The 1,108,435-nt window shown below is 39.3% G+C and overlaps 6 protein-coding genes, 1 non-coding gene and 3 pseudogenes across 14 annotated transcripts; 6 read left to right on the plus strand and 4 right to left on the minus strand.

Annotated features, from left to right (window-relative positions):
• Positions 1 to 167,791: 167,791 nt before the first annotated feature.
• DMRTA2 (DMRT like family A2) lies at positions 167,792 to 173,918 on the minus strand. Of its 3 annotated transcripts, none has more exons than XM_068537967.1 (3): positions 173,560 to 173,918; positions 171,444 to 172,007; positions 167,792 to 169,915 (listed from the first exon to the last, which is right to left on the minus strand). In XM_068537967.1, exons 2-3 carry the CDS (start codon positions 171,997 to 171,999, stop codon positions 168,864 to 168,866), a joined length of 1,608 nt encoding a protein of 535 aa, XP_068394068.1. In that variant the 5' UTR covers positions 172,000 to 172,007; positions 173,560 to 173,918; the 3' UTR covers positions 167,792 to 168,863. The 3 variants fall into 3 exon arrangements, with proteins under 3 accessions (XP_068394068.1, XP_068394069.1, XP_068394066.1); XM_068537968.1 differs by having other exon boundaries at positions 173,556 to 173,918; XM_068537965.1 differs by lacking the exon at positions 173,560 to 173,918 and having other exon boundaries at positions 171,444 to 172,190.
• Positions 173,919 to 190,981: 17,063 nt separating this feature from the next.
• Positions 190,982 to 669,937, minus strand: FAF1 (Fas associated factor 1). Its single transcript, XM_068539848.1, has 19 exons — positions 669,477 to 669,937; positions 599,480 to 599,548; positions 529,670 to 529,716; positions 517,862 to 518,073; positions 485,800 to 485,891; positions 472,641 to 472,732; positions 448,271 to 448,385; positions 401,545 to 401,631; positions 347,009 to 347,104; positions 336,707 to 336,833; positions 335,687 to 335,750; positions 334,651 to 334,732; positions 320,879 to 321,033; positions 300,655 to 300,791; positions 296,188 to 296,276; positions 247,756 to 247,836; positions 246,617 to 246,694; positions 232,123 to 232,338; positions 190,982 to 191,241 (listed from the first exon to the last, which is right to left on the minus strand). The coding sequence occupies exons 1-19, from the start codon at positions 669,519 to 669,521 to the stop codon at positions 191,158 to 191,160; spliced, it is 1,968 nt and encodes a 655-aa protein (XP_068395949.1). The 5' UTR covers positions 669,522 to 669,937; the 3' UTR covers positions 190,982 to 191,157.
• Positions 541,566 to 541,638, minus strand: TRNAW-CCA (transfer RNA tryptophan (anticodon CCA)). Its single transcript has one exon. It is a non-coding gene; the product is annotated as a tRNA-Trp (tRNA).
• On the plus strand, positions 599,791 to 600,478 carry LOC137761695 (proline-rich protein 3-like; annotated as a pseudogene).
• Positions 669,938 to 676,511: 6,574 nt separating the features above from the next.
• CDKN2C (cyclin dependent kinase inhibitor 2C) lies at positions 676,512 to 682,495 on the plus strand. 2 transcript variants are annotated; one of them, XM_068539849.1, is made up of 3 exons: positions 676,512 to 677,709; positions 678,167 to 678,306; positions 681,743 to 682,495. In XM_068539849.1, exons 2-3 carry the CDS (start codon positions 678,178 to 678,180, stop codon positions 682,118 to 682,120), a joined length of 507 nt encoding a protein of 168 aa, XP_068395950.1. In that variant the 5' UTR covers positions 676,512 to 677,709; positions 678,167 to 678,177; the 3' UTR covers positions 682,121 to 682,495. The 2 variants fall into 2 exon arrangements, with proteins under 2 accessions (XP_068395950.1, XP_068395951.1); XM_068539850.1 differs by lacking the exon at positions 676,512 to 677,709 and having other exon boundaries at positions 678,050 to 678,306.
• Positions 682,496 to 685,589: 3,094 nt separating this feature from the next.
• On the plus strand, positions 685,590 to 926,575 carry C3H1orf185 (chromosome 3 C1orf185 homolog). 4 transcript variants are annotated; one of them, XR_011073391.1, is made up of 5 exons: positions 685,590 to 685,927; positions 819,796 to 819,898; positions 820,609 to 820,658; positions 924,761 to 924,797; positions 926,011 to 926,035. XR_011073391.1 is itself a non-coding variant. In XM_068537969.1 (5 exons), the coding sequence occupies exons 1-5, from the start codon at positions 890,801 to 890,803 to the stop codon at positions 926,403 to 926,405; spliced, it is 690 nt and encodes a 229-aa protein (XP_068394070.1). In that variant the 3' UTR covers positions 926,406 to 926,575. The 4 variants fall into 4 exon arrangements, 1 of the variants encoding a protein (XP_068394070.1); XR_011073390.1 differs by lacking the exons at positions 924,761 to 924,797; positions 926,011 to 926,035 and adding exons at positions 853,796 to 854,044; positions 888,119 to 888,288; XM_068537969.1 differs by lacking the exons at positions 685,590 to 685,927; positions 819,796 to 819,898; positions 820,609 to 820,658 and adding exons at positions 890,801 to 890,816; positions 899,771 to 899,876; positions 910,387 to 910,522 and having other exon boundaries at positions 926,011 to 926,575.
• A 15,958-nt stretch (positions 926,576 to 942,533) lies between these two features.
• LOC137760565 (ras-related protein R-Ras2 pseudogene) lies at positions 942,534 to 943,203 on the plus strand (annotated as a pseudogene).
• A 46,231-nt stretch (positions 943,204 to 989,434) lies between these two features.
• Positions 989,435 to 992,082, plus strand: LOC137760567 (serine/threonine-protein phosphatase 1 regulatory subunit 10 pseudogene; annotated as a pseudogene).
• An 11,797-nt stretch (positions 992,083 to 1,003,879) lies between these two features.
• Positions 1,003,880 to 1,038,459, plus strand: RNF11 (ring finger protein 11). Its single transcript, XM_068539851.1, has 3 exons — positions 1,003,880 to 1,004,349; positions 1,034,985 to 1,035,154; positions 1,036,476 to 1,038,459. Exons 1-3 carry the CDS (start codon positions 1,004,227 to 1,004,229, stop codon positions 1,036,645 to 1,036,647), a joined length of 465 nt encoding a protein of 154 aa, XP_068395952.1. The 5' UTR covers positions 1,003,880 to 1,004,226; the 3' UTR covers positions 1,036,648 to 1,038,459.
• A 7,876-nt stretch (positions 1,038,460 to 1,046,335) lies between these two features.
• TTC39A (tetratricopeptide repeat domain 39A) lies at positions 1,046,336 to 1,086,372 on the minus strand. 2 transcript variants are annotated; one of them, XM_068539852.1, is made up of 18 exons: positions 1,086,242 to 1,086,372; positions 1,079,337 to 1,079,441; positions 1,070,737 to 1,070,868; positions 1,069,765 to 1,069,841; positions 1,068,431 to 1,068,498; positions 1,066,522 to 1,066,586; positions 1,064,373 to 1,064,472; positions 1,062,956 to 1,063,021; positions 1,061,480 to 1,061,588; positions 1,060,969 to 1,061,036; positions 1,060,828 to 1,060,887; positions 1,059,737 to 1,059,898; positions 1,054,557 to 1,054,648; positions 1,052,478 to 1,052,598; positions 1,050,194 to 1,050,305; positions 1,049,659 to 1,049,773; positions 1,048,619 to 1,048,735; positions 1,046,336 to 1,048,086 (listed from the first exon to the last, which is right to left on the minus strand). In XM_068539852.1, the coding sequence occupies exons 1-18, from the start codon at positions 1,086,277 to 1,086,279 to the stop codon at positions 1,047,963 to 1,047,965; spliced, it is 1,731 nt and encodes a 576-aa protein (XP_068395953.1). In that variant the 5' UTR covers positions 1,086,280 to 1,086,372; the 3' UTR covers positions 1,046,336 to 1,047,962. The 2 variants fall into 2 exon arrangements, with proteins under 2 accessions (XP_068395953.1, XP_068395955.1); XM_068539854.1 differs by lacking the exons at positions 1,046,336 to 1,048,086; positions 1,048,619 to 1,048,735; positions 1,049,659 to 1,049,773 and adding exons at positions 1,049,818 to 1,049,910; positions 1,050,016 to 1,050,064.
• Between the last annotated feature and the right edge of the window lie 22,063 nt (positions 1,086,373 to 1,108,435).

Below are 1,108,435 nucleotides of genomic sequence, written 5' to 3' on the forward strand. Positions count from 1 at the left end.
GGCTAGAGCACAGGGAGTGAATTGTAAGATTTTGGACATGAGTTCAAAGAGATAATAGGGGGCTGGAGAGGGGTGTACCATATCCTGAGGGTGTGTGCCATCAATGGCTGGTTTCCTCTCATATTCATCCTTCTCTGTACTTCTCCCTTGCTCTCTGGCTTCTGGCTAGGTTTGGCCAGTGGGAGGCACTGGCAGGAGGTTAGAGAGAGAGGGAAGAAAAGCCAAGTATATCTCCCACTCTTCTCTGTTTCAAGTGGTATATCTAGTAGGGGCCACAGCTTCCCATGGCTCCAGCTCCCACCAGACAGGCCCACCTTGGTTCTGGTTCCAGTGGGGCAGCTCCAGCCCTTGGGCTCCCTTTATTCCCACATCCCTAGGGGAAGTTGCATTCCCCTGCGATTGCAAATCTCTGGGTTGCCTCACCTTCCCTTTGTTGCCCTTTTAGCTCTTCTAATGCCCTTGTAACTAACTCCCTGTATTAAACAATCTCTACTAAATTACCTGGTGTGGGTTGTTTTCCCAGCTGGACCCTGACTGATGTAGGCTCCATAGGCCCCTGTAAGACTTGAGTTTTTACTCTAAGTGAAATGGGCAGCCATTGGAGGGTTCAAGCAGAGGTTCATGAAGGGCCTGCAAAGCCCAGATGAAGCATTTGTGCTTCCATCAGTATTTCTTGAATTGAAGACACCTGCCCAAAGTCACACAAAATTTGTGATTGAACAGACCCCTGGTGCCTGCTTCTCTGCTCTCCACTCAGTGTCCAATAAATGGCGTGGAGGAGCCAGAGATTTCAAAGACAAGGAAACGTATTTGCATATTTTTAAGCAGTTTTGCCCAAGACTCCAAGTCTTTGAAGCCCTTTGGAGGTCAGGAGGGGAGATGACACTGTGCAGAGGAAGCCTTTTCTCTATTTGATTTCCCAGGAATCCCAGGAGAGATGAAGAAAAGCTAACCCTTAGGGAGTCTCTGCAATATCCTAGGCACCCTGCCAGGCAATTTCACATCCAATGGCTCATTTAATCCCACAAGGACACTACTCAGTGGGTGTTATTATCTTTATTTTGCAAACACAGCTTTTGAGTTTCAGAGAGGTTAGGTAACTAGTCTAAGATCACACAGCCTCCTATTCCATTGACAAGTAGATGAAGGATTAATTCAAACCTTCAATGTGGCCATCAGGGCAGTGGAGTAGGGAAGTCTTTAGGGAAAGTCATTGGACAAGAGGCCAGATCTTTGGGCTAAAAGTCATTTTGCCTCCCTGAGTCTCAATTTTCTCATCTATAAAGTAGGAATAATATCAGTGATACCCATTTCAAAGGATAGTTTTGAAGATTAAGATAGGCTACTGCATGATAAAGACTTTGTACATTTTAAAGCTCTATACCAGGGACTTCCCTGGTGGTGCAGTGGTTAAGAATCTGCCTGCCAATGCAGGGGACACACGTTCGATCCCTGGTCTGGGAAGATCCCACATGCCATGGAGCAACAAAGCCCATGGGCCACAACTACTGAGCCTGCGCTCTAGAGCCTGCAAGGCACAACTACTGAGCCCACATGCCACAACTATTGAAGCCCGTGTGCCTAGAGCCTGTGTTCCACAACGATGAGCAGCCCCTGCTCGCTACAGCTACAGAAAGCCCACGCGCAGCAACGAAGACCCAATGCAACCAAAAATTAAAAATAAATTTAAAAAATAAATGAATAAAAAATAAAGCTCTATACCAAAAGCTCTGAACTTGAGGTCCATGCCTAAGCTTTGAAGTCCATGAACCCCTTGAAGTTGATGCCAAAATTTGTAAGTACAGGCAGAGATCTGCTGATCCTGCAAAAAATCTGACTTTCTTCATGCCTCTTCTACAGATAAGCATCTTGGTGTGTGGGTGGTGATTCTATTATTTAAAGAAAGGCTTTGAGCTCCCTTCTGCCTCCCCCAAATGACGATACAAGAAGTTGGAAGTTGAGGATTGGTTCAAGATGGCGGAGTAGAAGGACGTGTGCTCACTCCCTCTTGCGAGAGCACCGGGATCACAGCTAACTGCTGAACAATCATCGACAGGAAGACACTGGAACTCACCAAGAAAGATACCCCACATCCAAAGACAAAGGAGAAGCCACAATGAGACAGTAGGAGGGATGCAATCACAATAAAATCAAATCCCATAACTGCTGGGTGGGTGACTCACAAACTGGAGAACACTTATACACAGAAGTCCACCCACCGGCATGAAGGTTCTGAGCCTCATGTCAGGCTTCCAACCTGAGGGTCCAGCAACGGGAGGAGGAATTCCTAGAGAATCAGACTTTGAAAGCTAAAGGGATTTGATTGCAGGACTTCGACAGGACTGAGGGAAACAGAGACTCCACTCTTAGAGGGCACACACAAAGTAGTATGCACATCAGTACACAGGGGAAGGAGCAGTAACCCCATAGGAGACTGAACCAGACCTACCTGCTAGTGTTGGAGGGTCTCCTGCAGAGGCAGGGGGTGGCTGTGGCTCACCGTGGGGACAAGGACACTGGCAGCAGAAGTTCTGGGAAGTACTCCTTGGTGTGAGCACTCTCAGAGTCTGCCATTAGCCCCACCAAAGAGCCGGGTAGGCTCCAGTGCTGGGTCACCTCAGGCCAAACAACCAACAGGGAGGGAACCCAGCCCCACCCATCAGCAGACAAGTGAATTAAAGTTTTACTGAGCTCTGCCCACCAGAACAACACCCAGCTCTACCCACTACCAGTCCCTCCCATCAGAAAGCTTGCACAAGAGGGAAGACAGCAGAAGCAAGAAGAACTACAATCCTGCAGCCTGTGGAACAAAAACCACAATCACAGAAAGATAGACAAGATGAAAAGGCAGAGGGCTATATACCAGATGAAGGAAAAAGGTAAAACCCCAGAAAAACAACTGCATGAAATGGAGATAGACAAACTTCCAGAAAAAGAGTTCAGAATAACAATAGTGAAGATGATCCAGGACCTCAGAAAAAGAATGGAGGCAAAGATCGAGAAGATGCAAGAAATGTTTAACAAAGATCTAGAAGAATTAAAGAACAAACAAACAGAGATGAACAATACAATAACTGAAATGAAAAATACACTAGAAGGAATCAATAGCAGAATAACGGAGGCAGAAGAACGGATAAGTGACCTGGAAGACAGAATGGTGGAATTCACTGCTGCAGAACAGAATAAAGAAAAAAGAATGAAATGAAGACAGCCTAAGAGACCTCTGGGACAACATTAAATGCAACAACATTCATATTATAGGGGTCCCAGAAGGAGAAGAGAAAGAGAAAGGACCCGAGAAAATATTTGAAGAGATTATAGTCGAAAACTTCCCTAACATGGGAAAGGAAATAGCCATCCAAGCCCAGAAAGAGCAGAGAATCCCATACAGCATAAACCCAATGAGAAACACATTGAGACACATAGTAATCAAACTGGCAAAAATTAAAGACAGAGAAAAATTACTGAAACCAGCAAGGGAAAAACGACAAATAATATACAAGGGAACTCCTATAAGGTTAACAGCTGATTTCTCAGCAGAAACTCTACGAGCCAGAAGGGAGTGGCATGATATACGTAAAGTGATGAAAGGGAAGAACCTACAACCAAGATTACTCTACCCAGCAAGGATCTCATTCAGATTCGATGGAGAAATCAAAAGCTTTACAGGGCGTCCCTGGTGGCACAGTGGTTGAGAATCTGCCCGCTACTGCAGGGGATACAGATTCGAGCCCTGGTCTGGGAAGATCCCACATGCCGCAGAGCAACTAGGCCCGTGAGCCACAACTACTGAGCCTGTGCGTCTGGAGCCTGTGCTCCGCAACAAGAGAGGCCACGATAGTGAGAGGCCCACACACCGCGATGAAGAGTGGCCCCCACTTGCCGCAACTAGAGAAAGCCCTCGCACAGCAACGAAGACCCAACATAGAAATCAATCAATCAATCAATCAATCAATCAATCTTAAAAAAAAAAAAAAAAAGCTTTACAGACAGGCAAAAGCTAAGAGAATACAGCACCACCAAACCAGCTCTACAACAAATGCTAAAGGAACTTCTCTAAGTGGGAAAAACAAGAGAAGAAAAGGACCTACAAAAACAAACCCAAAACAATTAAGAAAATGGTAATAGGAACATACATATCGATAATTACCTTAAACGAGAATGGATTAAATGCTCCAACCAAAAGACACAAGCTTGCTGAATGGATACAAAAACAAGACGCATATATATGCTGTCTACAAGAGACCCACTTCAGACCTAGGGACACATACAGACTGAAAGTGAGGGGATGGAAAAAGATATTCCATGCAAATGGAAATCAAAAGGAAGCTGGAGTAGCAATACTCATATCAGATAAAATAGACTTTAAAATAAAGAATGTTACAAGAGACAAGGAAGGACACTATGTAATGATCAAGTGATCAATCCAAGAAGAAGATATAACAATTATAAATATATATACACCCAACATAGGAGCACCTCAATACATAAGGCAACTGCTAACAGCTATAAAAGAGGAAATCGACAGTAACACAATAATAGTGGGGGACTTTAACACCTCACTTACACCAATGGACAGATCATCCAAACAGAAAATTAATAAAGAAACACAAGCTTTACATGACACAATAGACCAGATAGATTTAATTGATATTTATAGGACATTCCATCCAAAAACAGCAGATTACACTTTCTTCTCAAGTGTGCACGGATCATTCTCCAGCATAGATCACATCTTGGGTCACAAATCAAGCCTCAGTAAATTTAAGAAAATTGAAATCATATCAAGCATCTTTTCTGACCACAATGCTATGAGATTAGAAATCAATTACAGGCAAAAAAACGTAAAAAACACAAACACATGGAGGCTAAACAATACTTTACTAAATAACCAAGAGAGCACTGAAGAAATCAAAGAGGAAATAGAAAAATACCTAGAGACAAATGACAATGAAAACGCGACGATCCAAAGCCTATGGAATGCAACAAAAGCAGTTCTAAGAGGCAAGTTTATAGCTATACAAGCCTACCTCAAGAAACAAGAAAAATCTCAAGTAAACAATCTAACGTTACACCTAAAGGAACTAGAGAAAGAAGAACAAACAAAACCCAGAAATACCAGAAGGAAAGAAATCATCAAGATCAGAGCAGAAATAAATGAAATAGAAACAAAGAAAGCAATAGCAATGATCAATAAAACTAAAAGCTGGTTCTATGAGAAGATAAACAAAATTGATAAACCATTAGCAGACTCATCAAGAAAAAGAGGGAGAGGACTCAAATCAATAAAATCAGAAATGAAAAAGAAGTTACAACACACACTGCAGAAATACAAAGCATCCTAAGAGACTACTACAAGCAACTCTATGCCAATTAAATGGACAACCTGGAAGAAATGGACAAATTCTTAGAAAGGTATAACCTTCCAAGACTGAACCAGGAAGAAATAAGACATATGAACAGACCAATCACAAGTAGTGTAATTGAAACTGTGATTAAAAATCTTCCAACAAACAAAAGTCCAGGACCAGAGGGCTTCACAGGTGAATTCTATCAAACATTTAGAGAAGAGCTAACACCCACCCTTCTCAAACTCTTCCAAAAAATTGCAGAGAAAGGACAACTCCCAAACTCATTCTATGTGGCCACGATCACCCTGATACCAAAACCAGACAAAGATACTACAAAAGAAGAAAATTACAGACCAATATCACTGATGAATATAGATGCAAAAATCCTCAACAAAATACTAGCAAACAGAATCCAACAACACATTAAAAGGATCATACACCATGATCAAGTGGGATTTATCCCAGAGATGCAAGGATTCTTAAATATATGCAAATCAATCAATGTGATACACCATATTAACAAATTGAAGAATAAATACCATATGATCATCTCAATAGATGCAGAAAAAGCTTTTGACAAAACTCAAAACCCATTTATGATAAAAACTCTACAGAAAGTGGACATAGAGGGAACCTACCTCAACATAATAAAGGCCATATACGACAAACCCACAGCAAACATCAGTCTCAATGGTGAAAAACTGAAAGCATTTCCCCTAAGATCAGGAACAAGACAAGGATGTCCACTCTCGCCACTCTTATTCAACATAGTTTTGGAAGTCCTAGCCACGGCAGTTAGAGAAAAAAAAGAAATAAAAGGAATCCAAACTGGAAAAGAAGAAGTAAAACTGTCACTGTTTGCAGATGACATGATACTATACATAGAGAATCCTAAAGATGCCACCAGAAAACTACTAGAGCTAATCAATGAATTTGGTGAAGTTGCAGGATACAAAATTAATGCACAGAAGTCTCTTGCATTCCTATACGCTAATGATGAAAAATCTGAAAGAGAAATTAAGGAAACACTCCCATTTACCACTGCAACAAAAAGAATAAAATACCTAGGAATAAACCTACCGAGGGAGACAAAAGACCTGTATGCAGAAAACTATAAGACACTGATGAAAGAAATTAAAGATGATACCAACAGATGGAGAGATATACCACGTTCTTGAATAGGAAGAATCAACATTGTGAAAATGACTCTACTATCCAAAGCAATCTACAGATTCAATGCAATCCCTAAATTACCAATGGCATTTTTTACAGAACTAGAACAAAAAATCTTAAAATTTGTATGGAGACACAAAAGACCTCCAACTAGCCAAAGCAGTCTTGAGGGAAAAAAACGGAGCTGGAGGAATCAGACTCCTTGACTTCAGACTATACTACAAAGCTACAGTAATCAAGACAATATGGTACTGGCACAAAAACAGAAATATAGATCAATGGAACAGGATAGAAAGACCAGAGATAAACCCACACAACTATGGTCAACTAATCTATGACAAAGGAGGCAAGGATATACAATGGAGAAAAGACAGTCTCTTCAATAAGTGATGCTGGGAAAACTGGACAGCTACATGTAAAAGAATGAAATTAGAACACTCCCTAACACAATACACAAAAATAAACTCAAAATGGATTAGAGATCTACATGTAACACCGGGTACTATAAAACTCTTAGAGGAAAACATAGGAAGAACACTCTTTGACATAAATCACAGCAAGGTATTTTTTGATCCACCTCCTAGAGTAATGGAAATAAAAACAAAAATAAACAAATGGAACCTAATGAAACTTAAAAGCTTTTGTACAGCAAAGGAAACCATAAACAAGACGAAAAGACAACCCTCAGAATGAGAGAAAATATTTGCCAGTGAATCATCAGACAAAGGATTAATCTCCAAAATATATAAACAGCTCATGCAGCTCAATATTAAAAAAACAAACAACCCAATCCAAAAATGGGCAGAAGACCTAAACAGACATTTCTCCAAAGAAGACATACAGATGGCCAAGAAGCACATGAAAAGCTGCTCAACATCACTAATTATTAGAGAAATGCAAATCAAAACTACAATGAGGTATCACCTCACACCAGTTAGAATGGGCATCATCAGAAAATCTAAAAACAGCAAATGCTGGCGAGGGTGTGGAGAAAAGGGAACACTCTTGCACTGTTGGTGGGAATGTAAATTGATACAGCCACTATGGAGAACAGTATGGAGGTTCCTTAAAAAACTAAAAATAGAATTACCATATGACCCAGCAATCCCACTACTGGGCATATACCCAGAGAAAACCATAGTTCAAAAAGACACATGCACCCCAATGTTCATTGCAGCACTATTTACAATAGCCAGGTCATGGAAGCAACCTAAATGCCCATCGACAGATGAATGGATAAAGAAGATGTGGTACATATATACAATGGAATATTACTCAGCCATAAAAAGGAATGAAATTGGGTCATTTGTAGAGACGTGGATGGATCTGGAGACTGTCATACAGAGTGAAGTCAGAAAGAGAAAAACAAATATCGTATATTAACGCATATATGTGGAACCTAGAAAATGGTACAGATGAACCAGTTTGCCGAGCAGAAATTGAGACACAGAAGTAGAGAAAAAATGTATGGACACCAAGGGGGGAAAACGGCGGAGGTGAGGGTGGTGGTGTGATGAATTGGGAGATTAGGATTGACATGTATACACTGATGTGTATAAAATGGATGACTAATGAGAAAAAAAATTAAAAAAAGAAAAAGAAAGGCTTTTTCATGCAACATGGTTCCCAAATGTAAACCGACTATCTGCTGTATAGACTATGTACTCTGGACTTTAGAGGAAATTCAAAGGATTTGCAAGGGTAATTTCGATTACATATGATTTTTGCCTCACAGACTGTCTTTAGAATCCAACTCCTGCATAAGATGTGACTTCTCTGTGTGTTTGTGGCAGGAGGGTCTGTGACTCCCAGTAGCAGATTTTCAAGGGAGAAAGTGACCCAAAGTTGGCTGGGAAGCACCATTCTAGACAAATCTTACAAGTATTACAATGTTAATAATGATGAACATGCTATGGTGATTGTCACTACGTATACGTTTACTGAGCATCTACTATGTATGTGTCAGGTATAATTCAAGAATGAATTAGAGAAATCCATGACCCCACATGGCTCATAGTGCTGTGGGGATAAGGAACCAAGTGTAGCTGGCAGGTTTCTTGGAGGAGGTAGAATATGAGCTGGATCCTAAAGGATGCTAGGGATCTTAACAGGTGAAGATGATAGAAGGGCTTGCCAGGCAGGAGGCAAAGACATAGAGTAAAGAAGGTGGCAGGGGACTTCCCTGGTGGAGTAGTGGTTGAGGTTCTGCCTGCCAATGCAGGGGACACGGGTTCGAGCCCTGGTCTGGGAAGATCCCACATGCCGCGGAGCAACTGGGCCCGTGAGCCACAACTACTGAGCCTGCGCGTCTAGAGCCTGTGCCCCGCAACAAGAGAGGCGGCGATAATGAGCGGCCCGCGCACCGCGATGAAGAGTGGTCCCCACTTGCCACAACTAGAGAAAGCCCTCGCACAGAAACGAAGACCCAACACAGCCATAAATAAATAAATAAAATAAATAAATAAACCCAAAGTTTATAAAAAAAGAATGTGGCAGGGCCTGCTTAGAGAATGCTTAGGTGTGACTGGAGTACAGGCTGAGATGTGGGATGAGCAGAAGTAGAGCCTGGCTATGGATACCTTCCGTGTCAGCCAGGATACAAACTCTCCTCTCTGTCCCTATTTCCCCAACTCATTCAGCCCTTTCTCTCCGCCAGCACCCATTCCAGGGCTGAATGCCTACGGATGCTTGGAAGAGGGAGAACCTTAACCTAGATAAAAGCAAGACAGACTTGGATGCCTGTCCTAGTTCATCTACTATCCGGATATGTGACCTTGGGCAACACCCTTCCTCTCTCTGCACCTCAGTCTCTTCATCTCTAAAATGGGAATAGTCAGACTTCTCCTGCCAATAGTACCCGGTAGGGTGTTTGGCACTTAGTGGGAGCTCATTTCATGTTAGTTGAACTGGGCTTTTGGAGGGCATCAAATGAGGTGGTAGATGGTTGCATGATTAGGAAGAAAGACCAAAGATGGCCTCAAAGCCCTGCGTTATTGCCATGGTCACTGACCTTGAGCTGCTCTCACTCCAACCAGAGGCAGCAAACTCTCAGCCCTCTCTCTTCATGCCAAGCTCCCACTGCTGCAGAGGAGACAGGAGGGAGATGCATCAATTGCCTGGACTGATGCCAGACATTGGAAATCTCCCAGTGCATGCTAATGCCATCGACCTCGCTAGGATGTGCTGGGTTTTCAAACAAGTTTATTTGACTGTGATTCACCTCTGAAGAAAAGAAAGGTTACATTATTGCTATGAAGAAATACCAAGAACAAAGTCATCCAAACAACAACAATTCTCCCCAGGCTTCAACTTTCCCAACTTGTTTAGGTTTAGGTGACATGCCCTTGTTAGAGAGGCCACCATCCACTTATATGATTAACAAATGCTCACTTTGAGCAGACCCTGAGCCAGGCCCTGAGGGCACCAAGAGAACACAGAGCAGACCCTGTGCTAAAGAAGCTCCTGGTCTAGGGGCGAGAAAAGGGCAGAGCTATGGACGCAGACAACTGGGTGTGATGGGTCGTAGGATGGGGTAGCCCAGAGTGCTGTGAGAGCCAGAGAAGGGAACACTCACTAGCCTGAGGTGGGCAAGGCCAAAGAGGTTTTAAAGGTACCAGACCCTCTACAGGCTGGACCCGACTGCGGCCACAGTGCTTCTTTCTCTGCACCTGCCCGCATCCTCTGCATCACCACGCCAATGACCTGCAGCCTTTCATCTGCTCCAGGCCATTTCATGCAATCACACTCATGATAAAGTATGTAAAATGAGGTTTGGGAACTGATGAGTGAAGCCTCTTCCTGAAGAGGATTCAGACAAGGTCTCATAGGGAGCTGCTTGAGTTGGCTCTTGGAATGAGTAGGAGTTCACCCAAGGAGTCGTCCAGGGGTTCCTCGTGGCATGTGGGTAGGAAAGAAAGCATGTACAGGGGATGGTACAGAGTTCATTGTAACTGGAGCATAAGAGGAGCGTGGGGGAATGCGGGAGTTGAGGCTGGGGGCAGGGAAAATGTAGCCGAGGGCCTTGGATGCCAAGCTAAAGAGTTAGGACTTTATCCTGTAGGTGATAGGAGCCCTTTGTGGGTTGTAAGCAGGGTAGTGACTTGATCAACCCTCAAAATGACCCCAGGGTCCTTGAAGTAGGTCCAGAAGAGGCCAGATTTCTACAAACTGAAGGAGAAAATGCTGAAATCAGACTCAAAGACAAGAAAGCGCATTCCAGGCCCCAACAGAGGCTCAGCCAGTGCGTAATCGCTCCTCCTGCTAGCCTGTGGGGGGCCAGGACTTCCCAAGGTCACCTTTCCTGATGGCCTTTGATGTCTCCAGCATTTCTCCCCCACTCTTCTAAACCATCGCCTTTCAGCAGGTTCTCCGCCAAGGACAGATTTGATGGCGAGCAAATGGCCCGCTGGAGAAATAAAATGCTTGTGTTTCTTCAGCACGGAAAGCTGTTGGGGTTTTTTATTATCATTATTATTATTTTTCTCTGAGCCACACAAGTGGCAGAACATAATAATATCATTTATTCTAACTCACTCTTGCAAATCAGAACTTTTTAATATTTTCCTTTCAAATGAAAATGCCATTTATCATTATCAAATGAAGTGCTAATGAAAACAACATGTGTAAGAAACACATTCACACAGCAGAGCGTGATGGAGCACCTTGTCAGCAGTCCATAGTCTCGCCGTTAATTTGATTTCTGCCAAAAATCACTTAAGTGAGACTTGGAGATTTTTTTCTTAATGCTCCAGGCCCTTCTACTGAGGCCTGCTTATTCCCCTCTCCTGAGAAGTCTCTGAAATCCCGAGCCTGTTTTAATCTGACTGTTAATGGAACTCCTATTGATTGCATGAGGGATGTGTACAGGTTGGGGAGATGGGGTTACGCTCGCCTGTCTGTGTGTTATTGCTCATTTATTTCACCCAACACGTATTTGGCTGGTGGACTTTGGGTGAGTCCTTGTTTAGGTACGTGTGTGTTTGTGTACTTCAATCTGGGTGTGCCTCTGTAGGTGAGGCCTACAGAGGTGTGTTTGTGTCCTTAAGCCACGAGGACAGTAATTATGTCTATTCATTCCCCATTCAGGCCCAGCACCCCGCTTATTGCCTGACACATGGTAGGCACTCAATAAATATTTGTTAAATGAACGTTAAGTGAATGTGCCCACATGTCTTCGTGAGGCCTGTGGTTTTGTCTGTATGGGCTCATATCCGTGTGACTTACTTGTGTGGGACCTTCAGGGTAGGAACTATCCCTAATCTATTGTGCTTCATACAGTGCCTGGCACACCGAAGCCACTCGGTAATTATTTGTTGAGTGAATATGTCTGTGGGTTTCCACATATTTTTTTTTTTTAATCAAGGTAAAATTTGCATAATATAAAATTAATCAATTTGAGTGTATAGTTCAGCAGCACTTAGTACACATTCACAATGTTGTACAATCATCGCCTCCATTCTAGTTCCAAAACATTTTCATCATCCCAGAAAGAAACCTTGTACTCATGAAGCAGTCACTCCACGTTCCCCTCCCCCCAGCCCCGGGCAAACACTAATCTGCTTTCTGTCTCTATGGATTTACCTATTCTTGATATTTCATATAAATACAATCATATAACTTTTTGTGTCTGGCTCCTTTCACTTAGCATAATATTTTCGAGGTTGTCCATATATGTTTTTACATCTGTGTGTATTTAAGTCATAGGTGTGTGTTCACGTGTGGGATATTTGGCACCACTGCTGTGTCCCTTGCATAGGGCGTGACAAGGAACAGCTGGGCAATGAGGAAGACTTCGTTTGCCATTCCTCTATCCCCTTTCCTGCCCGGTACCACCAAGCCTTTGCGTAGTCTGTTCCTCAGCCCAGATCGCCTTTCCTCACTCCCACCTCTGCTATTGCCAGGCTACTCTGAATGATTCCTTGGTGATCTGTCCAAGTGTTATGTACTCCAGGCAGACTTTCCTGACCCCAGGCTGGGTTGCAAGGTCTTCCTCTGGTCTCCCACTGCCCCTGTGCTTTCTTTTGTCACTGCCCTGCCCCACTGTGCAGTCACTGTCAGTCTACTTGCCTCTCTCCCTCCACTGGATCACGGCCTCCTAAAGGACGGGGGCTGTATCTTCTTCACCTTGGCAGTCCCAGTGCTTCGCATGTTTAGCTTAGAGTGAGTGGCCCATAAGTGTCAGTTAAAAGAATGAATGGTTTTTTAGTAAAAGACATTCCACGTAGAGAGAACAGCCTGTACGAAAGCCCTGAGGCATGAGAGGATGCGTTCATTTTCAAAAACTGCAGCAGTTTCGTATGACTTGAACCCTGGTGTGTGTGAATGAGGAGGAAAGTGAGAATTTATATAAGAAGCAAGAAGTGGGAATGCATCTATCATGAACCACGCTGAAGACAGTGGGAAGTCCCAGGAAGGTTTAAGCAAGGGCGTGACATGGTCAGATTTAGGCGCTAGAATAATCCATCTAGTTATTAGGGGGAGGATGGCTTGGAGAGGACCAGAATGCATGAGGGCAGACCATTTAGGAGACTGTTGCAGAAATAGGCAAGTAACAATGCTCGCTTAGTCCAGAGTGGTGGTAGTGGAACTGGAAACAGGGACTTGAGCAGTGCTCAGCAAAGTGTGATCTGTGAACTGGGGCTGGTCCGTGAGCTATAACCAGTCCGTAACGTCAGAAGTACAAAAAGGGAAAGGTGAGAGTAGGGACTTAGAAACCTTTATAGCAATCTGATATTGCTGAGACGTTTTTATTATATTTTACAAGAGTGTTGGTCCAAAACATAGCAGAAATGGAAAAATAAAAGGTCCTTCACCACAGATAGTTTAGAGGACATGCTAATGAGTGGGGCATGTTAGGGAGTGGGAGAGAGGAAGCAGGGATGTCCCCTGAAAGACTGTCAATGACACAGGCCATGTCTGAAGCATCTCTGTGTCCTCAGGACCCCTTGGGGGAGGAAAGGAAGTCCCAGGGTTCATCAGGAGTTGATGCTCCTGAACAATGCCAAGGCTCCCACAGAATGCCAGGAAAGGTATCTTAGTCTGTTTGTGCTGCTATAACAAAATACCAGACTGCGCAGCTTAAACAACAACAACAAAAAATTATTTCTCACAGTTCTAGAGGCTGACAAGTCTGAGATCAAGGCATTGGCAGATTTGGTGTCTGGTGAGAGCCTGCTTCCTGGTTCATAGAGAGTCATCTTCTTGCTGTGTCCTCACATGGAGGAAGGGGCAAGGGAGCCCTCTGGGGTCTCTTTTATAAGGTCACTAAGCTCATTCATGAGGGCTCTGCCTCATGATCTAATTACTTCCCAAAGGCCCCACCTCCAAATATCATCACATTGGGGGTTAGTTTTCAAAGTATGAATCTTGGGGTGACACAAATATTCAATCTATATAAAAAGGGAGGACAAAAAGCCGGGCCCAGAAAGAAAATGGGATCTGAGTCTAGGTGGTCAGGAGCCACAGAGGAGTCCAGCCGTGTTTCCTTCTCTATTTTCCCCCAGCTTTGCCCTTGCTCTGCTTAAAGGCACAGGACAGTATGAGCTTCTATAGAAACTGGGAGGCATCATGGACTCTCCCTTGTCCCACACTTAATCAGCCACCAAGCACGGCGACCTCAAGAGGCAGTAGAGTGTGAGGTTGATAGCATGAACTCTGGAGCCAGACTGCCTGACTTTGAATCCTGTCTCCACCACTTACTAGGCATATAACCTGGAATATGACATATACCCCTCTGGGCCTGTTTCTTTGGGTTATTGTGAGAACTAAATGAGTCATATGTCAAGTGCTTAGAGCGGTGCTTGGCATATTGTGAGAGCTCTGTGTGTTTGCTGTTATGGTTAAGGTTATTATATTGGTTGCTTCTACTTCCTCAGTGTCACCCAGGCAAACCTGCCCCTCTTTCCATGCCTTGTTCTACTGCCCCAATCCAGGCCACCACCATTTCTCCCCAGACACGGCAGCGCCCCCCCCTCCGTGGACTCCATGTCTTCCACTGGACAGTCCTTTGCTCCACTCTGGCCCCAAAATGCTATTTCTGAACCACGAATCTGGCCATGTCACTTCCCTGCTTAAAACCCATCAGTGGCGCTCCACTGTCCCCAGGAAGAAGTCTAAGCTTGCAGACAGAACTCACAATGCCCTTCATGAGCCAGCTCTTTCCATCCTCTCACAGCCTCAGCATTTGCCTCAGTTGCCTCTGCCCTCTATGCATCAGCCACCTGAGCACTTCTCAGCTCCCCAAATGGCTTTTGCATATTCTGATCTCTGTGCCTGGACACCATCCCCAACTCCTTTATCAAACCAGATGCTCTGTCTCCTTCAAGCCGCAGCTTCTGAGATGCTGTGCCTGACCCCCCAGGCAGAATTAGGAGCCCATGTTCTGTGTTCCCACAAGCCCTGTGCCTCCTTGACATAGAGCTGACCACACAGTGTCTTCTTCCTGTTTCATATCTGTCTCCCCAGACTTTGAGCTCCTCCAGGGTAGACTCTGGGCCTGACCCATCTGTGCAGATGCTCGACAAACCCACATAAAATGGGATTGAATTGGAACCAGCCAGTATTGCATTTGAAGAGCCAGAAAGCAGAATCAAGTGTCTGGATCCAACTTCTCCAGGAGAGGCTCGTGCGTGGGCAAGGGGAGCATGAGATGTTCTTTTCTCACACCGTCCTCTTCCTGCTGCCAGCCCCCTCCTAGCCGCGTGAGTCTCGTGAGTTGACTCCAGATGGGATGGGCTTGGCAGTGGCTGCCGGGCTGTGTGCCCTCCAGCCGTGGGCGCCCAGGAAACACTTGCTGAAAGGAGCTGAGCGCCACCCAAGCAGTCCAGCCCTCCAACTCCTACCACGGGGCCTCGGAGGCAGGAGTAGGTGGCAAGCAGAAGGTAGGTCACCTGAATCTACAATATCTCTATGAAATGGAGTCAATAATCCCTACCGTAATGGTCGTCAGGGGCAGTCAAGGAGGTCACAGATGTGGGCACATAATGGGCACTTTCTACTCTTGCTAAACCCCTGTTAACTTTCTTGGTATCACAGAGGGAAACTGAGGTGAAGAGAGTGAGGAAAAGCACAACTTTGGGTAGGATCCCACTTGATTGCAGCGTAGATGGGAAGGTTCTCTGCAAATGTACAATATCTTCCAAGGACCTGGCCTGTTTTTAAAAGCCCCCATGGGTGGTAAACTTGGGCACTGATTCGTAATGTTTAGGAAGCAGAGATAAGCAGTTCAGGAGACATAGGGTTGTGTGCATATGGAAGGGAAGTGAACTGAAACACTCTTGCCGACAAGAGCTAACATTTATAGAGAGTACTTACTACGGACAGGGACTGTTAAGTGCTTTATGTGTATAATCTTATTTAAGCCTCACACTAGCCCTAAAAGGACGGTATCATTATTATTATTATTCCCTTTTTACAGATGAGAAAACTAAGTCAGAGGGAGTTAAGTAAGTTGCCCAAGGACCCATTAATGCAGAGCCAGGATTTGAACCCAAATCTATCTGATTCCCAAGCCCTTCCTCTTTCCATCCTGCACTGGATGTTGTCATTGGTCTTCAGCCTTACACCTGCTGTTCTATACTCTTCTGTGCGCCATTAGGGCTGGAAACCTGAGAACTACATGTTTCAAGCCTCCGTGCCAGCTGGGTTCCAGTCTGGTTCTGCAGTTGGAAGGCACACATGAGCCATAAGAAGACAGGAAGAAAACTGAAGCCATTTTCAGCTTCCATCCCTGCGAGAGTATGAACTCTTGGATTCCAGGAGCTGTACTGACATCGGCTCCATGAGTGTCGGCAGGGGTGCAGCCTCCACTCTCCCCCTTTTACTTCTCCAGACTGAGGAGCAGTAATGCCTGCCTTTCAGTAACTGATTTCTGGGGAGCATCCCCTTTAATCCCCTTTTACTCTCCAGCCCGTCCAATAGCTTTGTAACAAAGTCTCTCTGCTTAAAATATCTAGAGGGGTTTGCTTCTCGACTAGACACCTGCTGACACGGTATCGTTCTTAGTACCCCTTTAATCAGAATGAATAACCAGTTATATATAGAATCAAGGTATCAGCCGAGCAGGCTGAAGGCTAAGCTGAGGCCTCTGGCAGACAATGGAGATCCATCGGGGAAACTGAGGCAAGCATCCACTGGGCCAACTCCAAGAAAGGAGGTTGCAGGTCAGAGGGCTCCCAGCAGGTATCCAGCATGCTAGTCTCAGGCTGTGAGCCTAATTCCAGAACCCACCCACTACTGAGGCTGAGCCCCAAAGCATCCCACCAGAATCAGGATGGCTCAGGGCCTGAGTGCCTTGGGGCTGGCAGCTGAGCAGGCTAGGAGATGAAAAGCCAACAGAATATCTTCTCCCAGCCTCCACTACCCCTAGACACTCACATACTCTGGGTTGACTGTTCTCTTCATTTGGGAACTTGACTGAGAACAAGCTTTGGAAATTTTACAAACCTGAGTCCACATTCCTGACCAGCTAGTTCTGTTAATCACTTACTCAGCCCCTACACCACCCTAGCCTCAGACTCCTTGTTTATCAAATGGGGGCTGTCATGCCCACTGCACAAGGGTGAGGATTAAGGGAGATAATGTATGTGAAGTACCTAGCTCAGCTCCTGGCCAGTTGCGGTTGCTAAATAACTGTGCATTCCCACTCCTTCTTACCCTGCCTAATAAGCTCCCTTATTTACTTATTTAACATATCCTGTGTGTGTGTCTCTCAAGCTCCATTATAAGGTCTGAGAAAGTAAAGACCGAGTTGTAGCCTTCCTTGCCTTACGCAGAGCACCTAGTTCATTTTAAAATAATCATATGTCTTTAATAATAAATAAACCTTCACATTCATAAAAAATAAAATGAAGATGGGGAAAGAGGAATGAGGTTCCTCCATTCAGCCTGAATATGGTGCACTGAGAAAGACTGCAACTCTAGAATCTGCTCAATTTATTTTAATATAATTTTGCTCTTCCCCCACCTTTCTCTTTCTTTCCCTCCCTTCCTTTCTCCCACAAATACTTATTTTCCAAGCCTGGAAACACAAAGGTAAATAAGATATAGTCCTTACTCTGAGGAGTCCAGTTTCTAATGGGGGAGACATAGTGTAGACAGATGTCCGCAACACATGGGTACATATATGGTGCATTGAGATACGTGCCCACAGCAGAGACCAGCGCCATGACAGAGGGAAGCACAGTAGTGTGGAGGCCACAGAGGACACCTGAGCAGCCAGAGGAGGTTCTCTGGAAGAACTTACTCATGGGCTGGATCTTAACAGAAAAGTGGAAAAGAGCCACTTGCCAGGGGAGGAGTGACAATATACGGTAAAAGGAGTACAGCCACCAGAGTCAAGCAGACTGCGGTTCAGAGTCTTCTCAGCTGTGTGGCTCAGGGTGACTCATGTACCCTCTATGGAACTCAGTTTCCTCTTCTGTAAAGTGGGGTAATAGTACCTGCAGAAAACTTTATCATGGGTTTAATGGCAATACAGAAAGGACCTGGCATAAAGTAGGTGTCAGTGGATATTAGGTCCGTCCCACCAACCACCACTGGGACAATGGCCTTTCCTAAAAGAGACAGGAGCTCAAAGCTAGAAGTGTGTGCAGCCGAGACACCTCTTGAATAAGCTTTGCTGTAGTTCTACACGTGCAGTACCACTCCACACCTTCCCCAGTGGATCTCCTTCTGAACGGAGCTTATTGCTAATTATAAAACAAAAAACAGTGGATAATGAAGAATACAATCCCTGCCCCCAACTCCAACACACACAGCCCTGAGGTTAGAACCACTCAGAACAGAGTCAGGCCAAGAGACTCCCCAGATGTCGGTGAGCCACTCTCAGCTCACACCTCCTCTGCTTTTTTAGATTTGGGACACACAGCACAAGAAAAAAACATCCCTGACTTTTTTCCTCCCTTTTCAAACTGAACAAGTTCCTGAACTTGTCAAACATAAATGCAAAATTATGAAAAAACAATCATAAGTGAAAACTCCAGTTATTAAAATGTATGGGGACTAATTATTGATCTGATGATATGCTGAATAAAAAGACAGCGACACGCTTGGATAAAGAGAAATCTTTTAAAGTCATAAATATGCATGTGTTTATTTTCCTCATCTACACTGGAAGCTGCGGTAGGGCTGTATTGCCTAACAGATTAGAGGGGGTGACAATGCCATGTTAAGCCCGATGTGTGGTGTCTCTCTGCTCAGACTTATTAATTTCTGCCAAATTAAAACAAGGGCACCCCCCACCACCATGGCATGCAGGAATGTGTAATGCAAATATGGAATGCCATTAGGAAGACTTTGCTGGGCGAGCCTGCACACTGGCCTCAAGTTGTTTCAAAGGAAACTGCTGGCACTCCCCACGGAAGGTGCTGCCAGGAGGGGTAGCACCGTGTTTCTATTCCTGGAAGGGTGGCCCTCCGCACCAGCCCTGGCTTTCCCCCACAGACAGTCCTTGAACCTACCCACCCCCCCACGTCACACCACTGCCCTGCAACTCCCTTCCAAAAGGATTGCCGCCTCTCTGAACCTTGGTTTTCCCATCCGCAAACTGGGTCTTCTGGTACCAGGACACTTAGTATAATGGTGAGGAGCTGAGACTCCATCCAGAGTCAGGAAGACCCCACATTCTAGCTGCGTGATCCTGAGCTGTCTAACCTCTCTGAGCCTCTGTTTCGTCAGTTAAATGGGGAAACGACAGTCATGTTAACCCTATGGGACTGTCTGAGAATCAAAAAATACAATACACGAAAAGCACTTAGTCGGAGCTAGGCTACATAGTAGATCCTCAATAATTTGTCAGCTATTGTTGTTATTATTGCCTTCCTCACAGTTAAATTAAATCATGTAAAATATGTGAAAACAATAAACATGATGTCTCTTCAAAATATTTTCTCAAATTTAAAAGAATGGCTCTACCGTCACTCCCTCAAAAAGACCTCACAGCTCACAGATATATTGGCCAGGCTGGCTGACCTCTGACTGTCAGGTCTGGGCCCCAGGACTTAGCATAAGGCCCAGCCCAGGAAAATGAGCAGAACAGCTAAAATTTACCAGACATTTGCTCTGCGGAAGGCTCTGGGCTAACCAATTCACAAACACAATCTCACTGAATCTAATAGTACTTCGTAAGGTAAGAAGAAGCACCACATAGTTTTATGTAGGCTCAGAGAAGTCAAGTCCCTTACCAGAAGTCACACAGCTACTGAGCAGTGGATCCTGACCAGACTCTGTGTCTTTCTTCCCCAGAGTTTTAATCACTTCAGAGCCTAACCTTAACCACTACTTCTTAGAGGGGAGGGAGGGAGGAAGGAGGAGAAACTGCTTCGCTCGCCCCTCTCAGCTTTGACTAGGGCAGGGACATTTGTTGGGAAGCTGTTTCCAGCGTCCAAATGAAACGTGACCACAGCCTCAGCAGTTGCGGGTGAGGGGAGAGCAGGTGGTGGAACGGAGAGATGTTTCAGAAGGGGCGCCTTCAGGATCTGTTCGCTCGCTAAGTAAGGGAGTGCTGAGGGAGAGGGATGGATGGGTGAGGAGATAGTAGCGCTGCTGTCAGAAACGTGGACCGTGAATCGTCACCTTCGTCACTGCTCATCGTCACTGTCATCATCATCGATGGAGAGAAGTCATTTCAGGCCAGGCACCGTACTAAGGGCTTTACATACATGATCCCATTCAGGCCTCGCAACAAGCAGCTCTGTAAGAAGGTATTACTATCCTCATTTTATAGATGAGAATATGAAGGCTTCCAAGCAATAGCCTATTTGGGACACTTTACATTGAAAATGACTCGAACCTTATAAAATAAATATTTTACCAGCCCCTTTTAACCATGAAATATATTCCCTGGCTACTCAGGCCCTCCCCCTGACATAAAGAGGTTGGGGTGTCCTATGCCCCTACTTTTGCCCCACTGTCACAATCCCAGCATCCTGGGACCTGACTGTCCCTCCTAAAGTGTTCCTCAGGCACCTCTCCCAGCAAGTTTAGCAAGCCCACCTACAAACAGAACTTGAAGGCATCCAGGAGTTCTCAAAGGGGACAGGCAGATCAGCGTCTCCCCACCGATGTACCCAAATTTCTGATGTCCACCCAATGTCTACATTCCACTGTTACTGAATCTCCAAATTTCCCACCCCACTGGATCAAGGACTCACTCTGCAGCCTGGGTGTCAGGCTCACAGCTACTTGGAGCCCTGGTCCCTGGAGAGCTACCACAATTGGGTAAATGCAGCAGTTCTTTTGAAGGAGTAAGTTGAGGGCACTTAGCAAATCAACTTCCTAATGAATCTTTTCAGGTCTGGATGGAAGCTGTTCCGTTACTATGGAACTTGGCTTGATTTGGAAATTAATGTGGTAATTTACAGCCACTCTGCCAGGCAAGAAGATTAAAGGAGAGGGAGAGAGAGAATGAGGGGAGAGAGATGTGCAGTGGCAGAGCTTCAAGAGACACCAGCCTGGGGCATGTCTGGAGAGCTGGGCCACACACACTGGTACACTAGGATGGCTTCTGCCAGGCTGGGCCCACGTGGGTCACAGGCAGAGAAAGACACTCCTCAAAGCATATCCGAAGATTGATGTCCTAACTCCTCTTTAGGGATGTGAGAGAGGGAGAGAAAGAGAGAGAGAGAGAGAGAGAGGAGGGATGGGGGTGGGGGAGGAAGGAAGATAGAGATAGATGATAGATAGATAGATAGACAGATTTTTTTCATTGCTGTGTTTCCCTAACTTCCAGGATTTACTTCCCAGTGTCGTCATTTTTGCCATGTCCATAAGTCACCAATACCATTATTTAATTTATATTTTTCTTTAAATTTATTCCCTTTTTATCTTAAGTAAATTTTATATCACGTCATAAATGGAAAATCAGTATTACATACCAGGAAGAGAAAAGTAAATATAAAATTAATTACATTGAAAACAAAATTATTACATTCTAGACAGGTCCTTGCCTGCTAGAGGTTATGAGTCTGCAGCCTGCCTTCTATTTGGGAAAAAGCAAGTCTTAGAGAGACGCTCAAGACATATTAGTGTGAAACCAAGGTGTATGTACCTCTTGATGTAATCAGACAGATTGGAAGAGGAGTTAAATGGAATCCACTTTCTCAACGTATGAGTTCAGTGCTGTTTAATGCAATGACCTTTGCAGTTTATTTATTTAACAAATAAATAACAAATGTTATTTATAATATATATGTTATAACATATATTTGTTATAACAAATAACAAATTTAACAAATAACAAATGTTTACATAGCACATACTATGTGTCAGAGGCTGTTCTAAAAGCTTTTTTAAAAATTGACTTATTTAATCCATTTAATTCATCTAATAGTCCTATGTGGTTTAGCATTCTTCCCACTTTAGAGAGAAAAAATTGAGGCACACAGAGGTTCAGTAACTTGCAAAAGGTCACCTCAAACCACCTTACATATCACCTAAAATCAAGCATGCTTTGGTGAGTTAGAGTGGCCCAGGCCACTGTCCAGGCCTGAGCTGCAGGCATGTGGCAAGGGATAATGCTCTGACTCAGAGTTCTGAATAGCTGCCGGCTGATTCCTGCAGGCGGCATCTGTGGGCCGCCCCCATCAGGCCGCTCCTCCAGGGCCCTCTGGGGCTCTCGGTCTGACTGTGAGTCTGGGTTCTGTGGCCGGTGGGGGAGAGGAAGTTGGATGCTGATCCAGAGAAGAGTTTCCAGAAGGAGAGAAGGGAGTGGATTTTGGGGTGTTAGGTTTTTTAAAAAATAAAGAAATATAACACAAGCCCAAGAGCCGCTGCTTTTCTCTGTTAACTGTTGAAGGAAGTCTCTGAACAGTGCTCTGAGGACCAGACCAGGGCTGCAGCTGGAGATCAGGTGGCTGGATCTGTGTTCCCTACAGGAGTGGCAGCAGGGGGTGCAGATGGGGCCTGTGGAGAGACGAGGGGCCGTCTGCTGAGGGCTTCTGTGACCAGCTGCCTCTGCAAGTGCAGGCAGGTGCCCTCAAGGGGCCCCACTCCAGCAGTCCCGCCCAGGATAGCCTGTGCCTGGTTCTGGCCTCGAGGTATAAGATGTGCTGCAACCTTAGCCACCGCCTAGAGTGGATGGTGCGAGCCCTGCATCTTTAATACAATAATAAAAGGGTAGCAGAGGCAACATTTTGGAAATTATTAATGCATTATTTTCTTTTGCTTCTCCAAGTACATGAGACTTGCCCAGTCTAATGTAAAGTTGAGAATCTTCCAGAAAGAATTCCAAGAGAAAGATGAAGTAATATGTAGCCTCTGACATTAAAATAATAGCCAGAATTTTATCTTGGCTGGAACTAAAAGCTATATCTTCCCCACAACTAGCAGGGGGAGAGAAGGGGGTCTCAAAAGGAAGGCCAGATCATCAATAGAAAAAATAATGCAATCTTTCTGCAGAGTTGGGCTGGAGTGTGAGTTAAATTTGAAACCTACTGTAATAGTTAACATTGGCTGAGCATTTCCTTTGCGTCAGATCGTTCATTTGCCAAGTGTTTTGCCTACACGGTCTCATTTAATCTTCTGAATAATTCTGAGGCTGGTGCTACTACTATCCTCATTTTATGGCTAAGGAAAGGGAGGAAGGTTAAGTAATTTGGCCAAGGTCAGACATCCAGGAGGAGGTAGAGCAGAGATTTGAACCCTCGGTGCATTTCTCTAGACAGCAATTGTTCCCAAGAAGCTACCACTCCCGTTGGCCACCATGACTCAATTCGCAGGAGCAACCAGAATACATCTTAGGAGAGAGGCTGTCTCCAAGACCAACATTCTTAGGCTCATGTCAGTCAAGGGTTCACGTCGTGTCAGTCTTGGCTCAGGTCAGTCAAGGACTCACCCAGGGAACTTCCAGGTGAGAATCTCCGTCCAGCCCCGCACAGGTGCTAAAGCCCATAGAGGTTATAAAGGCAACTGGAGATGCACAGACCCTGCACAGGGCGATGTGGACTGTGGGGGCATCTGCCTCCTCCGGGCGCCTCCTGGGACCTTAAACAGACCAGCACCTGCTCCCACACTCAGGTTCCAGATCTACAAATAACGCCAGGGCTTGACCCGTTTACTTGGCAGCCCAGTGAGCCCCTCAGCTGCCAGAGGCTCCAAGCATCAGCGCCCCCAGCCCACATGATTTACCACTCCCTTCTTCCCAGGGGGCAGCTCAAAGGTCAAGCAGGACCTGGCTTTCCCTCTGACTCGCTGGACATTGAAGAAGGCCCATCTCGCCTCTCCACCATTCCCCTGCCCCCTGCCCTCCAGACACAGTCCAGCAGAGAGGGCTGAGGCTGGGTTTATGTGCAGGCTCTGCCCCTGGGGTACCCAGAGCTCTTCTCTGCCCTCAGGCCTTGGGCCTGGAGGTCAGCCTGGCTCTGCTACTACCTAGCACATGACCTTCCACAGGGAAGCTACCCTCTCTGCACCTCAGGTCCCCATCCACTAAATAAAAGGTTGGAGGCTCTGACGTTTAGTACCTCCTGTTCCCCCTGTCTGGCAAGTCCTCCCTCCACTTCTCGACTGGCTAACTCCTATATCTTCCTAGACTCAACCCATGTTATTAGATCCCTTCGGAGGTCTTTCCCCAACTTTCATCTTCTAACTCCTATCCCCAGCTGGATTGCATCCCTCCATGATAATAATAATCTTATTAAGCACTTACCACATGCCAGGCACTGCTCTAAACATGCCACATATATTGATCTATTTAGTTCTTGCAACACCACCACAAGGTGGGTACTATTAGTGTCCTTATTTTACAGAGAAGGACACTGAGAAATAGAGGCAAAAAGAATGACTCAAGTTCACTTAGCAAATAAGTGGTAGAGCTGGAATTTGAACTCCCGCATGGTGCCCTTGAGTGATGAAAAACTGTGAGGAGGTACAAAGGAAGCCACCTTGCCTGGTCAGAGTTTCCGTTTTGATATATGAGCCCATACAGGGAGGCCCAAACAAAGTTTTTAGCCAAATTACATCTTTTTTCTGGGCAGTTTTACTCCTCAGAGATAGCCTCAAATCCAACTTTCTGGCCAAACTCCCAACATCATAATTCTATCTGTCACCAGTGTCAAGCTGACCCTCGGTTCACTCAGAACAGAAGTCCTAGGTGTGGAGGCACAAGAGCACGGCAGAGCTGTCAGAAAAATTGGGGTCAGCATCTGACACTGTGTGTGATTTTAGACAAGTCCCTGCTCCTCTCTGAGTTGGTTCCTCATCTGAAGAATGGGCATACAATACCCACCTTAAAGATTGTGAAAGATCAAAAGCTCGTTGAAGCCCTGGGCAAAAGAGAAATGATTCATTCCACGATTACTCAGCCAGCATCTACCTGTGCCTGTTGATGTTAGGACAGACAAAAAATAAAGACCTGCTCTCTCAGAGTTTATATTTGAAGGTGACATTTGCAGTGGAGTTATTTCCCAGACCAGCTCTTCCTGCAGGAGCCGGTCTCTATGAAACCACCACATTCCCTGACACATCAGAACCTCAGGATCCCCACTGACAGGGACCCACCACCCCACTGACTGCTGTCCCCTCTTCTCCCTCCCCTGCCCCCACCAGTTTCAGGAGTGGCCTCTGCCCATCCCTCCCCTACCCTGGGCCTGCTTCCTTCTCTCGAAAATCAGGAGCTGGGGTCAGATGGATTTCCAGGAACTTCTAAGTGGCCGTCAGTGATTGTGTGGTTTGTTACTCTTTCCTAGAGGGGATCTCTCCCTTGCATGATGAGGTGGGAGTGGGCAGGAAGCTGAGCCCACACATCCAGGAGGACCTTTAGAGATGACCAGACATGACCTCATTGACACTGAGGCACTAAGTTTTACTGCCTGGCCACATCAAACATCTTCAAGTTCCCTTCACCTCCTGCTGAGATCACATGCTGCTTCCTTTGCCTAGGAGCTCCCCTCCGGTCCTTGCCTTCCTGGCCAGGCCCTATATTACCTTTAAAACTCAGGGCAGAAATCACCTCCTCCCTAGTCTGTCTATTTTTGCACTCATTGCACTGGAGTATAATTTATTGATTTGAACATCTGTTCTCCCACCGCACTGAGAGCTACTCAGGGGCAGGGACTGTATTTTATAATGTTGTGTCCCCAGGCCCTAGGTCAGCACGCAGCTCATAGCGGGTGCTCAATTGGTATTGAATGGATTAAACTGAACGTAATTTAAAGTCACCTGCTGAAGTTCTTAGTTTCAGGAAAAGGCAAGACTGGGGCTAGAATCCAGACCTGGAGATGCCAAGTCCAGCACACTTCATCTCCCTGCAGCTGTCAGGAGCAGCACAGAGGAGACCCACCCGGAGAGGAGGGGTATCCAGACCAGCCACTCTCACTACTCTTGCACCAGGGCAGGGATGGTCTCCAGGATCCAAGCTGCCAGAGAAGGTCCTCAGGGTGCCCTGAGGCCCTCTGTCCATGCTGGCATTGCCGCCCATCCTGTTTCCTTCCCTGTTCCCCTCTCAGCCCCCACCAACTCAGCCCCTGGCTCTCTGGGGGCTGGAGCCGAACACCACCCTTTCCCCTTTCTGCTCCTTTTCCCCAAACCTCTATAAATATGGTGGGAACCCGGCTTTCTGAATGACGTGGGAGGAGACAAAGAGAGTCCCCCACCCCCATGCCGCATGTGGAGCGCCCAGTTCATATTCCTGCTGCGACTGTATCTAAATTTTCAAATCGTCACCCCATGCCCCACCATCATGTGTCATCTTTTATGCATGGCCACCTCTGCCGTGCTGCTCGGTCAGTTGCTACGCAACCGACGACAGCGCCGCAGGGGCCTGACATTAGTGAAAGCAAATTGACCAGAGGAGACCTCATCCCGCATGCAAAGCAGCCAGGGCCTCCCTGAGCCACCCTTTTTCTCTCCACGGCCAGACCCTTGGACCACAGCCTCCTCAGCCTAAGCTGTGGACCCAGGAAAAACCCCGCACCCCTACTCCTCCAGAAAAAGCTGAAATCGGGCCAGGGACAAGAGCTACCTCCAAAGGGAAAGGTGGAGCCAATGTAGCTTCAGGTTCTGAAATTCTGACCCTCCAGTGGGATGGACATTGGCTCCTGCAAGAAGGGAAAGAGCTACTATTCGCTGAGCGTGTACTATGTGCTAGGCATGGTGAGAACAGTGCAATGCAAAAAGCTCTAACTTCCTGGATTCCAGCCCAGCTCCACCGTTTCTCAGCTGTGTGTTGTGCATGCAAATCATTTATCAGGACTGAGACCCAGCCACGGAAATAGGCTGTCCCCAGACATCTCGGAGTGTGATAAAAGGCTGGTTAACAGGCTGGAGGGGAAGGGAGGCCAGTAGAACAACAGGGGTGAGAAGATGAGAGAGGGGAAGGAGGGGAGAATACTGTCTTGCCCACCTGGTATTGCAGGCCTCTGAGCCTCCTGTTGGGAGGAACAGAGGAAATCAGGAGTTGGCAGTTCTGGTCTCTCCTTTTGCTCAATCCCGCATGGTCCCCACCCGCAGGAACTTGACCTCACCAATTTCCCACTTGAGTATATACCGTTTTGCACTGGGAGGCAGCGAGCTGTGCTAGAAAGAGCAAGGGTTTTGGAAATGATTAGAACTAGCCTCAAATCTTCAAATCCTGACTCTCACCCTTCCAAAGTGTGTGACTGTAGCAAGTTACTTCTGCCTTTTGAATTTCAGTTTCTCAGTCTGTAAAATGGGCATGATGATACCTACCTCACAGGGTTAAATGGCTGACATATGCAAAGTGCCTATTGGGAAATCAGCAAATGCTACTCTTCCCCCCCAAACTTTAATGGCTCCCAATTGTCAGAAGAACAAGTCTAATTCCTTAGCCCCACCCGGCCCCCACCCACTGCCCAGCCTCTCCCTCCCCTGCTCCCTGAACCTCTGCACATTTGCTCAGGCTGCTGCGTCTGCCTGGCAAACCCTTCCTCCAGCTGTTTGCTTTTTGAAATCTGGTCTACCTCTCAGGACCCAGAAAAAATAAAATAAAATTCAGCTCCAACAGGCAAGCCTGCCCCCCAACCCCAAGGCCATACCCGAATCTACTGAAATTTCCCAGCAAAAGAAGGAGCAGGGAACCAAGGAGCAACCTTCCCCTCTTCAGGAGTGAGTTTGAGAAGCTTTCCCAAACTTTATGATGAGATCTCTCAAAGCTCAATCATTTATTGAGGAATGCCATTTCTGTGACTCCTGGAACCGAGGGGCTACATCTCACCTCAAGGACAGGCATGCCCTGAGGATGGGCACAGGGGCAACCCCAGAAGGCATGGCTCACAACTTGCTGGGCACCAAGCATGGCTCTAAGCACTATAGCATCTTGGACTTGACCAGTGTCTAACACTTCACAACCGCCAATTAACTAATTCACAACTATTTGTTAGCATATTCACAATGTCTTTAATTTCCATACAAATCGATGAAGTAGATATTACCCCCATTTGCTGAGGAGGAAACTGAGGCTCAGAGAGGAAAAGTGACATGCACAGGGTCACACAGTGGCTTGATAATGATAAAACTGGGGCAGGAACACAGTTCTATGTTAAAATAGACTCTGAGGTTGTAATGTATGGACTCTGTCTATATCACCATTCACAATTAACACTTCGGATTAATTTACCCATTTTTAAAACCCACAAGTTACCAGGGAAAACCATTTACCTATTTCTTGCCAGGGCAAAGCCTTTACCAAACCCAGAAAGGGACAGCATGGAGGGTGCTGAGAGCACCAGCTCAGCTCTGTGCCCCTGGGCAGATGACCCCATCCTCTCAGTCTGAGTTTCCTGCTCTGAAATGGAAGGTAAGGTGGCCTACCCGCTTCCATGTCTATTCTAAAGGGCAAAAATGATACAGACACCAAAGACTAAACTATGAACCTTGTTAGGTGTTAGTATCCCCTTAGAAGAGGCATCCATCCAAACCAGAAGTGTACCTGTTTCTGACATATGCATTTCTTTAATTATTCAACGTTGTGAACTGTATTGTCCTTGTTGTTTAAAGGAAACATGCCAATTGTATTGCCTTCGTGTTGTATTGAAAAGCATTTCTTCATTATTTGGACTAATTTCCAAACAAATTAAAACTGTTGTAGCAGTCAAGCTCTGACTGCTCCATCTATTAGATTCAGAAGATGGCAAATTCCTTAAACACAGATATAAACAATTCTGGTAACACAATCTGATTTTATAATTAATTTTCTGCCTAGAAGGGCGAAAGTCCTCCTTCCCACTTGCTTTGCCCTCAAGTTACTGACGGTTCTCACACTTCTGGCAGACTTTTGGTTAAGGAAAAGCAGATTCTGTTACATGGGATTCTGTAGCATGTAAAAAGATAAATCTTCTCAAATGTCCTTTGATCACAGAGATGGCCAGGGTAGAGGAAATCAGGAAGTTCCTTTATGATCTGACCTTACTGGTTCCTGTTTCTTGCCCAGTGCAGCCACAGTAAACACACCTTCTCAGCAGCCTGCAGAGGCTCCACCCTGAGCTAGCCTGTGGGGCAGACATGCCCTGGGGGTGCTCAAGGGCTAATAGAGATGTGGGGCTGAAACAGGTGAAATAAGGGGAAAACATATGCAAGGAACAGTTTAAATAGCAAGAGAGTTGGCTGGACTGAGCCCCTTGTGAAATGATGGGCGTATTAGATGGATCCAGGGTCTAGTCTACGACCAAGATCAGGACTCAGTCTGGGGCCAGGTTTATGGCTCAATATGTGGCCAGGATCAGACTCAGGCTGGGACCAAAGTCAGGGCTCCGGTTGTGACCAAGATCAAGACTCAGGCTATGAACAAGATTAGGGCTCAGTCTCTGGCCAAGATTGAGACCTGGGGTCCAGAATCAGTCTCTGGCCAGAGCCAGGTTAAATTGTGATCGGGATCGTGGCTCAATTTGTGACATGACAATAGGATTCATAAACGACTTTTTTTTTTTGGCCACACTACTCAGCAAGTGGGATCTTAGTTCCCCGACCAGGGATCGAACGCTCGCCCTTGGCAGCAAAAGCGCAGAGTCCTAACCACTGGACCACCAGGGAAGTCCCCATAAACGGTTTAGACCTAGTCCCTGCTCAGGGATTTCATAGTCTAGTCAGGGAGACAGTAAACTGAAATTACCAACTATTAAGAGTTGTGAAAGAGGGTAACAGGAAACAATAAGAACACAAGAGAGGGCCAGATTGTCCAGTCTTGGAGGCCAGGGAATACCTTCCCGAGAAGGTTATGCTAGAACTGTGAGTCCATAAGAACCTGAGCAGCTTCATTTCAATGTCCTTTATTATATCATTGTTTTGAGCATGTGGCCTCATTCACGTAGTACGTTCTTCAATTGCCCCCAGTACACTGTGAATGCAGAGTTAGTTTTAAGGGACACTCCTGCTCTTCCTCTAGCCAACAAGGTCCTGAAGAACACATAGTTTTCTTCAACCTCGGTACTTCCCAGTATTTTCTGTCCACCATTCAGGTGCTCTGTTTAACCCTGACACTAACTCCCAGACACCTTTGTGTCTTTGGTTTGGTTGGATGCACTGGATTTCTATGCAGGAATCCATTTACTCCCTTGTGCTACTCATCTTCATCTTGTAGCACAAAGGTATAAACCTTTTCCCTAAGTTTAGATACAGTGTCCCTCAGAGGAACAGAATGGTAAAGAAAATCAGACAGTGAAATCAAGGAAACCAGGTGAGTTCTGTGGCCTCTGGCAAGTCACCCAATCACTCTGAGCTTCAGTTTCCTCACCTGTTAAAAGGAGCTGAAGCAATCCTTGCCCATATTGCAGGACGTTTTGGATGCCCTGTGAAAGAACTGATGTAAGAAGGCAGAAGAAGTTCATTTCAGCTTTATGGGATTGGTCAATTCTCACTGGGGTCCTAGGAGGTAGGATCCATGGTCCCCTGTATCTATTTACAGACCTGGTGTGTGGGGAGTGGGGAGTGTGTGCTTCTGAGCCACTGCTCTGGGGCATGAGCACAGTTTGTATGCCCAATTGCATATCAATGTGTATACCCATGTATGTGTCTTACATTGGCTTCTTCAGAGCAGACTCTGAGATGGGGATTCATGTACAAGTGATTTATTAAGGAAATGCTCCCAGGAGAAACTAGTAAGGAAGTAGGAAAAGCAGGACAGGAAGGGAAAGGAGCCAAACAAAGGTGTGAGCTCAGGTACAAGTCCTACACAGAGTATATTTTAGCCTGATCCTGCAGGAGAACTCCAGAGTGTAAGTTGTCCCAACTCAAGAGTGGAGCTGGGCTTTCACACTCTCCCTTCCAACCACCCAACAATCATCGGTCAACTCCCAGGTACTTTTGGCTGTATGTGATAGTGGGCTAGTGCTAGCATCCAGTAGCCTGAGAGCCGTCCCCTAAAGAAAAGTCACAGGTGCCACTGAAGCACATGAAGTGAGGGGTGGGTATATAAGGAGACCTGTGTAGAGGTTTTCATTTGTGTTGGTTTCCCCCGGCCTGTGTATTGGTTTCCCAGTCTCTCCGGCAACCCTTCTCATTTTCCTATAAGAACTCCACTTTCTCTATCACTTACATGTTGGTATTTCAGCTGCTTAAAACCTTTCCCTGGCTCCTGACTGCCTACAGGATAAAGTCCAAGCCCCTTCACTGGATTAAGAAGCCCCTTCATGATCTGTCCTCTGCTGAACACCCCAAGCCTCATCATTCACGTGGCCCCCTCACTCTAACCCAACAAAGAACTTGCTGGTATGGAGATCATATGGGGTTCTGGGGAGCCCTCACACTCCTCATAGCCCAGTAGGGAAGACAGGGGTATGACAGGAAAATCTAAGAGCTTTGGGAATAGAGATAAGGTACATGACCCAACCTGGGTTCAATGAAGACTTCCCAGGGAGACTAATGTGAAGGATATAGAGGAAATATGGCAGAAAAGAGTTATCTTGGCAGTATTTGCAGCATAGGGGTAAGGCGGGAAGAGGTATAGGAGCAGACCTGGCAGGGAGTGGCCACAAATTAAATATTGGTGGAATAAATAAATGAATGAATGACTATGCATTACACAGCCTGGGCTTTGGAATTCAAAGGCCTTGATTCCCGACTCTTCTGCTTACTCACTGAGAAACCTCCAACAAGTCATTTAATTGCTCTGAGCCTCAGTTTCCTCATTTAGAAAATGGGGTTAATGAGAATATCTGAGACAATGGATAAAAATGCTTTGTATGCTGCAAAACCCTGCTCCAAGGTTAGTTTTAATTTATTCATTCATTCAAAGAATATTTCTGAGTTCCTACACTATGCCAGGCCACATCCTGGAAATCCACCTACAAACAGGAATTAGATGGGGACTCTACTTGTAGAAGGAGAGGAGACAAGTTTAGGAGAGGAGACGAGGAGAGGAGAAAAGTTTAGCTCCTAATGAGACAAGATGCTGTAATCAAGATCTGGGAGCTCAGAGACAGTTTGACTTATGTCACCTAATGAGGAAGTTTCCCAAAGAAGGTAACATTGTATAATTGTGCCCTGAAGGATGAGTGGGGACTTGCCAGATGAAGACTAGGTCTGGGTAGAAGGAACATATATAGAGACACAGAGGCATGAAAAGAGAGGTGTGTTTAGATCATCAAGACTGGTCTGGATGACAATTGTGTATATGGGATGGTGTTGAGACCTGAGAGGGAATGGGTAAGTCTCTTGAGGTCAAATAATATAGAGGAATTGTGAATACTTTTCTACAGGTAATGGGGACCTTCTCTGGCATGAGAGTTGCAGTGGCGTTAGGAATAGGTGGACAAAATCTGTTTGGGGCCGAGGAAGAAGAGTTGTGGCAACTTGTACTTTAAAAACTGGAGAGGGCTTCCCTGGTGGCGCAGTGGTTGAGAATCTGCCTGCCAATGCAGGGGACACGGGTTCAAGCCCTGGTCTGGGAAGATGCCACATGCTGCGGCGCAACTAGGCCCATGAGCCACAACTACTGAGCCTGCGCGACTGGAGCCTGTGCTCTGCAACAAGAGAGGCCGCGATAGTGAGAGGCCCGTGCACCGCGATGAAGAGTGGCCCCCGCTTGCCACAACTAGAGAAAGCCGTCACACAGAAACAAAGACCCAACACAGCCAAAAATAAATAATAAAATAAATAAATAAATAAATAAATTTAAAATAAAAACTGGAGAAACGTCTGGACCTTCATAATCATTACCACCAACATACAACCACAACACCACCACCACCACACTTCAGCGATCTCTCCCTTAGACAGCTATCCATTGTGGAAAAACCTGCTCAAACTGGTTCTTCTTGAAAATTTTGCTCCTACACCAGATAGTCATTACACACTCCCTCCCAATGAACTTTGTTTGTGATTCTACTGGCAGGGTGTAAGATGAAACACTTTCTAATTAGTCCTGAATATCCCCCTGAAGAGGTCTTAACCAGTTATCGATTGCTGTGTAATAAACCATCCTAAACTTAGTGGCTTAGCACAGCCCTGGCTCAGGACTCTGTAGGTTGGCAATTTGGGCTATCCTCAAGTGGGTTCTCCTGCTGGTCTTGGCTGGGCTGATTCATCTGTCAGTGTATAGCTGTGGGTCAGCTAGGAAGCTTTGTTTCTGGGGGGTTCACTGGCTATCAACTGAGGGTAAGGGGGTCAACAGAGCCACATATTTTTCATCAGCTAGCAGGCTAGCCTGGGCTTGGTCACATGGTGGTAGTCTCAGTGTTTCAAGAGAGGAAGCTGTGAGGCCTCTTGAAGCCTAGACTTAAAACTCTCCCAATGCCATTTATTCTATTGGCCAAAGCAAGACAAAACCAGCCTGAAATGCACTACACCTCTTGATGAAAGAATTTTAAAGCATTGTGGCCATTTTTGCAATCCACCCTAAGGTTTATGAACTTTTTTCTATTAATCCTGGTATATGCTAGGAAGAAAGAATGGAGAACATTCCAAAGAAAGTTTTTATTATTTTTGTTAATTGAATTATTCCCTATAACCATAACATATACTAAGAGTGTGGTGAAATCCCTGTGGTTTATTTATTATTATATGTTATTATTATTTACTGAGCACCTCCTATGTGTCAGAGACCAGTCAAATAACAATGGAAAAAGTATACACAATACTTTTTCCCATGGAATTTACAGTGTAATATAGAAAACATCTTAAACAAGTATCTGTAATAATTTGATATGTATTATGTTTTTATGGCTTTACTAATCTTTTCCTTTCTGATTTCTGTCTTTAGAGTCTTGACTTTTAAAGCCTTCCATAACCCCAAGATTAAATAAACATTTACTTGTCCAAATGGGTTTGTGAAAGAAGGAAGGTAGATCCCCGGCTGGAGGCCCTCTTAACTTGGGTCCCCAGTGAACAAACCCAGGCCCAGCCAGAAGGCCAAGACCAAAGGAGGGGAAACCCTAGTTCAACGCCAGACCCAGGTCTTGGCCTCTCCTGAAAAGACTGATGCTGTGTTCCTTTCACATTATGTGGCCTCCCCAGGTGGACACTATTAGAGAGAGGTTAGAGACCCTACTTATATCAGCCCAGACTTGATGTCGACCCAAATCTAGTCTGTTTTCTGTTACCAGATCTCCTGTTGGGCCCTTCTCACAGATGTTTTAATGCACAACCTGATGGATAATTGGACCTCTCAGTAGCATTTGAGTGGATTTCATTCAAATGTATACATTCCTATATACCTACATAGCTGTAGATGATAGATAGGCAGATAGATAGATGATAGATAGATGATAGATAGATGATAGATAGATAGATAGACAATAGATAGATGATAGATAGACATGATAGATAGATAGATATAGATAAACAATAGATAGTTAAATAGATAGTTTTGTATTTTTCTTTTTTCCATTTAACAATGTATTAGGAAAATTGCCACATGCCATTAAATAAATCTACCTTGAAGGATATAGAACAAATAAATGAATATTAAAGAACCATAAAAGAGAAGTTGTTTGGGAACTTCCCTGGCAGTCCAGTGGTTAAGACTTCGCCTTCCAATGCAGGGGGTGCGGGTTGGATCTCTGGTTGGGGAGCTAAGATCCTACATGTCCTGGGGCCAAAAAAGCACAGCCTAAAACAGAAACAATACTGTAACAAATTCAATAAAAAGAATTTTAAAATGGGCCACATTAAAAAAAAGTCTTAAAAAAAAAAGAGAAGTTGTTTACCCAAGCACCTCTCTTTGGAGGGTCTCTCCATCCCCAACCTCCCACTGCAACCAAGCATAGGGACAAGCACCCACCGTCACTCCCTCCCTCCGCTTTTCTGGGCATTGGATTAGTATTTCCTTGAATCATAGTGATAAGATCTGAGAGCTGGATTTTAGCATCAGTGGCCTGCTGCAGTCTGGGGAAACACAGCCCTGATGAGCTTAGGGAAAGAAATTTACCCTGTGGCCCAGCTCAGCTCCCTGGAGCTTGGAGTGAAAACCTTAGTTAACAGTAAAGCATGTCTGGGCCTTCCGGTGCAACCTTGGGGGAGTTCTGAACCCCATTAACAAAATGGAGTTAGGAACAGTACATACTTTGTAGGGTTGTTGTGAGGACTAAGGCAATCAACACAAAGAAAGACTTTAACAGGGCCCGACAGACACTAAGAGCTCACTCACTGTTGACTCTACCCACCACTATTAACATTAATTTGTTTTATTGTTATTACTAAGTGGCCTTGAGTGAGTCACTGAGCCCCTTTGGGCCCGGGTTTCATGTTTCACCCTGACACATGTTTCATGGCTTCATGATGTTTTTGCACAGACTTCTTCCTCTGCTAGAATGCCCTTTGTCTGTGCCTACTGGGCAAACTCCTACTTGTCTCCAAAGTCCCCACTCAGCCATCATGCCCCTGGGAAACCTTCCTTGACCTCCTCAGATAGGCTTAAGTGCTCTCTTCAGGGCTCCTGCATGACGTACCGCCCTCGCCATGGACTGCTTCCTTCCTCATTTCTACTGTTTATTTCTGTGTTGCCCCACACCCTCCCCTCCTTCACTTCCTCCAAGTCTTTGCTCAAACATCACTTTCTTCAGGAGACCATCTTTCACCGCCCCATTGAAAACTACTTCGCACAAGATATTCCTCATACCCTCCTCAGCTTTACTTGTCTTCTTATGCATTTCCTTTATTGTCTACCCCTCACCAGGATGTACATTCCCTGAGGGCATGGATTCAGGTCTGTTTGGGTCACTGCTGCAACCCCAGCATCTAGAAGAGGGCCTGGCACATAGGAGACAATATTTAATGAACAAATAAATGAGTGAAGTGGGCCTCCTTCTTATAGCATTTCATGCTGGGTGTTGGCAATATTGGTGAGACCAGCCCTCTAGTAGACGGTGCTGTGATCAAGGGACTCAGGACCATGCTGAAGTCTCCCTTCCCCCTTCCTCCCTCAGTATTTCCAGGGAAATACTTGCATAGGATGGGGATCAGCAAATCACAGTTTTAAGTGGTAGAGTTGAGCTTTGATGCCAGTGGTCTGGTTCCAGAAGCCACACCCTCTGCCTTTGCAGCCCAGTATGGACTCAGAACTGCATCTTTCTACTTCACCAGCCACTTCCCTGGCATCTAAAGGCCAAAAGTTCATTTGGTCCAGCCCTTTGCCTTTGGACTGGCAAGATATGAATGTCCTCATTTGAAAGACGAGGCCCCTGAGGTCCAGGGGAGATAAGAGCTCAGCCAAATTCACGCAGGTAATAACAGACCATTTCTGTATCCAGGGCATGTGGCCATCAGGCCACCTCACAGTGGGCTTTCTTTTCTTTACAGATGAAGATCCTAGGGTTCATCCAGTCCGCTATTTCTCAATCTTTTTTCCATTGTTTACTACCTAAGAAGTGTTTTTAAACAGTTTTTTCTCTTAATCCCCTCTGCCCCATGAAATTTTAATACTACAGATACACTGTGTATCTGTGTACTCTGTGTATCTGTGTTTTATACATTTTTGAAAGAGTAAGCTTTTTTCAACCCCCAAGAACCACTTTTCACCCTCTTGGGGTGAAATATCGCCACTTTCTTGGGGGCAACATTGCCCCCTTTGAGAATGCAGGATCTAATCTAAACTTCTCATTTTACAGTCGAAGAAACTGATACCACAGAGTGCAAGGCAGTGCCTCAAGGTCACTTAGCTCAGACCTATGGAGTCAAGAGCAGATCCAGGACTCCTGGCTCCTCCACTCCACACTGCCTCAAATATAGCTGTGGAGGCCTTTATACCTCCTGTCTCACTGTCACCCCTGCCTTTCCTTCCCCAGCTTGGGGCTCTATCCGAATTCAGGCCCCCAACTTTCTAACAGCAAGATTATCTGCAACTAAGGATCCAGGTGCCTTCTAGACTCAGTCACGGACCAGTCCATCAGGAGGCCCAAAGGGTCATCTGGGGCTTCCTTCAGAAGGGGCTGGCATGAAGGGACAAGCACTGCTCAAGTCAGGTCGTCACCATGGGGCCGACAGATCAGGTCGCCACCATGGGGCTGACAGATCACATTACCTCTTCCTTGGAGGTTCAGCCCCATCACCTTTTCCAAATGCAAGACAAGCATAAAACTATTGCAGCAATGAAATAAAAAAAAAAAAAACTTGGAAATAATTAAACAGCAAGGCAGTCACCCCTAATGATATTCTGCAGCACACTTTGGGGACAGTTTGCTGCAAAAGCGCCCGAGCACTCCGGTTGTTTAATTAACATTGAAACGGCGGTTCCACAAGAACTAAAAACCCTGTTAATTTATGTGTCTCTTAATGATGCTCATTTAAATACTGTCAACTTTCCATCCGTTTAATATTCATGATTTTGAATCATTAAAACACCCTGATTGGGGGGGTTTGCTGGGGGGGCGGGAGACATGACTTTCTTATACACCCAAAAACACAAACTGTCTGAAGACAACAATTTCTAAATTCCTACCTTTCCATCCCTCCCTCCGAAAGCTTAGCCCCTTAAAGAAACTGTAAAGCAGCTCGGGTAATTTGGGGGCTGCCGACAAGGCAGGGGCTTGAGCACAGTTTTACCATTTACTGCCCACTCCCCTGCAGGACCAAGCCGGCCCACTCTCACTGCCGGCAGTCACAGAGCTGGGGTGCTCAGCCGGCAAACGCAGGCTCTTGATAAAGCACCAAGAGGCCAGACTTCAAACCCCATGGTGTTCAGAACTCTCTCAATCATGGCTAGGAGACAAAAGTTACCTTGAAATGTATTTCTGGAAAAGAGGGACATTTAGGATTGGCCAGGATATGATGCCAGTAAGGTGAAGAGGCATAGGGTTCAGAAGGGGCTCTGGATGCCCTTACAGGAAACGTACAGATGCAAGACCCCACACAGGAGCTACACGCATGCAATGCAAACTACGAATGAGCCCACACAAAAACCACAGACTCAACACACACAAATGCTCACAGAGACACATGCAAACTATGTAAGAGCGTGTGAAAATCAATAAGGAGAATTCAAATCAATCCAGTTCAAGATTACCACATTCTGACAGCAGCCCACACACTATGATGGGCTCTGAAGATTCCAAACTGATCCAGTAAGGAAGACAGACAAATGAATGGGCAAGGACCAAGAGTTGTTCATCATGAGATAAGAAGCAGGGGCGATGAGGGTGGGAGCGTGTTGGAAGCACAGAGGAAGGGGCACACGAGGGGGAAGTGGAACTGGCATCAGAACCCCAGGCTGTCAGTGGGCACTTCCTAAGTGCTAGTTCACATCCCCTCCTCAAGATCTCTCTCTGCAGGAGCATTCTACAACATTGGATCCTGCTTCCAATGAGTTAAAAACCAAGTACAGGGGTAAGTCAAGTCTTTCAGCATCTCTATTTATACATCCTTTCCTCAAGGCAGACAGACCATGATTAAGTGTCTTAGGAGCAGGGAGCAGAGCGCTGGCTTCAACACCACCCAGAGCTGGGTTCCACTTACTGTCCTTATGAGCTTGGGCAAAGTCAGTTAATAAATAAATATGAGTCTGAGCTCCTCATCTGCAAAAAATGAGATAACAGCACCAATATTATTTTTTTATCATTGAGATATTGTTGATGTACAATATCATATAAGTGTCAGGTATACAACACAGTGACTCAATTTTTAAAGGTTATATTCCATTTATAGTTATAAAATATTGCCTATATTCCTTGTGTTGTATAATATATCCTTGTAGCTTATCTATTTTATACATAGTAGTCTGTACCTCTTAATCCCCTACACCTATATTGCCCCTCCCCACTTCCCTCTCCCCACTGGTAACCACTGGTTTGTTCTCCATATCTGTGAGTCTGTTTCCTTCATGTTATATTCACCAGTTTGTTTTATGTTTCAGATTCCACATATAAGTGATATCATACAATATTTGTCTTTCTCTGTCTGACTTATTTCACTTAGTAATACCCTTCAAGTCCATCCACGTTGTTGCAAATGGCAACATTTCGTTCCTTTTTATGGCTGAGTAGTATTCCATTGTGTGTGTGTGTGTGTGTGTGTGTGTGTGTGTGTGTATCGCATCTTCTTTATTCATTCATCTGTTGATGGACACTTTAGTTGTTTCCATATCTTGACAATTGTAAATAATGCTACTATGAACTTTGGATCACCAATATGATTTTTATTGAAAATAATCTGTTGATAGGTGTATCTTTCCATTAGAATGTGAGCTACCTGGGGGCAAAAACAATGTATGATTTATCTCTATGTTTTCAGAGCATGGCACATAGTAGGGACTAGACAGATGTTGAACTGAACTGCCCAGTTCACCTCAGAGGGATGCCATAATGAATAAATGAAATGAAGTATGTAAAGAGCACTTAGTAGGTCCTCAAAATAAATTACTTGGGACCAGGGAAGGGATCAAGGAAGGCTTCAAGAGAGACTTTGAATCTAAAGTGGACCTTGAAGGGTGGTGTGAGGTGGGCCAAAGAGAAAAACATCTTACGTTGAAAGAGCAGAGTGCACAAAGAACCAGGCCAGGAAAGCCCAGCCCCACCTTCCTCCGGCCTGGTTCCCCCCATAGACTCCCTGAACATACCATGTTCTCTCACAACCCCCTTTCTGTCCTCAGGATTGCCTGTTATTCCTCAATCACCCAGTTAACTCCTACCCAGGTTTCAAGAACTGGTTCTGGAGTCACCTCTTCCAGGAAGCCTCTCTTGATTCCCAACCTCCCTCTGGTGCCCTCTCTGGGCTCTGGCAAGTCCTCTGTCCCAGCATTATCACACCATATGGTCATCAATATTTATATGCCTATTTTCTCACTTGGAGGTCAAGGCTCACTTCTGAATCACCACTGCGTGCCCAGTGCCTAGCACAGAGCCTGGCACAGAAAAGTTTTTGCCTAAGAGATGGAAAGCAGTCTGAGTAAGAATGGTGATTAGAGAATGCAGCCCTCAAATCCATTGTACACAGACAAGTGTCAGAAGTGGACACCTGGGCCAAGTCGCCAAGGCCTGAGCCAAACCAGCTTCTTCCTCTCCCTCCCCCACCCACCACCCAATCATACTCTGTGCTGGGAGTATCCTCTTCTCCCAGATAACATCTCTTCACATTTCAATCTCAGCTTCAATGTCACCCCCTCCAGGAAGCCTTCCCTGATGCCCCTCAGGCTGGGCCAGGCCCCCTCCTGTCTTCCCTGGGTCCCTCTCCTTGGACGTTGGGCATTTGTCAGATGAGAAGGAAGGTGCTCAGTTAGTCAGTGGTAACATTATGGGACCGGAGGGAGTCCTCCGTGGGGCCTGTTCTCTCCTGGCTTATTTCACTCTAAAGAGCGGCTCTACATAGACCCCCAAGCACGCCTGTGTGGGCTTTGCCAGGGGAGGGGAGCTGCCAGAGCAACAGCGCCTTCCTCCTGACCTTCTGCCTCTGCACTTTCCCGTGACTCACTGATGGAAAACATCCACCGCTTCTGGGCCTCTTCCTTATTTCATCACTTTAATAAATTAAGAACAGATTGAAAGGCAGGAAACATTGTCTCCTGGGCCCAGCACCCACATTCCAACTCAATTACAGGATTTGTTTTTCGGGTCTGGCCAGAGGCAGCTGGGATGTGGCAGAAAGTGCAAGAGAAAGAGTTTAAACCAAGAGGCCAGAGAAAGCAATTCAGATCTCGGCTCAGTCGCTGACCAGGAGCCTCAGGGAAACTCATTCACCTCTCTGCGACTCCTCATCCGCGCCTAGAGAATGTGTGCTAACAATGACACGCCCTTCATAGGGTGGCGGAAGCACGTCAAATGAGCTACTAGAGAGTGTAAAAATGCTTTGTAAACTGTCGAGTTCTAGGCCACATGACAAATAGCACTGCCAATTCTCTTGATTAAAGTTAACATGGCATCAGGCCCCCTTTCCCTTCTAATAACTTAGCTCTGGGATTTTGAACCAAGACTCCTGAATTCCTTGAGGTAAAGCCTTCTTTCTCCCACTCCTTGCTGCAACTAACAACAGGAAGAGGGACTCTATGAATCTTTAGTCATATATTCAATTGTTGCTCTTGTTGTTTTCAGTTGATAGCCAGAGTGCTGTATTGGAAAAAAAGCTTAGGTCTGGGTGGGAGATGGGAGACAGAGCCTTGTTCCTGACTGTACTACTTGGTTTCTTGCCAATTGTATCACCTCTGTGGCTTGCAGTCTTAGTTTCTCTGTGTATAAAGTGAGGGCAGAGAGGGAATGAGTTAATAATCCTTGTCTTGATAATCTCAGAGGGTGGCGATTAAGATCAAATTAAACCTTTTACAAGCTGTAGAGCTGTATACAAATGTAAACTGCTGTTAAAAGGATATTAATAATTTAATTACTACAATAGCAACTACATAGTGATGAAGAAGAAGAATATTCCAGCGAGAGGATAATGTCTCCTCTTCTTCAGGGAAGAGAAATGCATGGCTTCCTTTAATCACCCCTTCTGAGTTCTTTACAATCTATGATACTGGAAGTTCTACCTTCTCTAACCCAATTATCCCATGCTTTAGGTTAGACCATTCTCATTTTCTGCTCTCACTTGGAAAGGAGAATAAGGTCACCATATCCTCTATGAAATTTTCATCCAATTTATGACCATTCGTAAGACACACTTCTTCCTTCTAACATGCCATCTGAGGAGAGCACATTGGAGGAAAGTGATAAATTGTGTTTTGGAAAGGTAGGTCAGAGGTACACATAGATCTTTCAACTGAGATGCACAATAGGCTAGCTGGAAATAAAGTCTGGAGGTTCAACAGAATGCTCTGTGCTGAAAATAGCGGTTCGGGAGGCCTCAGAATAAAAGTGGTAGCTGAATAGCTTCAATCTTATTAAATGATTCTCCATTTCCTGGCCAAGTCATCCATTCTCATGCCTCCCTGCCTTTGGTCCTGCTGTTTTCTTTGCCTAGAATGTCTTCTCCCTCTTATCCACCCATGAGATCCTATGTATCACCTCCAGAGAGGCCCTAACATTACCAGAGACTTCATTCACCTTTCAACAAAGTATTGCAAGCTAGCTGTACATTCCAGGCACTGCACAAGGTGCTTTGCTAGATCTATCTTACTCAGTCCTTACAACACCATTGTAAACATCATAATCCTCAATTTACAGTTGAGAAACTAACTAACCTGTCCAAAGCCGTGCAGACAGTTTGTGGTAGAACTAGGATTCAAACCTTGGTCTTCAGATGATAATTCCAGAGATTTTATTACTACAAGATTCTGCCAACCACTCCGACAGCAAGAGATGTAAGGCAGAGGTGGACTAGCTTCCAATTCTCAGACTCAGACTCAGAATCTCAGATAGCAGCCCAACCTGAATTTAGAACAGAATTACTCAAGCTTAGGGTTTAGTTGGCCGGGCAAATCAGCTGGTGGGCAACCAGGGCACTGCTTTGCTTCAGGCGCTCTCTTCAGAGGTTGGCCTCCCTTGGAGCTCTCCGTGGTACTGACAATACTTCCATTTGCCAGTCCTAAAAGCCTCACACATTCTCTCCATAGGCATTACGTAGGTTTGTTAGGAATGGCACTTCAGCCAGTTCCCACTTATGATCTCTTCTCCACCACTAGAATATAAGGCACAGAAGGGCAAGGATTACTGTCTATCCACTAATTTATCCCCAGCAACTAGAAAGGTGTCTAGCACATAGTAGTTGGTCAATAAATAATTGTTGAATGATTAAATGAGTTGTCAAGTTATAGACAAACAACATTATAACATAAAGAGAGCATTGTGATTTCATTTTATATATAAGAGCTTGGGCAAAATGACTTCTCACGGGTGTTTCTTGTCCTTTCTAGATCCAAATTCACAGTGGACTCTGAGAGAACTGAAATATCAGAGTCAGCCTGAAGAAAACAAGCAAGGTAGACCCTACAAATGCCCCAACTTACTGCCTTGAGAGAGTTTCTAGGCCTCAGAACAACGAGGGAGTACCCAAGGAGAACCTGGTGGACTCCCTGAGTTAAGAAGTCAGAGCTGACAGTCCAGAGAGAGCAAGGCAATGAGAGTTCACAAGACAGAATACTGGGGAGGGGAAGCACCACATAGAAATCCAGAGATCTATGGAGGTTTCTCCTTGAGAATTGAGTGCATGTGTGTGAGAAAATTACATAAGGCCCAGGAAAGACCCATCAGTGCCCAGCACTCACACAGGGCCAGAAATAGTGTCTGTTTCCACCAGTCAATTTGCAAAAACAACACATAATTCACAGGGCATTGAGTAGAGCATTCAGAAGGGTCTTACCTTAATAATGGGAAATAGTTAGCTCTAGACTAGAAGCTGCTCTGCTCCTGACTTTAAAAAAATCTTAAAATCAAGACCCAAAAGGATCAAACTGTTGCCAAGTAACTTAACCATATTCCAGAACAAATCTCAAGAATATTTAAAGAAAGGCAAAAAATATCCAGCCCCCAACAAGGTAAAATTCACAGTGCCTGGAATCCAAGTAAAGATTACCAGGGATGCAAAGAGGCAGGAAAATATGAGCCATACTGTGGAGAAACATAAATCAGTCAGAACTGACACAGATATTAGAATTAGGAGACAAGGACATTAAATAGGTATTATGATTAAATTTCCTCTGTTCAAAAAGTTAAATAGAGTCATGAAAGACATGAAAAAGAGACCCAAATTAAACTTCTAGAGGTGAAAACTACAGTGTCTAGGATGAAAAATCCACTGGATTGGATTAAAGGCAGACTAGACCTTCCCCCCCACAAAAAAAAAAAAATCAGTGACCTTGAAGAAACAGAAACTATTTAAAAGGAAACACAGACAGAAAAAAAAAAAAAAAAGAACTTTAAAATGAGAAGATCATCAGTGACCTGTGGGACAACTTCAAGCAACCTAATATATGTATAATTAGAGTCTATGAAGGTGGGGGAAGAAAAATTATCTGAAGAAATAATGGCTCAAACATTTTCCAGATTTGATAAAAACTATAAACTCATAGATCTAAGAAACTCAGTGAACCTCAAACACACACCAAAAAATGAAGAAAACTACAAGAAGACACATCATAATCAGATTTCTCAAAACTAGTAATAAAAGAAAATCTTAAAAGCAACCATAGAAAAAAGAAACATTAAGTACAGAGGAAGAAAAATAAGGCGAAAACAGATTTTAAATTAGAAACAATGTAAGACAAAGACAGTGGTGCAGCACCTTTAAAGTATAGAAAGAAAGCTGTCAGCCTAGAATTCTATACCTAGTGAAAATATCTTGCAAAGGGAAAAGCAAAACAAATCTTTTTCAGACATACAAAAGCTGAAATAATTCATCACTAACAGAACAGTACTGTAAGAAATGTTAAAGGAAGTCCTTCAGTCAGAAGAAAAATGAAACCAGATGGAAAAAATGGTTCCTCACATGGAGTGAAAAATACCAGAAATGGCAACTACTTAAATGTATAAGATTTTTAAATTGTGTAAATCTCTTTAAAAGATAATTGACTTTAATAGGTATAGAATTTCAGTTTTGCAAGATGAAAAAGTGCTATGGAGATGGATGGCAGTGATGGTTGCACAGTATTATGAATGTATTTAATAACACTGAATTGTACTCTTAAAAATGGTTAGATAGTTAATTTTATGTGTAATTTACCACAATAAAAAAAATTTAAGATAACTGTTTAAACAAAAATAATAGCAATGTATTGTGGAATTTACAGGCACAATGCATGACAAAGTTAGCATAAATATCAGAGGGGGAGAAATGGAAGTACACTATTGGAAGTGTCTTATACTCTACGTGAAGGGTTCCAGTTACACTGTGACGGTAAAGATGTTTACTATAAACCATAAAGCAACCACTAAAACAGCACAGCAAAGAGTTAATAAGCCAATAAAAGAGATAAAATGGAGTCATTAAAAAATACCGTCCATCCAAAAGATGACAGACATAAATCTCCCGCACTCTACATCAGTAATTACATGAAATATAAATGGCCCCTTTCCTCCCCAGGCATGTTGAAACGACCATGTGATGAACACTCATCTCTCGTATCTGGATTCAATCCTCAAAGCCATTTCTGAGGTAGATAGATCATGGTTATCGTCTCCTACCACAGATTAGGAAACCGAGACCTCCTGTGGGAAGATAACTTGCTCAGATCAACGGCAAGTTAGCAGATGAATCCCTGACCTCCTTCCTCCCAATTTGAAGCTGCTTCGACCAAGCCCAAATCAGACCCCTCCCTTCAAAACCTCATTTATTCCCACCTACCCCCACTCTTCTCTCTCTCTCTCTCAAAAAAAAAAAGAAATACAATTTGCCATGAATTAGTGATGAGCCTGCCTGGCCAATTACCAGGGCTAAGTGCTCTCCCGCTGGGAGCACCCACACAAAGCACTAAACCATGTGGGTCTGGCCAAGGGGGCCCCGCCCAGCCAGGCTAGTGCCCTCCTGGGTCCAAGCTTAGAGGAAGCAGCTTTCCAATTAGCTCTTGCCAGACAGACTGGCTTCTCCGCACAGCAAATTGGGTTACAGAGCTCTCCTCCAGTTGGCCTCTTTGTCTGGTCTACCCACCCCAGCAAAGAGGGAGCTAATCAACTGTGAGGCCAAGCCTGCAGGCTTCAGGCCTCCATGGAGGGAGGTGGCACAGATCTCAGCCCTCTTCCACTAAGGTGGCACTCCAGAAGCTGGGAAATGTGCCCTACACCAGGCAGACAATGGCCTCAGAGCCCTGGGGTCCAGGCTCCTGAGCTAGTCAGAGAAAACAGTGCTCAAAGGAAAGAACCCAAGGTCTTACACTTTCACCCTGCCCATAGCTGCCCCCGTTAATAAAGCAGAGAGTTAGGGCTGCCCCCTGTGCCTTCAGCCTGGGCTTTTCTATTCCTTTCTCTTCCAGCACTTCAGCGATAGCCCAGACATCATCTGAATCTGGAGAGAAAGGCGAGCAGAGGGAGACTGGGACCTCATCGTGATATGTCTTGAACCCTGCATCCCCTCTTTCTGGGCCAGCCCAGGTTCTCAGCGCTGGCACCTCCTGCCCACGGGGTTCTGATGTGGAGGGCCTGGCCTGCTCTGCCACTCCCTCTAGTGGGCACTGCTGCATTCTAGTGCTGAGCTTCCCCTCAAAGAGAGGGAAAGTACGGGCACAGCACTTCACAGTTTACTGTAATTTCAGGGACACTGTTGCACCTGATTCTCACAAGAACTCTGCGAGGTAGGCTGAGCAGGGCTTGTGGTTCCACTTTCAGAGCTCAGGAAACAAGTCTGGACAGGTGAGGAGATTGCTCAGAGCCAGCGTGAAGCAGGGGTGGTACTGAAGCCCAGGTCTCTCTCCAATCTGCAGCTGCGCCTTCTCAGCTCCCCTAATGACAGTGTGTTTGATTTGCCCTGCGAGCCTGAGGGTTGGGTGTATCTTCTTACGTGCTGTAACCCTCGGCCTCGTACCTCATGCACACTAAGGTTTGACTCTGAGCCACAGAGAAGGTCCTAGCACAATCTACGCACACAGCCAGACGACCAGCACAGACCTGAGTACCTGTCATGAGCCAGGAACTCGGACTCCAAAGTGAATTAGACCAAGTCCCTGCCCTCAGGGAGCCCACAGGCTTTTTGAGAAAATAGACAGACAATGACACCTTGTGAACAGCACCATGATGGAGGTGCCACAGTAGTCAGGAGATACAGAGGGCAGGACTCTGGCTCCGAGGAAAGGGGACACCCGAACCAAGCAGAAGAGCCAGTAGGAATTCATTGGGCAAAGATGAGGGGACGGGCAGGTGGAGACAATTCCAGGCAGAAGGAACCATAAAGAAAAGAGAAATCACAAGGTGTCTTCAGGGAACTTTTCAGGCTGGCGGTAGCCTGGAGCATGAGGGTGCAGAGAGGCATGGCATGGGGCTGAGATGTGGCAGGGCCACACCAGGAGACTCCCTGTATCCCCGGCTGTCCAGGTAAGGCTTTCTCAGGGTGAGCTTCCCGTGAGGTAGTGGCTGTAATCCCACAGTAGGTAGGTTTCTGGCCAAATGTCCTTGTACCCATCGGGGAGCTGAGCAGGCCCAGGGCCTCCGGGGAGTGAGCTGGTGACGCTGAAGAGTGTCTGCCAGGAGGATTCAGCTGTGAACATTTCCCATCCCCAAGAGGTCAAGGGGCCCTTTTGTTCCTCCCTGGTGAGGGCCCTGAGATCACCCTGTCATCCATAATTCACTCAACAAACACTCACTGTGCCTCATGCCTGTGCCAAGCTCTGAGCCAAGCTCCAGGGACATTGATATAGAAAGACACGGTCCCTGCTTTTGAGGATGCACTATCCTTGGGGTTGGGGGGAGCCGTAGGGTACAGACTGGGAAATTATTGCAGTGCAACGGGAGGTGGGCACAGAAGGGGAACAGCAAACCTTGTATGGGAGCCAAAGAGGAGAGGGAGGGTGAGCTATGTGCTAGAGGATGGGTAAGAATTTGCCATCTAGGAAGCAGGAAGAGTCTGTAAACCGTAAAGACATAAAGGGGCATGGAGGAGCAGGGAGAAGCAGGAAGCAGCTGTGTGTTGAGGTGCGTGGTGGGGGATCAGGCCACAGGAAACCAGCTGTGCCAGGTTGAAGATCTGGGGTGCTCTCCTCGGTTGGGTTTTGGTTTTTAAAGGTAACTCCAGCAGAGAGAGAGTGGCTGAAGCGGAGGCCTGGAGCAGGAGGCTTAGATCTGAAAGGTACGAAGGAGGCAGAATTGGCAGGGACTGACTGACAAACCATGGGAGGAGACATTCATTTATATCTTGCTTTTTAAAATTGCCAAGCTCTGCTAAGCGAACCTCTTCTGCAAGGCAGATATGAGGATTCAATGAGCTAAGGTAAGTGAAAACTCCTGATACGGACATCCTCACTCCCACGCCCAGTAAACATAAAGTCAACACTCAATCTACCGTAGCTGACTCTGGACATGACTCAGTGAGTGAGTAAATGAGTGAGTAATGAATGAACAAGTGGCTGAGGGAATGGATGACCTGTGGGCCCCTAGCAGGTAGCATCAGAACTACACGAGTCTCTTTGCCCTGCCAGAGTTCTGGAGAGATGTTACCCAGAGGCCTCGCCTAGAGGTTTGTGTTGCTGAGAGGACCTGGGTGAGAGTAAATGTCAGGGGCTGTCCTGGAGCTTGGGGTCCAGCTGACCCTCCTTGGAGTGTCTAGCCTTCATTCTTTTGGCTGGTGTCAGACAATGGAGGTGTGACATGTCTACACCTGACTCTGAGGAGCCCCCTCTCTAGAATTCAGGTTTGGGCCCTGCTGTCCCATCTTCACTGTGCAAACCTCAATAAGTCAGAAGACAACATGTGAGAAATGGAAGAAACCTCAGGGGAGTCACTGACATCACTTAGTCCTACAATGCACAGGCGCTGTGCTAGGTATATTATATATATTATCTCATTAAATACAGCAATCCTGAAAAGAAAGGGATTTTATCCACATTTTATCGATTAGGAAACTGAAGCACAGAAAGATATAACCTTTCCAAGGTCATCCAGTGACATCCTGGACTAAGTCCACCAATTTATCTATACTTAAGCAACTTATATAAAGTTGGAAAAGGAGACGAAAAGGGCTTACAATTTCATCATCCTAACATAGCAGCTATTATTTTGTATAGCTCGTGTATGCTTGGTATATACTTGGGATTTTATTATTCATAAAATTTTATCTTACTTTTTTCTTTTTTTAACATTATATCATAAGCATTTTTCCAGGTAACTGTGTTGCCTTCAAAAACCATTATTTTTCATGGCTGTAGACTGTCAAATCAGGTGTAAATACCAGACTTTACTTAACCATTTCCCATGGTTGGGTACTTAAGTTGCTTCCAATGATTTGATATTATAAATAATCACTCTTCTTTCTTTTATTTAGAATGGTCTTCTTTCAGCAGGATTATTTCCTTATGGCAGACTCCCAGAAACAGAAATAAGAGGTCAGAGGGTATGAATATTTTAAGACTTTTGACACCTGCTGCAAATGCCTTTCTCACGGGGCCTTTCTACTTCGCTCCCCATGTCTGGATGCCTTCTTTACCTCTCCCTCTCTCTCTAGTCCCCTCTGCCCAGGCACAATACTTCCTTGACCCTTGGTCTCCTCATCTGTGAGATGGAACTAATGACCCTCCTCTGCCAACCTCAGGGGCTGGAGATAAAAGTGATTCAGAGACCCTAGTAGGGAATAGAATGCTATACTCTGCCAGATAGTAGCTTTACAGCATGGCCTTTGGCACCAGACTACATAGATTTGAAGCCCAGATCTGTCGCTCAGAAGCTGTGTGACTTTGGGCCAGTTCCTAACCTCTCCATACCTCAGTTTCCTCATCTGCAAAGCAAGAGTGAAGAAAGTAATGGCAACCCCTTAGGGTTGTAGACGAGGCTCTAAGGAGTTACTCTACGCAGAAAGCACACAGCAGGATCTGTGGCTGTTATGAAAGCGATGTCCGATGTGGGAGGCGGCGCTAGCAGAAGGAGCTTCGGCACCCCGCCTGCAGGGGCTGCCCCGACGGGAGGGGACGCCTGCCGCGTGCCCAGCGGACAGGCTCTTTGTGGAAACAGCTGACCTAGCTCTAGCGGCAGTGACCGTTACACCCTCCCCGCTGCCTGCCCAGCACGGGGTCTGCGTCTCTCTGGCCCCCCCTCCACTCTGCCCTCTGGCTGCTGTGGCCTGATCTCAGCCCTCTTTCATCAGGCTACCTAACTGACCAGAAAATGCAAACGCATCCCTAAACGCTTGCAACCTGCACTCCCATCCCCCAGCCCTCTCCCCCCTTCCAGGAAGCCGGGCCCGCAGCGCCAGCCTGACGCGCAGCACTTAATTCTTTATTGAAAACCATTAGCTAGAGTTCAGTTCTCTGAGCCCCAGTTTCAAATTACCCACAGGAAACGCCAGACTGAGAGAGCGGCTTTCAAGGGCAGAGCCATCTCCTCTAAGAGACTGGTTCCGGGACCCGGGCTGTGGGGACTTTTTTATTTTGAGAGACAATAACGACAACAGCAACAGCAGCGGTCATTTCAACTTCTGGATGCCTGAGAGCCGACAGAGCGCTCTGCTCTTCCTGGTCTTCCTCTCTCTCTTTAATAATAACCCAAAGCAGTAGGTCTGGCAGGAAGTATTATCACCCATGACGGATGAGAAACTGACGGCCTTGGGGTCACACAGGCAGGCAGGGGTTGAACTGGGCTCCAGATCTCCCTGCCAGTGAGCCCCATGACCCTCCTGTCAGAGCACTTCATGGACCACCCACAGTGGGGCCTGACCTGTGACAGGCACTGCAAGGGAGACAGGTGAGGGAGATGGGACCCTGGCCCTTGACCAGTGACCAGTACTGATTGGGAGAAGAGACAATGCAAATGACTAGGGCCTAAGAGACTCTGGTTCTATCCTGGGCCTGCCACTAACTTCCTGGCACATTGTGGGGTTAATTATTATTCATGGGACATACAAGGAGAGGTAAGGTGAGGGGAATATGGACAGGATTGAGGGAACTGAAAAAAATGTGTCCTCAGCCCTCTCTATCAAGATTTCTAGTCAAATGGAAAGTAACTTCATTCATTCATTCATTCATTCATTCATTTTGAATTGCTTAAGGCCACCTGTGTTCCAGGCACTGAGCAAAGTACTTTACAAATAGTTCTCACTGACTCCTTCAAACAGCATTTTGAGGTGGTACTATTACTCTCCCCACTGACCAATGAGGAAAGTGAGGCTCAGGGAGTTTTGGTAACTCGCTCATGACTACACATCAGTGGCAGAATTGAACCCAGGTCACCCTGACTTCATGATTCCCATGACTTTTTTGTCACCGTCACAGTTACGATTCTACAAACACCTGCATTGTGACCCAACAAGGGCACAAAGAGAACAAAGTCCTCTGTGGGCCTCCAGGAAGTTTTCCCAGAGTTGAAGGATGGGACAGACTTGGCCAAATGAAAAAGGCAGGGGAGAAAATTCCACGAAGGGGCAATAGCACAGGCCAGGGTTGGGGAGTATCAAAGCATGTGGCATGTTAAGGCAAGTCAGGAATTGCTGAACCGTCTGAATTACGCACAGAGGGTACAGAGGAACCCCGCCCTCTGAGAGTATGCAGCCCAGGAAAGAGACGGAAACATGTCAAATGACAGTATTTGAGGCAAAAACTGAGTAAGAATTTTTATCTAAGAACAAACAGCTTTCTGCTTGTATATCTTGCCTTCTCCTCCAAGGAGCCTGAGAAGCAGCTGAACAAGGAGGCCTCCAGCTGGGGAAGGGAAAGAGTTTTGGCCTCAGAGACCAGGGGCCTGCTTCCAGGAGGTTGTGTGACTTACCGCCTCTCTGAATCTGGATTTCCTCTTCTCTACAAAGGAGCCACTAATGCCCCCTTCCCAACTGCATGTTACTATACCTGACAGTAGTTTGAAAAGAATGAAGAGGTTGGGTTTTATTCTAATTTACTTCGTTATACAAATGTGAATGCTGAGGCTCAGAGACATTAATAACTTGCCTATAGGCATACCCAGAAAAAGCTTGATCTGAAATTTGATCTCAAATGTAATGGATTCCTCTGCCTCTTTGTCACTTCCACCCACAGATCCTAGTTTAGCCCTCTGGAGCCCAATGCAATAAGCCTGCTCCTCTGTCCACAATGCCCCTTTGGGTGGATGAAGACAACAGCTGTGCCCCCAAATGTCCTCTTTCCAGCCAAACACTCCCAGGTTTATCACCCTATATGATTTCCCAATTCTCTACAGGATTTAGCTGCCCTTGAGGAAGAAACAAGAAAGAACAAACAATAGAAGTAGCTCCCTAGTGCCCTGACCAGATGTGAAGCATCCCCGGCCTCAGGACCAGCAGCTAGAACCGCAGCAAAGTTCCTGCAGAAAACAACAGTCGCAGCCTGTTTGCCTTCCCCAGTCCATCAACTGCTACGGCCAAGCTGGACACCAGCTTTGAAACTCAACGGATCTGTCTCCACCTAAACCTTGTCTCTTCCCTACCCCAGATGGCCCTTATTTGAGCTGGATCCATTTTCTTGGCCACATTGCTGAATGCGGTGCACACTCATTCCAGAAAATACCGACCTCTGCTCCAAGCCGCCTTGTCGGCAGTTTCCCAGACATAGCTGGACTGTTTATTTATTTTTGTGTTAGCAAAGAGGAGAAAATCACATCGGCCTAAAATGAATACTAATGAAATGCCTTCGTTAACTTCCTTTGTGATCAGAATGAAAAATCGGATTTCCGCAGAATTGCAAGCCATGTATTTCTTTCCCCCAACGTTTTTTCTTTCTTTTTTTTGCCCTTTCCTCTGATAGGAAGATTAGGGACAACCAAGAAGGAGAGTAAAGTCATTTCATAAATAATATGTGCATTTTTAAGTGTGTCTTTGTTGCAGAGGGATGTGGAGATGCAATTTCTCCAAACCCACTTTTCTCAGCCTGTAAAGCAAATGTACCTATTTGTCCTCTGCTGCAACAATGCCAGCTGCATTCAATCAACTGAGAAGCTGCAAGCCATAAACCTTCTTCCCCAGCTAGGGGGGTGGGGATGGGGGGAGGGAGCAAGCAAGAGAGGAGGCATGCCATAAAAATTCATCAGAATAATGTAGGGATGAGACGTGCTCAGATCGCCAGCAAGCAATCAACCAATCAGTCATCCTGTGGCATTTACAGCACGTCTCATTCCCCTGTTCCTTAAGGACAATTGATTTTTCCTGATTCCATTAGCATAACGGCGTGGAAAATGTCTGCAGTGCAATATTTCTGGAAAGTTCCAACAAGTAGGCTGGGCACTGGAGTGTGACCATCTCCATGAAGCTTCCTCAGGCTCTGCGGCAGACGCCGCCACAGCTGCAGCAAAAGGCCCAGAGAGAATGGCGTAGCCTCTAAAACTTGGGGGCCAAGGGCACCTCAGGGGTGTCAAACCAGGTAATTGGCATCAATATAAAACCCCTCATCTTCTCAACCCTGAACACAGAAGCATCTTTTCCTCCAAAACAGGGTACTATGGAGTGATAAGGAGCATGCAAAACCCACCCAGGCCGGGAAGGACGATGTATGTCTCCCATCCTGGGTCCATTTGTGGCCTTCCGAAGCTCCTGGATTTGGGAGCTGAGAAAAGAATGCTTAATGTGATTGTTCCTTCATGTGTGAACAGGAGGCTGCAGGAGTGGGTGCCCAGGAGTCATTATTCTGCTCCTCTGTCAGCTGGACCTCCACTGTGTTCTCCACTGAAACAGCATACACATGAGGAGGGAATGTTTGGGGCCATGCAGACCTAGGTTCAAATCCTGCTTCTTCTTATTTTGTGTGTGGCCATGGGCTACAGTTAATCTCTCTGATCCTCAGTTTCTCTGTGAAAATTAGGGACCTCATGAATTCACAGGTCATTGGGAGAATTAAACGAGAATGTGAAAAGCACCTAACATGGTGTGGATGCATAGTGACTATTTCAACAGCCAAATTCTTGTCCCTCCCCCTTTCTCCAGACTTCAATTCCCTCCTCTCCATCAGCCACTCAATTCTCTCACTGTGTCAGTTTCAGCTGGTCAAGGTGAATCTTGACAGTGCCAAAAGGAAACATACAGAACCCAGAATGTTTCCATCTACTCTTGCAAGCAAGATGAAAACCTGGTTATGCCTTTTAGAATGTGCTTGAGGAAACTCCGTACTCTTATTCAGTCTCCTGAGTCAGCCCCTCTCTTCTCTCACCCCCTTCTTTATTCTCACATTGCACCAGTGGGAATCTTTCTAAAACACACATATGACCTTGTCATGACCCTGCTTAAAACCCCTCCATGGCTCCTCACTGCCATTTGCTCTCTTCAAGATTCGTCTCAGGCTGGGCCTCCTCCAGGAAGCCTTCTTTAATCCCACGACCTCTGTGTACACCTCACACTTTGTTATGGTTATCTGTGTCTATGTCTTCTCCATCCTAGATGGTGGGCTCTGTCTAGGGCAGTTTTCCATCCGTGTCTCTGGCACCTCTCACAGCACCTGATAATGAGTAGATGTTCACTCCATGTGTGTTGAGAAAGCCAACTTACAAAAGCAGTGCTGATCTCGTTGGCTAAGGCTCTACACTTTGATTTCAGGGTTTGTAGAGGCTGTTTGGGTGCTGGCCATGGTCCTGAATCTTTAAGCTCTGAGGAGAGGAGAAGGAAGTAATAAAGAAACCTTGAGTGTGGTGAAAACAATCCACATTCAGATAACCTCTAACAGGCAGCCTTTGGAGAGCAGAAGGAGGGCAGGGATTCTGGGCACTTCCAGTCCTGGATCTGCTGTGAATACTCTGCTCGAGACACAAAACCTTTCTGGATCTCAATTTTTCTCATCTGTCAAATGGAAACAAAACCTGACCTACCCATATCACAAGATTGTTCTAAGGGTTACAAAGGTGATGTCTGTGGATACCTTAGTAAACTTTTTTGAAATTGCCTGCCAGTCCTCTAAGTCCTCTAAGTTTCCTTCCAGCCCTTTAAGTGCTCACTGATCAAGAATTATCTACAACTGACCACCTCCACTTCCTTACCTCCAACCTGCTCCTCAGCCCACTCCTGTGTGGCTTCTGGACCATCACTCTGACAAAACAGCTCCCAAGAAGGACCTCATGCTGCTAAACGCATTGGCATTTTTCAGTCCTTATTATACTTGCTCTCCTAGGACCATGTTTCTTGCTCTCAAGCACTTACCTCAGGATATAATTATGCATTCATTTGTGTGACTGTTATATTAATAATTGCTCCCCAGCTAGACTGTGAACTCCATGAGGTTAGGAATTACATCTGCTTTTGCTCACCTCTGCACTCCCAGGTCCTGGCACAATGTTCACAGAGATCAGCCTCTGCCATGACTTAGCAGGAAGGTAGGCAATGTGCCCAAAGTAGGCCTGGCCATATCCGGCACTGACTGAGACACCAACAGAAGGCTTGAAACCTCTCTGGCAGTCCCAGAGTCAACTTCCCAATGCCAGCACTTCCACCTAATGGGACTTGGAGCTCGGAGGAGGCCTCCACCCTCTTGAGAAACATGGACGGTATGATGAAGATTGGCATGGTGCCTATCAGCAGGAGCGCAGTAAGTATCAAGAGGTAAGTATTGTGGGATAAGATCTGGGGAAACTACTGAGCCCAGATGCTTTGCTGTGTGAAAAATGAAAACACGGCCAGAGAGTAAATGTGATCTGTCTAAGATCTCATAGCGAGTTAATGTCCTCCATAGTACAGAGAGAGAGAGAGGCAGAAAGTGTGATCTCTCATATCCCTTGGGCTCCCTTCTCTGGGCCACCATGACCTCTGGGCTGCCCTCTTTCATAATGTATGTCTCCTTGGGTGTTCATTTTCTGTTCACATGTCTGCCTCCCCCTGGAGGGCAAAGATAGTATCTGGTTGATAATATTGTATTTCCTGGGCCTAGCTCAATGTGTGATACATAGAAGGGGTCAACCAATGTTTCTTGAATAGACATTGGATGGTGAAGAGGTTGGAGGAGTGGGTGTTGAAGTATAAGAAGGCTGACTGTGAACCAGCTTCAGAGCCCCACCCAGCTCTAGAGCCCAATAGTGAGAGATGGTCAGTCTCAGTCCTGGATACGCCCAAGATCCAGCCTTGGGCTCCAGGGTGAAGCCCCATAGATAAGCTATTGCATTCCTGCTGAATTTTCAGCCTTTTCATCCAAGAAAGCCCTAGCCATTTCATAACCTTCTGAGAATGACAGAACTTCAGAGTTTATGATTCATCTTTACAAGTAACACAAAGCAGAGAATATTATATCTGTCTGCATTTGAAAGCCAGGGAAACAGGTTCTTTCATCCATGCCATGGGGAGGCAGAAGCAGGGATTTTGCAGTCAGAACCCCCAACTGTGAATTCCAGCTTCTTCACTTACAGCTGTACAACCCAAGCCCCCAGTGTGGATTTATGAGGCTATAGAAGATATTAGCTTTGCCTTCAAGGAGCTTGCACTCTATTAATAGGAAAAAAGGCATGTCTACAAGAACTCTATTGCCAGGTAGAATGTGATTAAAAGCCCCCAAACAGGATGGTAGGGGAGGCTCATAGCCAACTGGGAAGAAATCCTTATGGAGAAAACAGCCTCTCATCTGAGTCTTGAAAGATACATGGGATTTTAATGGCATAGAAAGGAAAAGCATCCTGGTGAAGGAGGAAGCAGGAGAGCATGGGGCATGTTCCTGGAATGAGAAGTAAGTTTGTTTGACTGGAGGGCTTAGGGGATACATGGAATATAAGTGGGAGCTGAGGTTATGAAAGTAAGTTGGGCCAAAGTAAAGAGAGACTTGAATGCCATTTAAATACTCAGAGAGGTTAAATAACTTATCCAAGAGCACACAGAGTTAGTGGGGGATCTAGGACTGGACTCCTGAACGCTTCCCCTTTGCCTCTTTTCCCTCATCTTCAATATGGGTAATGGCACAACAACTGGCAGAGTCAGGGGCTGTCCCGTTTATAAAAACACTTGAAAAAGAAATAATCAGAATTAGTGTGGCTGATTGTGGGGGAGATGTTTAGAGACTCTAACAAAGAAAAGTGTGAATTACAGTATGAAAGCAAGGAAATATGTTTTGCCCTGCATTTCTGCAAGTGGCGTATTCTACTGCCCATCAAACTCATGCTTAGAATAACTCACTTCTAAGAATGGATATGAATCTTTGCCATGGGCACATCATGTTAATACATTTAGTATCAATTAAACATCGCCATTGCAATTTTTTCCTCAGAAATATTCACCTTTGCTAAGACTTTTCATGGAAAATGCAAAGGCAAATTTCAGGCCAGCTCACAAATTCTGAATTATCACAAATTGTGAATTTGTTAGTGGAGAGAAGCTGAGATTGGAACCAGGTTGGTTGATTGAAATATTCAGCAGTTTTGGAATGCTCTATCAGAATGTTCTAGCATCCCCCAGGCTCTAACCAACTGACTTAGCAGAGTGGTAGCATGGGCTCAGCCAGAGCCATGTCCAAGGATCCACTCAGACACTGCCTGGGTATGTGATCCGGCACTCCACCTTCACTCCACCCCTCTGGGCCCATCTCATATTGTGAGGACAAAATAAATCAGATAATGGATTTGGAGTCTGTCACCGATCTCACAGTCTGGAGGGGAAAGACAGCAAAGAAACAAAACAGTTGAAATGGGATGCCCCAGCTCTGTAGGAAAGGTTCCAGGCCAGAGCAAGAGAGCTATTTGTGCGTTGACAGCAGGCATGAAGTCACCTTTTCCTCCTGCCTCTCTGAGAGGCACTAAGCTTACCCTTTTATGTAAGTTATTTATTATTGTCGTGAGGTAGGTTATTAAGTCTCCATTTCACACAAGAGGAGACTGAAGCTCAGAGATATTAATACCTTGCTTAAGGTCGTATGGCAAAGAAACGGCAGGCGTAGATTCTAACCAACACCTCTGTAAGGGTAAAGCCTGCATGTGCCATCTCTAAGCTATGCCGCCTTCCACTTGAAGCCGGGTGGGTGTCACCATGGAGACCTACTCTGCATATCCACCTTGGAATCCTGGGGTAGTAGAAATCTTTCTACAGTGGGGCTCCAAGAACCTTGGAAGAAATGGTAAAGGGAACTTTGGAACTGATGCTCATGTAAGAGTTACAAACTAGAAGAGGAAATACAGGCTGTCTAAACTCAGGATGGAGGACTAGGGCGGAGGCTCCTTTTGAAGTAAGAGAGAGTTGAAATATGAGGGTCTCAACGGGGAAACTAAAGGAGCCCCAGGGTTCCCAAGGTTTGGAGGGGAGCTTCCAGCTCAGGAATTCAATAGCAAAGTGGGGGTGGGGAGGAGCAGTACTGGTCCCAGGTCCAGGCTCTCAGCTACTTCCTGCTCCCCACCAGGAAGAAGTAAGACTCCTGGTGTGGCTGAGGATAGAGGTAGAGCCTGAGTGTGTCTTGCTGTGGAGGGGTGTGAGCTAGGGGAAGAAGCTAAAAGTTTGGTAGAGACAGATGCTCATCCTCATAGGAAGGCACACACCTGATCAAGAAAGTGCAGTACCCAACTCTTCAGCATCCTTAAAACCCTGCTGGAACTTCATTGGCTCTGAGATGCTTTCCATGACCTATTCCCTAGATGTGATCAGTCTCTCCCTCTGACTTTCTGTTGTGACATCTTCCTCATCATATGAGCCACTGTCAGTTTACATGTCCATCGCCTTGTCCAAAGTGAGAGATTCCCTGGGGCAAAGACTTACATCTGAGGCATCACTGGGTCCCCAGGGCCTGGCACAGAGTCCTGCTCAAGTGCAAGCTCAGGGACTGTTTGATGAACTGAATAACAAAAAGAGAGCTCGCCCAAAAATAACTGCATAAGCATGAGAAGATCAGTAGTGTGTGTGTGTGTGTGTGTGTGTGTGTGTGTGTGTGTGTGGAAGGAGAGCTTCTTGGAGGAAAGACATGAGGAAATGAAAGCTTTGTTCAGGGAAGGGAAGAGGTTAGACCCTGCGCCTGCCTTTTGAGGGGAGCAGAGGTCATTTCTAGGACTGCAATGACCTTCCTGCCCACACCAGTTCCAGACAACTTTCAGCTGCCTTCTCAGCTTCTAAGTTGAACCTTTTGCAATGGGGTTCATCAGCAATTACTGGTGTTTTCTAATGAACTTCAACTACTTAAAACCAACCTCAAGCTGATGAACACCTTTGGAGACTTCCAGAAGAAATGCAGATAGACACCCCACCCTTTGCAGAGAGGTCCTCAAATACTAAATTGAGACTATTGTCTGGACAGAGTTTTCTGCATGGCCATCTGAGGGATCTTTCCTAAGCCTGTCCCCATCATGGCCAAACTGAAAGTCAAATTGTAAGGTTTGATAAGCCCTCTGCCCCAGCCATACTGCTCTCCTGGCCATTCACCAAGCACAGATTGTTCACATGTCTGTGCCTTTGCAGATACTGTTCCCTCTGTCAGAAATTCACTTCCCATCTCCCAAACCTCACCTCATCTACCCCAATCCCAAGCAAAAAATCTGATACACGTTAGGAACTGTCTTAGTTTGGGTTTCCCCAGAAGCAGATTCTAAAACAAGGATTCAAGTAGAGGTCACGTATTTGGCAATGGGTCCTAGGAAACACGAGAAGGAAACTTGGGAAGTGAGACAGGGAGGGAAAGGCACCAAAAATCGGTGCATGTTTAAGCAAGCCACCCCCATGAGTAAGTAGAACCCAACTGTGGGAGCCAGTGTAGAACTCTTGTCTCAGAGTTCTCCCACCTGGGGGTGAGGGAGCTGGGGTATTTATCCACCACTTCCCATCCTTCATTGGCTGAGAGCTGCTCTGGGGGAGGTGGGATGTTAACACCCCTGGTACTTCTGACCTACCCCTTGTGCTCGGAAACGGTAAATGCTGGGGGCATGTGGGTGGGCACTGACAGCATCTGCTTCAGATACTTAGAAATTTTGCTGAATGAATGGTTGACACACAACCAACTCAATAATGATGATAATGATTACTAACTCAATAATGATGATAATAATTACTATAATAATTAGTAATAGTTTGCTATGTGTCAGGCGCAGTCTAAGTACTTAATACTTTTTTAACCCTCCTAACAACCTTACAAGTTATTACTATGTCTATTTTACAGATAAGAAAACAGAAGCACAAACAGCCAAGTGACTTGCTCAAGGTCATGCAGCTAACAATTGACAGCACCAGGATTGAACCTTGGCAGTCTGGCAGGTAGGCGCCCCACTAACTCCACCTGTACAATCTGGAGTTGCTCCACTTTGGAACCCTGGGGCTGCCATTTCATGGCCATGTAGTCTTGGACAAGTCACCAGTCTTCCAAGCCTTAGTTTCCTGATTTGTAAAATGGAGGGGCCACATCACTTGATTCCTGTACACACAGCAGAAGCTAATGTATTCGAACTGGGCCAGAACTTGGTCTCCATCTGTGCAAGGAACTCTAAAGCCTCTCCCATCTCTGACACTGCAGTCTTATAACTCAGCTTCATCCATCCTCCTGTAACCACCTCACTCAGATGCACAGTCCCTCATGAGCCTCATTTGTCTCTTCCATGAAGGAAAAGTGACCCCAGCATCATCAGGGGAGAGGAGCTTGTCTTCCTGCCACCCACTCCTCCCACCGAGCTAAGAATCCTGACCTACTGGCTACAGGAAACTCCAACCCAAATCCTGGGCCAGGGGTCAGGTTCAAATGCCAACTCAACCACCACCGGCTGTGTGGTCTTCAGCAAGTCATTCATGCAAGTCTCAGTTTCTCCACCTGAAACAGGGAGATCATGGTCCCTACCCCCAAAGGGTTGTGGTGAGCTTGACGGAAGCCCCAGCACATAGTAGGTGCTCACACAGGCAGTTTCACATTCTTTGTTATGAGGAAGTACGCTGATATATTTCCATTAGGGAGAAAAAAATCTTAACGTTCACTTTAATTCTAAGCCCCCGGAGGCCTTTAGCAAGGCCGACAACTTCCTGTGGAGGATGGTAAATATTTGTCTATTTCAGAGGCAGCATTTATCTTCTAAGGCGCTCGTGCCAGTCCCCGTGCTGACAAGCAACTTGTTTATTTAGTGCCCTAATAGCAAATAGATTGTCAGGCCCGGAGGCTCTGCATGCGCCATTGTTGAGTTTGGGCCTGCTTCAAGCCCCAGCCGCCCAGGCTCTGGCCAGCTTTATGGGACCTGGGGATCTGGGGGGTGGCGGCCAGCAGGGACCTAGCTCCCTCCATGTCCTGCCATTTATATTTTTATTTGTTCTATCCAAAAACTCCCCTTATAGAGCCCATGTCATGAGCCTTGCCCTGAGCTGGCTCTGGACCGTGAGGAAGAACCACACACAGCCATTGTCCTTAAAGGGCTTGCAGTCTTGACAGGGGGAGATGGTGAGGATAAAAATAATAATAATGCTACTAATAGAGTAGCAGCAAACACTCACTCTGTGCCGGGTCCCGAGCAAGGTACTTTGTATACACTAACTCATTTGATCCAACCAACAAGTAGATACTATTATTATCCCCGTTTTACTGATGAGGAAACTGAGGCATGGAGAGGTTAAAGGACTCGCCCAAGATCACTTCTATAAAAATCATGGCAATAGAGAGCAGGGGTAGATACTAGAAACTATATAATAATTATATAATAGTAATACTTGTACACTTTTTGGTGACAGTCCTTCTAGCTATCCCTCCCACATGCCAGGCACACTCCTGCCTAAGGGCCTTTGCACTTGCTGTTTCGTCTCCTAAAACGGTCTTCCTCCAGACATCCACCTCACTCGCCTCCTTCAAATATTCATTCAAATGTTTCCTTTTCAGTGAGACCTCCTCAATCTGCAGTTGCAGCCCCACCTGACCCTCCCTAACTCTTTTGCTTAATGAGCCTCCAGAGCACTTACCATCATCCGTCATACTACATATTTTACTTTTGTGAATGTCCACCTCTCCACACTAGAAGGCACCTCCACTGGGCAGGTTTTTTTCCTGTCTTATTTTCTGCTGCATTCACAGCATAAAGGGCAGAGCCTGGCACACAGACAGGGCTCAGTTTGATGAATGAATGAATTACACCTGAAGAGAGCATCTCTGCAGCCCACCCCTGTACTGCTGGTCTCCCTCCAGGTCCAGTCTTTCACCATCCTTCCTGGTGTCACCAACATTCTCCCTGAGGAATTTCACCCCCTCCCATGCCTTCAGGTTCTTTCCTCCTCTGGGGACTCTTGGATCTTTATCTCTAGACCAGAGCCCACTCCTGAGCTCGCCTGTATAGGCAACAACCCAAGGGACATCTTCACCCGGGTCCCACCTGAGTCAGAGACCAAAACAGATCTCACTATCATCCACCCAAATGCACCCCCTCCTCCTGGAAACCCATCCCCCAGTCACCTAAGCCAGGAGGCTGAGAATCAGCCTCAACTCCTCCCCTCCTGCACCCCACAATCAACAGTTCTAAGTCCTCAAAAGCATTTACTGGCTGCCCCCTTCTCGGTCACCATCTTAATTCCGACCATTATTGTAGGCAGACTATGCCTACAGCTTCCCTCCTGGCTGCCCCACCAAAGGTCCCTCCCTCTGACCATGCTCTGTGGTCACTCTAAAACACGAATACGTCATGCAGCTCCACGGCTCCATATTCTTCCATGACTCCCCTCTGCCCACTGACTGAAGGCCAAGGTCATAGCCTCTTACCTTGCCAGCCTTATCACTGACCTTAGCCCTCCCCATTCCCCAGACACATCGTGCTGTTTCACGCGCTCACGCCTGTGCTTAGGCAGCTCCTTCTACCTGAAATGTCTGCGCTCCTCTCCTCTGCATGAAAACTCCTCCTCACCCTTCACGATCCAGCTTAGATGTCACCTCCCCTTTACAGCCTTCTCTGAGAGGAGGAGACATTGCGAGGACATGGGTATGAGAAAGAACGAGGCCAGACTTTTGCAGCTTCAGGGACCCTCTGTCAGGGCTGGGCTCCTGTAGGTCGTGAGCTTACTCCTGTTTGGAGGGGATGGTGTGTGACTGACCACGGCTGGGGCCCTCACAGTGACACATCCCACCCCCTGCAACAGATACACAATGCCCCTGGGCTCTCAGGAGCTTGTGTCAGAAGGTGGCTGATGCCGAGACTGTGGGGCTACTAACCACATGAAACATTCCAGAGGAAGAGCCCTTCCAGACGCTTGAGGCCTCTCCTCCTGCCACTGGTCGCAGAGATGAGGGCCCCAACAGTGAAACTGGAGCTGTGTTGTATGCTGGTTCAGCCCACAGAGACCCTAGAGCTAGGCTGCCTGGCTGCTCTACCACATATTACCTCTGAGACCTCGGACAAGTTTCAAAAATATTCTTTGCCTCAGTTTGCCCATCAATAAAATAGGCAGAGTGATTGCAACTACCTCAGAGGGTCATTGTGAGGATTTAATGGATCATTATACACAAAGCACCTAAAGCATGATAAGCACTATCTAAGTTTTGGCTATTGTTGTTACTATTCACACTGTGGTTTAGCAGAAGACCAGCAACAAGACAGAGCAATGACTGGGCATTGCTCCTCCAGGAGGGTAGTGGCCTGTGGGCGTGACCTTGGGGACAGGGCAGGGCTCCTCTGTGTGGTCCAGGACTCAGCTCCGGCCTACTTTCTCCATTCTCCAAGGAGATCTCCTGACTCTAGGCTTCTGGAAGTCCCACCACAACCCTCACCTCTATTATGACCCTATACTGTTCTTGTCTGTTTGCATGCCTGTCTCCCCATCCAGGCTGTGCACTCTAAATGGCAGGGTCCATCCTGATGCCGCTCTGGAGCCCAGGTGCATCACTTGGTGCCAGGCGTGCAGTATGGCTTCCATAACTGCGTGGAGCCACCAAGGCTGCCCCAACCTAGAGCCTGTGGCCTGAAACCTAAAGCTTTCAGCGCCTGCCTCCAAGCTAGGCCCCCAGAGAAGCACCACACTTTCCTGTGTTCTCAGACCTGGGCATCTTGAAGGGAGGGCTTTTGCTACTTTCCAGAGAGCAGGGCCTGCAAAGCCAGTGAGACTGTTCATGAGTTAGAAGTCAATACCGGGGAAGAATAGAGGTGTTTGTCTGGTAGAGAAGGACAGGACCCATTCCCTGTGAAAGACTGAAATGTCACACCAGCTTGACCAATCAGGAACTCCCTGCCATTCCCAGTATCAACTCTTTACATGCTGGACTGTAGGAAGGCTAAGGGTCCTAGGGAAAGGCCAGGACAGCTGCTGCCAACCGGTGTAAAAATATTTCAACATTTTGGCAGTCAGCAGGGCTCTGTTGGTATAGCGCAGCCATTAGCCCTGGCCACACCAATGAAGGGGACCTAAGGCTTTGTCCTGCAGGCGTTTACTCCCCAGTGGGGAACTAAGGGGCCGAGCAGAGAGGTAAACACCAGTTACCACCCAATGAAACAAGTGCTATAAAAGGACCACATGCAAAGCGTGATGGGAGTCCAGTGAAGGAGAACCTGGGCCATCGTGGTGGAGGGGCGGGGTGGTTGTTTGGTTAGGCTGTGGAGCTTTGGCTGGGTAGATGAGGGGGAAGCAGCACCGCAGGCAGTGTGAACAGCAAGGGCAGAGGCCTGGAACTGGGAATGTACGGGGCATGTGGAGGGAACGGGGCCAGCAGGGAATGTGGGAGATGATACTGGAGGGCAGGCAGGGCTCAGACTGAGAAGGGTGAGACACTGATGCCCAGCCAACAAGTTTGGAGTTTTGTTCGGTTGGCAGAGAAAAACTAAAAGTGTTTTTTAGACAGGTGAGTGATGTGGCAAGAAAACTGATCTGGCTTCAGTGTGGACATTGAGTTGGAGGGGGCCAGATGGGAGGTAGGGAGGCCAAGCCGGGCCCTGGGCAGGGCGGATGAGGATGAGGGCAGGGGGTGACCAGTGAGACAGAGAGAAGGGAAGCTGGGCAGTGTGAGTGGGCAGCACCATCTCAGAAGAACATGAGCCACGTTAGGCCAGACTCGGCCAGCAGGAATTTGTTCAGTTTCTGGACTGAGGGAGCCTAGAAGGCATCTGAGAGCCAAGGGGAACTTGACAGGTGAGGATTTTAATCCTCATGCATTTAGCCAACAAACAGGGGAAGATTATTGGTGGTGCCCACAGTACAGCTCCTAGGCATGGCTATCTATCTGAGCCACTGTTGTAACCTCCAGGCCTTGAAAAGGAAAGGGAGAAGTAGCTCCAACTCATTGCAGAAGATTAATCGCCATTTATCTTTCACTAAGGGACTCTGTGGGTCAGAGCAGTTCTAGAAGGCCCCTGGATTATCATCCAACCCATCAAAGAAATGCTGCAAAGCATGGAATCAAAAGGCTGTTGTTTGAGGCTAAGCCCTGGAAAGATTTCTGGGCCAGGAGTCCTGCTGCTGCCACTAATTGGCTGTACGACCTTGGGAAAATCAGTTCTCTGACCTTTAGCCTCAGTTTCTTCATCTTTAGTGGAGGACCGTTCTGCACCTCACGTGAGGATGGCACTTCTGCTCTTGGCCCATCTCTTGCTCTGTGGTAACAAGCCAGCTACACAACCCCTCAGCTGGCACACAACAAAAGCAACCATTTATTAAGCACCTACTGTGTGCCAGACTGTGTAAAGAATACCACACACACACACCTACAATGCAGACAGACACTATTCTCACCATTTTAGAAATAAGAAAATAAGACTCAGTGAGGTCTTGTTCAAGATCAAGGGCAAATCTGGGATTTAAACATAGTTATGTTGGATGCTAACATGCACAAGTTTTCTGCAAGCAATGCAGGCTCCTGGATACAAGAATGTAAATGGGACTCAGAAGAACTCAAGATTCCTTGTCACAGTCAGCAAACTGGAGGACACTTCCACTCCCTCACTGCTTGCTCCCCTCTCTGAAATATACACACACCACCTGAAATGACACACTTAACCACCCGCCCTCTCATCCTTTAAAATAAGTCCTTCAACCTCCCAGTGGAAAATGAAAATACGAGTATGATCCCCATCTCCTTAGTATTCTTAGAGGCCAGCAGTTAAGAGTTTAGGCTTTGGTCTCATTCAGACCTGTCACTTATTACATGTGTGACCTTGGGCAGGTCAATTAACCCCTAGGAGCCTGGAGCTCCTCATATGTAAGATGACAACCATGACAATTATCTCCTCCTCATAGGCTTGTAGTTAATCCATGTGGAGTATTTAACTTTGAGTCTCACCCACAATAATGCTCAACAATAATACTGTCCACAGCACAGATTCTGCAGCCAGACTGGCTGGATTCCAATTCTGCCTCCACCACTGGGTGACCTCAGACAAGTTATTTAATCTCTCTGAGTTTCAGTTTTCTCATTTATAAGGTGGGATTCTTATAGAACTTACCTTGTAAATGGTTGTGAAGATTAAATGAGTTAATATATGTAAAATGCTTGGAAATTTTCAGGCACATCATCAGCACTCGATAAGTGCTGTCTACTATTACAGAATAACCTTCACCGTCTACTATAAGATATATTACAGAAAACTCTTTACAGACGCAGCGAGTCTTATACAAATATCTGGTACCTTATCAGAAATAATGAGAACAAAGGAACTTAGAAAGGGGGAAGAAGGAAGAAAAGGGGGATCAGTTGAGATCATCAGGGTTAAAGGGACAGGCAGATATTGGAAGGTTGAAAAAGAATTCATAAAAAGATGCTGGCTAGGACAGAAATAGCAGCCTCTCTCTCTCTCTCGATTATTGTAAGAATAAAATAGAATGAGGTGTAATAGAGACTGGCTAGCTCTTTACCAACCCCACATCCTCTTCTTCTGGGCACATGGCTACACCACACTTTCCAGTCTCCTGTCATTGGGAGAAGCCATATGACTCAATCCTGGCCAATGGAATGTGAGCAGAAGTGATGAGTGCCACTTCTTGACCTGGCACACAGAAACCTCCACGCTCTTTCCCCTTCTGCTACTGGGTGTAGACAAGAGAGTGCTTCCACAGCCACATGTTGAACTTGACAGACCCACAGTGTGTAAGGAGCCTTGGTCTTTGACTCACCACTTGGAGGAGAGCCTCCTCTCAATCAGGAACACCCATTCTGTGGGTAAAGACGATATGGTATATATACACAGTGGAATACTACTCAGCCATGAAAAAGGAACAAAATAATGCCATTTGCAGAAACATGGATGGACATACAGATTATCACACCAGGTGAAGTAAGTCAGAAAGAGAAAGACAAATACCATATGACATCACTTATATGTGGAATCTAAAATATGACACAAATCAATGTATTTATCATAAAACAGAAACAGACTCACAGACATAGAAAACAAACTTATGATTACCAAAGGGGAAAGGGGGTGGGGGAGGGATAAATTAGGAGTTTGGGATTAGCAGGAACAAACTACTACGTATAAAGTTGATAAACAACAAGGTCCTACTGTATAGCACAGGGAACTATATTCAGTAACCATAATGGAAAAGAGAAAAAAGGAACACCACTCTGGACTTTACCAGAGGATAAAATAAACTTCTATAACATTTGAACCATTATTCTTTCATGGGTTTGCTTGTTACAGCAGCTATTGCTGGACACTAGCACTAACACTAGCTAAAGCTATTCCATACGCTAACTAAAGCTAATATTTGCAAAGAGTTTAGTGTAGTACCTGGAACATGGTGATCACTCAGTTTATGGTAGCCAAGAATTCAGGAGGCCAGAAAGTCCAACAACATTCACAGGAGACCATAATATATCAAAGCTTACCATGGTTCTAGGAAACAAGACTTTTGTTCTCTGTCTTTTCTAAACCCACAAAAGAACAGAGGGGTACATCTCTGGCTCTCTGTAAAATAGAATAAGTAATCCCCATCTGACAGGGCAGCCCTGAGGAATCAAGGGAATTATTATAATGACTGCCATTTTGTCAAGATACTTATTGTGCATCAGGCATTTAACTAATGGCTTTACCTACATTATCCTATTTCTTTCTCTGAAGTACACTAAGAATCCCCATTTTACAGATGAAGAAACTGAGGCTAGGAGGTTATGTAACTTGCTCAAGTCACACAGATAGTGAGTAGGCAATGAAGCCAGGACTTGAACTCAGGTCTGATTGACTACAGAGCCAGAATCTTTAACCACTGGCCTTCCCTGGGTGCGGGGATGCCCTCCAGGGCCCATCTCAGGCTGATTGGCTCCACAGCAGGACCCTCAGCTAACAAGGAAGGACAGTTAGGTCTGGGGTCACAAGGCCTGATAAGTTGAGTCTCAGTGTAAGATTTGGGAGTCTTACTGGCTCAATCCATCTCTCCAGGCTCAGCCCCATCCATACCTCCTGGGACCTGGCCAGCCACTGCCCAACCAGCATTGGCGAAGCATGTAAAGCACCGAAAAGAAAATGGAGAAAAACAGCTCCACAGTAGGGAGCAGGGAACTCGTCACCCAACTCCCTTCCACCCCATTCCCAGACTCCCAGGAGGCAGCTGGAAGTTGGACCCTGGCTTTCTCCCAAGGTCACCTTCATGACAGTTCCACCAGGGCTCCGGCTGGCAGCACCTGCCAACGCCAGGCCGTGATGGATTACTGCCCCTCTGGCTACTGTTCACTGCACAATCCAATCTAGGAGACACACATATTTCTCAATTCAGGGACTTCTTTTATTTTATGAAAAATCAGCCAGCCGCTCAGGCATGAGCGGTTAGGCTTGGCAAGCGCTTGGATTTTGTGAGCCTCCTCCAGCCTTGTTGCCTTCCCAAATTCCCTTCCCTCTGCCCTAGTCTACCCATTACCCACTCTTGGCCCTGTAGAGTATAGAAGAAAGAGCACAGTTTGGGGAGTCAGATAGCCCTGGGTTTAAGCCCACCAACTTCTGCCACTTATTGTCTGAGAAATTTTGCGTGCGTCTCTTGCCCTTCCTGATCATGATGACATTACCACACTTGAGAGTTTTTACAAGGCGTAAATGAGTTGTGGGTGTGGAGTTCCTGGCACAGTAAATAGCTCACCTGCACCTACTGTGCGCGGGAACTTAGTTTCCTCTTCTCCATCTCTATTCTTAACCACTTGGTCTTCATTCTCTCTGTCCTCTGCTCTCCCTCCTTGTCCCTTCTTCTCTCTTCTCTGCTTCACTGGACTTCATGTCAATCCAGAGGATGTCCCAGACTGCTCTGTTCTAAAAGTCAGACAATTACTACCCCAGGCCTCTCTGAACTAAGTTTGTTCTTTATTTTCTATTTTTATCTGTTTGCGTTGTCATTAGGACATAATCCTTATGACTCAGACAGTAGTGATTCTGAGACTGCGTCACTAACTTCCAAAAAGGCTGATTCCAATGCCCCTGAAGACCTCTTGTCATGATTCTTTCAAATCCTGGTGAATCACTGTTCCCAGATCTTCACCTGCTCTTCATACTTAACACCTCAGATTTGAATGGGATCCCCCACCAGCTCAAAGATGGAGGAAATTATTCTCTTGTGGGAAGTGACCAGGAGATTATCTTCATGGAGGTGGGTAAAAGCAAAATAGCAGCTTGATCTGGACGATGAGCCCAAGTTCTCCCACGCTTCATGGATCATCTGAGTCATCTTAATGACGAGCTTTTAAACAGGCAAAATATCAAAAAGATAGGTTATATACAACATCAAAGCTGAATTCGTGCTATAAGAGAAGATAAAAATTGAGGACAGCCTTATAAGACATCCCTGGGTCTCCTTCTGCTGATGCCAGCTTAAGGGTTAGAGGAGGCTGGTCCTTCAAGCCAAGAGAAACCAGAGGCCCTAAGTCCGGCACAGCCACATCCTGAGCACTGACAACAGCAGTCAGAACAGAGTCAGAGGTGCTGAGTTGCCTGACTCATCTGTCACACGTGTCAACACCAGAACAGAGCATCTCCCCAGACATCCTTGACTTCTCGAGTGGACTTTCCCCACTCAGACACCCAGCCATTCTTCAAGCATCACCAGTTCTACCCTCCTCTCTCCCTTCATAGTGCTTCTGCCCCATTCCAGGCCCCATCGTTTCTCACCTGGGTCACTGCACCAGCCTCCTTCCTGGACTTTCAGCCACCCACACCCCCATCCTCTCTGCACAGCCTCTTTCCAAAATGCAAATCTGATCAAGGCCCTCTACTCTTTGGAACTCTTCAGTGCTTGCCACTACTCTCAGGTTAATCTGACTGGTTAGAACAGCAAACATTCTCTGTAAACGGCCAGGTAGTAAATATTTTAGGCTTTGTGGGCTATATGTACTCGTTGTAACTGCTCAACTGTGACATTGCAGCAAAAGTAGCCATTGACAATAATCGAACAAATGGGTATGGCATGTTTCAATAACATTCTCTGGCAAGGAGCCAGATTTGGCCAGAGACCCATAGTTTTCCAACTGCTGTGATTTAAACCAACCTCCATGCCCTGAGTGACTTGGCCACTGCCTCAGAGAGGTTAGCCTTGTCACTCACTATGCAATGATGTTTTACGGAGCCAGGGAAGGCAGAAGCAGTCAGGGAAGACTTCCTGGTGGAGGTGAGGCCTGGCTAGGTTGGCCATGGAGGTCGGGTACACCTAGGGCAGGCAGAGGCGGTGGAGTAATATTTGTGTCCCTACCCCAGCTCCCAAGGAAGACCTTGATCTGAACCATGGGGAGAAGACCTGAACCATGGAGAGAACACTTGGGAGGCACTAGGCTTGGACCTGGCCAAGATGACTGGAAAAGCTCTCTGCTGTTCTTTTTCCTCTGGTTCTGTCCAGAGGGTCTTTGTGGGAAGGGGAAGCAGCAAGAAGGGCATCAGCTACAGACGGGCGGAAGGGAAGTGGGAAGGTGTCCTCAGGGCCTTTCAAATGGCCTGCCTCTCAGCAACGCCAAGATAGCCAGCAGGTCTCCCCACTCAGTCAGGCTGGGCACCAGATCGTGCTGCCACAGTTACATCAATATGACTCGGTTCCTCCAAACAGGCTCTGTTTTATCAAGTGCCATGCCTCTGCTCATGCTGCCCCTTATGCCCATGACTTTACCTCAGTAGTTCCTACTCATCTTAAAAGACTCAGCTCAGTCTTTGAAGAGAAATTTGGTATCAGCCAAATTTGGTATCATCCAACACACATTTCTCTTTGACTCAACAATTCTACTTCTAGGAACCTGTCCCTCAGACAAGCTCATCTACAATTGTTCAAAGGCATACCTATGAGGATGTCTGTTGCATTATTGTTGCACTATTGTTTAGCGTGTGAAAATATTAAATGTTCATCATTGGAGGTGATTCAATTATGGTATACACATATAATGAATAGTATGCTGGTATTAAAAATACCTGAGCAGATCCAGATGTTCTGATAGGAAATTAATTTCAAGATGTATTAAGAAGGCAAGGTGCAAAACACCATGTATGACATAATCCCATTTGTGTATAAAAGGATACACACACACACACACACGCATGTACACACAAATGTTTGATATGTATAGAGCATCTGAAATGATGCATAAGAAATGTAACAGTGGTTACCTCTGGGGAATGGAACTGCAGTTGAAGGATTGGAGCGGGGCTGTCAGGTATGGTTGTAAAGCCTGTGCACTATGCAAGCCCAGATGGAGCCACACATCTAGACCACAATAGCAATGGTGTCCCCTGGAATTGTGTAATACAGCAGCAGCCCTGATTTTGGAGAAAATAAATCTTTTATTACCTACACTTTTATACCATTTGAATTTTTACAACACCAAATCCTAGACCCAGAGAGTGGGCCCTGGATTTGCACTATAGCTGTTTGCCGGCTTGCCAGGCTGTACGTCCTTTGAGGAGAAAAAGCCTGCCTTATTCACAGCACGGTGTGAATCACACCATCGAAGACGAGTAAAAGATACAGAGACCACAGATTTACCTGACTTGGAGCTGAATCTTGCCAGAGAAAAAGAAGTTGCGTACTCAGTAGGTGTTCAGAGTAATATAGAGAAATAGACTGCATGTGTGCAGATGGGTATTAGACTTAACAAACAGTTCCTCAGATCTACCATGTGCCAGAAAGCATGCTGGCCAAGTCATGGTCTTCTGAACAAGTCACGTACAGTCAAGGCCAGCCATCCAGAGCTGGACACGTGACGGCCTTCTGTGCAGGAAACAAAGACGAGAACAAGCTCAGTCCCCTTAATATAAGGTAAAATGTTGCTGGCATCCCGGAGGTCGGAGGCAAGAGACAACTTCTGATAAGGGCTATCAAAGAAGGTTTCATGAAGAAGCCGGCATAGGTTGTGATGCGTGGAGGATGAGGAGGATTTCACCAGGCAGAGATTGAACAAAGTGGGACAGAAGGGAGTGACATTTTAAGCAAAGGAAGGGAAATAAATAACAGAGCCCAGGACATGTTCAGGTCGCTGGAGCAGAGAGCTGCATGAGAGGAAGGCTGTAGATGAAGCAAGTGAGGTTGGCTGGCTAGATGAGGAGGGCTTTGAACATGAGGCCAAGGATACTGGCCTGTTTCCACACCATTGGTAGAGTCTGGGTTTCCAGCTGACATTCTCGGAAGCCGAGGGTCATTATCCAGGACATTAAGCGGCTAATGGGCCCATCCCAGTGCCCTGTGCAGCCTGGAGCACGAATGTTTTCCAAATGCTGTTTTTATCTCTTGGCAACAGTGAGGCCAAGCCCTCTGAGCTAAAAGTCGTGCACTTGCTGTGGTTCCATCTCCTCTCCACCGCCCAGGGCCGAAAGCCCTGACAACTGTCTCCTCATCATTGCCACCCCACCCCACCCCACCGCAGCCCCAGCCCAGCCTAGCCCTTCCCCGGAAACAAAGCCAAGCCCACACCTGCTCTCTCTGACCTCATTTCTTCCTCACTAATTGATCAGAGCACAATAATAGCAGGCAGCAGGAGAACTAGTCCCTGGTGGATGCAGGGCTCAGGAGAGAACCTCAATTATTAATCCCGCACCAGCTGCTGGAGCCAACAGGCCACCTGGGTGCCCAGAAGAGTGGCCTGGTCCCAGGTGGGTGTGGGATCAGGGTTGGGGGTAGATGAGTAATACCCAGCAGCTCCTAGGCACATCTGGAGTAACTGTGGCAGCACGATCCGGCGACCAGCCTGACTGAGTGGGGAGACCTGCTGGCTATCTTGGCGTTGCTGAGAGGCAGGCCATTTGAAAGGCCCTGAGGACACCTTCCCACTTCCCTTCCGCCCGTCTGTAGCTGATGCCCTTCTTGCTGCTTCCCCTTCCCACAAAGACCCTCTGGACAGAACCAGAGGAAAAAGAACAGCAGAGAGCTTTTCCAGTCATCTTGGCCAGGTCCAAGCCTAGTGCCTCCCAAGTGTTCTCTCCATGGTTCAGGTCTTCTCCCCATGGTTCAGATCAAGGTCTTCCTTGGGAGCTGGGGTAGGGACACAAATATTACTCCACCGCCTCTGCCTGCCCTAGGTGTACCTGACCTCCATGGCCAACCTAGCCAGGCCTCACCTCCACCAGGAAGTCTTCCCTGACTGCTTCTGCCTTCCCTGGCTCCATTCACCTCTGAACTCCTTTTACTCTCTGGCACTCCATGGAGTCCACAGGATTATAGCCTGTTTTTCTTTTATGGCTCTGAGTTAGCCATGGTATCCCTGTAAATTTTCAAGGGCAAAGCTCTGCCTTCTTCTTGCTTGTGGGATAAAGGGAAAGGCATGGAACTGGGAGCCACAAGAACAGAGTTCAAGCCTGGCCTCTGCCACTAATAAGCTGTGTGACCTCAGAGAAGTTGCTCAGCCCCTGTTAGCCTCAGGGTGTCAGTCTGTAAATGAAGAAGACAGTAATCCTAGCCTCCCAGGTAAACTGTGACAGGCCAGTGGGCTGTCCTTTCCATGTATCCTAATCAGAAACTCCACCTACTCCACCTTCCCCCCTGGGCCCACTCCCCCAAATACTGTGTGCTCCCCAAAGAACCTTTTTTCTACTTAAAAATCATATAAAGCAATACATGTATTAATGAGTTACTGCACCCTCCAGGCTGCCGATGTCACTTTAGGGGCATGTTCTAACCAAGGTGGGTTTTGTGCTCAACAAAGGGATGGATAATTATAATACTTCTTAAAATGAAAGTCCCTGGTAGAGAGGTCAGGAACCAGGCATGACCCTGGGATACCTTTTAGAACTCATTAGGCTGCAAGAAAGGACTGAGGGATATGGGACTCAAGACAGCCATCCAGAAGTAGCCCAGGTCCTAGAGTCATCAGACCTGAGTTCAAATCCTACCTCTTCTTTGTCAGTTCCCATCTGATCTTTGGTTTCCTCATCTAGAGGATAATCCCACCTTGAAGTGGTATTAAAAAGAAGGGAAACAAATTCTGTAAAACGCCTGGCACGTAGTGGATACTCAATAAACAGTAGCTAGGGGCGTTTGATTTTGTGAGGGGGAGTCATCAGCTTTCTTGAGGTATACCAACATATATACCATAAAATGCACCAATTTTTAGTGTATAATTCAATGAGTTTGGACAAATGTATCCAGTTATGTAATCACCACCACAGTCATGACATAGAACATTTCCATCACCCCTTCGTCACACTTTGCCCCTGCTCCCTTTCAGTCAATACCCTCCCCCTACTCATGGCCCCTAGAAACCACTGATCTGATGTCTGTCCTTATAGCTTTCCTTTTCTAGAATTTCATATAAATGGAATAACACACTATGCCATCTTTGGTGTCTTCCTTTTTTCATTTAGCATAATACTTTTGAGATTCATCCATGTTGTTGAATGTATCAGTAGTTCATTCTTTTTTATTGATGAGTAGTTTTCCATTGTATGGGTATACCACAATTTGTTTATTCTTTCCCCAGTTTGATGAACATTTGAGTTGTTTCTATATTTTGGCTCTTATGAATAGCTGCTAGAAACATTGTCTACAAAAGCCATGGTTATTATTTATTATGGAATCGCAGAAAATGAGAGCTGGACAGGTCCTCAGAGATCACCAAGTCTAGCGCCTCAAAGATAAAGAAAATGGGGTTCAGAGGGGAAAGCTCATGCTTTAGCTCCTGACTGCTCAAAGTGTGGTCCATGAATCAGCAGCATTAGTGTCACCTTAGAGCTCATTAGAAATGCAGAATCCCAGGCTCCATCCCAGACTTTCTGAATCAGAATCTGGATGTTAACCAGATCTCCAGGTGCCTCCTAGGCACATTCAAGTTTGAGAAGCACAGGTCTAACCGGCAAGCGATCCATACAGGACTAGTACTAAGTCACCTGACCCCCAGGCCAGAGCTGCTTTCCCCAGGTTACAACAATGATTGGCAGTGGAGGTAGTGGGTCATGAGGGTCCAAGGCTTCAGGATCTGGAAACCCCTTTGAATCTGGGTCTGGCTGGTCTAGCTAAGGGCAGAACTGCAGCTGCCTCTGTAGCCTCATGGGGCCACAGGGCCTCTGGGTGTCTGGGTCAGCTTGGCTCCCAGAGGTCCTGGGCTCCTTAATTGAAAATCGTAATTATTTATTTAGGTAACAGTGCTGTTAGCATGTAGAATTAATGACAGCCATGTGGCCTAGGTTGAGGGAGGCAGAAGGCAAGGGCAAAGGAGTCCTGAGTGGGGCTTTCAGAGCCCAGAAGTGCTCAGTAAACTCATCTCCCACAGACACCCCTTAACTGTGTTGTGTCTATTAAACAGATACATGTGAACATAAGCACACTTTCCCCAAACAGCTAAGGAAAATAATAATATTCATTATTATTATTAAATTATATAATAACATTTTATAGTATTTTGAAATAATAACCATGAACTGTTTCCAGTTTTAACAAATTATAACAGCTCATTCTAATTAATGGGTGATAATTTCAGGATGGTCAGTTTAGAAGTGAAAATAATATTGCTAATCATGAAATTTTATTTTATTCTGCGATTGGCTATTAGAGTATGTTTCCCAGCTAAGAAACAAGGAACAATCTGGTTCACCCCAAGATGGACAATCAACTAGTAAACTCAGAGGCTTAGGACCTCTCTAAGAGAGAGGGTACCACTGACCTTCAGACATCTGCTGAATGTCCATGATGTTCTGCTAACTGAAAGCAGTGGGTAGAGAGACATGAAAGAATCCTTGCTCTTCAGGAGCTCACGGTCTAATGGGGGAGAGGAGAGGATAAATCTAAGACACAAATAAATAGCTATACAAGGCATTCTGCCCATGACCAGTGAGTAGTACAAAATGTCAGTGCCTCTGTAGCTCAGAGGAAAACAAAATCTCTGTGGTTGCAGTGGTTATGCAATACTTCCAGGAAGAACTAAGACTGAGCAAGGTCTTAAAAGGAAAAAAAGGAGAGAACGCACCAGAAAGGGAGAACAGCTTGAGCAGAGGGGTGGAGGTGGGAAACACACATGTTGCAGTCTTTGCATGGCTAGCATATGGCGTGGTCGAGGACATGGTGTGAGATAAGTCCAGACACGGAATTGGGGGCCAGCACCCAGCCAGGCTAAGGAAGTAGGTCTTTATCCCCAAAACAATAGGAGTCACTGAAGAGTTTCACACAGGGGCCAAATGGTCAGGTTTGTAACTTAATCTTAAGAAAATTATAGACCCGCAATATATTAAATCTAGGAAGAACCAATTTGTTCACAAGGAGTGTAGTCCATATGTCACAGTGACCTGGTTTCTTATTAGCAGAGTACAGAATCCTGGGCCCCATTTCATGCCCAATAACTAAAGTCTCTGGGGTGAGGCCTGAGAATCTGCTTGAGTTTAAGAATGCTCACTTTGTTTGAGAATATTGATTTTAAGTCCCTCATTTTCCAGAAGAGGAAACTGGGGTGTAAATGGCAGATTAATTTTCTAAAGGTCATACAACCAGTAAGTGGCAGGGGCCAAGACTCCAGACTCCAAAGTCCTGGAATGGTCTGCCTCACCAAATTGACTTAGGTTTTATTTTATTTTGTTTTATTTTATTTTATTCTATTCTATTCTATTCTATTCTATTCTATTCTATTCTATTCTAGTTCAGTTTAATTTAGTTTACTTTAGCTTAGTTTACAAACCCTATACAGTACCAGACACTGTGTTCTGTAGACATATCTGGTAGGACTATCCTATCCATAACCTCCCCGAGAGGAAGCATTCTCGTACTTTCTGCTCACCCTTCTCCACTGGCTGCCCTCCAACCTCTCCTCCCACCCAGGCCACTCAACACAGACCAGCCAAGGCCGGTTTGGATCAGCCTTCAGAAGGCCTTCCTATTGCTGTATAGAACACTAATGCCTCTCAGCATCCTCTGGACGCAGGTGATGGGTGTCACATGAGCAGATTAAGGGTAGAGAAAGGAGTCAATCTAATTGCATTTCATGTCACATAACACAGAGACTTCATTAAGGGTCAAATTTTGCAAAAACCAGTTATAAATTCTCCTGTGCAATCTTCCTTGCCTGCTCTGCCCTCCAGCCCCAGACACTTGGAAGTCATTCTCACAGCTAGACCTGGGGGAAGGGAGAAACAGAATCATAGTTTCTAATGTAGGTAGACATGTTTTACATAATGCAAAGGCCCAAAATACCCCAAATAATAACATCCAACCCTTATATAGCACTTAACTCTGTGCTAGGCATTGTTTGAAATGCTTTACATTTTTAACCCTTGTAACAACTTATGAGATAATTACCATTATTACTCCCACTTTACAGATGAGGAAATGAAGACCCAGAGACATTAAGTGACTGGCCCTGGGTCTTCAGGCTAGTGAGTGGTCAAGCTGGGAATCAAACACCAGGCAGGCTGGCTCCAGAGCCCACACTCCTTATCACAATGCCAAAGCCACCATGTGCCAAGCCCTGTGCTGGGAGATGGATACAAAGATAAACCAGCAACAGCAGCAGAGGAGCTCACAGTCTCGTGGAAGGAGAGAGTCACTAACTGTATAACCACACAGTGTGATAAGGGCTGGGACAGAGAGAAGCGCAGGGATCTGGGAGCCCGGAGAAGAACCGCCCCAATGCAGCCTGGAGATCAGGGATGAATCCTGAAAGAAGGGGTGCCTGGGTTGCCCTTGAAAAATAATCATCTGTCAATAATTGTTCCCCAGGAGGCAGGCATTAGTGTTTCCTGTGCCTGGACCAGCTCTGGTCCTGATAATCCCTTCCCCTCCTAATTGGATCTGTATGCTTCACACCGAGATCCTGCCCTTGACGAGAGAAGACTCAGTAAAACCCTACTTCCTGGATTCTCAATACTCAGGCCTCATAGAAGGCTCCAGCTTAACAGTCTCCCAAAGTTCCATGGCCACAGTGTGAAAGAGATTTTTTGCAGTAAACCTTCTACCAAAACATAATTCAATTATGTCCCCCAAATCCCAAAATAGAATAATTCTCCTCTTCTCCCTTCTTTAGGATCTTTATGGAGAAAGGAACACACATGGGGCCTGGCTTAATCCAGCCACTGGAAGGTTTTCAGCAAAGGAGGAGCATGAACAGAGATGTAGACAATAACCCCTAGGTTCCTGCCTACATAATGGAGAGGACAGTCCTCAACTGAGATCAGGAACAAAGGAGAGCATGTCTTGGCTAAAACAGCCTAAGAAACTGAAAGCATACTAAGGAGTGTGCCAGCTGTGTCATTCTCCCATCTGGAATCCTTTGAACAAAGAAAAAGGTACAGGTGACTTCATTTATTAGTTTGCAAGGGCACCCCATGCAGGTGAGACTTCTAACCAATTTCTGGGAAAGAGATTTTATCAAGCACCCCTAGGGCTAAAAACTGGATGGGGGCAAAGACCAGTATTGCTCCCCAAGGCAAGGGAGAAGTCCAAAAGAACAAGACTTTGGCCTGTCTTCCAAACTGACTTGCATGAAAGCAGAGTTCTGGGCACTAGCAAACTGGGGGGTGGGCTGGAAAGGCAGGAAGGGAGGTGATGCTGAGGCTATATTGAGATTCAGCCTCCGGGCTCATTACTTCTGCTGAGTCTCAGTTTTCTCATCTGTGAGATGAGGCTAATAATCTGTGATAGGCTCATCCCTATAGGCTCGTCTCACAGAGCTGTTAAGGGAATTGGATGGGATGATGTCTGTGAATGCTCTTTGTGAATGGCTTCAAGGTACAAATGTAAGTTTACAGTAGCAATGCCCAGTTTGCTTTCTATTCAATCACTGATCCCCATCCAGGAATATGGTCATACCTTTTGTTTGTTTACACCTATCATTTTATCATGGGTATTTTTCACTTTATACCATTTCTTTAAGGTAGTTGGGACAGGTATCATCTCATTCCATAGACAAGAAAGCAGGAGACCAGAGAGGTGACTCAACTATGAGAATTAGAAGAATTTTTTCTTCTGCATCAAGCTCTATACAGGAGGAATAATAACAATTAACATATATATTACTTTATCATATATCAAATGATATCAAATATTATATATTTATAATTAACTAAGCACTTACACTTAGGTATTTTCTACGATCATCCCACAACCTTGAAAGGCACAAAGTAGTCCCTCCCTCGATTTTATATTGAAACAAATCACGGTTTTAGAAGTGGGAGTAGCAAGTTCAATGCCACACAGCCAGAAAGAAACAGAACCAAAACTGGAACTCAGCCCTTCAGATTCCAGATTCAGTGTCTGCTTCTCTCCACTGTTCCAGCTTAAGCTACTCCTAGGCAGAAATTCCTTCTAGTCAGTGGTTGCAGAAGTTGGGAAGTGGATTTTGGCATTTGCTACCTAACCTTGATTGACCTTGACCAGTTCATGTGAATCCTTTTGACCTTTGAGTGTGCTACTCTGTGAGTGTGCTACTCTGTGTGTACCCCTTCTTTGCAACTGCACAGGCCCCACATAGACTCTATCCTTACCTCTGTGACACCTGAATGTACCTACTTGTTTCCATATCCCTCCTTCTATTAGCCTGGGAACCTTCTGAGAGCATGGACTCTGTCTTACCTTCCCTGTGTCTCCAGTGTCTACACATAAAAAGCCTGCCTTAAATGACTTCATAATACTGAACAACTCCCTCAATTCTCTCGATTTCAGTTTCCCTGTCTATAAATGAGGGAGTAGGAAATGATCACCTCTAAGTTTCTTCCAGCATTAAAATTGTCTGATTTCATGCGAATGATGTTCTCTCTACCTATCACAATCACATTCACCCTCCAGTGCCAGTTTGGCTCCCACCCGCTCTCTGAGGACTTCTCCAATCTCCCACAGGACTTTGGAGACACTTCCTCTCCTGAAATGCTGGAGCAGTCACTCTGTGCTACTCGCCAGCCCTTGGCCATACCGTCTCATCCATTACCTGTTTCCTGAGTACCTGTACCTTGTTTCCACACATCAGATGGTGTAGATTATCTCCACGATTGGATTGTTTAATAGTTTGGGAGGAGCATCCATATACCACCCTTCAGTTTTTGCTCCCTGATGTGCTAAGTGCAGCTCTGGGTTCATGACTAGGAGTCAGGAGAGTTGGATCCAACTCCCAGCTTCCTCACTGACTCTCTGTGTGACCTTGAATAAGCCATTAGACCTATGAGCCTCAGTTTCCTTAGTTATAAAATAGAACTAATATTATTGCCTCCAGAATTATTGTGATAATCAAAGTAGATAACAGATTAAAAAGCACTTTGTTAACCATAATAACCTTACAAATATAAAGAATTATGTTCGTGTAATTGGTATTATGGTATGGTTGCTATTGAATGTATTTGACTAGGGAGGAATAGAAATAACATGCATGTACTCATCTGTTCAAAAAGTTTTCCAGACACTAAGATTGGTGAATAGGACATGGCCCCTGCCCTCAAAGGCCTCTCTGACTACAGGAACATCGTAGTGGAGGAAGCACTGAATTTAGTGTCAGAGACTTGGGCTTGAATCTCAGTTCTGTCACTTAGAAGTTGAGTAACCTTGGGTCAAGTCACTTTAACTCTTTGAAGACCAATTTCCTTTATTTATAATGAGGAATTTGGACCAGTCCATGCCTCCCAGATTTGAGAGTCTAAGATTCCATAAACATAAGAAAATTCACAACATCTTTTCAAACTCTGGAGGACCTGTGGGAGTGGGAAGAACACATGGTTAACTTCTGAGTGGCTGCTGTCGAGCATAAGAATAGGAAAGTGCACCGTGCCTAGAGTGGAAGATGCTGTCCTCAAAAAGCACATCTCCTAAGCACTACTGGGCCCTGGCCTGCCTGTGCTCTTTGAGGCCGTGAGGCAGCGGCTGTTTCAGCACCGTGGATAGCTCCATGGCACTGCCCTCATGGCCTGGAGCCTAAACAGGCCTTTCCACCACCAACCAGATGTTCCTGCTTTCTCAGCCAGCTTAAGGCTAAAACAAACCTTTTCAACCAGGGTTTATCAGAGTTTCTAAATTACATACTGGGAAGAAATTTAATTGCTTTAATTAAGAAAGTTTATTTCATGGTAATTCAGTTTTGTTATGCTGCAAGATTTAATGTGTCCTCTGGTGGGAGAGTCTATTATAAATATTCATTGCCTCACTCAAATACCCTCTCCTGGCCCTAATCGCCCTCCCTTACCCCACAGAGTTTGAAAATGTGTCTGAAGAATATTGAGAAAAGTGAGGCCTTCCTGAGCAAGGACACCAGGCCAGGACAAGGTCAACTGAATTCTGTCAGGAAGGCATAGAAGGTAAGACTTTTATAGTGTGTTACTCCTGCATTTTACATATAGGGAAACTGAGGCCTGGAGGGGGAAGGGCAGGTCATATACTTAGCAAATGGCAGAGCTGAAACTATGGACCAAGTCTCCTGATTTCCAATCCATGGCTCTCATCTCCCAATTTCTAAATTCAGGCTATTTTCAAACTAACTCTAGTGATCGTCTGGTCAACTTTCTTACATATGAAGGGGGAAACCAAGTCCTAGACAGGGCTGACTTGCCCTAAGCCACAAACAGACCCATCTACCTCCCTCCCACTGCAGGATTCCGTAAATCCTGAGAATCAGGCAACTTCTGCTGGACTACCTCCAGTGGAAAGCAGCTCAGTGTTACATTTGCACACCTATGCTATTTGTAGTAAGGAGATAAAATTGAGATTTGACATTGCCTTTCCTTGAAGGAGCTGACAGTCCAGTTGGGCAAAGGAAACAAAATGAAAACAGGAAGCAAAATGGTAATAATGAACACTTGTTATGCATTGCAACACACACGTCACAGTTCCCCTAACGTGCCCCATTACTTCATGCTTTTGTGCCTTTGTCCACAGAGATCCTTCCCCAATGCAGCTGCCTAGTCAACTCCCATACATTCTTCAAGACACCAGAAAATCTCCCCAACCCCTCCCCTCCCCTCTCTCCTCCATGCCCCACTGCACTCTACCATCCTATCTCGTAGCATTTATCACACGGAACGGTTCCTTTCTTACTCGTCTGTCTCCTCACCTTGGAATCACAGTGCCAAGAGCATGTCTGGCAAAGACTAGAAGCTCAGCAAATAGTAGCTAAGTGGATGAGGATGAAACAGATTTACCGCGAAGTTTCAGTTCATTGGGGTATAAACCTGGAATAGTTTTATTTTTTCCTATAACTGCTACCAACTGTGCTTGGATGAACCCTCCTTTTCCCCGCTGGGTAGCAGGCCGCCTTAACAAACTCTCAACCTGAGGCCACAACTTTTCAGGCACTTTCAGTTATGAGGACAGTCTCATCTGGGTTCTTTAGGACTCAACCCTATTTATTTATTTATTTTTATTCTTATGTTGGGTTCAAATCTCTTCCTACCCAGCCCCTGTTGTTCCCTGCCCGCCACCCCTACCATCCCTAACCCAGATCAAGCATCTGACTCTGGGTGGGAGGGGCAGGGCCTGCTCTCACTCACCTCCTCCCCCCTCTTCTACTGCTCTGATATTGGGGTGCAAGGGGGGCAGGAAGAGGTAGTGGACTCCTCGTGTGACAGCTCACAGTGAGGGAGTCCTCTCCTAACTGTGCCTTAGCCACTGACCTGGTATGTTGCCTCTGGGATCCCTGGTGGGCGGTGGGGAGGCTCTCATAAACTCAGCGATGAGGGTCCTCCCCAAGCAGCTCCTATGCACTGGTGATCCCCACTGAGATTCGCCTCATCACAGGTTGACACCCTCACATCCTGTCTCACAACTCAGTCCCCTGATATCCCTCACTGTATCTTAATCTCATCTAGTCTCTGTGGCTCCCAGTCAGAGGCCTGTGAGCATATCTGAGAACTGAATGGGGCAGAGGGGCTGTCCTTGCCCCTTTTGTTAGACCGAACCACCGCCTGTCTCTCCTTTGCTCTTCCACTGCTGTACCAGAGCCAGGCCAGGTAGTTACATGGAGAAGCAAAAAGTCAGTCTACCCTTTCCTTAGGGCCATGTCTCAGGGAGGGAAAATCCTTTGTCTCCTCCAGGGCAACGGGATGGGAAAGTAACAGCTTTACCCCCTCTCAATCCTCCTCTTCTAGAGAGAAGAGGTCAGAGTAGGACTGACTTTCTAAACCAGGAGACTCTCAGCCAGCAGTGGTCATCCTGACTCCTGGTCAGTCTCTTTAAAATGTAGAGACTTGGTGTCTTTTTTCTAAGCTGTAAACTCTAGCTGTCAATTCCTGGGGAAGAAAGGATCCACTTTGCACCTCACTCTCTCCTACACACTATTTCCTGGAATTGAGGCTAGCACAAGAGAGGGTCAGAAAAGAGCGATTCCTGGGGGTAATCTGGGGAAACTTCCTGAAGGGAACAGTCTGAAGCTGAACCTTAAAACCTAGACAGAATTAGAATTTCTGGAGAAATAGTAGTCTAGCCATGTGAAAGAGGAAAAAGAAGGATTATGACATTTTACAGGAGATAGCACAGAGCTCAGCACAGTGTGGGCACTCAATAAATAACACAATTAAATGGATCCACCTGCAGCTGGAAGTTCTCTCTAGAAAAAAAGTAAAATTGCAGGGACTGTGCAGCCAGATAGACTGAATTCAGATACCACCCTCCCATTACTTTGGCATCTTCAATAAGTTATTTGACTTCTCTGAGTCTCTATTTCCTCATCTGGAAAAAAAAAAAAGGATAATAAATCCATTTAGAGGACTGTTATAAGCATTAATAAGATACATGGCACACTGTAGCTAAGAAAATGCCATGTGTCCACCAAATAGGTTTATTTTCTTCCTGGACACACAGCTTCATTTCATTTCCCAGTTCCCACAAGGAACCGTGGGACTGAATTCTGGCCAATGGAATGTGGACAAAAGTGAGGTGTACCACCTCCAGGCTTGGCCCTAAATCCACCATGCACCTTGCATGCTTCTCTCACCCTTGTCAGTGAGACTAAAAGGGAAAGACTCCAGGAAAATAAAGTTAGAAAAGAGCTGCTCCCAAGAGCCATCTGGCCAACCTCTGACTATGAAGGGCAAGAAATAAACCTTTATTGTTTAATCCACTGAGATTTGAAGGTTGTGCGTTCCAGCAGCAGCGTTAATACCTCAACTAACACACACACAGAAAGTGCTTGGTAAATGTTGGCCATTATTATTAATAATATTTGTATATCACTCTTTAGTTTATAAGCAGTTTATAAATAGCTGATCCTCACAGCACCCATGTGAATGGGGTATGGAGAAAGATTACTGCTCAATTTTATAAATGAGGAACCTGAGATCAAAGCGTGCTGGTGAATGGAGGTACCCACTAACCACACACAAGCAAGGAAGACACACAAGCAAGGAAGTCACACAACCAAGACCAGAAGCATCATATGTGACTCAAGCCCCTCTTACCCTGCATGCCCCTGAATGCTTGTTCTGCTAGGCCACATAAAGCACTAGCCCCCCTAGTATCCATCCAGGCCAGGGGGTGATAGTAATCTTTGGGTCAGTGGCAGGACACGAAGAGTTAGTAATTCCTGACAAGCCTTGTACAAGGGCAGGTAGACAGATACTAGAGCCAGGTGAGTTGACATCGTCATTGGTTCAGAAGCCCACATGCCACCACAGAAGGAACAAGGAGATGTGGATTCTAGTTCTGGCTCTGCCACCATCTTTCTGAGTGACTCTAGGCAAGTCACTGTGATCTCAGGACCACAGTTCTGAGTCAAAGTGTATAGGGTAACATCAGGACAGAGGGTGTAGCCTTGCCCCAGAAGTCTGGGATCCCCATGGTTACGGGGTGGGCGGAGAGTTCCCCACCTCCAGGAGACCTTGAGAATCCCCTTAGAGGCCCTCTGAGAGTGGGCCAGCTCCAGCCCCCACCCCTGCCCCACGCAGCTGCTCATGCTCCAAAACCCCAGCCAAAAGGCGTCTGTCACCAAAACAAGTGGCCCACCATTCTAGCAAGCAGCAAGAGCCGGAAACAAACGGTGTTTTGTCTAAATAATTGTTTCTAACAGCAATTCCCTTTCCAGGATGACTTTTATTATTTTTTATTATTATTATTATCGTTATTATTATTATGCTTGTTCACTAATTCGGTTGAGACATAAATATTTCCGATGTACAGATAACAAATGCCTCCATCTGAGGGAATCAGCTGCCCTCAGACTGCCAACACTGGTGAATTACCACCTGCCAGGGGAGGGACCTGAGAACCAGAGACTGCAACGTGAGATCCCAAGAGGGGAGGGCCTTGCAAGAGGTCACACATAGATCAGAGGCAGGGCCAACATGAGAAGGTAGGTTATCTTGACCCTGACAGCAGTGTCTAGCTGGTAACTGTTACTAATATTGATATTATCATATTGCCATTACTGCTGTTATTATTTTAGAACACATAGACCTAGGTTTAAATCCTGACTCTCCACTCACTAGCCACATGCCCCTCTTTAAGTCTTAGTTTTCTCATCTGCAAAATGGGTAAGTAATTTCCATCATCCCAGGAAGATCAAATAAAAAAAACATACTTAAAGTCCCTGGCCTGATCATTCTTAACTAACATTTAAGCGTAAGTGGGAAAGGTCCCAGAAGAAAAAAATAGCATCGTGGTTAAAGAGCACAGATGTAGAGCTGGATTGCCAAGGTTTGAGCCTAGCTCTACTATTTATTAGTGGTGTGCCCTTAGGCAAGCTACTTAACTCCTGGAGCCTTGGTTTTCTTCATCTTCCAAATGCGGATGATGATGGTGGTGGTGGTAGTATATACAGTATAGAGTTACAGCTGCACACAGTAAGTACTATAAAAGTGCTACCAATTGCTAGTTCCAATTTTACCTCACTCCTGCTCAACTTTTAAAGAATTTACACATTAACCTCTCTTTGTGGCCTGGAAGGTGGGAGGGCAAAAATTATTTTACCCATTTCACAGAGGAGACAAGGAAACTCAGAGAAGCCTAGAGACTTGCCCAGGTCACACAGGAGGTGGCAGAGCTAGGACTTGAATTCAGTGCTCCAGCTATGAGTCCTGAGATCATCCTGGCCTCTGACAACAGCTGGCCTAGGCCACAGAGCAGAGCGAGGAGAGAGAGGCTCCTGCCCCTTTCTACCAGCTCCAGCCCAGTTCTGTGCCAGGCACCCAGTGGTTGAAAGTGGACCTAGGGGACACATGAAGTGAGGAGATGAATGAGAACAGATAATGTTGCACGGCTAACTCCTCAAGTGGGCAGGGGGAAGGAGAAGGCAATAATTCTAACTGGATTGATTTCACCTGTAGAGCCATTAACTTAATGCTTCCCACTTGGTTAGAAGCAAAGCCAAGTGCAGCTGCAGGTCCTTGCCGCCTGCTGCCTCTGCCCTGGTTAGATAGAAGAAAGGGGTCGCCACCAAGGAGGAGGCCAGACTGGGCTAGAACAAGGGTGAGACAAGAAAAGAGGCACTCACCCTCAGGAGTTTTCAAGTGCCTCCCTAAATTTTGCACCCTAAGCACCTCACTTGCCTTACCCCACTCCTGACCCTGAGCAGAGAAAAGGCCCCACCCAGACTGGGGATCGGGACCCCTGAGTTCAAGTCCGGACTCTGCTGCTCGCCAGACTATTAACTTAGGCAAATGGTTTTACCACTTCCCAGAAATGGGGGTGTGCATCCCTATAATGAAGGACTGAAGAGTGACATGAAGCCTAGCTGGGAGAGCTCCGTTCTCACAGTGGATTGCAGCCTTTAGATACTACCTGCTCTACAAACAAAGAGACCTGGTCTTTGCTCCCTCCCAAGGTCAAGGCAGGTTGAGGTCACCATCCTCCTCCTTACCCATCCCCCTCCATTGCCCAGCCTGCATATTCACACTTAGTCCAGCCCCCATAACCTTGCCCAGGCTGCTCCCCCTCCTTGCCCTTCACTCTAGGCCATGAAAACCCTACTCTTCTCGTCCCTGACCACCCCAGTCTTCTGTCTCTCCTCTAAACACCCCATCTTGCACCCTTTGGCTCCACAGGACACACAGGAGTGAGCATGCACAGAGAGAAGGCCATGTGAGGGCACAGCAAGAACGTGGCCACCTACAAGCCAGGAAAAGAGGCCTCATCAGAAACCAACCTTGCCAGCACATTGACCTTGGACTTGCAGCCTCCAGAACTGCGTGAAAATAAATATCTGTTGTTTAAGCCACCCAGTCTGTGTGTTCTGTGGCAGCCCTAGCAGACTGATATAGAGGGCCTGTGTCACAGTTCATTTGTGACCTTGGATGATCACTTCCCTTCTCCAATGTTATCTCTACAGCTGATAAGAGGAGAAAGCTCTGCTGAGGGAAACTCAGGAATGTCTTCACAGAGAAGGTGATAGTCAAAATGGGGTATGTACTGGCAGGAAGGGTGAAAGCCAGCAGAGGGTTGGTGCCCAGCCAAGCCGAGGAGTCTTGAAACAGCCCATCCTGAACCACCAGGTGAGGTTTGGTCTGAAAGCCTCATGCACAACAAAGCTGGAGCAGGCAGAGCCAGGTATGGGGAGCCCTGCTGAGCCATACAGAGGGCCATGTTCTTTCTGCTGAGGGCAAAAGAAACCCATTGAATCTTGAGCAGGGCAGTGGTATGGTTTATGTTTTAAAAGGGTCTCTCTGGCTGATATGTGGAACCTGGATTGCACGTGCAGGTAGGAGGCTGATATGGGCTCCCTGACATGGGGTGGTGGTCTCGACTAGTGCAGCAGGAGGGGGAACGGGGTGAATGACAGTCGGACAATGACCGGACCAGGTACGGTGTTCATCTGGATGCAGAGGGAGCAAGAGGGATGCTGTACCCCCTTCTCCACTTGGGGAGCCGCTGCATGGGACCGGCCCAGGGTGGAGGGGGGCCTGTGGATGTGGAGGTGCTTTTACACATTGAGGGCAGGGCTGTTGTCCACCCCAGCACCAGCAAAATGATAGGTACACGACATGTGTTCAATAAATACTGGCTCAATAAATAAATGTGAAGGAACCAAATGGTAAGGTTATCACCTTGGCTACACCCTTGGTCTATAAAGGCAATCTGGCTCCCCACCATGAAACTGGCAATCCCCCTAATTACTTCTTTGACCCTCCCAACCAGCCACAACCAAGTAGGACCAGAACCAGAACTCAGATCCTCCTAGTTAGGGATCGTGTGCTATGGGAGGGATGCTTTCACACTCAATACTTCATTTTATCCCTGCAAGGACCGTCCTAGGTAGAAAGATCAGCCCCATTTTGGAAGTGAGGAAATTGGGGCTCAGAGGGGTTCAGCAACTGGCCTAAGGCCACCTGGGCTCCCTTACTCCATCCCACGGCTTCTGGTCTCCTTGGGGGCTGTGAACCTGTTACCTTTGATAGAGAGCAAGAATAAATTCCTGGAAGTCATCTGCTGCACCATTTGGCTGGAAAATATTTCTTTAAAAAGATATCCTGGGCTTCCCTGGTGGCGCAGTGGTTGAGAATCTGCCTGCCAATGCAGGGGACACGGGTTCGAGCCCCTGTCTGGGAAGATCCCACATGCCACGGAGCAACTGGGCCCGTGAGCCACAACTACTGAGCCAGCACGTCTGGAGCTTGTGCTCCGCAACAAGAGAGGCCGCGACAGCGAGAGGCCCGCGCACCGCGATGAAGAGTGGCCCCCACTTGCCACAACTAGAGAAAGCCCACGCACAGAAACGAAGACCCAACAAAGCCAAAAATAAATAAATAAATAAATAAATAAATAAAATCTTTAAAAAAAAAAAAAAAAAAAAAGATATCCTGTCGTCTTCTCCTTTTTTCTTCATATTTCAGAGTCTTGGGCCACAGCTTTTAACTTAATCTGCTGGAAATATATAGCCTGGCCATGTATCCTGTCACTCTGATCTGAGGCTTGGCTCTCAACCACAAATTATTTGCACTTCTCATTAATAATATTCATTCATCATATCATATCCAGGGTCCACTTATCCTTCCTGAAACATATAATTGGAATAAAATTGGAATTTCAGAGTATCAGAACTTCCTCTGGCCTGCCCCTTATTGTCAGATGGGGAAACTGAGGGGAAGGGACTGGCCCAGAGTCACACAGCCACTCAGAGGCAGAGCTGGGATTTGAACCCCAGTCTTCCGGCTCTGCATTCAGTTTTCTTCCCACAGCCCTTGCATACTCTTAGTGAAGCCAGAAACCAGCAGGTCACTCTCGTGGGTCAGCTCACTGCCTCCTTTGAGACAGATTTTCTGTGGCTTGATTCCTGAGGTCCTGAGCTGCCCACTGAACTCTCCCCTTACTCGCTTCTGATAAAAAGAACTATGCAGCAGAGCCACATGCTGACACCATGGTATGAAGAGCCCAAGGAACAAAAAAAGGTGAGTGGAAAGGGAGTTGGGGCAGCTGGAAAAAAAGGCAGGATCCAAAGATCAAAGAAACAAATGAACCCACATTTTTGAACATCTGCTCTTGCCAGGCACTGTGCTAGACAAGGTGCATTCATTTCCTCATTTAATCCTCATGTCAACCCTATGGGGTGAAGATTCTTAATATCCCCATCTTAAAAATGAGGCACAGAGAGGTTAAAGTAACTTGTCCAAGGTCACTGTGCTGCCAGTGGTGGAAAGGACCCCAACCTGTCTGACCCCAAGCCCAGTGCTCAGTCCACATACCTGGCTCTCCCGCAGGCACAGGGTGAGTGGGTCCTCCCCCTCTGTGGGCCTTGTGGCCCCGTATGAAAATGAGACAGGTGGTAGCGAGAGATCTCAGGGGAATAGAACAACAAGAGGAACAACCGCAAGGAAGCAAGGGAGCGCTGAGCCCCTCTGCCCACTGCTGCCAGCAACAGAAAACTCTGCTACTCAGAGCAGAGCAGGATTTTGCACATGTCCACCTCCACCCCCTCCCCAACCTCCACTTGAACCTGACTGAAGCCCTCCCAGATTGCTCTTTGGCTCTTTGGAATGTGCCTCCACCAGGAATGGGACCTCTGATGGGCTTCCCCTCCCCTGAACTTGGCCCCCAGACTTTTTAGGCCCTTGTTGCCAGGCCAGCAACAGACTCACAGCCTCCCTTCCTGCCAGGGAGGCCAGGAAAGGGAAGGAAAGGGGCTGGGAAGCCTGGGCCTCTCCCACACACCCTGTGAGCGGGGCCAAGTCACCACTATTCCAAGTACTACAATTTCACAGTCATTCACGTGTCTGCCCTGTGTGAGGCCCTGTGTAGGGACAGAAATGCACAAAGCTGCAAACAAAGAAAGTTAATCTAGTTGAGCCTGTTTCCTCAACTGTGTAAAATGGGGACAAACCTCCTCATTTAATCTACACACAACCCTATGAAGTAAATATAACTGTTTACCCCGTGGAAGTTCTGCCCAGCTCATAGGAAATGCTCAGTAGACTAGAACTATTATAGTACACCAAAGCACAGTCCCTGCCCGCAAAGAGTTCCCAGCTTAGTGAGAGAGGCCCATATACCCAAGCAATAATATTTGCTACCATTCACTGAGCAACTTCTCTTTTCCAGGCACTATGTCTACAGTATCTCTAACCTTCACAGAATCCTACACGACAAGCCCTGGCATCCCCCCCATTTGACACCCAAGGAAACTGAGCACCTCCAAAAAGAGAGACAACTTGCTAGGAATTTGACCCCAAGATTCCAAGTGTCTCCTCTCAGCTCACTCTGTTACAAAGCAGGCTTCAAGAAGCTCTGGAGTTGAGATCCAAGCCGGAGGCTGTGTCATCCATCACTAGCCCTTTTGGAGGACTGAGATTAAAGACCAGAAGAATCCACGAGGAAACCCCAACTAGCCCCACTGGGGACCGACCCAGAACTCCTGAGCAATAGAGGCCCAGGTGCAAGTGGTTGGCCCAGACAGCGTGCCTGGGCAATCGCGCGGAGTTTTTTAGAAGGAGCCGTTGGGAAGAACCAGGCTTCCTCCCTGCATGAGCCCTGGGAAGGATGGGCAAGACCCAGAAGGAGGCTGGGCCACAGCCCAGGGGGCAGAGGAGGAGGCCTCACCTGATGGCTGTGGAGATGGAGAGGAGGGGAGGGCCCGTCAGCAAGCATCCACAGGACACCATTTGCATCTTCATCCTTTGGGGGAACAAGGAAAATGTTTGAAGCCCTGCCCTCCTAGAGGCTTCACTCTCCTATGTGGGCAGAGCCCTAACCACTGGAGAAGGGAATAAATTCTTCATATCAACCCTGTAGGCCGAAGTTATCATCAATCCTGATTGACAGATGAGGAAACAAAGCTCAAAGAGAGGAAGCAATTTGCCCCCAAGTCAATTTACCCCCAAGCTGAGCCCTTCTCTTGCCCCTGTGAGTCTTGTGTCTTGGTCCCTCATCCAGTTTCTCTTGTCTTTAGAAGAGGAGAGGAAGGAACCCATGGGTCTCCACCACAGAGGCCTAGGGATTGACTGCATGAGATACACTTCTGAAGTTCTTGAAAATACTGATCCCCAGGTCCTGCCCCTAAAGATTCTGACTTGAATGGTTTGAGCAGGGACCCAGGACTCTATTTTTAAATAAATGCTGAAACTGATTCCAATTTGCAGTGGTGGCTAAAAGCGAAAGGACCCCTTTGAAATATCCATTGACTCCCACCTCCATCCCAAGTCCCAGTAAGGAGTGTGGAAGTCACCACCATGGTATGAGTTGGGAGGGCTTTAGGGAAAACAAGTGTTTTCCCTAAAGTCTGTGAGAATTCAGGTTTAATTATTCTTTAGCTCTGAGAGACTAAGATTCTATGATTCTGTGATTTTGCCCAGAGGTCTGGCTAAGCAGGGGATGGAGATGGACTCTGCAGTTTCCTGCTAAGGAGTAAAGAGAAGGCAGGCAGAACGGGCTTGGGGGTAGTGAAACGGCCTTACCAATCTTTTATACCATTTGACTAGCAACTAGCTCAGTGGCTAACGTAGCATAGGTGTTTAATAAATACTTGTTCAGTGAATAAAATATTTGTCAGGGTTACAAGTGTTGGAAACCCAGTTGAAACTTGCCAAGATAAAAAAGGGAAAGATACAGGGTGCCCCTTATGACTGAGGTGTAGTTGGGCCTCAGGAACCACAGGAGTCAGGGCCTCAAATGCTGCCAGGTCTCTCTGTCACCCATCTTGTCCTCTCTCTGCATATCAGCTTCATTCCATCCAAGAAAGGCATGTTTTCCCCCATCTGGCATGAAATGTGACAACCTACACCTCCCAAGCCTCACATCCAACAACTCCCACTCTTACAAGGGACCTAAGATTTCCTTCCTTTCATTCCAGTTTGAAAAATCCCAGAGAAGCCCTCCAACTGGCCCAGCTGAGTTAGGGATGCACCTCTGACCAGGTGGGTGGGATTACACAGCACAGACACTATTCCTAGAAAAAGGAATTGCTATGAATCAGGCAGTTACTCCTACTGGTGACTATTACCAAAAACAAAAAAATTATATGAGTGCTTTCCATTGTATAGCACAGTATAGTCAATTTTCCATTTTCACGTTATCCTATTTGGTCTTAAAAACAACCATGGGGACTTCCCTGGTGGTGCAGTGGTTACGAATCCGCCTGCCAATGCAGGGGACACAGGTTCACATGCCAAGGAGCAACTAAGCCCATGCGCCACAACTACTAAGCCTGCGCTCTAGAGCCTACGTGCCACAACTACTGAGCCTGCATGCTGCAACTACTGAGCCTACTGAAGCCCGTGCGCCTAGAGCCTGTGCTCTGCAACAAGAGAAGCCACTGCAACGAGAAGCCCGCACACCGCAACGAGGAGTAGCCCCCGCTCACCGCAACTAGAGAAAGCCCGCTCGTGGCAACGAAGACCCAACACAGCCATAAATAAATAAATAAATAAATTTATTAAAAAAAAAAACAACCATGATTGGATGATTGGGGGTGGTAAGAGGAAGCATTCTTTACTGTTTGACAGATAAAAAACCCTGAGACTCAAAGAGGTTAAGTGGGGCCCAAGGTCACACAGCTAGGTTCCAGGGCTGGGACTAGACATCATGTCTTCTGACTCCTAGTCACATATTGGATGAGCAAATGGATAAACAAAAAACAACAGTAATAGCTGCCATGTACCAAGTGCCAGGCCCTTTACATAAATTATTACATTTAACTCCAACTACCCTATAGGTATTATTTTCACTCCCATTTTATAGATGAGAAATTTGAAACTCAGAGTGATTATGTGGCATGCTAAAAATTAGCTCAGAAAGGACAGAGCCAGGATTGGATCCATGATGTCTCCAATGTGAAAACCTGAGCTCTTTCTCCTGCCACATGCTGCTAAAAGGTCATAATATCAGAGCCATGTAATTTTGGAAATGCCAGAAATTTTCTCCTCTCCAAACCCTCTCCCCCATTTGCCAATTACAAATGTTCAGCGTTCCTACTACTGTAGAGCACAGGGAACTATATTCAGTATCCTATGATAAACCATAATGGAAAAGAATATTTTAAATGGAATGTGTAAAAAAATAAATAAATAAAAATAAATTGCCCTATTAAAAAAAGAATATATATACATTTATAACTGAATCACTTTGTTGTACAGCAGAAATTAACACAACATTGTAAATCAACTATACTTCAATAAAATAAAAAAAAAATTCAAATTGAAGGAAAAAAAAAACAAATGTTCGGCATTCCTTCCAATTAATATTATAATTCTTTGAGCCCAAGTCTGCTCCTGTTCAGGTGCATATATACCAGAAAGAGGGGTAACCACTCTAAGCCAGAGGTTCTCCAAGTATGGTCCCCGGGCTGGCATCACCTGGGAACTTGTTAGAAATGCACATTCTAGGGCCTCACCCCAGGCCTACTGTTATGGGCTGAATTGTGTCCCCCTCAAATTCACATGTTGAAGTCCTAACTCTTCAGTATTTAGAATGTGACTATATTTGGAGATAGGTCTTTAAAGAGGTAATTGACGTTAAGTGAAGTCATTAGAGTGGACCCAGATCTGACATGCCTGGTGTCCTTATAAGAAGAGGAAATTAGGACACAGACACACACAGGGGGAGGACCACGTGAGGACACCAGAAGAAGATGGCCATCTATGAACCAAGGAGATAGGCCTACAGAAGAAACCAACCCTGTCAACACCTTGATCTCACACTTCTAGCCTCCAGAAGTGTAAGAAAATAAATTTCTGTTGTTTAAGCTACCCCAGTCTGTGGTACTTTCTTATCGCAGCCCTAGCTAACTAATACACCTACTAAATCAGAAATTCTGGGACCTAGCAGTTTGTATTTTAACAAGCCCTCTAGGTGATTCTGATGCACGGTAAGTGTGAGAACCACTGCTCTAAGCCGTAATCAGACATGTATACCTCATTGTTGCTAGGATGTGAGAATATAAGCCTGGACCTGGCTTCAGCTGTGGTTCTAGCCTGGTGGGAGCAACCTGCTTGAGAGAATGAAGTCAGAAGCAGAGAGAAGCAAAGATGAAAGATGGAAAGGGAGAGAGAGAGAGAGCAACAGTGAGCAGAGAAGGAAGAAGCAGATGACTGTTCAAGTCCAGAGGAGGCCACTCTGGGATAAGCCTGGCCTGCTCACACCAAAGTTTTGACACTTAAAAGACATCTTTGGGGCTTCCCTGGTGGCGCAGTGGTTGAGAATCTGCCTGCCAATGCAGGGGACATGGGTTCGAGCCCTGGTCTGGGAAGATCCCACATGCTGCGGAGCAACTAGGCCCGTGAGCCACAACTACTGAGCCTGCGCGTCTGGAGCCTGTGCTCTGCAACAAGAGAGGCCGCGACAGTGAGAGGCCTGTGCACCGCGATGAAGAGTGGCCCTCACTCGCTGCAACTAGAGAAAGCCCTCACACAGAAACAAAGACCCAACACAGCCAAAAATAAATCAATTAATTAATTTTAAAAATACAACAAATTAAAAAAAAAAAAAAAAAGACATCTTTGTCAGTTTCGTGTCTGTAAATGGAGTATAGGTTCCCAACAGATAAGGCCTGGTTCATTTCCCTTATATTCTCCATAGCTCTGAGCACTAGGATCATAGAATAACAGGTGTCTTCTAAGTAACAATTGCCTGGTGAACTCTTGCAAAGCCACCCCTCTTTCCCATCCCCATGGCCATGGCTGAGTGCTGGCCTCATCGACTCCTGCCTAGATCCCTGCAACAGCCCCTCACTGGTCTTCTACATTGAACCTGTCCTCCTCACCCTCCCACATCCTTCCACGTTGCAGTGGAGTGAGCCAAGTAATCTTCTGGCACCTTCTGACCACATTGCTGCCCTGATGACCTCCCTCCAATGGCTCCCCACTGTCTTCAAATCAAGATCCATCTCATTGGCTCCTCACCTAAGTCCTCACCTGCTCATCTGGGTGGGGTCACCTCTTAACACCCAGAACCTGGGGCAGAGACCAGATAGCTAGCCACCAAATCCATTTTGCCTTCCTTCTGGGAACAGATCTAGACTATATTACCCAAACTCCCTTGCAGCCAGATGTGTCCGGGTGTTAAGTTCTAGCCAATGAAATGTAAGAGGAAGTGATGTGTGCCACTTCCAAGCTTGGCCCATAAAAACTTCCTGCATGATCCTCTACACACTTTTCCCCCATCTGCCAGCTGGAGGTATCTGCCTAGGGTGACCTCGGAAGCCACAAGGAAGATTGTAGAGCCTCAGGGAAGGTTGTTAGCCTGGATTAATAATGGTGAGGCTCAGAGTACCCCTACTCCCCCACTGTCACTGACTGAACTTTATGTGAGAAAGAAACTAATACCTATTATGTTAAGCCATTTACTTTTTTTTTAACATCTTTATTGGAGTATAATTGTTTTACAATGGTGTGTTAGTTTCTGCTGTATAAAAAAGTGAATCAGCTATACATATACATACATCCCCATGTCTCCCCCCTCTTGCCATTGACTTTTTAGAGTTTTGTCTGTTACAGCAGCTGGTGTTAGGCAGAAACCATGGCCTCGATCAGTCCAGACTTGTCTGGGGGCCTCCGAAGAGCCTTGCTGTGTCTTTCTGTCCCCTCTGCCTCATCCTCCTGTCCAATCCCATTCACCCTTCAAGTCTAGCTCCAGTCTCCCCTCCTCCACAGCGACTTCCCTTGCCCCCCATGCCCCACACCCCGGGTTCAATGGATCCCCCCTCTCTCTGCACTATGAACTAGCTAACATTTATTGAGCACTCACTATGTGTCAGGCTCTGTGCTAAGGTTTCACAATCATCATCTCTTTGAATTCTCGTGACCACATGAAGTGGAAGCAACGATTCTCCCCATTTCAGAGATGAAGCACAGAGAACTAAGTGACTTACCCAAGGTCACACAGCTCGTAAGTGACAAAGTTAGGATTTCAACTCACAAAGACTGGCTCCAGAGGCCCTACTCTTAATGATGACATGACGCTGCCTCTACATAGCCCCATCACTATTCTTACACCAGGTAAGAATGTCTCCTATGGTGAGATTTTTAAATGCAAATTAAATATAATGTGATCCTTTAATTAGAGAGCACAATTTACACTGAGCAGATCACGGTTGGTTATAACACAGTGGAGAGGAAGAATCTGCTACAGGGGAACTAGTGGAGGAGGTGGGTGGGGGGATGGCAGTGCCCTGATGTCTCTAGGATGCTTCCTTAGAGGGGCCTGGCCCTTTGTTACTCCAGCAGTGGATGGTCAAGGTAAAGGAAGGAGAGAGAAATATGCCCTAGGACAGTGCTGGGGTGACAGAAAAAGAAAGGCTGTTCCTCTTAAGCAAAAGCATGGGGAATATCTAAGGCTGGATTTGCTTGGTGATGTTCAGGTTTTACAGCCATACACTTATAGCTGTAAAAGCATCTTTATTATTGACATTCCTGAAGGAAAAATAACTTTGTTATGGCAAGTCTGAAACTACCTAGGCCTTAACCTCTTTCTCCCCATTGAAGCAATTGTCTCTATAATTCCATTTTTTATAACACAGGATTTCTTTGGAATGCAACCTCTGCATCCTGATAGAACACAGCACACGACTGGTGTCTGTTGGGATGTATGTTCTCCCAGTTGAGCGCCCTGAGGGTGAGACCAAGTCAGCTCCATTGCTGGGACCTCAAAGGCTGGCCCAGAGCCTGGGATGGAGCAAGTGCCCAATGGCTGTTGGCTGTGCATTGCCTCTGCCACCACCCAACATCCCTCCTGAGAACCCACTCTTCTTTACTCTTCTCTGTCATATCTTTCGGCAAATGAAACATCACCAGCTGGTCTGACCCACCCTGGTCTGTCTCCTGTACACAGCCTGGCTCTTTGCAAACCAGTATGGCCCAGAGCCCATATTCATGTGAAATCACACCCCACGCTATCACACGCTGCACCATTACTATTACAAAACTCACAGCAGCCCAAACAGACCTGGGTTCAAACCCCAGCTCCACTACTTCTTAGATCAAAGATTTGGGGCAAGTCATGCAGCCTGTCTAAGCCTCCGTTTCTTCATCTGTAAAATGGAGATAATAAAATACCTAGTGCTCAGGGTTGCTGTGAAGATTAAATGAGATAATGTATAGAGCCTGGCATAACACTTGACATATAGGCATCAAATGAATTGCTGTTTAGCACTGTTTCTTCCTCACAAAAGTCCTGAGAAAGCAGCAGAGTTGGTCCTGGTATTAGTTTTGGAAGAGGAAACTGAGGCACAGGTGCCTAGGTGCTGAGCCCTGGATCACACAGGTCTTGCAGACTCTACTTCCTCCCTTCCTGCTTCAGTATCCAGTGGGCCCCAGAAGCCCACTCAAGGAAGCAGACAGGGGAGGGTAAGTAGTTTTGTGGTGGCTGAGGGTCTGGATGAGCCAGCTAAATCTATAAACTTTGGCCCTGTGAGCTGGACCTGCCCTTTGCCTCAATATCTCTCAAAAAGCCCAGGACCACATGAGCCGTGGGATAGTGACCCCCTGCTCTGGCCACTAACAGGCCTGCACCAAGAGGAGGGAGCACTAGCTTCTACCTTCTACTCCACAAGGCAGCAGGTATGTGACTTTAGGAAAGTCACTTCCCCACTCTGAGCCTCCATTTCCTGACCTATCTCTCTCCGGGAGTAATAATACCTGCTCTGTAAAATTATACAAAAATCCAGTAAACTATTGCACATAAGGTGCCTAACACAGGACACAAAGCCTGGTCCACACAGGTGTGCTCTGTAAGCAGAAGCTGTTGGACAACGATGATGGTGGTGGTGATGGTGGTGTTGATGATGATGATACAAAATCTCTTCTCAGCAGAGTAGGACCAAGGCCTCAGAGATTTGGGGACCCCTGAATAAGCACCTAACATGTTTATCCTGCTGGGTCAGGGGACACTATTAGAAACCAGGGTGAATCCAAGTGCCACTGGATATTACTGTGCCCAAACCCTGCCCTGCCTCCACCTATCTCCTTCAAGTCCCTGAATGAAGAAAGAACCCAGACAATAACTAGAAAAGGAATGGCTTTGTTACACTGATTTTTAAATGCAGCCCTGGCCCCAAACCCAGTGCTGAGAACTGGGCTGGGCTATGGGAAGTCTCCTTCATGTGAGTGAGCTGGAACAGGACATAGGCAGGCCCCTGACTGGTTATTCCAGCCCATGACCAAACCCAAGTCCCAGCAAACAGCCCCTCTGTACCTGGGTAAACATGGGAGGAGACCAAGGGCAGAGGAGACAGGCTGCCTGATGCCCTGAGTAGTGTGGATACCCTGGGGGAGAAAGCGAGCTGCCAAGGAACCAGGGAGCGAAGGAACTCCAAGACCAAGAGATGGAGGAGGACTGCAGCAGGGAAGAAAGTGCAGCTACACCCATGGGTTGACCTTGATCACCTCTGAAATCTCCAAAACTCCCCAGACCCACAAAGGACCCCGCAGATAGGCTGTCCTCTAAAGGCTAACAGAGTTACCCCCGTACTCCACCAGAGCTTCTGGGGATCCAGTCCTTTGCAGCTGGTGTGAGAGCTGCGACGCACCCCAGATGTTGAGCCCACATTTCATCTCCTGCTGTTCCCAGGTCTCTGCTCCATCCAGGCCATCCCCTTGCCGGACAGACAGCAGTGAGATCTGGTTCCAAGATGCACAGCTTCTGTGCATTGGAATCTGTCCCAAATCCTTTAGCCTTGTGCTTTAGGCCCGCATCTCTCCTCCCCACGGCCCCAGGCCCAGTGTGTCTCCACTTCACTCATCCACAGCCCCATCTCCCCAGGCCCGCTCCAAGTTCTGCTGGCTCCAGGAAGCCCTCCCTGTCCACCCTAGGCCCCTCCCTCTTCTGAGCTCCCACAGCCCTTTCTCTCTGCTTCCTCATTTAATAGATTGGCCGTTAAAAAAAAAAAAAAAAAAAAATCCTTAACAGAAAGCACCTTGTATTGTCAGCAAATAGATTTTTAGCACCTATTTTATGGTAGAGGTGCGGGGAATACAAAGACAAAAGTGCATGGTCTCTGACTTCCAGGAGCCCCTGGATGAGTGTGGGCAGCAAACACATCCACTCCTAACTAGAATCCGTGATGGCATGGTAAAAGGGTAAGAGAGAGACAAGCCTGTGTGGCAGGGGTTCAGAAGAGGGAAGGATGTGGGCAGGCTTCTTGGGAGAAGCAGCATTTCAGCTATGTCATCAGAGATGATTGGATTCCAGCAGGCAGATGGAATAGAGAGAGCATTCGAGGCAGAAGGATATTATGGGCAAAAACTTGGAGGGGGAAATTTCCTATTTGAGAACAGCAAGTATTTCCATTTGCCTGGAATGTATGGTACTAGTAACGATGTAGAAGATTCAGCTGATTGAGTCAGCCTTTGGTGAAAGAGACTTGAATGGAGGAATGATACACTTGTTCCTAGTTCTTTTGAGGAAAAAAACAAGAAAGAGAAGGAAAAGCCTTTGAAACATTTTGAGGAGGAACAAACATAACATGATCAAAATATCATCACAGAAATATTAATCCAGCAGTGTGAGGAGGATGGATTAAAATGAGAAGAAACTGGGCACAGATAAACCACAATGAAATATTCACATTTCACATTTCACATTCATTAGATGGGTAAAAATAGAATGCCTGATAACATCAAGTGTTGGGGAAAATATGAATCTATGCAAATTCTCACATGCTAGTGGTGGAAGTGTTCATGGTCACAACCATTTTGGAAAACAATTTGGCATTAATTTATACAGTTGAACATTTGCATATGTTCACATGTAACCCTATGACTCAGCAATTTCACTCTTAGACCAATATTCCCTAGAGCAGCAATTCTCAAAGTGTAGTCCAGGGACCCTGAGACTTTTTCAGGGGAATCCATGAAGTCAAAACCATTTTCATAATATATTTGAAAGACATTACTTGACTTTTTCTCTATTGTCTCACAAATATACAGAGGAGTTTTTGAGAGGCTGCATGATGTATGATATCACAACAGACTGAACACAGAAGCAGATACGAGAATTCAGCTGTCTTCTATTAAGCCAGACACTAAAGAGATTGGCAAAAATTTAAACAATGCTACTCCTCTTACTTAATTTGTCTTAGAAAATGTAGTGATTTTTCATTTAAAATACAGGATCTATGCTAACATGTAATGAGTTTGTTATTGCCATTTTTAAATGAATTAATAAATAATACAGTTATATTTTTCTGTTTTAATTTCTAATATAGTAAAATCTATAGCTATAACTCACATAAACAAAAGTTCTTTGGGATACTGAAACTAAAATGTTTGATAACCACTGCCTTAGGCAAACTCTTGCCCATGTGTACCAGAGACATGAACAAGAATACCTGTAACAGCATTATCTTCACAAAATATTTGTAGTAGCAAAAACTGGAGACAACTGAAATGTCCACAAACAGGAGAATTGATAAAATTATTATGGTATAGTCACATAGTGGAATATTATACAACAATGAAAATAAATGAACTACAGCTAAAAAACCAACAGGATATTTCTCAGATTTATTTTGATTTACATTGAGTAAAATCAAGGCAGATCACAGAAGAACATACTTTGCAATATCATTCTTATAAAGCTCAAAAAAAACCTATAAAATAAACACGCATATTTAAGGACACATACATATGTGATAAAACTTTTTTTAAGCAAGAGAATGACAAATACACAATCCACCCTCTTAGAGGGAAACTGAAGTCTAAGATAAAGGAGGTGGACCTACACAATGAACTGTTGTTGATAACGTTCCAATTCTTAAAATGGGCAGTAGCTGATGAATAGCCATTTTATTATGATGCTTCATAATTATATATATGGTATATATCCTGTTTGTAGGTATCAAATATAATATTAAAAAATAATGTAACCCCTAGTATCCAGACTCTGGTCTCTAAATACCATTTCCCACTAAAAATAAAGGGAGACAATAGATAAGTAGCATTTTAAACTAGGAGCCTACTGAAGCCCCTTTTCACCCCAAGCCCTTGGAGAAATGGCTGATTGCAGGTGTGAGGCAGGAAATGCACAAAATGGAACATCTTGTCATTCTAGAAAGCAGGGAAGCTAGCAGAGACTACTGAGGTCAAAATCAAAAGGACCTGGGAGCCCAATTGAAGAGGTTCCCATTAACCAGAGATGGGACCATTTGAACATCAATAAAGATAAAAACTGAAATGGATTGAAACACATCACATTTATTTAAATCCATGAGTTCATAATGATACAATATCATCTCATTAGTCACCTTTGGATAATGCTAGGGAACTAACTCATTATTTTTAAAATTGAAAATAAATGGAAAGAACCAAGCACTTATCCTGCCTTTCCTATATGAACTGTACCTCAGGGTATCCAAATAGTTTATGAGAGGATGTTACTCTTTAAACAAGTCCAGCTAAAGAGCAAAGCAAAAAAATGACACTGTGGTGGTTATCATTCCCCTTGAGCCTATGAATACCTAGATGTCTAACATATCACTTGGCAATGCCTCTTAGGTTATCCACCTGTGCCCCCAAACTGCCCATAATCAAACTGAAACACCTCGTTGGTCAACTCCCCTGAATTTATATCATCGAGTTAGAAGGGTCCCAGAAGGCATTCATGATTCAGGATTCGCTTCCTTGGGCAGGTCCCTACTTCCTTGCTCAGGAGAGAGTGGGAATGAGGCTATAATCAGGAAACTCTCCTCAACTCTTGAAGATATTGCAAAATCCACTGCTAAAGCAATAGCTGCCAAACAAAAATCCTAAGCCTCTTTGGCCAGAGTTGTTCTTGATAATAGGATAGTCCTTGATTACCTTTCAGCTGAGCTAGGAGGTATCTACTGTGGCCAATACCACTTGCTACAGCTAGACTAATATTTCTGGGGAAGCTGAAGCCCAGCTACTTAAGATTACTGAACAAGTCACTTGGCTTAAGAAAGTGACTCCTTCAACGGGGTCTTTCTTTGACTTATTTGATGTTGACTGGTTTGGGTCTTGGGGACTCTGAAGTGCACTCCAGATATTAGGAATTTTATGCTGTTTATAACAATCATTACAGTCTCCCTGGAGCACTGTATTCTCTCAAAACCTTTAAACGCATGTTTGCAGCCACTAACCACCAAGCAAATGATTTTCCTAAGACTGGAACATCAGAAAAGGAATGAAGAAAATGACCAAAAATGTGAACTTGAAGTCATGAACTATGAATACCACAGAGATTCTGCAAAAAGACATCATGACCTGTGAACCCCACACAAGATTAGCAAGAACAGCAAGAACTTCAGAGCAGTAGCAGGGAGTGGTGCTAAGGCCCTAAATTTTGATCAGGTCTCTGTTAGGCTCTCTCAATTAAGACAACATCCCAAAATGGAGTCACTTACACTAAGCCCCACGTCACCAAACCAAGACTTAATACTTAACAATTACAGTTTCAGCCTCTCCCAAGAATGGAATCTTCAACCAGTCGGTCAGGAACTACCTGGTCAGAACTAGGGAGGCAATCTGCCTGATAGGCCCCTGCCGTCCCCTAAAGGAAGGTGACCTTGCCAGAGCCAGTTCGCTCCCTTCTGCCTGTAAACGCCTTCTGTTTTGTTCAGCTCCGCAGAGCTCCTTTCTATCTGCTAGATAAGGTCCTGCCCAATTCATGACTTGTTGAATAACGCCAATAAGATCTTCAAAAAACTATTTTATGATAGAATATCATTATTGTGCAAACGCTGACGAAATAATGGATCGATGGCAGCTAATAACAAAAAGAAACACGACAATTAGACAATTCTGTGCCTCGTGATAAAAGTACAGCCCACCTCCTCTGAAGTATTCTTAAAATACTCAAAAATCAAATCTGATGAAGCCTCTAGATTTAACTAATAATATACAGGAAGCACAGGGGACAAATAAACATACCAAATGATACCATGGGATGCAATCAGCAAAGTCCAGATGTGGGAAACAGGATGAACAACCCAGTTTCTTCAACAAATATAGAGCTGGGGAAAAATAAGAGGAGGGGGTAACCTACAGATTAAAAAAGACTTAAAAGACACTATAACCCAATTGTAACATATAGAACTTATTTGGATTCTGAATCAAATAAAATTTAAAAGAAATAAAATTATGAATTAACTCAGGACATTTGAACACTAACTGCATATGTGATGATATTAAGGAATTTTTTATTTTTAGGTATGGTAATGACTTTATAGTTATATATTTTTTCCAATTTTTTATTGGGTAAAATATACAGAATATAAAATTCACCATCTTAACTATTTTTAAAGTTCAGTGGTATTAAATATATTCATAATGTTGTGCTACCATCACCACCATCCATCTCCATAACTCTCTTCATCTTGTAAAACTGAAACTCTGTACCCATTAAACACTAACTCCCCATTCTCCCCTCCTGCCAGCCCCTGGCAACCACCATTCTACTTTCTGTCTCTACGATTTTGAGTATCCTAAGTACCTCCTATAAGTGGAATCATACAGTGTTTGTCTTTTTGTGACTGGCTAATGTCTACAGTTATGTATTTTAATGCATCCTTATATTTATAGGCATGATGATATGTTATCTCGTCTAGGCTTTGCTTTAAAATAATCTGGGCACATGGTAGGGTGGGGAGAGTGGGCAGGAGTAGATGAAACAAGGCAGGCCATGGGTTGATAATTGTGAAGTTGGGTGACAGGTACCCAGGGGTTCATTATTCTCTCTATTTTTGTATGAGTTTGGATTTTCCATTATAAATCTTTTTGTAAAGAGCAAAGGCAAAATAAAGATATTTCCAAGTGACAGCAGCAACAGAAGAAAGAATACGGAAGCAGGAGGGGATTACAATCATGCAGATGTAAGACAGTGATGCCATCGAGAGAGGGAGAGAGGGAGAAAGAGAGAGAGAGAGAGAGAGGAGCAGTTTGGGAGGAGCAGTGACGAGTTGGGTTTTGCACATGTTGACTCTTGCATTTAAGCATCCAAGCAGAAATCAATGCATCTTGGAAAGATCGTTTCCAGGTCATTTAAGGAAAACTTCAAAACCAAACAAGTTCCAACACCACCATGGAAGAAAGCTCTACCCTCTATGCTTCCTATCTGGGAAAGCAGTTGTTTATCTCTGCCCTGTGTTTCCTGTCCGTAAGCCAGTTCCGTATCTGTGACAAACAGCTTCCCCAGTCCCATGGTGACTCAGATGTGATGCAGTAACATTCGGTACCTTGGAAACCACGAAAGAAGGGAGGAAACCTTGACAGGGGTCCAGGAGCGCTTCTCAGAGAAACGACTTCACCTCACCTGACAGGGAAACTGAGGCTCGGAGAGCTGAAGTAGCCCACCAAGCACAGAGCTCATCCCTGGCAGAGGCACCAGCAGAGCTCAGGGCTCAGGGTTCTCAGCTGAGAGAGACTGGGACAAGGAGGCAAAAGAAAAGTGGCATTTTAAACTACAAATGGAGGACCCTTTTCATGCCAAGCCCTCTGGTCACCCTACAGACAACCCATCACTCCTAGCAACACTGAAAAATTCAAGTTTACAGGGACTGAGACCTGCTGGACATCAGCAGGAGGGACTCCCACCACCCCCCATGCCCTGCCCCTCACCTCCTGCAAAATGGAGGCCCTCCTCCCAACCTCGTATCAGGGAGGCCCCACCATCCACCCAGGCACCCAGGCAGAAGCCAAAGGACCAAGCCTCATGTCATGTCCCAGTCCCTCATACCTCGCAAGGATCCATCCATCCATCCTCCATCCATTATTATTCTCTGAGCACCGGCCATGTGCCAGATATTCTTTTATGGTTGACAATGTGTCAGTGAACAAAACAGAGAAAAAATGCCTGCCTCTGTGGAACTTACACTGTAGTGGAGGGGGACAGACAACAACGATATCAAGGAAGTTAATTATGCGGCGCATTTAAAAGTACAGAAAAGGAGCGGGGTAGTAGAGATTGGGGCCCTGCGTAGACAGCGGTCGGTCACTGAGAACCCTCTCTGCACCCTCACTGCCCTGAACCAGGCCTCATCCTCTCTTTCCTGGACCACTGCAGCAGCCCCCTCACTGCCCTCCCTGCCGCGACCTGGCCCCCTCCTATCCATCTTGCAGTCAAGTTCATCTTGCTCAATCTCAGATCGGATCATGTCACTCCTTATCTAAAACCCCCTTATGACTCCCCACTGACTGTACATCCCTCCAGGACCTGGACCCGCGTAGCACCTGCCTGCTCAGCTCATCGCCCACCACACACTCCACACACAGCCCTGCCCTCCAGCCACACCAAGGAATGTGGCATCCCTGCCCCTGCTGCATGGACGTCAGCCCCTGCTGGATCCCGAGTTCTGCAACAACCACCCTCAGCCCAGCTTTCCTCACCCTGCTGATGAATCCTGCCCCAATACAGCCTGGGAACTCAGGGTCTCCACTCCCTGACAAGGCAGCAAAAAATCAAGGACCGTGGCTTCTGCCTTCCCTTGGGCTTCCTAGAAACAGACTCTCAAGTGAGGAGTCGTGTACAGAAAGGAGTCCTCTCTGGAGTCACACCTGTAACTGGGCAGAGGGACAGCTGACCCACAATGAATTGCAACTGATAGCTCAGCAGATCCCACAAAGAGCCCTGGAGCTGCGATGGCCCCTCAGAATTATCCCAAATGAGGGAAGAGGGCTGGGCTCTTATACCCCGACGTGGGCCAGTTCCTGGCCACGGTGATCCCCTGAGGTGAAGCGCATGCAAGGGTGAGGCAGTTCCTACAGCCAAGGGCAGTTTCCAGCAAGCCACCAGCAACCAATATCCCCAGCAGCTGGAGGATGGTGGGCTGACCCTGGAGAGGGGATCTAGCCAAAGCACCACAGTATCCACTACCGCCTCCGACAGATCTGAGTTTGAAACTTGCTTCTGTCACTTACAGCTGTGTGACCTTTGTGGAGGTAATAATAGTCTCTGCCACTAACTGGATGTTGGGAGTCTTAAATAAGAGAGAATTGTCTGGATAAAAATGGCAGCTTGAACTTTAATGCTTATCTTTTCTCCCTCTCTACACCCCCTCCCTTAAAATGACAATAAGGAAAAGAGAAGATATAAACCCAGAGGACAGGAAGAAAAGAAGAGGAGTCGTAATGGATGAGAAAGTTCAACAAATTTCTATAAGATTGAAAGGGGCCGAAGGAGTGAGTGGTACTTATTTTGCAGAGTGATGGAACCTAAGCTCTCACGCTCCACCACCGCCGAATGAGTGCTCTCAGAATAGCCACACTTGCCTTCTCTCTACAAACTCCAGGGGCTGAAAACCCCTGTCTGGTAGGATGTTCCTTAGAACCCCTATATATATATCTCTTCCAGTTAACTCATCTGCTTTCCCAGAAACAATTGCTTATTCCCAAACCTGTTTATGCCAGTTATACTTGCTTTTGTCATTATGTGATTCAATTTAATATTAATAAACCAATAAGATATGATTGTGAAAGGGAGTTGTTTTATGAAACTAAGTTGAATGCCTTGAAAAACTCAGTGAAGACAGATTGCTATTAAAAAAAAATGTTCAGATGAGTTACAGACAAGCCATTGTAACAGATTGGGAGGAAATTATATAAATCTAGAAGGAATCTGCGTTCAGATTGTTCCTTAAGTTCCTTTATGTTTAGCTGTACTATAAAGAAACAGACCAGAATCTGGTAGACAATGCTTTTAGCTCTGGAGTTTGTTCAAGAAAGACCTTACAGAGTTCCTGCGAACAGACCCATACTCAAATAAAAGGGAATAGGCATTTATATGTTTCAGGTTAAAATAAAATGTTTACAATGTGTGTTTCATTTTTTAATGATTTCTTGCTTGGAACAATTTTTTGATGAACTGAACGTGCACTAGTTTCTACTGAGTCAAATAAGACCTGCAGAAGGTATACCACTGAAAAGAAAGCCAACTGCTTTGCTGAGCCGGGAAGGGGGCAGGGAGTAGGAGATAAGATTTTGAGACCAGAAAGGTCAGAAAACAGGAGGATTAACTGAGAATCTGCCCAGGGGAACAGTCAGACCCCACAGCCCTCTCCCCTACTCTGTAGAGAATGAGGCTGAGCGCAGTGACCCCAAGACCCATCGCTATGTACCAGACTAATAGCTTTACAAACCCAACAACCCATGGGGTAATATTCTTATTAGGTCTAATTTACAGATAGGAAATTGAGGCACAGGGAGATTAAGTGACTTGTCCAAAGCCATACAGCTAGTAAGTGGCAGAGCTGGGACTCAAACCCAGGTATTCTGGCTCCAGAATCCATACTTTTAACCACATCCATCCTGCCTTACAGAGCTGTCCCAGAGAAAAGAACTCCCCTCGTTGATATTTCTCTCTCTCCTAACCAAAAGGCCAGGCCCTGCCTCGTCCACCTAAAGGGAAACTGGTACAACTGCCTTCACAGGACATCCAATGCCAGTCAACTTCTTGGACCCTCATCTCAATTGTGTACAGAAACCTAGGACCACTAAACATCTGAGCAACCTCCAACATGAGGAGGGACATGGAGCCAGAGAGAGACCACAATAAACCAAACAAACAAAACAGGTAAACTAGAGGCAGAGAAAAGTCAGAGAATAGGAGGGGGAAATTGCTAAGTAATATCCTCAGAGAGATAAAGAGGTTATATCTATTGTTTTATTTGGGGGGGTCATGGCAGGGGGAGAACAGGGAACAAATAAGAACTCTTGGAAATTAAAACTATAATAGCTGAAATTAAAAATTCAATAGAAGGATTAGGACAAAAATTTAAGTAAATAATCTAGAGAGTAGAACAGAAAGACAAGGACAAGGGAAATAGGAGAAAAAGAGACCTAGAAGATCAGGTCCAGGATCCAGCTCATAGAAGTTCCAGAGAGGAAACAGGGGGAAGAAAATTATTAAAGAAAAAAATGTTTTAATTCCATGGAACTGAAGGACATGGGTCTCTAGATTGAAAAGGGCCACCCAAGGACCAGCACAATGAATGACAAAGTCGCCAACATGTCACATGCATTGTGAAATTCCAGAATTCCAAGGATAAAGAGAAAATCCTGAAAAACGGAAAGGGGGAGGAAGAGAGAAAGAGAAAAGTTACATATAAAAAGGAATCAGAAAGCATGAAGCTTCTGAACAGTAATGCTAGGTACAGAAGACAATGGAGCAGAGTGTGGAAATTCTGAAGAAGAATAATTTCCAACCCAGAGCTCTATGTTTAGCTAAATTATCGATCAAGTACAAGGGTAGAATATAGATTAAGTCCACATACATGAAAATTCCCCACCCTTGCCCAATTTCTTAGGAAGCAAATGGAGTTTCCAAAAGAAGGCAGTAAACCAACACAAACAGAGGACCAAGAAACAGGGACATGGGGAGAAAGCCTTGGGGAAGACAGCCCCTGCAGATGGCTGGACAGTGCAGTCTGGGAGGGAACACCCCTGGGAAAAGGAAGCCCAAGTCCAAATATGGAACGTGACAGAGCTTTTGTGAGGGAAGATATGCGTTGATAGGTGGAAGGAAGTTCTGATAGAGCTTTTGGGGAAATGAAAAGCCACATTTTCTTAACAGGAATGTTGATCACCTAGTTACCTGAAAATAGTGTTCCAGATATACTGGGTAGATAGATGGGGTTGGAACACAGCTAATTCCTTATTTATTCCAACAGGAAGACAACAGATAATGTCTGAAGTTGGTAAACGGAGAAACAGCAGTATAAGCATATTACTTCAAAATATATAGGTAAACATTAGAAAACACAAGTTAAAAGGGCTCAAACAGCTGCTACCCGGGTGTGGAACTGGGTGAGCAGGGTATAGCTATTTTTCAATAAAAGCATCTGACCCGGGCCTCAGATTTCCTAAAGCATTTTCACATGCAATATCTCATAGGCTTCTTAGAAACTCCCTTGCAGAGACAGGAAACCCAGGCTCAGACAGGGGCGGTAACCTCTCAAGGTCAAAGAGCGAGTGAGCCCTAACCTCCCAGAGCTGGTTCCTTGCCCCCTGCCCCCACCCACACACCGAGCTCCAGAAACCGGCGGAGGGCCAGTGGGTGCGCCGGGTGGCTCGCCCCCAATCCCGACGCCCCAGACGGTGTCTCGGAACTACCGCAGCAGCAGTGTGGGCGCGGCAGGATTCAGCCAGCCACTGCCCCTGCGCCGCCCGCCGCGTCCACACCGTCCTTGGGAAGACGCGCGGGGAGCCGTGCACAGTGCGGCAGCGCCCCCTGCCGGACGCCGGGCGCTCCGCTCCCAACCAACCCCGCGCTGTACTCCGGGAAAAGGGATGGGACCCCTACTCGTGTGGCTCTCACGGGTAGGCTCAGATCCCGCCTGGGCCGACTCTGGACCGTCCATGGCCGAGGGATGCGGTATTGACAGAGGGACCCTCGCTAGAATTACAGGACCCCTTCCTTGGACGGACACTGGACTGGAGAGGGTGACGACCTGCCCAAGGTCACACAGCACGTCCGTGGTACAACTGGGACTAGGACCAAGACCTCCTGTGGAACCTTCCAGGGACCCAAACCTCCTGGTTTCTAGAGCCCCCTCGAACTGGCCTCTTAGGCTTTGGGGAAGAGCCAGGGATGAAGGGAGTTGAGGTCCCGCCCTGTTAGCACGGACTCCTGGGTGACCTTGGGCGGACCTTGGGCGGGACTTCCCCCCACCCGGGGGCCCCGGTGAGCCGGGCTGTGTTCCGCGCTTGGCAGCCGCTCACCGCTCACCAGAGACGCCAACAGCGGCCGGGGCTGACCCCTGCTGGCCGAGGGAAGAGTCGCAGCGCCGGGGACTGGCGGCGAGGCGACCCCCCCCACTGATCGCGCCCGCTCAGAGTGGGTGGGACCCCTCCCGCCCACCGTTAGCATCAGCAGGCAGGAGTACATCGGGCTGCGCTCACGACGAGCAAACAGGCTCAGACACGGGCCTGGGCCGGCATAAGACGCCTAAACACCCTTCCCAACTGCAGGTTTTGGATGCGGAGAGACCTCCGCAGTGTTCCCACGAGGGAGCCAGGTCTTCAAATTCGTCTTCAGGAAGAGCAACACAATAAGGTGGTTAAGAGCCTTGACTCTAGAGCCCAGACAACTGGGTCTGAGTCATACCTTTGTCCCTTCTCAGCTGTGTGACCTTGGGCAAGTTACCAAAACTCCGTGTCTCAATTTTTGCCACCACAAAGTGAGGATAATACCTAATATGTAACATTTTGTGTATGTGAACTCATTTAACCACATTGCAACCCTGTTGTGAAGTAGGTACAGTTATTATCCCCATTTAACAGTGAGGCACAGAAAGGTTAAGCAACTTAACTAAGGTCACACAGGAAGTAAGTGGTAGAGCTAGGACAGAAACCCAGGTAATCCAGCTCCAGGATCACTGCTCGTAATCGTCATACTGGGATGATAACAGTACCCACATTATAGGATTGTTGTGAAGATTTTATGAACTGATAATATGTAAAGTGCTCAAAACAGTGTGTGGCAGTAAGCATTGGGTCAGTGTTACTATGATTGTTCACTGAGCACCTACTGTGTGCCAGACACTGTACTAAACACCTCGGAGTCACTGCACTTGTGAAGCTGGCAGCCTAGAGAACAGACATTGAACAGGCCTGAGGAACATACAGGGTGCTCTGAGAGTCCGGATCCCAGACCAGAGGGTGGCCCAGACCCGTACATGGCCAATGATCCAAGGGTGACTGAGAAACGTGTAAAATAGATGCAGGAATCCAGTACAGAGAGGTCCCGGAGTAGGAAACAAATACCTCAAGCTAGGGCTGAGGAAGGCACTCAAACAGCGTAGCTTCTGGGCTGAGCCAGGGGGGTGAGGTATTTGCCAGGCAGAGGTGAGACCAGGTAAGGGACCCCTGTGGCAGCCGTCCTCTCCATCTCCACCTGGAAGTGCTCAAGTCCCCCATCTAAAGCTGGGAATCACCTGCAGGTTGGTTTGGATGCACAAGTTATCTTGGTTTAAAAAACCACCCCCCATAACCCAGAGGAAATAACGGGTTGGCCAAACAGTTCGTTTTGGGTTTTTCCGTAAGCTGTTACAGGAAAATCAAAACGAACTTTTTGGCCAACCCGATATTTGTTGTGTGAGAGCTGGGGGCCCAGCTTGAGGCCTGAGGGAGGGAAACTCTAAACACCTCCCTCTGGAAGCAAACAACTCAACCCCATCAGAGGTGAGCAAGAGGCTGGAAAGCCACCAGCGGGAGCTTGTGTGTGGAGCGGGTGATGGGACAGTCTGACTTTCCTGGTTCCTTCCACTGATAAAAGGATTGCTCTTTTAAAATGTTCTTGTTGATGCTTCCCAAAGGGCTAAAGGGACACCCATCCCTCTCCCCTAGTGCCAACCAGTTTAATCAGATTGCTTTCCTAGTGGCTCCTGATTGCAGCCTGAGCTTGTAGGAGAAGAGGCATGTTAACCAGGTAAGGAGTGGTTTTAGGACTTCAGGGCCCTCTTAGGGAGAACAGACAGGAGAGCTTTCAGAGGGAAGGAAAAGGAGCAAACATTTGTTGAGCCCTCTTTTGTGTCAGGCCCTTAGTAGGTGCTTTACCTCTACAGTTGTCAGGCCCTTAGTAGGTGCTTTACCTCTACCACTAATCCTCATAGCAGTCATATGAGGTAGAGGTAGCATTTGTTATTCCCCATTTTATATGTAGTGGAACCAAGACTCCATTAGTGGCATAACTTTCCCAAGGTCACAGAGCTGGAAAGCTGGAGGGGAAAGATTTGAACCCAAATCCAGGTGACACTGGAATGGGAACCTTTCCCACCACATTCCATTGCTTTCTTAGAGAAGCCCAGGGGCAGGTAGTGACGATGGGGGACAGGAAGGAAGAAAGGATAGAAGAGGCGTTTTTGCCAGGCCAGCAAAGGCAGAGAAAGGCAGGTTAGAAGGAGTCAACATCTTCACCAAGGTCTTCATTTCCTTCCCAGGCCACACAAAATCAGCAAGGCTGGGGCCTCCTGCCTCTGCAGGGTATTTTTTAAACGACCCACCTCTAAAACTCCTCTGTTCCCGTGCTTTGAAGTTCCTCTGAAAAGTTGGAATAAATTTGCCTGTCTTTTCTCCCAAACAAATGCAGAGGAGGAAAACAAAAAGAGCACATATTTTATGAGGGCAAATTTGAGACAGTGACACCTCCAATCATCATTTTACGGCACAATGATATACAGTAATTAGGTGTCAGGAGTAATCTATGGCCACAAGAAGAGAGTCATCTCTGTGAGAAAAAAACTTTTTTTCTTCCCAGAAGGAAATCTGAGCAGCAGGGAGAGGGAGAGGGTGGGAACCACAGCCTGCAGAAGGCAGGGCACAGCTGCCCATGGGGCACAGGGTAACTCGGGTGGCACCCATGAAGGAGAGAGGAGAGGGGTCACAAGGAGGACTGGATTTGAGTCCGGCCTCCTGGCTGTGATCTTTTGCAGCTGGTGATCCTGGGCAAAACTGTTTCCCTCTCTGGAAGGCGTTTCCTGGGTATGCCGGGCCCGGAGTCCTCCTGGAGGGTTTCCTGAGGAGTGGAGCTAGAGATTGGCCCTGAGAGATGGGAGAATATGATGGGCCCAGTGAAGCAGAAAAGACGTTCCAGACCGAGAAGCTGGCCCAGGCAAAGATGTGGAAGGGGGAAATCTGCCTTGAGGACCCTCTTAAGGGGAGAATTGTTTTTAAGGCTGCATCATTCACAAGCATTGCCAGTTTAATCCTTTATGAGATAAAATTCTGGGCTTTTGCTTTTATTTTCTTCACAAAAACACTACCCAAAGGGCATTTTGTCCCTGAAAACTTGGGCTCAATTTGTCTCTACCACTTCCTCAAGTAAGTCGCCACTCAGCCTCAGTTTTCTGATCTATATAACGGGGATATTGAATCTGAGGCTATTGTGAGGATTACATGAGATAATATAAACCCACGCATATAGTCATAATTTTCGAGAAAGGAGCTAAGAATAAACAATGGGCAAAGGACAGTCTCTTTAATGAAGGTGTTGGGAAAACTGGACAGACACATACAAAAGAATGAAACCAGACCACTATCTTATACCATACACAAAATCAACTCAGAATGGATTAAAAACTTGAATGTAAGACCTGAAGCCATAAAACTCCTAGAAGAAAACATAGGGGGAAAGCTCCTTGACATTGGCAATGAGTTTTTGGATTTGACACCAAAAGCAAAGGTAAGAAAAGCAAAAATAAACAAGTGGGACTACATCAAGCTAAAAAGCTTATGCACAGCAAAGGAAATGATCAACAAAATGAAAAGGAAACCTATAGAATAGGAGAAAATTTCTGTAAACCACATATCTGATAAGGGGTTAATATCCAAAATATACAAGGAACTCATACAACTCAGTAGCAAAAAAAAAAAAACCAAAAAAACAAATAACCAATTTTAAAATGGGCAAAGGATCTGAATAGACATTTTTCCAAAGAAGACATACAAATGGCCAACAGGTACATGAAAAAGTGTTCAACATCACCAATCATCAGGGAAATGCAAGTCAAAACCACAATGAGATATCACCTCACAACTATTAGAAAGACTATTATCAAAAGAGACAAGAAATAACAAGTGTTGGCAAGGATGTGGAGAAAAGGAAACCCTTGTGCATTGTTGGTAGGAATGTAAATTGGTACAGCCACTATGGAAAACAACCAAGATTCCTCAAGAAATTAACAGAACTACCATATGATCCAGCAATCCCATTTCTCGGTATCTATCCAAAGGATACAAATCATTATCTCAAAGAGATATCTGCACTCCCATGTTCACTGTAGCTTGGGCTTGTTATATATGACCTTCATTATGTTGAGGCCATTCCATCTATACCTAATTTGCTGATAGTTTTTATGAGATGATCATATGATTTTTGTTAATATGGTATATGACATTTATTGATTTGAGTACGTTGAGCCATCCTTGCATTCCTGAAATAAATCCCATTTGATCGTGGTGTATGATCCTTTTGATGTACTGATGAATTCAATTTGGCAATATTTTGTTGAGGATTTTTGCCTCTATGCTCATTAAGGATATTGGCCTGTAATTGTCTTCTTGTCTGGTTTTGGTATCAGGGTAATGCTGGCCTTGTAAAATGAGTTTGGAAGTGTTCCCTCCTGTTCTATCTTCTGGAAGATTTTGAGAAGAATTGATACTAATTCTTCTTTAAATGTTTAGTAGTGAAGCCATCTAGTCCTGGCCCTTTCTTTGTTGGGAAATATTTGATTATTGATTTAACCTCCTTACTGGTAATCTGTTGAGATTTTCTATTTCTTCATGATTCGGTCATGAGAGGTTGTATGATTCTAGGAATTTATCCATTTCTTCTAGATGATCTAATTTGTTGACATGTAGTTGTTCATAGTAGTTTCTTAAAATCCTTAGTATTTCTGTGTTATCAGTTCTGATGTATCCTATTTCATTTCTGATTTTATTTATTTGACTCTTCTCTCCTTTTTTCTTAGTCTAGCTAAAGGTTTGCCAATTTTGTTTTTCTTTTTAAAAAACCAGTGTTAGTTTCATTGATCTTTTCTGTTATCTTTCTAGTCTCTATTTATTTCAGCTCTAATCTTTGTTATTTCCTTCCTTCTATTAACTCTGGGCTTAATTTGTTCTTTTTCTAGTCCCTTGAGGTGTAAAGTTAAGCTGTTCATTTGAGATTTTCATTTTTTCAATATAGGCATTTGCTGCTATAAACATCACTGTCAAAACTGCCTTTGCTGCGTTCCAAAAGTTTTGGCATGTTGTGTTTCCATTTTCATTTGTCTTAAGATAATTCTTATTTCCCTTTTGATTTCTTCTTTGACTCATTGGTTGTTCAGAAGCATGTTGTTTAATCTACACATATTTGTGAATTCCCCAATTTTTCTCTTGTAATTGATTTTTACTTTTATACTAATATGGTTGGAAAAGACGCTTAATATGATTTCAATCTTTTTAAATTTATTAAGACTCATTTTTGTGGCCTAACATATGATCTGTCTTGGAGAATGTTCCATGTGCACTTGAGAAGAATGTGTATTCTGTTGCTTTTGGATGGAATGTTCTATATATGTTTGTAGGTCCATCTGGTCTAACATGTAGTTTAAATCCAATGTAACCTTATTGATTTTCTGTCTAGATGATCTATCCATTGTTGAAAGTGGGGCATATATGTATTGTTCCTTTTAGTGATCACAACAGTTCGAAGAGGTAGGCATTATCTTCTTTTTTACAGTTGGGGGAAACTGAGGCTACAAGTCAGTAGAAAAGCCTACACACAGAGCCTCCCTTACTATCAGCATCCTGAGCCAGAGTGGTACATTTGTTACAATCAATGAACTTACATTGACACATCATTATCGTTCAAAGTCCATAGTTTACATTAGGGTTCACTCTTGGCATTGTACTTTCTATGGATTTTGACAAATGTACAGTGACATGTATCCACCATTATAGTATCATACAGAATGGTTTCCCTGCCCTAAAAATCCTCTATGTTCCACCTATTCATCCCTCCTTCCCTACTAATCCCTAGCAATCACTGACCCTTTTACTCTCTCTATATTTTTGCCTTTTCCAGAATGTCATATATTGAAATTATGTGATATGTAGCCTTTTCAGATAGGTTTCTTTCACTAGCAATATGCACTTAGGGTTTCTCCATGTCTTTTTATGGCTTGATAGCTCATCTCATTTTCTTTTTAGTACAGAGTAATACTCCATTGTCTGAATGTCCCACAGTTTATTTATCCATTCACCTACTGAAGGATATCTTGGTTGCTTCCAGGTTTTGACAATTGTGAATAAAGCTTCTACAAACATCCATGTACAGGTTGTTGTGTGGACATAACTTTTCAGCTCATTTGGGTAAATAACAAAGAGTGAAATTGCTGGATCATATGGTGAGAGTATGGTTAGTTTATTAAGAAACTGCCAAACTGTCTTCCAAAGTGACTATATCATTTTGCATTCCCACTAGCAATGAATTAGAGTTCCTGTTTATCCAAATCCTCACCAGCATTTGATGTTGTCAGTGTTCTGGACTTAGGTCATTCTAATAGGTGTGCAGTGGTATCTTACTGTTACAATATGATGTTTATTATCTTTGCAAGATATTTGTATATCTTCTTTGATGTGGTGTCTGTTTAGGCCTTCTGCCCCATATTCAATTAGGTTGTTTGTTCATTTTCTTATTTTTGAGTTTAAAGAGTTATTTGTATATTTTGGACAACAGTCCTTTGTCAGATGTGAATTCTGCAAATATTTTCTCCCAGGCTTGTCTTCTCATTCTCTTGACAGCATTTTTCACTGGCAGAAATTTTTAATTTTAATAAAGTCCAGCTTATCAATTATTTCTTTTGTGGATCATGCCTTTGATACTGTATCTAAAAAATCATCACCAAACCCAAGGTCATCTAGATTTTCTCCTTTGTTTCCTTCTAGGAGTTTTATAGTTTTGCACTTTACATTTAGGTGTATTAGCCATTTTGAGTTAATTTTTGTGAGGGGTATAAAGTCTGCATCTAGATTCTTTTTTTTTTTTTTTTTGTATGTGGAAGTTCAGTTGTTCCAGCACCATTTGTTGAAGAGACTATCTTTTCTCCATTGTAATGCCTTGGCTCCTTTGTCAAAGATCAATTGACTATATTTAAGTGAGTCTACTTTTGGACTCTCTATTCTGTTTCATTTATCTATTTGTCTATTCTTTTGCCAATGCCATACTGTTTGGATACTGTAACTTCATAATGTCATGAATTTGGGTAGTGTCAGTCCTCCAACTTTGTTCTTCTCCTTCAATATTTTGTTGGCTATTCGGGTTCTTTTTGCCTTTCCATATAAACTTTAGAATCAGTTTATTGGTATCTATAAAATAACTTGTTGGGATATTCATTAGGATTGCATTGAATCTATAGATCAAGTTAGGAAGAACTGACAATATTGAGTCTTCCTATTCATGAATATGGAATATCTCTCCATTTATTAGGTTCCTCTTTGATTTCTTTTCAGAGGTTTATAGTTTTTCTCATATAGATCTTGTACATATTTTGTTATATTTATATATGAGTATTTCATTTTGGGGGTTGTTAAATGTAAATGATAATGTGTTTTTAATTTCAAATTCCACTTGTTAATTACTGGTATATAGGAAAGTGATTGACTTTCGTATACTAACTTGTATCCTGCAACCTTGCTAAAATTGCTTAGTTCCAAAAGCTTTTTTGTAGATTCTTTCAGATTTTCTACATAGATGATCATGTCATCTGTGAACAAAGACAGTTTTGTGTCCTCCTTTCAAAAATGTGTAACTTTTATTTCCTTTATTGTCTTATTGAATTAGTTAGGACTTCCACTGTGATGTTGAAGAGGAGTGGTGAGAGGGACATCGTTGCCTTGTTTCTGATCTTAGCAAAAAACCTGATAGTTTCTAACCGTTACGTATGTTAGCTGTAGGTTTCTTGTAGATGTTCTTTATTGAGTTGAGGAAGTTTCCCTCTATTCCTCATTTGCTGAGATTTTTTAAAAACTTTTATTGAAGTACAGTTGATTTACAATATATTAGCTTCAGGTGTACAACATAGAAATTCAATATTTTTATAGATTATATGCTTAGAGTTTTTATCATGTATGGGTGTTGGATTTTGTCAAATGCTTTTTTTCTTTCTTTCTTTCTTTCTTTCTTTCTTTCTTTCTTTCTGCTATGCCAGTTATTAGTTGCGGCACCGGGATCTTTGTTGCAGCATGCGTATTCCTTAGTTGCAGCAGACGGACCTCTCAGCCGTGGCATGCGGACTCTTAGCTGCAGCATGCAGACTCCTAGTTTTGGCATGCATGCAGGATCTAGTTCCCCAACCAGGGATGGAACCCGGGCCCCTTGCATTGGGAGCGTGGAGTCCCACCCACTGGACCACCAGGGAAGTCCTTGTCAAATGCTTTTTCTTCATCTGTTGATATGATCATGTGATTTTTCTTCTTTGGTCTGTTGACGTGATGGATTACATTAATTAATTTTCAAGTGTTGAATCAGCCTTGCATACCTGGGACAAATACCACTTGGTCACAGTGTATACAAACTTCTCAATATTATAAAAACACTTTTACTGTGGACATTTTTTTAAATATACAAAAGTAGGGAGTATAGTAAACCTGCATGAACCCATGTCCCAGCTTCATCAGCTGTCAACCCCTGGCCTGTCTTGTTGATTCATCTACATTTCTACCCACTCCCCCTCCCCCCAGCCCCTGGTTGTTGGGGGTTTTTTAAAACTCAAATTCCATTCACTTCATCCCTAAACATTTCAACAGGTACCTAAAAAAATAAGAATTCTTTCTGTTTTAAAAAAATACCCTTAGCCTACCTTAAAATTTTAACAATTATTAGTATCATTAAAAATGCAATCAGCACACACAAATATTTTTAAGTAAACTGTTTTGTTGATGTATAAAGTAGATACAGAAAGTGCACTAATCATAAGTATGCAGCTTGATGAATTTTCACAAAGCCCACTGCCTGTCTAACTAGCTCTCAGATCAAAATACAGAGCATGACAACACCCCAGAAGCCTCCCGTGCCACAGAGTAATTCCACTGTTCTTTAAACCCTAAGGTTTTCAGGGACACAGTCAAGCAAGAGTAGGCCCAGCCCTATGGCTCTACGACCCCAGCACTGAGAACAATGATTTCGGATAGAAGCAACACAACTGATATCTCAATTACTTCTCCTATCAGTCAGCTCTTTGAAGTTTTTAAAGATAGATTTTTAAGTACTCCTTATGTCATTTCATCCTTGCACTGACCTAGTGAGGGAGGCACAAGAGGTTGTCCATTATTTCTCCCATTTTATCAAGAAATTGAGATTTGGAGAAGTGGCATGATATGCCCAGAGTCACACAAGTAGAGAGAAAGGAAGGAACTTGTACGTGCCAGGTTTTTTTGCATAATTTATGTCATGTAAACCTCACAACAGCCCTAAAGGAAGTTGAGGTCCAGAGAGGTTTGGAATCTTGCCCAGGTCACACAGCTGGTAAGTGGTAGAAGCTGGGATTTGAATACAGGTTTACTAGAGTCTAAAACCCAGCACCACCCACCCCACGCCAGGGCCATCCCTCCTCTAGATTCTGAGACTGAGCCTCACCCACAGTTGCTGACCATCACCCCAGCCCCTTCCAGTGAATGTATCCATTCTGTTCACTTCAACACAGTCACTGAGCAGCTACAACTCTGCTCAGACCCACACAAGTTGCCTCCTTGTGTCCAACACCAGGCCTTTCCCGGGGCACTGAGATTCGTGGACGCAAAGGACAATTCCCACCTTCTGAACCCCAGAGGCAGGCAGAAAGTCAGGGAGAAGAGGATCCCCAGAGCACCACCCATCTCACACCCTCCCTCAGCCCTTCCTTCCTCCTCCCCTGCCCCTCCCACCCCTTCCCTCCTCTTTCCCTTCTCCCCCCCCCACCATTCCCCTTCCCCTGCCCCTCCTACCCCTTCCCTCCTCCTTCCCTTCTCCCCCCCTACCATTCCCCCTCCCACCATTCCCCCCTCCCCCGCCCCTCCCACCCCTTCCCTCCTCTTTCCCTTCTCCCTCCCACCATTCCCCCTCCCACCATTCCCCCCTCCCCTGCCCCTCCCGCCCCTTCCCTCCTCCTTCCCTTCTCCCCCCCACCATTCCCCCCTCCCACCATTCCCCCCTCCCCTGCCCCTTCCCTCCTCTTTCCCTTCTCCCCCCCCACCATTCCCTCCTCCCTTCCCCCTCAGTTCCCTCCTCTTCGCCTCCCCCACCTATTTCTTTCCCTTCCATCCCCCTCCATCCCACAACCACCCCTATCCACCACCACCCCTCCTGACAAACTTCCTGACCCCCAGTGCCTTCAACAAGCAAGGGGAAATGTTTTCATTTAGAGCCGAGCCTCAGAAGGGAAAGACCAAGGAGGAAGGGAATTAAAGTGGCTCTGGCACCGGGGTTGGTGCTGCTTCCCGGAGCAGTGCCAGCAGGAGGCCACTCTGGACACTGCAATTCCCTCGGTTTCTCATCACCATCCATCTGTGACCAGCCCTACTCAAAACCCAAGGGGGAAAAAAGGAAGAAAACCAGGTGTGGGAGTAGGTCTGTGGCATGTGAGTAATATCACTTAATTTTAGCCACCTCTAATTTTCCATCTTGTCATCACATGCGATTTCTTCTTCCGTCCCCATTCCTAGCTGAACAATGACTTCCAAATTAGTGGCTCATTCTGGCCTTATCATAGAACAAATCTGTGGGCAGACTCCAAATAAGGCAGTGCACCGAAATGGAGGGTGGGGAGAGAGGGGTGCTTATCACCCGTAGCTACGTGACCTTCAGTAAGTTATTTAGCCCCCGTGGCCATCAATTTCCTCATCTCTAAAGTGGGGATAGATAGAGAGCAGCTACCTCATAAACTTGATGGAGATTAAAGGAGTTAATATGTGTAAAGTACCTCCACTGCCAGGGACATACTAAGTGCTCAATAAACGCTAACAAATATCATGATGAACAGCATCCCCAGCTGCAGCTCCATGGGGGGACTCTGTCCATTGGAAGCACCGGCCGCCCCTGGGGGTTGCAGAGCTGCTATCTCAACACTCCTAGGTTTCACTTAGGTAAGGACTGCAGCTCACCTTTCATGCCTCTGGGTTTTACATGTGCTGTTTGCCTGAGCAATCTTTACCTCTTTCTCTTTTTTACTTTTATTTTTTTACATCTTTATTGGAGTATAATTGCTTTACATTGTTGTGTTAGTTGCTGCTGCATAACAAAGTGAATCAGCTATACGTGTATATATATATATCCCCATATCCCCTCCCTCTTGCGTCTCCCTCCCACCCTCCCTATCCCACCCCTCTAGGTGGTCACAAAGCACCAAGCTGATCTCCCTGTGCTATGCAGCTGCTTCCCACTAGCAATCTATTTGACATTTGGTAGTATATATATGTCAATGCCACTCTCTCACTTCATCTCAGCTTACCCTTCCCCCTCCCTGTGTCCTCAAGTCCATTCTCTACGTCTATGTCTTTATTCCTGTCCTGCCCCTAGGTTCTTCAGAACCTTTTTTATTTTTTTAAGATTCCATATATATGTGTTAGCATACGATATTTGTTTTTCTCTTTCTGACTTACTTCACTCTGTATGACAGACTCTAGGTCCATCCACCTCATTACAAATAACTCAATTTCGTTTCTTTTTATGGCTAATATTCCATTGTATATCTGTGCCACATCTTCTTTGTTCATTCATCTGTCGATGGACACTTAGGTTGCTTCCATGTCCTGGCTATTGTAAATAGTGCTGCAGTGAACATTGTGGTACATGACTCTTTTTGAATTATGGCTTTCTCAGGGTATATGCCCAGTAGTGGGATTGCTGGGTCATATGGTAGTTCTATTTTTAGTTTTTTAAGGAACCTCCATACTGTTCTCCATAGTGGCTGTATCAATTTACATTCCCACCAACAGTACAAGAGGGTTCCCTTTTCTCCACACTCCCTCCAGCATTCACTGCTTGCAGATTTTTTAATGATGGCCATTCTGACTGGTGTGGGGTGATACCTCCTTGCAGTTTTGATTTGCATTTCTCTAACAATTAGTGATGTTGAGCATCCTTTCATGTGTCTGTTGGCAATCTGTACATCCTCTTTGGAGAAATGTCTATTTAGGTCTTCTGCCCATTTTTGGATTGGGTTGTTTGTTTTTTGATATTGAGCTGCATGAGCTGCTTGTAAATTTTGGAGATTAAGCCTTTGTCAGTTGCTTCATTTGCAAATATTTTCTCCCATTCTGAGGGTTGTCTTTTCACCTTGTTTATGGTTTCCTTTGCTGTGCAAAAGCTTTTAAGTTTCATTAGGTCCCGTTTTTGTTTTTATTTCCATTTCTCTAGGAGGTGGGTCAAAAAGGATCTTGCTGTGATTTATGTCATAGAGTGTTCTGCCTATGTTTTCCTCTAAGAGTTTGATAGTGTCTGGCCTTACATTTAGGCCTTTAATCCATTTTGAGTTTATTTTTGTGTATGGTGTTAGGGAGTGCTCTAGTTTCATTTTTTTACATGTAGCTGTCCAGTTTTCCCAGCACCACTTATAGAAGAGGCTGTCTTTTCTCTATTGTATATTCTTGCCTCCTTTATCAAAGATAAGGTGACCATATGTGTGTGGGCTTATCATCTCTGGGCTTTCTATCCTGTTCCATTGATCTATATTTCTGTTTTTGTGCCAGTACCATACTGTCTTGATTACTGTAGCTTTGTAATATAGTCTGAAGTCAGGGAGCCTGATTCCTCCAGCTCCATTTTTCTTTCTCAAGGTTGCTTTGGCTATTCGGGGTCTTTTGTGTTTCCATACAAATTGTGAAAGTTTTTGTTCTAGTTCTGTGAAAAATGCCATTGGTAGTTTGATAGGGATCGCATTGAATCTGTAGATTGCTTTGGGTAGTTTAGTCGTTTTCACAATGTTGATTCTTCCAATCCAAGAACATGGCATACCTCTCCATCTGTTTGTATCCTCTTTAATTTCTTTCATCAGCATCTTATAGTTTTCTGCATACTACCTCTTTCTCTTTTTGGAGAACTCCTGTGCATCTTCAAGATCCAGCTCACATGTCACCTCCTCTATGAAGCCTTCCTGACTCCCCAGACCATTAGTGCCTCTCTGCTCAGTGTATCCCTGACATGCTGTGCAGAACCTCAGTTGAGGAAACTCAAGACCAATCCAAGTCCAAAGTGTTTTATAAGAGTATCTGCTTGGCCACTCCCAGGGCCAGGTGGTCAATACATGTTTCCTGGGTGATATGAAGTCCTGGAGGACGGGGCCTTGATTGTCAACATTCCACCCCAGATAGTTACTGAGGACCCGCTGTGAGCCAAGGACCACGGACTGAGTCTTTTAAGTTTTAATCTACAGCTGAGGAATTACTTATGACAAGAAATAGTCTGTACCACAACATCCCAAACTTCGAAAATGTCAGATGTTTGGTAGAAAACAGGAGTCACAATATCCTCACCCCCAGAGTCTTTGTTCTGCTCAGCTCAGCTTCTATGTCAGTAGCACACAGAGAGAGAAAGAAAATAGAGAAATACAGCAAACCCAAACTAGAGCAAACCCAGCTGTCACCAGAGGGAATGGAAACCAGCACTGTCGCGCATCCATTGGTTACTGCGACTTTACATTCCTTATTTCATGTCATCCCTGTAAGGCAGGAACTATTACCTGCTCCCCGATAAGAAAACTGAAGCTCGGAGGGGTGAAGTGACTTTCCCAGCCTCACAGGCAAAAGTGGCACATCTGAGACCGCAGCCCAGTGTGTCTCAGGGGAAAACATGATTGGGGCCATCCCATAATCTCCCCTCCCTGGGTTGACTTGCCTTCCCCCTGACTTCCTTCCCTGTTCTCAGGACACATCCCTGTTCCGAGGTTATTTATGAGCTCCCCATTAATCAGAGATCGATTTCCACATATTTTTTGACTTGGCAGCAACTACAAGGGAAACAAACAAACAAACCAGGCCTTCCATATACTCAGAGCTCTGTGTCACTTAGGGCACCTCTCACACACAGGTGATCGAGCGAATTGCCAGACATACTAGTCAGGGATTCAGTGAGATTCCAGGGAGGACTCCTGTGAACAAGAGAATTAAGTGTCTGCTGCACTTCACAGCAGCTGCGGCTGGGCGCTGCCATAAGGTTAACAACATCTAATGGAAGATAGATACTACATTTCATCCCTATAAAACTCAGGTTAAAAAGGTGACATAAATAGTTTAGCCTTTTATCTCAGGCTCAGCCATTAGAGAATCACCACCTCTTTCAGCCTCTTTCCATTTTTTGAGATTATATCCAAACTGAAAAACTTCTCTCAAAGCTCTAAGGCCTTCTCCTGTGTTCTAAAAATAACAGCTTGTAAAGTCCACCTCCGCCCAGCTCGCCGTCTCTCCCCTGCCACCCATCTGAAATGCGGAAGCTTTTATGCAGCTGCAAAGATGTTTGCTGTTTAGAAGGCAACTCAAGTAGAATCCATTAGCATCTAAACATCTTTCAGTTGGAAGCCCTCTGCTCCAAGGGACAGCGAAATTGCACAGGGACTGCAGAGTTGCACGGTGACAGAGCCTGCCTTTTTTATTTCATTATTTACACAGGACAAATGCGCAGTGTACATGGCCCTTGCAAACAAGCGCTAATCTGTAGGGAGCAGGCATCACATGTAATGTTGCTGACTTCTCGGCCATGCCAGCTGGAGGGGAAGGCCATCCTGGGGACAGGGAATGATGAGTCCAGGAGGCCCCAGCCTCCTTCTGTTGGTCCCTGGGGAGGCTCATGATTTCTGTTTGGTGGCATCCAGAGCTTTCCAGCTGCCTGTACCAGCACTGCCAGCTGGGAGTTCTCCGCCCTTGCATCTGTTGCCCTCCTCCATGTGGGCCCTGCACCAAACCAAGGGAAAGACCTGGAGACTGCTGTTCCAACCCCAGCTCTGCCAGTTAATGGCTGTGTGACTTTGGGGAGGTAACTTACCCTCTCTGAACTTCAGCTTCTTTAGGTATAAACTGTCTGGGCCCAGTTTATAAAACCAGATTGCCCCAGTTCTCATTTCTGGGTTCCCACTAAGCACCCTTGCCATTCTCTTTAGGAACCCAGGACTAGTGTTTGCTGGACGGCTGGATTGGAAGCCACTTCAGGGTCCCTGCTCAGAAGTGCTTCCCTCCACTGGAGACAGATGACTGACTGAGCCCAGCTGCTGCCTCTCCTGGACACCCTTCCCAGAGTCCCCTTTTCTTTGACTCAAGTCCTTAATATTAGTGTCTGGAAGCTAATGTTTTCATTCTTGGTCTTTTTCCCAGAAAGTTAGTGCATCTCCACAAAGACTGGAATCCTAGTGAGCCACCCTAATACCAACACCAACACCCAACCCAAGAGCCACAGCTGATAGAATGGGATGCTCACTGAGGTCAGGCCCAGGTCTGAGCATATTATGTGTAGCATCTCATTAATCTTTAGTGTGCCCCTTTTACAGATGAGGCAACTGAGGCATAGAGGAAGGAGTGGCTAACTCTGCAGGAATGAAGGAAGGCGTGCTGGAGGAGGTGGCTTGGGAGTTCTAGTTGCCAGATAGAGAAGAAAAGGAGGGTCTTCCATGTAGAAAGGACAGGGTTCCACGTGCCCCTCTCCCCTGACCCTCACTACCTTTGTAGCCTAGTGGTGAAGTTCATACAGTTATTTTTAAAGTTCAGATCCCGGGTGTGAGCCACACCCTGGCAGAAGCAAAGGTTCTTATCCACGTGCCCATTTACTTGTCCAGCTAGCGCAAGCTGAAAACACAATCTCTCCCAGTGCAGTTGAAGCATAAATTACAAAAAGTTTCCTTCCACAAGGAACAGACTGTATTCCTAATTCTGTTGAAGCGATTTCTGCCCTCTCCTGAGGGCGGCCCTGGGTCCTCAGGCCCCAGTTCCAGCTGAGCTGGAGGTGACTTTATCCAAGAGGAAGAAGCAGCCTGTACCGCCTGGCAGGCACACTCAGAGTAGAGGGGGAGGGTCGTGCAGGTGCAGGCAACAGGGGAGATACAGAGGAGCACACAGGCAGGGGCCCCACTCCCCGCCAACACCCCCCCCCATGGGAAAGAGCTGGGCCCAGCTCATTCCAACAGAGAAAGAGAAGCGGGGAGAGGCCTGGGCCCACCCTCAGGCTGGGGTCCTCAGCCCCACAGTCAGAGCAGTGACAACATCAACTCCAGCCAGGGTTTTCCTATTTGTTACAGGGTAAGAAAAGGCGGGGACTCAGCCACAGAGGTGTGACCATAGCAGACAGTCTTAAGCCCTTCCTGCCAAAAGCTGAGTTTGGGGCTCAGGATGGGGAGGGCCTGGACCTGCATGTTGGGGTCATCAAGAGCCAGCTGCAGGGCTGTTGAAGGTGATGAGAGAGAAATGCCGAAGGTGGGAGATCATAGGGAAAGGATGGGAAGGAGGCTCTATCAGGAAAGTTTCCCATCTGCCTTCTCATCTGCCCCAAATTACCAGCTGCCAAATTAGATAAATCCTGAAATATCAGTGGCTTAACACAATAAAAGTTCAGTTCCTGCTCACGTTCCTGGCTGGACAACCTTCCACATACTCATCTAGGGACCCAGGCTCCTTCTATATTGTTGCTCTGCCCACTGATAGGTCCTTGGTATGCTCTCCATTCAGTCAAGAGATGGAAAAAGCAAGGGCATGCAGGAGTCATGGGAGGTTCCTGGGACAGGCCTGGCAGTGGCCACATCACTTCCACACTCCTTCCTTGGCCAGAACTCAGCCCATGGTCACACCAAACTATGAGGGAGGCTGGAGAAACAGTCTGTGTGCTCAGGAGGAGAGGGAAACAGGTTTGGTGAACAATAAGCCAGTGTTTGTCACTTCAGATCACCTCTCAGCACTTTAGAATCACAGAACCTTAGAATCATAGCCCCATAGAATGTTAGGGCCATGAATTTAGAGAATCTTAAAAATATGAATTCCTAGAACTTGCAAGTCCCATTATCAAAGAATTTTGAAATAATAAAATCCTGAACTCTGAAGAGTTGGTTATAGATACATCCACCTCCTCCATCAGATTATAAGTTATGTGAGGGACGGGGTGTATCTCCCACAAGTGCATATCTCCTCAGCACCCACCACACTAATCACGAAATAGGAATGCTCATAGAGGTGGCAGAAAGGGACACAGTGCCTCCTATGTGCCAGGCGCTATTCTAAGCACTTTGAATGTTTAAATTCATTTACTTCTCACAACAACCCTGGGGCGGGGGGTGTTATTATTATCCCAATTAACAGATGAGAAAACTGAGGCAGAGAGGTTAAGGAATTACCCTGGAGTCAGACAGCTAGTAAGCATTCAATAAATATTATTGATGTGTAACTGTTGAACTAATATGAATTGCTATCCGAATGTGGAATGTTTTCCTTTCACTTTATCTCTCTATTGTAAAGGAGAAAGACAGTGACTTGTCAGGGAATAATTGAAATATAAAAGAGGTCCACAGATGGAGAACAACTCATGTCGTTTGCTCCCCAAACTTCTGAAATGAATTCCTCATCACAATGGGAAAATTGGCAGGGCCTCATTAATTTCTGGGAGGGGGTTTGAAGCGGGAGCTATTGAAGGGCTTATCCACCCGCTTACTGAGGCTCCATCTAATTAACAATAAACCAGACGCCAGCACAATCCACTTCTACATCTGTAACACGCTGACAGTCTAAAAATGCCAGCCTCCTCCTTGTGTGTCAGCTAAATGTCACTGGCGACACTTGATGCAATTCAGAGATGAAAGTAAATCCAATATTATCGCTGACTAAATAACCACAGGCCCAACCGGGGCCCCAGGCCCCAGAGCAGGAGGCAGTGCAGCAGGAACGAGGGGGAGATAGCTCCTTCCGAGATGAGCCAGCCCCCAGTTGCCCACCCGCAGGAAACTCCAACTTGCTGGCCCACTCTGCTTAGGAAGATCAGGACTTAAAACGCCCAGAGCCACCTGGTTAGCCACAGGAGGTTGTTTCCCCTCTCCCAGCCTTAGTTTCTTCACCTGTTAAGGGAGCAGAGCAAAACACTGCCTCTAGGGAAGGGTTGATGCAGCTCTGATATTCAGCAATTCGTTCAGTCAACCCCTGCTCACTATGTGACAGGCACTGGTCTAGATGCTGGGGACGCAGCAATCTTTTCATCAATCATCCTCTCTGCTAGACTGTAAGCATCATGAAGGTAAGCACCAGCTCTCTCTTGCTCACCTTTGTAGCCCAGCCCCAGCCCATATAGGTGCTCAGTAAATGTGTGTGGAATGAATGCATGAATAAATGAATGAATGAGTCTACTTGTTTCTCCACCCGCTCGCCTGGGAGCTTCTTGGGAGGCTATGTAGTCCTCAAGGGCAGGCATTAAGTTATCACTTGTCTCCTCATGCCCAGTTCCCAGCAGAGCGATGACCACCTTGATGCAAATTCCCAGTTCCCACCACATGGGCCTCTTCTCGGTGGCATCCAGCATCAAAAGTTAACATCACCAATGATGGACATCGAGTGCCTCCTGATGTTACCCTGAGAAGGACACAACATCCCTTACGCAGTGTTCCAGCCACAGGGGTAGCACCTGAATCTAATCACAAGGAAACATCAGACAAACACAAAAGGAGAAACATTCCATTGAAAAAGGAGCAGGGAGCAGGCAGACTGTATCTTCAAAAATGTCATTGTCATAAAAGACAAAGAAGTGCTGAGGAACTGTTCCAAGTTATAGAAGACTAAAGAGATATGACAACTAAGCACAACGTGTGACCATAGACTACAGGGGGAAAATGCTATAAGGCAGTGGTCCCCAATCTTTTTGGCCCCAGGGACCAATTTCGTGGAAGACAATTTTTCCATGGACCCGGGGGTTGGGGAATGGTTTCGGGATGATTCAAGTGCATTACATTTATTGTGCACTTTATTTCTATTATTATTACATTGTAATATATAATGAAATAATTATACAGCTCACCATAATGCAGACAGGAGGTGGAGTTCAGGTGGTAATACAAGTGATGGGAAGCAGCTGTAAATACAGATGAAGCTTCGCTCGCTTGCCCGCCACTCACTTCCTGTTGTACGGCCCCGTTCCTAACAGGCCACGGACCGGTACTGGTCCGCGGCCCAGGGGTTGGGGACCCCTGCTATCAGGGACATTACAGGGTCAATTGACAAAATTGGAATACAGTCAGAATTGATGAAAGCATTAATATTAGTTTCTTTGCTGCCATAACAAATTATCACAAATTTAGTGGCTTAAAACAACACAGATTTATTTAGGACATGGACATCTTTGGGGGCCATTATTCTGCCAACTCAGTCAATAATTGATAAAAGGATGACATTGATGATAAATTTACTGAAGTTGATAACTGTTTATCAGTTATGTTTATGTAAGAAGATATCCTTCTCCTTCAAAAATATACACTAAAATATTTAGAGGCAAAGGATCACAACGTATGCTACTGTCAAATGGTTCAGGAACAATAAATAACATACAGAGAGAGGGGGGGAAGGGGAAATGATAAAGCAAATGTGACAATTTACAACAGGTGATTCAAGATGAAAAGGATATGGTATTCTTTTGACTATATTGAAACTCTTCTGTAAATTTGAAATAATTTCCAGATTAAGTGTGTGTGTGTGTGTGTGTGTGTGTGTGTGTGTGTGTGTACTGGATTCTCAATGTGAGACTGCCAAAGAGCTGAGATAAGAGGTTGCCTGTGTCTTAGTTCCGTCTCACCAAGTAGATGGAGAGCTCCTCAGGGGCGCCTCATTGTAGAGAGAAGAAAACCCCTGTGTCCTCAACATGACATTCAGACTCGTTCTCTGACAAGCACATCTTCCATCTCCCATCTATTCCTTTATCCACACCCAATTACTCATCATCCCTCAAAACTGCATCATAATAATTTCTCCCTTTATTAAGAAACTAGTATGCACTTCGTCCAACCCCATGTCATTTCATTTAATCCTCAAACAGCCCTCCAAGTTAGGTACCAGTATTTTTCTCTTACAGATGGCAAATCAAAGGCTCAGAGAGCCTAAGTAAGTTGCTTAAGGTCATATAGCTAGAGCTAGAGTTTAAATCATGTCTATCTGATTCTAAAGCCAGGCTCTTTCCCACATACTGCACTGTCCCACCCTTCAAGTACTGATTCAGTAAACATTTCCTAAGCACCCACTCAGTGCTGGGCTCTATGACAGGCACTGGGAGTACAGATGCAATCCACTCCACCCCCAACTTCCAAGAATGCATGATTTAACCAGGCAGACAGGGCCAGGGCTGAGACTGGGGTTAGGTAGGGTCAGGGTCAGTCAGGTTTCCAGAGTTTGGCTCCCTGACCCTAGGAGCAGAGCCTCAGCCAGAAGGCTGTGCCTGGAACCGTGGTAGTCATGCAAGTAGAGGGGGAATCCTTCTGCCCACCCTCAGATCCCATGGTCAAGCCTGGCAGCAGGCTTCAGCCACTGGTCGCTGGGCGAGGGTTTTACTGACATTTTCCTTTTTAGTCAAGTCTCTGCTGCCCTCTAGTGGGAAATGTGGAGATGACAGGAGGAGAGGCTTCACCCAGAAGACAGGGAAAATCCACAGTAACTGAGTCTCTGCTCAGCCTGGGGTCTGCGAGGTGGTTCCCAGGCTTGTAAATGGAGAGGCCTGGGTTTGAGACTCCAGTCATGCAGGGGTCAGTCTGCTTCACCAGGAGAAATGCTCAACTTTTCTCAGGTCATATATCGAGCCCCAAAATTAACCCCAGATGGAGCCCTGCAAAGACTGGGCCACGATGAAGGTCACAGCCTGAGCCTGGCCGTATCCACAGACTGAGTTCTGACCTTAATTAGAGACTACAGCCACCCTCAGAGCCCACCAGACCCTGGCCTCCTCCCCAGTTGTTAAATACAGCCATTATTAAAAACTAAATTCTACATATTTACAATTTAAAAAGCTGTATAGAAAAACAAAGGTGATACATATTCAAAATGTATTACTGTTGAATTATTTTATTATATTTTACTCTTCTCTGTGCTCTTGAGGATATTTAAATCTACTGTATCTGTATGGCCCAAGTACTGCATAACGGTGAGCTGCCGTGCTTCTCTCCCCGTCTCCGTCTCCAGGGATGTCACACTGGTAGCTTGAAATCACCATGATGAGAGTATTTACACCACAGAAATCAGTAAACACTACAAAGTCAGGCTTGAGTTATTGTTTTGTTGATTGTCTAGACCAAACCACAGCCAACATGCTATTTTTGTATGGTGACCTGAGAATGATTTTTACATTTTTAAAAATGCTAAAAAACCATATCAAAAGGAGAATATGCAACAGAGACCATAGGAGGCTCACAAAGCCCTAAAATATTTACTCTCTGGCCCTTTACAGAAAGAATTTGCTGACCTCTAGTCCAGACAAAGAAAGTCATGGAGAAAATGTTAATACTGCAGATTATTAACATGTCGGGTCTATAGCTGTTACATCGTAAATCACACAAAATATTGAAGAAATATTTTTCCAGCATTTGAAAGCTATTATCTAATGCAGAAAAAAAAGGCATTCACATCATTCACAAACAGGTGAAATTCCAAAATGTGTAGTACTGAAGCCAAAAGAGATTTAAATTTAATGACTACAATTTGTATGAGGTTTAGGAAATGATTTCACAGAAGATCATATATCTGATTTAATGACAATAAATTTATATGGAAAAAGAGCAGATTGGAATGCAACTCTCTGTCAAATTATGGTTGAATCACACCCATCAATTAGCTACAGATGTAAGAATTTGGCAAAAATCAGTGAAAGTATTCTGTGAGAATCAATCAGCTAGATAGAATTTACAACAAAGAATATTGTATATTTTATTATTGTAAATTTTGTGTTACTCATATCAGTAAAATTTATAATAAACTTATGGATGCATGCACACATTTTTGGAGAGCTGGTTGTTAAAAAGCTTTTCAGCACAACCCTACCCAACAATTCTCAAATACTGTACCTGAAAACTGCAGCTGTATCCCTTGTTCGGTAAAAGACCAGGTTTGCCCATGTCTACCAACACACCGCCTCTCTTACCATGGACTCAACACCATTTTCTCTCTTCTCTTTTTCTAGAACTCCTACCTTTCAGAATTTGGACCTCTGTTTTATCTTTGCTCATATATTTTCCATCTCTGTCTTTTTGCTTCCATTTTAGGATATCTCCTCATCTTTATCGCATAGCCCCTCAATTGAGGTTTTCATTTATGCTCTCAAATATTTAACATCCAATAGTTGTTTCTCCACTAATCATTCTTTTTATGGCATCCTGTTCTTCTTTACTGGATGCAATGGCTTCTCTTGATTCCTTGAAAATATTCATGATAGTGTGTTGAATATTTTTTAAGTTTTTATCTCCCTACATAACCTCTGTTTCTGCCAAGTAGCTTTTATCTGTTTGTGTTTGATTGATTGATTGACTGATTGATTTTGCCTCGTCTCTATCTTTTCTACTAGACACTTTCCTTGGCTCTCTGGCAATCCTTTGTTGTCTTCATTTGAAACATAACTAAAAGAATGAAGTCTCCTTGAAGAAACGTCTGATTCCTGAACTAAGGGAGAGAAAGTAGTAGATGAGGCCAGAATATTTTTGTGACAGATGTGCTCAAAGAATGACATAATGATGACATAAGAACCAGCTTGAAGGAGCTCTCACAGGATAAATCTGGAATAGAGTAGATATAGATGTAGACTGATAGAAATCTCAATAGTAACAGACTATAACTCATTGATTGAAATGAAATCCATGAGTCCACACTGATATAACTTTATAAATAAATATACAGGAAGAAGAGGAAGCTCTTCCTTATCCTAGAATACCAACTAATAAATGTAAAAGGAATGGTGAAATTAGCAAATTACCACCAGATAACATCATGATAACAAGTGATTCAAACAAGAATCAATGATGCTTAAACTAGTGAGTGATCAATATTTATTGATTATAAAGGGAAAAACAATAACTTAACACTGGAGAAATCTGACATACACCTCCTTAAACAGGTGATGGAAGTTAACATCACTGACAATGGGCTAAAGAGATGCCATGTGCCTCCTGAATGATATAACGAGAACACATTTCCGAGATGTTCATGCCAACAGTGCATAAATCAGGAGGAGACACCAGAGAAATCCAATCTGAGGGACATTCTGATAAATACTTGTCCTGAACTCTTGAAAAAAATGTCAGTGTCATGAAGGCAAAGAAATACTGAGGAACTGCTTCAGATGAAAAGACACTAAAGAGACATGATAACTAAATGCAGCACGCGATCTGGAATTTTCTGCTCTGAAGGATATTATTGGCACACTTGGTGAAATCTGAATAAGGTCTGTAGATAAGATGATAGTCCTGAATCAGTGTTATTACCAATGGTAAAAAGAACAAAAGAACGTCCTTGATTTTGAGAAACACTCACTGAATTATTCAGGGATAAAGGGATGATGTTCAGTAAAAAAATAATAATAATAGTACGTATTAGGGGAATTTGGTGAAGGGTAGACAGGAATTCTTGCGATTTTTCTCTAAGTCTGAAATCAGGCAAAAGAAAAAAAAACAGTTAAAAGAAAAAATTAAAAAGCTGACTGGGAATTGTGTGCACATCGGTGGGGCTTGTTGACAGTGGGCATCCCTGGGGTGGAGGCCGTGTGCCACCCCTCTTCCTGGGATCAGATTCCAATCTCCTGTATCTATCCAGGTGTCTGCCTGGCTGCCAGGTGCCAGGAGCTGAGGCGAGCAGAGAAAGGGGTGTTATCGTGGGGACTCAACATTCAGCATGTAAACATTCACTTAATCTCCTGTTTTCCCACCTTCAAGTCTCCCCTCCCCCCCCCACCCCAGGTCAGAAATCCTCTGTTTTACCTTTTCTAAAGAATAAACCTCTCGTTTTCTGCCCACTTGGGGAGGGGGGGGGGTCATCTGGCCGCGGAGGAATGTATCAGGGGGTCTAACTGCTTTTTGTTTCAGCCCACCTACTTCTAGAAGTGTCTGAGCCTTGGGAGTGTTCCCAGTGTAAATCCAGTTGCTTGTATAGACCCACTGGGGTGTAAGATGCAGCTTTCTGAAGTCTTGGGACTCAAACGTGCTCTCTGCTCCCAGCTTGCAAAATGCTGCTGCTGGCATCCCCTCTCCTGTTCTCTCTGTCCTTGTAGCTTTAAATATATTAATCAAATCTCCTTGCTGTCATTTTAGTGGAGTTTCAGGAAAGAGCGTACGTTTCCAACCTGTCATCTTTAGTTGGCAGCCCTTTGCTGGGTTTTCTAATGTTTCTGCAACGACCACACGTTGCTCGTGCAATTTTAAAATATATTTAAGCACGTGAGTTAAATGTTGTGAAACCATATAAAACAATTTAAGAAGAGGGTGTTCGTCAGGTTTCCGACGGGAGGATACCTCAGCTTTGCGAAGGGTCTGGTTAGTGTAAGAAAAGTATTTATTTCGAGATGCCAGCGCTCTGAGTCCGTGCGCTGTCGCTCATTGGCCCTGTGCCACGGAAGGCGAATAAATTCCTCTGCGTACGCATGGTGACCACTGTGACTTTCAGTTACAACAGCAGCAATTAAAAGCGAGACCAGTGGGTGTGGCGGGGAGAGCGGTCCTTGGGCGGAATGAGGCTAGCGAAAGACCATCATAGTTCCTGAGTTCAAATTTCACCGAATTCTAGAGGCGGCAGCACGCTTGCGCACCCAGGCCAAAGCCTTCCTTCAGGCTGAGGCTCAGCAAGGAGCCGGGCAGCGACCACAGCTGCTCCGGGTGGGGGGAATGGGAGGGACGGGGTTCACACAGAACCGAGGTTAGAGCCCGGCCTCTGGCCCCCGCACCTAGACGAGATCACATAGCTCCGCGGGTGAGCCAAGTCCAAGGCTGGGTGCCAAACCCACACGCTCGTCCGAAGGGGGCAGACGGCGAGCTTCCAGCGCCGTTCCACATCTGGATCCACCAGCGCTCGCCCCCAGCTGCGTCCTCCGGAGCGCAGCGCCCTAGACGGGTGGGGTCCGCGAGGAGCGGCCTTTCCACCTTGGGCCACAAGAGGGCAGCAGAGGACAGGAGGAGAAAACTGAGAGGTTCTTGGGGATGGGGGTGGGAGAGGGTAGGAGACTGAGAAAGAAAAGACCTAGAGAGAACTAGAAAATACACCAAAAAAGAATGAAAGTGAAGGCAGTAAAATGAAGGGAGGGGCGACAGATAGACACTCAGTGAGGGTGAGCCTGGAAGCCCCAGAGGCATAGGGGGACCAAGCACTACTAAACGTAACAGTGACCCCTCAAGGTGCTGTTGGCGCATGTTATCGAGTATTGTGAACCCATTTCATAGACGAAGAAACTGAGGAAGAGAGAGGACGTGGTCAGCTGTAAAGACACGGAATTGGCACTAGATTGTTTCCTGGCTGGGTTATTTAACTTCTCTGCCTCGCTTTCCTTACTACCTCACAGGGTTGTTATGAGGATTAAATGAAATCACATATGTAAAGTGCGAGACTAGCCCTCAGTACATAGTAAGCACTCCATAAACACCAACTATTATTATTATGGTTTTGTACATTGTGCCAACAGGTTAGAACAGTAACTTATCCATTTAAAAACTTAATTATTGGGACTTCCCTGGCGGCGCAGTGGTTAAGAATCCATCTGCCAAGGCAGTGGACATGGGTTCGATCCCTGGTCCAGGAAGATCCCACATGCCGCAGACTAGCTAAGCCTGTGTGCCACAAATACCGAGCCTGCGCTCTAGAGCCCGTGAGCCACAACTACTGAGCCCAAGTGCTGCAACTACTGCAGCCTGCGGGCCTAGAGCCCGTGCTCCGCAACAAGAGGAACCACAACAATAAGAAGCCCACGCACCGCAACGAAGAGTAGCCCCCGCTCACCGCAACTAGAGAAAGCCCACGCACAGCAACGAAGACCCAATGGAGCCAAAAATCAATCAATAAATAAAAATTTTTTTTAAAAAAAGAAAATTTAAAAGAAAACTTAATTATCTCTTTTTTTTTTACTTGAAGTTTTTTCTGTGAAATAATTTATTTACAGACATCTTCCTCTTCCCTTGCCCCTTTTAACCCTTACACATATCACAGAATCAACCAGACTGTTTGCCTACTCTGAAATCTGAATCCTAACTAGTGATAAAAATGTTAACATTGTTGGCACATCACACCTTAAAAGTATTTGTATTATTTTGTAACTTAATTTCTAAATATACCACGTGAATTTATAATTTAATGTCTTAATTGTAATGCTCGAATAAAAAAACTAGGGCACCACTAGGGTGTGGTGAAAAGGGAACCTTCCTACACTGTTGGTGGGAATGTAAATTGATACAACCACTATGGAAAACAGTATGGAGGTTCCTTTAAAAACTAAAAATAGAACTACCATATGACCCAGGAATACCACTATTGGGCATATACCCTGAGAAAACCATAATTCAAAAAGAGTCATGTACCACAATGTTCATTGCAGCTCTATTTACGATAGCCAGGACATGGAAGCAACCTAAGTGTCCATTGACAGATGAATGGATAAAGAAGATGTGGCACATGTATACAATGGAATATTACTCAGCCATAAAAGGAAACGAAATTGAGTTATTTGTAGTGAGGTGGATGGACCTAGAGTCTGTCATACAGAGTGAAGTAAGTCAGAAAGAGAAAAACAAATACCGTATGCTAACACATGTATATGGGATCTAAGGGGAAAAAAAATGGTTCTGAAGAACCTAGGGGCAGGACAGGAATAAAGACGCAGATGTAGAGAATGGACTTGAGGACATGGGGAGGGCGAAGGGTAAGCTGGGACGAAGTGAGAGAGTGGCATGTACATATATACACTCCCAAATGTAAAATAGATAGCTAGTGGGAAGCAGCCGCATAGCACAGGGAGATCAGCTAGGTGCTTTGTGTCCACCTAGAGGGGTGGGATAGGGAGGGTGGGAGGGAGACGCAAGAGGGAGGAGATATGGGGATATATGTATATGTATAGCTGATTCACTTTGTTATAAAGCAGAAACTAACACACCATTGTAAAGCAATTATACTCCAATAAAGGTGTTAAAAAAAAAAAACTAGGGTGAATTATATAACATGAAGGGATTTTCATCTTCGTGTTTTTGCTGTATGAAAGATAATTTTTATATCACATTTTGGGAGTAATAACAGCTTTTTTGCACTATGTAAATGTTAGTGGAGATTCTTCTGTAACTAACAAAATGATTATTGAAAAATAATAATCTCAAAACATGGAGCAGGGGCCTTGGTTTCCAGGTTTGCGCAGTGCTGCTGAAAATATTCCCTCCATTCTATAGATGGGGAAACTGAGGCTCAGAGGGATTCAACGACTTTAGCGCATGGATCCAGAACCAGGGAAGGCCAGAGCCAGGACTTAAAATAAGGTCCTTTAACCTTTTCTTCCACAGCTGGCTGACTCAGCAGGGGACAGAAAGTGCCTGCTCAGCCCAAGTGGCTAAAATTTGGTTCCACTGTCTTGCTGAGCACAGCCTGACGCCAGGCCCTGGCTGGGGCTCCGCGGTGGCCAGCATGGTATTTTGCTCTCAAGAGGCTTGCTGACTGGCTTGAAAGGACAGCGCTGGACAGCGGTGGGAGGTCTTTTGGACGTGCTCGCCGTCCCCGTCAGGGACGAACGTCTGGACAGTGAACACACCGAACAGGTGGCATGGGAGGGGCACATGCTGCAGCAGGAGGAGGGCTGCACCTGGTCTCCAAAAGCTGGGCCCCAGGTGTAGCTGGGCGCCCCTGGCTCAGGTACTTAAGTTCCCTCCCCCGCCCCGCCCTCTTCATCTGCAAGATGGGGATAACGATGATCTTTTCTTCCTCCACAGGGCAGGCAGGAGGGTGGAAGGAGGTGACAAATGCAAAGGGCCAACCTGGTGCACAGGATGCTCCAAGCAAGGATTTCCATTATTATTCCTAAAAGAGGAATAGTAATACCCTCACAGGATTATTTCAAAGAGTAAAACAAATGAAGACGTTCCAGTGCCTCAGACACAGCAGATGCTCAAAGGGGTCTTCAGCTGCATCTGCTGCCATGCCTTGGAGCACTGGAGACCCCCAGGGGGGTGCACGCCTCCACACAAGTCAGTCTTTTCAGCCAACAGCTGTAACTTGTGGACAGAGCCCCTGGCACCCCCCAACCAGGCACTTCCAGAAGAATGTGTGCACCGAACAGTGAGGCCTTTGTAGGAGAGTGAGCTTTGGGGCTCCCTCAAGGAGGCCCTGGTCAGCCCCTGCTGTGCCCACTGGTGGTAAATGGTGCTCTCTCCTTGTGCACCACCACCACCCCCCAGCCCTCACTCTCAGCAGGTGACCCCAGACCCTGCCTCACAGTCAGCTGTGGCCCCAAAACAGAGGACCCCTCCCCAGCTCTCCCCTTCACCGGCTGTCAGCATCCTCTGCCATCCTTGCCCCTGTCCTTCTGTCCCTCTGAAAATCAGGATCCTTCCTCCTGCCCAAAGCCACCCCGCAGCCCATGCAGCTCTTCCATCAGCTCCTCCTTCTCCGGGCACCTCCTCCCCTGCATTTAAACCTGCCCCCCAGCACCAGCAGGTGGCCCTCCCACAGTCGTTGCTTCCTCCGCTGCAGCCCGCATGCGCCTCTTCCCGCTCCCCCAGCTTCCATCCCCAGCCCACTCGACCAGAGTCCTTGACCCCTCCTGTCTCTGACCCTCTCTCAAAAGCTTTGCGAATTTTTCAAACAAGCAAATGAGAGAAAACCTTCTTTCTATTTGCTAAAGCAACCCCTTGGCAGCCTGTGGCAGTGTTGACCTCCCTCCTTCAAGAAGGTCCCATGCCCCCTTGATGTGGTCACTCCAGGTTTCCCTCCTACCTCTCTGGCCACATTCCTTCCCTGCTGACAATTCCCAAAATCTCTGTCTCCAGCCGAGACCTCTCCTAGGCACAGACCCACATGCCCAGATGCCCCTCTGTCTCCACTTGTGTGGCCCACAGAAACCTCCAACTCAAAATGTTAAAACCTGAGCTGACTTCCACTCCAACTGCTCAGCCTCCCCACCTTGGACATGGCCAGCTCCACACCCTCTGTCAACCAAGCCCAAAAGCTCAGCATAACCCAGCACTTCCTGCTCTCACCCGCCCCCAACCCATTCCCCTTTGCCTCCTCAGGTCCACCTTCCCCCAGTCAACCGGGACACTTTCCTCCAACCCCCACCCCCACCCCCAGAAGCCTTCCCTGCTGCCCCAGGCGCCCCTAGCCGCTCCTCCTTAGCTCCCCTGCCCTCTGTCACAGCAGGTCCCAAAGCCAAGCGTGTAAACTGGCAACTCAGGGACCAGCCTCCAGAGGTGTTTTACCCCCCTACCATGGGGGCAGCACAAAGCATTTAAAACTGAGTCACTGCCAACTGTATTAGTGTCCTAGGGCTGCCATAACAGAGTACTGCAGACTGGTTGGCTTAAAACGACAGAAATTTATTCTCTCGCAGTTCTGGAGGCTAAAAGTTCAAAATCAAGGTGTCAGTAGGGCCTTCCCCTCCCCCAACCCCCGCCTAAGTCTCTAGGGAAGAATCCTCGCTTAATTCTTCTAGCTTCTGGTGGATGCTGGCAATCCTTGGCACTCCCTGGCTTGAGGCAGCACAAGTCCAATCTCTGCCTCTGTCTTCACATGGCCATCTTCCCTCTGCATATCTAAGTCCCTGTTTTCTCTTCATATAAGGACACAGTCATTGGATTAGGGTCCACTCTGAACCATAGGACCCCATCTTACACCTGCAAAGACCCTATCTCCAAATAAGATCACGTTGCGAGGTTCCAGATGAACATGAATTTGTGGGAGGGGGGGTGAGGAGGACACTATTCAACCCAGTACATTTAAAATCAGGAGATTATACATAAATCTCTAGATTACCACTTTTCTTTAAAAAAAAAAAAAATCTGACCCCACATCATCTTGCACCCCATACTCCCACGTGGTGACGAGTGGCTGGAGCAGAAAGCCTTCTCATTCGCACTTACACTGGGCACACGCTGTCCACCCACCACAGTCCCTGCCCCAGAGGGGTCTAACAACTCTGACAGCAGCCCAGGATCAAAGAGAGCCTCCACCCACATGCATCCTCCTTAAAACCAGCAGTGACTTTCTGTCAGAGTAAGAGGGGCTGGCAAAGCAGAGGGTAGGCAACTTTTAAGAGGCAACTGCTCTCCACCCAAGCATTTCTCTCTTTCACATCACCTATCTGGTCCTTGGAATTTTCACCTGGAGGCTGGCCGTACAGTGACGACATGTATATGTGACTGTCACTGGCTGCATGTAGCAGTCACTCTCCACTCTCCACCCACAGCCCTTGTCCCTACCACTCCACAGCCAGCATCTGCACTGCTTTCCTAAGGGCCTCCTCTGGCTACCAGAGCCCGTTTTCCCCACCCTCGTGACCGCCCTCAACCGCTGACGGCCAGAGTCCCTGTATAAACAGCGCAGCTCCCTGACCCTCAGCGTGAGAGCTCTAAGGCGTGTGTTCTGCACAGGCGTTCCCAGGGTTTCCCAGCTCACTGTGGGGACATGAGCTTCAGTGACACACCCCCAGGTGGCTCTCTGCCTGCCTGCCTCAGTTCCTCTCTGTCCTGGGAAAGTGCTTTCGGGGATCACCTCTCAGATAACCTATTTGCACAAGAGCCATTATCTCCGGTCAGCTGCTGGAGGAACCCAGATTTGAGGACAGAGACGTGGTCCGTCTGCCTTGTTCATCTCCATAGCACACAGCACGTGAATGGGCACATCATGAAGAACACTTATTAGTCATTCATTTATTCAGCTGTGTGTGTCGAGCTCTGCCATCTCCTCTTGGGCCAGGCCTGGCTTAGGTGCTGGGAGACAGTGATGAGAGAAGTCCACTATGTCTCCTGCCCTCCGGGACCTTCCAATCCAGGGAAGAGAACAGAGATGGCTGCCTCCCTAGAAGCCTACAGCTTGGCCCTGGAAAAACTTAGGAATGTGAAAAAGTGGGGAAACCGCACAAGCTAGCAAAGAGTGAGAACTAAAATAAATGGGCTAATCCTTCATTCACCTGGCAAATATCCACTGAGTGTTCCCTCAGCCTCTCCTGGCAGGGGCACAAACACGTAAACAGGCAAACAGAACACCAAGGGGGCAGTGGTCTGATAGAGAGCCCAGAGACTGTGGCAGCGCCAAGGAGGGGTTAACTCAGCCTGGCAGGGCAGGAGGACTCCCTGGAGGAGGTGTCACCTAAGCTGAGTCTTGAAGGACAGGAAGGCATTTGTAAGATATTGAAAGGAAAAAGCTTTTTAGACAAAGAAATCTGCACAGAGAAAAGTAAGAAGGTATGAAGATGGGTCTGTTTAGAGAACTGCAAGTGGTTTGGTATGGCTGAGACAAAGGAGAGGGCTCAGAGGGAGGAGGAGCAGGCAGGGGCAGCGTTATGAAGGAGTGTCTCTGTGCCAATCAGAGGCATTCAAACCTCTTTGGGACTCAGTTTTCTCCTCAGTGGAATGAACAAGATGAGGCTCTTGTAAAGATAAAACATACTAATGCAAGCGCAGACCTTTATACAGCATCTGGCATTTCACTGGCCCTCAGGGAACTGCAGCTACACCATCCTGAGAACCACAGGAAATCATTGTAGGATTTGAAACAGCACAATGGCATGGTCAGCGTGGAGCCTTCGGACACACCAGGGAGGAGTTTGTGGGATCAGAAAGGAGACGTGGGTTGCCTGGAGCTCTCCCCTACCCTGCATAGTGCCAACAGCTTATGTCTCTGCCTGAGAACTTTCTCTAGTAGTGGAGTCTTCTCAGTCACATGCAGGGCCGGCCAGAAACACTGAGGAGTTAATACCCCAGAAACAACCTAACCCAAGAAGAGCTGGGAGTTTGGTGGGTAAGACCTCCCACCTCCTAGCCCTTCGAGGGTCCCCAGTTGTACTGAGCTCCAGGTGATGCCAGAGGCAACCCACTCATTAGCATAACTTTTATTAGCTTTTCTCCATTTCCTGCCCCATTTTTATACTCCCTCACTGTGCCTCCTAAAATCACCTTCCAAATAAACTACTCACACCCAAATTCTTGTCTCAAGATCTACTTTCCGGGAAACCCAAACTGAGTAGCTGGTAACAGAAATGACCCTAGAAAGCAGATGTTAGGAGGAGATTCCAGAATTATATCACTAACCAGTCAGATGGCAAAAAGAATCCCATTTCTGGTGGGAAGTGGGATGCTTTTGCAGCATTACAATTCATGACTCTCACCTGCGATGGACTGGGCAGATATATAAGTGGAAAGGGAATCAAAAGCTATGTAACATGCCGCGGAGCAACTAAGCCTGTGCGCCACAACTACTGAGCCTGAGCTCTAGAGGCCGTGCTCTGCAACAAGAGAAGCCACCGCAATGAGAAGCCCCCGCTCACCGCAACTAGAGAAAGCCCTTGCGCAGCAACGAAGACCCAACACAGCCAAAAATAAATAAATAAATAAATAAATAATAAAATTTTTTTACAAAGCTATGTAACAGCTCCAGCACTTGACAGGTATGGAGGCAGCGATAACTACAAGGATTGTGGAGCTGGTTAGCTTTCGTTATCTGCCTCAGAAGCCTTGAAGAGAGAGAACCTCACTGGCTCAGTAAAGTCCACCAGCAACTCAGGGCACACTGTGAAAACTAGAAGGTCTCCATGGCACAATTTAAAGAGACATTTATCCCTTGCAGCTGGAGGACAGACTGTGCCAAAAATCAGCCCAAGATTTTATTGTAAGCATGGCCGGGTTACCAAAGAGACTAAATCCACAGCCCCAGGAAGTCCTGGGCTAAAGTTAGGGTCCATGGGGCAGAAGAGACCCTGAGACTTGGGATTCAGTTTAAGATCTTCAGACCTCCACATTCTCCTGAACCCCGTATGTTGGCACAAATGCCTCCCTTCTTCCCCTCACAGAGGAGAGAAGCCTCCCGTTGCCAAGAGGCCACGCAACGTCCTCACCTAAGACAAATGTCTCCCAAGACAATGGTTCTCCTCCCGCCTGCCCCCGCCCCCACCCCCGTCAACGCCACCCCACTGCCCATAACATGTGGACCAAAAACTGTGGTCTGATCTCAGCGTGACTTGATCGAGCAGTACCGGCCTTCATATGGAAGATAACAGATTCTTCACCATCAGAGCTACAGGAACTACCTAATAAATAGTTCCAGGAGGGACTGGAAGATTATACATGAGGGTGTTCGACTGTGGTGGAAGAAAACTCTAAGGGTGGACAGGAGATAGTTTATTCAAGTGGGTGCTCCTGTCACTCAAGACTTCACAACCTGACAAGGAGGTTCAAAGTCAACCTTAACACGTTGCTAGGATGGTTCCTTGAAACTTGGAGATGACGATGGCCTACAGTAAATGAGGTGGAAGTACCATAGCAGCCTCGGCAGAGTATTGTGGAAGAGGTCAGAGGCTCAGGGTAGTGGGCATGCTAGAATGGATTTATGATGTAAGGCCAGACAGCCACCAACTGACTAAGCTCTGTAGGAGGGCTAGAAGACACTCACTTTACTAAGTGGATGTGCGGAATAACAAGGGAGGTTCTAGAAGAAACTCAGTGGTGGCTTCCTCTGGAAGCCAAGTCGATGGTAAAGACACAGCTATGGAACTGGGCTACCTAGTGGCGGTGGGAATATAGAAATTTGAACTCTCAGAGGCCAGGTGGTAGCACTTAAAACATCAGAGGCAAGGTGGGTGTTATGGGCAACAAAACTGGGACGGTAACCAGAGACTCTGACCCATAAGTATGTGTGGTGATGGCTAATAGACCAGTGTTTCCAGAGATGAGATAGATAGGCAGCCTTCTAGAGTGTAGACTTATAAACCAAAAAGTACCAAAGCATGGAAGCAGGAGACTGATAATCAGTTGCCACAGTGGAAAATGACGGTCTCTTGCCCAGTTTCTAGACTTGAGCCAGTTCTCAGATCCAGAGTCCATTAATTGAAGGAGAGGCCCGGTCCCCTTGAGGAAGGAGATGGCAGTGTCATAGCAAATATATATATAATACATATTACCCCCCTTTCCCCCAAAAGCCCTATAACCAGTTATAAGACTAATTACATACTGGAGAAACGGAAACACCCAAGTCCCTTGAGAGCTATTGAATAAAGTGCCTGAACCGGCAGTCTCACCAAGAAACCCAGTATGCCATCGTGGCTCCCTTGCTGGACTGGGATTGTATGTAGGCCAGATGACACAGGGAGTCCTGGTCCAAGTCCGTCTTACAGTAATATCCATCCTGTGAGAAAAGGTCAAGTGAGAGCCCCTGAAACTGTCCCCTGCCCTGGCCAAGAGAAGGAATCAGAAGCAGTGCTACATCGTGGGTAGAACGGCAGGAATTAGTTCTACCCTCAGTGATTTAAAGGTTGCAGGGGTGGTGATTTTTACCATAACCCTCTCTAATTGACCATTATATCCCCTGCAAAAAATAGATCATGGTGGACAATAGTGGACTACCAGAGACTTAACCAACCACAGCCATTGTGCCAGATATGCTATCTCTGCTAGAATCAATCAGCACTTGGTATGGAGCTACTGATTCACAAATGTATTCTTTGTAATCCCCATCAAAAAGGAAGATCAGCAGTTCACAGTTCTCATTTCACATTCACCTAGGATAAGCAGCAGTACACATTGACCTTCTTGCCCCAGGACAATGATAATCCTCCTTTCTGTCTCAGTATAAGTCAAAGGAACATTCATCCTTCTGACATTGCCACAGAATACCATCGTATTGATCCACCAAGCTGATGATATCCTGTTAATCAGATCTCATGAGCAGAAGTACTCTTGGAAAGAAACTTGTGTGCCAGAGAGTAGATTCACCCTGCATAGATTAAGGGGCCTGCCACATTAACAACACTTTAGTAGTCTAATGGCATAGGGCATTGGAGGACATCCCACCACCGCAAAGTAAAGGCTGTTATTGCCCTTTAATCTCCTACAACTAAGAGTCACAGCCCTTAGCAGGCCAGCCTACACTTAGGTATACTGCTCTAATCCATTTTCTGGGTGACTTAAAAGCTTACGTACTTTGAGAGCTCTCTACAGCTGGTTCAGGTTGCTGTAAAAGCTGCCCTGACCCTGGGCTCTATGACCCAGTAGACCCAGTGATGTTAGAGGTGTCCATGGTAGACAAAAAGACCATGCGGAATCTCTGACTAGCCTCAAAATAAGGGTTTCAGTGTAGGCTTCTAGGATTCCAGAAGAATGGTATTCATATTTCTGCAGCAGAGAAGTCTTCACTATTCAAAGACAAGTTCCTGGCATGTTACTGGACCTTAGGATATAAACCAAGCACCTGACCTAGAATATCAGTTGACTATGAAATCAGAGATGCTTATCAAGAGATAGGTATTATCAGATACACCAGCAATTCTATGATATGATTTAAATGGTAAACTTGGTACCAGGCTTAAGAAGGTCCAGAAGGTACAAATAGGACCCAAATTCCATGTCTCCTACCTCTATTGCATTGAGGCCTCTCCATCAGCTTGACCTACGGCTTCAGAGGAGGTTTGCAACAAGCAGCTGATGGGAAGGAGAGAAACCCAGGCCTGGTTCGTGGATGGGTAGACTCAATGTATTTGTGCAAGCTGAAAATGGACTTTGACACCACAGCCCATTCAGGGGTGGCTCCAAGAGAAAGGGGGGAACAGAGTGGAGAAATATGCATATTTTCAAATTGTGAATTTATACTAATATTACTAATTCAAGTTAACATTATAGGAGGTTTACTTAACTCCTTTGACTTCTTAATACTAACTGTATGGATGCATAATTTACATGCAATAAATTTCACTTGTTTTAGGTATACAATTGTGTAACATCCAACACCCTAAAATATTCCCTCGTGCTCCTCTGCAACTGGTCCCACCTCTTGACCCTTAACCTCTGGCAACTACTGATCTGCTTTCTGTCACTTTAGTTTTGCCTTTTGTAGAATTTTATATAAATGGTATATGATATATAGACTTTTTTGTTTGACCTCTTAGCATAATGTTTTTGAGATTCATCCATACTTTTGCATATATTAATATTACATTCATTTTTACTGCTGAATTAGTACGGATATACCACAATTTGTTTATCCACTCACGAGTTGATAGACATTTGGATTGTTTTCAGTTTGGGGCTATTATGAATAAAGTGGCTATAAACATTCCAGTACAAGTCTCGATGCGGACATGTTTTTATTTCTCTTGAATAAATACTTAAGAGTAGGATTTGGGGAAAATATGATAAGTGTGTGTTTATTAAACACTGCCAAACTGTTTTTCAAAGTAGTTCAGCTATTTTGTATTCTCACCAGCAATGTATGAAAGTTTTGATTGTTCCACGAACATGTCAGCACTTGATATTATCACTTTTTCACTTCAGTCATTCTAGTGGTTGGATAGTGGCATCTCATTGTAGTTCTCATTTGCATTTCCCTGGTGATAGTGATATTGAGCATCTTTGCATGTAGAGATTCTCTGATTGTATCATTTTTTTATTGCACTGATAATCTTGGTTGCTAACAACTATTTGTCTGCATTGATGGAATTGTTTCTATCTTTTCCATTGCTCTCAGTGCTGCCTATAAAATACAATAATTCATGGGAAGCAGAAAAGTGGGAAAGTGAGGGTTTTGGAGTCTGGCAGCCAAGTAGACCCTGAACCATCACTTTCAGGCTGAGTGATCTTAGGCAAGTCCATTAAACTCCCTGAGCTTCAGTCTCTTATTTTCAAAATGGGGATTGTCATCATCAACAACCAGTAATTATTATTATTAGCTACCATTTATCAGCGCCTTCTATGTGCCAGAGTATATTATTTACATGCTAAGTAAGTGTGCTTATATTATGTAAAGTGCTTAGAACAGTGCCTAGAACATAGTAAGCTCTACATTAGCATTATATTTTTTTAATTTATTTTTATTGCAGTAAAATATGCATAAATGTTACCATTTTAACTATTCTTTTCTTTTTATAAGTTTATTTATTTATTTATTGGCTGCATTGGGTCTTCATTGTTGCACATGGGCTTTCTCTAGTTGCGGTGAGCAGGGCCTACTCCTCGTGGCGGTTACTCTTCGTGGAGGTGCGCGGGCTTCTCATTGTAGTGGCTTCCCTTGCTGCGGAGCACAGGCTCTAGGCGCGCGGGCTTCAGTAGTTGTGGCTCACAGGCTCTAGAGCGCAGGCTCAGTAGTTGTGGCGCACGGGCTTAGTTGCTCCGTGGCATGTGGGATCCTCCCAGACCAGGGCTCAAACCCGTGTCCCCTGCATTGGCAGGCAGGCTCTTAACCACTGTGCCACCAGGGAAGCCCCATTTTAACTGTTCTTAAGTGTACAACTCACTCAGTGGCATTAATTACATTCGCATTGCAAACATCCCCATCATCCATCTCCAGGACTTTTTCATCATCCCAAACTGAAATTCTGTACCCATTAAACACTAACTCTCCATTCTCTCTTCCCCTCAGCCCCTGGTATCTTTTGGTTGTTGTTGCTGTTATTTATTTATTTATTTATTTGGCTGCGTCAGGTCTTAGTTGCAGCACCCAGGACCTTCGTTGAGGCATGCGGGATCTTTCGTTGCAGCGCGCAGGCTTCTCTCTAGTTGTGGCATGCAGGTTTTCTCTCTCTAGTTGTGGCCCCCGGGCTCCAGGGCGTGTGGGCTCTGTAGTTGTGGCCCTCGGGTTCCAGAGCGCGTGGGCTCTGTAGTTTGCAGCATGCAGGCTCTCTCGTTTAGGCACATGGGCTCGCTAGTTGTGGCCTGCGGGCTTAGTTGCCCCGTGGCATGTGGGATCTTAGTTCCCCAACAGGGATCGAACCCACGTCTCCTGCGTTGGAAGGCAGATTCTTTACCACTGGACCACCAGGGAAGTCCCTGTTCTACTTTCTGTTTCTATAAATTTGGTTATTCTAGGTACTTTACATAAGTGGAATCATACAATATTCGTCCTTTCATGACTGGCTTACTTCACTAAGTACAGTGTCTTCAGGCTTCATCCATGTTGTAGCATGTATCAGAATTTCATTCTTAAGTCTGCTTTCCTTATTTTCTGTCTGGTTTTTCCATCCATTATTGAAAGGGAGATATTGTAGTCTCCAACTATTATTGTAGAACAGTTTCTCCCTTTGATTCTGTCAATTTTTCCTTCAGACATTTTGAGGATCTGTTATTAGGTGCATAAATTTATTATTATTATTATGTCCTCACAGCAAACTCTGAGGTAAGACCATCATCATCCCCATTTTGCAGATGAGGTAAAGAAGGCTTACAGAATTTATCTTGACTGAGGTCAACACATATCATAATGATCCTCTTTAAAAATGCATTTATCACCATTGGAGATAGCTATTATACCCACTCCTCATTCTGAATTTTGGCAATTAATGGGAAAATATAAATCATTTAGCCTGCCTTTTCGACTCAAACTGCCTGTCACATTGCATGTAACCAAATATCTTGGCTGATGAGGAAAGGTATTTCCTTACAAAAGAATTTCAACTAGAAAATGTTGATGGAATGATAGAATTAGAAAAACACTTTTTTGCAAGCCCTCATGGAATAATGTTCTAGCTAATGATGAGCAATGGATGCAAAACACATTCGATCAAAGTTTGGTGGATGTATTCATTTTCTATTGCTACTGTAACTACACACTTGGTGGCTTAAAGCAACATAAATTTATTATTTTACAGTTCTGGAGGTCAGGAGTCTGAAATGAGTCTCAATGGGCTAAAAATCAGGATGTCACGAGGGCTGTGCTCCTATGAGGCCCTAGGGGAGGATCTGATTCCTGGACTATTCTAGGTGCTAGAGGCCGCCTGCATTCCTTGACTAGCTGCCTCTTTCTCCTTCTTCAAAGTCATCAGTGTAGCATCTTCAAATCTCTTTCGGGCTTTGACCCCTCCCCCCATGCCTCCCTCTTTACAGGACCCTTGTGCTTACACTGGGCTCACCTGGATAATCTAAAATAATCTCTTTATCTTAACGTCAGTTGATTATCACTCTTAATTCCATCTGCAATCTTTATTCTCTCTTTCTAGGTAACATAACATATTCACAAATTCTGGAGATTAGGACACGGACTTCTTCGGGGGTGGGGGGGTGGGGGGGGAAAGGTGTTATTTTGCTTACCACAATAACGAACTAGATGATTGCAAGGTATCAGATTATCCATTTACAGCTTACTTAGAGGTTATAAAGGGGGAAAATGCACCTTATCAATCAAGGAGTCAGATTGTCCCCAACTAAACCCATTGATCAATTTTAGCATCACTATTGGTGTGACAACAGATGGACGTGGTATGCATTCTGATGTTGTGTAGTATGAAACAAAAAGCATCACCTATGAAATATTCTTAACAAGGATGTTTTACATGACTTTAAATGACCTTTTATAACTAACTTCCAGTTTACCAGAAATACAGGGGATGAAGAAAAGAATTAAATGACACCATGAAGAAAGAGGAAAATTGCCTCAGTTTCTTTAGTAAATCACTGACATTAAAAAAAAAAAAAAAAGCCCAGTGGCTGTTCTAGATTAAATAGTAATGGTTCCCCCAGAAGAAGACTCTGATATATGGATTTGAGTGTATTTGGGAGGTACTAGAGTGCCAGTAGGGAAGCAAGGAAGAGAGGCAGGGAAGGAAAGGTGCTAATGCAGGGTTTACTGTTAAGCCAGCTACAACAGTGGGCAGCTGGATCTCAATCTCATGAGGAAACTCTTTGAAATGGCACAAAACATAAGACTCAGAATTACCCCCACCCAAAAAGCAAGGGAGCTGGAACAGTTATATACCAACTGGCAAAAGTCATTTGTAGAGGACTGATCCCTGGGAGTGTTAATTCCTTGGCATGTGGCAAGCAGGTAAAGCAATCTTGTACAGTGGTATATATATTTATATATATTTGATACTTGCAATGGATCATGTTTAACCCCTTTCACTATATGAAAAATTATTTTCAATAATTAGTATGAAATAAAATGAAAAATAATCAGATAGAAAAGAAATATAGTGAAAAGTTTCTTTTGTTGAACTTTGTATATATAACCATGCCATTAAAATTTAAAATAATAAAAAATAAAACAAGTATTATAATACCAAAAAGTAAAAAGGAAAGATAAATGCTTTCTAAATACATCAATGTGGTTTTTACAAAAGGGGGGAAACATACCCCCTATTGATCTATTGCAATAATGAATAATAACAATAAAATTTATTTTCAAGCTTTAACTTTTACAAATTTGCGAGTGGCTTCATCAAAATTATATTCTTCACGTATGCATGTTAAATAGACAGTATAAGCTATCAATCTGTCTTTACTCCTTTCTAACAGTTTTAACTTTGAAAAATCTCTTTTACAAGAAGCAACCCATAAATACTTTGATGGAGATTCTTAAAAACCCATTTCACAACAAATTCCAGAAATCATAATGCTGCATATTACTTTGTTTTTGGAGGATGCATGCTAGTGGATTTCAGTTTGTCTCCAGAGTCAAAAATTTCCACTAGAGTATCTTCACCATTCTACTATGCCTGGTAAAAATCTCCATTTTTATTTGGCAAAATAAGATGAAATGGCTGAATGATAGCAGACGTTGACATTATTTGAGTCATTGCTTTAGAATGAGTGTCCAGTTCTTGGTAGAAATGATCAAAGTATTCAAACATTGCCTTTTTACTTCTGGCATCTTTTGTCATTTCTCCTGGAAATCTTCTTCAAAATTTGATTCCTTTTTTCCTTGTAAATGTTCATTCCTTTCATTTTCTGTTATATAGCCAATGACCTTCTCTACAATTTTTATGTGCCAATCTTCAAGCATGAATTTTACTATACATTGTTCAAGGTTGATTCTGGCCCTCTGCAAACATTTGTGTCTTACTAACCTCATTTAAATTTCACACCAAATAATAAAATATAATTCAGAAAACAAATCATGTGGGGCAAAGAACAAATTATGAGTTGATCCTCTTATGTCTATGCTTTCTTTTAGATTGCACAGTATTTCAAAAGCTAACATTAACTTTCAAACTTTGTTCTTATTGTGCACACAGCTTCATTTGCCTGGAATAGTCGTTTCACTAATATACCTACATTCAGCAGCATTTTTAGTAGACAAGGTGATATTGAAAAGAAAGGATAATTTTTTCCCCAAAGTTTAAAAAAAATCACACATTAAAAAGGACTTCCCCGCGCACCACGATGAAGAGTGGCCCCCGCTTGCCGCAACTGGAGAAAGCCCTCGCACAGAAACGAAGACCCAACACAGTCATAAATAAATAAATAAATAAATAAAATTAAAAAAAAAAAAAAAAAGACTTCCAAAAGTGTGAACTCCATAAAAGTTCGGAGAATATTGTAAAAGGCACAAATAAGGATTTGGAATTAATATCTTTGATTTTTACCTGAACTACAGCATGCTTACCAAACCAAAATATTGCACCTCAAATTTCACTTTGTTTTACTGTTTTAAATTTCAAACACAAACAAAAATCTCCAAGAGGTCACATACAGTGACAAAATTAACTCAAGTTCTCATTCTTCATCTTTACACTCACTATGCTATTATCATTTATTTCAAATCTGCTGTTTGAACACAGGAATATGTAGTTCCACAGAGGTTGGAGTAATGGACGGCATCCTAAGCAAGCTCCAATGATTCCAAACCTTTACTAATTTATTTTTGAAACAAATGCAAGTAGCTGAGTCTGCATACATTGGGGGCTGACTGTATACCTTGGATTGTCCTGAATTAACTTCCATGTACTTGTTAACATGTAAGTAATTAAAAGGTGATCATTTGGCTCTGGTTCCAGTTAAGATGGAGTAAGCACATTCCACCCTATCTCTGCCATTGTATGCAACCAAAATATCCCAGAAAGAACACATGGAGCAGTTATCTGAGGACTCCTCTGAGAAGTAAAGAATAGCAGGAGGGTTGAGGAAGGAAACCAGAACTTGAAGAACCACTAATCCAGTGGTGAGTCTTCTTGTTTTACTCCTCTAGTATCTCCCAGCCTGGACTCAAAGCTAGCCTGAAACCCAGAACTAATATCATACTTAAAGGTGAAAGACTAAATCTTTCCCCCCTAAGATTAAGACATGGCAAGGATCTCTACTCTCATAACTCCCAATCAGCATTGTAGTGGAAGTAAAACTATCCCTACTTAAAGATGACATGATTATTTATGTAGAAAATGCCAAGGAATATACAAAAAAAGCTCCTATAACTAGTAAGTGAATTTAGCAAAGTTATAAGATACACTGTCTGCTTATAAATATCAAATGTTATATCTATATAATAGTACTGAACAATTGGAAACCAAAGTTTAAAAGAGCACTTTCAATGGTTCCCACCAAAATGAAATAGTTAGGTATAAATCTAACACAAGAAGTTCAGAATCTGCATGCTGAAAACTATGAAATGCTGATGAAAGAAATGAAAGAAGATCTACATGGAAGGAGAGCCATATCATGTTCATGGGTTGGAATATGCAATAGAGTTAAAATTCAGTTCTTCCTTGAAACTGAAATTGAGCTATAGATTCAACACAGTTCTAATCAAAATGCCAGCAGGATTTTTTGCAGATACAGACAAACATATTTTAAAGTTTATAAGGAGAGCTAAAAGGAACTGGAATAATCAAAGCAATTTTGGAAAAAGAAGAATAAAGTTGGAGGATTTGTGGAACCCAATTTTAATACTTACTATAAAGCTACAGTGATGAAGACAGTGTGGTATTAACAAAGGGATAGATACATAAATCAGTGGAACAAAATAGAATCCAGAAATAAACGGACACAGACATGGCCAATTATTCCTTCAACACAGGTGCAAAGACAATTCGATAGAGAAAGGATAGTCTTTTTAACAAATAATGTTAGAACATTTGGTCATTCTTTTGGTATGCAAAAGAATGAATTTCAACCTAAACTTCATGCCTTATACAAAAATTAACTCAAAATGGATCATAGGTGAAAACGTAAAATGTAAAGCTATTAAAATATTAAAAGAAAAGACAGGAGAAAATCTTTATGACTTTGAGTTAAGCAAACAGTTTGTAGATATGATATTAAAAACATAATTCTTTAAAAATTGATAAATTGAACTTAATGAAAATTTAAAACTTTTGCTCTGTGGAAGGTATTGTTAAGAGAATGAAAAGATAAGCTATAGACTGAAAGAAAATGTTTGCAAATTACATATCCAACAAAGGACTTGTATCCAGAATATATAAAAACAAGTGCTCAATATTCAATAATAAAAAGAATAAACCAAACCCAAGGAAAATAGAGGAAGGAAATAATAAAGACTAGAGTGGAAATTAATGAAATAGAGCATAGAAAAACAATATGCAGAATAAAAAATAAGTTTTTTTTCTTTAAAGATTAACAGAATTGACAAGCCTTTAGCTAGACTGACCAGGAAAAAAGACTAAAGACTGAAGAAAAAAGACTCAAATTACTAAAATCAGAAATGAAAGAGGGGGATATCACTACTGGCCTTACAGAAATTTTTTAAAGGATTATAAGGGAATATTGTAAACAACTATGTACCAACAAATTAGGTAACTTCAATGAAATGGACAAATTCCTAGAATGAGGTAAACTACTGAAATTGACACAAGAAGTATCAGAAAATTTGAACAGATTTCGAATAGATCAATTACAAGTTAAGAGATCAAATTAGTAATCAAAAAACTGCCCACAAAAAAAAATCCAGGCCCGTATTGTTTCACTAGTGAATTCTACCAAACATTTAAGGAAGAATAAATACCAGTTCTTCACAAACTCTTCCCAAAAATAGAAGAGGTGATAATATTTTCCAACTTATTCTATGAAACTGGTATTACCTTGATACCAAAATCAGACAAAGACATCACAAGAAAACTACAGACCAATATTCCTTATGAATATAGATGCAAAATTTCTCAACAAAATGGACTAAATCCATCAACATACAAAAAGGATTATACACCATGACCAAGTGGGATTTACCCCCGGAATATAAGGTTGGTTTAAAATCCAAAAATTGATTAATGTAATACATCATATCACAGAATAAATGATAAAACCATATGATTAACTCGATGCATAAAAAGCATTTGACAAAATTCAACACCCCTTCATGATAAAAACACCCAACAAACTAGGAATAGAAGGGAACTTTCTCAACCTAATTAAGGCATCTACCAAAAATGCACAGCTAACATCATGGTGAAAGACAGAATGATGCCACCCTAAGGTCAGGAACAAAATAAGGATGTCCAGTCTTGTGGCTCTAACCAACATTTTATTGGAGATTCTAACCAGGGAAATTAGGCAACAAAGTGAAATGAAAGGCATCTAGATTAGAAATGAAGAAGTAAAACTAATATCTCTGCTTACAGATGACATAACCTTGTATAGAATACCCTAAGGAACCAACTACAAAAAAAACTATTAGAACTAAAAAATGAGTCAACAAGGGTGCAGGATACAAGATTAGTATACAAAAACCGTATTTCTATACACTTGTAATGAACAATCCAAAAATAAAATTAAGACAGCAATTCCGTTTACAATAACATCAAAAAGAATAAAATACTTAGGAATACATTTAACAAAATAAGTACAAAACTTATTCCTTAGAAACTACAAAACATTGTTGCAAGAAATTTTAAAAGACCCAAATAAACAGGACATCCCATGTTCGTCAATCAGAAGACTTAATATTTTTATGATGAGAATGCTCAAATTAATCTACAGATTCAATACAACCCACATCAATTTTCTGACTTCTTCGTAGAAATTGACAAGTTAATCCTAAAATTTATATGGAAATTCAAGGGACACAAAATAGCCAAAACAATCTAGAAAAAGACAAACAAAACTGAAGGACTCACACTTTGCCATTTCAAAACTTAGTACGAAACCACAGTAATCAAGACAGCGTGGTACTGGCATAAAGATAGACATATATCAACAGAATAGAACTGAGAGTCTAAAGTAAGTCCTCACATTTATGGTTAATTGAGTTTTGACAAGGGTGCCAAGATAATTCAATGCGGGAAAGAACATTCTTTTCAACAAATGGTTCTGGGACAGATAGATATCCACATGCAAAAGAAAGAATTAGGACCATTACCTCACACATAAACAAAAATTAACTCAAAATGGATCAAAGACTCAATTTAAGACTTAAAACTATAAAACTTTATTTTGAAGAAAATGAAGGTGTAAATCTTCGTGATCTTCGTTTAGGCAGTATTTCTTAAATATAAAACCCAAAACACAAACAACAAGGAAAAAAACAGATGAATTGTTCCTTATCAAAATTAAAAACTTGTGCTGCAAAAGACACCACCAAGAGTGGTTAAGAATCCGCTTGCCAATGCAGGGGACACGGGTTCGAGCCCTGGTCCGGGAAGATCCCACATGCCGCGGAGCAACTAAGCCCGTTCGCCACAACTACTGAGCCTGTGCTCTAGAGCCCACGAGCCACAACTACTGAGCCTGCGTGGTGCAACTACTGAAGCCACGAGCCTAGAGTCCATGCTCCACAACAAGAGACGCCACCGCAATGAGAAGCCCGCGCACTGCAATGAAGAGTAGCCCCAGCTCGCCGCAACCAGAGAAAGCCTGCGCACAGCAACGAAGACCAAGTGCAGCCAAAAATAAATTAATTAATTAATTTAAAAATTTTTTTTTAATTTTTAAAAATTAAAAAAAAAAAAGACACCACCAAGAAAGTGCAAAGATAACCCTAGAATGGGAGAAAATACTTGTAAATCATCTAGCTGATAAGGGGCTCTATCTGGGATATATAAAGAATCTTTACAACTCAATAGCAAAAAGACAAATAACCCAATTTTAAAATGGGCAAAGGACTCAGCTTTGATCAGGCTCTGGCCTCTGGGCCCTGCGGAGGGGAAGGGCTGGCCGATACATACCCAGGCGCTGAGGGCCCTGCAGAGCCGGTGCCTAGGCAGGGTGAGCTCTGGAGGAGAAGGCTTCCACAGTCCCCAACGGTCTCCACATGGTGGCCCATCCGGTGCCAAACACCTGCCACCCACAACGAGAAGTCCCAGCCGCGAGAAAGTCCAGAAGGGGTCGGGCTCTGGGGCCCCGCCCTTTGCCCTCGGGCCTGGTTTCCTCATGGCTGGGCTTGCATGCGCCCCCTACCCCACCCTACCCCCCACCCCGCCCGCCCTTTCACAAGCGCCAGCCTGAGCTGTCCAGCGTCCAGTGTGTGCTAGACCTCGAGAGGAGTTAGAAGCTAGGGAGAAGCTCTCCCAGTTTCACACTCTATTCTGGGATCGCTTGACGCCCAACCGGTTCTACACGGGCAATTTACTTTGGAAATTTCGTACCTGGCTCCGCTGCTGCCGGCCCCGCAGTGGGGCCCCGGTGGGCTGTCACCCACTGGTTTTTCCCTCCCGGGAGGCTGCCACATCTGACGGGGACAACCCCGCTGCTCCAGCGCCTGCCTTCTGCCCTGGTCGCAGGCTGTCCCACCGGGTTCGAGTGCCTTTATCGCCTGGCTTTTACATCGCGCCAAAAATGCAGTATCTCATGCAGCAGGCCAGGTACTCCCGGCTGGGGATGCTTCCCTTGGTGAACTGGAGGGACTCGCCAAAGAAGCCTGTGCTTGCTGTCTGCTCGTAATTCCGTGATGTTCGGCCACTCGAGAACCATCAAGAGTCCTCCACCGGGGCGCAAATTTACCCTCCTGCGTTCACCACCTGAGCAGGTAGTCAAGGTTAGGAAGCCGGTACCATCCAGTCACCTCCCACTTCCTTGCCCAAAGGAGAGTGAGGTGAAGGTCCAAGAAGAGCCCCGAAGAGGCATGGCATAGAAGGAAGATCACACAGAGACGGAAGGAGAGGACGATCGGAAGAGGGGCCACCGTAGCAATGGGGATATACCATTGACATCTAGGCCGCAGGAGACCAGTGGAGTCCTCACTTCCCTCAAGTGCAATCCTGAGCCTCTGGACCTCCTTCCCGAGCACCCAGAAGACAACTTGAGTGAGAACGCCCAGAAGTCTCCAATGAGCTCCTCCTCAGAAAGCCATGTCATCCGCTCAGATGGAGATGCTGGAGATGTCCTGCCTCCTTGGAAGCCTGAATCTCATGCCACAGTGTTCTCTGCCCCAACTGCACGCTGCTCCCTGCTGCTGGAGAGGCCAAGTGCTGGGTGAAGACCACCGGCCCAGCTCATCAGGCTCACTGATGTCTGGGAAGGAGCCGCAGCGTGAAAAATGTTCAGACGTCCCATCAGGAAGCCCCCCTTCCCTGGTATCTACCAGCAGTAGGCCCTGCAAGCGGAAGATTCCCCTGCCGCTTTTTCTGCCGCTGCCGGGGCTGAGGTCGCCCCCGCCACTGACATGGGATCGAGGTGAGCTGCCCCCTCCTCCTAAGCTTCCGTGCTTAGCTCTTGCCAAAAACCCAGGCACCTTGGAGAAGAACACTGAGTGTCAGTGGAACAAGATCCTGAATAATATAAGGAAGGTCAAGGAAGACTGCAGTGCCCCTCAGCCTGCCCCTTCTCTCTCCCCACCTGCCTCAGAGGCTGCAGACTCCCTGCCCCCGGCCACTCACCCTTAGGAGGTCCCTGCTATTACCACCGACTTGGCCGACCTATATCCCAGGTCCCCCAACCTGTCTGTCCCTCCACCTTCCCCGACACTTAATATTGATCAAGAAACAAGATACACAGTCCCTGAGTCCCCTCCTCTTGCTGTTCCCGCTGATTCTCTCCCTCCCTCAGCTTCCCATCCCATTTTGGGAATTCCACTTAAGAAGAATGAAGGCCCTTTTCATTCAGTCGTAGCCACAACACCTCTTATTTCTGACCTCCCCACACCTCCTAGCGTCCCAGCTTTCTCCTTCCAGCCACCGTCCCATGGAAAGGAACCCCCAACACCCATCTGTGTAGATTCTACCCCTCCTTTATACTTACCTACCCCTTTTCCAGTCCCTACCATCGATCCCCCTATTTTAACCGGGCAGCCCATGACTTCTATGGCAATCCCTTCCACCAGCGTGGTCATGGTATCTGGAAGTTTGACCTTCCAGCCTACTGTAGATCCTGATGTCACTGACATGGACACTACTGCCCCTTCCCAAGCTGTCATTTTTAGGTCTCCCCCAGGTTTCAGGGTGGAGCAGAGGCACCCTGCAGGGTTACCAGTGTCCATCACCCCACCTGTGCCAATGGTCCCCTGCGCCACCCCAATTTTTAACCATCCCTTTGGCCTCAAAACCAACCCTCAGCCCATATTTGGGACCTCTGATGGGCAGCAGAGAGCCTCTCTCCCTGGTGCCCCTGTTTTCCCCAGCCCCCCATTTATGGCTTCGGCTGTCATCGGTGCTTCAGTAGGCAGCACCTCTGACACCAAAGCTATGGACACCACACCTCCTTCTTAGGCTGTCATTTTCCAGTCTGCCCCTGTCTCCAGGTAGAACCACTACCCATTTCACACGGCTGTTCCTATTTCTGGGAACACACCACCCAGTGGTAGCAATGCCTCAGCCCATACCTCAACTCATTTACCTGCAACGCCGGCCAACAGATAGACCAACACTTCAAGCTTTTCTTGGACCCAGGTCTCCCGTCTCAGGCCACATTTGGGGCTAACAATGGGCAGAGGCCTAACGATTATTTTCTGTTGGGAAACCCGCAGCCTCAGCACAAGATAAAGTCCTAGTGGCTCCTGCAGCCTAGCCACCGCGAGTCAGCGACATGCAGTCAGCTTTGCCAGCTTCCCTATTCGCCACCACCAGCAATGCGCAGCCGGCCTTTGGCGACAACCCAGGCATTCTCCCCAGGGCCGTGTCCATTGCTAATGGCTTTGGAGTTGCCACCAGGATGTCCAGTACTGGGGACAGTAGCTGGCTCTTTGCCGATACCACACCGGGCCCACTGTTCATGGGACCTGCAGCCCCTACGGCCGGTGGGAGCCTTGGAGTCAGTGTGTCAGCCCCAGGCCTCACTCATTCAGAGGCATCCAGACCACTTAACTTCGGGGCAGGACTAAGTGGGGCACCCAGCACCGCTTCTGTTCCTACTTTGGGCCAGACAACCTGTGATCTACCTGACCACGGCAAGGCTGCTGCAGTAGGAGGGGCAGGCACCATCCCAGCATTTGGGAACATACATGATTCCACCTAAATCCAAATGCCTGGGGCCTACCTGGGCTGAATACATGTGGTACGGTGATGGCAGGGGACAACACCATCCCCACGATTGGAGGCCACTTTCCATCACTGCACCCAGGGCCCATCTGTACATAAAAAATCTATGTTTAAAAGTTCCATCACCAAGGAGAAGAAATCTGTGTCAAGGGACATGTCAGTTTCCACCTTCCATCAGAGCACACCACATCTGTTGGAGTTGCAAGTGTGGGTACCACCCGTGGGTTTCAACACACTTCTAGTTCTACCTTATTTCCAAACACAAGGGGCCCACCTGCCCACAATCCAGGTGGTGGTCGTATAGGAGGGAACAACATCATTCCCATGATTGGAGGACCTGGTATTCCCGCTTACAACTGGGACCCACCTGGCCAATACACAGGTGGTGCGGATGGAGGGCACATCATCTCACCGGTGCTGGGAGGCCCTGTGTCAATAACTGCCATCAGACTTGGAACCCATCTGTGCAGAGAACAGGGGGGGCGATGGGGGACAGCACCACACCTGCTGTGACTGGATACACTTCTGGTGCCGCATTCATAGAAAGCACCTGGGGCCCCCCCTGGTCAAAACCCAGGTGGTGCCATGGGGGATAGCAGCATCCATACTTAGAGAGGAACCTCCACTCTCAGTAAGAACACTGGGGTCCCCGAGTCAGGACACCCCTCTGACTTAGACGAGCCAGCATTGTGTTTGGAGGCTCCTGGTCAGGGCAGCTGTGCCTGTGCTCATAGGAGTCTGGCAGCCTCATAACCTGCCCAGGGCTTCATAGGAGCCATCAGCGAATTCCTTTCTTCTATGAAGAAACTCAACAAATGAAGAGCAGATCTTATTCTGCAAACTGTGTGTCACCATGAATGGACTTTGCCTCACTGGAAAGCGGCTCAGCCCCTTTAAGTGAAACTTAACCTCCTCTCTTCCTACAGCAAGCCGGAGGACCACACCTCAGGGGTGTGCAAGAGTGTGTGTGTGTGTGTGTGTGTGTGTGTGTTGGAAGGTGAGGAGCATATGAGCCCAGTTCAGAACTACACCAGACTTGAGAAGTTCCAGTTAGGAGAATGGAAGAGAGCTGCCTGTATCATCCACTGTGCCATCCCCGGCTTCACTGTTAACTTGGCCGACCCAAGCTCCCGGCCAGTTTTCCCTAGACTTGGAACTGGCAGGATGCCCACTGCTGTTTTCAGATGCTTTCTCTCCCCCTATGCATTTGCCTCAATGGGCCCTTCTCTTTCCCAGCTTTATGTACATATATATATATGTGTGTGTGTGTGTGTATATATATATATATATATATATATATATATATATGTCAATAAAACCTTGTTCATATTAAAATAAATTAATTAATTGAAAAAATAATAAAATGGGCAAAGGACTTGAAGAGACATATCTACAAAGGTGATATACAAATGGCCAAAATGCACATGAAAAGATGCTCAGTATCGTTAGTCATCAGTGATATGAAAAACCACAATGACATACCACTTTCACACACACTAGGACGGAATAAAAAAGACAGGTAATAACAAGTATTGTCAAGGATGTGGAGAAACTGGAGCCCTATTGCACTGCTGGTAGGGTTGTAAAATGGTGCAGTTGCTGTGGAAAACATTTTGGCAGCTCCTCAAAAGGTTAAATATAGAGTTATGATCCAGCAATGCCACTCCTAGGTATATAACCAAGAGAAATCAAAATGTATGGTCACAGAAAAACTTGTACACAAATGTTCATAGCAGCATTATTCATAATAGCCACAAACTGGAAGCAACTCAAATGTCCATCAACAGATGAATGGATAAACAAAATGTGGTATATCCATTTTATGGAATATTATTCGGCAATAAAAAGGAATGAAGTACTTATCCATGCTACAATGGATGAACCTCAAAAACATTATGCTAAGTGAAAGAAGCCAGACACAAAAGACTACACGTTTTATGATTCCATTTATGTGAATTTTCCAGAACAGACAAATTTATAGACAGAAAGTAAATTAGTGGCTATGTAGCATTGGAGAGTCTGGGGCAGATGAGTAGTAACTGCTAATGGACACAGAATTTCTTTTGGGGTGATGAAAATATTCTAAAATTGATTATGGTGATGGTTTCACAACTATGGGAATATATTAGAAACCATTGAATTGTACGCTTTAAAAAGTGAATTGTATAGTATATGTATAATTTCTCAAAAAAGCTGTTATTTAAAAATATTCAACTGTAAGAAAACAATTTAACTTTTTAAAAACTGGGCAAAATAGTTGAACAGACAATTCAGCAAAGAAGACATATGATAAAAAATACATGAAAAGGTGCTTAAGGGCACTAGTCATTAAGGAAATGCAAATCAAAACCACAATAAGATACCACTGCACTACTATCAGAATGGCTTCAAAAAAATGAGGCAGACAAACCAAGAGTGATGATGCAGCAACTCTCATATGTTGCTGGTGGGAATGAAAAATGGTAAAACCACTCTGGAAATATAAAGTTAAACATACACTTAACCATATGAATTGGCAATCATACTCCCAAGTATTTACCCTGGAAAAATGAAAACTTGTGATCACACAAAAGCCTGCTCATGGTTTATAGCAGTTTCATTCATCTATTCACAATCGCCCAAAGCGAAAACAATCCAAATGTCTTTCAACAGTGAATGGATTAGCAAACTGTGGTACAGCCATACAATTGAATACTATGCAGCAATAAATAGGAATGAAATATTGGTACATGCAACAACTTGGTTGAACCTTAAAGGCGTTGTTTTGAGTGAAAGAAGCCAATCTCAAGAGGCCACATACTATATGATTCTATCTATATAACATTCTGGAAAAGAAAGAACTGTAAAGACAGAGAACAGATCAGTGGTTGCCAAGGGTTAGAGGTTGGGGAGAAGGTTTGGTTATAAAGGAGCAGCAGGGGGAAGTTTTCTGGGGTGATGGAGTTGTTCTGAATCCTGATTTTGATGGTGGTTACGCACATCTATTTGTGTGTTCCAACATTTAGAAATGTACTACAAAACAAATATTTAAAAAATAAATAAAATTTTAAAAATAATAAATCAAATTTTAAAATATACGAATATATTTTACATATGTGTGTATCTATCTGTATACACACACAATCACTGCAGGGACTGTTTAGAACTTTGACCACCAACCATGTTTTTGAGGTGAGTAATATTTTCTTTCTGAAATTTTTCAGAATTGCTGGGCTATGGTGATAATTTAAAGAGCTGACCAACTTGTAGTCAGTTTTATTATTGTTTTAAATTCTCTACAAGGGACTTCCCTGGTGGCTCAGTGGATAAGACTCTGCACTCCCAATGCAGGGGGCCTGGGTTCGATCCCTGGTCAGGCAACTAGATCCCATATGCATGCCGCAACTAAGAGTTCAGGTGCCACAACTAAGGATCCCATGTGCTGCAACTAAGGAGCCAGCAAGCCGCAATTAAGGAGCCCGTCTGCCGCAATTAAGACCCGGTGGAACCAAATAAACAAATATTTTTTAAAAATTCTCTACGAACAATGCACCCTCTAATTGCCTACTCTGGGGAGATGGCTCCCACTACCCCAACTCTGGTGTGCCACCTGCTTCTGTGGTTCTGAACTAAAAGACCTTAGACATAGAGAAACTGTTTCTGGAAGCTGGAAATCAGTGAACTAAAAGGTCCAAGGGGTATGAGTGTGACTCTGACAGCATCTGCTATAGATGATCAAATCCTGGTTTGAACAATCAATCAATAAGTTATATGTTATATGTATGTATGCATAAACAAACAAACAAATAAGTCCATCCTCAGTGGGGGCAATTGGGTAAATTTTAATATGTATTGAGTATTAGATAATATAAAGGAATTATTTTTCCTATTGATAGTGTATTAACGATACTGTGGTTCTGTAAGAAAATGTCTCATGTTTTAGAAATGCATACTGAAGCATTTCACAGTGGAATTTCATAATGTTGATAATTTATTTTTAAATACTTCAAAGAAAAATTTAGGCCAAACAAATATGGCAAATGTTAATAATTATTAAGGTTATGTGATGAATATGTAAAGGTTTATCATACTCTCCTCTCTACTTTCTTATATGCTTGAAATCGTTCATAATAAAAGGTTTTCAAAATTTTAAAAATGCATTAGAAAATGCCAGAAATTTTGAGTCTCTTAGTACCAGAGCCAATGAACCCTCATTCCAGTAAGACCCCACAGTCCTATCATGATACATCCGAGATGAATTTGAATCAGAGAAAGTTTGGAGTATTTCACCGTCCCTGGAAAAAGAAAATGGAAAAGCGTGTAGCATGTTTTATAAAGCTTCCACCCTAAAATGCTAAAACAAAGCCTAGTAGGGCTAAAATGGGCAAACATTCAGCTGTCCTGAAAGCTTGGTTTTCCAGAGGCTCTATATCCTGCAGAAGCCTTGGTAACTGAGGACTAGCTTCTGGGAGGACGTCAATTACCTCTTTTTAAGTCAGTGTGACTTGGGTGTCAGTCACTTGCAAATAGAAGAGTCTTGTTACATTCCTTGACCTATAAGGCTAGGTCATAAAGGGCCATGTAGCTTTCAGTTTGTTCACTGAATATCTGCTCTTGGAACCCTGACATGTAAGAGGTCAGATACCCCAAGGCTACCACGATGAGGGGCTACATGTAGGTGCTCCAATCAATGGTCCAGCTGAGCCCAGCCTTCCCGCCATCTATGCAAACGCACCAGACGTGACTGAAGCTGTTACCCTCCAGACTAACACATCCACCAGCTGAATACCACCCAGAGGTCTCCATCAACACTATACGGAACAGAAGAATGATCCAGCCACGCCCTGTCTAAATTCCTGACCCATGAAATTATGAGATTAAAAAAATGGTTATTGTGTTAAGTCACTAAATTTGGGGCCATTTGCTATGCAGCAAAAGTTAACAGAAACAGGAAGCCAGAAGGTGCGACCTATGCTGTGTAGTGGCAGATGCAGTTTTTAATGGAGCCTGAAACTTTTAAGAAAAAGAAGCCACTTGACCATGTGCACAAAATGAAAAGAACCTGTACAGGCGAGGAGTCCTGAAGTTTAAGTTTTAAGTTACATTGGTGTCACAATAGATACATGACTGATTGCCCAGGGTCCTGCCCCAGTGCAATGACCTTTAAAGGATGCAAAGTTTTAGGAGAATGATTTTAATAGGCATGAACAAAAATGATGAGAGGCAGAACTACGATGTCTGGGGTCTCAACACCCTTCCCTGGCCCATGGCCTCCACTAAGAGAGTCCTGTGTCCTATGGGGGGGAAGGGATGGTGCTGGCCTGTTTCATCCTCCCAAGGCCCTGCTGCCACCCACATGTTGACTCTTTCTACCATTTGGTGTCCATTCCTAGAGGCCCTATAAGCCCTTCAAAGTCTGTACTTTATTTTATTTTATTTTTTAAAATATTTATTTATTTATTTGCCTGCGCCGGGTCTTAGTTGGGCATGCGGGATCTAGTTCCCAGACCAGGGATCAAATCCAGACCCCCTGCACTGAGAGCGCAGAGTCTTAACCACTGGGCCATGAGGGAAGTCCCCAAAGTCTGTATTCCGAATATTGAAAATTCTTTCCTCACCCTCCAATCTCGCCTCTGTTCCAGGAGCACACAACGTTGAGTGTCACCCTCAATGAGTCACCCAGCCCAGACACCTGCAAATCAGCCATGAGTCCTCCTCCCAGCTTACTCCCCATATTGGATCAACAGTGGAAAGTCTGGGTCCCAGCAGTTCTTGAAGTCAACCTTTTCTCTCCCTGTCCCTGCTCCCACTGGTCACTTTTTGGTGCTGCCATCTCTCACAGCTCCTCCTCGGTGGGGTTCGGCCTTCCTCCTAACAATCTATCCAATCCAAACGCAAATCTCACCAGGCACTGCTATCAATGGCTCCCAGTACCCACACTCTGAAAGCCAGACCCCTTATTCTGGAGTTCAAGGATCTCCATGATCTGACCTCTAACCTCTAACATCACAGCCTGCCCCCACCTCCTCCCTCTCCACCTGCTCCTTTAGAGGGACCCCTCACTCCCTCACCAATTTCTCACCATGAATTGCAACGCTGCCCCTCATCAAGCCCCTCGCAACCCAGCTGCAGCCTCACATCTTCTCAGAAGCATCTCCAGAACCCACACTCTGCAATTTGATGACCTTTCTCTATGGCCCCTTGCTCTGGGCAGGATGCCTCCCACAACTTGTGACACTTTAGAGGATTTATAAGCTGAACTTGCTCCGAGCTGTTCACTCCTCTGTGAAATGGGACAATATCCACACCAAAGAATCTGAGAATTATAATAACGGAAGCCTAGTGAGTAGGCACTGAGCTAAGAGCTCTTTGCACAATACCTCATTTAATCCTCACAACACCCAAAGTGGCATACACTACTATTAGCCCTATTTAACTGAGAAGGAAACTAAGGTGAAGCACCTTGACTAACTTGCCTTTCCCTGGCAGACCTCCCTGACCTCCCTGGCAGACCTCCTTGGCCCTGATCAGTGCATTCTCCTTGCCTGTTTAGTTGTCTCCCCCCCTCAACTCCCAACACATAGTTTTTATTGGGCAGGGATGGCACCTGTCTTGCACTGGGTTTGGCATTCAGTAAGTACTTAGCAAATATTTGCTGACTTAAGTAATCTGTGAATGAATAAACCTAGCCAGCGACAGAGCCTGGATCCCAGCTCTTGGCTCTTTCTCACCCACTGAGCAGGATCCTGTGCAGGGAAGGTGCCTAGTACAGGACCTGGCACACAGTAGGCACACAGTGCTGCTGTTGGAGGAGGAGGAGGAAGAGGAAGAGGAGAAGGGGGGAGAGGGAGGAGGAGGAAAAGGAGAAGAAGATAATTTTAAAAGGACTACTATTTCGGTTGAATGTGTCTCCCCCAAGGCACAGGACTGGGTCGGCTCCGGCAGGCTTAGGGGAGAGTTTGGAAATAAACACAGACAGTAGAGATCAGGAAGGGGACTCCTGTCCCATCTTCCCCTCCCAGGAGAAAAGAGGTGATGCTCCCACCTTTGTCCTCTCCATCAGGGGTGAGAGCAACGCCCCAAGCGAGAACCCCAAGCTCCTCTCCAATACGGTTCCCAGGGAAGCTCAGGCCCCAGCCCCCTCCCGCCCGCTGCGGAAGCTCCCTTAACCAGAGGTGCCTACTCTTCCGCCCCTGCCACTCCCACCGCTGCAACCTAGCAACCCGGCTTGAGCGTCCTGGGCTCTGACTCTCGCTCCTCCGAGCCTGGATGTGCGACCCTGGGCCGGTCACTGTCAGCCTCTGAGCCTTAGTCTTCCTGACTGCTCCGTGGGCAGCGAAGTCCGGGGCCCCGAGGGTGCAGGACTTTGCCAGGCGCCAAGGCTGTGGCTGACCACCCTGGGTTTCTATCGTCGGGCCAGCGGGGGGAGGAACCTTGGAACCCCACTATTCCACCCCCTCTAGCTTCCACCGCTGGAGAACCATTCTGAGTTCTACGGAAGACGACGCTTGAAGCCCAAAGCTGAGGCCGGGGCCTCTCTGGGCGCTAGGAGCAAGCCGCTTCTCCTCTCTGGGCCGCACGTGTACACAGGAGATGGGTTACCGCAGAGCCCCCGCCGTCGGCCAGCCGAGACCGCTTCATGAGAGGAGAGGGAGGAGCGGGCCCAGTGGGAGAATGGAAAGGAAAAGAGGTTCAAGGTCCCCGGATGGTTGGACAAGTCCCTGAGCCACTCTGGACCTCGGTTTCCTCCTCTGTAAAATGGAGACGATAATAAACAACTCACTGGATTTTCCCGGGTTTGCTGTGAGGATAAACTAAAATAATGACCTTGAAAGCTATTAAGCTCCAGGTGTTCTAGAGAGTGGGTAACGCGGGCCCACAGGCCGCCTCTCTCCGTCTGGCTTGCGCACCAGAGGCACCAAGAACTTCAGAGGACCCAGTATAGATCCCTCCTGAAACCAAGAGACCAAGACCGATCTTAAGCTCACCTAGAGTGGGGAAGAGGGCTGATGCCGAGGAGGGGGCAGCTGGAGCGCGCATTGAGAGAGGACGCGAGGCCTCTGAAAACCTGGAGTGGGAGGAGGGAAAACCTGGAGTGGGAGGCTTGAGAGCGCGCAGCCTTGAAGCACAAGAAAGTTCACACTTCTAGAAGCTCCCGCGCACTTGCTTCCGCCTTCCTCTCTACTTCCTAGGTAACTCTTCCCTCTTTTCTTTCTCGTCTCTCTCTTCTTTCCTCCCTATCTTCATTGCCTGTCTCGCCCCATCTCTCTCTTGCCCCATCTCTCTTCTCTCGCCCCTTCTCCCCCCACTTCCAGCTCCTCATCACCCTCGCACTTTATAACCAAACAGCCAAACCCCTTTCCAATTAAAGTGGAATTAGGCAACTCAATCAAATTAGTTCCCTATTAAAGCCCTTCTTTATTAAACCGTTTTCTTGTCCTGCTATTAAGTTTCACCGCCTGGCGGAACTCGAGCCGGCCCCAGAAGTTTACCTTGGGAAGTCTCCGGCCCAGCCTAGGGGAGGGGACACCCTGTTCCTCGGAGAGGGGGAGTCACCCAGCCGGAAGCGGGAGGGACTCGGGAGGCCGGAGGCGGGTGTCGGCCCCGGAGCCGCCAATTTCCTCAGCTCCGCTTAAGGAGGGAAGGTAAAAAAGGGGCGCGGAGTGAGGTCGGGCCGGAAGGCGCGTCCTCACCGCCGCTCTCAGATTACACTGTCTAGGGCGAAGGCAGCGCCCCACCACCCCAAAAATAACTCCCAGGCCGCTGGCCTCTGTGAGAGAGCGGTCTTAGCCTTCCCTCCCCAGCCGCCGTCTCGGCTGCCGTTCATTCCAAACCTGAACAGGGAGGCGCGCGGCGGGCGCCCAAATCTGCGCCCCGGGGAGAACGGGAACCCGGCCGCCGGCCTCGCAGGACTCCGGGGACCGAGAGCACTGGCAAGGTGACCCCGCCGCAACCCGCGCGCCCGAGCGGGGAGTGGGAGGGACACCAGGTCCCACAAGCACGGCGGGCGCCGCCCCTCCCGGAGTGCTGAGCGCGCGCCTCCCCCTGGCGCTGCAGGAAGTTGCCTCGCCCCGCACCCCCGAGGGTCGTAAGCACCCTCCGGACCTCGGTCGAGCTTCTCCCTGATCCCGCGGCTCCGGCGAGGAATTAAGATTATCAACCCGGCCGCCCGAGAAGCGGGACGGGATTCGTTGCTGTTTTCTTAGAAAATAACATTTATTTCTAGCTCATGTCTAGGCAAAGGAAAGCACAAAGTGAGCCATTCTCTGCAGCAGCGTTTCCCGCTGCCGGCCCTTCGGCCGAGGTGTCTGGCGAGTCCCGCGAGGCGGGGATGGGCCCTCCGGCGGGCGGTTCCGGCTCAGTCACGGGTCACTCCGTTCCTGCTTCAGCGCGCACCTAGACCGCTCCTTAGGGAGAGACAGGCCGCAGGCAAGAGGGGCGGGTGGGCAGGATTCATCTCGAGATTACAATATATTTAATCTATAAAACCTGATAAGTACAATGCGCGCATAGTCTAAGTTTTTTCCGTTTTGTCCTTTTTTTTTTTTGCTTGTTTTTGAATATTTTTCACGTTAATACCGAGGTCACCTACAGATTACAATTAATAACTTAGAATTCCATTTTATAACATTATACACTGGCTTGTATATATATGTATAGTTTATATATAGATTTATACATATATAAAAACTCACACTGCACCAAGGAAACCCATGCTTATCGGCATAAGCAACAAAGAGAGCGACAAATACCGCAACGAGGAAAGTGCACCGTAGAACTTGATTCCTTTTTTTTTTTTTTACAATTGATATCGATATATATGTGTGTCCCAAAGACTCGACTCAGTGCCAAGAGATTTATACATCCTAAATTTATATTTGTTAGAGCGAATATTAAAAATTTTTTAGGGGAGGGTGAGACACAGAAGACAGACTCTCGGACTATCCTGCCAACCATTTGGGAGCGCGGGCAGGTGAGACGAGCATAGCGACAGGAGAGGCAGGAGCTTGCGCAGCGGCTGCAGCCTCTGAATTCTCAAGAAGTCCCGGCCTTCTGAAGGGACGGGGAGCCTTGATGGGGTCGCGGGACGAGGATCCGGGTCTCACATCCCCTCCGAGAACGTCTGCACCTGAAGCTGCTCCTCTCTGCTCAGCTCTCCCCACCCACCGTCCAAAACAAAACTGAAGACCACCTTGGAGCGAGAGGATCCCAGCCGGGGCGCAGAGAGCGCGCCAGGCAAGGACGGGCCGGCGGCCCGCGGGGCAAGCCTGGGGTCCCTGTTTGGGTGCCGCCCGACTGCCGGGCCGCTCGCCCCTACTGCTTCTCAGGGGCGCCATTGACCATGGGCCCGTACAGGCCGCCGCCGTAGGTCGGCTCCTTGTGCACAGCAGCGGCGGCGGCCGAGCGGTCGCGCATGAGATCGCTGAAGGCGTAGTCCATGGGCGGGCGGAAGCCGAGTGTGGGCACCAGGCCGGCGGTGGAGTAGGGAGCCATGAAGGCCAGGCCGCGACTGTGCGCCGCCGCCGCCGAGTAGGCCAGGCGCAGGGGGCTGAGGCCGAGCGGCGCGCCCAGCGGGTAGGCGCCCGCGTCGGCGCCGAAGTGACTGGCGTTGGGCTGCAGAGGCGAGAAGGCCGAGCGGCTGCTCAGCGAGCCCAGCGCTCCGGGCGCCATGGCGCCGGCCAGCAAAGGTCTGTGGTGCGGAGGTGCGGCTGGGCCCGCCTGCAGCGGCGCGGGCAGCCCCGGCCCCCCGGCGGCCGCGGCGTCGACGCGGCCAGGCCACGCGTCGTCCGCTGCTGCTACTGCCCCCACCGCGGCCTTATCGGGGGGCACGGCGGGGCCGAGGCCGGCCGCCAGGCCCCCGCGGTGGTGGTTCAGCACCTGCTCGATAGCCTGCACCACGTCGCCGCCGCAGCCCTGCAACACTAGCTCCAGGACACCCCGCCGGTGGCCCGGGAAGACGCGCGTCAAGATGTCTAGCGGCGTCCGCTGCCGTGGACCCGGGCCCCCTCCCAGCCCGGGCGCGGGCGCGGCCTCTGCCTCTTCTTTGTCGGCCTCGGAACCGGATTCTGAACCCAGAGGGCTGGCGGATCCCGGGCTGTCCTCCTCGCCGCCGCCTCCGGGGCCAGCGCTGCCTGGGCAGCTGCCACCTGCCTCCTTGGAGGCCCGGGCCAGGGGCGACCCAGAAAAGGACTCGCCGTCGCCGTTCTCCGAGCCCGAGCCCGCTCGCACCTCTGGGGACGATGTCCCGGGACCAGAGTCCGCGCCGTCGGGTGATAAGGGCTTTCCCGGCGGCGGCTGCGGGCTGCCTGCGCGGCCTGCCTGAAGCAGCGTCTTGGGGAATACGTCAAACTTCTGTAACTTGGCCTCTAGGAGGGGAGAAAGGGGTATGTAAAGGAGCGGTTAGCAGGGAAGTGACCGCACCCCCACAGCACCAGAGCCCTTTGGATTGCAGCTTCCTTTCCCTCTGAGCCTCACAACCCTCATTCACTGGCTCCAAAACCCTTCTTTCTTTTTCTTCCAGCACTCCTTCCCCTCTGAGCCCCTACAGCCCTGGCTCTTTCTCGGCTCACAGAGCGCATTCTCTTTCTGTACCCAGAACCCCAACCACCTGTGCCCTATAAACTCAGTGTCCAGTGACCCTCTTCCTACATCTGTGCCCAATACCTTCACCCTTTCTAGTCTTGGCCTGCTCTGGAGAAGTGGCCTGACCCAGAGGTCAAACAGGAGCCAACACAACTTGCACCTGCACCGCACACTGTATAGAAGACCTCACTCCACCCCTGTGATTCCAAGAGCCAACCCAGCCCTGGGTGCTCTGTGGCCCTGGGCAGCACAGCCTGGAGGGCAATGCACCTTGGGCATTTACAAGATCCCAAGCCTCTCTACAGGCAAAAGTAGAGCCTCTATTTCTAATCCATCCTTTCCAAAATTAAGACCTAAGTGGGACTTCCCTGGCGGTCCAGTGGTTAAGACCTCACCTTCCAACGTAGGGGGTCCGGGTTTGATCCCTGGTTGGGAGCTAAGATCCCAAGTGCCTCCCGCCAAAAAACCAAAACATAAAACAGAAGCAATATTGTAACAAATTCAACAAAAAGACTTTAAAAGTGGTCCACATCAAAAAAAAAATCTTAAAAAACAATTAAGACCTAAGAAGTTCTTCCCTCCCAAGCTGGAAGCTGAGTGAGCCCTGGCCTAATTCCGCACCCCCTCCCCCCAAAGCCTAGGGCGTCTCGAAGAAGAGGGTGCGGCCAGAGCCGGACAGGGAGTGCACTGGGAAGAGGAAAGGGGATTGAGAGAAGGGAGAGAGCGCGTACTCTGAGAAAACGGAGACGGGCGGGGAAGGAAGCTAGAAAGAAGGAGCAGGGCGGCTGACCAAGGAACATTAGGAACAGGAGAAAAGGAATCCTGCGGGGGCGGGGGGGGGGGAGAGTGGGCTTGGGAAGGAATTCGTCGCCCTCAGTACCTAGAGAAAGCGAAGCGGGGCGGGGGAGGGGACTTGGAGAGGGTCGGATTGCTGAAGAGAGTTGGGAAGGAGCGGAGGGATCTGCGGCGTGTGGAGAAGCGCAGAACGAAAGAAAAGATAACACGCGTGGGTTCTCGCGCTGGGGAGAAGACCCAGCGAAGTGAGCAAGAAAGCTGGGACATGGCTGCGTTTGGGTAGAGGCAATAAGATTAAAGCGTTTACATTTGGGCCTGCGGTGAGAGAAAGGAATAAAGTGCAAATGCTTCAGAAAGGGGAGAAAGGAAAGTTTGTGTGTTTATGCCTCAAATCAGGGGCTTGGTGCGCGGCCAACTCCACCAGGTGGGGCGTTTGGAGAACGGGATTCTACTCTTTCAGTACCAAGTCCCTGGAACGCGCGCCCCTGGACCCCGTCCCTGCTCCCCTCTCCTCACCTGAGTTCCCCGCGCCCGCGGCGCCGCCTCCGGTCCCCGCGGGCGCTCCCGCTCCCGGCCCCCCGCCGTCGGCGGCGCACACAGAGCCGAAGACCTCGTAGGCGGGTCGCGGCGGGATGATGCCGTTGGCGGCGGCCAGCGCCAGGCCCTCGGCAGTGCCGTAGAGGAGCTGTAACTCGCGCGCCTCGTTCTCTTCCTGCGCCTGTTGCCTGCGCAGCGCCACCTGCGCCGCCATGACGCGCTGGCGCTCGGCGATGAGCGTGCACTTGGCGCACAGGCAGTCCTTCCAGCGGCAGTAGCGCTTGTGGCCCTTGAGCGCAGACACCACGCCGTGGTTGCGGCAGCGCGCGCACTTGGGGGTCCGCGGGTACTTCTCCGCAGCCCGCAACAACAGCGGCGGTGCTCGTAGCAAGCCGCCCGCCACGCTCACAGGTAGCGAAGCGGCGGCCGCCGCCGCCGCTGCCACCGACGCCACCGAAGCCACGGGCGGCCCCGTCGCTGTCGCAGCCGCCGTCGCCGCGCCGGGTACGCTGGGCAACTCGGAGCGCAGCTCCATGGCAGGACCTGGCGTGGAACACCGTGGGAAGAGGGGAGAAACTTGCGGTGAGGAGCGCATGGTGCGCTAAGCTAAAGCGCACCCTGGAGGAATCCAGGTTTAGAGAGGGGCATTTCGGCAGCGGGAGGTTTGGCTAGCAGTTGCCGAATTGCTGGGAGGAGGTGCCTTTGGAGCTCCCTTGTAAATGCCCAGCTCCCCGACCCCACTCCCACCAGAGTTCTTATAACTGAGTTATGCACTGAGTGTAAGATTTCATCTGAATCAGTGGTTCCACTGGAAAAAATTAAAAGACATATAAAGTTTGAAAGTCATTGGTTCAGATGAATGTAACAAGGGTTTGGGGGGGAAAAAAAAAAGATCCCCCAGAGTTTAGCAGAACTGAGGTTAGACAGGCAGAGAGAAATGTTTGTTTGATGGGACTCGAATTAGAAAATTTTGACCCAACAGTTAGACTGATGCCAAGAGCAAAGCAGGAAAACCCGAGGCGAAACGTTCAGTTTTGTAGAAGGGTGAAGAGGAGGGTAATATCAAGGCATAGAGTTCAGCTGGTTGGGCTTGGAAGATTTTTTTGCTGGTGGGAGCAGAAGAGCTGGAGAGAAAACTCAGGAACGAAAAAAGAAAAAAAAAAAAGCTCTAGGAAGTGGAGTGAAGGCTAGGAAACAACTCAGGGGCAAAGTTAGGCCCAGGGGCCCAGGGACCCGTGGAAATGTGGGGGTCCAAGTTCTAAGGGGCGGGCCTCCAGGGAGGAAGAGAAAATGGTGTGGAGCTGAGTTCAGGAGGCCTGGGGAGGAGGATTACAGAGAAAATGCAGTGGAAGGATCTTTCTTTCGATAGGCAAACCCAGCCCGAGGATTAGCTTGCGGGGCGAGGAAAACAGCGAGAAACAGGTAATATGGGGGTCTGGGACCCAGGGTCCACGCGGGAGAGAGGGGTGTGCGTGAAAAAAAACCCTCAGGCATAGGCTGGGCTTGGAGATGGAGTAAACCTGTGGCACAGTTTTTAGCCTTGTAGTCTGGAGTGGTCGGGTAGGAAAAAGTATCTTGCAAAAGTCAGGCATTGCAGGAGGGAGAGCCTTTTAGCTGACCAACTCACCCGGCCTTCCCCTCCCCTCCCGGTTTAGGGATCCAGTCGTCAGACACGCCCTCTCCATTCTGGGGCACCGCGGGACCCCGCTTGGGAGCAGATTCCCAAGTTCTGGTCTCGGAGTTGGGTTCCTGGGACTTGAATGGCCCAGCAGGCACCACCGAGGCGTGAGAGTCGCCTCTGGAACTGGGTCTGAGAGAACGCAGGGTTCCCCCCTGCGCCGTGGCCTCAGAAGGCCCAAGCGGGCCCAACTCAAAGCTTCCGCCGCGGCCTCCTCTGGGTCCCCAGTTCCCCGCCTGAGCCCGAATCCTGGTGTCTCCGCCCAAGAATTCTGGACCCCGTTCCTTTGCGCGCTGCCTTCTTCCCTCAGGCCCCCCGAGCCGCGCAGTCCCTGAGGCCAGAGTGGCCCGGGCTTCATCAACAGGGCGGAAGGCCGGGCCGCCTCCCCTGCCCTCCCTGCGGCCCTCAACTACCTGCCTTGGGCTCGGGGATCCTCCTCCGCGGGCGCTGCACGCGCCTCCCGGCTCCGCTCGCGACGCTGGCGCTCTCAGCCTCTTCCCCTTGCCCCCGGCCCCTTATCTGACCACGTCACCCTCCTTCAGTCACCATGTCCGAACTTCCGGACCCCCTCAGAACGCTGCGCAGTCCAACCCTTCCGTCGGAAATCGGAGCCGGGGAACAGTTTAGGGATCGACTGGCTGGAACCCGCGACCCGGCCCTTGCCGCGCCGCGTCCCCTCGCGGAGCGCGCCGGACGCTGCACACAACCGGGCCCCAGGTGCTCGGCGCTGCCAGACTCTCAATGAGCAGCTCCCCCGCTCTATTGTTGCTCCTTAGGGCTCCATTAGACAGAATTGGCCAACAATGTGGCGCCTGCCATTGGCCAGGGGAGGCAGACGGCGCTCTGATTGGCCGGGCCCGCGCCCGGGGAGCCCCGCATTCTACAGTGTCCGAAAGATTCGAAACTCCAAAAGCTTCTCTGAGGGCCTCGGGGAGGGGAGGGGGCGCTCCAGGGAAGGAGTGGAAAAAAGTGGGCAAGGAGGAGCGTTGAAAATACCGTGACAAGTAGTTTCCGTGTGCCCGAGAGCGTGTGAATTGCGCCTAATTACCGTGTCCGGTGCGCCTCTACGTAGACGTGTGTAACCCCTCGGTTTCTGGGGCGCGGGCTCCGCTGCGCCGCTCTCACTGGCCGGGGGCGCTTGGCAAGGCCGACCACCCCAAGTAGCCCTGGCGGCCCAGGGCGGGATGGGGGCAGGTGACAATTCAATTACCGCGGTCGGGGTGGGGGTGGAATGGGAGCGCGGGGGTGGAGAAGGGAGGGTGCTCATGGCATAAATGCCAGGAAGATTTTTCCTCCCTCCATCCGGCTCTGTTTCGGCATGCTCCCAAGTCCAACGCGTTTGGGGTAGTGGAGGCTGTTTCCCCCCCACACCCTGCCGCCTTTAAAAGGCAGATCCTTTATTTTAAAAGTCCTGGTACGATAGGCATCACAGAGGGTAAGTGTGGCTTGAGAATTTTCGTTTTTAAGGAGCCGGGAGAGGAGAAATGAGATAGCGCTTCCTGTCGGCGCCCGCCGGGGCAGTGCGCTCTGCGCCTTTCCTTTCCCAGCCCCCCTAACCCCGTCCTTCTGCCCATTTTGCTCTTTCCTTTCCTCACTTCTGCAGCATCTAGATAACTTTTCCGTGGTGGTGGGATTCTTTTCGTCGTTGTTTTAAGTTAACAGTTTGATTTTCTTTTTTAAACGAAAGTAAAAAGTGGCTTCTCTCCGTCTCCCCATATCCTCTTGGACGCAGGACGCACATCAGTCTATCTGTTCTTCCGGTCCAGAGACAAGGTCGCCGCGGGCCCCAATGAGTAGTTTTAACTTTCGCCTTACCCTCCCGTCCTGACGTCACGGCTCTGAGGAACAGCTCGGTGCGCAGAGGAGGTAACAGTTTCGGATTTTGTTTCCCTCTTGAATGGCAACATCTGGAATTAATGCCGCGGTCCTCGGGCGGGATCGCCTCGGGTTTCTCTAGCTGTGATTCTCTTTCCCTTTACTTTCTGTCTTTTCGTCGTTCTAATGTTCTCTCACTCATTTTTCTTTTCTACTTTTCTCTCTCTCCTTCAGAGTAAAGAAAATTCGTTCAGTTCATGCGAAAAAATGAGTTTTCCAGTCGTTCTCCCTCCACTCCCGACCAAGGGTTGCCGCGTTGCCCTTTCGAACTTCCAGGGCCCCCAGGCTCCGGCCCGCGCCAGCCGGGGCTCGGACGCACTGGGCGTGCAGACTCGGCCGGGGGCCTCGGAACGCGGCCCATTCCACTTGGCAGGTCTACTGCTGCCAGCCCGAACGCCTCTGACGCCGGGGTCTGGGGATTGGGGTAGGAAGGCGAGACGAGCGAGGCCCCACCGCACAGCGCGGGACCTCGCGCAGGTTCCTCGGCGAAGCCAAGCCGAGGACCGGGGCGGGGGAGGGGGTGGTGCGCGCAAGAACCAGGCAGATTCGGACAGATTGCTTCCAGAAAGTTGGCCAGGGCCGCGCGCAGCGTGCTCAGACCTTGACAGTCTGCGATAAAGCTAGAAACCCGGCTGTTCGCTCCTAGCAAATTCCACTCGCTGGAGCCTGAGAATGTGTTTGGGAGAGAGAAAGGGGTCAGCTCCCGCTGGGTCTCCCGCATGGACTGAGGGTAAGGGAGTGAGTCTGGGATAAAAATCCTGCAGGAGCGAAGGACCCAGACCCCACCTTCCAACAGCTTGAGGTTATGAGGTCAAGGAAATCTATGCGTTAACTGCACCCTGGCAGGGCGGTGGGTGGAGGAGAGACGACAGAATCCGGCGCCTCCTCCCAGAGCTACCTTGGATAAAGTTTTCGAGACATTATTTTAAACCCCAAACGAAATGAACAATAGAAATCTGCCTAGCTTCCGGGGGGGCGTTGGCCCAAATACCCCTCTTCGCACTTGAGGCCAGGCCACTGTGAGATTCCCCCAGTCCGGTCCCAGTGATCCTGTGGCAGCCAAGGGTCAAGCCACAGGATTTGGGATCCCCGCGTTTTCCCGCTGGCATAGAAGGAATCTCATTTTCTTAAGTTGGAAAGAGGACACATCCTGGAACCCAGCGCAAACAGAGGGAACCTGCCCACCCCTAGAGCAGTCACCTCTCTCCTCGGGTTCACAGCCCAACAGGTCCGGGACCCACAACCTTTCTTTTGATAGCCCCGAGGTTCTGATGTCCCCCCTGCTCATGGGAGTGAATGTGTCATGGAAGGAGTCAGAGTAACCGTCCTTGGTCGAAGTCACTGCACTCACACCTCCATAGGCCACTCTGAGCTAGTCCTGATTTGGCCTGTGCTCTCAGAGGGGAGCAGACCAGAAGGGGGTGGCTGGACAGAGCTGCCAGCGGTGGGGAGAGCATGCCCAGACTGAGGCATTAGGGGCTACGCCCCTGACACACACCAGAGTGTGGCTTCACAGCTGGACACACAGTCTGCACGTGTGACCTCATTCTGCACAAGTCTTGGACACACCTCGTACCTGCACGGAGTGTCCGCCCAGGGGGTGCATGCATCTCTGACGCTGCTCTCCCACCCGAGAGGATCCCTTCGGAAAGTTTGATGGACTTCACAGCGCTCTCATAAGCATGTCCTCATTCTGAGACATTCACTCAGTGTGTGACCTCTCACCCAGGTGTTCACAGATTCCCATCTCAGTGGCTGAACACCAGACCGGAGCATATGCTCGTGCACTTGCGCCATCGCTCGTCCACGGACCTAACCCTACCCGAGGGGCCTTGCGGGCCGCTGGACCCTGAGCAGAGAAAGCCAGACCTACAGGACAAATGAAGTGGCTGAGGGCAGAAAGCCCATCTTCACACAATCACACACATACACACTCACTCATGCACGTCCTCCTGGCTCAAACTCATTTGCTTACGCCTCTGCCGTGCCAGGGTGTGAGGGCGCCGGGGGAGCGCTCTGAGCAACGAAAATCCACCTCCTTCATGTCTGAGACTGGTCCCCAACCCTCGCCCCTGCCCAGGCAGTGGTGGGGTACGAAGGGGTAGCCCTGGTGGAGACCCAGGGTGAGGCCGGGGTTGGGGACTGAGGGTGTGGAGGGGGCTGGAGGCGCGGCGCCGTGGCGCTGAGTAGGAGCAGGGCCGGGGGCGCTGGTGGGGAACCTGGGTGGCATTGACTTTTGCGCTGTTTGCCCGCGGCTTCGGAGCAAGCAGACGCCATCTGTTTGCCGGCTGCGGCGCGTCGCGTTTAATTACCCTCCCGGCAGCCTAATAGAGATGATATTAAACTAAATCTTTCTGACATTAAAAGTAATTATCCTCAAACCAGTGGCTCCGGGACGGAATCGCCCCTCCCGTCCCTACCCCTCCCCTGGCCGCGCCAGATTCCGTTAGTTTGGCTGAAACTCCTTACCCGGAGGGGGGCGTGGAGAAAAGAGGGAAGGTGCCTTTGGGAGAAGGATTCTATGCGGGCCGCCCCAAGCACGCTGTTTCGTGCACAACCACGGACGCTCTTGTACATACGACACGCGCGTGGATACACACACACCTGTACACGCATAGACACACAACGACAACATTTTCCTCCGGATCAACTCTCGAGCCACGTTAAGACTGTCAGCCGCGTGCACCCCCAGATGGACAGGGAGAAGCGCGGCCTGGTTTGCAGGGCAGGTCCCCAGCCCGCTAAAACGGCTTCTGCGTGGTCAAGGCCACAGATCCGGCCTAGGCGAGGACCAAGGACCCAGGTACAACTTTGCAGCCAGAAAGACCCTCTGCCATCGTGGCGCTTGACTTCTCAGACGCTCTTCCTGTGAGGGACCCCGCGCCTCGCCCTTCCTTCACAGTGTCTTAAGTCGCACCACGCTCTGTCTCTGAGAGGCAAGTCCAGTTATATCCCACTTGACAGGCGAGAAAACAGACTCAGAGAAGTGAGGCGACTTGACCCACATCTTACAACTGGTACAGGACAGAGCAGAATTCGAACCCAGGCGTACCAGGGGAGGCCCCTACCCAAGGCCCGAGTTCTGCCGGGGTCTAGGCTCAGGCTCGGGCTGGGTGCGGTGGACGGAGGTCTGGCCTGAGGCCCCTCTCGGAACACTTACCTCGCGCCCGCAGTACCAGCCCCTTCCCCGGCTCTCCACCCCCAGGGAAGGAGTGGGGCCGGGGCCCTAGCTGAGGGCGGGGGAGCCAGGGCATCCACGCGGAGAGCGCGGCCGGAACCCCAGTGCAGAGCCACAGCGGCAGCCCTCCTTTGGATCCAGCCCTGGTGTCTGCAGGTCACGCGCAGGGGAGGCGGCCGCCCAGTGTCGCCAGGCTTCCTGTCTCCACATCCTTCTCGTTGAGCGCATCTGAGCCTGGGGCAAACGCGCAGAGTGGTGTTCATTGCTCAACTACTTGCTTCTAGTTTTGAGCGCCTACTGTGTACCACTACTCTGCTAAACGCTTGGTGTGTGCTGTCTTGCTTGGTAGGCAGTCCCTGGGGGAGGTGTGACTTTCCGCGTTTCAGGGTTGAGTCGGCCGAGGTTCCAAGGTTCAGCGAGGCAACGTTACTTGCCCGGGTTGCAGTGCAGCTGAGCCTAGAGGAAGAGAGGCACCCAGATCCGACTCCCACTCTCAGGCATTTTTCTTCTCACCTTCAGTTCTGGGCGGGTAGGATCAGGCCTGGTGGCTTTCAGCCGATACGATTCCATTCAACTTGCTGATTATTCATGAAAACGTGAATACTGGTCATTCATTCATTCATTTCACAAACATTGAGCACCTAGTATGTGCCTGGCCCTGAGGACTGGAGATAAATCAGTCGTGATGGGCCGCTAAAGAGCTCGTTGGCCAGTTGTGGACACAGTCATCTGTCAATGACCTCACAGTGAGAAAAGGGCTGCGGTGGGAGTGGGCAAAGAAGGGTCAGGGGACGCTTCTGAAGAAAGGGACCCCTGATGCAAGACGTCAGGTTTCCCAAATGGAAACATTATTATTGCCTGTTCTGATAAGTAAAACATTATAAAACATTTTACACATTTCAGCAAAGTATATCTGGAATATATATATTTCTGTGTGCCTACATTTACAAAAATATACTTTTTGTTACTTGCTTTTTAATTTACAAATATAAGCATTTTTTCTTATCAGTCAATATATCTACATAATCTTTTAAAAGCATTGCTATGAACTGTAGGTACATTGTATGAATGTACCCTAATTTATTTAGCCAATTCCCTATTAATAGGTATTTAAGTTTGTTTCCAATATTTGCTGTACTGAAAAAATGCTACAATGAACATCCTTTGTGAACCTGCCTAATTATTTTCTTAGGATAAATTCCTAGAAATAAGATTGATGGTCAGAGGGTCAGAGGCTTTTTTTTTTTTAAGGTTTTGATAGCTACCTGTCAGCCCTCAGGAAAAGTTGTATCAATGAACACACTCAACAGTAGTGCATCTGCTGATCTTTTTAATCTTTGCCAGTTCAAGCAGGAAAAATGTATCTTCTTGTCACTGTAATTTGCATTTCCTTAGTGATTCCTTAGTTTTTCCTATATGTGTTGGTCACTCATGTTTTTAAAAAATCTATGTATATCTTTGCTTATTTTTCTAACGTATAGTTTCTCTTTCTCTTAATTTGTAATAGCTGTTTATATAGTAAAGGCAGCAGTGTCCTCTTATCTGGACACATGCTGCATTTCTCCATTTTTGTTTTTGTTGATCCTGTTTTGTTATCGTTATACCAAAATTAAAATTTTTCATGTAGTCAAATCTGTCATTTTTTCTTTATAGATTCTATTTATAGGTCATACTTAACAAGGGTTTTTCAAATCCAACTTTCTAAAAGCATTCTTATATTTTATATTAGAGCTTTAAAAATTACTTACATTTATATCTTTATTTGAAATTAATTTTGGTGGAAGATGTGAAGTCTGTGATTTAATTCCCCCCGCCCCAATGATTAGCCAGTTATTACAGTACTACTTAATAACCCACTCTGTCCCCACTGACCAGATACTTACACTGTATTCTCAGGTGAAATTAGGTCCTCTCAGTGCTTTCTCATCTAGGGAGCTATTTCCTTTTGCACTAGTATCACTCTTTTAATTATTGTAGTTCTGTAATACTTGGAAAGGCAAGTCACCTTCTGATTCCTGATTCTTTTTTTTTTTTTTTTTTTTTCTCCAAAATTCTCATGGCTGTTTTGGAAAAACAGTCTTCTGAATAAATATTTTAGAATTTTTAAGGCTAGTTCCAAAAAGAAAGTGAAGTTTAAAAAGCCCTTTGGAAAGTTGGTTTAACTGCCTTTAGAAATTAATTTGAGGGAGATTATACATCTTCACAATAAGGTATTTTTCCATCTAGGACCCAGAATGACTTTCACTTATTCACAACTTTTATGTCTCTTTGTAAATTTTGTCGTTTTGTTCCTATAGTTCTGTTCCTTAAGCATTCCTTGGCATTTCATGTGGCTATTGTGAACGGAATCTTTTCACTCATTACAATGTCTAACTGGTTATGACAGGAGCAGAAGAAAGTTATGGATTACAGTAGACTTATCTTGAAACCGGCCTCCTTTCTGACCCCTCCCCCTTTTAAATTAGTTCTCACAGTTTCCTGGAGCTGAGTTTGGAAGGACCTGGAATTGACCAGGCCGAGGAAGGGAGGGAGAGAGGCGCGATTCTGCCCAGACAAAACGGTGCAAAGGCCCAAGTGATTTGCAGGTCCTCCTGGGACTTTGGGGACGGTGTGTACACGCAGGGTGCTCTTCTTTGGACCTTCCTTCTCCTGGCCTCCATCTCCCAAGAAGGCCTTTGGAAACTGCGATTCCGGGAATCAGCCCCGGGGCCGACCCGCCAACCAGACTCCCCGCCATCCAGACTCGAGACTCGGGAGCCACCGCTGCTGTGACCCGCTCTGGGCTTGCCTCCCGGCCACACTGGAATCAGACTGCCTGGAGGATGGCAGTGGCCAGACTACCGCATTTGGGGGGAAGGAAATGCGAAGAGGAAGGGCATTAGGGCTCGGCTCTCGGGCGGAGTCAGCCGGGTTTGAGTCCTGACCCCGCTTCAGAAGTGGAGGGACCATCTGTCAGCAGCCGCATGCTCCCAGCCTGTAATCCCCAGGTCACTGACCAAAATGGAGACATGAGAGAGGGGTGTGGCTTGGAGGGAGAGACCTAATCCATCCTCGCTGGCAGCCCCAGACTCCCCCCGCCCCCCGGGCCTATCTCCCTCAGATAAAAGAGCTCTCCTACTCTGACTTCCACCACCACTGCCCCACCTCCTATTCCCTCCACCCCTTCTTTTGCTCTGGGACCGCCCAGTCTTCTTCCATACTGTGTATGGTGGGTGAGTTCCAAGTTGCATGACTGGCTCAGGACCGGATACTGGTTGGCCTGGAGCCCAACATGTTCACTCTCTTTCCCGGCCAGGGCGGTGGCAGGGTTGGGGTCGGGAAGCTGGCTCACAAGTAGCCCCTTTTGCCCCAGTGGGTGGTTCAGACTCCAGGCTTGGGGTGGAAACGAGGTACAGACGCCATCTCCAGGTTCCCAGGCCCAGGCCAGTCAGTTACCTGGGAAACTTCTACTGGCTCTTTAGCACCCAGCCCCTTGGTTGCGCCCTGTACTTGTCAGAGGCACAGGCTGACCCTGCAAGCTCTCCGAGTGCCTCTGCAGTGCCCCCTCTCCCAAGCCACGCAGCCACCCATCTTCATCTCCAATTCATACCGGAGGAAACTGAGAGAGGAAGTGACTTTCCCAGGGTCACACAGCTGGGGCGGGTGGGGGGGCACGAGAACTGTTCTTTGCATCTACAGAAGAGACTGGTTGGAGACTTGGAGGTGGAGTTGAGGCCACTTCCTTCACCCCCATTTCTCTGAACTGATCCCCTGGGGATGGGTAGAGGAGGGGTGGAGGAAGGTGTTTGGAGCCTCTTTTCTTGGGGGTTTCTTCACTCCCTTCTGTGCACCTAGAACCCCCCTTCGCCCCTCAGGACTGACCACACTGTGCCCTCACTGCGGGGCAAGAGTCTGGCACCACCCTTCATGCATCCCCAGTACCTCTGGTCACAGGGCCTGGCTGAGCAGGGCTGCCAGTGTGGAAACAGACCTGGGCTGGAGTCCTACATTTGTCACGTTTCCTCCTACCTAAGATGGGAGTAAAAACAATGCTTTCATGGGATCATTGTGAGGCTTCAGTAACACAATTGATGTAAAGTCCTCAGTGTCTGACACGTAGCAAACACTCAGGAATATTGGGTATTATTATTTGTTAGCAGTTGTTGTTTGAATGATTTCCTCTTTTTGCCTGCAGAGAGGAAAACCGTTCCTTTCTCGGTACCTTTTTGCCTCCATTAGAAGGAAGACTGGGGAGCTGGGAGCTGGTGACAGGAAATGCCTCTGCACTTGAACCATAATCTGAAAACTCCCTCCAGAATCAGAATTCTGATGGATTTGCATGGCTCAGAGATCTTCTGGCGGGCCCAGGGTATCTCCCTCCCTCCCCACTCCATCCACCACCTTCTCCAGGGGCTCCATTAACCAGAACATGTTTGTCACAAAGCACAAAGCACGAACTGTTACTGTGTCAGTAAGAAAGGAGCAGCCCAGCCCTGGGCCCACCCCCAGCCTCTGGAAGCATCCCCCACCCATCTCTTCTCCTCCACTATTTGGAACACACCCTGGCAACTGCTGGTTCTTAGTGGGGCTCCCCAAAGGCATGGGCTGGGCTCTGTGCCCCCGTGGCGCAGTACCACTTTTATTCCAGAGAACCTGTTCTTCTCTCTGTGTTCACGGCCTCCCATAGCATATAAAAAACTTGTAAAATGCACCCCTTTTTTATATGAAGAAACTGAGGCATGTAGGCAACAGCTGTGCAAGCCAGTTCCCCACTGATGCTTGGTGTAGTTGAAGGCATGCCAGAAGGGAGGCCTTGGCCAAGTCACTTCACTGCTCTGGTCCTCCATTTCTTCATCTGTAGAATGAGAAAAGGTAGACCTGCTGGATTTGGAAATGCTCTGAAATGACAAAAGGACTATGCAGACCCGCTAGGAAGAAGATGATTCCCATGTGGGATGCTCCATCCAGCTGAGGCCTTGGCATCCACCCCTGGAAACAGAGCAAAGTTCCTGGCCTCCACACCTGGCTTCCCTTGCACGTGCTTCCACCCAACTCCCAAAACACAGAAAAATTTCAGTAAGACTCTCTTTGTTGCCAACTCCTCAGGAAAGTCCTATGCAAATGTTACCAGTGTGTGCTCAAGTAAGGCAATAACATTTCCAGGGGCCTGGAGACCCGAGCCCAGAGGGGCAGGCTCCAGTCTGATCTTGTAGGCTGCTTACCTTCTCTAACTCTGGGATCTGACTGTTGGGCTTGGGTGGCCCCATTCATTACAGAGCGGACTCTGGCCAGAGCTCCTAGATGGGCTTCACCCCTCCCCAGAAGCCCTCTGACTGCCCGGACTAGGGGTCTCCTCTGGGTTCCCACAGCTCCTGGAACTCCTCTAGCATTGACCACACTGCCTTGAAGTTGGTGGACCCACCCCAGCCTGGGAGTTCTGGGCCAAGGGTAGAGGCTGAGAATCAATGTTTAACGAAAAGCCTAAATGATGAATGGATGGATGAGTCAAAACTGACCCAATCTCCATACGGAAAAGGGAACTTAAAAGTACTTAAATTAAATGCTGGTCTGATGAAAATGCATGGTGGAAAAAACATTTACCTTGGAGTTAGACAGGGTATGTTATATAGTAGCTATGAGATTTGGGGCAAGTGATTTAACCTCTCTAAGCCTCAGTTTATTAATGTAAGAGACAGGGATCGTATGTTCCACCTCAGAGGGCAGTTCTGTAGTTCACTCATTCGTATAACATTTACTGTCTGTGCCCTGTGTCAGGCCCAGTGGGGACAGACCTGTCATGGTCTGCAGGGGAGACTTCTGTGCATATAATCACAGTAATGTCATAAGTGCTCTACTAGGGGTAAACACGGGGATTAGAAGGGGCCCTAACTTGTCCTGGGGATTCCATGAGGCTTCCTGGAGGAGAAGTAGTGGGGTGGAGTGATAACTCCCTGAATTCTGGAGCCAAACTGCCTGTGTTTGAATCTGCCTTCTTGGTTTACTAGCTGTATGACCTCTCTTGTGCCTCAATTTGCTCACCAATAAAGCAGGGAGAGTAATAGTTCCTACTTCATGGGATTGTTGTGAGGAATAAATGAGTTCAGTAGACATGATATAGATGTTCACGCTCTTACCAACAGCCATTTATCAAGCACCTACACAGTGCCAGGCCCATGCTGAGGGATAAAACAAAAAATCAGGTTGACATGGACTCTACCCTCATGGAGTTTATACTTTAGGTAAAATCTGAATTGAGTATCAAAGTACAAATTGCCTCTTATCTAAGGAAAGTTTGGAAGAGCAGAGAGCAGAGGAAGGAACTCAGGGGCTGCTGACATTTCACAGGCAAGCAGAACAGGAAAACAACAGAGGGGACAGAGGGGGAACTTTCAGAGAGGTGGGAGGAAAACTAGCGAAGTGTGGCATCCTGGAAGGCAGAGGGGAGTGTGTGGGAATGTTTATTATACTCTATCATCTGTGGGCTAGAAGTTACAGCTACTGAAGCAGCTCAGGGAGGGAGCCTCACTGATGAGGGGAGACAGAGCCGGCATGAGGGTTGGGCTCAGATCCAGACTGGAAGGTCAGCTTCTCTCCCTACCACTGCATGTCTCTGGGACAGTGACATAATTTCTCTGAGCCTCCGTTTTGCTAACTGTAAAATGAGGACATTAACAGTAGTGACCTCACAGTGGTTCTGAGGCAGCTGTGGGAGAACAGGGCATAAAGCCCCCAGCACAGTGCAGGGCGTACCTGGGTGCTCAACACCAATTCCCTTACTCTTTGTCTCTCCTCACCAGCTCCAGCTGGTTTTGCTCCAGCTCCAAGTAATTAATTGCTTCAGTAACTACTGGGTGCACGACTGCTACGTGCCAGACCCTGGGCTGGCTAGGGGAATAAACAGATGACTACGACCTGGCTCTGCCCTCACAATGTTCCCAGATAGGCTGGATGTTAGAGATGGAAGTGACCACCTTATTAGTACATGACCATCGTTATTTCTTTGTTTGAATTCAGTTAATAGGCACAAATGTACTCTGTGCTTACTATGTACTAGTCATTTCACTAGGCCTTAAGGATATGAAGTGACTCAGACTCTTTGGGGAGCTCACAGTCTGGGGGTGGGGGAGGGAGGACATGTGAGCTGAGAGTTATAGTTCAGAGCGATCCAGTGCTTCAAGAAAGTCAATAGAGGGCTGAAGACTCACAGCACAGGCACCTAACCTGGAGAGTGTGCAGAGGGTGTGGCAATGGTCGGGGAAGCCATCTTGGAGGAAGTGAAGTCTGAACTGAAAGTGAAGGCTGGATGGATGGTGGTAGGAGTCTAATGGTGATGGAAGAGCACTCAGGGCAGAGGGAATAACGTGCAAGGACAGAGGTGATAGAAAGCTGATGCCTTCAGGAAACTGCAAGGTAGTTCGGTATGTGTGTTGAGGGCATGGCTGGAAATACAGATGGGGAGGGAGGTAGGGAACAGATGACAGGAGTTTTAAATCCAAGCCGAGTTTGGATTTTATTTGGAGGGCAATGGGAAGCCTTTGGGGGGATCGAAGCAGGGGTGTAGCGTGGTGAGGCAGGTGCTTCAGAAAGCTGTTTCTGACAGCTAGGTGGAGACTGGTCTAGAAGACAAGGGACTGGAGAAAGGGAGATCAGTTAGGATGTGGTTTTATAACCCAGGTGAGAAATGATAAAGGTCTGGAGGGAAGAAATGTCAGTGGGACAAAGGGTGAAGGAGTAGGGAGTGGAGTTTGGAGATGTCAGAGGCAGAAGCTATGGGAACCTTCTTAAATCACTGCATGTACTTAAAAATAAAAGGCATTGCTTAAATTCTGGCTCTTGACACACTGGGGAATGAGTCATTTTTGGAAAGCTGAGTTTTTTATAAAACTGACTTTTTATCCCTTTTAGCATCCTCCAACATTTAAAAGATGTTGTTATTGTAATTACTATTTGAAATGCCTTCGTTATGTCATAATTTCCTTGGAGGTAGCACTGCATCGTCATAAACACAGCAGGAGCTTTGGAGTCAAAGGTCTGGGTCCCAGACTCTGCTCTGCTCGTTACTAGCTGTGGAACTTGGGCAAGTCACTTCACCTCTTTGAGCCTGTTGCCTCTTCAAAATGGGGTCAAGATCACCCACCCAGCAGGCTGTTGCGGGGTTACAGGAGGTAACATATGTAATGCTCTGAGCACGGTACAGGGCTTATCCTGAGTGCTCAGCAAGTTAGTCCTCCGCCCCCTTCCTCCTTCCCATGATGCCCCGGGCTGATCCTTACGGACACCAGTAACGCAGTGACCCTTTTGCAGGGCTCTTTGACCTTCCCTGAAGGGCCCTAGAGCAGTGCTCCTGGACTTCTTGTAACCGCTTTTCATGTTTTCTGTGTCCTCCCCCATAAACTTCCACTTCTCACTGCTGCCATCACCCATTCTCTTTTCCTTTTGTAATCCCATGAGTTTGCAGACCAGATAGTAGTTGTTCTAACTGCTTTACATGTTAGCTAACAGTTAAGTGTTAATTCAATGAATCGGCTACAACTTTATCAACCAGGTACTCTTATTATCCATTTTATAGCTAAAAAGTTGAGGCACAGGAAGGTGAGGTGACTTCCCAAGGGCACACTAGTAAGTGGAGGAGTGGCTTGAACCCAGGCAATAAGGCCCCAGAGGCTATTCTCTTAACCACACATTATGTCACCTCTCAAAACCGAGAACCACAACTAATAGTGTGCAAACTAAGAGTTAATGGACTGAAGACTGGAGAGCAAGTCTCTTTTTTGGTGTTTCCTTTCAGAGCACACTTTCAAAATGCAAGAGCTATATGGCCAGTTGGGCTTGTTAAGGGTTATCTTCCAAAGCAGATTATGTGAGACAAGGGAGAAGCACTAAATGTAGAGAGAGGTTCAAGGCAAGAAAGCCTAGTTGTTGCATCTCATCCTCTTTGTGGCTTTTAGACCAAAAAAAATGGCTTGATGAGAAGAAGAATGGACAAATTCAACTTCCCAAATGGTCTGATGTTGTTTGCATAATGTAAGTGGTGGCTATTAAATTTTGGCGGGTCAATTGAACCCACTGAGAGTCTGAGAAATACAGACTCCCCTCCTAGAAAAGTACACATCTAACTTTTTTTTTTTTTTTTTTTTTTTTTTTTTAAAATAAATTTATTTATATTTATTTTTGGCTGTGTTGGGTCTTTGTTTCTGTGCGAGGGCTTTCTCTAGTTGCGGCGAGCGGGGGCCACTCTTCATCGCGGTGCGTGGGCCTCTCACTCTCGCGGCCTCTCCCGTTGCGGAGCACAGGCTCCAGACGCGCAGGCTCAGTAGTTGTGGCTCACGGGCTTAGTCGCTCCGCGGCATGTGGGATCTTCCCAGACCAGGGTTCGAACCCGTGTCCCCTGCATTGGCAAGCAGATTCTTAACCAATGCGCCACCAGGGAAGCCCCACATCTAACTTTTTGTATACAATTGTAGGGGATTCTAAGATCCATTCTTGGACATGAAACTTAGAGGTTCTTTATAGAATAGTTGTGGCCCTGAAAGTCAGAGCCTGGGGCTTGAGTTCTGATTCTTCTACTGACATTGTGTGACTTCAGGCAAGTACCTACCCTCTGAGTCTCATGTGCACATATGGAGTGATCATGCCTGCCCTGCTTCCCTCACTGCAGTGGACTGTGATGATGGGTGTGGAAGGTGTGGTAAACTGCAAGTGCTGTTTGAATGTTATCAGGACACTGAGGTTCAGAGAGGTTACTCACCTTAAGGTCACACAGCTATTAAGTGGCAGAACCAAGTTTCAAACTGAAAGACACTGAGGTCTCTGGAATATGTGTGTGTGTGTGTGTGTGTGTGTGTGTGTGTGTGTAGATCTGCCTCCAAGAATTTAGAAGAGGATCAAATGGGCTAATGCACGTGGAAGGGTTACCTGGACTATAAAGTGCAATGCCCATGTGAGTTACTCCTGGACTGAATTCAGGATTCCATGTTCCATCTGCCTGTGGGGTCCAGGACTGGTTGGATGAAGGGCTGAGAGGGATGGTGGAAGTGTGCCAATCAGAGATGCTTGCTTATGACAATTAAGACCCCTTCTCACATCCAAATTAACAAATTTTATGCTTTTGGGGAAATCTGCCAGAGCTCTGCAACCTCTTTAAAACGCATCTCATTGACCAGCACACTCAACTCAGCATGTCTAGCTTTGGGAGTAGCAATTTTAATGCAACTGCAAACTTATTTTATGTTTTTAATGTCACCAATAAAATCCATAAAAGCCTGATTCCTATTCTCCTACACTGAAAAGGAAAGATTTCATAAAAGAACTCAGACTTCAGGTGCTTGCAATTCAAAGACGAACACCTGTATGTCCCATAAAACTAGTGGCGCCAGAGCATGACAACATAGCAGACCAGAAAGCTCCCCCAAACTGCACCTTCTGAGAGGTACTGGGAAATTGGCAATACTTCCTTAAACCTTCAAACTGATGCTCCAAACATACAAGTGATAATCCAAGAAACACAGAGGAGTGAACTGGAATGGGGCAGGGATGACAGCAGCCCTGGAACTTCATTCCAGACAGCTGGGCATAAGAACACAGAGCACATATTCTGATTGACACATTTCCGTGTCTGGAGGCTGGGATGTAAAGCCCAAGGAAGTGCAAGGGTAGGACGAAGAATTACAAAGGACTTTGCTATTTTTGTGGTGACAGTAAGTCACTTAATGCTTTTCTTGGATCCTAACTTTAGATAAGTCATTTTTATGTTGTATTTGTAAGAGAGGCCATAAAATTGCTCTGGCCTCCTGTTCTGGAGCTCAGTAGAACAGAATGGCATGAGTGAACAGTGATAATTAGCTGAGGCCTTTCCTAGCAAAGGGGCCCATAGGATAGGATTTCATGGGACTGAGCAAGAAGAACCTTCCAAGGCAGGGTTGAAAAAGGCTGTGTAAACTACATACACATTCAAGTAGCATTTAATAACTTTTATGAAATTGGTTTCAGAGTAAAGTCTATATTATTGGAATGCAGAAGTGAAGATGATGGGGGGAACAATATGATGAAGTCAAACCCAAATTAGATGGAACAGGTTAAACATGAAAGTGAATTCAGAGTCACGTCCCTCCAATCCCCACCCACACATTGCTGCTGTTCCTGAGTATGGCCTGAGTTCAGGGTTGTGGCTTCTCCACGGCAGCTACAGAACACGGTCTCCCTGGAAAAAGAAAAGCTGGTGCCCTAGTGCATCGGTAGCATTGGAAATGACTGTCTTGTGGGGCCATGAGTTTAGGAAGGTGGGAGTGGAGCTGGACTGGAAGTGCTCAGGTTGAACCCCCCCCACTTTGGCTCTCTTTTCCTTTCAGCCTCCCTGGAGAGACCCCTGGGGCCAGAGGAGGCCTGCACCCAGGCAGGTGTAGCACTAGTCTGTTAGGAACACATTCTTTGAAGAGAGTGTTCAGGGGAGGTCCCTGGTTGTAGTGTCAGAGAGAAGACACAAGGTGGAATTTTCCTGGCCGATGCCCACTTCTGGGCAGATGGAAAATGACCAGGCATATCTCAGGCTGTGGTTAGAGTCTTCTGAGACGCCTTGGCTTGGGCCAGGGGGAAAAAACCCAGCGCTCAGACTCCTTTGGACCAAGTACAAAATGTCAAATCAGGATCCCAAACCCTAGGATAGAGACCACAGGGGACACAAAAACAGATACGGAGCAACATTTCAAGACTGAAAAGAAGTCATTGGCGGTGAAGGTATAAACAGTGCTTCCACGAACTAAACTCCAAACCCCAAATCCATACATTAACAAGAATCCACATTTACTAAATCACCCCAAATTATTATATGCAAGTTCAGGCAACACGTGTCTTCTGAGCTAAGCCCCTAAGTTTGCTCTCTTAAATATATGAAGTCAGAATTTTCAGCCGTAGAATGAGATCCCTTTCATTTGAGATGGCAGTCTACCATCTAATACTGAAACCTTAAAAGGATGAAATAGTGGAGCCGGTTCCTTATGACAGCTGGGCTCAGAGTCCATGGGGTGGCTGATCAGATTTTGGTGACAGTCCAGGTGCTTAAAGCACCAAGTGACAAGGTCCAAATGCGTGATGGAACAGAGGGAGCAGAGAGCAGGAGAGAGCTGTGTTCGCTGTACAAGGATGGACCAGCAACCTGGAAGCTGGTATCCATGAGGTTCTAACTGCCCAAATGCAAACCTAACCGCAGCTTCCTGCAGCTGGGCCAGATACTGAAGTCCTGGTACTGGTCCTCTTCACACTATCTCAACATTCACATCACAAAGTTTAAACAGTTTCTTACACTGTAATGGAACAGCAAATACCTCCTGGATGGAACCTGGGGACCCAAGGCAGGAGCAGTAAATGAATATCTTGCATATATGTCAAATGCAGTCCTCAAACACAACCTTACGTCTTAGTAAAGAAGTCAGGAAGTACCAACAAAAATGATATGTTTTTTTCCTACAACAATGTTTAATCTCCATGCCAAGAAGTCCCATTTGACTTTTTCCCCCTGCCTCTTAAAATTAGGTGACAAAGTAGAAATTCAGTCATGAGAAGAAAAAGGCAGAGGTGTATGAGCCCTGGCTCAATGAGACACATCAAATACAGAGCAGCTTGGTGTCACAGGTCAGACAGAACTGTCCCAGACACTGTGGGGAAGGTGGGCACTGGAGAGGTAAAAATCCTACTTCATGATCACTCACACTTCAACAGCGCATTAGTCACTGAAAGAGGGCGAGGTGAAGGGGGCAAGAGAGGCAGAGCTATAGTTCTCTACAATGAGGGTTGGGAACATATACTCGTGGATGGGAAATGTTAAGTAGCTATGTTTATTATTACTTTTTTCCAGCAATCTTGCAAGAGGCAGAAGTGTGACACTGAATTGAGTGAGACGAGCGTGTAGGTGGGTTGGCGAGGAGCCCTTCTCTTGATGCAGGCCTCTGGCTTGTCAAGGAACGGCTGGTTCCACTGCTGGGCCATGTTTACTCTTTTGCTTCAAGGAAAAGGGTTTCTTGAGGGAACAACTTTACCTCCAATAATGATTTATTTGGGTCCAGCTGGGTTACCTAAAAAGAAAGAAAACACATACTCAAAAGACTGGAAGAAGCACTATTTTCTCTCATGGCATTCAGATCCTATCCTGCACATTGATTTTGAGCCTACTTTGCACAGGCACGAGCATTTTCACATCTCTTATCTCATTTGATCCTCAAAATAACCTGTGAGGTAGGTGTGTTGTTACTCCCATTTTTTAGAAAAATCTTAATTTATATTTTTTTACTGCTTTTTTTAAATAAGCTTTTAAATTTTTAATTAATTAATTAATTTATTTATGGCTGTGTTGGGTCTTCGTTGCTGCACGCCGGCTTTCTCTAGTTGTGGCGAGCGGGGCTACTCTTTGTTGCAGGGCGCGGGCTTCTCATTGTGGTGGCTTCTCTTGTTGTGGAGCACGGGCTCTAGGTGTGCGGGCTTCAGTAGTTGTGGCATGCGGGCTCAGTAGTTGTGGCTCACGGGCTCTAGAGGACGGGCTCAGTAGTTGTGGCGCACGGGCTTAGTTGCTCCGCGGCATGTGGGGTCTTCTCGGGCCAGGGCTCGAACCCGTGTCCCCTGCGTTGGCAGGCGGATTCTTAACCACTGCGCCACCAGGGAAGTCCTGTTACTCTCATTTTATAACCGAGGAAACCAGTGCTCAGAGAGGTCAAGTCTCATAGTTTAGTGGAAGAACTAGCATTTGACCTCAGGGCAGGTGGAGGCCCACTGCTTCCTGCACAGCTCAGCTTGGCCAGCAGAACAGGAGGGCCTTAGGAAAGGGTACTGGTTACCAAACAACTCACTGGCATTGCTGGGGACCCATGCTTGGTTAACTCCTGACAGCGGAGAGGGCCTTTTCTGCTTGGTGGGAAAGAGCTAAGCTTTGGGGGCTGATCTTCACGCTAAACGTACCTGTAGTAAACTAGAGAGTGCCCATCCCGCCGTGCCCAAAGATGAGTATCTCCCCTGCTGAGGAGAGGCTCCCTAGGGAGGCATATCACAGTCTCCTTGGTGGTGGTGGTGAAGATATTTAGTTCCAAAAAATGAGTCAAGGTCATAATATGACTTTATATTTTAGAAATAAAAAAATGATTATTTTATAATATGAACTATAGAGAATAAAGCTAGACAAAATCTTCTTGGCTCAGCTGGGATATGTTAATCATATAGGAACCCTACATTAGGTTTATGGCCTCCTAGGTCAGGGGCAAGGATGTGATGTGGAGGTTTTCTGAATCCGAGAGTGAGAGAAAAAAACCCAAAAATTTCCTAAAGGGAACATAAATTTTAAAAAGCTGAGAAATACTAGGACAATGGGCTTTGGAACCAGAAAGATTCTGGTTTAAATCACAGCTGTGTTGGCTATTAGCTTTGTGGCTTTGGAGTTGGTATCAACCCTGTAGCACTGATGTGAGGATTAAGTGAGAAAAAATAAATAATTAGCACAGGGTCTGGCACAGAGCAGGTGTTCAATGACGGCTGCCGTGTATGTGAGCAACTGTAAGGATGGACAACAGACACACAGATAAATGGACAGCTCCAAGTGTGCATGATGGGAGGCCGGGCAGTCTGCTCTGTCAGACATGTACAGGAGCTCTGGGCCCCTGGGCAGAGATTATAGCACCTGAGACGGACAATCTTCTCCTCTGCTCAACTCAAGCCACACCTAATGAGATGGCTGCGCTGTCTTCTCCAGGCCGATGGGGAGGGGATGCCCTAGGGGCCTGAGTGTCACAGGCAGGCTGGCCAGCTGAAGGAGGAACACTATCTTTGACTGTATCCAGATGGAAACCTGGTATGCCCAGGAGGGTCATTAAGGAGATACATCTGCCTCCAGAAACCTCTGTGCTTATAAGGAACCCATAGCAAGGCTGCTCCACTGGTATCTCTTGGGCTCTGGGCAAATGGGCAGGCAAGGTGGTGGGGAGGGCCTAGCCTGCTGTCTGTCTTCCAATGCACCCGGGGGCAAGCTGTTGGCAAATGTTTACCCACTTCCCCAATTAACATACAACACTCTGCTGGCTTCTGTCAACAAACAGAGCTACCCTGCCTCTGCTTCTGACTCATTGGCATTTTCTGCCCAGCTGCTTCTGCTATTGTTCTTAATTAACATGCCAGAGCTCTTCCGGCATCTTCTACTTTGTTATTTGTGGTTCGTAAATATGATGTTTGCTGGGAGAAGCCAAAATCATAATACTTCCAGAGCTGTGCATACTGGCAAAAAGATATGCTAGGAAGCAAAAGAGGTTGGGAGGTTGGAGCCTTGGTGCCATGTTGTCAATATGCAAGGTTAGATGTTCAGAAAACACATCCAGTTTTCACTGTGTCTGCGAAAAGTTAAATGATTTTCCCCAGTCACTTTAAGTGGGAGAGTTGGGACTTGAGAAGGAGAAAACTAGAATTTCTTGAACACCTATTACATGCCAGGCACTTTAAATATGTTATTTCATTTAATCCCTAAACAACCATGCAAGGTTGACAAAATTGAGGCTCAGCATGGTTGCCACTTGTTTAAGGTCACATAGTTAGTGAGGGTCTGTCTATACAGTATAATATTGATAGTAAAAAAGAGTGAAGCAACTAAGATTTAAACTCTAGCCCTGTTACTTACTACCTATATGACCTTGACGATGTAATACAACCTGAGAGCCTCAGTTTTCCCACCTGTAAGATGGGAATAATCAGTTTCTCTTTTATAGGTTGTGCTAGTTAAATGGAATGATGTTGATGAAGGCTCTGGTACAGAGACTGAACCAGTAAGTGCTCAGCTGGTAGCAGCCATTACTGGCTGGAGCGTTGCCTTGGGTAGGGCCCTAGTCTGTCTAACTTCAGCTGGAGCTCTTTCCCCAAAGTCTCCAGGAGCCCAGGCCTGCACTAGGCTTTCTCTCTTATTTCCATCTTGCTGCTCAGCAGAAGGGCTCCCTTTTCCCTGATAGGGTAATGTCTCAGTATCTGGAGACCCCTTTCTATAGCTTCAGTGGGGCTGTGCCATCAACGGACTGCTTCACATTAAAGATGGTTTTGTTGGGGCTGCTCCCTCTGGTACCCCATATCACAAGCAATTTTTTTCTTTGAAGGTCATTTCAGACAGAAATTTAAAGTGAACAAGGACAAATCTGTTTCCATTCTCATCTGCCTGGAGTGGACAGAGAGACTGTAGGGAACCTAGGGAGATGCAGGACACTATATTGTGAGTGGCCATATTGTGAAACGATCCTGCAGTGTTCTGGGCCCCATTCAGGAAGGATGGGGGGGTGTGCCAGGAGGGACCTCCTGTTGGAGAGAAGCCTAAAAACCATGTTTTCTAAGACACATCTGAAAAATGGGATATGTCTTCCTGAGAGAGGGCACTGCTGCTATAGGGGCAGGGAGAGGGCTGCGTCAGCCCTCTTTGAATGTCTGCAGGGCTGGCAAGTAGGACAGGTAGACAGAGCAGATGTGTTCTCTGCAGTTCCAGTGGGTAGAGCTGAGACTGGTGAGGTAAAATTGTAGGGGAGCAGAACTCAGCTGGTCAGAAAAAACTTTTTCACAGAGCAGCAGCTGCTGGTGTGGCTACTACTTCTCTTTCTTTTACCTTTCTTCCTTCCCCTCCTGTCTTGTATTTTCTTTTTGTTCTTCATCATCATCATCATGGTAGCAACCATCAATTACAGTTGACCCATGAACAACCTGGGGGTTAGGGGCACCACCCCTCCAAGCAGTTGAAAATCACATATAACTTATAGTCAGCCCTCCATATATGCAGTTCCTCCATATTGGTGGTTCCTCTGTAGGCGGGGCTCCACATCCAAGATTCAACCAACTATGAATGGTGTAGTACTGTAGTATTTACTACTGAAAAAAATCCACATGTAAGCGGAGCTGCATAGTTCAAATCCATGTTGTTCAAGGGCCAGTCGTATTAGTGCCTCCCGTGTAGCTGGAACCATGCTAAGTACTTTATATAAAATACCTTAACTAGTCCTCAAAACAGCCAAACGAAGTATGTATTATTGCCATTTTAAAGTTGAAGATACCATGGGTTATCCTGCTCAAGGTTGCAGATAGAATAAGGTTTAAAACTCAAGTCCATCTGACTCCAAAGCTCATGATAACCAGAATGCTTCTGGCCTACATGTTGACAGGCTACCTTGGGAAAATAAAGGGGTAGGGAGGGGAGAGGTGAGGGCACTCTCTGCTGTCCCTAGAAGCATTCAAATAGGGGCTTATTTGTGGAAGAAGATCATGATGATAAAGCTAACATTTATTGAGCATTTAATTTGTACCAGGCATATTCCAAGCATTTAACATTTATAAAAGAATTTAATTTTCATAATAACCCTCTGACGTAGGTATAATTATTATTCCCATTTTATAGATGAGGAAACTGAGCCATGGAACAAATTAAAAACTTGCTCAAGGTCTCAAAGTTGTTAAGGGCAGAGACAGAATGTGAATCATAGCAATCTAGCTTTGGAATCCATATGTTTAACTACTGGACTATTTTGCCAGAGGTGCTGCTAAGAGTAGAGTCCACACAGAGAAAGAAGTTGGATGAGATGACCCTGAGGTTGTTTTCTAACCCAGCTTCTAGGACATAAGATCTTCACTTTCAGAATGGCAAAAGGTCAAGGGTCAAGGAAAAAATCCTGAAATGTTTATAACATACGAATACAGAAACGCAATCTGAGCTTATGTTCTGCCATTTACTTGGGATTTTACTGAATTATTGACTTTCTAAATCAACAGAGAAACCCACCCTTTGGGACTCCCTGGGGGAGGAGGGGCATTCTCAGATAAGAGGTATGGCCTAACTTTGTCTATGTTAGAAAAGGAAAGTCAACCTTCTTGACATTTTATTCATTATACAATACTTAGGAAACCTAAGTATTTTAGCAAATTGGCTTTGTGAAACTTGTCTATGTTAACAAAAATGGGACATGTTCTTTGCCAAAGAGAGTTATTCTTTTCTAGGTCCCTTTTCTCAGCAGTTTGAACTTTTCATGTACATCGTACTTCTATTATTTCCCTGGGCTTCAGTTTTTTGTCTTTTGTTTTTTTCCCTGAAAAAGTATAACATTGCTGCTGAGAAAAATGTTAATCAATGTGACAGATTCTCATCCTTAGGCCACTCACTCTGAGTGAGTCCCAGAATGTTAGGGTGGGAAAGCTCCCTGAATCCCATATAGTCCAACCCCTTCATTTCACAAGTGGGCAACCTGAGGCTCAGAGAGGTCAAGTGACTTGGCCCTGATCACACAGTTGATAAGTTCAGTATTCTACCCATTTCTGACTTCTGTTTTGGGGTTCTTTCTAGTCACACTATTCTGCTTCTCACTTAAAAAAAAATACCTGAGCATAAATATAACACTACTACTAGGCTGGGAGCTACTTGAGGGCAGGAGCTGAGTAATACTAAAAATAACAGTAGCAGCAATATATGAATAGTACTTTATAGTTTGTAAGATATTTACACAAACATTAAATCACAATCTTGTAGGGTCAGCATTATTATCAATCCTTTTTATTTTATTTAATTTTGCTAAGGTAAGCTTTTATTTTGAAATTGAATAAAGGAAAGTCTAGATCTAATATTTTCACATTTAGAAAAAATGCTAGGTTCAACAACTGATTTTGGAATTGAACATCTGCATGCAAAAAAATGAATCTAGATGTGCAGACCTTACAGCCTTCACAAAAATTAACTCGAAATGGATTGTAGACTTAAATGTAAAACACAAATCTATAAAATTCCTAGAAGATAACATAGGAGAAAATCTAGATGACCTTGGGTAAGGTGTTGGCTTTTTGGATACAACACCAAAGGCACAATTCATGAAAGAAATAATTGATAAGCTAAACTTCATTAAAATTAAAAACTTTGCCAAAGAAACTGTCAGGAGAGTGAGAAGACAAGACACAGAAAATACCTGCAAAAGACACACCTGATAAAGAGCTATTATCCAAAATATACAAAGGGACTTCCCTGGTGGCGCACTGGATAAGAATCCGCCTGCCAACGCAGGGGACACGGGTTTGATCCCTGGTCCGGGAAGATCCCACATGCTGAGGCGCAACTAAGCCCGTGCGCCACCACTACTGAGCCTATGCTCTAGAGCTCGCGTGCCACAACTACTGAAGCCCGCACACCTAGAGCCCGTGCTCCACGACGAGAAGCTACTACAATGAGAAGCCTGCGCACAGCTACGGAGAGTAGCCCCCGCTCGCCACAACTAGAGAAAGCCTGCGCGCAGCAACGAAGACCCAACACAGCCAAAAATAAATAAATAAATAAATTTATTTTTAAAAAAGGGAAAAATATATATACATATACACAAAGAACTCTTAAAACTCAACAATAAGAAAATGAACAACCCAATTAAAAAATGGGCTGAAGACCTTAAAGACACCTCATCAAAGAGGATCTACAGATGGCAAATAAACATATGAAAAGATGCTCCTCCACATCATATGCCTTCAGGGAAATGCAAATTAAAACAACAATGAGATACCACCACACACCTATTGGAATGGCCAAAATCCAGAACACTGACAACACCAAATGCTGACACTCATATATTGCTAGTGGGAATGCAAAATGGCATAGCCACTTTGGAAGACAGTTTGGTGGTTTCTTACCAAATTAACCATATTTTTACTACATAATTCAGTAATCGCACTCCTTGGTATTCACCCAAAGAAGCTGAAAACCTAAGGTCCACAACAAAACCTGCACACAGATGTTTAATAAGCACCTTTATACACAACTGCCAAAACTTGCAAGCAACCAAGATGTCCTGCAGTAGGTGAATGGATAAGTAAACTGGAACATCCAGACAACGAAATATTATTCAGTGCTAACAAGCTTTCAAAGCACTCTCACGTATATTAGTTAGCTAAACCTTAGAGCTATCCTAAGAGATTGGACTAATTTATCCTCATTTCTGCAGATGAGAACACCAAAACTCAAATAGGGACATTACTTACACATGGTCATACAGCTAGAAATTGGTGGAGCTCAGGTCTTCTCACTCAAATCCTGAGCTCCTTCTACTCTATGAGGCAGCACAAAGGCTGCATATGTAAATTCCCATATTATAGTAAAGCTGAATATATCTGCCCTTGGTTTTGTTCAAAATTAGCATTTACTTTAAACTTGGGAGAACAACTAATTTTTTGGTAAGCTATGAGTAACATATTTTGTTAGTTATTTTGTTATAAAACATGCATATTAAATATTACAAGTTTAAAAAATAATTGTTAATGTCATCACTACCAAAAAAGTTACCATTTGTTTGGCATTTTATAAGTGCCAGGAACTATACTAGTTGTTCTATATATTACCTAATTAAATGGTCACAACAATCCTATGAGATAAGTACTCCTATTATTCTCATTTTATAGATGAATTCTCTGAGGTCAAAAATGGTTAAGGGACTTGCCCGAGTAGGTAGGTAGGAAAGATAATGCTGGAATTTGCACCCAGGTTTGTGAGCGTTTAGCCTGTATCTGATGCACTGCCCTTCACTGCCTCTTAACCTCTGATCCTACTTCTAAACAGGGGACAGTTAATGTGACTAAAGGCTTTCCCTTGGCCATAAAGAAAGCAGGCATTCTGCAGCTGTCCTGGCTCATGTCCCTGTTGTGGCACAAGCTTTGCTGTTCCCCACGGGAACATAGGCTATTTTTCGTTACTGTCAACTTGGTTCTAATAGCTAATTGTCCATTTTCTTTAAACACCTTTTGATGAGCTGGGAATCCTTAAAGAGGGCAGTTACACCTACAAAGTATCAGAGGGAGAACTTAAGAGCCAACCTGCTGGTCATGTGCTGATCAGGGTGTGAAAAGGCTTTGGCAACTGTAAAGTCTTTTGCGAACAAAAGGGATTGATCATCATCATTATCCACAACACCAGTTGTAGCTCCTACTAACTTCTCCTCTACATTTGCTGCAGGTGGTAATGCAACCCCAAAAAGAACTTCCAATCTGGAAGGGTCCCATTATGGGACTACACTCTGGCTTATTTACATCCCAGCTTCTGGTGTAGTTTCTGGACCAATCTGCCTCATTGGATCACAGACAAGCAGCGGCACTGGGGTGAGGGTTTCCAGGAAACAGTGTCACATGCTATTCTTTCCATTATTAAAGTGCGGTAGAACAGCTAGGGTGCTAGAAAGTGAGGTTGGGTGGGTCTTCTGTGGCTGCAAAGCACAGGATGCCTCTACGACATTTTCTTTCCGTGACTTTTTAATTTTTTTTAATTTTTAAATTAATTTTATTGATTTTATTAATTAATTAATTAATTTATTGGTTGTGTTTGGTCTTCATTGCTGCACATAGGCTTTCTCTAGTTGTGGCGAGCGGGGGCTACTCTTCTTTGCAGTGCGTGGGGTGTTTCTCAGGGCGGTGGCTTCTTGTTGCGGAGCACAGGCTCTAGGTGCACGGGCTTCAGTAGTTGTGGCTCGCAGGCTCTAGAGCGCAGGCTCAGTAGCTGTGGTGCATGGGCTTAGTTGCTCTGCGGCATGTGGGATCTTCCCGGACCAGGGATCGAACCCGTGTCCCCTGCATTGGCAGGAGGATTCTTAACCACTGCGCCACCAGGAAAATCCCTTTCCTTGACTTTTTTAGTTGGGAAGAAGGGAGAATGAAAGAAAAGTTAAAGGAAGAACAAAGGGAGAGAAAACTAAGGCATAGGCTGCCCTATCTGTTCTTTGTTTTATCATATTATAATAATGATAACAACAGTTAACATTTATTGGGGGGACTTCCCTGGTGGTCCAGTGGTAAAGAATCCGCCTTCCAATGCAGGGGACGTGGGTCTGATCCCTGGTCAGGGAAGTAAGATCCCACACGTCGCGGGGCAACTAAGCCTGTGGGCCACAACTACTGAGCTCACATGCCTCAATGAGAGAGCCTGCGTGCTGCAAACTACAGAGCCCACGCGCCCTGGAGCCCATGAGCCACAACTAGAGAGAAGCCCATGTGCCACAACGAAGAGCCCGCATGCCTCAATGAAGATCCCGCCTGCCGCAACTAAGACCCTACGCAGCCAAAAAATAAAGAAAAAAAAATTGTTACTTAAAAAAAAACAAAACCGGACTTCCCTGGTGGTGCAGTGGTTAAGAATCCGCCTGCCAATGCAGGGGACACGGGTTCAAGCCCTGGTCCGGGAAGATCCCACATGCCACGGAGCAACTAAGCCTGTGTGCCACAACTACTGAGCCTGTGCTCTAGAGCCCGCGAGCCACAACTACTGAGCCCACGTGCCACAACTACTGAAGTGTGCGTACCTAGAGCCTGTGCTCCACAACAAGAGAAGCCACAGCAATGAGAAGCCTGAGCACCACAACGAAGAGTAGCCCCCGCTCCCACAACTAGAGAAAGACCGCGCGCAGCAACAAAGACCCAACTCAGCCAAAAATAAATAAATTAAAAAAAAAACCCAAAACATTTATTAGGAGCTTTCTAGGTGCTAACTGTTTCAAGTATTTTATAAGTACTACACAACCCTATGAGGGAGGTACTATTACCTCCACTTTAAAAATGAGGAATAGAAGCTCAGAGAGATTATATAACCTGCCTAAGATTGCACAGGCAGGAAGTGACAGAGCAAGGATTTAAAACTAGGTCTGGCTCCAAAGTCTGTTTTCTTAACCACCACACTAGATACTTTTAGTACTGTAGTCATACACTAGACTATTTATTCTAAGTCTCTTGCTTGGAAAGACTATCCCTTCATGTAACTGAAGCATATACCTCTCCACAACAAAGTATATTACTACCTCGGGCATTTGGGGAAATTTCACTCATCTAGCTCCTCAGTTATCACAGACCTAGTGATTGTTAGAGCTGGAGGGGTCTTTAGAGGTCATCTCTGTAACAGATGGGGAAAGAAAAGCCCAGTGAGTGGAAAGAACTTACCCAATGTTTCTCAGCACTCATGGCAGATCTGGGACCAAATCTGGAGTCTTCATTCCCAGCCTGTGCCTTTAGATGGGCTGTTAAATGAGGATACCAATTCTAAAGTGTTGCTAATGTCACAATGGCCTCAAACTTGGCACACTGTCAGGGAGATCCTAGGCACCAAACAAAAAATGTGACGCTTTCCTTGCACTGGTATCCCTGATGGTGGTTTTGGTCACTATATGAGTTTTTTTTTAAAGTGAAAGCAGGTTTATTGAGAGAGATACATATTCCAACGGCAGAATGCAGTCCACCTCATAAGGCGAGAGCAGCCTGGTCACTATACTATTAAACAATGTTAGTGGGGGAAGGCCCAGAGGGAACAGAGGGACTTCTATCAAGAAGGGTAGGGTGGGGCGGAAAGCCTCTTTAGAAACACAAGAAGATCGAAGTCCTGTCCCTCTTGGGCTCTGGAAGACACAATTTCAAGTAACTAAGAGGAAGTCCTGCTTTACAGAGTGGTTTGCAAGCTCACTGTTTCTGAAAGCTTAATAAACAGGGTATAGGCAAATCATGAATGAGGATTCTGGAGTGTGGCGACAGAAATCTAGTGCAGATCAGCCCTAGTGGTGTGCCAGTTACACGTGTACCACGATACTGGTCTCATCCCTCAAAGCAGCCAGAATCCTCAGGGCTGAGTTGCCTTTGACCCTGAGCAACGTGGTATGATTACCCCAATGACGCACACAAACATTTTCAGTGTGTGTGATGATCTGACACAGGCTGGGAAGCAATGATCGAGGGGACATGCCTCACTTTCAGAGGCTGGTATCATGGAAGGTAGCCGGGCTCTTGTATAAAAGGCTCCGAGGACGCCTCTGTTAAAAGATTGGTCCACAACACTAACCACTGTGTTTGGAACAGGACACTAAGAGACAAATGAAAGGAGAGAAACCTGTTAACCGGTCAGGTTAGAACTGCTACTTCAGCTTAAAAACCCTCTGAGAAACGCTGATTATTGTTTGCCCCAGATCACCAGTAGACATGGATTAAATGCTAATTAGGGAGGCAGTTAAGAAAAAGTTCTGGTGGATTTTGAATCTTGGCTCTGCAAGAATACTCCTGAGCAAGTGACTTAACCTCCAGAAGACCCAAATTTCTCACCTGTAATGACAACATCATTCAACACCCAATAAGCTCTAATACATCATTTCTCTCTGGGTCTCTCCTGCCACTCGAGAGAGAGTTGAACAAAGTATCTGAGCCTGCCTCTCTCCTACTTAAAACTCTTACATGATTCCTTGCTACAACAGGATAATTCCTTTTTGCTTTGATCTCATTTCCCCCAATTTGTGAATGGGTGGTGTTTCTGGCTAGGCTTATAACACATCTGTAGTGGAAGACATGGCCAGAAAGACAGTTTGGAGATAGATTGTGAAGGGCTAAAATGCCTTATTATGTTTAGTTTAAACTTCTGGAAAAAACCTTTCTCCCTGGCTTCAGAGAGATCGGGAGTGGCATACTAGATGTACTCTTCAGGCAGAGTAGCTGGGGAGAAAGTAAGCATTTTGAATGCATTTTAATACTCAAGCAGGGCCATGCGAGCTGGTGCGTGCGTAACTCTGAACGCAAACACCGCTCAAGAGCTGGAGCTTTGAACAGGAGTTAAAAGAGTTGAGTCCCTAACGACATACAAAAGACTTGCTGGTGTGATTTATTCTGATGTATTTACTTATCCAATTACCAAAACAGCAGGAGATCATTAAATTTTCTAGTTACCAGATGCAGCACGTTCAATATCTTAAATGTTACCAAGGCTCTATCTGAGCTATTTTGATATTACATTTCACCCACCCAAAGCTTATGAAACTGCAAGGCAGGAATCATGAACAGAGCAGGTGTTTTCTTTGAAGGTTGGTCCAGTGGGTGCCTGTACTATGCCAAACTTATACCAGCTCCCAAACTCGTGGATTTAAGGAAAAGTACCGTGATGAGAAACAAAAGGATTTAGGAGAGAAGATGTTAAGAAAGTGGTACTTGAGGGTGGCTGGAGATATGCATTTTACCTGGCCAGAAATTTCTTCATGCTTGTTTCCTATCAGTTCTGTCCTGATGTCCACAGAAGGTCAGGCCTCAGAGTAGAGGAGGAGAGAAGGGAATAAGCACCCTCTGAGTGAACACACACCTGGCTCCTAACCCTAGCATACTATTTCTGACCAACTGTGTGATCATGAAAAAGTCACTTTTCCTCCTCTGAGTTTCCTTGTTTGTTAAACAAGGATGTTGACATCTGATGCACCACCTTATGGGCCTGCAATGAGCATCACCACAGCCTGTCATCATGCAAACATCTCCTGGATAAGACTGAATAGCTTAAAGGCAGGACTGTTTCCTGTATCCCCAACATCCAGCAAAGAATCTGGTGCATTATATGCTCTCATAAGTGCTTGTTGAAAAAATGATCAAACCAGAGAATGTACATCATGGGACATCAAAAAATACAGAGCAAGCCTTTATTAACATTTTAGGAGTAAGTCACAAAATAGACATTTATTCTATTTTCTTTTAAAAAAAAAATCAAATAAGTAAAATCTGGGCCTAAACTTTTTGAAAGGGTGGTGGTGGCTTGGCCCCAACATTCTTTACTATTTTGATCTCTAAATACTATCCCCTCAAAGACCTTATGCTCCAGTTGACCAGAGCAGTTTGCTATTCCCCATTTATGTCTCGTGCTTCTCTTCTCTGAACCTTTGCTTATGTTGTTTCCACCACTGGACTGTCCTTTCCGCCCAGTTCTACCTGTTGAAAACTTGCACATCCTTCAAAGCTCAGCTCAACTGCTACTTCTCCCGTGAAACCAGGCCTAAGTGACAGAGCATCTTCTCCGATTCACTGCGCCATGGCTCCTGTGACAAAGGGGCCGTACATGTTCACTGTGGTCTCTCCATCATATTCCTGTTCCACTGCCCTGCATGCGGCCAATTCACATTTGCTTAACTAATACCTTTGCTTCCCCTTACGCTTCTCAGACAAGGTGGCTTAAAGGTCTGCTGGCAGACTCAAGGTCAGTGTTTAAACTGGAAAACAGGCACAGGCAATGCCAACCTTGTCCTTTGTTAAAATAGTACTCCTATACTTTGACCAGGCAAGGCAACCCATTTCTGGGGACCTACCCCAAAGGATCAGCTACAGTCTCATACTGAGCTATCTGTCTGTTCTGTCTCTCACGTTATTTTGCAATTGTCTATGAGTCTGTCTCTCCAGTTACACTGAATTCCGAGGGCATAAATGAGGTCTTACTGGCTATCTATCCCCAGGGCTTACTATATGCTGGAAACAGTATGAATTCAACAAATGTTTGCTGAAAGACTGACCTACTGAATGACTGAATGGAGGCTCCCCACTCCTCCCTAAAGCCTCCACCGACCCAAAGTCAAAAGAAGCCATAGCCCCAGACCTCTTCCCGTAGCCTCACTCCTATGGCAGGCAGAACCTGCCAGTGATACCATCAACAGGTCACCCAGGCAAGTCCTCTAGCTCTGGACTCTCTCTGGCCCTTACCTCAGTCAGCCCTGCTGCACAGACATAGGGACTGAAAATAAGTTTGCATCAGTTGCCCTTTCAGAAGGGACAGATTTTTCCCTGTCTATTTAAACTGCTGTTGGAATTGGATAATTAGAAGGATTTAAAAAATCTTTAATACTCTAAACAGAGAAAACTGGTTCTGAATTATTAAGCAACATTTTCAATGCATCTGAATAACCTTAAGTGACTTAACTGCCACCTGATCCTAAGCTCTGGCTCAGATAAATAAATGTGAAATACTGTCAAAGCCCCAGCTTATAGGAGCTGCCAGCTACAGTAAATAAAAGCTTAAGTCCCCATAAACTGCCTGGGACAGAGACATTCTCATATAAAAGGAGTGAAAGAAGGTGATCTTAAATAAAGCCAGTAGGACGGGGAAGCCAATGGTTTTGTTTTAGTTTTCAGAAGAGAGTTGTCAATGGAGTAGGTATTATCTATATCCAGGTCATTTAATTATAGAATCACATAGTATCAGAGCTGACAGAAGATTAAGAAAGCACTTATCTTAATCTCTTCATATTTCAGATGAGGAAAACAGGACCCAGAGAAGTATGTACCTTCCTTGAGATCACACAACAAATGGCTGGAAGAGTAAAAATTCTGTCCTAGGTTGCCCGGCTCCCAGCTTAGTCCCCTCTCCACTACATTCTTCTGAGAATGTCCTGCTGGAGATGTCAAAATAAGAGGCTGACAACTGGCTGTTAAGAAACACCTGAAATATCTTTCCCATCCCCTCACTTTCAATCTATGTGCGTCCTTTGCCCTAAAGTGGGTCTCTTGTAGGCAGCATATTGTAGGCTCTTGTTGGATGTTCCTTAAAAAGCTAAAAATAGAGTTACCATATGACCCAGCAATCCCACTCCTGAGCATATATCTGGAAAAGACGAACACTCTAATTTGAAAAGATACATGCACCCTAATGTTCATATAGCAGCACTATTTACAATAGCAAGACATGGAAGCAACCTAAGTGTCCACTGACAGATGAATGGCTAAAGAAGGTGTGGTATACATATACAATGGACTATTACTCAGTCATAAAAAAAGCATGAAATATTGCCATTTGCAGCAACATAGATGGACCTAGAGATTATCACACTAGGTGAAGTAAGATAGAGAGACAGTCATATATCATATGATATCACTTATTTGTGGAATCTAAAAAAATGATAAAAATGAACTTATTTACAAAACAGAAATAGACTCACAGACATAGAAAACAATCTTATTGTTACCAAAGGGGAAAGGGGGGCGGGAAGGATAAATCAGGAGTTTGGGACTAACAGATATATACTACTATATATAAAGTAGATAAGCAAGAAGGACCTACTGTATAGCACAGGGAATTACATTCAATATCTTGTAATAATCTATAGTGGAAAAGAATCTGAAAAAGAATATATATATATATATATATATATATATATATATATATATATATATCTGAAAAAGAATATATATATATATATATATATATATATATAGATAGATAGATAGATATATGGTTGCCATCCTCAACCATCAGGATACCATAAATTATATATGAGTTTCTGCCTGGTGAGATGAGAAATACAAAAACAGTAGATGCATGAATGGGTAGGAATATTTTATTTCTTCTCATTTATTTACTAGACAAATATTTCCTTAGTGTTTACTACAATATCAGAAACTGTGCTGGGTACTGGGATATAATAGTGAACACGGCACTATCTCTGCCCTCAAGGAGTGTAGAGTCTAGAGCAGGACGCGCAAGAAATTGGCCCACAGCAATTCAGAACAGTAAACGGCTACGATATGGAAGAGGGCAGCAGGGGAGCACAAGGAAGGCAAACACCTAACTCGCCCTAGTGTGTCAATCAACTACATATTGCTCTTTCCTCCTTGTCTCATTCTAACATGCACAACTGTTTCCTACAATCTAATTAACCATTTTACTGACATAGTTTCATATACAATAAACCAGTATTAGTCGCTTAGTTATGTGCCAGGCACTGTACTAGGGAACATTCAGATGAATTAGACATAATCCCAATTAACTTCAGACTTCATGTGGACAATTCTTTTTTTTGTTTAAAAAAATGTGTATCTTACCCTCATTTTGTGACTATGTAAACTTGGGTCAACCATTTCTGCTTTTGGTGTCTTCGGTTTTTCTATGCCTTGATCAAGTTACTTTCTTTCCCTGCATCTTGGCTTTCTCATCTATAAAATAAGGGTCTTTTCTAGTTCTCACAGTCTAAAATGCATGCATGGGGAAGGCCTGTTCACACAAGGCTCTTATAACCAGAGGACGGAAAGTGAAATAAATTTGGAAATATCAAAAGAATCTTCAGGTTTGGGATTCAGCCAAAGGCATTAAACCTGAATCCTTGAGGTCCTGGTTCTGGGTGAAGAGCAGGGTGTGGTCTGGGTGAAGTAGGCAGGGGCTGGAGCTGGAGCTGGAACTGGCATTGCAGTGAGGCCCGGGGGATCTGGCATCATGATGCACATGCTACTGCACTGGAACTCCAGCACTGGCTTTGAAAATTACAAGGAGTGTCTAGAAAAGGTTAATCTGTGCATATACACATTTGCAGTTGTTTGTATTTAGAATGGGGTTATTATACAGACTTTAAGTGAGCAACACGTGTCTGCAGAAGCACCTGGAATACTGAGCACAGAACTAATGATTTTTTATTTATGGCCAGATGGAGCCAGATTGGATTGTATGTATACCCTTAAAAAGTTTATTTGATTTCTGATAGAGCAATTTCAAATGATATAGTGCTTTATAAGCACCTTATAAAATTAAGTTCTGGCGTAAAGTAAGTAATTTGGAAGGTTTAAATACATCAACATACCTATACACGATCCTAATAGTCACTCCATTTTATTTTCAGCATGGTGTAGGGAAAGAACCTGGGTTTTAGGAATCAAATACTGGTATTGATATTTATTGTGCAACCTTGAAAATTTAAGCTCTCTAATAAGCTTGTGTGTCCTCATCTGTAAAATGGGGGTGATATGCATCTTTCAGAAAACTAATATACTTGATTGTGCATATAATAGGCATAAAATAAATGACTTTAGTCATTGTTATAACCTCCCACTGTTCCAAGTACTTTGTAAATGAGTTAAAAAGGGGCAAAGGTAGATTTTATTAAGGCTCTGAATTCCACTCGGCTTCCATGAAATGCCTGCAATCACCTCAAACATATTTTAAAAACTCCTTTGTGTATTCCTTTGATCTGGTCAGGGGCATACAATGATGGGTTTTCTTATATAATATCACTGGTTCTCTCAATACCTTTGTGGGTTAGCAAGATCCTTTGCTCTCCTTACCATCAACTTCATCACGACGGCTTAGATATACCGAGCATTTACTGTATACTAGTGCTTTACAAGTATCACTTCGTTTTTACAGCAGCCCTGTGAAGTAGGTACTATCATTATCCTTTTCTTATAGATGAGGAAATTGAGCTTCATAGAGGCTAAGTAATTTGCCCAAGATTAAAGAGCTAGGAAATGCAGAGTTGAGATTCAGCCTGGGACTCCAGAACTCAAGTCTTTTAACTACTGCCCTGTACTGTCTCTCTGTCCCTCATCTCCTTCAAATCTACTCGTTACTGCCAGGGGTCTTTTTTTGGTATAAAACTAGTCTCACAGTTTAAATCTCTTTATCCTCTTTAGAAAGCACCACCTAGACTTTCTCCTGGCACCTCAGACTTAACAAATCCAAAAGTGAACCTGCGTCTTCATCTGTCTTCTTTGATTTCTGCACATGGTAACTAGCATGTTCCTAGTAATTCAGGCTGGGAACCTCTAAGCACCTTTGACAACTCCTTCTTCCTACCCTACCCAGCACCCTGACATAGCTAGACAATCACCAGATCTCACTGATTCTTTCTTCTTCCTGATTCTGTGCCTCCTCTTCATCCTCATTGCTGTCATATCAGTTCTGACTCCCATAAGCCTGTTGTCTTGTCGACTTCAAGTCCTATCTGGTTTCCCTTTCCCAGGCTCTCACTACTCTAATCCTTTCTGATAAAAATAATCAACAGGTTTGAGAAAAAAACAGAAATGTGGCATCAAATGACCTAGCTGGAGCTATTGCTCTGCAACTTATTAGCTACTCAATTTGTTAGACATTTGACAGCTCTAAGTCTAAATTCCTTATCTTTAATACAAGGCTCAACATCTACCTTAACTAGTTCAAATTTCCACTAGAATTGGTTTTGTGAGGGCAAAAACTTTGTTTAGCCTATTCACTACTGTATCCCCAATGTCTTATGCATAAGCGGTACTCAAATATTTGTTGGATTAATGCAAAGAAAACTCTCCAGTATTTTTCATCGCCTATCTCATTTTCCTCCATGCCCAACTTTATATCCTAAATTCAGTCATAGCAAACTGTGTGCAATCCCCAGTCAGTGGCCCCTAAGCATAGTGCTGAAGTGCTACCTAGTGTTCCTCAGTGTAAGAAGGCTGTGATGTGCCTTATGGAGACTGTGTGTTAGATAAGCTTCATTTAGGTATGAGTTGTAGTACTGTTGGCCATGAGTTCAATATTAATTAATCAACATTATATATTAAATAAAGCGTCTTTAAACAGAAACACATATAAAACAAGGTTATGCATTGATTGATGAAAATGGAGGCTCACAGTAATTTAACCCTATATTTCCCCTGAGGCAATGATTATTTACTAATTTAGTGTTTGTGACACTTTATACAACATAACTACTGCAAATCATAAAAACTGACCGTAACACTCAGTTCTAAAACGAATAGCTCCCCACAGCCTTCAGAATAAAATTGTAATTTCTTAGCTTCAGGTACATTGCTCACTAAAATCCGCACCCCTGACACAGACCTTTTTGTTCAGCCAAATCTGTGTATGCTTCATGTTGTGCCTTGTTTGGTGATATGTGCCGCTTGCCTGCTAGGGTGATCTCCTGCCTTATTTCCCCTACCAGACTTGGCCTTGTAGACCAAGGCCATGTTATAATTATCATCACATCCTCCACAGTGTGTGCCATCCACCCATCCTCCATCCACCCACAATTCAGGGAGCCCCTACTCTGTGATAGGCCTGTGTGGTCCCTGTGTCAGGAACAGGGGGTGCAAAGGCAAATAAGACGGTATAGCTACTGCCCTAACTGAGTTTACAAAGAGCAGGTCCTGGAGGACCCTGACATAAATGAAGTGAGTCTCCATGAGGAAATGAGCCTGTCTTTGACCCTAGGAAAAATATCATGAACTAATTCAGGAATGTTTCCAACTATGAAAGAAATCTGCTGTCTTGGTAAAACAGAATGCAGATATTAGACTCTCGATATTTCTACCTGAACACCCCCTCAACCTTTTGTTATTGGGCATGTAAGGTAGACTGATATCCTTCCTGGAAAAGCTGGTAGTTTCCAAACAGTTAACAGTGGATAAAGATTCCTTGTCTTCTTGAAACCAAAACACGAAAGAAAAAATAAGGATAGGAAAGATGGAGTGGGAGTGAAGAGAGAAATAATCACCATTACCATCATACCAATTACCATTATAAGATTCTTACTCTGTGTTAAATGCTATATATATTAAACATTTTACATTTATTCTTTCAGTTAATGCTCACAACAACCCTTTAAAGTAGATACTGTTACTCTCATTTTACCAAGAGATTAAGTAATCCCTCTAAGATCACTCAGTGAAAAGTGGATCTAGAATTCAAGGTCAGGTCCATTTGACTCCAGGCCTCTGTATGCTCTTGTTTCAGGCTACAATGCCTCTGAAATGTGATTGAAAAGAAGAGGTACTGTTAAATAAATCATCCTTACAGTGTTGATTTATATTTGCTTATAGGACAAGCAAGGAAAAATAAATACCAACAACTCCCCCTTTATTTTAAGTAGCCAGTTTGTATAAAGTATTATATCTCTGTGGTGAGGGAAAGTAGCTGCAGCTTCAAGAACAACTGCAGGAGCCCTGAGCAGACCACTACAGATTTTGGGGCAAGTTTACATTGAATATGTTGGCACCCTAGAAAGTAGGAGATGGCCATCTCCAGGGACTGAGTTTCCCTTGGGTTCTCTTGAAAGTCTCCTTTGAAAATACAGGATTAACTGATGCCTGTTAGTATCCTGAAGCTACTTTTACCCTTCACTACAGGACTAAGTTCTGCTACAAGTGAAGATGAGAGGCAAAGTCAAATGCTTAGAAGCTTCCCAGTTTACAGAGTTCCACCTCCATATCCAGTAGTAAACCCCAGAAGTGAATTTGAGATGTGTCTATCATAAAAAATAAAACTATATGTGCACAGAAGAGGCCTGATGACTATTCTTTTGAAAGGCTTGCTTACAAGGCTGGCATCTGGGAACTTGGTTTTCAGGAGGATTTGCACTATTCCCAGAACTGATAATAGTGGTTCACTGTGCCTAAACGGCTTGTGCAAACAACATAGTTTATGCTGAACACCTGCTTTTTTTCTGGGACTCTGAGATTTTGGTACATACCAGGCAGAGGGTACCTACGTGATCAGCCCCCAATGAAACCCCTGGGCACTGAAGTCCCTAATAAGCTTCCTTGCTTGGCAACATTTCACATGTTGTCTCAAATCATTGCTGGGGGAATTAAGTTCATCCTGTGTAATTCCACTGGGAGAGGACCCTTTGAAGCTTTGCCTGGTTTCTCCTAGACAGCCCATGTGCCTTTTCTCTTTGCTGATTTTGCTTTGTATCCTTTTGCTGTAATAAATCACAGCTGTGAGTATGACTACATGCTGAGTTTTGCTATGGAATCATGGAACTCTGGAGTGGTCTTGGGACCTCTGCCCCACAGATGGTGTCAGAAGTGGGATTCAAAAGTCTAACCCGGCTCATCAAAATATGGTGGAAGCACTGTTTTTTGGGGAGAAAAAAGGATGAAGAAGCAGGGAATGATGAACCTTTGGTGCCTGGGTGGATATAGAGTCATTTGTCCATGGTATGAAACAGCAGCTCAGCTGATGGTCTGTTGTAATAAGTAAAATTTACCTCATGGAATTTTAAAATGATAGATCCAATTCCAGGAGAGTTGGTTTATTGGCTCCCCTGACTGCTTTTGGCTGTACTGGCTGACGTGAGGGGAAAAAGGTGCAGCCCTGTAATGCCTTTGGTTTTTTTTCTCTTTTCCAGGTGGCAAGAGATTGGATGGGTCAAAAATGTTAAAAGTTTGTACTGTTCTCTCCTTTAAGTGGGAGGGAAAAAATAGTTAAATCAGTTCCCTGGACTGGAGCACAATTTTAGATAAACCAGCGGGAAAATTAAGGGAGAAAAATACTTCAGCCATTTCTTCAGTTGGCTGTTGTTACCCTTGCTGCAGCAGCCTAGTATGGCTCCCTTCCTGACTTCCCTTGCATTCCAGGAGGGATCTTCCCCCAGCAACTTTAATATCATCCTTGTAAATGCTAAATTTACTGTTGGAAGGTTAAGTAAATTTGCAATGAGGAAAAAAAGCGGGTATTAAAAAAATAATCGTTTTGTGGCTACTACATTTGGGTATACGGTAAAAATTGATATAAAACATTATACAGCACTAATTAATTTCATAAATGCTAAAGGAATCAGCTCAATTAGGGAAAGCCGCAAAGAAAAAGTGTTAGTAGAACACGATTGCCTTGCTTTTTGCTTGCTGGTGAATGGGTTAGAATTTAAACCCTTTGAATAACAGAACAAGTCTCCAGAACTAACGATTTTTGCTTATTGGAGGCTCTGAAAAAAGGGAGACAACACAGACAAGAGAGGCAATCTCCAGATAGAGATACATGTAGGGAGTTTTAAAAAGCAGTTTTTAGTTTGATAATGGTACTTATAAAATCAGATGTCTGATCTTTAGAGGCTAATGATTTTCCAGCATACTGTGCATATTTTTGAGTAGGTAAATTTGGACAAGACCAAAAGGGCTTAGGAAAGCCTGCTTGTCACTTGAACTTGTAACACAGCTGTCTGTCCCTATAGCATCTTGGCTTTGCTGCTGCTGAAGAAAAGATGTTGACTTCTATTGGAATCCTAACTCCACAAATCCTAATTGTCCAGACCTGACTCTAAACTAAAACCTGATATTGCCTGCTGTGAGTGGCTTCAGCATCAGAATGTACTGTGCTGAACTGCAAGCAAGCATAGGCTCAATGAACAGGACTTTGACTCTGGGACCACTGTAGATTTAGGATACCTCTGGGTAGGGCCTGAAATTGTGAAAACATCATGGATGCTGTCTGTATCATCTGGGTCACATACAAATGCCAACAGGAAAGAGCTTGTTTTTTGATGGGACCATCTAAAATCAAGCTGCTGGGCTTCCCTGTTGGCATAGTGGTTAAGAATCTGCCTGCCAATGCACAGGACATGGGTTCGAGCCCTGGTCCGGGAAGATCCCACATGCCGTGGAGCAACAAAGCCCGTGCGCCACAACTACTGAGCCTGAGCTCTAGAGCCCGCAAGCCACAACTACTGAGCCCACGTGCCACAACTACTGAAGCCTGCGTGCCTAGAGCCCGTGCTCCGCAACAAGAGAAGCCACGACAATGAGAAGCCCGCGCACCGCAACGAAGAGTAGCCCCCGCTCGCCGCAACCAGAGAAAGCCCGCACACAGCAACAAAGACCCAACACAGCCAAAAATAAATAAATAAATAAATTTATTTTTAAAAATAAATAAATAAAATCAAGCCGCTGACGGGTTTATATTTGATGCAGAGACTGAATGCATTCCTGCAAGCTGGGGGAGAGCATATCACAAGGAGTGTGACCTCCTTGCCCACTCCTGACAGAATGGACTTTCGACTTCCTTTGGGGGATGTCTCACTGCTGATGACTTGTGTTCAACTTCCCAGAATAGTTGCAGTTTGCAACAGTGGACTAATAAATAGCTTGACTCTACTTCTTTCACCTTTCTCTGGGAGCACACACCTTAGAAAGACAGTCTGATTATTAAATACAACCGTTCTCAAAAAGGGATTGATCTTTTCTAGGCTGCTCACTGGATAAATGAACAGGACAAAAAGGGCGGGAGGTTATATAAAGTTGTTTTGAAAATTCTTCATAATTAAGGATTTTGTACTAACCAATTCCTAAACATGATGTGCCTTTCTGGTTAAGCTGTATAAAAATGATTTTCTATAAAAATCTTTGGCCCTGTTGCATATACAGTCCTTCCTGAGGAAAGGTCTGGATGAAAGTAGGGGATAATTATAAAAAAAAAAAAGTAAAATTATGACTGCTGAGACACAACGATTTTGTAACAAAGAAGAAAAAGCAAAACAAATCAAAACCCTGGCACCTGGTGGGGGAGGGGGGTGCAAGGGAGGAAGAAAGTGTTAAAATCTTTGCTTTTCAAAACTGTTCCTGGAAACGTTCCCCTCTTCCTGAAGGAAAACTCCCCATGCTGCCTTTCCAAGCTGCTTCAAGTGCTTTGAATTCAAACTGACTGCTGAGTCTACAATCACACATGACAGTGGTGACTATGAGACAGCAGGAGGTGGCCTCAGCTCCTTAACTTCCAAGCAGAACGCCTCCAGATGCCGTCTACATTCATGAGGTGAATGAACTGGTGTCACGGATAAGCAAAACTGAGACTGCCTTAGGCAGTCCCTCTGAAACCAAGGGCTGAACTAAATTGCTGACTGAGAACCCAATGGTGGGAGGTATCACAGTGGCCCTGACTAATGTATGTCCTGCTTGGGGTGCTCTAACACTTGTAAACTTTGTTTCCAGGGGTACCACGAATGCCCTCTGTAATTGTACTTCTGGTGTGTACCCTGATATCATGACACTGCCTCAGTATTGGAAGGCAGTCAGGTCAGCTTCACCTTGGCTAGAATTGTGCTGTACCTGAACCGATGCCTTGGGCAAAGTGAGAAAAAGGGTTAATACAGAAACTCAAAGAGGAAGCCATCTGGCTTTCTAAGACAGACTTTAATGGTTAACGGAATTTGTTTTAACTGGCTGAGTCCAGGATCCCTAAAAAGCATAAATAACTGAGATCAATACTACAGGTTTTTCTCACTCTGTGTGTAGCTTCCTACTGATCGTAATTTTTCTGTAAAGATGCCTCGGTCAAGAGCAAAAGGCATGATCTCTGCAGAAAAGAGTTAACATATAGCAGGCCTGACTGCTATTCTTTGAAAGGCTTGCTTACAAGATCAGCCTTTGGTTGGTGTCTGGGAACTTGGCTTTTAGGAGGGTTCCCACTATTCCTAGAACCGATAAGAGTAGCTCACTAACCTTAAATCGTCTGTGCAAACAATATAGTTATGCTGAACACCTGCTTTCCTTCTCGGATTCTAGAATTTGGTATGTACCAGGCAGAGGGTACTTATATAATCAGCCCCCAACTAAGCCCCTGGGCATTAAGTCCCTAAAAAGCTTCCTTGCTTGACAACATTTCACATGTGTTGTCCCAAACCACTGCTGGGGGAATTAAGCTCATCCTGTGTGACTCCACTAGGAGAGGACCCTTGGAAGCTTTGCCTGGTTTTCCCTAGACTTGGCCCTGTGTGCCTTTTCTCTTTGCTGATTTTGCTTTGTATTCTTTTGCTGTAATAAATCACAGCTGTGAATATGACTATGCTCAGTCCTGTGGGTCCTCCTAGAATATCACGGAACCTGGAGGTGGGTCTTGGGGACCCCCCGACACATTATATGAACAAGTTTCCCATTTAGGATAAACAGCATAGGCTCTGGAGGTTTAAATCACAATTACGTCAGTTACTATGTACGTGACCCTGGAAATGGTACTTACTGTCTCTTAGCCTCAGTTATCTTATTTGTAAAATGGGGCTACTATCTATGCTTTAGGGTTTGTATAAAGATTGAGAGAATATTTTCTAAAGTGTCTGGCACAGAGGGGCACGTTAATAATTATTATTATCCTTGTCTCACTGAAAGCTGGAAAAGGCTGTGAGAAGCAAAGAGATCACCAAATCAGGCATAAAAATTTCAAAGAAAACTTGCACATCAGCAATCCACTCACTTTCGGAAGGCTTAGACCCAACTTGTCTTGAAACTAAGCAAAAAATTGTAGCAACACATTTTACTGAAAACCTCTGTGGTGTTTAGTCACATTTCCATCCAATCCCAACTAAGAGGATTCTGCTTTATGGAAACAGTGATGTGGAAGGAGGAGGAGAGAATACACTTCCTCACAGGAAAGTCTGACTGAAAGTGAGATGGTGTGGTTTCACCCTACACACAGTGCCCTGCCCAGGGGCATGAGCATGGTGAGCTGTGTTATTCCTTCCCAGCACAAGGTCTACACGTCTTAAAGCCTCACATATCCTGAGTACCTACTACATGTCATATCCTCGCTCTCAAATCACCTCACTTAATTCTTACAACCACCCCATAGGTGGCTATTATGATCTGCCTTTTTACAGGTGAAGGAACCATTTTATAGAGACTATGTGACGCATCCAAGGTCCACCTGATAACTCGTTCTTTATACTATAGCATCATGCTCTCTCCCCCATCGTGACTGCCAATGCTCAGAACACATTTTTCCTGCACTAAAGGAACTACAATAAATAGTGGACTTTCTTCCAAGGAAGGGTGTTTTATAATCCAAGTGACAAAGTGCAGGTCACCTCACATTAAGAATGAGGAATGTGTCTAAAAACTTATTTTTTAAAGGCAAGAGACAGGTCAAAAGCAGTGACTTCCTGGAGATGGATCAAAGAAACTCAGCATTACCAAATCAAGTGGCATGGCCCTCTGCCATTTACCAAGTGTTTTCATTATCACTTTTGATCTTATCATCATAATATATCTGTGAGGATGCTTGATATTATCCTCACTTGAAAGATGAAGTAATTGTAATATAGAAAATAGAAATCATTTACTCAGTGTAACTCAGAAAACGGATAGAAGTGCCAGCATTAGAATGAAGATTCATCTGACTCCAAGTATAGGGAGGGCAGGAAAAGCTATGGAACCATTTATCACAATACTTAGTCCAGGCGTTAGAGTTTACATACAACCATCTCCCTAATCTTCCCCTGCTTGGCTGCATTTTTATCAGTCTTATTTTAAGTACTGCAACCTCCCCTGACTATTCTGGCTTCAGTCTTTTTACATGTCAATTCATCTTTCCAAACTGCCAGTGAGATAGAACAGAAAAAGAATCAGCACCTTCATATTTAATTTCCAGCTCTGCCACTTCCTGGCTAGGTGACCTTGGTCAAAACACTTAGAGTTTCACTTTCTGTATCTGTAAAATGGAGATAATATTTGCTTGGTATAATAGATTCTTGACCTGGGTTTTAAATCTGGTTTTTTGTGCCTTTAATTTTTTCAATTATGGAGTAAGGATAATACCAATCTCATAGGATTGTTGTAAGGATTCAAGTAAATGATACCTGTCTAGTGCATAGCATAGCTGCCCAACACACAGTGGGAACTCACACAGTGGTAGGCAGCATTATTATTACTTCACAGGTTGTTTGTCTGCTTCATTCATTCATTCAACAGATATTTACTGATCATCGATTAAGTTCCAGGTACAGTTCTAGGTGCCAGCTATATAGCAGTGAATAGGTAAAGTTCCCACCTTCAAAAAGCTTTTATTCTAGTAGGGTGTAGATAATAAACAAGTAAAAATCTATTATTACCTATGTCAGATGGTGATCAGTTCAGTGGAGGAAAATAAAGCAGGGTAAGAGGCATACGGATTGCCAGTCTGGCAGGGTAGGGAAGGTGGCAACAGAGAAGAGGGAAGGAGGACTGTTTTTTATACAGGTTCGTTAGAAAAGGCCTCAGTGGAAAGGCAATATTTGAGCAGAGACCTAAAGGAAGTAATGGCATGAGCAATATGGATATCTAGAGGAAGATAGTACAAGTACAAGGAGCCAAAGTGGGAAAACATTTCATGGTTTTTCATAAACAACAAGGATGCCAGGGTGACTGAAAAAGATTGAGCAGGGTCAGAGAAATGCCAGGGAGTCACATCAGGGAGGGCCTTTCAAAAACTCAGAACTAGGTGGGGAGCCATTACAGGGTTTTGAGAAGAGAAATGACACGATCTGCTTTATATTAAAAAAAACACAAAACTATTGTTTTGTTTTGTTTTTTTAGAAAAAAAGACTGAAAGGGGGAGGGTGTGCAGGTGGAGGGAGGACACCATTACAATAATCTAGACAAGAAACCGTAGTGGCTTGGACTAGGGTTTAGTTGTGCAGGCAGTGAGAAGTAGATTCTGGATATACATTTTGAAGGTAAAACCAACAGAATTTGCTTATGAGCTGGATAGAGAAAGAGAGAAAGAGGAGTCAAGGATAAATCCAAGGTTTCTGGCCTGAACAACAAGAATGAAGCTGTCATTTAACGAGGTGAGGATGACTACGAGAGGAGAAGATTTGGGGGAGGGTAGAAATCAGGAGTTCAGTTTTGACTATGTTTAATTTGAGATGCCAATCAGACATAAAATGGAGATGTTGAGTAGGCAGTTGTATGTATAAATGTCTGGAGTTCAGGAGGAAGCTTGGGCTGGAGATATACACTTCAGAGCTGCAACTGTATATATGGTAATTGAAGCCACAAGATGAATGAGATCCCCTAGATATTGAGGGTAGAAAGAGATCAGAGAATTGACATTTACTGAGCACCTACTATGTGCCAGGCAATGTGAATTTGTACATTATGGAGTAGTGTAGGGCTAACTGTTCTTATGCTGAAGATAACCATGATGACCATGTCATTCCCTTCCTCAACAAACTACATGGAATAAAGCCAAGCTCCCTTTCCTGGTATTCTAGGTTTTATACAATCCCCATTCAGCCTTTTCTCAGAACTTTATGATACAAACTCCATATTTCAATCAATCTGGTCTATGCCCCATTGTCTAGCCATGCCTTGAACTTTCCAACATTAGATTCTTTCTTCAAGCTGGCCCAAGGGCTGGAGAATGTTCTCCCCCATCAGCCCACCAGCAATCCTATCATCTCAAAATTTTGTTCATCTGCTACCTCCTTTACAAAGCTTTTCTTGGTCACCCAGGCCAGCTCTGACTTCTTTTGCCCTTTTGGTCTGACTACTCTTAGGACCCACTGCGTGAACTGCACTATGAGGATTATTTATATGAGAGGCCAGAGTATTCTCAAAGGAAGGACTGTGCCTCATTCCTTAGTACTTAGCACAGTGCCTGGATAAACAGAGTATGAAATACAACCAAGTGTATACTTTACCTACATCTGGCTGTGACTTAGGAATAAAAATTACAAAGACAGTATAAAGAAATCAGAGATAATGCAATCTTTCCAAATGTATAGAACTGAGCTTCATTTACACATTGAAAGTATTTTTCTAGATGATAAACTACCTCACTAATTTATTCTTTACCTGGCTCAGGAGCGTGATGGCATAGGGATTAAGAGCACAGACTCCAGAGTCACACACACACAGGTTTGTATCTGGTTCTGATATATACTAGGACATTGGGCAAGTTTTGTGCCTGAGTTTCCCCCTCTCAGTGCGTACAGTATGAATACTGACCTTTAGAATAGTTTTTAGGATTAAATGAGATAATGCAAACAGGACATAGTAAGCCCTCAATAAATACTATTAAAAATTTTTTTTTATCCTGCACACTTGGCTATTGGAGAATCATCATGATCATCATTACTCTTCATATTTGGCCAGTATCTCAGTTTACAAAGCACTCATAGAAACTGCCTTATTTGAGCCATGCTATGGTCCTGGGAGAAGCAGAATTTATTGCTTCTGTTTTATAGAGAAGAAAACTGGGATACAGAGAGAGGGTGCACCTTGTTGAAGGTTGCACAGCTAATAATCATGTGATTCCCAGTCCAAAGTTCCTTCCTCTATACCATTGTTTTCTCTCTATTCCCCTCTCCTCAATCATTCCAACGATAAAGTAGAGGCCCCAAAAAGCTATGAATTTTCAGATTGATTCTGTATGTAAGGCATTATTAAGGCACAGGATGCTTCTCATTACTTAAAAAAATTGAAACTTACAATTTAGAATATAATAGATTTCTTTAAAAAAATGAATAACCTGAAGAAATATAAACCACCCTTGCTAGAAACAATATTTTTTTCCTTTAATTAGACTGCTGTTACCCCAGATTAGAGTTTCATATATAGACTTACTTAAGAAGCAGCTATATTATTCTTTTAAATCCCTTGCTATTTCATTTCTTTTGTAAATATTATGTAAACAGTTTACCAAATGACTTCAACCTATAAACTCAAGTGTCCTGTGGTCAAAATACTCCAGGACCATTTTTCCTCACAAAGTTACTTTTGGAAATAAAGCAATTGAGAAGCCTGGGCTGCAGTCCTGAGTGGTCATTAACTGAATGTGTGCTCTCAAGCAAGTCATTTCACCTCAGGCCCGCATATCTGTTGAATGGCACGACTACCACCTATCTTGCTACTTCCCAAAGCTGACAAGAAGAGGAGTGCGATAACTGTGAATGTATCTGCATCTTAGTAAGATCTCTTGGTTTCTTTCAGTCAAGAAGTTTATTGTGGCTAAATGGTGGGATGCATGTGGTAGAAAAGTAATGGAGGGAGTGAGAAGAACTGAGGGGTTGGGGATGGGGGAGGAGATGGTATGAGATTATGAAGGCTTTTGTATGCTTTGGTAAGTAGTTTACAGTTTTTTCCTGTAGGGCATTAGAACCACTAGAGGCTTTTAAGCAGGAGAGAGATGAGATATCATCAAACCTATGTTTCAGAAAAATAACTTGAGAGACAGTAGGAAGGACTGACAGGAGGTGGGGTAGGCAAGGTTGGAGTCAGCGAGATGAATTAGGATGCTGTAAATTTTAATCTGGGCCATGAAGACTTGGGCAGTGGTGTGGGGGCAAGGAGAAGAAAAAAACAGATTTGAGAGAAGTTTAGAGTCAGAATTAAAATTGTGACCAACTAGATACTAATTGCATTCCATTCCACAATCATAGTTCTTATTCTCTGAATCTCGATTATTTAGGGATACTGGAAAATCTCAAATAATTAGATATGGTGATATAGAATATCTGTGGGGAATGGAACAAGCTCAGCAGTAGTAACTTTAACATGTATTTCATTGATTACATGCTTCATCTTGCTTTATCTTGAAATCAAAGCTTTTAAGGTATAGGTAGTTCAATGGCATTAAAGTTTTTCCTTCTGGTTCTTCTTTTTTTTTTTTTTAAATCAAACTCAGTCTAACATAAATTGGAAATCAGTTCCACTGCAATATTAGAGACATTAACATATGAAAGTCACTGAAGTACAGAATATTTTAAAATATTGGTGCTTGGAGCTGCAATTTATTGCATTTACTAGGTGGTCTCTAATGTTGATTTTTTAAGTTCTATTGTTCTTTGGCTCTAATTGTAAAGTGGAACTCTATAATCTATTAACAGAGTTTTAAAAGGAGCCAATGATCTTAAACAGTAATGGCCATAAGAAAACTTGGGTTTCAGGGTCAGCTCTGCTATTATAATTGACCATGTGACTTAAGGAAAGTGTATAATTTTACCATGCTTTGATTCTACCATCTGTAAAGTGACAGTTGGCTTTGATATCTCTGAGATTCTTTTCAAATATGAGATATTATGATTCCAAAGATACATTCTTTTGTCTGGTTTAGAGCATTTGGATATTTTAAATGGAAATATCCATCATTGCTCCTGTGGAAGAATTCACCGCTATCATGCTTTCTTTAGCTGTAAGCCTGTCCCACCTCTTCTGCCTCTCTCCACTTAGGACAATTATAGCAGATACTGTTTATTACATGGCAGGGACATAGTAGTTTACATTAACTTATTTAACTTTTATCACAACTCTCTGAGCTAGATATTATTCTCTTTTAAAGGTGAAGAAATAAAAGTTCAGCAGGGCCAAGTAAGTTGCCCAATGTCGTAAAACAAGTATGTGATGAGGTGAGATTCAGATACAGGTCTAAGTACCACTGAAACTTTTACTTTTAACTAAGCTATTCCGTTTCCATTCACCCAACAGCTCTCTGTGAAAGGCTCAGGTCAAATTCATTTCCTTTATAATGTCTTATCACTGCAGGCTGAAATTACCTATCCTTCCAACTGTCGGTATGATCTGTAATGCAATTTGCTTTACATGTGTGTTTTTACTAGAATGTGAGCCCTTCAAAGTCAGTAACAATTCCTTTTATTTCTATATCATCAGTGTCTGGTATGGATGTGGGCCAAGCGGTTGCTCAGCAAATGTTTTACTCTATGAAAGAATGAATACAAGCATGACATGCAGATTAACCTATTTCTATTTTCTTATGGTGGCAAATAGAATATCCTTGTATTACCAATGAAGTCAAATTTTTTCCAGCAGTAGCTTCTGGATACAGACTGTAAGTTCGACAAGGGTAATAACTATGTCATTGTTTTTCAACACTGTGTTCCCAGTGCTGAGCTTAGTGCTTAGCTTGGTGCTTAGTGTAGCAAAGGTGGATGGGTGACTGAGGAAGGAATCTGTGTACCCTAAATTTGTAAGGCTTTCCTCCCAGTTCATTCAAAGAAACCTTTACTGAAGGTGTACTTTGTAAAAAACCCTGCTAGGAGTGTGTTTATACTCACTCTCCTGTTCCTCTTTGTTCTAGAATATAAAATTTCTGATAATGTATTTCTGCATGCATGTTTGTCTGTTTTGGGGGTTCACAGCTATAGATCTGGAGGAAGAGATGTTCTTGGGGCAAGAATGGGGGCTGTGTGATTATGCAAGTGACAAGGAACACAGGCCACCAGTCCTGAAGCTCACTGCCATCACCATCCATGTTTCCCAGTAGGCTTCACTCCTTTGATAAATAGAAAGACCTCACGTTCCAGTTGCAGGTGCAGCTTCTCTGAGTGAGGTGGATATGAGTACGGAAAAGAAGGAAAAGAGAGGAGGCAGGAAGGAGAAGAGTTGTGGGATTAAACAAACAAAGAAAAAAAAGGAGGGAAGAGTGGAAAGAAGGGGGAGAGGGTTAAAAGGGTGAAACAGAATTGGAAAGAAGATGGAGCAGTGGGAAAGAAAGGAGGAAAGAAAAGGGAAGAGGAAGGCTGGGAGATATTGACAACTTCACACTGAGTGGCGCCAGACAGCTGCAGGTCCAGAGGGCAATTTGGGGCTGGAGGGGCCCCTTACTCTGACTCCAAGAAAGGGTGAGTAGTGGGGGGGGGGTCAGCTTTTAGACTCAATTACCTCACTGCCAGGGCAATGCCCAAGTAAGGCAAATGGGCCAATGATGTTCACATGGCTCTAATATACCCACCAGGCAGGGCTTAATGACGGCAGCTCTGAAATGAATACTACTTCCTCTCTTAGTAACTGTTATTAGCAAAATGGAAAACAACATAACAAAACTAACAAATAACACAGTGTTCTCAGTATCTTGACAATCAGCTTCTCCCAGGAAGGCCTGTGTCTGCTGCTATTTTGGTTGTCCCACAGCGCTCAGTTCAGTGGTATACCCAGCAGACATTTAGTAAATAGTTGGACAGTTGGGAAATCTTAACATGAAGTATTGTTTTGATTTGGGGGTGGGGACGCAGAAGAAAGTTTAACAGGTCCTTTGGTGAGAAACTAGTCTCTGCTTTGTGGAAAAAAGGCTAAAGACACGGTAAGACTCCTAGAGTTAAGTCTTATGTTATTTGTTATTAAAAAGGCAAGGTCTTAAGATGTACTTTTTAACAGTCTTTAGTTTGGCTGTAATTTAAGATGACTTTTACAAATTAGATCCCTAATCCTTGCAGACACAGATGGCTGTCACAGAATAGCCTTGCAAAAACACTAGTCATTAGACTTGAAAGAGCATTCAGAGAAGGATGAAGGGCCATTAACTCTCATCCCACCCCTAGGTGTAGGAGGTCTAATGAGTCGTGGGTGGGCTCTCTGGGTTTAGGTCTGGGTCTGGAATCTGGGTGGGCCTATGGCACCGGTTCTCATTTGGAACAGCCTCTCTAGTTCACTCTGGAATCAGGGATTTAGGATCAGACGTGAGGTCTTTAACACTTGACAACAGTAACTTGAATACTTATGTGTGAGGCACCATGCTGGGAACTTCCGGGGAGATAGACATGAACATGATATGGACAGTCTCTGTAAATGATTACAGAACAATTGGACAAGTCCTATGAGAGAGGAATGTATAAACTGCAATGGGTACATAGGTGAGGAGCTTGGGAGATGGGGAGGGCTTCCCAAAGGAGATGACATTTGACTGGGCATTAAAAGACAAGCTCAGGAGATTGGTTCAAGATGGTGGTGTAGAAGGACATGCACTCACTCCTTCTTGCGAGAGCAGTGGAATCACAACTAACTGCTGAACAATCATCAACAGGAAGACACTGGAACTCACCAAAAAAGTTACCCCACATCCAAAGACAAAGGAGAAGCCCCAATGAGATGGTAGGAGGGGTGCAATCACAATAAAATCAAATCACATAACCGCTGTGTGGCTGACTCACAAACTGGAGAACACTTATACCACAGAAGTCCACCCACTGGTGTGAAGGTTCTCAGCCCCACGTCAGGCTTCCCAACCTGGGGGTCTGGCAACGGGAGGAGGAATTCCCAGAGAATCAGACTTTGAAGGCTAGCGGGATTTGATTGCATAACTTCGACAGGACTGGGGGAAACAGAGACTCCACTCTTGGAGGGCACACACAAAGTAGTGTGTGCACCAGGACCCAGAGGAAGGAGTACTGACTCCACAGGAGACTGAACCACACCTACCTGTTAGTGTTGGAGGGTCCCCTGCAGAGGCGGGGGTTGCCTGTGCTTCACTGCAGGGACAAGGACACTGGCAGCAGAAGTTCTGGGAAGTACTCCTTGGCGTGAGCCCTCCTGGAGTCCACCATTAGCCCCACCGAAGAGCTGGTAGGCTCCAGTGCTGGGTCGCCTCAGGCCAAACAATCAACAGGGAGGGAACTCAGCCCCACCCATCAGCAGACAAGCGGATTAAAGTTTTACTGAGCTCTGCCCAACAGAGCAACACCCAGCTCTACCCACCACCAGTCCCTTCCATCAGGAAGCTTGCACAAGCCTCTTAGATAGCCTCATCCACCAGAGGGTAGACAGCAGAAGCAAGAAGAACTACAATCCTCCAGCTTATGGAATGAAAACCAAATTCACAGAAAGATAGACAGCATGAAAAGGCAGAGGACTATGTACCAAATGAAGAAACAATATAAAACCCCAGAAAAGCAACTAAATGAAGTCAAGATAGGCAATCTTCCAGAAAAAGAATTCAGAATAATGATAGTGAGGATGATCCAGAACCTCAGAAAAAGAATGGAGGCAAAGATAGAGAAGATGCAAGAAATGGGTAACAAAGACCTAGAAGAATTAAAGAAAAAACACCTAGAAGAATTAAAGAACAAACAAACAGAGATGAACAACACAATAACTGAAATGAAAAATACACTAGAAGGAATCAATAGTAGAATAACTGAGGCATAAGAACGGATAAGTGACCTGAAGACAGAATGGTGGAATTCACTGCCATGGAACAGAATAAAGAAAAAAGAATGAAAAGAAATGAAGACAGCCTACGAGACTTCTAGGACAACATTAAACGCACCAACATTCGCATCACAGGGGTCCCAGAAGGAGAAGAGAGAGAGAAAGGACCCGAGAAAATATGTGAAGAGATTATAGTCAAAAACTTCCCTAACATGGGAAAGGAAATAGCCACCCAAGACCAGGAAGCACAGAGAATCCCAGGCAGGATAAACCCAAGGAGAAACATGCTGAGACACACAGTAATCAAACTGACAAAAATTAAAGACAGAAAAATCATTAAAAGCAACACGGGAAAAATGACAAATAACATACAAGGGAAATCCCATAAAGTTAACAGCTGACTTCTCAGCAGAAACTCTACAAGCCAGAAGGGAGAGGCATGATATATTTAAAGTGATGAAAGGAAAGAACCTACAACCAAGGTTACTCTACCCAGCAAGGATCTCATTTAGATTCGACGGAGAAATCAAAAACTTTACAGACAAGCAAAAGCTAAGAGAATTCAGCACCACCAAACCAGCTCTACAACAAATGCTAAAGGAACTTCTTTAAGTGGGAAACACAAGAGAAGAAAAGGACCTACAAAAACAAACCCAAAACAATTAAGAAAATGGTAATAGGAACATACATATCTATAATTACCTTAAATGTGAATGGATTAAATGCTCCAACCAAAAGACACAGGCTCGCTGAATGGATACGAAAACAAGACCCATATATATGCTGTCTACAAGAGACCCACTTCAGACCTAAGGGCACATACAGGCTGAAAGCGAGGGGATGGAAAAAGATATTCCATATAAATGGAAATCGAAAGAAAGCTGGAGTAGCAATACTCATATCAGATAAAATAGACTTTAAAATAAAGAATGTTACAAGAGACAAGGAAGGACACTACATAATGATCAAGGGATCAACCCAAGAAGAAGATATAACAATTATAAATATATATGCACCCAACATATAAGCACCTCAATACATAAGGCAAATGTTAACAGCTCTAAAAGAGGAAATTGACAGTAACACAACAATAGTTGGGGACTTAAACACCTCACTTACACCAATGGACAGATCATCCAGACAGAAAATTAACAAGGAAACACAAGCTTTGAATGACACAACAGACCAGATAGATTTAATTGATATTTATAGGACATTCCATCCGAAAACAGATTACACTTTCTTCTCAAGTGCACACAGAACATTCTCCAGGATAGATCACATCTTGGGTCACAAATCAAGCCTTGCTAAATTTAAGAAAATTGAAATCACATCAAGTAGCTTTTTCGACCACAATGCAATGAGATTAGAAATAAATTACAGGGGAAAAAAATGTAAAATACACAAACACATGGAGGCTAAACATAACATTACTAAATAACCAAGAGATTACTGAAGAAATCAAAGAGGAAATCAAAAAATACCTAGAGACAAATGACAATGAAAACACGACGATCCAAAACCTATGGGATGCAGCAAAAGCAGTTCTAAGAGGGAAGTTTATAGAGATACAATCTCTACCTCAAGAAACAAGAAAAACCTCAAATAAACAATTTAACCTTACACCTAAAGGAACTAGAGAAAGAAGAACAAACAAAACCCAAAGTTGGTAGAAGGAAAGAAATCATAAATATCAGAGCAGAAACAAATGAAATAGAAACAAAGAAAACAATACCAAAGATCAATCAAACTAAAAGCTGGTTCCTTGAGAAGACAAACAAAACTGAAAAACCTTTAGCCAGACTCATCAGGAAAAAGAGGGAGAGGACTCAAATCAATAAAATTAGAAATGAAAAAGGAGAAGTTACAACGGACACCACAGAAATACAAAGCATCATAAGAGACTACTACAAGCAACTCTATGCCAATAAAATGGACAACCTGGAAGAAATGGACAAATTCTTAGAGAGGTATATAACCTTCCAAGACTGAACCAGGAAGAAATAGAACATGTAAACTGACCAATCACAAGTAATGAAATTGAAACTGTGATTAAAAATCTTCCCACAAACGAAAGTCCAGGACCAGAGGGCTTCACAGGTGAATTCTACCAAACATTTAGAGAAGAGCTAACACCCATCTTTCTCAAACTCTTCCAAAAAAATTGCAGAGGAAGGAACACTCCCAAACTCATTCTATTAGGCCACTATCACCCTGATACCAAAACCAGACAAAGATACAACAAAAAAAGAAAATTACAGACCAGTATCACTGATGAATATAGATGCAAAAATCCTCAACAAAATACTAGCAAACAGAATCCAACAACACATTAAAAGGATCATACACTATGATCAAGTGGGATTCATCCCAGGGATGCAAGGATTCTTTAATATACGCAAATCAATCAATGTGATACACCATATTAACAAATTGAAGAATAAAAACCATAAGATCATCTGAATAGATGCAGAAAAAGCTTCTGACAAAATTCAACACCATTTATGATAAAAACTCTCCAGAAAGTGGGCACAGAAGGAAACTACCTCAACATAATAAAGGCCTTATACAACAAACCCACAGCAAACATCATTCTCAAGGGTGAAAAACTGGAAGCATTTCCTCGAAGATCAGGAACAAGACCAGGATATCCACTCTTGCCACTATTATTCAACATAGTCTTGGAAGTCCTAGCCACAGCATCAGAAGAAAAAGAAATAAAAGGAATACAAATTGGAAAAGAAGAAGTAAAATTGTTTGCACATGACATGATACTATACATAGATAATCCTAAAGATGCCACCAGAAAACTACTAGAGCTAATCAATAAATTTGGTAAAGTTGCAGGATACAAAATTAATGCACAGAAATCTCTTGCATTCCTATACACTAACAATGAAAAATTAGAAAGAGAAATTAAGGAAACAATCCCATTTACCATTGCAAGAAAAAGAATAAAATACCTAGGAATAAACCTACCTAAGGAGGTAAAATAACTCTACTCAGAAAAGTATAAGACACTGATGAAAGAAATCAAAGATGACACAAACAGATGGAGAGATATACCATGTTCTTGGATTGGAAGTGTCAATACTGTGAAAATGACTATACTACCCAAAGCAATCTACAGATTCAACGCAATCCCTATCAAATTATGAATGGCATTTTTTACAGAAATGATTTTTTATGAACAAAAAAATCTTAAAATTTGTATGGAGACACAAAAGACCCTGAATAGCCAAAGCAAACTTGAGGGAAAACAACGGAGCTGGAGGAATCAGACTCCCTGACTTCAGACTGTATTACAAAGCTACAGTCATCGAGACAATATGGTACTGGCACGAAAACAGAAATATAGATCAATGGAACAGGATAGAAAGCCCAGAGATAAACCCACGCACCTATGGTCAACTAATCTATGACAAAGGAGGCAAGGATATACAATGGAGAAAAGACAGTCTCTTCAATACGTAGTGCTGGGAAAAGTGGACAGCTACATGTAAAGGAATGAAATTAGAACACTCCCTAACACCATACACAAAAATAAACTCAAAATGGATTAAAGACCTAAATGTAAGACTGGACACTATAAAACTCTTAGAGGGGGGTTTCTCTGGTGGTGCAGTGGTTAAGAATCCGCCCGCCAATGCAGGAGACACGGGTTCGAGCCCTGGTACGGGAAGATCCCACATGCCGTGGAGCAACTAAGCCCCTGCGGCACAACTACTGAAGCCCGCGTGCCTAGAGCCAGTGCTCCCAACAAGAGAAGCCACCACAATGAGAAGCCTGCACACCACAACGAAGAGTAGCCCCTGCTCGCCACAACCAGAGAAAAGCCCACGTGCAGCAACAAAGACCCAACGCAGCCAAAAATAAAATAAGAAAAAAAACCAACAACAAAATACTCTTAGAGGAAAACATAGGAAGAACACACTTTGACATAATTCACAGCAAGATATTTTTTGACCCACCTCTTAATGAAAATAAAAACAAAAATAAACAAATGGGACCTAATGAAACTTAAAAGCTTCTGCACAGCAAAGAAAACCATAAACAAGATGAAAAGACAACCCTCAGAATGGGCAAAAATATTTGCAAACGAAGCAACCAACAAGGGATTAATCTCCAAAATATACAAACAGCTCATGAAGCTCAATATCAAAAAAACAAACAGCACAATAAAAAAAATGGGCAGAAGACCTAAACAGACATTTCTCCAAAGAAGACATACAGATGGCCAAGAGGCACATGAAAAGATGCTCAACATCACTAATTATTAGAGAAATGCAGATCAAAACTACAATGAAATATCACCTCACACTGGTCAGAATGGCCATCATCAAAAAATCTACAGACAGGCTTCCCTGGTGGCGCAGTGGTTGAGAATCTGCCTGCTAATGCGGCGGACACGGGTTCGAGCCCCAGGCTGGGAAGATCCCACATGCTGCGGAGCAACTAGGCCCGTGAGCCACAACTACTGAGCCTGCGCGTCTGGAGCCTGTGCTCCGCAACAAGAGAGGCCACGATAGTGAGAGGCCCGTGCACCGCGATGAAGAGTGGCCCCCGCTTGCCACAACTAGAGAAAGCCCTCGCACAGAAACGAAGACCCAACACAGCCAAAAAAAAAAAAAAAAAAAAAAATCTACAGACAATAAATGCTGGAGAGGGTGGGGAGAAAGGGAACCCTCTTGCACTGTTGGTAGGAATGTAAATTGATACAGCCTCTAGGGAGAACAGTATGGAGGGTCCTTAAAAAACTAAAAACAGAAGTACCATATGACCTAGCAATCCCACTACTGGGCATATACCCTGAGAAAACCATAATTCAAAAAGACACATGCACCCCAATGTTCACTGCAGCACTATTTACAAAAGCCAGGACATGGAAGCAACCTAAGTGTCCATTGACAGAGGAATGGATAAAGAAGATGTGGTACATATATACAATGGAATACTACTCAGACATAAAAAGGAACGAAATTGAGTTATTTGTAGTGAGGTGGATGGACCTAGAGTCTGTCATTCAGAGTAAAGTAAGTCAGAAAGAGAAAAACAAGTATCGTATATTAACGCATGCATGTGGAATCTAGAAAAACGGCATCGATGAACCTATTTGCAGGGCAGGAATAAAGACAGATGTAGGGAACGGATGCTGGACACAGGGCGGGCGGGGGGGATGAACTGGGAGATTGGGATTGACATATGTGAACTGCCCTGTGTAAAACAGGTAGCTAGTGGGAACCTGCTATACAGCACAGGGAGCCTGCTCAGTGCTCTGTGGTGACCTAGATGGATGGGGTGGGGATGGGGGTGGGAGGGAGGGAATACGTGTATACATGTAGCCCATTCACTTCATTGTACAACAGAAACTAACACAACATTGTAAAGCAACTATATACCCCAAATAAAAAAAAATAAAATGTATCTTAGAGATAAGCTAGTCTAAGCCCCTTTTCATATAAAGTTCGAACATATAAAGTAGGAACTCCAGGAATGACTCCTTCTCCCTGTTTATCCATTATTATAAAAAAAGTGATAATTCAGTAGTGCTTCGTTATCTCCAAAAATAGAAAAATCACTGTCTCACAACACAAAATATTCTTTTCTTAGAAAGTGGCCTTCTTACATTGGGCCAAATTTGCCTCCCAATAACTTTCAACTTACTGGTCCCACCTTATCATTGAAGCTGCACAAAATCAGATCCCTGTTTTTCACGGCAGGCTTTCAAGTAGCTGAAGACAACATCACATCTCCCATGGCTGTGCCTTCTCTAGAGGAAAATATTTCCCCAAATGATATGATTTCCACTTCCCTTCCCTTCCTACCAGCCCTGTCCTAGATAAGCTCCTGTTGCTTTTTTTTTTGGCCACGCCATGCGGCATGCGGGATCTTAGTTCCCCAGCCAGGGATCGACCCTGTGCACCCTGAATTGGGAGCGTGGAGTCTTAACCACTGGACTGCCAAGGAACTCCCAAGCTCCTGTTTCTTCAGGCGACAGCACAGAGTTTCAGCATGGAGTCTAAGGACTACTCAGGGGTAGTTTACCTTCGTAAACAGTTGACTACGACTTGTTATTCTCGTTAGGATTATACCTCTAAAAATGCAGCTGGCTTTTTGTTGGGAGTCACAACAGATTATTAATGTATATTCAGCTTAATTCAACCACCATAACCTCTACTAAAGCATGATTCTTTCATCCCAAACTTGAGCAATTGGTTTTCTAAGCCTATGCAGGCATCTCTTTCTATGTCTATATATTTCTGTAAAATTTTTCTAGGTTCATTTTTGCCTATTATTTCACTATTTTAAGGCTTTCTTGAATCTTATTTTTCATAATCCATAAACCTGATAACGTCTTCATTTAAGTTGCCAATAAGTGTGATGAGTAATAAAGAATTAAATATAGAGCCTCTTGTTTCCCTCCAGGAAGAGGGCAGTCTCTTAGTCAACAGTTTCTGGACACATCCATTTAATCAGCAATGAATCTACCTGTCGATTTACATCTCTCTATTTTTCCCCAGAATACTATGAGAGACTATCAAAAGCCTTGCTGCAATACAGATACACAGTGAATATAGGTCACCCTCCCTGACTTCCCAGGCTAGTAAGAACTGTCAAATCACAAAATACTCTTGGTTTAGCGTGACTTGTTCACGAACCTATAATCATTGACCCTGATCTGACTGTTAAGCTGTTAAGCACATAATTCTCAGATCTACCCTAAGGTATACAAAGATGAAACCTTGGGAAAAGCCTGTATGAGTGCTGGAATAGGGGAAACAACTAGGAAGCAAAACCTAGTACCTAATTTCTTACCTAGGCTACTACGCACATGTCTGCTGGCCTGGGAAGCCATACCTTCTCCAAAAGCTGAGGAGAGAAAGGTGTGCAGAACAAAGAAGGACTCCTGAGTGTGTGGTCTTGTGGTAAGTTGTGCCATGGCACTTTTCTTGGACTACTTTGTCCAGCCCTAATGATGGGCTATCTCCCATCTGGACACACTTCCTGAGATAGGCATGGGAACTTACATCTCTCCTAGGAAAGGTACTCAGTAACTTGAATTCATCCCATGGAAATCCTTTGGAAGCTACAAAATCAAAGACGATCTGGAGCTTATTGCTGGCCAGGAAACGCCGCTCGAGGAACTCGCCACTGGGTGTCCGGATCCGCAGTTTGCTCACAGGCTCAGCATTTTCTTCCTTTGGCTCTGGAGGCAGGGCCTGCTCTAAGGAGAGTCTGATGGCCTAAAGAGGGCAAAAATCAGGTGTTAAACTGTTGATGGATGGAACTGTGGGGGGGTGGGGGAGGGAGAGACAAGAAAAAACCTGCTGCTTTCTAGAAACTCATCAAAAAGCTATTGCCCATTTATTAACTAAGCCTAATGCTTGGACAACAGAATTATGTGTTTTTCATTTTCTTAATATTAGCCCAATAAGCAATTAATTAAAATAAATCCCACCTTGATGACACATTAAATTGATAGGTAACTACACAGAAAAGAAAGGTAATTTATTTTTTACTGAAGGGCTCAGGTATTTGTGATTCCTTTCTAGGGTATGAATTAAGGCTGTTAGAAGCATTTGCAAAAGACGCGTGTGCACGCGAACACACACACACACAGATAGGGGGTGGAGAGAGAAAGAGAGAGGGAGAGAGAGATGGGGGGTGGGGAAAAGAGAGAGAGGGGGAGAGAGCGCGAGCGCGTGCGCAGAAGAGAGAGAGAACATACATTTCCCAAGTAGAAACGACTGAAGATTTTGTAGAATTCTGGATAATATATTAACAACAAAATGGAGGAAAGACTCTGTTTGGGGTGATGAAAATATTTGAAAATAATGGTCGTAGTTGCAAGACTGTGAATGTAATTCATGCCACTTAACTGTACTTAAGAATGGTTAAAAAGGCAAATTTTTGTTATATATATTTTGCTACAATAAAAAAATGGAATGGAAAGAAATTAAAATATCAGGCTTATTGGGGGCAGGAGACTATGGTCCTAGTTCCAGCTTTGCCACTAAACTGCTGTGAGATTTGGCCAAGTCCACATTTCTGGACCTAGATGTTGCACAGACTCAAACAGGTGGGGTAAACTGTTGGGAGATCTCATGGCTAGAGTTGGGCTCTAGTTCTCAATCTAGTATTACGCTGTTTCACATTCAAGATATTCCAGTGGAAGGAGTTTAAAGATCTCTGATGTCCCTGCCTGTGGCAGAAATTCACTAAAACCTTTTTGTTCCTAGAACTGTGGCAGGTTCCTTAGACAAGTAAGCCTGGTATTAGCATGCTCAGCTTCACAGTTATATTGTGTTCCTGGTTACTTTCACATTTCTATGTTCCCAATTTTCATCAGTAGGAAAAACAAAAATTTCCCCCAATTAACATGAGTGAGAGAAATTGGGATATATGTTCTCTAAAATCTCAACACAATTTTCAAAGTTGGTGTCACTCCCATTGGAGAAAAAACAACAACAACAAAAACCCTATTAAACAGCTCTTAGGTAAAAGGGGAAATATAATGAAAACTACAGAATATCTAGAAAACAATGACTGTTGAAATTTCACATTCATATTGGAATCTCTGGGATTCATTTAAAGCAGTGCTCAGAGGAAATTCATAGCCCTAAAATTCTTATATCATTCAAAACGAAAGAATAAAAATAAGTTAACTGGGTCTTCCCTGGTGGCGCAGTGGTTAAGAATCTGCCTGCCAATGCAGGGGACACGGGTTTGAGCCCTGATCCGGGAAGATCCCACATGCCGTGGAGCAACTAAGCCCCTGCGCCACAACTACTGAGCCTGTGCTCTAAAGCCCAAGCCACAACTACTGAGCCCGTGTGCCATAACTACTGAAGCCCGTGCACCTAGAGCTTGTGCTCCACAACAAGAGAAGCCACAGCAATGAGAAGCCTGCGCACAGCAATGAAGACCCAGCGCAGCCAAAAATAAATAAATAAATAAATAAAAATAAAAGTTAATTAAGAATTAGACTTAAAAAACTAGCAGAACAAAAAATACCAATAAAACAAATGGAAAGCAAGCTGAGAAGAAAATAATAAAACTAAAAGCATAAAGTAATGCATTAGAAAAAAAAAGAAAAACATAACCAGCTAACCAATAAATAGGCTGCTTCTCTGGAGAAAAATCAATAAACTTACAAACAAATAAAAAGAAACACAAAAATGGTAACTTACAGGGGGTGGGGGAAACAGGGTGGAAGAAGTGACAGCGTTTTCTGAATATGCTTTTTTATGTTTTTTACTTCTGATTCATGTAAATGTATTACCTGTTAGGACTTCCCTGGTGGCGCAGTGGTTAAGAATCCGCCTGCCGATGCAGGGGACATGGGTTCGAGCCCTGGTCCAGGAAGATCCCACATGCTGCACAGCAACTAAGCCCGTGCGCCACAACTACTGAGCCTGCGCTCTAGAGCCCACGTGCCACAACTACTGAAGCCTGCATGCCTAGAGACCGTGCTCCGCAACAAGAGAAGCCACCGCAGTGAGAAGCCCACGCACCGCAAGTAGAGAAAGCCCGCGCACAGCAACGAAGACCCAACGCAGCCAAAAATAAATAAATAAAATATATTACCTGTTAAAGTATATTTAAAACAACCAATAGCAGAACAAAGTTTGCTCAGACTCCACTATGTATGAGAAATTACTTTCTGTGTTATTCAGGATAATCTGGTTGGTTCTAGAGTACTGAAGTATTTTCAAAAGAGCATTAAAAATTTCTGCAGTGTACAGAGAAAGCTAGTCTTTTCTATGATACTGAGGTCATTTTCCTTCTGGAGGCACTAGATAATATCACCTACTTCATAGGGGATTATAAACATGGGAATTACATACACAATATATGTAAATTTCCCAGTGTGGTATCTGAGACATAACAGGCTTTGGTTAATGGTTGCTTGGGGTTACACTGGCTAAATAGTCCTACACTCTCATTTTTTATATGGGGAAATTGATACCCAGAAATGGAGACAAAAAGTATAGTTAAAAAATCAGAAGAACAGAAAGTTAAACCAGTTACTTTTATCTTTCTTTTGGATACCATGAGTGGAAGTTTATCTAATATTAGTGTTCTGGGTCAGCAATGAGTTTCAGCTAAATATTTTCAAATATTAAACTATTTTAGTAACACTGTCATACATTAATAACCCAATGAAGAGATGAACCTGTGTGTATCAAAATTAAGTTCCAATTATGTCTATTATAGCGTTCACTATACTGTATTACTTATTTGTTTAATGTCTGGCTTTCCCACTAGCCTGCAAGCTCTGTAAGGATGTGGAAACATGTCTTAGTTTTAATTCCAAGTATAGGGCATAGTACAAAATAGATGCTCAATATATATATTTGATAAGAAGAGGAGTAAACTGACATGTTAACTGAAATACTGCATGTAAAAGTGCTTAGTATGGTGATAAGCACATAGTAGGTGATCAGTAAATGCTAAAAGAATCTGAATATCACGGCTTCTATTTCTAGGAACCAAGAACTGAACATCCTGAGTTTCCTTTCTCTGAGGTTGACTCCCTCCAGCATCAACCATTCAGATTAACTTTCCACATTATGTGTCCTGTAAGGGCTAGCTAACCAAGAATTGTTTGTAGGATAAACTACCTCGATGGATTAGTTACATACATTTTCTAAACTATTAATGGAATCATTTGACTATTTCTCTCTAACACTGGTGGTTCTTTAAAACCGTCTCTCTGAGATTAAATAACATTTTTCCTGATTATAAAAGTAATATATATTTATCGCAAAAACCAGATTAAATAAGAAAACATTACAACTAATTTCTAGATTCACCACCAAGAGATAGCCACTGCCATCATTTGAGTGTTACACTCATTAATTTTTCTAACCATTTTTAAGTGAACAATTCAGTGGGATTAAGTACATTCACAATGTGTGTTACCATCACCACTATCTATTTCTAAAACTCTTCATCACCTCAGACTCTCTCCATTAATTTTCATGCATATTTTCATATAAATATATATTTTAAACTTTAAAAAAATTCTTCTGAATCAGCGATATACACAGCTTCATCTTTTGTCCAAAGTCATGTATTTTGTCGTTTTAAAGTTTTTATTGAAATATCCATGTAAAAGTGCACATCTTAAGTGTACAACTTGATAAATTTTCAGTAAGTGAACATACCTGTATAACTAGCACCCTGATCAAGCCTCTCAGGGCCCTTTTGCCCCCTTCTTGAGAATTACCTTGCTCTTAGTTAATCACTATCCTGATTTCTAACACTGCAGTTTAAAAAACTTAAATCTTTACATTAAATCTAATATATGGTTAGGAAACAGGCTTTGGGTATGACAGCCAGAGGTTCAAATCCTGGCCATTAGGTATATGACAGTCTTTATGAACTTCAGGTTCCTTATTTAACAGGGCCGATAATATCTTCCTTTGTATAAAATGCAGTCATGTATATAAAACACTTAGCAAGTGCTGACACATGGTCAGCACTACAATCAGTGAGAAGTGCCCAGCATTGAACTTCATGCTGTAACACTGTACTCAACAGGTGACAGTCATTGTTGGTGTTGTTATCATTATCATTATTCCCTTTGCACCAACTTTAAATCAGAACTTAAGGTGGTATTTCCTGGTTTCTCCTCCTGTTCTTCCTTTAATCCACCTATCTGCTTGCTTTCTATTTTGACATTTCCCTGCACAGTATAATAACAGATGCTACATTATTGTCTGAAATCAACCAATTGTACTATAGACAAATAAACAACAGTAGCTCATTACCCCATTCATTGTGCAGACAATGTCTGCTGCTCAGTGCACCCAGTCTCCAGGGCTTTTCCCCAGAAGGAAAACAGACCTTAGACATCCCTCACCAATGATACAATGTGGAAAACAATGAAGAGATGTTAGGTAAGTCAGCAACCTTGGGATCTGAATACCCAAGTTTTACTGGTAAAAAAGAACAAAAATACATCAGTAGCTCAGTTTCAACTGGCTATAAAACAAAAGCCTCATGTAAGTAATACTGTGGTAAAACAATGACATAAATAACACCTACTCTTGAATAGCAGTCATAGTAAACACCATTGTTAAACTTCAATTTGGTTAGCTCAACAAATAGTTTTTTATTTGCATTATTTTAGGTTTGTAACAAAACAAGAAAACCTAGTATAAGTTGGAAATATGAACTGATCTTGGGCTTTTTTGTTTCACTAAAGCCAAATGAATAGTCAAGGCATTCACGTCTGAGGGGTGAGAAATAAAGACTTTCGAAGTGAAATTAGGCAGTGAAGATAGATACCCAATTATATTTTTTAAACAGGAAGGATAAGATATACTTACACCAATCTTTTACAGTAAGAATCAAAGACTGGCTTAATTTACACCCACACACGCATACATAAATACATGCACACGCACACTATCTTCTAGGCAGTTATGAGTACCCACCAAATAACAGTTTATAGCTGGCTGAAGCAGAGTGTGAAATAGGCTAAAGCCAACATTCATTAATTCCATGAATTCTTACTGAGCACCTCCTATGTGTCAGGCATTGTTCTAGATAATGGGAAAATAACAGTGAACAAAATAGATAAAATATTCTGCGTACGTGAGGCCTATATTTTAGTAGGGTGGGAGAAAAACGACAAATATACACACAGGAAAACACATAGTTTGTCACATAGTGATGAGCAGTATGGAGAAAAGTGGAGGGAGTATTGGTAGAGGGAGGGAGGGGTACAACTTTAAATACTGTAAACCTCAATACAAATACCGTAGGCCTCAGTGAGTAAGAGGCCTAAAGGAGAGAAGGAGTCACATTTACATCTGAGAGAAGTATTATAGGCAGAAGTCACAGTAAATGCTAAGCCCTGGTGTCTGGCTTGACAGAAGAATAGCAAGGCAGCCAATGTGGCTGGAACAGAATGATCGGGCGAAAGGGGTAGGAGTTGAAGTCAGACAGGAAGCAAAGGAGAGGAGTGATTAGATCATATATGCCTTGAGTAGTCCACTTAATGGTTTTTTTCCCGTTTTAAAATTTAGGCATAATTTATATACAGTAAAACTCATCCTTTTAAATGTATAATTCTGTGATTTTGATAAATGCGTACATTTGTCTAACCATCATCACCAACCAAGACAAAGAACAGTTCTATCACCCACCCCCAAATTCCCCTATCCCCCAGGCAACCTCTGTTTTCTGTCCCTGGTTTTGCCTTTTCCAGAATGTTATATAAATTTAATTATAAATGTCATATAAATGGCTTCCTTCATTTAGTGTAATGCATTTGAGACTCATCCATGTTGTTGAATATATATATATCAGTAGTTCACCCCTATTTATTGCTGATTGTTATTCCATTTTATACATATACTACAGTTTGATTACTCATCCTCCAGTTGAGGGACATTTGAGTTGTTTCCAGTGTGGGGTAACTACAAATAAAGCCACTATGAACATTTGAGTACAGACTTCTGTGTGAAAATACATTTCACTGTTACTTTCATTTCACTTGTATAAGAACCTCGGTAGACTGCTGGGTCATATGGTATGTGTATGTTTAACTTTCTAAGAAAGTTCCAAAGTGAATGTGCTATCATTAATGATTCCCACCATTAATATATGAGAGTTCCAGTTGCTCTTCATCTTGGTCAGTACTTGGTATTGTCCATTTGTCTTTTAAAAAGCTACTCCAATTGGTGTGTATCTATTGTGGTTTTAATTTGCATTTCCCTAATGACTAATAATGTTGAACATCTTTTCATGTGCTTACTTGCCCCTGTGTATATCTTCTTTGGTGAAGTGTCTGTTCAAATATTTCACCCATTTTTAAACTAGGGTTGTTTTTTTATTATAGAGTTTTGAGAGTTCATTATATATTCTGGACATTAGATAGGTGATTTTCTCTCAGTCTGTGGTTTGTCTTTTCAATTTCTTAACAGTGTCTTTTGAACAGTAGAAGTTCTTAATTTTGATGAAGTCTAATTTAGATATTTGTTATTTTATGACTTGTGCTTTCGGTGTCAGAACTAAGAAATCTTTGCTTAACTCAAAACCATGAAGATTTTCTCCTATGTTTTCTTCTAGAACTTTAATAGTTTTAGATTTCACATTTAAGTTTATGACCCATTTTGAGTTAATTTTTGCACGTGATGCAAGATATGGATTGGAAGTGTTTTCACTGTTTTGTTTTCAATTTTGTTTTGCATACGGATATCCATTAGTTTGCAGCATCATTTGTTGAAAAGGCCATCCTTTCTCCATTGAATTGTCTTTGCACTTTTGTCAAAAATCAATTGACCATATATGTGTGGGTCTATTTCTGGACTCTTTGTTATGTTTCATTGATATATAGGACAGTCCTTTTGGCAATTCCCATACTGTCTTGATAATATTGTCTTGAACTCTAGTAGTGTAAATACTCCAACTTTGTTCCTTTTATTTTCAAAATTGTTTTTTGGCTATTCCAGTTCTATGGCCTTTTCACATAAAGTTTAGAATCAGTTTGTCAAGTTCTAAAAAAAAGAAAAAAAAAATCCTGCAAAGATTTTGATTTTCCTGCCAAGGAATCACTGTAAAGATTTTAGCTTTTATTTTATTCTTTTAAAAATATTTATTTATTTATTATTTTTGGCTGCCTTCGGTCTTAGTTGTGGCATGCGAGATCCTTCGTTGCAGTGTGTGGGCTCTTCAAATGTATAGACAGTATTTAAAGTCACGATAATAAATGAGATGATCAAAGGAGTGTAATGGATCTTATGTGGGAACAGTTGGTCTGACCCAATCCTGCAGCCATTCTTTGCTCCTGGCAACCAATCATCCATCTAGAGGGCAAGAATAGCTTACTAAAAATACAGCCTCACTGCTGGATTAAGTAAATCAAGGCAAATTATTATATTTTGTGAACTAAAATTCAGATATATGATTTTTGGGCTGCTTCTGGATATGAAGAACAGGCTGTAGGTAGTGATTTGGGTACTATGAAACTGAAATTTCTAGTCTATTTTAATGGTTCATGAGGCTAGCAGCAGAATACTCCAAGTTGGAACTACCTAAGAAACTGTGGATATATGCTCTCTATAATTATAATAAGGTGTATTTATATATTGGCACCTACCTTATTAAGTTGTTGCAGAGATTCAATAAGATAATGTCTGTAAAGTGCTCAGCACAGAGTTTAGGACCTATTAATTGCTCAATAGATAGTGACATGCTGATAGCAAAGATGATTATCATTATGGCCCAGCGTAGTGGTGTTATCGAGGTGATAAGAAGCAACTTACATAAGATGAAAACACAGATTATAAAAAGCAGTTTTAGTTTAATAACCTATACATGGTACTGCCTTTATTCTTCCTGTGTGGGCTAATAGGTAGAAAGAATACTGGATAGGAGCTCTGGTTCTGCTTTTACCAGACAAATGTTAGGTAAGGATTTAAAAATAGGCTTTTTAATCCTGCTATGATCTTACTTTCTTCATCTGTAAGATGGTAATGATACTATCTCCCTTACCCATTTGTAGTATGGTTATGAAGATTAAATCAGAGACCTGAAGAGAAGTGCCAATGTTTCTAATTCCATGCTCTTCTGTTCTCTCATTTAATGGTCTTTAATATCACTCAGGATTTTCTACTTGAAGAGGCATCAAGATGTGAAAGGAACCAACTCTGGATAGATGGGCAAAAATGTAACTTTTAAGTTTTCTGTTTGAGGAAACCAGCAGCAAAAGGGAATAGCTTTGTGCCCATTCTCTCCTACCCATGATTCTTCAAAGCTTGGCCCTTTAGCCTTAGCTCTAATTATTAAGACTGTGTTCTAAATTTGTCCATTTACTGTTCCGAGGAAGCCCTGTGTCTTTCTCCCTTTGTTCATGATTACCTGGCCCATACCTTTCGCCATCCATCCGGCCACCCATCTATTTATCGATCCATCCAAAATCTCTTCTACTTCATCTTTAACCACCAATGTCTTATCAATCCTCCAAAGCTTCCTCCCTCTGTGAAGCCTTCCTTGTTGCCTTCCTAGTCAGAAGTCATCTTCTTCCTCCAAACCCACTAGTTAATGGTTTTTACAATGTATGGTATCTTTTCCTATAGTTATTTTGTATCATCTACCACGGTGTATTGAACAGTGAGCTCCTTGAGGGCAGAGGCCGTCTCACACTAACTGTATAGTAGCCGCAGGACCCGATTTATTGATGTTTACATAGGAGATTAATAAATATTTGCTGAATATTGACTGATTAAAAGACTTGGGAGTCAAAAATCTTTGCTGAAACCTTCTCTACTTACCCCAAACTCAGTGGCAAAAAACAACATTCAGGAAGGATTTCTTAAAGGAATGTTCATACATTTCTTCAGTTACTATAAAGTCCGTCCTTTAAACTGGACTATCAGAAAAATGTATTGCTTGGGCCTTTGGAGAGATGCTTTCACTAAATTGTGTTCTGGCCTTATGACTTTAAATTACAGAAAGTTGTAAGAAGCTGTTACACATGACTTGCTATTTCTATTACAGCTACTGGATATAGTTGAGGATAGTATTCACCATACTGTGCAGCTTCCTCTTGAAGGGGAACCACAGGAAACATTGCTCTAAGGTCTTTGCGCTTGAAAACTCTGGACACCTTTTGAGAGACTGTAACATCAGCTTTTATCTGATGTTACAGAGTCAAGCTTGTAAACAATCATATTTTCCTTTGTTTTAGCTCAAGAGAGGCATATAACAAATTCTGTGGCAAATGTACAGAACCCAGTCACATGCATTTGGTGCCTGTGCTGGATTTGGTGCCTGTGCTGTCAACATACTAATCTTACCCTTGGCTTTATCTTCCTTTATTTGACCCTGTCCTGATTTCTGTATCTTTTCTTTTGTTTCTTAATCCATTTGAATTGCATGTATTTATGTAAGTTACTTGAAACTCATTTTGGAAAAAATAAGTAGATACATAAATTTGCAAAATAGCAGAAATTTTTGTTGTCATTTCTTTGTTTTTCCTTCAGAATAGTCTTATAGACTTTCACCTTATCATGGCCAAGGACCAGATCAAAACACATTCCCAGATTTTACTGATTTTACTCCAATACTTACCACACAGCAAAAGGAAGGAATTTTCCTATAACCAAGGTGATTTAACTATTCAATATTTCATTTTTCTAAAGGATTTGAAATACTAGAGATAATAAAAATAATAAAACCACTCTTGTTTCTCAATGCAATTACATGGGTTAGGATTTCTGGTTAGAACGGGAGGCGGTGTTACTGTGAAAAGTCAGGTGACCTGGCTTCTAGTCCAGATTATATGTCCAACCAGTTTGGTGACCACAGGCAAACTGTATAATCTCTCTGGGTCTCAGTTTCTTCAGAGGTTGCACAATACCAGCTTTTCCCAAAGAGTCGTTTGTTATACACTAGTGTGCTGAAATATGTTAATTGGCGCTCCATGAAAAAAAAGGACAAAAAAGTCTGGATAGGACTGAATTAAATTAAGATAAACAGAAGATAAATAGTTTCTCAATGGTGGGATTTACAAGAGCATTTAATGTGACTCTCTGGGGGAGAGGACAGAGCACATAGCATGTGTTTCTGGGAGCACATCAATGGACAAATGCAAATAATGACTAGCTGCAAAGTATGACTTGTCCTTTCTCCCCCTGCCTCCCATCCTCGCACATGTTTACAGCTGGAACATACACACTTAGGTATGCTAAAAGATATTTATGGGGTTTTCTATGAGAGGACAAGTTTTATCTACATTTGGAAAGAGGGAAAATTTTAACCCAGGGTAAATAAGGTAAATCATCAGAAGAAAGTACATATGTTACCAAGCTCTAGATCCAGAACATGCAGTTATTTGTATACACTTGACATTTAGCAAGTATATGTTGAAGATATACTATTAAGAGAAAGAGAGAGAACATTTGTGAAATAGAGCATGAGAGAGTGAAAGTCCTAATTTTTAAAACTATATTTCTTGAAACAGCTTAAAAGTATAGTGACAAATCTCCCATCTAAACTTTTGTGAAACTCTGCATACATGATTCCTATAGTCACATACAATGGTATATGGCCTTGTTTGGGGATGGAATAAGCAAAAGAGCATGAGCTTGGTATGTAGGCATAAAGACCTAGGTGAGGATTTCAGCTGTTCCCATTTTTATGTGTGACTTCTCAATGAGCTTCAGTTTTCTCACTTGTAAAGAGAAATCCCTGGACTTCCCTGGTGGCACAATGGTTAAGAATCTGCCTGCCAATGCAGGGGACACAGGTTCGAGCACTGGTCCAGGAAGATCCCACATGCCACGGTGCAACTAAGCCCGTGTGCCACAACTACTGAGCCTGCGCTCTATAGCCCATGAGCCACAACTACTGAGCCTGCACACCTAGAGCCTGTGCTCCACAGCAAGAGAAGCCACTGCAATGAGAAGCCCGCGCACTGCAATGAAGAGTAGCCCCTGCCTGCCGCAACTAAAGAAAGCCCATGCACAGCAACGAAGACCCAACACAGCCAAAAATAAATAAATAAAAATAATTAGGGCTTCCCTGGTGGCGCAGTGGTTGAGAATCTGCCTGCTAATGCAGGGGACACGGGTTCGAGCCCTGGTCTGGGAAGATCCCACATGCCGTGGAGCAACTAGGCCCGTGAGCCACAACTACTGAGCCTGCGCGTCTGGAGCCTGTGCTCCGCAACAAGAGAGGCCCGCGCACCGCGATGAAGAGTGGCCCCCGCTTGCCGCAGCTAGAGAAAGCCCTCGCACAGAAACGAAGACCCAACACAGCCAAATAAATAAATAAATAAATAAATAAATAAATAAATAAATAATAATTAAAAAAAAAAAATTAAAAAAAAAAAAAAAGAGAAATCTCCTCCCTTGTAGCTTGCTTTAATGGCCAATGAGTAAGCATAGCTAAAGCAGGTAGCAGAGTAGTTGATACACAGAAGATGTTCAACAAAATATTTTCTACCTTCCATTACTGAGAGTCCTCAGCATGGACAGATACTAGAGTTTGTCAGGCATAGTATTTCGTACTTGTGTGATAGGCACTTGATAAGTGTTTGAACATGAATAAACTCTGACTTCCAAACAGTGTCTTGCACATCTGTCAAGACATCTCTCAAGACCTGGCTCAAATATCAGTTACTGCTGAGAAGGAAATATGACAGACGTACTTTCTGGAAGAGAGATTTGAGAAGAGAAGGCATATTAAGAGCAGGCAAATGACACTGACAGGTCTTTTCCTGAAATGCTCTTCACCTCCACTGCCTTCAAATCCTGCTAGAAATTCTGGTGATCTGTGATTTGGTCATACTACTTACTAACTGCATTTTTAGAAGTATTAGTCAATTAAAAATTTCACAGGTTTAAGAATTTCATGGTGATGTTACCATATTTATAGAAATGAATGCTCATTGGGAATTCTTATTTTTTAGTGTCAGAATTGATTAGAAAAATGCATTTATTGTATTAATATCACTGATTAAGCTTCAAGTAACTATTATCTTCGATTTCTAGGTAACCCCAAATGTAGTTGGTCATTGAAATGCAAAAAATAGGTATTTAAAACTAGGCAGATAGTAGATTAATACGATGTAAATGACATATATTTAATATAGTTTATAATTTATTTGTATTAAATAATAAATACAAGATGTTATATTAAATGCAGTTTTACACATCTCTCAAGACCTGGCTCAAATATCAGTTCTTCTGTAGTGTTGACTGATTCCAAAAGCTGTGAAAGGTTTTTATTTTGCCCCTGAACTCTAATTATTTTGCTTTTATTTCTCTTATGTTATTTAGCATGTTTTTCCTTGATTTGCTGTTACTTGTAGACATGTTGTATCTTCCCTACAAGATGTAATCTCTCCTTGCAGGCAGAAAATGTCTTACTATCCTTTGTTTCTCTTTCAGTGCCTAGCATAGTTCTTGCTCAAAAATCATTTGCTGATGCTGGAGAGGGTGTAGAGAAAAGGGAACTCTCCTACACTGTTGGTGGGAATGTAAATTGGTGCAGCCATTATGGAGAACAGTATGGAGGTTTCTTAAAAAACTAAAACTAGAACTACCATATGATCCAGCAATCCTACTCCTGGGCATATATCTGGAAAAGACGAAAACTCTAATTTGAAAAGATACATGCACCCCAATGCTCATAGCAGCACTATTTACAACAGCCAAGTCACGGAAGCTACCTAAGTGTCCATCAATAGATGAATGGATAAAAAATATGTGCTATATATATACAATGGAATATTACTCAGCCATAAAAAAGAATGAAATATTGCCATTTGCAGCAACATGGATAGACCTAAAGATGATCATACTAAGTGAAGTAAGTCAGACCAAGAAAGACAAATATTATGGTTACCAAAGGGGGTTAGAGGTGGGGAGGGATAAATTAGGAGTATGGGATTAACAGATATACCCTACTATGTATAAAATAAACAACAAGGATTTACTGTATAGCACAGGGAAGTATATTCGATGCCTTGTGAATACCTATAATGGAATAGAATTTGAAAAAGAATATATATATATCTATATATATCTATATCTATATCTTTATCTATATATATATATATATATATATATATATGAATCACTTTGCTGTACACCTGAAACTAGCACAACATTGTAAACCAACTATACTTTAATTAAAAAAATTTGTTGAATAAGTTACGAGGTGGCATCCTCTGACCAAGAGTGATGACTAATGGAGTTTTCATCAGCCCAAGTTAGGGCCCTCCAGGTCTTTCTATCACTTGTTAGATGGCTTCCTCTTTTTATAAGTGAATCTTGCCATTTATCCCATGTCTAGAAGAAAGTTCTAAAAGCCCTTTTTTGTGAGTCATCCTAGGAAGTCATTTGACACCCCTTCTCTTTTTTCCCACTGCACTTTAGGTAAATCTCTATAATAACTTTTACATATAGTATGTAATTCTGTTTTTACAAGACTATGAACTCCTGGAGTAGAGGACCCACATCTGTATCCCTACTTCCTAACAGATTTTGGGCACACACTAAGTAGTCAAAAAAATATTTGCCAAATGAGTGAATGAAAAAGTTCTCTATATTGTCACAGACATGACATGAACTCAGGGCGGAAAAAAATCAGCCAAGCTAAATGGATTTCTCACATATAGGGGCCCAGTGCAAGATGTTGCAGAAGTAACTCCCAGTATCTTTTGGGTAAAGTAAAGCCTGGGAAAAGGGGAGAAAATACAGTCTTTGTGTTTTTTGGGTGAGACAATATTTAGGAAGGATGGGAGTATTTGTCAGGCAAGGAAGGGGAGAGGAATTGAAAAGAATAGAAAACCATGAATCTAGTACAAGGTCAAATTTTCTAAGAGTTCAACACAACAGATCGGGAATGATTCTTCTAAAGAAAATTAGTCTTCCATACTAAAATGAATCTGGGAAAAGTGGAAAGAAGTAAGTTGTAGGAAATATTAACATCCTTAGAATCAAATGCAATGGAAATAGACCTAGCATTTGAACAACTTTTCTAAAAATTATGCTCTACCTCACGTTCCTCTTCTTGTTCTTTGCGAATCTGTTCCAAACGAAACTGTTCTGCCATCTCTCTCTCATGAGCTTCCCTCTGTTGATAAAAGAGAAAGGAATCCAACACTTAATAAACACTGGCCTACTTTTTTAAAAAAAGAAAAGAAATAAAAAGAGAAAGAAAAAGAAAAGAAGAAAAGTTCATTTTCAGCATGGCCCAGAGGTACACTGTGGTAATGAAAGTGTTTCTCTCTGGAACAAAGATGGAAATAAAAGCAACAACAAAGCATATCTCTACGATCATGGTGGGTTCCTATTCAAACATTTAGGTAGCTCTGGGTAGTGTAGCATTCAAGATCCTTCAGACCTTTCTCTGGTCTTCCTTTCTGGTCTTTTCTGCCACCTCCCCTGTACCCAAATATCAAACTCTATTCACATCAGCCTCTATCTTGAACCCATGCTTTCTGGCCCCTTGCTGCTAGCATACATTATTTCCTCTCCTACCCCCCTTTCTCTATCCAGTTCAAATATACAATCTCTTCTATGAAACCCTCCCTAGTACATTCCCATTTCTTGGCTCTCCAAAAAAGCTGGAAAAAACTTTCCACTGAAAATCCTGTTCATTGAACTCTGACAGAACTCAGTGCTTCCCTTACAACATTTAGGATCCTTGCCTAAGTGCTCCAGCTATCTGTGCTCTTGACTGAATCTACTCTGCAGCACAATGTGAGCCTTCTTTTGAAGGCAGAAAGAGTGGCTTATTCATTTTCCTTTCCTTCAGTGCCCAGTACAGGAGCAGGTGCTCAAGAAACATTAAATAAGTCAGTGGTTCTCAACCCTGACTGCACATTAAAATCACCTGAAGAGCTTTTTAAACATTGCTAGATTTTACCATAGACTGATTAAAAACAAATGAAGTAAACATTAGGCCCATTTTTGCTTTCACTTTTCATGATTCTTAAAAAAATTTATCTTGTCAAAATGAACCATTTAAGAACCAGAGATAGAATTATATTCTTTCTGTTAATTGAAACTAGCTTTCTCCACTGCAAACCCAACTCTCTTAGGTTTCAAAATGATTAAAGGGCTGGCATTTAAATAATGAAAGACTATTTAGGATTGAGTTCTTTATCCCAGAAGTCCCCTGACCAAACCTACCTTTGCTCTGTCAGCCTCAAGTGAAAGGCGATAGGCCTCGTCTTGTTCTCTCTTCACATTTTCTCTGGCTTCTCGTTCATCCTCAAAAGAAAGGAAAATATTCAAATGCATTTTACCACATTACTGTTTTTAAAGAAAAAAAAATAATCCCCTTGTCTTACTCCTGTGTAAATTTATTATAATTAAACAAGGCACTTTTAAAGTGTACAGTGTAAATAAGCTAACAAATAATTGAGTAGCACAGTAGATAGTGAAAATAAGAATGTTTGAAGCCTAGGCTACCACTTACAAATTGTGTGACCTTGGGCAAGTTATTTAATCTCTTTAGGCCTCAGTTTCCTCAACTGTAAAAACGAAATAACATTTGTCTCATAGGGTTGTGAGAATTCAACGCAATGATATATAAACTATCTAGCAAAGTACCTGACATTTAGTTCATTTTCACTGATTAGTTCCCTTCTCCTTTACTCCTGATTTTTCTAAGATAAACTTGGGAGATTATCAGCATTGGGACTAAGGGCTGGGAGAGAGTAAAGGACTAGGAAGTAATCTGGTCAGCACAGAAAGAGGCTGAAAGCAAAATACCCTGCTTAACTTTAGTCCACATCACACCACTAAAGCTTGGTTATCAAATAAGTATTTCCCCACAACATTCACACTCATGAAGTGTGGATAAAGTAAAAGTTATCTAAGTTGAAGATCTTTTAGAATATTTTTAGTGTCTGAAGTGATTATGCCATCTGCCTACATTTAAATTGTGACTTCATATAAAATTAAAAGTTAATTCAATAACCAGAATTTCTTATTTGTTAAATTCTGGAGTATAGCCAATATACATGTCCTTAAATTTAATAAATACCCACACCTGTTGACATTAGAGTATAGGTTCCTTTTCTGGTCATTTTGCACAATAGGCTGAATCATACATAAGTTACCGATATTTGACTGGTTTTGACCTATAAAAATGGAAATTTCATATGGTTTAACTTAATTCTTTCTTTTTGTCTCCTCAGTTCAATATATGCTTGCTCAGGCTGAGTATATGCTCAGCACTGTCTTAGGTACTCCCTCTGATATCTATTCAAGCTGGCCTTCTCCCTGAAGCCTCATACTCCTTTTGGTTTCAATGATTCCATTAAGTCCATAATCTCTGGTATAAATAGTAGCATTTCATTGATTCCTAATCTTTCAAATAAAAAATTAGGAAAAATTACATGTTGCTGGCCTGAAGCTAACTGCTATACCATCTGTGATAAAAGAGTATGCCAGAGAAATTATATGTTGGGACAAAATATCAGGAACAATGTTTAACCTGAGAGACCACTTAGGCTGCAAAGTAGTCAGGACAATTTACGTGTCATGTAATATTACACATGACTAAAAACAGGTTTTAAAAACTCCTACTTGGAGATGTACTTAGCCATTAGTATTTTTATTTTAAAGAAACAGAAGCATATTCCTTTAAAGATATTTTCACTGATTCCAACTGGGTATTTCCTACTTTGGTCTATATACTACAGTTTTACTATAACCAGATACAATCAGCCTAATAGGACATATTCTGTATGTTTTTGTTTATATTTGCATTTGCATTTACTATGTAAACACCTTAGCCCACTCAATATACAAGCTTGTACAGACTGGACACTTGATAGTTCATTTGGCCATGGCTGATCTACAGTTGATGTATAATGTCTTCATTATTTTATGTCACCAAGGAGAGGTAATGAGGAGATTAGAAGACCTGTGTTCAACTCCTAGCCCTGCTAGTAGCAAGCTGTGTGTTCTTGGGTAAACACTGTCTCCCTTTTCAGTCATTTATTAAATTAAAGAATTGAATTTCTAAGGAATCTGTGCCTCTCTGAACAACCCTATCTTTCCAAATTTAGATATTCCTAATATTATCAGCAACCTATGGGAGTAATCTTATCTTTTTACATTTCAAGTAGGGAAATATTTAAGATGTTTAGGATTTTAACTGTAACATACTTTCCTGACTCCACCTTTTCAAATTAGTTTGGATTTCTCTTGTAACATTCTGTCCTTTCCCTTTAAAACATTTATCACAATTGTATCAATTATCATATGATTATTTATTTAATGTGAGAGTCCCCCATGACACTGTAAGCACCATAAAGGCAAGGACCTTGTCTATATTACATACCTCTGTATTCCAAGTGTTTCACACAATGCTTAGCTTTTGGGAGGTATTTACTAAGCATCTGTTGAATAAATGAACCATCTTTCCAGGCATAAAACATTTACTGTCTAGAGTAAAAATTAAGGAGGAAAATGATATAGCTCATTCATAAAGTGGCCCCATCTGAGTCAATGAAATTGACTGGTTAGGCAGAAATGACCCGTTATGACACTATGTACACACACAAAGGGACCTTCTAAAAGCTACCACAGCTGGAAGCCCTCTCTAAGCACAAATACAGTTTGTAATAAAAGCATTCTAAGTAAACAGCTCTGTTTTAAAACAGACTGTTGCAGATACGAAAGGCCATTAAATACAGGGATCCCTGCCACAAAATGTGGCACCTGTTGTGAGACGACTTCTTGAACCAGCTAACTTCCTTCCTTCCCTCCCCACTTCTCTCTCTTTTATTTCTCTTCCCTCCTTTCCTTCTCACAAATATTCATTAAGCACCAATTTTACTTTAGGCATCACACTAGTAGTGGGGTTATAGAGGCAGGGCACAGTTTACTAGAGTAAGACATAGATAATCATGCTTGGACCACCTTCATCATTATTTTATGGAGTCTACTGATTTTATTGTGAAGAGTTCAGTATTCAAGTTTTGCGTTACTTTCCTTTTGTTCCTTAAATAATGTCGCTGTCTCCATCTGGAAAACTTCTTGTTCTAATGGCTCTATCACTCAAAATCCTACCAGCTTTTCATATACTTTTATTTTTTTAAAATTTATTTATTTATTTATTTATTTTTGGCTGTGTTGGGTCTTCGTTTCTGTGCAAGGGCTTTCTCTAGTTGTGGCGAGCGGGGGCCACTCTTCATCGCGGAGCGCGGGCCTCTCACTATCGCGGCCTCTCTTGTTGGGAGCACAGGCTCCAGACGCGCAGGCTCAGTAGTTGTGGGTCATGGGCCTAGTTGCTCCACGGCATGTGGGATCCTCCCAGACCAGGGCTCGAACCCGTGTCCCCTGCATTGGCAGGCAGATTCTCAACCACTGCGCCACCAGGGAAGCCCTTCATATACTTTTAGAAATATAAGAGATCAACATGTCCAACAAAGCCAGTATACAAATGGAGAAACTGAAATCATATGAGGGTAAATAATTTACAAAAGACCATTAAGTCAGTGGCAGAACTGAGATGTGAATCCAGATCTCCGACATTTTCCTCTCCTCTCTCCTGGCAATCTAATTGCTCTTTCCCTTATCCACAGCTCTCCCTGACCGTCACAGACAGAAGTGTGGCTCAGGATGAATTTTCCTAAACTCATCATGGTCATAGCTTCTTGCGTGTTTGGTAGTTGCTTGTGAATGGCTATTATTTCTTCTTTTCTGTCTTGTAGTGTTTATACCTGCCTCTCCAACTGTCCTATTCACAGTCATTTCTAATTTGGGGATTTAGAGAACTTTGCTTAGCCTTTCCCTCATATTATTCTGTATAATTAGACTTTTAAGAAAATTCCAGGTGCTGTGGTTAACAGTGCATGTATAAATTTGTTCTCATAAACTGTAGATGTGCCTCTTGGAACTTCTCCTGTGTCCTACAAATACTGTCCTTGCAGAGGTTCCCCCTGCTGCATCTTAGAGGACACATCAAAGTGATTAGAAATACTTTGTTGATTGTGTGGAGGTAGAACAGCTGGATGATCAGGTTCAGGAATAGTTTTCAGGTGCTGCCTGGGCTATGGCTTGGGCTACTTGGTATGAAAACACTCCTTGTTATAGTACAGTGAGAAGCTGGATTGCTCAGAACGAAGTGATAACCTCCACTGGAGCCTTTCATCTGTAGCATACTTGTTACTGCTCCCATGCTGCTTTATGCTACACTCATCTGTATACTTGCCTCACTACTCCCTACCAGAGCTGTAAGTTCCCAAAGGGAAAGGACTCTATATTTCTTATAGCATCTAGGCCACCATCTTACATATGGTAAGCACTCAATACATATTTGGTAAATGAATGAGTGGAATTATCAGTGCTCAAGGTTTATACCTGAAGTTCTGGAACCCCTAAGTATCCTTCAGACTAATAATTTTTTATTTAAGTGCATTTTTCCTATTCTGAGTAGTATAATGACTTGTTAAGAAGTGCTGGAATTAGTATTCAAACCTAGTCTTTCTCTCCCGAAAGCCTGTGCTTCTTTTCCACTGTGGCACTCTGGGTTGCTCAGTATAGTTTTACATCTCTGAAACAATGGCCATTGAATTAGATTTCTCTACAACCCATTAAAAATAATGTCCATTAAAAATAATGAAAACATCTTATGAGCTATCAAATGGTTCCTAAATGAGGAATTTAACCAGAAATGGGATTTAAGTGTAACTTGTTACTCCTCAGTAGCATTTAAAATTAGTAATCATCAGTTAATTCTCAAAGGGCTAATGCAAAGTTTCACATTATCAAATTGAAGCAAACTATAGTGGTTAGGCTTGTTTCAAATAATAACCAATTGCATACACAAATATACACATACATATATACATATGGTATTCTTTGTTCTTCTGAATGCCTGGGTTAGAATGCACACACTGTTCTTTGCCTTAATAAGCAGGACCTTGAAAACCGGGAAATGGTCCTGGTCTGTCGCTAAGGAGATATGGGCCAAGATAATGTGAAATTCTTTCAATATAAATACTTAGATATCTCTAGATAAAATATAGCAAAAATGTTAAAAAGTATTACTCAGCATGTGAGAAAGAAAGAACAAAGAAAAATTCCTAGGTAACAGAAATAAAGAGGAAATTAAAAATCAGCACTGTAAATGGTGAGGTAATATGGAAACTGACAGGCAGATTATCCATCTTGGTAACCTAGAAGCCCAGTTGGAACCAGAAGATTTCATTTTGGACGCAAGCAAGGTAGGAAGCTGGAAAAGTTATCTGTGGGATAACTTTTGGCAACCTAATGTAAGTATAATTGGAGTCTGGAAATAGAGCGCAGGGAAGAGTGGGAGAAAAATTATTTTAAGAAATAATGGCTGGGGCTTCCCTGGTGGCGCAGTGGTTGAGAATCTGCCTGCCAATGCAGGGGACACGGGTTCAAGCCCTGGTCTGGGAAGATCCCACATGCCGCGGAGCAACTAGGCCCATGAGCCACAACTACTGAGCCTGCGCGTCTGGAGCCTGTGCTCCGCAACAAGAGAGGCCACGACAGTGAGAGGCCCGCGCACCGCGATGAAGAGTGGCCCCCGCTCGCCACAACTAGAGAAAGCCCTCACACAGAAACGAAGACCCAACACAGCCAAAAATAAATAAATAAATAAATTAAAAAAAAAAAAAAAGAAAAGAAAAAATACAGCCATTTGCTTATGACTTAAAAAAAAAAAAAAAAGAAAAGAAATAATGGCCAACAATTTTTTGAATTTGATGAAACCTATAAAGCCACAGACCCAAGAATGTAAATGAACATCAGGCAAAATACACATGAAGAAAGCTACACCAAGGCACATCATAACCAAATTGCATAAAATTAATATTAAAATGAAAAATGTTAAAATCAATCAGACAAAAGAAAAGACATAATAGGTACAGGGAAACAAAATGAGAATGCAATCAGACTTCTCATCCAAAACAGTGCAAATGAGAAAGACAGTGGAGCAACCTCTTTAAAGCACTGAAAGAAAAAGCAAAAACAAAAAATACAAAAAAACTTGTGAACTTAGAATTCTTTCTATACCCAGTAAAAATATCTTCAAAATTGAAGGTGAAATAAAGACTTTTTCAAATATACAAAAGCTGAATTAACTACCAGCATGTGTACTACAGTAAAAGTTAAAGGAAGTCCTTTAAGGAGAAGGAAAATAATACCAGTCAGAAATCTGGATCTACCCAAAGGAATGAGGAGAACTGAAAATGGGAGCTTCGTGGGTAAATTAATAGACATTTTTCCCCTTACTATTTAAATCTCTTTAAGAAACAATTGAGTGTATCTCAATGGCATTTTTTATGGAAATAAAAAATCCATTCTAAATTCATGGAAACTCAGGGACCATAAATAGTAAAAAAAAATCTTGAAAAAGGAGAACAAAGTTGGAGGACTCACATTTTCAAAACTTACTACAAAGTTACAGTAATCAAAACATTGTGGCACTGGCATAAGGATATATACCTAAACCAGTGCAATAGAACAGACAGCCCAGAAATAAACTCTCATATATACAGTAAATTTATTTTCAACAAGGGTGCCAAGACCATTCAGTGGAGAAAGGGGAGTTTTTTCAACAAATGGTGCTGGGAAAGCTGGATATCCAGATGGAAAAGAACGAGGTTGGATCCTCACTTTACACCATATACAAAAACAGCAACTGAAAATGAATAAAAGATCTAAAATTAAAGAGTTAAAACTATAAAACTCTTAGAAGAAAACATAGGTAAAAATCTTCATGACTTTGGATTAGGCAATGATTTCTTGAGTATGATACAAAGCACAGGCATTAAAAAGTAAAAATAGATAAGTTAGGTTTCATCAAAATTAAAAAATTTTGTGTATCAAAGGACATAACCAAGAGAGTGAAAAGACAATCCACGGAATGGAAAATATTTGCAAAATCATATACCTGGTAAGAGTTTAATATCCAGAATTTCTACAACTCAACAACAACATAAAGAAAAAACAATCCAATCCAAAAATGAGAAAAGGCCTTGAATAGATGCTTCTCTAAAGAAGATATATAAATGGTCAATAAATACATGTTCATAGCAGCATCAATCACAATAGCCACAAGGTGGAAACAAGCCAAATACTCATCAATGGACGAACAGATAAACAAAATGTGGTATATACATACAATGGAATCCAGCCATAAGAAGGAACAAAGTTCTGATACATACTATAACACAGGTAAGCCTTAAAAGACATTATGCTAAGTAAAGAAGTCAGACACAAAAAGACAAATATTATATGTTTCCACTTACATGAGGTAGCCAGAATAGGCAGATTCAGAGAGACAGAAGGTACCTTAGAGGGGAGGGGGGAATGGAGACTTATTGCTTATTAGACCGGCTAGAATCTCCAGTCAGGTTCCGTGTTACTTCACCATTTACAGGGCTGATTTTTAAGTTCCTCTTTATTTCTGGTACCTAGGAATTCTTCTTTGTTCTTTCTTTCTCACATGCTGAGTAATACTTTTCACATTTTTGCTATATTTTATCTACTATCTCTAAGTATTTATATTGAAAGAATTTCACATTATCTGGAATAGAAGTGATGTGAACAGGCATCCCTGCCTCTTTCCTGATCTTAGTAGGAAAACATTCAGTCTTTCACCAGTAAGCAAAATATTGGCTTGTAGGTTTTTAAATAGATGCCCTTTATCATGTTGTACTCTATTCCTATTTTACTGAAAGTTTCTATCAGGAATGGATTAACTTTTGTTTAATGATTTTTCTGCATCCATTGAGATGACTGAATGGTGAATCACAATGACTGATTTTCAAATCTAAGGCAAGAAAAAGAAATAAAAGACGTCAAGAATGAAAAGGAAGAAGAAAAACTCTCTTTACTCAGATAAAATGATTAGGGATCTGGAAAATCCTATGGATTCTACCAAAAAACTATTAGAACTAATAGGTGATTTTGGTAAGGTTGCAGGATATAAAATTGATATACAATAAGCAACTGTATTTCTATACACTAACAAATAATCAGAACTTATAATTATTTTAAAATTTATTTATTTATTTATTTAATTTTGGCTGTGTTGGGTCTTCGCTTCTGTGCAAGGGCTTTCTCTAGTTGCGGCAAGCAGGGGCCACCCCTCATCCCGGTGCGCGGGCCTCTCACTATCGCGGCCTCTCTTGCTGCGGAGTGCAGGCTCCAGACGCGCAGGCTCAGTAGTTGTGGCGCACGGGCCCAGCCGCTCCGTGGCATGTGGGATTCTCCCAGACCACGGCTCGAACCCATGTCCCCTGCATTGGCAGGCAGACTCCCAACCACCGCGCCAGCAGGGAAGCCCTATAATTATTTTTAAAAGCTATTATTTACTTATTTGTTTATTTATTTATTGGCTGCGTCTGGTTGCAGCACGCAGGATCTTTGTGGAGGCATGTGGGATCTTTCATTGCAGCGCAGGCTCTCCATTGTGGTGCACGGGCTTCTCTCTAGTTGTGGTGTGTGTTTTCTCTTCTCTAGCTGTGGCACGCAGGCTCCAGGGCATGTGGGCTCTGTAGTTGTGGTGTGTGGGTTCCAGAGTGCGTGGGCTCTGTAGTTTGTGGCACGCAGGCTCTCTAGTTGAGGCGCATGAGCTCTGTAGTTGTGGTGTGTGGGCTTAGTTGCCCTGCAGCATGTGGGATCTTAGGTCCCTGACCAGGGATTGAACCTGCGTCCCCTGCATTGGAAGGCGGATTCTTTACCACTGGACCACCAGGGAAGTCCCAGAACTTATAATTTTTAAGATGCCAGTTATAATATAGCATAAAATATATGAAATACTTGGGAGTAAATTTGAAAAAAGATGTACACTGAAAATTTCTAAAACATTACTGAGAGAAATTAAAGAAGACCTGAGAGAAATTAAAGAAGACCTAAATAAACATGACATATATCCTTTTCATAGATTAAAAGAGTCAATTTTTATATGTCGATTTTCTCTAAATTAGATTCAATGCAATTCTAATAAAAATACCAGCAGTATTATTTTTCTTAGAAATTCACAAACTGATTATAAAATTCACATGGAAATGGACAGGACCTAGAATAGCCAAAACAACTATGAAAAGAAGAACTTCAGAGGACTTACACTACTTGATCTCAAGATTCATTATAAAGCTAAAGTAATTGTATGTGGTATTAGTGTAAGACACAGAAAAGAACAATGGAATAGAATGAAGTCTAGATATATACCTACGCATATACAATCAGCTGATTTTTGACAAAGATGCAAAAGCAATTCAGCAAATAGTGCTGGAACTACTGAATATCCGTTATCTCCCTTTACCTCCCGGAAACAAAACAAAACAAAACAAAACAAAAATACCTTCAATCCTACTTTATACTATACATAAAATTTAACTCAAATGGATCATAGACCTAAGCATAATATCTAAAGGTATAATGCTTTTAGAAGAAACATAGGAGAAAACAGTGACCTTGGGTTAGGTCAATATTTCTTAGATATGACGCAAAAACATAAAAAAGGAAAAAAATCTAACTTGGACTTCATCAAAATTAAAATCTTCTGCACTACTAAAGACAGCTGAAAATGATAATGAAAATTAAGCCATAAACTGGACGAAAAATCTTTGCAAATTACTTATCAAATAAAGGATTTGTATCTAGACCGTATTAAAAAACTCTTAGATATAAAAACAATAGAGAACTCAATTTTAAAAATGGGCAAAAGATTTGAAAACACTTCATCAAAAAAGATATGGTGGGACTTTCCTGGTGGTCCAGTGGGTAAGACTCTGCACTCCCAATACAGGGGGCCTGGGTTTGATCCCTGGTGGGGGAACTAGATCCCACATGCATGCTGCAACTAAGAAGTCCGCAGACCGAACTAAGAAGTCTGCATGCCGCAACTAAGAGTCCGCATGCCGCAACTAGGACCAGGCGCAGCCAAAATAAATGAATAATAAATAAATAAATAAATATTTAAAATAAAAGATATGGATAGTAAGCACATGAAAAGATGCTTTATCTCATTAGTTATTAGGAAAATGCAAACTAAAACCACAATGAGGCACCACTATAAACCTATTAGAATGTCTAAAATTAAAAAAGACTAACCATACCAAGTGTTGACATACAAAGTGGAGCCACTGGCAGTCTTACACACTGCTGGTGGAAAAGTAAAATGGTACAACCACTTTGGAAAACATTTAGGCAGTTTCTTAAAAAATTAAGCATATACCTACCATATGATCCAGTCATTCCAGTCCTAGGTAGTTACCCAAGACACATGAGAGCATATGCCTATATAAAAACTTGTATATGAATGTTCATAGAAGCTTTATTTGTAATAGCCCCAAACTAGGAAATATTCCAATTATGTTCATGAATAAGTGAACAGATTTTTCAAAACGTGAAAAAATACAAACACTATTGAAAGCAGCAGTAGGGGCTTTGTCAAACCATTCCTTGTTCATAGCATAATATAACAATTCCCCTTCATAGGATTTCAGAGAATGAGCGTAGTAAGCCATTTACCAGGGACTTTTATGTAAATTTTAAGGTAATGATTAGTAGGTTTGGAGACCTGAGTTCTCTAATGAAGACCAAATCTCAGAGACTCAAAAGAAGAGGTATGCTCAGAAGTGAGTGATTTAGGTTCAGTTACTGAAGGCAACCAATACAAAGTGGGCTCCTCTCAAGACCCAAGACAGCACTGAAATAAATGCAGGGTTAAATGAGACCACCCAGCTTCACTCTCAAAACAGGGAAGACAGAGGAGATAAAGAGAAGATACAATTTGGTGAGAATTGAAACTACCCATTCTTAGCTTTATCTGCTTCATTTTACTAAATGAAAATGATGATGATGGTGGTGGTCACATACAGGGCTGCATCAAAGTGCAGACTGACAATCTTTCCACTGAGGACTAGGGGGCACATCAGTATTTAGAATGAATCAAGTAAAATTTGCAGTATTCGTTTCAGTGACTGATGAGTACTAAGCTGAGGCAGTTCCCTTGCATGCACAAATTTTATAGTCATCATATTGCACAATGGATTGGAGACTAGACTTGTTCTATATGTTGGCATCCTGTTTTAGGATCCAGGATAGCTAACAATGAATGAAGCATTGGGGTCAGTTGGAATATTGCATTTCAGTATAGTGGAATATTCAAGCATTCTTGTGTGTGTGTGTGTGTATGCATGTGTGTGTGTGTGAGAGAGAGAGAGCGAGAGAGAGATAGAGATGAGCTAATCTGAAAGAACAATATTGAGTAATTTGAGCTATCTGCTGTATTTTCTTTAACTTGCTTTTAAAAAGGCACTTACGCAAAAAATTGTAATGCAAATGTTAAATTATTCTTAAAGGTAGCATTGCTAACATTGCTAGATGCTGGCTGCACAACATTGTGAATACACAGAATGTCACCGAATAATGCACATTGTAATAATTAACTGTATGCTATGTGAATTCTGCTATTAAAAAAATATTACTAGAATCAAAAAAAATTTGTAAAATTGCTGTATGTCCACACAACAGAGTACTACTCAGCAATTAAAAGGAATGAATTATTGATACATGCAACAGCATGGATTAACCTCAAAATAATTATGCTGAGTGAAAGAAGTCAGACTAAAGAGTATATACTGTAGGATTCAATTTTTCATAAAACTTGAGAAAATGCAAATAAATCTGTAGTGACAGAAAGATCAGTGGGTGCATGGGACTTGAATGGTTGGGAGGTAGAGGCAGAAGGAAGGGATTACAAGGTTCATGAGGAAACTTTTGAGAGTGATGGATATGTTCACTATTCTGATTGTGGTAAAGATTTTATTAGTGTATATGTATGTCAAAACTGTTTAAAATTGGACAGTTTATATAGGTACAGTTTATACAATTATACTTCAACATAGCTTTAGAAAATAAGTGATTAATAATACTGAAAAAATTAATGCATGGATTAAACAGCAGCTTGGACACAGGTGAAGAGAGAATTAATAAAGTGGAAGTAATCTGAAGAAATTACCTAAACTGCAACATGGAGAGACACAGAGAAATAAGATATGATAGAGAAGTTAAGAGGACATAGAGGATATAATCAGAGTGCCTAATATGCATCTGCTAGGAACCCTGGAAGGGAATATAAAGAATGGGGCAATACTTAAAGAGATAATGTTTTCAAATTTTCCAGTATGGATGAAAGATAAGAATAAGCAGCCAAGGACCACTTCAAATGGTAACCTCTAGTTCTATAGAAACTACCAAACTGAATAAACAAATAAATTGTCTGAAGTCATCATAGTCAAACACAGCTTTGAATGCCACGTCACCTGAAGAAGACCAGCTCTTGATTCTGTGGATCCAGTGGTAAGACCTTGGATGACTGGGTTGTAATAACAGAAATAGTACTTAGAACCTTGCTAACAAAAGTGTGGTCCAAGAACAAGCAACACTGAAATCAACTGGAAGCTTGTCATACATGTAGAATCTTAGGCTCCACCCGAGACTGACTGAATCAGAGTATGTATTTTAATAAATTCTCCAGGTGATTCCTATGCACATTTAATTTAGAAAAGCACTGCTTAAGAAGCTTTGCTTAGGGCTTCCCTGGTGGCACAGTGGTTGAGAATCTGCCTGCTAATGCAGGAGACACGGGTTTGAGCCCTGGTCTGGGAAGATCCCACACGCCGCCGAGCAGCTAGGCCCGTGAGCCACAATTGCTGAGCCTGTGCGTCTGGAGCTTGTGCTCCACAACAAGAGAGGCCGCGAGAGTGAGAGAGGCCCGCGCACCGCGATGAAGAGTGGCCCCGCTTGCCACAACTAGAGAAAGCCCTCGCACAGAAACAAAGACCCAACACAGCAATAAAAAAAAAAAAAAAAAAAAAAAAGATAGCATCATGTAATGGCAATTCTATAAATCTGGGTTTAAAAAAAAAAAAAAGAAGCTTTGCTTAAAAGTAATGTATATTGCTTAAGTGACAAGTGGTTGGGATGTTATTTTTGCCTGCAGGAAAGCCATAAATGGGGAAAGTTCATCCACTCTGCTGCAGAAAAATAGTTAAATACTAGGACCAGGACCTATCTTTTTACATGGAAAGTCAAGCTAAACGCTCTGGAGATTTTTTTGGTCTGTGTGTGTGTGTACGCATGCAACAGAGATGATGTAATGGTCTTTGATAAAATCTAAATACTACATTCTGTAGCCACTTCTCCAGTCAGGATTCCTTCCTGAAGATAGACAGATAAGACAGGAGGAGGCGGCTTACTTTCAATCACAGGTCAGCAAACTGTGGTCTTTGGGCCAAAGCTGGCCTGTAGCCTATTTTTGTAAATAAAGTTTTACCAGAATATAGCCATGCCTATTTGTTCATGAACTATCTATGGCTACTTCTGTGCTACAATGACATAGTTGAATAGTTGTGACAGAGAGTATATGGCTTCCAAAGTTGAAAATATTTACTATCTGACACTTCACAGAAAATGTCTGCTGACCCTTCAAAATCATTATAAATGTTGGTTTCAGCCTTTTTAATTTTTACCTTTTAGTAAGTAGAGAATAAAACCCCAATGAGATTTTAAAGTTCATAAGTCTAGGGGGAGCTTCAGTAAAAGGTCAGATGGAAAGAGTAACTGATTTGTTTATTACATACAAAAAAATCAGAAGCCATAAACTAGCTCTGACATCAGTATGAAAGGTTTAAAGTCAAAGGTCTCATGGCAGCATATTTCAAATTTTGCATGGGCTAACAATAAGAGGTCTTGAAAGGGAGTTCATATCATAGATAAAAATAATTTGATTAAATGTAAGAATGCAAGAGAATTACATACTTGGACAGGTTTCCAGGTATCTAGGAAATGTGGAGGAATGATTTCTAACTCTAGACACATGTGAACAAATCATCTGTCTTAGAGGCTTAGGTATAGAACTTTTTGTTCTGCACCACTTGGTGCCTTGGCTTAGTTTTAGGCAATGACTCTGTTGAACATCTACTATGAGTAATCACTGGGCCAGGTGTTGTAGGAAAGACATATGTTAAACTAGTCCTACTTTAAAAAGTGTTTTAAATTTCATCTAAAAGAAAGGGACAAATGATTTGGGTGGGGCTATTTTTATGGAGATTTTGTAGTTATATCCTGCTGTTATCAAATTTCTATTGTTAAAAGCATAGTGTCAGACTTATTACCTTTCTAAAGTGAAAATCACATCATAACACTCCTCTTTCCTAACCTTCAATGATTTCCCCACACCTTCAGGATAAAGTCTAAATTTCCTAGCACAGGTGCCCTCAATTACTTTATCACCTTCATTACCCACTTCCCCCTTCCATATACGCTATGCTCGAGCCATACAAGCCCTCTCACAGCTCCCTGAACAGACCAGGCTTTGCATGCTTCTATGCCTTTGCATATCCTTTATCCTTTGCCTGGGAAATTCTTCATCACTCCTCTTTCGGCAAAATCACACTCATCTTTCAGGCTCAACTTAAAGTGTCTAGGCATTCACAGGTACCTCACTCTGGGCTGAAAGGCTTCACTTCTGTGTTCAATTCACACTGTATTATTTAATCATATATTTACATATTTCTCTCTCAGAGTAGACTGAGCACTGAGGGCAGGAATACTGTTCTATTAATTTCTGAATTTCCAGCATAAGTTAACACTACCAAGTTGGCACTTGATAGATAATAATAGCAGTTAACATTCAGTGAATGTTTCCTATATGCCAGGCATTCTTCTAATTACATTATTATCTTATATAATCCTCAGATATATTGAGGGAAGGAGGAAAGAAAAGAGGTGACTATATACATAAAAGAAGAAAGAAAGGGAAAGGGAGCTAAGGTATCTGCTCCAGGAACTGTCATGGACCTCAAAAAAGGCCAAAAGCCTTTGCAAGCTAAATGTTCTTGTTTTACTTCCCTCTTGCTACCATTACCCTAATTTGGGTTCTGAGATTTATAACATAGCTAGAAGCCTTGAAAAAAATAATAATAGGCAGGACGGGAATAAGAAAATAGCTCTATTGAGGAAAATTATCCTCTTGTGTAGGGTGCTAGATTATTCCAGGACTATCTTCTTTCTGTAACATAATCTGCAAGGGTGACAAATTTCTTTTCAGGGGACTCTTCATGTGATGACTGGGCACAGTGCCTGGCACATAGTAGGTATTCTACAAATGTGGACTGAATTGAACTGGAAGGACAATTAACTGACTCTTCCTGAGTCACTAAAACAGATAAACCAATCCCTAGCAATTTTGTAGATTCAGTGATGTCAAAAAGAAAAAAGTAAAATAATTCAATTATTTGATCATTTAAAGCCAAGTTTTCAAAGCCTGCCTCTAAAGCTAAATTGATCATTTTATTTTCTAAGTGAATACCTGGTTGGTGTGAGAACAGAGGAAGCAGAGATTTTAGTTATTACATTATTCTTAAGGGGCTAATTCATTAGGCACCAAAAAGATGTAAGACTGCCTCAATTTCTTCTTTAGTATTTGGGAGGCAAAAAGCATCCCCCCCTCTTTTTTTTTAAACCTCCACCTTATGGTCTAATTGGAACAGAATTGTAGTTCAGATATTTAAGATCTTATATTTGAAAATTCTCAGGCCATAGGATATTCTGATAATCTTGTTTACAAAACATTTAAATAGTATCTCATATTTTAAAGTATCAGAATTAGACATTTCTCCAAAGAAGATACACAAATGGCCAACAAGCACACGAAAAGATGCTCAACAACATTAGTCATTATTAGGGAAATGTAAATCAAAACCACAAGGAAATACCACCTTATCCACTACGATGGCTATAATTTTTAAAAAGAGAGAAAAAAATGAGTGTTGGCAAGGATGTGGAGAATCCTTGTAACCTGCAGGTTGGAATGTAAATGGTACAGACGCTGTGAAAACTGTTCGGTGGTTCCTCAGAAAGTTAAACAGAATTACCACATGACCCAGTGATTCACTTCTAGTTATATACCCAAAAGAACTGAAAACAGGGACTCAAATAGATACCTGTACACAAATGTTCATTCCATCATTATTCACAACAGGCAAAAAGTGGAAACAGTCCAAATGCCCATTAACAGACAAATGGATAAACGAAATGTGATATATCCATACAATGGAATATTACTTAGTCATAAAAAGAATGAAGTAATGATATATGCTACAATGTGGAGGAACCTAAGTGAAAAAACCAGACACAAAAGTCACATATTGTATGATTGCATTTGTATGAAATATTGAGAATAGGCAAATCCACAGAGACAGAAAGCACAGTGGTTGCTAGAGGCTGGTGGGGGGACAGAGGGGGTTGGGGGAGTGACTGCTTAATGGGTTTGGGGGGTGAAAAAAATATTTTGGAACTAGATAGAGGTAGTAGTTGCACAACACTGTGAATGTACAAAACACCACGGAATTGTAAAATGGTTCATTTTATGTTACCTGGATTTCGCCTAAAAATAAACCAAGTATCAAATTACAGAGCCAAGAACTAAATAAAAACAAAGCACTCTACAGTGTACGAAGGGAGAAGAATATTTATACTTGAAGTATAAATGATGAGGGCACTGCTTGAAAAAAAGTGTTAAATTGGCCTTCAAAAGAAGTACTGCCTGGTAGCATTGGCTCCATGGTGTACTGTGGCCAGGACATTCATCTTCCAGCCAAACAGCTTGGATTCTAGTCCTTGTTCCATCCTGATGGCAAACCAGTACAGGGAAAAAGTACAGCTTCAAACACAAACAACTCAACTTGGTCTGAATTCTAGGTCTGCCGCTTAATTTCTGTGCCCTTGGGCAACTTCTTTGAACTCTTTCAACACTGAACAATTCTATCTCCAAAACAGGAAAAATACCTCCTTGTTGGATTACTGGAAGGATGAAACAAAATGATGAATACATATCACCTAGCACAATGGGCATTCGATAAACGTTACCCTAATAATCATCACCATCATCATCATCATCCTAGTAATGTTAATCCTCTTCCTTGTAATAACTAGATGTGTAACCTCAGGTCAAACAGTTTAACTTCTCTGAATTTCTTCCAAGGACTGCCTGGGGAGGGCCTGGGGCAAATCATCCCTCATTAACAGCATCATTTTTTGATAGGTAAATTGGCAGTGGTGGTAGAGGAGGGTAAACAGGGGAAGGTTCACGAATAATTATATGGACACGAGTCTCAGGTCTCTGAAGCATCTTCCCATTGTTCCATAGCTGACTGCTGTACCCTATCAAGTCTATGTACCAGGGTTCTGACAGATGTCCCAGGGCCCAAAAAGAACATTAGAGGTCCTAAGCAGAGATTATGCACCATATGTAATTTAGAAGAAAAGCAATATTAAAGTGTATTCAGAAGTCTGATAAAATTCTAATTTTTCTTAAGACTACTTTGATTTTTCTGAAATATTAAATTTCATAAAGGTATCTCTCTGTCTACATATATTTTTCCTATTTATTTGGTGAACCTACTTTGCTTATTCTATAAATGTTTGGTCTGCCTTTACGTAATCACATTCTAAGTTGCAGAGGAGGGAGGCTTTTTGGTATGAGGGCCCAGGACAAACCCTTAAGTTTGCTCTATTTTCGAGACACCTGGGCTGTGAGAATTAAATAGAACACACGGTGGGATAGTGCTCTGAAATGGACTAAGGTTCCAGACTGAAAGGAATGATCATTTTGTTAATAGAATCAGGAATGACTTAGAAGGCCTCATCTTACTCTGTGGTAAGAATGAATTCCTTGGCCTTAGGCCTAATTTATCACTGTGGTTTCCATGGCGTTAAAAGTTCTCACTTTTTTGTTAATCAAAGCTACCACTGGGCTTCCCTGGTGGCGCAGTGGTTAAGGATCTGCCTGCCAATGCAGGGGACGTGGGTTCGAGCCCTGGTCCCGGAAGATCCCACATGCCGCGGAGCAACTAAGCCTGTGCGCCACAACTACTGAGCCTGCGCTCTAGAGCCCGCGTGCCACAACTACTGAGCCTGCGCTCTAGAGCCCATGAGCCACAACTACTGAGCCTGCACACCTAGAGCCTGTGCTCCACAACAAGAGAAGCCACCGCAATGAGAAGCCTGCGCACCGCAACGAAGAGTAGCCCCCGCTCGCCGCAACTAGAGAAATCTCGTGTTCAGCAACGAAGACCCAACGTAGCCAAAAATAAATAAAGAAAAAATAAAGAAAAGAAAAATAAATTTTTAAAAAAGCTACCATTAACCAAGTATTTGCAAGAAAATGTAGTAAGTATTAATGAATATCCTCCAGCCTATATCTTTATCTAAGACTTTTAATCCTTTAAAGAATTATATTTCCAAGTTTACAAAGCACTTTCACATGTGATACTCACAATAATGAGGTTGGCCAGGAAGAGACTTTGATCCCCATTTAGAGATGAGGAAATTGCGACTGAGAAACTTCAAGTGATTTTTCCAGGGTCACTCAGCTTGTTAAAATGTAGGCCACCTGTTACCTCATTTAGAGCTCTTTCTGCCATTTCACCTTTCTTCAACCTATACACTTATTGTGTTTCTCCCTCTCTAAATTTTCTTCCTTCCAAACACTGCAAATATAGTCCTTAAATCAGTGTAGGGAATAGTTATGGAACGATTTTCTTGGGACTAAACTGTTTTCACCTGCTGAATAAACTGAATAGGAAAAACAGATACAGGTTTAGTTTATTCCATTACCAACGGACTCTCCACCTAGAAGAAGCAAGATGGTATAGAACGGATAGGTACCTCCAGCTTTGTATTATCCTGTAGAGTTGTCATCATCTATTTACATGCCTATTTCTCTCTTCAGACCCTGAGCAAATTGAAGAGACTTTTCCTTGTTTATCTCTGTATCCCTAGTTCCAATCCCAAGCAGTGCCTGGTACTTCCTAGATCCTTAAAAACGGAACAATGAATGAGCATTTTGACTCCACCAGACATCTGCATTATAAGTTTATATTTGTTTAACTGATTTGCCTGTAAAATCATTAATGACCTGCTAGTGTTCAAAAATGGTGAAATAAGGATTATGGCAAACCTGGCACTTGATATTCTTTCAGGTTATATACCTGAAAGAATAGGTTTGATACCTGTTATATCAAGGACAGAGCCTAAATGTTAGACTAACTGGTTATTTTTAAAAATCTAGTTATCAAAAGTTTTAAACAGAGTAATTTCAAGGTATTTGTATCTTGTTATCTATCACAGTCCTACTGCAGGACTATGAAAACAGAGAGATGAATTCACATGTAGCAAGTAACTTCCAAGTCCTAACTAAGACTGTCTTGCTTTGCTAGAATGTAAGTCTCTGGAATTTCCGGTGGAGATGTTTAGAAAAGATTCTTTTTCATCTGGATAGAAGTGGTATGTGGGAGTGAGTTGAAAAGCTGGATTTAAGACTGGTTTGCTAATTTCTTTAGTGGCAGGATTTCAAATGATGAACTGTCGTCTCAGTGTCTGCTTTAGAGGGAGTGGGCCAACTTGTGAGAGAGTTTATGTTAAGCTAAACCTATCCAGAGAGAATCTACCTATCTGCCTGGTAACGTAGGATGAAATCTGAACGTGTTTCAAGCATGATGTCTCAGTTCAGACCCTGGTCATCTCTTGCTTAGACTATGGCATTGGCCTTTTAGTAGGTCTCCTAACTTCCAGTCCCTTCCTATAAAATTCATTCATCCATTCATTCACTTACACATTTATAAAACATTCATGCTCACCTACTATATACGTTAAGCTTTATGTTAGGGAATGGAAACAATGACTAAGAGGTTTTGATGATGGCCATTCTGACTGGTGTGAGGTGACACCTCACTGTGGTTTTGATTTGCATTTCTCTAATGATTAGTGATGTTGAGCATCCTTTCATGTGTTTGTTGGCAATCTGTGTATCTTCTTTGGAGAAATGTCTATTTAGGTCTTCTGCCCATTTTTGGATTGGTTTGTTTGTTTTTTTGATATAGAGCTGCATGAGCTGTTTGTATATTTTGGAGATTAATCCTTTGTCAGTTGCTTCATCTGCAAATATTTTCTCCCATTCTGAGGGTTGTCTTTTTGTCTTGTTTATGGTTTCCTTTGCTGTGCAAAAGCTTTTAAGTTTCATTAGGTCTCATTTGTTTATTTTTGTTTTTATTTCCATTTCTCTAGGAGGTGGGTCAAAAAGGATCTTGCTGTGATTTATGTCATAGAGTATTCTGCCTATGTTTTCCACAACAAATGCTGGAGAGGGTGTGGAGAAAAGGGAACCCTCTTGCACTGTTGGTGGGAATGTAAATTAATATAGCCACTATGGAGAACAGTATGGAGGTTCCTTATAAAACTAAAATTAGAACTACCATATGACCCAGCAATCCCACCACTGGGCATATACCCTGAGAAAACCATAATTCAAAAAGATACATGGACTACAATGTTCACTGCAGCACTATTTACAATAGCCAGGACACGGAAGCAACCTAAGTGTCCGTCAATAGATGAATGGATAAAGAAGATGTGGTACATATATACAATGCATTATTACTCAGCCATAAAAAGAAAAGAAATTGAGTTATTTGTAGTGAGGTGGACGGACCTAGAGTCGGTCATACAGAGTGAAGTAAGTCAGAAAGCGAAAAACAAATACTGTATGCTAACACATATATATAGCATCTAAAAAAAAAAAAAAAGGTTCTGATGAACCTAGGGGCAGAACAGGAATAAAGACACAGACGTAGAGGATGGACTTGAGGACAAGGGGAGGGGGAAGGGTAAGCTGGGATGAAGTGAGAGAGTAGCATTGACATATATACACTACCAAATGTAAAATAGATAGCTAGTGGGAAGCAGCTGCATAGCACAGGGAGATCAGCTCGGTGCTTTGTGACCACCTGGAGCGGGGGTGGATAGGGAGGGTGGGAGGGAGGTGCAAGAGGGAGGGGATATGGGGATATATGTATGTGTATAGCTGATTCACTTTGTTATACAGCAGAAACTAACACAACATTGTAAAGCAATTATACTCCAATAAAGATGTTAAAAAAAAAAGATAAGTAAGATGTGGTTTCCTTCTCTCACTAGTTGTAGGAGATAGATGTATAAAATTGGAAAGGACAGCAATATGTATGAGGGCCTATTATGGGTTAGTTATTTTACAAGATGCTGTTTCTTTTCATCCTCACAAACTGCAATTATTACTTCCACTTCACTACGGGGAAACTGAGACTCGGACTGGCTACATAATTTGTCCATAGTGTGTAGCCTGTATGGGCCTGAATCAGCTTTTATACTTAGGTCTATCTGTTTCTAAAGCTTGTGTTCTTTCCACTAAACCAGTGGTTCTCAGACTTTAAGATACAAAGGAGTCACTTGTTAGATAGGAGACTTGTGAAGACACAGATTCTCTGGCCCAACTGCAGAGATTCTGATTCAGTAGGTCTAGCAATGGAAGCTCAAAAGTCTGTACTTTTAACAAATGTGTGCTCAATGGACCACACTTTGAAAAGCACTGTACCTCAAAAAGAAAAAATAACAGATAATTATAACATCAAAATAAGTACTATCATAAAGATATGAACAAAGTGATGAGCAAATAGCATAACCATCATAATTAGTTTCCTAAATTACAAATCTAATTATGTCAACTTCTTACTTAAAAGATGTGATGAATACTCACTGCCCACAGTCTAAAGTGCAAATTCTATAGCATAGCATAAAAGTACGGTGTGACCCTAATGCACATTTTTAGCCTTTTCTCTCCTCCTTTTCTTCTACCAATACCTCTTTCTTGCCTTGCTGAATTACTTCTCATTTCCCACATGTCCCAAGCCATTTCACATCTCCAAGCTTATCACACTTCCACTTTTTTTCAATGAACTTCTTCCTTAATCCAAATGATTATTTCCTACTCATTCTTCCAAACTCAGTTTATATGTTATTATTATAGAAAATATTTTGAAAGTACTTACTAGATGCCAAGTACCAATCTAAGCACTTTACATGTATCAACTGATTTAATCCTATCTGTAACTACTAATTGAGGAAACTGAGGCACAAAGAGATTAAGAGAGTTTTCTCAAGGTTATAGAGTTGTTAAGTGGCAGAGGTAGGGTTTGAATTCAGGCTATATGGCACCTTGAGCTCTTAACCACTAACTTATAGTTGCCTCTTATGAGACAGTGAGCTATTCTCAAGCAAGGACTCTCTTCCAGATAACCAGGGCCTAACTCAAACCATATTTCTCTTCATGTTCCTCTAGCCCACTCTCAGTTAATCTTCTGAACTAACTTCCTTCCATTCCACTTGTGTGAACTATCTCTCCCTGGTTTGAACCTAATTTTTCTCTAATTGCTTCACGTACTGAGGTTTCATTTTTAGAGATTAAGTGGCAAGCTCTCTGAGGGCAGAAACTGTCACCCAGTGTAGCTTGGCACATGTCAGGCACTGAAAGAATTATTGTTGGACTGAAAAGCAGAGCAAGCATTTTACCAGCTAAACTGTGGTCACTGGTTAAAGAGAAAGCACGTGAATGGGGAATGGGTAATTCCTCCAAAGTGGAATGAGGGAGTGAGTGGGCAGGTATTTCTTAGTTCCTTTCTTGACAGAAGAAAGTATACTTGCTTTGAGAAAGTATACTTGCTTTGAGAAGCAAGTATAAAAGGGCTCTTAAGCATATAAGGGATTGTTATCCATGGCTGGCTGGTCCTGACTTTCAAAGTGAAATTCTGGAGTTCGGACTCCTAGTAAATAGTAGTTAGATAGCTATAGCTATGCATTTAAATTATTATTTGGATTTAAAAGCCTCATAGAAGCTATCACTTCCTTCCCAGATAAGAGATGTTCACAAATACTTTGGGTTGGTTGCAAAGCTGGATCTTTCTACTGCTTTGCATGAATAAACTAGTTCAGGACTATAAAGTGTATGTTCTTTGTCTTAGTCACACCTGCAATATATGCTGTGAATAAATTCCATAGGTTGTATTCTTTCACTATACACACACACACAACAAAATATTATTTAGCCATTAAAAATAAGAAAATCCCATCATTTGCAACAACATGAATGGAACTTGAGGGCATTATGCTAATGAAATAAGTCAGAAAGAGAAAGACAAATACTGTATGATCTCACTTATATACAGACTCTAAAACGACAAACAAACTCCAAGCTCATAGATACAGAGAACAGACTGTTGGTTGCTAGAGGCAGGGGGTGGGGAGTGCACAAACTGAGTGAGTAGAGTCAAAAGACATAAACTTCCAGTTGTAGAATAAATAGGTCATGGAGATACAATGTACAGCATGGCAACTAATAATGTAGTACATATGTGAAACTTGCTAAGAGAGTAAATCTTAAACATTCTCATCAGAAGAAAAAAAATTCTGCAACTATATATAATGATGGACGTTAACCAGACTTACTGTGGGGATCATTTTGTAATATACACAAACACTGAATCATTATATTGTATACCTGAAACTAATATAATGTTGTATGTCAATTACACCTCAATGAAAAAAACAAAAAGGAAAATGTTATTTAAAAACAAAAAGCGAGAATTCACAATCATTTGAAAATACTTCCTCCCAACCCCCCCACACCTACTGGAGGTGCCATTACAAGGGAAATACTTAGTTTCAATTAAGAGAAAATAACAGTAAAAGGAGAAACAACAACAACAAAAGGTCTGACTCAAAAGTAATCTTGGGCAAATAACTTATATAGCTCTCAGTTTCCTCAACTGCAGAATGAAGTTAAGATTAAATATTCTCTAAAATTTCTTTCAGCTCAGCCTAGAGGAAAAGTAACAATAGATGATACTTATCTATATACTGCTTACTGAATACCGGGCACTAGTGCATGCTTTATATGTATTATCTTATTTAACCTTCAAAACATGCATATCAAGGGAATTCCCTGGCGGTCCAGTGGTTAAGACTCCGAGCTTCCACTGTAGGGAACACGGATTTGAACCCTGGTCAGGGAACTAAGATCCTGCAGGCCACGTGGCATGGCCAAAAACAAACAAACAAAACCACCACCAACAAAAACATGCATTTCAAGTAGGTACTATTATTACCCCCATTTTATACAAGAGGAAACTGGAAACTGTCTCAATACATCAGAGGCTCTGGAACATGCATTTTAAACAAGCTACCCAGGTGAACTGTGATGCAAATAGCCACTGCATCACATTTTTGAGTACTGATACTCCAAAGGTTGCATTCCATATTGGTAAAGTTAGTGCAATCCCAACTGCTGTGTATAAAATAAGATTTTTTTTTTCCCCAATTAGTATCTGACTTGGGAAAGTCATTTAATGCTCTGCCTTCGCCCATAAAATGGGTATAATAACACCTGTCTTGAAGAATTTACAGTAGAAATGTAAATGGCCCAGTCCTATGCCAAAGAGTAGGGATTCAATACATGTTAGCTACTATCACAGGCATCCAAAAAAAGTTAATACAACTAAAAGAGCAATAAAATTTCATTAAAGCCCATTTTATTTTTTTAAATTAAAAAAAATTTTTTTAATTGAAAATATAGTTGATTTACAATGTTGTGTTAATAAATCCCATTTTAAAGTCAATTCTACAGACTGTTGATTTTCCTAGCTTTTAATCTTATTTTTTAATGTGAATATAAAGTAAAACGGATTATTTTTGATGTACATTTCTATATCTTTAACACATGTATAGATTCATGTAACCACCACCAAAATAGGATACAGAACAGTTTCATCATCTCTAAAATATCCCTGATGCTATCACTTTGTTGTCATCCTCTCCTGAATCCTAACTCTCAGCAACAACTGATTGTTTCCCTGTCCCTAGTTTTATCTTTGCAAAAATATAAAATGGAACTATATAGTACATAACCTTTAGAAACTGACTTTTTTTTTAAACCAAGCGTAATGCCTTTGTAATTTATCCAAGTTGCTGTACATATCAATAATTTCTTACTTTTTGATTTCTGAGGATGTAACATGTATTTATTATATTTATTTATTTATAAAATAAATATATATTTATTTTATATTTATATATATTTAGTATATTTATTTATTCACTCACTGAAGGTGAAGTGAAGAACAATGAAGGATATTTTTGTTCCAGCTTTGGCAATTATGAATAGAGCTTTTAGGAACGTTCATGTACAGTTTTGGTGTTAACATAAATTTTCATTTTTCTAGATTTAATAAATACCTAGGAAAAAGATTGCTGGGTCATGTGTTAAGTGTATGTTTAACTTCCTGAGGAACTGTCAAAACTATTTTTCTGAATGGCTGAACCATTTTGTATTCCCAGGAGCAATGAATGAGAGTTACAGTTGTTCTTCATCAGACACCTTAGCGTTCTCTCTTCTAACTCATGGGTAATGAGCATCCCTAGTCCAAGTCCCCAAAGCTATGCAAAGCTGTGACGAGTATTTTAGCACACAAGCAGTAAATTGCTTCAATAAAACAATGTGCACAGGTGAGAATTCCAAAAGCAAATCCTCTATTAAAATAGTTTACGCGGGACTTCCTTGGTGGCCCAGTGGGTAAAAATCCACCTGCCAATGCAGGGGACATGCATACGAGCCCTGGTCCAGGAAGATCCCACATGCCGTGGAGCAACTAAGCCTGCGAACCACAACTACTGAGCCAGCGTGCCACAACTACCGAAGCCCCCGTGCCTAGAGCCCGTGCTCCGCAACAGAGAAGCCACTGCAATGAGAAGCCCATGCACCACAACGAAGAGTAGCCCCCGCACAGCAACGAAGACCCAATGCAGCCAAAAATAAATAAATAAATAAATTTATTAAAAGAATAAAAAAATAATAAAAATAGTTTCCGCTAATCTGAAATTTTTTTTAACAGATTTATTCATTTTATTTTATTTATTTTATTTTTGGCTGCGTCGGGTCTTTGTTGCTGCGCGTGGGCTTTTCTCTGGTTGCGGTGAGCGGGGGCTACTCTTCGCTGCAGTGTGTGGGCTCCTCACTGCGGTGGCTTCTCTTGTGAAGCATGGGCTCTAGGCGCGTGGGCTTCAGTAGTTGTGGCTCACAGGCTCTAGAGCGCAGGCTCAGGAGTTGTGGCGCACGGGCTTAACTGTTCCGCGGGATGTGGGATCTTCCTGGACCAGGGCTCGAACCCGTGTCCCCCGCATTGGCAGGCGGATTCTTAACCACTGCGCCACCAGGGAAGCCCTGAAATTTTTTTTTTTAGGATATTTTCCTGTATATGTCCAGACATTAAAACACACACACGGATAGCCTCATCCACCAGAGGGCAGACAGCAAAAGCAAGAAGAACTACAATCCTCCAGCCTGTGGAACAAAAACCACATGCACAGAAAGATAAACAAGAGGAAAAGGCACAGGGCTATGTACCAGATGAAGGAACAAGATAAAACCCCAGAAAAACAACCAAATGAAGTGGAGATAGGCAACCTTCCAGAAAAAGAATTCAGAATAATGATAGTGAACATGATCCAGGATCTTGGAAAAAGAACGGAGGCAAAGATCGAGAAGATGCAAGAAATGTTTAACAAAGACCTAGAAGAATTAAAGAAAAACAGAGATTGAACAATACAATAACTGAAATGAAAACTACACTAGAAGGAATCAATAGCAGAATAACGGAGGCAGAAGAACGGATAAGTGACCTGGAAGACAGAATGATGGAATTCACTGCTGTGCAACAGAATAAAGAAAAAAGAATGAAAAGAAATGAAGACAGCCTAAGAGACCGCTGGGACAACATTAAACGTAACAACATTCGCATTATAGGGGTCCTAGAAGGAGAAGAGAGAGAGAAAGGACCTGAGAAAATATTTGAAGAGATTATAGTCGAAAACTTCCCTAACGTGGGAAAGGAAAGAGCCACCCAACTCGAGGAAGCGCAGAGAGTCCCATACAGGATAAACCCAAGGAAAAACACGCAGAGACACATAGTAATCAAATTGGCAAAAATTAAAGATGAAGAAAAATTACTGAAAGCAGCAAGGGAAAAATGATAAATAACATACAAGGGAACTCCCATAAGGTTAACAGCTGATTTCTCAGCAGAAACTCTACAAGCCAGAAGGGAGTGGCATGACATATTTAAAGTGATGAAAGGGAAGAACCTACAACCAAGATTACTCTACCCAGCAAGGATCTCACTCAGATTCGATGGAGAAATCAAAAGCTTTACAGACAAGCAAAGGCTAAGAGAATTCAGCAACACCAAACCAGCTCTACAACAAATGCTAAAGGAACTTCTCTAAGTGGGAAACACAAGAAAGAAAAGGACCTACAAAACCAAACCCAAAACAATTAAGAAAATGGTCATAGGAACATACATATCGATAATTACCTTAAACGTGAATGGATTAAATGCTCCAACCAAAAGACACAGGCTCGCTGAATGGATACAAAAGCAAGACCCATATATATGCTGTCTACAAGAGACCCACTTCAGAGCTAGGGACACATACAGACTGAAAGTGAGGGGATGGAAAAAGATATTCCATGCAGATGGAAATCAAAAGAAAGCTGGAGTGGCAATACTCATATCAAATAAAATAGACTTTAAAATAAAGAATGTTACAAGAGACAAGGAAGGACACTACATAATGATCAAGGGATCAATTCACGAAGAAGATATAACAATTTTAAATATATATGCTCGCAACATAGGAGCACCTCAATACATAAGGCAACTGCTAACAGCTATAAAAGAGGAAATCAACAGTAACACAATATAGTGGGGGACTTTAACACCTCACTTAGACCAATGGACAGATCATCCAGACAGAAAATTCACAAGGAAACACAAGCTTTAAATGACACAACAGACCAGATAGATTTAATTGATATTTATAGGACATTCCATCCAAAAACAGCAGATTACACTTTCTTCTCAAGTGCGCATGGAACATTCTCCAGGATAGATTGCATCTTGGGTCACAAATCAAGCCTCAGTAAAATTAAGAAAATTGAAAGCATATCAAGCATCTTTTCTGACCACAATGCTATGAAATTAGAAATCAACTACAGGGAAAAATCGTAAAAAAGACAAACACATGGAGGCTAAACAATATGTTACTGAATAACCAAGAGATCACTGAAGATATCAAAGAGGAAATCAAAAAATACCTAGAGACAAATGACAATGAAAACACGATGATCCAAAACCTATGGGATGCAGCAAAGGCAGTTCTAAGAGGGAAGTTTATAGCAATACAAGCCTACCTCAAAAACAAGAAAAATCTCAAATAAACAATCTAACCTTACACCTAAAGGAACTAGAGAAAGAAGAACAAACAAAACCCAAAGTTAGTAGAAGCAAAGAAATCATAAAGATCAGAGCAGATATGAATGAAATAGAAACAAAGAAAACAATAGCAAAGATCAATAAAACCAAAAGCTGGTTCTTTGAGAAGATAAACCATTAGTCAGACTCATCAAGAAAAAGAGGGAGAGGACTCAAATCAATAAAATTAGAAATGAAAAAGGAGAAGTTACAACAGACAGTGCAGAAGTACAAAGCATCCTAAGAGACTACTACAAGCAACTCTATGCCAATTAAATGGACAACCTGGAGGAAATGGACAAATTTTTAGAAAGGTATAACCTTCCAAGACTGAACCAGGAAGAAATAGAAAATATGAACAGACCAATCACAAGTAATGAAATTACTTGAATAATTTGAATAAAAATGAATAAAAATCTTCCAACAAACAAAAGTCCAGGACCAGATGGCTTCACAGGTGAATTCTATCAAACATTTAGAGAAGAGCTAACACCCATCCTTCTCAAACTCTTCCAAAAAAATTGCAGAGGAAGGAACACTCCCAAACCCATTCTATGAGGCCACCATCACCCTGATACCAAAACCAGACAAAGATACTACAAAAAAGGAAAATTACAGACCAATATCACTGATGAATATAGATGCAAGCATCCTCAACAAAATAGTAGCAAACAGAATCCAACAACACATTAAAAGGATCATACACCACGATCAAGTGGGATTTATCCCAGGGATGCAAGGATTCTTCAATATATGCAAGTCAATCAATGTGATACATCATATTAACAAATTGAAGAAGAAAAACCATATGATCATCTCAATAGATGCAGAAAAAGCTTTTGACAAAACTCAACACCTATTTATGATAAAAACTCTCCAGAAAGTGGGCATAGAGGGAACCTACCTCAACATAATAAAGGCCTTATATGACAAACCCACAGTAAACATCATTCTCCATGGTGAAAAACTGAAAGCATTTCCTCTAAGATCAGGAACGAGACAAGGATGTCCACTCTCACCACTATTATTCAACATAGTTTTGGAAGTCCTAGCCATGGCAATCAGAGAAGAAAAAGAAATGACAGGAATACAAATTGGAAAAGAAGAAGTAAAACTGTCACTGCTTGCAGATGACATGATACTATACATAGAGAATCCTAAAACTGCCCCCAGAAGACTACTAGAGCTAATCAATGAATTTGGTAAAGTTGCAGGATACAAAATTAATGCACAGAAATGTCTTACATTCCTATACACTAATGATGAAAAATCTGAAAGAGAAATTAAGGAAACACTCCCATTTTCCACTGCAACAAAAAGAGTAAAATACCTAGGAATAAACCTACCTAGGGAGACAAAAGATCTGTATGCAGAAAACTGTAAGACACTGATGAAATAAATTAAAGATACCACCAGATGGAGAGATATACCATGTTTTTGGATTGGAAGAATCAACATTGTGAAAATGACTCTACTACCCAAAGCAATGTACAGATTCAATGCAATCCCTATGAAATTATCAATGCCATTTTTTACAGAACTAGAACAAAAAATCTTGAAATTTGTATGGAGACACAAAAGACCCCAAGTAGCCAAAACAGTGCAGAGGGAAAAAAATGGAGCTAGAGGAATCAGACACCCTGACTTCAGACTATACTACAAAGCTACAGTAATCAAGACAATATGGTACTGGCACAAAAACAGAGATTTAGATCAATTGAACAGGATAGAAAGCCCAAAGATAAACCCACATACGTATGGTCAACTAATCTATGACAAAGGAGGCAAGGATATACAATGGAGAAAAGACAGTCTCTTCAATAAGTAGTGCTGGGAAAACTGGACAGCTACATGTAAAAGAATGAAATTAGAACACTCCCTAACACCATACACAAAAATAAACTCAAAATGGATTAAAGACCTAAATGTAAGACCGGACACTATAAAACTCTTAGAGGAAAACATAGGAAGAACCCTCTTTGACATAAATCACAGCAAGATCTTTTTTGATCCACCTCCTACAGTAATGGAAATAAAAACAAAAATAAACAAATGGGACCTAATGAAACTTAAAAGCTTCTGCAAAGCAAAGGAAACTACAAACAAGACAAAAAGACAACCCTCAGGATGGGAGAAAATATTTGCAATGAATCAACGGACAAAGGATTAATCTCCAAAATATATAAACAGCTCATGAAGCTCAATATCAAAAAAACAAACAACCCAATCCAAAAATGGGCAGAAGACCTAAATAGACATTTCTCCAAAGAAGACATACAGATGGCCAAGAGGCACATGAGAAGCTGCTCAACATCACTAATTGTTAGAGAAATGCAAATCAAAACTACAATGAGGTATCACCTCACACCGGTTAGAATGGGTATCATCAGAAAATCTACAAACAACAAATGCTGGAGAGGGTGTGGAGAAAAGGGAACCCTCTTGCACTGTTGGTGGGAATGTAAATTGATAACAGCCACTATGGAGAACAGTATGGAGCATCCTTAAAAATCGAAAAATAGAATTACCATATGACCCAACAATCCCACTATTGGGCATATACCCAGAGAAAACCACAATTCAAAAAGACACATGCACCCCAATGTTCACTGCAGCACTATTTACAATAGTCAGGTCATGGAAGCAACCTAAATGCCCATCGACAGATGAATGGATAAAGAAGATGTGGTACGTACATACGATGGAATATCACTCAGCCATAGAAAGGAACGAAATTGGGTCATTTGTAGAGACGTGGATGAATCTAGAGTCTGTCATACAGAGTGAAATAAGTCAGAAAGAGAACAACAAATATCGTATATTAACGCATGTATGTGGAACCTAGAAAAATGGTACAGATGAACCGGTTTGCAGGGCAGAAATTGAGACACAGATGTAGAGAACAAATGTATGGACACCAAGGGGGGAAAGCGGCAGGGGGGTGGTGGTGGTGCTGTGGTGAATTGGGAGATTGGGATTGACATGTATACACTAATATGTGTAAAATGGATTACTAATAGGAACCTGTTGTATAAAAAAATAAAATTCAAAACTCATACACACACACACACACACACATACACAACCTCTAACAACAACAAAAATTTAGAAGTGTGGAGTGTGGAGAATCATTTCTTCTTTGACTTGACTACCTTTAGTGCGCTTTATGGTAAAAATGGTCTGCAAAGAGATAGATGAGTATAATAGGATACGGGAGTTATATATGGCTATCATTGAAGTGAAATATCTAATCTGCAATTAGAATATTTCTGCCCAATTAACCAAGTAGTCCTCATTTAATTATAATGTGTGTCTCTTCTGGCTGATGATGTAGTCTTCCAAACTAGCCATCTATTAGAAAGTACCTTTTTTTCTTCTGGAAGACACTTCCCTACAAGTCTACCTGCTACAATGTTGCTTTTTAGAAAAGTTTCAACTTAAAAGAAATTTCCCTGATAGGCAGATTTAACACCCTACATCTATCTCCATCTTGGAATTATATCATTATACTGAGATCCTTTTGTCTGCATGTCACTGAACATCTAAAGGACTGTGTCATCCTTCTACCTACTAGTGCTTAGCAGAAATGAGGGCATATAGCAGGTCCTTAATAAAAATGTGTTGATTTAGGGGCCAAAGAAATGAATTAATGGTGGTTTACTTGGTGAACATCTACATATCATGTTTTAATATTCAAATGTTTCCACCTCTAAGAATTCTTTGTGTCACCGCTGTACTTTGTACTTACGCCATTGCTGTGTTTTCATATTATATTGCAATTACTGTTTGGTGGCATGATAAGTAACTGAATAGGGTAACTGGAGTTAAGGTAAATTTGTAGCTGTAAGAATGGTGCCAAAGGATTCTCACGATCCCCCATGAGAGGCACAAAAATCAGAGAAAAGTAACTTCGAAAGGCAAAGGTGACTTGTTAAAAATTCTAATGATAGGCAATTTAATTTCGCTTCCTTCTATTCTTTCTATACAAACTCTCTGTTTTATCTAAACTGGACCAACATGACTTCAACTTTTTTACACTATTCCTTTGGTCATACTTTCTCCACACTGTAATGCTCTCTCCTCTTACCTCTGCACATGCAAACTCTTCTGTCCTTTCCAGTACCAGATCCAATCTTACCTCTTCAGAAAAGTCTCTTCTGACTATACAAAATCCACTCCTGAATTCTTCTAGGTCATATAACAAACTTCTATTTTTGTAAGGATGTGCTTTAGCTTTCAAACTATAGATTAAGTTCCTTAAAGAAAAATACTGTCCCTCACACTTTTCTTTTTTTTAAACCTCTCCAAAAACAACCAGAGGTAGGCCCTCAATCTGGTAGCATAAAAGTTCAAGGTAAAGGTAGAATGCACATGTACTTCCAGCTCCCAAATTCCTTCTCACTAACATAGCCATACATTTCTCAGTGGGAAAGAAAAATTCATCAAGGACATGACTGTCTCCAAAGACAGGGATTTAGGTAGCATTTAAGACATGAACAGTTTGTTCTGAATCTTTTGAAAGGATCTGCCTTAACAGAGTTTCAGTTAACATTTTCTTTAGGTGCCTGTCAGGTTTATGACATTGGGAAAGTCTCAATAGCCACTTAAGAAGACTTTAGAAGTAGTAGAAGGCTTTAATTTTTATTTGGAGAACACTAAGATAGCTACTTTTAAAACAATGGTACATAAAAGAAAATACAACTAGATATACTTCCCCCAAAGCTAGCTAAGATTGTATAACTAGAAAAATAAACATACTTTGTTAGACTCTACTGCTACTAAAAACAAAAAGTGGACAGGTTGGGCCAGCTGTTTAAAAATGAGTGCCTTTACAGTAATAAATGTTGACAGCCCAAATAAAAAGAGAATGCATTACTGAGATATCATCAACTGTGGGCTGTCAGTACAAGGCAGCTCCACCCAGTCTAAGCTTGTCAAAAAGTGTTACTGTAATCCATGAAGAAGTCCCCACCTCGGGCAAAGGAAGGAAAAATGTGAAGGGCTGGCTCTGAACAGGTGTGTTGAATTGTAATGCCAATGTTGAGTCATAAATCTCTTTACATTAGCTTCACAAATGACAAATTATTAACTTCTACTCTGAGGTGTCAAGCATGAATGAACAGATCCATCAGCAGGTACTTTAAGAGCAACAAATGTAAATAAACAGGGTGTGGATATAATTTTTTAACAGTGAGCATTATTCCATGCTCAAGAGTAGACAGTTATGACAAACTTTTTTACTCTACTCAAGTGAATATGATATTTGGGAATCTGTGAGTGTCTGACCTACTCTTCAGGTCAGTCCACTGACTCTACCTAATCTTGATAAGAGCACTACTTCAGTTTATCCCATGAATCTTTAATGTAAATGTAACTCAGCTTTACAAGGGATGATGATGTATGAAAAGCACGTAAGTATGTATTCTGGTTTTGACACAGCTGTGTGACTTTGGGCAAATTATTTAACTTCTATAAGCCTCACTTTCCTCAATAAAACGGGGATAGTAAGTATCCCATAAGATTACCATGAAAGCTAAAAGAGAGTATTTAGAGAAAGTAACTAGCATAGCGCTTGGCACTAGCAGACACTCAAACACATGCTTGTTCCGTTCTTTAAGGTACTTCAACTGACATCCTTGCTTTCCTAAGAGGTAGAAGTTTGGAATTTAATACAGAGTGATAAACTGCTCAGGATTAAAGCTCACGAAGGCAGAGCTGGAATCTTTTCCACTCTACGTCAGTCCCCAGTAGTGTCCATCAAGTTCTGAGCTCAAGAATAAACAAGATTGCTGGCCCACAGCAATCTCTCCATTCCCTGCACTCAAAAGTACCAAACATCCATGTGTATTGTGTTGTCCTTTAAAAAAAATTAGGATAGTAAGATATGCGTAGTATACAATTTACTATTTTAACTATACAACTTAGTGGCATTAATTACATTCACAATGTTGTGCAAACCATCCCCACTATCTATTTCCATAACTCTCTCATCACCCTAAACAGAAACTCTATTCCCATTAAGCAATAACTCCCCAACCCACTCCATACCTCCAGTCCCTGGGCTCTAATCTACTTTCTGTTCTTATGAATTTGCCTATTCAAGACATATTAGTGGAATCATACAATTTGGACTTTTGTGTCTGGCAGTTTTCATTTCAAGGTCTACAAGGTTCACCCATGCTGCAGCATATATTAAATCTTTATTATGACTGAATAATAATCCATTGCATGCATATACCACCTTTTGTTTATCCATTCATCTGTTATTAGACATTTGCATTATTTCCACCTTTAGGCTATTGTGAATAATGCTGCAATGAACATTCGTGTACAAGTTCTGAGTCCCTGTTTTTGATTCCTAGAAATGGATTTCTGGGTAATGTGATAATTCTGTTTAACTTTCTGAAGAACTGCCAAACTGTTTCCCATGTACCATTTTACATTCTAACCAGCAATGTACAAGGGTTCTAATTTCTCCACATCCTTGTCAACACATGTTATTTTCCATTCTTTTAGATTACAGCCATCCTAGTGGATGTGAGATGGTATCTTATTGTGGTTTTGATTTGCATTTCTCTAATGATTAATGATGTTGAGCATCTTTTCTTCTGCTTGCTGGCCATTTGTGTATCGTCTTTGGAGAAATGTCTATTCAAGTCCTTTGCCCATTTTGAATTGTGCTGTTTGGCTTTTTGTTGTTGAGTTGTGGGAATTCTTTATATATTCTGGATATTAAACCCTATTATATATGATTTATAAGTATTTTCTTCTATTACATAGGTTGTCTTTTCACTCTCTTGATAGTGTTCTTTGATGCACAAAAGTTTTAAATTTTTATGAACTCCAAACTTACCTATTTTTTCTTTTGTTTTCTGTGCTTTTCATGTCATAGTCAAGAAACCATTACCAAATCCAAAGTCATGGTGATTTCCCTCTATGTTTTATTCTAAGAGTTTTATAGTTTTAGCTCTTAAATTTAGGTCTTTGATCCATTTTGAGCTAATTTTTGTATATGCTGTTAGGTAAGGCTTCAACTTCATTCTTTTGCATTTAGGTATCCAGCTTTCCCAGAACCACTTGTTGAAGAGACTGTTCCTTCCCTATTCAATGGTCTTGGTGCCCTTGGTAAAAAACTTTTGACCATACATATGAGGGAATATTTCTGGGTTCTCTTTTCTATTCTATTGGTCCATATATCTATCCTGATGCTAGTGCCACACTGTTCTGATACTGTAGGTTTGCAGTGAGTTTTGAAATCAAGATTGTTTCAGTGATTTGGGGTTTCCTGAAATTCTGTATGAATTTTAGAATGGGTTTTTCTATTTCTGCAAAAATCACCTTTGGGATTTTGATAAGGATTGCACTGTATCTGTAGATCACTTTGGAAAGTGTTGTTAACTAAACAACATTAAGTCTTCCAATTCCATGATCAGGGGAGGTATTTTCATTTATCTAGGCCTTCTTAATTTCCTCCAGCGATATTTTTAGTTTTCAGAATACAGGGCATGGGCCTCCTTGGTTAAGTTTATTTCTAAGTATTTCATTATTCTTAATGTTATCGTAAATGGAATTCTTTTCTAAATTTCCTTTTCAGATTCTTCATTGTTAGTATAAATACAACTGATTTTTAATTTTATACCCTGCAACTTTGTCAGATTTGTTTATTAGCTCTAACAGGGTGTGTGTGTGTAATCTTTAGGGTTTTCTGCATATAAGATCATGTCATCTGTGAACAGAGATAATATTACTTCTTTCCAATTTGAATGCCTCCTATTTATTTTTCTTGCCTAACTGCTCTATATAGAACTTCCACTACTGAATAGCAGTGGTGAAAGTAAACATAGTTGTTTTGTTCCTGATCTTAGGGGAAAAGCTTTCCAGTGTTTAACAATTGAGTATGACTATCAGCTGTGGTTTCTCAAATATGGCCTTTATTATGTTGAGGAAGTTCCCTTCTGTAACTATTTTTTTGTTTTTATCATGAAATGGTGTTCGATTTTGTCAAATACTTTTTCCTGATCAAATGAGTCTCATTAATACCAGATTTACAGATTATGTTGTATAATAGTATGAACACACAATATTTGTGGGCATATTCCCAGTTCAGTCTTCATGTTAATTTGTATACCTCATAATTCATTGGCAAAGAAACAGACTTTAATTCCTTTAAAATACTGAACTTAATGATACTGGCCCATGTGTAAACCAACAATTTTAGGGAAATTTCTAAGATCATAATTTTTAGATAACAAAAATAAACCATAATATTTAATTAATACTAGTAATAGTTTATTATCAGTTAAAAGGTAATTGATATTGTTTGCAATATTTCACCAAAGTTATTTATATCCAGTTTGATGACTCCTAGTTTCAGCTGTAGGGTAGCTTTCATATCCCATTTCTTTTCTTTATTTCTAATAACTTAGAAGATTCCAATTAGAGATTATTAAGAATATAATCTAATGCTTGTTTGGCTTTTTCAGTTATATCTGAATATTTGGATCAAATAAGGACTCAAATTATAAAGACACTTCTCATACAGGGCTACTTTTTTTTTTTTTTGGCCACACAGAGCGACATGTGGGGTCTTAGTTCCTCAACCAGAGATCGAACCCACGCTCCCCTGCAGTGGAAGTGCGGAGTCTTAACCACTGGACCACCAGGAAAGTCCTCATACAGGGCTACTTTAAGCTATATCAGACTTAAGTCAATGAGTTTATCACACTCAAGAGACAAAGAGTTGACTGTTTAACCTTGGGAGATAGTGGTAAGTAGATTCCTAATTCATTTTTTGGGTGCTCTTGCTCTAATAAGTATTCCTTAAGGGATTGGAAACATCCTCTATTATATATAATCAATTTCTTTTACTGAGGAATGAAGAAGATTATCAAGTTTTTGGAAAGACTCAAACTCTTGATAATTAAAACCATGTGTACCACAGTTCATTTTTTCCTAAGAAATCTTGAAATTTTATTCTCAAAATTAAAAACTATGGTATTTTAGCCCCAAAAAACAGGTTTAGGATGCTCAAGAATATATTACTGAGATATAAAATTTGAACAAGGCCCTTGCATTTTTACCTTTATTATTAGAGTCATAAAAAGTTTTTATCACATGCCTCATTACAAAAACTTATGCTCATACCTTTCCCTTAGGGCAGAGGATTGCAAACTTTATTGTGCAGCAGAATCAACTGGGGGGCTTGTTAAAACAGATTACTGGGTCCCACCCTCATAATTCTGATTCAGCAGGTCTGGGGCTGGGGCCTGAAAAATTGCATTTCTAACAAGTTCCCAGGTGACACTCTGAGATCTGACTTAGATAACCAGTATACTTGTTTGAGAAGGAACGTCTTAGACTCCTTTTGCATTATTTAAATGGTTTACCAGAAGATGTCTACTTGAAGCTGCCTAAGATATTAGCAATTTTCATTATTTTCTTCAATACCATATCAAGTTTGAGGAGAATATTATTAATTACTAGCTATTCATTTCAGTAAAGCAGTGTTTAGATTGACATTCAGGTGCAATCCTTTTCATCTGAATAGTCATAATCTTTCTTGCTGAACTTATAGTTTGTTTTTTTTTTTAAACCAGCTTGATTGAGATATAATTCATTCATATCACACAATTCACACGTTTAAGGTGTACAAGTCAATCAATGGTTTAAAGTGTACATGTCATAGATACATGCAACCATCACCATAGTCAAATTTAGAACATATTCATCACCTCAAAAAGGAACCACATAAACCTTTGGCTATCACCCTCCTATCTTCCAAAACCAGTTACTCCCCACACCCAACTGTAAGCAAGCACAATTCTACTTTCTGTTTCTATAGAGTTTACTATTCTGGACTTATTATATGAGTCCAAAACCATATAATATGTGGTCTTCTGTGATGAGCTCATTCACTTAGCATAATGTTTTCAAAATTTATCTGATATTGTAGCATGTATCAGAATTTCATTCCTTTTTATGGCTGAATAATATTCCATTGTATGTATATACCACATTTTGCTAACTCATTCATCCCTTGGTGAATATTTGGGTTGTTTCTATTTTTTGGCTACAGTAATGCTGTTATAAACATTCATGTACAAATTTTTGTATGGACATATCTTTTCACTCCTCTTAGGTATATAACTAGAAGTGAAACTGCTGGATCATATGGTAACTATGTTTAATCAATTGAGGAAGTGCCAGACTATTTTCCAAAGCAGTTTCACCATCTTATATTCCCACCAGCAGTCTATGAGGGTTCAAATTTCTCCATATCCTCACCAACATTTGTTATCTAACTTTTTGATTCTAGCCACTGTAGTTGGTGTGAAGTGGTATCTCACTGTGGTTTTGATTTGCATTTGCCTGATTACCAATGATATGGAACATCTTTTCATGTGCTTATTGGTCATTTGCTTATTTTCCTTGGAGAAATGTCTATTCAGATCCTTTGCACAATTTTTAATGGGAGTAATTTACCTTTTTATTATTGAGTTGTAAGCGGTCTTTATATATTCTAGATACAAGTCCCAAATATGTGATCTGCAAAGATTTTTCTCCCAATCTGTGGGTTGTTTTTTCACTTTCTGGATGGTGTTCTTTGAAGTAATTTTGTCATCAATACTGATTCTACCTTATCTTTTAAAATCTAACTCAGAACTTGCAAAATAATCATTAAGTTAAAACTTCTCTGGTAATATACATTTCTCATTGATAAACAGAATGAAGAGATGATTCTACCTCATATATATCTATGTATAACAATATGCCAAGAACCGATTCTCACTTTGCACACAGTAGTGGTTTTATCTAACTGAAAAGCAAGATAGTGAGCACAGTGTGGTCACTGCTCTTCCACAGACCATCCTACTGCCATTGCATGCCATCCAACAGTGCCATTTGATGAAGTACTTCCCTAGGAACTTATTCTCCTGTCTTGTTTGAGCTTTTTTTTTTTTATTGTTAACTTTGTAGTAGCTGGATTTACAAGTTTCTTGTCAGGAGTAATATCTGAATCCATTTTTACCTCAAAGAGTCCAATTTGTAAGCAATTTCTCCTGGTTTGGTTACTTCTCTGACTTAAGCAGTAAGATTAAAAAATTTTTTTTAACGGTAAGTATTTTCTCTTGTTCTGAAAAAATCTATTGATTTAACAGAGAGGTAGGTCATTGGGCTTTACTTACAAATGAAACAAAAACTTTGAAGACCTCATGCTTTTATGAAAAACTTTATAACAGAAACAGTGGCACTAAGGGTAAATAGATTGCTTTTACTATATAATCAATTTTCATATATTTAATTCTCAGTCAAAATTTTCTTTTATAGAAGCTAGTGTGACATCATCAAAATCAGAGTCAGCTGCCTTGGCATTTACTATACTAGCACTATAGTTCTCTGAATTATGTTTACACTGATGTTGAAGTAGTTCCAACTATCTGTACTGATTTACAGTATTTATTATAGTATTTTCATTACCATTTTTATGCTTCAATGAACCACAACATGTAAGCCACGATCAATTCTGGCGAACTAAGAATATAATATAACTAATTTAGCAAGGAAAAATGAATGTAAACTTAAGAGTAACACATGAATGACATGAAAGTTCAGAAGCCAAAACCAACTGCCCCAGTTAAATGAGTATTTGTCAAGACTAAACAACCAATTCAATCCTTGTTGTACATGAGGAGTCTAATAAATTGTAAAAGTATGGTGAATGAAATAGGATTTGGAGGGATACCATAATTTATTTTACATTTCAAAATATGAAATAAACGTGAACAAAACTGATTATGTTGCTTGTTCATACTTAACTGCCTGGAATCCTTGATAGACAGCTGAGTACACCAGTAGTCTAGGAAACACACTGAAAAACACTGTCTTAGAGATTAGAACTATACCTGATATGTAGGAGGAACTTGAAGAATGACTACAATTATCTTATTTCTTACCTGTACTACCTGCCTTATAGCTTGCACTGGCAGAATGCAAGAGCCCTTCTGTGTTCCATGTCAAATTGCTTATATCACCCTAGCTGGGTGCTCCTGGGGCTTCATCAACTTGGAACTGCTGGGTTGTAAGCCCAAGGACCCTGTCTGTCTTGCTCACAGCTGTGTTACTGGTGCCCTACATCTGGTGCATAGAAAAAGACCAATAAATATTTATGAAATGAATATATACAAGCAAGATGAGTGAAAACATCATCTTCTGTGATCTGGGCCTAACTATGGAGAAAAATCATTGGATGAAGAACCCTTTTAAAACATTTAGGGACTTCCCTGGTGGTCCAGTGGGTAAGACTCCACGCTCCCAATGCAGGGGGCCCAGGTTCCATCCCTGGTTGGGGAGCTAGATCCCACATGCATGCCGCAACTAAGAGCCCGCATGCCACAACTAAACATGCCACAATGAAGAGCCCACGTGCCGCAAGTAAGACCCAGAGCAGCCAAAATAAATAAACGAACGAATGAATGAATGAATAAATATTTTTTAGAAATTAAAAAAAACAATTTATGCACCCAACATAGGAGCATCTAAATATATAAAATGAATATTAACAGACCTAAAGGAAGAAATAGATAGCAACACAATAATAGTGAGGACTTTAATACACCCCTTTCATAATGGATGGATCATCCGGACAAGAAACCAATAAGGAAACACTGGAGTTAAACAACATGTTAGACAAGATGGAGCTAACAGACATATATAGAACACTCCATCCAAAAGCAACAGAATACACATTCTTCCTAAGTGCACATGAAATGTTCTCCAGGATGGATTATATATTAGGCCACAAAACAAGTCTTAACAAATTTAAGAAGAATTAAATCATTTCAAGCATCTTTTCCAACCAAAGTAATGAAACTAGAAATCAATTACAAGGAGAAAACTGGAAAATTCACAAATATGTGAAGATTAAACAACATGCTAATGAACAACAAATGGGTCAAAGAAGAAATCAAAAGAGGAATCAAAAAAATACCTTGAGATAAATGAAAAGAAATACAACATAACAAAACTTATGGGATGCAGCAAAAGCAGTTCTAAGAGGGAATTTCATAGCGACAAATGCCTACATCAAGAAAAAAGAAAGGTTGTTGGAGAACAACCTAACTATATCTCAGGGAACTAGAAAAAGAAGAACAAACAAGACCTAAAGTTAGTAGAGGGAAGAAAAATAACAAAAATCAGAGTGGAAAGAAATGAAAGAGAATAAAAAGACCACAGAAAAGATCAATGAAATAAGAACTGGTTTTTTGAAAAGATAAACAAAATTGACAAACCTTTAGACAGACTCACCAAGAAAAAAAGAGAGGAGTCAAAATCAGAGAGTATACATTACAACTGATACCACTGAAATACAAAGGATCATAAGAGACTACTATGAACAATTATACACCAACATATTAGATCACCTAGAAGAAATGGATAAATGTATAGACACATACATAATGTATAGACTAAATCATGAAGAAACAGGAAATCTGAACAGATCGATTTAAGGAGATTAAATCAGTAATCAAAAAATCTCTCAACAAACAAAAGTCCAGGACCAGATGGCTTCACAGGTGAGTTCTACCAACATTTAAAGAATTATTATTTCCAATTCTTCTCAAACTCCTCCAAAATATAGAAGAGTAGGAAACACTGCCAAACTCATTTTATAAGGCCAGCATTACTCTGATACCAAAACTGGACAAGGGCACCACAGGAAAGGAAAATTACAGGCCAATATTCCTGATGAACATAGATGCTAAAATCCTCAACAAAATGTTTCCAAACTGAATTCAATGACACATTAAAAGGATATTACATCATGATCAAGTGGGATTTATTCCAGGGATGCAAGAATGGATTAACATACGCAAATAACTCAATGTGATATATACCACATTAACAAAACAAAGGATAAAAAACATATGATCATATCAATAGATGCAGAAAAAGCACTTGACAAAACTCAACATCCATTTGTGATAAAAACTCTCAACAAAGTGGATATTGAGGGAATATACCTCAACAAATTAAAGGCCATTTATGACAAGCCTATAGCTAACATCATACTCAACTGTGAAAAGCTAAAAGCTTTTCCTCTAAGATCAGGGACAAGACAAGGGTGTTCCTTTCTTTTCATTTTTATTCAATGTAGTATCAGAAGTCCTAGCCAGAGCAATCAGGCAAGAAAAAAAAAAAAAATAAAAGCCATCAAAATTAGAAAGGAAGAAGTAAAACTGTCACTATTTGCAGATGTCATATTATATACAGAAAACCCTAAAGGTGCCACCAAAAAACCATTTTAGAACTAATAAATAAATTCAGTTAAGTTGCAGGATACAATATCAACATACAAAAATCTGTTATGTTTCTACATGTTAACAACAAACTATCAGAAAGAGAAATTAAGAAAACAATCCAATGTACGACTGCATCAAAAAGAATAAAATACCTAGGAATAAAAATGTTCGTACTACCCAAAGTAATCTACAGATTCAATGCAATCTCTATCAAAATTCCGAGGACATTTTTCACAAAAATAGAACAAAGAATCCTAAAATTTGTATAAAACCATAAAAGATTCTGAAGAGCCAAGCAATCTTAAGAAGAAGAAAAAAAAAAGCCAACAACAAAGATGGAGACATCAGCATCATGCTTCCTTGATTTCAAACTATATTACAAGGCTATAGTAGTCAAAACAGTATGGTATTGGCATAAAAACAGACACATAGATCAATGGAACAGAATAGAAAGGCCAGAAATAAATCCATGTATATATTGTCAATTATTTTACAACAAAGGAGCCAAGAATATACAAGGGGGAAAGAACAGTCTCTTCCAAAAATGGTGTTGGGAAAACTGTACAGCCACATGCAAAAGAAAGAAACTTGGCCACTATCTTACACCATACACAAAAATTAGCTAAAGTTGGATTCAAGGCTTGAATTAAGATCTGAAAGCATAAAACTCCTAGAAGAAAACATAGGTAGTAAGCTCCTTATCATCAGTCTTGGCAACGATTTTTTGGATCTGACACCAAAAGCAAAGGCAGCAAAAGCAAAAATACATACAGAAGAGTACATCAAGTTAAAAGGCTTTTGCACAGCAAAGGGAACCATCAACAAAATGAAAAGGCAAGCTACCGAATGGGAGAAAATATTTGCAAATCATATATCTGATAAGGGATTAATATTCAATATATAAATAACTCATACAACTCAATAGCAAAAGAAACAATCTGATTAAAAAATGGGCAGGGGTTCTGAACAGACATTTTCCCAAAGAACACATACAGGTGGCCAACAGGTACATGGAAAGGTACTCAACATTATTAATTATCAGGAAAATGCAAATTAAAACCATGAGGTATCACCTGACACCTGTTAGAATGGCTATTATCAAGAAGACAAAAAATAACAAGTGTTGACGAGGATGTGGAGAAAAGGGAACCTTTCTGCACTGTTGGTAGAAATGTAAATTGGTGCAGCCACTATGGAAAACAGTATAGAGCTTCTTCAGAAAAATTAAAAATAGAACTACCATATGATCCAGAAATTCCACTTCTGGGTACTTATCTGAAGGAAACAGAAACACTAACTTGAAAAGATATATGCACCTCCATGTTCACTGCAGTATGACTTATAACATCTCAGACATATAAGCAACCTAAATGTCCATCAATGAATAAACGGATAAAGAAAATGTGGGGTGTGTGTGTGTGTGTGTGTGTGTGTGTGTGTATAATGGAATCTTATTCATTCATAGAAAAGAAGAAAGTCTTGCCATTTCTGACAACATGATGGACCGTTGAGAACATTATGCTAAGTGAACTAGTCAGAGAAAAATACCATATAATCTTACTTATATGTGGAATCTAAAAAAAAAAAAATCAAGCTCATAGATAACAGAGAACAGATTGATGGTTGGCAGAGATCAGAGTGAGGGGGTTGGAGCGGCTGGTTGAGAGGCGGGTAAAATGGATGAAGTTAGTTGAAAGGTACAGACTTCCTGTTATAAAATAATTAAGTCATGGGGGTGTAATGTACAGCATGGTGACTGCAGTTAATAATACTGTTTTGTATATTTGAAAGTTGCTAAGAGTAGATCTTAAAAATTCTCTTCACAAGAAAAAATTATAACTATGTGTGGTGATGGATGTTAACCAGACTTACTGTGGTGATCATTTTGTAATATATACAAATATCAGATCATTAATGTTGTACACCTGGAACTAATACAATGTTATATGTCAATGATATCTCAAAAAAAGCCAGAACAAACAACCACCCTTTTGTGAGCAGAAAGCAACCACCTACAGAAAGCCGTCTATGGTATACTCAGCTATCCATTTAGTGCTCGAATCATTAACAGTTAACTCAATTAGCTCTTCTTCCTTAAAGTTACTTCTGGGTATTAGATCTTCTCTGACTTTTACACTTTCAGTGAAATTCTGATGTTTAAAAATACTGACTTTTGTTTTTGTTTTTAATCTCACATATAGATTTATATATAGCTATATCAGGGAAAACTCTCCTAACAAAACTATTGATACTATTCTTGCTAGCTTCAGGAAGTAGTCCAGATATATTTTTAAAGAAGCCTAATAGTGAAAGGTCCTTTTAAAGGTTGGTCTGTTGTATATGCTTTGCTTTAATTTTTGCACAAAGATACTGTTTTTATTCTCTATCTTGTGATGACTTACTCCTGTTTTAAAGAAAATATCAACAGAAGCCAGAATCTGTATCCTGTTTATCACTGTTAGTTCTGGAAAGAGAATGGGTATGACAATGGTGAGATTTTAAACAGATGAAAGGAAAAGGAGTGCAGTGCTTCAAACAGTAAGATAAAGACAAAACTTAGGACAAAAAAGTTACACATTCCATGGGGCAAACACAAAAAGCCAACAATTTCCTTTGGCAACACAAAAAGCTGCCTTGAGCCAATAGACCTACCTTCCCTGTGCTGTGGCAGTACTGTTTTTAAGTCTCAAATCAGAATCCTTAAAGGGTAAGCCTAAAAAGGCCCCTCTGGCATACGTTGCCCATGTTCCACTAGTATATTCTTAGAATTACCAAAGAAATGAGAATGCTGTTCCTGACCTTGAAATCTGCCCTGACCTCCAACATTTGGGTTTTGATGATTACAGAGATATTGCTTAGACACAAATTATTAATCAGAGTGATTAAGCTGGAAAGGGGTAATTCTTGCACCTGCGATAGAGGATTCTAAGTAAATTAGTGTTGAATGGATGAACGAACAAATGAATGAAACAACAAATAGATCAAGAGCTAAGTATAATAAACTCTTGATAATCAGAGGTTTTGAGATTATTCACGGCTAAAAAAACTAGTGCATGTGAAAAAAACTGACTTCATTTACATGTTAGAAAGCATCTATTGTTTGGAACCAAGCTGTAATCAAAAACAGATGCTAAAATGTGGCCACTGTCATACAGTGATATTTGCTTTTCTCCTCATCCCTTCTTTGCCAATAGCCCCTCACTAGAGCAAAGCACCTCTCTGTCCCCAGGACCTAGCCCAGTGCTATATTCTTCATAGATGCTCAGTAAACACTTACAAAACCAAACTAATACCATTAATAAAAATGTCTATGAATAAATCTATATGGAGATAGTTCTGTCAAAACAGAGGCTCATACATAATTTATACTTCCTGGTTAGAGACAGAACAATTAGCGATATAAAGGTTAGTCCATTCTGAGACATTGAAGAATGACTCAGAGTATGAATATGCTTTGGGCTTGGTTTTATTTAATAAAAGCTTTATGTAATATAGGCATCTCTGGTTGCACTAATACAATGGTATCATTGAAGTGACGGACGTAACTGAACCAAAGATAAGTTTAAATAAATTCAGGCCTAGGAAGCCATCCTTCAAACGTGTTCACAATTTAATTTTAACTGTATGCTTAAGTCTTATTTGAAATTTTTTAAGAAGTAAAGCCAAATTCACAATTACAAGGGACAGTGTTTTCTTATCACTTACTCAGCAGACACCAAATCATGATCTATGCATAGTCTAAAAGAAGTTTTTAAACTTAGAAAAGCTTTCCTTAGGAACTCTACTTATGACCTGAAAGATAATTTTCATAAGACACTCTAAAAACAAAAACAAAGAGAAATCTTTTATCTCTTGCAGTTAAATTTCAATAAAAAATTTCAATTATACGGAGTCTTAGATTTTTCCTGTAACGCTCATATTAAATTTTGTGCTCAGTATTAAACGAATTAAAGTCAATTTCCTTACCAATGAATTATGAGGAACACAAATTAAAATGAAAGAATGAACTGGGAATATGCATGCAAATATTGTGCATTCATATTATTATACAGCATAATCTGTAAATCTAGTACTAATGAGACTCAAGATTTAAATGGCTGAAGAATGTGTTTAGTGAATTATTGTCAATCAACGCCTCTATTCCAGGATAAATGTAATCTTGTATTACAAATTCCTAACTAAGTACAGTACTTAGTTAGTACTTATAAAGTAACAGATAAACATCATTCTACCATATACCCGATTACCTTTCCCTCAGAGTAAATGAAACACTACTAAGAAAAATTACAAACAACATTTTTACAGCAATAAAAGGAACCTACTGAGTATTTAAAACTCTAGGTATAGTGCTCAGAATTTTCATATTTGTTAATGTGGATACATCAGGTTTTATATCATTGTAATCAAGTATTATTTTTTGAAGTCACATTATTTCATGTAAATTCTTTCAAGTATTCATTTATTCAATCACTTAAACATTTTTTGAGTGCCTACGTTGTCCTAGGTACACTGTTAGAAGACAGAGTTACAAACATGAATACGATATAACCCTTGCTCTTAAACTCATAGTCTAGTAGAAGACAGAGACAAGTAAATAAAGTTAAATACAACAGTACAAGGTTAAATGGAAATTGTTTACGTGTTTCCCATTTGTAATAGCTAAACAGTATTGTATTGAAAACACTCATTGTACACGGAAACTTTTCATCATTGCTCAGAAATCAAACTCTCCTTTATTTGTTCTATGTAAATCTTTCTTTAAAAATTAAAAACAAAGAGAAAATTAAAAAGAATAATTTGATGGATATATGAACTTAGCATCTCAAATTAACAAATGATAAGATTTGTTTCATATTTTATCTTGAGACTGTTTTCCAAATCCAGAAATTTCTTCACTGATAAAGCACTAATAATTACTTGAGATTATTATAGATCCTACTAGCTGTGTGAACCTTGGGTATATTAACTTAAACTTTTTGATCCTCAGTTTTCTCATCTGAAAAGTAGAGATGACAATACCAATCTGCGTTGGATTATGTTCCATTTGCCCTCAGTATCCATGCTCTACCTAGTTTTTTGCCCAGGGAGGTTCTCTTGCCTGCCTTTCAGTTTCTAGTTGGGTTAGGTCAATAGGAGGTACTAGCAGGAGATCAGAGTATAAAAGGAAAGGGAAGCTATTCCTTAGTTTCTTCCTTAGCAGGTCACCAAGGGTTGGCTGTATCTCTCTAAAAGAAGCAATCCTCTTCATATATCACCCTCTCCTAGGCCTTTAGGCCTAAGGGTAGTAATGGCTTCCTTTAGCCCTAGAATGTACTATCCATTGCTGACTCCCATAAACTCTGACCATATCTTTATAAATAGTTCCCTTATTAAACTCTTCTCAAATAACCCAGTTTGAAAGTGTCATCTGTTTCCAGCCAGAACTCTGACTCATATGCAACCTCAAGGGATTGTTCTGAGGATCACATGAGATGATAAATGTAAAGTGCTTTGCATAGTGCCTAGTACATTACAGATATTCAGTAAGTGTTGACTACTATTGTCATTATGAATATTGCTGTTATTATTATTCTATTTGAGGTTCCATGCTCATCTCATCTATACCATCTAAATATGTTCGGGAGACTGCTAAATTCAGAATTCTGGTGATCTTTTTACTAATTCTCACAGTGCCTCAAAAATATGTTCAAGTGTAAAATGTGTTTATTGCTAATCAATCTCAATACTTAAAAAGAGTAAGAGGACCTTAAAAGTGAGTGAAAAACCCATATAGTAGATAGGATTTCCTGAACTGTAGTTTCTTCTGTAAACATGCTTCAGAATCTGTTTCCTGTAAATTGACCTCCTGCCATCAAATCTAGCAAAGTATAAATGTCCATAAAGTTAAACAAATTGTTGGGTCTTGGGTCATGAAGAGAATGGACTGAAAGGTAAATTCAGTGGCATAAAAATCCTTTGTTCATGTGGAAGCACATCTTCATCAATGCTTTATTTATCCATCATGACATAGGCAAGCATCACCATTTGACAAATTATCTCATCAAAATCCTATTAAAGGTCTACTTAACCTTTCACCTTACCTCATCCTTTATATCTTCCTGTTGTTGGGCCGTGAAGATCTCCATTGCAGCCATGAGTCTCATCATTAACTCATCCACTGTTGTGTTACCTAGCAACACATGGAGATAGCCAAACTTCACATTAAGATCATTATAAAATGGAAAGTCATTCTAGAATTAATCAGTAAGGAGTAACTACAGTCTAAAAAAATTACAGACTGGCATGCTAATAAAAACTTTCATGTTTTCACTGAAAAGTTTCATATTTTCAGAAAGAGAGCAAAGCAGTATACTGGCAATTGAAATTTCACAATACTTAGATTTGAGGGAACAGTCTCTTACTTAATAAGAAGGACTTTCAGCACTACAAGAAGAATATCCAAGTCATGAGGCTCAAAGTATCTTCCAAGTTAGGAAAACATATCTACTTAATAATGCTAGCAACAACTACCCTTTGTTTATATGCCAAACAAATTACATTAAGTGATTAGGTTTATAGATATAAAATCACATTTAATCTGTACAACAATTCTATGAAGGTGTTATTATGATTTTGATTGTAAAGAGAAGGAAAATGAGGCTTAGAGAGCTCAAGTAACCTGACTAACCAACGTCAAGTTGGTTAAGTTATAGGGCCAGGATTTGAAACCATATGAGTCTGACTCAGAAGCCTCTCTCTGTTGCCACCTTAGCATACTGTTTACTTAGAATTATCTCCTATCACTAAAAATTCTTTGGTGAAACAAGCAGTAATTCGATTTCTGAAAAAAAAAAAAAAAGTTTTTTTTTTTTTTTGCCCAATTGGTATTTTTCCCTTTCAGCTGCTTTCAAATGACTATGCTATAATCTTTATGGAGAAGGTATTGTAATGTTTGATTTTCTTGAATGCCATTTTATTCTCTGTCCAAGTCTGTAACAAACATATAGCACATATATGCCATTTCTTGCATGCATTAAGTTCTGTTATGTACTTTGGATGCATCTACAAGAGAGAAGGAAACTCATGAAGATATATAAAGATATAGCAATTTTTCTCTTCTTTCAAACCTACAGGCAAAAGAGCCTGTCTTCTCCAGGGCCTGAGAAGGTGTCTTCTTGTCCCATTGATGGAATGGCCACCAACGAGACAACAAATAGTAAGCATCCTTGCTTGTACTCTCCCAGAGTAGGGTTTGACTAACATAATCTTTCAATGGTCCTTTCCCAGTTTCCCTTATGACCACTGGCAACATGCGGTTAGGGAGCAGCTGTGGTCCTTAGCCAAAGAAATAACCTAATTTGGTCACATAAGCACTACTCTCTCAATAAATGAGCTAGAGAACAAGTATTATCTTGGTGTGATGTCATGTTACCAAGAAAGCAGAACTGGTTTTGTAGTCAGAGTTCTAACCCTAGTCCTGCTACTTATAACTACATGATCTGGTACCTAGAAATTGCCTAGCACATGACAAGGGCTTAATAAATATTCACTTAGTAAACAAATGAATAAGAGAAGAGGGAGTGACTTTAGCTCTCTAACGATCAATTTCCTTATCTGCAAAATGAAGATAACACTACCTCTGTAGGGTTCTTAGAAGGATCAGAGATAATGTAAAGTGCCTGGTACATAGCACACACACAATCACTGATAGTTATTATTAACAGATATAACAAATGGCAAAAAGTTTAATAAGAGAACCTTTAACGTAGATTTTGTTACCAGGCAAATCTTTGGGTTTCCATTTCTTATTTGTAAACTGTAGTGACTAAGAGAGTATGGGGCATGAATACTTTGTGGAGGGTACTAGAATCATCAATGGGGAAATACTATAATTTTACAGGTGACTACACACTGGTTATTAATTTTCAGGCTTAAAGCCACCGCTTATCAACTATGCTTCAGCCCTAACTATACGGGCTCGTTGCCAAACTGTACTTGAAGGTATTTTATACCTAAGCCCTTAATGATCCAAGATGGAGAAAGGTTCCAGTTAATGCAGTTCAGAGAAAATTTATTTTTTATAGCCTATTGCAACAGAACCTCTTTATACTCTTAAAAACTACTGAGATCCCTGAAGAATTTTTATGTGGGTTATGGTTACCAACATTTACTGTGTTAGAAATTAAAACTGAAATTTCTAAAACATATTTATCAATTCATTTAAAAGTAACAATAATAAACCCATAATTTGTTAATATAAATATCACATTTATGAAAAATGACTACATGTTCCAAAAGAAAAAGTTCAGTGAGAAGAATGTAATTTTTTTAAACATTTTTGCAAATTTCTTTAATGTCTGGTTGAATAGAATGCAACTGGATTCTCATATCTATATCTACATTAAACCAGATATAATGTGTTGTCTTGGTTGAAATTTATGAAGCAATTATGGCCTCATACAGATATATAGTTGGAAAAAGGAGGAGTATTTTAATAGATAATTGTAGATATTTTTCTTTAATACACCCAAACTGACAAGTGGAATTTTTTTCAAGGTTAGGTATGTGAGGAATTTGAAACCGTTATCAATGAACTTATTGTACTTTGTTATATTAAAATCCACTGGTCTATTTTGCCCTTTGAATGGATCTTTCACTCATGCATGAGTTTATAACATTATGCATTGGTCATCTGGAAAATATTGGTTCACGGAGTCATGCATTTCTTCTGAATGTTGACACCCCTAATTTTATGATATCAAAAAAATCACATTTATTATCATCACCATTGACGTCACCAGAAAAGTATTTAAGCTGTCAATCTTAAATGGAGGATATAACTTTTTGCTTAAAAACTCAAATTTTATCATTGGCAACAAATGTTGTCAGTTCTTTTTCTTGAAGTAACAGACTCACTTTGTTCATCCTGGAGAAATGTCCACCCATTGCGTCACACAAACTATAAAAACGGTTAAAAATTAATAAAATAATAATTTAAAAAAATGCACATACATGGAGGTGAAAAATATGACTACCAGTACAGTTGTGTCATGGCCTTGCTTTGTGCTAAGATGCCAGCAATTTTACACAGCACTGATTTTGTGCCACTTAGTACAAATGTCAACACAGTAAAAAAAAAAAAAAGCAAAAAAAGAGTCTATCAAAAATAGACCTCGTATATATACACTACCAAATGTAAAATAGATAGCTAGTGGGAAGCAGCCGCATAGCACAGGGAGATCAGCTCGGTGCTTTGTGACCACCTAGAGAGGTGGGATGGGGAGGGTGGGAGGGAGGGAGATGCAAGAGGGAAGAGATATGGGAACATATTGTATATGTATATCTGATTCACTTTGTTATAAAGCAGAAGCTAACACACCATTGTAAGGCAATTATACTTCAATAAAGATGTTTAAAAAAATAAATAAATAAAATAAAATAAAATAAAATAAAATTCACGAGGTAAAAAAAAAAAAAAAAATAGACCTCGTAGATTCCCTGAAAGGATCTAGGGGACCTCCAGGGTCCATGGACCATGCTTTGAGAACCACTACCGACTGTAATATTGCTGGAAATATCACAGAAAACAGGAATGAAATATTATCTTAATTAATATGAAAACAGGAATGAAATATTATCTTCATTATCTATTTACTCTATGCATTTTGTTCCCGCAGGTCTTCTTTAACATTGTTTGTGAAAGTGAATGCTCTAGCTATAGAGTAAACATAAAATACCAGAGGTTTTGTTTTATTTGAGTTTTAAAGGCACTTGAATTTATACCCCTTCCTCCATTACATTGTCTGCTACAGAACTTGTGACTTAAATAGGGGCAGAAATTAAGTATCTCAGACACAAGCTTTAGCTTGGAGCATTTGAAACATCCTTTTCCCTGTGGCATAGAAAAGGTACTGTTTTCAATTTAAGCTTTGTCATGAATTAAGGAATTTTTTATACTAATCCTTAGGATACATTAGTAACATAAAAAATATCACTCATTTTTTTGGTAAAGAATGTGTGCACTGTGATTAAATTGACAGGCATCCTATAGCTTCACACCTCAGGGTTGCATTCTAGACATGGATTCACACAAATGAGGAGAAACGACTGCCACTGTGAACTATTCAATTCACAATATCCAGTCACTGGTTTTTCCAGATAACTAAAGATAAGGATTTCCTTCAACCAATCAACATTACAGCAAGAAATATATGTGTGTGTGTGTGTGTGTGTGTGTGTGTGTGTGTGAATGAAATATATTTGATGACTGATTATGGCTTAATTTCTAGTTTAGTAAATTTAGTGATTCTGAATATTTAACATGATTATCCTATGTCCCAAAGGCTGTGCAGTTTTATTAAGATGTTTCTGTTGGGTTTTCATGCAGCATATTTCATACTTCATAGCACCTATACTTTTTGAAGATATTCTTCTTCTGGGTGTTCTATATTTTAAAATGCAAAGACATTCACCAATACAGAGAATTACTTTCAGCTTTGATGGTAAATATTATAAGGTTATCACATACATAAGGAGACACTCTACTCCCCTTGTGACATGTACTTTACCTTGTATCACATTTAACACTTCATTAGATGATCGCTTTCCCATAATAATCAGAAAAAGTGGAAACTGATCTGTTTTTTGAGTCCGAATGGTTTGTGCAACAACGCTGCCAAAGTGTCTATTGCACATTGTCAGAAATCTAAAATGAGACAAAATCCAAAGTTAGTTTCATTTCAGAGTTTAATAAATTTACCACTATGCTAAGAAAAAATTTATTAAGTGTTTTATTAGTTATATTAAAATTAGACAGTCTGATATCAATATGTAAAATTTTACTGTATTAAGTTTTCAACTACATCATAAATGGTATAGAAATGATTATCCTATAGAAAAGCAGGCCACACACCCTATATTACCCTAAACTATGAGAAAAACAAACAAAATGAATTTTAAGAGGAAAGAATTTCTTAAAGAGGACAAATACCGGGTGGTAAAAGTTAAATTAACCAGCATCACCCTAGTCTAAACAGGATTTAGCAACATTTTCACAAGTCCTTAGAATCAAGAATTGTACTTTAGAATTGTGTTTTCTCCAGTAGTAGGAGGTCTTCTAGTTTCATACTTGGTATGGGATAAAAATAATAATTCTAAGCTTTTGACCAAAAAAAGCTCAGAGATATTAGCATACTGAAGTCTAGCATTAGTATTCTTAACACGATCTGGAATAAATGAAAAAACTGATAAAGCTTTTCTCTTCTATTAGAGGACTGTTTGAAATTAGCATTTCTTTCAAGAGAAAAGGGTAGCTTATGATATGTTTTCAGATCTGATGGTAAAAAGTAAATGTCATAATAATAATGAATTATGAAAGACCAAATGCAAATATAGAATGCTTTAATAAGATCCAATTTAATAAAGTCTGTAAAAATAATGGACTTTTAATAACACAGGTCACAAAAGGCAAAACAGTGGAAATTCTGGGGACTAGCCACTGGTACTGGCTTATTAATTCTTAATTATGTTCATGAAAGGCAACTTAAATCGTGTGTTTTCTTATGCCTTATGATAATATTTTAGGTAACAACTCCTCTGAAATGTATGTTCTAGCTGATGAGCAAAGTCTTGTCATCACATGCATTAGAAGGTAAATCTATTTGAAAAGACAAATGGCATTAAAATGTCATGTGCTCAGATTCATTTGATATCCATATTCAAAACAGAATCAAACTTCTTAATTTTTAAAGCCAGTATATTTCTTGTCCATAGAGATTCATCCCAGAAGTTTAGGCTGAATCCTCCACAAAACCTGTGCAGTGACTACACACAGGGCCACTAGAACTGTTGGCAAGAGTGTCAAGACAAGTTAGCACCACTGCAATAAGTTCACTGGGAGACAGGATCATATACACATTTAGAGCAGCAATAACCGGACTCCATGGCAATCTGAAATGACAAGGCCTTTAAAAAACCAATTGTTGGCCATGAAATATCAGTGCCCCCATGAAAATTCAGATCTTCACATTCTACAACTATTATGGGATAAAAGGTGCTCAAGCAGCCTAAGTCTCCATACCAAATTTCACACCCATATAGCTTTAATTCATCAATGGAGACGTGTAGATCAGGAGACTAGAAAGTTAGGATCTCATTTTTCTTTCTGCTTCTTACTAAAATATTTGAAGTCAGTCTTGACACTGATCTGATCATTGGCAACCTCTAAAATTAAAGATGTCAAAAAACAGTTGGAATGCCATTTCCTACAAAAGGGAGAAAATAAGTCCTTGTTGCTTTCACATCAATGGATTAAGTGGATATCACATAGTAGATGGCCATCACAGCACTAGCTTCACAAGTGATATTAAATACTAGCTAAACAGGAGACCCCCAAAAAAAGGAAGGAAGGAAAGAAGTCAGGAAGGAAGGAAGAAAAGAAGGGAGGCAAGCAGGCAGGTTGGCTTAGTGGTTTTAAGAATTTAATTTCAAGACAATTTTGTCTGGCAACTGTGTACATCCCAAATCCCCTTTTTGTGAAAACGAGCTAGAAGAGAAAATAATTATGAAAATGTAGGTATCTTATTTGGTTTAAATTAATATAAAACATAAATTTCAAAACTACATGAAACATATTCAAGGGAGGTACAGCTTTCAACATCACATTAACCATTAAGCCATTCAATTACTATAAAAAACACAGTGATCAGTTTTCTATCAGGTATTAGCAAATCATTCTAATATTTTAGAAGCAGTTGAGAAATATAAAGGGATCACACAGCCGGTTGATGTTTTCTAGTGGCCTTAACTAACAATCTGTTCTAATCGAAGAGAGACTTTTTAAAAAGTTTAATTAATCTGATTAATCTCCTATGATCATGTTTACTTTGAGATTTTCAAATTGCAATCATGGAGAGCCTGTAGGGCCAATGGACAGCCCCAAATTTAAAAATTCCTACTTGTCAGTTCCTCCCATTATAATTTACAAGAACTTCACAACACAAATATCAAATCTTTCTCATGGCTGGGAGGTTCTGCTTCTTCCTCTCAAGATCATTCACAACACAAAGTTACCATTCACAGCACACTACCAGCAGCAAAAATCCAGTTCAAAACATTAGAGCAAAATCAAACATGGGAAAAACAAGTTGTTTTAAGAGAACAAATGTGGTTCTCATATTTGTGGTATTTCTTCCTTTTGAAGATATAAAAGTGTGCCAGTGCATCTAGTGGCAGCATCAAACTTGTCAATCTAACTGCATATGGTGTCCATCAGAGTCAGGCGTCATGAAGGGAGAAATGGTTTCCACAGCAATTGCATTCCTGCAACTCAAAACCAAAGAGGGAAGCAATGGCAACCATTCTGTGGCAAGAAGAAATGGCTTTGTTTTTTTTATTATAAAAGATTTTAATAAATCAAACAACCTACTCATCATAGACCTACTTGAGAAGGGGGAATAACAAATTGCAAAATCAACCCCCAAAGCTAAAGGCTAAAGTAACAAATTTGAAAAGACAAAGAACAAATGCTCTCATTAAGGGGGTAAAATGAGGGAGGGAGGGGAAGAAGAAGGAAGGGTTGAGAAAATGAAGTAAAATGGTTAATCACAAGTCAGATATAATAAAGCAACTCACTGGTTCCTGGAGGGGTGGGTGGGTAGGTCGTGGTGGAGGTGGTGGGGATAGGGAACGGGAAGCCTCACACTCTGGCCTTGGTAAAGAAACAAAATATAGGGAATTCCCTGGAGGTACAATGGTTAGGATGCTGTGTTTCCACTGAAGGGGGTGTGGGTTCAATCCCTGGTAGGGGAACTAAGATTCTGCATGCCATGCGGCATGCCCAAAAGAAAAGAAAAGAAAAAACATAATTAGTAGCTTATATTCACCAATTCTTGCTATTAGAAGGCTAAAATTGGAAAGATAAGATAAAGTGGTTTTAATCTAAAGTTTGGGGAGAAAAATAAACAGAACATCTGATGGCTAGCGTATATTAATCATTAGTAAAATTTTCAGTCTCTGAAGCAGAGATCATTTCTATCTTGCTAATGGAAACCAGGATTACTAATAAATCAGATATACGAAAAAGTAATCTCATTTTAATTCAAAACAGGATATAGTTTAGTTCTTTCAATCAAACTCATAGTTACATAAGTCATTGACTTTTACTAAACTGTACTTCAACATAAAATACATACTAAAAGAAACACAGCAATTTAGGGGGAGGGTGATGAAATTCCACAAATACTTACTGCCTACCTACTGTATACGAGGTAATGTAAAGAGGCACGTTTGATAAAAAATGGAGGCTACAAAACTGCTAAGCCTCTGTGTGAGGCTTCCTGATTATGCATTTCAATGTGACTTCCGTAAGTTTAAAGGAGCCTCATATATAAAGTGGAAATAACACATCTTTAAAATACTTATATTCTTGTGAGTTACAAAAGTACTCAGAATTGTGCTTAGACTATGGTAGGCCCTTAAAATTGGTAGCTATTTAATCATTATTAAATGCATAATGATATTTAACATTTTTATCATAATTATTTTCAGGATTAAAATGGTAACTTATACCTATGGGCCAACACTGAAAGATTTTTTTTGCGTAGTAAGACATAGCATGGAAGAATTGTTGACTAGACAAATACAGTCATTGGTTTTATTTTCATTCAGAGAATGAAAGGGCAGGTATTGATATTTGGGAAATAAGTAAGTACAATTATAAATGCTGCAATTTATGTTTAGTAATGTTAACTAATTTAAAACCAAGAATCAGTATCACAATTCCTGGCTGCTTACCCTTGAATCATTAAACACATTAAATCTCTTTCTGATAATGTGTGAACCATTTCTCCAAAACGAAAGGTCATTGAGCAGAAGAAATTCACATTCAGCAGTACTATAGGACTTTTCCAATATGGGTTGCCAAGTGCTTTTTGGTTGTTGTTGTTTGGTTTTTATACTACTTCTTTTGAAGTCACTTTGATTTAAGGAGGCTCTTCTCTTTAAAGAAAACCAAACTTGCAGTTTTTGCTATAGTAGTAAGCCTCATTACTTATACATATTCATTCATGTGTTCAGGGTTTGTTAAAAAACATTTATGTACAACAGTAGAATAACCAGAACACAAAATAGAGAAAGGACCTTAGAGATCATACCTATCTAGCTAACACACAATTCTCCTTTCTTCTTCTCTTCCTTTTAATAGGGAAGTTAAAGCCAAGGTCCTTTAACGTGTGAAGTAAGATTTATCAAGGTGCTAGCATTGTCAAGCATACCAAAACCAGCCAAAGACTTTTGTCTCCTTCCACAACATCATTTCCACAAGTCTGCATGCCTATCCATTGTTCAGCTCATTCCCTGAGACGATCTTCAGCACCACTGGCATATGTGCCTTTGTCCTTTAAGGGTGGCTTTGATTTTCTGAAATAGTCCTAAGTCTTTGGTTCAAAATGAGTTAGGTAAACAAGCTGGAAGACACTGACTATAAAGGCAGTGATTTGCAAGCTTTAATGGCCTAGGAATCACCTATGGAGTTTATTCAAAAGGCAAGTTCCTCAGCCCCATCCCCTAGAGATTTTGATTCAACAGATGTGGGGTAAGGTCCAGGAAACTGCCTTTTTAATAAGCTCCCAACCCCATCCAAGGTGATTCTGATTTAAGTGGTTAATGGAACACACTTTGAGAAATACTGCTTTTAGGATGCAGGAGTGCTTTCCTTGAAAGGCTTTAAGCTCTCTCTGAAGGCAGCTTTTAAAGAAGTTGTCTCCTAAATGTTTTGGGCAATGGCATATTCACTGGACCAAGTGTCTAGTCTCCTGAGGTGATGACCACACTGGATAATTCTCACTTGCTTCATTTGTATAGGTGAGCTGCAATTCGATGTGAGACAAAATTACAGTCTGTGAGCTCCAGGTGATGGAGGAAAAACAAGGCGGGGAGGGGGGGCGGTTTGCAATATTAAATAGAGAAGTCAGGTCTCACTGAGAAGTTGATATTTGATCAAGGATTCAAAAGAGGTGAAGGAGGAAGTGGAACACATATCTCTAGGAAGAGAATTCCAGGCAGAGAGAACAGCAAACACAAAGACCTTAAAGTTGGAGAGTATCTAGCATATTTGAAAGGTGACAAGAAGGTTAGTACAGCTGAAGCAGAGTAAAGCATAAAAGACAAAATTGATAATTTCGACTATTTTCACATGGTAACAAACACCATAACTAGGCCAAAAGATAAATGATGAACAGGGGAAAAAATTCTGAATTTCAAACCACAGAAAAAGAGCTAATTTCCCTAATATATAAAGAACTCTTAACAAACAATTAGGAAAAGATCCACAAATAATATATAAAGACAGCTTCAAGAAATGGAAACAGTAATGGCTCATAAACATGTGAAAAAATACTCAAAATAGCTCATAATGAGTAACTCCTAATTAAAGGTACACTAAGAAACCATTTTTCATCTGTCAGATTAGTAAAGACAAAAAAATTTTGGTAACACCTTGCATTGGCAAGGTTACAGGGAAACAGGCACTACTGTACACTGTTAGTAGGAGTGAAATTGGTACCAACTCCTTTGTGGGCAATTTGCCAGTGTCTATTAAAATTAAATATGCACAAATTCTTAACCTAGCACTCCTACAACTGGGAATTTAGTCTATAGATATATTTTCAGATGGAAACATATGTGCATAGTTATTTACTGTAAGCTTGTAATAGCAGAATATTGGGCATAACCCAAATGTCAACCACTAGGATCTAGTTAAATAAATTATAGTACCTTATAGAATTCAAAGGAATACTATGTAGCCATAAAATAGAAAGGGTTCTTTATGAACTGATATGAACTATCTTTTAAGATATAATATTAGTGGGAAAAGCAGGGTGTTAAATAGTGTTTATCATTTGTGTAAAACTGGGGAAAAATAATTATATATTTGTTTGCTTACATATAAAATAATCTCTGGATGGACAAATAAGAAACTTAAAACATTACTTCTAGAAAAGGTAACTTAGAAACAAGGATAAGTAGGAGACTTTTCATTACATACCTTTCTAGAACTTTTGAGTTTTGATTAAAGTGAATGTATTGCCCAATAAATAAAGAAACAATTCGAAAGTAAGATAGTAACTCTCTTATAAAAATAAAGAAAAATTGCATGCAATCCCAAACTTTTAACACAATGTTAATCACATTTGTCTATTTCTTAACGGTCTTTTGCTCAAATATATCTTTTCCTTTTTGTGGTAATCAGTGTTTAGTTGGATACAGTTTTTTAGCCTTCTATACGATAGTAATGAACCATCATGTTAAATGGTTGAATAATATTCCATTGTGTAGATGTATACGCTGTTATATTCATAGCTATTCACCTACAGCTAGATTTTTCTTTCTAGTTTTTTTTATCATTATAAATAATACTTAGATAAATTCTTAAAGTATTTCCTTAGGGAAAAAAGCCTGTCTGTGAAGTGGAATTATAGGGTAAAAAGGTATAGAATCATTTAATGATTAGTGGTACATATTGCCAAATTGTTTTCTAAAAGGATAGTATAATGCCTCTCCGTGCAAATGCAAACATTGTATGCATGTTAGAGAACACAGCCAAACTAAAGGCAAATTTAAGAAAACACAGGATGAGACTTTGGGAAGATTTAATCTGAAAAGCATCTCTCACCTGTCTGTGGCTTAAGACTACCCAGTAACAGTAAACTGCTAAATTGTCTTAATAGACTAGTAGTCAGAGTTAAAAAAAACCCACAAATATCTGCTTGTTGTCATCTATAAATCACTCAAGTGGAAAGGCTTTAAGGCACTGACAGTTTAATGACAGGGCTGTAACTAATCTATAGGGACTGATTTATACTAATGTTTTTGGAGGGACAATAATCATAAATAAATAGATAATTGGCTGCCTTCTCACCAAGAGTAAGAACATAAACATGTAAGTACCCCATTTTATTTTAAGTTGGGAGAGATAACAGAGAACGTTGAACCCAATGTCTTATCAAATGGCAGAAATTCTTTCTCTAGCAATGTAAAGAGAAGATTCATTTTCCAGGGGCTATACAAGAGAGCAAATTTATGTTAAATGCCAGATAATATTTCTTGTGTTCTGCCTTTTACCAACTGATCAGTATTTATGAGGGCCTATGAAATATACAACAAGGTAAGACATGGTATGTGTCCTTAAGACACTAAGAATATTTAGGGTTATAGCCTCAAACAGGAAACATAATCTGATATATAACTGGGGGCTAGATTTAGTAGTTCAGATTAAGTGCTGGAAAAAATCAGAGAACGGAATGGGAGTTTAGAAATCAGGGAGAACTTTCTGTTCCAAGATAGCGCTCCTGGACTGCTATTAGGAGAATTATCTCTTATTCACCTCTGCATTCCTAGCACCTACTGCCAAACAGCATGTATTTGTTACATGAATGGGCCAGTTCATGCTTTGGTAACCTTTATCTCCACCATGACAATGTTGACCATACAACCTTCCTTTTCCTCTTCCAACTACTTTGCTGAAATCAGTTTAACTGGGACAGTTGGTGTGAATTATCATGGTCTCCCAGGCCTCTTTCACTATGCTTCTACCTTGATAGGTCACTTGGTCCCATTTCAAAATAGCAGGTATTGTCCACAAGTTCATACTCTAAGCTTCCCTCCTGACTTTTTAGCATACTGAAGTTTTTACATAATTTCATCTTGTCACCACTCACTGACTGAAAATGTGACTTAGAAGAGGTGTAAAGTATCCAAATATTAACATATTAGAGAAAGTAGGAATTACTGCAAGCAGCATAATATTGTGGGACGAACAAAGACTTTGGAGTCAAATAAACCTGCTTTTGTCACTTACTAGTTGTTTCTTTGGATAACTTAATCTTTCCGAGCCTTAGTTTTCTCACATATAAAGTGAAGGTAATGATAACTACTTTTGGAATTGGTCTGCGGATTAATCAATACCTCTTCTTCCTTCCTTTTATATGCTTCAGAGTCAAAATTGGCTTTTCCTTTCTCTTCCCTTCCCCCCAAATTATGGGTATGGCAAAATGTTTCCTAAAATAAGTTTTAACAGCAAATCTCAGACTCTTATCACTGAACAAATGTATGATATTGCTGTATAACTTCTACAGAATCATCATAAGATTATTCCCTACTCTAAGGTAGAGATTGAAGATATATACATATATTTTCATGCTATGTTCTCTGATTGTTTTCCTCCTGCAAAATTTGGGGACTTTGTGATTTTATTATTATATAAAAATTGTTCGGCATTATCATACAAAAATTTTTCAGAGTTGGTTGGTTTCTCTTGAAACCCTGACATTTATACACAATTTCCTTATGTATTTGAAAAGAACTATTATTCTAATGGATAAAAGAAATGTGGGAGAGCATTAGTAGAAATCTTATACATAGGAGAAAAGTCTTTAAAAGATAAATGACCAACAGCACAGAGTATTAGCACTTCAGTCCCTCATCAAAGCTTTCAAGCAAGAATCGATTACAACCCAGCTCTTGACAAAGGCTCATTTGAGACAGCTGATGTCTGACAGAAAGAGCTGAATGAACAAGTTTACTATGTAGGCTTTTTCTCTAAGCTCTATACCTGTTACGAGTTAGATCATGAAAAAAAGGAATATCTAAGGGCCACATCACCTAAAGAACTACCTTTACTGAAAAACGATTTAACACGGAGCTCTCTGTTTTTACAGGGGAGTGATATAAGAAACATCTATTTAAAGTAATCTATTTTACGCAAAACAACAGTAGAAAATAACTGTTTATTATATTTCCTAATGATTCTCAAATAAAAAATCATGCAGTTAAATTCTTCCTTGAATTCAGTGCCAGGAAATTTTGAGATGAACTATTAGGCTTCCTTTTATCAGACAATGAGAATTTTAAATGGTAATCTGTAAACTCTAAGGCATAGTACCTGGCGCATAATAGAAACTCAATAAATATACATTGTATGGATAGATGAATGAATGAGGATATGCCTATCACATTTCCTTTTTCTCCTTTAGCTGCCAGAATTACAGAGTTGAATTCAGTGTTTATATACAAAACTTAGCTCGTGTTTATTGTTTTTTTAAATCAGGTGGAGTGATCATCTCCAGCAATGTTCAACTGCAAGGCACAGGCATAAGGAAGGTGAATAGTTGGGTTTAACAAATTGAGTGCAATGGAGGAAGACAGAGATGAGAGAGTTTAAAGTATTACAAGGAAGTGATAATGATGGACCTTGAAATTTAATTAGGACAAGGAAGGAAATGAAGATTGGACACAGGAAAGGGTGGATGGAGTGAAGTGGTAGGGGTCAACAGATTGAAGGGCACGATAAGACAAAAAAAATTTCAGCACTGGTGACACTTGAGCAAGTGAGTGGAAAAGGAAGTGCTGGTCAGAGCCAGATGTTTGAAATCCAAATATATAAGGTGATACAGTTTCTATTTATGACCACATCTAAGTGTGGTGAATAAAGAGAAGAAAAAAGTTTCTCTGGAGTTGGACAAGTCTGGGAACTGAGAGAAGTATCAAGAATGATAACAGGAGTAGAGATGATAAGAAGTTCAGTTATTGTTTATGAGTGATAAAATTTGGGAGAGTTAATAGAGAGAATCCAAACTTCAAAAAATCTTGTCAATCAATTGCATTAGTAGAGAATGGCAGAGATCTGGTTTAATAACAACTCAGACCCAGCCCATTCTGGACCACCCCATACCTGAAATACTGCTAGGGGATTTTAGTTGACTCCTTCAGTTCAATAGGAGCCAATAATAAAATTACAGACTAGAATTGAGCATAGCACCAGACAAATTTCCTCTGAAGCATTATGCTCGATTCTGGGCCCCTTTAGAATGGACTAGGTCTAGACACCCTATCATACGAGGATCAATGGAAGAAATAAATATATCTTGGTTGGAAAGGCAAGAAAATTAAGGTAGACAAGATAGCTGTGGTTAAACTGATAAAGGACTATAATGAAGAAGAGAAGTTAGGCTTATTCCAGGTAATTCCAAGACCAGAACTAGAACAAAAGGGAGAAAGTTGCAGAAACTCTCTATGGGAAGAAGCACTATAGCAAAAACCTTTCCCGGCTTTTAGAGCAGCTCAAAAATACACTATCTTTTGAAGCTTTCATTCCTCTGTCTCTAGCAGTATTCAGGTAGAGACTGTAGTAATATCAGACGTAATACAGGGAAAAATGCCTGCATAGTTGCAAATTGGATGTTAACTAAGAATGCTTCTAACCCACAACTCTAAGATTTGGTGAATTCCATGTTTATTTGTTACCTGAGCAAAAGATCCAAGTCTTATACTTCTCTTATATCTCCCACAGGGCTATTCACAGTTATTTAGTACAACTTTGTTGGTAATAATCCAGCTTGACAAGGTCATGGGACAAGAAGCATTATGTAGCAGAAAAGCACAGGTAGATCTGGGATTTATATCTGGCACAATCATTTGCAGGACCTTGGGTAAGTTACAGAACTTCTCTGAGCCAAAAATAGTTTCCTCACATGTGAAACTGGACTTTGCCATTTACCTTGCAGAACTGTGGTTAAATGGGGTAATGTATGTAGAGTGAGGATTAAATGAGCTCATATATATATATATATATATATATATATATATATATATAGTGTCTGACACATAGCTGGGGCTTAATTAATGATTGCAGTTATGTGTGTGTTTTTTTAAAGCAGTAGTGGTAATCTTGATCTTAGCTATTGACACTCTAGAAGCTCCCATCACAAACAGCAAGAGCTTGAAGGACGGTTCTAAGGGTAAGGAAGATGCCTTTATTGGTGAAAGAGATGGAAAATGACTGTGGCTTCCTTAGCTATAGCCCACTAAGGTCACTCTGACTAGATCACAAGCTGGTAAGGGCAGTATGCTACAATCTACTTACAAACTTTACTAACATTCACTTTTAATCTTGCTTATATTGAAAACTATGTGTTCAAGTCATCAGAAAGTCACAGAATTTTAGAGATAAAAGTTCAAATAGGGTCACCCCTCCCTCATTTTCACAGAAGAAAAAAAAATCTAGATATGTTATACCACTTGCCTAATAACTCTTTGTTCTTCATAATCCCAGACTGACTCTTACCTCTTAACTGCCCTACATTTTATGACTGACATATGACTGTCTGCATATAAACAGTGAAGAAACAGTTGTATTGAAAATCACAATCTTTTAAGAATAGCAACTGACATGTTTAAATGTGAATAGGTATTGCTTTAGGAACTAATAAATAATACTTACATAGCTTTCGTAATGTCCAAATAATAAATTTTTGTTGCTGTGGTTGTTAATTAAGTAACTTATTTGGGAGCAGCTCAGAACCTCCAGTACCTTATTTGAAACTGGGACTGGGAAACATAATTTCTCATATTGAGATATAATAGTCATAGCATCTTTATTGTTCTTATAAACTTGCCTCATCCCTTCCTTAGTTGAGATCTGTAGAGAAGTATGTTAAAGAGGACTTTCCTGGTGCTGATCACATATCGAGGAAAGGAAAGATACACAGAAGGCAACAGTTAAGGAGGATTTAAAAAATTGTTGCTGTGGCTACATACTGAGTCAGCCAACAGCAGATAAATTAACGGATGGATGGCTGTTTAAAAATCCCTATAGTTAACTCTTTATTTGTAAATAATATAAAACTGTCACTTTATTACTAGAATGCAATCAAATACAAAGATACAAACATATGCTGAAGGAAAGGATACAAAACCTATTCCCTAACAAATTACCCAAACATGTAAGAAATAGGATTTCACCTCACTCTCCAATTCCAGACTAACAGTTATTTCCTCTTTCAATTTTTGGTGGTGTATTTGGCAGATTCAATCATTAAGATTATTGGGCACTAAAACCTTTTTGCGCATCTATGTAGACTAACAGGCAAATACTGGAAAAATGTCAGAGGAACCAGTTTCCATAGGTGGTTTTACATGACTGAACTAATATGTTTCTTTTACAGTTTTTCTCAGTATTTATGAAGGAGAGAAATGTGCTACCAATTTAAATGGCATAGGTGACATGATTAGTAAAAATTCTTCAGAAACAACCATGAATATAAAAATTATCAACACTGACAAAGCAATTAAGAAAACAAATAAGTCTCTTTTTAGATCTTATCAATTTCAGATAAGAAGAAAAGCAAAAGACATGATGGGGTATATTACTTTAAAAAATATTTTATTTTGGAAATGTCTTATTTTTAGAATTTGTTTCATTAGATAACTCATGTTTTGTAATCTATATATATAAACTGGATCGAGTACCTCTGGCAGTCATATTCATTTGAATCTGTATACCCTAAAATACGAGAATAACTAGCTACTGGAAGTGAGTATTTGCACATAACTATACATGAGTACACTGCAGGGAGTCACAGAACAGGTAAGGGTTTGGCAACACAGCACAAAGGGGAGAAGTCTTGGTGTGAAGCTCAAACTTTATATATCTTGAAAAGGCAACGATTCTTTTAATTCTATCACTCTCAAAATCAAGATCCCTAGAATACTCAAAGCACAGAGTGTTTAGGAGAAAGACCAAGAAGAACGCCAAGAGAGTAACAAGAAAAGTCTAGTGCATGAGGAAAATCGGATTTGATAAAAATTTAAATGTTCTTTTGGACTATCTTGTCAACAGTATCACCTTGTATTGTTCTTTCCTAACAACAGTTTTCACGTAGACTGTGAAACCAGACAACTGTATCTGAGTTAAATATATATTTCCCGAATAGCATTAATTCGATTAATGTCAAGGAAATAATTTTTTTTTACACAAATACTTGATTCAGATACAATGCATGCACCACCAGGCAGTTATGATTGTAGTATTAGGTAGTAGTGTGGGAAGTATCCAAATCAGAGTTAAAAAAGCTTGTAAACTGGTAATTTAAAGTTATCTCAAAGAACACTTTTAAAAGGATAATTGTCTATTTTAAAAAGAGTAAAGAATGTATTATAAACAGTTTAGCCCATCATCTATATACAGACTGGCTTCTTCTCAATTGTAAGAGGCCATCACCTTTTATCCTTTCCCTCTTTTCCTTCCTTTCAGTACTATTAGGAAACTATTCACAAGTGCACCCTTGGACAATGATGAGCAGTAATTATGACTTGCTGACAAAGAGATATGAACAATTACTAAGCCCATTTTGAAACCCTACACTAATAAAGTCATTAGATGCCGCCCTTGCCATGATCCTTCTAAAAGCTTCTGAAGTTACAAGAACACACGGCATTGTTTGCAGGGACAATTGCTGCTGGCAGAACGCAAACCTTGAGTTAAACCATGCTGCAAATTGATCTTGACATTCTGTTAAGACCGCCACTAAAAATCAAAAGCAGAGGAGAAAAGGAGAAAATGAGTGGGTAGGATGTAATCATGGAACAGGAGGGGTTCCTCCTCACCTTCTCTCCTCCCTCTTCACAAAACAAACCAGGGAGAAAATGACAAACTCTCCTGGTGTTTTAGAACCTTTATTTTAAAGCATTAATTAAGCCTTGACCTGGGATGTTTAGGATGGCAATACATTTCCTTTACAAGTATGGGAAGGAAAACATGTCACAAAGGAAATAAAGAAGTTTGGGGAAAATTATATGGAAATCTGGCATGAAGGCTCTCTGGAAGTCTTAGTACTCTGACCACAACATGTCCATCTGTTTTATCAGCTACTTTTGCAGAATCCATATCTGCTCCTAAGGTAGCAGCTGGATATTAACACTCCTTGTGTCTCCCATGCAGACCCCACACCTGGGCTATATTTGCTGGATCAAATGGAAGTGTAGGGTTAGAGTAACATGGTCAGCTAGCTTCAGCCAGGCATGAACCAGTGAGTAGTTTGGAATTAAGGGTAAGCCACCGTGATGGAAAGTGCAGGCAAAGACAACCTACTGATAATAAGAGATTTAAGCCAATTAACTCTTGCCAAAGATTAAGTAATGTGGAAAACTATCACTTGAATATTAAGGCTAACAAGTGCCTGTCAGCATAGCAGCAGAAGTCTACAGTGACCTGATAGACTGCACCCAAGTGCATTAAATTCAAAAGCTAATATTGATAGGCAATAGAATTCTGTCTGTGAACATTGGTACTAACTGTGTATGCAAAATTTAATACAAAGCTATGTATGTTACATGCAACCTGTGTAACTCAGGCACTGTCAGCAATTCCTAGGGAACACTGCTTAGAAATAGTGTGCAATGCCTGATTTAACACTGTGTAGCATGTACACTGATGTGCCACACACTTTCAACTCAGGAACTTACATATAAGCAACTCATTTTTCAGCGCTCATAGCCGGCTAATTACCCAGTTGGCACTATCCTAGTCAAATTCAATGTTTAAATTTTCTAGAATTAGATAATCTAAAACAATACCTATATTGGATGTACTAAGTAAGACATTTGCCATGTGGGCCTGTTCAGAACAAGTGATACCCATTAACCCACTTATTACTGGTTAATATTGGTGGTTTATTGTGCCACATATGTTATATGGCTTTCCTTCATGAAGCAACTTCAGTCAAGAACCTGCAGTTCAGCACCAAGGGCACTCATGTGCCAATGTTCCCATTACCCAGTCCCAAACAGCTCTAATAGAGGTAAGCAAATCAATACTTATTGTGCTAGTGTTTTATATCGTTCTCTCTCTACTTAATTCTGATGGTGCCCAAATGGACCTTTGCCTACCTTCTTGGCACAGCTCATCATGAAGCCAGTCCAGTATTCCTATATATCCTATGGGCATATTTACTTTAATCAATGTCACCACCAGTGCAGAAGGCTCAGACTACCATCCCAAATGGCCCCATTTGAGAGGCCAATTACTTTAGAGATATCATAGAGACTTGGTGAGTCTGGGGAAGAAACTTTGGAACCAATGGATAAACTCATCTTGGTTGGAATTCAATCCTCTTTCCAGATGGTGGGTGCCTGGGGCACATGAGCATAGGCCACGATAGCCTGGGGTGCTATAGTGCCAGCAGAAGACGAGGTACCCAGTCTGGACATTTTTAGTTCATTCTGCAAGGAGAAGGCTTTTGAAGGCTTTTGCTTTATTATTCCTATTAATGGCTGTGGGGGAAAAATCGCGCAATTAGAGGGATATGGTAGCATTTCCAATGCTCTTTCTACTACCCAAGCTGGTCTCTCTTATCCATTATGTTTCAATAAGCCTATTAGAGATTATTGGTTTATTTATCAATATAACACTTATTTTTTAAAAGGCACTTTAATGCATTGAGATTATAGACATAGCTCCCTTGGGGAGCTGACAACCTAGCAGGGAGATAGACGATAAACATTCAGTATAATGAGTGCCATCAATACAAGTTAGTACAGTGATACTATGGGAGCATATAGAATGTGCATTTTTACCCGGACTGAGGCAAGGGAAGAATGGGAAGATGCAAGGCTTCCTACAAGTGATATGTGTTCTGAATTTTAAGAAATTATTCTTTCATAGACCAAGCATTCATTCACTACATTGTGCTGAAAATATTTTTCTGCTCCACTGTCTGCCTATAAGCATATGCCAGTACCAGGATGAATCATTAACAAAACAACGTCTTGGAATCTGTCCATCCCGGTTGGTTGGCCTTAATCCTCAATTTGGTTCAGACCACACAGGATTACATTTTTTCTCTATTTTTTCTCTCTTCCACAATTCACATAGCTAATTATGAGGTTTAAAATACCAATATCCTTTTATAAGAATAGCAAATACCTGCAACCCAACAAACTAGGAATGCTGCTAATATTAAAAATCTCTGAATAGAAAGAGTGAAATTCTATTATCACCTTCTTGTGTCATCTCTTTCAAGTCCTTCCCTGGCTCACTCAGGTAGAGTGACTCAGTATGAAGTTCATCTATACTCCCAAAGCACCTTGTACATATTTCATGTTACATATTAGCTCTTATGTCTGTCTTGCTTACTAGACCATGAGTGTTTTCAGCATTAGCACTGTGTCTTTTTCAACTTTTCATCCTCAGCGCATAGCACCAATCCTGGTTCATATTAAACATTCAGTAAATGTTTATTCAATGAATAAACATGGAGGAATATATACCTTTCTTAAGATATTTTAGCCACTTCCAGAAGTGATATGCAAGATCTCTTTGTTTACCATTATCTATCTGTTTTTAGCTTTTTCTTTACCGGCATATCCTACTGTTTCTATCAGGATCGTTGTTCAACTGGATATTTGGGAAATTATACCCTCTAGCACCTCTCAAGACTAACAAGGGCTTTCTGCCTACTGCTTTAAGAAAGAATGGCTCTGAAATGCAACTACACATGGCAGCCAGTAAGACTATAGAGAGTTTTCCAAGAAAGAAACCTTATTTAGATACACAATACTGAAATTATAAGCAACATTCTTAAGTGGAATTAGAAGAATACATTCATTTGCCAAATTTTTATTGTTTCTTTCTCCCAGAATTTTGTAAAGTGCCTTGTTTAATGAGACAAATAGAATAAGTCCTTCCAGAAGATCACAATTTAGTGAGGGAGAAAACAGGCAAGTAATCACTACTGCTAAAGTTTGATGTCTCAGTTCACATTTGGAATGTTCCAAGATCAATCTAGAAGTTATTCTAATCCATTATACAGATATAGGTTGGTTAACTTAAGTACTCAACTTAGAAAGTTACTAGAATCATTTTGAAAGTGGGAAATCCAAATCATCAACACCACAGGGGTGTATACCAGTGACATTCTATAGTTCTTTTATATTCTAGTTTGTTAGCGAAATCAGGTATTCTGGTTTGTTAGCAAAATCAGGAAATTTGACTTATAACAGCAATTCACATTCATATTCTAGTAACTTTACCAAAGCATTCACTTAGTTCGATATCCTTCACTTGTCTTCTAGAAACAGGAGAGATTCACAGTAAATTATGGAGGACTAATGTTTCTGGAGGCTTAATCCAAGTATTTCTTAAGCAAAAATAAATTTGCTTGGCAAGTCCCTTCCTGTCTTGGGCATCAATGTCTCCAGCTATCATACCAGAGGATAGTCTCAGAAAACCACTAAGGAAGCATCCAGGCTAAATAGCTTATAGGCTTAGGACTCTTGAAACTTATATGATTAGCCCGAACTAGGATAACTAGATATGGGACCAGACAAGAAATACACCAGGAATTTATTTCTAAACTTTAACATTTGTCATAAAGAAATCACAGTTGAAAGGAAACCCACAGCAACAATCTTATTTGTGATGTCTAGACATCTCTTCTGTATTTCCACATATTAATTTGTCCCATTTAACTACCTGGTAATAGCAAATGATGGCACAAAAACTTTTGTTATATAGACCACTGACCAATAAACATTAGTACAGCAGACTTCTATTGAATTGAGAGGGAAAGTTTTAGGTTTTGTTACTCATTGTTAATCACATCAGATGGATGATGCAATCAATTTTCATGGCAAACACTTTTGAATAAATGTGATAAAGATCCAAGAAACATCACAGAGATGGAAACTCAAATAATTGTATTTAGATTAATCTATGGTAGATGGTAAGAAAATTGTGGCTAAAGCTAAACTCTTTCTGGGGGGCAAGAAATCAGCCTAACTTATAATTTCGTATATCAAAAGGTAATCTACTTTGACTCTCTCTTAGGAATATGCCATTCCAGTGAATTTTCATCTTGTGTTTGTAAAATGTGAATTTTACCATAGGCCTTAACTGTAATAATGAGGAGGTGTACATGAACAGTAGCTACATAATTTTATTTATTACTTTATATAGAGAAATGTAATACCTTAACTTTAAATATCAATAGTTTTTAATTTGTAATATGAATAGAACTTGACTTTGAATAAGGACGTCAAGTATCTTAAATCCCAGAAATTATGTTCTCTTTCTCCCCACTGCCCTGTTTCTTGTTGCTATAAATGTTTATTAAATTCCTAGATGTTTCTATTTTGCTTTTAATATCATTTCTTTTTGTTTTCATAACAGTAACCTAATAATGGGATGCCACATTTTTTAAAATGTAGATTGAAATATCCTATCATACTTCACAGTTGGTCTTGCAATTCACTGGGAAATAGCTCTAAAGCCTTAAACAAGGCCTTTATTTTGTGTTTTAAAAAAGTGTCATAAGGAGTTAATAGGACACAGCTGTACTGGTTCTTTCTAATAAGCAGCTTCTGTCGCTTTGGTCACCACAGGTGCCTCTGTAACCTGCAAACTCTTATTACTAGTGTATCAAAGTTGTGCTACTTAACAGACTTCTTTAGTAAAACATAACAAAGCAATTACATGGCTGTTGATTGCCAGTCATAAAAAAAAAACCCCTCAAACACTACTTTTCAAAAGAAACTACACTGCAATTTTTTGTCATTGTAAAATAAAAGGAACTAAGGAATTAAATGGAGGATAGAACAAAATAACAGCAGGTAGCCCGCTGAACTTAGCCACTACAGATGGTTTAGAAATAGTGTTTCCTTCTCCATCAAGTTGTGGATAAAAGGAAAGGAGGAGATTCCTTACTGCCAGTGAATGGCAAAAGATTTAGCCAAGTCTCCAGTCTATGTATTTTGCCTCATGAAAGCCCTTCGATGCTGCATTTTTATCTGTTTTTGGCACTGCTTTTCATCACCTTTAACTGAGTGTGAATAATAACCTGATTTAATTTAAACAAATACAGGTGCTAAAGGTTCTTTATTTATGTATAACAGGGAACATTTCCAAGGCAGAACGAAGTCATCCTATGAAATTTCCTAACCATTTACTTAAAGAAATGAAGTATTAGATGAAGAAATTGCTTCAACATTCTTTTGCTTCACATTTAAGAGAAGAATCACCTTTCTTTTCAGATTCAGATTACATAAAACAAAGTCTGAATGATGAGCAAAAATTCAGTGAGCCATAAAATAATAAAAAGACAAATCAGATGATTTCTAATTGTTCTACAGTCATTTAAATTAGGTAACTACAATAGGATTGCCTTGAAATGAATGAATTTAATCTCCCTGTTCATAAACCAGCAGTCTGTGATGATGATTGTGTTAACACACCCAAAGTAGCATCACAGGATGTTATGGCCACATGTGTAATTAAACACGATGAAATATATTTCAGATGGCAAACTCAAATAGGCAAAATATGAATAATTATTCATCACTTACAGATATTATGATTAACAAACTAAGTAAATTTATCCTGACAGCTAGGAAAGGGATTTTTTTTTTTTCCCATTGAGAATATGGATGTAATGCTGGCTGTGTGCAAAAGAATGTGTGCAACAAAGCGATTACATCAATTAGCATATGCTAGAGTTAAGCTATTACCAACTCCACTGGACTGGTCCAGAATGTCCTGCCTTCATCACTGGAATTATTAAAAACTAAACTTACTAGTAGGATTATATATTAGATTTTCCTTGTCTTTTCTGAATATTATTAGAAACAGATTTGAATATTCAACAACATTATTAGAACATAAGAACATACAGTACATAGGAAGGTACTATATTATTATTATTGCAAAAAGACAAGAACAATGTATTTTGGTTTTGGTATTCAGGTTATTCTTGAATTTAAGAAATCTTTTATTAGTTAAGGTATTTTTTCACAATTGAAAATAACTGCATGTTAACTGCAACAAATAGCTTTTATCTAATTAAATGTAATAATAGAAAATTTAATGCTGAGGATGAAAATGTTTATGATGATAAGAAACCAAATACAATGATGACTTTTAACAATAAAAAAGCCCACCTTATAACTTGTGAACAACAGTATTACCTTGCTCTGTTGGCATCCTTTGTCAGGTCCCAAGCCCAGGTTATAAAATTTTGACTCAGATAAGAGACGATAGATTCAGCACAAAGCATTTGTGAGCAGAACACGTTGGTTAATACACTTTCATCGTGGTGGAGGTAGACAGCAAGAAGCTTTCTCTGAAAAGGGGAGAAAAGACTGATGAATTAAAATATGCACTAATGCAAGATTTCTTGAATTCTGGAAAGGCACAGTCAGTCAATATAAACAACGATAAAAATTAAATGCTATTCCCTAAAAGAGTACCTGACACCTGGAGCTCCTAAAGCATCTACTAATGTGAATACATTTTGCTTCCTTACACTCTAAAAAGGCTAGGATGATGATATTGTTTTACAGACTGCTGTCGCAGATTCCTGTTAACATGTGCAAGCCTATCTCAAGCACAAATTGCAATAGAATGGCATTTTCTTTAAATAAAATGGAATTACCATTCTTTGTATTTAACACATACTTTATATGTAAAGGGAAAATTAATTTTGAACTATTCAACTATACAGAGAAAAAAATACTGATTAAGATTGGATGCCAAAATCTCTCTTACACATTTTTTTGGTTTTTAATCTGAGCACTAAATAGTCTCTTCTACTTGAAAGAAAAAGGTCTGAAATAAACTTGTTTTAGTTCCACAGGTAATTTCAAAGCCCTTAATGTGTTCCCATGTCAAAGTCCTTACTTAAGAGCATGTGACATCTAATTGCCATTTGAAAGGATGATAGAAAAATGTTCACTTCACATGAATTCTTTCTAGTTTATATTTCAGAAAATGTCCAGTGGAGATTTTCATATGGAAAATTATTCTTTCCCTTTTGCCTGATAAAACTTGCTTTCAAGAAATGACATCTGCTCTCTTGAAAGTATCCTCTGTAATAGTTGGATAATCAATAAAATAACTGAAACTAAAAACTGAAATTGAGCAACATAATTTGCAAATGTCAGCTTTAACCACAACAACGATGATTAAAGAACCTAAATTGTCCTTAACTTTTTGGTGCTACCTTGTAGAAGAGCTGAGTTAAAGAACAGTCAGCTACCAGGACGTGGAAAGATAAAATTGTATGGTAAGGACAATATACACATCTAATCTGTGAAATTCTGGTGAAGGAAAATTTCAAGGAAGCTGTAAGAATGTGATGATGAAGAAATTTGCTGTGTGTAATTCTAAACAAAAGAAGGACATTTACAGAAAAAGGGCTCATGTTGATGAAAGTCTGATGCTTAGAATTATCCTGATAAATAATCCAAATAATAATCTTAATAATCCTAATCTTAATAATAATAATTAAAATATTTTCTTCAAAGAGAAATTTTGTACTAGATGAGGTAGCCACAGGTACTTTAATCCCCAGAATAAACCTGTAAAATACTATTCTTAACTTCATTACCCTATGAGGAAATTGAGCTTTAGAAACCTGACTTATCCTAAATTCTACAACTAGTAAGTAAGTAGTACATCTGGGATTGGAACCCAGATTGACTGACTCCAAGCCTAGTGTTCTTTCTTTGGATACTGTAGCAGGGAACCTAACTGCACTATAGTGAAGACCTGGAGAGCTTGTAGAATATTAAGGCACCAGATGCTCATATATCAGTGCTTCCGGGGGCCTCAGAGACAGCATGTAATGGGAATAAGGACAAAATGCTTCCATGTGTCCATTCATTCATTCATTCATTCAACAAGTATTGGTTAAAATGGTCTTCGTGTCAGGCCCAGCAGGAAGCAGTGGTGATTAAATGCTGAACAAGAAAGATTTAGGGTTTTTTCATCTATGTTGATATATGCAGATACCAGTAGCTGGTATCTAGGAAGTTTGTAATCAGATACATTGTTGGAGAGATACTTATCTAGAAAATTCCTACTCATCCATTAAGGCTCAAAGCAAATGCTTCTGGGAAGCCTGCCCTGATTAAGAGCTTCCTTTTCTGGGCCCCTATCTCTTCTATTTTAGTATTACAATTGTTTACCAGTTTCCCCTCTAGACAAAGTTTCTCAAGGGTGAGGACTGGGTCTCTTTCAGTCTTCTTTGTATCCCTAAGTTAGCACAGGTCTCAGCATGTTTGAGGAAAGAAACATAAATGCTGGTATCAACCACAGCCCTCTGGCAAAAAACACACCAAATGGTAGCAGCAATGCCAAATCACTCTTAGTAAACAAATCTAGAAATCTGCTGCTTTAGGGAAAGGAACATGAACCTGGCAGCACTAACAAATTCAGAGCTCCTCTTCTTAGAAGCTCTCTGGCCCAACAGACAGGGGGATGTCAACCTCTAATTCTGCTTGATCGTATCTCAGCAACTACCTTTAATGAGACACTGGGAACAAGAGAGCTGTCCACTTTTGAATCAGCATATTTCTAACCAAACAATAGCAATGGCTAAATCTTTAAAATGCCTATTTCTCTCAAGAACACTGCAATGGAATATTTAGACTTTGGGAAAGAGATTAGCGATTTACATTGCTATCTCACTGATTTAATTTAAATGCTCTTCCAAACCAAACACACATGTGCTGAAGAGGCTACTAGGAAACCCAACATGGAGAGTTCCCTATACGTGCAGCTGACAGTGTTGACTGAAACTAAACTTGGAAATCCAGGGCACTAATGCACAATATCAAGCAATAAAACAGCATCTCTTTGGCAATATTTAATTTAAAAAAGAAGAAAGAGGCAGGCGAAGATCAGGCACTGTTTTGGAGGATCAACCATTCTGCATTTCAAAGCATTGGTCCCTGCAATATCCAGGTTACTGTGCTAGAATCTCGACTATTATATCGCAGTTGTGAGAGGGAGGGCAAAGATGTGTTTACTCAGTGATTAGGCCCTTAGAATAAGCCTCTAGCTCCTAGAGAGACCGCTCACCACTTATTCATTTGGGCCAATTCACAAAGCCTAGGAAGATTAAACATCCATGCTGAGAAGACAAGCGAATGCAGACGGTGAAAAAGAAATAAAAATTCTTTAAAAACTCTGAGATGACTTCATTATTTTTCCACAAGGAAACTTTAGGAAAGTGTTTAGTTAGAGAAAAACCCACATTGACCTCTCTCTAAACCCTTAATCTTTCCTTTGTGGTGGCATTGCTTTGTGGTAAGCGACTGGCTCGCCTCACCCCTCTTTTCACTAGAAGCTGAGAGAAAAAAGGCTCTGGAGAAACAGTTTTCGTTCTAGGGACACAAACCCCTGACACTGTTAAAACATGAGATGCCAGGAAAACACACTTAAAAAAAAATTCTCACTTTAAGCTCTAAACTGTGAGAAAGGAGATGATACAAAGAGTATCAGAAAAGGATCTTCAGGTTGGGGGTACTCCCAGAGTAGCTTTCAAAAGAGAAACTGAATAATCTTAAAATAATCTTTTCTCTCAAACACAATAAGCTTTCAACAAAAATTTTTCTTCTGCTATTATGACAGTAAAAATAAGCCAAATATAAAGCCTCAATAATATGCAAATGCTACTAAATTTGGGCAACATAAATCTCTGATTAAATTATAGGCACACCTAAATGAACCCCGGACTCAGATTTCTGATTACTTTATTGAGCTCAACTAAACACAGTCCAAAACAGTGAGAACTGGGTTCAGCATATCAGAAAACTGCTTTTGCGAAGAAAGGGCATCTAGTACATAGAAAAAGCATAGGAAAATGTTTTGTTTTCCATTACTATAACCATTTTTCCCTTTGGCCCATGAATAATTTACTTCAATAACATTTACAGAGTGCCTATGTGTTAGGCATTGAGAATACAAAGATGAATAAAACAAAGTTCCCTTGCTTTCTAAGAGTTGGGGGTGCGGAGCGGGTGGCATATGGAGAAAGCAAAGAGTTAATTGCAGTATCATATGAGAAGCAATAAGATTGGGGCATTAAAAAACCCTACATTTTATTTGTCCTTCCTAATTTGGCAGAGAGGTGTAAGTCTGGCTGACGACAAAGACAAGCAGCCCAGCTATACTCTCCTCAGACTCCCTCTTTGTGATCCAGGTTTTGGTTAACAGTTAAAGGAAAGTCTCCAAGCATTAACGTAACAGAAAGCTCTGTGCTAAACCCAGTTTTGCCACTCACCAGCTGTGTGACTGTGGGGGTTAGATGGGTGTTGTAACAATTGTGGATAAAGTAGGTAAAGTGCCTATTTACAATGCCTGGGCCATAGTAGGTGCCAAGTAAAATGCAGCTATTAGGATCAAGATTCTGGAACTATCCATGCAAAATAAAGGATCTGAAAGCCATTTCAAGAGAAATGATAGCCATGAAAACGTATGAAAGATTATACAGCTCCTTCATTTCTCCTACTGGCCATAGTGTTTGGGATGCTTCATTGTGTCTGTGCCTTCAGGGCCTCACTAATCTTCACATTCAAACCCAGGAGCTAAGGTACTAAGTTGATGCTTAGGAAGTGCCAAGCTGACAGCAACCAGTGTGACTTGGCCTTGAGCTACAGTAGCTATTGTATTTAGACACTTAGCATCACAGAACCACAGAACATTAGAGCTGGAAGAAATGAGCTGGCTATGTCTCAAAATAAGCCAGGCACAGAGCAGACACTTAGAAAATATTTGCTGATGGACTGAAAAGGAAGTTGTCTAGTTTCATTTTAAGTACGAGAACATCCATAATCTGTGTGTTCAATGATTTTGAAGTTGATATGACAAACGATTTCTAGAAATGGTATTTCATAGTTTTTTCAGTGTAAGAATTAAAATAAATTAAAAATAATTTCCTTTGTATAAATTGGGAGCTGATTTTATTTCTCCTCTTTCAGTTTCTCTTCTCCTTTTCTATCATCATTATCATCACCATAATAATCAGAATTATCGCTGTTCTTTTCTTTTAAGTTTGGGGGTGGTTTACTGATACAAACAACTGATACACTGATACAACAATAAACACTCTTTTATATTTTACCTAGATTTATCAATTATTAACATTTTGCCATATTTGCTCTATCATTCTTTTTATGCTTCTTTCCCTGAAACATTTAAAGTTGCAGATATCATGACACCTCCACCCTACTTTAGTGTTTGTCTCCTAAGAAATAAGGACATTCCCTTACATAACCATAATTTCTTTAATCACACCTAAGACATTTAATATTGTTTACAATATTTACAATTTAATGTTGCTACAGTCATCTAATACAGAGTCCATATTCAAATTTCCCCAGGACCTCAAAATGTCCTTTGTAGCTGTCTTATTTATTGTTTTAAATCCAGGCTCTAAATAGGATCATCCTAGTACACTGCCCATTTCCACAATCCTGTTCCTGTACATGGATATTCATAGGTCCAGCCCAGCACCCAACCATGACTCAAGATAAGCACACCGTAAGAATACAGGCAGGGCAGCATGAAGCTACATTGTCTGGATTCAAATTCCTGCTTTGCCACCGCCCAGCTGTGCAACCTTGGGAAAGCTACTTCTCTTTTCTGTGCCTTGGGTGACACAGTTCTGGAAGTCCAACACTCTGTCTAGATGGGAGTGATGACATGACTGCTATAATAGAGGTGGTCCTAGGGTCTAGGCATGAACAACAGATTGGCTGCTTCTTTATGAAGGTGATACTTGAGCTGAATCCTAAATTTAGGTGATAGTGAGGAAAAGAAGAGTGAAAAAGAGGAAAAGCAAAGAGAAAAGGTTGGGAAAGGCCCTGTGCTGTCAATGGCCTGATGTGTTCAAAGAACTCTAAGCTAGTAATTTTTGAAGAGTGAAGAACCAGAGTGCAGACGGATTTTGGAAAGAATTGTGACACTTTGCCTTTTTTGTCTCCCAAAGCTGAGTTCAGGGACCAACAGGTAGCAACCAACTAGAGAGGTTCCAAAAGGAAACAGCCAGCTACTGAAGATGAGGAGATGCCAGGATGGTATCTTCTTCCTCTCACTTCCTGAAGCAGATGTTGGAATGGCACTCTTGAGGACACAGATGTACTTGAGTCTCACAAAGGGAGAACTCTCATATGAAAGTCACAGGTTAAACAAGCAAACAAACCGAAAAGCCTAAAGCAAAATCAAACGCTCGTCATAAAATAAGCTGACAAATGTTCATTGGGTACAGAGCTTTATCAGTTTTCATTGTTCAAATGGTAATACTCAGGTTATAAAATACCTTTGAGGAAGATAAACATGTGTCTAAAGTTTCTATGAATAAGGAAATTGGAAGCTCAAGTGATTGGCTGTTATAGCAAACTGTTTTTACTTTCTTTTTCTGTGAAATATTTACTTATATTGCTTGCCCATATTGAGTTGTTGTCTTCTTTTTATTGATTTTTAGAGTTCTTCATAAATGTATATGCTAGAGAAATTAAGTTTCCAATATCTCTAATAAAGATACTAGGCACTACTTAACATCAGAAATACTTCGATTTTCTTAATACAGTTATTTATAAACGATTGTAAATGACAAGGCAAATATAAAACCAACAGATTGTACTGAAATGCTTCACAGAGGAAAGAAAGGTCAGAACACATTACTGTAGGTCTATGACAAAAACAGTATTATTCTCTGTTTTGTTAGGTACTCCAAGAAGGGTGTGGGAGAAGCAGGATACTAGAAGATACACATGTATAAAAAGGTATACAAAAGCTAACAGGCTGTGAAATGTAGGAGCCAAAAAGTCTGTAAACTACACTGTGCTATTATCATACTATGATTTTCTAATCATCGCCTGACACTCCACAATTACATATACAGACGCACACAGTTGCTCAGTCTCTGCCACCAACTTCTCCCCTCCCAACCATCCTACAAACTGCCACCACACTACTTATTCCTCTGACAGTGTCACTCTCTTCTTCAGAACTTTCAAAAGCTAACCACTACCTAACAATAACAAAAGTCTTTAGCTGGTATTCAGGGACTTCCATGATGAAATCCCAATCTATTTCTCTATTTTAGCCCAATTTCCTGCTGCTCCTTTACATGCACCAATTATGCAGGCCCACTCATCTTCTCTAACATGTGCATCTGAATAACTTGGTTACTGTTAAGGTAAGGAGTCATTATTCCAAGGTGGGTTAATTGCCAAGATATTTTAATCTCCATTTCAGAGAAAATAAAAAGGAGGCTTACATAGCTAGTCAGTATCAGGGTCCAGTTTCAAATCCAAATCTGCCTGATTTATTCAATGTCCATCTACTATAAGCAAACAATCTTAAAGAGGTTTCACACACATTTTGAAGACATTTTACTTATATTAATTGTTTGTTAACCCTGTGAGGTAGGTACTACAATACAAATTTTTAAATTGATGCTCAGAGGGATTGAGTAACCTAGTTTTAATAGCACACAGCAAGTAAATGGGGACTCAGAACTGAAATATAAGAATTCCGATTATTTCTCTTTCTACCATACCTTTTATCTTTAAGTGAAAATGTTTAAGATTAGATATGGAACAAACTTCTTGAATTTACAGATGGAATACTTAAGAGATCCAATTTAGCTTTTTATCCTTTAAAAATAGGTAATGTGAATAACAAATACTTTCTAGGGACAGGGAGGGCTCTTTGAGAGAAATGATACAAATATGAATAAAGTCTACTAAAAAAAAATCAGCCTTGCTTTTGATATTTTAATAAATTTTACCTATATTGCTTTTCGAATATGGCTCTATGGTTCTCAAAAAACTGGCGAATAGCAGTAAATTGAGAAGAATGTTTTACACAGCAGCATATCTTAAAACTAACTTAATTATTAACTAATTAAAAAATAATTTTATTATAAACACTAAAGATTTTTACAATTTTAATTAGGTAGATCTGATTACTCAGTTGGAGAATTAGAGGCAAATTCTAAATATGATGCTAACAATATACTGTTTTGTGGAAATATCTAATTACAGAACAGTATATTTGGTACGGTTGCACTTATATAAAACTTAGCAACTTTTTTACTGATATATATGTTTGGAGACTTTTTCAAAAAATCACATTTAAAAGTAAAAACATTTAATAGTGGTTATTTTCAGGTTTGGGATTATGAGGCAACGCATTTTCTACTTTAAATGCATCTGTATTCTTTTCTTTTCAACAAACATTTTATTTGTATAATGAAAACACATTTCAAAACATTATATTAGGGTCATAGTTCTTATCTCACACATGTGCAGGATGCCGTCCTAGCTGTCATAAAAAATTACTCTAAAGACACTGTCTGCCTTTAAGGAATTTAAATTGAAAAGACAACAAAGACAAGATGAACAGACTGGGCATATTTTCCAAAGCACAAATAGGTTTGTTTGCCTGATTTTTCTGGATGATGGAGTGCTAGAAACTCACCAACTGCAGTTGTGGCTTCCGATTTGTATAGAACTTATTATGCCTAACAAATATTGACCAGTGATGGTTATTTAGGTTTCTTTTAACCTGAGGAAGTAGAAATAGCACTACTTTAAAATGGGCTGATTTTTAAAAATGAATGTAATAAAACTTGATAATGAACAAGCACTGTTAAAAGCAAAGCATTCATCTTAGTGCTATAAATGCTCAAATGGGTTCTCAAAATTCCTTTGTGGAACTGTTCTTAGAGCTAGTTCATGAATAATCAGTTTTGTTATTTTATGAACATTTCTCAAATTTGTCCAAAACTGTTTAAGAAGCACCTTAGCCATGATGCTGGGTGCATTTATGAATAGATCTCATTTAATCCTCAAAACAACCACATAAAGTAGATATGTATTATCATCTTTTTTTCCCCTAGATTAGAAACAGGCTCATTACTTGTTTGGGAACAGAGTTACTAAGTGGGAAATCAAGACATGAAGCACTGGTTTCCTTAATTTATGTGTAATATTTGGAAACAGCACTGGGTGTGAAGTGAAGATCTAAGGAGGTGTAACAGGATTACGGATATCAAAGCCCAGTCTTCCAAAGGGCTGCTGGGAAAGGAACAATCCTTGCCATGGCACATAAACCCTGGCACTGGGATTTTTATTGCTGTTGATTTTCAGTTACTACAAATGTCTAATCATTCTCTAGCGTACTTTTTGTTGTGAAGAGAACTCAGGGACAGCAGAACTGAGAGGTGGGGAGGCTCTAAGGAGAAAAAGAAACTTCTTTAAGGAAGTCCCAGGGAATCATGGTGTGGCCAGTGGTAACTCTTCTGCACATAATTAAGGAAGCTAACCACTGGCTCTCACTTATCTAAAGATAAAATATAAGCTTCATTCAACAAATATTTTTAAATGCCAGGTAATGCCAGGGCATCACAGTCCCCTCCATGCTCCTGTTGATGTTCCCAGCCTCATCATACCATGCAATCCAACTCTCTGTCTTGCACTTTTTTGCTCTCTGTCTTAATTTTTTTGGTTTTAATTCCCTCAATTGTAATCTTCTGGACTTTGCTTTTGATCTTCCTTCTGTTTAGAATTCTGTTATTTGCCTAAGTTTCATTTATCTTCTAAGATTCAGGTCAGAGATACCTCCTCAAGAAATCTCCCTGAATTCTAAGGCAGATGAAGAACCTTTCCTCTTTGCTTCTATAGCATGTTACACTATATGGATCTATTTATATTGTCTTATCTTCCCTACTAGACTGTGGACATGTCAAGGGCAGGAAACCTCTACATCCTAGGTCCTTAATAGGCATATGATACATATTCATGGCCTTCAACTCAATGAACATCCCTAATAGTTAAGGGCAAGGGAGAAGATCGTAAAACTGATCAACCCACTGTCAGAAGTCGAAACTATGTCACAATATACTTAAACACAAGAACTTAGAATACCTGTTTCACTGAAGTTGGAGCTCTGCTTTGAACAGTATTGTAAATTCCTCATGAAAAAGGCACAAAAAACTATGAGTACTCTCACCAAGTGCTCTCAAATGAAATCAGTCTGAAGCAGTTTTCATTAAGATGGATTGAATGTGGCATCGTGAGAAACACTTTATCAAATGTAGTGTTTTACTTAGTGATTAACTATATACCAGTTGATGAAGCTCCCCAAATCCTTTGTAATCCCACCACTCCAATAAACATTTAATGAGTATATAAGTTCAAAAAGCCTAGCAGAGGATTTAAACCTTCAATCTTGTTTTTATTTACTCTTGGAACTCAATTTCTCACTTCAAGTGAAGAATGCTGGTGCTCAAGGCTCATCTGTTGCCCTGGTAAAATTAATGTGCCTTCCACAGTTTAAATTAAACATGCAATGTTTAAGACGAAAGAAATTTAGTAACAATGGCAGAGTATCGGTCATTCTTGCCTTAAAATATTTGAACATCAGCAAACTGTTTTCTTCAAAATGATTCATTCAGAAGTTTTAAAAAAAATATTGAAAACGATTTGTTTTCACTCTCAAATGTACAGTCTGAAAAGGAGAGATGAAGTTTGAGGATTGAATCCTGTAGTATAGCAGTTAGCACTGAAAAGCTTCTGGAAGTAAGGTGGTATAGTGTAAAACACACTTACATGTGTTGGAACACCTGCACTCTCATTTGGCCTCCACTACTTACCCTTGATTTGTCTTTGGTTAAGTCATGTAGCTTTTCTGAGCTTCCTCATCTCTACAATGAGAATATTGATATTATATATCCCCATCTCACCGGTTTGTTGTGGGGTTCAAATGAGATATGCATAGGAAGGAGCTTCATAAACCACAGAGCACAATATAAATCTAAAGTAGCAGTGCTATTTCTATACTTTCTATACAATCCTCTCTAATTTTGAAAGGAGATGTATATAATTTGGTTGGTGACTATAATAAATGCCCCTGCTTAGATCTAATTTTGAATAATTTACCCACTCTGTGGATGAATTTTACTTAAGTTTAGGGCAATGTAATAAATGATACATAAACTGTTGTTGATCTTTAACTTGGAAAAGAGAAAAAAGGAAAGAAAAAAGCCCTGGACAAGGGGAAAAAGATAAAGACAGTTTAGGAGTCCAAAGAGGTCAGTGGATTTGGGTATCAATCTAATATGAAACAAAACACATGAGCCAATGATTTCCAGTTGTTAAAATACCAATACACTCATCAAAAGCAAACAATCAATTGTTTCATTAGAAATACCCAGAAGTTAATAAGAAAGAGTTTACGCTCCTCTGGGAATCATCAGTCTGAATAAATCCAAATGCCAATTTACTATACAAAGACACTCAATAAAAAGTTCTTTCGTCTATTATATACTGTATATTTAAATAATGTATCGTCACAAAGTTATAATGTTTATAGTAGCTTTTTAAATGTAATTTAAAAGATGTCTATGCTTATTTGGGAGCTATATTTAGGTTATAAAAGGCCCTCACATTTTCTGGTTACTTCAACTGCTTAGCAATCTTACTGGAAAAACAGAGACAAATTAACCCCAAATACATTCTTATCCAGGAATGAACTGAAAAATAGATTATTTTAAAGCTATAATTACTCTTTCAAACATATTTATGTTCAACAATAAGTGATTGTTTAAATATAATAACATTGCTGTACAATGAGAGACTTAATAACCATTAGAAATCCTGTTATAATAAAGTATTCAGCATTACTTACAAAGCATTCTTGCAACAACAACAACAACAACAACAACAAAAAATTGACCTGAATCTAACAAAGCTTTTAGACTTAATAGCCATTTCTCAGGAAATACAGAGATAGAGGAACAAGTTAAATCATATCACAAGGAAACAATCACACAAATCCAGAATCTGGAACAATCTGTAAGTCATCCAGCATGATTTCTTCACAAAGCAAATGTCATAAAAAGGGGTGGGTGGGGGTAAAAAGCAGGTGTCTGCTTAAAAGGGTTTAAGAAATCTAACAACCAAATGTAATTTGTGATCCTTGAGTGGATCACGATTTCCAAAAAAAGAGTCAACTGGTGAACTTTGAATATGCACTGGATACTAGATGACATTAGGAAATTATTGTTAGTATGTTACATGTGACAGTGGTATTGTGATTCTGTAGGGGAATGTCATTATTTTTGGAAAGTGCATGCAGATGTTTTTAGGGGTAAAATATGATGTCTGTGATTCACTTTGAAATGGCTTAGCAAAAAATAATGAATATATAAGAGTATCCTAAGTGTTTTATGTAGTTTAATAATTTCAAAAGTTTAATTGCTAAAGCCCCATTAAAACTTCGGGATGCCCTGTATATAGAAGAAGCAAATATGGCAAAATTTTAGTAATTGTTAAATCTAGGTATAGGGGATTTAAGTGTTTATTGTACTACTCCTTTACTTTTTCTGTATTAAAAATTGTTTTAATAAAAGTTAAAATATTATAAAATATAATTAAGTAAATGATTATATAATATTAAAAGGTGAAGATAAGCTGTTTTAACAGGATTATAACATGATCAATTTTATATTAAATATGCATGTGTGCTCAATGGAATAAATAATAAATATATGGAAAGAACATATAATCTGTGTTAGAATATATTTTTTTAGCTTTTCAGTATCTTCCATAAACCTGTACTTATGGAAACTATAAACCTGTATTACCATAAATATATATTTCGTCAAAAATAAAATCCATTTAATATAGATTTAATAGTTAAAAAATAGATGTTTAAAATTGCCTTTACAATGGGCTATTCCACTATTCTTAGGGTAGAGAACAGTTTATGTTTCTTAATCTACTTCATTGAACTGTCAGTGATAGATCTAAGCTTGATCGCTAATTATTGTCTTGGAATTAAATTTTTAAAAACTGTTTAAAATGAATTTTTCTTTAGGTCAGAGTTTAACGTAAGTAGAAACTAGAAATTTCAGAGGCATCCTTGCACTCTATTCTCAAAATTCTTTGTCCTCTTTAATTCCAATAGCTTTCCCTCTAACTCCATCTACACCTTATTCCTTCCTTCCTCTCTCTTTCTTCCTTCATTCATTAAACATACAGAGTATTTACTATGTGTAGGGATGTAAGGTACACCGTCACTGCCAAAAAGAAAATCAAATCTCTTGAGAAGACATATATATAAAAGAGAGAGAATGGATAATTAAAAGCAATGTGTTATCATTGCAAAGTACTAAAGGGTGGGTGTGGAAGAGTAGGAGTCAACCAGGTAAAGAGCACGATGAAAGGCATTCCTGACAGTGGGGCAGCATGAAAAAAGAGTAAGATTATGGGGAAGTACAAACGGTACACTACTGCTAGATTTATTAAGTGTAAGGCAGGAAATGGGAAGAGCTGAAGTTGTACAGATAGGCAGGAGCCAGATAACTGGGGTCTCGACTACAGTGTCAACATATAAATAGAGCAACCACACAGAATCTTCGTGCTCAAAATGTTAACTTCTGATTTCTTATTACATACTTGGATCTACTTGATTTCAAGATCACAAGACCCCTTTCTATATTTAAGGAAAAATCTTTTTGTTGTCTAAAATGACCCTTAGGAAAAAATACTACAGTTGTAAGATATATACTATTAGATGGAATAATCATTTGGGGAAAAGACTGAAGGACAAATCATTTAGCAAGAAACTGTCAATCACATAACTGAAAAGAATACGAACACGTAGCCTGGTCCCTTCTAAGCATGTCCACCCCTTTCTCCCCCTAAAAAAAAAAAAACCCGTTTCAGAGCTTGACAAAGACTTCTGCAAAAGCCAGCAGTACCCTATCATACTACTGCCCCTCTGAAATGGGCATCTTGGTGATGATTAGGTTGGTAGATGAACCAGAAACAAAATCAAGTCTTCAATCTGAAAAAAACAGAAAACATCAAGCATTGCCTCAGGCCTGGTGGTAAACCTACGGGATATACTTTTTAATCAGAAAAGGTAAGATTCCACTTACATCTCGGGCTTTCACATAGAAGGCCTCTTGAAAAGCTGCTTCTAATGAGCCAATAAAAAATACAGGATGGCAGTCACCATATCTATAGGAAAAATTGTGTCTATTAATTAAAATACATTTCAAATTTACTTCAAATTTCACAAGTCTAACCAATGAGTTTTAAGTAAATGTTGGGGCTAATGTCTCTTAAGTATAGACAAAACATTAAAACATTTCTTTAAAGGCTTAGGAATGGGCTTCATTACTTTTTTGAACTCTTCTTGGCCTATACCGACATATCAGAAGACTGGAATTTTAAGTACATCTAGCAAATGGACTTAATGAGTGCTATGAAACCATGCCATTTACAAGTAGCAATTCCTGGTTACCCACTTCCCTAAGATTTTCCTAGTTACAATAGCCTTAACTTTCCATTTTAGTTCATTTATTCTGTAACACAGAGGGAAAAAAATGGTTCCTTGCTAAGTTTCCAAATTACATTACATCAGAAAATAGAACTAAAGAGAAATACTGTTTACATGAAAATTTACGTTTAAATATTTAAATCTTTTTAAACACCTCTAGGCGAATCTCAAATGCATAGAAAATTTTATATTACACTATTAAAAGAAGAAATGCTAAATGATTCCAAAACAAAAATTAAAAGAAAAAATTCACTTATATCTAAAATTTTTAAATTATTTTTTTATTCAATATTACTTTTAAAAGATTTTGTTTGTCCTAGGATATACTAAAACTTAGTATCCTATAACCTAGTCCTTTTGGAAATATAGTCAAGATATTAAATTAGTAATCCATTTATTATGCTTCTATAAAGATATAGAGATAAGATAAATACATCTCTGAAGCGGCATAGTTTACTAGTTATCTGATTTGAATATACTGTATTCACTATTAGGACTATATATATTGATAAATGTATCCTTTGAATACTTTAAGGAGAAACTGAAAACAATCTCTGATTAAAGTTGCTTCAGAAAAATCACAGTAGCATTAAAAGAACATCAATTTTATATAGTTAATGTCCTAACCCTACCTTGAAGAAAACTCTGCTGTAAATTGTAATAAGGCATCTCCTTCATTTTCTGCGTTTTCTGGCACTAAAAAACAAACAAAAGAAAAAACAAAAACAAAAAACCAAAACAAATAGACACAAAAAACAAACCACATAACATCTAATCCCACATATAAGAAATATATTTAATCAATAAAGAAGAATTAAATTTTAGTTTCTGTGATACATCTGAGGAGACATTTTAACTCGACATACATTAGAAGATTTCATCAAACCTTAAAAAAGAACCTCAAAAAAATTTCAAGCTCATAAATTTCTGAAAACCAACTGATACAATCCTGCTAGGTGTTGAAAATATGTGCCAGTCATCAATTATGCTTGAAATGACATCTTGTGATTGAATTATATAAAAAGGTTCTCAAATTATTCTAAAGACCTTATTAATCAGGAAAATAGTCATTTTATGTAAATATTGCATCTATTTCTGCCCATGAATGTCCCCTAATTTCACAGAGTAAATGAGCCATTTATGGGCTTATTTTAATAGTCATTTTGTATATAGCACCACTTATGATCCTATACTATGCATCTTGTCAGGTGCAAGTGAGGGAGATGGCACATTTAGTTTACTTCTTTCCTTCCAAAGATGGGTACCAGTGAATGGAAAAGTAATATAACTACTGATAAAACTGATATCTCCAATAAGATGTGTGGTGACAAGTACAGTCACAAAAAGTACAGCTATTTTGTTTATCAATTTCTGGGTTTAAAGTAAAGAGATAAACTCACAACTAATTATACATGTGAAACAAAAGTTACATTCCCTTGAGTTTTTAATGAATTTTACTAAAGTATTGGGAATGGTTGGGCTTAAGATCAAAATTCAAGAGGCTCTAGTTCTTATGAATAATGTCTACCTCTATATTTTCTCTCTCCAAACCTGAAAGTCAGTAAGAGATTTTTAAGTTCATTGTTCCTCATAAGTTTCTGCACTAGGAGGGAGAATTACAATGCTGGACCCAAAGAGCTATTAATACTCACTCATTGGAGATTTTCTCAAGGCAGATGACGCCATGCCGAATACTTCTCCATCATCCACCCCAAATTCGGAAGCATCTTCAAAGTCATCTCCATCACTATCACTAACCATATGAACATCGGTGCTTTGCTATTTAAGGAAAGTCCTATGATTAGTTTCATACTAACTTTAGGAAATCAAATTCCAAAATATAAATTATGTAATTACAATAGGACATTAGCATTATAAAAGTTTTATTAAATAAGAAGTTATTTGCTAGAGTGAAGCTTAATATTTCTCATTTTAATGCTTACATATAATTTCTAATCTTGCTGTGATACCCCTAGACTAAAGGCTGGAGCCTGAGTGAAAAAGAAGAATGCTTACAAACTCAATGAAGACTGGGATTTTTATCTGTTTGACCCCCAGCCTATGGTATACAATTAGGTGCTCAATAAATATTCGTTCAATAAATGAAGAAACGGGTACAATCTAAGAGGTCAGAGATAAATAAGCTATACGAGTCTTTCAAAAAGCTCATGGTAATCTAAACTTTTGGGCAGAAGTAATGGTAGCATTTAAAAATTTGCCTCTTCCCTACTGCAATGGTTCTCAAATTTCTCATTAGTGAAATATGGTACACTATCCCCATGTGTTATTGGAAGATAACATGAAATACACTATATACGAAAGCTCTTTGTAAACTGAAGGCCATTAAATATGAGATGTAATAATGATGCTTCAATTCAATAAACATTTACTGAGAATTTACTACATGCTGGGCACTAATAAATATGCTCCGTTTATTTTGTTTTCAGCAACGTCCGTTGAGATATAAGGTAGTACAATGAAAAACATCAGTTTCAAAATATGAACTTGGCTCCTGATCTCTAAGTTAGAATGGGATTTCAAAAATACTGAGATTTCAAACATTTGAACTGAGTTGTGAATACTGACAAATATTAATGTCTTGGATAAGAAGGGGGTCCCAGCAAGGTATCTGGCTAAGTGCCTATCTGTACCATGTTTAATAAATAAAGTCTACAAAGACCATTTAATAAATGAAATTTCTATCTTTCAAAATATGGTGCTATGTACCCAAATTATGAAAATGCATTAAAAGAAACTCAGAATCAAAGACTCATGAAACTTGGCTAGAGGGGATGTTAGAGTTCAGTCAGTCATAGAATCATAGATTTTAAAGCTGGAAGGGATTTTAAAGATCTCTCACTAACGGTTTTCAAATTTCTTTTCACAGAGTTACCTCCCTCCCCTAGCCCCAGGCAAAATATTATGTAAAATTATAGTGAATACATTAGATAAAAGTAAGGCCACTCTGGCTGATGCAGGGAGAGGAAAACAAAGAGCCTAATGCTCCTGGCCTTAGCCTTTTCTTCTTCACATCCCTTTCATAGCTGGGGTACCTCTGAAGGCTCTCAGGACACTACGGAACATTTTTTTTTTAAATTTTTTATTTATTTATTTATTTTTATTTTATTTATGGCTGTGTTGGGTCTCCGTTTCTGTGCGAGGGCTTTCTCTAGTTGCGGCAAGCGGGGGCCACTCTTCATCGCGGTGCGCGGGCCTCTCACTATCGCGGCCTCTCTTGTTGCGGAGCACAAGCTCCAGACGCGCAGGCTCAGCAACTGTGGTTCACGGGCCTAGTCGCTCTGCGGCATGTGGGATCTTCCCAGACCAGGGCTCGAACCCGTGTCCCCTGCATTGGCAGGCAGATTCTCAACCACTGCGCCACCAGGGAAGCCCCCAGAACAATTTTTAAAACTACTAATCTAGTGAGTCTAACAGCTCCAAATAAGGAAGGCAAGATATTTACTCCATATGACTCAGCAGGCTTAGCATTTCCTCCTTGGGCATAACCAAGCATTAATGCCCATAATTGTTAACATTTTCCCTCTTACCTTAAAGACAGTTTACCCAATGGTTTGAATAGAGAAGGAAATGTACATATACTTACTGGATGAATAAGAATGGTTCTTGCCCTAAGCATCTACCTGCTATTCTGACTATACCACTATTTCTCACAGAAGCCTTGGTTCTACTTGTACTCCTAATGCTACTTTAGTGTTTTGCTTTGTAGAGCCAAGACCGCCTCTTGATTTCAGCAATTTAACAGCATAAAAATTCAAAACCCTTTCTCATTTCAAAACAGTGAAGGAGCTTCCCCTTCAAAATAACACATTTACTAGGACTGTAACTGTACTTGAATTCCATCTGTTTCAGGTAGGCAAATATCTGGAGCATGAACTTCCCTTGAATTCTTAAATGTGTAAAGGCTCAGGATCTAAAAGGCACACTACACATTCCTTTAGGGTACTTAGCCAGGTTTGCAGGCAAGTGGAAAGAAACAAAAGTCCAGTATGACAAACTTTCTCACATCTTCTGTCAGCTAGGCTATCATCTCAGCCTTCACTTCGTCTTGCCTAGTACTCACCCTCCCTTAAAGAGGCGTTAGGTTAAGAAGGAGGTTTGGAGGACACAGGGATGAAAAAGAAAGGAACTGTTCTATATATCATCTTTTTTTTCTTACTGCTTTCACCTTACTCCCCCACATCTATCCTCTTTCTTCTAATCCAGCTTTCAGTCAAATAATAGCCCCTTTCCATAATAAGAGGACTAGGACAGTGATTTTAATTTTGTGCCTATGCAACACATTATTTTGTCTTCACAAAGTACAGAATTCCCAACTCTCTTAAGATCCCAGAAAACAAAATCCTACAACAACAACATCTTCAAAGGGAGGTATCTAAAAAGCCGATTTTGTTGAAAAAAGTATATTTTGAATATGAATTATTGAAGTATCTGCAAGAATGAGCTACTTAATTATGTATAAGGAACTCCCAATCTCTTTCTTATCAGCCATCTAACAGGTTAGGAAAATCTTTTTCTAAAAAATGAGATAAACAATCTTTTTTCATTAATGTTTGCTGATGAGAATAGATAATCTCTTGGTTCAGTCATGGTTGCTCTAAAATTCTTTGAAACCAGAGAAGCTATTTATTCAAAATTTTTTAAAAAGGTAAAAAAAATTAGTGATTCTATTTTGGCTCTTTAATGCATTCATTTATTCCCTTTATCATTTACCATACATTCATAAACCCTACTAAATGCTACATTGCCTGGACTTGAGTGAAAGATATACAGTGTATGTTCTCTCAAGGAATACAATATAATATATATATAGATAATTATAATACCTAACAATAAGTGTTATGATAGGTAAGTTCAGAGGAGAGTACCTAAATTATTGGGAGTGGGAGGAATCAGGGCAAACTTCTTAGAAAAGATGATCACCGAACTGCTTGAGACAAAAATTTAGAACTCATACATGAATAAGACAAGCTTATAATTGAAGCTGATATTTCTTTCACCAACTACTTACTATGTCAAAGAACCAGGTTAAAAGCTTGGGATACAGAGAGAAAACATGGTTCCAAATTTCAAGAAATTCCCATTTTAAAGGAAGCTATATTTAGTTGCAAATATGTCTTTTCCAGTGTGTTAAGAGATACAATAAAAGTATAAGCAAAGTCTATTGGAGAATAAAGGAAAGAGTGATTAGTTACTTTAGAAGACTGTGCAAGGCCTGATGCAAGTGCTAATATTTAACCCATATCTTTAAAAAAGATATCAATGTTGTGGAGTGTATGTAATGGAAGATTGGTGGGGAGGGAGTTGTACTCTAGGCAGAGAAAAAACACAAGCAAGAAACTGGATATTTAAAAAATCAATAAAGAATTCCAAAAAACAAACTGAATCATCAGCTCTATGTATGGAAGAGGAATGTGGACTGGCTATAAGGCCAGAAAGTTTTCATGAAACTAGATTGTAGTAGTCCTTAAATTGGTACACTAAGGTATTTGGACTTTACTCTGATGGCAATAGGGAAATCACTAAAGGTTTTTAGGCGGAGGACTGTTCAAGGGAACAATTGTGATGGGTGTGTGTGTGTGTGTGTGTGTGTATATCTGCGTGTGCACGTGCATGCACGCGCGTGTGTTTGCGGTGGTTTGGCAGCATATGGCAGATTAGACTTGAAGACATGAGAAGGGATACTTATTTCAATGTTCCAAGCGAAAGGATTTGAGAGCCTATACTTTAGTAGTAGTGGGAATTCAATGAAGGGGACAGACTTAAAATATACTTCAGTAGAACTAATAGGAATTGTTGACCAATTAGATTTGAGGATGAAAAAAATGAAAGAGGCATATGAAACAAAAATTTCTAGTTTGGGTGACTGAGTGGTAGGGAAGGTCAGGTTTGGTGAGGAAGAATATTGAGGCCAGTTCTCAGATAGAATACATTTGAGGAAGCTGTAGGGCATCCAGGTAAAAACATCTAGTAGGCAACTGGAAAAAAAAAACTCTTTTTAGGAGCTCAAGGAAGAGATCCAGAAAAGATTTAGATTTTGAAATAATCAGCAGATAAATAATAGTAGAGGCTACAGAAATGAATAAGATCATTCAGTTAAAAAATAAAGGAAGAACAGTGATAAGGATAAAAGTTAACAGAATATATATTTCAACTGGTGAAGAAAAAGAAACAGTAAAAGAGATGGAAAGATAACTGTCAAAGATTAGAAAGGCAATTAAGAGAAAGAATCTGAGAAGTAAGGTGTGAGAAAATCTCAGTGGAGACAAGCAATGTAAACAGATTCAGCAGGATGAGAATTAAGAAAGAGACAGTTATGGCACTGTGACAAAAAAAAACAAACAAACACAACACAACAAAGAAACCTGGATTTATAATCAAAAGACCTAGTGTTGAATACTTTGCCATTTTCTGTATGACTTTGGGCAAGCATCATTGCATCACCACTGTAGAAGGTGACTTATATTGACCCACAGAGTTGGCTGTGAAAGTGAAAAAAGGTGGCATAGCATGGTATTTTATAAAAACTGTTTTTTCCTGTCCCATACTTCTTTTTACTGAAGTATAGCTGATGTACAATATTATATGTTACAGGTGTACAACATAGTGGTTCACAACTTTTAAAGGTTATATTCTATTTATAGTTATTATAAAATATTGCCTATATTCCCTGTGTTGTATAATATATCCTTGTAGCTTATTTTATACATAGCAGTTTGTACCTCTTAATCCCCTACCTCTGTCTTGGCCCTCCCTTCCCCCTCCCCACTGGTAACCCCTAGCTTGTTCTCCATATCTGTGAGTCTGCTTCTTTTTTGCTATATTCACTAGTTTGTTGTATTTTTTAGATTCCACACATAAGTGATATCATATAGTATTTGTCTTTCTCTGTCTTATTCCATTTAGCATAATACCTTCCAAGGCTATCCATGCTACTGCAAATGGTAAAATTTCATTCCTTTTTATGGCTGAGTAGTATTCCATTGTGTGTGTGTGTGTGTGTGTGTGTGTGTGTGTGTGCGAGCGCGCGCGTGTGTGTGTGTATACACATACACACACACACCAGGGCCCCTGGGCTGGAGAGCTCATCGTGGGGCTCAGAACTTACTCCTATGGGAGAACCTCTGCAATGTAATTATTCTCCAGTTTGTGAGTCGCCCACCTGGGACTATGGGACTTGACTATATCATGAGTCTGCCCCTCCTACCCATCTCATTGTAGTTTCTTCTTTATGTCTTTAGTTGGAGGAGATCTTTTCTGGTAGGTTCCAGTCTTCTTCATCGATGGTTATTCTGCAAATAGTTGTGATTCTGTTGTGCTTGTGAGAGGAGGTGAGCTCAGGGTCTTTCTACTCCGCCATCTTAGCCGATCTCCCAAAAACTATTATCTGCCACTAATAGTTAAATTCAATTTTAGTCACTCCGTAGAAAGAAGCCACGTTGTAGTGAGTTAAGTAAATAGACAATGAAGAAATAGAGTCAGCCAGTACAGATTACTCTAAGAAGCTTGGCTGTGAAAAAAAGAACAGATGAGCTAACGCTTGAAGGGGAGCTAAGTTTGAAGGAATATATATATATTTTTAGGATGAGAAGATCTGAACATATTCTTAAGATGAAGAGAAGGAACCAATAGAGAGGGAGAGGATAAAAATGCAAGAGAGAGCCCTTACCCCTCCCATGTTGTGGGAGAGGCTAGTGGGGGTAGGATCAAGATAATGCGCAGAACATAAACTCTAATAGCAAACACCTCAACTAACAAATTAGGGTAAAAAATTTGATGCTGACATAAAAGTATCCTAATTTGAACAGTCAAAAAGGAAAGGATCATAAAAATCTTGATATATCAGATCAGTTGGGACAGTTTCAAAGAATAGCAGGTCCCTCTATGACTGGAATAAACAGTTTTTGTCTTGGGTTGACAATGAGCATTAATAAGGGTGAGGAGATGGGTTTTGGGGGAGACATGGTAAGTTCAGTTTTATACAGAGCGAATTATCCTTATCTCCTCCCTCTTTCTTCTCCCACAGATCCTATCAGTCACCAATCCTACTGATTTTCCCTCCAAAATATATCCTGAATCCATTTCCTTCTCTCTTTTCTTAACTAGTGATGTTCTAGTTGAAGGTCTCATTATCTTCTGCCTGTACTAGCACAATAGATTCATATCTGATTTCTCTGTCTCCAGTCTTGCTTCCTTTACATCTAGCCTCTGCATAGCAAAGTGCTTTTCTCTAAAATGTCCATTATGGAAAATAAAAAAATCATTCCCCACTTAAAAGCCTTCTGTGCCTGCCCAGAGTTCAAGTTCCCAACTTGACATATAAGACCTATTCACCATTGTCTCATCTTTTATCTTTCTTTGTCTCGCACTTTATTTTTTATTTTTTTTTTACAAAGTTCTTTTTTTTTTTTAAAGTTTTTATTGAATTTGTTGCAATATTGCTTCTGTTTTTTTTTTAATGTTTTGGTTTTTTGGCCCAAGGCATGTGGGATCTTAACTCCCTGACCAGGGACTGAACCTGCACCCCCTGCATTGGAAGGCGAAGTCTTAACCACTGGATCGCCAGGGAAGTCCCCTCCCACTTTATTTTGCATGAACAAACTGCACTCATGTCACCCCATATACTACATTATATCATGCTATTTCCTCTGAATGGAATACTATTTCCATGTTTCTTCATTTGTCTGACTGTGACTCATTCTTTTAATTCGATTTGGATGTCAACTGCTGTAGTTCCCTCCTCCCCCAGCTCCTTCTTCTTTTTAAAAAATATTCATTCACAGATATTTATTCTGTGGCTGGTATGTACCAGACACTTTATTTTATTTTGCTTTTTATAAATTTATTTCATTTATTTTATTTTTGGCTACATTGGGTCTTCATTGCTGCATGCGGACTTTCTCTAGTCGTGGCGAGCGGGGGCTACTCTTCGTTGCGGTGCATGGGCTTCTCATTGTGGTGGCTTCTCTTGTTGTAGAGCATGGGCTCTAGGCATGTGGGCTTCAGTAGTTGTGGCTCGCAGGCTCTAGAGCACAGGCTCAGTAGTTGTGGCGCACGGGTTTAGTTGCTCCATGGCATGTGGGATCTTCCCGGGCCAGGGCTTGAACCCGTGTCCCCTGCATTGGCAGGCGGATTCTTAAACACTGCGCCACCAGGGAAGCCCCTCAGGCACTTTACTAGGTGTTAGGGCTACAGAGGTAGATGAGGCAGACAAGCCTTTTGCCTAAAAACATTCTTGAAGGTTATAGCACCCTTCCCCCATACATGTGCTCCCCTAGTATCTTATGCTTATCTCACTTTTCTCATTAGTTATATAATATGAAATTTTCAGTTTATATTCATTTGACTAGCACATAGTTAAGTATTCAACAGACATCTCTGTAACCAAAAATATAAATCAATAGTTTTAACATTAACTATATTTTAAATTTCTTTTTTTGTTATTCTTGGAATACCCCTCCTGCTCCTCCACTATCTACTGAAGATTGGAAAACTCCTAAGGAACCTGGGTCCAGGGGGTCCCTATACTGTCCCACTCAAGCATCCATGATGAGGCGAGATAGGTACCTAGCTAGGTACCCAGAAATATGGGAAGGTCATTGAAAGGGGGCTCAGGAGCAAGGGGAGGATGGGAAGAAAAGAGAAAATATTAAATTATCATAAGGAAAATGTATTTGCAGGGCTAGAAGGAGGATGTAAGAAACAAAATTCCCCCAGTTAAAGAACACATAACTACAATGCATAAAATTCAAAACCTGAATTTAACTGCTGGTCTCAAGTATCTTCTTCCTAACTCAAGGCTGAAGACAGTCAATAGCAAAATGGTAATTATCTTGAAAAACACAAAGTCATATAAGAGGAGGGTTAAAACCAGAAGAAAGAAGCAGAACCACTGGGTGGAAGCTACAAGGTCACAGCTTCCAATTTAATATAAGGTTGATATCAACAGACAGAGATGCTCAACAATGGAACTGGTTGCCTCATGAGGACAGAACCCTGCCACTGGAGATAAAACACAGATACATTTTGAGTGAGCTCCTTTAGCACACAGACTGTGATCCTAATGTTTGGCATGTAGAAGACATTAAAAAAATGTTTAAATGAATGAGGGATGAATGGATGGGAGAGTGTAAATCAAATTAAAAAAATCCCTTCCAGTTTTATAATTCTATGACAACATAAAAACCAAGTCACAGCTTCTTTCCCATTTCTCACCAGTCCTCTGGAGGAAGTGGTATTTACAGTTAGCCAGGGAAGGAAAAATAATGGACTCATCCGAGATAATCAGATTTAAAGATATTCCCAAGGGTGGCTGTTTTAGTTTTGTAAAGCTCCCTAACCTTATTCTACCTTCTTCCATAATTAACCTAAAGTGTATTCCAGCCTGAAAAACGCTAGTCCTCAATATATGGCATTGACTTCTTTCCACTGAAGGGATTGCCCATATAACACATATAATGGTGAGGGTGAAAAAAGGAAATAAAATGAAGTGAAACAGTTAACTGTCATCTCTCAGAGCATAGAATAATTAAGAATTTTGGGTGGAGCTAGTTGGCTCCCTTTTAATGTTAGCAGATTTATCCATTAAATAGTTGACGCATAACGTACTTTAGTCATTAAAAATATACTCAAGCACTAGAAGGAAATATTTCAATAAATTATTTCTGGCAACTTCTGCCAAGCAATGAAACCCTATCATTTTTCCTTTCATGAGGAATTAGTGAGATAAAGTGCTGGAAAAAACGGTGTGGGCTCTTTAAAGGAAGTTAACATTTTTAGAGTCTCAAGGAAACAGTACAGTAGTATTTGTAGTAGGGAGAAAACCTCCCTTCTTTGTGGATTTCCAAAAACCGAGTAGCAAACTATCATTTTCACAGGATGATCATAGACTAGAACTTCACTTATGCAGTCCTTTTTCTCTTTCACATATTTAAGCGATATAAGTACATATTCAGAGGATGGCTGCAGAAGTCCTGTGGCAGCTTCCATAATGAATGTCTAAAATATATAAGTTTAAGTAAATATTTTGCAACCATATTTTGCATAGAATGTTAAGTGGGAAAAAGTTTTACTGGACTAGCTCAAGCTTTTGAATACTTGGATCAGGTACTAGCCTAAAAAACACTGGTATAAATAAAGTTTTTTGTACTATTTATTTATGACCTCTGTTGCATGCACTTTTTAAGTCATGCTGATGATTTTTCCTAGTACAAAATAGCAGCTTAATAAATACTTCTAAAACAGATAAACTGTAATGTCCAGGCTCTCTTTCGCATTCCCTTATAACCAAAGTCATGGTCGGACACAGTGCTATTGTAGCCAAGGAAAAGATACTGTCTTTTAATATAGTTCAGACCCACAAAGACACATGCAGGCATATCACATACACAAACATGTTCAATCTCCTTGCCCCTCTTTGTTTTTACAGCACCCTGTATGCACTGCCATCACTGCATTTATTACATTATGTCATTATTATTGGTTTACTAATCTATCACCTTTGACTGAGCACCTTGGTATAGGTACATTGTTATTCATCTTTGTTACCTAGTATTGAGGACAATGCCTGGCTCATAGAAGGTGCTCCAACTCAATGAGTTAAAGGACCTTCAGGATGAATCCTAATAAATGTACTCAACTATATGGTCAGCAGCAAAGAAAATTCCTTTGTTAACCTGACAGTTCTAAGTAAAAATTATGTCAACCAATCCACCCAAATTCTGTCTGTTTGGAACATGAAACTTACAGAACAAGAAGGAGCACATTAGCAATAATCTTGCATGGAAAGTTTCTGCCTTTAAGAATTTACTGAGACTTTATTCACGCTACATTAACTTTATCTATTCACTGCTGTGGCAGATAAAAAAGAACAGGAAGTGGGCATGTGAGTGGAGGATAGGCCTTCTGTTCAATGAAAAGCAAGCAAACAGGCTTACCTCCTCGGATTGCTCCCGGGTCTGTGCAGGTGAAGATCTTCTTCCCACTGTAAGTCGATGGCACGGATAAGAGAGCCCTGATTCAGCAAGACACATCTGCAAAAAGTAGAATCCATCATTTGTAAACAAAATGAACTCATATTTCACGAAAAATTTTACTTTTCAGGTATTTTCTATTATTTCTGAAGCAAGATTAGAAAGTTCACTCTAGTAGCCTAGGCATTACATTCAAAGGAAGGCTTTGAAAATTTGTCCATATATGGATGTTACAACAGCAAGGCTATTTTTCAGTAGACAATAGACTGGAGCTCCAGGAAACTGTAACAAGCCTAAATAAAGCTAATCATATACACCTCCCCACCCCAGCATGTCTGTTACTTTTCTGATTAGTAGAATAACACCTCCATTTCCCAATTCCCAGGGCAGTACTTTATAAATCTATTTTGAAGGGTACTTGGAAGAGTGTTTGCAGAAGGCATTTAAAAAAAACAACACATTTCTATACATGGTAACAATGTCATTTATGCTCTAATCAATATTAATCCACAATTTCAGATCATTACAGCTGGTGAGTTTATAATATATGTAAAGCACCTAGCACAGTACCTGGCACACAGACATTGTTTTATTACCATTATGATCTAAAACACTAACCAAATTTAGCCAAAACAATGAAAGTAATATATATTTATTTCTACTGAATTTTATTTTGGGTCTGATATTAAATAACTATTTTGAGATTTAAATTAAATTTAGGAAAATATGAATGCATGTCACTTTTGTCTGCATAAAAGAATTAAAGCAATATTAATAGCCAAAAGACGGTATTTTTCTTTGGTGTTAGTAAAATGACACACATTTAATGTAATGATGATATACAGTGAAGTTCCTTTTATTATTATTAGAAATAAAATAGGGTATCCACTAGCACACTGAAAGCATTCATTGTAACTTTGGGGGAGGTGTGAATTAAGTTGATATATGCGGAAACGCAAATATCTGTAAATTCATAGGGACCAGACACAGTAGTGGGTCAGTCCTAACTACAATTCAAACGTGTTATAATTAGGCTAATTATCTGAAGACAAATACTGGAATGGAAAATGCAAATGTCACCTAAATATCCAGGTATTTTCAATCATGTGCGGTGTGTGCTGTCATATAGATTATACAGATAAAAATCATGTGTTTTTTTATTGTTACCTTTCCTTTAGTCTCAGAGGTTTTTGTTTGTTTGCTTTTGCACCTAGATATTTTGGCATTGTACTTTACAAATGCTAGAAGGCCTGATTAATAAAATAAATAAATAAAAGCAAAACTGCAATGACTGTCATTTCTATTCAATCATATCCATCAAAATTATTGTCACAATTAGCTCAATTTATTTCATTTCAGTACAAATAAAAGCAAAGCTAAGCTGGATAAGAAGCATAGGCAAAATTTCAAGACACGCTGCCTTCATTTTTTCATTTGAAAAAAGTTCTCCTCCCTCACTCTGAAATCCTCTGGTAATGAAATAGTAATGATGGTGAATGTCACTGACAATCAGAAGCAGTGTAGTGTAATGGAAAGAGAACTGGAAGAGCCAGAAAAACTCAATTTAAGTACCGCCTAGCTTTCTGATCTTGGAAAAGTCATTTCTCTGTTCTAAGCTAGAGTTCCCTCTTCTATTAATTGAGGTGAGTAATCCCTGCCCTAACTACCTCAATGGACTTTTGAAAGGGTTAAAAAGAATAAGATAAGAAAAGATGGCTTTGAAACTATACTGAAATAGGCAGAAGAGCTGTTACCACTCCAATGGTCATTATTTTTAGGACCTGGCGAAAAGGAATGGTGATTAACTTCCACTGTGACTACCTTTGCATACAGCCCAATCGTAAATTAAAAGAGGACATATTTTAGGAGGAGCTGGAGGAAGGTGCTCACTAAAAGTACATGGTACTACAAATGGGCTGTCTCTTTAATGGGCTTGTCTCCACAGTTATCAATATTAACCTTTCCCATAGCTACTAAAATTCCTGAAGATAAGAGGACAGTGGCCAGCACTTTCTCCTTAGTCTATAGCTGAACAAGTAGGCCTCACTCTACACTGAGGAAATTAAAGGGTCAAGAATTTCTATGTGCCCATCATTGATTAAATATAAGGCATAGTGTCTGTTTTAAGGGAACAGATATACCAGTCGGGGAGACAAGAGATACACATAGGAACAGAGACAGAAAAAGGAATACAAATGAGTCAAGCTGGGATTATATCACAGTCTCAGTAGAGCTGGGGACCCCTTGGAAGGGACAATAGTTACTTAGAGAGTGATTTCAAGAAGTTAGGGCTACAGTAAAGGTTTGCTGGGACTCATGACCAAAGCTGTAACAGATGTGAAGTCAGAAGGCGGATGTTCCAGGCTGGCTAAAGCACTCAACGACAATGGGCAAAATCGCTTAGAATTTCTGTACTTCAGTTTTCTTACTTAGAAAATGGTGTAATACAATTGATCTACTTCTCTCACAGAGTTGGTATGAAGATCCAATAAGATAATGTATGTGAAATCAAATGGTTATGTAACTGTAAATAACCAATATTATTATCATTGTAGTATTTATTTTGCAAGAAATTAGAAAAGAAATTTCTAGGTTTGTTTGACTAGAAATTTGCAGGTTTGTTTGACTTTATAGTTGAAAATTTACATTTAGATGTACATACATGATATTAGTTAATTAACCTCTATATAATGGTAATCTTTCAATCACAAGATTGCTTTAACCTACTTTCTCACCAACCTCTCCCAATCCTTAAGTATCCAGAAGATTATACCCCCAGGTGTGTGGCAAGTATGTAGAATTAAACAGTAAAGTAAAGGAATCTTGACTTTATCCTATATTGAATTTTTGAACCCATTTTGAATCTCTGCATCTGCCATGATGGGAAGTCAAAGAATTAAGTCTAATATAGCCAGAAAAAAACTGAATAAAGAGTTGAAATAGATTTTGAAATGAGTCACAGTCCTTCACTATACTAGGTTCAAGCAGTTTTTCCCTGGAAAGTAACACTGTGAGTTATACTCTTTCATTACCTACTTGAACTTGCATACTTAAACACATTGGTGGGGTGGAAAAATTTGTAAACTGGTAATCTCTAGGAACAGAAATACTCAATAAAGGCTTTCTATATAAAGAAGAATGATCCCCATTTGAGCGAATACCATAAATTTAAGCTTGAAATTATACTGGAAATAAACACAGGTCTTGGCTATGTAATGAATAAGAATACAGATAGTATTTGTAACTGAAAAGTGGAGAGGACAAAAAAAACCCTGTAACTCTAGCGTAACACTGTAGAAGGTTCTATGAGGGCAAGAACGGGGCCTGTCTAGTTCTCTCCTAAGCTTATCATTAAGAAAATTGTTAACAATTCCTACAGTTGAGTGAAAAAAGAAAAATATCTCTGAGATTAAAATAAATGGCTCTAATGCACATGGAAATCAGATATGAGTATTATGAAACCTAAAAAATATAAATTGTAGGAGAGACACAGAATCAAAGAAATTCCATAAGACACTTATATACCTAAAATACCAAAATATAAGATTAGGTCTTATCTAAAATTCTTTCTCCGAAAAGGTTGCCTTATATTTGTGTTTACAAAGGTTCTCATATTACAGAGTGCTCCCTCAAATACTTTAATTTTAACTACAATAGACTGTTTGGGAAAAACAAATTAGCTTGAAATAACCCTTCCCCTCTCCTGTCAATGATGCTTCAGGTGCTTACAGAGCTCATCTGTCAGAATTGGTTAATAAAGGAGACAAGGATATTTAACACCAATTTCACAATTATTCTTAGAGGTATAATCTCACAACTGCAAGTGTTGGAAGTCCTTATAAATAAGCCTTTAAAAGATATTTTGAATAATGTCTTGGGAAGATGATGAATATACACCTATAAGACAGATGAAACTAAACAAATAAAAAACAAAAAAGCCATAGCTGCCCTAATGATACATAATAGAGATAGTATTAGACTAGTACTTTCTCACAGGGTTGGGATAAGCCTGAGCTAGTATGTGTAAAGCATTAAGAACAATGCCTAGCCCACAGTAGATGCTCAACAAACGCTCTTTTTGTTATTCTGTGAATGAGTACTTGTGGCTTGGGATAAAATGACCAGTGAGAACATAACACTGATTCAAAATAATGCTAAATTAATGAATTAATTTGACAAGTATATATTCTACTACATTAACACAAAAAGCTTATATATTTTAAACTGTTCAACAAACTCCTCTTTACAAAAATAAGAGATTTTACGGTATTTACATTTTAAAAATAAGACCACATTTTAAAGCATGATAGCCACAGTAGGCAAGAATTCAAGCTGATTCTTCTTGTCAGCTGATGACTGAAAGTGTAACAGGGAAGAACAAATGTGACTCCATATTGGATCTGTTTCTTTTACTTTAACCTCTGTATTCTAACTGCTTTTTCTACAAGTTAGGAATGTTGCCTATAGCCTGAAAATATACATGATAGCCCATTCTCAAGGCTCTGACCTTCAAAGGTATAAAACTTTTCCATTCATATACAGATAAAAAGCTGCAGAACAGAAAATAACATTTGTCTTGTTGGAGGTTTACAGGAACACTGTGACTGGACCTATCTCTGTGGACAGCTGCAAGAACAAAGGATTCCGGCACTAAGAAGCTTGCAACAATCAACAACACCCCTCCCCTCTTAGTATAAAAGAAGCCTGGATTCTAACTCAGGTGAGATGGTTCTTTGGGACACTAGTACACCATCTTCTCGGTCTGCTGGCTTTCCAAATAAAGTCACTATTCCTTGCCTCAACAACTCGATTTATTGGCCTGTCATGTGGTGAGCAGTATGAGCTTGGACTCAGTACCATAAGGATGTAAAATTTGTTTTTAAATTAGACTTGAAGAGGGCTTCCCTGGTGGTGCAGTGGTTAAGAATCCGCCTGCCAATTCAGGGGACAGGGGTTCGAGCCCTGGCCCGGGAAGATCCCACATGCCGCGGAGCAACTAAGCCCGTGCGCCACCACTACTGAGCCTGAGCTCTAGAGCCCGCAAGCCACAACTACTGAGCCCACATGCCACAACTACTGAAGCCTGCGTGCCTAGAGCCCGTGCTCCACGACAAGAGAAGCCACCACAGTGAGAAGCCTGCGCACTGCAACAAAGAGTAGCCTCCACTCGCCGCAACTAGAGAAAGCCTGCATGCAGCAACGAAGACCCAATGCAACCAAAAATAAATAAATAAATAGATAAATTTATTAAAAAAAAAAATTAAACTTGAAGAAAAATGACCAAAATCAAGTAAATCTGCCGTGTTAATAAATAACCTGAGGAAAATGCAGGCACTTAAAAAATTCTTGTGGATTGTTAAAAGCAACTCTTTCTATTTAATAACAGGAGACAGGTGAATGTAGCATGGACCTTTTGAATTAATAATATGCATTTAAAGTTGATCTATATCTTTCCATGAATTGAGAGCTCATTTCTTTTTAGTGGGGAATAATATCCCATTGTCTGGATGTACCAGTTTATTTCTCCACTCACCTACTGAAGGACATCTAGGTTGCTTTCAGGTTATGGCAATCATGAATAAAGCTTCTATAAACATCTGTGTATAGGTTTTTGTGTGGACATAAGTTTTCGACTCCCTTGGGTAAATACCAAGGAGCACAATTGCTAGATCATATGGTAAGAGTATATTTATTTTTGTAAGAAACTGCCAAACTGTCTTCTAAGTGGCTATACCATTTTGCATTCTCACCAGCAACGAATGAGAATTCCTGTTGCTCTACATCCTCACCAGCATTTGGTGTTGTCAGTGTGCTGGATTTTGGCCATTCTAATAAGTGTGTAGTGGTATCTCATTGTTATTTTAATTTGCATTTCCTGATGACATGTGATGTAGCATCTTTTCCTATGGTTTTTTGTCATTTGTGTATATTCTCTGGTGAGGTGTCTCCTAAGGTCTTTGGCCCATTTTTTTAACTGAGTTGTTTGTTTTCTTGTTGAGTTTTAAGAGTCTTTTGTATATTTTGGATAACAGTCCCTTATCAAATGTATCTTTTGTAGATGTTTTCCCCCAGTTTGTGGCTTGTCTTCTAATTCTCTTGAAAGCAAGGACTTTTAAAGTCAGAGTGTCCTGAGTTCAAATTCACTTCTGCTAGTCACTGTTCTACTATTTACTCCAATCAATACTTTATATCTCAAAGCTCAGTTTCTTCATCTATAAAAATGGATAATATTACCTCTCCTAACAGGCTTTCTGTGAGAATGGCGTAAAGAATACATTTGCCACACAGTAGATATTCCACCAGTTAGTGAATACTCTTTTTTTTTTTTTTTAACTAATTTATTAATTTATTTATTTTTGGCTTAGTTGGGTCCTCATTTCTGAAAGCGAGGGCTTTCTCCAGTTGCGGCGGCCGGGGGCCACTCTTCATCGCGGTGCGTGGGCTTCTCACCGCCGCGGCCTCTCCCGTTGTGGAGCACAGGCTCCAGACACGCAGGCTCAGTAGTTGTGGCTCACGGGCTTAGTTGCTCCGTGGCACGTGGGATCCTCCCAGACCAGGGCTCGAACCTATGTCCCCCGCATTGTCAGGCAGACTCCCAACCACTGCGCCACCAGGGAAGCCCCAGTGAATACTCTTAAAATCTACCTGAAGTTTTTTTCTTTTCTTCTTATAGAAAGTATTTAGTACTTTCTTAGGAAGACGTGAACTATGCCAATGATTCTCAAAGTGTGTTCTATAAACACAAGGTTCTTAAGAACCTTTTAGGGGTTCCACAAAGTCAAAATAATTTTCTAAATAAATACTTATATAGTATTTGACTTTTTCACTATGTTTTTTACACTGATGGTAAAAAAGCAATGGTGGGCAAAACTGCTGGTGCCTTAGCACAAGCCGAAGTAGTGACACTATATTGTGTCAAAGTCTCCAGTGCCATTTACTCACTGTAAAAATGCCAATTTCACTTAAGAATGTCGCTGTTGAATGGGCAAAAATTATTACTTTTAATTAAACTTGACTCTTGAGCACATGCTTTTTAATATTCTATGTGACAGCTGGGAAGTATGCATAAAGCACTCACACTGCACAGCAGAGAATTAAGGTTGTGCTGAGGGAAAAGCACTTGTATAATTGAGTTGTGTTCTGAACCAGCTACTTTTTCCATGGAACACTATTATTACTTAAAGGACTGGCAGATGAACTATGGTTATTCAGATTTAGGTATGTGACAGGATTCTCCTCCAAAATGAATGAAGCAAGCTTGTTATTTCAAGGCACAATTCTGAAAGTATTAATTGCCAATGACAAAATTTGAGTTTTCAAAATTAAAAATTAAAATTTTGGAAAACCATCAGCCACCATGGACTCAATAGCTCCCTAATGCTTAAAGACTTTTCTAATGAGATCAGTGGTGATATTAGCAGAAGTGATTTTTTGATATTATATAATGAAATCTTTCAACATTAGAAAATCTGTATAACTCAGAGGACCAATACTCTCCAAATAACAATGAATGCATGACGTTGTAAAATCAGGCATGGATAAAGGATATACTCAAACTGCAAGACAGACCAAGGGATACTGCTGTAACAAAGTACAAAAAGTACATTGATATGGCTCCAGATTCCACATTGAAACCAGCCTTTAGAAAACTATCACTTGTCAGTTTAGTATCAAAGAAGAATATTCACAATTATCTGAAAAGACTATTAAAATACTCCTCCCTTTTCCAACTACAGATCTGTGTGAGGACAGAGTTTCTTCATATACGTCAACAAAAACAACATATCAGAACAGGCTGAATTCAGAAGATATGAGAATCCAACTGTCTTCAATTAAGCCGGACGTTAAGGAGATATGTAAAAGTGTAAAACATCACTCTACTCACTAATTTTTATTTTTTGGAAAATACAATTACTTTCCATAAAAAAATGCTATTTATCTTAACATATATTCAATTTATTATTGTTATCTTAAACATTTAATTTTTCTCAATATTAATTTTGAATATGACAAATGTCAGTAGATATAATCCACATAAACCAAAGCTCTTTGGCGTCTTGATGACTTTAAGAGTACAAAAGGATCCTGAGACCAAAAAGTTGTGAACTGCTGGAGTATGCAATGTGTACAGATGAAACCAATTTTCATAAATAATAATGGCAATTATTTGAAATAATTGAGAAGCCTCCAAAGCACATTCTTCTATGAAGTTTGAGAATCTTCTCAATGTTTCCTCTTACATAATTTCCTTATAAACAAATTAAAAGGAAATACCAAAACAATGTGCAAAAGGCAACTCCTGTAAACCATCATAATTGATCACTGGCTATCTCTGACAAGTATTATTATTATTTTAGGCTTGGTCCTCAGGGTGTTTATTAGGCCCTTCTCAGTAATGCTTTCTCTAAACATATGGATTACTTCTTAAAAGTATTTTTATTTTGTAGCCAAATTTTAGCCTTTTCCCAAATACACACTTGTAGCCTGTCTTTATTCCTCACTGTTAATGACACATTAAGACATTTAAAAAGTACTGAACAAGAATTTAGGAGACCAGGTATGGGACCTTGAGCCAGTCATCAGGATAATTAACATTGTCTTTTGTAAAATATGGGAGCAACCCACATGAATGACCTCTGAGATTCCTTCCAACTCTAATGGACTGTGATCTTAACAAGTCACTAAGAAAATTCAGTTCAGTCCCCTGCAGGATCCTCACCCTGCATGTGACACACTTAGTAACACAAACTCACAGTTCTGAAAGTGTAGCTTTACTATATGTATCTTTAAAAAATCAGTTTGTAAAATACAATTCCCTTGTGTTTCAAAAAGAACATTAATAAAAGAAAGTTTTTTTACAACCATGTTTTCAAGCTTGTCATCATCCTGACACCAGCATAATTAATTCCATCCAGGTTTGGGAACGCTACTGGGCACCAGCATTGAATACAATCAACACAGTATGAAGAATACAAAGGGGCTTCCCTGGTGGCGCAGTGGTTAAGAATCTGCCTGCCAGTGCAGGGGACACGGGTTCGATCCCTGGTCTGCGAAGATCCCACATGCCGCGGAGCAACTAAGCCTGCGTGCCACAACTACTGAAGCCCGTGCGCTTAGAGCCCCTGCTCCACAACAAGAGAAGACACTGCAATGAAAAGCTCCCGCACTGCAACGAAGAGCAGCCCCCGCTCGCCACAACTAGAGAAAGCCTGCGCACAGCAACAAAGACCCAACGCAGCCAATAAATAAATAAATAAATAAATAGTAAAAAAAGAAATAATGTTTAAAAAAACAGAATATATATATACATACCACATATACACACACACACAATCACTAAGTATTGCTTTATTGAGGTATAACTGATCTACAATAACTAAACATATTTTGAAGAGTATCATTTGATAAGTTTTGAAATACGTATATTTACCGATGAAACCACTCAGTAGTTTTAAAAATATTTTTTAACTAATTGATATTATTGAGAGTTTAATATGTATTGTTATTGTGCAAATTGCTTTATATGCATTACTCCACTTAGTTCTCACAATAACCCTGCCAGATAGGTATTATTATAATCCCCTTTTTAAAGATGAGGATACTAAGCCTTACATAGATTAAGAAGCTTGCCCAAGGTCATACAGGTACTCAGTAGGAAACCAAAATTAAACCTAGGCAGTCTTATCTCAGAGCCATTTAAAAAGAATTCAATCAAACAACTATTAAGGCCCTACTATATGTTGTCTTATGGTCTGATAAACAATAATTAGTTTCTTTGGCTTAATTAAAACAGCTACTCCTAGATACAATCAATTTGCCAGGTACTATATATTAAGTGCTTAACATATGTCTACCCTACATGATGATCCTACAAATTAAAGACAATCATGATTGTATAAATCATAAAACAGCCTTAGAGAGGTAGAATAATTTATGTAAGATCAAACAACCACTAAGTGGCAAAGCAGATTTTACTCCAAAGGCCATGGAGTTTTCAACTACATCATGTTTCTGAGCAACACAAAACCTTTTTACGGAGCCCCGAAGATGACTGCTGGATCACCCCTTTAAAATTTTCAGAAGCTCACTGCTTAGCTAGACAGGTTATTAAGGTAGTTTTAAGCAAAACTGAATCACGAGGCTGAAGTTTCATTTACTGCCAACCAGAGTGCAAATCAAAAAAGCTTATTTATTCACAATCCAAGCTTTTTTTTTTTTTTTTAAATCACTTATGTGCTAGAAAAGTCACAGAGCTTTTAATATGTGGCAGGTTGAAGCAAGCTTATTAAGAATGTTAGTTACCAAGTGCACCTCCACTTGTCTGGACTAGCCCACTGTCACATTCTTGTAGCAGGGTTAAATAGCAGTTTAGTCACCTCATAAGAAAACACACTGTTAAAAAGGAAGTGACTAATAATAATCTGGAACCAATAGAATATCATAAGAGATGTATAAGTCAAGATCAATTATCTACAAAACTCCTGTGTAAATAGCTAAAAAACTGTGTCCTCTGTCTGGCCTTGCTGTGTTATAGTGCCCAATTGATTTGGCAAGTTGGTAAGGTTTAATGAAATAAACCAACAGTAACACATTCTGAGGGTTTTTGGTATGTACATAAACATGAATGTTATCATACAAGAAAGCAGAGTTGGAAGAAACAAGGATGGCTTCCTACAGATGGCTTCATTTTAGACTCGTAAGATACTAGAGTCAGAAGGGTCCTTAGAATTCATCAATTGTTGGCATCCCAGGTAGGAGACCACAGATCTTGAAGCCTTAACTGAGTTAAGCGCTGCTGCCATACCCTCCCTGTAAGCATCCCCAGCTCCATTCCAAGCTAGCATTGAGAATCTCCAGAGGGAAATGTATCAGCAGCCTATTCTTAAAACTTATTCTGTCAGGAGTCCCATCATCCTCAACAGATTCCAAATGAAAGGCAGTTTCTTCTCACAAGATCTAGTCTAATCCTCGCATTTAACAGGGAGAGAAACTGAGATGTAGAGAGGTAAAATTGTTTGCCCCAAGTCACATATCTGCTTAATGATAGCATAAACATATTCTCTTGACTCGTATCCTACAACTTTCTACTAAATAATGTTAACTGTGTTCTTCAGATGTTATAGTTAGTTGTAAAATAATAACTATCTTGATTTAATTACCTCAAATTTCTAAAAAATTTTAGGAAATATATACGAAAATAATCAAAAATGCTTCTGACTTGTTCTTTGTTTCTTTCTTTTAATCTGCTGGGGAGCTTCAGAACAAGGAGAATCACCTGATGCTACTTTTCCACATTATGATTGCCCACCTTCATGCTTCTCTGCACTTGGTCCAACATTACCTTGAGTTCTTTCTACGAAAAAAAAAGGATGCTCAACACAAAAGTTTTTAAAAAAATCTTCTATTGCATCCTAGCCCTTAAAACCAGATTACACCATAGGGAGATAAAAAGTTGCCAGTGCAACAGAATTAGATGTATTTTTATAAACAGATGTATTTTTATAAACTAAATATATAGATAATAACAGCACCCTTGAATCCTACTATTTATTGATTCTAATGAGTACACTTAGAAGAGCATCTGAAATACTTCAGAATACTAGAATACTACTGAAGAGCATTAAATTATGCAAGAAATACTGCCCTATTAGACCAGCCTGATGCTGCCTAGTGGCATAGTCTTTCCCACACCTATTTAGCAAAAATGGTCAGGTTTACTTGCATAAAGATAGTAGCACAGGCAAGCAGACAAGTTGTTATTTGCAAGGCAACTTTAAACTGAAGAAGCTATTTCAACTGAATCAAGAGTTCTGTTTTAAAGTCAACCATTTTGCACAGAGGCCAATTATCCATGTTGCGAATTAAAATGGTACTGGTTTCTCAATTTCTGTCTCTACTGCTTTATGTTATTTAATTGCTTATGAGCACCCTCTGGTGGAGGGCAGAAGAGAGAAAATAAGATATTAAATATATTGCTTCTAACCCACAAGACTGGTGAGGGGGAGAAAGTAATCTGAAACACGTGCAGATTTCTCTTGACTTTGCCCTTCTTCTCTATAATTACTTCATAATTTAAAGCTATTTGCTGAATAAGCTATACTAACCATATCGTTACTCAGAGTCTATAACTTAGTCATTCAATAAACATTTATTAAGTTTCTATTATATGCCAGGTACTTGGATGCAGATAACCTGGCCTAGGATCCTAGTTTTGATATTTAATGTCATTTCCCAGGTAAGTCGCTTGACCTCGTAAGATTTCGTCATATGAGAAATAAGAATAATATCTTGGTTGACAATATTAAAAGATGACAAATAAAAAGGTGCCTAGAATAGTGGACTTAGTTAATTTTGCAATTTGAAACACACACACACACACACAACTTAATATTTGGCTCTTTGACAGAAGGAAGGACTATCATATAGGTGTTTCCAAATGCAATGCACAATTATTTGTCTTTTAAGAAATTTAAGCCTACTCACAGATATAGGGAACAAGCTAGTGGTTACCAATGGGGAGGGGGAGGGGTGATTTAGGGGTGGGGAAGTGAGAGATACAACGTTTTGGGTGTAAGATAGGCTCAAGGATGTACTGTACAATGCATGGAATATAGCCACTATTTTGTTTTGTAATAATTGTGAATGGAAAGTAACCTTTAAAATTGTATAAAAATTAAAAAAAATTTTTTTTAAAGAATTTAAGCCTAGATGCCAATATTGGTATTGGTTAAGTGTTTATTGGTATAAGTTAAGTGTTTTATACCTTATGTTTTATACCTTATTGGTATAAGTTAAGTGTTTTACACCTTATGTCAACTACATTTAACTTAGTTAAATATGTATTCTGAAACATACACAGAGCAACCAAGTACATTACTTAATCTTTTCCACACCAAAGACATCCAGATGTTGACAAATATTTAGTAAAATATTTTTTTCCTAGGTGAACAAAGTTTATTTAGATGTTTCTCATCTCTTCTCAAGAGCTTATATGACATTCTTGTAAGTGTCACCCAGTGGAGAGTATGTTTATTTAGATATATTTTGGCTCTCAGTTTGTCTAAGAGCTCATCTCTGACATTCACTCTCTGCTTACGACTGGGATTTTTAAAAGTATATCTTATAAGTGATGTCCAAAAGTGGAACTTTCTACAAGTTTGCCATTTAACTCCTATGAGGTGAACTTAACCGAGACTGAGAGATAGGAAAACAGATTGTTGGGGGTACAGAAAAGTCACTGCTGCAGTGATTTTAGGAGACTAGTTAAGCCTACTGAGTACTTTCAGCTTAAATACACTTAACGAGCCTATAAGCTACTTCTCTTCTGTCACCACCATTAGAGCAAAGCAAGTATTGTTCTTTTATGTCTTAAGGCTGCATGGTGCCTTTTTATGACTTTCTCCCATCAATGCTGCCTGTGATATGATTCCACGTGTTTAAAAATATTTGTGGCTAATATATGGAAAGAGCACTGTACATAGATAAAAGGACCTGGGTAAAAATCCTAAATCTGCCTCTTACTAAAGTGATTTCTGGACTTCCCTGGTGACACAGTGGTTAAGAATCCGCCTGCCAATGCAGGGCACATGGGTTCGATCCCTGGTCTGGGAAGATCCCACATGCCACGGAGCAACTAAGCCCGTGCACCACAACTACTGAGACTGCACTCTAGAGCCCACAAGCCACAACTACTGAAGCCCGCACGCCTACAGCCTGTGATCCGCGATGAGAGAAGCCACTGCAATGAGAAGCCCGCGCACCACAACGAAAAATAGCCCCTGCTCACCACAACTAGAGAAAACCCGCGCACAGCAACAAAGACCCAACGCAGCCAAAAATAAGTAAATTAAAAAAAATAAAGTGATCTCCAAATTCTTTTCTCTCACTCTGAACCAACTTTTCAAGGCTGTAACATGGCCTACCTTTCCAGCTGTTATCCTTCACTAATTTTTATACTGTATACAGGTTTGTTTGCTCATTGATCCAAAAATATGCCTTGCACTTGTCTACTCCCGGGCTTTTGCTCATGCCACTACTCTCGCCTGGGTTCCTCTCCCCATTCTTCTCCACCTGTCCACTTCATAGGTTTGTTAGGATTATTTGAGAAAAGTAAGTAAAAGCACTTCTTTAAAACTCAGCTCAATCTCCTCATGAAAACGTTCTATAACCTCCCCAACCTCTAAATAGTTTCTGTTCTCTAAAACACCCGGTGTCTTTTGGTAGTCAGTCATACCTAGTGACACTTTGACAAATCTTCCACAAGCAAACATCTTTCAGTCAGCTTGTTACTTGAGGGGTGTACCAGAATCACAGTGGGAGCTGGGTAAAAGGAGACAGTGGAGATTTTAGAGACAGAGGTCTTACACGGGTAGGTCAGGGCCTGGGTTGAAGGCACTGAAGCCTGGTTCAGGAATTGGACTCAACCGAGTGGAAAAGCCAAATATCTAGGTATCAAAACTCTGCCACTCTACATTGGTGGAAGTCTGCCCAGGGCACAGCCCTGTGTGATATTTCTGTCACTGGGGAAGAGGCAGTCCCAAGAAAGGCAGTGACACTGCTTCAGTGGGTATAATAGATCAGGAACCTGCTGTTCTAGAAGGTGAGGGAGTAAGGGAATATCCTACTGAATAAGGAAGGAATCTCATCCCCAAAACGGACCCTATGTCTCCTGAATCATTTGTACAGGTGACAAGGAAATTTCTAGAAAAAAGTGTGTCACCGTAAGGCAAATTCTTTGGTAATCAGGTGTCACTATATTTGCTTGGAGAGGCATATAAGCAGAGTGATTATGAACTTGACTCCAAAGCTACACTGCCAGTGTTTGAAATCCTAGCTCTGTATGACTCTGGATAACTCTCCTATCTTCTCAGTGCCTCAATTCCCTCCTCTGTAAAGTTTCTACGTCAAAATACTGTTGTGAGACAAACTAGTGAATATAACAAAAAAAGTAGACTCACAGATACAGAGAACCAGTGGTCACTCGTTGTGGGGGGCAGGGGGAGGAACAAACTATCAGGTGTAAGATGGGCTCAAGAATGTACTGTACAACATGGGGAATATAACCAATATTTTGTAATAACTGTAAACGGAAAGCAACCATAACAAATTGTATAAAAATTAAAAAATAAAAACATTTTAAAAAGTTGTGAGGATTATCGTTTATATGTATATATTACATATATGTAGATAGATATAGGTAAAGATATATATAGATATTTGGTTGATGGTAAGGATTTTGCTATATAATTCTGAGGAAAAGACAAACAGATGGTACTAAATTTGTTTTAAGTAAAGTGCAAAATATACTATTCATTCACTTAAATAATCGTTTCCGAGCATCTACTATGTGTCAAGAACTCAGCTGAGCGCCAAGGACACTGCCAACAGTGAACAGAGTTTCTACTTTGATGAAGTTAATAGCTTTCTAGGCTACAGGTTTGTGAATGAATTGAAGACCATGTTAGCTCTATTTTATTCTGCTATACCTAATCCTTGTTATCCCCTAAATGAGAACGCACTTGGCCTAGTTTGCTACAGTCCCATTCTACAGAAAAGAAAAATGAAGCTCATATTTTCACACAAGATCTCAGAGCTAATAAACACAGCAGAGTCAGGACTAACATATGTTGACTCCTAGCTTTTTTAAAAAATGACATCACCTCCACTTTAAATGTGAGCCAACCTGGCGATCTTGTTAAGCCTCTGATGCATTGGGTGGAGGATAATGGTAAAGGTGAATTATGAAAAAATTTTAAAAGTCTCTAGATGTCATTAGGTCACCTGAAATCATAACTCTAGAAAGGCAATGAAAGAAAGACAGCAACTTATACTGCAAAATCTCATCTGTTTCTTTGCACAGTTAGCTTCTATAGACTGGAAATTTATAAAGAAAAATCATACTATAACTTTTCTATAGCTTCTATAGACTGGAAATTTATAAAGAAAAATCATACTATAACTTTCCTATACTTTTTTTTTTAAGGACATTGTGATTTATTAGCACACCCATGACGGGGTACAGGAGTGGTAATACATGTGCCACAGATTTACCATCTCTGTTTTCTGGAAGAAGTTCTTTCAAACCAACCTCACAAATTTCAAGAGACACTTCCTTAATAAAACCCTCTGTGCAAAAGTTCTTAGAAACCCATTCTTCTGTCACCGTCAAGTATTACATTATATTTTATATATAGTAACTTTTATACACTTCTCTTTCATTTTTCAGTCCAACAAATTTTAGATGTGAATAAAACCTACAGAGAAAATCATTAATTGAAATCCAAAGAAACATCATTATGGAATATATAAGTTAGAAACAAGAAAGACTAAACAGAACCGGGAATCAAACTGGCAGTAGGAAAGCTTAAAACAATCATGGTTTAAAAAAAGAAGAAAGAAGATATGAAAGCAATCAAATAATAGTTATGACAAAGAAAATTATCCAGCATAATTTTCCAACTTCTGTTGCAAAGTCTCATCTGTTTCTCTGCACAGTTAGCTTCTGTAGACTGGAAATTTATAAAGAAAAATCACACTATAACTTTTCTATACTTCTTAGGTTAGGTAAACACAGTCATTATGTCATTTGAATTATTTTTTAAGTAAACTAAAGTCTACTTTAAAAATACCACTGTCAAAGAAAATGACAATGGATGGTGCTTGAAGAACAGATTGAAAAAGATTTATCAAATCTTCCCTGGGTCCTACTCCACTCAAGAAGTATAGTGCTGATATACCTCTCCAAGTAAGCATATGCAGCAGTGTTGATATGATGACTTGCATTTCATTCAGCTCATTCATATATATTATTCTGTTTTATATGGGCAAGTCCAATATACTGAACACCTCTCAAAGTATATGAAAACCAAACTTTCAAGCTTTTTTTGTGCTAATTGTGAAAGTATCCTTTCCCAGAAGATAATTTTCTATAGACAATTTGAGATTTCACACCATAATGGCTTACCAAAACAGGAAGCATGAAAAAATAAGGTTGTTACCAAAACTACCACTAAAAAAAAAAAACCAAAAAGAAACCACGTGCTAACCTAAAAAACAAATGCATGTCTTCCAGAAATTTATATTTCATGATAATAATTATTGTTATTGTTTAATTAGGCTCCATGAAAATACCTCTTGAAAGGTATTCAGCAGTTTATGTTCAATGGGTGAAAAATCTATCTTGGGTCCAGTGTGTTCAGGTTATAAAAGCACCAGTGCTTATTTTATCTCCCCACAAAGTGTTGCTGAGATAATTACTGCTGACAGCTTTATTCAAGGTTCATTTCACTTTTTGTGCTATTTTTCTCTGGTTAGAAGTTCAACAGAGCCCATGGGAAGCCACACCCCTCACACCTGTTAGGCTTCTTCATGTTACGGAGGGCCAGTATGGACATGTCACTTCAAATTAGCATTGTACCAGGGCGCTAACTGTGACAATTACTTATCACAGGTTTAACTAAAAAAAAAAAAAAAGTTTCTGATTCAACCACAAAAACAGTGTCACAGAATGTAATTTAAACCTGTAAAAGCAGGTTGCATAAAAAACATTCAGAGAGCAGCAGCAAAGGTTCCCAGGGTCGAGCTTTGTGCTATATCTGAATTATGCAGGAATGCTCTGCAACTGAACATTTCCTTTAAAACAAAACCAAACCAAAAAGGTAAACAAGGAAAAGCCAGCAATTATACTTTAACAGCAAGCAATGGTGATGAGTGGGCCTCTCTAAGTTTTCTTCATGTTTCTCTCCCAAGCCTGAATATTTTATTCATTTTGCTAATTCTTTTGTGTCACGTAACTAAATCAATATTGAAATTTCCAGCTAAAGCAAAGCAGCTACTTCTAGATTTACCAAAGGAAAGACAAAGCTCTAGAACTTGGCAGGAAAGAACACTCTCTCCAAATATTTGTTTTTTTTCCACTTGCAAACCAGAAAATTATCATTAGAGAGGGCAGACGTTAACTCAAAAAGAAAAAGGAAAAACCTCACACTTCTTAAATGTGTTTCAAGCTGGTTATTATAAGTCTCTCTGTTTCAAGTGCAAAACAATCTCAGAATTAGGCCACCTCTGAAAGACCTGGGATGGCTGGAGGTGGTTAACACGGACTGCTGTGAGGCTAATTGTGGATCCTGAGTTAATTACTCTCTCCTGACAGGGGATTTTAAAAATAAATAAAATGGTCATTTACTCAGTTTTTACTTCAATTTGGACTTAAGGAAACACCACATGATGATGGCTAAGCTCTGGACACTTCATTATTTTTTGCTGTTATTTAGATGAAGCAAATCTGGGAAATAAGTATGTCCACATCATAATCAATGCTAACGTGTGCTAACAAAACAACAGCGAATGGCTCTGTACTTGCCACAGCGCGTGCACGATTTGATTCACAAATGCCCAGTGTCTGTTACCTGGGCAGAGTTAAAAGGGATTCAGTGTTGCTTCTCACACACATACACGCACCCACACACGCATGCATGCACGCATATAAACATCAACAACCTGGCTGGAGAATGCAAGCCAAAGCTCGTGGAGACTTCTTTGAAAAAGAATCTGGAAGCATTAAACACTCATGAAAAGCAAAGGACAAAATAACGATGCTGAGCAGGAATTCAACAGAAGAAATCAGTTGCTAATTTTTAGGAAATCACATCTATTGGTGAATCCATAGTAATTTTGGTATGGCAACATAATTTCAATATCTTAACAGTTCCAGAAATTTAAAAACCATCATATACATGAATGATGCAGTAGAAGTACAGAATTTTTCTCAATCCGAAATACAGAAGGGGTATCTTATGCAGAAAAAAAAAAAAAAAACAAAAAACTCATATTTTTCTTCATTTTTCTAACATTTGGAAAGTCATTTATTAACAAAAGCATATGAAGTCAATGTAGGAAATATTGATCATAAGAACCCAAGATCTTATAAAAACAAGCCCTTTGCCTTATTCTATAATCACAACATATTCACAGAGAATCAAGACAAAATCTTTGGTTAGAAAGGTGTTTTTTACCTCAAGCTGGGTGCTCATTTTAAGTCTGATGAAAAGGTACTGTTAGTGGAAAAACCTCATTATTTCAGAGAGCTACTGTATTAATCAATGGTGGCTTCAGCTCATCATAATCACAGAACCTTCAAATCTACAAGGATACATCTCAAGCCTGTTTTGTATGTGTAAAGAGTACCAACCAGCCATTTGGCACATATCTAGTCAATAGTGGGATGCCATTTACCCCACAACACTGTGGAACTCTTTGGACAGCAAACATAGGAGCTCTGAATATTTTTCCAGCAGCATCTAATTCCTTGGCAAACTCAGGCAGTTATGCTAACAGCTTTGGTCTCGGCACATGGACATAATGCTGCTGGGCATCTTGGCATGGGTTTTTCCTCCTGGGAAAAATAGAGTCTGAATTAACTACACAAAGTTAGGCACAGCAGCATAAGTGGGTGCTATCTAGAAACTAGAAAGAACTTCACCTTTCTAGTTAATCCATGCCTGGCCCATCCAAGCCACGTGATTTTTCTCCTTCTGTTCAACTCCTATACCCTTATTGTGAACCTCTAGAATTCTTGGTTTGTGGTCCTTTTAACTTTGCTTGTGTCTGTGTTTAGGTCCTAAAGTCCTTCAGGACACAGCTTGGATCTTATATTCTCATTTTTAGCTCCCATAGGGCTTAGTAGGTTGCTTTGATGGGCCAGCCACATAATAAATGTTTACTGCTTTAATTTAAATGGGTACTTTCCTAGACAAAATAAAATACAAAAGATACTTGTAATTTTCTAGAGGAATACATAATCTACCTGGGGAGGGGGTTGTGCCTGGAAATTATTCCAAAGTGAGGTGAGAAATACTAAAAACTATCATCAGAGTACTAATTTATTGACCTCTGGGTTTGAGTGAAAAGTATAAGGCTCAAAAGGATTCTGACATAAGATAGGTTAAATTTAATTCAGTAGTCACTGATGACTTGAAACAACTAGTCAAAATAAGTAAAATACAGACCACTCAAATTCAACATCAATATAATCTGAACTTACATATTTTCATTTTTTGAAAGGCACATTAGTTTCATTTCATATTTAATGTTTCTCTATAATTATCTTTCCATTCTAATATATTTCATCTCTGTGTACTACACAAGAATTAGGGTAATTCAAATGTCATTTAAACTCTACTTTGTAAGACATGATGGCTCTCAAATTTATGAGGATGCATAATATAGCTAATAAAAATGTTTTCAGATTGGTAGAGAAACTATCCAGTAATGTATACTATACATCAAAATACTCTAACACATTTTAAATAATGTCTCATATAAAAATAATAGTATACCAGCATTATTTTACTATTATATTTTTTAGGACTCACACTCAGATAAATACAAGAACCAATAAGTAATCCCTCTATTATACATGTGTATATGTTTACTTACTGGTTCACTGGTTCTTGTACACAAACAAGCTCACACACACACACACACACACACACACACACACACACACACACACACACCAAGAATAATATTTTGTATTAAAAAAAATAGGAAAATCCTCAAATTCAATAATCTTTAAAAAAATATTTGACACATGATAAAATAATGCTCCTTTCCTGAGTCAAGCATGTCTTCTGTGCGCAGATTCATACCTGAAGCACTTATTTATGTCAATGCCAAAAAAATTATTGTAAAATGAAACTGTGCTAAAGTGTTAATTCTCCAAAACAGGCAGTAATCATTTTTGTGTGCTAATTATAAGTCCTAATTTTCAAAAAACTAATCAACATGTAACTTTGAGCTAAATAAATTTACTGAAAAGCACTATAGTTAAAAAAAAAAAAGAACCTTTAATGTGAGTATAACAAAACTAAAAAGTAAACATTTTTCTCCAGAGGCTAGGAATAAATCATTTTATACAAATTATTTTGAGCAACATATAGTAAAAATGTTAGAAATACTCCCTGAAAAACCAAACAAAACAAAATCTCTAGAGATTGCTCAGCAAAATGAAAGCAAGAAATGATCTGAGAATTAAGGAAAGTTTTATTTTTTAAAGAACACTAGTAAGGTTGTCATTCAGGAGTTTTTTATTATTTGAAATTTACCTACTTTTAGTTGATCCATTTCATTTGTTGAAGATTTATGTATTAGAATTGTATACAGTATTGGAAAAGTTTAGAGTTAAGGGAAACCTTGGAGTCGAGGGTAGGGAAGATGATGGAAAGGGAAAGGATTCCAATATTTACTGAGCAACTAGTATGCACTAGACACTTTAAATTCATCTCCCCACTCCCCATTAACATAAGGGCTCTATGAGGTAGGTGTTATTAGCCCCGTCTATGAGGTAGGTATTATTAGCCCCTTCTTAGAAACAGAAGTCCTAAGAGGCTATATGCTCCTGATAGGGTTGAGATTTAATTTTAATTAAAGATGTTCTGATTCTAGAATCTATATCTGTTCACTCATATGAAAGAAACTAACTTTTATTCAGCAAAGCAATCCATATTCATGAACTCATTTAATCCTAAAACTGTTAATATTGCCACATGACAGATGAGGAAAACACAGGCTTAGCAAAATTAGTAAATATGTCTAAAGCTACTTTATGATCTATTATACATGGTCACATGCATATTTTCTAATATAACTCATTTGTCTGCTAAGAAAACCAACATTCAGAGGATTTATATGACTTTTCCAAAGTCAAAAAGGTGGCAAGTTACAGAGGGAAGTCTATGAGGGAGGTCTACCGGTTTCTATACACCACACTTTTTCCATTCTTTGTCATTCAAGATACACATTTCACCAAAACTTAATCCAAGAGCCTCCTAAATGATGTCATATAAACTCTTCTCCAGCAAAAAAGACATTCAAAGCTATGTGACAAGACCAAAATAATGTTACCCAAACTTGACCTTCTCCAATTTCCTAACACTAAAACCTTTACCCAGTTATGGCCTGGGAGAAAATAATACCATGCTGTAGCCAGTCTTCGGTGAAGTCTGCTAGGAAAGAAGGATAATGAAAGTATCTCCTTGCTTTGCTAACTCAGGAGGCATTCACCAAGGTTGGTTTCTTGGATCTTAATAACGAGTAGGCTGCCACTTTGGACACATACAGGAAGCTAAGGAACAAGTGGCAGTGATCAACTCTCTACTAGAGTTGGATATCTTTGGGGATACCATGAGGAGAGGGGAATTTGGCTCCCCTGGGGAGCCTTTGATAGTATCGCTGTGTATGTCTGGGAGCAGCGGTAGTCACAATTGGGCAAAACTGGGAGGTAGCCTAGAGCTTCTTCTACACTCTATCCCTGTTCCCCAAATCCTCTTCTAGGATCTGGTTCTCTCCTTCATCATCCTCGACTTGGTAACTCCATACTGTACCCTAGGCTCCATACCCTAGGCTCATTAATATTATCTTCTCCTATACCATGACCCTGTTGCTCTCACCATCTCCCAACTGTACTGAATCTTGTCTGTGTTGAGTTTCATCTCCTCAGTGCCTCAAGTATCAACTAACTCAATAGAGGCACCAAGCTTGAACCAGCCCATATCAAGTAAAGAGCACTTGAAAACTTGGCTAGATTTATATTCATTCATTTTAACTGTGTCATTTGAGGGACAATGTTCCACTTTGAATGTAATTTGGAAACTTTCAGAATTTTTGGCTCAGGTTAAAAAATTTCTTACAGATCAAAGCACAAATGGCATTGCACTGGTATAGCCAACCAGAAAGGCCAGGTGGCTCCATGGTAGGCATTCTGGTAGACAAGGCAGTCTAGTCCAGACTCCATGACTTTCTAACTTCCTAGTGTTCTTGCCAAAGTCCTTTACCTCTCTGACCCTCAGTTTCTTTACTTGTAAGAGAAAACAATAACCCTCTTCTGCCTGATTAAAAAGATTATGAAAGAACAATGAGTTAGTTCATGTGAAATGACTTTAAAAACTGAAAAACAGATGATTGATTTTATTCCTTCAACATTTGCTAGGCTCATCCTATGTACTATATAACATGAGCATTAGCATATCTTAAACTTTTTGTATGTGTTCACCTTGGTTACCTTATAAGACCTCAAAGTAAAACTCAAATGTCATATAGTAAGCAGATGTGCAATAAAAACATCAAACTGTTAAGTTGATCTTGATGACACAATAAGAACCCTAATGAGCTAAAGTCAAATGCACTGTAACTCCCCCCTCTATATAGCACCAGGATCCTACAGCTGACCTCAGTCTTAATAACAATAATAGACGGAATCCACTATACAACATGAATTTGACCCTACGCATCTTCCCATACTTTAAAATCTGACCATTCCTCATTCCTCTTGGTCACTCTTCTCCTCTAATCACCCTGTCAGTAAATCTCAAGTATCCGCTATATGTCTATGGATAGAGAGATTAAAAAGAATAGTGTCCCTGCCTTTGAAGGGTTCACAATAGGTAGTGAAATGTACTTGCACATAAGAAGTGTAAATAACTAATTTTACCAATGTGGTTAAGTCCCTTAATATGCGCTTTGGGAAGAAATGTCTAACTTTGCCTGAGGACTTCAAGAGAAAATGTCACAAAGGCGTACCAGCTGAATCTTAAAAGGATGATATGATTAAGGAGTAGACCAAGAGGAGTACAAGCACCTTAGAAGAGAAGGAATATGATATCAGCAATGGCAAAATGGCAAGAAAGAAGGTAACACATCTAATAAACAAGTAGTTTAGTGTTGCTGGAGGGCAGGTAAGGTGGAAAAGGGTGAGGGAGACAGGTAGAAGGGAAAGCATAGGTCAGATCATGCAGAGTCATATATGCCCCATTAATGAGCTTAGATATCATCCTGTAAGCAATGGGAAACCATAGAGTGATTTGAACTAAGGGAGTAATATGATGCAAATGCATTTAATAAAGATAACTATACTGAAGAAGGGAGAATGGACTAAGGGAAGCAAGAGAGGAAGGTCTGGAACAGGGAAACCAAGAGAAAACGATGAGAGTCTGAACTATGGCAGGAATGATGGAATGACTGTGGAACCAGATCAACAAACCAAAAGAATGAGAACTGAAGCCACAATAATTTTTGCCATTTGTTTGCATAATCTTAGTACCACAGCAAAATTTAATAATTTTAATCTTCAGTGGCAAGAATCTATCTGCTTGGGTATAGTAATACCAGTTCCTTACATTTCTTTAGTGAGCTGTATTTTTGGGTGTATTTCCACATATATTATCTTATTTGAACCTTACAACAATGTTGAATAGCTGTAAGAATTGGAAACCAACGCTCAGAAAGGTTTATTCATTCAACGAATATTTACTGAGCACCTTCTATCAGAAAGCATTAGTTACGCGAAGGTGAACAAAAATAGACATCTGTCCTTATGGAACTTAAGTTTATGTGGTAAATAATTACTTAAATAAAATATAAAATCACAACTGTGTTAAACACGATGAAAAAACGGCTTCCATGGAGAAGTGACTGAGTTGGAAGAACGAGTAAGAAATATACAGAAGAGACTGGAGGGAAGATGACTGTTCCAGGTAGCGACAACAGCATTTGCAAAGGCCCAATGATGGGAATTAGGAGAACTGACGGAAGACCAGTGTAGCTAAAGAAAAACAAGCAGTGTAATATAAACAAACACTAAAGAAGTAAGCAGGAATCAGACTATACAGTGCCTGGTAGGTTATGTTAAGAATCTTGGTCCTTATTTGGGAAGATTTAAACAGGGACATTACTTGAGTAAATACATATTTTTTAAAAAAAGGATTATCCTGATGTAGTATGAAGAGTGGATTGAAGGGGAGTGAGAGTGGATATGGGAGCCCAGTTTGGAGTCTCTTGCAACAGTCCAGATTCAAAAAGTTGTTAGCTTATATTAGGGTGATGGCAGTGGGGATGGACAGCAGAGAATGAATGAGAGATATATAAGAGCTAATACTGACAGGAATTGATGATTTGGATACAGTCAGCAAGGGAGAGAGAGGTATCAAGAGTAGCTCCTATCTTGGCCTGTGGACTGGATAGGTGATGATGCTACTCATGGAATTAGGGAACTTCGGAAGCAAAGGTATGGCCAGGGAAGAACATGAATTCAACTTTGGATATGTTGAATTTAAGGTCCTTTGGGACCTCTAAGTGGAGAGGATAAGGCTCTTCTGGAGCTGACATGTCACGACTGGGTTAGAAATACAAATCTGTTAGTCACCATCACATGGGTGATAATTTAAACTGCAGGTGTGATGAGAATGCCAAGGAAGAATATACGAAGTAAGACAAAACGAGTAAATGGGGTTGAGCCCTAAGGAACTCCAATATTTAGTGACGGGGTAGAGAAGGATGAGCTTCCAAAGGAGACAGAAAAGGAAGGAGCACCACAAGGGAAGGGGAAAAACCAGGACAGTGTGGTATCCTGGGAGCCAAGGGAAGAGCATTTCAGGGAGGAGTTTTCAACAGGGTCCAATGCTGCTGAAACGTATTTAAAATAGCCCAGCAGTAGAAACTACCCAAAGGCCCCATCAACAGTAGAAGAGATGAATAATGTGGAATGTCCACATAAAGAAATGAGAATGAATGAACTATAACTACATATAAGAATATGGATCAATCACATAAACATAAGGTTGAAAAAAAAGGAAGGAAGGAGGGAAGAAAGGAAATAAGGAAAGAACTAGACAAAGAATATATACTATATGGTTCCATTTATGTTTGGAACACACTATATGTTCCATTTATGGTTCCATATGTTTAAAACAAGGCAAAACTAATCTTTGGTCTTATCTCCTAGATAAAGGGGACATGAGAGTGTTTCTGGATGCTGGAAATGTTCTCCTTCTTAGTCTGGATGCTGGTTACCCTAAGGGTATTTACTTTATGAGAATTCATCAAGTTGTACATTTATGATTTGTACACTTTTATGACTAAATGTATTTCGATAGAAAGGTTTTTTTTTTAATGCTGCTAAGAGGCCAAGTACAATGAGGTTTAGCAGTCATTGGTAACTGAAGAAAAGCTATTCTGGTGGAGAAACGGATTGAAGGCCAGAGTGGTGTGAGCTGAGGAATTAGTGGAAGAGAAAAAATAAAGATAGTAACTATAGATAACTCTTTTTAAATTTTGGCTGCAAAGAGGAAGACAAAGTAGCAGCTAAAGTCAGAGAAGATTTTTTTTTTTTTTATAAATTTATTTATTTATTTAGTTTTGGCTCTGTTGGGTCTTCGTTTCTGTGCGAGGGCTTTCTCTAGTTGTGGCAAGCGGGGGCCACTCTTCATCGCGGTGCACGGGCCTCTCATTATCGCGGCCTCTCTTGTTGCCGAGCACAGGCTCCAGACCGCAGGCTCGGTAGTTGTGGCTCACGGGCCTAGTTGCTCCGCGGCATGTGGGATCCTCCCAGACCAGGGCTCGAACCCGCGTCCGCTGCGTTGGCAGGCAGATTCTCAACCACTGCGCCACCAGGGAAGCCCCAGAGAAGATTTTTGTCTTTTGTTTTTATTGCATGTATGTGTGTGTTTCTTTTAAGGTAAGAGGCTTTTCATGTTTAAATGTGGATAGAATATCTAGTTACTTTGAGATTAGTAAAAATACTAAAGAAGAGATTATTGATGATGATAATTGATTAATTATTAATAGTTCTGAGAATACAGAAGGGGATGGGGTACAGAGCATAGGTAGAGGAATGATCTTACTCAGCTTAGACTAGAAACAAGGTTTTCTGACCCTCAAATCCAGTGCTCTTTTTCTACACACAGTTATCTGATTTGAAAGTGTGGGTTTGGGCTAGTGGCAATATCCTAATGTTCAGTGTAAAGGAGTTTCTAACTTTTAATCCTGTCTCTGTGGCCTTGGACAAGGTTTTAAATAACTAGCCACAGTATTTTCCATGTTTAAAATGAGGATAACATTTAATATCACTTCTGGAGTTTTATGATCAATTAGTAAACTGTCAGCTAATATTGCTTTAGAGATGAAAAAGACTGGAATGATGATACCTTCTTCTTCATGGATGTTAAAAGCTTATGAGTAATTAAACAACTGTCTCCAGACCAATGAAACTAAAAGAAAAATAAAGAGAATTGGCAGGCATGGTGCCTACTGTGGTTATGCTTCACAGTAAATTGTAGAAAGATCCAGTTTCCATTTCATGTTTCATGAAAGTAGAATTATGGCCACAATGAATGTGGCATGTTCATCCTTGAGTTGCTCCACAGTGAACATTACAGCATGGTGAAGAACAAAGATGATGGATAGGCTTTCACAGATGTCCTGTCACTGATCTTCCTCTGCTATTATGAGAGGCATAGGGTAAGGCCATGAACTCTATTCTACTTGGGTTCAAATACCATTGCCACATTATGAGGTCATATAAATATGCCTCAGGTTGCTCATGTGTAAAATGAGCAAACAAAAACCCTTACCTCATGGGGTTGTTAGGCAGATTAAGTAAGTTATACTATCAAACATATATTGCTAAGACTAGTGCCTTGTATATGATAAGTATTTTTTAAGCACTATCTAATTTTATCATTATTTGCAGAGACACAGGTCTAAGATGAGCTTAAGGCAAAGGGACCAATCTTATGGGGATAAGACAGATTAAGGAAAATATCTGAATGTTCATAATAGGTAAAACTGGGGAACTATGCTAGGGAAGAAAAAATAAGAACCTGGAGTTTAAGGTCCATAAGGAAATCCCTATGGTACAGTGCAAAGAGGTGGCCTTTAAAGTAAAACCTGGGTGGGACAGGATCCCCTTCCCACACTTGTTATCTGCGTGTTGTTGGGCAAGTTACTAAACCACCCTAAGCTTGAGTTCCTTCACGTGCAAATATGGGGATAATAACATCTACCTTTCAGGATTGATTAATGGGAAGACTAGAGATAAAACATATCAAGGTCCAACAGAGTGCTTAAAAGAAAGCAGATAAACACATATTATTCCTGTTATTCCTGTTGTTATTAAAACAACCAAAATAATAATTATAGAAGTAAAGAGAAATGGTTAAATTTCATCTAGATTTTTTTTTTAATTCATAGGGTCAAGTCACAGAAGTATTTCATATTGTGATGTCACATTGCAAAAGGCTAATTTTCATTAAATTATTTTGACTTTACAGTTATCTGAAAATAGATATACATCAAAGGCAAAAACTATGATGAAATTTTTGAGTTTCTGAATTCAGAGGATACGTTGTCGTGTTAGTAAAAAGGACCAATCCCCTTAATATAATAACCATTTTATAGCATGGCGTCGCCACAGTTTTTGAGAGACTACATGCCCTTTTCCTCTATCCTATAGGTTTCATTACTTTGGTTTGTTTGCTTGCTTGTTTTGTGTTTTGTTTTAGTAAAATTTATAAACTGATATTTATGAGTTCTAAAATACTGTGGGAATGATATGGTCTTAAAGACCTTCTCAGTGGATGACTAAATTTTGAGAGAGACTCCTAAGTGTATAACCACAGCACAGAAAAGCACACGATATAATAATACAACTCTTACAAATTTGTCCATATCAAAACAAATGACTGATGATTAAGTTAAACCATAAGAAGTAAGGAATGCAATGAACATCACAGGGTAACACAGTGTTAGTAAAGGTCTACTAAATATCATTTGAAAATGTCATATTTGTTTGTCACTAGTCTGAAGGTTTGTCTGACTACAAATATTTGAATTTTATGAGAGTGAGTTTACATCTGCTTGAAATGAGCCCAAAAGGTTAGAAAGTAACAAAAAGTAGATCTCCCGCTTTTCAATTGCACAGCTAATCCAAGATAACCAATTAGATTTTTTAGGCCATATTTCTCTTCTGAGCCCTCATTCATGTGCTATCCATATGCTCGTTCATCTAGCATGGTTCACCAGCAATTCTGAAACAAGGGAACACATCCATTCTTTTTCATCTCTTCAGAATCTCAAGTTCCTTCTCTATTCAGCTAGTTCTACTTGCTTCCTGTTTAACTGCAAATTACATTTAAATTTTAGGGGTAAGATATTTAAGTGCTTCATAACTCCCTTCAGATTTGCATGGTTTAATTTGGGTTAGTGTTCCTCTTCTTCAAGGTGTTCTTTTTTGGCGTCTTTTCAATAATATCAACTACGCAGACAGTGGTTTCTTGCTCTCAAACTTTCCTATAATTACCCATTGTCACTGGAGTTCTCCTTCTTGCAGAATAACGACTATTAACTCTGCTAGCTTTAAGAGTCTATGGGAAAAACATGGCTTCTTAAGACATTTATATTTTTTCCAGGTAAGATTCCATTTTCTCCAGTTGTTTCTTGAAATGTACCCCCCCTCAATCCACCATGCTCCATCATAGTGTTTTCTTCAGAATTTGAGGTACTTTATACAAGCTATTTATAAAATATTCATTTTTAATTATTCCACTGCTGAGAATACTAAAAAGAAATTATAATAACCCTGACTAAGAATGCTTCCTAATAAAGCTACCTGCCTCTAAACAACAAAATGTTAAAGCAATAGTTTCAAATGAGAAAATGATATATAGAAATGAAAGATAACTTCTAAACTTTGAGATGGAACAGCTAGCATGGTTCACCAAGCAATTTAGAAGTCAGGTGCATTTACTTATTGAGCAAGTGACTAACTACATCATCACAATAGCTTAAAATGTCCAAATTAATTTGTTACGTACGGTTATGAAACATGCATTGGCTCTTTAAAGTTTTATTTGTAGTATCAGTCCTGTATTTTCTAACCCGTCATAATTAATTCACTCCCCTTGCACTTTGAAATCTCCACAATAATAAGAACTTTATCAGGCTGGTGTTGGTATGAAGTGGCACAGCAAACCGAAATCCCACCGGGAGCAGTCCACAGACTTCTCTTCTAAGCAGCAAAAAGCTGTTATCATTTTCTGAATTACAGGAACTATAAAAGGACACTCTACTCAAGCTCCTGCTGAATGTCACCTGAAAAGCAATCACAAAAGGGCTCTGTCTTGGCTTATCTCTGAGCTCTGTCACTACGGCAACCAGCAGGGAATAAGTATCTGTGGGTCTATGAATTTCAGAATCCCATAAAAGCCAGGGCTAAAAAGGCATGTGCAGCCTCTCAGAGATTGACTGCATTAATACATTAGCAAATACTGTGAAACACTGGATAAATGTCAGCAATTATGGAAAAAGCATCTAATAACGATATTCGTTGCCTGTCAAACCCCCGTGAGGTTTGATATGTAACTGCCACTCAAAGTTGTCTGTAATTTTATCTCTTTTATACATCTGAATCCACAGCATTCAAATTTGTACTTTGAAAGTAATAAACTGTAAAGCAGTTCATTCCATGTTGATCACAACTGTCAACAAACATACAATGAAAGAACAAAAAAGACTTTCTTTGGCTGTGGGAACAATCAGTACCAACAATCTCTTGTGGATGTTTATCAAAAAAACACCCTTATATATTCTACATGTAGAATATTAAACAAAGTCATGATGTGGGGGCAGCAATTGATTTGACTATTGATTAAGTCACCTGGAGCTCAAAAGGCTACTTATCATGCATACATTTTCATTTTAAGCCTTCTCTTTGGGTTAGAAAATTCGTAAGAATTTAGCCAATTAGACACAGTTGCAAACATCCCTTTTATTTGTACATCAAAAAATGCCATGGAATTTTTGTTAGCCAAAACAGGCTATCATGCTATCTTTACTACCTTTCTCAAATACAGAATTATGGGCAATTGATTATATCAAAACCCAAGGATCTAAAGCACAACTTAACAAGCTGGGAATACTACTCTTCATATTCATATTTCAGTTGCTCAAGAAAATGACTTATTAAGAAATCTTATCACATATGTTACAGCTGTTCAAATGCAATAGACAGCATGTTAACTTGAAAACACAAATGCCAGAGATTAAGCACTGCACATATGTATTATAAACAACCTTCCATTTCTCAGTTATAGAATAGGGTCGGGTACAAGAGTTCCAATAAGACCTTTCTCAGTTAACAGAGGAAAAGAGCTTGGTTTCTTGAAAAAGAGCAGGGGTGTCTCTGAAGAAAGCAATGATAGGTATTGCAATACTAGGCTAGCAGTTATTTATAGCAATTTAGTGCCAATCACTTGACTTTTTAGTGTTAAGTTTAATATAAATGCAAGAAACATATACTGAGTGTTTATTTTGTGCTGGGGCTATGCTAGGCACTTGAGACACAAAAATGAGTAAGACATGCTTACTACCCTCAAGGAGTTCATAGTCTCATAGAGGAAAGTGTATGTAAACAAGTTACCACAAGTACTCTTTCTAAGAGGTAGCTATTAGAAAAATGTGGTTTGAAGAAACTCTGAGGAAAATTTACAATAACAGATAGTAACTGTATTCCACTGTATACTATTTCTATCAAAAATTATTTATTTATAATCTATTACTTGGCTCAAATGAGATCATGTATATGAAATATGCTTTGTAAACTACAAATCACTATATGTCTCTTAATATACTCACCTACCACTATGTTAAGTAACTATGGGTACCAAAATAGAGTATTGCTGCTCATTCCCTGCCACCTTAATAATATGGCTACTATTCAAGAACACACACGCATATAGGCAAAAGTGCTACAGTGAAAATTTTAAATTCATTTATATTCAAAGACTCCTAAGTGCCAACTTAATAAAGGAAAATAAAGGCAACGTTTGTTTCTCTGTTTCTGCCTCTTACTGAACAAGTATAACTTCAAACCAGTATGAGTACCATTCTGGAAAAAATTAGACTGGATATTTTAAAATTGGAACTACTTTAAGCAACATGGAATACATAAGGACTAGCATGGTACAAGAGAAAGACATTGGCATCAGGGAGGGGGGCAGATTGAGAGCTGAATACTCGTTCTGCATTTCACCTTCTCATTTACCAGTTATGGTTTCAGATCAACATATTCATCCTAAACCGCTAGTTAAAATTAATTGAGGTCCAGTTACCTATAATAAAATGCACCCATTTTAAGTGTGCAGTTCAAGGAGTTTTGACATACACACACACACACACACACACACACACACACACACACTCTTTTAACTACCACCACCACAATCAAAATTTCAAAAAGTTCTATCACTCCCCCAAATTCCCTTGTGTTATTATTTATTGTAAGACTTCTTTATATAACCTGGATAGAGGCCCTTTGTCAAATATATGTTTTGCAGATATTTTCTCCTAGTCTATGGCTTGCTCCCTCCCTTTTTTTCTAAATGGAGTCTTCTGAAGAGCAAAAGTTGCAAATTGTGACGAAGTCCGATTTATCAGGTTTTTTTTTTTTCCTTTTATGGCAAGGGCTGTTAGTATCCTCTCTAAGAAATTTTTCATACTCTAAGGTTGTAGAAGATTTTCTCCTGTATTTTCTCCTACCAGTTTTACATCTGTAGCTTTTGCATTTAGGTCTATGATCCATTTTGAGATAATTTTTGTGTGTGGCATAAGGTAAAGGTTGAAGTTGTCCTTATTGATATCCAGTTGATTCATCACCATTTGTTTAAAAAAAAAAGACCATTCTCTCTCTCTGTTGCATTACTTTGGTATCTTGCACAAAATCAATTGACAACATGCATATAAATCTATATTTGAACGCTTTGTTTTATCCATTGATCTATATGTCTATCTTTGCACAAATACCACACTACCACGAATAATGCATTATATTTTGAAATCAGGCAGTGTAAGTCTTCCAACTTTGTTCTTTTTCAACATTGTTCTGGGAATTCTAGGTCCCTTACACTTCCATATAAATTTTAGAATTAACCTGTCAATTTCTACCCCAAAAGGGCTTACTACTTTTTATTGGGATTGCAGTGTGAGAAGAACTACCACCTTAAAAATACTGTGTTCCAATCCATGACCATGATCTATTTCTCCATTTTTAAGGACTTTATTTTTTCATCAATTATTAGTAGTTTTCCAAAATGAAAAAGCCAACCCACAGAATGGGAGAAAATACTTGCAAACGAAGCAACCAACAGATTAATTTCCAAAATATACAAACAGCTCATGCAGCTCAATATCAAAAAAACAAACAACCCAATCAAACAATCCAGTGGGTGGAAGATCTAAATAGACATTTCTCCAAAGAAGACATATGGATGTCCAAAAAGCACATGAAAAGATGTTCAACATCACTAATTATTAGAGAAATGCAAATCAAAACTACAATGAGGTATCACCTCACATTGGTCAGAATGGCCATCATCAAAAAATCTACCACAATAAATGTTGGAGAGGGTATGGAGAAAAGGGAACCCTCCTACACTGTTGGTAGGAATGAAAATCGGTACAGTCACTATGGAGAACTGTACAGAGGATCCTTAAAAGGCTAAAAATAGAGCTCCCATATGATCCTGCAATCCCACTCCTAGGCATATATCCAGAGAAAACCATAATTCAAAATGATACATGTACCCCAATGTTCATTGCAGCACTATTTACAACAGCCAGGATGTGGAAGCAACCTAACTGTCCATCAACAGAGGAATGGATAAAGAAGATGTGGTACATATATACAACTCAGCCATAAAAAAGAACGAAATAATGCCATTTGCAGCAACATGGACGGACCTAGAGACTGTCATATTGAGTGAAGTAAGCCAGACAGAGAAAAACAAATATCATATGCTATCGCTTATATGTGGAATCTAAAAAAAATGATACAAATGAACTTATTTACAGAACAGAAATAGAGTCAGATGTAGAAAACAAACTTACGGTTACCAAGGGGGAAAAGAAAGGAGGAGGGATAAATTGGGAGATGGGGATTGACATATACACACTACTATATATAAAATAAATAACTAATAAGGACCTACTGTATAGCACAGGTAACTCTTCTCAATACTCTGCAATGACCTATATGGGAAAATAATCTAAAAAAGAGTGGATATATGTATATGTATACCTGTTTCACTTTGCTGTACAGCAGAAACTAACACAACATTGTAAATCAACTATATTCCAATAAAAATTTAAAAAATAAAATCACTTTCCGCAAAAAAAAAAAGTAGTTTTCAGTGTACAGATCTTACACATATTTTGTTAGATTTATCCTTAAATATTTCATGTTTTTGGATGGACTCATGAATGGTACAATTTTTAAACATTCCATTTTCAAATGTTCTTTGGTGCTATATAGTAACACCCCCCCCCCTTTTTTTTGTATGGCAATCTTGTAACCTGTGACCTTGGTAACTTCACTTGTCACTTTTAGTAGCTTTTTGTTGATTACATTGGATATACAAAGAAACAAACTACTAAACATTTTTTATAAAAATAAAGGTAACTTATGTAAATTACACAACAAAATTTTAAAATATGTAATTTAATTTTGTTTTGGTCAGAGAGAATACTCTTAATTTCAATCCTCTTAAAATTTACTGAGACTTTATGGTCCAGGCTATGGTCTACCTTGGGGAATGTACCATATGCACTTGAAAAGAATGTGTATTCTGCCATTGTTGAATAAAGTGTCTATAAACTTCAAATAGGTCAAGTTGGTTAAGAGTGTTGCTCAAATCTATATACTTACCTGTCATTTTCCTGTAAATTGCTGAGACAGGAATGTGAAACCTTTATAATTGTGGATTTGTTTATTCTTTTGGTCCTGTCAGGTTTACTTCACATATTTTGAAACTGTTATTGGGTACATACACATTTAAGGTCGTTATGTCTTCTTGAGGAGCTGTCCTAAAATTCTTTTTTTTATAATTTATTTATTTATCTATCTATCTATCTATCTATTTATTTATTTATTATTTTTGGCTGCGTTGGGTCTTCGTTGCTGCGCGCGGGCTTTCTCTAGTTGCAGCGAGTGGGGGCTACTCTTCCTTGCGGTGCATGGGCTTCTCATTGCGGTGCATGGGCTCTAGGCGCGCAGGCTTCAGTAGCCGTGGCATGTGGACTCAGTCGTTGTGGCTTGCGGGCTCTAGAGCACAGGCTCAGTAGTTGTGGCACAAGGGCTTAGTTGTTTCGCGGCATGTGGGATCTTCCTGGACCAGGGCTCAAACCCATGTCCGCTGCATTGGCAGGTGGATTCTTAACCACTGCGCCACCAGGGAAGCTCCTGTCCTAAATTTAATTATTATGAAATGTTTCTTTTTAGTCCTGGTAATATTCCTTGTTCTGTATTTTGTCTGATGTTAATATAGTTGTTACAGCTTCCTTACTTTTAGTGTTTGCCTGGTAAATTTTTCCCACTCATTATGTCTAACTTACCATTGTCATTATATTTAAAGTATATTTCTTATAGGCAGCATATAGTTGAGTCCTGCTGTTTAAAATTCATTTTGACAGTCTCTGCCCTTTCATGTGTAGACCATTTATATTTACTGTAATTATCAAAATGGTTGGATTTAAACCTACCACCTTGCTATTTGCTTTGTACATATTTCACCTTTTCATTGTTCCTTTTTTCATTTTTCCCTGCCTGATTTTTGAATATTTTTTTAGTATTCCATTACATCTCTTTTAATGGCTTATTATCTTTACATTTTTGCGTGTTTTTTTTTTCAGTGGTTTCTCTAAGGTTTACAGTTTGCATTTTTAATATAATAGACTACCTTAAATTAATATGATACCATTTCATGTATAGGGTAAGAACCCTACAACAGTATAATTCCATTCTGTCTTTTGTGCTATTGTCATGTATTTTACTTCTATATATGTTCAAAACTCCAGATTACTTGTTATTTTATCTTTAAACAGCTATCTTGTAAAGAAATTAAAAACATAAGGAAAAATGTCTTTTATATTTAACCACATTTTTACCATAACTAGCACTCTTCATTCTTCTGTATAGAGCCAAGTTTATTCTGATATCATTTTCCCTCTGCCTAAAGAACTTCAATATTTCTTGTAGCGCATATTTGCTGGGCCCAAATTCTCTCAGTTTTTGTTTGTCTGAAAAAGTCTTTATTTTTCCTTCAGTCTTGAAAGATTATTTTCACCTGATATAGAAGTCTAAGTTGTCATTTTCAAAAACCTTTCAGTAGTTTTAAAATGTCATTCTACTGTTTCTTGGCTTGCATTATTTCTGATGAGAAATCTAAAGAGTTTATGTTACTTCCCTTGTGTAATGTATATTTTTTTACTCTCTCTGCTTTGAAATTTTTCTTTTTATCACTTGTTTTCAGCAATTATGATACTCCTTAGTGTGGAATTTTTCTTTGTGCTTCCCCTTCATGGCATTCATTGAGCTTCCTGGATCTATAAGTTTTATAGTTTTCATCACATATGGACAAATTTCAGAAATTATTTTTTCAATTTTTTTGGTCTTTGACCTCCTTCCCCCCATCCTTTCTCTCCTTCTAAGACTCCAATTGCATGTTAGACTGCTTGATTTTGTCCCAGAGGTCACTGATATTTTTTTAATTTGTTCTTTTTTTTTCCTCTGTGCTTCAGTTTTGATAGTTTCTATTGCTATATCTTCAAGCTCACCGTTTTTGTTTTTGTTTTTGCAGTTTCAAATCTGCTGTTAAGTTCATCAGTAAAATTATCATTTCAGATATTATATTGTTTATCTATCTATCTTCTTTTATACATTCCATTCTCTCCTCATTAAGTTCATGTTTTCCTTTAAATTCTTGAGTGTATGCATAACATTTATAATAGCTTTAGTCCTTATCTGTCAATTTCATTATTTATGTAACTTCTATGTCTATTTCTTTTGACTGATTTCTCTCCTGGTTAGGGGTTAGATTTCCCTGCTTGTTTGTATATAAAGTAACTTTTAACTGGATGCTGGACTCTGTTCTTAGAGGCGGTTACCCATTAATCAGCTTATTCCTTTTGAAAGTTGTTTTTAGACTTGTGGAAGGGCAGTCCTAGAGTAGCCTTCACTCTAAGTCTTGTTTATCCACTCCACTAAGGTGTGACTCTCCTGTGGGTATCTCCTGAATGCTCCATGTGTTCACTGAGGTGTCTCTACTATGGCTTGTGAGAACTCAAACTATTCCCAGTTCTGTGTGAGCTCTGAGAATTGTTTGCCTTACAGCTCCCAGTTAATTACTCTTTTTCCTGGCAGTAGTTCTTTGCCCAATATCCTGGAATTTCACTCTATGAATGCACAGATTGGTATTCAGCTAAAGACCAGGAGAACCCAGAAGTAGATTGGTATTCAGCTAAAGACCAGGAGAACCTTATATAGACTTCTGGAGCTTTTTCTCTGCTAGTACTCTGCCTTGCAAAGTCTAGCTGCCTTGACCTCCCTAAACTCTACTCTCTGTCTCTTCAAACACAATAAAATCGCCAGATTCTGTTTTGGTTTCCTCTCCCTGCCCTGGGACCCAGAAACTGCCTCCAGGCAGGGCTCATTTGCTTCCTTCTTCACAGTCCTGAACTACCTGTTGTCTAATATCTGAAAACAGTTGTTTCACATATTTTATCCAGTCTTCTAGTTGTTTCCAGAGGGAAGAAAATTCCCATAGAAGTTACCCCTTCATGGGCAGAAGCAGCAGTCTTCATGTTTTGGATTTTAATAAACTGAAATCAAGATTAACAACATCAGATCTTAATGCTTGCAAATTTTCTGTTGAGGGCTCACTTTCATGTGTTCTCCCTCATATTTACCGAGTAAATATGTCCCTTGACTGCTTCATCCACCCTCTCGAACTTCTCATTCTCACTGTTCAGGGTATAGCCCATTTCACAACTTTCCATTCCTTTTAAACGTAAACTTTCTTCTACTGCATTCAAAGCTGTTCTTTCTGTCTGTTTAGTCTTTGCCTGTGTTATTTGTAAAAGACTCTATATGTTGACAAGGGCAGTGAACCCTCTGAAGCTACTGAGTCTCACCACCATTAGAAGCAACATTATCCATGACCTTGCCAAATAAAGAAAAAGCCAGTGAAAATGTCCAAAGATTGCCTGAATCTGTCTGACCTAGGACAGGCTAAGAAAGTAATTTAAATAGCATAAGATGACCCTGAAGCTACTCAAAGAATGCTTCTGATTCTGCATGCATATGTGATATAAAGAAGGTGCTTACTCAAGGGAAAAGGAGCCAATGTTTGTTGAGTGCCTACTAAATGCCAGATACTACACCAGGGGTTAGCAAACTTTTTCTGTTAAGGGCCAAATAGTAGATATTTTAGGCTTTGTGGGCCATGTGGTTTTGTTGCAACTAAACATCCCTGCCATTATAGTTATAGTGTAAAAGCAGTTGTATATAATACATAAGCAAATGGTGTGACTGTGCTCCAATAAAACATTATTTACAACCGTCTTGGTGCTGAATTTTTGGATCTGACTCTAAAAGCAAAAATAAACATGTGGGACTATATCAAACTAAAAAGCTTCTGCTTAACAAAGGAAACCATCAACAAAATGAAAAGGCAACCTACTGAATGGGAGAAAATATTTGCAAATCATATATCCTATACGGGACTTAACATCAAAAATATAGTAAGAACTCAAACAACTCAATAGCAAAAAAACAATCTGACTAAAAAATGGGCAGAGGGTCCAAATAGACATTTTTCTAAAGAAGACCTACAGATGGCCAACAGGCACATGAAAAGCTGTTCAACATCATTAATCATCAGGGAAATGCAATTTAGAACTACAGTGAGATATCACCTTAGATCCTGTTACAATGGCGATTATCAAAAAGGCAAGGAATAACAAGTGTTGGTAAGGATGTGGAGAAAAGGGAACCCTTGTGCACTGTTGATGGGGATGTATATTGGTACAGCCACTACAGAAAACAGTATGGAGGTTCTGCAAAAAATTAAAAACAGAACTACCATATGATCCAGCTATTCCACTTCTGGGTATTTATCCAAAGAAAACAAAAACACTATTCAAAAAAGACATAAGCACCCCTACATTCACTGCGGCATTATTTACAATAGCCAAAATATGGAAACAACCTAACTGCCCATAGATGGATGACTGGATAAAGAAGATATGTGTGTGTGTGTGTGTGTGTGTGTGTGTGTGTGTGTGTGTCTAATACTACTAAGCCATAAAAAAGAAGGAAATCTTGCCATTTGTGACAATAGGAATGGACCTTAAGGGTATTATGCTAAGTGAAATAAATCAGATAGAGAAAGACAAATACTGTATGATTTCAGTTATATGTGGAATCTAAAAAAACAAGTGAACAAGCAAAACAAAACACATAGTTACAGAGAACAGACTGGTGGTTACCTGAGGGAAAGGAGTTTGGAGGGTGGGTGAAATGGGTGAAGAGGGTCAATTGTATGATAATGGATGGTAACTAGACTTATTGTGGTGATCACTTTGCAGTGTATACAAATATCAAATCATTATGTTGTACATCTGAACTAATATAATGTTATATACCAATGTTACCTCTATTAAAAAAAGTTTTACAGGACTTCCCTGATGGCCAATGGTTAAGAATCTGCCTTCCAACGCAGGGGATGTGAGTTCAAGCTCTGCTCGGGAAACTAAGATCCCACATGCCGTGGGGCAACTAAGCCTGCACACTCTAGAGCCTGCGCACCACAACTGGAGAGCCCGCACGCCACAACTACTGAGCCCGCGCACTCTGGAGTCCAAAACCCACAACTAGAGAGCCTGGGTGCCGCATCTACTGAGGCTGCATGCCACAACTAGAGAGAAGCCCACACACTGCAAAGAAGAGCCAGCATACTGCAACTAAAGACGCGATGTGGCCAAATAAATAAATTAAAAAAAAATTTTTAAAAATATTTACAAAAAGAGAAGATGGCGGAAGAGTAAGACGCGGAGATCACCTTCCTTCCCACAGATACAGTAGAAATACATCTACACGTGGAACTGCTCCTACGGAACACCCACTGAGCGCTGACAGAAAACGTCCGACCTCTAAACAGGCAAGAAACTCCCCCCGTACTTGGGTAGGGCAAAAGAAAAAAGAAATAACAGAGACAAAAGAATAGGGACGGCACCTGCACCAGTGGGAGGGAGCTGTGAAGGAGGAAAGATTTCCACGCACTAGGAAGCCCCTTTGCGGGCAGAGACTGCGGGTGGCAGAGGGGGGGAAGCTTCGGAGCCACGGAAGAGAGCGCAGCCACAGGGGTGCGGAGGGCAAAGCGGAGAGATTCCTGCACAGAGGCTCGGCAATGAGCAGCACTCACCAGCCCGAGAGGCTTGTCTGCTCCCCCGCCAGGGCGGGCGGGGCTGGGAACTGAGGCTTGGGCTTCGGTCGGATCGCAGGGAAAGGACTGGGGTTGTCGGCGTGAACACAGCCTGAAGGGGTTAGTGCACAACAGCTAGCCGGGAGGGAGTCCGGGAAAAAGTCTGCAGCTGCCGAAGAGGCAAGAGACTTTTTCTTCCCTCTTTGTTTCCTGGTGCGTGAGGAGAGGGGATTCAGAGCGCCGCCTAAACGAACTCCAGAGACGGGCGCGAGCCGCGGCTAACAGCGCGGATCCCACAGCAACAGGGGCGCAGAGGGAAAAACGGAGAGACCCCCGCACAGAGGCTCGGCGCTGAGCAGCGCTCACCAGCCCGAGAGGCTTGTCTGCTCACCCAACGGGGCGGGCGGGGCTGGGAGCTGAGGCTCAGCTTCGGTCGGATCGCAGGGAGAGGACAGGGGCTGGCGGCGTGAACACAGCCTGAAGGGGTTAGCGCACCACAGCTGGCTGGGAGGGAGTCCAGGGAAAAAGTCTGCAGCTGCCGAAGAGGCAAGAGACTTTTTCTTGCCTCTTTGTTTCACGGCGCGCAGGGAGAGGGGATTCAGAGCGCCGCCTGAACAAGCTCCACAGACGGGCGCGAGCCGCAGCGATCAGCGCGGGACCCAGACACGGGCGTGAGATGCTGGGGCTGCTGCTGCCGCCTCCAAAAAGCCTGTGTGTGAGCACAGGTCACTCTCCACACCGCCCCTCCCGGGAGCCTGTGCAGCCCGCCACCGCCAGGCTCCCGTGATCCGGGGACAAGTTCCCCGGGAGAACACACGGCGCACCTCAGGCTGCTGCAACGTCACGCCGGCCTCTGCCGCCGCAGGCTCGCCCCGCCTCTTCCGTACCCCTCCCTCCCCGCGGCCTGGGTGAGCCAGAGCCCCCGAAGCAGCTGCTCCTTTAACCCCGTCCTGTCTGGGCGGGGAACAGACGCCCTCAGGTGACCTACACGCAGAGGCGGGTCCAAATCCAAAGCTGATCCCCAGGAGCTGTGCGAACAGAGAAGAGAAGGGGAAATCTCTCCCAGCAGCCTCAGAAGCAGCGGGTTAAAACTCCACAAACAACTTGATGTGCCTGCATCTGTTGAATACCTGAATAGACAACGAATCATCCCAAATTCAGGAGGTGGACTTTCGGAGCAGGATATATTAATTTTTCCCCTTTTCCTTTTTTTTGTGAGTGTATATGTATATGCTTCTGGGTGAGATTTTGTCTGTATAGCCCTGCTTTATAATAGCTTTATTTTACTTCACTATATTGTAGCCTCCTTCTTTCTTTCTTTCTATTTTTTCTCCCTTTTACTCTGAGCCGTGTGGACGAAAGGCTCTTGGTGCTCCAGCCAGGCATCAGGGCCGTGCCTCTGAGGTGGGAGAGCCAACTTCAGGACACTGGTCCACAAGAGACCTCCCAGCTCCACGTAATACCAAACGGCGAAAATCTCTCAGAGATCTCCATCTCAACATCAAGACCCAGCTTCACTCAACGACCAGCAAGCTACAGTGCTGGACACCCTATGCCAAACAACTAGCAAGACAGGAACACAGCCCCATCCATTAGCAGAGAGGCTGCCTAAAATCATAATAAGGCCACAGACACCCCAAAATACACCACCAGACGTGGACGTGCCCACCAGAAAGACGAGATCCAGCCTCATCCACCAGAACTCAGGCACTAGTTCCCTCCACCAGGAAGCCTACACAACCCACTGAACCAACCTTAGCCACTGGGGACAGATACCAAAAACAACGGGAACTACGAACCTGCAGCCTGTGAAAAGGAGACCCCAAACACAGTAAGATAAGCAAAATGAGACGACAGAAAAACACACAGCAGATGAAGGAGCAGGGTCAAAACACTCCAGATTTAACAAATGAAGAGGAAATAGGTAGTCTACCTGAAAAAGAATTCAGAATAAGGATAGTAAGGATGATCCAAAATCTTGGAAATAGAATAGACAAAATGCAAGAAACATTTAACAAGGACGTAGAAGAACTAAAGAGGAACCAAGCAATGATGAAAAACACAATAAATGAAATTAAAAATACTCTAGACAGGATCAATAGCAGAATAACTGAGGCAGAAGAAAGGATAAGTGACCTGGAAGATAAAATGGTGGAAATAACTACCGCAGAGCAGGATAAAGAAAAAAGAATGAAAAGAACTGAGGACAGTCTCAGAGACCTCTGGGACAACATTAAACGCACCAACATTCGAATTATAGGGGTCCCAGAAGAAGAAGAGAAAAAGAAAGGGACTGAGAAAATACTTGAAGAGATTATAGTTGAAAACTTCCCTAATATGGGAAAGGAAATAGTTAATCAAGTCCTGGAAGCACAGAGAGTCCCATACAGGATAAACCCAAGGAGAAACACGCCAAGACACATATTAATCAAACTGTCAAAAATTAAATATAAGGAAAACATATTAAAGGCAGCAAGGGAAAAACAGCAAATAACACACAAGGGAATCCCCATAAGGTTAACATCTGATCTTTCAGCAGAAACTCTGCAAGCCAGAAGGGAGTGGCAGGATATACTTAAAGTCATGAAGGAGAAAAACCTACAACCAAGGTTACTCTACCCAGCAAGGATCTCATTCAGATGTGATGGAGAAATTAAAACCTTTACAGACAAGCAAAAGCTGAGAGAGTTCAGCACCACCAAACCAGCTTTACAACAAATGCTAAGGGAACTTCTCTAGGCAAGAAATACAAGAGAAGGAAAACACCTACAATAACAAACCCAAAACATTTAAGAAAATGGGAATAGGAACATACATATCGATAATTACCTTGAATGTAAATGGATTAAATGCTCCCAACCAAAAGACACAGGCTGGCTGAATGGATACAAAAACAAGACCCATATATATGCTGTCTACAAGAGACCCACTTCAGACCTAGAGACACATATAGACTGAAAGTGAGGGGATGGAAAAAGATATTCCATGCAAATGGAAATCAAAAGAAAGCTGGAGTAGCAATTCTCATATCAGACAAAATAGACTTTAAAATAAAGACTATTACAAGAGACAAAGAAGGACACTATATAATGATCAAGGGATCGATCCAAGAGGAAGGTATAACAATTGTAAATATTTATGCACCCAACATAGGAGCACCTCAATACATAAGGCATATACTAACAGCCATAAAAGGGGAAATCGACAGCAACACAATCATAGTAGGGGACTTTAACACCCCACTTTCACCAATGGACAGATCATCCAAAATGAAAATAAATAAGGAAACACAAGCTTTAAATGATACATTAAACAAGATGGACTTAATTGATATTTATAGGACATTCCACCCAAAAACAACAGAATACACATTTTTCTCAAGTGCTCATGGAACATTCTCCAGGATAGATCATATCTTGGGTCACAAATCAAGCCTTGGTAAATTTAAGAAAATTGAAATTGTATCAAGTATCTTTTCCGACCACAACGCTATGAGACTAGATATCAATTACAGGAAAAGATCTGTAAAAAATACAAACACATGGAGGCTACACAATACACTGCTTAATAACGAAGTGATCACTGAAGAAATCAAAGGGGAAATCAAAAAATACCTAGAAACAAATGACCATGGAGATACGACGACCCAAAACCTATGGGACGCAGCAAAAGCAGTGCTAAGAGGGAAGTTTATAGCAATACAAGCCTACCTCAAGAAACAGGAAACATCTCGAATAAACAACCTAACCTTGCACCTAAAGCAATTAGAGAAAGAAGAACAAAAAAACCCCAAAGCCAGCAGAAGGAAAGAAATTATAAAGATCAGGTCAGAAATAAATGAAAAAGAAATGAAGGAAACAATAGCAAAAATCAATGAAACTAAAAGCTGGTTCTTTGAGAAGATAAACAAAATTGATAAACCATTAGCCAGACTCATCAAGAGAAAAAGGGAGAAGACTCAAATCAATAGAATTAGAAATGAAAAAGGAGAAGTAACCACTGACACTGCAGAAATACAAAAGATCATGAGAGATTACTACAAGCAACTCTATGCCAATAAAATGGACAACCTGGAAGAAATGGACAGATTCTTAGAAATGCACAAACTGCCGAGACTGAACCAGGAAGAAATAGAAAATATGAACAGACCAATCACAAGCACTGAAATTGAAACTGTGATTAAAAACCTTCCAACAAACAAAAGCCCAGGACCAGATGGCTTCACAGGTGAATTCTATCAAACATTTAGAGAAGAGCTAACACCTATCCTTCTCAAACTCTTCCAAAATATTGCAGAGGGAGGAACACTCCCAAACTCATTCTACGAGGCCACCATCACCCTGATACCAAAACCAGACAAAGATGTCACAAAGAAAGAAAACTACAGGCCAATATCACTGATGAACATAGATGCAAAAATCCTCAACAAAATACTAGCAAACAGAATCCAAGAGCACATTAAAAGGATCATACACCATGATCAAGTGGGGTTTATCCCAGGAATGCAAGGATTCTTCAATATACGCAAATCAATCAATGTGATACACCATATCAACAAATTGAAGGAGAAAAACCATATGATCATCTCAATAGATGCAGAGAAAGCTTTCGACAAAATTCAACACCCATTTATGATAAAAGCCCTGCAGAAAGTAGGCATAGAGGGAACTTTCCTCAACATAATAAAGGCCATATATGACAAACCCACAGCCAACATTGTCCTCAATGGTGAAAAACTGAAACCATTTCCACTAAGATCAGGAACAAGACAAGGTTGCCCACTCTCACCACTATTATTCAACATAGTTTTGGAAGTGTTAGCCACAGCAATCAGAGAAGACAAAGAAATAAAAGGAATCCAAACTGGAAAAGAAGAAGTAAAGCTGTCACTATTTGCAGATGACATGATACTATACATAGAGAATCCTACAGATGCTACCAGAAAACTCCTAGAGCTAATCAATGAATTTGGTAAAGTAGCAGGATACAAAATTAATGCACAGAAATCTCTCGCATTTCTATACACTAATGACGAAAAATCTGAAAGTGAAATTAAGAAAACACTCCCGTTTACCATTGCAACAAAAAGAATAAAATATCCAGGAATAAACCTACCTAAGGAGACAAAAGACCTGTATGCAGAAAATTATAAGACACTGATGAAAGAAATTAAAGATGATACAAATAGATGGAGAGATATACCATGTTCCTGGATTGGAAGAATCAACATTGTGAAAATGACTCTACTACCCAAAGCAATCTACAGATTCAATGCAATCCCTATCAAACTACCACTGGCATTTTTCACAGACCTAGAACAAAAAATTTCACAATTTGTATGGAAACACCAAAGACCCCGAATAGCCAAAGCAATCTTGAGAACGAAAAATGGAGCTGGGGGAATCAGGCTCCCTGACTTCAGACTATATTACAAAGCTACAGTAATCAAGACAGTTTGGTACTGGCACAAAAACAGAAATATAGATCAATGGAACAGGATAGAAAGCCCAGAGATAAACCCGCACACATATGGTCACCTTACCTTTGATAAAGGAGGCAAGAATATACAGTGGAGAAAAGACAGCCTCTTCAATAAGTGGTGCTGGGAAAATTGGACAGATACATGTAAAAGTATGAAATTAGAACACTCCCTGACACCATGCACAAAAATAAACTCAAAATGGATTAAAGACCTAAATGTAAGGCCAGACACTATCAAACTCTTAGAGGAAAACATAGGCAGAACACTCTATGACATACATCACAGCAAGATTCTTTTTGACCCAGCTCCCAGAGAAATGGAAATAAGAACACAAATAAACAAATGGGACCTAATGAAACTTAAAAGCTTTTGCACAGCAAAGGAAACCATAAACAAGACCAAAAGACAACCCTCAGAATGGGAGAAAATATTTGCAAATGAAGCAACTGACAAAGGATTAATCTCCAAGATTTACAAGCAGCTCATGCAGCTCAATAACAAAAAAACGAACAACCCAATCCAAAAATGGGCAGAAGACCTAAATAGACATTTCTCCAAAGAAGATATACAGATTGCCAACAGACACATGAAAGAATGCTCAACATCATTAATCATTAGAGAAATGCAAATCAAAACTACAATGAGATATCATCTCACACCGGTCAGAATGGCCATCATCAAAAAATCTAGAAACAATAAATGCTGGAGAGGGTGTGGAGGAAAGGGAACACTCTTGCACTGTTGGTGGGAATGTAAATTGATACAGCCACTATGGAGAACAGTATGGAGGTTCCTTAAAAAACTACAAATAGAACTACCATACGACCCAGCGATCCCACTACTGGGCATATACCCTGAGAAAACCATAGTTCAAAAAGAGTCACGTACCAAAATGTTCATTGCAGCTCTATTTACAATAGCCAGGACATGGAAGCAACCTAAATGTCCATCGACAGATGAATGGATAAAGAAGATGTGGCACATATATACAATGGAATATTACTCAGCCATAAAAAGAAATGAAATGGAGGTATTTGTAATGAGGTGGATGGAGTTAGAGTCTGTCATACAGAGTGAAGTAAGTCAGAAAGAGAAAAACAAATACAGTATGCTAACACATATATACGGAATCTAAGGGGAAAAAAAAAAAAAAAGCCATGAAGAACCTAGTGGCAAGACGGGAATAAAGACACAGACCTACTAGTGAATGGACTTGAGGATATGGGGAGGGGGTGGGGTGAGATGTGACAGGGTAAGAGAGTGTCATGGACATATATACACTACCAAATGTAAAATAGATAGCTAGTGGGAAGCAGCCGCATAGCACAGGGAGATCAGCTCGGTGCTTTGTGACCACCTAGAGGGGTGGGATGGGGAGGGTGGGAGGGAGGGAGATGCAAGAGGGAAGAGATATGGGAACATATTGTATGTGTATAACTGATTCACTTTGTTATAAAGCAGAAGCTAACACACCATTGTAAGGCAATTATACTTCAATAAAGATGTTTAAAAAAAAAAAAATTACAAAAACAGATGGAGAGTAGGGTTTGGGCTGAATTGCCAAACCCTGCATTATGTTATGTGCTTTACAAATTAGGTAAAACCATGTGGAAATGCTAATATTCAACCACTTTATCCTTTAAAAATAGAAATTTCATATGGTTCAAACTATTATGTTAATTCATTTAATCTTCACAATAGACTTTCAAGGGTATTAACATCATCTTCATTTTGCAGATGAGGAAAATGAAATTCATATGATAAGTAACTTATCCAAATGACAGCAATACTGGGATTTGATGAACTTGGATTGTCTGCTTGCTTGTTTCTCTCATACACACACACAATTAAACATATGCTGATACAAATTCGCTCAGTGTAGTGGCTCCCCCACTCCTAAATTTGTTATTCTACTTACCAATAAAGAAATATCGAGTTTTGAAAATTTTTATTAGAAAGAAAATAAACCTGATTCTCAAATGAGTCACTCTCTTCTTTATCAAGTCACTATAATCATACCAATTCATCATTTAGTTGTTTATTGTCATAGATGTCAACTTAATGGAGCTCTGAACAACTCAGATGAGTGAATGTATAAAACACTATGTTTAAAAAAAAAATACTACATTTGATCCTGCAGAGCATACAAAAATGAGGAAGAGACTTCTTACTCCCAATTTTTAGAATTTACAAAATTGAGGAATACAAGTATACAAATTAAAATATAATTAGGTTTGTTTAATTTGTTTAACTTAAGGGACATTTGGTTCCTTTCTCTGGGAAGCCATTTTTTCTCCACCCCGTCTGTTAGAGAAATTGGTTGTTTCCTCTCCTATGATCCCACTGCATTTACATAAACTTCAATTGCCACTGTTTATATATCTGTCTCACACTATACTTTGCAAAAACCCTGAGGAATAGGACCTTATGCTTGCAACTTTAAGGGCCAGTGTGGTTACTGGCCTATAAGAGTTGTTACACAAATGTCAAGTGAATGAATAGACGGATGAAAGAAACAGTAATAGCCAAAGGTCAGCCGTATATTAGACATCATCTAGTACAGACTACTTCAATCTTCAAAATAAATGTAGGAGTAACTATATTTGTAACTACTGACTCTTAGTTTTCACGAAATTCTGGGAGCATTATTTGTGTTTTATGGTTATAGAGACTGAGACCCAAAGGGTTTAATCAAGTTATTTGTGGTTAGTCAGGTAAGTAATGGAGCCAGGTGAGAGGAATAAGGAAGCAAAGAACAAAAATACGGATAAATAAAAATAATTTAAATAGAAAAACAAATAGAAACTAATTTCTAAGATGGTTGAAGAAGGTGTCATGGGAAGAGGGATATAGGCAAAGTTTCTTAAGGAAAGGTCTTGAAGAAAAGAGATAATTGCTATAGGTATTCTAGGTAGAAGGAACAGTATGATTAAATAACAGAGTGGAGCACGAAGTTATGTCTGAAGAACAGCAAAAGGAATATTTAGCTACAGTGGAGATACATGTGGTATCATACTCAATCATTTATTCAAGAAATATTTATTGAGAAATTACTCCGGGCCTGTATGGGAAAATAAACCTAGAGGGGAAGTTTCAGACTCAAGAATGAAGGTTTTAAATGACAGCATAAAAATCTGTACAGACATAACCACATATTGGGTTGCCACTGAAGATAAGGGAGGCTGAATGTGACTTGTTCTGCACTTTAGAAATATTAACCTTGCAGCAATGGATGGAATGACTATAGTGGAGGTTATGAGTTTACTTAGTAGGTAGGTAACTATAGTGTGGTAGGTATGTGGTAACAGGGAGAGTCTGTACTGGGACAGCAGCTCCTATAAAGTGGAGGGTGGGGATCTAGTATCAGGGGAATGTTTATAATTTGACACCTGCCAAACACAAATCGTCAGGGAGAAGTTACAGGAGAAAATGGTCTCCATCAGAAGGATCAAAGTAGATGACATTCCCTCATTCACGAATTCTTTTTAATTAAAAAAAAAAAAGGAATAAGTCATGTGTATGATTTTTTATTTTTATTTCATAGAAAAGCCACTGTATAATGATTCTGTTTATAAATGATCTCATTTTCAATGTGAAAGTATTTAATATTTAGTAAGTAGCTTTCTGACTCCTAACACATGTCTAAAGACCTCTGGTCCTAAAATTCCTAATTTCTCAAATTCTGAATGAACATTCCTTAGCCAATGATGGAACCACAGAAGACCATTAGTAATCTCAAAAGAAAAAAAGGGGGTGGGGCACAACAAAAAAGTATTAAAAACTGAAGGATTTTTCTTCCATTGTATAAGTATTATTAAAACCTGGAGTTTTAAAAACTACATATATTCAAATTGTCTGCATTATAATAAAGTGCCTTGACATAATTCACAGTGTTAAAATTATTTCTACTCTCTGGAAACCAAGAGTGTCCTTGTTAAAGTGTAAAAAGATTTCGTCTACCCGCAACTCCTTGTTCTCACAGCTGAACTGTCACAGCATGAAAACATTCCCCTACTGGTCAAGCTTTAGATACCTATTTCCCTGGTGAAAGAGTGCAAAAGGAACTGAAAGAGTTATTGACAATTCATACAGTATCCCACATCGCATTAGAGTACAACTACAAGCAAAGAAAATATTTTAACTCTGAAGACAGATGGGGCAACAATGTTTTAAATGATTGTTAACTTCACTGAATAGTACTGAAAATGTCAAGATTGTAGTCTATCAGGTCTGAAAGAGACTCAAGATTATACAAGAATCTACTTATAAGAAGTCTATTTCTTTGTCCTGTTTGCTAAGTCAAAGGTTAATGAGAAGTACATTGAAGAAAACACCTCCTGTGTTACTGCAAAGTATTTCTCATGCAACATAAAAACGTAAATGAACAAATATTTTAATCTAGTCCTTCACTAACTTCCTTTAAAATACAGCTTTATTGATGTATAATTTACATGCTATAAAATTTACTCTTTTTTGTGTGTATTCAATGATTTTTAGCAAATTTACAGAGTTGTGCAACCATCACCACAATCTAATTTTAGAACATTTCCACCATCCCAAACTATTAACTTTTTTTTTTTGCTTGCTTGCTCTTTTTATTTTTTAACATCTTTATTGGAATATAATTGCTTTACAATGTGGTGTTAGTTTCTGCTGTATAACAAAGTGAATCAGCTGTATGCATACAGATATCCCCATATCCCCTCCCTCTTGCATCTCCCTCTCGCCCTCCCTATCCCACCCCTCTAGGTGGTCACAAAGCACTGAGCTGATCTCCCTGTGCTACGCGGCTGCTTCCCACTAGCTATCTATTTTACATTTGGTAGTGTATATATGTCAATGCCACTCTCTCACTTCGTCCCAGCTTACCCTTCCCCCCACCCCCGTGTCCTTAAGTCCATTCTCTGCGTCTGCATCTTTATTCCTGTCCTGCCCCTAGGTTCCTCAGAACCTTTTTTTTCAAAAATTAGATTCCATATATATGTGTTAGCATACGGTATTTGTTTTTCTCTTTCTGACTTACTTCACTCTGTATGACAGACTCTAGGTCCATCCACCTCACTACAAATAACTCAATTTTGTTTCTTTTTATGGCTGAGTAATATTCCATTGTACATATGTGCCACACCTTCATCCATTCATCTGTCAATGGACACTTAGGTTGCTTCCATGTCCTGGCTATTGTAAATAGTGCTGCAATGAACATCGTGGTACATGACTCTTTTTGAATTATGGTTTTCTCAGGGTATATGCCCAGTAGTGGGATTGCTGGGTCATACGGTAGTTCTAATTTTAGTTTTTCAAGGAACCTCCATACTGTTCTCCACAGTGGCTGTATCATTTACATTCCCACCAACAGTGCAAGAGGGTTCCCTTTTCTCCACACCCTCTCCAGCATTCACTGCTTGCAGATTTTTTGATGATGGCCATTCTGACCGGTGTGAGGTGATACCTCATTGTAGTTTTGATTTGCATTTCTCTAACGATTAGTGATGTTGAGCATCCTTTCATGTGTCTGTTGGCAATCTGTACATCCTCTTTGGAGAAATGTCTATTTAGGTCTTCTGCCCATTTTTGCATTAGGTTGTTTTTTTGATATTGAGCTGCATGAGCTGCTTGTATATTTTGGAGATTAATCCTTCGTCAGTTGCTTCGTTTGCAAATATTTTCTCCCATTCTGAGGGTTGTCTTTTGGTCTTGTTTATGGTTTCCTTTGCTGTGCAAAAGCTTTTAAGTTTCATTAGGTCCCATTTGTTTATTTTTGTTTTTATTTCCATTTCTCTAGGAAGTGGGTCAAAAAGGATCTTGCTATGATTTATCTCAGTGTTCTGCCTATGTTTTCCTCTAAGAGTTTTATAGTGTCTGGCCTTACATTTAGGTCTTTAATCCAACTTGAGTTTATTTTTGTGTATGGTGTTAGGGAATGTTCTAATTTCATTCTTTTGCATGGAGCTGTCCAGTCTTCCCAGCACCACTTATTGTAACTTCTTGATCTAAGATATTTCTATCAATTTATGGAAGCCACTGGTATCTAAAGCTACTATATGTTCATAGCCACACAAATTTCTGCAACTGAGCAGGAAAAGTACAAACTAACCTCACTTTTAATGACCTTTATAACCAATCCTCTACACTGGCACTGGGAAGAAAATGTTCAGGTGCTTTCTCTGGAAGTTAAACCATCCTAAATATTCAGTTATGGCACACAGTCTTGGAAAGAAATTAATTATATTTTTGTTGGTAACACATTTCAGGCTGTTTACACAGCTGACATTTCTCAGCTGTACCCAATTCATACCCTAAGCTGTGAGGACGATCTTATTTTGTAGCAGATGCCTCCACTTGAGTGATTTAAATAAGTATAAAAACACCATCATTGCCTGCAACAATATAGATTACAAGCACCAGTTTAGTGAGTTGTTATAGTCCTAATGAAAGAAAGGTTTCATGACATTTCTTTGGCTAGAAGCTCCTTAGAAAACTACAGTTATAAGCAATTTTTGCCAAAACTCAAGCACTGGAGTTAGTGGATCTGCTATGGCACCGATTAAAAGCAGCTTGGCCCTAAACATCTTTGTTGTATCAATCATGAAGCTCAAGGCAACATCCTGCCAATATGGCAACATATGCTCTGGGGAGGTATAGGCAGGCATCACTTGGCAGGTTCTGGGACAAGGTGGAAATATGAAAAATGAGGCAGTAAGAATCAAGTTTCTTAATGGAGATTCCCTCTTGTGTCTGCTGTGACTTATAGTACCAGGTAGCATCACAGACTTCCATATGGTAAGTTTTAGATGCTTTCCATATTTTCCCATAGTAATAAAATTGCATAGAACTCTTTGGTAAAAAATTAAATAAAGATCATTAAAATGTGAGATCATTAAAATGTGAGACAGTGCCAACTCAAGTCAATGATTTAACAACTAAAATGTATAAGGTACTATGTTACAGAAGAATTTATTGTATTTCACTGATTTTGCCTATCACTCTTGGAACTTGCTTCTGATAAGCCTATTTCAGCCTGGTTTCTACAGGTGTGGAGCCCAAGAGCAGCTGGCATTTCCAACCCTATTAAGACCCACATCTCTGGACCTTATTACCTTAAACCAGACAATTATTTTTGCTTCAAACTTTTTAACATAGAAATTTTCAAACATACATGAAACTTGAGAGAATAGTATACAAAAATCAAATATACACGTTACCCACCTTCAACAATGATCAATAGACAGCTAATTTGGATTTATCTATATCCCCACTCACTCCCCCAACCCCAGAGGTTATTTTGAAGCAAATCTCAGGTACCGTTTCATTTACGTAAACCAGTCAATTCCTGCCTGTGATCTCTTTCTGAGTTATGTTAATATTAATTATAATACTGACTCTCATTTACTGAGTGTCTACTATGAGGCAAGTACTGTATATATATATTATCGTTAATCCTCATCACAATTCTTCAGATCAGTGAGGTAACTGAAACTCAGAGAATTTAAGTAACATGCTCAATCTTAATTATTTTCTTCTATTAAAGTTATTATTTATTGTAGCAGGTTATTAGACAATGCTAAGAACATTTCTGGTTTCCTCACGTCTTCTCGGGTAAACAGAAAGCTATCATTTATGTATGTTACTCTCTTAATTTTATAAAAATAAATGTATCACATTTTCTATCAGTCTAATGGGGAAAAAACAAACTAAAAACAACAACCACATCCTTACTAACTTAGCCATGGACAACCAACCAATAACTCTAATGATATACTATAATGTCAATATTAAAATCAGTTGTTTATAAATAAATGTAACTGCCTATACACAAATAATTTTTGTCTGAAGTGTTCACTTAAAGAACAAATTTTGCTATCTTCTGATTATTTTTAAAGTTTCATAATCCATAAAACATTTTCCAAAGGCACAGTGTTTAGATTGTGGAATAATTAGACTCAAGTGGCATCTACATAAACAGATTGTTCAAAAATGTTTCTGTCTTCCACAAAGAATTCCTTTAGATTAAAGTATATGATGGTAGTGCTGAGAGAGGAGTAGTAATTATTATCCAGATAGAAATGTAATATTTACTAGAAAATAAGAAATGGTAATTAAACTCTTAGCAATAATCATTATTTGGGTATTTATTGTTAGAAGATGTTTACATCTTTTTAGCCCTATTTACTTTAAAAATAAGACTTACTTCAAAATTCTTGAAACATTCTAATTTTTTACTTTAAAAGAAAAATGGGTATCTGGTTAGAACAACCAAGATTATGATAAAAGTAGCCAAAATGGCCTCCTCAGATGATGAAATTTACTCTCTTGGAAAAGAATAATCACTGGAAACAGGACAGAGATAGGAAACATTTCAAAATTTACAACAGGAAAATTATTATGAGTAGACGTAATAATAGTTAAAAATTACAGACTAGGTCTTTTCTTCGAGTTTTTTATGGTAGTGAAAATTATGAGTGTGTTTAAGAATAAAGTGCTATTAATATTAACTATAAAAAGTAACTTTTTAAGGTACAGGTCTAACTATTGGAGATGCAGTTTTAAAATTAAATAAAATGATTAGATTGATTTTGAAGTATCTGTAATTTAGGGAAAATATTTTTGTGTTTGGGACATTTCATTAGTAATATCTGAATATCTGTATTTTTTTAATCAAGGAAAAATTTAAGTCAAATCAAGCAGCATCAAGTTCCTGATATTGATGTTGTAACATTACCAAGAGAATGCTGATATACTTGGCTTATTGACACCAGTTCTGCAAGTGAACTCAAATTATTACAATTCGTCTTATCCTCAACATTATTTGATTTATAAAATTCTTCCAATGGATTCAGAGCATTTGATTCTGCTTAATATCACTGCCAATTAGACTGAAAGTGGCAAAAGAGAGAGGAGGATATAAAACTGCCAACTCAGCTGTCACTTACGGAGTCATCTGTGGCAGAAGATGGCCAGCCCTCCCATAACTGATGGCGAACAGGGATACTCGTAAGGTCATACACATTTCTCTTTACCTTTAAAAAGAAAGAGAATAATTAAAATAGGGTTTCCACATGACTTATGTTAGTTGCCAGTCAATTTACGTGATACACTGTGTTTCCTCTGTTTTCGAGACTCAAAACAAGAATTTGAAACTAGGAAAACACAAATCATAAAAATTTTATTAAAAAATCTAAACCAATTTTAAACCAAGGTTAGATGAAATAATAGTTCAAGCAACAACCCCCCACCCCACCCCGCTGATTATTTTTATATTCCTGGATGGCTTCAAGTTTCTTTTCAGTCAAGAAACTTCAAGTACACAGTTCACGTAGGACAGACTACACGACCTAATTTATAATTATACATTTTAATAATCTATTTAATTTTAACAATGACTCAAGATATGCAATGGTTCAAATAAAAGATACGTCCCTAGTTTCTAAGTGGGACAGAAAAGGGTGTTAGTTTTTTTTCCAAGGGGGTGGAAGGAAAAACCTGAAGTTTCCTTCATTGTTTTATGTACATTTCAAGGATATAACAACTTATTAATAAAGCAGCACAGGGTTATTTCTTTGAAATCATTCCAAATTAGAAACTATTTCAACAGAATATTTATTAGCTGAGAGCCATCCATTAATATGCTATTTAGGCCCTTCCCCAAAAGAAAATATAGTAATGATAGTTTTTATTTTAAATACTGGTAAAGTTAAAAAACTGTTTCTCTCAAAAGTAACATTATACCTTTTAACTTTATTTGTTTGTTTGTTTGTTTTTGGCCACACCCACGCGGCTGGTGGGATCTTAGTTCCCCAACTAGGGATGGAGCCTGCGCCCACAGCAATGAAAGTGCGGAGTCTTAACCACTGGACTGCCAGGGAATTCCCAATACCTTTTAACTTTAAAAGGAGAAGAGGTAAGTGATTTATCAGAATAAAGTGTTGGAAGGTTAAACTCTTTATCCAGTAATTATCATATCTTTCTTTAGATTTTTTTTCTAAATAGATTACAAAAATTCTCTTTCATTCCATATTTACAAACAAAATAAATTATCAAATCGTAAGAATGAAGAGATCATCCACCTTAGCTAACTCTTCAGGTTAGTTCTGGGGTTACCCTGCTGTAACAATGAAGCTAATTTTGAAATGCTGCACATAATAAGTTCTATAATGACTTCAATGTGGAAAACAAGCAGCATTCATTCATGTTTTTAAAATGCAGAAGCCTGAAGTATCGTGTTGTCCAATTACAGCATTTTGTATCACATTACTGTTTACTATACATAAACACATCTAAGTTACCATTCCAGTGAAAGAGAGAAATATATTCACTGGGGAAAGAAAGAAACAAAACAAAACCCAGAACTTAATCTATTTTTATCTCTAATGTACACCTGTGAAAAAAGACTTAGTAAATGAGAACTGAGGCGCTTGGGGGCATGGTTTGATCCCCACTCAATTCAAACAAACAGCTTTTTTTCACAGATTCTTAGCCATGGCCAGTCTACCATGCAGTATTTTGTTTATGGTCAGTCACATCAAGTCTGGAAATTTTCATTAGTCATTATCAACCCAACAATTTAACCAAATGCAATCTAACCTCTTACCACTTCCACTAGCTAGGACTATTCTGTCACGCTTAAACATTGGTGCTCTTGGGGGAAAGGTGTTCCATAAACACAAAGTATTATTATTATTATTGTTTATTAATAAAAGAAAGTGAGAGGACAAAAGAAGGGAGTATGAGGAAATTTTAGGTCTCAAGGCAAAAAATTCCTTTCTTAAAGTTAGTTTTAATTATGTCGTCTAGATAAGCCAAGGGTCAGCAGCTATTTTGAAGGTGGAGGGGAAGGCAGGACAAATATTTACATCTGTTGGAAAGGTGGCAAGGCTACCCTTGCATTGGAGAATATACACAAATACTATGAGTTGAGTATATAAACAAATAACTCTGGAGTGGGATTCTTTAAATTCCACCTTAATTCCAAAACACAACAACATGGTATTATGAAATAAACAGTATTTTTCTTCTTTCATTAACTCATCTGTAACTGCACTGAATGAATAACATTCCTTTGCTATTCTAAGCCTGAAAAGCATGTTCTGGCTATAGTGTTATGTTGGTATAAAGCACAACGCCAGACTGATGTGCTGAACAAAAGTGATCAAAGTTAGAGTAATGTTAGCCATTGCACAAGTATTTGGCTTCATTGTTCTCCCCAGAATGACATCTGTTAAGCAACTTGTCATAGAATAAACTGGTTAATGCAGAAAGAACTTGGCTGAGAGGGTACAACGTAAACCATATTTGGCTAATGTTTGATTGTTCCAATGGAAAAGCTAAATTCACAGTGTTTCTGAAAGTAAGCCAAAAGAACCTCGTGTTAAACCATAATCACTAAACAACAACATAAGTGAAAACAAATTAGTTTTTCAAAAATAATTCCATGTTTATCAGTGCTGAAGCCATAGGCAGATTTTACCATTATATGGAAGAAAGACAAGTGATAAGACAGCAAAAGTACATAATGAATGATGGTCTTATTAATAGAGATTAAAAAATTCTACTGTCTTTATTGATGATCTTATTTAATTAAAATTTTAAGTGACAATTCTGTAGGGAAGAAAAAAATCAGAAATGTACACAAAGCAAAAGTAAAAATGATTCTTTTAAAAAATTAGTATTCTAGGAAAGCTGAATGACAAAATATAGCTAAGTATAAAATGAAGCAGATGAATTTATGGTCATCATGAATCAAATGAAGGACACAGTTTTCTCAGAGAGAGAAGGATGGAGGAACAGAGGAGGGAGAGAGGAAGGACTAAAGGGAAGGGGAGAAAAGGGGGGCCAGGCGAGGGGGAAGGTTGAGAGACTGACTGATTTGAGAGATTTAAGAGCACTTGAGAGAGGCAGAAAGAACACACATACAGGCTAGGATGCTGTAGCTGGCATGCCCAGCTGCAATTACTGTGCTACTTCTGATGGAGTTTCATCTTTAGAGATTTGTGTTAAATTCCAGTTAAGGACAAGTGGCACTTCACAGGGTAACATTTCCTAAGGGCCTTTTTGTCTTACATACTTTCTTTGATCAGCATTGGCTCAAGATTATGCTGAATCTTCATAATCTTTTCAATTCTTGTTATGCATTAAGCTCTAAATCTATGAGATTTTAGGCTGCTAAACTATGCAAATGTTTCAATTAGTTCTGAAAAAATTTAATAAATGCTTTGATTACCAGCTGAACATTAAAATTATGTTACAAACTATACTGTATATGGATTAAGTGTTCTAGATTGACAATAGATTTTCCAGAGCTTATTTTCCAGATTTTCTAAAAGGACAGTTTCACTTCTCCCCCATTGCTTCATATGAGACAGTTGTTTGTGACTAAGAAAAAAATATTTGAATCAGATTACCTTGAAATAGTACAGAATTAATGCAGTATTGATATATTTCCTTATATTTGTTTTCACTGTTAATAAAACAATGTAAGCAATGATCTCCACTTCAAACTTCATATTTCCTCATTGTGGAAATTTCAATGATAAACACAGCACTGGGAAAAAGATCATTTTTTTATGACCTGCTCAAAATAAAATTATGTAAGACATTCATCTCCCACAAAATTTTGAGTTCCATAAATTTTCAAACAGTTTTATATTTCAGTTAAATTTTATCAGAATTTCTTAGAAAAAAAATTCTTAGGAAGTTACTCTGCTAAAGGCCGAATTTTGAGGCTCAGATTAGCCTTAAATGAGCTGTCTGTAGCTATTCAAACTGAAAAATATAAAACTTGGTAGATAACTTTGTCAGCTGTATTTTATAGCTAAATGTTGTGAGCTAAATGTTGGTCACACTACTGAAAAACATTTTAGGGAATTTTAAATTTCATTCAGGTATTATCCAAGTGAAAGCAGATTCTGCTTATAGAAAAGCCACAAAGTTTGAGGTACTGTGGCATAATGAGAAGCAGAGAACTAGATTTCTAGTCCTAATTCTGCTGTTACTGTGGTGCAAGTTGGTGGAAACTGAGACCTAGTTTATTCAATATTCGAAAAGAATAAAACAAGATCACTACTTATTTTCAAAGCTCTAAAATTCTATGATTTTTTGAAAATATTGGCGTTAATCCCAGATACAGGAAAAGAAGAGCTAAGTATATTTAAGATAAACAAGTAAAGAGGGAAAGTTTAAAACCATTAAGACTAGAAAATGAAAGAAAAATAGTAAAGAGTGATTAATACAAGACATCAAAAAGGAAAATTGCAAATAATTTCGGTTAAGAAATACAGACATTATTACATTTATAAACATTTTAAGTGAATTTTTCTTCTTGGATAAAGAAAAGTCTTAGTTTTTGCTTTTAACTGCACTGAAAAGTCTAGATTTTTTTTTTTTTTTTAAAGAAAAGACTAAATAATACTCTTCTCCCAGGAGATCTCATTTAAAAATAAAACCTGTCATACTGGTTTTCCAAATAACTATTTCATCAACCAAACAGGCTATGGTTTTGCCAGAATACTACAAGCTAAGTGATACAGTTGTAAAGTTCTATTAATTTATTTCAACATCTTTAAAATTTTGAAATCTGGCCTATGACTTTTCACATATCAAATATTTTAATATGGCAAAAAATAGAAACCAAATATTTAATTGCCGTGGGCTTAGAACAGTTATCAATTTGTTAGCACTCTAGTTTCTTGATTTTCTGAATTAAGAATACTATGACAGATTACAACCCTTACAATAAAGCACCCTGAAACTACATATATGTATCTCATTCTCTTATCAGTCTTAGAAGAAAGAGGCCTTTGGTCATATTAGAACCGGAGCTTATCCAAGTTTTAGAGCATCAAAATTTGAACTCCAAGTAATTCACAACATCAAATGATGCTCCAGTTAAGAGTTTGCTAAATAATAACTGCACTGAATAAATAAGTATTTGTGTGTGTGTGCGTTTTAAGTAAGACATACAGACTAGGCTTAGTTCCAGTTTCTTAGCAATCACTGGTGCTCTGAAAGGCTTATAATAGTTAAGAAACCAATCACTTCTGATACAGACTGGGTTTTGAACACATACTTCATATCTAAGGACTTTTCTTTTTCTTCTTTTTTAACATATTGTATACTCGTTGCAATTGCACATGGATTTGTTTTACTATGATGCAAGTTAAAACCCTCCTAAAAATCCTTCTTGAACAAAAACACTTGAAACCGGATGGTGCAAGGGGAATGAGAAGGTGGCATCAGTAATCAAATGTTAATTAGCAAGCTTTTTTTCCCCCCTTCCCTCAGGGCTGGCCTGTGTTGGAGAATTCAAATCAGAAATCAATGCTTCAAGTGTTTAACTATTACTTCTTCTCATTAACCATTTAAGAGACTCAGCAATTCTCTCCTCATAAAAACAGTAACTCGAGACATTTCTTTTTCTCAAATACCATCTTTGCAGAAAACAATGAGGATGTTGTTTGAAGAAAACTGTAAAATTGAAGTTGCTTTCAACCTGGCTTTAGGCTGCGTTCTGTTCTATTAAAACATTTTTTGGCTCTAACTGAATTCTTCATTCCAACAACTGTAACTAAGTTTTACTTTGTACCGTACTTTAAAAACTTATTTCACCTCTTACTTGTCTGCAAAGAAATCTGACAACCGGCATCTTAAGAGATTACCAGCAATGATGACAATAAAGTTAAGCAAATATGGAAAGTAGTTTGAATGCATATAGTTAGAAATGGATTTTAGCCATCCTGAGAAACTATCAAGGATAAGATTTAACACTTTCATTAGAAACATGGTTATATTCAGAATTTCCTATCCTAAAAGTTTGGTGTGGGTGAAAATGATATAAAAATTGCAATGTTAGATCATAAAGTAACTGAACTAATGGCCATAAATTTATTAAAATTAATTCATGTCTTTAGTTAAAGGTTAAGCCTGGATTTTAAAAGAGAACTCTTAAAGAGTGAAGAAAACGTTTATAAATGAGCAAGGCTGAGTATGTTTCACAAATGGGAACGATTATTTTTTCTGCATCTGTGGTTCTCAAAGTGTGGTGCCTGGACAAGCAGTATTAGTATCACCTGGAAACTATTAGAAATGAAAATTCAGGGTACCCGTCCCAGGCCTAGTGCACTGGAAACGCTGGGACCCCACAGTATGTGTTCTAACAAGCTCTCTAGGTAATTCTTACCAAGTCAAAGTTTAAGAAGCATTGTGTGAGTTACAGGCTCTCCCAGATAGCCATGTCTTTCTAATTTACTGATTCAAAAGTTCTTTGAACTCTTGCCTAAGGTAGCTAGTCCTTTTGAGAATGAACATGATTAATTATGATTTGTTAGGGAAATTCTAGAAGTGCTGTAATTTTTTCGATGATAAAGTGATTATTTTTAGTCTAAGAAAGTGATGAAAGATAGCACTACTTCACTACAGATTCCATAGCACTGAAACAATTGATAAATAATAATCTTCATCATTGAAAATCTGTGTTAATCTTCAGTTTTTCTGCCTTAAGTTTAAGTGTGATTGCTTTCTGGCTATAATATATATTTGGTATTGCAGTAAAACTGCAAATCCACAATAAATCATCTATTGTCACACTAAAAAAACTTGGAAGACACCTGTACCTATCAGCTGAATTGAGGAAATGTCCCTAAAGACCAGAGAACTGTTTGAAGCAAAGGAAAGACTAAACAGTTTTTGGTTTGTTTTTTTGGTCTCTCTCATAGGCTAGCTGAAGCAAGACCCAAAGGAAAAACAGTGGGAGGTTAACCTCATATCAATCAGTCAAGACCTTATCCTAGAAGGCAATATTTCCTCTCTATACTTTATGGAAACAGTGTAAGAGCAAAGTTTTTCCAACAATGGCCTAATAAGATACCATAGAAGTGAATGTTTTTTATTGTCCACAATGAATCAAACATCAGTCACTCATTAAATGCTCTTAAAACTTCCCCTTTTAGAATCAGGTAAATTAATTTATAAGTCCTTCCACAAAGGAAAACACTAATTAAGTCAAAAGTCGATCCTAGGGACTTCCCTGGTGGTACAGTGGTTAGGATTCTGTGTTCCCAATGCAGGGGGCCTGGGTTCAATCCCTGGTCAGGGAACCAGATCCTACATGCATGCCACAACTAAGAGTTTGCATGCCACAACTAAGGAGCCCGTGAGCCACAACTAAGAAGCCCACCTGCCGCAACTAAGACCCAGAGCAACCAAATAAATATTTTTTAAAAAAGTAAAAAAAGTAAATCCTAGAAATAACTGGAACAATTATAAGAACATTTTTAAGGAGTTTTACTTTAAACTTAAACCATTTTATAAAGTTCAATTTTATGTACAACTTTAAAGATTGGTCACATAAACCAAGAAATACTTGTATACCAGAAGTACTTTGATTTTTAAGTCTGAATTTTAGTAGACAAACCATTTGTTATAATGTCAGAAGCGATATACAAGTTAATCTTAAGGACATAATCGTACATGTAAGCCAAATATTTAGCTACAAAGATATTCACTGCAGTCTTGTTTATTATCACACTCACACACACACACACACACACACATACAACTGGCACAAATTTAATATCCAGTAATAGGCTAAATCCAGTCTGCTGTCTGTTTCTGTAAATGAAGTTGTATTGGAACACCACTACCTCCATTTGTTTACATACTGTCTGTGGATGCTTTTGTACTACCAAGAGGGCACACTTGAGTAGATGCAACAGAGATCACATGCCCTGCAATACCTAAAATATTTATTATCTAGCCCTTTGCAGAAGAAGTTTGCTGACCCCAATGGAGAAGAATATTTAATAACGTAAAAAGTTGTTAAATATTAAAGAAAAATCAAGTTACAAAATTATGCCCATTTCTGTTTATTAAGTTATACATATACATATATGTATATGTACATATGTATGTACACTATATATATGCACAGAAAAAAAGATATAGAACAAATATTAAAACTTGTTCCCTCTGCATCATGGGATTATGAGTCACTTTTATTTTCTGTGTATCTATCTTTTCTAAGTGTCTATTACTTCTGCAATAAGAAAATTTTTTAAAAAGTTTTGTTTTCATTCAAAGTAAAGACATGTACTTGGAGCCAGAACAACCTGGTGTTCACTTCAGCTGTGCCACTAACTATCTGAGTGACCCTGAGTAAAGGAAAGGGAAAGGAAAGAGAAAGGCAACTGAACATTTATTGAGCATCTTCTACAGACCAGGAACTAGGTTTTATGTTAATATATCCTCACAATAAACTTTTACATGTATTATTATCTTCATTTTACAAATAAGGAAACTGAGGCTCAGAGACAATAAATAATTTGCCTAAGGTTACTCCAGTTAGTAAATGGTGAGATTTGGATTTAATTGAGTTCTACAAGACTCTAAAGTCTAGATTCTTTTATGACTATGACATATCTTCTCCGAGCCTGAATTTCCTCTTCTATAAAATAAAGGGTTATTATCCTTAAAATTTTTTTTCACCTGACACTTTTATAATTGTAATGGGTAAGAATTTTCCATAAGACTCATTATGCTTACTCTGAACGGTGAGCATTAACTGGTAACAAGTAAGAGTACGAGTGACCAACTATGGGTGAACCCTCTGTCAAGAGAGTAACTGAGCCTCTTCATACCTGTTGTGCTGTAACAGGCAATGAAGAGCAGTTACAGGCTGTCAGTTTTGTACTTTAAGTGCTGTAGAGGAAGGACAACTGCAAGAATAAATAGCAACTTGTTATTGTTTCAATGACTGAATGCTGCCTTCACAGTAAGAGGGTTCCTGGTGTCACACACAGCTGGGAAAGAAATAGTAAGATAAAAAATTTTCAAGGAAAATAAATCAAGGTAAAAGGAGAAGAATAGTTAAAACAGTAAATAAACTTTATCGTGTGAGGGTTAGCAAAGGCTCTTCCTTGTATAAACTTTTGCCCAATGCCGTCTGAGTCTCTACACAACACTAATGATAAGAGTTTTGTCTGGAATAAAAATATAGGAAGACATTCACACTATGGGCCTGCTGCTTCTACTTTGCCAATATACAGTAAATCAATTTGCCCCATCTTGTTATTCCAGCTTTCCCTCTCTCAACGGTTGGGCACTGTTGCCAACCCCTCTTCTGTGCTTTTGATTAGAACAAGTGAAACTCTGATCAGATATCTGTCTTATTTGCAACCTCTTTAAGTTCTAAAATAAAATTGCATCTATAAGGAAGACAATGTAGGGCAATGCCATTAATCTACTCTGCTAATTTGTTTTTCACAGAACTGTTATTTTCTTTTAAATTTTACACACACACACACACAGACAAATTAAACTACTTGCCTTGCAAATGTCATTCACTTAGTTAATGCGTAAGTCAGGATAATAATGCAGATTTTAAAAATTCTTAATCCATTTCTTCTTTCCTCTTAAGAATTTTTTTCTTTCCCTTAAAGGACCATTGCTTCTATAGAAACTTCAAAATTTTTCAGATGCTGGCAGTCTTACTGTTTTTGGTGAAGACCCATCTTTATATTTTGATGAAGACTGTGTGTATCCTTCCCCACTCTGGTAGCACCACAATGATGCTCAGACATAATGTTTATGTTTGCTTTGCTGCTGTCTGTTGCCCATCCAGGCTTTTGCCTTTCTCTGAGATGTTGAAAAAAGTGGTGGGAACCATCAGCAATGGAACCTCAGTCTATAATCAGGTCTCTAATAATTTTATCTTTTCTTGTTAACAAAAAAATGCAAAAAACAAAGACAACAAAGGGACTTAGTGTGGGGGTCTGCCATGAATACTGAAGTGCCTGGGGGTGTGGCTCATCAAGTGAAAATAAACCATTCAAGTCACCCACATCAAGGAGAAAGTTTGGGAACAACTAGGCCAGTGTTTGCATTTGGGGCCCTGGAGTCAGGAGAGTTACATTTCCCTTCCCTCTGCTTAACCAAGGCACCAAAGACAATCTACTTAACCTCTCCTTTTGGAAATATTAAGTAGTCTCCAAAGAAGAGCCCTGAGAGATATTTAAAAGTGTGTCTGGTCAGGTTTTCTGCTTTTAACTTGCTACTTTCCAAGATCAGCTTAATTTTAGCATTACTCTGAGATGATAAATGTGGGTAGAAAGGCAGGAAGGATATCTTAAGAAAAGTAGCTGCCTTGGCCAAGAGCAAAGTTGTAATACGAGGATAACCACCAAAATTACATACCTAGTTAATTTTAGGTGAATGAGGTAGAGCTGGAGACTGGTTCCAAATGACAATTTAATTAAACCTTTCAAAGTGAATTGACACCATGAACGAAAGTCTAATACTGTACACTCAACCCTCACTAAGGGCTGATCATGCCAATGCTCAGAAGCTCCACACAACTGGCTTTTAATTGAGGCAGTTAAAATCACACCCCAAAGGTTTCACTATTAGGACTGGCTCTGAAATGAAAATACAGCTGATTTATAAAGAAAATAACAGGAATACCTTAGTATCACCTCTTAATGTATTATTAAGATCAGAAAAAATTTTAATCACATGATTTATCAAATAAGCAGGCATTCTAAATAAACAGCCTGAAGTCTCCTGTTAAAAAAAATTACTCCTATTTATTCATTAACAAAGCTATTCCTTAGCTCATCCCTGCCATAACCTACTCTATTCAAAACCATATGGGAAAGGACATTAAAAAACCGCCACAAACCATGGACTTCTGGTATTAGTGCTACACACTGCATACCCCTATTCATTATTCTACCTCCCTTGTTTAATCTATCATTAAGATTCAGTGACCCTACACTAAATTTAAAGCAGATCCTTCCTTCCTCCCATGCCTAAATTCACATACTTTTCTAGTTGGGGATGCCCTCAAGTATTAACAACTCTACGGGGTTTCTCTAATCTCAGCTCTGAACTATGTCATGCTATAGAACCAAGAAATTGCTGTTTTACATCTCTAACTATGAAGGCTTCCATAAAAAAGGTCCATATAATTTACTTAATAAGATAAAGGGGGGAAAAAATCACCATTTAATAAGTATTTTTTTCATTGTATATGGTAAAAAAGGCACATGGAGACATTATCATATGTTGTGTTGTCTTAAAAGTGAATAATACCTAAAGGCATTACTTCAACTGTATTCATCACAGAATTTAGAGTCTTAAATAATGATGAAAATGGCAGGTGTTGACTATCTTAATACATGGAAAATAGAAACATATTGTTTTAAATATATAGTTGATAAAACAACCATTCTGGGGAAAAGAGATTTCAAGAAGTTAAGCAAGGTAGTATTTCTAAGACATATTAAACTTCATTTTCAAATTACAAACAAAAAAATCTAACGTAAATGTGGCAAAATAAGGGATAAGGAGTTGTGTATATGAGGCCTACCAGCTGCTAAAAGAACTTTCTGTGATGACAGAAATGTTCTATATCTGTGCTGTCCAATAGGGTGGCCACTAGTCCCATGTGGCTACTGAGTAATTAAAACACAGCTAGTGTGACTAAGAAAAATGATTTCAAACTTTATTTCACTTTAATCAATTTAAATTTAAATTGCCACATGTGGCTAGTAACTACCCTACTGGACAGTGGATTAAAATGAAGAAAGTAGAGAATATAGAGCAGCACAAAAATATACCACTGATGTTTACTATACTATATATACATGCTATATATACTATGTATACTATATATACATACTATATACTTAAACATGCTTCAACTCATTCTTATTTCTTTATAGTCCTTGAGACACAAAGAAGAAATATTGTGCTAAATTAATTTTTCATACTTATTCTTTTATTGTTTTTAATAGGAACTATATGCATTAATTCCACATAATTAAAGGAATAATGATAGAATACACGTAATGATACCTTACTTGAAAAAAAAGAAAAAGAGCAATAATGAACTATAATATATTATAATAATTAAATATCCAAGACAGTAGAATATTCTTTAGTTAAAAATGTAAGCTTATAACTTACATAGCTGCCACATTATATGGGTCTAATTATTCATCAATTCATGCATTCATATATAAAATGGTTACCTGGGAATGACTACAATGATTTAGATGTTACTATAATAAATCATGTTTCCTGTACACCTGGCAGTTTTTTTTTTTTTATTTAAGTGAGTGATGATTGAAAATTAATTCCTTCTTTTGGGCCAAGATCCCTAAAACATTCATAGAAGCAGAGCTGGAAAGACAGGTGTAAGGGATGCTACAGCCACTACCAGTCTCATACTCAGTCCCTTATTGATTCAATAAGTTCTTACTGAGCATCTATTACTCAAGTGACTACAATACAGCAAAGAAAGTTGTGAGTAGACAAAATACAGATTTCTACACTCCCTTAAGGAACCAAATCTAGTTGGGAAGAAAATGTGTGAATTGTTATTTACAACACACATACACTTGTTATAGGACTTTTATTTTAAAGGTAATGTAAAATTTTTATTTTAAAGGTAAAATGACTGAATAAATGAATGAAAAAATTACAGATAGGACTGAGTTAAGAATTAAATATAAAACTTTTGCCTCCTTACAAAAGCCATTTCATCTCTTTATTAGTGCTAAAAATTAGGGTGACAGTAAAATATATTTTAAAAGAAATACATAATGTACTGCTAACAAAGTGCTAGGAGAATTTCTCACTGGACTTATCAATATAAGCAGCTAATAAACCTGGTCTAAGTTTAACAAGTACATTCACTGAGTGTTAATAATTCATGAGCATTCATTCAGCTGTCCAGCCAGTCAACAAACATTTACTGAGTGTGTCTACTAGAGGAAGGCACTATTTCTTAGTAGTGACTAAAAAGACAAAGTCTCTGTCTTCATGGAGCTTACGTTCATTCTACATAGTAGGTGTATGGTGGGGGGAGGGGTGCGAAAAGAGACAAAAAAGAAATATGAATATATAAACAAGATAATTCAGAATTAGGTTAAGTTCTACTCCTCCCAGTCATTCTCTACTTTGGATGGGTTGAATCCTGAATGAGAAGGTACAAATCCCAGAAAGTGTGTTCCAGGCAAAGAAAACATGAAATGCAAAGGTTCTGTCAGATGCTTTACATACGTGTATATATTCTTTAATTCTTATTACCAACTTCAATGCAGTTTTTATTCTTTACAGAAAATGCAACTGAGGGTCCAAATTCTCCAAGTATGTAGCAGAAGCAGGATTCAAAAAGAAACCTATGGGACCCTGAGGCACTTTCTCTTTTTTACTGTTTATGATACTTCCCCCCAAAACTGAAACTAGTTTTCCAGTAGACCATTACCCACCCCCAATCCTTACCAAAGAAATGTTACCCATACTTTTCACTTACTTGGCTAACCCCTCCTTCACAGACATGCATCAGTTCAACTAGACTAAATAATCATAAATACCAAATTACTGTCAGGTACAAATTAATAAAGTTTATTATACTAAGAGCTAACTCAAAGGAATATTTCAGAGTTCTGATCAAAGATACCTTGTCTTCAAACACAGTTGGGTGTTGTTTGTATGTTTTGCCTAAGTGAAAAGATATTGTCATGCATTCCAAAATAAATGGCAAGTGCATTTGATCGTATTTTATTTTTTTAAAATAAATTTATTTATCTTTCTATTTTTGGCTGTGTTGGGTCTTCGTTGCTGCGCAGGCTTTCTCTAGTTGTGGTGAGCGGGGGCTGTTCTTTGTTGCGGTGCGCGGGCTTCTCATTGCAGTGGCTTCTCTTGTTGCGGAGCACGGGCTCTAGGCGCCCAGGCTTGTTGCGGAGCACGGGCTCTAGGCTCAGTAGCTGTGGCACGTGGGCTCAGTAGTGTGGCTCACGGGCTCTAGAGCCCAGGCTCAGTAGTTGTGACGCACGGGCTTAGCTGCTCTGCGGCATGTGGGATCTTCCTGGACCTGGGCTCGAACCCGTGTCCCCTGCATTGGCAGGCAGATCGGATTCTTACCCACTGTGACAACAGGGAAGTCCCCATATTTTATTTTTTGTCATGTTTCACTGCATTATACTAGAAGTGAATAAATTTGAGGGTGTCTATTCTTGAAAATGTGGCAGCCTAGTAATCACATCCAATGAAAGCCAGTTATTTCAGAGCACCATTCTCTGACCACCCCCCAGCATAACCATTCCTTCCTCATGCTGTATATTGAAAAAGATGATGGGAATAGCTGTTGCTAAAGTACAGCTAGACCCCTATCACCTTGGACACTTTAAAGTAAATCTGGTAAACCTTCTATACGTGCATGTTTATGGTTCATTCATTCATTCACTCATTCAACAAACATTTGTTGAGCACTTCCTAAGTTCCAAACCCTGTCACTAGAGCAAGCTTTCTCAGATGCAAGTGTCTAGAGCAGCCAGACAGGAAACATAAACGAGTGAAATGTGATGGGCAAACGGCATTCAGCCTTTGTTTTAAGGAGGCAATATTGGGGTGTTGGGGACTATGGCAAACCAGACAGCATGCCTCTCGAAGGAGGCAGCTGCTACTCCAGAACAGCTGATTGCTGCTATGGGGTTCAGTATTGCTAGAATTTTCTGATTCTTTGAGAAAAGCCAGAAGCCAGGAATCCTGCATTGTTTTGTTTTGTCTTGAAATGTGAAGCTTTTAAACATCTAAATGTTGGCAACCAATTCAAATTTAAAACACTCTGGGACAAAAACTCGTAGCCAGACAAAACAGTCTTGTAGTTGTCAGTGTGCAACCTCTGCAGGAGAGATACAAAGATAGATAGAGATAATATTCTTGCCTTCAAGAAAGTCGCAGCCCAGTGAGGGTCACACCCAGAAACAAATATTCGTGGTACAATGTGATAATTATAAGGATAAAGATATCAATAAAGTATTAGGAGGGTAGAGAAGAGACAATTATAACAGCTGCAACTACCATTTATTGAATGCCAGGGCACTGATCTACCCACTTTACATGTGTTACTATATTTCATACTCACATCAACCCTGTGTATACAGAAATGACTTTATTAAAGTGGCAGACCTGGATTTGAACTCTATCCTTTCCAACTTTAACAATCTGTGTTTTTTCTACCGTATCACACCAGTACCCATTGCACTAAACAAAAGTCTTAGTTTCTAAAGATCAACCATACGAACATTTGAAAATGAAACAAACTACTTTTTTACCCATTCCACCTCATTCCAGAAAAAAAGAGAAAAATTTCTTCTTTTCAATTTAATAAGCACACTGGAAGATACTTATAAAACACATATTTAAGATGTGATTTTTAGACACTGACACTTGAGTTGTAATATATCTTTGCATCATGAAGTTTTGTTGAAAATATTGGGATCCTAGTGGTTAAAGAATTATATGTACTCAATGTGCAGTAAAATTTATGAATTTAATTAATTTATTTAGCAGACATTCAAATACACTTACAGGTACTAATCTAAGCACTTTGTAGATATTAACTATTTTCACAATTTTTCTTTTTTTTAAGATTTATTGATTATTTATTTATTTATTTTAGGCTGCATCAGGTCTTAGTTGCAGCATGTGGGATCTTCATTGAGGCATGCGGGATCTTTCGTTGTGGCGCACAGGCTCCTCTCTAGTTGTGGCATGTGGGTTTTCTCTTCTCTAGTTGTGGCACGCAGGCTGGGTGGGTGGGCTCTGTAGTTGTGGTGCGCGGGCCCCAGGGCACATGCGCTCTGTAGTTCGCGGCACGCGGGCTCTCTAGTTGAGGTGCATGGGCTCAGTAGTTGTGGCACGTAGGCTTTTAGTTCCCCCACGGCATGTGGAATCTCAGTTCCCTGACCAGGGATCGAACCCGCGTCCCCTGTATTGCAAGGCGGACTCTTTACCACTGGACCACCAGGGAAGTCCCCACAATTTTTCTTTTTTAAACCACTTTATTGAGGTATGATTAAAATACAAAAAGCTATACATATTTAATGTGTACAATTTGATGAGCTGAACCCATGAAACTATCACTACAATTTATGCCATAAATCCATCCATCACCTCCAAAAGTTTCCTCCTATCCTCTTCATTTATTATCATTACTATTACTTTTATTTTGTGATAAGAACACTTAACATAAGATTCACCCTCTTAGCAAATTTTTAAGTATACAATACAGTACTGTTAACTATAGACACTGTGTTTTACAGTAGATCTCTAGGAATTATTCATCTTGTATAACAAAAACTTTGTGCCCTTTCACTAATACCTTCCCATTTCCTTCTTCCCCCAACATCTGGCAACCACCATCCTACTTTCTGCTTCTATAAATCTGATTATCTTAGATTCCTCATGTAAGCGGTATCTTGGAGTATTGTCCTTCTGTGTCCGTCTATTTCACTTAGCACAATGTCTTCCAGGTTCATCCATGTTGCTGCAAACGGCAGGATTTCCTTCTTTTTTAAGGATGAATAATATTCCATTATATTTATAAATCATATTTTCTTTATCCATTCATCCAGAGAGAAGGCATCTGAGGCACAGAGAGGATATGTAACTTAACCACCATCAAATAACAATAAGTTCTGGAAGTAGTATTCTGATCCAGGCAGTCTGGCTCAGTAGTCCATACTTTTAACCACTATGCTATTCTGCCTCTCTATATTTTATTCCAATTATGATATACTAAAAAGAGCAATAAATTACACACTACAATATACAGTTGGTCTACAGTAAAACTAACAATGTGAATCAAGTGTGTCGGTGTCATTATAATTTAACTGTTACTATATGCATGTTAACTAATCATTTTTTAATTCAATAAATACTAAAATAATCTGGTTTGGAAACTACTATAATATCACTAAGCTAATGATACAGAAAAAATGTTTAATTTCGAGTAATTAAGGAAATGCATATTAAAACAAAATACCATTTATACCTTTCAATTAGGAAACAACTAAAAATATTGACAATCTATTGTTTGGTAAGAATACAATGTAACATGCATGCTTAATACTGCTGGTGGGTGAAGAAGTAGGTAAAAATTTTTGAGGGGGGAATTTGGCAATATCTATCAAAATAAGTGAATGTAACCTTTAACCCAGACATTTCATTTCTAAGTAGCTATCTCAGAGAAATCCACCCAATTCACAAAGTAGGACGGTCATGTTTTATTTTTTAGACTCCTGAGTTCCTGAGTCATTTACCATGAAAGTATTATTCAGGTACGTTTTTGAGTAATTAAAAAAAAAAACTATGATGGAAAAATTGTTGTTATACTTTTCAATGTCAACCTGAGTGTATGGGATACTTTCTTCACTTTATTTTACATTAATAAATTTTAAAAAGTATGAATTGTGAAGCAAATCTAGGCCACATATGTAAACTACAAAAGAAAAATAATTAATTTGTATTTTTTGGATAACTTAAGACTATTTGAGATAGCCACTATCCATTCAAAATTAACACTTGGCATCAGGCCCTTCCCCTGCTATAAGCAGCTTTAACCAACCCGTAACCCCCCACCTCACCCTTTAAGATATCTCAAAATACAGAATCTAAAAACTGCACAAAAATGGAATTTCTCCAATCTCTCATAAATCCAAATAGCATTAGCCTCATAGACAAGTGTATAGGGACTGAGTAACCAGGCAACTGTACACTATTAAAACCGCAATGTCATTTTTATTTAACTCATGGGTCAGGCAATGTCAAGCATATATCTAAGGGCAAGTTCATTAGTGTTTGACCACGGTACTAAAGGGAAACCTTTTTAACTCTAGCCTACACATTTCACAGAACTCACCGATTTTTATGAGTAAAACAGAAGGAAGAGGGCAAGAACTAGACAACCTGATAAAGTAAAATTAGTTGCTCTTCAAAAAACATTTTCCTATGCCAGAATCTTTATCTACCAAATACAATGAATGAACACAGGGTACATTGTTTTGTAGTTGCTAAATGTGGCAACAAAATTACATAGGGAAGCCAGTTCCAATTTTTTAAAAGGTGTAGTTATTAGGTTTTTAAATATCAACTTCATTCATTTATTCCTTTATTCATTCAACTAACTATTAAATGCCACATGCTTTATACATTACCACATCCCTCAGTATCCCTATTAAATATATGGCATTATTTCCACTTTAAAGATGAGAAAAGGACTTGCCCAACTGATACACCTGCTTCTCCACACAGACATTTAATAGACAATGAAAATGTAACAGCCAAAACTAAATTATCATCACATTCAGTCCTCCCTATTTCAATAAATGACACTACCATTCACTCAGTTACTCAAGTCAAGATTTAAGGAATCATCTTTCATTTCCCCCTTAATCTCACCATCCATTCCCTCTTAATCCATAACCAAAACAAGACTATCATAATCTCTCAGCTGGACTATAACGAGAACCACCTCACTAGTCTAGGTGCTTTCACTTTTGCCTTCTGCAATCCACTCTACACACAGAGCAAAAGGAGCATTTTTAAAAAACAAAAACTAGGTCATATAATTTCTCTATTTAAAACCTCTAAAAGCATCCCACTGTTCTTAGAATGATTTGGCCACCACCTACTTCTCTAAATTAATAATTTATTATTATCCTATCACCCACCAAGTTATATGTTTAAAGATGAATATATGACCCAAGCTGAGTCATTTAAATCAGCAGCAAGAATTCTGCTGTAACCATGAGAAAGGCAAATTTCACTTAAGTTACTAAACTGGCAGAATAAACTCAGAGCTTTATGTAGTAGCCACTATATCACTACTTGGGAAGCTACTGACTAAGAATAAAGATACTTCAGAAGAAAGTAGAAGCAAGAGATGGACATAGAGAACAGTTTATGCTGACTTGTAGTAGACTCATATCACTTCGTTTATTATTCAAACATTAACAACTTTCTATATGTCAAGCACTATGCTGGGTAGACCCTGACAGGATCTGAAGATAAAAGAAACCTTTTTTTCTATGTATATCAAAAAAATAACGTTTCCTTAAAACGCGGTTACTTTCATGCCTCCATGCTTTTTCCTCTTGTCCCTTGGAAAATTCTTACTCATTTTTTTTTAACATCTTTATTGCAGTATAATTGCTTTACAATGGTGTGTTAGTTTCTGCTTGATAACAAAGTGAATCAGTTATACATATACATATGTCCCCATATCTCTTCCCTCTTGCATCTCCCTCCCTCCCACCCTCCCTATCCCACCCCTCTTGGTGGTCACAAAGCACCGAGCTGATCTCCCTATGCTATGCGGCTGCTTCCCACTAGCTATCTGTTTTACATTTGGTAGCGTATACGTGTCCATGCCACTCTCTCACTTCGTCCCAGCTTACCCTTCCCCCTCCCCATGTCCTCAGCTCAATTCTCTATGTCTGCATCTTTATTCCTGCCGTGCCCCTAGGTTCATCAGAACCATTTTTTTTTTAGATTCCATATATATGTGTTAGCATACAGTATTTGTTTTTCTCTTTCTGACTTACTTCACTCTGTATGACAGTCTCTAGGTCCATCCACCTCACTACAAATAACTCAATTTCATTTCTTTTTATGGCTGAGTAATATTCCATTGTATATATGTGCCACATCTTCTCTATCCATTCATCTGTCGATGGACACTTAGATTGCTTCCATGTCCTGGCTATTGTAAATAGAGCTGCAATGAACATTGTGGTACATGACTCTTTCTGAATTATGGTTTTCTCAGGGTATATGCCCAGTAGTGGGATCGCCGGGTCGTATGGTAGTTCTATTTTTAGTTTTTTAAGGAACCTCCATACTGTTCTCCATAGTGGCTGTATCAATTTACATTCCCACCAACAGTGCAAATGGGTTTCCTTTTCTCCACACCCTCTCCAGCATTTACTGTTTGTAGATTTTTTGATGATGGTCATTCTGACCAGTGTGAGATGATATCTCATTGTAGTTTTGAGTTGCATTTCTCTAATGATTAGTGATGTTGAACATCCTTTCATGTGTTTGCTGGCAATCTGTATATGTTCTTTGGAGAAATGTCTATTTAGGTCTTCTGCCCATTTTTGGATTGGGTTGTTTGTTTTTTTTGATATTGAGCTACATGAGCTGCCTGTAAATTTTGGAGATTAATCCTGTGTCAGTTGCTTCACTTGCAAATATTTTCTCCCATTCTGAGGGCTGCCTTTTCGTCTTCTTTATGGTTTCCTTTGCTGTGCAAAAGCTTTTAAGTTTGATTAGGTCTCATTTGTTTATTTTTGTTTTTATTTCCATTTCTCTTGGAGGTGGGTAAAAAACGATCTTGCTGTGATTTTTGTCATAGAGTGTTCTGCCTATGTTTTCCTCTAAGAGTTTTATAGTGTCTGGCTTTACATTTAGATCTTTAATCCATCTTGAGTTTTTTTTTGTGTATGGAGTTAGGGAGTGTTTTAATTTCATTCTTTTACATGTGGCTGTCCAGTTTTCCCAGCACCACTTATTGAAGAGGCTGTCTTTTCTCCACTGTATATTCTTGCCTCCTTTATCAAAGATAAGGTGACCATATGTGCGTGCATTTATCTCTAGGCTTTCTATCCTGTTCCACTGATCTACATTTTTGTTTTTGTGCCAGTACCATACTGTCTTCATTACTGTAGCTTTGCAGTATAGTCTGAAGTCAGGGAGCCTGATTCCTCAAGCTCCGTTTTTCTTTCTCAAGATTGCTTTGGGTATTCGGGGTCTTTTGTGTTTCCATACAAATTGTGAAACTTTTTGTTCTAGTTCAGTGCAAAATGCCAGTGGTAGTTTGATAGGGATTGCATTGAATCTGTAGATTGCTTTGGGTAGTAGAGTCATTTTCACAATGTTGATTCTTCCAATCCAAGAACATGGTATATCTCTCCATCTGTTTGTATCATCTTTAATTTCTTTCATTAGTGTCTTATAATTTTCTGCATACAGGTCTTTTGTCTCCTTAGGTAGGTTTATTCCTAGATGTTTTATTCTTTTTGTTGCAATGGTAAATGGGAGTGTTTTCTTAGTTTCACTTTCAGATTTTTCATCATTAGTGTATAGGAATGCAAGAGATTTCTGTGCATTAATTTTGTATCCTGCTACTCTACCAAATTCATTGATTAGCTCTAGTAGTTTTCCGGTAGCATCTTTAGGATTCTCTATGTACAGTATCATGTCATCTGTAAACAGTGACAGCTTTACTTCTTCTTTTCCGATTTGGATTCCTTTTATGTCTTTGTCTTCTCTGAGTGTTGTGGCTAAAACTTCCAAAACTATGTTGAAAAATAGTGGTGAGTGGGCAACCTTGTCTTGTTCCTTATCTTAGTGGAAATGGTTTCAGTTTTTCACCATTGAGGACAATGTTGGCTGTGGGTTTGTCATATATGGTCTTTATTATGCTGAGGTAAGTTCCTTCTATGCCTACTTTCTAGAGGATTTTTATCATAAATGGGTGTTGAATTTTGTTGAAAGCTTTCTCTGCATCTATTGAGATGATCATATGGTTTTTCTCATTCAATTTGTTAATATGGTGTATCACATTGATTGATTTGCCTATATTGAAGAATCCTTGCATTCCTGGAATAAACCCCACTTGATCATGGTGTATGATCCTTTTAATGTGCTGTTGGATTCTGTGTGCTAGTATTTTGTTGAGGATTTTTGCATCTATGTTCATCAGTGATATTGGCCTGTAGTTTTCTTTCTTTGTGACATCTTTGTCTAGTTTTGGTATCAGGGAGATGGTGGCCTCATAGAATGAGTTTGGGAGTGTTTCTCTCTCTGCTATATTTTGGAAGAGTTTGAGAAGGATAGGTGTTAGCTCTTCTCTAAATGTTTGATAGAATTCACCTGTGAAGCCACCTGTTCCTGGGCTTTTCTTTGTTGGAAGATTTTTAATCACAGTTTCAATTTCAGTGCTTGTGATTGGTCTGTTCATATTTTCTATTTCTTTCTGGTTCAGTCTCGGAAGGTTGTGCATTTCTAAGAATTTGTCCATTTCTTCCAGGTTGTCCGTTTTATTGGCATAGAGTTGCTTGTAGTAGTCTCTCATGATCCCTTGTATTTCTGCAGTGTCAGTTGTTACTTCTCCTTTTTCATTTCAAATTCTATTGATTTGAGTCTTCTCCCTTTTTTTCTTGATGAGTCTGCCTAATGGTTTATCAATTTTGTTTATCTTCTCAAAGAACCAGCTTTTAGTTTTATTGATCTTTGCTATCGTTTCCTTCATTTCTTTTTCATTTATTTCCGATCTAATCTTTATGATTTCTTTCCTTCTGCTAACTCTGGGTTTTTTTTCTTCTTCTCTCTCTAATTGCTTTAGGTGTTAACGTTAGGTTGTTTATTTGAGATGTTTCTTGTTTCTTAAGGTAGGATTGTATTGCTATAAACTTCCCTCTTAGAACTGCTTTTGCTGCATCCCATAGGTTTTGGGTTGTTGTGTTTTCATTGTCATTTGTTTCTAGGTATTTTTTGATTTCTTCTGTGATGTCTTTGTTATTAAGTAGTGTATTGTTTAGCCTCCATTTGTTTGTATTTTTTTACAGATTTCTTCCTGTAATTGATATCTAGTCTCATAGCGTTGTGGTCGGAAAAGATACTTGATACGATTTCCATTTTCTTAAATTTCCCAAGGCTTGATTTGTGACCCAAGATATGATCTATCCTGAAGAATGTTCCATGAGCACTTGAGAAGAAAGTGTATTCTGTTGTTTTTGGATGGAATGTTCTACAAATATCAGTTAAGTCCATCTTGTTTAATGTATCATTTAAAGCTTGTGTTTCCTTATTTATTTTCATTTTGGATTATCTGTCCATTGGTGAAAGTGGGGTGTTAAAGTCCCCTACTATGATTGTGTTACTCTCGATTTCCCCTTTTATGGCTGTTAGTATTTGCCTTATGTATTGAGGTGCTCCTATGTTCGGTGCATAAATTTAACAATTGTTATATCTTACTCATTTTTAAAAGTCCACCTCAGATACTGCTTCCTGAGAAGGCTTTCTTCAACCCTGTAGGTAAAGCTAATCCCAGTCTCTACAATCCTTCAACAGACTTCTGTTACAGCACTTATTAAATCATCTTTAATATGTATGGGTTTACCTTAGAAAGTCCACATGGAAATTATCCTTGTGTTATAGGCTGTTAGAATGGTGCTTAGCACGTAGTTGGAGCACCAGGAATATTTGTTGAATATAAGAGTATACATAGGGACTTCCCTGGTGGTCCAGTGGGTAAGACTCCACGCTCTCAATGCAGGGGGCCTGGGTTCGATCCCTGGTCAGGGAACTAGATCCCACATGCATGCCACAACTAAGAATCTGCATGCCGCAAGTAAGAGTCCACATGCCACAACAAAGAAGCTTGCGTGCCGCAAGTAAAAAGATCCTGCGTGCCGCAACTAAGACCTGGCGTAACCTAAATAAATACATTAATTCATTAATTAATTTTTAAAAATGTTTAAAAAATAAAATCAATGGCTATTAAAAAAGAGTACATATATATATACACATACATATGTATATTTGTGTGTGTGTGTGTGTATATATATATATATATATATATATATATACACACACACACACATATTTCTTTTACAAAGGCAGATCTTTATACAAATATCCCAAATTTAAGATACTACATTATTAAGTATCAAAAGAAAGTCATTCTATCCCTATGAAAGATTAGTAAATGTATTACGGAGGTGGCACTTTTGAGCATGGACCTTAAAAACTTTCTAGATATGGACATGGAATGTAAAAGCAGTCAGAGCCGAAATAGTATGAATAAACAAAGGTACAAGAAGTTGCAGGAGTGTGTGTCTAAAGAATGCAGAGCAGCCCTGAGTGGTTAGAGCTTCTGGTGAACAAGGGAGAATAAAGGTGAAATTGTTTTTAGCTCATACGAACACTCAGACATGAAGAGACCAATTATTATTACACTGTAGATATTTAGGGGATAGAATCAAGCATCAAATTGGTGTTGAATTAGACTTCAACTTGCTACAGAACATTGTACTAGATAACAGTAGTATAGACAAATAAGTAAGATACACCCACTATCCTCCTGAAGCTTACAATGAAAAGAGAGTAATGGACACAACAATAAAAGAATTTCACACAATCCAGGCAATAATACACCTTAAAATAATGTAAAAGCATGTACTGAGGCTTATTATGTTTTAGTATTGTTAAGAGATTTAGATACACTAATATCTTTGTAACAAACCCCCGACATATGTCATCATTTCAGAGATGAGGAAACTGAGGCAGGAAGAGGTTAAATAACTCTCAAGGTCAGAGAGTTTGTAAGTGGAGGATCTAGTACAAAGTTCTATATCGGTATAGGAGAGGAAGAGAGTGACTTTGACTGGGAATGTTTCTTAAAGGCAGTAAAATTGTGTTGTAGATATTGAACTAGGTGCTTGGGTTATGCCAGGGAATGGAACGACATGGTTTTACTCCCATGAAGCCTACAGTCTAAGAGAAAAGACACGTAAGCAAATATATAGTTACAACTTATGATCGGTATATGAGAGAAGTAAACTAGGTTTAATAATGGAAACTAACAAAGCAGTGGAGACCTACTTAAATTGGGGGGACGGTGGCAGAGAAGGTCAGACGATATTTAAACCAAGACCTGAAGAATGAAGAGCCAATCATGCAAAGAGACAGAAGGGTAAGAGGCAGGCAAGAGCCTTATGTGTTTAAGTAAAGGAGGCAATGTGATAATTCTCAGTAAATTATATTTTATTTCTATCAGTTGTATTTCAATTTAGTATTGCTGAAAACACATTTTTACTGATTAATAAAATCATAACTCTATGCAATTAAAGTGTAAAGCACAGAGTAGGTAAACAGAAAATAAAAATCTTCCCACATGCATTTGCATGTCACAGATATTCTAAATGCAAACACCAAAAAACAGTTTTTGTCCATGCATTTAAGTAGAGTCTGGACCATACATCTTGGCAGTTAATACATCTAATAACAATATCACACAGACCAACAAATATATTCCATTTCTGATATACGACCTAAACAGGAATAAGTTCTAGAGCCTGGAACTTATACCTTTGCTTCAAAATAAGTAATATTTTGCCTTGAGATAATATCTAGCTAAAAAAAGGAAAATCATTTTCACTGTGATATATCTAGCACACTTAGTAGGTGCTCAAGAAATCAGTTTTGTTTCATACAGAATTAATTATGTTACAGAATTAGGGGGTCTTAAAAGATTAAAATAATGTTTTCCAAGTTGAGGAAATGTTAAGCTCTGATAGTGTATGACAGACTGGTAACAGCAATATCTAATTAATGCTTTGTAGAACTAGTGTTCAAGTGTTACTGACAGTTAGCTTTACCATTTTAATTATAATTTTTTAGTTTGTTCCCTGCTATACATTATTTAGATAAGATGCATTTTATCAAAAGGATACCTTTGAAACAGAAGTTATAATGCTCTATCATATTATTAAGAAAACACTTTGAAAATCCAACACAGAATTCTAAGAACTTTAAAGCTAAAAGTGACCTATGGGATCATCTAGTCAAGACAACTACTCAGTGCAGTGGTCTCCATAACAAAATTCTCTCACAAGTGATCAGAATTTTGAGAGAATTTCTATCCCTCTCCAAGATACTCAGATCAACTTAAAATACTTCTAATTTTCCCTATTTGCAAACGAAGCAACTGACAAAGGATTAATCTCCAAAATATACAGGCAGCTCATGCAGCTCAATATCAAAAAAACAAACAACCCAATCCAAAAATGGGCAGAAGACCTAAATAGACATTTCTCTAAAGAACATATACAGATTGCCAACAAACACATGAAAGGATGCTCAACATCACTAATCATTAGAGAAATGCAAATCAAAACTACAATGAGATATCATCTCACACTGGTCAGAATGGCCATCATCAAAAAATCTACAAACAATAAATGCTGGAGAGAGTGTGGAGAAAAGGAAACCCTTTTGCGCTGTTGGTGGGAATGTAAATTGATACAGCCACTATGGAGAACAGTATGGAGGGTCCTTAAAAAACTAAAAATAGAACTACCATACGACCCGGCGATCCCACTACTGGGCATATACCCTGAGAAAACCATAATTCATAAAGAGTCATGTACCACAATGTTCACTGCAGCACTATTTACAATAGCCAGGATATGGAAGCAATCTAAGTGTCCATCGACAGATGAATAGATAGAGAAGATATGGCACATATATACAATGGAATATTACTCAGCCATAAAAAGAAAAAAGAAATGAAATTGAGTTATTTGTAGTGCAGTGGATGGACCTAGAGACTGTCATACAGAGTGAAGTTAAGTCAGAAAGAGAAAAACAAATACCGTATGCTAACAGATATATATGGAATCTAAAAAAAAAAAAAAATGGTTCTGATGAACCTAGGGGCACGACAGGAATAAAGATGCAGACACAGAGAATGGACCTGAGGACATGGGGAGGGGAAAGGGTAAGCTGGGATGAAGTGAGAGAGTGGCATGGACATATATACACTACCAAATGTAAAACAGATAGCTAGTGGGAAGCAGCCACATAGCACAGGGAGATCAGCTGGGTGCTTTGTGTCCGCCTAGAGAGGTGGGATAGGGAGGGTGGGAGGGAGATGCAAGAGGGAGGAGATATGGGGATATATGTTTATGTATAGCTGATTCACTTTGTTCTGAAGCAGAAACTAACACACCATTGTAAAGCAATTATATCCCAATAAAGATGTTAAAAAAATAAAATACTTCTTATTTTCCCATTCTTATAGTTAGAACACTTAAGCACAGAATTTAAGCAAACTAATTATATGCAGAGTCTACAGAAAGCTATTCTGTAATCTGAACAGTTGCTTCTACAGATATAAATTGACCATATACTACAGATCACAGACACTACATTAAGAATTCTAATTATTTTAACGAAATGCCTTTAAAAAGAAAACTCTTAGTTATATGCTTAATTTGTGGTGACCTTGACTTTGTCAGAAAGAAAGTAGTTAATTTTTTATGTTTTGATTTATTATAAATTTTAAATGTTTATTAGTCTCTGGATGTTTCAATAATATTCTCATATTCTCTCACTTGAAAAGAAATTCTAACACAGTATAAATTTTTAACCCAAACAAGAATCTCCCGTTTTTCTGAATAGCTTCTCTTAACTATTCCATAAAAATAGGTAAGGTTTTATTAAAATGTCATTACTCCATTATTATTATCCTTGAATCAAACATCTTTAGTATCTGTGGTACATTAATTCCATACAGCACAAAATTTCAATGTGCAACTGAGTAGCTGATGCTGAAAGATGTACCTCCAGAGATTGAGTGCACTTGCACCTAATTAGAACTGTTTGAAATTTTTCGCACTTTCAATAAAACCAACAAATATGCATGTTGTCTAATGTCATTTTCTGTCTGTCTCGATTTTAAACAACAAAATATTTAACCTATTGTGTAAAGTGAGAGCAGAACTTGAAAAATAAAAAATTATGTTGGTAAGTGATTAGCCTATTTACCTCCTTGATTACAAGAGTGAATCCGCTACATATTTAATACATACTGCTACCCTCATCAGCCCTTTTAAAAGCAAATTAAAGCACTATAAGTCACATAAAATATGGTGTATAGAACATGAAACTTACTGAGATCTTCAGAGAGTAAGTTGGTATATTTCTATTCTTTTAATAATTAGTGTTGAGATCTGAACATAGTGTTTATTTTCTTCAAATTTTAAAATAAATTAAAAACGGCTTCAAGTTTAGATGGTAATAGATAGCACATGGAATGGTCAGAAAGCTAGCATTATTTTTAAAAAACTTATATGCATCATCATTATGGAGGATGTTTTAGAAAAAATTAAAAAGTCAAATGACTGTTAACATCTTTAAATTTCATTTTATATGTTACGTTGATAAAATCAACAGGAAAATTAATAGAAAGAACAGTACAAGTTGTTTTAATATAGTAATTTTTAAAGTAATATTAAAGTCCTAAGACATTATATTTTCATTTGTTGGTATTTGTAACATCCATGACGAGAGAGAATTAATTGGTTAGTTACCTCTTATAATGTGAAAGAAAATCCTTCAGCTAATTGAGATGGTTCACACTATTGGCTTCCAACTTGGAAATTAAAAGGTAAGTCAGTCAGTTAAGCAATAGATGCCAAAAACTTAGTAGGCAGCAAAGTCATAGCAGGAGTAGCTTAACAAGGTGATAATGGACAGAAATGCCATCCTTACTGTGCTATTGAAACATGTGTGTTTAATAGCCTTATTTTCCAACAGACACTTTTTTTGGTTCAAACTATGAAGCAGAAAGAAAACTGCAGTCCATGACAATGGGTCATTTCAGAACTTGGTCTCAAAAAATACATTAGATTCTAAAATTTATAGTTTCTGGCAGCAGAAGTCAGACAGTAGAGGAATAAGGCAGTTGATATATTCAATCATTTATTTATTCATTAATTCAGCAAAGAGCTTTCCTATCACAGGCCAGGCACTGAGGCAAAAGATGAATCTGAAGAGTTCACCATCTACTGGGGGTAGAGACACACAACCAGTAGTGTGTTAATAAATTGGCTCTCCAAACAAAAAGCTGTGATTTGAAATGTTTGCTGATTTCCATGGTGTAAATACTCTCACTGTGGCTGATTTCAAGCTAGCAACAGTTTATCAGGTTCACAAAATTCCTGAATAACTCAGTTAATTTCAACAAATGCCTTTTCTTCTTCTATTCTGAAATCATTCTGTTCGGTTCTATATAGAGAGAATATAAAGATCAGAAGATGTAGTACAATCCCTCTCTTCTCAAAGAGCATATAGGCTGGACAACGGGCTAAGACAACTACACGTAGAGTGTATGAGGCACATATAACACTTTCTGGCATATGAGGACAAAATCAAGAGATAAGGAGAGGTTACATTTATAATAGGACAGAGGATTTTAGGTTTCCTGGAGGATGTATCAGCTAAGTATGGTCTTCCTGAAACATACAGGGGTCTTTGAACGGCGTGAAGAGCAGGGGTCAAGCAGAAGGAAGAGAGTTAAAGGAACCTTTTTAAAAATGGTGGGGCGTGTTCAGAGACAAATAAGTAATATCATTTAGTAAAATCTAAGGTATGTGGAAAGAAGTGAGAATAACTCCTATAAAAAGTATTTTAGAGCTAATAAAGTTATATTCACCTATTTGTCTCACTTTCATTCTCACAATTAAATACCTGTCAGGCAAGTAATATGACCACTATGCTAACTTTAAAGATGAGGAAAGAGTCTATGTAGAGAGAAAAGGAGGGTGAAGTAGGTTACTCCTCAATATAGACCTCGTTAATGGATTAAAGATTTAGGAAATGGAATCACTGAAGGCACTACAAATCATACAATGGGAAAAAGCAATGATTTTATTGGGGACTCTTGGAGACCACTTACCTACAATCTGCATCAGTACTTCTATTTATATAGCAGGAAGAGTTACCATCAAGTCCCACATTCACATGCTCATCAAGACCACAGCTTTCAGGAGGTGCCATTTTCAACCTGCATAGCCATATGCAGCAGGCCTGACACTAGTACAGCTTATAAGAATCAAATGAACTAAGGCAGGGGGAGGGGAATTGAAAAGTATAAAACACTAACCCAGTGTGAAGCTTCCTCCTCTTTCCCCTCAATGAAGCTATCAACAACTTTAAGGTTAATAGCCAGAATATCACTGACTAGAAAAGTCTCTATAGAAATTCATCCAAGAATTTGAAAAAGAACAGATACATGAATATGTATAACTGAATCACTTTGCTGTACACCTGAAACTAACAGAACATTGTTAATCAACTCTACTAAGAGTTAATCAACTCTCCAATATAAAATAAAAATTAAAACTAATTACACTACTGAAAAAAAGAAAAGAAATAAACACACAAATAAGTCCAAATAAAACTGGGGAAATCTGAATTGGAAAAAAAAAAAAGAAATTCATCCAAATTACTGTGAAATAAAAACCATTCCAGTTTTTAATGAGCCTCTACTAGATTATAGATGATAGATAATAATTTCCCACAGAGACTATGTTTTTTTTTTTGAGAATATGTTTTTTAACAGACTAATAATTAATATCTTTATTCTTCATACAAAGTATTCATTCCATGCTCAAATATGCTTCAACAACAATACTGATGAAGAAGCACTATGCAAAATTAAATCACAGAAACTCGTATGATGATGTCATCAGTACCGTTTAATAGTACCTCTGTTCATGTTACCACCAAAAAAAAAAAAAATGGTATTAATCCACTTGGGATATTATTCTAGTCATGCAATAGACTTGCCATCAAGTAAAAACAAAGTAAGAATCTGTCCCCTTTTAAATATTTAACAGAAATGCTTATGAATTGTGATTCCATAAAACTCTCCAATGCTTAATAATATCAAACTCAAGAAAAATTCTCTCCAACATTACCAAGTCCGTTTTCTCTTGGTTTAACTTCAATAGAAAGGGGGGAAATCTAGTTACTTGTCTCAAAAAGAGTTCTTTAAATTCTTGGCAAACATTGGTAAATTGAAACTTGGTGTTCTTATATACTTTATCCTAGTGGCATCATCCCCAGTTCTTTAGTCTTCCTTTTTGGTACAATTTTTCTATTTGTAGGTATAGCACTCTCATAAGCTCTCAGTTCTCCATATCCATTTTTTTGTTTGTTTGTTTAGCTTACATTTTTACTACTTTTAAGTGTACAATTCAGTGATTTTCAATATGTTCACAAACTTGTACAACCATCATCACTAATGAATTCCAGAATATTTTCATCATTCCAAAGGAAACTCCCCCCAAATGGATAAAGGATTTACATGGATATTTCTCCAAATAAAGATACACAATGGCCGATAAGCACATGAAATGATGCCTGCTCAGTATCACTAGCCATTAGGAAAATGAAAACCAAAACCAAAATAAAATACCATTTCACATTTACTAGGATGTCTATTATTAAAAAGACAGGAAATAACAAGTGTTGGTGAGGATCCTGGAATAACCTTGTACATTGCTGGTAGGGATGTAAAATAGTGCAGCCACTGTGGAAAACAGTATGATAGTTCCTCAAAAGTTTAACACAGAATTACCATATGATCCAAAAATTTCACTTGTGGGTAAATATCCAAGAGAACTGAAAGCCGGGGCTTGAATATTTGTCCACCCATGTTCACAGCAGCATTATTCATTATAGCTAAAAGGTGGAAACAACCCAAATGTCTCATCAGTGGATGAATGGATAAAACAAAATGTGGTACAAAAATATAATGGAATATTTTTCAACCTTAAAAAATTCTGACACATGCTATAACATAAATGAACCTTGAAGACATTATGGCTAAGTGAAATAAGCCAGTCACAAAAGGGCAAAGAGTATATAATTCCATTTATATGAGGTACCTAGAGTAGACAAATTCATAGAAACAGAAAGTAAATGGCGGCCGCCAGGGGCTACAGGGGAGAGAGGTACAGGGAGTCATTTTTAATGGGTATGGGGTTTCAATTTGGGAAGATGAAAAAATTTCTGGAGATGGATAGTGGTGATGGTTGCACAACAATGTGAATGTACTTGATTCCACTGAATTATTTGCTCAAAAATGGTTAAAATGATAAATTTTATGTTTTGTAAATTTTACTAAAACCATGGAAAAATCATATATATGGCAAATTCAGATATTTTTTAGAAAGCCAAAAATATTTTAGAACTTGCTTATTAAGTAGTGAGAGATACGCACACAAAAACAAACGTGTACACAAATAAACATGAAGATTTAAACTGACTTTCCTAATTTATTAAACATTCTATGGGTACCCATATGAAGACCACTGTGCTGCATTTAAATTACATTATATTTCTCATTATGAAAACGGCTGCATGTAAATAAATACACAATTATTTAAATATATCTAGTATTTTTAATGCATTGTGTTGCATACCTAGTGGTTTATTATTAATGAAACGTAAAAAACAAAAACAAACAACAAGACAAAGGAAAACAACAACCAAAAAAACTATACTCATTAGCTGCCATGACCCATTCCCCTTTACTACTCAGCCAGGTGCCCCTGGCAACCATGAATCTACTTAAAAAAATTTTTTTTAATAGGCTTTATTTTTTAGAGAAGCTTTAGGTTCACAACAAAATTGAGCAGAAGGTAGAGAGTTCCCATATACCCCTTGCCTCCACATAGCCTTCCCCATTATCAACATACTCTACCAGAGTAGTATATTTATTACAACTGATGAGCCTACACTGACATGTCATTATCACCCAAAGACCATATTTTACATTAGGGTTCTCTCTTGGTGCTGTACATTCTATGCATTTGGACAAATTTATAATGACATGTATCCACCATTATAGTATTATACAGAGTAGTTTCAGCCCTACTAATCTACTTTTTGCCTCTATACATTTGCCTATTTGGGCATTTCATATAAATGTAATCACACAATACGAGGCCTTCCTTGTGTCTGGCTCTTTCACTTAGCAAAATTTTCTCAAGATTCGTCTATTTTTTAGCATGTGTTGCTACTTCATTCCTTTTTATGACTGAATAATATTCCATTTACAATGTACCATATTTTGTGTATCCATTCAACAGTTGATGGATATTTGGATTGTTACCATGTTTTGACTATTAAGAATAATACTGGTATACACAGGGAGATCAGCTCAGTGCTTCGTGACCACCTAGAGGGGTGGGATAGGGAGGGTGGGAGGGAGACGCAAGAGGGAGGGGATATGGGGATATACGTATACATATAGCTGATTCACTTTGTTATACAGCAGAAACTAACTCAACATTGTAAAGCAATTATACTTCAATAAAGATATTAAAAAAAAGAATAATACTGCTATAAATATTCATGTGTACATTTTTGTGTGGACATATGTTTTCAATTCTCTTGGTGTGTGTGTGTGTATCTATCTATCTATCTATCTATCTATCTATCTATCTATCTATCTAGGAGTGGAATTGCTAGGTCATATAGTATACTCAATGTTTAACTTTTTGAGGAACTGCCAAACTGTTTTCCAAAGCTACTGTATCATTTTACATACCCGCTTGTCTGAGGCTTCCAATTTCTCAACATCCTTGCCAACACTGTTATTGTCATCTTTTTTACTCTAGCCATCCTAGTGGTATGAAGTGGTATCTCATTTTGGTTTGGGTTTACAATTTCCTAATGACTAAAGATGTTGAGCAACTTTTCATGTGTTTAGTGACTGCATATCTTCTCTTGAGACATGTCTATTCAAATCTTTTCCTCATTTTAATATTAGTTTATTTTTCTTTTTGAGTTGTAAGAATTCTTTATATATTCCAAATACAAGTCTCTTACCAATATATGACTTGGAAATATTTTCTTCCATTCTGTGAGTTGTCTTTTCACTTTATTGATGTTGCTCTTTGAGGTACAAAAGTTTTTCATTTTGATGAAGTCCAATTTACCTACTTTTCCTTTTGTTACTTATGTTTTGGTGTCATATCTAAGCAACCACTGCCTAACCCAAGGTCACAAATTTATTCCTATGTTTTCTTCTGAAAGTTTTATAGTTCTAGCTTTTACACTGAGGTCTTTGATCCAATTGAGTTAATTTTTATATATGATGTAAAGGAATAGGCCGATTTCCTTCTTCTGCATGTAGATATCCAGTTGTCCCAGAACCATATTTTTAAAAGACTATTCTCTCCATGTTGAGTTGTCTTGGCAATCCTGCTGAAAGTCAATTGACCTTGAGGGTAAGGAGTTTATTTCTGGACTTCTAATTCTATTCTACTGATCTATATGTCTATCCTTATGGCAGTACCATAGCCTTGATATTCACATAGAATTTTAATTCACTTACCACAAGTGAAGTTGATGACATCAAATTAATAACACTTACTTTTACTGTATCTCAATATTTTAAAACTCTTCTTATATATTAGAAAGACTTGCTATGTTTGCACAATTCAAAGTCTTGTTGCATCATATGTATTTAAAAAGGTAAAAGTCTACTTTAAGATAAAAATAAAACTATTCAGAAAAAAATCTTAATTATAGAAGTGCAAACATCATGGCAACAGAGGCCTCTATTTCAACCTTAAACCTCTTAAGTAACACCTTAATGAATAAAGGGATATTTACATTCCACAGTGACAAATATGCATATTTACATACACAGTTATTGCCTACTGACCAGTTTTCTCCTTTGCTCCCTCCCCCTCCCATACACAAGGTTGACTTGAAGCACATATGAAATTTTTAAATTCACACGTAATCACCAAATTTTAGAACCAGAAAAATTCTTGGAAATCATTTCCTATTTTTCATAGATGACCCAGACCCAGAGTAGTTAAATGAACTGCCCAAACTCATATAGGTAGAGAGCACAATATCAGATAATAGAATCTAGGTTTCCAAACTTCCTTTCAACCACTGGATGCTGACTCATGTAAATATTTGCTCATTCAACAATCATTTAAAAGGTGCTAGCCACTAGGCTTAGTGCTGTAAATATGAAGATTAAATGACTGAGATCCTGCCCTCAAGGAGCCTACCATGATAAGGAAAACAAACACAAAGCAAATAAAAGGACAGAAGTGCTGCAACAGAGGAGCCTAATAGGTTCAATGGGACACAGGGACTTTATGCATATTTTAAGCTTCTAAGACACTTTATATTTTCACTAGCAAAAACTGAGCTTCTGCAGTTCTACACCTTGAAAAAGCCAAACAAATGAAAAAGAAATATCAGGCCACTCAAGGCTAGACAATCATATAGCTTGTTAGTGGCAGGGGGTTAGAACTCAGATTCCCTATACCATAGTGCAATAATCTTTCCACTACCACAAGCTAACTAATTGCCAATTGAGAAGTACTGTTAGTTTGATTAAAATCTGTAGCACTGCATCCCTAGATTCAGAAAACATTTTTTAAAAATCAGTTTTTACTGATTTAAAAAAAAAATTTTAAATCAATTTTTACAATCTCATTTAGAAGGGAAACTACAAAGAAGTTACCTGGCAGACACTACAAATTAAGGATAACATAAATCTACCTTAAAGTAGGAGTTTTATGTTTTACTGTTGTGCAAACTACCTATTCTCAGCCTCATTTTTAACAAATGAGAATTTATGAAGCCAAATCAGAGAGATCCTCTCATAATAATCCCCTTGAGAAAGTACATATTCATGTCAACATTAATACTTGAAATGCTTGAAATATTCAGACATACTTGGATAACTTCACTTTTACAAATGTCTCTAAATTACAAATAATCTCACTGATTTATAGATCCTTCTTTTTTAGTTCAGTCATTCATTAAGCACACCTACTCTGTGACAAATTCAATGAAAGGCCTAGAAACAAAGAGATAAATTCAATACTTCTCCTATTCTTAAGGTGCTCTTAGTCTAACAGGAGAAATAAATCAGTAAACAGATAATTGCAAATGAGTGTGGTAAATGCTTTGACAGATACATGTTCACAGGGAGAGGAGGAGCTCAGCAAAGAGACACCTAACCTGAATAACCACAAATTTGACCACTCAGATTAAATAACCACCTGGCTCACAACTTTTGGCTTCAGATTACTTATGGCAGTTTCAACAAATCAGTTTCCCCTCTTCACAGGACAAAGACAGGCCATAAGTGAGGTTATTCCACAAAACAAAACAGAACAAAAAAACCCCACATCATAGTCTCTAGAGCCAGTTCCTGGAAATTCAGAGTAACTGTTGAGCAACAGAGGGTATGTATATCAACAACAGAAATGACTGATTTGAAGGAGCAACATTCATTTAAATTTATGACATGTATTCATGTCAATATATCAATCACATTTACTTTAGAGTGATACTTCATACATTGCTCCATTCATTACATACAAAAATGGGTTACAATATTTGAAATTACAATTACCCGTAGAAACTAGGACTCCTAAGACATTTTACTGTATTTCTGAAATTTCTAATTCCAAGCAAAGTGATCCATGTGTATACCTGTTATCATCACAAAAATTTTTACCTGTAAGAAAACAGCAGCCTTTAAAAAACACCTTAAAGATTCTCTTGTTTACAATGTGAAGTATAAGGGAAACATCTCCTAATTCAACAGAAATGAACTGATATTTCACTGATATTCTATTATTATTAGATATTACAAGTATACCTCTTAGGTGAAAATATTTCACATTTTCAGCAGGCAAAGGCAGGGGTGTAAATGTAAAGTGCTTTTGATAACAGAACACCAAAAGGACTAGAAACAAATGGCAACCCGCATAATTTGAATTTTACATACATAATCTATAACTCTAATATTTGCTTTTGAAATGGAATTTTTATAAAATTATTAACAAGAGAATCAGAAATCTTACTAATTATCTCACAATTTATTTAAATATAATGTTGATGAATTTTTTTCCCTTCATAATGATTATTGAATCTCTTCTATATTTATTTCAGTAACTATCATAATGTGATAACAATACAACCTACAAAAAAATTATGACAAGTATTAAATAAAATAGAAAAAAAAAGTCAGCAAGACAGAGGGAAAGAGGCTAAGAAAGTCAGTGTGTAAAACAAGATTTCAACTCATCTGAAATAAACTTGACATACAGAACTTTAACTTTCCTAAATACTGTAAGAGTTCCCATCACTGTACTAACACTGAGAACAGGCTTATCTCTATCAGAGAACAAAAAGAGTTTTACATAAATGGATACAGACTGGAAATGTGACATATTCAGGAGGTACAGCAGGTATGTAAAAATTCAAGAGCTGCTTATCTTTAAAATCTACAAAATGGAAGGTTCAGTCCCTTCTATAATACGGTTTCTCTCTCTATTAGCTACCTGCTTTTCTTTTTTTTTTAAAAAAAATCCCTGCTCACAAAGCAAGGAAAATTTTATCAGTATCATTAAATATTCTCCTCATAGACAACTTGAAAGCAATTCAGATTATTTCAGTCAAATAGGAAGTCATGGTTCCTTGATCTCTAACAATGAAAGAGAAATTACACGTACAAGAGTCTTATTTAGAACATTTTCTTGTCCTCTCACTCCATAGTTTAATCTTGGACTTCATGTGGAGTATAACTTATGCTGCCCTCCCAAGATACATAAATAAAGTTTGTACTTTCTCAAATAGAGGTTATTTAATCCTAAATATCCCCTCACAAATATAAGTAAGCTTCATCTCCCTTTGTATGGTCCTTGTCTTGGAGAGAGAGAGAAAATACTCTCTTGGATGCCTACAGTCATTTCTATTCATTCCTAGGAGTTAACTAGGAGGTTCCTCTCTCACCTTCTTCTGAAATTGTTCCAATCACATTTATTTCTTCACTGTTTTTTTTTCCCCCAAAGTCTCTAAATCAACCCCAACCAACATCTGGCTTTTATTCTTATGCCTTCAATTACTTCGAATTTGTGGGCATCTGACTTTTCTAGCATAAATTTCTAGCAAATTACTCCATAATCAATGTGTGTAATAGCTGTAGCTAAAAAGGAAAAGATTTCTTCCTTGTATTCATCCTCATGGATACCATACCTCTAGACACTGAAGACTACAACTCTGCTGGCACTTAAAAATTCTATTTTGCACTCTATGTGCAAATCTAATTTGTTTTCCACTGTCACTCATAGGACTTTCCCGGCATTATTCTTTTCCAAAGTACCTTCTTCCCTCTTGTTTCCTTCATCCTTTTCCATCTAGTGTCCATGTTCAGTATTATTTCTCCCCCTGCTCTCCCTCCACCCCCATGCATTAGCTGTAAAATAGATGTAAAGCTTGGTGTAAGTCCAAAAATTTTATGATCAAAATACATACTTAGCAAATTGTTTGGCTAAATCTTTCATGTATGATGAAAGATTATTACCACAATTCATTAGCAAATTATAGACTTTGAAATGCAGGCAGACAAATATTTGGCCCTGTATCAATCAATTTGGACCAGCTGGGTAGAAATTCACACAATCCTAGGAAACCCAGAAAGTGAGGTGCTCTTTCATTCACTTGAAACATTAAAGAAAAATTACCATTCTACAAAAATGTCCACTTTTCGAGATTTTAGCAGCGGCATTTTAGGTTGAGTTTTATTTTCAGTCAATTACTACTTTAGTGACCAATAAACTGATCATTTTTCTTGCAACTGACTGCAGAAGAATAGCGCCTAATGCACACACAGGAACCTTGCTATCTGACCATTATACTCCAGTTTAAAAGCTAAATATTTAATAATGGTTCTATTGCCCTAAAAAGCAGGCAGGGGGCTACTTCTACATACACTAAATCAGCCTGGAAACTAATTTTGCAGTTATTCATGATAAATAATATCATTAACATTCTTCCTCTGAGCCTCTCTTGCCTAGTGAGGTGACCCTGTACAAAGATTCTGATTGATCCTATGTCTGTCTGTTTTGGTTAAGCTATCAGGCTGTATATGGGAACAGCTGCACTTTGGGAGCAACTTAAAACAAATTTCATCTTAGTGGCATCTAATCCAGTCCTTGGTACAAGACACATGGAAAAGTCAGTGTCAAAATTAAACAATGCCGGCTTTGCAATGAGCAGATGCTTTTGCCTTGCAGCTGTAAAAACCTTAAAACAATCCAGTACTCTACTGTCTGGTCACGCAATGACCACAAAGCAAGGAATACATTTTGTCATTTAGAGAAAATGTTTACTATAAGCTTTTAGTCTTTTTTCTTTAAAAAAAAAATGTTTAAGAAAATAAGAAGAAGAACACATTGAGGGTAATAATAAGGTAATACAGCCCTAAATTGAGCAACAAAAAAATTTTAAGCATATTTGCCAAAATAAATATGTTTGAAAAAGAATAACTACTTGACTAAATAGTATTAGGCCATACACAAAACACATTAGACAAAAGAAAAATTACCATACACATGTTTTAAGAGGTTATAGACAAATAATCTTTGGTATATAAGGATAAACATGTAAATATTTTCTATATGCAGGCCTTATCTTAATATACCTAGTCTTAGTCTAGCTTATGTTTATGAGCATTTTATATTCATTTACCTACCCATCCTTTGATTTACCTCCTTCTTTGTTTTTGCTTATGTTTTTGCTGGGGGAGGGTGGGGTGGGGAGAAAAATGGGGAGGTTATATAATTCTTATTTTATGGCTAGAGGATAGTTAAATGCTAAAACATTTCTCAGCTTAAGTAATGTGGTACTTATCAAGGTCTATAAAGAAACGGCAGCCTTTTCCAATCTTTACCCTATAGAAGAGAACCTTGTCTCTGACATTCAGGAATCTAGGGGTTAATATTTTAATACTGAAATAAACTCTTCTTCATGAGGAGAAACACCCCAACTACGGTGTGTGGGAAACCAAAGAACTAGCCCCACCTAAATAAATGACTGCATGGTCATGATCAATCCACTTCTGCTAATTGAGGTTCTGGCTTTAAAGATAGTTTTTTACGGTACCTACAAGAAAGAGAATCTAGTAGTCTTACCTTTATTTTAAATAGTCTACTGCAAAAAAATTTTTTCAGTAAGTTTTTCCTAATCAGATTTTTTTCTTGAAATCCCTTTTTCCCAGAGGATATCAATTCATTAACACCTCATTGCTTATAAATTTCATTGGATATTTTGTTAGTTGAAGGTCTGGGGATTCCCCTTATGTTCCGCGCCCCCCCCCCCCACCCCACAATGAATATTTCAAGGAACAAGTCCCAAAGTAATGACCACATTAATAGGAAGTTAATTAAATTTAATTTAAATATCAAAGAAGGCATGTTATCCTATCCTCTTCATTAAAAGTCTTTGAGAAGTAAAACTTTAAATATTTTTGTGGTTGTCTTTGTATTTCTATATTTTATTTTCTAAAAATGTAATTAAAACATGTTGACATATAAAGCATATTGATGCATTATGCCAAAAATACAAATCTAGACATTCATTTTTTGTAAACTGTTTACAATTATCCTTAAGTCATATAATACTATTGGTATGATTTTGTTGTATTCTTTGTTAATGGTTATAATTGAAATAAAGTTGAATTACAGTGTCAATAATACGTGTCATCAAACAAAAGTAAACCATGGAACAAAAATATATCACAAGAGAATTATACTTGAAAGTATAAAAACATACAAAATAACTGACATGTACTCCTAGATATGATCCCTTGTATTTTAACCCACATAAGCTTAGAATAAGAATTAATCATTTTACAGTGTCAGTGTTCCAAATTATATACAAACGGCTTTAAGGATAAGAAATAATTATAAATTTACACAAACTGGATTTGCTTATACTTTCTTGTTATTTTTATAATAACGTTGGTTAATAATCAGAATTATGCTAACAAGAACTGTGCAAAAACATTTTGTTTGGAAGTGCATTTGAACTTGTTATTAATTACGCAATTCCAATTTACATTTAATGGGCTTTAATACATTACATATTTTTATGGGAACATGTGGAGATCTGGAAAAATGGTTGGCTCGAATAAGTGGTTCTCTTTTAAGTTCATTTTATCCCTTTGGGTTCACTCAATAACAGCAATATATTTTTAAAGTATATATTTTACTGAAAAAATACATAAGTAAGTCACAAACCAAAAGCTAACAGATGTGTGACTTCTAATTAGTTATAATAATCTCTGCTTCGATGCCATTAGAATGAGCCTTTCTTTTCTTTTGAAAACTAAAAAAGCTTTCCTTTGAATTTTAAACTGTCAGGGTGCTTCAAAGTCAGTGTACAAAATCTGCTTTGATTAAAATTTTAGACATCTACAGTGATAACTTTATGAAAGGAAAATATTAAATTATAATTATCCTAAACAGACACAGTCTTGTGAAACTAACCCTACATTCATGTTAAAACACAAAGAGTTGAATATAATGAATTTGATTCATCCTCGAACACAAAGCTTCACCACAGTAAACTCAGTCAACTGTTGCTCTTGCGCCTATATTCATGGTGCTTAAATAGCGCACTTTAAAACAAAAAAAACTCCAATTGGCTTTTCATATATCCACCCTCCCCAAAAATAACGCACTTGAAAAACTCAAATGATATGAAAGGCTTCAAGGCCTCTTTTCTCCCTTTCATACCCCTTTTTTTTATTTCTGTTTGCAGTAATCTGCCTTTCTCTTTCTCTTTCTCATTGCTACAGAGCAAGCGAGGAGGCTCAGAGCTTTGAAAAGGGGGCTCAATGTGTAATGGGTCCACTAGAATTAATTTACTTGCACCAAATCCATTGAGCACAGAGGGTTTTTTTTCCCCCCTCTCTCTCTCTCCCTCTCACTCCTCAAATCATTTGGAGTCGAACGCAGCCCCCAGCCTTTGTAATTCTAGTAAAGCACTTAAAGTGCACAGTAGGTGTTCATGAGGACCATCTGGTCAAAAGCAAAACAAGCTGCTGATTTTGCCTTTGAATAGAATGAAGCAAGTGTGAATTAGTCTCTTCAATTAGCACTATTACAACCTGTCAAGTGCATATTGTAAAACAGGATTATTACAGTATTGGTCACCAGTGCAATTATTTACTCTCTGCCTTTTCTTGCATATAAAAATGTCTTATGTTTATTAGTTTCTGATAACTGAACATAATATCTCTTAACCCAGGCATTTTAAAACTACCAACACACAAAGCACAGATTATGAAATACAGTCCGCCAAGAAGCTGTTAGGATACACATATCTTAAGTAACAAAGGTCTAAAGCACCGTCGACTCTTAACAAAATTTCATTGTTTCTACCTTCTTGAAATGTAGGTGAAGAAATACTTACATGGCTAAAAAAAAAGTGTCCAATAGAGATTATTCTAAAATACTTTCAGAGGGAAAGAAAGACTTGTCAGTTCCAAATAGCTGCATTGTAAATATCACTTAAATTTATTTCCTAAGGGGATAATTTATTAAGCATCACAGAAAACCCTAAAGTATATAAAATGATCATTACTGATTTATTCATTTGAAGTGGTATAACTTCAACAGATCTCAGTAACAAAGTGCAACTTGAAACTTATCATATACATGCAAAAGAAACTCATAGTCTCCTTTTCTGAAAGCTGAAAAAAGGCTCAAATTCATTGCCCAGTTGCTTAAGAAATTATCTCTCTTTCATTCTTCCTAAGATGTCATATGTGATTTCAAATTTTTAAAAATCAAACTATGATACACGCTAATTAAAATGGGTTCATTCTAATTGAGCTTATATATGCCATTCATCTTACAGTAAAAATAAACCACATAAACTTTTAATTAAATAAGCACACAATTTAATTTACCCCATTGCATATGCACATTCTTATCTCTCTACTCTTCAGGTTCTGTGCCAGCAGCCCCCACCCTCTCCATACTGGAAAACAAACAAACCAAAAAATAAACAAACAAACTATACGTAAAACATATACAGAAAGGGCATGTTAGTTAAGAAGTTTTAGTCAACTCACTACTAGAAAATTGCTCTTTAGTATAATCTGTAAAAGACTACAAATGTACTGTTAACAACGTCCAGCATTAAAGGAGAAGAGTTTGAAATATGTATTAGTCAAGCAAGTTGAGAAAGTAGCAAGAGAAAAATAGACACAAAAAACCCAACAGGAGTTTCAAATTTGCAGAATCAGAATTAGTCTCATGATTTCACAATTATTTAGCCAACATTATTTTTAAGGACCGGTATGATTTATTTAGTTCACTTCTTGTTGCTAATTCAAAACTAGTGCCTTCCCACTTAACAAATGCTAGTATTAGTAGTGAAATGTTTTACTATTCCATGCAAGATATATCTTTATAGGTTGTCGATTTTTCCCTTTAATTCCCATTGAGAACTAAATAAACATTAATAAGAACAGTGAGAATTCTAGGGTAAAGTGAAACTCAGAAAAGGATTTAAATAATTCCAATAGTGTTTCTTCATAGTGTTTCTCACTGTAAGAGATAAGGAATACTCCATGATTCCGTACCAAAAATACTTTGTTTTTTTATCAGTGTTATTCTGGGTCGTGTGTGTATTCCTTAAGTTTGTATGACATCTATAAAGAAAAGTGGACATTTTGTCTAATAGGAGCTTTTCCAATAGTAAGATGGACAACAAAGAATTAGTTTCCAAGAAAAGTTGGCTTGATTTCAGGGACTTTATTTCCTTTTCCACACCTGGGTTTAGGATCTGAAGTAGGCAAATCAATCTTTTTTCCCCCTAATTTAACCAATCCCAAGTGCATTTGTAGCCACAGATCTTTAAAAATCAGAATTACTGAAATCTGTACAATTAACTGTTCAAAAATCTAAATTCTCAGTGTAGAAAATTCATTAAAATAAGGTAAGCTTGTTTAAATTTTCAGGGAAATTCACTAATTTAAAGTGTGTCAACTAGCTAATTAAGGATCCAAAAAGGTAGAAAGACAGATGTCACAAAGTTATTGTTACATTATTTGATAACTTTTATAAACTATTTTGTCATAATGGATAAAGGGAAAGGATTTTTATTCTTATGACTACTTGCAACCCTCCATTCTGACCTTTTTATACTATCATTGCCTTTTCCTCAAGTAGGAGGATAATGTAAGTGGAAGGATTTGTAAAGAGCTTAAAAAAAAATAACCTCAATATCTAACTAGCTTAAATTAAAGTCTAGAGCACCCAAAGGATATAAGTCATGCATTGTGAGGCAAGAGACCACAGAGACAGAATGAACAAACACTTGTACAACTATCGGTTTATCACCACTAACTTGCATGAACATATGGTCACTGAAGAGTTATTTAAAATTCAAACTGCAGCTAAGTTCTATTTTCTAAGTCAGTATTTTTAAAAATGTATTTTGTTAATTAAAAGTTGAAATTATAGTGCCTTTGTCAATCCTATTTCATTTAATAGAACTTTCCCTCTGGGGGAAAATATTACAAGAGCTTTCCTTTAAAAATGCAAGGCTTTCAAAAATTAAAAATACCAGAAAATGGTATTTTTTTTCCCACCTACAACAAAAATAATATACAACTACACTGGAAAATAAAATCAGTTGTTTTTTTTTTTAATTTCTTCCTTTTCTCTTATATGTTGGTCGGAATTCATTCTTGAACCTATTAAACAACACTGAAAAAAGATTTCTGAAACTGGTGACAAAAGTTAATTTACAAGTTAGGATATATGGTATCATTAAGCTTCCAAATTAATAGCAAAAATTCTAGCATTTATAAAATAACACTGCAAAATCATTTCAAGATTATATTTTTATTGTGTTGCAACCTGACTTTCAATCATGCAACAACAAAAATACATGTACTTAAGTGTCACTGTGGGTTGCATGGCTGTAGCATAAGAGCATCTTGTCCTCCTTGAACCCCATTCCAGGTATTCCACAAGTTGAAGGAGAAAAGTCTTAGAATTAGGCCTACAGAGTGTGACCCTAGGCTTAGAGAGTATAATACACATTCCTTTTCTAAACTGTACAGAATAAAAGAGCTTATGTCTACCTGTCTGCCTACAGAAAAGCAACAGATATTAGAAACAACTGCATTTATTTTTTTCCTGGCAACTAGCATTTCAAAATATTATTTTAAATCAACTTTTAAAAGATAAAAAAAGGAAAAAAGAAGAAACCAAACTCTTGTTGAGAAATACATAAGAATATTTGTCCGCAAAAATATTTTCAGGACTCTTTTCATTTAGAAATGGTATAAAAAGATTTACTGTTTTCAAGTCCTTGAAGCTTAAAATGTATTTGGTAATCTAAATGGCAGGACGCAGAGAACAGTTTCAGCCAACTGTGGCACACAATGGCACATTTACAGAATTTTAAATATTTCTTTTAATAATTGATGTAGTCATTTTGAATCATTCTGCATAGGATATCAGGTGTGAGCAGATTGCATTAACGCTGCTTAAACATTTCAACTTGTCAGTATGGCCAACTCGATTTCGGAAATATTTGCAGTATTTTCCCATCGAAACAGTAATAAAGGCAAAATAAATATATGCCACTACTTTATAATCACCGAACATTAATGAATATTTTATGTCTTTTTAAATCTCCCTGTTTAATTTAAAAGGGTGAAATTAAGTCTCCTCCCTGCAATATGCCAATTATCTGTAAATCAAACAATAACTTGGCTATTATGCTCCTTTTTGTTAATATAAGAGAAGCTAATTTGAAAACACTGAATGGCATTTTTAGACTATCAGTTTAATAGTCCTCTCTGCCCTCTTGTGGGAGAAAGTTGAAACACACTTAAACTATAGAAACTGGAAATGTTAGAACAAAAACGCAAAAAAACAAAAAAAGGTAAAATTCTGGCTATAAATATTTCAATCAGAAAAAAAAAATAAGGCAGTCTATATGTACCCTTCATGCGATATACTAGTCTTCAACTTAAAAAAGGAAATCAACCACAGAATGAAATTTACCTCTTATTATCTTTGCTGTTCTTGATTAAACTGGGGTTATTTATTTTGAAACTGAATTTCTTATTTAATTTTATTCAATGTATAATTTAAATTTCATAATCATGAGGTTCCCAGAATAACTCTGCGATAGGACCAGAGTTAAACATTATTTTCAATATAAAAACGACAATGATTCTTCAAGGAATTAAAATTTTAAATTTAGAGAACAGAACATCCATTATAGAGATTAAAAATGAAATGGCAATTAATATATTTAAAATCCTGAAAAAAATCAAATAATTTAAACCTATGATTCAAATTAGGGGCCAAGAAAAATCTTAAAGATCTTAGTTACTAGTCAACAAACTATTCAAGTGATAAACAGAGAAAATAAACTTCAAGTAATGAGTTATTTACGCCACATTCAGAAGTTGAAATTTATTGATAACACATGAAAAAAGAAAAACCATTAACAGTTCAGCCATTACTGAAACAATTCATATACTTCCGGAAAATGATTAGGGTGAAAACAACTTGTTCTTTCAATATGACATTAATAATTAGTTGAAGCAATGTAGTCCAAGAAAAAATTTATGAAATAATCTAAGATTAAACAAGATTAATTTTCTTTATAAAAACATGAGTGGACAATGACTGTTGTCTTCATAACTTACAAGGGGGTAATGTGACATAGTCATCATTTCACTGTCTCTAAACACAAGTCTTGCCATAGCCTTACACATTTCCCCCCCCCAAAGCAGATAAATTACTAGCTTTTAGGTGGGTGGGGCCACAGACAAGAAGTTACCTCTTCTCTCTTGGGGGAGGTTCTTTTTGAAACAGTGGCCCTGGTTGGTCACATTGATGAAAATATTGACACTATAAATAGATTCTTCTTAGATACTCTGAGCTAAATGACTGGGTTCCCTACAGCATCTCAGGAATACTGCCCAAGGCTGGAATTCAACTGCTTAAGAAAAGCCTCCTCAATTCCTTTTGGAAATAGGCAGGATACACTCTATAAATAATATATTTGAGAGCAACCTTTCAAATAAAGTATACGCATGTTTGAAAATGCATGCTGTCGATAATCTCCAAATTAATATTCTGAATAATTACTATAAAACTATGAAATATATAACAATGTGCTATTTTAAGCAGGGTTTTAAAAGTTGACTATTTTAAGAATTATCAAGAGCTTTCATTTACAACGTCTTTCTAGGTCAAGTCATTTAATGTATCTACAGTAATCACTGATGCTCAAGTTAATTAAAATTAAAAACCCAATAATGAAACATAAAGAGAGTTTCCAACCAGAACACATAAGCCCTCTCTTTAACAGGGTCAACATTAGCTATAATGAGCTACCTTTATTCCTTAGCTGTGAGACATAACTCACCTCTTGAATGGTACTGCTTCCTGAGAAGTTCAGGTTGTACTCCCGCTGGACTTCTCGGTGGGTGATGATCAGCATGAAGTTTTGATTTAATGACTCCTGCAGGGCACTGAAAGGGCTGAAAGAAAAACAAGGAACTCTGAGATGAACAAGTTCTAGCTTGCTTTATGGTTAGCTGCAAAAACCCCAGGAGTACCATAACCTCCACACAGGCATGTCCGGGCCCAATGTTATCATCTTTGCAGCTCCTAAAGGCAAGAGAGCAAGCTGAGAACAACCAAGGGGAGCTAACCTGTTAACTCCTTCTCTACCAAGGTGTTTTTAAACTTCAGGTATAGATACTTTGCATACATAAGAATTTCGACAAGTCATGTGCTACTGTCTGCATATGTATTTTCTCCAAGAGAGGCAAATTTGTCAATTATATTAAATTCCAAATATGCTACTAAAATGTATACTCAAAAACTGTGGTTCAATTCCAAATGAAACAGCAGTTCTGGAAGAACAGAAATTTGAAACTATTGTTTATACTCATGAGTGTCATATAGGTATAGAAATACAGTTTCAGTAAAAATTGAGAAAGTACTGAAATCTACAGAACTTTAATTGCTATACCGAAATTCCTTCAAAATACTTGTGCTTTCACTTACAAGTCAGAAATACCGAGAATTCAGAAATAGGAGAATTCAGAGCAATATTAAACTCTGTGCCAAAGTTCTAAAATGTAAGAAATGTGTCAGAAACATGAAGAATAAATGAATTTAGCCACATCAATTAAGAAAAATAAGCCATGGTTCTATTTGTTTATAACAATATTAAAAAGCACCATCGGCAATGAAAATAAAAATCTGTCACCATTATGTATGAACAATCTGTACTGCTAGTCTCAAGTGCAGTGCTAGTCTCTCTTCCATGCTATGCTTTAGAAGCAAAAAAAATATACGGTTCTGGCCTTCATCACTCCTCCTTTGCCAATATGTAACTATGTGATAAATATACATTCAACATAAGATTAGAATTACGCAGTTAATCTGTGTGTCCCAGTGTCGCCCATCGAGTTCAGAGGTAAATTACAGATTCAAAATACCTAGGAAACACCTATATACAGCATGAAATATTATTGATCAAAATCAAGGGAAATAATACCCCACTAAAGTAGAGTTTCTTTAGGCAGGGACCTTTGTCTTTGATCCTTACCACTTAAGCATAATGCCTGGCACACTGCAGATAAATATTTATTTAATAATGAATAAACTGTAAATTTTCAGAAGGCAAGAGTCTTACTCATCTTTGTATTTTACACAGCAATGTTGCCTTCTGGAAAACTACCATGGGAACTAAGATTTTGATTTTGATTCACTTATTTATCTACATTAACTGAATGCCTCGCATTACTCCAGATGCTAAGGAAACCAACCCAAATAATACACAGTTCCTGTCCATGAACACCTTCACAATCTAATGAGGGTAGACAGACACGTAGACAGCCATAGTATAATGTAATAGATACAACTGAGAAATTGAAAAAAAATACAATGAAAACCAAGAAGGAAGTGTTTAACTTTGCCTCAGTGAGAGGGGGAAAGGGTTAAGGGAAAGCTTCAGAGGAGAATAAAAATATAAATTGGAATATAAAGGATAAGTAGGACCTTAGAGTTTATTAATTGGAAGGGACTAAATTTTTGTTTTATTTGGGGAAGGGAGATGGGTGGCACTTTTTAGACTAGGAAATAATACATGGAAGAACACAGCCTGTTCATTCACTCAGTTAACATATATTTGTTGAGCACATACCTATGTTTATGACACCGTCCCAGTTGCTAGGGACACAGTTATGAACAACAAAAAAAATGGTCCCTGCTTTCATGAAACTTATATTCTAGTAAAGGAAACAATACTCAAGTAAATGAATAAGTAACTTTAGAGAATGCTAAGTGCTATGAAGAAAATAAACAGGATTATAAAAGGTAGCAGAGGGGTGGGGGGGGGAAGGAAATTATTTTCAACATAATAGTTGGGGAAGACATCTCTGAGGAAATGACATTTAAGTTGAGGCTAGTATAAGAAAGAGATAGCAGGAATCTGATCATGTAGGTCCTTGTAGACCACAGTAAAGAACTTGGTATTTATAGTAATTGCAAAGGAAAGCCATTGGAAGGTTTTACACTGGGAAATGGTTAAGATCTGACTTACACGTACATTTATACAACATTATTCTGGTTGCTCTGGCTACAGTGTGAAAAGAGTCAAGGCAGGGCTAGTCCCAGCAAGAAGTGATGGTGGCTTACGCTAACTATAGAGGCAGAGAGTGAAGGGTTGTCAGGTTCAGATGTATTTTAGAGGTAGAAGCCAGACAACTTACTGATGGAATGTGAGAGAAAAATATAACTCCAAGGTGGTCGGAGCAAATGGAGAGATGGAATTGCATTTAACAAGGAAACCTGGGTTAAGAACAGGTTAGGTAGAAAATTTGAGAGTGAAGTTATATATATATCAAAGTTTAAGGTGCCTATTAGAGATCCAAAAAGAGATATCATGTACAGCTGTGTATAAGAGTTGAGGGTCAAGTAAGAGAGCTCGGATCAGGAGAGTCGACAGCACATACAGGAGCCTGCCCTGCCTCCCCCCCCCCCCCCCCCGCTTATCTTCAGTTTCCGTTTCTGCAATTTCAGTTACCTGCAGTTAACCAAGGTCTGAAAACATTAAATGGAAAATTACAAAAATAAACAATTCATAAGTTTTAAATTGCAGGCTGTTCTGAGTGGAGTGATGAAATCTCACGCCCTCCTGATCCATCCTACCTGGGCCATGAATCATCCCTACGTCCAGAATACCCTGCCCCTTAGTCACTTAGCAGTTATCTTGGTTATCAGATAGACTATCATAGTGCTTGTATTCAAGCAACCCTTATTTTACTTAATAATGGCCCCAAAGCACAAGAGTAGCGATGCTGGCAATTCGGATCTGCCGAAGAGGAGCCATAAAGTACTTCCTTTAAGTGAAAAGGTGAAAGTTAAAAAAAAATTGTATGCTGAGGTTGCTAAGATCAACAGTAAGAATGAATCTTCTACCAATGAAATTGTGAAGAAGGAAAAAGAAGTCTGTGCTAGTTTTGCTGTCTCACCTCTACATGCAAAAGTTATGGCTACAGTGCGTGATAAGTGCTTAAGATGGAAAAGGCATCATATTTGTCCAGTAAGATATTTTGAGAGAAAGTCTGCATTCACATAACTTTTACTATAGCACATTGTCATAATTTTTCTATTATTAGTTATTGTTGTTCATCTCTTACTGTGCCTGTTATAAATTAAACTTTATCATAGGTGTGTATGTACAGGCATACCTCATTATATTGCACTCTGCTTTATTTCGCTTCACAGACTGTGTGTTTTTTACAAGTTGAAGGTTTGTGGCAACCCCGCACTGAGCAAGACTATTGGCATCATTTTTCCAACAGCATTAGTTTTTAATTAAGGTAGGTACATTGTTTTTTTTTAGACATAATGCTATTGAACACTTAACAGGCTACAGTATAGTGCAAACATAAGTTTAGATGCACTGGGAAACCAAAAATTCATGTGACTCACTTTATTACAATATTTGCTTTATCACAGTGGTCTGGAATTGAATCCACGATATCTCTGGGGTGTGCGCCTGTATAGGGAAAAACATACCATACGTAGAATATGGTACTCTCTGTGGTTTCAGGCTTCCACTGGGGGCCTTGAAATGTATTCCCCATGGATAGGGGGACTATTACAGATAGTATATAGATTTTGTAGCCAAAAGAAATCACCTAGGCAAACAGGGCTCTCCTCCCAAATACTGCACAGCTTTCAGACTACCTCATGTCCTACCATTAGTATTATTATAGACTGCCTCTTCTCTGAATTCATGTATCATATCCCTTATTTAATACTTATTTATAGTGTTTTGTATGGTTTGCTTTGTTTCACGTGTGGAAGTCCTGAATTCAAGACTACAAGCCTTTTGAGAGTAAGTATCTTTATTATTCATCTGTATTTCCCTCGACACTTAGCATACTAAAAGGTGATTCAAGGCAATCCTATAAACACTTAAGGAATAGTTCCGCATATTTGGAACTCCATATAAAGAATTATTAATTCTCATTTTTTAAGCCTACCTTTGAAGTGCCACTTTACTCACAAAATTGTAGTTCAGAAAGGTTAAGTAATTTCCCAAGGTTATGCAGCTATAAAAAGATGGAACCCAGTTTTTAAACTATATTTGATTCTATGTTCTTCAGCATCCTATCTCCCAAATGGCTAGGCTGCTTTAGGGATACAAAGATGAGTAAGACCCTGCCTGCTAGGAGTTCACAATTCATTCATTCTTTCTATAATTATTTGATTCTTATTCGTAATAATACAGGAATCAAAGACATAATCACTGACCTCAAGACAGACTACTCTGAGAGTTAAAACAGATGTGAGGATTGTGGAGAAGAAAAAGAGTACTTTGAAGTACTATGAAGAAGAATGGATGGTAAGGGAGGGTGGGAGGGAGGGAGACGCAAGAGGGGAGAGATATGGGAACATATGTATATGTATAACTGATTCACTTTGCTATAAAGCAGAAACTAACACACCATTGTAAAGCAATTACACTCCAGTAAAGATGTTAAAAAAAAGAAAAAAGAAAAAAGAATGTATAGTAATTTGACAAGTATATAATAGAGGTGATTTCAGACATAGACTAGTTTGAGCAGAGATGAGATTGGAGAATACAGGGAAGGGTGGAGAAAGCAATGAGGAAGAAGTATAAGGGGATGTAAAGAAGGGTTTCTGAAACAGGAAACTTGAAAAACGTTAAAGACCAACATTATGGGGGCTTCAAATGCTGGGCTAAGGAGCTCAGAATTCCAGAAGTCTTGATTATTATATAGATAGATCCTCCTTTATCTTTACATATGAATCTATACAAACGCTTAATACCTTTAGTGCTTGCCTTTATGCAGTTCCTTAGATAGGTTTCTTGATGTTGACTGGCAGACTTGTGCAATAACTTTGTAGAAAGGTTTGCCAGGACCAGCAGTGACTGCCAAACTACGTTAGAAGAACACCAATTTAGTCTAGTTCTGCAATTTCCCAGGAGCCCTGGGGAAGGGTAAGTTTGGCAAGAAAAAATATTTATGGCTTTAAACTGCTTGGGAGTCACAGAGTCACATTTGAACTCCTGCTCCACTCCCCACTAGTTGTTTGACCTTTGTCTCCCACCCCCACAATAATAATTCTTTCAATACTATTTATTTTGTGTCTACCATATACAGGCCCTTATTTTAGGCACTTAACTACTCCGAAAATTGTTTCCTCTTCAGAAAAAAGAAAATAACCTTTACCTGATAAAACTCTGAATATTATATTTTACAAAGCCAAGTGGGAATTTTTATTACATGTAAGTTTTAAGGTGGTCTATTATTAAAAATAGAATACTTTAGAGGGGTACCCATACTATAAAATCTTACAATGACAGTAAAACATTAACCAAAGTGTCTACGGTGGTTTTGTGGCAGTTATTTTTCATGTTTTAGTTTCATTTCTCTGTAGGAGTTGATAGAGGGTAAAATCTTTTTATTTATTTATTTTATATTGGAGTATACTGATTAGCAATGTTGTGTTAGTTTCAGGTGTACAGCAAAGTGATTCAGTTATACATAGACATGTATCTATTCTTTTTCAAATTTTCCCATTTAGGTTGTTACAGTAGGTCCTCGTTGGTTATCTATTTTAAATATAGCGGTGTGTACATGTCAATCCCAAACTCCCAATCTATCCCCCCTCCCCCTCCTGGTAACCAGAAGTTTGTTCTTTAAGTCTGTGAGTCTGTTTCTGTTTTGTAAATAAGTTCATTTGTATCATTCTTTTTTAGCTTCCACATATAAGCGATATCATATGATATTTGTCTTTCTCTGACTAATTTCACTTAGTATGATAATCTCCAGATAAAACCGTTTCTGATGCATGGAACATAACTGTACATTATGCCTAATGTTATCCAAGCTCACAGGGTTCTTTTTAACACAGATCTTGCTTGGGGTTGATATACCACATTCATGTTCCTTGTGAGAATGGTTTTTATTATCTGCAACCTCAGACTCCAGCCTGATTCATTCACTTAGCCATTAATAATAATGGCTAGCCTTTAATGAGTGTTACTATGCATCAGGCATTAAGGGCTTTGGGTCAACTTTATGAAGTTTATTATTATCATTTTCTTGTTACAGATGAGGAAACTGATGTTAAGTAACTTGCTTAATGTCACACACAAAATAAGTAGTAGTAACTCTTCTAAGGTCTAACTCTTATGATTTGTCCTCCAGATACTGGGGAAGAGGACCCAGTAAGATCTTATTTCTGCCTTCATTGAGTTTATTGAGGAATGCACAGACAAGCAAACCTACAATCCACATATGGTACGATTTGCTAAGAGCTCTAATACCACTTTTGCTAAGGTGGTATGGAAATACAGAGGAAGAATACCTAAATTAGACCAAGGAGGAGGCAAAGGCTGTAAAGGAATTTACTATGGTGATTTGCATAATTTTCAAAGACTTTATTGCTAAAATATTATCTATAGAAATTGATTCTAGCTGCTGCTTAGCAGAGTATGTTGAGCCCTTAGTTGCTGCATCTAGGAGCAATTTTCTCCACAATAGTGTCTTCTAATAGTTGGTTAGGATAGTTAGCCACAGTTAATCCACCTTCAAGCAGTCTCTCTTTTACCTTCAAAATGCAAAGTCATTCATGCTACGTCAACTTTGACCTTCAGAATAGCTGAGGGTAATTACCAAAGTAGGTGGATGAGAAATAATACAAAACAGTTTTTTGTTTCCCTTAATGGCATGTTTTCTCTTCAATAAGAGGGAGAAGGAAAGGTGTAAGCAAATGTAGAAATTTTTTAAAAGCAGTTGAATTTTAACTCAATGCAAGAAATGGTTTTAGTAGAACATCTATTCTCTCCTTACCGGTTTTTAATTTTTCATTCTCTTTTATGATTTTACTTTCAGTGTGAATATTTGTATTTACCAACAACGAGATGGTTGTTTCTACAAATAGACAACAGTCATTAAAACTTACCGTTGCTGTACCCTCAAATACAAACTGAAATTAATGTTTGAAATGTAATGAAAATCATATACATTGTCCCCAAGCTTTGAACTGGTGGTTATTTGCAAAAAAACACAACACAGTGAATGTTAACATTTTAAAGCAATTAGTGGCAAAGTGCTAGACATTTTCACATATACCATCTCATAATTCTCCTAGCCAGTTTCTTAATTTTCAAGTTGGGGGAGGGACAGTGGGAGGCATGTGAGAGGGAACTACAAAAAGATAGATAGATAGATAGATAAACAGATAGATAGATAATCTACCTCCTTAAAATTTTCAGTAGTATAACTGAGCATTAATATCTAAGCCACCAACAAAATTCTAGAAATAGTTTCAGCAGAACATCCCTTCTCTACTTCCTTTTCTGTCCACAAGTCTTGGACATTCATTCTGCTAATGAATGTCCACCTATGCCTGGGGGGATCCCATTCCAATTTAACTATGAGCATTTATCAGGAACAGAGAAGTCATCTGTAAAATGTCTGTCTTCTAGTGAGTAATAACTTCATTTTAATTCACTGACTTAGTTCAATACATTTTATATTGCCATCCAGTTTTTTTTGGGGGGGGGGGGGAAGGACAGTATGGGGAAAATTAGTGTACAGCAAATTTTAACACAGGCCCCAATAAATAAACCTGAAGTTACAGACATTTTTTTATACCTGAGAACATAAAAAGCCATAAATTATTGGCCTCCATATGTCAAGTACTGATGAAAGCAACACATTAATATATATAACAGTCTTTACTGTCTTGACTGCTTATTTCACATTGAGAGAGCACTTTAGTGATCCACTTACGCAGAAAGCACATGGGTATTTTAATATGTATGACACAGTGATTTTTCAAGGTTAACTTAAGATTGCATTATGGTAGTGAAACGAACATTTGATCATCATGTAGCTATATACCTGTCATTAATTCCTGATTAAGAAGAGGAATGGCTTCCTCCTGACAAATAGCAGCAGGCCCTTAGGGTAGAACAGTAGAAGGCCGGGTGTCTTGCATCAAGGATAATAACAGTAATTTTAAGGATTTCTTCTTCAGCAATTCCTTGAATCAAGAATTCCCTCTTAAATCTTCAGTGGGCAGAAGATTTGGCCAGGCTAAATCAGAGCCTTCCTATTAAAACAGTACCAGTTCTAGGGGAAGCATTCATTGTTATAAAGTATAAATCCATCAAGATTAAACAACTAGACTAGGAAAAACAACACATTCAGACTTGGGTTTCAGGGCTGTTATGGACTGAATGTTTGTGTATCCCCTCAAATTCACATGCTGAAAGCCTAACCCTCAATGTGATGGTATTTGGAGGTCGGGCCTTTGCCTTTGGAAGATGATTATGCTTATATGAAGTCATGAGGATGGGACTCCCATGATGGGATTACTGTTCTTATAAGAAGAAGAGACAACAGAGCTTGGGCTCTCCCTCTGTCAAGTGAGGACACTGTGAGAAGGCAGCCATCTGCAAGCCAGGAAAAGGGCTCTCACTAGGAACCAAATCTGTCAGCATCTTGATCTTGGACTTTATAGCCTCAAGAACTGTAAGAAATAAATGTCTGTTGTTCAAGCCACCCAGTCAAGGGTATTTTGTTATAGCAGCCTGAGCTGACTAACATAAGGGCTTTTAAGAGTTCTGAATTCACAGCACTCAAGTAAACAGATACCATCAATTCTGCACAGGCTTCTACTAAATGGCTATCTGTTTGTTAAATGGTATATACACATCCAAATTAAAATTCCACTCATTAAAATCCATTGTAGAAAACAGTAGGTGTTTGTCAAAACTCATATAACTGGGGAATACTTAAGAACCCATTTATTATATGTAAATTATATCTCCACAAAAAAATTATAAGCCATAAAAAGTACGTGAACAATTGGATAACTACTATTTTGGCAATTAAATGGGTCCCATATTTTCTTTTTTTAAATGTTAATTCTCCTAAGTTATTTACTTTTTTTTTTTTTAATTTTATTTATTTATTTATTTATTTTTGGCTGTGTTGGGTCTTCGTTTCTGTGCGAGGGCTTTCTCCAGTTGCGGCAAGCAGGGGCCACTCTTCATCGCAGTGCGCGGGCCTCTCACTACCGCGGCCTCTCTTGTTGCGGAGCACAGGCTCCAGATGCGCAGGCTCAGTAGTTGTGGCTCACGGGCCTAGTTGCTCCGCGGCATGTGGGATCTTCCCAAACCAGGGCTCAAACCCGTGTCCCCTGCATTGGCAGGCAGATTCTCAACCACCGCGTCACCAGGGAAGCCCGGGTCCCATTATTTTTAACTTCAAAAATACAACACACTTTTTATCAATGTAAATGGAAACCATGGATATTTTGCCATTGCTACTTAATAATACTATATGACCACTGACATATACGGCTGTTGTCCGTGAAATTAAATTTCTCAAATCAATGTTGTATACGTAGTTGAGTAAAATATTAACATCAATACAGAGATCAAAAAATCTCCTGTTTCATTCCTGCTGTGTGTGTGTGCTATTTCTTTTCTTGCACTGGATATTTTAAACAAATATCAATGTAAAATAACACGTTTAGAAGGTTCATTTCCAATAATTTTATTTTTTAAATATGACCTGATATTGAAGCCAAAAAAGTAATTTTTTCAAATTATTGTGACTTTTTCTTATAAAAATATAAATAATAATCTTAGAATGTGCTATTGAATTTTTCATTAATAATTTACAATTTATATCTTTCTAAAAGGCCCTACAAAATTTTCTCTCCTTTGTCTCTTTGGGAATATTTTATTATCTACAATGATCTTTTTATCCTTTCAGATATATCAAGCTTTTAAATTAAAAAGCATGACACATGGCAATTTAAATTTCCATTCTAAACTTACAGAGTCATATGAGCTCTTGTCAACAAAAGACCAAATTTACTATAATTATGGATTATTTACACTAAAACAAAATAAGAAATCAATATGTAAATGTAATGTTTGTAGTAGCTAAAGCAGCCAGCAATGACAGATTAGGTTCAAACAGCAATCAGTTTGAAAATCTGGCACATATGTAAATGAGCTAGGGACTTGATGTTTACATTTGACTGTATTTCATTCAGGATTTTTAAATTGTCTCAGGAACAGCACAAAAATAAAATGTTAATCTTTCCACTACAAATATAACTTGAGCCCTCACCATAACTGAAATCAGGTTTTGCTCCTGTCCAGCTAAACTAACATATGATACTAATAATTCTGAGCTGCAGATTACATCATTCTTAATTAACACTCTGCTACAGTTGTTAACATCCTCCAAGACACCATGTTATCATCACCACAAGTTCTGTAACAATCTTAAAACGACGTTTAACAAAGGTTGTCCTCTTACTCTGCAGCTACTTTTAATTGCTTCCTTTGCTGGCAATTAAATATGTCTAGATAAACAAACATTCGGTTTCACATAATTCTTAACAACATTTTCATGAAGATTTCAAAGTTCAGGTGTCCTTATGTCTATAATTACTGTTTATCAATACAGAGATCTACTGGATTCAGCAAAATGTACTAACCAAAGTATATAAAATTAATCAAAATGTGGTAATTAGCGGTGATAGTGATATATTGTGATCCATCAAGTAGTTCATAGTAAAACTGTCAAAACATAATTCTATTCATCTAGACAAACCACGAAGAAAGAAAAAAAATTTACAGATACAATGATTTTTGTTTCATGAATTAGTGACCAAGTTTCCGACTGTCCATTAAATCAACCATAGAGAATACCTGCCGTTCTTTTTCGAAGTGTGATGTTAACAAGCTAATCTCAGTACTCACTGACCTATCAAATAGGCAGTAAACTATATAAATGGGTTTGCTACATCAATCCAATTAGATGTGTTGTGATCTCCACCAATGCCTTAATTGGGGACAAGTTTCTTTCATCCAGAATGCATAACTATAGGGAAATGTCCTCTTCTTAAAAAAAGCCACTTTTCAAGTAGCCCCTTATTAAGAAACACTTACCAATCCAATACTTCCTAATTTTACTTTTACAAAATCTAATAATAATGCTCACAAGAATTAAAGTTGAACAGTAATCATAATAATGTACTTGAAACACTGATTACATTAATTTATTCTTAAGAAATGATGAGTTACTTTAAGAATGATACATTGAATTGTTATCAAATACTGTACTACTTACAACACTGGTAAAACATTTTCACAGATGAATATCCTTTGTGAAAACAAACAAACAAAAAAGAAGTTGTTTTGTAAAGCATTTTGGAAGAAAAAATTAACCAATCCTTTCAGAACATTTACTTGCATATATAAAGTTTCCCCTTTCTGTACCTCAGTCCCCCTAGTCATAAAATGGGACTAGATTAGATGATTGCTTTAAATCCTTCCAAAGAGGATACCCTAGAGCTTTCTTCTAAGTCAGAGCTCTCATGGATATGACTCTTGCATTAAGGGAGAACACCAAAAATTGAAATAGCAGGATATAGACTAAAATAAAAAGTGAAAAATATTATAAGGATTAACATCTGTGCAGAGATTGTGAGGTGCTGAGGAAATAGAAGTAGGATGAGAGCTATCTGAAAGCATCCTTAGAATGTCCTTGTAATAAGTGAACCCCACAATAGTTCCATGATACTGTTCAGTTACCTTTTTAGTTGGGATAATGGGGGGTGAACAAGTATCTTGAATGGCCTCAGTACAGGGTGGGAGAGATGGGAAAAAGAAAACAAAAAAGAAAAAAATAAACTGTTTGTATGAGTATCAATACACATACCACCCAGAGGGTGTCACCTCTTAGCTAAGACCGAGGCTAGAAGCACAGCTGGATACCTATTACCACAGCTAGTTATAAGAAGCAGAGACAGAAGAGGAATAGTTCAGTTTTTCCCTTAATTATAGCAGGCTTAATGGATTTAGTGAAGTGCACATCCAACGTAGAAGGTTAGAAGAGACCTCAAGGATCATGAGAACAATGTTTCATTTGCTTTTCTTCAAGCTTCTGCCTCTGCTTACAGGGTGAATACTATTTCTGCCCATGCTGCTTCTCCTCACAAAGGAAGTGTTTTAACATTTGTAGCATTTTCTCCCCATTCTAAACCTGCTTCCTCCAGAGAAAAGAAGAGACTATTATAATTATTCACAAGGTCACCTTGTACTAGGTTAGGTTTCACAGAAGGCAGGGACGAGACCAGCAGCTTCCTCTTCCATTTCCTATGGCCTAATGCACTAAATTCCCTTCCACTTTTTATCCTCTGTGGTAAATACCCCTGGACAAGGTTTGCCATGAGCTCTCTAAGCTATGTTTCCTGCTGTGACCAGGTTGGTGAGGCAGGTCTATTGCATCAGTCCTTAAAAGGCTCTGAAGACCCAGTCATAACTCTTTTTATAGGTCACTTGAGCATGTGGGCCCTAAGATTTGGATCTGGAGTGAAAGGTAAAAGACCTCACTTAGGACTCAAGTCTAAGCCACATGATCCATTTGGTGCTGCTTGTCTGGCTACTAAAGCAGTTTCTTTTTCCAGTCATGGGGCCTCCTTATTTTCTGGTAGCATCTGAGGCCCGGAGCAGAGGAGTGACCTGCCCAAAGTCAAACAGTGATTCTGTGGGAGAGCTGGGGCTAGAACTCAGATAGGGCTAGGACTCAGATATCTTGACTCACTACTCCTCAATTTCCTTCCACAGTATCCATCAGAAAATATAATACCCTACTCTCACCTAATTCAAGGCTACTGTCACCTGCTTTCCCACCAACGGTTTTCCAAGGACAAAAAAAAAGGCCACATATTTTAACACCAGTGGTTTACTTAACTATCACAGGAGTCCCAATTAGCACCCTGAATTTACTAATGCTTGCAGAAATAGCAACTAATTCAAAGTCAGAATTAAAAGCAACTTCACAACTCAGAGGCCACACAAGAGGACCATATGCTAGACTGCATGACCAGAGCTCAACAATACCCTCATAGAACTCATCGAAATATTAATGGGAACCATCCTCCCAGTATAAAAAGGTCAAAGTTCAAAAGCAAGACTCAATTACTACTTGTAAAAGGGACAGCTACACATAAGGGATACCTTATTTTCTGTCACCCTGCCATAAAAATGAAGACAATCTATATAATTAAAATGGAGCTGGACATTTTTAGCCCTTATTAGAATAAGACCAAAGCAAGTTGAAAAGACTGTCTTTTATTACCAAGACACCCATTCAGTCCTTTTCTAGCAAGGTGATCATTAGTAACACCAAATCCAAAAATACTAAGCCTTCTCCATTCATATTTATACATGGCCTGAGGGCTTTGGCCCTAGTTATTTCCCTTGCCTAGAATACTATTCATTCTGCTCTTCACTTTAATGGTTCCTCAATCATTCATGTCTCAGTTGAAACAGTACCTCTTCTGAGAGGCCTTTCCTGACCTTACAACTTACAGTAGTCACCCAATTACTTCTTATCATGTCACTCTATTTCAGTTTTCTGCAAAGCACTTGTTATCATCTGATAATTTTTCTGGTTTATCTTATTTGTAGTTTGTTGCCTGTCCCTCCACCCTACCCCCATGTCTACACATATTATATTGTAAACTCCATGAAACCAGGTACCTTGTTGTCTCGTTTCTCATTGTATCCCTAACACCTAGAACAAGGACCTAACACATTGTAAGATGGTACTCAATCTATATCTAGTAAATGAGTGAATAACTGACATCCTGCATGAATAAATGAGATGGACTCTCCATTTATCTGAAAAACACTTTATGATGAGTTTGACAAATAGCAAAACAGCCAATGGAGAGACTACACATGCATGGATAAAGAATTAAATCCCTCAATTTGTCATGAAGCTTTTCATATTCATCACAACAAATGTTTATTAAGGGCTCTACACAGATGGCGCTCTCATGAACTGAGGGAGATGCTCAGTAAGAGTGCTCTTGCTCTTCACAGCTCAGGATCTGGCTGGAGAGAGGACAGCCATATGAGAAATCATACGAGGGAAACTAAGACTCAGAGAAGAAAGATGCTGCCTGCGGCCACAAAACCAGGGTAGGACAGTTATAGGATAAACAGTGTCTCACTATAAAGCCAGAGCTCCTTCCGTTACTCCATACTTTGATGAGAAAAATGAAAAGGAACACTGGACAAAAAGGCTAAACTCAGGTCAAGGAGTGGAGTTGCCTAGTTCATTACATTTATGGGACACCTGTAAGATCTTTGGCTCCCCAAGTATCTTATATCTGTTCCGCATGATGCTTGATATCCCTCCATTAGAACTTTACTTCTTACATTTGGTCTCTCTTAGGAGGCAAACATCCTTTGGCACATAGCACTTCACAGTATTCATTCCACAAATAGTTCTAAGTACCTACTATGTTTCAGGCCCTCTTTTAGCTGCTGAGGATATAACAGTGAACAAAAAAAAAAAGTCGCTGATTTCTTACAGCTTTACATTGTGATGAGGGACACAGACAACAAATATGAATATATTACTAATATTACTAATATAATGCATTGTTGTGATAATGTAAGATAAAGGGAGAATGTATAACAGAGGGGCTTCTTTAGCCAGGGGAATCAAGAAAAGCCTATCTGAGGATGTAACATTTGAGTAGAGGCCTGAATAAAGTAAAGGAGTAAGCCAAGTTGATAAGTGGTAGATCATTTCAGGCAGGGGGGAATAGCAAAGTGCAAATGTCCTGAAGTTGAAGTACACTTAGAATGTTTAAAGAAGAGCAGGGAGGCCAGTGTGGCTGGCAAGATACAAGCCAGAGATGAGAATGATAAAAGATGAAGTTAGAGAAAAAGTCAGGAACAAGATTATGTAAGTCCTTTATATACCTTAGTAAGGAACCTGGATTTTATTCTAAGTGCAAAAACGCAAATGGAGGGGTTTGAGCAGGGGAGAGACATAATCAAGTTATGGTTTTTGGTTCATTTACATCTTAGACCATTTGAATGCTGGGAGAGGTGCCACTTGAAGGTAGTGGAATAAGGACAGGGGAAAGAAGAGGTCATTAAATGGTAAGGCTGAGAGAAGGCAAAGAAAAGTTTACCTACTCATTTTTATTACCTGTGGTTATAAGTGAGATTTACACACAATTTTTTCTTACATTATCTTTTTCTAGTTTTGGTAACAAGATTACATGAACATTATAAAATAAGATAGTTAGCAGTCTCACTGGGAAGAGTTTGTGTAAACTTTCTTTATGGAAATCCTCTGGGGTGGGGGAGGGGGAAGAAGTGGCATGTGAAATTTTTGACTACAAATTAAATTTCTTTGATGGCTATCACTTTTTTCAGGTTACCTATTTCTTGTATTCATTTTAGTACTTGATAGTTTATGCAAAATTCTCCATTTCAACTAAATTTCAGATTTTAATAAGCCATAAAGATATGCTTATTTTATTACTATTCATGCACATTTTTGTTTTAAAACAATTTATTAATTTCTTATGTTTTGTATTAACTTATTTAATAATTATTTTATTAATCAAATAATCTCTTCTGAATCTGTAGCTAAGTCCCCTTTTTCATACCTAATATTTTTGTGCTTACCCTCGTTTTTTCTTGGCTTGATTTTTCAAGCAGTTATTACTTGTTGATTACTTCTATCATTAATTACTGCTTTTAAACTTTTCTTTCCTTCTATTTTCTTCAGACTTACTCTATTGTTATTCCTCTATTTTCTTAAGTTGAACATACAATGCAATTGTTTTCTGTCTTTCTTATCTTCTAATTAGTGGACTTAATATTACAAATTTCCCTCTAAGTACCACTTTTGCTATATTCAAAGTTTTAGTATATAGCACTCTTATTTATGTTCACTTCTGAACAGCTAGTGATTGCTATTATGATTTCATTTTTACCCATAATTTTTTTTTTTTTTTTTTTTTTTTTAACCCATAAGTTATTTTGAAGTAAATTATCTGTAGTATCCAATGTATGGAGAATCTCAGAGATACCTTTTTATTATTACTTCACTTCTAATTTTATTGCATAATGGCCAGAGAATGGGTCAGCATGATAATGATTCTTTGATACTGGCTTTGTGTTCTAATATGTGGTCAATTTTCATAAGTATTCTATATGTGCTTAATTTGGTTATTCAAATAATATATAGCCTACAAAGATTTATTGCTTAATTCATTAGTTTCCATAAGACATCTGTATATAATTGTGGTTGAACTATTTTTCCTTGTAATTCTGTCAATTTTTGCTGATTTGTGCACACAAGTTTACAATTGTCATATCTTCTTGGTAAACTGTCCCTCAATATTATTTGCCTTAAATTCAATTTTATGTGATATTAATATTGCCACACTACATTTAAAAAATTAATATTTGGCTTAAATATCATTTCTTATACCCTTTCTCTTTTCTGTGTCATTTCTTTAACAGATATTTCTCTGATAATCAACATATAGCTGACTATTCCTTTTTCTTCTAGAAGCATGCAGGTTATTTTTCTTCAGTGTTTATCCCCTTAAGTTATAACATTTATACCTAGGTTTATATTTTTCTAATATAGACTAATTTAATCAGTAGCTCTAGCTTTCTTCAAATAAGGACCTAAACAAGCTCTCAATAACTACTCTCTCTCTGCCATCACCTAACCACTACCCCTAATTCAGTTTACCCATCTGCAAAATGTGACAAAGAACACCCATCTATGATTTATTGTGAGGATTTAATCAGATAATATATATAAAGGGCTTGGCAAAAAGCCTGTCTTCATAAATGATAACTGTTGTGTCACTATCACTTACCAAATACTTTAACTTCATATTTAACATCCTTATTCTTGTAACTATCACCTATCTTCTACTGCAGTATTATCTATAATTTACACTTTTCAACAACTATTACTTAACAGCACTGAAACCCGGAATCCAGAAATGTTCTCCATTTGCTCCAAATCTTCTATTCTTCTACCTTTTCTGTCTCTAAACCTGCCAGCTAACTTCAACACTTAACCCCTGGACTCCACCCTGCCTCCCTGCTATAGACTGAACTGCATCCCCCAACCCTAGAAATCCTATATTGAAGCCCTAACCCCCAATATGGCTGTATTTGCAAACAGTCTTTAGGAAGTAATTAAGATTAAATGAAGTCATAAGGGTGGGGCCCTAATCCAATAGGATTGGTGTCTTTATAAGAAGAGGAAGAGAGACAAGAGGACTCCAGTACTTGCTTGCTCCCTGCCTTCTCTACTTCCCTTCCCCAACTTCCTTTCCCTCCCTCCTTCCCCCCTACCCCCAACCCCCCATATGAGGACACAGTGAGAAGGCAGCTGTCTGCAAGCCAGGAAGAGAGCTCTCACTAGAAACCAAATCTCACAGGAACCCTGACTGGGCTTTTCAGCCTCAACAACTGTGAGAAATAAATGTCTATTGTTTGTCACCTAGTCTATGGTATTTTGTCATTGCAGCTTAAGTTAAGATACTCCCATACTCTTTTTGTCCACCAGCCCTTTTTGGTTTCACTTTTTCAATTTTTTCCTATTTGCTGTCTCTTCCTCCTCATAATTCTAATAATTCTTCAGTCTCTTGACCCTACTCCTCCCTCAACTTCTCTCTCCCTTCAGAGTTGAATTTTCTGAAAATAACAGTAACTCTAATCCCTCATTTCTCACTTATCCATTAAAATCTACTACAACCTGGTTCTTATTCTCATCTTCCTACCAAAAATGATCTTAATAAATGCATTAATTACTTATATACCAAACTGATGACCTTTTAAATAATTACCATACTACTTGGAATACACTGCAATATTTTGTACCATTGTACATTTGAGACAAAAAATATAGGCAGTAGTACATATTTTTCAGGATTGTCTCAGTTCTAGACACGTGACTGAATTACATATGGGACACACACCAGTGAAAAGCTCCACTGGCAAGTAGCAAACAGGTGTTTATAAATAGAGACTTGTCATCTATATATGTTTTTGGAAATTGAAGTATTGAGAGGAGACGTCAGGGAGAATGTACAGTAAGAGGGACAGCTGAAAACAGAACTCTGGGGAACACCAACTTTTAGAGCAGATGAAGAAAAGAGGTGACTACTGGATGAATCAACCTGAGTGGCACACAGAACACCAAAACAGTGTTGGAAATTTTCTTTAAAGAGATGAATTAAGGGGACTTCCCTGGTGGCACAGTGGTTAAGAATCCGCCTGCCAATGCAGGGGACATGGGTTCAAGACCTGGTCCAGGAAGATCCCACATGCCATGGAGAAACTAAGCCCATGAGCCACAACTACTGAGCCTGCGTGCTTAGAGCCTGTGCTCCACAGCAAGAGAAGCCACCGCAATGAGAAGCCTGCGCACCGCAACGAAGAGTAGCCCCTGCTCACTGCAACTAGAGAAAGCCTGCACCAGGAACGAAGACCCAGCACAGCCAAAAATAAATAAATTTTATATATATATATATATATATATATATATATATATATAAGCTTATATATACCTTAATAAATAGGTTATAAGCTCCCACAGGACAGAGCTTGTTTTCATCTAGTAGGTAATCAATAAATCTTTGATAGATTGAATCTTTCCTATAATAATATGAAACAGGTATAATTAACAGTCCCCATCCCTTCTGATTTTACTATGATTTACAGTATAATCTGAAGTTGTGCCATAGGGGTACTGCATCACCTTTGAATTAATTAGTGAAATCTGATTTATTTTAAAAGTTTTTAAATGCTTTTCAACTGTTATAAAGATTATGATTAAAGAGTTTGCTCTTAAATTCTCAAAAAGCCTGAAATTCTGTTTTCTGAAAAACATTACTTACTTTAAAATAATTCTAAATATAATTCAGTTATAGACACTTATATGGTAATTTTGCTGCTCTTAGCTTTAAAAAAAAAAATGTAAATACAAAATAAGACTCAATTAACAGGCACCCCCTAGTGGCAGTAAAATCAAGTTAAGAAAAAAAAATTTTACAAGACATGGTTTAAGATATAGCTCTCACCAAACCTTGAGAATAATATTGTTTGTCAGTAAACAATTTAAAAGCATGTTATTTTATATCTACATTTTACTAAATGACTAATAGTGTACGGTAACTAAAAGTTCATTCACACACCGAAATTTCATTAATATTCTTGAGAACTACAGTAAGTGAAATAATGTATATAAATGCCCTTCAACAAGTATATAATGACAAATTACAAGATATTTTAAAAAAAATCTCATTATAGAAAACAGCTTCCAAAAAAGAAGGCATCTTTGGAATAAAGCTTTATATATTTCTGTCAAGAAACTGGAAGCTATAGTAGATGGAGGGTCAGATGGAGATTTCAGTATCAGAAGTATTCACTGATGACCTTGAACAATCCACAAAACTCTTCTAAACACCTCAATTTGCTAATTTATAAATTAGAGATATCAAAACCAGCCTGTAATCTTGTAGAGTTGTTATAAAAATCAAGTGAGGGTTGAATGAAAAAGATTACTATTGGTATTTACTAGCATAAATAATTGTAATAATCATGCTTTGCAATTTGTGATTTCACATATAATGTACCTCTCCTGCTTAATGAATTTTTACAACCACCCTGGCAACTAAAATCAATGCTTCCTATTTTATATATGAAAAATCTAAGACCCTAACCAAGCTGGGAGTGTAATCCAGGATTTTTCTCTCTAGGTCTTGTTATCTTTTATATGATGAGATAGATTATAATCATATTACTTTTCTGATTTGGTCATAATAAATTTTGTTTAGGAGTGATACTATAATACCAGTGTTGTCTATAATACCAGTGTTGTCTAGTCCATTGAGATAAGACTGATACTCTATAAAGAAAGAACCTAATATTTGCCATTGCATTGGAATTGGAATGGTGGAATCCAGCGACAGGACCTCGTCATAGTTCTGCACTGCAATTAACAGGCAGTTTATTATGCAGTTCCCCTTAGTCTTCCAACATCCACTGACTTGTGTCAGAGAAATAAAAGAATAAAACCAATTAAATATCAAACCAACCACCCAAATAAAATATACCTTTAAAAAAAATCCCAAATCTGAGGTGAAGAGAAGACAATTCAGGGAACAGGTCTAGGGTAGAAATATAAATTAGAGATATAAAATTAACAGTGCACACAGACGACACTTAAAAGCCATGACACTGAACTTAGTAATGTGGTCAGCAGCGACAATGGCAAGTCCACTAGCAGGTCCCTACTTAGACTGGGCTCAAGAGAAACGGGAGGAAAGGAATTAGAGACAACAAATATAGACAACTCTTTGGGGGAAGTTTTGTTATCAAAGGGACTAGAGAAGTGGAGTTACTGCTGGAAGGGGAGGTGGGATCAAGAGAAAAATGGAAGAAATAACATCACGTTTGAATGTTAATGGTAACGCTCTACTAGAGGGAAAAACTGATGATGCAGGGAAGAATTAAAGTGAAGGAAGTCCTTGATTTAGGCCAGAGGGAATACAGAATGTAATCCGAAGCAAACATGGAGGTTTGGCGTTAGATAGGAGATTGGACATGCCATCTAGAGTAACAGGAGAAAAAGAAGAGTATGTGTATAAGACACAGGTAAGTAAACAGAGACCAAGTTGGAAGCTTGTGGAAATTCTCTTGTGATTGCCTTCATTTAATCAGTGAAACAAAATAGGAAATGAAGTCATCAGCTGAGGGTGAGAATAGGGGAGAGGTGTTTTAAAGGTCTGAGGAAAAGATAAGTGTAAAATAGCCATTTAGGAGAGTGTGGATAAACCAGGTAAATATGCTATCACTGCCTAGCAACATTAGGGGGCTCTCTAAAGAATATGGTCGTGAATTTAAAGATACACCAATCAGCATGATTTTGTTTGTCTCTAGTCACATTTAGCTGTGAGGCACAGAATAGACAGAGTTGTATTTACCCAAGGTAAGAATTTTTGTCAAGCAAGATCCATGAAGCAAGAATTGAGGCTACATGCAAGAAAGTGATTATAATGAATGACCATGGGATATTGCCCACTCTAAGGAAGAAAGAGAGGACATGAAAGAGGTAATGATCACGAAAAGATGGCAGAAACAATGGATTGGAGGCCTGAATAAGGCTGAAGGATTGTTAGGGTTAGGATACTAAAGGAAGTGGGCTAGAAAGATGAGCGATGATTAGCAGAAAATGGAAGCTTGAAATTAGTATTTAAGAATTGTTTTAATTAAATGACAAGACCACAGGAAGATATGGCTGACGTAGGATGGGAAAAAAGATCATTGTAGAAAATAAGTTCAAGGAACTAAGAGGCCAAGGTGTTAGAAGAATCCTTCCTATTTTTCTCTACCAATTTCAGATCTCTTCTATTCATTTGCCAATTCTCAAATATAATACTAAGAATCAGAATTACCTTTTATTTTCTCCCTTTTAGATTATAAATTAGGTTGCAAATTACAATAAGATTTGTATGAATCCACCAATTATAACAAAATTTTACAAAAACAAATCAATTTGATTCATTATGGAGTTTAGTGCAGAGAATTTTTATGTCTCCCATATTTGATAATATGATGTGCTTTATAACTCAATACTAAATTACTTTTGGACTCTATTATATAGTTAAGATGTCAAAAATTATTTTTATTTGATAAAACACAAAATGAAAATCAGAAGTTAAAAATAATTATTACCATTAGCTTTTAAAATTCTGTATGGATTTTGTTTTTTTAAATTGTCTCTCATGAAATCAGAATTTAAGATATACATCACACACAAAAAAAGAAAAATAATCTCTAGTTTTATAGAAAGATATATTAACACACCTAAAAGAAACACACCTTGACTTTTTAGTTAGATTTTAATAAAATGTGCCCTAATATAACTTTTTCATCAGCAGGAAAGCTCTAATGCCCCTCCTCTCACTAGCCAGATACACTGTGCTTTGTGTCTTTTATTTGGCTTTGAATTTTTATGTCTTTCTTGTTGTTACAACACGAAAAAGCATTACTGTAACTTGCTAAAAATCCATAAAGCCAACTAGGGAAGACTACTTTAGTGCTATATAAAGTACTCATTCTCCAATAAACACTGTATTTCGGAAGCACTGTAGGCCCCTGCCTGCCTAGGGACTGAGGAAGTGGCAATCAAACTAAGGTCAGCCACATGGCAATGAAGAACATTTCCATTAGCCCAGGAAGACATTTTGATACATCCATTTAATCATGTTACTGGAAAGCAATAGATTATAACCAATGATGTCTCTTACCTATTTGTAATTATGTGGATTATATATTGGATGACAGTGATTACACTCTGTTAACTAACCTAAAAAATAATATCCTACACGACTAGATACAGAACCCATACCCATAATCTCATCTGGTATTTATATCAACATTACTATAAACACGAGGACTACAAGTACTGTTCGGCTGTTTGTAATAGTATGCAAATACAACTTCCCATTAATATATGATCTGAACATAGAAGATAAAGAGCAACCCAAGAAATCTTTAAATTCTTAGCCTAAAACAAACCTTTAACAGACTATCAGATACAATTATATTAGATTTAACTTTTTTCAGTTCAGTGATTTCTACTTTGGTAAAGTGAAATTTAATTTTCTTTTTGCTACTATCCACCTGTGATGGTATGATCTATAAGATATATACATTTGGTTTTCTTCCCCACTTAGAGCTCCTAAAATCTTTGGAATTTTTGAAGTGATAAGAGTGATAAAGGTGAAAAAAGAGAGGTCTCTTTTGTTATTCATAATGAGCCCCTTTCAACCACACCTGGGTTTGCTAAACAGATGATGTTTGGAAAACCCCTCTAGAGAGAAGCTGGTTGCCAGGGGAGCCAAGCTCATGATTAGAGGACTGGACCTTTTAGCCTGCACCCCCGCCTCCAGGAAGGAGAGAGGAGCTGGAGGTTGGGTTAATTACTAATAGCCAATGACTCAATTAATCATATGTCTGTGGTGAGCCTCCATAAAAAATCCTAGCTGAAGAGCTTTGGAGAGCTTCCAAGTTGGTAAACAAGAATGCATTCATGTCCTGGGAGGGTGGCACACCCCAAACATTACAGGCACTCATGTGCTCGAGACCCTTCCAGATCTTATCCTATGTATCTCTTCATCTGGCTGTTCATTTATACTCTTTAAAATATGCTTTATAATAAATTGGTAATAGCAAGTAGAGCATTTTTCTGAGTTCTGTGAGCCATTCTCTCACAAATTACCGAACTCAGAAGGGAGGGGTGGGAACCTCCAATCTATAGCCAGTTGGTCAGAAGCACAGGTGACAACACAGACTTGCAACTGGGTCTGATATGGGGGCAGTCTTGTGGGACTGAGCCCTGAACCTGTGAGATCTAATGTTATCTCCAGGTAGGTAGTATCAGAATTTAGTTAAATTGTAGAACATCCAGCTGGGAATGAAGAACTGCCTCGTGGTGGTGGTGGTGGTGGTGGTGGTGGTGGTGGTGGGGACCCACACATCTGGTGGCCAGAGGTGTTCTGTGGGTAGGGTACTAAAGAAAAACAGAACTTTTTTCCTTCTACTACATTAATAATAAAGGTATTTGGTAGGTGGTGGGGAAAAATTGGACAATATTCGAAGTTTAGGAACACCAAGTTGCATTAAATAAAAAGAGAAAATGTGCAAAAAATGGTGAAAATCTAAGAACAACTTAAACATAGTTCTGGAAGGATACTGTACTCATAAAAATTATTACTCTATCAATACCTTAATCATTCACTTTCGATCAGGTTGCTTCATCAGGCAATAATGTAACATATAATTAAACATTAAAATCATCTGATCATTCTATAAATGTACTGAGTTTCACTGTGAATACTGAAAAAAGAATGAGACCCTCTATTCCAGATAGAGAGAAAATCTTAATAAAAATTTTATATCCGTGTTTTTCAAGCTGTATTCTGCAGAGCCCAAGAATCTTCCTCAAAGCTTTGCTTCTTTAGCCATGGGAGACACTGGAGTTCCAGTTACTCAATCTCTCCCCTCCAACTCCAGTTCTTCCCCTTCAAACAGAGAAGTGCCAGTTTTGACTCTTTTTTACATAATAGAGTTTTGCTAAAGCTTTTCTTTGTAAAAAGATTCCATCACTAAAATCAAACAAATAAACTACCCAAACCAAACAGTTTGAAACTTTATATAGTTAATAGCTGTTGGTAAGTTAAAGCTTCAACAAGATTTTGATTTGATTTGATTTGATTTTGATATTTATATACAGTAAAGCAACTTAACAATCAAACTTTTTGTTTCAGATTCCCAGGAAAAGTAAACACCTTACCCAGCATGACTAGATGATGAAGGTGGTGGCAAATCTGGTGTAAGAACATAAAGACTGTTGTTTTTTGGCAAGTGTAGTGATTTTAAGACCGTCTGAAAAACAAAAAATAAAAACAAATAAAAAATAACTATTGATTGTGCATTTTTAATCTTTTCCTAGAATTCTTAGAAAATTATCACTATTGTAGTTTGACTTTGCATCTTTTGACAATTTCCTAAATAGGATAATACAGAAGAACTATTGAATCCCAAAAAATCTGTCTCTCATAAATATCATAAGTTAGCATAAATATGAATATTAAAATAAAATACAAATTCTTTAGCTCATGAAACGATACAAATATATAAGAACACAGTTGAGAATCATTAATTTCTTCATTGAAGAAGCATATCCTTGCAACTAATATCCACTTCATGCAGGATCATTATAGCAAAAATTAGCAATGTAGGTGTTCAGAGATCATTAGACCTAGAAAAGATCATAGAGAGTACCTCAACCCAAAGACTTTATAGACGAGGAGCTGCAGCCGAAGAGGTGAAATGACTTGGATGAGGTCTCTTGTTAAGTGTTACCCAGGTCACTTAACTGTTAGGCCAGATATTTTTTTTTTGTTAAAGCACTTTGTCTGGGGTGAATAAACTACTCTTGGGCTACCTCTGACCTACTATCTTGATAACCACACAAAATTTCACCAAATTTATTTGCCAGAGAACTCCTACATACCTTTCAAACTCCCAACTTGATGGTAAATACCTGCTAATTCAAACTTTTTTGGACAGCAAGACACATTAAGAAACACATTTTACATCTTTACATCATAACCCAGGACAAAAATATTTACTCAACAGATATTTATTGAGCCACCAATTCTGTGCCAGGAATATTCTAAACACTGAAGATACAGCAGTGAACATGATAGTCTAAAACCCCTGATCTTCTGGAGCTTACATTTTAGTAGGAATAAACAAAGTAATCCATATAGTTGACTACTAGAAAGCGATAGTTTTCTTGACTAAACATAAAGCAGAAAAGGGAGGGTGAAGAATATGAGGTTGGGGAATTACGTAATTTTAAACTTGGTTATCAGGGTGGTTCTCACTTGGAGAATGTGACATTTGAGTAAAAACTTGAAAGTGGTGAGGAAAGAAACCATGAACATGTATAGAAAAAGAATATGGCTGGCAAAGGCAATAGCCAGTGCAAAATGCTTACTGAACAACAAGGAGTCCAATGTAGCTGAAGCCAAACGAGTTCTGGTAGGAAATAGGTGAGAGAGGTTAACAGTGATGCTAGGAGATAGGTGAGAGGAAATGTGTTGAGACATTTAAGCTAATGTAAGGGCTTTGACTTTTTCTCTGAATGAGATCAGAAGCTATTGGACTGACATTATCGGATTCATATTTTAAAAGGATCTCTTTGTCAGCTGTGTTGAAAATGGATGGGAAAATGTTGACAAAGGAGGGCAGAAGCACAGAGGAGAGTAATAAAATATACTAAGATAAGGATGATAATGGCTTATGTCAGTGTGATGGTAATAGAAGTGATGCAAAATAGGTGAATTCTGGATATATTTTGAAGATCACACCAAAAGGATTTCCTGACAGACTGGATATGAGTCAATAATGATCCTAAAGCTTTTAGACAACAAATGGAAGGATAAAGTTGCCATCAACTGAAATGGGAAGACTGCAAATGAAGACCTCCACTTTGGGCATGTAAGTTTGAAATGTGTATTAAACATTCAAGTGGAGAAGACAAGAAAGCAGTCAGATATATCCATCTGGAATTCAGGGAACAGGTCTAGGGTAGAAATATAAATTAGAGATATAAAATTGACAGTGCACACATGTGACACTTAAAAGCCATGACACTGAATTTAGTAATGTGGTCAGCAGCGACAATGGCAAGTCCACTAGCAGGTCCCTACTTAGACTGGGCTCAAGAGAAACGGGAGGAAAAGAATTAGAGACAACAAATATAGACAACTCTTTGGGGGAAGTTTTGTTATCAAAGGGACTAGAGAAGTGGAGTTACTGCTGGAAGGGGAGGTGGGATCAAGAGAAAAATGGAAGAAATAACATCACGTTTGAATGTTAATGGTAACGCTCTACTAGAGGGAAAAACTGATGATGCAGGGAAGAATTAAAGTGAAGGAAGTCCTTGATTTAGGCCAGAGGGAATACAGAATGTAATCCGAAGCAAACATGGAGGTTTGGCGTTAGATAGGAGATTGGACATGCCATCTAGAGTAACAGGAGAAAAAGAAGAGTATGTGTATAAGACACAGGTAAGTAAACAGAGACCAAGTTGGAAGCTTGTGGAAATTCTCTTGTGATTGCCTTCATTTAATCAGTGAAACAAAATAGGAAATGAAGTCATCAGCTGAGGGTGAGAATAGGGGAGAGGTGTTTTAAAGGTCTGAGGAAAAGATAAGTGTAAAATAGCCATTTAGGAGAGTGTGGATAAACCAGGTAAATACGCTATCACTGCCTAGCAACATTAGGGGGCTCTCTAAAGAATATGGTCGTGAATTTAAAGATACACCAATCAGCATGATTTTGTTTGTCTCCAGTCACATTTAGCTGTGAGGCACAGAATAGACAGAGTTGTATTTACCCAAGGTAAGGATTTTTGTCAAGCAAGATCCATGAAGCAAGAATTGAGGCTACATGCAAGAAAGTGATTATAATGAATGACCATGGGATATTGCCCACTCTAAGGAAGAAAGAGAGGACATGAAAGAGGTAATGATCACGAAAAGATGGTAGAAACAATGGATTGGAGGCCTGAATAAGGCTGAAGGATTGTTAGGGTTAGGATACTAAAGGAAGTGGGCTAGAAAGATGAGCGATGATTAGCAGAAAATGGAAGCTTGAAATTAGTATTTAAGAATTGTTTTAATTAAATGACAAGACCACAGGAAGATATGGCTGACATAGGACGGGAAAAAAAGATCACTGTAGAAAATAAGTTCAAAGAACTAAGAGGCCAAGATGTTAGAAGAATCATTTACAAGGCTATATTACTAAGAATTAACACAGAGAGCAATTATAAACCAGAAACTAAAAATCATCAGAAAATGGGGAAAGATGACTTCAATAAGTAGGTGATACAATTTTTTTTTTACATGAAAGTCAAAGCTGAAGGTTTTTTAGAGAGGAAGGACTGGAAATGGAAATGAGGAACAATGAGAACACACGTTTTACCAGTTAGTCCAGTGGTATGACGGCTACTGGAGAAAAGCAATTAACACTGAGAAGCCTACAGAAAAACAATGTGATCAGAAAGGCAGATTTCAGTCAGAGGTAGATGGTGAAGAGAATGTGCAGGGAAGAGGTTGACAATAAGAGGAATTTGGTTAATGATGAATAGTTCCACAGGGCATAGCAAAAAGGTTTCAAGCACTGTAAAGGAAAAAGAATAGAGACAGATATGGGCTGTGCAGAGACTATGGAGGTTTGAGTGAGGAGTGAAGTGGGAATCTGAGACTCCTTGCAGTGACTTGCATAAACAGGAGGAAAAGGCATAATGCAATTGGTTCTGGTTGAATCAAAGCAAGTAATAATGTCAGGGCTGAAAGTGTTGGAAAGAAAGGTGGAGTTGATATCTAGGAACCCCTTTTAAGCCTGCAGATGGAAGTAGGGACACCTGGGAAGGGCTGATCTTACCCAAGCACAGAACATAATAAACTCATTCTTGACCCCTCCATGAGAGGGCCCATCTTACTAAGGGCACAGGCTTCCTTCACAGGCTTTGGGACTTACTCTTGACTCATATTAGTTATTTCTTAAATAAAAAGAAATACTCGTTATTTGCAATACACTCTGACATCTTTTATCCTATTTCTTTATTTCTTTTAATACTGGCTATAACCCACTCAGTTAACTTCAAAACTCACTAATGGTTTGTGACCCATGGTTTGAAAATAAGACACTGTAGTAGGTAATTAATCATAACTTCACAATCATCCAGGAAGACCTGAAGTTCTGAATCTTTTTGTCAAATATACGCAAGTCCTTTTGAAATTGATCTATGTTACCTTTCAAGAGTTAACGTGCAAACAAAAAAAAAAAACCCACATGCATATACACACAGGAAAGTTATTTTTACCATTTTTCATCTTTCATTATTTTACTTTGAGGACTACTGATAACTGCTTGGTCTTACCACTTGACCATTATTGTCAGTTTGCCATGCCATCATCCAAAGATTTTCCGCTAAACCTTCCTTCTCAAACCACATATGGTATGATGAAATAAATGGATGCTTTCTTTAAGTCATTCAGTCATTCCACAAACATTTATTTGATGCCTGTTATACCAGGCATTGGATATCTAATGGTGAAAGCAACAGACATGGTCCCTCTACTTATGGTGTTGTGATGGGAAATGCTGGGATGGGAGCCATTTTATACAGCGGTCTGTTACAGAAAGTAACGTTTTAAGCTGAGACTTGAAAGATGAAAAAGAGCCACCCATGTGAAGAATTGGGGGTAAAGCATTCCAGGCAGTTAAACAGCATCTGTCAGGTAAAGTTATAGAGAGCTTGAGCCTATTAGAAGAATTAAAAGGAGGTTTCTATGGCTGCAGCATGGAAAGAGAGGGTATGAAAGGCTGAAGGTGAGGCTGTAGACATGAATAGAGGGTAAATAATACAATACCTTTTAAACCATGGTGAGTAGCTTGAATTTTATTCAAAGTGCAATAAAAAGTTATGTTTTACCAGGAGAGTGATATAATTTGATTTATATTTTTAAAAGCTCATTCTGGCTCCTGCGTTGAGAATGCATTGGGAGAACCCAAGAAAAAAAGCTGGAAAAACAATAATGAAGCTATTACATTGTTCCAGGCAAGATATGCTAATAGCCTGGATTAGGCAGTGCAATAAAAATACTGAAAAGTGGCCACAGTTGAGATATATTTTGGAGATAGATGCTATAGGACTTACCAAAGGATTAGGTGCTTTTGAAATTTTTTAAAAATTTATTTTATTGGGGAATTCCCTGGCAGTCCAGTGGTTAGGAATCAGCTCTTTCACTGCCATGGCCCAGGTTCAATCCCTGGTCGGGGAACCAAGATCCCGCAAGCTGCACAGCATGGTCAATAAATTAATAAATTAATTAATATTTATTTTATTGAAGTATAATTGATTTACAATGTTGTGTTAGTTTCTGAGGATTAGGTGTTTTTCAAATGGGAAAAGATTAATGCCCACATTTTTGGATTTAGCAGTGGTGATATAGTTCTGCCATTTATAGGGGAAGACTGGTGGAGAAATGGCATGGGAAGGAAAATCAAGAGTTCCATTTTAAACATGTTAAGTTAAAGATGTCAATAAGGTATGCAAGCATAAAAGTGAACTACCAATTCGGATATGTGAATTCATAGAAGTATATAACCTGGAAATATAAATTTGGAAGCAATCAGAAAATTAATGGCATAGAAATAGCAGAAATCACCTAGGGAGAAGAGTACATAGAAATAAGTAACTGAAAATATTATTGATAACAAAGACTAAGTTCAAATACAGTCAGCCCTCCATATCCATGGGTTCCACACACAAGGATGGAAAATACTCGGAAAAAGAAAAATTCCAAAAGTTCCAAGAAGCAAAACTTGAATTTGATGCACATCAGCAACTATTTACATAGCACTTACATTATATTAGGTATTATAAGTAATTTAGAGATGACTTAAAGTATACAGAGGACGTGTAGGTTATATGCAAGTAAAATGCCATTTTATATAAGAGACTTGAGCATCCATGGATTTTGGTATGGGGCGTGGTCCTGGAACCAATCTCCTATGGCTACTGAGAGACAGCTGTATTAGAACACACAGCTTTAAGAACATTTTCAACATGACTGCCTTTCTCTTCACAAACTACCGAAAATGCCATGTAAGGCTGATTCACATCCACAGGTCTCTCAATAAATGAACGAATAAATGATATAGCTATGTAAACTAATACATTTTGGTGTTTTACTTCTGCCAAAGTTGTTGATTTACTCAGTCAACACTTATTTTTATTTTTTAATCCACGTTTCAGTTAGAGCAGCCATAAAGCAGCAAGGATCAGTCAACTATGGCCTGTGTGACAAATTCGGCCTATTGCCTGCTTTTGGATGGCCTGTGAGTTGAGCATGGTTTTTACATTTTTAAATGTCTGAAAACAAATCAAAAGAAGAGTATTTCATGATATGTGAAATTATATAAAATGCAAATTTCTGTGTCCACAAATATTGATTTATTGGAACAGTCATGCTCACTCTTACACATATGGTCTGTAGTTATTTTCAAGCTATGACAGCAGGATTGAGTAGCTGCAACAGAGACTGTATGGCCCAAAAAGTCTAAAACATTAACTACCTGGCTCTGTACAGAAAAAGTTTGCTGACCCCTAATATAGCACATCACTAATTTGTACCTAATTTATAAATATCTTGCCAACCTGAAATTTCTATAAATAACTTACTGAAGTACTCAGAACATCTCCATATATCAAATGAACTCACATATAAGTATTTATAAGCACAATGTCTACCAGAAGCAATTGACAAAGAATTGAACCAAAAGATAAAGATTCTAAGTTTCTGCCGGGTACTGACGTACCAACTCAGTAACTACTGTGAAAAGATTTGATAATTATTTCTACCTCAAACACCTAAAACTCTGGAGTTAACTCATTTCTTTCCATCACTCCCTACTCTCTCTGTCAGAAAAAGAGTAAGTGTGTGAAATATTTTATGCCTAAGGCTGCTACTGGGTCCTTGAGAATAGCAACTACTGCCTTAAAATTGCAACACTTTGTACAAATTCTTAAAATATAACTCATTCCATGCACCTGACCCTATCCAAGTAAACATTTAAATTTTACCATTTAAATTTTCCAGGTTAAAAAGGTTTCCTATTATCTTCTTTGTTCCATAAACACTACTGGACATAAATGTATATACTGTGTATTACTTCTTTCAGGCCAATAAGTAATTGTTCAATAAATTATTATTCCAGGCTTTCCCGCTTAAGGCGGGAAATGAGCTGCCAACTGGAGCGGTGAGCAGCCTTGCTGAGCGTCAGAAGAGTGACCTACTAGAGCCAATCTGCAAGGACTGGAAAGGAAGGGCCAGATACAGCAACTTTTTCATGGCTATAAAAGGGAGAGCTTGACATGCCCATACCACTGGACCTCTAGAAACTTTCCTGAGCCGTGTGGCTGACAGGGTCTTCGTGCTCTGGCCAGGTGTCAGGCCTGAGCCTCTGAGGTGGGAGAGCTGGGTTCAGGACATTGGATCACCAGAGACCTCCCAGACCCACGTAATATCAATCGGTGAGAGCTCTCCCAGAGGTCTCCATCTCAACGCTAAGACCAGGCTCCATTCAATGACCAGAAAGGTCCAGCGCTGGACACCCCATGCCAAACAACTAGCAAGACAGAAACATAACCCCACCCATTAGCAGAGAGCCTGCCTAAAAATAGTAAGAAGTTCACAGACACCCCAAAACATACCACCAGACGTGGTCCTGTCCAACATAAAGACAAGACCCACCTCATCCACCAAACACAGGCACCAGTCCCCTCACCGAGGAAGCCTACACAAGCCACTGAACCAACTTACCCACTGGGGACAGACACCAAAAACAACAGGAACTATGAACCTGCAGCCTGCGAAAAGGAGACCCCAAACACAGTCAGTTAAGCAAAATGAGAAGACAGAGAAATATGCAGTAGATGAAGGAGCAAGGTAAAAACCCACCAGACCAAACAAATGAGGAGGAAATAGGCAGTCTACCTGAAATAGAAGTCAGAGTAATGATAGTAAAGATGATCCAAAATCTTGGAAATAGAACGCAGAAAATACAAGAAACGTTTAACATGGACCTAGAAGAACTAAAGAGCAAACAAACAATGATGAACAGCACAATAAATGAAATTAAAAATTCTCTAGAAGGAATCAATAGCAGAATAACTGAGGCAGAAGAACAGATAAGTGACCTGGAAGATAAAATAGTGGGAATAACTACGACAGAGCAGAATAAAGAAAAAAGAATGAAAAGAATTGAGGATGGTCTCAGAGACCTCTGGGAAAACATTAAATGCACCAACATTCAAATTATAGGGGTCCCATAAAAAGAAGACAAAAAGAAAGGGGCTGAGAAAATATTTGAAGAGATTACAGTTGAAAACTTCCCTAATATGGGAAAGGAAATAGTCAATCAAGTGCAGGAAGCACAGAGACTCCCACACAGGATAAATCCGAGGAGAAACACGCCAAGACACATATTAATCAAACTGTCAAAAATTAAATACAAAGAAAAAATATTAAAAGCAGCAGGGGAAAAGCAACAAATAACATATAAGGCAATCCCCATAAGGTTAACAGCTGATCTTTAAGCAGAAACTCTGCAGGCCAGAAGGGAGTGGCAGGACATATTTAAAGTAATGAAAGGGAAAAACCTGCAACGAAGATTGCTCCACCCAGCAAGGATCTCATTCAGATTTGATGGAGAAATTAAAACCTTTACAGACAAGTAAAAGCTAAGAGAATTCAACACCACCAAACCAGCTTTACAACAAATGCTAAAGGAACTTCTCTAGGCAGGAAACACAAGAGAAGGGAAAGACCTACAATAACAAACCCAAAACAATTAAGAAAGTGGTGACAGGAACATACATACCGATAATTACCTTAAATGTAAATGGACTAAATGCTCCAACCAAAAGACACAGACTGGCTGAATGGATACAAAAAGAAGACCGTATATATGCTGTCTACAGGAGACCCACTTCAGACCTAGGGACACATACAGACTGAAAGTGAGGGGATAGAAAAAGATATTCCATGCAAATGGAAATCAAAAGAAAGCTGGAGTAGCAATCCTAATATCAGACAAAACAGACTAGTCATTAAAAATAAAGACTATTACAAGAGACAAAGAAGAACACTACATAATGATCAAGGGCTCAATCCAAGAAGAAGATATAACAATTGTAAATACTTATGCACCCAACATAGGAGCACCTCAATACATAAGGCAAATGCTAACAGCCATAAAAGGGGAAATCAACAGAAGCACAATCATGGTAGGGGACTTTAACAACCCACTTTCACCAATGAACAGATCATCCAAAATGAAAATAAATAAGGAAACACAAGCTTTAAACAAGATGGACTTAATTGATATTTATAGGACATTCCATCCAAAAACAACAGAATACACTTTCTTCTCAAGTGCTCATGGAACATTTTCCAGGATAGACCATATCTTGGGTCACAAATGAAGCCTTGGTAAATTTAAGAAAATTGAAATCATGTCAAGTATCTTTTCCAACCACAACGCTATGAGACTAGATATCAATTACAGGAAAACGACTGTAAAATACAAACACATGGAGGCTAAACAATATGCTACTAAATAACCAAGAGACCACTGAAAAAATCAAAGAGGAAATCAAAAAATACCTAGAAACAAATGACAATGAAAACATGACGACCCAAAACCTATGGGATGCAGCAAAAGCAGTTCTAAGAGGGAAGTTTATAGCAATACAATCCTACCTCAAGAAACAAGAAAAATCTCAAAATAAACAACCTAACCTTACACCTAAAGCAATTAGAGAAAGAAGAACAAAAAAAACCCCCCAAAGTTAGCAAAAGGAAAAAAATCATAAAGATCAGATCAGAAATAAATGAAAAAGAAATGCAGGAAACTATAGCAAAGATCAATAAAACTAAAAGCTGGTTCTTTGAGAAGATAAACAAAATTGATGAACCATTAGGCAGATTCATCAAGAAAAAAAGGGAAAAAGACTCAAATCAATAGAATTAGAAATGAAAAAGGAGAAGTAACAACTGACACTGCAAAAATACAAAGGATCATGAGAGATTACTACAAGCAACTGTATGCCCATAAAATGGAAAACCTGGAAGAAATGGACAAATTCTTAGAAAAGCACAACCTTCCAAGACTGAACCAGGAAGAAACAGAAAATATAAACAGACCAATCACAAGCACTGAAATTGAAATTGTGATTAAAAACCTTCCAACAAACAAAAGCCCAGGACCAGATGGCTTCACAGGCAAATTCTATCAAACATTTACAAAAGAGCTAACACTTATCTTTCTCAAACTCTTCCAAAATATAGCATAGGGAGGAACACTCCTAAACACATTCTACGAGGCCCCCACCACCCTGATACCAAAACCAGACAAAGATGTCACAAGAAAACTACAGACCAATATCACTGATGAACATAGATGCAAACATCCTCAACAAAACACTAGCAAACAGAATCGAACAGCACATTAAAAGGATCATACACCATGACCAAGTGGGGTTTATCCCAGGGATGTAAGTATTCTTCAATATATGTAAATCAATCAGTGTGACACACCATATTAACAAGTTGAAGGATGAAAAGCATATGATCATCTCAATAGATGCAGAAAAAGCTTTTGACAAAATTCAACACCCAGTTATGGTAAAAAACCTCCAGAAAGCAGGCATAGAGGGAACTTAGCTCAACATAATAAAGGCCATATATGACAAACGCACAGCCAACACTGTCTTCAATGGTGAAAAACTGAAACCACTTCCACTAAGATCAGGAACAAGACAAGGTTGTCCACTCTTACCACTATTATTCAACATAGTTTTGGAAGTTTAAGCCACAGCAATCAGAGAAGATAAAGAAATAAAAGGAATCCAAATCGGAAAAAAAGAAGTAAAACTGTCACTGTTTGCAGATGACATGATACTATAGATAGAGAATCCTAATGATGCTACCAGAAACTACTAGAGCTAATCAATGAATTTGGTAAAGCAGCAGGATACAAAATTAATGCACAGAAATCCCTTGCATTCCTATACACTAATGATGAAAATTCTGAAAGAGAAATTAAGGAAACACTCCCATTTACCACTGCAACAAGAAGAATAAAATACCTAGGAATAAACCTACCTAAAGAGACAAAAGACCTGTATTCAGAAGACTATAAGACACTGATGAAAGAAATTAAAGATGATACAAGCAGATGGAGAGATATACCATGTTCTTGGATTGGAAGAATCAACATTGTGAAAATGACTGTACTACCCAAAGCAATCTACAGATTCAGTGCAATCCCTATCAAGCTACCAATGGCATGTTTTAAGAGAACCAGAACAAAAAATTTCACAATTTGTATGGAAACACAGAAGACCCCGAACAGCCAAAGCAATCTTGAGAAAGAAAAATGGAGCTGGAGGAATCAGGCTCCTTTCCTTCAGACCAACTGCAAAGCTACAGTCATCAAGACAGTATGGTACTGGCACAAAAACAGAAATATAGATCAATGGAAAAGGATAGAAAGCCCAGAGATAGACCCACGCACATATGGTCACCTTATCTTTGATAGAGGAGGCAAGAATATACAATGGAGAAAAGACAGACTCTTCAATGAGTGGTGCTGGGAAAACTGGACAGCTACATGTAAAGGAATGAAATTAGAATACTCCCTAGCACCGTATACAAAAATAAACTCAAAATGGATTAAAGACCTAAATGTAAGGCCAGACACTATCAAACTCTTAGAGGAAAACATAGGCAGAACACTCTATGACATAAATCACAGCAAGATCCTTTTTGACCCACCTCCTAGAGAAATGGAAATAAAAACAAAAATAAATAAATGGGACCTAATGAAACTTAAAAGCTTTTGCACAACAAAGGAAACCATAAACAAGACCAAAAGACAACCCTCAGAATGGGAGAAAATATTTCCAAATGAAGCAATTGACAAAGGATTAATCTCCAAAATTTACAAGCAGCTCAAGCAGCTCAGTATCAAAAAAACAAACAACCCAATCCAAAAATGGGCAGAAGACCTAAATAGACATTTCTCCAAAGAAGATATACAGATTGCCAACAAACACATGAAAGGATGCTCAACAGCACTAACAGTTAGAGAAATGCAAATCAAAACTACAATGAGGTATCACCTCACACCAGTCAGAATGGTCATCATCAAAAAATCTACAAACAATAAATGCTGGAGAGGGTGTGGAGAAAAGGAAACCCTTTTGCACTGTTGGTGGGAATGTAAATTGATACAGCCACTATGGAGAACAGTATGGAGGTTCCTTAAAAAACTAAAAATAGAACTACCATATGACCCAGCAATCCCACTACTGGGCATATACCCTGAGAAAATCATAATTCAAAAAGAGTCATGTATCACAAAGTTCACTGCAGCACTATTTACAACAGCCTGGACATGGAAGCAACCTAAGTGTCCATTGACAGAGGAATGGATAAAGAATACATGGCACGTATATACAATGGAATATTACTCAGCCATAAAAAGAAATGAAATTGAGTTAGGTGGATGGACCTAGAGTCTGTCATACAGAGTGAAGTAAGTAAGTCAGAAAGAGAAAAACAAATACTGTATGCTAACACATACATACGGAATCAAAAAAAAAAAAAAGTTCTAAAGAACCTAGGGGCAGGATGGGAATAAAGACGCAGACGTAGAGAATGGACTTGAGGATACAGGGAGGGGGAAGGGTAAGCTGGGACGAAGTGAGAGAGTGACGTAGATATATATACACTACCAAATGTAAAATAGATAGCTAGTGGGAAGCAGCTGCACAGCACAGGGAGATCAGCTCGGTTCTTTGTGAACACCTGGAGGGGTGGGAGAGGGAGGGTGGGAGGGAGACTCCTGGAGGGTGGGAGGGAGAGAGGGGAAATGGGGATATATGTATACGTATAGCTGACTCACTTTGTTATACAGCAGATACTAATACACCATTGTAAAGCAATTATACTCTAATAAAGATGTGAAGAAAAAATTATTATTCCAAGGCACTTACTGATATCATATGAGGTTTGAGAAAAAGGTAAAAGCTCTCAAAAAAGAATGTCAAATTAACTCCTATAAAATAGAAGTAGGAAAAACACGCCACTTGCGTATCTAACTCACTTAAAACTGTTGTTGGTTTACTATGAAAATGTTTTAGCTTGCAAAACATTGTTTGCTGATACCTTAAACTCAGCTACTGTTACCAAACCTACATCTGTCATATGTAACAACATTAATAAAAAACAATTTTACACATCATTTAGTCAATAGCATAACTTAATTTTCTTTTATTTTTAGGCAGTTACTAAACTCACACTGTCTTCCACATCTCCAGTCTTCCAGCCTTTTAACAGCATTTTAGACACAGGTATCTGAAGTTCATTTTCTAGAATCTGTTTAATTTCTCCTGTACGAAAAAGAGGAGACCAGATATTACTAACAAAATAATGCAATAAATATTTGTTCATATCCAGAGCTAGCATTAATATTAGGCATATGGTCCATAGTCAATGACATTTGTCTGATGAATGCATATGAAAAATTTCAGTAGTCCAAACTTCAAATCTTGATCATACAACACGCTGTCCCTTCACCATTATGATAAAAGACTACACAATTACTTAAGTACCTTTTTAAAAAGAAACAGATATCAGTGATTGGGGGTTTGAAAAGAAATAATCTATTTTAAACCAACTGATAATACCTATATGTGCTCAGCATATGGTAGGAGTAGTCGGTAAAGTACAAAACTTGAGGCATTATAGTATAGGGAAAGCAAATTGTGGAATGAAGACTGGGGCTGAAGTCTTATCTTGAAGAAATCAAACAACTTGCCTTTTTTTTTTTTTTTTGCATCTATAAAATGGGGAATAATACTGCCTATCTTATCTACCTCTAGGGTTCAAGGGTGAAAGGAGATAACATCCATGAATGTAGCTGGAAAAAAAAATAAAGTCAATGTATATAATGTAGAAGACAATGTAAACTGTGTTAAAGAGAAAAGCAGCAGAATTTCAGAAAAGAAAAAAAATTATGTTGGATCAAATAGTCAGAGAAAGTTTTGTGCGACAGATGAGACTTAAATCCAGCTTGAAATACATCTGGATTTAAACCAAGCTTGAAGTATAGCCGGGTTGTGAAGGAGAGCCAAATCAAAGGCCAGGATATTCTATTCAGTGAAGACAAAGACCAAAAGGTAAAAAGGAAAAAATGAAAATGATGCTAATGAGAAACAGTGAGGAATCACAATTTTCCCAGTACTCCACAAATTACTTTTCAGGAATCGAGTCTACTTATAAATTAACCAGCTAATTTCTGGTACTACAGTATAATAAACAGATCATTAAATCAGAATGTACAAATATTTCATATATATGCTTTTATTAGGTTGGTTAGTCTATAATTATAGATTAACACATAATTCAATTTCATTTATAGTAAGTGATTGAACACTGCAGAAAATGATTATACTATACATTAAAAGTAATTCCATGCTGATAAAGGAAAAGATGGTGGGTGAAGCTTACACTACACAAGTTCTATGGAAGCACAGCTGCCTAAGCAAGCAATGCTACAGTCAAACCCTTCACAGCCTTAGTGGCATATTTTTACTTTCCTAAAGAAAATTCCTATCTAGGCACTTTGGATAGCGATTAAACATCATAAAAAGAATTCTGATTCAACCTTATATTTTAGAAGCACAAAATTTATCAACTTTGACCTTCAAAAATATCACTGCTGACAAAGGATTGTTCTGTTCATGGAAATGAGAGAAAGGTGAGCCATACTTCTTTTACCAAATACATATAAACACTGCCTTTTCATTTGTGACTAAGGTTGCTATTTCTAAAGCTGTACCTATCTGGAACTGGGCCTATGCGCTTACAAGCCTGCCCAGTGCTTTCCTCTTAGAAACCTATCTACACCTGACACTTCCTGCTTAAACTCTTGGAGACACCCTTAGCATTTATAACCTAAAGGAAAGGAAAAACAAAAAGAGATTTTAAGTTAAAGTCCCAGTTAGTCTTTGCAGCAAGCTTGGGTAACACATAAAACAAAAAGTCTTTTGTTCCACAGGTAGAAAAGAATAGAAAACAAACCCAGAGCCGTGACAGCAACCTGAGTTCCTCATATTCAAAAAATTCTTCTCTGTTGGTCTCAATTTCTTCTTCTCTAAAGTAGGAATAATAACTATAGTACCAATACTTCATTGGGTTGCTGTATTAAATGACATACGGAATGGAAAATACTTTGTGTTACTACGTGTCCAATACATAAAAGGGACTCAAAAAATGTTGTCAGTTTTAAGTCATATTAATTAAGGTAATACACCCATAAGTGTCTAGCATAGAATCTGGCCAGTATAGGTTCTCAATAAATAGTTGTTGTTTCAAGAATATCCAAAATATTTTAGGGCAGTGAAGCGCTAGAATGCAGCAGGTTTCAGAGCCAGTTTTTATATCCAGGTCTGCCTGACTCCAAAGATCTTAACACAAGATGGCACTCCTGTATGTTACTTCGAAAACTGAGAAGATATGCAGATGTCATCAAGGAACAGTCCACTGACTGCAAACCATATATCTGATAAGGGTTTAATACCCAAAATATATAAAGAACTCATATAATTCAATAGCCCAAAAAACCCCAAATACTCCAATTAAAAATGGGCAAAGGACTTGATTAGACATCTTTCCAAAGAAGATATAAAAATGGCCAATAGGTACATGAAAAGATGCTCAACATCACTAGTCACTAGGGAAATGTAAACCAAAAACCATAATGAGGTATCATCTCATACCTGTTAGAATGGCTACCGTCAAAAAGTAAGAGATAAATGGCAGCAAGGGTACAGAGAAAAGAGAACCCTCGTGGGATTGTTTCCTTCTATTCTTACTTTGCTGCGAGTTTAATCATTTAAAAACAAAAAACACGAAATTTTAAATATTGTTGTTAAATACTGAAAAATGCTTTTTCCTCCATCTATTAAAATGATCAAATGAATTTTTTCATTCATTGTACTAATATGGTGAACTACAGTAATGGATTATATACAAATTGTTAAACAAGCCTTATATTCCTGGGTAAAGCCCACCTGACCATGAGTTATATTATATATATATGTATATATTTTATTATATTTAATGAATTCAATTTACAAATATTTGTAAAGGATTTCTACCTCTATGGTTGTAAGAAATAGTCTGTAATAGTTTCCTTCTCCTGTAATGTCTTTGTCTGGTTTTAGTATCAGGGTTAATGCTGGTTTCATAAAATGAATTAGGCAACATTTCATCCTTCTCTATTTGTGAATGACTGCTAGCATTTCTTCCTTAAATATTAGACAAACTTTACCAGTGAAGCCATCTGGGCTTGGGTTTTCTTGGGGAAAGGTTTTGATTGTTAACTATCAATAACTTTATATATTAGAGGTAGAGTTATTCAGATTTTAAATTTTTGCTTCTGTCAGCTGTAGTAACTTACACCTTTAAAAAGAGTTTTTCTACCTTTTTAATGTTTCGTGTAACCTTTAAATTTACTGGCCTAAATTTGCTCTTAATGTTGTCTTATAATCCATTCAATGTCTGTAGGTACCTTTCATTTTCAATATGATTAACTTGTGTTTTCTCTCTTGTTCTTATTCACATTAGCAAGAGAACTATCAATTTTATTGATCTCAAAAAACAGCTTTAGGTTTTGTTCATTTTGTTCATTTTCTCTACTGTTTATCCATTTTCTGCTTTATTGATTTCTGTGTGCATGTATATGATTTTTTTCCTTCCATACTTACTTAGGGTTTGATTTGTTCCTTTCAAAAAAATTTCTTAACAGCTTTATTATGATTGATACAAAATACTGCACATATTTAAAATCTACAATTTGTAAGTTTTGACAAATATACCAGTGAAACCACCATCATAATCAAGATTATGAATTTATTCATCACCCCCTAAAACTTTTCTTATGCCCCTTGTTAATTCCTCCACACATCCCCTACCATATCCTCAGGGAACCAGTGATTTGATTTGTGACTATGAATTAGCTTGAATTATATAGAATTTTAGATAAAAGGAATTTCAGAATGTTCTTTTAAAATCTGGCTTCTTTCACTCAAAATACATTGTCTGAGGTTCTTCCACATTGTTACACGTAATGATAATCCCTTTCTTATTACTAAGTAGTATTCCATTGTATAGATATACAACAATTTGTTTATCCATTTACTGGTTTATGGACATGTTGTGTTTTCCACAGTTTGAGGCTATTACAAATAAGCTGCAATGAACAGTAACATACATGTCTTTGATGGACATATGATTTCATTTCTCTGGGGTAAATACCTAAGAGAGGGATGGCCAGTGTATTTTTAACTTTGTAGGAAACAGCCAAACTCTTTTCCAAACTGGTTTCTACTGTGATGTCTTCAAGTTCACTAATCTTTTCTTCTTGAATATCTAATCTTCTGTTAATCCCATCTCAGACATCATGGTCTTAACCTCTAGACATTTGATTTGGGTTATTTTTACTTTTTCAATTACTTATGATTTTAAATCTTTCCTCTCTCTTTTTGAACATAAGTAATATAGCTATAATAACTGTTTTAATGTCCTTAATCTGCTAATTCCAACATCTATGTCAATTCTGGGTTGTTTTTGGTTAATTGATTTCTCTTCTCATTATGGGCCGGCTTTTCTCCTTTGTATGCTTGGCAATTTTTTACTGGATACGAGACATTGTGAATTTTACCTTGATGGGTGCTGAATGTTTTTTATTCCTATGAATATACTGAGCTTTGTTCTGGGAGGCAGTTAAGTTACCTGGAAACAGTTCAGAGCTTTTGGGTCTTCGCTTTTAAGATGTTGGTACCACCTGTGCAGTATTTAATCTACGGCTAATCTTGACACTACTGAGGCAAGAGCCTTCTAAGTACAGTTGATCCTTGAACAACACAGGTTTGAACTGGGGGGGTCCACTTATACATGGATTTTTTTCAATAGTAAATACTACAGTACTATACAATTCACAGTTGGTTGAATCAGTGAATGAAGAACTGCAGGTACAGAGGAATGGAGTACATGGAGGGCTGACTATAAGTTATATGTGGATTTTAAGCTGTGCAAAAGGTTGGTGCCTCTAACCCCAGTGTTGTTCATGGTCAACTGTATTCTATCCAAAGAATGAGTTCAACGGTCAACTGTACTCTATCCTCTATGAATTATGAGGTTTTCCAACCTAGCTGGTGAAGGTAAACCTGGTTCCTGCAAGCAGAAGGGTGGGCTGGGGTGGGGTAGGGACACTTTTCCTATTTCTTAGCTGGAAGCTTTGATCATTGCCTTTGGAACTACCTTCTTTTGTAATTAAGCATGTGAACCATAAACTTCCATCTCAATACCACTTTGTCAGCATCAAACAAACATTGATACGCCACGCTTCCATCACAATTCAGTTCAAAATATTTTCTAATTTCCTTTGTGATTTCTTCTTTGACTATGGTTTACTTAGAAATATGTTGTTTAATTTCCAAATATATCAGGATTTTCCAGATTCCTTTGATTTCTATTTTAATTCCACTGTTGTCAGAGAATATACCTCACATGATTTTTAAGTCACTTTAAGTCACTTTCTGTGACTTGTTTAATGGTTGAGCATATTTTCTACCTTAATGAATGTTGCAAATGCATGAGAAAAGAATATGTGTTTTCCTATGGTTATGAGCAGCATTTTATACATTTCAAGTACGTCAAACTGGTTGATATTCTGTTCATATTTTCTGTCTGTTGTTCTGAACATTACTATAAGAAAGGAGTGTTATCTCCAATTATAATTGTGGATTTGTTCTTTTCTCATTGCAGTTCTATTGATTAGTTTTGTTTCACATACTTTCGAGCTTTTGTTATTATATACACACACATTTAGGATACTTATGTCTTTGTGATTAATTGACATTTTCATCATTATGAAATGTCCCCATTTATCCCTCATAATATTCTTTGTCCAGAAGTTTACTTCATTTAATATTAGCATGATAACATAATGTTGTTAATATAACATATATATTGATTACTATTTTCTTATATGTATATTTGAATCTTATGCTTTATACTTAAAGTGGGTTTCTTGTACATATATAATTGGTTTTCCTTTGTTATCCAGTCTCACAATCTCTACCTTTCTCATAAGGATGTGAGATCATTTATATTTATTGTAATTATCTATAGTCTTATTTGTTTTCTATTTGTCCTATCTGATTTTTTTTCTTTTATCATCTTTTTCTACCTTCATTTGCATTTATTGAATAGTTTTAGGTATTCCATTTCATTTCAAACCTTGACTTAAAAACCATTATGTGTGTTTCATTTTTTTAGTGATTACTCTAGGGTTTAGAATATGCATATTTAACTTCACAGAGTCCACCTTCAAGAAACACAGGACTTGTCTTACAACAGCATACTTCCTTTCCCCTTTCCTATTCTTTACGTTGTTTTCATACATTTATCTCTACATAATTTATAAAACCCACAATACACTGCTCTTACTTTTACTTTATAATGTCATTTATCTCTTAAAGAAATTAAAAAGAAAGAAACAATTTTGTATATACCCAAATTTTTACCATTTCTGGTACTTCTCATTTCTTTGTGTTAATCTAATTTCCCATCTGGTATAATTTTCTTTCAGCCTGAGGAACTTCCTTTAATATTTCTTGTAGTTTTTGTTTGTGTGAAAAAAAATCTTTATTTAGTCTTCATTTCTGAAAGATATTTTTGTTGGATATAGCATTCCAGGTTGACATTTTATTCCTTCGGCACTTAGAAGTATCACCAAATTGTTTCCTGGCTTGCATTGCTTCTGATAAGAAGTCTGTAGTCATTATTTTTAAATCTTTTTTTCCCTATATGGAATGTGTCTTTGTCTCTTCACCTCTGGCTACTTTAAATTTTCTTCTGCTACTGATTTTCAGCAGTTTTAATATGATGTGGTTTCCTTTGAGTTACTCCTACTTGGAGTTACTAAGCTTCTTAGATCTGTAAGTTTACAGTTTTCATCAAATTGGGGTTGTTTTCTCTTATTATTTCTCTAAAATTTCCCCCTTTCTATTAGCCTCTCTGTTTGGGGGATGCTAATCACGCATATATTAGGCTGCTTTTTATTTCATGACAGGTTACTTAAGCTCCATCCTTTGCCCTCTCCCCTGTATTTTTGCTGTGTGTACTTCACTTTACACTGTTTTTATTGCCATGTCTTGAAATTCATTGATCTTTTCTTTAATAGCATCTATCTGTTAAATCCTTCAGGGTAAATATTTTATTGCAGATCTTAAATTTTAGCTCTAGAATTTTCCTTTGTTTTTTTTTCAATTCTTTCTTCAAGTTCTTGATTTCTTTTAAATCCTTAAGCATATTTATAACAGCTGTTTTAAAATTCTCCTAATTCCATTATTTTTGCCATTTATGAATATGTTTTTATTTTCTAATTTTTCTTCAGGCTATGGGTCACATTTTGCTACTTCTCATGTCTACTAGTTTTTGACTGAATGCCAGACATTATGAAAATTACATTAATGAGTGTCTGCATTTAATGGTTTGCCCCTAAGGAGTGTAGAAGTTTATTTTGACAGGTCCTTACATTTCATGCATATAGGTTGATCCTTTTGAGACATCTTTATGACTTTACTTTGGTGCATCTAAAGCAGTGATTCTCAAAAGTATAGTTCAGAAATTTGGGGGATTCCTTGAGACTGTACAAAAGTAATGATCACTAGGTTCAAACGCATTATCCCAATTCTATCACTAAGTGACTATTAATTACTGAGCCAATTTATAGGCCCTCTCTGGGCCTTAAATTCCACATTAATTTTTTTTAAAAAACTAAGAATACATTTCATATTAATGCCGACTTGTTCCCTTTTTTTTTTTAATGAAAAAATATCAACACAACGTGGCACCAAAAAGTAAGAACTGCCCCCAAAGAAAAATGAGACTCAGTCTACCAGTAGACACAAGAAAATCAAACCTGTCACCTAGAAAAAACAAAATGAGAAATAATATATCATGTGGATTTTTCTCAAGCACAATTCTCAAAAGCTAATTTCTTCCTCCTTTGTTCAAATCACATTTTCTGTAATGTCAGAAATCTTGTACTGCCTCCATTCATTTCCTTATTTTAAACATTATAAGCCACCAACCCCTACAAACACTTGTTTCAACTGTGAAACTATTCTTTTGAGAAAAATCAGATTAAGATTCTATAGCAGAAGCAACAACATTAGACTTTCAGGGCTAGAAAGGACCCAGCTCAGAGGCTGTTTAAAATCATTCTGGGATATGACTTACCCAAGAACAAGTAGTAAGTTAATGGCAAAGACTACAAGGCAATGTTCCATTGCTTTTCCCTCTATACCTTCCCATCTCAGACGTTCAAAGATGCAGCCCTTGTATATCTTGCTGCTTAAACATATAAATTTAAACAAAAAGATCATTTCCGTAACACCTATAATTATCAACAAGAATCATAAATATGCGCATATGTAGGCAGTCTGAGACAAAAGGATTCCAGAAAATGCTACTCATTTTTAGGTAATTTACAGTGTGTCAATGGGTCCTACAGGATTTGAGATTATACCCAACAATGCATACAAAACACTCTATCAGATTGCTATAAAGGCTGATGTTTAATTGTGTCTGTAAGATTAAAAGACAGAAGTCTTTTTTTCCTAAATATTAATGTTCCCCTTAACACAGAAAGAAACCTAATGATTATAACTAACATATAAGGGAAGTATTTAAAATAATTTTACAAGGAGCAAAAGTTCCAGTCATTTATGAAGCATAATGATCAGTAAAGATTATCAAACACTTTTCATTAGAAACTTTGTTTTCTGTTTACCTCTTTGCTTCTTGTATTGTAGAACCTTTACCCAAATAAAGACACTCTGTGCTCACTATCCATATAGCAGAATTGTTTTAGTTCAGTGGATAACAGACTGGGCTAAAAGTCAAAAGACAGTGACTGGCTGTTCTGGAGTCTGCTACTAACTACCATGGCAGGGCAGCCTCCCTGAGTTTTAAGTTTACATACCTGTAAAATAAAGCATTTAGACTAAATGTCCTCTAAGGGCTCTTGCAGTTTTAAAACCTCACGTTCACATTGCACCCAATATGTGTACGGCACTAAATTAAGCACTTTGGAAAATACAGAAACTGAATAATATGTCAGAATGGGAAGGGCTTCCTAACCACAAGCATAGAAAGAAAAACTGTGAAGGAAAAGTCCAATACTGTAAAAATAAAAAAACTTCCGTATCTCGAAAAGCACAATAAAATGAAAATGTAAATGGGGAAAATATTTGCTAAACAAGTAATGGATGAAAGGATAATCTCATTAATATACAAAAAATTCTTATAAATTTAAAAAAATTTTAAAAGAAAGTCACAACAGAAACATATAAACTTACATACAAAAGAGCCAATATACCTAGTGTATTAACTGAGTAGTAAAAGAAAACTGAACTGAAAACATAAGATACCATTTATTTCTAAACTGACAAAGCTTTTCTTTCTTTTTATTGTAATAAAAGATACATACCATAAAAATGTGCCACTTTAAAGTGTACAGTTCAGTGACATTAAGTACATTCCACACTGTGCAACCACCACCATTATCCATCTACAGAACTTTTCATCAGCCCACAGTGCAACTCTGTATCCATTAAATAACTCCCCATTTCCACCTCCCCCCCAGCCCCTGGTAACCACTATATACTTGCTGGAATCTGACTATTATAGGTATCTCTTATAAGAGGAATAATACATATTTGTCCTTGTTGCATCTGGCTTATGAAACATTTAGCATAGTGTCTTCAACATTCATCCATGTTGTAGTGTATAGCAGAATTCCATTCCTTTTTAAAGCTGAACAATATTCTACTGTATGTACAGACCACATTTTGCTTATCCATTCAACAGTCGATGGTCACTTGGGTTGCTTCTACTTTTTGTTCTGTTTTTCTGTAAAAGTTCCTGCTTTCAATTATTTGGGGTATATACTCAAAAGTGAAATTGATGGATTATATGGTAATTCTATGTTTAATTTTTTAAAGAACTGCCATACTCCTTCCCCAGCAGCCGCACCATTTTACATTCCTACCAGCAATGCACAAGGGTTCCAATTTCTTCATATCCTTGCCAACACTTGTTACTTTTTGTTTGGTTGGTTGTTTTTTAGAACAGTCATTCTAAGGGGTATGAAGTGGTATCTCATTGTGGTTTTGATTTGCATTTTGCTGATGATTCATGTTGTTCAGCATCTTTCCATGTGTTTACTGGGCACCTGTATATCTTCTCTGGAGAAGTAACTATTCAAGTCCTTTGCCCATTTAAAAAAATCTTTTTATTAAGATATCATTAACATATAACCATTGTGTAAGTTTAATGTATACATGCGTTGATTTGACAAATTTATATATTGAAATATGATTACCACTGTAGCATTAGCTAACACCTCTATCATATCACATTATTATCATTTCTTTTTTGTAGTGGGAACAATTTTAATTGGGTTGTTTTTTGTTGTTGTTGAATTGTATGAGTTCTTTATATATTCCGGATATTAGTCCCTTATCAGATATATGATTCAAAAATATTTTCTACCATTCTGTAGGTTGCTTTTTCATTCTATGGATAGCGTCCTGTGATGCACAACTTTTGAATTCTGATGAGGTCTGATTCACTTACTTTTTCTTTTGTTCCTGTATTTTGGTGTCATATACAATAAATCACTGCCAAACCCAATGTCATGAAGCTTTGCCCTTATATTTTCTTCTAAGAGTTTTATAGTCTGAGCTCTTATGTTGAGGTCTCTGTTGGTTTTGTTTTTTTAATATCACAAACTACTGGCAAGACTATAAATTAGTATACTGTTGATGGCAATTTAAAATAAGACTTCTCTAAAGAGTAATTTGGTAGAATATATCTAAAACTTCTAAAATGTGCATCCCCTCTCATGAAGAATTGCACCTCTAGGCATCTCTATGTAGAAAAATAATCACTGAGGTTCAACAAACTTCACTGCAGTATGCTATAGTGAGAGATCAGGAATGGAGGGGAGCTCAAAATAACCAGCAAAAGGAAAATGGTACAATAAATCATAGTACAGGCTTTAAAAACTGTGTGCTTCAAGAGTATTTTAAAATATGGAAAATGATGATGATATAATACTACAAGTAAAAAAAAGCAGATTCTAAAGCATCAAATATAGTCTATCTCAATTTTGTAAAACATAGATTTATATAACAGACATAGAATGAAACTGGAAGTAAATGCAGCAAAATGTTAACTGCAGTTAAAAGTGGAATTACTGGTAATTTTTATTTTTTTCACACTTTTGTCCATTTCATAAATTTTCTACAACAAACAATGGAGCAGGAATGCGGTTGGAAATGAATTATTCAAAAACAGGGGAAGGCAATTTCTATCCTAGGACTCAAGAAAGAAAGAGTGAACGAAGCAACTAATATCTGTTGAAAGTCTTTCTTCTAAGTGCCAGATTTCAACCATATATATTGAGGAACTTGTTACTCATTGATTTTAAGCAAGAAAATCTAGCAGTAGAGCGAAGAATTGAATGGGAAACAGAAAAGAGGAAACCTATTAGCAGAGGGTATTAAAACAGCAAGATAAGAAAAAGTGGAGGAAGGTATAAACTGCTTATGTTGAAAATGGAAAAGGTGATGCACAGGACAGTAATCTGTGAAAAAGACTCTTTAGCAATGTTTCTTAAGACATAGTTCTTCAATTTCATCAGAATCACCTGTACTATTTGTTTTCAAAAATGCAGATTTGTGGGCTCTACCCCATTACAGAATTCGAATCTAAATCTATAGGATTTGGCCCAGGACTTATACATTTAATCAACTCCCCATTCCCTCCCCAAGGTGATTTTTATGCATATAAAATTAGAAACACTCTTATGGAGTTTAATAAATGGTAGAACCTGAGGATGACAGGGATGGAGGAATAGAAGAAATGGCTTAGCTATCAAGCATGTTGGTACCAGCTAGATGTTGCTGTGGACTCTCCATAATCCACAGCTTTGCCACAGAACTACTGCTTCATACTAGTTTACCTTAATAATCACTTCTGCCTAAAGGTGGTGGCTTTCTGTCATACTACCCAACTGCTTAATCTGTCCTTTGGGGACTGTATTTTTGTAACCCCTGAAGCTGCTTACCGTAAGAGCTTAACAAACATTTTAATGTCAAGCCTATCCTTAAACGACTAGAAGAGCATCTGGCACATAGTAGGCATACAATGAAATCAGAATTAGGTACTTACAAGGGAAGGAAAGCAGTAGGGCTAAAAAGGTAGGATAAGACCAGATAAGAAAGGGTATATGTGCTAGGGTAATGCACTTGAACTTATCCTAAAAGAGGCAGTTTGATGAGATGGTATCTGACAAATGTATACTCCTGTAAAACCACCACCACAATCAAAATAACACTGCCATCTCCACGAAATATTCCCCCATGTTCCCCTTTGCGGTTAATCCTCTCCCCTATCCCTAACCCCTGATCTGATTTCTTTCACTGGTTTTGCCTTTCCAGAAAGTTATATAAATGGAATCATAAAGGTTCCTTTTTGTGTCTGGCTTCTTTTACTTAGCATAATATTTGAGACTTATCCATGTTGTTACCTGCCATCAGTAGTTTATTCCTCTTTATTGCTAAGGAGTATTCCATTGCATGGTTGTACCACAAGTTGTTTACTCATCAGCTGATGGACAATTGAGGTGTTTCCTGTTTGGGGCCATTATGAATAAAGCTGCAATGAACATTTCATGTACAAATCTTTGTGGGGAAATATTTTCATTTCCCTTGAGTAACTACCTAAAAATATAATCACTTGGTCATTCGGTAAGTACGTGCTTTAATTTAAAAGATTCTACCAAACTTTAAAACATTTGAAAAACTAAGTACCCTTGTGCACTCTTACCAGCAATATATGAAAGTTCCAGTTGCTGTGCATCCACGCCACCCCTTGGCATTCAGTCTTTTTAATTTTAGCCATTCTAATAGGTGTGTGGTTGTTTCTCATTATGATTTTAGTTTGCATTTTCCTAATAATGGTACTGGAAATTTTTTCACAAGAATATTTTCTACCTCTCCAATAAAAATTTTTAAAACAAGATTATTTTCTACCTGTTTTCTTTGATAAAATGTCTGTTAGAATTCTTTGCCCATTTTTCATTTGGTTGTCTTCTTAGGATTGAGTTTTGAGAGTTCTTTAGATATTCTGGGTATAAACCCTTTATGAGGTATGTGTTTTGCAAATATTTTCTCCCAAACTTCAGCTTGTCTTTTCAATTATTTAAGAATGTCTTTCAAAGATCAGAGTGTAAAATTTTGATGAAGTTCAGTATTTCAATTTTTCTTTTAGGTTTGTGCTTTTTGTGTCCTGTGTGGTGGGGCGGGGGGGGGGGGGGGAGCGCGGGGGGACTTTGTCTAGCCCAAAGTCACAGTGATCTTCTTTTATAAATTTTACAGTTTTAGCTCTTACGTTTAGGTTTGTGCACTATTTGGGGTTAATTTTTGTATGTGGTAAAAGGGTAAGGTGGTGGTGGTGCTACTGCTGCTGCTCTTTTTTGGCATCTGGATGTCCAAATAGCACCAGCTCCATTTGCTGAAAAGACTGTCTTGTCTCACTAAATTGAATTAACTGGTAAAGTTGTAAAAAACTGATTAACCAGGTATATGTGGGTCTATTTGTCTATCTTTGTTGCCAATACTATGTCGTCATGATTACTGTCTTAAAATGAGTCTCAAAATTAGGTGGTATAAAGTCATACAAGTTTGTTCTTTTTCAAAAATTGTTTTGACTATTCTATACCATTTGCATTTCAATATAAATATTAGAATCAACTTGTCAATATCTATTTTTCTAAAGCTGGAGTTTTTATTGGAATTCCACTGATTCTATAGATCAATGTGAGGAAAAATAACATTTTAACAATACCGAGTCTTCCAATTCATGAATGCAACATATCTCTTGATTTATTTAGGTTTTTAATTTCTCAGGAATGTTTTGTAGTTTTCAGTGTAAGGCCTTGCATATATTTTGCTATATTTATCCCTAAGCCTTTTTAAAAATAATATTGTAAACAGGCTTTTTTTAAATTTTAGTTTCCAACTGTTTGTTGCTAGTATAAAGAAATACAATTGATCTTTTATATACTGACTTCGTATTTTGTGACCATGCTAAATTCAATTATTAGTTCTAGTAACTTTTTTGTAGATTATTTAGGGCTGTTTACATAGATTATTATGTCATTTTTGGATAAAGATAGTTTTAATTCTTCCTTTTCAATCAGTATTTTATTTCTTTTTCTTCCTTGCCTTCTTGCATTACCTAGGACTTCCAGTAGAATGTTAAATAGAAGTGGCAGGAGTGAACTTCCTTGCCTTGTTCTTATTCTTAGGGTGAAAGCATTCAATCTTTTATCGTTAAGTATTATGCTAAGTATAGGATTTTATAAATGCCCCTTATAAGGTTGAAGAGTCTACTTTTTATTCCTAATTTTGAAGAGTCTCTTTCAAATGGATATTGAATTTTGTTAAATGCTTTTTCTGTATCTGTTAAGATGATCATATGGTTTTTCTTTTTTAGTCTGTTGATAAGGTACATGAAATTTTTTTCAATCACAAGAATGACATGATTTTATTTGTATTCTTGATAGATCACTTTTCATAGGTTGCAATTTATTTTTAATGTATTGGTTATGTCTATATCCTTTACTAAGTTCTATGAAGACAAATATCATGCCTGTTTTCTTCTCCATCCTGTATCTAGGATCAAATACGATACCTAGATCACAGTAGAAAATACATATTGAGTAAATAAACAAATGTGTAAAAATGCAAGGAAAACAGCCATTGCTATTAAGAATCAGCTAGAATGGAGAAAGACCAGAGGTAGAGAAAATAATGAGACTATATGAATGAGGATTGGTATTTCCACAACACAACAGTTCAAGGGCAAAGTATCTAACCTGATTAGGAAAAACAAAAAAACAGACAAACAAAAATTTCAAAGTGTCTACATGCCCAAGAAATCTGGAGAAATTTAGGCTGATATCAGCAGTCTACATCAGGGTTTGAATTATTATGACCAAGGTAGGAAATGAAGGCCAGGCAATTTGTTCTATGTCTCCTGGGTTATCACATACACTTGAATTAACCTAAATTTTTATATTTTTATGTTTCCTTAGTCCTCTCCAAACTAGAATCTATTTCCCAAGCTTATAAAGGAGTTTCCAAACCAAATCTTTTTGTGGAACAGTCTAATATCCTGTAATAGCATAAATGCCTAAAAGGGGAGAGACGGTGGGGAGAGGTATGAAGAAGAGAGGATAAGCTCAAAAGTAGAACAATCCTAAAATATCAAGATGCACTAAATTTTGTTTGTTTGTTGTTTTTATTGACGTATATTTGATTTACAATGTTGTGTTAGTTTCTGGTGTACAGCAAAGTGATTCAGTTATATATATACATATTCTTTTTTATATTCTTCTCCATTATGGTTTATTACAGGATATTGAATGTAGTTCTCTGTGCTATACAGTAGGACCTTGCTGTTTATCTATTTTATATATAGTAGTTTGTATCTGCTAATCCCAAACTCCTAATTTATCCCTCCCCCACCCCCTTTCCCCTTTGGTAACCGTAAGTTTGTTTTCTATGTCTGTGAGTCTGTTTCTGCTTCGTAAATAAGTTCATTTGTGTCATATTTTAGATTCCACATATAAGTGATATCATATCTGTCTTTGACTTACTTCACTCAGTATGATAATCTCTAGGTCCATCCATATTGCTGCACATGGCATTATTTCTTTTTTTTATGGTGAGTAGTATTCCATTGTGTATATATACCACGTCTTCTTTATCCATCCAAGTTGCACTAAGTTTTTACAAGAGACTGTTGGGTTGATAGAAGAGGTAATAACTGTCAACGCCATACATTAAGGGCATCTTCCTATTGCTTTCTCTTCTCCAGACTTTAGCAGACTAAGATGGCAAACAAGCTGGCCTTAGAAAGGTGAGTAGAATGGTCTGAACTAATCAGAAATTCAAGCTGTATAGGAATTGGAGCTGTAGGAAAGGAAGTCCTCATCAAGAAAACATCACAAACTAAAAGAAAATGAAAGGGGACAGGAGAAGATACCATAGGAGAAGATACCATTTAACTCTAAAAGTTTAAGTATTAGATCAGTGTTCATCCCATTATCCAATAAATGCACTCAACAAATATTTAATTAACACCTATTATTACCAAGCACCAAGCACAATAAAGATAAGAAGAAATTATGTCCATCTTTAAGGAGCTCACGGTCTAACAGAAAGATAACTTGTTAAGAAACTACAGAACAACTGCTATACAAAGATATATAAAGGATAGAAAGAGAGCACAGGCAAGAACCAATCACAATCTCTCTGTGAGACGCTGAAACATCATGAAAAGGTGGTTCCAAAAAATAATTAGGTTACGCTACTAGAAATGACATACCTCAATCAAGGAAGAGGTCAGATCAACTGTGCTCTCTCTCTCAACCCAAGGTGTACACAAATATGAGTATCACATTGTATATGTAGCACTGGCATCCTAAAATGAATCATGGCTCTAAAGTGTGAAAATATCTGAAAGTGATGCCTCAGAAGAAATGACTGTTTAACAACAACTAGCATCTATAGAATGTACTTTTTCCAGTTATTTTGAAATATAATTGTTACATAACATTATATTGGTTCCAAGGTATACAACATAATGATTTGGTATATGTATGAATTGCAAAATGATTACTACAATAAGCTTAGTTAACAAGCACCTCCTTACAATTCTTTCCTTGCTATGAGAACTTTTAAGATCTACTCTCTTAGCAAGTTTAAAATACACAATACAAAGTTGCTAACTATAGTCACAATGCTATACATTATATCCCCATAAAGTATGCATTTTAATTTCAACACAGCTCTGTGCAATGGCTGAATAACTGAAGATGTTTAGCCTGAAGAAATGGGGAAAAACAGAACTGTCTTTTAATATCTGGATAATTGTCAAGAGAGAAAATATATTACTTTGTATATTCTGTCTCTGAAAGTAGAGTGAGGTCAAAAGAATGGAATTCACAGGTGGCATCTCAAAACAAGAAAAAATTAACACATTTAACGATACCTCTGTTTTGCATGTGGTCGAGGTACAGTGTTTTTATTTATAAAATTTTAGTCAGAGTTGCTGAACAATGGAATTACTGCCTTAAAATTAATGAGCATCCCACTGCTAAAAGAATTTAAGCACACACTAGATAACCCTAAGACAAAAATGTGGAAAAGACTGCTTACTTCGTGGTCAGCTCGATTAGTTTTTACAGCTCCCTCCATATCGATTAATCTCCATGAACCAATGAACTCACTTACTTACTCTCTTATGTCAGTTCTCACATCTATAATATGGGGATACAGGTTCTGGCTATGTCAAGGTAATGTGAAAATAAGTAAGTCAATGAGTATAAAAGAGCAGAGGCAGGGACTGCGGTAGGCTCAGGAGAGGGAACTGTAGCATGAATCTGTCACTGATAGAAAAGGAGTTCTATTGAAGTGGACTTTCCAGCTAACTGAAGACCACAACCCCAACTTTATGCTCATGACTGCATATTCCTCCAGACACACCATTATGATTCCTTCCTCTGTGCTTTTCCTTGCCTAGAATAAACTTCCCCACACTTTGTCTACATGACATACTTTAACTCGTATTTCATAGCCTGGTCCCTCTCTGAAATCTTTCCTCACCAACCTCACAACTGAATTTATTCCCTTCCCATACTCCCAAGTCACCAACTAAAATTGAACTGCTTCCTTTTCAATATTCTCATAGCACTCTGCATGTATTTTCATAATAGACATTATTTTATTGGAAAGATCATGAATTCTAGATTCATTTAAGACTGAATTTGTGGTTCAGGAATTCTCTGAGCCTCTGTTTATTCATCTTCGAAAGGCGGATAATAACATCTGCCTCATGGTGTTGTGGTAAGCGTCGTACGGAACTAAGGAGAGTGAGCATAGTGGCTGGTGTATGGGAGGCTAATGTGTATTATATGTATGTGTGTGTGTGAATGAATGAATGAATAAGTGTCCGTTATTTCCATGTCTTCTTCCTCCCTCTATCTAGATAGACCATGGAGTCTTCTGGGATAAGGAATGTCTTATTTACACATAGCCCAAGAACTTAGCATAATATTAAGCCCAAAGTAATCAAAAAACATCTATAATAAAATGACCTATTCTGATTGCACAAAAGTCTTTTGGAATTTACTTCCTAATTTTCAGCAGTAATTGCTAAATATGTGACCTTGGGAAAGTACAGTGTTATTTACTATTACAGGCCTACCTCATTTTATTGCACTTTGTAGATATTGCATTTCTTACAAATTGAAGATTTGTGGCAACCAGAAAGTCTATTGGAGCCATTTTTCCAATAACATTTCCTAATTTCATTCCTCTGTGCCACATTTTGGTAAGTCTCACAAAATTTCAATCTCCATTATTATTACAGCTGTTATGGTGATCCGTGATCAAGTGATTTTTGATGTTACTATTGCAACTGTTTGGGGGCACCATGAACATTGCCCATATAAGACAAGAAACTTGATGTTGTGTGTACTGTGACTGCTCCACCATCTGGCCATTCCCCTGTCTCTCCCTTTCCTTGGGCCTCCCTAATCCCTGAGACACAACAGTATGGAAATTAGGACAATTAATAACCTCACAATGGCCTCTAAGTGTTCAAGTGAAAGGAAGAGTCATGTCTCTCACTTTAAAATCAAAAGCTGAAAATGATTAAGCATAGTGCGGAAAGCATGTCAAACGCCAAGATAGGCCAAAAGCTAGGCCTCTCGCACCAAACATTATCCAAGTTGTGAATGCAAAGGAAAAGTTCTCGAAGAAAATTAAAAGTGCTACTCCGGTGAATACCCAAATGATAAGACAGTGGCCATTTGGTGACACGTAGTAAGTTTTAGAGCTCTGCAGAGATCAAACTAACCACAGCATTCCCTTAAGCCAAAGCCTAATTCAGAGCAAGGTCCTACCTCAATTCTATGAGGGCTGAGAGAAGTGAGGAAGCTACAAAAGTATGCAGCTAAGGAAAGAAGCCGTCTCCATGACAAAAAAATGCAAGGTGAAGCAGCAAGTGCTGAGGTAGAAGCTATGGGAAGTCAGCCAGAAGATCTAGTTAAGATAATTAATGAAGGTAAATACAGTATACAACAGATTCTCATATAGATAAAATAGCCTTATATTAGAAGAAGATGCCATCTAGGATTTTCATAGTTAGAGAGGAGACGTCAACGCCTGACTACAAAGCTTCAAAGGACAGGCTGACTCTCTTGTTAGGGGCTAATGCAGCCAGCAAGTTTAAGCTGAAGCCGATATTCATTTACCATTCTGAAAATCCTAGGGCCCTTAAGAATTACAGTAAATCTACTCTGCCTGTGCTCTATAAATGGAAAAACAAAGCCTGGATGACAGCACATCTGACAACAACATGATTTGCTGAATATTTTAAGCCCACTGTTGAAACCTACTGCTCAGAAAAAAAAGATTCCTTCCAAACTACTACTGCTCACTGACACTGCACCTGGTCATCCAAGAGCTCTGATGGAGATGTACAAAGAGATTCATGTTGTTTTAATGCCTGCTAACACAACATCTATCTGCAGCCCATGGATCAAGGAGTCATTTCAACTTTCAAGTCTTATTATTTAAGAAATACATTTCATATGGCTATAGCTGCCATAGATAGTGATTCCTCTGGTGGATCTGAGCAAAGTAAATTGAAAGCTTCTGGAAAGGATTCACTATTCTATATGCCATTAAGAAAAGTCATGATTCATGGGAAGAGGTCAAAATACCAACGTTAACAAAAGTTTGAAGTGGATTCCAACCCTCATGGATGACTTTGAGGAGTTCAAGACTTCAGTGGAGGAAGTAACTGCCGATGTGGTGCAAACAAGCAAGAGAACTAGAATCAGAAGTAGAGCCTGAAGATGTGACTGAATTGCTGTGATCTCACAATTAAACTTGAACAGATGAGGAGTTGCTTCTAATGGATGAGCAAAGAGAGTGGTTTCTTGGGATAAAATCTGCTACTAGTAAAGATGCTGTGAAGATTGCTGAAATGACAACAAAGGATTTAGAATATTACATAAACTTAGTTGATAAAGCAGTGGCAGGGTTTGAGAGGATTGACTCCAATTTTGAAAGAAGCTCACTGTGGGTAAAATGCTATCAAACAGCATCACCCACTACAGAGAGCTCATGTGTGAAAGGAAGAGTCAACTGATGTGACAAACCATTGTCTTATTTTAAGAAACTGCCGCAGGCACCCCAGCCCTCAGCAACCACCACCCTCCTAATCAGTCAAGCAGTCATCAACACTGAGGCAAGATCCTCAACCAGCAAAAAGATTATGACTCGTTCAAGGCTCAGATGATGGTTAGCATTTTTTAGCAATAAAATATTTTTTAATTAAGGCATTTGCATTATTTCCTTAGACATAATGCCACTGCACACTTAATATAGCTGCACATTTTAAAAGTTGTATAGTGTAAACAACTTTTGTACACACCGGGAAACCGAAAAATTCATGTAACTTGCTTTATTGTAATAGTCACTTTATCGCAGTGGACTTGGAACCGAACCCACAGTATCTCCAAGGTATGCTTGTGTATGTATGTCCAAGCCATTACTATGTATGTTTATTCCTTTAAAAAGGAAAAAAGCTATTTTATAATCTTTCAAAGGAAGATGACGGGGTATTATCAGAGGAAGAGGAGACTGAAAGATGAATGGAAGAAACTAAAGGTGTTAGAAAACATAAGTCTATGCTTCTGATAGTCGTTGCCTTGCTTTGCAGACAACAAAAGTGACATAAGGAATAAAAGTAATCAAGTGAACATTACTTTTAAATAAAGTAAAGACATTTTATAAAATGGCAACCTTAAACCACATACCAAACTGACAATAGCAGGAAGTTAAGAATCAGAGAAAGGGACGGTACTCATTTTGTTCCTTATATACGTCTCCATTTGAAAAATGTTTACTGAAAGTGCAGTACTTAAAAATGTGAAACTAAATCAAAAAAAATATTGCTAATGCATATATAAAAATAAACTATGCACAGTAAGACCACACAGTCTGAGATGATGCTTATTTATATTTTAAAATGACTTTATATGATGTATGTAAGTCAAATCATTATACTGCACACTTAAACTTATACAGTGCTCTATGTCAATTATATCTCAACAAAACTTGAAAAAATGATTTTATAAATAATTTGGGGAGTACATAATTGTTGGCATGGTGACAACAGATATTAGTTTGCAGACGGACCAAAGAATAATGCTACTAATGCACAACATTTGCTACCTTTTCTCCCCAAAGTACAAGCTATGATCAGTTCTCTTGTTATTTCATGCTAACACCATCTATGTGAGGCAAATAAGATTGCTACTCTTTTTTTCTTTAATACGCACTAACAACAGCCAAAAACAGAAAACACTTACATAGTGCTTATTATTCATAAAGGGTGGCTAAGGCATAGAGGAATTAAGGCCTGTGCTAAAAACTACATACTTTATCTGAGTTGCAGAGTCAAGTCCGGAATCCAAGTTTATATATTCAAGACAAAAACTGGTTGTAACCACCCCAAATTATTTTTTCAGCCTCAAAATGCACTTGCTAAATGTTTTCACTCTTTTGATACTCAATCGGATTCTTTTAAACTAAAATGGTATCCACCATAATAAAAGTAGCTTTAAGAAAGTAGATTAAAAACAACAACATATATACAATGGAATATTACTCAGCCATAAAAAGGAACGAAATTGGGTCATTTGTAGAGACGTGGATGGTCTAGAGACTGTCATACAGAGTGAAGTAAGTCAGAAAGAGAAAAACAAATATCGTATATTAACGCATATATGTGGAACCTAGAAAAATGGTACAGATGAACCAGTTTGCAGGGCAGAAATAGAGACACAGATGTAGAGAACAAACGTACGGACACCAAGGGGGGAAAGTGGCGGGGGTGGTGGTGGTAGTGGTGTGATGAACTGGGAGATTGGGATTGACATGTATACACTGATGTGTATAAAATGGATAACTAATAAGAACCTGCTGCATAAAAAAATAAAATAAAATAAAAATAAAAACAACAACAAAAAAAGGCAAATGGTTTAACTAACAACGGACCTACTTTTCTGCTACATTCTAGAAATGGAACTAAGGCTATGCTGAACAGGCTCAGCAAAAGTAGGTTTGCTGACAGCACTGATTCAACAAACTTTATTGAACAAATACCTGTATGTTAGGTTAAATCCATTGCTAGATCTTAAACATAATAATACACAATAATTCCTACCCTAACGATGACACTACTTCACACTAGATAGTATTTTATAGAAGAACTTATGCTTTAAAATAATTCTCTAGGGGCTTGCCTGGTGGCGCAGTGGTTAAGAATCCACCTGCTAATGCAGGGAACATGGGCTTAAGCCCTGGTCCGGGAAGATCCCACATGCCGCAGAGCAACTAAGCCCGTGCGCCACAGCTACTGAGCCTGCACTCTAGAGACCACGAGCCACAACTACTGAGCCCATGCGCCACATCTACTGAAGCCCATGCACCCTAGAGCCCATGCTCCACAATAAGAGAAGCCACCGCAATGAGAAGCCCGTGCACGGCAACGAAGAGTAGCCCCCACTCGCCACAACTAGAGAAAGCCAGCGCGCAGCAATGAAGACCAACGCAACCAAAAATAAATAAATAAATAAATTTATTTTAAAAATAAATAAATGAATAATAAAATAATTCTCTAAATTTATTTAAGATAAGAAAATCCAGAAGGATTTTGTAATAAAATGAAACTGCAGTAATAAATAGGACACTAAAAACATTAACAGACCAATACAATTACTACTATGTGTCACTCTGATATAAACTTCTTGGCTGCTCCTAGGCTTACTTTTATACTATGTTGAGTCTCCCTGGTAATAGCATGGGAAGTGGCATTATCTTATTTAGCATCTCTTTGCCTTTTAATATTTATATGTATACAGAAAAATTAGTATTTATCCAATTCCTTAATAAGTAACAGAATATAAAAAATAAGGAACCAATGAAGGATATGAGGAAATTTATATTCTAGAAAGATCACTATAGGGAAACTATGTAAAATACAGACTAGAGGAAGAAAGAAACTGAAAAATGGAAATAGAGGGAGGAATTATTTTAATAACTTATGAAAGAAATTCATTCTTGAACTGTAATGGAAGGGATCCAAATAAAGGAGGAATTCAAGTGATACTGTGATAAAACTAACAGAACTTAATCAAAAGCAGTGAAAGAAATGAAAGAAGAAAAAACTTCCAACAATCCCAAATATCCCTGAGTATGCCTTCCACAGTGATGCATATCAACAAACCAACAATGAACAAAGAAAAGGTGCATGATGTGATGTGTGACTAGCACATAATTCATAATAAGAGAACAACTATAAACCAGAACAAATAAAAAATTGGAACAGTTTAGAGAAGCAGGAGAAAGATACATATCATACAATAATATTTGGTTTACAATTCATTTGGAATCAAATTTTATTTACAAAACGTATGTAACTATTTAAATTGTATTTGTTTTCAAACAGAATAACACAAATGCTTCTACTCTACCATACTTAGGCACAAGTCTGTTTTTACAGTGAATTAAAAGGCCAAGAGTTTACAAAATGTGATCCCTAGAAATTCTATCATGTATTTCTATAACAAAGCTTTGAAATAGTTCATATTCTCCAAACTAAGACAGACTTAAAGTGTAATATTAAGATGTATAATCCAGAAGCCAGCATTTTGATCACCATCTTTGAAATGAGCAGCGGATTTCACTCCAACTGAGTGAACCAATGAAAAAGTGGTTCAAGTGATTAAAATATCCATGAACTTTCACTATATGCCAAATATTCCATCAACAAAAAGAATCAATTTGAAAGAGACACTGTTATCTACTCAGTCACATGCTATACAACAGCAGTTAAATTTTATTTAATATAGGACTGCCTTCTAGTTTTCTTAAAACAGATAAAAATCTGAAATAATACTATATAGCACGGGGAATTATACCTAATATCTTGTAATAACCTATAATGGAATATAATCTGCAAAAATACTGAGTCACTATGCCGTACACCTGGAATTAACACAATACTGTAAATCAACTATAATTCAATTTTTTTAAAAACTCAGAAAAAAGAGCTACAAGAGAGAGAAAGATATTATATAATGACAAAAGAGTCAACTCACCAGGAAGATGTACCAATTATAAGCATATATGTACCCAACAACAAAGAACCCAATATGTAAAGCAAACAGCGGAAGAACAGAGGGGAGAAATATACAACAACACAATAATAGTAGGGGATTTCAATACCGGATAAAACTTCCACAGAGAGTATCAATAAGGACTTGAACAACACTGTAGACGAAATGGAACTAACAGACATGTACAAAACATAACACCCAACAGCACCAGAATACACATTCTTCTCAAGCACACATGGAACATGCTCCAGGATAGATAATAAATTTAAGAAGAAAAGGGTAAAGGAAAAGTGCTATTGATTTTTAGTTTCATTATATTGTGGCTGGAAAACATACTTGGTATGATTTCAATCTTCTTAAATCTGTTGTTTGTAACCTAAAATGTAATCTATCCTGGAAAATTCACAAATATATAGAAATCAAACAACTTTTGCTTGAACAACCAATGGGCCAAAGAAAAAATCAAAAGAGAATTAGAAAATATCATGAGACAAATGAAAATAAAACACAAAATACCAAAACTTATGGGATGCAGGGAAAGCAGTGCTAAGAGGAAAGTTTACAGCAGTAGAGGCCTACATTAAAAAAGTAGAAAGATCTCAAATAAACAACTTAACTTTACACTTCAAGTAACTAGAAAAAGAGGAACAAACTAAGCCCAAAGTTAGTAGAAGTGAGGAAGTTAGTCTTCAATAAAGACTAGAGCAGAAATAAATGAAAAGAGAATAGGAAAACAACAGACAAAATCAATCTAAGAGCTGATGTTTGAAACAATCAACAAAACTGATGAATTTTCAGCCTAAGCCAAGAAAAAATGAGAGAAGACTCAAATAAAATCAGAAATCAAAAAGGAGATATTACAACTGATGCCACAAAAATAAAAAGAATCACAAGACTACTATAAACAGTTATATGCCAACAAATGGGATAACTTAGAAGAAACGGGTAAATTCCCAGAAACATATAATCTACCAAGACTGAATCATAAAGAAAAAGAAAATCTGAACACACTTATAACTAAGTAAGGAGACTGAATCAATAATCAAAAACCTCCCAATAAAAAAAGACCAGCACCAGATGGCTTCATTGGAGAATTCTACCAAACATTTAAAGAAAAGTTAGCATCAATCTTTCTCGAAATCTTCCCAAATTTGAAGAGGTAGAACACTTCCATACTCATTTTATGAGGCCAACATTACCCTGTTGCCAAAGCCAGGAAAAAAACACTATAAGAAGAAGAACAACAACAACAAAAACCAACAGGCTAATATTCCTGATGAATATAGATACAAAAATCCTCAGCAAAATACTTAAAAACTGAATTTGACAGCACATTAAAAGGATCATACACCAAGTGGAATTTATCCATGGGATGCAAGCATGGTTCAACGTATGAAAATCAATCAATGTGATATACCATATTAACAGAATGAAGGGGGAAATATCACATGGTCATCTCAATAGATACAGAAAAAAACATCTGACAAAATACCATTTCATGACAAAAACACTCAACTAGGAACAAAAGGAAATTACCTTAATACAATAAAGGCCATATATGAAAAGATCACAGCTAACATCTTACTCAATAGTGAAAACGAAAAACTTTTCCTCTAAAGATCGTGAACAATACAAGGATGCCCACTCTTGCCACTTCCTTTCAGCACAGTATTGGAAATCCTAGCCAGAGCAATTCGGCAACAAAAACAAATGAAAGGCATCCAAATCAGGAAAAAAGAAGTAAAATTATCTCTCTTTGCAGATATGTCTTATATGTAGAGAACCCTGAAGATTACACACACACACACACACACACACACACAAACCGTATTAGAATAAATGAATTCAGCAAAGTTGCAGAATACAAAATAGTTATGTTTCTATATAGTAACAACAAATAATCCAAAAGGGAAACTAAGAAAACAATCCCATTTATAACAGCATCAGAAGAATAAAATACATAGGAATAAACTTAACCAAGAAGGCAAAAGACCTGTTCAATGAAAACTATAAAACACTGCTGAAAGACATTAAAAGATGACACAAATAAATGTAAAGACATCACATGTTCATGGATTGAGAGACTTAATATTGTTAAAATGTCCATACTACCCAAAGAGACATACAGATTCAGTGTGATCCCTATCAAAATCCCAATGGCATTTTTTGTAGAAGTAGAAAAAACAATACCAAAATTCATATGGAACCCAAAGGACCCTGAATAGCTAAAATAATCTTGAGAAAGAAGAATGAAGCTCGAGGCCTCACACTTACTGACTTCAAAACATTTTACAAAGTAATCAAAACAGTATGGTACTGGTGTAAAGATGGAAATATAGACCAATGGAACAGAACAGAGAGCCCAGAAATAAACCCACACATATAGGTCAAATGATCTTTGACAAGGGTGCCAAGTCTACATGATGGAGAAAGGTAGACAAATGGTACGGTAGCAAATGGTACGGGCATAACTGGATATCCACATGCAAAAGAATGAAATTAGACTTTTATCTTACATCATACTCAAAAATTAACTCAAAATGGATTACAGATCTCAAACTATAAAACTCCTAGAAGAAACATACAGAAAAACCTCCATAACATTTATCTTGGCAGTGGTTTCTTGGATATGACACCAGAAACATAGACAACAAATGTAAAAATAGACTAGTGGGACTACATTAAACTAAAAAGCTTTTGTGCAGCAAAAGAAACAATCAACAGAGTGAAAAGGCAACCTACAGAATGGGAGAAAATATTTGCACACCACATATCTGTTAAGGGGTTATATTCAAAACAAATAAAGAAATTCACAATTCAATAGCAAAAAGTTAAATAACCCAATTTTAAAATGGGCAAAGGACTTGATTAGACATTTCTCCAAAGAAGACATACAAATGACCAAAAGGTATATGAAAAGATGCTCAGTATCACCAATCATCATGAAATGCAAACCAAAACCACGAGATATCAACTCATACATGTTAAGATGGCCATTATAAAAACAAAAACAAAATAACAGAAAATAACAAGTGTTGGTAAGGATGTGAAAAAATTGGAACCCTTGTACACTATTGCTGGAAATGTAAAATGTGCAGCTACTATGAAAAAGAGTATGGAAGCTCCTCAAAAATGAAAAATAGAGCTAACATATGATCCAGCAATCTCACTTTTGGGTATTAATCCAAAAGAACTGACCTAAATGTCCATCGACAGAGGAATGGATAAAGCTGTGGTACCTATATACAAGGGAATATTACTCAGCCATAAAAAAGAATGAAATAATGCCATTTGCAGAACATGGTTGGACCTAGGGATTATTATACTAAGTGAAGTAAGTCAGAGAAAGAAAGGCAAATATCATATGATATCATTCATATGTGGAATCTAATTTAAAAAAAGAAAGAAAAGAAACAAATGAACTTATTTACAAAACAGAAATGGACTTACAGATATCGAAAACAAACTTATGGTTACCAAAGGGGAAGCACAGGGGGTTGGGAGGGATAAATCAGAAGCCTGGGATGAACACACACATACACTACTATATATAAGATAGATAACCAACAAGGACCTACTGTATAGCACAGGGAACTCTATTCAATATTCTGTGATAACCTATATGAGACAAGAATCTAAAAAAGCATGAATATATGTACATGTATAACTGAATCACTTTGCTGTACACCTGAAACTTACACAACATTGTAAATCAACTATACTGCAATAAAATAAAATAAAACAAAGCAACAAAACAACACACACACACACACACACACACACACCAAAAATAAGAATTGAAAGCAGTGTCTCAAGAGATATTTGCAATCCCATGTTCACTGCAGCATTATTCACAATAGCCAAGAGGTGGAAACAACCCTAAATGTCCATCAACAGATGAACGGATAAAGAAAACGTGGTATATACATACAATGGAATATTATTCAGCTTTTAAAAAGGAAGGAAATCCTGTAATATGCTACAACATGGATGAGCCTTTCACTCATCATATGAAGTGAAATAAGCCAGAAAGACAAATGTTGCATGATTCCACTTATATAAGGTATTTAAAGTAGTCAAACTCATAGACGCAGAAAGCAGAATGATGACTGCCAGGGGGCTTGCGGGAGGGGAAAATGGGAAGTTGCTGTTCAGTGGATATAGAGTTTCACTTACTCAAGATGAGAAAGTTCTAGAGATCTGCTGTACAACAATGTACCCATAGTTAATAAAACTATACTGTATATATCTCATTTTTAAAATAAAAAGGAATGTATAGGAGAATATTTGGGGGCATGGGGATGGGCACAGGGAGGACTAGACTAGGGGAGGAATCCAGGCAAAAAAAGAAACAAGTACAAAGGCCCTGAGCTAATAACCTATTCAAGGAACTGAAAGAGGTCCGTTACAACTCAGGCATGGTGAGTAAGAAGGAGAGTGGTAATGGATGAAAACTAGAAATGCAGTAGGGTCTGGTCAAGCAGGACTTACAGGTCATGTTAAAAGATTTGAATTTTATCCCCAAAACAATGGAAAGTTTCTAAATGGTTTTAAGTAAGGGAATAACAATCTGATTCATGTTTGGGAATGATCACTCTTTTAACAGACTTGCTTTTCTCTGTAATGCAGCGGTCCCCAACCTTTTGGGCACCAGGGACTGGTTTCGTGGAAGACAGTTTTTCCACGGACCGGGGCGGGTGGATGGTTTCAGGATGATTCAAGCGCATTACATTTATTGTGCACTTTATTCCTATTATTATTACACTGTAATATATAATGAAATAATTACACAACTCACCATAATGCAGAATCAGTGGGAGCCCTGAGCTTGTTTTCCTGCAACTAGATGGTCCCATCTGGGGGTGACGGGAGACAGTGACACCCGAAGTGTGTTGCTTATGTCCAGTCTACTCCATAATCTCATTTTGGTTGCGGTCACTGCAGAAAACCCTGCTTCACAAAGATAGGATGTTGGAAATGGAAGCAGCCTTTTCAGTGCTTTTGTGGCAATCTCAGGATATTCCGCCTTGACTTTCATCCAGAACGTATGGAGATTTGAGGTTGTCTCAAACATATTTTTAAGGCCACCGTCATGTGCGATCTCAAGCAGTTGATCCTCTTCTAGCACGGACAAATTCGATTCACCTGGCTTATTCACAGATGGGTCACGGATCCATTCCTTCCCAGTTCAGTCTTCTGTGGTTGGGAAGTAATGCTCAAACTCTTTTGAAAGCTGAGATAGGTGATCACGCACCAGCTAGGAGAAAGACGGCCCTGGCTCAGTCTCTTTCAAAATCTCTGCTAATGTTTGAAACGTGTCAAAAATCCCAATGTTCACTTGTTGCCCCCATAATTCCAGTTTGGCTTTGAATGCAGCCACTTTATCTGCCGACTTGAACACAGTTGTCGTTCTCCCCTGAAGGGACAGATTGAGTTCGTTGAGCAGGTTGAATATGTCACACAAGTAAGCAAGTTTTGTGACCCATTCTGTGGCACTGAAATGTGCTGTCAGTGGTGACCATCTTTCTAAAAGAAATCTCTGGAGTGGTTCTCATAACTCAAAAACTCTGGCCAGTGATCTACCTTTAGAAAGCCATCTCACTTCTGTGTATAAGAGAAGACATGTGTATTCTGCATCCTCCTCCTCACAGAGCTGCGTGAACAGATGTGAGTTTAAGGGCATGTACTTTAATGTGGTTGATAATTTTAATCACATCCTGCAAAACACTGTTAAGTTCAGGTGACATTTTTCAGCTAGCCAGCATTTCTCTACGGATGATACAGTGCGTAGACTTACATTTGAGAAACGACCTCTTTGACCCGAGTTGAGAAACCAGAAAGCCGTCCAGTCATGGCAGCTGCTCCATCCATGCATATACCGACACAAAATGACCAATTCAGTTTTCTTGATATGTAATCATTCAAAGACTTGAATAGTTCTGCAGCTGTAGTGTTGGCTGGCAACAGAAGTGCACATAACATATCCTCATGCACATCCTCCTGAAAAATATATCGCACAAAAACAAGCACTGCTGCCTTGTTGTCAACATCGGTGGACTCGTCAACCAGGATTGCGTACCACGGTGACTCATTAATCCTCTAACAATTGTGCCTCAATATCCTCTGCTATTTCATCAATTCATCTAGTTATGGTGCTAGCTGAAAAAGGAACATGTGCCACCTTCTGAACTGCAGCCTCTCCTAAAAGTTCACAACAAATGTCCTTAGCAGCAGGCAGGATCAACTCTTCACCAATAGTAAAAGGCTTCTTAGCTTTAGCAATGCGGTTAGCCACTAAGAATGATGCTCTCAGTGCAGACACATTTGATGAAGCGGTGACCTTCAATAATTGCTTCTGTTCTTGTGTTCACATTTTTTTCTTTTGAAAAACTCCAAAGGCTTGTCTTTTAATGCAGGGTGCTTGGTCTCCATGTGGCAAAGCAGTTTTGAAGGTTTCACAGCTGCACTGGATAACCGGTTGCCACATATTATACAAAGCGTGGTTGGAGAATGTCAATCACCTGTTGCAATGAACCTGTAATTTAAGTAGGACTCTTGGTATTTTCTTCTAAATGCAGTTTTCTTTTTGTTGGCAGCCTTAGACTCTTCTGCTGTCTCATCATTGGGTCTTTCCCCCTTTTCAAAGAAGCTCTCCAGCGACGTTTGTTTTTTACTCATTTTGGCTAGGGTTAGCTTGTGGACTTACCAAAACTGTGACTGAGACAAGTGTGCAGAGTGGGAAAGAGGCGCGGATAGAAGTGGTAAATAAAATAATGGGTGGGCCAGGAGTGGACTAAAATAAGTGTCGGATTCTGACTTAAAGCCTGCCACCAGATGCAGCTATACAATTGAAGTACATCAACTCACTTGCCACTATAGTTAAAGCCTGCCACCACATCCAGCTTAATTGTCACTTGCCACTCACTAATAGGGTTTTGATATGTCTGCAAGCAACTGATTTATTATGGTCTCTGTGCAGTCAAACCTCTCTGCTAATGATAATCTGTATTTGCAGCTGCTCCCCAGCGTGAGTTATCACCGCCTCAGCTCCACCTCAGATCATCAGGCATTAGATTCTCATAAGGAGCGTGCAACCTAGATCCCTCGCATGTGCCATTCACACTAGGGTCTGCACTCCTGTGAGAATCTAATGCCACTGCTGATCTGACAGGAGGTGGAGCTCAGGCAGTAATGCGAGCAATGGGGAGCGGCTATAAATACAGATGAAGCTTTGCTCGCTTGCCCGCCGCTCACCTCCTGCTGTGCAGCCCAGTTCCTAACAGGCCACAGACTGGTACCTCAATTAATAAAATTAGGAAAGGATCTCCCCAAAAAGGAACAAAGGCAAAATTTCAGAAATATCTAAAATTTAGATTTAAGGCAAAACCGTATTAAAATAGAAATTAACACAATTTCTAGTTCTACAACAAACATGGATCAAATAATGTGAATCAAACATGAAATCAACATAGTTTCTCCACAGAATTTTGGTAAAGTTTGTCTGAAAATGGCAGGCATACACTATGAGTCTCCTTTGAGAGAACAGTACTGAAGCATTTATTTAGCTGGCAGGGAGAAGAAGTGATGGAAATGTCTTATTTCTTATTTCTCATTAATCATAGTATTAAAAATGAAGGAGCTTCAGCTATAAAGTCTGATATCAATATACTTAATAATTCTGGTACTTTTTAAAGCTCTGAGATGTTTGATTTGTATCTGCCCTAAAACAGCTTCATATACCATTCTGCGTATGTGGAACAATAAAAAATTATTCTTAAACTTACCTCAATCTGAAGACAGTATTTAAAATTAGAACACAATAATCTGTATGAAACAATAACAATTTGGTTTTTTTTTCCTTCTTGTCAGCAGTCAACGCAAGAGAAAAGAATATAAACTGAATGTTTACCTAATGAATTATTTGTGGAGGCTATATGGTAGGAAAAACCTTACCAACGGTACAGCTGTCTTCAAGCACCACATCGACATTTCTGTCTCTGTACTCAACCCTGAAGTCCAGCATCCGAGGTTGCCTTTCTACAATTTGCCTAGATGGCATTACAGGTCGAAATGCTGAAGAGGAAGAGGGAGCAGGAGCAGGAGCTGGAGCTGGGTGACTTGCTGGATCAAATGCAGGTCCTGATATAGGCTCACCCCCATAGTCACTGAAATATTGACATAAAAGAAGGATTATCATCAACCAAATAACTACAGATTACCACTAAGGACCCACTCCATACAGTAAGTCCCCTACATACAAACCTTCAAGTTGCGAACTTTCAAAGACGCGAAAGTATTATAAACCTATTACAGCACAATACTATATGGCCGATTGTGTTAGTTGGGTACCTAGGCTAACTTTGTTGAACTTACGAACAAACTGGACTTACGAAAGCACTCTTGAAACAGAATTCATTTGTATAGAGGGGACTTAACTGTACTTGGCTTGTGCTGTTCTTCATATCAAATTTACCTACCTGTGCATCACGGACTAAGTAAGTTCTAATTCTTCCACAAAATCTCTCCCAATGACTGAAAGCCACATTACTCTCCCTCCCATCCTTGCCTTTCTATGTCTGTTAGCAGTATCACACACATCTCATTTAATTAGATTTTTGCCTTATGCTGTTATGATGTTGATAAAACATCATTTTAAACTCTGTGAATTACTAAGTGTCTTCTTAACCCACTCTCATTTACTTACCGAATCATTAATTGATTCATTAACTCTACTTTCCACAAAAACTATTCTGAAACTTTACCATCCTTAAACCTCCATTCTCCCTCTCACTCCTCAGTCTTAAAATATATTTTTCCTACTTTGCAGAGAAAACAGATGCCATCAGGAAGAAATTCCCTTACCTTTCTAACATCAAATCCACAAACTAACCTGCATATGCACTCTCTTTCTCTAAATAGAAAAGACATCGTTCTATCTACGCATCTACTCATTAGCTTTACATTATGGATTATCCCTTTCCCTTCCATTATCTTCAACATCTCCTTCTCTTCTGGATTCTTCTCAGAAACATTTAAACATGGTTGAATCTCTCCCTTCTTAAAGAATAAAAATGAAATCGTGGCTCTGTCCACTTAATAGCTGTCTCATTTGTAAAATAGGAAAATTAATTATATTTGTAAGGATTAGATCAAATAATGTGTATGAAAAGCTTAGCACAATGCCTAGTACTTAGTAAGATCTCAAACCTCAAACCCAGTGTAGCCAAAGTTTAAACCATTAATGTTTCCCCAAGCCTGATTTTCCCATTTATTCCTCATATTAGCTACCCAAGCTAGAAACCTCTGGCATTATCCTTGCCCTCTTTTACTCTCTCAACTCCCACATCTAACTAGTCCTTTCAGTTTTACTTCCTAAATATCTTTTAGATAAGTCATCTACCTTTCCCCTCCGAAGCTGCCACCCTAGTCCAAGCCACAGTCACCTCTTACGTGGATTAATGCAATAGCCTAACTAATCTCTCCATACATACCCTTACCCCCCTGCATTTCATCCCATACCACCACTAGAGTGAAATTAAAGACAAATGTCTTCATATCATTTTCTTCTATATTCCCCTTTGCTCTTCATATAAATGGTCAAAGTGGCGTACAAGGCCCTATAGGATCTGAATCCTATCTACCTTCCCATCTTCATCTTGTGCTATGCTATCTCCATCTCTCTATGCTAATAGCCAGGACAGCCTTTTGTTTTTTGTCTTACCTTGATCCTTCCTATTTCATGAGGTAACATAAAAACTATTCCTTCTAAGAATATTCTTTCCTTCCCATCCCATCCCCAAATTCCATCTTTCTTCTAGCTAATTATATTCATCTTTCATATCTCAGATTGAGTATTTTTCAACTCAGAGCATGTTTTACTACCTCAGACTAGTTCTAACATCTCACCACTATCAATAATTATGAAGCTCACATTTGTGTTTTTAATGGCTGTATCATCTGCTGAGTTCAAGATTTTATACAGAGAAGATATACAAATATTTGACAAACTAATGAGTAGAGGAATAATTATGAAGAATTTGGATTTTTTTTTCTCTGACTTAAGTTATCATATATATATTCTCATTGTTTTTCCCCCCTCAGTAGGAAAAGTAGGGAGGGAGGAAACATAAGAAATGCTCCCATTAAATATCATTATTGTATAATTTTTCTCCACCACCAGAACTACAAGCTCAGTTCTAAAATATCTTTCTTCTCACCCTGAATTTAAAGAAAAATAATGTGTTGGGGGCCCGAATAGGAACAACAACAAAAATGACCAAAAACTTGCCAAGTTAAGCATTGTTTATACAATTAAGAAGGAGAGACTATTTACATTTACTTCACACTGTTGCTTTGATCAGTGTTTATCAAATTATAGATTACATAATTGATTGAGTTGTGGTAAGTCTTTTAAAGAACACAATCAGAATAAGATTAAGAATAGAAAAGAATAGGATAGAAATTATCAGTATCTTTCACTTAATAGTTAGGACCAAGTATTATTTCATAAAACTTTTGATTCTGGGACATATTTGTAATATGTGTATTTTAGATTCCAAATATTTCTCATTGTAGGTCTTGTCAAAAAAGTTTGAAAGTGACTAGCTTAATCTCACCAGAGTTCAGACACTCTAACCACTGATCCAAAGACAAAAACCTATCCATTCTCCCAGTTGTCAGAGTCAAGGAAAGCAATGTGGGAAGGAAAACATGAGAACAGAGAAAATGTCCAAAGCAGTAAGAATGTCACTGTTTGGAAGCCAAAGTGAGCTTCTAGGCATCTATGAACAGAATCTGTGCAATAATACTTCACATATCTAAATGTTGTCACAACTTCTCAGAACCTAAGAAAAACAGCTAATTAGCAGTTTGGTCACTGACATTGCTTTTCTTAACTCCAAATTCATCCTTCTATAGTCTATTCTGTAATGCAGGGGCTAGGATTCTGCAAAATTATATTTTTCCTTTGGCATATGGTTTCCTGATAGACCTTTGTCAAATAGAGGATACTAGGTAGAGATTAGTAGTTAGGAGGAGGGGAGGAAAGACTTCCTTCTTCCTGTTTGCATGCATTTCAATCAGCATCACCCTACAGCTTTCAGTCTCCTGCTTTTTTCAGCACTCTTACAACCAGCTTCTTGTCATTCCCTCTGAGATACCACTAATGGCTGGACAGTATACATTCCACAGAGGTCTGATCCTCAGCTTCAAAGAGCTCCTCTGAGTTTCAAAGTTCTGTTAATCCGTTTGTTCCCTAGACCTTCAAGCAGTAACTTCCTGAAGCAGTTATTATATCTAGGTTACTTCAGTTTTACTTTTTTGCTCTTTTAGTCTTCCACACCTGTGTAACCAATCCTACATTAAATTCCCTCTGTTAAAAATACCCTAGTGTGGTTTCATTTTCTTGATAATGGAGGTGTCCCAGGAAACAGAGGATTCAGGAACTGGCTTGATTATGGCCTTGACCTTCAATGCACTGCTGAGCTCCTTGCCAATGGAAAATGGGATACTAGTGATCCAAGCCATGCATTGGCATAATGATTAATTATCATTATTGAAACAAGTGCCTAAGGGAACCAAATGACTATCTGACCTGACCATTATGGTGGCAATAATGACAACAAGGACTGTGAGCAGGCTGCCCTGACTCTAAAGGAGAGCTTACAGAAGAAAATGACACACTTGGGGGTTTTAAATTTCAGTTCAATTCATGATAAGAAAGTTACAGAGTTTCTGAATGGCACTTTAAAAAGAGTTTCTTATTTCTTGCAACCACAGGTATGATCTTCCTAAGAATTGGACTCAAAATTTAATTTTGCAGCTTGCATACTTGCAGTGAAAGTTGAATATACATACTTCCTAAGTCTCTTTTGTGAAAGTTAAGGCCCTGTTGTGGAAGGAGTGAGAACTTAACATGTGAAATGGGGATACCTGAGTGGCTTCAGATGCATGTCGGAACCTTGAAGCCCTGGAGTCTCTCTGAGCCTCTTCTGTAAGCAGAAACAGCTCCTCCTCCCATGTCTGAGAAGATCAGCCTCTTGCTTAGAAACTATGAATACTCTTACCTGAGACAGTTGCCTTGAAGGGGGATGTCTATTCTCAAAACCTACCTCCACCATTCTTTATTACCTCTAAAATCAGATGTAGGCATGTTCCAAGAAAATAAGTACGATGTCTTAACTGAGAAAAGACAGCTTATATCCAAAAGTAATTATAATATTTTGATAAATTATATCAGCAAAAACCTAGGGAATAGTTGTGGAAATGAATTTTAAGTGAGTTTGACCAAAAGAGTTTGAATAGGGCCAAATATAATATATTTGCTTAAGCAGTTGTAAGTACTTCTAATAGTTTCCTTGTCGACTGAATGAAACTTAAATCCCAAAGGAGTCTACATTTAATGAGGAGGAAATGCCCAAACTTTCCTGGCAAAATGTAGAAGAAATCCAGATGCTTAGAAAAATATGAATGCTAAAGTGGATTAACCATGTACAGCCTGAATATATACACATCCTCCTACTACATAATCCATGAGGTCCCAGAGAACACTGCACTAAAGCACTGAAAAATACATTAGTGAGGGATTCTACATCCTTGAAAAACTCTGTAGTGGCTGTCTTCTGTGGGTTGGGAATAACATGGGGAGATGACACCACTGAAAAAGACTCCCTAATAGGCATGATGAGATCCCAGAATGCATAGGTCAAATGGCAGGGTTTAACAAGAAAAAGGAGGGAGCAATGATGTTAACGGACAGCATGGACAAAATGTGGCAATCAGAAGATTTCAACCTGCAGAGACCTTTAGTAGTGCTTTATTGAACATGGTACTTCTAAGAAACAAAATGAAAAGTCAGTTGACTAAAATATTACTTGACCTATAAACAACAGAAACCTAGATCTGGTAGCCTAGATCCTAACTTCCATAACTATAATGAAGGGTCACAGTCACTCCCAGTTTCCAAACACAGACATAAAGCCCTTGGTCCCCCAAAGACAATGCAACAGAGCCACATATGTGTATTGTAAATTTTCCTCTAAGAATTCCCCTAAGAGACCTGTAGCCATTTACTAGGGGTTTGTGTACTGAAAAAAGGAAAATATCTAGCTCTTTAGGGGATTACTAGATGCTAACTCTAATACTAATTCCTGGGGATACAAAAATGGAAGTTATGGTGGTAAATGAGGTTTTGGCCTAAATCCAATCGTACAGTGTTCATTCAATCTATTCAACTTACCCTGTAGTTTTTTCCCCAGATCCCGACAGATAGCTCATATTGACTGCCTAATTCATGGAATTAGGGTTATTATGTAGGAGGAGACAACAGGAAGCAACTAGACTTGCATAGACTTTTTTTTCCCTCTATTTTAATTTGCAAGCACCATGACAAGCATTTTGCTTCCTCTCAGCAGGGTAAACAATATACCTTCACTATATTTTCCTCAAGATTATAACAACTCTCTTGCTCTTTGGCATAATAATCTAGCCTGGACACATCTTGATAACCCAGGTATTCCACAAAACATTATAGTGATGGCAATGTAGATTGGTCCTGAAGAGCAAAAGTAGCAAGTACTTGGATGCTTTGGCAAGATACATGCATGCTAGAGATCAGGAGACACACACCACGAAAATGCAGGGGCCTTCACCTTGGTGAAGTTTTGGGGTCCAGGGGTCAGAAGCATATTATGGTACATGGCTGGCTGCTGCACCTTGTACTTCTCATCAGTGCATAAGACATATCTAAGCTAACTGAGAAAGAAAAAAATTTGGACTGGGAAAGGAAAAAATGGTTATGTATAATATGCTGGTACCAACCAAAAACAGACTGCTGAAATATTACAATCCCAATCAAAGATATCCCTGAGAGACAGTAGTGAAAGAAAAACCTCCCAGTGGGGAGAACTTAAGGTTGTACCACAGGTTGACCACTTCATTTAGAAGGAGAAATAACTTGAGATACAAATCTACATTGAATCACGGGCAATAGTTAATGTGTTGCCCAGCTGACCAGAACTTGGAAAGAATAAAAAGAAAACTGGCTGACACAGAAGTCTGGGGAAGAGGATTGGAAATGGATCGTTTAGAATGAACACAAAATGTGAATATATGTCATGGGGTGACTGCTATCTATAAGCTATCCACTTAAAAAAATAAAAAAGGCTCTCAATATGGATAAGGTGACATTGTTCTGTTGATGTCAGTTAGCTTATTCCCTTACCACCCCAGGACTACTCAATGCATTAATGTACAATGTGGCCATGCCAACAGGGATAGAGGTTAGGCATAGGCACAACAGCATCAACTTACCCTCACCAAGTCTGAATCTGGCTAGGGAAACTACTGAGTGCCTAAACTGCAAACAACAGAGACCAATATGGAGCCCTCAATACGGCCCCACTCCTCAGGGGTCTGGTAATGGATCATTCCTATAATGGAGGGGGCAGTGATCTGTTCTTACCTAAAAAGACACTTTTCTGAATATGAAATTGACTCCCCTGACAGCAATGCTTCTGCCAGCACCACCATTCACGGATTTAGGGAATGCCTTATTGATCTATGGCTTCCCACACAACACTGGTTCTAACCAAGGAACTCATTTCACAGTAAGAGAAGTGCAGCACTGGTATCACTGGTGTATACCATTACCCAGAAGCAGCCAGCTTGACTGAACAGTGTAATGGTGAAGATAGTTATGCCGCAGGTTGGGAGAGAATATCCTCAAAGCTTGGGGCTCTACCTTAAAGGATGTGGTATATTCTTTATATCAATGACCAAAACACAGTGATATATCTCATATTGCCAGAAAAAAAAATGAGTATGGGAATTAAGTGGTGGTAAGGGTTCCCCTTATTATGCCTAATAACTTACCAAATTTTTGCTTCCTGCAACTTTGGGCTCTGATGGTTCAGAGATCACAGGATGTAATGTTTCCACAGTACTTCCACTGTATTAGAATTTGAGAATGCCACTTGGCCATTTTATACTCCTCATGCTACTGAATCAACTAGCAAAGGAGGAGGTACTAGCTGGTCTTGATTACCAAGGAAAAAAATCAGGTTGTTGCTATGCAATGGACTATTTTCTAGGGTATGTCCAAAATTAAGAGTTAATGGGAAACTACAACCAATTTTTTAAAAAGGGTAAGTCCACTGAGGATTCTAACTCTTCAAGAATGAATGTTTGAGATGTCCCACGAAGTAGAGAACCTTGACTATCTGAGGCACTGGCAGAGGGAATATAGAATAAATAGTGGAAGAAACTGGTAAATATCAACCATGGCTTTATGATCAGTAACAGAAACAAGGACAGTAACAGCACACGTGTACGCACACAGACACAGACAAAATTCTCTTCTTACAGTTTACACACTGATCCTATCAACATTACCCTAGCAGTAACAACACCGTAACAATGACACCCACTTTGTTTCAGCATCAACCACTGAAGTTAGCTTCTATTTTCTTTCAATACTTCGAAACAAGCCTCTGCATCCTGTCAGAAATACCAGTATCAGCTGAGCAGGACTTCTTTCTCATGTGTCTGGGGCCAAGTTCCTAGGGCCCTTCCTCTGAGCTCCAAAATTCTGCTAACTTCAACCTCTCCCAAGCTCTTTCCTGTTTTCCTCCGGTACCAGGAGTGACCTTGTGCCCTTTGATGGTCAACAGGGGCCTCTCCTGGACAGGTCTGTCCTAGAGCAGGCTTCCTGGAGTGGGTGCCATGGATCTGCCCCCTACAGTCCCGGCTCTGCACACCCTTCTCAGCTTTAAGTCTCCTCTTGCCCTAGGCTCCCTTCCTCATCGACCAGCAGAACCCACCTCCATGTGGGCCTGATGGTCCAGTTGTTTCCTGCAGTCATTATTGTTCTTTCAACCTACTATATATCTGTGTAACTCATTCCCTATATGAAATCCCCTCTTTTTTGAAAGAGGTGCTAGTGCGGTGCTTTTTTTCCCTTTACCAAACCCTAACTCTAGAAGATAGTTTAATATTTCTAATCAGAGCACACTCTTTGGTATGTTTCTCAGCCACAAAGAGGATTTTTTTTAAGTTATCTCTTGAAATTTTTCTTATTAGCTATAATTACTCTATTTCAAGATCAACAAAAATAATGAATTTACATTAGTTTCTTTTACTAGAAATCAAAAAACAAAAAGAGAGAGAGAGAGGAAAAGAGATTACCAGTTAATGAATTATCTTGTCAGTTGTGACTAATGTTCAGTGATATCCAAAGAGTGCAAAGGCATCCAAAACTGTTGACTCAAAAGAAACTGTTTTTAAGATTTTTCATCTATGAAGACTACCATCCTATAATTTGACCTTCTCACTATTCTTTTCAAGTTAATCAATAATTTAAAAGAAAGAAAAAAAAAAACAAAAAGACACTGGGTGGTAAGGGAAACTCTATGGAGAAATCTATTTTAGATCTAAACTTCAACTAAAGGAGTGTTTTTATCCTTGCTCAACTTTCCTCTACAAACCACACAGATCCTTGGAAGACAGTGAACAAAGCAAAGTAAACAGAAACTCTGCACTTATTTCAATTTTTAAAAGTCCATCCCATGGTAAAACCTCTAGGTGCAAAAAAAATGTGTCTTAAAGATAAATTTGTCTCTAGAAAAAGATCAGATTTTTTAAATGGGTATCAGAAAAGACAATAAATAAAGACTAACTGGCCAAAATGGGCATTTTCTAAATCAGAAAACCTCAGCACTTATATATTCTGAAAGCTATTGTAATAATGCTCAAGATTTGAAAACAAAGCTGTCTTCGCTAGGTTTCCTCAATGAATTAAACAATAGACAAAGAAATATACAGTATATCTGTCTGGATCATAAAATAAATGAGTTGACAAATACCACCCACTTAGTCAATGAGTAAAATTACACTATTAATTCATAAAATTTTTATAAAACATAGCATCTACTCTCTACTAATACAAGTAATTCCTTAGTGCTCCTTTCTAACAATAGCTTTCTCCAAAAATAATTTTTTAAAAGGCTCTGGACAATATCCTGAATAAATAAAATATTACAACAAGATGTAGTAAATATACATGTACATACTTGATGTTTGCTTATGACTAAATGAATGGTTTAGATTATGACTGCATATTTTTACACTTTATAAATATGCTGTATTAGCAATGTATTGTCTAGTGAAATAAGCCTTGGAAGATGAGACGGAAGACTTGCTTACTGACTCATCAACATCATGCTGTATCATCTGAGCCAAGTCACTTCATGCCTTATTTTCTCTACCTGTAAAATGCCTTTACTTGCTTACAACTAAGATAATAACTGTTAAAACAAAGCTGTGGAAGAAAGATGTTATATACGTGTATTAAATTTCAACTTCTTTACCCAAAGGAAAAAATCTTAAAAGTTGTGACATGCCTGGGTTACTGACCTTGAAAAGGACAGAGTGATATAAAAGAAAGAGCATGGTTTTTAAAATGAGAAAATCCAGACTTCACCAACTACTATATTTGTGGCCTTCAGTGAATCTATAAATTCTCTAATTTTGAATTTCCTCATCTATGAAATATGAGCATGTATTTCTTAAGGGTTTTAATGGGCATTAATAAAGAAAATTATATCAAATACCTAGCACAGTGCCTTAAGTATTTTAAAAAGTTAGTTTCTCTGCCTTGAACTTATGGGTACGTTAAAAAAACAAATTCCCACTTTTGAATTCACATAAACATCTGATTTCAAGAAAAGCTATAAAGCGCAGAGATGAGGTTCTTCTCCCTCCAAAAATAGTTCATATTAAAAAAAAACAAAACTCTTTTTGGTAGCTCTTTTCTCTGCTAAGGTATAAACTGACAAATTAAGAGTTAGTTGTTTTCACATACTATAATCAACTTACTACAAATATCAAACACACAAAACAAAGATCCTTTCAAACTGCCTACATATACCATTCCTAGCATTGTGTCTTCCACTTTCAGTGTTAAATCTATGAGAAAGTACAAAGAGCCCTCTTTCCTTTCCTCTGGTCAGTAGACATACAAGAGTAATTTTCAGTTCAGTCAAATCCACGGTGATTTCAAAACTAAAGAACAAAGTTAGGAAGGCAATAGTTGAAAACTATTACTTTCTTTTGTGGACATATGATTCATTCCTTAGCAAGCAAACAAAACAAAAACCCACTCTGATGAAAGTTAAAACCCAAATATTATAGTAACCTTATTAGAAATCAATTCAGTACTGAATCTCTAGCTATAAAATATATTAACCAAAAAGTATCTTCTGTGACAGGAGAGATGGGATGTTTCCAGGGATGAGAGAATTTCTACAGTTCACCCATAGCAAATACTATTAATTGTAAGATATATCCAATATGTACTCAGAACCTAGCAGCTGAATCCACAAGGGTTTAGCAAGCAAAAATTTTGGCACAAAAAGTGGAATAACATTTACTCAAGAATAAAACTGGAGCCATATTTAGCAGTCTAAAACCTTCTAAACCAAGGAAAAAAACAATCTTGAAGGAAGTTTCTGTAATCATCTGGTTTGCTTTCTAGACAAGGGCTTCAATAGAACTGAATGCTTCTGAACCAAAAAAAAAAAAAAAAAAAAACACCGAACAAACCAACACAGAAAAATTTGGTACAGACTCTGGAAATCAGCCACACTTACTCTGGATGAAACTGACAGTTTTCAAAAAAAAAAAAAAAAAAAAAGGTGGAGAATAGGTCTGTTTATCATTGCTTTCACCTAAAAACCATTAATCACGAAGGGTGGTACAGGTACCAAACAGAATTTTTCTTCCTTTCTAAATATACACAGTTTCCTATAAAGTACAGCACATTTTGCAGTTCATGGTAAATTTTTTGATGTTTTTGCAACAGCACTTTTCTTCCTCTCCAAAACAACCTCATTCGTAGTCTGCTGTTTCTGTTTGCCTCATCTGCACTTAGCAGATCATGCTTCAGTGACTTAGAAATCCCAGCCACCAAAATTCAAGCCAAAGTTTGAACTGCGGCGGGTGGGGGGTGGGGGGGGGGCATATCAAGTAATTAAACCACACTTGTAAGGGAGAATGGTTTTACCTCCTATGACTTTATAATGTGCTCTTTTAATCCAGAACCAGTCTCCAATTTTGAGAAAAGTTATGAATTTATTTTTAACTTAAGGAATTATTTTGTAACTACTATAGTTCTCTTGGCATCATCTTCCAATTTTACCTTCTGGCAGTGACACAAAACCACGAAGACTATTCCTTCCACATGTTAACACTGGATACTTCAGGTAAAACAGCTCAGTGCTCTGGGAAGTTTCATTATTAAGGACTTACTCAAATTGTTGCAAATTAACATAAATTTAATTTAGAAACCAAAGGGAGAAAAAAAAGAATTAGTAAGGTTGAAGATAAAGCCTGTATAGTTAGATGATAACCATGCTCTGGAGTTACTGAGACATGTCTCATTTTCTCACTACTAACAGTTTAAAGGATTCAGTTCCTTCCATCCTATGAATTAGAAGATGACCTTGAAAAGTTTCCTTAAAAATAAAATCACATTTAAAAGTGGTATCACCCAATCTGAAATAACATTAGACAGTTAGACATTGGAGACTTTAGGGAATTAATATGACTAATAAAAATGTCTGAAAGAAGAATAACTGTATTAATGAACTTACACATCAAAGATCATCACAAAGTGCTCTATCAAAAAGTGAAACCAAAAAAATTAACAACTGTCTCTTTTTTGCTTTGCTAAATTCTCATTTTACTACTAAGTACCTTACAACATACCTTCTCAGAATGCCATTTTCCTGGGGTATTACACCATTGATAGCTGCCTGCAAACAAAAAACAGAGAAGACATTTAAAGAAATAGAAAAATGCTCAGGGGTGGAGTGGAGTGGGGTGGAAAACACTGTAAAGCAAAATAAGTATACTTTGAAAATTTAAACAAAATAATAAGTGTTTCCTTAGTGATAAAAAATATTCTCCATTAAATGTTTTTCTCCCTCTCTATAATAAAACTGTGTCTTAGATAATTTAAAAAACATGCATTTGGCATCTAATATCCCCAAATCTTGAGTCATAAAAAGCTTAATTCCACAGTCCTCATTCAAGCAAAACACCCACAAAACCAATGTTTAAGGGTGTTAGAACAAGTAAAATCAGTACCTTAAAGTAATCTTTTAACATTATTTCCTTCCTCAGATTGAGAGGAGCAAGATATAAAATCACAAATGAAAAATGCCAATAAGAATTTTAAAATTAGCTCAGGAATTAAATTCATTGTGTTGTGTTACAATCATTATTCTTAAAGAAAAGAATATTTAGAAGGAAAAAATGTATCAAAAGGTCTTTGATAAACACACCACAATTATATCAGGTTACAAAAGGAACAGGAGCATCCCTGGGGGAGTCTCCTTATATAAAACATTCCTGAAATTGGTCTCCAAGCTAACAAGTCACCAATTACCTAGAACATAGGTAAACACATGTGCCATGATTTGGACATTTTTGAAGGCTACTAAGCAAACAGGCTGTTACATCCTGGATTGTGGGTACGTCATTACAGGGTAACAGAGAAGATTCTCTGGAGGAAAAAAATGACTCTTCCAACTTTGCCTTTGCATCATAACAACTTCTTCCCTCCCCTTTCCCATCCACATCCACATGCACATCAAAATGGGAGGAGGGGGGAAGCTAACACTTGGATGTTTTATCAGCTGTATGGAGATCAACTGCAAAAAGTTTGTGTATTTTGTGAAACATTAACTTAAATATTTGCCAGAGGTAGGTTAAGTTTACAAAGTTATACTGTTGAATGGAAACAACATAGAGTGTAAGACACTTGCTATGAATTTTGAAAGTTTTAACGCTCCACTGGCAAAAATCAAAGAAATCCACAGATTATTAAAGACAGTGGATACCATAGAACCCTGACAACTCTGGAGGCTCAGAAATCCTCAGAGTCACGGAAATGCTAAAATCAGTTTTCAAAGCCACAAATTCAATAGAAGCATCCCTGCCTGGTGCCAGGTCAATTATCCCTTTTCTGTTGACAGCAATGGTTCCACATACAAATATCTTCTTTGTTAAAAAATAGAAAATGGTCAAAGAATATTCTATGATGTTGGAAAAGAAACAAAATACCAGAGCTTGGAAAGATTTTGTTCAAATTTTCACTAGGGAATGCCAAGGTATAATGGAAAGAACACTAAGAATTTATAAAGTCCAAAATTTGAATCTAGATTCTCCCATTTACTACTTTGATGACCTTAGTATATATTCTATACTCACTGAACCTCCCTGAGCCTCAGTTTCCTCATCTGTATGAGTAAATACTACATTTTCAGCCAAAATGGCCCTGCCTTTTTGTTCCTTAAAGGCATCAAGTTTTTTGTTTATTTCTTAGGGCCTTTTAAGATACTATATCTGCAGGGAATGCCCTTTTCCCTATTCTTTGTCTGGCTGAATCTCAATCATCATAATTGATGTTTTTGTTAGATATACTTTTTCCAAAAATTCTTCTCCAATCAACACCCCCCCCCATAGGTTTACTCTCACAAAGAACCCTGTACTTTTTCTTCATAGCAATTGATAATTACTTATTTGGTGATTATTTGTTTTATGTCTGTCTTTCTCACTAGACTGTAGGCTCCATGATGGAAGAGATGATATCAATTTTGTTCACCACTTTAGTCCCGCTGCCTGGCACAATGCCAGCACATAAAAGGCACTCAATAATCATTTGCTAAATGAATGATGCTAGAGGAGTACAAAGAAAAGCAGCACAGTGGAGACTTGCTTAAGGCTCACAGAAAGCTTCCTGAATGAAATAATGTCTCAACTAAGACTGAAGGGTAAATGAAAAGTAGCAAGATGGGGAAGGGGGCAATACTATTCAGAAGGTACCATGACACACCTCCACTTTCTTTTTAAAATATTTATTTATTTATTATTTTGGCTGTGCCATGTCTTAGTTGCGGCATGCGGACTCTTAGTTGTGGACTCCTTAGTTGTAGCACATGCACTCTTAGTTGCAGCATGCATGCGGGATCTAGTTCCCCGACCAGGGATCGAACCCGGGCCCCCCACACTGGGAGCGCATAGTCTTATCCACTGGACCACCAGGGAACACCCCACGCCTTTACTTTCAACCCTTTTCCTCTTCTAAGATCTTATATTATTTTAAATAATGTATTTGTTTTTGGATAGAATGTTAATCCCTGACATCAACCTTATGTACATAATAAAGTCTGTACACAAATAAGTAAAATGTAATTCAGAATGAAGATACAATAAAAGTATGATTTGCTAAAGAAATATAGGATAGGGAGAGTGCTTTTTGACTGTGAGGATTAAGGAAAGTTTCAGAAAAGGGACAGCATTTGATATGGACACTGAATAATGGGTAGATGTAGAAGCAAAGGAAAATTTCAGATGAATTCGACTTTGAACAATGTTAACTTTGAGGTAATAGTAGGATATCATTTGTTGACTTCACAAATATGTATTGCAGTTGACCCTTGAACTACACAGGTTTGAACCGCACACAGGTCCACTAATACTCGGTTTGTTGTTGTTGTTTTCAATAAATACATACGACAGTACTACACAATCCACAGTTAGCTAAATCCGAGGATGCAGAACCACTCTGAGACTTGAGGTTGAGCATCTGTGGATTTTGGTATCCCTAGGGGCACCTGGAAGAGATCCCTCACGGATACCGAGGAATGACTGTAATTGCCAACTATGTACCAGATTTACTAATGGATGTAACATAGCATGTCTTCTAGCATGGAAAAAAATCCATCCAACAATTAATTTTACTATGAGAAGTTCAGGTAATATCCAAAAGGAGACAAAAAAGTAATCTTAAAAATCAGAGCTAGATTAAGTAAAACACCTGCTTATTTGAAGCCCTAGAAATACTTTAATTCCCTCCCTCCTTTATTCTCTGGTGAAGAGAAGTGAGACAAAGAAACTTGGGGAATTCATATATGTAAAAAAAAAAAGAGAAGAGAAAGCTAAAAACAAAACAAAACAATAAAAATGGAAGGGTTAGATAGGAGGGGAAGGACCAGGAATATGTCATAGAGAGGCAATGAAGGTACTATAAGGAGGGATTAGACAAAATAAAAAATGTGAAAATAGTCTAATATAATGAGGCCTAAGAAGAGACTGTTAGACATATTTGAAAACAGTTTTAGTAAAAACTATATCATAAAAGGCTAAGAAATACAAGGGAAATAAGAAAGTAAGTAAAACTGATTCTTGAAACAATATGAAAAGTATAAAGATAGGACCTGCCAAGAAGAATGGCTAAGGTAAGTTTTTGTTTGCCTTTTTTTTCTTTTAAAGAATAGTGACTTCTTGAGTTCAAAGAGAATTCATGGAAAGGGAAACAATAAAGACTCAAGAAATAAAGGGTAAACTTAAAAGTTTGGTTCAACAAACTTACCAAAGGCCTATTCATTGCCAGGCACCATGTTAGACTTTGGGTATGCCTGGGTACCTGATCCAGGGCTCAGGAGAGCACAGATAGAGGGGATACCTTTAGAAAAGAGATTAGATTTAGAAAAACCTAGATTATAGACTAGAAATGATACTGATCACATAAGAACCACGTATCATTTGCTAAATGTAAATAATCCCATTGCTAATTTGTTTTTGTTTTTCTTTTTTGGCTAGCAAGATATTATATCTCTCATTCTATAAACAGGAATATAATAATAGGGAATGATTAAATATTTGGCCAAAGAAACAGAGAATAAACACAATATTTCTATTTCTGGGACCGACTCAAACACACTACAGTGGATCTTCAGCAGACTGCAACATATATAAAAAACAGCATCTTGCCTTGATCTACTTTATGGTAGTATGAAAATCCATTTTGGTATAACTGTTATTGCTTTTATGCTAATTATGTCCATGACATTTTTAATCAGTTAATTTACCACAATTAGAATCCCAGCCTCTAAGTTCTCTTTAGCAAAACTTGACAACACCCTCTGAATCGTCATTTCTCAGAGTCCACTGGAAGACATGTGAGGTATGTTTAAAGTATAGTGGAAGTCAAGGTCAGAGGTGGCTGTAAGAAATATTCTTATCTTCAGCCTTAACAGAAGGAGAAAACCATGACACTCACGGTGGGCTTTAGACCTTTTGGGGGAAGGGAAATGGCAAATTGGTAGATTATAAAACTACAGCATCCTAAATAAATAAATAAATAAATAAATAAATAAATTTTGAAAACTACAGCATCTAATACAAATCATCCCCTACACATATAGAAATCTTGGCTTTGGTCTTTTCATATTTTTAAACAAATGACCCCTGAAGAAAATGCCAATGAGATTTCTTGAGAGGGGAGGGAGATGAGACAGGGATGTACAGACAGAGTCCAAAAACTTCAATGATAACTTCTGAGTAAAGAAGTTGTAGTAACAATAAAGGTAGCTAACATTATATAGTTTTTACTAGGTGCTATGTATTCTCTAGGTGCTTTACTCATATTAAATCATTTAACTCTCATATTACCCCCTCATTTTATAAATGAGGACACCAAGAAAACACAGTGGGAAATCATGACAACACTGGGTAGGCAAAAGATGAAAGAAAAAAATGATGAATTTCAAAATGTGCTCTTTGAAAGACACCTCTAAGAAAATGAAAAGGTAAGTCATGGACTGGGAAAAGTATTTGCTATGTATAAATGTCCAAGAAGGGATTTATATTCAGAATATAAAAAGAATTCTTATAACTCAATAAGATGACAAACAAGTCAGTAAGAAAATGGGCAAAAGACCTGAACAGAAACTTCTCAAAAAAAGATATATGAATAGCCAATAAGCATATAAAAAGCTGTTCACATTAAACAGTCATCAGAGAAATGCAAATTAACACCATGATAAGTGACCATCACATGCCTATTAAAATGGCTAAAATTAAATAGGATGATACAAGTTTTGGCAATAACATTGAATAACAGGAAGTCTCATATATTGTACAATCACTTTCAAAACTGTTTTATATATAAAGGTAAACATATAACCTAGCAATATTACTTTTAAGTATTTATCTAAAAGAAATAAAAACATATTTCCCAAAGACTTGTATACTAATATTCATTGCAGCTTTAATCACAATACCCAATAACTAGAAGCAGCCCAAATGCCCAACAACAGGTAAATGTTGTTTTGGGTGTACCACAGTGCCTGGGTGCAATGGAACACTACTCAGCAATAAAAAGGAACATACTACAGATACATTCAACTACATGGGTACATCTCAAAAACATTATGCTAAATGAATGAAGTCAGACATGAGAAAATACTATATGATTTCGGGTATGTGAAACTCTAGGAAAGACCATTTTAATCTCTAGTTAAAGAAGGCAGATAAAGGATTCCTTAGGATCGGTGGCGAATGATACAGAAGGGACAATAGGGAAATTTAGGGATAATGACTGTGGTGGTGGTAGTAATGTAGGTACTTACATCTGTCGAAACTCATCAAATTGTACACTTAAAATGGGTTCATTTTATTATCAATAAAGTTAATTTTTAAAAGGAGAACCACAAAGAAATCTGCTTCAAACACACTAAAATGGCTGAAATTAAAAAGACTAACACCACCAAATGATGGTGAGGATTTGGAGGACTAGAACTCTCACACATTGCTGATGGGAATGTAAAATGGCACAACTACATTGGAAACAGTTTGACAGTTTTATATAAAGTTAAACAAACACTTAACATACAGTACCACAATTCCACTCTTAGGAATTTACCCAAGAGAAATAAAAACATATGTCCACCAAAGACTAGTATACAAATATTCATAGCCACTTTATTCATAACACCAAAACACTAGATACAACCAAAATATCCATCAACCAATGAATAAACAAGACTGTGGCATATTCACACAAAGGACTGTTATTCAATAATAAAAATGAATTTCTGATACATGCAACAATATGGATGAACCTCAAACATTATGTTGAGTAAACAATGCCAGACACAAAAGATTGCATAGTATACGATTCCATTTATATGAAGTTTTAGAACAGACTAAACTACCAAAATGTGGCAATATAAATCAGATCAATGATTGCCTGGAGCAGCGCTGAGGGTTACTGACAGGAAAAGAGAACAAATTTTCTAATATGATGGAAATCTTGAAGGGAGGGGGACTGGATACACAATGTATACATACACAATGTATACATTTATCAAAACTCATAGAGTTGTATACAACTAAAATCTGTATACGTATATAAATTAGTCATTGACAAAGTTGATTTAACAAAAGAACATTAAAACTCCGGTTTAATTCAGTTTCATGAAACACTAGAAAAATGCAATCTCAGATGCATATGTTGTCCCATTAGCTATTATTGTGCCCCATCTGTGGTTTGTACCAGCCCATCATCACTTCCCTCTTTCATTTTGATACAGATCATGTGTTTCTTTTGGAGAACTACTACTCCTGCCTCATCCCATGTGATACTGAAAATATATTAATCATGGTGACTCAATCTAGACCAATCAGGCTCTCCTGGGAATGTGGCTCTTGAACGAGTGACTAACTAGTTGAAGATGTGTCCTGACAATGGTGCTCAGTGATAAGTTTCTGACAGAGCAACTCGGTTTACTGGTTTTCCTAAGACTTGGTTTGGTTGTTCAAGCTTTCTTTCAAATGCATGAGCTTCTCAGCAACCTTCCAATAAACCCTGCTTCCTATCCTCCCTCCCAAATTCTACTTTGTATTCAAAGACTGATAAACCGAGATTAGATGAGGTTATATGACAAACTCAATACAATACACGTTAAGTTACTAACAGACCACCATTTTTCCAGTCTTCAACAATTATGTCATAGCATTATCATTAGCTTAATTCTTATAGCAGTCTCCTCAGCTGGTCAACCTCTAAATTAATTACTGATTGCAAATCAGTGAAACTAAACACAATACATTTCAAATACAAGAATTTATAAACAAGTAGAAAAAGAAAACCTGTTCAATTTTAAAATTTATGAAAATAGAAATGACAAATACATTTTCATTATATATATATATATATATATATATATATATATATATATATATATTATTACCAGATAGACTAGTATAGGCAACTCTGCATGTTCCACATGTTTAGAAAGCCTGTGAACTAGAATAATTATGATTATAATATTAACATTGTTTCTATCTCTTGAAAATATTTAAAGTATAGAAAAATGTTTTCTAAATTAGTGCACTTTTGTTTAATTTGAAATCATTACTCTATGGTATGTCAAATTTCAAGTATTTCCAAAATATCTAAATAATAGGTGTCAAACCCACAAAGTACCAGTATTTTAGCATTTACAACTCTGATCTTGCCATCAAGTGAATTCTTCCAACACAACCCAGGCTTTCTCTTCTCCATAATCAAGGCAGTGTTTTAGACACTGGAGGGAATACAAGGATGACAAAGACACATTCCTCCCAGGCTGAGCAGTTACAGAAACAATTTCAATCCAGCATGAGAAACAGTATGGGATCACAAAGCAAGGAATGCCTACTGTGGACTAGCAGAGCTCAAGACCCAGACTTGAATCATTTTCTCCAAGAAAATTTAACTGACTCACACCACCTTTTTCTCAATGACTTTTCATTGTGTTGTGCTTACACAGCAATCATTCATCTTATTCATGCATTCAAATACTGCATTCATTCATTCATTCTACCATTATAACCCATTCAACAAATATTTAATTACTAACCTGGAACTATTCTAAGTACTGAGGAAAAAACAGTTGTGAATAAGACAGAATCATCCTCCTCTCATGTTTTTGCCATAAATTGGGCCAGTGAGAAACTCTGAAAGAGACCATCATCCTACAGCTGTGAATTGGGGAATTTTCACCCTTGACCTTGTATGGGGAGAAAACGCTCCATAGTCTACTACAACTCTACTTCATTTCTGACACCATATGTGTGGGTTTTCCACACATCAAGCAATTCTGTAACTCCAGGTAAGTGTCCTTGTAACTTAACTCAATTCTGACACTATCTTCCTAGAGACAGAATCAGATCCCACAAGTTAAGGGCTCAGTCCCACAAGACAGTTCCTACTTCAGATGCTAATCGCAAGTTCAGGTTGCCACCTGTGCTTCTGACCAACCAGCTATAAATCGGAGATTTCCACAACCCTCTCCCCAATTCGATTAATTTGCTAGACTGGCTCACAGAACTCAGGAAAACATTTTACTTACTAGATTACCAGCTTATTATAAAAGGATAAAACTCAAGAACAGCCAGATGCAAGAGATGAATAGGGCGAGGTATGTGGGAAGGGGCACGGAGCTTCATGCTCTCTCCAGGCATGCCACCCTCCGATGTGTTCACCAGCCCAGAAGCTCCCCCAACCTGTACTACTGGTATTTTTACAAATGCTTCAACATGTAGGCATGATCGATCATTAACTCAATCTCCAGCCCACTCCCCTTCCTAGAGGATAGGAGGTGGAACTGAAATTTCCAAGCTTCTAATCATGGCTTGGTCTTTCTGGTGACTGGCCCCTTTCCTGAAGTTATTCACAAGCCCAAGAGTCTCCTCATTAAAACAAAAGACACACCTATCACCCAAGAAGTTCCAAGGGATCTGGGAGCTCTTTGTCAGGAACCAGGGTCAAAGACCAAATATTAAAACAAAAAATGCTACTCTTATCACTTAGGAAATTACAAGGGTTTTAGAAGCTCTGTGCCAGGAACCAGGACAGACCAATATAAATCTCTATTATTTCACAAACCTCATTAGTATGATGTTAATGAAGTGAGCTATGAGAAAGAGATCTATTTTGGGATGAAAATTTCCCCAGCTACAGATGTGACTGGGCAAAGAAACAATAGATTTTAAGTGTCCACACTAAAGAAAGACCATGAGATTACGGCTGGAAGCCAATGAGGCCTCAAAAAGATGCTTAATACCATTTCCCCCTCTTTCTTTCTGGGCAGAAAGGAAAATCATTTTTCATAAATAATTATTTAATTTTTCATACCTGTAACAGACCATTTCCAACAGTCTACTATATTTAAATTCTTCTAAATGTACCTTCAAATTCCTATTTTCCAAATACATTAATCACTATGATATTCTTCTCTAAATTTTTCTCAAGTACTCCACTGTATGACTCCAAAACTGATGACTCTTTCCTCCATTTATTACGGACTTCAATAGAGAAATATATAAGATACTCTAAAGGCAAAAAAGTGGAAGTAATGTGAATGTTCGGAGAAAAGCTGGGAAGAAAGGATGATATTTGAATCAAGTATTAAAACAAGGCTCTTCTAGGGAAAAGAAATTTGACTGAGAGCATTCAGGAAGAGATTTTTTTTTTTTTTTTTTAAGTGCAATGTATGAATCTACTTAGTCTACCCAGGAAGCTAAAAGTAGTTCTGTGTGGCTTCAGCAATGGTTTGCATCAGGAAGCAGTGAGAGGCCAGCTGGAAAAGTAAGCAAGAGTTAGATTATGAGAGGCAGGATAAAGGCATTAAAAGTTTTACTTAACCTGAAGATAATGGGGAGGCAACTGCTGCAACTCAAATTTGCCATTTAGGAAAATCATTTGGGTAGCACTGCGAGGTGTGAATTGAAAAGGAAAAAAATGCTAGAAATGATGTCCAGGCTTCTGACTTGGGTGACTGCTCCTGCTCCAGTCCTCTCAATCATTAAAAATGGCATGCAATTCTAATGATTCCATTGCTCAAGTCAAAAATCATGTAGTCATCCTCAATTCTTTTCTTTCTCACATACTCCACATCCAATCTATGAGGAATTCTTTATTCTATGTCCAAAATGTAGAATCTCACCAACCTTCTCTGCTTCCACCCTGGTCTAAATCATCATCTTTCCTCTGGAGTAGTATTCCAATAGTCTCCAAACATCCTTGCCCCACACACTTGCTGCCTATTCACAAAGCAGCCAGCATGATGCTTATAAATGTCAAGCCAAATAAAACCCTTTTCCTACTCAAAATACTCTTATGCCTTCCCTTATCATCAGAATTGAAGTCAAAGTCCTTATTCTGACCTTACAAGACTACATATTCTGGCTCCAGCTCTCTCTCTCTCTCTCTCTCTCTCTCGCTCTCTGACATCATCTTCTACTAACCCCGCTGAGTTGTTCTGGTTTCCTTACAATTTCCTGCACAAGCCAAGCATGCTCCCACATTAAACTCCTTAACTTATTCTTCCCTTTGTCTGGAATGCTATTCCTTTAGATATCCACATACCTCACTCCCTCACTTCAGTCAGGTTTCTACTCAACGGTCATCTCAGAGAGGCTTTCCTTAACCCTACTGTCTCCTTGTTTGTTATCTGTCTTCCCTGACCAGAATATAAGCTCCAGATAACTTTATTTTGTTCACTGATGTGCCCTCATCATGAACAAAAGGGCCTAGTACCTAGGTAGTGTGAGTTAATATACACTGAATACACAAGTGAATAAATGAAAATGCCATAGAACATGAGCAAAGGAACAGGCTGGTGAGGATAGGGAGGTTTGAGCCTTCCAGTTTTAGGCATGTTGATTTTAAAGTACACATGGGACATTCACACAGAGATGTCCAATAGATTGTTAAGAATCTTAAAATGCATGAGTTCAAGATACAGAGTTTGGAGTCATGAGTCATTCACTTTAAACATATTTGTGGAAAAACAGAACTACCAAATGATCCAGTGATCTCACTTCTAGTTATATATCTAAAACAATTGAAGTCAGGGTCTCAAAAAAGATATTTGTATACTCACGTTCATAGCAACATTATTCACAATAACTAAGAGGTAGAAGCAACCCAAATGTCCAGCAATGGTAATGGATTAAAAAAAAAGTGGTACATACAAACAATGGAATATTACACAGCCTTAAAAAGGAAGGAAATATTGTCATGGGCTACTGTATGGATAAATTGTGAGAACATTGTGCTAAGTGAAATAAGCCAGCCAAAAAATAACAAATACTGTATGATTCCACTTATATAAGGTACCTAGAGTAATCAAATTCATGGAAACTGAAAGTACATAGAATGGTGGTTACCAAGAGCTGGGGGGCAGAGGGGGGCTTATAGTTTAATGGGTACAAAGTTTCAGTTTTGCACAATGAAAAAGTTCTAGAGATCTGTTTCTCAACAATGTGTATATATTTAATGCTATTGAACTGCATACTTAAAAGTGGTTAAGATGGTATATTTTATGTGTCTTATATCTCAATATTGTTTTTTAAAAGTATTTGCAAAAGTCTTAGGAGTGGATTGAGTTTACCCAAAATGAGAGGTAGTGTGAACAAAGAAAAGCCTTCACTGATGGAACCTTTGGAATGCCAACATTTAAGTAGCATGTAGGAAAAATCAGAGAAAATATTAAACAGAAGTATCAGAGAAGTAGAAGGAGATATATATGGGCACCTGAGCTCCAATACAAACCTCAGTTACAGTTACATATATGCATCAACCAAATTGTTAATACTGAAATGTTGGCCTTAGAGAATCCACCAGGTATGATAATTTATTGCCATTAATAGAAAACAGATAAAAGGCAGATGGCATGCAAATGCTAATTTTTATATATTCATTTTATTTTATTTTTATTTTTATTCTATTTAGTTATATAATTTTTGGCCATGCGGCATGTGGGATCTCCCAGACCAGGGATCGAACCTGGGCCCCCTGCATTGGAAGCGTGGAGTCCTAACCACTGGACCACCAGGGAAGTCCCTATATATTCATTTTATATCTTTGTTTTTAAGCAAAGAAAAAAACTACAGTAACAATTCATATTCAGTATTTAGTTACTATAATTTAACTAGGTCAATTAAGGGAATTTCTATGTTCTGTAGTTTAAGTCTGTTTTCAAATCCTGGTTCTATCATATATTTATTACCTGTGTGACTTTCGTCATGTTAACTTGACTACTCTAAGATTTAGTTTCCCATCTATGAAGTGGAGGTAATAATACCAACTTATTTCATATGGCTGTTATAAGGATTAAATGAGATAATACAAGAAAAGTACTCTGCAAATGTTAGCCACCATAATTATCCATCCCCATTACATGGTGTTTTTGTTTTAATCAGTTTTGTTATGTGCTGTACATCGGTGGTGCATAAATATCTGCCTCATGCTGGGCTAGAAATCCAGATATATAAAGTCCTGCTCCCAATTATCCAAATTCAGATGGTCTGAAATGAGGCCCAGAAATCTTCCTCCCCAACACACAAACTCCTCAAGTGATTCTGATGCACAACGAGGTTTGGGAACAACTATAGAGAGTTTATAGCACACGTTTTAGAGACCCATATAAAGTCTGTTAGTCTGCCATTACGTACAGAATCTATTATTTCCCCCTGAACCTTTTATTATTTTGGAAGTTACTTAATGTCGAAAGGCATAGGTTCTTCATAAACTCACTCACATGTTATTAAATATGCTAAAAGTGAGGGCTCTTGAGCCAGAAAGCCGTATATCCCAGCCCCATCATTTACTAGTTGCGTAATCTTTAGAAAGTCACTTAACGTCTCTCTGCCTCAGTTCTCTCATCAGTAAAATGCGGGGTGATAACAGTACTTGCACATTGGGTTTTTATGAAACTTGTTAACATATATAAAATGCTTAAATGGTGTCCGATACATAGTAACATACCCAATAAAGGTGGGCTGCTTTTATTGTAACTGTTGTCATACTGAGAACTACCCTTGTTTGAAATCACAAATAGTTTTTAATCACAAAATTTTGAAGGCAAGGAAAGGACACTACTTAAAAATAGAAAATTTTCCACGCATAACACTTACCAATTGTAGACAACTTATTTCTGGAGATGCTTCCTCTCTCTCTTCACTATGTAAGTAATGGTCTACCATCATCAACATACTCTAACAATTACAGATAAGATGATCAGACTAAAGTAGAAGCGAGTAGTTTAATATCCCTACAACTAACCCTAAACTCAAATTTCTTTTTATTAATCTTGCTGTTTACTTTTGCAATAGAAAAGAATTCCAATTGGCAATCCTGTAACAGGTCCTAATAGCAAATATTTGGTTTTAATAAGTTCTAATTTGATTTTTTTTTTCAGGGGAAGAAAACAGAAAGCAAAACAATTTAAGAAATATAACCATTTCACAATTTGTTTTTAGTCCAGTGCAAAAAAAGTTCACTGAATCTTTCCAAGCACATATCACTATCAAAACAGCCCAACATGCAGAATCAAGACTGGTGCAAACCAAATTAAAGACAAAGGAATACGAGGCAGATCCTAAGACTACTAATGGTACCCGAGAGACTCACCTTTGTCAAATAAATATCTACAGATGAAAAAACAAATAGCAAACTGGGAGAACCACATAGCTAAGATCAAAACGAACTGACAACCAAGATCTCATTTACTAAAACCAAAATGCAAGAAAGGTAGTTTCTGGTACAGTCACTTACTTTCTTTCCCTGGATTCTTTACTCTTCCTTAGGCAAGTGGATGGTACTTAGACTCTGGTCAGCATCACATAAAGGCCTACACAACCTCTCTCTCTTCCACCTATTATAAAATAACTGCCTTCTGCTCTATCCAATAGCTGGGGGAAGAGGAAGGGAGAAATCCACTAATCTGCCTTTTCTAGATTCAACTGGCAAGCTAAAACACAAAAGAAACAGAAATGTCTGAAGGTTAGCAGTTTGAAGGCTTTATGGAGGTAGACATCCTGCAGTATTCAAGGGAAGACTTTTAGTTGGTTGAGCAAAGCCAACAAACCAGATATGCTTTATATTATAAGCAGCAACATAAGGAAAACACTCTACCTGGTTACCAGCAGTCCTGAATACAGCTACCTCTATTTTGAGACTGATGTTCATCTAAAAATCAATTTAATTCAGGAAAGTAGATTGCAGTTACTCTGTGCAAAGAATTGTGCTAGATATTGTAGATAACAAACGGGCAAGACAGCCCAAACCTTGGGAAACCAGGAGGAGAAATAACAATACAGCATTAAGAAAAATATATAAAGTGTCACTAGCTTAATAAATGGCAACTCCATTCTTCCAGGTGGTCCAACCAAAAACCTCAGAGTTATCCTTGACTCTCTCTCTCTCACTATTCCCTCCTTCCCCACTCATTAACAAATTCTGATTGCTGAAATGTTAAAACACATTCAGATTCTGATCACATTTCACTGCTATCACTCTGGTGCCAAGTCTCCATCTTCTCTCTCCTCCATTACTGTAACAGCCTCCTAATTGATTTCCTGGCTTTGCCCTTGCTCACCTTCAGTGTATTCTTATTTAATAGTGAAGTTATTAGATCATGTCAATGCTCTACTCAAAATCTTCCACTGATATTTTCTCTAGTTTTAGACAACATCCTTAAGATTCCTTATTCCCTCCCTCACTCCCCTAATCTTTCTAACTTCTCCTCCTCCTCCTTTCCTGAGCCATACTTGTCTCCCTGATGTTCCTGGAAAAATGTCAGGCCTGATTTCTCACGTAAGGATTTTTGTGGTCACTATTACACCTGCCTGAAACGTTCTTGCCCCCAGATACATGGCTCACTTGCTAATTCCCTTCCTCCAAGTCTTTATTCAACTGTCACCTGTCCACCTTTTCTAAAAAATTGCAGATCACCACCCAACAAACTTCATATCCTTCTTCCCTGTTTTATTTTTTTTCCTTAGCATTATCATTTTCTGATACATTATATAATGTTACTTACTTATATTATTTACTGTCTGTCCCCCATTATGAAAATATAAGTTCCATCACGGCAGGGATTCTTATCTGTTTTGGTTAACTGTTATTTTCCTAGTACTGAGAAGACAACTTTGCATATAGTAAATGCTCAATAAATATTTTCCGGTGAATTTCTGAGTGAAAGTGTTAAGTGAATAAATCTGCATTATTAGATGTCTTTTGGGACATTAAGAGGAATGAAGAGGAAAGGGAGCACCTGACAAGTGCAAGGCATTATGTAAAGTAATTACACATCATTACCTATCTCATTTAATCCTCACTCTATGAAGCAAGCATGCTAACAGATGAGGAAAATGACATTTTGAAAAATTAAGAGATTCATCCAAAATCACACACAGTAGCATTCAAACTCAGGCCTCTCTGAGTCCAAAAAGTCCTGCTCCTTTCATCATAAAGCAAGTTGGGGTCTATTTCTTGACAACAACATAGAGGAAAGGGTGTACTTTGAGTATCAGATCAACACAATACAAATCTCTATAATACACTAGCAATACTAATATTTACTATAGTTCCTTGGGTCACTAAGTCTATTTTAGGAACTGAGAAATCAACTCACCTCTGATCTGTGTCTATGTGGAGGAAGGGAAGGTGACAGCTGAGTTGGAGGGTGAGGTGGGGCGGCAGGGGGGTGGGGCTGACTACTACCACCAATATGATTATTCCTAGAAATCTCTGAATTCCTGAGGCTATAGAACATCTTCTAGACTAGTGCTACCCAACAGAACTTTCTGCAGTGATGGAAATACTCTGTATCAGCACTGTATGATACTGTAGCCACTAGCCCTACATAGCTACTGATCACTTGAAGTATGGCCAGTGTGACCAAGGAATTGAATTATAATTTAATAATTAACATAATTATTAAATTATTCGTTTAAACTTAAATACCTACGTGCGGTTAGTACCTTCTGTATTGAACAGCATTGTACTAGACTCTCCATTCCACTTCAACCACCTCCTTCACCTTACTCACTAGCTCACTTGTAATACTTTGATCAATGTTAGATGATGACACTGAATATAGGGCAAAATTCTTTTCCCAAAACTATCCCAAAGAAAAGAGGAAACTGCCCTATAGTTGAGTCTTTACATTATTTTACTTTTGAAGAACAAAAAACTGTTTAGAAAAGACATAGAGCCTAAAACAACTTCAGACAATACTAGTTTTGGACACTGAAAACAGGTTACCAAATGGAATCAGTTAAAAAGAATGGCAGAAATTCAACAGATTTCATATTTATTTAGCAGGGGGGAGGGGGCGGGCGGGTATTAGCTCACAATTAAAAATTTAGATGTCATTATAAATAAGTCCATTAAAGATTACTTGAAAGGGTTTCATTGTAAAGCTCATGAATAGCAAATGAGTTCTTGTGGTTTGAGATTAAAATTCCCAGAAAAAGTACCATATCCAGATTTTTTAAGTGCTCTATCTCAAATCACTTAAGCAAAAATTAAGATCACGTGCTCTGGAAAACTGAGAGACTATTTCCAGTAATGAGGAAGACACGAACATTTAAAATGCATGTGAAAGGTTTGAATAACGTTTCACTAAATGAGTATTTTTAAAAAGCAATATTTCTAAAGTAATAGTTTTTATTATCTAACTTAAAATATGTATGTATAACTTAACAAGCTAAACTAATGACTATTTCATATACAAGCTTTAAAAAGTTTATATATTCAGGCTAACCAAAATATTTGTATTGGGACTTTCCTGGTGGCACAGTGGTTAAGAATCTGCCTGCCAAATACAGGGGACACGGGTTCGAGCCCTGGTCCCAGAAAATCCCACATACTGCAGAGCAACTAAGCCCATGAGCCACAACTACTGAGCCCACCTGCTGCAACTACTGAAGCCCATGCACCTGGAGCCCATGCTCCGCAACAAGAGAAGCCACCGCAATGAGAAGCCCGCACACCACGATGAAGAGTAGCCCCTGCTCGCTGCAACTAGAGAAAGCCCACGTGCAGCAACGAAGACCCAACACTGCCATAAATAAATAAATAAATTTATTTTAAAATATTTTTATTATCTTATCATTGGGAAAATGAGAATCATCTCATATTCAGACATATACAATAAACCCTCATTATTTATTTTAAAAGAAGCTAAGCTCATCCACTTCAGTCAACAGTCATGAGGCCCAATGCAAGTCTCTATCCCATACCCTGGGCATTCTCAATCATTCTCACACTCTCTCAATTTTTATTGCCAAAATCTATTTGAAGACAGTTATTTTATGAGCCGTTCACTTAGCACATATTATATTTTGCCTTATAATGTTAATCCTTTTTCTCCCAGCTATGTGTTTTGTGTCCTCAATTAGAGTCTAAGCTCCCATAGGCAAGAACAATGTATTACTTCTTTGCATTCATCATAGCACTTAGAGCTGATTGATTTTCTAGAAGATAGGAAAGCTGTGTATCCAGTGCTCCAAATATACTAAAGAATGACCAAACAAAATTGTCTTCAATCTATTATACAACAGATCTGCAGGACAATTACCTCAAGCTCAGTAAATCTAACCAATTTGTACAAGACAAGTACTACTAAAATCCAGGGTCTTTCCAATCCCAATTCCTAATTGTTGATCCTCTACTGACAGATTACCATCTTATTTGCACACTTTAAATATTAGTACTGAGAAATCAAAGTGCTAAAGGAGTACAAATCATTAAGTTGGTTATATTTTTTCCTTTTTTAGTCCTATAAACTAACAAGTAAGCTCCCTTGGTAACTTTATGTAACTGAAAGTAATATGCAACTTAATGCTCTGCTTACTTCCACCTAGATGAAAAACTCTTCTCCACACCACTACTCTCTCCCCCTAGCCCCCTTCCACTGGTACTACAGGAAGGGATAGAAGGCAAGAGAAACAGGAAGGTGGAGGAGGGATAATAACAGTTAGTGGCAGCAGAGAATGTACATGTGACTACGGCACATAATTTCATGGTAATGTGTCCACTTTGGGAATGTCTTGGGTAGCAATGGTCAGACAACAGCCCAGACATTTTCATTCAGGAAATAATCAGTATTAACAAAAGATAAGGGCTTATAAATAACCAATGAAGGGAAAAGCCTCCAGGCTGATGAGAATCAAAAGTTCACTAAATCCAAATCTCTTCTTCATTGCTTAATATCAATAAGGGACAGGAATAAAAGAAATTTATACAGAGAATGCAGGATAGTAATTAATCCCAATTCCAGATTTAGAGACCTAAATTCAGATAACAGGTCTATTGTTGACTGTACGTATCATCTTAGGCAAGTCATTTGCCCTCCAAATATGCAAAATGAAAGACATTCTAATAATAATACTTATTTCCTAGGGCTGTTGTGAAAATTAATGAGAAAGAAGGATACAAACTACTTAGGACAGGACCTGATATATGGAAAGTACTCAATATGCTTATTTTTTATTTGAAGTAGGAGAGGGTGAGCTTTTCCGTTTGGTTTTATAGCTCTGGGCAAGGTATTATGTCAGGTAATAAGAGTGTTGAATTGGAAATCAAGAGATGGGTTCATGTCATGGCTTTCTCAATAACGTGATCTTTGACCTTGGCCAATTTCTTTCTCTCTATGAGTCTTTATGTTACCAAATCTGTAAAAACAAAGGGGTTGGGCTAAATGATCTTGTGTTACTCAGAGTTCTCCAGAGAAAGAGAATTAATAGGATGGAGAGAGAGGGGTAGATAGGAAGAAAGAAATTAATTTTAAGGAACTGGCTCATGCAATTATGGAGGCAGGCAAGTCTAAAATCTGCAGGGTGGACCAGCAGGCTGGAGACCTAGGGAAAAGCCAGTGTTGCAGTTCAAGTATGAAGGCCATCTACTACAGACTTCCCCTTGCTCCGGAGAGGCCTTCAACTGATTGGATGAGGCCCATCAACATTATAGAGAGCAATCTGCTTTACTATGTTCACCAATTTAAATATAAATCTCAACCAAAAACATTCTCACAGAAACAACCAGAATAATGTTTGATCAAATATCTAGGCACTGTGGCCCAGCCAAGTTGACACATAATATTAACGATCACAGATCTCTAGGGTCCTTTCCAGACCTAAGAGTCCATAACCTTTGACCTTTGCACCTGTGAAGGTGCTTACTTCATAAAGTCTACTGATATATCCCTATGGGATTCTTCAGGGAAATTAACCACAACAACAATAAATAAACATATATATATATATATGTATATCAATAAAGTTAAATCCACTTAAATTAACAGGATAATAGGACAGGAACTGAAACTGGACTAGATGTAAAATCTCCAATGACTCTTTGCAGGTTTTTAAAACTAGCCACAAATTCTTGGATAATACTCCCTTCAAAAAGTGGGCTCTTAAATCTACATAGGCTTGTGACTGCTTTGACCAACAAAGTACAGCAGTAGTACACTACGTGACTTCTCAAACTAGGTAATAAAAGGCTATAGAGCTTCTACAGTTTCCTTAAAAGTTCACTCTTGGGAAACTCCCTTTCAGAACGTAACCTCAAGCTGTGAGAAAAGTGCAAACCACATGGAGATGTCATGTAGAGACGATTCAGTTTACTGTCCTAGCTGAGCTCAGCCTTGTAGTCATCCCAGCACAGGTTCCAGACACATGAGTGATGAAACCATCTTGGAAGCAGTCTAGCCCCAGATATTCCAGCTCCCAACCATATGAGTCACACTAAACCATTTGACTCATCCCAGCTGAAGCTCTGGACATCATGGAGCAGACGTGCTATTCCTAACATAATCTTTTTAAATTTCTGATCCATGGAATCTGTGAACATAATAAGGTGCTTATTTTATGCCACTAAGTTTTGGGGTAGTTTATTATACAGCAACAGTAACTGGAATGCTTTTTCATATCCAGGACTCAATTTCAAATTGGATTCAATTTGACAAGCACATTGCTAGGAACTTTCCATATGTAATTTTGTTTAATCTTAATAACCTTGTGAAATAATTATGATTACCTGAGGATCAAAGCAGTTAATTTAACCAATTAGCCATGCTCTTACAGTAAATATTAGAATGGAGCTGTAAATCAGGTCTTTAGGCACCATGTCTAATATTATAGCGCCACCATGTTCTCACAGTCATCTCTAAAAGCCACTATTTTATCAAGCCCTTTCCTTAAAGCCATTTTTCATAGGGATCTGTAATAAGTATCAAGAGGGGATCATTTTGATAAGTATGACACTGATAGAGGAAGTAGGGGTAAGGTACTGAGATGGATATGTGAATAAGAGAAACAGAACCTCAAAAAGTAGGGATTTGGACTTACAGCAACTGCAGACTGAATGACACAATAAACCAACACCCTTCATCTCCGGGGTATTCTCTTTAGTGTTCTAACCAGATGTTGAGAGAAGCTCATAAAAACTGCAAACTTGGCTGGAGGTGAGGCAGGGCTCTGTATCAAGCTCCCCAGGTGATTTTTAGTTCACTTAAGTTTAAGAATCACTGATTACCAAACTAACTTGACGAATGCCAAGAATCAGTGATATTCTCTTGGTTTCAAATTTCAACAGGGAAATCTACATTTTCCCTGACATGATTTAATGGCTTACCTAAGAAGTCCTCAAAACAAAATAATACCAAGTATTGGAGCTTAAGGGGTAAAAGTGATGTTTATTTGATTTCCACAAATTAATCATATGGTATATTTTTGCAAGGTTGGAACTATTACACTTGGTTGGGATGGGGTTGCAGTGGTTTAAAAATATTTTTTAAATAAATCCTAGTAATTAGAACTCTGAAAATCAATAGATCTAGCCAAATAGACTGAGCTAAGGCAAATGCTGTCTCTTCCCAACTAAATAAATAATATAACTATTTTATATACATAAAATATAGCACAATTATTCAACATCTGAAAACATACTGGCCATACAGAATAAATAGCTGCAATTAATAATCCTGAATTGATTTAATTGTAATAACCCAAGATTTTTCATAATCAATAAGAGTGTAGAGTACAATTCTCTATAGGAATGTGGAATTGCTATAAATGATTCCATGAAACATTCAAATACAACTTGTACAGGCCTGAAGAATTTCTGTGATGTTTGTTGAACTACAATCCATACAAAACACCAAGACAAATAATTTTGTTTCATACACAATCTATCCTTTTAACAATACAAAAAGATGACAAAATATATAAACACACCTTATCTGCCAACTGGTACACAGACGTTAGTCACAACAGCAACACAGCACACCTGAACATTTAACCACAGTCTGAAAATACAAATAACATAAACTGCAAAATGACCAATTATGCTCCTTGAGCGTGCTGAAAAAAGTAGCCACCATCTCCCCTATCTTTGGCACGTATTAAAAGATAAGAAATTCAGCCAGCTTTTCCTCTAGTTCTTTTTTTAAATTACGCTAACAATTTTATGACTTCTCAAGTCTCACATCAAAGCACTGAGATAGCAAAAATCACTTGATTAACATGTGATCTCAAACCCTCTCTAGAGGACCTCCTGCCACATTTTCTGTCTACTTTCTCACATGGTGCCATCTTAACACTGGGCATGACGAGAGATAGAAAGCAAATTCTATCGTAGTAGCACAGAGGACTGTGCTCAATATTCTGTAATAACCTAAATGGGAAAAGACTTTGAAAAAGAATAGACACATGAATATGTATAAATGAATCACTTTGCTGTACACCTGAAACTAACACAACACTGTAAATCAATTATGCTCCAACATAAAATTTAAAAAATTTTTAAATGTTAATAGTAGAATCTAGGTGGCAGGTATATAGGTGTTCACTGTAAAATTCTTTTAAATTTTCTGTATGTTCAAACATTTTCATAATAAAATGTTGAAAAATAAAAAAAACAGAAAGCAAATTAAGGTTTAGCAAAAGACACCCCCTTGATTACCTACTGTTGTACACAAGAAGAAAAAAAGAGAAGGGATAATTGAAGCACCTCTAGTATACTCTCTTACTATCTGAAAATTGGTTTTCTACCCACAGCACTATTTTCTCTTACATTTGCAGCCATCTTCATTTCTTTTTATGTACTTCTATCGTTCTCCTACCTCTCAGATCCTTAATAAGGCCCTTAATGGCACCACATACATCGTATAACTGCCCCTTTTCCTGTTTCAGGACAACTCTCTTCCTGGAATAAACATAGAGTTACTTATACAAAAGACTTTTTTCTAAGAATTAGCACATTACTCTACTGCCCCAATCATTTCCGGGATTGTAAATTTGTAAAGTTTCTAGCAATAGTGAAAGAAAAAAGCATATTAGCAACTATGAAAACTAGAAGATTGTCAAACTTCTCTAATGAAACATGTTTCCTTCAGCCATTGGCAACAAAAATAGATTCCAGAAAGGTGGGGTGGTTTGCTCCAAGCCTATTATTAGTGACTAAACTCATATCACATCTACCACAGTAAACTTATTTATCAGATATCCAGATATAAAGACAGAAAAAAGAAGCAGACAACAGAGTGTATTGTTGTAGACTGTTTTTGTATAGATATTTAAGAACTGTGTATCTCTTTCATATGAAAAGGTTTTTTTTAATTTTTGGGGGGGAAAAAAGAACTTCAGATAATAAAGCACTTTACCAATAATGCCTGAAGACGGAGTTTTAATAAACACTCGTCTTAATCACAGCATGTAAAAGAAAAGATATGAGAGGAAATGAGAGACAAAGAATTGAAAGTAGAGTCTTAAAAAAGATATTTGTACACCCATGTTTATAGCAGCATTCTTCATAATAGCCAAGAGGTGGAAGCAACCCAAATGACTATCGATGAATAAATAAAGAAAATTTGTTATAAACCTACAATGAATGGACTATTATTCAGCCTTAACAAGAAAGGAAATCCTGTCACAGGCTACAACCTGGAGGCCATTATGCTAACTGAAATAAGCCAGTCACAAAAAGACAAATACTGTATGATGCCACTATATGAGGTAACTAAAGTAGTCAAATTCACAGAAACAGAAAGTAGAATGGTAGTTACCAAGGGTTGGGTGTAGGGGTGAATAGAGAACTTATTGTTTAAACAATATAAAGTTTCAGTTTTGCAAGGCAAAAAAGTTCTGGAGATCTGTTTCACAACAATGTGAATATGTTTATCACTATTCAACTGTACACTTTTAAATGGTTAGGATGGTAAATTTCATATTGTGTCTTTTTTTTAACCACAATTTAAAAATACACACACACACAAAAAGATTCCTGTAAAGGAAAGAAACGATAAAGAAATAGAAGGGAGGAAAGATTAAAATAAACATTCTCCGAGAGTAGCTTCCTTTTTGAAATGCCAGTAATATATAAACTTAAAAATTACTTATATTGGCAGATTCTTATGTTGGTTAATTGATAGTCTACTGTTTTTAGTAGAGGCTTCTTATCAAAAGCAGGTGAAAACAATTAGTAATGTACTCATTACAGACCAATTTACTGTAAAGGTTAATAGCTCCTCATTTTGATAAGATCACTAATAATCCTTCTGTGATTTGTGATGTTCCTCAGCACTGTATTAAAATTTCTCTCATACCAAAAAAAACAGTGCAACAGTAATGGTCTCTGTCCTCATGAAGCTTGGAATTCCTAAAAACTTATAAATAATAAACAAGAAAATAAACATGTAAATAAATATTTCATCAGTCAGTGTCCAGTACGGAAAAGGAACCAATACCAGATAGATCAATAGAGGGACTTCAATAAGGAAAACTTCTTTCAAGAGTGTTGGAAAAATTAAAAAGGTTGAAAACACTACATTAAGTGAAAGAAGCCAGACACAAAAGTCTACATGTTATATAATTCTTTTTGTATGATATATCTACAACAGGCAAATTCACAAAGACAGAAAGCAGGTTAAAGGCTACTAGAGGATAAGGGAAGGTGGACTAGGAAATGGGGAGGAATTACTTAATGGATACAGAGTGTTTTATGGGGTGATGAAAAAGTTTTGAAACTAAAGAGAGCTGACAGTTGCACAACACTGGCAATACACTAAAGGCCACTGAATTGCACTTTTAAATAGTTAATCATATGTTATGTGAATTTCACTTCAATTTTTTCTAAAGCTTATGTGAGGCAACCTAGCAATAAGCAAGAACAAGAAGTCCCTACTACCCCAACTAGGGTGGAGAAACCAAGGAAAGGAGTATATTAACAGAGTCCATTAAGCCAAGGCTACCTAACAGGAATGGGGATCATGAAGGAGAGGCTGTCCAGCATGAGATGGCACTCTGAAAAGAGCTGGAGGCACAAAAGAAATGGAATCACTGGAGACTCTACAGAAACAGGGAGAGAAGGAGAGAAGAGCCTAGTTTCTCACTCTCCAATCTCTTGACACTGCCTGTCGTTGGATGAGAGCTGAAAGCCAGACAGCAAGAGAGCTTGGGGAATGGAGCTTATGTGAGTCAGCCCTGTAACTTAGAATGGAGCAGGAGACAGAAAACTGGCAAATGATGAGCACAACCATACACTGAACTAAGCACTACAGAGGAGAAGCACTGTCAGGCAGCAAAAGAATGTTGAATGAGACATCCTTCCCCAAGCAATATTTCTCTACCTCTGGGATAAAGTGGTGGAAAAACCAGTCCTGGAAAATTGCCTATGTAACCCAGGCTTTGGGGTTACTCTTCCACACAACAGGAAGAGAGCCCTTGGCTATGTTTTTAAAGGCTCTTGGGTTCTCTGAAAAACTAAGAAAGGCTTCAGCTTCATATCACCGGAAGCACTGCAACCAAACAACAGAGTTAGCCCATCCTTTGCTGCTTTATAGCCTGGCATCAACTTTTCCTCCTTACTGATGTAACTTCGATCTGCCATCCTCTTCCAGTACAGTCCTGTCTCATCCACATTAAAAACCTGCTCAAGTAAATACACGCTTTCATCAATAATTTCTCGAAGCATTTCAGGAAATTCCCGGGCAGCTACCGTATCTGTATGTTTTACATTGTGAAGGTAGCTCTAGCCTTGAACCGTTGAAACCAGCCATGGCTTGCATTAAAAGATGCGCCCTCTGATTCTTTGCCATGTTTCTTCTTCAAGTCTTCATAAACGTTTTTAGCTTTCTCTTGAATCAGTATTAAGCTTAGTGGGACTCGATGCTGATGCTGATCCTGCATCCACACACTGAGAAGCTTCTCCATCTCCCCCCTCACTTTTCCACACTTCTTCGATATTATTGTTGACATCATAGGCACAGCAGACTTCACATGTTCTATGATCTTGTCCTCGTTCTTTAGAATCGTGCTGATGGTTGAATGAGTCATGTTATAAGAACAAGCGACATGTACCATCTTTTCGTCTCGCGCCACTGCCTCAATTATTTTCTCTTTTGTTTCCATCGTTATCGCTTGGCACTTCTTAGTAGTACCAGCTACATCACCACTGCTTTTACGCTTGCATCCAGACGTCCTGGGCTTGAAATAAAGATACTGTACTACTGTACTCTATACAGTAAAGTACACAAAAGCACAACCACTTGTAGAGGATGCATGCACGTGACAATGTACGCCAGACACATGAACTAATAACTTAAGTGACTGGACATGTGAACAGACGTTCACATCTTTGAAAGTTCGCAACTTGAAGGTTCCTATATAGGGGACTTACTGTAACTGAAATTAAGAGCTTTGTAGATGGGTTTAACATCAGAATAGACACAACTAAAGAGATAATTAGTGAATAAAAGGTAAATCAGAGGAAAATACCCAAATGAAGCATGGAGAGACAAAAGAATGGACTAATAGAATAATGAGTAAAAGAGACATATGGGACACACGAAAGGTATAACACATATGTAAATGGATTTCAGACCTAGAAGAGAAAGAGAATGGGACAGAACCTTTATTTAAAGGGACAGTACTAATATTTCCTAAAATTGATGGACATCAAGACACATATTAAAGAAACCCTATGAACTCTAGGCAAGATAAATAATAAGAAAGCCACACCTAGGCATATTAGTTAAATCGCTAAAAACAAAGACAAGAAACTCTTAAAAGATACTAAAAAGAGTATTTACCTTCCAGGGACAAAACTAAATCTAACAGTTGCTTTTTTTCCAGAAACAATGGAAGACAAAAGAAAACAAAATGTTTTCAAAGTAATGAAAAATAGATAAACTTTCCAATCCAGAATTCTATATCCAGCAAAAAATGCTCTTCAAAAATGAAGTTAGAAAAAAATAAGACGATAAATACATCTCTGAAAACATTTAATTTTTTGTTAACAGACCCATAATAAAGCAAAAACTAAAAGATGTTCTTCAAGTAGAAGAAAATGGTACCAGATAGAAGGAAGGAAATGCAGAAGGAAATAAAAAGCAACAGAAAGAGTAATTAGAATGTAAATCTAAATGCATATTACAGGATAAAACAATAATAATAATGTCTTATAAGACTTTAACTGTACATAGAATTAAAGTATATAATGAAATACATAAAACATAAGAAGCAATAAATGGATGCTGTGTTGTTCTAATGCCCTTGCTTTTTCTGGAAAGAGGTAAAACTCTTCATTTATATTAGGTTTTAAAAAATCAGGGGTACAGTGTTGAACCTCTATCATAATCAGGTTAAAAAGAAGAGAATATATAATAAATAAGAATTTAATATCCTTATAGGATACAAGGTCAATATATAAAAATTAATCTCTTTCCTATATACCAGCAATGAACAATTCAAATTTGAAATTAAAAACATAATATCATTTATATTAGCACCCTCAAAATGAAATATTTAGGTCTAAATCTAACAAAATTCCAAGCATAGATAGCTTCACTGATAAATTCTACCAAACATTTAAGGGAGAAAACACCAATCTTACACAAATTCTTCCAGAAAAAGAGAGGCAACATTTCTGAACTTACTTGTGAGTAGTGTTGCCTGATAAAATACAGTACATGAAATTAAATTTGAATTTCAGATAAAAAATAAATATTTTTAGTGTAAGTATTCATGGGATTTTTATTTGCTATATCTGGCGGGCCTTTACGAAGCCAGATAATGTTAATGTGTTTTGATATCAAAACACATTAACATTACAAGAAAAAAAGATCATATACCAGTTTCCCTCTTGAGCACAGACGTAAAATTCCTAAAACATTAGCACAGTACATCCAGAAGTAAACGAAAAGGAATAATATATAACATTCAAATATTAATCAACGTAATGCACGTTAACAGAATAAAAAAGACAATTTCTATGGCTATTTCAACCTATGAAGAAGAAGTAGTTAATAAACCTCAATATCAATTATAATCACTAAAAGATAATTTCTTTAAAAGAGTAGGAAAAAATTTCCTTAGCCTCATAAAGGGTAGCTACAGAAAACCTATAAGTAACATCACTTTTAGTTTAAACACTGAAACCTCTACCTGTATGAATGGGAATGATTCAAGGATGCCCACTAGCATCACACCTTTCAACAGTGTGCAAGAGATCTGAACCAGAACAATACACAAGAAAACGAAATTCAGAATACTGAAAAACAATGAATAAAAATTTTAAAACATAGCATTTACATCACAATCACAGAGGTTTAAGTACCTAGAGACTATATAATGAAAAATGTAAAAGACAACAACAAAAAGAACCAGAAAAAAGTACTGAGACATTAAAGACAAGTTCAATAAATAGAATGATATTCTATGTTCATAGATTTGAAGACTTTATGCTGTATAAACATTAATTCTCTCCAGATTAATCTTCAAATTCAATATAATCTCAATTATAATCGTGGCACAATTCTTTGTGGAAACTGATAACCTGATTGTAAATATATATCCAAGAACAGCCAAGACAACCTTGAAAACAACAAAGTTTGAGAACCTACACTACCAGATTATCAAGATTTTTTTTAAATTTACAGTAAATAAAGGAGTAGTAATGAAGCAAGGAGAGACAAAACAGACGAGTGGAACAGAATAGAGAGTTCAGAAACAGATCTACACATACATATAGGAGTACTTGATTTATGACAAAAATGGCACTGCTGAGAAGTAGGGAAAGAACGGTATTTTTAATAAATGATTGCAAGTCAAATGGATAACCATGAGAAAAATAAAACAAAACAAACAAACAAACAAAAAAACTTGAGCCTATGTCATACCACACATAAAAATCAACTCCAGATGAATTACAACTCTAAATGTAAAAGGCAAAAATAAGCTTCTAAAAGAAAACACCCATAAGAACATTTTCATTACTTTAGGATAGGCAGAGATTTCTTTTAAAAAACAGGACCCAAAAAGCAAATTCAGTAAAGGAAAAGATTAATAAACAGAGCTATATTAAAATCAGTCATTCCTGCTCATTAAGGACCCCATTAAAAGAGCAAAAAGGCAAGCCACAGAATGGAAGACCTTTACAACACATATAACAAAGAACTTCTAACCAGAAAATATGCACAACTCTTGCAAACCAAGAGGAAAAGGACACAATCCAATAAAAAAATAAATACGTTTGAATGGGTACTCAGAAGAGAACATACCCAAATGGCCATCAGTAATTAGGGAAGTATAAATTAAAACCACAATCAAATGCCCTTATATGCCTAAGAGAATGGACAAAAATAAAAACACTCGTAAGACCATGTACTGGCAAGTATGTAGAACAACTGGAACTTTCATACTCTGCCAACTGTAACAAAATTGGTGCAAACACTTAAGAGGTAATGTGATACAATCATAATGTGGAGGGGAGTGGGATATGGAGGGGCATTCCTTCAAGGAGCTATATTCTAACATGAAGGTGAAAAATGGAACCAGGCCAGTCAGAAGGGTGGGGCAGAATATACAAAAAAAGGTCTTATCCTTAACCACTTGTTCAATAAAGTCTCACAACTTGTCTTCCACAGTGTTACCTACTATGAAATGCCAACATCGTGTGCTGTACGCCAGGGGTCCCCAGCCCCTGGGTGGCGGACCGATACTGGGCTGCAGACCAATACCGGGCTGTGGCCTGTTAGGAACCGGGCCGCACAACAGGAGGTGAGCGGAGGGTTAGCAAGGGAAGCTTCATCTGCCACTCCCCATCGCCTGCATTACTGCCTGAACCATCCCCCGCCACCCCCGGCAGGGTCCGTGGAAAAACTGTCTTCCACAAAACCGGTCCCTGGTGCCAAAAAGGTTAGGGACCGCTGCTCTACACCATAAACTGATTCACCCTCAGCTAAGCAGCCTCTCATTAGAGCCTAACCTCAACAGTGCTGACACCCATCTGTTGCCTTCCTCAACACATTCCAAAAGTGGAAAATAGGCATGTGTGCCAGGGTAGGTAGGAAACTGAGACTGCTGCTCAGGATTAAAGGCAGTCAAAGGAAACGATCCTTCCCAAAAGTCCATGCCTCTTTCAGAGCATTTTGTACTACTTAGTGGAAACATCAGGAAACCAAGAAACTACCCACACACCCTTCCCTTTTTTCCTATTCCACTTGTTTCTTCTAAACCTGGGCAGCTATATTGCATCCTGTAACTGAGCTGCCAATTATTGACAAACCAAGGGCCAGCATTTCAGTTGTTTAAACCTCATGAGCCAAACTGCTTTTGCAAGTGACTAAAATAAGAAAAAAAAAAATCATTCTAAATAAAAAAGCATTATTAGTAGCTTGAAAGGAATTGTGAGGTTACAAAAGTTAATGACAGTTTGGTCATTAGAATCTGGCATGCACACACCACCCAAACCTTGGTGCTTCACTATGTCCCTTTTGGGGTCAAGTAGGCTGACAGATGATACCTGCATCCACATCACAGAGATCTAGATTAAACACAACCTGTTTACCCTCCCCTCATGATCCCAAGGGTGTCATTTAAAACCCAGAGACACTTTTTTTTAAAATGGTTGTTCTTATAAATTTGATCATTAGATCAATTCAGAACTGCCACTTCAGCAACCATTTTTTATAAAACATTTCCAAGTTTTACCATCCTACATTTTATAATCTGAATAGAATTTGTTACTAGTTTATCACAAGCTATTCTATACTGTGACTTTGTCCAGGGCTCAAAGTCTTGTTTACCAACTCCAATGGCAACCCCAATGGCTTCTCATCTCACTTTAAAATAAAAAATAAATACAACTAAAACGTTACTGAAGAAAATAAAAAGAAAATTTGAAGAAATGCGAAGCTACCCCTGAATGGAAAGACTACTTGCAGTGATGCCAATTCCTCCCAAGTTACCTTACAGGAATAAAGAAATTCCAACAATAATACCAATATTTTCTTTTTGTAACCTAAACAAAATAATTCTAAGACCAATCTAGAAGAAAAAATCTGTTGAAAACAAGCAAAACATTTTTATAAGAGAACTATAATGAAAATACATTTGTCCATCATATGTAAGTATACATTATAAAGCTACCTTAAGGAAAACCACTTGAAGCTAGTTCAAGAATAGATTTTAAAAATTAAAGGGACCACCATATGATCCAGCAATCCCACTCCTGGGCATATATCTGGAGAAAACCATAATTTGAAGATGCATGTACCCCAGTGTTCACTGCAGCACTATTTACAATAGCCAAGACGTGGAAGCAACCTAAATGTCCATTGACAGATGAGTGGATAAAGAAGATGTGGTACGTATACACAATGGAATATTATTCAGCCATAAAAAATAATGCAATAATGCCATTTGCAGCAACATGAATGGATCTTGAGATTATCATACTAAGTGAAGTCAGTCAGAGAAAGATAAATATCATATGACATCACTTATATGTGGAATCTAAAAAAAAAAAAATGATACAAATGAACTTCTGTATAAAACAGAGAGAGACTCACAGATGTAGAAAACAAATTTATGATTACCAAAGGGGAAACATGGTGGGGAGAGATAAATTATGAGTTTGGGATTAACATATACACACTACTATATATAAAATAGATAATCAACAAGGACCTACTGTAGAGCACAGGGAACTCTACTCAATATTCTGTAATAACCTATATGGGAAAAGAATCTGAAAAAGAATGGATATATGTATATGTATAACTGGATCACTTAGCTGTGCACCTGAAACTAACACAACACTGTAAATCAACTATACTCCAATATAAAATAAAAATTAAATTAAAAAAAATAATAAAGGAACTTCTCTTCATTAGAGGAAGCATGCCATTGCCAAGAAGAGTTCACACAGCACAGGCAGAGGACAGAGCAAGCTCAGATCTGGTCCTGCCTCTGAACAGAGGGAGGACAGCCACTGCTGGTGCACATGGAGGCAGTGGTTTAGCAGCGACCTGGGGCTCTGATAAGCATGCCAGGACCATCCCAGCACCTGCCCCAGTCAATGCGGGGTACTCACTCTGGCCCCTCTTGCTCTGGCACTGCTCCCCACTATGGCAAAAGTGTTGTTGCTAAAGGAGGTATGTGCACTTAGAAGAAGCAGAGGCTGGTGGTAGCTGCCAGCAAACCCCAAGGGAAGACATGACCATGCTCACTTCAGATCCAGTTCTCCTACCAAAGCCACTCAGCACACACAGATGCATAGGGACACTCCCACACAAGGACACACTTTCAAGACTGGGATAGGTAACTGTGTCATTTAATTTCATAGAGACAGAGAAAGTTAAATAAAATGAGAAGACACGAGTTTGTTTCAAATCAAAGAAGAAAAAACCCTGAGAAAACCTGTAAAGAAACAAAGATAAATAAAGTACCAGACAAACAGTTCAATGCATAGGTGAAAAGAATGCTAACTGAACTTGGGAAAAGAACAGATGAACACAGTTAGAATTTTAACAAGGAACTAGAAAATATAAAAAAGAACCAATCAGAGCTGAAGAATACAATAACTGAAATGAAAAACACACTAGAAGGAAATAACAGCAGGCTAGGTGATACAGAACACATAAGCAATCTGGAAGACAGAATAATGGAAATCACCCAATCAGAACAGCAAAAAAGAAAAACAATTTTTAAAAAATGAGGATAGCTTAAGGAGCCACTGGGACAACATCAAGTGTTCTAACATTTGCATTATAGAGGTCCCAGAAGGATAAGGGAGAGAAAAAAGAAGTAGAAAATATATTTGATGAAATTATGGCTGAAAATTTCCTGAAGTTGAAGAGGGAAACAGATTTCCAAGTACACGAATCACAGAGCGTTCCAAACAAAATGAATGCAAAGAGATCCACACCAAGACATTTCATAATTAAAATGGCAAAAGTTAGAGACAGAGAATTTTAAACGCAGCAAGAGAAAAAGAATCACATACAAGGGAACCCCATAAGGCTGATTTTTCTGCACAAAAGGTATAGGCCAGAAGGGAGTGGCATGATATATTTAAAGGGCTGATGGGGGAAAACCTACAACCTAGGATATTCTACCCAGCAAGATTATTACTCAGAATTGTAGAGATAAAGAACGTCTCAGACAAGCAAAAACTAAAAGAATTAATCAACAGTAAACTGAACCTACAGGAAGTATTAAAGGGTCTTCTCTAAGTGGAAAAGAAGGCTACAACAAGAAGTAAGGCATTATAGGAATGTAAAAATCCCACTAGTAAAGGCAAATATATAGTAAAGGCTGTGTCTCAACCACTTAAATAACCTAGCATGAAGATGAAAACACAAAAATTATTAAAAAAAAAAACACTGTAACTACAATAAACAGTTAAAGGAAAAACATGAAGATGTAAAAAACACAAAACATGGGGGGAAGGGGAGTAAAAAACGCAGATCTTTCAGAACATGTTTAAACTCAAATGACTATCAGTTTCACTTTAAACGTTAATAGACTTAATGCTCCAATCAAGAGACACAGGGTGGAAAACTGGATTAAAAAAAACAATATACTGTTTACAAGAGACTCACTTCAGAGCTAAGGACACATACACACTGAAAGTAAGGGGATGGAAAAAGATATTTCATACAAATGGAAACAATAAGAAAGCTGGGGTAGCAATACTCATAACAGACAAAGTAGACTATAAAACAGTCTATAACAAAATACAAAGAAAGGTATTATATAATGATAAAAAGGTCAATACAAGAATAGAATAGAATATTCATTAACATATATGCACCTATTATACAAGTACCTAACTATATAAAACAAATACTAAGAAAAAAGGGGAGAAACTGACATTAATGCAATAATAGTACGGGACTTTAAAACCCCACTTACATCACTGGACAGATCACCCACACAGAAAATCAATAACAGTGGTCTTAAATGACACATTAAACCAGTTGAACTTAATATCCAAAATCAGCAGAATACACATTCTTTTGAAATGCACATGGAACGCTCTCCAGAATAGATGACATGCACAAACCAAGTCTCAACAAATTTAAGAGGACAGAAATTATATCAAGCATTTTTTTCCAACCACAACAGGATGAAACTAGAAATCAATTACAGGAGGAAAAAATGGGAAAAACACTAACACGTGGAAACTAAACATGCTACTAAGAAACCAATGGGTCAATGAAGAAATCAAAAAGGAAATTAGAAAATACCTCAGGACAAATGAAAATAAAAACAAAACTTTATAAAACTTATGGGACACAGCAAAAGCAGTTCTCAGATGTAAGTTTATAGCAATAAAGGCCTACCTCAAGAAAACAGAAAAGTCTCAAATAAACAACCCTACGTACCATTTAAAGGAATTTTAAAAAGAACAAACAAAGCCAAAAATCAATAGAAGGAAGGACATAATAAAGATCAGAGAAGAGTTAAATAAAATAGAGACAAAAAAATGGAAAAGATCCATGAAACCAAGAGCTGTTTTTTTTGTTTTTTTTTTTGAAAAGATAAAACTTCTGAGCTTTTAGTCAGGTTCATTGAGAAAAAGACAGACAAGACCCAAATAAAATAAGAAATGAAAGAGGACAAATTACAACTGCTATCCCAGAGATACAAAATATCATAAGAGAATACAGAAACAGTTATATGCCAACAAATTAGACAACAAGAAGAAATGGATAAGTTTCTAGAAACATATAATCTTCCAACACTGAATCAGGAAGAAAAAGACATTCTGAACAGACTGATCACTAGTAGTGCAATTGAATTAGTAATCAAAAAACTCAGAGCAAACAAAAGTCCAAGACTGATGGCTTCACAAGGGAAATCTAACAAACATATAAAGAAGAACTAATATCTATCCTTCTCAAACTATTCAAAAAAATTGAAGAGAAAGGAACACTCCTAAATTCATTCTATGAGGCCACCAGCACCCTGATACCAAAACCAGACAAAGACACTACAAAAAAAGAAAAATTACAGGCCAATATCTCTGATTAATATAGGTGCAAAAATCCTCAACAAAATATTAGCAACCAAATTCAACAATATATAAAGAGAATCATACACCATGATCAAGTAGGATTTATTCTAGGGATGCAAGGATGGTTCTATATCCATAAATGAATCAACATGATACACCACATTAACAAGAGGGAGGATAAAAATCACAAGATAATCTCAATAGATGCAGAAAAGGCATTTGACAAAATTCAACATCCATTCATGGTAAAAACTCTCATCAAAGTTGGTATAGAGGGAGCATATCTCAACATAATAAAGGCCATACATGACAAAACACACAGCTAACATTACATTTTCACAACAGTGCAAAGCTGAAAGCATTTCCTCTAAGATCAGGAATAAGACAAGGATGTCCACTCTTGCTACTTCTATTTAACATAGTATTGGGAGCCCTAGCCACAGCAATCAGATAAGATAAAGAAATAAAACATATCAAAATCAGAAGAGAAGTGAAAGTGCCCCTATTTGCAGATGACATCATACTACACATACAAAATCTAAAGGCTCCACCAAAAAAAGTTTTAGAACTAATAAATGAATTAAGTAAAGCTGCAGGATACAAGAATAATGTACAGAAATCTGTTGCTTTTCTAAACACTACTAACAAACTATCACAAAGAGAAATCAAGAAAACAATCCCATTTAAAACCCCTTCAAAACTAATAAGATACCTAGGAATAAACTTTAACCAAGGAGGTGAAAAACCCATACTCTGAAAACAATAAAACACTGATGAAGGAAACTGAAGATGACACAAAGAAGTGGAAAGATATCCCACGTTCATGGATTAGAAAAATTAATATTTTTAAAAAGTCCATACTACCCAAAGCAATCTACAAATTTAATGCAATCCCTATCAAAATACCCACGACATTTTTCACACAACCAGAAAAAATAATCCTAAAATTTATATGGAACCACAAAAGACCCCAAATAACCTAAGCAATCTTAAGAAAAAAGAACAAAGCCGGAGGTATTATGCTCCCTGACTTCAGGCTATACTACAAAGCTATAGTCATCCAAACAGTATGGTATCGGTATGAAAACAGACACATAGATCAATGGAACAGAATAGAGAGCCTAGAAATATACCCATAAACATATGGTCAATTAATCTCTGACAAAAAAGCCAAGAATATACCATGGGGAAAAGACAGTCTCTTCAATAAGTGGTGCTGGGAAAACTGGACAGCTACAAGTAAAAGAATCAAATTAGAACATTTTCCCACATCAAATATATAAAAATAAATTCAAAATGGATTAAAGACCTAAATGTAGACTAAAAAATCATAAAAACTCCTAGAAGAAAACAGAGGCAGATACTCTCTGACATAAGCTATATCAATATTTTTTTGGGTTAGTCCTCAGGCAAAGAAAAAAAAAAGCAAAAATAAACAAATGGTACCTAATTAAACTTAAAAGCTTTTGCACAGCAAAGGAAACCATCAACAAAACAAAGAGACAACCCACTGAATGGGAGAAAATATTTGCAAATGATCTGACCCATAAGGGGTTAATATCCAAAATATATAAACAGCTCATACAACTCCACATCATGAAAAACAAATAATCTGATTAGAAAATGTGCAGAAGACCTGAATAGACAATTTTTCCAAAGAAGACATATGTAAATGGCCAAAAGGCACATGAAAAGATACTCAACGTCATTAATCATCAGGGAAATGCAAATCAAAATTCCAATGAGATATCACCTCACTCTTGTCAGAATGGCTATCATCAAAAATACCACAAATAACAAATGTTGGCGAGGGTGAGGAATAAAGGGAACCCTAGTATACTGTTGGTGGGAATGTAAACTGGTACGGCCATTACAGAAAACAATATGGAGACTCCTCAAAAAACTAAAACAGAACTACCATATATCTAGCAATTCTACTCCTGAATACATATCTGAAGAAAATGAAAACACTAATTCAAAAAGATATATGCACCCCAATGTTCACAGCAGCATTATTTACAATAGCCAAGATATGGATGCAAACTAAGTGTCCATCAACAAATGAATGGATAAAGAAGATGTGGATATATAATATATACAATGGAACATTACTCAGACATAAAAAATAATGAAATTTTGCCGTTTGCAATAATGTGGATGAACCTGCAGGGTATTATGCTTAGTGAAATAGGTCAAACAGAGAAAGACAAATACTGTGTGTTATCACTTATATGTGGAATCTAAAAAGATAAAACAAACGAATATACATGACAAAACAGAAACAGACTGGCAGATATAGAGAACAAACTAGTGGTTACCAGTGGGAAGAGGAATGGGGGAAGGGGAGGGACAAGTTAGGATTAAGGAATTAAGAGGTACAAACTGCCATGTATAAAATATATAAGATACAAGGATATACTCTACAGCACAGGAAATATAGCCAATATTTTATAATAATTTTAAACGGAATATAATCTATCACTATGTTGTACACTTGAAACCAATACAATATTGTAAATGAACTATACTTTAATAAAAAAAAAGATAACACACTTGCTCATCAGACTGGCAAATATATATCAATATATTTACATACATATATATTTTAAATATGTATCTACTTACACACACACGAAAATATGGTGTTGCTAAAGACATAATGAAAAGGATTTCTTTTATATTATTGGTGGGATTGTAAATAATGCAGCTTCTCTGGAGATAAATTTGATATAGTATCAAAACCATTAAAAGGGGTTGGGGGGGCAGAGTCGAGATGGCAGAGTGGGAGGAGGCAGAGTTCGCGTCTCCCCAAAACTAGGGCACCTAGCAGACACTGGTGGGGGACCTCGACACCCAAGGAGACGGGAGGAACCCCCAAGCGACCGGGTAGGACATGGGGGGGAAAGAGGGGGGAGGAGAAGTGGAGGCTGGATGGAACCGGCACCGCTGAGGGGTGGCTGCGTGAAGGGAGGGGTACCCATGCCTGGAGGGACCCTCGGGGTATTGGAGGTTTGGGGGGAGTGCGGCTCCTACTTCCCCTGCCCATTCAGGCCCCGGGAATTCTGACAGGGTCTCAGGCTGGGTCCTCCGCTTTCTGGGGTCCCCTCTGGCCACGTTGGTCCTAGGGGCGTGTTGGGGGGAGAAGAAGGAGGTGGACAGGGAGGGCCCCTCAACGATCAGAGGATGGGGGGTTACGAGCCTAGTGTTTCCCCTGCCCAACTGGGCCCCAGGGAGCCTGCTGGGCTCCTGGACCTGGTCCTCCACCCTCCGAGGCCCCCTCTGGCCACGTGGGTCCTAGGGGTGTAGGAGGGAGGAAGGAGGGGGCAAGAGGAGGAGAGGTGGATGGGAGGGGGACCCGCTGGGACTAGACAATCAGGGAAAGCACGGCAGGTGTTTCCCCTGTGGACTCGAGCCCCAGGGAGCCTACTGGGCTCCTGGGCCTGGTCTTCCACCCTCGGGAGCCCCTTTAAAGCCACATGGGTCCTAGGAGCATGGGGTCGGGGGGAGGAAGAGAGGCAAATGGAGAGGGCCCTACAGGAATGGAGGATTGGGGGGAACACACCTAGCATTTCCCCCACCCATCTCAGGCCCAGGGAGCCTGCTGGGTCTGGTCCCAGCCTGGTCCTCTGTCCTCTGAGGCCAGAGGCATTCCTGGGCCCCTCCGGCTACACTGAGCCTAAGCCCCGCCCCCGATGCCCCAGGGACTTCTCGGGTTGCATGGGTCCTAAACCTAGACCCCACCCACGGCCTAAACCCCACTCTTGCCTAAGCCTCTCCCCACCACCACCAAGGCCTTTTCTAGCTTGCTTTTTTTCTACTTTTTGCTATTGCGGTTCTGTTTTACCTTCCGGTTGTTGTTCATCTATATTTCTTTTTTTCTAATAAATCTGGTAGTTTTCTAACCTCATTTTATTTTTTACTCTTTGTTATGGTTCTGGTCCTTTTTTTTTTTTTTTTTTTTGCTGCCCCGTTCGGCTTGCGGGATCTTGGTTCACAAGCCACGGTTCAGGCCTGAGCTCCTGTGATGAGAGCTCCAAGTCCGAACCACTGGACTAACAGAGAGCCTCAGACCCCAGAGAATATTAATCGGAGTGAGGTCTCCCAGAGGTCCTCATCTCAGCACCAAGACATGGCTCTACCAAACAGCTTACAACTCCAGTGCTAGAAGCCTCAGGCCAAACAAACAGTAAGAAAGGAACACAATCCCACCCATCAAAAAACAAAAAAACAAAAAATGAGACGACAAAAAAATATGTTACAGGTGAAGGAGCAAGGTAAAAACCTACAAGACCAAATAAATGAAGAGGAAATAGGCAAACTACCTGAAAAAGAATTCACAGTAATGATACTAAAGATGATCCAGAATACTGGAAATAATATGGAGGCACAGACCGAGAAAATACAAGAAATGTTTTACAAAGATCTAGAAGAACTGCAACAAACAAAGATGAACAACACAATAACTGAAATGAAAAATATACTAGACGGAATCAATAATAGAATAACTGAGGCAGAAGAACAAATAAGTGACCTGGAAGACAGAATGGTGGAAATAACTGTTGAGGAGCAGAATAAAGAAAAAAGAATGAAAAGAATTGAAGACAATCTCAGAGACCCTGGGACAACTCTAAATGCAACAACATTCAAATTCTAGAGGTCCCAGAAGAAGAAGAGAAAAAGAAAGGGTCTGAGAAAATATTCGAAAAGATTATAGTCAAAAACTTCCCTAGAGAGGGAGGGAAACGCAAGAGAGAAGAGATATGGGGATATATGTATATGGATAGCTGATTCACTTTGTTACGAAGCAGAAACTAACACACCATTGTAAAGCAATTAGTCTCCAATAAAGATGTTAAAACAAACAAACAAACAAACAAAAAACTTCCCTAACATGGGAAAGGAAATAGCCACCCAAGTCCAAGAAGCAAAGAGAGTCCCATACAGGATAAACCCTAGGAGAAAAACACAAGACACATATTAATCAAAGTAACAAAAATTAAATTCAAAGAAAAAATATTAAAAGCAGCAAGGGAAAACCAACAAATAACATACAAGGGAATCCTCATAAGGTTATCAGCTGATTTTCAGCAGAAACTCTGCAGGCCAGAAGGGATTGCAGGATATACTTAAAGTGATGAAAGAGAAAAACCTACAACCAAGATTACTCTACCTGGCAAGGATTTCATTCAATTCGAAGGAGAAATCAAAAGCTTTACAAACAAGCAAAAGCTGAGAGAACTCAGCACCACCAAACAAGCTTTACAACAAATGCTAAAGGAACTTCTCTAGGCAGGAAACACAAGAGAAGAGAAAGACCCGGAAAAAAAATCCAAATCAATTAAGAAAATGGTAATAGGAACATACATATAAACAATTACCTTAAATCTAAATGGATTAAATGCTCCAACCAAAAGACACAGACTGGCTGAATGGAGACAAAAACAAGACCCACATATATGCTGTCTACAAGAGACCCACTTCAGACCTAGGGACACACACAGAATGAACGTGAAGGCATGGAAAAAGATATTCCAAGTAAATGGAAATCAAAAGAAAGCTGCAGTAGCAATACTCGTATCAGATAAAATAGACTGTAAAATAAAGAATGTTACAAGAGATAAGGAAGAACACTACATAATGATCAACAGATCAATCCAAGAAGAAGATATAACGATTATAAATATTTATGCACCCAACATAGGAGCACCTCAATATATAAGGCAACTGCGAACAGCTCTAAAAGAGGAAATTGACAGTGACACAATAATAGTAGGGGACGTTAACACCTCACTTACACCAATGGACAGATCATCCAGACAGAAAATTAATAAGGAAACACAAGCTTTAAATGACATAATAGACCAGATAGATCTGATGGATATTTATAGGACATTCCATCCGAAAACAGCAGATTACACTTTCTTCTCAAGTGCACACGGAACATTCTCCAGGATAGATCACATCTTGGATCACAAATCAAGCCTCGGAAAACTTAAGAAAACTGAAATCATATCAAGCATCTTCTCTGACCATAACACTATGAGATTAGAAATAAATTACAGGAAAAAAACTGTAAAAAACACAAATACATGGAGGCTAAACAGTGCAATACTAAATAACCAAGCGATCACTAAAGAATTCAAAGAGGAAATTAAAAAATACAGAGGAACAAATGACAACAAATACATGATGACCCAAAACCTATGGGACGCAGCAAAAGTAATTCTAAGAGGGCAGTTTATAGCAATTCAATCTCACTTCAAGAAACAAGAAAAATCTCAAATAAACAATCTAACCTTACACCTAAAGCAACTAGAGAAAGAACTAAGAAAACCCAAAGTCAGTAGAAAGAAAGACACCATAAAGATCAGAGCAGAAATGAATGAAATAGAAATGAGGAAAACAATAGCAAAGATCAATAAAACTAAAAGGTGGTTCCTTGAGAAGATAAACAAAATTGATAAACCTTTAGCCAGACTCATCAAGAAAAAAAGGGAGAGGATGCAAATCAATAAAATTAGAAATGAAAAAGGACAAATCACAACTGACACCACAGAAACACAAAGGATTAGAAGAGACTACTACAAACAACTCTATGCCAATAAAATGGACAACCTGGAAGAAATGCACAAATTCTTAGAAATGCACAGCCTTCTGAGACTGAACCAGGAAGAAACAGAAAATATGAACAGACCAATCACAAGCACTGAAATTGAAACTGTGATTAAAAATCTTCCAACAAACAAAAGCCCAGGACCACCAGATGGCTTCACAGGCGAATTCTATCAAACATTTAGAAAGGAGCTAACACCTATCCTTCTCAAACTCTTCCAAAATATAGCAGAGGGAGAAACACTCCCAAACTCATTCAACGAGGCCACCATCACTCTGATACCAAAACCAGACAAAGATGTCACAAAGAAAGAAAACGACAGGCCAATATCACTGATGAACATAGATGCAAAAATCCTCAACAAAATACTAGCAAACAGAATCCAACAGCACATTAAAAGGATCATACACTATGATCACGTGGGGTTTATCCCAGGAATGCAAGGATTCTTCAATATATGCAAATCAATCAATGTGATACACCATATTAACAAATTGAAGGAGAAAAACCATATGATCATCTCAATAGATTCAGAGAAGGCTTTCAACAAAATTCAACACCCATTTATGATAAAAACCCTGCAGAAAGTAGGCATAGAGGGAACTTTCCTCAACATAATAAAGGCCATATATGACAAACCCACAGCCAACATCGTCCTCAATGGTGAAAAACTGAAACCATTTCCATTAAGATCAGGAACAAGACAAGGTTGCCCACTCTCACCACAATTATTCAACATAGTTTTGGAAGTTTTAGCCACAACAACCAGAGAAAGAAAAGAAATAAAAGGAATCCAAATCGGAAAAGAAGAAGTAAAGCTGTCACTGTTTGCAGATGATATGATACTATACATAGAGAATCCTAAAGATGCTACCAGAAAACTACTAGAGCTAATCAATGAATTTGGTAAAGTAGCAGGATACAAAATTAATGCACAGAAATCTCCTGCATTCCTATACGCTAATGATGAAAAATCTGAAAGTGAAATTAAGAAAACACTCCCATTTACCATTGCAACAAAAAGAATAAAATATCCAGGAATAAACCTACCTAAGGAGACAAAAGACCTGTATGCAGAAAATTATAAGACACTGATGAAAGAAATTAAAGATGATACAAACAGATGGAGAGATATACCATGTTCTTGGATTGGAAGAATCAACATTGTGAAAATGACTCTACTACCCAAAGCAATCTACAGATTCAATGCAATCCCTATCAAATTACCAATGGCATTTTTTTCGGAACTAGAACAAATCATCTTAAAATTTGTATGGAGACACAAAAGACCCCAAATAGCCAAAGCAATCTTGAGAAAGATAAACAGAGCTGGAGGAATCAGGCTCCCTGACTTCAGACTATACTACAAAGCTACAGTAATCAAGACAGTACGGTACTGGCACAGAAACAGAAATACAGATCAATGGAACAGGATAGAAAGCCCAGAGATAAACCCACGCACATATGGTCACCTTATCTTTGATAAAGGAGGCAAGAATATTCAGTGGAGAAAAGACAGCTTCTTCAATATGTGGTGCTGGGAAAACTGGACAGCTACATGTAAAAGTATGAAATTAGAACACTCCCTAACACCATACACAAAAATAAACTCAAAATGGATTAAAGACCTAAATGTAAGGCCAGACACCATCAAACTCTTAGAGGAAAACATAGGCAGAACACTCTATGACATAAACCACAGCAAGATCCTCTTTGACCCACCTCCTAGAGAAATGAAAATAAAAACAAAAATAAACAAATGGGACCTAATGAAACCTAAAAGCTTTTGCACACCAAAGGAAACCATAAATAAGATGAAAAGACAACCCTCAGAATGGGAGAAAATATTTGGAAATGAAGCAACGGACAAAGGATTAACCTCCAAAATATACAGGCAGCTCATGGCACTCAATATTAAAAAAAAAACAACCCAATCAAAAAATGGGCAGAAGATCTAAATAGACACTTCAGCAAAGAAGACATACAGATGGCCAAGAGGCACATGAAAAGATGCTCAACATCACTAATTATTAGAGAAATGCAAATCAAAACTACAGTGAGGTATCACTTCACACTGGTCAGAATGGCCACCATCAAAAAATCTACAAACAGTAAATGCTGGAGAGGGTGTGGAGAAAAGGGAATCCTCTTGCACTGTTGGTGGGAATGTACATTGATACAGCCGCTGTGGAGAACAGTATGACGGTTCCTTAAAAAACTAAAAACAGAACTACCATATGGCCCAGCAATCCCACTACTGGGCATATACCCTGAGAAAAGCATAATTCAAAAGGACACATGTACCCCAATGTTCATTGGAGCACTATTTACAGTAGACAGGACATGGAAACAACCTAAATGTCCAACGAGAGATGAATGCATAAAGAAGATGTGGTACGTATATACAATGGACTATTACTCAGCCATAAAAAGGAATGAAACTGGGTCATTTGTAGAGATGTGGATGGACCAAGAGTCTGTCATACAGAGTGAAGTAAGCCAGAAAGACAAAAGCAAATATTGTATATTAACACATATATGTGTAATCTAGAAAAATGGTACAGATGAACCTATTTGCAGGGCAAGAATAGAGACACAGATGCAGGGAACGGACATGTGGACACACTGGGGGAAGGGGGGGGTGGGACGAATTGGGAGATTAGGATTGACATATATACACTACCATGCTTAAAATAGATAGCTAGTGGGAACATGCTATAAAGCACAGGAAGCTCAGCTCAGTGCTCTGTGATGACCTAGATGGGTAGGATGGGGAGTGGGGTGGGAGGGAGGTCCAAGAGGTAGGGGATATAGGTATACATATAGCTGATCCACTTCATTGTACAGCAGAAACTAACACAGCATTGTAAAGCAATTATACTCCAATAAAATAAATAAATAAATATAAAAATAAAAATAAATAAAAAGCGTTAGGGAGGGAGATACCTTTAAACCAACAAATCTATCATTAGGTATTCAGTTTAAGGAAATAATTAGGAATTTTTTACATGATTTTTCTACATAGATATTCTCTTTGGTGTTTATATTGTAAAAAAATTAGAACAAACCAAGTGAACAATAACTGGAAGCTGGTTAAAATCTATGTTTCATGATAGGATGTGGTGGGGCCACTGAAAATCACGCTTTATGAAAAATATTTCAAGACATCTAAAAAGAAATATTAAAAATAATTTATAAAAGAATCATTTGGGGGAGAGACTTATTTAAGCCAAATTATTAGCAGTATTTATTTATAACTGGGTAGAGAGAAAGCTACTCTATATTTTCTAAATTTCATAAAAATGAATCCATATGACTTTTATAATTGTAAAAGGGGTTAAGTTTGAAATACATAATTACATTTGAAATATATTTTCAGCCTAAAATGTAAAAGTAGCAAGCAGTTTCCTCTGCCATTTTTAATTTGGGGAGATATCTAAAGGAAATTTTTAAAAATTATGTCAGGATAGTATCTGCTGCAATAATAAACAATACCCCAATTTCGATGGTTTAACAAATAAAAGTTTATTTCTCACCCATGCAAAATCTGCTGAAAGTATGGGCAACTCTCCAGGATATCTGTCTTCCATACAGTAACTCAGTCATTCAGGCTGCTCCAGAATTGCTGCACCACCATGTTAAAAGAGTTTCCATCAATGGCCACAGCTTAGAAGGAAGCAAAAAAGAAGGGAAGGAGGAAAGAGTAGAAGAAAGCGGGTGGGAGGTGGGGGAATGTCCCCATGTAACTTCAAAAGGGCTAGAAAAATCTTTTCTGTTTTCCCAGGAAGGAGTCATATGAAAAGAGATTTGGAGAAATTTATTGTAGTAATATCTTTGCCACAATGTTCATAGGATTACTGCAATCCAGGATCAAGAAGTCAGTGTTGTTAGAAAACAGAAGTTTTATTATTTGTTCTTATTCCTCCATATGCATTCTATGATTCGATGACACCTTAGAACCTATGGTTTCCTAAGCCGCTCTCTTTCAACCTACAGTGCCTTGTTTACACCTGATATTACCTCTATCTCAGCAACCTCCTTGTCTTCCTTCAAGATTCAAATGTCACCTCTTTTGTTAAATCTTTCCTGACTCTCCTCTTACTTCCTCCCTCCTAGGTCCCTCCACAGCAAATACAGAATGAATACAAAGATGTATTAGGCATCTGGTATAAGCCTCTATTACCCAGCTTCTCATATGGCACTACATATACTGGGGTCTGTATCTGCCTTCCAACTACACGGGAGCTCTTTAAGAGCAAAGAATCTAACTAGTCCCTCTTTCTCTGAACCTACTCCTGGTACAGTGTTAGGGTTCATTAAATGTTTGGTAAGCAAATAAATCAATACGGTCAAAAGGAAACAACGTCTCTACCAAAAAGTTCTCAAATTGCCAGCACTTTACTGTAGTGGGTTGAATAGTGTGCTAAAAAAATTTCATTTCTACCTATAACCTAAAAATGTGACCTTATTTGGAAATAGGGTATTTGCAAATGCAATTTGGTTAAGGATTAAAATAATCCTGGAATAGGATGCGCCCCAATCCAATGAGAGTATTTTTATCAGAGACAAAAAAGAACACAGATAAGAAGGTCATGTGAAAATGGAGGCAGAGATTGGAGTTATGCTGCCACAAGCCAAAGAACACCAGGAGCCATCAGAAGCTAGAATAGGCAAGAAAGGATTCCCCCCTAGATCCTTCAGAGGGAGTGTGGCCCTGACAACACCTTGACTTTGAGTTTCAGCCCTCCAGAACTGTGAGTGAGTAAATTCCTCTTGCGTTAAGACACTAAGTTTGTGGTAATTTGTTAAGGCAGCCCTAGGAAACTAATATACTTGCTATCAGAAACATGAATGTGCAGTGTGACAGGAAAAATATGAAGCATGAAACTGGGAAAAACAACACATTTCCTCTCAAGATATTTGCAAATCCAGTGGAACCATTTTACAGCTTTTAGAGTAGTAGAGACATTAGCAACAGCTACCTCAACAGTTGTTGCCATGGTCCCATACTGCCACAGAACCCAGCAGTAGTGATAGGAACAGAGTGATCAATCACTCATGGTACTTCTCAGAGTTAGTATCAATTTTGATACCAGAAGAGATTTCTGGATTTCTTGACTGGAGTAATAAGAGCCAGCAGCATCCTTACAGTATAGTAGAGATGCCTTCTAAAGCTTTCTGCTGAACAAGTATGAGAGCTCAACAAATATTAAATTTAAGTGTGCAACTGCAATAATACTAACAAGGAGACCTTCTCCACAGCGTATGTTCCATGAGGAAAATCTCAAAACCAAAACTTCATATCCTTTGAACTCAATGAGCATGTTCAGAGAGTTGTTTCTTTCTTTTTTTTTTTTAATTAGTTTTCCCTTTTTTTCCTGTCTTTATGCTGCCTCTGACTAATAACCCTCTCTCTGTGTTCTTAAGGAACTAATTCTTCAGGTGGGAAAAAAATATATTTTCTGTATAAATCTGGAAATGACTATGTCTCTGGTTATGAAGTTCCATTTCTTATTCTCTTTTGAAGCTAAGGCTGAAATTAGAAAGAAATTTAAGCTATTTACTCCCCTAGTTATATTTCCCTCAAAATAGAAAATCTAGTTTCCTATAGAAGTCAACACAGGCTTTGAATCTTGGAATCCATTTGGGGCTGGGCGGGGGTGGTGGTGGAAGACAACTCACCTTAAAAAACTAAAAATAGAACTACCATATGACCCAGCAATCCCACTCCTGGGCATATACCCAGAGAAAACCATAACTCAAAAAGACACATGCACACCAATGTTCACTGCAGCACTATTTACAATAGCCAGGTCATGGAAGCAACCTAAATGTCCATCAACAGAGGAATGGATAAAGAAGATGTAGTACATATATACAATGGAATATTACTCAGCCATAAAAAGGAACGAAACTAGGTCATTTGTAGAGACATGGATGGACCAAGAGACTGTCATACAGAGTGAAGTAAGTCAGAAAGAGAAAAACAAATATCATATATTAATGCTTATATGTGGAATCTGAAAAAACTGGTATAGACGATCTTATTTACAAAGCAGAAATAGAGACACAGACGTAGAGAACAAATGTATGGATACCAAGGGGGAAAGGGAGAGGTGTGGTGAATGGGGAGATTGGGATTGACATATATACACTATTGACACTACGTATAAAATAGATAACTAATGAGAACCTACTGCATAGCAAAGGGAACTCTACTCAATGTTCTGTGACAACCTAAATGAGAAGGAAATCCAAAAAGACGGGATTATGTATACGTATAGCTGATTCACTTTGCTGTACAGTATAAACTAACACAATATTGTAAAGCAACTATACTCCAATACAAACTATTAAAAAAAAAGTGGAGGAAAAAATAAGCCAACACACGCTTCGAATCTTGGAACCCATTTGGGAGTAGGGGGGACGGAAGACAACACTTTACTCCGCGCTTACCATTTCAAATTGTAACACTTCCCTCATAATTATTTCTCTTTCGCCCAATACTGATCCTATCCCAAATGCTCATCAAACCTCATTAACTGGTCTCTCAGAATCTATGCAGTCTATCTCCTTCTAATTCACCCTACACATTCTGTCAAAGTGGAACTCTTACAACACTACTGTCATTGTGTCACATCTCTGCTCAAAAACCTCCCAGATGAAATTATAAAATCAGAGTCACTGGGAAAGATGGATGTTGGGGGGGGGGGGGGGGGAAGGGCAGAAAACATTTAATTCAAACTGTCATTAACTGGATGAGGTAACTGAGGCCTAGAAAATTAACAGTGACTTGCCTAAGAGAGTGTATCAAATACCAGAAGTCAGGTTCCCCAATATACCATTCCAATACCAGGGATGAATAAAATAAATATAAAAGTCACAACAACTCTGTGAAAATCCAATTTATGCCAGCTTCCCTAAGGAAAGGTATTTTTACAGTGTTACTATTAGATGGCAATCCATTAACATTTACTGACCCTAAAGAGTTCAGAGTTGTATAGCAAAAGGCATGAAAACAAATAGTTAAAACGAAGTTCTATAACAGAAATACGCATAGGGCAAAGAAAAAGCACCTAATTTAGCTAGTGAAGCTTTTGTGAAGACTTCCAGTAGGAACTTACACTTTAGAATCTTGAGTAGTAAGTGTAACAGATAATGTGGCAGAGAGTGAAAGAACTAGGGTAATAACAAATATGAGGGCATGCAGACATGATAGACTATAGCAGCTGCAATTCAGTTTTTCATTGTGGCTGGAGAGTAGGGTAGATGTGAGGAAGCACAGATGAGGAAAGAGAAGCAGGTAGGGACTATGTCATATGAAGTGCTTTGTTTGCTGTTTTCATGCTATCAATGAAAAGAAGCAATATGACTAGATTTGCTTTTGAAAAAGATCACTCTTCAACAGCTTGGAGGCTTAACTAAAGGAAATGTGGTTGATAGCAGAAAGACTGATTAAGTAGGCTCTTTCAGCAATCCAAACTGAGACAAACAATGGTAGTATCACTGAGAGTAAGAGAAAAGTTAAGAAAAATTTGCTTAGGGACACTGGAGAGAATGAAGACTTTAGAAACTGGAAGACCTAAGTTCAAATCTCAGTCACTCCTTACAATTTAAGTCCAATCACTTAACTTCTTTGAGCCTATTTCCTAATTTCTACAATAGAACTGCAAAACTGGAGACACTGTCTAACCACAGGGGTTGCTGAGAGGATTTAATAAGATTTATGAAAATCAGCAAATAGGGTATTGAATAGGTATGTGAAAAATACTAGTTCTCTTTCCCCGTTTCTTCTCCCCCTGAAGCCAATTAGATAAAAGGACAGGAATTGTAGGATGATACCCAGGTGCCTGGCAGATTCATCTGGGTAGATCAAAGCACCACTAACTACAGAAAACAAAGAGAAAGGAATAAGTTGGTGGCACTTTGCATTTAAGATATCTGTGGGACATCCAGGTGGCTAATGAGTGATTAGAAAGAGAAAGGACCCCAAAGGCTTAGGAGAGAAGTCTGGGCATGAAGGTAGTTGCCTACGACCTTAGGCATGGTTCTCTAAACCTCACAGTAGTCATATGTAAAATGAAGAAAACATCATCTATCTTACCTATTCCACAAAACGGGAATACAGTGTATACAATCCTTTACCCATGTTCTTTATAGAGTTACCATATGATCCAGCAATCCCACTCCTGGGCATATATCCAGAGAAAACTCTAATTCGAAAAGATACGTGCACCCCAATGTTCATAGCAGCACTATTTACAATAGCCAAGACATGGAAGCAACCTAAATGTCCATCAACAGAGGAATGGATAAAGAAGATGTGCTATATATACAACGGAATATTACTCAGCCATAAAAAAGAATGAAATAATGCCATTTGCAACAACATGGATGAACCTAGAGATTCTCATACTAAGTGAAGTAAGTCAGACAGAAAAAGACAAATATACATCACTTATATGTGGAATCTAAAAAAGTGATACAAATGAATTTAGTTACAAAACAGAAATAGACTCACAGACATAGAAACAAACATAGTTACCAAAGGGGATAATGGGGTGAGGGGGATAAATTAAGATTTGGGGATTAACATATACACACCATTATATATAAAACAGGTAAACAACAAGGACCTATATATACAAAGAATATATAAAGAATTCCTGTAATTAGTAAGAAAAACAATGCAAATATAATGCACAAAAGATCTGAATAGACACTTCACCAAAAATATAAATGACCTATAAACAATGGAATTTTTCCTGTGGAATCTTTCTGTGACAATGGAAATGTTCTATGTATCGACTGGAGGTATTAGTTACACAGGTGTACAGAATTGTCAAAATTCATCTTACTACATACTTAAGATCTGTGCATTTCACTTATAAAAATTATAACTACTAAAAATATTCCATAATGCCTAGTGTTAGCAAAGATAAACTTTGTTATCTATAAATTGATACATTTCTCAAGTGCAATCAGGCAATTCATGTCAAATTTGAGCAATTTCACTTCTAGGAATATAACACAAGGAAATTGTCAGACAAGTAAATAGGAAGGTATTTAGTGCACGAATGTTTTGTTTATAATAAATAGAGAAAACTTAGGAAGAGCCTAAATGTATGTCAATAGAGGATTAATTATATAAATTATGGTACATCCTACAATGGAATACTACTCAGCTGATAGAAAATTGTAACATGGGTTATTAAGGTAAGACTGGTCCTGGCACTACATATTACTGAAACTGAAAGTCTCTCAGGACCCAGTCACTGGGTACATGGGTGTCATACTTTGTCAAAAATATTTAGCTAACAGTGGACATGAACTATGAGAATGGTACATCTTAACTATAGCATTACCATGGCCAAAAGGTATGGAGCAGCAATGGCTCTACTGCAGAAGAACAAGATCGAAAGGAATAAGGTTCAGCAACAACATGCCAGTAAGTGAAAAAGACCAGTGGTGATATATTAAATCCTGAATTCTCCTGAAGATATATATAAAATTTTGTCTTTTACTTTTAAGTACTTTTCTGTCATCCATAAGTTACAAAATATTTTAAGATATTTGTGACCCAAAACAGTTTAAGAACTGATACTCAGATATGCATGCTTACACATAAACATAGGAGGGAAAAAAAGACTAGAAAAAATATACCAAAATGTCAAACAAAATTGTAGTGTAAGATCATTAGTGACTTTCTCCTTTGTTGCTCTTACATAGTTTTCAATGTTTTCAATATCTATGTACTGTTCATGTATTTAAACACAAATATTTATATTGTAAAAATATAATTAATAGTAGTAAACTCAAAAGAAACAGACTAAACCTAGCTATGTTTTTCATTTGTTTCTTTGCCTTTAAGCTTTTATTAAAAAGGAAGATAAGGGTAAGAACTCTAGGCCTTTGGCTAGCAAAGGGGAAAAAAAGAGAAAACGATATGAAGTTACCTGAAAAGCTACATTTTGAATTAGCCAATCAATTAATATGAGACGGAAATACACGGAGGGAATGAAAGGCCAGATAGTAAAAGATTTTTAAAAAGAAGTAATTAAGGCAAAAAGAAAAACCCAGATATGAGGCATAAAATTTTAAAGAGATCAATCAAAAGCATGGCTTAAATAAATTAATGATTCCAAAACTTCACTTTGACCATTTATTTCTGTTTCCTTTCCATCAAACCTTCATACCAGTTGCTAAGCAATATCTGGCTAAGTGCTGGACTATTATACTTTCTGACTAACTAGGAATGCTGGATCATTACATTTCCAGACTAAGTAAGAGATTTGGACTCTATTACATTTCCTGACTGACTAGGAATGCAAGGGCCTCATTATACTTTCTAACTTCCTTGGAATTCTGGACTACATTTCACTTATTGACCAAAAATATAAGACCCTGTTATATTTTGCCTAAGTATATTGAGTTTTGTTACCCTAAATAAGATTGCTGGGTCCAGACACACTAACACACTATAAGCCTCATTACACTAAGAGTACTTACTTAACCATTTCACACTGACTGACCAGAACCAATACTTTCTTTCTGTTGTGGATTTTGAACCCTCAGATCAATGCAGTCCAAAAGGTGAAAGACAGGTAGGTACAAAAAGAGCTGAGAGTCTGAGTAGTGATTTCTTCAGAACAGTAATGAGTTCTTTCATTGTTTCTTCATTGACAGGTATTATAAAACTTGTCATCTGAAGTCTACTGCAAGAGAACACTACTTTGTAATCCAAACCAATATTATTTTCTATCATTCTTAAGCACGTGTTTAAATGTTTAATGTATTAATGAGAAAATCATTTTTGGATTATGAGTTATCAAATTGAAATATTCTTGATACACATAAAATTCTCATCTATAGAGTCCTACAAAATCGGGTCCCTATCTCTTGTTCTGAGTTCTCTTAGCATTCTCTCCCCTTTGCTCGCTATAGCCACATTAGAGTTCCATCTCTTCCTCAAACACTTGTTGGCTCTCACCTCAAGGTGTTTACATTTGTTCTTCCCTCTGTCTCTGCAATGCTTTTTCCTCAGATCTTTACATGGCTGGCTCCTCATTCCCAGGTGTCAACTAACATGCTACCCCATAAAATAACCCTACCTGAATCCACAATATAAAATAACCCTCTCTATGTCTTCAGTCCTGTTTGGTTTTCTTCATGGTATTATTTTCTAAAATCATATTGTGTGTTTATAAATTTATTTGCAGATAATATGGCTCCCACCCAAGACTGTAAGTTCCAATAAGAGTATGGACCTTGCTGGTCTTGTTCACTGCTGTATTCCCAGTGCCTAGGAAAGTGCTGGCACATAGTAAGGACTCAATATATTTAAATTAATCAGTTAATAAGTGAAGGAGATAACTCATTTTGGAATTATATATTAGCTTCCTAGAACACATCATGGCAGGTGGTGGGAGTAGAGATGCAAGGTCAGTTACCTTTGTCTAAAACCAAAACCTAAAATTGCTTTTTGAACTTCAAAGCTAGTGAACACACTTGATTTTTAAGACACTTTGAAACAAATGTGGTTGCAAGGGAAAATATATGTCCATGGTAGGTATTCAGAAGCAATTATGTCACTTTTTCCTACTAAATCTGGACATGACCTCATAAACCTTAATGCACTTCCTTAGACAGACACTATCAACTGCCTTTGCACACAGTGAAAAAAAAGAAAAATCAACAGAATTGGCTTACATGTTAAAACCATTTGCCAACTCCAGTATAGCGGAATCTGAATCTACAGTCAGAAGACCTGGACAAAGTTTTGGCCCTCCAGCATTGTCAATATAATGACAGAAGCTAAAATTTTGGTCAAAAAAAGGCAGATACACAAGATCTGAAAAACAGTGTAAAGGTGTCAGAATCAATGAATTGATGATTGATCATCAATCAATGATCCTAGTGTGCTTGAAGGATTTTCCAAGTCTGGTTATTAAAGGGTATGAGATGGGGGTGGGAAAGAGGGATGTTTGAAATTAAGATTACAAACGATGGGGCAGTGATTGGTAATGAAAAGGTTAAGAAAAAGATTATAACGAGAAGGTGCCTAAGGCAGGATAAATGTTTGACAGGCTGGGAGGAAGGAAAGCTTTGAAGTACCAAGGAATGGCACTGCAAACAAAGGATTTAATAAGAAAAAAGGTACAGATATATAAAATTTGGTGGGACTTGCAGGTAACTTAAGTCAACAATGGCTGCCTATCTATCATGCAATATTTCTTTCTGTGTCATTTATCAATTTATTGACTCAGGTCTGAATGCACATTTCAATTATGTTCTGGGACAGGGAAGGGAAGGAAAGGGAAGGGAACAATTCCTTTTAAAATGAGCACAATCATGGGACTTCCCTGGTGGCGCAGTGGTTAAGAATCCACCTGCCAGTGCAGGGGACACGGGTTCGAACCCTGGTCTGGGAAGATCCCACATATCGCGGAGCAACTAAGCCCGTGCACCACAACTACTGAAGCCCACGCACCTAGAGCCTGTGCTCCTCAACAAGAGAAGCCACCGCAATGAGGACCCCCGCGTACCATAACGAAGAGTAGCCCCCGCTCTCCACAACTAGAGAAAGCCCGCGGGCAGCGACGAAGACCCAACGCAGCCAAAAATAAATAAGTAAATAAAACAAAATGAGCACAATCTTAAATTTTCTCAGTAGAGGGCACCAGAAGGATACTGCAGAGGGAACAGGCTCTTCTGCAGTTTCTGGCTGCAGCATAGGAGCTAGCAGTGTGGGAGTGAGGACACCCAATGGAGCTCTGTCCCTGTCATGGGCCCAGAACATGGTCTTTCTGCAACCCTGCAGTCTTGGCCTAGTGATAATCTTTTCATGGCCCTTTCAACACAGAAACCAGTGTTCAAAGGTCTCCTGCCCACCCACCAGTACCTTGACTCCCTCTACAAGCCCCTGTGCACAGCCTGCCTGTGGTCAGAGGGTTCACACCATGCTGCCACTCCTTCTGCAAGTCTCCCACCCCCCACATGCAGCGTGCCTGTGCCCAGAGGATCCCCAACTCCATACAAGCCCACTGCACACTCACACTACTGATTGCTGATTTGCTCCTCCATCTGCACACCAGAGGGTGCCAATTACTTGCGCAGTGATTCAAACCATTTCTGACTTGGCCATACAGTGAACTTCTCTTCTACTGAGTGAGCTGAACCACTTCTCCAACAAGGTCTGAATCCCTTCGAAGTATATCCTTCCTTGGGTACTCTCCCTTAGCCCTACAGTACAATATAGAGTTTCCTCATATCTTATCCTTACTCGTTTATCATAGTTAATAATTCATTATATTAAACTTCACCTGTTTAACCAACTTTGTGATTTTATATATCCTGATTGAACTCAGACTGTTACACCATCCATAACAATACTATTCAACAAGGGAAAAATAAAGCTAAACAAAGAGAATATTGAAACTTCAAAATAACTGTGAATAAAAAGAGAAAAATGACCAAATCCTAGCGCATAATCTCTCATATTCCTGGTCCTACCCCTACCCCACAAAGACAGATACAGAAGAAATGAGGGGAAGACAGAAGAGGGAAGCTAGAGAAGGAGATTAAAATTGCTCTAAAACTACTGCCTATGAGCCTAAGCCCAATCTGCCTGAAAACACTAAAAAGTGTATAAACAGATCAGAGCAAAGATTACAAGGAAAGGACTTCAAATAAAGCACAACTTAAAGGGGTAGACATAACCTAAAGGGCAGGTTAAGAAACACATAGCTTCTGCAAAGAGAAAAAAAAGCAAAAAGAAAATGAAAAGCTCCCTATGGCAATCGAGTGGTAAAAGGGAAAAGAGGCAAAAGAGAATCATAATACCAAAGCACTTGTTACTCCTCACCACCCCTCCCCACCAGCCCCCCACACACCAAAACAAACCAACCAAAAAACTGACTAAAGTATCTGAATTTTGCTAAACCGACAGAAGAGGGCGCCATTAAATAAAAACCTTGTAAATCACACCATTACCATAAAAATGTGTGTGCACACACACACAAACCAACATATATATAAGAGGTATTGCAAAAAAAATCAGAAAATGTAATTTCACACATATCTACTACCGAAAATTCCCTCCCACAAAACAACTATGAAGCAGGAAAAATCTGTCAATCAATGCTTCAAACAGTATATTTAAATATACTTAAATAAGCATTTGAGAATATGAAAAATCACCTTGAATCAGAAAATTCAAAAATTATGAACAACAACAACAACAACAACAAAAAGGCAGGGAAAAATGAAAGAAAGTTGATGTTACCCAGGAAAGAAAGAAAGAAAATTCTCTCAAAAATGAAGAGGAAATCACAAGATGCCCAAGGGAAAACAGATGCCGACAAAATTTAATGCGAGGCATTGAAGAAAGGCAAGAAACCAACCAAGAGAATGAAAATAACATAATGATAAAAGTAAAAAGAATCAGAGAGAAAGTAGTGGAGTGGAAGAGAGATAAAGTAATAATATTCATATTGTCAAGTCCCTGAAAAAGAAAAACAAAGCAATGGAACAGACCTAAAATTTAAAACTATAATCTAAGAAAACTTTCCAGAAATACAAAAAGACAAGAATCTATATATTGAATAGCTCACTGGATGCCTCAGAAAAATTAACCCAGAATGACTCTGAGAGATATTCTACTAAAACTAAGTTTCAAAAATAAACTCCTCAAGGCCTCCAGGCAAAGATCAGTAACTTACAAAGGCAAAAGAATAAGAGTAGCATCAGAGTTTCCAAACCAATACATATAACAAAGCAATAATGAAGCAGTATTTTTTTAAAAACACAATTAAAGAAAGTATGAACCAAAGATTTTTATATGCAGCAGAGCTGTCCTTCAAATATCAGGGTGATAGAAAAACAGTTGTCAGTATACAAGAACTTAAGGAATTGTGCATCAATCAGCCCTTCTTGATAAATCTAGAGAAAGAGCTTTATCCAACTGATGACTAAGAAAACTTAAGTAAAAGGATCGATGATGAGTATTTTTTAAATATATAAATATACACCACTAAAACAAAGGTGGGATGCAGGGTGAAAGACAAATAGATAAATTTTAATGTTCTGAAAAAGTATAAGTAATGCAATTTTTAAGTAAAAGAAGGAGGAGGGAAAGGAAAATAGAATAAGCACATTGATTGCTATATACTTAAAAGGTAGGCTTAGAGAGTACAGTACTTGAAAATTGATAAATCATGTAGTATTTCATAGCATAGCAAGTACAACAAAGCATGCATAAATACAAAATATTATGACAGCATTGACCGAACACATCAGTCATATTAGTGAATATGAATGGACTTAACTATTAAAAGAAAAACATTTTCAATTTGGCTCATGAAACAAGACTCAACTTATGCTACATACAAGATATATACCTAAAACAAAGTAATGACTAAAAATAAAATTAAAATTAAAATATCAGGCTATTGGAAACAAAGAGAGTAGGAGTAGCCTACTGATATTACACAAAACAGAACTGAAGCGCAAAGAACTAAATGTGATAAAGGTCACTTTTTACTGCTTAAAGCCACACTTCACAATAAAGGTATAACTCTTATGAATATGTATGCATGAAATAACACAGCAATCAACTTCATGAAGGAAAAACCATAGGAGATTTAAAAAGAAAAAGAAATATACTAAATAATGAGACTAAATGCACTATTCTCAATACAAGACAGATCAAGCAGACAAAAGATAAGAAAGAAGGTAGAAGATCTTACGGACATACATATTGAACTCTACATTTGATAACAGAGAACACACCTCTTCTCAAAAGCCAAAGATACATACACAAAAATCAATCATATGTGAGGTCATAAAGAAACATAACTGCCACAAAATTGAAACATTATAAACAATACTCTCTAAATGCAACACAAAGGAACTAGAAGTTACTAACAAAACAAGAAAATAGAAAGGACCCTGCATCTGAAAATTTTAAAACCATCTATTAAACCTTTGTTGGGAAAGAAGTACAAAGTGAAATTACAGTAGGTTTTTCAAGATAATGACAATGAATTATTAGAGAACTGGAAAGCATACTGCTTCCAACCTTATAATGAAAGAGCAAGAGCGCAAGTACATGATTTTTCTGAAACCCATTAAAATGCTAAGATCACAGGGCAAACAACTGGCCCAAAATCTAAGACAGGTGTACGCAGAGAGAGGCAAAATGTGAGCACTGGCTTACTAAAGTGAAAGTTACACTAGGGTGGCTGACAAGTTGGTAGAGGCTAACAATGCACTGGTGAGAAAGTTAAGGCAAGTACAGGGAAGGGATCTGCAAGTTCTTGCAGGCTTTTACTCCATGAACACCACAAAGTGCTCACAGAAAAAAAACAATTGGCAAAGTCCCAAGAAAGTCCCTACTAGGGTATAGAACAAAGAGAATCAGCAGACACTGTGGGAGGGGCACAAAACTGCCAGGACCCTTGCATCTCCCTCACAAAACAAAAGTCTTAGTCTGAAGGGAGAAGGGCAACAAACATTATCACCTTGGGGCACATGTGATATCCACTGCAGCCAGAAGGAGGAAAGGGGGGAAAATCCTCTGTCCCAGGAAGAAGAGCAGGAAAACATGCTGGGCTCAGAATTATAGCTGGAGAGAGACATGAGCTTTGTGAAGGCCACAAACCCAAGGCCCAAGGACTCAATGCCTGCAGAAGACTCAAGTATTATCAGAAACAGAGAATGCCCCCCACCTCAGTCCCCATGGCCAGAATAGCAAGCAGAGTAACAAGCAACTTGCAAGAGATACACTCTCTCTGAAGCATAGCTCGGAGAGAAAACCAAAAGCTAAGGAGTGAGCATTAAAAAAACAAAAAAAACTCGGAATTCCCTGGTGGTCCAGTGGTTAGGACTCTGCACTCTCACTGCCAAGAACCCGGGTTCAATCCCTGGTTGGGAAACTAAGATTCCACAAGCCACGCAGCCAAAAAAAAAAAAAAAAAAAAATCTACCAAACCACTTGACACCCTAAACACCATGTATCAGGAGAGGAATTTGAAGGCTTTAGTATACTGAACAAAGCCATAGGACAAATAAGTCTCAAGCACAACCCAGCTCAAAATTAGATCAACTCAAACACCTGCACTAAAGTCTTAGCATTCAGAAAGGCATGCATGTCAATTTCCACACGTAAAAATATTTACCTTAGTCTCTACTATTCTACATGAAATGTCCAGCTTTCAACAAAAATTGCAAAGCATACCAAAAGGCCAGGTAAAGCACATTTGCAAGTGACAAGCAATCATCAGAAACAGACTTAGGTAGGATACTAAAAACTGACAGGGAATTTTAAAGGACTGTGATTAAAATATTAAATGCTCTAATGGGGAAAATGGACAACAGATAAGGCCAGATGGGTAATTTCAGCAGAGAGAGAGAGAGAGAGAGAGAGAGAGAGAGACTATGTTAGGGAAAAAAAAAAAGAACTACAGTAACAGAGATGAAGAATGTCTTCAATAAGCTTATCAGTAAAACTGACACAGGGAAAGAATCAGTGAACTTGAAGACAGGGGTCTATAGAAACTACTCAAACTGAAACACATTAAAAAAAAAAAAAGGTGGGGAAAAAACAGAACAGAGCATTCAAGAGCTGTAGACAAAACCAAACTTTTTAATATATGAAACACAGAAGGAGAAGAGGGAAAGAGCAGGAAAAAATAATAACCAACAATTTTCAAAACCAACTAAAGAGAGCTGGTGGTTGCACAACACTGTGAATACACAATGGTATTTATATGCAATGGAATAAAAGTCCATGGAATACACAGTGGTATTTATACCACTGGACTATATACTTTAAAATGGTTAGCTATATGTACATGAATTTAGTCCCAATTAAAAAGAAAAAAGAATGTTCAAAGTCACAGATCTAAGAACATCTAAGAACATTTAAGCTACACACACACATACACATACACACACCTGGGTAGATCATAGCCAAACCGCTGAAAAACAAACACAAAGAGAAAATCTTGAAGACAGCCAGAGGGGAGGAAAAAGACATTACATACAGAGGAATAACTATGAAAATAGCAACAGACTTCTCTCCAGAGACCATGCAAACTAGAAGATAACAGCATGACATCTTTAAAGTGCTGGAGGAAAAAAAAAAAATGTCAATCCGGAATTCCATATCCATTGAAAGCATCTTTCAAAAATGAAGACACAATAAAAACTTTCTCAGACAAACAAACACTTGTGAGAATATACTGCCAGCAAACCTACTCTACAAGAAATATTAAAGGAAGTAGTTAAGGCAGAAGGAATATGATACCAGACAAAAACTTAAACCTACACAAAGAAATAAAACAAATGAAAGTAAAATAAAATGAATATAATGATTTCATCTTATATTTTATTGCTCTAAAAAGATAACTATCTGAAGAAAAATAGTAGCAACATGTGTTTTACAGCATATGGGAAACTAAAATACATGACAACAATAGTACAAAACATGGGTGAGAAGAATTGGAAATACAATGCTGTAGGGCCATCACACTACACATGAAGCAGTATATTATTACTTAAATATAGATTCGGATGGTTGAAAAAGTATATTTTAAAACCTAGGACAACTACAAAAAAAAATTTCAAAAGAGGTATAATGATAAATCAATAGAGGACAAAAAATTAGTGAGCAAAAGTTTAATGAAAAACAGGATATTTGGGGACTTCCCTGGTGGTGCAGTGGCTAAGAATCTGCCTGCCAATGCAGGGGACACAGGTTCGAGCCCTGGTCCGGGAAGGTCCCACATGCCACAGAGCAGCTAAGCCCATGCACCACAACTACTGAGCCTGCACTCCAGAGCCCGCAAGCCACAACTACTGAGCCCTTGTGCCACAATTACTGAAGCCCGCATGCCTAGAGCCCGTGCTCTGCAACAAGAAAAGCCACCGCAATGAGAAGCCCGTGCACCGCAACAAAGAGCAGCCCCCGCTCACCACAACTAGAGAAAGCCTGCACGCAGCAACGAACACCCAACGCTGCCAAAAATTAATTAATTTAAAAAAAAAACAGGATATTTGTGTTGTCTCAATGTATCTCCTCACAAGATATTTACTAATGACAAAGGTGGAGAAACCTGGGAGACATCATCTTAACCAAGTGTCAAAGTTAACATCACGAATAATAAGACATTTTTTAATATAAATTTATTCATTCATTCATTCATTCATTCAATTATGGCTGTGTTGGGTCTTCACTGCTGCACGCAGGCTTTCTCTAGTTGCGGTTAGTGGGGGCTACTCTTCCCTGTGGTGCACAGGCTTCTCATTGCAGTGGCTTCTCTTGTTGCGGAGCACAGGCTCTAGGCGTGTGAGCTTCAGCAGTTGTGGCTCACGGGCTCTACAGCACAGGCTCAGTAGTTGTGGTGCACGGGCTTAGCTGCTCCGTGGCATGTGGGATCTTCCCGGACGAGTACTCAAACCTGTGCCCCCTGCATTGGCAGGCAGATTCTTAACCACTGCGCCACCAGGGAAGCCCAAGACATATTAACATCACGTACCTCTTGTTACACTGAGAAAGGCACAAAATTACATCTGTGGTAGTCTTGCCAAGAACGTATAAGCTCAGTCTATCATGAGAAAACATCATATAAATCTAAACTCAGGAATATGCTACACAATACCTGAAGTGTTGTGGTCTCCAAAAGTGTCATGGTCATGAAACAAAGAACAGCTGAGGGATAAAATCACAGACTGGGGACTCCCCCAGTGGTGCAGTGGTTAAGAATCCGCCTGACAATGCAGGGGACATGGGTTTGATCCCTGGTCCAGGAAGATCCCAAATGCCACAGAGCAACTAAGCCTGTGTGCCACAACTACTGAGCCTGTGTTCCAGAACTACTGAAACCCGCGCGCCTAGAGCCTGTGCTCCGCGACAAGAGAAGCCACCACAATGAGAAGCAAGCACACTGCAGCAAAGAGTAGCCCCCACTCACAGCAACTAGAGAAAGCCCGTACACAACAACGGAGACCCAATGCAGCCAAAAATAAATAAATAAAATATAAATTTTTTAAAAAAATTTTTAAAAATCACAGATTGGAGGAGGCTAGGGAGACATGAAAACTAAATGCATTGTGGATCTCAGATCAGATTTTGAACCAAAAAAAGTACATTAATAGAATATCTAGTGATATTCAAATAAGGTCTGTTGTTTAGTTAATAGTATTGTACCAATAGTACAACAGTACTATTATAATAGTATTATACCAAAATTACCAATAGTACTATACCAATTATACTGTAATTATGCAAGATGTTAACATTAGAAGTTTGATGAAGTGTATCAAGAACCCTGCATTATTTTGCAACTCTTCTGTAAATCCCTAGCATTTTTAGACATTCTCATATTCTACACACACTGTCAGCAGTCATTATACATTTTTAAAAATTCATCCTCTATACATTAAATCAATTACTAAGAAAAAAAATCCCAAAATTCAAGCCGGGAATTTGTGAGAGTGCTATTAGACTTGCGGTGTACAGGCTATATCTCAATTTTGACATTAAGAAAAAAATAATAAACTTCCTGGTTTAAAAATAAAAAAGTCAAAATGCCAACATGTAGGTAATAATGTGGCAATAAATAAGGACTAAGATATTCTCAAAGACCTCTTCTACATAGCTACTAGCCAAGGATTTATTAAAGGTATCATGTAATACATTTTCCCAGCTACATCTATGAAAGTGTATGCTTATCCATATAACTTCCTTACACACCCTAGCTGGATGTGTAAATTTTAATTCTTTAAACAATTATTTCACATTCTCTTTCAGTGTGTGTGTGTGTGCATGTGCCACACATGAAGCATGTGTTGGGGTGAAGGGAAGGGGAATAATACAGTAAAAGCTAAGTGTTATAAGAGTAGTACCACAACAAGGGATACGAAGCTTCAGAGACAGGTGTCCCTACTGAGAGAAGAGGTTGTTAGGGAATAGAGGGGATTAGACTTCAGGTGAGCCTTAAAGGAAGGATAACATCTAGATGGTCAGCAAGGAAGAGGGGAAAAAATTCATGGGAGATCTAGAAGCAAAAGCTTGGCAGTAGGAATATATATGGCACGTTATAGGCTAGTTTGGCTGTATTAAGTCATACAGGCTCCAGAGTTATGGAAACTCACTCATAATGAAGAGGCAGTATTAAATGGTAGAGGGCTTTCAACATTAAGCTAAGAAAGATGGCCCAAATTCTGTAACAGAGGAATTCAAAGAACAACTCCACTGTTCAGTTTCCTGTAACTAAAATGGATACAGACAGAGCATAGTTAATCTCAGAGTGCCTTGGTATGTGAAGAACTATGAAACTATGTTTATCACTATTTACCATGAAGAGAGATTTTAAACTTGGCTATGATTTTTTTAAAGACATAGAGCAAGTCTGTGTTTGAGAGAAATCCATCCACAAGAAAGAAAGTATTAGATGAGGACCCCAAAATATATAATTAAAAAATTCCTAAAACATCAAGTTAAAAAAAACCTAAACCAAACAACAAAACACAAAAATAGATTATTAAAAGAGAATGAAGTTGTTAAGAGTAGATCTTAAGCATACTCACCTAGAAAAAAAATTTTTAATAAGAAAAATAAATAAGAGGGAATGAAGAAAATGAGAACCTCGGGATATATAGGAAGGAAATATAAATCTTCTTATGTGAACATTTTAAGTACCATTTTACTTAAAGATAGAAATACAACTAATTTTTTTTTTTAATTATATTACCATTAAGTAGCAAATTATTAAAAATTGTCAGTATAAATATAAAGTTGTAAAAGTAGGAATTTTAAATGCCATATTATTTTTTCTTTTCCAAGCACACACTGGTTTATGTCAGCTGATCCTTGAAACCAGCAGGAAGAACTGCAAGTCATCACATCTACAGGTGTAACCACTAAACCACTGATTTTGCTGCAATGGTATTTTGTTTAAACCACTTCCAGGAATAGAAATAAATTAGTTAAATATCATATCAAGGCAACTTGTTGAAAAAAACCCCATTTTTAAAATCAAGTTAACTAGTAGGTTAGCAAGCTTTATAAAATATCAAGATCAAACTATATCTGCTTAAACTGAACAATTTTAAAAACAAAACCACTGAAATTTTTATTTTCTTTTAAATGTTCAAATCATAAGTAGCATATACTACTTCTTTCAGAATTAGCATAAAGCCTTCAGCTTAGTTTCATAGCAGTAAGGGGACTCCTTACTACATATTTCATTTAAAGAGTTTAACTGTGCTCTGAAGCACAGGTTAGATAAGTAGTACTAGAAATCAATAAACATTAGCCACATTACCAAATTTCATTTAACAATGGGCATATCACTTCCTGCTAGGGGATTAACACACCACATTCCTACTAGGTCTTAAAGCCTCTGAACTATTATCTACCATAGGTTTTATAAAAGAGGAGATGTTTGGTTCATGCAATAAAGTAATTCTAGAACTAGATTATATTCAAAGGAAAAGTAACAACATATGAAGCAAAAACCAATGAAAAAATAAGCAGAAAGTCAAGTTGCAGTCCGGGAAAAAATGTGGACCTCAAAGAGTTTTGATTTGATAATGTGAACCACTAACTGTAAGTTTAGTAAACTGAGAACTTCATGTTGGTAAAAACTTAAGTTTTCCTTTGAAAGGGAGAAAACAATTCTTTCATACCCACTTAATTATACATTAAGTAACAGCATTCTTTTATCACACTTAGTTTTCTCCTGAGAGGCAGAACTGATGAAAAATTTCAAATAGGTTGGATATGATGAGCTTTCTTTAGAGTAGAATGGTACAACCAGAAATAAACAGGAGAGAAAAAAAATTTTTTTGAGATGCCAAGAAAAAAATTGCAAAGAAAAGGGTTTATTTGTGAACAATATTTCTCAAAAAGCTACAACGGGAAGAAACCATCTAAATTTTATCCGTGAGATAATGAAATCAGCCCAATCCTATTCCTTGCGTATCTGGGCCTCCCTCTTTCCTCAAATCTTATGTTTGCCAGATAAGGAACACTGATAGCAGTAAGAGTCATGAGTCTTAATAGCAAAGATTTTTCAAATATCCAAATAATGGAAATGGAAAATAGATTCAAAAGTAAGTATGCTAATAATAAAATCAGTAAAATATTTTATTAAGCAACTACCATGTGCCAAGACAAAATTAATAAGAAACGTAATTCCTTTCCTCTAGAATCTTAGAATCTATTTGAAAGCAAAGCATAAACATATTTAAAGTACCATTATGTAACTATAGCAAAAGCTCTTTCACTTGACAATGTGAAATTAGTTGTGAGTGGCAGAAAGAAAAGTATAGGAATTCAGAAAAGAATAACACACTGGGTATAGAAAATTTAATAACCTTAAACTACAATTTTAAAGCTATTAAAATTTTTATGGAGAGACCTGGGCTCAAAATCACAGTTTTACCCCTTATCAGCTGAGTGAGCATGAACAATTTACTTAAATCACTGGGCCTCAGTTTCTCATTTGTAAAATAAAGATAATACCTACCTAACCACCTTTTGGGACTGCTGTGAAGATTAAATGAAATAATGTAGGTAAATCATTTGACATGATAACTAGCACAAAGTAGACCCTCAATAAAAGGAGAGATGGTAGAGGAGGACGGATGATAGCCAAACTACAAACTGAGAAACTGAAAACTTCTGTAGAATTTTAAGGGGCTTACAGTCCCTTGAAAACAAGGGAAACAAAGAAGACTATAGCAAAAGAGGAGAAATTGATAGGATGAGATACTCCTTCACAGTAACATCTCTTTTGTCATAGCAAAGATCTGTGCAAATATAAGCCAGTGTCTAATGGCCACTGATGAAGGGCAGCACTCAGTATCTGGCTGCTTTCTGACGACAGAGACTCATTATGTCACTGGTTAGACTAGTTCATTCATAAAACTGCAGGTGTTCATAACACTGTATAAAGTATTGATAGCAAAACAATGCACATTCGAGGAACTCTATAGCCACATCCTGAGTAGGGTAGTAGAAGAAATTGTTCTAAGGCATTTTAGGGTAAGTATTAAAACACATTTCTTCAAAAGTGAAAACTGGTGGAATGGAAATGTCTCAGAGCACCTCAATGAATCTCAAAATGAGACAGATTATGTGCATAATTTTCCTTGGGTTTGACTCTTCAGAGTTATTGACTTTATTATAAGCTTCTATTAATACAAAATTATCTTTGAAGACTAGAAATTCAGTAACAATACAAAATTGGATAGGCTTATTTGTTTCATTTTTGCCCCAAGTTGGGACATGCAGTTAAAGATAAATACAAGCTCTCTGAATAGAGTCTTTCTTCAGCAGAGCAGCTATGTCACCTCAGGCAGCAAATCGGAGCAGAAATTGAGTGCAAAGTTCAAAAATCATTTCCTAAGAGCATAGAGTACTTAAAATGTAGTATGGCTAGGTTAATGTTTACTTGTACTTTATTTCACTTAGCACTGGGTTATCAAGTGTACGTCAAATAGCCTTCCCTGGATCTCCTAGAGCTTACTGGAAATTTTAATTTATTGAAAGAGTTTCATATATACAAACCTTCCAAGAAACAATTAGCACAGCATCTTGTCTGGCCATTATCTATGTCATAAAGTTGTTCAAAGGATTAATCAAAATGGTATACATACAAGTGTTTCAAACTTATAAAATTCCATTAAAATGTTTACTTGTATTACTATTCATAATTGACTGCTTTTGTAGACTGCTTTTGTAGAATATTAAAAGAAATTAGGACATAAATAGATTCTTCATAAATATTTCATGTATCAGGGATCTTGAGTATAAACTAGCCCAAACCCCTTATTTTATTTGACATTCAGAGAGAAGTAACTTAGCCTAGGCCATACTCAATAAAATAATGACAAGAGTTTTGAAAAGCCAGGGCTCTTGATTCAAGATGAATGCAATGGGTTCACCACTAGAGTTAGCTGCCTCACACTTTGATTACTCAAAATTAACATGAGCTGTACAGATTTCTATTCTCCACTGGCCCAAATTCTTCTATACTGAAAACAGAAAATAAGCAGTGGGTCAATTCTGGAGCCCAGATTTATAATTTACAATATATAGTGATGATGTAGCATGCTTCCATGTAAGAAGGCAATCCTTTGGTAAAAGATTCTAATTGATTGTTAATAATTCCCCCTCAGGTACTCATCTTTCTGGATGTATACTGAAAATACTTGTCTGCAATGAAGGAATCAACTGCAAAGACATTAATCTTCTCCTAACTACAAATGCAGGACAATGTGAAAAATGAAAGTCTGAAAAAGATGGAGGTATGGGGACGATTCATGTCAAGTAAATCAGTATCCCAAGATGCTTACCAATAGTATTAAAGTTCATGTTATTTTGTTTTCAGAATTTAGCATTTATAACCCAAACTGCAGTTTCCCCAAAATAAGTAGTCAATTGTAGGGTACTTAAAACATAGGGTTTGGAAGCACTGCTCTGTGGATAGCTATATAACAAAAATAATGTACAGTATCAGGGAAAGACTAATGACTAAAGTTGCTGGGACTGGGCTATATTTTCATATAGAACACTTTTTTCTCTATGTGTCTAAATCTATAAAATAGCAAAAATATTTGTAATCATTACTTTTTCAGGAAGTTATTCCTATTTCTGAGTATAATATACATGTATAAGAGACCACCTGTCTTATCAATTTTTCAGTACACTTCTCAAAGTCAGACACCATATAGTGTTAACATGTTTTTAAGCTTTCACTGTATCTAGCATAAATCTGGGTATACTGTAAGCATTCAGTACCGACAGAATGAGTTTTCTGTTATTGGACTTTTTTTAATTCATCACAATTCCAGATTGTGATGCCTAACTCACATTCCTCTACACATCTCTAGCAAAATATGCACAAAAACATGGCAGAAGTCTAACTGATATGTACAGAAAATTTAAAATACAGACATGTCCTAAGTTAAAAACTCAAACTATGCAAACTGTTCCACAAGGCCCATAAAATACAAAGCAGTGATAATTATAATTTACAAACACAAAATATAATGCACAGGCAAAATATAAAAAACACCATATAAAAAGTTCCATGATCCTAATGAAAGTTTGAACTAGTAATGGGTTATTCAAAATACTTGCTTTATTTTTTAAAAACCACAATGTAAAGTGAGTGCTGTATAAGAACAAGGGAAATCAGAAATTTTATAAAGCAAGATACTTACACAGCACAGCAAATGTTTACTGTGGATAAAAGTGCATTATTTACAAGAAAAGCCAGCTAGGACATATATTTCAAAAGAAAGCCGAAGTTTAAGACTGTGAAAAATAGCCTGATGCTTTTACTTGGGCCCAACACAGGATAAGATTGCATTTCTGCAGAAATACAGCACCAGTGTTTTTAGCTCAAGTGCTATTTTAATATTTTTCCAAAATCAAATAACTCAGAAACAGTTGGAGAATACTTGTACCATTCAATTATTTAACACTATCTGGGAAAAATTCTCTTCTTGCAATACTCTAGATAGATTATTGTACTGAGAAAATATCCAGAACCAATAAATGTTTAACCTTCAAAACTAATGAACATGGACCAATAGAAAGCAGGTAAGGAAAGAACTTACATCCATCCCCCAAAGATGGTAATTCTCACTTCAGAGACTTGTAGTCCATTACTCCTAGTCTACAACCTCCCTTTACTCCAGCCCATATATCTCTCATCAGCACCATGCAAGAGTGGCTTGGTGGGATTTTTAACCTCAACCAATAATCTGCATCAGCCTCTCCAAGAGATACCCTAAGAATATACATACTAAATAAAGCAATGCTCTTGCTATTGCAAAAGAAGTTTCAAGACAAGAAACCTGGTGATATCATTCCAAATAAGTTGCTGTCCCTTCCCCCACACAGAAATCAGGAATATGTCACTATACTGTGCTTTGTTAAGAGAATAACACAGTGATAAAAGGATGGATTTGAAGTCAGGCCATACAAATATTTGTAAATTTTGACAAGTGCCAGAACACGAAAAAATAAGATAGCACTGGTTCAATGAAACAGGCAATCTTAAAAATTTATATAGTTGGTAGAAATTTAAATTAGTGCAACCATCCTGGAAGGCAATATAACTATAAGTATCCAAAAACCTAAAAATATGTATACACTTTGACTCAGAAACTCAATTATTAATTGAATTTCTTCTATGTCTTCTAGGAAAACAATAGGTTAAGTAAGCAAGGATGAATGTACAAGAATGTCCTCTAATGTGTAGAACTCCAAAATACCACAAAAATTCTAAATGTCTAACAGCATAGGACTGAATGGTAAAATTATTATGCCACAACCATACCATGAAGTACCATCCAAACATTAAACATTAAAAAGAATGATGAACAATCACATTTACTTGGACAGAAAGACATTCATGATAGGTTGTTAAGTGAAAAGGGCAGATTACAAAACGGTAGGAATAGAACAATCTAATTTGTATTTTTTTTTTAATTTTAATCATATAATTAAGAGAAAACATTCTGGAATAATATACCCAAAAATTTTAAACAATAAGTATCTCTAAGTGATGGAATTAAGGGTGATTACTAATTTATTCTTTGTAAATTTATACATTTTCTCATTTTTCTATAATGAGTTATTACTTTTACAAGCTGTAAATTTTTTTTATATTTTGAATTTAAAAATTAATAGTGGTAAATCTACACAAAACAAATAGCTTATTAACAGTTGATTATGTAAATCCATGTATGGACTTGAATATACCTACACAACTAATCTCAGCTCTATAATTATACACCTTGAGTTCTGACTTTCAAAAATTAGCACTTCTTCAAAATTCTAATTTAGACTTTTTTCGGATTTCAAAGGTATGGAGAGACCTCTGTGTCATCCTAACACAACCAATACTGTTCCTGTACTGCTGTACAATTTATTTTTAGTTTGCTTTGCAATTGTAAATAAATTACAGTTTTGTCAATGTGCAGTGCTGTGCTGTTCTGGGCCTTGCCTTTTGAGTTACTGCCCACCCCCCTTAAAAAAAACTAAACCACTTCTATAATAAATTGCCTGAAGTTCATAAGGAAAGCCACAGCAGAATGCCACTTCTTTAACAGCTTTAGAAAGGAGTAATCATCAGTGAGACTCCCCACCCCCACCCCAAGAAGTGAAGGAGAAACATCAAGTAGAGTTATTCAGACATTCAAACAAGTCTGATTTTTCTCTCCTTCCAATCTCCACCACAATACTACAGGGGAAGACAAACCTTAATATACAGTCAGAGAAGAGAAGTTTAAAAATAACTTAAATTACCTAAGATTTCATAATAATTTATTAATCTAATACTAAACTAAATAGGAACTTCATATTAAAAATACGACATTTAGATTTTATTCATTCAGATTAGAATTATAGACGGATTATGTATGGTATGCTGAACTACCTATAAGGAATGTTAAAGACATTCAAAAATACATAAAATTTCATTACCTGTCGTATAAAGAAAAAAGTACTTGAAATAAGTCAGACAGCAAAAGACAAATACTGCATGATCTCACTTACATGTGTAATCTAAAAAGAAAACCAAATCATAAGAACAGAGTAAACTGGTAGTTGGCAGGTGTGGGTGGAGAATGAGTAAAGGTGGTCAAACGGTACAAACCTCCACTTATAAGATGAATAAGTTCTGGGGATCCAATGTACAGCATAGTAACTATAGTTAAACAATACCGTATTATATACTTGAAAGTTGCTAAAAGAGTAATCTTAAAAGTTCCCACCAACAAAACAAAGAACTATGTGAGGTGATGAATGTGCTAACTAACCTTTCTGTGGCTATCAGTTTGCAATATATATGTATATCAAATCATCACGTTGTACACCTTAAACTTACACAATCTTATATGTCAAGCACATCTCAATAAAGCTGAAAAAAGGAAAAAAGAAAGTACTTACCACTAAGTCCCAATTATTTTGTTCAAGCAATGTAATAGCTTCATCAATGTTTTCAATGCCAGTACATGCCTAAAAACAAAGTAAGTAAGAATTTTAGATAGGATTTTGGGAATGGAGAGGTTAATTAGTGTTAAAAAAAAATAAACAGCATAATGTGTTATTTAAGTTTGAATAGGTATATGAATAAAGCCAATACACTAAATGCCTAAAACTTCTAAGCATTTTACACAGACGGTTTAAAAATTGTTAATTACAACATAAATTTACATTATAGTGAAATAAAAGACAATAAAGTAATAAAATATGTTTAAATGTTGAGCCCTGGAGCCCAGGATGATCTCTGTATCTCTAACTGCCCAGAACAACGTTATTAAAGAGCTTCTGATGGACAGCCATGTGTTAAAAATGAACTTCAATCCGTACTTTGTACTTTATACAAAAATTAACTCAAAATAATAACAGATGAAAACCCCGCTGCAGCCATTGCCACAACCACAATGCTGAAGTGCAAGAAGCAGAGTCAGCAGCAGCCCCCACTGCCAGAACAGGAAGAGACTGGAGAGGGATGAAAGTCCCATCGGACCACCCAGCCTCCTGGGCCCTCCCATCATGACCAATGGAAACCCTGGTGACCCCAAATCAGCTCTTCACAGAGGTCCTCCAGGGTCAAGGGGACCAATGATTCCACCACTGCTGAGTCTCCCACCTCCTCCCTGGAGCAGAGGCTGAATTCGGGGAGGGCTGAGCTCCAAATCTGGCTCATATGGTCATAGTTGGTGGAGGGGCTAATGCTAAACTTCCTTTTCCTGGACCAGGCCATGGGGATCCCTCCAGGAAGGCTTTCACAAAGAGCGGAGAAATCCTCAAAGCCTCAAGAGCTGGTCTCTTATCAAGAATACCTGCCCGTCCAAGGATGGACCCCAGGTTATGGAAGACAGATTCAACCACCTCGTCTGCCAGCACTTTGCCAAAAAGGTCCACTGTCCATATGAGGACTGAGTTCTGTGCCTTCTACCACGCAGAGTCCATGGACCTCCTCTGTGAGACTGTGCCTTCCCATCCAGGCTTGAAGGAGCCCTCTGTGATCCAGTGGCCATATACTTCCTTGTGGCCCTGTGATGGCTACTGTGGGGCTGTCCCAACTACCACCCTCAGTCAGTGACACCTATCCCCATGGCCACCTCGCCCATGTGGGGTCCAAAGTTGTGTTTCATCACTGGTGCACGATGTGCACTCTTTCTTCTGATCCAGTCTGCAGAGCCTCATCTTCAGGACCCCATCTTTGCTCCATTCAACTGCCTCCTGGATCCCCTTCCCCCTCGCCAATGGACGGCTGAACAGGAAACCTCTTTAGTGCTGTTTCTTGTTCATCTGTCCACTGAGCCCCCACTGTTGCCCTTGATTCCTGAGAGCCGTAGAGCAGTTTCCTACCATTCTCTTCTTCTAGCTGCTTGTTTTAAGTCCATTATATGTCACAACCCCTACCCCCAATGTTGTCACCTGCTCTGTGAAACTCATCAGGTTGTCTGACTTGGGGTCAATTTTAAATGACTGGTACAGAGTTACTCCCTAAAAGGCTACACTTCCTGTTTTGGGGTTTCGTAATTTGTGTGTCAATAGCATGATCACCACTGCTATGGTCTGTGGTCAGTGCAGTTTGTGAAACTGTACGTCCCCTCGTAGCCTTTCTCAGTGTCCACGGCATTTTTGTGACTTCCAACAGTTGAGTACATTCTTCTGCTAAATTGAGTGAGGCCACTGGTACCCTCTAGACTTTCCCCACCTCCCAACATGGGAGAATTATGAAACTTTCCACAAGACTGCCCTCCCTGGCCCTCCCCATTCTTCTTCTAATGTCAGTTTCTCTGGGTTTGACACAGGCCCAAGAGATGTCCTCTAAAGCCTCTGAGGGGCCTACCCTATCTCCTCTCCAGCCCGTTTTACTTAGACTACATCACTGTGAGGCCACCAGCCCTTTTGTTTGAACTCTGTGAATCTCCACTTGGCCTACCTTTGGATAGAACCTGGGCAGTACTCTTGCCCACTTCCAACCTTCTTCTCCTACATCCCTGGCACTGGTTGTTTTCTATGAAAATGGCAGTAAACGGGTTCAGTTTTGAACCTGGCCCTGAGGAAACAGGTCAGGAGTTGTGCGGGCAAGAGGGAGGGACGAGAGCCATTGGAGAAGTGAGAATGAATTATTTTCTTAAATTTTTTTATATTAGTTACAAACGCAGTGGAAAATAAATACATACATACCTAAATAAATAAATAAATAACCTAAAGTAAAACCCCAAACTACAAAGCCTCTAGATCTGTGCTGTCAGATATGGTAGCTACTAGACAGATATTGCTAATGAGCCCTTGAAATGTGGCTCAACTGAGTTAAGATGTGTTGCATTAAATACACACCAGTGTAGGACTTAGTACAAAAACAAAAATGTAAAGTGTCTCAATAATTTTTCTAGTGAATAAATGTTGAAACGATCATTTAAAATATATTAGCTTAAATAAAACACAAATGTTTAAGTTAATTTCACCTGTTTCTTTTACATTTTATGCTTCTTAATGTGGATACTAAAAAACTTTTAATTACATATATGACTCATTCAATTTCTAATGCCATTCTAGAAAAAAACATAGAAGGAAATTTTTGTGACATTTAGATTCAACAGCAAAAGTACAATCCAAAAAATCGATAAAGTGGACTTTATTAAGAACTACTACTCAGAAATTTCCTGGCAGTCCTGGCAGTTCAGTGATTAGGACTCCACACTTTCACTGCCAAGGGCCCAGGTTCGATCCCTGGTCAGGAAACTAGGATCCCACAAGCTGCGTGGTGAGGCCAAAAAAGAATAAATAAAGAGAAGCTTTTTAAAAAAAGAACTACTGCTCTTCGAAAGACACTGTTAAGAGAATGAAAAGGCAAGCCACACGCTGGGAGAAAATATCTGCAAAACACATGTAACAGAGGACTAATAACCAGAATATAAGAATTTTAAATTCTCAAAAAACTCAGTTTAGATAAATTGTAAGTAGCAAAAGATTTTAGCAGAAACTTCACCAAAGACGATATACATATGAGAATAAGGACATGAAAAAACACTCAACATCATTAGTCATTAGAGAAATGCAAAAAAACAGAGAGATACCATTTCCATATGTTAGAGTGACAAAAGCCCAAAATACAAACAATATCAAGTGATGGTAAGGATGCAGAAAAACTGGAACTCTCATATACTGTTGGGGAGGAACCAAAATGATATAGCCGCTCTGGAAAACAGTGCTAACAGATGATCAGTTTCTTAGAAAGTTATGACACAGTAATCCCACTCCTAGGTACTTATCTAAAAGAAATAAAAACTTATGTTCACATGAAAATTATACATGAATGTTTATAACAGCTTTATTTATAATCGCTGAAAACAGACCACACCCCAAATGGCCTTCAACTGTACATTCATACAATAGAAAACTACTCAGCAACAAAAATGAACAAATTACTAACAACACAAAACAATGTGGATAAACCTCAAATGCTAAGTAAAAGCGTGACTCAAAAGGCTACACATTGTATGATTCCATTTATATGGCACTCTAAAAAAGGCAAAGTTAAAAGAACAGGAGACATATTAATGATTACTAGGGTTATCAGGTGGGAACAGGGGTTGACTACAAACACCAAGAGGGAATTTTGCAGGGTAAAGGAACAGTTTGAACTCTGAATAACATAAAAAAGCAACAAAAGGCAACCAAGTAAGACATTTAAAAATGCAATCTTCAACTTAAGCTACATGAAAAGACAAGGATAAACCAAAGGCTCCAAAGTACTAACAAAAGCTACTAAGAACAGTTAAGGTAGGGCAGAAGTTACACAGAAGGAAGCAGAAAGAAAAACTACAGGGAGTGCAGAGCAAGCCTAACAGCAGCAATTATCAGAAAGCACAAGCAAAAGTACACCTCCTTCAATGACATCACCATTTGTCTTCAAAAAAAAAAAACAAAACACAGTGGAGGACGTAGTTCCAAGAGCCCATCCCTCCACAGAAACATGAAAAAATTGAGCAAAAACTGTCAGAATCAAATTTGCCAAAACTCTGGAAAACAGTCAAAGCTATACGTCAACCAAGCAAATGATGAAACAAGAAAAAGGTGACTTATTATAAAAACAGTATGAAAACCCTGAGGCATTTTTATTTCCCCTTCTTCATTCTTGGCTCCAGAGCAGTCTTGAATGCACTAGCCTACATTCCAATGGTTGGACCCTGGACCCTGACTCTAGAGGGAGCCGAGAAGACTTTGTTCTCAAAGAATGTTTGTCTCTTGTGACCTATCGGGCTACCTGAAGGACTGACTGAAGGCACTCTCCTTTGTTTCATCAACTTGGATCTCACTTAAGACAGAAAAGTAGCTATCAGGGGGCAATTCTTCAAAAACACTTTAAGGCTGGGGCTTCCCTGTTGGCACAATGGTTAAGAATCTGCCTGGGGACATGGGTTCGATCCCTGGTCCGGGAAGATGCCACATGACGCGGAGCAACTAAGCCCATGCACCACAACTACTGAGCCTGGGCTATAGAGCCCGCAAACCATAACCAATGAGCCCACACGCCACAACTACTGGAGCCTGAGCACCCTAGAGCCCGCGTGCCGCAACTACTGAGCCCACGTGCTGCAACTACTGAAGCCTGTGCACTCTAGGGCCTGCGTGCCACAACTACTGAATGTGCATACCACAACTACTGAGCCTGTGTGCTGCAACTACTGAAGCCCGCGTGTCCAGAGCCTGTGCTCCGCAACAAGAGAAGCCACTGCAATGAGAAGCCCATGCACCATGATGAAGAGTAGTCCCCACTCACCACAACTAGAGAAAGCCCACACACAGCAACAAAGACCCAAAGCAGCCAAAAATAAATAAACTTAAAAAAAAAAAACACTTTAAGGCAAATGAAAAATCCACTGCCACCTGCGACAAAATCTTACAGTTGAGTCAAACGACAGACACGTCCAAAACCTGGAGGAAAAGCTGCAAAGTGAGTTTCTTTGGGAAATTAGGGCACTCAAAAACATTTGGGCAATTTAGAAGGGCAGGCACATGTCCGAGGCAGGACACCTACTCAGAGAAAACTACTGGCTCATCTCTACGCTCAGCAAAAGCAGGAAAGTTTAAACAGCCTAGCTGAGTGTTAGAGTGCCCCAACACAGAGCCAGTCTACAAGGGCTAGGAAAGGATTTTCTTCCTTCTCTTCTTTTTCTTTCTTCTTATTTTCTTTTTTACTCTACATGTTCAAGAAATCTCTCTCACAACATTAGCAGACCACAACCAAAGAAAAAGAGATTTCAGACACTGTTACATACTAAATGTTTATGTTCCCCCACCCCCCTCAAATTTATATGTTGAAGCCCTAAGGCCCAACGTGATGATACACTGAGATGAGCCTTTGGGAGGTAATTAGGTTTAGATGAGGTCATAAAGGTGTGTAACAGCGAAGAGCCAATTTTGACTCCATGTTGTATCTGTTTCTTTGACTTTAACCTTTGCCTTTCATTGATTTTGTTATTATAATCATACATGATGGCCTGCCTCAGGGAACCCTGCGCCTCTGCCTGAATGTTAAACTAAAGTGCATCTGTTTAGCTCAAAGGGAGACAATCTGACCCTGCCCACCTATGAATGGCTGCAGAAAAGAAGAAATTAACACATCCCCTCCTATTCTGCAAGATAAATGGCTTTTTTATTTTACTTCCTCACCTCCTCTCCCTCTCTGTTCTATAAAAGAAACTGGCATCTAGACCCCAATAAGATGGTTATTTTGAGACATTATTCTGCCACCTTCTCGGTCTGCCGGCTTTCCGAATAAAGTTGCTATTCCTTGTCTCAACACCTCGTCTCCCGATTTATCAGCCTGTCATGTGGCGAGCAGAGTGAACTTGCACTCGGTGGAGCCCTCAGGATGGAATTAGTGCCCCTTATAAGAAGAGACAAAGAGAGGCTGCTCTTGCTCTCTCATCTCTTTCTCAATGCCATGTGAGAACAAAGAGATAAGTGGCCATCTGCAAGTCAGGAAGAGAGTTCTCACCAGAATCCAACCATGCTTGCACCCTGATCTCAGACTTCCAGCTTTCAGAACTGTGAACAAATAGATTTATGTTCTTTGGTATTTTGTTATGGTAGCCTGAGCAGATTAAGACAGAAACCACTCATGACGAAAAAAATTTACAAAAATAGTTTAGAAAAGTCACTAAACAAACAGAAAATAACAACCCATAGAGAGCACCAAAAACAAACCATGAGTAATGGGGAAGAATCTGATTTCCAGAGTTATCACACTGTAATATTTTAAATGTCCACTTTTCAAAAACAAATTGTGAGGCATTCAGGGAAACAAAAAATATGGTCCATTCAAAGGAGAAATTAGTAGAAACTGTCTGTGATGGAAGAACAGACATCAGACTTACTAGACAAAGACTTTCAATCACCAACTTAAATATGCTCAAAGAGCTCAAAGAAACCATGGAAAAAGAACTAATGAAAACCAGAAGGATGACATATCAACAAATAGAGAATATCAATAAAGAGATAAAGATTATTTTACAAAACAACAGAAAAAATCTAGAACTGAATAGTACAATAACTGAAATGAAAAATTAGCTACAGGATTTTAAGAGCAACTTTAGGCAGGCAGAAGAAAGATCAGAGAACTTGAGGATAGGTCAACTAAAATTATCCAGTCTCAGAAGCATGAAGAAAAATGAACAGAGCCTAAGAGATATATGGGACCCCACCAAGTGTACCAACATATGCATAACAGGGAGTCTCAGAAGGAAAAGAAGGAGCAGAAAAAATAATTGAAGAAATAATAGCTGAAAACTTCCCAAATTTGATAAAAGACAAGAAACTACATATTCAAGAAGTTCAATAGGTTCCAAGAAGGATAAATACAAAGACACACATACCAAAACACATTATGATATGCTATCAAAAGCCAAAGAGAATCTTGAAAATAGCAAAAGAAAAGTATTTCATGTACAAAGAATCCTCAATAAGATTAAAAGCTAATTTCTCATCAGAAACTATAAAGGCCAGAAGGGATAACATATTTAAAATGAAAAACAAAAACTGTAAACAAACAAAAAAAAAACTGTCCTTCAAAACTGAAGGAGAAATAAAGACACTCCTAGATAAACAAAAGCTGAAGGAATCTGTCACTACTAGACCTATGCTACAAGAAGTGCTAAATGAGAAATGAAAAGATACCAGACAGTCACTGGAAGCTACACAAAGAAATAAATAACACTGGTAAACGTTAAGTACACAGGTAAATATATTGGGTGGGCCAAAAAGTGCCTTTGGTTTTTTAAGTAAAAATAAAAGACACATTTTTCATTTTCACCAAGAACTTTATTGAACAACGTATTCACTCTTTTGTTCCACTACCTTCTGCCATTTTTCAGGCAACTCCATAATTCCATCTTCCCAAAACTTTTTATCTTTTTGAGCAAAGAACCATTCCAGGTACCTTTTACAGTCTTCCAGGGGACTGAAATATTTTCCATTAAGAGAATTTTGGAAAGACTGAAATAAACGGAAATCCGAAGGTGCAATGTCTTGTGAATATGGCGGATGAATCAGAACTTCCCAGCCAAGCTGTAACAGTTTTTGCCTGGTCATCAAAGAAACATGCAGTCTTGCATTATCTCAATGGAAGATTAGGTGTTTTTTGTTGACTAATTCTGGATGCTTTTAGTAGAGTGCCACTTTCAGTTGGTCTAGTTGGGAGTAGTACTTGTTGGAATTAATCGTTTGGTTTTCCAGAGGCAGCTCATAATAGAGGACTCCCTTCCAATCCCACCATATTCACAGCATCACCTTCTTTGGATGAAGACCAGCTTTTGATGTGGTTGGTAGTGGTTCATTTTGCTTGCCCCATGATCTCTTCCATTCCACATTGTTGTACAGTATCCACTTTTCATCGCCTGTCACAATTTGTTATAAAAACGGAACGCTTTCATTACGTTTCAGTAGAGAATCACATGCGCAAATATGGTCAAGAAGGTTTTTTTCACTTAACTTGTGTGGAATCGAAACATCAAAATGATTCACACAACCAAGCTGATGCAAATGATTTTCAGCATTTGACTTGGATATTTTGAGTATGTTGGCTATGTCCTGCGTGGTATATATAACGTTGATTGTTCTCAATTATTGTTTTCATTTGATTGTTATCAACGTCAACTAGTCTACCCAACCACAGAGCATCAACCAGCAAGAAATCTCCAGCATGTAACTTCGCAAACCACTTTTCACATATTCAATCAGTCACAGCACCTTCTCCATATACTGCATAAATCTTTTTGTGCATTTCAGTTGCGTTTTTACCTTTCCTGAAATAATAAAGCATAATATGCCAAAAATGTTGCTTTTTTCCTTCCATCTTCAATATTAAAATGGCTACACATCCCTGGTGGCACAGTGGTTGAGAATCTGCCTGCCAATGCAGGGGACACGGGTTCGAGCCCTGGTCTGGGAAGATCCCACATGCCACGGAGCAACTGGGCCCGTGAGCCACAATTACTGAGCCTGCGCGTCTGGAGCCTGTGCTCCGCAACAAGAGAGGCTGCGATAGTGAGAGGCCCGCGCACCGCGATTAAGAGTGGCCCCCGCTTGCCACAACTAGAGAAAGCCCTCGCACAGAAACGAAGACCCAGCACAGCCATAAATAAATAAATAAATAAATAAATAAATAAATAAATAAATAATAAAATGGCTACACAAAAATTCACCAATTTTGATGTCTTTTTTTAAATGCACGCTGATATGACAGCTGTCACATACAATCTAACAAAATTGTTTCAAATGAAATTAAGCCAACTAAGTGCTACTAGAGCCATCTTACAGAACAAAAACGAACGAACCTTTTGGCCCATCCAATAAAAGCCAGTATTATTGTGCTTTTGGTTTGTAACTCCTCTTTTTTTCTGTATGATTTAACAGAAAAATGCATAAAACAATAATTACAAAATGATGTTAATGGGCATATAATGTATAAAGATGCAAGATATGATTACAACATAAAGGAAAAAAGAGAGGAGCGTAGTTGTATACTGTTGAAGTTGGTATTAATTCAAAATAGGTTGTTATAAATAGAAGGGGTTACTTGTAATTCGTAGAGCAACCACTAAAAAAAACTAAAAAATATACATAAAAGGAAATGAGAAAGGAATCAAAACAGTACAATACAAAAAAGTCAAACACAAATGGCGGAAATGAAGGAACTGAGCGGGGAAGAAAAATATAACACATAAAAAACAACCTTTTATGATAAAAACACTTAACTATGAATAAAAGGGAACTTCTTTAACATGATAAAACACATTTATGAAAAACCCAGAACTAACATCATACTCAATCATGAAAGAATAAAAGACTTTATTTACTGTATGATCAGGAACAAGATAAGAATGCCCACTTTTGCCACTTCTATGCAACATTATATTGGGAATTCTAGCCAGATCAATTAGGCAAGAAAAAGGAAATTAAAGACATAGAAACTGGAATAGAAGTAAAATATCCCTATTCCCAGATGTCATGATCTTACACAAAATCCTAAGGAATTCACACACACACACACACACACAAAACAAACAAAAACTATGAGAACTAATAAATTCAGCAAAGTTGCAGGATAAAAGATCAACACACGAAACTCAGTAATATTTCTATATACCAGCAAAGAACAATCTGAAAAGGATGTTAAGAAAATAATTCTGGGGCTTCCCTGGTGGCACAGTGGTTCAGAATCCGCCTACCAATGCAGGGGAGACAGGTTCGAGCCCTGGTCCGGGAAGATCCCACATGCCGCGGAGCAACTAAGCCCATGCTCCACAACTACTGAGCCTGCGCTCTAGAGCCTGCGAGCCACACCTACTGAAGCCAGCGCGCCTAGAGCCCATGCTCTGCAACAAGAGAAGCCACCACAATGAGAAGCCCACGCACTGCAACGAAGAGTAGCTCCTGCTCGCCACAACTAGAGAAAGCCACATGCAGCAACGAAGACCCAATGCAGCCAAAAAGAAAGAAAGAAAGAAAGAAAATAATTCTGTTTATGATATGGTACAAAAGAATAAAATATCAAGGAATAAATTTAACCAAGGAAGTGAAAGATTTGTACAGTGAAAACTTCAAAACGTGGCTGAAAGAAATTTTAAAAACTAAATAAGTGAAAAGACACCAAATATTCACAGATTCTAAGACGATCATTAAGAAAACAGGGACTTCCCTGGTGATGCAGTGATTAAGAATCCACCTGCCAATGCAGGGGACACAGGTTTGATCCCTGGTCTGGGAAGATCCCACATGCTGCGGAGCAACTAAGCCCGTGCGCCACAACCACTGAGCCTGCGCTCTAGAGCCCGCGAGCCACAACAACTGAGCCCGCGTGCCACAACTACTGAAGCCCGTGTGCCTAGACTCCATGCTACGCAACAAGAGAAGCCACTGCAATGAGAAGCCCATGCACCGCAACAAAGAGCAGCCCCCGCTTGCCGCAACTAGAGAAAGCCCGCGCGCAGCAACAAAGACCAAACGCAGCCATAAATAAATAAATAAATAAATTTAAAAAGAGAGAGAGAACAATACTACCCAAAGTAATCTACAGATTCAATGCAATCCCTATCAAAATTCCAATAGCGTTTTTTGTAGAAATGGAAGAAGCTGACTCTCAAATTCATATAGAACTACAAGGGATCCATAATAGTGAAAACAATCTATGAAAAAAAAATCAAAGTTGAAAGACTCGGGGGGCTTCCCTGGTGGCGCAGTGGTTAAGAATCTGCCTGCCAATGCATGGGACATGGGTTCAAGCCCTGGTCCAGGAAGATCCCACGTGCCGTGGAGCAACTAAGCCCATGCGCCACAACTACTGAAGCCCACATGCCTAGAGCCTGTGCTTCGCAACAATAGAAGCCCCCACAATGAGAAGCCCGCACACCGCAATGAAGAGTAGCCCCCACTCGCTGCAACTAGAGAAAACCCTTGTGTAGCAAAGAAGACTCAATGCAGCCAAAAATATAATTAATTAATTAATTAAAAGAAAAAAAGTTGAAAGACTCACCCTTCCTGATTTCAAAACTTACTACAAAGCTACAGAAATCCAAACGGTGTACAACAGATATAAAGACATATAATAGAATTGAAAGTCCAGAAGTAAACCCATACATCTATAGACAACTGACTTTTCAAAAGTGTGCCAAAACAATTCAATAAGGAAAGAATAGTCTATTCAACAAATGCTGCTGAGACAACTGGATATCCACATGCAAAATAATAAAGTTGGACGCCTACTTCACACCATATACAACAATTAACTCAAAATGGATTAACAACCTAAATATAAGACCCCAAATCATAAAACTCTTAGAAAAAAATATAAGGATACAGCTTTATGACCTTGGATTTGGTAATGGGTTCTTAGATATGACATCAAAAGCATGAGCAACAAAATTAAAAATGCATATAACTAGATTTCATGAAAAATAAAAATATTTGTGTGGCAAAGAACACTATCAAGAAAATGAAAAGGCAATCTACATAACAGGAGAAAATATTTGCAAATCACATGTCTAATAAGGGTCTAGTATCCAGATTATACAAGGAACTCTTACAACTCAACAACAAAAAGAAAGACAACACAATTAAAAATAGACAAAGGATTTGAATAGGTATTTCTCCAAAGATATAAAAATGGCCAACAAGCACATGAAAAGATGCTCGATATCACCAATCATTAAGGAAATGCAAGTCAAAGCCGCAATGAAATACCACTTTATCACACCCACCACGGTGGTTGTATTTTTTTAATGGAAAATCATACATGTTGGCAAGGAGTTGGAGAAATTGGAACTCTTGTACACTGCACGTGGAAAGGTAAAATGATTCAACTGCTGTGTAAAACAGTTTGGTAGTTCCTCAAAAAGTTAAACATAGTTACCATATGACCCAATTCTACTCCTATAGACCCAAGAGAATTGAAAACATCTATCCAAACAAAAACGTGTACATGAATGCTCAGAGCAATATTATTCATAATAGCCAAAATATGGAGACAACCCATCTGCCCATCAACAGATGAATGGATAAATAATGTGCTATATACACACACAAAAGTAATGAAGTACTGGTATATGCTACAACATGGATGACCCCAAAAACAAACTAAGTGGAAAAAACCAGACACAAAAGGTCACATATTGTATGATTTCCATTTATATGAAATGTCTAGAAGGGGTAAATCCATAGAAACAGAAAGCACATTGGTGACTGCCAGGAGCTGGGAGGAAGGAAAACATGGAGAGTGACTGTGTAATAGGCACAAGGTTTTCTTTCAGGGTGATGAAAATGTTTTGGAACTTGATAAAGGTGATGGTTGTATAACACTGTGAATTTACTAAATACCACTAAATTGTATGCTTTATTTATTTACTTATTTATTTTATTTTTTGTTGGCCGTGCCATGCAGCTTGCAGGATCTCCGTTCCCCGACCAGGGACTGAACCCAGGCCGTGACAGTGAAAGCCCAGAATCCTAACCACTAGGTCACCAGGGAACTCCCAAATTGTACACTTTAAAATGGTAAATTTTATTTTAGGTGAATTTCACTTCAATTTTTTAAAAATATATTTCTTCAAAGTAAGGGGCTTACCTGGAGTGCAAAATAATATCCCTTGGTTTCAAAAACCACTAGTCAATCTGGGAAAGAAAGGGCAAGATCAGACAGAAGGTGTGAAGGAAGAGGTGTAAGCAGGGAAATGAGGAGTCCAGTGGAGGCAGATATCAGAAAATACCAGTCAAAAAAATAAGTGTACTTTCTAATGGTTAATGGCCGATTATGAACGAGGGAGCTATACACTCATATGCAGTAGCCTAGAACTATAAAAAGAATCATACAGGGCTTCTCTGGTGGCGCAGTGGTTGAGAATCCGCCTGCCAATGCAGGGGACATGGGTTTGAGCCCTGGTCCCGGAAGATCTCACATGCCACGGAGCAACTAAGCCCGTGTGCCACAACTACTGAGTCCGCATACCACAACTACTGAGCCTGCATTCCACAACTACCGAAGCCCACGCGCCTAGAGCCCATGCTCCGCAACAAGAGAAGCCACCGCAATGAGAAGCCCGCACACCACAATGAAGAGTAGCCAGCCCCCACTCGTCGCAACTAGAGAAAGCCCGCGGCACAGCAGCGAAGACCCAATGCAGCCAAAAAATAAATAAAATAAATTTATTTTTTAAAAAAAGAATCATACAAAGGAAATATATTTAAGGAACTGGTTGTCTTTGTGTCAGAGAAAGAAAGAAACTTTAGTTTGTAGTGCCTAGAGGGATATTCTAGGTCTTTCTCACCACAGAAATCTCAGGGGCAGGGAGGATGGGGGGCGGCGGGGCAGGGAGGGCGGACTGATCCAGAAAAACCCAACACATGCAACGATGAGTAATTTTTTTTTAAAGGGACACTGCATCAATACAAACATACTAACAGAACAAAAAGGATAACGGGGGCAGAAAAGGGCAGCAAAATATAGCAAGAGACAAAAATAACGTTAAGAAGCAGATAAAAAATTGTAACCAAACATCCTGCCATAAATGTAGCATATTTAATAAAGCAATGAACTCTATGAAGACCATAAGGACAGACATCAAAATTCAAGGAAGAGAGGATTTAAAAACAGAAAGAGAGAAAGCACAAGGTAGCAAAATTGAGGAAAGAAATTGAGGGGAAATAAAAAAGACTAAATGGGAGAAACAAAGGGGAGAATAAACCTTGCAAAACACTGGAGGCACTCTGGAAGAGTGAATGAAATGAAATTTAAATTAAAAGATAAAGTAAAAACGCTTGAAACAAAATGATACATTGGCAAAATTCTGCAGGTGTAATGGACACTCTACTGGTGAGGATTTGTAGCAATAGCCAGACTTCTCCATTTATAAGAGAAGTGTAAATTGATATAGCCCTGAAAAAAAAAAAAACTACCTGAAAATATCTATCAAAATTACAAATGTAAATAATCCTTTCACCCAGCAGTCCCACTTCTGGGAACTTACGCATTTGTACACTCGCAAAATGATAAATGTACAGTTATTCATTGTAGCATTACTTATAATAAGAAAAATTGGAAATGATCTACCAGTGAGGCTTGCAGTTCCTCCAGCTCCCACCAGCTCTCATCCTTTAGCCTCTCTGAATCTCCAGCCATGGAAACGGCAAATAGTACCAGCTTCTTCTATTTATCACCCACATCATCAGGGTTAGAGGTGGTGTCAGACATAGACATGGCTCCAACTTGTCCTCTTGAGTTTCAGCTTTTCTTCCTAGCTTCCTGTTCTACCGACCTATAATGACTTCAGGCTCACCACCATACACAGAGGCAGCAGCCTTCCTTAAACTTCTTCACCAGCTTCCCTTTGTGATACCTGGTGACTTTTCTTTCCTCTTCTGACTTTCCTTATTTGGACCTTTACTTCCCCCCAGCTTTTCTACAACTCTGTAAAGGCTAATCCCTGTAATAAATCCTTTATTCCACACTCATAGTGATCCACCTTCCCTAATCTAACTCTTAACTGATGCAATGAACCAAAAGTGAAAAGACAAAAGAGTTTTATAGGTCCGTTTGCAGATGCTGTTTATGCCTCATTCAGTGTCTTTCCCTGGCTGTTGAACCCATTTCTCACTTACTATAGGTATCAGCTGTCAAAGGCTCAAACTTGAACTCTTCCCTGGAGGAATACCCTTTGCTGATAGGAGCCATAGAGCAGAGATGCCTGAGAGGTTACATGCTCCTCCCCGGGAGTGGGCCCTGGCCAATTAATTACTGATGCAGAGGTAAAACAGTGCTGGCTCCTTGACCCTCGGTGATTCCATACTGTAGTACAATTTTAGGTTCCAGAGCTCCCTATGTAAACAGACTGAAGACATACTTCTGAAACCGTATGTCTCCACCTACTTTCTTCCTCTGCTCTTACTCCAACAGGTTTTTCTGAAGTCACTTCCTCAATAAATTACTTGCGCAAGAAGCCCTGTCTCAGACTTTGATTCTAAGAAATCTAAGCTGAGACAGTTCTCCACACTTGAACATATAAGAAAACTGAATCAATTCATAGTGAATTCTATCAACTGTCTATAACTATTCCTATTTCCCAAAACTTTGACAATATTGAAATTTTATTACAATTACCAATTTTTGTTAGTTACACTGGTGGTTTCTGATACATTAAAATTGTTTTAACTAGCAATTATTTAATCAAGTATCAGAATTCCTACTGATTATTATTTCACAAAAGAAATATTTACTCCCAGTGAAATATTCCAAATTGTGGTACATACATACAATGGAATATGATTCAGCCCTAAAAAGGAATGAAATTCTAATACATGTTACAACACAGATGAGTGTGGAAAACATTATGCAAAGTAAAATAAGCCAAACACAAAAGGACAAATACTGTCTGACTCCACTTACATGAGGTACCCAGAATAGGCAAATTCACAGAGCCAAAAAATAGACTAGAGATTACCAGGAGCTAGGCATAGAGGTAGAGGAAAAGTTATTTTTAATGGGTACAGCACTTCTGTTTGGGAAAATGAAAAGTTCTGGAATGAAAGAGTGGTGACGGTTGACACTGTGAATGTACCAAATGCCCTGTAATTGTACACTCAAAATTGGTTTAAATGGTAAATTTTATGTTATGTATATTATACCACAATTTTTTAAAGAAGAGAAAGAATTGGCACCTTTGTAACAAGTCAATTAATTACATATGTGTGAATCTATTTATGGCCTCTACTCTGTTCCATTAATGTATATGTCTAACCTTCTGCCAATATACTACATAAGAATACTATATTAAATCTTGAAAAGAAACAGTGTAATTGAACTTTGTTGTTTTCCAAAACTGTTTTGACTAATTTAAGTCTTTTCTTCTCCATAAACATTTAGGATCACTTTGTCAATTTACACTTAAAAAAGCCAGCTAGGATTTTAATTGGGATTGCAGTAACCCTATAATCAATCTGGGGAGAACTGATATCTTAACAATATTGAGACTTCTGATGAATAAAAACCTGTCCCAATTAATTTGTTTTATTTTTTCAGAAATGTTTATCTTGCACGTTTTATTGAATTTATCCATAAATGCTTCTTCTCTTTTTTTAATTCTTCTGTAAATGGTATTTCTAAATTTCTATTCTAACTGGCTGGTATATAGAAATACAACTCATTCTTGTATAGTGCCTTTGTATATTGATTTGTTACTTCAAGCAGGTTTTATGTAGATTCCTTATGATTTTAGTACACAGAACCCTGTCATGTAAGAATAAAGATACTTTTTTCTTCCTCATTTTCAATTTTCAAATTGAAGTCTTTCATTTCTTTGTGTTATTGCATTGGTGGTTTCTGATACATTGAAACTGTTTTAACTAGCAACTATTTAATCATGTGTCAGAATTCCTACTGATTATTATTTCACAGTAGAAATATTCACTCCTGGTGAAATATCCCAAAAAGTGTATACACATACAATGGAATATGATTCAGCCCTAAAAAAGAATAATATTCTAATACATGCTACAACATGTGTATGAATTCAGATATAATTAGCAATATTGTTCTGTGTTTTTAAAGCCCTATATAAATCTTCTCAATCTGAATCTATTCTTTCATTACAATGGTACTTTTTCAGATATGGATATATTTTGAATATGCAGATCTAGTTCATTTAAACTATAGTAGAGTATTATATTGTATGAGTATTCCACAGCTTATTTTACTTTTCATAGTAAAGGTTGCTTGCAGTAGCAAAAACGGAGACCAGCTGCAGTAAACATCCTTGTTTATGTCCTCTTGTGCACATGTATAAGAGTTTTTCTTATAACTCTTCTCTAAGAAGATGGAAAACCTCCATCTTCTTAGAGAATACATAAATAATTATGAACAGAATGTTGGTAATGGATGTTAAAGGCCATTCTGGTGAAGTCTCAGACAGAACTTAGGAATAGGTTATTAAAACTGGTGGAAAGGTATTACAAGTAGCAGAGAACTTGGCAGAACTGTGTTCTAGTGTTTTGTGGAAGACAGAACTTAGGAACAATAAAAATGGGTATTTAGCCAAGAAGATTTCTAACCAGAGTACTAAAGGTGCAGCTTGGGTCCTCCTCAACGCTTATAAGAAAATGTGAGAAGACAGAAATAAATTGAAGAAGGAATTATTAAGCAAAACGGAACCAGAACTTGAAGATTTGGAAAATTCTCCACCTACATATGTTGCAAAAAATGAGAAAGCTTGCTCTAAAGAGAACAGTGAGGGTGTGGATGAACCAGCATTTGATAAGGAGATTAGTATGGGTGTGAACCACGAATTTAATCCAGAATTTAATCTGCCACTTCAGCAGAAGCCTGAATAGAAATGGGATTATACTGCTAGCTGGAACTAAAGAGAAACTAAAGACAGACACAGAGCTATCTGTCTGCAAAAACTTGATATCCTTTAAGAAAAAGGAAGCATGACCCCCAGAAAGCAATTTAGAAATCTTCAGGGATGCTACTCCCATCACAGGTTCTGGAAGCAAGGCAGCCTCCACTTTCATCTACAAGCCAAAAAGAGAGCTCTCACCAGAAACCCTGTCGACCAAACCTTGAGCTTGGACGTCTAGCCTCCAAAACTGTGAGAAAATTAATTTCTGTTGTTTAAGACATCCAGTCTAGGGTATTTTGTTATGGCAGCCCAAATTGACTAACATATGAGGCAAGCTAAAATATGGCATAACTTAAGAACAACTAATGTAGCAGGGAACAAAAAGAGAATAAATTTGATTTGTAAAAATATGATAAATTTCATATGAGTGGTCCAGTTATGAAATTACCATCTTAGAGAAGAACAAAAAGGAAATTCTAGCACACTAATTGGCTCTGCAATCTCAATAAGGGAAATTATATTTATTAGTTTTCAGCTTCAGAATCACCTTCTGGCCCAGTGGTTCTCAATCTGGCTACCTAAGAGAATTATCTAAATACCTTTTTAAAAATATCAGTGTCACTATCCCACACACTCAGAGATTGTTTTGATTTAATTAATCTGAGTGGGGTTCAAGAGCTAACCTTGTTTAAAAAGGTCCCCAGGTGACTCTAAAGTGAAGCCAGAGTGAGAACCACTGCTCTAGACAACATGCAGGTATAATTTTCCTAAAAATTAAAAATGAAAGAAAAATTAAAATTCCTAGACCCCACTCCTAGAGACTCTTTTTCAGGTAATTTATAGAGGGGCCCAAGAATCTGCATTTTGAAAAGTCCCCTAGGTGACTCTAATGCAGGTGATCCCATCATATAAGAAGTGTTTTGTTCTTGTGCACATGCTGTTTCCTGTTTGGAAATTGCTTCCAAACTTCTCCAGCTGGTGAAATCATCTTGGAAGCCTGAGAACTTAAATACTGTCCCAACTTAAGTTTGACAGTAATGCCTGAATTAATTACTCCAAAAATCTGCCTGTCTTCTCTTCCTTCCACTCCCCCACATATGCCAAACAAAACACTGGAGTTTTGAGTGAATACTACTAGGGCAAATCAAGAAGTTGAAAGCAATACTCTGGAAAAATTCTTGGCCACACATGCAGGTACTTGTCCAGACCTGGAGTTGCTCTCCATAAAATAAGTAACAAGCTCATCACTGTTATCGTCTTTCCCAGCTATACAAGTAGTTTCTAGAAAACTGAATAATTTCATCCACCACAGAGGAAAATATTCAGTATCTGTAAGAGATTTCAACTCTGAACTGAGGAATTCTTTCATGACTACAGAAAAAGTACATTTATGAAAAGGCAACATTAATATACATGTTGAAAACATATACAAATGAAGCATAACTTTTAAAGCTATAAACACTGATATTGGTAAAGTTTTTGCTATTCCATTGATCTATTTGGAGACTATGATTTTAAGTGTATTTTAATGGTGACTTCCCACAAAAGACATTGTTTCAAGAACCATTAAAGATGATAATGCATAAAAAACAGCCTCTAAAATGTGCAAGTCATTATACTGAGCAATGATTAATGGACAAAAATAACACACATACTTTTTAAAAGAAATCAAGTCCTATATAATTACACCTGAGTCCTAAATTAAGCCCAAAAAGAATAATACACTGGAAAAAATGTATTTGGCCAACAAAAGAAGAGTGGCTAATTTATATTGTAAAAAGATCTAAAATATAAGATTGAATTCTTACATCAGAAAAGGAAAGACTAAAATGCTAGACTGACTTTGAAATGCAGTTAAGAGATCTACAATCAGGATTCACGTATGCCCATTAGATTTGACAACTGGGCGAATGACTGTTTAGCCACATCTGGAAAACCCTATTTACCCTGTTAAGACACAATTCAAATATCACCATAAGTGTATGCATTAGGCCAACTAGTAACTGTATAGGACAATTTGAATATCAAAAATAAAAATGTCTATACTTGATTGTAATATGTTGAATAAATAAAAATCTATGAATCTATGTTTATTTTTTAAAAATTGGATCTTTCTCAGGCTAAGTATAGAAGAAATAATTGAATAAGCAAACTACTGTTTTGCCATTCCCAATGTAATACCTGATTCTAGGAAGGATCATAAGTAGAGGCTACATTATCCAAAAGGTTGTTGGAAATAAGGATATTTCTAAAACGCTAAAATATCACCCCCAGATCACTTGTTAATTTTCAAAATATTCACCACCTAAACCAAATCATCAAACTAAACATCACAAATAGTGAAACCACATGATGCTGTAAGCTTTCTGATGTGATAAAACATGAAGTTTACAAAAACATCACTCATCAAACATTTCTGCCAAAAATGTTCAACCTAAGTCTAATCAAGGCTCTAGATCTATAGGAGATAGAGGAGCAAGTTGAATGACACCATAAAGAAACAACTGTACAAATCCAAAATTTGCAACATTCTACAAGACTATCCTGGACTTGTCAACATTTCAGTGTAGAAAAGTCCCCATCCCCAAAACCCCTTAAGAAAAGAGTTAGAAGAACATTTCTAGACTGAAGAGACTAAAGACAAAGCTATCAAATGCAATACATGAATTGCAATTGGACCATGGTAAAAGAGAAAAGTTATTTTTAAAATTTTTGGGATAACTGGGAAAGCTTCGATGTTGACAGATGAAACTACAGAATTATTAATTTCCTTAGATATAGGAATGGTATTGTGTATACAGAAAACTGTCCCCATTCTTAGGAGTTGCAGGCAGAAGTATTTAACAATGAAGTATAATGATGTCTCCAAGTCACTTTCAAATACAAAGCAGCAAATATATACATGTATATACAGAGAGAAACAAAGCAAAATAAGATGTTAATTCTTGAATCTACGTAGAAGGTATACAAGTACTCATCATGCTATTTTTCAACTTTTCTGTATGACTGAAAATCTTCATAATAATAAGTTGAGGGTAACATAAAATCATTTCTTCTCATCTTAAAAAAATAAAAATTTCATTTTAAAGGGACTTTCAGTAAATAAGCTAAACAGCAAAGCAATGAAACCTACCAGGTTTCACGATAAATTTCAAAGAGTTTGCATTAAGAAAATAAAAAACAAAAAACACTGGATCTGATGATATCCAACACCTATTCATGATAAAAACACACAGCAAACCAGGAAGAGAAAAACTCCATCAACTTGATAAACAACATCTACAAAAAACCTACAGAATTTAGGATGTCACCAAGCATGAGCAAGGAAAAGCAAAGTTTCAGAAAAAGACCTGAGAAGACCTTAAGTATAAACCTTAGTCTGGTTCCTGGACCAGAGACAGCTTACAACAATTTTAAAAAGTAAACAAAAAGAATTAACAAACAAAACATCACACCCTAAAGATGAGAGGGAATTTGATTTCAAGAGTTAGTTACCACATTATTGGATTCAAACATCCAATTTTCAACAAAAAAATCACAAGGCATATAGAGAAATAGGAAAGCAGAGACCCATTCAAAAGGAAAAAATAATCCAACAGAAACCATACCTGAGCAAGACAAGATGTCAAACCTCTTGGACAAAGACTTTAAAACAGCTATCTTAAAGATGCTCAAAGAACTCAAGGAAAATATGGAGAAAGTCAAGAAGATAATGTATTAACGAAACGGAAAATTTTTTTATCTCAACGAAGAGATAAAGAAAAATTCTAGAGAAAAAATTATGCTATTCAAAATGAAAAATTCACTAGACAGATTCAAAGGCATATTTGAGTAAGCAGAACAAAGAATCAGAAAACTTGAAGATAGGACAATGGACATTATCAAGTATGAGAAACAGGAAGAAAAAAGACTGAAGAAAAGTGAACAGAGCCTATGTGACACTACAAACAGAGTAATATATGCATGGTATTCAAGTCCCAGAATGATGAGAGAAAGAGAGGGAGGGAAGAGAAATTCTTTGAAGAACTAATGGCCAAAACATTTCAAATTTGATGAAACACATGTATATAAACATCCAGGAAGCTCAATGAACTCCATGTAGGATGAACTTGAATAGACCCAAGAAAGACACATTATCATCAAACTGCCTAAACACAAAGATAGAATCTTGAAAGCAAGAAGAAAGAAGCACCTCATCACCTACAAGCGTTCCTCAATAAGATTTTCAGCAGATTTCTCATCAGAAACTTTGGAGGCCAGAGGCAGTGGGCTGGTATACTCAAGGTGCTGAAAGAACAAAACAGTCAACCAAGAATCCTATATCCATCAAAACTGTCCTTCAAAATGGAGGGGAAAATCAAGACATTCTCAGGAAAACAAAACTGACAGAGTCAATTACCACTAGACCTGCCCTGCAAGAAATGCTAAAGGGTCCTGCAGATTAAAATGAAAGAACACTAGGCAGTAACATGAAGACACAGGATGAAATAAAGATGACAGTAAAGGTTAATACATGGAGAATTACAAAGACTACTATTATTATAAGAAAGGTGTGTAACTCCACTTTTTATTTTCTACATGATTTCAAAAACTCATTTTTAAATCATTATTAGTGTAAAACCTAGAATTATTGTAAATTTGGTTTGTAACTCTAGTTTTCTACATAATTTAAGAGATTAATACATTAAAAACATTATTAGTTTATGGCTTTGGACATACAATGAATTAAGATGTAATTTTGTAATATCAACACCGGAAATGAGCAGGGTTAGAGTTATTAAAGGAGCAGAATTTTGTATGATATTGAAGTTAACCTGGTATAAATCCAAATTAAGAATATTATAACTTTAGGATGTTAAATTTAATCCCCTTGATAACCACAAAGAAAACAGCTAAAGAATATACATAAAAGGAAATGAAAAAGAGATTTAAACATTTCAATACAAAAATTAACTAAACACAAAAAAAGGTAACATGAATGAACACTGAGGACATTATACTAAGTAAAATAAGCCAGACACAAATAAGACAAACACTGTAGGGTTCCACTTATATGACAAAATAGTCAAAAATCAAAGAGACAGAAAGTAGAATGGTGATTACCAGGGGCTAGGGTAATGGGGAGTTGTTGCTTAATGCGTACAGAGTTTCAGTCTTACATGATGAAAAGAGGTATGAAGTTGGTGGTGATGTTTGCACAGAAATATGAGTGCACATAATGCCACCAAACTGTGCACTTGAAAATGGTTAAGACAGTCAATTTTATATTATGTGTTCTTTACCACGGTTAAAAAAAATTAGGAAAAAAGGATGGTGCCAATGGTGCATAGGTCAGATTTGAGAGAAACGTTTTAGCAATAACTGATACATATTGAATCCAACACCTTTGAGGCATTTGTAGGATTTTCAGAATGAATTGGAAATCCAGATCTGGAACGTTATTTTAGTCAGTGTATGGCTCATAGTTGAAGCCACTGGTATGGATGACATTACCCAGAGAACGGAACTGTATTAGTTTCCTATCACTGTTGAAACAAATTACCACAAAACTTAGTGGCTTATAGCAACACAAATTGTATTATCTTACAGTACTGGAGGTCAGATGTCCTAAAATGGGTGTCAGTAAGGCTGCTTTACTTCTGGAGGCTCTAGGAGAAAATATTTACTTGCTTCTAAAAGCTTCAGCTTCGGGAGGTTGTCTTCAATATTTGGTTCCTGCCTCACATTACATACCCTTTTCTCTCTCGGGTTTTGATGTCAAATCACCTTCTCTCTAAATTTGACCCTATTGCCAGACTCTTATAAGGACCCTGTGATTACATTGAGCCCATCTGGATAATCCAGCATAATCTCTCCATCTAAATATGCTTAACTTAATCATTTTCAAAGTATTTTTTGTCATGTTGGAAACATATTCATAGGTTCTTGAGAGTAGGACATGAACATCTTTAGGGGGCCATTATTCTTCCTATCACAAGAACCTCAAGGAAAACCTAAGGTGAAAGACCCTTCAAAGGCTTCTTTGTTTATATTAATGAAACTATCATTTTCCCAATCATTCAGATATAAACTTTATTATCTTTGAATCACTCCTTATATAACTTCTACTCCTATTCCCATTTGGCCACCTAATTTTGCTCACCCTTTCTTAGTGATGTATTAGAAATCCACTCTTATTCCACTCCACATATCACTACATTTGCTTAATTCTCAGTACCAAAAACCTGAAATATTATGGTAGTGTCACTTCTCTCTGTGTTTTCTATATTTCCTCTTTTGGTCCATTCTGTCTACCAATTTCAGATTAATTTCAGATTAATCTTTGTCAATTACTGCTTTGGCCATTTCACATCTTCTATTTTAAAATATTCTATGGTATTCAAAGCCCTCTATAGTCTGGCCTCTACAAATTTGTCTCCCAACACATGATACTCACTTGCACACTATGATTCCCATCTTGATTTTCCTGTTTGTTCTCTCGTCTACTTCTTCCTTATTAACCTTTCCTTTAAGACTGAGTTATCATTTGTCCATCATTATGCAGCTCTCTTCTTAACTTCTACAGCATTTAGATTATATGTGTCACTACTTGACAATTAGTATATAGAACATTACACACTTTGTTTCTATGTATATATAGTGTGGTGATTTCAGGTGCTGTTTACCTGAATTGTTTTCACAACCAGTTCTCTTTCCCCTTTAAACTGCCAGCTGAGATTATCTTGTTTGAATATTACTAAGCCACCCAAGACATTACACTAAGTAAGATCTTGATTAACCTCCAGATGTGGTGCAGCTAAAGAATGGAGAAAGGAGGAAAAAAAAAAAAATAGTGGAGCTGAAAAAGAACATGGGGATAGCCTGAATCCACATTCTTTAGCATGGCAACAAAATGCAGTTTCATGTATATTGAAAGACCATCTCTGTAGATAGCTGAGGTTTTTAGCCACCATACTGGAACCCCCTACCTAGAGGACAGCCCATTGAACAGGAGTACACTAGATGAACTGCTGGTAATGGGACCTGGGCTATAAAAAGACATGGATAATATATAAGGTAACTAAGGAAACTGTCCTAGTTCCAAGGAAAATCCCAAAAGAAGAAATTATAGTCACAGTAACTATTCAGCGAAGAAAGTTGGCCACATCTTAGGTCCTGTGACACAAAAGAAAGGGAGCACCTAGGAAGTTAATTTGTTTTTAATTATTTATTTATTTATTTATTTATGGCTGCGTTGGGTCTCCGTTGCTGCGTGCGGGCTTCCTCTAGTTGCGACGAGCAGGGGCTACTCTTCACTGCGGTGCATGGGCTTCTCATTGCAGTGGCTTCTCTTGCTGCGGAGCACTGGCTCTAGGCGCACAGGCTTCAGTAGTTGTGGCTCGCAGGCTCTAGAGCGCAGGCTCAGTAGTTGTGGTGCACGGTCCCAGCTGCCCTCCGGCATGTGGGATCTTCCCAGACCAGGGCTTGAACCCGCATCCCCCACACCGGCAGGCAGATTCTTAACCGCTGTGCCACCAGGGAAGCCCAGTTAATTTGATTTTGACAAGAAGACTGGATTAAAAGGACTATTCAAGTGTAATCACATCTTGGCTATCCTTTTTCTTTTTCATATATTGTTTCTCTGTTGTTATTGTTGTAGAGGTGTTGATAATTATACTAAACCAATGATTATCAAAAGAATCTTAGTTCTTTTCAGTCACAGAGAAATGAAGCTATCATATTTGCCACATGATATGGGTCTTGTGGGAAGAATCTGACAGGGTGAGGAAACTATAAAGTTAGTCTTCATGTACCTAGTGATTTAGGATTAAGAGATAATGGTGCCACTTGTCAATGAGCTCTTTTTGGTTTTCCCATACTACTCTGATGTGTGTCAGAAGGGAAAAAATAATCACTACACATATGTAAGCAAGCAATCGATCCTGAAGAATGTTCCGTGTCTACTTGAGAAGAATTATATTCTGTTGCTTTTGGATAAAATGTTCTGTATATGTCTGTTAAAATCATCTGTTCTAAGGTGTTGTTTAAGGCCAACACATTTCCTAATTGGTTTTCTGTCTGGATAATCTATCTATTGATGAAGTGGGGTATTAAAGTGCCCTACTATTATTGTACCACTATCTATTTCTCCTTTTAGGTCTGTTAATATTTGCTTTACATATTTAGGTGCGCCTATGTTGAGTACATAAATACTTACAAATGTATCTTCTTGGATTAATGCCTTTATCATTACATAATGACGTTCTTTGTGTCTTACTGAAGTCTTTGTCTCAGACTCTTTGTGTTGTCTTATATAAGCATAGCTACCCTAGCTTTCTTTTGGTTTCCATTTGCACAGAATACCTTTTTCCATCCATCCACTTTCAGTCTGTGTGTTTCTACTTAAAGGTGAAGTGAGTCCCTCATAGGCAGCACACAGTTGGGTCTTGTTTTTATATCAATTCAGCCACTTTAGGTCTTTTGATTGGAGAATTTAGTCCATTTACATTAAAAGTAATTATTCATTGGAATGGGCTTATTACCACTTTGTTAATTATTTTCTGGGTTTTTTGTAATTCCTTTGTTCCTTTTTTTTCTTGCTCTCTTCCTTTGTGATTTGATGATTTTCTGTAGTGGTATGCTTAGATTCCTTTCTCTTTATCTTTTGTTATCTACTATAGATTTTTGTTTCCAATTACCCTGAGGCTTATCATAAACAACTTTTATTTGCAGCAGTCTGTTTTTAAGTCGGTAACAACTTACGTTTGAAGGCATCCTAAAGCTCTACATTTTTACTGTTCCCACACACACACACACTCTGGTTTTGATGTCACAATTTACATCTTTTTATCTTGTGTACCCATTAACAAACTACTGTAGTTACATAGTTATTTTTACTACTTTTGTCTTTTAATCTTCATACTAGATTTATAAACAATTAACCCACCACCATAGCATTAGATTATCCTGAATTTAACTATAAATTACTTTTAACAGTGAGATTTACACTTTCATATGTTTTCCTGTTACTAATTAGCACTATATTATTTCAGCTTAAAGAAGTTCCTTTAACATTTATTTAAGGCAGATCTATGGGTAACAAACTCCTTACATTTTTGTTGTCTGGGAAACTCTTTATCGCTCCTTCAATGGTGAAGGACAACTTTGCCAAGTAGAGTATTCCTGGTTGGCAAGTTTTTTCTTCCAGCATCTTGAATATATCGCGCCACTCCCTTCTGGCCTGCAAAGTGTGTGCTGAAATATCTTCTTATAGTTCTATGGAGGTTCTCTTATACACAACAATTTGTTTTTCTCTTGCTGCTTTTAATATTTTCTTCTTTTCTTTGACAATTTAATTATAATATGGCTTGGTTGTATCTCTGGATTATCTTATTTGGAACTCTGGGATTGCTGGATCTGGATGTCTCTTTCCTTTCCCACATTAGGGAAGCTTTCAGCCATTATTTATTCAAATAAGTTTTCTGCCCCTTTCTCTCTCTATTCTTCTTATGGGAAGCCTATAATATGAATATTAATTCGTTTGATGTTATGCCCTAAATTACTTAAGCTATCTTCACTCATTTTCATTCTTTGATTGGATGAATCCACTGCCCTGTCTACAAGTTCACCGCTCCTTTCTTCTGCTTCATCTGGTCTGCTTCTGAACCCCTATACTGAATTTTTCAGTTTGATTATTGTACTCTTTAGCTCTTTGATTTCTCTTTGGTACTTTCTTGTATTTTCTATCTCTTTGTTGAAATCTCCACTTTGTTCAATTATTGTTCTCCTGACCTCGGTGAGCATATTCATGACCATGATTTTGAATGCTTTATCAGGTAAATCATTTATCTCTGTTTCATTAATATCTTTTCCTGAGGTTATACTGTGTTCTTTCATTTGGAATATATTCCTCTGTTTCTTTCCTTTCCTTGACTTTCTGTGCATCAGATAAAACAGCCACCTCTCCCAGTCTGGAATGAGTGGTCTCATGTAGGAGATGAACCTTATCATACCCTACCCTAGCTCTTGGCTCTCTCAAACCTTTGTAATTATCCAAGCAGCCTTCATTGTTCTTACTGGCTCCCAGTAGTTGAGGGTGTACCAAGACCTGTCAGTGTCCCAGAGGTGAGGATCTCAGTCAGCACCTAGATGCAGGCTGATTGGAAGCTGAATCCTTAGGCAACAGGTATAATGAAAGTATGCAAATATACCTCTTCCAGGTGAAGACTAGGAGATTGGCCTGTCTGTCTGCTCCCTCTATATTGAGCCCTGGGGTGACAGCCAGTTAAGAACAGTTTGTTTGCTAACATCCCACTGAGCCTATGAACAAACTCCACTGGCCTCCAGAACCACACTATCAGGGTATGTGTCCTCTGGGCAGCAGTCACAAAAGCCAGGGTGCCGGATGTGTACACAAGCTCCTTTCTCAGAGAAAGGAGACCTGAAACAAGGCAGAGGGAGAGTGAGAAAATGGCGCCTACCAGCCTCCTCAGTCTCTAAAGACCATTACAGTTGGCCCCTAAATGGGTTTAAAATTAGAAGCCTGTCCCTCAGGCTTTTAAGATAAGCAGATAGGCCTCTTTCATGTAAAGACTAGACAGGCTTCAGTTTGCTGCCGATGCACTGGTCCCTATGGGGTTAGCCACAATAAATCTGTATAAGCTATTTAACACATTACTTACTGGTGGATTTTTGCAGAAACTAACAACCGTGGCCGTAATACATCTCTGGTCAAAAATGTGTTAAGAACAGTCTCGGGGTTCTCTATAGCTTTGAGCATCTCATGGACGCAAATCTCATTGGCTTTCAAAGCTAGATGTTTTGAGGTTCCATCTCTCAGGTGGAAGTCTTAAATGGTTGGGCACCAAATGTGGGATCCAAACCCTTCACATGCCAAGGAGAATTGTTCATTTCCTCCTGGTTGTGTGTTGCTATGACAGAGGTGGGTTTTATGGCAAGATTGTGTCTCAGCCTCTCTTAACCTTTTTGATGTGGATTTTATTTCATTTCCCAATATGTAGGAGTCACTCAACTAGTTTCTGGATTTCTTTCAGAGGGAACTGTTCTGCATGTAGCTGTAAATTTGGTGTGTCCACAGGCAGAGGTGAGTTCAGGACGCTTCCACGTCACCATCTAGAACCAGCAGTCTACATACCAATTCTAATCTTCATAAAGTAGGTAAATATTGCACAAAGGTAAAAACTCCATCTACAGTTCTGTCTTAGTATTGAGGCCTCTGTCCTAGGTATTCCCCCTAGTTTGGAGCTTGGTTGTCAGAGAGCAAGACTCTTTTTAATATTTTTTAAGGGTTTTTTTGGGTTTTTTTAATTGAAGTATAGTTGATTTACAATATCATGTTAGTTTCAGGTGTACAGCAGTGATTCAGACAGATAGATAACTTTTCAGATTCTTATAGGTTATTACAAAATATTGAGTATAGCTCCCTATGCTATACACTAGGTCCTTGTTGGTTACCTACTTTATATATATTAGTGTGTATATGTTAATGCCAACCTCCTAATTTATCCCTCCCCCAACCCCATTTCCCCTTTAGTAACCATAAGTTTGTTTTCTATGTCTATGAAGACTGCTTAAATATTTAAAGCATTTTCCCAACCTTGGAGCATTTCCAGAGTCCTTATTCTTTCTCCTTACCACAATGCCTCTTACAAAGAACACTTATAAGCTAACTTTCAAAACAAAAAAGCCCTTAACTGGTAAGTTTCATACATTGCTGGTGGAATTGTAAAACGGTAAACCACTTTGAATAACTGCTGGACACTTCCTTAAACAGTTAATATATTACCTTATGACCCAGCAATTCCACTCTTACATATTTATTCAAGAGAAATAAAAATCTTCCTAGAATGGGCTTCCCTGGTGGCGCAGTGGTTGAGAATCTGCCTGCCAATGCAGGGGACACAGGTTCGAGCCCTGGTCTGGGAAGATCCCACATGCCGCGGAGCAACTAGGCCCGTGAGCCACAGCTACTGAGCCTGCGTGTCTGGAGCCTGTGCTCCGCAACAAGAGAGGCCGCGATAGTGAGAGGCCCGCGCACCGCGATGAAGAATGGCCCCCGCTTGCCGCAACTAGAGAAAGCCCTCGCACAGAGACGAAGACCCAACACAGCCAAAAATTAATTAATTAATTAATTAATTAATTTAAAAAAAAAAATCTTCCTAGAATGAAATGTGCACAAAAAGATTTGTGTAAGAATGCTTATATCGGCTTTATCCATGATAGTCAAAAAGTAACCAACAACCCAAATATCCATTAACAAATGAATAGATAAATGAATTGTGAGGTATTTGTACAATATAATACTACTCAGGAATGAATTTCTGATACATGTATCAACACAGATGAATCTCAAAAATATTGAGTGCAAGTAGTAAATACAAAAAAGTATATGCTACATGATTCCATATACATGATATTCAAAACAGGAAACACTAATCTATGGTGACAGAAATAAGGACAATAATTGCTTCTGGAGGTGAAGAAGTAATGGGACAGAGACATGAAGAAACTTTTTAGAGTGATAGGTGTGTTCTATATCTTAACTAGAGTTACGGCTTCATGAGTATACTTTTGTTGAAGTTTATCAAACTGTACTCTTAACATCTATGTATTTTGTTTGCTAAAGGTATAACTCAACAACAACAAAAAAAGATATTGGGGAAAAAATTTAATGAGTGATAGGTCTCCCCAACCCCATCTCACTCCATGCCTTCATTTATTCACTCAACAAATATTTATTGAGCATCAACTACGTTCTAGGCACTGCTTTAGGGCTGGGGATACAGTGAATAAATATAGAAAACCCTGCTTTCATTACACATACATTGTTATGGGGGGATACAGACAATAAACAATATAAATAGTTTAAATATATACATATATATAAGATTGTAATAAATTGAGCATTAAAGCAAGGGCGATAGGCAACATTGGGAAAGGAATGAAATTTCTGATAGGTTGGCCAGTGAAGACCAACACTAGGAAGATAACTTTGGGGCTTATATCTATGACTTGATTCTGTAAATGGAGCATAACTGGATATGGCATTATAGTTCTGAGCCTAAGCCTTTAGAGGTATCATAAGTTTCTGTTTGTCCTCTTACATCTGTGTCATCACCACAGATGTTAACCCAGACAATCACTGGGTTATCTGGAGTCCCTTAAGAGGATCTTAGAATGAGTATGTATGGAACAAATCTGAGCCCAACTAGCTCAGGAGCCAAGTTCAACTAGATCTGTAACTTGAAGCAGAGCCACCTGACAAAAAGCCTAGATCAGTCAACTCATGGCAAGTGCCTGAATGAAAATAAATAACTGTTGTTTTAAATTACTGGGCTATAGTGTGGTTTCCTGCTCAGCAGTAGCATTAGTGTGGAGTAAAATACTATGTCTGAGATTTACAGTTTAAAAAATACTCTAGCAGTACTATACAATTAAAAAAATTGTTCTATATATTACAAAGAAGAGACCTCCAGAATATATCCTTGAGTGGAAAAAAAACAAGTTATAGAAAAGTTTGTGTAATATGCTATCATTTATTTAAGATTAATAAGAATATGAAAATATAACACATTCAATTCTACTTTTTTACAATGAGAAAATAAAGCCAATGTTTTTAATGTTAAAAAGTGGGGGAATGGGCAAAAGGAAAAATAAATAAAGCTAGACTGCTTTGAATATACGTTGATTTATAGATTTCACTATTATCATGTAAATATTTTACATTATTATTCAACAACAAAAAAGGATTCTCAAAGATAGAATAACTAGATTTACTCTCCTGTCTGAAACAAATTTAAAAATCAGACAAAATATGGACAAAAGAATTCAAGTCAACTCACAGTGATCCAAATAAATTAAACTTTGGCAGTTACTTCTGATAATCTAGGTTCTCCTCCCTACTATTCTCCAATGAAACTTGGGCATTTATCAGACTGTATTATAATTATTTGTTTAAAAATCTCTCTTTTATCTTCCCTACTAGATTCTGATATCCTGAAATGTAGGAACCATGTCTTAGTAATCTTTTTATCCTAAGTGCACAGCCAAATAATATCTGTTCATATCTAATGCATTTTCAAATTAGCCCCACCATTTGCTCAAGTTATTTCCTATGTTTAAAGCGTCATTAATGTCTTTTCTACCACTCAAGACACCTCATTCTGTAAAGTCTTCCCTTCCCTAAGCACCTCTAGCCTCTATAACCTGAAAGAATTACTTACCTGTGTCTTTTTAGGACTTTGTGTATCTCAAAGTCCCTGAGATATATATACAACCATATACATTATAATAAATAGCACACTACATCCTAATCATTTACTTATTGTCTCCTCAACGATTTGAACAGTGTCTTACTCATTTTTGTAGCTTCATCATCTATAACTATGTCTAGTATAATTGGTGATAATAAATGCCTTTCAAAGGAATTAAATAATGCATTTTTAGTATATGCATGAATTAAATCACTGTGCATGCACTAACAAAAATTCTAGTTTCTAAACAAAAAAGTTGGAATATTTGGATGTCTAATACAAATTGCAATAAATAGAGAAGTCTCGGTATAACGGGATTTAAAGGGAGGAGGGGAACAGAATAGGAAGGACTCCACTTGCTAACCAGCCATGTTAGTTATATGGTAATATACCCCTGGAGACAAACCCGGTAGCAGCAACAGATACTACCACAGTTTAATTCTCCCTGGCTTCCTAGAACAGGGACTGACTAAGGAATAGTCTCTACTCCAATCTTTGTAGTCTCTTACTGCCTTTGTTTCCAGTTTGTTCTCTCAAAAGAGTGTAGATATAGGTTACTTCCTCTAAGTTCCCCTTCTGGCATCTCACAGAACTAGCTGTATAAATAAAACCTGTATAAAAACTCTGTGTACTCTGGTGCCCCATGTCAGTATACTAGAATCATTCTGTAGACACTGGTAGACACTGTATTCTACACTATCACACACTTGCAGGGAAAAAAGATGATGCAGTAAAAGTGATCTCTGAAGTAAGACATGAACTCCCTGGTTTTCCACCTTTCCAGCCAATGGTCCTTTGTGGGACCAGATCCTGGAACCAATTTCAGTAGGATCCTTGAAGAAATCAAATATTCTCTGTCAACCAACTCCATTTCCACATTTGGTCTTTTCTATTCTTCCTTAGTTACCTTTCCTCCTGGGATAAGTCTTTTAAATTGTCATTGCCTTAGTATAGGAAACAATATAAAACTGTGAGAATAATTTTTCAGATTCTTAATTTTAGCACTTTCCATCTACTGAATTTCTTTTTCAATATATATAATTCTATTGCAGGCTCAGCTTTCGCTGCCATTGTATGAAACTGAGTTCTATATTATTGCATGTAACTATTTATATAGTTAGTTTTTAAACATCTAGTTTGCATTAATTTAAATCAGGCACTAGTATCACGTTTCTGTACATATTTTCCTTACTTGAGCATTTCCCATCCCCCATTTTGAGAAAATTAATATCACTGCACATTTTCTTTAAAAAAAACAAATTCTGTTTAAGTATGGCAGTCCTACTGGGGGGAAGGGGAAGCTGGGACAAAGTGAGAGAGAGTAGCACTGACATATATACACTACCCAGTGTAAAATGCATGGCTAGTGGGAAGCTGCCGCATAGCACAGGGAGATCAGCTCGATGCGCTGTGACCACCTAGAGGGGTGGGATAGGGAGGGTGGGAGGGAGGCTCAAGAGGGAGGGGATATGGGGATATATGTATACATATAGCTGATTCACTTTGTTGTACGGCAGAAACTAACACAACACTGTAAAGCAATTATACTCCAATAAAGATATTAAAAAAAAAAAAAAGCATGGTAGTTCTCAAAAAATTAAACACACAAATACCATTTGATCCAGCAATTCTAATTCTGGGCATATACCAAAGAATTGAAAGCAGGGACCCGAATAGATCTTCGTACACTCATGTCCAAATCAGGATTATTCACAACAGCCAAAACATGAAAGCAACCTAAGTGTCCACTGATGAATGAATGGATAAACAAAATGGGGTATATACATATGACAGAATATTATTCAGCCTTAAATAGGAAGGAAATTCTAACACATGCTACAATATGGATGAACTCTGAAGACATTATACTAAGTAAAATAAGCCAGACACAAAAGGACAAATATTCTATGATTCCACTTATAAGAGATAACTAGAGTAGTGAAATTCATAAACACAGAAAGTAAAATGGTTGTCGTCACATGCTGGGGAGATGAGGGAATGGGGAGTTATTGTTTAATGGGTACAGAGTTTCAGTTTGGGAAGATGAAAAAGTTCTGGGGATGGATGGTAGTGATGGTTACACAGCAATATGAATGTACTTTTTGCACAGAACTGTAAACTTAAAAATGATAAATTTTATGTTATGTATATTTTATTACAATTTTTAAAATCCTGTTTAATTAAGACAAGCCCTTAGCAATGCTTAGTTGTGCTTAGAGTTTCCTACCAATCTCATCGAAGCCAAGTGTTCAAACATCTCCTAGTGGTTTTCATTTTGGGGTTTACCATACCAAGTACAGAAACCTTCCCACTTACATTACAAATGGTCCTAATAATATTCGGTTTATATTTCAGTTTTCCCTATTTTGAGCAAAGATGAACAACCAGTTTCCAAATACCTACTGATACTAATATACTCACCACCCAACTTAAAAATAACATCATTTTCAGCATCTCTGAAGCCTTCCCAGTGCTACTTGCTAATTGCCTTCCCTTCTCCACTAGTTTAACTACTATCCTGAGTTTTACCTTTACTTTGTCTTGTTTTTCTTAAAGAAAAATCTCCTTCCATGAATGGGTAAAACAACTATGAAACTTATACTTGACTTATAATACTGAGAAAATTCAAAGCATATTATTCACTTATTCATTTTATGTATTAAGCACCTACTCTATTCCAGGCTTAAGAAGCTCATAGTTTGCTACGAGAAACATAAACAGTAGTGATGAGAGGAAGGAAGAGGTAGAAAAGAAGACAGGAAGTCAAACGAGTAGATAAAGGAAGGGAAAGAGCATTCATGTTAGGAAACTGAAAATAATTTACTTTTATTAAAGCATAAATTATATCATAGAAAATTTTTTAAGTTAAGAATTTTGGGGGAAAAATGAAAGAAAAGAGTGATAGCTAACATTCTCCATATTTTGAGAAAATTCAGATATATCCAAGGATAATACTCAAAAGCAGAGCACTTAAACAACCAAAGCATAACACAGAGCAGACAATTACTGTCAGTGCTGCAATGGTAAGAACAATATGATTTCAAGAAGGCCACCAACTTCAGAAAGATAGACAGAAGGGCTTGAGCAGCACCAAGACAAGTCACTATCACAGACAACAAAAGAGGCAGCATTGTGGACTAGAGTGTTATTTACAGTACAGTCCTCGTCCTTCCTGTATCAGGTTTACCTGGGATGCTTATTAAAAATACAGAGTTTTAGACTGTGCCTCAGACTACTGAATCAGACTTCTTGGAAGTAGGGCTCTAGAACATATGTTTTACTAAGCAATCCAGGTGATTCTTTCATAGACTAAAGTTTGAGAACGACCAGTACAGTGGGAAGAGAGCCTTGCCTACCTCTTAACCCCCAGCTAGATATTTTCAAGTAAACCATTTTAACTCAGTACAGAAACTTTGTTGGTTGTTTAAAAGAACTACTGAATTACACTATTTTAATTTTTACCAAGCATGGTTGTGTTGTTATTTTTCTTTCTTAACATCATTAGTATGGTTTTAACAACCTACACAGTTGCTTCCATTGGCAATGTGACTAGGAAAAATAAATTATGTCTCTACAATTTCCCAAAATAAGCTGCCATATGATTCTACACTGCTGCAATCTACTCACAAGTCTGTGAATGCTTATAAATGCCAAACAGTGCCACAATGCAGGTGCACACACATTCTGTCAAACAGTAGTTTGATATCAGAAAATAATATGAGTTACTGACCCAAGTTTCAGTTTCTTAAACAACTTTTCTTTAAAAGTTTTTCATAAAACTTTAAGTTTTTCTTTAAAAAAAGAAAGAAAAAAAAAAAAACTTGAAATGTAGAAGTCACACCAGAATTTAATTCTGATTAGCTATGCTTCATACAAACATTTCCTTCATGTAAGTCATGCATGCATCCAATTCACAGAAATGAACCAGGCACTGTTACTAAGTTGGGGGACTTAAGCCGTGAAAAATGTTAAAGATTTTGACACTGCATTTGTTAAGGCACATCTAAAAACACTTATGAATATGCTTTTATCACCTACTATAGCACTTAGCACACAGTATTGTAATTGCCTGTTTATGTGCCTCTATCACCCACTAAACTGTAAATGCTATAAGTGAAGAGATCACTGACTATCATGGTCAGTGTTGTAACCCCATTCATAGCAAATTGCCTGGCACATAAGTAGATCACTCAATTAAAACTTATTGAAAGGATGAATAGATGGGTGATTTTTATACAAATACATTTCTTACACACTTTTCAAGTGTTTTAGACACATTAATTCATAACTGTCTCATCATCCTTACAAGATAAAGTATCACTGATGAGAAAACTTAAGCTTAAAGAGATCAATCCGCATACCAGAGCTGCTCATCTACTTGGTGGCCAAACTAGAATCTGAATCTAGAGCCAGAAAACCAAAGCACCCAATCTTTCCACTACAACCCTGCAAATTTCATCAAGGTGTTAACATCAAAAAAGGAAGAGTATCTGTAGCACAGTCTTAGGAAGTCTTGGGTTGTTCCCCAGTTTCATCAAGAAGAGCAAATTGTCGCTTCTTTTTCCTCTTCCAGGGACAGTATCTAGAGGCATTCAGGATGGTCCAGTGTTTGACATACCATTGTAGGCTGTCCTATAATACAGCCTCTAACAAAACCAAGCTGTCCCAAACCCCTGGTAATAGAATTGTTTACTTTATACCAAGAAGGTTGGAAAAGCACCAAAATCTGCATGTGGCGTGTGCCCAGGCTGACTTCAAGGAGTTCTTACTATGAGACCTAAAGTTCTTAAAGGCTGTCTAAAACGAAAAAACATGTCAGCCGGGACTAACACAACATTGTAAAACAACTATACCCCAATAAAATTAAATTAAATTAAATTAAATTTTAAAAAGTGAAACTTTTTGAGTAATAAAAAATCAAAGGGGGGAAAACCGCAGTGGGGTGGGGATGGTGGTGTGCTGAATTGGGCGATTGGGATTGACATGTATACACTGATGTGTATAAAACTGAAGACTAATGAGAACCTGCAGTATAAAAAACAAAAAAAACAACTAATACTAAACTTTCTTTGGCTTATTTGTATGGAAATATGTTAATATAAATGTTTCAGACATTACATGAAATTTCTAAAAATCTTATATGTTCTGGTATAATGTTATAAGTCATAATTCTAGTTATTACTTTAAAATGTATATCTCAGAAATAACTAAATCTCCTTGTCAATTGCATTATTATGAACTTTCATCAAATCTTTAACCGTGGTCATTTTTAAGTCTTTTGTCATTTACAGACAGTTCTGGGTGTACTCTGATGCTTTTGCAAAAATGTTCCTATAAAAGGGTTTCATCTTCAAGGAATTCATGGAAAAGACTCTGACAAGTACAGGTTTCTGGTAACTGACTATACTGCTGAACTGAATGAATAAGCATTTTCAGAACTCTAATGGAAAACTGATGAATTCATAAAAGTGCTAACAAAAGATCAAGATGAAAAAAAAATTAATTACATGGGACTGAGTGAACTGATGAGGATGATTATAATTTTTGTGACTTTCTGTTTGAATAAAAAAAAAAAATCCCACAAGGACTCAGAGGCAAAAAATATACAAATCAATTTTCACTGCAAAGTAAAGGAGCTGTTACAGTGAAGGATTACTGGACTGAATGTCAATATTATGACATAGTAAGAGTGTGTTTCGTGTTTGGTAATTGCAATCATTGTTGCTTTTGTTGTGGTCATCCATTTACAATGCTTGGTGCCAGTTTATTTATCTCTTGTAAAACTAAAATACAGTGTGTGTGAAAAAAAAAAAAGAAAGAACAACCATCAAAAAAAAAAAAAGCAAAAAGCAAAAAAAAAGAAGAGCAAACTGTCAGTAACAGGAGATAAGTATCAATCAAACTAATCATATTAACATACACCTTAAGTAAATTTCTAACAGAAGGGTACCAATAATATAGGAAAAGAAGAACCAGGAAGTAAGAATTTGTCCATTACTGACCAAAAAAGCTACTATAAAGATATCTTAAAGATAGTAATCATGGAACTGATGGTCTGAATATCCAAACACTAGAAATGGAACAGGAATAATTCTCTAGACTTACCATGGCCTGGGTAAACCATACCCCAAAACAATCCAATTATTCTGTTCTGCTTCATGCTTACCAATCTATGCTCTGATGACCAAACTGGTTTCTCAGGCATCCTAATACCAGGAAGAGGATGTTCTGAATAATAACTAAAGGTACTGTGGTCAATGTATTGCACTGGCCAAAAAGTTTATTTGGTTTTTTCCGTAAGATGGCTCCAGCAGCGCTTAGTTGTCTTTAACTTCATTTGAAACAATTTTGTTACACTGTATTGTGATAGCTGTCATATCAGCATGCAATTAAAAAAAAACTTATCAGGAGACTTGCCTGGTGGTCCAGTGGTTGAGACTCTGCGCTTCCAATGGAGCGGGCGGGTGCAGGTTAGATCCCTGGATGGGGAACTAAGATCCCACATGCCGTGTGGTGTGGCCAAAAACAACAAACAACAACAACAAAAAAAAAAACTCAGAGTCTTGCTTTAAAAAAAAAATAATTGGGACTTCCCTGGTGGCACAGTGGTTAAGAATCCGCCTGCCAATACAGGGGACACAGGTTCGAGCGCTGGTCCAGGAAGATCCCACATGCCACAGAGCAACTAAGCCCATGCACCACAACTGCTGAGCTTGTGTGCCACAACTACTGAAGTCCGCACGCCTAGAGCCCATGCTCAAGAACAAGAGAAGCCATCGCAATGAGAAGCCCAGGCACAGCGACAAAGACCCAACACAACCAAAAAATTAATTAATTAATTAATTTTTAAAAATCTAGTTTAAAAAAAATCAAAATTGGTGAATTTTTGTGTAGCCATTTTAATACTGAAGATGAAGGAAAAAAGCACATTTTCAGCATATTATGCTTTATTATTTCAAGAAAGGTACAAATGCAACTGAAACGCAAAAAAAAAGATTTGTGCAGTGTATGGAGAAGGTGCTATGACTGATCGAACATGTCAAAAGTGGTTTGCGAAGTTTCGTGCTGGAGATTTCTCGCTGGACAATGCTCCACGGTTGGGTAGACCAGTTGAAGTTGACAGTGATCAAATCGAAACAATAATCGAAAACAATCAATGTTATACCACGCGGGAGATAGCCAACATACTCTAAATATCCAAATCAAGCACTGAAAATCGTTTGCACCAGCTTGGTTATATTAATCGCTTTGATGTTTGGGTTCCACATAAGTTAAGTGAAAAAAACCTTCTTGACCATATTTCCGCATGCGATTCTCTACTGAAACGTAATGAAAACGTTCCATTTTTAAAACAAATTGTGACGGGCGATGGAAAGTAGATACTGTACAATAATGTGGAATGGAAGAGATCATGGGGAAAGCAAAATGAACCACCACCAACCACATTGATGTTGATGTTGTGTATATGGTAGCACTGGAAGGGAGTCCTCTATTGTGAGCTCCTTCTGGAAAACCAAACGATTAATTCCAGTAAGTACTGCTCCCAATTAGACCAACTGAAAGCAGCACTCAACCAAAAGCGTCCGGAATTAGTTAACAGAAGATGCATAATCTTCCATCAGGATAACGCAAGACTGCATGTTTCTTTGATGTCCAGGTAAAAATTGTTATAGCTTGGCTGGGAAGTTCTGATTCATCCGCCGTATTCACCAGACATTGCACCTTCGGATTTCCATTGATTTCGGTCTTCAAAGGAAAAAATTTCAATTCCCTGAAAGACTGTAAAAGGCTCCTGGAACAGTTCTTTGCTCAAAAAGATAAAACGTTTTGGTAAGATGGAATTATGAAGCTGCCTGAAAAAATGGCAGAAGGTAGTGGAAAACAACGGTGAATACGTTGCTCAATAAAGTTCTTGGTGAAAATGAAAAATGTGTCTTTTATTTTTACTTTAAAAACCGAAGGAACATTTTGGCCAGCCCAATGAAAGTGTCTATCCTGTTGTAAATTAATATTCTAGTTAACAAATCAGTCTCCTGTGAATCTGTTATTTTGAATCAATTTTCTAGAGCATTATCACTGATGGATAATAAATAAAAATTAAATATATAAATCTTCAAAGCATAGAACCAGACCATGGATTCCTTATAAGTCAGCCAACTTCTCTCATTATTTGAGCTACATTTTACAGAAATTCAGAACCTAGCATAATCAACTATGATTCAATCTTAGCTGTCTTTTTCTCCATTCACTTTCAACTACACCAAACAGGGAATTTTGCTTATGATGCCACAGGCATATAAATAAGTGTACAAAATTATACAGGCCAATAAAAACCATTTTTTAATATAAGCTAAATTTCTCCCTAAATAAGTATATGATAACAAACAGAGTGAATCAATGCTACTCTCTAGTGTCCAGCATCAATTCTTCTTCAGACTTAGCCTATTGGGAAACTGCTTTTCCAAAACTACTGTAATTAGAGTTTCAAAACAAAAAAATCTGAGTGATTTACTTAGCATTTAATCACATTCCATTTTGAAATGTGAAAGAGAAAAAGCCAAAAGATGACTTGGATTCTAAGCCTTAATCACTCATATAAGAAGCCCTTGAAAAACACGGTTCTTTCTTTTCTATGCTCTTATGATTCTCTGTAACAATCACTTTGTATTTAATTCTACTCTGCCTTATACTATTATTTGCCTCATAATGTTATTAATGAAATTTGGGAGTCCTCAAACATAATGCCAGTTTTCTGGTAAGTAACATTTACTAAACTCTAGGCATCTACAGGTTAAAAAGCTAAAAACCTAAGTTAAAAAAACCTCTAAAGAAAAGAGCATAATTTTTGGCGGTCTTACCAGACAAAAATTATACTTCAGAAACAGCAGGGGGGCAAGATCTCAGACAACACACCAGGCTCTAAGGTAAAATAAAAAGGCAAGACACAGACTGGGATAAAATATTCATAATACATGTATCTGATGATCCTCAAAAGCATCAGGTTGAAAAAAAAAGTCAGACTTAAAAGACTGCATGCTATGTGAATTTGTTTGTATGAAGTTCAATAACAGGCAAAACTAATCTACGGTGATAGAAACCTGTGGCTTCCTATGAGGCATAGGGATTGACTGGAAGAGGCCTTGGGGGAACCTTTCTAGAGCAAGGAAAATATTCTATATCTTTATTAGGATAATGGAATACTACTCAGCAATAAAAACTACATATACTCATACATGGATGAAACGCAAAAGCATTATGTTGAGGGAAAGAAGCAAGATGCAAAAGACTGTATGACTTCATTTATATGAAGAACAAAAAAGGGCAAAACTAATTTACCATGATAGAAATGAGAACAGTGGTTTCCTATAAGGCATGGGGACTAACTAGAATAGAACATGAGGAAAACTTTCTGGAACAATGGAATATTATGTATCTTTATTAGGGTGATGGTTAGAGGGGTATATACAGTTATTAAAACTCATCAAATTGTCCACGTAAAATGAGTGCATTTCACTGAATATGCATTTCAAATAAATTAAAATTTTTTTTAGTTATAAACAGAAAAATAAATTTTACTTATCAAAAGACAAAAGCAGAGTAATAAAATTATGAAGTAGCAGAGACTTAATTTCCCTAACGATTTTCTTTAATACTCTTTGCCAAAATGTTTTACACACCCAACACAGTTAAGTTTACCACTGCATCTAACTCCTTAATAAAAACTTAATATATAAATAATTAAACGGCAAAATAAAGAAATTTTCAGATAAACAAAGGCTGAGAGAATTTCTCACCAACAAATCTTTCTTGGTACAAGAAATAGTTAAATTTTTTATGCTGAAGGGAAATGATACCAGATGGAACTTTTACGCAAAGAGTGCCAAAAATGGTAAATATATGGGTAAATATAAAACATTTTTTTCTCATTTCTTATATTCTTTAAAAGACAATTAACTCTTTAAAGCAAAAATAACAGCAATGAATTGTGATGTTCATAACATACACAGAAGTAAAAATATAAGAATAAAACAAAGGCTGGGAAGGGATAAATTGACGTGAATTCCTATTATAAAGTTCTCTCATTATACATGAAGTCGTATAATATAATTCACGTCTGACTGTGTTAAGAAAGCTATGTATGCTGTAACAAGAAGGGGAAAAACAAAGAGATGTAGGAGGTATGGCCAAGATGATATCAGCTGATCTCAGACTTACCTAAGTTGAAACTACATTTCTGAAAATTTCTTCCCTCAGTGGTTTCAGGTCAGAAATAGCCATAAGAAAAATGTGTGCAAGATTTAGAAGGCAGAAGAGAAGGAGCAGACAAACTACCCTCAAAACGTCTAGGTATGGCCCAAGGTGCTATTGTAACTCATACACATTGTCACTGATCCACTGGCTCACCTCACTAACATGGAGCAGAGAGAAGGTCTACAATTTCTCCAGATCTGGACTAATTTTCTTCATGGACATAGATGCAAAAATCCTTAACAAAACCAAATCCAGGAACATATAAAAAGGATAACACATCATGACTAAGTGGGGTTTCTTCCATCAATGCAAAGGTGGTTTAACACGAAAGAAACAGGGGCTTCCCTGGTGGCGCAGTGGTTGGGAGTCTGCCTGCCAATGCAGGGGACACGGGTTTGAGCCCTGGTCTGGGAGGATCCCGCATGCCGCGGAGCAACTGGGCCCGTGGGCCACAACTGCTGAGCCTGCGCGTCTGGAGCCTGTGCTCCGCAACAGGAGGGGCCGCGATGGTGAGAGGCCCGCGCACCGCGATGAAGAGTGGCCCCCGCTTGCCGCAACTGGAGAGGGCCCTCGCACAGAGGCGAAGACCCAACACAGCCAAAAATAAATAAATAAAAAATAAAGAATTAAAAAAAAAAAAGATCTCTTTTAAAAAAAAAAACATGAAACAAAGATATCTTTTATCACAAACAAATAACTATACATAGAAAATCCTCTGCATTCTTTAAAAAGAAAAAGCTTCCAGGGTGACAGGTAAATTTTTAAGGTCACAGGATACAAAATATATGACAAAAACCTACCATATCCTCAAAAACTTAAACACAGAACTACCATTTCACCCAGCAATTCCACTTCCGGGTATATACCAAAAAGAATTTAAAGCAGGGACTTAAAGAGATATTTGTAGATTCATGTTCATAGCAGCATTGTTCACAACAGTCAAAAGGTGGAATCAATTCAAATGTCCATTGACCAATGAATGGATAAACAAAATGTGGTATATACATACAACAGAATATTATTCAGTCTTAAAAAGGAAGGAAATTCTGACACATGCTGTAACAGGGATGAATCATGAGGTCATTATGTCAGAATAAGCCAGACACAAAAGGACAAATATTGTATGATTCTACTTATATGAGGTACCTAGAAAAGTCAAATCCACAGAGTCAGAAAGTAGAATGGTGGTTGCCAGGGGCTGGAGGGAGAGGGGAATGTATAGTTAATATTTAATCGGTATGGCATTTAGTTTTGGAAGATCAAAAAATTCTGGATAGATGGTAGTGATGGTGCACAACAATGAAAGTGTACTTAATGCCACTGAATTGTACACTTAAAAATGGTTAAAAAGAAAAAAAAATGGTTAAAAAGGTAAATTTTATGTTATGCATATTTTACCACACAAAAAGAAAGTCTACATATGGTTTCACACAATATAGTGTTTTTTTCAGGCAAAACTAATATATATATAATGTTAGATTCAAAGCATTGGGTTTACTTAGAGTGTGGGTGGGGCGGGGTACTGACTAGAAGGAGGCTTCTGTAGTTCTACTTACATAGTTTTCTTACCCTGAATGTCGTTTTCATGGATGCATTCATTTTGTACAAGTTCATGAAACTATCTTCTTATGATCTGTGTTCTTTGCTATATGAATATTATACCACAACAAAGTTTTGGTTTTCTGTTTGCTTTAGTTAATGACAGATAAATCGTGATTTTGCTGAGTTGAAGACTGGATCATGCTTCACAGCTAGACAGGTTTCAGGAGCACATACCTGTCTAGTAAGTGAGTCCGATTAAGAGTCCAACATCTACACTAAAGTGAACATTTATTGCATGCTACTTGTCTTTGGCACATAGAGTACAATTCTTCTCAAGTGGTGAAAATATTGTTTCCATTCCAAAAATAGTCTAAAATGAAAGTCAACTTCTATTAATGACAGAGGTAAATAGAAAATGAAGAGGTCTAACAAAGTAATATGAAAGTCTGTAATTATATAGAGAAAAGAATGTCAAGGATACATACATGTGTTAAAAAGATTTTTCTACATGTCAAAGCATTCCCAAGGCTCAGTTGCTTACAGTCTCAGTTGGATTAAGTCTTTAGAATAAAAATATTATGCACTGGGCTTCCCTGGTGGCGCAGTGATTAAGAATCCGCCTGCCAAGGCAGGGGACACGGGTTTGAGCCCTGGTCCGGGAAGATCCCACATGCCGCAGAGCAACTAAGCTGGTGCACCACAGCTACTGAGTCTGCGCTCTAGAGCCCGTGAGCCACAGCTACTGAGCCCACGTGCCACAACTACTGAAGCCCGCGTGCCTAGAGCCTGTGCTCCGCAACAAGAGAAGCCACGCAATGAGAAGCCCATGCAGCGCAACGAAGAGTAGTCCCCGCTCGCTGCAACTAAAGAAAGCCCGTGCACAGCAAACACCCAACGCAGCCAAAAATAAAATTAATTAATTTTTAAATATATATATATATTATGCATTAGAAAAAACCCGTTTGGACAGGTGTTCTAATATTAAAAGCTGTGAAAGGCAAGCAAATTGATTAAGCTTTTATTTTTACTTTGATCAAAACAAGTAATGCTTTACACAATTAGGAAATTATACTCTCAGTAATACTCTCACATACATACAAAAATATCTAATGTGATTTTGGAATTAAAACAAATTAAGTTATTTCACAATTCATGTCATTTATATGCAGAATATTAGAAAGGGTGTGCTCAAAAAGTGCTACTAAGTTCTGGCTTGAATAATAATATACAAATTTTATCTTGGACATTACACAATGATACTTGAGCATGAATTCTGTGTGTTTTAGGAGTGTATGTGGACTAAACATTTTACTGAGTTGATAAAGTTGTATGGATTAATATCCTTCCAAAAAGGGAAAAAATATGGTTCACCTTTTAGAAACAAAAACAAGAGAATAGACTTATTTTAAGAGCTTACATTCTCCTTTATATCCACAAGAGGGAGCAAACACTTAATATATCTTTATGGGAACTGCATTACACCACTATTTTTTATGTAAGACTTTTAGGAACAATAATCAGAAAAAATAATAAAACTACCAAAAAGTATTTAATTGAGTGTCTACCACATGCCAGCAGTGTCTGGAAATACAGTGGGTAAAAGATATAGTCCTGCTCTCAGGCTTCACAGCATTTCAGGCAACAAAGTACATCTAGAGGTTTGTAAAATTCTTTAATAAACACAAACAAATCATACTTAGCTTTTTATAGCATTACCGTAAACTAAAGTTTATAAGTATTCAGTCCGACCAGACACTACAAATGTGATGAAAAAGATTAAACAAGTATCAGTAATGCAGAGTCTACAACTTTAAGAGGCAAATAATATACATTATGCAAGTTATCATATGAAGAATTCACAGTAGGCTACAAAATGCCAATATCTTTCCCATGTGGACGTCAATGATCTAAACTACTTTGTCTTTTCATTTAGCTTAATCAAAATGAAAGCAAATCAACACTGACTTAGGGGAATTTGGGGCTGCATTTAAAGTATTTCAGGAGACGGCATCTTTGAAATGTACTGATTAGTAGTAAAATCATAATGCCAACACTGAAAAGTCTCAATCACAACCTATTAATAACATTTGAATACAACTATTTTTATAGAAGAATGGGTTCCAAAAGGGCATGATTAAATAGGTAGGTAATCCGGGAGAGATCTTCCAATTAGGTGTGTCTATACAGAAGCAAAATATATGGATACACTCCTTTTCAGGAGGGTATATTGGCAAGAAACAATGTATAGTGAAAAAAAATCAAGTCTGAATCAAAGCAGAACTGGCTTTAAATCCACATTTTGCCACTTACTAGCCCTGTGACTTTAGGAAAGTTACTTACCTCTCTGAACCTCAGTATCCTCACCCATTCAATGGGAGTAACAGTCATCTTGCAAGGCTACTACAAGGACTGATGATAATGCAGGTAAAGTGCCTAACATAACTCAAATATTAATTGCAATTTATAGATGAGAAATCAAAAGAAGACCATATGATTTACCCAGGATTAAAAAGTAGAAAAATAGCAGGCCAGAACTTCCTTATTTCTAGTAATATTCCTTATCTTAAAGTCTACTTGGACTGACAGTAACACATTATTGACCAGGGGATTTTTGCAGAAACTAATGTCTGTGGCCGTAATACGTCTCCAGTCAAAAATGTGTTAATTAATCACACCAACTTTGGTATAATTAGTGTCTATATAACACAGCTTTTTTCATCCTTTTATTTCCAACCTAACTGGGTCTTTATATTTCAAATGCCCCTCTTATAAACAATACAGATCAGTTTTTCTTTTTTATCCAATCTGACAGTCTCTACCTTCTGATCACTGTTTAGTCTATTTATATTTAATGTAATTATTAATATGGCTGAGTTTAAGTCTAACATCTTTTTTGTTTGTAATCTGTCCCAATTCTCTTGTTTAGTTATTCTTCCTTACCAGCATTCTTTAAGGTTGAGCCTATTTTCAGTATTCCATTTTATCTCCTCTATTAACTTTTTAACTATATAGTTCTTCTATTTATTATTCTATTTGGTTGTTCTAAAAATTATGATATTTATCCATAACTTCTCAGTCTACCTTGAGTTAATATTATTACTACATCCCATATAATGTAAGAGCCTTACAGGAGAGTTCAGTTACTTCTTTTCTTTCAGCTTCTTGTCATAGAGTTGACCCTTGAACAACATGAGGGTCAGGGTGCCAACCCTCCATGCAGTTGAAAATCTGTGTATAACTTCACAGTGGATTCAACCAACCATGGATCACATAGTACTGTAGTACAAATTTATTGAAAAAAAATCCATGTATAAGTGGACTAAGTGGACCCATGCAGTTCAAACAGACATTGTTCAAGGGTCAACTGTATTTTTTTTTTAATTTATTTATTTTGGCTGCATCGGGTCTTAGTTGCAGGCACATGGAAGTTTGCTGAGGCATGCGGGATCTTTTCGTTGTGGCATGTGAGCTCTTCACTGCAGCACTTGGGCTTCTCTCTAGCTGAGGTGTGGGAGCTCAGTGGTTGTGGCGCACGGGCTTAGTTGCCCCATGGCATGTGGGATCTTAGTTCCCCAACCAGGGATCGAACCCATATCCCCTTCATTGGAAGGCAGATTCTTTACCACTGGACCACCAGGGAAGTCCTGGGCCAACTGTATTTTAACTTCTACGTAAAATATAAAACTCCACAATGTAATGTTGTTGTTTCTGTATTACTTGTTTTTTAAAGAAAATATGCAAAGAGAAATACAATTTTTTTATATTTAGCCACATACAGGAATACTTCATTTTATTGTGCTTCACATATATTGTTTGTTTTTTGTTTTTTTTTTTCACAAATTAAGCAAGTCTATTGATGCCATTTTTCCAACAGCATTTGCTCACTTTGTCTCTGTGTCACACTTTGGTAATCCTTGCAATATTTCAAACCCTCCAACAGCAAAAAGATTACAACTCACTGAAGGCTCAGATGATCGTTAGCATTTTTTAGCAATAAGGTATTTTTTTAATTAAGGTATGTATGTTGCTTCTGTAGGCATAATGCTATTTCACACTTAACAGACTACAGCATAGTATTACATAACTTTTATATGCACTGGGAAACCAAGAAATTCATGTGACTCACTTTACTGTGATATTCACTTCACTGTGGTGGTCTGGAACAAACTCATAATATCTCCGAGATATGCCTGCATATACAATTTTCAGTTCTCTTCACTCTTCCATAGATCCACATCCATCTGGTATTGTTTCTCTTCAGCCTAAAGAACTTCCATCAGCATTTCTTATAAAGTGCAGGTCTGCTGGCAACAAATTCTCTCGGGTTTTATTTTCTGAAAATGTATTCACTTTCACTTTTGAAAGAAAATTTTGCTAGATATAAAATTCTATTTTGATCATTTTTTTCAGTATTTAAAGATATCATTCCACTGTCCTCTGTATTTCATTGTTTCTGATGAGAAGTTAACTAACATTCTTGTCATTGTTCTCTTCATGGAATGTCTTTTTTTTCCTCTGAATATTTTTAAGACTTTTCTCTTTATCTTTGGTTTTCAGGAGTTTGACTTTTATGTGCCTATGTGTCTTTGTATTAATCCTCCTTGGTGTCTGTTCCTCAAGCTTCTTGCATCTGTAAATTTATGTCTTGCACCAAGAACCATCAAAGATACTAAGGGATTTTTTTTTTCAATACAAGGAATGCTAGAAGCACTTCAAAAGAGGAGAAAAATAGAAAAATTAAGACAACTATTACTTTGCTATCAATTCATAACAAATTTTAGAACAAATTCTTGAAGAGATGCTGGCCAATAGATCCTTAGAAGGAGAACTGATTCCATTATGAATAAATGATGCCCATTTTTTAACCGATGATTTGACTTGCATGTCAGGAATATAACATATATTTCCTAAATCTGGATTTCAATAAGGCAAGTGACAAAATTTCTCTGACTTATTCTTAAAGATTAAATACAGAAATAAAGATGAATGTTACCAGTCATACAGAATCACTGCAGCATGAATGCCTTCATCTAATTTCAACTTGACTTGCTTCAGTTCAATAAACACTGGTAGACTGACATTTGGCAGGTACTGTGTTAGGTACTAGCAATACAGAAGTGAATATGATACAATTCCAAATCTCAGGACACTCAGAGTGTTAACTAACAGACTGATGTTCATTTACATATACGAACAACACAAAGCTAAAGTAGCTAATATTCTGATGATAAAACCAGGATCCAAAAACTCAATCATATCCTTCTCATCATACTTCATCTTATTTCAATAAGCTCGAAACTAGTTAAGTTCAATATAATACTCACTGAGAATACACTATGTGCCAGAAAGTGTGCTAAGCATTAGGAATACTAAAATGAATAAGATCTAGTTCCTGGCTGTAAAGAACTCACAAATTAGTAAGAAAGACAAACAGATATGTAAAAAGTAATGTGACAGCTGCAATAGCAGATGTATGTATAAGAATGAGAAATACAGAGGAGGGAGAAGTAAGTAACTGTCAGGGAAGACTTCACAGGAGATAACGCCTATGCAGAAGTCTAAGGGACAAACAGAAGACTAAGAGGCAAGCAACTGAGAGAACTGGCAAAGGCAAAGAGACATGAAATGATGAAGTTCACAAAAATTACAAGCATCAAAGTATCATTATAGTACAAGGTATTGGGAAAGGTATAGGCTACCTTGGGCCAAATCACAGTGAGCTCTGTTAACCAAGCCAATTAACCTGACTTTCACCCTTCATAAGCAATCGAATAGAGGTTCAACAGAAGTCAGGAATGAGGCTGCTGCTTTGAAAGTCAATAGCACATATAAAATGGACAGTTAAAACCAAAGAAAAGATGATTATCCAAAGAGACCATATGTAACAGGGTAGGATGGAATGGAAAAGAGAACACGGATAGACCCTTAAGGTACACTAATACTTAAGAGAAATATGGGGGGAATAGAGAGAGAAATATAGAAGCGTTCAGAATAGGACACAGAATCAATAAAGGGTATTTTTAAACTAAGAGAAACTTGGCAAGTCTTTAAATTGGAAATAGGTTGAGAAACGGGAACGAGTAGAAAGGGAGATTCAGAAGCCAAAGGAAATGTAAGGAAAAACTGATATGGAGCAGATTCCTAGACAGGTGATTAAGAGCAGGTAGACGGATGGACGTTGACAAACATAAAGTTCTCCACTTAGTTTGAAAAATTCAAATGATTAAATTTAAAAGGAAGGAGATATACCTTATCTAGTCATACAGAATTTTAAGTTACTACCCACTGAACATGTGTCAAAAATTTAAGGTAACTGCGTTAACAGTAATATAATGTGCAAAATTAGGGGAGAGGCATTCTACTCTACTCCAAATCTCTCTTGGAATATTGTGTTAACTCCAAAGCTCCTCCTCTGAAGTGTGCCATTAATAAGTAAACACATCCAGAGGAAAGCAACCAAGTGATAAGTGGTAGAAAGAATTGGAAAATTAGGGATCAGATAATAAGCATTAACAGTAACATAGTTGCCTTCATGTGGTGGGAAAATAAATTCTGTACAGCTCTAGAGTAAATCAGTAAATTACAAACAATGAAACTTTTATCAGCTATCTTAGCTGCCTTATGAACGTAGTGATCTCCCAATTACCTAGTATAACGCCTGGCACAGAGCAGGTATTCGATTTTGTCAAGTGAGTGAAAATATTCATGAAGACAGTCTCAGATAATATATATTTCTAGGTATTCTTCATACCCTCACATCATATCCTCACATAACAATATGCGATGTGTAATAAGAATTAAACACTCTATTCATTAATCAAGCACTATCACTAATACTACCAAAACTCCATGATATTCTCATCTCTTTTATCTCACTTATCTGACCACAATAACAACCAGAAGAGAGGTATTTCTGAGGAAATGCCTTGTTGGGCAAGTTCAGAGCATCCTATCTGGGATAAGTGAGAAGAGCAACCTAAATACATGACTCTATAGTTTCATACTTTCCTCATGGGTAACAAACAGCAGCTGCAACTGTGAGATGTGCCCTGGCCAGCAGAGAATTCCTTGCAGCTATCTTCACGAAGTCTCCTAAAAACTCAGGAGGACTGCATATGGAACTGAGTCCTAGGACCAGCTATGTATGTTATCACTGCCCTTTAATCAAAGGATGACTCTATATCCATGTTAAGTCAGCATACCTTCAGGATCCATCCCCTGGAAATGCCAAGGCTCTGCTATAATCAGTCCACCTCCCTCTCTCTCTCCCTCTCTCCCTCTCTCTCTCTCTCTCCCTCTCTCCCTCTCTCTCTCTCTCTCTCTCTCTCTCTCTCTCTCTCTCTCTCTCTCTCTCTCTCACACACACACACATGCACCCATATACAATGCATACACTGAAAAAAGAGTAAAGAAATAAAAATCCTCTAGTAGACATGCCAGGAAAGTATGTGGTTGTTTCTTGGCATATTAATATTTTTATCTTGGCAAATTAAATTACTCCTGGATTATGGGTAGGGTTTATGATCCAACAAAATCTTTAATCTTAACAATAAAACATACTTCATTTTGTCATAATCTACATTTTAACTTTACATACTCTTCATGCCTGTTTAAGTGGGAAGACTAATAGCTTATGCAGTATTTCTCTGTTCTTAAAATAAAGCCATATTAAACACGTTTTATGAGGCCAGCCAAATGTCCCTACTACCCTGATAGCAAAACCGGGCAAGGACACCACATACACACACAAAAAAAATTACAGGCCAATATCACTGATGAACACAGATGCAGAAATCCTTAACAAAATATTAGCAAACCAAATTCAACAATATATAAAAAGGATTATACACCATGACGAAGTGGGATTTATTCCAGAGATGCAAGGATGGTTCGATATCTGCCAATTAATCAATGTACACACCACATTAATATAACAAAGGGGAAAAAATCGTATGATCACCTCAACAGATGCAGAAAAAGAATCTGATAAAATTCAACTTCCATTTATGATAAAAACTCTCAACAAAGTGCGTATAGAAGGAATGTACCTCAAGTGAAAAGCTGTCAGGAACAAGACAAAGATGCCCACTATTGCCACTTTTATTTAACACAGTATTGGAAGTCCTAGCCACACAGCAATTTGGCAAGAAAAAGAAATAAAAGGAATCCAAACTGGAAAGGAAGAAGTAAGACTGTCATTATTTGCAGGTGACATGATATTATATAGAGGAAACCCTAAGGGCTCCACCAAAAAACTGCTAGAACTAATAAATGAATTCAGTAGCCACAGGATACAAAATTAATATATAGAAATCTGTTGCATTTCTATACACTAACAATGAACTATCGTAAAGAGAAATTAAGAAAACAATCCCATTTACAACTTCCTCCAGAATAACAAAATGCCTAAGAAAAAATGTAACCAAGGGAGGTGAAAGACCTGTATACTAAGATAATGATGAAAGAAATTAAAGAGGACACAAATAAACGAAATGATATTCCATGCTCATGGACTGGAAGAATATTGTTAAAATATCCATACTACCCAAAACAATCTACAGATTCAATGTAATACCGTCAAAATTACAATGGCATATTTTACAGAACTAGAACAAATAATTCTAAAATTTGTACAGAACACAAAAGATCCTGAATAGCCAAAACCTTGAGAAAGAAGAACGAAGCTGGAGGTATCATGCTCCTTGATTTCAAACTATATTACAAGCTATATAGTATGGTACTGGCACAAAACAGATACAGAGACCAATGGAACAGAACTGAGAACCCAGAAATAAACCCACACATATATGGCCAATTAATTTATAACAAAGAAGCAAAGAACATACAATGGAGAATGGATAGTCCCTTCAATAAATGGTGCTGGGAAAACTGGACAGCCACATGCAAAAGAATGAAACTAGACCACTATCTACACTATACATAAAAATTAGCTCAAAATGAGTAAACACTTGGATGTAATACCTGAAACCATAAAATTCCTAGGAGAAAACATAGGTGATAACTCATTGACCTTAGTCTTAGCGATGTCTTTGTGGATCTGAGTCCAAAGGCAAGGGAAATGAAAGCAAAAATAAACAAATGGGACTATAGCAAGCTAAAAAGCTTCTGCACAGCAAAGGAAACCATCAAAACAAAATGGCAACCTACTGAATGGGAGAAGATATGTGCGAATTATATCTGATAAGAGGTTAATGTCCAAAACATATAAAGAACTCATACAACTCAACAACAAAAAAAACCAAACAACCCAATTAAGAACTGGAGGGACTCCCCTGGTGGCCCAGTGGTTAAGAACCCACCTCCCAGTGCAGGGGACGTGGGTTCGATCCCTGGTCAGGGAACTAAGATTCCACGTGCCTCAGGGCAACTAAGCCCACGCGCTCTAGAGCCCGCGTGCCGCAACTACTGAGCACACACACCCTGGAGCCCGTGTGCCACAAGTAGAGAGAAGCCCACGCACTGCAACGAAGAGCTCGTGGGCCACAACAAAGATCCCACGTGCCGCAACTAAAACCCAATGCAGCCAAATAACTAAATATTTAAGAACTGGGCAGAGGATCTAAAAAGACATTTTTCCAAAGAAGACATAGAGATGGCCAACCCACACATGAAAAGGTGCTCAACATCACTAATTATCAGGCAAATACAAGTCAAAACTACAATGAGATATCACCCCACAACTGTTAAAATGGCTTTTATCAAAAAGATAAGAAATACGAAGTGTTGGACAGGAGGTGTAGAAAAGGGAACCCACTTACACTGTTGGTGGTACTGTAAACTGGTGCAGCCACTGTGTAAAACAGTATGGAGATTCCTCAGAAAATTAAGACTAGATCTACCATACGATCCAGCTGTCCCACTTCTGGGTATTTATCCAAAGAACACAAAAACACTAATTTGAAAAGATACATGCACCTCTGTGTTCACTGCAGCATTATCTACAATATGCAAGATATGGAAACAACCTAAGTTTCCATCAATGAATGAATGGACCAAGATGTGGTGTGTGTGTGTATAAAACACACAATGGAATACTACTCAGCCATAAAATGAATCTTGCCATTTGTGACAGCATGGATGGACCTTGAGGATATTATGTTAAGTAAACCAGAAGGAAAAACACAAATACCATATGATTTCACTCATATGTGGAATATAAAACAAAACAAATGAACAAACAAAACAAAAACAATCTCATACATATAACGAACAGATCAGTGGTTACCAGAGGGGAAGGGAGCTGGAGGTGGGTGAAACGGGTGAAGGAGGTCAAGTATATGGTGATGAATGGTAACTAGACTTTTGGGGGTGATCACTTTGTAGTGCATAAAGATGCCAAATTTTAATGTTGTACACCTGAAGCTTATATAATAAAAAAAAACAGCCATATTTAAACATTATCATCACATGCTGTTCTATTGGGACAATAAAGGCAGAATGAAGAGTAAAAAGTCATTGCAAAAAACAGATTGCATCAATACACACAGAAAATGACACATCATCTAACTGGCCTTTTCTTTTTGCTTAGTACATTTTTTGTACATTTTTGGGTTTCTGATTTTGTTTAAATATTGCTTTAAAAAAAGAAAGAAGCTGTTAGCACCTCTTTGCCAAAATAACACTTGTCTTCAGTTATTCAAATTTAGCACACGAAGTTCATTCCTTACAAGTTTCTTTTATCTTAGTTAGAAAATTGATTATTTTTAGGAAACCATTATTCCAAGACTTCACTAAGGCTTTTAACGAAGAAAATTTAACTAGTAAACTACTTTAAGTTTTAAAATGTAGACAAAAATTTACCAACTATATTGGTAAAATGCTAGGATTACATAACATTACTGTGATTGCTGTTATAACTTCCTTGTAATAGTCTCATCCCCACTCCTCTAATCCTATAGTCCATTAGAACATGAAGATATTATCCTAAAGCTTACAATCCCTCCAAGTCACTTACCTTTTGGCAGAACATCTTTTTTACTTTTTATTATGAAAAAGTTCAAGCATATACAAGAGTAGAGGTAACAGTAAAATGAACAGCCATGAACACAATACCCTCTTCAACAATTACCAAGTCGTAGCCATTTTTGTTTCACTCCCCATTAACCCACCCCCAAAGCCCTCCCAGATTGTTCTGAAGTAAATTCCAGATATCATATCATTTCATCCATAAGGATTTCAGGATATATCTCTAAAGGATAAGGACATTTTTTTAACATAACCCAATGCATTATCAGACTTAAAAACCCTAAGTATTTAATTTCATCAAATATTCAGTGAGCCCTGGGAAAATATCTCTTACTACATTATCCCATAATAATCATTAAGTAATGTTTTCCTTTTCTTAAATACAACGCAGTGTAAAACAAGGTTCGTGTGTATCAACTTGGGATCAGCTTGCCTTAACTGGAATCAATTCTATTACTTTTGCCACTATGTCATTACAGTATCCAAGGATGTGAAACCCGCAGATAACGAGAGCCCACTGTATTCACTGTACTACGCCATTTTACATAAGGGACTTGAGCATCCTCAGATTTTGGTATCTTCAGAGACTCCTGGAACCAACCCCTCATGGATACTGAGGGACAACTATACTTTAGTTTCAAGTCCCACTACTAGGACCTTAGGAAAATATCCAAACTGACAGCACTCCCCAAAATAATGCATATTTACTTAGCATAAATATAGATACACAATACTTTACAGATACTGATAAATGTAAAAGTGAAGTAAAAAAATACCAGTGACAGGATAATCTCTTGCTGAAGTACTAAGTAATCCCAATAGAAACCACTGCCATATACAACTTCAAGATAAGAAGTCAATGAATTCCAGTTTTTTCTTTGATCCCTCTATTAGCCTCAGTAAATCCAGGGACACCAGAAAAACTTTATCGTTCTTCTTTTTTGTGTTTCACAAAGTTACAGTAGGATGAAGGAATCAAAAAATAACCAGATGCATCTTTGATTTGTTTTGTTAAAAAGGAACCTTGTAAAGTGCACTCCTTATTAATTTTTTCCACTACTGTAGTCAGAATGATAGAGGAAGGAAAGCATGTTCCCTCATGGGAGGAGGGGAAGAGATGACCCAAAAAGCAGGCTACATCTTTATAATTTCTTTGAAATTTCATTTTCTATTTAAAATTCATGCAAATTTTATATCTACTTCATGATAATTGTTTTTAATTTTTGAAAAATATATTTCTTTTTAAGTTATTCTAGTAAATTGACAAGAAGATGTGCATATTTATTCTGTAGCTCTGATTACTCCTTAGCATACCCATTTGAGAAATGTGGATATATAAGATCATGGACTTGACTTTGGAGTAAAGCAGACCTGAGTTCCAAACCCAGCCTTGTTATGACTACTTGTCATTAGATAATTACTTAACCTCTTTACACCTCTACTTTTTCATCTTTAAAATGGGAATACAACAAGAGCTATCACAGATTAGGTCCAAATTCAATCTGTAAAATGAGGGATCATCAACCTTTCACAGTGGTAAGAACTGTGAAAGATCAAATATTTCACCATACTTACTTGCAAGCTAACAATGCAGCTTGTTACAATTTCATGGATGCTGGATGAAGACTCAAGACATCTAGGTCAAGGACAAAGTACTTTATTAATCAGGGCAAGAGCAGCAGCCAGAGTGTCAGCATTTTCTAGCACTGGTTCCCAAGTCCCATTTCCCACAGGGTGACAGAGTGCTCCAGGTGACACCTGCACATGCAGTAGATCTGCATTACGAGAGAGGAACCCTGAGCTTAAGGAACATGAATCTTTTATAATGGACAGTAAGCATGCCGGACTCTCTGCTTTGGAGGATCAAAGTATCTTTATCTTCCAGGCTGTAAGCAAACTTGCCCTTTGGTCTGGAAGGAGACATTATCTAGGCTGGTAACAGTCCAACACCCTTGAAAAGATAATCTGGAACAATCAATGTCTCTGTTCATAAGATGTGCAGAAATAGAAGAGACACACAGAGAACTATCTCCCAAAAATATCTACCCCTCACTCCTAACCGTCTTCACCACTGAACACTCTGGCTTCTCATAAGCATGCCACTCCAACAGCCACTCTGATTAATCTGACAAAGACTAGGACTAAATCCATTTAATTTGTCTCGTACAGCATTTAATTAAGGCGACTATCAACAGCCAAGAGGATGAGGCCAACCTTCAGAATTTATTTCATCCATGTTTCTCAGGGTTCCACACCCAAATAAGATGAAGAAATCTGATAAGTCATGAGGGTTTACCTCAGAAAAGAGAGTCCGACAGCATTCTCCCTAAGTTTCTGTAGTAACCTTTCCACTTGGTCAAAAGCATTAATCCAGGAACAACAGAATGAATTAACAATTATACAAACTCTGCCCTGGCCCAGAAGGAAGAAGTGTAGGGCAATTTTATCAACCATAACAACTTTGGTCAGTGATTTGAGGCTGACCTGAATGCTTTCCAGGGCCACTTCAGCTAAAAAGTTAGGAACAAATTTTGAAATACCTATTCTAATTGAATGACTTCCCTCAGAGAGATAACTGTCCACAGGGTGCACATAAATAACAAATCAAAAATCACTCTGGGGGGCTTCCCTGGTGGCACAGTGGTTGAGAATCTGCCTACTAATGCAGGGGACACGGGTTCGAGCCCTGGTCTGGGAAGATCCCACATGCTGCGGAGCAACTGGGCCCGTGAGCCACAACTGCTGAGCCTGCGCGTCTGGAGCCTGTGCCCCGCAACGGGAGGGGCCGCGATAGTGAGAGGCCCATGCACCGCGATGAAGAGTGGCCCCCGCTTGCCGCAACTAGAGAAAGCCCTCGCACGAAACGAAGACCCAACACAGCTAAAAATAAATAAATAAATAAATAAATAGAGTAGCTATTAATTTAAAAAAAAAAAAAAAAGGAAATAACTCTGGGAAGCTTCCCCAAGAAACCAAGGATAGGCTCTCATTTTGGAGAGATCTCCGCAGTCATATGAAGGCTACAAGATCTACTGGTGGTGTTTACTTAACCATTCAAAAGGTGCAAGAGTCCATATTTTTAGGAGGGAGGCAAATTAATCCCTGGTTTCCACATATGAAATACAGTCCTCAGGGCAGACACAGTGCACCTAGATACAGTGGGTTGTTTACAATTGTTGGGTCCTTCCAAGTGGGACCTATATCAGTCTGGGAGGCACTGTCAACTTGTGTCCCAACATGGCCTCCCATCCAAGTGGTGGTCCTTAGGGTTCCCAGTTCAATTCCAACAATTGAGCCTAGTCCTTGTTTTTGAAAGGGATTAATGAAGGCAGTTAATCTAAACTGTCCCATTTGTGCAGGCCACCAGTAATCTGCCCCACAGGATCTCTGAGTGAAGGCTATGGTATGGGGGTGGGGTAGGCATCAGGAAGTGTTGACAGGTGTTTTGCATGAAGGTAAAAAAGCTGGGGGCCAACCCCTGGTGTTTCCAATAGACCTGTCAGTAAGGTTAAGAGGAATGACAATCAAATAGCTATCACAGCCCTCTAATGGGGTTTGGCAGACCCAGCAGTCGATTGAATTTAATGTGCCTGCAACAGTTTGGAAGAGCTGTACCAGGCATTTTCCTTCATAAGGCAGGCTTCAAGTTTGGTTCAGAAAAACAAAGAACATTAATGTCTTTCCTTTCCCCAAACTTTCTGGGGTCTAAGGTGATCCCTCCCCAGGCGTCAAGATTGTTGCTTTGCCTCCACTGCCACAAAATCATATGTCCCCTTCCAGTAGCTATAATTTCATCTTCTTTCCAATCATCTCCTACTTACACGCAGGCCTTTTATCTGGAAATGTCAGGTGCAAGATGGTCAAGGGAATTTTCATAAAATGTACAGAAACCCATTTATGGTCCCTACTGATCCACATAAGCCACCATAGGGAGGCTCAGCAAGCAGTGTACTCAACCAAGTGGTCATTATCCTTATGATCTAGGACCATGTCAACCCAACAAGAAAACCCAGGTAGCTGAACCAGAATTCAGTTTGAATCCCCTACACCACCTTTTGGCAAGCTGCCACATAGAAGGTGTATCAACAGGCTGGCATTGAGTTGCTGCTAGGAGAAATAAAGAAGCATCATGCCCAGAAATGGTCAGGGTGGAATCCTGAATTTTCAAAATAGAGCTACATAACCTCCCACCCCTTCCATTCTGATCATTACCCAGGAAGTAGCCAAGATGAAATGATCCCTTTCTGGAGATAGCTGCATTCAGTGACCAAACTGACTTACTGAGGAGGAAGTTATTCCAGCAGTCAACATTCGTCCACATACCAAATGCCTGTGAATGGTAGAGGGCATGAAACGCCCCTCAAATATCTTGACTATCAGCTCACTATTGCAATAAAAATGGTGCAATAAAAAGTGCAGCATTGCCAGACTGCAAATGGTCCAGAAAGCTGGAAAGCATAACACAATTAGTTTCAAGGGCCAAAATGGTGTAGCCAGTCAGCTAACTGTACTAACAACAACAGCAACACAACCAGAAAAAGTGTTAACAGCAGTGAGGCACCACTGATACCTCAGAGAGGGAGGTCAAAGGTCCAACTTATTTAATCTGCCAAAACAGGCAGGGGCCACATCCCATGTAATGTAGCTTCTCTCATTATGTGACAAACAGATCAACTTCTGGCAGGAGTCACAAGTCACCCTCTGCATCAGAAATATAGAGTCTTTTACTTTACACACACTTTATGATAGTTGATATGCTGTCACATCTGATACAATGATGGATCCTGGCAACAATGATGGCTCTGGGCAGTGCAGGCTCAATCAGAAGCTTGATTCCAGGGGGCTTCATCAGAGAAAAGGCCCTTACTGTGGGCATCTACATGAGTGATCCAGACAGTTTGATCAGCAGCTATAATTTGTTTCCATAGTTCACAGCTTCAAAGAAAGCAGTCTTTAATCTGCCAGTCTATAGTTTCCAAGTGGCAGACCAAATAGCTAGGCCATTGGCAACAGGCCAAGGGTCAGCAGAAATACAAGTTCATGAAGTAGAGTACAGGCCAGACCTATAAGAACAGCCTTGAGTTCTGTCCACTGAACACAGCAATTACAGTCATTACCAGTCTGCATAGCTGGTGCAAAGGCTGAACAGCCACAAAAGATGAGCAGACATAATCAGTTTCAGCTTGGCTGAACCACTGGTGAACCAGGACAAGGTTTAGGGAAACCTCAATAAATTGAGGACCTCATTGAGTCAGTGGCTTTGCTTCAGACAGTGAAGTTGGGAATAAAGCTTCCTCCAAAGGAGGGGCTGAGCCACAAGACATTCTGTACCCCCATCCTCTTATCTCTCAGACAAACCAGTGAAAGTTCTAACAACTTTGCTTTCTGCCACCAGCAACTGCAAATTACACACATCTGTAAATGTCTGAAAGGAGGCAGAGCCTTCTGCCCAGCCAGGACAAATCTTAGTGCTAGCTGTTACATTGTTACATTACAATGTTACATTACATTCAGAGGAGTCTGAACCTCAGTCTGATTGACAGATTGGTGAAAAAAATTCCCTCTATCAGAGAGGATATTTGAGGGTTGTTGAGAGTTAGCCTCAACCAGAGGAATGTTCAGGCAGCTGTCTTTGAACCTACTTCCTGGTACTCAGTCTGCAACCACCTCCTTAATTCCTCCTCATTAACAGGCAAGAAAGTAGAGAACCACTTAACAATTTTGTCAACATGTTCACTACCAATTCCCATGGACGTCCCTCAAATTATTAACCAGCCCATAATGCTCTCACCCTTCCTCTTCCAGAAACCTATGTGTCTGTCAACATCCCATCCTTGTTGCCAGAACTATTAAGAGCAGAGAAGGATCTGAGATTTTTACCCTACTTGCAAACTAAGAGCCTGCCAGTTTCATGGATGCTGGCAGAAGAGCTAGACTCCTGGGTTGGAGACAATGAACTTTATGACTCATGGCAATATTTGTAGTCAGAATATCAGAATTTTCTTGCACAGTTTCCCAGTCCCATTTCCCACAGGGTGACACAAAGTAGGCCAAGTGATACCTGCACACACAGTGGACTGTGTTACAGAAGATGAACCCAGAGCCTAGAGAACCCAAATTTTTTAAAATAGACACTATGCATGCCTGCCCTTTGCTCCAGAGAGAGACATTACCTCTGTCTTCCAAGGCTGCTCACTATACAAATATCCTTGAAAACATAGTCAGAAACAAAAAGTCAGTGCCTGTGCTCACAAGACATTACAGAAACCACGGAGAACTGTATCTCTGGATCCTAATACAGGGTCACTGCAGAATTTAGATGTTAAGAACCCAGCACAGGGACTTCCCTGGCGGTCCAGTGGTTAAGTCTTCTGCGCTTCCACTGCAGGGGGCACAGGTTCGATCCCTGGTCGGGGAACTAAGATCCTGCATGCTTTGCGGCCAAAAAAAAAAGAAAATTTCTTGAACTGAATAAAATTGAGAATACAACATACCAACTTTAAAAAAAAAAAAAAAAAAGAACCTAGCACAATATCTGGCACATACAAATCAATCAAAAGCTATATGCTATTATTATTATTCCTTCCTCATTAAACCTAAAATAAAAATGCCCAATTGTGTCTCCATCTCACTTTAACTAGATGCCAAAGAATATCACTAAAATTGGCTTAAAAAAAAAAAAGTTCAACCACTACTTTTCCCTTGGGAGAAAGAGAATGGGGAGCCAGGAGGGCACAAGAGACAAAACTTTCCTCTCACCTACACTTTTCAACTTCAGTCATTAAACCAGATGAACTGCAGAGGGAAAAAAAACAGGTGACTGGAACCTAACTCTACTGCCATTAAGGTACACATAACCTGCAAACTTTTCCACTTTTCTTTACCACAACTTGACATCTCATTCTTTCTATCTCAATTATTCCTCTATAACCGCAAGTAAGTATAAAGACAGGTACAATTATTCTGTTAATTTTGCTTCTTGCAATTATCTCAAACTTACCTAAAAGTCAATGACTAATGATTTAACATGGTAAGCAATTTTGATTTGAAATTAGAATTTCTGCCTTAAAAAACAGTTTGAGAGTGAAAACATAATCAGGAAGAATGGCTAACACATAGCAATTCAGTAAGAGCATTCAAATTTTACAAAGTTCATGGCCTCAGGCCGTATATTTTGTCACATTAACTTACTGAGCCCTCTATAAAAGCTAAAACAGAGTGTGGGTGTTTTGTACTTCTCTATAAATGGGTCACCTTGAAGTTATAACCCTCAATTTAATAAACTAGTCTAATTTGTATTCTCTCAGTGACAGATTTTCTTATTCAAAACCATATGTCAGAAAATGGTAGATGCTTAAAAATACATAATTTACAATTCTACTCCATTTACTTGTACCACAACAGCCAATATTCATAATATTTCTTCAAAAAATATTCACTGAGCACCTCTTAATAGATACTATAGGAACAGTGGTTAAGACCCAAGCAGCTGTTCACTCAAAGGGCTGACAGTAGGGAAAAGAAACATGTTAAGTGATTATTGACAATCTGATATAAGACTCAAAAGAGAAATTTTTGAGAATTTCAGAAATATTTCAGAATTTTTTGAGAAATTCTCTTATTTCTGATATAAGAGAAATATGTACAAGATACATAAGAGAAATGATTAACACTAACTGGGCACAGAGTCCTGATGTTTTACAAACAAAAGGTAGGCAATAATTTTGAACAATAAATAGAAGTTTTCCAAAGGGACACGAAAACTAAGCGTTCAAACATATGGAGTCATGAAACAGCATGTTTTATTATGAGCATCAAGTATATACTGAAAAACTCAAATTTTCCTAAGTCATAAAAAATGGAAGAGTACTTAAGATCATAAAATCAAACAATCACAGGAATGGATGTAACCTCAAAAATCATCTAGATCAGTTTTTCTCAAGTGTAGTCCTTGGATCCAACAACATCAGCATAACCTGGGAACCTGGTAGAAATGCAAATTTGCAGGCCCCACCCAAGATCCATTGAATCAAAAACTCTGGGCTCTGGTAACCTGTGATTTAACAAGCCCTCCCACTTATTCTTATGCAAGCTAAAGTTTGAGAACCACTGATTTAGATCAAGGGTTTTCAGAATTATTGAAATTCTTGGGCAGATAATTCTTCATTGTCACGGGATGTCTACTGCATTATACAATGTTTAGCAGAACCCCTGGCCTCTACCCACTAAATGCTAGTAGCACCCCGCAGTTGTGATAGCCAAAAATGTCTCTAGAAATTGCCTAATGTTCTCTGGGGAACAGAAATCATCCAAAGTTGAAAACCACTTATCTAGACCAGGGATCAGTAAACTTTCCTATATGGGGCAGGGTAAATATATTGGGCTTTGCAGGTCATGCAATCAACTATTCAACTCTGCTAATGAAGGCAAAAGTGGCCAGAGACAGTATGTAAATGAACATGCAAGACTGCCTTCCAATAAGACTTGCTGACAAAAAATTTGGTGATTTGGCCCTCAGGATGTAGTTTGCTGACCCTTAAACTAGATAAATTACCTGAATTATAACTGAATGCCCTCAACCCCACTGCTGCCAAGTGATTATCCAGACTCTGTTTGAACACCTAATCTAGTCTAATCTTCTGTGTTCAAGTAGATATGGGTCTAAGCAGATCTACATTTTACGGACTGAACAACTGAAACCCAGAAAGGATAAATGACTTGCTCAGAAAACCACAGCCAAAACAAAAAAACAAAGCAAAAAACGAGAGCTCTAGTCTACCTAAGTGCAATGTTCTAACTGCCTCCTGCAGAGAAGTGACCATGTATACCTGTGAGGCATTCAAATGTTCTAACACGTTGCAGTTACTAAAACCTAGAAAGAAAAGTATTGATTTCATGGGGTGGGTGGGGGCCGGGGGACGTAGATAACTTTATCTTAAAAGCTCAAATAGTAAATATTTTAAGCTTGTGGGCCATGAAGTCTCTGTCTCAACTACTCACCTCTGTCACTGCAGCGAGAGAACAGTCATAGACAATAAGTAAATGAGTGTGTCAATAAATCTTTATGTATAAAAACAGGCAACCAGCTTACAGGCTACAGTTTCCTGACCCCTGAACTACAGAGTCCATAAAACCTGTCTGGCAGACAACAGGCATCAACCGAACCATGCTCAACAAATCTGAAGTCTCTCCATTCCATGGCTTCTGATCACCTGTGAGCTTAGAAGCACGGCACTGTACTGGAATGAATGGCAGTTTAGGAACGATCAGTCCCTCCCTTCCTCCCTTCCTCCTTCCCACCTTCCCTCCCTCCTTTCCTTCCTGCTGGTTATGTCTGCTATATGCCAGGCACTGTTAATTTATTTTCTATGTAAGTTTTATCAATTTGGACAAATTTCTAAGTAGTGGGTCTTGTTTTCCTCTAGACGTCCAAGCTATTTGACAAATTAAGCTAGAAAATGAACACTCTTATGTACACCTGGATAAAATCTTTGTTTCAAACCAGTTCATGACCGTGGACAAGTCACTTCCTTTTTTGGGGTCTCAACGTCCACGAAAGGAAAAATGAGAAGCTAGAAATAGATGATCTCTGAAGTCCCCTGCAGAGAACAAGTGCGTACTTTAAAACTGTCAACAATGAAAATAACAGCTAAAATTTATTAAACACTTTCTATGTCAGACACCTGTCCTAATCACTTTACATTAACCCTTTTTTCATACGGGAAAACTGAAGCAAAGTGGTGTGAAGTAACTGGTCAAAAATCACAAGATGAGTGAATGGCAGAGCTGTGATTTAAATCTAAGTAATCTGACATCAAAGCCCATGCTCTTAACCACTAACTACTAAACTTTAATCTACATGCCAAAACCTTATTTTCCCAATGACCAACAATCCAGACACAAAACAATATGATTTGTCCCTCTAAAAATGAAGGAGACAGTGAAGAAAGGAAAGAAAGAATAGTAACAAGACTACTTTCTGCCATAGTACTCAATCTCCTACCCAAGGTAACCTCCCAGGAAATAAAGATGATGTTCCATGAATACTTAGTTTGGCCCCTGATCCACAACATCACCAAGGATACCTATCTGTTTGGATCAATACCATTTCTACTCGCAGTCTGGTATCCTCTTTTGTAGAAAATATCTCTTTGCGTCAAACTAAAAAAGAAAGAAGAGGGATTCACAGCTTCATTTAGAAGGAAAAAATGTAATGTAATGAAAGGGTAGAAATTACCTACAAGTAACTTACCAGTAGTGTCATGGAAGAGTCCATGCTTCAAAGAGGAGTTGATAGGCAAATGAAAACTTACTACATCCCATAGTGATAGTCCAATATACGTAAATGTACAAAGCAATTTAGGCAGCAAAGGTATTACTAGCTGGAAAGACCAGGAGTAGAAAACAAAGCCACAATTGTGTCATCCAGGATATACAACTGAAAGTAACATCAAAATCAGTGCCAAACTAGAGAAGAAATAAAGGTACTCTTAATATGTGACCAATGCAACTAGATTCAGAAAGAATACTTTTTTAGCAAGGCAGATAAGTTTTGTTTATGATAAAGTCTGAAAGAAAATATTACTACTAGTGAAAGCTGTTTTTTCTTCACTTGAGTAGAGCTATGATCTATGTATCTATATTATCAGTAACAAAGAAACATAAATAGAAAAACATGAGACCCACATGTGACACTAATCTAAATGGGTACACCACTCATTTTGTTCTCAAAGAAAAATTATAAGTAAAAAAAAGTATCTTAGGGCTTCCCTGGTGGTGCAGTTGTTGAGAATCTGCCTGCTAATGCAGGGGACACCGGTTCGAGCCCTGGTCTGGGAAGATCCCACATGCCGCAGAGCAGCTAGGCCCGTGAGCCACAATTACTGAGCCTGCGCGTCTGGAGCCCTGTGCTCCGTAGCGGGAGAGGCCGCGAAAGTGAGAGGCCCGCGCACCGCGATGAAGACTGGCCACCGCTTGCCACAACTAGAGAAAGCCCTCGCACAGAAACGAAGACCCAACACAGCCATAAATAAAATAAATACATTAACTAATTAATTAATTAATTTTTTTTTTTAAAGTATCTTAGAGGAAAAAGAATTTACCATGGCATTAACTGAAAGGTTAAAGGGGTGGGGGAGGGAGAAGACTCATTTTTTTGTTCATCTAGACCCAAAGTAAGAAGTAACTAATTACTGAAATTATTAAATAGCAACCGCAACTTTGTTTGGATAACTGTTTTCACATCTGTAAGCAAATCGAATACAGTCTCAAAAGTTTGTTTGATCAAATGATTTTTGCTCTATACCTCAACCTTAAAAAAAACTTAATGAATTATACAATTACAAAAAGAAAAAGATTTGGAACTTGCACCTGAATGCATCTGTTATAAAAAAACTTTAAGGAAGAAGAAGAAGAAAAAAACCTCTCTTGATTCATCAGTGCCTGCCTGTTTTTTAAACCCAGGAAATTCCTTTACACCCCCTCCTGGTTCTGGTCAGCCAGAACTGTAGGTGTACTGGTCTAGTCATTCCTTTACCAGTAATATACTATACTAACACTATTTACATTTATAGCTGATTTTCGTTGGACTATTCTAAGGTCTAAACTCATTTGTTCAGAGTGGAATTTACAAATTAATTAAACACTACGCTGTCATTCTCTCCATTCAAAATTTTGGTGGTGCAGCCACTATGGAAAACAGTATGGTGGTTCCTAAAAAAATTAAAAATAGAAATACCATATGATTCAGTAATTCTACTTCTGGGTATATACCCCAAAGAACTGAAAACAGGGACTTAAAGAGATATTTGTACATCCATGTACAGCATTAATGATCCATGATAGCCAAAACGTAGGGAAAAAGTGTCCATCGTCAGATGAACAGATCAACAAAATATGGTACATAGAGAAAATGAAATATTATTCAGCCTTAAGAAGGAAGGAAATTCTGACACATGCTACAAAATTGGGGCCATTATTCTAAGTGAAATAAGCCAGTCACAAAAGAACACATACTGTATGATTCCACCTATTAGAGGTACCTAGAGCATTCACATTCACAGAAAGAATGGTGGTTGCCAGGGGCTGGGGAGAAGGAAGAATGGGAAGTTATTGTTTAATGGGTAGAGAGTTACAGCTTTGCAAGATAAAAAGAGTTCTGAAGATGGTTGGTGGTGATGGTTGCACAACAATGTGAATGTAATGTCACTGAACTGGACACTTATTGATAAAAATGGCTAAGATGGCACATTTTATGTTACCGTGTATTTCACCACAATCTAAATTTTTTTTCTATTGGTAGCGGTTCTCAATTGGGGGAAAAAATCTTTTAGAGGACAATTTGGAATATATTTGCTTGGTAATTAGTTCACTCACCTACAAAGCCCCAAATCTATCCCATTAAGTCTGAGCTGAAATCTTCCATCCACTACTTATCTCATTTAAAGAAACCAGGCAATTTATTTTTTAAATTATAGCTCAAGACTTGGAATGTAGATGCTTGGATGATACCGGCTTCTTCTGTAACTGGGCAAATCAATTTCCCTACCCAAAAGTGAACATAGTAAAATTATGTTCTATTTACCTCATATGATTGTTAGCCACTCCGCCACTGATTTCAACAGAAGTCCTTTGTTTATTGAGTTGAAATAGTTAGAGAACACAAAATCCTTCTCAAAAACTTTCCCATATTTAGACATTGTATTTTCCAGCAATAATCAAAATCTTAAACTTATTTATTTTTAAAATCTAGTCACATTTAAAAATCATGTCCCTTTCTACAAGAGCAGCACTGAGCTCTCAAAACTATTATTAATTTTCACAATCATATGAAGTAAACAGAACATAATTTTACTATGCTCACTTTTGGCTGGGGAAATTGATTTGCCCAGTTATAGAAGAAGCCAGTATCATCCAAGCATCTACATTCCAAGTCTTGAGCTATAATTTTCAAAATAAATTGCCTGGTTTCTGATAACTGGATAAATGCTAATTTTTTAAAGTTAATTCTTCAAAACTTTTACATAATATTTTTTTAAAGCAAGAAAAATCCTTTTTTTATTTTTATTTTATATTGGAGTATAGTTGATTTACAATGTTGTGTTAGTTTCAGGTGTACAGCAAAGTGAAGAATAATCCATTTTAAAACCAAGTCCACAAGAGTAAACTCATCTGGAATCATCATTTGTAAGAGGAATACAAGGTTCCTAAAATACACAAAAGTCTAATGTGCTTGTGCATAGTTTTCTAAATAACTTTTATTCTACCAGTAATGTTCTCCTGCCTATTTGACAATATGCAATTAACTCTCACCATTTGGAAAACAATTGTTCGCTGCAGATGCCATAAGCTTTTTCCATTTTGTAAACAATTGTTCGCAGCATTGCCATTGGTTTGAAGAAAAAAACTTATTAGGGGCTTCCCTGGTGGCGCAGTGGTTGAGAGTCTGCCTGCCAATGCAGGGGACACGGGTTCGAGTCCTGGTCTGGGAGGATCCCACATGCCGCGGAGCGCTGGGCCCGTGAGCCACAATTACTGAGCCTGCGCGTCTGGAGCCTGTGCTCCGCAACGGGAGAGGCCGCGAAAATGAGAGGCCCGCGCACCGCGATGAAGAGTGGCCCCCACTTGCCGCAACTAGAGAAAGCCCTCGCGCAGAAGCGAAGACCCGGCACAGCCATCAATCAATCAATAAATCAATAAATAAATAAACCCAAAAGTTAAAAAAAACTTATTAGAATGTTTTCATGCAATCAAAATAAAATCCCAAATGCTTTTCAGAAAATCTTACTTTGCCTCTGAATGCAGGAATCCTAAATTTCCAGACTGGCCGATAAAACTAAGCATAATAATTGTCACAAATAGGAACTTCCCTAGCAGCCCAGTGGTTAAGACTCCGCGCTTCCACTGCAGTGGGCACAGGCTGGATCCCTGGTCGGGGATCTAAGATCCCATATGACACGCAGCGTGGCCAAAAAATAATAATAATAATAATTGTCACAAATAATAAGACAGCAAACAGCTACAAGTTATTAGAGGAAGTCAAAAGTTTGGTAAATCAAAACAAAGTTACAGTTACCTTAAAGCTTTTAATGAGGTAAATTATACTTTTTGTTGCCTAAAGCCATTCCTACCAGAGCAGAACAATTTTACAAAAGGATAAAATCATTCCTAGACATATAGAGTCCTTTATCTCACAATTACATTCCACATTAGATAAAAGACTGACTTGGAGAATGAAAACAAAGGTGAAAGAATTAGGCAGAAAATCTCAGGCCAATCCTAATCCTACAAAGCACCAAAATCTTGTGGTCAACTTTTATTTTCAGAACTTCTTTCTGTTTGAGTTTGAAAGTTACAGTATAATCAAATGCAGATTTATGCATATTCTTAATGTAGCAGATATGACTTGAATAATTAAACGAGCAAACTCTGGAAATGGCCATCAGAATATTTAGTTGTAAAAATAAGTAACTTTAAAAATTAGACAAAGAAGAAAAGCCCAACAAAATATCAGTAAGGAAAAATATTGCCTACTATGCTAGCGTTAGACCATGTGCAATGATGGCAGTGTTAAAGGAGGAAAACGTCTGCCTATACAGAACTATAGCTTCTAAGTTAATGCCAAAATAAATGGTTAAAAATATCTCACTACAATATTTTCTTCCAACATCAAAAGGCAAAAGTGGTGTTTACAGGGTATTAGTTCTAACTCCAAGTCTTTCATGAAGCATACAGCTCTACTTTCAAAGGGCCTCCCTAAAATAATTATATGCCAGTGTCACTACAGTTGAGTCAGTAAGAAATAATCTTTGCTCATCCTTAAAATTTCTCCTGGAGAAAGGACACCAACCAAGTAGTTCAAATCTGTAGAGGAAGGGAATCCACAAATATGAATTGGTAATTTATTAAGCGTGTGAACTCATTGCAAAGATACTTTGATATATACAGTCTATTTGCCTCCTCCTCTTCCTACACCCCAAAGACTCCAATAAGGCATCAAAGTCTCAAATGTTTATTTCTCCCTCAAAACCAGCACAATGCCCCGCTACCCTCACCACCTCCTCACCATCATTCTTTTTTACTCTCCCCTTAATATACCACACCCACACTCCATACAGCACACTCTCCTCACAAACCCAAAACTCCTCACCTAAAGCACCTCATACTTAAAAGCCCCACACTTATCCTCAAATTCTACACATTACCCATATAATACAGGAAACAATACACAATCCACACACAAAACAACCCGACATAACACCCACTCACCCGACAAATGCCATTCAAGCCGTACATAAGCCATTCTACACACCCCCAACATAACATAGTCCCCCACAGTTCACAACACACACGCACACACACACACCCCAAGCCAGATACCGTATAAAAACTCAAACCACACAGCACTGCAGTGCTCAAACAAACGCTGGGAAGAGGCCACCCTTTGGGCACCGGGAACCCACGAGGTTGGAGATGAGAGGGTAACTGGGCCCGATACTTCACCTGAAAATCTGCCAGGATCATCTCTCGGTCCATGTTGGACGCCATGGCGGCCGCCGAGTTCCGCGGCTCCGGGAGCGAAGCGCGCACCCGGGAGAGAGACTGCGCCTCCTGCGGCCGTCGCCGCCGCCGCCGCCGCCGCCGGGCGCCGAGGGGCTGGCGGGCGAGCCGGCGGGCGGGCCGGCGGGCCGGCGGGCGGGGCAGCGCGGGAGGCTAGGCGCTCATGCACACGGTAACCTTCAGGGGCCTGGGCCGCTTGCCTGCGCCCCGCGGAGCCCGAGCCGCAGCCGCCCCGACAGGGAGGTTGGTAGGGATGTGGGTTCGGTCTTACTGCCGCCGGCCTGGATGAAGGCTGGTTGCGACAGAGCGCAGCCGGCTCCCTTCAACGGCGACAAGACCGGCGGGGGCGGGGAAAGCGAGCGAAAAAGCAGGCGGGCGAACGCCACGGCCGCCTCCGCCTCCTCCGCTTCCTCCCTGGCCACCGCCTCCGCCCCTGGTTGGCCAGCGCCGAGGCTGTCGCACATTTTGCCTGTCATCGAGGTCGCAAAGCGCCGCTTTGCGGCTGCCACGTGACTGCCCTCCTGTCAGGCGCTGGGCGCGCGACTACCGGGCGGAGATCCGCGCGCCGCCGGCGGGGACGCCAACCTGCAACTGCGGCAGCTTGGAGTCCCGCAACAGGTTATTCTGGTTTGAATTAAGCAAAGGCCTCGGGGTACCGCCTCCCCATGGTTGGGGCGGGGATCAGATTCTGCTCCTTACGTGGTTATATAGTAACACATATACACGTCAAGCCTCACAAACCAACTCAGCACACCGTCACATCCCGTCTAACAAACATTTCATAAATGTACATTTTCTCTGTTTCACCAAAATACAACTTCACATACAGTCTTTTATGCTCAAGCTGTCAAAGCCCACTTGCACACTGTCACAGTCGATCCCAAGCCCTGACGCTTGCATCCTCAGACATTCAGTAACAAGGAATGGCAAGCAACCAGATTCCCACGGTAGTCATGGGGCAGACATGGAAGCTGAGAAAGGTGAGAATATCGATCCCGAGAAAAAGATGATCTGGCTTCAAGCCAAGAATAGTTGAAGACTATGTACAGTGAAGTGTGATAGTTTATAAATGTCATTCCCGCTGGAAGAACAGTGACAGTAGAATATGTTCAACTTTGAATTGGGAAAATACCATCTTCTGGACCGAAATAGAGCACGTACTTGCAGTGGAAAGTATGTAAAATCCTGAAAGTGTGAAGTAAGTTTGCTGATTTTGTGCTGTAGAGTTAAAATAGAAACTAGTGAAATCACCATATAGAATCTTTGTATTATGGCGTTCTAAAGATCTAGGTTTATTCTGCTTTTTTTTTCTTTAGACGAAAATAGTCTGGCCTACAACTCTCATGTAATAGTCTGTATTTAGACTGGAAAGAGGTAGATAAGGAACAGAACCCTCCATAGTCACATGAATTGAAGGGTTTCTTGGTTAATTGCCACCCCCAAGGAAGTAATTCCAAAATATAGCACGAATATGAATTATGAGGTGAAGCATAGTACCAGCAATTTAAGTGTGGCAATTCACTTGCCCCATTCATATATGTCATTCTCAGCACAAGGCAGGTGGATGATTGTCTCTAGTTACATGGCCAGGATTAATGCAGCCCTGCAAAGTTGAGATTTTTCTCTGTGATGACATGTGTGTATATCTCAGAGCCCATTCAAATCCAGTACTGCTTCCCTTCTCCCTCCCTCCTCTCCATCTGGAAATTAAAAGAATGTGGTAATACAGAAAGAGGGGAAGAATACACTAGACATTCAGGCATATGGTTTCTAGTACTGCTTTCCCAACTAATAAGCTGGGGGAACTTCGATGGGTCACTTAGATTCTCTGACTTCAGCTTCTGACATGATTATTTCAGGTGATGAGAAAACAATTATGAAAATGCATGGAAGCATAAAATATTTTTACAAAACAAGCATAGATTTCATAGCATTACTAGGCTTGAGTTCTAGTTCTGCCGCTTGACAAAAACAAACAGACAAAAAACTTACCTGAGTCTCGATTTCTTTACTTCTGAAATGGGGCTTATAAAACTTATTTCACAGAGTGATTGTGATTATTGAGTGATATAATGCTTGTGAAAACTTTTCAAACCCTTAAACCATATTAGTTGCTATTACTTTGTATACCAGTTCCTAAGTGCTTTTCTCAGGATCACCTCTTTCATAATATTTAAGCCAACAAGGATTCTTCTAATCACTGCTGTACTATCTTTACAACACAGTTTAATACTCTGATAAATTCTGTAATTTTTTTCTCTAATTGTTTCATCTCTGCATGTTTTAATCTCTCCTCAAAAGTTGAAAGTTCTTTGAGATTATCAGCCATTTCATTCCATGTGTTTTTATATTCACCATAGTTCATAAATAGCAAAGTCTTGGGTACATAACAACCAATGCCTTTGAATTTATTTTTATTGGATGTCTAGTATGTATAGGTACTTCACACACCTTATCTCATTTAATTTTTACAACAACCATTTTACAGAATACAAAACTGCTCTGATAGGCTAAGAATGTGCCCAAAGTCATGCTATACAGGGACAGACCTAGTATTCAAGGCTAGGTCAAAACTAGTGCTCTTTCCACTCACCCTGTTGCCTCCCTGCATTTTACCCTCCATAGTGTATAATTCCTGAAGAGACTGATTCTTCCCTATGACGTAACTATTCATGGTTGGATACCCAGAATCCAGAGTAACTTTCCACTACAGAGAAAGGAATGAAAGAAAAATAAATACTGAATTAAGAGAAAATTCGGGACTTCCCTGGCAGTCCAGTGGTTAAGAATCTGCCTTCCACTGCAGGGGACGCAGGTTTGATCCCTGGTCGGGGAGCTAAGATCCCACATGCCTTGTGGCCAAAAAACCAAAACATAAAACAGAAGCAGTATTTTAACAAATTCAATAATGACTTTAAAAGTGGTCCACATCAAAAAAATCTTTAAAAAAAAAAGAGAAAATTCATTTCCCCAGAATTCCTTCCTTAAAGGAAACAATTTCATTCCAGTGTCAAAAACTGAGAGAATAAAAATATAGAGATTCTCTGTCCATAAGCATGAGCAAAGAAAAATAATCTTAATCTATCCATTCTCGTAGCTGTTTTACTGCATTAAGTCATGGAGCTCAGTCTAATTCAAATATAGATCTTTTTCTAGAATCTCCATGTTCTTTGATCTTACTTACCATTCTTCTTTTAAAAGGAATTTTATTTCATATTTTTTCAAATATATATAATAAAGTTTACTTCTAGTTATTTTGCTAAATTTTTATTTGAAATAATTTTAGATTTATATAATAGTTGCAAACATAGTACAGAATGCTCCTGTTTACCTTTTTCCAGCTTCCTCTGTTACCATCTTGCATGACCACGGTACTGATATCAAAACTAAGAAATTAACACTGGCATTAATACTATTAATTATGTTCTAGAGACTCTATTTGGATTTTTATATTAATGTACTTTTTCTGTTCCAGGGTCCAAACCAGAATACCACATTACATTTAGTGGTCATGTTTCCTTAGCCTCTTCCAATCTGTGACCGATGCTCGGTCTTGACTTTTGAAGACTAATGGTCAGGAACTTTAATGGTCTCTCAGTTTGGGTTTGTCTAATGTTTTCTCAGACTTATGCTGAGTTTATGGATTCAGGGGAAGGATACCACAAAGGTGATGTGTCCTCATCACATCATATCAGGGACACATGATATCAACATGACTCATTATTGGGGGTGTTAACCTTGATCCTTTAAGTTAATCAAGCTTTTTAACAATGCTACTCAATTACAATGTAATTCCTGAGAAGATGAATGCTACTACAGTTAGATCCACACTTAAGTAATCCAAAATATATTTCATATAATGATTTAATGTTCGTTAGGACACTAGTGCCTGATCCTGGACTCTTTTTTTTTTTTTTTTTTTAGCTTATGGTTACAATTTATTACAGGAAAAGGGGAAAGGATACAGGCCAAAACCAGCCAATGGAAGAAGCACATAGGGAAAAGTCTGGGAGAGTTCCAAACCCAAAGCTTCCAGTGAACTGGACTCTTAAGTAATGGAAAAGGCCTAACATTTGGGGATGAATTCTGAGTTCAAATCCTATATCCACTACTTATTGGCCTTTGTCACATTCTCTATAAGCCTCAATTCCTTCACCTGAAAAATGGGGATAGTTATCATATTTACCTCCCAGAGTTGTAAAGATTAAATAATGTGTGCATGATGTTATAACCAGGAAACACTATATAAAAATTAATTGTTGCTATTATGTTTAAACTTTTGAGTTGCTTACTGGGCATTTTTTTTTTCTTACTTTACAAAAAGACTTTCATAAGTGGTGTGAGCCATATGAAAAAGCCTGCTGAATTTCAGAAATAAAATGCCAAAGCCACAATAATGAAATGATAAAAAGGCCCCTTGAGGGTACCTGTCTGTTTTCTACCTCTCTTGGATCTATAAATATAACAAAAGGAAGACTTTGGGACTATGTAAAGAAATTGTAAATACCATATACACATATCCATAAGTTAATCATTCAGAAACTATGTATACTTAAGTCAATGAGGGAAAAAGCACAAAATAATTTGACTGTAGTATTTCTATAAATCCTTTAAAATGAGTATGAACTGCTGAAAAAATTTCCATGACTGTTAGTATTTTATATCCAACTAAAAGGCTCTATTTCAGTGTTTGAGAGATATGTCATTACTGGGTTAAAAGACAAACTACTACTTTCAATATAACAGATGCTTAACTGTTAATCTTTTTGTACACCATGTTAGAATGTAAGCTTATTGAGGGCAGAGATACTCACCTTTGACTTCAGTGAACTAGCCCTCAATATGAGATTTTCATTGGAGGTCTTTTGTAGTGCTTACTTACGCTTTCTGAACTAAGATTGTAATCTCTATGCTGCCAGTTCTGGGTTATACAATAAGCAAACGAAGTATATGCTTTAGGACACTAGCTAAGCCAGAGTAAAAAACGAACTTTCTTAAAGAATTTAATATTTCAGCAAAAGCATTGAAGTAGTCAACATGGGAAAAATCAGAACTTTGTTGGACTCCTTTACACTTATTTTTTGGCTTTGTATTATTTTTATTTACATATGAGGTGAGTTGGTGGGACATCAAAATCTTTTCAGTGCTTAGGAGCTCCAAGACTATTAATCCAGCTCTGTATGCATGTTAAATTACCGTAAGTTTTATTTATCGTTATTCAGCAAAAAGAATTTTATTTCATGAAAATGATAACACATGTATACCTATACTTTACATGAGTACAATATTCTTCCTTATTACAATGTCTTCTCTTAGCAAGAAACCATAATAAATGCTAGAAAGCAACTCTCATAAGTTGGACTAATGCCAGTTATCTCTTAACAGCCAACAGTGCTACTATATCATCACACCCTCCAGCTGTACTGAAAGATTACATACTAATTTCCCAGAATAATCAAAAGTAAATTATATTATTTATGGTATTTACTGGTATATATGGAATCCTAAATGTTCTATTTGAAATGTCTGAATATATGTAAGAAACGAGAGGAATTAATTTCTTGTGTTGTAGTTTATGTTTGATTCACATTTCACGTTTAGTTATCTAAGAAAAGAGCTCTGGTTATTTTCCTCTCAACAATTCAGTTAAAGGAAACACTGCAGGATTCTTCGCAGTTTCAACTCTCCCTCTACCTACCAGGCAATCTGATGCTAGATGATTATCCAAATGTTGTTGGTGTGTTTCGTTGCTAATACTCCCAGTGTACTTCAAGGAGCTGGGTATAGATGTTGCTTGAGGACATGCTTGCTAGAGGTCGGTAATAATTAGACCACCTGTCATTTTTTGCTTGGTTTCATTTTGACCGCTGGGTGCATCATGCAACCGTGTTGGATATTTTTAAGTGCAAAAAATATAGAAAACAGTAATTAATTAATCTTACATAGCTAAAAGAGGAAGTTAAAAGTACAGACAACTGGTGTCTCAGATGATTGAAATAAACGATTAGGAAGATACTATTCCTTTACATTTAGACACCCCCTCCCCCCCCAAAACAAGTCCCATCTAAGTAGTCAGAGAGAGAACTTTGACAAGAAAGAAATGGCCTTGTTAGAAAATCCTTCCCAAGACTATTTTTTTTTTTTGCTTTAAAGTTAATTGCTTTTCTCCCTTTCCCCAAAGAAATGGAATATTTCAGTTTCAAGTCCCTGTAACATTAAGGCTTCAGAGTTCGTCGTGATTTCTTACCTATACCATGCCTTTAGTTTTCGTAAAAATCAGTCTATAAAAGACTTTTGCTTTTTCTGAGCACTGGTTTTGCTGTCAGTCAGGTCTCTCCCTCCACCCCCGCGGCCACCTCTGCCCACCGCGGCCCTGGGCGTTGAGCTAGCAGGTGCGAGGCCGAAGCTCTGCACTGAGAAAAGGAGGCCGAGTTTACACAGCGCGCGCCCCAGAGGAAGAGGCGGCAGCCGTAGGCCTGGCCGCCCGAACTTCGAGAGCCTAGCGGGGGAGCGCGGAGGCGGGCCGGGCTGCCCGGCCAGGGCCGGGGAAAAACTCGCTTCGCGCCAGCCTCCTCTCCGCCTTCCAGCAGTCAGCGCCGCCGAGCCTCCAAGGCCCTGCGGCTCTCCGCAGCCTTAATTAACAAGCCTCTTTCCTCCACCTCCGCCCCCGCCGGCCTCGGGGCAGCCCGGGGTTTCACATCGCAGACTCCATTCCGCCCGCCAGCCGGAGGAGGCCGAACCCGGCTCCGCGGGTCCGAAAAAGCCGCTCCGGCTCGGGCCTGGCCGCTGGGCTGGCGGGTGGGAGCCAGCGCAGGAGACTGAGGGAGGAAAGCGGAGAGAGAGGAGGCGGGAGAAAGGGCGCGGGGCGGAGGGCGGGGCGAGCCCGGCAGAGTGCTCGAGCGCCACCAGGGCGGAGGGCGGGGCGTGGGCGGTGCCCAGCCTTCCCGCTCCCGCGGCGCTGCAACTCCGCCGAGCCTCCTTAAAACTCTGCCGTTAAAATGGGGGCGGGTTTTTCAACTCAAAAAGCGCTCAATTTTTTTCTTTTCAAAAAAAGCTGATGAGGTCGGAAAAAAGGGAGAAGAAACCGGCACCGTCTCTGCAGCGGCAACAGAAGCAGCAATTGTTTGAGCGAAAAAAGAAGCGAGGGAGGGAGGGAAGGAAAAGACCAGAAAGGGGCACGACGCACAAGTGTCTGTAGGGGTGAAGGGAGCGGGGACCGGCGATTTGGGGGGGACCAGCTACAAAAGAAACTGTCACTGGGAGCGCTGCGGCTCGGGAGGAAGCGGTGCTACCCAGCTCGGCTCCAGGGCACAGCTGGCTGGCGGCCGCTGCCCTATCGGCTGCACAGGCTGGGGGCACAGGCCAGGGGACCGCGAGAGGTTGGCGAAGTGGCACCCGGCGCCGAAGCCGCTGGGCTCTCGCCAAGAGCGGCGGGACTGGCTGCGCCCTGGAATTGTGGCGACTCCCGATACTCAGAGCTTGGCCTGAGACTTCCCAGGACCCTCCCGATCTCCGGAGGCCCTCAGAAAACCGGGAAAGGAAGGAAAAGAGGCGGCGGCAGCTCAATGAGCTTCTACATTAGGAAGTCTGAACTGGCTCGGTCGTAGGCGGGAAGTTACCGGTGGGCTGCCCTGTGCAGCCGCGATGCTGCAGCGCGCTGCTTCAGCAGCCCGGGCCCCATAGACACTTCCCGCATCGCTCTCCCCCTTCCTCACCCTGCTGGGAGTCCCAGGACCCGGTGGGGCCGGCATGACCGGCTTGCCGGGGGCCCGCCGCGCGCCCGGCAGTCTCCGGAGACGCGCGCCGAGCCTGGCTCCCACGGCCTCTGAGGCTCGGTGGGGCTGCGGTAGCCCGGCGAGCGGGCTCCGGAGCCCTCCCGCGCGGCGTTAGCCCGCAGCTCGGCCTGAACGCGAATTAAGGCTCCTCCGGAGAATCCAAGGCCACCGAGGAGTCGTTACGACCTGTAACTTGAGGGCCACGGAACTGCTACTCTCATTTGCTTTTGGCGATCATCTTTAACCCCCGGAGCACCTCAGCATCCAGCCACCGCGGCGCTCTCCCTGCAGCGGAGCACTCAGGACTACCCCTTCGGCGAGACGGATGGAGACCGAGCCCCTTCGAGGACCTGCCCCTGCGGTACTGGCTCGCGCGGCTCAAGTCACCACTGTGAACAAGGGTGGGTTGATGCCTTTTCTTCCCCCCCAAAATGTCTCTTTTTTCGCGGTATTTTCTGCCCTGATCTAGTGCCTTAAATCTCCGCACACATTCCTCACGGAGATCTGTAGTGTAGGTACGTGCCAGCTCTGCCTATATTTTACGTCCAGAGTAATTTACCAGAAATATATGTGTGCCTGTATATCTCTCAGTTTAATCACCAGAATTCTTCATAGGGGTTAAGCTAAAAAGCGAGGAGCGGAGCCCCTCTCCAATGGCTCAGTTTTGCTGAATAATCACGTGTGAATCGAGGGGCGGGCTTTTGGCAGGCAGATCTTACTAGTATTTACTACCAAGCTCTACTCCAGATTAACCATCCCAGTCCTTCTGTCAGTCTCCGATGCCATCATGCAGCCTGGTTAGGAGCGAAGGAAAGGGGAAAAAGAAAAACAACTAATTCATCTTTTCCCGATCGTCAGGACCCTAAAGAATGGCCGAGCCTTGGGGGAACGAGTTGGCGTCCGCAGCTGCCAGGGGGGACCTAGAGCAACTTACTAGTTTGTTGCAAAATAATGTAAACGTCAATGCACAAAATGGATTTGGAAGGACTGCGCTGCAGGTTGGTATCCAGAGAGGTGGGGAAAACAGGTCAACAATGTTGCCTACGTGACCCGGGTTTCTAGAATAATAGCTTTTAAGCTTTCAGGGGTACAAAATTTAACTGTTTTAAAAACTAGTTGGTTGCCATATTTTATATCTTTAAGTGGATCCAACTCCCCAAAATGACGTACTTTGAACAAACTCGTCAAATCCAATAACATCCTCGATATCAAGTGGGTTCCAGGTTTGGTCTTAATTTTTGGAATGTTTTTGTGACGGTGGGGATTCTGTAGCAGTCGTAGCAGCGCCGAGTTTTTTGGGTTTTCTTTTTTTTAGACAGCTCTGTAAACACGTTATTATGATTATTATTTGAAGTAAATACACTGCTATTAGTGGTTTCCGTACTTTGCTCCAATAATTGACTTTAACGTTAATTTTCTTGACTACTGGCAAGGGTGTTTTTTCTTCAAATGCTTCAGGTTTTGACCAACGACCTTTCCTCATTTGGAATGGGTGGCCTGGGCACGGGCACAGGATGTACATTTCACAGTTAATGTAATACCATCCACCCATTCAGGATCGAGGAGGAATAAAAAGTTGAATTTTCTAATCAGAGCTCAGTTTATAGTGTTTTTGTCTCTGCGGTCATACCGTGGTATGTTCTAATTTTTAGTAATTAGATTTACAAGTAACAAATGAAACACGTCCAGCTGCCAAGTATTGTACCTGATAATTTTTTTTCCTCCTCTGAACGTTATCATGTAACTTAGTTGAAAGGCTTAGAAACAGAAAAATGGCAAAGTAGTCTCAAACAGTTGCTTTATCTGAGTTCTGATGGTATTCTTATAAGCTATGCGTATTCGAAATGCAACACTTAAAGCTGTTTTTGAAAATCCACTGGGGAGAGGGTTTTTAGAGTGCTCTGTTTTAATTGCAAGAATTAGAAGTTTAAGTGGCAGGAGATTTACTATTGACAGATGAAGTCCATACAGCCTGTATATTTTAAATCAGAATACACTGACCTTGCAAAAATTTCAGTATTAAGGAAGCTTATAGATACTAAATTATTTATCTTGTTATTTCAGGTAGATTAAGTGGGGAAAGGTTTTTTTTTCTTTTTCCACCTAGTAGTTTTTAACAGGTTTTGTGATGATAGCAATGCCACAAATTTAATATATTGAAAAGTTTCCTATTGAACATTCAAAATATTATATAAATATCACAAAGAATGAGGCACTTAACCCTGTAAGAATAGGATCTTGCAGGACTTTTGACGAGCAGGAAGACTGGGAGATTAATACTGCAAAAAAAAGTTTTGACAAACATTTTTAATACAACTCTGCAGTCTCGTTTATATTAAACATACTTATCAAGATATTAACACCCACTTATTGTGGCTTAGTCCTAGTACATATAATGAAACACACACAAACAGGAGTCTCAAGGCTTATTTTCAGTATGTATAATCCTGACTCTGAAGTTGTGTCATAACTCAAGAAAGAACTTTCTTTCAAAACAATTTCCAGCATTACTATTATTTTTGGCGAAATATGGCAAATTTTCTCCTACAGTTATGTTTATTAACCCAATTACAAAAGCTTTTTCCCCCTTCCTAGTGTAAGCTTCTCAATCAGGATAATATCAAAGGCCTTAATCGTACATTTGCTTTACAAAGATCCAAGGTGTCTCTCTCTTATTTTTCCCAGTTCAGGTCCTTAGATGTGACTAAATATTTAGAGGCAGTTGTGGTAAAAATTAGATTGTGTTAATTTTTAATAACCAAAAAGTATTTCATTGAAGTTCTTGAAAAATAAATTATGTATCATTTTTAACCACTGCCCCAAAGGAAGGGCTAAAAGTCAGCAGGGTTTTATCAACAGGGAAGCTTAACATCTTGGCCATCTATAGCGTTTGCATTTATAAAATATTATTCATTCTAAATATATTTCATCATGTTACTTAATTTGTGATTTTTTAAAACAAACATTCTAAAGAGATAGATCAGCTTTGTATGTATTTTCCAGTGTATATTTAATTTCACAAACATTTGAGTGTCTACTGTGTAATGTATTATAAATTTAGGTTATTATGAATATACCTAAATATAAATTAAAACAATTAAAATGCTGAAATATTCTTGCATGTTAATGAGACCATATTTTTCACAATGAAATTATATGTATTGTACAACTGAATGCTGCTCCACAAAATATTTTATAACTGTGAGAGCCTAATAGTGATTTCTTATTAGCGTGAAATATATTCAAACACCAGTAGATAAGTCTTTGTCATGTGAATTATTTGTATGTTGATAGCAAATTTTAATACCAAATTCTGGCTTTTAAAATACTGGCAGTTTACAAATAGCTATTCCTAAATGCCTGATAATAACTGCAAAAGGAAATAAGATGGTATCACCAGTTGATTAATAAATGGGCTGAAACCACAAGACAAAGCTGTCTGTGTCCCAAAATGCACATTAAATATCTTATTTTCCCTTCTTTTGCTCACTTGAAAATTAGGAGGCTAGTTAGAACTTTAGGAAACAGTAAGTAATATAGTAGGATGACTGTTTCATTCTTTTCAAGAACAGTTTCCATACAGTCATTTCCTATCTAATACAAGACATATCATGAACTTAGTTTTAGATAAATACATTGGCAATGTAGAACACTGTTGCTTTTTTAACACGTTAATAATCAGTAACATTTTAAAATTTCAAGTGAAGGATTCTAAGCACTAAACACACCTAGTAACCCATATGAAATAATTGCAAAGAAAAACAAACTATTTAAAAAAATACTTGGAAACTTGGGGCTGTATCTATTTGGAGAGAACTTGTGAAAATTAATAATTTAAGAAAATACCAGGTTTGGATTTTTAAGAGATCATTTTCACACTTATAAAATCAGACTAGATGGAGTCTGATGTGTGGAAACACTTCTTTGAGGATTTAAAGAAACTCACTCTCCTTATTTCTTTTCAGCTATTTAGAAAATAAAATTTACCCACATTTTATTTTACAGAATTAACACCCCAGGCACATTTTATGAGCATGAACAAGCAAACAGAAGGAGACTTACTTAAATCTCAAGTTCCATTTCTTTTATTTTAATAAATTCATGAAATTACACAAATCTTTATGGGAGATAGAGAACCAAGTTGTCAGTGATTTTATATAAGTCGGACTCATTCTATTTTATTAATCAATTTATCCTACTTTTGGGCCCGTTTAAGATATTCCATCATAGAAGCTCAATTTTTAGAAGTTTCATTCTACTTTTACCTAATAGTACTCATTTCCTGCAACTGAGCCCTTCAAACCCGATCATATGGGTCTTCCCCAAGCACTCCTTCATCAAAAATAGTTACATACATAAAAAGAGATGGATATTTTAAAATATTCTTGTAGTAGGAGCACTTGAAGGACTCTACCGTTTTTTCTTCTTTTCTAGGTTATGAAACTTGGAAATCCCGAGATTGCCAGGAGACTACTACTTAGAGGTGCTAATCCCGATTTGAAAGACCGAACTGGTTTCGCTGTCATTCACGATGCAGCCAGAGCAGGTTTCCTGGACACTTTACAGACTTTGCTGGAGTTTCAAGCTGATGTTAACATCGAGGATAATGAAGGGAACCTGCCCTTGCACTTGGCTGCCAAAGAAGGCCACCTCCCCGTGGTGGAGTTCCTTGTGAAGCACACGGCCTGCAAAGTGGGGCATCGGAACCATCAGGGGGACACCGCCTGCGACTTGGCCAGGCTCTACCGGAGAAACGAGGTCGTTAGCCTGATGGAGGGAAACCGGGCGGAGGGAGCTGCGAATCTGCAATGAATGTGGGGAGGGCTCTCCCACACTGCCTTCTATTTTGTCAGTTAATTGATTGGCTGTCCTATTTTAATATCATTTGTTAAAATTCAGTTTTGTCATATTTTAAACAGCTAGTTAAATCTTCTGAAACTGCTAAGTGGAAATCTTACTACAGGTTTATGAATATATTTAAGCAACATCTTTTTCACCTGCAAAACCCTGAGTTCTAACATGTAATTGCAAATAGCTTTGGCTTTCATCTGAATATTTTATCTTTCCCTGACTTTTCTCCTTGCTTCTCCCTTTGCCAGTCTCAATACCCAACTTGAAGACTTTGTTTTAAAAATGGTTTGTCCTGATGCTTCTTTTGCCTGATTAAAACACTTTTTCAAAACAGGACAGTGTTTTCTGTGGTTTCCACTCCTTTTATAATCCGCACATAATTTGCCTCTTGCTAAGGAGAACTACTCTAAAAGATCATGGTGTTTTAAGTCTTGACATTAGAAAAAGTAGACTAATTGAAAAACTAGACATATTCTATTGACGATTCAGTTATTCTTTTCTTTCTCTCCTCATGCTTCCCCTCAAAGATTTTACTTGGTGCCTAGTATGTCTGCTTTAAAACAGAATAAGGACAACATGTTTTGGAAATAAACCTGAAATTATTTCAGTGTGAATTTATCCTTATATATTCGATCTTCCCTTTCTCTCAAAGTTAAATAGTTGAAAAACAGGTTTCAGAAGTAGCGATCTGAAAGCAAATATATGTTAGCTCTAAAAGGCACTTTAAAAAGAAAATGCCATCTAAAAGTGCTTCCCATTAGTTGATTTTTTAAAAATCACAAAATGAAACAATTGGTTAAATAATACATTTCCCAAAGTTATACCATAAGTATGCTAAGTGTAACACTGGCTTTTTCTCCCTGAAATATCAGAAGTGTAAAATTACAAAATGTTTAAATATTAAAATATGCTGCAAATAACAATATTTAGGGGATAAAAAGCTAGCAAGAACATACATATATTACATATAAGGGTCATAACTTATTTAGGGGCTACAGGATAATAAATATAGACACTTTTACAATAAATAAATAGGCCACTCCTACACATAGCACTTGATTCCCATGAAACTTTTTGGTAAAGGCATATAAAATCTTAAGAATATGTTTAGCTAAAAATAAAAAATTTTGAATGATATGGAAATATCAAATTTCCAAGAGAATTTTCCAGCATCTACTACTTACTCTGTTATTTTAAAGATTTCACCAAAGGATTTCAATGCAGTTTCCATTTATAAATTTATAAATACTTTATTCATCATCTCCCACAAGAACAAAGATGTTTTATGTAAAAGTTCCCTCCTTCTGCTTTATAAGCTCCCTGCCCTCACTCCAAAAAGAACAAAATACCTCAAGGTTTATTGAAGGACATGGTTCTGATGCCTGCCCTAACAAGGATTGGAAGGTGGCAGGCAAGTGGTTTTCAATAATTTATTTTCCATGATAGTATAAAAGAATATAGAGGAAAAAAATCCGAGGAAAAAAAATCCTTTTCATTTGGCATTTTAAGTTCACCTTCCCTATGTCAAGTGCAACAAGACTTCAACTTCTGCCACCTCAAACCACAAGTTACTGAGTAAATTTATTTTTGACAGCAACATGAAATTAAATGTAAAACATTTATTTTAAAGTTTAGAAAAAAGTAGAAATTGAGATGATTTTGAAGGAAAAAGGTGTAATTTGCATTTAAAAACTAGAATCAATACACAAAATACACTGCTTGAGTAAGCTGAATATTTTCTAAACACAAGACTATTACTAAAAAAAATAAAAACAACACTTCTTACAAGTTGCAACTGTAAAGATGGACGTTTCTTAGTTTAAAGTCGAGTTTAATGGACTTTTCAGTATCCATCAAGTATAAGCATTAAAATTGCTGTTTAGATATTTCAAATATAGGATGTTTATTAAAGTTAAAGAGAGGTACTTCTGCCGTTGCTTTATTCTCAGGTGGTCGGAGCACGAAAAGAGGAGAGGGAGCTCTGTCCCTCTTCACCAGCCTAAAACTTGCCTAGGCATTTAAACATCGCCACATTTCTTTGGCTCTTCGCAGGAAATAGCTTTGCTAATCTAAGTATTTTAGAAATGAGTTGTGTGGTCTCCTCTAGGAAATATGAAAAGCCATTATTCAATCTCTCAAAAACCTCGACAATATTCAGTAAGACAAATATACCGAAATGTATAGAATGGAAGGAACAGTACTGAAGAGTTTAACGGGGTCTAGTTTACAGCGAGCTGAGACGGGGAAGGATCTGAACTTTTTCAGATGCATTGTAGAAAGGCAAGTGCTAATTAATGGAATGACCAGAGCCCCAGGGGACGACGCCATAGAAAGAATGGAGGATAGTAAGCAGAGATGCGCTCTTAAATTCAGTTATTCACTGCGCCCGCATCCACGTCGGGAAACTCAAGGCTTAGCCTTTGCCGAGTAAGCTGAACCCCCGGCTTACACCTGGGGAAAAGCAGGGCCGGGGGTGGGTGCGGGGGGGAAACACCAACAGGACCTCAGTCCACGTTCTGGTCTCCAAGCCACTAAGCAACTGCATTTTACCATATTTCGGTAGTGAATCAATAGTTTTCTGATAAACAATGTGCATCTCCTAATGGTGTGATGAGCTCCTACACACACACCACGCTGGATGACTAATAAATGGATAAAATAATTCTGTCCCAGGAAAGGCATTTCAATTGGTAATATTATAAATGTCCTTGATCGCGTTGATCAAACAAACGTTGTGGAATCCGTGGCCCCGGATTGGTTTCGAAATCTCAGTTCCCAAAAAGGTGCTTTCGGCTTTTGCCGGGGGTAGAAGTAATAGTCCAGAAGCGCTGGAAGAGTACAGTGCAGGAGCGAGAAAGGGTCGTGCTCGCAGCCTTCCTGACTACCCTAAGCTACCTTCATCAAAAGGCGGGGGAGGGGGGGTTGGAGGGGGAAAGTCCGTCTCTTCGTCCCTCGCGACTGCTTTGATTTTACACCACAATTCCAATTCCAAAAAAACAGATCCACGTAGGGACCTAATGAGAGGCTGGAGACAATCTTCCAGCCAGAGACCCGGGGTAAAGCTTTGCGCACAGTCCACCCAAGCCCTCTATGGAGAGGCTGCGAAGTCATCCTTTCTGTCCCTTCGAAATTCTCCAGACTCCAACCGCAGCTCCCGGCTCCCTAGTGAGGAAGCTGGAGCCCAGAGCTCCCTCAGGGCGCGCAGAAAAGCCCGGGGTGGGGGTGGGGGAGTTTCAAAACCGTTAGCTCGCGTTGTGTGTTTTTTTTTTTTCCCCTCCCTCGCTAAGGTTTCTTTTCTTTTCTCTTCCTGTCCAAATATTTCAAATTTCCGCGCCTTAAATAACAGTCTCCTTTTATTTAGTTAGTTTCCTCGGCAGGTTTGGCCGCCCGCTTGTCTCTGCCCCCCAGCGGGCCCGGGGCGCCTCGGACGCCTCGGTGCTGCCTGCAGCCCCTGCGCGCTGCCCCCGGCCCAGCCAGCGCGGCCCAGAGCGCGCCCGCCGGAGCCACAGCCCCCTCTTGCCGCGACCTCGCTTGACCCGACTCTCCCGGCACCCAGAGCCAACTAAGGCCGCCCCCCGCCCGGACGCTTGTCTGCTCCCAGCTCGACTTCCCTCCCCGGACTTTGGAGTCTCTTCTACTTTGGGGTTTGGAACCCGGTCGCCCTGGAGCGGCGGAAGGGCCGCGGCGATAGGAAAGCAGCAGAGGAGGCCAGTGGCCGGAGCCTGCCCCAGCCCCCACCCCGCGGGTAACCTTGGAGGCGCCCTCGGAGTGAGTGTGTGCGCTGCTGCGCCAGCCGGCTGGGGCAAGCGGGCGCACGGCGCAGCAGGCAGGAGGCGGGAGCGGGGGCGGGGAGGGGGAGCGGGCCCCGGTGCCTCACTGCAGCCGCCGCGGCACCCTGGGTGCTACGGGCTGCCGGGGCGGCCAGGGTTCCCCGGCCCTGGCCCTCAGGCAGCGGTCCCCGAGGAGGCGGCGGCCATCCCACTGGATGGTTCCGGCGACCTGTGCCTGAGGACTGGGGCCCGTGGGCGACGTGGGAGCAGGGGCAAGCGGGCCGGTGAGTGCCTAGCTCTCTGCAGAGGTGAGCTGGCGGCGGGACCGGGCGCGGCGGCTGGAGCAACTCCATGCCCAAAGCCAATGCCAGCACTCCCCCTCCCCCCGTGACAGCTGAGGACAGCCGGGCTCCGAGCCTCGCGTTCAACAGCGAGGAGGCAAATGCCTCTCAGGCTTCTCACCCGCTTCGACTGCTCGGAAAGTCCTATGGTGTTGCCTTTCCCCCACAAATTACTAGACGTCCAGAACTGAAAATGCACGTTCATTCGGAAAGACCCTTAGCTTGAAACACTCAGAATTGCAGGCCCGTCGGGACTTTGGGTGGGGCTGGGACGCGCAAAACACCTAGAAGTGGTCGTGTTTTTTGAACCCGGAATAGATCCGACAATCGAGTATGGCTCTTCAGCAGTGCCTGAAAAGAATAAAAACTCCCCAGATCTGGATATTCACTTGGCAAATCAAGGTTCCAGTGAAATGTTTTGCTATCTGCTATAGAAACATTGTGCGAGCTTCAGGTGTTAGGATGTGGGTTTGGAATTTTCTGTGCTGTCTTTAATCCTGAAAGACATTAAATAACAGCATGGTAACACACCCGGCAAGTGAACAGAGGTTATCCTTGCCACCACAGCACCTGCAAAAGCACAAGTGGAACTCCTTCCTGAGTTCTAAAATGGCTTCTGGACCGTCCAGAGGTACCAGCACATACGAGGAGGGGGACGGGGGACTGGAGGAGTTTGTACATTTTTTAAAACTACACAGATATTATTAGACTTAGAGTGTTCCACCTCACCTCTCCTTTCTCCCAGTCCCCATTGGTCAAGGAAGAATTTTAGTGTAGGCCTATTCAATAGTTCTACATTCAGCCTTTTTCTCTTCCCTCCTCCCTCCCCTCCCCCCAAAAAACCAGTCAGCCAAAAACATCAGCTCTTTTGGGGAGGAAGTAAAAAAACCACCAATCCTTATCCAAACTACCCGTCATTTCTTTTGAGCATAAAGAAGAAATCCTACATATAACCTATACTATGAAAGAAGAAATAATTTACCAGGATCTCAAATGCATTCAGTTGGTATAATTAAAGTGATATTAATTAGCTTTTAACATGAAAATAATGGGACAGTTTCTGGAACTGATAGGTGAAAAGCTAAAAAAAACTCCATTGAAATGTTTGGAGACGGAAGCTTCTGCTCTTCTTTATATTTCATCAGTACAGTAGTTACTTGGAAAAAAACCTCATACTTTATCTTGACCATATAAAGCAGTATCATGCTGACTAATTTTATTTTAGTTATATGCCTTAGTTTTTCAGATTAGTTACAAGAATAGTGAAAGTTCACATATAAAGCAAAACTGACAACATCTTTTAATGTTAAAATTTTAATTTAGAAATGCAACTAAATTATCACAATTATATTAAAGTACAGTCCACTCCCTTGTTTCTTCTAAGTGTACAGTTTGCACAACTTGCTGGTAAAGAAATCTGTCCTGAGTTTAAAATGTATGCCTTGGAAACATGATTTCCTAAAGTAAAAAATAACTCACTGTCCTTTAGGAATAATTATTCTATAATTTGGCTATTCTGTGTATAGCTAATGTAACAGTATCTTCTTTTACATTTTGGATCTATTGTAAAAGCCATTTGGGCCCAAATTGTTCTTGTTCCAAAATTTTCTCCTTCAGATATTTTTACTAAGAAGTGACTGTCCTCAGTGATGCAGCAGCATTCTGCTGCCCATTCTGCTAATTCAAGAACTTGAGACCAGACTTATACACGCCATTTAAAAAGAAACATTCATTTCTTCTTTTGTCCAAGTTCAGAACAGACGTGAATGAATGTTAACATTTGAAAGGCCTAGAATAATTAATTTGCAAATCAGTTATTATAGTTGATGATTCAAGATGAAATTTTTAAAGACTTATGTATCAGAAGAAAAAGTGGGATCAAATTATTAAGTTAAGCAGCATTTGATGATGATTAATAGTACAATATTCTCTACCTCAATATTCAAATAAGCAATAGTGTGTATTGTGGTATGATTTTTAACTGTGAAAGACAATATTATGTAATACTCATCATGGTATATAAAAGGAATTGAAGTCCAGAATATCTTTTTTCAATATTAAGTGAAATATAATTAAAACAGATTAGCTAAAAAAAAAAAAAAAAAAAAAAAAACTACACTATCACCTATATTTTTGGCTGTTCCCATCTTTCTTTCTTTCTTTTTTTTCTACTTCTTTTACTTTTTTGTCTCTACATTATAGGTGATGAACAAAAATAGCATGTAGAAAAAGGTTTCCAATCCTCCTTTATTCCTGCTGCCTCAGCCATCTACTTCTCCCTTCACAAACATTACTTCAACTTTAAAAACCATGTTTTGTGATGCTAAAAAGTAATTATTCCCATTAATTAAAATGTATCATAGGCCTGTAAGTGAAAAAGCATTGTCTGTATTTTATTTAAAATAAAGTGAAAAAAGTGTGGACATTAGGTTGTAGCAAGTGTGTATTTATGTTTTGAATATAAATTGTCAGAATCTTAAAACACATTTAATATTTTGACATAACATATGCTAAGATTAACAGTTTAGAATCAAGATCTAAAAAATATTAAATTTAATTTCTGGTCTTTCTTTGCAAAATAATTTAATATATTTTAATTTGCCATAGTAAGATAAGGCTAATTGTTTTAACTAATAAAAAGTGAAAATGTTGATACTTGTAGGAAAATATGAAGAGAGGACTATGATATCAAATCCAAAGCAATGTTTTTTTTAAAATAAATTACTCCTACTGGTAAATTATATACTCTAATTGTAGTGATTATTATTTTATAATTAAATTTTGCACTTGGCACATGGACCAAAGTTCTCTATGTTTATCTATAAGCATATAGTTGGTTATGCAGGTAATCCAAATAATACTTTGTGGTCCTGTTCTATATGAGTATTTTTATGTATATATATGTATATTTAGATATTTCTTACTAACGTTCAGTACTGAATAAATAGATATTTTGAAGAAATACTACCAGTTCACTTCATATTGCTATTTTTAAGATGTTAAATTATGATCTGCTAAAGAAATATAGGCTGATAATTTTTTAGATATAGGTAAGATCCAGGGAAGGATAGAAATTAAAATCTTAGAACTGAAAACATTGATGCAGGTCCTAGTTCCACCTAGGTTATTGTTTCAAATTTTTATCATGAGGCAAATATACATGAAACCACTTAACATCCACAATTAATGTAATCAAATTTGAAATATTAGAAACAGAATTGTGATAGTGCTAAGAGGAAGAACGGACATTTCAAGTTTTAGATAGCCATGTCTGTGGGTTAATTTAATATCAATTACATGATGGGCAGTTTGCTAAATAATCCAAAAGCAAGGACAAAACAAGACCAGTAAAAGATATTTGCCCAATAATTCAAAAGCAGGGCAAACAAGACCAAAAAAAAATTTTTTTTCCCATTATACCACCATAGGAAATATAAACAAATTAATGTGATTGGTATGGATAACTTTTTCAGTTTCCAGTGAAGTGTGCTACTTTTTCACTTGGATAATGCTTTTGAAACACAGCTAGAAAATAACCACTTATTATTTATGGTCATATTTTAAAATTACACATAGGTTTTACTTAAATACAAAATATATATATTCTGTCCAAAAATAGCAAGTTCAACACCATTCTGAAAGGGTGAGTGGATACAGCTGGACATCTGGACTAGACTGAGGGGCTGTTTAATTTGCAGCCCGAGTAGGGCCACAAGGGAGAGAGTACCGAACTGTCTGAATGCTGGCTAATTTGCTTAAGAGTAGTCAAAATGGCTCTGAGGTAGTATAAATTGCCTACAGTTGTTTAAATACACCATGTACCTAATGGAAAAGCAAATAACTTTATACAAAGACAGTTAAAAGAAGGAATATATATATTTTTTGCATCCAGAGGGACATCACAAATGTCATGGGAAAATATTAATGTAGCAATATAAAAGAGAACTGTACATAATAACATCAGCTGAAGATAAATGATTGCTTTCATTTCTTTAAAAAGGCTTATTTATTATGTTTTAAATATTTAAAATGCACAGTTCTTCAAACATATGACTAATATCTGTAAAATGTACTACACATACTAATTTATTAATATTCTAATTTTTAAATTTTTCTCAAAAAAGTAATCCAAAATACCTATTGAAAGATCATGAACCATACCCTAAAATCAGCAAATAAAGTTTGAGGCTTAGCAATATAAAAGAATTGTAAAGATCAGTGCTTTCTAAGGAAAATGTTCTGTCTTGAATTATCAAGATAAAGATCTGGGGATTTTCAGCAGCACATTTTGTCTTCTATGAACTAAATATGATTATATTTAGGATCAACATAAGATTTATTTAACATTTCTACAGTAAAGTAATATTTTATATCATCATTTTGAGTTTAAATATATAGGATTTAAACAACAGAACTCTGTATAGACATTGTGAGGTTTCTCCTTACTTAGCAATAGGACAGACTAAAGAGAAATCATATCAAAACATAAAATTCAGATATAAGATTCAAGTTAAAGAACAACAATGATATTAAATCAACCAACAGAAGAATTGTCTCATATGAAAATCTTCCATTAATTTGGGGAAAAGGAGTGATAGGAAAAAATATTTAAATCCTTTTCCATTAGATTAAAAGATTACTGGTTTCTTATTCAATATTGTTGGAAATAAAATCCTAAATATTTAGGAAAGGGATATGAACATGCTAAAAAGCAAGTGAGTCTCTTGCTTTAGGAAGAGTTTAGGAAGTGTGATAGTAATTGACCTGAGAGGATTCTCCAAAGATATTTTAATATAGGTGTGAGTATGTCAGCATATAAAAAGTACTAAATATATTGAATTTTGTCATCATCTAGTAGGCTGTTAAATCATGTGTACACAAAGAAAATAGGAGATACTTTAGTAATTGTCTCTTCTTTTTGGTACTTCTTAATTTATACATATATTAATTCAACTTACATTTCAGTAAAAGGAGAGAGAAAAGAAACACAAAATCAAGCAAGTTAATAAATCAATATCTATTATTTAGTCTCTATATTACCTAACTTAATATTCATAACCCCCTCAGACATTGGGCTTTATTCTCCCATTTTTACAAATAGGAAACTCAGATTTAATGATGTTGAGTAAATTGCCCATGTCACAGGCTGGTAATTTATAGCATAAGGATACAAACTCACTTCTTTTATTACTTCATTATAGCCAGATGGAAAGATCTTTCAGAGAAATTACCACAAATCAGTCAACTCAATAATCACATATTAAGCACCCATCATTATAGTTGCTTAATAGGTTTACAATTTGGGGACTAATTATATCCAAAGCTTTCCACATCTGCAAAATGGGGGTAATAATACCTAATTTGTCATGTTATTGTAAATAATAAATGAAGTATGTGTAAATTTCCTGGTACTCAGCAAGCCTTTAATAAATGGGAACTATTATTATGGGGACTCTAAAGTAACAGAAAATCCATTCTTGACCCCAAGGAGCTTAAAAACTATTTGGGTAGATAAAGTTTACATGTGGCATACATATAACAACTGGAAAGCAAGCAAGGTATAAGCAAGTGCATGGTAGTATGTGATATAGATTGCACCAAAAGAGCAAACTTATTACCAAACATCTTATTAGACTTAAGATATTGATTTGAATATCCTATAGTGGAAAATTTCCTTTATTGAGAAGAAAAAGGAAAAGCCACCTCAAAATAATTGACTTCTTCTAGCATGTACTCTCTGAAGGTGTCTATATCCAACAAATATAGCAGGTGAACAATGGAAAGTGACTGCATGGACAGAAAATATAAAAAACATACATACAAAGGTATTTTGAAAGGTATCTTTCATTATTTTCGAATAAGTGACTATGATATTCTGACTCAAATGGGAATAGAAAAATACCTAGGAGTTTCATAATCATTACATAATGGGATCCATAATAAGTAGTAGAGGATAGTGAGTGAATGCCTTCAAGGCCAAATAAACTCTATTTCTAACTCTGGTACTCACTATGTACCTCACCTTGGAACAGGCACTTAACCTTTCTAATCCTCATTTCCTCATTTGTAAAATGGGTATAATAATAATTACTTCACATGGTTGTAATAATTAGGAATAATATTTATTAATAAGTCATTTAATACTTTAACATAGAAAACTTGGAAGGCTATAAAACAACAGGTTTCCTGAGATTTAGATTTAGTTATATTAATAAGAAAGAAAAGAAAATCCCTCTTAGGTGAACATAACCTTGAGTAACACAGACATTTGTGGATTAAGAATAAAAACTTTGAATTTAGACTTAAAGTCATCACTCCAAGCACCTATGCATGTGACCAATATACAAGTACATTCAGTTTAATAACCACACTTATTAAAAACCCATTATATGTGAGGTATTTTTCCATATGCTGAGTATATGAAGGTAAGACATCATCTCAGCCCTCGAGGAACTAGTGAGAGAAACAAAATACCTTATATGGAGTATAATAGGATATTAGGCATAATGAAGGTACAAAATAAATAATAAATTAGATTTGGAAAGTAATAAGTACCTTTGAGAAACCAAACTCCATTTTCAGAAAGTTAACTCTAGAAGAGTCAAGTAGACTTTCATTTCCAACAAAATGAAGACTAGATTTCCTTTAAAATCTTCCCAAAACAAAACAGATAAACTGATGGATAAAAATTTTTTTAAACATATTTTGGAATTCAGAGTTGCACTGGTAAGAAGGTATGGGAAATTTACAGAGACCAAAAATGAGGGAAAGTGAGTTCTGATGCCAGGTGCTCTGGGGGGCATCCACTGATCTCTAGGGTGTTACTTTGCTGGGGCTGCTATAACAGAGTATCAAAAACTGAGTAGCTTAAACAACAGAAATTTATTGTCTCACACTTTAAAGGCTAGAAGTCTGAAATCAGGTTAGTTTATTCTGAGGGCTGAGGAAAAATCTATTCCATTCCTTTCTCTTAACTTCTTGTAGCCTCAGGCATAACTTGGCTAGTAGATGCTGTTCTCCCTGTGTTTTTGCATTGTCTTTCCTCTTTGTGTGTCTGCCTCTGTGTCCAAATTTCCCCTTTTTATAAGAATACCAGCCATAATGAATTAGGGCCCACCCTAATAATCTCATCTTAACCTGATCATCTGCTAAGACTCTATTTCCAAACCAGAACACATTCACAGGTACTGGAGATTAGGACTTCGACATCTTTTAGGGGGGCAAAATTCAACCAGTAACACCTGGTAACCTAAAGTTTTAGTTTTAAGGAGACTCAAGGAGAGGATAAAAGACAATGCTTAGGGCAATTGTGAGGTGGAAAGACTGACAGAAGGCCCCATTATAAAGCTAGACGCCCCAAAGGGTAATACACTCAAGGAAAACTCAAAGTAAATGTCAAAATATTTTGCCCATTTTTATTGTTTTTGTTTGTTTTTACTTTCTTATTATTGAGTTTTGAGAGTCCTTTGTATATTCTGGATACAAGTCTTTTATCAGATATGTGTTTTGTAAATATTGTCTGCTAATCTGTGGCCTGTCTTTTCATTTAACCATGTCTTTTGAAGAGAAGTTTTTAATTTAATGTAGCACAGTTTATCAATTTTTTTCTTTTCTGGTTCATGCTTTGTGCGATCCAAGAAATCTTTGCCTAAACCAGGGAAATAAAGTTTTTCTCTTAAAAGTTTCATAGTTTCAGAATTTACATTTAGATCTGTGATCTATTTTAAGTTTTTGTATATGGTATGAGGAAAGGGTTAAAGTTTTTTCTTGCATATGTATATCCAGTTATTCCAGGATCATTTGTTGAAAATACTACCCATAACCACTGAATTACCTTGATGTCTTTGTGGAAAAATCAATTGACCATCTATATGTAGGTCTAATTCTGACTTTCTATTCTGTACCATTGATCTATATGTCCATCATTATACAAATATTATAGTCTTGATTATTATAGCTTTATAATAAGTCTCAAAATCAAGTAGTGTGAGTTCTGCAACTGTTCTTTTTCAAATTTAATTTTGATATTCCAGGCCCTTTGATTTCTATATACATTTTCAAATTTTAGATTTAACATGTCAAATTCTCAAAAAATGATTAGGATTATGTTGAATCTATAGATCGATTTGGGGAAAATTGATATCTCAACAATTTTGAGTCTTTTGACCATGAATATCTCACTACTAATTTAGGTTTAAACATTCTTTCATTAATATTTTGCCACTTTTAGTATACAGTTTTTATACATTTTACCAGACTTGCTCCTAAGTATTTCACATTTTTTATGCTATTTACATTTCAATTTGCAGTTTTTCATTGCAAGCATATAGAAATACAATGACTTTTGTATACTAACATTATATCCTGTAATCTTGCTAAACTCACTAATTATTCTAGTTTCTTTTTTTTGTAGATACTTTTTAATTTTCAACATAGATAACCATGTGTCTGTAAATAAAGACAGGTTAATTTTTTTTTTCCTGTCCAATCTGTATGCCTTTTATTTATTTTTCTTGCCTTGCTGCAAGGCTATGACCTCCAAAACAATGTTGAATAGGAGTGGAAAGAGTGCACATTCTTGCTTTATTCCTGATCTTAGAGGGAAAGCACTCAGTCTTTCACCATGATGCTAGCTCTAGATTTTTCACAGATGCTTTTTTTACCAGTTTAAGGAAGTTTCCTTCTATTCTTAGTTTGCTTACAAAAAATCATAAATGAATGTGGAATTTGTCAAATTTTTCCTGCTTTTATTGAGATGATTGTGGGTTTTTTAGCCTGTTTAAAAGGTGAGTTACACTGATTTTCAAATATTGAATCAACCTTGCATTCCTAGGAGAAATCTCACTTGGTTTTGACGTATTTTACTTCTTACATATTGCTGGTTTTGATTTACTAATATTTTGTTAAATATTTTTATGTTTCTGTTCATGAATGTTATTGGCTTATAGCTTTGTTTCCTCTTGACATCTTGAAATAGATAGAATATTTGTGTCCCCCACCTCCATAAATTCATATGTTGAAACCTAATGCTCAATGTGATGGTAGTAGGAGATGGAGCCTGTGGGAAGTGTTTAGATCATGAGGGTAGACCCCTTATGAACAGGATTAGTGTTCTTTTAAAACAGACACCCCCAGAGCTCCCTAGTCCCTTTCACCTGTGAACTAGAAAGCAGGCCTTCACCAGACATTGAATCTGCTAGAGCCGTGGTCTTGGACTTCCCAGCCTCCAGAACCCTGAGAAATTTCTGTTGTTGGGAATTCCCCGGCGGTCAAGTGGTTAGGGGACTTTCACTCCCAAGTCAGGTTCAATCCCTGGTCAGGGAACTAAGATTCCACAAGCAGCGCCACGCAGCCAAAAAACAAACAAAAACCAACAACAACAACAACAAATTTCTGTTGTTAATAAACCACCCAGTCTATGGTATTTTGTTATAGCAGCCTGAAGAGATAAGACATATCTTTCTCTGGTTTTGGTACTACGGTAATGCTGACCTCATAAAATGAGTTGGGAAGCACTCCCTCTTATTCTATATTATGAAAGAATTTATATAGAATTGGTATTATAACTTCCTTAAATATCTGGTAGAATTCACTGATGAAGCCCTCTGGGCCTGGAGTCCTCTTCATGACAAAGTTTTTATCTACAAATTCAAAATTTAAAATAGATACAGGGCTATTCAGGTAATCTGTTATTTAGTAAACTTTGTTACTTTGTGTTTTTCAAGGAATTTGTCCATTTTATTTTTGTTGTTAAATTTGTTGAAAATACGTTGGCCATAATATTATTTTTTATGTCTGTAGTATAGGCAGTTACACCCTCTCACATCCCTAATGTTGGCAATTAATATCTTCTCTCTCTTTCATTCATTTATTTTGATCAGTTGAAGATATCATCGTACTGAACTTTTCAAAGAACCAGCTTTTGACTTCATTAATTTTCTTTATTGTTTTTCTGCTTTCGGTTTCAGATTTCTGCTCTTACCTTTATTATTTTCTTCTTTCTGCTTGCTTTCAGTTTAATTTTCTCTTATTTTCTTTTTTTATTTGAAGTTTAGTTGACTTACAGTATTGTGTTAGTTTCAGGTGACAGCAAAGTGATTTAGTATTTTTACAGATTATACCACATGATAGGTTATATTAAGATAATGGGTATAATTCCCTGCGCTATACAGTATAGCCTTGTTGCTTACCTATTTTATGTATGGTAGTTTATATCTGTTAGTCCCATACTCCTAATCTGTCCCTTCCCCGTTCCCTCTCCCCTTTTGGTAACCAGAAGTTTGTTTTCTATATCTGTGAGTCTGTTTCTGTTTTGCATATACATTCATTTGTATTATTTTTTTAGATTCCACATATAAGTGATATCATACAGTATTTGTCTTTCTCTGTCTAATTTATTTCACTAAACATAATATTCTCTAGGTCCATCCACATTGCTGCAAATGGCAGTATTTAATTCTTTTTTATGGCTGAGTAATATTCCATTTTATATATATACTGTATTTTCTTAAACCAATCATCTGTTGATGAGTGCTTGGGTTGCTTCCATGTCTTGGGTATTGTAAATAGTGCTGCTATGAACATAGGGATGTATGTATCTTTTCAAATTTGCATTTTTATTTTTTCCTGATATATATCCAGGAGTGGAATTGCTGGGTCATATGGTAGTTCTATTTTTAGTTTTTTAAGGAACATCCATACTGTTTTCCATAGTGGTTGCACCAATTGACATTCCCACCAACAGTATACAAGCATTCCCTTTTCTCTACATCCTCTCCAACATTTGTTATTTGTAGACTTTTTGATGATAGACATTCTGACCAGTGTGATGTGACACCTCACTATAGTTTTGATTTGCATTTCTCTAATAATTAGCAATGTTGAGCGTCTTTTCATGCACCTGCTAACCATCTGTATGTCTTCTTTGGAAAAATGTCTATTCAGGTCTTCTGCCCATTTTTTGATTGGGTTGTTTGTTTTTTTGATATTGAGTTATATGAGCTGTTTGTATATTTTGGATATTAACCCCTTGTTGGTCACATCATTTGCATTATTTGCTCTTGTTTTCATAAAGTGGAAGATTAGATTATTGATTTGAGATATTTCTTATTTTCTGAAAGAAACAGTTGTTTCTCAAATTTCCCTGCATCCAAGAAATTCTGATATGCTCTGTTTTCATTTTCAGTCAATTAAAAATGTTCCTAATTTCCCCTGTGACTTTCTCTTTGATCCATGGGCTATTTCCACTATGGCCAGAAAATATACTTTGTATTGTTTCAGTTGAGATCAAATACATAGGTCATATCAACAAATGTAAGTGGGCTTGATTCACCTATTAAAAGAAAAAGATTTTCCGATTTCAGGACAAAAGTCAATCTATGCTTTATTTAAGATACATACCTAAAGTTAAGTGAACCAGAAAGCCTAAACATAAAGGGATGGGCAAATATACACCAGGCAAATACAAATAGTAAGAAAGTTTATGATCCTAACATCAGACAAAGGAGAATTCATGCCAAAAACATTAAATGAGACAAAGAAGGAAACTTTAATAATTACTAAAGACTACAATGCACAATGAAGTTTAAAAAGTTATGAATTATATGAACCAAATAAGACAGCAACTTCATAAATAACTTACTGCCAGCTGCAAGGCGGGGTGGGTCTCTGCAGTTCTGGCGGTGGTTTCACTAGCCCTGTTCTCTACCAGCCCCACCTACTGTGCGCATGTGGGAGCGTTTTAAATGTAAAACCCCTTCCAGCGTTGTAGAGGCCATGTCTGTGCTGGTCTTACTGACATACAATTATCACAAATAAATACTTTCATAGTAAGAAGAACAGAAAAAAGAACTTACCATCACAAATAAGTACCTATAAGAGGTGCAAGGAGAAATAGACAAAAATGCACTAACATATGATTCTTAATCCAACACATGTCAATTTTAATGAAAGAAGTAAAAATTTAAAAGTGCTAAACAACATAAAAAATATGGTAGCCCTAATGCATATATCAAACTTTACACTCTGATAATAGAAAATATACCTGCTTCTCAAGTGCACATGAAGCATTTATGAAAATTAGTCATATAGTGAGCAAAAAAAAAAAAAAAAAACCTCAACAAATACTATAAAGTAGATATATTACAAACAAGATTCTCTTGTTCCAATTTAAGAAAACTAAAAATCAATAGTAAAATATTTTCTAAAAAAAGCTTCTTCCAAGTACATATATTATAACTCTCTAGCAAACAACTCTTGGCTGAAAAGGAAAATACAAATGAAAATCCCAGAATTTCTCAAAAAATATCAATAATGTCTAGATGTCAGAATCTCAGTCACATAATTAAAGTAGTGGTCAGAGGAAAACATCCTTAAACACTTATATCAATAAAAATGAATATATTTACATGAATTAATTTTTCAACTCAAGTACCTAGAAAAAGAAACTAAATCAAATGAAATCAGAGGGAGGACATAATAAATGTAAAAGCAAATATTACTGAGGTAGAACACAGAGAAACTATATAATAAATAAATTAAAATTTCTGTTTCTTTGGAGAAAGTCAATAAAATAGAAAAACCACTAGATTACCTAATCATGTAGGAGAAAGCACACATATACAAAGTAAGAAATGACAAATGGGAAATAAACATTGATATAGAGAGTATCAAAACAAAAAATGAAAAACTATTTTGCACAATTCTATGCAAACATATTTGAGTGTAGTTAAAAATACATAATTGCTAGTAAAATAAAATTTACTCACATTGACCTCAATGTAGACAAAAAGCTTAAATAGGCCAATTTCCATAGAAAAAAAAAAAGAGAAAATTACCAAAGAAGTATCTCCCAAAAAAGTATCAAGTCATATGTCTGACAGGCAAATTCTTCCAACCTCTCAAACACAAATAATGACAAGCTTACTTAAATTATTCCAGAACATAATAAAAGAAGGAAAATTTTTAAATGTTAAACTTGATAAAGATAGGAGCAAAGAAAAATACTGTGGTAGGTTGAGTTATAAGACCAATTACTCACTGCTCCCTGTATCTATATCCTTTGCCAGGTAAATTTGCTATTCATCTCACAAGAGGCAGACTGTACTTTCCAGCCCCTTGTATTTTGGCTGTCATAAGATTTGTGACTAATAGGCTAATAGGATTATATGAGTTAGCTTTTGCTAGTTAACCAACCACCCAAAAACTTAGTGGCTTAAGACAATTAGATTTATTATTTAACATGGTTCTGTGGATTGACTACAGGGTTCTTCTCATCTGGGCCAGTCACATAAGGCTGGAGAGTCTAGGATGGTCTTTAAACATCTGAAAAGATGTTCAACTTCATTCAAAATTAGATAAATGCAAAGTAAAAGTATAATTCTCACTGATAAATTTGGTAGAAAAAATTTTAATTTGGTAAAAATTGTACAGTGCATTCTGTTGGTGAGGCTATGGGGAAACAGGCACTCTATTCATTGCTGGTGGGAATAAAATAATGGTACAAATTCTATGAAGTGAATTTGGCAACACGTAACAAAAGTACATATATGTTTGTGTTTTAACCCTAGAATCTTAATTGTAGGAATTTAACCTGAAACTACACCTTCAAAATAGGAAGAATATATGTAAAGTATTTCATTATGTGTAAGTGTTTGTAATAGCATTACAAACATTATTTGTAATAGCAAAATATTGTTACTATCCTAAATGTTCATCCACAAGAGGCTAGTTAGAATAAACTGTAGCACATTTACACAATAGAGAATTATGCAGCCATTTGAAAGTTAGGAAGAGTCGTATAAACTTATTTGGAGTGATGAATGGATAAACAAAATATGATATATTCATAAAATGGAATATTTTCAGACATAAAAAGGAATGAAGTACTGATACATGGTACAACATGGATGAACCTTGAAAACATTATGCTAAGTGAAAGGACCCAGACATAAAAGACTACGTATTGTATGATTCCATTCATATAATATGTCCAGAATAGGCTATATACACAGAAAGTAGACTAATTCTTGTCAGGGGCTATTGGAGGGGGAAATAGGGAATGATATCACAGGGTACAAAGTTCCTTTTAGGAGTGATAAAAATGTTCTTGAACTAAATAGTGGTGATTGCTACACAACTTGCAAATATGCTAAAATCACTGAATTGTTCACTTTATTAAAAGGGTGAATTTTATGGTATATGAATTATATATAAAATCTTTTTTGAAAAGAGAAAGAGGGAGGCAAAACAAAAACCAAACAACAAAATACACCAAACCCAGACATGTGTCTACTGCCCTTTACTTGATATAAAGATGATGATGAGTCCAAGTAGGACATGTTCTTTAGGTAGCTCCTTCTTGGAGTGCTAAGAAGAGGCCATTTCCTTATTTATTTCCCTCCATGAGAATGGGGAAATGTATTTCTTTTGGTCACCTTACTATCCCCAATTCCTACCATGGTGCCTAGCACATGGTAGACACCCAGTAAATATGTGTTGAATGAAAAAAGAAAGTAGAATGAAGGGGAGAATTAAGAAATGCTATTTTGTAACCACCAGTGTAATAATACTTAGTTAGAAATCATTGTATGAAAGTTTGCTGGGTAACAAGATACTTATGAAACCGAGCAGGACCCTGTGAGGCTCCTGGGCATGGAAGCCTTTCCATGTCCCCTGTTTCTTATAGGGAATAGACTCCAGCCTTCATGACCTTCCTTGAATTCCAAAGGGCATACTCGAACAGTTGCTAATCAAGGAATGGAGGGGATGCGGAGACAAGGGAGGAGTAGCCAAGAAACAATGGTACAGACTTGGGGCAGGGTCCTGGTTCCACCTCAAGGGATACATATAACAATATCTTTGAGCTCTTTACAGAACTAAAACCCCCAACAAATGGAAGATGCTAGCATTCTTCATTCCAGAGAAGACCATGTAAGGTCAGATTAAAGGAACCAGAGAAGCTCATCAAGAGACTACCTGAGACCAGATTAAAGGAGTGCAGGCCCTGCACACACCCTAATCCTTATCAGCAACCCCACCCTTGAACTATTGCTATAAAACTCCTCACCAAATCCTCCTGGGTGTGGGACACACAGTTTTTCAGGGGAGGAGTCTGCTGTGTCCCCCTTTGCCTGGCAAAGCAATAAAGCTATTCTTCTCTACTTCACCCAAAACTCTGTCTCCAAGGTTCAATTCGGCACCGGTGCACAGAGGCCGACTTTTCAGCATCATTTACATGAACTTAAAGTATCACCCTTAAGATTACTTATTAATCCTAAAGGGGAAAACATATTATTACAATGGAGAGATCTTTTGAACATCACTTTAATCAAGTGATCAAACTTAGCATGAGTGTAATGGAATGAATTGACATTAAGTACCTCCTGATATGATACAGTGGGAAGAACACAATTTTACTCATGAAATTTCTTGCCAAGAATGTTTAGCCTGAGTCTAATTTTGAAAGCAATCAGACAAAAACAGATTGTGAGATATTCTATGAGACAATTGGCTAGACCCTTTAAAAATATCAATATTATCAAAGAAAAAAGCAGACAGGACTGTTACAGATTAAAAGTGATTAAAGAGATGACACATGCAGCAACAATGCATGGTCTTAACTTGGATCCTTGATTGAATAAAAGACAACTTTAAAGGACATTTTTGGACAACTAGGAAAATTTTAATGTGGACTGTATAATGGACAAGATTAACATATCAATGTTACATTTCCTGGGTGAGATAATGGCATTGTGATTAGGAGAATATCTTTGTTAGAGGATACCAAAAGCTGGTTCTTTGAAAAGGTTAAAAATATTTATAAACCTTTTAGCTAGGTTGATCAAGAAATAGCAAATACAAAAATTAATCACTACGGATTTTTAAAGGATAAAAGAAAAATTATGAACAAATTTATCTTAATAAATTCAACAACCTGAAAGAAAAAGACACATTTCTTCTTGAAGAAAACAGATAAATAAATTAACAAAATTGAATCAAGAAGAAATAAAAATTTGATGAGTTGAATAGCCTTTTAGCTATTAAAGAAATTGAATTCTTAGTTTAAAACATTTATTCAGGGACTTCCCTGGTGGTCCAGTAGTTAAGAATCCATCTTGCAATGCAGGGGACACTGGTTCGATCCCCACTTGGGGAATTAAGATCCCACATGCTGTGGGGCAACTAAGCCCGTGTGCCACACAAGTAGAGAGCCTGTGTGCAGCAACTACAGAGCCCACACGCTCTGGAGCCTGCATGCCACAACTAGAGAGAGAGAAGCCCGTGCACCACAACTAGAGAGAAGCCTATGCACTGCAACGAAGAGCCCGCACACTGCATCGAAAGATCCCGTGTGCTGCAACTAAGACCCAACACTGCCAAAAGAAATTTTAAAAAAATTTATGCAAGGGAAACTCCTGGCACAAATGACCTCACTGCTTTGACTTCATCAAACTATTAAGGAAGAACCAAGGCTAACCTTACACAAACTCTTTCAGAAAATAGAGGAAGTAGAAATACTTTACAATTCATTTTATGACATCAGCATTACCCTGGTACCAAGACTGGGTATCAGAAGAAAATAAAACTATAGAATATCTCTCATAAACATGGATAAAACACTTCTTAACAACATATTAGCAGGTAGAATTCAGCAATATATAATATAGCTTGAGGAAGTAAAGTTTAGCCCAGAAATACAAGGTTGGTTTAACATTCAAAGGTCAATCAATTTAATTCACTGTGTTAGCAGAATTCAGGAGAAAACTCATATAATCATCTCAATAGATGTAGAAAAAGCAGTTGCGGAACTCAATATCCATGCATGATAAAAAGTAAAAAATAGTAATAAAATGGGACTTCTTTAACCTCAACAGGTCATCTATGCAAAAATTACAACTAACCTCATATTTAATTATTAGTCTGAATGTTTTCCCCCATCAGATCAAGAACACGGCAAGGATGCACTCTCTCACTGCTTCTATTCAATGTTGTATTGGTTATCCTAACAAGTGAAATAGGTAAGAAAAAGAAATAAGAGGCACAGACATTAGAAAAGTAGTTACTTATTAATAACACAAATTACTTACTGATAAACTTAACAAAATGTGTGCACAAGCTATACATTTAAAACCACAAATATTGGCAATAAAATTTAAAAATAAATGGAGAGATATAATAGGCTCATGGATTGGAAAACTCAATACCACTAAGATGTTAATCTTCTCAAACTGATTAATGCATTCAACAGAATCACATTCAAATGCCTAGAGGATACTTTTTGTTAGAAATTGGCAACCTGATTCTACAATTTGTATGAAAATGCAAAGTTCCTAGAAGAGTCAAAATAATTTTGAAGAGAAAAATAAAGTTGGAGGACTAACTCTACCTGATTTCAAGATGTACCATAAAACTTCACAAATATTTTGCACAACACAGGAAACCATAAACAAAACAAAAAGATAACATACAGACTAGGAGAAAATATTTGCAAATGATGCAACCAACAAGGGCTTAATTTCCCAAATATTCAAACAGCTCATACAACTCAATAACAAAAAACATACAGTCCAATAAAAAAATGAGCAGAAGACTTAAATAGACATTTCTTCAAAGAAGGCATACAGATGGCCAATAGGCACATGAAAAGATGCTCAACATCACTAATTATTAGAGAAATACAAATCAAAACTACAATGAGGTACCACCTCACACTGGTCAGAATGACCATCATCAAAAAGTCTACAAATAACAAATGCTGGAGAGGGTGTGGAGAAAAGGAAATCCTCATATACTGTTTGTGGGAATGTAAATTGGTGCAGCCACTACGGAGAACAGTTGGAGGTTACCCAAAAAACTAAAAATAGGTACTTGGTTAAGTCTCCATGTTTCCATGGCAGGGGGCACGGGTTCGATCCCTGGTTGGGGAACTAAGATCCCGCATGCCACGTGGCGTGGCCAAAAAAAAAAAAAGAAAGAAAGAAACAACTAAAAATAAAGTTGCCATATGATCCAGCAATCCCACTCTTGGGCATATATCTGGACAAAACTATAATCTGAAAACATACATGCACCCCTATGTTCATAGCAGCACTATTTACAATAGCCAAGACATGGAAACAACCTAAATGTCCATCGACAGATGAATGGATAAAGAGGATGTGATATATATATAATGGAATATTATTCAACCATAAAAAAGAATGAAATAATGCCATTTGCAGCTACATGGATGGACCTAGAGATTATCATACTAAGGGAAGAAAGTCAGAAAGAGAAAAACAAATATCATATGATATCATATGTGGAATCTAAAATATGACACAAATGAACATATCTATGAAACAGAAACAGACTCACAGACATAGGGAACAGATTTATGGTTGCCAAGGGGAAAGGTGGGGGTGGTTTGATTGGGAGCTTGGAACTAGCAGATGCAAACTATTATATATAGAATAGATAAAGAACAAAGTCCTATTGTATAGCAAAGGGAACTATATTCAATATCCTGTAATAAGCCATAATGGAAAAGAGTATGAAAAGGAATATATGTATATATGTATAACTGAATCACTTTTCTGTGCACCAAAAACTAACACAACGTTGTAAATCAACTATACTTTAATTAAAAAACAACCATAATGGAAAATAATTTTTTAAAAAACTTCAGAAATAAAAGATATACAAATTGGAAAGGAAGAAGTAAAATTATCGCTGTCTGCAGATGATATGATATTATATGTAGATAACACTAAAAATTTTACACACACACACACTTTAGAGCTAATAAATCAGTTCAGCAGAGTAGCAAAGTTGCAGGATACAAAATTAACATACAAAAACCAGTTCCATTTTCATACACTATCAATGAACAATTCAAAAAGGAAATCAAAATAATAATTCCACTTACAATAGCATCAAAAAAGAATAAGATACTTAGGAATAAATTTAACTGGTCTTATACATTGAAAAGCAGAAAACACCACTGAAAGGAATTTAAAAAGAAAGGAATTAAAGAAGGCATAAATAAATGGAAAGACACCCTATATTCATAGGTTGGAAGACTTAATATTGTTAAGATGACAATACTACCCAGAGTAATCTACCAATTCGATGCAATCCCTATCAAAATCCCAACTACATTTTTTTTTTCAGAAATAGGAAAACTCATTCTAAAATCCATATGGAATCTCAGGGGACTCCAAATAGCCCAAACAACCTTGAAAAATAAGAATGAAGCTGGAAGACTCACACTTCCTTATTTTAAAACTTACTACAAAGCTACTGTAATCAAAACAGTGTGGTACTGGCATGAGGATGGACATAAAAACCAATGGAATAGAATAAAGAGTCCCCCCAACCAGCAAAAAAAAAAAAAAAAAAAAGAGCCCAGAACTCTCTTCTCACATATATGGTCAAATGATTTCAATAATGCTGCCAAGATCGTTAAATGAAAGAACAGTTTTTCCAACAAATTTTACTAGGAAAACTGTATATCCACATGCAAAAGAATTAATTTGGAGCATTACCCTACACCACATACAAAAATTAACTCAAAATGAATCAAAGACCCAAATGTAAGAGCTAAAACCATAAAACTCCTAAAATAAAACATAGAGCGAAAGCTTCATGACATTGGTTTTGGCAGTGATTTATTTGATACAACATCAAAAGCACAGGCAATAAAAGGAAAAATAAATCGAACTTCATCAAAATTAAAAACTTTTGTGAACCAAAGGACTCTTATCAAGAGAATGAAGACACAACCCACAGAGGAGAAAATATTTCCAAATCATATATCCAGAATTAATTGATAAGGGATTAATATTCAGAATATATAAAGAACTCCTACAACTCAAAAACAACAACAACAACAAATCCAATTTAAAAATGGGCATAAGGGACCTACCTGGTGGTCTAATGGTTAAGAATCTCCCTTCCAGTGCAGGGGACATGGGTTCAATCCCTGGTTGGGGAACTAAGATCCTACATGCTGCGGGACAACTAAGCCCACGCACTTTAGAGCCCGCATGCCACAATTACTGAGCATGCATACTCTGGAGCCTGCGCACCACAACTAGAGAGCCCACATGCCATAACAAAAGATCCTACATGCCGCAACAAAGATCCCATGTGCTGCAACTAAGACCCGATGTAGCCAAATAAATAAATAAATAATTTTAAAAATAAAAAATAAAAATGGGCATAGGACTCAAATAGACATTTCTCCAAAGAAGAAATACAAATGGCCAATAAGCACATGAAATGATGCTCAACATCACTGATCATTAGGGAAATGCAAATCAAAACCATGATGAAACGTCACTTCGCACCCATTAGGATGGCTATTATTTTTTTTTAAAAAAGGAAAATGACTAGTGTTGGTGAGGACATGGACAAATTGGAACTTTCATGCATTGTCGGTGGGAATGTAAAATGGTGCAGGTGCTGTGGAAAACAGTTTTCATGGTTCCTCAAAAAGTTAAACAGAGAATTACCAGATGACCCAGCAATTCTACTACCAGGTATACACCCAAAAGAATTAAAAGCAGAGACTCAAACAGATACTTGTACCATGTTCACAGTAGCATTGTTTACACTAGCCAGAAGTCACAACCCTTGTCCATCAACAGTTAAATGGATAAACAGAATGTGGTATATACATACAACAGAATATTATTCAGCCTTAAAAAGGAAAGAAATTCTAATACATGCTACAACAAGAATGAACCTCAAAAACAATATAAGTGAAGTCATCCAGGCACAAAATGATAAATATTGTGTGATTCCACTTATATGAGGTACTTAGCATAGGCAAGTTCATAGAGACAGAAAGTGGAATAGTGGTTACTAGGGGCTGGAGGGAGAAGGGGATGCGGAATTATTGTTTAATAGGTACAGAGTTACTGGAAATGGATAGTGGTGATAGCTGCACAACATTGTGAATGTAACTTAATTCCACTAAATTGTACTTATAAAAATATTTAAATGGTAATTTTTGTTGTATATATTTTACAATAAAAGAACAATTAAAAAATTCACTAATCAAAAATTGTGACCTTGGTGTAAGGACAGATATATAAATCAATGAATCAGAATCGAATCTGCAGAAATACTCCTATGCAATTATGGCCAAATGATTTTCAACATACCAAGATAATTCAAAGGAGTAAGTTTAATATTTCTAACAAATGATTTTTAAATGGGAAAAATTAATCTTGACCCTTATAGCATACACAAAAGCTCAAAATGGATTTTAGGGAAATATATGCAAATCATATATTTGATAATGGACTTGTATCCAGAATATATAAAGAATTTTTACAACTCAGTAATAAAAAGACAAATGACCTAATTTAAAAATGGGCATAAGTATTTTAATAGATATTTCTCTAAAGAAGATATGCTAATGGTTAGTAAGCACATGAAAAGATGCTCAATATCATTAGCAAATCAAAGTCACAGGGAGATACCACTTCACATACAGTAGGATGCTACAATCTAAAAGACTATGGTAAGTGTTGACAAGGATGTGGAGAAATTGAAATCCCCATTCACTGCTGGTAAGAATGTTAAATAGTAGAGCCACTTTAGAAAACAGTTTGGCAGTTCCTCAAATTGTTAAACATAGAGTTACCATATGATCCAGAAACTCTGCTTGCAGTGTGTGTATATATATATATATATCAAAGAAAAGTGAAAACATATGTTCACAAAAATTATGTACACAAATGTTCATAGTAGCATTATTCATAATAGCCGAAATAGTGGATACAACTCACATGTTCATTAACCAACGAGTGAATAAACAAAATATGGTATATCCTTACAATAAGCAGAAGTTTTAAATTTTGATGAAGCCCTTTTATTATTTTTTTCTGTCATGGTTTTCAGGGTCCTCTCTGCAAAAATTTTGCTTAATTCATGATCATGAAGACTTTCTCTTTTTTCTTCTTCTAATAGATTTAGCTCTTATATTTAAATCTGTTATCCAATATATCAGTGGTTGACAGATGGGTATTGAAGTCTCCAGCTATAATTGTGGATTTGTCCTTTCAGTTCTATCAGTTTTTACTTCACATGTTTTTCAGATCTGTTGTTTGGTGCATATGTATTTAGGATTATTGTGTCTTCTTGGTGGATTGATCATTATATAATGCATTTATCTGTCTCTGGTAATTGTCTTTGCTCTAAACTGTACTTTATCGATATTAATATAGCCATTGCTACTCTCTTTTAATTAATGTTTGTATGATGTCTCTTTCTCCATTCTTTTACTGTCAACCTGCCTAGAGCATTATATTTGAAGTTTATTTTAGACAGCAATATAGTTGGGTTTTGTTTTTAAATTCACTCTGCCAATCTCTGTCTACTAATTGGGTTTTTAAAAAAATATAAATCTATTTATTTATTTTTGGCTGCATTGGGTCTTTGTTGCTGTGTATGGGCTTTCTCTAGTTGCAGTGAGCAGGGGCTACTCTTTGTTGCAGTGTGCAGGCTTCTCATTGCAGTAGCTTCTCTTGTTGCAGAGCATGGGCTCTAGGCATGTGAGCTTCAGTAGTTGTGGCTCATGGGCTTAGTTGCTCCAAGGCATGTGGGATCTTCCTGGACCAGGGCTCGAACCCATGTCCCCTGCATTGGCAGGCAGACTCTTAACCTCTGCACAGGCAGGGAAGTCCCTACTAATTGGTATTTAGGCCATTTACATTTAAGGTAATTGTTGATCTGTTAAGTTGCCATTTTATTTTTTATCTTCTGTTTGTTCTCTCTGTTTTTCATTTTTCTGTTTTTCTTTCCTGCCTTCCTTTGTGTTATTTGAAATTTTTAGAATTCCATTTTGATTTATCTATAGTAGTTGTTTTTTTTTTTGACAGATGTGAAAAGTTTTCATTTTCTGCATAGAACATTATTTGTGGATTCTATCAAGCAATCTCTATACTATACCCTACTAGGAGAGCAAGTCTCTTTTAGAGGATACATACCCTCACGCAGCACGCCTGGGAAAGAGCCAATCTTTGGTTCTCACTTCCTTTTCCTTTTCTCTCTTCCTCTTCCCCCTCATGCACTCAGAAGAGCCCCTTCCTTAAACCCTAACTCCTTTTGTAAGCAGTCTTTGAAACCAACGACTTCAAGCGTGTTTTGTCCTCTTTACAAAATTGCTAGCATTTGCTGGGACTTCTCTGTTTCTTCATAGAGAGTCCTCCAGTTTTTTCCCAGATGGCTCTTTTCATTAATTGTTTTGTGTTAGGGGCAAGTCAGTTCGCTGGGGATAGGAAAATGCTGAAAAACACAGCAAATAAGACGCAAGCTAAATAAGCTGCAATTGCTATCCAAAACCTCGGATCTTTCAGCAGTGCCTTTTCAAAGCAGCTGAACACGGTATAACCAATGGACATTCCAGCAAATCCACCTGCAATGTGAGCTGCAAAAGACACCGGGGACCCATTTGCAGGGACAAAGAAGCTTCTGTAGAGAGCAAATCCCATGTCCTACACAATTATAAAGACGATGATGAGTAGTCTGATAATTCCAAAGGCAGGAATCATTTCTTGAAAATTCACTAGAACATTCATAAGATAGCCTCCCATCAGAGCATAGTCTCCTCCTGAGCACCCACAAGAGATTTGAGTGGGTCAAAGATGGAGCTGGCAAGAGATCCTCAGCGATGCTGATGGAGATGATGAACACAGGGGTGGGAGGCAGTTAGCTCTTTCCAGGTATGTTCTTTGCACCGGTTCAGGAAGCATCCATTTTGAGACAATCCTGTGGACCTTTTTAGGCTTGAAGGGATCTTTACCTGCCCTGTCCTCTCTCATTGTCTCCTCTTCCAGCATTTCTTTCATCTCTCTATCCCTATTCAGATTCACATCCTCCCCCATCTCCAAATTATGAGCAGCAGCCATTGTCCTGGGTCCACCCTCCACACTGCTTTCGAAGGAGCCCATGCAAGTAGAATTCTGAAGCTTAAGCTTTATTAGTTTCACAAGTAATCCAGCCAAAACAATCCTGCTAGTGTTGCAGGGTCTCCCTCAGAAGCGGGGGGGGGCAGCTGTGTCTCACCGCGAGGACAAGGACACCGGCAGCAGAAGCTCTGGGAAGCACTCCCCGGTGTGAGCCCTCCCAGAGTCCGCCCCCAGCCCCACCAAAGAGCCCGGGCAGGCTCCAGTGCCGGGTCGCCTCAGCTATCTATAGTAGTTTTGACTGCGTCTCTTTGTACAGTTTTTTTAGGGATTGCTCTAGGTATATACCTCATGCATATGTAACTTATCATGGTCTACTTGATGTCATCTTATGAGTTGAGGGGAGTACCTTCCTTTGTGTTTCTTTACACTCCCCTTTTTATAATATAATTGTTTAAAATATTTCCTCTACAGATATTTATAACCACATCAGTGTAACAATTTTTGTTTCAGCTGTCAAACATGTTTTAGAAACCTCAAAAAAGAAGGAAAATTTATTCTATTTAACCATATATTGCTTACTATATTGTTTCATCCTTTCTGATGCTCCGAGGTTGTTTCTTTTAGTTTCTTCCATTCTGTTTAGAGAATTTCCTTTAACGATTCTTTTAGTGTAGGTCTGCTGATAGCAATTTTTTAGCTTTCCTACTTCTGAGAATGTCTTGATTTTCCCTTCATTTCTTAAGGCCATTTTTGCTGGATATAGGATTTTGGATTCAGAGTTCTTATCTTTGGCATTTGAAAAGTGTTGTACCACTTCCTTCTGGCCTCCGTGGCTTTTCATGAGAAATCCATTGTCATTTGAATTGTTTTTCTCTGATAGGTAAGGTGTTGTTTCTCTCTTTCCTTGCTTTCAAGATTTTTAATATGTCTTTAGTTTTCAAAATTTTAACTATGATGTGTTTTGGTTTGGATTTCTTTAGGTTTACTCAGATACTTGAATATGTAGGTTTATGGTTTTTGCCGCATTTGGTAAGTTTTAAGCAATTATTTCTTCAAGTATTTTTTCAGCTATGTCTTCTTTCTCTTTTCTTTCTGGGACTCTGATGACATAAATATTAGATCTTTTGTTATAGTCCCACATATTCCTGAGGCTCTGTTCATTTTTTTAAGTCTATTTTCTCTTTGTTGTTCAGACTGAGTAATTTCTATTGTTCTATCTTGCAGTTCACTGAGTCTTTCCTCTGATCCCTCTTCTGCCGTTGAACCCATCCATTGAGTTTTTTTTTTTTTAACATCTTTATTGGAGTATAATTGCTTTACAATGGTGTGTTAGTTTCTGCTGTATAACAAAGTGAATCAGCTATACATATACATATATCCCCATATCCCCTCCATTTTGCGTCTCCCTCCCACCCTCCCTATCCCACCCCTCTAGGTGGTCACAAAGCACCGAGCTGATCTCCCTGTGCTATGCATCTGCTTCCCACTAGCTATCTATTTTACATTTGGTAGTGTATATATGTCAATGCCGCTCTCTCACTTCATCCCAGCTTACTCTTCCCCCTCCCCATGTCCTCAAGTCCATTCTCTATGTCTGCGTCTTTATTCCTGTCCTTCTCCTAGGTTCTTCAGAACCATTTTTTTTTTTTAGATTCCATATATATGTGTTAGCATATGGTGTTTGTTCTTCTCTTTCTGACTTACTTCACTCAGTATGACAGACTCTAGGTCCATCCACCTCACTACAAATAACTCAATTTTGTTTCTATTTATGGCTGAGTAATATTCCATTGTATATATGTGCCACATCTTCTCTATCCATTCATCTGTTGATGGACCCTTAAGATGCTTTCATGTCCTGGCTATTGTAAATAGAGCTGCAATGAACATTGTGGTACATGACTCTTTTTGAATTATGGTTTTCTAAGGGTATATGTCCAGTAGTGGGATGGCTGGGTCATATGGTAGTTCTATTTTTAGTTTTTTAAGGAACCTCCATACTGTTCTCCATGGTGGCAATTTAAGTCCTTTTGAGAATGCCATCCATTTAGTGCAAGGACTTTGATTAATATCAACGATTTCAGCATGGATTCTGAATGAAGGTTGATGTTAGAAATATTCAGATTCCGGTTAACTGTTGACTTGTTTGCGTAAATGCTTTGAAGGGCTAGCTGCTTATCTTCTAGAGCACCATTCTTGTCTCCTCCTTTATTCTCCATCTCAACATTGTTATTATTTCCATAATAACTTTTATCTAAAATTTAATTTTTTTTACTTGCTTATTTACAATCTTCTCTGGTAAACTGTAAGTTACATAGGGCAGAAACCATGTTTATTTTTCCACCATTGTATTGCTTGTGACTGGCATATAGCAGTTGTTTAATAAACATTTGCTCATCCACTTATTTAACAAACATTAATTGAGGACCTATTATGTGCCAGGCCCTATTTTGAATTCTGAAAACAGAAAAAATAAATGAATTTCTTTCTCTTATGAAATGAATAAATAATTGTGTTCCAAATATCGATCTATGGGATATTAATAGCCCTTACATGAAAAAAGCAGTTTATGGACAAATAAATTTAGGAAGCAGTTACTCAAAAGTTGAAGTAATTTTTTTGTTGCAGGTTTTATCACTTACTTTAATAAGCAAACATGAACTTGCAAAAGGGGATTGATAAATATTCACTGTTTCTTAAGCTCTTCTATCACAGAGCTCCCTTTTCAATGAGCAGTCAAAGATAAAGATTTTAAAGTAGGCCATAATTTGGGGGGGGCATAGTTTTTGTTTTAAATTTTTAAGTGGGGCAGGAAAATTTGACTAGAGGTACAATTACCCTATCTAATCCACTCCTATTTATTATCCTTTAATCAACTGATTTAAAATGTATAACACAAAATGACCTTTATAATTTAAGAGCAAATCATGCCTCTTTTAGAAGATATAAAATTTAAATAGTCTTTCAGGTGATTTATGGAGTGGTGTATAATTAATAACAAATTTTCAATATAATAGTTTGCTCCTCAAAGAGGTACACACAACATTGAAACAATCCATGTTTAATTCAGGGCCATGCCAACAGAGCCTTAATCCACTTTACCATTTCACAGGATGGCCTACTAAAAAACCAAGTACCTTCTCATTTCCATCTCTTAAATGTTCTTTTTCTTCCAGAAGAAGTTCTAGTTCCACCTCTTAATCCCTGTGTCTTTGAAAAAAAAATGTATCATCTCTGAACCTCAGTTTCCTCAACTATAAAATGAGATAATAATTGCTATTCTCACAGGAATAAATAAGATCAAATATATATACATTTCTTCTTATTAACTAGAATGATGAATGTGGTAATGGATTCAAGTTGAAGACATCAGTAAGAATGCATGTTTGATTAATATAGATACGGATGGGTAAATATAGCCTGGATCATCTTGTGGCACCAGAAAGTAAGGAATTGTTCAAAACACACACACTCACATTAGTGGGACATGTCAATGGGGCACAGGAGCCAACCGAAAGAACTCCCAATGGCCAGAGCTGGAACAATTTGAGCATTGTTCAACTTAAAGCAGCATCTGATTATAACCAAAAGTATAATATAAATATTCATGAGTCCATATTGATATAAATAAATGACTGAATAAATTCATAAATGGGGGCGAACAGATAAATCTCCCATGCAGAAGAATTCCAAACAAATTATGTAGCTACTCCAACTTAAAGGAAGGGGAGATAAGTTCCCACTCCCTGACTGTGGGCTGCACACAGAAAATTTCTTCCAAAGAATACAATATGGAAAGGGGAGAAGAAAGAAGAGTCTTACAGTGGAGAAGCCTGACAAACACTCCTTCAGTCAGGGGAGCAAAGTCAACATCAACAGTCATAAGTCATGTTGGTGGTATGTAACCTTGATATGATATAATAAAAATGGCACTTTACATTTGTAATCTTCCTCCAAAAACCCTGTAACTCATACCATTACACACCTATGAGAGTGGCCAAAATCCAGAACTCGGACTACACCAAATTCTGGCAAGGATGTGGATCAACAGGGACTCTCATTCATTGCTGGTGTGAATGCAAAATGGTACAACCAACTTGGAAGTTTGGCAGTTTCTTACAAAACTAAATATACTCTTACTATGTGGGGATTTTTTTTTTCTTTTTTTTCGCTACTTTTTTTTTCTGTCTTTTTAGCTGCCCCACGGGGCATGTGGAGTCTTAGTTTCCTGACCAGCGATCGAACCCACACCCCCTGCAGTGGAACAGCAGAGTCTTAACCATTGGACAGCCAGGGAAGTCCTACTCTTACTATTTGATCCAGCAACTGTATTGCTTGGTATTTACCCCAAAAGTTGAAAACTTATGTTCACACAAAAAGCTGAACACGGATGTTTACAGCACCTTTATTCATAAATGCCGAAACTTGAAAGCAACCAAGATATCCTTTACTAGGTGAATGGATAAATAAAGTGTGGTACACCCAGACAAGGGAATATTATTCACTGCTAAAAAGGAATGTGCTATCAAGCCATGAAAAGACATGGAGGAATCTTAAATGCATGTTACTAAGTGAAAGAAGCTGATCTGAAAAGGCTACATATTGTATGATTCCAACTGTGTGACATACTGGAAAAGCCAAAACTATGGAAACAGTAAAAAGATAAGTGGTTTCCGGGGGCTGGGTGTTTGGAGAGATGAATAGACAGAGCACAGAGGATTTTTAGGACAGTGAAAATACTCTGTATGACACTAAAATGATGGATGTATATTATTATATATTTGTCCAAACCCATAGAATGTGCAACATCAAGAGTTAACCATAAGGTAAACTATGGGTTTTGGGTGGTTGTGACGTGTTGGTGTAGGTTTATCAATTGCCACAAATGTACCACTCAGGTGAGGGATGTTGACAACGGGGGAGACTATGCATGTGTAAGGGGCAAGGAGTATGTGAGAAATCTCTGTCCTTTCCTCTCAGTTTTTCTGTGAATCTAAAACTGCTCTAAAGAAACAATTTTTTTTTCTAAAAATTAACAAAATAAACCATAACTAATCTAATCATGAGAAAACCATTAGACAAATTCCAATAAGGGAACAACCTTACAATATACCTGACCAGTACTCCTCAACATTGTCAAGGCTTTCAAAGAAAGCAAAGAAAGTCTGAGAAAATGTCACAGCCAAGAGGAGCCTAAGGAGATAAGACAAGTAACTTGGGATCCTGGGTGGGATCCTGGAACAGAATAAGGATATTAGGTAAAAACTAAGAAAATATGAATAAACTGTGGACTTTAGTTAAAAATAATACAACCATTGGTTCATTAATTATAACAATGTACCATACTAATAACATAAAATGTTTATAATAGGGGAAACTGTGCATAAGGAGGTAAATGGGAACTCTCTATACTATCTGTTCAATTTTTCTGTAAATCTAGAACTGTTCTAAATGATAAAGTCTATTACTAAAAAAGAAAAGGCCTCTCATGATGCTTGGTATGTGAAAGGTGCCCAATAAGTGCTCTGTGTAATCACTGTTATCATCATTGTAATTAATAATAATGTAGCTGATGCTTCCAGTTTGCACTAGTTTATGGTCACAAATACAATCTTATTTATGATAATCATCCTTGTTTTGATAGAAGCCGTTTATAGCATAGAGGGGAAGCATTTGAGCTTTACAGAAAAGCAGACTGAGATTAAAAGCTTGGCTCTGAAACTTTATATTCTTTACATTCTTTATTATTTACTTTGCCTCTCTAATATATTTGCTACTTACTTTGCCTTCGTCATTTTTAAGATGGGGCTGAAAATAGCACCTACAATAATTGTCAGAATGAAATGAGGCAATGTAAATATTCATTCATTCATTCACTCATTCCACTAATTTATACTGAGTGCCTACTATGAGGAAAACCAAGAAAGAACAGGGTTTTGGGGGAAGGAGAGGCAGGGAATAGCAGAAGTTCAGTTTTGGATCTGTTCAGCTTGAGATGCTTATTTGAGATATACAATGGAAAAATCAAATAAATGGTTATATATGAGTGTCTTAAACACAGAAAAGAGGTTAAAGCTGGATATGAAATTTAGCCTTACAGTTTTGGGACTGAATAAATTGACTTGAGTAACACTCCAACACTTCGTGCTCAAGTACAAGAAGAATCTGCAAAAAAAAAAAAAAAAAAAAAAAAAAGCCTGAGCAGGAGGAACCAGAAAGGTAGGGGGAAAAATCAGGATACAGTGATGTCAAAAGATTAAAAAAAAAGTTCAAGAAGAAAAGTGTTGAATACTGCAGAGAGGTCAAGTAAAATGAGGAAAGAGAACTATTCATTGCAGTTGGTAATACTAAGGTTGTTGATAACATTGACAAGAGTAGTTTCAGTGAAGCGATAAGGCCAGAAGCTGGAATGAAGTGGGAAGAAGAATAAATGGGAGGTGAGGAAGAATGGACAGTAGGTTTGACAACTTAGAGAATTTTGCTGTGAAAGGGAGGAAAGAAATGAGGCGGTGACTGAAGGTGAATTTAGTGTCAAGGGAGGGTTTTTAAAGATGGAATACTAGAGCATGTTTGTAGCATTGGAATGATCCCATGAAAAGAAAGAAATTTTGCATATACCTAGGTACTCAAAATGGCTTTTTGTTGTTTTATTTTTTATTTTTATTATTATAGGATCTCTAATCTCTCACCTCCAAAATCTCACCCAGTTATGTCTGGAAGTCTGAGAGTATCTCATGTAAGATCATGAATAGTCCTTCTGCTACCACCTGTCATGTCATACTCTCCTGCCAAACTCCCTTCAGTGAAATCTCCTGACCTCCAACTGCCCATGAAATTATTTAATGATGCCTCTTCACTGACACTAGTCCTGAGGCTCATCTTGAATATTTTGATGTCTATTTCAAAGGCACTGCTTCCTGATGCTCCCAAGGCTGCTAGTACCAATATGTTAAGATCCTTTAGCTGCCAAAATACTGTTGGATTTCTTAGAGTTTCAATGGGCAATATTTAGGGCAGAAGAGAAGAGAATGCTCCTCTTCCACACTTTATAAACCTGGGAACGAAGCAGTGCTGATTGTGACCCAAATTCTCCCAGAGTATTTTCTAAAAATAGCCTGTTCCGTATCTTGTTAGAGTACCCAAGGGCTTCAAACCTAAGTCCATTAGTTGGACCCATTCTCTAAGACAAACTCCATGTTGTATTCCCAATTTCTCTTTTCACCCCACTGCTTTTATGACTTCTTTCCCCAAACTTCATGCAAAACAATTCATGCAAACTCCTAGTTGGCCTAATACACTGGTCTTTTAAGTCTAAATCTCAGAAATAAGGATATAGTTTAGGATAAAGTTTAAAACCTATCTAGAATTAGTGGTGTACCAAGGATGGGACAGTGGGAGTAGTTTGCTCTGAATGAAGGCAATAAGGAGGTGAACTAAATGTAGAGAATTAAAAACAATAACTAAAAACTGACTAAAGGTAGATCTGCCTTTTATTATCATCATATATCAGCACTTCTAAACCATATCAATGATAAAATATCCTGTCCCCCAAACCTTTTGTTAGTCTAAGTTCTAAATAATTGTGTTTTAATAATATATACATAAGCTTCCAATTAGCACATTTTTTGTATTCTTCTTTCTTTTTTTTTTTTGGTTGTTTCTATTTATTTATTTATTTTTACAGTAGGTCCTTGTTGGTTATCTATTTTAAATACAGCAGTGTGTACACGTCAATCCCAAACTCCCAATCTACCCCTCCCCCCAATTAGCACATTTTAAAATCATTTAAACATTGTATTCTACGTGGAAGTTAACTTGGAATCAGCTTCAAACACACTCGGACTCAGCTACACATTTGTTTTTAGAGTAAGTTCATAATGGTTCAGAATTGCTTGAGTTCACTACATATGTTGTTCTTGTCTCCAACCCCTATGCTACTACATATTTCTGCATTTAGACAGTAAATTTGATATAAATAATAAGACAGAGATTGTAAAGATGAAGAAAGGAAATTGATTTCTTCAATTCTGTCATTTTACATCATTATATGGAGTTTTTATTTGTGTTTACTATTTCACATTTAAATGCAGAAACATTTGAAAGCTGCTAAAATCAATCCTGAAGAAGCAAAGATGTATAGTTTCAAAAATTTATTGTAAAATGGGATTTTTGTAAATCTCTGCCAAGCTTATCCTTTTTATTTAAGCCTTTTCCTAACTTGTTGTAGATATGTTGCTTCACTTGAAAGAAACTTTTCTAAATTAAAGTCAATAAAAAGATTTCTTCAATCAGTGAGTAAAAATAGATTGACAGATCTTTATACATTCTCTACTGAATATGAGTATGTGAAGAAGATCAATTTTGATGAAGTCATGGGCAAATATGCAGACATTAAGGCTTAAAAACAAAATGTTATTCATTATTGCAAAATGTATTACAAAACATTATGTAAGTATAAGTTTCTTTCCCCTTTAAAACTAAATTAATTAGGGACTTCCCTGGTGGCTCAGTGGTTAAGAATCTGCCTGCCAATGCAGGGGACATGGGTTTGAGCCCTGGTCCAGGAAGATCCCACATGCCACGGAGCAACTAAGCCTGTGTGCCACAACTACTGAAGCCTGTGCACCTAGAGCCCGTGCTCTGCAACAAGAGAAGACACTGCAATGAGAAACCTGCGCACCACAACAAAGAGTAGCCCCCGCTCACCGCAACTAGAGAAAGCCCACCTGCAGCAATGAAGACCCAACGCAGCCAAAAATAAATAAGTTAATTAATTAATTAATTAATTTAAAAAATAAATGAAAAAGTATTAATCTTTTATTTTTCTTTTTCTGTGCTATAATATTTACTTTTTTATTTTTAGTTTTTGTTTTCAATAAAAGAAGATTTTCAATCCATGCATATATGGTCAATTAATTTATAAAAATGGATCCAAGGATATACAATGCAAAAAGGACAGTCTCTTCAATAAATGGTGTTGAGAAAACTGGACAGCCACATGCAAAAGAATGAAACTAGACCACTGCTTTATATCATACACAAAAATCAACTAAAAATGGATTAAAGACTTGAACATAATACCTGAAACCATAAAACTCCTAGAAGAAAACATAGGCAGTGAACTCCTTGACATCTGTCTTGGCAATGATTTTTTTGGATCTGACACCAAAAGCAAAGGCAACAAAAGCAAAAATAAACAAGTGGGACTACATCAAACAAAAAAGCTTCTACACAGCAAATGAAACCATCGGCAAAAAGAAAAGGCAACCTATGGAATGGGAGAAAATATTTGCAAATCGTATATCTGATAAGGAGTTAATATCCAAAACATATAAAGAACTCATACAACTCAACAGCAAAAAATCAACAATCCAAATAAAATATGGACAGAGGATTTGAATAGACATTTTTCCAAAGAAGACATACAGATGGCCAACAGGTACATGAAAATGTGCTCAACATCTCTAATCATCAGGGAAATGCAAATCAAAACCACAGTGAGATATCACCTCACTCCTGTTAGAATGGCTACTATCAAAAAGACAAGAAATAACAAGTACTGGTGAGGATGTGGAGAAAAGGGAATCCTGTGCACTTTTGTTGGGAATGTAAACTGGTGCAGCCACTATGGAAAACAATATGGAGGTTCCTCAAAATATTAAAAATAGAACTACCATATGATTCAGCAATTCCACTTGTGGGTATTTATCTGAAGGAAACAAAAATACTAATCTAAAAAGATTATATGCACCCTATGTTTATTGCAGCATTATTTACAATAGCCATAATATGGAAACAACCCTAGTGTCCACTGATGGATGACTGGATAAAGAAAATGTGATATATATACACAATGGAATATTATTCAGTCATAAAAAGGAAATCTTGCCAATTGCAACAACATATATAGACCTTGAGGGCATTATGCTGACTGAAATAAGTCAGACAGAGAAAGACAAATACCATATGGTCTCACTAATATGTGGAATCTAAACAAACAAACAAATCCACAAAAAAATGAACTCATAGATACAGAGAACAGATTGGTGATTGCCATAAGCAGGGGATGGAGGGTATGAAAAATAGGTGAAAGTGGTCAAAAGGTAACTTTAAACTTCCAGTTATAAAATAAATAAGTCATGGGGACGTAAGGTACAGCATGGTGACTATAGTTAATACTGTATTGTATATTAGAAAGTTGCTAAGAGAGTAGATCTTAAAAGTTCTCATCACAAGAAAAAAAATTTTTTAACTATATGTGGTGATGGATGTTAATGAGACTTATTGTGCTAATCATTTCACAATATATACAAATATTGAATCATGTTATATACCTGATACTAATATAATGTTAGATGTCAATTTATATCTCAATAAGAAAGAAGATTTTCACTGTTTGCCTTTTTTTTCTGGCCATTATGATTATTCATTTTATTTTCTGATTTTCACTAAAAATAATTTTGTCATCTAGAGGAGGAATATGTTAGCAAAATGATCCAATTCTGGTGTCAAATACACAAAGTACCCCACTTCCTATAGTAATAACAATTTAATATTTTAAGAGTGAGGTTAGGAATATTTTACCTTTTGAACACTCCATGTCTCTAAATTTGAGGCACTTTATTTTTTATATTTTGTTCTGAGTCATTCACTAATTCGTACGTCTTACAAAATTGTCTTATCTCCCCAAATAAACTATAAATTCCATGAGGGCAGTTCGTGTAATAGGAAGTCAACAAATATAAATGTAATAAATATTCTCACTGCATCCTAACTAGACCAAAAACTGAATTTAATTTTGAGAAGGAAAGAAGTTAAGCACTGAAATACAATGATTCTAAATTTAGCTGTTCTTGTTCTGAGGCAACTCCATTCTTAATTTAAAATAGTAATTATTATAGCAATGGCACTCTCCCCTTTTGTAGCAGATATCTCTGGTACCACCCATATCACATATTCAGAACGTATCTCTGATTTTAGCTATATCTGTGTTACATTGTTCCAGTTCACTGCATATTGCCAGTGTCCTACTCAAATAAGTCTGCATTCTATCCTTAGGCCTTCTCCAGACACCATGGAAGCTTGCTCAGCGCTTTTGGCAAGCACAGTACAGATGAGTGGGGGATTTAACCTTTGTCTGGGGCAACTCTCAATTGATAAGGTGTGGGGTTTGTGGATAAATGCTCAAGTCTCTTTAAAGTGGATTACAAAAAAACTCAGTAACACATCCTTATATTTGATTTCCTCTTTCGCTATTTCACTCTACTCACTCCTTCCTTTCTGGTTCCTGGGATTACCTCCTAAATAAACTACCTGCCTCCCAAATAAACTACCTGCATCCAAGACTGTGTCTCTGACTCTGCTTTCAGAGAAACACAAATTGAAAATACTATCAACCACTATATTCCAGTAACATTAGGGATTTTGTAGTTCTGTGAAGAGGGCAAGGTGTTTCTTCCTTCGGGGCTTTTGTATATGCTATTCCTTCTATTTGTTATGCTTTGTTATCTCATCAGTCAGGTTATCAACTTAAATGTCATTTCATAAGGGAAAACCTTCCTGACTCCTTAGAGCAGGTTGGATGGCCCCTTGTTTAATGACCTTATATCAACCAGTACTTTTGTTTAATGGTACTTATGTAGTTGAATATTTATTTGGATAATTTTGTGTTTAAAGTTGGTTTCCTGAATTAGGCCATAAGCTCCTCGAGGATAGGAATGATGCCTGTTCACAGTAATATGCTCAACAACTAGTAAAAGTCTGGCATCCCGTGGGTAGTCAATAAATATGTACTTGGTGCCTATCATTTTTTCAGCACTTTTCTAGACTCTAGGGATACAGTAAAGAACAAATCAGATGAAACTTCTACCCTCATAGATCTTAAATTCTAGTAGAGAGAATGAAGACAAAACACAAAATATACAAATAAAATTTGTGGTATGCTATAAGATGGCAAGTTCTATTAGCAAAATAAAATAGCAAAGGGAAAAAGAGTGTTGAAGGAGTTGCAATTTTAAATAGGGTGATTATGGAAGGTCTCAATGAGGTGAAATTTAAGAAAACACCTAAAAATATGAACCAATATTAATATATGGGTTAAGGCAAAGGGAAAAATAAGTGCAAAGACCCTCAGGCAGGAGGATGTCTGTCATGGGCATATTCAAAGAAAAGCAATGGGACTTCCCTGGCGGCACAGTGGTTAAGAATCTGCCTACCAATGCAGGGGACACAGGTTAGAGCTCTCATCCAGGAAGATGTCACATGCCATAGAGCAACTAAGCCCGTGCACCCCAACTACTGATCCTGCACTCTAGAGCCCACGAGCCACAGCTACTGAAGTCCACACGCCGAGAGCCTGTGCTCTGCAACAAGAGAAGCCACCGCAATGAGAAGCCCGTGCACCGCAACGAAGAGTAGCCGCCGCTTGCCACAACTAGAGAAAGCCTGCATGCGGCAATGAAGACCCAATGCAGCCAAAAATAAATAAATTAATTAATTTTAAAAAAAGAAAAGAAAAGCAATGAAGCTAGTATGGTAGGATTAGTAGAGTGAGTGAGGAGAAAATAGGAAGAGATGACAACAGAAGGGAGATAGTAAAACAGATAATGGATAGCCTTGGAGAGTATTGTTAGGACTCTTACTTTTACCCTAACTGAGACAAGAAGAAGCCATTGGAGTTTTGAGGAGGAAAGTAATATGATCTGACTTCTTTTTTTTTTTTTTTTTTTTTTTTTTTGCGGTGGGAGGAGGGGGGAGGAGCTGACTTCTATTTTAACACTATGACTGTGTCTGCTATGCTGAGAAGGATGACAAAGACAAGGACAGAAACAGAGAGACCAGTTAGGATGCCATTGTAATAATCTGGGCAGGAGATTAAGGTAACTTGGACCAGGATGGTAGCAGTGGAAGTAGTGATAAATAATCAGATTCTAGATACGTTTTAAAGAGAGAGCCAGTAGGATTTGCCTCCAAGGTTTTAGGTTTGAACAAATAGAACTGAGATTGGAAAGACTGTAGTAGAAGCAGGTTTGGGGGTAAGATAAAAAATATGAGATGCCTATCATATATCCAGATGGAGATGATGGGTAGGAGTTGGATATACATGAGTCTGGAGTTCAGGGGAGAAAGCCTGGCTGGAGATATAAATTTGGAGGTTGGCAGCATATACATGATATTTAAAAGATATTAGATTGGATGAGATGCCTGAAAGTATAAGGTTAGAGAGAAAAATAGAGGAAGTAAAATGTTTCTGCACTGAGACCTTCCAATATTTGAGGTCAGGGAAATGAACAGGAATCAGCAAAAGAGAAGGAGAAGGAATAGTCAGAGAGAAACCAGGAGAGTGTATTGGGAGTTGTGGAAGTTCTGTTCTGATTGCTTCAAATTTTTCAGTAAAATAGGAAGTAAAATTATTACATGAGAAGTGCAAAAGTGGGAGGAGTAGTTGGAGATCTGAGGAAACAGGAGGTATGAATAGTTTTCTAGGAGAGTAGAAGAGCAAAAACTTTTCTACTACCCATACTAGAATAATATAATATGATTTCTGAATAGCATTGAGGGTCCCTTGAGATTAGTGATTATGAATTTCAAGTGAGAGCAGTCAGTATAAGTTATGTGTTTTTCTCCAGTCACATTTAGTGATGTGAGTGTAGTCAAAGGGTAAAAAGAGAGTTGAATTTAACCAGTTTTGCCAAGAGAATATGAGTGAGAGAGAAGCAAGTGGGTTGAAGAAAATAATTATAATCATTGGCTATGGAGTTTAAATTAGGTAAGAATGGTTTGAGGTCATAAGTGGGATGAAGGACAATTAAAAGGTCATAGGAACAATAGGTTATAATTCTCAGGGGGCTTTGAGAATTACCGGAATTAGGATCCCAGAAGGAGTGAGTAGAAAGACAGATGAGGGTTGGAGAGTAGAATGCTTGAAACCAGCATTATAGGAAGTTTATAGTTATAGGTAAGACAAGGTCTAAGGTGTCATTATGGTAGTGAGTGACAGAGCTAGGTTGGAAAGAAGTCAGGTAATGACATGTACATAGTCCAATGGAGATTATACTCAGAGGTAAGAGGGATGACATAAGGGACCTGGGCTCTTTGTAGTGATTGATATAATGATTGATATAAACAGGGACAAATGGCATCACAAGATTACTTCTGATGGTCCCAAAGAAGATGTTTGTGGTAAAATAGTATTGCAAGAGAGAGGAACTCTTCCCAAAAGCTGAGAGTTTTGTGCCACACCTTGAATTCTGCTGGAGGCACTGAGGAATTCAGAGGGTCCCTGAATAACAAAATTTAACATTTATTGAATGTCAAGGCACTAAACTCAGAATCACTGTAAGAAAATCTTGTGGCCAACTTACTGAAGTCTGGCTTCAATCCTTACCACTGTACTAGAAGGGTGCCAGTGAACCTGATTAGGTCTTCTTTAGAGGGACTCCATACAAAAGGACTGCTTTGAGGGTGAGGTGACCTCAACAGATGGGTGGACTGCCAGAAACTAAGGTTCAGGGAAGTTGTAATCAATAAGATGAAAGAGACATTTAGTATTATAGAGAGATTCCCCAGGAATTGGAAAGAAGTGACCATGAAAAAGCCCACAAAAGCACTCTATGAAAGATAGAGCCAATGATTGTGTAACTGCCATAAAGAAGACCCTGAAGGAAGATTATAACTATATTAGTTAAGTGAGATTTTTCTGCCTCTTACCTGTCCTCTCTCTCCCTTGTTCCAGTCTGGATATAGTCTAGTGAATGGGGGAGAAGGAGTGAAAGTGCAAAGTGGTAAAGTAGAAGTCAATTATGTTACTCTTTCCATCACAGGATTTTACATTTGATAGAGGTCAAGCTGGGTAAAGGAGTTTAAATTGTATGAGAGTTTGAAGTAGGAGAGTTTGGACATTTTTTTAGTTTCAAAAAAGAGACTTCATTTATTTGACCGGGGGATTTTTTAAAAAATTACTGCAAAGTGACCTGCAAAGCCATGGGACCTCCTGAGGTATCATCCTGGGATGGAGAAGAAAAAGTTGAGAGAGCAGTCTTGAAGGAATCAGTGGGAAAGAAAAAAGTTACTTTTTGTTAGCACTGTACCAGGTTCAGCTTGTTTAGTAAAAAGGTTACCATTATATTACAAGGTAGAAAATGGTAAATATCATAGTAAAGGAAGGGGAAAAGTTCTTTGAGAGTTGAGTGAAAAAAATAAATAAATGAAAAGAATCCAGGAAGTCAAATAGAAGAGGCAGCATTTTAACAGGACCTGAAAATAACATTGGATACTTCAGAGTAGATAGAATTTACAGGTGAGAAGGAAAGGCTACTAACTAACAGGCTGTATTAACCTGGGTTCCCTAGAAAACAAATTGTGAGGCAAAGCTGAAGCGCAAATGTAAGAGTGAGGAAAAGGGCAGTGAGGTAGGGGAAAGTTGGTAGAAAATATAATGTGGTATATTACTAAACTGGTCATTACTTCTCAAAGTTACACAACCAGAAACTTACCCAAACAGGACATCTCCAGGCAAGTATTACAGAAACACCACGCCTTAGAAAAATCTATTGAAAAAGAATGAAGAGAGAATTTACTGGCTGGCCACTCCTGTGTCCTCTCCCCCATTGTCAAAGTTTGCCCCTCACAGAGTTAATTACCCTATACTTTCCAGTCCCTTGGCCTCTCCTGTACTTTTTGTATAAGCAAGATATCATACTCTGTGCCATAATCCTTCATCTGAGTCTGGAATTTGTGGCGGGAGTCAGAGACTTCAAGATTCAGTTGTGAAACCACTTGGATCATTGGAGTCTGTAGAACTGGTCATGGAGGCAGTAGCTGGGGCTGAGCAAGCAGCTGAGGGCCAGGAAGACTAGTGAAAAATCTGAGGCAATGCATAAAAAACATCAAATATACTCCCCAATCCATAACCATGGCCTAGACAGTCCCACTTTTGTGGTCCACAGGAATCTTAATTTCAACATTTCTAAAATATTTTCAAACCTTTTTTATTATGCTATATTACATATCCACAGAAAAGGAAAAAAAAGCCACAGAGGAAGGGAATATATTTGCAACACATAAAACTCACAAGGGACTCATTATAGAAAAAAAATATAAAAATCTCCTTCAAACCATCAAAAAGTAGACAACCTAGTAGAAAAAACAGGTAAAAGACTTATGTACTTCACAAAAAAGGGAAATCCAATGCCCATAAATACATGAAAACAGCTCAATTTAATTAGTAATCAGGAAAATTCACTTTAAATGAAAAAGATAATTCCACTTGTAGATAGGATATAGTGGGAAGGATAGACCAATGTTCTGCTGCAACAACTACAAAAAAAATGGATAAATTACAAAAATCATATTTTAAAATACATCGATGTTCATTTAGATGAATTAAAATTTCAGAAGGCAGAGCCCTCTCCAGGTAAGCTGACAATAGCCAACTGTTTTCTTTCCTCATTGTACTTGCTAATTCCAGGCACAGACTGAAGAATTGGGCTTGGCCTAGTCAGAGGGACTCTCTTGGGAGAAAAAGAAACAGAAAGCCATTTGACAGCTGGCATAATGGATTGGAATTTAGAGGTACCCCAAATGTGCAACCAGTTTATCATATGGGATTTTTTGACAGAGTGAATCAGGAAGCTGGTGGGCCTGGGCCAGGGAGGCAGAGTAAAATTTCATGGTGCTTAGGAGACAAAGAGTCTTGCTAAAGTGAATGGGCCTGCAACAAACACAACGGATATCCCTCTCAAGAAATTTGCTAGATTTTAAACATGCATGTGAAGAGAAACAAAAGAATTAAGTTCAAAACTACAAAGTTTTCAAAGAAATTTCCTAAGAAATTTCAGGACTGAGGAGACAGAAACACTTGGCTTTCAATCAACAACCTGGGAAGGTCACACTTGAGGATGGGGTTAAATTGAAAAGGTAGAGTAAAATCTTTTGTGGTTTCATGATGTCCAAACTTCTGGATGAATCTCCAATGGTGTTTCAGGCTTCTCCCACAGTAGGTCAGTACTGAAGACCTACCTAGCTTTCAACTGAAAGCTCAAAAGGGCCACCTCAGAGGTGGATTGAGTTTCATTAAAACTGAAACTCAGCTCCAACCTAGCTCAATCCAGATTGTACTGAGGTAATCTTCACCTTATTCCATTTATTTAGCAGAGAAAAGAGTGAACTATCTCTGGAAAAAAATAACATCACCAGTATTCTCTATGGTCTATTAACACAATGTCTGCATATAATTAAAAATTACAATACATATAAAGAGAAAAAAAGAGACACCAATAATCAAGATAACAAACAGAGTCAGAACCAGAAATGATCCACATGTTGAAATTAGCAGACAAGGAGTTTAAAATCATTATTACAAATATGTTTTTAAAACTTAAAGACGAGGTTTTTAAAAAGTGGGTGAAAATGTGGAGAACTTCGAGTGAGTTAAAATTCATAAAAAGGATCATCAAATGGATAATCCAGAAATGAAAAATACAATAACTGAAATAATGAACTCATTAAATGCATTTAAAAGCAGACTAGAAAGACTAGTGAACTCAAAAACAGGTCCAATGAAAATATCTATACTGAAGCACAGAAAGAAAAAACAGTGAGAAAAACAGAAGAGAAATAAAAGACGTATATACACAGTCAAGTAGTCTAACACACATGTAATTGGAGTCATGAATGGAGAAGAGAAAAAAATGGGGCTGAAGCAATATTTGAAGAGATAATGATCAGGACTTTCCAAAATTGATAAAAAGATAGCAATACACGATTCAAGAGCTTCAGGGTAGATGCAAAGATAATCATTCCCAGATACAATTTAGTAAAATTGCTGAAATCAGAGGAAGGAAACTTAAAATCTTAAAAGCATCCAGAGAAAAGGAAGCATTCCCTTTAAAAGAGCAACAATAAGATTTCTAATTGACTTTCAGCAGAAGGTGAAAATATCATGGAACGGCAATAATTAAATTGCTAAAAGAAAATAACTCCCAACCTAGAATTCTGTACCCAGCAAAAATATTCTTCAAAATGAAGTAAAATAAAGACAGAAAGCAAACTAAATGAATTTGTTGCCAGGAGACTCACACAACAATAAATCCTAAAAGATCTTCAGGCTGAAGGAAAATTATCCCAGAAGAAATACAGAGCTGCAGAATGGAGTGAAGTGTAAATATATGGGTTAGTGCAAAAGCATACAGATTTTTTTCAAAAGACAACACTAACAATAGTATTGTCTTGTGGGGTTTATTACATATATAGAAATAAAATACATGATAACAATGCCACATGGGGAAGATGGGAGATAGATGGAGTTAAACTATTGTAAGATTCTTCTATTGTGGTAGAAGTTTTGATTTACTTTTGACTGTATTTATTGACTTACCTACTAATGATTATAAGTCAAGGATAAATACAGAGGTCTCTAGAGTATTGTCCATTTGGTAGCTACTAGCCATATGTTGCTATTAAGTATTTGATGTGGCCAGTTAAAGTTGAGATGTATTATAGGAGTAAAACACAGATTTGGAAGACATAGTATGAAAAAAGAATGTAGAATATTTCTAACAATTTTTATATTGATTACATTATGAAATGATAATACCTTGGGTATATTTTGTTAAATAAAAACATTCTTTAAAGTAATTTCACTTCTCTCTGTTTGCTTTGTTAATGTGGCTACTAGAAAATTTTAAATTACATCTGTGGCTTGTACTATATTTCTATTGGACAGCACTAATCTAGAACAGTGGTTCTCAACCAGGGTTGATTTGGCCACCCCAGGGAACATTTGGTAATGTCTTGAAATTTTTTGGATGTCACGACCTTGTTGGGGGAAAGGTGCTGCCACTGGATACAGGTTAGGGATGTTGCTGAATATCATTTAATGCACAAGACAGCCTCCACAACAAAGAATTATCTTGTCCAAAATGTCAATAGTGCTGAGATTGGGGAAACCCTGTTCCAAAGTGATCCTTAATACAATAGTATCATAAAATGTGTAACTAAAAATTCACTGGTCCAAAGGAAGAAGAAGATGATGATGACTACCATAGGAAAGGAGAAGTAAGAAAACAAAGACTGGATGAGACAAATAGGAAACAAAAAATACAATAGCTTTAAATCTAAATATATCAGTACTTAAATGTATAGGGACATTCTGATTAAAAGACAAATATTGTCAGAATGACTGAAAAAACAGCACCCAAATATATACTGTTTATAGGAGACATGCTGTAAAGATAAGAACAGATAAAGGTTGAAAATAAACCCTAGCCAAAAGAAAACTATCACAGCTATATTAATGTGAGAAAAAGTAAACTTTAAGGCAAGATGTTTTGCTAGATATAGAGGGAGACATTTGATAATGTTTAAAGTATTGATTCAAAGGAACGCACAACAATCCTAAATATAAGCACCTAAAAACATAACTTCAAAATATATAAAGGAAAGAAAAAAGAAGGAAGGAAGAAAGAGAACAAAATCGGAATGGTCTTATATCTGTTGGAAAAATTGTGCTCAAAATTAAAACTCTTTCCACAAAGAAAGTTCTAGGCATATATGGCTTCATTGATAAATTATTCCTAACATTTAACAAAAGAAATAATACCAATATTAACAAACTCTTTCAGACTATAGTGAAAGAGTAAATACTCACCAACTTGTTTTACGTTGCCAGCTTGAAGGTAACCCTGCCTTGTCAGATGATTGTTAGCATTTTTTAAACAATAAAGTATTTTTAAATTAAGGTATCCATGTAGGTTTTTTTAAGACATAATGCTCTTTCACACTTAATAGATTACACTATAGTATAAACATAACTTTTATATGTACTGGGAAACCAAAAAATTTGTGTGACTTGCTTTATTGAGATATTTGCTTATTGTGGTAGTTTGAAACCAAACCTGCAATATTTCCAATGTATGTCTGTATTATACTAGAGGTTCTAGCCAGTGCTAAAAAAAAAATTTAATGTATGAAGATTGGAAAGGAAATAAAAGTTGCATTATTTGCAGATAATATGATTATATATATAGAAAACCCAAGAAAATCTACAAAAATAACTGAATTTAGCAAGGTAGTTAGATACAAGGTTAATATATAAAAATTAATTGTATTTCTATATGCTAGCTACAAATAAAGGAAAGTGAAATTTATGAAGTTATACCATTGACAATAACGTGAAAAAACTCAATTCCTAGGAATAAATCTAACAAAAGTTGTGAAAGACCTCTACACTGAAAAGTCCAAAACACTGCTTACAGAAATTAAAAAAAGACCTTCATAAAAAGAGAGATAATCCATGTTCATGAAGAAAAAAACCTTACTATTATTAAGATGTCAATTCCCCACAGTTTTATCTATATATTAAATTCAGCCCCAATCAAAATCCCAGAAGGCCTCAATTTTGTAGTAATTGACAAACTGATTCTAAAATTCATATGGAAAAGCAAAGGACTTGGGATAGCCAAGATAATCCTGAATAAGAACAACAAGATTTGAAGACTCACTATAAAGGTAAAGTAATTACTACACTTTGGTATTGGCAAAAGAATAGATATTTGTGTCTCCCCAAAATTTATATGTTGAAATCTGAACCCCCAATGTGATATTATTAGAAGGTAGGGCCCTTGGGGTAGTTAGATCTTGAGGATGGAGCCTTCAGGGATGGGATTAGTGCCCTTATTAAAAGAGACAGAAGAGCTTGCTCCCTCTCTCTCTGCTCTCCACCATGTGAGGATACAATGAGAAGACAGTCAACTGCAAACTAGGAAGTGGGCTCTCACCAGACACTGGATCTGTAGGCATGTTGATCCTGAACTTCCCAGCCTCCAGAACTGTGAGAAACAAATATTTGTCTTTTAAGCCACGCAGTCAATGGTAATTTGTTATGGCAGTCTGAACTAAGACAATAGACATACAGACCAATATTGGTACAGAGTAGAGAGTTCAGAAATAGAGTCACATATATACAGTCACCTGATTTACAATGAAGGTGTAACTGCAGTTAAGTGGGGTGAGATTTTTTAAACAATGATGCTAGATAAAGTGGACATCTGAGAAACAATGAAACTTTAACCCCTAATTCCTACCATCCATAAGAATTAGTTGAGATGAATCGTGAATCTAAATGTGAAGGCTAAAACAATGAAGTTTATAGAGGAAAACATAGGATAATATCTTTATGACCTTGTGATAGGCAAAGATTTAAACAGGACACAAAGAAACACTAACTCTAAAATTTCTAAAATAAAAAATAATAAGTTGAACTTCGTTAAAAACTTCAGTTCATCAAAAACACTGAAAAAGAAGGTTACAGTCCGGAGAAGATATTCACAAGAAATACATCTAACTAAGTACTTGTATCCTGAGTTTACAAAAAGCTCCTACAAATAAGATAGAGGGAAAAAATAATTTTAACTTAAAAATTGACAAAAGAATTGAGCAAGTATTTCTAAAAGAAGATATCCAAATGGTCAATAAGGATCAATATCATTATTGTCAGAGAAATGCAATTGAAAACTATAATGAAATATCACTTTGCATCCACCAGAATAGCTAGTAATGAAAAAAGACTAAGGAATTCCCTTGCAATCCAGTGGTTAGGGCCCCATGCTTCCTTTGCAAGGGGCATGGGTTTGATCCTTGGTTGGGATTCCCACAAGCTGTGTGGGTGCAGCCAAAAAAAAAGAAAGAAAGAAAGAAAGAAAAAGAAGAAAAGAGAGAACACGACTAAAAATAATCAGGTACTGGGGCTTCCCTGGTGGCACAGTGGTTAAGAATCCTCCTGCCAATGCAGGGCACATGGGTTCGATCCTTGGTCTGGGAAGATCCCACATGCTGCGGAGCAACTAAGCCCATGTGCCACAACTACTGAAGCCTGCACACCTAGAGCCTGTGCTCCACAACAAGAGAAGCCACCACGATGAGAAGCTCGCACACTGCAACAAAGGCCCAACGCAGCCAAAAAAATAAATTTATAAAAAATAATAATAATAATCAGGTACTGACGAAGATGTGGATCAACTTACTCATACATTGCTAGTGAGCATGTACATTTACACCACTTTAGAAAAGCTTCTTGGCATTATCTACTAAACCTAGACATTCAATTTCACTCCAAGAGAATCCTCCCAAAAGAATAGAATGCATACATCTATCAAAGAATGCAAGCAACATACCAACATATGCAAAGAATGTTTATAGTACTTCCATTTTATTGTAGCAAAAAACTGGAAACAATGTAAATGTTAGTGAGTTAGTAGAATGGATAAGCAACTGTGATAAAATCATACAAGAGACTACACAGCAATGAGAAAATAAACCTAGTACTACATGCATTAACATGGGTGAATCTCACAAATGTTATGTTGAGTGAAAGAAGAGAGTCTAAAAAGAGTACAAGAACAGGCAAAACTAATTCATGATAATATAAATTAGGATACTCATTACTTGGGTGAGGGGTGGTTATAGAAAGAGAAGGGGCGGGAGAGAACCTGGAATGCTGGAAATGATTTATATCTTAATCTGGGTGATAGTTAAAAAGGTGTTTATACATTAAAATTTTGTAGAGTTGTACACAATGCATTTTGCTATATGTATGTTATAGCTTAATGAAAATGGTAGTATGGCTACCATTAAAAAGCCTGACCATGTGTCATATTCAGAATAAAGTTTTAAGTTATAGGATTTTATTGAAGATCCTTCTTGACCTGGACCTTGCCTTTCCAGAAATATTTCTTCATTCTACCAATAGGCTCCTGTTTACTTGCCATGCCTAAATATTCAGTGTTTTTTTTTTTTTTTATTATAATATACCACACACTCTTGAAACTCCTTTGCGAATGCCGTTTTCTGCCTGAAATATCCTTTTTATCTTCTTGTCCTGCCCCAAGTTTTCCCTAATAATTTACACAAAATTTTAAGTCTTAATTCAATCAGTATCTCATCCAAAAAACCTTCCCAAGCCATCTCAGGCACAATTAGGTACCTCTTTGCTATGTTCTTTTGGTACACTACCATAGCATTTTCAAACAAACTGTATTTAAAATCTCACTAAATTGTAAAGTCCTTGAAAACAAACTTTTGGTTTTTTAAAAAAATTATTAATACATAGTATAGAGTCTGACATAAATTAGGCACAATAAAAGTTTTTGTAGTGATTGAACAAGAGAACAATGAAGGAAAATGCTTGTAGGCTACAGTATTGAGTTTATTCTACATGTTTAGTAGTAGAATTTGGGGCTTATTTATGGTCCACAGGCTCAAACGACACAACTCCATAATTTCTGACTTGAACACTACAAGGATGGCACTAAATTGACTTCCTTCAAGGAGACATTAAAACATAGAAAGTTGTTCATATTACGAGAAACAATTTTAGTAGCTAAGTGATTTGAGTAGTGGACAGATGATTTTCTCCAAGACAGGCCCAGCAATCAGTAGATCTACAATCCTTCCTTAAGAGTAACCATGAGAGGGGGACTTCCCTGGTGGTCCAGCGGGTAAGACTCCGTGCTCCCAATGCACGGGGCCTGTTTCAATCCCTAGTTGGGGAACTAGATCCCACATGCATGCTGAAACTAAGAAGTCCGCATGCAACTAAGTCCGCATGCCGCAATGAAGACCCGGTGCAGCCTAAACAAATAAAATTTTTTTTTTTTTAAAAAGAGTAACCATGAGAGAAATAAAAATGGGCAAATCAGGCTACCATAGCTCATTCTTATGCTCATTCATCAGGAATACAATGACATTAAACATTAGAAAGTATAGAAACGGCTGTCTTCATAGCATTTTTAAAGTTATCGTATTTAAAATTTTGAAAATAACCATCTTCATTTAATCATTAACAAACAGTATATTCCTAAAACATCACAGAATTATACAGGATTAATTGTCTTGTACCAAAATGATGGGCATTCAGTTGACAATCTGTGCAGGTATACCTAAAATTCAGCTTAGCAGTATTAATGCAGTGCAAAACACTCATTATCTTTAAATCAACAAAAGATGTTTTCAGTATCACACCAAAGCTTACTGGAAACCATGTTTTTGGTCTCTGTATTCATTTTTTAAGTAATTTCTAAATTGTAAAACATTAATTTAGCAAAAGTATAGTCAAATGTATTTTCACGACATGGTATTGCATTTATTTCACTGTAAACCTTTTTCTTTTTAAATTAGAAATTGAAGCTAAAATTCTCAAAAGATATAAATTGGCTGCCAACCTCTCAAATAACAATGTAACATCACATATCAAAATCTATAAAGTTGTATATTTTAATTTATATTTGAGATTGCCTCATCCATTACATTCATATTGGTTTTGATAGTGATCTGATGTAAATTTTTTACCAGACAATCCCTAGAACATGTTATAAAATATGGTACAGTTTAGTCTAAATAACTTATGATTTAATAGCAGGAAATCCTGTTGCTAAATTTGTTAATATTCATCTACTTCTACTAGGATTTTAATGGTAACTTGCTCTTATAAACATAAGGTCAAAAGTATTATTTGGGAATGTGTATGCAAAACCAAGTTTGGAAGAAAATGTACCACAGTAAACTTTTAACAGAAATGCAGTTTAAGGATTTAGAAATTTATCATTTTAATGACACTAGAAATAAGCATTTCTCTTAAAAAGCCACCTGTAACACATTAAGGATAAATCATAGTTTCTCAAGTGCTGTTTTGGGACCTTTATGTTGCAATTCCAGATGCATAAGTTAAGTTGATTAAGCAAGGGTATTGCTGTATTTGGGATGAGCAAAAAGAAAGTGATGAAAGGCAGGCCTTAAAATAAGTTAGGCGAGAAACACTTTGGAATTTAAACTTGATATAGAGTAAATGTGGGGGAAAATAATATAGCATAAAGTAAGTAAGCTTTTAATGTAAATATAAACATCTACATAGCAGAGGACCATTGGTTTACTGATCTTATTAGACTTATTATTTTTAAATTGTAACTTGAAAAGATTCCCTCTTATTTAAAAATATAACAAAACAGGACCAAAAGGTCTAAATCAGAAGAAAAACTGTATTTAACATGTAAATGTACCATATAAAATACAGAGTTCAGTCTTAACCCTAGAGCCTCTTAAAACTTTCACTAAAAATCCTCATTATTTTTTAACACTTTTATAATACTTACAAAGTACCAGTTATTATTCTAAACACTTTACAAATATGAAATCATTAAATCCTTATAATAATCTCGTGAGGTAAGTACTACTATTCTCATCTTACAAACGAGGAAACACATTGCTTTTGGCTGGGTAAAACCTCCAAAACACTGAAGTTAAGCAACTTGCTCAAGGTCACAAAGCTAGTGAATGGTGGAACCAGACCTAAACTCAGACAATTGCTCCAAAGACTATGTATAATCTTATCCACTATATGCTATGCCGCTTCCTCAGTGCCTAATATGAAGTCTTTAGAAGATTAACTGGCATCAGAAAATAATAGTGTATTTTGAAATTTTTTAATTGAATGAAATGTCAAAAAATACAAAGGCTAAGCGTATTAACTACTTTCTACTAAAACTCCACATAAATACTTGAATTCCTGATGAAGTTCTTCAACAAATCTCTATTATCATAGAGATTTTACCTAAATACCTCCAGCGACAGGGAACCCATACTGAGATAGACAATTTTATTTTCAGAAATTAAATTTTTCTTGAAATGTTTCTCCTTCAAGCTTTTATTCTTTATATATCTTATCTTCTGAAGTCACATAAAATTAATCTTTAGTACTGCTGCTCTTCAAATATGTGAAAAAACTGATTATATTCTAATTTCCCCTGACCCAAGCTAAACATTCCATTTCCTTCAAAATTTCTTCACATATAAAGTGGAGTTTCCTCTCATTTCTACTTTTTCTCCTTTGGACATGCTCCAATCGGTCTTGTATCATTTAAAGTGCATCATTCCCAAACCGAATTCCATATTCAGGAAGTATTTGGGGGCTTCCCTGGTGGCACAGTGGTTAAGAATCCACCTGCCAATGCAGGGGACACGGGTTTGAGCCCTGGTCCGGGAAGATCCCACATGCCGCGGAGCAACTAAGCCCGTGCGCCACAACAACTGAGCCTGTGTGCCACAACTACTGAAGCCCGCATGCCTAGAGCCCGTGCCCCGCAACAAGAGAAGCCACGACAATGAGAAGCCCGCGCACCGCAAGGAAGAGTAGCCTCTGGTCGCCACAACTAGAGAAAGCCCACACGCAGCAATGAAGACCCAACACAGCCAAAAATAAATAAATAAATAAATTTATTAAAAAAATAAAAATTGAAAGAAAAGCATCCACCTGCCAATGCAGGGGACATGGGTTAGAGCCCTGGTCTGGGAAGATCCCACATGCCGTGGAGCAATTAAACCCGTGTGCCACAGCTACTGAGCCTGCGCTCTAGAACCCGCAAGCCACAACTACTGAGCCCACGTGCTACAACTACTGAAGCCCGTGCACCTAGAGCCCATGCTCCACAAGAGGAGCCACAGCAATGAGAAGCCCGCGCACCACAACGAAGAGTAGCCTTGGCTTGCCGCAACTAGAGAAAGCCTGCACAGCAATGAAGACCCAATGCAGCCAAAAAAAAAAAAGTAGTATTTTGGCCATAACAGAGTAGCAACATTACCTTTCATTGTAAATACTGTTTATGTAGATGAATATTGACTTTTTTAGAAGCAAAAATTTACAGACTTTACACCAAGTTCATCATAAAATAAAGCCTCTAAGATTTTTTTTCACATCTGCTGCAGCTGACAAACATAATTTACTCGTGCAATTGATTTTTGGACATAAAATCAAAATAATTTAACTTTATGAAATGTATCCTATTGGAGATCAGTCTGTCATTCCAGTCTGTTGAGATCTTTTAAAATCTCGATTACCTTTTTAAACTAATGAGCTATCTCTTCTCATTTTTCTCTATCAAAGTTGATTGGGACACTATCAATGTTTATTCAACATAGTCATTTATATACCAAACTTGAAAGAAACAAGCCCTACTACCAGCTTTTTAGAAACTTATTTATTAAATAAACTGTTCATTTTATAACAGTTTTAGATATACTGGATTATAACAATGATAGTACAGAGAGATATATCCCGCTCCTAGTTTCCCCTATTATTAACATCTTAAATTGTTAGTATGGTACATTTGTCACAATTAATGAGACAATATTGATACATTATTATTAAGTAAAGGCCATAGTTTACTCAGATTTCCTGCATTTTCCCCTAATGTCCTCTTTCTGATCCAGGATTTCATTCAGGATACCACATTATATTCAGTTGTCATGTCTCCTTAGGCTCCTCTTGGTTGTGATAGCTTCTCAGAATTTGCTTGTTTTTTATGACCTTGACAATTTTGAAGAGTACTGCCAGGTATTTTGTGGAATTTGTCTGATGTTTTTCTCATGAATAGACTGAGGTTATGGGTTTTGGGGAGGAAGACCACACAGGTAAAGTGCCATGCTCATCATATCATATCCAATATGACTACTATCAATACTATCAATATGACTTATCACTGTTGATGCCAGAATTGGTCACTTGGCTTGAGATGTTTGTCAGGATTCTCCACTGTAAAATCACTCTCTCCTTTTAAAAAAATCACTTTCCATAATTTATTCTTTGGAAGAAAGTCACTATGTGCAGCCTACACTTATGAAGTGGGGATTTATGCTTCATCTCTTTAAAGGTGAATTATCTACATAAATTATTTGGAATTCTTCTTCATGAGATAACTGTCTATTCTCTCCCCATGTATTCATTTATTCAAACATTTATTTATATCAGTATGGGCGTATAGATATTTATTTTAGGCTTTGGGTTATAATCCAATGCTACTTCATTAATTTTGTTATTCAAATTGTTTCAGCTATTGGGAACTCTTTCAGGTAGCTACTGCATCCTTTTGATATACCCCCATTATTCTGGGTGTTTATTTGTTTGAGTATTTTCTTACTTTCCAGCACTACTTTCTTACTTTCTGGTTCATGTTGTAAATTTCTTGCCTCAGTAATAGAATTAGCCATTTCTCTAGGGCCTACCACTAATTTTTTAAAAAATTAATTTATTTAATTTATTTATATTTGGTTGTGTTGGGTCTTCGTTGCTGTGCGTGGGCTTTCTCTAGTTGCAGCCAGTGGGGGCTACTCCTCGTTGCTGTGCGCGTGCTTCTCATTGCGGTGGCTTCTCTTGTTGTGGAGCATGGGCTCTAGATGCACAGGCTTCAGTAGTTGTGGCATGTGGGCTCAGTAGTTGTGGTATGCAGGCTCTAGAGTACAGCCTCAGTAGTTGTGGCGCACAGGCTTAGTGGCTCCATGGCATGTGGGATCTTCCCGGACCAGGGCTTGAACCCGTGTCCCCTGCATTGGCAGACAGATTCTTAACCACTGTGCCACGAGGGAAGCCCCCTACCACTAACTTTTAATGACCAAAGACTGCCTCTAGTTTAAAACACACCTATGATTCTTATTATTGTCTTTAATAAATATTCATTTTTAATAAACACTCATTTTATTGCTTAATTATCAAGTCAACATGTCTATGTTATCCACTATCTATTGTCAAAAGAGATTAGGTGCAGAGAGTGTTAGATGAATTCCAGACACAACGTATAATGGTTTCCTTCTTCTAATAAAGGTCAATTAATTCTTTCTAATGACATTATCCAAAGAAAAGAACAGGTTCTTCTTATTGAACACAGGCTATGTGCAAGTATGACTGAAAAAGATGAAAGAACAAAGTATCACAACATGAATATGAGTAATTAATTAAAGCTGTTAAAAATGTACATAAAATCTCAGCATCCAGAGGGTAGGATAATATGTGGCAAACAATCTGTAATTATTCCTCTTTACACTGGATAGATACTTACTAGACCATTGTGAGCTAACAATACGTTCTATAACCTCAGAAAAACAGGGCTTTTAGAGATAGTAATGAAAATGATGAAAGGGTTGAGAAATAGGAATTACTAATAAAGGTTAAAGAACACTATATTACTCTGGAGAAAAGAAACATACAGGGTTATTTAATTGTGCTCTTGAAGATTAAGACAATCCTCTTTCTCTAGTTGCTTTAGGTGTAAGGATAGGTTGTTTATTTGTGATTTTTCTTGTTTCTTGAGGAAAGATTGTATTGCTATAAAATTCCCTCTTAGAGCTGCTATTGCCATGTCCCATAGGTTTTAGATCTTCGTGCTTTCATTTTCATTTGTCTCTAGGTATTTTTTTGATTTCCTCTTTGATTTATTCAGTGATCCATTGGTTGTTTATTAGTATATTGTTTAGTCTCCATGTGTTTGTGTTTTTTTACAGTTTTTTTCTTGTAGTTGATTTCTAATCTCATAGAGTTCTGACCAGAAAAGATGCTCGATATGATTTCTATTTTCTTAAATTTACCAAGACTTGATTTGTGGCCCAAGATGTGATCTATCCTGGAGAATGTTCCATGTGCACTTGGAAGAAGAAAGTATATTCTGCTGTTTTATGGGTGGAGTGCTCTATAAATATCAATTAAGTCTCTCTGGTCTAATGTGTCATTTAAGGCCCGTGTTTGCATATTTTTCTGTCTGGATGAACTGTCCATTGATAAAAATGGGGTGTTAAATTTCCCCACTATTATTGTATTACTGTCAATTTCTCCTTTTATGGTTGTTGGTATATGTCTTATTGGGGTGCTCCTATGTGGGGGTGCATATATATTTACAATTGTTACATCTTCTTGGATTGATCCCTTGATCATTATGTAGTGTTCTTCTTTGTCTCTTGTAACAGTCTTTATTTTAAATTCTATTTTGTCCGATATGAGTATTGCTACTCCAGCTTTCTTTTGATTTCCATTTGCATGGAATATATTTTTCCATCCCCTCACTTTCAGTCTGTGTGTGTCCCTAGGTCTGAAGTGGGTCTTTTGTTGACAGCATATATACAGGTCTTGTTTTTGTATCCATTCAGCCAGTCTATGTCTTTTGGTTGGAGCATTTAATCCATTTACATTTAAGGTAATTATCGATATGTATTTTCTTAATTGTCTTGGATTTGTTTTTGTAGGTCTTTTTTCTTCCCTTCGTCTTTTGTTCTCTTCTCTTGTGATTTGATGACTAATTTAAGTGTTGTGTTTGGATTCCTTTTTCTTTTTTGTGTGTGTATCTATTGTAGATTTTCAGTTTGCAGTTACCATGAGGATTTCATATAGCAGTCTATATATAAACAAGATTTTTTTAAGTTGCTGGTCTTTTAATTTCAAATGCATTTCCAGTATCCTGCATTTGTGCTCTCTTCTCACAATTGCTGGTTTTGATGTCATATTTGTGTGCAGATGATTTCCTACCTTTATTTTATGTTTGCCTATACTGGTGAGCTTTTCCATTCATAATTTTCTTGTTTCTAGCCTTTTCTTTTCCACATAGAGAAGTTCCTTTACCATTTGTTGAAAGCTGATCTGGTGGGGCGGAATTCTCTTAGTTTTTGCTTGTCTGTAAAGATTTTGATTTCTCTGTCAAATCTGAATGAGAGCCTTGCTGGGTAGAGTATTCTTGGTTGTATGTTTTCCCCTTTCATCACTTTAAATATATCATGCCACTCCCTTCTGGCCTGCAGAGTTTCTGCTGAGAAGTCAGCTGATAACTTTATGGGAGTTCCCTTATATGTTATTTGTTGTGTTTCTCTTATTGCTTTTAATATTTTTTCTTTGTCTTTAATTTTTGTCAGTTTGATTACTATGTGTCTCAGCATGTTCCTCCTTAGGTTTATCCTGCCTGGGACTCTCTGTGCTTCCTGGACTTGGGTGACTGTTTCCTTTCCCATGTTAAGGAAGTTTTCAGCTATTATCTCTTCAAATATTTCCTCAGGTCCTTTCTCTCTCTCTTCTCCTTCTGGGACCCCTATAATGCGAATATTGGTGCATTTCACATTGCCCCAGAGTTCTCTTAGACTGTCTTCATTTCTTTCCATTCTTTTTTCTTTATTCTGTTTCATGGCAGTGATTTCCACCATTCTGTCTTCCAGGTCACTTATCCGTTCTTCTGCCTCAGTTATTCTGCTACTGATTCCTTCTAGTGTGGTTTTCATTTCAGTTATTGTATTGCTCATCTCTGTTTGTTTGTTCTTTAATTCTTCTAGGTCTTTGTTAAACATTTCTTGCATCTTCTCGATCTTTGCCTCTATTGTTTTTCCGAGGTCCTGGATTATCTTCACTATCATTACTCTGAATTCTTTTTCTGGTAAATTTCCTATCTCCACTTCACTTAGTTGTTCTTCTGGGGTTTTATTTTGTTCTTTCATCTGGGATATATTCCTCTGCCATATCATCTTGTCAAACTTTCTGTGATTGCAGTTTCCATTCTGCAGGCTGCAGGGTTGTAGTTCTTGCTTCTGTTGTCTGCCCTCTGGTGGGTCAGGCTGTCTAAGAGGCTTGTGCAGGCTTCCTGATGGAAGGGCCTTGTTCCTGCCTGCTGGTGGGTGGAGCTGGGTCTTGTGCCTCTGGTGGGCGGGGCTGTGCTCAGGAAGACTTTAAGCAGCCTGTCTGACAATGGGTGGGGCTCTGTTGGTTGTTTGGCCTCAGGCATCCCTGCACTGGAGCCTACAGGTTTGTTGGGTGGGGCTAGGTCTTGGGAGGGCAATGGTGGCCTCCAGGAGGGCTTCTGCCAAAGAGTACTCACAAGAGCTGCCACTGCCAGTGTGTTTTTCCCCCACGGTGAGCCATAGCCACCCCCCACCTCCCCAGGAGACCCTTCAATACTAGGAGTTAGGTCTGGCCCAGTATCTAATGAGGTCACTGCTTTTTTTCCCTCGGTCCTGGTGCATACCAGACCTGTGTGCACCCTCCAGGAGTGGAGTTTCTGTTTCTCCCAGTGCTGTGGAATTCCTGTGATCAAACTCCTCTGGCCTTCAAAGCCAGATTTTCTGAGGGCTTCTTCTCCCATTGCCAGACCCCCATGCTGGGAAGCCTGACATGAGGCTCAGGATTTTCACTCCTGTGGGAGAACTTCTGTGGTATAATTATTTTACAGTTTGTGGGTTGCCCACCTGGCGGGTATGGGATTTGATTTTATCGTGATTGCACCCCTCCTACCATCTCGTTGTCTCTTCGTGGTTTCTTCTTTGTCTTTGGTTGTAGGCTATCTTTTTTGGTAGGTTCCAGTGGTTTTTTGTTTGTTTTTTGTAAATCGTTGCTCAGAAGTTGTGATTTCAGTGTTTTTGTAAGAAGGGGTGAGCTCATTTCCTTCTACTTTGCCATCATGCCAGCAAGTCCTCTAAGATACTCCTTTTGGTGCCTGAAAGCAATTTAGACATTACTGAAAACAATAAGATCATTTGACATAGCGCATTTAAAAAATTTTTATTTTATATTGGAGTATAGTTGATTTACAATGTTGTGTTAGTTTCAGGCATACAGCAAAGTGATTTAGTTATACATATTCATATATCTATTCTTTTTCAGATTCTTTTCCCATATAGGTTATTACAGAGTATTGTTCCCTGTGCTACACAGTAGGTCCTTGTTGATTACCTATGTTATATATAGTAGTGCATGTATGTTAATCCCAACCTCCTAATTTATCCCTCCCCACTACCTTTTCCCTTTGGTAACCATAAGTTTGTTTTCTAAGTCTGTGAGTCTGTTTCGGTTTTGTAAATAAGTTCATTTGTATCATTTTTTTAGATTCCACATATAAATGATATCATATTTGTCTTTGTCTGACTTACTTCACTTAGTATGGTAATCTCTAGGTCCATCCATGTTGCTGCAAATGGCATTATTTTATTCTTTTTTATGGCTGAACAATATTCCATTGTATATATGTACCATATCTTTGTCCATTCCTCTGTCAATGGACATTTAGGTGGCTTTTGTGTCTTGGCTATTGTAAATAGTGCAGCAATGAACTTTGGGGGTGCATGTATCTTTTCAAATTATGGTTTTCTACAGATATACACCCAGGAGTGGGATTGCTGGATCAAATGATAGATTTATTTTTAGTTTTTAAAGGAACATTTATACCATTCTCCTTAGTGGCTGTACCAATATACATTCCCACCAATGATAGGAGGGTTACCTTTTCTCCACACAATATGGTGCGTTTTTGAGGAGAGCAGAGGATACTTTTTTGCGATTCCAACCCATGAGTCTCTCTAGAAATCAAATTCAGGATGCAATTAATTTAATTACTTGGAAGCTGGGGCCAAAAATAAAACAAATGTAAAAACAACTTATTGTTGGTAACATGCCCCTCTAATAGTATGTAAAGGACTAAAACATCTGCTTATAGATAATTTTAGTCAATTGTTTTATTCCAAGTTTAAATATATACTACACAGATATCATAGCTTTGAAAGTTTTGGTGAAAGAACATGAAGGTTTGTGATAGTCATAGCTAAAGCATAGAGACAAAAGTACAAAATAAAAGGTACTAATTTGGAAAGGAAGAGGCAAAAGTATTATTATTTGCAGATGATATGATAAAAAATTTAAAGAATGTAAGAGAATAGACTGAAGATTTTTAGAAACATGAACAACTTTACTAAGTTAGTTGGTTACAAAATGAATATGCAAAATTACAAAGTTTCACTATATATGATAATAAAACCATTATGATGACAACCATCACAAAAAAAATGTTTTTTAAAAAAACAAACCCAAAGAATTTCTAGTTATGAACTTGATAAGAAACGTAAGAATTATGTTGAAAAGCATAAGCCTGATGGATATAAAAGACACTAATTCAATGGAAAAAATATCTTACCTAAGCATAGAAAAATGCTATTTATCCTTTTATTAATTTGTACATTTAATATACTCAAAATCAAAATTAATTTTTTTGGAATGAAATACATCATTCAATTCTTCTGAAAAAATTAATACATGAAAGGTCTGTTTCCAGCAAAATGTTGGATTATACACTCTAAAGAGTTTTCCTATTACATTATAATGGCATCCTGGATAAAATACAACAAGTATTTTTTAAAAAGCTTTGCTGGGCATTCAATAAAGTGAAAGAAATTTCCAAGAGCCAAAATAAAGACACAGTAATATGAAATGTGAATTGTGAGAGGTTAGGAGGTTCCATTGGAGTTAAATGCCAATGACAACACTAATATTGGGAGGCAAAATATGGACCCTGCCCCAAAGTAAAAGAGCTGAACTTGAGACTCCAATAATTAACTAGAGTTCATGAATGGGGTAAAGTGGTCTTATATTTATAGCATCCCTGGTTATTATTAGAAGCAAGCATAATAACACGCTTTCCTCTTTGGAAATTCTAATTTAGACTTTCATGATTCTGTGTATTGAATTCAATAAATTATATGAACTCAAAATACCAAACACACAAGGAAAAAGTTACCGTGAGTAAGAGTCAGCAAAATGACAACAAATTTAGACCTTCAGGAACTTTATATATTAGAAGATCTGATAAAGAATATAAAATAAGGAAATTATTGATATGATATTTTTAAAATGTCAATAAACAAGAGACAATCAAAATGATTGGGCAAATTTGAAAGTAAATAAAACTTCTAGAAATGAAAAATAAAAGAAATTTAAAAAAATTAGTTGATGAGTTAAGCGACAGACTAGCTACAGAAAAATGTAGACAATAGACATGAAATAATAGAAAGGAAGATGGATATAAGGCAATTTCCAAGAATGAGTCACAAAGAGTAAAAAGGAAAATAGGAAGAAGAATTTAAGAACTAAAATATGTCTAAGGAGATTCCAAAAAAGAATGGAGGAGATGTAACATTTAAAGAGATTACAGCTTGGAATTTTCCAGAATTAATAAAATACATGATTATCCAAATATAAGAACAATAACATGTACCACACAGGATAAGCAAAAACAAAAACAAAAAAATCCACTCCTAGATATATTATTGAGAAACTTGGAAAAAAACAACATAGATAAAAAAGATAAATCTTAAAAGTAGCCAGAAAAAAAAAGGACAGGTCACTTATAAAGAAGTAATACATAGGGCCAGAAAGAAGACCTCTCAGAAGCAATCATGGAAGAGAAGAAATGGAATAATATCTTCAAAGTGCTTAGAAAAAAATAACCTTCTAAAGTAGTATAGCAAAATTTTATTTCAAGAATAATGGTTTTCTTTAAAACATGCTTTTAGATTGGCAACATTTATAAGAGTTACCTACCAAGAAACCTAAACTAAAAATCTTCTAGAGGGTTCATTTTAGAAATAGGAAAAATGACCCCAGGAGGGTAGTCTACAATACATAAAGAAATAGTGAATATATATAAACACGTAGAGAAATCTAAACGAAAACTGCCTGATAGCAACAGTAACAACAATGTTTATTTCGTGGTGTGTAGTAGAATTCAGAGGGAAAGACTTCTAGCTGTAGCAGAATGAAAAGTTTGACAAATGTTTTCACCACAAAACAACTTAAAACTTGACAAAGTTGCAAAAAAACAAAAACAAAACAATCTTCACAGACCAGAGGGAATCAACAAAGTGAGAAATGTTTGTGAAAACCTGCTGAATAGTAGGGAGAATGTGGAATTCCAGCATGGGGCTGCTTGCATTCCCACACAAACAGGAAAATATGACCCATTCTCAGGAAAAATGCAGCCTACAAAAACTGATTTTAGGTGTGTTATAATGTTGCATTTAGCACTAAATGATTTCAAAGTAGTTATGAGTTCAAAGAATTAAAGGGACTCTCATTTAAAGATTAAAGGAAAATAGAATGACAATTACTGAACAAATAGGGAATATCAATATAAGCAGGAATTATTTAAAAGAAGCAAATGGTAATTTTAGAATTGAAAAGTAAAATAATCAAATGAAAAATTCATCTTGTTCAGCTGCATATTTAAGTGCCGAAAAAAAAAAAATCAGTGAACATCAGCTAGATCCATGGAAATAATACAAATTGAAGAACACAGAGTAAAACATTGAATAAAGATTAACAGGGCCTCAGAGACCTGTGGAACAATATCAAGTGTACCAACATACATATAGTGGAAGGCTCAGAAGAGAAGAGAGGGAGAAAGGGGCAGAACAATTATTTGAAAAATAATGGCTGAAACCTTCACAAATTTGATTAAAAGAAGAAAACATTGATTCAGACTTTCAAGAAGCTCGAAAAGCTAGAGGTACTAAGAGAAAATCTTGAAAGTAGCAAGAGAAAAAAGATTCATCAAGTATGGGCACACTTAAGCAAGATTGTGGGTTCAGTTCCAGACCACCACAATAAAGCAAGTCACACAATTTTTTTGGTTCCCATTCCACATAAAAGTTATGTTTATACTATGCCGTAGTTTATTAAGTGTGCAACAGCATTATGTTTAAAACAACAATGCACCTACCTTAATTTAAAAATAGGTTATCACTAAAAAATGCCAACCATCATCTGAGCCTTCAGCGAGTTGTGATCTTTTTGCTGGCAGAGGGTCTTGCTTTGATGCTGATGGCCGCTGACTGATCAAGGAAGTGGTTGCTGAAAGTTGGGATGCCTGTGGCAATTTCTTAAAGTAAGACAACAAAGAAGTTTCCTGTATATATTGACTCTTGTTTTCACAGACAATTTCTCTGTAGAATGCAATGCTATTTGACAACGTTTTATCCACAGTAGAACTTCTTACAAAATTGAGGTCAGTCCTCTCAAACCCTGCTGCTGCTTTGTCAACTAAGTTTATACAATATCCTAAATCGATTGTTGAAATGACAACTCCTTGGCCACAAGCCAAGGAGTGAGGGCAGCTTGGAGAAGACAGAAAAGGCAAGGGACAGATTCTCCCTTGGAACCTGCAGAAGGAATGCAGCTCTGCCCATACCTTGACTTTGACCCATTTCACACTTCTGACCAGGACTGTAAGATAACAAATTTCTGTTGTCTTAAACCATTAAGTTGGTGGCAATTTGTTAGGAAATTGCCTAACAAATTGGTGATAGAAAACTCATATAGGCAGAGCACCCTGCTCTCTTGGGGGTTAATTCCAGGCAGCTTTGCTAAATTAGTGTTGAGAGAACAGTAAGTGCTACGAGCTCAAGGAAGAGGGATCCCTGAGGGCCAGGGTGTAAGAGCCTGAAGAACTTGGCTGGAAAAATGAATGGATGCAACCAGAGATGAAGCTCACAAGGGAAGGTGTGACAGTTGGAGGCACTTGTGGCAGGGTTAGCCAGAGGTGGGGGATGGATGAGTTGACCTCTGCCTGCCTGGGGAGTAAGTTCTCCAGGGTGGAGCTAGCACAAATGCAAAAGAACATCAAGGGAGGAGAGATTTCCTAGCAGGGTTCAGCTTTGCCTTTTCTTTGTATCTTTGTAGCATCTCTTCTCCTATGTCAACTCCACAGGAAAGAGAACTTTCTTGGCAATTTATGCTAAATAAACAAACACGCCAGATTTCTCAAGCCAGGCTACCAGCTCCCAGAATATACAGCCAGCAGCTCAGCTAAAGGGAAGCCGTCCTCATCCACTTCTTCTCATCCAGGGATATCTGTGGGTGAAATAGTATCTTCACCTCCTGCCTTCATGATGACCATCAGAGTAATGAAGTGCCAACTATCAAAAGGATGCACAACTTCAGACTCATCTTCTCATGTTCTCAGTAGCTATGACACCACATTATTATTGCCACAAAGTTAGGGAAGGCTCAAACCGCTACATCTCGTGGAGTTTTGGTCCTAGTAGCCCAGTAGGATTCTTGAACCACTATCTCAGGAGCTGGGGTTCTAATTTTATAGATAGAAAGTTAAGATTCTACTTTTTTATTGGAGTGTAATTGATCCACAATGCTGTGTTAGTTTCCGCCGCACAATGAAGTGAATCGGCCATATGTGCACATATATCCCCTCCCTCTTGGACATTCCCCCCCCCCCATCCCACCCATATAGGTCAAGATACAGCACCGAGCTGAGCTCCTTGTGCTATACAGGAGGTTCCCACTAGCTACCTATTTTACACATGATAGTGTATTTATGTCAAAACTAATCTTCCTATTCATCCCACCCTCTCCTTCCCCTGCTGTTTCCACCTGTCCATTCTCTACATCTGTGCCTCTATTCCTGCCCTGCAAATAGGTTCATCTGTACCATTTTTCTAGATTCCATGCATATGCGTTAATATACGATATTTGTTTTTCCCTTTCTGACACACTTCATTCTGTATGATAGACCCTTGGTCCATTCACATTTCTACAAATGACCCAACTTCATTCCTTTTTATGGCTGAGTAATATTCCATTGTATATATGTACCACATCTTCTTTATCTATTCATCTGTTGATGGACATTTAGGTTGTTTCCATGTCCTGGCTATTGTAAATAGTGCTCCAATGAACATTGGGGTACATGTGTCCTTTTGAATTATGGTTTTCTCAGGGTATATGCCCAGTAATGGGATTGCTGGATCATATGCTAGTTCTATTTTTAGTTTTAAAAGGAACCTCCATACTGTTCTCCATAGTGGCTGTGTCAGTTTACATTCCCACCAACAGTGCAAGAGGGTTCCCTTTTCTCCACACCCTCTCCAGCATTTACTGTATGTAGATTTTTTTGATGATGGTCATTCTGACCGGTGTGAGGTGATACCTCATTGTAGTTTTGATTTGCATTTCTCTAATGATTAGTGATGTTGACCATCTTTTCATGTGCCTCGTGGCATCTGTATACCTCCTTTGGAGAAATGTCTATTTAGGTCTTCTGCCCATTTTTGGATTGGGTTGTTTGTTTTTTTGGTATTGAGCTGCATGAGCTGTTTGTATATTTTAGAGATTAATCCTTTGTCAGTTGCTTCATTTGCAAACATTTTCTCCCATTCTGAGGGTTGACTTTTTGTCTTGTTTATGGTTTCCTTTGCTGTGAAAAGGCTTTTAAGTTTCATTAGGTCCCAATTGCTTATTTTTGTTTTCATTTGCATTACTCTAGGAGGTGGGTCAAAGAAGATCTTGCTGTGAATTACGTCAAAGAGTGTTTTTCTATGTTTTGCTCTAAGAGTTTTATAGTGTCTGGCTTTACATTTAGGTCTTTAATCCATTTTGAGTTTATTTTTGTGTATGGTGTTAGGGAGTGTTCTAATTTCATTCTTTTACATGTAGCTGTCAGTTTTCCCAGCACCACTTATTGAAGAGGCTGTCTTTTCTCCATTGTATAGTCTTGCCTTCTTTGTCATAGATTAGGTAACTATAGGTGCATGGGTTTATCTCTGGGCTTTCTATCCTGTACCATTGATGTATATTTCTGTTTTTGTGGCAGTATCATACCGGTTTGATTACTGTAGCTTTGTAGTATAGTCTGAAGTCAGGGAGCCTGATTCCTCCAGCTCTGTTTCTCTTTCTCAAGATTTCTTTGGCAATTTAGGGTCTTTTGTGTTTCCATACAAATCGTAAACATTTTTGTTCTAATTCTATGAAAAATGCATTGGTAATTTGATAGGGATTGCATTGAATCTGTAGATTGCTTTGGATAGTATAGTAATTTTCACAATATTGATTCTTTCAATCCAAGAACATGGTATACTTCTCCTTCTGTTTGTTTCATCTTTGATTTTTTTCATCAGTGTTCTATAGTTTTCTGAGTAGAGGTCTTTTACCTCCTTAGGTAGATTTATTCCTAGGTATTTTATTCTTTTTGTTGCAATGGTAAATGTGATTGTTTGCTTAATTTCTCTTTCTGATCTTTCATTGTTAGTGTATAGGAATGCAAGAGATTTCTATGCATTAATTTTCTATCCCACAACTTTACCAAATTCATTGATTAGTTCTAATAGTTTTCTGGTGGCATCTTTAGGATTTTCTATGTATAGTATAATGTCATCTGCAAACAATGACAGTTTTACTTCTTCTTTTCCAATTTGTAGTCATTTTAGTTCTTTTCCTTCTCTGATTGCTGTGGCTAGGACTTCCAAAACTATGTTGAATAAGAGTGGCGAGAGTAAACATCCTTGTCTTGTTCCTGATCTTCGAGGAAGTGCTTTCATTTTTTCATCACTGAGAATGATGTTTGCTGTGGGTTTGTCATATATGGTCTTTATTATGTTGAGGTAGATTCCCTCTATGCCCACTTTCTGGAGAGTTTTTATCATAAATCGGTGTTGAATTTTGTCAAAAGCTTTTTCTGCATCTATTGAGATGATCATATAGTTTTTATTCTTTAATTTGTTAATATGGTGTATCACATTGATTGATTTGCATATATTGAAGAATCCTTGCATCCCTGGGATAAATCTCACTTGAGCATGGTGTATGATCCTTTGAATGTGTTGTTGGATTCTGTTTGCTAGTACTTCATTGAGGATTTTTGTGTCTATGTTCATTAGTGATATTGGTCTGTAATTTTCTTTGTCTGATTTTGGTATCGGGGTGATGGTGGCCTTGTAGAACGAGTTTAGGAGTGTTCCTCCCTCTACAGTTTTTTGGAAGAGTTTGAGAAGGATAGGTGTTAGCTCTTCTTTAAATGTTTGATAGAATTCACCTGTGAAGCCATCCGGTCCTGCACTTTTGTTTGTTGGAAGATCTTTAATTACAGTTCAATTTCATTACTTGTTATAGGTCTGTTTATATTTTCTAATTCTTCCTGATTCAGTCTTGTAAAGTTGTACCTTTCCAAGAATTTGTCCATTTCTTCCAGGTTGTCCATTTTATTGGCATATAGTTGCTTGTAGTAGTCTCTTATGATCTTTTGTATTTCTGCGTTATGAGTTGTAATCTCTCCTTTTTTATTTCTAGTTTTATTGATTTGCATCCTCTCCCTTTTTAAAAAAATTTATTTATTTATTATTTTAGGATACATTGTGTCTTCATTGCTGTGCACAGGCCTTCTCTAGTTGTGTTGAGCGGGGCCTATTCTTCATTGCAGTGTGCGGGCTTCTCACTGCAGTGGCTTCTCTTGATGTGGAGCATGGGCTCTAGGTGCATGGGCTTCAGTAGTTATGGCATGAGGGCTCAGTAGTTGTGGCTTGAGGGCTCTAGATCGCAGGCTCAGCAGTTGTGGTGCACAAGCTTAGTTGCTCTGTGGCATGTGGGATCTTCCTGGACCAGGGCTCGAACCCATGTCCCCTGAATTGGCAGCCAGATTCTTAACCACTGCACCACCAGAGAAGTCTCTCCTCTCCCTTTTTTTCTTGACAAGTCTGGCTAAAGGTTTATCAATTTTGTTTATCTTCTCAAAGAACCAGCTTTTAGTTTTATTGATCTTTGTTATCATTTCCTTCATTTCTTTTTCCTTTATTTCTTATCTGATCCTTATGATTTCTTTCCTTCTACTAACTTTGGGGTTTTTTAGTTCTTCTTCCTCTAGTTGCTTTCGGTGTAAGGTTAGATTGTTTATTTGAGATTTTTCTTGTTTCCTGAGGTGAGATTGAATTGCTATAACCTTCCCCCTTTGAACTGCTTTTGCTGCATCCCATAGGTTTTGGATCATCGTGTTTTTGCTCTCATTTGTTTCTATGTATTTTTAAATTTCCTTTTTGATTTCTTCGGTGATCTCTTGGCTATTTAGTAATGCAGTGTTTAGCCTCCATGTATTTGGGTTTTTTTTTTTACAGTTTTCTTCCTGTAATTGATTTCTAATCTCATAGCGTTTTGGTCAGAAAAGATACTTGATATGATTTCAGTTTTCTTAAACTTACCAAGGCTTGATTTGTGACCCAAGATGTGATCTATACTGCAGAATGTTCCATGTGCATTTGAGAAAAAAGTGTACTCTGCCACTTTCAAGTGGAATGTCCTATAAATAGCAATTAAATCTATTGTGTCATTTAAAGCTTGTGTTTCCTTATTTATTTTCTTTCTTTATGATCTGTCCATTGGTGTAAGTGGGGTGTTCAAGTTCCCCACTATTATTGTGTTACTGTCGATTTCCCCTTTTATGGCTGTTAGCATTTGCCTTATGTTTTGAGGTGCTCCTATGTTGGGTGCATAAAGATTTACAATTATTATATCTTCTTTGGGATTGATCCCTTAATTATTACATAGTGTCCTTCCTTATCTCTTGTAACAGTCTTTATTTTAAAGTCTATTTTATCTAATATGAGTATTGCTACTCCAGCTTTCTTGTGATTTCCATTTGCGTGGAATACCTTTTTCCATCCCCTCACTTTCAGTCTGTATGTGTCCCTAGGTCTGAAGTGAGGGACACATAGGCAGCATATATATGGGTCTTGTTTATGTATCCATTCAGCCAGTCTATGTCTTTTGGTTGGAGCATTTAGTCCATTTACATTCAAGGTAATTGTCAATATGTATGTTCCTATTACCATTTTCTCAATTGTATTGTGTTTTTGTGGGTCTTTTTCTTCTCTTGTATTTCCTGCCTAGGGAAGTTCCTTTAGCATTTGTTGTAAAGCTAGTTTGGTGGTGGTGAATTCTCTTAGCTTTTGCTTTTCTGTAAACCTTTTGATTTCTCCATCGAATCTGAATGAGATCCTTTTTGGGAAAAGTAATCTTGGTTATAGGCTTTTCCCTTTCATCACTTTAAATATATCCTGCCACTCCCTTCTGGCCTTCAGAGTTTCTGCTGAAAAATCAGCTGATAACCTTATGGAGATTCCCTTGTATGTTATTGGTTGCTTTTCCTTCGCTGCTTTTAATATTTTTTCTTTGAATTTAATTTTTGTTAGTTTGATTAATATGTGTCTTGGTGTGTTTCTCCTAGGGCTTATCCTGTATGGGACTCTTCGCGTTTCCTTGCCTTGGGTGGCTATTTCCTTTCCCATGTTAGGGAAGTTTTCAATTATAATCTCTTCAAATATTTTCTCAGACACTTTCTCTTTCTCTTCTTCTTCTGGGACCCTTATAATTGAAATGTTTGTACATTTAGTGTTGTCCCAGAGGTCTCTGAGACTGTCCTCAATTCTTTTCATTCTTTCTTCTTTATTCTGCTCCTCAGCAGTTATTTCCACCATTCTATCTTACAGCTCACTTATTCATTCTTCTGCCTCAGTTATTCTGATATTGATTCCTTCTAGTGTATTTTTCATTTCAGTTATTGTGTTGTTCATCACTGTTTGCTTGTTCTTTAGTTCTTCTAGGTCTTTGTTAAATGTTTCTTATGTTTTCTCCATCCATGTCTCCATTCTATTTCTGAGAGTTTGGATCATCTTTACTATCATTACTCTGAATTCTTTTTCAGGTAGGTTGCTTATTTTCTATTCATTTATTTCATCTTGTAGGTTTTACCTTGCTCCTTCTTCTGTGACATTTTTTTGTCATCTAATTTCTTTGATGGATGGGGGATTGTGTTCCTCTCTTACTGGTTGTTTGGCCTGAGGCATCCAGCACTGGAGCTTGCTGGCAGTTGGGTAGAGCTGGGTCTTGGTGCCAAGATGAGGACCTCCAGGAGACCTCACTCTGATCAATATTCCCTGGGGTCTGAGGTTCTCAGTTAGTCTAGTGGTTTGGACTTTGTGCACCCACCACAGGAGCTCAGGCCCAACTCCCAGCCTGGGAACCAAGATTCTGCAAGCCATGTGGTGCAGCAATAGAAAAAAAAAAGGGAGCAGTACAATCACAGGAATAAAAAATAAAAGAAAATTAGAAAAATAAAAATTATATTAGAAAAAATAAAAATATAAGTGAAAGGAAAACAACAAGGTCAAACAGAACCACAACAGAAAGAAAACGGGGTGGGGTGGGGGGAACAAACCAAAAGGAGCAGAACAATAACAAAGATTAAAAAATAAAATAAAATTAGAAAAATAAAAAATTTATTAGAAAAAATATATATAAATGAAACAACAACAAGTTAAATAGAACCACAACCTCAAAAAAAAAAAAAAAAAAGAAAGAAAAAAAGGCCAGAAAATGCTTTGGCTGTGGGGGTGGAGCTGCTTAGGCAGGGTGTGGGGCTTAGGTGGCGAGGGTGCTTAGGGTGGGGGCAGAGCCTAGGCTCAGGGCCTGTGTAGCTGGAAAAGTCAGCATGGCTAGAAGGGGCCTCTGAGTGCAGAGTTCCGAGGTAAGGCCCTGGGTGGGGATGCAGGAGTGGGATTAGGGGGTCTTGGAGGGCAAAGGATCTGGCCCGGGACCTCAGCCGGCTCCCTGGGGTCCAAGTGGGTGGGGGAAATGATGGCCGTGTTCCCTTCTGATCCTCCAATCTCCCGAGGATCTCTCTCCATCCCTGTTGCTCCCCTCACCATGGGTGAGCCCCTCTGTGTATGGAAACCCCTCCCATCCCCCAGCCTCCCCTCAACAGTGCCAGTCCCGTCCTGGCTCCACTTCTCCTTCCCCCTCCCTCCCCCCACGTCCTGCTCAGTCGCTCAGGGGTTCCTCCTTTCCTCTTAGGTGTCCGTGGTTCCCCATCTGTGCCTGGTAGGTGCCCTAGTTGTGAGGAGATATGACCTCCGTGTCCTCCTACTTAACCATCTTAACTCTGCCCCTCAGTTATCCATTTTACATATAGCAGTGTGTACACGTCAATCCCAAACTCCCTAACTATCCTTTCCCCCCTGGTAACCATAAGTTCATTCTCTAAGTCTCTGAGTCTGTTTCTGTTTTGTAAATAAGTTCATTTGCATCTTTTCTTTTTAGATTCCACATATAGGCAATATCATATGATACTTCTCTTTCTCTGTCTGACTTACTTCAGTCAGTATGACAATCTCTAGGTCTGTCCATGTTACTGCAAATGGCATTATTTCATTCTTTTTAATGGCCGAGTAATAGTCCATTGTATATATGTACCACATCTTCTTTATCCATTCCTCTGTCAATGGACATTTAGGTTGCTTCCATGTCTTGGCTATTGTAAACTGTACTGCAATGAACATTGGGGTGCATGTATCCTTTTGGACCATGTTTTTCTCCATATATATGCCCAGGAGTGGTATTGCAGGATCATATGGTAGCTCTATTTTTTGCTTTTTAAGCAACCTCCATACTGTTCTTCATAGTGGCTATACCAATTTACATTCCCACCAACAGTGTAGGATGGTTCCCTTTTATCCACACCCTCTCCAGCATTCACTGTTTGTGGATTTTTTGATGATAGCCATTTTGACTGGCATGAGGTAATATTTCATTGTAGTTTTGATTTGTATTTCTCTAATAATTAGCAGTGTTGAACATCTTTTCATGTGCCTCTTGGCCATCTGTGTGTTTTCTTTGGAGAAATGTCTATTTAGGTCTTCTGCCCATTTTTTGATTGGGTTGTTTGTTTTGATGATATTAAACCAGAAATGCCACAGATTTTTGTATATTATACTTGTATCTTTCTACCTTGCTGAATTCATTTATTAGTTGTAATAGTTTTTGTGGGGAGACTTTAGGGTTCACTCTACAGAGTATCATGTCATCTGCAAACAGTGACAATTTTACCTCTTCCTTTCCAATTTAGATACACTTTATTTCTTTTTCTTGTCTGATTGCTGTGGCTAGGACTTTCAATACTGTGTTGAATAGAAGTGATGAGAGTGGGCATTCTTGTCTTTTTCCTGAATTTAGTGGGAAGGTGTTCACCTTTTCACTTTTGAGCATTATGTTGGCCTTGGGTTTGTCATAAATGGCTTTTATTATGTTGAGATATGTTTTCTCTATACCCACTTTGGTGAGAGTTTTTATCATGAATGGATGGTGAATTTTGTCAAATGCTTTTTCTTCATGTATTGAGATGGTCATGTGGTTTTGTCTTTCCTTTTGTTAATTTGGTGTATCACACTGATTGATTTTTTTTTAATATTCTTTTTTTTAAAATTAATTAATTAATTAATTAATTATTTATTTTGGCTGTGTTGTGTCTTTGTTTCTGTGCAAGGGCTTTCTCTAGTTGTGGCGAGCGGGGGCCACTCTTCATCGCGGTGTGTGGGCCTCTCAGTGTCACGGCCTCTCTTGTTGTGGAGCACAGGCTCCAGATGCGCAGGCTCAGTAGTTGTGGCTCATGGGCTCAGTTGCTCCGCGGCATGTGGGATCTTCCTGGACCAGGGCTCGAACCCGTGTCCCCTGCATTGGCAGGCAGATTCTCAACCACTGCGCCACCAGGGAAGCCCCACACTGATTGATTTTTATATGTTGAACCATCTGTGAGACCCTGGAATGAGTCTAACTTGATCGTGGTGTATGATCCTTTTTATGTATTGTTGGATCGGTTTGCTAATATTTTTTTGAGGATTTTTGCATCTATATTCATCAAAGATATTGGCCTGTAATTTCCTTTTTTTGTAGTGTCTTTGTATGGTTTTGGTATCAGGGTGATGGTGGCTTCATAAAATGAATTTGTGAGTGAACTGTCTTCTTCAACCTTTTAGAATAGTTTGAGAAAGATAGGTATAAGTTCTTCTTTGTATGTTTGGTAGAATTCCCCAGTGAAGCTGTTCAGTCCTGGACTTTTGTTTGCAGGGAGTTTTTTTTTTTTCTTATTACAGTTTCTATTTCACTTCTAGTGATTTGTCTGTTCAAATTATCTTTCTTCTTGATTCAACTTTGATTGGCTGTATATTTCTAGAAACTTGTACATTTTTTTCTATGTTGTCCAATTTGTTGGCATATAACTGTTCATAGTATTCTCTTATGACTTTCTGTATTTCTGTGGTATTGGTTGTATACTTCCCTTCCCAACCTTTCATCTAACCTCCCTTCCCTATCTCCCCTCTCCAAATGCCTGTGTCAAAGAGTAGAATTTTTTGAAAGTATCAGAGAATAGAATATAGAAAAAGAGAGAACATGAATTATTTTTATGAGGCAAGGATAACCTTGACAGAGCATCCAAACAAGGATAGTACAAGAAACTTGCAAGCAGATTTCATTTATGAAAAAATGCCTGTAAAAATCTTAAATATTAGCTAACTGAATCCAACAGTGTATTTTTAAAATACGATATGATATAATGGAACTTAGTAATGTAAAAAAAATTACTGAAATTAATCACGTTAATGGACTATGGTAGATATTTTGGATAGTTCACTCAACCTCAATTTCTCTCTTTATGTATTTGTAGAGGTTGGAAAGCTGTAAAAACTACATTTCCCAGACTCCTTTGCAGCTAGGTTTCTGGTTATGAGTCAGGTTCTACCAATAGAATATACCCAAAAGAGATTTACAAGGTGAAAGTGAGATAGATGCCATTTAGCTGGAGTTCTGGTCTGTTGCTGCTAGAAAGCAAGTTTTGTAAATGTGCAGCCCTCTGAAAAAGCATTCCAGTGTCCATTACTCTGTGAGTAAAGAAACAATAGTCATGGCAATGTTTCTGCATCTGAATTTATACTTGGTAATCTCTAGTTTGCTGTCTTAGACACGCATTCTTTGCCTTGTTGGGTGCAAGAGACCACTGTGGCAGCAGCTTCTTAAAGCATAGATGCTGTGGCCTCAGTGGTAGTTGTCCCCTAGTGTATCACTTCAGACTTACTCTGGCAGTAGTCCCAGATTGCTTATTCAAGAAGCCACTCCTTTAACTCTCCAAAGATTTTGTAAGCACCTAAGTCCCTGTATTAAATTCCTTCCTGCTTGAAATAAATTCCTTCCTGCTTGAAATATCTAGTCTTCTTTCTCCTATCTGGAGCAAACCCAGATTGATAGAGTATTTGGTATCAGTAATGGATGATGCTTTAAACAAAATTACTCAAATGTGCAGCATCTGCATTTGCTTAGTAGATGGAAAGGAAACAACTGCATGCTGGAAATTTAATTATTTTCATATACTGTGGAAAGACATTTGGTAAAATTGTTGTCTCTGATACCTTGGAAGTAAAATTGTGTACTAACAGAACCTGGAGCTCTAGATGAATAAGTTACAAAATACTAGCTTATAGTGTGTATTCCTTGATGCTTACAGCAAGATATTACAAGAAAGAAATCTCTTCAGACAAGAATTGGCCAATTTTCAAGCATAGATGAAAAACAATTCAGTTCTCTTAAGGGAGATCCTCCCTGCCTGTGGACTACAATCTAGGATGACTCATACCCAGCAGGGTTGGAAAACTCCAGCTACTTATATTCCTCCAAACATGAGTATTTGGCTCCAGATTTTTCTTAAGCTTCTTCCATTAATACTTCTCTTCCACAAAATGACAGTTAGAGCAACTGCAAAGATTAGATTAAGGGTGAAGTCTTCCCACCCAAGTCTGTTATTAACTTAATTGGACTCAAAATAACTGCCATTAAATGAGGAAGGGATAGATCTTGCCCAGACCACCCCCCCCCAAAAAAGTAAATAAGTTAGTCTCAAGAAAACAACTTACACTGTGATTATTAGCACATGTCTGGAAGTATATCAGAAACCTACTAAATATTTTAGGAAATTGTGTTGCCAAAGAAACAATAATCCTAGTTTATAGAAACCAGTGATTATGTCTGGGTGTGGATATCTTTGAGTTTATCCTAAACTGGAGTTTGTTTAGCTTTTCTTAGGTGTTGATTAATGTTTTTCACCAAATTTAGGAAATCTTCGGCCAAAATTTCTTCAAGTATTTTTTTCTGCTCCTTTCTCTCTCTCCTTGCCTTCTTGGACTACCCTTATGCATTATGCATTATACATATACACCAGTATGCATATGAGAATGCATAATTGAGATTATCCAGTCTAAGGAACAGAAAGAAAAACGAATGAACAAAAATGAACAGAGTCTCAGAGACATGTGGAATACTATCAGGCATATCAACATATGCATAATTGAAGTCCCACAAGAAAAAGCAAGAGAGAAAGAGCATAAGGAATATTTGAAGAAATAATGCCCCAAATCATCCCAAACTTGATGAAAAACATTAATCTACACATCCACACAGCAGAATAGATTCCAGGTAGAATAAACTCAAAGAGATCTACACCCAGGCACTTCAAAATCAAACTGTTGAAAGACAAAGAGAATCTTGAAAGCAGCAAGGGAGATGTAACTCATCAGGTAAAAATATCCTAAATAAGATAAATAGCTAATTTCTAATCAGATATCATGGAAGCCAGAAGTCATGAGGCAACATATTCAAAGCACTCAAAAAAAAAAAAAAAAGAATGTCAAACAAAAATTCTATATCCTGTGAAACCATTCTTCAAAATTGAAGGAGAACTTAAGACACTCCCAGATAAACAAAAACTGAGAGAATTCATCACTAGCAGACCTGTACTACAAGCAATACTAAAAGGAGTCCTTCAGGCTAAAAACTACACTGTGATACCATTTCTCACCTACCAGATTCGCCAAACCTCACAAGCTTTTCAACACACTGTATTGGTGAGGCTTTGAGGAAAGAAGCACTTTCATACATTGCTGATGAGAATGAAAAATAATGCATTCTCTATAGAGGTGAATATGGCAATATCTAACAAGTTACATATATGTATATCTTCTATAATTTGACCAGCAACCCCATGTGTAAAAATTTACTCTTAAAATACATCTCCAAAAATATGAAAATACATATGCCCTAGGCTATTTATTGCTCCATTATTTGTAATTACAGAATACTGAAAAAACTTAAATGCTCATACATAGGAGATTGGTTAAATAAATTATAGTGTATTCACACAATAGAGTATGAGGAAGATGTGTTTAAAATGAAAGGCAAGGATTTTCAGGATGTACTATAAAGTGAAAAAAGCAAACTGTAAGAAGAGCAAATATAATATGCTATCTTTTATGAAAGAAATAAGGGGAAATGAGAGAATATATATATATCTTCTGATTTGTACCCAAAAAAAGAAGCATATGAAAAACAAACAAATAACCAATTTAATTGACAATGTAACAAATGTAATGTAATGGGACAAGCTGACATCATCATTATATAGTATATGACTAAAATGAATAACCTGAATTTAATTGTGAGGAAACATAAAAAAAACTTAAGGATATTCTGCAAAACAACTAGCCTATACTCTTCAAAAATATCAATATCATGAAAGACAAAGAAAATTTGAAAAACCGTTCTATATTAAAGGAGACTAAATGGACATAGCAAGAAAATGCCATGTGTAATCCTGGACTGGATCCTGAATCATAGGGAAAATGCAAAATGACATTGCTGAGATAACTGCCAAAAATTGAATATGGACACTACATTAGATAATACTAATGTATCAGTGTAAAATTTCCCAAATTTTGTAATTGTTAATTGGATATATAATCATATATTTTCTTCTACTTAGGAAAAACACACAGAAGTATTTAGGGGCATTATGTTTATAACTCCCACTCTCGAATAACTCAAGAAATTATATATATACAAATACATATGTATTTATGATCTAGCAATTCCACTTTGGGCATATAACCAAAAGAATTGAAAGCAGGGTCTTGAAGAGTTATTTGTACACCCATGTTCATAGCATTGTTACTCACATTAGCTAAAATATGGAAGCAACCCAAGTGTCCATCAATTGATAAATGGATAAACAAAATGTGGTACATACATACAGTGGAATATTAATCAGCCTTAAAAAGTAAAAAATTTCTGAAATTTGCTACAACATGGATGAACCTTGAGAACATCATGCTAATTGAAATGTTAGTCACAAAAAGATAAACATTGTATTATTATACTTATATGGGATACTTAGAGTAGTGAAAATTACAGAGACAGAAGGAATGGTGGTTTCCAGGTGCTGGGAGGAGGGTAGAATGGGGAGTTATTGTTTAATAGGTATAGTGTTTCAATCTTACAAGATGAAGAGAGCTATGGAGATGGGGAGCTCCCCATCTCCATAGCTCCATCTCCATAGCATGTGATGGTTGCACAACATTATGAATTATTTAATACCCCTGAACTATACACCTAAAAATGGTTAAGATAGGTAAATTTTATGTCAAGTGCATTTTACCACAACAGAAAGTTGAAAAATGCATATATGTGTGTATGTAGAGAGAGTGAAAGAAAAGAGTGATAATTTAAAAACTAGCAAAACAGTAAAAATTAGTGAATTTGATGGAAGGATATGCAAAACTTTGTACTATTCTTGCTACTCTTTTTTAGGCTTGAAAGTATTTCAAAATAAGTTTTTAAAAAAGATAACAGGGACTTCCCTGGTGGCCCAGTGGGTAAGATGCCGTGCTCCCAATGCAGGGGGTCCGGGTTTGATCCCTGGTCAGGGAACTAGATCCCTCATTCATGCCACAACTAAGAGTCCACATTCCTCAACTAAGAAGCCTGCATGCTGCAACTAAGAAGCCGTCAGCCAAAAGAAAGGAAGGAAGGAAGGAAGGAAGGAAGGAAGAAAGAAAGAGTGAAAAGAAAGGGAAGAGGTTAATTTTAAAAAAAAGATATCGATTACTCATACTCATCAAATGTTTTTTTTTTTAACCAGTGTCTGCATTAGATGAATGTATGATTTGATGATGAATAATGAGAACTGACTATTGGAAGACAGGAGGAAAGAGGCAGTAATTGAAGGGTTGCAAAATTCAGAATAAGTCCAAAAGAAAACAAGATTTCTGAATAGTTACATCACCAAAACAGAATTTATGAAAGGCAATTCTTAAGCAACAGATTATGTTGGAAGTAGGCTACTAGATTAAAATCTGGGAGAGTATATAAGTTTTTAAAATAAGTAATTAAGGTTATTTTTATAGGTTTTTGGATAAGTAATTCAGAAATCAGGTAGAAAATATATTAGACCTATTAAACAGATAAAGGAATGGCAAAATCTTGTGATGGATAAGTCATGTAAAATAACTAGGGAAATCAAAGAAGACTTCAAGTTTCAAGCAGAGCTAACTAATAATAATTGCACACCATAATGGAAAAATGCAAAGAGATAAGAGTTCAGTGATAATTTTTTAAAATAATGACTTTTACGTGTTTGTAGGAAATCCAATCATAGTATTTTCATAAAATTTTCACTTCACTTTTTCCCATTTCCTAGCTTCCCTCTTGAGCTGCTTTCTTAAATTTCACTGTGTTCCTGCTGTATAACTGCCCATTTTGGCAAAGTCTCCCCACCCACTCATCAAATTCTCCCTTAGGATTTCCTTCAAAATACATCCTTAAAATGATTATATTAGATATTTAACCAACAAAATCATTATTACTACAGCTATGGTGAACTCAAATTGGAAGAGCCTTAAATATTGTTAACAATTATAGGGACTTCTCTGGTGGTGCAGTGGTTAAGAATCCGGCTGCCAATGCAGGGGACATGGGTTCAAGCCCTGGTCCGGGAAGATCCCACATGCTGCGGAGCAACTAAGCTTGTGCATCACAACCACTGAGCCCACGCACCACAACTACTGAGCTCATGCGCCGCAACTACTGAAGCCCACGTGCTCTAGGGCCCATGTGCCGCAACTACTGAGCCCGTGTGCTGCAACTACTGAAGCCTGCATGCCTAGAGCCCATACTCTGCAACAAAAGAAGCCACCACAATGAGAAGCCCGTGCATTGCAACTAAGAGTAGCCTGCACTCGCCACAGCTAGAGGAAGCCCGCTCGCAGCAATGAAGACCCAACGCAGCCAAAAAAACAATAAAAAAAACACAATTATATATGGTTAACTATAATTAATAGTTAATTGTTATAAACTATATGAGTTTCCATCAACTGTGCAAACACGCTTTATTTTTTAATAATTTTTTTCTGCAGTTTTGGTAATTTTTGTTGTTTAAGACTGTTTTAGTCTGCTCAAGCTGTCTTAACAAAGTACTGTAGACTGAGTAGCTTAAACAACAGACATTTATTTTATCACAGTTCTAGAGGCTTGAAGTCCAAAATCAGGGTGTTAGTATAATCAGTTTCTGGTGAGAATTATTCCTGGCTTACAGAAGGCCACCTTCTGGCTGTGTCCTTACATGATGGAGAGAGAGAACAAGCTCTCTGGTGTCTCTTCTTATAAGGGCATTTATCCCATCATGAGGGCCCCCATTACGATCTCATCAAAACTTAATTACCTCCCTAAAGCTCCATCGTCAAATACCGTCACACTGTGGGGTTAAACCTTCAACATATGAATTCTGGGGGGACACAGTTCATAGCGAAGACCTAGCCTATATATAAGATTAACTGATGCTAATTAATTGGACACCATTTGGATATTATTCTTAATTTTGGCAGTAAAGATGGAACAAGAGATCATTAAAAACATATCCATTAATTTGTAAAATATAAAAGGTCTGATTTATGTCTCTTTTAGCAACTTTGAATAACATTTCATTGTTTAATATTCCCTTTGAAGAAATATATGTTTACAAAGAATAAACATTTTAATACTAAAATATAATAATTTGAACATGTGAAATGTATAAATGAGTATTATTATGGAAAACAAATGAATATTTGGTGGTAATTTTTTCATATACAGTGGTGTGTCAAACACTTTTCTCCCTTCCTATTTTCAAATTCCCATGTTAACATGTTAACCACGGCACCATCTTGTGGATATTTATCAAATAGCTGAGCTGTGCAAACATTTATTTGAAGGTATTGAAAATGAAAGTATTCATGAAAAAAATGAAAGTTTTAAACTGAAGTTTAGGTTAATGAAGTAAAATATTGTCAAGTAATCTTCCTCAGTCTCTTTCAAAGTGCTTCAAGTATATAAATAAACTCTTGAACCAACTCCAGCATTGTTACTTTTTCTTTTTAAAGCATTTTCTTCATTAAATGTTTATATAAAATTTCAAACTGGCCAGTTGGTTCTAAATACACCAAATAGATTATATTTTAGTGTGTATGGTATGTGTATGTATGTTTACATATATAAATATAAATGTTGTGCATGCTACTAAAATTTTATTTTGATTTAAGATCAGGATCTTTTAAAATATGGGAACTGATACAGAGTAGATTTTTAAAAACGAAAAAATGTTCTGTAAATTTAAGTTTAATCACTCACTGGCTATGAACCACTTATTTTAAAATTTATTTTTCTGAGGTAGAATGAAAAATACTGGTAATTGTCAAATATTAGAGGAGACATACCAAAACGCATCAAGCTCTGACAATATCAAATCAAAAAGTATATATTATTTTCATAGGAAGGATTTAAATATTTATTGACTAATAGGAAATTATACTACATATGGTAGTAGTTTAATTAGAAAAGTCTTAATCATGAAATGTTTTAATGACTTCTTCAGAGAGTATACAGAAAAATCATTGGTGTAATTAATGTGATTTTTCAAAAAGATTACTGGAAGTGTTTTTCTGTAATATTTTCTTTTTAAGGTTCGGAATTTAGAGTTCACAATTACATTTAATGGTAGATCTCACTATAGGCTAGGCATTTAGGTACATTATCTAATACAATCCTTCCAACAGTCTTTTGAGTTGGTCCTATTATTTCTACTTTGCACATAGGGAAAATCAAGACTGAGCAATTATATAAGTCACCAAGGTCACACAGCTAATAAGAAGTCAAAATTTTAACCTAAGTCTTAAAAGCCCGAATTCTTGTCACAACACAACCCTGCTTCTTAGAAATTCAGATAAATATCAGAGATTTTAATCAAGATATTAAAATGGAATTTAAAAATATGTTTACTGAAAGTCCAAAGGTATGCCAAATTAAAACTGTTAAATTTTTTTTCAAATTTTTAGTGGAGTATAGTTGATTTACAATGTTGTGTTAAAAAACTTTAATTTTTTTATATGCAATTTTTAATGCACTAAGTTTAAGATTATTGTAGTTTGAGACAAAATTCTTCCAATTATATAATACTGTAAAAGTATGGGAATGCAAGGTATATTAATCCTAGATAGCTATAACTAAGAATAGAACATAAATAGAAAGCAAATTTCCTTAATGGTAACTCTCTTAAGCATTAATATCCTCTTTTTTAAAATAAATTTATTTATTTATTTGTTTATTTTTGGCTGTGTTGGGTTTTTGTTGCTGCACGTGGGCTTCCTCTAGTTGCGGCGAGTGGGGGCTACTCTTTGTTGCGGTGCGCAGGCTTCTCATTGTGGTGGCTTCTCTTGTTGCGGAGCACGGGTTTCAGTAGTTGTGGCTTGTGGGCTCTAGAGCACAGGCTCGGTAGTTGTGGCTCACGGGCTTAGTTGCTCCGTGGCATGTGGGATCTTCCTGGACCAGGGCTCGAACCCATGTACCCTGCATTGGCAGGTGGATTCTTAACCACTGCGCCACCAGGGAAGCCCAAGCATTAATATCCTCTTAATCATTATTTTCTTTTATTAAATGCTATAGCTTAAAACTCTTTACAAGTCTTTTAAAATTAAAAAAAATTATGGTAGGGACACAATATGAGATCTACCCTGTTAACAAATTTTTAAGTGCATAATACAGTACTGTTAACTATAGGCACAATGTTGGACAATAGATCTCTAGAATGTATTCATCTTGTGTAACTGAAGCTTGATACCCGTTGAACAACAATTTCCCATTTCCCCTCCCTTCTGTCCCTGGTAACCACCTTTGTACTCTCTGTTTCTATGAGTTTTACTATTTTAGATAGCTCATAAAAGTGGAATCATTCTGTATTTGTCCTTCTGTGACTGGCTTATTTCACTTGCATAATGCCCTCCAGGTTTATCCATGTTGTTTCAGGATTCTCTTCCTGTTCTAAGGTTGAATAATATTCCATTGTATGTATATAACACATTTTCTTTATCCATTCATGTGTTCATGGACATTTAGGTTTTTTCCACATCTTGACTATTGTGAATAGTGCTGTAATGAACACTGGAGTGTTCGTCTGAGATCCAGATTTCAATTCTCTTTGATATATACCCAGAAGTAGCATTGCTAGATCATATAGTAATTCTATTTTTATTTTTTTGAGGAATCTCCATACTGTTTTGCACAGTGATTGCACCAGTTTACATTACCACCAACAGTATATAAGCGTTCCAATTTCTTGATGATAGCCAACCTAACAAGTGTGAGGTGATATATCATTGTGATACTGATTTGCATTTTCCTGATGATTAGTAATATTAAGCACCTTTCCATATACCTGTTGGCCATTTGTATGTCTTCTCTGGAGAAATATCTATTCAAGTCTTTTGCCCATTTAAGAAATATGTTATTTGTGTTTTTTTGCTGTGATATTGTAAAAGCTCCTTGTATATTTTAGATATGAATCTCCTACCAGATATATGGTTTGCAAATATTTTATATTCTGTAGGTTGCCTTGTCACTCTGTAGATTGTTTTTTGGGTTGTTTGTTTGTTTGTTTGTTTTTGTTTGCTTTTGCTGTGCAGAAGCTTTTTAGTTTTATGTAGTCGACTTGGCTTTTTTCATTTTTGTTGCTTGTGCTTTCTGGTGTTATATCCATATCAGTATCATATATCAATCATTGCCAAGCTCACTGTTATAAAGCTTTTCTCCTATGCTTTCTTCTAGGAGTTTTACATTTCCAGGTCTGAACATTTAAGTCATTAATCCATTTCGAGTTGATTTTTGAATATGGTATAAGAGTTCAATTTTGTTCTTTTGCATGTGTACATCTAGTTTTCCCAACATTATTTGTTGATGAGACTGTTCTTTTCCCATTGTATGTTCTTGGCTCCCTTGTCAAAGATCAATTCATCCTATATCCATGGGTTTATTTCTAGACTCTATTATGTTCCATTGTTCCATATATATGTCTGTTATTATGCCAGTCATACTGTTTTAATTACTATTGCTTTGTAATATATTTTAACATCTAGAAGAGTGATGCTCCAGCTTCGTTCTTTTTCCTCAAGATTACTTTGGCAATTGGGGTCTTTTGTGGTTCCATATGAATTTCAGGATTGTTTTTTCTATTTTTTAGAAAACTGTCTTTGGGATTTTGATAGAGATTGCATCAAATCTGCAGATTGCTTTGGGTAATATGAACATTTTAACAATATCAAGTCTTCCAATCCATAAACATGGGAAGTGTTTCCATTCATTTGTGTCTTCTTTAATTTCTTTCTTCAATGATTTATAGTTTCTATAGTACAAATCTTTAATCTTTGGTCAAGTTTATTCCTATGTATTTTATTCTTTCTGACACTATTGTAAATGAGATTGTTTTCTTAATTTCCATTTCAGGTAATTTGTTCCTAGTGTATAGAAGTACAACCGGTATTTGTATGTTGATTTTGTACCCTGTAACTTTATTGTATTCATTTATTAGTTCTAATAGTTTTTTTTTTTTTGTAGAGTCCTTAGGATTTTCTATACATTAGATCATGTCATTTGCAAATAGAAATAATTTTACTTTTTCCTTTCTGATGTGGGTGCCTTTTATTTCTTTCTCTTGCTTAATTTTTCAGGCTATGACTTCCAGGATTATGTTGAATAGAAGTGGAGAGAGTGGACATCCTCTCATTGTTCCTGATCTTAGAGAAAAGGCTTTTAGTTTTTCACTGTTGAGTATGATGTTAGCTATGGGATTTTCATATTTGTCCTTTACTATGTTGAACTAAATGCCTTCTGTACCTACTTTGTGGAGAGCTTTTACCATGAAAAGGTGTTAAATTTTGTCAAATGCTTCTTCTGCCTTTATTGAGATGATCATGTGATTTTTATTTTTCAATCTGTTAATTTGGTGAATCACATTAACTCATTTGCATATGGTGAACCATCCTTACACCTCAGGGATAAATCCCCTTGGTCATGATGTATGATCCTTTTAATGAGCTAGTGTTTTTTGTTGGTTTGTTTTCAGAATTTTTACATCTACATTCATTAGGGATATCGGTCTGTAGTTTTCTTGTAGTACTTGTCTGACTTGGGTATCAGAGTAATGTTGGCTTCATAAAATGAGATTGGAAGTGGTCACTCTTCCTCAATTTTTGGAAAGTTTAAGAAGGACTGGTGTTAATTATTAAATGTTGGGACTTCCCTGGTGGCGCAGTGGTTAGGAATCTGTCTGCCAATGCAGGGGACACGGGTTTGATCCCTGTTTCTGGGAAGATTCCCATATGCTGCGGAGCAACTAAGCCCACGAGCCACAACTACTGAGCCCACGTGCCACAACTACTGAAGCCCGTGCACCTAGAGCCCGTGCTCTGCAACAAGAGAAGCCACCAGAGTGAGAAGCCCATGCACCGCATCAAAGAGTAGCCTCCACTCGTGCAACTAGAGAAAGCCCACGCACAGCAATGAAGACCCAACACAACCAAAAATAAAATAAACAAATGAATAAATTTTAAAAATTATTAAATGTTTGGTATACTTCACTGGTGAAGCCATCTGGTTCTGGGCTTTTCTTTGTTGGGAGATTTTTTTTTATTAGTGATGAAACCTCCTTATTTGATATTGGTCTGTTCAACTTTTCTAAACCTTAATGATTCTGTCTTGGTGGATTAGTTGTTTCTAGGAACTTAGCCATTGCTTTTAAGTTATCCAATTTAATTGCACACAATTGTTCATAATAGTTTCTTATGAACTTTTAAATTTCTGTGGCATCAGTTGTAATGTCTACTCTTTCATTTCTGATTTTATTTATTTTAGTTTTCTCTCTTTTTTTTCTTAGTTTAGCCAAGGGTTTGTCAATTTTTAAAATCTTTTTTAAAAACCAACTGTTTTTTAAAAATTATTATTATTTTTTTGCCACGCTGTGCATCTTGCAGGATCTATGTCAATTATGTCAGTCCTCTGTGTGAGGTGAAGTAGAAACCAACCCCTTGGGCGGTGCACTGAAAGACTGGTAACTTTGGGGGCATGCTCCACTCTTTCCCCTCCGTTCTGGGAGAGAAGCCTCAGTTACATGCCTTTTTCCAGTCTTGCAGAGCCATGCCAGCTGCAAAAAATGCTGTCCGTTCCTTAAGCTACCTGAGACATCTGGACTATACCAGTTCTTTCCGCGCTCCATGTGAAATGAGACTAAAGCTGGTCGCTCTGGGAGTCCACTGGAAGGCCAGGGATGTTGGAAGTTTGCCCTACTTTTTCTCTGTCCCCCCAAAAAGGAGGAGTCAGAATCTCTCTTTGTGCTTTGTTGTGATACAGGTAAAGAAAAATTGCTCTGTTTAACCTGTCTCAGTGCAGCTGATCTCAGCCTTGTGCTTGTCTGAAGTACCGTAACTTCTTAACTGAATTATATACTGCTCATAAGCTTATTTTGTTACTTATGTTATTGTTAAATCTATGCATCTGTGAGGAAACAAGGACTAGGACTTCCTATTTTGCCATCTAGCTGATGTCATTCCAACATGTCTTTTAGACATAAATTCTCTGACTCATCCATTATGAAGATAAATGTACTAGAGTTTTGATAGAAATTGTTCAATTTTGTTCTGTGTTACATAAATAGTTAGGTCACTGCAGCCATCATATATAAGTAGAATAATTGTTCTTTACAAATCTTCCCAATTCTTTTTTGGAATTTCTTTTTCAAAATAATCTAAAATTAAATGACAGAAGTATTTTCTGGTCTACAATATCATTCAAAAAACATTCTGAAATTCATTTTTTTCCCTTAAAAAGTCTCCAAGCAACAGACAGCTCACAGAAATAAAATGTAAGTACTTCAAACACATTATTAAAAAATCATCCTCATAATAAGAAAAATAAATTAGAACTACACTGTGATAGTTTCCTTATAGTGACAAAAAAGTTTAATATATACAATATTTGTGAGGATGTGGAAAAATAGAGGCATTCTCATACATTGTTTTAATTGAGCATTTTATATGATTCCATTTTCTCTCTCTCTTTTTTTTTTTTTTTTTTTTTGCCACACTGCCCAGCTTGGGGGATCTTATTTCCCCAACCAGGGATTGAACCTAGGCCCTCGGCAGTGAGAGCCTGGAGTCTTAACCGCTGGACCGCCAGGGAATTCCCTCAATTTTCTCTTTCTTAGCACATCAGTTATACTTAAAAATGTGTTTTTCATGGTTACTTTAGAATTTGGAATACACATTAACATCTAAGTCCACTTTCAAACAACGCTGTAACACTTCATGGGTAGTGTGAGTACCGTAGCACAACAAAATAACCCTAATTCCTCCCTCCCATCCTTTGTATCATTTTGTTAGTAATTGTACTTATATATAAGTATACACACATAATTAAACATATTGTTGGTATTATTTTGAACAAAATGTTATCTATTAGATCAATTAAGAATAAGAAAAATAAACATTTTAAATTATTCCTTATTCCTTCTCTGATGATCTCCCTTTCTTAATGTAGATCTGAGTTTCTGCTCTATATGATTTTCCTTCTTCCTAAAGAACTTCTTTTAACATTTCTTGCAAGGCAGATCTACTAGCAACAAATTTTCTTAATTTTTGTTTGTCTGAGAAAGTCTTTATTTCTCCTTCATTTTTGAAGGATAATTTTGCAGGGTACAGAATTCTAAGTAGTTTTTCTTTTCTCTTAACGCTTCATATATCTCTCTCCGCTCTCTTCTTGCTTGCATGATTTCTGAGGAGAAGTTGAATGTAATTTATCTTTGTCCTTTTATAGGTAAAGTTTCCCTCCCCCCCCCACCCTGCCTCTGGTTTCTTTCAGGATTTCTTCTTTATCTTTGATTTTCTATAGTTTGAAAAAATATGCTTAGGTGTAGTTCCTTGGCATTCATCCTGCTTGATGTTGTCTGAGTTCCTGGATCTGTGATTTGGTGTCTGACATTAATTTGGGGAAGATCTTAGTCATTATTATCTTAAATATATCTTCTGTTCCTTTCTCTTTCTTCTCCTTCTAGTATTCCCATTACACATACATTATAGCTTCTGTACTTGTCCCACAGTCCTTGAATATTCCGGGTTTTTTGCAGGCTTTTTTCCCTTTTCTTTTTAGTTTTGGAAGTTTCTATTGATATATCCTCAAGCTCAGAGATTATCTCCTTGGTCATGTCTAGTCCACTAATAAGCCCATCAAAGGCATTCCTCATTTCTGTTATAGTGTTTTCGATCTTTAGCATTTATTTTTGGTTCTTTCTTAGGATTTTCATCTCTCTGCTTACATTGCATATCTGTGCTTGCATGCTGTCTACTTTATCAGTTAGAACCCTTAGCATGTTTTAAAAAATGTTTTATTGGAGTATAGTTGATTTACATAGAGCCCTTAGAATATTAATCACTGTTGCTTTAAATTACCATTCTGATAATTCCAAAGTCCCTGCCATATCTCATTCTGATTCTTGCTCTGTGCCTTCAAAGTGTGTTTTTTGTCTTTTAGTATACCGTATAATTTTTTTTCTTGATAGCCAGACATGATACGTTAGGTAAAAGGAACTGCTGTAAAGAGAACTTTAGTAATGTGCTAGTAAGGTGTCAGGGGAGGGGAAACATTCTATAGTCCTGTGATTAGGTCTCGGTCTTTTAGTGAGCCTATGCCATTGGACTGTGAATTTCACAAGTGTATCTCATTTTTTTTTCCCTCTTGGGTGAGGCAGAATGGCTAGAGGGAGCTGGAGTTGAGCATTCTCCTTCCCCCAGGAGAGTTAGGCTCTGATAATATCGCAGCAGATTAGGCTCTGATTAACCAGTTTTCCCTGATATCAGTTTTTGTCAAGAAGAACAGAACGATCTGGCATATTTCACACTTGTTCCTTTTCCCCTCCTCCTGCTGGAAACGTGAAGGGATTTTTTTTCTCCGATATTTGCTGTGGAAACTTGGTGGAACTCTAGGAGAGAAATACAACAACATTGTAGGTTCTCCCTTATGACTTTGTCCCCTGGAGTTTTTAACTCTCAGACTTGCCCGCATTGAGCCTCCAGCAATTCATCAATTACAGTTCAGGTTCTCCTACCCTGACACTGGTTTCTGGTTCATTTTCTGCTCAGGCAGGAGTCTCTGTTCTGGAAAGCTGTGACTCCCTGTATTCAACTGTCTCTCTCTCTAATCTTGGGGGCAGTGGTTTGCCTTGTGTCTTCCCCTCTCTTACAGATCCAAAATGAGTTTTTTACTTTTCAATCTGTTCAGTTTTTTACTTATTGTTGGGATGGAGTGGTGACTTCCAAGCTCCCTACATGTGAAACTGGAAACCAGAAGTCCTCATATATTATTGATGGAAGTGTCAATATATAGTGGTATTTCCATGGAAGACAGTTTGGCAAAATCTATCAAAATTACAAATGAACATATCCTTTAACCCAACAATTTTACGTATGAATTTATTCCATAGATTTATTCATATATATATATATGAAATGATATATATAAAAGGTTATTCATTGCAACAGAGTTTGTATTAGCAAGAGGTTGGAAGCAACTTGATATTCATCAACTGAGAGCTAGTTATCTTCATATATTCATGGGATGGAAAACTAAGCAACCATACATATGAAACTGCTAACACTATTTGTTTGAGGAGAAGGGAACCACAACAGAAGGTAGATATTTCATTATTCACCCACTTGTATCTTTTGAGTGTTGAACCACCTGAATTTACAAGCTCTTAAAAATAAATAACTGAGTTAACCCCCTGCTCCCCAAGCCCTCTGCACCTGCCTGCTCTGGTTCCCCAAGGACTTAGACCCGAGATGGGCATGTCTAGGGTGACATATACTCACCCTGGAGATCCAACTACATGATATAGATGATCTCTGCAGCACAGTGGCACCCTGGCCCCTGGCCTCCCTATGCCCCAACTACTTTAAGGTCAGCCTTTCCAAGCTCTAGGTGCTTCAGTGTCCTAGATGGGGTCAGATTTGCAGCCTACAATTTGAAAATGCTAATTTAAGTCTAACGTGGACCCAGGGTGGGGCAGTGACTTGTCCAAGGTCACACAACCAGTAAAGTCCCAGAAATGTATCACCTGCTTCCCAGACTGTTGTCCTTTCTTCTGCCCTTCATTAAACACTTTGGACCTTTGGGAATAAATGAATGAATGAATCTCTAAATGTTGGAGTACTCCAACACTCAGTTCTTAGACCACATTTTTTTCATAACTCAAGCCTAGACCTCTCCCTTGAACTCCAGACCTGTTTATCTAATTGCCTACTTCGCATCTTCACTTGGATTCTTAATAGTATCTCAAAATTAATGTATTAAAAACTAGCCTTGATATTCACCCTGTGAAATAAAAGTCATATTTTATGGCAAGACAAGAAAAATTTAAACATAAAAAAATTTTTTTCTGCCCTTTGGCTTCCTCTTTTCCCTCTATTGTGCATTGTGTATCTGCATTATATCAATGCACGGACCAAATCTTCCCCATCAGCAGAAATACCTGCTTGACCATAAAGAACAATATTCTCCTAGCACCAAGGAGACAACTCCTAAAGAGATAACATTCCCTCTTAATCTTGTAACGGGCTATGATGACCCATGACCCACTACTCGCTAGATTGTGTAACCCATCAATAATACGGCGTTTAACGTACAGCCCTGTGTCTCAAAAACTTATATAACTGCTTTGACCTCTAACCAGCAGAACAGTTCTCGGAGATTTCTGAGAGGCTGTTCCCAGGGTTCTAATCCTCAATTCAGCTCGAATAAAATCTTCCATTTCTTTTTAGATCAACTGATTAATTGTTTCATCAAAAAATCCACAAACCAACTCCTCCTGGCAATTCCATAATTGCTATTTTTTTTAACTTTTTTTTAAAATTAAATTTATTTATGTATTTATTTATTTTTGGCTGTGTTGGGTCTTCGTTTCTGTGCGAGGGCTTTCTCCAGTTGCGGCGAGCGGGGGCCACTCTTCATCGCGGTGCGCGGGCCTCTCACTGTCGAGGCCTCTCCCGTTGCGGAGCACAGGCTCCAGACGCGCAGGCTCAGTAGTTGTGGCTCACGGGCCTAGCCGCTCCGCAGCATGTGGGATCTTCCCGGACCGGGGCACGAACCCGTGTCCCCTGCATTGGCAGGCGGATTCCTAACCACTGCGCCACCAGGGAAGCCCCCATAATAGCATTTATACAGATAAAATATTTGGTGTCATCTTCTGACTCCTTTCTCTTATATCTCATATTCAGTTAGATAGCAAATTATATTGACTCCATCATTAAAATATATCCAGACTGTTATCATTTTTACAATCCCCATTGTTACCACCCTGGTCCAAACTGCCATCATCTCTTATCTCAGCTATTTTAATATCCTCCCTTAAGTGATCTCTTTGCTTCTGCTCTTCTTCCTCAACCCACTTCCTACCTCCCAGTATCTATTCTCAATACACCAGCAGAGTAATCCTATTAATCTGCATATAGCCAGATAATGTCACTTCTCTCTTTAAAACACTCCAATGAATTTCCATCTCACTCATAGTAAAACCTAAGTCCCTACTATGACCTAGATGGCCTTCATGGTCTAGATCTCCCCCTCTTTACTACTCTAACATTATATTCAACAATTCTACCTTTTCCTCACTCCACCCCAGCCACACTGCCCTCCTTGTTGTTCCTTGACATGTCAAAGATGCTTCAGTCTTCAGGGCCATTTGCATCTGCTTTTCCTTCTTCCTGAAATACAGTTCCCCAGAAGTAACATAGTTACTTCCCTCACTTTCTTTAGGCCTTGACTCGAAAGCTACCTCCTCAGTGTGGTCTTTCCTGGCCAACCTATCAACATTTTCAGCTCTTTCCCAATGCCTTCATATCCTCTTCCCTGCTTTAATTCTTATCACTATCTTGAATATATGGTATATCTAAAGATAAATATATGTATTTATCTTGTTATTGTCTGTTCCCCCATTACAATGCATGTATACTGAGAGAAGGGTTTTTGATATTTTATTCACTGTATCCCTAGCATCTAGAACAGTGTTGAATAACTTTATTGTTTATTTATTGTTGAATAAATAAATGAAGACATGAAGTGAAATAAGGTTGGGAAGAACAACTACTCATTAGTTTTTCCCCCAGTTCTTTTCTTGTTGAGGTATACTTTTATAAAATAAAATACACAGATCGTAAGAGGATAGTTTGATGAGTTAATAAGTGTATACTCATGAAGCCATAACTCCAGTCAAGATATAGAACACTTCTATAACCCTAAAAAGTTTCCTCATGTTTCCTCCCTGTCAGTTCTCCCACCTCCAGAAGCAACTACTGCTCTCATTTCTATCACCGAAGATTAGTTTTGTCTAGTTTTGAACATCATGTAAACAGAATTTCCTACTTGTAGTAACATAATGTCTAGGAGATTTATCCACATTCATGCATGTATCAGTAATTCATCCCTTTTTACTATCAAGTAGTATTTCATGTTACAAATATACCACAATTAATTAATTAATTAGTTGATAGATATTTGGATTTTTGGCTATTTCTTTGGCTATCATGAATAAGGCTGATATTAATATTCTTGTACAAATCTTTTTGTGGACATTTCATTTTATGAAAATTTTCATTTCTCTTGAGTAAATACTTAGGAGTGGAATTGCTGAGTCATAAGGTAATGTATTAATTATTTAAGAAAGTGACAGTTTTACAAAATGGTTTACCATTCTAGAATTCACTAAGCAATGCATGAAACTTGCCAGTGAAGCTTCTTTTTGTTTTGTTTTGTTTTCATAGTTTTATAATGTTCTCAGTAAGAAGCAATGTGGCAAGAAGAAAGAATGAGGACTCTGGAATTAGTCCAAGTTTGGAAATTTTTTAAAATATTAGAGCAATCTTGCTGTCTGTTTGAAAACCAGGGTCCAAAATATATTAATTATATATATATAATTATAAAAATATATTATATAGTTATTATTTATATATTATATAATATATATGTTTTTATATTGAAATAAATATTAATTATATATAATATGCAACATATATCATTATATATTAATATAATACATGTTATTATAGTTAATATGATATACATATATATAGAGAATATAGATATATGTATAAAGTTTAGATATATGAACTTTATAATATATAGATATATATACAAATAAAGATAAAAGCCTCAGTACTGAGGACAGACTGTAGATGGAGTTTCTTCCTATGTCAAATACCTAACTATTTTATGAAGATTAGAATTAGTATGCATAGTTTCTAGAAATGTTTCTGGTGATACAGGTTCATCAATAAAGGTATTGGATGAATGAATACAAATTTATTCCAGTCTAGTTCAGAGTTATACTGCATAACCTGATGTGTAAGACTGGTTGTTAGCCAGAAAATTCAGACAGCACAAAGAGCTACTTCAGAGAGGTCATTTATTTGCTAGTAAGTTGAAGGAAAATGGATTATTAATTTTTTTCCTTTCAATCACTGAAACTAATAATTTAACTAAATAATTAATATTCAGGGTTAGGATTCTTTCAAAATATTAATTGGAATCACAAGTAAATAACATTAAAATTGTAGACTCAAGAAAAAATATAGAATTCTATTATATTCATTATTTTCCTATTAGCAATCATCTAAAGAATTTTATTTTGATCCTTGCTCAGTGTGGTGAGAACAATTTTCTTAGCAGCTCAGGAGCTGATGTGGTGTGTTTTCACTTCGTGTGCCAGGAGACTCAAAGACTTGGAAAGAGATAGTTTAAAGACAAAAAAGAATTTTATTTTGATATTTGAGAGAGTTACTCTCATTCTGCCAATGAGTCAAGTTAGATTAAATGAGATGAAGTTTCATATCAAAGTTAGGATATCTTAGCTACTAGTAGCAGGACAACATTTAGTTTAGTGTGTGGCCTATCAGAAATACTTAACTAACACTTGTTGAACTGGGAATAGCACCAATTCTTCTGACTTGTAGTTTGGCACTCTTTCTACTATATCACACCACCTCCCATAATTCCCAAATTTGCAAAGAAACTGTTAGATTTTCAGAAAAAAAACCTCAAACATTTTAGGACTAACAATTAAACAATGATTACTTTTTATGTAATTTCAGTTCTTTTCTTAGAAACTTAATTTCAAATACAATAAAAGTCAATGATAATGAGGCCCACAATAAGATAAATTTGAATATAATACAATTGGGATTTGGCTCCAGTCTTCTCCCAGCCCCTGTTCTCAAACATGGATAAGCTAAAAAAATATATATATATATATTTTGGCAGTGCTGTGTGGCATGTGGGATCTCAGTTCCCCAACCAGGGATTGAACCTGGGCCGAGGCAGTGAAAGCCTGGAATCATAACCACTAGGCTGGCAGGGAAATTAAAATTCTTATCGTTGTATATGTGTGGGAGGGAGGGTGGTAGAGGGGTATAGGAAGGGAATATGGACCGAAGGCAGAAGCCATAAAAGGAAAAAGCAGTCAATATCATTAGAGAGATCAGTAGGGGAGAGTGTGGGTCTCCAAAGCCCCATATTCTCCTGGCCTTATCTCCCCAGATCAGTGTAAATTCTTGGTGTTAACTAAAGAGGAGATTCCTGGAATCACTGCAGCTGTACAGAAGTTCCAAATAAACACAGAACCCATAATTATTTCTGTCAATATTTCAGCCAGAATAAACAACTGCCAGTACCACACCAGTATCTGGATGGATTTGAATGGTGTAAACAGACCTGTATCTATGGGACATTAGCTGCACAAACCTACCTCTATTTCATTTCAGAAGTCTCACTATATTATGACCCTGTATTTTATGCAATTAAAAAATTTGAAACCTACTAGTTTCACATCAAAATAGGGTTTTGCCATACTCAAAATTGTCCTATTATAGGACTGTCCAGAAAGTTTATCACTTGTCCTTTGGTTACACATGTGGTAATCTTTTTTCCTTCTGACACACTCATCCAAGTAACAGGAGAATACCAAAAATAGCTCCATTGACAAGTGACACCGCTGTCTCCTAATTTGAAATCACAAGGTAAATAAAGACTAACTTTACAGGCTTCTCACCTTGTCAGATTCTTCCCATGTGACACATCATGTGGCAGACATGAGTGACATTTCTATGAGTGACATTTCTATGAGTGACAAATACTAAGACTCTATTGACAATCATTGGTTTAGTATAATTACCAACACCTCTATCAACAACAGAAAAACAGTGTATGAAAAAGAAATAGACAAAATGTGATTACATTTGTATAGGCATTTTATTTTGTTTTACTTTTTGTCAACACGCAAAAATCAGTTGTATTTCTACACACTAATAATGGACAATCTGAAAAGGAAATTCCATTTACAATAGCCTCAAAAAATATAGAAATTAACTTATCAAGAAACTTGTACAATGAAAAATCTAAAACATTGCTGAGAGAAATTAAAGAAGACATCAATAAATGGAAATGAATTCCATCTTCATGAATTGGAAGACAATATTGTTCAGAGGTCAATACTACCCAAAGCAATCTACAAACTCAATGTAACGTCTATTAAAATGAAATTTAAAATTTTCTATTTTTTACAGAAATAGAAAAACACATCCTAAAACTCATATGGAATCTCAAGGAACCCTGAATAGCCAAAACAGTCTTACAAAAGAAGAACAAAGCTGGAGAACTTAATACTACTTGATTTCAAAACTTCCTACAAAGCTACAGTAATGAAAACAGTATTTGCTAACGTTTTACTAGCATATTGACAGACATATAGACCAATGAAATAGACTAGAAAGACCTGAAATAACCCATGAATATATGGTCAAATGATTTTTGTATCCATTCAGCCAGTCTATGTCTTTTGGTTGGAACATTTAACCCATTTACATTTAAAGTAATTACTGATATGTATGTTCTTATTGCCATTTTGTTAATTGTTTTGGGTTTGTTTGTGTAGGACTTTTTTCGTCCCTTCCTCTTTTGTTCTTTTCTCTTGTGATTTGATGACTATTTTTAGTGTTGTATTTGGATTCCTTTTCCTTTTTTGTGTGTATATCTATTGTAGATTTTTGATTTGCAGTTACCATGAGATTTTGATATAGCAGTCTATATATATACAAGATTGTTTAAGTTTGTGGTCTCTTAATTTCAAATGCATTTTCAGTATCCTGCATTTGTACTCTCCTCTTCTCATGATTGCTGGTTTTGATATCATATTTGTGTGTGGATGATTTCCTGCCTTTACTGTATGTTTGCCTTTACTGGTGAGCTTTCCCATACATAATTTTCTTGTTTCTAGTTGTGGCATTTTCTTTTCCACTTAGAGAAGTTCCTTTAGCATTTGTTGTAAAGCTGGTTTGGTGGCACTGAATTCTCTTAGCTTTTGCTTGTCTGAAAAGCTTTTGATTTCTCCATCGACTCTAAATGAGAGCCTTGTTGGGCAGAGTATTCTTGGTTGTAGGTTTTTTCCTTTCATCACTTTAAATATATCGTGCCACTCCCTTCTGGCCTGCAGAGTTTCTCCTGAGAAGTCAGCTAATAACTCTATGGGAGTTCCCTGGTATGTTGTTTGTTGCTTTTCCCTTGTTGCTTTTAATATTTTCTCTTTCTCTTTAATTTTTGTCTATTTGATTACTATGTATCTCGGCATGTCCCTCCTTGGGTTTATCCTGTATGGGACTCTCTGCACTTCCTGGACTTGGATGACTGTTTTCTTTCCCACGTTAGGGAAGTTTTCAGCTATTATCTCTTCAAATATTTTCTCAGGCCCTTTCTCTCTCTCTCCTCCTTCTGGGACCCCTATAATGTGACTGCTGGTACATTTACTGTTGTCCAGAGGTCTCTTTAAACTGTCCCATTTCTTTTCATTCTTTTTTCTTTATTCTGTTCTGCAGCAGTGATTTCCACCATTCTGTCTTCCAGCTCACTTTTCTGTTCTTCTGCCTCATTTATTCTGCCATTGATTCTTTCTAGTGTATTTTTCATTTCAGTTATTGTATTGTTCAAATCTGTTTGTTTGTTATTTATATCTTCTAGCTCTTTGTTAAACATTTCTTGAATCTTCTCAGTCTGTGCCTCCATTCTTTTTCTGAGATCTTGGATCATCTTTACTATCATTACTCTGAATTCTTCTTCAGGTATATTTCCTATCTCCACTTCACTTAGTTGTTCTTCTGGGGTTTGATCTTGTTCCTTTGTCTGTAACATATTCCTCTGCCACCTCATTTTGTCTAACTTTTTGTGTTTGCAGTCCCACAGCCTGCAGGATGTAGCTCCTCTTGTTTCTGGTGTCTGCCCCCTGGTGGGTAAGGCTGGTATAAGAGGCTTGTGCAGGCTTCCTGATGGGAGGCACTGGTGCCTGCCCACTGGTGGGTGGAGTGGGCAGGGCTGTGTCAAGGGGTGTGTTTAGAGCTGTGGGCTCAGGAAGACTTTAAGCAGCCTGTCTACTGATGGGTGGGGCTGTGTTCCTGCCCGGTTGGTTGTTTGGTCTGAGGTGTCCCAGCCCTGGAGCCTACAGGCTATTGGGTGGGGCTAGGTGTTGGGGGGTAAATGGCTTCCCATATTGGGAGGCCTCCAGGACAGCTCATGCCAATGAGTACTCCCCAGTACCTATGCCATCAGTGTCCTTGTCTGCACAGTGAGCCACAGCTGCCCCTGCCTCCCCAGGAGACCCACTTACACCAGCAGGTAGGTCTGGCCCAGGCTCCTATGAAGTCACTGCTGTTTCCCCTGGGTCCCAGTGCACATGAGAGCTTGTGTGTGCCCTCTAAGATTGGAGTTTCTGTTTCCCACAGTCCTGTGGAGTTCCTGCGATCAAGCCCCGCTGGCCTTCAAAGCCAAGTGCTCTGTGGGCTCCTCCTCCCAATGCCAGACCCCCAGGCTGGGGAGCCTCTTGTGGGGCTCAGAACTCTCACTCCTGTGGGAGAACTTCTGTGATATAATTATCTCCAGTTTGTGGGTCACCCACCTAGGGGGTATGGGATTTGATTATATCACAAGTGTGCCCCTCCTACCGTCTTGTTGTGATTTCCTCTTTGCCTTTGGATGTAGAATATCTTTTTTGGTAGATTCCAGTCTTTTTTGCTGATGATTTTTCAGCAGTTTGTTGTGATTTTGCAGTTTTCATGAGAGGAGGTGAGCTCAGGTCCTTCTATTCTGCCATCTTGTCCAAGCCCCCTATGGTCAAAATAGGCCTTTTAGTTTACAGTTTCTTTGTCAAAACCAAATGAACACCACAGTGCTCCCTCTTCTTGGTGTCACAGGTCCTAAGATACACAACAGTCTTCTCCTCTGAGTAGTAGCTATGATTACAATCTCATCTCTTAGGATTTTCCTCAGAAGTAGCACAGTGTCCTCAGCTAACTTATATATTATCCACTTATTTTTACATCCATAGGCCCCACTACCAACAGTCCACCTGAATCCTCTTGAGGCTAGAGTACTGTTGTTCAATGGATGTCCTCTAGGAAGGGGATTCCAGCAGGGTGACTGAATCCCCATCTTTTTAAGATCCTACTGTCATTCTCCTACTCCTTTTTCCATTCCTTAGCTATACCAGGCCAGGGGCCAATCAGGATCTCAATTGCTTGAGTGGCTCATCAATTTTCAAATAAGATAATCTCCAGTTCACAACTTAAGGGGGAAAGAGAAAAGTCTGGGCAAATTTATTATTTATTATTTTTTCACTGCGCTGGGTCTTCATTGCTGTGTGCAGGCTTTCTCTAGTTGTGGTAAGCAGGGGGCTACTCTTCTTTGTAGTGCACAGGCTTCTCATTGCGGTGGCTTCTCTTGTTGCGGAGCATGGGCTCTAGGCAAATGGTCTTCAGTAGTTGCAGCATGCGGGCTCAGTAGTTGCGGCATGTGGGTCCTACAGCATGTGGGCTTCTGTAGTTGTGGTGCATGGGCTCAGTAGTTGTGGCACGTAGGCTCAGTAGTTGTGGCTTGGGGGCTCTAGAGCACAGGCTCAGTAGTTGTGGTGCACAGGCTTAGTTCCTCCACGGCATGTGGGATCTTCCTGGACCAGGGATCAAACCTGTGTCCCCTGCATTGGCAGGTGGATTCTTAACCACTGCACCGCCAGGGAAGTCCCTTGGCAAATTTAATTCAGGAAAGTAGCATCCTAAATCCTCATGTTATATACATAAAAACAAAGTTTATAATATAATGTTGTATATACTAATTGTCAAGTAGTGACATGTATACTCTAAATGCTATAGAACTTAAGATGAGAGCTAATTAGTAATGGACGAATGATAGTTCAGTCTTAAAGGAAAGGTTGATAAGGAAGGACAGACAGACAAGAGTACAGGTAGGAAAATCAAGGTGGGACTCATAGTGTGCACGTGCATGTCATATGTTGGGAGCCAAATTTAACTGTAGTTGAGTGGAATAGTTTTGTAGAGGCTGGACTACAGAGGCTTTGAATACCATGGAATACTTATAAATAGCAGAGGTAAAATGGCCAAAGCAATGTTTTATGAAGATTATTCTGACATTGGTGGTTAGAAGGCACCAAAAGGGGGAAAGAAAAAACACACAGAGAGCAATAACACCATCACAGTATTTCAGGCATAAGGTACTTAGGATCTGAACAACTGTAGTGACATCTGGAATGAAAAATGAGTGGATTTGAAATACATCACTAAAAAAATAATGAACAAAGCTTGTCACTGAATGGGAGTGGGAGTAGAAGATAAGGTGAAGGATGGAGTCAAAGATAACTAAGGTTTATATCTGGATAACTGGTAGAGTGATAGTTCCATTAACACAAAGAAGCCTTTGTGGGCTCTTTAATCTTAAATTTTCTTCAGTTTCCTAGTGACAGGTGAGAAAAATGACCTCCCTCAAAGATGTTCATGTCATAATCCTTAGAACCTTTTAATATGTTGCCTTGCATGGCAAAAGAGACTTTGCAATATGATTAAATTAAGGATATTGTGATGTGTATATTATGCTGGATTATCCTGATGGGCCCAATATACTCACAAGGGTCCATATAAGAGTGAGGCAAGAGGGAAAAGTTGGAGAAACTGCCATGTGATGACAAAGGCAAAGGGGCATAGCTATGTAATGTGGGGCCAGGAGCCAAAGAATGATGGTAGGCTTCAGAAGCTAAAAACAAACAAATTCTCTTCTAAAGCCTCCAGAAGTAACACAGCCCTACTGGCATCCATTTTAGGAGTTTCAATCTGTAGAACAATAAGATCATAAATTTATGTTGCCATAAGCCAATAAGTTTTGTTACAGCAGTAATAGGAAACTAATACAGTTCTATTCTCAGTCTTCTTCTTGCTCTCCTTGAGTAATATCCATATCAGTGGTTTCAACTATGACCCATACACTGATGACTGCCCAAAATAAATTTCCAGACAAGCATTTCCAAATCATGGACTACACACCCTGAAAATCCTACAGATATCTCAAAAACATTAAACTCAATTTATATAAATCTTAACTCAATAATTTCTCTCAAATCTGACTCTTCTGTGCACCACTGCTACTGCCTTAGGTTTGGTGCTCATTTATTCTAGTTTTGCTAATTATAGTAGCCTCTTAACTGATTTTTCTGCCATTACTTTCTAATTCCATCTATCTTCAACTGTGCCATCAGATACATTCGTTAAAAAATGAGATTATGTCACTTCTCTGTTTGAAAACCTTCAACGGACCCACCTGTTGTAGGGTGTATAAAGGCTACAACCTACTTCTCTAGTCTCATCCATCACATGTTCCAAAAACACATGCCAATTGAGGCACCACAATTGCTGTTATATCCTGAACACTTTTTCAGTTATCACAAGGCCTTTCTCTATGACTCAGGGAATGCTTCCTTATTTCCATGCATATCCTCAGTATAAACTCTTAATGGTGATACTTGAAAAAAATTAATTTTCAGAAGGATAATCAGAGTTAAAAAAATCAGGGCAACTGGTTTGATTTGTAATATCTTGGACAAATTACTTATTTTCTGTAGTTTTACAATGATATTTGTTTTCCATCTTCCAAAGAGAAGAAAATTCTATTGATGAACATGTGGAGAGAGCATCCCAAACTGAGATAATGAAGGCCATGTGGGGTGAGGAGGGTATCCTTATAGGAGATCTGTTAGGTGTAGAATGTCAGAGCTTGAAAAGAATAACAAAAAAGATAGAAGAGGCTGACAAGGGATGTAAGACCTCAAGCAGGGTGAGGACTTCTATGCAGGTGAGGGGTCCAGCATGAGGCATCCAAATCTGAGCACAGTGAGAATATCTGCAGAGAGCTGACTCCCCAACACAGGGTGTTAAAGCCCAAGTAGGGTGGGAAGTATGTTCCTGTGGAAGGACAGCCCTCTGAAGAATGTCAGATCCTGAGTGGAGTGAGAAAGGCATTTTCATGGAAGGGTGGCTTGGCTTAGGATGTTGGAACCTGAGTGGAACGCAGACGGATCATTACAGGAGAAAGTAGCAAGAATGGGAGACTGGAGTCATGCCTTTTCCAGAATGTCACGTCCATAAAATCATACAGTATGTAGCCTTTGCATTTGGATTCTTTCTCTTAACATGATGCTTTAGTGATTCATCCATACTGTTGCATAAATTAGTGGTTCATTCCTTTTTATTGCAGGGTAGTATTTCATGACATAGATACAGACAGCATGATTTGATTATACATTCACTGCTGATGTACATTGAATTATTTCTAGTTTTATCTATAATGAGTAAAACTGCTACATGAACAGTTCTTTGGGTACACCTGTATTTGTGTTTCTCTTAAGACCTATGAAGAGGGTTGCTAGTAAGCATATATTTAACTCTCTAAGAAACTGCCAAACTATTTTCCAAAGTGAATGTACTATTCTCTATTGCCATTGGTAAGTAGGAGAATTCTGTACCCTTGCCATTACTTGGTATTTGTAGGTTTCTTTGTTTTTTGTTTTTTAGCCATTTTAATGTAGATGGATAGTGGTATCTCACTGAGGCTTCAATTTGCATTTCCCTAATGACTATGGATTTTAAGCAAATTTTTATGTGCTCATTTGCCACTTATATATCCTCTGTAATATTTGTATAAAACTTTTGCCCATATTTAAAAATTGGATTTTGCACCTTATTATTGAATGGGCACAAGTTCTTTATATGTGTTTTACGAATATTTTTCTCACCATCTGTGGCTTGTCTTTCCATTTTCTTAATATTATCTTTCAATGAGCAAAAGGTTTTAAATTTGAAATAGTCTAATTTATCTATTTTTCTTTTATGGTTTATGCTTTTGTTTCCTAAGAAATATTTGCCTAATCTAAATTCATGAAGGTTTCATTCTAGAATTTTTGGAATAGTTTTAGCTCTTACAGTTTGGTCTATGATTCATTTTATGTAAAATTTTGTATATGGTATGAATTAAAGTTTGAAATCAATTCTTGGGACTTCTCTGGTGGCACAGTGGTTAAGAATACGCCTGCCAATGCAGTGGACACACAAGTTCGATCCCTGGTCCGGAAAGATCCCGCATGCTGCGGAGCAATTGAGCCCATGTGCCACAACTACTGAGCCTGTGCTCTAGGCCCGCAAGCCACAACTGCTGAGCCTGCATGCCACAACTATTGAAGCCCGCGTGCCCAGAGCCCTTGCTCCACAACAAGAGAAGCCACCGCAATGAGAAGGCCGTGCATGGCAATGAAGAGTAGCCCCTGCTCGCTACAATTAGAGAAAGCCTGCGCGCAGCAACAAAGACCCAATGCAGCCAAAAATAAATAAATAAATAAATAAATAAATAAATTTATTTTAAAAAATCAATTCTCTTGCACACAGATGTTCAATTGTGCCAACATTTATTGAAAATTTTATCTTCCCCCACTGAATTACCTTGGCACTTTTCTTGATATAACCATATATATGTGAGTCTATTCCTGAAATATCCATTCTATTCCCTTGATCTGTATCTATTCTTAGGTCAATACCATACTGTTTTAATTACTGTAGCTTTACTGTAAGTCAAGAAATCAGAGACTGTGAGTCCTTCACTTTGTTCTTCTTTTTCAAAATCATGTAGCATACAAACTTTTGTACCTGGATCTTTTCCCTTACTTAGCATGATTTTTTAGAGATTCATCCATATTGTTACAAAAAGTAGTGGTTTGTTCCTTTTTATATCTGGGTAGAATTCCATGATAGGGATGTAGTATCATTTGTTTATTTACTCACAGTTGAGCAATTCACCAGCTGTTTCCAATTTTTACCTGTAGTGAATGAAGCTGCTATACATACTCACATACAGATCTTTGTTTAAAACTATGTTTACATTTCTCTTTTATATAAATTTTAGAATCAGCTTGTCAATATCTTTTTAGAAATTTTACTGAGATTTTGGTTGAGATTACTTTGAATCTACATCAATTTCAGAAAAACTGGCATTTTAACTATGCTGAGTCTTATGATTCATGAAAATGTCATCTCTCCATTTATTTATTTATTTTTTTTAAAATTATTTATTTATTTATTTATTTATTTATTTTTGGCTGTGTTGGGTCTTCGTCTCTGTGCGAGGGCCCTCTCCAGCTGTGGCAAGCGGGGGCCACCCTTCATCGCGATGCGCGGGCCTCCCACCATCGCGGCCTCTCCCGTTGCGGAGCACAGGCTCCAGACGCGCAGGCTCAGCAGTTGTGGCCCACGGGCCTAGTCGCTCCGCGGCACGCGGGATCCTCCCAGACCAGGGTGCGAACCCGTGTCCCCTGCATTAGCAGGCAGACCCCCAACCACTGCGCCACCAGGGAAGCCCTCTCCATTTATTTTGATATTTAAAATTTTCTATCAATATCTTTCACTTTGTAGCTTATAAATCTTGCACATATTTTGTTAGATTTATCCCTATTTATTTTTATACTATTATAAATTGTGTTTTTAAAGTTTCAATTTCAAACTCTTCATTGATAATATATATAAATAAAATTTAGTTTTGTATGTTGGTCTTGTATCCTTTGACCTTACCATATTCATTTATTAGTTTTAGTAGCTTTCTATAGATTCTTCGAGATTTTCTACATAGACTATCCCTCCATCTGTAATAGGTTAATTTCTTTCTTTCCAATCTGTATGCATTTTGTTTCCATTTATTACCTTATTGAATTGAATAGGACTTCCAGTGCAATGTTGAACAGAAGTAGTAAGAATGGATATCCTTGCTTTGTTCCTAATCTTAGGGTGAAAGCATCCAGTATGTTAGCTGTAGATTTTTCACAGGTATCTATCAAGATACCTGTTATGGATAGGAAATTTTAACAAAGGCTTTAATTACTCTGTTAAAATGATTGTTTACTTAAAATTTTTCTCTCCTGATATCCTGAATAAAAATGATTGTTTTTTTAAAAATTGAAGTAGTTTATTTACAATGTTATGTTAGTTTTGGGTGTACAGCAAAGAGATTGTCATATATATATATATATATATATATATATTTACTCTTTTTCAGATACTTTTCCATTACAGGGTATTACAAGATATTGAATATAGTTCCCTGTGCTATACAGTAGGTCCTTGCTGTTTATCTATGTTATATATAGTAGTGTGTATCTGTTAATTCCAAACTCCTAATTTATCCCTCCCCCCCTTCCCCTGTGGTAACCATAAATTTTTTTCTATGTCCATGAATCTACTTCTGTTTTGTACATAAGTTAATTTGTACCATTGTTTTAGATCCCACATATAAGTGATGTCATATGATATTTGTCTTTCTCTGACTTACTTCACTTAGTATGATAATCTCTAGGTCCATCCATGTTGCTGAAAATGGCATTATTTCGTTATTTTTATGGCTGAGTAATATTCCATTATATATACATACCACATCTTTTTTATTCATTCATCTACTGATGGACATTTAGGTTGCTTCCATGTCTTGGCTATTGTAAATAGTGCTGCAATGATCATTGGGTGCATGTATCTTTTCAAATTATGGTTTTCATCTTTTCTGGATATATGGCCAGGAATGGGATTGCTGGATCATATGGTAACTCTATTTTTGGTTTTTTATGGAACCTCCATATTGCTCTCCATAGTGGCCATATCCATTTCCATTCCCACCAACAGAATACGATGGATCCCTTTTCTCCACACCCTCTCCAGCATTTATTATATGTAGAATTTTTATGTTGGCCATTCTGACTGATGTGAGGTGATACCTCATTGTAGTTTTGATTTGCATTTCTCTAATAATTAGTGATGTTGAGCATCTTTTCATGTGCCTGTTGGTCATTTGTATGTCTTCTTTGAAAAAATGTCAGTTTAGGTCTTCTGCCCATTTTTTGATTGGGTTTTTTTTTGACATTGAGCTATATGAGTTGTTTGTATACTTTGGAAATTAATCCCTTGCTGATTGCATTGTTTGCAAATATTTCCTCTCATTCTGTAGGTTGTCTTTTTGTTTTGTTTATGGTTTCCTTTGTTGTGCAAAAGCTCTTAAGTTTGATTGGGTCCCATTTGTTTATTTTTGTTTTTATTTCCATTACTCTAGGAGATGGATTTTAAAAAATTGTTGCGACTTATGTCAAAGAGTGTTCTGCCTATGTTTTCCTCTAGGAGTTTTATAGTATATGGCCTTACACTTAGGTCATTAATCCATTTCAAGTTTATTTTTGTATATGGTCTTAGAGAATGTTCTAAGTTCATTCTTGTACATGTAGCTGTCCAATTTTTCCATCACCATTTACTGAAGAGACTGTCTTTTCTCCATTGTATAATTCTTGCCTCCTTTGTTGTAGATTAATTGACCTTTGGTGCATGGGTTTATTTCTGGGCTCTCTATCTTGTTCCATTGATCTATGTGTCTCTTTTTGTTCCAGTACGATACTGTTTCTTTTTAAAATTGAAGTATAGTTGATTTACAATGTTGTGTTAGTTTCAGTTGTACAGCACAGTGGTTCAGTGATTCAGTTATATAAATATACATATATATTTATATATATTCTTTTCACATTCTTTTCCTTTATAGGTTATTATAAAATATTGAGTATAGTTCCCTGTACTACACAGTAGGTCCTTGTTGGTTATCTACTTTTTATATAGTAGTGTGTATATGTTAATCCCATACTCCCAATTTATCCTTCCTTTGTTTTCCCCTTTTGTAACCATAAGTTTGTTTTCTATGTCTGTGAGAGTACCATAATGTTTTGATGACTGTAGCTTTAATAGTATAGACTGAAATCAGGGACCACTATTCCTCCAGCTCCATTCTTTTTACTCAGATTTTTTGGCTATTTGGGGTCTTTTGTATTTCCATACAAATTTTAAAATTATTTGTTCTATTTCTGTGAAAAATGCCATTGGTAATTTGATAGGGATTACACTGAATCTGTAGCTTGCCTTCGGTAGTATGGTCATTTTAACAATATTGATTCTTCAATCCAAGAACACAGTATATCTTTCCATTTGTTTATGTCATCTTCAATTTCTTTCATCAGGGTATTATAGTTTTCAGAGTACAGGTCTTTTGCTTCCTTAGGTAGGTTTATTCCTAGGTATTTTATTCTTTTTGATGTGATGGTAAATGGGATTGTGTCCTTAATTTCTCTTTCTGATATTTTGCCATTAGTGTATAGAAATGCAACAGATTTCTGTATATTAATTTTGTATCCTGCAACTTTATTGAATTTATTGATGAGCTCTAGTAATTTTCTGATGGTGTCTTTAGGATTTCCTATGTATAGTATCATGTCATCTGCAAACAGTGACAGTTATACTTCTTCCTTTTCAATTTGGATTCCTTTTATTTCTTTTTCTTCTCTGATTGCTGTGAATGATTGATTTTCAAATGTTTAACCAATCTTGCATTCTTGAGATAAACCTTGCTTATTTATGATGCAATATCCTTAGTATATAACACTGGATTATATTTGCTATTAATATGTCAAGGATTTTTGCAACTGTGTTCATGAGGAATACCGGTCTGTAGTTTTCTTCTAACATGTTTTACTGGTTTTGGTTTCAGGGTATGCTGATCTCATGAAGTGAATTAGGGGACTTCCCTGGTGGTCCAGTAGTTAAGACTCCATGCTCCCAATGCAGGGGGCCTGGTTTTGATCCCTGATCTGGGAACTAGATCCTACATGTTGCCACTAAAAAAAAAAAAAAGATCCTGCATGCCGCAACAAAGATCTCGCATGCAGCAAAGAAGATCCCGTGTGTCACAACTAAGACCTGGCACAGCCAAATTAGTTAATTAATTAATTTAAAAAATTTGTTGGGAAGTTACCCCTCTTCTGCGTTCTGAAAGAATTTGTGAAGAATTGGCATTATTTCCTCTTTAAATGATTGATAGAATTCACCAGTAGAGTCATCTGAGCCTACAGTTTTCTTTGTGGAATATTTTTAATTAAAAATGGAAATTTATTTGATAGATATATGGCTATTCACATTATATATTTATTCCTGAGTGAGCTTTGTTAGTTCCTTTCAAGGAATTTGTCAATTTGACCTAAGTTATCAAGTTTATTGTCATAAAGCTGTTCATTATATTCTCCTTTAAGGTCTGTAGTATTTTTCTCTCTTCATTCTGAATATTGGTAATTTATGTCTTCTTTCTGTTTGTTCTTGATCAATCTTGTTAGTGGTTTATACATCCTATTGATTCTTTCAAAGTACCTGCTTTTGTTTTCACTGACTTTTCCATGTTTTCCTCTTAGCAATTTCATTCATTATTCTCTTTTCTTTATTTCCTCCTTCTTCTTGCTTTGGGTGTAATTTGCTTTTTCTTACATTGGAGTCAAATATGTATTTAAGACATTTCTTATTTCCAAATTTCCCTCTAACCACTGCTTTAGCTGCATTTCTCAAATTCTAATATGTGTGTTTTCTTTCTTTTCTTTTTCTCCTCAGGTTGCTTAAAAAGTTTTTTTGAAATATAATTTATACATGATTCAATTCACCTATTTAAAGTATATAATTCAATAGATTTTAATATATTCATAGACTTGGTAACTATCATAACAATCTAAGTTTAGAATATTTCATCACGCTCAAAAGAAATCTTGAACCAATTAGCAGTCATTCCCCACACCACCTGGGCAACCACTAATCTAATTTCTGTCTCTATAGATTTGCCTTTTCCAGATATTTCACATAAATTTAATCATAAAATATTTAGCTTTTCATGTTTGGATTCTTTTGTGTAATAATGTTTTTAAGGTTCATCCATGTTGTGGCATGTATCTCTACTCCATTCCTTTTTCTGGCTGAATAATATTCCATTGTTTGGGTATACTACATTTCATTTATTCATGTGTTATTCATCAGTATAACATCAGTTATACAGCTCTTCTCAAGTTTTTAATGGTGGCATAGTATTCCATTGTACCACAGTTTACCACAGTTTATTCCAACCAGTTCTCTGTGAATGGGTAGTAAGTTTTTAAAATGGAAAGAGCAAGTACTTGAACTTTGTTCCTGTTTTTCAAGATTGCTTTGATTATTCTGAGTTCTCTGCATTTGTAAATGAATTTTAGTTATCAACTTATCAATTTCTGCAAAAAAGGAAACTTGGATTTTGATAGAGATTGCTCTCCATCTGTAGACCAATTTGAAGAGTATAAACATCTAACAATACTAAATATTCCAATCCAAACATATGGGATGTTTTTCCATTTATTTAGTTCTTTTATTCTGTTTGATGTCATTGTAAATGAAATTGTTTTCTTAATCTTCAGACTGTTCATTGCTAGAGTATAGAAATACAATTGATTTTTGTATATTGATTTTGCATCTGCAACCTTGCTAAACTATTTTATTAGCTCTAATAGCTTTTTCATGTGTGTTCAAAAATTTTAGGATTTTCTATATATAAGATCATTTCATATTCAAATAGATATGGTGTTACTTCTTTTCCAATGTGAATACCTTTTTAAAATTTAATATAATTTATTTTTTATACAGCAGGTTCTTATTAGTCATCCATTTTATACACATCATATACATGCCAATCCCAATCGCCCAATTCATCACACCACCACTGACCCTCCGCCGCTCTCCCCCCTTGGTGTCCATACGTTTTTTCTCTACTTCTGTGTCTCAATTTCTGCTCTGTAAACCGGTTCATCTGTACCATTTTCTACGTTCCACATATATGTGTTAATATACGATATTTGTTTTTCTCTTTCTGACTTACTTCACTCTGTATGACAGTCTCTAGATCCATCCACGTCTCTACAAATGACTCAATTTCGTTCCTTTTTATGGCTGAGTAATATTCCATTGTACATATGTACCACATCTTCTTTATCCATTCGTCTGTCGATGGGCATTTAGGTTGCTTCCATGACCTGGCTATTGTAAATAGTGCTGCAATGAACACTGGGGTGCATGTGTCTTTTTGAATTATGGTTTTCTCTGGGTATATCCCCAGTAGTGGGATTGCTGGGTCATATGGTAATTCTATTTTTAGTTTTTTAAGGAACCTCCATACTGTTCCCTATAGTGGCTGTATCAACTTACAGTATGTCTTCTTTGAGAAATGTCTATTTAGGTTTTCTGCCCCTTTTTTGGATTGGGTTGTTTGTTTTTTTAATATTGAGCTGCATGAGCTGTTTATATATTTTGGAGATTAATCTTTGTCTGATGATTCATTTGCAAATATTTTCTCCCATTCTGAGGGTTGTCTTTTCATCTTGTTTATGGTTTCTTTTGCTATGCAAAAGCTTTTAAGTTTCATTAAGTCCCATTTTTTAATTTTTGTTTTTATTTCCATAACTGTAGGAGATGGATCAAAAAAATCTTGCTGTGATTTATGTCAAAGAGTGTTTTTCCTCTAAGACTTTTATAGTGCCCAGTCTTACATTTAGGTCTCTAATCCATTTTGACTTTATTTTTGTGTATGGTGTTAGGAAGTGTTCTAATTTCATTCTTTTACGTGTAGCTGACCAGTTTTCCCAGCACCACTTATTGACGAGACTGTATTTTCTCCATTGTATATCCTTGCCTCCTTTTTCATAGATTAGTTGACCATAGGTGCGTGGGTTTATCTCTGGACTTTCTATCCTGTTCCGTTGATCTATATTTCTGTTTTTGTGCCAGTACCATACTGCCTTGATTACTGTAGCTTTGTAGTATAGTCTAAAGTCAGGGAGCCTGATTCCTCCAGCTCTGTTTTTCTTTCTCAAGATTGCTTTGGCAATTCGGGGTCTTTTGCGTTTCCATACAAATTGTGAAAATTTTTGTTCTACTTCTGTGAAAAATGCCAGTGGTAGTTTCATAGGGATTGCATTGAATCTGTAAATTGCTTTGGGTAGTAGAGTCATTTTCACAATGTTGATTCTTCCAATCCAAGAACATGGTATATCTCTCCATCTATTTGTATCACCTTTAATTTCTTTCATCAATGTCTTATAATTTTCTGCATACAGGTCTTTTGTCTCCTTAGGTAGGTTTATTCCTAGATATTTTATTCTTTTTGTTGCAATGGTAAATGGGAGTGTTTTCTTAACTTCACTTTCAGATTTTTCATCATTAGTGTATAGGAATGCTAGAGATTTCTGTGCATTAATTTTGTATCCTGCTACTTTACCAAATTCATTGATTAGCTCTAGTAGTTTTCTGGTAGCATCTTTAGGATTCTCTATGTATAGTATCATGTCATCTGCAAACAGTGACAGTTTTACTTCTTCTTTTCCAATTTGTAGTCCTTTTATTTCTTTTCTTCTCTGATTGCTGTAGTTAAGCCTTCCAAAACTATGCTGCATAAGAGTGGTGAGAGTGGACATCCTTGTCCTGTTCCAGATCTTTGAGGAAATGCTTTCAGTTTTTCACCATTGAGAATGATGTTCACTGTGGGTTTGTTGTATACAGCCTTTATTACGTAGATGTAGGTTCCCTCTATGCCCACTTTCTGGAGAGTTTTTATCATAAATTGGTGTTGAAATTTGTCAGATCTTTTTCTGCATATATTCAGTTGATCATATGGTTTTTATTCTTGAATTTGTTAATATGGTGTATCACATTGATTGATTTGCATATATTGAAGAATCCTTGCATCCCTGGCACAAATCCCACTTGATCATGGTGTATGATCCTTTGAATGTGTTGTTGGATTCTGTTTGCTAATATTTTGTTGAGGTTTTTTGCATCTATATTCATCAGTGATATTGGTCTGTAATTTTCTTTTTTTGTAGTATCTTTGTCTCGTTTTCATATCAAGGTGATGGTGGCCTTGTAGAATGAGTTTGGGAGTGCTCCTCCCTCTGCAAATTTTTGGAAGAGTTTGAGAAGAGTGGGTGTTAACTCTTCTCTAAATGTTTGATAGAATTCACCTGTGAAGCCATTTGGTCCTGCACTTTTGTTTGTTGGAAGATTTTTAATCACGGTTTCAATTTCATTGCTTCTGATTGGTCTGTTCATATTTTCTGTTTCTTCCTGGTTCAGTCTTGGAAGGTTATACTTTTCTGAGAATTTGCCCATTTCTTCCAGGTTGTCCATTTTATTGGCATAGAGTTGCTTATAGTAGTCTCTTAGGATGCTTTGTATTTCTGCAGTGTCTGTTGTAACTTCTCCTTTCTCATTTCTAATTTTATTGATTTGAATCCTCTCCATCTTTTTCTTGATGAGTCTGGCTAATGGTTTATCAATTTTGTTTATTTTCTCAAAGAACCAGCTTTTAGTTTTATTGATCTTTGCTATTGTTTTCTTTGTTTCTATTAAATTTATTTCTTCTCTGATCTGTATGATTTCTTTCCTTCTGCAAACTTTGGGTTTTGTTTGTTCTTCTTTCTCTAGTTCCTTTAGGTGTAAAGTTAGATTGTTTATTTGAGATTTTTCTTGTTTCTTGTGGTAGGCTTGTATAGCTATAAACTTCCCTCTTAGAAATACTTTTGCTGCATCCCATAGGTTTTGGATCGTCGTGTGTTCATTGTCATTTGTCTCTAGGTATTTTTTGATTTCCTCTTTGATTTCTTCAGTGATCTCTTGGTTATTTAGTAACATATTGTTTAGCCTCCATGTGTTTGTGTTTTTTACTTTTTTCCCCCTGTAATTGATTTCTAATCTCATAGCATTGTGGAGAAAAGATGCTTGATATGATTTCAATTTTCTTAAATTTACTGAGGCTTTATTTGTGACACAACATATGATCTATCCTGGAGAATGTTCCGTGCGCACTTGAGAAGAAAGTATAATCTGCTGTTTTTGAATGGAATGTCCTATAAATATCAATTAAATCTATCTGGTCTATTGTGTCATTTAAAGCTTCTGTTTCCTTATTAATTTTCTGTTTGGATGATCTGTCCATTGGTGTAACTGAGGTTTTAAAGTCCCCCACTATTATTGTGTTACTGTCGATTTCCTGTTTTAGAGCTCTTAGCAGTTGCCTTATGTATTGAGGTGCTCCTATGTTGGGTGCATATATATTTATAATTGTTATATATTCTTCATGGATTGATCCCTTGATCATTACGTAGTGTCCTTCCTTGTCTCTTGTAACATTCTTTATTTTAAAGTCTATTTTATCTGATATGAGTATTGCTACTCCAGCTTTCTTTTGATTTCCATTTGCATGGAATGTCTTTTTCCATCCCCTCACTTTCGGTCTGTAGTTGTCCCTAGGTCTGAAGTGGGTCTCTTGTAGGCAGCATATATACGGGTCTTGTTTTTGTATCCACTCAGCAAGCCTGTGTCTTTTGATTGGAGCATTTAATCCATTCACGTTTAAGGTAATTATCAATATGTATGTTCCTATGACCATTTTCTTAATTGTGTTGGATTTGTTTTTGTAGGTCCTTTTCTTCTCTTGTGTTTCCCACTTAGGGAAGTTCCTTTAGCGTTTGTTGTAGAGCTGGTTTGGTGATGCTGAATTCTCTAAGCTTTTGCTTGTCTGTGAAGCTTTTGATTTCTCCATCGAATCTGAATGAGATCCTTGCCGGGTAGAGTAATCTTGGCTGTAGGTTCTTCCCTTTCATCACTTTAAGTATATCACGCCATTCCCTTCTGGCTTGTAGAGTTTCTGCTGAGAAATCAGCTGTTAACCTTATGGGAGTTCCCTTGTATGTTATTTGTTGTTTTTCCCTTGCTGCTTTCAGTAATTTTTCTTTGTCTTTAATTTTTGCCAATTTGATTACTATGTGTCTCAGCATGTTTCTCCTTGGATTTATCCTGTATGGGACCCTCTGCGCTTCCTGGACTTGGGTGGCCATTTCCTTTCCCATGTTAGGGAAGTTTTCAACTATAATCTCTTCAAATATTTTCTCAGGTCCTTTCTCTCTCCCTTCTTCTGGGACCCCTATAATGCGAGTGTTGTTGCGTTTATTGTTGTCCCAGAGGTCTCTTAGGCTGTCTTCATTTCTTTTCATTCTTTTTTCTTTATTCTGTTCTGCAGCAGTGAATTCCACCATTCTGTCTTCCAGGTCACTTATCCGTTTTCTGCCTCAGTTATTCTGCTATTGATTCCTCCTAGTGTAGTTTTCATTTCAGTTATTGTATTGTTCATCTCTGTTTGTTTGTTCTTTAATTCTTCTAGATCTTTGTTAAACATTTTTTTCATCTTCTCGATCTTTGCCTCCATTCTTTTTCCGAGGTCCTGGATCATCTTCACTATCATTATTCTGAATTCTTTTTCTGGAAGATTGCCTATCTCTGTTTCATTTAGTTGTTTTTCTGGGGTTTTATCTTGTTCCTTCATCTGGTACATAGCCCTCTGCCTTTTCATCTTGTCTATCTTTCTGTGAATGTGGTTTTTGCTCCACAGGCTGCAGGATTGTAATTCTTCTTGTTTCTGCTGTCTGCCCTCTGGTGGATGAGGCTATCTAAGAGGCTTGTGGAAGTTTCCTGATGGGAGGGACTGGTGGTGGATAGAGCTGGCCGTTGCTCTGGTGGGCAGAGCTCAGTAAAACTTTAATCTGCTTGTCTGTTGGTGGGTGGGGCTGGGTTCCCTCCCTTTTGGTTGTTTGGCCTGAGGTGACCCAACACTGGATCCTAGCCATGCTCTTTGGTGGGGCTAATGGTGGGCTATGGGAAGGCTCATGCCAAGGAGTACTTTCCAGAACTTCTGTTGCCAGTGTACTTGTCCTCATGGTGAGGAACAGCCACCCCCTGCCTCTGCAAGAGACCCTCCAACACTAGCAGGTAGGTCTGGTTCAGTCTCCTATGGGGTCACTGCTCCTTCCCCTGTGTCCCAATGCACACACTACTTTGTGTGTGCCCTCCAAGAGCGTAATCTCTGTTTCCCCCCATCCTGTCAAAGTCCTGCAATCAAATCCCGCTAGCCTTCAAAGTCTGATTCTCTAGCAATTCCTCCTCCCGCTGCCAGACCCCGAGGTTTGGAAGCCTGATGTGGGGCTCAGAACCTTCACTCCAGTGGGTGGACTTCTGTGGTATAAGTTGAATACCTTTTATTAAATTAAAATATGGTTGACATACAATATTATGCTAGTTTCAGATGTACTACATAGTGATTTGACATTTGTATACATTATGAAATGACCACAACTATAAGTCTAGTAACCATCTGTCCCCATACAAAGTTATTACAATATTACCATATTCCTTATGCTGTATATATTACATCCCCATGGCTTATTTTATAACTGGAGATTTGTACTTCTTAATCTCCTTCACCTATTTCAGCTCTCCTCACTCCCCTCCCCTCTGGCAACCACCCATCTGTATCTATGAGTCTATTTTCATTTTGTTTTGTTTGTTTGTTTTGGTTTTTAATTCCATATATGTGAGATCATAAGGTACTTGACTTTCCAGGTCTGACTTATTCATTTAGCATAATACCCTATAGATCCATCCGTGTTGTTGCAAATTTCTCTTTTTTATGGCTGAGTAGTATTCCATTGTGTTTGTGTATGTATATATATATATATATATATTCTTCTTTATTCATTAATCTATCATTGGACACTTAGGTTGTTTCCATATCTTGGCTATTTTAAATAATGTTGTAATGAACATTTATGTGCATATATCTTTTCAAAATAGTGTTTTTGTTTTCTTTGGGTAAATACCCAGAAGTGAACATGCTGGATCCTATTGCAGATTTATTTTTAATTTTTGAGAAACCTCTATACTGTGTTCCATAGTGACTATATAAATTTATAATCCTACAAACAATGCACAAGTGTTCCCATTTCTTCATATCTTTGCCAACACTTGTTATTTGTTGGTTTTTGATGATAGCCATTTTGACAGGTGTAAGGTGGTATCTTGTTGTGGTTTTGATTTTCATTGCTCTGATGATTAGTAATATTGAGCATCTTTTCATGTGCCTGTTGGCTATCTGTATTTTTCTTGTTCAGAAAAATGTCTATTCAGCTGTTGTGCCCATTTTTTAATCAGGGGTTTGGGTTTGTTTGTTTGTTTGATGTTGAGATGTATGAGTTTTTTGTATATTTTGGATATTAACCCCTTATTAGGTATATCATTTACAAATATCTTCCCCCATTTAGTAGGCTGCCTTTTAATTTTGTTGATAGTCTCCTTTGTTGTGCAAAACCTTTTTAGTTGTATGTAGTCCCATTTCTTTAATTTTGCTTTTGTTTCTTTGCCTGATGAGATAGATCTTCCAAAATATTGCTATGCTTGATGTCAAAGAGTGTCCTGCCTATGTTTATTTCTAGGAGTTTTATGGTTTCAGGACTTACATTTAAGTGTTTAATCCATTTTGAGTTTACTTTTGTATATGGTGTGTGTAAGTAGTCCAGTTTGATTCTTCAGCATCTAGCTGTCTTGTTTTCCCAACCCTATTTATTCAAGGGGCTGTCTTTTCCCTATTGTATATTCCTGCCTCTTTTGTCATAGAGTAATTGAGCATATAGGCATGGGTTTATTTCTGTGTCCCAGAAATAAACTCTTCTTTAAATGTTTGGTAGAATTCACTTGTGAAGCTGTTTAATCCAGGACTTTTGTTTTTTTTAGGAGTTTCAAAAATTACTGATTCAATTTCATTACTGGTAATTGGTCTGTTCATATTTTCTATTTCTTCTTGATTTTGTCTTGGGAGATTTCCCATTTCTAGGAATTTATCCATTCTTTCTAGGTGTCTGTTTTACACATATAATTGTTCATAGTAATCTCTTATGAACCTTTGTATTTCTGTGGTGTTTGTAACTTCTCTTTCATTTTGGATTTTATTTATTTAGGTCCTCTTTTTTTTCTTGATGAGACTAGTTAAAGGTCAGTTATCAATCTTGTTTATTTTTTCAAAGAACTAGCTTTTAGCTTTATTTACCTTTTATATGTTTTTTAGTCTCTATTTCATTTATTTCTGCTCTGATCTTTCTTTCTTTCCTTTTAGTAAGTTTGGGTTTTGTTTGTTCTTCTTTTTCTAGCTCTTTTAGGGGTAAGGTTAAATTGTTTATTTAAGATCTTTCTTGCTTCGTGAGGTAGGCATTTATAAACTTCCCTCTTAGAACTCTTTTTTCTGTGTCCCATAAATTTTATATCATTATGTTCCAGTTTAATTTGTTTCCAAGTAGTTTTTAATTTCCTCTTTGATTTCTTTAGTGACCCATTGGTTGTTTAGTGACATATTGTTTAGCCTCCACGTGTTTGTGTTTTTTGCAGTTTTTTTCCCTTATACTTGATTTCTAGTCTCATATCATTGTGTTCAGGAAAAGTGCTTGATATGATTTCAATCTTCTTAAATGTGAGACTTTTATGTGCCCTAGCATGTGATCTATCCTGGAGAATGTTCCATGTGCACTAGAAAAGAATCTGTATTCTGCTGCTTTTGGATGAAAAGTTCCATATATATTAAGTCCATGTGGGCTAATGTGTCATTTAAAGTCAGTGTTTCCTTATTGATTTTCTGTCTGGATTATCTGTCCATTGATGTAAGTGGAGTGTTAAAGTACATTACGATTATTGTATGTTGGGAACAGATAATGACACCCCAGATCCCGCCCTGAGAGGGAAGCCCAGCTGCCGGACACAGGACCACACACACGTGTGTGCACACACAGGCCAGCCCTGTCAGGTCCTCCCCTGGGCGACTTGGAGGGTTTCTGAGAATCATCTGGGAGAGCGGCCCTCAGCTGCTTACCCCAAATAGCTGATTCCTGGGGAGGCCACTGTGAATGGTTAAGAGCTGCCAGGGCCAGCTCAGGGGGTGGGGGGAGGCCAGGGCACCCACTAGGGGACAGTGATGGCAGCCTGGGGCCCTGTGGAGGTCACAGATAGCAGGGTCCAGGTGCTCAGCCCCACCATGCTCCAGTGACTCAGAGCAAAGGATCAGAGCTGGGGGAAGGGGAGCCCCATCCCAGACCCTCTGCCGAGTCAGGGGCTGCAGGCTTCCCATAGCAGGTCACGAGGGTCCTGTGGGAAGCCCCATCTCCAGGCACAAGATGGCCCTGAAATTCCATGGTGGCCCTCAGGCAGCAGACTCAGGGGGCTCAGACAGGGGGGCTCTGACACCTGATCATCTCCCACACCTCACCCCAGTCTGCAAGGGGGCAGATGGGAGGCAGCCTTGAGTTGCAGCCCTGGGTCGTGTTCCATGGCTGAGGTGTCTGGTGCCCAGCCCAGGGCTCTGGTTGCAGGGCCAGGAGGTGGAGGAGGGGCCGGGTATGCAGCTACAGGCATGCCTGGGTCTGTATGTGTGTGTGTGTTCATGTGTTCGTGTTCATGCATGTGTGGTAGCAAGTGTGTGTGTGTGTGTGTTTACTCCCATTGAGGGTGAGGTCCAGGTAGCACCTGTGTGGGTCCAGCCCCGCACTGTCCTGCACCCTAGGTGACCCCATAACACCCTCTGGCGTCTCCCTGAGCCTCAGCGTCCCCTCCATAACCTGAGGGGGTGGGTCCCATGCCTGCCCCCTTGCAGACTGGGGTGAGGTGTGGGAGATGATCAGGTGTCAGACTCCCCCTGTCTGAGCCCCCCGAGTCTGCTGCCTGAGGGCTCCCATGGAGCTTCAGGGCCGTCTTGTGCCTGGAGATGGGGCTTCCCACAGGATTCCCGTGACCTGTCGTGGGACGCCTGCAGCCCCTGACTTGGTAGGGGGGGCTGGGATAGGGCTCTCCCTCCCCCAGCTCTGATCCTTTGTTCTGTGTCCCTGGAGCATGGTGGGGCTGAGCACCTGGACCGTGCTACCTCTGACCTCCACAGGGCAATTTCCCTATTTATGTCTGTTAGTATTTGCTTTATGTATTAGGTGTTCCTATGTTAGTTGCATACATATTTACACTTGTTATAAATTTTTCTTGGATTGATCCCTTGATCATTATGTAATGTCCTTCTTTGTTTCTTGTTATAGTTTTTGTTTTAAAGTCTATTTTGCCTGATATAAGTATTGCTACCCGAATTTCTTTTGATTTCTGTTTGCATGGAATACCTTTTTCCATCAGCTCACTTTCTGTCTGTGTATGACTTTAGATCTGAAGTTAGTCTCTTATAGGCAGCATATATATGGGTCTTGTTTTTGTATCCATTCAGCCAAACTATGTGTTTTGATTGGAGCATTTAGATCATCTACATTTAAAGTAATTACTGATAGGTATTGACATTTTGTTCATTGCTTTGGGCTTGTTTCTGTAGTTCATTTTTGTTCCTTTCTTTTTTTGTGTGTTATCTATTACAGATTTTTTTGTAGGAGACATGCTATGCATCCCAGCAGCACATTCCCCTCTGGTCATCAGAGCCATATGCTCTAGGGGTGCTCCCTATGTGGGCTACATGGGTCCTTCTGTTGTGGTGTGCTGACTACTGTGAGTGGTCTGGTAGGTGTGGCTGTCCCCTGGTCTCGTTGGTTGCCAGGCCCTGTCTTGCATGGAGCCTGCCAGCTGCTGGTTGGCAGGGCCACATCACAAGGCAGCTGGCTACAGAAACCTCATGGATCCAGGGCTAGTTCTGGCTCACTGGTGGGCAGAGCCAGGTTCTGAGGTAGGTGGTTGCATGGCCAGTGTTCCCAGATCTAGTGTTGGCCTTCTGGTGGGTGGGGCTGGTTCCTGACATGGTTGGCTGTGGGTTCCAGGGTGTGCCAAAGTTGGTGTTAGCCTAATGATGAGTGGGGTTGGATCCTGGGTCAGCTGGCTGAGTCCAAAGTATCTCAGAGCTGGTGTTAACCTGCTGGTGGACAGGCTGGGTCCTGGGTTCTCTGGCTGCAGTCCCCTGGGAGTCCCAGGGCTAGTGCCTTCACACTGTGAGGCAGGGTCCTGGTCCTCTGGTGGACAGGGATGTGCCCCAGGGTGGCTATGGGCTCAGAGGGTCTTAAGGTAGCCTGCCTGCTTATGGGTGTGGCTGTGTCCCTGCCCAACTAGTTGCCTGGCCTGAGGCATCCCAGTACTGGTGCTAATAGGCTGGTGGATGGGGACAGGTCCTGGTGTTGATAAGCTAGAGGGAGGATTCCAAAACTGTGTTTGCCAGTACCAGTGTCTACATGGTAGAAGGAGCTCCTAAAAATGGCTGCCGCCAGTGTCTATGTCTCCAGGATGTGCTCCAGTTCACTCTTGCCTCCCCAGAGACTCCCCAAGATCAGCAGGTGGGTTTGACCCAGGCTTCTTTCAAATTTTTGCTTCTGCCCTGGGTCTTGGAGTGTGTAATTCTGTGGGCGCAGAGTGGAGTCTCTATTTCCCATAGCCTGAAAGTAAGCCCTGCTGGCCTTCTAAGCCAAATGTTCTTGGGGATTGTCTTCCCAGTGAAAGACCCCTAGGCTGCGGAGCTGGCGTGGGGCTCAGACCCGTTGCTCTGTGGGAAGAACCTCTGTTGTTGTAATTAACCTCCTGTTTGTGGGTCACCTACCTGGGGGTATGGATCTTGACAATACCACGACTTTGCCCCTCTTACCCATCTCATTGATCCTTTTTCGTATCTTTAGTTGTAGAAGATCTTTTCTGCTAGATTTTGCTCTTTCTCATCAATAGTTCCTTTGTAAATAGTTGTAATTTTGGTGTGCCCATGAGAGGAGGTGAGCTCAGGGTCTTCCTACTCTGACATACTGGCCAAGCCCCAACCCCTATGTAGTATAATTAAAAAAAAAAAAAAAGGATCCAGAATATGGATAAAGAGCAAGAGAATATTTTTTAAAACAACAAACATAACACGGAAAAATCAGATTTCTAGAAATGGAAAATGTTAACTCAAAATGAAGACTAGGAAGATGAACTTGAAGGAATTATTTTAAATTTAGCATGGGAAGAAATGAAATTGATTAAGACAAATGAAGGATAGATTGAGAAGACCTAATGTGCATCTAATCAGTTTCAGGAGGAGAGGACAGGGAGAATGGAGAAACAGCAATGTTTTAAAAGATAATGCCTTAGAATTTTCCAGAATTTATAAAATATGCCAATCTATAAGTTCAGGAATCCCATCAAATATCATACATGATAAATAGAAAATCTTTACTTAGGTACCTTATAGTGAAACTGTAGAATAGAAAATCCTGAATGTAGCTAGAGGAAAAAACCATACTGCCTGCAAAAGAACTGCTATTATACTGACAGATGATTTCTTAACAGTAACAACAAAAGCTGAATGAGAATAGAGAAAAGAAGTTTCAACCTAAAACTGCCATTTTGGTGAAAATATCATTTAAGAACAAATTCAAACTAAAGATAATTTCAAACATAAGAATTGAGAGAATTTGTCACCAACAGATCCTCAGTAAAAGAAATTCTAAAGAAGAAACTTCAAGAAGAAAGTATTCACAGATGGAAGGTCTCTGAAATGTGAGATGAATTATATGTAATAAGGGATAAATAATTCTAAATCTAAAAAGAGTAATAAATTATCCTTACCTTAAAAGGTAAGTCTAAACACATATTGATATTATAAAATAATAACATCATCATTAAGGATTAAAAAAGCAGAACTAAAGTACAGGAAGAAGTTGTATTTGATCAGGAGGTTTTGATCTGAATTCAAGTATTCTAGCATTCTTGTGTTGTTTGGGAAAAGGATAAGAATACTGAATAATTTTAGTCTTTGATATGTTAAGTATAAATATTAAAATATAAAAAGTAATCCCTAAAATATTAGAAATAGAGTATATACTTTTGAAAATAGCAGTGGGCAAAAAAATAAAATGAAAAACAACCCAAAAGTTGCCAAGAAAGCAGAAAAAGAAAACACTAAAAAATAGGATCATAGATAACACAAAATAACCTGGTAAGACAAATCCAAGTATATCAGTAATCACAGTACATAAAGGTGTATAAAACTTCAGTTAAAAAACAAAAATTGACAGACTGGATGGAAAACAAAATGTAGCAATATCTGGCTTACTAGAGACACATCTAAAACCAAGTAATACAGTAAGGTTAAAAACTAAATGGATGGACAAAGATATAACAGGAAAATATTAACAACAAGAAAGCTGGTGTCATTATATTAATATAAAAATAGACTTCAAGGGAAAAAAACATTAACAACATAGAGATTCATAACACAATTTACCAGAAGATTTAATAATCCTAAACTTGTATGTTGGGACTTCCCTGGTGGTCCAGTGGCTAAGACTCCATGTTCCCAATGCAGGGGGCCCGGGTTTGAACTAGATCCCGCATGAGGCAACAAAGATCCTACGTGCTGCAACTAAAACCCGGTGCAGACAAATAAATTAAAAAAAAAAACTTGTATGTTCCTAATAAGTTGCCCTCTTCCCCCACACCCCCTTAGCTCTTTCCCTCTATACACATGTATTTATTTGGTTGGTTAGTTAGTTATTATTTATATACGACAAAACTGAGAGAACTACAAGGAAAAACAAGCAATTCTACGAAGCATAGTGAGAGATTTTTTAAATTCTTTTTTCCCCTGTAAAATAAAACACAGATCAAGAATAATACATGAATGTGTAGCTTACTGAATTATTTTAAGGTGAGCACCCTTGAAACTGGTTCAGAGGAACATGCAATTCAGTGTTCCTCTGACTCTTGTATTTCCTTCAGGTTGGCAGCTGGATCCTGAGGCTTGAACAGACTCAGGTTTATTCACGTCGGCAAGACCACAGGTAGTGCTGTGGTCTTTCATTAAGAGGCACATCATGTCTGACTGTGATTTAACAACTATTGCTGCTGAATGCTTTTAGCCACTAATTCACTGAGACTTCCAAAATGCTGATATTCTAACATTTCTTTTTTATTAGTTGAAATACTTCATTAAAGTGATGCTTCTCTTCGTCTATTATTTGGTTACCAAATGATACAGTTCATGTAGGAAAGGCAGGATAAATCCTCAATCTTTCCCTTTGCCAGTTTCCAAGTAACAAATTTGTTTCCTATCATTCTCTGAAAGTGACTAATATTTTTTATCACTATGAACCCATGGATTCTATGAGTTTAAATCTATTGTGATCATGATCCTTACTGAAGCTGTTTGTCCGATATCTGGCCAGTGGGAGCCTCTTCAAGTATAGGCCTGTATCTTTTTCATTTAATCTTAGTAGTCTTTGATAGCTTCCTTGCTATCTAGTAATGATAAGATATTCCAGGTTCATCTTGCACATTTCTGGAATAAACCATTTTTCTAAAATGCCCTGGTTTCTTTGAATGGCAAATGTTAATTCTAGACTATAATCTGGGAATGTGGGTGCTAGGGTTGCTCATTATTATTGGGTTGGACATTTTCTACTCCTTTCTGGTGGATAGAGCTAAGACACGTACAGATATGTATATGTACATACACATACATATATACACACACACACGACACCTCACAAGTTCATATGAATACGTCCAATTCAAATTTAATACTACAGTGTTTTTATGTGACCTCTTCTATATTACTTTTCTATTTCCTCTCTTCCATACTGAGAATCCCAGTTCTTAAAAACATAGGGTATGATAGTAATAATGGGAGATTTAAACATAGTTCTGTCAGTAACTAATAGATCATAGATTTTTTAATGCAGTAATATAAAATATTTGGACATAATTAACAAGCTTGATTTAATGCAAGTACTTAAAATATTGTATCCCAAACTGAAGAATTCATGTATCAATTAGGGTCTCAACAAGAAACAAATGGCACACTTCAAAAAGATAATTCAATGAAGGTTTATTTATAAAGGAATATCTATAAGATATAGATATAGGAAAAGCACAAAGGATAGTTCATTAATCCCAAATTTAATAGTAGCCATGCTATCATCACCCCAAAGAGAAAAGGGAAAGGAAAAAACTGTAGAATTACCTATCTTGAAAAGGACAATGGTTAGTCAAGAGACACAGCCAGGTGACCTGGCAGGAAGAAATCCCCTTACAGGGGAGTAATTATCCTTGCCTTAGTCTTATACCTACTCTGATCTCCTGTTGAGGATCTTTTACCTGGATTACTTACCTCATAACTGGTATCCATGCTTCCTCCTTGCTCCAGTTCAGTATATTCTCAGCAGAGCAGCCAAAATGATCCTGTTAAAACATAATGGAAAGAGGATTCTGGGAAGATGGCAGAGTAGGAAGCACCAGGAATCTGCATCTCCACCCAAACGGCAATCGCACTGTCAGAATCTAATATGACTCATTTGAAACCCTGGAGTCTTAAAGGCTTGCACCTTCCAGGGTAAGGCTTGGCCAGTAAAATGTGATTAATTTCAGTCCATTTCAGCTCTTAACAGAGTAGCAGCTACCTTTTCCTCACCCCCAGACACATGGCAGGCAGCTGTGCAGGAGTTCCTGGAGCAGCTTGCACATAGCATGTGGGAGGTAGAATGGGTAAAAAGAACTCTGTCCTTCAAATATTGGGGATCTGTGTTCTGATTTCTGCTCTCCATTTTTTGCTTTCCCCTTTTCAGGAGCCAGACATTAAAGATTAAACATTCAAAAACAATTGCATATATGGGGAAAATTACAACATGACAGTGAATGCACAGGGAAAGGCTCAGAAAAGACCTAGGAACATATTAAGTTTACATGTCAGGCTGCTCCTTGGCATAGAAACAGCCTACAACAACAACAACATCAAAACAAAACAAAACAAAACCCCCCCAGCAAACACTGGGAAAGGGGTAGAATCTGATTTCCAGTGTTACCACATTTTTTGGATTCAAATGTCCAATGTTCAACAAAAAAATCACAAAACATACAAACAGGAATCTGTGGTCCATTAAAAGGAAAAAAATGAACCAACAGAATTTGTCCCTGAATAAGACTTAATGGCAGATATATTAGACAAAGATTTTTAAACATCTGTCTAACAGATGCTCATAGAACTAAAGGAAGATGTGGAAAGTCAAGAAAACAACATGTGATAAAAATGGAAATATCAGGACTTCCCTAGTGGCACAGTGGTTAAGAATCTGCCTGCCAATGCAGGGGACACAGGTTCAATCCCTGGTCTGGGAAGATCCTACATGCCGTGGAGCAACTGAACCCGTGCGCCACAACTACTGAGCCTGTGCTCTAGAACCCACGAGCCATAACGACTGAGCCTGCAAGCTAAAACTACTGAGCCCGCATGCCACAACTACTGAAGCCCCTGAGCCTAGAGCCTGTGCTCTGCAACAAGAAGCCCCGCAATGAGAAGCCCGTGCAGTGCAACGAAGAGTAGCCCCCACTCACCGCAACTAGAGAAAGCCCGTGAACAGCAACGAAGATCCAACACAGTGAAAAATAAATAAAATAAAATTATTTTTAATAAAAGGAAATATCAATAAAGAGATAGAGGTCAAGATGGTAGACGAGGAGGATGCGGAGTTCATGTCTCCGCACAACTAGGGCACCTACCAGGCACTGGTGGGGACCATGGACACCTAAGGGGACAGGAGGAATCCCCAGCAACCGAGTAGGATGTGGTGGGTAGAGAGTGGGGAGAAGTGGAGGCCAGATGTGATCAGCGCCCCTGAGGGGTGGTTGGGGGAGGGGAAGGGATCCCACACCCAGAGGGGGAAAGGGGGGGCCACTGGGAGGGCAGAGGATCAGAAGGGAGCATGGCCAGCATTTCCCTTGCCCACTTGGGCCCCGGGGAGACTACTGAGATCCGGGCTTGATCCTCTGCCCACTGAGGCCCCCTCCAGCTGCGTGGGTCCTGAGGGAGTGGGAGTGAGGGCAGGGGGAGCAAAAGTAAAGGCAGGAGTGATGGGACCAACCAGCACCCTTGAGGGGTGGCTGGGGGAACGGAGGAGTTCTCACACCTGGTGGGGCCCGTCCACAGTTAAGGGTTCAGCAGCGATGGGGGAGACACTCAGGGGAGTGGAGGAATGGAAGGGAGCACGGCCAGTGCTTTCCCTGTCCACTTGGGCACCGGGGAGCCTGTTGGGCTCCTGGGCCCAATCCCCAGCCTGCGGAGGCTACCTCCAGCAGCGCAGAGCCTAAGCCCCGCTTCTACATGCCCACTCAGGGCCCTACCTCTACATGCGGCACTCCGAGACCCCCTTTGAGACTCCTTCAACTGTGCTGGGCCTAAACCCCACCCACACACCCTCACCTAGGGCCTTACCTCCAAACTCCACAACTCCACGCTCCAAGGCTCCTCTAAGGCTGTGCTGCCTCCCCCACCACCCTCCTACCACGCAGGTCCTAAGCCTAGGCCCCACCCCACCCTAAACCCCGCCCCTGCCTACGTTCTACCCCCCACTAAGGCTCCGCCCCCACAGCCAAGGCCTTTTCCAGCCTTTTTTTTTTTCTTTTTTCCTCTTTGTTTTTTTTTCTTCTTCTTTTAGGGTGTGGTTCTGTTTTACCTTGTTGTTGCTGATTCATTTATATTTTTATTTTTTTCTAATAAATCCTTTATTTTTCTGATTTTATTTTATTCTTTATACCTTGTTATTGTTCTGCTCCTTTTGGCTTGTTCTTTTTTTCTTTTTTTTTTTTCTTTTTCTGTTGTGGTTCTGTTTTACCTTGTAGTTGTTTTAATTATAGTTTTATTTTTTCTAACATTTTTTAATCTTTCTAATTTTATTTTATTTTTTGTTCTTTGTTATTGTACTGCTCCTTTTTTTCCTTTTCTTTTGCCATGCTGTGTGGCTTGCAGGATCTTGGTTTCCAGGCCGGGGGTTGGGCCTGAGCTCCTGTGGTGGGAGTGCCGAGTCCAAATTGTGGACTAACAGAGAAACTCAGACTGCAGGTAATATTAATCAGAGTGAGTCTTCCGGGGGTCCTCATCTCTGCACCAAGACCCGGCTCTACCCAACGGCCTGCAAACTCCAGTGGTGGATGCCTCAGGCCAAAAACCCAGTAAGACAGGAATACAGCCCCACCCATAAAAAAATGAGATGACAAAAAAATATGTTACAGACAAAGGAGCAAGGTAAAAACCTACAAGACCAAATAAATGAAGAGGAAATAGGCAAACTACCTGAAAAAGAATTCAGAGTAATGATAGTAAAGATGATGCAAAATCTCAGATACAGAATGGAGAAAATACAAAAGACATTTAACAAGGACCTAGAAGAACTAAAGAGCAAACAAACAGTGATAAACAACAAAATAACTGAAATTAAAAATACTCTAGAAGGAATCAGTAGCAGAATAACTGAGGCAGAAGAACGAATAAGTGAGCTGGAAGATAAAATGGTGGAAATAAATGCTGGAGAGCAGAATAAAGAAAAAGGAATGAAAAGAATTGAGGACAGTCTCAGAGACCTCTGGGACAACACTAAACACAACAACATTTGAATGATAGGGGTCCCAGAAGAAGAAGAGAAAGAGAAAGGGTATGAGAAAATATTTGAAGTTGACAAATTCCCTAACATGGGAAAGTAAATAGCCACCCAAGTCCAGGAAGCACAGAGAGTCCTGTACAGGATAAACCCCAGGAGAAACACACCAAGACACATATTAATCAAACTACCAAAAATTAAATTCAAAGAAAAAATATTAAAAGCAGCAAGGGAAAATCAACAAATAACATACAAGGGAATCCCCATAAGGTTATCAGCTGATTTTTCAGCAGAAACTCTGCAGGTCAGAAGGGAGTGGCAGGATATATTTAAAGTGATGAAAGGGAAGAGCCTACAACCAGGATTACTCTACCCAACAAGGATCTCATTCAGATTTGATGGAGAAATCAAAAGCTTTACAGACAAGCAAAAGCTAAGAGAATTCAGCACCACCAAACTAGCTTTACAACAAATGCTAAAGGAACTTCTCTAGGCAGGAAACACAAGATGAGAAAAAGACCCACAAAAACAAACCCAAAACAATTAATAAAATGGTAATAGGAGCATACACATCAATAATCACCTTGAGTGTAAATGGATTAAATGTTCCAACCAAAAGACACAAACTGGCTGAATGGATACAAAAACAAGACCCATATATATGCGGCCTATAAGAGACCCCCTTCAGACCTAGGGATACATACAGACTGTAAGTGAGGGGATGGAAAAAGATATTCCATGCAAATAGAAATCACAAGAAAGCTGGAGTAGCAATAATCATATCAGATAAAATAGACTTTAAAATAAAGACTGTTACAAGAGATAAGGAAGGACACTACATAATGATCAAGGGATCAATCCAAGAAGAAAACATAACAATTATAAATATTTATGCACCCAACATAGGAGCACCTCAATACATAAGGCAAATTCTAACCGCCATAAAAGGGAAATCGACAGTAACACAATAATAGTGGGGGACTTTAACACCCCATTTACACTAAAAGACAGATCATCCAGACAGAAAATAAATAAGGAAACACAAGCTTTAAATGACACAGTAGACCAGACAGACTTAATTGATATTTATAGGACATCCTACCCAAAAGCAGAAGAATACACTTTCTTCTCAAGTGCACATGGAACGTACTCTACTTTGGGTCACAAATCAAGCCTTGGAAAATTTAAGAATACTGAAATCATATCAGCCATCCTTTCCAACCAGAACGCTATGAAATTAGAAATCAATTACAGGAAAAAAAAACTGTAAAAAACACAAACACGTGGAGGCTAAACAGTGCTCTGCTAAATACCCAAGAGATCACAGAATAACTCAAAGAAGAAATAAAAACATACCTAGAAACAAACGACAACAAAAACACGACGATCCAAAACCTATGGAATGCAGCAAAAGCAGTTCTAAGAAGGAGGTTTATAGCAATTCAAGCTCACTATAAGGAACAAGAAAAATCTCAAATAAACAATCTAACCTTACACCTAAAGAAACGAGAAAAAGAAGAACAAAGAAAACCCAAAGTTAGTAGAAGGAAAGAAATCATAAAGATCAGAGCAGAAATAAATGAAATAGAAACAAAACAATAGTAAAGATCAATAAAACTAAAAGCTGGTTCTTTGAGAAGATAAACAAAATTGATAAACCTTTAGACAGACTCATCAAGAAAAAGAGGGAGAAGATGTATATCAATAAAATTAGAAATGAAAAAGTATATTACAACTGACACTGCAGAAATACAAAAGATCGTAAGAGACTACTACAAGCAACTCTATGCCAATAAAATGGACAACCTGGAAGAAATGAACAAATTCTTGGAAAGGTACAACTTTCCAAGACTGAACCAGGAAGAATTAGAAAATATAAACAGACCAATCACAAGCAGTGAAATTGAAACTGTAATTTAAAATCTTCCAACAAACAAAAGCCCAGGACCAGATGGCTTCACAGGCAAATTCTTCAAACATTTAGAGAAGAGCTAACACATATCTTTCTCAAACTCTTCCAAAAAAGTGCAGAGGGAGGAACACTCCTAAACTCATTCTATGAGGCCACCATCACCCTGATACCAAAACCAGACAAAGATATCACAAGAAAAGAAAATTATAGCCCAATATCATTGATGAACATAGATGCAAAAATCCTCAACAAAATACTAGCAAACAGAATCCAACAACACATTAAAAGGATTATACCCCATGATCAAGCGGGATTTATCCCAGTGATACAAGGATTCTTCAATATATGCAAAACAATCAATGTGATACACCATATTAACAAATTAAAGAATAAAAACCATATGATCATCTCAATAGATGCAGAAAAAGCTTTTGACAATATTCAACACCCATTTATGATAAAAACTCTCCAGAAAATGGGCATAGAGGGAACCTACCTCAACATAATAAAGGCCGTATCTGACAAACCCACAGCAAACATCATTCTCAATAGTGAAAAACCGAAAGCATTTCTTCTAAGATCAGGAACAAGACAAGGATGCCCACTCTCACCACTATTACTCAGCACAGTATAGGAAGTCTTAGTCATGGCAATCAGAGAAGAAAAAGAACTAAAATGACTACAAATTGGAAAAGAAGAAGTAAAACTGTCACTGTTTGCAGATGACATGATACTATACATAGAAAATCCTAAAGATGCCACCAGAAAACTACTAGAACTAATCAATGAATTTGGTAAGGTTCCAGGATACAAAATTAATGCTCAGAATTCTCTTGCATTCCTATACACTAACAATGAAAGATCACAAAGAGAATTTTAAAAACAATCCCATTTACCATCATAACAAAAAGAATCAAATAGCTAGGTATAAACCTACCTAAGGAGGCAAAAGACCTGTACAGAAAAACGATAAAACACTGATGAAAGAAATCAAAGATGACACAGACAGATGAAGAGATATACCATGCTCCCGGATTGGAAGAATCAATATTGTGAAAATGACTATACTACCCAAAGCTACAGGTTCAATGCAATCTCTATCAAATTACCAATGGCATCTTTCACAGAATTAGGACAAAAATATTATACAATTCGTATGGAAACACAAAAGACCCCAAATAGTCAAAACAATCTTGAGAAAGAACAATGGAGCTGGAGGAATCTGGCTCCCCGATTTCAGACTATACTACAAAGCTACCGTAATCAAGACAGTGTGGTACTGGCACAAAAACAGAAATATAGATCAATGGTACAGGATAGAAAGCCCAGAGATAAACCCACACACCTATGGTCACCTAATCTATGACAAAGGAGGCAAGAATATACAATGGAGGAAAGACAGCCTCTTCAAAAAATGGTGCTGGGAAAACTGGACAACTACATGTAAAAGAATGAAATTAGAACACTCCCTAACACCATACACAAAAATAAACTCAAAATGGATTCGAGACCTAAATGTAAGACCAACCAGACTGTATAAAACTCTTAGAGGAAACATAGGAAAAACGCTCTTTGACATAAATCACAGCAAGATCTTTTATGACCCACCTCCTAGAGTAATGAAAATAAAAACAAAAATAAACGAATAGGACCTAATTAAACTTAAAAGCTCTTGCACAGCAAAGGAAACCATAAATAAGACAAAAAGATACCCACAGAATGGGAGAAAATATTTGCTAATGAAGCAGCAGACATAGGATTAATCTCCAAAATATACAAACAGCCCATACAGCTCAATATCAAAAAAACCCGAACAACTCGATCAAAAAATGGGTGGAAGTCCTAAATAGACATTTCTCCAAAGAAGTCATACCGATGGCCAACAAATGCATGAAAAGATGCTCAACATCACTAATTATTAGAGAAATGCAAATCAAAACTACAATGAGGTATCACCTCACACTGGTCAGAATGACCATCATCAGAAAATCTACAAGCAATAAATGCTGGAGAGGGTGTGGAGAAAAGGGAACCCTCTTGCACTGCTGGTGGGAATGTAAACTGATACAGCCACTATGGAGAAGAGTATGGAGGTTCCTTAAAAAACTAAAAATAGAACTACCATATGACCCAGCAATCCCATTACTGGGCATATACCCTGAGAAAACCATAATTCAAAAGGACACATGTACCCCCATGTTCATTGCAGCACTATTTACAATAGCCAGGATATGGAAACCACCTAAATGTCCATCGACAGATGAATGGATAAAGAAGATGTGGTACATATATATAATGGAATATTACTCAGCCATAAAAAGAAATGATATGGGTCATTTGTAGAGACGTGGATGGACCTATAGTCTGTAATACAGAGTGAAGTGGGTCAGAAAGAGAAAAACAAATATTGTATATGAATGTATATATGTGGAATCTAGAAAGATGGTACAGATTAACCTATTTGCAAGGCAGGAATAGAAAGGCAGATGTAGAGAATGGACGTGTGGACACAGGTGGTCAGGGAAGGGTGGGATGAATTGGGAAATTAGGTTTGACATAAATACACTACCATGTGTAAAACAGATAACTAGTGGGAACCTGCTGTATAGCACTAGGAGCACAGCCCGGTGTTCTGTGATGGCCTAGTTGGGTGGGATGAAGGTGGAGGGAGTTCCAAGAGGGAGGGGATGTTTGTATGCATATGGCTGATTCACTTCACTGTGCAGCAGAAACTAACACAATATTGTAAAGCAATTATACTGCAATAAAAAAAATAAATAAATAAAAGCAATGGAAAAAATTTAAAAAAAATAAAACCTAAAAAGAAGCTAAAATAAATAAATAAATTCTGAGGCTGAAAAGCACAATAACTAAAATGAAGCATTCATTAGAGAGATTCAAAGGCAGATTTGATTGAGCAAGCAGAAAGAAAAAAAGTCAGTGAACTTGAAGATAGGACAATAGAAATTACCAAGTTTGAGGAACAGAAAGAAAGAAAACTGAAGAACAGTAAACAGAGCCTAAGGGACCTGTGAGACATCAACAAGCAAACCAACACACCCGTCATGAGAGTCCTAAAAGGAGAAGAGGGATAGAAAATGGCAGAGAGAATATTTGAAGAAATAATGGCTGAAATCCAAATTTCAGGAAAGACATGAATATAAACAGCCAAGAAGCTCAATGAACCCCAGTAAGATGAACTCAAAGAGACCCACATCAAGACACATCATAATCAAACTTTCAAAAGATAGAGTGAATCTTCAAAGCAGCAAATCATAAGCAAATTATCACATACAAGGAAGACTCAATAAGATAACAAGAATATTTCTCATCAGAAACTTTGGAGACCAGAGGCAGTGAGCCAGTATATTCAAAGCACTAAAAGAAAAAAAAAAAAGTCAATGAAGAATCCTACAGCTGTCAAAACTGTCCTTTAAAAGTGAAGTAGAGGGACTTCCTTGGCAGTCCAGTGGTTAGGACTCCGCACTTCCAATGCAGGGGGCATGGGTTCGATCCCTGGTTGGGGAACTAAGATCCCACATTCTGTGTGGCATAGCCAAGAAATTTTAAAAAAAAAGAATAAAATAAGAAAGAAAAGTGAAGTAGAAATCAAGACATTTCCAGATTAACCAAAGCTGAGCTAGTTCAGGATCACTAGACTTGCCAGCAAGAAATGCTCAGGGAATCCTGCAAGGTGCAATGAAAGGACACTAGACAGTAACTTGAAGCTGTGAGGAGAAATAAAGATATCAATAAAAACAAATATATGGGCAATTTAAGCTAGTATTATTGTAACAATGGTCTGTAACTGCACTTTTTGTTTTCTACATAATTTAAGAAACAAATACCTTGAAAGATAAAAAAACAATTAGTGTAAAAGCTAGTATTACTGTAACTTTGGTTTGTATCTCTACATTTTGCTATCTACATAACTTAGGAGACTAATGTATTTAAAAGAATTATTAGTTTATGTTTTGGGGCACACAATGTATAGAGATGGAATTTTGTGACATTAACAACCAAAAGGAGTGGGGATGAAGATGTAAGAAAGCAGAGTTTTTGTATGTTACTGAAGTTAAGCTGCTATAAATTCAAATTAGAAGTTTATAACATTAGGATGTTAAATGTGATCGCCACAATATCAACAAAGAAAATAGCTATGGAATACATCCAAAAGGAAATTAAGAAGTAATTTTACCATTTCACTACAAAAATCAACTAAACACTAAAAAGACAGGAATGCAGAAAATGTGGGAGATAAAAACTATAGGGCATATAGAAAGCAAATAGCCCAGAGACAGAAGTAAATCCCTCCTTATTAGTAATTAATTTAAATGTAAATGGATTAAACTCTCCAATCAAAAGACAGAGGATGGTAGAATGGATTAAAAATACATGACACAACTATATGCTGTTTAAAAGAGACTCCAGATCCAAAGACACAAACAGGTTGAAAGTGAAAGTAGGGAAGAATATATTCCATGCAAATATTAACTAAAAGAGAGCAGGAGTGGCTATACTAATAACAGACAAAATAGACTTCAAATCAAAAATGTTTATGAAAAAAAAAAAGTTTATGAGACAAAAAGGAAATTATGTATTAATAAAAGGTTCAAAACAGCAAGAAAATATAACAAGTATAAACATTTATGCACCTAATGACAGACCATCAAAATATATGAGGCAAAAACTGACAGAACTGAAGGGAGAAATATGCATGTGTACAATGATAGTTGGAGACTTCAATACCTCTCTCACAAAAATGGGTAGAACAACCAGACAGAATATAAATAAGGAAACAGAGGACATAACCAACACAATAACTCAACTAGATCTAACAGATGTATATAGAACAGTCCATACATCAACAACAGCATACTCAATCTTCTCAAGTGCACATAGAACATTTTCCAGCATTGACTATATGTTAAAGCCACAAAATGAGTCTCAATAGATTTTAAAAGATAGACATCATACAAAGCATCTTCTCTGTCCAAAAGCATGAAATAAAAATCAATAACATAACGAAAACTGAAAAATTCACAAAACTGTGGAAATCAAACAACACAGTTTTAAACAACCAATGGATCAAAGAAGAAATCACAAAGGAATTTGAAAATTCTTAGAGACAAATGAAAACAAAACCACAACATACCAAAACTTATGGGATGCAGAGAAAGCAGTGCTAAGCAGGAAATTTATAGTTATAAATACTTACATTAAAAAGCAAGAAAGATCTGAAATCAACAACCTAACTTTAAAGCTTAAGGAACTAGATAAGGAACAAAAAACCCAAAAGCTAGCTGAAGGAAGGAAATAATAAAGATGAGAGCAGAGATAAACAAAATAGAGAATATAAAAACAATAGAGAAATCAACAAAACCAAAGGTTAATTCTTCAAAAAGATCAACAAAATTGACAAACCTTTAGGTAGATGAACTAAGAAAAAAGAGAGAAGACTCAAATTGCTAAAATCAGAAATAGAAGTGGGACATTATTACAGATTCTGCAGAAATAAAAATATTATGAGAGTACTATAAAAAATTGTATGGCAAAAATTTGGATAACCTAGAGGAAGTGGATGAATTTCTAGAAACACAAAACCTACCAAGACTAAAACACAAAGAAATAGAAAATCTGAACAGACCTATAACTAGTAAGGAGATAGAAACCATAATCAAAAATCTCCCAACAAAGAAAAGCCCTGGACTTGATGGCTCCACTAGTGAATTCCACCAAACATTTAAAGAAGAACTAATACCAATCTTTTTGCACATCAAATCCTTTTTGTACATCAAAAGACACTATCCAGGGAGTAAAAAACAACCCACAAAATGGGAGAAAATATTTGCAAATCATCTGTCTGATAAACCAGCAGTCCCCAACCTTTTTGGCACCAGGGACCGGTTTCATGGAAGACAATTTTTCCATGGACCGGTGTGGGTCGGGGGGCGGTAGGGATGGTTCAGGTGGTAATGCGAGTGAGCGATGGGGAGCGATGGGGAGCAGCAGATGAAGCTTCACTCGCTCACCCGCCACTCACCTCCTGCTGTGTGGCCCGGTTCCTAACAGGGGGTTGGGGACCCCTGTGATAAAGGATTTATATCCAGATTAGAGAACTCCTTAAACTCAACAACAAAAAAACAAACAATTCAGTTCAAAAATGGGCAAAAGACTTGAATATCAACATTTCTGCAAAGAAGATATATGAATGACCAAAATGTATATGAAAAGATCTCAACATCACTGACCATTAGGGAAATGCAAATCAAAACTACAGTGAGATACTACCTCACACCAGTAGGATGGCTAATTAAAAACAAACAAACAAACAAAAATCCACCAGAAAACAAGTGTTGGCGAGGATGTGGAGAAATTGGTACCCTTGTGCACTGTTGGTGGGAATACAAAATGGCACAGCCACTGTGGAAAACGGTATGAAGGGTCCTCAAAAAGTTAAAAATAGAATTACCATATGATTCAGCAATTCCCCTTCTGGGTATATATCCAAAGGAAATGAAAGAAGGATCTCAAAGAGATATTTGTACACCAATGTTCATGGCATCATTATTCTCAGTAGCTAAGATCCAGAAGCAAACTAAATGTCTATCATATGACTGGAGTCTAACATATGACTGGATAAAGAAATGTGGTATATACATACAATGGAATATTTTTCAACCTTAAAAAGGAAGGAAATTCTACCATATATTACAACAAGGTTAAACCTTGGAGACATTACGCCAAATGAAATAAGCCAGTCACACACAAAAAATACTATATGATTCCACTTATATGAGGTACTTAGTCAAAATCATAAAGAAAGAAAGTGTAATAGTGGTTGGCAGGGCCTAAGGGGAGAGAATGGGAAGTTATTGTTTAATAGGTATAAAGTGTCAGTTTTACAAGATGAAAAGAGTTATGGGGATGGATGATGGTGATAGCTGCACAACAATGTTAATGTATTTAATACTACTGAACTGCGCACTTAAAAACCGGTAAGATGGTCAATTTTATGTCATGTGTATTTTAATAATTTTTATTTTTATTTATTTATGGCTGTGTTGGGTCTTCGTTTCTGTGCGAGGGCTTTCTCTAGTTGTGGCAAGCGGGGGCCACTCTTCATCGCAGTGCGCGGGCCTCTCACTATCGCGGCCTCTCTTGTTGCGGAGCACAGGCTCCAGACGCGCAGGCTCAGTAATTGCGGCTCACGGGCCCAGTCGCTCTGCGGCATGTGGGATCTTCCCAGACCAGGGCACGAACCCGTGTCCCCTGCACTGGCAGGCAGACTCTCAACCACTGCACCACCAGGGAAGCCCCATGTCATGTGTATTTTAAAATGACAACAAAATGAGGCAAATCAGGTTACTCATCAGTTCAATATCCTTTAACAGTTTTATCTCAGAATAAAAGTCAAAGTCCTCATTATGACCCACAAGGCACTTCATGATCTGAACCCCTTCTCTTTATCACTCCAACCTCATCTTACCATCTACCTCTCCCATACTCTGTTCCTGCCACACTGGGCTCAGGGCCACTGCACTTGATAGTCCATCTCTTGGAACGCACTTCCCACAGATACCGGCTTGACTCTTTCCCTTATCTCCTTCAGGTAAGGTCCTCCTTGGCCACCCTACCTAAAAATGAAACAAACCCTACCACATACATCCTATCTCCATTCACTACTTCACTTTTTTATTTAACATTGAACATCTAACATGCAACATACTTTCCTGATTTATATTTATCTTGTTTATTGCCTGCATCTCCAACCAGAATGTAAACTCCATGAAGATAGGGACTTTCGTCTGATTGAGCCTATGTCTCACACGAAGTAAGATATCAATGAAATTTATTGGATTAATGAATGAAAGAACATGAAAAAATATGAATGAAAGAAGTAGTAAAGAAGTAAATCTACATTTTATATATATTAAAAATGGTTCATTTATTTTCACCAGTATATATAATGTTTTTCTAACTGTTTACAGTTACTAAATGCCAGCCTGGGCTTGTTAGTTATAACTTAGAACACTGCCTATTTCACTAGATGTTCTCTTCTTTTCCTCCATGCCATAAATGGGGCTAAATGAACTTGGAAGCAAAGGCCAAAAATATATAGAAGTACACAGGCATAGGCTTTGGAATCAGACAGTCCTGGATTTATATCCCAGATACTCTACTTGGTAGGGTAGGGTTTTTAACCTCTATGTGTCTCCATTGCTGTAAAGACAGTGTGAAATAGTGGAAACAGTACATTGGCTTAGGAATCTGAGAGTCTTGGATTCTCATGTATTTGTAACTTTGGGCAAGTTATTTACTATATTGTTCACTCTCTATTTCCGCATCTACAAAGTGAGGATAATATCTCTTTCATATGGTCCTTGTAAAAATGTAAAGCACCTGACACAGAAGGTAACCAGTAAATGTTCATTTCTGTTACTAATATAGGATAGTCATTAATTTTCTGCCCAAGATAACTTTGTTCATTGGTAAGAAGGCATCCACCCTAGAGGTAAGTTTTTTTTTTTTTTTTCATGACTACTACTCTTGTAATGAGCTATGCTGATTGTTTTTCAATATTACTAATAACCCCTACGGCTAGACACTAAAGCCAGAAGCATATTCCAATTAGCAATACTTTACCCACAAATATACATTCCTAAGGGAATGGAGGGCAAGAGCAAGCTCTGCCAGCTTACATTTCTTTTGCATCCACTTTCTGTTTTCTATTACAGGTGGGATCTCATTTTAATGAATACCATTTTAAACATCTGTTTCTATATGGTGAGACTATTTTTGTGTTCTAGGATATGGGCCACAGGAACTGTGCTTTGTTGACTTGGCTAAAACAAATTCTACAAAAATAAAGAGAAAGAAAATTCTTTCTTTACAAGGACTGTCTATGCAGAAGTAAGTATTTTAATAAGAGGTAAGTATCGTTTGTAAGTGAAATACCTGGCTTGGCTACTTCCAAGAAAACAGAACATGAGCTGGTGGGTAGAAGGCAAAGTGCAGTGGAAAGCAAGAGAAAATAAGAGAAAATGGAGCAAAGCCCTCAAGTGAGATCTGTTAGAAAGTTCAAACCTTAAGCCGGAACTCCACTTGGAAACATAACCCCTCCTCTTCCAGGGCATACTTCACAAGTTACCTCCTCTACAAAGCTTTTTCCAATTCCCTCTAGACATATAATTCAATTCTCTGTTTCCTGTACTCCCACTTGTTCTGAAACTGTGAGTAGCATTTACCAGTATTCATCTTATACCTTTAAAGATAATTGTTTTGTGCTCTGTCCCTTTCCCTCACCAAGACTGTGAGCTCAGATCTCTAAGACAAAGATTGATTCAACTTCCTAAGACCAAAACCTAGCTCAGAGCTTAATACATAATAGCTATTTAATAAATTCTCATTGAATTCGATACATATGAAGAAGTATTAATATGCTGAATCCAGTATTTTTACCTATCTTGGATGCTCCTAGATAGCAAAAAACATGCTTCATTTCCACAGGATTTGACAGACTGATGTTCAGTGCCAGGTGCTGGTTGAAAAAAATTACTGAAATTAATATGCCAAAGTTGGCAAAAACCAAAATCAACCTTTTGACCTTTAATTTCTTTCAGGACTTGGATGCACAAAAATCTACTACATGCTCCTGAATTAAACACTAACAGTAAGTGACTAAAATATACTGAGTGCTCTGGGAAGACCCAGCTTAAGGCTCTTCATCCTCGCTATGGGAGGGGGTGAGTGTGTGGTGGGGTGGTGGGAGCTGGCGGTGGGGTCGGTGATAGGTAGGTGTGGGGTGGCGGGGAAAGGCGAAGCTCCCAGGACAGGGACTCGGAAGGGCTTGACAGACCACTGGCGTTGGGCAGGCGGCAAGGGCGAGTTACCTCAAAAGAACCAAAGGCCAGAACGGGGACTGCGAAAATGGACTAGAAGGAGCCGTCTGGGAGCACATTAGAAGGCTTGATCCCCTTCCCTCGGATAACATCAGCCCAGGTGCTGGTGCCAACTTGAGCCAACCATTCTGAATGAGCCAACCATTCCAGCTTCCAGACTACCAGCCCCAGGTTCCTCGCCATCACGGTTTGTCGTGGCGCTGCCTGCTGGGCCCAGGCTTTCGGCCGGTCGGGCTCCTATTTCCGGCTGCGAGGCTCCGCCTTCCCGCCGGCCGTAGAGGCACCGCCCAGTCCCCAAAAGCGACGGCGGTTGCAGTTGTGCGTCTTACTGCTCCTCTCTTGTCCTAGAGGATCTTCTCTTCTTCTCCCTTTCTGCCGTCCCAGCAAGCTGCAAACCCTCTGAAAAAAATGCGTCTGCACCTCTAGCTCTTGAGGAGGTTGGCGTCTTCAGTGGAGTCTCCTATTGCAGGTGTGAGTTAACGACCTGGAACTCATTTTCGCCCGTATTTTCTTTTGCTCCCTTTCTTTGGCAACCACTGGGCTTTAGAATTTTGGAGTCGACTCCCCTCTCTGACCTAGAGTTCCTGAAAGAGCCTGTGCTTTAGTTGACTCCTCTGGTTTGTGATGAGGAGCCCCTTGCCATGTTTGTAAGGGAAAGGTGAGAATATTCTTAAAATGATAAGCAAAGTGCTAACTCTAAATTTAAAGAGTTGCCCTATTCTGGCCGTTCCAGAATGGTCTTTGGAATAGTGAGATAACCCTCTTTTCCTCTTCCTTACATCTAAACACTCTCTGGAAAGAAGCTAATTTCCTACCACGTGCTAATTAAAGTGGTGGTCAAGAACCTCTCCTTCATGTGTGACCTTACTTTTGCAGGGGCTGTAATGGAAATGAAGTGTAAACTTTCAGGGTATAAAGTAATATCTATGACTGACTTATTCCGAAATTAAAGTTTGCTGACCCTTAGGACATGATAGAAGGTATACCTCTGAGATATTGCAGGTTCAGTTTCAGACCAGTGCCATAAGTGAATATGGCAATAAAGTGAGTGACGTGAATTTTTTGGTTTCCCAGTGCATATAAAAGCTGTGTTTACACTATGCTGTAGTCTGTTAAGTGTGCAATAACATTATGTCTAAGAAAACAATGTACATAACCTAATTAAAAAATACTTTATTGCTAAAAACGCTGGACTTCCCTGGTGGTCCAGTGGTTAAGAATCCGTGCTTCCACGGCAGGGGGCACAGGTCTGATCCCTGGTTGGGGGGCTAGGATCCCACGTGCTGTGCGGTGTGGCCAAAATAAAATAAAATTAAATTAAAATAAAACAGCTTTAAAAGTGCTGACCATCACCTGACAATGCAGGGTTGCCACAAACCTTCAATTTGTAAAAAAAGTGCAGTATCTGTGAAGCACAATAAAATGGGGTATGCCTGTATAGCATAGAAAATGAAAAAAGCAACCAATTCTACTTGAATATATTTTTCATTATTATAATCCATCAAATATGGTTTTCAAAATGTAGTTCATTTTATTCACTGTCAAGAATGTGTATTCAAAACTAATATTCTACTCTTGAACTTTTATAGCCCCACTCTTCTCTGAGTTTATGCCACATATAAATTTAATTGTGGGCCTGTCCAGCAGGAAAAAGAAAGTTCAAAACAAGTTAGGAGGGGATATAAATATTGTAGAGTGTAGGTTATATAGAGTCAGATGGACTTACACTCACTATTTATTAGCTATGTATGAACTTAACCAACTTCTTTATCTTAAGTTGGGTTCTCCTACAACTGAGACCCTGAGATAAGGATCAGGGTACTAATTCCCTTCCCTCAGTGGTTGAGGGTTACTCTTGGGATTGTTAATTCTCTGGTACTTCCCTAGGCAGCCTTCCTTTGAGTAGCATGTGCCTGCTGCTAGAGAAAACCCTCAGGCAGAAAGACAGATGGTTGAGATAGGAAGCCATTGGCATAGCCTTAATGGAAATTGACATATGAAGCTGCAGGTAGCCTCCAGGGTGGCACAGGGGGATATGAGCTGGGCACTGACGATGTCTGAAACATTCATTAAGCCTTAATTTCTTTCTCTGTAATCTAGAGATAATAATTAGAGATTATAAGTAGAGTGATGTTAAGACTCTAGATCATAAAAAATACTTTAAAATTTTGAATATGTTAATATAATAATGTTGTATCATAATAATTAGGCACATCTTTTTAAGATTTTATTTATTTATTTATTTATTTTATATAGCAGGTTCTTATTAGTCATCCATTTTATACACATCAGTGTATACATGTCAATCCCAATCGCCCAATTCATCACACCCCCACCCCCACCCCCCCACGGCTTTCTCCCCTTGGTGTCCATACGTTTGTTCTCTACAGCTGTGTCTCAATTTCTGCCCTGCAAACCGGTTCATCTGTACCATTTTTCTAGGTTGCACATATATGCGTTAATATACGATATTTGTTTTTCTCTTTCTGACTTACTTCACTCGGTATGACAGTCTAGATCCATCAACATCTCAACAAATTACCCAATTTCGTTCCCTTTAATGGCTGAGTAATATTCCATTGTATATATGTACCACAACTTCTTTATCCATTCATCTGTTGATGGGCATTTAGGTTGCTTCCATGACCTGGCTATTGTAAATAGTGCCGCAATGAACATTGGGATGCATGTGTCTTTTTCAATTATCGTTTTCTCTGGGTATATGCCCAGTAGTGGGATTGCTGGATCATATGGTAATTCTATTTTTAGTTTTTTAAGGAACCTCCATACCGTTCCCCTTAGTGGGTGTATCAGTTTACATTCCCACCAACAGTGCAAGAGGGTTCCCTTTTCTCCACACCCTCTCCAGCATTTGGTGTTGTAGATTTTCTGATGTTGCCCATTCTAACTGGTGTGAGGTGATACCTCATTGTAGTTTTGATTTGCATTTCTCTAATAATTAGTGATGTTGAGCAACTTTTCATGTGCTTCTTGGCCATTTGTATGTCTTCTTTGGAGAAGTGTCTATTTAGGTCTTCTGCCCATTTTTGGATTGGGTTGTTTGTTTTTTTTAATATTGACCTGCATGAACTGTTTATATATTTTGGAGATTAATCCTTTGTCCGTTGATTCATTTGCAAATATTTTCTCCAATTCTGAGGGTTGTCTTTCATCTTGTTTATGGTTTCCTTTGCTGTGCAAAAGCTTTGAAGTTTCATTAGGTCCCATTTGTTTATTTTTGTTTTTATTTCCATTACTCTAGGAGGTGGGTCAAAAAAGATCTTGCTGTGATTTATGTCAAAGAGTGTTCTTCCTCTGTTTTCCTCTAAGAGTTTTATAGTGTCCAGTCTTACATTTAGGTCTCTAATCCATTTTGAGTTTATTTTTGTGTATGGTGTTAGGGAGTGTTCTAATTTCATTCTTTTACATGTAGCTGTCCAGTTTTCCCAGCGACACTTATTGAAGAGACTGTCTTTTCTCCATTGTATATCCTTACCTCCTTTGTCATAGATTAGTTGACCATAGGTACATGGGTTTACCTCTGGGCTTTCTATCTTGTTCCATTGATCTATGTTTCTGTTTTTGTGCCAGTACCATATTGTCTTGATTACTGTAGCTTTGTAGTATAGTCTGAAGTTAGGGAGTCTGATTCCTCCAGCTCCATTTTTTCCCCTCAAGACTGCTTTGGCTAGTCCGGGTCTTTTGTGTCTCCATACAAATTTTAAGATTTTGTGTTCCAGTTCCATAAAAAATGCCATTGGTAATTTGATAGGGATTGAATTGAATCTGTAGATTGCTTTGGGTAGTAGAGTCATTTTCACAATATTGATTCTTCCAATCCAAGAGCATGGCATATCTCTCCATCTGTTGGTATCATCTTTAATTTTTTACAGCAGTTTCTTATAGTTTTCTGCATACAGGTCTTTTGTCTCCCTAGGTAGGTTTATTCCTAGGTATTTTATTCTTTTTCTTGTGATGGTAAATGGGAGTGTTTCCTTAATTCTCTTTCAGATTTTTCATCATGATTTCTGTGCATTGATTTTGTATCCTGCAACTTTACCAAATTCATTGATTAGCTCTAGTAGATTTCTGGTGGCGTCTTTAGGATTCTCTATGTATAGTATCATGTCATCTGCAAACAGTGACAATTTTACTTCTTCTTTTCCAATTTGCATTCCTTTTATTTCTTTTTCTTCTCTGATTGCCGTGGCTAGGACTTCCAAAACTATGTTGAATAATAGTGGTGAGAGTGGACAACCTTGTCTTGTTCCTGATCTTAGAGGAAATGCTTTCAGTTTTTCACCATTGAGAATGATGTTTGCTGTCGGTTTGTTGTATATGGCCTTCATTATGTTGAGGTAAGTTCCCTCTATGCCCACTTTCTGGAGAGTTTTTATCATAAATGGGTGTTGAATTTTGTCAAAAGTTTTTTCTGCATCTATTGAGATGATCATATAGTTTTTCTTCTTCAATTTGTTAATATGGTGTATCACATTGATTGATTTGCATATATTGAAGAATCCTTGCATCCCTGGATAAATTCCACTTGATCATGGTGTATGATTCTTTTAATGTGTTGTTGGATTCTGCTTGCTAGTATTTTGTTGAGGATTTTTGTATCTATATTCATCAGTTATATTGGTCTGTAATTTTATTTTTTTGTAGTATCTTTGTCTGGTTTTGGTATCAGGGTGATGGTTGCCTCATAGAATGAGTTTGGGAGTGTTCCTTCCTCTGCAATTTTTTGGAAGAGTTTGAGAAGGATAGGTGTTAGCTCTTCTCTAAATGTTTGATAGAATTCACCTGTGAAGCCATCTGGTCCTGGACTTTTATTTGTTGGAAGATTTTTAATCACAGTTTCAATATCAGTGCTTGTGATCGGTCTGTTCATATTTTCTGTTTCTTCCTGGTTCAGTCTTGGAAGGTTGTGCATTTCTAAGAATTTGTCCATTTCTTCCAGGTTGCCCATTTTATTGGCATAAAGTTGCTTGTAGTAGTCTCTTAAGATGCTTTGTATTTCTGTGGTGTCTGTTGTAACTTCTCCTTTTTCATTTCTAATTTTATTGATTTGAGTCCTCTCCCTCTTTTTCTTGATGAGTCTGGTTAATGGTTTATCAATTTTGTTTATCTTCTCAAAGAACCAGCTTTTAGTTTTATTGATCTTTGCTATTGTTTTCTTTGTTTCTATTTCATTTATTTCTGCTCTGATCTGTATAATTTCTTTCCTTCTGCTAACTTTGGGTTTTGTTTGTTCTTCTTTCTCTGGTTCCTTTAGGTGTAAGGTTAGATTGTTTATTTGAGATTTTTCTTGTTTCTTGTGGTAGGCTTGTATAGCTATAAACTTCCCTCTTAGAACTGCTTTTGCTGCATCCCATAGGTTTTGGTTCATCGTGTTTTCATTGTCATTTGTCTCTAGGTATTTTTTGCTTTCCTCTTTGATTTCTTCAGTGATCTCTTGGTTATTTAATAACGTATTGTTTAGCCTCCATGTCTTTGTGTTTTTTACGTTTTTTTCCCCTGTAATTCATTTCTAATCTCATAGTGTTGTGGTCAGAAAAGATGCTTGATATGATTTCAATTTTCTTAAATTTACCGTGGCTTGATTTGTGACCCAAGATGCGATCTATCCTGGAGAATGTTCTGTGCGCACTTGAGAAGAACGTGTAATCTGCTGTTTTTGGATGGAATGTCCTATAAATATCAATTAAATCTATCTGGTCTATTGTGTCATTTAAAGCTTCTGTTTCCTTATTTATTTTCATTTTGGATGATACGTACCTTGGTGTAAGCGAGGTGTTAAAATCCCCCATTATTATTGTGTTACTGTCAATTTCCTCTTTTATAGCTGTTAGCAGTTGCCTTATGTATTGAGGTGCTCCTATGTTGGGTGCATATATTTTTATAATTGTTATATCTTCTTCTTGGATTGATCCCTTGATCATTATGTAGTGTCCTTCCTTGTCTCTTGTAACATTCTTTATTTTAAAGTCTGTTTTATCCAATATGAGTGTTGCTACTCCAGCTTTCTTTTGATTTCCATTTGCATGGAATATCTTTTTCCATCCCCTCACTTTCAGTTTGTATGTGTCCCTAGGTCTGAAGTGGGTCTCTTGTAGACAGCATATATATGGGTCTTGTTTTTGTATCCATTCAGCAAGCCTGTGTCTTTTGATTGGAGCATTTAATCCATTCACGTTTAAGGTAATTATTGATATGTATGTTCCTATGACCATTTTCTTAATTGTTTTGGGTTTGTTTTTGTAGGTCCTTTTCTTCTCTTGTGTTTCCCACTTAGCGAAGTTCCTTTCGCATTTGTTGTAGAGCTGGTTTGGTGTTGCTGAATTCTCTTAGCTTTTGCTTGTCTGTAAAGCTTTTGATTTCTCCATCGAATCTGAATGAGATCCTTGCCAGGTAGAGTAATCTTGGTTGTAGGTTCTTCCCTTTCATCACTTTAAGTATATCATGCCACTCCCTTCTGGCTTGTAGAGTTTCTGCTGAGAAATCAGCTGTTAACCTTATGGGAGTTCCCTTGTATGTTATTTGTCGTTTTTCCCTTGCTGCTTTCAATAATTTTTCTTTGTCTTTAATTTTTGCCAATTTGTTTACTGTGTCTCGGCATGTTTCTCCTTGGGTTTATCCTGTATGGGACTCACTGTACTTCCTGGACTTGGGTGGCTACTTCCTTTCCCATGTTAGGGAAGTTTTTGACTATAATCTCTTCAAGTATTTTCTCTGGTCCTTTCTCTCTCTCTTCTCTTTCTGGGACCCCTTTAATGCGAATATTGTTGCGTTTAATGTTGTCCCAGAGGTCTCTTAGGCTGTCTTCATTTCTTTTCATTCTTTTTTCTTTGTTCTGGTCTGCAGCAGTGAATTCCACCATTCTGTCTTCCAGGTCACTTATCCGTTCTTCTGCCTCAGTTATTCTGCTATTGATTCCTTCTAGTGTATTTTTCATTTCAGTTATTGTGTTGTTCATCTCTGTTTGTTTGTTCTTTAATTCCTCTAGGTCTTTGTTAAACATTTCTTGCATCTTCTCAATCTTTGCCTCCATTTTTTTTTCTGAGGTCCTGGATCATCTTCATTATCATTATTCTGAATTCTTTTTCTGGAAGGTTGCCTATCTCCACTTCATTTAGTTGTTTTTCTGGGGTGTTATCTTGTTCCTTCATCTGGTACATAGCCCTCTGCCTTTTCATCTTGTCTATCTTTTTGTGAATGTGGTTTTTGTTACACAGGCTGCAGGATTGTACTTCTTGCTTCTGCTGTCTGCCCTCTGGCGTCTTTTTCAGATTTTAAGCACACATTAATATTTGTGGTGTCACTCTATTTGTGGAACACATTCCCATTTCTTCTAGTCTACTTCTATTCACACTTATAGGAGTCACACATTACCTGGAAGATGTTCCTAAACCTGATTCCTTAATACCCTACTCCTCCCCCTAGAATGATTTGTCTCCCCACTAGACCATAGTGAGAACAAAGACCATGTAATTTATACTTCAACAAAAATGTATGAAACACTGTGACAAACTGGAGAACATAAAGACCAAAAAGAAAGCCCCACTCTCAGGATTTTACAATTCAGGCTGGGTATAAACAAAAACTTCAACAACTAAAGTACATCATGATACTCAGATAAAGGCAAATGCAAGGTTTTAAAGAAGCAAATAGGAGGAGTTAATTCACCCTGTCTTTGAAAGTCAGAGCTTCAGAAGGAAATTACTTCAGCTAACAGTTAATGAATAAATAGAATTTAGTCTGGAAGCATACAAACCAGACTGTTAATAACAGTTACCTGTGGAGTGGGAAGTGTGTGTGTGTGTGTGTGTGTGTGTGTGTGTGTGTGTGTGTGTGTGTAATTTGGAGGAGACAGGGCAAGATAAAGAAATACTTAACTTTTTACTCTGTATATTTTTGTGTTGTGTGAATCCTTTATACAGAATGTGTACTCATCATTCTCTTGTGTAATTAAAGAAAAAAACATTAGATTGATTGAAGGGATACCAGAGAGGAAACAGTGAAGGCAGAGACTTTAGCTCAGGAGACTGCATCATATTCAGGGAGGTACATGTATCATAGTATGGCTGTTGCATAATGAGCCTAAAGGAAAGTGTCAGGAAATCAAATCAGAGAGTTAGATTTGGGCCAAACCAGATTTGTAGGCTATTGTAGCAGTCAAATGGAAAAGCATGAGAGCATAAAGTAACAAAAGTGAGAGAAGGAGGAGTGGAGGATACCAGAGATAGAGGTAAAAGGTACATAATTTGGTGCATAGATAATAGAAGGTAAATGAGCACCTATCTCAACTGAGTTCTATGAGAGAATTAAGCCCTTGTGCCCTAAGGTATCTATTATATGCAATGAATTAATTTCCTATGCATCTGGAATAGTATTGATTATGTACTGATCCTTGGAAAAATTGAGAAAATAGTCACTTAAATAATTTTCTTTGCTCAGATAAAGAACATGGATTGAGAAAGACCTTGGTAATTGTGTGGAAGATGGTTGCTTATTATTGGCTAAAATGTGTCCTATATGTGAAGAAGTAAATTTGAGTTCAGTTTTCAATGCATTGAATTTGAGGTGTTTATGGGACATTTAGGAGGAGAGATGTGATAGTTGAGTAAAAAATTCTGGAGCTTGTACTAGATATCTAAACTGGAAAGAAAGTGTAATAAGTCTTCAGCATATAAGTATTATAGTTAAAGCCATAGATTCAGTTGGATCACCCAACTAATGTGAGAAAAAACACAAAGATTTAAAATAGAATCTTGGGGAACTATGACATTTGGAAGATAGGCATTAGAAGATGAGCCTGACAAGAAGACTAAAGCAAGAACTGGAAACCTGAAGAAAATTATGGCATAGAAGTCAAGGAAGAGAAGGATTACAAGAATGATGGAACAGTCAACAGTGTCATTACTGCAGAAATGTGTCCATTGGTCATGGTAATATAGAGATCAGCGTTGACCTTAGTGAGAGCAGCTTTGGAAGAACTGTATGGGCAAAAGTAATATTAGAGTGAGTTGGGAGGTGAGAAAGCCGAGTAGTGAGAGTGAACATCTCTTCCAAGATTCTTGGTTATGAAGAATGATAAAGGTTTTATTCGTCTTGAAGATGGAAGGGACTTGTATAGTACATTTATATGTTAAGGGAAAAGATCAATAGAGGGGTAGCAAAGGAATAGTACAGAAGGAAGAGAGAAGTGATGATTAATGATTTCTGAGCTCAGGTGGAACCTTAAGTCATAGATAGAAGGAGGAGTCTCCACTGAGCCTGGAAAGAATGAGATAAAGATGAGTACTGATGCAGATTAATTTATTATAAGTGGTATGGAAGAAATGAAAGGAGTTTCAGCCTAATGGTTCCTATTTTCTCTATGAAATAGGAAATTAGATCATCTGTTGGGGTAGTGTGAGGAAGCAATTAAATGAGAATTTGAATAAAGAGCTGAAATTTTGGAAGAGGTACTGAAAAGAATGAGGAAAAGGAACTAAGATTTATCAAAAGTCTAATATGATAGCCTGTATGGTAAATGCTTTATATACATTATTGCATTTAATTCTAACAATCATCATTATATATATCATATCAAGAGAGGCTCATTTCAACAGTGTATGTGAAAGTGCTTTGTACATTGTAAAGTCCTAGATAAATGTAAGGTATAATTGCAATAGTAGTAATGAATTCAAGGCACTTTTATTATAACCTTGTCAATAGTTATGGCATTTTTATCCCAAATATGGGTATATCATGCTCTGTGTAATAAAAGGTTTTCTGAAAACAATTTTTTATACATATACTCAAGGATGCTTGCTCATTGCTTTGTTGTTTTTTTTTTAATTTTTATTTATTTATTTATTTTTGGCTGTGTTGGGTCTTCGTTTCTGTGCGAGGGCTTCCTCTAGTTGCAGCGAGCGGGGGCCACTCTTCATCGTGGTGCGCGGGCCTCTCACTATCGCGGCCTCTCTTGTTGCGGAGCACAGGCTCCAGACGCGCAGGCTCAGTAGTTGTGGCGCACGGGCTTAGTTGCTCCGTGGCATGTGGGATCTTCCCAGACCAGGGCTTAGAACCCATGTCCCCTGCATTAGCAGGCAGATTCTCAACCACTGCGCCACCAGGGAAGCCCCTGAAAAATTTTTTAAAAAGAAAGAGGCTCATCTTTTACAGATAGTAAATAACAGTCAGAATTTGAACCCAGAGTTTTTCTGGCTTCAGATCCTGTGACAGATACACTTCTAGGGTTTAACAAAACCCAAGGGAGTGCAGTTAGACTTGTGGACTACGGGGTCTTATATTGGACAGGGAAAGAAGTAGGACTGGAAGTAAAGCCAAGGAGTGGTAATACATTTGGGGAAAATGATAAGATCAGGGTTTGGAAATATCAATGAAGTAAAATTAAAATTACAGTGGTATTAAGCAAGTAAAGGCTGAGATAATGATCAGAGAAAAGCGTATTATGGCCAAAGAGTAGAATATAGGAGTTAAAATTTCAGAGGTGAAGCAGTTTGGGACTGAGCTGGGATGGAGGTGGAGGAGGGCATGGAGAATGATTATAGCTAGCATTTATTAAGCTTTTAGAATGCTAGATACTGTAGTAAGCACTTTATATGCATTATCTTATTCTCACAATCCTTAATGAGGTAAATACTATCATTATTTCCATTTGATAGATGAGGTGATGTTGATTGTTACTTTCCTAAATTAAGCTCATGGAATCAGATTTTATAAGGCAGCTTCATTTAAAAAATTTTTTATTTTATATTGGAGTATAGTTGATATACCATGTTGTGTTAGTTTCAGGTGTACAGCAAAGTGATTCAGTTATACATATGTATATATCTATTCTTTTTAAGATTCTTTTCCCATATAGATTATTATAGAATACTGAGTAGAGTTCCCTGTGCTATACAGTAGGTCCTTGTTGATTATCTATTTTATATATAGTAGTATGTATATATTAATCCTAAATCTCTGATTTACCCTCCCCCCACACCTTTCCCCTTTGGTAACCACAAGTTTGTTTTCTATGTCTGTAAGTCTGTTCATGTTTTATAAATAAGTTCATTTGTATCATTTTTTAAGATTCCACATATAAGTGATATCATGTGATATTTGTCTTTCTCTATCTGACTTACTTCACTTAGTATGATAATCTCTAGGTCTATCCATGGTGCTGCAAATGGCATACATTTTGTGTTTCCATTCTTTTTTTATGGCTGAGTAATATTCCGTTGTATATATGTACCACATCTTCTTCTTCTTCTTTTTTTTTAATTGGAGTATAGTTGCTTTGCAATGTTGTGTTAGTTTCTGTTAGTTTCTGCTGTACAGCAAAGTGAATCAGCTATATGTATACATATATCCCCTCTTTTTTGGATTTCCTTCCCATTTAGGTCAGAGCATTGAGTTCCCTGTGCTCTACAGTAGGTTCTCATTAGTTATCTATTTGATACATAGTAGTGTATATATGTCAATCCCAATCTCCCAATTCATCCTACCCTCCCTTCCCCCCTTGGGATCCATATGTTTGTTCTCTACATCTGTGTCTCTATTTCTGCTTTGCAAATAAGTTCATCTGTGTCATTTTTCTAGATTCTGCATATAAGCGACTTATACGATATTTGTTTTTCTCTTTCTGACTGACTTCACTCTGTATGGCAGTCTCTAGTCCATCCGTGTTTCTGCAAATGACACAGTTTTGTTCCTTTCTATGGCTGAGTAATATTCCATTGTATATATGTACCACATCTTCTTTATCCATGTTGATGGGCATTTAGGTTGTGTCCATGTCCTGGCTATTGTAGACAGTGCTGCAATGAACATTGGGGTGCATGTATCTTTTTGAATTATGGTTTTCTGTGGGTATATGCCCAGTAGTGGTATTGGTGTGTCATATGGTAATTCTATTTTAGTCTTTCAAGGAAACTCCATACTGTTCTCCATAGTGACTGTATCAATTTACATTCCCACCAACAGCGTAAGAGGGTTCCCTTTTCTCCACACCCTCTCCGGCATTTACTGTTTGTAGATTTTTTGATGACGACCATTCTGATCAGTGTAAGATGATACCTCATTGTAGTTTTGATTTGCATGTCTCTAATAATTAGTGATGTTGAACATCTTTTCATGTGTTTGTTGGCCATCTGTATGTCTTCTTTGGAGAAATTTCTATTTAGGTCTTCCACCCATTTTTTGATTGGGTTGTTTGTTTGGTTGGTTTTTTTGATATTGAGCTGTATGGGCTGTTTGTATATTTTGGAGATTAATTCTTGTTGGTTGCATCATTTGCAAATATTTTCTCCCATTCTGTGGGTTGACTTTTCATTTTGTTTATGGTTTCCTTTGCTGTGCAAAAGCTTTTAAGTTTAACTAGGTCCCATTTGTTTATTTTTATTTTTATTTTTGCTACTCTAAGAGGTGGATCCAAAAAGATATGACTGCGATTTATGTCAGAGAGTGTTCTGCCTATGTTTTCCTCTAAGAGTTTTATAGTATCCAGTCTTACATTTAGGTCTTTAATCCATTTTGAGTTTATTTTTGTGTATAGTTTTAGAGAATGTTCTAATTTCATTCTTTTACATGTAACTGTCCAGTTTTCCAAGCACCACTTATTGAAGAGACCATCTTTTCCCCATTGTATGTTCTTGCTTCCTTTGTCATAGATTAATTGACCATAGGTGCGTGTGTTTACTTCTGGGCTTTCTATCCTGTTCCATTGATGTATAAGTCTGTCTTTGTGCCAGTACCATACTGTTTCGATTACTGTAGCTTTATAGTATAGTTTGAAGTCAGGAAGCCTCATTCCTCCAGCTCTGTTTTTCTTTCTCAAGATTGCTTTGACTATTCAGGGTCTTTTGTGTTTCCATGCAAAATTTAAGATTTTTTGTTCTAGATCTGCAAAAAATGCCATTGGTAATTTGATAGGGATTTCATTGAATCTGTAGATTGCCTTGGGTAGTATAGTCATTTCACATTACTGAGGCAGCTTCATTTTATGATTAATTTTCTTACTACATTCTTCAGCAGATTCTTTCTAATGGAATTTTTTACTAATTCTTAGAATTTTTCAAAGTAATTTTAATCATCATAATAAATGATTTAATATTGAATAACAAAGTGATTTAAAATATCTGCTTAATTATGGTTGTATTTTACTATGATTTTCAGGTCAAATAAAAGGGAATCAATATCAGTGCTGAACTAAACTACTTATATTGGACAGCTACCATCTTCAAATTCAGAGCAGGCCACACTACAAATTCAGAGCAGGTCACAGTTAAATAAATAAAGAATTTAATTTATTAAAGGGCTGGGAAGAAAAATTATTTTATGGATGTTAGAAAAGCAGAGTTTCAACAGAAAATATGAAACAAAGGCAAGAATTGGCAACAAAAACTTTTATTTGAAAATATTTTAAGGATCATTTAATATGGTAAACAAAAAGAATATCAGTGAAATTAAAATATCTATTTAAAAAAGCTAAAAAGAAAAAAAGAAACAGTTCTGCTTTAACAGCAAAAAAAATATTGTTTAGAATTATAAGAAGTTTGAAGAAATACATATAAGATGTATCAGATTACATACTATGAAGGAATTTTAAATTACTTTAACTAAGTAGGCAGTTGAAAAGAATACCAATTCAACTAACTTTAATAAATATTAACTATGTCCTCTGACATATGGTTGGTAAATGCATTAAGAAAATCTTGTGGGAATAAAGCATCTCAGTATTAAATTTAACCAACTCTTTTCAGGACAATGAAAACAATCATTTCAAACTAAAAATGAAAAAGATATTATGTTTTTACTGCATTGCTAACATTTCTTAACTCAAAGATAATTCATCAGAAGTTTCAGATCATAGAAACCATATGACCCGTTTAAATCACTACACTTAAAAAATGTTTTATGTGTTAAACAGGAAAATAAAGGAAAAACCCCACAGTGTTTTATTTAAAGCATGTCATGGAGGATTATGGTTTTAAAGTAGTTTAATAAATGGTTGAAACTCTTGGCAAGTATTCTCAGAATTTACCAAATTTACCCTAAAGGGAAAGTAAAGATTCTTCATCCTTACTAACCTCTGTTAAACAAAAATCAACCTAAGTGCAAAAGAGTCACCAAGTTATAGAAAATGTAGGTTTGATTGTAATCAAACAAGCATACGCAAGGTAATTCAAGAACCTTTGTAATAAAGTGAGTAACAGATTTTCAAACAGTTACTCAGTCTATTTTAAAATGCAAAAGTAGAGCAGCAGCTTGAGAATTTGTTCAAGAAAAAATTCCTATGTTCATTTAAATTGGCAAAGATTATGAGATTTAAATATAGTCATGCGATAGAATCTTCAGAACATTTTGAAAGAATTTCACCCAGATCTACAAAATAGTGTTTTTAAGGCCAAATGGAAAATGCCACAAAAGAATCAGAAGTTTTATATGATATATTTAAATTGATAAGTGACAGGAATGAATCACAAAAGAGACAGGTATCTAAGGTAAAAAATATTCTTGTAAAGAAGCAACATGTAAATCTAGAAATGTGATCTAAAGTCAACATCGCATTTCTTACTAGATCACATTCAAATAATGCAAATATATCAGAGTAATCAGTACATTTATTGGAGAATTAATGACAGTCTTCTAAAAGTTGAATATATTACTTAAGGCTAGAAAATTGTAGTCTTCTCATAAATATATTCTTTTTTTTTAAGCTACAAAATTGCAGCTTCAGTGGGAAACACAAATTTGTTATTACACAGTTATGGTAAGTCAGAACTCTGGGCCTGGATCAGCTAGATTCTCTGCTTAGGGTCCCACAAGTCTGAAATCAGTCTTGGGTGGGGCTGTTATCTCATTCAAGTCTTGGGGTCCTCTTCCACATTTATTGGTTCTTGGCAGAATTCAGTCCCTTACAGTTGTAGGATTTAAATCCCTATTTTCATGCTGTCTGTCAACAAGGGGCATTCTCAGCTCCTAGTGGTTGACTACCATTCCATGCTACATGGCCCCCTCTACAATATGGCAAATTGCTCCTTCAAGGCTAACAGGAGACTCTCTCTAACTTATTCCAACTGTGACCTCTAAATCCTCTTTAGAGTTCACCTGATTAGGTCGGGATCACTCAAGATAATCTCCCTTTTGATTAACTTAAAGTCAACTAATAATAAGTCTTAATTATATCTGCAAAATCTCTTGACCTGTGCCATATAATATAACCTAACCACAGAATTAGTATCCCATCATATTTACAGGTCCCATCTGCATTCGAGGAGAGAGGATTATACAGGGCATGTACACCAGAGGAAAGGAATCTTAGGGACCATCTCAGAATTCTAACAGAATTAGGATGAAGATATATGAATGTTAACTTGCAGCAGATTAATGGAATATTGAAAGGAGTGTTCTGGGTTGGTTTTTTTTTTCTGTTGACCACCAACAGAAAAGCATTGGATTATAAATTCCTGAGTTCAAAGGGCACTATACTATGCACGAGATAAAAACAAATGGGAGGGACTTCCCTAATGTTCCAGTGGGTGGGACTCCACACTCCCAGTGTGGGGGGCCCAGGTTCCATCCCTGGTCAGGGAACTAGATCCTGCACGCATGCCACAGCTAAGAGTTCGCATGCTGCAATTAAGAAGTCTGCGTGTGCCACAACTAAGACCCAGGGCAGCCAAAATAAATAAGTAAATAAATATTTTAAAAAAACAAAAACAGATGGGAGCAAAAAGAGTATAAGAACTGGGTTGTCTTAAAGCTGCTGGAGAATTTTAAAGTGGAGTGAAGAGAAAAGAAAGAGTTTGGAAGAAGATAAAGAGTGATACAGAGTTCCCCTTTCACCCTGCTTCAAGGAATAGTGTAAATTGTGTGTGTGTGCGTGCGTGTGTGTGTGTGTGTGTGTGTGTGTGAATTGAGGAATCAAAAAGGAGTGCAGATACATACTCTTGTTTTGGCTAGATTTCTAATAGGTAGTGGACTAAGAGCAGCATCCAGCATTATTTAGAAAATGGGAGAATGAGGAACCAGAAAAATGGTGGAGTGACACCTCTCAGTGGGAAAGAGTAGGGTACAGCCTGAGTCCCTGGCTTGATGAGGAGGAAATGTAATATTCCCATATGCTAAAGAGAGGAAGGGAAATGAGAATTGAAGGAGAAAGATGGTAATGACCAAGGGATCTTAATCATGAGAGAGAAGCAAAGTGACCCTGTAGTATAGGACTTTAGGGTGGACTACTAGATGGAGAGTAAGACAACCTTCAACATCAGACACTGCCTATACAGAAAGAAGATACTATAAGGACATCAGTTATTGTACCAACAGCCTAGGTGAAACCAAGATGGACCACATCCATAGTAGTGAGGGCTTGGATGGCATGAGTGAATTAGACTATAACTGAGTAAATAATACTGAATTTATTTTTAAAACATCATAGAATTGAAATAAAATTACTAGAAAGCATCTAGGTTAAGGTTTTTGCCACCAGTAGTCAAACTATTAAAATAACTAAGACTTCGATTTTTGCCCCCCTGAATTTTGTGGATTATTGCATGCCTATTAAATATTATATTGTTTACATAGAAACTCACATAACAGAGTTCTACTATAAAGAACTCTTACTGTGTAAGATAACTCATCTTTGGACAAGTTTATTATTAGTCATCACTTTCCTGAATTCTGAAGGGAAAGTAAAGCACTAGATTTCAGTAGTAAAGTTACATCCATGTTGCTTAATTCTGACCATCAAAGATTCACTTGTGCTTTGGAAATAAAGATTTAAGTGATCTGTTTATTATTAGCTTTTTAATCCTACTGGTATTAGATCCATCTTCATAGTCATTAGGCCAATTATAGCAAAGAAATCCATCATATATCAATATCTTCTTTCTTCACACTCTGTAAGAGAAAATTCTTGAGAGATTTCAATCTATAGATGGTGCTTAATAAGTCTTTTAGGACCTTCAAGATGGCAGAAGACTAAGACATGGAGATAACCTTCCTCCCCACAAATACATCAAAAATACATTTACATGCGGAACACCTCCTACAGAAGGCTGGCAGAAGACCTCAGACTTCCCAAAAGGCCAGAAAATCCCCAAGTACCTGGGTAGGGCAAAAGAAAAAACAGAGATAAAAGAATAGGGATGGGACCTGCACCTCTGGGAGGGAGCTGTGAAGGAGGAAAAGTTTCTACACACTAGGAAGCCCCTTCACTAGCAGAGAAGCGGGGGGTGGGCGGGGGGGGGAACTTCAGAGCCACAGAGGAGAGCTCAGCAACAGGGGTGCAGAGGGCAAAGTGGACAAAATGAGAAGACAGAGAAATACGCAACAGATGAAAAGCAAGGTAAAAACCCAGCAGACCAAACAAATGAAGAGGAAACAGGCAGTCTACCTAAAAAAGAAGTCAGAGTAATGATAGTAGAGATGATCCAAACTCTTGGAAATAGAATGAAGAAAATACAAGAAATGTTTGACAAGGAACTAGAAGAACTAAAGAGCAAACAATAATGAACAGCACAATAAATGAAGTTATAAATTCTCTAGAAGGAATCAGTAGCAGATTAACTGAGGCAGAAGAACGGATAAGTGACCTGGAAGATAAAAGAGTGGAAATAACGTCCACAGAGCAGAATAAAAAAAAAAGGAATGAAAAGAATTGAGGACAGTCTCAGAGACCTCTGGGACAACATTAAATGCACCAACATTTGAATTATAGGGGTCCCAGAAGAAGAAGAGAAAAAGAAAGGGACTGAGAAAATATTGGACGACATTATAGTTGAAAACTTCCCTAATGTGGGAAAGGCAATAGTCAAGCCCAGGAAACACAGAGAGTCCCATACAGGATAAATCCAAGGAGAAACATGCAAAGACACATATTAATCAAACTATCAAAACATAAAGACAAAGAAAAAATATTAAAAGCAGCAAGGGAAAAGCAAAAAAATAACATAAACGGGAATCCCCATAAAGTTAACAGGTGATCTTTCAGCAGAAACTCTGCAACGCAGACGGGAGTGGCAGCACATATTTAAAGTCATGAAAGGGAAAAACCTACAACCAAGATTACTCTACCCAGCAAGGATCTCATTCAGATTTGATGGAGAAATTAAAACCTTTACAGACAAGCAAAAGTTAAGAGAATTCAGTACTACCAAGCCAGCTTTACAAAAAATGCTAAAGGAACTTCTCTAGGCAGGAAACACAAGAGAAGGGAAAGACCTACAAAAACAACCCAAAACAATTGAGAAAATGGTAATTGGAACATACATATCGATAATTACCTTAAATGTAAATTAATTAAATGCTCCAACCAAAAGACATAGACTGACTGAATGAATACAAAAACAAGACCCGTATATATGCTGTCTACAAGAGACACACTTCAGACCCAGGGACACATACAGACTGAAAATGAGGGGATGGAAAAAGATACTCCATGCAAATGGAAATCAAAAGAAAGCTGGAGTAGCAATACTCATCATAAAATAGACTTTAAAATAAAGACTATTACAAGAGACAAAGAAGGACACTACATAATGATCAAGGGATCAATCCAAGAAGATGATATAACAATTGTAAATACTTAGGCAGCCAACATAGGAGCACCTCAATACATAAGGCAAATGCTAACAGACATAAAAGGGGAAATCAACAGTAACACAATAATAGTAGGGAACTTTAACACCCCACTTTCATCAATGGACAGATCATCCAAAATGAAAATAAATAAGGAAACACAAGCTTTAAATGATACATTAATCAAGATGGACTTAAATGATATTTATAGGACATTCCATCCAAAAACAACAGAATACACTTTCTACTTAAGTGCTCATATATGACAACCCAAAACTTATGGGATGCAGCAAAAGCAGTTCTAAGAGGGAAGTTTATAGCAATACGAGCCTGCATCAAGAAACAAGAAAAATCTCAAACAACCTAACCTTACACCTAAAGCAATTAGAGAAATAAGAGCAAACAAACAAAACCAAAGTTAGCAGAAGGAAAGAAATCATAAAGATCAGATCAGAAATAAATGAAAAAGAAATGAAGGAAACAGTAGCAAAGATCAATAAACTAAAAGCTGGTTCTTTGAGAAGATAAACAAAGTTAATAAACCATTAGCCAGACTCATCAAGAAAGAAAGGGAGAAGACTCGAATCAACAGAATTAGAAACGAAAAAGAAGTAACAACTGACACTGCAGAAATACAAAGTATCATGAGAGATTACTGCAAGCCATTGTATGCCCATTGGAAGAAATGGACAAATTCTTAGAAAAGTACAACCTTCCAAGACTGAACCAGCAAGAAATAGAATATATAAACAGACCAATCACAAACACTGAAATTGAAACTGTGATTAAAAATCTTCCAACAAACAAAAGCTCAGGACGAGATGGCTTCACAGGTGAATTCTATCAAACATTTAGAGATGAGTTAGCACCTATCCTTCTCAAACTCTTCCAGAATACAGCAGCGGGAGGAATACTCCCAAAGTCATCCTACAAGGCCACCATCACCCTGATACCAAAACCAGACAATGATGTCACAAAAAAAGAAAACTAGAGGCCAATATCACTGATGAACATAGATGCAAAAATCCTCAACAAAATACTAGCAAACAGAATCCAACAGCAAATTAAAAGGATCATACACCATGATCAAGTGGGGTTTATCCCAGGAATGCAAGGATTCTTCAATACACGCAAATCAATCAATGTGATACACCATATTAACAAGTTGAAGGATAAAATCCATATGATAATTGCAATAGATGCAGAAAAAGCTTTTGACAAAATTCAACACCCATTTATGATAAAAACTCTCCAGAAAGTGGGCATAGAGGGAACGTACCTCAACATAATAAAGCCCATATATGACAAAGCCACAGCCAACATCGTTCTCAATGGTGAAAAAACTGAGACAATTTCCACTAAGATCAGGAAGAAGACAAGGTTGCCCACTCTCACCACTATTATTCAACATAGTTTTGGAAGTTTTAGCCACAGCAATCAGAGAAGAAAAAGAAATAAAAGGAATCCAAATCGGAAAAGAAGAAGTAAAGCTGTCACTGTTTGCAGATGACATGATACTATACATAGAGAATCCTAAAGATGTCACTAGAAAACTACTATAGCCAATCAATGAATTTGGTAAAGTAGCAGGATACAAAATTAATGCACAGAAATCTCTTGCATTCCTATACACTAATGATGAAAAATCTGAAAGAGAAATTAAGGAAACACTCCCATTTACCATTGCAAGAAAAAGAATAAAATACCTAGGAATAAACCTGCCTAAGGAGACAAAAGACTTGTATGCAGAAAACTATAAAGCACTGATGAAAGAAATTAAAGATGATACAAACAGAGGGAGAGATATACCATGTTCTTGGATTGGAAAAATCAACATTGTGAAAATGACTATACCATACAAAGCAATCTACAGAATCAATGCAATCCCTATCAAACTACCAATGGCATTTTTCACAGAGCTAGAACAAACAAATTCACAATATGTATGGAAACACAAAAGACCCCGCATAGCCTAAGCAATCTTGAGAACGAAAAATTGAGCTGGAGGAATCAGCCTCCCTGACTTCAGACTATACTACAAAGCTACAGTAATCAAGGCAGTATGGTACTGGCACAAAAACAGAAATAGATCAATGGAAAAGGATACAAAGCCCAGAGATAAACCCACACACATATGGTCACTTTATCTTTGATAAAGGAGGCAAGAATATACAATGGAGAAAAAACAGCCTCTTCAATAAGTGGTGCTGGGAAAACTGGAGAGCTACACGTAAAAGAATGAAATCAGAACACTCCCTAACACCATACACAAAAATAAACTCAAAATGGATTAAAGACCTAAATGTAAAGCCAGACCCTATAAAACTCTTAGAGCAAAACACAGGAAGAACACTGTTTGACACATATCACAGCAAGATCCTTTTTGATCCATCTCCTAGAGAAATGGAAATAAAAACACAAATAAACAAATGGGGCCTAATGAAACTTAAAAGCTTTTGCACAGCAAAGGAAACCATAAACAAGACGAAAAGACAACCCTCAGAATGGGAGAAAATATTTGCAAATGCAGCAACTGACAAAGGATTAATCTCCAAAATATACAAGCAACTCATGCAGCTCAATATCAAAAAAACCAACAACCCAATCATAAAATGGGTAGAAGACCTAAATAGACATTTCTCCAAAGAAGACATACAGATGGCCAAGAGGCACATGAAAGGATGCTCAACATCACTAATTATTAGAGAAATGCAAATCAAAACTACAATGAGGTACCACGTCACACTGGTCAGAATGGCTATCATCAAAACATCTACAAACAATAAATGCTGGAGAAGGTGTGGAGAAAAGGGAACCCTCTTGCACTGTTGGTGGGAATGTAAATTGATACAGCCACTATGGAGAACAGTATGGAGGTTCCTTAAAAAACTAAAAATAGAACTACCATATGACCCAGCAATCCCACTACTGGGCATATACCCTGAGAAAACCATAATTCAAAAATAGTCATGTACCAAAATGTTCATTGCAGCTCTATTTACAACAGCCAGGACGTGGAAGCAACCTAAGTGTCCATCGACAGATGAATGGATAAAGAAGATGTGGCACATATATACAATGGAATATTACTCAGCCATAAAAGGAAACGAAATTGAGTTATTTGTAGTGAGGTGGATGGACCTAGAGTCTGTCATACAGAGTGAAGTAAGTCAGAAAGAGAAAAACAAATACCATATGCTAACACACATATAGGAACCTAGATGAACAGGACAGGAATAAGGAAGCAGACATAGAGAATGGATTTGAGGATACGTGGAGGGGAAGGGTAAGCTGGGACAAAGTGAAAGAAGTAGAATTGACATATATACACTACCAAATGTAAAATAGATAGCTAGTGGGAAGCAGCTGCATAGCACAGGGAGATCAGCTCAGTGCTTTGTGATCACCTAGAGGGGTGGGATAGGGAGGGTTGGAGGGAGATGCAAGATGGAGGGGATATGGGGATATATGTATACATATAGCTGATTTACTTTGTTATACAGCAGAAACTAACACAACATTGTAAAACAATTATACCCCAATAAAGATGTTAAATTTAAAAAAATGTCTTTTGTATTCGGTTTATTGACATACAATTGACATACAATATTATGTAAACTTAAGGTATACAAACATGATGACCTGATACATGTATGTATTGTGAAATGACTACCACAGTACAGTTAGTCAACACTTCTGTCACCTCACATAATAACCTTTTTGGTGTGTGGTCAGAATATTTACAATCTATTCTGTTAGCAACCTTCAAATATTTAACACTATTGTTAACTCTAATCACCGTGTTGTACATTAGATCCCCGGACTTATTCATCTTATAACTGAAAATTTATACCCTTGACCAGCATATCCCCATCTCCCTCAGCCACCAGCCCCTGTCAACCACCATTCTAGTCTGTTTCTATGAGACTGGCATTTCTAGATTCCACATATAAGTGAAATCATACAGTATTTTCTTTCTCTGACTGACTTACTTCACATAGCATAATGCCCTCAAGGTCTATCTATGTTGTCGCAAATGTCAAGATTTCCTTTTTTTATAGCTGAATAATACTCCATTGTGTATATATACAACATTTCCTTTATCCATTATTCTATTGATGAGTGCTTCAGTTGTTTCCACCTCGTGGATATTGTAAATAATGCTGCAATGAACATGGGGAATGCAGATATTTCTTCAAGATAGTGATTTCATTTCCTTCAGTTAAATACCAAGAAGTGGGATTGCTGGATCATATGATAGATCTCTTTTTAATTTTTTAAGGAACTTCTATACTGTTTTCCAGTGGATGTACCAATTTACATTCCCACTAAGAATGCAGAAGGGTCAGCTTTTCTATACATCCTCACCAACATTTGTTATTCCTTTTCTTTTTGGTAATACCCATTCTGCAGGTGTATTGTGGTTTTAATTTTCCTTTCCCTTATCATTAGTGATTCTGAGCATCTTTTCGTGTACTTGTTGGCCATTTGTATACCTTCTCTGGCAAAATGTCTATTCAGATCCTCTGCCCACTTTAAAAATCAGATTATTTGTTTTATGCTATTGAGTTCTATGGGTTCCGTATATATTTTGGATATTAATCTCTTATCATGTAAGTGGTAAGAAAATATTTTCTCTCATTGTCGGTTGCCTTTTCATTTTGTTCATTGTTTCTTTTGCTATGCATAAGGTTTTTTAGTATGATGTGGTCCCACTTGTTTATTTTTGCTTTTGATAATCATCAAGGTCAATTTCAGGGAGGTTTTCCCCTGTTTTCTTCTAGTAATTTTATGGCTTCAGGTCTTACATTTAAGTTTTTAATCCATTTCAAGTTAATTTTTGTGAGAGGTATAAGATAGGGATCCAATTTCATTCCTTTCCATGTGAATATCCAGCTTTCCAACACTACTTATTGAAGAGACTGTCCTTTCCTCTTCGAGTATTTTTGGCTCACTTGTCAAATATTTGTTCACCATATATGCATGGGTTTATTTCTGGGCTCTCAATTCCATTCCATTGGTCTATGTGTCTGTTTTTATGCCAGTACTATACTGTTTTTTTTTTATTTGAAGTATAGTTGACTTACAATATTATATTAGTTTCAGATGTACAACAGTAATTCAATATTTTTGTAGATTATACTCCCTTTAAAGTTATTACAAAATAAGGGCTATATTTCCCTGTGCTGTACAATATATCCTTGTTGCTTATCTATTTTATACATAATAGTTTGTACCCCTTAATCTCATACCCCTATCTTTCCCCTCCCCTCTTCCCTCTCCCTACTGGTAACTAGTAGTTTGTCTCTGTATCTGTGAGTCTGTTTCTGTTTTGTTATATACTTTTATTTGTTTTATTATTTGGATTCCATATATAACTGATAACATAGAGTATTTGTCTCATGTGACTTATTTCACTAAGCATAATACCCTCTAGGTCCATCCCCATTGTTTCAAATGGACAGATTTCATTCTTTTTTATGGCTGAATATTATTCCATTGTATGACTATATCACATCTTCTTTTTCCATTCCCCTGTTGATGGACACTTAGGTGGCATCCATACCTCGGTTATTGTAAATAATGCTGAATATAAGGGTACATACATTTTTTTGAATTATTGTTTTTGTTTTCTTTGGATATATTCTCAGGGTTGGAATTTCTGGATCATATGGTAGTCCTAGTTTTAGTTTTTTTGAGGAACCTCCATAATGTTTTCCATAGTAGCTGCACCAATTTACATTCTACCAACAGTGTATAAGGGTTGCCTTTTCTCATAATCCTCACCAGCATTTGTTATTTGTTGTCTTTGATGATAGCCATTCGGATAGGTGTGAGATGATATCTCATTGTGGTTTTGGTTTGTATTTCACTATCAGTTAGCAATGTTGAGCATCTTTTCATGTGCTTATTGACCATTTGTATTTCTTCATTGGAAAAATCTCTATTCAGGTCTTCTGCCCATTTTTTAATTGGGTTGTTTTTTTTTTTTGATATTGAGTTGTATGAGCTGTTTATATATTTTGGATATTAACCCCTTATCAGTCATATCATTTGCAAATATTTTCTCCCATTCTGTAGGTTGTTGTTTCATTCGTTGATGGTTTCCTTTGCTGTGGAAAAACGTTGGAGTTTAATTAGGTCCCATTTGTTTATTTTTGCTTTTATTTCTTTTGCCTTAGGAGACAGGTCCTAAAAAATACTGCTACAGTTTATATTAAAGAGTGTTCTGTGCTCTCTTCTAGGAGTTTTATGGTTTCAGGTCTTATGTTTAGGTCTTAATCCATTTTGAGTTTATTTTTGTATATGGTATGAGAAAATGTTCTAATCTCATTCTTTAACATGTAGCTGTCCAGTTTTCCCAGCACCACTTATTGAAGAGACTGTCTTTTGTCCATTGTATATCCTTGCCTCCTTTGTCATAGATTAATTGGCCATAGGTGTGTGTGTTTATTTCTGGACTCTATTCTGTTCCATTCATCTATATGTCTGTTATTGTGCCAGTATCATGCTGGCACAATAGCATGATATTTTGATGACTGTAGCTTTGCAGTGTAGTCTGAAGTCAGGGAGCATGATACCTCCATCTTGTTCTTTTCTCTCAAGATTGTTTTGGTAATTTGAGTCTTTTGTGGTTCCATATAAATCTTAGGATTATTTGTTCTAGTTCTGTGAAAAATGTCATGGGTATTTTGATAGGGATTGCATTAAACCTGCAGATTGCTTTAGACAGTATGGCCATTTTAACAATATTAATTCTTCCAGTCCATGAACACGAGATATCTTTACATTTCTTTGTATCAGCTTCAGTTTCCCTCATCAGTGTTTTATAGTTTTTAAAGTATTAAGTTTTTCACATTTTTGGCTAAGTTTATTCCTAGATATTTTATTCTTTTGTTGAGATTTTAAACAAGATTGTTTTCTTGCTTTCTCTTTCTGATAGTTCATTATTAGTGCATAGAAAAGCAAAAGATTTATGATATTAATCTTGTGTCCTGCCAGTTTACTGAATTCGTTTATTAGTTCTAATAGATTCTGTGTGGAGACTTTAGGGTTTTGGATATATAGTATCTTGTCATCTGCAAATAGTGACAGTTTTACTTCTTCCCTTATAACTTGAATGCCTTTTATTTCTTTTTCTTGTCTTGTTGCTGTGGCTAGGACTTCTAATACTATGTTAAATAGAAGTGGTGAGAGTGGGCATCCTTGTCTTCTTCCTGATTTTAAAGGAAAGACTTTCAGCTTTTCACCATTGAATATGATGTTAGCTGTGGCTTTGTCAAAAATGGCCTTTATTATGTTGACATATATTTCCTCTGTACCAACTTCAATGAGAATTTTTATCATGAATGGATGTTGAATTTTGTCAGATGTTTGTGTGTCTATTGAGATGATCATGTGATTTTTATTTTTTTTCGTTGGTGTGGCGTATCTCATTGATTGATTTGCAAATATAGAACCATCCTTGCATCCCTGGAATAAATCCCACTTGATCATGGTGTATGATCCTTTTTATATATTGTTGAATTCAGTTTGTTAATATTTTGTTCAGGACTTTTACATCTATATTCATCAGAGATATTGGCTTATAATTTTCTTTTTTCTTTTTTTTTCTAATGTCTCTGTCTGACTTTGTATCAGGGTGATAGTGGCCTCATAGAATGAATTTGGGAGCGTTCCCTCTTCTTCAATTTTTTGGAATGGTTTGAGAAGGATAAGTATTAGCTTTCCTTTATATGTCTGGTAGAACTCCACTGTGAATCTGTCTGGTTCTGGACTTTTATTTGCTGGGAGTTTTTTTTTTTTTTAATTACATATTCAATTTCACTACTAGTGATTTGTCTCTTCAGATCATCTATTTCTTCTTGATTCAATCTTGGCAGGTTGTATGTTTCTAGAAATGTGTCCATTTCTTCTAGGTTGTCCATTTTATTGGCATATAGCTGTTCATAATAATCTCCTATGATCTTTTGTCCAAATAGTTAACATATAACTGTTTGTAGTAGTCTCACGATTTTTTGTATCTCTGTGGTATTGGTTGTTATTTCTCCTGTTTCATTTCTTATTCTTTATTTGGGCTTACTCTCTTCTCTTCTTGAGCTTGGCTACAGGTTTATGCATTTTGTTTATCTTTTCGAAAAACCACCTCTTGGTTTCAGTCATCTTTTTTTTTTTGTATCTTATTTATTCCCTCTCTGATTTTTATTATTCCCTTTCTTCTGCAGACTTTCACCTTTGTTTGTTCCCCTTATTCTAATTCCATTAGATTGTAAGGTTGTTTACTAGAGATTTTTCTTGTTTCTTGATGCAGGCTTGTATCACTATAAACTTCCCTCTTAGAACTGCTTTTGCTGCATCCTATAGATTTTGGAAAGTTGTGTTTCCATTTTCATTTGTCTTGAGGTATTTTCTGATTTCCTCTTTGATTTCTTCATCGACTCATTGGTATTTTACTAACATGTTGTTTAGTCTCCAAGTGCCATATTGTTTTGTTTTGTTTTGTTTTGTTTTTAACATCTTTATTGGAGTATAATTGCTTTACAATGGTGTGTTAGTTTCTGCTTTATAACAAAGTGAATCAGTTATACATATACATATGTTCCCATATCTCTTCCCTCTTGCATCTCCCTCCCTCCCACCCTCCCTATCCCACCCCTCTAGGTGGTCACAAAGCACCGAGCTGATCTCCCTGTGCTATGCGGCTGCTTCCCACTAGCTATCTATTTTACATTTGGTAGTGTATATATGTCCATGCCACTCTCTCACTTTGTCACAGCTTACCCTTCCCCCTCCCCATATCCTCAAGTCCATTCTCTAGTAGGTCTGTGTCTTTATTCCCGTCTTGCCCCTAGGTTCTTCATGACCCTTTTTTTTTTCTTAGATTCCATATATATGTGTTAGCATACGGTATTTGTTTTTCTCTTTCTGACTTACTTCACAATGTATGACAGACTCTAGGTCCATCCACCTCACTACAAATAACTCAATTTCGTTTCCTTTTATGGCTGAGTAATATTCCATTGTATATATGTGCCACATCTTCTTTATCCATTCATCTGTCGATGGACACTTAGGTTGCTTCCACGTCCTGGCTGTTGTAAATAGAGCTGCAATGAACATTTTGGTACATGACTATTTTTGAATTATGGTTTTCTCAGGGTATATGCCCAGTAGTGGGATTGCTGGGTCATATGGTAGTTCTATTTTTAGTTTTTTAAGGAACCTCCATACTGTTCTCCATAGTGGCTGTATCAATTTACATTCCCACCAACAGTGCAAGAGGGTTCCCTTTTCTCCACACCTTCTCCAGCATTTATTGTTTGTAGATGTTTTGATGATAGCCATTCTGACCAGTGTGACGTGGTACCTCATTGTAGTTTTGATTTGCATTTCTCTAATGATTAATGATGTTGAGCATTCATTCATGTGTTTGTTGGTAATCTGTATATCTTCTTGGAGAAATATCTATTTAGGTCTTCTGCCCATTTTGGATTGGGTTGTTTGTTTTTTTGACACTGAGCTGCATGAGCTGCTTGTAAATTTTGGAGATTAATCCTTTGTCAGTTGCTTCATTTGCAAATATTTTCTCCCATTCTGAGGGTTGTCTTTTGGTCTTGTTTATGGTTTCCTTTGCTGTGCAAAAGCTTTTAAGTTTCATTAGGTCCCATTTGTTTATTTGTGTTTTTATTTCCATTACTCTAGGAGGTGGGTCAAAAAGGATCTTGCTGTGATTTATGTCATAGAGTGTTCTGCCTATGTTTTCCTCTAAGAGTTTGATGGTGTCTGGCCTTACATTTAGGTCTTTAATCCATTTTGAGTTTATTTTTGTGCATGGTGTCAGGGAGTGTTCTAATTTCATTCTTTTACATGTGGCTGTCCAGTTTTCCCAGCACCACTTATTGAAGAGGCTGTCTTTTCTCCACTGTATATTCTTGCCTCCTTTATCAAAGATAAGGTGACCATATGTGCGTGGGTTTACCTCTGGGCTTTCTATCCTGTTCCATTGATCTATATTTCTGTTTTTGTACCAGTACCATACTGCCTTGATTACTGTAGCTTTGTAGTATAGTCTAAAGTCAGGGAGCCTGATTCCTCCAGCTCTGTTTTTCGTTCTCAAGATTGCTTTGGCAATTCGGGGTCTTTTGCGTTTCCATACAAATTGTGAAAATTTTTGTTCTAGTTCTGTGAAAAATGCCAGTGGTAGTTTCATAGGGATTGCATTGAATCTGTAGATTGCTTTGGGTAGTAGAGTCATTTTCACAATGTTGATTCTTCCAATCCAGGAACATGGTATATCTCTCCATCTGTTTGTATCATCTTTAATTTCTTTCATCAGTGTCTTATAATTTTCTGCATACAGGTCTTTTGTCTCCTTAGGTAGGTTTATTCCTAGATATTTTATTCTTTTTGTTGCAATGGTAAATGGGAGTGTTTTCTTAATTTCACTTTCAGATTTTTCGTCATTAGTGTATAGAAATGCAAGAGATTTCTGTGCATTTATTTTGTATCCTGCTACTTTACCAAATTCATTGATGAGCTCTAGGAGTTTTCTGGTAGCATCTGTAGGATTCTCTATGTATAGTATCATGTCATCTGCAAATAGTGACAGCTTTACTTCTTCTTTTCCGATTTGGATTCCTTTTATTTCTTTGTCTTCTCTGATTGCTGTGGCTAACACTTCCAAAACTATGTTGAATAATAGTGGTGAGAGTGGGCAACCTTGTCTTGTTCCTGATCTTAGTGGAAATGGTTTCAGTTTTTCACCATTGAGGACAATGTTGGCTGTGGGTTTGTCATATATGGCCTTTATTATGTTGAGGAAAGTTCCCTCTATGCCTACTTTCTGGAGGGCTTTTATCATAACTGGGTGTTGAATTTTGTCGAAAGCATTCTCTGCATCGATTGAGATGATCATATGGTTTTTCTCCTTCACTTTGTTAATATAGTGTATCACATTGATTGATCTGCGTATATTGAAGAATCCTTGCATTCCTGGGATAAAACCCACTTGATCATGGTGTATGATCCTTTTAATGTGCTCTTGGATTCTGTTTGCTAGTATTTTGTTGTGGATTTTTGCATCTGTGTTCATCAGTGATATTGGCCTCTAGTTTTCTTTCTTTGTGACATCTTTGGTTTTGGTATCAGGGTGATGGTGGCCTCATAGAATGAGTTTGGGAGTGTTCCTCCCTCTGCTATATTTTGGAAGAGTTTGAGAAGGATAGGTGTTAGCTCGTCTCTAAATGTTTGATAGAATTCGCCTGTGAAGCCATCTGGTCCTGGGCTTTTTCTTGTTGGAAGATTTTTAATCACAGTTTCAATTTCAGTGCTTGTGATTGGTCTGTTCATATTTTCTATTTCTTCCTGGTTCAGTCTCGGAAGGTTGTGCATTTCTAAGAAGTTGTCCATTTCTTCCAGGTTGTCCATTTTATTGGCATAGAGTTGCTTGTAGTGATCTCTCTTGATCCTTTGTATTTCTGCAGTGTCACTTCTTATTTCTCCTTTTTCATTTCTAATTCTATTGATTTGAGTCTTCTCCCTTTTTTTCTTGATGAGTCTGGTAATGGTTTATCAATTTTGTTTATCTTCTCAAAGAAGCAGCTTTTAGTTTTATTGAACTTTGCTATCGTTTCCTTCATTTCTTTTTCATTTATTTCTGATCTGATCTTTATGATTTCTTTCCTTCTGCTAACTTTGTGTTTTTTTTGTTCTTCTTTCTCTAATTGCTTTAGGTGTAATGTTAGGTTGTTTATTTGAGATGTTTCTTGTTTCTTAAGGTAGGAATCAATTGCTATAAACTTCCCTCTTAGAACTGCTTTTGCTGCATCCCATAGGTTTTGGGTCATCGTGTTTTCATTGTCATTTGTTTCTAGGTATTTTTTGATTTCCTCTTTGATTTCTTCAGTGATCTCATGGTTATTAAGTAGTGTATTGTTTAGCTTCCATGTGCTTGTATTTTTTACAGATTTTTTCCTGTAACTGATATCTAGTCTCATAGCGTTGTGGTCAGAAAAGATACTTGATACGATTTCAATTTTCTTAAATTTACCAAGGCTTGATTTGTGACCCAAGATATGGTCTATCCTGCAAAATGTTCCACGAGCACTTGAGAAGAATGTGTATTCTGTTGTTTTGGGATGGAATGTCCTATAAATATCAATTAAGTCCATCTTGTTTAAGGTATCATTTAAAGCTTGTGTTTCCTTATTTATTTTCATTTTGGATGATCTGTCCATTGGTGAAAGTGGGGTGTTAAAGTCCCCTACTATGATTGTGTTACTGTCAATTTCCCCTTTTATGGCTGTTAGTATTTGCCTTATGTATTGAGGTGCTCCTATGTTGGGTGCATAAATATTTATAATTGTTATATCGTCTTCTTGGATCAATCCCTTGATCATTATGTAGTGTCCTTCTTTGTCTCTTGTAATAGTCTTTATTTTAAAGTCTATTTTGTCTGATACGAGAATTGCTACTGCAGCTTTCTCTTGATTTCCTTTTGCATGGAATATCTTTTTCCATCCCCTCACTTTCAGTCTGTGTGTGTCCCTAGGTCTGAAGTGGGTCTCTTGTAGACAGCGTATATACGGGTCTTGTTTTTGTATCCATTCAGCTAGTCTGTGTCTTTTGGTTGGACCATTTAATCCATTTACATTTAAGGTAATTATCGATATGTATGTTCCTATTCCCATTTTCTTAATTGTTTTGGGTTTGTTATTGTAGGTCTTTTCCTTCTCTTGTGTTTCCTGCCTAGAGAAGTTCTTTTAGCATTTGTTGTAAAGCTGGTTTGGTGGTGCTGAATTCTCTTAACTTTTGCTTGTCTGTAAAGTTTTTAATTTCTCCATCAAATCTGAATGAGATCCTTGCTGGGTAGAGTAATCTTGGTTGTAGGTTTTTCTCCTTCATCACTTTAAATATGTCCTACCACTCCCTTCTGGCTTACAGAGTTTCTGCTGAAAGATCAGCTCTTAACCTTATGGGGATTCCCTTGTGTGTTATTTGTTGTTTTTCCCTTGCTGCTTTTAATATTATTTCTTTGTATTTAATTTTTGATAGTTGGATTAATATGTGTCTTGGCGTGTTTCTCCTTGGATTTATCCTGTATGGGACTCTCTGTGCTTCCTGGACTTGATTAACTATTTTCTTTCCCATATTAGCGAAGTTTTCAACTATAATGTTTTCCAATATTTTCTCAGTCCCTTTCTTTTTCTCTTCTTCTTCTGGGACCCCTATAATTCGAATGTTGGTGCATTTAATGTTGTCCCAGAGGTCTCTAAGACTGTCCTCAGTTCTTTTCATTCTATTTTCCTTATTCTGCTCTGCAGTAGTTATTTCCACTATTTTATCTTCCAGGTCACTTATCCGTTCTTCTGCCTCTGTTATTCTGCTATTGATCCCTTCTTGAGAATTTTTAATTTCGTTTATTGTGTTTTTCATCATTGTTTGTTTGCTCTTTAGTTCTTCTAGGTCCTTGTTAAAACTTTCTTGTATTTTCTCTATTCTATTTCCAAGATTTTGGATCATCTTTACTCTCATTATTCTGAATTGTTTTTCAGGTAGACTGCCTATTTGTCTTCATTTGTTAGGTCTGGTGGGTTTTTACCTTGCTTCTTCATCTACTGTGTATTTTTCTGTCTTCTCATGTTGCTTATCTTACTGTGTTTGGGGTCTCCTTTTCACAGGCTGCAGGTTCGTAGTTCCATTGTTTTTGGTGTCTGTCCCCAGTGGCTAATGTTGGTTCAGTGGGTTGTGTAGTCTTCCTGGTGGAGGGGACTAGTGCCTGTGTTCTGGTGGATGAGGCTGAATCTTGTCTTTCTGGTGGGCAGGTCCACGTCTGGTGGTGAGTTTTGAGGTTCTGTGGCCTTATTATGATTTTAGGCAGCCTCTCTGCTAATGCATGAGGTTGTGTTCCTGTCTTGCTAGTTGTTTGGTATAGGGTGTCTAGCACTGTAGCTTGCTGGTCGTTCAGTGAAGCTGGGTCTTGGCATTGAGATGGAGATCTCTGGGAGATTTTCGCCATTTGATATTACTTGGAGCTGGGAGGTCTCTTGTGGACCAGTGTCCTGAAGTTGGCTCTCCCACCTCAGAGGCACAGCCCTGACGCCTGGCTGGAGCACCAAGAGCCTTTCGTCCACACGGCCAGACCAAATTCAACCACAGTTGTGATACTTATTTCCCTTGTAGGAGTCCACATGATATTAACAGGCACCATGGGTAGAGTATATTAGTAGCTACCATGTCTTGGGTCCTGTGGATTACATTGCTAAGTGAAAGAATCCAGTCTGAAGTGCTACACACTGTATGACCTCATTTATATGACATTCTTTTCCGTCAGCCACACCACCTCTCAGCAGGTCCTGAGGGGACGGGGCTCCCATCAGCGTGAACTGGACTCCACAACGTCCCAAAGCTGAAGCCTCAGCAACTCCTGAGGAGACTTGGCTCCCATTAGCATGGACTTGACCCTGTGTTGTCCCGAAGCCCCTGCGCTGTCAGCATGGACTCAGCCCCATGTGTTCCAGAAGCCAAAGCCCCAGCGGGTCCTGAGGAGACCAGGTTCGCGTCAGCTGCCCGGGGGAGCCAGGTCCGTGGGCAGATCCTGCCATATTGTTTTTATTACTATAGCTTTGTAGTATAGTTTGACATCAGGATGTGTGATGCTTCCAGGTTTGTCCTTCTTTTTCAAGATAACTTAGATTATTCAGGGTCCTTGTGGTTCCACACAAATTTTAGGATTTTTTTTTCTATTTCTGTAAAAAATTCCTCTGGAATCTTGATAGGGATTACATTAGTTTTGTGGAGTATGAACAGTTTAACATTAATTTTTCTGATTTACACAGAATATCTTTCCATTTATTTGTGTCTTATCCAGTTTCTTTCATCAGTGTTTTGCACTTTTCAGTGTACAGATCTTTCACCTCCTTGGTTAAATTTATTCATAAGTATTTTATTTTTTTTGATGCTATTGTAAATGGGGTTATTATCTTTATTTCTTTCTTCAGGAAGTTTGTTGTTAGTGTATCAAATGCAAATGATTTTGTATCCTGAAACTTTACTGAATTTTTGTATTATTTCTAACGGTTTTTTTTTTTTTTTTTGGCATGGAATCTTCAGCACTTTCTAACAAATAAGATAATATTTTCACACAGAGACTACTTTACTTTTTCCTTTCAGATTTGGATGTGTTTTATTTCTTTTTCTTCCCTAATTGCTCTTGCTACAACTTCCAGTACTGTGTTGAATAGGAGTGATGAGAGTGGGCACCCTTGTCTTGTTTCTGGTCTTAGGGGAAGAGCTTTCAACCTTACACCACTGAGTAAGATGTTAGCTGTGGGCTAGTCATATATAGTCTTTATTATGTTGAGGTTCATTTCTTCTATAACCAATTTGTTGAGAGTTATTATCATGAAAAGACACTGAGTTTGTCAAATGCTTTTTCTGCATCTATGGAGATGATCATATGGTTTTTTTAGGTGAAATTAATTCTATTACTTAAATAAACAGGTAATATGTTTTATTTAAACCAATGTATCCAAAGTATGTAATCAATCTAAAAATTAATGAGAAATTCTACTTTTTTGACAGTATTCTTTTCTTTATTGAAGTATAGTTGATTTACAATATTATATTAGTTTCAGGTGTATAGCTTAGTGCTTTAATATTTTTATACATTATACTCCATTTAATGTTACTACAAAATAATGGCTGTATTTCCCTGTGCTGTATAATATATCCTTGTTGTTTATCTACTTTACACATAGTAGTCTGTTTCTCTTAACCCCCTATTCCTATCTTGCCCCTTCCCTCTTTTTTCTCTCCACTGGTAACCACTAGTTTGTTCTCTATATCTGTAAGTCTGTTTCTGTTTTGTTATGTTCATTCATTTATTTTTTAGATTCTATATATAAGTGAGAGAATAGAGTATTTGTCATTCTCTGTTTCATTAAGCATAATACCCTCTAGGTCCATCCATGCTGTTGTAAATGTCAGGAGAGAAATTCTGCTTTTTTTAACCTTTTGACCTCCTTCACCCAGCATATGATTTTTATCTTTCATTCTATTAATGTGGTGTATCACATTTACTGACTTGCGTATTTTGAGCCATCCTTGCATCCCAGGGATAAATCTCACTTGATTATGGTTTATGATCCTTTTAACATGCTGAATTCAGTTTGCTGGTATTTCATTGAGAATTTTAAAATCTACATTCATCTGATATATTGGCCCGTAATTTTCTTTTCTTGTTGTGTCCTTATCTGGCTTTGGTATCAGGGTAATAGTGCTGGTCTCATAAAGAGAGTTTGGGAGTGTTTCCTTCTCTTTTGGGTGTTTTTTTGAGTTTGAGAAGGATTGGCATTAATTCTTCAGTAAATCTTTGTTGGAACTCACTAGGGAAACTATCTGGTCCTGGGGCTTTTCTTTGTTGGGAGAGTTTTGTTTACTGGTTCAACCCCTTACTCATTCTTGGTCTGTTCAGATTTTCTGTTTCTTCATGTTTCAGTCTTGGTAGGTTGTACGTGTCTAGGAACTTATCCATTTCTTCTTGTCTATCTAATTTGTTGGTGTGTAATTGTTCATAGTAGTCTCTTATGATCCTTAGTATTTCTGTCTCTTGTTTTTCATTTCTGATTTTATTTGAGTACTCCCTCTCTTTTTTTCCTTAGTCTACCTAAAAGTTTGTTAATTTTATTTATCCTAAGATAATCCAGTTCTTAGTTTTTTGGGTCTTTTCTATTGTGTTTCTCATCTTTATTTCATTTATTTCGGCTCTGATCTTTGTTATCTCCTCCCTTCTGCTAACTTTGGCTCTAGTTTTTCCTTCTTTTTCTAGTTCCATTATAAACTTAGGCTGTTTATTTGAGGTCTTTCTTTTTTTTCTTAATGTAGGCATTTATCACTGTAAACTTCCCTCTTAGAATTGCTTTTGCTGCATTCTATAAGTTTTGATATGTTATGTGTCCATTTCAATTGTTTCAAGATATTTTTTATTTTCCCTTTTTATTTCTTCTTTGACCCATTTGTTGTTCAGGTTTGTGTTGTTTAATTTCCATGTATTTGTGAATTTTTCCGTTTTCTTCCTCTTACTTATTTCTAGTTTCATGCTCTTATAGTTGGATAAGATACTTGGTATGATTTTAATATTAAATTCATTAAGATCTGTTTGTGGCCTAATATATTTTTTATCCTGGAGAATGTTCCATGTGCTATTCGGAAAAATATGTATTTTGCTGTAGTTGGATAAAATGTTATTTCTATGTCTGTCAGGTTTATTTGGTCTAATGTACAGTTCACGTTCCATGTTTTTGAAATTGTTTTTTAGTTTGGATGATCTATCCATTGTTGGAAATGGGGTTTTGATGTCCCTTAACTATTATTATATTGCTGTCTATTTCTCCCTTAGTATTTGCTTAATATATTTAGGTGCTGCCATGTTGAGTACATGCATGTATACAATTGTTATATCCTCTTGATGAATTGATCATTTTATCATTATATAATGACTTATTTTGTCTCTTGTTACAGTTTTTGACTTAAAGTCTATTTTGTCTGATGTAAGTGTAGCTTGCAAAAGAGAGCAAGGGTTATCTCTTTGGGTTTCCATTTGCTTGGAATATATTTTTCTATCCCTTCACTTTGATGAATGTCCTTGAAGCTGAAGTGTTTCTTTTTCCTTATTTTTTTTTTTTTTTGGCTGCACCATGTGGCATGTGGGATCCTAGTTCCCTGACCAGGGATCGAACCTCTGCCCCCTGCACTGGAAGTGCGGAGTCCCAACCACTGGACCGCCAGGGAAGTCCCTGAAGTGTTTCTTTTGGGTACCATACAATTGGGTCTTTTTTTTTTTTTTTTTATCCATTGAGTCATGCTTTGCCTTTTGAATGGGGAAGTTAATCCATTTACTTTAAAGTAATTACTGATTGGTATGGATTTACAAATGTCATCTTATCGTTTTCTGGCTATTTTTTAGTTCCCTTGTTCCTTTCTTCTTCTCTTGCTACTACTGTAGGTTTTTTCTTTGTGGTTACCATGCGACTTACATAAAACATGTTAAAGATATAACAATTTATTTTAAGTTGATATGAACTTAACTTCAGTTTTGTACAACAACTCTACACTTTTACTCCCCCTCCCACATTTTATGTTTTTGTTGTCACAACTTACGTCTTTTTATATTGTGTATTCATTAAGCATTATTAATTATTTTTAGTACTTTTGTTTTAACCTTTATGCTAGAGTTGAATGATTAACACACCACTATATTACAGTATTGGAATATTCTGGTTGTGACTATATACTTACCTTTACCATTGTGTTTTATATATTCATATGTTTTCATGTTACTCTATAGTGTCCTTTCATTTCAACTTGAACTCCTTTCAGTATTACTTGTAAGTCAGGTCTAGTGGTGATGAATTCCCTCAGCTTTTGTTTGTCTGAGAAAGTTTTTATTTGTTCTTTATTTCTGAAAGACAACTTTGTCAAGTAAATTATTCTTGGTAGGTAGTTTTTTCTTTCAGTACTTTGAATATATCATCCCACTCTCTCCTAGCTTGCAAAGTTTCTGCTGGGAAATTCACTGATAGCTTTATGGGCCCTTGTAGGTGAGAAGTTTTTTCTCTTGCTGCTTTTAAAATTCTCTCACCTATTTTTGATTGCAGACAGTTTAATTATAATGTGACTTGGAGAAGATATTTTTGAGTTGAGTTGATTTCAGTTTGGGACCTATAAGCTTCATGAACTTGGATATCTGAGTCTCTCCCCAGATATGGGAAGTTCTCATCCATTATTTCTTTAAATAAGCTTCCTACCCCTTTCTCCCTATCTTCTCTTTCTGAGAATCCAGTAATTCATAGATTGTTTCGCTTAATGGTATCTCAAGTTCATGTAGGCTATCTTCACTCCTTTTCATTTTTTTTCTTTGTTCTTTTCTGACTGGATAATTTCAAATGACCTGTCTTCTACTTCATATATTCTTTCTTCTGCTTGATCAAGTATGACCTTAATGTTCTCTAGTGCATTTTGCATTTCGCTCATTGTGTTCTTCAACTCCAGAGTTCTTGGTTTTGTTTTATGATTTCTAGCTCTCTGTTAAACATCCCATTTTGTTTATGTACTGTTTTCCTGATTTCATTGACTTGTCTTTCTGTGTTTTTTGTAACTCATTGAACTTCCTTAAAACAACATTTTGAATTCTTTATAATGCAAATCGCATAGCTCCATTTCTTTGGGGTGGTTACTAGAAATTATTGTGTTCTTTTGATGGTGTCATGTTTTCTTTATTCTTTCATGTTCCTTGAAGTTTTGTGTTGCTGTTTTCGCATTTTAAGAAACAATTGCCTCTTCTAGTTTTATTATTATTATTATTGAAGTATAATTGTTTTACAATATTATGTTAGTTTCTGCTGTACAATGAAGTAAATCAGCTATATGTATATCAATATCCCCCCCTCTTGGATCTTCCTCCCACGACCCCCATCCCACCTATCTAGGTTGTCACAGAGCACGGAGCTGAGCTTCCTGTGCTTTATAGCATGTTCCCACTAGCTATCTATTTTACACATGGTGGTGTATATATTTCCACCCTAATCTTCCAATTCATCCCATCCTCCCCTTCCCCCCTGGTGTCAACATGTCGGTTCTCTACGTCTGCATCTCTATTTCTGCCCTGCAAATAGGTTCATCTGTACCATTTCTCTAGATTCCACATATATGTGTTATAATACAATATTTGTTTTTCTCCTTCTGGCTTACTCCACTCTGTATGACAGACTCTAGGTCCATCAACATCTCTACAAATGACCCAATTTTGTTCCGTTTTATGGCTGAGTAATATTCCATTGTATATATGTACCACATCTTTTTTATTACCTCTTTTTTAGAGTATAATTGCTTTACAATGTTGTGTTAGTTTATGCTGTACAACAAACTGAATCAGCTATATGTATACATATATCCCCATATCCCCTCCCTTTGAGCCTCCCTCCCATCCTTCCTATCCCACCCCTCTAGGTCGTCACAAAACATCGAGCTGATCCCCCTGTGCTATGCAGCATCTTCCTACTAGCTATCTATTTTACATTTGTTAGTGTATATATGTCAATGCTAATCTCTCACTTGGTCCCAGCTTCCCCCTCCCCCCACTGCGTGTCCTCAAGTCCGTTCTTTACATCTGCATCTTTATTCCTGCCCTGCCACTAGGTTCATCAGTACCGTTTCTTTTTTAGATTCCATATATATGTGTGAGCATACGGTATTTGTTTTTCTCTTTCTGACTTACTTCACGCTGTATGACAGTCTATAGGTCCATCCACCTCACTACAAATAACTCAATTTTGTTCCTTTTAATGGCTGAGTAATATTCCATTGTATATATGTGCCACATCTTCTTTATCCATTCATCTGTCAATGGACATTTAGGCTGCTTCCATGTCCTGGCTATTGTAAATAGTGCTGCAATGAGCATTGGGGTACATGTAACTTTTTGAATTATGGTTTTCTCAGGATATATGCCCAGTAGTTGGATTGCTGGGTCATGTGGTAGTTCTATTTTTAGTTTTTTAAGGAACCTCCGTACTGTTCTCCATAGTGGCTATATCAGTTTACATTCCCACCAACAGTGCAAGAGTGTTCCCTTTTCTCCACACCCTCTCCAGCATTTATTGTTTGTAGATTTTTTTGATGATGGCCATTCTGACTGGTGTGAGGTGATACCTCATTGTAGTTTTGATTTGCATTTCTCTAATGATTAGTGATGTTGAACATCTTTCTATGTGCCTCTTGGCCATCTGTATGTCTTCTTTGGAGAAATGTCTGTTTAGGTCTTCTGCCCATTTTGTGATTGGGTTGTTTGTTTTTTTGATATTGAGCTACATGAGCTGTTTGTATATTTTGGAGATTAATCCTTTGTCCATTGCTTTGTTTGCAAATATTTTCTCCCATTCTGTGTGTTGTCTTTTCATTTGTTTACAGTTTTCTTTGCTGTGCAAAAGCTTTTAAGTTTAATGAGGTCCCATTTGTATTTTTGTTTTTATTTCTATTACTCTACGAGACAGATCCAAAAAAATATTGTTGCGAGTTATGTCAAAGAGTGTTCTCCCTGTGTTTTCCTCTAAGAGTTTTCTAGTGTCTGGTTGGTCTTACATTTAGGTCTTTAATCCATTTTGAGTTTATTTTTTGTGTGTGGTGTTAGGTAGTGTTCTAATTTCATTCTTTTACATGTAGCTGTCCTGTTTTCCCAGCACCACTTATTGAAGATGCTGTCATTTCACCATTGTATATTCTTGTCTCCTTTGTCATAGATTAGGTGACCATAGGTGTGTGAGTTTATCTCTGGGGTTTCTATCCTGTACTATTGATCTATATTTCTGTTTCTGTGCCAGTACTATACTGTCTTGATTACTAAAGCTTTGTAGTACAGTCTGAAGTCAGAGAGTCTGATTCCTCCAGCTCCGTTTTTCTTTCTCAAAATTGCTTTGGCTATTCAGGGTCTTTTGTGTTTCCATACAAATTGTAATATTTTTTGTCCTAATTCTGTGAAGAATGCCATTGGTAATTTGATAGGGATTGCACTGAATCTGTAGATTGCTTTGGGTAGTCATTTTCACAATATTGATTCTTCCAATCCAAGAACATGGTATATTTCTCCATCTGATTGTGTCATCTTTGATTTCTCTTATCAGTGTTTTATAGTTTTCTGCATACAGGTCTTTTGACTCCTTAAGTAGGTTTATTCCTAGGTATTTTATTCTTTTTGTTGCAGTGGTAAATGGGATTGCTTCCTTAAATTCTCCTTGTGATCTTTCATTGTTAGTGTATAGGAATGCAAGAAATTTCTGTGCATTAATTTTGTATCTTGCAACCTTACCAAATTCATTAGTTCTAGCACTTTTCTGGTAGCATCTTTAGGATTTTCTATGTATGGTATCATTGTCATCTGCAAACAGTGACAGTTTTACTTCTTCTTTTCCAATTTGCAGTCCTTTTATTTCTTTTCTTCTCTGATTGCCGTGGCTAAGACTTCCAAAACTATGTTGCATAAGAGTGGTGAGAGTGGACATCCTTGTCTTGTTCCTGATCTTAGAGGAAATGCTTTCAGTTTTTCACCATTGAGAATGATGTTTGTTGTGAGTTTGTCATATACAGCCTTTATTACGTTGATGTAGGTTCCCTCTATGCCCACTTTCTGGAGAGTTTTTATCATAAATGGGTGTTGAATTTTGTCAAAAGCTTTTTCTGCATCTATTGAGATGATGATATGGTTTTTATTTTTTAATTTGTTAAGTGGTGTATCACATTGATTGATTTGCATATACTGAAGAATCCTTACATCCCATGGATAAATCCCACTTGAGCATGGTGTATGATCCTTTGAATGTGTTGTTGGATTCTGTTTGCTAGTAATTTGTTGAGGATTTTTGCATCTATGTTCATCAGTGATATTGATCTATAATATTCTTTTTTTGTTATATCTTTGGTTTTGGTATCAGGGTGATGGTGGCCTCGTAGAATGAATTTGGGAGTGTTCCTCCCTCTGCAGTTTTTTGGAAGAGTTTGAGAAGGATGGGTGATAGCTGTTCTGTCAATGTTTGATAGAATTCACCTGTGAAGCCATCTGGTCCTGGACATTTGTTTGTTGGAAGATTTTTAATTACAGTTTCAATTTCATTACTTGTGATTGCTCTGTTTATGTTTTCTAATTCTTCATGGTTCAGTTTTGGAAAATTGTACCATTCCAAGAACTTGTCCATTTTTTCCAGGTTGTCCATTTTATTGGCATACAGTTGTTTGTAGTAGTCTCTTGTAATCCTTTGTATTTCTGTGGTGTCAGTTGTGATTTCTCCTTTTTCTTTTCTAATTTTATTGATTTGTGTCCTCTCCCTTTTTTTCTTGATGAGTCTGGCTAAATGTTTATCAATTTTGTTTATTTTCTCAAAGAAATAACTTTTAATTTTATTGATCTTCGCTATTGTTTTCTTCATTTCTATTTCATTTATTTCTTATCTGATCTTTATGATTTCTTTCCTTCTACTGACTTTGGGTTTTCTTAGTTCTTCTTTCTCTTGTTGCTTTAGGTGTAAGTTTAGATTGTTTATTTGAGGTTTTTCTTGTTTCTTGAGGTGAGATTGAATTGCTATAAACTTCCCTCTTGCAACTGCTTTTGTTGCATCCCACAGGTTTTGGGTCATCATGTTTTCGTTGTCATTTGTTTCTGTGTATTTTTTTATTTCCTCTTTGATTTCTTCAGTGATCTCTTGGTTATTTAGTAGTGCACTGTTTAGCCTCCATGTGTTTGTGTTTTTACAGTTTGTTTCCTGTATTTGATTTTTAATCTCATAGTGTTATGGTCAGAAAAGATGCTTGATACAATTTTAATTTTCTTAAATTTTCCGAGGCTTGATTTGTGACCCAAGATGTGATGTATGCTGGAGAATGTTCCATGTGCACTTGAGAAGAAAGTGTATTCCGCCACTTTCGGATGGAACGTCCTATAAATATCAAAGAAAATATCTGATCTGTTGTGTCATTTAAAGCTTGTATTTCCTTATTTATTTTCTGTCTGTATGATCTGTCCATTGGTGTAAGTGTGTGTTAGAATTCTGGATCCTTTCTCATGCAAATTGCATAGCTCCATTTCTTTGGGTTGGTTACTAGAAATTATTGCATTCTTTTGATGGTGTCACGTTTTCTTCATTTTTTCTTGTTCCTGGAAGTTTTGTGTTGCTGTCTTAACATTTGAAGAAACAATTGCCTCTTCTAGTCTTAACTGACTGGCCTCAAGAGATAAATACCTTCTGTCTGACCTATTAGGGATTCTGAGGCTTTCTCAGTCCTTCTCTATGTTCCACACTTCTTTTTCCCTTCTAGTGGGGAATTCTTAAGTCTGTGTGTCTTTTCTTAATCCTGCAAAGTCAGGTCGGGTACTGACAACTTTCCGTTTTCCTTCCTTAGGGCAATGTTGAATGCTTGTTTGTGTGCTTTCTTTCAATCCTACAGAGTCAGGCCAGCATTCTGCATGTGCTCACTAGCCATCTGCAAAGACCTGCTCTCACTTCTGAGGGCATGCACAGGGAACCGACTTTGGGGTGTCAGGGTGTGGATGTGGCCTGCAGAGTGTTTGGGCTGTCCATGGGCCAGCTGTTGTATCCTCAGAAATGGCATCACCAGTGGATTGTGCGTGGGCTTCCTGATGGAGTTCATGAAGTGGTTAGTAGGATCTGTGTCCCTTTGTTATGTTGTATTCTGAGCCCTGGGTGCCATTCTTTCAGCCCCTCTCTGACCCTCTGTTGTACAGTTCATGACAGTATTCAAGGGAGAAATGGGCCTTTTGGCAGCATCCTGAACAATTAGGGAAATCTGGGTGCTTACTCACATACTCTCACTTTTTCCCATGGGAGAAATCATGGACCAAGAAGATCTCTTGGCACTGAACTGTGCTGCCTTGGGGGTAAAGTAAAACTGTTCCTTTTACCTTCTTCAATGCATCCAATCTCAGATTTTTTTTTTCCCTCCAACGACGTGCTGGAACTTCTCAACTGGACTTCCAGACTTCCATAAAGGCATTCTCATCCATGGGTGGTTGTCAAAATTGGTGTTCTTTGAGGGGAAGATGGTAGAAAACTCTTATTTCACCATTTTGTTGGCATCACCCCCCAGTCAATAAAGTCTTTTATTTTAACTTCAAGGTAGGAAGGTAATCAGAATGTAATCTAATCTTCTAATCAGTTAAAAGAAGATGAGTAAAACTATATTTAATAAGATGAAAGCGGGCTTCCCTGGTGGCGCAGTGGTTGAGAATCTGCCTGCCAATGCAGGGGACACGGGTTCGAGCCCTGGTTTGGGAAGATCCCACATGCCACGGAGCAACTGGGCCCGTGAGCCACAATTACTGAGCCTGCGCGTCTGAAGCCTGTGCTCCGCAACAAGAGAGGCCGCGATGGTGAGAGGTCCGCACACCGCGATGAAGAGTGGTCCCCACTTGCCGCAACTAGAGAAAGCCCTCGCACAGAAACGAAGACTCAACACAGTCATAAATAAATAAATAAATAAATAAAAGAACGTAAATTTCTTAAAAAAAAAAAAAAAAAGATGAAGGTCATTCACAATTATACGTAGTGTAAGCTGTGAGAGTCATGATTAAATTTATGAAATAGCAGTTTTGTGATGTAGTACAAGAAGTAGGAAACTTCTTAAACCATTTAATTATCTTTAGCAGTTTTTAGCTGATGATCTGTGGACATTATTGGTCATTATTTTTAACCCACCCAGATCTGGGCAGGACAACTAAGAATTTTAGTGGAATTTATAACTAAAGTACAAAAAACCAGAAAACTGGGAGGTTTAACATTTTGACTGAATTTTAAGTCCTTCAAATTAACACAATTTTAAAAATTTAGTGTTACTAAGAATTTTTGCTATCTATAATTTCTATCTTTTTTCAGACAAGGTAGATATCTATTTTTTTCTAATATTGGCTTTAGTTTATAATGTTTAAGAAAGAGCATTTAATTTTTATATCTGGAAAACTTCAAAAATGAAAGAGGTTAATAAGGTGACAAAAACTAACAGTCAGAATGTAATGAGTGAGGCTGGGGGCTTTGGAGTATAGATCAAAGTCAATGAAAAAAATTATCTATGCCTAAAAAACTGGTGAAAGGAGGGGAAAAAAAGAAGTATGTGCGGCAAGCAGAAGCTTTTTCTTGTTTTCTCTAAAACTATTTATTTTTAAAATTAATTTTTATTGGAGTATAGTTGCTTTACAATTTTGTTTAGTTTCTGCTGTACAGCAAAGTGAATCAGTTATACATATACATATATCCCCCTTTTTTTAGATGTCCTTCCCATTTAGGTCACCACAGAGCACTGAACAGAGTTCCCTGTGCTATACAGTAGGTTCTCATTAGTTATCTATTTTATACATAATAGCGTATATATGTAAATCCCAGTATCCCAATTCATTCCACCACCCTGCCCCCCTTGGTGTCCATAAGTTTGTTCTCTACACCTGTGTCTCTATTTCTGCTTTGCAAATAAGTTCATCTGTACCATTTTTCTAGATTCCACATATAAGCAACATTATATGATATTTGTTTTTCTCTTTCTGACTTACTTCACTCTGTATGACAGTCTCTAGGTCTATCCACATCTCTGCAAATGGCACTATTGGCTCCTTTTTTATGGCTAATATTCCATTGTATATATGTACCACATCTTCTTTATCCATTCCTCTGTTGATGGACATAAAACTATTTTATGATGAAAACTTAGTCTGGTTGTAGACACTTACAACTCTGAGTAGGAAGTAAACCACAACTTGCTGTCAATCTTTGATTTACTTTACATCTAGATAAGGTAGAATGGCACTGGAATATTATTAATAGGAACACTAAAAAGATAATGGCTAAAGTCTCTTCCCTTTCAAGTTGTAATTATTTTAGAGATCTTTTTTGGGGATGAGATGAAGAACATCAACAAAGCAAAGTGAAATACATTAGGTGAGTGTGTGACCAACCCTATTTAGTATTTCCCAGACTGTTTTTGTTATTCTACACCTAGATTTACTTCTAGTACAAGTAATAGTATACTTGTGAAAATAGCATATTTAAAAAGTAACTTCAGCTCTAGCAGCCCAGCTCATTAGCTATTACATCTCCTGATGGGGATCACAGGATAACCGGGGGAAAAAAAGATCAAGTATTATAACTATGCTGGTGGTTCAATTTATTAAATTGTTTAATTTAACATTTCCTGGCTTGACATATGCAATGTTTCAAGTTTTCTTGCATATAGGTCAATTTCTGCATAATGTCCATACAGTCATCTCTCAATACCAAAAGATTTTGTTCCAGTGCAAGGGATGGTAGGAAGTTTTTCTTCATTTGTGCTTACTTTTATGTTAGATTTCAGTTAGTCCTTCTACCTTGTTGCCTTGCTTATCCAACATGGTTATTTCTTTGTAACAATTTCTTCAAAAGATAGTTTAAATTGTTTGAAAGATTTTTCTTTGTTTATTAATATTGCCATTTAAAAAATCAACCTTAAGAATATAATTTTTTGATAATAAAAGATCAAATGGTAAAGTTCCAGGTTCAGCATTATTAGGTTAATACATGCATCACTGGAACTGTGCTAAAATAAAACGGTAGTTACTGGGGTAACGTACAGTCACTTTTGCTGATTTGTGGCAGCTCCCAAGTAACAGGACATAGTTGTCGATGATAGAGCTATAGACCCTATTGACAACTATTACTGACACTTGTTTGTTTGTTTGGCCACGCCATGCAGCCAGCTTGTGGGATCTTAGTTCCCTGACCAGGGGTTGAACCCGGGCCCAGCAGTGAAAGCGCTAAGTCCTAACCACTGGATCGCCAGGGAATTCCCTATTGACACTTGTTTTATCCATATTACCTTGAATGAGGTATGTGAGGCCAGATTCAGATCAAAAGAGAGAAACCAGAAAGACTTTTACAGTTTATTATACTCACAGCTCCCTAGAAAGAAGCAGTATGCCACACAGGCCCACTCAGGGGAAGTACCAGTGTAGATCACAAGGCAGAGGGAGAGTCGGGGACAGTAGGCAAATGCCTCTGTTTTGATTTCTGTGAGAAGGAATAGGGTGAGGCAGGGTAAGGAGGCTTAAGGTGGACTGGTTTGAATAATTTCATAGGCTTTGGAACATAGGGGCTGTTCTTGGTTGTCTGTTACCTGGCCCTGGAGCAGTTAGGGTGAGTGTACAGTGATTTGAAGTGTGAGAGCTCTGTAAGGGAGGTGGTTGGGGGTATGAATTTAATTGGCTCCTCAAGAAAGGGAACTGACCAACCTCTAGCCAGGGCCTCAAAACTGCGTTAAAATAGTCTTTATAAAAACTATATTACAACAGTGACTATAAGGAAATCTTTCACATATGTACTTTCATGAATGGAATTATATAAAACATATTTAATATAAACAGTTATATCTATAAGGTTGCTTGCAATAAGGTTTGCTGATTGTATTGACCTGATTCTCTAAGGCTTGGAAGTTTCTGTTGTAGAAAAGATTAGTCTACTTTATTTTTTCCTTCTTATTCTTTTGCAGTTTTGAGGAGGTTAAATTAATTTATAGTCATATATTTGATCATTTCATAATGTATAATGAGCTTAACATATATGCTTATTTTATTTCAGAGTTTCTTATCAGGATTAGAAAGGAATGGGAAAAAAAAGTAGTAGTACTTTCAATGATAAAATTTCATGGAATTGTGAAAGTGGAGTTTAGTCAGTTCAGTAACAGTTTAGAATAGAAACTTCAGGAAAGTAAACAGTCACATTTTAGATGGCAATCAGAGCACCAATCTTAAAGTGTCAGCTTAGGATAGCAGAGATTTATAAACTTGAAAATGCCAAACACTAGCAGCCATTTGAGAGATCTTAAAAGTAACATAAGAATGCCCTGGTTAAGAAAATGAAAACTTAATTCAAAAATATTCATTGCAGCATTATTTATAATAGCCAAGATATGGAAGCAACCTAAGAGCCCATTAATAAATGAATGGATAAGATGTGGTGTGTGTGTGTGTGTATATATCTATATGTGTATATATCTATATATATCTATATATCTATATATATATAAAGTGGAATATATATATATATAAAGTGGAATATTGGTCAACCATAAAAAAAGAGTGAAATCTTGTCATTTGCAACAACATGGATGGATGTAGAGGGTATTATGCTAAGTGATATATATAAGTCAGATAGAAAGACAAATACCATATGATTTCACTTATATGTGGAATCTAAAAAAGAAATGAAATGAACACACAAAACAAGATAGAAACAGACTTATAAATACAGAGAACAAATTGGTAGTCCCCAGAGGGGAGTGGGGAGAGGTGGTTGGGTGAAATAGGTGAAGGGGATTAAGAGGTACAAACTTCTAGTTATAAAATAAGTCACAGAGATGTAATGTACAGCATAGGGAATATAGTCAATAATATTGCAATAACTTTGTATGGTGACAGATGGGTACTAGAGTTATTGTGGTGATAAATTCATACCGTATAAATGTTGAATCACTCTGTTGTATACCTGAGACTAACATGATATTCTATGTCAACTATACTTCAATTAAAGAAAAAGAATGCCCTAGTGACTCTTCTAGGCTGGCTAAGCACTTATCTTATACTCGTGGTTTTGTCCTCTGTGCCCAGACAGCAGCTGTAATTGCGCCCCTGGTTAGAATTTGGCAACTTTAGAGTACCCCTCTTGATTCATAAGCATTTGAGTCCCTCTTTCTTTTATACTTACTCTTATCTTATGCATCCATTAAGTTCTGACTTAAGTCCCACCTTCTCTTCAGTTATTTGTTATAATAAGCATTTATGATGTGTTAGCCACGCAGAATTTACTCTCCTGGCATTCTATCCCTATCTCTGATATTGGAATCTCAGGGCTCTGGGATGGGTTTCCAATTAATCCCACTATCATGACTTTGTCTTTGTTCTCTTGAGACCCTTTTCCTTATTACAGGTTCTCCTTGGAAAGCAGCAACATCTATAACTAGAAGGAAATAGATTACAGGAATGAAAAAGCACTAACCTCCAACTTTTCTTATATGTTCTATTATAGATTATCAGTACCTATTTATGAGATTGAGTTGTAAAGCATCGTATAAAAACTAAGAATCTTTGCTATTTTTTAAATAAATTATGCTGTTTTATTTCATTGATTTTGTATTACTCATTAGAAACAAATAAATTTTTGTCCCAAATAAATATAAAAAATTATATTAAATAACTTATTTTACCTTTTTCAGTTGTGATTTTTAGTTTTTCTGAATAGCTAATAAATGTACCATGGGATAGAAGTCAAAATATATAAAAGGATAGGGCACAATTAGAGAATTTAAATCTCATGATAAATTTTTGTTTTCCCCTCAAAATTCAACTGAAGATTTTCCAGAATAATGTATTACCATTTATTTGTAGTAGTGTCATTATTATTTGTACTTATGTAATTGCATATCTCTCAGATGCTTGTTTAAATTTGACACTGAGCACTAACATAATACTTTGTGAAGTTGGTAACTTAGTGAAAATAATGAAGCATTATAATATTTTATTTCTGTGCTAAATGTCGTAAAACCTGTTTCTCAAAAACTGTAAAAGCTTTTCTCAAAAGCTATTAAATAAAATAATGCCCACCAGAGGATGCTGCAATTGCATGAAGAAGAGAAAACAATGGCCTCAATGATATTACACCTATCTAATTCACATCAGGGAAATGAAAACTTAAGTACTTATCCTAGCTGGTGATACATGTTTATCTTTTGGCTTATGATCCACTCATCTTTTGGAAGAAAGGTTACAGTGAAGAGAACCTAGGAAAATGCAGAGGAAACTTAAGAGATAAAAATAGAAGACTACCTTAGTGAAAGTCAACAGACTGTTCTGTTGTTCGTATAATGAGCTTAAATAACATAATTGCTTGTGTTATTTTGATTCTCTAATGATGCAACGTTCAACATCTTCTACTTCTAAATCCTTAAACGAGACTCCTTAGCATTGTTTAAAAAAAATTGCCCCTAAAGATTGAACTGGTGATATAGGCAGTATCCCTTTCAAATTGACAATTCAGATCTTTTCATGGATGGTAGTATGAAAATACACATTATCTTGAGGTATCCTTTCCAACTTCCACCAGGTTCTCAGGTGATTTCTTCAAGACCTTAATTACTCTCTGAAAGTATAGTATTTGCTTATGTGTTTATTATTTGTCCTCTCCTACTAAAATATGAGTCCCAGGACCCTCATCTTGTTCATCACAGTATCATTGGCTTCAAAATGGTGTCTGGCACATGGTAGGTGCTCAGTAAATAATTATGGAATTAATGAATTCCATCCCCATTGTGTAGCAATTCTTCAAATGATAATATGAACCATTCATAGTTCAATCTCTATTGTGTACTATGCTGCAAGCAAAATTTAAGGATAAATTTTAAAGTGCCCAGGGACAAAAAAGTGAATAGTATGGGGCCCTTTTCTTTGAAGTACTAACAAAGTTCCAACAAATTTAAGAAATGTATAACTTTCTTACTTTCAGAAAGGATTTAAAGTAGCTTTCAGTGAAAGTTATATAGTAGAACTGATTAAGATATAAAAGTTAAAAATGGAAGGAGAAATAGAAGAGTCATAATTTTAAAATTTTAGTTAACATAATTCCCATAATCAAGCATAAATTTTAGTTTGAACTTTCTTGTATTCAAGGCAAGGAAACACTGGGTATATAATTCTTATATCTGACAAATGAACACATTGTCAGTTGGTCTTAAAAGACTGTTTCTTGATATTGAATTCTAAAAGAAGTAAAGAGAAGAAGAAAAGAAGAAAAGAGAGAGGACCCAAATAAACAAAATAAGAAATGAAAGAGGAGAAATAACAACTAATACCACAGCAATATAAGAAATCATAAGAGAGTACTATGAACAGTTATATGCCAGCAAATTGGGCAACCTAGAAAAAATGGACAAATTTCTAGAAACATACAGCCTGCCAAAACTGAGTCAAGAAGAAACACTAGAAGTGAAATAGAATCTGTAAAAAAAACCCAAAAACTCCCTGAAAGCAAAGTCCAGGACTGGATGGCTTCACTGGGGAATTCTACCAAACATAAAAAGAATTTATACCTGACCTTCTCAACCTATTCCAAAAGATTGAAGAGGAGGGAACACTCCCAAATTCATTCTATGAAGCCACAACCACCCTGATAACAAAACCAGACAAAGACACTACAAAATAGGAAATTACAAGCCAATATCTCTGATGAATATGATGCAAAAGTTTTCAAAAAAATGTTAGCAAACTGAATCCAATGATACACAAAAAGGATCATACACCATGATCAAGTTGGATTCATTCCAGGGTCTCAAGGATGGTTCAACATAACACAAATCAATCAGTATGATACACCACATTAACAAAAGGAAAGACAAAAACCACTAGATCATCTCAATAGACAAAAAACGTGACAAAATTCAACATCCATTCATGATAAAAACTCTTACCAAGGGACTTCCCTGGTGGCACAGTTGTTAAGAATTCACCTGCCAATGCAGGGGACACCAGGTTCGATCCCTGGTCCAGGAAGGTCCCACGTGCCACAGAGCAACTAAGCCCATGTGCCACAACTACTGAGCCCACGTGCAGCAACTACTGAAGCCTGTGTGCCTAGAGCCTGTGCTCCGCAACAAGAGAAGCCACTGCAATGAGAAGCCCATGCACCACAACAAATATTAGCCCCCACTCGCTGCAATTAGAGAAAGCCTGCACGCAACAATGAAGACTCAATGCAGCCAAATAAATAAATAAATAAAAAATAAAAACCCTCCCTCCAAAAGCCATCAGGTAGTTTGGGTCTTTACAAAAAACAAAAAAACAAACAAACAAAAACTCTTACCAAAGTGGGTATAAGGGAACATATCTCAACACATTAAAAGCCATTTATGACAAACCCACAGGCAACATAATACTCAACAACAAAAAGCTGAAAGCCTTTCCTTTAAAATCAGGAACAAGACAAGGATGCCCACTCTTATGAATCCTATTCAACATAGTATTGGAAGTCCTAGCCACAGCAATCAGACAAGAAAAAGAAATAAAAGGTATCCAAACTGGAAGGGAAGAGGTAAAACTGTCACTCTTTGCAGATGACATGATACTCTATAGAGAGAACCTTAAATTCTCCCCACAAAAACTATTACAACTAATAAATTAATTGAGCAAGGTAGCAGGCTACAATAATAATATACAGAAATCTGTGGCATTTCTTTACACTAACAATGAAATATCAGAAGGAGAAAGCAAAAACACCAATCCCACTTAAAATTGCATCAAAGGGCTTCCCTGGTAGTGCAGTGGTTAAGAGTCCACCTGCCAATGCAGGGGACACGGGTTCGAGCCCTGGTCTGGGAAGATCCCACATGCCACGGAGCAACAAAGCCCATGAGCCATAACTACTGAGCCTGAGATCTAGAGCCAGCAAGCCATAACTACTGAAGCCCATGTGCCACAACTAATGAAGCCTGCACACCTAGAGCCTGTGCTCCACAACAAGAGAAGCCACCACAATAAGAAGCCCTCGCACCGCAACGAAGAGTAGTCCCTGCTCACTGCAACTAGAGAAATCCCGCACACAGCAACAGAAGACCCAATGCAGCCAAAAAAAAAAATGCATCAAAAAAATAAAATAAAATACCTAGGAAGAAAGTTAATCAAGGAGGTGAAAGATCTATATGCTGAAAAGTATAAAAACATGATAAGGAAATTGAAGGTGATTCAAAGAAATGGAAAGATATCCCATGCTTATGGATTGGAAAATCAACGTTGTTAAAATGGCCAGACTTCCCAAAGCAATCTACAGATTTAACATGATCTCTATCAAAATACCTATGACATTTTTTCACAGAACTAGAACAAATAATCCTAAAATTTATATGGAACCACAAAAGACCCAGCATTGCCAAAGCAATCCTGGGGGAAAAAGAACAAAGCTGGAGGCATAACCCTTCCACACTTAATACTACAAAGCTGCATAATCAAAACAGCTTGTTATTGACACAAAAACAGACATACAGCTCAATGGAACAGAATAGAAAGCCCCAAAATAAACCCACACACCTAAGGTCAATCAATCTATGACAAAGGAGGCAAAAATATACAATGGAGAAAAGACAGTCTCTTCAGCAAGTGGTGTTGGGAAAGCTGGACAGCCACATGTAAATCAATGAAGTTAGAACACTCCCTCACACCATACACAAAAATAAACTCAAAGTGGTTTAAAGACTTAAATATAAGACATGACACCATTAAACTTCTAGAAGAGAACATGGGCAAAACACTCTCTGACATAAACCATAGCAATATTTTCTTACATCAGTGTCCCAAGGCAAAAGAAATAAAAACAAAAATAAACAAATGGGACCCAATGAAACTTAAAAGCCTTTGCACAGCAAAGGAAACTATCAACAAAACAAAGACAACCTATGGAATGGGAAAAAATCATTTGCAAATGATGTGACAGACAGGGGGTTAATATCCAAAATATGCAAACAGCTCATTCAACTCAATAAACAAACTATCCAAGTAAAAAACGAGTGGAAGACCTAAATAGACATCTCTCCAAAGAAGACATACAGATGGCCAACGGCACATGAAAAAAATGCTCAACATCACTAATTATTAGAGAGATGAAAATCAAAGCCACAATGAGGTATCACTTCCCATCTGTCAGAATGGCTATCATCAAAAATCTACAAATGATAGAAGCTGGAGAGGGTATGGATAAAAGGGAACCCTCCTATACTGTTGATGGGAATGTAGATTGGTGCAACCACTGTGGAAAACAGTATAGAGTTTCCTTAAAAAACTAAAGTAGATCCAGCAATCTCACTCCTGGGCAGAGTGAAAAGATGAAAACTCTAGTTCGAAAAGATACATGCATCCGAATGCTCATAGCAGCACTATACACAATAGCCAAGACATGGAAACAACCCAAGTGCCCATCAGCAGATGATTGGTTTAAGTAGAAATGGTATATATATACACAATGGAATATTACTCAGCCGTAAAAAAGAATATTGCCACTTGCAACAACATGGATGGACCTAGAGAATATCATACTGAAGTGAAGTAAGTCCGAAAATATGTTTTTAATTTTATTAGCTAATTTAATCTTTCCAACCTTCCCCCCAACCCCACCCAAGGTAGACATCAAGAGGCGGAATCAGAATTTAGCTCAGAATTTCTGCTTTGAAATCTGGCACTTTTCCCCCTAGGGCTAGCCCATCTTCAAAAACAGATGAGTCCCAAGAGTATCTACAATGATGACTACACTTTATTTATTTAAGTATCAAGGGGTTTTTATTTGTATTTTTTGTTTGCTTGTTGCTATTGTTTTGTTATTGAACATGGAATAGATTGTTTTGGGCAGAACTCTTTTCTGAATTGTTGTTATAATTGGCATCAGTCATTAAAGACTTGCTTATAATTTCTGCCCATCTGATTTTTAATATTATGTCCAGATAAACCTTCAGGATGAGCTAGCTGTAAAACTTACCCACCCAATGCAAAAGTTACAGATCTAATGAATAAAATTAGTTAGTATTATCCATTGGAAAGTGGAAAGCATTTTCCCTAAGTAGAAATATTGATTTTGGCATATTTGATATTAAACTGTTCTTCCTGGTTTGTGATGGTAAGGCTAGGGCATTAGCTTTAAGTCATGTACTGGCCTTTTTTTTCTTTTAATTTTTAAATTTTATTTATTTATTTTTGGCTGCATTGGGTCTTTGTTGATGCTCGTGGGCCTTCTCTAGTTGTGGTGAGCGGGGGCTACTCTTCGTTGCGGTGTCAGGCTTCTCATTGCGGTGGCTTCTCTTGTTGCAGAGCACAGGCTCTAGGCGCTCAGGCTTCAGTTGTTGTGGCTCACGGGCTCTAGAACACAGGCTCTGTAGTTGTGGCACACGGGTTTAGTTGTTCCACAGCATGTGAGATCTTCCTGGACCAGGGCTCGAACCAGTGTCCCCTGCAGTGGCAGGTGGATTCTTAACCACTGCACCACCAGGGAAGCCCAAAGTCGTGTACTGGTCTTTTATGTCAAGAATGCAACACAACTTACCACAAGGTCTTATAGCAAGAACACATTCAATAACATAATAGAAATAAGGAGTAAAGATTCAGAATTGGCAAAATATTTTTTTGAAATAGAAAGTCTTCATATTAACTATATTTAACCTAAAATTTAACTCTGAGCTTCCTAGAAGGCAAAATGTAAAAGGAGACATGGTCAACTACATTATTCTCCTTGACAAAAAGAAAAATAGTTTTTTTTAGGCACAGATTTTTTTTTCTTATGATGAGAACTTTTTAAGATTTACTCTCTTAATAACTTTCAAATATACGACAGTATAATTAATTATAGTTACCATGCTATATATTACATCCCCAGGACTTATTTGTTTTATAACTGGAAGTTTGTACCTTATGACCACCTTCATCCATTTCACCCACCCTCCACCCCACCCCCCACCTCTGGCAACCACCAATCTGTTCTCTGTATCTATGAGTTCTGGTTTTTGCTTTTGTTTTTTTTGTTTTGTTTAGATTTTACATGTAAGTGATATTATATGGTATTTGTCTTTGTCTGACATCTCACTTCACATAATACCCTCAACCCTCAAGTCCTGTCCATGTTGTCACAAGTGGAAAGATTTCCTTCTTTTTATGGCTGAATAATATTCCATCGTGTGTGTGTGTGTGTGTGTGTGCGTGTGTGTGTGGGTATATATGCAGTATTTTCTTTATCCATTTATTCATTAATGGATACTTAGGTTACTTCCATGTCTTGGCTATTGTAAATAATGCTGCGATGAGCAGAGAGGTGCATATATGTTTTTGAGTTATTGTTTTTGTTTCCTTTGGATAATACCCAGAAGTGGAATAGCTGGATCATATGACAGTTCTATTTTTAATTTTTTGAGGAAACTCCATACTGTTTTTCATACTGGCTGCACCAATTTACACTCCCCAAAACAGTGCACAAGGGTTCCCTTTTCTCCACATCCTCACCAACACTTGTTATTTCTTGTCTTTTTGATAATAGCCATTCTGACAGGTGTGAGGTGGTATCCCCATTGTGGTTTTGATTTGCATTTCCTTGACGATTAGTGATGTTGAACACTTTTTCGCATACCTGTTGGCCATCATTCAGATCATCTGCCCATTTTTTGATCAAATTGTGGTTTTTTGCTGTTGAGTTGTATGAGTTCTTTATATATTTTGGATATTAACCCCTTATCGTATTTGCAAATATTTTCTCCCAATTTTTACAAGCCTTTTCATTTTGTTGATGGTTTCCTTTGCTGTGCAGAAGCTTTTTGGTTTGATGTAGTCCCACTTGTTTATTTTTGCTTTTGTTGCCTTTGAAAATCCTATTTCTCACATAGGATTTTTATTAAGAGTCTATTTGGTGATATGGCAAAATGCATCCCCAATAAAAATTTTATAGCAAATACAATAACGTTTCTTGTCAATTCATGTAAAAACTGAACCAAGTTATTTAAAAGTAAATTTAAGAAGGAAAGTTGGAATATCATCTTGTTTTATATAAGAAAGGAATTTCTTTATCCATTTACATCATATAGTTACAGGAATTATGCAATTCCTGTAACTATAAGGTTTATAACATTTTAAAATGCTTTTTAGTAAGAGGAAATTCATGCTTTAAAGCATGAAATGGACAGAGGTCATCTGAAATTAAGGATAGTAGATAGGATTGAAAACTTGAGTGTAAAGGAGGAAAATTAGAGTATCTACAGTGGAGAATAAGTGGAAAAATCTATATAATTTATTGGATTTAATTTACTGAAATAAAAAATAGTCAAAGCAGAAGTTATCAGAGAAATAATTATTTCTAAAGCCTCTGACTACCCATATAAGCCTAGATTATAGGATCTAGATCTATAGTTCATTGAAAACAAAATTCTCCTTATTCATGGTAGTTAGGTTCTATAAAGTTGCTGTGAAAACTGAATTAACAAATACTTAAACATTACTCCTAGGGGAAAATACAGGGTTAGGTTCCTGCAAGCCTCTGATTACAACATTTTCATCAAACAATGAATGTATTATATTATTCTGTGTGTGCTTTTGTTTAAAGACACTTCATAAGGTATAGTGCTGATTCATTAACATTGAACTCACAGCCGACAGCAGCAATATAACTCATAGCTGAGCAAAATTTATCTAGCACACACATTTTCTCTTTAAGGCATATCACAGCCATCTTGCACTTAGGAACACTAGACTGTTCTGCATTATGCTTGGGGACCATTTTAAACAGCGAACTTACCAACAAAAATTGCAAAAATGTAAAAATCATGGCACTAAATAAATCACAAAAAGGACTATTGTTTATAGTATGAGAGCTGCAGCAAAAAGGCAGAATGTTGCCTCGTTTGACCTCAGTTAAAAACATGCACTTCAACTCAAAATTTTCACCACTGCCCATATGCACATCTGTAAACAACCACAAAAGCACTGTGAGTGTTCATTTTTGTATTACAAATAAATGTTAGTGTGTAATGAATTCACAAATACAGAATCCACAAATAATGAAAATCCACTATAATTACTTTAGCAAGGTTTCAGATCCGTCTTTCATTGTAGAATTTAAATGGTTCTAAAAACAAGCAAAAAGAAACTTCCCAGAGACTCTTCTATTTATTTATTTTTTAACATGTAGCATTTAATTTCATTTTCATTGTGTTCAAATTTTCTTTCATCTCTTCTTTTAAAATATTATAATTTAATTTTTACTTTAAAAAACTGCTTCTTGAGGAATAATTGAAACACATTTTTGACACTTTTGACAAAGTTTTGACATATGTATAAATATACATCATCACAATCAAGATAATGAGCCTATTCATTACCCCGAAAGTATCTGTGTACCCTTTTGTAATCTCCCCTTCCCACCCTTCTCTGTCCCCCATCTCCAAGCAATCACTCGTCTGCTTTCTGTCACTGTAGATTAGTTTGCATTTTTTAAAGTTTTATGAAAATGAGATCATATAATATGAAGACTTTTTTTTGGCTTTTTTCTCTCAGCAGAATTTTGAAATTTATTCATGTTGCATGTATCAATAGTTTATTTCTCTTTATTGATGAGAGTTTTACATTGTATGAATATATTAACAACTTGTTTATCCATTTATCTGCTGATTGTCACTTGAGTTGTTTCTAGTTTGTAGTAGTTTTCTATTGCTGCATAACAAGTTACTACAATCTTAGCTGCTTAAAACAACACCCATTTATTAGTTTTTAGTCATGTAGGGCAAAAGTCCAGACACACTGTAGCCAAATTTCTCGGCTTACGGTATTATAAGTCTGAAATCAAGGTGTCTGCCAGGCTGCATTTCTTTTTTGTGGCTCTGGGGAAAAAGCCACTTCCGAGCTCATTTAGGTTGTTGACTAAATTTAGTTTCTTCTAGCTGTAGAACTGCGGTCCCCATTTTCTTTCTGGCTGTCAGTTAGGGGTCTCTCTCAGCTGCTAGAGGCTGTCTTCATTGTTTGCCTCATGGCTCCCTCCATCTTCAAACCAGTAGCAGAGAACTTTTCATACATGAATCCCCCTCATGCTTCAAATCCCTGACTTTACCAGTCTGACCACTAGACCCAGATTTAAAGGGCTCAGGTGATTAGGTCAGGGCCCTCAGGTCATCTCCCTACCTTAAACTCAACTGATTTGGGACCTTAATAACATCTGCACAATCTTTTTTTTTTTTTTTAATTTTTATTTATTTATTTATTTATTTATGGCTGTGTTGGGTCTTCGTTTCTGTGCGAGGGCTTTCTCTAGTTGCGGCAAGTGAGGGCCACTCTTCATCGCAGTGCACGGGCCTCTCACTATCGCGGCCTCTCTAGTTGCGGAGCACAGGCTCCAGACGCGCAGGCTCAGTAATTGTGGCTCACGGGCCTAGTTGCTCCGTGGCATGTGGGATCTTCCCAGACCAGGGCTCGAACCCATGTCCCCTGCATTGGCAGGCAGATTCTCAACCACTGCGCCACCAGGGAAGCCCCCATCTGCACAATCTTTTCGAAGTAGTACGTAGATTAGTACTTTTTTAATAACTGGGAGAAGGTAGGTGCATGTATACCAGGGGAATACATGCAGGAATCTTGGAACCAACTTAGAATTTTGCCTAACACACAGTTTTTGGCTGTTACAAATAAAGCTGCTATGAAAATTGTATGGATGTATATTTCTTTTTCCCTTGGATAGATATATAGGAATAGAATGGCTGAGTCACATGGTAGGCATATGTTTAACTTTTCATGAAACTGTCAAACTATTTTCCAAAGTGATTGTACCATTGTACATTCCCACCAGCAAGGTATGAGAGTTCCAATTCCTTGCCAGTCTTTGGTATGGTCAATCCTTAATTTTAGCTGTCCTAATTATGTGGGGAATCTTCTCATACACTTATTTGTCGTATATATATCTTGTTTGGTAAAGGGTATGTTCATAGAATTTGCTTATTTTTATTGGGTTGTTCATTTTGTCACTGTTGAGTTTTTCTTTATTTTTTACTGCTGAGTTTTGAGATTTCTTTATATATTCTGGATGCAAGTTCTTTTTTAAATTTAATTTTTATTGGATTATACTTGATATACAATGTTGTGTTAGTTTCTGCCATACAGCAAAGTGAATCAGTTATACATATACATGTATCCACTCTTTTTTAGATTCTTTTCCCATATAGGTCATTACCGAGTATTGAGTAGAGATCCCTGTGCTATACAGTAGGTTCTTATTAGTTATCTATTTGATATACAGTAGTGTGTATATGTTAATCCCAATCACCCAATTATGGATGCAACTTCTTAATCAGATATATGCTTTACTAAGATTATCTCCCAGTCTGTGGATTGTCTTTTCATTCTCTTAGTAGTGTCTTTTGAAGAGCAGATGTTTTAAAATTTGATTTGTCCATCTGTTCTTTTTGAATTGTGCTTTTGGTGTCATATCTAAGAAATCTTTGCCTAGCTCAATGTCACAAAGATATTTCCCCTATGTTTTCTACTAGAAATTTATAGTTTTAGGTATGTTTTGGTTTTGATTAATTTTGAGTTAAAATTTATGAGATATTTTGTGAGATATAGTTCTAAGTTTATTTTTTGCATATGGTTATCCAGTTGTTCCAGCACTACAGTATTGTCTTTGACACTTGGCCAAAACTCAGTTGTCTTCTTATATGTGGGTTTATTTCTGCAATCTCTATTTTGTACCATTGATCTATTCGTCTATCTTCATGCCAACACCATGCTGTTATGTTGTTGTTGTTTTGTTGTGTTGTGTTGTGTTTTTTAAATTGGAGTATAATTGCTTTACAATGTTGTGTTAGTTTCTGCTGTTCAACAAAGTCAATCAGCTGTATGTATACAGATATCCCCTCTCTCATGGACCATTCCACCCATCTAGGTCATCACAGAGCACCGAGCTGAGCTCCCTGTGCTATACAGCAGGTGCCACTAGCTACCTATTTTACACATGGTAGTGTATATATGTCAATCCCAATCTCTCATTTCATCCACGTTCCCCTTCCCCCTGTGTCCACCCGTCTGTTCTCTGTGTCTGCGTCTCTATTCCTGCCCTAAAAATAGGTTCATCTATACCACTTTTCTAGATTCAACACACATGCATTAATATATGATATTTCTTTTTTCTCTTTCTGACCCACTTCACACTGTATGTCGGACTCTAGGTCCTTCCACACCTCTTCAAATGACTCAATTTCATTCCTTTTTATGGCTGAGTAATATTACATTGTATATGTGTACCACATCTTCTTTATCCATTCATCTGTCAATGGACATTTAGGTTGTTTCCATGTCCTGGCTATTGTAAATAGTGCTCCAATGAACACGCGGGTACATGTGTCCTTTTGAATTATGGTTTACTCAGGGTATGTCCCAGTAGTGGGATTGCTGGGTCATATGGTAGTTCTATTTTTAGTTTTCAAAGGAACCATCATACTGTTCTCCACAGTGGCTGTATCAATTTACATTCCCACCAAGAGGGCAAGAGGGTTCCCTTTTCTCCATGCCCTCTCCAGCATTTATTGTTTGTAGATTTTTTGATGATGGCCATTCTGACCGCTGTGAGGTGATACCTCATTGTAGCATTTCTCTAATAATTAGTGATGTTGAGTATCTTTTCATGTGCCTCTTGGCCATCTGTATGTCTTCTTTGGAGAGATGTCTATTTAGGTCTTCTGCCCATTTTTTGATTGAGTTGTCTGTTTTTTAGATATTGAGCTACATGAGCTGTTTGTATGTTTTGGAGATTAATCCTTTGTCTGTTGATTCGTTTGCAAAAGTTTTCTCCCATTCTGAGTGTTGTCTTTTCATCTTGTTTATGGTTTCCTTTGCTATTAAGTTTAATTAGGTCCCATTTATTTATTTTTTTATTTTTATTACTCTAAGAGGTGGTTCAAAAAGATCTTGCTGTGATTTATGTCAAAGTGTGTTTCTCCTATGTTTTCCTCTAAGAGTTTTATAGTGTCTAATCTTACATTTAGGTGTTTAATCCATTTCGAATTTATTTTTGTATATGGTGTTAGGGAGTGTTCTAATTTCATTCTTTTACATATAGCTGTCCAGTTTTTCCAGCACCAGTTATTGAAGAGACTGTCTTTTCTCCATTGTATATTCCTGTCTCCTTTGTCACAGATCAGGTGACCATAGGTGCGTGGGTTTATCTCTGGACTTTCTATCCTGTACTATTGATCTATATTTCTGTTTTTGTGCCAGTACTATACTGTCTTGATTACTGTAGCTTTGTAGTATAGTCTGAAATCAGGGAGCCTGATTCCTCCAGCTCTGTTTTTCTTTCTCAAAATTGCTTTGGCTATTCAGGATCTTTTGTGTTTCCATACAAATTGTAATATTTTTTGTTCTAATTCTGTGAAGAATGCCCTTGGTAATTTGATAGGGATTGCATTGAATCTGTAGATTGCTTTGGGTAGTATAGTCATTTTTGAAATATTGATTCTTCCAATCCAAGAACATGGTATATTTCTCTACCCGTTTGTGTCATCTTTGATTTCTTTCATCAGTGTTTTATAGTTTTCTGCATACAGGTCTTTTGCCTCCTTAAGTAGGTTTATTCCTAGGTATTTTACTCTTTTTATTGTGATGGTAAGTGGGATTGCTTCCTTAAATTCTCTTTGTGATCTTTTGTTGTTAGTGTATAGGAATGCAAGAGATTTCTGTGCATTAATTTTGTATCCTGCAACCTTACCAAATTCATTGATTAGTTCTAGTAGTTTTCTGGTGACATCTTTAGGATTTTCTATGTGTAGTATCATTGTCATCCGCAAACAGTGACAGTTTTACTTCTTCTTTTCCAATTTGTAGTCCTTTTATTTCTTTTCTTCTCTGATTGCCGTGGCTGACTTCCAAAACTATGTTCAATAAGAGTGGTGAGAGTGGACATCCTTGTCTTGTTCCTGATCTTCGAGGAAATGCTTTCAGTCCTTCACCATTGAGAATGATGTTTGCTGTGGGTTTGTTGTATACAGCCTTTATTACATTGACGTAGGTTCCCTCTATGCCCACTTTCTGGAGAGTTTTTATTATAAATGGGTGTTGAATTTTGCCAAAGCTTTTTCTGCATCTATTGAGATGATCATATGGCTTTTATTCTTTAATTTGTTAATATGGTGTATCACATTGGTTGATTTGCATATATTGAAGAATCCTTGCATCCCTGGGATAAATCCCACTTGATCGTGGTGTATGATCCTTTGAATGTGTTGTTGGATTCTGTTTGCTAATATTTTGTTGAGGATTTTTGGGTCTATGTTCATCAGTGATATCAATCTGTAATTTTCTTTCTTTGTGATATCTTTGTCTGGTTTTGGTATCAGGGTGATGGTGGCCTTGTAGAATGAACTTGGCAGTGCTCCTCCCTCTGCAATTTTTTGGAAGAGTTTGAGAAGGATAGGTGTTAGCTCGTCTCTAAATGTTTGATAGAATTCACCTGTGAAACCATCTGGTCCTGCACTTTTGTTTGTTGGAAGATCTTTAATTACAGTTTCAATTTCAGTGTTTGTGATTGGTCTGTTTATATTTTCTAATTCTTCCTGGTTCAGTCTTGGAAAGTTGTACCTTTCCAAGAATTTGTCCATTTCTTCCAGGTTGTCCATTTTATTGGCATATAGTTGCTTGTAGTAGTCTCTTATGATCCTTCGTATTTCAGCGGTGTCAGGCATAATTTCTCCTTTTTCATTTCTAATTTCATTGATTTGAGTCCTCTCCCTTTTTTTCTTGATGAGTCTAGCTAAAGGTTTATCAGTTTTGTTTATCTTCTCAAAGAACCAACTGTTAGTTTTAGTGTTCTTTGCTGTTGTTTTCTTCATTTCTATTTCATTTATTTCTGCTCTGATCTTTATGATTTCTTTCCTTCTACTGACTTTGGGTTTTATGTTTATTCTTTTTTCTCTAGTTTCTTTAGGTGTAAGGTTAGATTTTTTATTTGAGATTTTTCTTGTTTCTTGAGGAGAGATTGAATTACTATAAACTTAGAACTGCTTTTGCTGAGTCCCATAGGTTTTGGGTCATCATGTTTTTGTTTTCATTTGTTTCTGTGTATTTTTAAAATTTCCTCTTTGATTTCTTCAGTGATCTTTTTGTTATTTAGCACTGTTTAGCCTCCATTTGTTTGTGTTTTTACAGTTTTTTTCCTGTAATTGATTTCTAATCTCATAGCATTGTGGTTGGAAAAGATGCTTGATATGATTTCAATTTTCTTATATTTTCCAAGGCTTGATTTGTGACCCAAGATGTGATCTATTCTGGAGAATGTTCGATGTGCACTTGAGAAGAAAGTGTATCCTGCCACTTTCAGGTGGAATGTCCTATAAATATCAATTAAATCTATCTAGTCTATTGTGTCATTTAAAGCTTGTGTTTCCTTGTTTATTTTCTGTCTGGATGTTCTGTCCACTGGTGTAAGTGGGGTGTTAATGTTCCCCACTGTTATTGTGTTACTGTTGATATCCCCTTTTATGGCTGTTAACGTTTGCCTTATGTATTGAGGTGCTCCTATGTTGGGTGCATAAATATTTATAATTGTTACATCTTCTTGGATTGATCCCTTGATCATTATGTAGTGTCCTTCCTTGTCTCATGTAGCAGTCTTTATTTTAAAGTCTATTTTATCTGATATGAGTATTGCTACTCTAGCTTTCTTGTGATTTCCATTTGCATAGAATATCTTTTCCATCCCCTCACTTTCAGTCTGTATATGTCCCTAGGGCTGAAGTGGATCTCTTATATGCTGCATAAATATGGGTCTTGCTTTTGTATCCATTCAGCCAGTCTGTGCCTTTTGGTTGGAGCATTTAATCCATTTACATTTAAGGTAATTAGCAACATGTATTTTCCCATTACCATTTTCTTAATTGTTTTGGGTTTGTTTTTGTGGGTCTTTTTCTTCTCTTGTGTTTCCTGCCCAGAGAAATTCCTTTAGTGTTTATTGTAAAGCTGGTTTGGTGGTGCTGTATTCTCTTAGCTTTTGCTTGTCTGTAAAGCTTTTGATTTTTCTGTCAAATTTGAATGAGATCCTTGTTGGGTAGAGTAATCTTGGTTGTAGCTTTTTCCCTTTCATCACTTTAAATATATCCTGCCACTCCCTTCTGGCCTTCAGAGTTTCTGCTGAAAAATCAGCTGATAACCTTATGGGGATTCCCGTGTATGTTATTTGTTGCTTTTCCCTTGCTGCTTTTAATATTTTTTCCTTTAATTTAATTTTTGTTAGTTTGATTAATATGCATCTTGGTTTGTCTCCTATGGTTTATCCTGTATGGGAGTCTCTGTGCTTCCTGGACTTGGGCAGCTATTTCCTTTCCCATGTTAGGGAAGTTTTCAACTATAATCTCTTCATATGTTTTCTCAGACCGTTTCTCTTTCTCTTCTTCTTCTGGGACCACTATAATTCGAATGTTGGTGCATTTTGTGTTGTCCCAGTGGTCTCTGAGATTGTCTTCAATTCTTTTCATTCTTTTTTCTTTATTCTGCTCCTTGGCAGTTATTTCCACCATTCTATCTTCCAGCTCACTTTTCATTCTTCTGCTTCAGTTATTCTGCTATTGATTCCTTCTAGTGTATTTTTCATTTCAGTTATTGTGTTGTTCATCACTGTTTGCTTGTTCTTTAGTTCTTCTAAGTCCTTGTTAAACATCTCTTGTATTTTCTCGATCTGTGCCTCAATTCTATTTCTGAGATTTTGGATCATCTTTACTATCATTACTCTGAATTCTTTTTCAGGTAGGTGCCTATTTCCTTTTCATTTATTTGATCTTGTAGGTTTTTACCTTGCTCCTTTGTCTGTAACATACTTCTTTCTTGTCTCATTTTTTTTGATGGGTAGAACTGTGTTCTTGTCTTGTTGGTTGTTTGGCCTGAGGCATCCAGCACTGGAGTTTGCAGGCAGTGGGATAGAGCTGCGTCTTGGTGCTGAGATGAGGACCCCCGGGAGACCTCATTCCAATTAATATTCCCTGAGGTCTGAGTTTTTCTGTTAGTCCACCAGTTTGGACTTCTTTCTCCCACCACAGGAGCTCTGGCCTGTCCCCCAGCCTGGGAACCAAGACCCACAAGTCATGCAGTGCTGCAAAAAAGAAAAAGTAACAAGGAAAAAGGAGCAGAACAATAACAAAGAATAAAAAATAAATTAAATTAGAGAAATAAAAAATATATTAGAAAAAATAAAAACGAATGAACAACAAAGCAAACAAGAACAAAGGAAAACAGAACCACAACAGTTAAAAAAAAAAAAAAAAAAGCCAGAAAAGCCTTGGTGGCGGGGATGGGGGAATTGTTGGGGAGGGCGGGCTTAGGCTCAGGATCTGCATGGCTGTAAAAGGCCTTGGGGGCCATGCTTAGTCTCATGACCTGCGTGGGTTGATGGGTCCCCAGAGGGCAGAGGTTCAGGCCCGGGACCTCAGCAGGCTCACCGGGACCTGAGCTGGCATGGGAAATGCTGGCCACATTCCCCTCCAATCCCCCAATCTCCCGAAGGTCTCTCCCTGTCCCAGCTGATTCCCTCACTGTGAGTTGGAACCCCTCCTCTTCCCCAGCTGCCCCTCAGTGACACCAGTCCCATCCTACCTCCACTTTTCCTTCCCCCCTCCTTCCCCACAACATCCCACCCAGTTGCACGGGGATTCCTCCCATCCCTTTAGGTCTCCGAGGTCCCCCACCAGCGCCTGGTAGGTGCCCTGGTTGTCAATACCATGCTGTTTTGATTACTATTTTAATTATAATAAGTCTTTAAATCAGGTAGTTATCCCTCCAACTTTTTCTTCTTTTTTTAGAGGTGTTTTAACTATTCTCGGTCTTTTGCATTTCCGTCTGAATTTTAGAACCACCTTATCAATTTTTATAAAAAAGCCTACTGGAATTTTGATTGGCATTGCATTGAAACTATAGATCAATTTAGGGAGAATTAATATCAGAACAGCAGTATCTCTTTCAACTCAGGAGCAAGGTATGTGTCTCTTTTTATTTAGGTCATCCTTAATTCCTCTTAGCAATATTTTGTAGTTGCCTATGTACAGGCTTTTCACATCTTTTATCAGATTTATCCCTAAGTATTTCATATTTTTATGCTGTTGCAAATGGTAATTTTTGAACATTTCAGTTTCCAATTGTTTTTTGTTTTTTTTGTTTTTTTCTTATCCTAAACAGAAGGAAGGCAAACATTATGGCACTTCTTTTTTTTTTTTTTGAATTTTTGAATTTTATTTTTTTAGACAGCAGGTTCTTATTAGTCATCAATTTTATACACATCAGTGTATACATGTCAATCCCAATCACCCAATTCATCACACCACCATCCCAACCCACCCGCGGCTTTCCCCCCTTTGTGTACATACATTTGTTCTCTACCTCTGTGTCTCAACTTCTGCCCTTCCAATTGTTTTTGATAGTATATAGAAAGACTTTTCTTTTTGTTTTGTCTTTTAAAAAATTTTTATTTTATTGTGGTAAGAACACTTAACATGAAATCTACCCTCATAAATTTTTAAGTGTGTAATACAGTACTGTTAACTATAGGCACAGTGTTGTACAGCAGATCTCTAGAACTTATCCATCTTGCATAGTTAAGACTTTATGCCTATTGATTAGCAACTCTTCATTTCCTTCCTTCCTCCAGCCCCTGGCAACCACCACTCTATGTTTCTATGAGTTTGATTGTACCTCATATAAATGGAATTACACAGTATTTGTCCTAATGTGACTGACTTATTTCACTTAGGATAATGTCCTTCAGGTTCATCCATGTTGTCATATTTTGCAGGATTTCGTTCTTTTTTAAGGCTGTATGTATATACTACATTTTCTTTATCTATTCATACACTGGTGGATGTTTAGTTTTTTTTACACATTTTAGCTGTTGTGAATAGTGCTGTACTGAACATTGGAGTGCTAATGTGTCTTTGAGATCTTGTTTTTATTTCTTTTGGATAAATACCCATAGTAGGATTGCTGAATCATATGGTAGTTCTAATTTTAATTTTTTGAGGAAACTCAATACTGTTTTCCATAGGAGCTGCACCACTTTGCATTTCCACCAACAGTGTACAAGAGTTCCAATTTCTCTGTATCCTCTTTTGTGTTGTTGTTGTTGTTGTTGAAAACAGTCATTCTAACTGGTGTGAGGTTATATCTCGTTATGGTTTTGATTGACATTTCCCTAAGCGTTAGAGATGTTGAACATCTTTTTATATGCCTATTGGCCATTTATATGTCTTCTTTGGAGAAATGTCTATTCAAGTCTTTAGCCCATTTTTAAGTTGGGTTATTAGCTTTTTTGCCATTGAGTTGTAGCTTTTATATTTTGGAAATTAACCTCTTATGGTTTGTAAATATTTTTTCCATACTGTATGTTGCCTTATCACTCTGTTGATTGTTTCCTTTGCTGTGCAGAAACTTTTTAGTTTGATATAGTCCCAATTGTCTATTTTTGCTTTTTTAATCTATGCTTTTGGTGTCATATTCATGAAATAATTGCAAAGACTAATGTCATGAAACATTTTTTCTGTTTTCTTCTAGGAGTTAACAGTACCAGAAGACAATTTGTTTTTGTATATTGTTCTTGTATCCTGCAATCTTATTAAACTCACTTATTTTTGTACTAGTTTATTTAAAATTCCACAGGATTTTCTACATAGATGATCATGTTCTCTGTGTGTCTTAGTCAATTCGAGCTGCTATAACATAATACCACAAACTGGATGTATTATAAACAACAGAAATTTATTTCTCACAGTTCTGGAAGCTGTAAATCTGATATCAGGGGGCCGAAATTATCAAGTTTTGTGTCTGGTAAGAGCCCTCTTCTTGCTTCTTGATGTGTTCTCAAGTGGTGGAAGGGGCTAGGGAGCTTTGTGGGATCTTTTTCATAAGAGCACTAATCCCTTTCACAAGGTCTCCACTCTCATGACCTAACCACTTCTTGAAGGCCCCACCTCCTAAAACCATCACATTGGGCATTAGGATTTCAACATATGAATTTGGGGGGCACAGAAACATTCAGACCAAAGCACTGAGAATATAACTCTTATTTTTTCCATTTTACTCTAGGTGCCTTTTACTTCTTTTTCATACCTGGTTGCACTGGCTAGACCCTTCAGTGCAGTGTTGAATAGAAGTTGTAAGAGTGGACATCCCTGTATTGTTACTGATTTTAGGAGGAAAGCATTCAATCTTTCACCATTAAGTCTGATGTTTTCAATAAATGACTTTTATCAGGTTGGGGAGCCTGATAACTAGGATAGAGATTCCCTTCTATCCTAGTTTCTGAGAGCTTTTTTTTTTTTAAATCAGGAATGGATGTTTCAAAATTTTTCATGTCTATTGACACAGATCCATATTGATCACATGGATTTTCTTTTCTAACTTCTTTTTTCTTTTTTTTTTTAAATCATCACCTTTTTTGACGAGGATTCTTTCTTTCTTTCTTTATGGCTGTGTTGGGTCCTCGCCTCTGTGCAAGGGCCCTCTCCAGTCGCGTCAAGTGGGGGCCACTCCTCATCGTGGCACATGGGCCTCTCACCACCACGGCCTCTCTTGTTGCGGAGCACAGGCTCCAGACGTGCAGTGCAGGCTCAGCAATTGTGGCTCACGGGCCCAGCCGCTCTGCGGCATGTGGGATCTTCCCAGACCAGGGCTCAAACCCGTGTCCCCTGCATTGGCAGGCAGACTCTCAACCACTGCGCCACCAGGGAAGCCCTCTAACTTCTTAATATGGTGAATTGCATTGATTGGTTTTTTCATGGTAAACCAACCTTGTTTTCTTGTGATAAACCCTACTTGGTCATGATGTATTATCCTTTTAATATAATGTTGGACTTAATTTGCTAAAATATTGTTTAGAATTTTGCATCTGTGTTCACAGATGCATTTTGCATATCTGTTCAGTTTGTAATTTCCTCTCTTTCTCTCTCTCACTTCTCTCTCTCTCTCTCACTTCTCTCTCTCTCCCTCTTTTTTTCCCTGGCTTTGGTATCAGGGTAATGTCAGCCTCATAGGATAAATCAAAAAAGAATTCTCTTGTCTTCAAATTTTTGGAAGCATTTGTGTAGAATTAATACTATTTTTTCCCTTAAAGTGTTTGGTAGAGTTTACCAGTGAAGCACCTGGACATAGAGTTTCTTTTTAAGAACTTTAACTACAATTTCAATTTATTTAATAGATGTGTGTCTATCTATGTTATCTATTTCTTCTTGAGTGAACTTTGAAAATTTATATATTTTAAGGAATTTTCCCTTTCATCTAAGTTGTTAGATTTATTAACATAAAACTGTTCATAATATTGCCTTATTATTCTTTTAATATCTGTAGAATCTGTAGTAATGTAACATCTCTCATTTCTTTTTTTTTTATAAATTTATTTATTTATTTTTGGCTGCGTTGGGTCTCTGTTGCTGGGCTCAGGCTTTCTTTAGCTGTGGCAAGCAGGGGCTACTGTTCGTTGTGCTGCATGGGCTTCTCATTGCAGTGGCTTCTCTTGTTGCAGAACACAGGCTCTAGGCATGTGGGCTTCAGTGGTTGTGGCATGCAGGCTCAGTAGTTGCGGCTTGTGGGCTCTAGAGTGCAGGCTCAGTAGTTGTGGAGCATGGACTTAGTTGCTCTACAGCATGTGGGATCTTCCTGGACCAGGGCTCAAACCCATGTCCCCTGCATTGACAGGCAGATTCTTAACCACCGCACCACCAGTGAAGCCCTCTCATTTCTGATATTGATAATTTGTGCCTTTTTTCTTTTTATTGGTCAGTCTAGCTAGAAGTTTATCAATTATATAGATCTCAAAGAATCAGGTTTTTGTTTCATTGATTTTCTTTATTGTTTTTCTGTTTTCTATTTCATTGGTTTTCACCTGGTCTTTAGATTTTTTTCTTTTCTTTACTTTGGGCTTAATTTGCTCTACTTACTTTAGTTTTTAAGGTTATTCACACATTTTTTCCCTAATGCTGCAGTTTTTTGGTATTGATTTTCCCCTATATACTGCTTTAGTGGCATCCCACAAATCCTGATATGTTGTGTTTCATTTCATTTGGGTTGAGTGTTCTGTAAATGTCAATTACATCCATGATGACACATGGCTTCCAAAGTTCCCTGGGGTTCATCTCCATCCCAGTCAAGCCTAAAGGGAGAAAGAACATGGAGAAAGGTGCTTGGGAGGTTTTTATGACATCATTTCCATTCAAATTCCATTGGTTAGAACTCAGTCGCATGGCTTCACCTAATGGTATGGGAAGCTGGGACATGTAGTCTAGCCTTTTGCCTGGGGAGAAGAGGAAAATACATTTGGACAAACAGCCAGAAACCTCTTTCTATTCTCTGGAAGGGCTTGTATAAGATAAGAAATACTTGAATCATGGGTATACAGTAGAAATTGTAAAGTTATTGGGGCCTGCTGTTTTCTTTGGGGGAAATTTTGTAACTGTTGATTCAGTTTAATGGATACATGTTCATTTAGGTTTTCTATTCTTGAGTCACTTTTTGTAAGTCACTTTTTAGGTATATATAATTTAGTATAAGTTTTAGAATATACTAGCATAAATTTGTTGAAAGTATTTTCTTATTTTAATTTCTGCTGTAACTGTAATTATGTTCTTTCTTCACCTTTGAAATTGTTTACCTGTGCCTTCTTTTTTAAAATTTGGTTACTCTTACTAGAGATTTGTTAATCTTGTTAGTGTTTACCTAAAATCTTAATATTTTTTCACTAATTTCTGTTCTTTTTTATTTCCTTCCTCCACATTATTTGGACTCACTTTGCTTATCTTTTTCAACTTGCAATTTGAATGCTAAGCTCATTTTTTTTTCAGCTTTTTTTTCCCCCTTGAATTTGTCTTCAGCTTTGTTGCTGCAAGCATTTATACATAGTGCTTCATTATCGATTAGTTTTATGTAATTTCCAAATTTCCATTGATTTCTTTTTTAATGCAAGAGTTATTTACAGTGTGATTAAAAATTTCCAAGTATGGCAGCTTTTCCTAGAGTATGTATTAGGTTACTAATTTAAAATTAATTATATTATTGTCAGAGAATGTGGTATCTGTAATAATCCTATAAAACTGTTGAGTCTTCCTTTATGGCCTGGTATATGCATGCTGTTTGAGATGTCATCTTCTTTACTATGTTAGTAATTCCTTGCAACATTATCTTATTTATTCCTTATTCTAATTATGTGAGACATAATATGACTCCCATTTTTCAAATAATAACATTAAAATCCAACCAGCATAATAAGTATCTCTTCCAAGTACAAGTTCTTCCTAGTTAGCTTTGTATTCAATCAGAGCAACCACCAACTAAAAAAAAAAAAATCAGTGTGGTCAACTTTTTATACCAGTTGCATATGAGCCCTGCTTATATTTCATTATAGATTTTTAAACCTCAGGGTAAGGATTCATTCTTACTTCAATGGCCTTTTATCCCTCCCTTGGTGTCTCAAACAGTATCTCACACATATTTGGTGTTCAATAAGCATTTGTTGAACTGGAGTAAACCTGAGATTGAAATCTGGCAAAACCCTAGGAGAGTATAATAAACAGGTATTGAATACTCAAAAAATAAAACCAAACATTCAGTTCTGGAATCACTACAAAAGATAATCTGAAACTACTCCTGACACAAATATATAGTAATTCTGGTTAAAGATATAGGCATAGATACAGATAAGTAACATCTATATCCATGTCTATATTTATCTATATCCTTTATATATCTATATATATCCATATGTAGATATGTTAAAGGATATGTGTATATCTAGCTATAGATAGATAGGTTAAAGGATAGACAGACTGGGGAAGAGGAACCTATAAAGGCAATAACATTATAGACAGAGAAATGGGAAAAAACCAAGTGAATTAATTTTACTTATGCCAAGGTAAGAGAGAGAGAGAATGGTCAATAGTGACCTTTCAATTGTGTGTTAATGAAGTTATTAATGACCTTGGGAATAGAAGTTGTGAAGTAGAAATTCTCATTTTAAGAGTTTTGGCTGCAAATGGTAAGAAAAGGATCAACTGTAAGCTGGAGGTTACTGTGCATAGAGAGAAAGTTTTGTTTATCTTAAGGTGAAAGAGTCATACCCTGGTTTAGGATTTAATATCTTTGGCTAGCTATCTCTTACTCATTCTGTAAGATTTAGCTCAGGTGTTCTCTAAGAAACTGTTCCTGCACTTAGTCAAAGTGCCTCTGTTGTCTTAGTGCTGTCAACAAGTCATTATCATAGCAATTAGAATATTGTAACAAATATTCTGTTTAAATGTTGTACCCTCCAGATTTTAAACTCTATGACCATGTGTTACTTATCTTTCAGTCACCAATTCTTTTTTGTTGTTGTTGTTCGTTTATTTATTTATTTATTGGCTACGTTGGGTCTTCATTGCTGCATGTGGGCTTTCTCTAGTTGTGACGAGCAGGGACTACTCTTTGTTACAGTGTGCAGGCTTCTCATTGCAGTGGCTTCTCTTGTTGCAAAGCACAGGCTCTAGGGCATGTGGGCTTCAGTAGTTGTGGTGCGTGGGCTCAGTAGTTGTAGCTCACAGGCTCTAGAGCACAGGCTCAGTAGTTGTGGCACATGGGCTCTGTAGTTGTGGCTCATGGGCTCTAGAGCGCAGGGTCAGTAGTTGTGTCACATGGGCTTAGTTGCTCCGCACCATGTGGTTTCCTCCCGGAACAGGGATCGAACCTGTGTCCCCTGCATTGGCAGGTGGACTCTCAACCACTGTGCCACCAGAGAAGTCCTCAGTCACCAATTCTTGGCAAGGGTTTGGCAATAGAAAGTTCTCAAACCATGTTTAACTAGACTATGGAGTTTTAAAAAATTTTTCTCCTATCTTTTTACAGATCTTCCTGTATCTGTATTTTGTATTTATTTCTTCCATTATAATGCCTATAATACCTTTTTAATTACACTTATTCTTTTTCACATATATGAACTTCCTACTAAACCACATACCTACGGACTTCCCTGGTGGTCCAGTGGTCCACACTTCTACTGCTGGGGGTGCAGATTTGATCTCTGGTCGGGGAACTAAGATCCCGCATGCTGAGTGGCACAGCCAAAAAAACAAGAAAAAACCCACATACCTTTATTATTCATTTTTCTAATACTAACATCTAGCACAGTGCCTATCGTTTATTCATTAAATAGTCAATCATTTTTGAGTAACCAGTCATTATTCTAAACTCTAAGAATACCAGAGTGAAAAAGATTTATCTTCTGGTAGAAGAAGACAGACAATAGACAGTAAACCAATAAGTAAAGAAGACTATTTATTATAGCAATTATTAAAGACAAAGAAACAGGGTCATATAATAAAGTGACTGTTGAAAATGAGGAGTCATTACTTTAGATAGCATACTTAAGGGCAGAGTCAAGAAAGTAAAAATCCTACCTCTGTATATAGTGTTTCTTTAACTTATATATTGACTAAATCTTCAAAGTGAGAGGGGATCTTAATGATCATAGAGTCAAGCCTTTTCATTTTACAGATTGATTTATAGATAAAGTGTGATTTGTTGGAGATATTAGAAAATATGTAATTTGTCTTTCTCTTGGTAAAGTGGTTTGGGAACTTTCATATTCTCTATAGCTCACTGGGATTCCCCTGAGATATAAATGGCCCATTTAAACCAAGGACTAGAATGGTGTTTTACTAATCACACCTATTTTCTTCCCTAATGGAGAATTACAAAAAGGATAAAGAGGAGGGAAGAGATCTTAAGGAGGAGAAAGCTAAATAGGCTGTAAACACAGTGATAACAATAGAGAAGTTGCTACAATGAGACTTGTACAAAGTAAAGGAGTCAAGAATCACATATGAAGATTAAAAATTTTTGTTCCTGATTTTTCTAAGATTCTCGTGCTAGAAAATCTGAATGTACAGAAAGGTCTGGAGTGGAAAATTATAACTAAGCCCTTACCCCAGGAGTAGCCAGTATTGATTATTTACCTTATAAAAGTATGTTTTTCCCTCTTTCTTTTCTTTCTTTTTTTTTTTTTTTACAAAATTGAGATCCTATTGTTTTTATATTTTTTATATTTGAGAAAACCAGAAAAGTAAAAAGAAAAGGACAAAGAATAACAAACATTCATGTAATCTTCTACTAAATAAATATTTTTTCATCATATAAACTTCAGATTTTTAATTTTTTAAAGAAAACATTACAGATAAAGTCTTAAGTTTATATTCAATCCATAGTCCCATTCCCCTCATTTCCTCCCCAGACACAACTAATATCATGAGTATGGTGTATTTTAATACTTCTGTCACATTGTTTTTTAAAAAGTATTATTTTGTGTTTCCTTTTAATGTGCATAAATGGAATCAGTATGTGATTAGAATAATTGAATATAAATTTATGGAAATCACTTTATTCACTGAACACTAGGTTTTTCAGTTCTATTTATGATGATACATATCGATCTAGTTTATTCATAAGTCATAAGTTTTAAGCTTGAATTTTCACTGAACACATCTCTATAACCAGCACCCTGTTCAAGAAACAGTATGTTAATTACCAGCATCCCTGAACTCCCCCCGATGTCTTTGTTTGCCTTCTTTTGCCCAACATTATTTATGAAATTTATCCACTTTGTTGTGCATAGTTGTACTCTATTCTTTCTCATTGTTATAGAACATTTTGTTTCTTTAAATCAATTAAACTTTTAAAATTTATCCGTTTAACTATCAGTTGGCCTTTGGGTAGTTTCCAGTTTGTGTCTCTATCAACATACACACATAAAAGTGATGCTATCAACATTCTAGCATATATTTTTAAGAAAATATATATGTACTTCAGTTTGGTATATATCTAAGAATTGCTGGGTCATAGGGTATGTATATGTTCAGCTTTAATAATAGTGCCAAACAGTTTTCCAAAGTATTATAGAAAATTACATTCCCACCAACAGTGAGTGAGAATTCATGTTACTCTGCCACCTTGACAGCACTTGATATTTTCCATCTTTTTCATTTTAGGCATCATACAGGGTTGTCGTATTGACTCGTTGTGGTTTAATTTGCATTTCTGTGATTATTAATGAAGTTTTCATATATTTATTGGCCATTTAGATATCCTGTTTTATGATACCCTTAAGTATTTAGCATTTATACTTAACTGTTTCTCTAACAAAATCTAAAGATATTCATTGTCTATACTAGGTAAGGATGGACTTTAGCAATTTTTAAATTACTATTGTCCCTCATTTATTGGTTGTATGCCTTTGAGCAAGTTACTTAACCTCATTTTTGCCTCATCTGTTTCCTCATCTGTAAAGTGGGGAAATAATAATACTTAGCTTATAGAGTTGTGAGAATTAAATGAGTGAATATATATATAATCACTTTGAACGTGCCTGGCATATAGTATTTGCTGTATAAATATTAGATTATTATTATTGTTGTTATTGGTGAAAGAATAGACAATGTATACCAAGGGGACAGAATAGAGATTCCAGAAATAGACAGAGACAAATATAGGTAGCTGATTTTTGACAAGGGTGCAACAGCAACTCTATGAAGAAAGGATGGTCTTTTCATCAAATAGTGTTGGAATCACTGAATACACATATCCCAAAACAAAAAAAAACAAAAAAAACTTGACCCCTGCCTCTCGCCTTATGCAAAAATTAATTCAAAATGAATCATGAATTAAATGTAAAACATAAAACTAGAAATATTTTATAGGAAAACATAGAAGAAAATCTTTCTGACCTGCAAAGAGTTCTTAGATACAGCCCATAGCACAAACCATAAAAGAAAAAAGTTGATAAATTGGATATCACTCAAATTAAAAAGTTTTGCTCTGTGAAAGACGCTATTAAGAAAATTGAAAAGACAAGCCACAGCTGGGAGAAAATATTTCCAAATCATGTATCTGACCAAGGATTTGTATCCAGAATATATAAAGAATTCTAAAAAATCAGCAAAGATTTGAACAAATACTTCACTGAATAAGATATTTGGATGGCAAATAAGCATGTGGAAAGATGCTCAACATAATTATTCACTAAGGAAATGTAAATTAAAACAGGGGTCCCAAAAGAGAGAATAGAGAAGTAGCAGAGAAGCAATATTAAGAGATGCAGCTTAAAAAAGGTTTTTTCTTTTCCTTTTTTTAAAGGAAGATACCACTGTATCTCCACAGTAAGATACCACTGTGCATCTATTAGGATGGCTGAAATGAAACTGACAATATCAAGTGGTAGCCATGATACAGAGCAACTGAAACTGTTGTATTTGCTGGTGGGAAAGCAAGACAGAACAACCACTTTGGAAAGCAGTTTGGTAGTTTCTTATAAATTTGAATATATACTTGCTATATGACCCTACTGAAATAAAAACTTATGTTCAAATAAGCAACTGTATGCAAATGTATAGTATGCCTTATTCCTAACAACCCCAAACTGGAAACAACCAAACGTCTCTTAGCTGGGGAATAAACTGTGGTCCATCTATAAAATGGAATGTTACTCAGCAATAAAAAGAAACAAACTACTGATACATGCAACAACATGGATGAATCTCAAATGCATTATGCTAAGTTAAAAAAGCCAGACTCAAAAGACAACATGCTGTATTATTCTATTTATATGAAATTCTGGAAAAGGCAAAAACATAAGGATAGAGAATAGGGATGGAAAATAATCAGTGGTTGCCAGCAGTTAGTACTTGACTACTAAGAGGCTGTACCAGGAAATGTTTTGGGGTGATGGAAGTTTTCTGTAACTTGGTTGTGGTGGTGATTAAATACTTCCTATATTTGTCAAAACTTACAGAACTGCACACACACACTCACAAGTGAATTTTAATATGTGTAAATTGAAAAAAAGTTTTTTAAAGAAAAAACCTTCTGGGCTTCCCTGGTGGTGCAGTGGTTAAGAATCCACCTGCCAATGCAGGGGACATGGGTTCAATCTCTGGTCCGGGAAGATCCCACATGCTGCGGAGCAACTAAGCCCGTGCGCCACAACTACTGAGCCTGCGCTCTAGAGCCCGCGAGCCACAACTACTGAGCCTGCGTGCCACAACTACTGAAGCCTGCGTGCCTAGAACCCGTGCTTCGCAACAAGAGAAGCCACCGCAATGAGAAACCCGCGCACCGCAACAAAGAGTAGCCCCCACTCACCGCAACTAGAGAAAGCCCGCATGCAGCAATGAAGACCCAACGCAGCCAAAAATAAATAAATAAATTTTAAAAAAGGAAAAGAAAAGACCTTTTTAAGCTGTATCTCTTAATATTGTTTCTCTGCTACTTCTCTATTCTCTCTCTTGGGACCCCTATTAGTTTTATGCTATATGCTCTTAATCTTTTCCAAGTCTCATAATTTATCATATTTTCCACTTTTTTATGAAATTGGGTGAATCTCTCAGTATTATCTTTCATTTCATTAATTCTTTGTATTTAAAGAAACACGTACTCCATCTTAAAATTTTTTAATTTATAATTTCCAAGATTCCTCCTTGGTCCTTTTTTGAGTTGGTCATTCACCACGCCAGAGGATGGCTTGGTCTGGGAATTGTCTCACTGATATTCTCTGCTTCTTCTAGTTAATTCCTGCTTCCAGATCTCGGTGCCTAGCATGCTTGTGGTTTTAGCTCCTACTTATTTCTGTGTGTTGCTTTTCTCCTTTTGTCCATAGAAATATTTATCTTATATTTGAGTACAACTATATCTTTAAATTTTTTTAAAATTTGTGTTTTATCTATCTTGCTTTTATCATTTAATACTATCTGATATCTCCTTATACCACTATGCCTGTGATCCTCAACTGAGGGCAGTTCTGCCCCTCAGAATGCATTTGGTAATGCCTGGAGATATCTTTCGCACAATGCACAGGACAGTCCCTCACAACAAATTATCTGGTCCAAAATATCTATGTTTTTTCATATATAAAAATGAAAATTGGAGGTGTTTTTTCGTACTGTATCACTTTGATAAATAGCCTTATGTAATTTTTTGTACCATTAATTAATTTCCAAATGTAGATATTTCTGAACCCAAAGAAAACTAAGATTTGAGAGGCACCGTCTAGAAAGTTGGAAATTACTTAGAAAACAACAAAAGTATGGGAACAACAAAGTCTTTATCACGTCATACCCTTAGTGGAACTTATAATATGTTCACACATAAAGATCTTCTATTAGTTTTATACTTTTAAACCTCTTTTTCCCCAAATAATATACTCCTAAGTTGTCTTAAGGCCCTTCAAATTCTATACAGCCTTCTGTGAAAGCTTTCTACAGCTTGCTTTATGCTTAGGTAGCAGATTTCAGAATCTTAATGAATACTTGACCAACCTAACTATAAATATCTCATGCTTTCTTTATTCTTAATTCTTTTTAATACATACCAGTATTGAGATGTTTGGTGGCAGGGATACGATAATAGAAAAAAACAGAGGACTGCCTTTAATTTGCTGCATGACCTTACTTCACTTACTGCTTTCACCTGGGCCTCAGTTTTATCATCTGTAAAATGAAGGAGTTATACCATATAATTCCTGTAGGCTTTTCCAGTTATAAACCTGTGATATATCATTATTTACATTGCTTTTATTTAGCTTTTGGCTATGATCTTTTACTGTTCCTGAGAAAAAGTAGAGATAAAATGTTTAAAGATTTCTAAGATCTTTAAAAATTCCTCATATTTGTTCTTTACTACCCTCATCTACCTCCGTGTAGGGATTGATAATAAAAATCTTAAAATGGAAATCCTCTTATGTTGAAGGACTGCAAAGAATGATACTGGAAAAGTAGCATAAAAATTCACAGCTGGACTGGAAAGGGAGACAACTAGATAAGAAGAAAGGAGGTGACAGCTGTATAAAAACAAGCAAAACAGGTCTCAAATTTTGGTAGGGTCAAACAAAAGTGCCCTGGGCGCTAATGAGGATGAGGCCCCATGTAATTCTCAAACTCAGGGTCTTGAAATTTATTAGAATTGCAAAGGACCAGAATTCAGGTCTCCCAACCTCCTCGTTAATGTCTTAAACACTACATTATGTGTTATTATGTGTTATTAATGCACATTATGTGTGTTTTTATGGGTGTTAATGTGTATTAACACACATTATGTGTTATTAACACTACATTATGTGTTAAGCTATTATGTCATTTAATTTTACATAGAGAATGAAGATACATGCCTGAAATAATCTTTTATAATTTATTTGTATAGGTTTTTTTAACCACTTAACCTATTTTCTGGGTGCTGGTGCTGTTACTTTGGGAATTGGTTTCTTCGCTTTGGCATCAGCTCTGTGGTTCCTGATTTGCAAACGAAGGTAAAATTTATTAGAACATTTGACTTTCTTTCTTTTAAAAATTCAGTGAAAGATTTTCTCAAGTGGTATTAAATTTAAATAACTATAATGATATTGATTCTGTAATTTGATTGGGGAGAGAAAACTTTACATGTTTAGAGTAGCCTGAAAGGAGAAGTCCTAGTAGTATAATAGTCCGAGCAGTATAATAGCAATCTTCATGCATTAAAATTTTAAGGAATAACAAGATCTATTTTATTCTGTAGAAGACATGGGTTTGAATTATAATAGAAAGCTAGAAAATTTTTTAAATTTTGACTACTAATTTAGAGGTTAAAAACATTACTGAGAGAAAAAGACTCGCTTTCTTTAGGAGATATTTAAGAAGAGAGCTGACAGAATCTCTGGTATGGTCTAAATGTAGTCTTTTGCCGGAGATGGAAAAAAGATACTTGATACCTCAGTTCCTTTCAACCCTAAAATTTGGTGTTTTTTATTATTTAATTGGTTCAGTATTTGCTTTGGCTCATGTTAAAAAATTTAAATTGTAATACGATCTTCCCACACACTCTTCCAGTATTCCCTATTTCAGCAAATGAATACATACTATCTATCCACTTGCTCAAGTCAGAAAACCAGAAATTATTCACTAATTCATTCTTTCACAGACTTGCAGTGCCACTGGGAGGAGACAGATAATTAACAAATAAAGTGGTCAGGGAATGTCTCTTCAAGTGGGTAGTATTTAATCTGAGACTTAGGTTAAAAAAAGAAGCCAGACATGTGACGACCCTGTGGAAGAGCTTTTTTCTAAGCTAATGGGATAGCAAGTACAGAAACTCCAAGTAGGAATGATCTTGGTATTGTTCAGTAAACAGAAAGAAAGTCAGTGTGAGTAGACTGAAGTGAGAGGGAAATAATGATGAGATTAAAGAGGGAGATAAGGGTCAAATCACACAGGAATTTGTAGGCTAAAACATGGAGTTTAGATTTTATTATTTCTGCCATCAGAAGGTTTTAAGCAAGGGAATGACATTATCATCATAATAATAGCTAAAATCAAGTTTACTTGATTTACTGCACACTGTTCTAAGTGCTTTATATGTAGCTATCTCATTTAGACCTCATAACTGCCCCATGAAGTTGCAGTAATATTATCCCCATTTTAAAGACTACAATACCACCTATAGATGATTTACATTTTAATAACACTTAACAATTTGAGATATAGATTTTCAATATATGATGTTGAATTTCAACAAATATATTCCCATGTAATCACAACCCCAGTCAAGATACAGAAATTTTCCATCATCCTGTAAGGATCCCTCATCCTGCTTTCCAGGAATTTCTCCCCACCTCCTACCCAGAGGCAGTCGTTATTCTGATTTTTATCACCATAGATTAATTTTACCTATTCTTGAACTTCATATAAATGGACTTTTTATGTCTGCTTTTTTCACTTAATATAATATTTTTGAGATTCATTTATACTGTTGCATTTATCTGTTCATTCTTTTGATTAATGAGCAGTATTACATTGTATAAATTTACCTCAGTTTGTTTATCCATTTTTCTGTTAATGGACATTTAGGTCATTTCCAACTTTTAGCCCTTAGGAAATAAGGCTGCTGTGAACATTCTAATCTTCTTGTACATGTGCTTTCACTGCCCTTGGGTAAGAGTGGAATTGGTGGATAGTATGATTAGCTTTATAAGAAACTGCTAAACAGTTTTCCAAGATGGATGTACATTCCCATCAGCAATGTATGAGAGTTCTGATTCATATTTTTAAAAGATTTTTCTTATGTCTCTATAAATCCTGTATGTTAATGGAGCAAGAGTAAAAGCAGAGAGGCAAGTTAGGAGGCTACTGCACAGTCCATGTTAAGGATGATTGTGTCTTAGACTAATATGGAAGTAGAGGAGATGAAGAGAAGGGGCTGGACTTGGGGTAGTTTTGCAGGTAAAGTTAGCAGGTCTTATTGATAGATTGGATGAGGTAAGGAAAGATAAGTGAAATGGCAGAGTTAATGCTAATACCTACATTTTTATCATGAGCAACTGAGTAGTTAATCATGCCATTTACTGAGATGAGGAGGTGATTGGGGGGGAAACAAGTTGAGGGAGTTGTATTTTGGATGTAAGTTTGAAAGCCTATGAGACATCCAAGTTAAAATGTTAGACAGTCAGATATACATGTGTGAACTTCAGGGGAGAAATCAGGGCTGAAGATTTAGGTTATAAGTGTACAGAGGGTATATAAAATCATACAACTGGGGGGCGTGGAGTCAAGATGGTGGAGTAGGAGGACATGGAGTTTGTGTCTCCTCACAACTAGGGCAACTACCAGACGCTGGTGGGTGGCCTTGACACCCAAGGGGATGGGAGGAACCCCCAAGTGACTGGGTAGGATGTTGCGGGGAGTGAGGGAGGAAGAGAAGTGGAGGTGAGATGGTACTGGCACCCCTGAGGGGTGGCTGGGAGAGGGAAGGAGTTCCCATGCCTGGAGAGACCCATTCACCACAAGGGGATTAACAGGGACAGGGAGAGACCCTCAGGGGTTTGGAGGATCAGAAGGGAATGCGGCCAGCATTTCCCCTGCCCACTCGGGCCCCAGGGAGCATGCTGGGGTCCCAGGTCTGGTCCTCCACCTTCTGAGGACCCTCCATCCACATGGGTCCTGGGGACGTGGGAACGAGAGAAGGGGGAAGAGTAGAGGTGAGCAGGGAGGGACCCTAGGGGATCTGAAGATCGGGGGAATGGGACTAGTGTTCCCCCACCCACTCGGGCCCCAGCAAGCCTGCTGGGGTCCCGGACATGATCCTCCACACTCTGAGGCCAGAGGCAATCTGATCCCCCTCCAGCCATGCTGAGCCTAAGCCCCACCCCCCATTCCCACCAGGGCCTTTTCCAGCCATGTCGTACTGAGCCCAGACACCACCCCCCACCTAAACCCTGCCCCTGCTTAAGCCTCGCCCCATACAGCCAAGGCCTTTTCTGGCCCTTTTTTTTTTTTCCTCCTATTGTGGTTCTGTTTTACCTTTCAGTTGTTGTTTCATTTATATTTTTATTTTTTCTAATATATCTGTTAGTGTTCTAAATTTATTTAATTTTTATTCCTTCTTATTGTTCTGTTCTTTTTTTTTGCCATGCCATGTGGCTTCCAGGATCTTGGTTCATGGGCTGGGGGGGTCAGGTCTGAGCTCCTGTGGTGGGAGCACCAAGTCCGAACCACTGGACTAACAGAGAACCTCAGACCCCAGGGAATATTAATCAGAGTGAGGTCTCCCAGAGGTCCTCATCTCACCACCAAGACCCAGCTCTACCCAAGTGTCTGCAAACTCCAGTGTTGGAAGCCTCAGACTAAACAACCAGTAAGACAGGAGCACAGTCCCACCCATCAAAAAAAATGAGATGACAAAAGAAATATGTTACATATGGAGGAGCAAGGTAAAAACCTACAAGGCCAAACAAATGAAGAGGAAATAGGCACCTACCTGAAAAAGAATTCAGAGTAATTATAGTAAAGATGATCCAAAATTTTGGAAATAGAATGGAGGCACAGATCAAGAAAATACAAGAAATGTTTAACAAAAACCTAGAAGAACTAAAGAACAAACAAACAGTGATGAACAACACAATAACTAAAATGAAAATACACTAGTAGGAACCAATAGCAGAATAACCGAGACAAAGAATGAATAAGTGAGCTGGAAAATAGAATGGTGGAAATAACTGCCAAGGAGTGAATAAAGAAAAAAGAATGAAAAGAATTGAAGACAATCTTAGAGACCACTGGGACAACACTAAATGCACCAACATTCTAATTATAGGGGTCCCAGAAGAAGAATAGAAAGAGAAAGGGTCTGAGAAAACATTTGAAGAGATTATAGTCAAAAACTTTCCTAACATGGAAAAGGAATTAGCCACTCAAGCCCAGGAAGTGCAGAGAGTCCCAGGCAGGATAAACCCAAGGAGAAACATGCCAAGACACATAGTAATCAAATTGACAAATATTAAAGACAAAGAAAAATTATTAAAAGCAACAAGGGAAAAATGACAAATAACATACAAGGGAACTCCCATAAGGTTAACAGCTGATTTCTCAGCAGAAACTCTACAAGCCAGAAGGGAGTGGCACGATATATTTAAAGTGATGAAAGGGAAGAACCTACAACCAAGATTACTCTACCCAGCAAGGATCTCATTCAGATTTGACAGAGAAATTAAAACCTTTACAGACAAGCAAAAGCTAAGAGAATACAGCACCACCAAAGCAGCTTTATAACAAATGCTAAAGGAACTTCTCTAAGTGGGAAACACAAGAGAAGAAAATAAACTACAAAAACAAACCCAAAACAATTAAGAAAATGGTAACAGGAACATACATATCAATAATTACCTTAAATGTGAATGGATTAAATGCTACCACCAAAAGACACAGACTGGCTGAATGGATACAAAAACAAGACCCATATATATGCTGTCTACAAGAGACTCACTTCACACCTAGGGACACATACAGACTGAAAGTGATGGGATGGAAAAAGATATTCCATGCAAAAGGAAATCACAAGAAAGCTGGAGTAGCAATATTCATATCAGATAAAATAGACTTTAAAATAAAGACTGTTACAAGCAATAAGGAAGGACACTACATAATGATCAAGGGATCAATCCAAGAAGAAGATATAACAATTATAAATATTTATGCACCCAACATAGGAGCACCTCAATACATAAGGCAAATGCTAACAGCCATAAAAGGGGAAATTGACAGTAACACAACAATAGTGTGGGACTTTAACACCCCACTTAAACCAAAAGACAGATCATCCAGACGGAAAATAAGGAAATACAAGCTTTGAATGACACAATAGACCAGATAGATTTAATTGATATTTATAGGACATTCCACCCGAAAGTGGCAGAATACACTTTCTTCTCAAGTGCACATGGAACATTCTCCAGGATAGATCACATTTTCCAAGGTCACAAATCAAGCCTCAGTAAATTTAAGAAAATTGAAATCATATCAAGCATCTTTTCTGACCACAATGCTATGAGATTAGAAATCAATTACAGGGGAAAATACTGTAAAAACACAAATGCATGGAGGCTAAACAGTGCGTTGCTAAATAAGGAAGAGGTCACTGAAGAAATCAAAGAGGAAGCTAAAAAATACATAGAAACAGATGACAATGAAAAAAAGCAGTTCTAAGAGTGAAGTCTATAGCAATTCAATCTCACCTCAAGAAACAAGGAAAATCTCAAATAAAAAATCTAACCTTACACCTAAAGCAACTAGAGAAAAAAGAACAAACAAACAAACAAACAAAACCAAAGTCAGTAGAAGGAAAGAAATCATAAAGATCAGAGCAGAAATAAATGACATAGTAACAAAGAAAACAATAACAAATATCAACAAAACTAAAAGCTGGTTCTTTGAGAAGATAAACAAAATTGATAAATCTTTAGCCAGACTCATCAAAAAAAAAAGGGAGAGGACTCAATAAAATTATAAATGAAAAAGGAGAAATTACAACTGACACGACAGAAATACAAAGGGTCATAAGAGACTACTACAAGCAACTATATGCCAATAAAATGGACAACCTGGAAGTAATGGACAAATTCTTGGAAAGGTACAACTTTCCAAGACTGAACCAGGAAGAATTAGAAAATATAAACAGACCAATCACAAGTAATGAAATTGAAACTGTAATTAAAGATCTTCCAACAAACAAAAGTGCAGGACCAGATGGCTTCACAGGTGAATTCTATCAAACATTTAGAGAAGAGCTAACACCTATCCTTCTCAAACTCTTCCAAAAAATTGCAGAAGGAGGAGCACTCCCAAGCTCATTCTACAAGACCACTATCACCCTGATACCAAAATTTAAAATATCACAAAGAAAGAAAATTACAGACCAATATTACTAATGAATATAGACGCAAAAATCCTCAACAAAATATTAGCAAACAGAATCCAACAACACATTCAAAGGATCATACACCACGATCAAGTGGGATTTATCCCAGGGATGCAAGGATTCTTCAATATATGCAAATCAACCAATGTGATACACCATATTAACAAATTAAAGAAAAAAAACCATATGATCATCTCAATAGATGTAGAAAAAGCTTTTGACAAAATTCAACACCCATTTATGATAAAAACTCTCCAGAAAGTTGACATAGAGGGAACCTATCTGAAAGTAATAAAGGCTGTGTACGACAAACCCACAACAAACATCATTCTCAATGGTGAAAAACTGAAAGCATTTCCTCGAAGATCAGGAACAAGACAAGGATGTCCACTCTCGCCACTCTTATTCAACATAGTTTTGGAAGTCTTAGGCATGGGAATCAGAGAAGAAAAGAAATAAAAGGACTACAAATTGGAAAAAAAATTAAACTGTCATTGTTTGCAAATGACATGATACCATACATAGAATATCCTAAAGATGCCACCAGAAAGCTGCTAGAACTAATCAATGAATTTGGTAAAGTTGCAGCATACAAAATTAATGCACAGGAATCTCTTCCATTCCTCTACACTAACAACAAAAGATCACAAAGAGAATTTAAGGAAACAATCCCATTTACCATCGCAATAAAAACAATAAAATACCTAGGAATAAACCTACCTAAGGAGGCAAAAGACCTGTACACAGAAAACTATAAAACACTGATAAAAGAAATCAAAGATGACAAAAACAGGTGGAGAAATATACCATGTTCTTGGATTGGAAGAATCAATATTTTGAAAATGACTATACTACCCAAAGCAATCTACAGATTCAATGCAATCCCTATCAAATTACCAAGGGCATTCTTCAGAGAATTAGAACAAAAAAATTTACAGTTTGTATGGAAACACAAAAGACCCCAAATAGGCAGAGAAATCTTGAGAAAGAAAAATGGAGCTGGAGGAATCAGGCTCCCTGACTTCAAATTATACTACAAAGCTACAGTAATCAAGACAGTATGGTACTGGCACAAAAACAGAAATAGAGATCAAATGTACAGGATAGAAAGCCCAGAGAAAAACCCACGCACCTGTGGTCACCTAATCTATGACAAAAGAGACAAGAGTATACAGTGGAGAAAAGACAGTCTCTTCAATAAGTGGTGCTGGGAAAACTGGACAGCCACATGTAAAAGAATGAAATTAGAACACTCCCTAACACCATACACAAAAATAAACTCAAAATGGATTAAACACCTAAATGTATGATTGGACACTGTAAAACTCTTACAGGGAAACATAAGAAAAACACTCTTTGACAAAAATCACAGCAAGATCTTTTCTGACCCACCTCCTAGAGTAATGAAAATAAAAACAAAAATAATCAAATGGGACTTAATTAAACTTAAAAGCAAAAGAAACCATAAACAAGACAAAAAGACAACCCTCAGAGTGGGAGAAAATATTTGTAAATGAAGCAATGGACAAAGGATTAATCTCCAAAATATACAAACAGCTCATGCAGCTCAATATCAAATAAACAAACAACCCAATCAAAAAATGGGCAGAAGACCTAAATAGACATCTCTCCAAAGAAGACATACAGATGGCCAAGAGGCACATGAAAAGATGCTCAACATCACTATTATTAGAGAAATGCAAATCAAAACTACAATGAGGTATCACCTCACACTGGGCAGAATGGCCATCATCAAAAAATCTACAAACAATAAATGCTGGAGAGGGTGTGGAGAAAAAGGAATCCTCTTGCCCTCTTGGTGGGAATGTAAATTGATACAGCCACTGTGGAGAACAGTGTGATGGTTCCTTTAAAAACTAAAAACAGAACTACCATATGACCCAGCAATCTCACTACTGGGATATACCCTGAGTAAACCATAATTCAAAAGGACACAAGTACCCCTGTGTTCATTGGAGCACTATTTACAATAGCCAGGAGATGGAAACAACCTAAATGTCCATCGACAGATGAATGGATAAAGAAGATGTGGTACATGTATACAATGTAATATTACTCAGTCATACATAAAAAGGAACGAAATTGGTTCATTTGTAGAGGTGTGGATGGACCTAGAGTCTGTCATACAGAGTGAAGTGGGTCAGAAAGAGAAAAACAAATATTGTATATTAACTAATATATGTAGAATCTAGAAAAATGGTACAGATGAACCTATTTGTGGGCAGGAATAGAGATGCAGACACAAGAACCGATGGGTGGACATGGGGGGAAGGGGAGTGTGGGACGAATTGGGAGATTAGGATTGACATATATACACTACCATGTGTAAAATAGATAGCTAATGGGAACTTGCTGTAAAGCATAGGAAGCTCAGCTCGGTGCTCTGTGATGACCTAGATGGGTAGGATGGTGGTGGGAGGGAGGGAGGTCCAAGAGGAAAGGGATATATGTATACATATAGCTGATTCACTTCATTGTACAGCAGAAACTAACACAACATTGTAAGGCAGTTATACTCCAAATAAAAAAAAAAGTCATACAACTGGATAAGACTAACCAGGGAGTGATTGTTTAAAGAGAACAACATAGGACTGGTCTTCAGCTCACCAATATTAGGCATATAGAAAAAGAGTAGGAAGAATCAACAACATCTGAGAAGGAAAAGCAGAAAGATGTGTGGTGTCAAGGAAGTCAAAATTAGAAAATGTTACAAGAAGGAGGCAATGACCAGTTATGTTAAATGTTGAGAAAGATGAGGATAGAGAAATAAGTTTTGGAATAGCAACATGGAAGTTATTGGTAGCCTTGAACAGTTTTGGTGGAGTGATGTGTTCAGAAGCTTACTTTTGTGTAAAATACAAGAGAAAATTCAGACAAGTACATACATCCTTTTAAGAAGCTTTTATTTTTTTTTTGATGTTGGGGAGTTGCTGAAAGGGGCAGAAACTGGAAGAAAATGTGAGGTCAAGGAAGGATTGTTTTGTTTTGGTTTTTTTCCTTGAAAGACGGTAGACATGCTTGATATCTCCCTCTCTCTTTCCCACCCCTACTAAATTCGAACCATCACCAAGTTGTATTTATTTTACTTCATTAATTGCTCAAATCTATCCATTTCTCTCCATTATCATTGCCACTACCTTATCCAACTTATCATTATCCCCCACATAGTCCTACAGAGTTATAACTGACCCTTTACCTATACTCCTCATTTAATCTTCTTTGCACTTCAGCCAGATATTTTCCAAATGCAGATCTGATCAAGTCACCCCACCCTTCCACCCCATTCCCACTACATTATAAAGGACTTGCTATTGCTTTTAGGATGAAGACAAAGCCACATGACTTTTAAGGCCCTACGTGGTCTGCCCATGCATACTCTCCAATTTCATCTCCACCTTCCCTCTTGCTTTCTGTGCTTCTGCTACACTGTCCTAATCTGGCCACTAAGTCTTTGCACTTGATATTCTCTGACTAGAATATTCTTACTCCTACAACTCCCCTCCTCCACTACACTCTATCTAATAACTACTCCCATTTCTTCAGATACCTAATTCAATCATCTCATCCTCAGAAAAGCCTTCCCTGACCTCTCTAAACAAGTTAATTCCCTTTCTTATATACTCACAGAGTACCAGGTAGCTTTCCTTGATAACACCTTCCACAGTTGTAATTTTTCATTTTCTTGTGATTGTTTTATTAATACCTGTCTTCCTTGCTAGTGTTTAAGCTCCATGAGAGCAATGACAGTTCCATGAGTATAGTGGCTGTGCTTTTTTCCCCCTGCCATTGTATATACAACATCCAGCATAATGCATGGCGCATAGTAAGTACTCGGTAAATATTTGTTAAGTCAATTGAATTCAATAAATGAATGAATTTTAATTGTTAATACCGCAATAAATAACATAATAAGATCTCTTGAATTAATTTGGAAAATTTCTAGTACCTCGGAAAGAAGAAAAGGCAATCAGCATTATTTTTTAAATTGTTAAGTTTAGAATTACTATTAGAAACTACATTCCTTTATACTTAATTGTCTTTGATCAGCTTTGATCAGTTTACTTGCTGCTTCATTATTTCTAACCCTCTCTCAAAATTACTTGTGGCTGCATGCATAAAGATCACAGGTACTCTTCCCTTGTAAGTCATTAGTTTCAATTCAGTTTCCTTCTACTTACTTTTGCCAGAGACATTATTAAACATAAAATTGGCCACTGAGTTCCATTTCATTTAATTTCCTTTGCCATTAAAGGCAAATCTATGAAAAGACTAATTGACATTAAAGTCGATTAATTATCTCACAACCAGAGAGAAGGTTATCAAAAACTGATGGCTAATCTTCAAACTGGAAATATTAACCCTGTGAAGAAGTAGCTTAATTTATGTTCTATGAACAAAATAGGTGTAATGAAATCAGTAACATATGAAAAGGGAATATATAAGTTGATTTGTGCTTTTAAAAATAAATATATAATATATTCTGATTTTAAAACGTTTATGTAGAACTGTTGGAAACAGAATAATTTTGTTTTATAATTCATGTTTAATAATATTCTCTATAAAATATTTTTCAGAGAAATATTTCAAGATTCCAAATTTAAAACAATTGATGAGAGATGCAGACAAAGACCATCCAAGGCAAAGATTAAATCTCATTCTCAGTGTGTTTTTATTTCTCGAAATTTTCATACTGGAAATTTCCAATTACAGGTAGTATGTAATATTTTATAGTAATGTTTTCAAATAATTTCTTTTGACACCATGTCATTAGCGTTGTTGTCTTTAAATTATTTAAATTATCCACTATTATTTTTAAATTTGAGGGACAATAACAAGGAGCTAAATTTAAATTACCCAAACTAGTTAGCGTTTATATTACAGGAAACTGAAAGACTAAATGAAAATGTCTCCTTCTACAGTTGCTTCTCTGTATCTCTAGCCTGAGAACCTGTATTCTCCATATTGGAATTGTTACAGGGATGAAGATAAATGGCATAAAAAAAAAAAAACAAAGCAAAAATTGCTAAGCCTATCAGAAGAAAGAGATTTGGAGATAAGAGGATACTCAGATAACCAAATAACCTAACCAAACCAACTAATTGAAATTAAATACAAAATACTAATTGAAATTAATAAGGGTTTATTAAGGCTTCATTACATTCTGAGCTCTGGGCCCTACCTATTGAGGATAGTAAGATACAAACCCTACCTTAAAAGTGCTAGTGTAGTACAAGTGGGAAAGGCAGACACATAATTAACTTTCTGTTATATGGCATCAAAAGAGTTGTATGGACAAAGTAAAACAAGGGAGACACCAGTAGAAATTTAAAACTATGATATATCTAAACAATGCATTATTAAATTTTATATGTTTTGGACTTCACGTCTAATATAGTCTTCCCTTTTTCTATTACATTTCTGAGACTCATCCAGGTTGGTGCATATACCCATCGTTCATCCTTTTTTATTGTTATATCATATTCCATTGTATTAATATATCAAATTTTATGTTATGGACATTTGAGTTGTTTTCAGTTGGTTTTTTTAAAGGAAATTTCCATAGGGAACGTACCTAACAGTAGAATCACTGACTCATGGGGTTTGTGCATGTTTAATATTATTAGATAACTTCAAATTATTTTCCAAAGTAGTTCTGTCAATATACATTCCCCTCAGGCATGCATAATTGCTAGGATTGCTCCATATCAACAAATACTGATGTTTCTAAGCTCCTAAAATTTTAACAATCTGATGGATGTGTAATACTATCTCACTGTAGTTTCTTCTTAATAAACTTAATTTTTTCAAGCAGTTTTAGGTTCACAACAAAATTGAGAAAAAAATTTAGAGTTCTCATATACTCCTTGCCCCCATACAAGTGCAGCCTCCTCCACTATCAACATCGTGCACCAGAGTGGTACATTTGTTACAACTAATGAACCTACACTGATACATCATCACCTAAAGTCCATTGTTCACCTTAGTATTCACTCTTGAATCCTACATTCTATGGGTTTTGACATATCTATATATATATAGAGAGAGAGAGACAGACAGACAGACACACACACACACACACAGAAACAGGAACAAAGAGAGAGACAGAGAGACAGAGATGTATGCACCATCATAGTATCAGACACAATAGTTTTACTACCCTAAAAATCTTCTTGTTCCATCCCTGTTCATCCTTCCCTCCAACCAGTGATTGTTTAGCTGTTTCCATAGTTTTGCCTTTTCCAGAATGTCATATAGTTGGAATCATACAGTATGTAGCCTTTTTGGGCTTCTTTCTCTTATTAATATGCATTTAAAGTTCTCTCTGTCTTTTCAAGGCTTGATAGCACATTTCTTTTTGGCACTGAATAATATTCCATTGTATGGATCTACTTCAATTTATTTATTCACTCACTTAACTGAAGGACATCTTGGTTGCTTTCAAGTTTTGGCAATTATGAATAAAGCTGCTATAAACATTCATGTGCAGGTTTTTGTGTGGACATATATTTTCAACTCATTTGGGTAACTACCAAGAGCATGATTGCTGGATCAAATGGTAAGAGGTGTTTAGTTCTGTTGCCAAACTGCCTGCCAAAGTGGCTGTACCATTTTGCATCCCCAGCAACGAGTGAGGGTTCCTGTTGCTCCACATCCTCACCAGCACTTGGTGATGTCAGTGTTTTGGATTTTTGCCATTATAATAGGCATATAGTAGTTTTTTGTTGCTTTAATTTTCCCTTCCCCTAATAATATATGATGCTGATAATCTTTTCATATGTTTACTTGCCATCTGTATATCTTCTTAGGTGAGGTGTCTGTTCAGATCTTTGGCTCATTTTTTAATTGGGTTGTTTGTTTTCTTATTGTTGAGTTTTAAGAGTTCTTTGTATATTTTTAATAACAGTCTTTTATCATAGATGTCTTTTGCAAACACTTTTACCCAGCCTGTGGCTTGTCTTCTCATTCTCTTGATATCTCACTATAGTTTTAATTTATATTTTCCTGCTAAAAAATGAGGTGATTGTCTTTTCTAAGGTTCATTAGCCATTATGGTTTTCTCTTACTTAAAATGTCTGTTCAAATCTTTTACCTCTTTTTCTATTAGTCTTTTTATTATAAAACTTTAAAAGTTTTATATTAATATAAATGGATTATATTAATATGGATACCTAATCCTTTGTCAGTTATGTTCATTTTGATATCTTCATTTTGTGGCTTTTATTTTCACTATTTTTTAAAATTGAAGTATAGTTGATTTACAATATTGTGTTAGTTTCAGGTGTACAGCAAAGTGATTCAGCTTTTACATATATAATGTATATATATAATACATGTATTATTTTCCAGATTCTTGTCCATTATAGGTTATTAGAAGATATTGAATATAGTTCCCTGTACTATTCATTAAATCCTTGTTGTCTATCTATTTTATATATAGTGGTGTATATCAGTTAACCCCATACTCTTAATTTATCCCTCCCCCCCACACTTTTCCCCTTTGGTAGTCATAAGTTTGTTTTCTATGTCTGTGAATCTGTTTCTGTTTTTGTTTCACTATTTTATGGTGTGTTTTTTTTTGTTTTTTTGTTTTTTTTAATTTATGGCGGTGTTGGGTCTTCGTTTTCTGTGCGAGGGCTTTCTCTAGTTGCGGCAAGTGGGGGCCACTCCTCATCGCAGTGCGCGGGCCTCTCACTATCGCGGCCTCTCTTGTTGCGGAGCACAGGCTCCAGACGCGCAGGCTCAACAATTGTGGCTCACGGGCCTAGTTGCTCCGCGGCATGTGGGCTCTTCCCAGACCAGGGCTCGAACCCGCGTCCCCTGCATTGGTAGGCAGATTCTCAACCACCGCGCCACCAGGGAAGCCCTATGGTGTGTTTTGATGAACAAAACATTCCTTAATTTTTAAGGTAACCTAATTTCTCAGCCTTTTCCTTTAATATTTATTTCCTTCCCTACTCCAAAGTCATAAAGATAATCTTCTATGTTGCCATCTAAGAGTTTTATAGTTTTGACTACATAGATCTTTAATCAATCTAGAATTGATTTCTGTGTTTGGTGTAAATAGCAAGCCAATTTCACTTCTTTTCCATATGTTTGCCCAACTGCCTAGTAGCGTTTACTGAAATTCTTTTGGAATTTTGAGGGGAACTGCAGTGCAGTTTTAGATCAATTTGGGAAAAGCTGATTCTTTATAATATTAAGTTTTCTAATCCATGAACATGTTGTTTCTCTGTATTTATATATGTTATCTTTAATATCTTTCAATAAAGCTTTACAATTACCTTTATAAAAGCCTTGTACATCTTATACTAGCTTTTTTTTAATTTTATTTTTTATTGAAGTATAGTTGAATTACAATGTTGTGTTAATTTCTGCTGTACAGCAAAGTGACTCAGTTATACATATATATACATTCTTTTTCATATTCTTTTCCATTATGGTTTATCACAGGATATTGATTATAGTTCCCTCTGCTATACAGTAGGACCTTGCTGTTTATCCATTCTATATATACCAGTTTGCATCTGCTAGTTCCAAACTCCCAATCCAACCTCCTTCTACCCTATGCTAGCTTTTATTACAGGAAATTTTATATGTTTATGCTTTTATGATATGATTTTTAAGTAAAGTATTTTGGAATGGTTTTTGATTTACAGGAAAGTTGCAAAGGTAATACAGTATAGAGTTATCTTGTACTTCACCCATTTTTCCCTGATGTTAAAAATCATTTTACCATGATACATTTGTCAAAACTAAGAAACCAACATCGTTACATCACTATTAACCAACCTTCAGACTTTATTTGGGTTCACCAGTTCTTACATGAATTTACCTTTGCTCTTTCAAGACCTAATCCAGGATACCGTATTGCATTTGTCTCTAATTTCTTCTGCTCTGTGACTGTATCTCAGTCTCCTTGTTTGACCTGAGCTTTACAGTTTTGAGGCGTACTGGCCATATATTTTGTAAAATATTCCTCAATTTGGATTTATCTGATGTTTTTCTCATTATTATACTGGGGTTATGGATTTGGGGGAAGAATAACACTGAAGTGAAATTGATATTATTTTTAAAATATTTTATTGATGTATAATTACCTACAATAGAATGCAAGACCTTAGATGTTCCACTCAGTAAATCCTGACAATGGTATATACATTTAAACAACACCAAAAACAAGATACAGAATATTTTTATCATCTGAAAAAGTTCCCTCATGTCCCCTTCCAGTCAATTCCTCTAACCATCCCGTGTAAGCACTTTCTGATTTATATCAACAAGGTTTAGTTTTAATCTGTTCCTAGATTTCATACAAATGGAATTGTATTATATATATCTTTTACATATGGCTTTCACTTAATACAAATTTTGGGGATTCACCCATGTTACTGTATGTGTTAAAACTTTGTTCTTTCTATTAATAAGTAGTATTCCATTGTATGAATATACAATAACATGTTTATATATTCTCTCATTGACGGACATTAGTGTTGTTTCCAGTTTTTGACTAGTATGAATGACTGCTGTAAATATTTATGTACTTTTAGTAAACATATATTTTCATTTTTCTTGGAAAAATACCTGACCATGGAATTGGTGGGGCTTGGGTAGACATATGTGTATCCTTATAAGAAACTGCCAAACAAGTTTCCAAAGTGGTTATACCTTATTTCACTCCTGTCAACAATAAATGAGTGTTCCAGTTGCTTCACATCCTTGCCAACATTTGATGTTATTAGTATTTTTACATTTTAGCCATTTTAATGGGTGTGTAATGGCATTTCAGTATGCTTTTAATTTACATTTTTCTGATAACGAAAGACGTTGAGCACCGTTTCATGTGTTCATTGGCCAGTTGCATATTTTTTTGTGACCTGCCTTTTCAAGTTTTTGCTTATTTTTAAAATCTTTTTAGTGGTTTTGTTTTGTTTGTTTTTTAACGTAATGACTTGTAGGAGTTCTTAATACAATTTGGAATTAGTCTATTGTAAGGTATATATGTTGTGAATGTTTTTTTCCATACCGTGACTTATCTGTTCATTTTTATAATGGTATCAGTTGGTAGGCAGAAATTTTTAATGTTGATAAAGACCAATCTATGATTTTTTTCTTTTAAAAGAAATTTGTATCCTGTCTAACAAATATTTATCTAAGTTTGCAAAAATATTCTATATTTTCTTTTATCTTTGCTATATAGTGTTGAGTTCTGTGTTTAGGTCTATAAGGTAGAAGTCAAGTTTCATCATTTTCTATGATGATATCCAGTTGTTCCAGAAAATTTTGTTGAAAAGACATTCTTTCCCCATTGAACCAATTAGTCACTTTGAATGAAAATCAATCTATTGTATGTGTGTTGGTTTATTTGCTGAACTCTATATTTTTTTTCAGTGAACTATTTGTCCTTAAACAATACTATACTGTCTTAATTATTGTAGCTTTATGTCATGGAATCAACTTTATTCTTCTTTGTTCAAGAATATTTTGGCTATTCTAGGTGCTTTGTTTTTCCATATAATTTAGAAAGCAGCTTGTTTAGTTTTTCAAAATGGCCTGCTTGAATTTTTATTGAACTGCCATTGAATCTATAAATCATTATAGGGAGAATGGATATCTTAATATTGATTCTTCTATGAGGATAATATTACTCTACTTTTTTTTTTTCTAGTGTTTTGTTGTTGTTTTTTTTTTTGGCTGCGTTGGGTCTTTGTTGCTGCGCATGGGCTTTCTCTAGTTGTAGTGAGCGGGGACTACGCTTCATTGCAGTGCATGGGCTTCTCTTGTTGCAGAGCACGGGCTCTAGGCGTGTGAGCTTTAGTAGTTGCAGCATGCGGGCTCAGTAGTTGTGGCACGCGGGCCCTAGAGCATGCGGGCTTCAGTAGTTGTGGCACGTGGGTTCAGTAGTTGCAGCTCGCAGGCTGTAGAGCGCAGGCTCAGTAGTTGTGGCGCACAGGCTTAGTTGCTCTGCAGCATGTGGGATCTTCCCGGACAAGAGATCAAACCCGTGTCCCCTACATTGGCAGGCAGATCCTTAACCACTGTGCCACCAGTAAAGTCCCACTCTACTTTTATTGACTTCTTTAATTTAAATTTATTAATTTAATTTGTTGAGGTGTTCTTTTATTTTAGTTTGTGGTTTTCAGTATAGAAGTCCTTCACATTTGCTTTAGTTTTATTTATAGTTATTTTTATGCTATGATAAATAGTATTGATTTAAAAATTTTATTTCCCAACTGTTTGTTGTTAGTAAATATAAATACAATTGATTTATCTTATCTTATTCTGAATTACAGACCAAAAAGTTGCAGAAAAATTACAAAGATGTCCTGTATACCCATCACCCGCTTCCCCCAATGGCATCTTATATAAGTATACTTTATGAAAAGTATACTTTATACTTTATTATAAGTATACATTATCAAAACCAGGAAATTTAGGCTACAGACCTAACTCAAAGATTACCAGTTTATGCATGTACTCACTTTTTGTTGTTTTTGTATATAATTCTATGACATTTTATCATATGTATAGGTTTGTATAACCACCAACGGCAATCAACATACAGAAGAATTGTTCCATCACCATAAAGGAACTCCCTCATACTACCCTTTATAGTCACTCCCCCCCCTCCCTTTCCCTAACCTCTGGCAACCACTGATCTGCTCTCCATCACTATAATTTCTTCATTTCTAGAATGTTATATAAATGGAATCATATAGCATATGGCCTTTTGAGCTTGGCTTTTTTTCACTTAGCATAATGCCCTTAAGATCCCTCCATATCATTGCATGTATCAATAGTTTTTTCCTTTTTTATTGCTGAGTAGTGTAACATTGTGTGGATATATCACAGTTTGTTTCACCATTTATCCATTGAGGAATACTTGGGTTGTTTCCATTTAGGAGCTATTACAAAATAAGGATGCCATGATCATTTGTGTATAGGCTTTTTGGAAAACATTACTTTTAGTTTCTCTAAAATAAATGCCCGGGAATGCAGTTCCTGGATCATGTGGTAAATATGTTTAATTTGTAAGGAAATTTCCAGATTGATTTCCAGATTGTACCATATTACATATTCACCAGTAACATATAAGAGAATCATGTTTTTGCATCCTCTTTATCATTTGGTACTTAGCAGCATTTTAAACTTTAGCCATTTAAATGTGTTTAGTCATTTTAATTTGCATTTCTTTAACGGGTAGTGATGTTGAACAGCTTTTCATATTTTTTATTTTTTTGCCATCCATACATCTTCTTTGGTGAAGAGTCTCTTCAAGTCTCTTGTGCATTTTCTAATTGGATTATCTTTCTATTTAATTTAGAGAGTATATTCTGGACACAAGTCTTTTTGTCAGATATGTGATTTACAAATATTTTCTCCCATTTGATGACTTGTTTTCATCCTCTCAAAATGAAAAACAGCATAAGTTTTAATTTTGGTAAAGTCCAATTTATCCATTTTACCTTTTTGTTTTGTTTTGTTTTTATTGAAGGATGGTTGATTTACAATGTTGTATTAATCCGCTGTACAGCAAAGTGATTCATTTATACATATATAAGCATTCTTCTTTTTTATATTCTTTTCCGTTACAGTTTACCATAGGATATTGAATATAGTTCTCTGTGCTGTACAGTAGGACCTCGTTGTTAATCCATTCTACATATGAAAGCTTACATCTGCTAACCTCAACCTCTCACTCCACCCCTCCCCCAACCCCCTCCCCCTTGGTAACCACTAGTCTGTTCTCTATGTCTGTGATTCTGTTTCTGTTTCATAGATAGGTTCATTTGTGTCATATTTTAGATTCCACATATAAGTGATATCATATGGTATTTGTCTTTCTCTTTCTGGCTACTTCACTTAGTATGATAAACTCTAGTTGCATCCATGTTGCTGCAAATGGCTTTATATTTTGTTCTTTTTTATGGCTGAGTAGTATTCCATTGTGTATATATATATATATATATATACCATATTTTCTTTATCTATTCATCTGCCAATGGACATTTAGGTTGTTTCCATGTCTTGGCTATTGTGAATAGTACTGCTATGAACATAGGGGTGCATGTATTTTTTTGAATCATAGTTTTGCCCAGATACATGCCCAGGAGTGGGATTGCTGGATCATATGGTAATTCTATTTTTAGTTTTCTGAGGAACCTCCATACTGTTCTCCATAGTGGCTGCACTGACTTACATTCCCACCAACAGTGTAGGAAGGTTCCCTTTTCTCCATACCCTCTCCAGCATTTGTTATTTGTAGACTTTTAAATGATGGCCATTCTGACTGGTGAGAGGTGGTACCTCATTGTAATTGATTTGCATTTCTCTAATATTAGCACTGTTGAGCATCTTTCATGGGCCTATTAGCCATCTGTATTTCTTCTTTGGAGAAATGTCTGTTTAGGCCTTCTGCCCATTTTTCATTGGGTTGTTTGCTTCCTTGTTGTTGAGTTGTATATTTTTCCTTTTTGAATCATGCTTTAAGTGTCATGTCCAATAACTCTTAGTCTAACCCTAGGTCACAAGGATTTGTTTCTAAGTTCTCTTCTAAAAGTTTCTTAGTTTTAGGTTGCTTTGTTTTATATTTAACAGCTTTATTGAGATATAGTTCACATACCATACAATTTGCCTTTTTAAAGTGTCTAATTCAGTAGTTTTTAGATATTCACAGAGTTATAGAACCATCTTCACAATCAGTTTAGGACACCTTTATCACCTCAAAAAGAAACCCTGTACCTTTAGCAATCACTGCCCCTCAATTTTCCTCCAACCCTCCTAGGCCTAGACAGCCACTAATCTATACTTTCTGTACCTATAGGTTTGCCTATTCTGGAATTTCTTATAAATAGAAATATACAATATAAGGTCTCTTGTATCTGCCTTTTCATTTAGCATAATGTTTTCAAGGTCCATCTGTGTTATTGCATATATCAATATTTTATTCTTTTTCATGGCCAGATAATATTCCATTGTGTGTGGATATATCACGTTTTGTTTATCCATTTATCAGTTGAAGGACATTTGAGTTGTTTCCACTTCTTGACTATTATGAGTAATGTCACTATGTATATTCGTATACAAGTTTTTGTGTGGGTATATGTTTTCATTCCTCTTGGGTATATACCAAGGAATGGAAATGCTGTGTCATATGGTAACTCTATGTTTAATCTTTGAAGAATTGCCAGACTGTTTTCCAAAGTGCCTGCACCATTTTATATCCCCACAGGCAGTATATGAAGATTGTATTTTGTGACACCCTTGTTAACCCTTGTTTTTAACCTGTCTTTTTTATTATAGTTATCCTAGTGGGCACCAAGTGGTATCTTGTCATGGTTTTGATATGCATTTTCTTAAAGCCTAATGACGTTGAAAATACTTTCATGTACTTTTTGGATATTTGTATATCTTCTTTAGAGAAATATCTATTCAAAGCTTTGTCCATTTTTTTTATTTGGGCTATTTGTCTTTTTGTTGTTGAGTTTTAAGTATTCTTTATATATTCTAGTACATATCCTATATCAGATATATGATTTGTAAAAATTTTCTCCCATTTCGTGGGTTGTCTTTTCTTCTTATGGTGTTGTTTGAAGAACCAATGTTTTTAATTTTCTTGAGTCCAGTTTACCTATTTTTTCTTTTGTTGCTTGTGTCTTTGGTGTCATATCTATAATCATTCCTTAATTGAGGTCATAAAGATTTATATCTCTGTTTTCTTCTAAGAATTTAATAGTTTTAGCTCTTATGTTTAAGTGTTTGATCCATTTTGAGTTAGTTTTTTGTGTATAGTATGAGGTATGGGTCCAACTTCACTTATTTGCATGTATAAACCTAGTTGTCCCAACACCATTTGTTGAAAAGAGTATTCTTTTTCTATCAAATTGTCTTAGCACTCGTATCAAAAATCAACTGACTGTAAATATGAGCATTTATTTCTGGAATCTCGGTTCTATTCCATTGATCTATATATCTATCCTTATACCAATACCACACTGTCTTCATTGCTATAGCTTTGTAGTAAGTTTTGATATCAGTAAGTTCTCTAACTTTGTTCTTCTTTTTCAAGATTGTTTTGGCTGTTATTGTTTTACATTTTATATTTCTATCTCTGATCCATTTTTAGTTAATTTTTGTGTAAAGTGTGAGGTTTAAATCAAAGTTCATTTTGGGGGGCTATTGATGTCATATTATTCCAGCACTATTTATTGAAAAGGCTATCCTCTTCCATTGAATTGTTTTTGCAACTTCTGTGAAAAATCTGTTGGGCATATATGTGTTAGTCTGTTTCTGCATTCTGTATCTGGTTTATTGACCTGTGTGTCTACCTCTACCAGTATCACACTCTAGCTGTATAGTAAATTATAAAATTGAGCAGTACGATTTCTCCAATTTCATTCTTCTTTTTCAACATTGTTTTAGGTTTTCTTATTCTTTTGCATGTCCATATACATTTTAAGGTGAACTTTAGCTGGAAAAAAATCTTATTGAGATCATGATGAAAATTACCTTTTTTTTTTCTTTTTTGGCTGCACCACGCAGCATACCCCACACCACACAGGGGTCTTAGTTTCCCGACCAGGGATCGAACCCATGCCCCCTGCAGTGGAAGCGTGGAGTCTTAACTGCTGGAATGCCAGGGAAGTCCCAAGAGTTACATTTAGTTTATACATTAGTTTGTAATGAATTGCCATCTTTACTACAGTTGACCTGTGTTCTATGACCTTTATAAGTAAATTTATTTATTACTTCTAGTAGTTTTTTTGAGGACCACAAAAGGTTTTCTTCATGTACAAGCATGAGATCTGTGAAAAACATCAGTTTTATTTCTTTTCCAATGTTTATGCTTTTATTTTATTTTCTCATCTTATTGCATTGGATAGGACCTCCAGTATAATTATGAACAGAAGTATTGAGAACAGATATCCTTTTTATATTCTGATCTTAGAATACATTCAGCTTTTCATCATTAAATAGGAAATTAGCTATAGAATTTTTGTAGATGCATATAGTCAGATTGAGGAAATTCTCTTCTATTCCTAGTTTCCTGAGAGGTTTGTCTGTTTGTTTTGCCATGAAGGGTTGGTGATATTGCCAAATGCTTTTCCTGCATCTTTTAAAACTGTTCACATGGGTTTTCTCTTTTATTTTGTTAATGTGAATTACATTGAATTCAAATGTTAAATCAACCCTGTATTTCTGGAATAAACCCCACTGGATTTGATTTACTAATATATTTTAAATAATTTTTGCATCTATGTTAACGAAGGATATTATTTTATAATTTTCTTATCTTGTAATATCTGGTTAGATTTCAGTATCACAATTTTATTCTGGTCACAAAACAATAGGGAAATGGTTCCTGCTCCTCTACTTTCTGAAAAATTTTTGTGTAGAATTGGCTATATTGCTTTCTCAAACTTTTTTCTAGAATTCACCAAAGAAGTCATCAAGGTCTGGAATTTTCTTCAAGAGAAAATTTTTGACTATGAATTTAGCTCCTTTAACAGATGTGGAACATACAAAATATTTCTATTTTGTATGTTTTCGAAATTTTTTTCAGTAAATTTGTCCATTGTACCTAAGTTGTTTAGTTTATTGGCAGAAAGTTTTTAGTAGTTTCTTCTTATTATGCTTCTAAAATCTATAGAATCTTTAGTGATGGTACTCTTTTTATTCCTGATTATATTTCTCTTTTCCTAAATCAGTCTTGCCTGGAGATGTCTGCTTTATTATTCTTAGACTTTTGTTCTTTTATAATATAAACATTTAATATTTAAATTTTCCTCTAAGGCCTTCTTTTGTTGCATCCCACAAATTTTATGTTTTGTTTTCATAATTATTTAGTTCAAAATATTTTAAAATTTCCTTTCTTTGTCTTTCAATGATATTGACATTTTTGAAGAATACAAGCCAGTTATTTTATAGATCATAGACTGTTCCTCAGTGTGACTTTTCCTTGCAGTTTATCACATCTGAAGGCGTACAGTGTACATCTGCTCTTCACTGGTGATTTTAGTTGATCCACATAATCAAGATGTTGTCTGTTCTTTCCTCACTGAATTATTTCTGTTTTTACCCTTACAGTTAATAAACAAGCTGTGTGGTGACACTTTGAAAACATGTAAATATCCTCCTCTTCATCAAACTCTACTTACTAGCTATATAAATTATTATTACTTGAGCTAATCTTTACAAAACTATAACAAGATGATGATTTTCTAATTCTGCCACTCCCATCCATATTTGTCATTTGGTGTTCTACTGTGAGAAAGAAGCCCTACCCTCTTCCTTATTTTATTTATTTATTATTAGTATAGACTCATGGATTTCTATTTTATTCAGCAGATTATAATCCATTACTATCATTATTTTGATGCTCAAATATTCCTAAATTTAACCAGTGAGCCACTTGTTTAAGATTATTCCTCTGTCTTTTTTATACGTCACCATCATTTTTTGAGTCTTTACTTACTTCTGATACTATGGTATCATTTTGAAAGAATACTCATTGTATTAATATCCACATATCCTAACATATTTAAAGCTTTCCTTACTTTTAGAATTTTAAATTATAGGTTTTAAAAATGCTAAACAGTGTTGTGGTGAACATTCTGGTAACTGAATATTTATACAAATCCAAAATTATTTACCTGGCATAATAAATTTCTAGAAATGGATTTGTTAAATTGCCCTCCAGAAAAGTTATACCTATTTATATATAGCAATATATAAGAATGCCCATTTTGTCATTCCCTTAGTTTGGGTAGAATTTTAATCAGACTAGGACCTTACTCTGTGGTTCCCAGACCAACAATATCAGCATTACCTGGGAGCCTGTTAGAAATGCAAAATCTCAGACCCCACCCCAAACCTACTGAGTTAGAATATGCATTTTAACAAGCTCCCCCAGGTGATACATAGGCACATGAAAGTGTGAGAAGCAATGTTCTAATATAATTTGTACAGGAGTCACAAATTGAATTGGTCCTAAATCCAGGCAAGGTAAGTCAGGAGCCTATACTGGCATTTATATTAATAAAAGTTGAAAATGACCAAAAAGTAAAGTAAGTTGTAAAAAAAAAAGAACTTATGTGTTATCCTATATATATGTATATCCCATATATATGTATACCCTATATATATGTATATCCTAAGCAAGCCTTTTTCAGTGAACAAGACAATGAAAATCAGCATAGAATACCCACACTCTTCCCCTATAACACAAGAGACAGTGTTATCTCTCTGTCTTCACCCACCGCATACCAAACACCCTATGCACTAGCTCATTGTTTATCTAGTGGTCTAAGGAAAAACTGAATCAGAACTGCTTGAGGAGTGTTACACTGCATACTCCTAAACCCTACTGCCAGAGAGTCTGTTTTAGTAGGGTCTGATATTATGTCCAAGAATCAGCATTTTAATCAACATACCAGGTGATTCTGATGCCCTGTTTGAGAACTACTACACCACCACACTTCCCAGAACACATCTGGAATGTATTGTTTGATCAAATGTTTTACTTGCTTCAAAAGAATAGTCGCATTTTTATAAAAGCCTTCTGCCAGAATTCACTGTTTTGTTGTTATTAGTTAATAGAATGAGCAAGTCTAGGAATTGTAATTACTTTTTTAGCCCTCTCTTGTTCTAACCAAGTGACTCTAAGTTAGTGAAAATGGAGAGAAATAATCCTGTTGAACTCTGTTTCACCCTTCATTCCCTATCCTGGAGACTGCCTTCTTGAACCAATTCACATTCTTTTCAGATGATACCTCAACACTTTTTCTTTCCTGTCAATATAGTTTGGTAAAATAAATTCATATCGTGGAAAATATGATTCTTTCAAAAATTTATTATGATGTTAAAATATATTATTCTTATATAAATATATATCAAATTGTTTAAAAGCTATTAATTTTTAAAACACAAATAACATTTTTTTTTATGTAGGAGGAGCAAAGAAAAAAGGAAACAGCACATATAAAAGGTACTTTCTCTCAACAATTTATTAGAATAAATTGTAATCAACTTCCAGCGATTCACATTTTAAAGAATCAAGAGGCTATCCTAAATATATCCTAAATATCTAAATATTTTTTTAAAATCATCAAAATTCAAGGGAAACATTTATTAGTATATGAATGGGCATATATTTTTTAGAAAACAAAATTTATAATGTCTTGTCTTAAATCAAAATGGGAAATTTTAATTTTTGTCCCTTCTTTATATCCAAAGGTATCACAGTCAATGCCATATAGTAATGATGGAGAGTTAAAAGACATGAGTGTTTTGTAACCCTTTAGATATTGACTTAGTACCTCAAAACATTACCCTCCTACGTAATTTTAGAAATGCTGAATATAAAATGTAATAAGGTATTTAAAACAGCTTTAACAATTAATGTTATATATTCATATCAAAAATTAATATGTAAAATATTATAAAAGATATTTTAGGATATTGTGTAAATGTGATCTTTTCTAAAACTTAACATTTTTTATTTACAACTGTGCAGCATAAATAATGTAGTGGGAGAAGCATGGGACTTAGAGTAACACAAATCTAGATTGAAGTCCATTTTGTATCTGATTTCGGTGACTCATTCCTTTAAGTCTCAGTCTCAGTCATATCTTTTGTGAAGTAGGGCTAATAACTACCTTGAAGAATAACTGAGAGGGTAAATGAGATCTGGAAGTATATCGAACTGCTTTGTAAATTGTAAGGCACTATATGAATGTTAGTTGTTACTTTAATTGGTATAAAGCCAACTCATAGGCCCTTCCCACTGTGGATCAAACAGTTTGTAATCTACCTGCTTAAGGAGGCATTTTAAAATTTATTTTTTAAATAAGACAATATTTAGCTATAAATAGTTAAGAAACTGTCTGCCATCTCTGATTTTAAGCGACATTCCAGAACTGAGCTTTCTAGCCTGTTTAGAATCTTCTCCTGTTAAAACAGGTTGATTTTATTTAGAATAGATTTTTGTACTCTTGATTATCTTGAAAATATTGCTGATTCCCCAGTACATATTTAACATTGTATGGATGATGATAGCAACTTAACATTTTCACTGTTGCATCATCCTGTTCATTAAAACCCTAAGAAGAGTTTGAATTTTAGAAAGTAACATTATCCTTATAATTAAGGTTTGGCTCATAAATATGTAATATTCATAGTAAATCTAATTTTTTTTACAGCAATTAAAGATTATTCTAAAGATGAATTCTGCCTTGCAACAAAAAAAGTCATCTGTGACCCCTCAGAGACTAGCTCGGCAACAAATCCCAGCAGTGTTACCTTAAGCTTATCAACGTTACCATCTGATTCTTATTACAGCCAAAGTATAGAAGTAGCTGATGACTGGTTTTCTGATGATTCCCTAGTGAAAAAGAGCCCTGCAATGCCTTTTCTCGGGGAGCCTGTAATGGAGAAAGTATTTTCATACTTGTCAACCATTCCATTAGAAGAATGTACTGGAAATGTACTAAATATGGCACTTTATGATGATCAAAAAGATGACAACATTAAGGGAATATTTACACGAAGAAATACAGAGGTTGAAATACAAAACCTTCAACATAATATTGAATGACTTTTTTCTTTTGAAACTTTGTGTACGCTGAAATCATGTAAAGTTAAAACTGAATTACCAGCTTCTGAGTCTCTTAACATGTCCATGCTAATATTGCTTTTCTTGATCTTTACCACAGAGTGGTCCTACTTATCTTGCCAATTATTTCTAGAAACAAAATTACAGGAAGAACTAGCGCAATATCATAAACATTAAGTTTAACTCCTTGTATCTCATCAAAGGACGTAATAAATAATAGGAATGTATTTCAACACATAGGAGAAATACTTTAAGAAATCTTCAGCACAAATACATTTTTAATAAAACATTTGCAGCATTTCTTTATACTTTGACATTTTCAGTTTTATTTCAATGTGGGTAAGGCTGGGCAGAATACTTCCATCAGCTATTCTGAATTTTAAATACATAAATCACCTACTGTTTAAATCTTATTATGCCATGACTTTCATAAGCAATATAACTTTGCTCCTCTAGGGGAGCCTGGAACACTGTGAAGAATACAGAAAATAATTTTCTTTGCCCTTTCCCATGTCTGTTTCTCAGAATAGCCCTCCAACCCTTACCCCACTATGATGAAGATGTGAGCAGCTATGTTCATAGACGTGTGACTCAAGCTAGATGAACCAGAATTCCTCTCTAATTTGAGAGACCCTTGGTCAAATGTCTATTTATGGCGCTGAGGGATTTCTGACACCCACCCTGTAATTAATCTCTTTTAATCTCTTTCTCACAAATACTCTTCATGTAATTAGTCTCTGTTTTTCTTTCTCTTGGGAAAAACAATTAACAAAATATAATATTACCTTTTGTGCTTAAAATACTCATACCAGGACCTGTGCCTATCTTCCCAAGAGATAAATCATGCCTATTACAATAAATGAAAAGAAACTTGTCTCAAATATGGTAGTAGCATTATCCAGGCCGATCACTTCCTTCCTAGGGGGGATATTAAAAAGTATTAGAACACCTCTCTCTGTTGAAGCACCTGGTCATTTCTACTGGTTATAGTTGTGAGAACATCTCATGGGTTGTGAGAACATCTCTCTATAGCCATTCCTAAATCAAAATAAGCTATTTCAGCTCAAGGTTTGTAAGGAGTGGTAAAAAGTATTTTGAATTGGTCTCTGTCTCTTGGTGTTCTACCAACTTCTATCTTACTATCTCAGAGAAGAAAGTCATCTCTAAATCTGGTAAGATTCTAAAACTTCCCTAGGAATTTGGGGTTGAAGACAAGAGACTCTAGCCTTGGTCTGACTAATCTCTGGAATAGAGGAAACATAAATTAGGTAGCTATGAGTTGCCGTGTCCCACCCTGTGGTTTAGAAAGAGAAAAAACAGGAAATCTGCAGTGAGAGAGCAGTGAAATATTTGCAAAGTGAAGAATAGAGATGAGAGATCAGGAGAATGTGATTCCTGGCTTTCTAACAGCGCTCCATTCCCTAGTTCCAGCCCTTCATGTTTCCCGCGCTTGGCTTAGAAAGGCAACCTTGTATCCTAATTATAAATCCCCCTTTTTGCTTAAGCTAACAAGATTTGATTTCGGTTACTAGCCACCATCCCTGAGCCCTGTTTTTAACTGTTTTTCTTAGCTTTGGTAAGGTACCCTTGTAATTTTTAAGTACATTATCTTTTTTGCATAAAGTAGAATTTTGTTTCTGTTACTATAAGCAAAGCAGCCTAACCAAATTCTTGTCATTACAAATGAGAAATAAAGAGATCTATGCATTTAACGTAGTTGTTACACTGTCGTGATAGAATAAACTGAGTTTATTTCTTCAAAACCTAATACGTTTACTTGTTTATTAAAATGTTACTTTGTATCATAAGTATATACATTGTTCTATTCGAAAAGCCTAATGAGCAGGTCATATGAAATTACACCAGTCTAAAATAATCTTATTTTCAAGAACTGTGAAGGATCTGAGATTTCACCATCCATACCAGCTGACAAGTTAACCTGCAACAGTTTCACCTCTCTTAGGTCAGCGACAAAGGACAGTCATAGCAATAGCAATAGCAATAGCCAAAGTATCATCATTTTTGCCTCATTTCCTGAGCCCCAGTTCCCACGGGGCAGTAGGAAGAGGCCCAAATAATACCTGCACAGTGGATTGCATAACGGGAAAGGAACACTGAGTGAGGGAAACAGATATTTTATAATGGGCGGTAAGCATACGTGCCCTTTGTACCATAGGAAGCCATAATATATTCCAAGGCTCTTTGCTACATAAACATCCTTGAAAAGAGTTTGGCAGTCTGGGGCTTCCCTGGTGGTGCAGTGGATGAGAGTCTGCCTGCCAATGCAGGGGACACGGGTTTGAGCCCTGGTCTGGGAAGATCCCACATGCCGCGGAGCAACTGGGCCCGTGAGCCACAGTTACTGAGCCTGCGCGTCTGGAGCCTGTGGTCCGCAACAAGAGAAGCCGCGGTGGTGAGTGGCCCGCGCACCGCGATGAAGAGTGGCCCCCGCTTGCCACAACTAGAGAAAGCCCTCACACAGAAACGAGGACCCAACACAGCCGTAAATAAATAAATAAAATAAATTAAAAAAAAAAAAAAAAGTTTGGCAGTCTGTGTCTCTGCTCACAGGCATGAAGAAATACAAGCGATCCATAATTAACATTGCCATAGGGTGTTGGTTACAGTTTTTTTTTTAATCACAAATACCTGGAAACCAACACAAATTAGCTTAGGAAAAATTTTTTATTTTGTAAATAGAATCAAATAGTGGTTAAGCAACTAAATACAGGAAACACAAGGTTGTAACTGGGCCTCAGGAACAGACAGAACAGGCTCAAAGTCCATCAGGAAGTTCTCTATTCATACCAGTCAAGTTTTGATGGGGGAAAATGAACCACTATCATGTATGAGAAAAGGGATTTATTACAGGAATTATATCTTACATGTTGTAGGAGAAGCTGGGGAAGTGAAGTAAGTTTAGGAGAGAAGCCGGAGCATCAGAGAAGTCACCAGTCAGATAATCTGAGAAGCCACCTTGTCCAACTGCCACAGTGAGACTGTAGAGTCGGGGGAGCGGGGTGGGGGAAAGGCTTGTGAGAATATCTACAGGAAGATGTGCCTCCGAGTAGCTACTGCCGTGACAGTATTTTGCCAACTCTCTGGTGGTGACCCTGGGGCCATCGTTTGTCAATAGGGTCGGCAGTTAGGAGGAAAAGCTGGACATTGGGAAGAAGGGCTGGAAACACGACAGAGGAGAGTGAGGGCAATTTGGAACCCACTGTCCTCTCTGCTGTTGCCACATCTAAGCATGATGACCTTCACAGAGAAATGGCTTCTGCTTAAATTCTGCCTTCCAAATGTTGCACAGATTCCTCTTTTGACCAACTCTAACCCGGAATCATACAGGGAAAATGATACTGGGCAACATAATTCTAGCTTAATGAGTTAGCAGAGCACAAACCACCTCAGTCCACTCATCAGTTTGGCATTCATTTACACTTTAACAACATTTAAAGCTTCTGTATAACAAAATAGCAATCATGTTCTTATGTTCCATGATGCAAGATCCCTTCTATAATAATACACCAACACTCTCCCCAGTGGAGGATACAAAGTCCCCTATGTCACTTTATCCATCTTTGAGTGATGTTTCTCTTCTAGTGAGACAGATCTCCATGGGTATTCTGTAACCTAAATAATGAAATATAAGGTTAGCCACTATTCAAATGTGCTAGTAGGGGAATGAGATAGGGGAAGAAAAGAAAAAGAACTGGTATATATTCATTTCAAAATAGGAGTGAAATGCCTGTAACTACTACCATCATTTCTGTAACTTGCCACATGGTCACAGCTGAGACAGAAAGTAAAGTATTCACTACTAGATTACCAGGAGTAATAGAAGAGTCACTCTCATTTTCACCCTTTCTCTCTTGGACCTGAGAATCCTAGCCAAGAGACAAACAGCACCATATCTTGGTACCTGAACATATACCACATCCTGGAGGATATTACCTGTCTGGGCCATGAAAAGTATTGCCACTAAAACTGGGTCTTCAAAAAGTGCTCCCCACCAACCTCCACACCATTCTATCAGGTTCTTGCTTTGGGTAATGGGGAAAATGGTAAGAAGAGTTAATTCCATGAGCATGACCCTACTGACATACATCATTGGATGTTAAGTAAAATTATTTTCTGGTCAGAAACAATCCTTTCAGATACCATGATGGTGAATGAGGTACCCTGAAGTCCAGGGATGGTGGTAATGGGAGAAACACGGTGGTCTAGAAAGGCAAATCCATATCCAAAGTGAGTGTATATTCCAGTGAGAACACAGGTGATGTCTTTCTCTTGGTAGAAGTGGTCTGATGTAATCAACCTGTTACCAAGTCGCTGACTCATACTCTCCCCAGGGAATGGGAAATCAGTGTTAGTCTCTGCTGTTGGCAGATGGGGCTCTCAGAAGTGGCTGTATTCATGTCAGCCTTAGTGAGTGGAAGTCCATGTTCCTAAGCCCATGAGTAACTTTCATCCCTTCCAACATGGCAATTTTATTCACGAGTCCATTGGGCAAGGACAAGGGTAGCTGTTGGAAGAGCTGACTAACATCCATGGAACAGATCATCTTGTCCACTTGATTATTAACGTCTTTTTCTGATATTGCCCTTTGGGGACCATTTACAAGGGACTCAAATTTATCTTCACATTCTGTGCCCATTCAGAGAAATTTACCTACATATATCTTCCTTAGACTCCTTGTACTCCTTACAAGTCTGCAACCATCCAGCCAAATCATTAGCCACTGCCAATGAATCAGTGAAAATCTATACAGTCTGAACATTTGTTCTTCCAGGCTATACAGATAGGTCACTGCTCAGAGTTATGCCTACTGAGACTGTCTTTCACTACTGCCCATCAGAGCCATACATGAGCAGGGCTATGGTACCCAGCTGTGAATTTTTAGCTGATGCTGGCATATCATGCAGAACTATCTGTGAACCAGGGTCAAGGATTTTCTTCCTCAGTCAATTGGTGACAAGTCATAGATATATGTTGAAAGAGAGAAGACCATTCAGCAGCAGTAAGAGCCACAAGTATATTAACCATTTCCTCATACAATTTCTTTGTGCCTTCAGAATCTGCTCAAATTCAATTTTATATGTTTTAATGCCATTTTTGATCTAGTGCAGATCTGTATGCCTAACTTTATGTATTAGTGAATCAGACAACATCCAGTTCATGGTGAGCAGCTCAACTCAAAGGTAACTTGGTGGCCATGGTCACATGTTAAGTCTCTACTAGTCTAATGGCAAGCTAGGTGGTGCTTCCAAAAGGAGAATAATTATCGGCAGGTGATAACATAGCTTTGTTTGGAATCCTATAAACTCTGATCAACCTATATTTGCCTGCTAAAGTCTTCATAGAGTATCCCTATCTGCCAGACACTTCAAATAACATGGATCTGCTGGGCCATATGGCCCAAGGGACAGAACAACTAACTTGGTAACCTGTACCTGCTGCAGAGCCTTCTATTCTTCTGGGCAATACTCAGAATTGGAACTCTTTCAAGTTATTCAGTGAGTCAAAGTAGCACACCCAAATGAGGTTTATGTTGCCTCCAATATCCATTGTGCCTCTTTCTTAGTGGTTGGAGGAGTCAGATGCAGCAACTAGTTTTTCATCTTGGAGCATCTGGACATGCTCCAGACCACTGGATGCCTAGAATTTACTGAGGCAACAGGCCCTTGAATTTTGTGGAACTTATTTCCACCCTCTGACGTGCATATATCTTATCAAATTATCTAGGATAGTTACTAATTCTTACTCACTATGTCCAGTCAGCATGGTACCACAAATATCCTGTGGTGTCCATTCTTGTGTAATGAAGAAGATCAAGACCCATTTGGACTAGATTATGACAGGGGGTTAGAAAAATAATATATCCCTGGGATGGAACAGTGAAGGTGTAGTGCTGATCCTTCCAGATGAAACAAAACTGCATCGTGTGGTCATACTAACAGGACTAAAGGGGGAAAGAAGTATTTGCCAAAGGAATGCCAGATAGCAGATAGCAGGGAAAGTGTTGATTTTTTGCAACAATGAAACAACACCCAAACAGTAGCTGTAATTAGAGGGACTACATGAATAAGTCGTTTGGAACAATCCACTTTCATTTTCTAGGATCTATCTGTCTTCTGCACAGGCCAAATAGGCAAGCTGAAAGAAGATGTGGCAAGAATCACCATCCCTGCATCCTTCAAGCAACATTAATCTCTCCAATGTCTCTATGTGGTATTGCTTTTGGTTTATTATTTTGGTATGGGGAAGCACTTCTAGTGCCTTCCACTTGGCTTTTGCTACCATAATAGCTCTCATTCCATTGGTTAGAGAACCTATATAGAGATTTTAAGTATGTCTATTCCAATTATGCTTTCTGGAACTGGAGAGAGAACCATGGGTTTGGTTTGGAATTTACTGGAGCCATTGAGATGGACCCAAACCACAACTACATTCATGACCTGAGCTCCATAAACCCCTATTTGACTACTGGACTACTAGGACGTTTTAGAACTTCAGTAATTAGTGTCAGTTCACAACAATTATCTAGTAATCCATTTTAAAAATCTGGTTATTTCCCTTAGCCTAATGCACCACCACACTGGCAAATGGTTGCAAACATTTGGGGGGGAAGCCTAGGAGGAAGACTTGCAGTGTCAATTTTTAGCAGAGCAGCAGGGTCCTTCGTCAAAGGCCACCTTTTATCCAAAGGGCTCTGGGTCTGAGAACAAGCTTATATCTGGCATGTGGTTGAGCAGCCACCACTCAATTATATTGTAGTGACTCAAGTTAGACCTATTTATCGAGCTAGAGCTTTTCCTCTTATTCAGATCAAGTTAGTCTTTACAGGTTAAATCTGTCTCCACTGTGGTAGACAACAGCTGAAGTGTCTGTTTGGCTCTTTCAGCTCTTGTTTTGCCCCTGGATAACTTGGATTTTCACCTATGTAACAGTTCAAGAGCGAGCCGTGGCAGAGGACCAGAACAGATATTTTCCCAAAGAAGACATACAAATGACCAACAGGCACATGAAAAGTTCCTCAGTATAACTAATCATCAGAGAAACTGAAATCAAAACCACAATGAGATGTTACCTCACACCTTTTAGAACGGTTGTCATCAAAAAAACAAGAGATAACAGGTGCTAGCAAGGATGTGGAGAAAAAGGAACACTTGTGCACTGTTGGAGGGAATGTAAATTGGTGCAGCCATTATGGAAAACAGTATGGAGATTCCTCAAAAAATTAAAAGTAGAACGACCATGTGGTCCAGCAATTCTTCTGGGTACATATCCAAAGGAAATGAAAACACTATCTCAAAGAGGTATTTGCAACCTCATATTCATTGTAGCGTTATTTACAATAGCTAAGACATGGAAACAAGTGTCCATCAACAGATGAATGGAAAAGGAAAATTTGTTATATATACACAATGGAATAGTGTATAGGACTATATAGTGGGCATCTTGCCATTTGTGACAACATAGATGGACCTCAAGAGCATCACGCTAAGAGAAATAAGTCAGAGAAAGACAAATACTGTATGATCTCACTTATATGTGGAATTTCAAAAAACAAAACTCATAGAAACAAAGGACAGATTAGTGGTTGCCAGAGGCTAGGGATGAGGGGTGGAGGAAATGGGTGAAGTTGGTCAAAAGGTACAAACTTCCACTTATAAGATAAATAATTTCTGGGATATAGTGTACAATATGGTGACTTTAGTTAACAACACTGTATTATATATTTGAATGTTGCTAAGAGAGTAGACCTTAAAAGTTCTCATCACAAGAAAAAAAAACTGTAACACCGTGTGCTGATGGATGCTACTTATTGTGGCAACCGTTTTGCAATACATACATGTATGAAATCATTATGCTGTACACCTTAAACTAATATGTCAATTACATCTCAATAAAACTGGAAAAAAATTTAAATAAATAAAAATAAATTGTAAAAAATATTGAGCCCTGGATTGCAGGGGCATTTATATGCAGATTTGGAGCTCCACATCAATTTAAGCAATCACCCACAGATGAAGGCACATTTGTGAGAGTCCAGGAATCCAGAGGAGAAGTTCCAAAACACCATCGAAGAAAAAAAAATCTGAAAACAAATATATTGAAGAGAGTTAGAGAAAGAGTTTCACTTTGCCCATGTCACCTCTACCTCAAGGTGGCAGGACTTGGTGCCAGGAAGACCCCCACAGCCTGTGATTTTTCCCGCAGGAGAAAGGGAGAGCGTGTGAGTGAGTGCCTGCCTCTCGCAGCTGTGCTGGATGCTGCCCAAGAGGTCCACTTCTTTCTCGCCTAACTCAAATTACTGAGGTGATCTGCAAGGCTGTGCGATTGGGAGAGGCGGGGAGCACAGGGACACAGTTGTGTCCCTTTGATGTACTTGGAATATATCAAAGGGACACAACTAACAGCTTCACCCTTCTTCCTACCAACTGATCTGTGGATTCTATCTAAAAGGCCAACCATGAGACACTGGGAATGCCTTATCCTAACTGGCTCATGAGAACCCTCAACTCTGTGCATCTCCCCTATACTCACGACCTCCCCATGGCTGGTTCCCAGCATGAGCTCCTATGGACAGTGAGAGCTAGCCCTTGCAGATGTCTAGCAAACAAGCACAGAAAGTGATCCCAACTCTGTGGGACTGGGAGAATGCTCATAAACTTGAGTATTTCAGGGCACTGCCCAAGGGGGAAAGAAAGGGGGCTCTCAGCACCCAGCCTATCTTCGCAGGATTGAGAAAAGGCATGGAATCTTAAGAATTCTCCCCTAAGAGAGAACAAGAAGTGTAGACTGGGCACATCCATAGAAAAGATCTGTAAAAGCCTCAGAATTCCTTGCTGGACTAACAAATGAAGGTATCTCTCTCCTGAAGCCAGTCAGTAAATATTGGAGGAGCTGACTTCTTCAAATGTGAAGAAAACAATGCGAGACTTCAAGAAATATGAAAAAATCAAAGAAATAGTATACCTCCAAAGGAACACAATAATTATCTAGTAACCAGCCCCAAAGAAATGGACATCAACAACTTGCCTGGCAAAGAATTCAAAATAATTGTTTATTTTTGTTTTTTGGCCAAGCTGCATGGCATGTGGAATCTTAATTTCCTGACCAGGGATCAAACCCCTGAAGTGGAAGAATGGAGTCTTAACCACTGGACCTCCAGGGAAGTCCCTCAGAATAATTGTTTTAAGGAAACTCAGCTACAAGAGAACACACAACTCAATGAAATCAGGAAAACAGTATGTGAACAAAGTAAGAGGTTTAGCAAAGAAAGAGAAATTATTTTTTAAATTCTGCAGCTGAAGAATAGAACGAATAAAATAAAAAATATGATAGAGAGCATCAACAATAGACTTAATCAAGCTGAAGAAAAATATCTGTAAATTCAAAGACATCATTTGAAGTTATCCATCCATCATCAGAGGAATACATATTTTAGTTTATTTAGCTAATTTTACACCTCAAGGAACTAGAAAAAGAGCAAACTAAGGCCAAAGATAGCAGAAGAAAGAAAATAACAAAGATCAGAGCAGAAAAAGTATCAATATATGGACCAGAAAAATAGTAGGAAAAAAAATCAATGAAACTGAGCTGTTTTAAAGAAAAACAAACAAAACTGACAAACTTTCAGCTTGACTAACTAAGAAAAAAGAGAAGATTCAAATCAATAAAATCAGAAATGAAAGAGAAGACATTAAAACTGATACTGCAGAAATACAAAGGAGCATAAAAGACCATTATGAACAATTATATGACAACAAATTGGACAACCTAACAGAAACAGATAAATTCCTAGAAATATAACCTGCCAACATCAAGTAGATAAAAATTTTGAATCACTATGTTGTACACCTGAAACTAATATAATAATATTATAAATCAACTATACCTCAATAAAAATTTTTAAATAAAATAAAATTTTATTTAATTTTTGAAAAGACTGAATCATGAAGAAATAGAAAGTATGAATAGACCTATAACTAGTAAGAAGATTAAATTAGTAATCAAAAATCTCCCAAAAAGGAAAAGTCCAGGACAAGCTGGTATACCTGGTAAATTGTACGAAACATTTATGGAGAAATTAATGCCAATCCTTCTCAAACTCTTCCAAAAAATTTAAAGTAGATGAAACACTTCCACACTCAACTTGCAAGGCCAGCATCACCCTGATACCAAAGCCAGACAAGGATATTACAAGAAAAGAAAATTACAGACCAACATCCCTGATGCACATAGATGCAAAAATCCTCAGCAAAATATTAGCCAACCAAATTCAACAATACATTAAAAAAATCATAAACCATAATCAAGTGGAATTTATTCTGGGGATGCAAAGATGGCTCAATATCCACAAATCAGTAAACGTGATACATCACATTAACAAAATTAAGGATAAAAATCATATGATCATCTCAATCGATGCAGAAAAAGCATCTGATAAAATTCAACATCCATTCATGATAAAAACCGTCACCAAAGTGAGTATTGAGGGAATGTACCTCAACATAATAAAGATCATACACTACAAGCTCACAGCTAACATCATACTCAATGGTGAAAAGCTGAAAGCTTTTACTGTAAGATCAGGAATAACACAATGATGCCCACTCTCACCACTTTTATTCAACATAGATCTAGAAGTCCTGGCCAGAGAAATTAGGCAAGGCAAAGAAATAAAGGTATCCAAATGGGAAAGGAAGAGTGAAATTGTCTCTATTTGTAGATGACATGATATTACATATAGAAAACCCTAAAGACTCTACCAAAAAAACTGTTAGAACTAATAAACAGATTCAGTAAAGTTGCACGATACAAAATCAACATATAAAAATCACTTGCATTTTGATATGCTAACGATAAACTATCTGAAAGAGACATTAAGAAAGCAGTTCCATTTACAGTCACATTAAAGACAATAAAATACTTAGGAATAAACGTAACCAAGGAGGTGAAAGTCTTGTACACTGAAAACTGTAAAACACTTATGAAAAAAACTGAACAAGACACAAATGGATTGGAAAAATTAATATCAATAAAACACCCATGTTCCCCAAAGTGATCTACAGATTCAATGTAATCTTTATTAAAATTCCAATGGCATTTTTCACAGACACAGAAAAAAAAAACCTAAAATTTATATGGGACCACAAAAGACTAAATAGCCAAAGCAATCTTAAGAAAGAAAAACAAAGGGGGAGGTATCACACTTCCTGATGTCAAATTATATTACAAAGCTATAGTAATCAAGACACTATGGTACTGGCATAAAAACAGACACTTAGAACAATGGAAAGAAATAGAGAAGCCACAAATGAGCCCACCAACTAATCATTGACAAGGGCACAAAGAACATACAATGCGGAAAGGATAGTCTCTTTAATGAATAGTGTTGGGAAAACTGGATATTCACATGCAAAAGAATGAAACCGGACCTCTATCTTACACCACTCACAAAGATTAAAGACTTAATGTAAGACTGGAAACTGTCAAATGTTGGTCTTGGCAATGGTATTTTGTGTTTGACACCAAAAGCACAGGCAACAAAAGCAAAAGCAAACAAGTGACACTACATCAAACGAAAAGGATTTTGCACAGCAAAAGAAACCAATAACAAAATGAAAAGGCAACCTGTGGAATGGGAGAAAATATTTGCAAACCGTATATCTAATAAGAGACAGATATCTAAATATATATAAGGAACTCATATAACTCAATAGCAAAAAACAAATAATCAGAATTTAAAAATTAGCAAAGGACCTGAATAGGCATTTTTCCAAAGAAGACACACAAATGGCCAATGATACATGAAAAGATGCTCAGCATCACTAATCATCAGGAAAATGCAAGTGAAAACCACAGTGAGATATCACCTCACTCCTGTTAGAAGGACTATTATCAAAAAGACAGCACAAAACAAATGTTGGTGAAGATATGGAGAATAAAGAACTCGTGAACTGTTGGTGGAGTAATAATAATGTAAATTATTACAGCCATTATGGAAAACAGCATGTAGTTTCCTCAAAAAATTAAAAATAGAACTACCACATAATCCAACAATCCCAATTCTGGATATATATCCAAAAATAAATGTCTTGAAGAGCTATCTGTGCCTCCATGTTCATTGCAGCATTATTTACAATAGCCAAGATATGGAAACAACCTAAGTACCCATTAATGAATGAATGGACAAAGAAAATATGGTGTATATATACGTATATACACACACACACACACACAATAATGGAATATTATTCAGTTACAAAAAATAAGAAAATCTTGCCATTTGCCACAACATGGATGAACCTGGAGGCCATTATGCTAAGTAAAATAAGCCAGGTAGAGAAATCCAATTACTATGTGGTATCACTTATACTTGGACTCTAAAGAAAAAATGTCACATTTGTAGAAAGAGAGAGTAGAATGGCAGTTGCCAGGGATTGGGGAAATGGCGAGATGTTGGTCAAAGGGTACAAACTTTCAGTTATAAGGTGAATAAGCTCTAAAAATCTAATGTACAACATGGTGACTATAGTTAATAATACTGTATTGTATACTTGAAATTTGCTAAGAGAGAAGATCTTAAGCTTTCTCACCATACACACTCAAAAAAGGGTAACTATTAAGGTGATGGACATGTTGATTAAATTAATTGTGGTAAACATTTCACAATGTATCAATATTTATATGTCAAATCTATCATATACACTTTAAATACATACAGTTTTCTAATAGATCTTTATTGGAGTATAATTGCTTCACAATACTGTTAGTTTCTGTTGTACAACAAAGTGAATCAGCCATATGCATACATATATCCCCATATACCCTCCCTCTTGAGCCACCCTCCCACCCTCCCTATCCCACCCCTCTAGGCGGTCACAAAGCACCAAGCTGATCTCCCTGTGCTATGCTGCTGCTTCCCACTAGCTATTTTACATTTGGTAGTGTATATATGTCGATGCTACTCTCACTTCACCCCAGCTTCCCCCTCCCCACCCCGTGTCCTCAAGTCCATTCTCTATGTCTACGTCTTTATTCCTGCCCTGCCACTAGGTTCATCAGTACCGGTATTTTTTTTTAGATTCCATATATATGTGTTAGCATATGGTATTTGTTTTTCTCTTTCTGACTTACTTCACTCTGTATGACAGACTCTAGGTCCATCCATCTCCCTGCGAATAACTCAGTTTCATTTCTTTTTATGGCTGAGTAATATTCCATTGTATATATGTGCCACATCTACTTTATCCATTCATCTGTCGATGGACATTTAGGTTGTTTCCATGTCCTGGCTATTGTAAATAGTGCTGCAATGAACATTGTGGTACATGTCTCTCTTTTTGAATTATGGTTTTCTCAGGGTATATGCCCAGTAGTGGGATTGCTGGGTCATATGGTAGTTCTACTTTTAATTTTTTAAGGAACCTCCATACTGGTTGTATCAATTCACATTCCCACCAACAGTGCAGGAGGGTTCCCTTTTCACCACACCCTTTCCAGCATTGATTGTTTCTAGATTTTTTGATAATGGCCATTCTGACTGGTGTTAGGTGATACCTCATTGTAGTTTTGATTTTCATTTCTCTAATAATTAGTGATGTTGAGCATGTTTTCATGTGCCTCTTGGCCATCTGTATGTCTTCTTTGGTGAAATGTCTATTTAGGTCCTCCGCCCATTTTTTAATTGGGAGTGCTTGTTTTTTTGATATTGAGCTCCATAAGCTGTTTGTTAAATACATGCAACTTTATTATAATAAAATTGTTTTCAATAATTATTCAATTATAATATATTCTATTATATTTGAATATGATATTTAATATATATTACATGTATATGATGTATATATTATATATAATATATTCAATTCAATAAAGCTGGAAACAAAACAAAACATCTCCCAAAGCTGTTCCATTAAATTCTATGGCTTCAAGAAACTGTTAGATGCTCATTGAATATCATGATAATATCTTCATCAGCAGCCTATAGATTTAAAAAAATAAAAAAGATAAACTTGTGTTCTTTGGGAAAAACAATCTTACCTGGTTTGCTTGTTTTTGTATTTTAAAATACAGAAAAGTACCATAAAAATTATAATAAAAAGTCATATTTGAATTCCCAGAGTAAACAAATATTGATACTGTCTCAAAAAAAAAAAAAAAGATTTGTTAGGTTGCATCCAGATGAGCCTTTACTCTAGTCCTAATAAAGCTCCACAACTAAGACATTCCTCTTCTGAGAACTCTATCTGATGCCTTGTGTATTATGATGCCTCCCCACTCCAGCTTTGCACACAAAATATTCCCAGCCCTAGGTGAATGTGGGAATTGTTTGGCCTACTGCTTTCTAACAGACTTTCCCCAGCCTCAGATAGTGTCCTCATTTGCATTCACAAATTAATGCTCATCAAAAGGACTCAGGGGGAACCCTCTGCAGATCACCAAAGTTCTTTCTTTGTGCAGTTCCCTCCTCTCTGGCACTCTGCTTGGCTAATAATAGCTGCCTTCACCTCCAAAAACTCCAGTATCTATCTCCTCAACTCAGCAAGACCACCAGACTCTGAATTTCCCTTCCCTCCACTGCAGTGTAGAAACTTCCTCCAGGGAATAAGTTAAGGAAATCAAGGGGTTTGCTTCATTAATTTCCCATTTCTCAGGGTTCACAGTCTTGCAAGGCCTGTTGCCCAATGTCTGAAACATTGTTTCACATATTTTGTCTGGTTTTCTAGTTAAGTGGAAAGGTAAATCTAGTCCCTGTTACTACCTCATGGCTAAAAGTGTAAGTCCCTCCTAACTCTGGTTTTGCATTCCTCAAATCTATCTTCTTCCTTATAAAGCCAGAGTGATATTTCATAAATGCAAATCTAACATTATCTCTCCTAACTTAAAACCCCTCAATTGCTTCCACCTGACACTAATCCCATTCTTAAACTCTAGGTTCCTGTCATGCTAAGCAGTCCTGGAATTCATCAGGCTGTTTCATGCACCTATGCTTATTTTACTCCCCACTCCTTTAGCCTTTAAAAGATAGCTCTCTGTGGTCAGAGGGTAAAAACTTCCAGTTACAAGAAGAATACGTTTTGGGGATCTAATGTACAGCATGGTGATTATAGTTAATAATTTGTATTATATACTTGAAAGTTGCTAAGAGAGATCGTCAACATTCTCACCATAAAAAAGAAATGGTAGAGACTCCCCTGGTGGCACCGTGGTTAAGAATCCGCCTGCCAATGCATGGGACACGGGTTCGAGTCCTGGTCCAGGAAGATCCCACATTCCGCGGAGCAACTAAGCCAGTGCACCACAACTACTGAGCCTGCACTCTAGAGCCTGCGAGTCACAACTACTGAAATCCAAGTGCCACAACTACTGAAGCCTGCACGCCTAGAGCCCAAGCTCCACAACAGGAAAAGCCACCGCAATAAGAAGCCCGCGCACCGCAACAAAGAGTAGCCCCCGCTCCCCGCAAGGAGAGAAAGCCCATGTGCAGCAACGAAGACCCAACACAGCCAAAAATAAATAAATTTAAAAAAAAGAGAAATGGTAGTATGTGAGATGATAGAGGTATTAGCTAATGCCATGGTGGTAATCATTTTGCAATATAGAAGTGTATCAAGTCAACATGTTGTACACCTTAATATTACACAATGTAATATGTCAATTATATCTCAATGGGAAAAAGAAAGGGACAGCTCTCTGTATCCTTTATGAAGACTTCAATAACCACTCCCTGCATCTGGCACAGTCAATTCCTTCTTCCTTTGTACCGACATTTTATCTAGTACTGAATTCAGTTGTTGTTATTATCGCTAACTCTATTATTATCTGTTCATCACACATATATTAAAATTAGTTGTGGGCGGGTGCTACAGAGAGGTGTAGAGGAGCGAGACCCTGGCCTCTGACGCTCCTGGCCCCTGAGGTCACCCCGCTTCTCCGCCCCCTGGGCCTGACCGGCCAGCCCCAGGAGTGCTGCGATGCCACCAGACCCTGGACGCCTGCGGGCCACACACGTCCCCAGAGCTAGACCTAGGTCAGGCGGCAGCTCAGTGGCCAGGCTGGACTCTGGGCATCCTGGTGGTGGTGGCCCACTGACCTAATGGCTCTGGCCAGAAGTACCAGTTGGTGGTGGTTGGTGGGGTGGCTTGGGCAAGTTGGCACTCCCCATCCAATTCATACAGTCCTATTTTGTAACAGATTGTGAGCCGACCATCTGCTTTGTGTACGTGTGATAGATGACAGAGCAGCCCAGCTAGATATTCTGGATACAATAGGACAAGAAGTTTGGAGCTATAAGAGAACAGTTCCTGAGAACTGATGAGGGTTTCCTATTGTTCTTTTCAGACATGCATAGAGGCAGTTTTGAAGAAATCTGTAAGTTTCAAAGACAGACTCTCAGAGTAAAGGATCATGATGAGTTCCAATGATTTTAATTGGTAATAAAGCAGACCTGGATCATCATAGACAGGTAACATAGGAAGAATAGCAGCCCACAACTTAAGGTAACATACTGTGGAGGTGTCAGCAAAGATTAGGATGAACGTAGATCAAGCTTTCCATGAACTTGTCTGGGTTATAAGGAAATTTCAAGAGTGGGAATGTCTTTCTTCACCAACGAGGAAAGAAAAAGACAAGAAAAGCTGCCATCATGTCATTTTCTAAGAATTATTTGAGTTTTAGCTACCAACTGCCAGGAAAAGCCTGCATCTTCTCCTTCTCTCCCTACAGTTTACATCATGTTGGTAACTTTCTAGCCTTAGACAAATGATCCTGGTAGCCTTAGACCAAGAAGCTGGTTAATCCTTTCCATGAAGCTAAGCTTATGGTCATTTCAAGACAGATTTAAAGGAAACACTAAGGATGCTTCAAAAATTACCTGATTCCATATACAAAAATGAACTCAAATGAATTGAAGACTTAAATGTAAGACCTGAAACCATAAAAGTCCTAGAAAAAAATATAGATGGTACACTCTTTGACATCAGTCTTAGCAATATTTTTTTTGGATATGTCTCCTTAGGCAAGGGAAACAGAAGCAAAAATAAACAAGTGGGACAACATCAAACAAAAAAGCTTTTGCATATCAAAGGAAACCACCAACAAAGTGAAAAGGCAACCTAATGAATGGGAGAAGATATTTTCAAAAGATATGTCCCATAAGGGGTTGATATGCAAAGAGCTCATGCAACTCAATATTAAAAAAGCCCAAACAATTTGATTAAAAAATGGGCAGAAGACCTGAATAGGCATTTTTCAAAGGACACATACAGAAGGCCAACAAGCACCTGAAAAGGTGGTAAACATAACTAATCATCCAGGAAATGCAAATCAAATCCACAATGAGATACCACCTCACACCTATCAGAATGGCTGTTATCAAAAGGACAAGAAACAACAAGTGTTGGTGAGGATGTGGAGAAAAGGGCACCCTCGTGCAAGGTTGGTAGGAGTGTAACTTGGAGTAACCACTATGGAAAACAGAGTGGAGGATTCTCAAAAAACGAAGAAAAGAACTACCATGTGATCCAGCAATTCCACTCCTGGGTATATATCTGAAGAAAACAAAAACGCCAATTCAAAAAGATACATGCACTGCAGTGTTCATTGCAGCATTATTTACAATAACGAAGATATAGAAGCAACTTAAGTGCCCATCAGTAGATGAATAGGTAAAAAAGATATGGCATGCATATATATATATATATATATATATATATATATATATATATATATATATATATATGTAATGGAATACTACTCAGCCATAAAAAAAGAATGAAATCTTGCCATTTGTGACAATATGGAAGGACCTAGAGGGTATTATGTTTAGTGAAATAAGTCAGAGAAAGACAGACACTGTATGATTTCACTCATATGTGGAATCTAAAAAATGAAACAGATGAACAAACAAAACAAAACAGAAACAGACTCATAGATACAGAGGAAAAACTGGTGGTTGCCAGAGGGGAAGGGAGTGGAAGGATGGGTGAAATAGGTGAAGGAGATTAAGAGGTACAAAATTCCAGCTATAAAATAAATAAGTCACAGTATGTAATGTACACATAGGGAATATAGGTAATAATATTGTAACAACTTTGCATGGTGACAGATGGTAACTGGGCTTATTGTGGTGATTAGTTCATAATGTATAAAAATATTGAATCACTGTTTTATACCTGAAACTAATATATTATTGTATGTCATATATAACTTGATTAAAATAAATAAATATATATATATATAATATTTTAAAAATTATCTGATTCCTTTTAAATATGTATCTATATACACAAACATATTCTTTTGTAAAGGCTTTTATTTTAGTAGAAATGGATCCGTTTTGGAACCTAAGCTGTTTGCCAAGCTGAAGTCATAGGTTGTGAAATAACTTTTATCTTCTAAAATCATTGCCTACTGTTATTCTAAATAGAATCATAGGGAGTTTATTTAAAATGTGAATTTTTGTAAGCCAGAAAGAGAAAAACAAATATCGTATATTAACGCATATATGTGGAATCTAGAAAAATGGTACAGGTGAACTGGTTTGCAAGGCAGAAATAGAGACACAGATGTAGAGAACAAACATATGGACACTAAGTGGGGAAAGTGGGGAAGTGGGATGAATTGGGAGACCGGGGTTGGCATATATACACTAATATGTATAAAATAGATAACTAACAAGAACCTGCTATATAGCCCAGGGAACTCCACTTCCCTATACAGTAGAAACTAACACAACATTGGAAAACAACCATACCCCAATAAAAAAATAAAATATGAATTTTTGCCTGTCTGAAAGTTTTGATGTCAACTTTAGTTAACCTTAAATACACTGAACTGAAACCACAAAAGTGAGGCAACTCAAAACTTTACTGATGCTACAGCCTTTGTTTGCCAGTGGCCAAAATACCAAAATGTCTACTGTATTTGCAGATGAAAAACTGCTTATAAAGCCTTTATTATTACTCCTACTCCTAAAGATGACAATATTCTGTGTGGCCAAGTATTTGGACTCATTCTGGACTTAGGTGTTTCAATGTTCTTGTTTTTTTTTTAATAAATTTATTTATTTATTTTTGGCTGCATTGGGTCTTAGTTGCTGTACACCGGCTTTCTCTAGTTGGGACGAGCAGGGGCCACTCTTCATTGCGGTGCGCGGGCTTCTCATTGCGGTGGCTTCTCTTGTTGCAGACCACGGGCTCTAGGTGCACAGGCTTCAGTAGTTGTGGTACACGGGCTTCAGTAGTTGTGGCACACGGGCTTAGTTGCTCTGCGACATGTGGGATCTTCCCGGACTAGGGATCAAACCTGTGTCCCCTGCATTAGCAGGCGTATTCTTAACCACTGCGCCACCAGGGAAGTCCTGTTCTTGGTTTTTTAATTTAATCTTTTCACAGCCATGTTGAGACTAAAAATAATTTTTTCTGCCTTTCTTTTCACCATTTCTAGATAAGGAATTCAAAAAACCCAAAACTGGTTTTGTTTGTAATTTAAATATGGAATTGATATTTCCAAGGTCAGAGATTATTAATATTTTTGCTATATACTTTTATAGATTATTTTCTTATCAAACTAGTTAACAAGTATTTTTATGTTTGTAAGCAAATATGTTTTCACAGCATACCTTGTGTATATGTAAATATAAATATTTAATTCCCGCTGTTCATTTTTAACTGACAAAGACAAAAAAGTGAAAATTACAGAAACTGTGGTAGAACTTTACTTGCTATTCTGGTCCTGGTTGTACCCACCTTTGGCCAGTCACCTACTACTCAAGAAACCTTCCCAATAGAGTACAACAGGATGAGAATCTGAAATCACTTTCAATATCCCATTCTAGATATTTACTGTTGTATCAAGTCGTAAGTATAAAACTTTTATTTGACAATATAACTGTGGATGGCTTATTATTTTGTTTTTAATTCTACAGATTGTATTTAGGCAATTCAAAGGTATGTTCCTGATTTGAGATACTAAGTGGTATTGCACAGCTGTCACTTTATTGAACATGTACAACAGTCCCATGACATTTATAAAGTGTACCCTTGTATGGCTTCAGGTTCTAGAACTAAAATTGATCTCTTATCACACATACAAACAATTTATTTGTGTATCTATCCCCACTGCTAAATTATGAGCTCATTAAAAGTAGGGCTTATCTCTTTTTAGTGTTTCTATCCCCAGGACTTAGCACAATGCATAGCACATAGTAGATGTATAATAACCATTTGAGAATACAGAATTAGTCCAATTAGTTCTACCTTCAAAGTTTATCTCAAGATATTCTCTTCTATCTCATCTGTTGCTACTCTAATTCATCATTTCATCTTGCCTACATTACTGCAAGTCTTATAAATATCTCCCTGCTTGATTTCCCTTGTCCTTGAACAATTTATTCTCTATACAACATCCAGAGTAATATTTTGAAACATAAATCGGATTATCGCAATCACCTTCTCAAAAACTTTCGGTGTCTTTCTATTGTGCTGAAATTAATTCCCAACTCCTTACCATATCTTTTACAGCTTTATATGAAGCAACTATTACTGCCTACCTCATTGACTTCATTTCAAACCACCTTCTTGTAGCTCAGTATGTTCCAGCCACTCTGGCTATTCTGCTTCTCAAATATATCACACTTATTTCTGCCTAAGGCCTTTGTGTTGTTCCCTCTGCTTTTAATGATCTGCTTCTAGAGTTTTGTGTGGCTGGCTTCTAAATATTATTCTGATTTCATTTCAAATATCACTTCTTTAGTGGGACCTTAGCTAATCTTCATGCAGATTAGGACCACAGAAGAAAAGAAAAAAAAAAAAACATGTTGTGTGGTATTGGGTTGGAGTTAGAGGTATCCGTATGTACGTATATGTATTGTGGGTTTGTGTGGGTATTTATTTATTTATTATGATACCTCCAATACTATTATTAATATTAGCATATTCATACTATATACGTTCATACTGTATATGTTAATACTGATACCTCATTCCAATGACAGCGAACACAGTTAATGCCCAGATATTGGTTTCTTAAAACTATTCCCCACTCAGTGGAAACAACATTCCTTGAAGAAGTGGCTAATTCTAGGGCTGGGGCAAGGAAAGTAAAAACTGAACCTGGAACATTTTCTTGTGCCTAAAGTAATGAAGTACTCATAAATTGATGGGACCAGGGCAAATGGATACCTGAGCCAGCTTGTAGGGGCTCTCACTGGTCAAATTCAGGAAAATTTGAAATCAAAATGAATAATAATAGGCTATAACATATTGAATAAAAAAGAATCCATGAGTCCATACTGATAACTTTTTAAAAATTTAAAGGAGATCATGACAGAAAGCCAAGTAATAAATGCAGAAAGAATGATAAACTTAGGACATCATCATTTTGCAAACTTTTAAGCAATAATTGATTTATGCAACAAGTCAATGTACACTAAAACATTAGGTTTAAGATCGTTGAGAACATGAGATTCGCAGCCTCAAAGAATCACTCACAGATTATGTATAAAAAGGGAAGAAAGTACTTTTACAATGAAAAAAATCTAAAAATGAGCAAACCAAGTGATCAAAATTATATCACCCAAAATGGGGCCAATTGACATTGTTTGCCTACAGATAAGTTAGTACAGAGGAGGACACAACAATTCCTATATAGTATTCTTGACGCCCCTCCAAAATAACCTGAGTGCAAGCATGAGAAGACAATAAAATAAACCCAAATTAAAGGATAGTCTATAATACAATTGGCCTGGATTCTTCAAGAATGGTAATGTCGTGAAAGACTAGTGAAAGGCTAGGGAATTGTTCTTTATTAAATGAGAATAAAGAAACATGTCAACTAACATGTGATACCTGATTGGATCCTGGATCTCTCTCTCTCTCTCTCTCACACACACACACACACACACACACACACACACACACACACACACATAAACACATACACAGAGCTATAAAGAATATTATCAGCACAGTTGGGGAAATTTGAATATAAACTATAAGATAATAATATTGTATCAATGTTAAATTTCATGTGTGATAATTTTATTGTGATAATGTAAGAGAATGTCCTCGTGCTTAAGAGTCACATGTTGAAGTATTTAGGAATGCTGTATTTCCCACATCTGTAACATAATTGTTTAGTTTACCATCTTGAACTAGAAGCCCCAGTTGGTAGCTGATAATAAAAGGATAAAACAATAGTTTTAATAAGATTGGCTTAGAAGTGATATGCAAGATGGACTGCAGGGAAATCGTTTAAGAACTTGCTCTAGTATAATAGAAGCAATCTGAGCTGAATCTTGATCTATGACCAGTGTTTTACTTGGCAGTGAAGTAGGAGAAGAGCAACACAGGCAGAAGAGTCAACATTATGCAGTAAAGGGAACAGGAAGCTTGTTTGAAGATTAAGTTGTAGTCTAATGTGGCATGAGCCGGAGTATGGTAAGGGACAGAATGATGGGAGATAAGACTGGAAAAATAGATTGCGGCCACACTGTGGAGAGCTTTGAATGCTAAGATTCTATAGGCAATAGGTGACATAAAATATTTTTTAAGAGAGAAAGATGTTTTGGAAAGAAAACAATAGAAGAGTATTGAAATATGTTTCTATACCCAAAGTCAAAATGGAAATTTTTAAAATTCAAGATATAGAAAGTTTTCATTTTTAAGGATAAATACTATTTCCCTGTCACTTTTCCTAAATTTAGATTGTCATAAATGACATTGTGTGCTTTAACAAAACAAAGTGACAAAGAAAATCCCAGGAAACCAATATTCTTAAGGAGATCTAAACTTTCCCACTGGTTTATGTCTCCTCAGATAGGTATATCAAGTATTAAAATATTTTGTTCCTTTCCTGGAAACTGCTAAAGATGTATTTTTGAGTGTTAAGTCTGATTATTTTTGTAACTCCTGCATTTTTAGAATTATGCTTCATTTGCAGGGTTTCTAATTTCCGAGGGAAAATATTGTTTTAGATTCTTATTTTTTAGCTCCTCTATTCAAAAACACAAAAGAGTCTTTGCTCCAGTCTTGGCAACACTATTTTTATTAGGATTTTACCAACATGCTTCTCTCTTTGCTGGTGTTATTCTTACACACACACATCCAAAAGCTAGACCAACAAAAATACAATGAAAGTGACATTTAACTTACTAAACTAAGCAAACAAGAGATTTTGAAACGTAACAAAACAAATTTTTTCATAGAAATCAAACCAAATAGTAGCATATGCAGTTGCATTGAAAATAAGTTGTGGGCTTCCCTGGTGGCGCAGTGGTTAAGAATCCGCCTGCCAATGCAGGGGACACAGGTTCGAGCCCTGGTCCGCGAAGATCCCACATGCCGCGGAACAACTAAGCTTATGCGCCACAACTACTGAGCCTGTGTTCTGGAGCCCGCGAGCCACAGCTACTGAGCCCGTGTGCCACAACTACTGAAGCCCACATGCCTAGAGCCCATGCTCCACAACAAGAGAAGCCACTGCAATGAGAAGCCTGCGCACCACAACAAAGAGTAGCCCCCTCTCGCCGCAACCAGAGAAAAGCCTGCGCGCAGCAACGAAGACCCAACGCAGCCAAAAATAAAATAAATAAAATAAAATATTTTTTTAAAAAAAAGAGATGAAAATAAGTTGTATGCTTTCCTGGATGATGAAAAGAGGAACTGATAAAATCAGTTATAGGAAGAACAACAAGTTGGAATCTTCACTAACTTGCAGTCTTCCAAACAGTGGAGTACCTAAATTATTTAATTTCCAAGTCCTGTTGGAATTATATTCTTCATATTTGATATGTGTCTTATACATTGATATTCTGTAGGATTGTATACAAAAAAAGAGTGGTGTATACAGTACTTGACTTAACATTTTAAAGGGTAATTTTGAGTACATTCAATTTTTGGCTTAGGCTTAACCTTAAATACAATTATTCCCTCTCCACATCTACCATTAAGATAGGATTCAATTGTATATTTACCTCTTTCTTCCTAAAAGAGTTTGACTTGTTAATTTTTTGTGTGAAACATTTATTTCCTGAGGCATTTATTTTCTAAAGAGAAATGCCAGTTTTAATTTATTAAAGTAACAGTAATACTGTTTAAAGTGTTTACCTATTGGAACTAGAAATGTATTATTACTTTTCAGATGCTTGTTGGGTTGACTTTTGGCATTACTTTGGCAGGATGTAGATGCTATCTTCACTCACGGAAATATGAATAATAATGAACAAAAGAATGTTTGTTAAAATAATACTCATCTTAAATAATACAAATCAAAATGCTTCCATATGAAAGAGTATGAGACATGATAGCAATACCTGAAACACTTAGAAGTAATATTTATAATGATTGTGCCCAAGCAAATAAACTTCTGCAAAAGAAAGCACCATTATTGCTATTGTTATTGTTGTCATCAAGGGGGAAAGGTACAACCTAACATTTTATATTCACCAGGATTATCATTATACAAAATCATAACATATAAAGCCTTGAAAAGATTGGGAAGAAAAGGAAAATGCTTGCTGAATTAGGATTTAGAGATCGTTTTTATTTCTAAAAAAAATTTAGAGTTTAATTAGAAATAACCATTATTAACATTCTATTTATAAGGCAAGTTAAAGATCAATCTTTATTTTGCCATGTTAAAGACAGAAAATATTTTAAAACTTTTAAGAATACTGAAAATAACAGAAAGTAAAATCTTAAAAATATTCTTTTAAAAAACACTTCAATCAATTCTTTTAATCAAAGAAACTGTCGATCTTTCAGGGTGGGAAGAAAACAAAGGATTGAGATGAAAGCACTGTTTGATTTGTCCAAAAAGGATTTAGGCATTTAAAAATTCCATATGCTTCTATAACCTTTTGATTTATTTAGTCTTATGTTTCTAGTTTCATAGTTCAAACTTCCATAGCTGGCCTTCATAAGAGGTGTGTGTCTACATTAACAGAAGAAAGGAACATGTGTTAAAGAACTGCCACATTAATTTTCCATTTTGAATACTTTTTAAGAAGGCTAATAATGGTTTTTTTTCTTTATCCAACAAATTTGAGAGAAATTTTGCAATTTTTCATTTTTCAAAAGGTTAAAATAGTGTCTTGAATACAAAGTTTGAATGACGTAATCAACTGTATCAAGTTTTCAGAATCTTAGGCAAAAACCTGCTGCTGGGATCCAGATATGAAGGGGACAACAGTGACAATCTCAAACATGGAGAGGAATCAGCTACTGTTGAATTATCCTAAGATATTTATTGACCCAGAAAGTCAATCACTGTCCTCAGTCACAAAGACTGAAGAAGATGCCCTTTTCATTTTGACATTCTCCTTTGCCTCAGGTGAGAACTTTCAGGATTATTCCTGCTGTGTATGGGGAGGTGAAGAGGGCAGACATTTGGCAGGAGGTTGTGAGATGGCAGAGACTTGGATTATAGTGGTATGGTACTGCAGTGAGGACCTGTCTGGGGAGGGAGGTAGAAAATCCCCCTTCTCAAAGGAGGAGAAATGCAGGTACAGTAAATGTGTTTCTATGTGACTGCCAAGCCCTTTGCCCCTTCTTTGAAATCTCACCCAGCTTCAGCCCTTTCTTTAGGGGTTTGTTGGCAATGGCTGTATTAGGTGACCCCCTCCTCAGCATCCTTTTGACTACAGCAGAACAGATCAGAGTTCACACCTGGTCCAAGTTGAGTCAAATTCTTTTTCTCGTAGAAATTTCAAATTGGTATTCAAAGGTGATAGGATGCAACTGGGGAAACCTGAGGTTATCTGAATGTACTCCCAAATTAGAGGGTTGCTGGGCTTTTTCAGAATGTCTGTGTGAGGGTGAGGGCAGGTCAGGGCCATTTAAGGCCAGACATTCTGAATCTGAATTCTACCTCTGCCATATACCCGATGTGTAACATTGGGCATAGTAAGTTTCCAAATAAAGAAAGATGCAGTTAAGGGTGCTTACCTTACAGCACTGATGTGAGGATCAAATGAGATAAATGATGTGAAATCAATGTAGTTGGTCATGGGCAATGTTTTAGTAATGAAATTGAATAAAATAGAAAATAACAGGCTATATAACACATAGTAAGGGTTAGTATTATTTTATGAAATTTTGTTTCAGATATATATGTATATAAATGTGTGTGAACTAAATCATGCTGTAAAGTGTATTTCTTACTATAGGTTGTAGTATTTTTTTTCTTACATTTAAAACCGGTGCTGCTTAACATATGGTCCAGAGACATCTACATTAGAATCATCTGGATGCTTGTTAAAAATGCAGATTCTTGAACTCCACTGCCCAGAATCAGAATTTCTGAGGATACAGTTCAGGAATCTACATTTCAGCTACTTCTCCAGGTAAGTCTCACACACACTGAAACTTGCGAACCAGTGCTTTAAACCTACAGAAAGTACTCAAATGTTAGCTATTATTATATACTTAAGCTCATTTCTGCCTTCAAACACAACTGTACTAGGAGCTCTGTGAGGGACACAGAGGAGGGGGCAGTTAATCTATTTTGAATAATGTCACATCTATCAACATAGTGCTCTGGTATTTTGGTTGGTCTGATATGTTTTGCTGCCTTTGACTTCTTGTTTACGAAAGACAACTAACTCTCAGGCTGGAATTCCCAACCACTACACTGTACTTCAGAGAGTTCACAGAGGTTCCCAAAGTATTGATTTCCCCAGTTCTCAGAAAGTTGAACTAGGAGAAGCCTTCTATATTTACCCCAGTGTGTCATTTTGGGAAGCACTACCAAAGGCACAGGATGGTAAAAATTTTGTAATTAATGGTCAAATGTGGATTAGAATTCATGTACACTAGAGCCTGCTACTGAAAATGTGGTCCACAGACCAGAAGCACTGGCATCATCTGGAAGTTTGTTAGAAATGCAGAATCGCAGGCCCATCCCAGACCTACATTAAGGTTTGAGAAGCACTGTCCTAAAGGAATCATGTAATCAGTTACCTAACTTTTGCCAACAACTTCACACAAAGGTAACAATTTTCTGAAAAATAATTATTTAAAGTATACACGCTGCCCCATCAGCAAAAACACTGGTGTCTTGTAGGTACTGTTTGCTGACTGTAAAAACAAATGATCATTGTAGAGATGTTTGAAAATTCAAAAAGTATGAAAAATTTTCCACAATAAAAAATATATTCATAATTCTATTCCCTTTTCTTCTCTAAAACATAAAAATATACACATTTTACAAAATTGGAATCACACCATGTATAAAACATACATATCTTACTCTTTTCATTTAATTTATCATGAATATTTTCAGCAGTGCTTTAAAAATAATAGAGGGTACCTAGTTAATACTTCCTTAGTATTGTAAATAAGGTAAAATGATGAAGGTAGGCAGGCCATAAATGTGGCATCCAATTCTAAAATGTCAGAGTTTAAAAGGGCCTTAAATATTATTTTGTTTAAACTTTTTAGTTATATTTGGAGAAATTTAAGCTCATGAAGCAAAAGTGACTCACCAAAGATAATTGCTTAGGTAAAAAAATTTATTGATTGAACTATCATTATGTTTCAGGACCTGTGGCAAAGTGACTAATTGTTCAGTTTGCCTGGAAATGTGGGGTTCTGCAGAAATGGGACTTTCAGTGCTAAAACTGGAACAGTCCCAGGGAAACCTAGCAGGTTGGACACCTTATTGCTATGCATTAGAGACAGAACAATTTATGAGATCTGGCCTCTGCTCTCAAGTCAGAAAGACACCTTTGTGAGCAGGTTACTACCATATGGTGTGATAAGTAACAGAAGAGCATTCAGACTGTGAATGAGGCAAGAATACTGGGATCCTGAAAGCTATAGGATAAGAAGGGAGTTAACAAGACAAAATCTAGAGTAGGAATAGGACAGTTCAGAAAACATTCTAGTCTGAAGGATGACTACAATAAAAGACACAGTAGTGAAAAATAATACTAAGAATTTAATGAGAATTTATTTTACCAGGCACTATGCTATTTATCATCTCCTTTAATCTTCACAATCCTATAAGGTTAGATTTGTCAAAGGAATGATAAAGATGCCATTGGAGGGTTTTAAGCAGGAGAGTAATATAATTGTGTACTTTAAAGATAAAGGATCACTCTGGCAGTATGTAAACTTCTTTTTTAAAAAAACTACTACATATATGCTATTTCGAAATACCTGTAATTAACATCATTCCCCAAACTCAGTTTTGTAAGAGAGATTCCAGATTCCCATTAAAGTTTAAAGCCATATTGTCCAATACCTTAACTCCTCTATTCTACTTCTTCTTTTTCTTTCTGTTTCTTCTACTGGCTTTCTAAAACATTCTATAAGGAAATGATGTTATTAGGTTTTGTAACATGGGCTCCCTCTGTTGTCCTTGTAGCAATAAAACAGCAACCGTTTGACATCCAGCAGAAACAATTGCTTTGCATCTTTACAGTAATTCTTTTTTTGTTGTTTTTGGGAAAATCAGAGGTCTTTGCCCCTAAATTACAATAATTTATAAAGTATTCAAGTGCATATATGACCCAGTTATTGGGTCATTTAAGTTTTTATTTATTTATTTATTTATATTTTATACAGCAGGTTCTTTTTAGTTATCTATTTTATACATATTAGTGTATATTATGTCAATCCCAATCTCCCAATTCATCCCACCACCACCCTTCTCCACTTTCCCCGTGTCCATACGTTTGTTCTCTACATCTGTGTCTCTATTTCTGCCTTGCAAACTGGTTCATCTGTACCATTTTTCTAGATGCCATATATATGTGTTATATACGATACTTGTTTTTCCCTTTCTGACTTACTTCACTCTGTATGACAGACTCTAGGTCCATCCAGGTCTCTACAAATGACCCAATTTCACTCCTTTTTATGGCTGAGTAATATTCCATTGTATATATGTACCATATCTTCTATATCCATTCGTCTGTTGATGGGCATTTAGGTTGCTTCCATGACCTGGCTATTGTAAATAGTGCTGCAATGAACACTGGGGTGCATGTGTCTTTTTGAATTATGATTTTCTCTGGGTATATGCCCAGTAGTGGGATTGCTGGGTCATATGGTAATTCTATTTTTAGTTTTTTAAGGAACCTCCATACCGTTCTCCATAGTGGCTGTATCAATTTACAGTCCCACCAACAGTGCAAGAGGGTTCCCTTTTCTCCACACCCTCTCCAGCATTTGTTGTTTGTAGATTTTCTGATGATGCCCATTCTAACTGGTGTGAGGTGATACCTGACTGTAGTTTTGATTTGCATTGGTCTAGTAATTAGTGATGTTGAGCAGCTTTTCATGTGCCTCTTGGCCATCTGTATGTCTTCTTTGGAGAAATGTCTATTTAGGTCTTCTGCCCATTTTTGGATTGGGTTGTTTGTGTTTTTAATACTGAGCTGCATGAGCTGTTCATATATTTTGGAGATTAATCCTTTGTCCTTTGATTCGTTTGCAAATATTTTATCCCATTCTGAGGGTTGTCTTTTTGTCTTGTTTATGGTTTCCTTTGCTATTTAAAAGCTTTTAAGTTTCATTAGGTCCCATTTGTTTATTTTTTTTTTTATTTCCATTACTCTAGGAGGTGGGTCAAAAAAGATCTTGCTGTGATTTATGTCAAAGAGTGTTCTTCCTATGTTTTCCTCTAAGAGTTTTATAGTGTCCAGCCTTACATTTAGGTCTTTAATCCATTTTGAGTTTATTTTTGTGTATGGTGGTGAGGAGTGTTCTAATTTCATTCTTTTACATGTAGCTGTCCAGTTTTCCCAGCACCACTTATTGAAGAGACTGTCTTTTCTCCACTGTATATCCTTGCCTCCTTTGTCATAGATTAGTTGACCATAGGTGCGTGGATTTTATCTCTGGGCTTTCTATCCTGTCCCATTGATCTATATTTCTGTTTTTGTGCTAGTACCATATTGTCTTGATGACTGTAGCTTTGTAGTATAGTCTGAAGTCAAGGAGTCTGATTCCTCCAGCTCCATTTTTTCCCCTCAAGATTGCTTTGGCAATTCGGGGTCTTTTGTGTCTCCATACAAATTTTAAGATTTTTTGTTCTAGTTCTGTGAAAAATGCCATTGGTAATTTGAAAGGGATTGCATTGAATCTGCAGATTGCTTTGGGTACTATAGTCATTTTCACAATATTGATTCTTCCAATCCAAGAACATGGTATATCTCACCATCTGTTTGTGTCATCTTTGATTTCTTTAATCAGTGTCTTATAGTTTTCTGAGTACAGGTCTTTTACCTCCTTAGGTAGGTTTATTCCTAGGTATTTTTTCTTTTTGTTGCAATGGTGAATGGGATTGTTTCCTTAATTTCTCTTTCAGATTTTTCATTATTAGTGTATAGGGACGCAAGAGACTTCTGTGCATTAATTTTGTATCCTACAACTTTACCAGATTCATTGATTAGCTCTAGTAGTTTTCTGGTGGCATCTTTAGGATTATCTATGTATAGTATCATTGTCATCAGCAAACAGTGACAGTTTTACTTCTTCTTTTCCAATTTGTAGTCCTTTTATTTCTTTTCTTCTCTAATTGCTGTAGTTAAGCCTTCCAAAACTATGCTGCATAAGAGTGGTGAGAGTGGACATCCTTGTCCTGTTCCAGATCTTTGAGGAAATGCTTTCAGTTGTTCACCATTGAGAATGATGTTCGCTGTGGGTTTGTCATATACAGCCTTTATTACGTAGATGTAGGTTCCCTCTATGCCCACTTTCTGGAGAGTTTTTATCATAAATTGGTGTTGAAATTTGTCAGATCTTTTTCTGCATATATTCAGTTGATCATATGGTTTTTATTCTTCAGTTTGTTAATATGGTGTATCACATTGATTGATTTGCATATATTGAAGAATCCTTGCATCCCTGGCATAAATCCCACTTGACCATGGTGTATGATCCTTTGAATGTGTTGTTGGATTCTGTTTGCTAATATTTTGTTGAGGTTTTTTGCATCTATATTCATCAGTGATATTGGTCTGTAATTTTCTTTTTTTGTAGTATCTTTGTCTCGTTTTCATATCAAGGTGATGGTGGCCTCGTAGAATGAGTTTGGGAGTGCTCCTCCCTCTGCAATTTTTTGGAAGAGTTTGAGAAGAGTGGGTGTTAACTCTTCTCTAAATGTTTGATAGAATTCACCTGTGAAGCCATTTGGTCCTGCACTTTTGTTTGTTGGAAGATTTTTAATCACAGTTTCAATTTCATTGCTTGTGATTGGTCTGTTCATATTTTCTGTTTCTTCCTGGTTCAGTCTTGGAAGGTTATACTTTTCTGAGAATTTGTCCATTTCTTCCAGGTTGTCCATTTTATTGGCATAGAGTTGCTTGTAGTAGTCTCTTAGGATGCTTTGTATTTCTGCAGTGTCTGTTGTAACTTCTCCTTTTTCATTTCTAATTTTATTGATTTGAGTCCTCTCCCTCTTTTTCTTGATGAGTCTGGCTAAAGGTTTATCAATTTTGTTTATCTTCTCAAAGAACCAGCTTTTAGTTTTATTGATCTTTGCTATTGCTTTCTTTGTTACTATGTCATTTATTTCTGCTCTGCTGTTTATGATTTCTTTCCTTCTACTGACTTTGCATTTTCTTAGTTCTTCTTTCTCTAGTTGCTTTAGGTATAAGGTTTGATTGTTTATTTGAGGTTTTTCTTGTTTCTTGAAGTAGGATTGTATTGCTATAAACTTCCCTCTTAGAACTGCTTTTGCTGCATCCCATAGGTTTTGGATTGTCGTGTTTTCATTGTCATTTGTCCCTAGGTATTTTTTAATTTCCTCTTTGACTTCTTCAGTGATCTCTTGGTTATTTAGTAGTGTATTGTTTAGCCTCCATGTGTTTGTGTTTTTTATGGGTTTTTTTTCTGTATAATTTATTTCTAATCTCATAGCATTGTGGTCGGAAAACATGCTTGATATGATTTCAATTTTCTTAAATTTACTGAGGCTTGTTTTGTGACCCAAGATGTGAAATGTCCTGGAGAATGTTCCATGTGCACTTGAGAAGAAAATGTATCTGCTGGTTTTGGATGGAATGTCCTATAAATATCAATTAAATCTATTTGATCTATTGTGTCATTTAAAGCTTGTATTTCCTTATTTTCCATCTGGATGATCTGTCTTTTGGTGTAAGTTGGGTGTTAAAGTCACCCACTATTATTGTGTTACTGTTGGTTTCCCCTTTCATGGCTGTTAGCATTTGCCTTATGTATTGAGGTGCTCCTATGTTGCGTGCATAAATATTTATAATTGTTATATCTTCTTCTTGGATTGATTCCTTGATCATTATGTAGTGTCCTTCTTTATCTCTTATAACAGTCTTTATTTTAAAGTCTATTTTATCTGATATGAGTACTGCTACTCCAGCTTTCTTGTGATTTCCATTTGCATGGAATATCTTTTTCCATCCCCTCACTTTCAGTTTGTATGTGTCCCTAGGTCTGAAGTGGGTCTCTTGTAGACAGCATATATACGGGTCTTGTTTTTGTATCCATTCAGCAAACCTGTGTCTTTTGGTTGTAGAATTTAATCCATTCACATTTAAGGTAATTATTGATATGTATGTTCCTATTACCATTTTCTTAATTGTTTTGGGTTTGTTTTTGTAGTTCCTTTTCTTCTCTTGTGTTTCCCACTTAGAGAAGTTCCTCTAGCATTTGTTTTAGAGCTGGTTTGGTGGTGCTGAATTCTCTTAGCTTTTGCTTGTCTGTAAAGCTTTTGATTTCTCTGTCAAATCTGAATGAGATCCTTGCCGGGTAGAGTAATCTTGGTTGTAAGTTCTTCCCTTTCATCACTTTAAATATATCGTGCCACTCCCTTCTGTCTTGTACCGTTTCTGCTAAGAAATCAGCTGTTAACCTTACGGGAGTTCCCTTGTATGTTATTTGTCATTTTTCCCTTGTTGCTTTATTAAAATTTTTCTTCATCTTTAATTTTTGTCAGTTTGATTACTATGTGTCTCAACATGTTTCTGCTTGGGTTTATCCCGCCTGGGACTCTCTGTGCTTCCTGGACTTGGGTGGCTATTTCCTTTTCCATGTTAGGGAAGTTTTCGACTATAATCTCTTCAAATATTTTATTGGGTCCCTTCTCTCTCTCTTCTCCTTCTGGGACCCCTATAGGGTGAATGTTGGTGCATTTAATGCTCCCAGATGTCTCTTAGGCTGTCTTCATTACTCTTCATTCTTTTTTCTTTATTCTGTTCTGTGGCAGTGAATTCCACCATTCTGTCTTCCAGGTCACTTATCCGTCGTTCTGCCTCAGTTATTCTGCTATTGATTTCTTCCAGTGTATTTTTCATTTCAGTTATTGTATTGTTCATCTCTTTTTGTTTGTTCTTTAATTCTTCTAGGTGTTTGTTCTCTAATTCTTCTAGGTCTTTGTTAAATATTTCTTGCATCTTCTCGATCTTTGCCTCCATTCTTTTTCCAAGGTCCTGGATCATCTTCACTATCATTATTCTGAATTATTTTTCTGGAATGTTACCTATCTCCACTTCATTTAATTGTTTTTCTGGGGTTTTATCTTGTTCCTTCATCTGGTACATAGACCTCTGCCTTTTCATGCTGTCTATCTTTCTGTGAATGTGGTTTTCATTTCATAGGCTGCAGGATTGTAGTTCTTCTTGCTTCTGCTGTCTGCCCTCTGGTGGATGAGGCTCTCTAAGAGGCTTTTGCAGGCTTCTTGATGGGAGGGACTGGTGGTAGGTAGAGCTGGGTGTTGCTCTGGTGGGCAGAGCACAGTACAACTTTAATCCACTCGTCTGCTGTTGTGTGGGGCTGAGTTCCCTCCCTGTTGGTTGTTTGGCCTGAGGTGACCCAGTCCTGGAGACTACAGGCCCTTTGGTGGGGCTAATGGCGGACTCCGGGAGGGCTCACGCCAAGGAGCACTTCCCAGGACTTCTTCTGCCAGTGTCCTTGTCCCTGTGGTGAGCCACAGCTGCCCCCTGCCTCTGCAGAAGACCCTCCAACTCTAGCAGGTAGGTCTGGTTCAGTCTCCTATGGGGTCACTCCTCCTTCCCCCTGGGTCCTGAAACATTGTGTGTGCCCTTCAAGAGTGGAGTCTCTGTTTCCCCCAGTCCTGTTGAAGTTCTGCAATCAAATCCCACTGGCTTTCAAAGTTTGATTCTCTGGGAATTCCCCCTCTTGTTGCCGGACCCCCAGGTTGGGAAGCCTGACGTGGGGCTCAGAACCTTCACTCCAGTGGGTGGACTTCTGTGGTATAAGTATTCTCCAGTTTGTGAGTCACCCATCCAGCAGTTATGGGATTTGATTTTATTGTGATTGCACCCCTCCTACCATCTCATTGTAGCTTCTCCTTTGTCTTTGGATGTGGGGTATCTTTTTTGTTGAGTTCCAGTGTCTTCCTGTTCATGATTGTTCAATAGTTAGTTGTGATTCCGGTGCTCTCTCAATAGGGAGTAAGCACAAGTCCTTCTACTCTGCCATCTTGAACCATTCCTGGGTTGTTTAAGTTTTAACCAAAGAAATATTTTCATACTTGCACTCACTGTTTTCACTGCCATTGTTCCAATTTTTCATCAAAGAGCCATTTAGACTTATTAAGCTGGACAGCTATTTGAATTTCTTTTTTTTTAAGATATTTCTTTTTTTTTAATCAATTAAATAATTTATTTATTTTTGGCTGCACTGGGTCTTCATTGCTACGCAAGCGCTTCTCATTGCAGTGGCTTCTCCTGTTGTGGAGCATGGGCTTTAGGTCCGTGGGCTTCGGTAGTTGCAGCATGTGGGCTCCAGTAGTTGTGGCTCGTGGTCTCTAGAGCACAGGCTCAGTAGAGGGCGCATGGGCTTAGTCGCCCTGCAGCATGAGGGATCTTCCCGGACCAGGGATCAAACCCGTGTCCCCTGCATCGGCAGGCGGATTCTTAACCATTGTGCTACCAGGGAAGTCCCAGCTATTTGAATTTCATAATAGAATTATCTAGACTTTCATTTCCTATTATGCCCATAGTCATACAAATGAACTTTATTATTATCACTTATAGTAATAATCACTTATTAAGAATGTCAGTTCTATACAACTCCCAGATCACCTAAGTCCAGCAGCTCCAAATACCTGGCAGAGGCTGCAGTGAGAGATGCACCATGTGCGCTGCCCCTATAGGACTATAGACAGAGTTATTTGCTCATTTAACAAATACCCAATGGCACGTGCTCCGAACCAGCTCTGTGCTTGGGAGACAGATTATAACATAGACTCTGATCCCAAGATTCCCTTGGTCTAGGGAGGGAGATATTTGACATCTGAAAAATACCTCTACCTTGTAGCAGAACCTAAGTGTAATTACAGTGGTACAACATGCCATAAAAGCAGAAGGAGATATTAATTATGATTTAGAAAATTCAGGCAGGCATCTTGGAGAGGATACCATTTGGCCTGAAAAGGACATAAGCTCCGTGATGGCAGGATTATTTTTCTGTTTTGTTCACTGTTATATCCTAAGTTCCTACAACTGTGACTGGCACATAGTAAATGCTTAATAAATAGCTATTGAATGAATGGGTTGATCTTGAAATCAATAAGAATTTTAATGACAGAAAAAAAGCAAGGAAAAAGAATTTCCCTTTTGAAAAGGCTTATCTTCAAAACCATGATTATTACCTTTTGTTTACTCTTGACTCTCCTTTATCTTTAGGATAAAATACTGTCTCCTGTCCTCTTCTCCAGAGTTATATCCATGTATCCCATTCCAAGCCATTAGGGTCTGCAGATGTCTGATGTGGAACTGGACATCCTGTATTTCATCTATCTGTCTGAGAAATAAAAAATACAAAATATATTATGGTGTGAATTGTTCGTGTACCAGCTAACATAAAATATAATGTAAGTTATAAATGAACATACTGATTCTATGTATATGTGTTTCAAATTGAAATCCATTCAGTTTCAAGTAATAGAAAATCCAATTCAAATCGGCTTAACCTAGTGAAAAGATTTATTGGCAAATGTAACTGAAAGTCCAACAATAGGGCGGACCCCAGGGCAGTTCAGTCAGGGCTTTTCCTCAATTGCTCTTCAGTTGTCTCATCTCTGACCTCCATGCATGTACCTGCAATCCTTTCTTGCTCACATGCAGAGGAAGAGAGCATTGTTTCTCAAAACTAATGAATAAAAGTCCCAAACTTGATTAAACCACCACTGAACAGCTTTCTGTAGCCAGAAACTGCCAGATTTGACTGATTTATACCTGATTTACCAGAACAAATCACTGTGTCAAGGGGCTTAAGATTAATCTACTTGGCTTCTGTCAGTCAGTCGCCTCTAGAGCTGGGGTTGGAGTTAACCGCACAAGGAGGAAGGAAGAAAATATGAGTATGGTCAGGAAGAGGAGAGGGAAGGTAGATGCTGGATAGGCAACTAATGAACCTCTAACATGTTACCTTTTTGATTGGCAAGTATGTATCAACTATTGCTAGTATTTTTGTTGAGGTCAACTGGAATTTCTGCTGGCTGTAAAACTACAAACAGGTCTGAGCTTTCTTTTACCATTGCCCCATCACATTTTTCAGCTCTCTCTCCTCAGGAACCCCCTTTTGCCCAGAAAACTCTTACTGACCTTTAAGAACTACTCTTCCTTGGAAAGGCTTCTCTGACTCTCAGTCTGGTTAGGCACTAACACAAGGCTCTCACGGTCCCCTGGTTTTCCTCCAGGGCAGCACTTGACATACTGAGATGTGTTTGTTTGTTTCTATGTCTGGCTCTCCCACAGGCAGGGTTCTCTTCAAGGATAGTGTTGTCAGAAGCTTTGGCTGCAAATAACAGAAACCTAATGCAAACTGGCTTAAACAATAAGAGAATTTATTATTTCTCAAAATAGAAAGTCTTTGGGTAAGGCAGGCTCCAGGATTGGTTGATATAGTGGTTCAATGGTATCATCAAGAACCCATGTTCTTTCCCTCTCTCTGCCATCTTCAGTGTTAACTTCATCCTCAGGCTGCTAACAGGATGGCTAAAAAGTTTCAGGCATCACATAATCCAGAGAAAGAAGAGGAACTTTCTATTTCTTCAGAATAAGGAAACATATCCCAGGGACTTCCCTGGTGGTCCAGTGGTAAAGAATCTGCCTTCCAATGCAGGAGACGCGGGTTCAATCCCTAGTAAGGGAACTAAGATCCCACATGCCACGGGGCGACTAAGCCCGCATGCCACAACTACTGAGCTCGTGGGCTTCAGCTAGAGAGCCTGCATGCCGCAAACTACAGAGCCCACGCGCTCTGGAGCCTTTGCACCACAGCTAGAGAAGAGAAAACCCACACGCCACACTAGAGAGAAGCCCGTGCTCCAAAACGAAAGATCCCACATGACTCAACGAAGATCCCGCATGCCACAGCTAAGACCCGACGCAGCCAAAAAAAATTTTTTTTAATTAAAAATAAATAAATAAATAATTTTTAAAAAACTTAAAAAAAGAAAGGAAACATATCCCAGGCTTGCCCTCGTATTCTCAGCCACCCCTAAATCAGTCACTGGGAAGGGGAATAATGTTATCACAAAGAGTTTAAGCTAATCATCCAAGGCAGGGTGGAAATTGGTAAATGTTTATGTTAATTACTACAGTAAGGTCTTGCTATCACTCCTCATCTCCTGAACTCTTATACTCTATGGCTCCGTGCATTTGCCTTTGTGACTCCATTTTCCACCCCAGCCCAAATCTCACTGACATGGTCATACCCTAGACCCTATCCTTACCAATAAATACACCCTTCCATAATTTCACTTTCAAGCATCTCAATCTCTGACTGACTATATTTCCAGCTCATTTTCTTTAATACTCCAATTCCAGCAATCTTTCAATCCCACTTATATTCCACTGATGACTGACATATTCCACTGATGTTCCTACCACCTTTTCACTGTCCCTCACCCCTTTCATGTCCTCATTTCCCTCCCTACCCCGCTTAAATTTCATGGTCCATGATTATAATCACTCCCTTGCATATTCTATCAACTCCCTTGCCCCACTTCATTTCATGATACATTTTTGGTAAGGCTACAATCGTGCCCATACCCAACTCAGCTTATTCTGTGCACCAAGACCTTTAAGTGTGGCTGGAGAAAAAAACACGACAAAGTCAACTAGCCCTACTCTAATCTCAATGGGTCTTTACTGCTGAACAGTAAAGCTGCTCAGCAATCACAATACATTTCACTAGTCTGTTTTGTCTTTCATTCTCTTAGATGATCTTCCATCTCTTAAAACTTCCAACACCTCCTTTCATGTGCTCAATTTTAGCTGCCTACTCTGCTTCTTATTTTATTGAGAAAGCAAAGGTGACTAGAAGAGAACTTCCTTAGATTTCTACCACCACATCTAGCCACCCAGCTGCATCTGTGCCCATAACCTCTGCTTTCTCTGTTAATGTGGATTCACAGTCTATAAAACTAGTGGACCCATCCCTCTTCTTGTGCCATAGGTCCCATACCCTCTCATTAACTCAAGGATATTGCCCCAGCAATTCTCCAATTTTCTATCCAGCATCACCAATATTTTTATTTTCTACTAAGTCAGTGGTTCTCAACCACGGGTGATTTTGCCCATTCCCTTCCCTCCATCTCTCAAGGAACATTTGGCAATGTATAGAGACCCTTATGGTTATCACAACTGGGGAGATGGGGGGATGCCACTGGCATCAAGTGGATAGAATGCCAGGGATGTTATACTTAGAATCTTACAATGCAAAAGACAGCCCTCCACAACAAAAAATTATTCAGCCCAAAATGTCAGTAGTGCCAAAGTTGAGAAACCCTAAACTAGAACATTCCTATAAGCACACACACAAATGCTGATATTTCTCCCATATTAAACTCCTATCCCTGTCCTAACTCCATATCCCCTTCCAACTTCAACACTTATTGCTGCTTTACTGAGAGTCCTCAAAAGTCTTATCTAATCTCACTATGTCTCTTCTTTTCCTCTAAATCTCACTTAAACTTTCCAGTCTGGCTATGCCCCCAACATACCATAAGAATTTCTCGTCAAGGTCACCAATGACCTCCATATTGTTAAGCCCAACAGTCAATTCTCAGCAGCACATAACTGAGTTGATCACTCCCTTTCCTAGAAACATTGCCTTCTTTTGATTCTTAAAATCTACCCTCTCCTAGTTTTCTTTCTAATTTTAATAATTCTTCCTCAGTCTTCTATTCTGGTTTCTTACGTCCTGACCTCTAAATCTTGGAGTGCCCAGAGCTCAGTCCTTGGACGTGTTTCTTGTATATACTCCCTTGGTGACCTCATGTAGCTTCAAATAATCATCTACATGTTGATGAGTCCCAAATTTTTATCTCTAGCCTGGACCTCTCCCCTGAACTCCAGACCCATATAATCCAATTGCTTACTCATCATCTCCACCTGAATATTTAATATACATGTCCAAACTAAGCTCCAGATCTTTCCCTTAAAACCTGCTTCTTCCTCAGTCTTATTCACCAAAGTAAATTACAATTTCACCTTTCCATTTCCTTAGGGTAAAACCTTGGTGTCATCCTTGACTCCACTCTTTCACACCTCAATTTGATCCATCAGCAACCTTTACAAGCTCTTCCTTTAAAATACAGTATATTCAGAATCAGACCACTCAGTACCTCTACTGTGATCATCCTGATCCTAGCCACCATCATCTCTCCCCTACAATACCACCTAACTGGTTTCCCTACCTCTACCCTTATCCTTCTTCAGTCTATTATCAACACAGCAACCAGAATAAAAATATGACATCATAAAGCAGATCATATCACTTCCTGGTTCAAAAACCATCCAATGGCTACCCATCTCTCTCAGAATAAGAGTCAAAATTCTTATAATACTTAATCTTTCCCAGTTACACTGGCCTTTTTGCTGTTCTTGGATCACGCCAAGCACACTTCAGACTCAGGCCCTTTGTACTTGCTCTTTCCTCTACCTAGAATGCTCTCTTTTTTGTGAAAATGCAAGGTCTTTGCTCAAATATCACCTTCCTAGAGGGGCCTTTCCTGATCTTGCTATCTCATTGATACTTCCTGCCCCCCTTCTCTTCTTTATTTTTCTTCCTGACTCTCATCACCTTCTAAAATACTATATATTTTACATATTTATTTGTCTGTCTCTCCCTAATAGAATGTAAGCTCCATGAAGTCATGTCTGTTTTGTTTACTGTTGTATCCCCAGTGCCTAGAACAAAGCCTCAAACATAATATCTTCTCCATACTTATTTGTAGAAAGAATGAGCCAACCCCAATGACCACTACTGGGAGGGACTATGTCTGACTCTAATCTGAATCCCTGGTGACCAGTAGAGGCAGCAACAGGAACTAGTAAAATAAATAAATCTTCGTTATTGTTTTAAACAGTTGTGCCTGTCACGTGTTTCAGTGTTTCATTATTGTTTTAAACAGTTGTGCCTTTCATGTGTTTCAGATCTCTCTGGGCACTTCTTTCCAGATTCCTTGGTATCTGGGGAGCTCTCTATTCCCTTTCTCCTCTTCCTGGAGCTTTTACCCCGTGACTCTGTACCCCAGCCAAGCCCTGGGCATATATGACACCATCTCTCCTTTGGGCTCCATTTCTGGAACCACCTGAATTTTCCACCTAATTTTGGGTTCTTAACACCCTTATTAAACTGATTTCTCCTTCAGGGCAAAGATGATATTTGACTTTTTTGTGTCCCTAGTACTTAGGATAGGGCCCAGAACATACTAGGCCCTCTATAAATGGTACTTGCACTAAACCTTTGCCTATTTCTACTTTATTTACTGCCATTTTATAGACCTCATTCTCTCCATACTACCACACAGCCACCATAATACCTTAGTAAATTTATTAGTAAACATGTCTCAGTGGTGTTGTGATTAAGAGCATAAGCTTTGTAATCCAATAGACTGAGTCCTGGCTCTGTAATTTACTGGTTATATAATTTGGGGCAAGATCCTTAACCTCTGTAGCTTCTCTTTCTCTACTGGTAAAATGGAAATAATGCCACAGAAAGTTATGATGAAGGTTAAACTCAATAGTGTATACTAAGCCCTAGCACTCTGGAGCATGATAGCTCAATGAATGATAACACTAATGTTCTCTAGCCAAAGATGATAATAATAATACAAGTATGAGTATCTTGAGGGTCAGGGACTATATTTCTAGCATCTAGAGCATATAGACCTTGTGAGGGAAGGAAATGATGAGAGATGGGGCTGGTGATGCCAGTTGGGGCCACATTATGAAGGGTTAAGCCTTTATTCTTTAAATAATGAAGTATAATCAGAGTTATATAACACCTTAAAGCAAAGAGCAAGTTAAAGATGATATTTGTGAGTACCAAATGAGGAAGGCCAGGAGAGCTGCATGGGGCCATGTTAACAACTCATTGAACTTTATGGTGACTGACATCAGTAATGCACTCAGGCTATAGTTACATGATGTCAGCCTTCAGATGAAAATAGAAAACTTCAGTCAAACATCTGGTTGTTTAGTCTACCCAACATCAAAGACCCGGCTGTTCTGAAACTTTCAGATGTTTGGCTGAATGGTTTAGTTTTCATCTTCATCTAAGGGGTCTGGTAGACACAATCACTATGATTTTTGTCAGCTTTAGGCTTGAGAGGGTTTTTTTTTAATTATAAAAACATTTTTATTGCAACATAAAAGGAACTTTTTAAAAAGAAAAACAAAACCTTCCTAATTCTACCTTGCTAAAACAACTGGTTCTATTTTTGTATATTCCCTTTATAGCATATAAAGTTTACATTGCTTACCCACAGTGAACATATGTTTGTATTTTCTTTGCACTTAGTGTTATATTATAATATTTAACTGTTAATATAATACATGTTGGAAAATAATTACTATATAATATTAGCAACTCAAACTAGACATCTACTGAATTTTAACATCTTGAGATTGTTAGAAATTTTCATTGCCTTTAATTTTTCATTAAAATTAATAACATTTTTGTTTATTAAATTTTTTCCCCTAAAAAATTTCATAGGATAATCAGTTAAAGGTCAAAGTATTTTTATGACTCAATATAGATTTCTATATTCCAAAAAAATTATATTAATTTATGTTGATAACAATAATGAATGAGGGGGACCTTCAAGATGGCGGAGGAGTGAGATGTGGAGATCACCTTCCTCCCCACAAAGACATCAAAAATACCTCTACATGTGGAACAACTCCTATAGAACACCTACTGAACACTGGCAGAAGACCTCAGACTTCCCAAAAGGCAAGAAACTCCCCTCATACCTGGGAAGGGCAAAAGAAAAAAGAAAAAACAGAGACAAAAGAATAGGGACAGGACCTGCACCTCTGGGAGGGAGCTGTGAAGGAGGAAAAGTTTCCACACACTAGGAAGCCCCTTCACTGGCGGAGACAGGGGTGGGGGGGGGGCGGGAGGGAAGCTTCGGAGCCATGGAAGAGAGCACAGCAACGGGGGTGCAGAGGGCAAAGCAGAGAGATTCCCCCACAGAGGATCGGTGCCGACTAGCGCTCACTGGCCGGAGAGGCTTGTCTGCTCACCCGCTGGGGCAGGTGGGGGCTGGGAGCTGAGGCTTGGGCTTCGGAGGTCAGATCCCAGGGAGAGGACTGGGGTTGGCTGCGTGAACACAGCCTGAAGGGGGCTGGTGCACCACAGCTAGCCAAGAGGGAGTCTGGGAAAATGTCTGGACCTGCCTAAGAGGTAAGAGACCATTGTTTCGGGGTGCACGAGGAGAGGGGATTCAGAGCACCACCTAAACGAGCTCCAGAGATGGGCATGAGCTGTGTCTATCAGCGTGGACACCAGAGATAGGTATGAAACACTAAGGCTGCTGCTGCAGCCACCAAGAAGCCTGTGTGCAAGCACAGGACACTATCCACACCTCACCTCCCGGGAGCCTGTGCAGCCCGCCACTGCAGGGTCCCATGATCCAGGGACAACTTCCCCGGGAGAATACATGGCACACCTCAGGCTGTTGTAACGTCATGTTGGTCTCTGCTGCCGCAGGCACGCCCCTCATTCCGTACCCCTCCCTCCCCCCAGCCTGAGTGAGCCAGAGCCTCCTAATCAGCTGCTACTTTAACCCCGTCCTGCCTGAGCAAAGAACAGACGTCCTCAGGCGACCTACACGCAGAGGCAGGGCCAAATCCAAAGCTGAACCCCAGGAGCTGTGCAAACAAAGAAGAGAAAGGGAAATCTCTCCCAGCATCCTCAGGAGCAGTGATTAAATCTCCACAATCAACTTGATGTACCCTGCATCTGTGGAATACCTGAATAGACAACAAATCATCCCAGAATTGAGGTGGTGGACTTTGGGAGCAACTGTAGACTTGGGGTTTGCTTTCTGCATTTAATTTGTTTCTGGTTTTATGTTTATCTTAATTTAGTATTTAGAGCTTATTATCACTGGTTGATTTGTTTATTGATTTGATTGCTCTCTTCCTTTTTTTAAAATATATATATTTTTTCTTTTTCTCTTTTTGTGAGTGTGTATGTGTATGCTTCTTTGTGTGATTTTTTTTCTGTATAGCTTTGCTTTTACCATTTGTCCTAGGGTTCTGTCTGTCCGGTTTTCTTTTGTTTTTTTGTTTTTTGGGGTTTTTTTTTAGTGTAGTTTTTAGCTCTTGTTATCATTGGTGGATTTGTTTTTTGGTTTGGTTGCTCTCTTCTTTCTTTTTTAAATTACTATTTATTTTTTTATTTTTAATAATTTTTTTAAATTTTTTATTTTATTAACATTATTTTATTTTTATTTTTATTTTTTTCTTCTGAGTTGTGTGGCTGACAGGATCTTGGTGGTTCAGCCAGGTGTCAGGCCTGAGCCTCTGAGGTGGGAAAGCTGAGTTCAGGACACTGGTCCACCAGAGACCTCCCAGCTCCATGTAACATCAAACAGCGAAAGCTCTCCCAGAGATCTCCATCTCAATGCTAAGACACAACTCCACTCAATGACCAGCAAGCTACAGTGCTGGATGCCCCATGCCAAACAACTAGCAAGACAGGAACACAACCCCACCCATTAGCAGAGAGGCTGCCTAAAATCATAATAAGGTCACAGACACCCAAAAACACCACCTGATGTGGTCCTGCCCACCAGAAAGACAAGATCCAGCCTCATCCACCAGAACACAGGCACCAGTCCCCTCCACCAGGAAGCCTACACAACCCACTGAACAAACCTTACCCACTGGGGGCAGACACCAAAAACAACGGGAACTACAAACCTGCAGCCTGTGAAAAACATACCCCAAACACAGTAAGTTAAGCAAAATGAGACGACAGAGAAATATGCAGCAGATGTAGGAGCAAGGTAAAAACCCACCAGACCAAACAAATGAAGAGGAGATAGGCAGTCTACCTGAAAAAGAATTCAGATTAGCAATGGTGAGGATGGTCCAAAATCTTGGAAATAGAATGTAGAAAATACAAGAAACATTTAGACAGGACCTAGAAGAACTAAAGGGCAAACAAACAATGATGAACAACACAATAAATGAAGTTAAAAATTCTCTGGAAGGAAACAGTAGCAGAGTAACTGAGGCAGAAGAACGGATAAGTGACCTGGAACATAAAATAGTGGAAATAACTATGACAGAGCAGAATAAAGAAAAAAGAATGAAAAGAATTGAGGATGGTCTCAGAGACCTCTGGGACAACATTAAATGCACCAACATTCGACTTATGGGGGTCCCAGAGGAAGAAGAGAAAAAAAAAGGTACTAGAAAATATTTGAAGAGATTATAGTTGAAAGCTTCCTAATATGGGAAAGGAAATAGTCAATCAGGTCCAGGAAGCACAGAGTCCCATGCAGGATAAATCCAAGGAGAAACGTGCCAAGACACATATTAATCAAACTATCAAAAATTGAATACAGAGAAAGAGTATTGAAAGCAGCAAGGGAAACGCAACAAATAACATACCAGGGAATCCCCATGGGGTTGACAGCTGGTCTTTCGGCAGAGACTCTGTGGGCCAGAGGGGAGTGGCAGGACATATTTAAAGTGATGAAAGGGAAAAACCTACAACCAAGATTACTCTACCCAGGAAGGACCTCATTCAGATTTGATGGAAAACTTAAAACCTTTACAGACAAGCAAAAGCTAAGAGAATTCAGAACCACCAAACCAGCTTTACAACAAATGCTAAAGGGGCTTCTCTAGGCAGGAAACCCACGAGAAGGAAAAGACCTACAATAACAAATCCAAAACGTTAAGAAAATGGTAATAGGAACATACATATCGATAACTACCTTAAATGTAAATGGATTAAATACTCCAACCAAGGGACATAGACTGGCTGAATGGATACAAAAACAAGACCCATGTATATGCTGTCTACAAGACACCCACTTTAGACCTGAGGACACATGCAGACTGAAAGTGAGGGGGTGGAAAAAGATATTCCATGCAAATGGAAATCAAAGGAAAGCTGGAGTAGCAATTCTCATATCAGAAAAAATAGACTTTAAAATAAAGACTACTACGAGAGACAAGGAAGGACACTGCATGATGATCAAGGGATCAGTCCAAGAAGAAGATATAAAAATTGTAAATATTTGTGCACCCAACATAGGAGCACCATGGTACATGAGGCCAATGCTAATGGCCATGGAAGGGAAAGTTGACAGTAACATAAAAATAGTAGGGGACTTTAACACCCCACTTTCACCAGTGGACAGATCGTCAAAAATGAAAATAATTAAGGAAACACAAGCTTTAAATGATACATTAAACAAGATGGACTTGATTGATATTTATAGGACCTTCCATCCCAAAACAACAGAATACACTTTCTTCTCAGGTGCTCATGGAGCATTCTCCAGGGTAGACCATATCTTCGGTGGCAAATCAGGCCTTGATAAATTTAAGAAGGTTGAAATCATATCAAGTACCTTTTCTGACCACAATGCTATGAGACTAGATATCAATTACAGGAAAAGATCTGTAAAAAATACAAACACATGGAGGCTAACAGTGCACTGCTAAATGACCAAGAGGTCACTGAGGAAATCAAGGAGGAGGTCAAGAAATACCTGGAAATGGATGACAATGAAAACACGATGACCCAGGGCCTGGGGGATGCAGCAAAAGCAGTTCTGGGAGGGAGGTTTGTGGCAATGCGGTCCTGCCTCAAGAGACAAGAAACATCTCAATTAAACAAACTAGCCTTACACCTGAAGCAATTAGAGAAAGAAGAACCAAAAAAACCCAGGGTTGGCAGAAGGAAAGAAATCATAGGGAAGAGATCAGAAATAAATGAAAAAGAAATGAAGGAAACATTGGCAAAGATCAATGAAACTAGAGGCTGCTTCTTTGAGAAGATAAACGGAATTGATAGACCATTAGCCAGACTCATCAAGAAAAAAGGGGAGGGACTCAGATCAAGGAAATTAGAGATGAAAAAGGAGAAGTAACAACTGACACTGCAGAGATACAAAGGATCGTGGGTGATTACGACAGGCAACCATGTGCCAGTAGAATGGACAACCTGAAAGAAATGGTCGCGCTCTTGGAGGGGCACAACCTTCCAAGACTGAACCAGGGGGAGGTGGAAAATATAAACAGACCAGACATAAGCACTGAAATTGAAACTGTGATTGGAAATCTTCTGACAGGAAAAAACCCAGGACCAGATGGCTTCACGGGCGAATTCTATCAAACTCTTGGAGAGGAGCTAGCACCTATCCTGCTCAAACTCTTTCAAAACATAGCAGAGGGAGGAACACTCCCAGGCTCATTCTGCGAGGCCACCATGACCCTGATACCAAAATCAGACAAAGATGTCACAAAAAAAGAAAACTACAGGCCAGTATCACTGATGAACATAGATGCAAAAATCCTCAACAAAATACTAGCGAACAGAATCCAACAGCACATTAAAAAGATCATACACCATGATCAAGCCGGGTTTATCCCAAGAATGCACCTATTCTTCAATATACCCAAATCAATCAATGTGATAAACCGTATTAACAAATTGAAGGAGAAAAACCATATGATCATCTCAATAGATGCAGAGAAAGCTTTCAACAAAATTCAACACACATTTATGATAAAAACCCTCCAGAAAGTAGGCATAGAGGGAACTTACATCAAAATAATAAAGGCCACATATGACAAACCCACAGTCAACATCGTTCTCAATGATGAAAAAATGAAACCATTTCCACTAAGATCAGGAACAAGACAAGGTTGTCCACTCTCACCACTATTATTCAACATAGTTTTGGAAGTCCTAGCCATGGCAATCAGAAAAGAAAAAGAAATAAAAGGAATCCAAATTGGAAGATAAGAAGTAAAACTGTCACTGTTTGCAGATGACATGATAGTATACATAGAGAATCCTAAAGATGCTACTAGAAAACTACTAGAGCTAATCAATGAATTTGGTAAAGTAGCAGGATACAAAATTAATGTACAGAAATCTCTTGCATTCCTATACACTAATGATGAAAAATCTGAAAGTGAAATTAAGGAAACACTCCCATTTACCATTGCAGGAAAAAGAATAAAATACCTAGGAATAAACCTGCCTAAGAAGACAAAAGACCTGTATGCAGAAAACTATGACACTGGTGAAAGAAATCAAAGATGATACAAACAGATGGAGAGATATACCATGTTCTTGGATTGGAAGAATCAACATTGTGATAATGACTATACTACCCAAAGCAATCTATAGATTCAATGCAATCCCTATCAAACTACCACTGGCATTTTTCACAGAACTAGAACAAAAAATTTCACAATTTGTATGGAAACACAAAAGACCCTGAATAGCCAAAGCAATCTTGAGAAAGAAAAACGGAGCTGGAAGAATCAGGCTCCTGGACTTCAGACTAAACTACAAAGCTACAGTAATCAAGACAGTATGGTACTGACACAAAAACAGAAGTATAGATCAATGGAACAGGATAAAAAGCCCAGAGATAAACTCATGCACATATGGTGACCTTATTTTTGATAAAGGAGGCAAGAATATACAATGGAGAAAGACAGCCTCTTCAATAAGTGGTGCTGGGGAAACTGGACAGCTACATGTAAAAGAACGAAATTAGAACACTCCTTAACACCATACACAAAAACAAACTCAAAATGGATTAAAGACCTAAATGTAAGGCCAGACACTATAAAACTCTTAGAGGAAAACATAGGCAGAATACTCTATGACATAAATCACAGCAAGATCCTTTTTGACCCACCTCCTAGAGAAATGGAAATAAAAACAAAAATTAAAAAATGGGACCTAATGAAACTTAAAAGCTTTTGCATAGCAAAGGAAACCATAAAAAGACAAAACGACAACCCTCAGAATGGGAGAAAATATTTGCAAACGAAGCAACTGACAAAGGATTAATCTCCAAAATTTACAAGCAGCTCATGAAGCTCAATACCAAAAAAACAAACAACCCAATCCAAAAATGGGCAGAAGACCTAAATAGACATTTCTCCAAAGAAGGTATACAGATGGCCAACAAACACATGAAAGGATGCTCAACATCACTAATCATTAGAGAAATGTAAATCAAAACTACAATGAGGTATCACCTCACACCAGTCAGAATAGCCATCATCAAAAAATCTACAAACAATAAATGCTGAGAGGGTGTGGAGAAAAAGGAACCCTCTTGCACTGTTGGTGGGAATGTAAACTGATACAGCCACTATGGAGAACGTATGGAGGTTCTTTAAGAAACTAAAAATAGAACTCCCATACGACCCAGCAATCCCACTACTGGGCATATACCCTGAGAAAACCATAATTCAAAAAGGGTCATGTACCACAATGTTCATTGCAGTTCTATTTACAATAGCCAGGACATGGAAGCAACCTAAGTGTCCATCGACAGATGAATGGATAAAGAAGATGTGGCACATATATACAATGGAATATTACTCAGCCATAAAAAGAAATGAAGTTGAGTTATTTGTAGTGAGGTGGATGGACCTACAGTGTGTCATACAGAGTGAAGTAAGTCAGAAAGAGAAAAAGAAATACCGTATGCTAACACATATATATAGAATCTAGAAAAAAAAAAAAAGGGTTCTGAAGAACCTAGGGGCAGGGCAGGAATAAAGATGCAGACATAGAGAATGGACTTGAGGACACGGGGTGGGGGAAGGGTAAGTTGGGACGAAGTGAGAGAGTGGCTTGGACATATATACGCTACCAAATGTAAAATAGATAGCTAGTGGGAAGCAGAAGCATAGCACAGGGAGATCAGCTTGGTGCTTTGTGACCACCTAGAGAGGTGGGATAGGGAGGGTGGGAGGGAGACACAAGAGGGAGGAGATATGGGGATATATGTATATGTATAGCTGATTCACTTTGTTATAAAGCAGAAACTAACACACCATTGTAAAGCAATTATAATCCAATAAAGATGTTAAAAATATATATAAATAAATAAATATTTTTTAAAAAAAGAGTGCAGTTTACCCAGAAAAAATAAATAAATAAATAATGAATGAGTTCCCTATTTTTCCGCAGTCTTATCAACATTGATGTTATAATTTCAGTGTTCTCAATTTTGGCTAATTTAGCCAGTTCTAACATAATTACATATAAATAATATGTTTTATATGTAATATATCATATATTATATGTAACACATCTATGTTTTATATATAATATGTGTGTATTATAATCTATATATGTGCTTATCTCTTCTTCTCTCCCAAAACATCAGTAAAAAGAGAAGAAATGAATGTTTTAAAGGTATCAACTCACAATTAAAGAGAATGCAAGAGAAGCTGTCAGTAGACACATTTTTAGATGTGGGAAAAGTTAGCAAACTTGAGAAAGCTGAAGTATGCTGAGGGGAGAATCCAGTGGGAAGCTATAGAAACGAATAAGAGTAATATCTTATCACATATCTTAGTAGATGGCAGGCATTGTTCTAAGCGTTTTACATATATAAGCTCATTTAATCCTCACAACATCCTTTGAGGTAGATACTATTATTTTTACCATTTTACAAAAGAAGAAACTGAAGCATGAGGTCAAATAATTTGTCCAAGGTCACATAGCCAAATTTCAAGCCCAGGCTATCTGGGTTCAAAGATTATTCCCTTAACAACTACATTGTACTGCCTCTTGAGAAAGGCTCAGTAAATTGAGGCACAGAGAATTGTGGAAGGCAGGGGTGGGGTGTGGAGATTGGTTGAAAGCCTGTGAAGAGAGAAGTTAGACTTGCAGGTCCCTTCCCCAGCTGAACCAACCAGACTGGTATATCTCCCTACCCTGGCAGTAAACCAGATATTTGATCAAAGGAAAAATTGAGCCTGAGAGGCCAAAGCCCAGATAAGTTAGGCCCTGTAGTAGGGGGAGAGATGTGCCGGGTGAAAATGGGAATTAAGTGAATGTTTACTTACTGAATGGTGAAGCCTTTGGCCCCCTTGTCCTACTCAGCTTTGAGTACTTGGATAGCCAGGCAGTCACACCTGCCTCTGTTACCCAAGAGAAGAGACTGGAGAAACCGACCAGCTTCAGAAAAAAGAACTACAAATACTGATATTTTGTACTGATATTGTGACCCAGCAAAATGGTCAGGTAGCCTCCATATTACTCTACAGTGAAGCCACCAATCAACAAATTCCATCTTGGGACTTTCCTGGTGGTCCAGTGGTTAAGACTCCATGTTTCCAATGCAAGGGGTGCAGGTTCGATCCCTGGTGGGGGAACTAAGATCCCCGACCCAGTAGCCAAAAAATTAAAAAAAAAAAAATTCCATCTATTCACACAGAGCTTCCAACTGACTTTTTAGTAACTTACTGCTAAATATGAAGGGCTGCAAAATTTCTCCAAATATTTGAAGAAAGACTCCAAAATGAGAAATGCCAAAAGAAACAAACAGAAAATGAAACTCAAAGGAAATAAATTAGGAAACAGAAGAAAAAAATTTTTAATGATCATCGATGAACTTAGAAAAGAATAGATGTTGCATTCATGAAACAAGACTAGGAGGCTTTCTTTTTTAAGAAAAAGGAATAATAAAAGACTAAAAACTCATGAAAATTAAAAACATGATAGCAGTAACTTTTAAAAAATCAATACAATGGTTGGAAATTAAAATTAAAGAAATCGCCCCAAAAAACAGAACAAAAAGACAGAGTTTGACAATAGAAGAGATAAGGAAACTGAAAAAACAATTCAGGAGATGTAATATCTAAACAATGTGAGTTTCAAAATGAGAAAGCAAAAAGACAAAAGAAGAGAAAAGAAAAGAAAAATTATTAAAGAAAGAATACAAGAAAAAATTTCCAGACTACAGAATACATATTTCCAGTTTGTAAAGGCTTATCAAGGGCTGAGCACAATGGTTTTAAATAACAAAAACAAAAACTATGTCAAGGTGCATCATTAAGAAATTTCAGAACACTAGGAGATTAAAAAAAATATGCTCAGACTTCCAGGGGAAAATCATGGTATCATGCAAGGGACTGAGAGAGATTGAAATGACATTGAATTTCTCAACAACAAATACTAGAAACTAGGATACAAAGTAGCAATGCCTTAAAAGTTCTGTGCAAAAATTTTTTTCAACCTAGAATTCTATATCCAGAGAACTAACAATCAAGTGTGAAGGTAAAATTAAGGCACATTGAGACTTGCAAAGTCTTAAAAAAAAATTACTTCCCATACCTCTTTTCCAGAAAGCTACTACAGGATATGTGCCACCAAAATGAGGGAGTTTAAAAATAAAAGAGAGAGAGAGAGAGAGAAACATGGGATTTGTAAAAAAAAGAAATAGGAAATATAACACAGGAGAGAGGCAAAGAGAATCCCCATGATGATTTTAAAAGGGAATCCTAGGATAACCACTGTTTAGCATGTAAAAAGATTGGAACAGGAGAATAGAGGGCTCCAGGACTTACGTCTTCAGGAAAATAAATGGAACAGATACATTATCTGATATATTTGATAATGTAGAAAATAGTGACATAGAGAACTAAGCAAATGAAAAAATAAAATTATTAATGTCTCCAGTAAGAAACGTATGTACAAGAAAGGAAATATAATTATAGTACAGAACTTAGCTTAGCAGCAACCAATGCTTAACACTAATTCAAAAAATGAATTTTGAATTAGTCAAAAGTTTTATTTTAACTACATAAGGGAGAGGAAATAGGGGCCTATGGTGATGGAAGAGATGAATCCTCATCTTCCAAAATAGGAATTCAAAAGATAATGTCTAAAACTGATAAATCAAAAAGAATCAGTATAACTATATTATTTTTTAATGGAAGTAAATACTAGAAGAAATAGCTAAAAGAGTTTGGGCAGGGGGTTTGAGGTTAAGAATGGGTGGAGCTGGAGATTAGGAGTTTTCATCATAAGCATTATAGCATTTTTTGACCTTATAAACAATGTGAATATATTATTTTTATTACTTTTTAAAAATTTTAAGTATTTTTTTAAACATATCATTTTCATTTAAATTTCCTTAACTGAAGTCTTTTTATCATGTGTTTATGTGCTGACTGCAAGTTACTCAACAAACATTTATGTATATATTTGGTGTCTTACCAGGCACTGGAGATAAATACATGAGGAAAGTTAAAGATTTACCTTTAAAGGAATAGCTCAAAGCACAGGTGAGGGAGAAAGATAAATAACCAAGTAGCTATTAAATAGATGACAAGTGCTATAACAGAGAAATATGAAGGGCACTAGCAGAAAGCAGTGCATATCTAGCTTTGCCTTGGGAGAGGTGGATCTGAGCTGCTTCACAGAGGAGGATAATGGAAGGGGGAGCTTTCCAGGCAAATGGAATTCATGTGAAAAGGGTTGGAGGTGTCAACAAGTTTCCTTTGTCACATTTGTTAAGGCTAGAAGGTAGGACATGCAGAATGTGAGCTTGCCTCAGCTTTAGTTTTATTTGGGTCAGGTCAAGTTTTGTGGCCTTCTGTGGACATTTTCAAATCTCACAAAGGTACCTGTTATTAAAATGCAGCTGGCATCCTGTCTTTGAGGTAGAAAGAAAAGACACAGCTATAGATGGCATAGTTTCACAAATGGGAAGGCCAGGAAAACACTAAAGTGTCTGAACTTTTTTGGTATGTGTATCCTCTTATGGTCTCAATGTGTCTGATTTGCCCTGTGTGGAAGACCACTGAGTTGTAAGCAGAGTTGCTGACTTACCAAATACTCTCTCCAAGCAAAACCAGCAGCATTTAATCATCTTTCAAAATATTATGCCCAAAGGGAAGTAGACATCAGCTATGAAAATAAGCACTAGTCCACATGTTCCTCGGTTCCCTTTCCTCCATCCTTGCTACCATCATCCTAGTTCAGGCCTTGATATCAGACACTGCAACTGAGTCCTTGACTCCCTTCTGTATGCCTCCAGCCTCTTCCATTCAGTCCATTTTTCCTTGTCATCAGATTTCTCTTTCTAAAACACAGACATAATCATGGCATTCCTTTGATTAAAAAAGAACAAAAGAGGGCTTCCCTGGTGGGGCCGTGGTTAAGAATCCACCTGCCAATGCAGGGGACACAGGTTCCATCCCTGGTCCAGGAAGATCCCGCATGCTGCGGAGCAACTAAGCCCGTGCACCACAACTCCTGGGCCTGAGCTCTAGAGCCCACGAGCCACAGCTGCTGAGCCCGTGCACCACAACTACTGAAGCCTGCATGTCTAGAGCCCGTGCTCCACAAGAGAGGCCACTGCAGTGAGAAGCCCATGCACCACAACGAAGAGTAGCCCCCGCTCACCACAACTAGAGAAAGCCCACATACAGCAACGAAGATCCAACTCAGCCATAAATAAATAAATAAATAAATAAAATTTATTAAAAAAAAAAAAAAGAACAAAAGAAGAAAAGCAACTTCAATGCCTCCGCATAGCCTACAAGATCAAGTCCAAACTCTTTTGTCTAGCATCCAGGCCTCCTTACCTGGCCACAAACTACTGGGTTGGCCAAAAGGTTCATTCGGTTTTTTCCATACAATGGCTCTAGTAACACTTAGTTGTCTTTAACTTCATTCTAAACAATTTTGTTAGATAGTATTGTGACATCTGTCATATCAGCATGCATTTTGAAAAAACTTATCAAAATTGGTGAATTTTTGTGTAGCCATTTAAATATTGAAGATGGAGGGAGAAAAGCAACATTTCGGCATTTTATGCTTTATTATTTCAAGAAAGGTAAAAACACAACTGAAACGCAAAAAAAGATTTATGCAGTGTATGGAGAAGGTGCTGTGACTTATTGAACGTGTCAAAAGTGGTTTGCAAAGTTTCGTGCTGGAGATTTCTCGCTGGACGATGCTCCACAGTCGTGTAGACCAGTCGAAGTTGATAGCGATCAAATCGAGACATTAATTGAGAACAATCAACATTATACGACGCGGGAGATAGCCGACATACTCAAAATATCCAAATCAAGCAGTGAAAATCATTTGCACCAGCTTGGTTATGTTAAGCACTTTGAGGTTTGGGTTCCACGTAAGTTAAGCAAAAAAAACCTTCTTGACCGTATTTCCGCATGCGATTCTCTACTTAAATGTAACAAAAATGTTCCATTTTTAAAACAAATTGTGACGGATGAAGAAAAGTGGATATTGTACAATAATATGGAATGGAAGAGATCGTGGGGCAAGCGAAGTGAACCACCACCAACCACACCAAAGGCCGGTCTTCATCCAAAGAAGGTGATGTTGTATATATGGTGGGATTGGAAGGGAGTCCTCTATGAACTCCTTCTGGAAAACCAAACGATTAATTCCAACAAGTACTGCTCCCAATTAGACCAACTGAAAGCAGCGCTCGACGAAAAGCATACGGAATTAGTCAACAGAAAACGCATAATCTTCCATCAGGATAACGCAAGCCTACATGTTTCTTTGAAGACCAGGCAAAAACTGTTACAGCTTGGCTGGGAAGTTCTGATTCATCCACTGTATTCATCAGACATTGCACCTTCAAATTTCCATTTATTTCGGTCTTTACAAAATGCTCTTAATGAAAAAAATTTCAATTCCCTGGAAACTGTAAAAGGCACCTGGAACAGTTCTTTACTCAAAAAGATAAAAAGTTTTGGGAAGATGGAATTATGAAGTTGCCTGAAAAATGGCAGAAGGTAGTGGAACAAAATGGTGAATATGTTGTTCAATAAAGTTCTTGGTGAAAATGAAAAATGTGTCTTTTATTTTTATTTTAAAACCAAAGGAACTTTTTGGGCAACCCAATACATTTCTAGCACCCTCTTCTATCATTCTTCTGTAACCCTCTCTCTCCACTTCCTACCACACACACACACACACACACACACAATGTTCTTTCTCTAAATTTCCCTAAACTTCCCTGAAATCCTATTCTTAGAACACAGTGAACTTTCATACCATCAAGTATTTGCATTTGTTTTTCTCTCTTAAATGCCCTTTGGTCCACAAATCTCCCTGTCTTAAGGCCCAGTTTAAATGTCCCTATTTATGGTTAAAACATGATGTCTGACTCACCAGGATCCAACCCAGGATTACTAAATGTATGACTTGAACATGTTACCTAAGCTCTCTTTGCTTTAGAAATAAAAGTAGAAAATAACAGTACCTGTTTCACAGGGTTGTTGTGAGATATCAGTAACATGCGTAAAATGCTTAGAACAATGGCAGGTACGTAGTTTGAGCTCAATGCATGTTAGCTCTGGTTTAAAATAATAATAAATGAATAACGAATAAACAAACGTCCTCTTTTCTAGGAAGCTTTATTCACTTCTCCAAGGAAAATTAATCATTCCTTCTATTTCCCACAAGGAAAATTAATCATAAGTAATTCATATTGCTTGTGACATTTACTTTCACATTTCTTCTACTTTATACAATTTCAGTCATGTAGAATATGTTCAAAATAATTTTTAAAATAAAGTTATATTAACTTCTGAAGTCTTTTAAAATATCGTTTCAAAGCTGTTAGGCGTGGATTCAAATCCTGGATCAACCACCTATTAATAATGTGATCTTCAGCAAGTAACAAAACCTCAGTTTCTATATGTATAAAAAGCAGAAAAACATCATTTATCTGACTGAGGATTCAGTGATAATTTTCCTTCAGAGGTCTCCCTGGGTCTGTAGAAAAGCCTAAAACACTTGGCCAGGCACACAAGTCCCTCCATCATCTGGCCCTTGTCTATATTTCCAGCTTCATCTCCCCCATTCTCCCTTGTACTTGCTACTTCAACAATTCTGAAATGCTTTCAGTTTCCTAAGCTGTCCAGGTTTTTGCATTTTTGTACATGCTGTTCATTCTGCCTGAAATGTCCCTCCGTTCACTTCTACTTACCCAGTTCTTCTTCGTCCTTCAAAACTCATTAAAATATTTATTGAATACCTAATAATATATGTTCTATGTCCCGCTGGTCATTCAACAGATGTCCAAATGTCATCTGGTGTAGTTTGACTGCCTTCAACTGCATTGGAACTGAAAATCAGAGCTATTAAGAACCTTAGAGTTCACCTAACCTAGCCCAACACTGCCCAAGTTGAAGAAGTAGTTCTAGAGAGAAGAGACTGACCCAAGGTCATGGAGATCTCAGTTATTTACTGTTGTGTAACAAAGTATCCCAAAGTTCAGCAGCTTAGATCAACAACCATTATATTATTTCTCACAATTTTATGAGTCAGGAATCTAGTCAAGTCTAGGCTAGTTGCTTCTTCTGCTCCACATGGAGTCAAGTGAGATCTCTCCATGGTATTTGTTTGGCTTCACCCAACGTCTTGAGCCTTGGCTTCATTTGGCCCCCTCTCTCCTTCCAGAGTGTCTCAATGTGATATCTCCAGCAGAGTATATGGTATCTAAGGGCTCAAAGAGAAAATGTTCCCAGGAGACAGGAAGTGGAAGTTACCAGTCTCTTAAGACCTGGGCTTGGAAACTAGCACAGTGTCACCTCTGCAGTATTCTATTTGTCAAAACAATCATAGAGCTCATCCAGACTCCAGAGGAGGAGACATAGACCCCACAGTCAATGGGAGGAGGATCTAAGAATTTACAGCCATCTTTAATCTGTCACCGTCTGCCCTCTGGCCACGAATTATTTACATTCTTCCCACAGCAAAATACATTCACTTCCTCAAAGGACCTACCCCTCCAAACTCAACCTATTACAATGTTAGGCTCAGGATCAAGGTCCATGATCTCATCATCTGAATAAGTACCAGATGTGGATGAGTTTCCTCAGATGTAGTTCCTAGGGTGTAGTTTCTTGAGCACTGTTCCTTTCCATTGAAAATCTCTGAACAAAAGAGAAAAGTTATCTTCCCCATATATACCCAACTACAATGGTGAGACAGGCGTAAGTTAACTGCTGTAGACACTCCTGTTCAAAAGAGGGTGGGGTGGTGGTGATGGGTGGAAGGAATGGAAGCACAAAGCAGTCACTGGTGCTTAGAAATTCTGAAATCTAGCCAAACACATGATGCCAGTGCTTTAATTAAGGCCTAGTTCTGCTCCCTGGGAATGAGTCTCTGTGACTTTTGGTTCTGCCCTCTGAGTCACCATTCTTTTTCCATAAGAAATAGCCCATTTTTATAGTTGAGTAGTTTTCTCAGCCTGCTCTCTGCCCATAGTAGACTGGGAGTCCAAAGACCTCTTTTCATTTCGTACTGTCTCTGTGAGCTTCAGGCCAAGCTAACGTAATCCTTTTAAAATTTGGGGGGGTTTCCTGTGTATCAAATTATACTCTACTCCATTATCCAAAAAACACACCCACAAATCTTTCAGATAGCCTTTCTCGACCTTGGGCCCCCTGTGAACCTGTTGTGGAACAACATCCTTAAGACTCTTAGAAACCCAGTTGTTTAACACAGAGGGTCCATGAGGCACAGCATTAAGATCCGCAGAAAGAATTTATTTCCACCAGGAATAACTTTGAAAGCATCTATGAGACACTGCCTTAAATCTTTCTGACCTACACTGCTGGTGAGGATGTAAACTGGTACAGCCATATGGAAAGCAGTATTGAGCTTCCTCAAAAAATTAAGAATATAACTATGATATGATCCAGCTATTCTACTACTGGGTATTTATCCAAAGAATATGAAAACACTAATTAGAAAAGATACACGTACCCCTATGTTCATTACAGCATTATGTATGATAGCTAAGATATGGAAACAACCTAAGTGCCCATCAACAGAAGAATGGATAAAGATGTGGTATATATATATATATATATATATAGACACACACACACACACACACAGTGGAATACTACTCAGTCATAAAAAAGATGAAATCTTGCCATTTGTCTCAATGCATGGACGTTGAGGGTATTAGGCTAAGTGAAATAAGCCAGAGAGAAAGACAAACAACTTATGATTTCATTCATATGTGGAATATTAAAAAAAAAGTAAAATAAAATCAAGCACGTAGATACAGAGAACAAAGTAGTGGTTTCCAGAGGGGAAGAGGTATGGGGGGAGGGTGAAATGAGTAGAGGGGATCAGCTGTATGTGGTGAATGGAAACTAAACTTTTGGTGGTAAGTATGCTGTAGTGTATATAGAAGTCTAAATATAACGTTATACACATGACTGTTATCAACCAATGTTACCTCAATTAAAAAAATCTTTCTGAGGTCTTAACAAAGGATTTTACAGTTGCATCCTCGACTTGTCTTTACCCTGTGATCTCATTTTGCTGGTAACACCTTAGAGCTGATCTTTACTATGAGGCCATTTTTTTCCATTGAGATTCTTGTGCTGCCTGGAAATACTATCCTGGGTCCTTTTTTATTTTACCTCTCTCTTCTCATATTTCATTATAAATAGCTAGAAAAAGCCAGCTGACACTTTGGACTTTCTGCCTGGAAACTCGCCAAACAGATCCTCAAATTCATTAGGTACCTTTCTATTTTCCCTGTTACCACAAGTAACCTTGTTGCCAAACCTTTGTCCAGCTTCCAGTAACAATTCCTTTACTGTTCTGAAAGTGATCGCCAGCACCTCCTTCAAGTCTTTCTAGCTTTCACTGACAGATGCCTCAAGGCCCTTCAAGTCCCCACACATTGCCCGGTCTCAAAACCAATGTCACATGTTTGGGGTTTTGGGTTATAGGAGTGCCCAATTCCCAGTTAGCAACTTCTGTTGTGGTTATCAGTTGTTGCCTAACAAACCACCCCAAAACTTAGTAGCTTTAAAAAAAAAATCATTATATCTCTCGATTTTGTGTGTCAATATTTGAGGTAAGCCTTGAATGACCAGTTCTTCAGCTCCACATGAAGTGAACTGGGGTCAGTTGATATTCAGCTGGCAGTTGGGCTGGTCTGAAGGGTCCAAGATAGCTTCACTCACATGACTGAGACATTGGCAAGGGCAACTGGAAGGCTAGATTTAACCTTCTCTTGAAGGCCTTCTCTTTGTCCCTCTCTTGAAGGCTGGGCTCAGTCAGGTCCTTCTCTTCTGCATGTAGTCTCAAAGCCTGTTCATGAAGTGTGTCCAGAAGGGATGTCAAACATCTTACATGACACCCAAGGTATCCAAGAGGCAGTGTTCCAAGAGATAGGAAATGGAAGCTTCCAGTTTTTTAAGTCCTGGGCTTGGAAACTGGCCATGTCATTTCTGCCGTATTTTATTTATTAGCTAAAGCAGTTCCAGACTCTGCTCAGATTCAAGGGGAAAGTATATGGACATCATCTCTTAACAGAAGAAGCATCAAAGAATTTGTGGCCATATTTAATCTGCCACATAAAGAAAGTTAGCAGTAAAACAAAGAGTTGAATCCAGGTCTTCTGCCTTCAGATGCATGCATGGGTCATAGCACTCATTCATTCTTTCATTCATTCATGATCCAAGAAACATTTCTGAAATGCCGCTGTCTGTTAGGTACCATGTTAGATGCTGAGCAGGATATAAACATTATCTTCTATTCTAGGATAGCCCACAGTCTAATGAGGTTAGTAGATATGTTCACAGATAATGCTAGATACTAATAGAGAGTTATGCCAAATGCTGGGGGAACACCGAAGAGGGAGGGAATATCTACAATGGGAAAGAGGGAATATCAGGAAGGCTTGCTAGAGAAATAACCTTAGAGCTGAGTTTTAAAAGCTGAAGAGAATTTGCTGAGAAGAGAAGACAGTGAAAGACTTTCTAGGCATGGGCCAAGAAGAGGCGGGGTGAGAGAGCATGGTACGTTTGGGAAACATTGAGGAGTTCACGTGATTGATGTGGAGAATGTGAGGAGTACAAGCCTGAAATTATTTTAATGATTTTTTTCCTGAGGTAGTCAGAGAGGTATAGGGAGAAGGTGATTGGAGACTTCATTTCAACCTAATGTTTTTCCTATTGATTCTAAGAGTTTTGACTCCAAATCTTTTCTTTCTCTGTTTCTATTTGCAACCCTCCCACCCTGTTTCTTCATTAAATCATGGCAATAGGATCAGAGGAAGATAAGGTCATTTAATGTTCTATATTTACATCCAGCATATAAACTCCAGTTTTCCAACATGTGTGCAAGTCTGGGTAACAGACTGTGTGTCATAAATATTCATCCTGCCTTTTCATATGGTTATTTGAAGCCTACATATTAAGCCTGACCTTAGTCCTTAGTGGAGTGGAGATTGATGTGGTTCAACAAAGAGGTATTTTACTTGGCAACAGACTCCAACATGCTAAGTCAAAGACCCATTCCAATACCTGTCCCCTGCAATGCCTTTGTGAAAATTAGAAAAATGTACATCCTCTGGGCAGATACAGGCTCACACCAGGTTTCAGTGGCTTGGAGAGTAGAGCAGGGTCTGAATATCAGCTGCCACTTGTTTCCTGCCTCTGGCACCTTTGTGACATGTACAGAATGTGTGACTCTATGTTCTGGTTTTGGCTAGTTATTGGTGTTCTATTGTTAAATTCAGAATGGAGCCTGTAGGAACAGACCAGAGAAGCTAGTTTCTGTCCCCTGCTCCCCACATCCTTTAATTATAAAGTATTCTGTGACTTACTGTTCAAACACTAAACAGATCATTCTCCTTCTTTGTCTTTATTTTCCTCTCTCTGAAAGCTCCAGGGACTGTTCTTTCCTACCTGGAATATAGAGCCCAATTTGTCAGGAATAAGTTTGGCAAGCGTAATATTCTATCCATACTTTCATCTGCCTCAGGAAAATGACTTTTCTTAAAAGTTGTTTTTTTTCAGTGCACAGACCATTTTGAAACACTAACACCAGGAATAAAGAAAGAAGGGAGAAAACATTGCCGACAATCCTGTCTCCTATCGTGGAAACTGTTTTTCATTTCTCCACATAACCTTGGTGACCATTGTCTCCAAGTTCCTAAATTCCAAACTCTGTCAACGTGTGTCATTTTTTATTGTTTTGTTTCATTTTATTTTCTGCACTTTTTACTGAATAGTATGTCCCCCCAAAATTTCATGTTTCATTCATGCATATACCCAACAAATATTTACCTAGTTCTTATAATTTGCCAGGTTCTATTTTAGATGACAAGGATTCAGTAATGAATATGCCAAAGCTCTTACCCTGAGGACTTAATGCCAGTAAGAGAGACATACAACAAACAATTCAAATGTCAGGTGCTATAAAGCAAATTAAAGCAAGGCAATGGAACAGAAAGTAATGTAGAGAGTGACCATTTTAGAAAATACCTCTTGGAGTAAATACACAATTACTTAATATTTCCCTATGATCAAACATTTGGATCATTGTTTCTGAGATTGTCTGTCAGTGAAATATACACATATATATATATATATATTTATTTATTTATATTTTTGGCTGTGTTGGGTCTTCATTGCTGCTCAGGCTTTCTCTAGCTGTGGCGAGCGGGGATTACTCTTCATTGTGGTGCGCGGGTTTCTCATTGCAGTGGCTTCTCTTGTTGTAGAGCACGGGCTCTAGGCACGCGGCTTCAGTAGTTGTGGCATGAGGGCTCAGTAGTTGTGGCTCATGGGCTCTAGAGTGCAGCCTCAGTAGTTGTAGCACACGGGCTTAGTTGCTCTGCGGCATGTGGGATCTTCCCGGACCAGGGCTCGAACCCATGTCCCCTGCATTGGCAGGCGGATTCTTATCCACTGCACCACCAGGGAAGCCCTATGTATTTATTTTTTATTTAAAAATTTCCTTTAGAATGAAACTCCAAAAGAGGACTACTGGCAGTTTTAGCTCCTGGTTTTACTGTAAAGATTGTAATCACCACAATTCATGCTTCAGAGGACAAAATGTTAGCAAGAGAGGATTCTGGGAAGACAGCAAAGTAGAAAGCACCAGGTTTCTATCTCCCCACCTAGACAACAACTTCACTAGCAGAATCTGCCTCATGTAACTATTTGGAACTCTGGATTCTATTGAAGGCTTGCTTACAACTTCCAGGGGAAGACTTGCTTCTGACCACAGAGGTGCAGACAAAGAGGCAGGCAGTTGTTGCTGCGCATCCCACCCTGTTGCAAGCTCCTACCCACATAGCTAAATTCCAGGGGATTTAAAGGGCTGGCACCCCTATTTCCTCCCCCCCACATTTTTTTCTTTTCCTTCTGATGGAATTGAAGGGAGAAATAGAAGGCTCGATTCTGGGGTTCTTTTGGAGGTTTGAATTTTCTCAGAGAAAGACAGGACGGCCACAAGGATAAAAGAAACAAACCGCAGCAACATCGAAGACCTTGAAAGGAACCTGAGGGTGTCAGGGGAGGAAAAACAGCAGCCACAAGCCCAACCACTTGTGTCTTCTGCCCCTTCCCACCTATCTTGCCCACCCCACCAGCCCACTCTGCCTGGGACTTGAAATCTGTGGCTGAAGGACCATCACCTCATAGCTTCAAAAATAATTAACAACCCTCCCTTCCCAAACACACCCAAATTCACTCATCCAGCGTTTACTTTTTTGAATCCACTCAGAACTTTTTTTCTACAACCCCCCTCCCTAAATGGAGTTGGTGGTGGGAGGGATGAATACTGAGCTGGCCTTAGTTTTTTTTAAAGAGACTTTTTGATCCAATGATGCCCCCCAAATAATTGAGTTTTGGGTTCTGGTTGATTGTTTTTTTTTTTTCCCCAAATTTTAACCCCCTCCACCCCAAGCCCGATAAAACCTCGATCATGGGTTCGGGTCCCATAGACCCCAAAGAGCCTCCTTAAACTTAAGGAAGCTGGATAGCTTCCTTAACTGAGATGGGGAAGTCAAGAGTGTGGATGGGATTTCGAAGATCTTCAGTATGATAAAGGAAGCATGAAAGATAGTGAGTCGTATTTACTTGAACACTCTCCTGCAGACCTGTTCACTAGAAATATTGGTCAAGTTTACTGATGTTGGTAGTTACAAGTTTCTTAACAATTGGCTGAAGTATTCAAAGACAACCAACAACATTCCCCTCTTGCAGCAAATTCTGCTGACACTGCAGCATCTACCACTCACTGTTGACCATCTCAACCAGCACAACACAGCCAAACTGGTGAAGCAACTGAGCAAGTCAAGTAAGGATGAAGAGCTCTGGAAATTGGCCTCAGTCCTTATCAGCGACTGAATGACTGTCATCCACTCCCAGAGCAGTACCCAGCCTGCTGAGAAAGATAAGAAGAAATGGAAAGAAGAGGGAAAGAGTTGAACCACCCCTCCTGAGTGACCTTTGACTGAGGTGAAGGCTGAGACTCAGACTGAGGAGGCCCCAGAGAAGAAGAGGGAGAAGCCCAGGTCTCTCTGAACCATGGTGCCCAGTCACGTCACATTCCTTTCCACTAGGCTAGAGCTGGAGACCCCGTCTTTGGTGCCTGTAAAGAAGAATGCCAGTGCAGTGGTGGTTTCTGACAAGTACAACCTTAAACCCATCTCCCTCAAGTGTCAGAGTTCCACAGCTGCCCCAGGAGATGCTGCACCCCTTGCAGAGAAGAAATACAAGCCACTCAACATGACACCCAATGCCACCAAAGAGATCAAAGTGAAGATCATCCCACCATAGCCTATGGAGGGCCCAGGCTTTCTGGATGCGCTCAATTCAGCACCTGTTCCAGGCATCAAAATTAAGAAGAAGAAGAAGGTGCTGTCATCCACAGCTGCCAAGTCAAGCCCGTTTGAATGGAAAACAAGCACAGAACCAAGCACAGCAAACCTTCTTCCCCAGAGCCAGCACCTCCTTCTGAGGCTATGGACACAGAACGTCCAGGGACCCCAGTTCCCCCTGTTGAAGTCCCAGAACTCATGGATACCGCCTCTTTGGAACCAGAAGCTTGGGATGCAAAGCCAGTGGAGATCCTAGCCAGCTGACCCAGAAGGGCAGGAAGAGGAAAACTGTGACGTGACCTGAGGAGGGAAAACAGAGAGTATTTCTATTTTGAACTGAATGAAACTGAACGAGTAAATGTGAATAAGATCAAGGACTTTGGCGAGTCAGCTAAGTGAGAGATACTGTCAGACCAACAGGCGTTTGAGATAGCCTGGTGTCTGAGCGACAACAACATGGAGGAGAATGTGCCCTGGGTGTGCCCCCGGCTCCTGTGCTGCTCTCACCTCTCATCACCCCTGGAAGCAGTAGCCAGGATCAGTAGTACATCCAGGCTGAGCAGGAGAAAGGGATCCTTCAGGAGCTCTTCCTGAGCAAGGAAAGTCCTCACAATCCTGATCCTGAGCCCTATGAGCCTATCCCTCCAAAATTCATCCCCCTAGATGAGGAATGTTCCATGGATAAAACCCCATATGTTGAGACCCTGGAGCCTATTAGGTTGGGTGGGCTGTGGTTCACCCGACGGGGTAAGTGTTTCCAAGTTGCCTTCTGTTCTGGACGATCTTATGGAAAACATGGGTGCCGGGAAGAGCCCCCAGGGTTCTGGAGGAGGAGGCATCGATGTCCAGGAGATCGTCCCTCCATCATGGGTAGCCCTAACAGTCATCCCACAGAGGAACTGCTGAAGCAAACAGACTATTCAGACAAGGTCAAGCAGATGCCGGTGCCACACAGACTCCTAGGCCCTGATCTGATAGCCAATGGTTTTCTACCGGGAGGCCCCGGGAGCCCCCAAGGGCATGCAGCACTTCCCCCCCTGAACCTAGGGGACCTATGGCAGGCCCCCATGGAGGCCCTGGGGGCCCTGGTGGGCCAGTGGTCCATGTCTCCTGGGTCCCCCAACCCCTCCCTGGGGGCACTGCAATCTCTTCTAGAATGACCCAGGTGTCCCCATGCAGGGTGGCCTGACGCTGGGGGTACCAGGACCAGGTCCTGGACCATCCCATAGAAGCCATAGTGGCCAAGGGGGAAATGAAACTCTTCCTCCTCTTCCATTCTGAGGGACCAGAGGAGGTTGCTCTGGAGGAGGACCCCCAAATGGACGAGGGGGCCATGGTGGAGGCATGGTTGGAGGCGGTGGGAATGGTCTCCATGAAGGCCCTGGTGGAGGAATGGGTGCTGGTGATGGACATCAGCCCTATGAAGGCCCTGGATATGGGGGGCCCCATGGCCACCAGCCTCATTATGTCCCTGGTCACTGAGGCCACGACCATCGAAGGCCACCCCCTAGTAAGTACCGTGGCTATGATGGCCCTGGCCATGGAGGAGGGGGTCACCAAGGGCATGATGGAGACCACAGCCATGGAGGAGACATGTCAAACTGCCCTGTTTGTTGACATATCATGATGTTCTCATAGCAACTGCTGCTATGAGAACAACTGTGCCTTCTACCACCCGAGTGTCAATGGCCCCTCCTGCCCTAGGAAACCACCTGCCCGCCCCATCCACACACACCCCTATGGACTGTAGCCTTGCTCCTTCCACATTTTTATGGCTTCTGTGAGGCCCATTTTCCCTTTTCCCCAGCTGATGAGCTGGCCCCCTCAGGGCCCACCTGCCTGGGTTCCTGTGGGTTTTCTGATCACTGGTGCACATTGATGTACATATTTTCCTCCAGTCTGGGGAGGAGAGAGACTGGACACATTCTGTACCTTGGACTGCTTAAGAGGAGACCCAGTTGCCTTCACTTTTTGAGGAGATTTGTCCTGTATCCCAAGCCCCTTTCTGGTATTACCCTTTTTACCTGAGAACCTAAAGCTGGTTATCCTGGAGAATACCTCTACTCTCCTACTGTGGGTCCTCCGCATGCACACAGAACTCTGATGCAGGATCAGCTGCACTTATGAAATCATCCCAGTCAAATTCATTCTTCCTTATGGGGTGGGGAGATGGCAAAAGGGGTATTGTGTATCTTACTGCACTGAGAAGGCTCAATCCAGCTGGATTTGAGTTCTGGAATACACAACATGTCCACTCCTCCTCTGATACAAGCCTTACATTCTGAGTCCTTTCTCAAGTAAGACTTTGCAATCTTCTGTGAATACCCAAGTTTGTATCATGGGTCTGCTAGGTTCAATGATGGCAAATTCATACTGGCATCCAGTGAAAGTTTCAGCTTGCATAGGTGAGGCCATTGATGGTGGTCTACAGCTCATTCTGGAAACTGTAAAACACTTCAGTGAGACCAGCTTTCTATCAGCTGAAGCCCAGTGTGCTGGGCCTGACAGTCACACTACTTGCACTCCTCTGGGAGTTAGCATGCTCCTGGCCTCCACCTGGAACCTTGTCAGTGTGAGGCCTCCAGCTCCCTTGCCCTGTCAGCCACCTCTGAATCCCCACCAAGTGCTTTCCTGGGTGGATTCAATAAGATGACTTGTCCTCTCACAGCCCTCTACTTCACTTGTCTCAGCATCAGTTGTTTTCTAAGAAAACAGTGCATTGGTTGGATTTTGTGCACAGTCTTGGGTTAGAGCCACAATGGATTTGAGGATGAGTATTTTCTTTTTCTTTTGCTTTTGTATATTTTGTATATTAATAATAAACAGTGGAAAGAGAAGCAGCTTATTAAAAAATAATAGTACACTCTACAACAATAGTTGGCAAAACACACATACCAAAACTTATAGGGCTCAGTGAAATCAGTTTTAAGGGGAAAATTTGTAGCTATAAACACATTTAAAAAAATAAAGATCTCAAATCAACAATTTAACTGTACAACTTAAGGAACTAGAAAAAGAAGAACAAATTAAACCCAAAGCTAGCAGAAGAAAAAGGAAATAATAAAGATAAAGCAGAGATAAATGAAACAGAATATACAAACAATGGGAAAAAAATCAATGAAACAAAAAGTTGCTTCTTCAAAAAATCAACAAAATTGACAAACCTCTAGCTAGAGGGACCAAAAAGGAAGAGAAAAGACTCAAATTACTAAAATCAGAAATGAAAGTGGGGACATAACTACAGATTCTACAGAAATAACAAGGATTATAAGAGATTACTATCAACAAGTATATAGCAACAAATTGGATTACCAAGATGAAATGGTCAAATTACTAGAAAAATAACCCAAGACTAAATCACAAAGAAACAGAAAATCTGAATAGACCTATAATGAGTAAAGAGATTGAATTCACAACCAAAAATCTCCCTTCGAAGGAAAACCCCCTTCCTGATGCCTTCATTGTTGAATTCTACCAAACATTTTTAAAAGAACAAACACCAATCCTTCCCAAACTCTTGCAAAAAATTGAAGAGGAGGGAACACTTCTTAACTCATTCTGTGAGGCCAGCATTACCCTGATACCAGAGCCAGACAAAGATACTATTAGAAAACTAAAGATCAATATCCCTTACGAACATTGATGCAAAAATCCTCAACAAAACACTGGCAAAGCAAATTCAGCAAAATAGTAAAAGGATTATACACCATGACCAGGTGCAATTTATTCCTGGAATGCAAGGATGTTTCATTATATGAAAATCAATCAATACAATACATCACATTAACAGAATGAAGGGGGAGAAACCCACATAATCATATCAACTGGCACAGAAAAAGCATTTGTCAAATTCAACACCCTTTCATGATACAGAACACTCAAACTTAAGAATATAAGGAAATGACCCCAATATAACAAAAGCTGTATATGAAAACCCACAGCTAACATCATACTCAGTGGTGAAGAACTGAAAGCTTTTCATCTAAGATCAGGACCAAGGTAAGGATGGATGCCCACTTTCACCACTTCTATTCAACATAGCACTGGAAGTGGTAGCCAGAGAAATTAGGCAAGGAAAAAGAAATAGAAGCACCCAAATTGGAAAGAATGAAGTAAAAGTATCTCTATTTGCAGATGGTGTAATCTTATATGTAGAAAATCCTAAAGATTCCCCCCCGAAAAAAAAAAAACCCTGTTAGAACTAATTAATTAATCCAGCAAAAAAGCAGGATACGAAGTCAACACAAAAATCAGTTGCATTTCTACATACTAAGAATGAACAATTTGAAAAGGAAGTTACAAAAAAAAAATCCTCTTACAATAGCATCAAAAAGAGTAAAATACTTAAGAATTAACCAAGGAGGTTAAGTACAATGAAAACTATAAAACATTGCTGAAAGAAATTAAATAAGACATAAATAAATGGAGACACATCTCGTATTTATGGAATGGAAGATTTAATATTGTTTAAATGTCAATATTACCCAAAGCAATTTACAGATTCAATGTAATCCCTACCAAAATACCAACTACTTTTTTTTTGCAAAAATAGAAAAAAAGCATATTAAAATTCACATGACATCTCAAGAGACCACAAATAGTCAAAACAATCTTGAAAAAGAAGAACAAAACTGGAGGACTCACGCTTCTTGATTTCAAAACTTCTAAAAAGCTACAGTAACCAAAACAGTGTGATACTGTCATAAATACAGACATATAGACCAATGGAATAGAATAGAGACCCCAGAAATAAACTATCATATATATGGTCAAATGATTTTTGACAAGAGTCCCTAGATCATTCAATGGGGAAAGAACAGTCTTTTCAACAAATAATTCTGGGAAAAATGGATATACATATGCAAAATAATGAAGTTGGGCTTTTAGCTAACATAATATTAAAAAATTCCAAATGGATCATGGACCTAAATGTAAAGCCGAAAAGAATAAATCTCTTAGAAGAAAACATAGGACAAAAGCTTCACAACATTGAACTTGGAAATGATTTCTTAGCTATGAATTAAGAACATAAATAACAAAAGAAAAATCAGACAAATGTACTTTATGAAAAATTTTAAATTTTGTGCATCAAAAGGCACTATAACAGAGTAAAAAGGAAAACAACAGAATGGGAGAAAATATCTGCAAATCATTTATCTGATAAGGCATTAATATATAGAATATATAGAGAACTTCTAAAACTCAACAATAAAAAAGCAACCTGATTCAAAAATGGGCAAAGTACTTGAATAGACATTTCTCCAAAGAAGATATACAAATAGCCAAGAAGCACACAAAAAGATGCTCACCATTGCTGATCATTAGGAAAATGTAAATCAAAACTATAATGTAGGGACTTCCTTGGTGGTGCAGGGGTTAAGACTCTACGCTCCCAATGCAGGGGGCCTGGGTTCGATCCCTGGTCAGGGAACTAGATCCTACATGCATGCCACAACTAAGGAGCTGGCGAACTGCAGCTAAGGAGCCCACAAGCCACAACTAAGGAGCCCAGGTGCCACAACTAAAGAAGCCAGCCGGGGGGGGCAGGGAGGGGTTGTGAATTGGGAGATTGTGATTGACATATATACACTAATATGTATAAAATAGATAACTAATAAGAACCTGCTGTATAAAAAAATAAAATAAAATAAAATTCAAAAAAAAAGAAAAAAAGAATATAAAAACAACAACAACAAAAGAAGCCAGCAAGCCGCAGCTAAGGTCCAGCGCAACCAAATAAAAAAATAAAAATAAATATTTAAAAAAAACTATAATGTGATATGACCTCACACTAGTTAGGATGGCTTCTATCAAAAAAACAGAAAACAACAAGTGTTGAGAAGGATGTGGAGAAATTGGAATGCTTGTGCACAGTGATAACTAGAGAGTTATTTTTTAATAGGTATCGCTATACCTATTAAGTTTCAGTTTTACAGGATGAAAAGAGGTATGGGAATGGATGGTGGTGATGGCTGTACAACAATGTGAAGGTATTTAAAACCACTGAACTGTACACTTAAAAATGGTTAAGGGGCTTCCCTGGTGGTGCAATGATTAAGAATCCACCCGCCAATGAAGGGGACAGGGGTTCGAGCCCTGCTCCGGGAAGATCCCACATGCCGCGGAGCAACTAAGTGCGTGCACCACAGCTACTGAGCCTGTGCTCTAGAGCCCATGAGCCACAACTACTGAGCCCACATGCCACAACTACCGAAGCCCGCACGCCTAGAGCCTGTGCTCTGCAACAAGAGAAGCCACCACAATGAGAGTCCGACGCACTGCAACCAGGAGTAGCCCCCACTTGCCACAACTAGAGAAAGCCCATGAGCAGCAACAAAGACCCAATGCAGCCAAAAATAAAAATAAATAAATAAATTTGAAAAAATAAAATAAACATTTAAGTAAGAAATTATGTCAATTCTCCCAGTGTTTTTCAGAAGATAGAGCAGCAGGAATAGTTTCCAACTCATCCTATGAGGCCAGCATTACTATAATTACCAAAACCAGAGAAAGACGTTACAAGAAAAGAAAACTGACCAGTCTTTCTCATGAACATAGATGTAAAAAGTCCTCAACAAAATATTAGTAAATAGAATCTAACAATGTATAAAATGAATTATATACCAAGTGACATTTTCCCCAGGTATGCAAGTCTCGTTCAACATTTGAAAATCAATTAATATAATCCATTACATCACAACCTTAACAGTCTCAAGAAGAAAAATCACATGATCATATTAATAGATGTAGGAAAAGCATTGACAAAATCCAACACCCATACATGATAAATACTCCCAGTAAACTAGGACTAGAGGGGAACTTCCTCAATGGGATAAAGAATATCTACAAAAAAACCTGCAGTAGCATTATACTGAATGGTGAGATTCCAACATTAGTGAGAAGATTTTCCACTGAGATAAAGAACAAGGAAAGGATGTACCCTCACACCACTGCTTTTTAGCATTGTCCTGGAAGTCCTAGTTAATGCAATAAGACAAGAAAAAGAAATAATTAGGGGAGAATGGACACACGTATATGTATGGCTGAGTCCCTTTGCTGTGCACCTGAAACTACCACAACATTGTTAATCAGCTGTACTCCAATATAAAATAAAAAGTTAAAAAAAAAGAAAAGGAAATCAAAGTTATACAGATTGAGAAGGAGGAAATCAAACTGATTTTGTTAATAGAAGACATGATTATCTCTATAGAAAATTCAAAAGAATCAACAAAAAACCCCTCCTGGAACTAATAAGTGATTATAGTAAGATTGGAGGATACAGTGCTAACATACAAAAGTCAATTGCTTTTCTATATAAACAGTAATGAACAAGTGGAATTTGAAATTAAAAACACAATATCACTTAACATTAGCACTCCTCAAAATGAAATACTTAGATACATACCTAATAAAATATGTATAAGAACTATATGAGAAAAACTACAAAATTTTGATTAATGAAATCTAAGAAGAACTAAGTGAATGGAGAGATAGTCCATATTCATGGATAGGAAGACTCAGTATTGTCAAGATGTCAGTTCTTCCCAACTTGATCTATAGATTCAATGCAATCCCAATGAAAATCCCAGCACGTTATTTAGAGGTTATCAACAAACTGATTCTAACGTTTATATGGAGAGGCAAAAAGACCCAGAATAACCAATAGATTATTGAAAAAGAAGAACAAGTTGGAGGATTGATGCTACCCAACTTCAAGACTTACTATAAAGTTGCAATAATGAAGACAGTATGTTATTGGTGAAAGAATAGACAAACAGATTAGTGGAACATAATAAGAGCCCAGATAGTCCCACATAAATATAGTCAACTGATCTTTAACAAAGGAGAAAAGGCAATACAATGGAGAAAAGATAATCTTTTCAACAAATAGTACTAGAACAACTAGACACCCACATGTGAAAAAATGGATCTAGACACAGGCCTTACACACTTCACAAAAATTAACTCAAAATGGATCACATCTAAATGTAAAATACAAATATATAAAACTGCTAGAAGATAACATAAGAGAAAAATCTAGATGATTTTGGGTTTGGTGATGATTTTTTAGATACAATCCATGAAAGAAAGAATTGATAAGCTGGACTTCATTAAAATTAAAAATTTCTGCTGGGCAGAAGACGCTTTCAAAAGAATGAAAATACAAGCTTCAGACTGAGAAGAAATATTTGCAAAAGATATACCTGACAATGGACTGTCCTCTAAAATATATAAAGAACTCTTATAACTCAACAACAAGAAAATAAACAACCCTTTTAAAAAATGGGCCAAAACCTCAACAGACACCTCACCAATTAAAATATACAGATGGCAAATAAGCATATGAAAGGAAAATTTAAGGGAAATGGAAATCAAATAACAATGAGATACTACTATGTACCTATTAGAATAGCCAAAACCCAAACACTGACAACATCAAAAGCTGGTGAGAATATGGAGCAACAGGAACACTCATTCATAGCTGGTGGGGATGCAAAATGGTACAGCCATTTTGGAAGACAGTTTAGTAGTCTCTTACAAAACTAAGCACACTTTTACCATACAATCCAGCAATTGTGTTCCTTGGTACTATCCAAATTAGTTGAAAACTTATGTTCACATAAAAACCTGCAAACATACTGTTTGAGGGAATGTAAAATGGTACAGCTACCGTGAAAAAAGAGTATGACAGTTCCTCAAAAAATTAAACATAGAATTACCATATAATACAGCAATTCCACTCTGGGTGTATAATCAAAGAATTGAAATTAGGGTCTTGAAGAGATATTTGTACTTCCATGTTCATAGCAGCATGATAGTAGCTAAAATGTGGAAGCAACCCAAGTGTCCATCAATGAATGAATGGATAAGCAAAATGTGGTATATACATATAATGGAATATTACAGCAGTCAGCCTTAAAAAGGAAGGAAATTCTGCAATATGCTATACCATGGATGAACCTTGAAGACATTATGTTGAATGAAATAAACCAGTCACAAAAGGACAAATGCTGTATGATTATACTTCTATAAGATACTTCGAGTGGTCAAAATCATAGAGACAGAAAGTAGGATGGTGATTACCAGGAGCTGAGGGGAGGGGAAAAAGATAGTTATTGTTTAATGGGTAGTTTTGGTTTTACAAGATGAAAAGCATTCTGGAGATGAACGGTGGTAATGGCTGCAAAATATTATGAACATATTAAATACTGAATTGTACACTTAAAAATGGTTAAGGTGATAAATTTTATGTTAAGTGTATTTTACTACAGTAAAAAAATTGGGAAAAAACCCTATACACAGATATTTATAGCAGCTTTATTCATAATTGCCAAAACTTGGAAGCAACTAAAACGTCCTTCAGTAGATAAATGAATAAATCAACTGTGGGACATCTTGAGAGTGGAATATTATTCAGTGCTAAAAAGAAATTAGTTACCAAGCCATGGATAGAAACAGAGGAACCTTAGTTTTCATTTAAGTGAAAGAAGCCAATGTGAAAAGACTACATGCTGTATGATTCTAAATATATGACATTTTGGAAAAGGTAAAACTCTGGAGTCTGTTAAGAAATCAGTGGTTGCCAGGGTTAGGGGCAAGGGAAGAATGAATAGGCTGAGCACAGAAGATTTTTAGGGCAGTGAAACTATTCTGTATGATGCTATAATGGTAGATACACATCATTATACATTTGTCTAAACCCATAGAATGTACAGCACCGAGAGTGAACCTTAACTTAAGCAAGGATTTTGTGTGATAGCTTATCAATGTAACAGATGTACCACTCTGGTGCAGGGTGTTGATAATGGGAGAGGCTATGCATGTACAGGGGCAGGGGTGTATGGTAAATCTCTGTACCTTCTGCTCAATTTTCATGTGAACCTAAAACTGGTCTAAAAAGATAAAGACTATTTTAAAAAATCTGGCTCAACAGAGGGTACTAGATTTTCATATCGGCTTCTGCATTAGATCTCCTGCTGTCAGAGAAAACCAGAACCAGACAAGTTAAAGCAGTGAAGGCAAATTTTATTCAGGACCTATTGCAAAAGGGGAAGAGAAACCTCAGTATAGAACTGGACTTCACTCTGTATTATACAAAAAGGACAAGGGGGGATTTATGGGCAAGGAATAGGGCGGGAGAAAGTGGATGGAAAATTACAAAGAGGAAACATCAGGGTTAAAAGGGAATTCTGGCTAAACCCATTGATAGGATTTCTGCTGAAGGCAGGCCAAGGTGGTCAGATACTGAGGGAGGGGGATTCTGGCTAAACTAACTCAGCTAGAATCTTGCTAAAACTGGAATAAGTGGGCTAAGCACAGAACCCAAGGTTAGGGCCTTGAGGGCTTAGAGGAGCCTGACTAGAGTTGGGTCTAGGAGAGTCTTTGTCACTTCAATAGTCTTGGTTACTTTTTTTATTTAAAATTACATTTTGTGATTAGATCACACTCTCTGGTCTACAGGACACATCCCAAGGGCTCCTTTCTAAATTTGGATTAGGAAGAAAGATCATTGAATAACTACTTCCTTACAAAGGTACATGTAGATGCTAAAGGCATTCAAGATAAGTCTTCCCCCACTTTCTTGTTTTTATACACTGAGAAAAGAATATCAGGATGAAAAAAAGTTGTAGTTCCCTCCCACAACCTAATAAAGGCAACTGGTATATAATTCAAATCTTGGCTTTACCCCTGAAAAGCCATGTTTCTATTCCTATAAAACAGGAATGTCAACATTAACCTTTCAAGGCTCAGGCTAATAAGTGGAAGTTATGATTTTATATTTATATATATATATATATATATATATATATACACACATATATACATACATATCTGTTTATATATATATATATGAATTATGTTAAAATATTCACGTTATATAGATATACACAATATAATACAATAATAGATCCCATTTATTTTATATAGTTATATATATTCCAACTAAGTGAAATAAAGGACAGTTACATGAAGAAGGTAGTATTTAAGGAGGGTCTTAAAAGATAGTTGGATTTCAACAGAAGGGAACAGCATGGCAAAAGATGGCAAAAGATCAGAAGTGGAAAAGCACAGTGAAAACTGAGGGCATGGTAAGTAGTGTGATATGGCTGGAATATAGGATGCCTGGTTGGAGTCAGAGTCATATGGGAGATCAGGATGGGACCAAATGGTTCAAGGTCTTAATGCCATGCTAAATTTCTGAACCACAAGTCTATGAATGCTCTCTGATTACATTTTTCATGGCAGTAGTGTGGAGAATGGATTGATGGTGCAGAGGCAAGGGCTTCATTAAGAAGTTGTCACAATAGTTCAGAGGGGACAAGGAAAATGGCAATAGGAGAAAAGAGGCAAAGGCCTGAAAATTTCCTCCCAAATGATCCAATAATTTTATTTGTCCAAGCCAGAGAATTAAGTAATGATTCTTGGGGATGTGTGAAAGATTCTGATAAAAAACATGGCATCAGGGATACACCTATTTAGGTGGGAGCCATTAATAGGAAGGAAGGCAAGTCTTGGAAAAGAGGGTAAATAGCAAAATGGTTATATTTAATATGAGATATGAGTACATTTAAATAAAATATGTGATTTTATAGACTAGGGACTCCAAAGTTAGAGCACTTAGGCCCATGCCAGTTTGACACAGTTCTGCTTCCAAGAATCCTTTCTGATCCTCACCCAATGGTCTAATCACTCCCTTCTGTGCCCTCTAAAAACCTTTGGTGGTGGGTGACAGAAGAACTCATCTGTTTACTTGTCTTCCCAGCTGGATTCTGGGCTCCATCAGGAACTAGCCAGGCTTCCCTAGTGCCTAGCATAGGGTCTAGGGAAAAAAAAAAAATCAGTAAATGATGAATGAAAGAAATGGAGTCAAGACCCAATTTTAGTCTCTTGTTGAATGAGTATTAGGAACATTCTCATCTTTCTTATTTCCTTCCTTTACATACATTGCTTCTTGAGCTCTTTGTTCATTCAACCAAGAAGAAAGCCTACATTGCCTTAGGCAATGTGCCAGGCCTTGCACAGAGGAGGTACAGATGATTCAGCTTGATCAGGCTGTGACAGAGAGATGCTCAGGGACTGAGAGCACAGAGGAGGCAACTAACCCAGACTGGAGGGTTAGGAGAGGCTTCCCAGGGGTACCAAAGTTGAGTCCAGGAAGACAAGTGGGGATAAAGTTTACCTTAATGGGAGGTATAAGGTCAGGAGTGGGAAGAAGTGAGTTTCTGTCAGAGAAAAAATATGGGTAAAGGCCTCAGCCAGAGGGAATAGTCCTCTAGATAACTGAAACTACTTTATTTAGACATCCTAGAGTTTAGAATATGCAGGGAACAATGCTGCTAAGGAGATTGGAGAGGTAGCCAGATTTGTAAACAATTTAACAATTAATACTTAGTCATAACAGCATTGGGAAGCCATTGAAGGTTTTAAAAGGCTTAAATTCCCCCTAGGGGAATGACATGATCATATTTATATTTAAAAAAGATAACTCGGGCTTCCCTGGTGGCGCGGTGGTTGGGAGTCTGCCTGCCAATGCAGGGGACACGGGTTTGAGCCCTGGTCTGGGAGGATCCCACATGCCGCGGAGCAGCTACGCCCGTGAGCCACAACTGCTGAGCCTGCGCGTCTGGAGCCTGTGCTCCGCAACAAAAGAGGCCGCGACGGTGAGAGGCCCACGCACCGCGATGAAGAGTGGCCCCCGCTTGCCGCAGCTAGAGAGAGCCCTCGCACAGAGGCGAAGACCCAACACAGCCAAAAATAAATAAATAAATAAATAAATAAATAAATAAATAAATAAATAAATAAATAAAAAAGATAACTCAACTGTACAAATAGTGGATTGAATGGGAGCAATGGTGAATGCAGGGGAAAGAGTTCAAAGTATTACAGTAGAGAAATGATGGTAGCTCGTACTATGGTGGTGGGAATGGAAAGAAAGAGAACAATTGGTAGAAGAATCTTTCTGGCTGTGATGTAGGAGGTTTAGGAAGTGACTGGGGAAGTAGGGAAGGTTCATTAGTGAGTTTGGACTCTATTCTGAAGGGATAAATGGTAAACCTTTTAACATTTTAATCATGGGAGTGATCCATTCAGATACGGGTTTAAAAATAGATCACTTGGCTGACGGTGGTGAGAAGACTGTCAAAACAGCGCACAGGTAAGAGCTGAGACAAGCGAGGTGGGCGCAGTGCGTCTGGGGAGGCACGGGAGACGCAGGAGAGGTTTCGGAGTCACGTCTCAGACTGTAAGAGAAGCAGAAACTGACGCAGGCCCAAGAACAGCTGCTGGGGACTGGAGAAGGCGAGAGAGGCGGGGGGAGGGGGGGACGCGCAGCTGAGAGCCGCCCACGCCTCCCAGCGCCGGGGGCGGGACCAGAGAACGCACGGCGGCGTGACGCAGGGCCGCAGCTGGCCTCGTTCTGGCCGCCGCCGCCGCTTTCAGGCGGAGTAGGATGAGGTCCGCGGCTGCAGCTCCGGCGTCGGCGGGGGCAGCAGCAGCTGAGGCAGCAGCTGAGGGAGCCGCGACGGCTGCGCCCCCCCGCTCCTGACCTGGATTAGGCCCAGCAGCTCCGTGGCCGCCGCCGCCCCGCGGGGGGGCGGGGTGGGGAAGTGCTTCGTCTCCCCGCCCCCCCCCCCATCGCCGCCGCCGCCGCCGCCGCCTCGTAGGAGGCTACCGCCGCGACCCTAGGGAAACCGCGGCCCAGCCTTTAGCCCCGAACCCCGGGGGCTGGCATGAGCGGCTCTTCGGCGGCGCCGGGGGGCGGGTTAGCCGTCGCCGCCTGAGCCCCGGCCTGCCGCCCGACCCCACCTCGCTGACCGAGGCTGACCGCGGAGCGTGCGAACGACCCCGCTACTGCTTTCTTCCTCCCCCAGATCACACACCCCAGCCCCGGAAGATGGGGAACTGCCTCAAGTCCCCCACTTCGGATGACATCTCCTTGCTTCACGAGTCTCAGTCCGACCGGGCTAGCTTTGGCGAGGGGACGGAGCCGGATCAGGAGCCGCCGCCGCCATATCAGGTAGGGGAGGGTGTGTGTTGGGGAACGGGGGTGCGAGGAGTAGGGGCAGCTCTGGCTGAGATTGTGGGATTTTCGGGGCTGTCACTGCCCCTGGCCTCGGCAACACCTGGCCTGAGGGGCACTGACCCCCTTAGGGCTGGGTATGAGGGTGATTGCTCCCCACCGTCAGGATAGGGGGAATCCTTCACCTCCCCTCAAGCACTGCGTGGGGATGGTACTTGTCCTTGAGTTCTGGGATTCGAGTATGTGTGATATCCCCTTGGCCTGTGGCTGGTGGTTAGATGGTGGAGTTTGGAAGTGATATTTTCCTGCCTTTATGTCTGAACTGTAAGGTTTGGAGATGATTTCCTCATCGCATCGCCGGCTGGATTTTGGGTTCTGGATAGGTGGTTACCCCCTCCCCGCCGTTTATACTTTCAAGTGTGATCATTCTCTCCTCCCTCCTGTCTGTCTGTATTCATTGGATCTGGTAGGCGTTCATTTCTCCCTCTGCTTGGGAGGAGATTTCCAAGTAGTGATTTTGGTTCCAGCAACATCGAGTTACTTGTTTATATATATGTTTATATTAATTTTTAATCCCTCCTTTTGCTCCACCCCTATGACACACCTTTTAAACGCGCTGACTTAAGAGAACTTGCTTATCTTGAACTTTGGAAACCTTCAAACCTTACTTGAGAAATACCTTCTGTTACTCGTGGTTCTCCCTTTGTATCAAAGACTTGTCTTCTAAATAGCTTCACTGCTTTTTGTACAGCAATCAGCAGCTCCAGATATCCTTACACAATTAATAAAGAGCTAAAGACCGCTTTAGAAAACTCAAAATAGATATGCAGATGTTATAATCCGTAATATATATAAAACCTTTCCTCTACTTTTTCAATTTTAAATGATGCTGATTAAAAACTTTTTCCCCAGAAGGGCTTGGATAGTTAAGTGGCTTAATTTTTTTCATGAATGGGGTTTAATTTTCAAACTGGGCAGTCTCCTTTGTTGTTTCATGTGGTGACATCATTATCTAGTGTTATTCTTTTCTCATTCCTATGTAAATCAGTGTCTCACCACACCAGAAAAACCTGATCACATATGCTGGTTTTCTGAATAAAGCCCTTCAGGGGCCTTTCATATATGCCAATAAAGTCCAGTCTTTTAATTGTGGCATAGAGAAGTCTCCATGATTTCTCTCTCACATTCATATTCCAGGCCTATCAAATACAACAGCCTGTTCACACCTCTCTGCCTTAGCTCCAGTTGCCCCCTCTGTTTGGAGCGCTTCCCCCAAGGTCAGCGGTGAACACGTAATCCTCTTTGAGGACTCAACTGTATCTGAAGTCCCTACATTCCCCTCCCTCTCACCCTGAATCCGTTATTCCCTTCTTTGTGTCCCCCCTGAAGGAAGTGTCCACACTTTCATAAGCAGCCCATTTAACACTTGAATGTTATCCTTGTTTAGTTAGATGTGTGTCTCATTCTTGAGGCATTTCCCTCCTCCAGTATAAGCTGCATGCAGGTAGGGACCCTGTTTCCTGTTTGTTGTATATGCAGCATCTGGCTCATAGTAGATGCTTAGTAACTGGAGTAAGTGAAGACTGTAAGCCCTTGAGAACAGGGACTATGTCCCCCGTGCTTAGTGCAATTTCTGGCACATAAGCACTTAAATGTTGAGTGAATTAATGAATTTGAATTCAGTTGTTTTGTAAATTTACACACCCATTTCTTCCAAAGAATTGTCACAAGGGAAGTCTCTTAAAAAATCCAAGCTAAGTCTAGAAGTTTTTCTGAGTCTTTGAAGCAAGTAAATAGTTTATATTTCACTCTTGGTTTCCTTCATAAATGCTATAGGACAGTGTGCTTATTTCAGTTTCATAAGCAAATTTTTTTAGAGGTATGAGTTTTTATCTCAAAATCTCCTTCCATGTTCCCTAGCCCCCTTCTAGGCAAGTCAAATATCTTTGACTTTCTACACTCTTTCTCATATCCTTATGACAAATACAGTGTTAAGAATAACTTCTTTAGAATTTATGGGAATTTGCCTTTTCCAGGAGGATAAGATGATGAGAGTTTTTTTGGTGTCATGAAGGAACGTTTTTTGAAACATGTTGTTTGTGACAGCGGGAGTTTTTTGTGGTTGCCATTTCCTGAAATGAACGACCCAGATACTGATATGCAAATTTGGCATCAATTTGAAAGAAGTAATTTGTTTAAAGATAGAAGCATAAAAAGAAATTTTTGTAGAAATTTGTCTTACGTGAAGGAATTGAGGTTTTTAGGAATGTAAATCAGGTGGTCTGAGAAACACTAATCCAAGGTAAATGATTTATATATTCAGTGGATAGAAGTGACTTATTTGTTTCTTCAAAAATAGTGTATAATTGACAGAGCTACAGAAATATTGGCTTATTTCCTTAAAGAATAGTCTCAGTTTACAGTAGGATTTTTTAAAAATTCATGGAGGGCATAACTGATTATAAAGGAACACATCTGGTATTTCTCTGTAGTGAGTGGTTAAAAGAAAAGATGTACAATGTTTCTATATGCCAAGAGCTCTATATAAAAATCTTCTGTAAGATCCAGTTATTTCTTATTAGCAGGATCTGAGATTTGTTTTATCTATTTATGCTTAAATGTAAGCACTGCACTACTGTGGTCAAAGTTGATGGGAAGTACGTATTTCTCTCCTGGGTTTCTTTTGTAGCCTCCTAACTGGTCTCCCTGCTTTCACCGTTACCCTCCCTTTAGTCTGTGCTTAACCCATCATCCAGAGTGATTACGGTAAAACAGATCATGGCACTCTACTCAGCTTTCTGTGGATCCTCATTTCGTTCAAAGTAAAAGCCAAATTCCTTAGTGTCCCATAAACCCTACATGATCTATACCCTCTGCTCCCATACATAGCTCTTATGACACCTCTTACTACTCTGCCCTTTGCTGGCTTCCTCTGGTCTCCTTGTTCCTAGGATACTCCAGGACCTTACTCTGTTTTTTTCTGTGCCTTGAGTACTCTTCCCCCAGGTATCATCATGGCTGACTCCCTTACCTTCAAGTTTTTAGTCAAATGACACCTTCTTACACCCTCTCTGACCACCCTATTTAAAAGTGCACTTGCCTTGGCACCCTGGAATTCTCGCTTACCCTGTTCTGTTTTTCCCCATAGCATTTATCACTTTCTAACACATTATCTTTACTTATCATATTTATTGTTTATTATCTGTCTCCTCTTGCTAGGTGGTAAACTCCCTGAGGAAAGGGGAGTTTTTAAAAAATTGTTGTTTCCCAAGTGCCTAAATAGTGCCTGGCACACATTAGGCACTCAGTTGTTGGTTGAATGACTGGATTTCTTTTAAATGAATTAATATATTTATTTTGAGGCAAGTGCAGTAGAATGTTTTATAAGAATTATGCACATTCCTAGTGCCTTTTCCTTTATAATGGATCATTTTTAAGGAATCAATCCCAATAATATTAAATATAGGAATTGGTTTAAAATAATTATTGATAAAATAGGTTTTTTTCACCTTGTTTATATTCTATAACAAAATGTTTATTTTGTGAGAAAGGACTTAAATATTTGTCCTTAAAGAAATTGGAGGGAAGAGGTTAGAGCTTTTCTTGAATTAGAAGGTAAAAAACAAAGAAATTTGGCATGCTGTCTACTCTTTCCTTCCTGAATGTTTAAAAAGAATACAGAGGAAACCTGCCCATCAAGGGCAGTCTTAGAAGGGTTGTGAGAGGGAGGATAAGTCATGAAAGGCTGAGGAATGAGGGTTGATAAGAGGAAAGGGCCAGGTAGGTAGCCCAGCTTTGAAAGGTGTAAGTGAACAGATTGAGAAACCACTAGTCACTCTAAGACCCCCATTTCTCATGGCTAATTCAGGAGTGGCACTCTGTTAAATTAATATTCATTGACAACAAAAAAGCGCTTTACAGTACTTTAATCTGAATATATATATATACATATATAAATAAAGCGGTATCTCTCACTTTTGCAGTAGTTATATAGTTTGAGATTTACTGATCCCTTCTGCCGTGCACTTTGTGATTAATACACTTGAGGTTTTAAAATCAGAAGAAAAATTATTGGTAATACAGCACTGAGTGCAAGTGTAGCTCTGGTTTTGGAGTCAGATGGGTCTGAGTTCATATCCTGGTTCATATCACTTACATGTAAAATATGAAGAGAGTTTATCAGATTATGTTGTGTCTTGAGGAACTTCTTTCACAGATAACAAAATATAACATTTTGGATATTGCAAACTCACTGAAGGTTACTTTTTTTTTTAAGGCTTAGTCTCTCTTGTAGAACTCATTAAAAGTAACCCCTCTCGTTTAAAGACCTAGAATATAAGAAAATACTCATTTTTAAGCATTCAGAGCTGTAATAGTGATAATACCTTGTTTTTCTGGTATCTTTATGAAGTTAAGTTCAGGTAGTTGAAATTTTTTTTTTTTTTTAAAGTAAACTTCATGATCCTTCATTCTGGTTGTGCCCATATTAATCTGTGGTCCCTACTGTTTTATTTATTTATTTATTTATTTATTTTTTGGCTGTGTTGGGTCTTCGTTTCTGCGCGAGGGCTTTCTCTAGTTGCGGCAAGTGGGGGCCACTCTTCATCGCGGTGCGCGGGCCCCTCACTATCGCGGCCTCTCTTGTTGCGGAGCACAGGCTCCAGACGCGCAGGCTCAGTAGTTGTGGCTCACGGGCCCAGTTGCGCCGCGGCATGTGGGATCCTCCCAGACCAGGGCTCGAACCCGCGTCCCCCGCATCAGCAGGCAGACTCTCAATCACTGCGCCACGAGGGAAGCCCTGAATTTTTTTTTTTTTATGTATTAGTGTTTTGTTTACTATTTTGTTGGAAATTACCTCAATGTATCTCACATATCTTGCTCTTATTAAACAAATTATTTAACTTAAAAAAAACTCCCTTTATGTGAAATTTTATCCCTCCCCTCTTGAAATTTTACCTTTTCATTGAGGTGCAGATCAACTCCAACCTCTTTAATAAAGCCTCCACTGACCATTTTTTTCCCCTCTCCTGATTTCTTCAAGTGCAGTATTTTCTGTTTGTAATATTTATCTGGAAATCATATATTATCTTATTAGCTCTCAGTGCTTTAACATTTATTATTTTTCCAGATTACCAATTCCTTAAAAGTGAGAATGATGTGTTAAGATTTTAAAAGTTTCTCAGTGGAGTGGAATGGTACCTTACACATTGTAGACACCTGGTGTCTAACTTAGAACTCTGCCTTCTCCCTCTTATACTGTCACCACTGGAACTGAGGTCTACATGACCTCTCACAATTACCTATTTGATGTCTCCTCTTCTCCCATGCATTTCATCCCCAACCATTTATTGTTCAGTAAATTCTATCCAAATCAGATTGCCTTGCCTCTTAATCCTTAATGATTCTTCCCGACTCACCACTGAAGATCTGTTGTAGCATTCAGAGTTATGATCTGGCTTCTTTTATACTTTTCCAGCTTTTCGTAGTCTTGTATAAAACCTATACTCTAGTCAGACTGAAGTTTGCTATGTTCTGTATATGCCTTCTGCTTTCCAGCCTCTGCCTTTGCTCATTCTATTCCTGGTGCCCAGAATACTCCTCTTAATCATTCCCAATGTAAATTTTAGCTTGCAATGTCCAGCTCAAATGTTATGAGTCCTTTTCTGATCTCCCCCAACATGAATAACTTCTTAATCTGAACTCATTTAGCACTTTGTTTACCATTCTTAGGACACTTCTTTACCCTTCCTATTTGATTTTAATTATTTATAACAATGTTGCCTGTACCCTACTAGAATCCAAGTCTGATGATTCATCTTTGCATTGCTAGAACTGTGCTTTTCACATAGCAGGCACTCAAATACTTGAGTAAATGTGAAAATCAGTTGTTGTGTTTTTCTGTGAGTGTGAAGTCTTATGGTTGTTCGATTCTTTATAAATTGTTCCCAGAATCCTGTGCTTTAGTGTTTGGCTTTTGTACTTTAAAGGGTTCTGCTATTTTTCTCTCCCACATTAACTATTTTATCTGACTATATTCAGTTTTGTCCTATCACTTCTAATTTATAATGTGCATAAGCTTTGGGAAAGTTAATCTGTTTACCTCATCTTCATTTGAGTTTGGTCTGTGTTCTGTGTAGCTCAGCTTGCCTCTTCTTTTTTTTTAATAACTAAGCAAATATCTTTGCTTATTTATTTGTAACCATTGTTACAAGGGTTTTGTTTGTTTATGCATGACCTACCCCTCTGGATGTCCTTTAATTAAGGCTGATTCTTTGCCATTAAGAATGTATGAGCACCTTTAAGAGTAGGACAGTCTGTGTGTCAGTTTAATTCTAGAGTTAATTATAGGGTAACTTGAGAAGATAGGGGTAATGAGTACTTGGTACATAAGGTCTGAGAACTTGACTTTTTTTTTTTTTAAACATCTTTATTGGAGTATAATTGCTTTACAATGGTGTGTTAGTTTCTGCTTTATAACAAAGTGAATCAGTTATACATATACATATGTTCCCATATCTCTTCCCTCTTGCATCTCCCTCCCTCCCACCCTCCCTATCCCACCCCTCTAGGTGGTCACAAAGCACCGAGCTGATCTCCCTGTGCTATGCGGCTGCTTCCCACTAGCTATCTATTTTACATTTGGTAGTGTATATATGTCTATGCCACTCTCTCACCCTGTCACATCTTACACCTCCCCCTCCCCATATCCTCAAGTCCATTCTCTAGTAGGTCTGTGTCTTTATTCCCGTCTTGCCACTAGGTTCTTCATGACCTTTTTTTCCCCTTAGATTCCATATATATGTGTTAGCATACTGTATTTGTTTTTCTCTTTCTGACTTACTTCACTCTGTATGACAGACTCTAGGTCCATCCACCTCACTCCAAATACCTCCATTTCATTTCTTTTTATGGCTGAGTAATATTCCATTGTATATATGTGCCACATCTTCTTTATCCATTCATCCGATGATGGACACTTAGGTTGCTTCCATGTCCTGGCTTGTAAATAGAGCTGCAATGAACATTTTGGTACATGACTCTTTTTGAACTATGGTTTTCTCAGGGTATATGCCCAGTAGTGGGATTGCTGGGTCGTATGGTAGTTCTAGTTTTAGTTTTTTAAGGAACCTCCATACTGTTCTCCATAGTGGCTGTATCAATTTACATTCCCACCAACAGTGCAAGGGTGTTCCCTTTTCTCCACACCCTCTCCAGCATTTATTGTTTCTAGATTTTTTGATGATGGCCATTCTGACCGGTGTGAGATGATATCTCATTGTAGTTTTGATTTGCATTTCTCTAATGATTAATGATGTTGAGCATTCTTTCATGTGTCTGTTGGCTATCTGTATATCTTCTTTGGAGAAATGTCTATTTAGGTCTTCTGCCCATTTTTGGATTGGGTTGTTTGTTTTTTTGTTATTGAGCTGCATGAGCTGCTTGTAAATCTTGGAGATTAATCCTTTGTCAGTTGCTTCATTTGCAAATATTTTCTCCCATTCTGAGGGTTGTCTTTTGGTCTTGTTTATGGTTTCCTTTGCTGTGCAAAAGCTTTTAAGTTTCATTAGGTCCCATTTGTTTATTTGTGTTTTTATTTCCATTTCTGTAGGAGCTGGGTCAAAAAGGATCTTGCGGATCTTGCTGTGATTTATGTCATAGAGTGTTCTGCCTATGTTTTCCTCTAAGAGTTTGATAGTCTGGCCTTACACTTAGGTCTTTAATCCATTTTGAGTTTATTTTTGTGTATGGTGTCAGGGAGTGTTCTAATTTCATACTTTTACATCTACCTGTCCAATTTTCCCAGCACCACTTATTGAAGAGGCTGTCTTTTCTCCACTGTATATGCTTGCCTCCTTTATCAAAGATAAGGTGACCATTTGTGCGTGGGTTTATCTCTGGGCTTTCTATCCTGTTCCATTGATCTATATTTCTGTTTTTGTGCCAGTACCAAACTGTCTTGATTACTGTAGCTTTGTAATATAGTCTGAAGTCAGGGAGCCTGATTCCTCCAGCTCCATTTTTCTTTCTCAAGATTGCTTTGGCTATTCGGGGTCTTTTGTGTCTCCATACAAATTGTGAAATTTTTTGTTCTAGTTCTGTGAAAAATGCCTGTGGTAGTTTGATAGGGATTGCCTTGAATCTGTAGATTGTTTTGGGTAGTAGAGTCATTTTCACAATGTTGATTCTTCCAATCCAAGAACATGGTATATCTCTCCATCTATTTGTATCATCTTTAATTTCTTTCATCAGTGTCTTATAATTTTCTGCATACAGGTCTTTTGTCTCCTTGGGTAGGTTTATTCCTAGATATTTTATTCTTTTTGTTGCAATATTGACTTTCTTAAAATATTTTTTAGTTAGCACTTTCTAGTATATGTTTGTAAAATTTAGATCTTTTAAAAATCATAATATAATACTTTAGGTAGAAGGGGATATTTTTTTAAAGATCTTAATTTTACTTGTTCCTTCTGCATAGAAAAATTGTCACAGAATGGCTACTATAGGTTCTCCCTGACTTTTTTTCTTCAACTTGTACCACTTCTTTCTGTCTTTACTGTCTCAGCCAAGTTCAAAATTTCTAGAAATGAGGAAGGAAGGGAAAAGAGGATGATTTTAAATACAGTTGGAATTAGATGTTGTATTTCTTTGTCATCTTGCCTCAAGCCGTTTCTGAATGTAACTATCTTCTGTGTATTACCTTTCTTCAAGCAAAGAGTTAGGGATTATGTGTTTCTGTCCTGTATCAACAGATTATTAAAAAATAGGCTGTAACAAATTTCCAGAAGTTGATTCCTTGTCAGTAACTTTTAATATTGAATTTAACAAATATTTGTGATATTGCTAACCTGTTCAGTATTCAGGATTTTTGCAGTTGTGATGTAAATGAAATCAAGAGTGAGGTGGTAAAGATACTAAAGACTCAGAGTGGAAATGTGAGTGAAAGATGTGAGGAAAAGCTAGCATATAGATAGCCAAAGTGTGTGTTTTTAATGGCAGAAGAAATTGCTACATGCAGTTGAAAAGTAAAGTGATAAGGGAGAACTAAATATATTTTCTGCTCTTGGAGAATCTGCCTGACCTTTTGGTTTTGATATTCAATTTGACTTTATGGTATGTTGCTTTTCAAGTCTTAGAAGAGTTCCTTATTGTAACCAATTAAAAATACTTTGAGTTCATTTTAATATGAATGCACATATACCTATCTTTTAATTAAATAGCCAACATGGAGTGTGCTCCCAGGGGCAGTTGGGTAATTATCTTGTTACTTAATCCAGAGAGCATACAGTAAGGTAAGTAAGGGATCTGAAGGTGTGGGAATGAAGAAAGCAATCCTCCAGATATATTAGTTCCTAAATTTATTAAAACTTTCTGAATTCTTATGAAGCTGAATGGCTTTAAGAAGAATGAGACTTTTATAATTGATCCAATTAGTTAAAATTACATGTAATTTTGTATAACAATTTAATTCTTATATATGTGGGGGAAAAAAGCAGTTTACCGTAAACTGAGTAGCAAGGCTTTAAGGATAAAAATCAGGACACTTGATACTTCATTTCTTCTATCGGTCAGTAGGTATGGGTTGGGCACCAAGGTGAAAGGAGAAATGAGTCCTTTACCCTTAAGGAGCTACCACTTTAAGGAGACAAGATTAATGTATATACATGAAGCATTTATTCAGTGTGAAACAGTATAATCAAGTATTAAACTTGAGACTTTTTAAGTTGGAGGATCAATTTTATGATAGGGCAGTGAATCACAAAATAACTCTTTAGCTTCTGAAGACATCAAATGATGAACATCAATGTAAAAAATAATAAAAGCAAAAGAACTGCCCTGATTAAACTATGAGCTGGGGAGCTTGGAGCTGGAAGAATGATCAGTAGGTGGTGAGCATGATTTTAGAGGGAGTAGTATAATGTTGTACAGTTAAAGTATAATATGTGCGTGTGTGTGTAAAACCTTTTCATTGCTTATATACAATAAAGAGTATATCTTTAATAGTATAAATAACATCTTAACTATATAGTCCAGTGACCTTTTACATACTATAACCACCATCAAGATATAGCTAATATCCAACCCGCCAAAAGGCTCCCTCATATCTCCTCTAACAGTCAATACCCCTTCCCCAAAGGTAACTACTGTTCTGACCTCTTAGCACCTTCTATTTGTTTTGCCCAGTTTTGAACTTAAATAATTTGTTCAGCATTGTTTGTGAAATTCGGTTATGATGTTCCATATTTGTGGCAGTAGCTCATATTATTTTTCATTGCTGTAGAGGATTCAGTTGTATAAATATACTTTTAAAATCCATTTTACTATTAATACATATTTGGCTTGTGTTAGTTTTTGACTGTATGAATGTGCTGTGAACATTTTTTAAAATATACGTAAATACCTATTTGGTTTATATTCAGGAGTGGAAATGCTGGGTAATGGAACAGGTATATATTTAGTTTTTCCCACAATATTTTATTATGGAAATTTCAAAAACAAAGAGAAGTTGACAGAATTGTTTGAATACCCATATTCCTACCACTTAGACTGTAGTTAACATTTTGCTGTATTTGTTTTAACACATATCCAGTCCCTTTATCAATCCTTCCTGTTTTTTGATGCATTTCAAAATAAGTTGCCAAAGTGGTTTCACCAGTTTACACTCCTATCAGCTATATACGAGAGTTCTGTTTGCTCTACATCCTTACCAGCACCTGGTATTGCCAGTCTTTTATTTTAGACCCTCTGATAAGTGTGTAGAAGTGTTTCATTGTGGTTTTGATTTGCATTTCCCCAATGAGAAGTGCATACCAGTATACATACTAATATGTGGTCTTTTGTCGCTGGTGTCTTACTGTTTTCAAGATTCATCTATATTGTAGCATGTATCAGGACTTCATTTCTTTTATTGTGAAGTATTTCATTGTGTGGATCAACCACATTTTGTTTAGCCATTCTTCATTGATGAACATTTGGGCTTCCATTTTTTGGCTCTTATGAATGCTTTTATAAACATTTGTGTGCAAGTTTTTGTACAGATATGTTTTCATATCTCTTGGTTATACACTTCCTAGTAGAATTGCTGTGTCACATAATTCCATGTTTAACCTTTTGAGGGACTGCCAAACTGTTTTCCAAAACACTTGTAGTATGGTTTTACATTCCCACTAGCAGTGCACAAGGGTTCCAATTTCTGCACATCATCACCAAAACTTATTATCTTTTTTTTTAGCCATTCTAGTGCCTATGAAGTGGTATCTCATTGTGGTTTTTTGGGGTTTTTTTAATTAATTAATTAATTAATTTGTTTAATTTTGGCTGCGTTGGGTCTTCGTTGCTGCGCGCGGGGGCTACTCTTCATTGCAGTGTGCGGGCTTCTCATTACGGTGGCTTCTCGTTGCAGAGCACGGCCTCTAGGCATGCAGGCTTCAGTAGTTGTGGCACGCAGGCTCAGTAGTTGTGGCTCGCAGGCTCTAGAGCGCAGGCTCTGTAGTTGTGGCACATGGGGCTTAGTTGCTCCGCAGCATGTGGGATCTTCCTGGACCAGGGCTCGAACCCGTGTCCTCTGCATTGGCAGGCGGATTCTTCACTGTGCCACCAGGGAAGCCCTGTGATATTTTTTTAAATGTAGAAGTAATAGAAGTAGATTTGAAGCTTAAGAGGGCCCTGAAGCCATAGGTACTGATAAGTAGTCTGTTCAGGGTAATGAAGGAGCAAGGAGACTTAAAAAACAAGACTTAAAAAGATGGAGTATTGAAATCACACAGGAGAATTGAATGGATCCAGTTGTAGAAAGTACAACTGCAATTAGATTTAAGTGAAATTTTCCAATTCAAGCAATTTATTTTGGATAGATAAGTTTTGTATAGAAACCTTCTAAAATATGTTTCACATTTTTAACTTTTTTTTTATTCCAGAACATTGTCTTTGGTAACAGTGTCTTACCAAGACTGATTCGCAGCTGGGTCTTTTCAAACTTCACAATGCTCCCTTTTCATTCTCACTCCTTCCCCCATAAATCACTGAAATACTGACATCTGAGCAGATTTTCATCTCATTTTACTGATTCAAAACATATTAGAAGGATTAGTTTATTATTCTCTGTAGGTGATAGAATGGTGCCCCAGAGTCTTATTATGTAGGAATATTTGTGTTACTGAATGAAATCTATTCTGCTTTTAATTCGTTTCTTTTTTTTTTTTTTTTAATATTATTTATTTGGTTGCACCAGGTCTTAGTTGCGGCTCGCCGGATCCTTAGTTTTGGCTCTCAGGTTCCTTAGTTGTGGCTCAGCAGCTCCTTAGTTGCAGCACTCAAGCTCCTTAGTTGTGTCACATGAACTCTTAGTTGAGGCATGCATGTGGGATCTAGTTCCCTGCCCAGGGATCGAACCCGGGGCCCCTGCATTGGGAGCGTGGAGTCTTATCCACTGCACCACCAGGGAAGTCCTTCTGCTGTAATTCTTGTACCAGCATTTTATATATTTTTTTTTTCTCATTGTCTTCCCACTGTCTGATGGTTCTTCATCTGCTGTTAATGCAGCTCCTCTTATAGTAACTCTTCTAATATTCTGCATATTGGAAAATCAGATAATTAGGCTTGTCATAGTATTTCCTAGCAGCTGCCAATAGAAGAGAGCCCAAAGGTAGTACCTATGAGTAGAGCAGCATTTTTATTTGTGAATAAACTGTTTGGGGATTTGGATACATGGGCACCTTGTACTTTTTTTTAAGGTTCAAAAAATTATTTTTAGAGTTTCCGTTGCAGAAATTAGCTTAAGTAAATAAAGTTGATTTTAGTAGGAAGTCCATATATACATGAGAGTAGAGAAATAGAGAAAGGGAAGAAACCTTCCTTAATATTGAGGTAAGCTTATCAGTATTTCATTTTTCACATACACCTCCCATCCCCCATTGTGTTTCATTATCTGGAATTTTCTCTTGTTTCTAGATATTGTTTCTCAAAATGCTTTTTATTTCTTAAAATGTGCTTTAGTTACCTAGGACTTCTTACGTATAAATTTTTAAACTCAGTGTAATCTTTAGATTGATGAATACTTACCCTTAGGTCCACGGATCCTTACAGGGTCCAGAATAGAACTGTATTTCAGTGTAACTAATTTCCTTGGTAATCTTATGTATCCATTCAAAAGCACTGTCTGAGAAGGGATCTGTGACTTTTCATCAGCTTGGTAAAGGTTTCCATGCCACAAAGAAGGTTAAGAATCCCTGAGAGGCAGTCTCTGAGTTGCAGGTAATGAGCTCATATTTCTGCTGCCAGAAACCGCAAAGCCTTTGGGGTTTGAGACACAGAGTTCTGATAGGTGTGTGGTATAGGTATTCAGTTAAATTTTGCTGTTGCAACATTGTTAGGTAAATTATCAGACCTCATTTAAGATTAGGTAGTGTGAAATAGAGCCATTTTAAAATGGCTGAAATTCTGAAACCTATTGAAAATTAACTTGAAGTATAATTTCGTAGTCATAGATGAAAAAAATTGTATCATAGGAAAACAGTAGTATCATAATCTCAAATTGCTTAGACCATGGAGTTCAGATATTTTTTTGGCAACTCAAAATAGAAAAAATACATTTTATACCATGTTTCAGTTTGTAAAAATGGAAACAAATTTTATAAAACAGTATTGACCCTTACTATTATATATTCTGTATATTCTATTTCATTTTCTAAAAAGTCCTAGCTTTGACCCTCTAAAACTTATTTTATAATCCACAATGTTCATGACCTGCAGTCCAGAAAAAGACTCCAAGATATTGTACCAAAAAGATAAGATTATGAAATACATTTAAAATATTTTTTATGTCTGGCATTTCAAACAAAATCCCTTAGGAATTCAAACTTGCCTCTCTAAAAAGAGCATTTTAGAGAAGTGGGTACATGTTTGTACCCTGGGAATAGTCATTAAGATGTTTGTGCCAGGTTCTTTACATTTATTAGCTTTATTAAGGATTTTAGACTTTATCCTAGAACAGAGGAAAGCTAGCCAGTGAAGGATTTTAGGTGGGGTTGGGAGGGGGGTATTATGTAAATTAAATTAGATTTGTATTTTTAAAGAAGGTCTCTGAGAACAAAGAGTATATGTACTATTTAGGAAGCCACTGCATTAGCAGATATTGTTAGCTAGGGTGTTGGCAGTAGAGATGAAGAGTTATAGATGAATTCTATTGATATTTGAGAGACAAAAACAGCAGAACTTAGTAATGGATTGTATGGTAAGAATTTTTCCAGGAGATTAAGATATAGAAACATCAAGAACAGATGATTTTGGGAGAAGATCGGCTGTGAAGCAGGGGAGGGGTAGAGGAATAGGGCAATAATTAGATGTGGAATCGACAGTGGATTAGTTTGTTTTAATGAGAAAGACTTATGTTTATAAGCTGATGGGAAGGATGCAGTGAAAAGAAGTTGAATAGGGAGAGCAGCAAAAATCTGTAGTATAAGGTTTCTGAGAAGGTAGAAGCACATGGAATCCAAACAGAGGTAGTAGGGTTGGCCTACACAAAAGAAAACAATCTTTAAATTTATTTTTTAATGATTTTAAATAATATATTCATGTGGTCAAATTCTAGAAAAGTACGGATGAGACATCTTATTTGTTCTCTAGCCACTCAGTTCCACATCCAGTAGGCAACTAAAGTTAATGTTTTTTGTATATCCTTCAAGAGATTTTATACACATGCAAACAAATACAAGTAGTCCTCCTTGACCCCTTTACACAAAAAGTAGCCCACTGTACAAAACAATTCTGCATGTTGCTTTTTTTTCCACACTGTATCTTGAAGTTGTTTCCCTATCAGTACATAAAAAGCTTCATTCTTCTCTAGGGCTGCATAGTATTCATTGTGTGTACTGTTATTTATTTAACCAGTTCCCTATTTGATGGACATTTAGGTCATTACCATTCTTTTGATAGTGCCTCTATTTTAACAAGATGGAAAGACTAACTGGAGATAGGTGCACATGTGAGCAGGACTGTAGGTTTGACTCTAAAAGTTAAGTGGTCCAAATGATCTGGATACAGAGAGCTAGGTGGTCCATTTCTGGGCCAGCAGACTGAACTTTAATATTCAGGTTAAAGAGCTGATGTGTGTAGACTCACTTGCTCAAATAAGCAGGAATTAAAATACCACATCTAGGGAAATCTGGCCAGGTCAATAAACTAGATGGAGGTAAGGGAGTCACTAGACCAAAGTTGGAGACAATAGCCAGGAAAACTCCTTAAACTACATGTTTGTCAGTCAAAAGTCACTTTCAGAAATCACCTTTTGATAGTGAAGAATTAAGAATATTTTTTGGTAGACTCAAATTGGGACCCTCCATTCAAGGTTAAATAGATCTAGCCCATATGAAGTGAAGGGCAAGGAGTCCTTTTTAGGGCAAAGACTGCGTTTTGGGTTCAGAAGCTCTATGAGAAGGCATTACTGCCTAATTTCCAAAGAATTTCAGTTTTCTACTGTTGTTTTTTAGTTATAGAATGTGTAATTTTAACGTAAAATAGAAAAATTCATTAAGTCTAAATTATAAATTTGTTTGCACTGACTTAAGGCACCTGAAAGTGGTTACAATTTTTTCAGTTAACTTTCGTGGGTCTGGGAGGTCACTCTCACTGTTAGGTACCATGGGCCAAGCATAAGATCAAACATGAAACAGTACAAAGTCATATGGGTGACAGGTGCTAGAGGAGGCTTGAGGTGAGACAGCTAACTTTTGGTTACAGTTTTGTGAGATGGCTTCTTGAAGGACTGGTGTTCAGGTGTCAAAAACCAAGATTTCTTTTATCTCTTTGTTTGAAATGTTTCCTTATATTCCTTCAACTGGTTTTTCTGTTTCTGTGGCAACCATCCAAGTTCACAGAAGTGTTTCTTAACCCTTTCGTTATTTAATAACTCTTGGGAAGCTGAAAACCATAAGTCCTCTTCCTGGGAAGATGCACAGAATTTTGCATGCAATTTCAAGGAATTTATGTACCCCCCTTAAGCCCAGATCTCAATTAACAGCCTCTCGTCTATCATCTCAAACTTCTGTTCTTACTTTCTTTCATTGCCTTCTTCATTATATCTTGTCTACTGCTGCCAGGTCTCCTATTAAACAGTGATCCCTCAGTGCCAGCTATTTAATATAAAGAACAAAAATTTAAGAACATTTGATGACCTATACTCTTGGATATTTGACTGAATGGGTGTGACAGGGTCACACAGCTATTTTGTAACACCACACTGAGCCATGTTTTCCTGACTTATGGTACACAGCGTGTATCATTGGATTTCATTACATAATTCTAAACTAGAAGTGGTTTGTATACTTTAAAAAGATATTGTGAAATTTAACAATCCTTTTTCTTTGTAGTTTTACAATTTTAAGTATAAAAAACCAAGTTAATTTCCACTGATTTGTATACCTTTGCACTCCAAGTTGCCTTGTTGAAACCAAATATTGTTTAGCTAATAGTACCCTACATGCAAAAAACTCAAAAGAATTATGTATGACTGGTTCACTATATCTTAAAATTGGACTTAATACATACTACAGCATGGACGAAGCTCAAATATATAATGCTCAGTGAAAGAAGCTAGACACCAAAAAAAAAGTCATGTAGTCTGTGATTCCATTTATATGAAATATCTAGAATAGGTAAGTCTCCATAGAAACAGCTGGGGAAAAGGAGGAATGGGTGGTAACTACCTAAAGGGTACTAAGTTTTATGCTTTTTTCCCAAATGCAAATATTTTAAAATATGTATAATATTACTCTCTAATATTTTTTGCATACTTTTAGTTTTTACTCAGTGTCATTTTACAAGCATTTTCTCATGTTACTGTAGTTTTGAAAGCTCCAATTTTTAAAAACCATTAAATCTATAAATCTATTAAGTCCATATTACTGTCCTATACATTCAGGTTATTTCTTGATATTCCAGGATAAGTTTCTTGATTCTTGATGGTGGTAGGGGTAGAGGAGATGTTGAGATGTGTTTCTCATCTAGAAATTGTACCAGGGGAGCTTTTATGAAAAAGTAGTGTGCTGACAGTTTCAGTTTGAAAATAAGTTGTAAATAGCTGGCTGATGGGTAGATAGCCTTGCTTAGGGCAACTTTACGTTTGGAAACATTAGTATCTCTCTAGTAATCTTAACTTTTGTTTTACTTATATTTGTATTAGGAAGCCTTTTTTTTTTTTTTTTTTGAGGTTCATTAGCAAAAGGACTTAAGCACTCTGTATTCCATATTCTGCTTACTAGTTAGAGATTTCCTGATGACCTGACTCCTGGAATTGAGCTTGAGGAAGAATCTAAAGACTAAACCTGATTTTCTAGTTTAAGACTTGTAGGTGCTGATACTCAGCATAATCTGAGCAGTCTAGTGGACAAGTATCAGCATCTCAGTATTTATTTAATACAGTCTCAATGTTGAGATCCAAAGTGTCTGTGTCTTAAAGAGGATCACCGTAAGACAATTATAATTTTTCTTGTTTTCTATGTTAGGGTATGTTACATGAAACAACATGAACAATTAGAAGGCAAGTATGAGGGATATGGTATTTTTTAAAAATTTTCATTTTCATTAAGACTGGTTGATCAGTATTTTTTTATGGATTGTGCTTTTTTAAAAAAACTATTTATTTATTTATTTACTTATTTAGTCTGTGCCAGGTCTTAGTTGTGGCACACAGGATCTTTAGTTGCGGCATGCATGCAGGATCTAGTTCCCTGACCAGGGATCGAACCCAGGTCCCCTGCATTGGGAGCATGGAGTCTTACCCACTGGACCACCAGGGAAGTCCCAGGGATATGGTATTGAATGCATAGTCCATTAGAAAATAAGAACCAGCTATGTAGAAGCTTCAGCAGCTGATTTGACTAGAGGATTTTTAGACCTCCTGAAGAGATCCCGTTTGCTTAAAATAAGCAGTCTTATAAAATCCTTACTTCTTTCACCTCCTCCCTGAAATATTTCACTAGGCTTCTGGGAAAACTCACATTAAAATATAGGCCTTTTCAAAACAATTTTCAACAGTTGGTGCTGGGACACCTGCATATTCACATACAAATAATGAGGTTGGACCCCTTCCTCTCACCGTATACAAAAATAAACTCAATGGTTCATATACCTATACTATAGTTTTAGTAAGAGCTTAAACTATGAAACTCTTAAATATAGATGTCTTCTTGATCTTGAATTAGGTAAAGCCTTCTTAGATATGATACAAAAAGCACAACTGACCAAAAAATAAATTAGGTGGATATCATCAAATTAAAAACTTGTGCTTCAAAGGACACCAGCAAAGTGAAAAGACAATCCATAGAATGCAAGAAAGTATTTGCAAATCATCTATCTGATAAGGAACTTATGTTCAGGATATATACAGAACTCTTTACAACTCAGTGAAGATAAAAAAATCCCAGTTTTAAAAAGGAGTAACAGATCTGGATAGACATTTCTCCAAAGAAGATATACAAATGGCCACCAGCACATGAAAAGTTGTTTAACACCATTTGCCATCAGGGAAATGCAAATCAAAACCACTAGGGTGGCTATAATTTAAAACAAACAAACAAAAAACAGAAACAGAAAATAAGATTTGGCAATGATGTGGAGAAATTGGAAGTAACCATCATACACTTCTGGTGGGAATGTACAATGGTACAAGTGCTTTGGAGAACAGTTTGGCAGTTGCTCAAAAGATTGAAATAGAATTATCATATGACCCAGCAATTCTGCTCCTAGGTGTATACCCAAGATTGAAGACATGCCCACACAGAAACTTGTACACAAATGTTCATAGCAGTGTATTCATAATAGCCAAGAAGTGGAAACAACCCAAATGTCCATCAGCTAATGAATGGCTAAACAAAATGTGGTATATACATACAATGCAGTATTATTCAGCAATAAAAAGGAATGAGGTTTTGATAAATGCTACAACATGGGTAAAACATGCTAAGTTGTTAAGTCGCCAAAGAACTATTGTATAAAATAGATAAACAACAAGGATATATTGTACAGCACAGGGAAATATAGTCATTGTTTTGTAATAAGGTTAAATGGAGTATAATCTATAAAAATATTGAATGACTGCTGTACACTTGAACCTAATATAATATTGTAAATCAACTACACTTCAACAATAGCAGCAAAAAGCTGTTAGAATCCAAGAAATACACCTCCTAAAGAGTTTTGCAGGGGCTTCCCTGGTGGCGCAGTGGTTAAGAATCCACCTGCCAACGCAGGGGACACAGGTTCGAGGCCTGGTCCAGGAGGATCCCACATGCTGCGGAGCAACTAAGCCCGTGCGCCACAACTACTGAGCCTGCGCTCTAGAGCTCGCGAGCCACAACAACTGAAGCCTGTGCACCTAGAGCCCGTGCTCCACAAGAGAAGCCACCACAATGAGAGACCCGCGCACTACAACGAAGAGTAGCCCCTGCTCGCCGCAACTAGAGAAAACCCACGCACAGCAACAAAGACCCAATGCAGCCAAAAATAAAATAAAATTTAAAAATTAAAAAAAAAAAGTTTTGCAGAATTCTTACAACTGAAGTTCACCAGTTTTCAGAGGGAATTAATTTTTTTTGGTGATGTTAGCCCTTCAAAAAATAACCCTTAAAAAGAGGGGGGAAGGTATCTGTTAGAGAACTTAGTGCAGTAAATGCAATAACAGACTTCCTGAGCTCCAAAGACAACGCTTGGCTGCTACAAATGTATTGTTTTTGGAATTAACACCGTTTTAAGCTTTCGTCTTTTAACTCCTTAAAGGCTGTGTATATTCTGACTCTGGTTTTGCAAAGAATTCTTGGGCTTATTACTTTTAGCTTTCAAGTAGTCATATATTTGAATCTTCCATTTAAGGATGAAAGATAGTTATTGAAATGTATATTCTTATTCTTTGAACTGGTAACATTCAAAGATAGGATGCTTAAATGAGAAAAATTCCAGTATTTTTTGGCTGTAGCAAAGAAGTGGTTCCAACAGTAACTCATGCACTAAGTCAGATGGGATATCTCTAGGCCCACAACTACCCTGGAGATCTGCCCCACTGGTAAGCAATTCTTTGTTAGTAAGTGGGTACCATTTCCCCTCTGGAAATCAGTTTGCTTGATGAGAAGGAAAAGGTGGTCTAATTTAGGTCTCATTCAGTAAAGAAAATAGTGGTGGTGCTTAGGAGACTCTTATTTTAGACAAAATTAACTCAGAGGAAAGGTGCTTTATTTTAACGATATACACATGGATTAGAATCAGACAGATGTCAAGGAACCAAGGCAGCCACTTTCTTCCATTTTTCTTACCCAGAGGCTTCAGGGTTTTTCATTTGTGGGCTTTCCTAATGTCTGCTTCACTCAGCATTTCTAATCTGTCTTTAATACAAACAGTTTCCTCAAACCTCAGTTTACACATCTCGTATTTGCTGCTCAATGACCTTTCAGGTCAGTTAATTCAGTTTTCCAATTCTAATTCTAAGAGAAGACAGTCTGTTGATTCATCCTCTCTTCACCAGTCAGGAGGTTGCAAGTCATCAAATGTTGACTAGCCTGTGGGTCCACTGGAATGTATGCCTGTCCCAGGAGTTGCCAGGTCATGGGCAATTTAGGGATAGTAGGAGCCATGGGTGAGTGAGGTAATCATCTTCTCTTGTTTGCTATATCTCTGTATCCCCCTATTGTAGGGGATTTAGGCTTTGTAAGGACAGACCTCATCTGTCTTGGTCACCACTGTATCTCCTTTGCCTAAAGCAGCATCTGAAATATGGTTGAGTATTCAAGAAATATTGTAATTTGTGCCTAGGCTCAAAATGTGACCTTGATTTCAGTTGTCTTGACCTTTAGATGGATTTATGACTTGCTAATGCCGAATGTCTGTGGTGACGATGCCTACCAGCCCTCCACCAGTTAGGATACTGTATATAACCCTGTATAACAAGTGCTCAGTGAATATTTATGTAATGAATAAAAGAAGCCAACTTTTTCATTTCTTTAAAAAATAAGCAAACAAATAAATGCCAAAACGCCCTCCTGGAAGCAATGCTCTTTTTCCATGCAGATCACTTTGGTTTGATCTCATTAAATAAAACATATCATTTGTCAGTATCATTGATGGGATGCTGGCTTTTTTCCCCTCTATGTATAATTGTTATCCTTTATGGTTCAGGAATTGCATTAATGCTAGTCTCTGGGGTTTTGTTTGTTTGTTTGGTTTGAGGGTTTTTGGTCAAGATTCATTGAACATCAGAGTTAGAATATGCATTGAGATCATTTATTCCAAATCCTCCATTTTATGGCCTTACGTTTCAGTCTGGCAAAATGCAGAAAAAAACATTCCCAGTAGGAAACTGCAGCTGGGGAGGGGGTGGTGCCAGCAGCAGTTTGTAAGGCTGTAAGGAGAAAATCAGAAGAGCTGACTCTTCTGGAGGAAAGGATACAGCTTTTGGTGACAAGCTGCATTCTTTGGCAGTGACTTTATTTTTCCTTCACCACAAACCAGACTTGTACTATTTCCAGCCTCAGCACATTATTTAGGCACTTCCCCACTGCATTGTTTTATTTAGTTTCTGAAATTATATCATATTCGCTAACCTGGGTCCAATTTTTAATGCATTGCCTTTCAGACAGACAAGTTCACACTTTGATCTGTTTCTTTCTTGACTTGTAAACTCTGAGATTGGGGCCCATTTTATTTTTCACAACATTCATCATTTTATAGATGATTCATTATTTATTAAGAAACAATTGGAACACTTCAGAGATTTTCCTCATCAGAAGGTCAAACCTTGCTTTTTTGTGTGACTGACCCTGTCTTTGCCCTTTGCTCTGCCTCAGCACATTTTGTAATCCTTTGTTCCTTGTCTACTCTACCCCTATCCGTGATGCTGCATTTCTTTTCCTAACACATTTTAATTTAAATTTTTCCCTTTCTTTAAAGCAAATGCTTTTGCTTGGATTCTCTTTGGGGTTTTTTGTTGTTTTTTTGTTTTTTGCATGAGAACGTGGAGAATTAAAACATTAAAGAGGAAAAAAAATGTTTAAATTTACTTGAAATATATTTGCTTCTCTTACTGTGAATTCCCTCTTTCTCAAAATTTAAACTCACAGGGCAAGTACATGTATGTCTCCTATCAACACTGAGGAAATGGTAGTTAGATAAGGCATTTAAGTAGATGCTGGGGATAAAGGGAAGGGAGGAAGGGATGTGTACCTTGGATGACTAATGATGTCATTATAGGAAGGCCCAGATATTTGAGCCCCTATCGTGGTTGGTACATTTTCTTAGTTATTCCTTATAACATTCTTTTAAGATGGTATTCTATTCATTTTTCTGATGAGGAACCTTAGGCTTAGAGGTATTAAGTAACTTGCCTATGGTCACATACCTGGTAAGTGCCAGAGGCTGAAATTCTATGATATGTCTGTGTTCCTTCCACTATACTTTTCTATTATTAACCTAGATAGTGGGCATAGAAATTCTGAGCTTGAGAAGGATTGTGGAAGTAGAAGGAGATAATTAGTTTGATTTTGGACAAATTGAAGTTACTGTGGGATAGAAAGGTAGGTAGAAATTTCAGAGAGGCAACAAACCAGATTATCACTTGGAGAAGGAATGTTGGTTGTAATTTATATCAGGTTTTCCTTTTTGGTTTTATTGTGGCGTAATCCAGATCCTTAGCAAAATTTTCATAGCATGTTTACAAAATCCTGATAAGAATATATGACATGGATTACAGGAACATGAGTGCTTTGATTTAAATCATTCAGTTATCCAGTAATGTTTGAATCCCTACTATGTGAAAGATACTGTGCTAGGTAAATAGTATATATTGGTGAGCAAAACAGACATAATCCCTGCCTTTATCAAGCTTATAGTCTAGTGGTGAAGGAATACATTAATAAAATAGTCACGCAATCACCTTTTTAGCCCAGACACAAAATACTTCATGAATCATATTCATAGACATAGAGAGGTGAGGGCAGCCAACTGAACCACCCTTGAAGGTTGCCAGCATTTATATTAATTAGCAATTTACTACATTGGTGATTTAGATTTTCATAAACCCATTCATTTTGTACTAAGTGCCCTTGTACATTGTAAATGATTAATTTGTAAACGTTATTTTCCACAGGTCTTCAAAATCATATTTAGGGTTCACTTTTTGGAGGGATTGGTGGAGATACTATTATTATCAGTCATTCTTAAAGAATATACTTAGCAAAGCAAAAACAACTCTGTAATACCAGTGTTATAGCATGTATACTAACTTTAATAAGTATAGAAACACTGAAATGAGAAGGAACATGGGAGTAAGTTAATGGGTGACTATTTTTAGCTATTAGTAGATAACATTTTTAGTAGGTCATTTATTCATCTATCCATTCAGTGAGGAGCAAAAACAGACACAATTCTTATCATTGATCTTACAGTCTGGTGGGAAAGACAACATTTAAATTACTATAACTAAATATAAAATTACAACTATGACAAATGCTATGAAGGAAAGTTACTTGGTGTATAAGAGCCTATAATAGAGGAGAATGGTTAGTTAGGGAAGATTTCTGAGAAAATAGAAGTTGAACTGAGCTCAGAAGGAAGAAAAAAAGAGGTATTTAAGCAGAGTGATGGTGGAGGAGAGTGTTTCATGCAGAGAATACAGCAGGTGCTATGACTTCACCTAGGAGAGATCTTGCTTCTTTAAAGGATCTGAAAGAAGGCGGTGGGGCTAGAAAGCAGTGAGTGAGTTGTTAGATGAGGAAGGAGAGGGTGAGTGGTAGGTAGGTAGGTAACCAGACTATGCAGGGCTTTGGAGGTCTTGTTAAGGACTTTGGACTTCATCCTAAGAGCAGTGGGAAGCTATTGAAGGAGTTTTAAAGTATGTTGAGGAGGGCATAGGGTTGGATTTGTTTTGGAAAGATTGCTGTAACTTCTGGGTAGAGAACAAATTGAGATTTTCCTAGCTAATCTTGTACACCAAGAAAGAAATGGGAACTTAGACTGGAGTATTGGCAATAGACATGGAAAGAAATGAACAGATTCCATCAGCATTTCAATAGAAAATAAATTCACTAGAACCCGGTGATGTATTAAATATGGGAAGGTAAAGGGAAGGGAGGTACCAAGGATGTTTCTGTCTTCCAGAACTAGAAAGGTGGTTGTGTCATTTACTGAGATAGGGAAGAGGACCAGGTTTTGGAGGGGAGTTCATTTTGGGGCATCGAATTAGAACTGTCAAAGTAGAGCCTGGAGTTTAAAAGCGAGATCTAGACTGGAACATAAATTTGTGAATCATTTATATCTAGGTGGTAGTTTTAGCTGTCAACATGGACATAGTTTTGGTGAAGAGTATAGGGCAGGAGAAGAGACCAGGACAAAAACAGTCACATTTGTGACTCCATATACCGTCACATCATGAGGTTCTGGGGATTAGAATTTCAGCATAAGAATTTTGGGGGACACAGTTCAGCATATAACCCTTCTAGGTCAAAGGTGTTTTTCTCTGTGCTAAATAATAAATGTTCAAACCTTCAAATTTACTTTGAAAAAAGGAATAAAACAGAAGTACTGTGTAACTGCCATTGTCAAAACACACCTTTTTCACAAAAGAGCATTTCTTTTTTTTTTTTTGTGGCCACGCCACACAGCATGCGGGATCTTAGTTACCCGACCAGGGATCGAACCCATGCCCTCTGCAGTGGAAGTGCGGAGTCTTAACCACTGGACTGTCAGGGAAGCCCACAAAGGAGCATTTCTAATGAACATCACCAGATAAACTGCTTGAAAACAAAGGAGTCAATGCAGGCACTATCCATCACTCTTTTTTTTGGGTGGGGGAGGTGGGTAAGTGCCAAACCCGAGCCCCCTGCAGTGGAAGCGCAGAGCCCTAACCACTGGACCACCAGGGAATTCCCCCATCACTCTTAACGTTATCTAGAATGATCTTCAGTTCCATTGGAGGACTCATGAAATTCTTAGCATATAATTGTAATCACAGCTATGATTTGTTACTGCAAAAGACCGCAAATCAAAATTGGTAAAGGGAAAAGGTGCATAGGTCCATAGAAAAGGCACAGGCTTCTAAGAGTTCTCTCCTAGTGGAGTCACACAGAATGTGCTTAATTCTCCAGCACTGAATTGTGCCAACATGTTTGAAGTGTTGTCTACCAGGGAAGCCCAAAGTACTGAGCCACTGCCTAACATATACCAAAATTCTAGACTCCCAGAGGGAAAGCAGGTGTTCAGCATAAATCGTACTGTTCACACAAAGAGTTTAGGCACAGTGAGCCATCAGTTAGGGAATGTTGAGAACTGTCCCAGAGTCCAGATCTTTTAAACAGTGCTGTTTTTATATCCCCGCCCAATCTTCCATTCAGTGTCTTCTAGCTGACAGGAGAAACAAGTTTACATTTTGCCACCTAGAAAATACCATTGGATCTCTACTTACTAAATAGTAATTCATACTTAAGGTCATTTTTAATAAGTATGATGGGAATTAAAACTAGGTGTGTGTGGTAAGTGGTAAGAAGGGTGAGGCTATCTTTAAAATATCAGGAGTTCTTAGTCATTTTCTTCCCTATAGAGGGTTTCTGAAAAGTTGCATATAAACTGAAATTAGAATGGTGAATCACTTAAAATATCTAGAGGGTTTCTTTCGTTTAACAAAAATACCAAAGAAGAAAATACATCCATAATGTGAATAAGGGGTTTTGTTTTTCTATCTATTAATATGCTTCTTCGTAAGGTAGAGCTTTCCTTTTCTGTTCTGCTTTCTGTGTTCTGTGTTCACCCATATGTGAACCACAAGACCAAAGAAATCTAGCCTCTTAAAAAGCACATGCTTAGAGACAGTTAAAGTCTTTTTGTTTGTAGTAGGTATGTTCAAGGATTAAGGAGTACCTCATTACCCACAGTCTTATACGAATTGTTCCACTGACTTCCGTATGAGTCATATCTTGATGTGGATGGCAGGTCATCAAGACTGGTCAGTTGGTTTGGGACTGAGAATAATGAAAGGTAGTCTAGACTGGAAATCGTAATTCAAGGGTTGAAAATCTGAGCTGGCAGGGGTTACAACAGAGGCCGAAGAGTTTCTTGTATTCAGAGACAAGCCAGAAAGATAGGACCAAAGCCAGGGGCAATAGTAGTTAGCTTCAAGTCTGCAAACCAGAGTCATTTGATGTTGGAGAGAAAGCAGAGGGTTAGAATAACTTACTACAGGAAGTATCAGAGACTCAAATCTTATAATTTAATTTTTCAGACTGAAAATCCCATATTCATAAATAGCAGTGTTTTAAAAACAGTGTTCTATTGATTCCTAGGATTCTGTGAAGGTACCCCAGGTAGGAGTGGGGGTGTGGGATTCTATTTTTCTGTCAGCAATAGAATCTATTTTACAGGGCAGTTTCAAAATGGATTTGATGTTCTTTGAAATTCTTAACAACTTTTAGAAGTTGTTGACATTATAAAACCTTTATTGCAGATGAAAAATCTTTATAACTTTATTAGAAATTCTTTATTTTGATGGCTTTCTTAAAATGTCATTTCAATGTAGTATAAATGGACAAAGTCCAAATCATTAACTTGGAGAATCTCCTTCCTATCCAGCAACCAAGCATGTGATGTAGTGGAAATTACCAGCTTAAAAGGGAGACCAGAATTCTTATTCCAACATTGTCAGTAATTTTGTGACTGTAGGCAAGCTTGGGCCTGTAAAATGAGAGAGTTGTTCTTAAGTGAATTTCTAAGATTCTTTTTTGACAAGTTTTACTTACCTTTGTCATAGTCTAGTCCATTTCTTCTTTTTTAAAAAAAATTGTTGTATTTCATTTTCATCTTTATTGAGTTATAATTGACATACAAAATTGAAAATTCAGTCCATTTCTTAAACGTTGGAATGCTTTTCTATAGTCACATACTAGTAGAGACAGAATAATATTGTAGTAGCTAACATTTATTTAGCTAACATTTATTTAATGAGCTTTTGTATGTGTGTCTCATGCTGTACCGGGACAGCAGTTACAAGTCTCCTTTAATTCTTACAGTAGTCCTGGTACTTTACACATAGAGAAACTGAGTCTAATAGAGGTTAAGTAAATAACTTGGTCAAGGTCTTATGACTAATAAGTAGCAGATCAGGGACAGGCTTTTTGACTCTGAACTATGAAACTTTTCTGCATCAAAAGTTAGCCTGCTAGGTATAAAACCTTAAAGAGGTGAATTTCTAAACCAGAGGTGCAACAGCCATTTTTATGATCTTTAATAACAGAAGGGTCATGTAACTTTTATATGCACTATAAAGCCTGGTCAACAAAGTTATTTTTCTAGTGCATAAAAGATGCTCTGAGTTTGACCTACAAACTGAAAATTTTTGTATATATACAGACTTGTTTAAAAGGAAATATTTGTTAAAAAAATAATTTTATAAAGCAAAAAATTGCCTGTAGTCACAATGGTGTAGATATATAGGGCTGAAAGAAAGTTTTCATACTGTGCTAAAGAAATGCAGTTTTTAATTAGTTAATTAATTTTTGGCTGCTTTGGGTCTTCGTTGCTGCGCGTGGGCTACCTCTAGTTGCGGTGAGCGGAGCTACTCTTCATTGTGGTGCACGGGCTTCTCATTGCAGTGGCTTCTCTTGTTGCGGAGCACGGGCTCTAGGTGCGCGGGCTTCAGTATTTGTGGCACATGGGCTCAGTAGTTGTGGCTCGCAGGCTCTAGAGCACAGGCTCAGTAGTTGTGGCGCATGGGCTTAGTTGCTCTGCGGCATGTGGGATCTTCCCAGACCAGGGCTCGAACCCATGTCCCCTGCATTGGCAGGCGGATTCTTAACCACTGCGCCACCAGGGAAGTCCTGAAATACAGTCAGTTTTGTACTTCACTTCCTCTTTGAAAGCTAGAAGAATTGACAGTCTCTTCTCACTTGATGACTGCACTTGTTAACTAAAGTTTTACTGTATTCTGTATAATCGTCTTAATTCTTTTATAGGTAGACACCTATGTAATTAAGCTGAGGCTAGAGGCAGAGTCTGTCAATATTGTGTGGTAGGGAGGAGGATTGGGGAAAGCTTTAGGTCAACAAGCTGCTAGACGAGGTAGAATTTGGACCAAGAGACCTGCAGGGGAAAGTAGAGGGGATAGCAAGAACAAAGCCAGTAAGATGGACAGGCATGAAACATAGGAAACAGCTAATTGGGCTGCAGTAATAAATATAGCTCTTCGAATGCAGTGTTAATAGTTATAATAGCTACTATTTATTGAGTTCCTGCCATTCCAAGGTTCACCATCTTTCTCATTTAAGTCTTATAGCAACCATATAAGGTAGGGTAACCCAGATAGGTTAAATCACTTCAACACAGTCACTCTGTTAAGTGGCAGAGAAGTGACTTTAACCCAAGGTTATCTGGATCCAAGAACCATACTTAATAATAAATCTTCTTTGCATGTAATATGAACTAAATAAATACTTGGATGAAGAATATAGTTCTGATAAGCACTCACATGCTTGGTTATTATTTCCTAAATCATGAGCTAGAAGTATGAAAGTAACCATTAATGATTTTATGTGGAAATTCGTAAAACATGAAACTTTGAACTACTGACATTTTACCAGAGAATGTAATCTTAATTATTTGATAAAGGATTTACTGTGTTTTGAGATCTTTAATTACAGATTTGTTCTGAATCTCAGAGAAAAGAAATATTTAAAGTCTTAAGTTGAACTGCCTTTGACAAGAAACTCAATAATAACTACTGTCAAAAAAGGGGTTTGGGCTTCCCTGGTGGCGCAGTGGTTGAGAATCTGCCTGCCAATGCAGGGGACACAGGTTCGAGCCCTGGTCTGGGAAGATCCCACATGCCACGGAGCAACTGGGCCCGTGAGCCACAATTACTGAGCCTGCGCGTCTGGAGCCTGTGCTCCGCAACAAGAGAGGCCACGACGGTGAGAGGCCTGCGCACCGCGATGAAGAGTGACCCCCGCTTGCCGCAACTAGAGAAAGCCCTCGCACAGAAACGAAGACCCAACACAGCCAAAAATAAATAAATAAATAAAATTTAAAAATATGTTAAAAAAAAAGGGGGTTTATAAGAATAAGGCTAATTTAAAGGGACATAATGGTATCTTTAAGAGACATTGTAGTGAAGTGCATTTTTCCTTGAATTAAATATTTCAGTATTTGAGCCTACTTTATATGTATCTGAGACTTTCCCCTAAAATTTCTCTTTGAAAAGGATATTTATACTTAAGCCCTTATGAAGGCTCTAATTATGGGTGCATTCTTAATTATTTTATTTTGAACCGCAGAAGCCATTGGCTCAAAACAGCTTCAGTTGATGCTAGTTCTGAATGCTTATGGAGGTTATTTCACAGAATTTTTTTTTTTTTAAAGCTTAACACAAATTTAGCAATTATTCCTGGAGGCATAATCTCATACTTGCAAATGTTGGCTGTCATTGTAAATGAGTGCTTAAATTGTAGAAATCATGAGTGATCCTACAGGATGAATGAAAATAACATTTTCTAATGTAATGTGAATAGGTAGTTGTGATTTAACGTAAATTTTCCCATGAAAACATCATACATGGATTGAAAGTGTTATGTCTCAGTTTATTCAGTAGAGATGTTGTCTGAAACACCATATTAGGTGGCTCAAAAATGGTTTTAGCCACAATGAAATCATTAGGTCAGAGATGCACTATTTCCCTCGTATTCATTGAGGTCTCTTCCCAAATGTCTCATCAGAGAGATTTTTTCTGAGTATCTTACCTAAAGAAGCAGTCTCCATCAATCTAGGAACTTTATTTTGTTTACTCTTCACTCCCCATCACCTAGCACATAATACTCAGGTATCTGTTGAAAGACTGTATAGAGTGTGAATAAAATTATCTCATAAGTGTGAGTAGGAAAAAAAAGCAATACAGTTGACCCTTGAACAACACAGGTTTGGACTGCACGGGTCTCCTTATACACAGATTTTTTTTTTCAACAAATACATACTACAGTACTACATGATCCATGGTTGGTTGAGTCCTTGGATGTGTATTCCGTGTGGAAGGAAGGTGGCCTCATTTGGCTCACTGGATTATCATATCTAAATATGTATCCAAAAGCCTAAAAGAAATTTTACAGAAGTTTATTGCAATAATGTCCAGTCTTTCCAAATAAATAATAAATTTTAAGATTGTTGTCTGTATGGAAAGAAAGAATAAGTTTGCAAATAAGAAGAATCTATAATGGTCAATTCTAATGTAAATAATGATATACTGAGGCCACAAAACTCCGTTGTGGCCTACAGAATATTGAATACAGTCCATTTGGTTAATTAATTAGTTAAATTGATTTATCTTTTTGTGTATCAGGAGTGAATATGTCTGTGTTATATGGTTTTCCTTTAGAAATACTTCAAGTAACATTCCATTCCAGTTTTTCTGTAAAGCTGTGTTTCAGTATCCTTTAAACATAGGTAGATATGCTAAAGTTAAGGCAGGGTAAAACAGAATCTCATGCTACAGCATACTTGTCCAGTCTCCTTCTCCCCAAGGCCCCCTCCCCTAGCCAAAAAAGGAAGAAACAAAAGGAAAACACTACCCCAGAAAACAAATTTTTAAAAAATAATTCTTTTCTCCATTTTAAAAAATTTAGGAACAAGTTCCAGTTCCGGTCTATCATCCAACACCTAGCCAGACTCGCCTAGCAACTCAGCTGACTGAAGAGGAACAAATTAGGATAGCTCAAAGAATAGGCCTTATACAGCATCTGCCTAAAGGAGTTTATGACCCTGGAAGAGATGGATCAGAAAAAAAGATCCGGGAGTAAGTTTTAATTTATACATATTTCAAAGATCTATCTTCAGAGATCTGATTTTTAAAAATACTCTCCTGCATTTTGGAAGTCAGATGTTTAATCAGTTCTTGCAAGGAAATGTTTAGATGTAGCAATTAAGAAGAATTTTCATATAAAAATAGCTAAGAAATAAATGATGGTGTGCATTCTGGCCATTTTATATGTTGCCTCTGTCCACTTGGATGACAGTTAATGTCAGTTAAAAATGATTTACCTGTGTAATAACTGTGAAGTAGTACCAGCATTGCTGGTGGCCTAATCAATTGGGAAAGCCATTTGGCAGGATGTCAAGGACCTTTAGATCCTAAACCCTTTGAAACAGTTAATTCTAGAGATCTATCCTAAAATATGTACCTCACTTCAATCCCTAGAGTTTTATGCATAAAGATAGTCACCATAGTTTCATTTAGTGAAAAATAACAGTAGAGGAATACTTTGGTAGGTTATGTAGCCATTAAAATGGTTTGCTAAGGGTTTTAGTGATATGAGGAAAATCTTATCCATTTCTTAACTTGTAGAATAATTGTACTAAGCCTGATGAGTTAAATATAAGGGAGATTTTGTCCTCAGAGCTCATTATTGTCTGAGAATCCCTAATGAGGACAGCCATTCTCCTTTTAGGTTGAGAATGGTCTTTACCAACACAGACATAAAGTAATTTACTATGTTGTGTTTGGCTGTTTGAGCTGTAGCACCATTTAGGGCTAGTACTTAAGATTATAACCTATCTAGAATATTGACTGCCGAATTGGGTTGCTTCTTGAACCTGTAGAAGAGTGCAGTGAGCTTGAAACTGGGGTTATTGAAGAGAACTTTAGCCTGTAGCAGCCCAGTAAGTAGGCTGAAATTAGTGGTTCTGTATTTACATACAGGTATTAAAGTGAAAACTATCTGGGCTTACACTAAAAAAGCAGTTCAAATAAAATTAATCTAACATGGTTTTCTACGTACTAAAGCTTCACATTCTCCTTAAGGTTTCTTCTTTAATATGTAGCTGTTTTACAAGTAAAGTTCTAGCAGTGGACTTGATCCCTACGTGATACCTTTCTCTTTGCCCTGTTGATTGCTCTCAAACTCTTCAAATTCCCAGGTGATTGAAATAAGAGATTGTGGCTGTATAACACTTATTAGGAAAAAATTCAATCCGGATGCTTAGGTGGTAGGATGACAGGCAAGCCATTTTCATCTGTTCATGTTAACACTGTCTTTGTAATGGGGATTTTAAAGAGTATTCTAGATGGATCACTTCTCTAAAAATGCTTTCTTATTTCTCTCCCTCACCCTCAACAGGTGTGTGATCTGTATGATGGACTTTGTTTATGGGGACCCAATTCGATTTCTGCCGTGCATGCACATCTATCACCTGGACTGTATAGACGACTGGTTGATGAGATCCTTCACGTGCCCCTCCTGCATGGAGCCAGTTGATGCAGCACTGCTTTCGTCCTACGAGACTAATTGAGCCAGGGTCTCTCATCTGACTTCAAGTGAACCATCATTTTTGGTGGTTTTGATCTTTTGTCACTGAGCCCAAAGAGCCAGGGATTAGGAATTAAGATCATGCACAAAAGTTTCCTAAAAATTCCTGAATGGCTGCAGATGTTGGGGAAAAAAAGTATGTGATATTTTAGAAACTTAGGGGGAAAAGTAGGAAGGTATTTTTATGTAAAGCCTTGACCCAGTGTTCAAAAATATAATTGTATTTAGATCTTGTTATTGCTCCAGTACATAGGAATTGTGTAAAGTGTTATACAGCAGCTGTATATGTTTAAATTGTGTATGTTGAAGATTAGGAAAAAGATAGTGGTTGTTTTTCCTAAATGAAATAACTTTCTTCTTCCCCCCACCCAAATTCTTTTCTCAAGTTGCTGGCATTTGGGTCAAGGTTTTATTAAAAGCTACATTTTATAACACTGGCACAAAAAAAGTAGTTTTAAGCTTGTTTGCACAGTTCTTTTTTTCCATTGGAAATGGAATTCATTGCCTTAGGTCTTTTTAAATAGTGTATTATTATCGTTGGGGCTGGCTCTATGCTTGAAAACCAGTTTATTTATAACCTGTTATAAGTGCTATATCTGTTTGCAGTTAGGAAATGCAGAATTCAAAGTGATCTCCTAGCTTGTAAGCAAACTGAGATGCACTATCCCTTTTCTATAAAAAAATGAGTTAATGTGTCAAGAAACCAACTCTAGTAAAGTGGGGTTTAATATTACCCTTTCTTATGTGTTTCACCTAATTATTTTGGTTGTTAATATGGTGATAATTAAAAGTCAAGGTAAATTTTAAATATTAAGAATTCTGATTTATTGAGCTTGAATTATGCCACCATGTTTATGTAAAAATGAAAGTGGCACCATGGTTAAACTGAGAAAAGTTTCTCAGTTGTAACAATTTTGATTTATTCTTTCCTGTGACCTCCTTCCCTGTTGTCTTGAACATAGCAAAAGGATACTGCATCTCTTCTTATTGTAGTGCTGAGGTTACTGAAGTTATATAAAACACATCTCTGTTTCTGTTTCTTGGAAGGACAGTCCTGCTAGTTGACTGACAATTCTAAGCAGGGAGAATTAAGATAAATGTGTTTCATGTTTTGCACACAAATGCAGAATTTGTATAACCACATGACTTCATAGTTGTGATCTCAAAAAAGAAGGAATTTCTCTTTTATCTTTTTCTTGCAGTTAATATAAGAACACTGAATCTCTAAGCTTCTGAAGTGTTAGAGGTAGAGATGGTCTAGTAAAGATGTAGTTGTAATGTTTTATCCATTTAGCATGTGTTTATTTTTCTTTTTGTACTCGAAGGTGACATATTTGTTCAACTCAGTGATATTACAGCTAAAAAATCATTCATTAGCAAAAGGAGAAGCAATCTCAACCCAACAAATCAGAAATGTTTCTTTTTATTTTATATTGAGTTGAATATTTGACTTTAACACTTTTCTACATACAAAACACAAGTCTCTCGAAGGGTTCTTCATAATTGCATTATAGAAGAATTTAGTATGTCATAAGCACTTAAAAGATTTGACATTCAACTGTAGCAGTATCCATGTTGGTTAATTTTCTTAGGAGCCCCATGATGAGTTTGAGAAAAATTGAAAGAAATTAGATTATCAGGTTCTGTTAAATTGTTACATGTATCTTGCTTAAGTTTTTGTTCATTAATTTATATCCAATTACATAAAGCAAATTTGGAGGAAACACCTGAAGTTGTGCAATATTTTCAGCGGTATTACTTTATCTTTGTGTTTTCTACTTAAACATGATGTCTGTCATCAAGTATTATAGTCACTTTCTTTTTTTCTAGATTGTTAAAATTGGTAAATGAACTTTTTTTTTTAATCATCTTCTATGTTGCTGTTAGTCTTTATTACAAGGCTTCTTTCACAGAAGTTTGGCAGTAATATTGAAGGAACCAGGATTGAGCTGAACGCTATTTTTTTTTTTAAGGTATTTTGTATTCTTTAATTTTGATCTCCACATACCATGTTAAGAACCATCAGTTTTGGCTTTTACCAAGTTAAAGTTATAATACAGTTGTAAAGGGCTAAAGTTAGAATTGATTACATAAGAATATTCTAATCCTTTCTTTAAAACACACATGTATAAATTTACTTAAAAATTTCTAGGTATATATACTTTGGGGGAAGTATTTTTTATGGCTTGGCATTTAATACCATCTAGTCATAAATTTAGAAGCTTGATAGTTTCTAAATTTTCTTAAGCCAAATAATAGGTACAACATATTTGGATTTGGGCAAGATATGTTCAGGCTTAGCTGTAGGATTTGAGATGTCTGGAAAGCCTGACGAGGAAAAAATAAAAGAATCTTACTCTTTTAAATGTAAACCGAACAATTTGAAATACTTTAAGATACTTGTAGTTTGGTTCACACAAACCTTTTAAATGCTATGAGTGTTCTTCATAAGACATCTCAGGTATTAGAAGACTCTCCAACTACTTTCGGTGTCTGTGTAATATAAAACAGAGTATAGTGAGCATTGAGGTAACAAATTTTCTGTGAACAAAGCTCCTTCTTAAGGAAGCATGCATTTTAAAAAAGGAATAACAATAAAGGAGTCCAAAGCAGAACTGCCTATGGTCCTGAGACTGAAAATGGCAAACAGGAAAGAAGGTAAGTTTCTTTGGCATAATTCGGAAATGTAGGCAATTGGTGGCCATGTTTGCTTACAAAGGCATTGGCTAGCAATCAGTTTCTCAGAGTCAGCTGATGACACTTGCATGTTAAATGCATCAGAGCTAATCAGCTAATTTTTTAAGCCTTTAATTTTGAAATTGGTGGACATGAGAAAAGGTGGATTTTGGATAGTATCTCCTGAAGTAATACTAAATTTACCCACCTGAATTTAAAGATCATCTATTCTTTTACTGGGTATGGAAAAAGTTAGTGAAGTTAGTTTGTAACCCCTCCTTCTATACCCTGTGTAGCTCCCCTGTTCTAGTCTTACACTCAGCTAGACTTTCCTAAGACACAGGCCTGGTTCGGATGTCCCCATCATGTGAGGCATGGGCATGAGAGCCATCAGCGTCCTATGCAGTCTTATTCTGACTGCATTATATTATTCCTTTTGAGGACATAGCTGAATTCCTTATAATTTCTTCCCCCTTGGTCCCACTTTCAAAGTATTTTGCCATCATTAAATTAAAAAGTGTGGAGTAAAAATGTCCAACTACAAAATTTCCATCTTTGCATTTAATGTCATTACTGATTGACCCACTGTTAGGTGATTTACCTAAGAGCTATCAAGAAATGGTCTCTGAAAGAATTTTTTCTCAGTTCTGTATTGTCAGAATAGGTGTTTGCTTATGGCCAGGCAGTGGTTTAATGCTCATAATTCAGATTTAGAGAGGACTTTAGTTTGTAGTAATTCAAGTGAAACATAAGGGTTTAATGGGAGGAGTAACTGTAAAAGCTTGATTACATTATATAAAACACCTTAAAGCAGTACTTTTTCTGAGTGGTTTAAAAGATGTAGTAAGTTCGTTTTATATATTTAGGGAAAGTTAACTGGACTATTTGTTAGTTCTCTCTTCACATAAAGTACTATTTTTAACTAGAGGAAAATAACATCTTTTTTTTTTTAAAGCTCCTAAGAGTTACATTGTAACACATTAACGTTTATATTAAAATGACATAGAAGTTAGTAAATGGATGAGGCACATGTATCTGGGGAATATTAATTTAAATATACTTCGTAATTCTTCTTCTGAGAGCCTCTGGGTCTAAAAACAGCAGTGCTGGGTGATTATTTATTCAGATATTGATTGTCCTGATACAAGTATCCAGACTTTGCTTTTCCATTTATCCTTTGGCTGTTTCCTTGCTCTTCAGCATGGATGAAAATCCAGATGAATCCCTTTACAACCCATTTCCTGATCCATAAAATTTTTTGTTAGAGGCTTCAGTAAAATTTTACAAAAGGGGTTTGGATTTACCTGCACATCTTAATCGTCCACATTGTTCTTGTTTGCCTTATGACGCTACGCAATGGGCATTAGCCCAGGATAATAACTGGATCCATCTAATTAATGTTACTGATAGACTGAAACCATCTACCATTTCATAAATTTTTTATGGAATCTTTAAGAGATACTAACTTTCTTTTACATTTTTGTTTGTTGAGAAAACTGTCCACTAGAAGATTTAGTCATCTTTGGATGCTTTCCACAGGAAGTTTGGTTTTCTCTGCATATGAATGAAGCAGCATTATCAATAAGGTACAGATTTTAGGCATTTAAAACTGATTGTGATCAAAGGATGGGCAGTGCCTGTTTACTTTGAATACGTGCTTATCAGTGTGTAACTGCAGTGTTTATCGACTGGATTTCTTCATGCTGAGAAAAAGAAGTTGGAAAAGGTAACTGAGGGTTTACCTCAAGAGTCTGGTCAGAGTGATGAATGCTTACGAGAAGATGTGGCTGGCTAAGCAAGTGATGGGCCCAGCTTTTCTCTGGGGGGCCATAGAGTAGTTCATGTAGTCATTCAGGACCCAAAAGCGAGTCTTAGGCGTTGTGTGGATTGGGAAGCCTGGACTGTGCTATCAGATTGGCTTCCAGCACTATCCATACCAGAGGTATGGGGATAAGCTACATTCTGCCAATTCCAGGATCACAGCCAGTCCTTCAGCTTTGAGATAGTGCAGAATAATGATCTTCTTTCCATGAGGGTAGCCGAACTCAAGCAGACAGGTAAGTTAATGGCTACGATTTGAGGGTATGCGGTGAAGGGAAGTTGTTTTTCACAAACCATTTGTCCTCATGGCCCTTGATAATCACTGTCCATGATGTTACTTTGATATGAGGAATAATAACCATTCTTCTTTTCAGTAGTGAGATGGGTGCTAATGGCATTGTCAGGTTGGTCATTTTTGCAAGCCTTGTTCTCAGGATTATTTATTTCTAAAACTTGGTGTTAATGGCATTGAAGATATCTTTGAAGTAAAGAATCATGTTTATGGGTTTGGATTTTTGATAAACTGGGTTGCTGATTCCTCATGAAGAGTAAAGAACAAGAAATGCCAACTCACATTGACTCTTAGAGCCTGATTATCACTTAGCAGCATATTGAAAGTATTTTTTCCCTCTAAGTGTGGTAGCTGGTGCAGGGAAGAGGAGGTATTTTAATGGCAATTCTCATGAAGCAGAAGCAGTTGGTGCTGTTGGCCTTTGGCATGGCACTGGCCTCCCAACTTCCATGTTTAACCCTATATAATACATTCTTCACACAGCAGTTAAAATAGTTTGGAGTAAATCGGATGATGTCATTCATCTGCTTAAAACTTTTAATTGCTTCCCATTGTGTGGAGAGTAAAATCCAAGCTTCTTAATGGAGACAGTAGACTTCCTGCCTCTCTCCTTTCATAGTACTCTACTTTCTAGACTTTTTTGTGTGCTTTCTAAAATGCCAAGCTCTCTCCTGTCTTAGATCTTTTGTAGTTCCATCCTGTAGTTCACGTCCCCAGATTGTTTGATGGCTGGTTTCTTACCCTCTGGACCAACAGCCCCTGTTTATTTACTCCATGGCTCTAATTTGTTTACTTTCATGACAGCAGGACATTTAGGTGCTCAACAGATATTTATTAAGTGAAGGGAAGGAGAAAGCAGGGAAGAAGAGAAGCCCTAAGGAGTCTGAGCATTTCTGATGGAGTGGGAGCCACCGTCAAGGAGGTTCCCATTGGAAAATTGGGGTCTTATAAAGATTTTTGAGGGTTGCAAGGGGAAGGGCAAAGGCACAGCTCTTCCTGAATGGGCAGCTTTCTAATAAGCCTTGTCTCTAACCAGTACTGCCCTCATCCTCCCCTTCACCTGAGAATGTTGGCAGGTCATAGTTCCTGTATATCAACTTTTGAAAGAAATGACATATTGGATACATGTTTTTGTCTGCCCAGTACCCCATCTTTTTTAGTAATAACTCCCAACCGAGCATGTAATCCAAGATAGACCAATTGTAGCACCTCACTCCCTTTCCAAGGCAGTGGCTCTCAGGCTTCAGTGTGCATCAGATCCACCTGGAGGACTTGTTCAGGTGGTTCGGCCTCACCCCTGCATCAGGGGGAGGGGGGCTGATAATTTGCATTTCCAACAAACTCCCTGATATCTAATGCTGATCTGGGGAACCACTGGCCTAAGGGATGGACATTCAAGCCAAGTCAGACTAATCAGAGTCCTTATCTGGGGATTTTTCATACTGGAGGTAGGAAAAGGAGCCCTTTTCTTGTCACAAAGCTGTAAGGATGTAAGGTCTGAACTGCCGCGCAGAGAAGTCAGTTCAAGAGAATAAATCTAACACAAGAGCAAAGCCAAGAGATGGAGAAGGCCTAATGGATGCACTAGAGCCATTGATTCAGTCATCCCCTAGGCCAAACTCACCACTGCCTTCCCACAGTATGTGTGGGCCAATACATTTACCTTCTTAATATACTAAGGACTGTGCTGGGCTATTTGCTTAGTTGATTTCTTTTTATTCTCAGCAGCCCTGTAAAGCAGTTGGTATTGGCCCCATTTTATAGAAGAATAAACTGATTCTCAAAGCAGCAGAATAATTTGAATTCAGTCTGTACTTTTATCCACTATTATCCCGTGTAATTAATAGAATTTAAAGTTGCTATTTTTAGTAGATCAGGCTTTTCTCTTATGAATTTGCTCACCACCTCTTTTCCATAGATAGTTGTCTGAAAGTCACCTTTAGCCCAAGGGTGACAGATTTCTGGCCCATGGACCACTTTGACCCACAGGTGTCATATGTTTGGCCAGCCAGCACTCTTAGGTGCTTAAACTTAAAATTCTAAGAGTGTCTTCAGCATCATATGCTTCCCAGTTTGTCAGTGTTCCTACCTCTTATTGTCTTACACCAAACCTCTTCTAGCATATGGTTTGGACTCAAGCCTCAGTCCAGGCCTGAGCCTCTGCATCTGTTCACTTCCCATCTCTGGAGTAGCTGACTGGAACTCTACCTATCCAGCTGGGGATTAGATCATGCCTTTTCCTTCAACATCCTGATGATTTTATGAGCAATATGGTTGCTTAAGGATTGCCTTTGTCCAAGATAGACCCTGTCCCTACCTCATGATGCCAAGTGCCACAGGGGAACCGTGCCACACAGGCATATGCTCCATGTGCTCCAAGCCAAGGATTTCTAGTGTTTGAGTTTCCAGCCAGTACCTTTTCCATACTTAACAGTGGCCCAAGAGTCAATGTTAAGTCAGATCCGACTTTAAGCTGATAATTTGAAAGCTTGACCAGCAGTTCAGGAAAGCATGAGCTTTAGAGTTCAGCTGCCTGACTTCAAATATTTCTGATGCATAATAGCTGTGTGGTCTTAGGCAAGTTATTTAACCTATTCTCAGTTTTCTCATCTGTAAAATGGCAATAATAGCTCCACTTCAAATGTAAAGTACTTAGAATCACAACTGGTAAATAGCACTTAATATTAGCTAGTATTATTCCACCAAGAGCATATGGTATCTGGTGTTATGAAGTGTGTGTTCGGGACGTGAAGAAAAACAAAACCATCCTATCCAGTCATCTGTGAGGTGTTAGCTGTGATGTGTCTGATTAAACTTGAATGTCAGCTTTTAGAAGTCCATAGCGATCTTCTGTTAATTGCACGTCTTACCAAAGTAAGGGCTCTATTATATTTTGTCACTTCAGAGCTGACTAGACAGTAGAAGCAACTCATAGATTGCTTACTTCGAAATGGATTTTTCAAGCCCCTAAACGAGGCTCCTTGTTTGTGGACTAACTTACCCTGTTGGACAGTGATGAACTTTCTACCAGATTTCCACAGAGCTGTGTACTTTCCAACCTTGGAAAGCTGCATCTGAGGGCGAGGGTGAGAAGTTCCCATTTGCTGCTTGGTTTTCAGAATCCAGGCACCTCTCACTTATTACTGAATTAGTGTGATGGTGCTAAGGACATAAGAAAACTGTTGAAAAGGCACGCTGTTGGGCTTTGAATTAGAAGCAGAGAAGAAGACTGTTGTCCACTCCCTATCATCTTAGAAGAGATAAACTTGGGAGTAACTCCAGAGAAAAGTGTATTTGGATTTTATTCCCTCGTTGAATGATTCAAGCACTCAGCAGGCTGGGCCTTTTTAAAATCCTCCTGATGCTCCCTTCGGTTGCTGGGAATCTCCCACCTGGACCTCAGCCTAGTGTTTGGTTGGCGTTGGCCTTTTAGGGTCCTGGCTTTGCTGTCAGGTCGTGGCTTTTTTGCTGTGAATGACGACAGCTGTCTTGGAAACACTCCCATTCTGACTTGAGAGATAAGGAATAGGGAATCCTGCCAACATATGGGAGAGCTGATAGGGACCAGCACAGTGCTGGAAGCTACCCTGCCAGTCCAAGGCCTGGGACCAGTGAGAGGCAGAGGTAGACTTTTCTGTTGCCAAGAGCCTATTCAGAGCATGTTACACAGTTGCTGCTTCCTAATAACTTGAGTTCCTCTGTGTGGCACAGGATTCAGACTTTCCCCAAATGAGGATTATTTGCTCTCTGGGTGTCCTGGGAGGAAGGCTATCATCACTTCTGGTAAGCAGCCTGGTGGCACAAGGCTTTGACAAAAGGTAGGGAGGTATATATCTGTTGCCTCTTTTTGGAGATGAAAGCCCAGAAACAGACTTGACCAGAATTAGAATCAGAACTGTTGACAGCAGCAAAGAGCCTTAATCTAGTCCAAATTACTAATTTTTAGAGGGTCCATGACTTTCCCAAGGTCACTCTGAAAGGCAGTAGCAAAACAAGGACTAGAATTCAGGTCTCCTTATTTCTAGGCCAAGACTCTCCTCACCTGATCAGGTGCCTCTCCAGGGCAGATGTGCTGGAAAGGTCTGCAGTGTTAGAGAAGCAATGACCAGAAACGGCTCAAGACACAATGAGAAGCCCATGACAGAATTTTCACCTTCAGAGGCCTCTGCACAAGGATATGGTGGTGTCAGACACCCAGCATTTTCAGCTTCACATACATTTTTTGTTTTTGGCCACGCCACTCGGCTTGCGGGATCTTAGTTCCCCCACCAGGGGTTGAACCTGGGCCACGGCAGTAAAAGCGCTGAGTCCTGACCACTGGACCACCAGGGAACTCCCTCACATACATGTTTTTGATGGACTAGCTCAAGCTGCAGGTAGGATAAAGGAGACAAAACTCATAGCCAGACTGCAGCCAGAGGTGAAGGTGACAGAGGCTAATTAATGAAGCCCAGCAGGAAATAGCAACAACTAGGAAACCATCCTGGCATAAAAATTTAAGAATAAAAGCACCTAAAATGAACATTGAGATGAAAGTGTTTTGTAAACGGCAATTTTGCAAATTATATGTTTGGTATCCTGTGACCGGCGCTGCTTTTATACTGCAATAGGTAGCATTCTAATATGTGAGGGAGGACAACAGGCCACCTTCATTCAGCAGCCTGGCTCTAGTTCACCCCTTTCACCTGCCCTGCCCAACAACAACCTGGAAGTAGGCTGGGCTCCCAGCATTCAGGCTGTGGAGGAGAGAGAGCTTGCAAAGGACTTGCCCTCTGTGGAAAGCATTCTTTTGTCTAGTTCTAACAAAATAAATAAGGAATCTTCCTTTCATAGCATTTCTGCTATGACAGTACACTAAATAAGTGCAAAAGAGGATCTTGGATGAGGGTTTTCGGCTTTGTTTTCCTAATGAGAATATGCTTTACCTAAAACCCGTAACTTCATTCAGCATCAGTCACAGGAAGCTTGGTTGTATATTAATAGATTAAACCACCTGGCTTCTGGCAAATGCTAAAAAGTGTTTGCTAAGTACAGCAGGCTGGACGACTGGAAAAGTTATCTTGTGGTTCTTCCTTTACAGAAACTGCATTCATGTGTTTGAGGAATCACATTTTCACAGATGAATATTTTTACCAGGAAAATGGTTAAGTTGAAGTATGCTGTTAGATTGTGAATGGTAAAACTTGGTGTTTGTTGGTCACTGAACTTGAGTCCTCCCTTTTAACAGTCCCACTGGGTGCAAATTCAGATGCTTTTAGGCGCCAGAAAGATTATAAAAGTGTTGAAAAGAGCCTCTACTCAGCTCCAACTGATTGTTGCCTTGTGGGAATGAGGCCCAATATTGCCAGATTATTAAAATAAGATGCCAGAAACCAGATTTATTTGTGAAATCTCCCCATTTTAAAATGTTAGTAACTTATTCTAAAAATTTTAAAACATTATGTTGGCTAAATAAAACATGCCTGAGCCATATGACTCCTGATTCAAACTTTCTGCCCAGCCTAAGAATTCAAGCAACAACATATTTTACTGAAATAGATGTTGCATGCTCTCTTAAGTGTATAAGTTTTATTACTTAAATATATCTTTCTTTTCTCTTAACTGAAAAATCTGAAACAAACAGGCCAAGAATAACCATTCTGTTTCTAAGAAAAATGCTGTCAGTAAATAAGTGTACCTCGAAGGGAAGTACAGAAGATTTTTATGTTTCATAAATCATTCCCAGTGGTTTCAATTTGGCATATAGCAGACTGGTGTCTGAGAAACTTTACCTGCCAAACTTCTTGGCTTTGGCACAGAAAGGGCCACAGGGCTCCCCCTTCCTTCAGGCCTCGGTATCACTATTCCTTAGTGGTGAAGATTGATTTTTTTTTTTTTTTTCTACAGATGGACTCAAAATTATCTCACTAAAAAGACGTGTTTGTTTGATTTTTTTTAAATTGGAAAGTTGTTACAAAGGGAGTTAAGAAGTAAGGTAGTGGGAGTGTGTGAAACCTCTATGTCCAACCCCCAGAAACCTCGAAGCCTGTGGTGCAGATCTTCCTTTGGGTCCTTCCAGCCCTGGAAGCTGAGACCTCGCTGAAGTCTGAAAAGCACTTTGGCCCTTGGCATCATAGATTTACCTCCACATCAGTATGGGTTAAAACAATGATTTACAGGTGGTTGGTTGGTAGTTTTTTCCAAAGCCAACTTTGATCCCATCAATGTATTTCTAAGGAAAATGTAAACAACTGTTTATACATTCTCTTAAGCATCACAGTGAAAAACAAGTACCCGTATATGTGATAGGGCAGGCAGAGGGCTCCAGCTACTCTGTCCTTGGCAAAGGCCCTTGGCCACACTGGTGAAAATGCCAGCTTCGCTTCTGCACAGATACCTATGTCGTGTCATCACACTGGAGCACCGGTGGACCCCAACGGCAGGGCAGGGGGAGGGGATCTTTTTGAAATGTTTCCAGGAGCTCTCTGTCCAGCTGACTCTGTCTTCCAGCCTGGGAATGCTGCACAAAACTACAAGGGCATTGATGAAACCATGGATCTGTTGCCATTCTCTAGGGAAGACTTGGCTTGGAGTGTGGCTGCCTGGATTCGAAAATGTGTCCTTGATTCCATGGAATAATTCTTATAATTTTGCCTGGAAGAAACCACAGAATCAGACACATGAGGCTGCTCCAGGAAGTGCTTTTCCTTTAGTCTGAACTGTGGGAGCCCACTAGCCAAGGAACATTTTTAGAGACTTAGATCCCTACCTCTGTCTAAAGAAAGAGTTGGGCCCTGACTAATAGGGATTACCTGTTATCATGCCCTCTGGTGCCACTCTTGGTCCTGTTGTTGGGTCCCTGAGCTTGAAGGAGTGGTTTCAAGAGGTAGATCCAAGGGCTGGAAGGCAGGAGACCTGCATCTTCACACCAGCCCTGCAGCTGGCTTGTGGTGTGACCCTGGGTAACAGTCCCTGATGCTGGGATTTCAATTCCTCATTGGTAAATTGAGGAAGAAGCCTCCCTACGCCAGGTGAGAGCTGGGTTCCCCAGCGACATGGGCCCAGCCTCTGGGCTGCCTATACTGCCTTTGCCAGCACCCTCCTCCCTCACTGCTGCCTGGCCTCCTCTGCCCATACCCTGCACTTATGGGGAACAAAGGACAGACCAAGGCCAATCACGCCTTACTTGGCAGTTTCCAAGAGTTTGACAGCCTCTTCATTTCTGCCTTGCTCCATAAACAGCAGGGCCAGCTCCAGCAGGGCATTTGGGATCAAGTAGTGGTCATATTTAATCCTCTTTTCGCTGCAGGACAGAGGAAAACATGGCTTACAGGCTCTGCTCTTGAGACATCCTTCAGGCACGTCCTTCAGACTCCTCCTGAGCCTCTTCCGAATAGGAGGATCCAACTCATGGTCTTGTGGGGTTTTCTGATCTGAATTCCAATTTGGGAGGGTTCCCACTACCTAGCCCGAGAAAGGCTTAAGATCCACAGCAAAGCCTTCCGATCCCCTGCACCTGGGGCCCCAAGTCCCTGACAACCTGTGGCTCATGTCATGTCCTTAGTTAGCCCACCCCCACCTCAGTCCCCAACCCCCCCCTTTATTTCATCTGCAACCCTTTCCCTCTACAACCTCACCCAGGCAGGGAAGGACCTGACCACTGTCACCCAACCTCACGTGTCTTTCCTGTGTCCAGGCATTTGCACATGCTCTACCTACTCCACTTAAAACTCCTCCTTCCTTGCTTTCTCTGCCTGATAAACTTCCCAATTTAAGTGGCATCCCTGGAAAGCCTTTCCTGGTATCTAGCATTAGGTTTAGTTCCCTCCTCCTGGCACCTGCTGTCCTCTGCTTTCCTCTAGCACAGCCCTCACCGTACCAGATTGAGCTGCCTGTAGCTGTCTGTCTCTCTCTAACATCTGCACTCCCCAAGGGCAGAGTTGATAAATTACAAACTCCAGGGGGCACCATTCACACGAAACTCATTGCGGAGGGGCTCCTGTAGTTGGGCAATCTGGGCCCTAGAGGACAACGTGGGAAAGATCTGTGCCCAGCAAGGGTCCTGGCACAGGATAGACACTAGTACATGTGGAGCAAGTAGGGGTAGTCCAGAGTCAGGCACTGTGCATGTGTGCATGAGGAAAGAGAAACCCAGAAAATACTGCCCTGGAGCCGCGGGCCCAGCAGTAGGCCATCTGGAGCGGGAGCAACCACAGAGGCACTTACTTGGCAGAGATGCTCCTGAAATTCTCCTCGGCCTCCTGGACACGGCCCAGATATTTCAGACACAGGCCTTTCAGCAGCTTCACCAAGCACTCATCATCCACTGAGTACTCATTCTCTGAGAATAGGGGAGTGAGGGAAGATGACAGGTTTGTTCATTTTTTCAGCAGTTACTCATGGAGCCCCTACTCTGTGCTGGGCCCTGGGGAGACAGAGGCGGCTCACACATGGTCCCCATCCTCAGGGAGCTCACATCTGGGGAGGAAAGACAGATACTGAGACGATGACAATACAGTGATACCAGGACTGATTGAAGGAAGCCCGGGGGTTGTGGGAGCCCAGAAGAGGCCCTGACCCTACCTGGGGGACAAGGGACAGCTTCTTGGAGGAGCTGCCACTGAAGCTCAGTCTGGAAAGGCAAAGGACAATTACCAGGGTAGAGAAGTGAGGAAGGACATTTTTGGTAGAGGGAATCTTCAACTGTAAAGACCTGTGGTCTGACCCAGCCTGGCAGGTTCAAGGGCCTGCGGGTAGTCACCTGGGCCCTTTTCCAGCAACTCTTCAGCCTTGGTGATAATCTCAAGTATCCCATCTGTGAGTTCCGGCTGCTTCCCAATCACAGCGTAGCCATTCCAAATGTACATCATTTCCTGGGGGCAGGGGAGCAAGTCAGTCCCAGGTTTCCTCCCCAGTGGGGCCTCAAGTTTCCCCATCTGTAAAATGGGTAGCTCAGATCAGAGGATCACTAAAGGCCCTTCTAACTCTAGAAGTCTCAGCCCAGCCTTGACAAGTCTCAGCCCAGCCTTTGAAGCTGTGGACTTGAGGGAGTTAGGGGGAGTCTTATCTCTTACTTATTATTGAGCTCTCTCCTTACGCCAGTGAGAATTTAAGATGGACGCATATTCTCACTCTTCTACTCATAGCTGCCGATAGTTTTCAGTTACTTTTCTGCTCATGGCTTCCTGGGGCACTACTCTGCTCTCTCCCAATCTCTCTGTGTCCAAACTCTTCCCATTCTTTGAGGACCAGGTCATGCCCCACACTCTCCAGGGAGTCCTCCTCCTTGCTCCAGCTAATAGGGCCTCCTATACTGGAGGAACCATAACTTACTTAAGCACTTCAGGAGCTTAAGACCATGTTACCTTCTCTCCTATTTTGCCAAGGCACTGAGCTTGAGTATCCATCTATGAAACATATCTGATTCCTTTTTTTGCCTTAACTGCCAGGAAGTTCAGAATACTAAATTAAATTTTCATTCTAGTAATTCTGTTAGCTTAGATTAGCATTTCCTAAACTATCAAACCAGGCAATGGATGTGAAAGTGATTTGTATACATAAAGTTCTAGAAAGACTTTTGTTATGGCTTTTGTTATGTTCCAGGGAGGAATTTTAAGTTTAGACAAGGTTTTATCAAATTGTTATATGGTCTCAAGTTAGCAAGTGTTCCATTAAAAGATTGTTCTGTGGCCAAATATGTTAGGGAAAAACTGCATCTTCAAGCTTCTCCTTGGAGACCTACTATGCAGATTAGCATATAAAGGCTCCAAGAAGGTCTACAGTATATAAACTTTGTTTAGGCCAGTCTTTCCCAAATGTATTTAATCACAGAAATCATTTTATGCACAAATAGCATTTTGCAGATTATAGTTTTGGAAATTCTCCCCTAAATTTCTGATATAGTTGCTTCCCCTGCCCTTCCTTACAACATATGCCCCCATCTGATAATAGCTTTACTGTATATTTTAAACTGTAAAATAGCTCAAATTTTATTTAAAGCTATTCAGGATACGAGCTCTAAATAAATTCTACATAAATATTGAACTTTTTGATTTCTGAAGTGTTTAACATGTTTTATCAGCTGATTCTCATAACTGCCCTATGAAATGGGCAAGGAATATATTATTATTTACATTAAGGGAAAGGGGACCCTACACAGGGTCACACAATTAGTGAATAGCAGAGCCAGGTCTCTGAAGCAGCACCCTTTCTACCTTTCTGGCTGCCTTATTATTTGAATAACAAGGACTCTTAACAAACTAGAAACTTCTCTGATGCCTGCTCAAATCATGCATGGAATTAGCATCAAAACCGTGGTTCAGAATATGGGCTCTGGAACCAGACTACCTGGGTTCAAATTCTGGCTAACTCACTAGCTATGGGACTTGGACAAGTTATTTCATTTTTCTACTTACATCTTATCTACTTACTAGATATTTTATCTTCTTACTTATCTATTAGGCCTTATTATCTCCTTCTGTAAAATGGAGATGCCACCAGCACCTACCAAGAGGGTTGTTGTGAGGATCAAATGAGGCCATAGGCAATGGGTATAAGGAGCCTTGAACACAGCAAGTGCCCAATAACAATGCCAGCAATTGCTGTTATTTCAGAGTTGACTGTAATATAACATGGTCCCAGCCTCAGAAAATCTTGGTCCAGTGAGGGCGGGACAGTGTAAACAACAAGACAGAAACAGGGTGGAAACACAAACAGCCGAGGGATGCCTCTGCCTGGGAACAGGGGTGCGGGGCTGTCTGGGGGTGCTGCTCTTTCTGCCTTGAGGTGCCTGCAGCCGACTCACCTGTCTCCCCACCCCCATCCCTAGTAGACCAGTGCTTTCTCAGAGGTTGAGGCAGGCTGGAGCTCATCTGTGTCCCCCACCCAGTCCCAGGTGAATTGTGAAATCCTCTCCAGGCCCCTGAGGCATGAGGTCTTCTTCCCTCATCCACTTCCCCCGGGGTCAGTGGCTATATCCCTGGCTCTCAGCTCATCCCCACAATCCCAAACTGGAGTTCAGGGCCAGTCAAGACCCTCCTACCCACCAGAGCAGGGATGGGCAATGAGATAGGTTTGGGGGAGAGGTAGCGTCTGGACTTCCGGATGGCAAACTTCTCTGTGGGTAGAGATTTCCCAGCAATCTTGAGTTTCAGGCCCGGCACAGCTCTGTGGAAGAGATGAGGAGGGTGGGGAGAGGGCGAGAAAATGCTAGAAAGGACAGAGTCCCCAGCCTGCCCAGCCTCTGCTTGGCCCCTCTCTGGGCCTCCGTTTCCCCATCTACATGATGAGAGCGTTGGACTCGCAGCCTGTGGCTCTGGCCTTATTTCACGGGCCCTGCCCAAGACCCGAGCACTTCCTGGGGCCAGGCAAGGGGCTGCCCCGCGGCAGCAGGCAGAGGCGAGAATGTACACAAACCCCCCAGGCCTGCTCTGCCTTTTAGTTGTCCCTCTCTGCTCCCAGCCCCCATTTCCTAAGGGCCCAGCAGAAGTCTGACCCTACTTTCACAGAGGAGATTAAAACTCATAAAGGGAAGGACCTGCCCAAGACCACACAGCACAAACCTTTCATTAACTTTGGCCACGTGAGTTGTGGCCTCCTCAGCTGTTCCCAAGGGTACAGTAAAATGTGGTATGCAGCTGGGCAAGCCTCCACATCTGGGGCCTCACCCACCCAGCTCCGCCTTACCCTCGATCTCTGCCACAATCATGGGGGTATGGCTGTGACCTTCAGACCTGAGCTGTCCAGGCCCAGCAAACAGCTGGACCTAGTTGTGAGGTCCCCCACCAAACACCTCCCCTGCTTATTCACTGTGCAACCGCTCTGGGCCTGCTTTCTCATCCCTCAAATGGAGACGACGATATGAAAGGGAGAAGTCGTTACCCCCAAATATGCTTCTTTGGCATAAAGATTATTTTAGGCTGATTATTTTTAAGAAACAGCAGACACACAAAAAGCTCTGAAAACCTAGTAGAAGTTACCTTTTTGTACGAGACATTAACATTATAAGGGAAATCTCCATTTGTAAGGTTATCTCTCTCTGTACCAGGAAGAGGAGGATAACTAAATCTCTAGAAACTTATCAATGGAGAAGGCAGAGGCTTAAAGCTGCGTAACAACCATATACCCTCTTTTACCTGAAAACCTCCCACAACTGGCTCCCTATCCCCCCAAATCTTCTTTTGTCCTTTAGCTGGAGATGGCACTTAAGGTAATGGCTCGGGCCATTTCAGAGAGTTAACTCAGTTTTCCTGAGTCTCTCCCATGTATACAGGAGTTATTAAACTTCTGTTTGCTTTTCTCCTGTTAATCTTATTATGAGGGTCTCAGCCAAGAACCTAGAAGGATGGAGAAAAAATTACTCTTCCTCCCCCACAGATTCTTACCCTCACAGATCTTCTGGAAGAGTTACATAAGATGGAGACACAAAGTCACTCAGTAAATGATAAACACCCTGTGACTGTGACAGCCCAGGAAGCTAGGGTTACCTAGCATGTTGCATGTTGGGGCCAACCCTCACCGTGACTGGAGGAACGCCCTAGGCTCCATCCTCAGCCTGTCATGGCTGAGCCCTGCTCTAGGCCCTTCGCAGAAGGCAAACACAGTAGTGCAGATAAGAATAAAAACAGCCATTTATTGGCTCCAGGGCCTACCCCAGGCTCTTTAAATCTATTCTCTATTTGATTTGCAAAACAACACTGCAAAGGCAGAGGTTGTTATTCCCATTTTACAGATCCTGAAATTGTCCAAGGTGACACAGCTAACAAATGGCAGAGGCTACATTTTATCCTGTTTATGTGATTCCAGCTCTGCTTTTCTCAGTGGATCAGGTGTACTCAGCAGAAGGAAGCTCTCTGGACCTCAGTGTCCACATCTGTCCTACACTCCAGGTGAAAGAGGTTCAGTGGAAAGAATGTTGACAAAACCACTTTTGTGAAAGAAAACCTCTGAATGGATTCAAAGGGCTCTCACCAGCGGCAGCAGGAGGCCCCGGTGGCGATGGGAGGGAAGGACAGGCACGTGGGGTGACTGTGGGGGAGTGTCGGGGAGGCGACAACCCCACCACCTCCCTCTGCTCAGGCTGGCTGTGGGCAGGGCCTGCGATGGGCTGCAACAGTCGGACCCACCTAAACAACTCCACTTCGTCATCCCCGAACGGCTTGTAGTCCTCCTTCCCAAACATGCTGAGGTAGGCGGCCTTCATGTAGATGTAGGTGGCCTGTGTGAGGCAGAGCAACAGTCAGGTGTGAGCAACCCGCCCTCCAATCACGGTCCTGAACTGGAACCAGTACCTTACTGGAACCTCACTATGGCCCAGCATAGTAGCTGACATTATATTATCCCCAAGCCCCAGGGGAGAAACTGGGCAAGGAAGCCGAAGCAGCTTGAGGATTTGAGCTAGGAGTTAAATCCACGATGGGCCGTGTCTAAGCAGCTGCCCCTCTCCACTCCGAAGCAGCAGGGCAGACGCAAGCAACTAGAGGATGCACGGGGTGGCGCTGAGGACAGGATGGAGACACAAAGACGGGGCAGCACGGGCTTCAGGGAAGCAGCCACTTCAGACTGGGCCCTTGAAGGCCAATGGGAAGATTCACAGAGACAGAAAAAGGACCTTCCAGGCAAGGGGAACAGCCTGATCAAAGCCAGGGAGGGCAGAGATGTGTGTACGTAGGATACAAATCACTAGCATAAAGCATGGGATGTGTATAAGAAGAGGTGTGAGGCCAGAAGAATGAGCAGGGCCCTGGGTCAGGGCTCAGCTCAGGGCTCCTTGGTGAAACTGCCTTGCTGTGTGCCAGGCACTCTACATACATCACCTCACTTGATCCCAAAGACAATGCCAGAAAGGAATCCGTACCCCACCTCTACTTCCTGGGACAGCAGAGCTGCTAGGAGCAGAGCTGGGAGTGACCCCAGGTTTGTGTGGCTCCAAGGGTCTGCCCACTGGATCCACAGCCGCCACTGACAGCTGCCACAACCCCACCCCAAAGATCCATCCCCGAAAGCCGCTCCCCTTTGCCTGAAGTCCAGTGCCAGGGGAGTCTGGCTCTGTGCTGCCCTCCAGTGGCCAAGTCTTGAACCACAGCTCCTGCCACCTGGGGCAGCTACCCAGCAAATAAGTGTAGCAGGTGGAGGAGGAAAGGGAGCAGGACATGCTGGCGTCTAGTCTTAGGAGAAGGTGGGAAGCAACCTCCACCTGGGAGCCGCACCCATGCTGAAGCCCAGGGCTACTCCCAGTTCCAGTCTGCCCTCAGCACCGCAGTCTGCCCTTCCCAACATGAGGAAAAGCTGGTCTTTGTGGGGTGTGCTGAGAAGAAGCTCCCCTCTGTGAAATCTGTTCCCCATCCCTTCTTTAACCTCCCAGTGTCATCTGTGCCTTCTCCCCCTCCCCGGCCCTGGTAGTGAGCCACCAAGCCCTCATGACTTTACCTCCTATATAGCTCCTAAATCCCCCTGGCCTTGCCCTAGCCCTCACCTCAATTATTGCACCAGCCTCCACTGCATCTCCCTGCTCCGGGCCACCAGGGATGTCTTTCTACTGCCCTAGTCCACGCGGTTTCCTAACCGATCTCCTGCTCCCCCTCCTGCCCCTGCAAGCCATTTTCCACACCACCTGCCGCTCTGACCTTTCAGAATCAGATCACATCAGTCCCTCCTACACATCGTCTCACAGTATCCCATCACACTTAGGAGAACATCCAAATTCCCGGTCACGGCCTGCGAGACCCTGTGCAGTCTGCCCCGTTTCCTCTCCAGTTCCCCTCCACTGTTGCCCCCTCACTCATATCACTCTAGCCACACTGGCCTCCAGGCTGTTTCCAGAACACATCAACTCACGGCTTCAGCTTCCTCCCCCACTTGCCCTAATATCTACCAATGCCCTCTGCCTGGACTGTTCTTCACGGAGATGTCCACATGGCTCGCCCCTTCACTCCATTCTGGCGTCTTCTCAGACAGGCCTCCCCTGACCACACTGTTCATCACGCCCTGCACCCGTACCTTACCCGATTTTTCTTCATCGCACTTCCTGGAACCTGACGTTATCTTACACTGTACATCATCTATTTGTGTGTTTCCTGTCTCTCTCTCTCTCTCTTCCCACTAGAACATGAGCCTTGAGGGGATCTTTGCTCGGTTCATTTGCGTATGTCCTGCCCTAGAACAGGACGCGGCGTGGACGCGGCGTGTGAGCGTGCCCAGCGACTGTAGGAGGGATTTCTTAAAAGCACGAATCTAAGCCACAAGCATGGGCTCCCCCACTGTCAGACTGAAGCCCAAACAGCCACTCAGGGCCCTTGTGACCTGCTTTTCTGGCTCCTCCTCTTCTGGTCACTCTTCCCCATCCCTCCTTGAACTCACCTCAGGCCTTTGCCTGTGCTGTCCCTCTGCCTGGGATGCCATTGTCATTTCTCTGCCAGGCTCGTCTGCTGGCTTCCTCTAAGAGCCTTCTCCTACTCCCCCCGGACAGCGCACCCTCACTGAGTCCACAGGAATTAGGATGGACGCAGTGACCTAGAGTTGTGAGACCCATGGACATCCAAGTTACCAGGGGATGTTATGGGGCCACACTGATGGAAAACTGCAGCCACCTTCCCTGATGGGACTCCTGTCTCCCAGAGTTATCTGTTTGCCTATTGAGTCCACATATTTATTTTGCTGGATTATTCTACCAGGCTCTGGGATATCAGACAGTCCTTGTCCTCAAGAAGCTTACAGCGAGTGGCTTAGAGGGGGACGGTCCCTCCACAGTCCCTCTGCACTCCCACCCACAAACCCTACGCCCCTGCAGTTCTCTCAGTTTGGGGAGAGAACTTCCACTTCCTCCACTCTGCCACCCTAATTCCTCCTCCTTCAAGGTTCAGTTCAGACATCTCCTTTTCCAGAAGCCTTCCTTGTGCCCTTGGCTGGGCTGCCCAGGGATGCCTCAGAGCTCCCCTCAGATCCCCCGTCACAGCACTGAGCACACAGTTGGCACCATCTGGTTTCTGCTCACCCAAGCTGCGAGCACTGTGGGAAACGTGACGGGCCCAAAGGGACGACTCGGCATAGCACAGGCAGAGAAGAATGCTGAGCAGAGGGACCGGCACGTATGGCAGTGGCCACAGGCCAACCTCCTAGAGCTGGAAGTTGGTGGACTCTGGTGGCCAAGTGCTGGAGATTAGGGATGAATGAAGCCCCAGAACTCGGAGTGCCACAACCCCTACTTTCACAGGAAACCCTTCTGAGGAAAGCGTTGCAGAGAAAGAGGGGCTGACCACCCCAAAGTCACAGAGCTGGAGACTGAGCCGACTCAGGAAGCCAGACTTCCTGACACCTGGGAGGCCTCGTCCTCCCTCTGCTCCGCACAGCGGCCGTGTGGCCACCCCAGGTCTCTCCTTCCCGGGGTAGGTGGGCCCAGCTGCCTGCCCCACTTCACAAGAAGGATTCTAGGTCACTTTAGTTTAAAAAGGTTCCCCGAGGCTGTGTTGGGAGTGGGAGGTGAGGAGGAATGAATGCTGGGCCCACAGGGCCTGGGCTTGAGGAAGTCCTTCAACAGGAGGCTGGTTTCAGGGCAAGCTGGGCCTCCCTGGGAGGACTTGAGGAGCAAGGGAAAAGCAGAGGCCTTTGAGTCACATAGAACTGTCTTCAAATCCAGTGTCTGTCAGCAACAGCTGTGTGGCCCAGGAAAGTCACACGCCCTCTCTAAGCCTGTGTCCCTCCTGTGCCTGATGGAGACAACGCCTGGGCACACAGAGCTCCGAGAAAGCCCACTCCTCCTGCCAGCCCCACCTGCCCACACCCGGAGAGTTCCCTTTCAGCTTGGGCCCCGGGTAGGGGGACTGAAAAGGGACTTTCATGCAGAGGTGGGGGAGAGATGAGAAATAGGGATTTAAGGTCACTGAGACACAAGTGCTATATGGTTTTGACACTACCAGATGCTCTGTGATGATCTAGATGACTCTAAGACCCTTGGTTCAGAAGTCTGTGCTATCGTTACTATGATGATAACGCCTGATACTTATTTCATCACTTACCATGATGTTATAAGCTATAAGATGCTGTGCTGAGCATCTGTTTTGCTTCGTTTTGCCTACATGGCATCTCTTTAATGCCCACCCCCATCCACACTTATTCTGGGGCATTACCTCATTTTCCTTCTGGGGAACCACCCATCTCCTACTCCCAATCCATGAGGGGTCCTCCCACCCCTGTTTCCAGGCATTGACTTGTGATCGATGCCAGACCAATGAGGCTCTATCCAGGGACTCTGGTTGAAACCAAAGGGAAGATGTGAGTTAGGGGCAGGCAGCCCGTAGCCACCCTGCTGGCACATGGAGAGAACCTGCCTGTACGACAAAGAGGTCATAGAGGAGAGAACAGTCCCAGGTGGATAAAACAAGCCCAGACGACATAATTTGAATTCCTGCATTCAGCCCTACCTGAAGTCAGATGTGCCTAGAATTTTCAGTTATATGAACCACTGAGCCTTTTGTGTTTACACCCGCATAGTCAGGTACTATGTCCACTAGCTCCATGTGACTTTTTACATTTAAATTAGTTAAAATGGACTAAAACTGAAAACATCCAGTTTCCCAATTGCAGTAGGCACATTTTGAGTGCTCGGTGTGCACGTATGGCTAGGGGCTACCACATTGGACAGTGCAGAAATAGAGCATTTCCGGGACTTCCCTTGTGGCACAGTGGTTAAGAATCCGCCTGCCAATGCAGGGGACATGGGTTCGAGCCCTGGTCCGGGAAGATCCCACATGCCGCGGAGCAGCTAAGCCCGTGCGCCACAACTACTGAGCCTGCGTACCACAACTACTGAGCCCACATGCCACAACTACTGAAGCCCACGCACCTAGAGCCCGTGCTCCGCAACAAGAGAAACCACTGCAATGAGAAGCCCGCACACCGCTACGAAGAGTAGCCCCCGCTCGCCGCAGCTAGAGAAGACCGTGCATAGCAACGAAGACCCAACGCAGCCAAAAATAAATTAATAAATTAATTTTAAAAAAAGAAATAGAGCATTTCCACGGTAATGGAAAGTTCTGTTGGGCGACACTCACATAGACCATGTGAGTCACAACACACACTTCTGTCCCTTGTGACTAAAAATCTCGACACACTGTAGTTCTAAAGGTCATCTGTTCCTCATGGTCTTTAGTTTCTTCCAACCCTGAGGCCTAGTAGAATCTGTGGTTTTGGTTAAATTCCAGCTGAGACATCTGCGTTCAGTTAGGGGTTTGGCCCTTGCTCTGGGGGCTCATGGCCAGTCTGGGTTGGCCTGGTCCCCCCGTGCCCCCAGCACATGGTGTCAGCCCACCTTGGACCAGGAGTTCTCCTTGCTGAGCAGGTCTGCGTAGAAGTAGGCCATCTTCCACTGGCCCTTGTAGGTGAAGCACCACATCAGCTCCCAGTAGCACATGTGGTGGAACTGCTTCCAGTGCTGCTGGGCCTCGCAGCACTCCTCGAACCTCCGGATGGCCTGTGGGCACCTGCCGGTCAGCTTCGGTGGGCGACCCCTGGCCCGCCCCCACCCCGCTCTCTGCACCCTCTGTCCCCACCCAGCTCCACAGTAGCCCCAGCCTCCTGCCACGCACAGCGGCCCAGCCCTGTGCCAGGCTCGGGGAGGGGGCGAGGGGCAGCATCGGGGAGACAGGAGTTGTGGCCTCCAGTCCTGCTTCTACCGCCTAAGTGTTACACGACCTTGGGCCCAGTTACTGCCCCTCCTGGGGACTCTGGTCTTGCAGCACAAAATGAAACGGTGGGACAGAGCTATAATGGAGGGATAATAGGCAGTGGAAAGTGCTAATCTTAAAGTGATATAATAACGTCTATGCCTCAGAGCAAACTGCAAAGGTTCCAGAAGCTCCCACGAAGTGACCTGGACCTGGGGCATCTGTCCTGCTGCCTGAGGAACCACAGCCAGGACCAGCAGGAGACGCCAGAACTCCAGGTCACAGAGTCCGTCCTGGGCCTTGGCTTAATGCTGGGGATTCTGCCCGGTCCGTGACCCTCCCCGCTCTCACCCCTTCGATGGCTCCCTCCCAGCTACAGAGCCCAGACTCCTTAGCCAGACCTTCAAGGTGCCCGCTTCACCCCCGGCACCAGGTTCCAGCCTGTCGTCCTGCCCTGGACAGCGGGTCTTCCCACCTCTCTGCCTTACTCAAGGATGCCACAGCCCTCCATCTCCCGTTTAAATCCTACTCACCACAAATGCCAACTCCTCCCTCGTCTTCCCAGACTGTCTCAGTCGGAAGTGCCTCTCCTGCCCCCGCTCTCTTGTAAGTCCTCTCTCGGGGCCCTCCTCCCAGTCTGCCCTGTCCCCGAGTTCATCTGTGTGTCTCTGTGTTTTCCTACTGGCCTGGGAGACCTGAGGGCCCTCCAGCACTGGCTCCGACCCCCATTACTCACCGCGTCAACATTGCCTTTAATGGCTTCAATCCGCCCCGCAAAGAACAGGAAGATGGCGCCCTGCAACAACACGCATGTGGGTCCGTGTGGGTCCACAAGGCACACGTGGGCTGGGAGTATCTGCCAGGAGGTAGGGCTCACCTTAGGGTATCGCTTCAGGTAGGGTCTCAAGAGCTTCTCTGCCTCCGCGATGTTGACATTCCCAGTGCCTGAAGGAGGTGGGGGGACAATAGGACACGTCACCATCCTCCCTGGTGATCCTCCTCCCAGCAACCTACCAGGGGCTTCTCAGGGTCTCCGCTTCCCCTCTGTGAAATGGGATGATAACTCTTCTATCTCCAGGGTGATGTGAGGATTGAATTAGACAGCACAGCCTACAGCATCCTCACACCCTCTCTGAGGTGGGCATGACCCACCCCCATTTCACAGATGAGAAAACTGGGGCTGGAACCCAGTCACACTGTGAGGAAGCGAGTGGCCTGCAGGCCAGGCCCCAGGACAGTTGACTCGGCTCTGCTGTTTCTGGTTTCAGTGCCCCGTGCCCAGTCCTGGGGGCCCGAGCAGGGTCTGCAGCCCCTTGCCCTCTCACCCGCCGCCCTTAGAGCCAACCAAAGCCCAGAGGCTCCAGCACTTGCCCCGAGCACGCTCCTACCGAGCACAAAGGTGAGGAAGGTGTGGTAGCACAGCAGCAGCATGACACAGAGCACGGCGCGGAAGCTGTGCCCCGATGCCCCCTCCTCCAGCTGCAGCAGCCCGTAGTCCTGGAGGAAAGACGGGGACTGGCTGAGGCCAGCAAGGCCTGAGCTCCCCAGGGTCCACCACGGGACCCAGGGAGGTGGGGAGGGGCCTGGGAGGTCACGGGACAGGTGTGAGGGCAACGCTGCCACAGAAGGGACCAGAGAGTGCTGGACTCCGAGTCTGGAGCCCTGGAGGCCGGGTCAGCTGCTCCCAAGCTGTGCAACCTCGAACAAGGGGCTGCCCCTCTCAGTGCCTCAGCCATCCTCCTGAGGGCAGGGGACACTGCTGCCACAGCCAGGGCAAAGGCGTGGGTGTCCCCTACCTCCTCAATAGCCCCTTCCCCATTCCCCCCTTTATTCACTTGCTCAGTCCCCATAGTGGGCACCAAGGCCATGAGCAGCCCCAAGTCTGGTGGGGGAGTAGGAATGACAAGGAGGCAGATACTCCTAACCACAGGCTCAGGGCACAGACAGGGCTTTCGTAAGATTGCTCAGTTCTTGTAGTATTAATTGTTATGATTATGTTCTTATCGTGCCACATAATACGGGTTTTCTGTGTAGTAATGTTTCCTTTAAATAAATTTAAGTAAAAAATATGAATCACATTTGAGAAAAATGATACATAAGTAAAAATATAGAGGTGTGTGGACATGGCAAAAATCAGGAAGGGCTGGAGAAAGTCCAAGCTGGAGAAACATTGACCTGATGTTTAAAAAAAAAAAAAAAAAAAGCCCCTTGTTTTACAAAAAAAGAGGCCCAGAGGAGGGCAGGCCTTGCTCAGGCTCACAGGGAGAAGGGGATGAGGCTGGACTGACCCAGGGTTCCTGACTTCCAGGTTAATGCTCCTTGTACCACGTCAGGCCTCCTCCACCAGGGAGCCCTCCCTGATCTGCTACCTGGCACTCAGGTTCCTGCCCTCAGTAAAGCCTCTGGGTGCTTGAGTCCTCTGGTTTCCACCTCAAGGCCCAATGCACAGTAGGGCTTCCCTTGGGCATCTCCCAGACCAGAAAATGGTCCCAAGGGAAGGGACTTGCTCAAGGTCTTCTGAGGGGAAAAGGACCAGGTTCCTGACACCTGCCAGGCTCAGAGAATATGGCCCCAGGCCCCTGAAGGAGGACCCCAGGAGCTGCTCTTCACACACACCCTTACCCTTACCCTTACCTACACCCAGCCTCTCTACCCTGGGAAGGGCCTGGCAGGGATCATTGGCCCCATTTGCAGGAGAGGAGACTGAGGTCCAGAGAGGTCTGAGCCTTGTCCAGGGCCACACACTGAGGGGCGCTGAGCCAGGACTGGCACTCAGGCCCCGCAGCCCCTCAGCCTCACCCTGTCCAGCTGAGCTCCAGCCCTGGGGCTGAGCGGGTTGGGATCCCCAGAAGGAAGGTGGTTACCTTGTTTCCTGAAAACCCCACGAACTCTAGCAGCCGCAGGATCCTGGTAGGAAGCATGGACAGCGTCTGCAGGAAGAGGCAGGTGGACACGTGAAGGGGTGGGGGCTGACCCTCCCAATCTCCAAGCCTCCAGAGTCCTGGGGGTAATCCCAGAGGCGCAGGCCCTGTCTCTGGAATGCCCATGAGGAGGCCCTAGGTTTCCGAAAGCCAACTTCCCCAGATAGAGAGGCACTTCAGAGTGACAGACAATTAGGAGCAGACTGCCTCTAAATCCTAGTCTCAACACTCCCAGCTCGGGCAGTTACATTTCCTCTGTCTGCCTCAGTTTCCTCATCTGTAAAATGGAAATAATAATAGCCCCTACCAGCTGGATCAAATTAATATATGTGAAGCACATAATAGGGCCTGCACCTAGCAGTTAGCTATTGTTATTACACTGAATCCCTACTTTGTACCAGGGGCTCTGTCATTGCCTTTGACCCTCAGAACAGTGCTGCAAAGAAGAGATTACTAACCCCTTTCAACAGATGGAGAAACAGAGGCACAGATAAGTGACAGGATATGCCCGAGGCACCACAGCTCATCAGTGGTGGAGCCAGTTCTCGAACCGCAGACGGTCCAGCGATAACCTGCTGAAGTATCTGATGCACGTGGCAGCTTGTATTTCCCAGCACTTGGGCCGGGATCACTGCTCCCGTTTTACATATGGGGAATCTGGAGCCCAGAGCGGGGCAGGGACCCCCATCAGAACAGGCTTTGCCTAGAGGGGAGAGAGCCACCCCCGGCCACACTCACACTTGTGGGTAAGTCCCTGGCCACCCAGGGCCAGGAGTCTGGATCGTCAGAGACCAGCTCCTCCTCCCAGGAGCAGGCACAACTCTTCTGAGCCTCCCTGCCTCAGCTCACACTGTTCCCTCTGCCTAGAATGCCCTTCCTGCCTGGAAAACTTCCCCCGCTTATGGATCCTTCCAGATCCAGCTCAAATACTATCCCCTCCATGAAACCTTCCCGGGCTCCCCCAGGAAGGAGTCCTGGCTCTCTGTTCCCTGTGGGTCGTTGGCTGTTTCCAGGCCTGTCTCCTTCCCCGCCACTGGTCAATGCTTAACCATCAGCCCTCCAGGGAGGAAAAGGCCCTGATGTACTGTGTTTGTCAGTTTCTGGTGCTGTGAATACTGCCACTGTAGTGGATTTCAAGCTTTCAACTTGCCTTGGGAAGAAACGCACAGAAGGGACTCTGGAGCCACGGCCAGCCCCCATCTCCACCCCAGCTGTGAGCCCCCAGGCTGGCCACGGGTCTGCTTCATCACTGGGGCCCGGGATAGTAGCTCGGCAGAGACCGTGTGTAGGGCGGGGATGTGCAGGGGAGATTGATCTTGAACCCAGACGCTGTGGATGTGGGGAGGGCATGCCCACTCACCAGGTTGAAGGCTCCCACACCGAGCTTCACTCCTCCTTCAAAGTGCCTGTGGTTCTCTCCCTGGCAGTACTGTGAGGACTGCACGAGGCTGTCTAGCTCCCTGCGGAGGGATGCAAAGCCTGTTTCAGCCACATCTGGGGGGCTGGGTCCTCTTCCAGCCGGGCCCAAGTTGCCCCTATACTCCTAGCTGATCTCGAACTCCCTGGTGGTGGATCTGTAACCGTCTGGCCATCCAGACAGCTGATATTCGAGGAATTTCTAGCCCCATCTCCCACCGTAATGACACACCGCTTGCTCTTGGATTTCAGCTCTATCAGCCCTAGCACACCCGCCTTGTCCAACATCTAGGCATTTGCTCGTGCTCTGCATTCTGTCTAGAACAGTTTCTCAACCTCGGCACTACTAGTATTTTAGGCTGGATAACTGGATAATTCTTTGTTCAGATGGGGGCAGGAGGCCATCCTGTACGTCCTAGGATGTTCAGCAGCAACCCTGGCCTCTACCCACTAGATGCCAGCAGCAACCTCCCCCAGTATGATGATCAAAATGTCTCCAGACATCGCCAAACGTCTCATGGGAGGAAAAACCGCCCCCAGTTGGGAACCACTGGGTTAACTCCAACACCGCCTCCTTGAGGAAGTCCCTCTGGAGCCTCTTAGTTGGAATCCAACCCTCTTTCTTCTGGTCACCAAGAGCTCAGAGTCCATATCCCGGTCTGCCTGGGGCAGGACAGGGGCTTTAAAGATGTACCTGCCTCCCTTCCAGGCCACGAGCATCTTGAGGGCATTCGCTCAGCAAACACGGACTAAGGTTTCTCTGTGCCAAGCACCGGAGGACAGCAAGGAGCAAAGCCATCAAGCTGCTGTCCTCACAACTCTCCCACTCTTAGAGACACACCCCTATCGAGTCACTGTGAGGATGAGGAGGAACCCCGGAGCCTGACCTAGTTTGGGGTTCTGGGAAGGTTTCCTCAAGGAGCTGACATTTGAGCTGAAAACGGAGGGATGAGGGGTTAGCCTGGCACAAAGTGTTCCTGGCAGAGAGAACAGTGTGTCCCGGGGCCCTGAGGGAGAAATCTGGCATGTTTGAAAACCGGAGAGAAGGCCCAAATGCCTGAGGCACGGTGGGACAGGAGCTACGGCTAGGAGGACAGGGGCACCTCCCAGGAATGACTCGGCAGGACCCAGGACTTTATTCTAAGAGCAAGAGGGGGTCTCAGGAGTTGGCAGGGACCGACTGACCTGACAAGGTTTGTGCTTTGAAAACATCACTCTGGCAGCTGGTAGGGAGACTAGAAGGGCCAGAACACAGTCTGGTTTCCCTGAACAATTCCAGCAGAGACCCACAAAGCAGTGTGGTGTCCATATACTGCATGGTGTGTTATACCCCAGTAATACCTGGAAATCAAACTCACAATCTCTCTGCAGGGAAATAGTCACATTAAGTGGGGAAAATAAAGATGATAGTCTCAAGTCAATTCAAGTCAACTTTTAATGGAAAAGGAGTTTCAATGCCAAACTTGGGGCAGGGGGGAGGGTTAATTATTTTCAGAGCTTTTCTTATTTTGGAATTGTAGAAAAGGATTGCGGGACCACACTGGGCAGAAGTGCTCTGGACCGAGTCTTCATTCTTTGCTCCATAAACACGGCCTACATGTGGCCCAGTGCTGAGACGGCATGGAAATAATCTGGCTGTCGAGGAGCTCCCAGTTTGGAGAGGTGGTGTGTATTATGTAAGCATCATCCCTGTGTACTGGAGGGTTCAAGGAAGGCTTCATGGGGAAAGCGGCATTTGGATGGGGCCTTTACGGATGGGTAGGAGTCCTGCTGCTATTCTCAAAGTGACTGTTCCTGTGTCTTTCTCCCACCCCCACCAGACTGAGCTGTTTGTACAGAATATGTGCCTTGTTTTCCCCTAGCTCAGGGTCAGGCACAGAGTCAGCTCTCAGGGGGACCAAATGAACGGATACACACAGGGGAATAATATTCCAGAAAACTGAAGTCCTGAGGGTGCAGAAATCTATCTGAGGTCACACAGTATTCTAGGTTTCTTGCCTCCAGCCAGTGCCCTCTACCTCCCACAAAGCAGCCTGAGGGGCACAGGGCAGTAGATGCTGTGGCCTCAGGCCCCCCAGGCCAGCCCCACTCACTTGTAGGTCTGGTAGCTGTTTCGAACTTTGATGCCACCCTTGATGAAGCTCACCATGTTCTCGTCCTGCAGGGGGGAGAGATGCTAAGAGCCGGGCCTGGGTGGGTAGCCACAGGCTTGAGAGGGATCATACAAGGCTCTGGATACTGCCTGGCCCTCCCTGGGCCCAGCTTTATGAGGGGCCCCGCGTGGGTGGGGTCAGAGGCCTCCCCACTCTACCCCTGGTACTTGAGATGAGGGTCTTGCTTGCCAAACAAGACCTCCACAATGCCCAGGGCTCGACCACAGCCTCCTTTACCAGGCTCACATGTACCTATACCATGTGCTTGGAGAAAGGCCTGGAGGAGATGCTCCCACCGGTTAACAGTGGAGGAACTGTGGGGAAGGAAGAGAGACGTTCATTTTTGGATTGCTTGTGTTTTTTTACAACAAGCAGGTATCCATCACATTTGTAATTTAAAGCGCCAGGACCTGGGGACTTCTCTGGCGGTCCAGTGATTATGACTCCGTGCTTCCACTAGAGGGGGCACAGGTTTGAACCCTGGTTGGGGAACTAAGATCCCGCATGCCACACAGTGCAGCCAAAACAAAAAAGCCCCAATACCTACAGTCCCCCTGACAGTTCCACTCCCAGGTACACACCCAAGAGAAATGGATGAACGTCTTCAAGAATGCTCACAGAATCACTGTTCATAGTAGCCAAGAACCAGAAACAACCCAGATATCCTTCAGCAGGATAATGGATAAACAAACTGGTATATTCATAGAAGGCAGTATTACACAGCCATGTACGGCTGGGTGAAGAAAGCAAGTCCCACACAGCTTGAGGCCTTAAGAAGCTCAAAGGCAACTAAAACATAACAATATGCTCTTCAGACATGAATAGGAAGCTGAGAAAACCATTTTTTAAAAACAGGGCGGGGGATGATAAATACAAACTCTAGGTAGTGGTTTCCCCTGGGGGAAGGGAGGCAGAGGGCAAGGAGATGTGCCAGCAGGGTTCTGTTCTCCGGATGGGTGGGGGGTTCGTGCGCGTATGTGTAATAATAGAGTAAACAAACAACGGACATAAAAGGCCATTCATGGTGCAATTATTACAGTGATCCTAACGAAGAATTAAGATTCATCCAATTCTAATCATCTGAGGTCCAAAAAGATAGAAAAATCACTGGCAAAAATAAACAGTACCCCAACAATAAAATTTATATGTGCCTCTCCACCCCAGTACACCTATTTACATGATGACTATATTTTATAATTATAATCCAGGCTTTCTGGTAAAATCATGACGTGATGGTTCTCATAATTTCCACTGTGGTGAGGAGCATAGGCTCTGAGTTGGCCAGACCTGGTTCAAATCCCAGCTCTGCCATTTGCTAACCATGTGACCCTGGGAAGGTGGTTCCTCCTCTGCTAATCCTCCCCTTCATAGGCCTGTGAGGTGCTGATTAAATAATACATAGAAATGTAGGTAAAAACAACCATGCAATGTGTATAAGGTATGTAAAAACGACATGCCTGTAATGTACATACAAAGCCTGGTATGTTGCAGGTTCTACAAGTTCTTGAATGAATCACGTTTGATTCATTCAGACTAGTCTACTGAATGAATCAAATGTAAAGCAGCCTCTGTCACCCCTGTGACATAAAAACAGCAGGGAAGCAGCAGTCACGAGGTGGAAGCACATCCTGGTAGTGGGTGGGAACGCGTGTGCTCCGTGTGGAGGGGCAGGGCCCATCACCTCTGCCACTGAGCCTGCCCAGGGCCAGGAGTGTTGGGGTGACGGAGCCTCAGTCCTCGCCTCAACCCCAAGGGGGCTGGGCATGGCTGCTCTAGACCCTTCAGGCTAAGACGTGGTGATCCATCTTCTGAAACCCCCAGGCTGCTTGTACAAGAAGAGGGTTCCTACCTGCAGGAAGGTCAGGGCTGCTCTCTGCAGCAGGCACTCTGCGTAGCAGACCTCAGCGTGGATTTCCACTGCAGGGAGAAAACCAAAGCCCTGTGGCCTCCTGGGACTCTTGGCAGGAGGCTTGGGCCAAATCCTCCTCATCCCACTTCCCAAACGGCAAAGGGAGCCTGAGTCAGCACCTGCCTGCCACCTCCCGAATCCCCATCACCAGGTTCCTTGGTGGCACGCACCATTGTCCTGAATTAGCTCACACCCCTGACCCCACCCCCGAGAACATCAGCAGAGGGCCCTGGGCCTTGTCCTCTTGTCCTCCGGGCGTCACTGTAGGTGCTGTGCACCAACACCCCTACAGTGCTGGGATGAATGGATAAACCCAGGGAAGCCGCAGGCTGCAGGAGTAAGGAAGGAGAACAAGACAGCCCGAGGAGTCAGGAAAGACTTCCAGAAGAAGACGCCTGAGTTGGGCCATTTGAGTTGAACATGGGATGGAAGGATGAGGCAGGAAGAGCTTTCTTGGCAGAGGCCCAGGAAAGCCAAACAACTCAGGTGCCTGGGGGACAGCTGAGCCACAGAAGGTTGAAATGGGGTGGAGCAGGGAGAGATTTAGGGGACAGGGAAAGATGAGGGGCAGAAGTCTGGCTGTAATGGGTCTTAAACACTGGTGGAGGCTTGCAGATTTGGTCCTGTGGGCAGCAGGGAACCATGGAAGGTATGAAGGAGAGAGCGGCACCATCATAAGCACTGTTTCGCACTGGAACCTTCAAAGGGCTCTCGAGGTGGGGAGGGCCATTCGCCCCTGCACTAAAGGGCCCCAAATTGCTCATGGTTGGCTGCTGCTGTCTCCAGGACTGCCACATGTGGTCACGGCACAAAGATGCCACATGGCTCTGGCGGCCCAGACCTTCTCTTCCACGGCTCCCAGCTGTTTCATCTCAGTGTGTCAGCCTCTAGAACCACATTCCCCTCAGGAGCACGTGAGATCACTAAGATAATTAAACCAGTAAACCTAACTGCACACACAGTCCTAAGCCCACACTGGCCTGAGGAGCAAAGTGCACAGACCTTGTGACAGCATTTTCTTTCCTCAATTTCCAGCAGGTAATACCGTCAGGTAAGTGAGTCTCACCAGCTCCCCCGCCCTCACCCCAGCCCCCCACCTGAGACCAGTCCTCAAAAGGCCCCAGGTCTGACCCATCTGTGTCCCAGTGTCTAGGGCAGGGCCCGGCCCCCTGGGTGACAACTGGGAGGACAGCTGCCCCTTCCCACCCCTTCCTGGGCCTGGAACCGGGCTGCCTGGCGTCAGCAGAGTTGAGAGGACATCCCAGATGCCACACCTTCCGTGAATTGGTCCATAGTGGGGCGGTGCAACAGGCTGCTGAAGGAATCTGTTACAGAGGACTTCCTCCGGTGCCTGAAGAGGAAAACGGGGTCTCAGGTCATTTAGGGAGGGTGAGCGAAGGGCCCAGGCACCTCCAACAGCATCTCCTGCCCCTCCTGTAGGACTCCACACACTAAACTCCTGGCAACTCCCCCCAATCCAGGCCTTCTCACACCCTTGCCCCTGCTGTTGCCTCTGCATGGAGCCCCCTCCCCTGCTCCCTCTACCCTGGCCAGTTCCTAGTCACCCTACAGGACCCAGCTCTGGCATCACCTCCTCCAGGATGCCTTTCCTGCTCCTCCAGCTGGAGCCCCACGACCCCATGAGCTTCCCTGCATCGTGCTGGGATGTTACTGTCTGTGCCTGTCTCCCCAATCAGGCAGTTCAGGCATCAGAGGGGCCGGGGTCTGAGGATTCCCTGGGTGGCCAGTGCCCAGCACAGCGCCTGGCCTAGGGCAGGCAGGGGTGTGTCCCAGTGAAAGATGACTCCACCTGTGCACGAACCCTGAGGGTCTATTCATTCATGTGTTCAGGCAGTTAACATGTACTGAACACAAACTATGCACCAGGTCCCGTAACCGATGTCTTCACTCAGTCCCCACAACAACCCTGTCATCACACCCATTTCACAGATGAAGAAAGTTCAGACCAGAAAGGGGCTTGCCCAAGGTCAGCGAGTTATTACGTGACAGAGCCAGGATTTGTCTCCTCCCAATCCAGCCTGGCCCCTGGAAGCCCTCCGTGACTGGCTCAGACAACACAGCTCCTGGGGCAGTGCTAACAGGGACGGCTTTTAGCACTTGGGGACACCTTTTTTTAGCCGAAAGGAGTAGGACTAATAGTGGCATGTTAGGCACTGGGATAAGCCAAGGTGACAGAAGGATGGGCCTCACAACCCCTCATCCCTGTCCACACCCCCAGCTGCGACCTCTGACAGAGCGACTGGGCCTCCTTCAACATGTTGCCAGCAAGTAGGATGTCCTGGGGGTCAAAGGTCATCATGGCCTGCATCTCCAGGATGGTGGCATACGTCAGTGAGTGGTACATGCTCTCCTTGGTTCTGCCAGAGAGAAGGGACACGAGAGCATAAACTCCTAGAACTCCAAGGTAGCTGACCCTGTGTCATCACCAACTGTCCCCTCCCCCATCCCGCGTGGGAGGACACACAGGTCCAGAGAGGGGAAGGGACTCGCCAAGGGCTGACCCTTCCATTGCTGCTCAGAAGGCCTCGGATCCCAGCTCCTCCTCTTCCTGCTGAGTGGCCCTAAGTGACTCTCCAAATCTGAGCCTCGGTTTCTCACCCATTCCACATGGATGGCAGCAGCAAGGCTGCCGTGAGGACTCCGGAAGAGCTCAGCAGTGTGTTGGCCTGAGGCGGTACTCCCCTGCACCAGGGCCTGCCTCTCGCCTGCTGCCCCACCTACCGCAGGTCCTGTCTCCTCAAGCCCCACCTCGGGCTTGCCCATCCTTGTCCCCCGGACCTCACTGACCTCGCCACCTCCTGCCTCTCCCCACCCCACCGTCTGATCCTGTTGCTCTCTGGCTGAGCCCTCCCGTGACTTCCACATCCCATGAGACAATGCTGGGGGCTCGAGGCTCCACACATCACAGGCCCTGCCCACCTCTCCAGCCCAGCCCTCTTATCACTTCTGCTTCTGACCCACCATCTGGTCACATTCAAGACTATACCACAACTGAACCACACACACTCTCCTCGAGAAAAGCCCACATTTTCCCTCCTGCAGGCCTTTGTCCTTGCTGTTCCCTCAGCCTGAAATGCCCATCCCCTACCCCCGCATCCCTTGACTCATCTGCCAAGGCCCTCAAATGCCTCAAAGGCCACTGGGAATCCAGGGCTCCCTCCCAAAGGGAGCATGTGTCAATAACTGAGGCACAGGTCACACTGAACTTGTATCAGCCGAGGCTCAGCTCTCTCCCAGACTGTGGGCACCTCAAGGGCAGAGCGTGTGTGAGATTTATCTCTGACTCAGCACCAACATGACAGGGCTGAGCGAGCCGGTCTCAGGAAGCCTCCCCGTCCTGTCTCCCGGCTCCGCCACAGCCCCAGACCTCGCATCTAAAGGGTGTTGGAGGGGAGAGGGGTGGCATTTAGTCTAACACATGCAGAGAGCAACAGGCAAGGAAGGATGGGACCAATGCCAGTCCCCCTCTGTACGTGGGGAAGTCACAATGTGTCTGGGGCTTGATTTATGCTTCTGCAGAATGGGGACAATAATGCTGGCCCACCCGAGTCCATGTGGGTCTGGCTGGGGATTACCCTTGCCTGGCACACAGTAGATGCTGCAGTGATTTTTTGCTCCCTTCCCTACACTCCCTTATTAATTATTTTCCAAACTCCTCAGTGCCAGTCTTATGCTGGGAACTTCAGGGGAGAGAGAGATGACTAAGGTTTATAGACCATCTATTCTATCGTAAGACTTCACCCGTTCCTCATTCATAAAACACCTCTGTAAATTAAGTTGCTTTTTTACTTCTGGGTGATTCTCAGGTGATATTATCCTTGGAAGTCAAAGGTTCATGAAGGAGACCAGTCCTGGCAGCTGTCGGGACACCTCCCAGGTCTCTGCTAGAACTGCTTATCTGAGGGCAGTGGCTTGTGGAAAGGAGGCCACAGTCTGCAGTGGGGACAGAACTCAGACTTCAGAGTCCCTCAGACACAGTTTGGAATCCTGGCCTCGCTAGTCACCAGCTGTGTGACCCTCGTGAGTCTTGTAGCCTCTCTGAGCCTCAGGCTTTTCCTCCGTAAAATGGATACAATAACCCTTCTCCCCCAGGACTTTGGGTGGCTTAAGTAGGGTGCCCAGGCCAGGGCCATAACACCGATGCTCAATGAATGTGAGTCTGAGTCCCTCTGTGTCCTGCCAGGGTCAAGGGTCATTGCCCTACATAAAAACTTTCTCCCTGAGGAAGGGTTTCCCCGGCAGCACACAGACCCACCTCCCAGATAATCCCCTTCCCCCAGGCCTCTCCAACTCTCACCCTCCTCACCCCCAGGTCCCAGGCCCGGGACTCAGCCCCACCTGCCCAGCCCAGTAGGAGGGAGAGCCCCGCCTGGGCAGCTGGCAGGCGAAGTGGAATTTCTAGTCTGAGGCCCAAGGCCCCGACAGGCACCTCCAGCTGGGAATCCTAGCCCCTCCCCAGCCCATGACATGGAAACCCCCAACTCTGGTCTGGACTGGGATTCAGGGCACAGAGGTATAACAACCCCCCAGACCTCAGGCACCCCAAGTTTAGTTTTTACTCCACAAAGTCCTTGTACATATGGCGACCAGACCCCTAGAAGCAATGATCCCCTCACCTCTCAGCTAGACCCACCTCTAGGACATGATGCCCAATGGGGTCTCACCTGCCAGGCCTAGACCAGCTGTCAAGATGGGGAGGGCACTGGAAGAGCCAGCGGAAGAGCAGGGTGTTGGGACCGGGGGCTCCTTGGCCACCTGGAGGTCTGCTAAGCCCAGCGGCCTCCAGCCCTTCCCTCCTCTGCCAGTAGCCAGGGCTCAGGCCCTTGTCAGCTACTCGTCAGCCATCCTGTCCTCACCATCAGGACGACTGACTCTGACCCAAACCCCACTGCTCTTTCCTGGGGACCCCTCTGCAGTCGCAGCCTAAGGCCTTACTTCCCGAGGACCTCTCTGGGCGAGGATGCCCCCCTGCAGCCTGTCTCAGAGACAGACCCCCTGCCTCCAAGCCACCCTTCACCCTCATGAAATCCCCCCACGCCTCTCAGACCCACCTCGCTGCCCTCCTCTCCAGCCCAACCACCTTCTGGGGGACTCATATCCCCAGTCCACCTTCCATCACCCTGCCCTCTCCCTTCTGGGACCTGCCCCAGCTCTCCCCACCCCAGCCAGGCTGACTATCTGTCTTCCTCAAATACACTAGACCCTCGTTCACTGCCAGGCCTTGGCACCGGCTGTTCCTCTGCCTGGAAATGCCCTCTCCATCTGGCTGACTCCTTCTCATCCAGCCTCTCTCAACTTAAATTTGTCACTTCCTCCAGGAAGACTTCCGGGGCTGGCTTCACGGGTGTGCGATCTGTGCAGTCACACAGGGCTTCATGCTTGGTTTAATGCTCTGCTGTCACTGTCTTGAAACCCTTAATAATTTTTGAACAAAGAATTCCACATTTTCATGTTGCAGTACACCCCAGAAGGTATGTGGCTGGTCCTAAAGCCATTATTACTTGTTTCACTGGGGCCATGAGACACCCTGAGAACGGCCCACGCCCCGATCAGTACTGCAGCCCCAGCACCCGGCCCGCCGCCGGCCACACGAGGGCACTCCTGAGGCGCTGCCAAGTGAACCGGCCCCAGGCGTCCAACCACCCCATCCCATGGGTCACCCCTTGACCTCCCCGTCAACCCACAGACCAGCTCTGCTTCTGGAGTCCTGCACGATACCACTCACCCTCCCGGCCACAGACTCCCCGCCTTCCGCCTGTGCGCTCGCTCTCATCACTCCCACTGCGCCATCCCCCCACCTCCAGCCTGTCCTCTCTCCCTGACCCCCCAGCTGAGCTTCCTCATACCAGCCACTCTCTCGTCAAAACCCTCGCTGCTGGCCTGCCAACTCCCGCTGCCCTGGTTAGGAGCCGCGCGACCGCCTACTTTCTCCGCGGCACTGCCGCTGAGCAAGGCAGGAGGAAGGCGCCAGCCACACGGACAGGCACGCTCTGAGCGGGGCCCCCAACCTCGGCCCATCATGCCACTCATAAACTTCTGCCCAGTCCCTGTCACCTCCCCAGCCCAGCAGCAGCCTGGCCCCTTCCTCTCAGCAGGGGACTTTGCTTCCTCCCTCAGAGGAATCCCAGGACAGTGCAGGGGCACACCACCCTCCCTCCGCCCCACACACCTGTTCTACCTCCTTCCCTCCCTCCTGGAAGAGGCGGCAGGTGTGAGGCCTTCTGTCCCAGGGAAACTCCACCTGCTTGAGATGCAGGATGGCCCGGGGGCAAAGTGTGGGTTGTGGAGCTGAGTGGGGCTGGACGTGCGTCCTGGTCCTGCTGCTTATCAACCATGACCATTGTTTTCACCAAATGTGTAGCTACCATGTTCCAGAGACAGTGCTCAGGGACACACACAGCGCGAAGTAAAATAAACTAGAAGCTACTTGAAGAAGTGAAAAAGGGAAAGCAAATGGTGTATATATGGTGACATGTATACACCAATCTGTATAAAACAGATAACTAATAAGAACCTGCTGTAAAACAAACAAACAAACAAAAAACAAAGTAGTCTAACATGCAGGTTCTGGTGTTAGTTTGGGGAAAAAAAAAAAAAGAAAGAAGTGAAAAAGGGAAAGCAGAAGCTGGGGGGTGGCGGGGGGGAGGCTTGGAGAGCCCAGTTACTCCCCGAGGGCAAAGCGTGGGTGACAGCGAAACGAGACACCATGCGTGCCACGGGGAGCAGTGGGTGACACTGACCCCCCAGCGTCCTTCACAGCTTCAGCGGCTGTGAATGGGGAGAGGAGACCACTTTTGAGCACGAATTATTTTATCTTGACCAGTGGTTCTTAACAGAGATGGGGAGGTATTTTTACTGAATCTGCCTGCCCCTGCCCTGACAGCTGGCAGTTTCTGGAAACACTATTTGGTTGTCACAAGAAGGGGTCGGGAGTGTGCTCATGACACCCACTGTTTGGGGAGGAAGCGCTCCAACTCAGAAGAAAGCAAAGACCCTCTTCCGGAATGGGGCAGGAGTCAGGAGAAAGAGCGGTTACAGGGCCTCACGTGTGAGATGAAAGGTGGCCTCACAGGAAGCCTGTTCTCTCTGCAGTGCTTCCTTCAGGGCAGGCGTTGCCTCTCGGGGGCCTGGGTTGCGGGACCCCTAGAAAAGGGCCCTCCTGAGGTGAGGGAAGGTGAGGCGGCCCCTCAGCGAGGAGGGGGCTGAGGGCGGGAGGGGGCAGTGGCAGAGAGGAGCCACTTCGGGACGGGTAGTGACCAGCAGGGAAGGGGAGCCGGGGAGCCTTCCAACAGCACTGGGAGGGGAAGCCAGATGTTCAGTGATGGGGCAAGATGGGGCCTGGCCTGCCTCAGGCAGCGGCCACACTCCTGAGCAGACCCGGCCCTGCCGCACCTCAAGCCGGATCCCCCCCCCGAGGGTGGGGATGAGGTGTGAGCGCTGCTGGCGGAGGGACTACCGTACGACTCAGGACCATCAAGCCCTGGAGCCGCCCCGCTCAGAAGCTGGGCCACTGACCCCAGACAGGAGCTCGATGGGTCAGTCAGGCCGGGAGAAACTGAACAGGCCTGGCTTGGGGCTTGGGGAAAGCCGTCCCCCTACCCCAGCACTTGCTTTCCCTGGGGACTTGAGGGAACCAGTGGTGGCAGAGGACAGCCCAGAGCTGAAAAGAGGGGATCAGGCAAGCAGGCAGCAGGCATGATTAGACCCCTGGCCCCTCACCCCTATCCCAGTCCCAGAACTCAGGCAGCCAGGAGCTCTCTGTCCAGATTGAGGAATGGAGGAATCTTCTCTGGAAAAGCTAAAATCTGGGGCCCGCTCTCTGCCAGATCATCCAAAAGTTGATCCCACCAATTACAAGGCTTCTTGGCCCAGACTTTCCAGTTGGCCTTTGAGTGAATTTGCTCTTAAATACGACCAGACAGACAGCCAGGGACCATCGGGCATTTCAGGGTAGCGCCCCCTGTCCTACCATGAGGAGAGTATTCCCCCCCATTAAACAGAAAAAGGAAACCTGGAGAAAGCCAAGATTATGCAGGGAAAGAATAAAATATTTTTAAAAGAGATAATATTCTGCGATAATAGTAATAACAACAATAAATACTTATTAGAGGGCTTGCTACATGCCAGGTCCTATCCTCAGGACACTCATATTTTTAAATATACATATAAAGAACACAGTGCACTCATAAACAAAGAATAAGATGTTTTAGGAAAAAAAGAACATTCAGAGAACACTGAAGAGTACTAGGGAATTAATCATATGATTACACACAAGAAAGAAAAGTCAGTGGATTTAATGATAAGGTTGAGGAACTCTCCCATAAATCAGAGGAAAAAAGATAAAGAAATGTGAGGGGGGTGGTGTGCGGATAAATATCTTAGAAGAGGACTGATCCAGGAAGTCCAATACCTGCCTTAAACAAAGCCCAAGAAAGGGAAACAGAACGTGGAAGGATCATACGAGAGAATTTCCTAGAACTCAGTTTCCGAATAAAAAAATACCAAGGGGACTTCCCCGTTGACGCAGTGGTTGGGAATCCGCCTGCTAACCAGGGGACGTGGGTTCAAGCCCTGGTCCGGGAAGATCCCACATGCCACGGAGTAACTAAGCCCGTGCGCCACAACTACTGAGCCTGCGCTCTAGGGCCCGCGAGCCACAACTACTGAGCCTGTGTTCTGCAACTACTGAAGCCCGCACGCCTAGAGCCTGTGCTCGGCAACAAGAGAAGCCACTGCAATGAGAAGCCCACACACCGTAATAAAGAGTAGCCCCCGCTCGCTGCAACTAGAGAAAGCCCGCGTGCAGCCACAAAGACCCAGCACAGCCAAAACAAACAAAGAAAAAAAAATGCCAAGTAAAAAGACCTACATTCTGGCACATCATTGTGAAATTTCAGATTTGCAGGAATAAAAGAGAAGATCCTAAACATCTCTGGAGAAGGAAAAAAGACCCCATGCCATGTAGGAAGAATTAGGATTCTCCCGGCTACGGTACATGCCAGAAAACAACGCCTTCAAAATTCTGAGGGCGAAAGATCATATTCATGCAACTCTCTCTTTGGAAATTTCTAGAGGACATGCTCTAGTAAAATGAGGGAGGATACAGATATGAGAGAGAAAAAGCCAGGCCAAGCAAACAGGAGAGAAGCAAAGGGGATTCCAGGAGCCGGATGGAAGGTGGCCAGTAAACAGGTCTGTCCTCCAGGGGAGAGGTTTCCAGGAAAAAGAGGGACTGAGGGCTTACCTGATATGTCTGAGTATTTACGGAAAACCTCATGACTTGATGGAGTAGTTATAAAGAGTTCAGGATAAACGTATAGCAAATCAGGCAAATGAAGAAAACAAGACAATTATTAACTCCAGAAAGAAAATGTAATCTTATAATGTAAGACTTGTCTCTGCAATGAGCATAATACATAGTTATAATAATGAAAACACTGATTACTGATTTAGCCAGATATTGTGATATAATGATAGGAGGAGGGAAGGGAGGTGAGGCAGGGGTATAAGAAAGCTAAATTCTTGTCAACCATCAGGGGATGTGTAAAAGCAAAAAGTTGGGGCTTCCCTGGTGGCGCAGTGGTTGAGAGTCTGCCTGCCAATTCAGGGGACACGGGTTCGAGCCCTGGTCTGGGAAGATCTCACATGCCGCAGAGCAGCTGGGGCCGTAGGCCACAATTACTGAGCGTGCGCGTCTGGAGCCTGTGCTCCACAACAAGAGAGGCAGCGAGAGTGAGAGGCCCGCGCACCGCGATGAAGAGTGGCCCCCGCTTGCCACAACTAGAGAAAGCCCTCACACAGAAACGAAGACCCAACACAGCCATAAATAAATAAATAAATAAATAAAAATTAAAAAAAAAAAAAAGCAAAAAGTTAACAAGAGTGAATTTTATGGTATGTGAATTATATCTCAACTTAATTTCAGTTTTTAAAAAATTGAAAAAAGTGGTAAGTAAAGAAAGAGCACTCTAAGCATATTATTTAGAAATAAGGCAGGGACTTCCCTGGGGGTGCAGTGGTTAAGAATCTGCCTGCCAATGCAGGGGACCCGGGTTCAATCCCTGGTCGGGGAAGATCCCACATACCACGGAGTAACTAAGCCCGTGTGCCACAACTACCGAGCCTGCGCTCTAGAGCCCGCAAGCCGCAACTACTGAGCCCACACGCCACAACTACTGAAGCCTGCGCACCCTAGAGCCCACGCACCGCAACTACTGAAGCTTGCATGCTCTAGGGGCCAAGTGCCACAACCACTGAGCCCGCGTGCTGCAACTACTGAAGCCCACGTGCCTAGAGCCTGTGCTCTGCAACAAGAGAAGCCACCGCAATGAGAAGCCCGCACACCGCAACTAGAGAAAGCCTGTGCGCAATGCAGCCAAAAAAGGAAGTAAGGCAGTCAACACTAGAAGAAATGGCTAAACTACTGTCATCACTGCCCTAAAGCCTTGAGTAAAAGCAACTCAAGTCTTCAGCGCTTTGGAGGAAAATAACAAAAAGGGGCTGTTTTAGAGCTGGATTCAGTGGGAACAAGAAATCAAAGTGGAAGAAGCTGCAAGACCTGAGGGGAAGGAAGTCACAGTGACCTAGGGGAGGGCCTGGCTGTTCCTGGCTGTGGAATGGGGACCCTGAGCCATTTTTATGGGATTCTCAGGGGTCACAGTGACCCAGAAGGTTGAAGGCATTGAGTTACACAGGGTTCCTCTCACATAAAACCTCTGGTTCTCCATCCGACATCCCCATTCCTAGACTTACATGTGTGTGTGCACGCGCACGCGCACACACACACACACACACCCTCCATCCCCAACCTGGGCTTAAGCCTCACCTGGGCTTGAGGTAGCTGAGTGCTTCTGAGAACTGGTTGGTGAGGAAGAGGTCCAGGGCGGTCATGCACTGGTCCAGGGACTCGTGGAGGCTGTTCACAGGAGTCCTGATGGGAGAGACACAGGCATGACCTGGGAGCTCTCAACAGAGCCTCAGTTGAGAGGTTCGACTGTCCTGGCTGGAACAGAGCCGCCCAAGGCCCACTCGAACTCCCTGGTGGTCCTTGGATGCCTGTCATGAGCTCCTCCAGGCTGCCCACTCTGTACTAAGACACAGGGCAATTTGGACCTACCTCTAAGTGTCCCTAAAGGTGGGAGGGGGAGCAGAAGGGGGTGGTGTCATCTGAGATCGTGGGGAGGGGCTGAGGATGGGATGTGGTGGGTTGGTGCAAGGAAACCTCAGGAATAAATTTATCTTTCCTCTCACAAGGGTAAAAGGAGTCTTTGTGGCCCTTCTGACCCATTGGACTCTTCTGCCCCCACTGGGGGGCACAGCCTACCCACTAAATCCCACTTCAGCTCTTTTCTTACCTCCTCCTTCTCTAGGCCTTCTCCTGGCCTCCTCAGGCCTGCACTCTAGAACCCCACGGGCGCTGTCACAATGGGCCATAGTGGGCAGCCACCCTGTAAGAGCTGCCCAGGGCCTTTTATGTTCAAGGGCCACCTTCCCAATGGCACCTCCAGTACACCCGACCTCCTTCCAGTCCTTACACTTCTTGACAGCTCTTATCACCCTCTGACATTTTTTTTTTTTTAACTAATTTTTGTGTTTATTGTCTGTCTCCCTCCACTAAAATATAAGCTTCCTGAGGGCAGGAATCTTTGTTTTGTTCACTGCTGTATCACCGGCACCTAGTATCTGGTACAAAATGGGCTTTTGATAAATATAGGTTAAGTCAGTGAATGAATGAATGGATGGATGGATGGAGAGTCTTGCGCTAGGAGAGCAAATCCCTGACCTCTCTGAGCCTCAGCTTCCCATCTGAAAGACGAGAGATGATCCCAAAAGTCCTGTCTGATGGTCTTATGAATGTCTTTTCTCAAGGGGTCTCTTTTAAGTAGAGAAGGTTCTACAAAGTGTCCCGATGATCTTACTGAAAGGAGATCCTTTTCCCCCAAAGTTAAGAAAAGTTCTTTCTCCACCAGGTAAACTTCTACACCTATCTTAAGGCTGAGCTCTAATGTCTCCTCCTCTGTGATGCATCAACAGAACTTCCCAGGCAAAATGAAACCTGTTTTGGTCAAAACTGAACTCTCGTTTGTTCTCCCAAATCTGTTCTCCAGATTTGCTATCTCAATAAATGGTACCCCTCGACCAAGTTTATCAAGTCAGAAATAGTCATCCTTCACACATCCTCCCCCTGGCCTCCGTCATCTACTCCATCAATAAGCCCTATCAGTTCTACCTCCTGAACATCTCTCAATCCACTTCCTTCTACACCCAGTGCCCCCCAGTCCAGGCCACTACCATCTGTACCCAAGTCTGATGGAAGACCCCTCCTCTACTCCTGTCCATTCCTAACTCTTCTCTGTTATCCCATTTTATTGTTTTTCATGCCTCTTCTCTCTCTTCTTTGCCATCTCGTTCACTCTCTCAGTTAGATTCTGAGTAATTTCTTTAGATCTTTCATTTCGCTAATTCTCTTTAAGTGGGTCTCATCTGCTACTTATCCTCTACTGAGTTTTTACTTTCAGTGATTTTATTTTTCATCTCCAGAAATTCCACTTGGTTCTTTTTCAAATCTGCTTGGTCATTTTGGGCAGTATTTTGTTCCCTGTGTATTGTGGCAAGTCTATCTTTGATTTCTTTACACATTTTAAACACAATCGGTTAAAATCAATATCTTATCACTCTAGGATCTTAGACTCTTAATTCTGCTATTTCTTGCTTCTGGTATCTATTGCTCACAGTGACTTGTTTCCTTGTGTGTTTTGTAATTTTACCATGAGCTCCTATTTGACTGATCCCAAAGGGATCTTGAAATGAGAATCCATTCCTCCAGAGAGGATTTTCATTTACTTCAGCCAGGTTCCCTGGGGTGCTACCACCCCCAAGACCATTTATGTTACTTTTTTTAGTTTTGCATTTCCAGGACCACAGAGGTAGTGTATATTCAAACCTGAAATTTGTGTGAGGGCAGACCAACATGTATAATTGTCTAGGGAGCCTCCTTGTCCCCACAAGAACTGTCGTCTCCCTTTGTGGTGGGTGGGTGTTTTCTTCTAGTCAATGCACCTATTTGCTGAGGAGGCCCTTTGAAGGTGGCAGATTCACGTCAGGTGGTAGGGAGGCTAAGTTCCAACTCTTCACACTGTTGTTGGGTACCCCCAAGTCCTTGTTTCCCATTCCTTAAGTGTCATTAAAACTCAAGGTTCTAGGTTTCTGGAATTTGTAAATACCCTCAGGTTGCTGTGGCTTCATCTTATTTACCAGCCTGATTTCAGCTCTCTCTTAATTCTTGGCTTGAGAGGATTTGTTACTTCTGTGGGCACTCAGGAATGTATTTTAAAGGATGTATGTTGTAACTCATCCAGCCTCTAGGTAGTTTTTTAAAGGGATAACGTAGGAAGCATTATTCCCTTTATTCTGTCCTTCTCATAATAGCCAAAATTATCTTTTTAAAACCCAAATCTGACCATGTCACTTCTGGATTTGAAATCCTTCACTGTCTTACTCTTAGGATAAAGATCAAGTTCCTTTCCAGGACCAAAAAGGCCCCACTGGAAGCAGCCAAGTTTCTGCCTGAGCCAGTGCCCACCAGCTCAGCCCCAGGAAGTCAAGTCCATTGTCCTGGCTTCTGCCCATCTCTAAACGATTCCAGAGTCGAGAGCCTACCTCCCACTTCTGCGCACACCCCGCTCCCACCCCAACCTCCACCCCCATCAAGAAAGAGGTTCTGCCTCCTCGGTCTACCTGGAGAGAAAGATGCACAGACAGACGGACTGACAGCACAGAGGCGCAAGGTCCCTCCTCTGGCAGCCCCAGCACCACTTCCCCTTAACTGTCGTGAGGTGGGTCTGCAGTGACCTCTCCAGACGGGCAGCTGCTTTGGGGCAGCCCTGGAGCTGATTTCTTCCCTGCCACAAATATCCACCGATCTCTGGCTCTGGGCCAGGCCTGGGGCTGGACTCTGGGGAAAGAAACTGGACCCAGACGTGGGCCTGCCCTTGAGGGCTACAGTGACGGCCAGAGCCATCAGGGCTGTGATCATGGGAGTCACTGGGGGCTGGGGAGGCCCGGAAGTGAAGGGGGGTGCCGTCAAGGAAGCTTTCTGGATAAGATGGCCCTGAATTGAGGACAAGATGGAGAAGGAAGTCCCAGAAGAGGAAAAGAGTGTGAGCAAAGGGCTGGAGGCATGATACCATAGTGAGGAGGGGGCACAGGCCCTCATGGGGCAGGTGGAGAAGACAGAGGCTCTGGAAGGCCTGTAAGTGGACGGGTGGGATGGGGGCATCCCAGCTGGCTGGGGAGCTCAGGCCGGCTGGGGACACTGGCCCCATTTGACCTAATAATAGCATGAACAAACACCTATCACCACTACAAGAATATCACTTCAAGTTATCTAAATTGATGACTGCATTATTTCACTCAGTCCTCCCACCAGCCCCAAGAGCCAGATGTTCTTATCTGCATTTGACAGATAAGTGAAGACAGTGAAGACAGGAACCTGATGTCCTGCTCCCAGGAACCTGGGAGAAGACAGAAATACTTTCTGCAAGAGCAACCTGCCAAACCGTTCCCCTCCCCTGGCTGTGACTGAGGTCCCCACTTCTCTGCAGGCTGTCCCCATGTCTTTAAGGCCTTTCTGCTCCAAACCACCCTGCCGGGGCCCAGGCCAAAATATTCCTGGGCTCCCAAGTGGTGATGGTGGCCTCTTTGCTGTGCCAGGTGGAAACTCTGGTATGGGGAGGACGCCGAGCAGGGTGGAGCGTGGAGCATGGCTGGTGATGACTAACACCAGGAACTTTAGCGTAGTGGGGGAGGGGGCTTGAAGCCAAAGTGAGAAGAGAGCCACCCCACTCCCCTTCCCTCCCAGCTCCCCACGGTGGTCTGCCTGGAAACCACTACCTTAGTGTCTGATGGGCAGAGCTGGGGGACCCTCTTCTCCGCTGGAGACAGGAAACCCTCCTACCCGGACCCCAGTCAGGGTGAGATGGGTGGGGCAGTGGAGGCAGGGCGAGGCAGTCACTCAGAGAGCAGACTGGAATCAGAGCTGGCTTTTACTTCCTTCCAGCATTCAGGGGGAGCTTTTGGCTCAGGGGGTAAGGCAACCTATCCATGGGGACCTGTCACTTCCACAGTGACCTTTCGAAATTGCAAATACGATTGTGACTCTGCTCCCAGAGTCCCGCTTAGCTGTGCATAAAGCGAGTACCACGTGGCAGGGAGTGATGTGGTGTGGCCTAGGTAGCGTGGAGTTTTGAAAGCAGACAACCCTGGACTCAAGCTGCAGCTCAGCAATCACTTGTTGGAGAAACGTGGGAAGGTTCTTTAACCTCTATGAGCCTCAGTTTCCTCATCAATGAAATGGGAATGACCTACCTCCCAGGGTTGCTGGGAAGAATGACTGAGACAGTGGAAAGCACAATAAGAAGTATTCAGGAAACGTTAGCAATTTTTTTTTCCTAAGATTATGTATTTCCATCATTTCTTTTACTGAGCAGCACCACTTTCATAATGAAACTAAGTAACTTTAAAAGATTGAGTGCACATATCCTGTAAAATCCCAGCAACTCCACTCCTACCTGGCAACCTGGAAGAACACTCACATACGTGCAAAGGACAATCATTCAAGAATATTCATTGTTTGAATAGCAAGACACTGGGAGCCACCTCAGTGTTCACCAAGAAGGCTGGATAAATAAATAAATGACGGTCTCTACATCAGGTGGCGTATCATACTTCAGGCAAGTGGGGACCAGGGCTTCAAGGATCAAGAGAGCTAAATCTCAGTAACCCGAAGCTGAGTGAGAAAAAGCAAGCTGCAGAATGATTTATGCTATATGACTCCATTTACAGAAAAAATTTAAAGAACTACATATTTTTTAGGCTTATACATACTCAGCAAAAGAATAAAAACAGACAGAGAAATGATAAAACCAAAATTCAGGATGGTAACTATCTCTGTAGAGGGAAGGGTGGGGTGGTCCACAGGGGCTTTGACGGTCTTTGCCATGGTTTATTTCTTAAAAAGAATATGAAATAAACAGGGCACAATGTTAACATCTGAAAAAGCTTGCTGGCAAGGGCATGGAGTTCATTTTATTATTTGCGATATTCTTCTGAAGGCTGAAAATATTTCATAATTTTTAAAGTGGAGGAGATTTAAATGTTGGTCTTTTTACCACTGAGCCTCACACATGGGGCCGGGCCCAGAGCAGGCCTGGGAGTGTTTGTTGACTGCCTGAATGAGTGTCTATGGTGAAGGTGGAACTGCTTTGCCCCTGCTCTACTCAGACCCCACCAGAATGGCACTGACCAGGGCCAGGGCCAGATGGACCTGGAGGGCATGCAGGTGGGCAGGTATGGTTTAGTGTGAGGACGACCTGCCAGTGCTAGAAGGGTAAGCTCATTGCCCTGGAGGCCCAAGGAGGGGCCAGAGGAGCCCTGGGTTGTAGAGAGGACTCAGTCAGGGATGTGAGTGTGCAAGGAAGAAAGATGAATGAGGGTTCTAGTCTGGGAGTTCAGGATTCTTTGATAGGTGCCCTGCTCCATGCCTGCCTTCTCTCCTGGAAACCATTTTTCTGGGCCCAATGGGGTGGTGCTCAGGACTGGGCAGAAGGGATTTAACCAGCTTCCAGATTTACAAAGACCAGCCCAGAGAAGGAAGGGAGCAGCCAGCCCAGCCTCCCTGTATTTTCCAAAGGAGGGACCAGAAGTCTAGGGAGGATAAAGGACTTGGTCCATGTCATACAAAACGCTGCCTGACTCACCAGGCGACCCTCCCCCAGGCCAGGGTGTCCACCGGCCACCCAACTTCCAAGCCCTCAGCCTGGGACACACACAGGCCCTGTGGAGGCCTCCAGCTGACAGCTGGCACCAGCCTAGTCACCTCCCTGTTCATGTGTTAGTCCTGAGGCCCTAGGCAAATATTGTCCCTGGTGGTGAGGCTCCAGGCAGAACGGCAGCCCTCCCAGCTCACCTGCGCAGGATCTCCACCCAGCAACCTCCTAGCAGTGCCGGCTCCCAGCAGCAGGGCTCCCAGCCCCTATCCACGGAGGTCCAGGAATGGCAAAGAGTTGCTCCAGGTCTCCCAGCTTCTGGCAGCTGGCACTGCTACAGGGGCGGTGTAGGGGTCCTACAGGGTTCCTCAACGGGGTGGGGTGGGGATGAGCAGAAGTGCCACGTTGAAAGTGACAACACCCACCTTTACTACCCCTGTTCCTGCTGTGCCCGGTGGGCCGGGCCGGTTCCTATCTTAGTCTTTTAACTCCTCCGAATATCCCTGAAGATGAAGTACTGTTTGGCATCGCTGGGTTCAAATCCCAGGCCCACTTCTCACCTCCTGGGAGACCTAAGACAAGTCATTTAAGAGCTACTGCTCAGTTTCCTCACCTGTAACGGAAGTGACAATAAGGGCCCACCCACAGGTGTGGAGGTGTAAACGCCACGAGCAGAGGAAGGAGGCTCTGACCCGGCTGTGGCCACAGCTTCCTAACAAAGTTGGGACCCAGCGGGGAGTGACCGACCGACCCACCCAGGGTGCCCAGGGCCTCCACCGTCCCCGCGCAGCCCCATCCCCGCTCCCCGGAGGCGGCGGCGGCACCCGGAGGCCGGGAGGGGCGGGGGCCGCAGTGCCGCCCGGCAGAAGCTGGAAGCCGCAGTGCGGGCCTCGGGGGAGGCCAGGCCCGGCACCGGCCCCCCGCCCCGCCCGCGCCCTCCGGGGCCGCCCCGCCGCGCACTTACCCCGCGGGCACGGCGCCCGGGGCGCCGGCCGTGGTCATCGCCGAGGGGGGCGGACAGCGTGCCCCCGCGGACGCCAGCCGCGGCCCAGGTGCTGCCGCCGGAACCCGGAGCCGGCGCTATGCCGCCGAGCCGCGGACGCGGCGGCCGGGGAGGGGCGCGCCGGGGGCGGGGAAGGCGGCGGGGCAGGGCCGGGCCTCGGTCTGCCCACCTGCGCAGTGGGGCCAGGCCGCCGCCCGCCCGCGGCCGACCGCAGACGCGGGCCCAGCAGCGGGCGGGGGCTGTTTGGGGCCGGCCCGCCAGCGGAAGGCGCCCCCGCCCCACCTCCGCTCTGACGGGTAAGACCCCGGGGCGCCCAAGGTCTGCCCGGCCCATGCCCCCTGGAGCGGGGGCTCGCTCCTTCCTCAAGGAGCCCCACCAGTGTGGTCCCGGGAAGTTCTCCTAGGCCTGAGGTCCACCTCCCTGCCACTTTCACCGCCCCCCGACCCGAGCCCTTCATCATCCTATTGCACTGGTGGGGGGCGTTCATGCAAAGAAAGGCACGGCCTCCAGAGTCAGGCTTGGATTTTAATCCCACCCACTTGTCCACAGCTTGACTGTGTTTTCAGGAGACCAGAAGGCAGAAAATAACGCGCTTTAGCACTCACTGCTAGCCAGCAGTTCACACTCGCCTCCTCAAATAGTCCCCATAACTGCCATTTTACAGATGGGGAAACTAAGGCACAGAGTTCATGTGACTTGCCCAAGGCCACTCACCTAAAAAATGGCAAGTCGTGATTGGAATTCAACCCTCCGGACTCCAAAGTGCACACTCTTGCCCTCTGGGTCCCCTCTCCCCTGAATCCCCAGGGCCTATGTGGGGTCACCCATAACACTCCTCAGATGCCTAATGTGTGCCCAGCCCTAAGGTATATGTCTAGGACCAGGATTGAAGCCGACCTGGTCTCCTGGCAGAAGAGCCACTGGCCCATGAAGAGTTAACCAGCTACCACGTCCAGGCCCCAGATGCTCTTAATCATGACTCATCAGAGCACGTGGCTGCCATTAGAGCTGTCCCTTCACAAAGGCAGGGGACAGAAGGAGGAGGGACTCCAGCACCCCTGGATCTGCCCTGAGTTCCAGGATGTTAGAAAAGGAAACAGGAGGAGTCTGTAGAAGCAGCCAGGATAGAAAGAGGGCTTAGACTAGGTCCTGGGAGAGCCAGGCAGATTGGGCCTGGTGGCAGAGGGGAGAGGTTTAGGGGGATTACTGTTTAAATCTAAACAGGTTGCCTGGAAAGGTAGTGAGTTCTTATGCTGTCCATATGTGAGCAGAGGCCAGGTGCTCACTAGCAAGGGTCATCCCACCTCTGGGATTCTGACATAGGCACGGAAAAGATAATTAACTACAAGGAGTGGGCTATGATAACATCCACTGTCATCTCCAGAAGTCCAGATAAGGGAGAGTGCTATATAGGCTGGGGGCTTCCTGGAGAAGGTGGACAGAGTTGAGCCTTGAAGTTTGTATTATTTATACACAGTGAAGTTGTAGAAAGGATGTACCAGATGAGTACATGGATGAAAAAGCATGGAAGTGGGCAAAGGTACACTGAGGACAGCTGGAGTTTGTGAAGCTGGTGAGAAGACCAGCACTGTGTGTAAAGAGGAGCCTGGGTGAGGAGGCTGGCGGTGGGGGTGGGGGGGGGTCTTGTCACATGCCAGGCACTTTCAGGTCTCTAGGCATTTGCACATGCTGTTCCCTCTGCCTGGAACACACCTTCTTCCTTGTCACATATTATTCATTCATTTAACCAAGGGATGATCCAAAAGCTTACAATTGAAAGGCTTCTTTTTTTAAGAAAAGAATACAAGTTTACCAATATAAAATTGCCAGGGTCCTCCCAGAGCCTTGGGAGGGGCCAGGTGAGTAAGGAGTTCTGAAGGTTTATGCTACATTAGCTTCAAAGTAAATCTTTACTGTATTTGACCAACATTTATTAAAATCCTGCCCTGTGCGAAAGCTCCTACTCACCCTGCAGGTTTCAGTTCAGATGCCTCCTCTTCCAGGAAGCCCTTCCTCCCTAGATGGGTCAGGGGCTTCCTGGGCACACACTGCTCTAACCCACTTTGACCTCCCCTATCACCCTGGGTGAACACCATCTGTGTATGGTGGGGGTGGAGTGAGGTTTGTATGTGACTGTCTCTGCCATCAGACTGGGACCTTCTGGAGGGTAGGGCCTGGTCAGACATCTCTGTATCAGTGCCTAACTGATCACCAAAAACTTTAACACTGAGCCTAGCACTTTACCATTTTCCTCTGAGGTAATGATTATAATAATGACTGATATTCATCGAAGGCTTATTATGTGCCACACATGTTAAGTATGTAACGTGGATTATCTCGTTTAATGCACACTTTTAACCACCTCTCTGAGCCTCAGTTTCCTCATCAGTAAGATGGAAGTACTGCCTGCTTCAAAGGGTCACTGTGAGGATTAAGCATTTATATGTGTAAAATGCCCGGAATGGTGCCTAGCATGTGCTTACGGTGTTACATAAGTGCTCTGACGATGGTGGTGACAGTGCCAAGGTAGATGCTATTATTCTCCCCCTTCTACAGATGAAAACTGAGGCTCAGCTTTGCCTTCAGAGCTGGAACTCTGCCCATGCCACAACGGTGGCAGTGATGCTGGGGCCACTCGCCTGGTGAGTCAGAGCATCAGAGTGGCCCACCCTTCCTGAGGGTTCCACCTGGGTAGTTCCCAGCCCCCAAGAGCTCCTGCCTAGCCCCAACCCTGGGGAACCTGTGAGTCACCATTATTTCTGCCTCCCAACCCCGGTGACCCTGCTCAGGTCACCTGCTCATTCCCAGGGGACCAGGAGAGCATCCTGAGTCCTGGGTTCCTTCCTCCCCTGCCAGGGGACCTTTTTTTCTGGTGCTTTGTGCCTGGGAGATGCGAGGCCTGTTTTCCTCTCTCATCTTCTCCCCAGCCTGCAAGAACAAACCACTGGGCTCACTGCACTTCTCAGTGGCCCTGAGACATCTCAATATAGACTGTTTTCACCAATACCATCTCTCAGCTTAAGAAGGCCTTCAGGAAATTCCCTGGTGGTCCAGTGGTTAAGACTTGGTGCTTTCACTGTCAGGGCCCGGGTTTGATCCCTGGTCAGGGAACTAAGATCCCGAAAGCTGCATAGCGTGGCCAAATTAAAAAAATTAAAAAAAAAAAGAAGAAAAAGGCCTTCAATAAGTATCTGTTTAGTGAAACCTCCTCAGAATGCTCCAGAAAGCTCCATAGTAGCTTTATCTCCCATCCTACGATGAGAAGACTGAGGCTTGGACCAAGTGTGACTTGGACTCAGGTCTAGCCATATCTTAAACCAGGTCTCAATTCTATCCTGTAGAGAAAGTGTGTGGAAATGGGTGTGTGTGTGTATGTGTGTCACAGGAATAGGGGTGTGAGCATGTGAAAAGTGATGCCATCGTAGAAGGAGCTTAAGCTGTGAAGTCAGTTCTCCTCTCTGAATCTCAGTCTTCCATCTGTAAACCTGGGATAATAGTGCCAACCTCTCAGGGATGCTGGTAGGCTTACTGAGCATTACTTGGGTGACCCCTTGTCCCCTTCCCTATTCTCAGTGCCTTTCCCCAGACCTCTCCCTGGAGAAAGCCTCCACCCCCAGCCCCAGCCCCACTGTCTCTAAAGCCCAGAACTACCCACCTCAGACCCTAGAGCCCTCCCAGCCCAGCTGAGCTGGTGACTGTAAAGCAGGTTTTCTTAAAGTGAGTGAGCCCCACCCAGCAGGTTACAGGCTTGGGCTCGTTAATAATTCACAAGTAAACAGGCCCATCCACAAAGGGCCCTGGAAGAGGGCTGAACCAGTCACAGTTCTTCAATATTCCCTGGAGAGAGGCCCTTAGGGAGCACGAGGCCTGCTCCTTGGGCCGGCTGCCTTCCTCCTCAAGGACTCTGGCCCCTACTAGCTATGAACCTCAGACAAGTTACTGCCTCACTCTGGCCCTTAGTTTCTCTCTCCCCACCAAATATAAAAGGGAGAGAAGATTGCACCAGGAAGTCAAGGGCCCTCCCTGATGTTCTCACTTCTGGGATCTGAGCTCTTTTACGAAAGTCTGGTCTCCAGGAGCTGCCAAGGGTGGGTCTAAGAAAGGAGCCTCCAGTCAGGCACAAAGGACCAAGAACAATTCTGAATGAAAAGAAGATACAGAATGCTAATGAAGGGTTTCTGGCATCGAGTGGCATCCCATCAGAGGTTAGAACTTGGGCTGCAGGACCAGGAAGATCTGGCTGGACTCCTGCCCCACCGTGTCCTGGCTGTGCAGCCCCAAGCAAGTCAGTCACCCTACTAGCTCGAGGCAGGGCAGGGAGCGGTTCAGAGAGCAGGTTTGCAAGCCAGGGCTTATACCCCACCTCTGACACCCCGGACTTCATCTCTGAAATGGGGATGTTGATGGCACCAACCTCACTGGGTTGCTGTAAGGATTAAACAAGATAAAATACACAAAGCTCTTGGAATGGGGCCTTATCATTATTCTTTGAGCTTTTAATTTCCTCACCCATAAAGCAGGGATAACAAGATTGTCGTGAGCATTAAATAAGCAAATGAACCCAAAAGAGCTTTGGAACTATGCAAGGCTGTCCAGAGAAGAGGCATTTCCCCTATGACGTGCACCCAGACCTGGCCAGGACCACAAGGACAGAGCAGCATCCATTGGACACTTACTACATGCCCTCAGGGCAAATGTGCTACCTCACTCACTGCTGGTGGGAGTAGAAAGTGGCACTGTCTTTCTGAAGGGCAACTGGAATTATGGGCTGAAAGCCTCAGAAAGATGACCAGTAACACCTGGGTAGCAAACATGTCTTAAGAAATAATCACAGACACAAAGATTTATGGTACATTGATGTTCATCATAGTGTTTCCTATAATAAAGATACAGCTGGAAATAACCTAAATGTCCATCAATGAGGAATTAGTTCAGGTACTTCCCTGGTGGCACAGTGGTTGAGAATCCACCTGCCAGTGCAGGGGACACAGGTTCGAGCCCTGGTCCCCGTGTGCCACAACTACTGAGCCTGCACTCTAGAGCCCGCGAGCCACAACTACTGAAGCCTGCGCGCCTAGAGCCTGTGCTCCGCAACAAGAGAAGCCACTGCAATGAGAAGCCCGTGCACCGCAACGACGAGTAGCCCCCGCACACCGCAGCTAGAGAAAGCCCGTACGCAGCAACAAAGACCCGACGCAGCCAAAAATAAATAAATATATATTTAAAAAAATAAGGAATTAGTTCAGTGAACTATAGTGAATTTGTAGGGTGAACTATTCTGCAGATATTAAATTTACAGAGAATTTATTTGCCTGGATTACTGCATTGTCTCCTAACTGTTTCTCTGCTCTTACCCTTGTCCCCTTATTGTCTACTCTCTACACAGCACCAGACCCACTTGATCAGATCATGTCACGCTCCTGTTCACACCTCTGCACTGGCTTCCCATGGTGCTCAGTGCAAAAGTTAAAGTCTTCGCATGGCCACCAGGCCTGGATGCCCTGCACCCCCATCTCTCTCTCTGATATCATCTCCCTTTACTCTCTTATTCAGCCACACTGACCTCTTTGCTCTTCTCCAAATATGTCAGGCACGCTCCCACCTCAGGCCCTTTGCACTTCCTATTCCCTGTGCCTGGAATGCTCTTCTTGCAGATATTCACATGATTAGTCCCTCACCTCCTTCAGGACTTAGCTCAAATGTTACCTTCTCTGTGAGGCCTTCCCTGACCATTCTATTTAAAATGGAACCATTGCCCTCATTCTCCCAATTCCTTTGCCCTGCATTATTTTTTCCATAGCACTTGTTATCTGACATCCTGTATATTTTGCTTATTCGTTTAGTCTCTGTCTCTCCCTACTAAATTCTACACTCCACAAGAGAAGAGTTTATTTTTGGTTTTTTTTCCAGCTTTGTTCTCTAACATATTTTCAGTGCCCAGAACAGTGCCTGGCACCCAGTAGGTGCTCAATAAATATTTATTGCATGAATGAGTTTTTGAGAAGGTGGAAAAATATGAAAAAAGCAGAATACAAAATTACACATCCAGTACTAAAAAGAAAACCCCAATGTCTACGCATTTGAGAAAGTATGAGGAGGCTTCAATTTCCTCATCTATTAGAATTGGAGACAACAGGGCCCCCGGTCAGAGTTGTGGTGCATCGAAGGTGATGATGCTTGTCAAGTCAGGGCGCAGCCAAGGGCAGATCTTGCTGTTATTACAGATCACTGAGGCATCAGAGCTGGAAGGGCACAGGGTCTTCTGGAGGCAGGGGCCTAGTTAAGAGGGTGTCGGGGAGAGAAGCTGTGGCTGGAGGGAGCAGGGGCAAGTGAAGGTGGAGAACGGTGACGATTTGAGTGCAGTGCTGTCCTCAGAGCCTGGGGAGCCGCCATCCCCCTTTGACTGGCCTGGCCTGCACTCAGGGACAGTGCTTGGGTGTGCCCTTCAGTCACTGATATAAAGGAAGTACCCACCCACCAATTTTCTTGGAAAGAGAGCAGAGTTACTTCAATCTGACACTTGGATGCTCTCTCTGGGGGAGGCTGTTTCTTAGCTGGAGATGAATTTTTGCAGGGGGTGGGTACTTGCAGGGCGATTCTGCGAGGGGGTAAGGGGAACCCCTGAGGCTGTGGGAGGGAACATGCACGGACAAACTTCGTCTGATGGGGGAAAAAGGAAATCAAAAGGAATAGACCTGACCCAGGTCTACCTGGACAGGTGCCTGATGTCCCATCTACTGTATTAATTCCTAATATAATTGTCTGGGTTATAATATAACCAGCCAGTTAGTAGGCTGGGCAAAGGATTTTACCTGAAAGCAGTAGATTTCTGCACTGCTGTTCACCTGGGAAAGGGCTGATCTTGAGAAAGGAAAGGAAGGCTTGGTTGTCTTGGTTAAGGCAGAGATTTCCTCCTCTCTTGGGAGGGAAGATGCTGGAAGACATATATTGGGCCCTCCCAGAAGTGGAAGTTCTGCAGGAAGGCTCCTTCCAGGATGGTTGAGGGGCTTGGAGAGGAGCCATAGAATCATAAAACTCAGTTGCTCATTCCTTGCATCCCAAGGTGGCCTTAAGAGTTACAGCCTGGTCCTAGTCAAGTGGTAGGGAATTAGGGGAAAGGTCTGTCCCACCCTTGGGATGGGGTGATAAAGCAAAGAGCCTATACCCTCTCTAGGCCAGGGAGGTGGTGGTAGTCATGGAGAGAATGGGACTGGGGCTGGCAAAGCCACAATCGCAGGGGGTGGTGGGTGGCACAGGTCCCAAGAGGGGTTCATAGGACTAGTTCCCAGCTCCCAGGGGGTCAACAACAGCTGGAAGACTGAGACAGATGGGCAGCGGTGCTCCAAGGAAATCATAATTTGGGTACTTCATGAAACTATGGCTTTATTTTAAGGCCTGCCGTGTGGCCACATGGATGCTACAACCCTCCCCGCCCTGAACCCTCCCCTGCCACCCACTTGTTTTTAGAGAACTGTTTCTCCTCCTCTCCTCTCCTGCCCCAATGGCTGAACGGGAGGTGCGTTCTCTTCCTTGACCCCACCTCCCAGGACACAGCGGTTGGTTAAAGAGGAGCCAATTGGAATACTTCCCTGAGCTTTTTCATATTAGAGCTGGTGGAGAAGCCCCTTCCTCTCCTGGCCTGGGGAGACTAATCATAACAATCAGTAACACTCCTGGGTATAGCACCGACTATGTGTCAAGGACGGTCCTCTGTGCTTTGCATAGCCTAATTCATGCAGTCCTCACAACAACCCTGTGAGGCAAGTCCTACCATTACCCTCACTTTACAGGTGAAGAAACTGAGGCGCAGAGAACTTAAACAACCTGTCCAAGGTCACACTGGTAGAAAGGCCCAGAGTCAGGATTCAAAATCAACCTGTGTGGCTCCAGAGGACTTTTCACTGCTTTGTCTTACTGTCCCAGGACGTGAGCTTGGAAACTGCTGGCAGCCATGTCTTGCATTGAGTAGAGAAGTAGGTGAGCATTAGGAGAGAATGGAGCTGACCACAGACAGAAACTGAGCTGAGAGGCAGAAATTTTCAGGGGAAGGACAAAGCAACTCAAGCAACTAGAGCTACAGATTGAAGAGATTTCAGGAAATGTGGCATGCTGGCAGAACTGAAATTGCAACCTAAATAATCTATTTTCCATTGACCTCAAGAAAGGACCAAAAATATCCCAAGTCAGAATCCCTCCATAACTGACAAAGGGGGACAAAGGTTACTTGGAGTTTTTCCATGATATCCTCACCAGGGGTTGAGGATCTGAGGGACCACATTGTGCCTCCCACACCAGAGCCCCCTCCTACCCCGTGCAGCTGCCCTCAGCATCAGGGGGTAAATCAGAATCCTGGGGTCAGTAGCTTCAACATCATAGAAATTTGGAATTTTAAATCATGAGTCTGGTGATCACAGATGCCTCAGCTCACAGGATCTGAGAATCCCAGAGGTGAAAACTCAGCACTGGCCTTGAGTCCACATCCAGTCCCAAGGAAGGGACCCCATAGCTGCCCAAGGATTCCAGTCACCAAATTCGAAACTCCCTACCTGGAGGCATCTGAGAGCTCCTTGAGCTCATACTCAAACCAAGAGCAAGAAATCTGTCAACAACAGCCCAGCAGGCCCCCAGCCTCTTCAGCAGGGCCCCTCCATTCTTGGGGCGGCCCCTCCCTCCTACAAGCTCTGCCACTGAATTACTCTCTCAAAAGCGTTCTGCCTGGACTTCCCTGGTGGTGCAGTGGTTGAGAAACCACCTGCCAATGCAGGGGACATGGGTTTGAGCCCTGGTCTGGGAAGATCCCACATGCCACGGAGCAACTAAGCCCGTGCGCCACAACTACTGAGCCCACGTGCCACAACTACTGAAGCCCGCGCGGCTAGAGCCCGTGCTCGGCGACAAGAGAAGCCACCACAGCGAGAAGCCTGCGCACCACAACGAAGAGTAGCCCCCGCTCACCGCAACAAGAGAAAGCCTGCACGCAGCAACGAAGACCCAACGCAGCCAAAATAAATAAAGAAATTAATTAATTAATTTAAAAAAAGCGTTCTGCCTGCCTGCACTTCCCTCTCTGCTCCTGGTGCTGTCTCTTACGGGAGCAGCCACGGGGTGGGGGCAGGGGCTACTGGTTTGACTGGGAAGGGACCCTGTTTGTCGGCCGAGTAGGTGGCCATCCTCATCTTAAGATGCACAGGCATCATCTCCCTCTCCTAACAGTCCCTGGCTACCCAGTCCTGGTGCCTGGAATCCCACCATTGGCTCCCAAACCTTTCTGAATCCCTTCTGTTCAATGCAAATACCTCAGAAGGAAGATTCCCTCGTACCAGTGAACTCACATTTACTGGTCGCCGAATATGCTCGGTGGCTCTTTGTTAGGTCCTTTACCAATGTGGCTTCACCAGGTGTTCCGCCACTTGGTAAGTAGCTACTATTTGATAGCTGAGTAAACTAAGGCTCACATGGGTCAGGCGACTGAATCACGGTCATAGAGCCAGTATGTAAGTGGCAGAGCAGGGGCCGGGAACCCTCCCAAGCCCTTCACCCCTCAGCCAGGCTGTGGGAGACGGGCAGCGTGGTGGGTGAGGCCTGAGGGTGGAGAAGTCACAGGTCCCGAGCTGAGAGAAAGGAGACCTGGTTTGTTGCCCCAGGTGTGAGATCTTGTGAGGGCAACTGGGAGTCAGAATTCTCTGGGTATTTGTGTCCAGCAAGTTCCAGCTGAAGTAGAAAGGTACATGTGTTGAGGCCCTCACCTACACTCCAGCACTCAGGGTGCCTGCAGGACAGAGCACAGCTGGGTTCTTACAGGAGGGCAGGCAGGCAAGAAATCCATGCAAACCCAGCCACTCCTCAGCACCCCAACTGTGATCTCACCCTCCTCAGAAATCATTCCCCCAGGTTCTCATCAAAACCGAAGCATTCTGTGCTGGGCTTCGGGGACATGGGGGCAGATGAACCCCGTCCCCTCTCCACATGTAGTGGGGAGACAGAAAGGGGTGACCATGCCCCAGCGTTAAAATCCTTTCTCCGTGGGGTAGCTGGATCATCTTTAAATATGTGAGTCCCCTCTTTAACGCCCTCTAGTGGCTCCCAACACACAATGAAATCCAAACTCGGCCCTCTTCTGGGCAGCCTGCCTCCTGGATCCCAGCAGGCAGGGATCTCCTCAACAACACACACACCTTTCTGTTCCTCAGACACATCTCAGGCTTTGACAGGAGCTATCCTCACTGCAGGGAATGCTCTGGGCAAGATGGATTTTACTGTCCATCACATGGCTCTATTTTAAGCCTTACACAGCATCTGTTTCTGGTGTTTACTTGTTTATTTGCCTACTTGTTTAATCTGTCTTTCCCACTGGAACGTGGTCTCCTGAGAGCAGGGGCTTGTATGTCTTAAGTAACACTATATCCACAGCACCTAGTACAATGCCTGGAACATAGTACGTGCCCAACAATGTTTGCTGAAAAACTGAATGAGAGCCATGAGAGGTAAGCAAAGATGCTGGAGCCCAGAAAGCCTCTGAGCCTGACTCAGGGTGGGGTCAGAAAGGTTCTCTAAAAGAGGTCACCTAAAGTAAGACAGAGAAAGACAAATAGCACATAATATCACTTATATGTGGAATCTAAAATATGATACAAATGAACTTATTTACAAAACAGAAATAGATTCACAGACATAGAAAACAAACTTATGGTTACCAAAGGGGAAAGGGGGTGGGGGAAGGATAAATTCAGAGTTTGGGATTAGCAGATACAAACTACTATATATAAAATAAACAACAAGGTCCTATTGTATAGCATAGGAAACTATATTCAATATCTTATAATAACCTATAATGGAAAAGAATCTGAAAAGAATATATATATATCATATATATATCCATATATATATATATATATATATATGGATAACTGAATCACTTTGCTGATTAATACAACATTGTAAATCAACTATACTTCAATTAAAACAAACACACAAACAAAAACACCACAAAAACAAAAAAACCCAGACAAATCAAACCTATGGTATTAGAAGTCAGGATAGTATCAATAGTTACCTTTGGGGGCTTGTGGCTGGGAGGGGCACAAGGGAGACTCTGGGGGCTGGTAATAGTCTGTGTCTTAATCTGGGTGCTGGTTACATGGGTGCTGGTTACTTTGTGAAGAGTCATTGAGCTGTACACTTAAAATGTGTGCACTTTTCTGTATATGTGCTACCCTTGAATTAAAAGTTTATTTTAAAAGTCAAAAAAAAATTTTTTAATAAAAAAAGAGGTCACCTAAAGTTGAATCTTGTAGGGTGAATGTCAGGAGTAGAGGATGGCATTCCAGGCAGAGGTAACCCTGAGCAGCCCAGCACAGTTGTGAGAGCCCTACAAAGCCAGTCGTTCTTGCCGGACCAGAGTGAGGGTCAGAGAGTGATGGGAGCGGGCGTGGGCAGGTCACAGCTTCTCCCCTGGAGAGCCTTGACCTTTCACCTCTGTGATAGAGAGCCATAGAAGAATTTTAAAGCAGAAAAATGACATGGTCTGCTTTGTGCTTTAGAAAAGACAAGTCTGAAGGATGCATGGAAAGGGGGAGACTGAAGGAAATGGAAAAGTTAGGGGCTATTGCAATAGTCCAGGGGGAATGAACAGCTTTGGGAGACATCAAAAAGATAAAATCAGCAGAACTTGGAGACCAGGGTGGAGGAGAGGGAGGGAGGTGAGAGGGATGACTCCCAGGTTCCAGGCTTGGGCAACTGGGTGGATGACTATGCCATGGGGACACAGGAGGAGGAACAGGTTTGGGGGTGAAGATGTGAAGTTTGATTTGGGGCTTGCCGAGTTTGATGTGCCCATGTGACAGTCAGATGGAGGTGTTGGGAAGGCAGTTAGATTGCCCTTCTCCAGGGAGTGGCAGAGTGAACTTTAAATATATAAAGGAAAGAAATTGGGGGTCACATCTCAGAAGAGAGGTCAGGGCTGTCCCCTCTCCCCTTTCTCATGAGAACACATCTGGAGACACCAACTCACCCAGGAGGTGGGGACAGCTGGGAGTTGGAGGTGACACACAGGAGGCAATGACACATCCCTGAAGGGCTGACCTGGGAGGAGCTGTGGTGCACACAGTTCCACCATGGGCAGGCACTGGGATGCAGGATTTCCCTCCACACTGCTGCCCCCAGATGTGAACATCCCCTGGCGGGGGATAGTGTATCTGCTCTCACCTGTCCGGGCACACGTGCCCCTATCTCTGCTCATGCAACGCTGGGGAGGATCAGGTGCGTGAGCAACACTGCTAAGGCGAGACGGAGACGTAGCTGCCCAAACCTGACTCCCAGCCCGCCCGAGGTCCAGCTCACCTGAGTTGCCCTCACAGGTTGCGGCACCAGAAGCGCGGCTCCGGTGGGACCGGGGTGCTGGGGGTGTATCTCTTCACCCCCAGGCCCAGCCCTGCTGGGGGCCATAACACGAGAGCAAGGGATACGTGGGGGGGGGCGGGGGCTGGGGTGAGAGGGGCTGGGCTGCCCCTTCCCGGGCCCTTCGGCCGTTACCCCGCGGCCAGCAGCCCGCACACTGCTGTCTCCAGCTGTGTTCCGTCAGCTGCCCTTCCGGTCGGCTCTTCTCCAGACGCCCCTCAGTCCCATCAGTGCCTCCCGCCGAGTCCCCCCGCCCCCGCCTGGTACCTGCGGTCGCTTTCCCCGGAGGCCGCCCCCTTCCAGGCGGTCAGAAAGGCCATGGACGCAGGCCGGACTTGGATGGAGGCGCGGGCGGCCCCTCGTGGCAGCGGTAGCGGTAGCGGCGGCTCCGGCGGCAGCACCTGGACGGGTTGGGCGGGGCGGGGCCCGTGGCTCCTCCCCGCCGCGGCCGGGCACCGCCTCCCTGCCTGGCAAGGACGTCGGTGTCCCGGGAGCGGACCTGGGCAACCAGAGCAAGACCACTAGCGTCCAGAGCCGTCGAGACTCATCAGTATTCACAAGGAGAAACTGAGGCCCACCCAGGACGGCCAGGGATTTGTCCAAGGTCACACAGAGGGCCAGTGGCAGCACCAGGACCGACCCCAGGCCCCTCCACTTCCAGTATAGAGCCCGTCCTCCGTATCGATGGGTGATGGTGTCACCAATGCCTTTCCCACCTGCCTAAGTGCAGAACCTGCCTTGCCAGGGCTGTACCTGGATGGGCTCAGGGGCTCGGGACTGCCCCCAAGTGCAGGGCCCAGAGCAGGAGGGGCAGGCACGGGGGCGGACAGACAGGAAGGAGCTGCGTGGGCCTGGCGGTGGAGGCTAAGGACCAAGCGAGGCACTGGGACATGGCCCTGTCCACAGACCTCATTCCCAGCGGAGAACGGGGGGCAGAGGAGGATGAACCTGTCTCCAGTTCACACTTTCTTTGAAACCCCGTATTTTGCCTTAGGTCATGTACATTTTTACTTTTTATTTTAAACAACTAACAAGTGGAAGAATCAGCTCTGGAGCAAGTTTAGCCCCTGGCAGTGCAGTCTAGCAGGCTTCCGTGGGAGGCGCAACCAAAGGCAGAGAGCGAGGGAGCACCTTGAGCAGGTATCTGAGAAGGATCACGCCGAGGTCCAGTGTGCAGGATGGATTCAGGGGTCCCTGGAGACTTCTCTCTGCGAGGGAGTATGGGGGTTGAACGCAGATCAGGGACACGGTGGCAATGGGACCACTGCTGTCTCCTTTTGGGCTGGGTCTGTATCCTAGGTCTTGTGCAACACAAATCACGTGTCAATAAATGGTGACTAATTGTAATGTGCCAAGCCCTAAGCCAGGTGTTATACACAAATTCTCATTTAATTTCACCCTTTTCAATACTCACCCCCATTGCACAGTTGATGAAACTGAGGTTCAGAGGGGTTAACTGACTTCCCTGAGATCAAGCCTCACACCCAGATCTGTCTGCCCCATCTGCTGCTCCCTCCCAACCCTGCCTGTGGTTTGCAGGTGGGCGGGGCATGGAGTGGGAGGCCTGGGCAAAGCAGAGGGTTAGAAGCCTCAAGGATCATCTGGGCAGTTTCTCTCACTTTTCCTTGGTAAGCAGCAGAGAAAATACAGCCTTTCCCCCTCTCTCTGAGCACTCATGTCATGGTCTAGGCAGATCAACAAGGGCCCGCGAATGCTGCCTATTTGACCACAAAGCTGGAGCTTCCAGATCTGGAAATTCCAGTTACAGTGCTCCCATGGGCCCAAACTCCTCAGCCCACAGAGCTTTTGCCCAGTTTGTCAGCTTTGGGCACTGCAGATAGCCAACTTCCTCCTAGGCTCACAGGCATGAATACCACAGGGCCTCAGAAGCCTGGTCTCCTATAGGCCCCCGAGCCCAGTCTAATCCTGGGTGGAATTAAAGTCCCACCCAGCCTCCAAGCCCACAACCAACACCACTTCCTAGAGAAAGCCCTCCTGTATCTCCCCAGTGGAGGACTACCTCCTTCTTCAGAGATTACATTTTTCTCTCAGAGCATTTAGCACTATATATTTTTTACTCCTTATATTGGTTATCAACGACCATATTAGTCTCACTCTTCAGATTTCTATCTGAAGGTACAGAGAATGTCTCACATTTGTGTCTTCCACGGAGCCTAGCACCACTGTTACACATAGTAGATGTTTAGTGTTGAGAGAATGGAGAAGGACCTAATATTTATCAAGTTTCTACTCAGTGGCAGGCACTATGCTGAGGGCTTTTACATACACTACCTCTAATCTGGGAAACTCTTGTTTTGAGAATATTTGAGTCAGAAGTTTAGAAATGTTCCTGAGATCGAATTAGGAACTGGGGGCAATTCTCTGGCGGTTCAGCGGTCAGGACTTGGTGCTTTCACTGCTGGGGGGTTCGGGTTCAGTCCCTGGTCAGGGAACTAAGATTCCCTCAAGCTAAGCGGCACGGCAAAATAAAAAAGAAAAAAAATTATGGACTGGGATTCAATCCAAGGGTTCTCAAACTTCAAGGCTTCTTTCCTGTTCTTTTTCTTTGACATCTGGACATCTTCATCATCACGTTTTTCTTTATCTTCATCACCATCATTTGCTTAGAACTTTGTTAGGCATTATTCTAAATCCTTCACGTGTACCAACTCATTTCATCCTCAAAATAATCCTATCAGGTATGTCCTTTTACAACCCCAATCTTTATAGTTGAGAAAGTGAAGCAGAGGATTAAGCAATCTGCTCAAGATAACAAAGGCTAGTTAAGTGGCAGGAGCTAGAACTCAACCCAAGCAGCCAGACTAGAGTCTGTATCTTAACCCCAGCCCCAGTCTGCCTGCTACACAAGCTCTTAGAATGCACACAGCATTTATGAACCACTTTCCCAAAGCTTAGCTTATTTTGAATCTCACAACACTCCCAAGGTACAGCAGGTTTTATTCTTTCCCTTGCTCTGGAGCCAGACTGCCTGGGTTAGAATCTTGGCCTCACCACTTGATAGCTGCCTGTGACTTCAGGCAAGTTACTTAACCTCTCTGTGCTTCAGCTTTCTCATCTGTAAAATGAGGATAATAATAACACCTATCACAAGGGTTGTTGTGAGGACTAAATGAGTTAATGCAAACAAAAGAGAATAGTGTTGGACACACAGTGTGCGTGATAGTTTTATCCAGAATCAGTGGGAACATTTAGTATCAATAAACTTTCAAGATAACTGAAGTTTATTCCCTTCATCTTACATAGACATTTTCCTAAAATATTTTCCTTTTCTGTCTTCTTAAACACAGACATGACAGCTCTTACTTGGTGAGTATCTGCCATGTAACAGGAATGAAGACTTTATATCCATCATCTTTAATCCTCACAACAACCCTGACTGGCAAGGATGTCGGTGTCCCACGAGCAGACCTGAAGAATCAGGGCAAGACCACTACCGTCCAGAGCCGTCGAGACTCATCAGTATTCACAAGGAGAAACTGAGGCCCACCCAGGATGGCCAGGGATTTGTCCAAGGTCACACAGAGGGCCAGTGGCAGCACCAGGACTGCAACCTGTGAGCCACCTGGGAGGGCAACTCAGGTGAGCTGGACCTCAGGTGGGCTGGGAGTCAGGTTTGGGCAGTTACGTCTCCCCTCAGTAGTGCTGTTCACGCACCTGATGCTCCCCAACGCTGGTCCACTGAGGATCAGAGAGGTTAAGAGATTTACCCAGAGTCACACAGCTAGCAAACAGTAAGGCCAGGAACCTTCTCAGGAAGCTGCAATGCATCAGGGTTTTCTTTGAGAACATTAGTTCTTGCTTAGGGCCCAGGGCTGCTCTGTTTGATCTCTGTTGATGCTTAGGCTCAAAGGGCTGCTTTTAAGGCCAGGGTTGCAAAAGGCAGCCTGGTGTGCTGGAAGAGTAGGTCTCAGAGCCAAGGCACCTGGGCTGGGGTCTTGGCCAAGTCACTTCCATCTCTCTATACCTCATGTTTTCTATCTGTTACAGTGTTGTGAGCATTAAGTAGGGTAATGTATACTAAGCGCCTTAGTGCCAGGCTCAGAGAAGGTCCTCAGTAAGTGTCAGCTACTTTTCCTTGTCTCTTTTCCTTTTTACAAAATAACTCAGTCCTCTCAAGTTTTGACTCCAGAGGAAACAGAAAGGAGAGGCTGAAACTAAGCCCTTAGGTCTTGGGCAACTGAACACATTCTATACACTTACTGCAGTGGGGAAGAAAAATAGGTGGGGTCTTCCAGCAAAGACACACCTTCCCTCCACGAGGTAATCCTTTACACTAGTAACCCGTATACACAACAGTAGGACCCACATTTCTTACTTGAAAAGAGATAATTTAAAAAATCAGTGGCTTTCATTTTATCTTGTGACCCAGTATGTATTCAATAACAAATTCTATTTCGTAATTTTTAAAATGATCAGTAACATACTGAAAAATCGACAAATGAAATATAAGGTTTGCTTCAACATGACATGAAAGGGAAGTGTGTAGGAATATAGATAAAATAAGATTGGATGTGAACTGGTATTTATTGAAGCTGATTATTGGTACATGAGTGTTGATTCTGCTTTACAGGCATACCTCATTTTATTGTGCTTTGCTTTACTGCACTTTGCAGATATTGCATTTTTTTACAAATTAAAGGTTTGTGGCAACCCTGCATTGAGCAAGTCTATCGGCACAATTTTTCTACAGCATTTGCTCACTTTATGTCTCTGTGTCACAGTTTAGTAATTCTTCTCTTTTTTTTTTTTGAATTTTTGAATTTTATTTATTTTTTTATACAGCAGGTTCTTATTAGCTATCCATTTTAGACATATTAGTGTATATGGTAATTCTTGGAATATCAAACTTTTCATTATTATTACACTTGTTATGGTGATCTGTGATCAGGGATCTTCGATGTTACTGTAATTATTTTGGCATTTTTTAAGCAATAAAGTATTTTTAAATTAAAGTAGGTACATTGTTTTCTTAGACATAATGCTACTGCACACTTAATAGACTACAATGTAGTGTAAACACAACTTTTATATGCACTGGGAAACGTGTGACTCACTTTATTGTGATATTCACTTTACTGCGATGGTCTGGAACTGAACACGCACTATCTCCAAGGTACGCCTGTACTACTCTGGTTACATTTTTTCCATGTTGCTCGATTTACTAAACTGATTTCACAACCCAACTAAGGAATTACAACCTGCCTATTGAAAAACATCAAGTTAGAGAGTAAAATTATGCACATCCCCAAAGAATTCCATATGCTACAATCATATTAGAGTGCCTTTATTTCCTTAAGGTAGCATTTTCTCAAGATTTGTTTAAAGAGGAAAAAAAAAAACCCAGCTTACATGTTCAAGCCATTACTGATTGAATATCAATCAGAAATTAAGGTTATGAAGGAAAAGCTTTCTAAGGGGTTAGGATTTTAACCTGAATGTGATGGGAATCAGTGGCATGTTTTATTACAGGAGTGATAGGGCAGATTTCGATTCTAGAAGAATCTGACTGCAACACGGAGGATGGTCTGGAAGCAGAGAGCAAAACAAGAGATTGGCAGCAAGGATATTAGGAAGCTTTGGCAAAAGCCTGAAGAGAGATGATGAAGACCTGAATTGGGGGAGTGGCACTGGGGATGGAGAGGACAGATTTGAGAGATACTTAAAAGGCAGAATTGTTAGGTCATGTTGACGGTTTGGAGGAGGATGAGTCAGGGAGAAGGCCTGGCACATATACCCTCAGTAAATGACATGATCAATGAAAGGGTGAAGTCAGAGCCCAGGGAGTGAGATGTTTCACTAAGAACTCATAAATTGGGGAAAGTCTGCCTTAGGAGGAGTTAAATATAGAGTCTACATACGTGATGAAAACAAAGATATGCAAAGTCACCCCTAAGAGACTTTATAGCTACCCAACCAGCCAAACCAGACTGTAACCTGATCAAACATATTAGTCTAAAAAACGTGTTCATCAGAGGGGCCAGGCAGCCCTGGCTGCAGAGAGTGAGGAACCTCACAGGTAGGAGGCATCCAAGCACCGGCAGGGAGAAGGAGTCTTGTTCAACCAATTGTGAGCACTTCAAGCCCTACGGCAACTTTTACTGGAAACTGACATTTTGGTCTTTACATCAGTCCCTGTGAACTTGCTTAATGGGAGCTTTGTCTCTCTTCTACTGATGAAAATTAGGTTTCCAAACTTGAAGGTCAGACCTTAGATAAGGTTGAATTCACTAAGTAATGAATGTCACTTAAATGAGGCTTCCTGGGAGACTGTCTGGCAGCCTTTTTCAGTCAACAGAGCTCTGACATCAAATAATGTGGCCTTGTGAAAGCTGTGTTTTTTTGGTTGTTGTTTTAATTTTGACAGTTGCCATCTACACTTTTACTAATGCTAGGAGCAGAATACTGTGTCCTAGGGACACCTCGTCTGGGAAGCCTTCCCCAGTCCTCTCAGCCAGAACTATTCTCTCCTTCCTCTGGGTGTCCCAGCACTCCTATCATAATCTTCAATGTGCAGTGTTGTGAAATTAACTGTAAGTAATGTCTATCTCCCCCACTATACCACTGATGGCCTCATATGAGTTTTCTCTGTCTCTGACCCAGCACAGTACCCAGAACACAATACACCTTAGCAAAGGTGAACGGAATGATAATGATCTTCTCTGTGCATTCCCAAAACTCAGATAATAAAGGGCTTTCTGGCAGTAAGAGGTACAATATTGAGCCATACATCAAAAGTATTTTAATATAAGTTTTCTTCAGTAGATCAGAGTGATTGAGCATGGGTTCTGGATCTAGACTGCCTGGGTTTGAATCCTAGCTCTGACACTTTTTAGCTCTGTGATTTGGGCAAGTTGTTTAACCTTTTTGTACCTCAGCTTTCTCATCTGTAAACTGCAAATAACAGTACCTACCTTAAAGGATTGTTATGGACATTAAAATGAATCAGCATATAGATCTTCCTTGACTTACGATGGGGTTATATCCCCATAAACCCATCATAAATTGAAAATATCGTAAGTCAGAAATGCATTTAATACAGCTAAGCTACCACATCGGAGCTTAGCCTAGTCTACCTTAAACATACTCAGAACGCTTACATTAACCTACAGGTGGGCAAAATCATCTAACGCAAAGCCTATTTTATAATAACGTGTTGACTATCTCATGTAACTTACTGAATATTTTAGTAAAAGTAAAAAACAGAACAGTTGTCTGGGTACTGGGTGGCTAGTTTAAGTGTACTGGATGTTCACCCTTGTGATCGTGCGGCTGACTGGGAGCTGAGGCCGCTGCCCAGCATCATGAGAGAGGATTGTACCGCGCATTGCTGGCCTGGGAAAAGAGCAACATTCAAAAGTCAAGGTATGTTTCCTACTGAATATGCATTACTTTTGCACCATCATAAAGTAAAAAAATCGTAAGTCGAACCATCATTAAGTTGGGGACTGTATATTAAAGTGTTTCAAATAGTACTGGCACACAGTAAGTGCTGTTAGCCTGCAATTATTATTTTTAAAAACTCTCTTTATCCACAAGAAAGATTAGAGGTGTTTTACACTCTGAAGCAGAAGCGACAGGTCAAGTACAGAATGACAAGGTGCAACAGCACTGCAAACTAAATGAGTACATCTAATAAGACGTGCAGGAGAACAGAGAGACCTGGAAGCCAGTCTCTATTCTAGTGGTTCTCAAAGCGAGGTCCCTGGGCCAGCAACTTCAGCATCATCTGGGAACTTGTCAGAAATTCAGATTCTTAGGTCCCACTCTAGACCTACTGAAATCACAAACTTTGGGGATGGGGTCCACAATCTGTACTTTAACAAGCCCTCCAGGTGATCCTGATGCTTGCCGAAGTTTGTAACCACTCCCTTCCCCTCACCACCCATATCTAATCAGACTCTAAGGCCTGATGATTCTCTTCAATCAATCCCCTTTTCTCGGGCCTCAGCCACAGCCATATTTCAGGTACCTACCATCTCACCTGAATGACTTCATCAGCCTTCACCTGCTCTCCCTGCCTTACCTGGTTTCCTTCTAAAGCAATCCTCCAAATCACTACCAGTGAGAGCTTTCTTACACACAAACACAAATACTTCACTCTTTTGCCCACAAACCTACTCTAGTTACACTGAACTACTTCAATACTTGCTGTGTGCTAGCGCACTATGTCGTGTCCTACCACTTTTTCTTTATGCAACCATGGCCTCTGCCTAGAATGCCCTGTCCCTCCGTCTGTGTGGCAAACTCTCCAAAATCTACTCTTTGCCTGCCTTTTAATGTATTCTTTCCAGAGCTTTGCCAGCACTAATAAATTATTTTTTGTTTTTGCCAGCTTTTGTGGTTTTAAAATTTGTATTTCTTTAATAAAAGAAAGGTTGGCTATCTCCCCTAAGTTCCGATTTATCATTTATCATAATATTGATAACTTAACAATGGTTAAGTGCTTTCATGTGTCAAAAACTGTTCTAGGGCTTCCCTGGTGGCGCAGTGGTTGAGATCTGCCTGCCAATGCAGGGGACACGGGTTCGAGCCCTGGTCTGGGAAGATCCCACATGCCGTGGAGCAACTGGGCCCGTGAGCCACAACTACTGAGCCTGCGCATCTGGAGCCCGTGCTCCGCAACAAGAGAGGCCGCGATAGTGAGAGGCCCGCGCACCGCGATGAAGAGTGGCCCCCGCTCGCCGCGACTAGAGAAAGCCCTCGCACAGAAACGAAGACCCAACACAGCCATAAATAAATAAATAAATAAATAAATAAATAAATAAATAAATAAATAAAAGCATTAATTTAAGAAAAAAAAACAAAACTGTTCTAAATCCTGGTAAAGATTAAATATGAAAATGAATTAGGAAATGTTTTATAAGATGCCATGTGCTATGTAGTAGGTTTATTTCATTAATCCTCAAGAGCAGAGACTACATGGATTATTCTATTTATGACAGTTCTCCTCTGGCTTCTCACCTTTAACAGGAATAGAGAGCAGTGGTCAAAACAGTAGAGCCAGTCTCCTGGGTTCAAATTCCAGCTCTGTCACTTACTAGCTACATAACTGTGGCCTAATTAGGGCACCTCCTCTGTAAAATGGAGACAAAAATAGTACCTATACATTGCAGGGTTACTTTTCTAAGGATTAAATGAAATAATATACGTAAAGCACTAAGGATTCTGCCCGAAGCTCAATATATGTTATCTGTTATTATTTATCATGCCCTGTTCCTAGCATTTCCTATAGGCAATATTTTTTTCACACAAAAGGAGACAAAGCACGGTAAACTGGAAAGAGTATCATGTTTTAGAATCAGAGAGACCAGAGTTCAATTCCTGGCTCATCTACTTATTAGCAGTATTATCTGAAGCATATTATTTTAACTTTTTTGAGCCTCATTTTTCCTATTTCTAAAACAGGTGATAATAATAGTACTACTTAGGGCTTCTGTGAAGATTAAACAAGAAGACACACATAAAGTGCTTAGTACAGTGCATTCAATAACCAATAGCTATTTTCACTATTAATAATAACATGGCTACATTTGTTTGATTAAAATAAATAATATTAAAAAGCTGTCAAACTCAAATCATTCAGAACAATCCTGTGAGTTGGGTATTATGATGTTCATTAGAAGAGGAAAATGAGGCTCAGGGAGGCTAAGTAACTTTGTCAAAGTCATCTTTCCTAAAAATGACAGACCAGGGTTGTCTGAATTTTTCACATCACAGTGCCCTCCTAGGGTCCATGTC

Source organism: Eschrichtius robustus, chromosome 3, assembly GCF_028021215.1.
Source record: "Eschrichtius robustus isolate mEscRob2 chromosome 3, mEscRob2.pri, whole genome shotgun sequence".
NCBI lineage: Eukaryota > Metazoa > Chordata > Mammalia > Artiodactyla > Eschrichtiidae > Eschrichtius > Eschrichtius robustus.

Coding starts and splice junctions, on each gene's coding strand:
- DMRTA2 (XM_068537965.1), bottom strand. CDS start 172,059: ATGCGCTCCTCACCGCAAGTTTCTCCCCTCTTCCCACGGTGTTCCACG. Junction 169,916..171,443: donor CGCGGGCGCGGGGAACTCAG/GTGAGGAGAGGG, acceptor CTCCCCTCCTAG/AGGCCAAGTTACAGAAGTTT.
- FAF1 (XM_068539848.1), bottom strand. CDS start 669,521: ATGGCGTCCAACATGGACCGAGAGATGATCCTGGCAGATTTTCAG. Junction 599,549..669,476: donor TGATCCTGGCAGATTTTCAG/GTGAAGTATCGG, acceptor CTTTGTTTTTAG/GCATGTACTGGCATTGAAAA. Junction 401,632..448,270: donor GAAGCAGTACCATTCAAGAG/GTGAGTTATGTC, acceptor TTCTTTTTAAAG/GTAAAGAGAAATGTGTATGA.
- CDKN2C (XM_068539849.1), top strand. CDS start 678,178: ATGGCCGAGCCTTGGGGGAACGAGTTGGCGTCCGCAGCTGCCAGGGGG. Junction 678,307..681,742: donor TTGGAAGGACTGCGCTGCAG/GTTGGTATCCAG, acceptor CTTCTTTTCTAG/GTTATGAAACTTGGAAATCC.
- C3H1orf185 (XM_068537969.1), top strand. Junction 910,523..924,760: donor CTGGAAATTTCCAATTACAG/GTAGTATGTAAT, acceptor TTTTTTATGTAG/GAGGAGCAAAGAAAAAAGGA. Junction 924,798..926,010: donor GGAAACAGCACATATAAAAG/GTACTTTCTCTC, acceptor TTTTTTTTACAG/CAATTAAAGATTATTCTAAA.
- RNF11 (XM_068539851.1), top strand. CDS start 1,004,227: ATGGGGAACTGCCTCAAGTCCCCCACTTCGGATGACATCTCCTTGCTT. Junction 1,004,350..1,034,984: donor AGCCGCCGCCGCCATATCAG/GTAGGGGAGGGT, acceptor TAAAAAATTTAG/GAACAAGTTCCAGTTCCGGT. Junction 1,035,155..1,036,475: donor TCAGAAAAAAAGATCCGGGA/GTAAGTTTTAAT, acceptor CACCCTCAACAG/GTGTGTGATCTGTATGATGG.
- TTC39A (XM_068539852.1), bottom strand. CDS start 1,086,279: ATGACCACGGCCGGCGCCCCGGGCGCCGTGCCCGCGGG. Junction 1,064,473..1,066,521: donor AACAGCTACCAGACCTACAA/GTGAGTGGGGCT, acceptor ATCCCTCCGCAG/GGAGCTAGACAGCCTCGTGC. Junction 1,054,649..1,059,736: donor AGGAGAACTCCTGGTCCAAG/GTGGGCTGACAC, acceptor TGCCTCACACAG/GCCACCTACATCTACATGAA.